Source organism: Sus scrofa, chromosome 8 (genome assembly GCF_054392235.1).
Source record: "Sus scrofa isolate SSC_HxYL_T2T_F1_AM1 chromosome 8, Sscrofa_HxYL_maternal_Yorkshire_Landrace_v2.0, whole genome shotgun sequence".
NCBI classification, from domain to species: Eukaryota; Metazoa; Chordata; class Mammalia; order Artiodactyla; family Suidae; genus Sus; species Sus scrofa.
The window spans coordinates 39444244-40597676 of NC_139390.1; the positions used below are offsets into that span (position 1 = coordinate 39444244).

Sequence of the window (1153433 nt, forward strand, 5' to 3'; positions counted from 1 at the left end):
TGTGTGTGTGTGTGTGTGTGTGTGTGTGTGTCTTTTTAGGGCTGCACCCGTGGCATATGGAGGTTCCCAGGCTAGGGGTCAATTCGGAGCTATAGCCGCCGGCTTATATCTCAGCCACAGCAACACCAGATCCAAGCTGCCTCTGCAATCTACACCACAACTCTCGGCAATGCCAGATCCTTAACTCACTGAGCGAGGCCAGGGATGGAACCTGTGCCCTCATGGATGCTAATCAGAATGGCTTCCACTGAGCCACAATGGGAACTCCCAGGAAGTGGTCTTGTTGATCATCTCACTTCATCACGGTCACACCAGGAACTTTTCTGAGGTTGGGGTCCCGTGAGACTGTTTCTGTCCTACAGGAGCCACTCTGGCACAACAGGAGCTGGCTCCAGACAATATTCCAGGTGTAGCTGTCACAAGCTACTTCATGGCTGTCAGGGGCTGTTTTTTTGTTTGTTTTGTTTTTTTCCTCTCCGCCTCAGCTCTCTCTCTTTTTTTTTTTTTTTTTGTCCTTTTGCCTTTTCTAGGGCCATTCCCACGGCATATGGAGGTTCCCAGGCTAGGGGTCCAATCGGAGCTGTAGCCACCAGCCTACACCACAGCCACAGCAACACGGGATCCGAGCCACATCTGCAATTTACACCACAGCTCATGGCAACGCCAGATCCTTATCCCCCTGAGCAAGGCCAGGGATCGAACCTGCAACCTCATGGTTCCTAGTCAGATTTGTTAACCACTGTGCCATGATGGGAACTCCCTGCCTCAGCCCTCTTTCATTGTGTTTTTTTACGCCTGGAAGATGTTGTGGAGATTAGATGAAATGAAACAACCTAGCACAATCCCCCACACCTTCTTTATCATTTAAGTAACTGTTCTCATCTGCTTTCAGCTGTTTTGGCAACTGCATCTGTATCTCCCTTGAGGACCTGCAAAGGGCCCCTCTGCTAAATAACACCCATCACAACCCCAACACCAACCCCAACAGTATGTCCAGCCTCTGTCTGAGGTGACAAACCTCGACCACCATCCAACCCAGGAAGCCACAGTCAGAATTTGAACTCAGATCATCTGCCTCCTGACCCTTGGCCTTCCCCACAAGCTATGACAATGGCACCAGCTAGTGGCAGCCCACACTAGAATCTGGGGGCCTTTGCAATTCCAAGTCCAGGGCTTTCTCACACTACCACTGAATTGAGTCTGAACTTCTCCGACTAGAGATCAAGGTCAAGGCAACAAGAGAAAGGGCATAGAGTCCATAGGTTGTCTATCAGCGAAGGGCACTTGTGGGGCTCACTGGGGTCCCACCTGACTCTTCAGGACAAAGGCACCAATTGGGACAGACATTGCAGTGAGGCCTGAGGTCACAAGCAATCCAGTAACAGCAGAAGGGTCTTTCGTTTTTCTTTCATTCGTTCGTTCTTTCTTTCCTTTTTCCTTCCTTCCTTCCTTCCTTCCTTCCTTCCTTCCTTCCTTCCTTCCTTCCTTCCTTCCTTTCCTTCCTTCTTTCTCTCTCCCCCTCTCTCCCCGCCTTCCTTCTGTTCCTTCTTTCGTTTTTAAATGAAAGTTGCCACATTTATATCAGGTTCTCCCTCTCTCTCTCTGTTTGCTACACGGGCAGCTTGTGGAAGCTCCCGGGCCAGGGATCGAACCTGTGCCACCCAGCAGGGCCCAGAGCCGTAGTGGTGAGAATGCAAGAACCTTAACCTGCTAAGCTATTGAAGAACTTCCTAGAAAGGTCTTTGGACAAATAATAAGGTCCTACTGTATAACCAAGGGAACTGTATAGTCTGTGATAAACCATAATGGGGAGCTCCCATCCTGGCTCAGTGGTAACGAACCCAACTAGTATCCATGAGGATGTGGGTTCGATCCCTGGCCTCACTCAGTGGGTTAAGGACCTGGCATTGCTGTGAGCCGTGCTGTCGGTCACAGGTGTGGCTTGGATCCAGCATTGCTGTGGCTGTGGTGTAGGCCGGCAGCTGCAGCTCTGATTCGACCCCCCTAGCCTGGGAACTTCCATATGCCATGGGTGCAGCCTGCTCCCCCCACCCCCCGCCAAAAAAAATAATGGGAAAGAATATAAAAAAGAATTATATATAACTGAGCTACTTTGTAAACCCACTTTGATTTAAAAAAAAATTTTTTTTAAAGATCTAAACCATATTCCCCTCCTCTTACTGCCCTGAGATTCACATTTCACGTTCTTGTTCTACGTTCTGAAGCAGCTCCCAGCTGAGGGCACATCCTGCGGTGAGTTTGCTCTGCATAACCTTCCCAGATTCCATTTAAAGAGGAGATCAGTCAGCGAACGTCGGGAGGAGGTTCCCCCTCCTTCGCCAGCCTTCACTTCTACTTCATTTTGTTTACTTATTTTTAAATTTTTTTGCTTTTTAGGGCTGCACTCGTGGCATATGGAGGTTCCCAGGGTAGGGATCAGAGCTACAGCTGCTGGCCTATGCCACTGCCCACAGCAATGCCAGATCCTTAACCCACTGAGCGAGACCAGGAATCGAACCTGCAACGCCATGATTACTAGTGGGATTCGTTTCCACTGCACCATAATGGAAACTCTCTTCACCTCTACTTCTGCTGGAGCCTCATAAGTTGGCACAGACAATATACCAAGGCAGGTAAGTTATACTTATTTTTTGTTTTCTGGATTTGGAATAACAGATGAAAAATATGCAGAAATAACTTTTTTTTTTTTTTGCCACAGTGTATAGCAGCTGAACCCAGACCTAAGTGGTGAAAGTGCCAAGGCCTAACCACTAGACCACCAGGGAACACTCCAGAAACAACTTCTTTTCAAAATTGTTTTCAAGCAATTTATTCTATGGGGTTTGGCGGGGGCGGGGCAAGAATGAGTCTCTTCTTTATGCAGGTTTTACAACCCATAGAAAAATATTTTTCTACCCCTCGGCGTGGGAAACAGGCATTTGTGAATCTGCTGGGCTCTGTGGTGAAGGGATTTAGCTTCCTGCAGAAGATATGCAGGCTCGCTCTCAAATTGTTCTCATGTTTATTTTCACTTATCACAGCACAGAATGTTCTCTTAGGCGAGGTCAATTCAGAGACACTCTGAAGTATGAATACAGTTGAGTTGGAGCATAGAAGGAGGACTTGGTTAAATACATAGAAAGAGTGGTTTCAGGAGTTCCCACCATGGCTCACTGGTTAACGAACCCGACTAGGAACCATGAGGTTGGGGGTTCGATCCCTGGCCTTGCTCAGTGGTTAAGGATCCAGCATTGCGGTGAGCTGTGGTGTAGGTTGCAGATGCGGCTCGGATCCCGCGTTGCTGTGGCTCTGGCGTAGGCCGGTGGCTACAGCTCCGATTCGACCCCTAGCCTGGGAACCTCCATATGCCTCAGGAGCGGCCCTAGAAAAGGCAAAAAGACAAAAAAAAAAAAAAAAAAAAAAAAAGAAAAGAAAAAGAAATAGTGGTTTCAGCTATGACATTCTTTTGCTTCCTGCCAAGTCAAATCTATATCTCAGTTTTCTTCCTAAGCTCCCTAACTAGGAGGAAGTACAAATTTCCACCCACAGCACAAGGGTCCAACCTTCCCGTGTAGTTTCTGTGGAATTCCACACCACCTTGACACAACCTGCATGCTCACTGGAGGGAGGGGGGGAAAGCAGAAGACACATCCGTGTAACTTACGATACCCTCAGGCCCGTTAACAAAGACTTTATTATGAATCATCACGTGGGAAATGAGCCCAAAATTAGAAATCTTTTATACAAAATCAAATGTCACTTCTGATTCTGGCATCTCAGGGCCAAAATAAAGCCATTTTTCACTTGTTTGTAAGCTCCTAACATGCTTTGTTCTAAGCACTGTTGAGCTGAAAGAGAACCCCGAAAGGAAATATAGATTGATAAGCCAATAATATCATTAGTCACAGAGCTTACAAACTCATGCCCTGATTGATTCTGGTAAGGTTGGACAGGTTCTAATTACCTGGTAATCATGGAAGAGATTGTTTAGATAATTTATTCAAAAAATCCTCTGTTGGAGTTCCCTGGCGGTCTAGCGGGTTAAAGATCCAGCATTGTGGAGTTCCACTGTGGTTCAGCGGGTTAAGAACCTGACATAGTGTCCATGAGGATTCAGGTTCAATCCCCGGCCTCACTCAGTGGGTTATGGATCCAGCATTGCTGCAAGCTGTGGTGTAGGTTGCAGATGTGGCTTGGATCTGGAATGGCTATGGCTGTGGTATAAGCCTACAGCTGCAGCTCCAATCCGGCTTCTAGTTTGGGAACTTCCATATGCCACAGGTGCAGCTTTAAAAAAAAAAAAAGATCCAGCATTGTCATTGCTGTGGCTCAGGCTCAGGCTCAGGAACTTCCACATGCTGCAGACCCAGCAAACAAAAAAAAAAAAAAAAAAAAAAAAAAAAAATTTTCACTACTAAGACTTTCAATATCCTGGCTCTTTTAACATGAGTATCAAGAGGCAAAATGCTCAAGTCCATCACTGTAACATATTGGATTCACACATGGTTTTCATTTTATTTATTTGTTTTTTGTTTTTTTGCTTTTTAGGGCCCCACCCTCGACATATGGAGGTTCCCAGGCTAGGGTTTGAATCAGAGCTACAGCTGCCAGCCTACTCCACAGCTACAGCAACTCAGGATCTGAACCATGTCTGCGACCTACACCACAGCTCACGGCAACCCTGGATCCCCGACCCACCGAGCAAAGCCAGGGATTGAACCCGCATCCTCTTGGATATTAACAGGATTCTTCCTGCTGCACCATGACTGGAACTCCTGCATCCTCTTGGATATTAGCAGGATTCTTCCTGCTGCACCATGACTGGAACTCCCGCATCCTCTTGGATATTAGCAGGATTCTTCCTGCTGCACCATGACTGGAACTCCCGCATCCTCTTGGATATTAGCAGGATTCTTCCTGCTGCACAACTGGAACTCCCATAACCTGTAGTTTTTAAGAGTGTGTCGTCCCTCCTGGAAGGAGCTAAAAGGCAGGCACGGGAGAAAGCGGGATCCAAGAAGGTGATTCAGGAGAAAAGGAGGGCCTGCTTTACCCACCGCCCTGAGGGAAGTAGCGCCCGTCTGTTCAGGAAGACCCAGGCGGAAGGGCCAAGTGTGCCACGTGGTGATGCATTCCACCTCCCCAATCCCAACATCACTTCCACGATTTAAATTTCTTTCCCCCAGACCTTTTAAATGAAATTATTATTATTATTATTTTGCTTTTTAGGGCCAAACCTGCAGCATCTGCAAATTCCCAGGCCAGGGGTCCAATTGAAGCTGCAGTTGTAGGCTTACACCCCAGTCATAGCAATGTCAGATCTGAGCTGCATCTGCAACCAGCTTGGGGCAACTCTGGATCCGTAACCCACTGAGAAAGACCAGGGATCAGACCCGCATTCACGTGGATCCTAGTTGGGTTCCTAACCCACTGAGCCACAACGGGTACTCCTTTGCTCCTCCTCTTTATGCCCCCACCTCCTGTTGGGAGGCCTAGCACACAACAGGTGCTAAATAATTGCTTAACTAAAACCCTCTCCACCTGGGGCATCTCTTGGACAAGTCAGGACCAAAATCCTCCCTTGCGGGGAAATGACTCAGCAAGCCTCTTTATCTTCATGTGAATATGAGGCGTGGAAGTGGAAGGCCTCAGTTCTCTGCTTGAGGTGTTTTCAGTATCAATGAACAGAGGGGAGGAAATAGTGTCACGCTGGTGGCGACAGCCCTATGTGATAGATGAACGATGGACGGGAGGCTGAGAAAAGAGGACACCCCCCTGAGGTCTTCCAACCTGATGGCCTTCAAGGCAGAGGATACAGGTGATTCTGCACCAAGCCTGTTCCAGCCCAGGCAGGTTCACCTGAACTGTCCTGAGATGATGGATGGAAACTGGGTGACTTCAAGGCACACTGCCCGGCCTTGGTCGGTGGGGTTTTAGCCCCATCATGGGCCCAGGCAAATGTATTCCGATGACAGTTCCCTGCCCACACAGGGACTCTTGAAGTGACTGGCTCGGGGGGCAGGGGAGCCTTAATGCATTTTTAACAGCAAGCTTGAGTCTTGGTCCTGGGGGCTACACATTCTGAAACCATAGGACAGGGGCTGCATTCCTACTTTCTCTTATCTTTTTGTCTTTTTAGGGCTGCACCCTTGGCATATAGGAAATTCCCAGGCTAGGGGTCCAATTGGAGCTGTAGCTGCCAGTCTACACCACAGCCACATAGGATCTGAGTCACATCTTCGACCTACACCACAGCTCACGGCAACACCGGATCCTTAACCCACTGAGCAAGGCCAGGGATCGAACCCGAAACCTCATGGTTCCTAGTCCGATTCATTAACCACTGAGCCACAACGGCAACTCCCTCTTACTTTCTCTTAGAGACCAGATGCCGATGGGATCAAAGAGCTGGAAGCCGCTTCTTTATTTTGGAAATGGATCTTTTATTTTATAAGGGCATTTGCCATGCAAAATCTCAGCTAAGCAATTACTTGTGATGTGAATATACCTATCCTTAATTCTGGTTTTCACTGATCATCTCAACTTGCTCTTCCCCCAGACACAGGTTTCTCAATTAAGTCCATTGATCTTTCTCAAAAAGTGGTGAGTTATGAAAAACACTAACTTTTATGAAAGGGACAATAGCAGAAACTACCTATTACAACGACCAGAATATCCCTTACAATGGGAGGTTCCACTGTGGCTCATTACAAACCCAACTAGTATCCATGAGGATGTGGTTTCATCCCTGGCCTCGCTCATTGGGTTAAGGACCCTGTGTTGCTGTGAGCCGTGGTGTAGGCTGCAGATGTGGCTTGGATCCCATGTTCCTGTGACTGCGGGGCAGGCTGGCAGCTGCAGCTCTGATTCGACCTCTAGCCTGGGAATTTCCATATGCCAAAGTCTTGACCCTAAAAAGCAAAAAAAAAAAAAAAAAGAATATTCCTTACAATCTTTCAAAATTAAGTTTGAAACGATTACCTGGACACGAGACGACGTGCCAACAACTCATATTTCCTAAAAAGTATTTTAAGTCCATGTGTGTAATGCTACCCAGATATAATTCTCTAGGAAGAGAATTCCTATTTTATTTATTTATTTTTTTGCAAACAATTTTAGAGGCAGGGTGTTAAACCGATTGAAGTTTCACAAGATTGACATTATTGCTTAAAGTGCTTGAGTTGGTTACATTAAAAAAAAAAAAAGGTACAGATTATTTTAAATAAAAACTAACTTTTTTTCTTTTTTTCTTAGCAACAAAGTCAAATAAAGGAATGCCACACAAATACAGTAACTATTTTGGTTACACAGAAATGGAAGCCAAAAATAAATTAATGTAATACTGGAAAACAGAAATTTAATTAGGCAGAAATGTAGGAAATCGTTTTCCCTGACCCATGCCACTTACATGAGTTAATCACACGAGTGCTGATAAATGCCTTGACCATATAATAGCAAACGAGGGCAAAACATTTAGTGCACAATATTTTAATACACATGAATATACAAAGTTGATCAAAATGCAATGTTTAAAGATAAAATCCATCTGTAATAAAGCTACACTCCAATATCTAAAATAAGCCCTAAGCTCCAGTTAGACCATAGTTCATTGTTAGGCATGCCCATGAAAATTTAAGGGTATCCATGAAAATAAATGCATAGGGACCATTTCTGTCACTCCCCGCCCCCCATTTCATCTGAAATCCAAAATATACCAGGCTATAAAACCAATATGACTGGTTTCCTAGTCAAAGCACCACCCTCTTGTGTGATTCCTTGGCGTTCTTCAAACCAGCCCCCTTCACGTTGCCCCGGAATGAAAAAAAATGCATCAGAAGAACAGGACTGGAGACCAGCATTCTACCAACATTGAGACAAATGACGTTGTAGCCAACGGACCCTCATCTCGACGTCCGACAAGGAAGTAACCAAATAAAGTAGATATTCCTTCTTTCTCTTTGTAACCTGTAAATCACTGTAACTTATTTCAAAACACCCCGTAGGTAAAAGAACTACTGCCGGCTTGCTCGCTCCTGCCAGAAATGACACACAAAACCCCTGGGCATCGCAGGGAATACTGCTGAGCCATTGTGCTGTCCTTGACCTCAGAAGGGTCTCACACATCCCACACCACTCCCTGCTTCCCACGACGAGGGAGGGATGAAAAAGAAGAGAAGTGATCACGTGTCCTCGCCGTCACATAACCTGAAATGACTGGAGGGAAACGTAGCTGCCTAGGGTTCTTTTCGTTTATGAAGGAGGAAGAGGGAAGAAATTTCCCTGATAGCCCTAAAGTTTAAAAAAAAAACAAAAACAAAAAAGGATGGAGTGTTGGCGGAGAAGTGTTTTGGTCTTTTCTCAATCTTCTTTCCTGCATCACACAACCATTTTAATGTCTTGGTCTTCTCTTCAGTACTTACTTTTTGATTCCAAAAATGTACCCAGGAATACTGAATTTTAGCTGACCCTTTCTATTAAAGGGAACTAGTTCAGTGAAATCACTGGGAAAAACTTTTTACACAACAACAACAACAACAAAAGCATTGCATCTATGACTGAGCATTTACATATTACTTCTAGAGGCTTCCGATTCAAACTTTTCTTTCTGAATAAATTAGATTCATTTCCAAGATAATCTTATTTTAGCTCTTCTCATGAATCAGTTCCAGATATATTAGAGAGCAATCATCTTTTGTTCAACTTTGCAACCTACAGTCAAAAACATGGATTATGTGTAGTACAATCAGAACCCTACCTATATCAGTCACCTGCAACCGGAAAGCGTCTCTTCTTAAAAACAGAATAAAAATTCACCTTCCAGGTAAGCAATGTTATATGTTTTGTGGAGGAAAAAAAGACAACATCTTTATAAATAGGAATTCGCCTCGAAACAAGGCAAGGTATATTTTCATCACTTGTATAAAACAATAATGTGAAGATCACCCTGTTTTTGTCTTCTCCAGTGAAAAATAAAACATTTCACTTCAAGCATGAACAGGTGAAGTGTTGGCATGCTTATTGAAGTTGTGAGCGAGAAACAGTTCAAGATATTTCAAAGATAAGGAATCCAGTTTTCATCGAGATAAAGTGCTATGCTCTTAATTGCTGCAAAATGGCCAGTAACATATTCGGTGTCAATTTGAGTTCACATTCTGCCAAAGAGTTTGCATGTTCGTTCGCTGATTTATTAGGTAACAAAAGAATAGGTTCACAGTATATCATAGTGTATGGAAGTCAATGGACTTCCCAAAGGAAGCCAAGATCTACAACTCATCTTATTTATAGGAAACGAAAAACCAGCTCAACAGCAAAACACCACATCGACCCTTTTAATAAAAGGTACCAATACTTAGATGATCTAATAAATACATATATAACAAAAGTGAAAAAAGTAACTATGGTGAGATGAGGTTCTTCCAAAAAACACTTGTCTTGTCAAGCATTCTTAGGAGTCTGAGCCAGAGAAACGCCGCTGCTTTGTTCATCTCTCCACCCGCCCACTCACACTTTCTGTGACCTGCCTGCATTCCACCCCCTAACTCCAGCATCTCCTCCAGGGAAAGTTCCATGTGAGCCCTGGGACTTGCCAGGGCCTCAGTAAACAGACCGAAGTGCTAAAAAGTGAAGAGCTGTACAAAGTGGCTGATAGGAGGAAAGGGGCTGTGCCTTCGTCCCTCCTGGAAAAGGATGGTGCAGGCGATGCCTGGAGAAGGAGAGCAGGGACCCCCCTGGCAGTCCCCGAGGTGTCTCAACCCTGCCACGATGGACCACCAAACACCAGCTGGACGGGAAGGATACCTTGGAAAGCTTAGCAGTGCCAGATAAAGGGGAGCTACAACTCACAGGACACAAGCAAAGTGTCACTAAAAACAAAGAGCACAGAGCCATTTTCCTGAAACTCGATTTTGGTAGAAAGGGCAGCAAAGCCACTTCCTGCTGTGCACAAAAGCTTCCTCCTCTCAGCTCCTCCTGCCCTGAGCTGCACTCGTCCTCAGCCCCTGGAATGCTGGCGGCCGGGGGAGCACAGCTCCGTGGGGAACGCAGCCACCAGCGACAGCTTCTTTCACCCCCGCGCTCCCTGGAGGAGGATTTTGGTTTCGAGGTCACTTGCTTTTAAACATTTTCACTTGCACACACTTAAAGCTATGGGTGCAGCTCGAAAAGAGGCACGTCTACCTCATCCTTCTCTCAGAAAAGAGGCAGAGAAGCTACAAATGGTGAGCCATGTTTCCAGGGATGAGTTAAAAGGAATGCATTGAATGGAGACCCTGGAAGCCCCTTAGGGAGATTAGCCAAGACCCCAAAGAGACTGTCGATGATGTTTGTATGAAATGTCGATGTAATTCAGCCAGGCACAGCCGGGGGGCGTTGGCAGGTACCTGATCCTAAAATTAGCAAACGTGATTCATCTAAACCTTACTACAATCGGATTGCAGTTAACTCGACCTCAGACTAAAATAAAACCACGAGTAGCGCTGCAAGTAGGGAAAAAAAAAAAAAAAAAAAAAAAAAAAACGCAGGGAGAGAAAGTTGAACACAGCCAGGCCACTGAAACGCGGAGTAACGCCGTTGGTGGGCCGCTGGGGAGGAGGAACGGCTGCAGAGAAACCAGGCTAAGAGTGCTTTGAACATTTTCCCCACTCGGATTAGTCCCACAGTTCCTTACATTATTCTCTTGACTGATAGAATAAAATATATCCAGATTCTGAATTTTTTGATATATCTGATGTCAGGCCATAGAATTCTTCAATAGCTTGGGCATCTATTTTCTGCAAGACAAAGAGAAAGGAAACAACACGATGGTTTAACATGACTGCTGGGAAAAGGAAAGAACAGCTGATGGCATGCATGAGAAAACCGAAGACACAGTAGCACAGAAATCACAACTGGGGAGTTCCGGTCGTGGCTCAGCGGAAACTAATTTGATTGGCATCCATGAGGAAGCACGTTCGATCCCTGGACTCGCTCAGTGGGTTAAGGATCTGGTGTTGCCCTGAGCTGTGGTGTAGGTCCAGACGCAGCTTGGATCTGGTGTTGCTGTGGCTGTGGTGGAGGCCGGCAGCTGTAGCTCTGATTGGAACCTCGGCTGGGAACCTCCATATGCCGTGGATGCGGCCCTAAAAGGACCAAAGCCAAAAAAAAAGAAAAAAATCACAATTGGGAGACTTCAACAGCAAATGGATAACTCCACAGACCTGACAGAGGAACACTGATTATACACATGGCAAATTGTTGGGGGAAAAAACACCTCCCCTTAATCTATGGGCCACCACAGGTGGGCACTCTTTGAGCCAGGACTTCTGCCTTTCAAATGGTAAACTGGGGAAGCTCTCGGGAATAATCCTAATTCTTTCAGGTCGTCAGAGTTTATTCCCTTTAGTGCTACCCACGGGGGCTAAAAAAAAAGACCACATCATTGAGTGTGGAGTTCTCTACAACTAGGATTCCTTTATATTGAAACCAATACATGCAATACTTTGGTATAACAGGAAGATTTCCAGGTTTACCACTAAAAAAAGTTTTTAAAAATAATAATCAGTACAAGAAAAAAAAGTAACAATGCTGAAACTTATTATTTGGGAGCAGAGAGGGCTTTAGTCAATGTAGGAAGCGGGGCGTACACATAAATAGGATGGCAGGCAGCAAAGAGACCATGTCCGGGCCGACTGGTTAACAAGAGCTCAGAGCAACGAGTCCACAGTCACCCCCCTTCTCCCCGTCCAGAAGGAATGGGGGGGGCAGCAGAAGTTAGTTTTGAGAGAAAGCTCCACTCTTTTCAAGTCCAATTATGGGAAAACAGGCCTGCTTGAGAAAGTGCCCACACGTACACATCCCCAAATACTGCCTCAGCCCCACCCCTAGGCTAGAACATTCTGCATACCAACCTCTACAATGTCATCATCAAACAAAAGCCAGAAGCCGTGACTTTTCACGATAGTAATATAATGCCCACGGTTAGGACCACTGAAAAACAAAAACCAAAGAAAATGACCAAGTTAACACTGACTTTTTTTTTTTTTTTTTTTTTGCCTTTTTGCCATTTCTGAGCTGCTCCCACAGCATATGGAGGTTCCCAGGCTAGGGGTCAAATTGGAGCTGTAGCCACCGGCCTACGCCAGAGCCACAGCAACGCGGGATCCGAGCCGTGTCTGTGACCTACACCACAGTTCACGGCAACGGCGGATCCTTAACCCACTGAGTGAGACCAGGGATCGAACCCACAACCTCATAGTTCCTCATTGGATTCTCGAACCACTGAGCCACGATGGGAACTCCAACACTGACTTCTTTATACCACTCTTTATACGCAGGTGTTTTACTAGGAAAAACCCTAGATCAGAAGGACTGAGAACCTGGTATAGTGGTGTCCATGTCCACATTCCTTTGGTCACAAGTCACAAAGGGACCCCCCAGGTGCCAGTGCTGTGCTGGGCAAAGGGAAAGATGAGTGAAACCTCTGTCTTCTAAGGACTCCTACTGCACAGAAAACAGACATTCGAAGTCAATGGACGTAAACGCGTAACTATCGTACAACGACTCCATGGCACACGCATTCTGGCTGTCAGGCCAAAGAGCAGGGAGTGAAACCGATGCCCCACTTTCCTGGGGTGTGGGTTGGAGAGGCACTAAGCTAAATACACATATATTTCAGTGGTGATCAGTGCCACGGGGAATAAAGCAATGGGCTGCTGAATGACAGAAGACAGGCACTTACTCGTACGAGGCTTCCCTGATAACATGGGTTTGAGCAGAAGGAATCTCCTTGAAGGGAAGATAGGGTGTGTGCGTATCTTTGTGTATCTGTGTGTATATATCTGTGTGCGCGCACGCACGTGTGTGTGTGTGTGTGTGTGTGTGTGTGTGAGAGAGAGAGAGAGAGAGAGAGAGAGAGAGTCATGTGACTGACTGATGGAAATTTCAGGAATGGGGAAGAGCAAGTTCAAGGTCTGGGGGAGGAGTGGGGGTGGGAAGAGTTCTTGGTGTTTTCACTGAACAACAAGGAAGCTGGAGCCAAGTGAGCCAGGGTGGGGGATGGGGTGGGGGATGGGGTTATCATGCAAGATTTTGGACTTCGCTGTGAGTGAGCCAGGAAGACACTCGGGAATTTCGAGGAGTGACATGATCTGATTCAAGTTTTAGAAAGATGTTAAACCATGATGTGTAATAAAAAGTAGGAAAACAGGAGTTCCCATTGTGGCTCAGCAGGTTAAGAACCTGACATAGCGTCTGTAAGGGTGAGGGTTTGATCCCTAGTCTCGCTCAGTGGGGTAAGGATCTGGTGTCGCTGTGGCTTTGGGTAGGCTGGCAGCTGCAGCTCCAAGTAGACCCCTAGCCTGGAACTTCCACATGCCACAGGTGGGGCTGTATAAAAACAAATAAAAAAAACAAATAGGAGGAGTTCCTGTTGCAGCTCAGTGGTTAATGAACCCGACTAGGATCCATGAGGACACGGGTGGGATCCCTGGCCTCACTCAGTGGGTTAGGATCTGGCATTGCCATGAGCTGTGGTGTGGCTCAGATCTGGCATCACTGTGGCTGTGGCACAGGCTGGCAGCTGTAGCTCCGATTCGACCCCTAGCCTGGGAACCTCCATATGCCTCGGGTGCGGCCCTAAGAGGACAACAAAACCCCACAAAAAAAAAACAAAAAACAAAAAAAAAAAATAGGAAAACAAAAAAAGACACACTATTGTACACTATAGAAAAAAGCAGAAAGAAAAACGAACAGCTGCTACTAGGTGGTTATATTTGCACAACTGAGGGAATTTTTAACTAAATCTAGACTTTTGTTTTTTTCAAGGCACCAGCAAAGCTGAAAAGCTGAATCTGCCTTAATTTGCCTTCCTTAAAGACAAGACACCCCACAGGGTCTGTTCCTGCCCCTCTCCTGCTCCCCGCGGACTCGAACTCACTGCCTCCTGTCCTCACTCACATTACCCGCTCCGTCCCTGGGCCCCCCCACTTGCTGCAGCTCTGCCTGGAAGAGTCCTCAGCCACGTTTGCCCTCTTGGGCCCTCTTCCTCCTTAGGACTCAGCTCATGTGTCGCCTCGGTAGATAAATCTTGGCCGACCACCTTCCCCGAAGAGGTGCCTCCTTGCTCTCTGTCACGGCCCTGTTCCTTCCCCAGAGCACTAACCAAAGCCATGAATGCGTCTGCAGTGGTTTGTTTCTGGTGGTACCCGGCTGGTGCCATTTCGTGCTAATTATCTACCTTTCCCGCTAGATTCTCAGCTTCACGAGGGCTGGGCCCCCGGGGGTCCTGAGTACTGCTGTACCTTCAGATCCCGCCCTGGAGCCCAGGAAACAAAGGTTTAAAAATACCTGCAGGAGCAATGAATGAGGCTGTGCGCCAGTGCCAACAGTGGGCCAGGAGGTCCCGGCACGAGGAGCAGGGGCTCAGCTCCCTAACCGCGGGGCTTTCTGGAGCCCACAGCCAGACGCCACCTGATCCCTGTGCACGGGCAGCCTGCACGTGTGTGAGCACAATCCCACCTCTGGGGGCAGGAATTTAAAGAATCCTCGTTAGGAGCATAAGGGACCTGGCACCCGCTGAGTCTTGCGGCCAGGGCTGCTCTGATCCTTGCGGCGGCCCCAGTTATAGACACCAACTCCTCCAGAACCCACCTCCCACTCGTCCTCCAGTTCTCCTAAATGGGTCTCTGCCCTGTCCTCACCAGCATGCCCAGGGACTAGAGCCCAGACAGTCACCCCCGGGAATCCTTCCCTGGCTCCCCTAGCACCTGTCCATACCACCCTACACCCACCTCAGACACCAGGGACCCTCCAGGTACAAGACCTCCCCCCAACCCAGTGTTGATGGCTAGTTTCCAGATTTCAAAGAATAACTGGAGTTCCCTGGTGGCTCAGCAGGTGAAGGATCCAGCGTTGTCACTGCTATGGCTCGGGTTTGATCCCTGGCTGGGGATCTTCCACAAAAAAATTAAATAAATAAATAAATAAATGAATAAAAGAATAATTGTTAGAAGTTATTCTTCAGGAGAAACACAAAGGTGGCTTATAAATGACCAACAAGTACTTCGGGCTGAGAATGTAAGCAAACATTCAGGGACTTAAAGTTACTCTGCGTGGGGACAAAGCACGAGGTGCTCTGGATGTGAAGTGACAATTTCTGCACAGGGCAAACACTCCATCAACCCATTCCTCCACCAGGAGTGACACATTGCTGATCCTGGAGAGGAAAAGACACCTGCTCTGTGACAGGCCCCACCTGAACCCTACAAGGGCCATCCCAGGGAGGGGACACGCACCCATCCCGGCCAAGCAAAGGGTAGCACACAGGTGAGTTTTCAGTAGGCATTTCCATGCTTACACCAAATTATGGCATAAAATATACTTCCTCAAAAGGCTTTCAGCGGGATGTTCCCTGGTGGTCTAGTGTTTAGGATTTGGCACGTTCACCACTGCGGTCTGGGTTCAATCCTTGTTCTGGGAACTGAGATCCCACATCAAACCACTGCATGCCATGGCCAAAAAAAAAAAATTTTCAGCAAAACACTTTACTTCTCCATACCTAGAGGCCTTTTTTCTCTCGTTCTGTCTTTTTTCTGATTATGGACTTATTATAGAATGTTGGGGGAAGACTGAAAACTGCATAAAGAATATTCGTTGAGTACTTTTTAATCATTCAAAATGCCAAAAAAGTGGAGTTTCTGCCATGGCACAGTGGGTTGGGAATCCGACTGCAGCAGCTTGAGTTGCCACAGAGGTGCGGGTTTGATCCCCAGCCCAGCACAGTGGGTTAAAAGGGTTCAGTGCTGCAGAAGCTACAACAGAGGTCACAAGTGCAGCTCAGATTCAATCTCACTGGCTTGGGAACTTCCATATGCACGATGCAGCCATAAAATTTTTTTTAATGCCAAACAATTATTAGATGCCATCTAATGAAATTTACTCAGACATCTTAAAACACTTCTGAGATCATACTCTATGTGTAACCCGGACTTTTAAAAATTATAATCATCGCATAAACCTTTATTTCTCCATATGATTTCGAACTCCTCCTAAGCATCATTTATATCCAGTGGAGATTTATCATTTCCCTTATGAGAGAACATTTTGATTATCGCTATTATCAAGCATTTTATTTTTTTAATGTTTTAAATTGTTTTACTGTATGGAGGTATGTTTAGACTCACTTTGAGGCGAAAAATAAACCAGAGCTTGGAGGAGGAGATTCCCCAAAGCACCGTTAGCGCTGAGTCTCACAGCCCAGGAAGGGTGCGGTGGTGTCCCCCCGGCCGGGGACAGCCTGCCCCTCCTGCGCCGCACTCCCCACCCGCCCTCACCTGCCACAGTGAACCACCACCGCCACCAGGTCGTACATGCGGTCCAGGTTCACCGCATCACTGGAGGTGTTGAAGAGCCGGAGTTCCAGCGGGAAGACCACACGGTAGGACAGCTTGGTGTACCTGTGGAGCTGCTCCATGTACTTGAATCGCTTGAGGTGCAGGGCCAAAATCATGGGCAGCTTTTTGACTCTCATCCTAAGAAAGCATGAAGCAGAAAATCAGTGGGACCCGACCCTGTGAGAGGAACAGGCCACCCCGTCGCCTGCACAAATGCAGAGCGGGCGGGGGGGGGCAGTCCTGACAAACTGCACACCAGCAAACAGCCAAACCATTTGCAAAAGGATGCTTGCTTACGCAGAGCTGACTTCTACAGACTCTGCCGAGTGCAGCCTCACCAGCAATAAAAGTGTGGGGGCAAGGGTGGGGGTGTCTCTGGCCAAAGGAGACATCCCAGAACTTACGTACCAATAAAAGTATAATGTGGGGAGTGCCTGTTTTGGCTCAGTGGTAATGAATCTGACTAGTATTCACGAGGATGCGCATTCGATACCTGGCCCCATTCACTGGGCTAAGGATCTGGTGTTGCCGAAAGCTGTGGTGTAGGTCCAAGATGCGGCTCCATATCCTGTGATGCTGTGGCTGTGGCATCCTAGGCCAGCAGCTGCAGCTCCAATTCGCCCCCTAGCCTAGGAACTTCCATATGCCACAGGCGCAGCCCTAAAAAGCAAACTAAATAAATAAATAAGCAAGCAAAATAACATCAGCAGAAACATACAATTTATGGGGAAGCCCACATTTTTCAGGAACACATGACATTTTAATGTGTAAAACCTCCAAGGCTTAACAGAAAACACCTTCCTGCCCCTGTAGAATGACCTGGGCTGGCCTCAGGCAGGCTTTGATTCTATGGATGGGAAGAGAGGTGAGCTCCCCTGGGCACTGATGAATGATAAGTCCCGTATGCCACCTCCATGACTAACCTTTTGTAAGTTTCGATGCAGTGAGAAAAGATGTGCGTGTCTGGAGATGAAGGGCCGGGAGGCTGGGCAGAGAAACTCTCTTAGCCTCGGCAGCAGGAATGAGCATCTGTCAATTACCTCGAATACGCCACAGCCACGGGCAGAGTAAACTTAACTGACGGTAAATACGACTTCCCAGGGTAAAACGTCAAGTTGTTTGGCTTCCAGGGGGCAGAACACAGGGAATGACAGGTTCTAGATCACACCATCCAAAAGCTATAACTGGCTGGTGCTGGTAAAAAGATGGGCAACCTTTTTACATCCACTCAGACTGCGATAACTTTCTCAGCACCTATGCACAGAACTGATGCGCTTGCTTTTCTCGTGATTCCTTATTAAATGATTAAAGTTTTTACCTCGTCTTTCTTCCAAAGAAGTTCCAATGTTTAGGCAACACTAACAACATTGTCGGGTGACCACTATGTGTTATGAAATGTGCTAAGTGCTTTTTATAATTTGCTTTTATTTTATTGTCTTTTTAGGGTCACACCCACGGCATATGGAGGTTCCCAGGCTAGGGGTCGATTCAGAGCTGTGGCTGCCGACCTACACCACAAACACAGCAACGCGGGATCCGAGCCACGTCTGTGACCTACACCACAGCTCACGGCCACACTGGATCCTTAACCCACTGAGCGAGGCCAGGGATCGAACCTGAGTCCTCATGGATGCCAGTCAGATTCGTTTCTGCTGAGCCACGACGGGAAGTCCTATAATCTGCTGTTAATTCCAAGAGGAGAGTGAATATACTTGCTCGCTGCCTGTTTACCCAGCAGGAGTACCTGGCACGCTGAATGAAGGAATGAACAAACGAACAGAGGAATGAAGAGTCAGACGAATGGGCAGCTCCCCCAGGTAGGCATTCTTATCCTATCTTATGGGGGAGGAAGGTAACTACCTGGCAATGAGCATGGGCCTGAGAGTCCATGTCAGATTGGGGGGCTCCACAGTGCTCTTCCTTCTGACAACACAACACCCTACCCCAAGGGCAATGCCTCACGTACCTTTTCTGGGCCTCCTGTTTGCTGCAGCATGTTTCACAATAATACTTCTGTTCACTACACAGCGTTTCTGTGTTGCTGAAGTCTCTGCAGAGAAAAATAGTCTCAACTTAAAAGAAGTCCACGACGTACTTGGTTTGCCATGTCTTCAAGCCTCTATTACCCGTAGGGTAACACTGCAGTGAATGCAGACAAAGAGGTAATGAGAAAAAGAGCCTTCTTAGGAGCAGGTGCTCTGATGCATTAGACTGTGGCCACCAGGCTGGGTTGGAACTTCACTGCGAGAGATTTCCAAGGACAGCTTCATTAATGGGACAGATAGATCCAAATTAGTTTTTCCAACCGATTCAGAAAAAAGTCAGTGTTTAACGGAGAATACTTATAATTTGGAGATAGGATTACAACAGAAAAATACTAACTACAGTAAAAGCCCACCATTACAGTGAAAGCGAGTCTAAAAACGTCCATCACACAAAGTGCAAGGTGATATTATTATGCAGCTAATTAAAAATGGCCAGTCTCAAGAGGTCTATATTTTCAAAGAGCACAAAAGTAAAGATAATAAGATTTAAATCACATCCATCAGCCTTGATGCTGAAAGGAAAAGTCCCAAATTATCAGGAGAGGATACCTACGCCCACTCCCCACCTCCTCACACACAGATCGCAGGGACTTCAGCTGCCTCCTCCCAAGGAAAAAACTCCACCATCATCTTATATGTTCTTTGCCTTATCATGGGGTTTTACTGTACTCCTAAGTTTTCATATTCTAGATGTCATGGCTTTTCATTCTTTTCTGGTCATCAAGCGTCTACTTAACATTCCTGTGGTACTGCTTCCAAGGCTGAAAACAACATCCAGAATGCAATAATACCCTAGAGTCTTGAAAAAGCCTGTGACTTTTCCTTATTCATAGGGAGAGTCCGAGGACCAGAATGATCAGCCTTTATTAAATAGAAAAATGTTATGTACGTGGTGTTAACGACTCGACCACTTAAACAGAGCTTAGCCAAAGAAAGCACTTGATTGGTCATTCATGAAATTCCCCGACGGTTAGCAGTGGTACCCTGGGCTGGGGGTGCGCAGAGGATGCCGGTTCTCGGGGAGCACGCAGTCTACCGAAGACACATGCGATGAGCTGTTTACAATGTTTAGCGTTCACCGAGGGTCAATCTTGAGTTCTTTCACATGATGGATGCCCCTGCTTAAAACCCTCCAATAGTTTCTCGGGAATGAAACCCAAATGTCTTGCCATGGCCAACAGGCCGTCTGTCTGCAGAGCCCTGACTGCTCTTCTGCCCCACCTCCCACCCCTCCTCCTTCATGCGGCTCCAGCCCCAGGAGTAGCTCGACAGTGCACGCTCTCAGGGCGTTTGCTGCTGCTGCTTTCGAAGCCCTGCCAGCTCCTTTCACGATGAGCCTGGTTGGCCTTGCTCATGGTCCAGAGCTCAGCCGAAATGTCCCCTCTTGGGAGAGGACTTCCCCAGCCCCTCTCATACTCATCATCCAGCCCTTGCTCTTCCGTTTTTCTTTTGAGCGCAGAGCACTATCTGCAACCATCCTCCAAGTCATGGGGTTACCTGCTCCCCATACATGTGCGGGACCCTGTCTCACTCACTGCTCTAGCCTCGGCCCTGAGAACAGGCCCGATGCAGAACCGCCCTCAATACACGTGCTGGCTGAACAAAGGGATAAAGAGAGAAGCGTGTGTATAAAGCCCGGGGAAAAGCATGGAGGATGGAGTTCCTGTTGTGGCACAGTGGTTAACAAATCCAACTAGGAACCATGAGGTTGTGGGTTCGATCCCTGGCCTTGCTCAGTGGGTTAAGGATCCGGTGTCGCCATGAGCTGTGGTGTTGGTCGCAGACACAGCTTGGATCTAGCATTGCTGTGGCTCTGGCATAGGCCGGCAGCTACAGCTCCGATTAGACCCCTAGCCTAGGAACTTCCATACGCTGCGGGAGCAGCCCTAGAAAAGACAAAAAAAAAAAAAAAAGAAAGAAAGGAAAGCATGGAGGATGGAGAGATGAACTTGAACTGGGGTAATTCAGAATGTTTCCCCACGGGGTGATATCTGAGTCAGGTTCTCAAAAAGGAAAAGTGAGGAAGGTGGATGAGTCAAGGATTCCAGACAGAGTGGAAGCCACAGCCCAGAGCCTGGAACACCAGGTACAGAGCACACTTCTTCAAAGCTGGAGTGGGTCCCTTGGCGCTTACTGGCCTCAGAAGGAAAGATATCATCAGACAGCTTTGTGGACCATTTCTGGCAGCACTGAGGAAGAAGGATTGGGGGGGCGGGGGGCACACGGGGGTGTCGAAAGGCAAGGAGACAACTTAGAAGGCAATCATACTCAACCCTCTGATTTCAAGTGCTTGGTGCCTGACCCAGACTCAAACCCAGATCAAGACTGGCTGGCTCTTCAGTGGAGAAAGTGATGTGAAACCTCTTTTTGGTCTACTTGGGACATACTGGGCTAGCATGGAGCAACCTTGGCCAAGGGAAGCTGAGTCTGGGTGATGGTGGAAATGGACATTCTTGGAATGTGACACACAAACCTGTTTACCCAACAAGAGAATTTGAGTAACTAAGGCCTGGACAGCAACAAATAAGGAATTAAGCACTTTCTACTCACTCTTATTTCTCCAAAAAAAAAAAAAAAAAAAAAAAAAGTTTTTGTAGACCTACATAGATAGAAATAGAGCAGCAGCTGCTACCTAATTTAAAGACCTGATTCACAAATAACCACCATCCCGCTCAGCCCCAGCTGCTAGAAGCTTGTTGCCACAAGAGAGGGTAAGGCTTAAGGGCATCTGTGAGTTGAGAATTGGGAAATGCAGCTAAGTTAGGTTAACAGGATGGCCCTAGCGGGAAACTGAGGCAGAGCAGGTCTTTCAGATGATGCTGAACAGCTGTGGGAACTAAAGCAGGCAACTGGAGTTCCCACTGTGGCTCAGCAGGTTAAGGACCCTGCTTAGTCTCCACAAGGATGCAGTTTGATCCCTGGTCCCACTCCATGGGTTAAGGATCTGATTCGACCCCTAGTTGGGAATTTTCATAGGCTGCGGGTGCAGCTGTAAAAAGAAATTTTTTTGAAAAAAGCAGGCGATGAAGAGTGAGGAATCTTCTCAGTGAAAAAGTCAGAGAGGAGAGGAGAGAGGTCTTTTCAACCCTCAGGATAAATCACGCCGAAGCGCAGGAGAGGTCAGCATGAAAGTACAAAACTCTTCGTATTTCTTTAAAAAGAATAAAAGTGGCAATGAAGCACTTCTTAAAAATACACTCTGGGAACAAATCTAATATGAAACACACATCCCTGTAAGAAAACTATAAAACCCAAGGGAAATGTAAACAAGAACACTTGAGAAAAATGGAGAACCACTATGTTTCTGGATGGGATGGTTGTATGTTGTAAGACGGCTACTGTGAGCAAGTTAATGTCTATGGTTTGTTTTTTTCTTTTTAATTTTTATGGCTGCACCCTTGGCATAGAGAAGTTCCCGGGCCAGAAAATGAACCTGAGCCATAGCTGTGAACTACACCACAGCTGCATCAATGGCGGATCCCACACCGGGCCGGGGATCGAACCTGCACCTCCTCAGCCACCGGAGCTGCTGCAATAGGATTCTTAATCCATTGTGCCATGGCAGGCACCCCTGTTAATGTCTATATTTGATGCATTTTTTTTTTTTTAAGGACCGCACCCGCAGCATATGGAGGTTCCCAGGCTGGGGTCAAATTGGAGCTATAGCTGCTGGCCTACACCACAGCCACAGCAACGTGAGATTTGAGCCAAGTCGTGACCTATACCACAGCTCACGGCAATGCTGGATCCTTAACCCACTGAGCAAGGCCAGGGACTGAACCTGTGTCCTCATGGATGCTGGTCAGATTCGTTTCTGATGAGCCACAACGGGAACTCCTATATTTGATACTTTTTAAATGAACACTTTAACTGTCCACTGAACACGATAGCTCAAAAATGGATTTTTTTAAAAAAAAACATTTTCAAACTAGGCTTCCCAGTAGTTTTCATGTCATGACCCACATTAAAAAAAAAAAAAAAAAAAGGCTACAGAGAAAGGAGCTGGGGTACACAGACATGGCTGCTTCTATGGCAGCTCCAGGCCCTGCCCAGCCTCGCAGAGGCTGAGGGGATGTAGGCACCTGTAACCCATTTTCCATGGCAACCAGCTGGGAAGCTTTGTTCTAGAATCACCTGGCTGCTCAGCAGAATCTTCTGGGGATCTTTGAAAGCAAACCTCCATCCCTCTCCCCCAGCCAAATTACATCAGACTCTCTCTAGGTAGAACCCAGGCACCATTGTTCTTAATGCTCCCCAGGTGGTTCCAATGTGCAGTCAAGGGCCCACCATCCCCAGATCTTTGCAAATATTAACATGCACTGGAGTCGCCAGGAGACCTTGTCAAACTGCAGGCTCTGATGCAGGCACTCAATTCTTGGGGGAGACCCGAGATGCTGTGGGTCTGATGAAATCCCAGGTGATGTCAAGGGCGCTGGTCCCCGGACCCGTGTGAGTAGCAAAGATTTACAGCCAGCGGTTCTCAAACTTTGGTGCTATCAAAATCACCCAGAAAATTAACTAAAAATAGATGCCCAGGCTCACAGACGTCAAGTATGGCCTGGACCTCAATGTTCACCAACTTCCCCAGGTGATTCTGATGCACCAGAGTGTGAGAACTACCTCCGAGTACTAAAGAAGATCAAAAAGAGAAATCCGAAAGAAGGACATGTCAGATATTAGCAAATACTCTATGTAAATAATAACCCAAACCAAGACACAAGTCAGAGAAACTAGTAGATAAGCCTATGGCAACGCAAGTGAGACGGGGGTGTAGATAAACTTAGCACACGGGAAGAAGTTTCTCAAAATGAAAAGACTTCTTTAAAAAAAGAAGAGTAATTTTTAAAATAGTCCTTTGGGAGAATTGCAAGGCTATTTTCCTCCCAGCACCTAGCTGACCTCCTCGGCCCTGGGAGAATGGGAATTTTCTTTGTCTTTTTTTTTTTTTTAAGGGCTGCACCCACGGCATATGAAGGTTCCCAGGCTAGGCATCCAACAGAGCTGTAGCCACCGGCCTACACCAGAGGCAGAGCAGTGAGGGATCCGGGCCGCGTCTGCAACAGCTCATGGCAACGCCAGATCCTTAACCCACTGAGCAAGGCCAGGGACCGAACCCGCAACTTCATGGTTCCTAGTCGGATTCATTAACCACTGAGACGTGACAGGAACTCCTCTCATGTTCTTTAAAAGGTGTTCCAAGGCTATTCTGTACCCACCCAGCCCAGCTCAAACATCTCCAAAGGCCTTGAGCCTGCCTTCATCAGGGAATGCACTGCCAATGGAGACGTTTCTCCAGAAAACAAACAGGAAACATAATTCTGGGTTTCATGTGTTCATAACAGGGTTCCCCAAAGGTTGAAATTATAACTCACTAAAGTTGGCCCTTTACCATGTGGCTCTCAAGGCTTCAGCCACTGCCACCTGCCCTTCTGAAGAGCCCCGAAATTTCTTAGAAGAAAGGGGGGGCAGGGGAGAACAGGCAAGGATAACTCCCCCCAACCCGACCCACGACCTGTGCTGACACAACCTTAACCTGTCCTAATCCTTGTGACCACAGAACCCCAGGGAAATCCCAACTGGCTTCTTTTCACAGGAAGATTAGGAGCCCGGACCATAAACAGAACCCCTCAGAAGAAGAAGAACAAAAAAAAAGACCATCCTGGCCGAGCAAATGCTTTGCAAACAAGGAGACGGCAAATGTGTGCTGGACACCTGGCCCCAGCACGGCAGATGGGGAGGAAATGCCAGGCCAGCGAGAGGTGTCCAGGTACCTCTGGCGGTGGGGGGTCGGGCAGGGCTGGGGGGGTGGGCTCAGGATCCCGGGAGCCAGAGAGCCCCCAGCACCCACTCACACATGACCTGACACCTAGAAGAAGCAGGAAGCTCTTCCAGGTTGGAGCTGGTGCCTTCGCCCTGAAAGATGACTTTCTAACAGTCAACAGCCAGATCAAGTCCCTATTCGGGCTGCTCCAGCTTCCTTCCAGAGCTGTTCTAAGGCACCTGGACTCCGACAGGACAATTCTGTCACCCAGCTCCCACTGATCAGAATCTACAGGGCCCTGCAACGACACTCTAATAAGCTGGGGTATCCCAGGCCATGGGGAGGCCCTCGGTCTACACTGGCACCCCCACTACCAGACACTCTCTAGACATGCCTTATGTCCATCAAAGCACGGATCCTGTCCGTGGATTCCCACTAGACCTCAAGTACTCCGAGGTGCGACCCTGACGCTCCCCCTTGACCTCCAGTGTCTGGAACAGGGCCCCACGACCCCGTGTTGAAAGGAGAAGGCAGTGAGGACAGGATAAGGGGATCGTGTCTCAACATCGACTTCGAGCACGTTTTCAACACACAAGCCAGCACAGAACAGCTGCAGCCCTCCTGGGCAGGGGCAGCCCTCTCACTGCGGGCTGCTGGCCTCCCTCAACTCTAATGGGGAGAGAGTTTTGTTCCAGAAGCGCTGCATGAGGGACGATGCAGTTTTGTTTCAGAAGCGCAGCATTCCACACAATGCCGCAAGAGGGACGAACACGCCTTGCTCTCATCCGTCCCGGTTCAAAAGGGCATCATTTTTTAACAGGACAGAACAGACGGGCCTGGGAAAACAAAGTAACGGTGGACATGGGCAGCTTGTTTCAAGTTAATTGTGTGACTGCGAGTGCGCGTGTGTCGTGAGAGGGAGAGGCAGAGAGGCTGGTTGGAGCCTAAAACACACGCCCGTCCTACAGATTCCAGCCTTATTTTTAAACTTAATGACGAATGACTCCCACTTGACCCTCTCTCTCCTCAGCAGGACGCTTCTCCAGACCACATACACTTATTTTTCATCTCTCTTGGGACAGAAGAAATACAGAATAATAGGATTATAGTGGTTTAACAGAAAGAAAGATTATCTCCCGAGGAAACACAGGCCGTCTTTCCCCCCTCCAACCCCCACCGCCCCCTCCGCGTACTTACTAGCCTGATCAAAAGCTCAGCCCACGGTCAGGAGTCATGAGTTACCTGAGACAGTGGGTGATGGATGTATTCTGCTCCACGTCGACAGAAAGATCAAGAAAATCTTCATCTTTGCTACTAACCTGAAACCCCCCCAGAAAAAAAAAAAAAAAAAAAAAAAAAGGAAAAAGTAAGATATTAGGAGATATTAGGTACAAAACACATAACAGACAAGTCGATAAACCTCTAAACACTTACACGCTACCAAAACTATAACTGCAGCAAAAGTCAGGTGTGGCAATCAGGTACCTTGAAAACAATTCCAAACAAGAGACTGGTCTAAATTCTCAATTTAACCTCATCTGCATCCCAGCTTTGAGTCAGACTCCTCATGATGAAAACACAACCAGATTTCTCTTTCTGTCCATTCCCCTGTTTCAAAGCAGGAGCTATGAGACAGGTATCCGTACAGCTCAGCCTGGCCAAATGATGACAATGGAAATGGACAAAGGACAAGAGGCTTAAAAAACCTACTGCTCAGACAATCGCCCTCCATTAACTTGTCTGCCGTTCCTGCCACAGTCCCTGGAAATCGCTCCCTTCCTCCTGCGCCTGGTCATTCAAACTGTGTGTGGGGCCAGGGGGTGGGGAAGGAAGGTGCCATGGGTTGGAGGGTCACGCTAACTACATCTGCAGCGGTCCTTTGGCCCAGGAGGCACTATCATTGGCAGAGCCCCCCAAGCTGTCCGTGCTAACAACCGGACCCGGGGTTGGCCTAGAGCCTGGGCTCACACTGCCCCGGAGGACTGAGGATGCTCTGAGCCAAGTCCCTCACCAGCCCCTGAGGCTTCTCGGCCTCCACAGCCTACACCATACCAAGGCAGGGTCGGTACTTATCCAAGCTCACCGGAGGAGGGCCTGCCTTCCAGCAGCTCCCCAGCTAGCCTGGCTTTTTACTGTCTTGGAGTGGGAGGGACAAATTAGCCGGGCAGCAACTTTGAGGTGCTCTGTCAACAGGGAGCAACATGAAAATACCCCTCGTGTAAGTGGGGCAACTATCCTATGGCCCAAAACTGCACTGTGGCGAAATCACCGAAAGAAATACTCAGAGATACAGACACAATCCTTTATACTTTCCTTGGTACACACACGAATGGGTATTGGCAGGCTGCCCAGCTCCAGAGCCAGTCTCTACCACTTATAAAGTGGATGGCTTGGAGTTCCCATCATGGCGCAGCGGAAACGAATCCGACTAGGATCCATGAGGTTGCGGGTTCTATCCCTGGCCTCGCTCAGGGGGTTAAAGATCTGGCGTTGCCATGAGCTGTGGTGCAGGTCACAGACACGGCTTGGATCTGGCATTGCTGTGGCTGTGGTGTAGGCCGGCAGCAACAGCTCCGATTAGACCCCTAGCCTGGGAACCTCCATATGCCGTGGGTGTGGCCCTAAAAAGGACAAAAGACAAAAAATAAAAAAAATAAGAAAATAAAGTGGATGGCTTTAGGCCAGGTACTTGGCCTCTTGGTACCTCAGTTTCCTCATCTATAAAGTGGGGGCAGCAAGAGGATCTATTTCAGAAGGTTGTCACAGGATGAAACAAGATGGTACCTGTAAAGCGCTTTAAGACATAAGCGCTCCAAAATCATGGAGGGACAAACATCTTAAAGAGCCTAAAACGGTCAAAAGTTGGGAATGGGTTACTTACTATACTATGGGTATCATATTAAAGGAAAAGTGAGACTGCCCTTCTGCTCTTTTGTCACCAAGAGATGGGTAACCCAGGCTAGGCCACTGCTCCCACGGAGGAGAGCTGTTCTCACGAAGGTGCCCGAGCCAAGCCCAGACGAGAGCACACCCCTGCTCCAGCGGCCTGCAGACAGCTCAAGTGCAAATCCACCGGCTCAGCCAAGGTGACGCCCAGCCAACCCGAGGTTGCATGAATGATAACTTAAAAAGTCAGAGTTGATTTAAGCCTCAGAGCTTGGGGGGAGTTTGTAACAAAGCAACAACCAACCAAGCCAACTACTTAGCATGACAGGCATTCCTCCTTTCACTGCACTTCGCACGGAGATTACAAATTGAAGATGTGTGGCAACTCTGGTGCCAAGGGAGGCTCTGGGCAACAGCATTTGCTCACTCCGTGTCTCTGTGTCACAGGTTCCTAACTCTTAGGATAGTTAAGACTTCTTCATTATTAATACATTTTAAGGTGATCTGTTACCACTTGGCCGTTACCACTACAATGCGATGAAGGTTTGAAGGACGGTTATCATTTTTTAGCAAAAAGGTTATTTTTTAATTAAGGTGTGTACACTGCTTTTTTAGACATAATGGTATTTCATACTTAATAGGCTATGAATAGTGTAAAAGTAACTTTTATATGCAATGGGAAACCAAAAAATTTGTGTGACTCATTTCACAGAGATAGTCACTTTATTGTAGTGGTCCAAACCTGCAATATCTCCAAAGTACGTCTCTCTCTCTCTCTCTTTTATTTTTATGCATTTATTGTCTCTTTCCGCCTTACTAAAATGGAAGTTCAAAAGACTGGCTTCAGTAATGACTAAGATCTTGTCCTTTCAACACTCCTCCAGAAAACCATAAACTCAGACAACTATAAACTGACAGCAGCCACTTGAAGGCATTAAGAACAAACACAAACAGGAGTTCCTGTCGTGGCTCAGTGGTTAACGAATCTGACTAGGAACCATGAGGTTGCAGGTTCGATCCCTGGCCTTGCTCAGTGGGTTAGGGATCCAGTGTTGCCTTGAGCTGTGGTGTAGGTCGCAGATGCGGCTTGGATCCTGCGTTGCTGTGGCTCTGGTGAAGGCTGGCAGCTACAGCTCGGATTCGACCCCTAGCCTGGGAACCTCCACATGCTGCAGGAGTGGCCCAAGAAATGGCAAAAAGACAAAAAAAAAAGAACAAATACAAACAGGCAGACAGGGAGTCTACACTTGGAGGAGGAGAGGGTCAAAGAGTGAATTCATGGTTTCACAGCCTTTAGCTGGGGATCGGGGTGGGTGGGGGAGGGATGCAGTCTTTCTGGTCCAGGAGCCAGAAAAAGGAATCTGGGAAACTATGTCCCCTGGGAAGAAGGGAAAGACTCTGAGAAGGTATCACCAACGGTCTGCCCACATCTCTGGCTAACCCCCGAGCCACACACCTACACAGAGTAATATGCAGGTCAACTCAGCTAGAGACAAAAGTGCTGACCCATCATGAATCAGGCTGCTGCCTAAGAAGTAGAGTTTGCAGTTTGAGTCCACCCAGATAACTGCCTGCTAAAGAAACTCAAAAGTCATGAAGAAAAACAACAAGATCAGAGCCAACTGGACATTTTCAATGTCCCAGATATGACCCAAATTTACAATATGTGAAGAACCAGGAAAATGGAAGATATTCTTAAAACAATTGAAACCAATCCTGAGATAAGCCAGCTGTTGCAAGTAACGTACATGAATTTTAAAGAAACAATTATAAATATCTCCAGTAAAGTGAAATACAGTCACAATGAACCAAAAAGAAGGGGAAGGAGGGAAGGGGGAGGTCACAAATTCAGCTCGGATCCTGCGTTGCTGTGGCTGTGGGGTAGGCCAACAGCTACAGCTCCAATTCCACCCCTAGTCTGGGAACCTCCATATGCCATGGGTGTGGCCCTAAAAAGCAAAAAAAAAAAAAAAAAAAAAAAAAAACCAAACAAAACAAACAAACAAAAAACCCCAAAAAACCAAAAACAAAATACATAAATGCAATATAACAACTATAGCATAAAGGACAAGGTAGAGCGGGGTGGAAGGAATACAGTTCCTAAATAACTGCGTCTATAGTTGTAAGTTATCTATGTTTTATGTGAAATAGTAACATTATTAGCAGTAAGTGGACTGTGAAAAGTGAAGAATATGCATTGTAATCTCTAGTGCAACCACTGAAAGACAACATATAAAGATACATTAAGAGGATAATTAAAATGTAATGGTTAAGTATATACACACACAAATAATCAGAAAAAAAAAAGCAGATAAAGAGGAAAAGAGAAAAAAGCTAAGGGGAATAAACAGAAAACAAATAATGAGTTCTCTTGTGGCTTAGCAGGTTAATGATCCTGCATTGTCACTGCTGTGGTACAGGTTCAACCCCTGGCCCAGGAACTTCCACATGCTACAGGTGCAGCCAAAACCAAAACCAAACAAACAAAAAATAATAAAATAGAAGCCTCAAACCCAACAATATCAATAATTACACTAAACATTAATGGAATAAACTTTTCAGGTAAAAGTCAGAAATTGAAGTGGATTTTTTTTTTAAGCCGCAAGAGCTATACTTTAATTATAAAGAAACAGTTAAGCTAAAAATGGATGGAAAAAGATACATTATGTAAAGAGTTAATATACATATGTAGTGGGCTATATTAATATGAAGTGAAATTGATTTTCAACAAAAGAGAAATAAAAGATATTTCCTAATAATATCAATTACTAAAAAACATAATAAAAAATATGGAAGTCCTTCATAACAGAGCCTGAAAAAAAAAAATACATGAAGCTGGAACAATACTCTCCAATAAAAAAGAATGAACCCACATGCTACGACATCTCAAATATGTAATGTAAGTGAAAGAAATCAGACATAAAAGACCACATGTTGTATGATTCCATTTATATGAAATGTCCAGAAAAAGCAAATACCTAAAGACAGAAAGTAGCTTAGTAGTGGCCTGGGGTTTGCAACAGACATTAACTGCCAGATACAAGGGATCTTACTGGTGTGACAGACATGTTTTCAAATTGTTTTCTCAAGTTGGATTATGGTGATAGTTGCACAACTCAGTAAATCATACAAACACACACACACACACACGCACACACAAAATCACTGAATGAATGAAGTTTATGGTATATAAATTGCACCTCAATAAAGCTGTTTTTTAGAAATAATCAAAAACACAAAGCAAAAACTGACAAAATTAGAGGGAGAAATAAGACAATCTTAAAATTAGGTTTTGTTGGGGTTTTTTTTTTGGTTCCAGAGTTGTTAATTTTCTTTTTAACACCCTACAAATTCTCACATATGTTCTGTCTGCTTAGATTGCCTTTTCCCAGTGTCATTCTATCTTGTAAACTCCTATTCAAACCTCACATTTTTTTATTTGGCCACATCTGTAGCATGCGGAAGTTCCCTGGTCAGTGGTCCATCCTGTGCCACAGCAGTGAAACCACCAGATCTTTAACCCACTGAGCCACGAGGGAACTTCAACCTTCATATTTTGGATCAAATATCCCCTTATCTAAGAGAGTTCATATGCCATCTCTAGACAGTTTCAGTAGCACTTATCATTCCTTATATTTTACTCTTTATAATGATGATGAGGAGTTCCCGGCGTGGCTCAGTGGTTAACGAATCCAACTAGGAACCATGAGGCTGTGGGTTCAACCCTGGCCTCACTCAGTGGGTTAAGGATCCAGCGTTGTCATGAGTTGTGGTGTAGGTTGCAGATGCGGCTCGGATCCTGAGTTGCTGTGGCCCTGGCATAAGCAGGCAGCTACAGTTCTGATTAGACTCCTAGCCTGGGAACCTCCATATGCTGAAGGGGTGGCCCTAGGAAAGATAAAAAAGATAATAAAAAAAAAAAAAAATGGTGATGAGCTCTTGTGTTCTCTGTATCACCACTGAATCTTCATATGCTACCAGTCTCTGGCACAGAAAAGATCCCAATCAATGTTGGCTAAATTAAAGTTGACTTAAGAAGTATTTATTTAGGATTTACACTGTGACAGATGCTACTTTAGATGTCATAAATAGAGTATTTATCCAAAGAGCAGTTTGTTTGTATGTGTTTGTTAGTTCTCACCTCTATGGGGATCCTAATTCATCTGCTTATCCCATGGGCCCTGGCATTTCAGTTTTTTCAGGGTCAGATTCTGGCAGTCCTTCTGTGAGTGAAATTGGAATGAGTCCCTTGAGATCTCTAACTTGACCAAGTGGAACATAGGATAAAATCGGGTCCTGAGACTATAGAAATTAAGTAGGAATATAGCACCGTTCTACTCCAAGGTGCTCCAAAAGAGTAGAAAAATGCCCTGGGAGAGGAGGTAAAAGCAAACACAGTCATGCTCAGTCCAGAGACTCTGGAAGACTGGTAAATACGGCCAGGCAAAGAAATCCTTCAGCATTGAGCAAATTTCTCCTAAAACAATTTAGATAGTTTAACACCCTTTCTCAGCAAATAACATAAAACTGGATGGGGAAAAAAATGAAGAGAAACAGACCATCTAAATAACTATTAACCATCGTGACCTACTGACAGTTATGGAATATATTACACCTAACAGCTACAAAATACACTTTATTTTCAACTCAGGGGTTCTCTACAAGGGAAGTTTTGCCTTTCAGGGAACAGCTGGCAATGTCAAGGGACATTTCTGTTGTCCCATCTTCGGGGATGCTACAGGCATCTAGTAGGAGAGGCCAGAGATGCTGCTAAACATTCTCAGGGCAGCCCCCCCACAGCAAAGAGTCATTGATCCAAAAGATTAACAGTCCTAAGATGGACAGACTCTGTTTTCAAGGACATTTACCAAGACAGACCATGTGTTAGGATACAAAACATGTCACAAAAAATTTGAAAAGACAAATCAAACAGAACGTATTTCCTAACCAGAACAGAAGCAAATTGGAAAACACTAAAACATCTAGGATAATACCGAATACTTCAAAGTACTACAGAAGACAAAGAAAAAAACACACAAGAGAAATTAGAAAATGTCTTGAACGAAGGACAAAAAAAAAAAAAAAAAAAAAAAAACAAAATTTGAGGGATGCAGCTAAAGCAGTGGTAAAAAGAAAATGTACGGCTTTAAGTGCATGAGTCAATAAAAGAGCAGGGACTGTCTTTTCTGTTTGCTTTAACTGCCATATCCCTAGAACATAAAACACCTTCCAGCATTTAATGGGTGTCCAATAAATATTTACTAAATAAATGAATATATAACTGAACAAAAGATCTCTAAGTGGTATCTGGGTGGCAGAATTATGAATGGTTTTCTTTTTCTACATTCTTATGTCTGATTTTTAAAAAAATAATTCCCAGGTACTATAACTCTGTAATTAATAAAGCTTTGTTTAAACCAAAATGGCCCTTCTCTGGGAGATAACAAAAGGATTACAGCTAATTGAAGTCATATATAATTTAGATAGTTAGGATTAGGCTCGACTAAGGCTCTTGTACTTCAACGGGGGACAAAAACAAAGAAACACTGTCTCCCTTTGGATGCAAATCTTTTCCTGTACTTAATTGTTTCGGGGAGAAGGGCAAAAGGTACAGATCTAATTAGAGGACTAGAGGACGTTACAGTAACTTCATCAATTCCCAGGGCAAACTGCTTCCAGAACTGAGAGCAAGAAAGTCCTGTTCAGGTGGATCAGCCCCACAGCAGATAACAAAGCATGGTGCTAAACCCATCCAGTTGGATTTTTTTCTCTCTCCCCGTCTCCGACTGACATAGTCAAAAGCAATGAGTGATCAAGCAATTTTTTTTTTTTTTTCCCTTTTCTCTCTTCCCAGAAAGCTGCCAGAAAATAAAACCACTTTCTTCCCACACACAAGGATCTCATTCTGGTCTAAGTGAAAACACAGCTTGTCTCCAAGGAAACATATATATCACCAAGCCTCCAAGACACTCGCAGCAGGTACCGGCTACATCTTAGTCTCCTTACTTCTCCTTCAGTTCTGGGCATGGACGTCCCTGAAAACTAGTTTTCAAAGGGTGGCTTGAAAATTTGCTTTTCCTTTTAATGACTTGCAAATCAATGAAGAGGACATATGCATATACAGGGCATACCTAGAAATCACGAGCTTTGCTAAGTTCCTGAGTTCTTAAAATCCCATTCAAAGGTGCTTCAAAATCCCCAGAGGCCTTCACTGGACTCAGCACCAAAGGTGGCCAGGTGGCAGCTCCATGCTGTTCAGCCAGGCACGGAAAACGTGCTGGCTTAGCGGCGGTGCCAAGCTTGTGGGCTCAGGAAAAGGGAACAACCGGAGCCCACCTGAATCCTGGACACTCGGAACCACCGTTCAGTGAGTGATCCCACCTGACCACATCACCCATCCCCACTCCTTTTTCGTGAAGGGCCCAGAAGCCCTATGGACTCCGTTTTCACTTCTGCAAACAAGGCAAGAAGGAACCTACAAATGGTACTTAAATCAAGCAGCTCTTTAGACAACCTCCTGGCTCCAGTAACAGACATAAGTGTGTCTTACAGCCACCGAGAAGCACTGAAAACCACAAATCTGCAAAGCAAAAACTCAGTTGAAATGGAAAGTGGGGGACTGACAACAACAGAATTAAGCTCTAACTGGCCCAGCCCATCTTGTGATCCAAGCAGAGGACAGCCGAGGGAACGGGGGGGCTTGAGTGGAAAAGCCCCACAAGTCAGTTCTGAAGCACCTCGGTCAAGGTTACCCGGGAAAAGCCAGCCCTGATGAACACCCCCCACCCCCCTGCCCTTAAAATCGTCTCTCCCAGAGGGAAACCATGTGTCTCCATAAACCCGTCAGCTGACATCTGCACTGCAATCAAAGGCAGCATTTACGAAGGGTGAGCCCCAGATAAAGAAAAGGAAAAATTGTTTTCTGAAAGCATGAAAACTGGCTCAGAGGGTTTTTGCACAATTGGAGGAACTACCAGCTGAGGCCACCACAGCAGCGAGGCTCCCCCCCCCTGGGGGGGCTAATTTGCTGCTCCAAATCTAGTACAGTTTGGTCCACTGTGAGAGCTCCCTAAGGGTCTTGGCACTTCTGCTGGAAGCGCTCTGCCCAGGGAGCTTGCCCCGGGCAGAGGATGCTACGCAGACGGCCCTGCGCTCCCCACTCTGTGAAGGAAAACAAACACGGGGCTTCTTTTCCTCCAAGTTCTCAGCATTTTACAGGAACAGCAACAACAACAACAAAGCCTGCAGACCATGCATCTTCTTCGAAAGTAGAGGGCTTTCTAACAATTTGAGCTTTCTAAAAATGGAAGGCGTCGCCTTGGGAGATTGGGTTTCTGCATCTCTGGACGGGATCCAGCAGATGCTGGTGACCAACTGGCAAGGAGATCACAGCAGGGACTCAGGCACTGGTAGAGAAGGATTTGGTGACGCCTAGGATCCCATCCAGTTATAGGAGTGAAGAAAATGGAGGTGATGACCCAAGGAACTCTGGAGGAGAGAGAACACTCTTGCCTCCAACCTAATCATTTCAGGAGATTACCACACAAAAAAAGATTTTTCAGACTGCACCATCCTCCACAAAGACACACACACACACTCTCATTCTCTTCCACAAACAAAGTATACATGGTTGGAATCCCCCTGAAACAAACTCCATGGCATGATCGAAAGTTTGGAGGACCCTCGGGGCACAGACTTCCGAGCCATGGTAACCTTCCACGTAACATCGGGCTTGGGAACAGCTTCTGCAATACAATGACCTGGGGGTGCAACATTTGCCTTTGTTGCGATCAACGAACCTATTCATAGACCCAAAAAACCCTGCAAATGTGACTAAGTCCATTATCTGAGGGGAAAAAAACAGCAGGACACAAAAGGATACCTATTGTATGATTCCATCCATATAAAGATCAAATGAAATCAAGTCAAATTGAACTACTTATTTTAGGGATGCAAAAATAAATTTCAACTTCCACCAAACGTTCAAAGAAGAGATAAGTCAAAATTTATATGGAGCTCCTACCATGGCTCAGTGGAAACAAATTTGACTAGCATCCATGAGGACAGAGATTCAATTCCTGGCCCCGCTCGGTGGGTTAAGGATCCAGCGTTGCCATCAGCTGTGGTGTAGGTCGCAGACGTGGCTCAGATCTGGAGCTGCCGTGGCTCTGGCATAGGCCAGCAGCTACAGCTCTGATTAGACCGCTAGCCTGGGAACCTCCATATGCTGCAGGTGCGGCTCTGAAAAGACAAAAAGACCAAAAAAAAAAAAAAAAAAAAAAATTACAAATGAAATGATGTTATATGGGATTTGCTTAAAAATAGTTTGGTGAGAGGTGGGAGGAACTGTGAAAGGAAAGATGATGACGATGAGCCAGTGTGTTAACAATCATTGATCCCAAGTAATGCACATGTGGGATTTATTACACTATTTTCTCTACTTCTGTATTCATCTTTTTTTTTTTTTTTTCCCCCGCTTTTTGCATTTTAGGGCCGAACCTACATGTGGAAGTTCCCAGGCTAGGGACTAAATCAGAGCTGCAGCTACCAGCCTACACCACAGCCACAGCAACGTGGGACCCAAGCCATGTCTGCAACCTGCCAGATCCTTAACCCACAAGGCCAGGGACAGAACCCGCATCCTTATGGATATTAGTCAGGTTCGTTTCCACTGTGCCACAGTGGGGACTCCCTGTATTCATTTGAATGTGACCAGAACATAAAACATAGGAAACGAAGGAGAAAGGGCAGGAGGAGAGATCTCTAGATAGGTAAGTATTATGTTAAATGCTTTGGCAGTATGTATTTCAAAATGTTTATATGGTTAGCTCTGGGCTAATGCGATACACAATTTTTAGAAAATGCTACAAATTTATCATCTCTGGGTGGGGAGGGTACTAGTAACTTCTGCTTTCTTTTTGCTTAGCTATACTTTCTAATTGTTTCCACAATGCTTCAAAAATTGCTTAAAAGTACAGAAGACTGCCAAAACACAAAGAACCTCCCACTTAAATTCACATTTCTTAATCATTTCTGGGTCCAAGTACATTTGCAGAGTATGATAAAAGCTTCTATCTGCCACCCCAGAAAAATGCACAATGCTACCGAATTTTTCATACCATGTTATTAAGAAACTCTGAGACCCCAGATGAACCTGTACTTTCCATGTTGTTAGTGGTTATAATCAATAATATCAGCTTTTATCCCATACTTGGTATGGGCCAAGCATGGTCCTAAGTGCTTTCCAAGAGTTAAATCACTTAATCCTCCCAGCAACCCCACGAGATAGGCATTCTCATCATCCCCAATTTACAGACGAGGAGACTGAGGACAGAGAGGCTGAATCAGTGGCACAATGTCCCAAAGCTGCTGACTGGCAGAACCAGCATGCAACAGCAGCCTGGCTCTAGAGCTGGGCTTTTCACTACATTATGAGGCCACTCAAAGAGTTAAATATACATGATCTTGAATCACCGTCTGGAAAATGTTTTCAAATTCGACTAACACTAGGCGCCTGCCATGTGCCAGACTCGCCCAGACACAAAGTCACCCAGTCTTTACCGCAGCGCTATAAGGGACTGGTCCTGAACACCCAGCAAACTGCTGGAGAATCCGAGGTCAAGCCTGTCTTTCCATTTCAAGTTCATCCTACCATGGCTGATTCCCCTTATGTGGGGGAGAGGGACCGCCTCATGGCCAAAATCTTTTCAAGCTAAGTGGTGGAGGTCCAGTTCAATGGTCGAATTTTTAGACCCTCAAAACAGCCCGTGATGCAAAGCAATCTAGTTTTTGCGATTTTTCCCTCCTCACTCTACTTGAGGTTGCTGAAACATCTTGGCTGGAGGCATGCTTCCAAAAGTCTGCATCTGAGGTGCACACACATAAATAGACGATGTGCAGGTATTTGAGACAACTGCGGGGGCTGCAACACCGCCCTGCACTCACGACACCACCCTGCATTCACGCACAACGCAGCTGCTACAAACACGCATAAGCAGGTCACACGAAAGCCCTCCTGATGCTTACAGTTTCACAGTTCAAGCATCGAGTCTCATTGGTGAGCGTTCCCTGAAAGATCTCATGGACCCAGGTGAGTTCTGGTTTATTATTCTCCGCAGGTTCGTTCATGTTGCCATTTTTTAATTTCCCATTTTGTTTCTCCTGCTTCTTCTCTTCCTGCAGGATGTCCGCAATAGTGTTTAGCAAATAATTTAGAAACTCGTGAGCATCCTGCTGCATGTAGTTATCAAAGAGATCTGGAAGGGAGAAGGCCATTATTTCAACCTCTGGTTCTTAAAAGGCGAAGACAGTGCTTAATTGTAAAAAAACCACACTTCAGCTTTTATATTGAAAGAGGAGAGAGGTATGGCATATATTCATCTCTATTGTGCAACTTCAATGGATTAGTTTTTAGAAAATTTTTGTTCTTTTTCCATTTTTCACCTACCATCCACCAAGAACTAAATTTCCCATATCTTCTTAAAGCCATTGTATACATATATATGTGTGTGTGTGTATACCGTGTATACATATATGAAGCTACCAAAGCTTTTTTGTTTTACAGAAAGAAAAATAACAGGAATTACTTGATAAGCTTCCTGATAAAATATCAATATTGAATATGAGGTGACCACCAATGATTAATTATTCACTTTGTACTTTATCCAGAGCAACAGGGTCTCTTCCCAAAGACTGTATTAAACCCTGAACCAGCCTGGAAGCGGCTTCAATGCAACACATAAGGGAGATGAGGGCTGTACACATGAGACTGTACCTATCCAATAGCGCTCTGAAACCAAATACAAAAGATTCCAGGAGCCGGTGGCTGTTGCTCGCCCTAAGGACAAGCAAGAGATGGATGCAGCTATGAAACTTCATTATTAATCATGTTGACAAGGAGACTTGGGAGGGGCTCTGCTTCCCTCTCAGATTAGTTTTATTCTGGTCTGTATAAACTACAACAACTTCAAAAGACAGCAATCAAGTTCCATGAGACTTTATAACACAAACATCTGATCGTGCAAGTTTGTTGCAAGTGAGGCTGAAATCTTGGGGGAAGCACAAGTTGCCATAGCACATACTTCTATAGTCACAAAATTACCCAGGCAGAATTTTTGGAATAACCTGGTCTCCACCACTACCTCTTCCAAAAAGAAGATTTAAAACAAAAAACAAAAAAAGGAGATTTCCTTGTGGCTCAGCAGAAACAAACCCCACTGGTATCCATGGGGATGTGGGTTCAATCCCTGGCCTCACTCAGTGGGTTAGGGATCTGGCATTGCCTCAAGCTGTGGTGTGGATTGCAGACGAGGCTTGGATCCCGTGTTGCTGTGGCTGTGGCGTGGGCCAGAAGCTGCAGCTCCCACTGGACCCCTCGCCTGGGAACTCCCATATGCTGAGGGTGAGGCCCTAAAAAGACAAAAAAAGGAAGAAGAAAATCAGCCAGACATTTTTATCATGGAAAAATATCAATGTGATATCTTTCAAATGTCTTGGCGAATAAAAATCAGGAGGATTATTTTTAAAACAGCGCAGAGGCTCTGATTAGATAATATGCATTTACTTTAATCATTTATGACAAGTTTATAAGACAGTACGATTTGATTCAATTATTGTTATCAATCTATTTATTTCAATCAGTGTCCTGCCTTGGGCGATCTCTCCTCTTACAAGATCCTATCCAGAAAAAACTCCTCCCAACAATGAGCAATTAAAAAGATCACTCCAAAATGGAATGACAAATTCAAGTTTTTAAGTACTTTTATTCAGTTTTGTATGGTTTTGGTTGTTGGTGTTGGTTTTTTTTTTTTTTGGCTGCACCTGCAGCATGTGGAAATTCCTGGGCCAGGGATCAACCCAAGCCACAGCTGTGACCCTGCCGCAGTGACAACACCGGATCCTTAACCAGCTGTGACACAAGCAAACTCCCATTACAAAAAAAAAAAAAAAAAAAAGATTCATTTTGAGGCGACACAGAACTATCGATTCCCCTTTTCAGAGCCTGAAACACATCTGTCCCCAGGCTAACTCACCATTTTCTTTTCTCAGCCGCGAAATGAACTTCTTTGGTGGGATCACGCCGACTTTCTTCTTCTGCGTGGCGATGCTGTGGAAAAGGTCTGCCAGGCACGTCAACAAGTTTTCCTTCTTTTTTTGCTGGGCCTTGTATGCCAGCACATTCTCCCGGAAAGGCCGGCAGAAGTACAAGGCCTGAAGCACGGAGTTACAGTAGCAGGTGTTTCCGAACTGCCAAAGGACAGCAAAGAGAGTTCCCATCAGGGTCCAGGGCCGTGCCACCTCTGGATGGGGTGATGGGTGGGAAGAGGGCCACCCTCTGAACCGGCCCAGATTCAGCACACACATTGCAGAGTTGCTCACCACGTTCTAAGACCAGTAAGCCACTCTGAACACCAGCAATTATCCAATCACCACAAGCCTGTTCAAGCCTGTTCGCACTCCAGCCCATAAAAGCCTTTAAGACGATCAGAAGCCCTTGGCCTTGATTTTTAAATAACCTAATGAGAACTTCCGGTGCTTAAAAAGAGAGGCTCTGAGGAAGAAAAAACTGACTTCCTGTGGAGCCTCAGAAAAGTAGCTGGCTCCACAAAAGACGTCACACTGCCACACACCAAAACTCCTACGACAGGGAAAATTAAAAGCCCAATCAGAAAGAAATCCAGGTTCTAGAAACCACTTGCTCAGCTAAAACTGCCTGAAGTGCAAGGGGATTGTTTTGGTTTCTCTCTTTCAAGATTCTAGCACACCTGCCCTTGGTCTCAGACTTTCTTCACTTTCTCCAGAGCAATCTTGTTTCTGCCAAGGAGGCAGCTGTCCCACCATAATACCACTCAGGTCCCGGTCTTGTGCAATCCGACTGGGGCTCACCCCGTAAGACTCTGCCCCTCTCAAAAGCCATGGATACTCAAGATCATAAGTAACAAGGGAAGACACCATCTCACTGGTTTTCAACCAACCACAGAGCCAACGCTTTGGGAAAACCTGGAGCTGAGACATTCACTGTAGAATTTTTCACACATGCTAAAATGAAAACAATCTAAGGAAATCACAAGAGTAATAACGTGGCTGACAAAATGCTGTGTGAGATGAAAATAGAACATGAGCCTCTTCTCAAGACTGGCTGCTGGCTTGGGTGTCGTTTGCCCAAGAGTGCGAGATGGCAGATGCACCGCCATACTTCACACGACATTTCCACGTATGCGGAGACAGAGCACTTCCTATTTTTATATACATTTTTAGTCTACTTTGTGACAATGATGTAATGAGACAAAACCCTTCTGAAGGAGAAGCTGGGACTTTTATGAATTACCACCCGAGGTGGACATACATGAAACTATCCTTCAGTTTAGATCTCTCGATGCTTCCAGCAGACTAGGAGATGGCTTTCATCATTTCTTCTTCCATAGTCTGCATTTGTACTTCCCTAAAGGCAGAATCCCCCCAACCCGACTCTCCTCACAGGGCTTAAGCAAGAGGCCTTTGCACAATGGCAAAAAAAAAAAAAAAAAAAAAAAACTATTAAAATTAGAAGTCAGTGTTTCATCAACACAATGCCCTACGTTTCCAGTACTTCGGCCTTCCTCCTTCTACTCTTTAACTCAGTATCTCACTTCTACCCAGACACCCGTTAGTAACGCTTGGCCCTGGTCCAGAGGACAACTCCTGGGAAAGAAAAGGAACTAACATTTACTGGGTGTCCACAAGGTGCCTCGGCCTCGTGGCAGAAGCTCTCCTGAATCCTTCGCTATAAGTCAAGAGGTAGAAACCATTATGATCGCCATGTTACAGGGAGAGAAATGGTGGCTCAGAGAGGTCAAGTGACTTGCCCAAGACCACACAGCTAGTGACCAGCACAGGCACAATTAGGTCAGCATTGCTTCAAAGCCAGTGTCCATGCCATTATACCATGGGTGGCACTCTTTCGCAAAGAATAATCCCAGTGGAAATTAGCACCTATCGCATCTGGGCTCTGAGATCATGCTCAGAGCAGTTGTTCCAGAAAACCAGGTGCTTAGGAGTCAACAGCTGGTGTCACTGAAATTCTCTACCCCAGAGAGAAAGGATCAGGCAAGGAAGGAAGTTCACAAGGGTGGTGGGTAATAATACTGCCTTACCACTTGGTCATAATCAACTTGTCAAGGACACAGAGCCTGGCTACTCTGGCCATAGACAAAGGGGCCACTGCTGAGCATGAGCAAAATAAGGCCAAGGGATTTTGGGAGAAACTGGTCCCAGCGCTACCCCCACTCCCCACCCACAGTTCAAATACCAAGCTATGCTATTAAAGAGCTACTGCTGATGAGCTGATAACACTTTGAACACTCTGGCAACACTCTGAACACTCTGGCTGAATCAATACACACTGAAACAAGACCACCAATGGAATCAGAGTTCCCATTGTGGCTCAGTGGGTTAACAGCCTGACTGGTATCCCCAAGGATGCAGGTTTGATCCCTGGTCCTGCCCAGTGAGTTAAGGATCGATCCGGCACTGCTGTGAGCTGCGGTATAGGTTGCAGACATGGCTCGGATCCCAAGTTGCTGTGGCTAAGGCGCAGGTGGGCAGCTACAGCTCCAATTCGACCCCTAGCCTGGGAACTTCCAAAAAGACTACCAAGGGAGGAGCCCACCCAGATGGTAAAAGGACAGCATGTGAAAACAATGTCTAATCACATCACCCTAAAAGTTATGTGTGCAAGGGAAATCCTTTAAAGTAGAGGGGGAAAATGAGAATCTGACCCAATGGATCAATAATTGAAAGCGTTTTTTCTAGGATAACACGTATTTTGAAAAACTGGACTAAATTTCCCCCACCTCAACAGCTGCCACTTACAGTAACCAAGGAGTATGAACAATTATTTAAAACTTGATGATGATGAAATGGCAGTGGAGTTGCTTCAAGAACTCTAAAATATTTAATAAAAATGAGGCATTTTAGGAGTTTCTCTGTTGGCTCAGCAGGTTAAGGATCCAGCATCGTCACTGCTGTGCCTCCCAAGTTCAGCCCCTGACCTGGGAACTTCCTCAGGCCACGGGCGTGGACAAAAAAGTAAAATCAAATAAAATAGCACACTTTACAATACTTACATTGACCAATCCGAAGTAGTGTTCATTGATTGGAAACTGCTCTGGACCAATGTCTTTTTCCAGAGCAGAGGCATTGGTGCCCTAAAAGAGAAAAATAACACAAGTTTTCTGTTGTGCGTCAAATAGATGAGAAAGCAAAATTTGATATTTGAGAGAGTCCATTACTGAGAGCGACATCTCCCCGGTGGCCACAGAGTTTGGTGATGATCACACTGAAAGAACAGGTGGCATGAGTCAACTGCAGATGAGATAATGACATCAGCCTATTCCTCTCCTCCCCCAATTTTGTCATCCCCTCAAACCCGTTCTACCCAGCTTCATCCCTCTTCTACTAGGAAAGGGGTTTGGGGGTAGGCAAATGAGCAAACTCTAGCTCAGACCTTCCAAATGAAGCATTCTAAGGCTCAGCTGCAGTAGCTTTTTCACCACTGGCAAAGTCAATGGCACCACTGGGATAAAGCTTTATCCATCACGTACCCACTATGTGCCAGGCACTATTCCAGGCTCTGACAACAGAACAGTGGACAAGGACAGCCTGGAAGAAAAAGCAAGTACACTGGACAGGACATTAGAAGGTGATTAAGTGCAGTGAAGAAAAACAGAGCAGGACATGAAAGGGGGAACTCCAGGGAGTCAGAGGCGGAACAGAGGCAAGGACGGTAGCAAAGCTGCAGCTTCAATGGGCTGGTCGGGGAAGGCCTGACGGAGAACGTGAAAAGTCCAAGGAATATCATAAATAATGAAATGCAAGTTAAAATCTAAAATTCCCAAATGCATCAAACTGGCAAGTCACGTTCAACACTCCAACATGGTGATAATAAGTTACTGGGGACTCCCGCTGTATGCCAGGAATGGCACTACATAGGCTCACAATGTTCCCATTAGGTATTCCCACTATTATAATTCCCATTTATCAGGCAGGAATTTAAGGCTTAAAATGGTCAAGGATCTGCCCAAGGGCCACAGTCAATAAGTGGCAGAGCTAGGACTTGAACCTGGGAGTCAAGAGCCCTCGGTCTTAACCAAATTCTACACAGAGCAATGCTATCAAACAAAACCATCAACTGAGCCCCACTCAGGGCCAAGGGGTCATTGGGAACACCACACAGAGTATCCTCCTCCCCCATCCCCCACCCCAAGGCTCAGATGAGTCTGGGGGTAGTGGGTAGGACCAGCCACCACGTGTACCTGAGGCCCTGTCATCATCCCACAACCTTCTCATACCCCAAGGCCATCACAGGAGACTCACGGCTCACAGATTCTCAAAGCTTTGAGAGACAGGGATTTTAAAAAGAAAAGAGACTGCTATGTTTTATAAAAAATAAATCTGCTGCTATTGCTTATTTTGGAGTCATATAATTAGAATCTCCCATCGCAGAAAGAAATGGCCAAAAAGTGGGCCAAAAGAAATGGTCACATGTCGATAGCAAACATTAAATGCAGAACAATTCACTTCTAAGCAAACAGAAGCAGAGCAGAAACAGCACCTTCCATCCCCTTATCATAATATCCTTTGTTTCCACTTGTTTTCTGGGTTCACTATACTGCTCCACCTATCTGAATTCCTTTACTCGTCATCAGAGATCAAATTCACTGGTCATCTGTGTGCATAAGTCTCACTGTCTTTTCGTGTGTGTGTGTGTGTGTGTGTGTGTGTGTGTGTGTGTGTGTGTGTGTGTGTGGTTTTCATTGCCTTCACAATAACACGACTCTACAGTAGTCTGATTTTTCTTTTTTAAATAATACTTATAGGTGCTCCCGTCGTGGCACAGTGGTTAACAAATCCGACTAGGAACCATGAGGTTGTGGGTTCGATCCCTGGCCTCACTCAGTGGGTTAAGGATCTGGCGTTGCCGTGAGCTGTGGTGTAGGTTGCAGACACGGCTCGGATCCCGCATTGCTGTGGCTCTGGCGTAGGCCAGTGGCTACAGCTCCGGTTCGGCCCCTAGCCTGGGAACTTCCATATGACACAGGTGCAGCCCTAGAAAAGACAAAAAGACAAAAAAAATAAAAAATAAATAAATAAATAAAATAATACTTACATTAAAGCAGAATTTTATAACAGACAAAAAGCACTTTTTTCAATAAAGTTACATATCAATCATAAACTGATGTAAATAATGTGTATTAAATATACCCATAGCCACTTTTGAAGCAACATTACAATATACAGCTTGGAACCCAGGAGGAATGTCAGATATCAAAGTATATTAGCACATGGAGACAGAGCTCATTAAATCTGTCTTTATGAGGCAGCCATCTATTCAATGATTTTTTGCTAGTTGGGAATTACTGGATTGAGTCTGCTTCTTTCTACCTATGTTAGTATTTTCCCACCAAAGAGAGGGTTGGTGGGGCTGGCTGGTCAAGACTCACGTTAAGTACAGTGACCCAGGGGGCAGTGCTTAAGAGAAAGACCCTGGACAAGAGGCAGAGACCACGTAGGCGCGCGGGGGGGTAGGGAGAAGCACCCACAGCACAGCTCTGGAAAAAAGAAAGTGAGCCAACAGGGTCTGCGGTGGAACGGCTCTTCCCTGAGGTCCCCATTTCCTCCTCGCCACCTTCAGGTCAGGCTTGCCCATGTTCTTTCACAGAACCTACACACACAAGGTCTGGGAGGGTCAAGAGATCAGTTGGGCTCTGCTCCTCGGCGCTGCTCCCAGACCACTGCACCCCAGCCTCTGTCACACATCCGCCCTCTGCAGCTCATGCCTCTCAGCCCCATACAAACCCCTTCCTTTCTCCTCTCCTTGCATGACCCCCCATTTCCCGATGCCCTACCTTCACACCCCATCTCCTGCCGTCATGTTGGGGGGTTTCAGCATCCCTGTGGCAGCACCCTCTCACACCCTGATCTCTCGGCTGCTCCACATCCTCTTCTCCAGCTGCCTTTTATTCCACTCCACCCCAGCCACCCCCTCCCAAAGACACACCCTGGATCTGATCGCCGCCCCAAACCCAGCCAGGATGGGCTCTGCCTGGTGGCTTCATCCTATCCCAGCCACACATACGCCCTCTGGAAGCCCGCACCCCTCTCCTTTCTATTCAGCTTAGAGTCCGTGAATCTAGATTTCTATGGCTCTTATAAACTCCCCTTACCTTGTCCTTGGCTCACACCATGTGGCAAAAAAAAACAAAACAAAACGAAACAAAACAAACAAACAAACAAAAAAAACCCAATGGGAGTCAAACAATCCACCTTCTCTGAACATACACCCAGACAGACGTACAAAGCTGTCAAAATCAGGCGGCCCTCAACAGGCCCCGCATTCCAACAGCGTCTCTCCAGGCGCCTCCACAGCCACTATTTCCAACCTTCCCAAGCTCCCGAAAACTCTACACCCCTTGTCCCTCTCGCTGGCCTCCCACTCTACAAAAAATGCCACAGGATTTTACAGTTAAAAATTGTTAACTGTATGTGACATGAATCTTGCATTTACTTATTTATCTTTTTAGGGTCACACCTGCAGCATATGGAGGTTCCCAGGCCAGGGGTCAAATGCGAGCTGCAGCTGCCAGCCTATGCCACAGCCACAGCAACTCAGAATCCAAGCTGCATCCTCAACCTATGCTGCAGCTCGTGGCAATGCCAGATCCTTAACCCACTGAACTGGAGGCCAGAGATCGATCCCGCATCCTCGTGGATACTAGTAGGGTTCTTAACTCACTGAGCCATCATGGGAACTCCCTTGCCTTTATTTTTTTTTTTTTCATAGATAAGAATTTTTTTTAAATCATAGCACATCTTTACCTACTTTAAATCCTTGAGAAAGGCACGAATACTGCAATAAATAGGGTACTTTTTCTGAAAAAAAAATTTAAATAAATAAATAGGCTGGGATACCATGTAGCTAGTTTTAAAAGTTGCTCTATAGGTACAGCTATGAAAATCTGCCCAAGACACACTGATGAGTATAAATACATTAGAGAGTAAGGGTGCATGTAGGAAGGTTCCCGAAACATCCTCCCTTCAGGCAGCAGACCCTGAGCCTTCTTCATGCCCAGCCCGACATACTTCTGAGGGGCACAGAGGTTTGGAACACAGCAGCCTGGGCCCACCTTCAACACCTACATTTTAATGGAAATTCCAGAAAGTGCACTTGGGACATTATTAACACTTGTCACCTGTGTCTAGGAGCGGGGCTGGCAGATGACAATGCCACAGGGGGCTTTTTGTTTTTGCAACTGTTCAAATGTTTTACCATGAGCATATATTATTTTCGCTGCAAAAAAATTAATAGTAAGTTAGCAAACCAATATCCTGAAGACCTGTTATCTAAGGCCCACAGCACACACTTCAGAGCTGTATTGGACCATTTTTTTTTCCTCCTGAGTGTAAATTTGCCTCTGATTTCGGTCACGTCCCCTCTCTTGGCCTTTAGTTTCCTGGTTGAGAGGTGGGATTGCTGATATTCAGCCTACTCACGGCTCAGGGTGGCAGAGGGAATCCGGCAAACCTGGGAACCTTATTGGCACCATGTAAATAGCAGAGTGTGTTACAAGCCCAAGCGCCTGCTCCTCGCTAACAGCTAGCACAGTGGTGTGAAAGGCCAAGGGGAGGCACTGAGAATAACTGACCACATGCTGAACAAAAAGCTGATCTCTAGCGCTAAGTCACAGGGGCTGGAGGTATGAGAAGCAGTGGTCTCATTGCCATCAGTACAAAATCTGGTAACCTTTGAAAAACAAGGCAGCACACTTTATTAAAAATAGAATCTGGGCTGGGACAAGTTCCAACAAGGAGATTGTAATGCTAGTTCTTCAAAGCACTTCTGAAAGCAATTGTGTGACTGCCGGGGGGTGGTGGTGGTGGGGGGACCTACAAAAACACCAAACCAACAATAACAGCTTGGAAAGGATGAATCACAGACGTACAGGATGGGTATAAAAAGGCATTGCTTTGAAAGCAATATTAAAAGCAATTTATCAGGAAACCATGTCAGGGTGTCTTCCTTCGGGGTGTGTGTGTGGGGGGCGGGGGTGAGGAAGAGAAAGGAGACACACACTTGCCCAGGAGGAGAGGATCTGAGTGATGGCACTGAGAGCGCTGTCATGACATGAAGGAGCCTAAGCCAAACACAGAGAGCAGGAAGGGTCCTTGGAAATCAGCTAGACCCCTTCGCAGACAAAAAAACCAAGGCCCAGAGACGCAAGTCTACTAGGCCAAGATCACCCCACGGCAGCCCACTCTTCTGCATCCTGAGGCAGGCAGGATCTCTTTCAAGTGTGTACAAAGTACAGAAAGGCTCAAAATAACATGAAAGGATTTCTAAGTACAGAGAATAAGTCACTGATTACAAACCAGGAATTTAAAAAATATGACAGGGGAGTTCCTGTCGTGGCTCAGTGGTTAACGAATCCAACTAGGAACCATGAGGTTTCGGGTTCGGTTCCTGCCCTTGCTCAGTGGGTTAAGGATCCAGCGTTGCCGTGAGCTGTGGTGTAGACTGCAGACATGGCTCGCATCCTGCGTTGCTGTGGCCCTAGCGTAGGCTGGTGGCTACAGCTCCGATTCACCCCGTAGCCTGGGAACCTCCATATGCCACAGGAGCAGCCCTAGAAAAGGCAAAAATACAAAATAAATAAATAAATAAAATTTAAAAAATAAGAAAATATGACAGGAGGGTGAATGTTGTTGCTAAAAATCACATTTTTAGGTATATGCTCAAAAGAGCTTATTTTACTTACTAAGTATGTTGTCAAAGTATAAAAGTATGTAGTGGGAGTTTCCACTGTGGTGCAGTAGGTTAAGAATCTGACTGCAGCAGCTCAGGTTGTTGTGGAGGTACAGGTTCAAAACCCAGCCCAAGGCAGTGTGGTTAAGGATCCAGCATTGCTATGGCTGCAGCTCAGATCCAACCCCTGGCCCAGGAACTTCCATATGCCACGGGGCAGGGGGGGGGTGTTATAAAAATGGGGAAAAAAAAAGTATATAGTGGAGGTTCCCAGGCTAGGGGTCGAATCGGAGCTGTAGCCACCCACCTATGCCACAGCCATAGCAACGTGAGATCTGAGCTGTGTCTTCGACCTACACCACAGTTTCACAGCAACGCCAGATCCTTAACCCACTGAGCAAGGCCAGGGATCAAACCTGTATCCTCATGGATACTAGTCAGGTTCGTTTCGGCTGCACCACAACAGGAACTCCATAGTGGACCAGTTCCCAGAAGGACTTGTACTCCCAGACTTTTGATGACAAAAGGTCATTCCTAGAACTTTATGGAGAAAGTAAAGCAAAAATGAAGTAATGCAGCCCAAGATCTCAGGATGCGTCAAGAGCCACTTACCAGAATTCAAGGTAGTTAAGGAGGAATTACAATCACTGGCTTCTAGACATACTTAGTAATAATAATAGATGACACAAAAATAACCCTGTGTCCAGTCACGTGCTCTGAGGACTTGATGTATATTTTACTCATTTGAATCCTCACAAGAATTCCATGCGGTAGATGTCATTTTGTCCTCGTTTTAAAGATAAGAAAACTGAGGCACAGAGAGGATTAGCAACTTTATCGAGTTTGCACAGCTAATAAGTACTGAACAGGTTCTGAACTCACGCTGTCTGACCCCAGAGGGACAACTCCAAGCACTGCACAGCACGGACCCTCAGGGTGGCAGGGGCTCCTTAGAACCCCAGAAGTACAAGAATTGAGGACATAGATGGGGCCACAGCGTTACAGAGGCAAGCCCCTACCTCTGAGGCAACTCCCAAAGTGTTCTAGAATGAGGAACACAGGCGTCCTCTACAAAATCGCCGCAGAATACGGCAACCTATTCAGATAAAAGGTAACATGGAGGTTGGAAGTCTGGAGAAACTGAAGGTGTCAAGAGGAAATGGATCTTTTTTTTTTTTTTCCCCAAATGGTTTCAGGCTGTGAGTCTTTATCTAGCCAAATAAGGAAAAGATAATATTGTTTAAAATAGCGGAAAGAGAAAACAACATCAAATAAGCATTAGTTCTAAGAAATAAACCGTTTTACACCTAGTAATGGAATCATGTGCACGCTGACTTCCCTAACTTCTACATTTTTAGATACTGACAATTATATTTAAAACACACAAACAAACAGGGAGTTTCCATCGTGGCACAGTGGTTAACGAATCCGACAAGGAACCATGAGGTTGCGGGTTCGGTCCCTGCCCTTGCTCAGTGGGTTAAGGATCCAGTGCTGCCATGAGTCGTGGTGTAGGTTGCAGACGTGGCTCGGATCCCGCGTTGCTGTGGCTCTGGCATAGGCAGGCAGCTACAGCTCCGATTCGACCCCTAGCCTGGGAACCTCCATATGCCGCAGGAGCGGCCCAAAGAAATAGCAAAAAGATGAAAACAAAAAACAAAAAACAAACAAACAAACGAACCTACTCGAAATATGCAGAACAAAATATGTTATTAATACAGCTCATCTCTAAGTGCTGGGATCATTTGGGAGAAGGGATGTGAATTACACACCAGGGGAAAAAGCTACCGTCAGTTTCTTATTCAAAGAAAGTCGTAAAACATCTGTTGTGACTCTATACAGAGGCAGAGATACAGGTTGCAATTCTGATCCTCAACAATGCAGCCCATTCTCCAGCCCCTCACAGCTGGCCGCTGCCCCCTGTCCCCGCTACCTCCTCCTCGGCATCTGGCTTCAGTGTCACTTCTTCAGAGCTACCTTCTCCGACCCTTCCCTCTCACGGAGTCCCACACATGTCACTTCATAAAAACCAATCACGATTTGTAATAACATACTGAGTTGTGATTATTTAACATCTGTCTTGCCACTCACTGGACCACAGGTTGGCAAATGACAGTCCATGGGCCCAATGTGGTCCACCAATTGTTTTTGTAAATAAAGTTTTATTGGAACACAGCCATGATCACTCATTCATTTATTGTAGCTACTTCCACAGGACGACAGCAGAGCTGAATAGCTGTGACAGACACAGTTTGGCCCACCAAGCCTAAAATATTTACCAATGGGCCCTTTACCGACAAGCTTGCCAACCCCTACACAAGACCATCAACTCTGTGAGGTCAGGGTTACGTCTGACAGGTTTCCCAGGGCCCTGCAGAACATGCTGCATACAGTAGGCACTTACTAAATGCGCTGATTGAATAAACTTGGTAAACAGGGTAAGAAGTATGTGGCGCTTGATCACGTCTCTGTATTCATTACTCCTGGCCATGAACCAAGGCAGTTCCACTTACTGTCCCCATCCCATTCATGCAGGGACAAGGGGAGGGGCCTGGGCTCTACTCAGCCAGCAAAGGTGGTACCAGGATTCAACCCCAGGCCACTCGGTTCCAGAGTCTGAGCTCCTGACCACAAGTCCAGGAAGATCTTCCCATTCAGACTTTTAATACTCCCTTAGCTACAGATGTAGAGACTGGGCAGAGGGCTACAACTGTTTCTGAGTGTCCTCTTTGGCTGCTGGCCATCGCACATCACCCAGCCCCAGGTGCACAGGACCTAGAGGGGCTGTGGGTGCTACCCATCCTGCCCAGGGAGCAGACAGGTCATCTAGTCCCACCAAGCGACACTCTCCCTCCAGACAAGTCACTAACGCAGACTCACTCACCCTGTTTCATAGGTGAGGGAAATGAAGTTAACGGAGCTTAAGCAACTCGCCAAGGTCAAGTGTTAGTATGAGGCGGAGGTCAGCTGTGAACCCACGACCTTAATACCAACACACTCCAACCACAACTCCAGGCATCCAAGAGGAGCCAGGTATCCACAAGAAAGCAGTTAAAGGACATTTGCATCCTGCATGGGGACAGCATGTCACTTCCATGCCTTCTACACTCCTGGGGTGGGAGAAAGACCTCTGGGAAAAACCTCAACATGACTTCACTTCATGACCACAACACAGAGCAAAACTGTCTACTACTGAAAAAAGGTGACCCTGGGATACACGGTGATCCAAGTCCTCATAGAAAGGGACAGCAAAGAGCAGCTAAAGACTCCAGCTTGGAAATCAATGCTCCACGTGTCCAGAAACAACAAGGTCTGCAAGCAAAGATAAAATCTCGACTCAAAAGCAGAACAGAGAAAATTGGGCCTGGGTCTGTCTTTTAGCTGCAGGTGGAGGAGGAAATATTTACCCAGTCATCGAGTTCAGTGAGCTAGAAGCAAGAACCTCATTCCCAACCCAGTGTTGTACAAAGGCACCAAGATGCCTCCTTGAACTTGAGGTCTCTTAAGCACCTGCTTTACCCTGAGGTACCCTTCCCATCACTTTCCTGAAAGGCAGCATTGGCGGCATGAGATTCCGGGCAAAGCACCCAGTCAAGGAGGCCAACTGCAAATTTAAATAATGGAGTGATTTCAAGTACTTCCCTCAGCCCACCTCTAGTTCAAGCTCAAGGTCTTCATCAATGAAAAACCAGGACACCAATATCCCATCACACAGCATGGAGTCCTGGCCTTTGCATCAATATTGCACCATCAGAGATATCTTCCTCTAATGTAATGAAGACATCCGGTAATGTACTGATTATGAAACATAAAATATCAAATTCAAGAGGCTGCAGTGGCCGCAGCAGGGCAGTAGCAGCAGCGGCGACAGCGTCAGCACTCCAACTCGCTATTCACTCCGGGCTCCCCAGTCAAAACTCAAGCTGGAGAGAGAGCCTCCACTAGCAGCCAGGCACGCGGCTGGACGACGCCAGCAACCCAGGCCCCTTGGCGGCACCGCGTTCACCCAGGGACACCACAGGCACCCAGATCCGAACTGCAAGATGGGAGGCAAGCTGAGCAAGAAGAAAAAGGGGTACAATGTGAATGATGAGAAGGCCAAGGACAAAGACAAGAAGGCAGAAGGAGCCGGGACAGAAGAGGAAGGAACCCGGAAGGAGAATGAGACCCAGGCAGCTGCGGAGACCCCAGAGGTGAAAAACGACCAGGAGGAGAAGCCAGAAAAGGATGCTCAGGATGCTGTCAGCAAGCCGGACGACAAAGGAAGGCGAGAGAGCCGCAGAGGCAGCCAAGGAAGACACGTCGAAGGCAGAGCTTGGGGAAGACGGAGGCAGCTAAGAGCAAGCAGGCACCCCGGAAGGATTCTGAGCAGGAGGCGGCAGAGCCCAGGGATCCCACCGAGAACGACAAGAGCAACGAGGCAGGGGAACCCACAAAGACTGAGGCTCTGAAAAGTAATGAGGCCCCAGCTTCAGACACAAAACCCGGCAGCTTCAAGGCTGCCCTATCCTCCAAGGAGACGCCAGCAGTCACGGAAGCACCCAGTTTCACGGCCAAAGCCCAGACCCCAGCAGCCCCTGCAGACGAGGTCAAACTTGCCGAGACCCCAGCAGCTAATTTCGATCAAACCTGAGCAGTCAAAAGATAACAAGAGCAGCCTCTGGAGAAGAGAATACCGCTTAACAACTCTTGAAGCGCATGCGTGCTCTCTCCCCTACACTAACTTGTTTCAAACTGGAAGTAATGATACCTATTGCCCAAGAAAAAGGATGTGGTCCCGTCGAGGGAGGGCGGGAGGGGGTGGGGAGAATCCAAATAGTATTTTTGTGGGGAAGTATCTAATATACTTTCAGTCAACGCTACCAATCAGTCCTGGAGTTTAAAGTGCACGGTTTGAAAGCATATCACTTCATACCTGAGCTGCTGTTACACGCACTCCAGCCACTAACATCCGAGACATTGTGTCTTCGGCAAAGGGGAGTCAGGGGTGATGCGTTTTGATTCTGCCTGCAGGGCCCATGCCAAGGCTATCAGATTCCTTACGAAAGCGGTATTTTCTGTGTTTTCTGTTCAATTTACAGCCTTTCTTATTTTGATTTTTTTTTTTTTTTTTTTTTTTTTGTCTTTTGTCTTTTTGTTGTTGTTGTTGTTGTTGCTATTTCTTGGGCCGCTCCCGCGGCATATGGAGGTTCCCAGGCTAGGGGTCGAATCGGAGCTGTAGCCACCGGCCTACGCCAGAGCCACAGCAACGCGGGATCCGAGCCGCGTCTGCAACCTACACCACAGCTCATGGCAACGCCGGATCCTTAACCCACTGAGTAAGGGCAGGGACCGAACCCGCAACCTCATGGTTCCTTGTTGGATTCGTTAACCACTGCGCCACGACGGGAACTCCTGATTTTTTTTTAATGTGGTTGGATGCCAACTTTCAGACAGCGCACTTAGCCTGTCCACGTGCATCTCGGCACCAAGACTCCATTTTTCCGCCACAGGTATTTTGGGGAGTAACAAACATTCTCTCATCCTACTTAGCCTCTCTAAACTTCTCATGACGAGTTAATGCATGTCTGTGGTTGGGTGCACCTGTGGTTCTATTTATTGGTCGGTGGAAATGAAAAAAAAAAAAAAAAAAAGTCTGTGTTCATCGCAGTTCCAGTTTCTCTTCCAACCTGTGTCACAGATACCAGCACACCATTCACTGGAAAATGGAAAATAATAATAATAATAATAAAACAAAAAAACGTGCAATGGATGCATTGAAATTATAAGCAATTGTATAAATGGTGCAACAGTAATAAAGTTAAACAATAACAATGAAAAAAAAAAATAAAATAAAATTGCCTGTTCTCTTTGCCCATCCCCAAGAGGGTGGCAATGGGGAAACAGAGGGAGCGAGGGGGTCTTCACAGCAGTATTACTCAAAAAGTGTTAACCCTCTGCCAAGAGTGAAGTTCAGAAACTGAAAACATGTGTAATGAATGGACAGAGTAATTTTGTATCTGTTGAGTACAGATAAAAATTTGGAGTTTGTGTTTTATATATCTTTGGGGTTTTTATTCCATTTTGCAATTAATTTTTTATTGTATTTTATGAAAGTATTAGTCTGTGACAGATTGAAAATAAAAATAAAACTGGTCCCTCCCTACAGACTTGGAAAATAATTGCCAACAGCAAAACAGTTAAATGAAACTGAGCTTGTTTTCTGAAATGTGTGAATAGCTGCTCAAGCTCACTCCTAATATGAGAAATGCAAACCAAAAATATACTAAGACACCATTGTCTCCCCTGCTGGCAAAGATCAAGAGGTTTTTGGACAGCACCCTGCTTTGGCAAGGCTGTGGGCAACAAGAGTTGCACATATTGATATCGGAGGGCAATCTGGCAAAACCTATCAAAGTTACAAATGCAAATAATGCATTTCTAGGATACACCCCCACATATGCAAAATAATGTATGGACAAAGCTGTTCCCTGCAGCCCTGTTTGTAAAAACCAGAGACTGGAAAACTACCTTCATGTCCATCGGGGTGGGGAAGCTGGTTAAATGAACTTAATATATCAGGCAATTGAAAACTCTGCCGCCATAAAAAAAAGGGTGAGGATGCTCCTTACAGACCAGCACAGACTCAACTCCAAGATACCAAAAAGCAAAGGACAGGTCAGGTCTGATCTGTATATGCTCATAGAAGAGACTGCAGCAACATGGATGGACCTAGAGATTATCAGCTAAGTGAGGCAACGCAGACAGAGAAAGACAAACATCATATGCTATCACTTATCTGTGGAATCTAAAGTATGATACGAATGAACTTTTTTACCAAATGGAAACAAACAGGCTTACTAGACATAGAAAACAAACCTGTGGTTACCAAAGGAGAAAGGGGGTGGAGAAGGGATCAATTAGGAGTTTGGGATTAGCAGATACAAAACCACTACATATAAAACAGATAAACAACAAGGTCCTACTGTATCACACAGGGAACTATATTCGATATTTTGTAATAAACTAAAGTGGAAAATAACATGAAAAATATATATGTATGTGTGTGTGTATAATGAATCAATTTCTATATATCAGAAACACATCATAAATTAATAACTCAATTTAAAATTGATGAACTAGAAGAGAAATATAAACATATTTGCTTATATATGCATAAGACACCTCTGAATGGAAGTGGGAGAAACAGCAAATACTGACAGATGCCAGAGACAAGAACTGGACTGTGAGTGTATTTGCAACATATATCCTTTTGTACAATCTAAAATTTCTACGGCGTGAACTCAGATTACCTTTTCAAAAACTCTATTTAAAAAGTGTTTTAAAAAGACACTGAGCTTTAGCCCCTTGGTGTTTTTTTGTTAGGAACACCTAACTGTACACCAGGTAACACAAAAGGGTAGGTGGCATGCTTGTCGGATGACTGAAAATCGTTTGCTACATGATGTGCCCTCATTACCAGGAAAGGAAAAACACAGTCTCCTGACTGATGATTACAAAAGCGTTGACACACACCATCAGCCCTGCATCTTCCAACAACATCTCAGTCGGAAATCACAGCTCCTTCCTCCTTTTGTCCGCTGCAAGCACTTCCCCTGCCGGGGCTTGCCTCTGATTGGAAACTGCAGTGAGTTCCTAGCTCAGCTCCTCCTCAGCGCTGCCCACCAGAAGGAATGGTTCTTAACATCTTACAGACCAAAGAGACCTAACTTACCTGCCCAAAGCCACAGAAGTTACAAAGTGGCACAGGGTCAGGATTGGAGCCTGGGACCTCGAGTCTCGAATTCAGGGATCTTTCCACTGCATCGTTTGTACTCCTTTGCAAGGGGAAAGGGGTGGGGCACGAGAAGAAAACACCAATAAAATGATCAGGCATTGGGCTAAGCGCAAGCCAGAAATGATTCCACTTCTGCCCTGCAATGCCCCAGGGAGGGAAGTTCTCTCATCACCCATATGCCTGGAGTGGGCAGCAGAGTCTCCAAGAGGGTGGAGGGCAGCAAGCTCCTACATCCAGCCAAAAGCCACGTGAATACTTCAACTGGCTCCCATCCACATGCTCACCTGCCTCCAAAGGAAGCTCACCTGCCTCCAAAGGAAGCGCACCAGCCCACAATCTGCAAACCAGTTTCACAGTGTTCCTCTAAGAGCCAGTGAATTGAACCAGCATAAAGCATCTCTCATCTGGAGTTCCCGTCATGGCACAGTAGAAACAAATTCGACTAGGAACCATGAGGTTGCGGGTTCTATCCCTGGCCTCGTTCAGTGGGTTAAGGATCTGGCGTTGCCGTGAGCTGTGGTGTAGGTCACAGATGCAGTTAAGGTCTGGCATTGCTGTGGCTGTGGTGCAGGCCAGCGGCTACAGCTCCGATTAGACCACTAGCCTGGGAATCTCCACATGCCGAGGGTGCATCCCTAGAAAAGACCAAAAAAAAAAAAAAAGAATATTTTAGCTGAGACAATGTTGCCCAAATTATGGACCATGAATCCTAGAGGGAGGAGAGACAATCCTAGATGGCACCACTATGAAGATTTTTTTTTGTTTGTTTATTTAGGGCTGCACCTGTGGCATATGGAGGTTCCCAGGCTAGGGGTTGAAACAGAGTTGCAGCTGGCCGGCTGACACCACAGCCACAGCAACACCATATCAGAGCCATGTCTGCAATTTACACCACAGCTCACAGCAATGCCACTGAACGAGGCCAGGGATCATACCCGCATCCTCACGGATACTAGTCAGGTTCTTAAGCCTTGGGGCCACAATGGGAACTCCAAGTACCAACATTTTTAACTTTAGCAATTATGCTTTTGCTACGTATTAGAAAAGCATACGACTAGTTTGTGGGGAGCCGAGAAAATGCAGGGACTTGAAAAAAGGACCTTGCCTGATGGCAGAAAAACCTGAAGGCAGGTTCCTAACCAAGGAAGGGAGCTCACCTGAACAGTGCATGCCGAAGGTGGGCTTCTGGTCAGGATAAAAGCCTGCCTGTATGGTACAAGCCCAGGGCAGGCCTCAGGTTACACAGCTCTCATTTTGATGTTGATGGGGAAGAATTGGGGCTTTCCTAGGAAAGCAATTTCCATGTTTGCACCGGAGAACATGGACTGTTTCCCGGGTGACCTAGTCTTTCCTGTTGTTTTATTTGTTATTTAGTTTTCCTCAGTCTTTGCTGATTACTTGCTTATTATTCTTCTTTTCCATTCTTATTTTCCTGTGGTGATTTGTGATTTAACAAAGTTACAACAATAATATAATAAGAATTTCATCCTGAAGGACTTTCCCCTATTTAAATCCAACTTAATTAAAACATAGTGTTTATCTACTAACTAGTTACATTGTAAACTTTAGAGTTAGGATTTTAATGAGGTTCACAGAAGTTAGACATATATTATTCTTGACCAAAAGACACCTAGCTATGAGTTATGGAAGCTTTTAAGGGATAGCTAGTTAAGTTGGTTTATATTTTCTTACACTGTCTCCTTGCCATAACACTTTAAAGATAAGCACCAGTCTAAAAACAAGATTTGTGAATGCCAAATTGTGTCCGTGACCTCTTCAACTTGTGGAGACTGGCTGGCCATGGGATGATTTGTACTGAGTCTCCTCCTTTCCACATGATGTATTGTACCTAACTGCCCTTAAATTGTACTCACTAAATTTAGTTAAAACAAAGATCTTAGAACGTGATGTATAGCTGCTGTACCACGTAAAAGTTAACCGATATACTTTTAACACTATGATGTAATCTGTAGTGAGAAACTGTCTATATAATCAACCACTTACGCCAATAAAATTTGAGGAGTCCAGCGCCCTAAAAGAAGGGACAAAGAGGCTGTCTCCGTTGCAAAAGACGACGAGCGTCCCTCTCCTTTGGGGAAAGTGTACACTCCCAGGCCCCCGGAGCTGGCCTCCAGCACTAGTTCGTGAAACCCCTTACTGCACAGATGTCTTAGCACAGAATGAGGCCAACTTAAAAGAAGCTGAACAGATTTAAGGACTACTACTAAATAAATAAGTGTAAGTGGTCCAGAGATATAATGAAAACCATGAAGGACAGCCAACCGAGTCTGGTCTAAGGAAAACCACTGGTCTCAGGAGCTGGATCTGGTCCACGGTTTTCCTCTAGAGGAAGAGAGGCTTGGGAATAGCCCAGCACACTAAACCCACGAGTTCCGAATGTCATGTCATTTGTATTTATTTTTATCTCTCCACCTCTGTCCACACCACACAGCCTCTGTCATGGATGAGGCATAGGACCCCAGCTACCAAAGCCGAGATGGCAGTGTCTCATGGTAGCTTAACCTTGAGTTGACCGCAGGCCCATACTGCCCTGAATACCTCTGATGACACCTACATTAGATCAATTAATACTACATAATTATTGGAGTTCCTGTCGTGGTGCAGGGGTGAACGAATCCGACTAGGAACCATGAGGTTGTGGGTTCGATCCCTGGCCTCGCTTAGTGGGTTAAGGATCTGGCATTGTCGTGAGCTGCGGTGTAGGTCGCAGACACGGCTTGGATCCCGCGTTGCTGTGGCTCTGGCGTAGGCTGGTGGCTGCAGCTCCGATTTGACCCCTAGGCTGGGAACCTCTATATGCCGCAGGAGTGGCCCTAAAAAAGGCAAAAAGACATAAAAAAAAAAAAAATACTACATAATTATTGCGAGCGTCCCCCCCAACCCCCCATGTTAAGTGTCTGACCTGGGAACAAACTGGAGAGCTGACTGGGAGAGAACTGGGACCTCTCTCCAGTCTATCGCACCCCAGACACATGAGAAGGGAGCCCCCACCTCCCCAGCACCCGCAGTCAGGACCACACCATGCCATGAATTTTGCCTCTGCTCTTCCCAATCCTGTTTTTTCTCCAAAATACCCACTAAACGTAGATGGTGGGTCAAAAGGAAACAATTCCATGGGTCCTACAAGACCAACAGCTCTGTGCTTTGAGCAAACTGAAGGAAAATGTTCATTCACTAAGAAAATTATGAGAAGTAATATGTGTGAGGGCATCCCAGCTTACAAAGGGCTTCTGCAGGCAGGACATCCTTTGATTGTCACTCCCCCAAAAAAAAAATCTGTGAGGAGGGTATTTCATCAAGACTTTGTGTGTTGGAAAAAGATCAAGAGGCCTTGAGATTTACCAAGCAGGATGTCAAGCCTCCAACTCCTCCACTTTCAAGCTGTAGGGAAAAAAGAAATTGTGTTGCTTTTTCTCCCTAGAGGTCTTGCTACTGGAAGTGTGCTCCCTAAACCAGGAGCAGCTGGTCCACAGAGAGGTTGCTAGAAATGCAAAATCTCACAACACTGTAAATCAATTATACTTAATAAAAAAAAAAAGAAAAAAAAAGAAAAAGAAATGCAAAATCTCAGCCTTGCTCTTGACCTACTGAATCAGAATCTGCATTTTAACAAGATCCCTGGTAAGTCCTGTGGCCAAGAAAATCTGAGGAGTACTGCTTGATTGCAAGGCAATCCATGACTGCAGATGCTCCCATGCTGCATCTCTTCATTCATTTCCCCAGGAATTATTTACTGTGCATCCACCACAGAGAGCTGAAGCCTGGGAAATCTACAGTGAATGAGATAAACAGAGCCTTCCTGGAAATGTCAGTCTAATACAATGGTGGTTTTCCAACCTTGGGTGCTCATGAGCGTTGAGTGTGGCACTGAAAAGTAAAAAAAGAAAAAAAAAGCAGGTGCTCCCACTGTGGCTCAGCAGAAACAAATCTGACTGGTATCCATGAGGACGCGGGTTCGATCCCTGGCCTTGCTCAGTTGGTTAAGGATCTGGCGTTCCCTTGAGCTGTGGTGTAGGTCACAGACGTTGTTTGGATCTGGCATTGCTGTGGCTGTGGTGTAGGTCGGCAGGTGCAGCTCCGATTTGAGCTGGGGAACCTGGGAACCTCCATATGCTGTGGGTGTGGCCCTAAAAAATAAATAAATAAAAGACAAAAAAAAAAAAAAAGCAGGTGCCTAAAACCCACCCCAGACCTACCTACACCTCCATAGAGTCAGAAACCGAGACTGAAGTCCTAGATGCTGCTTATCAGCAAAGCTCCAAGTCACCCAACACTTTGGAGAGAGCAGTTAGACAAAACCAAGGAGAGGTGCAGAGGACCGTCTCCTAAGAGCAGCATTTCCACTTCTAGGACTGCATCCTAGAGAAACGGAGGCAGGTGTGCAAAGACAGGAACAAGGATACTCCCTGCCACACTGTTTCCAGAGAGAATATTTTGGAAACTATCCAATGGTCCCTAAATATAGGGACCATTGGATAAGCGGATGAATAGGTAAACCATGGTTAAGTCAAAGAATACTATTAAAGAGCTGTTAGGGAGTTCCGGGCATGGCTCAGCGGTTAGCGAACCCGACTGGCATCCATGAAGACACAGGTTCGATCCCTGGCCTCGTTCAGGGGGGTAAGGATCCAGCGTTGCCATGCGCTGTGGTGTAGGTTGCAGACACGGCTTGGATCCCACGTTGCTGTGGCTGTGGCGTAGGCTGGCAGCTCCAGCTTCAATTAGACCCCTAGCCTGGGAACCTCCATACGCCGCGGGTGCAGCCCTAAAAAGACAAAAAATAAAAATTAAAAAAATAAAGAGTTATTAGAAGGAATAAATAAAGAGAAAATAAGCAGACGTGTGCGTCAGCATATTCTTGAATACGACTGCTGAGTGAAAAAAGATAGTTGCAAAAGGCTGCATATTTTTATACACACCGATACTGCTTATGGATTCATAAATATGAAGCATAAAGACATGCCCAGTAAACACATACCATCTTCAGGAAAATGGTTAGTTCTAGGAGGTGGAGAGAGGAAAGAGGGGTAGTTGGCGGTTTATGTAAGGTAGTTTATGTAAGATATCCTAAAAAAGATCTTAACCAACTATGAATAAATTATAAGTCTGTTAAAATCTGAAGGATTGGCATTTGGGTCTCTAACATATATTAAATGATGTTCTTTTATCCCTTTTTTTGGGGGTTGCTCATGTTTTGTGATTTCATTTTTCAAAAGCTTCACAGGGGATGTGACATAGAGCCAGGGTTGGGGATCTCTGTTCGAGGAGCATAAAGCAATAAAACTCTAGCTATTTAATACCAAGAACTACATCTACCAGGATAGCAATGATCTATGGCTCTTAAAGTTAAATTACTACCTTAAATAATTTTATATAGTTTTTTTAAAACTTTCAGGTGGCAGGTAATTTCTATAAGCTGCATTTTTCTTTAGGAGGCCAAGGTTATTACTCAAGGAAAGCAATATTTCTCAAAGGGTGATCCTCAGCTCGCTTGCAACAGAAGGAAGGAGTGAGAAGCAGAGAAAATATTTATTAAAATGCAGATTCCACTGCCCTAGGCCCACTTAATCAAAATCTCTAGGGACAGAAACTCAGAGTTTGATTATTATCATTTTATATTTTTTTTTTTTTTTTTGCCCAAGGCATGCAGCTGCTTGACGTGAGATTTCGGTTCCCGGACCAGGGATTGAACCCAGGCTGCAGTGGTAAAAGCATTGAGTTCTAACTACCAGACCACCTAGGAACCCCCCCCATGCCACCAGAAGTGAATTTTTAATAAAAGAATGCACCTGCAGGCATGGGTCTTTGGTACATTGAAGAAACTCAGGTACATTTTTTAAGTTATCGTCAATCAAATTGCTTTTTGGCTGAGCCCGAGCATGTAGAAATTCCTGGGCCAGGAATGGAACCCGAACCACAGCAATGACCCAAGCCTCTGCAGTGACCATGCCAGATCCTTAATCCACTGCACCACTGGAGAACTTCATATTTTTAAAACCATTCATGTCTGCCTTCAATAAGGTGGCAGTCATCATACTCTGAAAATTAAAATAGAGTGCAGGGAATGTTTTCTAAATACTTGAGACTGTAATTTCCCAAGTACATTCAAGTGGATCCTGATGAAAACTGGTTTCCTGCACCGTGTGTCTACCCTGAAGGACAAAGAAGTGCACATTAGGAAGGAGAACGCAGCTTCTCACTGCCTTTCCAAAAGAACTTCAAAAAGCAACCGGGTAAACAGCAAAACCCCACAGGTCCAGCCTTGCTGCCCTTTCTCACCGGAAGAGGCCCCAAGACAAGCGTTTTCACCAAAGCCAAATGCGATTAAACAAAGCATGAGCAGGAGTTCCCGTCGTGGCGCAGTGGTTAACGAATCCGACCAGGAACCACGAGGTTGCGGGTCTGATCCCTGGCCTTGCTCAGTGGGTTAACGATCCGGCGTTGCCGTGAGCTGTGGTGTAGGTCGCAGACTCGGCTCGGATCCCGCATTGTTGTGGCTGTGGCATAGGCTGGCAGCTACAGCTCTGATTCGACCCCTAGCCTGGGAACCTCCATATGCCGCGGGAGCAGCCCTAGAAAAAGGCAAAAAAAATTTAAAAAAAGCATGAACAATGTCATTTGAACAGAGGCCTGGCTAGCACAGTAACAGATCCCAAATCGCCTCTCAACACAAGATATCTTCTCTATTCTAGCCTATAATCCTTTTGCTACAAGTTTGCCTCACCCTGCTATGTCCTCAGCCTCTGTCTTCCCTTGCATCTTTATCTTTGTTGACTTTTTCTTTGCCCTCCCTGATGCTCCCCTCCTCATCCATTTCCCTATGGGCAGACAAAACCAGCTGCCTGTCTTTCAAGCTCCAGAAAAGGGCCCTGGAGCCCCTGGATTAAAAACAACCCGGCACAATAAACACCTGAAAAGATGTTTGGCCTCACTAATAAACAGGAGATTGCACATTTTAAGCCACACAGATACCATCTGACACCCATCGGAATGGCAAAACCTCAAGTCTAACAGTATCAGGTGTTATAAGCATATGGAGCAACTAGAACTCCCAAACACAGCTGGCTGGAATGCAAATTAGCACAACTGCTTGAACGGCAAGTGGGCAAAATATATTAGAGTCGAAGATGCCCATTTCCTTTGACCCGACAATTTCCCTTCTAGGTGTGGACAACAGAGAAACTCCAAACACATGCACAGGAACACAAGTTCAAAACTGCCACGGCAGGAGTTCCCATTGTGGCTCAGTGAGTTAAGGACCTGACGCTGTCTCTGAGGGTGCGGGTTCAATCCCTGGCCTTGCTCAGCGGGTTAAGGATCAGATATGGCTGCAAGCTGTGGCATAGGTCAAAGATGTGGCTCGGATCTGGTGTTGCCATGGCTGTGGTGCAGCCCTCAGCTGCAGCTCTGATTCAACCCAGGCCTGGGAACATCCATGAGGCAGTAAAAAGAAACAAAAAAAAAAAAAAAGAAAAAGAAAAAACTTGTCATGGCACACACACAAGACTGTAAACTCAACAATAAAATGATTACATTGTAGCATATTCATGTGAAGGAATATCTTACAGCAGTTAAAATAACCCAGAATTACATGTGTTTGAATGGCTTAATCTCAAAGTCATTAATTTTTTCTTTTTCTTGGTCTTCTTAGGGCCACACCCACAGCACATGGAAGTTCCCAGGCTAGGGGTTGAATCAGAGTTGCAGCTGCCCACCTATACCACACCACAGCCACACAGGATCTGAGCCGCATCTTCAACCTACACCACAGTTCATGGCAACGCCAAATCCTTAACCCACTGTGCAAGACCACAGATCCAACCCACATCCTCATGGATACTGGTCGGGTTCATTACCACCGAGCCATGATAGGAACTCATCAAAATCATAATTTAAACAAAAGCAAACTGAGGAGATGGATGTTCAGTATTACAAGAGCACATTTGAAATATGAGGAAGCTGGAGTTCCCTTGTGGCTCAGGGGGTTAAGGATCCAGAGTTGTCACTGCAGCAGCTCAGGTTGCTGCTGCTGCACGAGTTCAATTCCTCGCCCTGGAATTTCTGCATGCCACAGGTACGGACAAGAAGAAAAGGAAAACAAAAACAAAAACAAAAACCATGAGGAAGCAATCCTCTATGTGGTTTATGAATACCTAAGTGTCTCGTAAAAGTATAAAAACACATGATAAACATCAAATTCAGAATAGTGGTCATGGTCTGGAGGGAAGGGAATGAGATGGAGAAGGGTTCACTTGTATTTGTAGCACTTTGTTTCTTCATGGGCTGGGAGATAATGGGTGTTCATTCTATTAGTCTCCTTATTTTTCTGTATGCTTAAAATTTACCACAACTTAGAACGAGTCCCAGGTCTGAGCTACTGCAAAGCATCTGAGGGAACTGAAAGTAGAATCAGAACTTGATGGGCAGGAGGAAGCCTAGAGCAACAGGGCTCCCCCTCTCCCTCATGCTCTTAAAACTATCCATGGCAGGGAGTCCCCTGGTGGTCTAGTGGTCAAGATCTGGTGCATTCACCGCTGAGGCCCAGGTTCAATCCCTGGTCTGGGAACTGAGGTGCCACATCAAGCCGTTGCACGCCATGGCCAACAACCACCACCATAACAAATTATCTTGACAAATAATCACTCTCAGGGGTGTAAAATGTCATGTGGAAGACTTATGATGTCTCCCAAATTCGAGCCATGATCCTAGAACAGCAACATTCCAAAACGCTTTTAGAGTTGGTTTGTTGTTGATACAGAATTCATTTCCCTCAAGAAAAGTTTTTGCTGGCATATTTTGGGGTGGCCTTTTCTCTTACAAGATCAGCAAGGCCATCCAAATCTTTAGCATTTGGTTGCACCACAACTGAAGGTTTATTAGAAGAAGTTGCATTAACATATTTAGGCCAGAGAAGTCAACTAGACTAAAAGACACCCTTTTTTCAACTCTCCCAATCAGACTGCTTTGGGCTGGCTCTGGGGGCAACGAGAGAGAAAACCACCAAAAGATACCTTTCTGATGATACCACAGAATCAAACATCAACCCCTTCAGACTGACTAGACAAACCAGGCCAGTGGGGGAAAACATATGAACTAGAGAAGTATGAACTAGAGAATTTTCTCTGAAGTGCACATGAGAATCAAAACAGAAAACTGCTTTCAGAGTTCCCGTCGTGGATCAGTGATTAATGATCCCGACTAGAAACCATGAGGTTGTGCGTTCGATCCCTGGCCTCGCTCAGTGGGTTAAGGATCTGGTGTTGCTGTGAGCTGTGCTGTAGGTTACAGACACGGCTCGGTGGCTCGGATCCCACGTTGCTGTGGCTGTGGTGTAGGCTGGTGGCTACAGCTCCAATTAGTCCCCTAGCCTGGGAACCTCCACATGCTGCGGGTGCAGCCCTAGAAAAGACAAAAAAAAAAAAGAAAATTACTTTCAAGTATAACCTGAACATACCAAAATTTCATATTAGTGAAAAATAAATAAATAGGTTGTATTGTTTAGGTGAATTAGAGTTGACATTCAAAAAATGGTATCAATCTTTAATTCTAACTAACTATTAGAATATAGTTACTAACTAAATATTGGTATTCAGCTTTGTTTTCCCCTACAATTTCACAAAAAACAGCAAAGAATCTGTAGCCCTCATTGCTAGGTCCTGACCCCACACAAACTCCTCCGTTGTAGACCTGAGAGGCCAGAAGAGCAGAATTTTTCTTTAAACATTAACTCATCTAAAGAACAAAACAATGCCATTTGCAGCAACATGGATGGAACTAGAGATTCTCATATTAAGTGAAGTAAATCAGAAGGAGAAAGACAAATACCATATGATATCACTTACATCTGGAATCTAACATATGGCACAAATGAACCTATCTACCAAAACAAACAAACAAAAACAAACAAAAACCACCTCATGGACACAGAGAGCAGACTTGTGGTTGCCAAAAGGGGAGGGGAAGGGAGTGGATGGACTGGGAGTTTGGGGTTTGTAGATGCAAACTCTTGCATGTGGAGGGGATAAGCAATGAGATCCCGCTGAATAGCACAGGGAACTATACATAATCATTCGCGATGGAACATGATGGAGGATAATGTGTGAAAAAGAATATATATATAATATACACATATATATATATATGTATGACTGGGTCACTTTGCTGTACAGAAGAAATTGACAGAATACTGTAAACCAACTATAATACAAAAAATTTTTTTTTAAAAAACAGTAGCTCATCCCACCGCAGACTGCATTTCTAAATCTGATTATCAGAGGAGATGCTTACACATGACTTTAACCTCTCCTAGCTGATACATTATACTCAACTCACCATCTCCAATAATTAACTTCCCTGCATCTCCTTTAGAAAGGAATAACCATAACTGAGGAAGAGGCAAGTTACCTCTTCACTCAAATTTGGGTTTTTACATATTTTTAAAAAATATTTAACATTTTTTTCAGCTTTTTTCAAAAGACTTGCCTCAAATAAATAATTGGCTTACCAATAGAAAATGATCTCAGGGAGTTCCCGTTGTGGGAACAGGAAAACAAATCTGACTAGCATCCATGAGGACACAGGTTCAATCTCTGGCCTCGCTCAGCGGGTTAAGGATCCACCATTGCTGTGAGCTGTCGTGTAGGTCACAGACAGGGCTCAGGTCCTGTGTTGCTGTGGCTATGGCCGGCAACCACAGCTCCAATTCGATCCCTAGCCTGGGAACCTCCATATGCTATGAGTGCGGCCCTAAAAAGGCAAAGGGAAAAAAATGATCTCTATCAAAAAACCTCTAGCTTTATTACAAATTTTTTACTAATTTTACTTTCCCTTCATATCATGGTGATTTCATCTATTTACAAGAATTCATTTTTTCTTTTTTTTAATTTCTTATTATAGTTGATTTACAATGCTCTGTCAATTCCTGCTGTACAGCAAAGGGACCCAGTCACACTCTTTACAGGAATTAAAATCCCGCACCATTAGACTCATGGAGAGACAGCCAAGGACACAGATTCCAGTTCTAAGTTACACTGACTAACATCACGTTTTCCTATAAAATTTAAAAAGTAGTCAAATTCAGAGTTCCCGGTGGGATAGTGGTTAACAAATCTGACTAGGAACCAAGAGGTTGCAGGTTCGATCCCTGGCCTTGCTCAGCGGGTTAAGGATCCGGCATTGCTGTGAGCTGTGGTGTAGGTTGCAGACACAGCTCGGATCCCGTGTTGCTGTGGCTCTGGTGTGGGCCAGCGGCTACAGCTCCGATTGGACCCCTAGCCTGGGAACCCCTCCATATGCTGAGGGAGAACGGCCCTAGAAAAGGCAAAAAGACCAAAAAAAAGGAGTCAAAAGCAAACTGTATTACAGAAACATCCTTCTGTGTTCCTCTGGCCACTGTATCACTTCTGAGATTCCGTTCAACCCTCACCCCTGTGGATGACACTATACTGAAACTGTTTCATCTTTACCAATGTTATACCCGCAAGATAAGAAACCGCTGAGCATCTTGGAGACCGGGACTCACCTCATTTAATTAAGCACCTGCACATAATAGGTACCAACACTAGCACAGAGGTCCTCAACAGATGGCCATTTTCAGGAACAAGATATAATCTATTTGACACACAGCGTTTCTTCCACGGTACATCTTACGGCACTAGTAACAAATGAAATTAAGATTTGAAGATTTAGACCACTTTGCATCAGTACAAGTCCCACTTCTAGAGGGCGCATGTGGTGTCTCCTAACAAATCCTTCCTCTCTAGAAAATCAATCCCTTAGGCTCTTCAAAGAGAAAATGCGCTCCCCTCCCCCTCCAAACCTTCCATTTGTAGGACCATAAAAATAGTAAGACGTTAAATCCATTGGCCTGGACAAAAGTCAGAGGATTATCAACAAGGAACATTTCCTCATGCTTGGTAGCAGCATTTTGAAAATTACCACACACTAGCCAAACAAGCTTTATTATCTCTGTGCTAAGCTGACAAGCCCTAAGCAAGTTGATCAAGAATCACTATGGCAGGAATTCACATGAAGCGAAATGATGAAAACAAATGGGAACTCACATTAATGTGCCAGTGGACAACAGAACTTCAGTGGGGCAGGAGACACGTGGGAGGAGGTGAACATTTCCCAAGACCCCTGTATCTAAAACTGGCACAACAAGCGTGGGGGCAAGAGAAGGTGTTTCTCAATCACAGGAAGGATTTGCGACAAGGTGTTTTCCTACTCTGCTGGGTCCTTTTTTGTCTGTTGGACAGAAACAAATCCACTTCTCAGGGCTAGGTCTGGGTTTGTACAAGTCCTCCCTAAAGGGATGATACTTTTTTAACATTCTTTCTGGATACACAGCAGGCTGTTTGATATATGCCGACTGACCTGCTTTAAAAAAAAAAAAAGCAACTGCCATTTGCTTATTACAACTACTCTAAGCACCTGGGACTAAAGGGAGGGAGACGTGGAAAGGATCAGTAAGAACCCCAGAGAGAAACCAAACGGCGAGGAGAGCCCCAAAAGACCTACCTGGAAACAATTCATCCTCATCCAGGAAAAGATCGAAGGAGGGGACCAATGAAAACGGATGTCTGATCAAGTGAGCAGACAGCAGTCTGCTCATCCCAAAGCCTCCCCCGTGGGAAGTAAGACTGGGAGGGGCCAGGAAGACTTGAGCAGCCTTTTGTAAGGGGCGGGGCTAAGGATTCCCACTGGGCCATCTACACCACAGTCAGGCTGGTTTGCATCCATGAACAAGTGGGTTGTTTCGATGAGTGGCTGCTTCCAGCAGGTCCACAAACACATCATCTCCATTGTCCTTTGGACAACTGACGGTGACATAATAATGAGAAAGGTGATGTAGATATCAGCTGACACTCAATGGGCACTGGCTCATTACTAGGCTCAGTAACTCATTTAGTACAACAGTCCCATGAGCCAGGAACCCTTAGCCTCCCCCTTTTATAGGTAAGGAGAGTAAAGAGACAGAGCAACTGGTTCAAGGACAAAAAGCTAGTGTCAGAACCAGGACACTGAACCCAGGAAGTCTGATTTAGAGACCAAACTCTTCATCGCTTACTCCAGACGGTGTCTATATAGGAACGTAAAACTTTCTAGTTCTGAGTTATGGGTTCCTCACCTCGCCTGGGTGATGATCCTAAATTGGGGGCCTTTTTAGGGACTCCGCGTGAGGTGTCAACTCTCCAGACCCAGTGCTGGCCCTTTCCTCTCACCTTCTCCCTGCAGCTTGCCTCCCCGGCCAAGTTCTACTGGAAATGGGTTGTAACATTCGGCTCAGGTGTGCCAAGAAGCCCCAGCTGCACTGAGGGCACAAAAAAAATAAAATAAAATAAAAAAGCTTGGAGGCTGGCTTTGTCTTGGGACACTCCAGTTCCCAGCTGGCTTCAATCCAGAGAGGTGTCACCACACACAAAGCAGGATAGGAACAACACCAATGGCTTCACTGCCCTGTAAGCCCAAGGCCACCCCAGCAGGCACCAAGCAGAGGATTAGAGCTGCTCTGGTTTCACGGTTCCCCTCAGGAGCAGGTCTTAGCAGACAGAGAAACCGAGAAGAAAGGCATCACCTTTTCACTGCACCAAGCAACATCCATGCCACTCGACAGGGAGGAGCGGGAGACCTGTCTATGAGTGGAGAAGGAGGGGAGAGAGGAAATGCAAGGGGTCCTGCACCAATACCTTTGCAGCTGTCCCCCTGGGAAGGCCCCACATGTGCTCTGCCAACGAGGGCGGCAGCCACCATCAACACTGCTGAAAACTGAAGCCAGCACCAGTGGGTCTGGATGCCACCCCTGTGCTAACACATGGCTCCTTAATGCTCCTTTCCCATGTGTTAATCTTGCAATAGAATGTGGGACAGAAGATTTAAAAAGCTGGGTGATGGGGGGAAGGGCAGCCAGATCACCTTACTCCCAGGCTTCTCAATCAAGCCTCCTCAGATTCCCTTTAGTGGCGTGTTTCAAGGGAGGTTTCCCCCCGAACCCTGCACTAAAAGAACATGTGTTCCATCCAGCTGGGGGGAGGGGAGTGGTACCCCTAGAGGGTGGAGGCAAAGTACACCCTCTCTAAACCCCGCACAGGAGGGCAATGCCTGACGCCAGGGTGCAGGTTGTGCTCTCTGAGGCTCTGACAAGTGGAGGTACCAGCAGGATGCACCCTGGTGACCCAAGGGCTCTGGCTGTTCCTGCAGAAACTGCAAAGGAAGGGAAAGCAATGGGAGAAACCCAAGTTAAAGTGATCTCCACATCATGACGGTGGACTCAATCCTCAGATGGAGCCCAGCGAAGTCCCCTTGCTGTGTCCAGGCCCATCAGCCTGCGCTGGGTCTGCAGAGCATCTGGCAGGATAACCCTGGAGACCTCCACGCCCCCAGTCAGCCCCATCCTTAGGGCCTCTAAGGGTTACTGCCATATAACCTTGTGCCCCTTTCACAGGTGGGGAAACTGAGGCCTCCAAAACAAATAGCCATGCTTTCCCAAGCCAGGTAGAAGTTCACTTCCCTAACCACATTTTGCACTTTTTACAGCTTTATCGCATTTCAGATGTCTCCAGATACAGCGATGGCCTCTGCCAAGTGAATTTTTAAATACAGTTTAAGGAGTGAACTCAAAAAAAAAAACGAGATGAGGGCGGTCACGGAGTCGGGCTGGGCTTTATCTACCGCAAGGGCAGGATGGGTGCCCCCCACCCCCACCCCCGCTCGCCCCAGCTTTTCTTCCAACCCGGTCCCCCGGGACGTCCGGGTTCGGCCTGCCCCCTCCCCCCAAGACACTTCCACCGCAACCCGAGGACCGAGGTGCAGCGGCGCGGTCCGAGGACCGGCGGGCAAGCTCCCGGGTCCCGGGTCCGAGAGGGGGGCGGGTGGCCCGACGGCCCCTCCCCCGCCCGCTCCCGGGGCCGCCACCGGCCCGCCCCGCCCGGGGGCCCGGAACTTCGGGGGCAGCGCCGCGCGGCCCCCGCCTCCCCCACGCCCCCACCCCCGCGGGCCGCTCGGCAGGCGTGCGGCTCGGGTTTCCCTTTCTTCGCTTTGCGGCGCCTAGGGCGCGACCCCCGAGGCGGCGGCGGCCACTCACCATATTACAGATGGAGGCGATGTTTCGGACAGTCATTAGTCTAAAGGTTGCAGCGATCCCGCACCGCCATCTTTATAAGGTGAAAGCAGGGCCGGCCATGGTGGAGCGCTCGCGGGGAGGCCGGGCGCGGCGGCGGCGGCGGCGGCGGGGAGGCGGCCCGGGCTCCGGCTTTCAGTTTGGCTGGGAGAGGGAGGCCGGGAGGGAGGAGAGGAGGCGGGGAGGGCGGGGAAGGCGGGAGGCGGGAGGGAGAGCGGAGGGGCGGGGAGTGGCGGAGCGAAGCAGCCTGGGCCGCGGCCGGCGGCGCCGGGAGGAGGGGCGGCCCGAGCGCCGCGTGCAGCCCGCGCCCCGAGCGCTCCCGCCGCGCGCCCGTCCCCGGCTCCGGTCCCCGCGGCTCCTCCTCCCTCTTCCGCCCCCCCCAACCCCCCCCAACCCCGGCCACCCCCGGCTTGGCCTTTTTCTTCTTTTTTTAAAAGGTCCTGCTTCGCTCTGTATGGGCTGGAATACGCAGCCAGGCCCTTGATCGCGCTGCTGCGGGTACCCCGGGCGGACCCCGAAACGCCGGCGGCCTCCTCCCTCTCCTCTGGGCCGCGGCGTGGCCGGGGAGGCAGGGACCGCGCCCGCGTCGGGCGTCGGCCGGCGGAAGGGGCCGCCCGCGGGCTGGGGAAGCCGGGCACGTCGCCGCAGAGAGGCCGCCGGGGACGCGGGGCCGCTTTCTTGCCTTCACTTGTCGCCTGCGGCGCGGCCCTCCGCAGCCCAGGGGATTTTAAGGTTTGGGAGATTGGAAGGGGCAAGGTGCTGGGGTGACCACGTCCAACTTTTCGTTTCTCCCCGGGACTCCGGCCAGATGGCACCGGCGGGGACCCAAGAAGTAAACGGGGTCAGGACACGGTGGGGTCGAGAGCCCTGGCCAGCCGCGGGCTAGCTGCCTGGTCGAGGGCGCCGGGAGGGGACAGGAATCTGGGTCTGGGCGGAGGCCAGACAAGGCTCGCTGGGCAATTTGTGACATTAGCAGGTACAAAGGAGAGGTCTCCGCAAGGACTGGGAAAGGGCCGAGGAGAGATCTGAATCTGGAAAGCATGAAAACCAAACTTTTCCGCACCTTTGAGGAAAGCATACCTCTCTCAGGGGCAGCCAACCCCTGAGAGAAGGGTCATCGTATGGGCGTGTACGCATTTCCTGCAGAAAAGGTCATGGTTTCTGACTCAAAGCAGCGAATCTACACCACTTAGCAGATAGGTTCCTGTGAAGTGGAGGAGCCAATTTCCGAAGGTGTGAAACAGTTCTCATACAAGGTTACAATTTACTGCTTTCATCGGAGAAGTTGTACAAGTGAAACCGGTGATAATTCTTAAACCAATATACTTTGTGACAAATCGAATTAGAGGAAAATTAATATAATTGAAAATAGCTTTTATCCAACCAAGAGTCACATACTGGGAAAAGAGCACGCTGTCTTCCATTATCTATTTAGTGTTCTACACGTAAGATTTCAGAACCGTTGGTTGCTAATATGCTTAGGACCTGGGATGGGACTAAAAAGACAACAGCCGACTAAAGCTTTCTTGGGGTCTTCTTGGCTCTGTATATTTCCATGGATTTAAAGAATCAGTCCCTGGAGTTCCTGTCATGGCTCAGTGATTAACGAATCCAACTGGAAACCATGAGGTTGCCAGTTCGATCCCTGGCCTCGCTCAGTAGGTTAAGGATTCGGCGTTGCTGTGAGCTGTGGTGTAGATTGCAGACGTGGTTTGGATCCCAAGTTGCAGTGGCTCTGGCAAAGGCCGGCAGCTGCGGCTCCGATTCCACCTGTGGCCTGGGGACCTCCATATGCCAAGGGAGCGGCCCTAGAAAAGGCAAAAAGACAAAAATAAAATAAAGAATCAATTCCTGCTTAAACTAGGTCATTCTACCTACATCTTACTTCCAAACATGGTGATCACTCACTTTGATTTCTTACCATTTTCAATCATGACGTTCTTTATATTCCTGATCTTCAGTCATCACCATAACTATCAGGTAATAGATACTATTACAGTTGTCTTTTGTAGATCAGGAAAATAAAGCTTAGGTATCAGAGTTCCCTGGCAGCCTAGCGGTTAAGGATTCAGCAGTTGTCACTACTGTGGCTCAGGTTTGATCCCAGGCCCCAGGAACTTGCACGTGCCGAAGGTGTCGCATAAATAAATAAAATAATAAATAAGGCTTAGGTATCAAGTATCCTACCTCAATCCTTTTACCCAAATGTTGCAAAGGAAGCTGATGTGCTGGCCTGGCTAAGCACCTTGAAGAGAGAAGACAGCAAAAAACACCCAGCCTATGGCCAGTTGGGTAACTGATGCCTGGGAAGCTGTAAATACTTGAGGAAAGTCACAGAACAAGTTCAAGAGCAACCTCAAAGCCAAACCTCAGGCCTTGGGGTGCAGTTTCACAGATATTCCACTAGAAAGACATTAATTCAGAGCCTTAAATCTATGAAAATTTTATGCCATCATAGAGTTCAGTATTTTTGCCAACATTAGCATAATGGATCGCAAAGTCCACAGGGTTGAAAAATGCCATTGACATAATGAAAACTGAACATCATCTGATTATCGAGTGCTATGTCAGCAAGTTAAAAGGATCCTTCGCATGCCTTTTAACAGCCTATAGCCTAAAACCAAAGTGGTCAATATGGACAAACATCCAGATTGAAACTTGGGCAGTGAATTACAAACACAACAAATCAATTGAACACAGCAGATCTTGTCAGACTCATGAATAATTAAATGCATTTTTACACTACTGTGTGGTTGGTATTCACAGGTCTGAACTGGAAAAGCCATCAATCGAAGAATAATTGTAACCTCAGCCTTGTTCAGGGAGGAATCATTATTTTGAGGTGATAAGAGGTAAAATGATGAAAATGTTGACAAGCTAATGAGCGAAGTTGGAGGGAAAGTGTTTCACATAGAGAGGCCCGCTGGTATGAATGTAGAGAGTCAAAACTGGGGAAAGTAGGAAAGTGGAAACATGAGACATAGGCTGGCACTAAAATGAAGGCCCAAGAACCAGGCCTGGCTAATGAGAGCATCTCATGGGCCAGCTACAGTGATTGGTTCAGCTAGGAGGATGTAATATAAGCTGAGCCAATGAGAATTAGCCCTGCGTCTTTGGGGAAAGATGTCCTCCCCTTCTGGAGCTTGCTGAGCTGATATGATAAAATCTCTAGGTACCATCTTTCCACTGCCTGAGAATGAAGAAAAATGAAGCTGAGAAATGTAAAAGAGATCCTAACAACATCATTTATCCTGTTGCTGCCAGATCTGTATCCGAGAATCTTCAGCAACTTAAGATGGAAGATGGTAAAGTCCTTTTTTTTTTTTTTTTTTTTTTTTTTTTAATCTCCCCTGCAGAAGTTTTCCTGGGCCAGAGGTTGAAGCCAGAGCCATAGCAGTGACAACACCTGATTCTTAACCTGCACCACAAGGGAACTCAGTCCTTGTTTTCTTTGGTAGTTCAAATTGAGTGTCTGCTGCTCACAGCTGAAACAATTCTGATACACCATTGTCTCCCTGTGCCCAAAATGCATTGGGTTCACTCTAAATTCATGATATTTCCCTTTCCTCTCTTCTCTACTGGATGGATTTTTCCAGGTCTTCCTCCCTCAGACCTGCCTCCTCCATGTCGCCTTTCGAGACTGTTTCCTACCACCAGCCATTGAGCTATACCCAGGTGGCTCCATGCTCACCCTTCATTTGCTACCAGTTTTGTGTCAGTGCCCCTCCTGCTTCCCCTCCTTGCTTAGGTAACACCACTCAGCCGTCAGATGACCTAAGACAGGGTGGGATGCCTTTGTCATGTGTTCTTACAGCACCATTGATCTTCCTTTCATAGACCTTTTATTTATGAATATGCTTATAACATCCAGCACACAGCATGGAGGCAGTAGAGTGGGTGGTTAAAAAAAATGAATACTGCATCCAGATTCTCTGGACCAACTGTATGATCTTGGGCAAATGTCTTAACTTCCTCCTCTAATCCTCCTCTCCCTCTCCCTTCCCCTTCTCCTGCCCCTCCTCCTCCCCCTCCTCTTTCTTCTTTTTTTTCCGCTTCACCCACAGCATGTGGAAGGTCCTGGGCTAGGGATCGAACCCACACCACAGTCGAGCCAGTCTCAGATCCTTCACACACTGGGCCAAAAGGAAACTTCCTGTCTTAATTTCTTTACGCCAAAATTTCTATATCTGTAACAGGAAAAAGCCTCTTCAGAGAGTGTGATTGTGTATCTAGAGTCCAAAACACCTGCCTGGCATAACCACTGCATAAGTGATAGCTGCTATTATTATTGTGCACACGATTGCTTACTGTCTGTTTCCCGACCCTAGTTGGATGTAAAGGGGGAGAGAGGTCTGCTTTGCTTGCCATTTTACACCTAAGAAATCAGATGTTAAACATTTGGGCAGTGGCTTCTCACCAAGTGGCCTGGAAGCTCCTTCAGAGAAGGAACTTTGTGCATTTGAGAAACCTCATCGGGGAGTTCTCTTGTGGCACAGCGAGTCAAGGATCTGGTGTCACTACAGTGGCTTGGGTCACTGTTACCGCGCATGGGCACAACCAAAAAAAAGAAAGTCTCATCCGGTCTCAGGCACTGTGCCTGGCACATTCATTCCTTTCCTTTTTTCCTCATTGTCAAATAGGTTATGGCAGCTCATTTGAGATGCAAATGCTAGTAAACTTGGGCTGTCTTGGGGGAGAACATTTTCCTGGCTGTAGACTTGAGTTTAAAACCAAACAAGTTTCTGAGGATTGTATTGCAATTCTGTGAAGAACTTTATGACAGCCTTTTTCCTTTTTCATCATGTACGGAACAAATACTTAATAAAGTCATGCTTTGTGCCTGACGCTGTGGAAGGATCCTAGAGATCCCAGAATAAGAGAAGGCAGCCATGGCACTTGCTCTGGTTGGTTTCTAATGGGGGGATGCATGGGCATTGTTTATGAAGGTCTGCACTACTTTCTGCATGCAGTTAGCATAAAATAAGGGTAAACTAACCTTGGAATGAGTTCCTACAATGGGGGAACTGCATCTAAAGTCATGAGGATATTTATGGGTGGTTAAGATTCCCTAAGTCTCAGGAACAATTGGCTTATTTTGAAGTGTTGGTTGAAATGCCATTGGAGGACTTTTAGGCTAGTTGGAACATGATTAGATTTTTATTTGCTAACACACTGTGGTTAACTGCAAGATGAGATGGTTCTAGCTGGGTACTGGATGGGGGACGAGGGTGGAGGAAGAGCGAAAGTGCTCTAGGGGAGGCCACTTAGAGATCTGCAGAGAGAGTCACAGAGCTGCTGGGAGCCTGCATATTCCTAGGTGAGGAAGAGCAATGGAAAGGGGACAAGCAGGAGTACCCATCGTGGCTCAGCAGAAACAAATCTGTAGCATCCATGAAGATGCAGGTTCAATCCCTGGCCTCACTCAGTGGGTTAAGGATCCCGAGTTGCCGTGAGCTCTGGTGTAGGTTGCAGACACAGCTCGGATCTGGCTTTGCTGTGGCTGTGGTGTAAGCTGGCAGCTGTAGCTCCAATTCAACCCCTAGCCTGGGAACCTCCATATGTCACGGATGCCCCCTAAAAAGACAAAAAGGGGGGCAGGGACGAGCAGACAGAGTGAAGACTTTTTGGGGAGGTAGTACTCTGAGCTTGGTGATTGATTGAGATGAGGGACAAGGATGAGTCAAAGATGAGACCCAAGTTTCTGACTAGAATGAAAAGGAATGGCACGCTGTATGACGGGATGCTGGAGGAGAGGTTGCAGGTGTAGGTGGTTGAGGAGAAATAAGCTTAGTTTCAGAGGCACTGAGTTGGAGATAGATAACCATGAAACACCTGAAGTGTTTATCAGGTATTAGTCAGGCTCTGAAGATATGTCTGGACTGGAGATAAATCTAAAAGTAATTATATAGACAAGATAACAGAGACCACGTGGTTATGGATGAAATTGCCTAGGGAGGGTTTTACCAAGGAGTTTTGACTGAGAATAGACAAGGGATAGTCAGAAAGAGCTATACCATGTGAGGATCAGGCAGAGGAAGAGGAGCCAAAGAAAACTAATACAGTGCTTCCAAAATTATAGAAGAGAGAGAGAGAGGCATTCCCATTGTGATGCAGTGGAAATGAATCCGACTGGGAACCACGAGGTTACGGGTTCCATCCCTGGCCTCGCTCAATGGGTTAAGGATCTGGCATTGCCATGAGCTACGGTGTAGGTCACAGATGCAGCTCAGATCTGGCTTGGCTGTGGCTGTGGCTGTGGTGTAGGCCAGCAGCTGTAGCCCCGATTCAGCTCCTAGCCTGGGAACCTCCATATGCCGCAGGTATGGCCCTAAAAAGCATAATAATAATAATAATAATAATAATAATAAATTAAATAAAATGGTAGAAGAAAAGCAAACAGGCATGCAGTATCAGTAATGCCAGAGTGTTTCAGGACGGAAGGGGGCAGTCAAAAGGATCAAATACAGCTAAGAGATGAAAGAAGACAATAGTAGCAGCAATGTTCAGTTCTTGAGCAAGACTCCCCGATGCCTTTAATCCTTCTGATAACCCAATGAGGAAGGCTCTATTATACTCCCCACTTCAGAGAAAACAGAGGCTCAGAATTTAAGTAACTTGCCCAGATTCATTTAGGCATTATTTCCATGGATCCTATTACTCTAGAGTTCTTTGAATTCTACCAAAGGCAGTTGGTGTGGACTAGTTAGAGTATTGGCTCTTGGATGATCCATATTGAGATGGGTTAACGAGTGAGAGGGAGGTGAAGAAACAGACTAAACGTGTCTGGCTTTCAAGGGAAGGGGAAATAAGGTGGCAGATGATTGAAGAGCTCAAAACTACCTTGGGGAGTGAGTCTCTGCCTTATTCCCAAGAACCTCCCTAACCTGGCTCTGCCCCAACCTATTCTAACCTTTTTGTTTGTTTGTTTTCATTTTTGAAAGTTTTATTGAAGTAGAGTTGATTTACAATGTTGCGGTAATTTCTGCTGCGCAACAAAGTGCTTCTGTTTTGTATGCACACACAGCTATACTTTTTCACATTCTTTTCTCTTCTAACCTTTAAATCAAATACATCACTCCCCCTTCCTGCTGCCCGGTCTGCAGCCTCTCCACTCCCCCCACCCTCAATGGATTATTCTTTCTTCTAATTTGAGTGCACTCACTCCTCAAAACTCCATTCAGGAGTTCCCGTCGTGGCTCAGTGGTCAACAAATCCGACTAGGAACCATGAGGTAGCGGGTTTGATCCCTGGCTTCGCTCAGTGGGTTAAGGATCTGGCGTTGCCGTGAGCTGTGGTGTAGGTCACAGACATGGCTCGGATCTGGTATTGCTGTGGCTGTGGCATAGGCCAGTGGCTACAGCTCCAATTAGACCCCTAGCCTGGGAACCTCCATATGCCATGGGTGCGGCCCTAGAAAAGACAAAAAAAAAAAACAAAAACAAAAACAAAAAAAAAAACTCCATTCAAATTCATCTCCAGAGAAAGACTTCTCAGTCTCATCTTCCTTGACAGGTTTTTATCAAAGGTTACTTTTGACATTTCTTTAGAAACTAAAATGCTTGGCACAATGCAGGTGCACACAAGAGGCTCTCATATAATCCACAGGTAATTAATTCTTTTTTTCTTTTTTCAGCTGCATCTGCAGCATAGGGAAGTTCCCAGGCTAGGGGTTGAATCAAAGCTTTAGCTGCCGGCCAATGCCACAGCCACGGCCATGAGGGATCCGAGCTGCATCTTTGACCTATGCCACAGCTCAAGGCAACGCCAGATGCTTAACCCAGTGGGTGAGACGAGGGATCAAATCTGCGTCCTCATGGATCCTAGTCGGGTTCTTAACCCACTGAGCCATAATAGGAACTCCGGTAAATACTTCTTTACCTACAATACTTGAGCAGAACCGTTTTACTCACCGTCCTGCTTTCCTGGTGGTTTTCTCTTTCCTCTAAGTTCTGATCTGAATTGTACGAAAGCACAGCCCTCGTGAGTATGGAGAGGGCTGGGTTTAGAAGCTAAGTACGTGGTGAGGAAGTTGAAGCAAATGAGCTTCCCTCATTTAGAAATGAGACTTTCTAGAGAGATTTGGTCATAAAATATGGAGCGATCTCAGCAGCTTAAAGGAGGCCAGGGAATCGATGGAAGGGTTTGGTCATTTTATTTGTCCCTTTGCCATGATTATTAGCACATTTGTCATCAAAATGTGAGGGGCTAGTGAACCTATAAGTGAGGCTTGATGGAGTGCTCTTCTTAGAAGGGTTGGAGGGCAGACTGAGGGCCCAAGAGTTTTGGAAATGAGCAAATCCATCTATTAGGTTGAGGAAATTAACATGAGATGGCCCCTGGCTCCTTCGGGGGAATCGAAGCTCCATCACTCCCAAGGGAGGGATTTGCAGCTGCTTTCTTTCTGCCACAGCCTCAGAATGGTAGGCACCTAGAAGGTACTTAGTCCGTATTTGTTGAATAGGCCATTGAAAATGGATCAAATAGGGAAAACTCTTAAGTATAGACTCTCTGGGGTAAGTAAATAGTTGTTCGAATAGCCTAATCAGATTTAGAACAGGCTCAGATTTAGAACAAGCTTTCTTTAGGGGGCAGTTACATTCCTCCCATGTCCACAAACACTACTTACAATAAAGGAAAGATGTGTTCTTTCTTGCCAGATGAAACCCTGGTGTGCTCCCAGCCCATGTGTGATCACCTGCATAGCTTTCACCACCTCTCGACCACCACTGCCACCTGGTGGGAGGGCAGCGATTCACAAGTGGCACCTGGAATGAGACTTCTTGCAGGCAGCAGCACCTGTAATTCTCCTTTGTGGTCATGCCCTTCTAGAAAGCTGGCAACCCTGTGGTTCATGGAAAACAAGACTTTGCTGAATTCTCTCACTGTACAACTTTGTCCCCAATCAGGGTTTAGGGTTCTACTCTTGCATTTCTTTTCGGAAAATAGGGAGAGACAGCCAAATTAGGCATGACATTGATAAGGCCACATGAGCAGATCCGCCTTTCGGTGGCTGTGGTGCTATGTACCTTGTAAAGCTCTGTGCACCTGCCAGTCATCACCTACTGTGATGACTACTAGTGGCCATATAGAGGTAGGCTGTGGGGACCTGACGACTCCAAGTGCTATAAATACTCACTCGACAAGCCTTTCCAGATCTGCATGAACTAGGTAAATGGATTCAAAAGTTTCAGGAGTACTAACTGATTCAGGTGATTACAAATGAATTATGTGGTTTTGATAGAATTCTGATTCAGTTGGAACCTTTGAATCAGTGATACTGTAGATGTTTTCATTTTAAGCACACTATACTCCTTGCTGTTTAGGCTTTATTTTTCAATAGAAAGGACAATTCAAGGTAGCTTATTTGCCTTCTTGGGGTGGGGGGAGTGACAATTATGCACCATTTAGTTGAAGTCACTGTTTTAATGCGTTTCAGCAACAGCTGTTATTGATTCCTACTGGTTTTTACTTTTTCAGAAAGCTGTTAATATTATGTCTCAGCACAAGGCGTGAAACTGTGTGTATCATACCTGTGTCTCCACCACCAGGTAAAGAAGAGACCTTAACCAGCATCCCTGAAGCCCCCTCCACCCCACCCATGATCCTTCCAATCACTGTCCTCTCTCCCCCAAAGGTAGCCTCTATCCTGTCGTCTAAAGCCATAGCTTCGTTTGCGCCTGGGTTTTTTGTTCGTGTGTGTTTATATAAATGAAATCATGCAGTGCGTAGCTCTTTTTTGCCAGGCTTTTTTTGTTTTGTTTTGTTTTGTTTTTGCTCCATATTATGCTTATGAGAGTCAGCCATGTTGCTCAGAAAAGCTGTAGTCTGTTAGTTTGTGTTGCTGTATCCTATTACCTTGTATAAGATGTCATAATTGATACACAAGGTCAACACTGAAGGATACTTGGGATACTTCGTTTCCTTCTAGCTGGAGGCTCTTACCAGAAATGCTTCTGTGAACATTCTTGTCCTTGGGTAAACATAGACACTTGTTTCTGTTGGGTCTACACTTCCGGGTAAGTTGCTGAGTCATGGAGTCAGCGCGTGTTCAACTGGGATGATAATGCCAAACCGGTTTTTAAAGTGGTCATACTAACACACACTCATACTAGCAGAATGTCAGCAGTCCCGTTGTTTTGTATCTCCCTATTCTTAGTATTATGTAGCATTTTCATGTTAGCCACTTTGCTAGGTATGTATATATTTGTATTTCCTTGTGTTATTAAAGTACTGTCTTTTTTTGGCTCACGGTATGCCGAAGTGTCAGGGCCAGGGATCAAACGCCCCCTACAGCAGTGACCTGAGCCACAGCGGTGTCAAGGCTAGATCCTTAACCCGCTGAGCCACCATGGAATTCCTCAAGTACTATATTTTAATTAACAACTAATTGTGTTTCTTTTTATAGCAGAACAGAAAGAACCATTTATAACCTCATAATGTGCTTTAAAATATCTTTGGCACCAAGTCCACATCATCCTATTTCCTTTTAGGCCCATCTTGGTGAGAAGTCTATGTCCCAACTAATATAAAAACAATAACATAGACATATGACAGGCCCAGCTGACCCATTTAGCAAACAGAAAGATTCATCTAATATCTCCTCGAAATAAAGTAGGATAGAGAAATAAAAGCAAGGCAGAAAAACAACCAGCTTTTGAAAATAAAGTGTGGCGTTCTCTCATGGTGCAGCAGGTTATAGGTCCTTCATTGTCACTGCAGTGGCTTGGGTCACCGCTGTGGTGCGGGTTCCATCCCCGGCCCAGGAACTTCCACATGCCACAGGCAGAGCTAAAAATTTAAAAAAATAAATAAAGAGTAAGCTGTAAAATAATCGAATATTACAGTTAGATTCATCTAATTCAGCCAACTCGGGGCCAGGAGAGGTTAAATGGTCAAGACCTACCCCAGCTGCAAACAGCCAGAACTAGAATTCTACTCCATTTACCCCTAATCTTTTCTAGGATACTCAACATTTTATTCAATGTATGTTCTTAAGTCTAAAATTTCTCTTTAAACTCAGTTAAGTTTCCCAGAGTTCAGGTTCATTTTGTAAGTGCACGTAGTTAACCATGAAAGAACGCTCTGTCCACGTGTTGTAGTTATACAGCCATGCTTTCTCTCTCTGACTAATTAGAAGACAACTCGACACTGAAATCCAATCCCAACAGAACACTATAGCCAGAGAGCTGTCTGGCTATCACTCTGCAGAAAGACACAGCAGTCTGTCTAAATTCTCACTGCTTCCCTTGTCAGCAAGTCAGGGCTTGGAGTTTTATAAAGGAATCCATGTCAATCCCCAGCTCTGTCTTCCTCTGAGGATTCCTGGGGGCTGGGGGTGGGGGGCTAGCTCCGTAATGCAATGGCTTTCTTGTCGGAAGATATCACCGTTGACCCAGTCAGCAGACCGTGGACTTTGACTTATGGCTCCTCACGGATCCATATACATTCATACTCAGAGCTTCTACATGACAAATGGCATACAACTGCAAATGCCTAGCCTCTGGCTACTGACCAGAATATAGCTAATTTATCCCTATAAGGTTCATGGTTTGCGTCTTCGCTAACAGCATCAGCAGACCAGCTATAGACTCTTAACTTTCACCATCTTGATCTGGGAAATATAATTTCTCCTCTATTTCATTGCGCTTATTAATGTAAAGTATTGTATTCCCTAAATCAAAACAGCAGCCCACAGGCATACTTAGCTTAACCATCGCAGCCTTTAAAATCTATTTGAATTCATGCCCACATTTGAAATCTAGAGCGTTCATATAAAAATTCAGATGATCGGCCTTTCTTGAAATATCAGAGGCTCTAGCCATTCAGGGACCTCGTTCCTGGTGACAGCCCGGACGAGCTGACGGGGGTGGCCTCCTTCAGTGAGAACACAGCTCCCTAACTCACCAGTCACCTACACAGGCCAGTTCACTCCTCTATGTTGCCTTCCTGACCCACAGAGGTATTTGAATTTGTGATTCTTGCCCTAATCAAATAGTATCAAGGCCAGGTTTCTGCCTGGAGCTCAATGCCAGGGCTTTGGCAGCAACTCGAAGGCCCTCCAAGCAGGCTCTGTATAATTCTGGTCCCCTGCAGGCCCCTGCTGGATTGCCCAGCACTGTCTTTGCCATGCCCTTTCTGCAGGCTGGATATTGGCATAACACAGAGCTCCTCTGGCATACAATGGGGCTGCATTCATTTGGGGAGATCTGGGACTTCCGCTCTGCACCAGGAACCTGATTCCCATTCTCTCAGAAAAAATGCTGAGGGATGTAGTTGAGTTTTCTCTAATCTGCAGAAAATTCAATTGGCAAGATCTGCAAGTTTGGCTCTGCTTTGAAGCATCTGCATCCCTCCCCCCACCGTGAGTCAGTGCATTCAACAATGCTATTTAAAATTCAATAAATACAAGGCAAATGAAATGACCAAAATGGATCCTCACTTTTCTGAAAAAAAAAAAAAAAAAAAAAAAAAAAAAAAAAAAACTAAACAAATGCTCAAAATGTCAAGCATTAGGGACTTTAATAAAACATTGGACGTGTGTTCCCTAGAGGAGATGAGCAATTCAAAAATAGGATGTATGAGAACCATGCTAAGTGATCCTTCAAATACAACTAGCACTCCATGTCCTCATGGATGCAGAACCATGTTCTTAATGCGATGACACAAATCAGACAGTGGGAGTCTCTCGGGGCCAAGAGGACAGCAGCTGTGCCGGATCTGAGGCTATGGATGTGAACAACACTGGTCCGTGGGAATCCACAGTGCCATGTAGAGCCATGGTGTCCAGGATTTACTGTTGTGAACATTTCTCAGAGATCTCATAACAGCGGGTAGTCAGAGCCTGGATTGTCTCAACCACAGCAGAGCAGTGTAGGGAGTCCAGGACTACACAGCTCTGCTCTTGTCTGCGGGGCCCTTCTTGAAGGAACTAATTTATCTGCCCTCTCTTTTCTTTCTTTCTTTCCTTCTTTCTTTCTTTCTTTCTTTCTTTCTTTCCTTCTTTCTTTCTTTCTTTCTTTCTTTCTCTTTTCTTTTCTTTTCTTTTCTTTCTTTTTTTTTTTGACACAGCCGCACCTGCTGCATCGGAAATTTCCCAGGCTAGGAGTCAAGTTGCAAGCTGAAGCTGAGACCTATGCCACTGTCATGGCAACACTGGCTATGAGCCGATTCTGCAAACTATGCTGCAGCTCATGGCAGTGCCAGATCCTTAACCCACTGAGTAAGGTCAGGGATTGAACCCACATCCTTAGAGAGGCTGTGTCAGGTTTGCAACCAGCTGAGCCACAGCAGGAACTCCATCCCTCTCTTTTCTGGTATTATCAGTGTATATTGATCTTATCACCTTATTTGGAAGTAACTGCTCAGATATGTACCCACTTGGTGCGTTGTCCCCAAGCTCTGATGAGGTTGTCCCAGAAGGCTATCCATTCCATAGCGATTTTAGAAATCCCTAGAAAAACTTATTAGAAATGCAGATACCAGGGCTCTACTCCCAAAGATTCTCACCCACAGGTCCTGGTGGGGACCTGGAATTTACATATTAGCCAATGAACACCCCCAGGGGGTGCTGATGTATATGGTCTGTGGCCACACTTCAAAAAACATTATCTCAGGAGGCTGATACCAACATATCATGATTCCATCTCCAGCACCAAATTTATTATTTTTATTTTATTTTATTTTTGTCTTTTTAGGGCTGCACCTACAGCATATGGAAGTTCCCAGGCTAGGGTTGAATCAGAGCTGTACCTGCCCGCCTGCACCACAGCCACAATAACGAAGATTCTGAGCCCCATCTGCAACCTACACCACAGCTCATAGCAACATCAGAACCTTAACCCAGTGAGCAGGGCCAGGGATCAAACCCGTATCCTTGTGGATACCAGCCAGGTTCATTACCACTGAGCCACAACAGGAACTCCAGCACCAGTTTTTAAAATGTACTTATTTTTTTGGCTGTGCTTAGGGCATGTGGAAGTTCCTGGGCCAGGGATTGAACCTGTGCTACAGAAACAACCCAAGCTGCTGTGGTGACAAATGCCAGATCCTTAATCTGCTGTGCCACAAGAGAACTCCCTTAAAAATGTACTTTTGAGAAAATGGAAAATATATAAAAATTCTGAATTCATGATAATATGAAATCTTCCTGTCGTTGTTGAGGTTGTATTATTCTGAAACTGGAGGGAGAAAGGGCAAAGAAAGAGTTCATCCTGCCTTTGCTGTATGGCCTGTTTTTTTGTGTCATCAAATGGTATTTGAGGGAAAGCTATTCTTTATAGAAGTCCAGCTAATGAATGCAGGAGTGTTTTTTAAAAAATATCTAATTGTTGTTTTATACATACGAATAGGATAAAGAGTTTAAAGAATGAGCATTCGTGGAGGCTAAAGGCATTCAGTGAGGGGATGATGGCTAACTTGGACAAGGAGGACACCCCCTCGACACACTAACGAAGCCTGGAAAAATGGGACAGGAGTTCCCGTCATGGCTCAGTGGAAACAAACCCTACTAGGGACCATGCAGTTGCGGGTTTGATCCCTGGCCTCACTCAGTGGGTTAAGGATCCGCCGTTGCCGTGAGCTGTGGTGTAGATTGCAGACTCGGCTTGGATCTGGCATTGCTGTGGCTCTGGCATAGGCTGGTACCTTTAGTTCCAATTAGACCCCTAGCCTGGGAACCTCCATATGCCGCAGGTGCGGCCCTAAAAAAAAGACAAAAAGACCAAAAAAAAAAAAAAAATGGGACAAGTGTGCCATTATGGGACGTGTGATGTGATGCACTGGAAAGACTGACGTTCTCTCACCCTCAAATCCAACCGAATCCCATCAAGCCAGTTTATAGAAAATAAACAAGTTAACGAAAAAGAAGCAAGTGAAGATAAACGCATTAGGAGTTATTGTTATGGCTTAGTGGTAACAAACCCAACTAGTATCCATGAGGACCTGGGTTGATCCTTGGTGCCACTCAGTGGGTTAAGAATCTGGTGTCACCATGAGCTTCGGCGTAGGTCACAGTCACAGCTCAGGTCTGACATCGCCGTATCTCTAATTCAACCCGTAGCCTGGAAGTGTCCATATGCCATGGGTGTGGCCTTCAAAAGGAAAAAAAAAATATATTAAATGACAGTAAGGGGAAACAGACAAATTCAGAATGTGAGCCATTTTGCAGGACAAATCACCCAATTTCTACAATAAATCAGTGATCAGGTAAAGGAGAAGGATGGTTAACAAATAAAAGCTGCTTAAAAACATAGCCAAAAGCTATGTGTGGACCTTTTTTTGGATTCTGACTGGAAAAAACCAACTGTAATAAGAAAGGTTTGAGATAGGGAAATCTGAATATGGACTTGGTAGTAGATGATAATAAAAAAATGATTAGGTTTGATAATGGCATATAGTTATGTTTTTTGTTTTTGTTTTTTGTTTGTTTGTTTGTTTTGGTCTTTTTGCCTTTTCTAGGGCTGCTTCCCATGGCATTTGGAGGTTCCCAGGCTAGGGGTCGAATCGGAGCTGTAGCCAACGGCCTACACCACAGCCACAGCAACACGGGTTCCGAGCCACATCTGCAACCTACACCACAGCTCATGGCAACGCCGGATGGTTAACCCACTGAGCAAGGGCAGGGATCGAACTCGCAACCTCATGGTTTCTAGTCGGATTCGTTAACCACAGAGCCACGACGGGAACTGCAATGGCATATAGTTATGTTTTAAAACGTTTTTATCTGGAAATGCCTACTAAAATTTTTACAGGTGAAATGACACAATATCTGGAATTTCTTTGTAAATGACTGAGTAAAAATAAAGGTGGGTGGGCAGTTGAAATGAGATTGCCAAAATATTGCTAATTGCTGAAGATTGATACTGAGTAAGTGGAGCTTCTCCCTATTTAGGGGTATGCTTGAAATTTTCCACAATAAAAAGGTTTTTAAGGTGTTCCCGTCGTGGTGCAGCAGAAACAAATCCAACTAGGAACCATGAGGTTGTGGGTTTGATCCCTGGCCTCACTCAGTGGGTTAAGGATCTGGCGTTGCCATGAGCTGTGGTGTAGGTCACAGACACGGCTCAGAGCTGGCATTGCTGTAGCTATGGCCGTAGGCTGGCAGCTGCAGCTCAGATTCGACCCCTCACCTGGGAACTTACATATGCCTTGGGTGCAGCCCTAAAAAACAAAAACAAAAAAAAAAGTTTTTTAAGATGTGCTTTTGGAGGTCCTGTTGTGGCTCAGCAGAAACAAACCTGACTAATATCCATGAGGATGGGGGTTCAATTTCTGGCCTCACTCAGTGGGTTAAGGATCCAGCATTGCTGTGAGCTGTGGTGTAGGTCGCAGACATGGCTCAGATCTGGCATTGAGGTGGCGGTGATGTAGGCTGGCAGCTGCAGCTGATTGGACCCTAGCCTGGGAACTTCCTTATGCCACAGGTTCGGCCCTAAAAAGCAAAAAAAAAAAAAAAAAAAAATGTACTTTTGCTGTAGGCAGTCAGCCCTTCAAGTCAGGCTAATGGCTTGTTGTTTTCATATGGTGAAATCCATTTTTCTCCTCTCAGAGCCCAAAAATAGCACTGGTGTTTTTTCCCCCAGATTAACCTCTTCTGTAACAGCCTAATGAGATGCACAGAGTAAATGGAAACCCATTTGCTACTTTGGCAGCTCAAGAACCATTAAAAAACCCTTAAAGCATCGTTCATCTATTAGGTGAAAGAAAACCCTTGTCATTAAATGTAGGGGAAACGTTTTACTCTTCATAGTCAGGAATTTTTTGGTGTTTAAAATATATTATTTAGGTAGTGAAAAAGATAATAAAAAAAGTGTTGAAGCAAAAATCATTGTACTTTGTTATAGCCTATTTCTAGAGGAAAACGGGAAGCTCTCTCAGAATATTTACAACTTACTTTGTTCTTGGTCACCTTACAGAAAATGGCTTCACTTCAGATTAAGAATTAAAATTTCCTGGAGTTCCCATCATGGCGCAGCAGAAACGAATCCAACTAGGAACCACAAGGTTGCGGATTCGATCCCTGGCCTCCATTGATGGGTTAAGGATCTGGTGTTGCCACAAGCTGTGGTGTTGGTTGCAGACACCTTGGATCCTGCATTGCTGTGACTGTGGTGTAGGCTGGTGGCTACAGCTCTGATTGGACCCCTAGGCTGGGAACCTCCATATGCTGTGGCCCCAAAAAGACAAAAGACAAAAGAAAAAAAAAATTTCCTGAATCAATAAGCGCTCTAATTAATCAACCTGAGCACATGTGTAAACGGTGAGGTTAATACTGTGGAGATCGGTGCAGTAATTTAATTCTTAGAGGCTCTTTGGCTTTCATTGCCTTTAAAGCTAAATTTGGCTACTTCACTCACACCAGTGTGTCTAATTAACATCTGCAATACAATTCTCCTGGCCCTCATTCCTTCAAATGTCTTATCTCCAACCCAGAAGACATCAGCCAGCGTATTTACTTGGGCCCTTTAAAGTAACTCTATAAAAATATTTCCAACTTTTTTTTTCTTTTTTTTTTTTTTTTTTTTTTTGTGGCTTTTTAGGGCTGCACCCATGGCATATGGAAGTTCCCAGGCCAGGGGTCTAATCAGAGCTACAGCTGCCAGCCTACACCACAGCTACAGCAATGCCAGATCCAAGCCATGTCCTCAACCTACACCACAGCTCACAGCAACACCAGATCCTTCACCCACTGAACAAGGCCAGAGATCACACCCCCAACCTCATGGTTGCTAGTTGGATTCCTTTCCATTGCACCATGACGGCAACTCCTCCAAGTTCATTTTTAAAAAGTCTTAGTTGGAGTTCCCATCATGGCCCAGCAGAAACAAATGTGACAGATATCCATGAGGATGCAGGTTCGATCCCTGGACGCATTTAGTGGGTTAAGGATCCAGCATTGCTGTGAGCTGTGGTGTAGGTCACAGACACAGACTGGATCTGGCGTTGCTGTGGCTGTGGCCTAGGCCCATGGCTACAGCTCTGATTCTACACCTAGGCTGGGAAACTCCATATGCCATGAGTGTGGCCCTAAAAAGACAAAATAAATAAATAAATAAATAAATCTTAGTCAATAAACTACCAGTTGTTTTTATGTCTTTCCTTTGAAATATCAAATGCTATTAAAATCAAGATTAGAGACACTTAGAGTGTCTCAGTGTTTTCTGGGAACACCCGCATCAGAATCAGCTGGTGTGTTAAAAATACAGATCCCTGGGCCACCTCTCCAGTCCGACTAAATCAGACTCTCTGCACCTTTAGCAAATGTGTCATACAGTTTTGTCAGACATCAATGTCTGAAAACCAAGTTTTCAAGATGTGGGGTTTCTCTCAGGTCTTTGAGAAAAATAAAGGATAAAGATGTCAGTTACCCAGCAGCAGGAGGAAGCAAGCAGCGAGCACGTGGAACGAGCCACAGGACAATTGACCTGGTTCCTTCCGAAAGTCAAAGGCATGTCCACCAGCTGATAAACAGGTAAACAAAATTTAGTATATCCAATCAATGGGATACTATTCAGCCATTAAAGGAATAAAGTCTGGCATTACATAGCACCAGTCTTGTTTATTGGGCCTTGAAAACATTATGTTTAAAAAGCCAGAAACAAAAGATCTCACCTCGTATGACTCCACTTGCATGAAAGGTCCAGAATAGGCAAATCCATGGAGACAGAAAGTAAATCAGTGCTTGCCAGTGAATGTGGGGAGGAGGGGTGGGGAGTGACTGTTAGTGGGTCAGAGGTTTTTTTGGAGTAATGAAAATATTCTGGAATTAGATAATGGTGATGACTGTACAACTCTATGAATACACTAAAAACTTACCAAATTGCCCATTTTAAAATTTATTATTTTTTTGTTTTTATGGCTACACCTATGGCATATGGAAGTTCCCAGGCTAGGGCTCAAACTGGAGCTGCAGGCCACAGCCACAGCCAGAGCCACACCAGATCCAAGCTGCATCTTCCACCTACACTGCAGCTTGCAGCAATGCTGGATCCTTAACCCACCGAGCCAGGTCAGGGATCAAACCCTCATCCTTACAGACACTATGTTGGGTTCTTAACCCACTGGGCCACAACGGGAACTCCTGAATTGCACATTTTAAAAGGGAGAATTTTGGGAGTTCCCCTTGTGGCTCAGCTGTAATGAACCCGACTAGTATCCATGAGGCTGCAGGTTTGATCCTTGGCCTCGCTCAGTGGGTTGAGGATCTGATGTTGCCCTGAGCTGTGATGTAGGTTGAAGGCTAGGCTCAGATCCTGAGTTACTGTGGCTGTGGTGTAGGCCAGCAGCTGCAGCTCTGATTCAACGCCCAGCCTGGGAACTTCCATATGCCCCTGGGGGCAGGTACAGCCCTAAAAAGAAAAAGGGGGGGGGAATGCAGTTGGAGCAAAAAAAGGGGGGGAGGGCATTTTTTTTTCTCGACTGAAATAGGCTTAAGACAAATTTTGAAGACACAGCTAAATACAGTTTGTAAACCTCGTTTGAATCTTGATTCAAACAAATTGTAAAATAGACATTTTTAGACAATGGGGAAGTTGAATATGAATTTGGAATTATTGTTTATTTTTTAGCAATCATTCTGGCATTGTTAGGTAAGCTTATGTCTTTTCTTTTGAGATTAATACTGAATACTGAGGGGTGAGATAACATCCTTTCTGGGTTTTTTAAAAAAATACTTTGACAAAAAAGGGAGATAGAGGCAACAAGTATGCAAAAAACCTGCTGTCTTTGGTTAATACTTGTTGCCTGGAAGATAAATACACAAGGAGTCATTGAATTCATCTTTGTTCATATTTGGAAAATTTCATGATAAAAATTTAAGGATGAAGGAACTCAGGGGTTCTTGATTATTTTAATTTGTTTTGATTTTACCTGCACTATTAGGGTGAGATTGAAAGGCAAGGGCAGGTTCCTCTTAGCTTTTCAGCAGGAAAAGGTAAGAGAGGGAATTGAGAATAATTCCATAAATTCAGAGAAATTAATAGAAAGGCATTGGGCTCAAAGTTCTTTGGTCATTTTTTAAAAAGAGAAAAAGCTATTCTAATTCTTTCCTCAGAGCCACTGTAAGTTCTAAGAGGACAAAATTCTTGCTAACTAAATATTCAGTTGATACTTACTCTAGGCAATGAATTAATTTCACATCAAAATAAATGTGTACTTTGATGTGCTGTGCTGGACTTAACGTTTTATTGTTAAGAACTTACTGTGGTGATACACTGCTTCAGAACCTTATTTTATAATCTTGTTAGATTTAGTTGTCTTAAAAATCTACTACTCTGTGGAGTTCCTGTGGTGTCGAAGTAGTTAGCGAATCCGACTAGGAACCATGAGGTTGCGGGTTCAGTCCCTGCCCTTGCTCAGTGGGTTAAAGGATCCTGCATTGCCCTGAGCTGTGGTGTGGGCCGCAGACGCGGCTCGGATCCCGCGTTGCTGTGGCTCTGAGGTAGGCCAGTGGCTACAGCTCCAATTAGACCCCTGGCCTGGGAATCTCCATATGCCGCGGGAGCCGCCCAAGAAATGTAAAAAGACCAAAAAAAAACTACTACTGTGTACACACACAAAAAAATTTAATGCTGAATCTAATCTTGATCAGGTGATCAAACAAAGGCCTTTTGTTTCCCTTCCCATCCCATTCCACCCACCTAGGGAGAGCAAAGCAGTGTAGCGTTTTGAGAGGCTCTGCCTTCAAACTCTTTAAGGTTCAAATCCCACATCCATCACTGTTAACTGCTCTGTCACACTGGAAAGTTATTCAACATGTCTCAGTTTCCCTACCTATAATGTGGGGACGATAAAAAATATTTTGAGGATTAAATCTGTTATCAGACGGCAAACTCTTAGAACAGTAACAGAAGTTCTCCTTTTAGCATATACTACAATTTTAATCCACTTGTTTGCCAAGCTTGCGTCTGTCACCTAGGGAAGGTTTACAGTGCTTCCCTTCCCGCTAACCACCTCCCCACCCCTCCCTCCCTCCCTCCCTCCCTCCCCTCTACTTAGTGAACAATTGTCTACTTAGTGAACAAGGTGAATGAATGAGAAAAGGAGGCTGGTCCTCCCAGGTGTAGCCGGGCCCTTGGGAGAAGCTTGTCCGAGAAGACGCCGTCCTGGCCTCTCTTTTAAGCTTACAGTTTAGCAGGACAGGTTCTAAACACCCTAGCGTAGGGTAGTAGGAAAGGGAATCTCTGGGTCCTGGTCCCGCCCTGGGATAAAGGCTAGAGTCCCCCAAGGAGAATCCTGAGGAAGGCACGTTGGCCTGAGAGAACCAGACCCGCCGGCGCAAAGGCCTGGGGAAGCGCCAAAGACTCCTAGAGCTGCCTAGGCAGCTCCTCTAGATTTGGCTCTTCCTCCCGCAAACCAAAAGACCCACAAGAGCCGGGACCAAGGGCACCAATGAACTGGTCCGCACCGCCCCTCTCTGGATTCTTCCTGGGGATTGGCTACTGGCACCGCCGCTCCCTCCCACTCCACCCCGCCCCGCCCCCAGGCCCTCCTCCCGCCCCGCCCCGTCCCGCCTGCAGGATCTCCCCACCGCGCGCTAGTCCTCGGCCTCAGTCTTGCTGAATTGAGTGGTGAGTGTGGGTCTCTGAGGCCGGGAGGGCGCCGGGCCTGTCCGCGGGCCTGGGTGGGGGTGGGCTCGCGCTTCGTCCCCTCGAGCTTTGCCCGTCCGGAGCTTCCCTGCTCCCGGCGGCCAGAACGCAGGGGTAGAGCAGCCCTCGGCGTCCCGGGAGGGGCGGGCGGTGGTGCCCGTCCCGGGGCCGCGCGAGGCACACACGCCGCGTGGAGCTGCCCGGAGGCCGCCTGGCTGGCAGGCCTAAACGCGGTAACAAGTTTGCTCTTTGCTTCCCCAGGGCGCAGCCGCGGCTACTTTGTAGCGGTTCGGGCCCGGCCCAGCCCGCGGCAGTGAAATCCGGTCTCGGACCGACCATGAGCCTAAAGAGCCTGTGTCCGTTGTCCCCGGGTACAGAGGCCTGAGTTCTAAGCGCAGGTATGTTCCCGTCCATTGAGAGAAGTGAAATGACCCGGGTCCGAGCACGTGGCCAATGGCGACCGGAGGGTTCCCAGGCACGTGTTTGGTGCAAAGGCCAGAATCCGGCTCTCCCTTAATATAAACAGGCTGGCCCCACCCGGAAGAACAGCTGCTTCTAGTAGGTTTTGGAAAGCAGTTAAACTGCTGAGGTCCACGAATATTGAGAGACAAGTGCAGGAAATCTTAGCCCCCCAAAATGCGCAAATCACCCTTTCCTGTGCCCTTTTAAGGTTGACGTAGTGCCTTAAGAGGCTAACACAGAAGGGTAAAGTAAGTCTCCATAAAACCCAAAGAAGAGATGGTAAAACTCGTCTTTGGAGCCTGTCTGGAGTCACAGCTAAGCCAGATTTGAGTTTGAGCACTTTTGTAATATAGATAATAGCAGAGTGATAAATTTAAATTTTACCTTAGGTTTGATGAAACTTTCAGGCCTGCGTTTTAGATAGACCCTGCTGGGGATACCATCTGATGTTTTCAGATAGTTAAGGGAATTTGGATACTTTGGTCATCTTTGAATTCCGGCGCGGGAGCGGGGGAAAGAAATTGTAGGTGATGAAACGTATACAAAAAGCTTTTTCTGGATATCCTTTGCCCAAACTGAAAAGAATATGTATCTCAACATCCTTTTTTTTTTTTTTTGCTATTTGTTCAAAAGGTAATTTTCAAACTTTTCTTTTTTTCAGGTTGAAAAGTACAGGTAGAAGCCACTGAAGCTGTAAAGCTCTGATGCTGGTATTTTAACTGACTTACACCAACTATCACTCTGCAGTTTACAATACACAAGAACCTTTAATGAGGTCACAGTTCTCACGTAACTTGTAGCAACCTGGTGTCTGTGCAGTGGCTTAGAAGTTAGAGCAGTGGGATCCTGCTGGTGGTTTAATTCTCACAAGTCTGTGAAGAGGGTACTGTTTCTCTTTTTGCATTTGAGGCAGTCACTTAAGGTTCCATTACATATGCCCAGGAAGCCTTGCAGCTACTTTTTTCCCTGTGTAACTGTTAGAAAGTCACTTATCCTTCTTGAGACTTAGTGTCCTGGTATAACAGGAGAAGTATTTAAACATGGGTTAGGTCACTTTGGTGGGGAAAGACCACAGAGCTACTGAGAATATAAACTCTTCATAGTATATACTTGAACCTCTAAGAAATTAAAATTTAGCACAAAGGGAACATAACCTCAGCATGCTAAACGTTTTTGATGAATGTAGCATGATGAGCTGTAAAAAAGGAATTTAAAGGACCCAATGATGCTAGATTATTAAAATATGAGTATTGGGGTGATGGGGGAGGTTTTCCTATGGGAAGAAATGTGTCGCAAGATGAACAGAACCCAGTTCCTGTCGATCAGCTCTGGATGTCTACAATACCTCATTTTCCAGAATCTTAAATAAAGGTATTTATTTCATTATGCTTGTTTCAAAATTGCTCGAGAGCCTCTGTCCAAACTTCATTTTTAAAAATATTCCATATTATCCTGTAAAGTCTTAATTTAGGTCATTCAACAAATACATTGGAAAGGCATAATTGCTCAAGGGAAAAAAGGGGGAGGGAAATAGGAAGGGCATGTATATGCAAGATACGTGAAAGGATATGACTTGAGATAGAACTGGTTGGTGAATGACTGCCGGAGACCTGGAGAGAGATGTGGTTGAGCCTTGAGCAACATGAACATTGAACATGGATGGTTTTCCATGGTAAATACTATGTACTACATGGTCCGTGGTTGATGGATTTGTGGATAAGGAGAGTTGAGTATAAATTATTCGGATTAACCCCTGCATTATATATATATATGGGTGCAGAGCATTTCTGGCAGAGGAATGATCTTAAAGGTTTGGGGGAAAAGCAAAGTGAAGCTGCAGAGAAGGGGCCTTAAGGAAACATTACATGACAGTTCTTCTGCGGGACTAGGCAGATATTTTAGACCATTTTAAAAGAGTGACTTGTTTTCTGGCCTCTCAGTTCTCTGAATGTTATAACTTAACCTAGAATGCAGCCTACCAGCCATGTGCTTTCCTGCTTTCCTGTGGGCGCTGTTTCCCCTCCCAGGTGCTCTTGGTCTGGATTTCTATAGCATCCTGTAATAGCCTTACACTTGGAAGCACATTTTGTAGTTGCTTGTGTGCTTGTCCCAACATCCTGCAGGCTCTGGACTAGGACAGATAGCCCATCCCCCTTGGTTCCCACCATATTCCTGGGATCTGACCAAGTGCCTGGTATATTATAGATTCTCATATCTAACTTGAGCCCCAAACCCATGATGACTGTAGTACAAGGAGCAGTATCATTTATAATTCATTTTAATAGCATTATTGTGTTGACTCATAAATTGCATTCAAGTGAGTGGCCACCTACCTAGTCTCAGGGCCAGCATAGTAAGCCTGGTTTCAGATCCCTATCCTTGCAGTTTCTTAGCTTCCATTTCTTTAGCTGGTAATCCTAGTCACCAAAGCTGAGTTTATACATAGTGTATCTAACTTCCTCGTGAGCAGTAAGCACTTAGGATCATTTTTATATATCATTGTAACTGGATCAAAATGAAAACTGGACCAAGGAAATTTCAATGTCTTCTAGCTACTGTCACAACAAAAGATGTTGTGAAACTACACTGTTTGTCTGAAGGCGCCAGCAAAGTTCCCAAGGATAACCACTGGTTTCACAATCTGGCTCCATTTCATTGAGTCCCGAAGGAGGGCTGGGCGAACAGGTGAAGACCCTGAGTCGGCCACGGATGCCTCCCTCTCCCAGTAACCAACCTCAACCCGTGCAGTCCTGTTCATAGTTTGGTTTTGGGTGAAAACCAAAAGGACCAAAAGTCTTCTGGACTGAACAATGGCAGGTGAAAGATGTGAGTGGTTTTTATTGCCAAGGGGTGAAACTGGAAGGACGGGGTGGGGGGGCACTTCCTGTGCCAGTTATCTGCTGTAGTGACCACACTGGGTCCTTAACTGGCTGCTATTTAAGTCAAAACTAAAAATTGAGCAACCCCCTGTCCAGGTCGCACTGCTCCCATTTCAAGAGCTCAGTAGCCGCCTGTGGCCAGTGGCTACTGTACAGGACAGATGTACAGAACACTTCTGTTACTGCAGAAAGTTTTTGCACATGTGGTTAAGGGTCTTGGGGTGAGGAGACGATCTTGGGTCGTAAAAGGGAAGCAGAAAGATTTTCGTGCACAAAGGAGACCATGTGAAGATGAAGCAGAGACCTGATGTTGGCCTTGAAACTGGAGTGATACAGCTTCAAGCTGAAGGAGCCTCTGAGCCATCAGAAGCTGGAAGGTGTGAGGAATATTTTTCTTCCTGACCTCCCAGAGCCTCCTGAGGAGCATACATTTTATTTGATCCAGGGGAATTGGTTTCTGACTTCTGGTCTCCACAATTGTGAGAGAACACACACCTGCTGTTTAAGCCACCAAGTGTTACAGCAGCCTCAGGTGACTAATGCTGATGGAAAACTTGAGGTCACAAGTACAGCCTGAGCTGGAACTTGCCACACCACACTGCTTCCTACACTGTTTCACTAGTGCCTGATGGGTGAGTAGGAGAGGGTAGACCTTATCTATTCATGAGTCAATTTAAAAATTTTTCAGAGGTATGGCAATAAAGGTTTACATCATGAGACATCAGCATGTGGCTAAAATATGGAGGGAGTAGCAAAGGTTCATAAAAAAACAGATTATCAAAACAGAATGTATGGTTTATTAGGATGTCAAGTACGTATATACTTTATTACATAGTACAAAACACCATCTTAAATGCAAGTTGTAAAAATTCAGTAACAGGAACTAAGAAAACATGAAAAATTATTCTAAGTTTTTGCCTTGTAAACCAAGGGAGTGAATCCACCCTCCAGGCCAGTGATCAAATCTGCACCTCTGCAGCAATGCTAGTTCTCTGAGGTCACTGCCACAAGGCCCTGGATTAAGTCATCTATAGTCTGTAATGCTGGTTTATCTGGGCAGCAACAATAAAGATATTGACTGATTAGAGCATCTTACTAGAGACTGGTAAGGAAACTGGGGCAGCAAAGATCCAAGTTCCTAAATAAACTCTTGTTGACTCAATATTCTTATGAGGAGGAACATGATTTAACTAGCTCCTTAACTAAAATGCTAATGTTAACACAAAAACATCTGAAATACTTTTCCTTGCATTATTTTCTTTAAACGTTTAAAGTGAAACCATTTTCATCTATTCTGTATAACAATACATAACACTGATCTCTTATGATGCAGCAGGTTAAGGATCCGGAGTTGTCCTTGTAGTGGCTTGGTTTTGATCCTGGCCCAGGAACTTCCACCTGCCATGGCAGTAAGAAAAAAAACAAAGAGTAACATTGAGCTCTAGCTCCCTGTTGACAGTGTAACTCCCAGCCTGCAGGTAACCTACTTGTTACTCAAATGAGCTCAGCTTGAAATAAGAGAAATGCTCCCATGTTTAGCTGCTCATTCGGAGCTAACGATTTGCTAGGATCCTCCCAATAAACTAGCCCCATGCTCTCTACTTTGTCACACTCGACTCTAAAGGTTTCACTCTGCTTAAATCATTGTACCTATAGAGCTGATGAAAAATGAGGAAGCTCAGCTCATTTTTGTTCCTCCAAGACCAATGAAAAAAATTGTAGGACTGCCCTGAATATCCACCCAAGTGGTGGTTCCAGTGAAACTCTGTTTTGGTTTGGCCTCTCTCTACAGGATCATCAACCACAACAGCTAGGATTTTTTTCCCTCCGGAGCAAGCTTTCTTTCAGAATGAGTCTTGACTGTCTAAATTTAGCTTTTCAGCTATTTTTTTACAGTTAAATTGGCTATCTGAGCAAACCAAATTCCTGACCCCCTCCACATTGTCATATGTCCTGTGGGTGACTAGAAAGCCACTTCTTGCATCATTGTGGGGGTCAGCTCTGCCTTCTTTAAACTTTTTTTTTTTTTTTTTTTTTTTTTTTTTTTTTTTTTGCTTCTTAGGGCCACACTCCAGGCACATGGAAGTCCCCAGGATCCCTAGGCTAGAGGTCAAATCAGAGCTGGAGCTGCAGCTGCCAGCCTATGCTTCAGCATCTAGGGATCTGAGCCCTGTCTTGAGACTTACACACCACAGCTTACAGCAAACGCCGGATCCTTAACCCACTAAGCGAGGCCAGGGATTGAACCTGCTTCTTCATGGATCCCAGTTGGGTTTGTAACCAGCTGAGCCACAACAGGAACTCCCTTCTTTAAACCTTTTATTGCCAGCCCCAAACTCTTGCTCTTGATATTACTTCTTCACCATAAACCTTTAACATTTCAAGTATCTTGCAGATTTATTTAACATCACACAAGATTTAGTATAAACTTTTTACTCTAAATAACCATCACTCATTTTTATGGTAAAAAAAAAAATTCTACTTACAAAGTTAGCTGGTGACCTTGAAAGCACTGTTAGGCCAGCTGAAACGTTATAACATCCCTGGCAACAATCACTCCTCTGATTTCACAAGCCACACATGAAAACTTAGTCAAAATTAAAACAGAGGCATTCCCTTTGTGGCTAAATGGGCTAAGATCCTGATGCTGTCTCTCTGAGGATAAGGGTTCAATCCCTGGCCTCACTCAGTGGGTTAAGGATCTGGCGTTGCATGAGCTGTGGTGTAGGGGGCAGACTTGGCTCGGATCCCGAGGTGCTATGGCTGTGGTGTAGGCTGGCAGCAGCAGCTCCAATTCGACCCCTAGCCTGGACACTTTTCATATGCTACACGTGCGGCCCTAAAAAGAAAAAAAAATAAAGTGGAAGAGTGCAAATAATATTTGGAGAAGCTGATAAAGGTTTTGGCGTCGTAATATCTCAGCTCAAATGCCTTCTATTTCCCACCTACAAAGGGGGAGGAAATAAATAAATCAGCATTTTCTCACTTGTCATATGAAGAGTAAAATGATACTTGAAATATGTTAAGTATATTATGTGCAGGGAGCATTTACCCTGCTCTTCCACCCCGCAAAGAACCTAAGACATCATGGAAGCTACCACTTAGTTGTCTATTTAGAATGAGCTAGTTTGAAATAACTTTTCTATTGATGGTGATTGATAGTGAGGCCAAATGCAAGACACTAAAATAATTTCCAAATACCTAATGAGAATGGATGCTGTTGTCGCCAGCCTGTATAATACAATGTGTGGTTGGATAGCGAGGAATTCTAACCCTCAAGTATTGTTATCCATGTTCATCCTGCAAATGCTACTTAGTGCATTCAGTTTAAAACAAATGCACATACACTGAAAAGTAGCATCTGGTAAGCTTTCAACATGAGTGTCTTTTCATTTAGTTCTCAAAGCATGAAAAGGTTTTTACAAATGCTAATTGTCCAATGTAGATGCTGGAATTAAAATTAAAACGAGGTTTTCCAGTGATTGGTTGTGATCTTAGATTGTATCTGTTGAGCTCTTTGCTTTTCGTTTTTATGGTAGAGAAACATGCATTACATAAATCTTTTAGCCATTATGAGTGTACAATTCAGTGGTGTTAATTACACGCACAAAGTTGTGCAACTATTATTTCCAGAATATTTCCATCATCTCAAACAAATTCTGTACCTATTATATAGTACCTCCCCATTCTCTCCTCTCCCTAGCCCCTGGTAATCCCTAAGAGTCTCTGAATTTAACTACACTACCTCCTAAGAGTGGAATCATGTCGTTGTACCTGGCTTATTTCACTTACGTTTTCAAGGCTCACCCATGTTGTAGCAGTCATTATTCATTCCTTTTTAAGGCTGAATAATCCAGTGTGTGTGTGTGTGTGTGTGTGTGTGTATAAATGCAATGTTATGCATATATATATATAAAAAACATACATATACAAAATGTGGCATATATATATATGTCATCTCTAGATGGACATTTGGGTTGTCACCTTTTGGCTGTTGGGAATATTGTTGCTATGAACATGGGTGTACAAGTATCTGTTTGAGTCCCTGCTTTCAATTCTTTTGGGTATCTATACCCAAGAAGCAAAATTGCTGGATCATCTGGTAACTCTGTAATTTTTGGAGGAGCAGTCAGACTGTTCTCCACAGCAATGATACCATTTTACATTCCCACCAGGGATGCACCAGGTTCCAATTTCTCCACACCCTGCCAACACTTTTTATTTTCTAACATCTTTCACAATGGCCTGTGATGATTCAGTCCCCTACAAGGTATTTTCTTCCCAAATCTCCTCTGCCTCCCCTCTCCTCCCCCTCTTCTTGATGTGCTTTTGCTTCAGTGAAAATAGACTCAGGCTCAAGACTTTTCCTTTGTATTAAGTACTTAAGGTAACTTTGTGGTTTGCCAAGTGCAAGAATTCAGTGCATACTTACATGTTCCTTTACTGGAGGAATCTGCATTACCTTTTTAGGCGGCGAATAGGGCTGCTTTCTGCATTAAGAAACGAACTTCACAATGTAGATGTGACCCTGATCTCAGAGAGACATCAGTGAACCAAGGCTTGAAGCGAGCTCTTAAGTCTCTGCTCAGGAATTGAACCTGGGCAGCCTGGGTGAAAACCAGGAATCTTAGCCACTAGATCAGCTAGCTAGAGGCTAGAAGCAGAATTGCCTGGATTCTTGCCCCCCTGTTGAAAGCAAGAATGTAAAAGCAGATACAAAGTTTATTTTTAGAAACTCAATACAACACGTGGGAGAGCGCACAGAGAAGTAGTCTATTTATCTAAGGCCAAAGTAAAGCAGTCATACACACCGAAAGGTGTGTGGTGCGGGCATCCCCCTGAATAAGGAGCGTGCCAGAGGGGTGATTTAAATCACATATATGGGACAGTTCTTCCAAGTCTTTGTTTTCCTTTGGCCAATTATCTTGTTTTATTTTTCACACCTGACAAGACCCAGGGCCCCACCTGATCTGCGGGTGGATCTTTTGGCCAAGATGGGTATCAGAACAAGGGCTTATGGGAAGGTTAGCTAGACTTACTACGGCCTGGTGCTGCACATCCCCCCCGCCCCCTTCTAACCCAGAGGGGTCTTTCTGCTTATGTACAGTTTGGGTCTTCCTGAACCCAGAATGGTAAGTATGTGTCATCACCACTGTTTAACAAGTTCACATAAGATAAGTGAACTAATTATTTGCTTTTTGCTTGTTGCTATTTCTATCATGGAAGTATAAGTAGGTGGCTGGATGTAAATGTTTATCTGAGAGCTCACCTATGTCCCGCCTCAGGAAGTATAAATAGGAGGCTGGTTGTTAAGGTCTGTCCCAGAGCCCATCTATCTCCTGCCTCAATCCTGCCCTCCCTTAAACTATCTGTACATCAGCTTAATAAGGGCGAGCTCGAAACAGGCTGGGATAAGAACCCACCATTTAAGCAAGGCTTGCCCACAATTTCTAATTCAAATGTCCCAAGGTTTCAAACCGTTCAACACAGATGGAGGAGCGTCAGGGCCTACCAGGTGGCGCTTTACTACCTTGGGTTCCTTCTGCCAAGCGGCAGCAGAGCCACACTCCCGGTGAACCTCCGCTCCACGAGGAGAAAACTGGGAACGCCAGGTAAAGCCCGAATTCTGTCAGCTGAGACCCCACTGCCCCAGCCGCGCCTCACCTGGGCCTCCGCGTTCAGACAGGCAGCTCCCAGCCTGCGGCGTCAAACGCCCTGGCCACGCTCGCTGCCCCTCGACGATCCTCCACTCACCGTTCCGCAGGGGATGGAAACCACAAGCTGCTAGAGAGGCGCAAACAGCCTGGGGCAGCAAAAGCCAGCCGGAAGAAGACCTGCACACTCGCGAGAGTTCTGTCACTCCCCTATAGGCCCGAGAATCCTGGGAGACGAGGCCTGCCAATCACCGGATGGAGGCGGTCCTAGGCGCCTCCAATTGGTTAAGCACGGGAAAGCTCAGTTCCCATTGGCGTTTTCTCTGGCCCCAATTCCACCCCCTCGGCCTGAATCCCCGCCCCACTCAGTGGCTCCACCTCTGAGCTGGGAAGGTGGGGAGCCAGAGAGAAAACGCCTATGCTTGCCTCCAGTTTCTAGCGCAGGTGGTCCAGCAGCCTGAGTAGAATCCCAACACTTCATCCGTGGCCTTTTAGGACTGTTTCAGGGCGTGATTCTGACATCTTCTGTCTCATCCTTAACCAGGGCCTTCTAACCTGTGACCCCAAACTTACCCAGTCCTACGCAGGGAGCTGATTTTGCCTCTGCTTGGGAGGATGCATGCTTCCGTGGACCTTGACAAATTAAGGTACTTCTCTAAAAGCTTTCTAATCTCAATTTCTAATAGTATGCAAGGAGAATTGAATGGAAATTTCTTTTATTTTTTTATTTTTTACTTTTTAAATTTTTATTTTATTTTATTTTTAGGGCCGCTCCTATGGCATATGTTGGTTCCCAAGCTAGTGGTCAAATCCCAGCGGCAGCTGCCAGCCAGACACGGTCACAGCCACACCAGAAACAAGCCACACTTGCGACCCACGTTGCAGCTTGGGGAAACACAGGATCCTTAACCCACTGAGCTAGGCCAGGGATTGAACCAGCTTTCTCACAGATACTAGTCTGGTTTTTAACCCTTTGAGCCAGAATGGGAACTCTGAAAATGGCGCTTTAAAAAAAAAAAAAAATCGCTAAGCCCCCTGTGCTTAACTCTTAAATCATCAAAATAATCATCAATGAAATAGGTACTGTTAATATTTTTTTCATGTGAAGAAATCAGAAGCTCAGGGGAATTTACGGAGTTCCCGTCGTGGAGCAGCGGAAAGGAATCCAGTTAGTATCTATGAGGATGTGGGTTCCATCCCTGGCCTCCCTCAGTGGTGGGGGATCTAGCATTGCTGAAAGCTGTGGCGTAAGTCACAGACTTAGCTCAGATCTGGCACTGCTGTGGCTGTGGTGTAGGCCAGGAGCTGCAGCTCACATTCCACCCCTAGCCTGGGAACCTCCCTAAGCTGTGGGTGTGGCCCTAAAAAGTTTAAAAAAAAAAAAAAAAAAAGCAGCAGCAGCACAGGGGAATTTTGTGACCTACCCACGTTCTGAGTTTGCTCCCCAAATATGAACTCTAGTCTGTCCCTTTCATCCGTCTTACTTTTTTTTTTTTTTTTTTTGCTTTTTAGGGCCGCACTCATAGTATATGAGGTTCCCAGGCTAGGGGTCCAATTGGAGCTGTAGCTGCCTGCCTACACAACAGCCACAGCAATGTGGTATCCAAGCCGTGTCTGTGACCTACACCACAGCTCAGGCAACACTGCATCCTTAAACCACTGAAGGAGGTCAGGGATGGAATCTGCAACCTCATGGTTCCTAGTCGGATTCGTTTCCGCTGCACCACAACAGGAACTTCTCTCCCTTACTTTAATTTGGGACTTTGTAATTGCTGGATTACTTCTACAAAAAGCCCCTTAACTCCTCTCCTTGCCATCCTCTAAAAGCCAAGGATTAATCTCCCTAATGTAAATCTGATCATGTCTCTCAAATCCTTCTCAAGTCTCTGAAATGTCAAATCCTTCCGTGGCTCCTTATTGCCACTTTCTGGCAGAGTGTGCTGTTTGTTGAAATATTCATACCTACAGAGAAGTACACACATCATATTGGGTATATACACAGAAGTGGAATTGTTGGATTGTAATTGTGCCATGTTCAAATGTAGTAGATATTTTAAAGCAATTTTCCAAAGTGTTTGTGCCAATTTACACCCTGATCAGCAACATATGAGAGTTGGTCATTCCACATTCTCAACATTGGTTATTTCCCATCTTTTTTTGGCCATTTTGATAGGTGATAATTGTATCTCCTGTGATTTTAATTTGCACCTCCCTGATTAATGAAGTTGAATACCTTTTCATATATCTATAGGTTATTTAGAAATAACTTTATAAAAAAATGTGGGAGTTCCTGTCGTGGCTCAGTGGTTAAGGAATCCGACTAGGAACCATGAGGTTGCAGGTTCGATCCCTGGCCTTGCTCAGTGAGTTAAGGATCTGATGTTGCCGTGAGCTGTGGTTTAGGTCACAGAAGCGGCTCGGATCCGGCCTTGCTGTGTCTGTGGCATAGGCTGGCGGCTACAGCTCTGATTAGACCCCTCGCCTGTGAACCTCCATATGCCACAGATGAGGCCCTAAAAAGACAAAAGACCAAAATAATAATAGTAATAATAATAATAATTTTATGAAGTTTCTGTTAAATTTTGCCCATTTTTCTGAGTTTTTTTTTTAATTTTCCTAACATTTGATTGTAACTAATTAATCACTTCCAAGCCTAAGGTCTTGGGAACCTCTGATTTAAGCCAGTTGGTCAAAAGCACAGGTAACAAACTAGACTCGTGATTGGCATTGGAAGTAGTGGGCCGTCTTGTGGGACTGAGCCCTTAGGCAGTGGGATCTGATGCTACCTCCAGGTAGATAGTGTCAGAATAGAGTGGAATTGTAGGGCAGCCCGCTGGTATGTCTGAGAATTGCTTGGACATGTGTGGGAAACCCATTCTGATCATCTTAATTGGTGATTGGAATCTTAGGCATTATTACTGGGCCTTTATTATTTGTGTTCCAACCAATCCTGACACTACACACGAACAAGCTGTTATGATGACATATTAGGCCCAGTAGGACTTGGCTTGGCCACTGCCTTCTTTTCTGCCTTCTCCCATAGGCTCCCACAAATTCCATCACATGGCATCACTTTACTCAAAAGCTCTTAACCTTTCTTCTGGGCATACTTCTCCCTCTGCCGGTAACATCTTTCTTTCTCTGCCTGTGTTCTATCTCACCCTTCTTGGTCTGGCCACCTCTTAGCTTTTTCATTCTCCAGAATTCCTTCGCTGACCTCACCAGGACTGGTTTCTGATCCCCTGCTTCCAGTGCTTCCTGTCGTCACGATGTTTATTAGTTATATCATAGATTATGAGCTACTTTTAGAGTTCAGTATCTGGCCCATCATTTATGTTACATCTTGGCTCAATGATGATGGATTGCTAGCGCTTTTCTTTTTTCTTTTCTTTTTACAGCTGCACCTGCAGCATATGGAATTCCCAGGCTAGGGGTTGAATCAGAGCTGCAGCTGCCAGCCTATACCACAGCCATGGCAACACCAGATGTGAACCGCATCTGTGACCTACACCACAGCTTGTGGCCTTGCAGGATCCTTAGCCCCTGAGTGAGGCCATGGATCAAACCCACATCTTCAAAGATACTATGTCAAGTTCTTAACCCACTAAGCCACAACAGGAACTCCCGCTAAGGCTTTTCCTTGGCTCATCTATGGAAAGATGTGCTCTGAATTTCTAAAAAAGAAAAAAGCAAAAGAGGAGTTCCCGTTGTGGCTCAGTGGTTAACGAATCCGACTAGGAACCATGAGGTTGCACGTTTGATCCCTGGCCTTGCCTAGTGGGTTGGGGATCCAGCATTGCCGTGAGCTGTGGTGTAGGTCGAAGATGCGGCTTGGAAGCGGTGTTGCTGTGGCTGTGGCATAGGCTGGCGGCTACAGCTCCGATTAGACCCCTAGCCTGGGAACCTCCATATGCTGAGGGAGCAGCCCTGGAAAAGACAAAAAGAAAAAAGAAAAGAAAAAACGTTTATATGGATTTTCGTTTTGAAGGGCAGCCCAACAATAAATTTAAGATGGCCTATAGCTATGAGATGAGGCTTCTGGAATTGGCTAGATGTCTTCTATAGCAATGCTGTCTACAGAACCTCCTGCGGAAGTGATGGAAATGTTTTGTATCTGTTCTGTCCAATATGGTGGCCACTAGCCACATGGATATTCAAATTTAAACTTAATTAAAATTCAGTTCCTGGAGTTCCTGTTGTGGTGCAGTGGTTAACGAATCCGACTAGGAACCATGAGGTTGCCGGTTCGGTCCCTGCCCTTGCTCAGTGGGTTAATGATCTGGCCTTGCCGTGAGCTGTGGTGCAGGTTGCAGACGCGGCTCGGATCATGCGTTGCTGTGGCTCTGGTGTAGGCTGGTGGCTACGGCTCCGATTAGACCCCTAGCCTGGGAATCTCCATATGCCATGGGAGCGGCCCAAAAAATGGCAAAAAGACAAAAAAAAAAAAAAAAAAAAAAAAATTCAGTTCCTCAGTATGGCATTGAATAATGGCCTCCAAATAGATCTACATCCTAATCTCCAGAATATTAATTTTACCTTTTTCGAAAAATTGAAGTATAGTTGATTTACAAAGTTATGTTAGTGTCAGCAAAGTGATTATATATATATTATAAATATATAATACATATATTCAGAGTCTTCTCCCTTGTAGGTTATTATGAGATACTGAGTAGAGAATCTATGATTTGTACTTTACATAAGAAAAGGGACTTTACACATGTAATTAAAGATCTTGAGATGCAGAAATCATCTGGATTATTCGAGTGGGTCCTAAGTGTAATTACAGGTGTCCTTATAAGAAAAGGACAGAGAGAGATTTGACTGTAGAACAGAGGAAGAAAATGTGACAGCAGAGGCAAGATGCTATGTGCTGGCTTTGAAGATGGAGGAAGGGGGAGTTCTTGCCATGGCACAGTGGGTTAAGAATCTGATTCCAGCAGCTCAGGTCTCTGCAAAAGCAAGGATTCAGTCTTGGCTGGGAGCAGTGGGTTAAAGGATCCAGCATTGCTGCCGCTGCGGCATAGTTCACAGTTGCAGCTTGGATTCAGTTCCTAGCCTGGGAACTTCCATATGCCACAAGCTATGGCCATAAAATTTAAAAAAAGAAAAAAAAAAAGATGTGGCTTTGAGCCATTGAATGCATGGAAGGAAGCTCTAGAAGTTGGAAGAGGCAAAGAAACAGATTGTTCCCTACAGCCCTGCTGATATCTTGGTGTTGGCTCAGTGACACCAATTTCCAACTCTCATCTCCAGAACTGTAAGATAGTAAATATATGCTTTTTTTTTTTTTTTTTTTTTTTTTTTTTAGGGCCACATCCACAGCATATGCAAGTTCCCAGCCTAGGGGTCAAATCAGAGCTACAGCTGCCAGCCTACACTAACCACAGCCACAGCAACGTGGGATCTGAGCCTCAACTGTGACCTACACCACAGCTCACAGCAATGCCAGATCCCCGACCCCACTGATCGAGGCCAGGGATAGAACCTGCATCCTCATGGATACTAGTCAGATTCATTTGTGCTGAGCCATGACGAGGAGAACTCCAGTAAATGTATGCTTTAAGCCAACAAGTTTCTGAAATTTGTTACAGCAGCCAGAGGAAATGAACATACTTGCAGCACTAGCCTCATTTCAAGAGCATGTTTTGAGACAGTGCAGTTCCAGAATCCTCTGCTTGGTGAGAAAGCCTATCTCCTGGATAATACAACTTTCAGAATTTAGAAACTCTGAATTTACGACACAGATATTTTGTGTAGGAAAACCAAGCTGAGAAAGCTCACCTGTCTTCTGCTCAAGCAGATCATCAGGACCAGTAAGTCACAGACTTTCCTTGACACTGTTATCCATTTCTTTCAATCGGTCAAGACAGTTTCTCAATGGCCTCATGTTTCTCATGAAAATTGATACCAAAGGGACTTGTTTCATGTCATCTTTCTCTTTGGGACACGGGAAATATCATCAAGTCAGATGCAGATTGTACTTGTGCTAAATGTCTCACGTTGAACAAAGAGAGTGATTTCTGCTCAGTTCTGTTTACTGTGTACATTGTGTGGTCCGGGCAGGATGACATCAAAGGTGTGAGGGTAAAAGGGACTTGCCTCTGGTCTTTGCTTCAGAAGGTTCCACGTACAGTAGCTTTTGGAGCATCGCACCACAGATGGCAGCTCTACGCCATTACCCATCTGCACACACGCAAAGGTTTTTTCGTTTTTGTTTTTGTCTGCTTAGTGCTGTACCTTAGGCATACGGAGGTTCCCAGGCTAGGGGTTGAACTGGAGTTGTAGCTGCCAACCTCCACCACAGCTACAGCAACGTGGGATCTGAGCCGCGTCTGAGACCTACACCACAGCTCATGGCAACACCAGATCCCTAACCCACTGAGCAAGGCCAGGGGTGGAACTCACATCCTCATGGATGCCAGTCGGGTTTGTTGCTGAGCCACGACAGGAACTCCCACAAAGGTTTTATAACAGCTAACAACTGTTAGGAACATAAAAGCACTGCCTTCTTCGAAAATGATGTGGAGAGAAGGCCACCACCAAACAAACCCTATTACGGCCATTGCTAAATCACTCTTTATTATATTCCTTAACCATAAGACTGAAAACCAGCTGGAAAAGATGGCTCATAGCCTACCCCTGGCAACTTGTTTGTTTAAATTTTGTTATTGTTCCAAAATACACATTACATGAAATTTATCATTTTCACCATTAAGCGTACAATTCAGTGGCATCAAGAACATCCACCCTGTTGTGCCACCATCACCACTATCCATTTCCAGAAAATTCCATCATCCCCAAACTAAAACTTTGTACCCATTAAACAATAACCCTCCCGCCTGCTCTTCTCCCAGCCCCTGGTAACCTCTGTTTCACTCTCTGTCTCTCTGAATTTGGCTCTTTTCAGAACTTCATTTAAGTAGAGTCCAGTAAGTGAAATAAGTAGTATCTGGCCTTTTATACTTGGTATGAGGTTTTCAGGGTCCACAAGTGTCGTAGCAGCTCTCAGAATTTCATTCCCTGTAAAGGCTGAATGTATTGGATGTATATATATCACATAGTGTTTATCCATTCACATCCGTCAATGAGTATTGGCTTGTTTCCGTCTTTTGGCTGTTGTGACTGATGCTGCTATGAGCATTGGTGTACACACTAGCATAGTTTACTAGTAGGCTATACAAACCTATTTAACTAGTTGGTTTTTTTTTTTTTTCTTTTTAGAGCCCTACCCACAGCATATGGAAGTTCTCAGGGAAGGGGTTGTATTGGAGCTGCAGCTGCCCGCCTACACCATAGCCACAGCAACTCCAAATCTAAGTAGTGTCTGCAACCTACACTGCAGCTCACCACAATGCAGGATCCTTAACCCACTGAGCAGGGCCAGGGATCAAATCTGCATTTTCTTGCATACTAGTTGGGTTCATTATCGCTGAGCCATGACGGAAACGCCCTTTAACCAGAATTTGTGCAGGGTGAGAAACAGGTTTAAAGTCCTTCCTAAATTAGTGGTTATAAAACTTGGCCATACATTAGAATCACCTGGAGTGTTTTAAATGCTCCCAATGCCCATGCTTCACCCCATCAGATTACCCAGGAGTGGGACACAGGCATTTGTATTTTTTTGTGACTCTTATGAGTTGATTCCAGTGTACAGCCCAATTTGAGAACTAGTCCCCTAAACAGTGACCAGTGGACACTGTTTCATCTAATACTCTTCCCTTCCCTACACAGATTGCCCATACTTTCAAATCCAGTTTAGCTGAATTAACCACATCTTTATATTTTTAAGACCTTCTAGCCAGAGCACTTAATTTATAAGTATGGCAGGGGGTTGGGGGGAAATCTCAGATTACCATTATTACAGAAATGTTTGCTCCTAATGGAGACAAAATAAATACATTCAGGAATAAAAAAAAACAAACTTTTGTGTAAGTAGGTCTAACAATAAAATAACACCTTTTTTTTTTTAAAGTTCAGATCTAAAAATTAGCTCCCACTAAGACAATTATTTAATATTGCTTTGGAAATTCCATGCTAAGGTAATTACACATGAAAAGAGAAAAGCACCATTATTTGCCAGTAATGCAATCAATAAACTGATAATCCTAGAAAATTCAAAGGAATTGGGTTTATTCTTTTTTTTTTTTTTTTTTTGGCCTAGACTACACATGAATAATTTCCTGGGCCTGGGATCAAACCCATGCCACAGCAGTGACAATGTCCAACCCTTAACCACTAGGCCACTAGGGAACTCCCAGGAATCAGGTTTAAAAAAAATTCCTGGAAGAATAAAAATAGGTAAATGGCAACAAAATCATAAAAGTCAATATGATTCTTGTATTAGCAGTCAAAACCAGCTGAATAATAAGAGATCTAACTTAAAACAGCCACAAAAATATATTATAACTAAAGCAACAAAAGATAAGAGTGTATATTTATTTGTTTAGTTATAAACCATACTGGATAGTACTTGAGAGAATGGCCTGTTAGAACAGCCTGCTTAGGGATCATCCTGGCTTCCACCTTTAGTAGCTGTGGGAAATTGGGATGTTGTTTATTTTTTATCTATTTTTTGTCTTTTTAGGGCTGCACCCACGGCATATGGAAGTTCCCGGGCTAGGGGTCGAATTGGAGCTACAGCTGCTGACCTACACCACAGCCACACCAACGTGGGATCCAAGACAGGGATTGAACCCATGTCCTCATGGATACTAGTGGGGTTCATTACCTCTGAGCCACGACAGGAACTCCAAATGGGAAGTTATTTAACTCTTTGTCCTCATTTATCCATCTGTTAAATAGAGATAATAAAAGTAGCTACCTCATAGAGTTGGAAAGATGAGCTGAAAATGCAAAGTGCTTGAATAGTCCTTGCTACTTAGTAAGTACCATTTCTGTGCTAGTTTTTAACTTTATCCCTGGAAATCATTTGAAAAAGTAACTGGACACAGGGAAAAACAAGAGGGTGTTTTTGAGTAGGGTGGGTTTACAGGATGGAGGGAGACAAAATAAATAATGAATTACTGGGTTCTTAAGAAGTAAATTTTGAAACGAGACTAAATATTTTTATGTTTTCCCTATTTTATAGTTGGATACTTACGTACATTATAACATTCTTATTTTAATGCAATTCAAATTAAATATAGAGAGAATACTAAATATAAAGAGAGAATACTTTCTAAAATGGAAAATTAAATGGATTCAAATATAAATATCTGAAAAAGAAGAGCTGTTATCAGCCTTTATAGCCTATTATGCAGCAAATAGACTAGCAAAATTCTATTTCCGAGAATACGAATCCAGAAACAGACACAACCCCAAGTTTGAAGAAGAAATGAAAAACCTGGATGTGTTTTCAAAATCAAAGAGATAAAGGAAATCAATGAATATATTTTGATAACTGGATAGAAATTTGAAAAAATAATTCACATCTAAGAATTTACATGTAAAAGCTTAAATTCATGGAGAATTATGAGGGAATGATTTTTTGAAACACATCTGTGGAGGAAAAGTCAATTTTTCTCTGCTTCAAAGAACTCAATGGAAAAAGACATTTGAATTTATATTATAATTTGAAATACAGAAAACAAAAGCACAACAACAGAATAAGAAGTTTAAACATCAAGTATGACACCAAAGGAGTTCCCGTCCCTCATGGCACAGGGGAAACGAATCCGACTAGTATCCATGAGAACTCGGGTTCAATCCCTGGTCTCCATCAGTGGGTTAAGGATTCGGCGTTGCTATGAGCTGTGGTGTAGGTTGCAGACACGGCTCAAATCCCGAGTTGCTATGGCTGTGGTGTAGGCTGGCAGCTGTAACTCTGAATCAACCCCTAGCCTGGGAAATCCCATATGCTGAGGGTTCGGCCCTAAAAAGCAAAAAAATAAAAAGTATCACCCAAAGTTAATCCATCATGTCTCCCTGTTTCCACATCTATGATCCTGACCAGAGTCTCTCTTACCTTGACCTCTGAAATAGCCCCTCCTCTAACTGGTCTCTGCTTCCATCCTTGCTTTCCTAAAAATTAATTCTCTGCATGATGAGCTGAGGGATTCTCTTTAAAGATCTTAATAAGGGCCAGTCAACTCTTATACTAAAAACTCTGCCTTGCTTTTCTGTGCCTCTTACCATTTAAATCCCTAGTGAAGCTCACGACGCTCCCCCAAGTCTCTGTCCTTGACCAGCCCCACCGGAGTCTTATACCAGCTGTTCCCTCTTTCTTGAATGCTCTCTCTGGCCCATCTTTATGAAGCTAGTTCCTTCTTTCCTTTTTTTTGGTCTTTTTGCCTTTTCTAAGGCCACACCCTCGGCACATGGAGGTTCCCAGGCTAGGGATGGAATCAGAGCTGTAGCTGCTGGCCTACACCACAGCCACAGCAATGCGGGATCTGAGCCGTGTCTGCGACCTAAACCACAGCTCATGGCAACTCTGGATCCTTAACCCACTGAGCGAGGCCAGGGATCAAACCCGCAACCTCATGGTTCCTAGTTGTATTCATTAACCACTGAGCCACAATGGGAACTCCAAAGCTAGTTCCTTCTTATTCTTTGGACCTCAGCTTAAATATTTCTTCCTCCAAGGTACTGTAACTGAGTCCCCAGTTTAATCAAAAACTAAGGGGTTCCCTGGTGGCCTAGTGGTTAAGGATCTGGAGTTGTCACTGCTGTGACTTGTGTCACTGCTATGGCATGGCTTCAGTCGATTCCTGGCCTGGGAACTTCCACATGCCTCAGGCGCAGACAAAACAAAAACAAAAACAAAAACCAATAGTTAAAAACTAACATGTGTGAAGTGTTTTTCTGTATGTCAGGCAATTTCTGATATTTTAATGCAAAATTCAAATGTTCTTACAAAAACCCAATGAGACAGATTCTATTATTATCATTTCTATTTTAGAGTAAAGAAACTGAATCCCAGCAAAGGTATGTAAAAATCCCATAAATATACCATGAGAAAGTAGCTTGTCAGAAACTTCACTTAATTGCTCCACTGCCTATAAAGTAGCCTGCCAGCTACTCACAATCATGCCACTACAGCACTTTTCAAAGTGCTTTTGGGGAGTTCCCATTGTGGCTCAGTGGTAACCAATCTGACTAGTATCCATGAGGATGCAGGTTCGTTCCCTAGCCTCGATCGGTGGGTTAAGGATCTGGCGTTGCTGTGGTGTAGGTTGAAGATGAGGCTCAGATCTTGCCTTGCTGTGCCTGGATCATAGGCCAGAAGCTGTAGCTCCGATCTGACCCCTAGCCTGGGAACTTCCATATGCCACAAGTTCAACCCCAAAAAGCAACAAACAAACACAGTGTGCTTTTGTTTGTTTGTGTATTGTCTTCTCCTTTTTTTTTTTTTTTTTTTTTTTTCTTTTTGCCTTTCCTAGGACTGCACCTGTGGCATATGGAGGTTCCCAGGCTAGGGGTCTAATGGGAGCTGTAGTCACCGGCCTGCGCCACAGCCACAGCCACGCCAGATCCAAGCCACGTATGCGACCTACACCACAGTTCATGGCAACCCAGATCCTTAACCACTGAGCAAGGCCAGGGATTGAACCCACAACCTCATCGTTCCTAGTCAGATTCGTTAACCACTGAGCCATGACGGGAACTCCTGTCTTCTCCTCTTGACAGAATGTCTACCTATGTCTGTTCCGTTCACTGGTCCAGCACCTAGAACAATGGCAGGCACATGGTAAATACTCAACTAATGTTTCTTGAATGTTGAATGAATGGATGAGTAAATAAGTGAATAATAAAGAAATCAGCTTGATAACAACAACAACAACAGGAGAAAAAAAAGGTCACTTTTACTCTCATTCAAAAGTTCCTACTCAGAGTTCCCTGGTGGCCTAGAGGTTAAGGATCTGCTGTGGCTTGGTTTCCAGCCCTGGCCCAGGAACCTCTGCATGCCACAGGCACAGCCAAAACAAAACAAAACAAAACCCCCCTAAACCAAAAAACCCCCAAAGGCCCCTACTCCCTGTCATGCCCTGTACACCCTTGATGGCTGTAGCACATGCCCTCCCTCTGAGAGTGAATGTGCTACAAAGTGAGGGATGCCAGGGCTTCTTTAGATGGGAGCTCAGATAAAGGAAGCCTCTCAAAGGTCACTCGTAAACAGAGACCTCACGGAGTTCCTATTGTGGTGCAGCAGAAACGAATCCAACTAGGAACCATGAGGTTGCAGGTTCGATCCCTGGCCTTGCTCAGTGGATTAAGGATCTGGCATTTCCATGAGCTGTGGTGTAGGTTGAAGATGAGGCTCGGATCCTGCATGACTGTGGCTGTGGCTGTGGCGTAGGCCAGCAGCTATAGCTCTTATCCTGGGGACCTCCATATGCCATGGATGCGGCCCCAAAAAGCAAAGAAAAACAAACAAACAAACCATAAACAGAGACCTCAGTGGCAAGAGCTTAGCTATTGAAGATGGGGTCAAGGTGAGCACTGCAGAAAAGAGGGAACAACTACAGCCAAGGTCTGAAGAGCAAAGCAAACTTGGGGAATTGAAGCATCTGATCATACAAGGCCAGGTAAGGAGTGTGGATCTTATTCTCACTTTCATGGAAAGCCCATAGACTTTTGGGGAATTCCGTGATATTGTTTTTAAAGAGTCTTCTTTGCCTGAAGCACAAAGAATGGGTTTCAGGAGGACCAGCTTAGAGGCCGGTAGAGGAATTGGGAGGGGGTAGTCGTGTCCAGGCTGGAGGAAGCAGTGGTTTGAAGAGGGCGATGCTGATGGACAGCTGGATTGCCCTGCAGCAGATGAATTGAAGGAGTTTGCTGGTGGGTTTGTGGATTGCATGCATGGGCAGAGGGACAAAGGAAAGAGGAAGCGTGGGAGGCCATCTGATGTGGGGACTGAGCCACTGAGTAGATGGCGTCATTAGTCACTGAGACGAGGAAAACTAAGAAGGAGCAGGTTTGGGGAGGAAATTGAGAGTCCCGTTTTGGCCGTGTTAAAGTAGAGATGTCTATCAAAAGCCCATCAAACATCCAAGTGGAAATGACAAACAACTATAGATACATGAGTTTAGAGTTGGATGGAGAAATCAGGGTCGGAGATATAGATTCAGGAATCACCAGCACAGAGATGCTATTTAAAGCCACCAGGCCTGGATGAGGACACTGGTGGGGATTATTATGCAGACAGAGAAGAGCAGGGAGCCTAGAACCAGCCCCAGGTCACTCTGACATTTAGAGATGGACCAGAGGAACTGGCTTAAGAGAGTACCTAGCAGAGCAGGAGAAAACCCAGGAGAGTGTATTAGTTAGGGATTGCCCGAGAATGAAACCAAAAGGAACATTTACATATATATGGAATATATATTTTCACTCATGCATTCACTCATTCATTCACAGAGAGAGATCACAAGAAATTGGCTCACGTGATTCCGAGCCTGGCAAGCCTCAAGATCTGCAGAGTGAGTCAGCAACCTGGAGACCCAGGAGGCCTGATGGTCTCGTTCCAGTCTGAGTCCAAAGGCCTGAGAACCAGGATAGCTGATGTTCAGTTCTCATCTGAGCACCAGCAGCCTCAAGCCCCAGGAAGAGCGGGTGCTTGAGTTCAAGTCTAAAGGCAAGAAAAAAGCTGATGTCCCAGTCTGAAGGCAGTTAGGCAGGAAGCACTGCCCCTTCCCCAAGGAAGAGGCAGCCTTTTTGTTCTGTTTAGGCTTTCAACTGATCAGCTCCCTGTGCCCCATGTTAGAGAGAGCAAACCTGCTTCACTCGGTCTATTGTTTAAATGTTAACCTTATCCAAAACACTCACGCAGAGACACCTAGAATGTCTGACCAAATATTTGGACGCCCCACGGCCAAGTCAAGTGATGACTGAGGGAAGAAGGTGTTCGGAAAGAGGAAGTGGCCAATTATTAAGAACAGGACTGAGAGTCATACACAATGGAATACTACTCAGCCATGAAGACAATGAATTCATGCCATTGCAGAAATGTAGATGAACCTAGAAATTATTCTCTGAGTGAAGTAAGTCAGAAAGAAAAAGACGAATACCATATGACATCACTTATAAGTGGAATCTAAGATATAACACAAAGAAACTTATTTACAAAACAGAATCAGACTCATGGTGTACAGACTTGGCTACTAAGGGGGATGGGGGTGGGGGAGGGAAGGACTGGGAGTTTGGCATTAGCAGAAGCAAACTATTATACATAGAATGGATAAACAAGGAATTCCCGTCTTGGCTCAGTGGGTAACGAATCCAGCTAGGTACCATGAGGTTACAGGTTTGATCCCTGGCCTTGCTCAGCGGGTTAAGGATCCGGCATTGCCTTGAGCTGTGGTGTGGGTCGCAGATGTGGTTCAGATCCCAAGTTGTGGTGGCCGTGGTATAGGCTGGCAGCTATGGTTCCGATTGGACCCCTAGCCTGGGAACCTCCATATGCCACGAGTGTGGCCCTGGAAAAGACAAAAAAAAGGACAAAAAAAAGAATGGATAAACAATAAGGTCCTATTGTATAGCACAGGGAACTGTATTTAATAACCTGGGATAAACCTGTATTTAATAACCTGGGATAAACCATAATGGAGAAGAATATGAAAAAGAATGTATAGATATGTATAATGGAATCGCTTTGCTGTACAGGAGAAACTAACACAACATTGCAAATCAACTATATTTCAGTAAAATAAATTATAAAACAATGAAACCATGGTGTAGGTCGCAGATGCGGCTCAGATCCCACGTTGCTGTGGCTGTGGCTTAGGCAGGATGCTGCAGCTCTGATTCAACCCCTAGCTGGGGAATTTCCATAGGCTGCACCTACAGCCCTAAAAATAAATAAATAAATAAATAAATAAATAAATAAATAAATAACAAAACCAGTATTTTGTAATAGCTGTAAATGTAAAACAGCCTTTCAAAATTGTATACAAAGTAAAAAATAAATTTAAGAAATAAAAAATAAGGAGTTCCCATTTGTGGCTCAGCAGGTTAAGAACCAATGCTGTCTCTCTGTGGATATGGGTTCAATATCGGGCTTCATTCAGTGGGTTAAGGATCCAACGTAGCATCACAGACGGGGCTCGGATCTGCTGTTGCTGTGGCTGTGCTGTAGACCTCAGCTGCTGCTCAGATTGGACCCCTAGCCCGGGAAATTCCACATGCCGTGGGTGCAGCCATAAAAAGAAAAAAATAATACAAAAAACATGGTACCGAGAGATCTGTTAAGAACCCACGCGGACCACTGATTTGGCAAGATGGACAGCATCCGTGCCTTTGATGAGAACAGTCACGCTGGTGTAGAGAAGCTTCAAGGCAGAGGGTAGAGGCAAGAATGTGAGGTGCAGACTTTGATAGCGTCAAAAGCACTTTATCAAAACAGAGGTCCAGGCGGAGGGTAGGTATCTATGGAGATAAGTTGGTGAGAAGACAGATGACAGCCTGCATGTCTAACTGCTTCTACTTCTCAATGAAGTATGAGGCAAGGTCATCAGATGAACATGTGTGTGAGGGAGCCTATCCCACAGAAAAAGGAAGATAAAGTATGACAGAGTCATTTAGAAGAGTAGAGACTATAGAATTGCCAGGCCATGCTGAGTGCCAATTTTAGGCTTGTGATCATGAACTTAAAGTGACATCTGGAAGCACATTTAGGTATGATGACACATTGACATTCTAACAGAATCATTACAAATCAGACGTACAAAAATAGGTGGCCACTGAGGACCTCACCTTAGACACCACCCCTGCACCACTGAGAACTTGAATTTTCTATGAACTCTACGTATGCCAAGGACACCAGCTGTTTTTAAAACATCTGGTAGCTGCACCCTTGTCTCAAGGTTGTTCCCCCTTGTAACTATGCAACCATTTTCACACCCCAACCAATCCTTATTTAACAAGCATCCTTGACTTCCTGCCAGCTCCAATTATAATTCTTGATAAACAAGTGACATAACTAACTGTAACCTTGCAGTGTTTGTTTTTATAAGTCTCCCCCATTTTGTAGGCTGGCGGAACACAGTTCAAGGGCTTCTTGAATCTGCCCGCCAGGCTGCGTCCCAGCTCTGCTCACCCACCCCCTCCCCCAACACATTTTTAATTCAAACATTTTAAATTCTCCATTTCTCAAGTTTTCATGTACAGGTATTAAATCCAGCAATGTTCTCTCTGAAATATGCCTTTGCAGTAGTGCTGACTAAATACCCTATTTCCTGTAAAGCCACAATATAACCATCGGAAATAAAAAGTGTTAGAATTGAATGAGGAACCTATTCCATTTCCTTTAAGTGGTTTTCTTGCTCACTTCCATCTTGCACCTAGATTATCCAGATTCCAATGATGAATCATCTTTAAATAGTTTTATATCATTTATACATGATAATATATTTTATTGTTTCAGAAACACATACACATGTGTGTTGTGTGTCTCTATTTTTTTTTCCTGAAAGGGTCACAGAAATACGGATTAAAAAATTTTAAATGCCAATTCTTACAGGGTATTTTCCTGACAAAGAATAAATCTTGAGAGCAGACCTAACTCTTGAAAATAATGCTTTGAGGAGTTCCTGTTGTGGCTCAGTGGTAATGAACCTGACTAGTGTCCATGGACGTGGGTTCGATCCCTGGCCTTGCTTAGTGGGTTAAGGATCCAGCATTGCCTTGAGCTGTGGTGTAGGTCGCAGACGGGGCTCAGATCCCACATTGCTGTGGCTATGGTATAGGCAGGCAGCTGTAGCTCTGATTCCACCTCTATCCTGGGAACTTCCATATGCCGCAGGTGCAGTCTTAAAAAGATGAAAAAAAAAAAAAAAAAAAAGAATGTTTTGATTGAATACTTTAAAAGCTAAAGCCAAAAAGACAAATGCTCTATTCTAGCTGGTAAATTTGTTTCTCATATGGGTACAGGTCAGCAATTCTATAACAACTTCACGTAACTAGTTTACACATAGTAAACACTTAATAGACAACAGGAGACAGAGGAAGAAGTCACAAACACACAAGGAAGGAGGTGAGGTTAGGATGAACCCTGTGGTACTGAGAGTGGGATATCAGTATGAACTCATGTATTTAATACATCTAGATATGGAACTGTAGGTGTCTGTGTACATGATTAGTTTATGCAGGTCTATTTCCTAGCTTTGTCCTCTGATGGGGTCTATCCAGTGACATCCTAGTAGCAGTAACAATGAGCACATTTTGTGCCCAGAACTTGGTTTCTTAGTAACGTTACCAGTAAAAGGAACTATGGCTCCTTGGGGAAAATGACTAGTTCTAGGACTGGACAGGACAAATCTAAGATGTAGCTGGAGCATCCTGAAGCCCTAGAATGAAAGGAAGTGCTCATAGCAAAACAAAACACAGGATGTGGTATCAAAAGGATGCAGGAGCTACTTCAAAGAGCTCCTGGAGGGAGAGGTGCAGCAATTTGAATAATAGTATAAATGACAGTATTGGGTTACAACCAGTGAATATAAAAAAAGATCGAAAGACCACAGTAATAACTGTGGCAGGCAAGATTCACTGGTGAATGCTCCAATTTTGTGAGCTATACTTTAATAAGAAACAGGGTATTTGCATAACAATACTTCGGTTCTGATGGTTTTCATTCATTAAACCAGAACATTTAAAATGGTATCAATTTGTGAACAAAGCACTTAAAAACAATGCCTTTTAGAGAGCCATTTTAATTCTATTTGTAGGTTACGATGTTCAAATTGTTTATCTTTGTAACAAACATCATTCAAAGGGTTACTCTTAATGCTAATAATCGATTACAATGGCCCTTGTTTCCTGGCATCTTTCATTGAGTTTTAGTAAATGTTGATAAATAATTCAATGAATTGCTAAAACATCTGGGAAGCCTTTTGAGTTGGTTAATAAACTCTTTTGCCAACCCATGTATCTTGTGCTCCATCTGTTGCAAAATAATGAAAAGAGGATATTTGTCCTACAAAATAACTTCAGCATCAAATATCAAAAATGTGTCCATTGTTACATAATTTTGTGAACCCAAGATTCTGTGGCTAAACACACCTTGAAATCACTCATGACAGTTGATAAAATAAAACTTTATCCTCCCAAAAACCATTTTCTAATATTCCAATAACTGCACTTTCATTTCACAATTTTCTTCTTAACTTTCTTAAACTTGATGATGTGAAATAAGGGCTAAATAAGTATATTTGTGGAGTTCCCGTCATGGCACAATGGAAATGAATCTGATTAGGAACCATGAGGTTGTGGGTTCAATCCCTGGCCTCACGCAGTGGGTGAAGGCTCTGATGTTGATGTGGGCTATGGCGTAGGTTGCAGATGTGGCTTGGATCTGGCGTTGCTGTGACTGTGGCGTAGGCCGGCAGCTACAGCTCTGATTTGACCCCTAGCCTGGGAACCTCCATATGCCCCAGGTTCAGCCCTAGAAACCAAAAAAAAAAAAAAGTATACTTGCATGTGTGTATGTGGTTTCTAACATACTTGAATACTTGAAAAAAAAAGTAAGTCATGATCAGAACTCCAAAATTGTATAATCAACTTTATTCATAAGTTTTTGAAAATTTACACCTAACAACAGCCAATGCTGAAGTTCAAACTCACTGCCCATATTGGCAATAAGTGAATTCAATCTTATACTTAGTTAAGCAAGGCCCAAGGTCAGTTTTACATCCATTACTTAATCCTCATCACGACCCTCTTCATTGTGATTCAACAAGCTTGGGGAGTTCCTGCTGCGGCAGTGTGGAAACCCGACTAGTATCCATGCGGTGGCAGATTTGATCCCTGGCCTCGCTCAGTGGGTCAAGGATCTGGCATTGCTGTGAGCTGTGGTATAGGTTGCACCTGGGGTTCAGATCCCACATCGCTGTGGCTGTGGTGTAGGCTGGCAGCTGCAGTTTGATTCCACCCCAGCCTGGGAATGTCCATGTGCCATGGGTGTGGCCCTAAACAAACAGACAAACAAACAAGTACCCTCTCCTTGTGAAGCTTACATTCTACCAGGGAAGAGACAGTACGTATACAAATAGGTGAGTGATCTGGTTCCAAGGCCAGATTCAGCTCATAAAAGAATACCATACAAAGATAATCTAAGTTATTAGTTTGGTTACTGTCGTGGCATCAGTATATCTAGTTGGATAGCACAGACCATCCACTAACTATGCAGGCAATAACCAAACAGTGAAAAGAGCTTAAGGCTAGAGGTAAATGCATGAAGTCCACCTGGACTGCCGTAAAGGACACAGTGTGTCCTGGAGGCCTCGCTGGGGGACAATGGTTATTTCCAGAAACCTGCCAAGATTTACATGTAGTACCCTGGGAAATAATGTGCAGGAAGTACCTGCAGAGGTCAAGAATCTGTGGAACCGCCAAAGTGTGCTAACATCATGACAGACCCCAAAGGCTGACCTAGTCAGTATAAACGGTGTTAGTTTTCCCTTTTGCCGGTGTGTCAGCACTAGGAAGAGTTAGGAGTTTTGCAGCTTGGGCTGGTTTCCTGTGGGCTAGGTCAATTTCCCTGAGAATTTTTTTTTTTTTGCTTTTTAGGGCTGCACCATGGCATACGGAAGTTCCCAGGGTAGGTGTCAAATCCGAGTCACAGCTACAGCAACTCAGGATCCAAGCTGCATCTGTGACCTCCGCTACAGCTCACTGCAACACCAGATCCCCGACCCACTGAGTAAGACCAGGGATGGAACCCACATCCTCGTGGATGCTAGTCAGATTTGTTTCCACTGGACCACAACAGGAACACCCTCCCTGAAATTTTTGTTTACAAGAGCCGTCATAGAAAAGAGCAAATCTGGATTATTAACTTAGACACTGGAATTGTCTAAGAGGTCTTCTGGTGCTTTAGAAATCATCTGTAAAGATGGATGGAATGGCTCTCTATCACAAGGGAGGGGTAATCATGGGGCTCGGTTTAAGAGCAGTGGAGGGAGTTTCTTCTGTGGTGCAATGGGATAAGCAGCATCTCTGGAGTGCTGGGACGCAGGTTCGATCCTGGCCTGGCACAGTGGGTTTCTGGCATTGCTGCAGATGCAGTATAGCTTGCAACTGAGGCTCAGATCTGACCCCTGGCTGGGGGAATTCCATATGCTGCAGGGTAGCCAAAAAAAAAAAAAAAGAAAGAAAGAAAGAAAGTAGTAGAGGTGCAAGATGATGGAGGGGTTAATTAATGGGCCTGTTTGTTCATAGGTGGTCTGTCACTAAGTAGAGGCATTGTGTTTTATGTACTTCTGGGGAACAGAACGGTGAGAAGGGGAAACTTGGGTAAGGCTACTGGCTTTGCTCATCTGGGTGGCAGCCGAGTTAGTGTACATAGGCAGAGGGTCATGCCTGATGCCACAGGGGCGAACCAACATTAAAATTATTCTATAGGATACATCTGAAAGGAGAAAGATTGTTCTGGAATACCTACAGCTATCTTTCTATTTTCATGGCAATGGAGGTGGAAAGCTTTCTCAAAACTGAGTATTCTGGGGAGTTCCCATTGTGGTTCAGCGGTAACGAACCTGACTAGTATCCATGAGGTTGTGGGTTCAATACCTGGCCTCACTCAGCAGGTTAAGGATCTGGTGTTGCCACAAGCTGTGGCGTAGGTTACAGATGTGGCTCAGATCTGGCATTACTGTGGCTGGAGTGTGGGCTCGAAGCTGCAGCTCCAATTAACCTCTAGCCTGGGAACTCCCAAGTGCTGCATGTGTGGCCCTAAAAAAGCAAAAAAAAAAAAAAAAAAAAGTAATAATAATAATCTGAAGGCTAGGAGGTGGACAATGTGAATTTCAAATGCTTCAGTAAAGGATTCTGTTAGGTATACCTGGGAGATAGGCATATAGAGGTTTGGCAAGGGCAGCCAATTTGGTGATCCACTGGTGGCAAGAGCCAGCTGCCCATAAAGATTTAGGTAATTGTTCATCTTTGGGAGAGGGATAGACAAAATTGATTCAAAGCATTTGGGGTGAGTTTTTGCATATTCTGAGATATTTCATGGCTTGAGGTCATAACTGTTGTTTCTACCTGGGGAAAGGTGATGCTGGAAGTTTTATGACCTCTGCTAGCAGTGCATTCAGATGTTCTCATTGTACAATCTTTGTCATTCTAGTGGGCTGTCCCTGCCTCCAGTGACAAATACCAACACTTGTACTATCAATGTTAAGGTTAAATTTGAATTTATCACCTCCGCTCTGAGCTGTGTAAAAATATCACAAAGGTGCTTACAATGAAAGGAAATTTTCTTCTGGTTCAGCTTGACTCCAGACAGGCTCCAAAGACCAGTTTGACAATCTCTTCTCTGGGTTTTATGGAAACTTACTTTACCAGTCTGTGTTAGCCTCTTAATAAGGCACTGCCTCAAACTTTAAATGGCACAGGAAAGGGCGACTTAGGCTTTTCGCAGGGCTTTCTACGATTTCCTGTACTCCCTTTTCAATATCCGTGGATCTCAGCAGTTTCTTTAATTGAGTCTGAAAACCCACTAGAAATAGCTGTTCTGCTGGTTAGGTCCGTTCCCTTTGTTAAGGGAGAGCCAGATTGGGGCCTCTGCACCAAACACGTGCCTGAGAACCCACTGGTCGCCACCGGCCACGTGTTCGGACCTGGGCCATTTCACTTCAGTCAGGGACGGGGACATACCTGCGCTTAGAACTCAGACGTTGGAGACAAACCCCCCAGGCCCACGGTCGCTCTGAGACCGGGTCTTGCCGCCGCAGATCCGGCCTGGCCCCAAACCCGCTACAAAGTCGCCGCGGCCACAAGCTGGGGAAGCAAAGTGTAAACTGCCTACCCGCGGCTCCACGAGGGCGTGTGTCTTCCGCGGCCCCGGGGCTCTCAACTCCGCCCCGCCTCCCCGGCTGCCGAGGACCGCTCTACCCCTGAGTCGTGGCCGTCAGAAGCAAGGGTGCTCCGGGCGGGCAAAGCTCGAGGGGACGCGGGGCGAGCCCAGCCCCACCTGGGGCGGAACGGTCAGGTGCCCTCCCTGCCGCAAGAAGCCAAGAGCTTAGAAACGAAGGTAACACTCAGCGCCGGACGCTGGGACGAAGAGACCCAAGCCGGCGGAGACCCGGCAGGTGGGAGGGACCGAGAGGAAGGCTGAGGACAGGCAACCAATCCTCGAGAAGTTTGGGGAGGGGGCGGGGCCGAGAGAAGGGCCACGAGGCAGGCAACCAATCCCAGGGACGCTTGGGGCGGGGCGAAGAGGGGCGGAGAAGAGTTTTGGCGGGAGAACAGGCTGACTGCTCATAACTTCTTTTTGGGAGCCCAGGGGGCCCGCGCGGGGACCGGGCTTTCCCTGACATCTCCTGGGGACTTGGCCCTCCTGGATCTGACTCTCCCCACCGCCGACTTCCCTTTCAGAAGAACTCGCCTAGCGAGGCCTTCGCCTTTATCCTGTCTTTAGGTCAGCGCCTGATCCAGGGTTCCTGGCCATGTATCTCCCTAGAATGCTCATTCCTATGCCACATTTTTACTCATTTTAAGTGCCTACTATGTGCCATGCACCCCTCTAGTCCTTAGAAGGACGAAACAGAGCCCTTTGACATTCAGGTGGAGAACCAAAAAATCAAGATGTAAATATAAAATGTCCTAGGATGATAAGGGATGAGAAAAACAAGTATTTATTACAACCTGGAGAACTAAAGATAGAAAATAATCTTTTCTGTGATCGAAAGGCCCTTCTGACACTAAGAAAGAAGCCAAACTCATCATGACTGGTATTACCACGCTGCTTTGAAAAATAAACTTCCCTGCAGAAATGACTAAATATGATGAAAAGCTCTTTACCAGGAGTGATGGCTGAGTGGTGCCCTACGTGCCTGAGTAGGGTCCTATTTGGAGCCATGTTTGATAACGCAGAGGAGGACAAGGTTAATTGCTCTGGAGTGCAGGACACATGGTCCGAAGTCCTGATGGCAGTCACTAGTGAGAGGATGCTCAGGAAGAGGCTAATTGTCATGAAGATGGGGTAGTGGTCTTCAAACTCCCCAGATTCCCAGTCTCTCCTCTCTGTCCTGAATAGGCCTGCAGCCTCCTTTATCATTCCCAGTGTTGTGCAGCTGGTGGGGGTGGCTTCATTTCTGTGCACCACTCCTGCCCCTCTGGCCCATGGGCCCCTTCAGCCTTCCCTAAGCTATTTTTAAAAATTATTTTCTTTAAGTATAGTGGATTTATAACGTTATGTTAATTTCTGCTGCACAGCAAAGAGATTCTTTTCCATATTATTTTCCATTATGTTTTATTTCAGGATATTAAATATAGTTCCCTGTTCTAAATAGTAGGACTTTGTTGTTGTCCATTCTACATACAGTAGCTTGCATCTGCTAATCCCAAACCCCCAATCCATCCCACTCCCACCCCCTTTTCCCCTTTGGTAACCATAAGTTTGTTCTGTCTGTTAGTCTCTTTCCGTTTCCTAGGTAAGTTCATTTGTGTCATATTTTAGATTCTACATATAAGGGATATGATATTTGTCTTTTTTTTTTTTTTTTTTTTTTTTTTTTTTTTTTTTTTTTGGTCTTTTTAGGGCCGTACCCACGGCATATGGAGGTTCCCAGGTTAGGGGTCTAATCGGAGCTGTAGCTGCTGGTCTACGCCACAGCCACAGCAACCTACACCACAGCTCACGGCAATGCTGGATCCTTAACCCACCGATCGAGGCCAGAGATCAAACCCACAACCTCATGGTTCCTAGTCGGATTCGTTTCCGCTGCACCATGACGGGAACTCTGACATTTGTCTTTCTTTTTCTGATTTACATCACCTAGTATGATAATCTTTAGATCCAGCGAGGCTATTCTTTTTTTTTTTTTTTTTTTTTTTTTTGTCTTTTTGTTGTTGTTGTTGTTGTTGCTATTTCTTGGGCCGCTCCTGCGGCATATGGAGGTTCCCAGGCTAGGGGTTGAATCGGAGCTGTAGCCACTGGCCTACGCCAGAGCCACAGCAACGTAGGATCCGAGCCGCGTCTGCAACCTACACCACAGCTCATGGCAACGCCAGATCGTTAACCCACTGAGCAAGGGCAGGGACCGAACCCACAACCTCATGGTTCCTAGTCAGATTCGTTAACCACTGCGCCACGACGGGAACTCCCAGGCTATTCTTTATTTTTCATCTCCCACCTCTTCAATGCCATTTTCTCTTTTTTGCATGTCAGTCTGGCTCAAGAAATGGCTCAAGAAATACTCCCCTTTGCTAATGCTGATTCCCCATTTGTAAATATGTTTCACTGATGTCTCTTTTCCTCCCTCTCCTTCTCAAATTAAATTTACATTTTATTTTCCCCAAGCTATTTTTTTTTCTTTTTTTTTCCCCACTGTACAGCAAGGGGGTCAAGTTATCCTTACATGTATACATTACAATTACATTTTTTCCCCACCCTTTGTTCTGTTGCAACATGAGTATCTAGACAAAGTTCTCAATGCTATTCAGCAGAATGTCCTTGTAAATCTATTCTAAGTTGTGTCTGATAAGCCCAAGCTCCCCGATCCCTCCCACTCCCTCCCACTCCCATCAGGCAGCCACAAGTCTTTTCTCCAAGTCCATGATTTTCTTTTCTGAGATGTTCATTTGTGCTGGATATTAGATTCCAGTTATAAGTGATATCATATGGTATTTGTCTTTGTCTTTCTGGCTCATTTCACTCAGTATGAGAGTCTCTATTTCCATTCATGTTGCTGCAAATGGCATTATGTCATTCTTTTTGATGGCTGAGTAATATTCCATTGTGTATATATACCACATCTTCCGAATCCAATCATCTGTCGATGGACATTTGGGTTGTTTCCATGTCCTGGCTATTGTGAATAGTGCTGCAATTACCTTCTAAAATGTGTATGTTTTCACAGTATAGCTAAGTAAGGCTGGGGGAAGGGGACTAGTGATTGTGAAATAAAATGAAAAGAGAGAAATGCTCGGTCCTCAGAAGCAATGACATCATGTTGGGATGTGTTCATTCATTGATAGAATCCATGTGTATTGAGAACTACCATCTGCCAAGCCCTGTGGTAGACCTGGAGGTAAACAGTCAGAAAACAAACAAACAAACAAACAAACAAAAACCAGAACAAAACATGGACCTTGCCCTTTTGGAACTTTCAGTCTAATGCATAAAGCAGACACTGTTATTTTTTTCTTTTTCTTTTTATGGCTGCTCTTGCAGCACATGGAGGTTCCTGGGCTAGGGGTCAAATCTGAGCTCCAGCTGCAGGCCTACGCCACAGCCACAGCAACACCAAATCCGAGCCTCATCTGCAACCTACGCCACAGCTTGTGCCACAGTTTGCAGCAATGCTGCATCCTTAGCCCAACTGAGTGAGACCAGGGATAGAACCTGCATCGTCATGGACACCATGTCGGGTTCTTAACCCACTGAGCCACAATGGGAACTCCCAAAGCAGACATTAATACAGGAGTCACATTTTTAAAATCTGAAATTACCTCTTAAGGGCTAAAATGGAGGTCAAAGTCTCAGCTGTGAGGTTGAGGAAGGGATGATTAAGCAGGAAATTGAAGATGATTTTATGAGGCCAAGGAGAGGCGCTTAGGGACTTAGTTCCAGGTAGAGGGAAGAGCATGTGTAGAGTGTGTGCTTCAGGAAGGAGCTCTGTGCACTCATAGAAATGTAGGAAGGCCCCTGGGACTTCTGCACAAAATGCCAAGGAATGGGAATGGAGAGAGATGCTGGATAAAGCACGATATAAACAGGGCTGTAGGGAAGGGGGCTGCGGTGGGGTGGGGTGGGGTTGTGGGGAGATGCTGGTGGCTGCCAGACCATGCCTGACCTGACAGACCTTAAAATTGCCCATATAGGATGCTCCTTAATAATGTGTTATATGCATGCATGTCAGTAAAAAGTTGCTATTTGCAGAGCTGGCATGTGTTCTCATCAAAGATAATGAGGGCTGGAGTTCCCATCATGGCTCAATGGTTAACGAATCTGACTAGGAACCATGAGGTTGTGGGTTCGATCCCTGCCTGGCCTTGTTCAGTGGGTTAAGGATCCGGCGTCGCTGTGAGCTGTGGTGTAGGTTGCAGACGCAGCTCAGATCCTGAGTTGCTGTGGCTCTGGTGTAGGCTGGCAGCTATAGCTCTAATTAGACCCCTAGCCTGGGAACCTCCATATGCCGCAAGAGCGGCCCAAGAAATGGCAAAAAGACAAAAAAAAAAAAAAAAAAAAAAAAAAATGAGGGCTAACCTTTAGTCCACACCTACTATATGCTCTGAACTCCTTTAACTGCTTTACGCAAATTATCTGATGTGGTCAGTTCCAGCTACATACTGGGCCCAAGAGGCACAATAAAATTTCTCATTTGGGGAAATTCCTGTTGTGTCTCCGTGGGTTACAAACCCAGCTAGTACCCATGAGGATATGGGTTCCAACCCTTGCCTCGCTCAGTGTGTTAAGGATCCGGCGTTGCTGTGAGCTGCGGTGTAGGTTGCAGACACGGCTCGGAGCTGGGCTGCTGTGGCTGTGGCTGTGGCTGTGGCTGTGGCGTAGGCCAGCAACTGCAGCTCTGACTTGACCCCTAACCTGGGAACTTCTATATGCCACACGTGCAGCCCTAAAAAAAAAAAAAAAAAAAAAAAAAAAAATTTTTTCTCATTTTGCACCGGAGGATGCATATATTGCTAATTATTATTTCATGGGAGCTGTTCTGCTGCCAGTCTAATAGTTTAGATGGCCGGTAAACATAACAGTAGGAATTGTAAACACATCCCAACAGTGTAGCAGCTGATGGGTCAAGTTTCTCCCCAACACTTGTGTACAAACACGCACTTGGGAAAGAAAACTGAAATCATAGCTGCAATGGCCAGATGGTGGACACAGGATGGCAGCACGGAATTCTCAACTTCTGGAACTTTGAAGGTGCTCTTCTTTAAAAGTGATTGTGGGGTTTCACTTAGAGCTCTGAAAAAAATCCAGAATTCTGTTGACAGCTGTATTAAAAGTTGCATGTTGTCCAGCTGATCCTAAATAACAGTACTTGCTATTCGATTATATTGGCATTTGATTATAATGGATTTTAAATATTGCTTTTTCTTTCAAAAAAAAAAAGCTCTTTAAAATGATTATGTTACCCATTATGCTTAGCACCCAATGTACTCTACGAAAGTCCTATGTAAATTATATTTAGTTGGTTAGTTTAATTAGCATAAGGGATCCAAGTACAGCCAAAATGGACAATTTGATTCTATTTGAGAAAACGGAGTGCAGAGCTAGAGCTGCTTCTTCTGCAGCACGATTTTAATAAGACTGCTTCGGTTGAGTCTGTTCTACATCAGAAAAGGAATACAAATCCATCCAGCGTCTATTTCTGGCTCTACCACAGGCTTTGCTGTTATACCCAGAGCAAGATGGAACCTGTTACTTTTTTTTCCATCTGCAAAATGTAGGCAGTGCTTTTAGCCTTTTTCACAGGAGGGGCAGGATTGATGAGAGCCACAAATGACCTTGACCTGTTTTGTAATTGCAAATGCGTTTTTATTGCCATATTTTCATGAAAAATGAAAATCTGCTGGGGTTTTTTTTCCTGATGAGTTAATATTAGGCTAAAAATTTAAAGTCTGGAATAGGTCCTTTATCAGCTGCTCTTTAAAATCCCCATTTCCAAATGTAAATAGAAGGAGAATAAGATAAATCCTTCAAGTGCTAATCAAAACAGTAGGAAGGAAGTGAAAGGGTTGCCTTATAAATTGAGGTCTATTTGTTTTTTTTTTTTTTTTTCAAAACTGTTATTTTCAGCAATTTTAGTAAGAGTGTTTAAAATATGGGTTTTTTTTTTTTTTTTTTTTTTTTTCGTCTTTTTAGGGCCGCATCAGCAGCATATGGAGGTTTCCAGGCTAGGAGTCCGATCAGAAATTCAGATACTAGCCTACACCACAGCCACAGCAACACTAGATCCGAGCCCTGTCTTCAACCTACACCACAGCTCATGGCAATGCCGGATCAGATCCTTAACCCACTGAGTGAGGCCAGGGATCGAACCTGTGTCCTTATGGATACTCGTCAGATTTGTTTCCACTGAGCCACCATGGGAACTCCTGAAATACGTTATTAAAGCCACGTTGAATGAGGCTGGCTTGCTGGGAAAAAGCATATGAATGGTAAGCTAGCCTGTCAGGATGCAGTAGCATGTGAGTTTATATGTTAAGCCAGCTGAGATGTTTGTGACAATGCTTTGGAATGATTGTTGACCACTCTGAGATCTTTCCATGAATCCCTGTACCAATGCTGCGGGCCTGTGATTGATGATACATGAAGGAAGAAAACACTCCTTTTTTTTTTTTTTTTTTTTTTTTTTTTGTCTTTTTGCCTTTTCTAGGCGCGCTCCCATGGCATATGAAAGTTCCCAGGCTAGGGGTCTAATTGGAGCTGTATCCACCAAGCCTACGCCAGAGCCACAGCAATGCAGGATCCGAGCTGCGTCTGTGACCTACACCACAGACCACGGCAACGCCGGATCCTTAACCCACTGAGTGAGGCCAGGGATCGAACCCGCAACCTCATGGTTCCTAGTCGGATTCGTTAACCACTGAGCCACGATGGGAACTCCAAGAAGACACTCTTAAACGCAGTGCTTCTGCATAGCTCCATTGGGTCAGAAGATCCTCTTTTCCATCCTAGGCTACAAGTACTGGCCTATATCACAGTGGAAGGATGCAGTCCTTTTTTCAGCAATTAGGTCAGAAACCCATTATGATGTACTTGTTTTTGCAAAACAGAATCTAGGTCAGAATCACAAGGAGTGAAATCCACTACTTCAATATGTGGAGCTTCTTAGTGGGAAGTGCTTAATTCTCTACACCTATAGGTTCCAGGTAGAGGTATTTCTAGTAGAATAACACCCCTGGCTATCTCTGCTTCCTTCCCCCCCTCTTCCCTAGGGAAGGAGGGGCTGCTTCTCTCCTGGAGGAATTTTGAGAAGGACCTGAGCCAGGAGTGGCAGCCTCTCCCTACTCTGGGGCTTGGGGTGCTGGGACCAGCTGAGCTCCGGGAGCTGTTGTGAATTCTGTTTACTGCAACTGAGTCCATGTAACACATTTGCTTTGCTTCGTGCCTCTGGCTGTGCTGTTATTAACATTTGTTATCTGGACTCTGGGATGAATTTTACATAAAGAATGGAAACAATTCATACTCATGAAATTCCCCTATATTGTCTCACCCTATTTTAGTTACTCAAAGGAGAAATTGCTCTTTGCATAGATGCTGTAATCCAGATGAAATGGGAAATAACAGATACTCTGTCTTTTGCTCTTAGTCTTTTTCATATTTTTCATGGCAGTGGCTGTAGAAGTGCAGAGGGAAGGGGAAAAATGGACTGTTTTTACATTTACTTTTCCTACTTTATTTTGAACCAAGACTGTGGGCTGTACAAGGCCATCTCCTTCGATCTAACAGAGCAGCTAACACAGGTTTGATGCTCAACACATCTTTACTGACTGAGTGAATTATTCAGGGATTTAACTGCAAATCTTTAAAAACCATTTTAAGGTATTTAATTTTTTTTTCTTTTTAGGGCCACACCCATGGCATATAGAAGTTCCCAGGCTAGGGGTTAAATTGGAGCTGCCCCTGCTGATCTACATACGCCACAGCCACAGCCACAGCCACGCCAGATCCAAGCCGAATCTGTGACCTTCGCCACAGCTTGTGGCAATGCTGATCCTCAACCCACTAAGCAGAGCCAGGGATTATACTGCATCCTCATGGATACCGGTCAGGTTCTTTACCTTCTGAGCCACAAAACTCCTCTTTTTAAGGTATTTCATAGTGTACTTCATCAAATCCCATAGTAGGTTGCTTACAGGTGATCTGATCCAGCCTGGGGGGTCCTACCAAGCTCTTTTTGGCACAGACCCATCATGAAGTCATGTGTGTGCAGAACTGAGGAAGCTTTTTATTATTTCTGTCTTTTGTCTTTTTAGGGTCGCACCCGCGTCATGTGGAGTTTCCCAGGCTAGTCTAATCAGAGCTACAGCTGCCAGCCTACACCACAGCTGAAGCAATATCAGATCTGAGCCACGTCTGCGACATATACCACAGCTCATGGCAATGCCTGATCCTTAACCCACTGAGTAAGGCCAGGGATTGAACCTGCAACCTCATGGTTCCTTGTCGTATTCAGTTTCTGCTGCGTCATGATGGGAACTCCTGAGGAAGCTTTTAAGCATTGATCACACAAAAGAGGGAACTACCACATTAGCCTAGACCTCACATAAATATATAATATAGAAATACAGAATTCCGGCCAAATGCTTCTGGATGGGAAGAGCTAAGAAGGAGAGAACATATTGACACTGATTACAAGGAAAATGATCTCCACCTTTGGGGGTCTGAGGCTCGAGCCTGTGCCCAGTAATGGCTGTCATTCATCATCTACCTCACCCTCAGCCTCTGCCTGATAAGCCCCTTTCTACTTACTAAGTGTACTTCCTCCGACTCCCTGGACCTTTCCAAAGTGCATTTTCCAACTGCCCATCTTTGCTTCAGATGACACACCCCTAGGGGTTCTCCCTCTCCTTTCCCAGATGCCTCATTTTCAGCTTAATGGGTAAGGGTGTCACCTCCATTCATGCACTTAATTCAGCAGCAGGCACTAATTGAGCACCACCTGTGTGCTGGGCACTGGGCTACGAGCCTGGGATGCAAAGATGATCCGAACATAGCCCTGGTTCTCCAAGAGCTCACAGATGATGTCTATACAGTAAGTGACGTGGTCCAGGTAGCACCAGGCACTGTCGAGATAGAAATGAGACATCCAACCCAGCCCAGGAAGAGTTCCAGGAGCGAGACCTCCTTCCTTGGGTGGGCATGTCCCACAAGAGATGGAGATGGAAGGAGGCGAAGTGGAGGTGGAAGGGGAATGGAGAATTTTGGAAAAGCTCCAGATCCAGACCAAAAGGCTTTGTGAACCTGAGCTTGTGCTTGGACCAGAGAAACAGTTAAGACCTGGGCTCTGGGGAGGAAGGAAAGTTCTATAGACATTACAGAAAATGGCAGGTGTTTAGATTTAGGGGCTTGGAGACAGCACTCGTCCCTCTTTGGGCTGGGTCCTTGTTGGCACCTTTTTAGAATCAGGGCTAAGTGATGATTCCCAGCCAGCACAGTGGGTTAAGTTTCCTGCGTTGCCACAGCTGCAGCAGAGGTTGCAGCTGTGGCTCAGTTTCCATCCCTGGCCAGAGAACTTCCATATGCCTCTGGTGTGGCTGAAAAAAAAATATTCTCCTAACACATTAGGAAAAAATCGTATGTGTGCGGTAGGTATTTTTACTGCCATTTTAGAGGAGGTTTGTAGTTACCGAACAAACTTCGTTCCCTGTAACACATATACGTGTAGAGACAAGTAGAGGGAAAAGCCTAATTGACATGCATCCCAACTGTGTTGATGGGCAGGTTTTTTTTTGGTTTCGTTGTCTTTGAAGTGAAGATCAGAGGTGAATTCTCTGTCACCTACAAAACTTTGATGTTTTCTTGCACTCATGCTCCCAGCCAGGATAAACAGCAGCATACGCTAGTAACATCCTCAATCACGTTTATAACTAGATGAGAAATTTGTTACTGCTCAATATGGTTTTGCAATGTTCCTGGGCACCCTGGAGGGAAAGCCAGCTCTAGAACAGAAGCATTAACATCCTTTAACAGGAGTTCCTGTCGTAGCTCAGTGGTTAACGAATCCAACTAGGAACCATGAGGTTTCGGGTTCGATCCCTGGCCTTGCTCAGTGGGTTGAGGATCCGGCATTGCCGTGAGCTGTGGTGTAGGCTTGGTGGCTACAGCTCGGATTAGACCTCTAGCCTGGGAACCTCCATATGCCGAGGGAGCAGCCCAAGAAATGGCAAAAAGACAAAAGAAAAAAAAATCCTTTAACAAACAAAGTCTAGGAGTTCCCACCGTGGCTCAGCAGGAAATGAACCTGACTAGGATCCATGAGGATGAGGGTTCAATCCCTGGCCTCGCTCAGGGGGTTAAGGATCCTGGGTTGCTATGGCTGTGGTGTAGGCAGCTGCTGCAGCTCCAATTTGACCCCTAGCCCAGGAAGCTCCATATGCCTCAGGTGCAGCCCTTAAAAAAAAAAAAAACAACAAAAAACAAGCAGAAACAAAGTCTATGTAAAAAAAAGTTTGATTTAACTGAATGCAAATGAATGTATCAAAATTGCAAAAAAGTAAATACATAAATAAAAGAAAGGACTTGCTTTAGCCGAGTTGGAGTGGGAGGGTATCAGGATGTGAGCCTGACTGCTAGAAATAGGGGACAAAGACTGAGGTTTGGGAGCCGGACAGGCTCCGCTCTGAATCCTGGCTCTGTTATTTACTAGCTGTGTGCCCTTAAGCGAATTATATCTTTCCACCTTCCTCATAAATACAATGGCGAAAATAATGTTGTTATTAGGAGTAACTGAAACTACCTAGTCAAGGTGCCTATTTTATAAGAAAGACATGCTCAAAATGGTAGCTATATTGATCTTGAGCAAAACAGTCATTTCACAAAATTTTAACTGGTCTCAAAGGATACGATAAGAATTTTTAAATGTCCTAAATGTCCCAAATGCCCTAACTTGCCAGGTCTTCATGGTATGATATGGGCATATGTGTCTCCTTGTTGCCATGGCAGGCTGAAGATGCCGTAAAGCACGCATCATAGGATACAGATGAAATCTTAAGGGAACCTGAGGACCAGTTTATTTACACATAACTGCAATTCTTCTGTAGATTGTATGAACACGAGCATTGATGATTTCTGGTTATTTCTGATTCTCTCTTACAAATCTGCCCTCTCCTTAATTTATAACCTCATATACTTAAATGGAAGTAATACTTTCATCAACAGATGGGTCCTCCAATCTCTGATTGTCCTACTGTGCCTTGAAGTTTTAGGAGAAAAGAAGAGGGGATTGAAAAGGAAGGAACTCCCTGCCTAGCTCATCAGAACAACAAAAGTCATCCATCCAACCATCCGTCCATGGATCCACACATCTATCCATCTACTACCATGTTTTAAACAGTAGGGACACAAAGTAAGCAGACAACTACCCTCACAGAGTTTGTAATCAATGAATCACTGGGGTGGCTGATTTGCCAGCTAGTTTGCTCTCATAGAGCAAAAGAAGAACATTCCATCCCAAATAAATGCTTACTGTAGAAAATTTGGAAAATACACAAAGAAAACGATGATCATCTTTAGTCTATTTCCTAGAGCTAATTACTATTAATATTTTGGTGTATTTCTTTAAAGTCTTCTGTGTATGTGTGTGTGTGCACATGCGTGCGTGTGGGGTGGGGGTGTAACAACAGGGAAATAATCCAGTGTATAATTTTATGTCTTGTTTTATTACTCACTTAACATTATCATGAGAAATTTCCTATGCTATTAAAACTCCTAAAGAGTGGTCTAGTGGTTAGGACTCAACACTTTCACTGCTGTAGCCTGGTTCGAACCCTGGTCTGGGAACTGAGATCCCACATTAAGCCACTGCATACCGAGACAAAAAACAAACAAACAAACAAAAAAAAACCCACAAAATAAACACCCCCCCAAAAAAAAACAAAACAACGCTTTAAAAATATGACTTTTAGTAGTTGCTTGATGTTTCAATCTATGGATTTTTTAAACTGATTTTTTGCTAAACATTGTTCTTTTTTCCCACATATTTTGCCTTTTTTTTTTTTTTTTTTTTTTTTAAGGCCAAAGCTGCAGCATAGGGAAGTTCCTGGGTCAGGTGTCAAACTGGAGCCATGGCTGGGGCCTATACTCCAGCTGACAGCAATGCTGGATCCCCAAGCCACTGATCAAGGCCAGGGATCAAACCCATATCCTCACAGAGACAACATCATGTCCTTACCTGCTGAGCTACAACGGGAACTCCATTTTTTTTTCTTTTAATGAATACTAAAATAACATCTTTAAGCCAAAAATTGTGCCTGACAATCACTGTGTCAATTGCATTCTACTTTCTAATCACCAGCTTCCTGATCATGAGAGCTGAGGAAGCACTGGTGGTAGCAGCAACAGCTGTCTGACATCTGGATTGTAACTTTGCCAGTGTGTGCTTGACATTGGTCGTCCAGTGGCAGCCCTCTTACTCTCACTGGTTCTCTGGCCTCTAACACTTTTGTAAAACTTAATTCCCTATATGAAATGTCTCTCTTCTTGAAATACCTAAAAGTGGCGGTGTTTTCTGATATACACTGTAAGTTATCTTCTACCTTGAGAAGTTTAAATATTTTACATAGCGAATGTGTCTACTCTTTATTTGCAGTTCATGAGATTCCTGACTGGTTGAGAAACATCCAGGACCCTGGATTACATGGGGTCTCCTGGATTATCATTTAAGATTTTTATGATTTAAGTTGTTGGTGGTGGTTTTGTGATCACTTATATATACCTATACATCCATTGTTTTTCATATTCTTTTCCATTATGGTTTATTACAGGATAGTGAATATAGTTCCCTGTGCTATACAGTAGGACCTTATTGTTTATTTTATACATAAAAGGTTTTATCTGCTGACCCCAAACTCCTAGTTTATCCCTCCCCTCCTCCCCTTTGGTAGCAATGTTTGTTTTCTATTGTCTGTAGGTCTGTTTCTATTTCATAAAATAACTTTGTGTCATGTTATAGATTCCACATCTAAGTGATATCATATGATATTGTCTTTCTCTTTCTGATTTACTTCACTTAGTATCATGATCTCTAGGTCCATCCATAATGTTACAAATGGCATTATTCCATTCTTTTTTATGGCCGAGTAGTATTCCATTGTATATATGTGCCACATCTTCTTTATCCATTCATCTGTTGATGAACATTTACATTTCTTCCATATCTTGACTATTGTAACTAGTGCTACAATGAACACTGGGGTGCATTATGGTTTTCTCTGCGTAGATGCCCAGGAGTGGGATTGCTGGGTCATGTGGTAGTTCTACAGTTAGTTTTTAAAGGAACCTCCATACTATTTTCCATAGTGGCTGTACCAGTTTATATTCCCACCAAGAGTGTACGAGGATTCCCTTTACTCCACACCCTCTCCAGCATCTCTTACTTGCAGACTTTTTCTTATGGCACCTCACCTAATACAAGTAATAATGCTACCCTAATACAATTATGGAAACTGATCAATAATGATAATTTTTATTTTCTTTTTCTACCTGTGTGATTTTTAAAACAATAGCAAACAACATTTGTGGGCTCCAAAGCTCCAGTTATAGCAATGAGCATCCTCACAGGTTTTTAACTCTCAAAACTCACATCATCTTAAAAGATATTAGAGAGAGCCATAGAAGAAGGAGTAAAAAGTTGGCAGGTTGACTAGTTGACTCTTTCCTTTTACATAGAACCTGACGATATACAGACAGTCATCTAAACATCCTTGAGTTATTACTACACCAAAGGGACGGACAGGTGTCAATGATTCAGGAACTAATTAGCAAAAAGTTTGCTTTTCCTTGAGTTGGATGGCATTTTATACACAGTAAGTATATATAAACATGGGACAAGAGTTTGCAGAGTGCTCTTATGGGCATAAAGAAGAATGGATAAAAGATTTGCCTATCCTTTATCAAGATACCTTGTATACATAAAGAAAGCTGAATTTAATACCTAATTGACTACAAAGAATCACAGGTGTTTTGTTTTAAAAAAAAAAAAAAAAAAAAAAACCTGGATGGTGCCTTGGATTTAATTTCCAGCCAGTTATGCTGCAGCATCTTATCCAACAGCTCATAATGAATTGCAGCAACATGATCCAAAGACAATAAAAAGCAAGGCTGCCTTGACCATGAGGCTTGATAAGAACCCTGAGGAGTACATATTAGCCACACTGTGGAAGGGTTTTAATAGGTTTAAGATTTCAAACGTTAAAAAGAAGATGAAATAAAGGTTTGTAACTGCTTGAGGTAACAGAAGACATCAAAATAGTCTAACTGTTTAGACTGAGAATCAATGCACAAAATGAAAATTTTGTGAGAGGGTTTAGCTCTAAATATACTAGAATATTTATTTTCATGGTCAATATCAGGGTAAAATAGTGATGGCATTTGGTTTCTCTTGGTCTCATCATGACCGTGTTTTCTCCCTTAGTGTCTGTATGAGGGTGGAAGCCTTTGTGGACAGAGGCTTGATTTTAAGTGGATCCTTCACGCTGCCTGGCTATGTCGACATAAAACCAAAATATCTAGATAAGGAGTGTAAAGCTTTAAAAATGCCAAGGGATGCCAAGGTTTCTGCTGTTTCCAAATATTCAAGGGTTTGTACAGAAGTTTCCAAATATGTAGACGTTGGTTGGCAGGTTAGTTGACAAAATTCAGATAAGTGCTGGGACTTTTTATTTTTAGCACAACTATTTTTAGCCTGAGATTCTATCAATGTTTAGTAATGGATGGTAGGGTAACTGCTTCAAATTCTTGACCCTAGGAAGAGCCAGGGTATTCAAGGAGGCATTGGGAATGAGCTTGTCCTTTTGGGCTTCTTTGGGCACCACTATCCCTGTCATTTGAATCCTGGTAAGTCCTCTAAACATTCTTGAGTTATTCCAGAGAGGCGAGGGCATGCAAAGATGTGGCAAACCAGACAAAAATGACCTGATGGGCAGCTAGCGGCTGGACATGCAGCAGATGCTCAGTAAACACATGAGAAAATGTGACAATCGGAAGAGAAGCTTCACAGCCTTTTACCACATCTGCTCACTTTACGGTATCTGGAGCTACATCTTTTTGTTTGTTTTAACATTTATTGATTACAATGTTGTATATATAAAATATATACATAACTAAATTACTTTGCTTCCATATGCCATGGGAGTGACCCTAAAAAAAAAAAAGCAAATAAATAAATAAAGTCAATTCTTCCACTTTGCATGAGAGAGCCCATTCACTCTTGTCTACTCGAGGTGGTGTAGGCAATGTGGGATTCCAACAGTTTTCTCTCCTATGTCAGGAAGTTTTCTCTCTTCAGGACCCTTCCCATAGGCATATACACATGCATTATCTAAAATACACACACGCACACACACAGAGTGCACACATTGTACCTTCTCTTGATTATACTTCTTCAGCTAGCTCCTGCCAATTTTATTTGTTTTGTTTTTTGGGCTGTACCTGTGCATATGCAAGTTCCCAGGCTCGGGGTTGAATTGGAGCTACAGCTGCTGGTTTACACCACACCCACAGCAATGCGGGATTCAAGCCTTGTCTGCAACCTACACTGCAGCTCTTGGCAATGCCAGATCCTTAACCCAATGAGTGAAGCCAGGGATCAAACCCGCATCCTCATTGATACTAGGCAGGTTTGTTACCACTGAATCACAATGGGAACTCCTCCTTCCAAAGGTGGAATACCAAAAGGGTTCAGTCACTGACACTTTTTTCTATGCAAATATATTTTCTTGGAGATATTATTTAATCTTAGAGTTTATATCTATTGTCTTTTTAGGGCCGCACCTGTGGTATATGGAGGTTCCCAGGCTAGGGGTCTAATCAGAGCTATAGCTGCCGGCCTACATCCTAGCTGCATCTACGGCCTACACCACAGCTCATAGCAATGCCAGATCTGACCCACTGATCAAGGCCAGGGACCGTACCTGTGTCCTCATGGATACTAGCCAGATTCATTTCCATTGAGCCACAACGGGAACTCCCTAATCTTATAGTTTTAAAAATTACCATGCATATTTTGTCCTTTTTTATGACTGAGAATGCCATCTGCAGCAACATGAATGGAACTAGAGATTCTCATACTAAGCAAAGTAAGTCAGAAAAAGAAAGACAAATACCATATGATATCACATATCTGGAATCTAATCTATGGCACAAATGAAACTATCTACAGAACAGAAACAAACTCATGGACATGGAGAACAGATTCGTGGTTGCCACGGGGGAGGGAGAGGGAGAGGGCTGGGCTGGGAGTTTGGGGTTAATAGATGCAAACTATTGCATGTGGGGATAAGCAATGAGATCCTGCTGTACAGTTCAGGGAACTCCATCTATTCACTTGTGATGGAACTTGATGGAGGATAGTGTGAGAAAAAGAATGTATATACGTGTATGACCGGGTCACTTTGCTGTATAGCAGAAATTGACAGAACATTGTAAATCAACTATAATAAAATTCTTTTTAATGAAAAAAATAAAATTACCATGCATATACCCGTGACGCTTGAAGTTGTATCCTCATCCCAGCCTGTCTTCCACACTCCAGATGTCCATCTGACTGCCTTCTCCATATCTCCATTTGGATGGCTGATTGACTTGGCAAACTCAACACTCTCCCAATTCCATGCCCAATTGTCTCAATGAAAGGCAACCTTGCAAGTGCTCAGGTCAAAAGCCATGGTATAAATCCTTGACTCCTACTCCTCTCAGCCCCACACCCAACTCACATCCATGGAAAATCCTACCGGTGCCACCGTCACAACAGGTCCAGAATCTGACCACGTTGGGCCACCTTCACTGCTTCCACCCTGGTGGGAGTCAGCTCACTGTAAAGCCCCTTTAATGGACTCCCTTACAGTCTAGTCCGACATAGCAGCCAGAGTGATTTTTACAAAGTGGACGACACATCACGGTACCCCCGGCTCAGAAGCCGGCAGGAGCATCTCACTCCTCACAAAGGAAGAGGCGCTGCAAAGCTCCTTGGGGTCTGCCTCTCCCCCGCCCCATCAGTCACCTCCCCCTGCTCTCCCCACCCCCCTACTTTGGTTCCCACCACCTTGCCCCTCGCCTGCTTCCAAGGCTCCAGCACAGCCCTGCTTCCAGCCATTCTCCCTTTATCTGCTTGTCTGCTCTCTCACCCCCTTCAAGTCTTTGCTCAACTGTCATTTTCTCACTGGCGCCTATTCTGATTGCTCTTCTTAAAATTCCAACCCGAGCCCCTAAATTCCTGAAAATCCTTACTCTGCTTTGCCTTGTCTTTTTTTTCACAGCACGCTCATTGCCTTCTAATGTACTGTACAGTTTTCTTTTTCAGCCCTATTGTCTGTCTCCTCCCCACCGCCCCCATAGGATGTGAGCTCCCAGGGGGCCAGGGGCTTTGTCTGTTTTGCTCACTGAAGAACCCCACCTGCTGAGAACAGAGCCTGGCACACGGTGCGCGCTCAATAAGGATTTATTGAGCCAGCTGGATGGAAGAGTGGAAGGACTGGGTTATAAGAGTCTCCTGATGACGGGCCATGTGCTGGCCCAAGCACTTCACCCCATTTAGTCCTCAAAACGGCCATATTTATTTATCCCCCCCCCCTTTTTTTTTGCTGCATGTGCACATGTGGAAGTTGCCAGGCTAGGGGTCGAATCACAGCCCACACAACAGCCACAGCAACACCAGATCTGAGCCATGACTGCAACCTACACCACAGTTCACAGCAATGCCAGATCCATAACTCACTGATTGAGGCCAGGGATTGAACCTGCATCCTCATGGACACTATTTGGGTTCTTAACTGGCTAAGCTGTGATGGGAACTCCTCCCCCATTTTTCAAAGAAGACCTCTGAGCCACAGAGTATTTCTATTATTTGCCCAAGACTGCATGACTGGAGGGTGGCAAAGCCAAGGTTCCTGCCCAGTCTTCATATTCAACTACCCCACCATCTTTATCCATTCCTGGAGTGAGTATTAATCGGTGCGGCTCTTCTGGAGGGTAATGCAGCCTATGTACAAATAGTTTCATCAATGTTCACATTTGTCCTAGAGAACTAATCACGGATATGCACAAAGAAATTACTGTATTAAGGCACATTGTTTGTAATGACAAACAAGCAAACAAAAAAACCAGGAAAGAACTAAAGTGATACACAGCAGGGAACTGACTTTTAAAAAATCATGGTACCTTCACACAATGAAAAACTACATAGCCAGCACGAATGATCATATAGAAGAATATATAATGACATGGGAAAACCTTCCCAGCCTGTGTTAAATGGAAATAACAAAGACAACAAGCCAGGAAACAAAATGGTATACACATCATGATTCCCCAATTTTGAAAAATCACATTATTTATACATAAACAAAAGACTGGAAGGAATACACCCAAAGGTTAATAATGGTTCTCTGTAATGGTCTGATTATGGGTGACTTGTATGTTCTCTGCAAACTTGGGTGTAATTTTTATAATGAGAAAATATTATTTTAAAAGGAATTTCTGCCTCAACATTAAAATATGTGCTTCTATTTATATGATACATTAATAAATGTTATGAAAAAATTCAGCATACCTGAAGAGCTGAAATGAAAGACTAGATCCCTGTGAAACAGCCAAGGGTTCTAAGAAGTTGGATTGTTACAATTGCACTTCATATAGCCAAGACGAAAATAGTTTCACTGTATTGCAATAGTCTTATCTAGATAAACTGTACTCAATTGTTTTCTTTAAGCCCATTAGATTTTCAAAGGGTTTTTTCTGGTTTGTTTGTTTGTTTGTTTGTTTTTGCTTTTTAGGGCCACACCCTCGGCATATGGAGGTTCCCAGACTAGGGGTCAAATCGGAGCTACAACTGCTAGCCTACACCACAGCCACAGCAATGCAAGATCCGAGCCACGTCTTTGACTTACACCACAGCTCATGGCAATGCCGGATCCTTAACCCACTGGCCAGGGATCGAACCTCATTGTTCCTAGTCAGATTCGTTTCCCCTGAGTCACGATGGGAACTCTGATTTTCAAAGTTTCAATAAGGTTTAGTTTTTCTTTTTCTTTCTTTTGGAGAAATGCCCCCACGAGGCGTTACATTTGACTTCTTTTTGGCACACTTGGGTCTCTTAACTGGAGAGGAGTGTCTCACTCCACAGCACGAAGTACCTCAATAAGTTGTTCCAAGAACATTGCACATAAAACATTTAAATTGTGTCATCACATTAAGAAATTACTGTATTAAGGCACATTCCGAAGCAATTACTTTCATATAAGTTTACTCTTTTAACTCTATTCCTAGTGAATAATCTTCTTTAAAGTCCATCTTGGAAAAAAAGTCCCTTGTGTGGTTTTTGGTTGTTTTGGTTTTTTTCCTAATCACGAGCCATTTTAAGACAGTCAGAAACCTATATAGTGCAAGGAGTACTGTGGAGTTCTTAACATTAAAAATGAGGACAATGCCAGAACGATTAGTTAACTTACTAAATGAAGGACGAAAAGGACACATTGAGATTTGCCCACGGAACAACTTGCAAGATTCAAAAAGGTTAACGTTCCTAGATTAATGGTCATGCAATTGGAAGTGACTTTGAAACTATTTAATTCCTGAAACCCAGATAGAATCTTAACATTCCTGTGGGTTTAAAGATGAAATGTTTCAAAGGATAGGCATGAATGTATTAAAAGAGAGGCTGCAAAGACAGTGGAAGACCTGACAGGAGGGGCCACACTGACACACACACACACACACACACACACACACACACAGTTGTTCACACAGCCCCCACAGCAAACCGGCTGCACTTCTGAGACCTTGAACACGAGCCAAGTGCCTGCTCCAAAGAGTGTGTTCAGTACAGGCCAACGCAGCCCAAAAGAAGGGGACAGCTATGGATGAAAGAACAGACATGCTAAGGAGTTCCCATTGTGGCTCAGTGGTTACCGAACCCCACCAGTATCCATGAGGACGCAGGTTCAATCCCTGGCCTCACTCAATGGGTTAAGGATCCGGCATTGCCATAAGTTGTGGTGTAGGTCAGACATGGCTCGGATCCTGCATTGCTATGGCTGTGGTGTAGGCTGGCGGCTGTAGCTCTGATTTGACCCCTAGCCTGGGAACCTCCACATGCCACGGGTATGGCCCTAAAAAGACAAAAAAAAAAACCCCAAAAAACAAAAAAAAATAAAACCAGAAAACAACAACGAAAAAACCCAGCCTCTTCATCAACACCAAAATGGAAGACAATGGCTTCGGACCTGAACTCCAAACACTTCCACATCTGGAATATAGGCTAGAAATGAATGAATGAAGATGATTGTTTTGCCAGAGTATCACAGGGCTACAAACAAATAATAGAAGAGATTCATCAGTGAGAACCTAGTGGTCCAGTGGTTTTTAGCAAATGCTTGGTCAGGGCTGGAGCCCGAGGGCTGCCCCTTCTCCCAGCTCTGTTCTCAGCACACGCTCTCTTTGGCGCAGTCTTACCTCTTCAATGCTCCCAGGGCTGCTGCCCTCCTCACCATCAGCGCCCCCTCTGAAGCTCCAGCAGCGGCAGAAACACCTTCCTGGGGGGCCTCTCTCCTGGGGAGCAGTAGAGGGCACTGGGCCAGGCCCTGAGGCTTTCTAATCCCGTGTCCTCTCAGAACCCCTGCCTGCAGCCCACACAGTTGGGCCATGGCCTTGCCATGAGGATTTACCACACCAGTTTCTACTTGTGAAAAGATGAGTCCTCTCCTAGGGCACTCAGCCAGGGTCTGTTTTCCTCTAAAACTCAGATGCTTTTTCTTTTTTTTTTTTTTTTTTTTTTGTCTTTTTGTCTCTTTAGGGCTGCACCTGCGGCACATGGAGGTTCCCAGGCTAGTGGTAGAATCAGAACCACAGCTGAGGGCCTACACCACAGCCACAGTGACACCAGATCTGAGCTGCATCTGTGACCTACACTGCAGCCACAGCAACGCCAGATCCCAGCCATATTTGCAACCTACACCACAGCTCACAGCATCACCAGATCCTTAACCCACTGAGTGAGGCCAAGGACTGAACCCACATCCTCATGGATGCTAGTGGGGTTCATTAACCACTGAGCCATGATAGGAACTCCATAAAAGTCAGATGCTTTTAATCACCCCATTATGCCACATCTGAGTTCTAGTCTTAATGGTAAATCTTTAACAAATGGTGTCAATAACTTTTTTTAGGGCCACACCTGCAGCATATAGAAGTTCCCAGGCTAGGGGTCGAATGGGAGCTGCAGTCATTGGCTTACACCGCAGCCACAGCAAAGCATGATCCTTAACCCACTGAGTGAGGCCAGAGAGCGAACTTGCATCCTCTTGGAGACTAGTCGGGTTCTTAACCGGATGAGCCATGATGGGAATTCCAGAGGCAAGAATTTCTGACAGAAGCTAGTCTTAGAAATTCTGGTTCTGAAGTGTTTTTTATCTCCCCTCTGTCCATTCATCCTTTGCCTCCCTCTGACCTTCTGGCTCCCTTTATCTTCTCTTTTTTCTAATCTTAAGGGGCATCTTTAGCCCCCACCTCTCACTATCAGGGCTTCCATCTCTGACAAGGACAACTGAAGTTTTGAGTGTGGCATACAAAGTCCAGCCTCAGAGGCAGTCCTCTCACTGCACCCCCAACTCAGCCCCGTGGCCGACCCCATTTTTGTAGAAGTTCTGGGCACCTATCATATACTATCAGAGTATCTAGAACACCTGTTCCTCTCAGGAAGCAAGGCCCCTCACCCAGGCTGCCCCCACTATTCGTGCTGGGTCCTTTCTGGATCTTTCCTTGTTGTAATGGGCTGAAGTCCCAGGCTTTTCATTTTTCTTACCCCTGCTGGGAGGAAAAAGAGAAAGAACGTTCAGATGAGTGGATGCAGGACGTGGACCCTTCCATGTAAAAATTCCCAGAAAAGCGATTGAAAATTACACACATCTTTCTCTCTTTCTTTCTTTCTTTCTTTCTTTCTTTCTTTCTTTCTTTCTTTCTTTCTCTCTTTTTCAGTTTCAAGCTTTGTGTTTTCCAAAAGAAGAAAACGTTTTCCATGGAAACGCTTATTGGGATAAAAGATGGGAATGAAGCTGTAAAAAGCTTGCAGTGAAAAAGTTTGAATGGAACAAAGAAGGACGAGGTTCACGCAGGGTCCCAGGCTTTCTGAATGGGGCGGGGCCGAGGGCGGGGCGGGGGCGGGGCCGAGGGCGGGTACCGGGCGTGGGGACCGGCTGAGCTGAGCGAGGGTGGCTTGGGCCAGCATTTGTCCTCCTAGGGATCTCAGGATACTTTTTTGAGGCCGCCTTTTGCTCCGAAATGGCTGGAACCTAAGATGAAACATGACAAAATAAATGGGCTGACCCCAAAGATAGGGGGGCTGAGTTTCAGCATCCAGCTGTCCCTACCAATGATGCCTGGAGATCTGTTCATAAATAAATTAGGAAGATCAGACTGATGGATCAAAAGCGTAGGTTATAAAGCAGTAGTGTCTGTGTGTGTGTTGCCTGTATACTCTTTCCGACACATGCAAGTGTGTCTGAATCAGAGACATCCAATTGGGCTCCTGCATTGCCTCCTCCAGGAAGCCTTCCCTGACTATTCTAGTTCCTGTTCCAGTCTCCAGGGTGGGTTAAGCCTTTCTCCCATGTGCCCAGCAACCACTCCGCAAACTTAGCAGAACATCTAGCAGAACATTTATCTGGTGTACTTCACCAGCCGTGAACTTTTTGAGGACCAAGGCTGGTTTGGTTTGGTTTTGTTTTTGTCTTTACAATACCAACACCAACACAGTCCAGCACCTGGCACATAGTATGCCTTCAAGATCTGTGTGCTTGGAAGTGTGAGGCACCTTTTTTTTAGGGCCACCCCTGTGGCATATGACATTCCCAGGCAAGGGGTTGAATCAGAGCTACAGCTGATGGTCCACACCACAACCACAGCTACGCAGGATCCGAGCCGAGTCTGCGACCTACACCACAGCTCACGGCAACGCCGGATCCTTAACCCACTGAGCGAGGCCAGGGATAAAACCCACCACGTCCTCGTGGATGCTGGTTGGGTTTGTTACTGCTGAGCCATGACGGGAACTTGGGAAGTGTGAGGCATCTCAAAACTTTAGGTAGGTAGCAGCAAGGCAATCAGTGATTTACATTCAGTGGTTCTGGAGCCAGACTTCTTGGGACAAATAATGCCTTTAGCATAGTAACTATGGACCCTTAGATCTCAATATCCTGATCCTTAAAATGGGGGTATGATTGGCACCTGCCTCTTTGGACTGCTGAGTGTTGAAAAAGGTAATTATTTAAAGAGCTCAGCCCAGAGTCTACTGCTTAGCTCGGTAGGCACTTCATCAACAGTAGGTAATTCTACTATAGTGTGAGGCAGAGAGAACCTTTCAGAACAAGAACAAACTAACTCTAGTTCTGTCCCTACTTTGCTGGAATCCAGGTTTTAGAGACCAACTCATCCTAAATCCTGCTTTTCTCTTTGTAGTGTGTGAACTGGTCCAGCTTTTCCTGGAAACCTCCATCTAGTCACTTTTCTCAGCAATCTGAGCTCTATGAGCAAGGCTCATGACTGCTCCCTGCTCGGGGAGCAAGTCAGTTTTTACTTTGGCCTTTCCAAGGGAGCTGAAGATATCAACCTAATTCTGTCCACCTGAGGACAGCGGACATTATCCCTCTTCTGTGCCCTTGAGGACGTCTTGCTGGTTGCTAGGTTACAGGATGAACATCAGAGAGACAGAGAGTTGTTTGCTTCCAAATCTCTAGGTACTTCACAGGCCTGGGAATGTCTCAAAATTAACATCCTCCCAAAACAGAATTACTCAGGTCCATCCTCCGCTAAGCCCTTTAATTATTATTATCTCACCAGCTCACATAACATATGTATGTGATGGATATAAAATGCCTTAGCCTCCCTTTTATAGATGAGGAATCGAAGGCCCAGAGAAGTTAAGGGAATTCTCAAGGTCACCCTGAGAACAGCAGTGTGTGTGTCGGTGGAGGGGCCCCGAAGACTCCAGGACTTTTGACAAAGAAACCAATACAATACCCTGTTTTATAACATGTTTTAGCACTGTTAGAAATATTCCCTTAAAACTTTCAGTACTTTTAACTAGCCAACTATTCTAAAAAAACCCAAAAACCAAAAACCAAAACGTTCAGTACTTTAGAAGAGACTGCTGTTTATCCATTTTCTCTTTCTTCCTTAGTAATAAAGCAGCTTTTTTTTTTTTTCTTTTTTCACTGCACCCACAGCATAGAGAAGTTCCCAGGCCAGGTAGTGAATTGAAGCCACAGCTGCAACTTATGCCATAGCTGAAGCAACGCTGAATCTTTAACCCACTGTGCTGGGCTAGGGATTGAACCCACCACCACAGAGACAATACCAGATCCTTAATCCACTGTACCATAGTGGGAACTCCAAAGCATCCTTTTTTTTTTTTTTTTTTTTTGCTTTTTATGGCCTCACTGGGCACATGGAAGTTCCCAGGCTAGGGGTCTAATCAGAACTGTAGCCACCAGCCTACACCACAGCCACAGCAATACGGGATCCGAGCCGTGTCTGCGACCTGCACTGTAGCTCACGGCAACGCTGGATCCTTAACCCACTGAGCGAGGCCAGGGATTGAACCTGCACCCTCATGGATCCTAGTTGGATTTGTTAACCACTAAACCATTATGGGAACTCTCCAAAGCATCCAATTTTTAACTGGGCACATGGGCAACAGGAGAAACTCCACTCCCCAGCTTCCCTCACAGATAGATGTGGCTACACAATTAAGTTCTGGCAATAGGAGTAAGTGGAAATGATGTGTATCCCAAAAAGGAAAAAAAAAAACGTATCCTCCTTCTTCCTTTCTGCTGTCATGTGGATGTGATAGCTGGCACCAAGCAGCCATTCTGCATCATGAGGTTGGGGTAAAGTATGTTCTGGAAGATAGAAGGTGCTAGTCCCTGATTCTGTGGCTAGGCATCTTAGCCTCTGATGGATTGTGCAACACTTAGTTCATGTGGGGAAGAGATATATTTCTGCCTTGTTCAATGAATTGTCACTTGCAGTTGGACCTAACCTTAACAATACTTGTGGTTTTCTATTGCACTGAGAAAAAAAAAAAATCCTAGATACTGAGTGAGGGCTGCCATGCCTTGCATGACCCAGTCCTGGCTCGCTTACTTTTTCAGTACTGTCTGCATTATCCATCTCTCTCTTGCTCTCAACATTTTAACTCTACTCTCCTTCTTTCGCATATGCTGTTCCTTCTGTGTGGAATGCTATTCACCTGGATAACTCCTGCTGACACACTGGGGTCTCAGTCTATGTGCCCCATATTCAGAGAGGTATTCCCTGACCAAGCTTTTTTTTATGCTTTTCCTTTCTAACCCCTAGCTTGTCAATGTGGAAATATAGATTGTATTGCATGGTGATTTGTTTAATGTCTATCCTGACGACTAGACCTTAGCTCTGAGGGGCCCTCTATGCTGCACACCCTGCTCGTACACAGGGCCCACCTGGGGCAGATTATAGTTTTCAAAGATGTTGGTAACAGTATTTCCCATCCTATATACATTTCTACAGTGGCATTTTCCACTTTCCCATCAGGAAGTAAAATCTATTTTTCCACTTCCTTTGATCTGGGTAGGCTCTGGGACAGCTTTCACTCCTAGCATATGGCAGAAGTGACACTGTACCTGTTCTGGGTGTGGCCCTTAACTGGGCTGGTGGCTTCTACTTTCCCCCTTTGGAAGCCAGTCGCCGTGGAAGAAGTGTAGGTGCCCTTCGGCCACTATGCTCTGCAAAGGCTCAGGCCCAAGGGAGGAGGCCTGGAGGGTGAAACCTACATGAGGAAAGAGGGTGGGTCCACAGGGTACCAAGGCCCCTGCTATGGGAGGGAGCCACCTGGGGTTGTCCAGCCTGGAGGAGCCTTCGGATAACTCCAGTCGCAGCTGAGATCTGATCACAGCCGTATAAGACCCAAAGCAAGGACCCTCAAGCTGAGCCCAGCCAAAGGATTCATTTGTAAGAAGCAATGATAAATCGTTGTTTGAAGCCATTTTGTTTGGGTAGGGGCTTGTTATGCAGCAACAGAAAACATGAACAGAGGCCTAGAGTAGGCAGTCAGTACATAGGGGTCAAGTGGCCAAGATGGATAGATTTTATTTTTTTTGTTCTTTGATCGTTAGAAGCTAAAGGTCTATAGAAAGGCTGAGACAGATCTTGGCCCAGCCTGTCTTCCAGCATGGAGCTCTGGCCCCGGGCCTCACCATCCTTACCGGAGGCCTGTGATTTAATCCCTGCAAGATGAATGCAAGCAGATAACGTTCTCCTGCAGGAGTGGGTCCAGGAGTGGAGGACACACTTGGGAGGACAGACTGGGGATGACAGCTGGTTGTCACTGGCCTCCTTGCTTACTGCGGTGGGTGCCATCTTTCAACCACCGTAAACACAGCTTCCGTGTCTGAACAAAGAGGGAGATGGGTAAAAAGCAAGGAGGCTCCTGAAATGCAGAAAGGTGGTGAGACAATGAAAGCAGCAGCCAGGACAGTCTCTAGGCACTGGGGTTAGAGGCCATTTCAATACTTTCTTCCTTCTGCTCATCTGCATTTCCTAAATACCCTTCAGAACACATCTTATTGTTTTTCTAAAAATATGAAATACCTTCTTATTTAAAGACTTGAATTGTGCTCTGAATTTCGTGAAAGGTGCAAACAACCAAACTAAACTGAGATCAAACAAAACACTGAAACAAATCCCAGGCTCCGGAGTTCCTGTCGTGGCCCAGCAGGAACAAATCCAACTAGTATCCATGAGGATGCAGGTTCGATCCCTGGCCTTGCTCAGGTTGGGGATCCGGTGTTGCTGTGCATGGGGTGTAGGTCACAGAAACCCCTTGGATCCACACTGCTGTGTCTGTAGTGTAAGCCAGTAGCTACGGCTCCTATTTGACCCCTAGCCTGGGAACTTCCACATGCTGCAGGTGGATGTGGCCCTAAAAAGCAAAAAACAAAAAAACAAAACAAAACAAAATGAAAAAACACCCCAGGCTCCAAAGCTGCATTCTCAGCAGCCAATCTTTTTCTTTCCTTCTTTTTCTCTTCTTTCTTTCTTTTTTTTTTTTTTTTTTTTTTTTTAGTCTTAAAGGCCATTATTTCAGGAAGTAAAGAAATAAGCATTATCCCAACATAGCTTATAAAGGGCAAACAAGAGCAAGCATTGGGGCGGGGTGCAAAGGGGGAGGCAGAAACCTGGGAACCAGGTGCAGAGCATGAGCCCCGCTTCATTTTTCGGTGGAATATTTGGTTTGCTCAGCTTGGGCCATGAGTCCCCCATCTAGCAGCATCCTGGACTCTTTGACCCCCCACGCCTCCCCCCCCACCCCCGATTCATAATTATCCAGCTTTAAGTTACTCTTTGGAAACTATTTTGGTCATTATGCTCTTTGGTGTGATTAATTATACCTTAGTAAGAGACCAAGATATATTCTCCGGAGATGTAACCTTTTCTAATTTGGGAGGAGTAATTTTCAGCTCAGCCAGCTCAGGAGCCATGTAACACTGAATCACCGCTCCAAAAGTGGGCAGCTCAGGATTTGGAAATCTAGTGAGCCAAAAAATTAAAAAAAAAAAAATTAAAACTAGAAAAATTCGCTTGGGAAGGAAATAACCCTGCCTTTGCAATAGCGTCTCCCAGGAGTCTCCTAAGGGCAGGTTCAAGACTATTTCATCTTTTTTTGTTTGTTTGTTTTGCTTTTCAGGTCCACATCTGTGGCATATGGAAGTTTGCAGGCTAAGAGTCGAACTGGAGCTGCAGTTGCCAGCCTACACCCCAGCCATAGCCATGCCAGATCCAAACCTGGGATTGAACCCACACCCTCATGGACACTGTGTCAGGTTCTTAACCCACTGAGCCACAATGGGAACTCCCAAGACTATATAATCTTATTTTATTTGACAGGTGTTTACTGACTCCTGCATGTATACCCAGAGTTACTGGGCTACTGGCTCCGTGACACATGGCATTCATTGTTCATTCATTCACTCATTCAGTAGGAATTTAGTGGGTGCCTATTATGTGTCAAGCGTTGCTCTGGGTCTAGATTCTTACACTTCATCCATGAACAAAACAGACAAAAATCCCTGTCCTGGTGAGCTTACCTTCTAGTAGGAGGAGGGAATAACTGTAAATCTTACACAAAAGCAAATGATATAGTACATTGGAAGATGACAAGTACTGCAGAAAATAACAATACAGTAACTGGTAAGGGCCATCAGGAGGACCTGGGTATGTGTGTGTGTGTGTGTGTGTGTGTGTGTGTGTGTGTGTGTGTGTGTGTTTATAGCTTTGCAGTTATTAAGCAGTGTGATGTAGTGGGTTGAATAATGGCCCCTCAGAAGAAATATCTGAATCTTAACCCCTGGAATCTGTGAAAATGATATTTGGTTTCCATGGTGGCTCAGCAGTAACAAACCTGACTAGTATCCATGCGGATGCGGGTTTGATCCCTGGCCTTGCTCAGTGGGTTAGGGATCTGGTGTTGCTGTGAGCTGTGGGTTAGGTCACAGATATGGCTCAGATCCCGCATTGCTGTGGCTGTGGCGTAGGCTGGCGGCTGTAGCTCTGATTCGACCCCTAGACTGGGAACCTCCATATGCCACCGGTGCTGCCCTAAAAAGACAAGAAACAAACAAACAAAAAAATAAGATGCTCCTGATTTTACTTGGAGAAAGCATCACCATGGAGAGAACTCAAGGCTATTCTGCTAGAGGGAGAGGGACCTGGAGAGAGAAGACCACACAGAATGAATTGGTGGTGGGGGGAAACAGAGGCACAGCAGAGGTAGGCAGCACCGAGGCCCTGGACAGGTGGGTGAAGCTGCTGTGGGCCTCCCAGCCCAGCTGAATTGTCCATGAGCCAATTGCAGCTGCTGGAGTGAACCAGCCAAGGCCACGTGAAGTAGAGTCCACACACTGAGCCCTGCCCAAATTCCTGACCCACAGAAACATGAACAATCATAAAAGGTTGTTGGTTATATGGCAGCAGACAACGGATAAACTCTCTCTGAATCCTCTCTTTCTATTCCTGAGGACTGTGAGAAGTCATGATAGAGACTTTTGCTTTGATGCACAAATCTGCAAAAGACCCGCTCTGTCTCCACTTGTCTTCATGTACCCAAGAAAGGCAATCTGGCTTCATTAAAATGACTCCTGCGATACCAAAATGTTATCAGTGGATTTCTTTGGATGATGTACTTATAGGTAATGTCCTGCATTTTTCATTTTTTCTAGAATTAGCAAAAATTGCTTCAACAATGAGGAAAGATACACCATAGCTCTCTTCCATAATGATGGCAGCCACTCCCACTCCTTTTCTTCCTCTCTGTGGGACCTTAAAGAGCCAGATACTCATTTTCCTAGTCACCCTTGCAGATGGAGGTGACCAGGCTACCAGACATCAGCCAATAAGATACAAAGGCAAAACTGCTGAAAGGCTTTTAGGTAAGAGTTTTCCTTTCCGGAAAAAATAAGAGAAAAAAAAAAAGCTGCATAGGAGAACTTTCTCTTGCCCTCCTCCCTCTGCTTCCTACCTTTGAATTTGGTTACTTAAGATTGAGATGGCTGGAGCTCCTGCACCCATCTTGTAACCATGAGGCAACAAATCTATAGTTTAAAAAAAAAAAAAAAAACACAGAAGGATGGAAAGCACCTGGCTTCTTGATATCTTGATATCACCATTAATTGCTAAATAACCCTGAGATTTTTCTACTCGTTGACTCCTTGTTAACTAACTGACAAATATTCTTAGGGCTTAAATCAGGCTAAGATTTTTTTGATTACTTGCAGTTGAAAGCATTCCTAGCTAATATAACAATCCTGTGGATGGTTAACATTCCCTTGCTAGTACTAATTTTTTCCATGCAGCTAAATCCAATTACACTTGTAAATTATTCCTTTTCTCATACTCTGTCTCGGTGGAGACAAGGACTGGCTGGTTACCCATCTTTGCATTGTTAAACCAGCTAGATATGTAATGGCTCTTGTCAAGGGTGAAACTTTGGTTACTCACACCCCAGTGTATGGGACCTATTTGCCTACCTGCAGCTGCAGTGGTGGTAATGTCATTACTTTGCAAAACCCCTGGTGGTTTTGGCCGAAGGGGGTAAGTGGCATGTGTTCTGCAGTTTCTCTTCTTGGCCTCACTTAGCAGGATAGAGTCATGCCCCCACCAGACTCACCAACTGCTCCACCTGCGTGCAAGAAGGCACACTCAGGAAGGCAGTCAGGTCCGCAGAGTTCCACCAGAAGCAAAGATAAGGGAAAACTCAGGTCACTCTCAGTCACAATGATCTAAACCAGCATTCTATTTTTGTTTTAATTTTGTATTATGGCAACCTGAAACATATGCAAAAATAGGAGTATAACAAACCATCATGAACCTAGCACTCAGCTTCAAGAATTATAAATTCATGACCTTTTTTTTTTTTTTTTTTTTTTGTCTTTTCAGGGCCGCACCCATGGCATATGGAGGTTCCCAGGCTAGGGGTTGGGAACAGCCTACACCACAGCCACAGCAATGCAGGATCCGAGTTGCATCTGCGATCTACCCCATAGTTCACGGCAACGCGGGATCCTTAACCCACTGAGTGAGACCAGGGATGGAACCCTCATCTTCGTGGATACTAGTCAGGTTTTGTTAACTACTGAGCCACAGTGGGAACTCCCTGACTTTTCTTTTTTATACTATATACCTACCCACTTAACTACTTCACGTATTATTTGGAAGCAAATCCCAGACATATTGTTTCATTTCTATATATGTCAGTACTCATCTCTAAAGGCTTAGGAGTTTTTTTAAAAGTATCACCACAATAGGGAGTTCCCGTCGTGGCTCAGTAGTTAATGAATCCGACTAGGAGCCATGATATTGAGGGTTTGATCCCTGGCCTTGCTCAGTGGGTTAAGGATCTGGCGTTGCCGTGAGCTGTGGGGTAGGTCGCAGATGTGGCTCAGATCCCGCGTTGCTGTGGCTGTGGCCTAGGCCGGCGGCTACAGCTCCGATTAGACCCCTAGCCTGGGAATCTCTGTATGTTGTGGGAGCAGCCCTAGAAAAGGCAAAAAGACCAAAAAAAAAAAAAAGTATATATATATATATATATATAAACCACAATATCAATAGTACACTTAAAGATAATTCTTTAATACCATCAAATATTCAGTGTTCAAATTTCCACCGATCTTTTTATTTTTTTTATTACTCACATGAATTTATCACATCTGTATCCACCGATCTTTTTAAGATGGGTTATACTATGTAGCATTGTTTTTAGTTAATATAAAAGTAGCACATACTCCTGGAAGAACTTTGGCGAAGCATGAAAAAGCACATAAAAGACCATGTGGACTCACCCACAATCCCGAGAGACCTCAGTCTCTACGGTGCGATGTATGATTAGAAAAAGATGGCCTAGGCGTTCCCTTGTGGCTTATCGGGTTAAGGATCTGATGTTGTCACTGTAGTGGCTCAGTGGTGCTGTGGCGTGGGGTCAATCCCTGGCCTAGGAACTACCACGTGCTGAGTGTGCAGCTAAAAAGAAAAGAAAAAAAAAAAAAAAAAAAGGAAAGAAAGAAAAAGATGGCCCTTCCCAGCAAGATCTCAGCCACTGCTGTTCTCCCAAGTAGACACCCTTGCCTGATGGACACATGGGCCACTTGCGTATTTGTGGCCCCTAGAAGTTCATCAATATTTATGGGCTATATGCCTTCCAGATTTTCTATGGATACATACCTAATTTTTGCATAATTGTTTTCCTACTATACATTCTGTTTTGTAAGCAGCCTTTTCCACTCAATAGAAGACTGTAAACATTTCCCCACGTCATTGAATTTGCTTCCAAAGAATGACTCTCTGTGGCTACATCGGGTGCGTCTTACGACTGCATCATAAGTGATTGAAGCAGCAGGCCTGTTGTTTAGACCTACTGCCTTTGGAGTGCAGCGCCTGTCTTTAGTAGATAAAACACAGGCAAGGACATTATGTCCTTTTCAGGAGGAACATTAAAACACACAGGGGAGTTTCTGTACACACATTGCCTGACTCTGAGGTTTTAAATTGGTTCCACCCATTGGTTTGGGAAGAAAGCAAAGGTATGGTTCTACTTAGTTCAACTCAGTGCCTGGGGGCAGGGAGCATTGTCCCCTGACGTGTTTAGATTCCTAGCCATTCCTCAGTAAATAAGAAGCTTCGGTGAAGGGCAATGAGGCAAGAAAACAGTTTTCCCAAAGTTACACAACCAGGAGATTGAGGGTTTGGGCAGCCAGCCTCAGCTATTGTATGAAGCAGAAAAAAAGCAGTGGGCTCTGGGGTTTTCTTGGACCACTATTGCTGGGTGTTAGGGCACGAACCACCTTGGATGCGAACCACCAACTGACTGACTTGTAAGAACCATCACAGGAGTTCCCCGTTGTGGCTCAGTGGGTGAAGAACATGACTAGTACCCATGAGGATGAGGGTTCCATCCTTGGCCTCGCTCAGTGGGTTAAGGATCTGGCATTGCCATAAGCTGTGCTGTGGGTCACAGGTGTGGCTTGGATCCAGCATGGCTGTGGCTGTGGCTGTGGCGTAGGCTGGCAGCTGCAGCTCCAATTCGAAACCCTAGCCTGGAAACCTCCCTAGGTTGAGGGTGCAGCCCTCAAAAGAAAAGAAAGAAAGAAAAAAGAAATGTCACAGATTCAGGAGTTGGCCAGTGGATTCTTGGCAAATTGGCAGCTCCTAATCTCCATCTTTTGAGAATTATGATAAACATTAAGGTTCACTGCAAAACACCCATCTGTCCAAACCTATAGCCCACAGTTACCCCCAAGCCTGAGCCACCATATTTTCTATGCCAGCTCTTCTTTACTGAGTCTGCTAAATGAGAAAAGACTCAATTTAATAAAGTCCCTGGGACAGGGTGAGGTCAGAGGGCAGATGTGAACCAGGAATTCCTAACCCCAGAGGCCACTCCCATGGGTCATGGAATTTGTTCAGTGTCTTGAAATCCCGGAGATGGGCAGAAAACTTAAATGCAAATGATCAGAATTGCGTCTGGCAGCCTAAAGAAGGACTAAGAAAAAAAGAGTTTATATCAACTTGTACGTTCAAGTTTAAACCTTGATCAAGAGCCCTTGTGGGCATTTCTCAGGAATAGGAGGGGCACAGAATGTCAGGTCCTACTCAAAGGCGATGTGCACACCAAACTTGACCTGCAGGTGCTCAGGAGTCACAGACCCATAATGAGCCATCTCTCAGTGCTTCCAAGGAGCTGCATTTTCATCCAAAGTTTTCCCACCTCTTTGTATCAGAAACACCATCGGGCGGGAGATCTGTTCCCCAGGGTCATTGGGACAAAGCATTGCAAACTGGGTGACTTAGAACAAGAGAAGTGTGCTCTCTGCGGTTCTGGAGGGTAGACAATTGAGATCATGTTAGCAGGGCCATGCTCCCTCCAAGCCCTGAGGAAAGGGCACTTCCTTGCCTTTCCCAGCTTTGGTGGCTTCATCCTGGAGCTCCTTGGGTTGTGGCTGTGTCACTAACCCCTGCCTCATCTTCACGGGGCTGACTTTCCTCTGTGTGTCACTGTCACATTTCTCTCCTCTTATAGGAAACCATCCTACTAGATGAGGTCTTAGGACCTTATCTCGACTTGACTCCAGCTGCCAAGATCCTATTTCTACATCAGGCATTGGAGGTTCACAGGCATTGGAGGTTAAGCCTACAATGTAGCTTCGTGAGGACACAATTCAACCCATAACAGATAGAAGGCCTTGGATTATAGATCCAGCTTCATCACCAATTACTGTGTGATTTTTTTTTTTTTTTTTCAGGGTCATACCTGCAGCATATGGAAGTTCTCAGGCTAGGGGTTGAATCGGAGCTACAGCTGCTGGCCTACACCACAGCCACAGCAACACCAGATCCAAGCCATGTCTGTGCCTACACCACCGCTCACAGCAACTGTGGATCCCTGACCCACTGAGTGAGGCAAGGAATTGAACCCGCGTTCTCATGGATACCAGTCCGATTCATTTCTGCTGAGCCACGACGGGAACTCCCACTGCGTGATTCTGAACAAGTCACTTACCACCCCTGGGCCCCAGATGCCCTCATGCATCCCTACAGGTATCCTTGTGGCCTGCAGATTCAATGCAGTTGGAACAAGAGCCTAATTTATTGCAAATGAGTCAAAGAGAATGGACTTGCGGTGGAAAGGGCCTGCCAGGGTGCGAGCAGCATCACAACCCTGAGCGGCAATGTCAAGACCAGGACCAGGGGGAGGGCGCTGTGGGATGTGCTTCCTAGCAGGGCACCTAGTAGGGAGTCAAGGGCACAGGATCCCTCCAACAACCGGCCCTCAACTGAAGAGTCATCAGCAAAACTGCCGGGCTCCTCCCCTGGGTACCAGAGGCCACTGACCCCCAGGGCAGCATCCGTGATCATCCATCCTAGAGCCCAATGAGCACCATCCATGACTCTCAGCTCCCAAAGCTCATCGAGAAACCAGCACTGACAGGTGAGACCCATTCAGCTCAGACAACTCAGTGTAATCAATCCGACTACATATGCCTCCCCTTAGCGCAGCTTAAATATTTACACAGCCACAGCGACTATGCGTTCCAAATGCAGCGGCTGGGAGTGGGTGAGAGGGTTTTAGCCCTGGGTGAGACTGAAGGAACTTGACATGTTATGGAATCGAGGGCCCCAGAAGGTGAAGCCGGGCAGTTACACATGCTAGGAATGCGGATGTAGCCCTCAGTGTGTGTCTGAGGCTGACAGGGTTTGACAGTCTCCATCTGGGAACAATAACCCGCCAGCAGCAGGCTGGCCTTGGGGAGGGGCGGCTCTGCCTCCTGGCTCTGTCCCTCTTTCCTCCCTCCCCGAGCCACCCAGGGATGGGGAGGTAGTGGTGCTGAGCAGGTCCCTGTTACTCTGCAGGACAGGCGGTGTGGCTGCACGCAGGAGTCCTGGAGAGGGCAGGGCTGAGGGCTGCCTCATCAAATGCTTGCCATTCCAGGAGCAGCGGGCTGAGGACAGAATCCATTTTGGCCCCTCTGGGAGACCTGGGTGGAATGCCAGGGGGAAGGCCATTTGGGATGCCAACGGATCGCCCAGCCGGCGGCAGTGGGGACAATGAGATCTGCGAGGGGGGGGTGGGGTGGGGGCTGGGGGCAGTGTGCTCACGTGTTTCAGACCTCGGGCTTGCTTTGTGCGAATGGGGGAGGGGGCTTTCCTCTGTGAAGTTCAAAGCACCGTTCACACACTTCCTCTGCTAATCCTCACTCTGATCTGAATTTTGTTGCGTAACTAAACTGATTACAAGAATTTGGTGACTCGGGCTAGGCTGGGCCCCTGGGACAGACTTCCTCAGGCATTGCCCCCACACGGCCCACCAGCCCTGGGGCAGGGCAGTGAGGTGGGGAAGCTGGCTCAGGGTACAGAGAAATCTGGAGGAGGAAGAGGCGTGAGGACCAGGTCACAGAGCCCAGCATAGCCCTGCTTTATGCATGGGATGCTGAGGGCAGCCAAGAGTAGGGGGGGAGTTTAAATATTACTCTTAAGCTAAGGCATCCTTGGAAATGTTCTGACATGGAATAAACTCTATTTACAAGAATTCCTCTGTAGGAGAGTAGAGTATAACATGGTTGGAAGAAATCTTAACATTCTCCAGGGAATATTTGAGTAACAAGTAAATACGATGCTTTACAAAGTACTTTTTTGCTAGGTGGGTGTGCCAGATAGAGGCCAGAGCAGAATTGCTCAGGACAGCAAACTGGAGGCTGTCCTACTACTAACAGCCCTCCTCTCTTTTCCCTCAAACCATTTTCAGTGTCTCCATATGTAACACAGCCTCCTCTGCAGTCAGGAGTGGCTGTGTGGCCAAGCTCTGGCCATTGAGATATAAGCAGAGTGGTTGTATGAGGCTTCTGGGAAGACTCTGTAAAAGGCAGGGGGTGTGAATACTCCTTTTGCCTTTCCTTGGTTCCTCCTTCCTGTTGCCTGGAATGTGGATGTGATGGCTGGAGCCCTTGGCAGCCATATTGGGTTATGAGGCAACCTTGAAGGATGAAAGCACTGAACTAGGATAGTGGAGCAGAAAGCAAGCTACATGGGTCCCTAATGAGTGGGCAGGACCACTATAGAAGCCCTTTAAACCTCCTTTATGTGAGATAAGGATAAACCTCTTGTTGAGGGTACCACAGTTAGGCTGCTGATATGAACAGCCAAATATGATTTCTAATTGAGTCGGGGGCCAAATGATTAGCTTCCTTGGGGTGCCGTCTGCCTCAGTTGGGTCTGCTCCTGGCCCTTAGCTCAGGACTCTCCTTATTTTTTCTTTCTCTCCTTCCCTTTCCCCATGTAGGCACTGTCCCGGGTACCCAGGGATCCTGCGGGCTGCCTGTAAGCAATTCCCTCCCAACCTTACACAGCAGGAGACGGAGTGCCAAAATGGTTATCAGTAAGGGAAACGTAAACATAAGCAAGACTCTACAAATGTTATAAACAGACTCTTTCTCAGAAGCTTGGGGCTTCTCGTTAACTACAGAACCTATTTCTTGGAATAAACTGAGGAACTGTGATTGTTTTCGGGAAATTGCAAAGAACACCCCCAGGATAGGGTGTTTAGAGCACTTTGTACAGCTCTTCCAGGGACCTGGGGGGCATGGGAGAAATGAGGTGGGGGTTACTGGGGAAGAGACCCGTGTTCCAGTGGGAAATGGACAGAGAAAGAAGGGCACAGGCAGACTTGCCAGTTTCTGGTCCCCTTGCCTTCTGTGTGGATATCCCGTTCTGATGGAGCCATCAGGCTTCCTCATCAGCAAGGGCCTCATCAGTCACTGGGCCTCTTGAATGTGTAATTGTAGAATTTCTCCCAATCCGAGCCTTGAAGGTAGGGCTGTTCACGGACACCGTGAGAGCACCCCCGAGGGCTTTGAGAAGTGAGCCAACTTGCCCAAGATGACAAAGCTAATTGGCAGAGTGGATTCAACAACAGCAATAAGGAGTTCCCGTTGTGGCTCAGCAGGTTAAGAATCTGACTAGTATCCACGAGGATGTGGGGTCACTCCTGGCCGTGTTCTAGTGGGTTAAGGATCTGGCATTGCCGTGAGCTGTGGTGTAGGTCATGGATGTGGTTTGGATCTGGTGTTGCTGTGGCTGCGGCATAGGCTGTAGCTCCCATTCCATCCCTAGCCTGGGAATCTCCATATGCCGCAGGTGCCGCCCTAAAAAGCAAAAAAAAAAAAAAAAAAAAGAAAAAAAAGAAAAGGAAAATGTCTCACCCACAGCTTTCTCATAACACAATGTAAGCCATCTTTTAAGATTTGAGGGTCAGGAGTTCCTGTCATGGCGCAGTGGTTAATGAATCCGACTAGGAACCATGAGGTCGTGGGTTCGGTCCCTGGCCTTGCTCAGTGGGTTAAGGATCCGGCGTTGCCATGAGCTGTGCTGTAGGTTGCAGACTCGGCTCGGTCCCGAGTTGCTGTGGCTCTGGCGTAGGCTGGTATCTACAGCTCCGATTAGACACCTAGCCTGGGAACTTCCATATGCCGTGGGAGCGGCCCAAGAAATAGCAAAAAGACCAAAAATAATAATAATAATAATAAAAGAACTTAAAAAAAAAAAAAGATTTGAGGGTCAAAGCCTCAGAGCCATCCTTGAATTTCTCTCTGTCTCTCATACCTACATTCAGACACTCAGAAAATTCTACTGATTCGACTTTCAGAATACTTCCAGAATCTGACCACTCTCAGCACTGTCACTGCCACCCCTGGTCCAAGCCACCCTCTTTTCTCACCTGGATTATCGCTGTGGCCTCCTGATCAGCCATCCAGCTTCCACCCTTGGCCTCTTCCACCTGCTCTCGACATGGCAGCCAGAATGAACTTGTCAAAACAAAAGTGAGATCATATCAATTCTCTGCTCAGAAACCTGCAGAGGCTTCTTAACTCCCAGTAGGAAGCCATAGACCTTCGTGCCACCCAGATTCTTTTCTGGGCCAGCGCACCCACCCCTGGACCACCAGTAGCTCTGAGATGTTCTGCTTCCCTGGGGAATTGCCCCCCGACTCATAGGCTCTGCCTTGGCTGGCAATTTGCAGTCCCTCCCTCACCCACTCCAGGGCAGCCCAGAGCCAGGAAATGCCCTTGTGGAAAGCAGTGCTATGTGTTTGCTGGGATTGAAACCAAAGAACAAGTACTGCCCAGAAACCAAGCCCAGAGAAGTAACCGGATTGCTGATTCATCAATAGTGTAGAACATTCAAGATCTGAGCCCTGCCTGCCTGATGTGGCATCTCCTGGCTGTAGCAGTGAGCCTGGCTGGAACACAGCCCTAGATACTCTGTGAAATGTGTCAGAATCAGCCTCCAGAATGAGTTAGGCAATGGCTCTCAGCTTGCCTTGCCAGGACTCCAACCCAGGCAAACAGGAGCTATTCCCCCTTGTCCTTGGCCGTTCCTGTCTCTGTCACACATTCTGATGGCTCATCCCAACAAGGAAGCACAGCCTCACATGGGTGCCTTCTACCACCTACCTTTCCTCATCCACCTAGTTTTGAAATCCTATCTGGGAGCAGATGAATTGATTTCTCATGTTTACTGTATCGTTTGACTGAGACCAGAATGGGCCAACTGTGGGAGGCAGGTGGTCTCAAGAGGGGCAGACAGATGCCTTTGGACCTACAAGAAAGTGAGCCGGGTGGCTGGGTTACTGGCAAATCACCCAAGGTGGAGAGGACTAGACCACTGGGGTCAGAAGCCATCTTTCATAGGCAGGAGAGTGTAGACGAGAAAGTGGGCTGAGTCTATGGGCCACAGACCTAGCAGGTCAAGACTCCTAGCTTGATCGCCCAGGTCAGGATTTGTGCAAGTCCTGGGACACATAGAGGACGAGGACTCACTCATTTATTCCTTCAAGACACATTTGCTGAGCACCTGCTATATACCAGGTACTGTTCTGGCCACTGAGGAGGCAGCAGGGCATGAAGCAGATAGAGTAACTGCCCTTCTGGATGGACATTTTAAGGAAAGAGATAGACAAAGTTAAATATCTGTTACACTGGGTGAGTACTAAGAATAATTACAACATCAACAACAAAAACCCAGAAAAGTCCTAGATTGGGTTCCCTAGGAGCAGAGCCTGAGACAAGGATTTGGTGCAGGTGGTGCAGGTGCTTTTTATTTTAGTCGAATTGAAGCTACAGCTGCTGGCCTAAGCCACAGCCACAGCAATGCCAGATCTGAGCCTTGTCTGTAACCTTTGCCGAAGCTCACAGCAATGCCAAATCCTTGACCCATGGAGCAAGGCCAGGGATCGAACCTGCCTCTTTTATTTATATATATATATTTATATTTTTATTTATATATATAAATATAATCATTATATATATATAATGATTTTTATTTTTTCCATTATAGATGGTTTACAGTGTTCTGTCAATTTCCTACAGTACAGCATGGTGACCCAGTTACACATACATTCCTTTTTCTCCCATTATCACACTCCAACATAAGTGACTAGACATAGGGCCCAGTGCCACATAGCAGGATCTCATTGCTAATCCATTCCAAAGGCAATAGTTTGCATCTATTAACCCCAAGCTCCCAATCCATCCCACTCCCTTCCCCTTGGCAACCACAAGTCTACTCTCCAAGTGCGTGATTTTCTTTTCTGTGGAGAGGTTCATTTGTGCTGTAGATTAGATTCCAGATAAAAGTGGTATATATGATATTTGTCCTTCTCTTTCTGATTTATTTCACTCAGTATGAGAATCTCTAGTTCCATCCATGTTGCTGCAAATGGCATTATGTTGTTCTTTTTATGGCTGAGTAGTATTCCACTGTGTATATATACACCACATCTTCCTAATCCAATCATCTGTTGATGGACATTTGTGAACCTGCTTCTTAATGCATACTAGTTGGGTTTGTTACCACTGAGCCACAACAGAACTCCTTTTTTTTTTTTTCTTTCTTTTTTTTAAAGGAAGGAGCATCCTTAGATGAATAGGAAGGAAGGAAGCAGGTAGTGAATGAGGAAAAGTTAAGTCAGAATGTGGTCCTGGGGCTGATGCATGAGAGACTCCAGAGTAGTCAGCTAACACTGCAGAACTGTCTGTCCCCACCGAGCCAGCATCTCGTGTCTCCTCATCTTTCAGTCATTGGCTCTGGGCTGCTCTGGGGTGAGAGAGGGAGGGGCTGCAAATTGCCAGTCAAGGCAGAGCCTGTTAGTTGGGGGCAATTCCCCAGAGAAGCAGAGCATCTCAGAGCCAATGGTGGTCAAGGTCACAGGGCTTGGGGTGGGTGCACTGGCCCAGAAAAGACTCAAGATGGGGCAACAAGGAGAAGAAAGGATAAAGCACCAGTGGAAGGTAAAATTTCAATGGGCTGTGGAGGAGGCCTCACTGAGAGAGCACCCAAAGGAGGTGAGGAGGCTGGGTATGGTCCAAGTGGGAAGGGCGTGTGGGGGGAGTTCCAGGGACAGGGCTCTGATGAGGTGCTGGTCCTAGCCCAGCATGGGGGGGTGCGGGCAGGAGAGGAAGGCCAAGATGTCACAGGGAGGGAGGGGGCAAGCCATAGGGCACATGGGGATCCTAGCAAGGTCTAGGGCCTCCTTCTGGGAGTTAAGAAGCCACTGGAGGAGTTCCCATCATGGCGCAGCGGAAACAAATCCGACTAGGAACGATGAGGTTGGGGGTTCGATCCCTGGCCTCGCTCAGTGGGTTAAGGATCTGGCGTTGCCATGAGCTGTGGTGTAGGTCACAGACGTGGCTTGGATCTGGCATTGCTGTGGCTGCAGCGTAGGCCCGGTAGCTGTATCTCCAATTCCACTCCTAGCCTGGGAACGTCCATTTACCGTGAGTGTAGCTCTAAAAAGCAAAAACCAAAACCAAAAAAAAAAAAGATAGAAAAGAAAAGGAAAGTGGCACATACTAGCCACTGGGGTTGTCCTGAGAGTTACCGCTGAGCTGGACTCATCATCATAAGCAACAAACAGATGTGAGTGGCTGTAGTGGTTTGTTATAGTTATCAGCTTGCTAGTCCCTTTCTGCCCTCATCAAATCCACCTGGCCAAGTTTTCGCTGTGCTTTTGCCCTAATTGGCATCTGCTTCCTTCACTTCTCATGGACCTCTGACCCCGTGGCCCTCAGCATCCACTGCAGCCACGGCGTCTGGTTCGCTTCCCGCTGCCCTCCTGCACCTGGTCCACTTCGCCTCCTCTTTCCTGAGGATGTGTGTGACTCCAGGCTGCCTTTTCTCTGTGAATCGCTCTACCCAATTTCTCCTCTCCCCCTTTAGTATTTCTTTCTAGGGTAACAGTTTTAAACTGTTCCCTGGAACATCTGTGCAAATGTTCACAGGTCTCAGAAAGGAGGAACCTTAAAATCCTTGCTGCCACTCACAGTGGATTCAGAAGGATTCATCCACACATGCAAAATATAATGAACATTACCGTCCTCTCGAACATAAAGACATCATTTTGTGGCTTATGGAATAATTTCATATTTCTCAAGGGGCAAAATCCTGTTCTGGTAACAGAGGAAAATCTGTTTAAACTCTAACATCCCACTGAAGTTTCACAAAGTTGAGCTCTTAGAAGGCCAACCCTAAGGGGTCCTAGATTTTGCAGAGCATGTGGTGAGCACAAGCACTGCTGATTCTATAGCTAAGATCCTGCATGCTCTACTCCGTCGAGAAGCCATTGCTTGCATGGTAGGCAGGACACATCAATTCCTTCCATTCTTCTTTTTTTTTTTTTTTTTTTTTTGGACTTTTTGTCTTTTTAGGGCCTCTCTCATGGCTCCCCTCCCCCACGGCATATGGAGGTTCCCAGGCTAGGGGTCTAATCAGAGATGTAGCCACTGGCCTACGCCGGAGTCACAGCAACGCGGGATCCGAGCCACGTCTGCAACCTACACCCACAGCTCAGGCAATGCCGGATCCTTAACCCACTGAACGAGGCCAGGGATCAAACCCGCAACCTCATGGTTCCTAGTCAGATTTGTTTCCACTGCACCATGACAGGAACTCCCCAATTCCATCAATTATTCTTAACAAATAGAAACTCAGCTATGGAGTTCCCATTGTGGAAAGGGCAGTGGGGAGTTGAGATGGAGCCTTAGTCATTTTTGTGACTCAGCGCCCAGCAAGTGGGGCTGATTGTGATTCATAGCTGATTTTTAAAAAATTTGTATTATTATTACTTTTTTCTTTTTACAGCTGCACCTGCGGCATGTGGAGGTTCCCAGGCTTGCAGGTCTGTATCACAGCCACAGCAACTCCAGATCCCAGCCACCTTTGAGACCTACACCAGAGCTTGTGGCAACGCTGGATCCTTAACCCACTGGGCAAGGCCAGGAATCGAAACTGCATGCTGATGGGTCCTAAAGATTCAGATTCTTAGCCCACTGAGCCACAGTGGGAAACCCTACTCTTTGTATTTTCAACCCCAACTATCGCATGTGCTATAGTGCCTGCTGCTGACACGGGGCTGGGCTGTGACTTTTTCCTGAACCGTGCCTGGTGGTGCCCTGTTTGAGGTCATGGCACAAGCAGGCAAGCAGCCCCGGGCTGTGGGCAGGGATGGCCAACAGCACTATGCAGAAAGCATTCAGGTGGGACCAGGAGAGTGACATGAATTTCCTCACTTGGGAGGTAAGGGACCTGTTCCAGAACCTCAGGTTTCCTGATTCCCAGCCCATTTCCTTTAGAAACCCACCTGTTGCCTCCAGGGTCCTACCCATTACCCAATGTACCCCCAGGGTCCCCCCAACTTCATTACTATGCAGGTGAAATTTATTTGTCAGAGCCCATAACCCACAATTCCCCCCGGAAGTTCTGTGGTTTCCCTGGTGACCTGAGGCGAGGAGGCAAAATTGGACCATTACTTAAGCAGAACAGAGGTCCTGAGTCCAGGGCATCAGCCTGCAGCATGATGAGAAAGCAAGCTGGCACAGCCGAGGAAAGGGCAGGAAGAGGCGAGTTTCCCAGCAGTGATTCTCTGTCTCCAAAAAGCCCCAGACCCTCCCAGTCACTCACTCACATCCCCCAACAGCCTTGGGTTAAAATCCACTAATAATCTCTTGGTCCCAAACTGGCTGCTGGAGCCCAAAGGAGAAGGAGGACCAGCCAGTGTTTTCTCCGGGAGACAAAAGGTTCTCTCACCCAGCCCTGTGCGCAGAAAGCCTGACCCCCCTGAGAAACGGCAGCCAGAAAAATCCACACTCCTCATAATCCTCCAGTTTCCCACTAATCAGACGTCTAGACAAGAAGGGTCCCTGCCCCCTTTCCTGTTTGCAAATCTGCCTTGACAAGTCCTATTCTTCCGACAGTGCTATTCAAACGCCCTTTATTTGCTCTGCGACTTGGTTGCTGGAAATGCTATTACTTTCTGGATTAGCTCGTTTCTGATATTCCTCTGCTTAAGTTTCATTCTCTTGAGGGGGGCTCTATTAACGAGGAAATCTGAATTCCCCCCCAAAAAAAACTATTTCAGGAGTTCCCTACATGGCTCAGAGGTTAACGAACCCAACTAGGATCCATGAAGATGTGGGTTCGATCCCTGGCCTTGCTCAGTGGGTTACGGATCTGGCGTTGCCAAGAGCTGTGGTGTAGGTTGAAGATGCGGCTCGGATCTGGCATTGCTGTGGCTGTGGCAGCTGTAGCTCTGATTTGATCCTTAGCCTGGGAACTTCCATATGCTGTGAGAGCAGCCCTAAAAAAGCAAAAGAAAAAGAAAAACAAAAACAAAAACCCAGATATTATATACTGGTCTGTACTTTTTTTAAAAAAAGTGCAAGAAAAATTTTTGTCATAAATCAGGAAACAATCAAAAGATCGCCCCTTACTAATCTGTATAGATCCAGCTCATTCTCAACAGCTGCAGAGACCCCTCTGGCTGGAGGCGTAGAGACCCTTTAACCAGACTTAGGGCCTTGACCCTCTTTGCCTGGATTGCTGTGGCTCCTATCCTGCTGCTCATTCCCTCCCCTCATCTCAGTCCAGTGGGAGGACGCTTCACGAGTCTTTTCTTGAGGAAGGTGGAGCAGATCCTGGCTTTCCCTGAAATGATCAGGCCTCACGTTGATTCCAGATGTGAACCCGGGAGCTTCTGGAAGCTCTTTCTCCAGGTTGCCGGCCCTAAGTCCACATTAGCAGACATTGAAAACAAACTTAACCGTTACCAACGGGGGAAGGGGGATAAATTAGGAGTTGGGGATTAACAGGTATACACTACTATATATAAAATGGATAAACAGGAGTTCCCATTGTGGTGCAGTGGAAACGAATCCCACTGGGAACCATGAGGTTGCTGGTTTGATTCCTGCCCTTGGTCAGTGGGTTAAGGATCCAGCGTTGCCGTGAGCTGTGATGTAGGTCGCAGACATGGCTTGGATCCCATGTTGCTGTGGTTGTGGTGTAGGCCAGTGGCTACAGCTCCGATGGGACCCCTAGTCTGGGAACCTCCATATGGCGAGGGTGTGGCCCCTAAAAAGACAAAAGACAAAAAAAAAAAAAAGGATAAACAGCAGGACAACAAGGATCTACTGTATAGCACTGGGAATTATATTCAATACCTTGTAATAACCTATATGGCAAAAATCTACCTAGATTCTTTTCCATTATAGGTTATTACAAGGCACTATATATGTCTGAATCACTATATAAACTGAATCACTATGCCGTACACTAACATGAAACTAACATGGCATTGTAAGCGAACTACATTTATTTTTTTCTTTTGTCTTTTGTCTTTTTAGAGCTGCTCTGGCAGCATATGGAGGTTCCCAGGCTAAGGGTCGAATTGGAGCTGTAGCTGTGCAGGCCTACACCACAGCCCCAGCAACGCAGGATCTGAGCTGCGTTTGCCACCTACACCACAGCTCACGGCAATGCCGGATCCTTAACCCACTGAGCGAGGCCAGGGATTGAATCCGGGTACTAGTCGGGTTTGTTTCCTCTGAGCCACAGTGGGAACTCCTGTTATCATCATTACTGATGTGGTCACAGGCTGTATCCAGAACCCAGGCCATTACCCAGCCCCCAGAAGCTCTGGTTTCCTGGACCTGTTTTTATTTCTAGATGGCCCATTGCCAGAACTGGAACTGACTGGAGGAGCAATTGTCAAGGGGCAGCTGATGGAGGATCCAGCCCAGCAGATCCCAAGGAAAGCCTGGTCCAGACAAGACGCTGCTCATGGCTTTTGTTCGCCTGCCAAGCTCCCCTGCCCAGCCTCCTCTGGGAACAAAGAGCAGACATGACCGAGTCCTTGGGAGGCCAACGCAGGCTGGAGGCTGGGAGCCTGGGAGCCTGGGAGGGAGGGTGAGGGGACAGTCCCCCCCGGGGTATGGTTCTGGGGGGTTCTGTGCAGGCCAGGGAGGTGTTTTCCTTCTTTTTCCCCTTGGCTGTGTCTGTGTGTACAGCCCTCACTCAGATCGCCTCACTTCCTCTCCCCGGAGTCACGGAGGGATTGTGGAGAGAAGGCTCCCCAAAGTCAAAACAAGCCTGGTGATGTGAAAACCGTGTGAGAACTCGGTGGGGCCCTGGGTCAGCCTAACGGGCTTTCCAGCTGTCACTGAGCCCTTTGTGAGGTGGGGGGCCCTGGGCCCCTTGCTCGAATTCAACAGAGACAAAATTAAGAAGGAAGAAGAAGGGGAAGCTGCCAGTCTCTTTTCTACCATCTCTGTGCCTCTGAAGCTTTAGCAGTAGAATGACGTTGGGCCCCTTAAGTGATGGACGGTCCCTGAGCGCTTGCACCTGCCAGGCTCACCCGCCACGCGTCTCATTGCTCCCCTCATTCCTCTCACTCCCCTCATGGTTTACCTGATTCCCGAGTCAAAGCTCAGGTCTCCGAGGTTGATGGAGGTCAAGTCACCAGGCGGATGCGGCTAGGAAGTGGTGGCATAGCCTGTGAGGGTTCAAAGGCAGGCCCATCTGGCTGAAACCCTTGACCTTTGGCTAAGTTACTGCACTAGGAAGCCTGTCGGGGTGGGAGACAGACTACTTTCCAGGGCTCTCATTATTTTTCTTATTTTTATGTTTTTCTTTTTAGGGCCGTACCCACAACATATGGAAGTTCCCAAGTTAGGGGTCAAATCAGAGCGGCAGTGGCCCGCCTACACCACAGACACAGAGCAACAAGGGATCTGAGCTACATCTGTGACCTACATCACAACCCATGGCAACACCAGATCCTTAACCCACTGAGCAAGGCCAGGGATCGAACCTGCATCCTCATGGATCCTAGTCAGGTTCATAACTGTTGAGCCAGGACTGGAACTCCCAGAGAGCTCTCATTATCGTGATGCTAAAATTAAATGTTTTCTTAGAGCAACTGAAAAACAAAACAAAACAAATTCAGAAAGTGAGATAAAGGCTGTGTAAGTATAATGCCTAGTTCTCTGGGTTCCCAAGGACCAGAAAAACAAGCTTGATGTGCAGATACGTGTGCAGACTCTCATCTGTCTGTCATCTGCAGTTATTCATGCATCCAGCCTTGATCTTCTTTTTTTTTTTTTTTTTTTTTTTTTGTCTTTTTGCTATTTCTTGGGCCGCTCCCTCGGCGTATGGAGGTTCCCAGGCTAGGGGGTCTAATCAGAGCTGTAGCCACTGGCCTACGCCACAGCCACAGCAACGGGGGATCAGAGCCGCGTCTGCAACCTACACCACAGCTCACGGCAATGCCGGCTCCTTAACCCACTGAGCAAGGGCGGGGACTGAACCCGCAACCTCATGGTTCCTAGTCGGATTCGTTAACCACTGCGCCACGATGGGAACTCCAGCCTTGATCTTCTTAGGACGGCTTCTTAAAAATCATTCAAATCCATTTTAAATCTCAACAAAACTTTTGTAAGTCTGACCAGACCCGGGTGTTCTGAATTGTTTTTGATTGAAATGTAGTTCATTTACGGAATTCCCATTGTGGCTCAGTAGTTAACAAACCCATGAGGATGTGGGTTCCATCCCTGGCCTCGCTCAGTGGGTTAAGGATCCTGCGTTACCATGAGCTGTGATGTAGGTGGCAGATACAGCTCGGATCTGGCGTGGCTGTGGCTATAGCTGCTGTAGCTCCGATTCAACCCCTAGCCCGGGAACTTCCATATGCCACAGGTGTGGCCCTAAAAAATAAAAAATGATGATGATAATCAATTCAATCAATATGTTCTGAGCACTGTATTTATTGAGCTCCAACTGTATACCTGGCAGTGGGAGTTCTGCTGAACCAAACAAAACACAGTGACAGTTTCCGCTGTCGGCATGGGTACAAAGCACTTTTCATCCATTAGCCTAGTCTGTTCACTGTAATTGGTCCCCTTCTTCAGCTGAAGACACCGAGGCTCAGAAAAATAAAGCAATTTGCCCAAAAGAACATCATTAGAATGGGAGCCATTGGTAGGGTGTGGGCCAAAAAATGAACCCGGGACCCTGACAGTGGTGGAGCGACCATGACAATCTACCATGGACCACTGACATGTCACTGTCAAGTGCAGCTGCATCTAACCTTAATGTTCTCTTAGTCCCTTCCTCTTCTGGAATTCTGACTGTGAACACTGTGTCTGGCTTGGTCCCCAGCCTTTCACCTAGGCTTTAGGGCCATGCAAAGCTCGACTTATTCCTCTGCTTTCTGCTCCACTACAGACTGGTGGGTAAGAAAGGTGTGAGCATCCCAGCCCCAGAGCTCAGCCCCCCCACCCAGCCCGGCACGGTGGGTTAAGGATATGGCAGTGCTGCAGCTGAAGCTTAGGTCGCAGCTATGGCTTAGATCTGATCCCTGGTCTAGGAACTCCATATGCCACGGACAACTGAAAAAGGAAAACAAACGAAAAACCAAAGCTAGAGGAAAATACTCGCCCATGCGGACTGGTCTCACTTTACAGCCCTGACCACTAACCTCAGGTCAGTCCTGAGTCTGCCTGCTGATCCTAGTACGTGTCCCCTAGTTTATTTTCCTGCCTCCATGCTGCCCTGTGACTGTCTCCCACCTTCTCCTCCATCCAACCTCTCCCTCTGTGTCCTCACTCCCAGTTAGTGGCCTTGCTTTCTGCTTTGCTGAGAGAACAGAGTGATGGGACGAGGAATCCCATGTGCTCTCCCCCTCCCCCTTCCGACGTCACCCCTAGACGTTGGTTGACCTCTGCCTGCAAGGAGAGAGGTCAGTGCCAGCAGCATCGAAGCCAAAGGTTTCCCTGGAACTCTCAACAAACCACTTCCTCCGTTTCTTTGGCCAGAACTGTTGCATCTTCCTCACTGCAAAGGAGACTAAGGGAGGAGAGGCTGGCCTTTTCTGCTTCTGTTGCAAAAGCAGCAAGGGCTGAGGGGAGGGATTGGCTGTTGGAGCATCTGCTGCAAATGCAGCTCATTTCCTGAGACTCACAGCGGCAAAGCAGTTTCCTGAACCATATAAGTTTCTCCTGGAGGGTCCCTCCTTCCTCAAAGTGGGGACCCTTGGGGATGCTGTCTTTCTAGGTGGAGGAGGATTCTCAGCCAGGCTAAAAGAAAGGGCTTTAGACTTCCTAACTCCACCTCAACCGTAGTTAACCCTCTCAACTACTACATTATTCAATCTACGGGACCCAATTCCTACAACCTCAACATGACTGCGGGGGTTCTGTTTTATGTTTCTTTCTTGAGGATTGCCAGCAGTTTCTTCATATTCCTTCAACTACTTCTTTATGTTGGGAATTGAGGTTGGTTTAGAAAAAAAGACAAAGATGCAGTGAAATTCTGAACCCAATACACCAGTGAAGGCATAGCCATCAGGGTGTGGAATAGTTTATACCAGGGTGTTCAGGATAAGGAACATGGATCTAGTTAAATGCAAAACTCAGGTCTGAGCTTCCTGGGAGATGTAATAATAATGAGTCGGGTGGGGTTGCCATGAAAGAATGAAAGGTTGTCATGGGTGGGGGAGGGGGGAATTGGATAAAGATGGTTTAAAGGTATAAACTTCCAGTTATAAGATAAATAAGCACAAAGGATACATTATACAATATGATAAATACAATGAACACTGCTGCATGTTATATATGATGTGATGGAGGTGGCTGAAGATACCATGTAGCAATCGCAGTTCATCTGCAAACTGTGTTTCAGGAAAGGACCAGAGTGTTGGAGGCAGGTGTGGCTCTTGTGGTGGCAGAGGCCGCTCTTCTGGAAAACCACAAGACCAAGGTAGCTTTGGTGGCCCCAGGCAGTGGTGGGGAGCTCCAGTTGCGGGAAAGGGGAGGGGGGGGCAGATATGAATCAAAGCCAGGAGACAAGCCCTGGTAGGGACAGAGAGCAGGAAAGTGACAGGGCAGCTGCACTTAAGTCAGGGCTGATGGCCATCCTGCGCACACAGTGTGACAGCCAGTGTCCCTTCTGATGGATCATTCTGATTGCTCAGGTTTTGTGCCACCAGATTGATAAATATTTCCAGTGTCACTCCTGGCTAAACAGATTTGTGAATTCATCCAAGCAGTACTTGGCTCTCTAAACCAAATTTTACAGTATGTCCCTTGAGGCCAAGGCCACAGAAATAATCCCAAGTGCTCCTTCTTTGGGGCCTTTTCATTGGTTGGATGGTGTGTCTTTTAGGACCCTAAACAGCCCTGTTCAGAGGTAGCCACAGAATCAGGGAAACTTAGAGTCACAAGGACACCTTAGAAATGTTCTAGTCCAACAACCTTATTTTATAGAAGGGAAAACTGAAGTAGAGAGCGGTCGAGGAATTTATCCCAGGTCACCACGCTTGTCACTGGAACCAGATCCCATGTCTCTTTATGCTCAGATCTCTTTCACCCCCAGTTGATCTCTGTGTTGTTATATGGGGGATTACCTCACTCTTCAGATTCAAATTAAAACTAGAGGCTGAAACCAGGTTAGATTGCACTTGACAGCAATCGCTTAAAATGAAAAAACATTTATTACTACTTACTGATAGAAAGTCTGGAGGGAGATGATTTCTTTCTTTTTTTCACTGACTCAAAGCTATCTGCAAAGAGCCAGGCTTCTGCACTGTCACCTAGTTGGCTTTTTATACTTGTGTTTGCTGCCTTATGATCACAGGATGGCTGCCACCGCTCCAGGCATGTGTCCTAACACCAGTGGTGCAAGTAGAAAAGAATGGGGAGGGACAAAATTATATTTCTTTTTATCTAGGTGGAGGATGATTCCCAAAACTCCCTTAGAAGACATCCCTTTATATCTCATTGGCTACTATGGGGGGCAAGGGAGCCTGGGGAAGGAAATACCTCGTAGAGGGAAAGGGGTTAGTTAGGGGTGGCTTAGACCTATCCTGATGCATTCTTTGGGGCTGGGCACATTTCCATCCAGAGCAAAATAGGATCTTGTTGGTTAAGAAGAAGGGATGACGAGGGAGGGGATGAGGGAGTGCCCAGCATGGTGGAGGGAATGTAGACTTTGGGGTGGAAAAGACTGGGGTTCAAATCCTGGCATTAATGTTTGGGTGATGGTGACTGAGTCCTTTAGCTTCCCTAGACCTCACTTCTCTTTACTTTAAAATGCAAGAAATATGAATAATGTATGTACAGTCTGACACATAACTATTATCATTACTAATAATCATCCATCAGGTACTTTCTTGCAATTTCAAGTATTCACATTCTGGAGTTCCCGTTGTAGTGCAGTGGTAATAAACCAGAGTAGTATCCATGTGGATTCGGGTTCAATCCATGGCCTCGCTCAGTGGGTTAATGTTCCGGCGTTGCTGTGAGCTTCGGTGTAGGTTGCAGACGTGGCTTGGATCTGGCATTGTTGTGAGCTGTGGTGTAGGCCAGCAGCTGTAGCTCCAATTCTGAGCCCTAGCCTGGGAACTTCCATATGCTGCAGGTGTGGCCCCAAAAGACACACACACACACACAAAAAAAGGTATTCACACCCTCACCAATCTTTGGGGAAGGGAGTAATCTATCCAAGATCACATGGGAAGCAGGTGGTAGAGGTGGAACTTAGACCTGGAGGTACAAGCATCTCTACCCTTCCCCACCCCTCCTCCAACCCCTTTCCATGATGTTTGACTGCCCAGTGCATGGAGATGAAAGTCCTTTCAGAAATGCCATCTAATTTCTATCCTTCTGTCTTCCAAGAGACACACTAAATGCAAGCAAGAGAAGCAGGAATCTCCCAAGCACTCTAAGGTAGCATACCCTGGCCCCGGGCTGGCCCTATGCCGTCTCAATGTTGTGAGCCAGGTCCCATATGACTCAGATAAGACCCCAGAAGAGACTGTTCATTTACATGTGGAAGGAAGCATGAGTTGGAGATCTGCTCTTTGACCTGCCTGGCCTTCATTTCCTGATTATAAACAACCTGTTTTCACTCTTGGTCCTGGTGATCCAGTGGGGATGATCCAGAGGTGACCTCACCTCTCTGTGCCAGGGCTGGGCACGTGATCTACACCTGGCCAATTGCATTCCTCCCCCCTCCTCCCCTCCTTCCTTCCTTTCTTCCTTCCTCCTTCCCTCCCTCCCTTCCTTTTTTTCTTGCTGTCTGCACCAGCAGCATGTGGAAGTTCCCAGGCTAGGGGTCAAATCTGAGCTGCAGCCACCAGCCTACACCACAGCAATGCCAGATCCACGTCTGCTGCCTGTACCACAGTTCATGGCAATGCCGGATTCTTAACCCACTGAGCAAGGCCAGGGATTGAACCTGTGCTCTCATGGATGCCAGTCAGGTTCCTAACCCGCTGAGCCACAATGGGAACGCCATCATTTTCTATCCTCTTGGCCAAGATGATTGCCTTTGGATTGGGGAATGTAAGCCAAGCCAGTGAGACTCAGTTCTGGAGCTTGTGCTAGAAATAGTGAGAAAGAGCTTTCCTTTTGAGCTGAGACTTGTGAGCTCCATGGCTGAGGTAAGCCTGGAGTCTCCAAGGACAGTCACCTGGCCAGAGGCTGCCTGGGAAAGAAGTCAGACAGGAGAGGAAAAGCTGGCCGGAGACCTGTGGACCAATGGTGGCTGTTAGAGGCTGTGAACCCAACCCTACCTGGACCCACCAAGTCTACCCTTGGATGTGCCAATTATTCAAGCCCAGAAATTCCATTTTGATGCTTAAGCCAGTTTGAATTGAGGGTCTGTTATTTTCTTCTGCAGGAAGCATCCTGACGACTTTGAAAACAGATTCTTTTCCTATCTTCCCCAGATAAGATGAAAACCACTCCACCAGCCTTGTGGTTCCTCTGCTCCTTGGCTGAGTCCAGTCCTGCTTTCTCAGCTAAAGGCATCACGGATTCTTCTTCAGCATCAAAGGCTGACACTGTGATGACCTCATCTCCAACAATGACCTCAGGACTGCGGGATTGCAGTTTGAGGGGGAGACAGCTGTGAGCAGGGGCTTTCTATGGAAAAGACTCAGCTTTTCTATTGCTTTGCTGACACAGGCTTTCTATGGAAATTTCTCTCCATCGCGTTAAGCAATCAGACATTCGCTGTGACATTATGGCCAGCTTCCTACTCTGTGAGCCATCAATGTGACATTAGTTTGGGATTTCCCCAAAGCCTCCCTGTGCTCCCCAGGTACCAGGCTTGCGACTGTTAGCTCATGTTCAGTAAATCATGCAGCCAATGAGAAGGAAAAGCTGAGGTGGTAAAGAAATTAGGGCAGGACTGTTGATACATTTTTTACTGACTTCACTTTTCTCACTCCAGTAAGTGTTAAATGAGGTAGAGCGAAAGGTATCATCACAGGTCTGGAGTTATTCTCTGCCACCAGCCTTCCAGGGGGAGGAAAGCCATTTATTACACTGCACAGGCTGGAAAAGCAAGCCATTTGGGGTGTCTGGGGTGTCGCGGGAGGGGCTGAAGCTGTCTGTACTCATTCTGACCTTCATGGAAGGAAAGTGACACCCTCCCCGCAGGGTAGGTACGGGAGGGCTTGGTTGAGACTACTTTTTAACTTCGCATCTGTCTATAAATGTGCTTTAATTTTCACCTCTCTACCTGCAGCTTTCTTCACATCTATCTAATGGGAGGACAGGGAGTTCCCGTCATGGCTCAGCGGTTAGCAAACCTGACTGGTATCTATGAGGACGGGGGTTCGATACCTGGGCTCACTCAGTGGGTTAAGGATCCAGTGTTGTTGTGAGCTATGGTGTAGGTTGCAGATGTGGCTCAGATCCCGTGTTGCTGTGGCTGTGATGCAGGCCGGCAGCTGTAGCTCTGATTCGACCCCTAGCCTGGGAACCTCCATATGCTGCAGGTGTGGCCCCCAAAAAAGAAAAAAAAATGGGAGGACAAGAATGAGAAGGCATAAACAAGAGCTGGTCCAGTCCCTGGGTTCTGGCAGGATTTTCTTTGGGGCTATGGAGGTGCATATCTTGCTCTTTTGTCTTTGTATGTTCTTCCAACATCCAACCTTGGGTCATGGGCTGCTTCCTATTCTTAGACTTTGACCCTGAACCTATATTCTTCTGCATCTACATAGTGCCTGACACATAGCAGCCATGCGGTCCAGGCTCCCCTGACACTCAGCTCCAAAGGCTCCATTCATATTTATTCTACATGGTGCTTCAGGGGCGCAGTTTATATAGAAAAGAGTGTGAGTGGGGCTTCTGGAATTGGGCACTCAGTGACTGTATTTTATATATTTGGTTGATGAACAGGCAACTGAATGAATGAATGAATGAATGAATGAAATCCCGGCTGGTCGTGCTTGGGCTTCCCTCCTTGAATACCCAAGGTTCCCCTTGCCTTTAAATTCTGTTCATAAATATTGGCTGGATGGTATCGGCCGCTAGATTAATCTTGGTCCCCTGTCTACCTGCTTTCCATTTAAGCAACTGAATTGCTTATTTTTAGCTTTGGGGCAAGTTCGGCTCCAGGAGCCAGTTCTTTAGGGTTCTTGGCCCTCCCCGGCCTCCTTCTCCTGATCTGTGGTCCCTTTTACTCCTGCTTGATCCCGCACGTGGATTTTTGCTCCTGGAACATCAAGGCACTAGGATCAGTGGTTTTAGCTTCTTTGTTTCTTACGGAAAAACGAATGTCAGAAATGGACCGTACATTGCTTCTATCAGGCAAAGCTCCTTCTGTCTCTCTTTCTCTCTCTTTTTGTTGTCTTTTGGCTTTTTTAGGGCTGCACCCACAGCATATGGACGTTCCTAGCCTAGGGGTCGAATCGGAGCTGTTGCTCCCGGCTTATGCCACAGCCACAGCAACACCAGTTCCTTAACCCACTGAGCGAGGTCAGGGATTGAACCCAGAACCTCATGGTTCCTAGTCGGATTCAATAACCACTGAGCCATGATGGGAACTCCCCTTTCTGTCTCTTAGGTAGGGCCACTTCTATTGTTGCAGAGTCTGCAGCTGCTGCTGTATCACCACCACCTACGTGGGCCTATGTTTCAGTCCCTTGGATTCCTATGGTGCCCTGAACTCTAATTTGTGTGCGTGTGTGCGTATGCACACATAAAAAATCCAGGCCAATTTCTTTGTTGATATACACAATTCCTGCCTCTGGACCAAAACAGCATGCTTATGCTGCTACTCTGTACAGATCCTTTGCTTACATGCATGCTCAGAAATCAAATTATTAAGGAGTGTCCTTCATGACTCAGCAGTTAATGAACCCAACTAGCATCTGTGAGGACGTGGGTTTGATTCCTGGCCTCACTCAGTGGCTTAAGGATCCAGTGTTGTTGTGAGCTGTGGTGCAGGTGGCAGACGTGGTTCGGATCTGTTGTTGCTATGGCTGTGGTGTAGCCAGTGGCTACAGTTCCAGTTGGACCCCGAGCCTGAGAACCTCCATATGCTGCGGGTGCAGCCCTAAAAAGACAAAAGACAAAAAAAAGAAAGAAATTTATTAAGAATTTCAAAATGGCAAACACAGAGCATTAGACCAAGCAAGATTACTGAGTGTGAGATACCATATAAACACACATGGTACCTGCCTTGAGAAAAGAAGCATGAGTGACTATAAAGAGAATAGCAACATGCAATTAAAAAAAGAAAAAAAAAAAAAGGAACCATAATTCAAGTCAATCATTACTTCATGGTCCACTTCTGACATCAGCTATGGCTGCACTGTTTCTTCTATCTCCTTTGATTCCTTACATCCTACGCCAAGACCACCTATCGTACGGATTAGAACTGGGAGCTTCCCCACTGAGCTGGGCACCAGCGAGCACCGAGACAAAACTCATCACCGTGCTTTCCAGCTTCCACATCCTCCCATCACCTGGTAACATCTGAACTCATCCAATCCGAGTACCCACTCCATCCTGGCACAATTCCTTCCGTCACGCAGCCACTTCCACTCTTCTCCATGATGCCATGTTCACCCCTTTCAAAGGCACCCTCTCTTCCAAGTCTCACTCAAAGTCCAGCTCTTCTAAGAAGCCTATGGCCACTCCAGCCCCGTGGCAATGTGTCTTCTCCCTTAAGTTCAGCTTGACATGCTTCTTCTGCCCCACGATACATCATCCATTCTGTCCCTCTGTAAATCTTGCCTTCCTAACTAGACTATACATTCGTGGGAGCAGGAATCAGGCCAAAGGATTTCAGTGACCTTCTCATGGCCTCCCAGACATGACGATTAAGACAAATAAACCCGACAGATCCTCCTTCCTAGTTAAATACCCAGTCTTCCCAGTCTTTCCGGTGTATCAACTTTGTGTGTGTGTGTGTGTGTGTGTGTGTGTGTGTGTGTGTGTGTGTGTGTGTGTGTGTCTTTTTGCCTTTTCTAGGGCCGCTCCCGCAGCATATGGAGGTTCTCAGGCTAGGGGTTGAATCGGAGCTGTAGCCACCAGCCTACACCAGAGCCACAGCAATTCGGGACCCAATTCGGGACCCAAGCCGTGTCTGCAACCTACACCACAGCTCATGGCAACACCGGATCCTTAATGCACTGAGCAAGGGCAGGGATCAAACCCGCAACCTCATGGTTCCTAGTTGGATTCATTAACCACTGCACCACGATGGGAACTCCTCTACTTTTTTTTTTTTTTTTAACATTTGAAAAAGTACCAGCTTTTTTCAACTTTTCAGCATCTCATAGACCAGGACAACTGCATGGAAGTATGTCTGCATGGGGGGTGCAGAACAAACTAGAATACACTCCTCTCAACCCCTGCTAGAGGCTGTTGCCTATACGGAATGGTCACGTGGGCAGAACACAGGAAGCCGTCGTGGGTTCTGTGAAGGATTAAGTGCTCAAGTGGGGTGGTGGCATTAGTCAACAGCCACCAGTGTTCAGCCAATGTGCTTCTGGTCACCGAGCACTGGGCCTATTGTGAAGCATTATCTCCACTCTGAATGGGGCTGGTGTTATGTAACAGAAGGACAGAAGGTGGAAAAAGCAAAATAACAAGAAAGAGATGACAGTCACTTTTCCTTTTTTAAAGCCCCTTGCCGAGTACCTGGCTGATGCTTGCAGTTAAAGTGAATGTCACTCCATGGACCTAATTCTAAGGATACAGTCCCTCAGGACCTGCTGGGTATGAGTTCCAGGAGGCCCCTCAGTTACCGCAATCCACAAATGCTCAAGTCCCTTATATAAAATAGCAAATACAATCTGCTCTCTGTATCTGCAGGTTTTGCATCCGTAGGTATAAAGGGCCAACTCTAGTTTCTTTTGCAGGTCTGAGACTTCTGGGCAAAATGAAGAGGTGGTTGAACTGAATGCTTAGGTTAAATTCAAGAAGAGGTACACTCTCGTCCTCCCACCCTGGGAATAAGCTGAAAGTCTTCTACTTGGGTATTGTTTTAGTTTTTGTTTGTTTGTTTGTTTTGTTTTGTTTTTGTTTTTGTTTTGTTTGGGCTTTTTAGGGCCGCACTAGCGGCATTTGGAGGTTGCCAGGCTAGAGGTTGAATCTGAGCTACAGCTGCTAGCCTACACCACAGCCACAGAAATGCAGGATCTGACCTGAGTCTGCAACCTACACCACAGCTTATGGCAACGCTGGATCCTTAACCCACTGAGTGAGGCCAGGGATCAAACCCGAAACCTCATGGTTCCTAGTCAGATTTGTTTCTGCTGCACACAATGGGAACTCCTGGGTGTTGCTTTTCCAATTAGCCAGTCCTCAACTTTCTATGCTCCGACCCTAAACTGACATAGTAACATCCTGGTCAAATCTCAGCCCTGGAGATGCAGCCGGGAAAATGGCCTTACCCTGGTGGGTTTTCTGAAAAGTCATTTTTAAAAAATATATGAGAAGTCAGAGTTCCCATCATGGCTCAGTGGAAATGAATCTGACTAGCATCCATGAGGACACAGGCTCAATCCCTGGCTTCGCTCAGTGGGCTAAGGATCCAGTGTTGCCATGAGCTGTGGTGTAGGTCGCAGACACAGTTCAGATCTGGCGTTGCTGTGGCTGGGGCATAGGCCAGCAGCTACAGCTCTGATTCTACCCCTAGCCTGGGAACCTCCATGTGCTGAAGGTGCGGCCCTAAAAGACAAAAAAGAAAAAGAAGTAAAAATATAGAAGTCATTTTTAACACTGGAAGCCCTTGGAGTTCCCGTCGTGGCGCAGTGGTTAACGAATCCGACTAGGAACCATGAGGTTGATGGTTCGATCCCTGGCCTCGCTCAGTGGGTTAAGGATCTGGCGTTGCCGTGAGCTGTGGTGTAGGTCACAGACACAGCTCAGATCCCATACTGCTGTGGCTGTGGTGTGGGCCGGCAGCTACAGCTTTGATTAGACCCCTAGCCTGGGAACCTCCATATGCTGAGGGTGCGGCCCTAAAAGACAAAAAAGAAAAAGAAGTAAAAATATAGAAGTCATTTTTAACACTGGAAGCCCTTGGAGTTCCTGTCGTGGCACAGTGGTTAACGAATCTGACTAGGAACCATGAGGTTGAGGGTTCGATCCCTGGCCTCGCTCAGTGGGTTAAGGATCTGGCATTGCCGTGAGCTGTGGTGTAGATCGCAGACACGGCTTGGATCCCGCATTGCTGTGGCTGTGGCGTAGGCCGGAGGCTACAGCTCTGATTGGACCCCTAGCCTGGGAACCTCCATATGCCACGAGATCAGCCCAAGAAAATGGCAAAAAGACAAAAAACAAACAAACAAACAAAACACTGGAAGCCCTTACTACACACACACACACACACACACACACACAGCCTGCGACTCCAGTCTCTCCCCAAACTGCTGCCCTCTTCATCCTTGCATTTCACACATTCCTTTCCAAGTACAAACCCCTCCACCTGCAAGCTGCACAGAAGATGAAAAAGCGTGATGAAGGCTGAGGACAGAGGGGACTTGGCCCTGGGGAGGCACGACCGCAGAGTGTACAGAGAGGTGGACAGCAGGCTGCGGATGGCGGGACTCTGGAGCCAGACTGTCTGGGTTCCAGCATTGCCTTTCCCATTTCCTACCTACATCATCTTGAAAAAAACCACCTCATTTTTCTGGGCCTGGATCCTCTGTCTGTAAACTGGATAACAATAGTCTTAGCCTTGTTTTGTGGGTTTGTGGTGACAATTAACTGAGTTAATACATATGGAGCACTTGGAACAGTGCCTGGGACACAGTATATGATTAATTGGTATTAATATCATTGCTGGAGGCACGTGAGGTCCCTTAGGACCAGGATAAAACCCACAGGAGGCAGTGAACAAGGGAAAACCGTATTTGTCCGTTCCTGCACAAAATCTGCTCTAGTCATTAATTTTACTCATCAACTATTTACTGAAATCTAATATGTGTTGGGCACTTGCCAGACAGAGAGAAAACAAATGTGGTAAGATCCTACGGTCCCTACCCTTGTGAGCCTGTCTGTCCCTGAACAGATTGGAAGCTGGGTGTGCAGCATGGTGGCCTGTCCCCAGGAAGATCCAGGAGTCACTCACCATGACTCTCCCTCCTCATGGAGGTCCAGCCCAGGTAGGTTCCAGAATCAGCTACCCATCCAAATCCCAGGGAAACTCACCCACTTGGCTTCCTGAGATGCCACACCCATTTCTCTGTTTCTGCTTCCCCATTGGACTGTTGCTGCCTGAGCCCCGCCCTGCCCCCCCCCCCCGCCTCCCCGTCTCACATCAGTGGGTCCTTTGGTTCCAGAAACATTTTCAGTGGATGTGACCTGCCTGTTCTCTTCTCCTTGATCTGTCCCCACCACCGCCCTGTCGTTTCCTAGTCCAACCCCTCCAGTCTCGACTATTGGCCTCACTTCTCATTCCTGAGACGTCCTCAGGCCAGCGGCAGCATTCTCTCCATCTTCTCCACCTGACCATGAGCTCCACCTGCAAACCCATCTCGATGCAGCTTCTGGCGTCCGTGAAAAGAGTGAGCCAAGACAGAGCCAGCGTGTGGAGTGGAGCAGCCCCGAGAGCCTGCCTCGCCTCCAAAGCCCAGCTCCATCTTTGTTCTCATCCCCACCCTCCCTGTGCCCCCTCGGTCCTGACTCCCCCGCCATCCGCATCCACAGTTCTAGCTTCCTCAGCCTCTCTCCGCCCCCTCCTTTCCCAGTGCCTAGAAAAGTGCACAGATTCTTTCATCTGTTCACTTTTCCACAACATCTGTTACGTGCTACGTGCCAGCTTCTAGGTTCTGGAGATGAAGTAGGGAAGGCTACAATATCCCTACTCCCTCGGAGCTTACACTCCCGGGTGGAAAGTTAATAAATAAACAAATAGGGAGTTCCCATCGTGGCGCAGTGGTTAATGAATCCAACTAGGAACCATGAGGTTGCGGGTTTGATCCCTAGCCTTGCTCAGTGGGTTAAGGATCCGGCGTTGCCTGAGCTATGGGTGTAGGTTGCAGACTCGGCTCGGATCCCTTGTTGCTGTGACTCTGGCGTAGGCCGGTGGCTACAGCCCGCATTAGACTCCTAGCCTGGGAACCTCCATATACCATAGGAGTGGCCCTAGGAAAGGCAAAAAAAAAAAAAAAAAAAAAAAAAACCAATAAACAAACAAACAAACAAATAAATAGTGCTGCGTATGGGAGGTTGAAGAATACAGCAAGCTGAAGTACATCCCAGTGGCTCTCTGTGTGAGGGTGAACTGGGGAGGAAGGATGGAGGGACAGAGGGGGGCAGGCCCTGTGTAGAAGGGCCTCCTGTGGGTCAGGCTGTTTCAATGATGAGAGGGAAGCTGCTAAGGGCTCCATCAAGATGCTGATCAGCCAATTTGTTGACAGATTGCTGGAGTTGGCAGTCAGTGGCACAGAACAATTGTCTGGGAAATTGTTCTCCACCACGTTCATGGGTTCTGTGGGTGCTGTAACCTTGGGGAGCCTGCCACATTCTGCCCTAGAAGCACAGTGGGTCTTGTGGCTAAGCAGTGCACTGGCACCTCCAAAAGAAATGATTCTGTTTCTTGCCTGCACATAGGGAGAGAGGAATGCCTTGGCTCTTGGCTCTACTGTGGGTTTGGGCAAATAGGCCCAAGAAGGGCTTCAGCCTAGGTCTTTTCAGCCTATCTCTTTATCTAGGCCCAGGGAAGGAGGGATTTGGGAGAGGCTTTCATTCGGTTGTAAATATACCACTTCCCAACAATTCATTAAGGGACGATATGAGCTGGAAAAATAACTCTTTGTTTCATTCTCACCATGAAAATATAAAAGTACTAAACTTTTATAATTTACAGGGTACTTTATTTATTTATAAGTTTTTTTTTTTTTTTAGGGCCACACCTGCGGCATATGGAAGTTCCCAGTCTAGGGGTCGAATCAGAGCTGCAACTGCCCCGCCTACACCACAGCCACAGCAACTCCGGATCCCAGCCACATCTGCGACCTACACCACAGCTCACAGCAATGCTGGATCCTTAACCCACTGAGTAGGGCCAGGGATCAAACCCTCATTCTCATGGATACTAGTCAGGTTCCTTACCACTAAGCCACAACGGGAACTCCTACAGGGCACTTTAATATGCCTAATCTCAATGGATATTCAACATACGTTGGGTACAAAATCTGTTATAATTCATTTATCATTGAACTAAATACATATTTTGGTTTGGGGGTACACATTCTTTGCAAAAAAAAAAAAATGAAATATTTTTTGGTCATTGTTGTTGTTTGCTTTTAGAGCCAGTTAAGAATTGTCTCAAGCAACACTGGAGTTTTCCTGTCTTGAAAAACATTCAGGACCTGGAGCGGCTAACTTGACATTCCAAATGAATTAATAATGGACTTCACACAACATTCCCAGCAGAGATGCCCCAACATACCAATCTTCCTGTTCCTCAGGCCTGGAATGTGTAACTCTTCTAGGAGCTGCTGCATTCTTCTGTGTGCAGCTCTATTTTGGGACTACGTTGTTTCTTTATATAGAAACCAGTCCCCTTGTCAGATCAAGTGAGTACATGAGTCATTTGTGCATTTCCTAAAAAAAAAAAAAGATCGCATCACAGTTTTCTCATCTGCTATCCATTTTCATTTTTAATCAGCAGGGAAATGCATTAACAATGCAAATATCTTGGTGAAAATCCTAAACTCTCATGGAGTATGTTAGAATGAAAAGGGTTTTTTGGCAGGGACTGAACTTCATGCTCGTTTAAGAAATGATCACATCACCATTTCCATGTCCACAAACCAAGTAACTTACAGACCTCTGCTACCTTGGGGCCCCGTTTTTATAATTTACACTAAGACCTGTGATATTTTAGGCACTGCTGAATGGCTTGAGCCAGGGGTGCTCATGAGGGCTTATAAAAGTATTTGATGGCTTCTGTGATTTTGAGAACCAGGTAAAGCAATGAGGATTTTGAGAACCAGGTAAAGCTTTGGCCCCAAACAGAACTTCATGCCTCTCAATTTCACCATTCAGGCGATTTGGAGAGTGGAGGCAAAGGAAACTTCTTTTCTCTTAACATAGGTGGATATTTACAAAGAGCTTTGACTTCCCTTTAGCTTCGTACATTTATGCTAAGGAGCTCAGGCTATGCAGAGAGGCTTCGACTTCTATGCAAAGATAAATAAGGATGCCTAAAGTGTCCTTAGGTGACCTGCTAAGCGCCCCTAGGAGAAGTTAGAGGGCAAATATTAGGTGTGCCCAATCTACTTAGGAATTTGGAACCAAAGATTCTACTTAAATAATTGGTTCAATGGTCTGAAAAGTTCTGAACTCTTTCTGCTTGTAGGAATCACCGGATCTCAGTGTCTTGTCCAGGATTCCAAGAGTATTCCCTCCTGGGGGCTAGTACTTATTCCTCTCGACTCCTTAGTCTTCTGTATAAATGGTGGGTTAGGGAGGGATGTGGCAAGATCCTTGATTGCTTGTAGGATTCCTACCCACTCAGAAGAAAACGATCTCAGAGAACATCAGAAGTGCCTAGTTCAATATTGTAAGTTTCATTTAACAAAGGGAACACCTCACCATGGCTTTATTAATAATGCAGTCATGTCAGTTCCTAAGGTTTAAAGGGCCTGTGAGTTTCCCTGCTCTCCATGAAAATGCAGTGGAAATTCACTAGCTATTCTAAGTTATGTCACAAACCTGAATATATTCTGAGTTCTTGTCATCAGATGACTTTTCAAATAGGTCTTCTATGTTCCCAGAGAAAATGACTGAGGCTATTAAGACTGAAATCATGGGGAAGAGAAGAAAATCTCTGATTTTGCTCTGAATGAAAAGGAGAGTTATTTTCACCTTTTCTTCTACCTTCAGTTGATGTATTACATTGAAAATAGAGAAAGAGGGTGGAGGAAACCTTCCAGAATAAGAAAGATAACATCTGAGAGAGTAGCAGGGAATAGAATTGTAGACACTAATCCTTCTTTCGCCCTGAGTCGGGGGGGGGGGGGGCAGGTGGGCCATTTGCTGCCATAGAAACCAACCAAGGTATGTGGCAGGGAGCAGAGGCCCATTCCAGGAACTTAAGCTCTTACTTTTTTTCAGAGTTAAAGTGTTCTGGTCAATAGGTGATCTTTCTAATGGCAAGAGTGTGTGTGTGTTTGTAAGCTCACGCGTCCTTTTTTTTTTTTTTTTTTTTCTTTGGTCTTTTTTAGGGCCTCATTCGTGGCATGTGGAGGTTCCCAGGCTAGGGGTCTAATTGGAGCTGTAGCCGCCGGCCTACACCACAGTTCAAGGCAACCCCAGATCCTTAACCCACTAAGCAAGGCCAGGGATCGCACCCATAGTCTCTTGGTTCCTAGTCAGATTCGTTAACCACTGAGCCACAACAGGAACTCCTCATGTGTCCTTTTTATTTGAGTTCCAATCTGCCTTCCCCTCTACTTTGCCTAGTGAGTCTTTCAGTCCAGGCTCTACTAAAAAGAAGGTTGACAATAAAAAAAAAATCACATCCCCACTGTGTGCCAGGCATAGCTCTCTGCAGCAGAATACAGAACTATAAGTCCTCCAACCCAGTGCACAGAGCCATTGGGTGAAAACCCTCTATTATGCTTTGGGTTCAATCCCTGGCCTCGCTCAGTGGGTTAAGGATCTGACATTGCTGTGGTGTGGTATAGGCTGCCCGCTGTAGCTCCAATTAGACCCCTAGCCTGGGAACCTCCATATGCCGAGGGTGTGGCCCTAAAAGCAAAAACAAACAAACAAAAAAAGAATTCTCTCCCCTCTCTCATCCAGATACGGCATCTGAGCCATGGTCCTTTGAAATTTTTAAAATGGAATGATTGGGAGTTTCCATTGTGGCTCTGCTGGTTACGAACTCAACTAGTATTCATAAGGATGTGGGTTTGATTCCTGGCCTTACTCAGTGGGTTAATGATCCAGTGTTGCTGTGAGCCGTGGTGTAGGTCGCAGATGCGCCCAGATCCCTCACTGCTGTGGCTGTGGCATAGGCCAGCAGCTACAGCTTTGATTCGATCCCTAGCTTGGGAACTTCCATATGCCTTGGGTGTGGCCCCCAAAAAGCAAATAATAATAATAATAATATAAAAAATAAAATGGAATGATAAAAAATGCCATAGCAAGTCATCCTCAGCAAAGATGCAGGAGACTCGCCTCCTGTGTTTCCTGTTTCCTTATGCTTCCCTGTCACAGTCCTTATCAGTCCTTTAGCCCTCTCCAAACTACCACGGAAGGCACAGGGGCAATGGAGCAGGTGTTTGGAAAGCTGGTGAGGGTGCCAGTCTCTGTCCTTCAGGAAGGAGGCTATGGGAGAAAAGACAATAGCTAATATTAAGGTGCTGCTGTGCATGGTGGGAAGTTCCCATCACTCGAAGCGGTCTAGATTGGGTTGGACCATCTCTTAGCAAGGATATTGTAGGAGAAATTTGGACGAGATGTTCTATCATATATATGGATATATAAAATCAACTACATTTTTAAAGAGCAGTTTTAGATTCACAGCAACATTGAGCAGAAGGTACGGACGTCCCATATGTAGCCTGTATCCTGGTCCCCCCAGACACACAGCCTCCTGCAATTATCAACATCCCTCCCCAGAGTGGTATGTGTGTTTCAGCTGATGAACTTACACTGACACATCACTAGCACCCAAAGCCCATGGTATACACTGGGGTTCACTCTTGGTGTTATCCATTCTATGGGTTTGGACAAATGTGTAAAGACATGTAACCACCACTACAGTATCATACCGAGTGGTTTCACTGCCCTAGAAATCCTCTGTGTTTTTCCTGTTCATCCCTCCATCCCTCCTCCCCAATGGCAATAAATGACATATTTTTTTTTTTTTTTTACTGTCTTCTTAGATTTGCCTTTTCCAGAGTGTCATATAGTTGGGACTATTCAGTATGTACCCTTTCCAGATTGGCTTGCTTTACCTACTAAATATGCATTTAAGCTTCCTCCATGGCTTTTCATGGCTTCATAGCTCATTTCTATCTAGTGTGGACTACTCCATTGTCTGGATGTACTAGTATTCATTCAATTGTGTGTTTCTTTCTATAGATTGCAGGATAGCACTCATAGGGTAACCACAATGGTGAAATTAAAAGAAAGGGGCAGCCTGATAGCTGTAATTTCCAGTGAAGGAGGAATGGCTGAGCTCAGATTTCTTTCTTTCTTTCTTTCCTTCGGGATGCATCCATAGCATATGGAAGTTCCCAGGCAAGGGGCCGAATTGGAGCCACATCTGTGACCTACACCTTAGCTCACAGCAATGCTGGATCCTTAACCCCCTGAGAGAGTCCAGGGGTCAAACCCATGTTCTGATGAATACAAGTTGGGTTTGCTACCACTGCGCCAGAACGGGAGCTCCCTGAACTCAGATTTCTGAATGAGGGAAATGCTGCTGCTGGGGGTCAGTCTCAGTGTGGCTTGTACAGCGACCATGACTGCACACGAATCAGGAAGTCATATCTCCCCACTGCCACCACCAGAGCTACATGAAAGTGTGGCAGGGAGGCTTCCAAAGGAAAATGGGGGGGGTGTTCTTACTGATGAATGGAAAAGTATCTGAGCAAGTGACATCAATAAAGACTCCCTCTGCAGGACCAAAGGAAAACAGTTCAAAGTAGCAGAGAGAGGTGCCAATACACATGATATAAAAGCAATGAAGGAGTTCCTGTTGTGGCTCAGTGGTTAACGAATCCAACTAGGAACCATGAGTTTGCAGGTTCGATCCCTGGCCTCGCTCAGTGGGTTGAGGATCTGGTGTTGCGGTGAGCTGTGGCGTAGGTTGCAGACGCAGCTTGGGTCCTGCATTGCTGTGGCTCTGGCATAGGCTGGTGGCTACAGCTCTGATTGGACCCCCCCTAGCCTGGGAACCTCCACATGCCGAGGGAGCGGCCCAAGAAATGGCAAAAAGACAAAAAGACAAAAAAAAAAAAAAAGGCAATGAAAATAGTGGTCTTGAACAGTGGTCTGAAAGCAATCAATTAAAAAAAAAAACCTCCTTATATTATTTATTATTTATTTATTTTTTGTCTTTTTGCCATTTCTTGAGCCACTCTGTGGCATATGGAGCTTCCCAGGCTAGGAGTCCAATCAGAGCTGTAGCCACTGGCCTACGCCAGAGCCACAGCAACTCAGGATCCGAACCGCGTCTGCCATCTACACCACAGCTCACGGCAACACCAGATCCTCAACTCACTGAGAAAGGCCAGGGATCGAACCCACAACCCCATGTTTCCCAGTAGGATTCGCCAACCACTGAGCCACGACGGGAACTCCCAAAACCTCCTTATACTCTTTTATCATTGAAAATTAAATCTCAGATAGGGCCTCATCTCTCCTTTTCTGGGCCTTTAGGTTCTTTGGGATGCGGGAGAAGTGGGGAGGACACGGTGGGTTCCTACTCAGTTTCCTTTCCATTTCTAGTGTTAGGTTAACGGGAGAGAGAGAGAGAGCGTGCACCCGTGAGCAAGAGCAGTTTAACCATTGTAGCATTGCATCACATTGTCCATCTCATGGTGACCATCCTGGATATTTTCTATGTTATTCATCCTTTTCAGATTTTGGCTCTGTCCTTTATAGGATATATGACCTTGGAGGAATTTTTAATGTGAAATTTTGTTTTCTCATTTAGAAAATGGAACAGTGGTGAATTACACACGACCTCAGATTCTTTGACACTACTCCTAGCGAAAGGTAGGATCTACGCCCCTTACCCTTTAATCTGGGTGGGTTCTGGGACCGACCAACAGAATAGAGCAGAAGTGATGCTGTGCCAGTTTCCAAGCACAGGCTGTAAGAGATGGACGGCTTCTGCTTCCTGTCTTAGACTAGCCCTTCTAAGGGAAGCCACCCACCGTGCTGTGAGGGAGCCTGAGCTAATGGCACTGAGAGGCAGGGGAGAGAGAGGGAGAGAGAGAGAGAGACGCTGGCCATTCCAGCTGAAATGCAGACAGGTCAGTGAAAAGATACCAATCTCGGATGTCCAGCCCAGATGAGGCTTTAGATGACTCCAGCTCCCGCTGCCATCTGGCTGCAAGAACATGGGGGCAAACCGCCCAGCTGAGCACAGTCAACCCACAGAACTGTGAGCCACTAAGGCTTGAGATGGTTTACTAAGCAGCACTAAAAACTGCAATGGGAAGTAATGAGGACATGTACCACTTGGGACTGTCATGAAGGTAAAAGGAGATAATCCCTAGCCCACAGCCTGGAATAAAACAAGCCATCAAAATGTACCAATTCTCCTGCCCCTTCCCTTTGCTTTTGACTAATTCTATGAATTTCTGAGAAGGGATAACTCTCAGTGTCATTCTCTGAGGCAGGTGGGGTGGAGGAGGGCTCTTTGCTAGATGTTTGGAATTCGAGGAGCTTTTCTCCATCCATCTCTTTCTTTTCTGTGTTCTTTAAAGCACAGCCAGATCCTTCAAGCTAAAATTAGAATACCAAATTCAGCCTTTGTGTTTCAGACAGAAAAATCATAGGCTTGGTGCAGACTCATGGTACTGAAAATCAAGCCCCAGAAGCTAAAAGGATTCAAAGCAAAATTCCTCTTGACGACTTTTGTCAAGGGTGTGTATGTGTGTGTGTGTAAATGCAGTTAAGCAAAACTTTGAGACTACATCCTTATTTTACCATGTAAGCATGATAGAATTACAGGCATTTTTTTGGAGGGGAGGGGTTTGAAAAGTACATGGTTACTGTCCCTATCGTCTTGTTTAATATAGTTTGATTTTATAGCAACAAAGAAACAGAGCATTTTCGCAATTTTTATGAAATTCAAGTTGGAATTAAACCAATGCAGGAAAATGTAGGGTATTTTGGATACACCCTTTTCCCTTCTGACTCAAATGGCTGAATTCCCTAGAAGTCAACCTTTTCTTATGCTTATTATTAAGGTTGTATATCTTGCTAATTAAGTCACCTATCCTAGGCAATTTGAGATTACTCCCTTTTTTTTTTTTTTTTTTTTGGTCTTTTGTCAGGCTCCACCTGCTGGCATATGGAGGTTCCCAGACTAGGGGGTCTAATTGGAGCTGTAGCCACCAGCCTAGGCCACAGCCACTGCAATGCCAGATCCGAGCCAAATCTGTGACCTACCCCACAGCTCATGGCACCACCAGATCCTTAACCCACTGAGCGAGGCCAGGGATCAAACCCGCAACCTCATGGTTCCTAGTTGGATTCGTTAACCACTGAGCCAAAACGGGAACTCCGAGGTTACTCTTCTATTTCCTCCTTGGTTTTCTGCAAACACCTAAACTGTGATAGGCCAGAGAGTTCATCGCAGCGCCTAAACTGGGTCAGCATCGTAAATTTTATTAAATACCTGGTCAGTTAAGTCAAGGCTAGAAAAGAGAGTCCAAACTAAATGCCTGACCTGGGAAGAAGGGAACTGGTTTACTTTTACCCTTCAACCTTTAATGTGGGCGTGGGCACAATGCCACAGCATTTGTTGTCATGTGCCTCTGGGATAAAAGCCGCTGGAGGAGTTCCCGTCATGGCGTAGTGGTTAACGAATCCGACTAGGAACCAGAAGGTTGCGGGTTCGGTCCCTGCCCTTGCTCAGCGGGTTAACGATCCGGCATTGTCGTGAGCTGTGGTGTAGATTGCAGACGCGGCTCGGATCCCGAGTTGCTGTGGCTCTGGCGTAGGCCGGTGGCTGCAGCTCCGATTCAACCCCTAGCCTGGGAACCTCCATATGCCGCGGGAGCGGCCCAAGAAGTAGCAAAAAGCCAAAAAAAAAAAAAAAAAAAAAAGCCCCTGGAACTTTAGGGGCCCACCCAGTTAGGTGGGTGGGCAGGAGGGAGGGTAAGAGGGGGAATGGAGGGGGGGTCAGCCTGAGTGTCTGGTGACATTCTGCAGTCAGTTTCGGCTACAGAATGTTGCTTGGATGGAGAATTCAGCCCACTATTGAAGATGTCTTTGGTAAGAATGTAAGGGGCTGGAGCTCGGGATTTTATGAGCGCAAGTTGGCATCAAGTCACTTAACCAACCTTGCCATTCCTGATGGCCAGAGACTAAGTGCATACCCTTCGGAATGTCTGCTTCCCAATCCAGTCAGTACACAGAGACAGCTGGGCTGTTTCTTTCCTTTTCACAGATCTTGGAGGAGGTGTGACTGTGTGTGAGGCTGCTAGAAAGCTTGTTCCATAATTACTTCTAGATTTGCCTCTGAGTGCGCCGTACACGCACTCGACCGCACGCGTGTTCACGTGAGCTTGTCAAAGGGTGAGTGATCCGCCACCTTGCCAACAAGAGCTAGAGCAAAATGGGTGACGTTATTTTCCCCCAAAGCCACATTTCAGGGGAATGGGTAAGGGGTTTTTGTTACTGATGGCCACTGCAGTCAAATCTATAATTGGGCATGCCATCCTGGCCGCACGTACCCAAGTCAGTGCCCCCAATTAAGGAAACAGGCGCGAAGCCGGGGAGCAGGACGGGCGACCTCAAGCGCTCATACCCTAGAGGCCCCCCAGCCCCCTGGGCGCAGCTCCCCTGAGGGTGGAGGGCGCGGGGCAGAGAGGTCTGCTGGCTGCAGGGAGTAGGCGGGAGGGCTGGGCATCCAGGCGGGTGCAGATGGCTGGTAATGCTCATGGGGGGCCCCGGGCCGCGCTCTCCCGGGCGGTCAGGCAGGTAGACTGGCGGACAGGCAGCTCCCCCACGGCCGCCCCCAGTTTCCTGGAACCGAGGCGCCCCCAACTCCGAAGCCACAGCATCTGCCCTGTGCCGGCGCAGCAGGACCCCAGCCTGCGCCCAGCGCTTCTCTCCCGTCTCCGCCTTTGGCTGCGCCGCCGGCTCCAGCCCACATGCTGCCCCCCTCCCGGGCCGGCTGCCCCATTTTCCCCTCGCCTCACGAGGCCGGGCACCGGCTCCTGGCGACCCTAAGGGCGCCGCGCGCGCGGAGAGGCGCCGGGGGCGGGGCCTTGCGCAAGGCGCCCGGGGATTGGCCACGGGAGGAAAGGGGCGGAGCCGGCCCCGGACAAAACGGCGCGCGCGCAGCCGGAGTGCAGTCCCAGCCTGGAACCTGAGCCCTCCGGAGACGTATTACGCGCGGGTTCTGGTACCTTTTTATCGCGGACTCCCCTGCTCTGTCTTCCCGCCTGCTCCCTCGTAGCGCGAGCCTCTTCCCGACCCGCAGGTCCGGTCCCGCGCGGTGCAGTCCCCGCCGAAGCGGCGATGCGCCTTATTCAGAACATGTGTACCATCTCCGAGTACCCCGCCCCGGGCAGCGCAGCCGCCGCCGATTGCTGCTTAGGGGCGGCGGGCCGCCGCCTGGTCAAGATCGCCGTGGTTGGGGCCAGTGGCGTGGGCAAGACCGGTGAGTCCTCGCGCTCCGGCGAGAACCCGTTTAACTCCCCCGCTGGAGGTGGGCGGCCCCCGCTGGGAGTCGCGGTTAATCGAGGCGTGGTGGAGAGAAGGGAGCTGCCACCGGACCGCTCGCTCTCTCCTATTGACCCGCTGCCCCTCGGGAGGGACCTTAGCTATCGTCCTTTCCAACCCCTTCCTTAATCATATGAGGGAAACAAATTGATCCTGAATGGCCAGACAACCCTCTATACCACCCGCACGATCGGCATTCGAATTTTTGGGTTCTTGAGCCTCTGGCAGAGCCTGGCACAGAAAGGGGAGTTAGTGAATGTTAATCCCCTCCTGGAGATCTTTAAGGTTGGGAAAGACGTTTGTCTGCGGGAAGGCTTAGGTGGGGCTCGGCCGGGCTCAGGGGATGGGGGTTGGGACCAAATGACCCTTCCAGCTGGACAGGGCCATAACTCACGATGCCTTTAGCCCCCTCTCCGTTGTGTCTGGAAGAAGGGTCAAGGAGCTGCAGGGTAGGAATTTCATTTGGTGGCCGGCTGGCTTTCTCTGAGAATTGTTTTTTAGGCTGGGGGGTGGGGTGGAGACTAGCCTAACTTCTTGGGCCAAGGTTAACCCTCTTTGCTTTCTCTTTTCTGACCTGCAGCTCTGGTCGTCCGGTTCCTCACCAAACGATTCATTGGTGACTATGAAAGAAATGCAGGTGAGGAAATAAATTTGTTTGAGGAAAATGCTGTCAGCTTGCACCAATACTGCTGTTCCCATTTATGTGTGTGTGTGTGTGTGTGTGTCACTATGGGCAGGGTCCTTCAGAGTGACAGTCTGAGCCCCGGGATCCTGCCACCTCCAACTTCACTTGCCCCCTCCCATACTCCACCCCCCACCCCCATAACTGCCATCTGGCCTCATTCCATTCCAAGCCCATTCATCATTTTATCAAGTGCCTGAAAGTATTCCCCTTGGTATGTTTTAACTATAGGGACCCCAGCTGGAAGCACCCTTTGTACTCAAGAGCCTCTCCCTTCAAAACACTCCTGCAAAAGTCATAAAAAAAAAAAAAAAAAAAAAAAAAAAGATGGCCAGCTCCTACCCCCACCCCACCCCTCGCCCTCACTGCTGGCTGCCTTTCAGAGGTGACCTTTGAAAGCAAAGGCCAAAAGAGAGCAGTTGTAAACCCAAAGTTCTCTTCTCGTCACAAAGAAAAGTAACTTGATGGTAAAATTTTAGAAGGAGAGTTCCTGAATTAATGAGAGGACAGGATTTCAATCCCTGCGATTAAGAATATCTACTGGGGAGGCTTAAGAGCTTTCTACCTATGCTCTGTTAGCAAATTGCTTAATTCCTTAGACCATATGAAGTACCTTTGGGGGATTATTTGAAATGCACTATATAAAGCATCTCAAGATAAGGCATGACAGCCCTCTGCTTTGATGTAGAGTCAGCTATGTTATGTCACACTTTTATTGCAATTGATAATGTTGGCTGTACATTGACTAACAATATTTGCCCACCAAGCCATTATATCTAATAACTAAAATATAAAATTTATGCCAAAGAGTGATCAGTACTAAAATGAAACAGAATCTCACACATGCTGAACAAGGGAATTTTTTTCAAGGAAATTCTCTAATTGTGGATACTTCATTTAAAATTAAACAACTAAGTTTCCAAAAACTTACATGCTTTGTCCTAGTTTTAATAAATCTGCTAATACGGGGTTAAAATGGCAGTTGTTTTTAAAAGACCTGAAATAAGCCCATGAAATAGAAGAACCTATAGCTTATTTTTGTGCATTGGTTTAAGTCATATTTTCTAAGTTAAAAAAAATATCCCACAGGGATTTAAAACATTGTGGTGCAGTGGGTTAAGGATCTGGTGGTGGCACTGCAGTGGGTTCCTGCTGTGGCATGGGTTTGATCCCTGGCCCAGGAACTTATCCGTGCTGCAGGAGTGGCCAAAACAGAAAAAAAGAAAGAAAAAAAAAACAGCCACAATATTTTAAAAGTTGTACAGGAAGGAAGAACATAATTTTTTTTTTTCCTTCCTAGGTAATCTCTATACCAGACAAGTCCAAATAGAAGGCAAAACCCTGGCTATTCAGGTTCAAGACACTCCAGGTATTCAGGTGAGAAGCTCTGAGATATGTGACTTGGTCAGAGGTGGTCTGCTTGGCTGTGGACTTGTTCATTTGTCTTCAGGGTACCTCACGCCAAAGGAGGAGAGAAACTTGGGGAGTCAGGTCTCTGCTTTTATATGCTTGTCATTTCAGTTGTATCTGGCTCATGGTCAGTCTGAGCCTGGCTCAGTTTGGGAGACTTGGCTAAGGGGCAGAAATCTTCTCTTGGGAGGATTCTCCCCAGCAAGAGAGACCAAACCAAACACACTTGGACTTGGCACCACGCCCTTACTCTGGTTAGAAAGGTCGGTTTTTACGTTTGTGTTTTTGGCAATAAAAATCAAACATCTAGGTATAGTGTCCAAACACTTGCAGTCACTTTTATATTCTGGAAAGTTACTCAATAGACAAAGAACCATGCAAGAGTGTGTGTGTGTGTGTGTGTGTGTGTGTGTGTGTGTGTGTGCGCTTTCTTTTTCCCCCTCTTGAACTGGGCAGTTATCCAGGTTTAAATGCTTCCAGCTCCTATCTTTGCTTCCCCAGACTTACTGTCTAGCCAGTTAATTTCCCATTTTGTGCAACTACAAAGTCTCCCTGCATGGAGTTCTCTGCAGGTCAATTTTCCACTTGAGTGTGGCGAGCTGCTCTGTTATTTATTCCAGCTCCATGCAGCTGGATCAACATATTGTTGAGAAAGCCTGAGTGAGGGTGGAGATGAAAGAATTGGTTTATGGCCCCGCAACCTGGCGTTCCTGCTCAGGGCTCATTTGAACCCGCTCTCCCGCCCTCGCCCTTCACCTTGCCGTCACCCCTCTCTTCCAGGTCCACGAGAACGGCCTGAGCTGCACGGAGCAGCTGAATCGGTGTATCCGCTGGGCCGACGCCGTGGTGATCGTCTTCTCCGTCACCGACTACAAGAGCTACGAACTCACCGGCCAGCTCCACCAGCACGTGCAGCAGCTGCACCTGGGCGCCCGGCTGCCCGTGGTGGTCGTGGCCAACAAGGCCGACCTGCTGCACATCAAGCAGGTGGACCCCCAGCTCGGACTGCAGCTGGCCAGCATGCTGGGCTGCTCCTTCTACGAAGTGTCCGTCAGCGAGAATGACAACGACGTCTACAACGCCTTCCACGTGCTGTGCAAAGAAGTGAGTCACAAGCAGCAGCCCAGCAGCACTCCAGAGAAGCGGCGCACCTCCCTCATCCCCAGGCCCAAGTCCCCCAACATGCAGGACCTCAAGAGGAGGTTCAAGCAAGCCCTCTCTGCCAAAGTCAGGACTGTCACCTCCGTCTGACGCTGGGGTGGGGCGCTCCAGGGGGTTTGGTCTTCCCGGGAAGAGAGACCCGAGGTTCGGCAGGAACGTTGGATGCTGGCAGTTAGTCACGGGTCCAGAAAGGGCTGGAGCCAAGGGGCCAAGAGAGCCTATGGAACTGCGGCCGAAGAGGAAGCGTTGTCCTAAGCAGGGGGACAGAACTGAGGTGGCTGGAACGAGCCCACTGAGCCACCCTGTGAATATGTGAAACGTCCCCCGCCCCGTGTTGTGGCTCTTCCTCTGGAGTGGGGGAGGGACACGAGGGGTTCAGATTTTGTCAACAACCTTGTAAATGACGGTCAGTTGTAGTCTCCCCCATGTATTGATGTGCTTTACAGCGGGAATGAAGGAACAGATGAAGCCTTCATGAGCTGTCCTCTTTTTTTTTTATTCTTTCTTCCTTTCCTTTTTTTTTTTTTTTTTTTTTCCTCCCCCGAGAGGAAGAATTGCTTTTCTCATACAAGTATATGTGTTTCTGGGATCCTCTTTGTTATGAGCTGCCCTTCTAACCTGAAGGATACCCAGATTTCTCTTTTGAAAGAACGAGGAGGAAAATACTACCCTCGCCTTCCCCAAAGGGTGGAGTTTATGGGCCGAATGTTATATATACAGACACGTGTGAGTTTCTGGGCCTGCAGGAGGCTCCTACCTCCTGATGCTGATGCGTATGCTGAGCTGGGCTGGGTATGTGTTGAGTGGTTGAGGACTCAAGCACTTCGGCCCCAGACTTGAAGTCATTGTGAGACAGTATGATTTTTTAAAAAAATTGTTTCATCAGGTCCAGAAAAAAACAGTGTCCATTGATTTTGGTGTGTGGTGTGTCAGCAGCTCACAGCAATGACGCTGGGTGGTTTCCGGACCTGGCCGAGTTGTGGCTTCACGACAGAACACTTATCTTACAGCGAGTGAACAGAGGCAGGGGCAACCGCCAAACCCCCTTACCCAGATGCACTTTAAAAAGCCACTCATGCTTTGGCTGAAACTGTAATTAATTTATTTTATGTACAATAAAGCTCATTTAAAGAGAGCAGACATCTGACTTGTTCATTTGTTTGTTTTAGGGCCGCACCCTCGACATATGGAAGTTCCCAGGCTAGGGGGCGAATCAGATCTGTAGCCACCGGCCTACACCACAGTCACGGAAACGCCAGATCTGAGCCACATCTGTGACCTACACCACAGCTCATGGCAACACTGGATCCTTAACCCAATGAGCGAGGCCAGGGATCGAACCCTCAACCTCATGGTTCCTAGTTGCGTTCATTAACTGCTGAGCCACATCGGGAACTCCCCCTGACTTGTTCTTGATTGAAATACTCCCCTTCTGTCCTTTAAACCAAGTATCACTCAGCTTGGGCACATCAAGTCAGGCACGATGCCTTCCTGGGGTGAGCGCTTAAGCCTCCCAACAAACTGATAAGGCACGTTATTATTATTATGCCCACTTTGTAGATGTAGAAACAGGCTTGAAAACGAGCTACATAACTTGTCAAAGGCCCAGGCCTGCGAGCCTTATCGCTTGTAAGTGGCTGCTTTAGAGTGACAGGGAGCATCTCTCTTATTCATTTCCTTCCTGATCCTCCGGGTCCACCGAAGACAAATATGGGACAGATGTTTTAGGCTGGTAAGAGATCGCTTAGCTAAGCCACCATCGTGCTTCTTCTACACAGGACTGCTGCCTTTCCGTACGTGCTCCATTTGGGTATGCCACTTTCCAAAAGTGCATTTTGTGCTCATTGGGAAGCTCCCAGCCTTTGATCTGGGAACCCCTCCCAAATAGCTCCTGCCCCAGGTAATGTGCTAAAACTGCCAGGGCTCTCATCTGCTTCCATCCCGCCTGGGAGCCCTTTCATACAAGCTAAGTGAGTCACCGTCTTTATGGGCAAATAACCACACTCGATATTTGTCTGAGGACTGCTTTCCCCTACGTGGTGTCATTTAATCCTTAGGATAACCCTAAGGGTGATAGGGATGGAGTAGGCACGGGTAGTTTTAGAAATCCTGATAAAGGACCACGGGGGATAATGAGGGAAACTTAGAGGATATTGGGAGATCACTGTAAGTAAATAAATTGCTCAAAACCATCAGAACAAGGCAGGCTTGCTTGACGAGTGTAAGTGCGAGAATAGCCTTAGGTCCTTGGCTGGGGGATGGGATGAGGTCTTCATTCAGATTCAGACCAAGGGCAGGAGTTTGAGGACCACCCTTCTGCTGATTTTTTTTTTTTTTTTTTTTTTTTTGTCTTTTTGAGGGCCGCATCCCTGGCCTTCTGCTGATTTGAATACACCTTACCGGAATACTGAGGAGGAGCTGCTACTCCCAGAAAGGAAGAGGTGGGCTTTTCCAACCCCCACTCCCCCTGGAGGATAAAACTGTAGCCCACCGGATCCTTGGGGCTGAGCCTCCTTGCCTTCCCGCTTGCATCTCTTGCAAGGGTCCTATCCTGATAAATCTATTTCTTGCCTATCACTTTGTCTCTCGCTGAATTCCTTCTGCACGGAGGCATGAAGAACCTGAACCTCAGCGAGTCCAGGCACAGGGTGAGGGATTCTAATTTAAAACCTTGGGTTCAAGTTCCAATCTGGGTTTAGGCTGGGTTCGAGTCCCAGCACGTGGATTCAAGTCCCAATCTGGGTTCTGGCTGGGTTCAGGCTGTTAATGCTGTCAGTTTCAGGGGTGTGTGTGTGGGGTCATACCAGCATTTGACAGCTGAGAAAAACAGGCCTGAGGTCTTGAGGGATGTCCTCGAGTTCACACAAAGGGGGGGCATCAATGTCCTTGGACCATGGTCAGTGTTCTTTATAAGATTTCATATATAGGCCACTGCTGTACACGTGGGCCTGTGGGACAAGGGAAGCAGCCATAATGAATGGTTCTTGAGGGCCTAAAATGGGACAGTGCCAGGCATTCATCTGTTTCCCCACAGGGTTATGCCCTTCCTGCTCTTGAGAAGGCTTCTCGTGATGTCGCCAACCTTCATTGAATCGAGGGCAATTTTTTTACGCTTCTAGCCTAACCTAACCTCTGAGAAGAGGCTATGTGTTGGCGGCAGGAAGAGACATGTGCTAACACGAGATTCAAAAACATCTCATTTCCAGAGGTCCCTCCTGGTGCAGCACGTTCAGGATTTGGCCTTGTCATTGTAGCGGCTAGGGTCACTGCTATGGCCTGGGTTCGATCCCTGGCTCCTGAACTTCCACATAATGCTGGTGCGCCAATAAATAATAGCTTCGAGGCTTTCTGCAGAACTAAAACCCCCAACAAATGGAAGAACTACTTGATGCAGCATTCTTCATTCTGGGAAGAAGGAGAACCACCAGAACCAGTCCTGAGGCCACTAAACACCAGCTTTGAAAGACAATGCAAGCTTGCCTCTGACATGAGCCTTATCTAGGGCCCTGTTTGCCACTCCCCAAACTATAAAACCACCTCCTAATCTCTCCCAAGGGGGGCACAGTCTTTAAGGCATTAACCTGCTGTGACTCCTTTGCCTGGCAAAGCAATAAAGCTATCTTTTTCTCTTTTGCTCCCTCCAATACAATAAATAAATACATAAAAATATCATTTCAAAGTCAGTGACAAGGCTCCCTGATTAGATTCTGTCACGTTTGTTTTATTCATTCTAAGTGGTTGAATTAGTAACGTCCAGTGTGTGAGACATTCAGACAAGCATTTACAATCACTGCTTCTATTGACTGAAAACCTATATGCCGGGGCCTGTAGCAGGTATTTTAAATAACTGCCATCCCCACAATCCTTCTTTAGTTCCTTCTATACATGTGGAGAAGGAGGCTCAGAAGAAGGAAGTGCTGCTCCAGCTCCCAAGCAGCAGATCCCGGACTCCACCCGGGTTGGTCTGATGCCACAGCCTAGATGCCACGCAGCTGGCTTGCCCCTTCCTGGCTCTGGCTCCTTTCAGCAAAGTCCCCCACTCCCCACCCACCCCCGTCCCACAAAGCTCTCTGCTCCTCTGTCTCAAAGACACTGGCCCTCCCCATCCTGGCCCATGTTTTGCGGTGGCCTTTTGCCAGTCTCCCTGCTGCTACCCCAGGCTTGTGGCCCCTCCCTGGCCCCTGGCCCTCCCTGCTGCCATGGCCACTTCTGCTCTTGCCATCAGCTGGCTGCACACTGGCCACCAGTCCCAGCTCGGTAATAAAGACGTCCAGGCTGGGGCGGGGGCCCCCCGCACAGCCCACAGCCTGTCTGCCTCGAGACCGGATCCTTGTCTGTCGAGATGTCTGGCTTTCAAGTTTCCTCCCTGCCACAAATCAAAACCATTCGAATGCTCTGCAGCCGGCCTGGCGCTGTGCCCCAGGCTGAGATGGCTAAACGCTCCTGGCCTCTGGCTCCCAGGCTCCGCCCTGCCACCGGCCCACCCCGGCCCCAAGTTGAAGAGCTCTGGGGCCTGTCTACAGTGAGCCCCTTGTCCTGGCGAAAAATGGGATTGTGACATGTATTTTACACCCTGCGAGGGAGAAAGCAGATGTGTTTTCTGGACAAATGCATAAGCTTGTAGGAAGGAGCAGTAGGGGAACTCCTGGGGACGCGGTGGGGGATGGGGCTGCCCTGAAAGTCTCTGCGCTGAAAGTCAAGACCCAGCGCTCAGAGAGGGCCATGGAAGAATGACAGACCTTTATTTATTACAATGACTAATCCAGGAGAACTAGTGTTTTCTGCCCCCCCTTTAGAGTCTAAAAAGAGAAGTTTCCACAAAGTTCTTCTTGTCCTCATTACTCTCCTAAATTGGTAAGAAGGGGCGAGGCTCAGGGTTATTCCTAACGGTGACAAGATCTGAGCAAACACCCCCCCACTCTCCCTTCTCAAATGCCCTCCATCATCTGGTTTTGGGTTCTAAAATTCCGTTTAAAATAGGGATGGCGTTTCTCTTAATGTTTCTTGGGCGGCAATGAGAGATGCCATTTGTAATCCTGGATTATTTGTTGTTGGGATTCTGTTTCTAGTAACCAGGATTAAATAAATAGTAGTAGTCTCGGGATGAGCTTGATGGAATCCTTTGTTACTGGGATAACACTGTAAAGCAGGGGGTCCTGGGGGAGACAAAGCCATATCCACAGCCCCGTCCTCTGGGGACAACCCGGGGCTGCCACACCTCCTAGGCACCTCCTAACACTTTGCCAAGCCTGCTCTGTTTGCCAGGAAGCGGACTGCAGAAGGAGGGTTTACAAAAGTGGAAGTCAATTGCTAAGGAATATTTACACTTCCATCAATTGTGTTTATAAAGAATGTCCCATTGGAGTTTCCCCTGCCGCTCAGTGGTAAATAAACCTGACTAGGAACCATGAGGTTGTGGGTTCAATCCCTGACCTGGCTCAGGGGGTTAAGGATCCAGCGTTGCCGAGAGCTGTGGTGTAGGTCACAGATGTGGCTCGGATCCGAGTTGCTGTGGCTGTGGTGAAGGCCGGCAGCTACAGCTCTGATTCGACCCCTAGCCTGGGAACCTCCGTATGCCACAGGTGTGGCCCTAAAAAGAGCAAAAAAAAAAAAAAAAAAAAAGAAAGAAAAAATGTCCCATGAGGAGATCCTTGGCAGAAGGCTTGCATTGTACATGCACCTTTGAGCTCTGGCCAGCCAGGGTTTAGGCGGTGTACACTCAGACCTCGGCTAAGAGAGGGGAAACCAGCATGACCATTCAGCTTAGCCTTTTAAGCCACCTTCAGGTGTCTGAATATATCTGGAAGGGGAGAGCCCTTTAGGGCTGCTCCATCTGGATGAGGTTGAAATGTTTAAGTCAGGATGTCAGTCTCAGAATGCACAGAACTCCTAGTGATGGAGAAAGTTCTGTTAGGGGCAGGGTTCTCCCCGGGCGGTCATCAGACGTTAACTGCCAGTCATGATAATTCTTCTACGCTCTCAGCCAGCGTGCCACATGCCATGTTCTAAGTGCTTTACAACTATTAAGTCTTAATTTTCACAACCTGACCCAGAACGTCCCATCACTGTCCTGTTTCACAGTCAACTAAGACCAGGAGAAGTGAACCACTGTGTGGAGGGGGTGGGGATTGGAATCCAAGCTGTAGGATGGGGCTCCAGGCACTGCTCCTGGCCTCTGGGCTGTATGGTCCTGGGAGTGTGTAGGACCAGGGTGTTATTCCCTCTTTGTTTTCTCATCTCCTCAGCAATGCCTCCAGCTTTTCTCTTGACATTATTCTCCTGTTGAGATGTTATCATTTTGTGAGGTGACTTCCTTGGTGTCCTCAGCAGTGAAAATCTACATTCCTTGGGGTCACATGCTAGCTGCTGTGTTGGGGATGGCATCCCTGTCCAGCAGACCTCTCTTGAGCTGGGTACCACTCATTATGATTGGGCTTTTACAGATGGAGCCACTGATGACTGGAGAGTGGCAGAGCTGCCTTAAACCCAGACTAGACCATGGAGCTCTGCTCTAACCACTGCTCCTCCACAGGGCGCCAAGAGCATGATGGGAGTTTCCCTCACTCCATCCTCCCCCAGGCAGTGAGCACAAGGAGAAGGCAATACCAGAGGGGTTTCTGGAAGCTCTGCCTAGGGCTCGATATGCTGCTTCCAGAATCTCCTCATTTTCCTTATCTGGAAAATCCTTTGCAGGATTTATGTCAAACCTTTTTCCTTCCTTCCTTCCTTTCTTTTTCTTCTTCCTGTCATGCCTGCAGCATTCGAAACTTCCCAGGCCAGGACAGAACCCTCAGCACAGCAGTGACAATACTGGATCCCCAACCACTAGGCCACCAAGGAACTCCTGCCACCTTTTCATTTTGCTCTGGCTTTTCATTCAAGGAGCAGTGTCCTATCCTGTGCCTCCTACCTTCTTGTTCAAACCAAACTCTGATTACCACGATCTTCTCTCAGCTCACCTTTTCTCCAAAGCCTTCTTCAACCTGATTGTCTGCCTAGATCAGTTTCTCCAACCAGTGACCCCAGAGATGGAAAAAGATGATTATGAACCAACCTTTTGATGTTTCCCTCACTACTCGGAGACTGCCTTTGGCCACATTTAATCTAACATGAGGGCATCTGCAGGACATAGTAACTGCTTGATGATAACATTTAAAGTCAGAAACTTCCTCCATGTATCAGTTCAGATTAGAAGCTTTTGAATATTTTTTTTTATGAAAGAGAAAATGAACTTGTAAAAATACATTAAAGCCAAAAAAGTCATACACACATATGAGGTTACTGTGAAAAAAACTTGGAGAGGGGTTCCCACGGTGACTAAGCAGGTGAAGGAGGACCCAACGTTGTGTCTGTGAAGATGTGAGTTCGATCCCTGGCCCCACTCAGTGGGTTAAGGAGAGGTCACAGATGTGGCTCGGATCTGCTGTTGCTGTGGCTGTGCTGTAAGCCTCAGCTGCAGCTCCGATTTGACCCCCAGCCTGGAAACGTCCATATGCCACAGGTGTGGCTATTAAAAAAAATTTTTGGAGGACACAGATATACTAAGAGGGAGTATATTAAGGAGTCTTTCTATAATATACTCCTTCCCAGAAGGAACTACCTGTTAGCACTCTGGCTTTCACATTTCCAGAAAGTTTCCTTTGCATAGAGACATATGGTTTAAAACTTAACCTTGAGCAGACACTCACACGGGGCCCATGCATCAGGAGAAATGCTAGCTGCTCATTCTATGAGGACCACAGAGTCCAGGATGCACCTGGATCCTGCCCCCGGGTGGCCCCAAACCTGGCTGAAGGCCTGGCACATGCTGCTGGATATTTGGGAGTGAATAAATGAATGGTTGAATGAATGAACGATCGGAGACACATAACAAGTTGCTTTTTTGCTTCATAGGCAAACATACAACAGGTTGCTTTTTTGCTTTTTTAGGGCTGCACCCACGGCATATGGAAGTTCCCAGCCTAGGGAATCTGAGCTGTAGCTACCAGACTACGCCACAGCCATAGCCACAGTCACATCAGATCCAAGCTGAGTGTGCAACTTACACCATGGCTCATGGCAATGCCACATTCTTAACCCACTGAGCGAGGCCAGGGATCAAACCTGCATCCTTGTGGATCCTAGTCAGGTTCATTACTGCTGAGGCACTAGGGGGACTTCCCAGGTTACTTTTTTATCTTAGAAAACAGGAGTCTTTGCTTTAATGATCATTTCTTTGGAGCTATTTGCCCTTTCTTTTCTTCCTTCCTTCCTTCCTTCCTTCCTTCCTTCCTTCCTTCCTTCCTTCCTTCCCTCCTTCCCTCCTTCCCTCCTTTCCTTCCTCCCTTCCTTCCTTCCTTCTATTTTTATTACAATTCCAACTCATAAATCAGTGGAAGGGACAAAAAGCACCGAGGTCTCCAGCATTTCAGCGCCATGGAAGAACTGAGGGTCAGGTGGAGAACATCCTTGGACAAGATCAAGAACGTCAAGGTCTTGAAAACCTGCTTTGATGACATCTCAAAACGGTGTCCGAGGTCACCGTTTCCTCATAAAACGGCAGCGCTTCATAGAGAACCGAAAGCAGACCCATGCGAGTGTTTTGCTTGACATTTTATTTCCCCACCTGTTTAACCCGCACTCACCACTGGTTTGCAGCTTTGTCTCTTTATTACAAACATCTTTTAGAGAGGCGAGAAATGTCCATCAACATACACCTACAGATGTGGGGGTGCCAGGCAGTTCATTTTTGCTGGAGTTCTTATATAATTTCACCCTGCGGGTCTAGGTTTTCTGCTCTGGCCAGAAGGGAGAGTTTAGACGCACAGAAAAGAAAGCTTTCTATGTCAGTAGAAACGGGAAATCACAAAGTCACAGGGGTGGGGTTCCCGTGTAGGGTCCTTGGACCATCTATCTTTACTGGGGCTCTCCTCTGGGAGGAGAGGAAGCCTTTTATAGGTAGAGATTACTTTCCGCTCAACTTTTCTCCATTACTCTTTCAAGCAGGCTGGCAGCCCTGCCCAGTAAGCAAACTGGAACAATGCAGCCCTTTGTATGGGCAGGCAATTTACAACACAGGCAGACAATCAGCACCACCCTGGCCACTCCTCCTCCCTTCCTCGCCTTTTCAGAAATGTCTCAGATCAAGAGAGAAAGAGAGCCTCAGATCCTATTGACAGTGTTCCCTCCTCAGCTTTATAATCTAAAAAAGACAAACTTTCCTCACACTCACGATTCTACAGCATGTCTAACCTCTCCTTGAGCAACTGCAGATCAAATGGCTTGTAATCTACCAACACTCAACATCCACTTATTGAGAAATGAATGAACTTGCAGGTGGAATCAAAACCATCACAGATAGAGGGTTAAGGATAAAGGGGAATTAGCACGAATTAGTCCTGCTGAAAGGCAGTCTGATGCTTTTAGAAAAATGAAAAAACAAAACAAAATAAAACATTTTTTTAAGAATGGCAGCGATCCTGGCAAAGCACTTCGCTGCTTGGCTATCAAGACCCCTCGGCCAGCACTGCGTCATACCCACGATTAGTAACAGGGACAGGTTTGGGAGGCCTATCTTGGATGGTGACATTGGGAGTTCCAGCGCAGGTAGGTCTCATCTCAGCAACTCTCAGAAGCCAAGGTCTGGATGCAGCCGGTCAGTAGCAAATAACAGCTCAGGGATGAGAAGTGGCTTGAGGAGTCGCGTGGACAGCACGATTACCTAACAATGGGAGGGCAAACACACCGCAGACAATTAGGAAAGCCAATCCCAGCTTATCAGACGATGAGAAATAAAATGCAACACATTCCTTTGGGAGAAGGCATGGAGTGGGTACTGGAGAAAAATCCAGAAGGCGGCAGCTTGAAGGTCACCAGATGCTGGTGTTGGGGTGGAAGGAGGGGCGCACAGGCTGGGAAGGACGGCTGGTGGGGTGGCGGGGCTGTGTCTGCTGAACCTTGAACAGGTGTGCAGTGAGAATGACTGAGCCCAGCCACCTCCTTGCTGCTGAACTGAACTTGATCAGACCGTCGCTTTGTGATCCAGTAATGTGACCTCCACATAGAGGTTTCTCCCTCTTCTAGGACACTTTTTTCCTTCAGGGAAAGGCAGAAGGCACACTCAAGGAGCTGGATGTTGCGGTGGGTGATAATGATGGTGACTGCGTTAATTTCCTAGTACCCAAAGCTTAAATAACAGAACTGTCTTGTCTCACAGTTCTGGAGGTCAGAAGTCCAAGATCAAAGTGTTGGCAGGGTTGGTTCCTTCTCAAGGTTGTGAGGAAGAATCTTCCCTCTTAAGCTTCCTTATGTTTCACACTGTCTTCCCTTTATGTTTGTCTGTCTCTGTGTCCACACCTTCCCTTTGATAAGGACACAGTCACATTGGGTTCAAGTTCACCCTAAGGACCTCCTCTTAGTAAGGCCATCTGCAAAGACGTGTTTCCTGAAAAGGTCACAATCGCAGGTACGAGGGGTTCGGCCTTGAGCATCTTTTGGGAGGGGACACGATTTGACACATAACAATGATAATTTTGTTGATATCTGACACTATTGATTAGTTCTTATGATGTGCCAGGCACTGAGGATGATCTCACTTAATAGCCATTTATTTCATCTTCCTAACAACCCTCCAAAGTAGCTACATATATTATTCCCATTTTGCAGATAAGGCAAACAAAGTACAGAAAGGTTAAGTGACCTGCTCAAGGACGCACAGGAAGTAGCTGGGTCAGGACTCCAATTCTGGCGGGCTGGCTCCAGCATCCAGGGGCCTGTCTGGTCCCTTCTCTCTCATCCAGGGCTCTGGGAGGGCTTAGTCTCCTAGTCCACGTGAACCTTCTGGCCTCTCTGGCCTGTGGGGTCCCTTCCTGTTTTCCTGAGTCTAGACTGCTCTTTCGGGGGCGATATCCCTCGGCAGCACTGGGGGAGCTCGTCTCCCAGGGCCGGGCTGAGGCAGTGATGTGCTTTGTCAGGCTGGTGAGGTTTTGCAAGGCAGGGGCTGTAAGCCAGCAGATGAAGAAGTGACTATGGGAAGTGGGGAAGGAGGTATTGGCATCAGATTCCTGTGCCCAGCTCCTGAACACAGGGGGTCACTGGCCGGCAGCAGGTGAGGGCTCCACCGGCACACTGCCTGGCTGCGCCTTTTGCGGGTGAACAGGCTGGCATTCACACCTTATTCTCTTCCCCTCCCAGCCCCAGAGTTGTCCCAGGTGGAACAAAACCAATGAATTAACCAACTCACTGGCCAAGCACAGAGCCCACCTGCCAATGTGGAGGAGACGCAGAGGGAGGGGAGGAGAGAAGGGAATATTTTATAATTTTCTTGTTCTTGCTGTGTGTGTGTGTGTGTGTGTGTGTGTGTATGTGTCTTTTTAAAGGGCCATGCCTGCAGCATATGGATGTTCCCAGGTTGGAGTCAAATCAGAGCTGCAATTGCCAGCCTACGCCAGAGCCACAGCAACATGGGATCTGAGCTGCGTCTGTGACCCACACCATACCTCATGGCAACACTGGATCCTTAACCTACTGAACAAGGCCAGGGATCGAACCCGAATCCTCTCGGATACTAGTCGGGTTCATTTGCTGAGCCATGATGGGAACTCCTTGTTTTTGTTGTTAAACAAATGGGCACCATTTTTCTTTTTCTTTTTATAGTCGAACCTGTGGCATATGGAAGTTCATGCCAGCAATTGACTCAGAGCTGCAGTTGCAACCTAGGCTGCAGGCTGTGGCAATGTCAGACACTTAGCCCACTGATTGAGGCCAGGGATCTAATCCACATCCTCACAGAGACAATGTTGGGTCTTTAACCCCTGAGCCACAATGGGAACTCCATAGACATGAGGGCTGTTAAAAAAAGTTTTCTAAGACAAAAATTAATCTTTTACTTTTTTCTTTTCTTCTTTTTTTTTGCTTTTTAGGGCCACATGTGTGGCATATGCATGTTCCCAGGCTAGGGGTCGAATTGGAGCTACAGCTGCCAGCCTACACCACAGCCACAGCAATGCAGTATTCTTAACCCACTGAGAGAGGCCAGGGATCGAACTCACAGCCTCACGGATACTAGTCAGATTCATTTCCGCTGAGCCACGACAGGAGCTGCCTTACTTTTTTCTTGAAAGAGAATTATCCCTGAAAATAGATAGTTACTGTCAGCCAAGTCATATTTCTGGCAGAAAAAAATACACTGCAATCTGTGCTCACATTTTTCCTTGAAAGCCATGTGATAAGTGTTTGAGGGCAGAGTGAATATTAGCATCCCCTTATCACGCAGTGTAGACACCATTTGAACATGTGGCTCTGGAAAGGGTTTCCACTCACTCTTTAGGGTCTTCTAGGTTGGGCCTAATAGATGGTTAAGAATGACGGCGCCCAGACCAGCAAGCTCGTCAGAGCCCAGGAGAGCTCAGCTCCACCACTGATGGGCCACAAGCCCTGGGGAAGGTCACTTCACTTGGGGGCTCACTCTACCCATTCCAGAAGGAAAACTACAGCCCTGAGCTTATAGCAGCGTGGCCTGGATATACACAAGGCCAAGTGCCAAATCCGACTAGGAACCATGAGGTTGCGGGTTCGATTCCTGGCCTCGCTCAGTGGGTTAAGGATCCAGCGTTGCTGTGAGCTGTGGGGTAGGTCACAGACACGGCTCGGATCCCATATTGCTGTGGCTGTGGTGTAGGCCGGCAGCTGTAGCTCCGATTAGACCCCTAGCCTGGGAACCTCCATATGCCACAGGTGTGGCTCTATAAAAACAAAAAACAAAGCAAAACAAAAAAACACATAAGGCTAAGTCCACACAGATCTTGAGATGCTCGGCAATATTGAGCTGCCTTTTTTATTTTTTTAAGGGTTGTACCTGTGGCAAACGCAAGTTCAGGCCAGGGGCTGAAATTGGAACTGAATCAGAGCTGCAGCTGCCAGCCTACTCCACACCCACAGCAATGTTGGATCTGAGCTACACCTGCAACACACCACAGATCATGCCAGATCCTTAACCCACTGAGCGAGGCCAGGGATCGAATCTGCATCCTCATGGATACTGGCTGGGCTTGTAACCCACTGAGCCACAACGGGAACTCCCCGAGCTGCTACTTTACTGTGGCTTTGTGACTGGCTGTGGTTTCCTTTTGAATCTTATGAAAACTAAGAACGCTCTGAAAAAAAATACTCAAATGTTCATGAACACAAGATTTTGAATGCAGTTTTAGGTGAGGCTTGTGGACAACTAGGATTCATATACCACAAGATAAGATACCCTTATTCAGATATTTTTTTAAAATGCAAACATAAAGACAAAAATCCTTTGCAGACTCTGGGGTAGACTCTTGCCAGAATAGCTGATGGCCATGGGCCCCTCCCCTGCCCTTGAGCTGACCAGCACCCGGACCCCACCCCCACGCCTGCCACCAGCCCTGGGTCCTTAGTTCCAGGGCCAAGATGCCTGATTCCTGATGGCTCGGGGGAGGGCAAGTGTAACAGCTGGAGGGAGTCCCCAGGATGCTCTGTCTTTGGGTCGGGTTGCGGAACTCGGAGGGGAACGGCTATAGACTCAGATGATGTGGCCACTTCTAGAGCAGGGATAACTCAGCCAAAAGAATCCATCCCTCTCAGGTCATATGCTGGCTTCCAGTCACTGCTGACAGTGACTATGGTTGGGTCCCCTCCACTGAGCCCGAGCAAAGGCCAGGCCCCTCCCATCAAAACACGCGGATATTTAGACAGCATGAGGACTGAACCAGAGGGTGTCTGGGACCCACTCGTGGAAGGAAAAGAAAGAGATAGCAAAGGTAGCCTGTGAAGTGACCGAGGGGGTCTTTGAGCAGAGGAGAAAGCTGAGACCAAGGACCCTCACTGGACAGTAGAGGGGCTAAGAGCACAGACTTAGGAGAATCCAACCTGAGCTGGGCCCCAGCTGGTCACTTGTCAGACATTGGACCCTGGAGGATTTACTTAATCACTCCGAGCCTCAATTTCCTCATCTGTAAAGTGGGAACAGTGATGGCCAACTCACATGATCATCACGAGGATTAGCTGTGACCATATATGCAAAATACTTCACACAATGACAGGCTCTGGAGGGGCTTAAAATGGTACCTGCTTTGTCATCACCATTGTCACCATTCTCACCTTCAGCTGCCTTCCTCTATTCAGCTCACAGCAGTCACTGAGGCTGATGCAGAGGAGGTAGTGTTGGGAGCCAACATCCCCCAGTGTACCTCTGATCGTATGTATTCACAGGCTTAAAATCCTGCCACTTCTTCCCCACCCTCTCAGAAAGCATTCCAGGACTTAGAATCTGCTAGCTGTTTAGCACTCTCCATCCCACCCCCCGGGCCACCACATCCCCCTCACCACTGGTGCCACATTCCAGCCACCCTTAATGATTTGCAGGTCACAAAGGGACTTTGAGGGTGCTTCTTCCTCTGGCATGAGGGTTCCCCACTCTTTGCCTGAAGACCTCTTAGTCGTCTTTAACAATCTGCTCAGACATCACCACTTCCAGGAAGCCTTCCCAGACCACCCCTCCCTGAATTTTAAAGGTGTTCCCATGGGCAGTTGGTATCACAGTTTTTCTCGTTTCCTTAACTGAATCTTTTTTTTTCTTTTTAGGCCAGGGCTAGGGGCTGAATCAGAGCTACAGCTGCCGGCCTACACCACATCTCACAGCAATGCCGGATCCTTAACCCACTGAGTGACACCAGCGATAAAACCCACATCTTCCTGGATACTTGTCTGTCTCATTACCGCAGAGCCACAATGGGAACTCCTTAACTGAGTCTTTTTTTTTTTTTTTTTTTTTTGTCTTTTTGCCCTTTCTTGGACTGCTCCCACAGCATATGGAGGTTCCCAGACTAGGGGTCAAATCGGAGCCATAGCCGCTGGCCTACTCCAGAGCCACAGCAATGTGGCTTCCGAGCCGTGTCTGCAACCTACACCACAGCTCAAGGCAACGCCGGATCGTTAACCCACTGAGCAAGGGCAGGGATTGAACCCACAACCTCATGGTTCCTAGTCGGATTCGTTAACCACTGCGCCATGACGGGAACTCCAACTGAGTCTTCTTGTTGTTTGTTAGCACTGTCTGATACCTAAGCAGGTCCTTGATAAAGTGAGTTAGCAAGTGACTGATTAAACGAATGCATGAAAGCAAGACTAGGAAGGCGGCAGTGAGTTTAGCCACCGTCAACAGGAAGTTTTTCACACTGGGAGGCTCTCGTAAGAGGTAGTTCAATAGCTTTGGGTAAACTGAAAATCCATTTATCTAAAATTCCTTTTCCGAAGAACAGGCAGGATCACGCATCTAACACTTCCTTTACAGTATAATAGCTGATGGGCCTTAAGCATTTTCATTTTTTAGGCAGCTTTTGTTCTTCAGAATGCTTTTGAGTATTTTTCAGGTTTTTAGCCTACTCAACTAAGGGCATTTCTGCATTTCTTGACGAAAATAGTCCTTAAAATTCTAAAAAAACAAAACAATGACAACAAAAAACCCTAGCTAAATTGGGGAAAAAGGCACTCGAAAATGAAAAAGCAAGTACTTAAAGGAATCTGAAATTGGCCCACTGGATCTGGAATTTACATTTTATAAACACAGTCATCCAAAGTGTCACATGAAGCAAATTAAGTATCTAAGAATTCCTTTCAGAAGATTGGCTTTTTCTCAGGTAACCAAAGGCAATGATGAAAATTTCTATCCTAAAGAAAAATGAGCGGAAGGCACCAGGGCACCTCTGGACCAGATCCCTAAAAAGCAGCTTGGGGCTCTGCACAGGCGCAGGTGCACGCACTCTGCTCCAGCCGGAAGAGGGACGGCTGGCCTCGGTGCCCAGCCAGCCTACGCTTCTGCAAGAGGAACCCAGCCCACTTGCTCGCCTTCTTCCCACTTTCCGCTTCTTCCAGCCATCGCTATAATTTGTAGGTGCCAGCATCTTCCTGTTCTATTTCTGCTGAACAAGGAGGAAGCCTGGCCGTCCAGGATTTAGATTCCATATCCCTCTGATCTCTAACATTGTGAATCGAAAAGAACAGAGGATAAAAATGGTTTTTATCTCGTTTTTTTTTTTTAAACTTGGGGAGACGCTTCCCAGTAAAAGCAACTCATATGCATAAGCACCAACATGCATATTCAACCAGCTGATGAACTGGCTTCTGAGCACAACTCATATTTGAGGCACCACTTGCTCCCCATTTGCACAGGGGCTGCATGTGTACATGCACATACACATGTGTGTTAACAGAAATGGTGTGTATTGTTAAACCAGTGGGATGATGGATGAATTACATGGACACCGTCGAGCTTTCTGGAAAACTGATTGCCTCAGGGGTAAGTGTGCTGTGCTTAGGCTAGAGAACCAAGTGAGGTTTCAGATGTCTCCTCTCTGTTGTTTAAAAACAAGTCACTTGAGGGAAAACAAGTGCAAGAACCTTACAGGGCAAATGCCTTCAGTCTTGTTAAGAGGATTGGTTCAAATATTAAAGACACATGAAGTGGGTAGGCATGAAGGGCAATGTTAATAGGAATAATGTGAACATGTGTAATACTGTGACCTGTACTTTGTCTAAAGTTTCTATTTCAAATTACAAGGTCCGAAGCTAACTCAGGTAAAAGGAAAAAATTTTAATTCCATGGATAGTTTCCTTAGAGTAAGAAATTTCATAATAAAGTATATGGGAAAAAAAGTTGCTTGACTCTGCTCCTTGGGGTCTGCATCGATTTTAGAATAACCTGGAAGCCAAAGCAACCTGAGAAAGAAAAACAGAGCTGGAGGAATCTGGCTCCCTGACTTCAGACTACACTACAAAGCTATAGTCATCAAAATATTATGGTACTGGCCCCAAATCAGAAATACAGATCAATGGAACAGGCTAGAAAGTCCAGAAATAAACCCATGTACCTATGGTCAATGAGTCTATGACAAAGGGGCAAGAATATACAATGGAGAAAAGACAGTCTCTTCAATACGTGGTGCTGTATAAACTGGACAGCTACATGTAAAAGAATGAAATTAGAACTTTCTCTAACATCTTACACAAAAATAAACCCCAAATGGATTGTAGACTTAAATGTAAGACCAAATACTATAAAACTCTCAGAGGAAAACATGGGCAGGACACTCTCGGCCACAAATCACAGCAATGTCTTTTTGGATCCACCTCCTAGAATAATGAAAATAAAACCAAAAATAAACAAATGGGACCTAACTAAACTTCAAAGCTTTTGCACAGCAAAAGAAACCATAAACAAAACAAAAAGACAACCCACAGAATTGGAGAAAATATTTGCAAACAATGCAACTGGGAAGGGGTTAATCTCTAAAATATACATTCATCTCCTGCAGCTCTCTATCAAAAAAACAAACAACCCCATCAAAAAAATGGGCAGATAATCTAAAGAGACATTTCTTCAAAGAAGACATACAGATGCCCAAAAAGTACATGAAAAGATGCTCAACATCTCTAAGTATTAGAGAGATACAAATCAAAACGACAATAAATAAGGGTTCACCTCATACTGGTAAGAATGGCCATCGTCAAGAAGTTTACAAGCAATAAATGCTGGAGAGGGTGTGGAGAAAAGGGAACCTTCCTGAGTGTTGCTGGGCATGTAAACTGGTACAACCACTATGGAAAAAAGTATAGGGGTTCCTTAAAAAACTAAAAGTAGAACTCCCATATGTTCTAGCATTCCCACACCTGGGCATATATCCAGAGAACCATAATTTGAAAAGATACATGCACCCCAATATTCGCTATGGAACTATTTACAATAGCCAAGACATGGAAGCCACGTACATGTCCACAGACAGATGAATGAATAAGGAAGATGTGATACACACACACACACACACACACACACACACACACACACACACACACAAATGAAATAATGCCATCTGTAGCAAAACTGGATAGACCTAGAGATTATCATACTAAGTCAGACGGAGAAAAACAAATATATGATATCACTTATATGTGGAATCTTAAAAAAAATGGTACAAATGAACTTATTTAAAAACAAAAACAGTCACAGACATAGAAAACAAACTTAGGGTTACCAAAGGGGAAAGATGGGGGTGGGCGGATAAAGTAGGAATACGGGATTAACATATATACATTACTATATATAAAATAGATAATCAACAGGGACCTACTGTGTAGCACAGGGACCTCTACTCAGCAATTTATAATAACCTATATGGGAAAAGAGTCTGGAAACAAATTGGACATATGTATAGGTATAAATATATCATGTGAATCACGTTGCTGTACACCTGAAACTAATAAACCCACACTGTAAACCAGCTATAATATAAAATAAAAATTAAACTAAACCAAAAAACATCAACAAAAAAGAATAACTGGGAACCAGGGTTTAGAGGCAGGATTTAGGTATCCTCAAACCTCTACAGGTGCGTAACATTGTATGTATGTGAGCATATTTCTGGGCCTCCTTTTTTTTTTTTTTCCCTATTTCCTTCTCACTGAAGGTACAGCCTCAGGAATGGAGATGCACATGCTGATGCAATGTGCACCAGCCCGCAAAGTGCCATGATGGCAGGGTCAGCTTGCCCATTTGGTCTTCCTGTTTTCTGAGCTGGCCTGTCCCTGTTTTTTCTGGGACGGTCCCTCCCTGTTATTTTCCTCGCGTAATCCCAGGCTTGCTTCTGCTGGCCTCTTGGCCACTACCCAGCAACAGGGTTCAGCCTGCAGTGCTGTCTGGGCACAGAGCCCCACATTAGGCGGCGAGTGAGAGAGGCTGATGCTGGGCACAGGTGCTCCAGAGCCAGGGCGAGCCTCTTGGGCTTCTGGCTGAGGCTGTTTGGGGTGGGGTGGACAGGTTCCTTCTTTGATCCCTTCTTTGTTGTTACAAAAGAGGGCCTCGTCCAGCTGCCCGTTTTCTCCCATCAGCCCGGTTATCAGCAACCACAGGCAGAGAGTAGAGACAAGGCCCATTGCAGAGTATGACAATAGCCTTCTAGGACCAGTGGCGTTAACATGGTTTCCAGATTCCACTGTTTCATGCTCTCCTGATCACTTCTTGTGAAAGAGAATTCATTTCCGAATGTGCCTTTTTTTTTTTTTAATTTATTTTCGGCCACACCCACAGCATATGAATGTTCCCCGGGGGCCAAGGATGAAACCTGAATCCTCACCTACATGATGTCGGGTTCTTAACCCTCTGAGCCATAATGGGAACTCCCCGGATTAAGTGGCTTCTTTCAGCAGTTCCACTGAGGAGAGGATCCCCGAATGCCCGGCAAATCTCAGCTCGCCAGCCTTCACCTCCCCAGAGGGGGCTCGTGCCATCTGAAGGCCCCTCCCCCTCCAGGTATTTCCACCATAGCACCTGCCTGTGTTCCTGGGACACTCACATCTGGCTGGAGCTGCCGTGTTTAATGTCAGTCACTCACTATTAGGATCTAAGTTCCATGGAAAGAGGAACAAGTCTAGCTTGGCCACGGCTCTATCCTCAGGACAAAGAACAGTGCTCGGCAAAGGTTAGATGTTCAATAGATATTCACTGAATAATCGACTAGTTCGACTTAAGAGACATGATTCTAGGTTCCTGTACCTGAGTCCAAAAAGCATCCATGTGGATATAGAATAGATACAGGTCACAGAAATGGATACAAAGGACAGAGCAGTTTCAGTTGTCCCTCATCTCAGAATCAATAACAGGTTGGTAGAATCTTCAGAAAAGCTTTTGTCTTATGCTGCCATGATGCAAGTACAGTTTCTAGTTTTCAATATTCAACATGCAATGAATAATCATGACACCTGGTACCAGACCCTGTTTGAGATGCTAGAATTAAAATAACTGAAGGAGATCCCATTGTGGCTCAACGGAAATGAATCTGACTAGCATCCATGAGGACGCAGGTTTGATTCCTGGCCTTGATCAGTGGGTTATGGATCTGGTGTTGCTGTGGCTGTGGTATAGGCCGGTGGCTACAGCTCTGATTGGATCCCTAGCCTGGAAACCTCCATATGCCATGGGTGCGGCTTTAAAAGATCAAAAAAAAAAAAAAAAAAAAAAAAAAGCAACCCTGCAGAGTCCTGAGGCTGGAGGGGAGCAGAGAAGGGTGCTCTGAAAAGAAGGCCCAGAGGCAGGCAGAGGCCATGGTGGGAGGAGGCTGCAGCCGTAGTGCCTCTGTATGGATTAGCCCACGGCAAGGGAGGCTCTCAGTTGTAAGTAAGTGTGAGAGGGAAGGGCCCTGGCACAGGCTGGGGTGAGGTGGCTCTAAGAACTGAGGATACTCGGTTTGGAGAAGAGTGGCCCTAGGGGAGGGCCCGTGGAGGAGGCCTGAGCCTGATTTGCTCGTAGATTCTATGTGGCACAGGAGCTAGAGGCACCACTGGTGGGAGAGCACTTCAAGGGGGTGGGTTTTGGATTCCCTGGGAGCCAAAGCTTCAGGGACTCAGGTAGGCTGCGGGGGAGGGGCAAATCCTCATCACTGGGGACCTTTCCGTGCAGGCTGAATTTTATGTGTGTGTGTGTTTTTGCCATTTCTTAGGCCGCTCCCGTGGCATATGGAGGTTCCCAGGCTGGGGGTCCAATCGGAGCTGTAGCCACTGGCCTACGCCAGAGCCACAGCAACTCGGGATCCGAGCCACGTCTGCGACCTACACCACAGCTCTCGGCAACACCAGATCCTCAATCCACTGAGCAAGGCCTGGGATCAAACCCTCGACCTCATGGTTACTGGTCGGATTTAGTTCTGCTGTGCCACGACAGGACCTCCAAATAAGTCCTCTTTGGAATCTTCCTAGGGCCTGTTAACTCTTCAGGGGGTACTTTTTGCACAAAGGACGAGCGGCAGGCCAGACTGCTCCTTAAGCCCCCAATTCTTTGAGCCACTCTCTCTGCAGATGATTGAGCATGAGGTCAGTCAGAATGCAGCCAAGCCACTGAGCCACAGCAGATTCCGGGTCTCTGTTGCCAAACTCAGGTCACACGGCTTTGAAAACAGGTCCATTTGATCCTTTTAGGGGGTGGGGATTAACACGTCTGTCAGGCTGTTACAATGCATCACTGTGCAGAAGAGCTGAGAGTTCCCTCACCATATTAGGGGCAGTGAGGAGTAGGCTTGCTGATTAAAAAAGAACATCTTGCTCAGAAAGCTGATTGCTCACTAAACAGATCCTGAACGCTGCTGACAGAAAGGGTGGAAACGAGGCAGAAATGACCATTTCATCAGAAATTCCACCCGCTCTGACCGTGGCAGGTGTTACAACAGCAGAAACAGTCACAGCCAGGCGTTCCCATTGTAGTGCAGTGGCAATGAACCTGACTAGTATCCAGAAGGATGTGGGTTCGATTCCTGGCCTTGCTCAGTGGGTCGGGGATCCCACGTTGCCGTGAGCTGTGGTGTAGGTTGCAGACGTGGCTCAGGTCCTGTGTTGCTGTGGCTGTGGTGTAGGCTGGCACAGCTACAGCTCCAGTTTGACCCCATGGGAACTTCCATATGCTGTGGATGCGGCTCTTAAAAAAAATAAAAAAGAAAATAAAAGAAACAGTCACAGCCAATGACCAGTAACTCCCCTGTTCAAGAACCTACCTACTGTGGCCCCCTAGACACTTGGGTCCCTTTTCTTTGTTGGGTGTCTGGAGACCCACAGGGACTGGGCCCTCTCTACATTGCCTGGCCACCCCAACACCAAGCCAGTTCTCCTGCCTGGAATCAAGCCATCAGACCACAAGGCTTATAAAGCTCCTGCCCTATGCTGCTCAGATCTGGGAAGGCTCAGACTTTGTCCTCAAGAAATTCCCATTGGCTTGAGGAAGCAAGTGGAAAGCAGTCAGCAGTTTTCCTAGTGTGGCACCTCAGAATACAGATTGTGGATGAGGGAAGGGCCTAGAACAGCAGGTAGGGCCTGGAACAGCAGGTAGGGCTTCATGGCAGGCAAGAAGGAAGGGGGCTCGTGGGCTGGCCAAGTGGATACGTATGTACGCGTGAGCACGTGGAGGTGGGAGACAGGACCCTGGTACCTCCCTTCTCCCCCTCCCCCCACTGCCAGGCATGGCTGGTGCACTGCCTGGGCTCTGTGCCCTCATGGTGAACAGTCCCCCACAAGAGCTGGCATCCTACATGAACCCCGCACTCATATCTCTATTCTGCTTTCCCCAAACCACAGAAAGATGCTAGCTGTATGCAGACGTGGCACAGAGCTGAAGACAGACACCCAAGAGGCCAGTCTCCATCGTGCGGGGTGGGGGGTGGGGGGAAGATGCTGCAGGGTCCCTGTCCCCCAGCAAGACTGTTCAGAGGCCCCTTGGCCCTGAGGGCAGAGCTTCCATTGCCTGCAGCAGTAACCAGGCCAGCAGTGCACCCTTTTCTGGCTTTTCTCCCTCCACGGTTGCTCTATCTCAGGCTCTGTTTGGGGCAATCCACGAAGGTAAGGGTTTTGTCTTATAGGTTCTTAGAGTTAACAGGCTCTGCTTCATCAGCAGGATTAGAGCTCCCAGCAGCAGGAAAGTCCCTGCCTTTCCCTGAAGTCCCTCTCCTTGGAAGCCTCAGCCTTGCCTGTGAGGCAGGAGCTCAGAAAGGGTTAATAATAACATCCACAGCCCCCGTTACTGAGGGCTAGTGCCAGGCACCCTGCTAAGAAGCACCTTCTCTCCCTTGTCTGATTTAAGACTCACAGCCACACCGCCCCATCACCTAAAGGAAAAAGCAAGGGCTTTTCTCACTCTGATCCCTGGCTAGTAAATAATAAATGGCCAAGGTAGGGTTTGAACTTGGGCCTGTGAAACCAAGAGGGCTCAACCACTGGGCATTTGTGTGGGGAGTGAGATGGGACCTGGCGGGAGGTTGTGGAGGAGAAAGATACTACAGGTGTCGTTGTCTTGACAACATGCCTTCCCAGACTGCCCCAGCCCTGGGAGCCACGCTCCCTGCTAGCCACGCTCCCTGGTGGTCCCCCAGAGCCACCCTCAATTACCTGGAGCCTGGAAAGCAGTGCAGACTCTTGCGTGATTAAGTGTTGTTTGGACACCAGAGAACACATGCCCTTTAGGCATCGGGAGCAGCACCCTGGCCGCCCAGGAGTAGGAGAGGTCTCCCTGCTGCCCGCACCCACATCCGAGCATGGCAGTCCAGGACAGGCAGAAGGAGTGGGTGCAGAGAAGCAGGCAGGTGGGGATGGAAAGCACTGGGAAGCCTAGTCAGGGTCCTGGCCCATCCTTCCCCCTCCTGCCTCAGGTCTCCCGTTCAGATCATATCACCGAGGACACAGTACCTGAGTTCCTGGCTTCAGAGATGGCACAAGGTCTTTGATCATTTTGGCTTCCGAGACAGTGACCCCGCCCACCACGAAGAGGATCAGGAGAGGGTGGTCGCTGGGATGAGGCCGGCTCACCTGCAAAACAAACCACCACCAGGGTCAGAGGTATCTTCAGGTGAGAGGAACAACACTCAGAGAGACTATGATGTGTTAGGGGGTCAGGTGTGGTAGGGTCTGTGAACCCACCGGCCAGGAACATGGATAGCACGTCACCTGCCTACGTCCCTTTAAATAAGCATGTTTTGGAGTTCCCGTTGTGGCTCAGCAGGCTAAGAACCTGACTAGTATGCCTGAGGTTGTGGGTTCAATCTCTGGCCTTGCTCGGTGGGTTAAGGATCCGGTGTTGCCATGAGCTGCGGTGTAGGTCACAGATGCAGCTCAGATCTGGTGTTGCTGTGGCTGTGGTGTAGTCCAGCAGCTATAGCTCTGATTGGACCCCTAGCCTGGGAACCTCCATATGCCAAGGGTGCAACCCTAAAAGACAGGAGAAAAAAAGCCCATTTTATTGAAGGAAGAGTTAAAGAAGTGGGGGCTACCAAGCAAAGAGAGAAGACTGAAGGGCCACTTTCCCTTCCCATTCAATCTGCAGGTCTCAGCACAAACACGCTCCTGCCTTACAGAGCTCTGTGCATCTGTGCGTTTCCTCCCAAGCACCTGCCATGCCTGAGCTCATTGTCCTTGTTTGTTCATCTATTTGTTTCTTTGATGGCGTCTCCTCTATTGGAACATAAATTCCATGAGGCCTGATTTTGTCTGCCTGGGTCACTGCAGAATTCCCAGAGTACCCAGTGCAGTTTCTGGTACAGAGTAGGTGCTTAATAAGTGCCTGTGGAGTGGGCAGACGGTCAAAGCCCTAGGGAGGGAGTGCCAAGGGCGTACAAAGATGCAGGAGCCCAGCGCCCACCCTCAAGTGCAGACCTCACACCTTTATCTTCTGCAAACCAGCCTCAGCTGAGGACTTGCTCTGCGTGGCACATGGCAGAATGTTGCAGAAAATTCCTCCTGGCGCCTTATGATTTCACCCGTGAGGCCAAGTATATAAAGAAGTAAAATGAGGAGTTCCCATCATGGCTCAGTGGTTAACGAATCCGACTAGGAATCATGAAGTTTCGGGTTTGACCCTGGCCTTACTCAGTGGGTCGAGGATCCGGTGTTGCCGTGAGCTGCGGTGTAGGCCAGTGGCTACAGCTCCGATTGGACCCCTAGCCTGGGAACCTCCATATGCCGTGGGAGTGGCCCTAGAAATGGCAAAAAGCCCCCCCCCCCCAAAAAAAAAGAATTAAAATGAGAATGTCTTCCAGTAACATCTCAGGAAATGCACAATGCTAATATATAGACTGAGCGGCTAACTGAAGGGGACAAGAGGGGGTCCTGAAGACAGTGTGTTTTGAGTGCTCTCTGGAAGTGGGGGTTGGTTTGGTAAGGAGTGGGCAGAGGTGGTGTGAGCCAAGTTCTGCAAGCGAGTCTTCACCAGGCTGGGGAGCAGGGTGGAGGTCCAGACAGGGCACTATAGGAAGGATGCTGCCCGCTGCCCACAGAGCCACTGATGCCAGAGGTGGGAGAAACAGGCCTGACTCCAGCCGGGACAGGTGGACAAAGGCGGCCAGTGCAGGCACTCATTCACACCCACTAACACACAAGCCATCTTTGAGGCAAGGGACAGCCCTGGGGGGAGCAGCGGGGGGCAGCAGGCTGGGCGGAAGAGAGGAAGCCCTCAGTTCTTTCTTTTTTGCTTTTTTAGGGCTGCACCCATGGCATATGGAAGTTCCAGGCTAGGGGTTGAATCAGAGCTTCAGCTGCCAACCTACACCACAGCCACAGTAAGGCAGGATCCAGCCACGTCTGTGATCTATACCACAGCTCACGGCTATGCCAGATCCCACGGAGCAAGGCCAGGGATCGAACCCGAATCCTCATGGATGCTAGTTGGGTTCATTACCACAGGGCCACAGTGGGAACTCAACTCAGTTCTTTGGAATCCTTTGCCTAAATATACCCACTTTTCAATGTCTTATTTTAAAAACTCTTAAGAACCTAATACATTGTTTCCAGTTATGTAAGGTACTCCTCCGCTCTTGGAGAGGAAGCTCAGAATGGAGAGGGAGGGAAGGAGAGGAAAGACAGGCACACAGCTATATAAATGCTGAACACGGAGTTCCCGTTGTGGCACAGCTTAGACAAATTCGACTAGGAATCATGAGGTTGTGGGTCTGATCCCTGGCCTTGCTCAGTGGGTTAAGGATCGGAGAGCTGTGATGTAGGTTGCAGACGCAGCTCGGATCTGGCATTGCTGTGGCTGTGGAGTAGGCTGGCAGCAACAGCTCTGAATGGACCCCTAGCCTGGGAACCTCCATATGCCTTGGGTGCGGCCTAAAAAGACAAACAAAACAAAACAAAACAAAACAAAACAAAACAAAAAAACAAAAAAAAAACCCCCAAAAAACCAAAAACCAAAAAACACACAAAAAGGAAAGGTAGGTCTAAATTTTTTTCACAATGAGCATTGATGGTGAATCCTGGGAAAAGCTACAGAACTCTTTGATCTTTAGAAAAAGACTCTCAGCTCCCCATGCCACCCCTAGTGTTCTGCCTGGAGCTCCTTTCCCTTGACTGCATTTGCTGATGGCCTCCTTCCAGTCCAAGTGCCACACACCCACGGCTGTCCTGCTTGGGTCCCATGTTCCCCTGGTATTGCTCTCACTGCTATCACCAATGGCCATCATACGTAGGAGTCAATGGACACTCTTCTGTCTTCATTTAACGGGACATTGCTGTGGCATCAGTCACAGTTAAGGACACCCTTCTTGGCCACCACAAGAGCACACTCTCTCAGTTCTCCTTCTATCTTTCCAAGGGTTTCTTCTCAAATTTCCTCAGGGGTCCCTTTTCTTTGTCTGTGCTCTAAGTGTCAATGCTCCTTAGGGCTCCATCTCTGGCCCCTCGCTCTTCTCACTCGAGGACTCATCTACCCACAGGCCTTCAGTTATCTTTTATATACATTCCAAGTCTATGTCTTTAGCATCTCTATTGAGTTCCTGTGGCCATCCCCACCTGGATGCTTCCCGAGATCCCTAAACAGATTTCAATTTTTTTTTTTTTCTTTAGGGCTGCACCTGCGGCATATGGAGGTTCCCAGGCTAGGGGTCAAATCGGAGCTGTAGCTGCCGGCCTACACCACAGCCACAGCAATGCAGGATCCAGGCCACATCTGCAACTTACACCACAGCTCATGGATCTTTAACCCACTGAGCAAGGCCAGGGATCGAACCTGCGTCCTTATGGATACTAGTCCGATTCGTTTCCACTGAGCCACGATGGGAATACCCAGACTTCAAATTTGATGCTTGACCTTCTCCTAATCTATTCCTTCTCTTGACTTTCTAACAGCATCACCACCTTCACCATCACCCGAGCCAGACTCCTGAGAGTCACCCTGGACTTGGCTGTCTTGTTCATCTTCCAGATCAAGTCCTGTTAATTCTCCCCCCTCCAATTTACTGACTTGATTTGATTTCCATCATGCCTGTTCTGGGTGGGCTCTCATTCCTTCTTCACTAGATTATTGTTAACAGCCTCCTAATTTCTCTGCCTGTCTATGGTCTGGTAACACCCCTGCCCCCGCCCCCATTCATTCTCTTTATTCCTGCCTGAGAAAGCTTTCTAAAATGCATATATTCATTATTGAATATAGCAGGCATTATACTATTTTTTCTCTTGCATTACCTTATTTTATGCTCAAAAATCCTTAGCAGGCAAACACAACCATTGATGTATTTTGCAGATGAGGACACTTTACACATGGGGATGAAATCATGGAGCCAGGAGCTAAACTCCAGAGGCCTCACTCTTAAACACCCCTCAGCTCCGTCACATGCTCACATTCTCTCCAGGGAGCCTCCTAACTCTGAAAATAAAGTTCAGATTCCCCAACTCAGCATCGAAGGCTCTTCTCACATGGCTTTGCTTTATGTTTCTATTTTCATCTTCTCCATACACACTATTTGCTGGAGGCACTCACAAGGTCTTGTGCCATCCATGAATGCATGGTATTTTTTTTTTTTTTAACATTTTGCTAAATGTACACCACTTGACTGAGCATTTGCACTGAAAAGTGCCTTTATCCACTAGTGTCCAGATCAGTTTATTTGCACAAACTAAACAAACCCATGTGACTGGTACCCTGGAAGCCAGCACCCTGGAGCCCCTCTCAGGCCCCATTCGGGTCACTCCCTCACCAGGGGGTAACTGTCATCTTGACTTCTGCATTCAAGATCATCCTCTGCTTTTCTGCTCAATGATATATTCTGGAGATTTTTCCTGCAGCTCACAGGCATTGGCTGGGACCACACCAGTGGGTGTTGACCTTTGTCTGGGCCCATAATATTCCAACTATTAAACGGTGTCAGCATCATCTACATTATATTGTTTTATGTGACATGGACAGTTTCCTCTGGATAAAGTACCCTCGCCTCCCTTTCTTTACCTCCTTCCCTCTTACTCTCTTTCTCTTTGTTTCTTTTTCTTTTTTTCTTTTTGGCCATCCTGTGGCATATGGAGTTACCAGGCCAGGGATCAGATCCGAGCCACAGTTGTGACCTATGCTGCAGGTTTAGCAACACTGGATCCTTTAACCACTGTGCTGAGCCGGGGATCGAACCTGCGTCCTGGTGGTGCAGAGACACTGCTGATCCTATGGCGCCACAACGGGAACTGTGCTCTTACTCTTTTTATTTATTTATTTATTTATTTATTTATTTATTGTCTTACTCTTTTTTTTTTCACATTTCTTTTTTTAAAATTATTTCCCCAATACAATTTTTTTTCCCTACTGTACAGCATGGTGACCCAGTTACATATACATGTACACATTCTATTTTCTCACATTATCATGCTCCATCATAAGTGACTAGACATAGTTCCCAGTGCTACACAGCAGGATCTCATGGCTAATCCATTCCAAAGGCAGGAGTTTGCATCTATTAACCCCAAGCTTCCCATCCACCCCACTCCCTCCCTCTCCCCCTTGGCAACCACAAGTCTATTCTCCAAGTCCATGATTTTCTTTTCTGTGGAAAGGTTCATTTGTGCCATATATTAGATTCCAGATATGTGATATCATATGGTACTTGCTTTTTTCTGACTTACTTCACTCAGTATGAGAGTCTCTAGTTCCATCCATGTTGCTGCAAATGGCATTATTTCATTCTTTTATATGGCTGAGTAGTATTCCATCGTGTATATATACCACATCTTCCTAATCCAATCATCTGCTGATGGACATTTGGGTTGTTTCCATGTCTTGGTTATTGTGAATAGTGCTGCAATGAACGTGGGGTGCATGTGTCTTTTTTAAGGAAATTTTTGTCTGGATACATGTCCAAGAGTGGGATTGTTGGGTCATTCTCTTTTTAAAAGGCATCCTTGCTTCTAAAAAGTTCTCCATAACCACCTCCCAACTCCTGCCCTGTGGCCCAAATCTAACAGATACCTCTGCCTTGGCCTTGGCAAACCTGACTTCTCCCTCAATAGAACTGCCTATCTCCTCTCCTGGACTGTATGCTGCTGGAGGGTAGGGACTGACCAGATTTATCTCGGGATGTGGGGCTCTGAGCTTAGAGCTAGCTCATGGCAAACTTCCAACAAATGCTGCATAAATAAAATGCATGCATGAATGAGGTCCACCGTTTCCTGGAGATGTCCTTTTAAGAGATCTCTTACACACTCTCTCTTTGTTTTATGCTTGGTTCTTCCCGGCAGAGTAATGGACCTCAGGTTCTTCCAGCCCTACAAACAACTGTTTCTCACTTAATCCTGGGGTAGAAATACACTGGCTCCAGAACTTCAAGTGATACAGGATGTTTCCAAAAACATGTGCTTCCCATAAGAGAGTCTGGACACAGAAGAACATTGGGGGGATCTTGGAAGGATGTATTGAAAGATGAAAAGGAAAAAAGAAACGAACATCAGTGACAAAGAATCATACCCTTGGGCCCCGGGAGTGGAGGGAATGTTGACTTTGGTACAAATCAACAGGCCCCATTAATGCATGTTGCTGTTTGCTATTCTGGTTTCTGTTTAGATTTATGTTTTGATACCAGATTTCCTTTTAGAATGTGTCAAGGCGGCAGGCTCTTGGGAGATGGAGTCTCTTCAGGCTTTTCCATCAGAATAGCACATTCCTTATAATCAGCCACACTCGGCTGAGTCCCATTTGTATGAGGGTTCACGGGGGGGAAGGCACGCACGGGGGAAGATGAAAGATTTAAGTGTCATTACTGCCAGCACAAACGCACAGATTAATAAAAGCGTGTCTGACTCACTGTTCGTTCTTTCTTTTTCTAAACCTTCGCCAGCTGTGATTTGAAGACATCGGCTCTGGTCGGAGAAGACAGTGTCTCCCCATCGTCCACCCTGCCTTTGAAGCAGAGGTTGCTGACACCTTCTTTGCAGCTGTGGCCCGAGACGGCTCTTTGATGTCCTGACTGGTTTCTATAAGAACAGTTTCCTCGGCGCCCCCCCCCGCCCCCCATTTCTGTGCAGTTCTCCAGGCGGTCCGGGAATCCGGCTGCTGGTTCCCTGCCAGTCTGCTTCTCTTTGCATATGACTCACTCGTCCCAGGACAGGCAAGGGTCAGGTCCCCCTGTCACCCAGCAATGGGCAGGCCTTGGAGTTGGGAGGTGGCACCACAAGAATGCTGGTGCCAAGGGCCCTGGGCCCTGGGAATAGCCTGCTGACTTTGAATGTGGCTTGGCAATGGCTTTTCTCCCAACAGGATGTAGTAACAGCCCTGCCACAGCCACGGACCTGGCACTGCTTTTTATTTTTATTTTATTTATTTATTTTTTTTGCCTTTTTAGGGCCACACCCTCCACATATGGAAGTTCCTGGGCTAAGGGTTGAATTAGAGCTGCAGCCCTGGCTTGCAACCCAGCCATAGCCACACTAGATCCAAGCCACATCTGCAACCTACGCTGTAGCTTGTGGCAATGCCAGATCCTTAACCCACGGAGTAAGACCAGGGATCGAACCTGAATCCTCTTGGAGACTAAGTTCAGTTCTTAACTCACTGAACCGCAATGGGAACTCCTGCTTTTTACACTTCCATCCATCCATTTCACAAATATTTACTGAACAATTACTACGGGCCAGACACTGCTCTGGGCACCAGGAACTCAGCAGTGAGAAAAGCAGAGAAAAGCCCCTACTGTCGCAGAGTTTACATTTTAGTTGTGGAGGAAGGAAAAATCTGTGAGTAAATTGGTAAGTGAAGGAAGGTGATAATGAAGCAGGGGGTGGGAGCGTGGATTACGTTGTGTGATCTTAGAATCTGGAGTTCCTGTTGTGGCTCAGTGGTAACGACTAGCATCCATGAGGGGACACGTGTTCAATCCCTGGCCTCGCTCAGTGGGTTGAGGATCCGGTGTTGCCATGAGCAGTGGTGTGGGTCGCAGACATGGCTCGGATCCTGCGTTCCTGTGGGATTGGACCCCTAGCCTGGGAACCTCCATATGCCATGGGTGCGGCCCTAAAAAAAGACCAAAACAAAACAAAAAAAAACCCCAAAAAACTTAGCATCTATGAAACCTGTAGACCCTCTACTTTACAGACAGAGACAGTGAGGATTCCAGAGCTGAAGTGACTTGTCTGAAGTCTTCCAATTAGCAAGCTGTAGAGCTCAGACAGAAATTTAGGCCTGTCTCCTAGCAGAGTGGGGTGCATTCCACACTCCCTCATTTATAAACAGATTCTTCCAACTGAAAGCAGTTTTACTAGCTCTCATCTCTTAAAATGCTGCACTTTTAGATCTTCAGCCATATCAGCCAATTACCAGGTTCCTTGTGGGACCTGCAAAGGTTTCCATGCTGCCAGAGGCACTCTGTCATTAGCCTGACCTGCCTGCCACGTCTACTGCAGCGGATGGCTTCCCCTTTCCAGAAACTCCCTCCACCCCCATCCCTTCTGCTTTCTAAGCCCTTTTAGTTTCTCTCCTTCCTCCTGGTCCCTCCTCTTGCTCGACCTGCCCCATCAGGTACTGCGTTCTCGATTTTTGGGCCTTTCCTCCCAAACACCCTCCCTGCATGGCTCTTTTGCCTCCACGTCCTGTGCCACACATGGGCCAGTGCCCCCAGGTTGCTATGGTTGGGCCAGGCTCTGCTGAGCTGCAAAGCCACCTCTGAAGCCCCTAAACTCTAAAATGCAAGATGTCTTCTCCATTTCCAATTCCAAGTCAGCGAGGATGTTAACGCCTCCACCCAGGCACCCCTGACAGAGTGAATGACCTGGGACGCCATCCTCTCATTTACTTCCATGTCCCATCAATGCCTGGTCCTGTGGGACCCACCAGTGCTGCACCCCAGCCCTCAACCCTCAGCCCCACCTGACCCCAACTCTCATCTTTGCTTCTTCGCTCCCCGACCTGATGCCTGTCTGGCCCCGTCCACCCCCACCACTGCTGCCAGGTGTTCTTGATAAAATATACACTGGGTATAGGAGTTCCCACTGTGGAACAGAGGAAGCAAACCTGCCTAGGAACCATGAGGTTGCAGGTTTGCTCCCTGGCCTTGCTCAGTGGGTTAAGGATCCGGCGTTGCCGTGAGCTGTGGTGTAGGTCACAGGCACTGCTCTGCCATTGCTGTGGCTGTGGCTGTGGCCAGCAGCTGTAGCTCTGATTCGACCCCTGGCCTGGGAACCTCCATGTGCCATGGGTGTGGCCCTAAAAAGCAAAAATAAAATAAAATAAAATAAAATAAAATAAAATAAAATAAAATAATAATAAAATAAAAAATACACACTGGTTATATATTTCTAAAAAAGTTCAGTGGAATCTCATTGTTTTTGGTCAAATGTCAAGCCTCCAACCCTTCGTGATCTGCTGTTTATTTCCTGTCTTATCTTCCACTCCTCCTATAAGGCTCTTAGCTCCAGCTGTTTGGAGCTACCTGGAATTCCTTTGGTGGAGCCTTGAATTTCATCACTTTTCCTACTGGTTGGACACATTCAGCTCTTCTGACTCCCCTGATTGAGCTCCCTCGTCTCTGCACCCTTGTACCCCATCCAGACAACCCTCAATGTTTTGTTTTGTTTTCCTTTTCGGCCGCCCGGTGGTATGTGGAGTTCCCGGGTCAGCGATCAGATCCGAGGTGTGGCTGCAACCTATACTGCAGCTGTGGCAACCCAGGATCCTTAACCCATTATGCCGGGCCGAGGATCGAACCTGTGAACCAGCACTACAGAGATGCCACTGATCCTGCTATGCCACGGCGGGAACTCTACCCCTCAGTGTTTTTGTCTGTCTCCCTAACAAACTGTTAGCTCTCCGATGAAAGCTATGCCGTGGCAGGTAGGATGTCTAGTTTGTCTCTCTATCTTCCTTACCCACAGCAGTAACTAGTACACAAGAGGCTCTTGATAATTGCTCACAGGCAGACAAAACCAAGGCTGTCAAATCCAAGTTTTTGTTTAATGATTCCTACCCAAATCCATCCCAGTAGAACTTATGGATCATATTTAGCAAATGTTAGACAAAAATCAAGCTATAATATGGAGCGTAATTAAGAGAGGAAAATATAAACGATGGTTATAAATAGTACTGCAAACAAATTCCAAGACTTGTGCTGATTTCATCAACAAACACCAAATGCAGAGATGTTTTCCTCTTGTCAGAAATGCCATTAAGCATAATGGACCTAAGCCAACAGTTCATCTCTGAGTGTCTCTTTTTCTTTATTTTCCTTTCTGTCCCTCTCCTCTCCTCTTCTTTTTAGGGCCACACCTGGAAGTGTGGAAGTTGCCAGGCTAGGGGTCGAATTGGAGCTACAGCTTCCAGCCTACACCACAGCCACAGCAACACAGGATCTGAGCTGCATCTGCAACCAACACCACAGCTCATGGCAACGTCAGATCCTTAACCCACTGGGCAAGGCCAGGGATCGAACTGGCGTCCTCATGGATACTAATCAGGTTCTTAACCTGCTGAGCAACACAATGGGAACTCTCTGAGCTTCATTTTTCTTACATAAAAAATGAGAAGCTGGACTAGACAGCCTCTGGGTGTGTCCAGCTCTCACGGTCCAAGAATCTGACATTAAAAAAAAAAAAAAAGAATCTGACACCAAACTGCACCTGAGGCTCAGCATTTCTGCCCTTCATTCTCCCGGCACGCCTCACCCCTGCTGTAGACGCATCTGCCGGTGTCTGCCCAGCCCACACGTGAAGTCTCCTTCACCTGCAGGCCACGATGGGCTCCTGGCAGCTATGCAGTGACAGTGTGCTCTTGCCCCACACCCTTGATTGCATGATCCAGGAAGGGGCCCCTGACCCAGGCTGGTCCAACCTGCAACCCTTTCCTGGGGATCAAGACTTGACCTAAGACAGATGAGGTGCAATCAAAGCTGAGCTCTTAAGAAGCACCAAAAGGGGTGGCTCCCCAGCCATCTGCTCAACTTGCATTTACTGAGCACTTCCACGATGCTGGGACTATTACTCAGCATCTTCTTCTGGGCACAGCAATTCCCTGAGAACTGTCTGGTTTCCCGATGGCTTTCTAGTTCTCCGCCCCAAGGCTCCTGGCATTGCTGCTCTTGGGCTCCCAGAGACACCCCTCGGTCCTCACGAAGAAGACTTTCTTTGATGAAGTTAGTGCAACTTGTTGGCAGCTTACTGCCACCGGAAGTGTTTCAACCATTATCCCCTCACCACTTCCGGCTTTTCAGGGCCTGCCTCAGCAGTAGCTCCATCTCTCCTTGTGGGCCTTTGCCTCCTGCTGCCTTCAGCAATGGAGCTCTCACAGGAACCCAAAGTGCCCAGAGGCAAGCACTGGGTCCTGTCTGATGTTTTTTTTTTTTTTTTTTCATAAGTCTTTCATTTTCTTCCGATTCAGCATGGCCATATAAGAAATGGAACAGCAACAACACAGAGTTTAAAAACGCTCATAAAAGAAGGTAAAAGGGCCTTGTGCAATTTCATTAGATAAAGCCCACCCTCCTCACGCCAGTTCCAGCAGAGAAAACATCTTGACAAATCATGTCCTTTTAGTCAAAACAAGTCAGAGTCCAAACACATGGAGCAGATATAAAATATATTATTTTCAGGAGACTGTAATCCAAACCACAAATTCCAGAAACGCATTTTCAAAGTGCTGCCTATTAGACATGCTAGTTTTAAATTAAATTAACGTTGCTGCGAGAGCGGTAAGGTATGGTTCGATTTCTTTATTAGATCACTATCGAGCTTTTCTCCACAGATATCAAGGTGCTCTGTGCGCAAGCATTTGGAGAGATTTGGCTATTTAAAAAATGTCAGGTTCTGCCAAAACTGTTTCTCTCCAGGTTGCTAGCCCCCCCCCCCCCCCCCCAGGGCTCTGCCCTTTGATGCCAACAGCTCTCTGCAGCTTTCTGCAGTCTAGCCTCTGCTGGAGGAGTGCATTGAGCTGACTCGAAACCTCCTCTCAGAACCGCAGGAAGAATGTTCTCGTGGGTGCCCTGCTCTTCTTCCCAGCTTGTCTGCTTTACCCGTGGGGCCCAATGGAGTGAGGGTGGGAGAGCAGATCCTACAACTCAAAATATTCCAGCCACTCCAAGGAAAACATGAACAAGGCAAACTGAAACAATTTGACAGACAAGACCAAAGACCATGGAAAGAAACCATGGAATGGAAAAGTTAGAGGCACAAGAGGGTTGTCAAAGCTCAAAGAATGGTGACGGTATGACAATACCTAAAAAACAAGAAAAATAGAATCTTTGTTCATTTAAAAAAAAAATAAAAATTTCTATGGTGTCTCATCACTCCGAAAGTTTTTTTTCTTAAAAAGATTATATTATTTAAAAAGATTATGGGCAAATAACAGGCATGCCTTTCATTACCAAAGCCTTTCTGGGATCACTTAGTTTGAAATCGGGTCAGAAGCATGTGTGAATTTTCTGTCCTCTGGATTGAAGGGAAAATTCCCAGCATCGGCCAAACACTGTCGCTGCCAGGCTGGACAGCCAAGCCTACAGTTAGGCAGAGTGCAGGTTGTGTTTTCCAAAAGAGGCTGCGGTGGTATTTTCTCCTCTTTGTGCTCTGGTTCCCTTTTGAATAGAAAGAGAGTATGTCCCTCCCCTTGGATCCAGGGGGCATTTGTGACTGCCTCGAGCCACAGGGCTCTGTGGGAGTGAGGCTATGTGGCTTCTGGGGCTTCCACCTGGCTCTCTCTTAGGAGACCTGTCCCTGGAATTCAGCTGCCGTGTTGTGAAGAAGTTCAGGCCATATGGAGAGGCCGGTATGGAGAGGAACGGAGCCCTCGAGCTCACAGGCCAGGATGCGCTACCAGCGGACAGTCGGCATCAACCTGCTGACCACGCAAATGCACGAGCTTAGAGGCAGATGCTTCTCTGCTGAGCTCTGCCCAGAGTGCAGATTCATGAACAAAATAAGTGAGAGATAATATTTTAAGCCAGTGGTTTGACACAGCTTCTTATGTACCAACTGATAATCAGAACAGGTGGGGATGAAAGACTTCTCTGGCGAGTGATTTATATAGGAAAGCAGGCTAAGGCCAGAAAGAAAGTGATTTTAACAAGTTGCAGTCTGACGCCAATGAGGTTCTGACTTCAGTAGGGGCAAACTCCAGCTGCTCGGACTTCCCTCTCACAGAGGATTTGTTTGATGCAGAGACTCTTGGACACACAGGCTGTTTGTTTAACTTGCACTGTCTACAGTCATTTCCATCAGTAAGATGGATTTCTCTGAGCCACTTCTGGGTGTCTGGGCCAGAGGCCTCCATGTCCCCACAGCCCTGGGGCTATTGGAGGAGCAGCAGAAAACACTTAGGAGGCCCCTTACCCTTTCCCAGGACACGGAGAAGGAGTTTCCAAATTGCTCCTGGTGGAGTCAGAAGGCAGGCTTGTTTTGGGCTTCTGCTTCTGGGCTCCAGGTAGCCAGGATCTAAGCCCAGATGGCCTCTATTCTCTTGATCCACCTTGTCATGGCACATAGATATATAATTGTACTGAGTCTCCGGAGGGGCAGTCTGTGTCCCCTGAGACAGGGAGATCTAGGTTGGACTCACCATGGAGAAGAAAAACGGGGTCTAGAGAAACACAGCGCAGCCTTATAAACATGGCTTCCCACAGGCACAGAAAAAGAACCACTCCAGGAGTTCCTGTTGTGGCTCAGGGGAAATGAACCAGACAAGAAACCACGAAGTTGCAGGTTCGATCCCTGGCCTCGCTCAGTGGGTTAAGGATCTCGTGTTGCTGTGGCTGTGGGGTAGGCCTCAGCTTGGATTCGACCCCTAGCCTGGGAACCTCCATATACCGCAGGTGCAGCCCTAAAAAGCAAAAAAAAAAAAAAAAAAAAAAAAGAACACTCCGAACTCCAGGTCTCTCAGCAAGAGCAAGTCGGTAGCAAAGTAGGAAATGCTCGTGACCCTGGAGGGGAGGGGAATGTTCTATGTAATTCGCCTGTTCACTCAGAAGTTCCTCTGTATGCACCAGATGCCCCAGCACAGGCTTTGTGCAGGGATAAAAAATTCTCAAGGTGGCTCTTTTCTCAAGAGCCACAGTCCAGGAGTTCCCGTTGTGGCTCAGGGGAAACGAATCCAACTAGTATCAATGAGGATGTGGGTTCGATCCCTGGCCCCGTTCAGTGGGTTAAGGATCTGGTGTGACCATGAGCTGTGGTGCAGGTTGCAGACGTGGCTCGGATCCTGCGTTGCTCTGGCTGTGGTGTAGGCTGGCAGCTGTAGCTCTGACTCGACCCCTAGCCTGGGAACCTCCATATGCCATGAGTACGGCCCTAAAAACCAAAAAAAAAAAAAAACAAAAAACAAAAAACAAAAAACAGAGTCACAGTCTGGCCAGGATTACAAACCCATAAAAATAAAAATAGGAAATACATTTTTAGCACTTACTGTAGGCCAGGCACTGTTGTGAATACTCTGTAAGTATTAATTCCCACATCTGGCCTAGGCAGTAAGTACTATCGTCATCCCTATTGTACAGATGAGGCAACTGAGGCACAGAGACGTTAAGCGAAGTACCCAAGGTCACACAGTTGGTTACGTGGCGCAGCTCACTTCTAACCCAGACCACCTGACTCTGGATGTGTTCCCACTACCTTCTACTGCCTTGTGTGAACAAATACAGACAAGAGGATAAAGCAAGTGGTGTTACTACGGCGCATATAACCAGCCTTCTATAATTTAAAACCAAAGGAAGAAATGAGAGACCTAAAATGGAAGAGTGACCCCCAAACCTCTCCTGGCTACACTGCCCTCCTTCCTAACTCTCTGTTAGGACATTTCTCCTTCTGACCCCTTTGAGTTCTCACAGTGCAGAATCAGCCCCTTTTCTTCTGTTCTCCAGAGAGACCAAGAAGTGGGAAGAAACAGACTGCCACTCTGTCTGTGGACAGAGGAAGAGACCCCCAGGTTCCTTTGAGGGAGGTGGAGGCAGCCTTCCAGCTCCCCGACAGGGCAGGGCTGGGTGGGGAGTGGGAGCTGGAGGGCCACTGCTTTTCTAGCAACATAATGACAGGACAGTGACTGGCTCTGCCTCCCTTAGTGGGGTTGGAAAGGAGGGTCAGGGACTCCTTTGAGGGTCCCTGGAGTTGACTGGGGTGGCTTCCACCTTCTACCCCTTGTGAAGTGGCTGAAACATAGCTCTGGCTAAAGGGCAGTAACATGGGAAGAGGAAGCACTGACTGAAGCCTGACGGGGCCCCTGCGACCCCCTCCCAGCCTTTAGTTGGTGCCTGCTGTGTGTAAGGCTCATGCAGGCGCCAAGCGCTGAGAATGCAGGAAAGAAGGAGACCCAGATCAGTCCTCCTTCCTCATAGCTGTGGCTCTTGGGTCCTTGTGATTGTGACCTACATCAAGGAAGTCATTTAAGTCACATGTGTTTATGCATGTGTGACTCGGTTATTTTGTCTCACGTGGCAGGATGTGGGGCTCAACTTGCTAGCCTGTTCTATCCTTCTCCATTAAAAAGTGCTGGTTACAGTCCGTTGAACTGAGGTTTTTTCCCTTTTTTTTTTTATCTTATCTTTTTAGGGCCACACCAACGGCATAGGGAGGTTCCCTGGCTAGGGGTTGAATTGGAACTGTAGCTGCTGGTCTACCGCACAGTCACAGCAACAGATCCGAGCCACATCTGCTAGCAACACCACAGCTCACGGCAACGCCAGATCCTTAACCCACTGAGCAAGGCCAGGGATCAAAACCGTGTCGTTACGGATACTAGTTGGGTTCATTACCGCTGAGCCACGACGGGAACTCCCTGAGATCTTGATGCATGGATGTGCAGTGGATCAAGCTGAGCAGTTAGAACATGCCGGTCTGGAGAAAGATACCTAACACATGGCAGGACAAAACCAGGAATAAGCACGGCCATGGATGTGCACACAGAATGTGTGGAGCCCCTACAGGACATGGTGGCCAGGGAAGTCCCTTCCTATGCCTTTCGCATTTCCACTGGGGGGCACGCACAGCACGCCCTTCGGGAAGTCTGCTGGTCTGTTCCTAGCACATCTCTGTCTGGCTGCTCACCCCTAGCAGAGGCTATAGATACCACCTCTGGTGACTCTGTGAAACCATCTGTGAATCCAGAGACAGGATGGTGGCAGACCAGCCGCTCAGATTCCTTTCCAGCCCTAGAACTGTCCCATTCAGACGGCAGTATCCCAAGCACAGAAGCCCACACTGATGCCTTCATTTCAATCAGGAGCCTTTTTGGAGTTCTCATCGTGGCTCAGTGGAAACGAATCTGACCAGCATCCATGAGGATGCAGGTTTGATCCCTGGCCTCGCTCAGTGGGTTAAGGATCTGGCATTGTCGTGAGCCTCAGTGTAGGTCACAGATGCGGCTCTGATCCCGAGTTGCTGTGGCTGTGGCGTTGGCTGGCATCTGCAGCTCCCATTTGACTCCTAGCCTGGGAACTTCCATGTGCCAAAGATGCGGCCCTAAAAAATAAAAAGAGCCTTTTGTTCTTTTCAGACCCAGCACCAGTGGGTCTTGGGTGCGAAGAGGGGGAAGCAGGTCCTGGAGGCAAAGAGCAGGGCAGTGAGGGCCAGGAAAGCAGTGGCTGTGGGCTGCTGATATGGAATGAAGATTCGATGCATGGAGGTGACCCAACACCACTGCACAAACTTCTTCTTCTGGGCTGTACTGCCAATGAGTCCTGGGGCCAAGTTCCAAGAAGCAAACAGGGTACCAGCAGACGACCCCAGGAGAGTCCATGCATGGAGTTTACTGAGGAGCTGCATAGATAGCGGAGAGGGAAAGCCTCTGTGCGACGGAGTCATCACGAAGGAAAGAACGAATGACACATGAATATTTAACGTCTAAGAAAACACCCGGCGGCACCCTGGAGCCAAGAAATGCTGTGGGTTAAGAGCATGGGCTTTGGACTAAGACTGACCTGGGGACAAATCCTGGTGTCGCACTCCCTGTGTACAATTTGGAAAACACCTGAGAACAGAGGGGAGTCTGATCCAGTCCCAACCTTCCGGAAATCCACATCTACTGCTGAACCTCCCTGGATGCCTCATGAGTAAAGCAGGGATAATGAAAGCATAGCTGTGAGGTTTAAACATGAGAACGGCTGAGCCCCTGGCACAGCGGGCAATGGCTTAGCTGTCTGACTCTGGGTGGTGAGAAGCATTGGAGAATAGGACCAGGGAGATGGGTCCATGGCTGTGGCCATGGGAAGCCTCACCTCTTCTTTTCACGTCCTCTTCCTCCTACTGCCTTAGAGCAAATAGAAGATACCCTCTCCTGATGGCATCGCTCGCATCTTAAAGATGCAGCCCTTTGGGAAATCAGTTAGTTCCTCGAAGCCTGACTCTTTACATTTATCCCAATTTTGTTCAAACCCAGAACACATGGGCCAGAGGTAACTGTCCTTGCCAAGTTCTATGGAATGGTGGGAGGAGCCAACCATGGAGACCCATGCAGAAACAGAGCAAAACGACTCTCCCCTGGGTGCTGGGGGTCGGCCCAGCCAGACTCTCCCACCCCCTACAGACAGATGAGACCCCAGGCAACCAAGAGCAGAGGCCCGGCAGCTGGGGGCGGAGGGTGGATCCTGACAGCTGCTGGGAGAACACACATTCCTTCTTCCTAAATCCGTCATGTGGAAACCTCCCTTAAGATCCATCTCCAGGGGCAGGAACATCTCTTCAGAAGCCCTAACTCCAGGGATTTGAATGGGGACAAACACCAGCACACCAGGTGCTGGCCCAGGACGGATCTAAACATCCTCAAAGGCAAAGCCTGCCCTAGGACGGTGATGCTTCTGATGGCAGGAAGAGCTGCAGAAAACACTCTGCAGGGTTTAAAAGGGTAATTTAAAACTGTGAGGGAGTTTCCGTTGTGGCTCAGCAGTAATGAACCTAACTAGCATCCATGAGGATGCGGGTTCGATCCCTGTCCTTGCTCAGCGGGTTGAGGATCTGGCGTTGCCATGAGCTGTGGTGTAGGTCGAAGACATGGCTCAGATCCTGCGTTGCTGTGGCTGTGGTGCAGGCTGGCGGCTACATCTCTGATTTGACCCCTAGCCTGGGAACTGCCATATGCTGTGGGTTTGACCCTAAAAAGACAAAACAAGAGAAAAAGGTAAAAATGTGAGATCTCATGGTTTGTGAAACAGTGATAGAAAATGCAAGTGGACAGTCCTCCTACATCAGACAGTGTCTGTTGGCCCCTAGAGAGTTGCAAAGTCCATTAGCATGTTAGAGGCATTACGAACTCCAATAGCAAAGAACTTGGCGTTAAATCTCTGTTTAATCCAGTGTTTCCCAAACATCTTGGGTCACAGAAGCCTTTTGCCAGTAAACAGATCTTTCTGTGGAACATCACTGGCTAAAGGGCAAATCAGGGCCTCCTCTCATCGATGCTGAGCCATGGATGCAGCAGCCTGCCTGGGCAAGGACACAGTGGGCTGTCCTCAGACGTGACTGGCCAGGGTCAGAAAGTCCACACTTGTTATTTTAGCCCCTCTTCAAGGTTACGTCTGAGCTTATAAATGAAGCAATAGGGCACTTGGGTGGAGACAGTCCGAGCTCATGGGTGGCCTGGAAGCATCTGTACAAACTAGCTACCATGAAGGGCTTCTGGAGAAGCCCAGGTTTACATGTAGCATGGGAACCCTTGAAGAGTTTTGAGAAGCTGGTCTGTACTGCATTATTTTATATATATATAATATTATTTTTATATATTTATGTATATTAATAATATATTTTATATATTATTATATATATAAAATAATGAGAGCAACCTATATATATTATTAATACATAATTGTTTATATATATTTTATATATATAAAATAATGAGAGCAGCCTATATATATTATTAATACATAATTGTTTATATATATTTATATAAATTTTATATATATAAAATAATGAGAGCAGTCTATATATTATTAGTACATAATTATTTACATATATTTATATATATCTTATATATAAAATAATGAGAGCAGTCTATTTATCATAATATATAATTATTAATACATAATTATTTTTATATATTTATATACATTTATATATATAAAATACTAAGAGCAGTCTATATATCATAATATATAATTATTGAGATCAGTATATATACATATATATAGAGAGAGACAACACACCAGCCACACATTACATCAGAAATGATGACAACAGGGAGCAGTGGGAAGGAGACCCATCTCCTGTCCCTTGGATCTAGTGTCCATTCCAGCTGTTTACTGCTTGGTTTAAAGTCTGATTGGCTTCTGTCCTCCGGCTTTTGAAGGGGACTAGTTTTCCTGGCATAAACATTTATTGAACTCTGAAAGGCCAGATCTTCTGTGTAGATTAATTCATGATTTCAAAGACGCTTTGAAGCTGGCAAAACATTCTGTTATTTCCAAGAGTTATTACGACTGAAATCCTGGCACAGATGAGGAGGTCAGCCTGTAATCTTGTTTAGATCTTTTTAAATTTAGAAACTTTACAGTGGGTTAAAAATAGATCACATTTGTGTACTTTCCCTCCTTTCATCTCCACTGCAATGGCTGCTCAGTAAGTCTGACCTACCCTCAGCATCAGCCAGAGAAATTCCTGCACTTGTCACCCAGGAGTCGGCGAAGCCAAAATAAAATCATTTTCAAAGGGATTTGGGGTGATGCTAGTTATATGACTGAGCAGAGTTACTCATAATACCTTCTAGAATTAAGAGCACGGGACTATCCCTAAGATCTGTGAATGGTCTGTGGATTCCTGTTAAATGGATACGTGGGCTACAAGGGAAGTTTTCAACAGTGCTGTCCTGGAGGGCTTGTGCCCTTACCTATGGATCACAAAAGATCATGATGCTTAAGTAAAAGAAACTGTATGAGGCTGGAAAATCAGGTTATCTATAACTGAAAGTTACATAAAGATTGCACCTAATAGGGTATCACCTCCCACCAGTCAGAATGGCCATCATCAAAAAGCCTATAAACAATAACCACTATAGAGGGTGTGGAGAAAAGGGAACCCTTCTACACTGTCAGTGGGAATGTAAATTGGTGCAGTCACTATGGAAAACAGTATGACGGTTCCTTAGAAAACTAAATATAGAACTACCATAAGATCCAACAATCCCATTCCTATGCATCTATCTGGAGAAAACTATAATTCAAAAAGATCCATGCACTCCAATGTTCACAGAAGCCCTATTTATAATAGCCAAGAGATGGAAACAACCCAAATGTCCAAAACAGAGGATTGGATAAAGAAGATGGGGTGCATATGTACAATGGAATATTAGTTGGTCATAAAAAAGAACAGACTAATAATGCCATTTGCAGCAACATGGATGGACCTATATATTATCATACAAAATGAAGTCAGTCAGAGAAAGACAAAACATATGAGGTCACTAATACGTGGAATCTAATAAAAATGATAGAAAGGAATTTATTCTACCAAAACCAGAAACAGACTCAAAGATTTCAAAACCAAACATAATTACCAAAGGGGAAATGTTGGGGAGAGGGATACACTGGGAGGTTGGGAGGATTGTATAGCACAGGGAAATCTACTCAAGACTCTGTGATAGCCTATATGGGAAAAGAACCTGAAAATAGTATATATATATTATTTATATATATTTTATATATATATATCCATTAAATGTATAACTGATCACTTATAACTGATTCTCTTTGCTATATATCTGAAATTAACACATCAATGTAAGTCAACTATAGTCCAATTAAAAATAAAAAGTAAAAAAAAAGATTGCACCTGATCTCAGAAGAGCCAAATAGCATATGTTATCTCCTGTGGTATTTGCCAGGTCTAATGGGGTGCCAGCCAGCATTTTCAAGCCCAAAGATAGCATTACACTCCAAATTACCTCGTCATGATTACTTTACCTTCATGAACATGCTAAATCCAGTTTTAAGGAGATCAGTGAGGCCTGAAGACATGTGTTCAATGTCAACTGGATCTGGCCTCTCTGGATTAAATATTTCCTCCACGACCTGCTTCAACAATGGCTTATAGGATGCCTGGAAAGACAAAATATTGTGCGGTAAGTAAAAGGGTTGGTTTGGTTTGTCTGGAGAGAAGATAGCTTTATCTGTACCAAATGAAACAAAACAAGTTTATTTTTGACACTGAGCCATGGCTCTGGTTGTGTGTGTGTGTGTGTGTGAAAAGGCAATAACATTGGTTTCCTTGGGGAAATTTTTACTCCATTACACTAGCACAGTTTTTTGTTTCTCATACTCCTTTCCACAAGTAAATACCTTTTCCCAGAGCTATCATCACAGGATGGCTAATTTCTCAATCTAGATTTCAAGTGACAATTTTGTGCATAAAGTATATGAAAAGCAAAGTATTGTTAGCAGACACAGACAGGAAAATGGTGTCCAGGAGTTCCCATCGTGGCTCAGTGGAAAGGAATCTGACTAGCATCCATGAGGACGCAGGTTCGATCCCCGGCCTCACTCAGTGGGTTAAGGATCTGGTGGTTGCTGTGAGCTGTGGTGTAGGTCACAGACATGGCTTGGATCTGGTGTTGCTGTGACTGTAGTGTAGGCTGGCAGCTACAGCTCTGATCTGACCCCTAGCCTGGGAACCTCCATATGCCTCGGGTGCGGCCCTAAAAAGACAAAAAAAGATGGTCTCCAGTCTTTCCTAAACATTTTTTTTAGAATGATGCTCCCTTCTGCTGGGCTTCCGAATGTCTTCTTACAATGTATTGTCAGTAACCAAGCCCAAGGCAATCTCTCCTTCTTTTAAAGTGATCAACTCCAAGTACAAGTTGACCAGGAAAAGAAGCCAAGATGCCAAAAAGAAATCTGACCAAGTTCAGGGCTTAGAGAAAGCAGGCCACATGGCACCACAAGAATTTCAGTAGAATTCAGTTGAAGTGAATTTATAACAACTTCGGTTTGGTAAGTGGCACTAAACCTATCCACGTTTAGGTAATATTTGGAGAGGCAGCTGGCTTTGACCGATGTATATTCTTTTTTTCTTTCTTTCTTTTTTTTTTTTTTTTTAGGGCCACAGGTGCAGCATATGGAAGTTCCCAGGCTTGAGGTCAAATCAGAGCTGCAGCTGCCGGTCTACATCACAGCTGCAGCCGCAGCAATGCCAGATCTGAGCTGCATCTGCTCATGTCAATGCCAGATCCTTCACCCACTGAGCAGGGCCAGGGATTGAAACCACATCCTCGTGGACACTAGTTGGGTTTATTTCTGCTCAGCTGCAATGGTAACTCCCTCATACAGTCATTTTTAACTCTAATTTTCCTCTTATTCCAACTTTCTTCCGTAAAATATCTTAGAAATAAAGCAGGGTATACATCATCAAAGTCAGAAATAATCATTTAACTGGAAGGTGCATTTGTCAGGAGTAAGAGTAACTTGAATTGAGAGTACAGATCTCCTGTTTATTAATCAAATAGACCATTGCTGTGCCCAGAGATCTCACAGGTAAATACACCATGAAAGGGGAAGCCCTGGGCAGAGACACCAATAACAGAGAAATTTAAAAAACCAAAACTATGAGTCAACCTTTCCCCCATAGTAAAGCTATAATACCGAGGCAGATTTTTAAAATTTCTCATACAGGCAGAAATCCAAAGGTTTGAAAATATACTCTCTGGATGAGGCCTTGGGGAAATGGGCACATTCATATATGGCTGGCGGGACTGTAAATTGTTACCATCAGAGTGGATTTTAACCTGGCAATACTTATCAAAATCACAACTGCATCCGACCAAGCAATTCCATGTCTAGGAATGTATCCTAAAACATGCTAATGTATGAGGAGGAGATCCATAAAGGACTGTTTCTTATTTATAATAAACACCAAAAGATTGGAAATGACTCAAGGGCCCATCAGTAGGGAGCTGTTTAATACATGGGATACATCCAGAGGAAGGAATGCTATGGAAGTGAAGAGGGAAGCTCTGTGCTGATGGTAAAAAGCAAGGTGCAGAATAAAGTGTGAGAAGAGAAAGCAAGGTGAGGAACAAACAGGGTGTAGGATGCGCTGATATTTGTGTAAAATATGCCTGAGGGAATATGAAAGTTTGCATTTGCTGAAACATGCAAAAAGGAAACTCTTAGAGGAGTTTCCATTGTGGATCAGCTGGTTAAGGACCCAACGCTGTCTCTGTGGGGATGTGGGTTTGATCCCTAGTCTCACTCGGTGAGTTAAGGATCTGGTGTTGCCATGGCTGTGGCACAGCCTTCAGCAGCAGCTGAGATCCGACCCCTGGCCCAGGAACTTCCAAGTGCCATGGGTGCAGCCAAAAAGCAAACAAACAAACAAACCCAACTCCAGTGTGATATACAGAGGCCAGTGATCACTGGGTGGGGGACCAGACAAGGGACAAAAGTGGGAGGAAGCCTTTTCACTGTGTTCCTTTAAAAAAAAAAAAAAAAAACAGTTAGGAGTTCCCGTTGTGGCTCAGTGGTTAATGAATCCGACTAGGAACCATGAGGTTGCAAGTTTGATCCCTGGCCTCGCTCAGTGGGTTAAGGATCCAGCGTTGCTGTGAGCTGTGGTGTAGGTCACAGATATGGCTTGGATCTAGCATTGCTGTGGCCCTGGCATAGGCTGGCAGTTATAGTTCTGATTAGACCCCTAGCCTGGGAACCTTCATATGCCGGGGGTGCAGCCCTAAAGATATATTAAAAAAAAAAAAAAAGCGCAGTTAAAACACCATTATATATACACACACACACAGAGCGAGCAAGAATGGCCTTAAAAAAAAAAAAAACAACAACCCTGTTAAAAATTAATTATTTATGCATAGAAGAGATTGGAATAAAGCAGACCAAGATGTACATTAGGTTAACTTGAGGTTCTGGGAATAGTGACATTATTTTCTTCTTCTGATTCAGAGCCTACTTCACATGACAAGACAAAACCTTGCATGCTTAAGCCATTATGGTTCAGATCTCTGTTACCTGCAAGGAATGAAATTCTGATACAAAGTATAAAGGGAAGACTTACTTCATTTAGTATAAGGGTCTCTAGTAAGCCTTTTATTTCTTTATTTTCCCTTTATACTTCTTTATACTTTGTATCAGAATAAGTCAAAGTAAGTCAAAAAGAGAAAGACAAATACCATATGATATCACTTATATCTGGAATCTAATATACGGCACAAATGAACCTATCTACAGAAAAGAAACGGACTCATGGACATGGAGAACAGACTTGTGGTTGCCAAGGGGGAGTGGGAGGGAGTGGGATGGACTGGGAGTGTGAGGTTAGTAGATGCAAACTATAGCATTTGGAATGGATAAGTGATGAGATCCTGCTGTATAACACATATCTATATCTAGTATATCTAGTCACTTGTGATGGGACATGAGCGAGGATAATGTGAGAAATAGAATGTATATATATATGTATATGTATGACTGGGTCACTTTGCTGTACAGGAGAAACAGAACACTGTAAATCAACCATGATAGAAAAAATAAAATCTTAAAAAATAGGAGTTCCTGTCGTGGTGCAGCAGAAATGAATCCGACTAGGAATCATGCGGTTTTGGGTTCGATCCCTGGTCTCACTCAGTGGGTTGGGGATCTGGTGTTGCCATGAGCTGTGGTGTAGGTCGAAGACATGGCTTGGATCCCGTGTTGCTGTGGCTGTGGTGTAGGCCAGCAGCTGTAGCTCCAATTAGACCCCCTAGCCTGGGAATCTCCATATGCCATGGGTGTGGCCCTAAACGAACAAACAAAAAAACCACACACAGGCACACACAGAGACACACAAATAAACTATTGTTTATCTGTTAAAAAAATAAGTAAAAGGCCATTTCTGCCTTTCAGGAGCTTATGGTTATTTGTCTATTTGCAGTTTTAGAGACTAACTTTAAGAGGAACCACAGAGAAATACCCATAGGCTGTCATGTTTTACAGAGGAAAGCGTATACCCCCAAACTCCAACCACCAGAAAAGGCTGTTGCTCTCCACAGGATGCACCTTCTGTAAGAAGGAAGAGTAGTGATTCTGAGAAGAGCACTCAGAAGGGCACAGGACAAAGGTGGTCTTGTTCCCAGCTAACACGCTCTGCCCAGGGCCACCTCTGTGCAAAGCTCAGTGTATGGGGTGACAGGAGGGCTCTCTGGAAGCCCCCACGTGGACTGGGAGATGGAGAGAAGGCAGCGTGGAGGGTTAGGGAGCCTGCTCTCTCCCTTGCTCGACGTTCAGCTAAGTTCTGGGGAACGAAGCTCTGGGTTCCCCCTTGAGAGGTGAGCAAAGACTTGGAAGCGCTATTTTCTGAACATCTTCATTCTTTTTTAAATTTTATTTTATCTATTTAATTTTTTTTTTTTTTGTATTTTTTAGGGCCGTACCAGCAGCATATGTAAGTTCCCAGGCTAGGGGTCCAACTGGAGCTACAGTGGCTGGCCCACACCACAGCCACAGCAACACAAGATCCTTAACCCACTGAGAGAGGCCAGGGATCGAACCCACATCCTCATGAATATTAGTCGAGTTTATTACTGCTGAGCCACCACCGGAACTCCAACACCTTTGTTCTTAGGAATTCATGATCATTATATGTTACTGGGCAAGGTTGTAAATCTTTTTGATTCCTTTTTAAGGTATGCAGGTAAGATTTATTTAGAGCGCGAAAAGAAACCACAATTGACGTACAAAAAAGCAACAGATAACAAACACATCATATAATCCAGAAAAACAACAAAAATGTGTTTATTACCGAGCTGCCTGACATATCTCTATCATGATCATTTCCTGCATTTCCTGGCTGTTCTCTCTCCTATGATATTCACATGACATTCTCATGATTATCTTCTCCTATGAAAGCAATTTAAAAAAAAAATATATATATATATATATATATATATATATATACACACTTTTTTTTGTCTTTTTGCCTTTTCTGGAGGTTCCTAGGCTAGTGGTCTAATTGGAGCTGTAGCCACCAGCCTACACCAGAGCCACAGCAATGCGGGATCCGAGCTGCGTCTGCGAACTACGCTACAGCTCATGGCAATGCCAGATACTTAATCCACTGAGCAAGGCCAGGGATCAAACCTGCAACCTCGTGGTTCCTTGTCAGATTCAGTAACCACTGAGCCACCAAGGGAACTTCCTAAAAATATTATTTTCAATAGCGAGATGTGATGGTTATTAAACTGCTGTCTCTCAATCCCAAACTCTTCCTTTCAGTACTGGTTCTGGGATGCTGGCCTGCAAACCGTACTTGTGCTTTGCCCTCTAGATCTGTTAGGCTGCCAACAGGGGGCCGGGAAAGAAGACTGGAAAACAGGAAAAACAGGCAGGAACCTGACCCCCATCTACCTGCCATTCCTGCCAGCATCACCCTGGCAGTGGCCACTTACCACTTAAAGCTGTCCCTTCTCTGGACTTGTAAATCATAGAATCCAATATTTTACTTTTTTTGTTTAAGCCAGTTGCAGTTTTTTTTTTTCTGTTTTTACTTGTAACCAAAAGGGTCCCCAGGCTAGGAGTCAAATCGGAGCTACAGTGCCAGCCTACACCATAGCCACAGCAACCCAGGAGCCGAGCCATGTCTGCGATCTACACAGAAACACTGGATCCTTAACCCACTGGATGATGCCAGGGATCGAACCCGTGTCCTCATGGATACTAGTGAGGTTTGTTAACTGCTGAGCCATGATGGGAACTCCAAGTATTGTTAAGTTAAAGAGATGGAGATAGGTTTTGCCGCTTAAATATCATAGAGAAAAAGACCTCTAAATTCTTTAAAACAACTAACCATAACATAAATTACATTGTCCATTTAAATAGCACAGTTTGGGAAATACTTTCCCAGGTACAAAGCAGTACTTGTCTCCTGACTTAGCAAACCAATTTCTTAGTTTTCCCAATTAGAGTTTTAATCATGAGAACTTTTGGCTCCTTCCTCACTTAGTTTGGATTTTTTTTTTTCCTGCCCCAAATCATGTCACTGAAATCTCATTGGAATGAACAGCTTTTGGCAGTAGCTTCTTGGATGAAGAGCCTCTGTCAGAGAATTTTCTTTCCTTTCTTGCTCTTTCTTTCTTTCTTTCTCTTTCTTTTCCTTCCTTCCTTCCTTTTTTAGGGCTGCACCTGTATGTTCCTGGGCTAGGGGTCAAATCAGAGCTGTAGCCACCAGCCTACACCACAGCATAGCACCGCCAGATCCGAGTCGCATCTGTGACCGACACCACAGCTCATAGCAACGATGGATCCTTAACCCACTGAGAGAGGCCAGGGATCAAACCATCATCCCCAGAGATACTAGTCAGGTTCTTAACTCGCTGAGCTGCAACAAGAACTCCCTCACAGAATTTTCTCTTTGGCCAGAAGCTACCCACTTGTCAGCAAAGGACTGCAGAGGTGGCGATGGGGAGACAGATGTCTTGTCCTAGCACCCGGCTCAAAGTTCTCCTCATACGTTAGGATGGGTCAGAGGGGAGATTAGTCACGTAGCTTGCCTCGACACAGAAGGGTTAACCAGAGTCATTTAATTTTCCTAATCAAACACTCACTGTCAGTGCATCTTTTAGCGGGAAGGAGAGGAATTAAAAGCACAGACACATTCATCCTTATTTCTCACTTATACCACATCCAGTATATGCTGGCACTAGGGAATCTGTGTCCTACACACTTGTTCTCAGAACCAGGTTCCTGCTATCGAGTGGTCCCACCGTGCCCTGTGGCCCTGGAATCCTCCCCTGAAGCCCTTGAATCTCATCAGCAGCGGATGAAAGAGGGACAGTATAGAGGATTTTCAGAGGTTTTATGGGCTCGGCCTGAAAGCGATCTGTATCACTTCTGCCCATTGTTCACTGGCCAGCGCAGGTCACAAACCTACATTTACCTGTGAGAGAATCTGGAACACATGGTCTAACCGTGCCAGGAAGAAACAGAAATGGAGTTTGGGAAACACAACCCGCATCACCTCTGCCACAGATACACCGTGAAGTCTGGATTGAAACATCAATATCATTGGTTCCTTAACAACTGGCAGGTTGCTTGTTGTCAGCAAAGGATTATTAAACCTCGTTCCCCTTCTTCGTAAGAATGTGACCTTTGGTTAACTTTGTAGCTCTGTTTCCCTGGAAACCTGATAAGCGAAGAATGTCAAACTCTAGCCAGGCAAGATTGCTTAGGATAAAAATGACCCCAGCTTCGTAAATTGCATTAGACTGGGAGAAGGATAAATACTGGACAGAAAGCCAGGGCTTTGGGCTTGAGTACCGTGACTCTCGTATAACTGGCCTTGTCCCTTGGAGGAATGCTGGAAGCCATATCTGTAGTGTTGTTTCTGAGAAACTGGCTTCTAGAGAGTAGAAGGGACTGAAGCCAGCGGACTCCTGATCCCCACCCTCTGCCCCCCACCCCCCATGACCACGTGAGACTAGATCCCTCACTCCTCAGCTGTCACTTTCACGGATGGTCACAAGGACTATTCCAGAGAAGGAAAATCACTGCTGCTCCCTATGGTGAGCTGTGTTCCTGTTCCGGGCACACTGGTAGACCACAGAGCCGACTTATCTGCTCGGCACAGAATGTATGATGCCTCGGGCCCACAGGACTGTTAGGGACCCATGAACATATATTAATTTCTTTTGAAATCAGAAGGAAAAAATGGGAGTTCCTGTAGTGGCTCAGTGGGTTCAGAACCCGACTGGTATCCTGGAGAATGTGGGTTTGATCCATGGCCTTGTTCAGTGGGTTAAGGATCTGGCGTTGCTGTGAGCTGTGGGGTAGGTCACAGAGGCAACTCAGATTGTGCATTGCTGTGGCTGTGGTGTAGGCCAGCAGCTGCAGCTCCGATTCGACCCCTATCCTAGGAGCTTCCACATACCGTGCGTATAGCCCTAAAAAGACAAAAAAAAAAAAAAAAAAAAAAAAAAAGAAGAAGAAGAAGAGAAAAAGAAACTTTTAGGTCAAAGATAAAGTTCCAATATATAATATTAACATATTGGTCTCTATACCAATACAACTGTATGATGTAATTATACATAATTGAATATATAAGAATATGATTATAAATGTATATGAATAGATTCAATACATTTATCAAAATACATACATATTAATATAATTTTACTATACATAATATTTAATACAGATTTATTCAAATAAATACATATACTTTTTTTTTTTTGTCTCTGAGCCACAACAGGAACTCCAAGTATAGTTAATTTAAAGAGATGGTGATAGGTTCCCAAAATATACACATGGAAGAGGGCCATGAAGGCAGAAGCGCTTAGGGCCATGGAAATCCTAACATGGGCCTGTATGACAGTCTTGTGAGGCCAGCCTGAAAGTTTGGCAGAGTCTAACAAGGCCCCTGTGGAAGTTACACATGAAACAGTTGATGTTTCCAAAAAAATAATCTTTTAATTAGAAACCCTCTTTTCTTCTTTAAATGGGCAATATCTCTTCCAGAACAAACTGGGCTTTTAAAAATACCACAGTTAGTTAAAATATGAAAAGTAAAATATTTGTGTCTATGTCTCTGGTTACTCTTTCATGTGGAGATAATGTGTGATTAGTTCTAGAAGACCCTCATTGACCTGAATCTAACTCTTGAAGAAAGGTATTGAGTATATTTTGCCATTATACCTAAGTCAGAGGCATTTTGGGAAACTAGTCAAATTCCAACATCTTCGTGAATTTGGCACACCTTAAAGATGGCTTAGGATATCAGTTTGCAAGGGAACTTGAGTTGTTGTCACAATCACATAGCCATCAGCCAGTGCTGCTGTGCCTGGGTTTGCTGGTTGGTGTTGGCACAGCCAGGGGCACTCTCAGTCCTGTTACTAAGAATGCTTCTCTCTTCTCTACCAAACTGACTGTAAACAACCAATTGCTTAGGACAAATGGACCGGTACAGGGGTTATGTGTTTTGTTATAAACCAAGACTATACAGAGAAGCGTTTGTTCAAAATTGGTCTTGGCTTAATTTGAGCACTCCATGGCTTATTTATTTTTATTTTTTGCTATAGTATGACTGATTTTTTCCCCTCTCCTTTCATCTTCTTCAAGAAAATGGTTTGTTCTGCAGATAAATTTGTCTACCTATTCATCCATCCATCCATCCATCCATCCATCCTGCGAACTAGAAGCAGATTTCTTTCAAAATTTTTGAGTATAGGGGAGTTCCTGTTGTGGCTCAGTGGTTAACTAATCCAACTAGGAACCACGGGGTTGCGAGTTCAATCCCTGGCCTCACTCAGTGGGTTAAGGATCCAGCATTGCTGTGAGCTGTGGTGTAGGTCAGACGTGGCTCGGATCCTGAGTTGCTATGGCTGTGGTGTAGGCCAGTGGCTACAGCTCCAATTAGAGCCCTAGCCTGGGAACTTCCATATGCCACGGGTGCAGCCCTAGAAAAGACAAAAAGACCAAAAAAATTTTTTTTTTGAGTATAGTCCCTTCAACTACAATATGAGGAAACCAAAACCCAAAACTATTAACTAAGTTGCCTTTATTCACACAGGCAGTTAGAAGTTAGACTCCAGGACAGAGTCAAGTTACCTGGTCCCCAGTCTACTCCTGTCTAATGTGGATTCTTTCAAAAAGGATGCTAGCAGGAGTTTCTGTTGTGGCTCAGTGGGTTATGAACCCAACTAGTGGGAGTTCCCATTGTGGCTCAGTGGTTAACGAACCCAACTAGCATCCATGAGGACTTGGGTTCAATCCCTGGCCTTGCTCAGTGGGTTAAGGATCTGGCGTTGCTGTGAGCTGTGGTGTAGATTGCAGACGTGGCTCAGATCCCGAGTTGCTGTGGCTCTGGCATAGGCCGGCAGCTACAGCTCCTATTCGACCCCTAGCCTGGGAACCTCCATATGCTGCCGGTGTGGCCCTAAAAAGACAAAAAGACAAAAATTAAAAGTAAAGTGACCCCAACTAGTATCCACGAGGATGTGGGTTCGATCCCTGGCCTCCCTCAGTGGGTTAAAGATCTGGTATTGCCATGAGCTGTCGTGTAGGTCGCGGACGTGGCTTGGATCCCACGTTGCTGTGGCTGTGGTGTAGACCAGCAGCTGCAGCTCCAATTCAATCCTTACCCTGGGAATTTCCATCTGCCACATGTGTAGCCCTAAAAGGCAAAAAAACCTAAAAACCAAAAAACAAACAAACAACAACCCCCCCAAAACAAACAAACAAAAGCCCTCAAAAACAAACAAACAAAGAAAAAAACAAACAAAAAATGATGCTAGCAGGTCTAGCAAGGAGGTACATAGAGTCAGGAGGAAGACGAGAGCTTAGCACTTGGAAAAGAACAGCTGGTGGCCAGGGCTGGGGATTGATGATGAAGAAACTGGGCTGAGGGACTGCTCAGAGGGCCATATTTCACCAGGCACAAGATGAATCAAGCCTCCTCAGGCTCTCCTGGTTCTAAGGGCTCTTGATCAACATGGCCAGAGGCAAACAAGGCAGTCCGCATCTGTGGAAGGTTTCTTCCAGTGCGGCACAGCACTTTGAGGCTTCTGCCAAAGCAAGTCATGCAAGAGCCACGTGGTATTTTGTCTGAAGGCGCTCAGAAGCGCCTCGCCCTGAGACATCTGCCTAACAGCCTCCTGATGCTGCAGCCGAGGAACACAGAACATCAAACACTGGCATTTAGGAAGGAAGTTAGGTCTCCCATGAAACTGGAACATTTGGAGTGAGAAACCAAAGCATAAGACTTGCTGCCCAGGCAGAACCGGGGCTTAGGTTTCTGGTCAATAGAATCTATAGACAAACACGACCTTTCCCAACAAATGGGCATCAGCAGTGAACTGTGACCAGAGGCTGCAGCTAAAGGGACTGTCAGCTTGAGAATGACTCCCTTTCTGTGCAGCCCATCTCCTAACAAAGGAAACAATGAAATGCTACAAAAGAGGACAAAGAGAAGGTCTATTTTGTCCTTCGCCGCGATTGCTCTAGCAAATGCTTACCTAGCACTGTGTGTCAGCTCCCATCCTTAGAGCTTTATATGCATAAACTCACCTAGTGATCAGAACGCTTTTTACACAAGAGGAACTAGGCACAGAGAGGTGAAGTAATTTGCCTAAGCTCACACGGTTAGTAGGAGGCAGAGTTGGGCTATGAACACAAATACAGCTATTAACTTAGGTGCTAACCTCCCTCTCACTAAGAATTAAGAACAAAAGGAAATGCCTTCTGGATAAGATCTTCAGTCCAGGATCCACTCACCCATCCATCCATCCATCCATCTATGCACCCAACCATCCATCCACCCACCCACCCACTAGGTGGCAAGCTTTGGTTGGATTGTGTATTTACCCTGGTAAGCAAACACAGCAGCTGTCTCCAGCTCCAAGCCAAGAGCTTCAGTGGCAGCTTCATGGTCCCCATCATGCCCCCGATCCTAGTTGTGGCAGAGCTACTGGTTTCCTTGGTGTGTGGTGAGGTTCTGGGCTTGCTTCTGGAGACCTAGTCTAGATCCTACTCTTCCGGCTTCTCCAGAGATTTGATATGTACCTAATTCTTTGTATGAAATCATGTTCTCCTTGAAATGATGAGAGTGGTGTCTGCTTTCTGCACCTGAGCTGTGACTGACACTTTTTCTAAAGGGCTAAAGGTTGAAGGTTAAATAAGAGGTGCTTCTAGTGCTAGCACGGGAAACAGACGTGGCTTTGAGTGCCAACTCATTGGCATCAGAGCAGGAGAGAGGTACCCTGAAAAGAAGGATCCAGGGAAGAGAGCACAGATATGCAGGAGCAGTCAGAGGTGGAAAAGGAACCCCCGAAGAGCAGGTCTAGTGCTTTCCTGGGCATCTCAGGGAGTCCAGGACATCCTAAGGAGATTCTGTAAGGAAATGACATGGGGCTAGACAAACAGTACAAATGTTTCCTGGAGCTACTGGGCTGAGGACCAAATTGTGAGAATGGGTGGACAGAGAGTTGCCCAGCCAAGGTCCATCTTCAAAGCTAGACACAGCTGGACTCTTTCTAGCCTGCACATTTGTCCTTTTGTTGACACACATTTTTGTCCCCCCAAATCCTCTAATATATGATAAAGCTATATGTCCTGCATTCAGGATGCACCCAACAGGAGGGGTTGGGGGAAGGATGGAGTGGGAGGTTGGGATTAGCAGGTGCAAACTCTTATGTAAAGAATGGGTAAACAACAAAGTCCTACTGTATAGCACAGGGAATTATATTCAATATCCTATGATAAATCATAATGGAGAAGAATATTTTTAAAATACATGTACCTATATGTCCATATAACTGAATCGCTTTGCTGTACAGCAGAAATTAACATAACACTGTAAATCAACTCTACATCAATAAAAAGATAATTTCCATTAGAATGTACTTGAAAGTCAAAAAAATGTGCATCCAACAAATACTTATCAAGCATCCACTACAGGTACAAGATACCATTCTAGGCACAGAGTATATGGCAGTGGACAAACCAGATCAAAATCCTTGTCCTCATAGGGCTTACACCTGTGAGTGAAAACTTCTTTAAATTAAAAAGAAGTGCTAAAAAACCCTAACAGGTAAACCTTATCCAAAATTCCATCAAAAGCTCTTTCTCTTCCATGTAAATATAGAGCAAAAAGCCAGAGTTCCTCCTTGTCTAGCCAACCCTTCCTGTTCTCCAGAAGGTAACCATGACAAATTTTTTCCTAAAGTGTTTAAGACTTATTAAATATGCATACCATACACTTTGTATTTTATTATTTTTTAAACAAAAATAGAATGACGTTTTACAGAACGATCTCCAACTTTTTTTCACGCAATCGATCATGGATGAACTTCTGGTTTTGTTTGACTTCTCCAAGCAGATCCTGAGACAAGGATTCAAATATAATCCTTGCCAAGTCCCCCACCTATCTGTATGGTTGCACAGCATGTCACTATGCGTCTATATCATTATTTGTCTAATCCCCTCAAAATATACATATACTTCTCTCCCTGCCCCCTACTTCCCGCTCGCTGGAATTTTGGATGCTCGGTGAATGTTCTGAAGCTATGGATTCCCTACAAGGGAAGGATATGCAAAGGTCCTCTTTCACCCTTTCAAAGGTGACGGCTGCAGGAGAGAGTTCTGAGGTCTGGAGAAATGACCGTGCTGCCTGCAGGGAGATAAAGTCTAGGAAACTTACCATTGTCCTTACCATGCCTGAGATTTCCAGCTATGACATGTTTATGTGAAGTTGCCCAAATTAGTTACCGTGATGATCATAAAACTGAAAAGACCTCATTAATTAATTTGATTTTTTTAAATTTTTTGGCCACACCCATGGCACCCTGGACACCACAGCAGTGACCTGAGCCGTAGCAGTAACAACCTGGATCCTTAACCATTGGACCATCAGGCAACTCCAAGACCTCGTTATTCAGTGGTTTATTTTCCTCTTGCCAATGATAGTAGCCACTTGCGTCTTGACATCCTTTGGTCTAAATTGCATATATCACCAGTTCAATCGTATCTTCTAGAACTCGTCCATACTACTGCAGTTAAGATTGGGAACTTTTTATTTTAGGGCTGCACCTGCAGCATATGGAAGTTCCCAGGCTAGGGGTCAAATTGGAGCTACGGCTGCTGGCCTACACCACAGTCACAGCAATGCAGGATCTGAGCTGCATCTGCGACCTACACCACTGCTCAGGGCAACGCTGGATCCTTAACCCACTGACCGAGGTCAGGGATCAAACCTGTGTCCGCATGGATACTAGTTGGATTTGATTCTGCTGTGCCACAATGGGGATTCCAAAATTGGGAACTTTTTAATGACAAAACTGCTACTGATTAATTATCTGGGTGATTTTTACTTGTATTTTTTGACAGTGATGCTCTCAGATCATTTAACAAAGGATGAGGATTTATGTTCCTGAGTTGAGTGCCAATTTCTAAGGTCATTTGTATCTCAGGGGGTGATTTCAGATACCCATCAGCACCATCAATCAGTACTTCTAGAGCCTTCGTGACAACCTTGGTATAGCGAGGGAGGGGGTTTTATGTTGGCAGCAAAGACCTGGCATCTGGTCCTGGCCACCTGTGAGCCTGTGGCAAGTCCCTGTGGCCTTTCTGGGTCTTGAGATAATAATACCTCTCTGGCCTGCTTGTCATGAGGATCAAAGGAAAAATAAAATGCAGGTTGACTCTTCAAATGTCAGCTACTCTACGAAGATATGGGAAGAAGAATCTGGATTTTGCTGGGCTGTAGTGGGTAAACTTAGTCCTTATCTAAATACCCACCTTAAAGAGTCAGCACCCCTCATCATGCCATTCAACTCTCCAAAAAGTTATAGAAAACAAGAGTGCATTTTATTGCATATTCATGGGGAAATGGAAGAGAAGATGCCTTCACACCTTCCACAGCAAAACCTAATGATTTTTTTCTGTTCTAATGACCTTTTCTGAGAACAACTGTTCTTCCTTGAAAGGTCGTCTTTGGCCCCCAGGAACCTGAGCTCTGTCTCCTCTGTGTCCAACAGAGACTGCCCAGCCTCAATGGCATCAGCCCTCCTTCACACCCTCAGCTTCCCTGCGGGTCTTGCTGTGCCTCCTCTCCCACTGAGTTTTGATAGAGAAATTACCCCTTTAACCTGGAGTTCTCATACCATCTTCCTACTGTCTGGTCAAAACATCCAATTAGAAAGTGGTGGGGGCATTTTATTTATTTATTTATGTATTCATCTGTTTGTTAATTTCTTCCCGTTACAGTTTATTGCACTATATTGACTATAGTTCCCTGTGCTATACAATAGGACTTTGCTATTTATATATAGAATGGTCTATATATAATAGTTTGCATCTGCTAATCCCCAGCTCCCACGCCAACCCATCCCCACTCCCCCTCCACCTTGGCAGTCACAAGTCTGTTCTCTGACTATGAGTCTGTTTCTGTTTTTTGAGTTGCCTTTTTGTTTTTGTCTTTCTAGGGCTGCGCCTGTGCCATATGGAAGTTCCCAGGCTAGGAGTCAAATCGGAGCTACAGCTGCCAGCCTACACCACAGCCACAGCAACATGGGATCCAAGCTGTGTCTGCGACCTACACCACAGCTCATGGCAACACTGGATCCTTAACCCAGTGAGTGAGGGCAGGGATCAAACCTGTGTCCTCATGGATGCTAGTCAGACTCGTTTCCACTAAGCCACCATGGGAACTCTGGTGGGGGCATTTTAAATACCATTTTTTTTGCTGTTGTGAGCTTTTTTCCTTGCCATAACATTATTAGGTACTTTTACTGTTCTTAGATCCAGAAACATGGGCATTGTCTCAGGCCACGCCTTCATCTCAGGGACTTGCCTAAAGTTACAGAGCAGGCGTGTGCCAGTTATAAGCCAGTACTGGTCCCTAGTCCAGTGCTCATCTCACTGCATCAAGCCTGTGGTACAAATGAACTGGGAAGGTTTCAGACTCAGGGAAACCCAGAATTTGGACTGGAAATGGACTTGGATTTCATCTTGAACAAATCCTTCACTTTACAGAGGTTAAAATGGAACCTTTTCCTTTAGTCTCAGAATCCTAAAAACACATCACAGATTAGATGGTTACTTTGAAACATGTGTACTTGCCTGGTGGGTATGATTTCCAGGAACATATACAGACTTAAACTGTTTCATGAGACTCCGAGCTCCAGCAATATCTCGAAGAGAAGTGAAGAGTTCATCCACAGCGCTTTTGGATTTGGGCAATGTCAGGTTAATTGCAGAGTCACAGCCTGAAACAATCCAGAGATATTTTCGTGGGTGAACGAATCTTTAAATTGAGTTTTAATCATGACAGGTTGTGCCCTATGTAACACAGTTGATTTTTTTTTTTAAACCTTATTTCCCCTGGCTCTTCACCAACCGGGCTGTTTCAATCATCCTTGAGCAATGAAACATATTGAGTATAAATCCCTTTGACAGAAGTAAAACTTAGAATTGCCTGGATCATAGCCACTGGCACCAACCCCTTCAATGCTGAAGTTCCACAAAAGGAAAGCTCCCTGGGGTCTCCTACCTTCAGAATAGAGCTTTGGGAAAACACAAGGAGACACAAAGGGAAGTACAAGCGAGTACTGTGATGAACTGATCTCACTTGAATCCCACCAACAGATTGCACAAAGTATAACAGCAAGAATGAGAAAGATCACAGAGGTGCACCAACAGCCGAACTTGCTGGGATGAGCTTCTGTCTAATGTGCGAACAAAGCACGTGGCTTATTTCAAAAGGCAGCCGTTCAAAGCTGATCAGACACAAAGGGGCCCTAATAAGGAGATGGCTCTCGGCAGTGATGCTATCTCTTTCTGAAACTTACATTAGATGGGTTTATTCTCTGCCTTGTTAGATGCTCATTCAGAAGAGGAATGATCGTGGATAAGTCAGAAGTTCAAAAAATCGAGAAAGATTCAAGATGAGTCTGTTGTTTTTTTCTTTCTTTCTCCTTTTTTTTTTTTTTTTCACTTTTTAGGACCACACTTGTGGCACATGCAAGTTCCCAGGCTAGGGGTCGAATTGGAGCTGCAGCTGCCCGCCTACACCACAGCCACAGCAACGCCAGACTCAAGTCTCGTCTGTGACCTACACCACAGTTCATGGCAACGCCGGATCTTTAACCCACTGAGTGAGGTCAGGGATCGAACCTGGATCCTCATGGATGCTAGTCGGGTTTGTTTCCACTGCACCATGACAGGAATTCCAGGATGAGTCTGTTTTTGACTGTTGAAATACTACAGATACATGAATCTGCCAATCCTCATGTCACCCTTAAAAGAGAGGAGCTATTATTTCCCCCATTTTAAGGATGAGGGAGCAGAGCTATAGGAAGACTAAGGGACATTCCCATCAGCACATACTCAATGTCCAGCTATATTCCCTTGGTCACCCTGGACTGAGTCGCCAATAGGTTTGGAGGATATTTCTTGTGTCCTGTAACTGCTTCCTGCCTCAAGTACCTGCATGTCTGTCTCCGTCTCTATGTCTCTGTGCTCCTGTCTGAGGACTTTCTCTGGTTAGAAGTGTGGGAGTCAGCACTTAGAAATGGCACAGGAGTTCCCGTGTGGCTCAGTGGAAATGAATCTGACTAGCATCCATGAGGATTCAGGTTCAATCCCTGGCCTCGCTCAGTGGGTTAAGGATCTGGCATTGCTGTGAGCTGTGGTGTAGGCTGCAGACAGATCAGAGATCCCACATTGCCGTGGCTGTGGTGCAGGTCAGCGGCTGTAGCTACAATTTGAACCCCTAGCCTGGGAACTTCCATATGCAACATGTGTGGCCCTAAAAAGAAAAAAAAAAAAAAAAAAAGGAAAAGAAAGAAAGAACACAGCTTTTTCATCACTGGCAGTGAGGGGGGAAGACAGGATTTTGGGGGCACCAGGACTGGAGCCCCAGCTGCCTTCAATAGTAACTCACTCGTGAATGTCCCTTCTCTGTGCTTTGCCTTCTGCCCCACCTCACTTCTCTACTTCCTGACCACGCAGCCAGGGATACCTTCTCAGTACACCCATGTCCTTGTCACAGGAAATCAGAGCTGCCAGGTGATTCAACCACAGGCAGCCTGTATGCTTTTTCTCAGAACAGCTTTATTAAGATACAATTCATACACCATACACTTATCCCATTTCAAGTGTACAATTCAACAGCTTTTAATATTTATACACAGTGGTACAATCATTACCACCACAATCAATTTTAGAACATTTTTATTGCATCAAGAAGAAACTCCAGGAGTTCCCGTTACGGCTCAGCAGGTTAGGACCCTGATTATTATCCAAGAAGATGTGGGTTAGATCCCTGACCTCGCTCAGTGGGTTAAGGATCCAGTGCTGTTGTGAGCTGTGGTGTGGGTTGAAGATGCACCTGGGATCCAGCATTGCTGTGGCTATGGTGTAGGCCAGCAGCTGTGGCTGCAGCTCTGAATCAACCCCTAGCCTGGGAACTTCCATATGCTGCAGGTGCAACCCTAAGAGGAAAAGGAAAAGGAAAAAACAGCTCCATACCTGGTAACGGTCACTCCCCTTTCCCCCTACCCCCAGGCTCTGGCAGCACTAACCTGCTTTCTGTCTCTATAGATTTCCCTATGCTGGATATTTCATATAAATGGAATCGGAGAATATACAATCTTTTGTGATTGGCTGATTTCACTTAGCATAATGTTTTCAGAGCCAATCCAAGTTGTAGCCTGTATCAGGACTTCATTTCTTTCTAAACACATATATATATATTTAATTTTTTATTTGAATTCTATTTATTTTTTTTTAATTTTTAAATTACTCAATGAATTTTATTACATTTATAAGTGTACATCAATTATCACAACTAAATTTTATAGGATTCCCATCCCAAACCCTCAGTGTATTTCCCACTCCCAACCCGTCTCATTAGGAAACCATAAGTTTTTCAAAGTCTGTGAGTCAGCATCTGTCCTGCAAAGAAGTTCATTATGTCCTTTTTCAGATTCCACATGTAAGTGAAAGCATTTGATGTTGGTGTCTCATTGTCTGACTGACTTCACTTAGCAGGATAATTTCTAGGTCCATCCATGTTGCTGCAAATGCCATTATTTCTTTCCTTTTAATGGCTGAGTAATATTCCATTGTGTATATGTACATCGTCTTTATCCACTCCTCTGTCAAATGGGCATTTAGGTTGTTTCCATGTCTTGGCTATTGTATATAGTGCTGCAATGAACATTGGCGTACATGTGTCTTTTTGAGTCATGGTTTTGTCTGGATGGATGCCCAGGAGCAAGATGGCTGGATCAAATGGTAATTTTATTTTTAGTTTTCTGAAGAGCTTCATTTCTTTTTATTTTGACTAATACTCAGTGTATGGCTATACCACATTTTATATATCCATGTATCAGTTGACGGATATTTGGGTGTTTCAACATTTTGACTATTATGACTGATGCTTCTAGTTGTGGGTGTAGAAGTTTTTGCAGCTTCTCCCTCCTTCATGTGGCCTCTTTCCTTAAATTCTTAGGCTGAGCCACTTACTATATGGGAAATTATATCAATTATATCTAGGTTTTGTATATTACATACGCTTTCTCAAATTTAAAAAAAGGTATGAAAACAAGAAGAAAGCATTACTAGTTCTAGTGCACAGTGTTTAAATTTTTCTTTTTTTCCTTTGTCTTATTTCAGTCATGCCCACAGCATATGGAAGTTTCTGGGCCAAGGATGGAATCTGAGCTGCAGCTGCAACCTACCCCACAGCTGCGGCAATGCTGTATCCTTAACCGGATGTACCACAGCAGAAACGGCTATGTTTCAATTTTTCTAAAACACATGCATGGTGTTTCAGTGTTTCTAAAACACAATTTGGAGTTCCCATCGTGGCTCAGTGATTAACGAATCTGACTAGAAACCATGAGGTTGCGGGTTCGATCCCTGGCCTTGCTCAGTGGGTTGGGGATCCTGCGTTACCTTGAGCTGTGGTATAGGTTGCAGACGCGGCTCAGATCCTGCGTTGCTGTGGCTCTGGCGAAGGCCAGTGGCTACAGCTCCGATTAGACCCCTAACCTGGGAACCTCCATATGCCACGGGTGTGGCCCTAGAAAAGGCAAAAAGCCAAAAAAATAAATAAATAAAATAAAAAAAATAAACCCACAATTCAGCTAACAATCTAAATTTTAAAGTTATTCATCATCTATAGAACAGAAAGATTCATCCATTTTTTCACATGGTCCCTTTCAATTGTTTGAAAATGAGGCCTATCATGTTCACCTATTAGGCAGAGTGGAATAGAAGCATCTACTGGGGTACAGAGTACTGCAAATTATAAATTATACATGGAAATTGTGTATTATCCATTGGACTTAGTTTAAGCAAAGGCTGTGTAATTCCAAAGAGTTTGGTCAGCTATGGAGGAGATTGTTTGACAGAAACATTTACAGATTATAAGTAAATTGAACTCAACAGAAAACTAAGACTGTCAAAGCAATTGTTGGACAAAAAAAGCACTAAATTGGAGTTCCTGTCATGGCGCAGTGGTTAACGAATCCGACTAGGAACCATGAGGTTGCGGATTCGGTCCCTGCCCTTGCTCAGTGGGTTAACGATCCGGCGTTGCCGTGAGCTGTGGTATAGGTTGCAGACACAACTCGAATCCCGTGTTGCTGTGGCTCTGGCGTAGGCCAGTGGCTACAGCTCCGATTAGACCCCTAGCCTGGGAACCTCCATATGCCGTGGGAGCGGCCCAAAGAAATAGCAAAAAGACAAAAAAACAAAAAAACAAAACAAAACAAAAAGGCACTAAATTAACAAATACATTAAAACTTTCCCAGAGTTCCCATTGTGGTGCAGTGGAAATGAATCCAACTAGTATTCAGTGGGTTAAGGATCTGGCATTGCCGTGAGCTGTGGTATAGGTCACAGACAGGGTTTGGATCCCATGTTGCTGTGGCTGTGGTGCAGGCCAGCGGCTACAGCTCCAATTCGACCCCTGGCCTGTGAACTTCCATATGCCACAATGTGGCCCTAAAAAAAGCAAAAAAGCAAAAAAAAAAAAAAAAAAAAGATTAAAACTTTCCTGAAAACCAGTCAAGTCTCTCCTTTGTTCAAACCAACTGTACAAGGGCAACTTCTGTCCAAACCACCAACCCTTCCTGCCAGGTCTCTTATTCTCAAAGCAAGACACGTACATTGCTGACAATGTACATGTCTCTGCGATGCCAGGCCAAAGGGGTCTCATTTTCATCATCTCTGGGCATTTTCCTAATTATAACAGCCTTCACCAAAAGCAGGGTTTACATTCATTTACCCAATGCCTGTAATAACCCCTCCCCCGCCCGCCGCCACCCCAGACACATACATAGACACGCAGAAATGAGAATCAGAGAAGATAAATGATGAGCCAGATGACACCACCACCTCCAGCAAAGTCAAGGTACCACATGTCCTTCTCATCACAGCCCTGACCTCCTCCACGCACACTGCCTCCCACCAGGTGGAGCCTCCTCTGTGAACACAACCCATTCCAAACTCATGCTGCAAGAAATAGCTAGAGGAGCCGTGGGTGCCAAAGCTCTGAAACAGGATGAATTCTCTTCTGTGTAATAGCTAGAACCCTTGAAAGTTCACTAATATAACCATATATGCCAGGGACTATTCTAAGACGTTTGTACCCCTTAGCTCATTTAATCTCCACAGGACCCCAATGAGGTCGGTACCATTATCACCCTCATTTTACAGATGGGGTGACGGAGCCATAGAGTAGTGAAGCCACACATGGCCACTCAAGTAGTCAGCAGTGAAGCTAAGATGTAAACCCTGCAGCCTAACTCCAAAGGTGGTCCCGTTAACCACTCCCTCCCCCCCCCCTTCTGCCCTCCCCCACTCTCCTTCCCCCTCCCCACTCTCCCTCCCCCTTTCCCCCTTCCCCCCTCCCTCCTTTCTCCCTCCCCCCATCCCTCCCTACCTCCCTCCCTTCCCCTTTCCTCCCCTCCCTTCCCTCCACTTCCGAAAGTACTAGACAGGTAGAGCACCTGGAGAGGCCACTGATGTCCTGTGCTCCCAGCATGTAGAAGTTCCCAAGCCAGCGATCAACCCATGCCACAACAGTAACCAGAGCCATAGCAGTGACAATACTAGATCCTTAACCCACTGAGCCACAAGGGAACTCCCTGCCCTGCTCTTTCATATGTGCTGAGACCACCTACAGGAGAGATCAGTAAAGCACTTGGTTCACCTTTAATAACAATGAAATGCTTTTAAAACAGAGTGAATGCAAAGGCCTTTCTTCTGGGGAAGACCCGGGCCTGTCCCTGGGGGCAGGTGCTAACAGTGTGGCTTTCAGTTGTACCCCAGGCCCGTCCTCTGTGGCCACACAAGGTGTGGGCTCTCCCAGGCCTGCTGCACACCCTCCACTGAATGTCTGCCCTGTAAGGCGCTGTATTCAGTTACTTCTAATAAGCCCCCGACTGCCTGTTCCATTAAGCCAGCTTACGAGATAACGGTGTTTTGTAAGGGAACGCTAAGTGTGCAATTCCAGTCAATTCTCATTTAATCCATTTAGTTAAATAGATAATAAGCCAGAAGCTGATCCTAGCCTTTGGCCAAGCGCAATCTGTGTACTTCGGTTGCCTACTTCTTGATAAGAGAGACCCCCCCCCCCAGCCCCCCAGGGCACCTCTGTGTTGGTCTAAAATGGGGGATGACGCATGCACCTGCAAATTTCTTTCTCCGAGGGCCTGGGGATCTCTTGGGCAGGGCTCCAGTTACTCCTTGGAGCAACAGAATAGGGCTCCTGTGTCTGAGTCTGCCCTCCCTCACTCCCCTCTCTCTGTCTCCTCTTACTGAAGTCATTTCACTTCAGCAGAGGGAGAAGAGTGGTGTCCTTGGCTCTGGGCACTGGAGGGACCCGCGTTCCCAGTGACAACAGGTGAATGGAGAGAAGGATGAAAGGTTTCCTGATCCTCCTGGGGGGCTGGAATGAGGCTGCATGACTCACTCCCGCCGGCCCAGCCCTTCTCTTCTGTTTGCTTCTCTTACGGGCCAGGCTTGAACCTCTCCGGTACATGAAGAACCTTTTCAAAAGCCCCTGGCTTCCAGAAGTTTGGTTTTATTTCTTAAGTTTTCAGGAGATTGGAGCATCTTCTATCAGGAAGCTGCTGTGTCTACAGCCTCCGTCTGGATTAGCACTTAAGTAGCACTCGTCTAAGGCCCTCTGAGACACACACACACACACACACACACACACACACACACACACACACACACACACACACACACGGCTGGAGAAGCTGAGAGGCATGGCTGGAACACGATTTGAATATCCCCTTATTTAGCGATCGCATTCTCCTCTCAGTTGTAAAGGCCCTTCACATCTGAATGGGAAGAGCTAGGGTCAAGGAATCCCACTGGAGCCTGGGCAAGAGGCTCTTTTGAAATTTTTTTAAATTTTATTTTTTTAATTAATTAATTAATTTTATTTATTTATTAATTTTTGTTTTTTTAGGGCTGCACCCGAGGCAGATGGAAGTTCCCAGGCTAGGGGTCAAATCGGAGTTACGGCTGCCGGCCTACGCCACAGCCACAGCAATGCAGGATTCAAGCCATGTCTGCAACCTACACCACAGTCCACTGGCAACGAAGGATCCCCGACCCACTGAGTAAGGCCAGGGATCGAACCCACATCCCCATGGATACTAGTTGGATTCATTTGTGCTGAGCCTTGACGGGAACTCCCTAAATGTTTTTAAATTTAAATTAAAAAAATTTTTTTTATTACTCATTTATCACATCTGTAGTTGTATAATGATCATAACAATCTGATTTCATAGGATAAATTTAAAATTTTTATTTTTTAAATTTAACTTTGGTTGCACATGTAGCATATGGGAGTTCCCAAGGCTAGGGGTTGAATCGGAGCTGCAGCTGCCAGCCTACACCACAGCCACAGCAATGCGGGATCCTAGCCACGTCTGTGACATACACCACAGCTCACAGTAACGCTGGATCCTTAACCCACTCAGGGAGGCCAGGGATTGAACCTGTGTCCTCATGGATACTAGTTGGGTTCCTTACCATTGAGCCACAATGGGAACTCCTTTTTAAAATTTTTTTTTTAATAGTTTATTTGCAATGTTCTGTCCATCTCTGCTGTATAGCAAAGTGACCCAGTCATATGTAGATATACATTCCCTTTCTCGTAATATCTTCCATCATGTTCCATCACAAGGGATTGGCTATGGTTCCCTGTGTCGTAGAGTAGGAGCTCATTGCTTATCTATCCTCAGTATAACACTACTAACCCCAAACTCCCAGTCCATCCCACTCCCTCCTCCTCCCTCTTGGCCACAAGTCTGTTCTCCGTATCCATGAGTTTGTTTCCGTTCTGTGAGTAGGTTCTTTGGTGAAGAGGCTCCTTTCTTATCGGGACCCAAGTCACCCACAGAAGGCCTCCTCATCCTTCTTCTGGCCCAGATGTTGACAACATCAGGCCCATCTTCCAGTCTACATCCCTGCCCTCCTGCCACTCAGCAAACCCCTGGCAGCAGGGGACCCACCTTCGTGGGCTCCTGGGGCAGCCAGAGAAAAGGTTGGCTGGGGAGGGGGCGACATGGCCAGAAAGGGCAGAGGGCTGGGAGGTCACGACCTCTCTCATCCATCCGGCATTCTGACACTGCCTTTTCTCTCTTTCCAAACTATTGTTTTACAGATGGAGTCTTTTTTTCTTGACTCTCAATAAAAGGTTGGCAAATGAAAACAAAACCAAACACAACACAATACCAAATAAACCTTAGCAAGTGGTGTCCCATCTGAAATCTTTTAGGGAGACGGACTGTATAAAACCACTCTGGAGTAGGGCAGTCCTGGTCATATTTATAATAGGAACCCTCTTTTCCAAATGTGCTTGGGACCAATTGGTGGTTAGAAGGCATTTGCGGCGGGGGGGCGGTGTCATGAAAAATTGATTTCTCTCCCATGCATATACATATATGTGCATTTGTGTCCTTGTGTATATAACTTTGTATACAGTGAAAACATATATATCTGTTAACTCATGAATCTTGAGAAAAGGCCGAGGTCTTTTCCTTGAGTGTTGTTTATAGAGTTCTTTTTTTTTTTTTTAAACCATTACGAATCACATACAATTTCCAATTTTCATCCATTTAAAGTGGAATAAGAAATTAAAAACACCTGTAGCACAATCACAGCGCAGAATTCTTTTCGAGCTTAATGTTTTTGTCTTCCCATCTTTCGCAGTCAGCTCGTTCAGATCTAATTCAAAAGCGTGTTTAAAATGACTCATCTTTACGGAGTCTTTCAAAAGCCTTCAGTCTGGTTTTCAATGAAATAATTTCTTTTTGAATTCAGATTTCCTCAGAGAACATTTAATTACAGTGTGCAACTTAATAACAAGGACCACTGGCATAAGCAGCTTTGGGAACACGCATAACTGGTTCTTGGGAGTCGCATGGCTCAGCCAGCAAGAACAGATGTGCCTGGGCACGTGGAGGTCGCCTTAGAGCTCTGAGGGGTCACAACTGTGGTGTGCGTCACTCTATTCCACAGAAGGATTGCAGAACATCAGTTATTTTGGTGAATGGGCCATGTGGAGGTTGGTGGAGAACACACGAATTGTATATATATGTATTATTTATATTCATTATATTAATATTTTATATATATACACATATATATTGTTTATTAGGGCATATGGAGGTTTCCAGGCTAGGGGTCCAATTGGAGTTATGGGTGCTGGCCTACGCCACAGCCACATCAGATCCAAGCCAAGTCTGCCACCTACACCACAGATCACGGGAATGCCAGATCCTTAACCCATGAGCAAGGCCAGGAATCGAACCTGCAACCTCATGGTTCCTAGTCAGATTCGTTTCTGCTGCGCCACAATGGGAACTCCTACATACAATGTTGTATATAAAGGAAAAATATATAGACACATATTTCTAAGGTCCCATGTCACACTACTTAAGCCATTGTATCTGTGTCATCAATCTAATATTTAATAACCTAGTATGACTTTCAAGTTCCTCTAACATGAAAAAAAGAGCCATGGTCTGGGTTGTCAGCCTTGAGGTCTGACTTACTCTCTCCCCGTGGAATCCTTGACCCACATCCCATGGCAGGGGCTCCTCGGCAGGTGTGCAGATGGTGACATAAATATGCCTGGATGAGTGTTAAGGAGACTGGCCTAACAGAGAAAATCACGGTCACAAGTGTCCAGGTGAGGCCACAAAGGGCCCAAGACAGGGCTCATGGAGACTGACCACCTCTGAAAGTCCCTCTAGAGGGCTCCCCTTGGCGTTGGAAGCCCCCACTCATCCCACACCCCCTTGGTTCACCAGATCGTTATCAGTGTCTTGGAATCTCCTAGCCTGTGGCCTCTCGTCACCGCTGAAATGACAGAGGAGAAAAGAACGTGCAGGGTGGCGACAAGTTCCAGGGAAGCCAGGGTTCCCCTGGGTTCACCTCTGGTCTCAAGCCCAGTGCCTGGTTCCTGGAAGCAACCTCGAAATATTTTTTAAATAAATGAGTGGAGGAAAAAGAGCCTAATGTGGACCAAACACGCCATAAAGCAACAGCGCTGACTCTTGAGGAGCTGATAAACTGTCTCTGCAGGATATTTCAAACAAAGGCTCCCAGATGGGTTTGAGCAACTGCAGCCTCCATGCATAAGTGGATCAACTCCCAAAAAGGCTACTTGAGAAGAGACCTCAATTGGCTGCATAAATTCTGTTTGTTTAATAAGCAAAACTAAATTTGCTTGGTTTGGGTATATACACATATGAGATAAAACTGTTTTAAAAAGAAAGGGAATGATAAATACAAGCTTCAGAAAGTGGCTACCTCTGGGGGTGGAGGTGGATGGGTTAGTAACCCCTTGGGATAGGGTGGTGGGTTCATGGGTGTTTATTATATAATTATGATTTACAACATACATCACATAAATTTTTTTTTTTTTTTTTTTTTTTTTTTGCCTTTTCTAGGGCCACTCCCACGGCATATGGAGGTTCCCAGGCTAGCGGTCGAATTGGAGCTGTAGCTGCCGGCCTACACCACAGCCACAGCAACCTGGGATCCGAGCCAGGTCTGCGACCTGCACCACAGCTCACGGCAACGCTGGATCCTTAACCCACTGAGCAAGGCCAGGGATCGAACCCGCAACCTCGTGGTTCCTAGTTGGATTCATTAACCACTGAGCCACGATGGGAACTCCAACATTTTATTTTTTTATTCCTGCTTTTTTTTGATGATTTTTATTTTTTTCCACTGTAGTTGGTTTATAGTATTCTGTCAATTTCTACTGCACAGCAAAGTGACCCAGTCTCTCTCTCTCTCTCTCTCTCACACACACACACACACACACACATTCTTCTTTTCACATTATCCTCCATCAGATTCCATCAAAAGTGACTGGATATAGTTCCCTGTGCTCTACAGCAGGATCTCATTGCTTATCCACTTCAAATGCAATAGTTTGCATCTATTAACCCCGGACTTCCCATCCACCCCCCTCCTTATATAAGATTTTAAGTGTTTCAGCTATCATCTTAAAAATATAACAAAACAGAAACCTAGTCACACTCTTTTTTAAGCCTCCAGCAATTTCAGCTTTTTATAACAGCTGAAAAAAAAGGGGGGGAAGAAATGACAGCTGAAATCTGTTATTATTAGGCAGGTTTGGGATGTGTAGTGGACGTGGAAAGGCTTGTATAGTCACGAGAGAACGTGACTGCCCAGAATTCTAGCCCAAGCTCTGAGGCTTTTTGTGAGAAAACATGTGTGGAGAAGCCTGAAGGAAGGACCATTTGTCAGGAATAGGCTTTGGAATCTGCATCTTTAATTAAGGCAGGGAACAAGGTCAAGTTGGCAGGGAGGCTCAGAAAGCGGGATGCAGGCAATGGGACAAGCAGCCTGAGTGCTGCTTGTGGAAGTTCCAAGAAGGCAGCAAGATAAATAATCATTTCAGCAATAGGGAAACAGCCCCAACTATTTCTTTGATTTTTTTTTTTTTTTTTTTGGTCTTTTGTCCTTTTACGGCTGCACCCATGGCCTATGGAGGTTCCCAGGCTAGGGGTCCAATTGGAGCTGTAGCCACCAGCCTATGCCAGAGCCACAGCAACACGAGATCTGAGCCATGTCTGCAAACTACACCACAGCTCAAAGTAATGCCGGATCCTTAACCTACCCAGCAAGGCCAGGGATAGAACCTGCAACCTCATGGTTCCTAGTCAGATTCGTTTCCACTGAGCCACAATGGGAACTCCAGCCCCAACTATGTCAAAACATTTCCTCCAAGATGCTTTTGAAAAATCTCTCCAATTTAGTTTTCCTGACTCCCCTAATTATACCAGCAGTGTTTCTTTGAGACTTTATATGGTTAATTAAAGACGGGGTAATTATGTAAAAAATGCTGATAGAGCATGATATCAAATAGAACAATTTTTTTTCTTTTTTCTTTTTTTTTGGTTTTTTTAGGGCCACACCTGCAGCATATGAAAGGTCCCAGGCTGGGGTCAAATAGGAGCTGCAGCTGCCGGCCTACACCACAGCTCACAGCAACACGGGATCCGTAACGCACTGAGCGAGGCCAGGGACTGAACCCGAATTCTCATGGATACTAATCAGGTTGACAACCCACTAAGCCACAAGGGGAACTCCCAAATAGTACAATTTCTTTCCTTGATGATCATGTTATTCTTAAGTCAATCCAAGTCACCTTAGACAAAGGTGAAGTGGGTTTAGCATTCAGAATAAGTGAAATACTATGTTGGAGGCTATTTCTTTAAAAAGATAGGCATTGATTTTGGATCAGTTACACCATCCTCTATTATCAGGGCTATCACCACAGGAGAAGTCTGATTCCTTTCATGTCATGTCGACACTGGGCCCCATTTTGGGAATGAAACCTGCCACGTGTGCGGGAAATGCCCACAGAGGGGCTTAGGCCAGAGCGTATATTCACAAACCTTGCCAACGCCAAGGAGGGAGGCACACAGGCTCCCAAGAGGCATCACAGACGCACAGACGCGCTCTCACACCTGTATCTCACTAGGAGGGCTTCCTAACAGGGTGATTGTTTTTATTCTGCTGAATTAATTCCTCTGAATGCCATTTATACCGTAAGTCCCCTTTCAAAGTGTGTTGACATTTCTGGTGGTTTTGAATAGCTCGGCTTAGCCCGCTGGCCTCTCAGGGTTGACCTGAGAGATTACGTGCATCTGGTTGTTTTTACAAGCTGTCAGGTGGCAGAGCACCTGGGTGCCTCAGAGGCCACTGTGACAATGACGACCATCGATCTCATTTTCCCAACTAGGCGAAAACAAGGCAGCACCGGAGCACGGCCACGGGTGGAGAACAGCTGGCAGCTTTTCTGTTAATATTTGCTTGCTTCTTGTCTGTTCTTTTCAGGGTGCTACAGAAGCGGAAGCAGCACCAAAGGGAAGAAAGCACAGAAGAGATAGAAACCTCTGGTGGGGAAAATCCGACCTGCCTACTCACTTTTTCTTTCTTTTTTTTTTTTTTTTTGTCTTTTTGCCATTTCTGGGCTGCTCCCGTGGCATATGGAGGTTCCCAGGCTAGGGGTCCAATCGGAGCTGTAGCCGCCGGCCTGTGCCAGAGCCACAGCAACGCGGGATCTGAGCCGTGTCTGCAACCTACACCACAGCTCACGGCAACACCGGATCCTTAACCCACTGAGCAAGGCCAGGGATCGAACCCGCAACCTCATGGTTCCTAGTTGGATTCATTAACCACTGCACCATGACGGGAACTCCCTCACTTTTTCTTTGAGTTGAGAGATGACTTCCATCCTTCAGTTCTAGCAGGGAACAGCATCCCCCCCAGAGCCCAGTTTCAGAACCAATGAGCCTGTTCGGCATTGCAGACAGAGGGGAAAACGAAGCCCAGATGTTCCTTCCAAGATCTACTAGAGGCCGATCCCACCTGGCCTCCAGGAAGGGAGCCTGAGGTGCTACCACCTGTCACCAGCCCTGCACCTCGCTACCCTCCGCACTCTGTCCCTCCCTCTTCTCCAGGACAGAGATGAGTGTGTTGGGAGGAAGGGCGGGTCTACATAGCGGAGCTGTGGCAGCGGCCCAGGGCTCCCCCAAGATCACCTGGAAGGATTCCTGGAGGAGCGGGCCAAGAAGGAAGCTGTGAAGGACCACATCAAGGTCCCCTCTTTCCACTCCTTTCTGAATCTTAGCCCAAGTCCAATCTTATTGCTGGTTTTACAAACAGTACCAATGGTCCACTGCCTGTAAAGGCTTCTTAAAAGACAAGGTTGTATTTTATTCTACAAATGCCAATAAAATCGAAAATGTGGGAATAACACGGTGTCTTTCTGGCTGTGATGGGCCACTGGGCAGTGAATAAATCACTCAGGGCTCGGTTTGTCTGCTCATTACACAAACCTGTGCTGCAGCTAATTGTTCGTTTGTAGAAAAGGATGACATCAGAAGTTCAAATCACGGCTCATTGAAAAGCCTTTCAAATGACTGCCTCTTATTCTCACTGTCATTTAGAGGAGCCTTTTAAAAAAACAACAAAAAAAAAACAACTAAGAGTCTTTTCCATTATCTTTCTTAAGCTCCAACCTCCCTGAGCTTGCTATCATGAGATTTGTGTGTATGGAGGGACTTTATTTTATTTATAGTGTCTCTTTATTGATATTTTGGGGGATGGCTAGGTGCTTAATAATAGGGGATCATTTTCTGATCTGAGAAAAAGGAATGAATGAAAGAGAAGCTTATTGGCCTAAAGTTTCTTTCAGCCCTTTTGTTTCTTAAAAGAATGGATGCACACATGGAGTTTATTTTTCTTCTAGTGGCAGACAGATCAAATGAGCCCCGCACCTCGCCCCTCCCCCAACACACACAAAACTCACTCTCAGCCTCCATCTAAGGTTCCCCTGCACCTGTTGTTGTAAATCTCCATTGAACCGAGCCAGCATCCCTAGGCCTGAAATTTAAGCTCCCGCTAAATGAGGCCTTTTATCTATCGCTTTTTGAATTTTCCTTTGGAGGCAGCATGGAGTAGCGTGTGGGTGAGCCATGCCTGATTTGGAGATGGGACACAGGCCAGGGAGGCTAGCCAGTGGCCCCCAGCATGGAGGGGAAGCCACCCTCATCTGTTGGGGGCAGAAGGAGCCTTGAAGGTGGACCCCGGGAGCAAATGCAGAGAGGAGAGCTTCCAGGGCAGAGGCCTGCCTCCTGTAGCTCAGAGCTCAGGTCACGGTGAAATGGGAGCAGAGTCTGCAAGGGGCAGGAGTGAGGGCCACGGTTCTCCCTGCCTCCCTGACCCTCAGGACAGAGCCAGGCTTCCTGCCTGGGTAAAGGGGGCTGCTGTCTGCAGGCTTCTAGGTGCTTTGACCTGTCCTAACTCAGTCTAGTCACTGGTAGGGCCAACCCATCTCCTCCCACCCCTGAGGGAGGTGGCTCAGATGAATCCCATGTCTACAGGGTGACTTAAACTCTGCTGATGAAAATGAACTACCACAGGAGTTCCCTGGTGGAGCACTGGGTTAAGGGCCCAGTGTTGTCACTGCTGTGGTGAGGGTTGCTGCTATGGCATGGGTTCAATCCCTGGCCCTGGGAACTTCTGCAGGTCGTGGGTGTGCCCCCCCCCCCCACAAAAAAAAGAGTTAACACAAAGGCTTAGGGTTTCCAGGCTTTCCCAGGCTTCTGAGTAGGGACATTCTTAAGCCTACAGCTATTTTCACAGTTCCTCTATGTCCACCAACAGGTCACAGAGGGTAGGCGAGGGGCTCCGAGCTCTTTCCCCTGAGGATGGGTAACAGTGAAGGGAGGAAGAACCGCTGAGCTCCTGCCAGCTCTGTGACCTGAAGGCAGAGTATACATTTTGCACCGTGGAGCAAGGTCGCAGCTTCTCATTCCCCTGAAAGGGCAAGGGAATTGAGAGTGAGTTTAGAAATAAAAACTCCAAAATGGTTAGAATTTCTTGGGGGCTCCACAGGGGGAAGGAAAAAGCCCTCAATCCGGATGTCCAGGTAGGTGACATGTGAATTCTCCCTTCCCACACCAGCCCACGACACAGCCTTCATTTCTGCCCCACATGCCTCCTTCCAGGTGGGCACTGGGTGACAGCTCGGGACCAGGTTTAAGGAGCCGTCATGTTGTACAAAGGTTTCACTGTCAGCTCATAAAATGAGACAGTTCTCAGACTGCAGTGGGTTTGGCATCTCACGCAGAGCCAGGTACCCAGGGGCTGCTCAGTCAGTGTAACACGTGGCTGATCCAAGATGCGTGATGCGGGGAAAAAACAAAAACTAAACAAACCAAAAAGAAAACAAAACAAAACAAATCCTCTGTGGAAAACTGGCAGTCTGGCTGCTGATTGTGAAAAGCCTCCTGGCCAGATCGAGGCAAGAAACCTCACCTTGACATGGCCACTCCAGGGACTTCTGCAAAGCCTGGCACAGTCACACCAGTGGGTAGTGAACTCTGAGCGCTTAGCACGTTACATGTATGGACTTGGGATTCATGCCAAGAAGGGGCTGGAGTAATGTATAAGGGTAGGAGTTTCAAGAGTGCACATAATTATATTGTTTATAGTAGGGAAAAAGTGGGATTAAACATCCATCGGTAAAAATCGATAATAAAAACTTGCTGTTTGGGAGTTCCCACCGTGGCTCGGCAGTTAATGAACCTGACCAGTATACATGAAGACACAGGTTTGATCCCTGGCCTTGCTCAGTGGGTTAAGGATCTGGTGTTGCTGTGAGCTGTGATATAGCTCAAAGATGTGGCTCGGATCTGGCATTGCTATGGCTGTGGTGTAGGCTGGCAGCTGGAGCTCTGATTCAACCCCTGGCCTGGGAACCTCCATATGCCACAGGTATGGCCCTAAAAAGATAAAAAAAAAAAAGTGCTGTTTGATCTACCATTTAATTCTGCCAGATGTGAAATGACAACTGCCCCTTCTGCCTCATTTTTTTTTTAAGGCCATACCTGCAGAATATGGAAGTTGTGCCAGTAATATTCTAAGTATTTTACATGGATTAATTTATTAAATCCTTGGAACTATCCTATGAGGTAGATGCTATTATCATCCCTGTTTCAGCTGAGAAAAATGAGGCACAGAAAGGTTGATTAGCCTGTCCAAGGCCACACAGCCAGTTAATGGCAGAACCATAATCTGAACCCAGGCAGTTAGGACCCAGAGTCCAGACTCTTTTACCACAGTAGACAATCAATAAATAACTGAGTGATTATGATAAAAAGTGCAGCATAAACACAGGAGGACAGCCCAGAGTTAAGCAAAGAGCTAGGAGCAGGGTCAGTTTACATTATAAGTTTATGAAGAGTGTAAATTCTAAGTCATTTGGAAAGAAACATATTTTTACTACCTGCAAGTACATACTGAGTCTAGAGCTAATCTAGTGAGTGATAACCTACTAACAAGCAGAGGGCCCTGCTGCCTGTTCTGATGCATATTTAAGACTGGACTGCAGCTTGAGTGCTCCAGGGCTAACAACTTAAAGTGATCTGTTTCCTCTCGAAGACTATATGCTTGCCATTAAAACCTTACTGCTTTTGCTCATTGGCTCATTTTTAGTGGCTGCATAATATTTCATTGCATGGTTGTATCACGGTCTGATCAGCTAGTTTATTTTCTATTGTTGGGTATTTGTTGCCAGTTTTTCAAAGCTGCTTTTGAGAAGGTAGTTTGACTGTTTATAACATTTAGTGATCTTACAGTCACAGAAGTTAGGCAGATATTACACCCTTGTATTCTCACTACTCCTTTACCCCCCTTTTATCCCCTAAACTCAGGCCTACTTTTTCCAGTGACTCTGCTTCCTGCTGAATGTCCCGGAATTGTGTGAGTCAAAAGTGGACCCAGAGTAATTTCAGATCTAAGTAATTTCAGATCTCGCTGTACTTGAAAGTCCATTCATCTTCAAGACGTCTGGGTAGTCACTGGGGTTCAATCAACGATGCTGCCCCGGGCTCCTCTTTCTGGTGTGTGGTAGGATTACATGTGCCCTGGAATGAGGTGGGACCCTGGGGTTTACTTTGGGCTGTAAAGTGAGTGGCAGTGACATGTGTTGCTTTTGAGTGGAAGCCTTTAAAAACTTCTGTGCTGTTTATCTCATCCCCTCCACCTCAGGGATCACGGAGGCCGTGTGGAGAGCGGGTCTCTGGCCATGCACGGAGCCCCTGCAAACCTGAAGCAGACACGCAGCACAGAGCAGAAACTACCACTGTTGTCTTAAACCACAGGGATTCTAGAGTTGTCTGTTTTTAGCCCATCCTAACTGATACAAACACCCTCTCTCCACATTCTGGGTGAAAAGTGGAAAATGAATGAAGAATCTAAACAGCCAATTAGAAAGGAAAGGAAAACAAATATTGACCACAACTACATTTTAGGCATTTAAATATTATTTACATTGACATGTTATCACACCTAATCTTGGTAACACAGAGAGGTAGGTAGGACCTCCACTTTACAGTCATAGAAACTCAAGTTCCGAGAGGGAATGGACTTAGCCGAGGTTATATAGCTAGTAAGCGACAAGAGGTGAGCTTCAAAGTCAAGCCTGTCTGAATCTTGTGATTATGCGATGCTGTCTACAAAAGCATATTCGACTAGTATTCCTCTAAGGGCCAAATAGAGGACTACCCAGGGCGGAAAGTCATTCAATTGTGCAGTCATTCACCAAACACATGCAACATGCTTGCTATCTGTCAGGCACTGGAGCAGGATCCTCAGTGTGAACAAGATGGCCATGGCCCCTGCTCCGAGGCACGGACAGTCCAGTGCAGGCTACAGTCAAGTTAAGCAATAGTTTCAATATGGTATATGAGCTATTTGGCTATGGCAAGGATGAGGTAGGTGGGGATTGGGCGTATGCACAATGTCATTGAAGGGAAAAAAATACCACACACACAGCAGAGAAAAGAAAGCTAGGAAAGCAAATGAAAGATGATGGCCAAATAAAGACATGCTATTACCGTAATTCTTCTCTGGCTCAGATCTGCACACATTTGGTAAGAATACACCCTATGCCTCAGCGTGCTACCACTGGCTGATGACATCAAGCCACCCATGACAGCCAAAGAGGCAGCTCTGCCTGCCATGCTGGGAACAGCAGCACCCCTCCCCCAGCTGGCTTAGTTCAAGCCCCAGCAAAGAGCACACGTTCCCTGGGCAGCTGGTACCCCAGCTCTGGAGGGCTGAGGGCAATTTGCTCGCTGGTCTTCCCTGCTCATCTATGACTCTTAGTTGCATTCATCAGACCTCGTGCAGGACCTGACACAGAACGGTCACTCAATTAGTGTTGCCTGGTCGCCTACATGGAATAAACAGAAGCCACGGAGGTAGCAAAGCATCTAAGGAAGCCTGGGGGTTCTTTTTCTTTTGTCTTTTTTTTTTTTTTTTTTGTCTTTTTGCCTTTTCTAGGGCCGCTCCTGTGGCATATGGAGATTCCCAGGCTAGGGGTCTAATCGGAGCCGTAGCCACCGGCCTATGCCAGAGCCACAGCAACGCAGGGTCCGAGCCACATCTGCAACCTATACCACAGCTCACGGCAATACCGGATCCTTAACTCACCGAGCAAGGCCAGGGATCGAACCCTCAACCTCACAGTTCCCAGTTGGATTCGTTAACCACTGCGCCACGATGGGAACTCCATGCCTGGGGGTTCTTAAGTACCAACAAGTCTGTTCTGGTGATGACCAGTAACAGACCACAGAACAGCTCAGGCTTCTGATTACACTCAGCAAGGGAGGTCTGAAGGCAGGGTTTCAGAAGGAGATCCCTCCCATTTGGAAATGAAGAAATACATGGCTCTCCTGGATGGGATGTTTTAGGGTACGGCCACCAGCCCACATCAAGGCTCACGGGGTCTGGGGAGGGAGATAAATCCTACTTTGGAAGTGAATGGTATATCTTGTCTATCTTTGGGCAATTTAACAATATAACACTAGAAGGGTTAACACATCATGAAGGAGATGGAAAGATGATCTGAGAGGACCTTTGAAACCTGGAGATTCTAATTGCTGCCAGAAAGAGGCACAGAGGTGGAATAACATGAAAAGGGACACAGCTCCTATGAGTTTCACTTTCAGAAAGGTACCTTAGCATCACTAAGTCTTATGATCCCAGAGGACTCAGATCGGCCGTCAGTCTGTTCCATCTGAGATAATGGGAAAGGGACTCTTGTTATAGGATGAAAGACCAAAATTGGTAGAATGTTGGGGAAGGAAGAGTGTTCTAGGGGTAGAAAGAGTACCAGCTGCTCTCTGGGGGTTGGAATAGGCAGGTTCAGTGGAGAGCGGTGGTCAAGATGCTCAGGCATGCTCTTCCCTCTATTAGAAACATCCATCTGGAGTTCCCGTCATGGCTCAGTGGACATGAATCTGACTAGTGTCCGTGAGGATGAAGGTTCAATCCCTGGCTTCACTCAATGGGTTAAGGATCCAGCAATGCCGTGAGCTGTGGTTCAGGTTGAAGACGGGGCTCAGATCTGGCACTGTTGTGGCATAGGCTGGAGGCTACAACTCTGATTTGACCCCTAGCCTGGCTACCTCCATATGCTGCAGGTGCAACCCTAAAAAAAAAAAAGAAAAAAAAAAAGAAAAGAAACATCCATCTGGATTCGGTGCCTGGGACTCTCCTTTTCCTTCACAGATCAGCTTGGGGGCCACATTCACTCTTAGCACCTTCCCTCCCTGCAGGCTCTGGGTAGCAGTTTTGTAGCCTAGGACCTGAGACCCTCTCTCTAGGCCCATGGAAGACACTGCTAAGTGCAGGCACTTTTCCCTGCAGAAGTGGGAATCAGCCTCACATGCCTTCTTAGCACAGTTCCAGAAAGCCACTTCCAGCTGACCAAAGTAATCAAACAGGTATGTATTGAGTACTTACTAAGCACTAGGTATAGTTTCTAGAAGATGTATCTGTCAACAAGCACAATATTCCTGCTTCATGGCTCTTACACTCTGGGTTGAGAAGAGAGACAGTAAACACATCAATATAGAAGTAAATGTTAGAATATAACAAGTGATATGAATAAGACAAAGCCCTCCATGGCAGATAGGGTGGCCTGGCTTCCTGACATCTCTTTCAGCTTCCTTTGGTAGGTCTTTCTGCACAGCAAAGGCTGGAAAACTCAACGTCCCACTTCTTGAATCCTTGGCCCAGAGCTCAGATGTTTCCCTGTGGTGGATTCCAAGATCCCAGAAATCCACCGTACTGGAGAATCTACTGTACTGGAGCACCCACTGGGTGGAGCATCCACTGTGTGGAGCACCCACTGTTCTGGAGCACCCACTGTGTGGAGCACCCACTGTACTGGAGCACCTACTGTGCAGAGCCTGGTTCCATCAGTGGACAAGGAACTTCTGAAAGTCAGGCACTTACACTGCTTCACTTGTTTGGCACGTAGAAGGCATATACCAAATGCTTGTTGACTGAATGGCTTCACCCGAAACAGATCGCCTCTCCTAAACACATGGCCTTCCCTGATAGAGGTGCAGGAAATTCAGAAAGTGAGGTCATGGGGACAAGTTACACACTGAAAGATGAGCATCAGGAGGCCATGTGAATACTGTATGCTAGTTCATGAGAAGCTACTGCTGCTTCTCCAGCAGTGGCAAGAGTTTGATGAAAATGGTACATGCTCAGAAATATTCCTCTAGCATCTAAGTGTGGAAGGACTAGAGCGGACAGAAAGGGAGAGGAAAGGTGGAAATACTGATTCTAGATGGTAAAAAGGTGAGAGCTAAAGAAAAATAGTGTAGGAAGAAGCTGCAGAAGACTTGGCAAGAAGACTGGCTTCTGAGCTAACCCATCGAGGGACAAGGAGGAAATGGGCCATGTTGGAAAAAATTGGAAAGTGTTAGTTTGAAAGAAGTTGAGCGTTCTGATTCCAGTGCCAATATTATCCAAGAGGAGCTGGGAGCTGATCAGGAGAGAAATAACCATCCTGGCGAGAGATGCTGATTTAGGAAACGGAGAGCCATGTGGCTGTTAGGAGAATGGGCTCCCTGGCCAGGGAGACTGGCTGGTTCGGCCAAGCGCTGGCTGTGTGAGCCTGGAAAATCACCTAAGTAATCTGAGCTTCATCAATTAAATACAGGTTTTGGTGGGAGGGGAAATAAATGTCGGAATAGATGGGAAGGTCTTGAAACAGTGCCTGATGCTCAGTGAAAGGCAGCTATTGCTAATGTTATCTTTAGGTAGCAGTGAGCAATGTGTCAGGGTCACAGGTACAACAGGGACAAGGGCTGAGGTCCAAGGAAAAAGCATTTTATTCTAATGAATATAACTCAAAACAAGTGGGCTAGTGGCTTGGCCTCTGAAATATTTTAGCTATCCTGAACTTTTTTTTTTTGGGGGGGGTCTTTTTTATGGCCGCATTTGTGGCATATAGAAATTCCCAGGCTAGGAGTAGAATCAAAGTTGCAACAGCCGGCCTACACCACAGCCATAGCAACACGGGATCTGAGCTGCATCTGCGACCTACCCCACAGCTCACGGCAACGCCAGATCCTTAACCCACTGAGCAAGACCAGGGATTGAACCTGCATCCTCATGAATACCAATCGGGTTTGTAAACTGCTGAGCCACAAGGGGAACTCCCTAAAATCTTATTTTAATATGTGAAGAAGCACTTAAAAAAATAAAACCCTGTAGAAGATGGGCATTGGGCTTTTTCCATTATATAAACCCAAGCCTGGCATAACAGGGCCAAGCTGAAGAGACCCTGATTCACACTGCAGTGGCTCTGTATGATCCATCTCCCACACCCCTGTTCTTTTCCAACCCTTTAGGACTCCTAAAATAGAACCACAAGGGAGGGGTGAATTCAGACACACATGGTATATCTTTATTTTTAGCCCACTGAGAACATTTTATTTAACAAACAATGTAATGAAATGAGAGCCTAAACAAAAAAGCTCCAGGATGTCCAAATGTCAGTGATGTAGACAACTGTTCAGCAGATGAGTCTTTAGAAATTGACAAGGATAATATGCACTAAAAACATTCTCAATGGACCCCTGAGGATAGATAACACTTGTAATTTGAAACACATTCTGTCTCTTTTACTTGTGTCTAGATTAATGTAATTAAGCATAAGACCTCTCAAAACTTTTTTTTTTTTTTTGTCTTGTCTTTTTAGGGCTGCACCCCTGGCATTCGGAGGTTCCCAGGCTATGGGTTGAACTGGAGCTACAGGGGCCAGCCTACGCCATAGCCACAGCCACGCCAGATCCCAGCCGTGTCTGTGACCTACACCACAGCTCATGGCAATGCCGGATCCTTTAACCCACTGAGCGAAGCCAGGGATTGAACCTGCATCCTCATGGATACTAGTCGGGTTTGTGAACCACTGAGCCACGATAGGAACTCCTCCATACTTATTTATGTCAGTTGAGACTAAGACTGAGAATTCTTTTACTTCTTTATTCATCCAAATGACATGCTTATTATCTCATTTAAAAAAAAAAAAAGATTTCCGTGCTCAGCCATGCTCTAGTATTCATCACCCAGAAAGTCAATGCTTAGGGAGGACCCTGAAAATGATATGGCTTTATAATAACCATGTCTTAGAAATATCAAATTCTCTCACATGCTACAAATATCTGGGATTTAAGAGTAGAACCTTTACAAATAGGATTGGGCATTAAAGGAAGAGGATGTCAGGCCAAAAAGAATATCAACCTATATTATTCCAATGCTTCAGAGTCCATGCCAGAGAACCATGCAACCCTAGCAAGAAATAGATGTGGTGACTCTTCTATAAAAGAAAATTGTTTGTATCTGTTGTCCTAATGAAACATTTATCCTCCAAATTTTGCTCTCCATGACATAATTGGCTGGATTCCCTTCTCACGTGTGTTCACTGATGTCATAGATGAGCAATTTCAACTTTCTAATCTGGTTTTAAATACATTTCAGTTGATTATCTGAGTGCTGTCACCTAATGGCTGAATACATATATCTCTCCGAGCAGAGCTATGGGTAGGTGAGGTGACGGCCAGGTCAACTGGTGGACAGAGACAGTATCCTCCTGACAATGACCCTCCCATCATAGTCGCCTAAGGTCTTTGAAAAACACCCAAAGGTCATCAAATCTTGCTAGCAGAGATTTCCTGACTACCCCTCCCTCTGGAATTCCATTCCCTCAAGGTCTTGTTTATTCCTGTCAACTGGCTAATTCCATGGAGGAATCATAGAACACTTGAGCTGAAAGTGCCTATGGAGGCCATGTGGTGCTCTCACGTTACACAGCAACCCCCTTCTGTTACTGAAGGTCTCTTTGCAAAGGGTCGGTGCTTAATCTAAAGGGACTTGTTTTCCTAAAGACATTTCCAGGCATTGATTTACACCAGTAGGAAGGCTATCTTCCAGAAGCTGCTGTCTGCCTCACCTCTCATCATCTAATAGTCACCCCGTTCCCCCCAGAATCTAGCATAAAGCTGGTTGCCATGGTAGCCACCTAGTCCATCTTTGCATTGGGCTCTGGAGGAAGCACCAACTTGAGGATATAACAAGGCATATTTACAGGGCAGCTAAACACGAGCATCTGAGGCAGACAAAGGGCTCCTCAGTGTATGTGTAGAAATTTATCAATATGATAATTCTTTTTTTTTTTTTTTTGACTTTTTGTCTTTTTAGGGCTGCACCTGTGGCATATGGAGGTTCCTAGGCTAGGGGTCCAATTGGAGTGGTAGCTGCTGGCCTACACCAGAGCCACAGCAACAGGGGACCTGAGCCGTGTCTGCGAGCTACACCACAGCTCACGGTAACACCAGATCCTTAACCCACTGAGCGAGGCCAGGGATGGAACCCATGTCCTCATGGATGCTAGTCAGGTTCACTAACTGCTGAGCCATGATGGGAATTCTGTCTCAATATGATAATTCTTAAAAGGCATTAAATATAAAGTGTAATTAAATCAAAGTATAATTTTTTTCCCTTTGCCATTAACTGCAAGCATTTTAAAGCCTGATACTATCAAGAATGGCAGAAATGTAGATTTGTAAAGTCATCTTGGAGGGCAATTGAGTAGCATCTACTAAAATTACGGATATGCAGGCCCTTTGACCCAGCAACTCTGCTTTTAGGAATCTCCCCTAGAAATAATCTTATTTGAGTACAAAAGAAGAAAGGTGGTCACTATGCATGGCTTGCAATTGAGAATAATTAGAAGTGATATTTAAAATGTGCATCCATAGATAATGACGAAAATAATTACACACAATATTATAGAGCCGTTCAGACAGAATGGGGTGGACCTATATGTGGTCACCTGACAAGAGCTCTAAGACATATTAAGAGGAAAAAGCAAGTTGCAGAATAATATGAGACTATGATATCATATCTGCTTTAAAATGCCCTGTCTACTTCTAGGTATATCTTTGCCCATACAGTTGGATGTGAGTACTTAGAAGAGAATGTGCAGATTATATTCAAACGAATGACTGGGGTTACTCGGGAAAAGGGGAGTGGAATTCGAAAAGAGGGCCATCAAGAGGAATGTGTATTTTTACGTGTATTGGTTAAATTAGATTCAATGAGACTACATTCATATGCTACACGTTACAAATTGAATTGAAATTTCCATTCAACCAATTTTCTTTAGGGAACTCAAGGCCTAGCCCCCCTCCCCCAAATCTGGTTGCCTCCCTATTTCTATGGTTGGAGCCTCCACTGGAGATTTTCTTCCCTCAAACCCTCTTCTCCCAACACACACATTTGGAACTGGGGCAAAACCATACCCTCTCCTTGCATGGAAATGAATACAAGGATGCAACACTGACTTTTTCATGTTTCTTTTTTCCATCACTTCTTAGTGTTAATCCATGGGAAAATAAGTTGTGTTTCTGCTAAAGTCAAGGGCAAAAAAGCTCCAATCCAAAAAACAGCACCACCAATAAGCAAAACCAAGGGGACAGAATTCCGTATCGACAGAAAGTTACAGCTCCCACTAGAATATGGTTTTCTCACAGGCTACGGTTAGCAGATATTTCTGGCCATACTTTCCAAGAAATGTAAAACAACATGAGTTTCAAATGGAATGATTCTTTCACTGACTTTAAATTTAACTCCTGTTCTTTCTCCAAGCTTCCACTTATAGAAAGACCCATGAGAATTGTAATACTCTTTTCTCTTTCTTCAAGAAGGAATAATGGGTTTGGGATTTATGCATCATTTTTTGTCCTAGTCTTCTCTTATTCCTATATTACCCAGATTTTAAAAGCAAATGCTGCATCCTTTAAAAAAAATTCTGCAGGGGGATACCCAAGGATGGCCCCTGTGCCCCGAATGCTACATCCTTTTAAGTCATCCTCTGGATCTTACAGTTTAAGGAGAAAATAAAAGTCTATGAGTTTAGAAGTTCCTATTGTAGTGCAGTGGAAACAAATCCGACTAGGAACCATGAGGTTTCGGGTTCAATCCCTGGCCTCGCTCAGTGGGTTAAGGATCTGGCGTTGCTGTGGCTGTGGCGTAGGCTGGCAGCTGTAGTTCTGATTGGACCCCTAGCGTGGGAATCTCCACATGCCACAGGTATGTCCCTAAAAAAGCATTAAAAAAAAAAATCAGCCTATGAGTTTAGAATGATTAGTTAGAGTGGAAAAATGAAATAGGTTACTTCTAAGAAGCTGGGAATAAGATGCTTGCTTCAAAAGCATGGAAAATTGTCATGGATGGCTAAGATACAATCTCTTAAAGGAGGATCTGGGGCTCTGAAGTGGTAGTGCCATAGCTGGTTCTGATGGTCAGAGCCAGGTATGGTTTCCTTCTTGGTGTAAAATTCATCTTCAAATAAGTGATTATCACTCATGGATATCTTGGAAGAATTCCAAAAATTGCCTCAAAATCTCATAGAAAGGTATTTAAAATTTTCTCATTTAAAAAATAAATTCTGGGAGTTCCCATTGTGGTTCAGAGGAAACGAACCTGACTAGTTACCATGAGGGTGGGGGTTTGATCCCTAACCTCGCTCAGTGGGTTAAGGATCTGGCATTGCTGTGAGCTGTGGTGTAGGTTGCAAACGTGGCTCGGATCCAGCATTGCTATGGCTGTGGTGTAGGCTGGCAGCTGTAGCTCCGATTTGACCCCTAGCCTGGGAATTTCCGTATGGCATACCATCGGCCCTAAAAAGCAAAAATAAATAAATAAATAAATAAATCCCACCGAGTACTTTCAGAAGATTGGGAATGCCATGTTTTAAAATTACCGAAGGCTAGGGAGTTCCTGTCGTAGCTTGATGGTTAGTGAACCAGACTAGCATCCATGAGGATGCGGGTTCAATCCCTGGCCTCCCTCAGTGGGTTAAGGATCCCAAGTTGCTGTGAGCTGTGGTGTAGGTCGCAGATGCGGCTCGGATCCCACGTTGCTGTGGCTTTGGGGTAGGCCAGTGGCTTCCGATTGGACCCATAGCCTGGGAACCTCCATATGCCTTGGGTGCGGCCCTAAAAAGACAAAAAAAAAAAAAAAAAAAAAAAAAGACCAAAAAATAAAAAATAAAAAAAAACTTTCAACTCTAAAAAGGCTGGGACTGTTTCCTAAAAAAACATTTGAGGTATACACATCAATTTCATTATGTCTTCTTGAACTTAGAGAAAGGAGTATTACAATTCTCCTGAAAATTGGAAATACAAATGATTTACCATGTCAGTGACTATGACTAGAGTCATAAGCAACCACTACGGTTTTCTTCCCCCCACTTAAAAATATCACCTCTGTTTCTGTAGTTGCATATAATGCAGATACTTATTTTCTGGAAAACCTTAAGGGTTAAAAGAAATAAGCTCTTCTCCTTTGAAAAGCACCATTTGACAGTACCGGAGCCTCCCAGAACACAGGATTAGAGTCCTGCAGAATGCACGGACTCTTGGACTCCTTAAGTTTTTCTGGTAGGAAAGTGCTGGTCAGAGGGAGGGTGATGATCTTCTGAATGAAACGGGACACGCCAAACTCAGCGGGCCTGAAGACACTGTTCTTATTTTCCCATTATCCTATTTTAAGTCCTTGTCTTGCCGGCAGAGCTTCCAGCCTGTGAAGATGGCTCACTGCACCCCAGTGTGTACGGGGGTTCTTGGGCAGGCCATCACGGGGATCCAGCTGTCAGAGCTGGGCTGGCCTGTGCACTGGTCTTACATGCACTTTTCTCCCTAATGACATATATTGGATCACTCAGCTAGAAAAGAATCTTGGCAAATGGCAGACAATAATCATTTTCTACCTTGGCTCACTCCGGAGAAAACTATCTGTTGTAATGCACCCAAAGTTCAGTCAAGGATGGCCCCTGGAGAGAGCTTTCTATTCACGGAGAAACTGCCAGACAGAAGCCCGGCGTCCTTTCACTGGTCAGAGCAAGTTCTGGCCTTCCTGTACCTATGGCCAAGCAAACTCAGGTTCCATGAGAGATTAAGACTGTAAACGTATCAGTTCTCTCCAAATTAAGGTCAATTAACTCACTACACTTTCAATGCAAATCAAGAAAATGAGGGGAGGGAGGGAGGGAGGGAGAGAGAGAGAGTGTAATTTAACCATTTGAGTCTAAACTTCTATAGGAGAGGAAAGGGTTAAGCATAACCAAGAAAAAGAGTTAGACATAACTTAAAAAAGGCTCCTTATACAGAGGTAGTAATTAAGGTAGCATGGTATTGGCACAAGGGAAGGCTGAAGAATGAAACAAAAAGAGAGAGCCCAGTAATAGTTCTACACATACATGGAAACTTGATATAAGACCAAGATGATGCCGAAATTCAATGGGGAGAGGACAAACTACTCAACAGGAGGTGTTTGGATATAATCTATATAAAACTTGGTTCCTATATCATTTACTATATGGAAAAAAAAATCCAGAGATATGAAAGACCTATATGTGAAAAAGAACAAGATTTTAAGAAAAAAAAAAAGTGAAAGACACCATAAACAAAAGGAAAAGACAAACCTGAAGCTAGCATAAGATACTTGTAACATATAAAATCACCAAAGGGTTAGACAGACAAAGGAAGAAATGAATAAGAAAATCAACAGAAAAAAAAGATAACCAAGTAGAAAAATAGTCAAAGAATATGAAGAGGAAAATCACAGAATAAATCACGTGAACTGCGAAAAACAGGCCATACATGCAACTTGACACACAGTTGGGGAAACGAGAATGACACAAATGTGAAGGTCTGACACCAGCCAGGTCCTTGGGGGATGCAGGCCGGGAGCCTCAGGTGAGAAGGGCTGTCAGTGAGCCCGAGAGGGAGGCCCTGGTGGCAGGGACACAGCAGCACCCCGCAGGTGGCAGACACTCTTCTATCTGCGGGAGCGCGGTTCTGGAAGGCAGAGTCACATTTTCCTAGCACTTTCACAGGGCCTGGTGTCCCTAAAAGACCAGGAAGTCATGGCTGAGGCAGCCACAATGTTGCAACGGAAATGAGGAATTTTGAGTCAGAGAATCTGGACTTCCTCTGGATCTTTGGACAGATGCTTCAACTCTGTATCTCAGTGTCCTCTTTGGCAAAGAGAGAGGACTACAGTGAACTTAATGTGAGCTCAAAGATGCCAGAGAGCTAGTGAAAGTACAACTTGAACTGTATCAAGAGTTAGTATATGCAAACTATTACATTTAGAATGGATAAGCAGCGAGGTCCTGCTACACACCACAGGGAACTGTGTCCCATCACCTGTGGTGGAAAAGGATAGAAGATAATATGAGGAAAAGAATATATAAGTATGATTGGGTCACTGCGCTGTACAGCAGACACTGACACAGCATTGTAAATCAACTATAATAAAACATTTAAAAAACTGTATCAACTACACAGACGTACATTAGAGCTGATACGCCACTGGTCATGGTCACATCCTAGTCTCTTCACCGTCACCAATGGATCACACCATTCTTTCCAACTCCTATTTATAAGTATAAAGTGATGACCTCAGGCTTAAGCAACCAATAGTAGCAAATGCTGGCTTTGTTCTTTCTCCTGTCACTGTGTAACCCTCACGGGGGTGGACAGGCTAGATTTAAAACAATGGGTGGGTTGGTTCTTTCTATGTGTCTATTTCCAGGGTTGTAATGTGTATTCTCTTTCTCCCACATCCTGCCTTCTCTTCTCTCTACACAGGCACTTTTAATACCACTTAATTAAAAGCAGGCATCTTCAGATATAGCTTTAAAAGACTCCCTTGCATCATCACCCTGAGATAAAATTCTGAGTATAAAGTCTTCTGGAGAGAAACACAGGACGAGCAGTCAGAAGAGCCAAAGAGACTTTGATTGATTGTCCTGAGCCATCCACCCCCTGTGGGACCCAGGCAGAGCCACGTGACCTCTTGGGGGCTCCATGTTCTCATCATAAGTTCTTACAGGATATTAATAAACCCTCAGAACACTAGTTTACTACATACACATATGGGTTCATTTTTATATTTAACACGTATTTATATGTTTGTATTTTAAGAGTAGGATCTTTTCCAATATGCACATTATGAAAATCTAGTTCAGGGTTCAGAGCCAAAGAACCTGGGGATGGCACAGGACTGTCCTTTATAGATGGGTGTCATTCATCCCCAAGAACCACTTGTGGCTTCAGCTGTTTCCAAAAGCTGTCACCTTCCTTTTTTGTTTTGTCTTTTTTTTTTTTTTAAGAGTTGCCCCTGTGGGATATGGAGGTTCCCAGTCTAGGGGTTGAATGGGAGCAATAGCTGCCAGCCTACACCAGCCACAGCAACTCGGGACCCAAGCTGCCTCTGCAATCTACACCCCGGCTCACGGCAACACTGGATCCTTGACCCACTGAGTGAGGCCAGGGATCGAACTCGCGTCCTTATGGATACTAATCCAGTTCTTAACTTGCTGAGCCACAATAGGAACTCCTGTCACCTTCTTTTTTGATGTCTGAGGCCCATTACTTTCATTTTTAACGTGTCCAACAGGTGTTCCAGACCTTTCTCTATGGGCTGTCTTCCGTGGTGGTTCTGGGTACACAGAGCTTTCATACATAATTACTAAGAGGCATGGAGAGAGAAGTTTCCCTTGGTCCACAGGCTCCCCTGTTGGAACTTCAGTCTATTGGGACCACCCTGAGGTTGCGATTTTTCCCACTTCTTAGAAGACACAGGGATGCACGGGGTGAACCCCAAAGGCCAGAACTAAATGTTCCAAGGAAACAATGAAAGTATGAATTTTTCATCCTTTGATTTAGGGCCTAAATACACCAGGCCTGTAGGTACCACAGACATGTCAGGCTGGGCACAATGTCTTTGAACCTTGGTGCAGGACACAGGAGAGCGGAGGAAATCCAGCTTCTGGGGAGGGCGTCTCCTGCTGGGCAGGTGGGGCCTGGCATTGCAGGAAGCATCTCACAAATGCTGTGCCTCTGCTCTGGGCCAAGGTAGGGGAGCCATGGCCTCAATAAACACACCTGTACACCTAACAGCACAGCAGCCACTAGTGGACAGAGTGTGAGACAAGATGAAGATGCCTCTAGATCAAGTCTGGGGACCAGAGAAGACGTAGGTTACACTGGGAGTAGCCCTGGTGTGGCAAGATAATAATTTAAAATGTTCCATTGTCTGCTGTATAGCACTGGGAACTCTTATCTAGTCACTTAGGATGGAGCATGATAATTAGAGGAAAAGAATGTTATAAAAGTATATGTGACTGGGTCACCTTGCCTTACAGTTGAAAATGGACAGAACACCGTAAACCAGCTATGACGGAAAAAATAAAAATCGTTTTTAAAAATGTTACATTGTAAATCAACTATACCACAATAAATTTTTTTATTAAAGGAGAGTTGATTTACAACGTTCCTTCAATTTCTGCTGTACAGCAAAGGGACCCAGTCAGCCATACATGCACATTTTTTTTTTTTTCATTTTCCATCATGTTCTAACTCAAGAGACTGGACACAGTGCCCCGTGCTGTACAGCAGGACCCCAGCACCCATTCATTCTAAATGTCTGCATCTACCCAACCCAAACTTTCTGAAAAATTTATTTCCGGAACAAATAAATTTTTTTAAGTTAATGTTTTTCACATACAGGCATTAGAATTACTTTTTTTTTTTTTTTTTTTTGCTTTTTAGGGCTACACCCTTGGCATACGGAGGGTTCTCGGGTTAGGGGTCTAATCAGAGCTCCAGCTGCCGGCCTACACCACAGCCACAGCCACAGCGGATCTGAGCCACGTCTGTGACCTACACCACAGCTCATGGCAACGCCAGATCCTTAACCCACTGAGTGAGGCCAGGGATTGAACCCGAAACTTCACGGTTCCTAGTCGATTCATTTCCGCTGCGCCACAACAGAAGCTCCTAGAATCATGTTCCTTTTGACCCTATACCCTGCTCGGCTGGGTGCTGAGTTTTGAAAATTCGGCCCTGAGGATACCCAGGGAACTGAAAGAGGCAGAGGTAGGCTTCTAGTCCCAAGATTAGCAAAAGGTCCTTGGGTTGGCGGTGTCAGGGTGGGGAGAATGAGAGGAACCCTTGGACAGTCTGCAGGTTTACAGAGCAAAAGACATTTATGTTTCACCTCCTGAATGGAGCCCAGAAAAGCAGATGTGCAAGAGCTTCAATGGCTGCATCTTAACGTCAGATGAAGTCACTGTTTTCCATGACCCTGAACTGCATGTGGCCCAGAATGGCCTGGCCATAGATGAAGCTCTGAACAGGCACACCGAGCTCCCTGGGCTCTTGTTCAAGGGCACAGAAAGCTTCTCCTGGCCTCCCAGAGTTTCAAGAGACTCAGAGAGAACTGGGCCCAAAGAGGCTTTCCAAACAGCCACCCACTAGGGCCCTGTGGAATGACAGCGGAGATCCTGTGGAACCAGGATGCTCCTGGGGCGCCTTCGGGGACAGAGCACGTGTAGAGCAGTAAGTGGCTTCTCAGAGCCTTAGCGACAGCCCTGGGGAAAAGGTGGGAAGACTTGGAATGGCCAGACGGTGAATCTCCACCACCCAGAGGGATGGGAACTCGTGTACAAATTCAGAGAGCAAAGAGAAAGAGATGCAAGTGACAGGCAGCAGGGTGATATTTGTACTTAGAGCTCATACCTAGACATGAGTTCAGATGCCAGGTTAGTAAAGAGAAGCCTGAACAGAAGACAAGACGGGGCAGAAGATAAGAGGAAAGCGGGAAAGCCACACTTGTGTTATCTCCGTCTGTCTGTCTGTCTATGTCAGGGTCAAAAGTCACTCTCTATCCCCACCCTCTTCCACTCCTCTACCCTAGATGGCCCCCCATGGGGCCCAGACAGGAACACACCACAGTCAGGGGTATTTCTAGGGGGCAATCTAAAGGCAGTTGCTCTTCTCTCTGCAGCGCCTGAAATCTCCTGCAAGGGACTGAAGAGCAGGCCCCTTTGAAAGGGTGACAACTCCTGTGAGAGAAACAAAGCGAATAACCTAAAGAAGGCCAGTTAAGGAGTTCCCATCATGGCTCAGAGGAAACGAATCTGACTAGCATCCATGAGGACAAAGGTTTGATCCCTGGTCTCGCTCAGTGGGTTAAGGATCTGGTGGTTGCTGTGAGCTGTAGTGTAGGTCGCAGACGTGGCTCGGATCTGGCGTTGCTGTGGCTATGGTGTAGGCTGGCAGCTGGAGCTCTGATTCGAACCCCTAGCCTGGGAGCCTCCATATGCCTTGGGTGTGGCCCTAAAAAGCAAAAAAAAAAAAAAAAAAAAAAAGGCCAGTTACATTTCACTCTGGAATAAAGTTTCTCTGCCTCCTCTCCATACTAAACATAGACTTTACAATATTTCCACTACTCCTGAGCAGTCGATTTTAAAATATCATTTGAAACAAGTAGTAACGACATATGGGCAATGTCTAGGTGAGACACGCCACGCGTCTGGGAGCTGCCAGACAGATTGCTGAAGGTATTTTTCTTGCCTGGTATGTGACTCAAGATTGAGCAGGGAACAGGAGGGTTTATGGCTTTACAATCTGCTAGTGATAAGGGGACATGGCGTTGCAAATAGGTCCATTAGAAAAATGATCATCCTTGGAGTTCCTGTTGTGGCTCAGTGGTTAATGAATCCAACTAGGAACTATGAGGTTGCGGGTTCGACCCCTGGCCTTGCTCAGTGGGTTAAGGATCTGATGTTGCCGTGAGCTGTGGTGTAGGTTGCAGATGGGGCTCGGATCCTGAGTTGCTGTGGCTGTGGTGTAGGTTGCAGATGGGGCTCGGATCCTGAGTTGCTGTGGCTGTGGTGTAGGCCGGTGGCTACAGCTCCGATTGGACCCCTAGCCTGGGAACCTCCATATGCCATGGGAGTGGCCCTAGGAAAGGCAAAAAGACAAAAAAAGAAAAAAAAGAAAAAAGAAAAATGATCGTCCTTTCATTCCCCCAAATGTTATTCAAAGTCTCCCCTGCTTTTTCCCAGATAAAAATAGAAAACTTTATGTGACCCTAACTATTGCCTGGGAAAGGCACCAAATAGCAGGGAATGGATGATACAATGACAATTGGCATCTTGAAATCTAGTAAAAGGATTTTTTTTTTTTTTTTTTTTTTTAGTAGTCATAGAATAGCAGGAAAGTGTTTACAGCTTAACAATGTCCCATAGGACTAGCAACTTCTGCTGGTCAGATTGAACATAAAGGCCTGTGGGAAAAGTAACAACAGCAACAGCTACATCATCTGAGCGCTTGTAAAGTGCCAGGCCTTGAGCTCCACCCTTCAGTCCTCGCAGGGAGCCCCTGGGGGGGTTATTACTATTATTACCATCCCCACCTGGCAAATGAAACCTCTAAAAGTAGCCATGTTGCCACATTCATTCCCAATGAGAGTGATGAAGAATGCAGCTTAGTGTGTGTCTTACACCCTAGAGACCTGGTGGCAGTTTGTGCCAATGGCTGTGACTGGAACATCCCAGCACAGCCAGCCTCGAACAGACAAGAAAGGAAGGAAGGGGACCTCTCGTGGGTCTGCTACGTAAAGAGGTTCACAGATCGTGAACACCTGTCCTGCCAGGTATGAATACCTCCCACCTGAAAATAATGAAACAGGAGTTCCCGTTGTGGCTCAGCAGGTTAAGAACCCAACTAGTATCCATGAAGAGGTGGGTTTGATCTCTGGCCTCACTCAGTGGGTTAAGGATCCAGCATTGCCGAAAGCTGCACCCATAGGTCACAGATATGGCACAGATCCTTGCGTTACTGGCTGTGGCGTAGGCTGGCAGCTGCAGCTCTGATTCGACCCATAGCCTGGAAACTTCCATATGCCGCATCAGTGGCAAGCAAGCAAGCAAGCAAGAAAGCAAGAAAGCAAGCAAGCAAGCAAGAAAGAAAGGAGGGAGGAAGGAAGAAAAGAAGGAAAGAAGAAAGGAAGGAAAGAAAGAAAGAAGGAAAGAAAGAAAGAAAGAAAGAAAGGGAGGGAGGGAGGAAGGAAGAAAAGAAGGAAAGAAGAAAGGAAGGAAAGAAAGAAAGAAGGAAAGAAAGAAAGAAAGAAAGAAAGAAAGAAAGAAAGAAAGGGAGGGAGGGAGGAAGGAAGAAAAGAAGGAAAGAAGAAAGGAAGGAAAGAAAGAAAGAAGGAAAGGAGGAAAGAAAGAAAGACAGAGAAAGAGAAAGAAAGAAGGAGAAAGAAAGAAGCTGGGGGATCTCCTCCCCAAGCCACACAGCCCTAAGTGTGGAGTGGGTCACACACATCTCCCACATATGAGGTGAGTCCTAGGGAAAGCCTCCTATGGAGTCATGGCCAGTGTCTGCCTGAGACAGCAGTCACAGGTGTGACCTGTGAAAGTCCTTTCCACTGTCAGCGAGCCCAGCTTCCCTCATCCAGGAAACAGGAATGAATAAGCAGGTGAAGGCAAAAGGCTTTGTAAGGCTCAGGTGCTGCACACGTGTGAGATGAAAGGAGTGGGAGGCGATAGTAAAACGCCAAGTGAAAATAAAATCCTCAAGTAGGTAATTACTAATGGATTTATATTAGAGTTTATCCAGAAAAACGACTCCATCCAAGCCAACAATAGCTGACAAGACTGGGCAGGGTTTTTTTTTTTTTGTTTTTTTTTGTTTTTTTTTTTTTTTTTGGCTTTTTGCCATTTCTTGGGTCGCTTCCCAGGCTAGGGGTCGAATCACAGCTATAGCCGCTGGCCTACTCCAGAGCCACAGCAGCGAAGGATCCGAGCTGCATCTGCAACCTACACCACAGCTCACGGCAATGCCAGATGATTAACCCACTGAGCAAGGGCAGGGATCAAACCCGAAACCTCATGGTTCCTAGTAGGATTCGTTAACCACTGTGCCACCATGGGAACTCCTGGGCAGGGGTATTTGATGAATGACAACAGTGCAGTCTATGGCAATGGACCCATGAGCACTGTAGACTACTTGATCGTTTGGTCAAACTATTTTTCTGTGTCTTATTTGTATTATTATTATTTTTGGTTTTTAGGGCTGCACCCGATGAATATGGAGGTTTCCAGGTCGAATTGGAGTTACAGCTGCCAGCCTACACCACAGCCACAGCAATGCAGGATCTGAGCCATATCTGCCACCTACACCACAGCTCAGGGCAATGCCGGATCCTTAACCCACTGATGGAGGCCAGGATCAAACCCGCAACCTCATGGATCCTAGTCGGGTTCATTAACTGCTGAGTCAAAAAGGGAACTCCTTATTTGCAATGCAATGTTTTTTTAAAAATTTATATTCTTTTCAAACTGAAGTATAGTTTTAAAAAATTTATATTCTTTTCAAACTGAAGTATAGTTGATTTACAATGTTGTGTTAGTTTGGGGTCTATGGCAAAGTGACGAAGTTACGTATATATTTATAATATATATTATTTATATATATATACACACAATTTCAGATTCTTTCCATTATAGGTTATTATAAGGTATTGAATATAGTTCCTTGTGCTATACAGTAGGCCCTTGTTGGTTATTCGTTTTACTTAAGGCAGTGTGTATCTGTTAATTCCAAATTCCTAATTTATCCCTCTCTCCCCTCCTTTCCCCTTTGGTAACCATAAGTTTGTTCCCTTTTTTTAAAATTTAATTTTTATTTTATATTGGAGTGTAGTTGATTTACAATGTTCTGTTAGTTTCAGGTGTATAGCAAAGTGATTCATACACACACACACACACACACATATTCATGTATATCCAGCTCAGCATGACCTGTTCTCATGTCCCTTCTTCATTCTGGGCCATTAACCAGCTTTTGTCCCCATCAGGCTATCTACTTCAGTGGCAAGTGCTCAGGGCCCCTGGTTATGGCCTCTGGAAACTTACAGTTACAACCGAAACTTGAAAAAATTCACTTGAACTCTATGAAATGGCTGTTTGAGTAGGTAAAATATGGGGGGAAATGGGCAATTTCACATTCTTCAACGTAACACACATGGGCAAACAGACTCAAGGCTCAGAAAAGCAGGGAAAAAAAAAAAGGAACAAGCCGCCTAGCAAAAATCAGAAAGGGAGCATCTGATGAAATGTAAATAAAATAACCATGGCTTACACAGCTGCATCAGTATCAAAGAAATGCATAAATTAAGTCCAGGATCTAATCATGTCTTTTAAGCACAAACATTAGCTCAAGGGGCCGGTGGGTTTGCAGATGTACGCGTCTGACTAAGAAGTGGGAAGAGGAGGCATTTTTTTTAGGGCCATAAAAGACACGGGGGAGCCTCGGAGCCTGCGCCTATCGGCTCGGCTGCACACTCTTTCATCTGCCGCTCTTCTTCCCTGTTCCTTTTGATCCACAAGGGAATCTCAACCAGCCCTCTTCACCCACCCCTCCTGCTCCTGACGTCAAGCCTTCTCCCACGCTGCACCTTCTTCCGGAGACGTCCTCACTCCATCTGTCAGCGACTTTCCTCCCACCCTTCAACCCTCCATCCTTCCATCCCCCCTCTCCCACCAAGGCAGCCTGTTTGGGAGGAAGCAGAGAGCATTCACAGGGCCAGGCTTCCCCACACCAGCTGGCAGCTCGTGTTCAAGGATTCTCCCTTTGCACTTGCATTAGCCGGGAGGGCTTAGGGCAGTGAGTTTCGCACAGGCAAAAGGACACGCCAGCATCTGTCTTTCTTTCTTCTTTTTTTTTTTTTTTTTGGTCTTTTAGGGTCGCGCCCACAGCGTATGGAAGTTCCCAGGCTAGAGGTCGAATCAGAGCTGTAGCCCCTGGCCTACACCACAGCCACAGAGACGCCAGATCCAAGCCATGTCTGCAACCTACACCACAGCTCACGGCAACACTGAATCCTTAACCCACTGAGCGAGGTCAGGGATCAAACCCATGTCCTCATGGATGTTAGTCAGGTTCGTTACCGCTGAGTACCCTAATCCACCTTGGATTCTTGATGACAAGTGACAGAAATCCAACTGAAATGATCTAGAGACAAAGAGGGGAATTTTTTGGCTCAAGTAACCAAGCAGAAGGAAGGGCAGGTGGCCACTGGGGTCCTGGGACAGTGAAGGCAGGACCTGGCGCCCACCACGCCCTTTCTGTCTCTTGTCCCTTCTTCTTTCTGATGACCAGCTTACTTGCCTTCAGGCTGGCATCTTCCATGAAACATAGAACGTGGCTGCCAGCAGCTGTCATGAGCCCATCTTCTCGGCTTCAACAGGAAGGGAGGCTTTTCCTTTGACTTCAATGAGTAAAGTCCCAAACAAGAAATCCAACTGGCCCAGTTCTGTGGCCAACAAGGTGAGGTGCTGGGATAGACAGTAAAATCAAATGTAGGGGAGTTCCCTCATGGCACAGTGGAAATGAATCTGACTAGGAACCATGAGGTGTGGGTTTAATCCCTGGCCTCGCTCAGTGGGTTAAGGATCTGGCATTGCCATGAACTGTGGTGTAGGTTGCACATGAGGCTCTGATCTGGCGTTGTTGTGGCTGTGGTGTAGGCCGGCAGCTACAGCTCTGATTAGACCCCATGTGCCATGGGTGTGGCCCCAAAAAGAGAAAAGACAAAAAAAAAAATCAAATGTAGGGTTCTCAAAAGGAGGACTGGTGCAGGGCCAACAAAACCACAGATGGCCCCCAAAAGACTGTGTAGACTTAGGCCCTCAGGCCTCTCCGGCACTTTGGGGGAGCTGCCCCAGGGTGACCAAGGGGGAAGTGGCCAAGGGGACAGAGTTGCTGAAATCCTAGCAAAACTGGATTGGAGGTCAGGACAAAACACACCTTCATAAGCCAGATCTTTTTTTTCTCTCATAGCTGCATATGTGGCATATGGAAGTGCCCAGACTAGGGGCTGAATTGGGGCTGGAGCTGCCAGCCTATGCCACAGCCACAGCCACAACCACATGGGATCCAAGCTGTGTCTGTGACCTATACCACAGCTCAAGGCAATGCCAGATCCTTAACCCACTGAGTGAGGCCAAGAATCAAACCCGCATCCTCATGCATACTAGTTGGGGTCTTAACCTGCTGAGCCACAACGGGAACTCCTATAACACAGGTCTTTGATGTTTTGGGGGACTCACACAGCCTGGGAGACTAAAGTCACCTAAGAGAGGCGGGCAAGTGGATTAGAGATGCCCCACAATTCCAGAAACTACTGGAAGCTTCCATTGCCACTGTTGACCTTCTGGAGGAGAGGGAGGCAATCTCCATATGCCAGTAGAGATTGGAAAATGTGAGGGACCCAGTCTGGGCTTAGCACCTCTCCCTGGGCGGTGCAGTGGCCACTGTGACGGCCAGCTGGGGGAGCAGGCTGCCTGGTCCGCGTGCTCTGCCTGTGTGTCTCTTGACGTAAATAACCCCAGTGCACCGTGTACACAGCAGATGAACATGAAAGCTGCAACATCTGGACAATTGTCACCATCTGCCACTCTGAGCAGAGCACTGAAAGGATCAGCAGGAGAGGAGCAGGAAGGGGTCTGAGTGTGGCTGCTGTTTTTTTTGTTTTGTTTTGTTTTGTTTTTTTTCAAAAGGGTTGGCAGCTGCTGCCAGCTCTCGGTTGCAGAGAGTAGCCAAGGTCTTCCTGACGTGGCAGTTTACAGGCTCTCCCAGATCCCGGCTGGGCCCTCACAAAAGCTGGGGTCCACTACCAAGTGCTCCAGTGGCCAGCGCCCCCCCCCAACCCTGCCCCGGCCCCCCTGCCAAGCATGTTTGCAAGCCTTTGCTCCCAGCTCTTCTGCGGCCCCACAATAGCAGGCGTGCACCAGGTCCAGCAAGCGGAGAGAACGGGAGGAGGCGGCTCCAGGGGACCTCAGCCAGAGCAGGCTCCTCGTGCCTGACTCCTCTGACCCGCTCCTCATCGGACCTTGTCTGCAGAGGCGAGGCTTGCACGTGCAGCTCTGCGTGCAGGCTTCGACAAAATCCGCAGCCCGGGAGACCACGGGGATGCTCCTATGTTCACGTGTTCATCTAAATCCAAGTTAATCAGCCCAGGCAGGACTCGGCCAGGGCTGTTTTTTATTAACTGACTGGCCACGGCCGTGTTTAAGAGAGAGGACCATGAAACCCACCAGACGGCCTCCCTGTGCAGCCGAACAGTAAACGTGATTGTTCTGGTCCCCGCTGCCATCTCCAGGCCCTCCTCGGAACACAAGTCCTTTGTACGCGAGAAATAAAGTCAGACACAAAGGAAAAAAGGCTCATTTTCCTCTCCTGCATCAAGAAGCCCCTTTAGTCTGAAAGGAGCTATTTTGCTGCCCAAGGTGGGAAGGGAAAACGATGCCACTCCATGTGCAGTGAGAAAATATACCCCTGCATAAACATTTGCTCCCGGTCTGCATTACAAGGTTATGAACTTGTGCTCACACAGTAAAATCTGCCTGGGCTGTGAGGCCCTCTTGTTGATACAATAAGGAAGGTACTACGAGTCCTGTTTATTTCAGTTCAGGAAAGGAATTAACTGGGCTCTTCTCCCAGCTCTGTCTTGGAGCAGGTACTTTGCTTAATGATCAAGGAAGGGAAGGCTTTGGATTAGGGGTGACTTTTTTTATGTGCTCGAGGGGTTCTCATTATGGAGCTTTCTTTTTGTTTTGTTTTGTTTTTTTTTTTTTGGCTTAGGGCCACACCCGGGGCATATGGAGGTTCCCAGGCTAGGGGTCCAATCGGAGCTAGAGCTGCCAGCCACAGCCACTGCCACAGCAATGCCAGGTCCGAGCCGCGTCTGCGACCTATACCACAGCTCATAGCAGCGCCGGATCCTGAACCCACTGAGCAAGGCCAGGGATCAAACCTTCAACCTCATGGTTCCTAGTGAGATTTGTTTCCACTGCGCCATGATGGGAACTCTTCGTTATGGACCTTTCTTGGCGTTTCACCTCCCACTCTCCCCAAACTGACCTTTGTCTGCTTCCCATCTGATCCAACCTCTCCATTTCTATGACAACTGCCTTGCTCACGGCTCCCCCCAGACAAAGGAAAAGCTTCCATAGGGATGGCCTGAACCTGGGGACAGTGGGGTCCTATGCCAGTCACCCGTGGCCAGCACTGCAGGAGGAAGCCTGAGGCTGGGGCCGAGGAAGGGGGTCTCTGTACAGCTCTGGAGACCCTTTCTTCCTCCCCAGAGACACCCTGCCAGTGCAGCCCAAATAGCCCTGGTGGCTTTTGGCAAACCCCGTCAGGTAAATACGATTCCAGGAGGGAGTCATTTACCAAAAGGAACAGCAGTAAGCGGGTAACAATATGTAAGTGGTAACCTGAACCTATTATGTATCAGGCATGATGCAAAGGATTTTACATGCACTATCACATGTAATCCTGCCAATAACCCTTGGAAATAGAGAACACTTACTGCTGCTTTACTGAGCAAGGAACGGAAGCTTCCAGCGGTAAAGCCTACAATGGCAGTGTGATGCCCAGTGGGTCACTTCACAACCACTGGCTGACGGTTTTTCATGCCTAAAAGCAGGAGGTCAGCCGGGGTCAACATGTCCCAAAGTGTGTCCCCAGTCATTTTCCCGACATTTCCCACTGTCCCCAGTCACCAGGGGTGCTTGTTGAAATGCAGCCGCCTGGCCATCCCAGATTGATGGGCTCTGAATCCCTGAGGGTAAGGCCTAGGAATCCATCTGTTTAACAAGAACCCCAGGTGACTCTTAAGCATATTAACGTCTGAGCACCCCAGGTCTATGCTCCCCAAATCTCACTCCACTCTATGACGATGGCCCGTGGTGTTCTTTTGTTACAGGCTGTATGAGAATGCAAGCTTTCCTCGTTCACTGGACCCAAAGCTAACTCCCAATATCCTGCACATCTTCTTTAGATCAGCTTTCCATAACACAAGATCTTGTTTCATAGAAGACATAGGCAAATTCTTTATTCTCTAAAATGTTTAAAGCATAGGAAACAAATCCCTCCCATTTAGAAGGAATGCAAAAACAAGATGACATGACCTTAGTCCAAAGAATTTTCTTAAAGTTCTTTTACAAGCAGAAGGCCACAAACATATGGAACTAGTTACTGAGAAAAGGGTCACTGGATCAGAGAACACTGGTGATGAGAGAGGGGGAGGGAGAGAGGAGGTGTTTCTAAATCAAAATACACACACACACACACACACCCTCAGATCATACACAAAGAAAAAAAAAAAACAGGTAAAATTAGGTTGTAAGGCAGAGCATGAGAGCAAACAGAGAACAAGTTTTTTTTTTCACTGAGAACAAGTCTCTCGTCACCGCTGTTCATGGTCTTGACTTTTGCTCCTAATTTACATCCTTATTTCCCCTAAAAATGCCCCTCTGACCTTTTGCCTTCATTCTTTCCTCTATTTTACCTTTTGGTTTACTTATTTTTTGTCTTTTCCTGCTGAAACCAAGATCAGAGGGATAAAACAGCAGCCTGTACTTGGTGCATCTTGTAATGTCATCATCTTACCGCCCAGCACGGAAGGATGAAAAATATCCCCTTAGCCCAGGACTCAACCCTGGCTACCTGGTGGCCAAATGCCTGTGTCAATCATGAGGCCACCAGGCTCCGGGGCCACCTGCTGCTCTGTTTCCACAGAGATGCACATCTGCTTTCTCCATGTACCTCATTCCTCTTTCTCACACACACACACACAGACACACACACACGTCACACTAATATTAGGTGATGTCGCCACCACAACAAAAATTTATTAAGCATCAGTGGTGCAAAGCACGGTTCCAGGTGCAAGGAGGAAAACCAAGAAATAAAGATGTGTTTAATCTCCCCCCTCGGAGGGGGAGATGGGGACTCGCCCTCCAAGGACCTTAGCATGTAGTTCTAGAGACTTGGGGTGCTCTGGAAAGCAAGGATGGTAGGAGTTCAGGGGTCACCATGACTAGGCTGGTTACAAAATGGCCTCCTGGGGGAAGTGGGGCCTGGGTTGGGCTTTGGAGAAGCTGGTAGAGCACGTAGGGTAGAGAGGATGACTGTGGTCTCCATTCCCACTTTTTTTTTTTTTTTTTTTTTTGTCTTTTTGCCTTTTCTAGGGCCGCTCCTATGACATATGTGGGTTCCCAGGCTAGGGGTCAAATTGGAGCTGTAGTTGCCAGCCTACACCACAGCCACAGAAACACGGGATCCGAGATGCGTCTGTGACCTACACCACAGCTCAAGGCAACGCCGGATCCTTAACCCACTGAGCGAGGCCAGGGATCGAACCTGCAACCTCATGGTTCCTAGTCGGATTCATTAACCACTGCGCCACAACGGGAACTCCCATTCCCACTTCTTTTGAGAACAGCGACCTTACACTTAGTCTTTCCTTACACTTACCTTTAGCTCTGCGATTCAGGTGGGCCCGAACCTGAGCTTGCTCAACAAAGCACGCTATCCACCTGGCCACGGTGAGGGTTCAGCATGGATACGTGATCCGGACCACTCTGCTGAGCCTTGATCCTGACAGCTCTGCAGGACCCCTGGGCAAAGAGAAGCTCTCCTTTCTCTACACTGCTGGCTCAGAGAACATACTCCCAGGGCTACTGGTGACCATTTTACCGTGACCTGGAGGGGGTGACCTGAGTGTGAAACCAACACAGAGGGAAGCAGAACCAGGACAGAGATGGGCTCCTGAGGACAAAGAGTGAGGAAACCAGCTCCATCCCTGGACCAGTTCATGTGAGCTGGCTTTGTTTTTGTTTTTGAAAGCTAGTTTGGCTGTTTCGCTTTGGCAACTAGTAGGCCTAAATAGTCAGGGTGTTCATGGAAGAGTGGGAAGACTGACTGATGTGTTGGTGAAAGGACAGCTGGACAGAGAAATTGGGGCCGGACTTGGCAGGACACAGGAGGCAGGCATGAATGCAAAGCTCAGCAATAAGAACTTGACTCCCGAAGGCAGGAGAAGCCATGGTGGCCTCTGAGAAAGGTACTGATGAAAGAGAAAATGTTTCAGTGAGGAGGCAGGCATGGGCTAGGAGGGAGGTAGAACAAGACGAATGCTCTGGATTCTTCCAACCTTGAGACTGTGCAGACGGCAGGAGCTAGTGGTCTGCATCTTGGCTTAGAGGAGGAAGACAGGAATTAGGGACATTGATGGGTAGTTACTGACAGGCTGGAGGGGACACTGCAATGGTGGCAGTGGGATGAGGACAGGAGGCTTCCAATGACATTGTGAAAGCACTCGTCACTTTGGTGACTCGCTGTGGGAGGCAAAGGAAAGAGAAGGCGAGCGATATTGAATGTCAGCTCCTTTGGGTTGGGAGGATGATGGTTCCACAAAAGGAAAGTAGGAAGGAAAGATGGAGCTGCTTTGAAGCTGGGGGTCAGGGGGGAGAGGCAGAGAGAGCGTTCTCTTCCATTAAACTTAAGGGGCAGCATTGCAAGGAGTGGGACTGGCGTGCAAAGGGACCATCAGAGTCCCTTAACTTCTCTGTATGGGGTTGGGTAAGATGGCCTCTGAGATCACGACCAATTCTACAGCTCCCTGATTCCAGGAGGGAGCTCAGGGTTGCAGATGCAGATTTGGTCATGAGGAAAACGCACAGTTCCCAGTGACTTCAGAGGGTCTGCAGCATAAGCTCCAACCGAAAGCAGGAATCTTCTTTCCAGAGATGATGACAGATGGCCGTTCGAATTTACCACTTTTTACTCCTGGCACCTTATAAATTCTTAAGGCCATCAAGCGTTTGTCACCAGGGAGCTTTAACATAAAATGACTCCTTTCACTGAGCTGAAATGGACTTCCCTGTAAATGCAATCCACAGGTTGTCGTATTTCCCGCTAAAGGTAACATAGTTGAGAAGAGCATCACTCGCTGGGCTGGGGAGCGGGGTGGCAGAGGCAATTTCCCGTGGCCACACTCTTAAAAAGCGGCTGTCCTCGCACCTATTTTTTATTTTATTTTTAAAAATTATTTTATTTTATTTATTTATTTTTTTGTCTTTTTGCCATTTCTTGGGCCACTCCCGCGGCACATGGATGTTCCCAGGCTAGGGGTCTAATCGGAGTTGTAGCTGCCAGCCTACACCAGAGCCACAGCAATGTGGGATCCAGGCTGAGTCTGCAACCTACACCACAGCTCACGGCAATGCCGGATCCTTAACCCACTGAGCAAGGGCAGGGATTGAACCTGCAACCTCATGGTTCTAGTCAGATTCGTTAACCACTGCGCCACGACGGGAACTCCTATTTTTTAAGTAATATGTTAAAATGACAGTTTTGTAAAGACCATGAGCATAAACAGTTTCGGGGAAGGAGCATGACCATGAACTAGAGTGAGAAAGTAGACAAAAGTGGTCTATTCTTGCCTCCCCCTCCCCTTCCCTTAACCAGTGGTAGGAAACTTGCCTCATCCTTAGGCTGCCTTTCCAGATGATGGAATTTGGCTGCCTCTGAAATGAAGTCTCATCCCTTTTACTCAGAACAGCCTAGCCACTATTTCACTATCATGGTTATTGTGGATCTTTCTTTTCCAAATTAATTATCTCCACAGTTGACATCGCTAGAAGTCTGAGCTTGGCTGAGATGCCAAAAGGAGACTAGGAGAACGGCCAAGGCCACGGATTCACATAAAAGTGACTTGTTTATATACAAGCTCATTGATTTCCTTCTTTTTCTACCCCCAGCACAACACACACACACATTGGCTTTGTTTAAATTAAGAAGTCACTAAACAAACATGGGTTTGACCAGGTTTAAATCTTCACGAGTCCTGCATTGGTTATTAAAGCATTTTAATTACCCTCTATTAGAAAGAATAAACAGCTTTTTAAAAAAATGTCCTACTTGGAGTTCCCATCATGGTACAGCAGAAATGAATCTGACTAGGAACCATGAGGTTGCAGGTTTGATCCCTGGCCTCGCTCGGTGGGTTAAGGATCCAGCGTTGCTATGATCTATGGGGTAGGTCGCAGACATGGCTCAGATCCTGCGTTGCTGTGGCTGTGGTGTAGGCTGGCAGCTGTAGCTCCAATTTGACCCCTGGCTTGGGAACCTCCATATGCCGCCGGTGCGGCCCTTAAAAGCAAATAAATAAATAAATAAATAAAATGCCCTACTCACTCACTAATCAAGACAAAAAGATGATGGCTGAGATTACTACTGGGATCATACAGGTTCATCTGCTATCTGATTGAAAAAGAAAATATTTTTCTCTCTTGTCATTATTTTTGCTATCATTTGTTTTAGCTGCTTAGTTTTATTCTGATGCAACATGAGGTCAGAGGAGCAGCAGGAATATTTGGGGTCACTCACTGTACTGCTTTAAAAATGTTTACTTGTACTTAATTCCTCTGTGTTATGAATTTGCTGGAAGGTCCTTCAATCCCTTCTCTTCCCCATTTCCTGGAGCCAGTTTCTAAAAGTTTCTGTCTTTCTGAGAGCACCCCTGACCTTGACTTGACATTCTGTTTTTGTGATTCCCTCTCCCAACATTCTTGACCTTAAATCAAACTACTTCAGATACAAGAAGTGAAGGCAGAATTATCAGCTCAACTGTGATCAAGAGTGTCTTCATCAAATGAACTCAAATTCTCTTTCTTCTAACCAGGATTATCGATTTGGTTTTCATGGGAAGAGAGGAAACGAACTTCTCTGAGACAGGAGTCTCTTTGGAACAACCTGAGGGGCAAAGTCTCTGTTTCTCAGTCAGCCTCAGTTCTGCCCTCCGTGAGATATGCTCTCGATAAGAAGAGAGGTTGTGGGCAAAAATACTGCTCTCTGATTTCATAAGTTGGACAAGACAAGAAACAATAACTATGGGACTTGCAAGTTCCCGGCTGTGTAGAGATGGCCAGTAGGCACAGGAAAAGATGCTCATTATCACTAATTATTAGAGAAATACAAATCAAAACAAAAACTACAATGGCCAATCTGACCTCATACCAGTCAGACTGGCTGTCATTAAAAAGTCTACAAATACAAATGCTACAGAGAGTGTGCAGAAAAGGGAACCCTTTTGGTGGGAATGGAAGTTAATGCAACTGCTATGCAAAACAGTATGGAGGTTCCTCAGAAAAAGAAAAACGGAATTACCATATGATCCAGCAATCCCACTCCTGGGCATATGCGCAGACAAAACAATGATTCCATGAGTTCCCACTGTGGTGCAGCAGGACTGGCAGCATCTTGGGGGTGCTGGGATGCAGGTTTGATTCCCGGCCTGGCACAGTGGGTTAAGGATCCAGTGTTGCCACAGCTGTGGCTTAGGTCACAACTACAGCTCAGATCTCACCCTGGCCTAGGAACTTCATGTGCTGTGGGGCAGTCAAAAAAAGAAAAAACAAACAAAAAAGAAACCCCCCAAAACAATGATTCAAAGGGATACATGCGCCCCAGTGTTCACTGAAGCACTCTTCGCAACAGCCAAGACATGGAAACAACCTAAATGTGCATTGACAGATAAACGGATAAAGAAGATGTGGTACATATATGAAATAGAATACTACTCAGCCACAAAAAAGAACAGAATAATGCCATTTGCAACAACATGGATGCAACTAGAGACTATCATACTAAGTGAAGTTAGAAAGACAAATACCATACGATATCACTCAGATGTGGAATCTAAAATATGACACAAATGAAACAGATTCACAGACATAGAACAAAAACAGATTCACAGACATAGAGAACAGATTTGTGGCTCCCAAAGAGGAGGGGGGAGGGAGAGGGATGGACTGAGAGTTTGGGGGTAGTAGGTTGAAACTATTACATTTAGAATGGATAGACAATGAGGTCTTACTGTGTGGCACAGAGAATAATATCTAATCTTCTGGGATAAGCCATAACGGAAAGGAATATTTTTTAAAAAAGAATGTATATACATGTATAACTTAGTCACTTTGCTGCATAGCAGAAATCAGCACAACATTGTAAATCAACTATACTTTAATTAAAAAAAAGTTCCATTGTTGTTCCAATGGTTAATCAAATACATAGAAATCAAAAGATGCGTAAGAAAAATGAGACTTGAATGAAAGGTTAGTCAGACCTTTGTCCTTCCCAAATTACATTATGTTTTTGTTATTAATTGGGAGAAAAAGTAACACAAAGGTTTTATTGAATTATTTCTATTGAAAAGCTCAACGATGGATTAATTAAAACCAGCACATCTTTTCCTAAAGCAAATCACTTAGCAATGTTCTGGGCACCAGTTTTAGAAATGAAAAGCTTCCAGGCTGTTAGGTTCCAAGATCTTTAAGTTAATTAGTACAGAGAAATTATTTTTATCTCTGCATCATGGAAAAATTCAAACTAGGTCAGGAGCTCCCGCTGTGGCAGCATCTTAGGAGCGCTTGGATGCAGGTTCAATCCTCAGCCCTGAATAGTGGGTTAAGGATCCAGCGTTGCTGCAGCTGCAGCTTAGGTCACAACTGGGGCTCAGATTTGATCCCTGGGTGGAACTCCATATGCCTCTGGGTGGCCAAGAATGAAAACAAAACAAATTTAGGTCAGGAATTCTTCTGCCTATTATTAGTTAAGTTCTGGACTGGTTGAAGACAGGAGGTTAGCAGAAGGGTGAAGATAAACGTATCACCAGATCAGATTTGGTCCAATGTTAAGTCATGAGTAGTGACTCCTTGCTTTAACCAACGGGCCCGAATTTTTCAAAATAGTAAAGAGAGACATTTTACTAAGAGGAGCCTCACCGTTTCCTAAAACCAATGTCTTTGCCAGGGGCCTCTGGAGCTTCCTGGTTATCTCTATCCACATTCCCAGGCACACTCTATAAAAGTTGCAATCAAATGGCTTGGGTTTTCATTTCATGGAATGGATGGCTAAATGATATTGATGGAGTTCCCATCGTGGCGCAGTGATTAACGAATCTGACTAGGAACCATGAGGTTTTGGGTTCGATCCCTGGCCTTGATCAGTGGGTTGAGGATCTGGCGTTGCCGTGAGCTGTGGTGTAGGTTGCAGACTCGGCCTGGATCCCGCGTTGCTGTGGCTCTGGTGTAGGCTGGCAGCTAGAGCTCCGATTAGACCCCTAGCCTGGGAACCTCCATGTGCCACAGGAGCGGCCCTAGAAAAAGGCAAAAAGACCAAAAAAAAAAAAACAAAAAAAAAAACCAAAAAAAAAACAAAAAAAAAAACCAAACTGATATTGGTTTACAGTGTGAAGACAATATACCCAAGTACTACAATCTACCTATCAAGGGATACGAAATACCACTGCAAAGAGAATATTGATCTTGAGGGATTTGGGTAGGGGGAGGTCACAGAGAAATGGACTCAGAGTCAAAAGGGATCCTTGAATTTTTCAATCCCAATTCCTATCCAATGCCATTGTTTGTCCTGCCTTTATCTGAGTGCTTCTAATAAAAGGCCAGCATGAAATAGGACAGGCTAAGGTAAACATTTTAAATAAAATAACACCACGTTAGCTTATTCTGGAATTTAGATAACTCTTATCAGTTTAGATCTTATGCCACAATACAAAAAGCCTCACAGAAGTTGTAAATAGTTACAAATATGGCATTAATTACATGAGTCCTGACCTCAAAGGCAAAATACATGGTGGAACATAGATACATTAAAAAAAAAAAAAACAAAAAAACCCCACTCATGTAGTAACCCAATCTGCACAAAGACACACACACACACACACACACACACACACACACACACACACACACACACACACACACACACCATTTATTCCACGTTGCAACCATTCATTCAAAGAGCATTTCTTGAACACCTCCATGTCCATAACCACCGTGGCTAGTGAAGGCTGAGCTGGAGAATAACTAGGTTTCATGTGAATCATTCCACACTATTTCTGCATCCTGAAGCATGTCTTTCCTTTTCTGGGAACTGCATTGAAAGTATCTCAATAAGTGAAGTGGACTATAAAGCTCAACAATACGAGCAGTCTACTATGGATATTTCTCATAGCGTATTACTGATTTTTATAGATTTCTTTACTTATGGCATAGACTTCATTTGCTGATTTCCTGCCTCAGCCCAGGGCCTGTGGTCCCTCTGGCAACCCCGCCCCAATGCCCACTCTCCTCCAGCTGCTGAGGGCATGTTCCCCTTATTCTGCCCCGGTCACAAGAGGCCCACATCATTCCCCCATCATTCTGCCCACACTCTGACAGATTCCTTACGCTCGTCCCATGTTCACTGCTCAGAATCTCTGCCTGCTTGATTTTCACAGCCCTGTACAGATATTTAAAATGACACTCTGGCGCCCAACGGGGGTGGAGCAGGGCCCGGGTTCAGTAAAAAGGGCTGTGCTGCACCCGCGTCTGCTCTCTAAAGCCTCCTCCAGCACCTCCTCTGTAGCCAGGATGTCTGGCTTGATCAGACCTTTAGGCAAACTCCTCACCACCGTGTATGATTAGATTTTATTTGGTTTAACAGTTGTTACAGAAGGGGCTTAGAAACTCACAATTCGTTCATGTGGTCAGAAGATCAGTTTGAGTCCTCCATCACTTTTACTCAAAATTTACTCTACAAAAGTAATGGACTCTAATAAAAATATGTAATATGTATCCTACCAAGATACACATACTGTCTTGTTGAAACATCACAGTACCTCTGGTACTCAAAGTTACTCTAGTTTCTTCATATAATACTCTTTGGTCGGAGTTCCTATAGTGGCGCAGCGGAAACAAGTCTGACTAGGAACCATGAATGAGGTTGCGGGTTCGATCCCTGGCCTCACACAGTGGGTTAAGGATTTGGCGTTGCCATGAGCTGTGGTGCAGTTCACAGATGTGGCTCGGATCTGGCGTTGCTGTGGCTGTGGTGTACGCTGGCAGCAATAGCTCTGATTAGACCCCTAGCCTGGGAACCTCCATATGCCGGGTGTGGCCCTAAAACGACGAAAAAACGAAAACAAAAACAAAACTCTTTGGTAAGAATACTCCTATTTATCATGAAGATTAAAACAACATGTATAAACACACCAAACACAGAACCTCATGGGTCCTAAAAATGTGTTGGACTTGGATCTGATTCATGAAGACTTTCTAGGGACTTTGGGGGACAAGCGTTTAAAATAGGAAGCGTTATTGTAAAATGACATCTGGTTTCCAGCAGCCACATTTTATGGCTCGGTCCTGACATGCTTTAAGCACTCAGATCTACTTAGACCCACCAGACTAGGACCCTGATCATCTGCCTTTTTGTTATGCTTTAAGGATATGTCCAAGGATTTGGGATTAAGTAATCTTCCCCATTTGGAATCTGAAACACCCTTGGCTGATCATATGTGTGTTTTTATGGTTTTCTCCTACACATGTGCACAGTGGGACTGGGGTGAGCTTGAGCCCACCTGACCTGAATCCTTTCCCAGTGAGTGTCATAGTCACCTGTTCACCTGCTGCTGAGACCAGGCTTCTGATGCCTTAAGTCTCCTCCCCCCCCCCTTACCACGTTACCTTCTAAACCACACGCACAATCTGTCTTTCACACTCACAATGATCTCTCCAGCTGCCTCAACTATCTCTTACTCCAGTCAAAGCAGCTCTTCATCTGGTGCTTCCCATTTTCTAGAGCTATTTTTAAAAAAGAAACTTGATTTTGTAGAACAGGTTTAGATTTACAAAAAAAAATTGTAAAGATAGTGCAAATACTTCTCTTATGTCCCTGAACCTAGTTTTCCCTATTACTGACATCTTATATTAGTAAAATACTTTGTTACGATCAATAAACCAAAATTGATACCTTATTATAACTGAAGTCCATATTTTATACAGAATTCCTTATTTTTTTCAAAATTTTGGTAAAATATACCTAATATTTACAATACATATATACTTGTTTTATTTTATTTTTGCTTTTTAGGGCTGCACCCATGGCATATGGAGGTTCCCAGGCTAGGGGTCGAATCAGAGCTGCAGCTGATGGCCTATGCCACAGCCACAGCAACACCAGATCCGAGCCACATCTGCAACCTACACCACAGCTCATAGCAATGCTGGATCCCCAACCCACTGATCAGGCCAGGGATCAAACCCACATCCTCATGGATACTCGTTGGATTTGTTTCTGCTGCGCCACAATGGGAACTCCCCGTTTTCACATTTTTAAGGGTATAGTTTAATGGCATTGAGGGCATTCACATTACTGTCCATGCATCACCACCATCCATCTCAGGAACTCTTTGATTTTGCAAAATTGAAACTCTGGCCCATTACACAATGAATCACCATCTCCCCTCCTCCCAGCCCCTGGCAACCACCATTCTCCTTTCTGTCTCTTATGAATTTCACTGGGCTAGGTGTGTCAAATAAGTGGAATCATCCAATATTTGCCCTTTTGTGACTGCTTTAGTTCATTTAGCACAATGTTTCCAAACTTCATCTATGTTGTCCATCTTCTGAATCTTCAACCCACTTCGAAAAGGTGGGTTCCTGCACATTCTGGGTCTTTCTACCATGGCTTCACTCTACTTTCAGATTCTCAACTGATTCTCTCAACTGTGGAGTTGGCCCTATTCTACAGTGAATCCTAGCTTGCCTCTTTTTCTGGGACCTGTCCTAAACCCCATTTAGCATCTGGGATCCAAGAACCTATCACAGGAATGAGCACTTTTTTAAAAAAGTTATTGAAGTTGATTTATAGTGTTGTATTAATTTCTGCTGTCCGGCAAAGTGACTAAGTTATTCATATTTACATATATATATTCTTTTTCATGTTCCTTTCCATTATGCTTTATCATAGGATACTGAATAGAGTTCCCTGGGAACTAACTTTTTTTTTTTTTTTTTTGTCTTTTTGCCTTTTCTAGGGTGGCTCCCGTGGCACATGGAGGTTCCCAGGCTAGGGGTCTAATCGGAGCTGTAGCTGCCAGCCTACGCCAGAGCCACAGCAACGCAGGATCCGAGCCACGTCTGTGACCTACACCACAGCTCACGACAACGCCGGATCCTTAACCCACTGAGCAAGGCCAGGGATCGAACCCGCAACCTCATGATTCCTAGTTGGATTCGTTAACCACTGCGCCATGATGGGAACTCCGGGACTAACATTTTTAAAGCACTGTGGGACAGTCCTTGTCCTAAATGATATACACATATTATACAATGTATATAATATTATATACATATAACACGCATATATAATATGTATAATAACAAGATACACATTGTATTTTGTTGACTCTTCACAACATCCCTGTAAAGTAGGCACTATTATCAATCCCACTTTCCAGATTAGGAAACTCAAACTCATGCCAAAGGAATTCAGTTAACGAGTGGTGGTCCCAGAACTAGAGGATAGGCAGCCCCACGCATCCCCTAAAGTTTCTTAGTTCCTGCAAATCCTAGCTTTCTGTCCACGGGGAAGGCAGCTCTATTTTCTGTGCTTCTAATATGCTCGCAAAGGGACACATCTCCCCCTTCAGCTATAGCTGTTGCTGATTCCTCTTGGAATCCCTCTCCATCGCCCTAATTTGCCAGTCCGGAGCCGGTGGTACATCTTTTCCTGTGCCTGGTCTGAGCTCCCCAGACCCTCTGTCCCTTGCTCTGGACCCCCTGGCTCTGGAGCCCACACCTAATGCCCTGCTCTGTGCGATTCTAGCTGTATGGGTGGATTCTGTCCTGGCCCCTTCACTCTCTTATTTCCACTGGTGCTGAGTTGCTTCCTGGTTCCAATATAACTTCAGGCAGATCCTCACGGTCATTAGTTTCTTAGTTAAACGTAATTATTCCACTACGGGCCAGGTGGCTCTGGTGTCTCACTAACATTTCACTTTATAATCTGGAAGATGGGCTCTGCAAAATCATTCAATTCAAAAGCCACCATGGTTCTCTGACCTGGATTAACAGAGGCTCTTTTATTTATTTTATTTTATTTTATTTTTTTTAGGGGCCGCACCCACGGCATATGGAGGTTCCCAGGTTAGGGGTTGAATTAGAGCTGTAGCCGTCGGCCTACACCACAGCCATAGCAACGCCAGATCCAAGCCATGACTGCGACCTACACCACAGCTCATGGCAATGCTGGATCCTTAAACCACTGAGCAAGGCCAGGTATTGAACCCATGTCCTCATGGATGCTAGTCAGATAGGTTTCCGCTGAGCCACAGTGGGAACTCCTAACAGAGGTAATTTTATAATTGGGCAATGTCACTGCCCTCACAGAGATGGCACAACTTTCGGTGTATCCTCTCTTCGTTTCTAAGGTCATTTCTCTGTCATTTGGACATGATCACTGTGCTGGGACACTGGGCTCAGGCTCAGGGGACAGGCTGCTGTCGTAGGGCTATTGCTGGACATTTTCGATGCTGGGCACAAAAAGCAATCTTAGAAAAAGGCACAAAGGAGTTCCCTGGTGGCCTAGTGGTTAAGGATCTGGCACAGTCACTGCTGGGGCTTGGGTCACTGTTGTGGTATGGGTTTGATCCCTGGCCCCAGGAACTTACCCATGCCAAGGGCACAGTCAAAAAAAAAAAGAAAGAAGAAAAAGAAAAAGTCAGAGGCTACAGAAGGAGGAGTGAGGTACTGATGACAGCTACAACCTGAGGTGAAGTGGGAGCGAATCAGAACACATGAGCATTTTGGGTTATACTGCTGAGCTGAGTTTGGTTAGCATCTGGTTCCAACCTGTGGCCACAGGGCAAACAGGTAATCAGACGTGTGTGTATGGTGTACATGAATGAGAGAGAGAGAGACAGAGAGTGTGTGTGTGTGTGTGTGTGTGTGTGTGTTTGTGTGTGTAGGGGGGTGAGCTCATACAGGGGCAGCCAAACGAAGCTTGATGATGGTACCAGAAAACACATTCAAATGCATACTCTAAAATCATATAAACTCATTGCTTCTGGCATGAATAGTCACCAGTAGGAAAACAGTAAATTATGTTTGATGATTACAATGCAGTTATGGAACAGGTAAGGGCTGTCTTTAAATATTCCATCTCTTATCCTTCCAGGTACATGGTGAATGTACAACCCCATTCTGCCTGGAGTTGGTTTGGCTGGGTGACTCACTTCGGCCAGTGGAAAGGAGCTGAGGTAATGGGTTTGAAGAGCCTGTCTGTAAGCTCCTACTTCTCCTTCCCCTGCCTCAGCGATCTTGGAAAGGTATGTCTCCGCACAGCCAGACCCCTTGGGTCTGCGCCTGAGTGCCTGTGACCAGCGGAGCCCACTTTCTGACCTGAGTTAGAGATGCAGAGCAGGTGAGATGTGAATTTGAGTGGTGTTAAACCCTTGAGATCAGGGGCTTGTGTTCCTGGAGTTACTCTACTATTATGAGCTGCAAGTACATCATGGAAACCATTGATAGTGTGAGCCTGGCGGAGGCTGGCGGTGTAGCTGCGGTGAGACCCCCTCGCCTGGGAACCTCCACATGCCACCGGTGCAGCCCTAGAAAAGACAGAAAGACAAAACAAAAAAAACAAAAACAAACAAACACAGAAACAAACTCACAGACGTAGAGCACAGACATGTGGCTGCCAAGGGGGAGGTGGTTTGGGGGGAGATAAAGTGGGAGACTGGGATGGGCAGATGTGAGTTATTACATAACGAATGGATCAACAAGGTCCTACTGTGTAGCACAGGGAAAATATTCAGTATCTTGTGATAAACAATAATGGAAAAGAATATGAAAAAGAACGTATGTGTGTGACTCTCTCTCTATATATATATGGAAGAAACAAATCACTTTGCTGTACAGTAGAAATTAACACCACATTGTAAGTCAACTATACTTCAATAAATAAATTTAAAAAAAATAGTGTGAGCCTGGGCTGGAAGATACCAGGCAGAAATGAAGATCATTGCTAGTTTGTCCAAAACGGGCAGCTTTCTTTAATGTGAAACATTTATTTCAAACATTTCACTTATAAAAATGTCCTTAAAAGATAAAAAGCTCAAGGAATGTGAGAAAACAATTGGTTGATTCTAATCTCATAAGTTGGATTTATAGCAGAAGGCTTTATAAAAGAAAGCTCTGGGAATAACTTTCAGCTATTCTGCCAAAGGGTGCTATTGTATTTAAATGAAGTAATGCAGACCTAGCAGCTTTAATAAACAGAATTTGCCAGGGAGGCATTTGGCTTGTCGTCTAGAGTCAAGTAGAAAATTATTTCCTCCTTCAAAGTCACAGGAAATTGTTGCTGTTTAATCAGAAGTATCATCTCCATATAAAGATCTCTCTCTCCCAGGGCTTCCCTTCCTCTTGAAATATTGAAAAGTCAGGCGGAGGAGAAGGGGGGCTGCAGCACAAATTAAAGTACGAAGCTTGATGAAGGAGAGAGAAAATGTGTTTGAAGTCGGAATGTTAAGAGATCGCAGGATTAGAGGAGCTCACATACCCAGGGATCCGAACACGTGTGAGGTGTGACAACCTGTCACTCTCCCGAGGTGTGCACTGGCATGACTTGGGCCACTCTCAGGTTTGGGTGCTCCCCAGTGAGTGAGCCTGGCCAACTGCCAGCACCCACAGCACATCATGGCTGTATCATCTGTGCCCATTGTTTGCGACAGCATTGACATTATAGCAGAAATTTTGGCATTGACTCTGGGGACAGGCAGCCTGGGTCAGAATCCTTATTCCACTTCTTACGAGCTGGGTGACCTTGGGTGAGTTACTTAACCTCTCTGTGCTTCAGTTTCCTCTTCTTAAAAATGGGAAAAATAATAATGCCTACCTGGAAGTTCCCATCATGGCTCAGTGGAAATGAATCTGATTAGGAACCATGAGGACTCAGGTTCAATCCCTGGCTTCACTCAGTGGGTTGGGGATCTGGTGTTGCCATGAGCTGTGGTGTAAGTCACAGATACGGGTCAGATCTGGCATTACTGGCTGTGGTGTAGGCTGGCAGCTACAGCTCTGATTCAATCCCTAGCCTGGGAACTTCCATATGCCGCAGGTGCGAGCCTAAAAAGACAAAAAAAAAAAAAAAAAAAAAAAAAGAAAAATGAAAATAAAAATAACAGTGCCTACCTAGAAGGTTGCTGGAAGACTGAGTCATATGCCTAAAGCTCTCAACTTGGAGCCTCACATACAATGATTTCCATGTCTATTCCTGCTGTCCTTACTTTTACCTAAGTCGCTGTAACTCCCTTGAGTTTTGACAGCTCTTACTTCGAAAGATTGCCCTGCAGGACAGGGAATTCCTTGTACTGCTGCTGAGAGTGGAGAGAAGCATTAGTGGTTGTGCATAACTGACAATTCTTAGAAGAAATTCAAATGTTTGTGTAAAATATTTACAGCACCATGAAGTTTCTGAAGGGACCACTCACCTCAGCTATGCTTTATGGGAGAAATGATGTCCCTTTCCAGGGTCCTTTATGAACCTGGACATCGGCTAAGGGCTTTGGACTGGTTCCCAAGAATATTAAGGGTCGATCTCCCACATCCCACCCCAGGTAGATGGCGGGCAGTCACGCTGCTTCCCCTCCACAAAGCTGAGGAGGTGGGACCCTGTGGGAAGAGTGACAAGGCAGTATCGTCAGAGTATGACTGTTGAAGTGGTGGTGGTGCGGGGGGTGCCTTTGAATCTCCTGAAATCTAGGAGTCAGACCACAGGCCAGAAGAAAGAAACAGGCAGCTGGCAAGGAAGGACTAATTAAGAGGGCATCAAATTGCCTTCTAGAAGTTTCTGTTAAAGATGGAAGGATCTGCGGCAGACACTTTGTTCATGGATAAAGACTATGGGACTGGCTGGTTTCTCTTGTATTACAGCTGCTGGGAGAATGAACATAGAATCAAGAAGGAAATTGAAAAAGAAGAGTTAGCAGACCTGCACAGCCTCGCTCAGTATTCAGGCTTGTGAGCAAGAAACACAGAGGTCAGGGCAATCCCCTCAGTGAATTCTCAGCCTAAGGAGAAAAAGACGATCCACGGTAGGTGAGAAAAGGCCCCTGAAAAGGTTTTTGATGCGGAGACTGGATTCAGGTGTGAGATGGACAGGGGGTTCAATTTCGAAGCAAGATTCAAGGTGATTTCTTTCCTTGATTATTTTCTGTTGTGCTCAAGAGGCCTGAGGGCCACAGTACAGAGATCTACACAAAATTGTTGGTTTTGTGCACGGCTGGATCTCCAGTTCCTAGAGCGCGTGGGCCCATAGGTGGTGCTCAGGGACAGCTTGTAGGAGTTCCCATTGTAGCTCAGCAGAAACCAACCTAACTAGCATCCATGAGGACGCGGGTTCAATCCCTGGCCTCCCTCAGCGGGTCAAGGATCCGGCATTGCCATGAGCTGTAGTGTAGGTTGCAGACATGGCTCAGATCTGGCATTGCTGCAGCTGTGGTGTAAGCTGGCAGCTGTAGCTCCAATTCAATCCCTAGCCTGGGACTCTCCATATGCTGCAGGTGCGGCCCTAAAGAGACAAAAAAAGCAAAAAAAAGCAAATAAAATAAAATAAAATAAAAAGGACAACTTGTAGAAAGAAGAGAAGGATGACAGGAGCAGTGAGGAGAGGGTGGCAGGGGAAAGCAAGGAGCCATTGCACCAGAGGAAGAACTGGATCACGAGCCCCAGGGCCAAAGCAGCAGCACGGAAGTTTGTTCTACAAGTTGCAAAGGGTAGAGACTGAGGCGATAGTGACAGTTCATGAACGGAACAAGGGGATGGACTCACGGTGCAGACAGAACACTGCTGGACGCCTGCCTGCCACTCAGCCTGTCGGCATTTCTCACATTTCTTAATCAGTGTCTGTTTCCCTGATCCCAGCCTCCTCAGGCATAAAATGCAAGTGATGGATCTTCTGTGGGGGCCGGGAGGATTAAATACAGTAACGTGGTAAAGTATGTAGCACAGCGCTTGCATATGATTACCACTCAATGAATGGCCATCATCATCATTATTAAAGTATCACATTGTACAGACGGTTTATTTCTTTAGAGAGTGTAGATTTATTCCCTAATTACTGGATGTCTACGATGATTAGTTGTTTTGAAAAATAAAAGGGCATGTGTTGCTTTAAAACAAACAAAGGAAGGAGCGGTGGATACAGGAGAAAGGGGGTGCGGAGGGGGTGTCAATCTCAGGTAAAGTGTCTGCTTCACAGAGTGGACCCTGGCATATGATCAAGGCATCGACAGCTCTAGTTCTGGCCCTTTAGGAGTGAAGTTACCATAAAATTGGACCTATTTGATAAGCATCGCTCTTAGGATAAAGCAGGGGCACAAATAAAATCCTCCCTCCCCTTAAAAGTGTTTCAGCAATGTGAGCTATTAAACTCACTTCGCTTTTCTTTGAGAGTAGTCGGTAGGAAGGTAACACCTAAAGAAAAATTGGGAGTTCCCGAATTGGCGCAGCAAGAAACAAATCCAACTAGGAACCATGAAGTTTCGGGTTCGATCCCTGGCCTCGCTCAGTGGGTGAAGGATCCAGCGTTGCTGTGACTGTGGTGTAGGCCGACAGCTGGAGCTTCAAATAGAAACCTAGCCAGGGAACCTCCACATGCTGTGCGTGCGGCCCTAAAAAAGAGAAAGGAAGGAAGGAAGGAAGGAAGAAAAGAAAGAAAGAAAAAGAAAGAAAAGAGAGAGAGAGAGAGAGAGAGAGAGAGGGAGGGAGGGAGGGAGGGAGGGAGGGAGGAAGGAAGGAAGGAAGGCAGACAGACAGACAGACATACGGGGATGCAGGCTTGCCAGGGGCTGAGGCAAGGACGCAACCCATAGTCTTTTCTCTCTCTTTTATTTTCAGGATAGTCTGAGGTTGTCTTTACAAAAGGGTACACATACAGATTGTTTTCTTCATTGTCATCAAAGCTTTACTCTCTCTTGCCCTGTGTTGAGGCACTTCAAGCCTATTCTAACAAGATCGACTCTCCCACGCCCACTCGGAGACTGCATGTGTGTCCCCCACGGCATGGACCAGACATCCTGGGTGGCTAGAATCATTAATTCAGCAATAACAGAGTCAATCTGGCCAGACAGAAGATGGCTATAAGGAAAATCAAAACAGGATTCTGACATTCGTCCTGGCCCTGATCCTCACCAGGGTTTGTTACTGAGAACACATTCCATCTCCATTATATCTACTCCTAAGAGGGAGAGATGCACTTAGCGGGGGAAAAAAAAAAAAAATCACTTATCTAAAAGCTGATTATTTTCTGTTTGGAAAGGAGTTAGAGACACATACTCAGAAACATACAAGTATCGGAGGAAACTCGAATACCCCATGTTTCCCCTCAGCTCACCTACTAGGGCCAGAAACCTGGCCATTGATCAGGACTCTTTCCACTGGAGTTTCTGTCATGGTGCAGCAGAAACGAGTCTGACGAGGAACCACGAGGTTGCGGGTTCGATCCCTGGCCTCGCTCAGTGGGTTAAGGATCTGGCGTTGCCCTGAGCTGTGGTGTAGGTTGCAGATGTGGCTCGGATCTGGCATTGCTGTGGCTGTGGTGTAGGCTGGAAGCTACAGCTCAGATGCAATCCCTAACCTGGGAATCTTCATATGCTGTGGGTGCGGCCCTAAAAAGACAAAAAAAAAAAAAAAAGACTGTTCCCACTGCTTTACCAACCTGACCAACCTGACCCACCCAGCCACTAGTTCCTCAGTCTCTCTCACAGCCCTTTCGTCTCTGCTCCCCCATTTCCGTTTGCCCCATCTCTGGATTACTTCCCATCTGGTTCCTCTTGGTGCTGTTGGGCAGTGTGGGTTCAAGGGCCCTTACAGACTGGCTACAAAGTGAACAGTGTCCCCGGCAGGTGGCAATGCCCTGGCCCTGCCCCCAGCCTCCCTTCTCCCTGCCCTCTGAGACCCCTTCTAACATGCAAATATGGTCATGCTGTTCCATTTTGTAAAATTATAATGATGATGTTGAAGATGATAATGACAGCAGGTGATTACCAGGTACGTAGGACTGTGCTAAACACTTTACATGTTTTAACCTTAGTTCTCACAACAACCCCATTATTCCCATTGTACAGATTATTCCCATTCTACAGATGATGAAGTGAGGTTCCGAGGTGTCAGGGAACTTGCCCAGGGTCATAGAATTTTAATGTCTCCTTTTACCTTGGAGGCACAGGAACAGGGAGCTCAGGGCAGGGCTGAAGACGGGACAGCCATGGGCTAGACTCTCAGCTCTGTAGGTTTATGAGTTATTTCATGGGAAGCAGCATTTAGTGATTGGCATCTCAGGTTATAAAGTCATGGAGAGCCTGCAGGTCACTTCACAACATGGTGCCTGCCTCTCTTTCCAGCTTTATCTCTGGCCACAGACCCCCCTGAACCCTGGCTGTTCCCCCAAAGGACACAGTTGATGCATTCCTATCTGCACACCAGTTCCCCTTTCCTAAAATGTCATTTTCTTCTTTGGCAGGTAAAGACTATTCATCCATCCCCCTTTGCCTGATCCCTCCTCGCTCAGCATCTTGTTGCTGGGGAGCTCACAGAAGCTTCTTGGGTTATTTCATAATCTCTACCTTGATTTGCTTGCCTCTGGGTCTGCCTGCTGGACTGTGAGCCCTTTAAGAGCTGGCCCAGGCCCTACTTATTGTAGCCTGGTTCTTGATAAGGTGCCTGGCTTCTAGGAGGTACTTAACAAATGCAGGACTGGATTGAATGTGTGTGGGGTTGGCTCAGTTAATAAATAAACACATTTCAAAAATTCACCTTCGGAGTTCCTGCTGTGGTGCAGCGGAAACGAATCCGACTGGTATCCATGAGAACGTGGGTTTGATCCCTGGCCTTGCTCAGTGGGTTAAGGATCTGGCGTTGCCATGAGCTATGGTGTAGGTCACAGACATGGCTCGGATCCTGCGTTGCTGTGGCTGTGGTGTAGGCCGGCAGCTGTAGCTCTGATTCATCTGCTAGCCTGGGAACTTCCATATGCCGTGGGTGTGCCCCCCCCCCCCAAAAAAAAGAATTTTCCTTCGTTTTCTCTGGTAGGTCAATTCAGGAACATCTGCTATAGGCAACAGAGGAAAAGAAATTTGGCTCAGAATTCTGGTTTGCGTGTCTGACAATCTAAAATCGGAAACCTGGCAGCCCTGGCCTGCTGATGAAGAGAGGATAAACTTTAAAAATGCACTTTTAATACGGGATGGTTAGAATGCCAATTTAGATAGGCACCCATGAGTAGTGGGTACATTCAGACAGAGCCTGGGGAAAGAGTGGTACATTTACTTTCTAAGGATTAAGTCTCCTGCCCAGCTGTAATTTTAGGCTTTCAGGCTTCTCATATGGTATAAACATCCCTCTATTAATTGAAAACAGTGCTGGTTAGCATATACATCTCAGTTTCAAAGCACTTCGTATTCCTGTACTATCCTTGGAAAGTATGTTCTGATGGGCACATGGCGGACCTCCCCTATCATCTCAGGATCTCTGCTGGGTAGAGGGTTATTCAAAGTCAGATTCAAGAGAACGTCTGTCTTATCAAAGGAAAGAGGAAGATCACTGCTGGAAAAGAACCAAGCGCCCTCTTTTTGGAGGAGAAAACCAAGGCCCGTCTCACAGCCTTAGGGCAGATGCCGCATCATGTCAAAAGGTCCTGAGTCAGAAAGGACTGGAGCGGGAGCAGGGTAGGGTGGGGCAGAGCCAGCCAGGGCTTGGTGGGCCGCTGTCAGGAGTTTGCCTTGCATCCCCAGGTCGGTGGGCAGCAGCTGAGTGGTTTCACTCAGGAGCATGCTAGGATCTGACACGTTTTCAAATATAAAGACCATACTGCTGTTGGGAGGAGAAAGGCCAGCTGGAGGCTCTGGCAGTGGTGCAGGTGTGGGACGCTGGTGGTCTAGGTATGGGTGTGACAAGTTCGGCCCAACAGAAAGAAATGGATTTGAAATGTGCTTTCTTCTTTTTTTTTTTAATTATTATTATTTTGTGGGGTTTTTTTTGCTTTTTAGAGCAGCACCCATGGCATATGGAAGCTCCCAGGCTAGGGGTCAAATCGGAGTTGCAGCTGGCAGCCACAGCCACAGACACATGGGATCCAAGCTGTGTCTGCAACCCATAGCACAGCTCACTGCAACACCAGATCCTTAATCCACCAAGCAAGGCAACACAATGAACCTGCATCCTCATGGATACTAGGTGGATTCATTTCTGCTGTGCCAGAATAGGAACTTCAAGACGTAGTTTAGAATTAGGATCCAGGACCTGTTGCTGTTGGCTGGGGGCGGGGGCTCAAGGGTGACTCCTATGCTTCTGGCTCGGGTGGATGAGGGGACTCTCTATGAGATGGGAAGAAATAAGGGCAAGAATTCAGTGTTGGACGTGTGTTAAAGTGAGGCTGGAAATGGAAACAGCACAATAGATGCGGAGCCCTGTGTCTGGCAAGAGTGAGCAGGATGGCATCGCTGTTATTGTTTTTTAAACACGGCTGTCCTCATGACTAGCCCAGAGGGGATACTAAGGCCAAAGGGAAGCATCAGAATTATGGTGTAGTTTGGAGTTCCCGTCGGCTGGTCTGACTCCCTAGGGACTGGCAAATGCATGTATTGCTAAATTGATGCCAATGTCTTGAATGTTCCATATAAACTGGCACTCACAGAAAGGCTCTTGATTCTGCCGACTCCCCTGCATGATCAGTCTGAGGCCTGCTTTAGATTATAAGTATTAAAGATGAGGGCGCTTGTACAGAATGTGTTACTGAACATTTCCATTCCTCCAAAGTAAACAGCTTCAGTTTTAATAAATAAACCGCTGATCGGTATGAATATTGCCATTCCTGTTTGATAGCTTATTATTTGACATTATTTATTCATTCTCTAAAAACGGATACTTTTACAGTAGAGTTCAAAAGGTCCCTTTCACTGCTGGGAGAAAGTGAACATCATTTTAGGGGAACATGCCTTTATTTTGTTTTCCAGCATCTTGAGTTTTGGCCAGCTACGTGTTCTGATTTTCTTCTACTGCTCTCTACTGTTCAAAATTATTCAGCAGCCAGCTAAGCTTGCACACATAGCAATCCACTGGGGAAGTAGCGACTTTAGTCTTTCTGTTTCAGCCTAACTTATTTTAGGGAGATTTGCATGACAGAAATATTCAAAATAATGATTCATGAAGAGCAATAAGTATTTTTTTTGTCTTTTTTGCATTTTTTCCCCTTAGGGCCGCATCTGTAGGATATGGAGGTTCCCAGGCTAGGGGGTCTAATTGGAGCTGTAGCCACCAGCCTAGGCCACAGCCACAGCAATGCGAGATCCAAGCAACGTCTGCGACTTGATACATTGCTTTATCATTAGAAAGACTTTGACATTGTAATGGCTCAAACTACGGGAGGTATTGTTCAATGCCTTTACTGTTTAAGATCTGGATGCTTGCTACAAAAGTCACAGGTAAAGGAACAAAAAGGGCACAAGAACACTGTCTAGCCACTTAAGGACACCAGATACTGTAAAACGAAGTTCAAATGTTCAATACATACATTTGTCACGTCCCATGCCTATGGAATTGGTTTTAATAGTACATACAACTAAAGCCACGGTGCAGCAGAGATTTGTAATAAGTAAAATTTACGACTCTTCTTTTGGTTTAAATGTTCTAAATGGGGGGAAAGTCATATTTTAAAGCAGGTAAAATAATTTAAAAACCATAGTTCTATGTGTGTGTAAATCTGTGCATACAATGGAGATGTATTTACTTTTGTTTGGTGGAAACATCTCAAATACCAAGATCCAATTTAGACTGCTTGAAAAACCTATGCTTTCTGGGCAATCGTTATTTTTCTTTATCCACAGAATAACATGGCCTGGAGAGGGTCTGTTCTCAGCTCCAGGAACCGAGGATTCAGTCACCGCGGTCCTTTCAAAGTGCGGGTGCTAATGCACAAAACCCATCCAGATCATGAAAATGGTGACCTCTGCTGGGAAAATCAAGAGGAACCTCTCCTTGTCTCTGGTTTGGTTCCATTAACTGGAAGGAACATGGAAAAAGAAACATTCATAATTGCTTCCTGCGTAAACCTCACACCCTAGCCTGCCAACAAGATGCTCATTAAGACTGATGCTCTATCCAGTCTCCGTCTACCCTGGAGAATTTAAATTTAGGCTATTTTGTTGGACATCTATTTTCCCAAGAGAAAGCTCACTCCAAATACTGACTCCACCTAGCTTTTTGTCTGAGTACTCAGGGTCATCAGTTTACTTCTTGGCAGAGCAGCAGGAGTGACTTGTGTCAGGAGATCATGGACCTTTCAGACAGCGCGTCTCAGGCCCTCTTACTGTTGCCTCTGCCGGGTTCCCAAACAGGAAGCCAGGGAAATAGGGTGTGAGCAGGATGCTGGTTGGTGAGTTATGGCAAAGGTACTTTTTTTTGCCATTTGTTATTTTAGGGCCACACCCATGGCATATGGAGGTTCCCAGGCTAGGGGTCAAATCGTAGCTGTAGCTACTGGGCCTACACCACAGCTACAGCAACACAGGATCCGAGCCGAGTCTGTGACCTACACTACAGCTCATGGCAATGCTGGATCATTAACCCACTGAGTGAGGCCAGGGATTGAACCCGTATCCTCATGGATACGAGTTGGGTTCATTAACCACTGAGCCAGGACGGGAACTCCAGCAAAGGTACTTTTTATTAAACTCTAACTTTGGGAGAGTCAGAGGCTGTGCTGGATATATTCATACAGAGAGGAAAGGGAGGAACTTGTGTAATATAAAAATCACTGACATAAATTAGACAGTTGTGAGTGTTGGCTGGTCCCTAAGAGCAACTTTTTGTGTTACTCTATAAAAGGATGACCTCAATGCTGTATCACAAAGCCACCATTGTCAAGAGTGCCCTGCAAACACCACTGTGAGGATCCACCCGCTTTTAATTCTTATCAGGGAAACAAAAGAGCCAAAAGGTGATTGACACTGGAACCAAATGCTTTCCAATGGGACTAGACTCATGCAAGAGTCTGCAACTTACAAAAGATTAGGCTGCTCTGAAATCAGTGTCCTTTGGGAGCATCTATGACCTAAGAAGGACCATTTCAGGAAGAATGGGAAACTGCCTGTGAGCTGTGAATCCTAAACAGGTCTCAGTAGTTCTTCTGCAGACTTGTGGTTGCCAAGGGGGAGGGGAAGGGAGTGGGATGGACTGGGAATCTAGGGTTCACAGATGCAAACTACTGCATTTGGGGTGGATGAGCAATGGGATCCTGCTGGATAGCACGGAGAACTATACCTAGTCACTTGTGATGGAACGTGATGGAGAATAATGTGAGAAAAAAGTCATACATACATATATATATGTATGGATCACTACGCTGGGCCGCTTTGCTGTGCAGTAGAAATTGACAGAACACTGTAAACCAACTATAATGGAAAAAATAAAAATCATTTTAAAAAACTATATATTAAACATATTTTGGAGTATCAAAAAAAATAATAAGTAGTTCTTCTGGCTGAATCATCAGTGACAAACCCTTAGGTCAGCAGAGGTCTGAGATTATCTATGATCCTGACACAGCAGGAGTGGGGCAGGCAGAGCCGTGTGCAATGTGGAACGTAGGTGCCAGGACTTCTCTGGAGTCCTCTTTTGCTCATGAGCCATCCTGGACTGCCCCAAATCGCTTTAATGAAATACAGCTGGATTTTGCACCCTCCCCAATATGTGGAAGATGGGAAAAATGATTCCGCTTACTCGCCTCCACGTTTTATGAGCTAAAGTGTGAAGGAACTATCAAAACCTTCTGAAACTTATTAAGCTGAATTCTGTCGCCAGTAACACATTTATAGCTTAAAAAAAAAAAGCTATGGAGGATTTTCAGTGGGGCACAGGTATTTAAAGACACAAATTACTCATTTAATTGGGAACCTCATTGCTAAGCCCCAGACAACTTAGGTTTTAAAATTCCTCTTGGGGTTTTAAGTGTATTGATCATAAAATACTTATTTAATAGTGTCTGACTGTGTGCTCCCTGGCAGTAGAGGTAACCATCACTTGTTCCTACCCAGCTCTGAAAGCTGGGCACAATAGTCAGCATGTGTTCGTGAAAGCACAGGTACATATTCAGCATAAGTCAGAGTACAGTAGTTCCCAGCGTGGCGCAGTAGAAATGAATCCAACTAGGAACCATGAGGTTGTGGGTTCGATCCCTGGCCTTGTTCAGTGGGTTAAGGATCTGGCATTGCCGTGAGCTGCGGTGTAGGTCACAGATGTGGCTCGGATCCCGTGTTGCTGTGGTGTAGGCTGGTAGCTGTAGCTCTGATTCAACCCCTAGCCTGGGAACCTCCATATGCCACAGGAGCAGCCCTAAAAAGAAAAAAAAATCAGAGTACAGTTTTAAGGATCCTTCTACTGTAGTAAAGTCATTTTGGTTATTTCCAATAAATATTTATTTCATTTGGCAGGGTGTTTAGCACCATATGTTATTAATTAGCCTTATGTTTCATCCTAAATACTAAAATAGAAGCCTTTCAAGTTACTGAGGATCCCAAATGCATTCATAATAAAATGCTAATATCATCTTTGTGACTGCGTTTGGGTGTTGATAAATTTGAGGGTGTTTTAGAGCAGTGCCTGGGGAAAAAGTTCCAGCAGAATTTTACAAAACCGTGGCAGTTTTGTTTGATTAAGAAATCACACCCCAAAGATGTCTGGAAAATTTCCTTTAAAAGATTTCGAAATGCCAGATGCACATATTTTTGCATTAAAAAAAGGCAGTTTAGGAACACAAACATCAAAAGTTTATGATTTTAGAAGACTTGAGTCTCTGTCTGGAATTCTGGGTCAGAGTTAGCAGGTTAGTGTGGAGTCAGGTTTTAACAAGTTTCTCCAAATATGTAACAGATGACACTGCAATTTCAGCTATGCTCACCCATTCTCAAACAAAGCCCTAAACACACTTGGGAATTTCCAGTCAGATCAGACAAACACCAGAGAGAGTAGGTTGGAGCTGGGCTTTTTTAAAAAATGCTGAAGCAATATCAAGGAATAATTTCTCATTCGACACTGAGTGGGCAGAAGCGACGCACAATTCCTCTCCATACCCTGCTTTTGTCCCGGCCTGACATCAGGCATCAGGGGAGGAGCACAGGCAAGCCAGCCCATTCTCGCTGCCTCCTCGGACCCAGTGGGTGTCTGAGGCTGGAGGCTGGCCCGAGCCTCCTCCCTCCTTCCACAGCTGCTCCTCTTTGCATCCTGGACGAGGTACCTCTTTTCCCTCTTCCGCTCCCTTCCTTGGGCAATTTAAAGGGGAAAAAATACAAAGTTTTCTTTCATTGCTTTTAAGGGCTACATCCTGAGCATATGGAAGTTCCCAGGCTAGGGATCGAATTGGAGCTGTAGCCACAGCAACGCAGGATCCAAGTCATGTCTGTGACCTACACACAGCTCATGGCAATGCCGGATCTGCTTTGACATCTGTGACTGACACCACAGCTCATGGCAACGCTGGATCCTTAATCCTCTGAGTGAGGCCAGGGATCTCAAACCCGCATCCTCATGGATACTGGTCAAGTTCATTACTGCTGAGCCACAACGGGAATCCCCAAAGTTTCTTAAAGCTGATGATCACATGTAAGGTTTTTCAGCTCCTTGTACCTTCCACTTTATGTACCAAGGGAAAGTTTGATGATTAGAATCCATTCTGCAATTCTGTGCCTCATAACGACTGACTCTTTGAGTTCATGATAGAAGTTAATAAGCATTTTCTCAGCAACCACCGTGTGCTGGGTACTGCAGGGGATGCAAAGAAAAGCGACACCATTCGTCATCTCAGGAATCTTAGGATACAGTTGTGGGATTATAAAAGTACCTAATTTAATTTTTAAAATTTCAAACTACAAGGTAGAATTTAGTATTAGTGATGGCAGGGGTGGGGGGGCATCTGAATCAAATGAAACTCCCAACATTTGAACATTTTTCTAGTCTAAAGAAATCAGACTTTCACACGGCTCAACACATTACTTTGTGAGAATTTAGAGCTTGATACATAATGCACTATAACTTAGCTGCAAACTTAACAACAGCTTGAAAGGATTTTAAAAAGAATGATTATGTATTATTTCCTTTCTCCCTTCATTGCTTTATTTTTTTTAAAAAACAAAGATGAGCAAACTCTATTTTCAAATGGCTATCCTTTTCTTTTTTCTTTTCTTTTTAGGGCTGCACCTGCAGCATATGGAAGTTTCCAGGCTAGGGGTCAAATCAGAGCTCCAGCTGCCAGCCTACACCACAGCCACAGCAATTCGGCATCTATGCCTCATTTCTGACCTATGCTATAGCTCACGGCAACATCGGATCCTTAACCCCCAACTGAGGCCAGGGATTGAACCCACATCCTCACAGAAACTGTGTTGGGTTCTTAACCTGCTGAGCTGCAATGGGAACTCCTGGCCATCCCTGTCGTCACAAACTTTCCTCTTCAAGAAAACACTGGCCTTTGCTCGCCTTTCCCTCTGCCCCCTCCTGGCTCCACTTAAAAAAATTTCTTTGGGAAATCTCTGGGGCACAGGTTTCTACAGAATTTCTCTTTCAACAGAGCTCATGGAAAGGTGAGCCATCTCATCCAAGGAGGGGAACCTTTCAAAATTGAGGATTGGCAACCTGCCAATATCAACAAAGCCTCTTCTTGTAAATCAGAATAATTGGTAAGTTCTTTGCTGAACCAACCCGGAGCAAGAGTATTTCTGCTCAAACTTACTGATCGCCATCTTTTTACATATTTGAACTATTCTCTGTGATTTTGGCAATTGGTAACTGAGAAGGTAGAGGCACACACCTGTTCCCATAAAAAGAGCAAACAAACAAAATGCCATGATGGAGTTCCCTCTCATCCCACCGACCAGTCAGAACAGCCAGACAGCATTTCCCCACATCCAAGGAACGGAGGCGACCACCGGGCACGTGGGGGTCTCAAAAGCCCCCACCAAAGTGCATGTATGAGAAACTGTAGGTTGAAATGGCTGCCAGGACCAGACAGTCCTACCCCTCCCTCCTCTCCTATGTCTCAGACCTCGTAGGGGTGGGAAACAAGCTTATCAGCTACAGGAGAGCAGTGGGCAAAAGCTGGGAGAGAGAATGCCTTAACTCTAAATCAAGCCTGAAGTTTTGACTATTACATGGGGTCAGACATACAAGTGACTACAATGAGACTGTATTTTTTAAGGGCAACTAGAAAAGTTATGGACCTGCCCAAATATTCATCCAAAGATAAAGAACTAGAACCCACTGAATAAATGAAAATAACACTGAAAAACAAAATAAGATTGCCTTATGATTCCATGAGCCAAGCTTATACAACGTACTAGTTGCATGATTTAGAAAGCCTGAATGACCTGGGCCTCTAGTGAAGACTTAAGTTCAGACAATTAAGTCCAGGAGGAAACAGCTGTTGCTAATATTGAGGTTTTTCAATATCCAAAAATAAATAAATAAATAAGCTTCAACCTATGTAATACTTTTTTTTTTTTTTTTTTTTTTTGGTCTTTTTAGGGCTGCACCTGTGGCATATGGAAGTTCCCAGGCTAGGGGTCAAATTGGAGCTACAGCTTGTGGCTTATGCCACAGCTACAGCAACAGGAGATCCGAGGCATATCTGTGACTTATACCAGAGCTCATGGCAACGCTGGATCCTTAACCCATGGAGCAAGCCCAGGGATTGAACCTGCATCCTTATGGATACTAGTCAGGTTCATTACTGCTGAGCCACAGTGGGAACTCCAATGTAACACTTGTTTTTATGGATTCATTTCCACTTTTCTGTACTTTAACCTTCAGATACAGATTAGCCCATCTGAGGGATGGCAAATCTTCATTTCAGTAGCATTTCATGATGTCTGTGGCTGAATTACTCCATTTCTGTACTAATTCCCTTTAGGAACACTGACCCAGAGAAGGTAAAGGAATACATTTCCTGTTACAATATAATATATTGACTCCACTATTATTTTTCATGTGATTATTTTCCGTCTCTTCCTTGACTTAGTCTTGCCACTCTATCCTCCCCCCTTTTTTTGCTAATGCAATGATGCTTTTCTTGACTATGAAGATGTATATCACTAGTTCCTGTTGCATAAAAATAATAGCTAAAAATTTTGGACCATCTACTTGTTCTAAATGCCATATATATATATAAAACTTCTAATAGTTATAATAATTCTGGGGAAAAAGTAGCAGTAGCCTCACTTTACAGAAGGTGGATGGAATTGCAGAAAGGCCAAGTTAGTTGTTCCAGTTTATAAAGCCAACACATCAGGGAGCCCAGACTCTCAACCTGAGCATTCCCAATCCCTAAGTTCATTTGTTCTGGAAGATGAAGAGAGAGGGCATCACTGTAAGAATAAGGAACAGGAAACCTGATGATGCTCCTAGTTCTGCAAATGACTTATGGATTATTGGGTTAGTCCCGTCATCTCTTCTGCTGAGATAAAACCATGCTACACCCATCTATTTCTCTTAAAGGGGTGTTATGAGACGGCTGATAAAGCATACTAAGGAGAGGTGTTGATGTAAATAGTCTTTTTTTTTTTTTTGTCTTTTTGCCATCTCTTGAGCCGCTCCCACGCCATATGGAGGTTCCCAGGCTAGGGGTCGAATCGGAGCTGTAGCTGCCAGCCTACACCCGAGCCACAGCAACGAGGGATTCGAGCCCTGTCTGCAACCTACACCACAGCTCACGCCAATGCCGGATCCTTAACCTACTGAGCAAGGCCAGGGATCGAACCCGCAACCTCGTGGTTCCTAGTCAGATTCGTTAACCACTGAGCCACGACAGAAACTCCTGTAAACAGTCTTATTAACAGTACAACTTCAGTTTTTCTTTACCCCTATTATAATTTCTTTATGGTATTATATTACATTGTATTACATTATACCATATATTATTTCAGCATTTGAAATGCTATAACTTAAGAGTTCAACTTATGGTAAAGATACTCTATAGGTGTCCCTAGTGTGTCTATTTCAAATGTAATGCACACACACACAAAAAGGATAAACGTGTCGTGGAATGCTTAGGACAGTGACTTCAGAGGAGCTCAATAATTTCTATCATGCAAAACATTCGCTCCTTTGTTTATATAAAACTTATATAAAATTATAAATGGAATCTAGGGAGTTCCCATTGTGGCTCAGTGGATTAAGAATGCAACTAGTATCCATGAGGATGGGGGTTTGATCTCTGGCCTTGATCAGTGGGTTAAGGATCTGGCATTGCCGTGAGCTGTGGTGTAGGTCACAGATGTGGCTTGGATCTGGCTTTGCTGTGCCTGTGGTGTAGGCTGGCAGTTGCATCTCTGACTCGACCTCTAGCTTGGCTGCACCTGCGGCATTTAAAAAAAAAAAAAAAAAAAAAAAGACTTCATCTAATATGTTTTTCATCTCTGCATCGAATTATCTTCATCTTGACTTTCTTTTTCCATTTCTTTTATTCCACTCTCTTCCCAATCTGCCTGATGCATTTCGTTTATCCAAAATCCAGTCTTTTCATTGGTGGACAGTGACCTCTCTCTCTCTGCACCCTCCTCTCCCCTCACCCGCTAATGCCCCCGTTATGCCCTCTCTGTTCACGTGTTTCCAGCCCAGCAGTAAGCTCCCTTTATGTTTTCCTTCCCTGACTCTCCTCCTCTGTCTTCACAGCTTACATTCTGGCATCGACTCCCTCCCTCCCTCTCATCCTTCATGCCTCCTTCAACTTTTCCTCATTACCACTGCACTAACAAATGGCCTCCAGGTAATCTATCATTTATCCAAACACGCTCAGATAATCTCTTGACGTATCTCACAGACAGTAGTTAACTGCAGCAGGAAAACTTACCAAGCACATTTATTATCCTCTTACAAGGAGGGCTGAGGCAGAGGTCAGAACAGAAAGAGACACCTACCTGATTCAGCAGCTCCTGAAGAAGGAGCGGGCCGTCGTTAATAAGAAAGCTGTCTTCTTATATCTAAGGATGACTGCAAATGTTTCTAAAGAGAGAAAGCGGCTGCTCAAATACAGGAGGCCCTGAGTGATAATGATCACTCTATGCCCAACATATTTTATTAGTTTTATCACTAAAATTAACAACTTAGCACGGCGCACTTAAAATGCCCCTATTTTAACTATTGCAAGTGAATTATCAACTTCGGGGCTCCTCATACAGGGGTGCAGGCCAGCAGAGGGGAGAACTGAGGCTGCCTGTCCAGGTGTAGGTAGAGGCTTATCATTATTCCATTTTTCAGATGAAGAAATTCAGGCACCGATAAGTTGAGTAATTTGCCCAAGTGGAAGAACTACATCAATTAGAAAGTTCAAACTGGGCCTTTAATACATCTTGTATGTAGATCATCTATCATCCTACTTCCTTACTAAACAATAAGCAAACTGAAGGCAGGCATTGGGTCCATCTTGTTCATCCTTATAGCTACTATTTTTGGAATGAATGAAAAAATAAAGGGGAAAAGTCATGAAACACCGAATGGGTTGGTTTTTCCAATACAAGAGAGATACCGTGATCTTGAAAAAGATGCTCACAGTTTTAAGTCTTAAGCATTAGTGCTATCTTTCCACCAGAACAAGGCTGAGAGGGCGGGGGACAGGGTGGGAGGGCCTGTACACACACACTTGAACATGGAGCAGAGGTGGCGGCCACGGGGGACAATGCAAGGCTGGCCCCAGTGTGCACAGACTCAGGACAGCATGTTGATGGGGGCGGGGGAGAGTGTGCTGGAGGAGGGAGGGAGGCAAGGTAAGGGGTCCCGGAGGACATCCTGGGGGCTGAGGGGACCTGGCCCGCAGGAAAGCTTGTTTATAGGCAATAAGGGGGGATTCGGGAGAGAGAGGGCTGCTGTCCAGTGTGTTTAGGGTGAGGTGAGTTTAATAACAATGACAACCATGCATCAGATACTCATGTGTCAGGCCCCACGTGTTGCAGGCCTTATCTCATTTCATCCTCACCAGAACCTCTGGCATTGGTGCCACACTTATTTCCATTTCAAGGTGAGGAAACTGAAGCTAAGTAAGTTGTCAGGATTTTAAGGGCAGTCAAAGGCCGATTCTGGATTCCTTCCCAGATGGATCAATCGATCGATTGATCGATCGATCGATCTTCCTTCCTTTTCTTTCTCTCTCTCTCTTTCTTTTCTCCCTCCCTCCCTTCCCTCTCTTTTCCTTTCTTTCTTTGCTTTTTAGGGCCACATCCACAGCATATGGAAGTTCCCAGGCTAGGGGTCAAATCAGAGCTGCAGCTACCGGCCTACACCACAGCCACAGCAATGCCAGATCCTTAACCCACTGAGCACAGCCAGGGATTGAACCCACATCCTCATGGACCCTAGTTGGGATCGTTACTGCTGAGCCACAATGAGAACTCCAGATCTGCTACAGAGTCTATATTCTTTCCCTTCACCTCAGAAGGAGAGGCTGGGGTTCCAGAGGAACCCCACGGGTCGAGGGCAGGGCTCCTACCACAAAGAAGACTAGGGACAGGATGGATGGTTTCTGAGCTTGGAGGACCAGGAAACTCATACAGGACTTTGAGGATGATGTCAACTTTGGAGAAGAAGACCGGCACATAGAGATAAAACCATGGTTAAGGTCAGAGCAGAGGAACTGATCACCAGACATGGACTAATAGCCAGGCTATTACTTCCGCACATCTGAGCGGAACCACCTTTAAGGTCACTCGGCTTGGATCCACCCAACTGCCAAGTGGGTGTGCGCCTGTAATTCTCTCTGGTTTTGGACTATAGGGTGGAGTTATAGCTGTGGGAATGAGGGTCTTGGGCTGGCAGGAAGTCATTCTGGCATGAAAATGCTGAGTTCAGATGGTTCTATCTGCCAGTACTTGTCCTGAAGCTATACCTCAAATCTTTTTGGAAGGAGGTAGGGTATAAACTTAAAAAATGTACATGTCTGTATAGTAGATGCATTTCTCAAGCAGCCTTAAAAAGCGTGTAGTTTTCTTAAGTATGTTTCTTTCTTTAATTGGATCTTTTACTTAAGGGCTGCAACTAAAACATCGGCATAGTTTTGGTGGCTCACTAAGATGCATGGTTAAAAGCAGCTCTGTGTTTTGGCCTCAATTGCGTTTATAGGCTCCATGTAATTTTTTACATATGCTGTTTCTCTCCTCAAAATGACTGCTTCAAGAAAACTGAAGAAACAAAGATAGTGGCGAGGGGCTGGCACATATGGGTTGTTTGGTCAAAAAAAATGCCATGCTGCACAGCCTGGGGGGAAAATGGGCAATATTGCTGGATTTCCACCCCAAGTTTCCAAACCACATGGATAAAAATGGCCATAAGACTGAAATGGTTGAAGTTCTCTAGGACAGGTACTTTTCTTCTGACACTGAAATTACTCATGCAATGCTTTGCACTTAACAAACACCCTCAGAAAAAGAGCTGGGGGGAGTTCCCATTGTGGCTCAGCAGGTTAAGAACCTGACTAGTATCTGTGAGGCTGCAGGGTCCATTGCTCTGAGGGTTCAAGATCCAGCATTGCCATGAGCTACGGCATAGGTTGTAGGATCCGGTGTTGCTGTGGTTGTGGTGTAGGCTGACAGCTACTGCTCCAATTTAACCCCTAGTCTGGGAACCTCCATATGCTGCAGGTGTGATTCTATAAAGCAAGAAAGAAAAATAGGTGGGGACAGAAGGAAGTGTAGGAGACCCTCGGGCTGTCAAAAGGATGACGAGTGGCGTAGAGTACAGGTCTGCTAGCAGCGCTGTGGTGAGGGGGTCAAGGGCAGAGATGTGGCTTCCGGCCCATCTGTCCTTGTCCTGATGCTGGCCTGGCTCTGGACAACTGGGTTTATTTTAGAGCAGGCAACACTGGAGGCCACTCCAGGTCAGAGATGCACCCTCAGGTCAGCAGCTCCCCTGAATGGCTGGTAGAGGGGTGACAAATACTCGGAAGGCTGTGGAGCCCAGTCAAGTGTACATGAGGAAGCCCAGGTATTGTGGACACATTATTTTGTTTCCTTTTTATGACTGCTCCAGTGGCATATGGAGGTTCCCAGGCTAGGAGTCAAATTGGAGCTGCAGCTGCTGCCTACAGCACAGCCACAGCAATGTAGGATACCAGCCATGTCTATAACCCACAGCACAGCTCACGGCAATGCCAGGTCCTTAACCCACTGAGCAAGGCTAAGGATCGAACCCATATCCCCATGGATACTAGTCGGGTTCGTTACTGCTGGGCCACGACAGGAACTCCTGGACACACTTTGGATGGACCAGGACCAACTCAGAGGATCCTGATGTTTTTCTTCACGTTGCTTTCTTATTTTTCTGCAAAGCTCCGACCCCTCGCTCACATCTAACACTGCCTCTGACTGCCCTGAAATTGTGGCGGGGAAGTGGAACTTGGAGAACTGGATTCTACTTCAGGCCCTGCGACTATTGACCTTGAGTGAGTTAATTCAACTCTCTGACCTCAGTGTCCTTATTGAAGACAGACTGAAAAACCCAGCGTTCAGGGAGGAGCCTGGGGTCATCTGACCCACTAGACACAGGGAGCCCTCTGAGAAGTAAGTAAGCGGAAGCATCAGACAGCCTCACGCTCTTCTGGAAGCTCAGCTGGTGGGGGCTGTGCTGTCCCCAGAGCTCCCAGCTTCTTCCTCCCAACTCTGCACATACACTATGCTGCCACCTGTGAGAGCCCACAAAGCCACGCAGGCTGATGGGTTTCTGCCCCCAAGGCTGACAATGCAAAGGAACTCACTTATTAACACTAAGAAAGGAGGGAGAGTTGCTGCATAATATTATAAAGCATTTTTATCATCCTCATCATCAATATTAACATAAACAAACTTTCCTAATATCTACTGTACTTAGGATACCACCACCACCTGCTGCTGGAGAAGTCACTTGGCCCCTAATAATAGCCATTGTAAGAAAGGAAGCAAAATGACACCATGGGTAATTAACGACTGTATTTACTTGTGTCTCCTCTTCTAGATTCAGCTTTTTTTTTTTTTTTTTTTTTTGCTTTTTTGGGTCGCACCTGCCACATTTGGAAGTTCCCAGACTAGGGGTCAAATTGGAGCTACCGCTGCTGGCCTATGCCACAGCCACAGCCACAGCCACAGCCACTCAGGATCCGAGCCTCATCTGCGACCTACACCACAGCTCACGGCAATGCTGGATCCTTAACCCACTGAGTGAGGGCAGGGATCAAACCCACATCCTCATGGATCTTCGTCTGGTTCATTAGCTACTGAGCCACGAAGGGAATTCCCTGGATACAGCTTCTTAAAGGCAAGGACGGAGTCACTGCTGTTTGAGCAGCACCTAATTAATCAGCATCATGCCTGGTCTCCATAATGCAGAAAGAGAAATACAGTTCCTAGATACTCCAAAACCTTTCATCTCCTTCATACCTTTTCCAACAACCCTTTGAGGAAAGCTGCTAAGTACCGCCGGCTTTGAGGAACTAACACTTTTCTTGACTCAAGGAGAGGGCAAAGGATGCCAGAGGGAGAGGGGGAAGGGGTCTGAGAAGCTCTAAGTCCGCAGTAGGGAGGGCGGATGTAGGTGGATGGCCGTGGTGGTCCCCGAAAATTCTCCCACACACACCATCAGAGGTTCCCTGCGGCCCTGGATCTAGAACCCAGCAAGGCAGAAGCTTGAAATGCACTAAGTTGGTGTGTGGAGATGCTGTGATGCAGAAACTAGGACATCTTGAAAGCTGAAGAAATGACTTGATTTCCCAGAAGCTGCCCAGGAGACCCTGGTGGTGGCAGAGCAGAGGACTGGTCCTACTGATGGCAGTAAAGATGTTGAACTGGGGTCTCTCTACCCAGATCTAGCCACAGTGGCACTCTGGTGACATTTAGCCACCAATCAGCGGCTATGCAACATTAAACAGATGCCTAAGGTCTCAGTACTGCCTTCTGAGTTGCTCTCTTTCCCCATCTTTGGTGAAAAGAGGAAGCCCCAAACCAAAGGTGACTCTGCACTGCGAAGCGCTTGCTCATACACTCACCACTCAGGATCAGACAGGCACCAGGCTTATTACTTGAACTTTCAGATGCTACAAGAGACAGAGGGGCCCGCAAGGTCATGCTGACATTCCAAGGTCTCTAGCCTTTAGTACCCACTGTCTCCTGGAGCTGGAGCAAACAGCTCGTGGCGATCTGATGTTCGATGATAAGAGAGCAATGATAAAAGCCCTCCAGCTGGAGTGGACTCCCGTGAGCATCACTGGAGCCTCTGTCCTACTTCCTGTGTGGAGCATATTGGAAACACATTGGAGTTATTTTCCCTTTTACAAACGCTGTTTTATGTTTCAGCTTTCAAGATGTCCTAGTTTCTGCATCACAGCATCTCCACACACCAACTTGGTGCATTTCATGCTCATTTATGGGGAGCCTGCCCTCCCCTCTCCTTCTAAGGAATCAAAGGAAGATGCTGGCTTGGGGGACAGGCAGCTATAGGGGTGGACAGGGCTTGGGGTGAGAAGAGGGCAACAAAATGAAATTATGACTAATTTGGCCCATCTCATCCCAGAAAACCAGAACCCTGTGAATTATTTATGATTCTCCTGACCCCTACAGCAATGCTGCTGGTGGCTCTTGCCAAGAACAAATTAGGCTGTCTGCATCTGTTACTCTTTCCGATCAAGCAAACCTCCTTGTGCGGGGAAGGAGAAAAGTCAGCAGCCAGGACAAAGGATCAGCCCGAGAGGAGGAGGAGATAAGGCCGCATTCCAGGGCTTCTACTGGGAAAATGATTCATTGCAAGTGTAATCAAATCATTCCTCAAAACCCAGCCTGAGCACTTGGTTGCATCTGTGCATCTAGGAAACTCAGAATAGCAGTGTCACTGGGCACATTTCAGATGTTTACCCTTCATCTTGCTTCAGGGGCATGTGTGACTTCAGGTCAGCTATGGACTAGGTTTGGCTCAGGGGACCACAACCTTCTTCCCCTAAACCAAGAACCACTCCACGCTGCAGTGCAGGACATGTGATATTTAGGGCTGTGTCCCTCCTGGCCCACTCCAGAGCTGTCCCAACAGGTCCTCGCCTGTGCACAGCAAGTTGTTTCTTTTTTTGCTTTTTAGGGCCCCGCCCACGGCATGTGGGAGTTCCCAGGCTAGGGGTCGAATCAGAGCTGTAGCCACTGGCCTACACCACAGCCACAGCAACATGGGATCTGAGCCACATCTGCGGCCTATGCCACAGCTCACCGCAATGCTGGATCCTTAACCCACTGAGCGAGGCCAGGGATTGAACCTGTTTCCTCATAGATACTAGTCGGATTCATTACTGCTGAGCCATCATGGGAACTCCCAGCACAGCACATTGTTATTGATGGCATCATACATAGCTTTGGAGGTGGCTCCAGGCCCCCTTCCTCCCATTCAACCCCCTAAAGAGGGGTAGACTAGTTCAAGGGATAAAAGAACTTTGGGAAAACACAGTGGTAGGGGCAACAGGAACTTTCTGTGGCAGGAAAGAAAGGCAAAATGCTGCTGTGGTGTGTGCCTGTCCTTCCCTAGATCAAGTGTGGAGAGACAGGCCTTCTGCTTACGTGGGGTGGGACCAGGGGAAGGAGGCCTGGGGTTGACAACACAGGCGACGCCCATCTAGCTGCAGAGAGCGGCTCCCTGAGATGCTTTTTCATTTCTGCCTGGCCGTAGGAATGATAAAGGGTCAAAGAGGCCAATCCTAGAGTTTGAGCCTGGGGAAAAGAGGTCCCTTCACCTCCCTGGGAAATGGGTCTTAAGCAAAAAGAGACCAGATGTTCCTGTACTGTGCAACCAGTGTAGAGGATCAGATAAGAAACTGGGGCCAGAGCCCAACTATTTTAGGGGAAAGTCTTGGCCCAAAGGATTTTCTGTGTCTGGATCCCTGGCAACTCTCAGATTCGGGGATGTGGGATGCTGGTAAATTCTCTTTTCTAAAGACACACGATGACAAGTTAAGCTTGTGCCTTGATCGGACTGTTGAGAGTAGTAATAACATTATCATCCTTATATTAGATGATCTAACTCTTTTATTTTATTATTATTTATTTATTTATTTGCTTTTTTTAGGGCCACACCCATGGCATATGGAGGTTCCCAGGCTAGGGGTCGAATCAGAGCTGCAGCTGCGAGCCTACACCACAGCCACAGCAAGGCCAGATTTGAGCCGCATCTGCGACCTACACCACAGCTCACAGCAATGCTGGAACTTAAACCCACTGAGGGAGGCCAGGGATTGAACCTGCAACCTCATAGTTCCTAGTAGGATTTGTTTCCTCTGCTCCACGATGGGAACTCTTTTTTTTTTTTTTTTTTTTTCTTTTTTAATCTCTTTTAAACACCTGGAAGAAGCTTGGTATAAATCCATGGGACTTTGAGTTGCTGAAACCCAAGCTCTTCATTTTATGGATGAATAAATTAGGATCCAGAGAGATTGCTTATCTAGCCAGGTCACATTGCCAGTTAATAGTGAACAACAAAAACTACGGTTACAGGCAAGTGCTGGGGTCATCAAAAAGCACTTGCCACTGGAGAGGTAAAAAATCTTAGCAAACTTTCATCAGCTGTTTGCGAAGGCCTACTATGTGCCATGTACGGTGGGGCTGCAGTGTGCAGTAAGATGGACATAGTCTCTGGTCTCACAGGAGATAGAAAGTATGGCAGTGTTACCAAACGACAGGAAAATGGAAGCAAAGTTAGTTTTATTTCAAGGAAAAAAATCAACTTTACCTGTGGGGTGTCCCTTTGAGCACTTAATATCATGAGAAAGTTGTGATTCCCCTGGCCAAAAATCACACTCAGCTATCAGTCTCTCAAATGCACATTCCCATATTCATGAAAATGAAAGGGATCTCTTGTTGTTTTTGATTTTTAGGGCCACATCTGCAGCATATGGAAGTTCCCAGGCCAGGGGTCAAATCGGACCTTTAGCTACTGGCCTACACCACAGCCACAGCAATGCCAGATCCAAACCGTGTCTGCTACCTACACTGCGGCTCACAACAATGCTGAATCCTTAACCCACTGAGCAAAGCCAGGGATCGAACCAGCATCCTCATGGCTCTTAGTCGGGTTCGTTACCACTGAGCCACAATGGAAACTCCCAGGAAGGGAATGTTAATTTCAAAGGAGCTTCCTCAGCTTTCCTAGTGCCTAACCCTTCATCTTCAGTCTAAGAAATAACCAAATATGGAGCCGCCCATCTCCAGTCCATGTTACAGATATTCCGAGACCCAATTTCCAACGTAGGGGAGAGGCTTCCCACACCAACAAAAAGTTCTTGGATATCAGCTGGCTGTCCTACAACTCAACTCCATTCTGAAACTAGCTACCTGAAATTAGCATCATATTTCACAGGCAAAGGGATCAGTCCTACAAGACTGCTTCTGCCCCCTTCAGACCCCGAATTTCAGGCTGCTGTTACCTGTGCTTCCAACAAGCTGGCTAGAGATAGCAGCTTCCAGTGACCCCCTCCTTGGGCTTCAGATGCCAGTTCAAGTCCAAGGTGTCACCTGTATTTCTAACAGGCTGGCTATAAATCTGAGGTTTCCATGACCCTCTCCTTGGTTCCATTCATTTGCTGGAAAGGGTCACGAAACTCAGATAAATATTTTACTTACCAGTTTATTATAAAAGGATATAGCTCAGCAACAGCCAGATGGAAGAGATGCAGAGGGCAAGGTCTGGGGAAAGGGTGTGGAGCATCCTTGTCCCCTCCAGGAGCACCACCCTCCCAGGACCTCCATGTTCACCAGCCTGGAAGTTCTCTAAACCCCATCCTTCCAGGTTTCATGGAGGTTTCATTATATAGGCTTCATGACTGATTAAATCACACACCATGGGCAACTGATTCAACTTCCTGCCCCTCTCCCCCTCCGCCAGGCTGCAGGGTGGGGCTGAAAGTTCCAACTTGCTAATCACTTGGTTGGTTCCCTGGCTAACAAGTCCCCATCCTTAGGTGGGATCCAAGATTCACCTTGTTGCATAACAAAAGACACCTTTATGGCTCTTACCACTTAGGAGATTCCAAGGGTTTGAGGAGCTCTGTGCTAGAAACAGGGATGAAGAACAAATCTATATACTTCTTATTATAAATCACGATATCAGCAGTCAGGAATTCCTTTTTGGCTGGATTCCACCAAAAAGGAGACAGATACTCAATCACTGCTGACACAAAGAGAGAGTCACAGATGTACTGTGCATTTATCTTTGATTCTCAACAAATGAAAATCTAGAGTGATGTTTCAAAGTAAGATCTGTAACGTCGTTGAGTAGAAATAATTAATAATAATGACATAGGATGCTATCAAATACTGTTTAACCTATACACACTCCAGGCATTGTAACCCACTGCAGCAGTCCCTGAATCAGAGGGCTGGAGCACACCCTCATTTCAGGTAAAAATCACCTTATCCTCTTCTGAAAATTCAACATATATACCTTCTACAACTTCCTTCTGAAATTTAAGCGTAGCCTGAATTAGCAATAAAGGGATAATAATCATGGAATCAATTTTTAAAGAACTAAATGATGATTACTTTCAAGAAGGTAAGATGACCCTTTGAAGCTGACAAGAGTGTGGGCAAGTTAAATCCTTGAGGACCTGCTTTAGTGAATTCATAAGGATGACATTAATTGAGCATCTCGGAGTTCCTGTTGTGGCTCAGTGGAAACGAATCCGACTAGCATCTATGAGGACACAGGTTCCATCCCTGGTCTCGCTCAGTAGGTTAAGGATCCAGTGTTGCCTTGAGCTGTGGTGTAGGTCACAGATGCGGCTCGGATCCTGCGTTGCTGTGGCTGTGGCATAGGCTGGCAGCTGCAGCTCTATTTCAACCCCTAGCCTGGGAACTTCTATATGCCGAGGGTATGGCCTTATAAAAAAAAAAAAATTGAACACAGTTGAACCCATCAAAAAGATCTTAATCAGAGTTGATACCAATTGCTCCCACATACACTGAGCCAAACAGCTACATTGTTATTGGTGTGCCACCCAGACCACTAGTCATGGGTTTTGACTCACTCTGGAGAAGCCCCAAGAGGTGCCAGGGCTCCATGGGAAACCAGGCACGCTTATTTGGCTCCAGAGGAGGACATTTTAGACTGCCTGCTGTACGGAAAACTGACCCAGTTATACACATGTATACATTCTTTTTTTCCACATTATCCTCTATCATGTTCCACCACAAGTGATCAGATATAGATCCTTGGACTATACAACAGAATCTCATTGCTTATCTACTCCAAATGCGATAGTTTACATCTATTAACCCCAAACTCCCAACCCCTCCCACCCCCTTTGAAAGGGTCAACAAAATTGACAAACCTCTAGCCAAACTCACCAAGAAAAAGGGAGAAAGAACTCAAAGGAAGAGATGAAAATGGAGAAATCTCAACTGATAGTGCAGAAATACAAAAAACCATAAGAGAATACTATGAATGATTATATGCCAACAAATCTGACAACCTAGAAGAAACAGACAATTTTTTCGAGACATACAGCCTGCAAAACTGAATCAAGAAGAACCAGATCAATTGAACAGACCCATCACTAGAAATGAAATTGAATATGTAATAAAAAATACTCCCTACAAACAAAAACTCCGGGACCAGGTGGCTTCACAGGCAAATTCTACCAAACATACAAAGAAGAACTTATACCCATCCTTCGTAAACTTTTCCAAAAGGTTGAAGAAGAAACACTCCCAAAGACATTCTATGAAGCCACCATCACCCTAATACCAAACCAGAGAAATATTACCAAAAAAGAAAATTATAGTCCAATATCTTTGATGAATATAGATGCAAAAATTCTCAACAAAATTTTAGCCAACCGAATCCAGCAACATATAAAAAAGATCATACACCACGACCAAGGATTCATCCCAGGTTCACAAGGAAGGTTTTTATTTTTTATTTTTTGAGGGGCTGCATGTGCGGCATATGGAAGTTCCCAGACTAGGGGTCAAATCAAAGCTGTAGCTGCCGGCCTACACCAGAGCCTCAGCAACACGGGATCCGAGCCGCATCTGCGACCTACACCGGGCAGCTTACAGCAACGCTGGATCCTTAACCCACTGAGTGAGGCCAGGGATTGAACCCGTGTCCTCATGGATATTAGTTGGATTCATTTCTGCTAAGCCACAATGGGAACGCCAGGGTTTTTATATTTTAAAGTTTGGCATATTCAGATGTCGGGGAGAAAAAAAAAAAAAAAAAGCCTCTTTCTCTCTCTGCAAGGTAAGTCATACTCTGCATAAGGCTCTGGCTGAGAACAACCAGCTTATTTGCTTTCACTTGTCCCCTCCCCCCCCAGCGGTCAGGCTGGAGCCCCTCATCTGTTACATCTGGCTCTCACCTGTGCAAATCAAAGTGCACTTCTGCCAAAGATTTGACAGAAATTTTATGATGAGCCTGGCATTTGGATGATAAAGGGGAACACTGAGGTGATACCACAGTTTTTGCTCCTAAGCCCTGCATGCATGTAACAAAAGAGAAATGTATTTCACAGAAGTCATCAGAAATAGAGTCCTCTGAATTGATTACACCGCCTTTCAAATTGCAAGAATCTCTGTTTCATATTCTCGCCCACCTGACTTTCTGCCTTAGGCTTTCTGTCCGCTCCGACATCATTCCTGGCTTGCCTCTGACGTTTCTGCTGTCACCTAGGAGCAGGCTGTCTGCTGCATCATGATCAGTACAACTCAAAGTCAGGTCACTGCGGAGGGTCTAAAAGGGTCAGAGAGGAGGCTGGAAGAGGCTCCCACCCAGAAGGCAGGCAGGCAGGCAGGTGATAAACACTTGGGTTCTGTCAGAGGTCACAGGCACAGTTTGCCGCTCACATCTAAAAAATCCAAAGACCTCATATACAGACGGGGACTTCCAACCTTTTCTTAAAAAATGAGATCTTGCAACATGGGGTCCATCTTCCAGCTGAGCAGTGGCTCCTGTGGGTGGGACACAGCCCCTTGGCCACCCACTGTTCACATTCATACCACCCACATGGCTACAGAAGCATCTGTGTGTGTCCTGTCCCACTGGAGCGTGGGTGAGAGCCCAGCTGGATCATGCAGGAGGGTAGGAGGAACCAAAGCCAAATCTGGAGTCTGGAAGTCCCTAGGAGCAGTGTAACAGGTATCCCAATGCCCAGAATCCTGGCAGGCTGCTGCCCTGGCTCTGGCCATTAGCAGCCTGAGAGCAGCAATGGTAGAACCAGGCCAGGGAGAAAAGGCGGGTCCCCTCACGGAAGGGCAACTGGTTGTCCTGGGACTGTTACACTAACGCAGTAATCACTCAGCATGATCTGCTGAGTGATCTACCTTGTCTCACATACTAAAATGGGCAAAAGGAGGCACATGTTGGAGTTCCCTGATGGCCTGGCGGTTAAGGATATGGTGGTGTCACTGGTGGGGCTCAGGTCACTGCTGTGGCACAGGTTTGATCCCCAGCCCAGGGAAGTTTTGCACACCACAGGCATGGCCAAAAAAAAAGTATGCATATGGAATCATATTCTCATTGACTTTCCTCACACTGGCGAGATCAGGGCAATATCTCTAAGATTTAATAAATTTACACACCGAGGGAAAGAGAATTCTAGATCCTATCCCTGAAGAGAGAATGTTTTTCCTTGAGTTGTAAGGCTGAAGGTGTTAAAAATCAAAGTGTAAAAATGCTATAAAGAAAAGGTTCATGGTCAACTCCCCAAGCATCTATTGGGCCACTCCTCTAATTCAAAACCTTCGGCATCTCCACATGACTTCTAGAATAAAGCCCTTGCTTTGACATACAAGGCCTTCTGTGACAGTCACCACCCCCTCTCTCCTACACACACACACACATACTCTCGCTCTGAGCACATCTACTCAACAACTCGTAGTAGTGCCCTGATCATGAACACGCCAAGTCCTCTAAAGGCTGACTCCCTGTCTACCTGGATCACTGCACTCACTCATCAGGCCCTCACTCCTCTAGGCGATTGTCCCTGACCTCAAGGGCAGTGGTAGATGGTCACTAGCCCCGAGGACACTTTGTTGATCTCCTATTCTGACCTTTAAGCCCCTTAAGGAGAGGCTGCGGTCTCACCTTCTTAAGCCTCCAGTGCCTGACATCCTACTTCTAGCCCCTAGCAGGGATTTAATACTTATTGCTGTGTGAATAACCTTTGCAATGTGCTAAGGTTCTAAGAGCAGTGGAAATGGGAAAGATGAAAATAAGTCCCCATCCTTTGATTTCGCATGTTGGTGAACCTGGAACTCCTAAACTGCATTTCAATCCAGAGGCTGAAGTTGTCCAAAAAGCTACATTGGGTCAGCTAAAAATCCTGTGAAAAAGAATCTTCAGGTGTTTTATACTAATTTTTCCATGTATTGAGCAAAATACCACAACTGCAAATGTCTATGTGTCCAGTAACCACAGGAAAGCATCACAGACATGTACCACGTGAGAGACTGCCACTAGCGTAACCACACTCTCTGCCTCCTCAGTTGACAGATGAAGGACCTGAAGCCTCCAGAACTTGTCCAAAGTCATGCAGATGGTTGATGGCAGAACTGAGACGAAGATTGAGCCCACCTACTCTTGACCGAGAAGGAGCTAGAATTCTCCCAGCATTACAGTGATGAATTAAGAACAAGGCATTGAGTGTTACAGTAAATGCTATGACATGGGCTGCTTTCTTTGTGAAGAACATCAGCATTTTTGATACTCCTCAAATACAATCTTGCGGTATAGTAATTACAGCTAACTGCAATTGTGCAGGATGGAGCATCTTCCTTCTCAAGGACTAAGTTTGCCGCAGGGCTGTGCAGTGTTCATGCTCTCTGGGGAGCGGGCACACGGGGTGGCTGTGGAGGACCGGGAGGACCTATCTCCCTCAAAGGGCTGTTCCACAGCCATCAACATGTATGGGAACTGTTGTCTTTTCTACTAGGACAGTCAAGAGAGGGCACAGAGCAGGGGGGAATTCACTCCAATTACCCTGGCGATTTTACACTCAGGACAGCCCACTTTCCTGCCTTCACCCATTGTTTTTCCAATATTTTATTCTTCTTCCTCTGTTTATTGGGCTTAAATTGAGTGGTCTGCTTGCTTTGCAATAGAGGAAAAAGATGAAAATTTGACTATTTACTTGCAAAAGAAGCTTCTACTATGCTGCACTAGGACCTTGTTATCTTTCCTACAATAATTAAAACAAACTAGTTTTCCCGATGGCAGGTTAACTAGCTAGATTATTATTTTAGTAACTTAATATTTTATTATTTATTTATGTATGTTTGTTTGTTTGTTGTCTTTTCAAGGGCCACACCCACAGCATATGAAGGTTCCCAGGCTAGGGGTCAAATTGGAGCTGTATCCGCCAGCCTATGCCACAGCCACAGCAATGCAGGATCCGAGTCGCGTCTGCGACATACACCGCAGCTCCAGGGCAATGCTGGATCCTTAACCCACTGAGCAAGGCCAGGGATCGAACCCGCAACCTCATGGTTCCTAGTTGGATTCGTTAACCACTGAGCCACCACAGGAACTCCAGTAACTTAATATTGTAATAGCGGAATATGTATATAGGACAATACAAAAAGGTGAAGCATAATGAAAACTTGGATACCCCCAAGTGACTTTAAATTCCCATGCATTTATGTATGGAGGAATTTGCGCGTATAGGTATATTCACAGAGGGAAGAGAGCTAACATTTATTGAGCACCAAGCATTGAGCTAGATACTTTACACACAATGTTGCATTTCATCTCCACAGTAACTTTATGAGAAATTGCTGGTTATGCCTTTTTTACAGATGAGGAAACTGAGGGTCTGAGAAGATAGTAATTGGCTCAAGGTCATGTAAGCAGTGAGCTGTAAAGCTAAGATGTGACTCTCAGGCTTTGAACTCTGAGGTCAACATTCTTTCCACTAGACACCAGAAAGCGGTCTTGCAGTTAATGAGAATGTGGAGGAAGCTGTCAATCATGGCCCAATCACAGCTGTCACGAAGGGAAGGAGGGGAAGAGGAAGGCAGGAATGACTTGGGATAACACAGGAGGCATCAGGGCAGGCACAGGCACCGAGAGAGGCCGAGTGTGAGGCGAAGGTGGAGGCGGAGCTGGGGGGCAATGTTACCAAGACTTCTTCCTCTGCCCGTTTCTCTCCATAAAGGCTGTAAGTGGTACATGGCTGGATTTCCACATCAAACAGGGAGCCAGAGGTAAGGACATGATGGACAAGGCTGATTTACCTGCTGGGCTTAGATGAACTGGAGTGGACGTGATGACCAGATAGCACCAGCACTGCTTATCTGATGACAGTGCCAGGGAGTATAACTTTCCCTCCTATTCACACCAATGACCGCTACTGGTTACTATCACCACAAATGCCCATCATGCATTTATTCCGCATCTGATTCAATCCAATGTAACATTTCTTGAGCATCTCCTACGGCCTTGATATGGTCCTAGGCAATGGGTCTAAACAGACAGAGAAAAGACAATTCCTGCCTCTGGACTTAAACATCTATAAGCAATACATGAAAAATAGGTCCCTCCTATGCCTTAAGCTACACAAGGACAGAGATCCTGGCCCTCCCTCTCCCTCCCTCTCCCCTCCTTTCTCTCCTTCATATCACCTGCCCAGCATCATGCTTGGTGCTGGGAGTACCAGTGGTTAAAAAAAAGAAAGATCTCTGTCTTTCCGAGGCATATGTTCTAGAGCTGCACTGTTTAATACAGTAAGCATCAGCCACATATAACTCTTTAAAGGTAAATGTAAATAAATGAAATTGCACATTTAGCCCATCAGTTGTACCAGCCATATATCAAGTGCTCCATGGCACCATGGGGCCAGTGTCTACTGTAGTGGATGATGCCAGTGTAGCACACTCCCGTCCTCACCGACAGCTCTATTTGACTATTCTGGAGTCGATTTCTGATTAGATCTCTAGAGTCTAGCACTGTACCAGGTGCACAGTAGGGACTGTTAAACGGTCACTAAATTTTGGAGTTCTCCTTGAGGCTCAGCGGGTTAAGAACCCGACTAATATCCATGAGGATGCAGGTTCGAGCCCTGGCCATGCTCAGTGGGTTAAGGACCTGGCGTTGCCATGAGCTGTGGTGTAGGTCACAGATGTGGCTCAGATCCCGCGTTGCTGTTGACTGTGGCGTAGGCCAGTGGCTACAGCTCCAATTCAACCCTTAGCCATATCTCCACATGCCACAGGTATGGCCCTAAAAAGGAAAAAGAACAAAACAAAACAAAAAAAACAGTAGCTGAATGTTAACGTAGTGTGATAAGTACAACAAAGGCATGTACCAGGCGTTCCCGTCATGGCACAGTGGAAACAAATCCTACTAGGAGCTATGAGGTTGCGGGTTAGATCTCCAGCCACGCTCAGTCGATTAAGGATTTGGCATTGCCATGAGCTGTGGTGTAGGTTGCAGACACGGCTCGGATCCTGCGTGGCTGTGGCATAGGCTGGCAGCTATAGCTCCGATTGGACCCCTAGCCTAGGAACCTCCATATGCCACAAGTACAGCCCCAAAAAAGCAAAAAAAAAAAAAAAAAAAAAAGTTATGCACTAGCACAGAAACAGCAGAGAATGAACTATTTTACACAATAGGATGGGAGTCAGGGAATACCCTCCAAGGGAGACAGGAAGCTAGGCAGGAAGCGGTGATGGGATCTGAAACACATTAAAAGTTTTTAGGGAGCTCCCGTTGTGGTGCAGCAGAAACGAATCCAACTAGGAACCATGAGGTTGCGGGTTCGATCCCTGGCCTCGCTCAGGGTTAAGGATCTGTAGCCAAGAGCTGTGGTGTAGGTTGCAGACGCGGTTCAGATCTCACATTGCTGTGGCTGTGGCATGGGCCAGTGGCTACAGCTCAGATTCTACCCCTAGCCTGGGAACCTCCACGTGCTGCTGATGAGCCCTAAAAGGACAAAAGACAAAAAAAAAAAAAATTATATACATTTGGTCAACAAAAGCATCCTGCTACAATTCTAAGGGGAGAGTGGAAGAAGATGCCTTTCCAAGTTAAATTACAACTTTCATGACAGCACTGGTCAGCTGCTCTGTGGACAGGTTAGGCTGCAAGGTGGGGGAAGAGGAAAATGACACAATAACAGCTTTCAAACTCCCGAGGAATTCTCATTAGAAGGACGTAAACGAAAAGCATGCCCTCCTTATTTTAGGAAATAAACAGTTTCCAGTAAATGCCTAGAATAGTGCTGGTTCTTAAGTATTACTATGCTCTTCAAAATGACTGCTCCACAAAGCCTTCCTTTTAATCAGCAAATATGCTAGTCAGAGGCTTCTATAAAAAGAAGCAGTACTTAGGTGTCCATTCCGTAGCCACAAACGAAGCTGAATAACAATGTACACACGACATGTGGGCAGGGATGGAGTCCGCTGGGTCTGATTCAGAACCGCTCTCATCGAAAGCTGTCCGATCCAGTGGGTGTCTCAGCTACGTAAGAACCAGAAGGTTGGAGAGCGTGGAAAGAAGACACAAACAAGCGTCGTGCAGAGGCCAGATCAGATCGACTTAAGCTACCAGCATCTGCTCACCAGAGAAGCATGAACGCAACCTGGCTGTCTCATGTCTGAAGGTCACTTGGTGGCTGGCCAGGCACCCACTGTCACTGCCATCAAAATAAGTCCTATAACTAACACTTCTTTAGCCCTCACTACACACCAGACATCGCTTAACTTCATCTGGTTCCTACGACAGCCGTACAAGATGGGTACCATTGTGATTCCTTCTGACAGATGAAGGAGATAAGCATAGAAAGGTGAAGTGACTTGCCCAAGGTCACACATCTAACTGATGATCCGTAGAGCTGGAATTTGGAAGCACTGATCATAGGTCAAGTGTGGTTAGGGACAGACAGGCCAAAGGTGGGGGGTGGGGCAGAATGGCAGGAGGGTTCAACCCTTGCTTGTATTGTTGGGAGTATCCTCAAAACTTTCCAGGGTGATTCACCTCCTAAATCCCCAAGTACAGCTAATGCACCACCGAGATCGGGGAGCATAGGGAGTGAGGGAAATTGCTCACTGCTGTCGGGGTGGGGGCAGGCAGTGGTTTAAGTCCTATGCATCCTCGACGCCCCCCACCCCCACCCCCACTGCTCCTGGGAGAGACAGGGATTTCTACTTAACTTTGGTCATGACAGCACTCCCTGAATCCCTGGAAGTCAAGGCAGTAGATATTGATGAGATTTGCAAATTCTGTACTTTTCCATGAAGTTTCAAGGGACATGAACAAGAGTGACCCATCACAGCTGATCTCAGCTGGCGGGAAAGTCCCTGGCTTGCCTGACAGAGCTCAGGCATCTGACCTTGCTCAGCCAGGACCAAGAGCCCCTGGTCTTGGCCAGTGCTGCACCCCAACCGCTGAGTGTTTTTCCAACTCAAGAGGAGAAGTGAGTGAGGCCCCCCTCTCCTTGCACACTAAACTGAAGCTGCAGCCCCCACAGGCACTTCATATTCCTTGATCGGTAGGGGTGCCAATTACACAACTACACACCCACCAGCCACCCCCTTTCTAAGGAAGGATGATTGAGTTCCTTAAACTGGCCTCTATTTCTTGAAGTCCTTTCAGCCTATAAAGAAGAGTCAAACCATAATAAGACAGAATGATAAAAACTGCAATCAAAGAGATGCAAAGAGTATTACATTGGAAAAAAAAAAAACTTATGTGCTCTTAACATGACTGAAGCAAGCTTCTTGGCTGTTCTATAGTAACATCCAGATTCTACTGAGATCATCTACATTTTATGTGCATTCACATATGTGTTCCTGCTAGGGTGCAGTGGGTTAAGAATCTGACTGCAGCGGCTCAGGTTGCTGAGGAGGCGCGGCTCAGTCCCTGGCCTGGTGCAGTGGGTTCAAGGATCCAGTGTTGCTGCAGCCGTGGTAGATCAGATTCAATCCCTGGCCCAGGAACTTCCATGTGCCGTGGGTGCAGCTGCAGAACAAAACAAAATACAACTGTAAAAGGCATCATCTCCAACAGGGCATTCACCGTGGACACCGCAGTGGCAATGCAGCACCTGCCTTTGAGTAAGTGTTCCTGGATGGCCTTCCCTCTGCCCCGAGCTCTGGGAGAAAAGAGGAAGAAGAGGGGGTCCGTAGCTTTGTGTGCCCCTGCCAAAACCTTGCCCTGCCCCCAGCCCCACCGCTCCTTCAACATTCATGGTCCCACCACCATCACTGCCTTAGAGACCCAAAGGACTAACCCCAACACATCCTGCACCCCCTTTTTATATGTGTCACCCAAGCTCCCGGGTACCCCTCATCACTCCTGTTCCCAATATGGCTCTGCCTCCATCTTCCCCTGGCCAACTTCCAACTTCCTATGCCTTCTGGAACTCACGTCCATCAGCAGCAAGGTCCTCCTGATTCTCAGCTCCTGCTTGAAACATCCCCTTTTCTTCATGCTCCATCCAAATGTAGGCTCTCCCCTCTCCTACAAACCTCTTAAGGCAGCTGCTGTTTTTTCTCTTACACACTTCCCAGCTCTGGGCCTGGATTCTCCTTTAGTTGGGAGCAGCAGCAGTGCTGCCCACAGCAGCTGTGTTTTAGGAATATACACAGATTTTACCTGTTAGGCTCTCCAGGCAAACTGTTCTAAGAGATGAAACCCAACCCAGGCCTCCCAGGTCCTTGCTGAGTTATCTACGATATTTTACTTAGCTACCTTAGTGAAGTCGAGTAAGTTCTCTTCTTCCAATCCACAATTTTCTTTTTCTTTTTCTTTTTTTTATCAAGTACAACCTACTCTGTGCTAGGTGTTGAGAGAAGTTTAAAATATAGACTCTACCCTCCTCAAACCTTATCTAGCTGGGGAAATAGGAGTTCATGTGGGAAATGACCAAAGACATGTGAAGGCTTTCCAAAAGGCCACACATAAAGATCACTCTCATTCAGGGGGCGCAGACTCAATGCTTTAAGGATGAGAAAGAGCACGGATGCAGGACCAAGCTGAGCAGAACTCTCACAGCCCCACTTGAACAAGGCAGCTTTTATTGACCTCCGGCCAATCATGGCCATGGCCTATGGGTCCCCATAACCATATGGTCCATTTCTTTCAAGAGGCACTAGAAATGCAGACTGTAAAGTAAAATCTGAGTTATTTTATTTTATTTTGGTCTTTTTGCCATTTCTTGGGCCTCTCCCACAGCATATGGAGGTTCCCAGGCTAGGGGTCCAAACAGAGCCGTAGCCGCCGGCCTACACCAGAGCCACAGCAACGTGGGATCCGAGCTGCATCTGCAACCTACACCACAGCTCACGGCAATGCTGGATCCTTAATCCACTGAGCAAAGCCAGGGATTGAACCCACAACCCCATGGTTCCTAGTCAGATTCATTAACCACTGAGCCACGACAGGAACTCCCAGTAAAATCTGAGTTTTAAATGATAAATAGTAATCCAGAGACAAAAAACAAAAACAAAAACAAAACCACTGAGAGGTAGCTTAGTGTTAAGAGTATGGATTCTGAAGCTAGACTGTGTGGGTGTATTTTACTATTGGTGTGTTCCAGGCATGCTACCTAACTTCTCTGTGTCAACCTGTGTGTCTGTGAAATGGAGATGATAATCATATCACTTGTGAAGTCTATCCTTAACAGGGCACAGAAGCACTCAATGAAAGTTTGATCACTTGCCAACAGTGGCCAGTCAACTGGTATCCTCCACTCACTAGCCATCCTTCTGCACCCTCATGAGAGAGCGGCTCTAAGCAAGAAGAGCCTTAGCCTTAGTGCAGTTAAGCAGGTTTATAAAAGAACATTTTTAGGTGCCTATGAGCAGGGCAGAGTGTAAGGGCTAAGAGATCCCAAGAAGAGATTCATGTGGAATGGAGAGGCTGCCTGAAGATGGCAAACCAGTGCTGGGCTCTACTGAATGGTGCTATTGGCTGGACAGCAAAAGAGAGAAGGGTTTTTTACTTTTTTATTTTATTTTTTCTTTTTATGGCTGCACCTGCAGCATATGGAAATTCCCAGGCTAGGGGCTGAATCAGAGCTCCAGCTGCCTACACCACAGCCATAGCAACAGCAGATCTAAGCCATGTCTGCGACCTACACTACAGCGCATGGCAATGCTGGATCCTTAACCCACTGAGTGAGGCCAGGGATGGAACATGCATCCTCATGGATACTAGTTGGGTTCATTACCACTGAGCCCCAAGAAGATCTCCATAAAATACTTTCTCAAAATAGCAAAAGGTTTCAAGGAGGAAAAAAAAAAAAAAACAGGTTCACACAAGTCTATAAAACTATAGAACAGTTGTGGCAAAATCCTTAGCCAGGTTTTAGGAGACAAGCTATAGAAAATGACTGATATGGTCATAATGGACATGAACTCAAACTTCAAATAATGGAAGGTGATGAGCCAAATGATCCAAGAGAAGCATTGTCCAATTCTCTATAATTTCATTATGATGCAGAACTGTCTGCCCGATTCAGCCAAAATTTAAATGAGCTGCTGCTCTGTATTTTCTCTTCCAATGGTGCCTATGTTATGTCCTGATACATTCTAAGTCCTGATGCAGAGGCCTGGGTCTCAGTACCAGCTCCCCAAAGCCCTGTGTAGCCCAGAATGGTTTTCCTTTATATTGTGAACTTTCTCCCTTTGATAAACCTGCCATCATCCGTAAATGCCTCTAAACTGCTACTCCTTGCACACTCTGGTTTTCTTCCTGTATCAGCGCTAGAAGTGACAAGTTTCACACTGTTAGGAAGTACTTTCTGTGTCTGGGATGGGCTTCCTCAGATCTTGGACTGCAGTCTTTCCAAAATCATTTTCCAAAATCCTCACAGGCACTCCGTGCGAACAAAGGATTCCATGGGAAATACTGCCTGAGATCCACAAAAGTTAAACGGATTCTCCTGAAGGATGAGCTTCGGAGAGCTTTTAATGTCAAATGCAAATAGGGACCACTCTCCTGGAAGAACTTATGGTATGGGGAGATTTTCAGATTTGCTTGGCTAAAAAACACATTTTTTTTTTTCCTCCCCGCAAGCATCTTGCATGTAAATTACAAAAGAAGAAACTTGGGTCCTGAGAAAGGAGATGCCTTGCTGAAGGCTTTGCAACCAATAAGGCTTCTAGTCATACTGAGATTTAGCATTGACCTTAGCTGTAACCTTGTTTTATAGACCCAACTCATTTCAACCTCCATTTCTACAAAGTGAAGCATCTCAGCCTTTTTGTTTTCTCCTAATATGGCCCGTGTCCTTTCTCACCATCACCCTTTGCTTCCCTTTATCATTGTAACTGTGTTTCTCTGAACGTTGCTGATGCTAAACTGTTTTTCTTGAGGAACAAGGCCAGGAACAGCATACACATTCCAGGTGGGAACAGGGGATGGCTCTGGCATGTTTTCAGTCTGGCTTCTTGGCGCATTCCCAAGGCCCCAACATTTCACTGGTCCTCCAGCCACAGGGGCCGGCACTCACTGTACTTTCTGGCGTTGCTCTGTCTGATAGCTTGGGGCACATTGTCTTCTAAGTCAAGGGCTTAAGTTTCACTTCCTGCCCCAGATTAAGCTGAAGACCCTACATCATATCTCCCACTGTGTCCAATCCCCCATGATGACTGGGTCCCCCACAGTCCTGCATTTGCTTTGCTGAATTAGTATTTTAGAAGCTTCGTCCCTAAATTATCCTGCTCTTGCCTCAAAGAAAATACATTCGCCACATTTCTGTAACTTTGCAGGATCTGCCTGATGTTTACCCTTGACAGTTAACTTGGAAACGATGCCAAATTTACAGTTACTTTCTTTAAATGACTCAAAAATATTTTCTATAAACTGTTTCTTAGGGCTTTTACGGCTGCTTCTAGATATGACAGAGATTAATATCCAATTAGAAGAGTGCCTTTCAAATGAATAATGTCTTTTACACAACAGCAAAGATGCCGACAATCAGAAGAACAGTCAAGCAAACAGGTTCGTGCTTTTAGATGCAGACACACCGAGTTCTGCTGAATGTCAAGGCTGAACCGGGGCTCCAGCTGCTCCACACACTGAGCAGTGAGGACAGTACATTCTTGGCAGGAAGCCCTGTCCTTGGGGGCAAGCTGCCTTTAACTGAGACCTCCCAGTACCTGGCACAGTTCTGGGCTCAGAGTAGCTGCTCAGTAAACATTTCTTAAAGGGACAAACGATTGAAAAAGGAATAAACAAGTGAACCAAAAAACACTCTGGAAAAGATGTATCTTAGGCATGGTGTTGGTCTCAGTTCCTAACCTTGGGGTTCAGGCCCTCCTACAAACCCTTTGTAACCGGACGACATTCCTCAGGTCCCCAAATAGCAGGAGGCAGGCCAAGGAGTTGCGTCTTTAGATAACGAAAATACAAAATTTCTCCACTTCTGCTTTTTCAAGGAGAATAAGGCTATAAAAACGTCATGACAAATCCTTCAAAACTGCCTTTAGGAAATAAAAGTGACACTTGTTTCTACAAAGTACCTTGAAAAAACATTCCCTTCAAACACTGTTCTAAAGCACTAAATATGTTGACTTTAATATTCACCTTTGGACTCTTATTTTTCCCTCTAAAAAGCAAAAAGACCGCAGAATATTTTGTTTGTCAATTCATGAAGCAAGTGTTATTAAACCATATCTGTTTCTATGAGGATACTGTTACAGGGCTGTGCTCATAAAAGAACCTTCATTATCTTTTTCTGTTTAGGGCCATACCTGTGGCATGTGGAAGTTCCCAGGCTAGGCACTGAATTGGAGCTGTAGCCACCAGCCTATGCCACAGCCATAGCAACGAGGATCCGAGGCATGTTTCCAACTTACACCACAACTCATGGCAACTCTGGATCCTTAACCCCACTGAGCCAGGCCAGGGATCAAACCTGCATCCTCAGGGATACTAGTCGGATTCGTTTCCGCTGCACCACAACGGGAACTCCAAAACCTTCATTTTCAATCCCTGTGTACCTTGTAAATTTCACTCCATCTTAGCTCACCCCCCACCCCCAAGAAGTCATGCAGGCTCCTTTAATAGCCCCGGTAAATAGCTCCAGCTTCCACAGCTGCAGAGGTTTACCGTCTTGAGATTTTCAGTGTCACAATTCATGCATCCAATCCAAACAGTGACAGAGACAGCCTTGATTAGGGGCTCGCAGCCCACCATGCAGTAAATATTAAACAACTACAGAGAATTTTTAATATGCAATGCTCTCTGTGTTCACAACAAAAACAAGCCAGACATAATTTCCTGTGCTAAGGCTAAGCAAAATGGAAGCTTATTTCTCAGGTTCCTTGCTGTGCGTTGCACACATTTTAGCAAAGCAGCCTTCACCTAGCAGAGGCACTGGATCCTTGAGCAGCTCCATCCTTCTGCTTTCAAATGGAAACCAGCTGTACCTTTAAACGTCAGGAGAATACCTATCCAGGAGGTCAACACTGGGGCTGAAGGCACCTCCCTGGGAAATGCGTCGAGCTCCTTTATCTGGGTTGAAGTTGGTCTGCAGTGAATTGTCAATGACAACCTGTGACCCAGAATTTAATTCCCTCTCAGAGCATTAGCATCCCTCCCTCTCTGGAGGTGGCGATAAACACACAATACACTACGAATTGGGGGCTGCAGCAGACATTGACTTGGGGGGAGAGAAAGATTCTGGAAAGAAAAAGCTAGGGATTTTCCATTGAGAATTAAGTAATTCTGAAAACTACTTTTAGGCTTTTAAAAAATGGCTTAACTCTTTCACTGGGATGACCTGAGAACACCCCATGCTTCCACTCTCTATCTCCAAATTTCCAGCAACAGCAAAAAAGATCCTGGCAGAAGTCAAAGGGTCAATGGATCCTAAATAGCTTCCAAAAGCTCAAGTATGCGGCATCGATAAGAAAAGTCCAGGAACTCCCATCCCATTGTGGCTTAGCGGTTAGCGAACCCAACTGGCATCCATGAGGATGCAGGTTCGAGCCCTCTCTCAGTGGACTTAGGATCTGGTGTTGCCGTGAGCTGTGGTGTAGGTGGCAGATGCAGCTCGGATCCCACATTGCTATGGTGTAGGCCGGTGGCTATAGTTCCAATTAGACCCCTAGCCTGGGAACCTCCATATGCCACAGGTACGGCCCTAAAAAGACAAAAGGAAAAAAAAAAAAAAAAAAGTCCAGCCATGTTATAATGAGTTGCCACCTCGACCCATAAAATTGAACAACTGTATAGTTAGTAGTACGAATCGCATGACTTACAAATCTCAATGGGGTATGTTTGAAATTGAGAAAGGCTGGGATACCTTATTGGCAAAAAATATCTCACACACACACACACACACACACACACACACACACACACACACACACACACACGGCAAGGGCAGGGGAGGTGGATGCAGAGACTGCATGCACTATGACCCCAGGCGTGTAGGTGGATCTCTGTGATGGGCTCCGTGATTCCAGCGGAACCCTGGGCTATTTGTCTGGCCTGGGGACCATTCGTGATGAACTTCTGGATACAGTTTTTACAACAAGGGTGAAAAGAGATGTCTCTGTCTCTCTCTCTGTTTCTTTGTTCATGAAGGATGAAACTGGTACCCCCTTCTGCCCCACTGAATTTTGGTAGGACGAACCAACGCCTTTCTGGAACTGCTCAGAAGGGTGTTCCAGCCAGCTGGCAAAAAAAAATCCATCTGCATTTATGGAGTTAATTGACATCTATTCATTTTGCTCAGATTCTCTCTTGTCCTTCCACCTCCCGAGCCCCTGCTTTTTTTTTTTTTTTTTTTTTGAGAGAAAGCTAATGAAAACCATGTTTATGTGCTCAAAGGCACAGAGGAAATTCATTACTCTGAGGAATAGCACACTCCACAAGTGAAATGAAAGTAATCTTATTTATGACAGGAAGGGGCCCCAGCTAGACGGAAGGCCACCACACTCAGGCTGCAGAACTCCTGCACCAACTCTAAATGGCCGCCTCGAAGACACCAAACACATCTGCAGCTTGTCCTTGAAACTCTTAGAACCCCACCCCCTGACAGCCATCTAATAAGAGACAAGGAAGAGACCCCGTTTAGGATGGACTATTTTTCCTTACACCTTCCTGTACTTTCCTGGGACTCCTCGTCACTAAAGTTCAAAAAGACACTTGGTCAAATCATCAGTTCATGGCATGTATGAAGCACTGGCCTGTAAGTACAGCCACACGAGCTTCGTGGCCTCATTCTCTTATGATAAAGGTTTTTCACTGTAGATTCACAAGCCATTACCCATGTAAATAAATAATGGGACTGTTCGGGTTACACGTTTTCACAATAAATGTCCGCTTCTGCCCCTGCAGGCAATCCTCCCTTCCTTTTTTGAAAATCCCATCAACGGTAAATATATTTCTCATTTAACTACTAGGCTTTTCCCCACATGTTTTTTTCTTGCATTTAGGCAACAAAAATCACGTAGGTTTTGTGTGCCAGAGGCTGTCTCTTCACTTTTTCTTCTAAACTACTCACGAGCATTTTACAACATCTTAACAAACATTATGTAGAATTTTGGCAGTAATACGATGGTTTTATGGTATTTATGGTGGGCCTCCTAGAACAACTTTTGCTGGAAGGTCCTCTGAGATTATCAGGCCCAACCCCTTGTTTATAGATGAGTAAACAGGCTCCAGAGAAGAACCTATGCTATCTATACTTTTTTTTTTTTTTTTTTTTTTTTTTTTTTTTTTTTTTTTTGGTTTTTTGAGAGCCGCACCCATGGCATATGGAGGTTCTCAAGCTAGGGGTCTAATTGGAGCTGTAGCCGCCAGCCTACACCACAGCCACAGCAACGCCAGATCCGAGCCATGTCTGTGACCTACACCACAGCTCACGGCAACGCCGGATCCTTAACCCACTGAGTGAGGCCAGGGATCAAACCTGCATCCTCATGGATGCTATTCAGATTTGTTTCCGCTGAGCCACGATGGGAACTCCAGTATATCTTTCTTTTTATTTAAAAAAACAAACCAAAAAACCAAACATTTCCTATACTCCAAGAAACAGTCCACGTTTACCACTGAAGGAAAGGACACTGCTTGGATGCCAGGCAGTGAGGGGTATATATTCCCTTCCCCTATATGAGAAAAAAAAAAATGCCTATTTTTTTCTGAAATCACATACAGAGACACAACACCACGGAGCTATTGGAAATCAGCTAATTTGATCTGACACCTTTATTAAGCCTCAACGGGCCAAAAAAAGGCTGGGCCCTGAAGGAAAAAGACACACCCTTTCCCATGCAGCTGCTCCCAGTCATGGGGCGGGGGGTGCGGGGTGTGGGGGGGTGGCTCAGGCAGGTAAGCAGGTGAATGCGTTTACATTAGTGTGGCAGGTGCTATGAGGGTGGCAGTGCCTCCAGGATGAAAGGAGGAGTGATTGGGAGTTGGGAGACGGAATTGCTGCAGCTGTTCCAGGCAGAAGGAACAACGTCTATAAAAGTCTGGAGAAGAAAGTTTCAGAGTTTTCCTTGGGTCAGTGTTACTGGTCCACACTTGTGGGGGTGGGGCGGTAAGAAAGGGATTACTGTCAGAGTCTCTGATTTTAACTGGCCACACCTAAAATCCAAGTGTTCCTTCCTTGCCTTGCCTAAGATAAATGGGTTTTTTTTGTTTGTTTTTGTTTTTTTGTTTTTGTTTTTTCGCTTTTCAGGGCTACACCCGAGGAATGCTGCAGCTGCCGGCCAACGCCACAGCCACAGCAACACCAGATCGGAGCTGTGTCTGCGACCTACACCACAGCTCACGGCAATGCCAGATCCTTAACCCATTGATCGGGGCTAGGGATTGAACCTGCATCCTCATGGATACTTTCAGGTTCCTTATGACTAAGTCACGATGGGAACTCCCCAAGATAAATGTTTTTAAATGAGGTAATGCAACATTATTTGCCTGACTCTTCTCCCTTGTAATCTAAGACACTGTTCTCAGTTTGGCTCTGCAATACACAGAGACACTTCCACTCGCCTTAAAAGGCCTTCAGGAGTTCCCACTGTGGTGCAGTGGGCTAAGAATCTGACTGCAACAGTTCAGGTCACTGCAGAGACTCAGGTTCCATCCCTGGCTCAGTATGGGGGGGTTAAAGGATCTGGCTTTGCCACAGTTATGGCTCTGATTCAGTCCCTGGCCTGGGAAGTTCCATATGCCGAGGGTGCAGCCATTAAGAAAGGTCTTGAGGAGTTCCCGTCGTGGCGCAGTGGTTAACGAATCCGACTAGGAACCATGAGGTTGCGGGTTCGGTCCCTGCCCTTGCTCAGTGGGTTAACGATGCAGCATCGCCGTGAGCTGTGGTGTAGGTTGCAGACGCGGCTCGGATCCTGCGTTGCTGTGGCTCTGGCGTAGGCCAGTGGCTACAGCTCCGATCAGACCCCTAGCCTGGGAACCTCCATATGCCGTGGGAGAGGCCCAAGAAATAGCAAAAAGAAAAAAAAAGGTCTTGAATTCTGATCCTGCCACATTTATCAAGTATGCAGAGGCATCACTCTCTCCACTGGTCTCAGCCGTATGTGTACAGGTCACCCGCATTACAATTCCCTCAGCCTCCACCCGGGGCCCAGGCAGGACTGTGCCACCCACTTCTGTAAGCCTAGCACAATGCCAAACACATAGAGGGGATCTATAAATGTACACTGAATGATCCACGTGTTTGGTGGGATAAAGTTCAATTCTCAAAACATAGTTAAATGCACCTCTAAAAAAAAAGTGTTACCTACATAGCATGTTTCAATGCAGATGACAATTGAACAAGAAAATAGTGGTTGTGAAGCGGGGGCGGGGGGGAGGTCCCCTGTTCCCTGAAAAGCAGCAGAACTCAGCATTCCCTGCTACTAGGGTAATGGGACTATTTTTTTCCTCTGAGCTTTTAGTGTCCATTGGAAGATTTTACTGGTGTTGTACTGGGTGGCAGATGTTTTGAATAAAAAGTAGACATTACAAGCTAATGATTTAGCAAAACAAACCAAAAGCCAGCAGGTCGGGAGGGAGAAGAGACACTAAGTCAAACTGTCCAGCTTTATTATAGGGTCTACTATTTGCTACCTCGGTTTCTCATTAAGCAAAGCTCAGTATATTTAAGGCAATTTTCAAAGAGTAAGTACAGCAAAACACAGCAATAAAGGCTAACCATACACTCGGATGGTCAGGACACGGACCAAGATTAAGGATTTTATGTCTCTGATCCACCACTGTTGGTCCTTAAACACCTATGATTCATCCAGCATTTCCTGAAGACCTACTTTGTGCCAGGCACTGTGCTGTGCTTTGGAAATACAGAGGTGAGGGACACAACAGCCCTGCCCTGAGGGGATTTATAACCTAGGAAGGGCTGCAGAAAAGTAAGGTAGAGACAGTTATAACTAGTCTAACCTGTGGAAGAAGCAGCATGAATGAGGACTGACTACCCACGAGAAAGAAAATCTCTCAAAGCCGTGTTGTCCATCTTTGGATGGTTCAGATAAGTCTCTTTCAGCTCCTCCTCTCATCCCTATGAGAAAAATAGCTCCAGTAGAATGTCCGCTAAGAGTGGCTCATCTTCCAAGATGTGCTCTCAGGAGCTTCGTATTCACAGCAAGTCGTCAAATAATACGGTTATGAAACTGCATTTTGCCTTTCAAAAGTACGAAGGAGATTGCGGGGTGGGGAATGCAACGCCAACTGGTAAACAGTTGGGATGCTTTCATCCTCCTTCTGTAGTAAGTTGTTGAGGCCACAGAGAGGCGCTCTGGGTTAAAGAATGAGTGGGCTTCTATTTCCCACTGCAGTCTTTGCTTCTACCAGGGGCTTTCACAGAGCAACATGGGTTTATCTAACATCAGGAAGGTCAGCAGCTCTTGGAAGAAAGCACATGTTTGTCCTGCACAAAGTACAGATGTTTTTGACTGAAGTTTCAAAATAAATCTCATTTATGCAGGAAGAATTAAATCGAAAGTGGAGACTGCTTCTTCAGGGAGGGGGGCTTCTGTTGCTAAAAATAAGCATTTTTCCATCCCATCACCTCTGGGGGAAGAGGGGATAAAGAAGTAAAGCAAACAAAATGAGAACATTAAACAATAACGACAACAACAAAACCCCTCACAAAATAAAAACACAGCTCTCAGAATAATGAGAACATTTCTGAAAAGGACACACTGCTGGAAGCAGCTCTGACAGTATTCCCCTTGGTGTTGGGTTTGGATGATCCTATTTGAATAGGAACCTTCCTTAAGCTTCATCATGAACCAGTCAATAATCCACTGTTTGTAACATTACAAGTCAGTTGCCATGGAAATAAAACTGTTGTCACAAAATTAGCTTTTTGGTTATTATCCTGGATCGTACAGGAGCAGAAAGCTAGAAAATCGTATCTGTCCTGTGCTAATATTTTCATTTGTTAGGGGGGCAAACAAATCAAGAAATTCTATACAAACTGTATACTGTTATACTATGAATCTTTGAAAAGCCTCCAAAATCTTTACGCAGATTTTTTTTTTTTTTTTGTCTTTTTTTAGGGCTGCACCCACGGCATATAGAGGTTCCCAGGCTAGGGGTCTAATCGGAGCTGTAGCCGCTGGCCTACACCACAGCCACAGCAATGGCAGATCTGAGCCGTGTCTGCGACCTACGCCACAGCTCATGGCAATGCCAGATCCTCAACCCACTGAGCGAGGCCAGGGATCGAATTTGCAACCTCTTGGTTCCTAGTTGGATTCGTTTCTGCTGCGCCATGATGGGAACTCCTAATTTTTCAACCTCCAGTGCTTCATTGTGCAAAAAAAATTATTTTAAGTATCTGTTGTTTATAGGGTTTATGAAATAAGCTACTGCTGAGGTTTCTAATTTTATTTTTTATTATTTTCTTTATTGTTGTACAAAATTTTTATCTAGCTGAAATTCCTGAGCTCTTTAGCTCTCAGTGAGTATTTTACATCTTTGTACTAGACAAAATAAATGAGTCATGTTAGAAATGAGTAAGAGGTTCTGGTTAGAAGACAGGTGGAAAAAAAAATGTATACCTGTCACTCTTGTCACTAATTTTAAGGTAGGTGTGTATGGCTTTTTTTTTTTTTTTTTTTTTTTTTCTTTTTTTAAGTCTCTAAGGAAACCTGAGAAAATATGACTCTTTTCCAAGACGGCATTTCAGGACATGCAAAGATGATCAAAATCAGTGCGTTCAGAGGCCGACTGCTGAGGCTCGGGTTGCTGCAGAGGTGTATGTTCGATCCCAGCTTAGCACAGTGGGTTAAAGGACCCAACGTTGCTGCAGCTGCAGCTCGAATTCAATCCCTGGCTGGGGAACTTCCATATGCTGTGGGCGTGGCCATTAAAAAAAAAAAAAGATCAAAATTTTATCCTCCCTCCTGCTTCCATCCCCATTCCCTTCCCTGAACGAGAGAAGCAGCAAAAGTTCTTGCATAATCCTCATGTTTGGGTGGGCACCACTGAGTAATTATAAAACAATAGGCTATTTTCTGCTTCCTAAAAATAAGGAGGGCAATTATCCAGGGGTAGGGGTGGTTATGCAACGGACCACACTTCACCCACTGGAAATAAACGTGGAAAACATTTCAATCACATATGAAAAAAAAAAAAAAAAGGAGAGAAAAGCTGAGTAAAAACTAGCTAAATAAGAAACACACTGAAATAAAAACATGTGAAATAGTGAAGTAACTCACCCCAATTTATGCTGATGGCAATAATGTTGTTTTGTATCTATATTTAACATGAAAGATGAAAAAGTATGGGTTTTACAAACCTCAATGATTTTTTTTTTTTTGCTTTTTAGGGCCGAAGGTATGGCATATGGAGGTTCCCAGGCTAGGAGTCCAATCACAGCTACAGCTGCCAGACTACACCAGAGCCAGAGCAATGCCAGATCCCAGCCACCCGTGCGACCTACAGCATAGCTCATGGCAACGCCAGATCCTTAACCCACTGAGCAAGGGCAGGGATCGAACCCGCAACCTTATGGTTTCTAGCTGGATTTGTTTCTGCTGCACCATGATGGGAACCCCAATAAAACGTTTTAAAAGTATGTTCCCCAATTTTCTTTTATCTTCTAAAATTAAACCAGTTAGAGTACATCAGGGTAGTGATTTTAAAACATCCAAAATTAGTAAGATTAATTTTTTTTCAAATTAATTTTTTTGAAAACGAAAGAGTAATTTATTGTAGTATAAAGAGTCCTGGATTGGGAATAGAGACAAGATTTGAGGTCAGCTTTATAACCCATGAGTTCTGCGCCCCAAGCAGGTCACTCTAACTCACTAGTGTTTTTGTTTGCTTTTTGTCTTTTTTAGGGCTGCACCCACGGCCATATGGAAGTTCCCAGGCTAGGGGTCGAATCGGAGTTACAGCTGCCAGCCTGTGCCACAGCCATAGCAATGCCAGATCCCAGCCGTGTTTGCGACCTACACCACAGCTCACAGCAACTCCAGATCCTTAAGCCACTGAGCAAGGCCAGGGATCGAACCCAAGTCCTTATGGATACTAGTCGGGTTTGTTACCACAGAGCTACAGTGGGAACTCCTGACTAGTATCCACAAGGATACGGGTTCGATCCCTGGCCTCACTCAGTGGGTTAAGGATCTGGCATTGCCATGAGCTGTGGTGCAGATGGCAGACACAGCCTTGATCCCGCATTGCTGTGGCTGTTGTGTAGATTGGCAGCTGCGGCTCTGATCTGACCCCTAGCCTGGGAGCTTCTATATGTCGCACCTGCAACCCTTAAAAAAAAAAAAAAAAAAAAAAAAAAGAGAGAGAGAGAGAGGAGGAGAGAGAAAAAGTTGGTGGAATTTTGATATTGTTACTGAATGAACCAAGCACCATAAACTATAATAGAGGATGCTAATCCATTACTAAAATGGAAAAGGAAAGACTTAGAACATTACCCACAGAGAAAGGTAGATGCAAATCTTCCAGCACTGCAATATTGCTCCAAATAACACGAGATCCGAAATAAGGCAAGAATGCAATGCTCCTGACAAGCATTGCTCCTGACGGCAATAATCCAATGCCCTCACACTTCAGAGGCCAATTTCCTTCTGGTGTTTTCTCCCCAATTCATCCTGAGTGGACAGAATCTCTCAAGTCAGAGTGATTTATATTCAGTCAATCAATTCTCTGTCAGCAGAAAAACTCCACTGGGCTCATGAGGTGCAGTTTTCATGCTTGGAGTTTCCTTTATTTCTAGACAGACATTTCTGGGGAAGAGCCCCAGCATGTCAGCTCTGGAGACCAACTGCAACCATCCCAAAGGATGCTTAGGATATAAATGTAGCAAAACTCATACTGCCCTGATTTTGCTCACTAAGAAGTATGCAAAGCAGGTACTCACGCTGGACACACTTTATATTTCCTAGGTCTGTCCTCTTAGTGTTTACTGAGTGCAGCCATAACGATGTTTGTGGTAACAGCCTTTCATACCACGTGTACTCAAGACAGTCAGTGATGAAGCAGAGCAGCCCATAAAGCTCTGAAGTGATAACCTGGTCGAATGTCCAAATTCTCGCCCTACGAGTAAAGAATGATAATGCTGAAAGGATCTTTGGTCAGTCCGACTCTCTCCTACCCAGATGATAGGAGTAAATGGCAGCACATTTCCTAGGGTATAGTGTGACTTCTAGTCATTAGGAGTCTTAAAAAGGATTGCAGCCTTTGACCTAGTAATTCCATTTCTATGACTATATCCTAAGGAAGTAGTCAGAGATAAGGACAAAGATTTATGCACGAGGATGTTCAAAATCTAGAAACAACTGAAATTGTCCAAAAATAGGAAATGCTTAAATAAATAATAGTAGATCTTAGAACATCCTGCAACCATTAAAGGTAAATTTTAAAGAATAACTTGGGAAGCTCTCTAATATCAGAGTTAATTTGTATTTAAGCCTTATTTATATAGGTATATGTATATCTATCTATCTATCTATATATGTACATGCCTATAAATTGAAAGAAACTTACTAAAATATTTCTAGTAGTTATCTCTAGATGATGGGACTAAAGTTGACTTAAAATCTTTAGCTTCATAGTTTGCTATCATAAACACATATTACTTAATTTTGAAAAAGATCATTGGCCTCCAGAAATCCCACTCCTGGGCATCTATCCAGAGAAAACCACGACTCGCAAAGACACATGTACTCTGATGTTCATTGCAGCACTATTTACAATAGCCCAAACAAGGAAACAACCTAAATGTCCATCAACAGAGGAGTGGATCAAGAAGATGTGGTACATATACACAATGGAATATTACTCAGCCATTAAAAAGAATGAAATACCGGCATTCTTAGCAGCATGGATGGACCTAGAAACTATCATGCTAAGTGAGGTCAGCCATACAATGAGACACCAACATTGAATGCTTTCACTGACATGTGTGGAATCTGAAAAAAGGACAGACTGAACTTCTTCGCAGATCAGATGCTGACTCATAGACTTTGAAAAACTTATGGTCTCCGGAGGAGACAGTTTGGGGGATGGGGGTGTGTGCCTGGGTTGTGGGATGGAATTCCTGTGAAATTGGACTGTGATGATCATTATACAACTACAGATGTGATAAATTCATTTGAGTAATAAAAAAAATTTTTTTAAAAAGATCATTGGCCTGATTATAAGATGTCACTTATCAGGTCATCACCAGGAGAAGAATTAAGCAATAAAAAAATTGCTCTTAGATTTGAAGGGATCAGAGGACCTTGGCACTTGATGAGCATGTGATCCTATCGATGTTGCTGCAATTCTCGCATCCCATCAGGCCTATGGCTCTCGTAAAAAGGCATCTCCAGACAGATGTCCAAACAAACAGTGTACAGGCTATTCAGTAGAGCTACTAGCTGCCTGCCCCCAGCTTCCCAGCGGGCTCTCCTGTGGTCACTCATTGATTTCATTTAGATTAATACGGTCGGTCTTAGGCGGCTAGTCTGCTTTGGATCCCAGGCAGTGCTAATTGTTATCGTACAGGACAAGCGTCTCAGGAGTTTAAAGTTCAGCACGGGGACTGCCTCCTACTTCTCTGCTCTCTGGCTCACCAAATTACAAGAGTCTGGTGAGTCAATGCGAAAAGACTCTGAACACAAAGGTCAACACTGAGCGACTGACCTTCCTGACCCCACCTCGGAGTCAGGAACTGCAATGCAGTTTTTCCTCCCACGCCAAAACTATTAGCAACCAGCTCGTCTTGGTTCATTCTTTTCTTTGACAGCTATTTTTGAAGAGAGGATAGGTCTTCTGTTGCCCACACACTAAATGAGCCTGTCATTTCCCGACTGTTCTTCACTGTCAAGGCCTTTCATGTCCCTATACCAGAAATGCACTTGCTAATGTTAAGTCACATTAATCAGATGATGTCCTCTTTTGAATCTGACTGCGGTCCCTCTGAAAAGTCATCTGGACTAGAGTGGATGTGTAAAGCCAGTGGATGCACAGCTTGCAAGGTAACCACTGTTTCAGAACAACCTTGTGACAGACAACTTTTCAGAGCCTTGTCCAGTTGCTTTTTAGAAATCACTTTGAGAGAGCCTTAAAGACAGACAGAGGGAGAGGTTAGGAAACTGCCAGTATTATTCTTGTGTTTCTACTTCCCCATCCAGTCAGTCACTAAATCCTGATGACTCCCATAGAAATGGCTCTGGTATTTGTGTGTTTTTGGTTTTGGTTTTGCCTTTTCTAGGGCCGCTCCTTCGGCATGTGGAGGTTCCCAGGCTAGGGGTCGAATTGTGCCAGAGCCACAGCAACGCGGGATCCAAGCCCCATCTGCAACCTACACCACAGCTCACGGCAACGCCGGATCTTTAACCCACTGAGCAAGGCCAGGGATTGAACCCACAATCTCATGGTTCCTAGTCGGATTCATTTCCGCTGCGCCACGATGGGAACTCCAGCTCTGGTGTTTGAATCTTCCAGGCCACTCACACTACTCTATGCTGGAACCAAATTTCCTAAGAGAAGAGTTCAAAGCTCAGTGACTACACTGCTATTCCCCACAGGCTCTCTCATCCTCCTGGGCACAGCCTTCCCTGCAGGTAAGACAGACCATGTGACTGACTGTGGGTACAAGTGATACTGTGACCACCACCTTGCCTGGAGAAGACAGAGCCTGGGTGTTCAGGTTACTGCTCAGATGAGAGCCAGTTGTGAATACCTGTCTCAGCCCTTTGATGAAAAGTTGTGTGAAGGGTCTTAATGCCAGGGTAGACGGTTTGGCTTTTTTTTTTTTTTTTTTTTTTTGTTTTGTTTTGGAGGTTTTTTTTTCAGATGCTCTTCCTTCCAGAAGTACTCCTGTACTCCTGTAGCCACCTCATTCGCTCTCCCTGAACTGTCTAAACCAGCATCAATGTGATACATTAAAAAAAAAAAAAAAGACATTTCTCCAAAGAAGACATACAGATGACCAATAGGCACATGAAAAAATGCTCAACATAACTGTTAGATAAGTGCAAATCAAAACTACAATAAGGTACCACCTCACACCAGTCAGAATGGTCATCATTAATAAATAAGTCTACAAATAGCAAATGCTAGGGAGGGTGTGGAGAAACGGGAACCCTTCTACACTGTTGGCAGGAGTGTGAATTGGTACAACCACTATGGAAAACAGTATGGAGGTTCCTCAGAAAATCAAATATAGAACTACCACATAATCCAGCAATCCCACTCCTGGGCATATATCCAGACAAAACTTTCATTGAAAAAGATACATGTACCCCTACGTTCATTGCAACACTATTCACAGATAGTCAAGACATGGAAACAACCTAAATGTCCATCGACAGATGAATGGATTAAAAAGATGTGGTACATATACGCAATGGAATACTACTCAGCCAAAAAAAGAACAAAACAATGCCATTTGCAGCAACATGGATGGAAGTAGAGATTCTCATATTAAGTGATGTAAATCTGAAGGAGAAAGACAAATACCATATGATATCACTTATATGTGGAATCTAAACATGGCATAAATGAACCTATCTACAGAGATAGAAACAGACTCACAGATATGGAGAACAGACTTGTGGTTGCCAAGGGAGAGGGAAAGGGAGTGAGATGGATTGGGAGTTTTGGGTTAGTAGATACAAACTATAACATTTAGAATGGATAAGCAAAGAGGTCCTGCTGTATAGCACAGGGAACTATATCCCATCACTTGTGATAGAACATGAAGGAGTATAATATGAGAAAAAGAATGTGTATATATGCATAACTGGTTACTCTGCTATATATCAGAAATAGACAGAACACTGCAAATCAACTATAATAAAAATTTTTTAAAAGTCTTACATTCTTTTAGAAATAATTTCTCCTATGACTAGCATATACATCACTTCTGAAATACTAATAATGTGAACATTTCCATTAAATAAGGTCAATTTTAAATGATATTGAGTAGTTTTGAACATCCTGTTGGTTTTCCACAATAAAAACTTCAGTCGTTTTTAACATTGTTTTTAAAATTGTTTTAAAAGTGTTTTCATACTGAACTTCCTATTGCTAACTTTTTATAAAAGGGAAAAAAAAGGCTTTAATTCATTTTCAGAATGCCAAATTCAACATATTTTATTCCTGTAGATTTAGTTTAAAACTAACAGGAATTACCATTTTTTTCTATACTTGCAAATCATTCCCTCAACAGAAACTTACTGAGTGGTATGAACTTTAAAAGATACAGTTCATATTCTCCTTTGAAGAGTTTACAGTCTAGTGGGAGGGAGAGAAATACAAATAAATAATGGCGACACAAAGCAATATGAAATAAGTTCTCCAGGGGCACATGGAGGTTGAGGGTGTGGGGAAAAGCTCCTTAGAGAAGGTGACATTTGAGATGTATCAGAATTTGAAGATGTGAGGGCAGGGGTGGGGGCGGGGGAAGAGAGAGGATGCCTAGACTTTTCTTTTCCAGTAAATTTCTTTTATATACTTCAGCAAAATCTTGTTTTGTTCACATAAAGTAAACAGTGCTGACAGATGAATAAGGTAATTGTTCTTCTGTAGTGCCTCTAGCCTTGGCCCTAGAGACTCTAAGACAGAACCCAGGTGACACCCCGTAATGACTCGTGCCAAGCCAGCAGATGGAAAACATTACTGGGCCAATTCCACTCCAGTGACTGGATGCCAGCATCCCGGTTTGAAAAATGAGGAGGGGCCACAGGTCCATGTATCATACAGCATGATGGTTTATGCCACTGGGGACGTCGGCAAGTGATTTGTGGTGTTGTCGGAAACCCTTCTCCCACTGTACTTTCTTGTTCTTTAAGCTTTGGGGGTAGGAAAGATATTGTCTCTGGTGGGTTAGGAAAGGAGGCTGGACTGCAAACGGATGTTGGCTGCAAGTTAACCATTAAGAGGTGCCTACGAAAGGGGAGTTCTCACTGTGGCGCAATGGGATCAGAGTGTCTCTGGAGCTCTGGGATGCAGGTTTGGTTCCCAGGCTAGCACAGTGAGTTAAAGGATCTGGCGTGACTGTAGCTGTGGCAGAGGCTGCAACTGTGGCTCAGGTGTGATCCCTGGCCTGGGAACTCCATATGCCATGGGGCTGCCAAAAAAAGGTGCATACGAAAGGAAACAAACATTGAAGGATGTAATTTTCCTTACAAAAGGCCTGGATTTTTTTTAATTGATGGTGATAAGCACTAAGAACACAGTATCTTTCTGTCTTCTCGGTAGCCCTGGAAATATGCCGGGGCCAGCATAGCCGGGGCTTCTGAGGCCATTAAATCAGGCAGCAGGACTGAAAAAACCTGTGTTCTGATTCCTCAATATTTGTTCGGTTTTCTGAGAAATTTGTCTGTATCTGGAGTGTCACAAAGAACTGCTTATCTTTGACCATCTAGCAAACTAGAGGTCAGAAAATAAAAGTACCTAATTGGGAAAATGGTATCATGGAGAAAGGGCAGACCTTAGGGTTAAGAGACCTGGTTTTTGAATCCCAGCTCTGTGTGACCTTGGCAAGTTTACATTTTTCCTGGTCTCTGAAGAGGGGATTAATTCCTGCCAAACTACCTCACAGGGTAATTTAGAGATCAAAATAGACATGAGATAGTACTTCAGAGACTGATTGGTCAGCTAGAAAAAATGCAAGAAGGGCTGAGTTTTTCTGAACGTTAAGTAACAACAGTAAAATAATAATTAGAAGCTGTCTGCCTACAGAGATGTTGATATTTTTACTCACTGCTGTAGTTCCATAGTGCCTGGCACCAAGTCAGAGTGTGGGGATTATCTCTATTATATAAATGAATGCAGGGGTTCAGATAATTCTATAGATTAAGAGGTGCTTCTTTCGACTTTCTGAAAACTATCCAAAAGGTTAAAAGAAAGGAACATTAAACTTCTCGAGCGCATCACAGGCAACTGACTTAATTTACGGTGCCCATGGGTAGTTGTGTCTTCTTAAGACCACTGTGCACAGAGGGCCCAATAAATATTTAGACCCCCATGGGCACATGGGTCTGAATACAGAACTAGACCAGGGAGGAAAATCCTTTCCAGGGACACTGCATCTAATTTTAGACACTTAGTTCATTTCTCATGCCTTCGGATTTGACTTTGCTCCCCCAAGATGAGCGTTGCTGGGATAAGGAATTGAAATTCGCACCTAGGAGCTCAGCATACCGTCATGGCTCAGTGGTAACGAATCTGACTAGTATCCATGAGGATGCAGGTTCGAGCCCAGGCCTTGCTTAGTGGCTTGAGTAACTGGTGTTGCCGTGAGCTGTGGTGTAGGTCGCAGATGTGGCTCAGATCCTCTGTGGTTGTGGCTACAGCTCTGATTCAACCCCTAGCCAGGGAACTTCCATGTGCCGCACATATGGCCCTAAAAAGCAAAAAAAAAAAAAAAAAGAGAGAGAGAGAGAGAGAAGGAGAAAGTAAGAAATCTGCAACCATGTCTCCAATTCAATGAATTACTGGCTCCAACAGCACACCTGGGAAAACTGGGACAGCAGCCTCCCAAGGCATGCTTTGAAAAAAGGAGCCACAGATTCATGTCAACCTGGCCCTAAAAATACTGGTGTGGCTGCAGGAGCTTCCAGGAGACATAGCCGTACCAGGAAGGTGGAGTCTGCGTGGGCAGAACGCTGTGACATCACTGCCTTCTCCCAAATTCTAACTAATCAGAGTTCTCTCTTTTCGTTGGCTGCTAAGAATCTCTGTGCCATATCTAGACCAGCCTCAGCTATAGAGGACCCCATGGCTTTTAGGTGTTATAATTATGTCAGTGATTGTCTTTATCCTACCTTTAACTTCATCCTACTTTCTACTCTCATTCTCTTTATGCTCTGGCATTATCACTGATTTTATAATATGCTTCTCTGGAAACCACTCTGGATATGTTTTGACATCACATTCATAAATGTGACTCCAAGTGGCCAGCCTGCGAGGTTTCCTGGGAGGAAATCTGAAGATGAGTGTGAAGCCTATGGTGTGTGAGCTCTGATTACTGGCCAGGGCAGCCTCTCACCAGGTGAGGCTGGTCGCTCAAGAGAAGACTTTATCCTCAGCAGTGGGAACACCTCTCTGTCTGGGTAGGAGATGGGAGGTGGTGGGGGAAGCCCTGCGGGTGACAGGCCAGACTTCCAGGGACGTTGCCATTCAAACAAATCTGCTCTGACTTGGAAGGCAAACTCCAGAGTCAGCAGCAGCTCTGTTCTTGGACATCTGGAAATACCCAGCCAATGGAAACCTGCTGTTTTCAAGATGTTTGCGTTTATTAAATATTTGTGGCTGTGTTTCTGAAAGCCAAATGGCAAGTCCTAGTTATCAGAAACCTGAAGATGAAAATTGGCTTACCTCACCAACGTGAAGGATTCTGGGTTAAATTGTGGCTCCAGAAAAGTCCTTTAAAGAGGTGATGGCTGGCTCAATTCTTATTCAACTCAAAGAGGCTAACAAACACTGAAAACCAAAGAGTTTTTATCCAGAAAGTTCCAGGTAACTGAGTTAAGAGAATTTAAAGCCCTGTTTAAAAATGGCATGGTTGGAGTTCCTGCTGTGGCTCAGTGGAAACGAATCTGACTAGAATCCATGAGGACACAGGTTCAATCCCTGGCCTTGCTCAGTGGGTTAAGGATCCAGCATTGCCATGAGCTATGGTGTAGGCCAGCAGCTGTAGCTCTGATTCGAATCCTAGACTGGGAACCTCCATATGCTGTGGGTGTGGCCCCCAAAAGCAAAAAATAAACAAACAAACAAACAAAAATAGAACAGTGGACTTGGAGGAAAAGAAAAAGATGGAAAAGATGGAGGAGAGGAGGAAGGTTGAGGAAAAAATGACATAAAGTAGCCAATTAATATACATTTGATGAGTAAATGGTGAATGAATCCATGATAGGCTAAGACGCTATCAATTCTTTATAAACTCTTGATTTGGTCTATGTTGAAGATTACCTAGATAATTTAAAAAAATTTTTTAATTCCGTTTTTCCCCTGCAAGTACTGATAGTATTTTAATGTGAAGCTTATTTTTTAAAATAATTATTTATTTAGTGTTTTTGTCTTTTTAGGGCTATACCCATGGCATATGGAAATTCCCAGGCCAGGGGTCAAATTGGAGCTACGGCTCCCAGCCTACATCACAGCCACACTACTGCTGGATGTGAGCAGCATCTGTGACCTACACCCAATACCAGGTTTTTCACCCAGTGAGTGAGGCCAGGGATCGAACCCATGTCCTCATGGATACTAGTCGGGTTTGCTACAGCTGAGCCACAATGAGAACTACTGTGAAGGTTTGTTTTTTGTGGTTGTTTTTTTTTTTTTTTTGGTTGTTGTTGTTTTTTGTCTTTTCTAGGGCCGCTCCCACAGCATATGGAGGTTCCCAGGCTAGGGTCCAACTGGAACTGCAGCCACCAGCCTACGCCAGAGCCACAGCAACGAGGGATCTGAGCCGCATCTATGACCTACACCACAGCTCACGGCAATGCCAGATCCTTAACCCACTGAGCAAGGCCAGGGATCGAACCCGCAACCTCATGGTTCCTAGTCGGATTCGTTAACCACTGAGCCACGACGGGAACTCCCTGTGAAGGTTATTTTTAATGCTTTTAACTTTTCCTTCGCCTTTAGCTACTCCAAGTAAGGTTCATAGCTGACCCATGGAATGATGTTATTGTAAAAGAGTTCTGGTGTCCCTTTGCTTCTATGGAATGATGTTATTGCAAAAGGGTTCTGGTGTCCCTTTGCTTCTGTCTTATCACCACCTCAGTAGTCACACATTGGTCCAGATTATCCCAAATGTGAATAGGTTGAGGAAGGTGGTCTTTGGTAACCTGGAGGCATTAAAACAGCTTCTCAAGTTATGAGTCCTCCCTCATTCCTCTCCAGCATGTGAGCTTAGACTGTGACTGCCTGGTCCATTTGACCCATGAGTTACACTGTACCTTATCTATTCATGGCCGAACAGGGTTATTATTGATCCAGCCTGTGGGCAACCATACCCTGCTGTGCTGCTCTGCTGTAAGCCTCTATTTTTAGAGTTAGGAACACAAGGAATGGAGTGAAAAGGAGAAGGGAATGGGAGAGAGAGGACAGTGGCTCAGCCTTTCTGGGTGGCCCCATCTTAAATAGAAATGTATACTTGCTCATATAAATACCACACTCAGTTTTTCGAATTCTCAAGTCACATTTACGCACTTAAAAATATCTTTATTTCCAAGTTCTCCCGGATGAAGCACAGATGGGGATATCCATTTTACAACACAATTAGAAAATCAACACTAAGGCAAACATTTCTGTTAATCCACAAAAACATTTTTTAGTTTAATTGATGCCCAACAGCACTGATACTTCCAAACCAAGAAATACATCAAAGAAAACCGAATATTCTCTGTGCTAACAGAGAATGCCTAGTAAGTACAATTTAGAGATCGCCCCTGCAGAAGGAAAACAGCTCTTTTCCAAACACAAGCTTTCACTTCTAAAGCCTCCTCAGCATGTTCTAGTGTGGTGTCACACTTCCCACCGCCCTCCCCAGTTATCCTAGGGCATCATATTTCCATCAGAAATGCTAAAGACTAGGATATCTTAAAAAGAATGTTAAACAGCTACTCAGTTCATGCAGGAGGAGCTACCACACTGTGAGCTCCTTGAAGGCAAGACCAAGTCATTTTCTTCACCTCTGATGGCCCACATGGCCTGCTGCTATGCTAACGGGAACTACAAAATGTATTAACTGGAATCCTATTATTGAGTTCATAGATTTATTTTTAAATAAAAGGTGGTCAAAATCTAACTTTTGTTAAACACGTGTGTAAAACTAACTTGATTTAGTAACTTGTAAAACTAACTTGATTTCATATATTAAAAGTTTCAGGAAATGCTTATTTATTTATTTATTTATTTAGTTTGGCTTTTTAGGACCACACTCGTGGCATATGGAGGTTCCTAGGCTAGGGGTTGAATGGGAGCTGCAGCTGTCGGCCACAGCCACAGCCACGCCAGATCCAAGCCACCTCTTTGACCTACACCATAGCTCATGGCAACCTGGATCCTTAACCCACTGAGCAAGGCCAGGAATCGAACCTACAACCTCATGGTTCCTACTCGGATTCACTTCCAGTGCACCATGATGGGAACTCCAGGAAATCTTTTTACTTAAACTGAACTGTATTCTTGAAACTACTTGAGTTAACATGGATGATATAAATGACTTAAGTTTTTCATGTTCTTCTTTCCCCTTCTAAGGAATATTCCACAAAATTTTCCAAAAAAGCAAGTTATTAGCCCCCAAACAAAACAACCCCTCCAATTTTTGTGTTAAATCGTTGTTAAATCGTTTTAATATACTGCTTAAGTTAACCCTTCACTCCTCTCAGAGATACCAGGAACCTTCTACTTTTAGGAGTAGAATATTCTAGTTGGAAAGGACCTTTCAAGAACATTCAGTCCAGGTCCCTCATTTACAGAAAGGGAAACTTGCCCAGAGTCCACTGCTAATTAGAGGCATAAATGAAACTCTGCAAGGGTAGGAATTAACAATGTTTCCAATGTCTATCTAGCACAATGCCTAGCACATAGAAGATATTCAATAGATAATTGTTGGATAAATAGATGACCTAGCAGGAGCTAAGAATGCTCTTCTGAGTTTCCTGCCCAGTCTTTCCAGGGCACTATAGCCAAGCCATAAGACTAGTTTGTAGCAACACACTAAATGGGAAATAAGGATGTGGGAGCCCATGCTTGGAGATGGGCATCTCCAGGGCTGAGTTGATCTCTTGACAGTTGTGGATATTAGGATGAAATTACAATGAGAATCTTCCAGATGCATCCTGGCTTATCACTGTACTGCTATTTTCTAACCTCTAATTTCTAGTCAATCACTCCAGGAGCCAGATTCTCCTGGATGTCTGAACCACTCCATCTCTTCCATTTGACCATAGTAGTAGCAACTGCTTCTTAAGGTCACTGGAATAAGGCATGGCCCAGGGCACTAGAAGGAACTTAATGAAATGTAAACTTTCAAACTTAAACCACTTATAACAACTTTTTTTTTTTAATTTTTGAAGAGGAAAAAGCAAGGAATAGAGAATGACAAATTCCAAAGTTGAAAATGGTTACTGAACTTTCCAGATTTTCCCTACTAGTAGATATGTGAAGTTAAAACTTCTCTGATTCGAAATGCAAATCAAAATTACAATGAGGTACCACCTCACACCAGGCGGAATGGCCATCATGAAAAAGTCTACAAATAATGGGGTTCCCATCGTGGCTCAGCAGGTTAAGAACCTGACTTGTATCCATGAGGATGCAGGTTCAATCCTTGGCCTCACTCAGTGGGTTAAGGATCTGGGGTTGCTGCAAGGTGAGGCATAGGCTGCAGATGTGGTTTGGATCTGGTGTGGCTGTGGCACAGGCCAGAGGCTGCAGCTTCAATTCGACCACTAGCCTGGGAACTTCCATATGCCACAGGTGCAGCCCTAAAATAAAATTTAAAAAAAAATGTCTGCAAATAATAAATGCTGGAGAGGGTGTGGAGAAAAGGGAAGCCTCATATTGTTGGAGGGAATGTAAATTGCTGCAGTGAATATGGAAAATATTATGGAGTTTCTTCAAAAAAACTAAAAATAGAGTTGCCATATGACTCAGCAATCCCATTCCTGACCATATACCCAGATAAAACTCTAATTTGAAAACATTCATGCACCTCTGTGTTCAAAGCAGCACTGTTTACAATAGCCAAGACATGGAAACAACCTAAATGTCCACTGACAGATGAATGGATAAAGAACACATGGTATATATACACAATGGAATATCACTCAGCCATAAAACAGAATTACATAATGCCATTTGCTGCAACATGGATGGATCTAGAGATTATGATACTAAGTGAAGTAAGTGAGAAAGAGAAAGACAACTATATATCACTTATATGCGGAATCTAAAATACAGCGCAAATGAACATATCTACAAAACAGAAACAGAGTTAGAGACATAAGAAACAGACTTGTGGTTGCCAAGACTGCAAAGAGCCTGAGAAGGGAAGGATTGGGAATTTTGGATTTGCAGATATAAACTATTATACGGAATTGGATAAACAACAAGATCCTACTGTATAGCACAGGGGACTATATTCAATATTCTGTGATACACCATAATATGAAAAGGAATATATATATATGTGTGTGTGTGTGTGTGTGTGTGTGTGTGTGTGTGTGTGGTGTGTGTAAAAAAGTGAACCACTTTGCTGAACAGCAGAAATTAACACAATACTGTAAGTTATACTTGAATTAAATAAATAAAAACTTAAGAGTACCCGTCATGGCTCAGAGGTAAAGAACCTGACTAGTATCCTTTAGGATGAGGGTTTGATCCCTGGCCTCACTCAGTGGGTTAAGGATCCAGGCGTTGCCAACAAGCTGTGGTGTTGGTTGCAGACACTGAGTGGATCCCGCGTTGCCGTGGCTGTGGTGTAGGCTGGCAGCTGCAGCTCTCATTAGACCCCCAGCCTGGGAACTTCCATTGCTGCCAGTATGGCCCTAAAAAGACAAAAACAAAAACAAACCAACAAAAAAAAACTTCTCAAAGTGAGATATGTATGCTTTACTCTTATGAAATAACAATGTCGTAACTGTCACCCTAATGAGCTGACAGAATTAATATGCACCAACATGATAGATTCTCTTAAGTTCCTACTGACAATAGCAGCAGTGAGAAGACTCATCTCTAACTGAGCCAATCTCTTCTAGAACCATGGACTTGTTTGCCCGGAGTGTTCTAAACTCAAGAAGTCTGAAAACACCTCTGCTCAGCCGACCCAATTCTCCCCATTCTTCCAGGCCTAGGGGCAGTGACAGTAAAGTGGATGAGCCTGCCCGTGCTGGTTTTTGAGGTGCTTAGATAAGGTGAACAGAGAGGCCCCCTCAATAATTTCATGTACTCTTTGCATTTGTCACTTTGGCAGTTCTTTAAATTCTTCACCTGGAGATCTGTGGGTGGTTTGTAGAATAGTATGAACAATTAATATACATGTATTTAATGGAAAAATATGTAAAATTTTGTACTAATCAGATTCCATTATTTTTTTCTTCCTAAGATGGGACTAGTGATAGCAAGTATTAAAGTTTTAAGAAAATTATATGAGAGAAAATACTTAAAGTGTTATACATTAGCTTCTTTGGGGGAGGGACAAATTAGACAAAAGACTGCCAGTATTTTATTTTCTTGGAAAAAAATACCATTGCATTTTTTTTTTTTTTGGTAAAACTTGGTTTTGTAGAATTCTTTGTGAACTGTACTGCAGTATTACTTATATGTTCTCCAGATGCATTTTCTCTGTCCAACTAAATTATCAGCAAGGCACTGTGTCATACTGCTTCATAACACAACTCAATGTTACCTATTTAAAATGGATGGAAAAGAAGAAGGAAGAAAAGATAAGAGGAAGGAAAAAGGTAGAAGGAAGAAAGATCTGCCCTAGGCTTCTAGGTTTCTCCTGGGCAAGCATCTCATGGGTTAAGTATAAAAGGGGAGCACCTGTCTGGCTCTTTTCAAGTTTCCTGAAGTAACTTTTTTTTTTTCTTTTTCTTTTTCCAAATTCCTCTACCACAAAGTCAATCAATACTGATAAAATGGCCTCAGAGTTTCTGAGGGTTAGGCAGGCCAGTGTACAGTAAGCTAGCAGAGTGAAGAGGAAAGACAAGTAGGAGGGGGATTATTTTCTGAACTGTTTCCTTGATGAATGCATACTACACATATTTTATACCTTGCTCTGGGATCCTGTTGGTTGAAGACCACTCCCCTCTCCCCCAAAAAATGGCAGTTTCTGTTCCAACACAAAAAGAAAGTGAAGCTTTTAGTAATAAAAAAAATTATATTATTTGGGGCTTAAACAATATCAAATGTTTTTCAGCTATAAAAATTTCCTTCTGATGTGTGTGAATGCACACATGTGAGTTTGAGTGTAAGGGGAATCATTCTGTAATTTCACACTTTCTCTGTTAGGAAGAATCTGGAAAAAGTTAACACCAATATTCATCTTTGAAGAAATTCTACCAAAAATATTTAAACCAAGGGGTGCACCTATTGTTTTTCATTAACTTTGTTCTTTTCCCTGCCCAATTCTGCCTTAAACAAATGCAAGTTTTTATGACCTGAGTTTAATTACAAAATGTATTCACTTTGACTTCATGAAGCTATAAACAACCGCATGGTCTAAATAGGTTTTGGTAGTTTCATTTCTTGGGATAAATTCAATGTTAATATGGTAGGTATTTAATATTCCTAACTCTGGAAGAAAACAGTCTAGAAATATTCACACAATATGATCAATTTATTTTGATAAATGTGTTAAGGCAATTCAATGGTTAAAGGATAATCTTTTCAGTAAGCGGTGCTGAAACTACTGGACATTCATAAACAAAAACATGAACCTTAATAAATACCTTCTATCTTGCATGAAAACTAACTCCATAGGGATCATAGTTCTGAATGTAAGAGCTAAAACTATAAAACTTCTACAGGAAAACACAGAAGAAAATCACTGACGTCTTAGGCTAGGCAAAGATTTAAATATGACACACAAATCATAATCCATTTAAAAATGATAAATTGGATATCATCATAATATAAAGCTTCTGATCTGTAAAAAGACAAATCTAAAAAGACAAACAATCTGGGAGAAATATTTGCAGAACATCATCTGATAAAGAATGCGTATCCAGAAAATACAAAGAACTCTTAAAACTCGATAACTAGAAAACTATCCATGAAAAACGGGAAAAGATCTTCAGCCATCTTACCCAAGAAGATATATGAATGGCAAATAAGCACATGAAGAGATAAAAAAAATCTTTAGTCACTTACAGAAATACAAATTAAAACCACAATGAGATATCACCACACAGCTATTACAATGGTTCAAAAAACAAAACACTGACAATACAAGTGCTGGTGAAAATACATAAAGCTGAAATCCTCAAACATTCTGGTGGGAATGCAAAATTACAAAGATACTTTGGAAACAATCTGGCATTTCTTTTTTATTCTTTTTTTTTTTTTTTTTTTTTTTTTTTTGGTCTTTTCTAGGGCTGCTTCCCTGGCACATGGAGGTTCCCAGGCTAGGTGTCAAATCAAAGCTGTAGCCACCATCCTACGCCAGAGCCACAGCAACGCGGGATCCGAGCCACATCTGCAACCTACACCACAGCTCAAGGCAACATCAGATCCTTAATCCACTGAGCAAGGCCAGGGATCGAACCCGCAACCTCATGGTTCCTAGTTGGATTTGTTAACCACTGCGCCATGACGTGAACTCCCAATCTGGCATTTCTTATAGAGTGAAACATATATTTATTTTTAAAAATTTAATTAGAACAAAAAGACAACTTACAGAATGGGAGAAAATAGTTTCAAATGATGCAACTGACAAGGGCTTAATCTCTAGAATATATAAGCAATTTATACAACTCAACAGCAAAAAAGCCAATCAACCAATGGAAAAATGGGCAAAAGACCTGAATAGACTGTTCTCCAAGGAAGATATACAGATGACCAGCAAACACATGAAAAAATGCTCAACATCGCTGATTATAAGAGAAATGCAAATCAAAACCACCATGAGATACCACCTCACACCAGTCAGAATGGCCATCATTAATAAGTCCACAAATAACAAGTGCTGGAGGGGGTGTGGAGAAAAGGGAACCCTCCTGCATTGCTGGTGGGAATGTAAACTGGTACAGCCACTATGGAGAACAGTTTGGAGATACCTTAGAAATCTATACATAGAACTTCCATATGACCCTGCAATCCCACTCTTGGGCATATATCTAGACAAAACTCTACTTAAAAGAGACACATGCACCCACATGTTCATTGCAGCACTATTCATAATAGCCAGGACATGGAAACAACCCAAATGTCCATCGACAGATGATTGGATTTGGAAGATGTGGTATATATACACAATGGAATACTACTCAGCCATAAAAAAGGATGACATAATGCCATTTGCAGCAACATGGATGGAACTAGAGAATCTCATCCTGAGTGAAATGAGCCAGAAAGACAAAGACAAATACCATATAATATCACTTATAACTGGAACCTAATATCCAGCACAAATGAATATCTCCACAGAAAAGAAAATCATGGACTTGGAGAAAAGACTTGTGGCTGCCTGATGGGAGAGGGAGGGAGTGGGAGGGATCGGGAGCTTGGGTTTATCAGACACAACTTAGAATAGATTTACAAGGAGATCCTGCTGAGTAGCACTGAGAACTTTGTCTAGATACCCATATTGCAACAGAACAAAGGGTGGCGGAAAAAAAATGTATACATGTAAGGATAATTTGATCCCCTTGCTTTACAGTGGGAAAAAATAAATTAAAAAAATAATAATAATAAGTGGGAAAAAAATAAATTAAAAATAATAATAATACGATCCATAAAAAAATTAATTGAAGTATAGTTGATTTACAATGTGTGTTAACTTCTGCTGTACAGCAAAGTGATTCAATATATATACACATTCTTTTTCACATTCTTTTCCATTCTTTTTCACATTCTTTTCACACCTTAAGCATATACTTATCATGTGACCCAGTAATCTCACTTCTGGGCATTTACCCAAAGGGAAATTAAAGCTTACATTAATAATTTTTAAAAAACCTATACATGAATATTTATAGTGGTTTTATTCATAATGTCAAAAAACGGAACCAACCCAAATGTCCCTCACCTAACAAATGGATAAACATACTGACACCTCCACACTGTGGAAAATTACTCAACGATAAAATGAACTACTGATGTACACAATAACATCTGTGGATCTCAGACACATCATACTCAGTGAAAGAAGATACATCCTGGAGTTCCCTTCATGGCTCAGTGGTTAACGAACCTGACTAGAATCCATGAGGATGCGGGTTCAATCCCTGGCCTCTCTCAGCAGGTTAAGGATCTGGCGTTGCCAAGAGCTGTGGTGAAGGTCACAGATGCTGCTCATATCCTGAGTTGATGTGGTGTAGCCAGGCGGCTACAGCTCCAATTGGACCCCCTAGCCTGGGAACCTCCGTATGCTGCAGGTGTGGCCCTGGGTGGCGGGGCGGGGGGGGAAGCTACATCCTGTATATTTCCATTTTCATGATATTCTAGAAACAGCAAAATCATAAGAAGAGAAAATAGATCAGTGACTACCAGGGGCTGGTGGTAGAGAAAAGGGTTGACCACAAAGGGACAGCATAGGGAAGCTTTTAGAGTGAGAGAACAGTTCTGTATCTTAACTGTGGTGATGGTTACATGACTACATTTGTTTGTCAAAACTCCTATAACTTTACACCAAAAATAGTAGATTTTTCTGTAGGTAAACAAAAAAGTGAATAAACAATATCTCATGTAAATGTCCAACAACAGAAGGCTGTACAGATAAATTTGGGGCCACTTCACAAAGACAGAAAATATTCCTGTCAAAAAGAATAAGTTAGGTTTAAATGCAATAGTAAGAAAGTATGTCTAAGAGAGAAAAGCAAGTTGTAGAAGTTTAGGCATATGGTGATTCCATTTTAAGGTACATAGGCATGCGTATGCTAACAACCCTGCGGAGGCGAAAAAACAGAAAAAAAACAACAGCTATGAAGAAACATTCTCCCAAAGAGTAAGATATTATGTGAGAAAGTGAATGACAAAGGACTTGCATTTTCTATGATATACATATTATAGCAGTATATTTTGTATTTTCATAATACAAAATCACAGAGATATAAAGTCTTGGATCTTGAGCTAAAGATTTTCCCATAAGAGCACATAATTTAAGTGATTTCCTAACAGATAGTTAAGAGTAGGTTTTAGCAATAATTTGAAATGGAACTGGATTCTGAGCCTAGAATCTGATTTGAAGGTAAGATTGGCAGTTTCCCCTCCAGCCAGCATTTGTGCTGCCAATTAGCAAGCACTTGCCAGGTTTCAAAGAACATTTTATGTAACCAGTAAAAAAAGGCAAACCAACATGGGACATAGCACAGGTACATGAAAAGCAAAGTTTGTTTTTTTTTTTGTTTAACAGCTTCCAAACCTTAAAAGTGCTTTTTAAACATTTATGTTCTCTTGGATCTGAAGTGGTTTTTTTCACAGTACTATGTCTAATTTCTTTAAAACCACAAATATCCATTATAGGCTAAAAAAACTCTTCTTGGCCAAGCAAGGCAAGACAATCTGTGATAAACATGACAACAACCAAACAGTGAACATAACATTACAGTTCAATCAAACCCTGGGAAATGCAGATCTTAAATATTTTCTTGGAACTTTCCACTTCCATGTAAGCCAGATGTGGAAGTTTTTGTGAAGACTGCATTCAGTGAAAATAAAATGGCAGTGCCATAGATTTTATATAAGTGTTGGCTAAGGTTAGGCTTGGAGTGTAACATTCAAAAAATTTAATTGGAAACATAAATTGACTCCTCAAAAGTCACATCGTTCCCAAAATTCTCCTTAATGAGAACAGCATGTTGAAGAGATACTTCTGAAAAGAAAAATGAATGTGAGTCTAGAAAAATTCCCTCGTTCTGATTTACTGAGCTATCTACTGGCCTTCGCTGGAGTCCATTAACAGAACTCTGTAGATGTAGTTGTGGTTGCTCCACCCTCACCCCCTGGGGTTGGCCAATCTTCTCATGAAGAGGTCCCAGAGACCATGCAATCTGCCAAAATGATGTCACCTTTTCTTGGCCCATTCTCGAATGTAAGGGAAGATGCATTTTTTTTTTTTTTTGGATACAATTTTTCAGATTGATAACTGGGCTCCTCTATATATCCTTACAGATGTTCAAATGTTCACAGAAGAGCTTGTTTTCAATAGCTTTCATTTTTAAGAGAGTCTGGTTTTAATGAAAACAGGTTTGAGTGGAGAATTTTATGTAGTATTCATGGCTATGTCCAAAGCCTCTAAGTCTCCTCCATTATGAGTTTTACTCTAAGTACAAAAGGATATGAGAAAGAATATAGGAAAGAAAACTCTAACAGAAAGAGAATATATACTTCTAGTATTTTAATATTGACAAAAATATTCCTTGAAATAGAATTTGCATTCTGAGATTTCCTGCTACAAAAACCATAGATTCTTTATTCTGCCACCAATGGTGGTTTGCGAGCTCTTGTCTGCTCTTTTGAGAATTCTGAAAAGCTCTTCTGTATTTTTCACTTGCCATTCCATTAAAGAGGAAGATTGGTTGTTCCTTAGAGGAAACCCCATTTGGAATCAGAGTCTGGCTCTCAGGCCATGACCTAAAACATATACCATAGGTGTTCAATAAATGTTCACTTTCCCTTTCTCACGCTTTGCTCTTGACTCTCATTTCTAATCCACCTTATATATCTGATTATCAGATCTATCAAAACAAGAGCCTTAAAATACCAGTCTCATCAGATAATTTCCTTACTCAAAATTTTCTAATGGGAATTCCTGTTGTAGCTTAGCGGGTTAAGAACGTAACCAGTATCCATAAGGATTTGGGTTTGATCCCTGGCCTCCCTCAATAGGTTAAGGGTCCAGCATTGCCACAAGCTGTGGTGTAGGTCTCAGATGCTGCTCGGATCTAGTGTTGCTGTGGCTGTGACGTAGGCTGGTAGCTGCAGATCCAGTTCGATCCCTAGCCCAGGAACTTTCATATGCCAAAGGTGTAGCCATAAAAAGAAAAAAATTTTTTTTTCTAATGGCTCCCAACTGCACACAGAATGTAGTCTGAACTTCTCTTCCTGGCATTCAAGGCCTCTGTAATCTGACTCAATTACTTTAAGATTCTCTAGCATATTTTAAAGACAAATTTCTAGCAGACTATTTTTTCTTACTGATTCCTGTCTTTATTTTATTTTTGTTTTTTAGGGCCACACCTGTGGCATATGGAGCTTCCCAGGCTAGGGGTCTAATCAGAGCTGTAGATGCCAGCCTACACCACAGCCACAGCAATGCGGTATCTGAGCTGCGTCTGTGACCTACACCATAGCTTATGGCAATGCTGGATCTTTAACCCACGGATGGAGGCCAGGGATCAAACCCGCATCCTCATGGATACGAGTTGGGTTCATTAACCACTGAGCCACAACGGGAACTCTCTGATTCCCGTCTTTAAATGGTGAGCTCCTTCACTGTCCTCAATGCAGGAGAATTGGCTGCCCCACCCCTGCTCTGCTGGACCAGAGTAGCCATAGTGATGGCTGCCACATTATTAGTGCCTCCTGAATGTCACGGAGTTCCTGCATGGGGCCTCATTTCATCATGGTAACAACATGGCCTTGTAAAGACGGCACTTTGATCCCTGTTCTTACAGATAAGGAAATTGGGACTCAGTGATACTGATGTAGGACCATGTTGCTGTTACAAAAGGGTGAAATGAGATTTTCTCCTAAGACTATCTGACTTCAGAGAGGCTGCTTTTTTCCTGGCTCTGTCCCGCCTTCACCCATCTCTTCTGCTCTGAACCTTATTCATATTTATCTTTGGCACTGCCTGTTTCACACTTAATATCCCTCTGTTTTGAACAGTTAATTCCATGGTTCCTTTGGGCTTACCTTCCCAACGTGGCGGTGAGAGGGCCGTGACATCACACTACTAAGAAAGCACCTCCATCAGCCTCTAACACCCTGCTATGGACAGAGCAAGGATGCAGGAGTGAATGTGCCCTGAAATCCTATGTATACATTCTTTTCGAACTAGATTCCACCCTTGCCCTGGCTTCCTACTTCTGTTAATAGCACTGTCACCCTTTGTGGAGTAATTGGCATCGAATGAAGAGTGTACCTTTATATCTTCAGTCCATGTAACTACCAGGTGGTGTGACTCATAAGAGTGTGAAGAGGGAGGTGAGCTTGACTGTAATATCAATTGTCTAGCATTAATGACACATTGAATAAATGGAGTTTAGTAAATCATACAAAGAAGGATCTTGATTTATAAACAATCCACGTTGGAATTTGATATTTTTTCTCTACGCATACCTCAATTTCATTCATTTCATATCAAAATTTAATTTCCGATAATGTAATAACAATGAAACAACTTGGATTCTATAATGTTTCAGTATGGAAGCTTACTAGTTTGAAAAATGGAAAGCATATAGCTGGTTTAACATACATAATTTACTCTGTGTTGGCTGAACATTTTTTTTTTTTTTTGATCTTTTTTTAGGGCCACGCCTGTGGCATATGGAAGCTCCTAGGCTAGGGGTCAAATCAGAGCTGCAGCCTGCCAGCCTAGGCCACAGACACAGCAATGCCAGATCCAAGCTGAGTCTGGGACTGACACCACAGCTCATGGTAATGCCAGATCCTTAACCCACTGAGCAAGAGTGGCGATCTAACCTGTGTCCTCGTGGATATCAGCCAGATTCGTTTCCACTGAGCCATAACGGGAACTCCTGAACATTTCCTTTAAATGCTCTAAACTGCACAATGGTAAGTATCTCTGTTCTTAGGATTCTCTATCTTTTCTATAAACCACTGCCACATTAAGCTCTTCCAGTGGATGCTTCTTCCTCATTGCCTCTTAAGAGTATGTTCACTGTGGACCCTCCAGCACTGCCAACAAGCATTTTGTGCTTTTCAAATGATTCATACCTTACTATTGAATCTGTAAAGGATCTTTACCAAGAGTGAAAATGATAATTAATTTTGAAAATAGAGGTTAAAAGATGTTACGTTTGTTGATATAAAGTCTTTTGTGAATAACACAAAAGCCTTGCAGAACCTAAATAATTATTCAGGTTTTGGATGTGTATTCATTTCCCTTATTTGGTGAAAAAAAAAAAAGAGAGAGAGAGAGAGAGAGCAAACTACAGGGATTTTTCAGCCTATAAAGCTGCTACCAGATATATTCTGTTACTATTTTCATAGACTTTTATTATGTGGTCTTTAGGCAGCATATTCATGCCAGCTGGGTGGACTGGAATAGAAAACACATCTCTGAGAAGAAGCTATTATTGGGTCAATAATACGCTAATTAAAAGGGCTTATGCAACCATCCACAGGATCCTCCAAAAGCAGAGGCTTATTTCTAGAACCCTTAGTGCCACTGCATCTTATGTTGTCCCTTATAGTTTTACGGATGCCTGAAACATTCTCACTGATGACGACAGGTACAAAGGTGTGGGTGAACCTGGTGGATTCATGAGGCATGTTTTACACTTAATAAGGACTTACAATAGATTTGATGGGTTTCAATGGGGTCAAGCTGCTCCAATGACATCTCTATGCAGAGTCTATCAACATGCCATTACACTGACCCACTTACAACACCACTTGTACACAGTCAAACCGCATTTCAATCAGGAGATGAGATGTTCTCTGTGAGTAGCTACGTGAAAAACTTGTGTACCCTGGTCTGGGACTTTGGGGGAAGTGTAAGAATTTGGTTTTGCAAGAGTAAGTGTTGGGTGAAGATGAGAGACACAAAGCGAATCTGCCTCTTTGTCTTCTGGCTTTGAACATGGAAGCCGCTCCTTTTGTACATGTGGTTTAGGGTTGGTTGGATGTAGCTCTTAAGAAATACACAAAGTATTGCCTTAAAAGCTGTGCTTCACTACTTTAAGTGTAATAAAATTACTTGGAACTGGTGCTGTCAGAATGAATTTTACTTTTGTTAAGTGCTCCTCAGCACAGCTCCGTTTCCCAGGCTTAACCCAGCTCTTCGTTTCCGTCCTCTGCTGTCCCTAGGAGTTCCCTTATGATTAGATTTGTCCTCTTCTCAACATAAATGCATGGAGCAAAAGACACTCTGCTTTGTTAATATAAACCGAGGGACAAATAGGCTGTGTCAAAAGAAAAAATGTGTCTCAGATATACTTAGAGCCAAGACCTGGTCTCACAGAGTTGGAGAGCACTTCCAATGACGTCTGGGCCCTTTGGTAATTGATAACTCTGATGTGGTTTACAAAGCTGGCCTTGGTTGGACTGTTACATGATTGTCTCTCATTCTCTTATATGCCATGGCAATGAAATTGCCATCGATCCCTTAACCCAAATGCGGAAGAGCATAAAATCGCTGCTCTGGTTCTAATAACCTGATATTACCGACATTTATTTCTACGTAGGTAGTATATGGCTTCTCCTAAACAAGTAAACCCAAATGATCTGAAAACACTGGACTCTGATCCCCACGTGGCCACAATCAGCTAGAACTGAGCAAGTGTCCCTTGTCCCTGTGATATGACTCGGTCCTTAGCATATTCCTGTTACCTGTCATCTGGTCCCCACAGGCATTTGAATTTGCTACCTCTGTAGAATTTAGAGTAAGAAACATTGCACAGGGCCTTTACTATCCTACATTTTCCATGTTTGTATAAATCAAACCAAATCCGGCTTTTGTATAGGACTAATTGAAGGACACCACTGAAGGCATACATATGTTTGAGAGTTGATGGGGACAGAGCAGATGGAAAAGCATTAGGATTGGTAAAATTACCAAGGTATCTTGGTTCCTTTCATCTCATTTCTAGGCCTCAGTTTTCAAGGAGTCTGTAAGTGTCTGATTCACATCATTAAAAAAATAATAAAAGTCCAGAAAAAGCACAATGCCTTTTTATGTATGTTACTTATCAACTGGAGCTCACCAAAGCACTCCTACATGCCACGTGGATAAGGGAGTTAGTCCTAATATTTAGTTAAAGAGTATTCTGATGCTCATGGCAAGCCATGAAAAACAATAACCACCACCACTACTGTCATCTGCTTACCTGTGTGTGTTAGTGTTTTGGCAATATTTTGCAATTGTTGCTGCTCAACAATATCCACATGCTCCTTTCTATTTCCTAGTGTCCTTTGCATTAGGTTGCCCACATGACTAATTCTGGGCAACCTGAGTGAACACTGCTTGTGTGATGTGCAGGCTGGTATGGTCAGGTGTACGTGCTTCTTGTCTGCGTTTCTTCTTCACTCCCTCTCTCCCTTCCTCTCTACTCCCTCGCTCTCATTCGTCTGCCTCAAGTTTAAGTCAGCAGTGCCTCAGGACAGAAGCATTTGGGTCCCTAAATCACTACTGAGAAGAGAGGTGCCTGACCCATGTCAGATTTTATGTGAGTGAGAAATAAACTTCTGTTATATTAAGATACTTCAATTTCATGGTTTATTTGTTATCACAGTGTAACCAACACAAGAGAGACAAATGGGGTGCCAAAGCTGACATAAGACTAAAACTGTCATCTATAATGCATAACTTCAAATTTTTGTATTTATCAAAAGGCCTTAATTTATGACAAGCATCAGATTACGCTCATATTAAATGTATGAATTTTAAGTGCTTTGTTGCCATTACTGATTGTTTTTGATAACTGACAAGTAACACACATAAATACGCAGCAGGGTTTCTCTGGACTTGATTTTTTTAATGATATTGATATATTTTAACTTATAAAATATATTTATACTAATAAAACACTAATACATTCTGTTTCAGACATCAAAGATCCACACAAAATTCTTGTGGAATTAAAAGGATTAACACACTCAAGGCAAGCCATTTAAAATAATAAATGCAATGACTACCACCACTTTTTAACCACCTTGTAATGAAAAGGATTCCACTTCTAAAGTGTCAGAAAATCACAAGACTAGAGGTTCCATAAAATAGACTAGACTATCAAGGTTCTATAAAACAATAAGATTCAATAACAATAAGCTCAATACTTTCCTCTTTAGAACGAAAGCAAAACCTTGAAGCAACAAAGACATTGAAACCATATCTACGAAATTCATGCTACCCACTGATTTCACATTTTGCTAGGTGTAACAGATAGGAAGAATCAGCAAAAGCTGTAGGAAATCCTTAAAGAATAAATCCTATTATTTTTAATTTAGCTCTTAGAAAAGAGGCATGAGGCTATTAACAATAGAACCCCCTTCTAAAATAACACTGTAATAAATCACTTGTACTGAAAAAGAAATAACAGAACTCCCAATAGACATGTGAAACTAAAACATGTGATCACACTCCCATGGCTCAATTCCGCGTGTCAGGATTGCGAAACTATCTAGAATAGTTACCTATTTCTGAGTAATAAACTACCTCAAAAATTAGAGGCTTAAACAATAATAAGTATTTATTATCTCACAGTTTCTGTGGATCAGGAATTCAAGATGGCTTAGCTGGGAGGTCCTGGCTCTGTGGGGTCTGCTTCCAAAATAGCTCATTCAACTAGGAGCCAGTTGGTACAGAGTGCGGTAGAGGCTTCGGTCCCTCACCACATGGACCCTCCATGAAGACAGCTCTCAAGACTGAGTGACCTCATGAGGCGATGGCTGGCTTCCTCAAGTGGGGGTGATCCAGGAGAGAGCAAGGTGGATGCTGAATATCTTTTATGACCTTGCCTTAGAAGACACACTGTATCACTCTGTTATGTCTGCAATATCCTACTGGTAAAAAGGTTTACCTTTTCAAGTGGGAAAGGACTACACGAGCGTGTGAATATCAGGAGGTGAGAATCATTGGGCGCCATCTTGAAGGCTGGCTACCACACACTTCTCTTCAAAGAGGAATGTCTCATCCATAAATAAACATGTAGGCACCTGTTCAAACTGTGTTTTATCAGCTGAGAGTAAAATGTCTCTCCAAATATATCCCCCTTGATCATGCTTTTCAAAAACTGTCATGTTTGGGGAAAAACACTGGAGAATTTTCACGAAGACCTGCCTATTCACAAAAGGACAGGTTGGCCTCCAAACTTTGGACTTTCCCCTGGAAAGTAGGTAGTCAAAAAGAATCAGAAACATCTTGTTGACAGAGCAAGTCTGGTGTTCTTCTTCTTATGTATTGATATTCAGTTAAAACAAAGAAACTTTTCAGCTTGGTTCAACACATCAGGTACTTTTCCTTTCTCAATCCAAAAAGAAGAAAAGTATGTATGGACTTCCTAGAAATTGGAACTTTAAAGCAGGATCGAAATATCATCACAACAAGTAAATAAAATAATGTGCCCAGGAAAACATATGGAAAAAGTTTCAGTACAAGACAAAATATTCTCGGGGCGGGGGGGGGGGAATACTCCACTTATTAAATTACTTTCCTCTTTATTTTTTTCCCAACTAATTTTTTTTTTCAGCTGAACAGTTTATCCTAATTTCCTCCTTTTACGAAACTGTCATAATGGAGTCCCAGCATCACTCTGAGCTGAACGCCTTCTTGGAGGAGCCTCTTACAGTCCCTTCTTAGGATGACAAAACCGCCATCCAAATGCAAGGTTGAGCCCAATCTTCTCAACTTGAGGTATTTAGGGCTTATTCTGTCTTTTGGAATATGGAAACCAAAAAAGCACCTGGACTTTATGTGAGTACAATAATGGGTCAATAGGCACTATTTCTAAAAAGAAATACCACCTCACCATTCCTGACTGTGGCAGTGGGGTTTAGCTATCAACAAAAAAAACCTCAACTTTATTATAAATTAACTGACTTCCCATTGAAGGAAATTACTGAAGACAGGTGCGAGAGGAAAGGAAGCTAGGACAACACCTCTGTCAAGCTCTGCTTCAAAATGCTGAAGACAACAGCAGATCGGCTGGAACTAGGGAAGGCACTGTGGGGAATCAGAGGAAGCCTGTGTCAGTGAAGAGAGAAGTAAAAGTGATGGCTTTGAGCCAAAAAGAGGCTGAAAACAGATGGTAGCAAAATTAAAGCATCTGATTAGGCTGGAGATCTTAGGTGGCTGTCAACTAACAAATATAAATGAACGGGGGATGGGGGGGTGGAGGGGCTTGACACACAGGAAACAGTATTGAGAAAAGAAGCCAGTCATGCTTAACTCTTGAGTATTGTTGACCATGCCACTGTGAAATTCCTGATATTTCCAAATATAGATTAATTAAACTGAAGCAATATAAAGTGAAAAAATAATAATTATCTAGAAGAAAGTTTCGAGATAATTATGATAAAACATGGGGGGGCTTGAGGGGGAAAGATGTTAAGGTATACTAGAGCTTATCTATCCTGTTGAAGACAAAAAGCAATTTGCTAAACAGTATTACTTTTAACACAGAATTATTTTAATACGGTTCTATTTTTCTATATACAAAATAGGTAAATATGGCATAGAAAAAGCTTGGTTAGGACACACACCAGATTTTTGAAGTGGTAACTGAGGGAATATTTGTGCTCTTCTGTAATTATTTAAATTTTTTCATTTAAAAAAAAATCCTGGAGTTCCCGTCATGGTGCAGTGGAAACGAATCTGACTAGGAACCATGATGTTGCAGGTTAGATCCCTAGCCTCGCTCGTGGGTTCAGGATCCAGCGTTGCTGTGAGCTGTGGTGTAGGCCAGCAGCTACAGCTCCGATTCGACCCCTAGCCTGTGAACCTCCATATGCCGAGGGTGCAGCCCTAAAAAAAGACAAAAGACAAAAAAAAAGAAAATCCTTTTGGAGTTCCCTTTGTGGCTCAGCAGTTAACGAACCCAATTAGCAGGCAGGAGGACATGGGTTTCATCCCTGGCCTTGCTCAGTGGGTTAAGGATCCTGCATTGTTGTGGCTGTGGTGTAGGCCAGCAGCTGCAGCTCTGATTCAACCCCTAGCCTGGGAACCTCCATATACCAAGGATGCAGCCCTAAAAAGCAAAAATAAATAAATAAATAAGTTTAAAAACCCTTTTTAAATAACAACTTTATTAAAAAATAGAAACTTTTAAAAATAGTAAATTTCCCAAAATATATTTACAAAATATGGAATCCCTTCTTTTGTGGATCGATATGCTGATGATATGCTTCCTGCATTTTGTCAATAAAACATTCAGAGTTCCTGTTAGGCAGCCTGGGAGGTTGCTGTCATCTCCCTTCAAGAAAGAACTTGCCTTTGAGCTGGAAGGAATGCAACTAGTAGACAACCTTCAGCTGTCACCTGCTGGCATCCTCCTCCGCTTCTGAGCCCAGGCCAAGGTCACACTCCTCCTGGTTCTACCAGCCAACGACTGAGGATGGGGAGGCATGATCGCCTAGAGCCTGGTCATTTCCTCTAGAATCTCCTCTGACAACCTCTGCTCCCAGGTCCCCCTGGGTTGGTCACGTCTTTGTCAGATATGCACCCAGATCTGAGGCTCTCCCTCCCTAGTCCTGGGTCCGTCTTCTTTCCTTTCACAGCTGTCAGATCTACACATGAGCCAAAGACTTTCCCTGCTCAGTTCTGCTCTCCTCCCCTCCCGCCTTTATCTTTCAAAGCCATTACCAGGTACCCTATACAGCCCTTGCATTTCTACCCCTGTCTCAGCACCTGCTTCTCAGAGGGCCCAACCAACACAGATATCTTTGGGAGGCTTTATACACTTTACAAAGGACTTGCTTTTTTTCTGAGAACGCCTCTCTCCATTGTCACTCCATAATCCCCTGCCAAGCTTTGTGTTTTTCATTTGGCTTTGTCCTGACACTACTGGCTGTGTAGGGAGCAGACACATGATCCAAGCTATCCCAATGACTACTGTAACCAGTAACAAATTCTTCCCAGCTTTCCCTTTATGATGTGTGTGCTAGCTCAAGTAGATTTCTCTTGCATCTAACCATAATACATAACTAATGTATTCAATGTCTGTGTCTCTCATTTCCAGTATACTCATGCACTGGACTTTTATTTTATGGAGGCTCCTGAAAGGCAAGCTGAAAAGAAAGTATCCATAAAGAGAATATCATTTTCGGAGTTCCCATCGTGGCGCAGTGGTTAACAAATCCAACTAGGAACCATGAGGTTGCGGGTTCGATCCCTGCCCTTGCTCAGTGGGTTAAGGATCCAGCGTTGCCGTGAGCTGTGGTGTAGGTCACAGAGGCGGCTTGGATCCCGTGTTGCTGTGGCTCTGGAGTAGGCTGGCAGCTGCAGCTCCGATTAGATCCCTACCCTAGGAACCTCCATATGCCACGGGAGCGGCCCAAGAAATAGCAAAAAGACAAAAAGAAAAGAAAGAAAGAAAAAAAAAAAAAAAAGAAAAGAAAATGTCATTTTCCCAGGGATTTCCATCAAAAAAATGACAGGTTTAGGCTTTTAAAGGTTTGATACCAAGAAATGCAGCTTGGCTTGAGCACTGATTTTGAGTTTGGAGACCCAGTTACAAATTCTCACTTTGTCACTAACTGGGTATGCGTCACTGGGCAGGCCACTTCATTTTCCTGGGGTTAGCTTTGTGATTTATAAAATGTGGGGATTTTAAAGTAATGTATTTCTAAGGTCCCTTCCAACTCAATAATTCAATGATGTGCTATTTTTCCAGAGACTATAACAATGTCTGACACTAATAAATATTTTTCTGAATTGGATAAATTAATAAGAAGTTATGAATTTAAGGATGCTTTTGAGACTTTAGACACAAGTGAATGAAAATATTTAATTTTGTGAGCAAAAGGAATATGACTTATTTTCCTTTCTTCTTTAAACTCTTCTGTAGTTTACAGAATTTTTCCTTTCTTCCTGCTCCAGCCCATGCCTCGTCATCCGAGCAGCCCTGTCCCTGTCACTCCTCTCTCCTGCTAACCCTGAAATCAAGCCCCTTCCATCCTTCTGTCTTACATCAGCTTTTCTGAGCAAGTAGCAAAGAAATAAATACAAATATTGTATTTATTGGTTTACTGTCTCCCCCAGCTAGAAAGCAGCTCTAGGAGGGCATGGGTATTTGTCTGCTTTGTTCACTGCTGTGTCTACATTACTTAGGAGAGTGCTCTGCACTTGGAAGGCACTTAACAAATGTTTGTTGATTGAATGAAGAATGAATGAATGAAGAGTAATTCTAAATATGCAAATGTGGAGTTCCTGTTATGGCTCAGTAGTAACGAACCCAAGGAATAAGGATGTGGGTTCGATCCCTGGCCTCACTCAGTGGGTTAAGGATCTGGTGTAGCTGTGAGCTGTGGTGTAGGTAGGTCACAGACACAGGTCGCTCATATCCTGTGTTGTGATGGCTGTGGCTGTGGCATGAAGGCCAGCAGTTGCAGTTCCGCTTTGACCTCTAGCCTGGGAACTTCCATATGCCGAGGTGCAACCCTAAGAAGACATAAACAAACAAACAAGGAACTGTCCTTCAGAAAAGCTATTTGGGGAGTTCCCATGGTGGTACAGTGGAAATGAACCTGACTAGGAACCATGAGGTTGTGGGTTCAATCCCTCACCCTGTTCAGTGGGTTAAGGATCTGGAGTTGCCATAAGCTGTGGTGTAGGTTGCATACACAGCTTGGATCTGGCTTGGCTGTGGCTGTGGCTGTGGCTAGCAGCAACAGCTCCAATTAGACCCTAGCCTGGGAACCTCTATATGCCGCAGGTGCGGCCCTAAAAAGACAAAAGCCAAAAACAAACAAACAAAAAAAAGGTATTTGGGCTGGAGATTTAAATGTGAGGATGTGAAAAGGGCATCTGTCATTTTAATAGGTCAGGAGACATTCCAGCAAGGACATGAAACAGGTGAGGGAAGGAGCCACTCTATCACTTTCTAGGGTCGTGCTCTCGGTTTGAACACAGTCCCAAACAACAACAGCCACAACAATAACCCCTCCCCATGGAAGAGACAATAGCGAGTACGAAGGCCCCAGTGAAGCAGGAGCAGTTCAGCCTGTTTAGGGGACAGGTGGAGGCCCAAGGTAAGAGATGAAGGAGGCGAGCCCAGAGGGAACATGGCAAGTGGGGCTTGTAGGTCGCTGAGGAGACTTCAGCTTTCACTCAGTGAGTGAGGCGAAAAGCTACTGGAGGAGTTTTTTGTTTTTTTTCTTTCTCTTTTTCTTTTTTTTAGGGCCACACCTGCAGCACATGGAGGTTCCCAAGCCAGGGGTCCAATCAGAGCTGTAGCCGCCGGCTATGCCAGAGCCACAGCAATGCCAGATTCAAGCCGCATCTGCGACCACAGCTCATGGCAATGCCGGATCCTTAGCCCACTGATCGAGGCCAGGGATCGAACCTGCAACCTCATGGTTCCTTGTCAGATTCGTTTCCGCTATGCCGCAAGGGGAACTGCCTAGAGGAGATTCTGAGCAGAGGTGTTACGCGGTCTGAATTAAATTTTAAAAGGCTCATTTTGGCTGCTGTGATAAGATTACAGAGGAGCAAAGGCAGGAGCAGGAACACTGGTTTGGAAATATCATGCCTGTTAGACAAATGTCCCACAGTCTTTCCAAAGCTATTTAGCCAAATTTGGATCCACTGTGACCTCCCCAGAGTCCTTTTTTTTTTTTGTCTTTTTAGGGCTGCACCAGCAGCATATGGAAGTTTCCATTCCAGGCTAGGGGTCGAATGGGCCTACACCACAGCCACAGCAATGCCAGATCCAAGCCACGTCTGAGACCTACACCATAGTTCACAGCAGGGCTGTATCCTTAACTCACAGAATGAGGCCAAGGATCAAACCTGCATCCTTATGGATGCTAGTCAGATTAGTTTCTGCTGAGCCACAATGGGAACTCCTCCAGACTCATTTCTTTCACCTCTTCTTCCCATCTTCAAGACTAGCACCACTTGACCCAATCTAGACACCTTCTCTTATGACCTAAACCAGGCCCTGTTGACACTCCCCGCTAGGGACCTTTGGAAGCTCTCCCCTCCTCTCCATCCCATTGCAATGGCTCAGTCATCCTCGGACTGCACTGTGACAGTAACCGCCTCGGAACAGTCATTTTTTCAAGACCCAAATGAGAATGCAATGGCCCTCAGCTGCTCTGACGCCTCACTCCTTAGGAAACAAAACTACTCTGTGTGGCAGGTCACACAAGCCCCTTCAGGAAGTAGCCTTATGGCTATTCGCACAGGGCACTCACTCTTCCTTCTCATGTATCCTATCATCCCGCCTTAGTAGAAAAGTTGTTCAAAATTCTCCAACCACAGAGATTAGAGTTTATTTCCTTTTCTCGTTCTTCCTCCTCCTTCTTTTTCACTTTACAAAGCTCCCTCAGTGATTCAGGGCAGCCAGGATTAGAATAACAAGCTACCACATTATATGCTTACAGTTTGTCCCCACCTTAGACAGGGAGTCCAACAGGAGGCAAGGGTATTTCCTACTGTCATATTTTTTTTTTATTTTTGTGAGCACCTAGTGCATCCACCTGTCTCCCCACCTTGATTCCTACCTCTACTCCCTCAAAAAAAAAAAAAAAAAAAAAGGCCCGCCTTGGGTCTGGGATGAGCTATATGAACTTACAGCGCACTTAGTACAGAGCTATACTACTAAAAATAAACAAAGCTGCTGTAAAAAAAAAAAAAAAATTCAGCTAAAGAGTCTGCCATTTGTACTCCATGGACAGGAGCAGGATGACAGCCAGGCTGTTCCCAGTGGCAAAGTTTGTCCCACTACATCACAAAAGAGGGCTCAATTTCACAAACGCTCAGGTTACCTGGAGAAGAATTCAAGCAAATTTATAGCATTTTACTTTTTTCCTTGTACTAGATTTTACTAACACTCTTGCTTTCATTGCATGCCTCCTACTAGAATTCTTATTTGTTTTATAATGTGGCTACTTATTTCTTAGTGTTCAGTGACATGTAGTACTGTTATCTGCTCTTCTCACTCCATAAATACAAAACAGTCACTTCATTCATCAAGGCTATTTGTGTTGTGTTGCCTGCTATGCCCTAGTATTTCATGGCCAATATATTTACTAGATATGCAATTTAGCTCTGAAAATGTACTTTTGAATGTTAGTAAATATTACCATATATCCAGAGCTTATGATTTCATACACTCTACACATATATATGTGTGGGTGTGTGTAAAATATCTTTTCTCACTCTCCGTATAATGAAACATATTTAAAATTTTATTTTTCTGAAAAATTTCTTGTAAAATCAGATTGACTCATGTATCTGCACGTCTTATATTCTGCCAAATAAAGAATTTTTCTTTGTGGGATTAGTATACAATACCTGGCACATGTATAGTAGGTACACTTATTAAATGAAAAGCACTTATTTAATAATTGAATGAACTTATCTAATTATTTACATATTTTTGCCTTTTTTTTAATAAAAAAGTCCATGACTATCTCAGTGTATGTTCCCATTAACTAAGAAAAACTTTAACATGCCCTTAAATGTTCTTCATAAACAAATTCTCTCATGGTTATAATCTAACTTCTTAAAATATAAGTTTACTAACTGTCCATGGGATAAGAAGATCACAGCTTTAAAGAGCTAGAAGATCTCCCAGAGATCATTTAACTGACTATCCCATTTTAAAGATGAGGAAACTAAAGATCAGAGAAGTCACTCAACTATCCAAGGTCACACAGCTATTAGGGGACAGAAGTGGGACTGGAATCCAGCTCTATAGATTTTCAATACAATTTTTATTTCTACTCTACTATGTGGTTAAAAATCAACACTGAAAAATCTTTTCAGAACAAATATTCAGTACCTATACTAGTAGAGTCAGCAATGTAGTAAATAACTCTAAATTATAATACCATTTCTTTTATGCTACACCCACAGCATATGGCGGTTACCAGGCCAGGGATTGAATCCAAGCAATAATTGGGACACCATGGGATCCTCTTCGTGACCCGAGCCCCTTCAGTCCAATTTTGAACACACTGCACCACAGGGAGAACTCCAATAATATTATTTTTAAGAGAGCATAGTTTTGTTTTGTTTTTTTAATTAGGGCTGCACCTGTGGCATATGGAAGTTCCCAAGCTAGGGGTCAAATCGGAGCTGCAGCTGCTGGCCTACACCACAGCCACAGCAACGCCAGATCCAAGCTCCATCTGAGACCTATGCCACAGCTCATGACAATGTCAGATCCTTAACCCACTGAGTAAGGCCAGGGATTGAACCTGTGTCCTCATGGATACTAGCTGGATTTGTTACCGCTGAGCCACAATGGGAACTCTTAAAACAGCATACATATTTTAAAAGAGCATACACATTTTCTGTGATATCTAGACAGTCATAAAATAAGAACTAGTCCTGGAAAATAATGTTTCAAAAGGAACTAGAAAGTTCTAGTTTCAACAGTACCTATATTCCCACTTGAACAATGTTATATATTCTTGCAGTGATGTGTATGGTAATTATTCCCCCAAGTTTTGATCTCATTTTTTTTATATTCAACATTTACTGAATGCCTAGTATATTTCAAGAATTGTTCTAGGACTTTCTGTCGTGGCGCAGTGGAAATGAATCTGACTAGGAACCATGAGGTTGCGGGTTCGATCCCTGGCCTTGCTCAATGGGTTAAGGATCCGGCATTGCCGTGAGCTGTGGTGTAGATCACAGACATGTCTCGGATCTGGCATTGCTGTGGCTCTGGCCTAGGCCGGCAGCAACAGCTCCAATTAGACCCCTAGCCTGGGAACCTCCATATGCCATGGGTGCGGCTCTAAAAAGACAAAAGACCAAAAACAAAAAAAACAAAAACAAAAGCAAAACAAAACAAAAAAACAAAAAAAAACCCACAAAAAAATAATTGTTCTAGGACTTGAGATCAGACAGAAAACAAAAAAAAAATAAAAAAACAAAAAACAAAGAGAGACAAATTTCCTCCTCCCATGGTAGCGTTTTTTACAACATAAGATTCATCCAACATGAATGTATCATGACATCATTCCTCTGTTCTTCTCAAGAGAGTAAACACACAATTTTCTTCTAGGTATTTTCTTTACAGGTTATGCTTCTTCTTGGCCCCTTTACTATTTGCTTCCCATCATATCCCCTCACCCATACACATTCACACACACACACACACACACACACACACACACACACACGCACACGCACACCAATGCATACACACATGCGGTATGTCTACAGAGTTGAAGAAACTTTCACAAATTCACACAGAGGAACTGGGACTCAAATCCTGGCTTCCTGGCTTCCTGGGGCTCTAAACCACTATATGTCACTGCCATTAGCTGCTCCTCCCTCTTCATCTTGTCCCAAAATGACGGGATGACAAATACGAGTGAGCAGAGGGGCAGCAGGGTATGGTAAATGAAAAAAATCCATCAGCTGGAAACATGGGATTTTGCCTGGCCCTGCTCCTTGCACCCAGCCATCTAATCTGAGTCTGAGTTTATTTCTGTGAAAAATTTCTGATAATGGTATCTTCTCTGACTGCCTTACGCCAGAAAATTATATATGGTATTTTAGAAAAAAAAGCCATTAAAATGTTTTTTAGAAAAGCATGATACAAAATGGTCTATTAAAACTACATAAAAAGACACTGTGTAAAAACAGGTAAATTTTGTCTTTCAGTAGAGCAATTATAGGTCCCTCTTTGTTAAAATTATTTTAGGTCATTTAAATTTTCTTCTTTTGGCTTTTAAAAATTTTTTGATTAACATACATTCATTGATATGTTCACGGACTCAGCTAAAAGATATGTACTTCTGCTATAGACCAGACATCATATTGAGATTTGAAAAAAAAAAAAAAAAAAAGTTGGTATAGCAAGCCCCATACCAACTTCAGCCACAAGGGAGGCAGACATCAGAAGTAAGAGAGGCTACAACTCTACTGTCTGCAAAAAGGACACAACACCAAAACCCTATAAAAATGAAAAGGCAGAGAACTATAACTCAGATAAGGGAACAAGAAAAAAAACCCAGAAAATCAGCTAAGTGATCTGGAGATTATCAGCCCCAAGGAAAAAGACTTTAAACTGATGATGCTGAAGATGATGCAAGACATTGGAAATAAACTGGAGGCAAAGATTGATAATTTCTAGCAAACACTGAGCAAAGAAATACAAGATTTAAAACTTAAGCAAGCAGAGATGCAAAATATAATAACTGAAATAAAAAATTCATTAGAAGCAACCAACAGCGGAATACAGGAGGTAGAAGAATGAATAAGCGAGGTAGAGGACAGACTAGTGGAAATCACTTATGTAGAACAGAAAAAAGAAAAAATGACTGAAAAGAAGAATTCCCATAGTTGCTCAGGGATTAATGAACCCGACTAGCATCCATGAGGACGCGGGTTCGATCCCTGGCCTTAATCAGAGGGTTAATGATCTGGCATTGCCGTGAGCTGTGGTTTAGGTCACAGACACAGCTCAGATCCTGTGGCATAGGCTGGCGGCTACAGCTCTGATTTGACCCCTTGCCTGGGAAACTCCATATGCCATGGGTGCGGCCCTTAAAAGACAAAAAGACAAAAAAAGAAAAGAAAAGAAATGAAGAGCGTCTCAGAGAATTCTGAGACAATGTTAAACGCATCAACATCCATATTATAGGGATGCCAGAAGGAGAAGAGAGAAAGGGACAGAAAAAACATTCGAAGAGAAAATAGCAAAAACTTCCCTAACATGGGAAAGGAACCACTCACTCAAATCCAGGAAGCACAATGAGTACTATATAAAATAAACCCAAGGAGGAACACCCTGAGACACATATTAATCAAACTGACCAAAATTAAAGACAAAGAGAAAATACTGAAAGCAGCTAGGGAAAAGAAACAAATAACATACAAGGGAACCCCAATAAGGTTATTGGCAGATTTTTCAGTAGAAACTCTGCAGGCTAGAAGGGAGTGGCACAATATAATTAGTGTAATGAGAGGAAAAAATCTCCAACCAAGATTACTTTACCCACCAAGGATCTCATTCAGTTTGAAGGAGAAATCAAAAGCTTTATAGACAAGCAAAAGCTAAGATAATTCAGCAGCACTAAACCAGCTTTATAACAAATACTAAAGGAACTTCTCTAGGCAGAAAAGAAAAGGCTACAACTAGAAACAAAAATACTACAAATGAAAAAAAAAGAGGAAAATACATGGTACATCTTTTGATATATGAACACAAGTCCACATTCTAACGTGACAGGCAAAAGTAAACACAATCATCTATTGGAGTTAAGGATTTTTTACCTTTCCTTTTATTTTATTTATTCATGTATTTATTTAGTCCTTTTAGGGCCACACCTGCAGCATACATAAGTTCCCAGGCAAGGGGTTGAATCAGAGCTACAGCTGCCAGCCTACGCCACAGCCACAGTAATGCAGGATTCAAGCCGTGTCTGTTACCTACACCACAGCCCAAGGCAACGCCGGATCCTTAACTGGAGTGAGGCCAGTGATCCAACCTGAATTCTCATGGACACCAGTTGGGTTTGTTAACGCTTAGCCACAATGGGAACACCAAGATTTTTTTCCCTTTAAAACTCCATCTCTAAATAGATAATCAACAAGGACCTACTGTATAGCACAGAGAATGCTACTCAATATTCCATAATAACTCACATGGGCAAAGAATCTGAAAAAGAATGGATATGTGTGTATGTATAACTGAATCGCTCTGTTGTTCACCTGAAACTTATACAACATTATATACCAAATATACTCCAATATAAAATAAAAATCAATAAGCTAAAAAATAAAAGACAAAAAAATCCTCCGCATTTAATGTTGTTTCTATATGCACTTTTGAAATCAGAAAATAAAGTTTTAAAAACACCCGTGAGTACTTGAGAGAAACAAGGTCTTAGAGGGGACAGCTTATCCCTCAATGATGCTGGACAAACGAGGGGCTGATTTGACATTTTCAAAAGGGCAGGCGGGCCAGCCACGGGCACTGCTGTCTACCAGCTCCAGATTACACGGCGACAAACCTCGCCAGCAATGGTCTGGCTAAACAGCTGATCTGATTAACTGAGTCAAGACATGCAGTAGAGGCCATGAGGAATATTTCAAGGTGATAAAGAGCTCAGATTGGATTCGACTATTCTATTTCAATAACATAGATAAGATCTCCGTGTCTGCAACTGAAAACAACAGCTCTTCCATTGGAGCCTAATGGTTTCACACACAGTGGTGGGAGGCCCTGGAGGAAGAACAGAAACCAGGAGAAAGCCACACAGATAATGCACCCGATGGCCGACACCAGCTCTGGCCTCATTCCAGTCCACTCTCCACGTTGAGGCCAGTGTTTTATAAAACACATCAATGACCATTCCGTCCTAAGCTGGACATCTTTCAGTGGCTTCCCACTGCTTCATTTCCCCAAGCGTTTTCTTCTCCTGGCCCACCAAGCCCTGGATCATCCGGCTCCTGTCTCCCCATCCTCCTTGGGCTTCAGCCCTGCTTCCTTCAGCTCCTTAAACTCCCAGGGCCCCTTCCTGCTCCCTCTGAAAGCGGCCCACCTTTTCAGTCTCTCCACTTCCGGTCATCTGTCACGTGGCAGCTTCATCGCCTCTTCCTGAAAACATCTTGAGCAGTCAGGCCTCTCCCGGTACATGCCCTTTCATAACATCAGGCTAGTTTCCTTCGTAGCCCTTATTATAAAATCGTAATCAAATATCCGTTTGTGTCATGGTTTTATTTCTGTGTCTCTCTTGGCTAAACTGCAGGGACCATGTCTGTCTTGCTTCCAGTTATATTCCTAATGCCTGGCACAGTGCAGGCACTTAGGATACTTACAGAACGAAAGGATGGCTAAGGGCCATTTGCAAAATGCAACAAAAGCTCTCGCCCATTTTAGATCACTATGGCAGATGGGCTGGACGCTGCCTCCTTAAATCTTCTTCCTGGCATTCAGGGGGTCACTTAGCAGCCTTCCTTCTTTCCTTCCTTCCAGCTGAGTTTGGGAGGCATGAGACTGTGCTCTGGCCAAAGGAAGGTGTGTAGAAGGGTGGGTTGCCCCTTCAAGGACTAGCAGCGGGGGGCCTCCACCCAATCTTCTGGGCCACTCTGTCCCCAGCAGTGTAGTGGAAACTACTCAGAAGGGGCGGAGCACCTGGGGGAAGGAGGGCAGGTCCCTGAGTTACCTCATGGAGGCGGGCCAACTTCATCGTACTGGGCTTGAGTAAGAAAATGAAACTTCAGGTTAAGCCACTTTGATTTGTTCTTTTTTTTTTTAGTTACAGTGGCTAGGATTAATTAATTCCATTGCTTACATCACTAAATTGATTCTCAGTCTGGATACAGAGTAAAGCTAATGACACTGAAGTAGACTAGGGATGTATCAAAGTGTTAACCCCGCTGAAGTTAAAATCCTGAGGTTTACCACCAGTACAAGAAAACTTCGATTACAGGATAAAGTCAGGACTTTAAATTAGTTCTGCAGAGTCTTTCCCCTCTTATTTTGGTCAAAGGGAAGGAAGTTCTGCAAGTCTAGGATGCAAGGAAGAGGAAACACACAGAAAAGACCTAAATATGTTAAAAATGAGATTAGGCAGAGTTCCCATTGTGGCTCAGTGGGTTAAGAACCTGACTAGTATCCATCAGGATGCAGGTTCGCTCTCTGGTCTCACTCCGTGGGTTAAGGATCAGCATTGCCATGTGCTGTGGTGTGGGCAGGCAGCTGCAGCTCCAATTCGACCCCTAGCCTGGGAACTTCTGTATGCCACAGGTACTGCTGTTAAAAGCAAAAAGCAATGAAATCCTGCTGTACAGCACTGGGAACTCTATCTAGTCACTAATGATGGAGCATGATAATGTGAGAAAAAAGAATGTATGCATGTATGTGTAGCTGGGTCACCATGCTGTACAGTAGAAAATAGACAGAACACTGTAAACCAGCCATAATGGAAAAAATATTAATCATTGTAAAATACAAAAAAAAAAAAAAGGTAAGACCATCAAAAAATAATGACTGGTCCCTCAATCAGAACTAATTTTCCTGCAGGGCCCAAACCTATAGGTCAGATATTCAGCAGTAGGCCCCATTCTTTTAATAAAAGTGCAGCAGGGAATCTAATTATTTTTAAAAATGCAAAAGAGATCACATTTCTCCCCTTCTGCTCAAAGGCTCTACGTTGTCTTTATAATAAAAGCCAAGACCCTCGAGGGGCCACGAGCCCTCACATGACTGGGTCACTGTCTATGTCTCCAGCTCCAACTCTGCCACTGTTCCTTCTTCCCTCTTCATTCCAGACACACCAATCTTCTTTTAGCTTCCGGAGCTTTGGGGATTTCCTCCCACCGAGGGCCTTTGTGTTGCTGCCCCTCCCCTCTCCCAGCTAACTCTTGCTCATCCTTCTGGTCACAGATCAGCTGTTACTTAAGAAAGTGGTCCCCAACTCTCCAGATTAGGGTGGAATCTTTACTGACTGCTTATTACAAACTTCCTGTCACATGTCCCAATTGTCTGGCACCTTGTAAGTTCTCAATAATCATTTGTTAATTGATGAGGTGGAAGGGCATGGGAGGCAGTAAAGAAATTAAAGGCAAGAAATTAAAAGACCTTGTGTCATGGACTAGACACCTTTGGCCCAATCGTCCCTTGAGATGTTCAGGCTCTGAAATGTTCCAGCTACCGACAGATCCTGGGTCTCTCAGATGGAACACTGGGACAGTCCCCAAATTAAAGCCCAAATGGTCATCAAGACCTATACAATGAGCATTTTGTAAAGAGGGCAAAAATGAAAGTGGAGAAAGAGTCTGTTCTTGGTCCACTTTCAGGTAATTTTAGGTCAACAACTAAAAAAACAAAACAAAACAAAACAAAACAAAAAACAAACAGTAGTAGTCACAAGTGACTGCAAAGATATTTTCTTTTCTTTTGTCATTTTTGGCCTCCCACGGCATATGGAGCTCCTGAGCCAGGGATCAGATTGGAGCCCCAGTCGTGACCTAAGCCACAGCTGTGGCAATGCCAGATTCCTGACCCCTTGTGCAGGTCCAGGGATTGAACCCACGTCCTGGCGACTTCCAAGACACTGCCCATCCCGTTGCGCCACAGTGGGAGCTCCTGCAAAGGTATTTTCATACACCGCAAGGCTACACAGCCTTCAAAAAGGACTGACGACTGTTACATACAACAACATGGATGGTTCTCACAGACAAAATGTTGAATGAAAGAAGCCAGACACACAAGAGCACATACTGTACGAATCCAGTTACACAAGCTGAAAACTGTCAAAACTAATGTGCGGTGTGAGAAGTGAGAATGGCGGTCACCCCGGGGGGACTGCTGGGAGGAGGTACAAGTGAGCCGCTGGAAAGACTATCCACACACGTAGGTGCATACATACGAAAAAGGCATTAGGCTGCAGACTTACGATCTGTGCACTTGACTCTGTATGAGCGGTACTTTAATGAAAAGGAAAAGCGGGGCTTCAACGCTGAAAACCCTTGCAATGGCTCTAACACAATCTACAGGACAAAGTCTAAATTCCTCAGGAAGGCACATAAAGCTCTTTGCAATCAGCCCCTCCAGAATGCTCTCGATTCCCACCGCGCACAGTATGCTTCAGACACATGGTTACCCCTGAATTCTCTAGATGGGCCATCCCAGTGCCCATGCTCCTGCATCTGCTATTCCCTCTGCCTACAAAGAGGTTGTCCACCTGCCAACCTCTTATTCCTCAGGGAATAGCCCCACTCTGCCCCCTTGGGGAAGACCCCCCAGGTTCCCAGGGGCCGAGTCAGGACCTTCTTCTCCTTGGCGCCCCTGTGTCTTTTTCATCCCTCCCATGATTTATGACAGTTATCATTCTGTATTTTAGGTGACATTTCACATGTCGGTTTCCCCACCAAACAGAAGGCTCCTTGAGGGCAAGAATCATGGACTAATCAGCTCTATATCCTTACTGCCTGGCATGGTGTGTGTCACACAGAAGGTATCTGATAAACATTTGTTGAACTTGAACTGAAAAATGCACAGTAAGGCATATAACTGGTAGCAAAGAACAAGTGGACATTTTAATCAAGATTAGTTTGAAGAAATTAAAACCTTTTACAGCACAAGAAGGTAGGGATATAGGTAAAGACTCAAAATGAATAGCTTAGTCTTCAAAAATGAGATCTTTTTTTTTTTTTTTCAAGTCCAAGTTCAAAATGTTAAATTTAACAGATTAAGGGGAGAGACATGGCCATGACAATAATTGAGGGGTTTGTGTTTGTGAGTGTAGAGCATAAATTAGGTCAGGATATTCGCAGTAATAGCTGTAATAATACCTAATTGCAGTATCTAACATTTATTGAATGCTTACTATCAACCAGGCAATTTGCGTTCATTATCTGATTTAATTTTCACAACAACCCTTTGAAGGTCTGCTATTAATCTCCATTTTACATATTAGGAAACTGATGCCCCAGGAGGGTAAGGAGCCTGCTGGAGGTCCCCAGGAGGATGTGACAGGATTCAGATTCCAACCCAGGCCTGTGAGGCTCCAGAGACATTTATCAATGCCATTCTCACGTGACCATCTCAGAGGCTTCCATCATGGGAGGGGGGTGATAGGCAGAAAGTGACACAGGCTCTCTGCCATGTTTACTTGAAGCATTTAAACGTCCACAGCTGGAGACCTATCCTTGGGAAAGGACGCCTGGGAGTCCCAGAGGTATGGAAAGTAATCTAAAAATAGGCCCATTATAAAACCACATATGAAGCTGTGTGGCAATTTCCTGTAAGGTATTCAACCCAGTACCTTCTAGAATAAAACAGAACCACCCTAGAGGAACCCACAAGATGTATCTGAAGAAATGACTGCCAATGGCCACATGCCAAAAAGAAAAAGAGAGAAAAGAAAACATTCAGATTCAACAGAATCTTATGGCAGACACATGGGTCCTGAAACAACCCATACCACACAACATATGAAATGCCCCAGCCAGCTGAATGCCAAGTGGTTTATTTTGGGCACATTGTGGACACAGTATACTTAGTGTAGCCTCCTAGGGTTTTGGGTATTAGAGTGTGTGCCATTTGCTTGGCCTCTCTCCCAATTGGCGGCAGTGCAAATGACCTCTGTGGCCACAGGAGACGATCCTCAGAAGAAGCACCAGCCTCTCAGAGACTCAGTGTGGTTCACTCCCAGGCCTGGTCCCTAAATGAAAAGGAAGAGGAATAAAGCACCCCTGGGTGAACGTGTGTATCCCTGGCACCTTTACCAAACTAGGTAGCCAGCTCTTTCCATGTTATTCCTCAAGTACTTTCCAAAACCAACATTTCCAGGGTGTCCTGCTATGCTGTAAGATAGCTAAAAAAAATGTTTTTTTCAGGTCATAGGGGAAGGCAAACAGACACATTTTTTACATTGACAGGCCTAGAAGAATAACAATGCATGGCCTGTATTACACAATGGGGCCTTGTATTTTTACAGCTAAGCTGCATTAAAATACAGCCAGTGGGCCCAGACTAAATCAATTTAATGACCTCAGGTGAGGACCCTAGAGATGTCCATTCTGAGAGCAACTCTTGACTGTGCAGCTTCAGCTGTGGTGACTGGGCCCCATCAATGTCTCTAAAATGTTAATGTGAAATGTATGTTTTAGGCCCAAAGAAATGACAGTTCCTGGACTTAAGGAAAGGAGAAATAGTTGATTTTATAGGGAAGCGTTGATTCTGTTTTAGTTACAGCAAGGAGACTTACATCGGAGTTCCTGTTGTGGCTCAGCAGAAACAAATCTGACTAGCATCCATAAGGATGCAGGTTCAATCAGTGGGTTAAGGATTTGGCATTGCCATAAGCTGTGGTGTAGGTCACAGATGTGGCTTGGATCCCACATTGCTGTGGCTGTGACGTAGGCTGGCAGCTGCAGCTCTGATTTGACCCCTAGCCTGGGAACCTCCAAATGCCATGGGCACAGCCCTAAAAAGACATGAAAAGAAAAAAAGAGAGAGAGAGAGAGAGACTTACATCTAATATGTTTTCTAAATGTTATTCAATTAAATTGTATAACTGTATACAAACAATAATTTGAACAGTAACAAATAGTGTGACCTATCCTGACTCCCTCCTAGAGACAGATTTTCCATAATATATTGCTTCTTCCTAATTGTTAGCTTCTTTTATAATGAACCACTTTTACCACTAATAATTTATTGCTATACTTTCATGTCTTTCAGTTTTAGATTCTTGTATATATTGGAACACAGTGATGAGAGAGAATGAGAACAAGAGGGCTGAGTGGGGAGACTAAAGGATGGAGGAGAAAGAGAAATAATGAGGACACAGAAGGAGCTATTGGGAAGAGGAGGAAAGTTGAGTTCAGATGAGAAAGACAAAAAAAATATCAAGGTCAGGGGGCTTGTTCCCTAATACAGGGAGAAAGGACATGCATTCAAGGCTGGGAGGGAAGGAACCTAGAGCCCTCTCATTAGTTTCCCAATGCAGTTGAGCATCAAAATGAAGTCAAATATACCTCATGCTGTGTTAGCGGCCAAAAAGTAAAGTTACCAACAGTAAGGTTGGGGCAATACAGAGACTGGCAGGAACTCGACCCCACCTTACTGAAGTGGGGGGCAGCTTAGAGGGTAGGAAGGCACTGAGCATGCTGGGCACAAGCCATCTCTGGAATTCAAGCAAGGGTATCTCTCCTGCATCCTCAGCACCTAACTTCCCTGTGTAACTAAGGCAGTTAGATAAAATCTGACCATTCAGCAGGTAGTTAAACTTATTACTAATTCAGCTCATCACAAATCTAGTTACAAATCTGATGATTTTAACGGTCTACTTTAAAAAACAATGTTAAGGGAGTTCTCATCGTGGCGCAGTGGTTAACGAAGCCAACTAGGAACCATGAGGTGGCGGGTTCGATCCCTGCCCTTGCTCAGTGGGTTAACGATCCCGCCGTGAGCTGTGGTGTAGGTCGCAGACATGGCTCGGATCCTGTGTTGCTGTGGCTCTGGAGTAGGCTGGCAGCTGCAGCTCTGATTCGACCCCTAGCCTGGAAACCTCCATATGCCGCGGGAGTGGCCTAAGAAATGGCAAAAAGACAAAAAAAAAAAAAAAAAAAAAAAAAAAAAAAGTTAAGATAAAGACAGCGATTTTAGTATTCCATACTATTAAATAGATTAAATAAGAGTCCTATTTCGTTTCTCAATAATACTTTACTGGTATGTTTCCAGGTAATTGTGTGGAACAGAGCAAGAGATTCAGCTATTTTAAGAAAAGTTCTGCATTAATGTGATATTTAGTATGACAAAAATAATGGCTGTTTTAAATATACAAGTCAGACAACCAACCACACAGAGAGTTGGCAGTGTCTTCAGTTCAAATCTGCATAATATTCCAGAGAACAAGACGGTTTTAAAAACATGCAGAATTTTGATGGACTGACTGCACATTGGGGTCACCTGGAGAGCTCTAAAACTTGATATTCCCAGGTCACATCCAGGGCAATGGCTTTAGAATCTCTGGAGTTGAAATCGGGTACAAAGAGTTTTAAAACTCAGGAGTTCCCATCATGGCTCAGGGGAAACGAATCCGACTAGGAACCATGAGGTTGTGGGTTCGATCCCTGGCCTCACTCAGTGGGTTAAGGATCCAGCATTGCTGTGAGCTGTGGTGTAGATCGCAGATGCAGCTCGGATCCAATGTTGCTGTGGTGTAGGCTGGCAGCTATAGCTCCAACTGGACCCTAGCCTGGGAACCTCCAAATGCTGCGGGTGTGGCCCTAAAAAAGAAAAAAAAAAAAAAAAAGAGAGAGCGAGAGAGAGAGAGAGTTTTAAAACTCAAGTAATTCCAATTTGCAGGTCCAAAACTAGTGCCACAAAGGAAAGCAAGACTGTCCCTACCACTCTGCCCTTAACAGACTCTTGCGGCTGCAAGCTGCCACTCTACCTTCTTTTAGCCCACATCTGGAATCTTACCTAATACCAGTTTGGATGTTTGCCTCCCCAAAGAAACAAACAAACAAACAAATCTGTGAATAAAATGTCTTTTGTATGGTCCACAACAGTATAACAGATATTTCAGAATACTTGTACATAAGAGTAACAATAATATTAGCAGTTTTTAATCGTCAATTGAACTACTTGCATACGCGAGGTCTTGGGCTGGCTATATCCTCCCACAGCTGTTAAAGGAAGGGATCATTAGCCCCGTTTTATAGATGAAGAAACCTAGCAAAGGACTGAGCCAGCAGCTGGAACTACCATGGCCCTGGCCTGACAACCTCTTGCCTCATCCTATCTTCAAAGCAACCCTATGGAGTAGATATTTTAGAGGTGAGGAAGCTGAAGTTCAGAGACGGGACCTCTCCCGGGGTGCTGTAAGTGCCAAGTGACAGAGTGGGTGTGGACTCTGGTTATGCCTGACTTCAGAGCCTGACTGATCACTTAAACACTAACTTAAGAGAGTTCCCATTGTGGCTCAGTGGGTTAAGAACCTGACTAGTATCCATGAAGATGTCCCTGGCCTTGCTCAGTGGGTTGCCATGAGCTATAGTGTAGGTCGCAGATGTGGCTCAGATCCCGCATTGCTGTGGCTGTGGTATAGGCCAGCAGCTGCAGCTCTGATTTGACTCCTAGCCTGGGAACTTCCATATGCTTCGGGTGCAGCCCTAAAAAAGGACAAAACAAACAAACCCTAACTTACAAGCTAAGCAGAGCCCAGTTTACTCATTGCCATTTTGCAAATGCCTTGAGGTAAAATCTCCTTTTCTTTTTCCTGACTGGCTGGGAAGGAGTAATCTACAGGCCCCCGCTTTGCACACAGCCCTGTTTCAAAAATTGACTCAACTCTAGGCTCCTCGACATGATAAGAGGTTGGCTGACATGATTTTAGTTATTCTCAGTACCAACTTACTGCCCTTGCAATTGTGCAATCTGAAAATTTATGCATTAAGAAATTTCTAGAGCTACAGTAACTGGATAAAGTAAATTCTTCTTTTTTTTTTTTTAGGGTACAGTTGATTTACAGTGTTGAGTCAATTTTTTGCTGGCATAGTGACCCAGTCTATTGATATATATGTATATATGTATATACACACACACACACATTCTTATTCTTATCCCATCTTCCATTATGGTTTATCCCAAGAGATTGGATATAGTCCCTGTGGCTGCACAGTAGGGCCTCATTGCTTATCCATTCTAAATGTGATAGTTTGCATCTTACTAACCCCAAATACCCCATCCATCCATCCCACTCCACCCACCCTTGCCCCGGCAACCACAGGTTTGTTCTCTATGTCTGTGAGTCTGTTTCTGTTTTCTTTCTTTACATGAAAAGAGTAACACCTCGTACCAAAAGGGTTCTTGGATGCATCTGGTCTAATTTTCTCATTTGTTTACAAATGGGGACACTGAGGTCCAAAAAAATGATTCCTTCAAATGAGCCACCAATTTTTTTTCCATAATACATAGACCAAGACAATATGCCCTGCTCATTGGATGTGGAATTAATGAGGAACACAGAAGTTTAAAAAAAGAAATTAAACATTGTAGAGTTAGATCACAGCGCTAAGGAACTAGAGGCCCAGTTAATTCCACTTCCTTCCAAGGACTTCTCCTATGAAAAAGATATTGTGCTCTGTATTATTGGAAAGCTATCACGGGGAAGAGCCATTTGGCTTAGGGACCTCATAATGCGCACATGTGGCATGATCTGTCATTTGTCTTTTTCGTTCTCATTCTCTCCCATGAGTACACAGGGGGTGACCTGTCATGTGCTGTCACAATAGACTGAACACAAAAGGAGAGAGAAGAATCTACCTGTCTCTTATTGACCAAGACATTAAAGAAACTTTCATAAACTTAAAACAATACTACTCATGACATATATATTTTTTGGTTTGTTTTTGAAAATATAGTTATGTTTTGTAAAGATATGTTTGCTTCCACAGTTTTATATGATACTATGTTAACACATAATGAATTTATTATTGTACGGTTTAGTTTCTAATAGATAAACAGTAGTAAATAAAACATATACAAAAAAAAGCTTTTGGGGCTTCTGAATTCTTTATAAGAATATAAAGAGGTCCCAAGGAGCATAAAGCTAAGAACTACTGCTTTACCGGGCCATAACACCTAGACTGAGCTATGAATTCAGAAGTTATCCCATAATTATTCTAAGTAGCAAAAATAAACTGTATTTATTTTTTGGTTAAACACATTAACCAAGTGCTTTTACACAAATAGCAAATACTAGAAAAATCAATAATGAAAATATAAATATTTGAAACATGCAATAGTTTTTGTAAGCCAGTTTACATTTCTCTATTTTTATTTTATTTTATTATTTTATTTTATTTTTTGTCTTTATAGGGCCGCGCTCACAGCACATGAAGGTTCCCAGTCTAGGGGTCAAATTGGAGCTGTAGCCAGCAATACCAGATCTGAGCCGTGTCTGTGACCTACACCACAGCTCACGGCAACACTGGATCCTTAACCCACTGAGCAAGGTCAGGGATCAAACCTGCATCCTCATGGATACTAGTCAGATCTGTTTCCACTGAGCCATGATGGGAACTCCCTCTCTATTTTAAATGTGCTAAGAGCTTAAAAGTATTAGGCCTTTCTTGAGTTTGGAACATCCCTTAGTAAAACAAACAAACAAACAAAACTACAAGAGATTGAATTCTTAGGTTTGGCATTGCCAACACTAATGGCTCATATTCACTGAACATGTATTCTGTGCCAGGCCCGTTTCTGTTTTCCACTTGTTCTCTCATTGAGTCCTCACATCAATACCAGAGGATGGCTTGTCTGAGGTCATCTTCTGGTCATCTGCCAAAGCCATCATGGGGCTACCCAGGTAGCCTATCTCCAGAGCCCCAACTCTAAACCTCTGCATGGACCACTGTGACATATCCAGTCCACTCCTGGGTTAGGAACCTTCCTCTCCTACTTGCTAGATTAGAAGGCATTGTGAGTGCAAAGGACAGCAGAAATACAATTCAGAAAGGCTCGTATGTGTATGACAGGAAGTGGATGAGAGTCTAAGGTTCTGCCTTCTGTTGCCTTTATATTGTGGGTTTCTTTAGGGCAGAGTTGTGCTCATTGGAGTTGTGTTATTTATTCATTTGGAAAATAATACCCTATGTGTGAAGTGCTTCAGGGCTGGGAGATCAGATGGTAGTTTTTAAGGATTTTTTCTCCCCGGGGAGGCGTGTGTCACAAGAAATTCTCATAAAGGCAATATGTCCCCCTATTTCCTTGTTGTAAAGCCAACTGCCTTACTCAGTTCTTCAGCACTTTAAAAGGAAATGTGAGACGAGTAGACAATGATACAAGAATGACAATAGGTCACTTTTCCCAAATGCACATTTGGACAGATGGGTGACAGAGCCAGCTGGCCTGATGTTATTATACCCAGATGTGGCACAGCTTTTAATCCAGGGAAATCTGCTATTGGGTGAGTTAGAATGTATATTATTATTATTGTAATTATAAAATACAACATATAACACTATCGGCATCATCATTAGTAGCGGTAATCTCTCACGGAAGAGTTCTCTTTGTTTCCACCAGGCTCCCTGCTCTATACAGACAACAGCCAATTTGGAAATTTCCCCCTACATTTCTGCTCAAATGCAAATCCTAGTTTTCAGAGAACTAAGAATGACAGGTACTCATTGCTTAAGCATCTTAACAGACTCCTTAATAGCAAAAATATTATTTCTAGGCAGATGGGGAACTCAGGGGTGGGGAGAATGGTATTCTGATTAATAAAATTAGGAGCTCTCCCTACTTGTGTTTTTAAAAATTTACCCAAATATTACAATTTTTATGCTACCACAATATAATGTAATCGCGTCAGAAATTACGATTCAACTGTGGCACACATGGAAAAAAAAAGTATTTTCACTTCAACTGAGAGGAGATGCAATATCACATGTGCGATTAGACACAAGAAAACCTGCTCTGTGAGGGCGCTCCAGGGATTTTGTCTCTTGAGTAACAAGACTGCTATCATTACACGGAACCCATATAATTTAATAGGTGTTCAGTGATAGGAAAACACTATTACCAATGTGAAAAAACCCTGGCCTACCAAGAAAAGAATCATTCATCTAGTAATTTCCTGAGTTTTTTGTTTTTGTTTTTGTTTTTTCCCCACATTGAAATGACAAAATGAAAGTTTCATTTACAAAAATATATGTTCAGGAGTTCCTGTTGTAGCTCAATGGAAATGAACCCCATTAGTACCCATGAGGAAGCAGGCTCAATCCCTGGTTTCAATCGGTGGATTAAGGATCTGGTGGTGTTGCCGTGAGCTGTGGTGTAGGTCACAGATGCAGCTGAGATCCCGCCTTGCTGTGGCTGTAGCGTAGGCTGATAGCTGCAGCTCTGATTCCACCCCTAGCCTGGGAACTTCCATAGGCCACAAATGAGGCCCTAAAAAGCAAAAAAATATGAAATAAAATAAAAAAAAATGTTCATACTTAAAATATGGAAGCCCAGAGTCCTAATATAATAGGAGCTTAACGTAGTGAAGATTAATTTAGCAATTTCATCTTCTTCACAATTAGAAATAATATTCGGAACAATGTTTTTATTTGCCTTTATTCATAATTTATTTGTGAATACTGATTTTATGACTTTCAAGTTAAATCTATAAAACTATATAATTAATTTTTTTATATTAGAAATTTGATGAAAAAAAAATCAGCGGTTTTTCTGCATTTATCCCCCAGGACAACAATCCTCCAAAGCTAATGAGAGAGGTACAGTTCCACATAATACATTTAAAATAATAATTCCAATTTTATGAAAAGGGAAGGAAAGAGAGAGATCTGATTTCACTTTCACAAATTTATCCAATGATCCTTAGGACCAAATACTATAACCCTCTTTAACAGATAAGCAAAGTGAAGCTCAGAGAGGTGAAGTCCTCGCCCAAAGTCTCCAATCTAATAAACAGGGAAACTAGGATTCAAACTCCTCCTGTCTGGCTCCACGACAATACTGCTTCTCTTGTTAACTGAGAAACTACGATAACCACAAAACTACATAACATGAGTAAGAGTCACTTTTGTTTGATGAAGGCGCCCGGAATGTATTCAAGGGCTCTTCATCCCAAATGACTTTCTTAATCACTAAAAGTAGATTTACTTGATTAAATTAACGCTCCAGGACCACCCCAGATGAATAAAAGCAGCTTTGGAAAAAGGGCTCCCATGGCAAATTGTTTATCAGAATTTTATTCTAGCATCAGCTGTCTATCCTGTATCTTCTATCGTTTGTGGCTAATTTCAAAAAGAACTGCAGTTTCACACTCTCTTTTCCTTCCTTCCTTAACAAGTTTGTTCTTTATGTAAAATATCAGTGTTATCTCAATTTTACCTTCGCCCTTTAGCAACAGCTTCCAGCACATCCATTTTTTTTGGTCTTTTTTTTTTTTTAATTATAATTGATTTGGAGTTCCCGTTGTGGCTCAGTGGTTAACGAATCCAACTAAGAACCATGAGGTTACGGGTTCGATCCCTGGCCTTGCTCAGTGGGTTAAGGATCCAGCGTTGCCATGAGCTATGGTGTAGGTTGCAGACGTGGCTCGGATCTGGTGTTGCTGTGGCTCTGGCGTAGGCCAGCAGCTATAGCTCCGATTGGACCCCTAGCCTGGGAATCTCCATATGCCGTGGGTGCAGCCCTAGAAAAGGCAAAAAGACAAAAAAAAAAAAAAATTATAATTGATTTACAATGTTGTGTTAGTTTCAGGTGTAAAGTGATTCAGTTAAAATTGAATATATGTGTGTGTGTATATATGTATATATATGGAGATACTTTTTCAGATTCTTTTCCATCATGGATTACAAGATATTGAGTATAGTTCCCTGTGCTATATAGTAAATTCATTGGTTTTCTGTTTTATACATACCAGTAAGAATCTGTTACTCTCAAACTCCTTATTATCCCTACCCACCCCCTCTCTTTGGTAACCATAAGTTTATTTTTCAAGTCTGTAAGTGTATTTCTATTTTGTAAATAAGTTTATCTGTATCATTTTTTTTTTTTTTTAGATTCCACATATAAGTAGTATCATGTGGTATCTGTCGTTCTCTGTCTGACTTACTTCACTCAGTACGATAATCTCTAGGTCCATCCATGTTGCAATGAATGGAATTATTCACTCTTTTATGGCTGAGTAATATTCCATTGCTTATATGTACCACATCTTCTTTACCCCTTCATCTTCTGGTGGAAATTTAGGTTACTTCTCAATACATCCATTTTTGATCAAACACTTGAAGCAGTGGGAAAAAATGCTATTAAAAAAACTTCTAACAATGTCATGGTGATACAAATGAAATTATGGAAACTGCAAATGAAGGAAGGATTTTATTACTTGGGCAGATGTCCCAAAGACAGAGGTGAGCTCGCATATGCCTCCTTTTTAAAACCAGAAGCAGCATTATTTACTTTCTATGTCAGTCTAGATCACTGAAGGTCTTTGAGAGCAGATGTGAGACAGTAAGGCATAATGGCTGAGGGTGAAGACTCCTTTAGTGAACAAGCTCCTCTGCAGAAGATGCCCTAAAGCCATGAAGTGTGACATTATTTATGTGGAAAAAGAAACATCCATAGTCTTAAAATATACCCCTACGAAGTTTGATTTCTAGCCCCATCATTTACTATATCTGAGACCGCAGGCAAGTTTCTTAACTCACTTGAGCTTTAATTTCCTCATCTGAAAGACAGGCATTAAAAAGGCACAGATTTCATAGGGTTAAATGACATAAGCCATGTAAAGTAGTTAGTTTAGTGCTTTGCATATAGAAAATGCTCAAGAAATTATTATTTTTAATTAAAATATTATTAATTTGGGGGCCATCTGTAATTTTCCACTGGGACGAATGCTTCTAGAAGCTTACTATGTAAGCACATTTCTTTTGAGAAAATAGCCAATTAGTTTTTCCAACAATTACAGAAAGCAAAAAAAAAAAAGTAGGGGGGGAGAAACGGAGAAACAATCAGAAAAATATACAGAAAGGGAGGGGAGAGAACTCTAGTCATGGCAGCAGATACCTTGAGAGTATAAGGGAAACTTTCAGCAAAGGATGATCTCAGTCAAATAATTATTACACAGAGTTCCCATTGTGATGCAGCAGAAATGAATCTGACTAGTATCCATGAGGATGCAGGTTCACCCCTTGCCTCACTTGCTCACTTGGTGGGTTGGGAATCTAGCATTGCCGTGAGCTGTGGTGTAGGTCGCAGATGTGGCTTGAATCTGGTGTTGCTGTAGCTGTGGTATAGGCCATCAGCTGGAGCTCTGATTCGACCCCTACCCCGGGAACTTCTATATGCCGTGTGTGACCCTAAAAAGCAAAACAAAAAAACAAAAAACAAAACAAAAAAACCATATATATATATACACACACACACACATACATTTGTGTATGTATTACACAAACGACCAGCATATAATTAGCAGTGGTCATAAATCACTTATACTAGTTAGCATAGTAAATTCAATGAGGCTTCAATGAAGTTAGGAATATCTATACCATATATAATTTTTTTTTTTCTCTTTTAGGGCCACATGGGCAGCATATGGAAGTTCCCAGGCTAGGGATCAAATCAGAGCTGCAACTGCCAGCCTACACCACAGCCACCGCAATACCAGATCTGAGCCATGTCTGTGACCTAAACCACAGCTCATGGCAACACCAGATCCTTAACCTACTGAGCGAGGCCAGGGATCAAACCTTCATCCTCATGGATACTAGCCGGGTTTGTTACTGATGAGCCACAAAGGGAACTTCTAACCATATATAAATTAATTCATGGATACAGACTAGTGAAACAACCTGGGGAAAAGGATAGCACAGATAAACTTTGGTCTAAATATAAAAGGGGAATCTGGAAAGAAATGATTGCTTCCACTACAAGAACACTTATGATACAAATAATAAGTCAGATGGCAGATTAAGAGAAAGCATGGAAAGCCTCTGCAATCCTGCTGAGAAATTACCTTAGCAAATAATACTAATACTCTGGTAATACTCTGGGTCATCTACTAGATTTTATTGTTTTTCTTAAACTATAGTCATATTTAAAGACCTTAATTGTTATTCTGCTTTCATACTAGTAATATCACATTTCAAAGTATGTCATAGTATCTTTTAGGTTGACATTATTCAAAAACATTACCACTCTACGGCAAAATTTTTTGTCTAGCAAAGTAATTTCATGGTGATTTTTTTTCTCTTTCCATTTGGTTTCTGTTACTCTATCTTATCAAAATAGAGTTTGGTTTCTTTCTAACTTAAAAAAAATCAAATACACATAATGCTTCCTGTTACCATTCTACTACTTTACTGTATGTTTTGTCATTTTTCAACAGTTTTAACACATGCACAGTACAACTCTATACACTGGAGAAATGAATAAGGTTGATGATTGAAGGTTTAAAAACAAAAATGATCAACTGAGCCCTTGAATAAGAACACCATATGTTTTCCATCCATTTTCTTGCTACTGTATTCATTGAAGAGCTCCTATAAGAATAAACCTGTAAGGAACATGAACTTGTGACAAGACCAGACAGAATATTCTGGAACTGTGCTTTGAAGTAAATTCATTCCCTTAACATCAAGAGATTTAATACTACCCTTTCACCATGAAAATAATCACAGATGAATGGTCTGACCAGGACTCATTGTCTTTGAAGTTCTCTAAATTTGAGCATTAAAAATAGTGCTTGACATAACTCTTTACCTTATCAAAAAATTACAAAGAAAATAACTTGCGGGCAAAGCGCAATCCAATTTGGCTTGTACCTAAAATCAAAGCTGTAACATTAAGCAAAATTAAGAAGTGTATGAGAATCATGTTATTAAGACAACCTAAATTTGAGAGCCTGACCTTTGGTGCTTATTTTACATGATCAAGGTGACGAAGTAACTTCTGGGTGACATCGGCCATTTAGCAATCAAAATCAGAACAATCAGTATGTGTACTCTTCCTTGTGACCATTTTATGATTCATGTTCAAATTCTATACCAGAAAGTACAGCTGTGAAAACAAATTTTATAGTGAAGCAAAACACAAGAAAATGAATATCCCAGGTTCAGAGGAATATTTGCTTGCACCTGGATGAGTCCTTTGGTGGGGCGGGTGGCGGGGGGTGGGGTGGGGTTGAGAGTCACAGCATTACAAACTGAAGGCTTTTCTCAATACTCTAGTAGCCCCCTTCCAGACAGTATTAGAAAAGCTTTAGCACATGCTGTTCCTTATGTCTGGAAAACCCTTCATGCTCCCTGCATCATTCACTCAACCTATCTATCCTTCAGGTCTCAGGTGAAGTGTTACTTCCTTGTGGATGTCTAACCTGACTTCCCAGATTCAATGCTCCTATAAGAGGGTACCTCTCCTCCATTGCACTTGCCACAGCTTCAACTTTACCTTTTTGTGTGTGGTTATTTGATCAGCTCCCTCTCATTAAACTATATGCTCATGAGGGAAAGGGGGGCCAATGCTTGTTCTCACCTTGTAGCCCTAGAACCTAGCACAGAGGTGGGCACAGAATAGATGTCTCATGCATGTTTATGGAATGATGAAAGGGAAGAAGTAATACTAGCTTGTTGGTAAGGCAGTTACTCATGGCGGGTTAGGTTAAAATGATGACTAGAGTTCTATCCCAGGGCAAGCATAGGAGAGTGGAACCCTCCCCCATCTTATTTGACTCCCTTCTACCTTTTTCCCTCTTTCTTCTCCCTATAGCCTCATGCCACTGAGAACACACAACAGGATTTTCAGGGTTAGGATGGAGATCTCAATACTACATATCACAGCCTTCGAGCCATCTTTACACACTTAACTCACTCTGGACCTCACACCTTCTTTTTGGTCAAGATGGTTGGTAGTCATTGATACTTACACTTCACTAAGGGCTTTCTGGAGGTGGATCTTAACCAAAAGAGTGGCTGTAATGGCACTGTGGCAAACCTTCCCAGCAGGCATGTGCATTGAATTGATTTCAGAGTAGGGCCACTGATGACAGACCCCTGAGGACAGGGGTCATCACCAACTCCTACAGGAATCCAGGGGGTAAAGAGTCTGCTTTGTTCTAGAGTTTTGCTTGTGGCTCAGCAGAAATGAACCCAATGAGTATCCATTAGAATGCGAGTTCGATTCCTGGCCCAGCTCAGTGGGTTAAGGACCTGGCATTGCCGTGAGCTGTGGTGTAGGTCACAGATGTGGTTCGGATCCTGCGTTGCTATGGCTGTGGGGTAGGCCAGCAGCTGTAGCTCCGATTGGACCCCTAGCCTGGGAACCTCCAAACTTCCATATGCCTCGGGTGCAGCCCTAAAAAAAGTAAAAAAAAAAAAAAAGTCTTCTTTGTTCTATAGCAAGGAGGGGAAGGTAGCTGATAGAGTCTGAGGTTAATGAAACCAAGAAGAGTCAGTCAGAGGGAGATGGCCAGATTCTTGGATCCTAACAGTCCACAGAGGACTCAGTGAGCCCTCTCGGTTTTCCAGACCACAAGCCAGAACCCTCTTGCTCATAAACACCGCCCTATAGCTTGTTAAACTCAAGTTTTAATGTAATATGTGCTTAGTGACATAACCTGAGATGGTGAGGCTAAGTAGAACAAGTGTAAAGGGGCTTTAAAAGTTTTTGTCTATATATTTTAGTTTTAGAGAGTTTTTGGATTTAGAAGAAAACTGAACATGAAGTACAGAGAGTTCCCCTATCACCCTCTGCCCTCTCTCCAAAGTTTCTAAAGTGTCATTTAAAAAAATATAGAATTTAACTGCCAGAAATAAAATGTTCTAAAAATATGTCCTTTGTTTCATGTTAATTGCCACATTTTGTATTTTAATAAGGATCAACAGTAATCAACCTATTTTCTAATAAATCTATTTTAAATGAGTTTCTAGTGTATTTCAGAAGTAGAAATGTTAATGAATATTGAAGAAAGGAAGGAAGTTAGGGAGGGAGGATGAGGAAGGAAGGAAGGAAGAAAGGAAAATTCAAACACAATCCTTTCACTCAAAGGTAACTACAAAACGTTTATTAATATATATCTTTCCATGCTTTTTCCTGTGTATACATTTTTAATTTTTAAAAACAAAAAACTAGGATATTAGGCATATTATTTTGGTTAAACAGATGATAGTTATCCATACATTGGAGCATCCTGGTCATCTTTGCACTTTATTAAATATGCTTCAACATTATTGTTAATGGTAGCCTAATATTCCATTTTAAATGCATAACCACCATTTATTTAACCAATGTCTCCTAGCTTTGGATATTCAATATTGATTTGTAAGACCACAAGCATCTATTTTCCCAAATTCACTCTTTTATACATCTTTAAAGAATGGCACTTTGTAGTGTGAAAAACCAGTGCAAGGAAACACTAGACAATTTGTTTTAATCTTTAAACAAGATACTAGTGTTGGCAAGGCGGGAAAGAAGAAAAGCTCTTCCTACGACCCTTGTTTAACTTTAGACAGATGTGCACGGTTCAAGGCCAGCAAAGTGATAAATAGGTTTTGGCAGCTCACTCTCCCTACCTTGAGTAGTATTACAGTGTGTCATTGGAGTGGATCATTTGGAGCCGGAAGCCAAGGACACTGTGTGGTGTTCTCCCAGGATAAATTCACAGATACCTCATAGAAGGCTTTGGCAGGATGCTCAGTATGCACAGAGAAGCATAGAAAGTGGCTTTATTTTAAGACTCAGATTCAGCTGAAGGATCCGCTAGGGAATCCAGAGAAGGGAATGCCTGGGCTTGGGTTAAAAGAGCTGGTTTATTCTTGCTTCCACAGAGCACAAAAGCTTTACTGATTTGCCCCGCAGTCGTCTGCTAACCTCACACCTTGAGATAAGTAACACAAACACATCCTCATTAACACTGAGTCAGTGACTCGGAAGGGAAGGATATCCAGGAGACTGAATTTCTAATTCGCATTGAGTTGCTATACTTTCATATCTCATTGCAATTCAGCGTAGCTCTCAGCCCACCACAGACAAGGCAAAGAAGTTGCTTCACCAAAAGCAGCAATATATCAGGCTTCCTGTGAAATTTCCCAAATGCTACACTTTAAAATTGTAGTAGTCAGTTATGGGCATATGATTTCACCTTCTAAGAGACTTTTTTGAGATAGAGTTCTGCAGTGGGGGGGAGGGGGACCAAAATGCTACCTTTGTTTATCCATTTTATTATAATTCATTTTTCTTCAAAATGGGCAAAGCTTGCTAGTTAGTTTTTTTTTCCCCTGGTAATAAAAATAATGCAACATAATACTACAAAAATACATATAATATAGAAAGGAATACTCTAGGAAGTAAAAATTACCTATAATCCTATCATCTACAGATAGATGCTATTAAATGGACAGATAGCTGGCATATAGTGTTAGAAACTGTTTTCCCTCTGACACTTAAATATATAAGAAAACATACTAGACATACTTGCTTTGTATCCTTCCTTTCCACTTAAACATTATGAATACATATATCTCCTGTCAATCAAGATTTTTTAATGGCTGCACAACTATTTTTAATACTGAAAAAATTCTGACATATTTTTACTTTGACAAATTAGTAAGATCCCTTTTTTCTTCTTTTTTTGGTCACATGTTTAATGTTGACATCTGACTTGTTTCTAAAGAGAGAAACTTCTTCGTAGACAGTAATTAAAATAAATAACCCAACCATTTATAGCTACAAACTTCTACATAAGGAAAGACTATGTGCAATAAAAACAAAAATAAAACCATTAAAATGTCTGAAAACTGTTTACTTTTTTTGAGTTGCTTTTTATCAGTTGCTTACTTTTGAAATGAATTAAATTAGAATTTTTGACATTTTATGTGTTGCTCAACATGTGTTACTTAAAATGAAATATAAACAAGAAGATCAGATGATTTGTACAAAGCAAAAGCATTAAAAGAAGAATTAAACCAAGAGAGATGCTTACAGGCCTTATTAATTTGAAATTAAATTAATTATGAAAAGTGAAAGTCAATTAATTCTCAAAAAGAATCTTGATTAGTACCCAAAATGATGAAAGAGGAAAAGCATATAGATAAAATTTCAAATTGCTTAAGAACTTTTAAAGTAATACATCATATATAGAATACATGAAAAAGAAGTCATTGACTTAGGAGCTATAAAGTGATTGATTTAAAAGGGTAAATTCAAATAATAAACCATCAGTATCAAGAGGAATAACTGCTGTGTATATGACAGCACCAAATCTATTTGTATTGATTGACTAATGATTTCCTACTCTCCTGCTGACAGTACAGATTGAAGGTGACCTAGAAAGACAACTTCTGATCTACAGGTTTATATAATAATTACACTTTGGAATAGTGGTTTTTTAAATGTTTATTATAGAGCTCTTTAAGAGTCTGATGAAGCTCTATTTGAAATATATATATTTCTATCCTCTCATTATTCTACTTGAAATATATATCCATATTATTGCAGACACAGAAAATTCTCCCTTTACTCTCTCTTCTTGCTTAGTAATGAAAGCTCCAGAAAAAAAGACTACATTTCTTAGTTGCTCTTCAAATGAGGTGTGGCCATGCATCTAAATTCAAGGGGATGTAAGCATAAATGATATGTTCAACTTCCAGGAAGTATTCTTAAGGGGAGGGATCATGGCTTTCTTCTACTCCTTCTCTACTTTCATCTTTACGCTGGCTGAAGTGTCTAAGCTGTCAGTTTGGACTTTGAGGGGAAAACAAGAGGCTTAGTAAAGCAGAACAACAAGAGGAAAGGAGACTGGGCTGCTGATGATTGTGGCTCTGCCATACTTGTCCTAGATGGCTTATCTCTGGAGTTTGCACACTTTGAGAGGAAGTGAACTTAGGTTTTGATAGGTGTTTGCACTTTTTTTTTTATTGTTATTTCCCCAATACAATTTTTTTTTCTACTGTCCAATGTCTAGTCACTTATGATGGAGCATGATAATGTGAGAAAACAGAATGTTGATAGGTGTTTGAACTTGGTGTTCTGACACTCTACAGCTGAACCAAATATTAACTGATAGAGGTATAAACACATTCAAATTTGCATATAATTTTGGGGGGTCCTGCATCCCATGTTAAGAATATCATTTTAGAAATAGTTTACAATAATAACTACTTAATGTTTGTACTTTGTAATTAACCTTTTTTTCCACATCCATCACCTCTCTTGATCTTCAGTATGTGAAGTAAATATTGTTTTTCATCCCATCATTTTATAGATTAAAAAACAAACATACAAACAAAAACAAAAAACCCCATAAAATTGATTTAAAAGCAAATACAAACACAGAACTGAGGCCTAGGGTATATCTTGTGCCACAGTTAATAACACAGTGAAAACTGCAGCCAAAGGGAAGGATTCCCAATCCCATGTCCTGATGACTGCTCCAGTAACTGTAGTACATGCACAGGCGTTCCTCACTTTTGTGAAAAATCATTCCAAAAAATCTAAGAAATTTAGAGATATATAATTTAAGACTAACAGTTATGTTCTAACAGGGGGATTCCATCCCCATATAACAAAACACAATTTTAGATATTATAAAGTGCTTCATGTATGAAAACACAAATGACTCTGAATAGCCAGAGTAACCTTGAAAAACAAAAAAGGAACTGGAAGAGTCTGGCTCCCTGACCTCAGACTATACTGCGAACTACAGTCATCAAAACAGTTTTACATAGAAACAGAAATACAGATTAGTGGAACAAGATAGAAAGCCTAGAGATAAACCCATGCACCTATGGTCAACTAATTTAAACAAAGAAGGCAATAATATACAATGGAGAAAACACAGACTCTTCAGTAATTGGTGCTGGGAAAACCAGAAAGCTACATGTAAAAGAATGAAATTAGAATATTCTTTAACACTAAAGACAAAAATAAATTCAAAATGAATTAAAGACTTAAATGTAAGGCCAGATACTGCAAAACTCTTAGAAGAAAACAGAGGCACAGCACTCTTTGACATAAATAAATGCAATATCCTTTTAGAGGCTACCTCCCAGAGCAATGAAAATAAAAGCAAAACAAACAAATGGGACCTAACGAAACTTAAAAGCTTTTGCACAGCAAAGGAAACTATAAAACAAACAAAAAACCAAAAAGACAATACACAGAATGGGAGAAAATCTTTGCAAAGTGACTAACAAGGGACTAATCTCTAAAATATACAAACATCTCATGCAGCTCTGTATCATAAAAACAACCCAATTAAAAAATGGGCAGATCTAAATAGACATTTTTCCAAAGAGGAAAGACAGATGGCCAAAAAGTACACAAAAAGATGCTTAACATCACTGAATATTAGAGAAATGCAAACAAAACTACAGTGAGGTATCTATCACCTTATACCAGTCAGAATGGCCCATTATCAAAAAGTCTACAATAAATGCTGGAATGAGTGTGGAGAAAAGGGAACCCTCCTACACTGTTGGTGGGAATGTAAACTGGTACAACCACTATGGAGAACAGCATGGAGATCCCTTAAAAAACTAAATATAGAACTACCGTATGACCCAGCAATCCCTAGCTGGGCATATATCCAGAGAAAACCATAATTTGAAAAGATACACGCACTCTAATGTTCATAGCAGCACTGTTTTACAATTGCCAAGACATAAAAGCAACCTAAACGTCTATCAACAGAGGAATGGCTAAAGAAGATGTGGTAGGTATATATGCAATGGAATAACACTCAACCATAAAAAAGAAAAGATAATGCCATTTGCAGCAACATGGATAGACCTAGAGATTATCATACCAAGTGAAATGTCATACAGAGAAAGACAAATATATGATATCACTTATATGTGGAATCAAAAGAACGGATTTACAAGACAGAAACAGACTCACAGCTTTTGAAATCAAACTTATGGTTACCAAAGGGAAAGGTGAAGACAAGGGATAAATTAATAGTTTGGGATTAACGTACAATACTACATATAAAATATAAAGCAGAACCTACTGTACAGCACAGGGAACTCTACTCAATATTCTGTAATAACTTATACAGGAAAAGAATTTGAAAAAGAATGGATATATTGATAACTGACTCCCTTTGCTATACACTTGAAACCAGCATAACATTATAAGTCAACTATACTCTATTAAAAATGTATTAAAAAGTTCATTATATTAAAATTGTTTCCAGTTTTTTTAAGCACTTGATAGTAATACAACTTGCATATGATTATTTAAAATATAAAAAGCAAAAAAAAAAAAAATCTTTGTTCCATGTGCAATGCTTCACTAACAACACTGCCTCTCCCCCACCTTTCCTCTGGTGACAGATTTTTTTTCCAATGGTGTATAACCAAAGACCTCAATTCAAGTGCTCCTGTAACAAGTTTTATGAATAGAACTGCTGAGACAAAACTTCTTCTCTCATGGATGACTGTTGGGATATGAGCCTTGGGACTCAGAAACTCAATGAAAATGTGCAATAAAAGGTCATCATACACACACAAGAAGAGGGTGAGAAAAGAGAGAGAGAGAGTTGGAGAAAGAGTCCTGCTAGTTTTAGTCCCTGAGATGTCCAGGCTGCCCTGGCTTCTGTGTCTTTGATTGGACTGAGTCTGCTCCTAATAAAACCATCTTCTTTGCGAAGGTGGTTTGACTTGGATTTGTGTTCCTTGCCACCTACAGAATCCTGGCAAATATAAAGATTAAACATAACTATGTAAATTAAATTCCTAAGTGTTCATCCCCGCACTCATGCAACATTCATCAGGAACACACTAAGCATGGGTCCCTGGGCCAGGCTCTAGATACTGTGGTAAGCCAGTCGGACATGGTGTCTGACCTTTTGGAAATGAAGGTTTCAAGAGTTAGAGAACTTTACTAACTAGAATCTGAATCCAACTGCAAAATTGTCTTCAAGTATTTTAGTTCATAATTAGTTGTTTAGTTTATAATTAATTTAGTTCATAATTGCTATAAATGCAGAGCTATAGCAATTCCATTTGGGGGAAAACATCCTAGAGAAATTAACAGTGAAAGTACACACAGGATCTATGTACAAGAATGTTAATACAGCAGTGTTTGTGATGGCGAACGTGAGTATCTGTCAATAAGGAAAGGCTGTGACCCCACGACAAAATTCTGGGACATGAGCGGATAAAGGCAACGTTTGTAACTTCTGGCTGTGACCATTGAAGGGAAGGGTCATAACTTCCCCTTCCTCCTTCTAACTGGCTGGAATGTGAAGGGGTGATGAGCCATCCTGGACCACAAGGACGAATGTAACAGCCCAGGAATGGCAGAGCAATAAATCAGAGCCTGGGTCTCTAACACGGGATCAGCTATCTAAAGCTGATTGCTCTGGCCTGTTAACTGAAGGAGAACTTTCTATGATAGTTTAAGCCACTCTTAGACAAATCAAACCTATATTTCTATTAATATACAGATGATGGAATATTTTGCAACTATTTTTTAAAAATTCATTTTATTGAAGTATACTTGATTTATAAAGTATTAAAGTCTGCTGTACAGCAAAGGGATTCCATTGTACATATATACACATTCTCTTTTGCATTCTTTTCCATTATGGTTTTAAAAAAAATTTTTTAATGATTTTTACTTTTTACAGTGTTCTGTCAATTTCTACTATACAGCAAAGTGACCCAGTCACACATATATATGTACATTCTTTTTCTCACATTATCCTCCATCATTTTCCAACACAAGTGACTAGATACAGTTCCCTGTGCTATACACCAGGATCACTGCTTATCCATTCCAAATGCCATAATTTGCAACTATTAACCCCAGACCCCTAGTCCATCCCACTCCCTCCCCCTTGGCAACCACAAGTCTGTTCTCCAAGTCCATGTATTTCTTTTCTGCGGAAAAGTTCATTTGTGCCATATATTAGATTCCAGATATAAGTGATATCATATGGTATCTGTCCTTCTCTTTCTGACTTCACTTGGTATGAGATTCTCTAGTTCTGTCCACGTTGCTGCCCAATTGAAAAATGGGCAAAAAACCTGAATAGACATTTCTCCAAAGAAGATATACAGATGGCTAACAGGCACATGAAAAAAATGCTCAACATCACTAATTGATAGAGAAATGCAAATAAAACCTCCCATGAGGTACCACCTCACACTGGTCAGAATGGCCATCACTAACAAGTCAACAAATAACAAATGCTGGAGAGGATATAGAGAAAAGGATACTCTCCTACACTGTCAGTGGGAACATAAATTGGTACAACCACTGTGGAGAACAGTATGGAGGAACCTCAGAAAACTAAATACAGAACTATGATATGACCCAGCAATCCCACTCTTGGGCATATATCCAGATAAAACTTTCCTTGAAAAAGACACATGCACCTGGGAGTTCCCATCATGGTTCAGTGGTTAACGAATCTAAGAACCATGAGGTTGCGGGTTTGATCCCTGACCTTGCTCAGTGGGTTAAGGATCCGGCGTGGCCATGAGCTATGTGTAGGTGGCAGACGAGGCTTGGATCCTGCATTGCTGTGGCTCTGGCATAGGCCGGTGGCTATAGCTCCGATTAGACCCCTAGTCTGGGAACTTCCATATGCCGTGGGAGCAGCCCCAGAAAAGGCAAAAAGACAAAAAAAATAGTTGCAAAAAGGCAAAAAGACAATGGCCAAGACATGGAAACAACCTAAATGTCCATCAACAGATAAATGGATCAAGAAGATGTGTTATATATACACAATGGAATACTACTCAGCCATATAAAAGAACAAAATGGCCAAGACATGGAAACAACCTAAATGTCCATCAACAGATAAATGGATCAAGAAGATGTGTTATATATACACAATGGAATACTACTCAGCCATATAAAAGAACAAAATAATTCCATCATGGTTTATCACGGGATATTTAATACAGTTCTCTGTGCTATACAGTAGAACCCTATAGTTTATCCATCCTATATATAATAGTTTGCATCTTATTTTGCTGCTATTTTGAGGATGAATTACATCTCTGTCTATTTACTAGAGGATGTCCTTGATGGTTATGGTGATCAAATGATAAATATGTAGCACAAATTTGGTAAATAAAATAAAACAAAAAACACCATGTAAGGATAACCTGACCCCCTTGCTGTACAGTGGGGAAAAAAAAAAAAAAGCCATGTTAAAAAAAAAAAAAAACACCAAAGCCTGTATAGGTATATATGTATGTATATATTCAAATGGCCACAGGAAAAAAGTGTGGAAAGATACCCTGATTACTGCAGGAGCAATGGAAATTTGGGAAAGGGGATGGTGGAGGCCAATATTCTAATTATTTCACATTACTTTTGTAATTAAAAAAATACCAGTTGTATAAAACTCAAAGGCCAGTTATGTAACCTAAATAGTCAGAGTAAACACTGGCTGAGACTTAACAGTATTCCAAAGAGCAGAATAAAAAAAAAAAAAAGAATTGGAAAGACATCTGTGATCTTATCCTAATCTTTTTCTAAAACGTTTTTATTATGGGAAATTTCATCTTTAAAAAACCTATACAGAAATAGAAAGAATAGTATTACAATAAAATCCCTGAAACAACATCAACAATTATAACTCATGGCCAATCTTTTTCATCTCCATCCATTCCCTCTCAAATTATTTTGAAGTCAATCCCAGATATCATATAATTTTATCCACACATATTTAAGTACTTATCTTTAGAAGATAAGAACTTTTAAAAACATAGCCATAATAGTGTCATTTTACTTTTAAAAAATAACACGGAGTTCGCGTTGTGGCACAGCAGAAATGAATCCGACTAGTAACCATGGGGTTGAGGGTTCGATCCCTGGCCTCGCTGAGTGGGTTAAGGATCCAGTGTTGCCATGAGCTGTGGTATATGTAGGTCGCAGCCATGGCTTGGATCTGGTGTTGCTGTGGCTGTGGCGTAGGCTGGTGGCTATAGCTCTGATTCGAGCCCTAGCCTAGCAACTTCCATATGCCTTCGGTGAAGCCCTAAAAAGCAAAAAAAAATTTTTAATAAAAATAAAAAATAACAATAATTTCTTGTAATCTGATAAAGTAAAAAAAAAAAAAAACAATGAGGCTTCGAGACTTGTTGCTGGCAAAAACCAGAATAAGAACCCAGGTTTTTGGAGCTTTAATCTAGCAGGTCCTCATTCATTCAAACCGCTCTCATTATGAGTTAATGTTAATGAAGCCCTTACTTATGAAGGCTAGATTCTGTGAAATATATTGTCTGGTCATACATTACCTTGTTTGATTCCCTCAAGAACCACATGAAGGACATAATGTTTTTGAAGAACTAAATGATATGCTACGGATCAAATGCTAGAGAATTACAAGAGATAGTACATAAGGTGTTTAACCCAGGACCTGGCATAGAGAAACCACTTAGCACACAGTGATTTTTTCTGTACTAGGGGGATTCAAGGATAGCTAACCAATAGGCTTGGCTCAAGTAGTCAGGTTCTCTTTCTTGGGGATCTGAAATTGAGTGAGCTGTGAGGAAGTAAAGTGTAAGATCATATAGACTATAGCCAGGGAGTTCTATGTGGCACCTCAAAGTTCTCTGTTAACTAAGCATATAGAGAAGTAGAAACCAAGGGGTGGGGGGAGCAGAAGACGCTGGTCGGCTAGGAAGAGGGCAGGCAGATGTGCACAGAGAAGCAAGACAAGAGACAGAATTGAGAGCGAGCCTGCCTGAAAGAGATTGAGATTCAAGAGATGTTTTAGCCGCTCATAAACTTGGCTCTACTACCTGCAACTGGATTCCATAACACTTCTCGTTTTTTCTTATAATCAGTCCCTTTTTCACTTTGTCTAGTTCAGATGGGTTTCCACTTCTTGCTACCTCCTATTAGTAGTGTTTCTACTCTACAAATACTTGCTACTACTGTTTTGTAGCCTAGTACATCTATCACTATGTCGCCAACATAGGACATGCTTGATGAATGTCTACTTAGGACTTAGATGTCTCACCCCTTCTGCTAAACATTCAGACACAAGAGCAACTACAATTCACCTCTGAGGCACCAACTCCTGCCTTCCTTAATGGTTTTACCATGCGCTGTACCTTGGGGTCCCTTTCAGGCAAACTAGTGAAGCATAGCAGATCGGGCTGAATTTTCTGCGGCTCATCCGTGCACCACTGGAGAGATGGATACTTTTTTGCTTCAAAAACCATGAGCAAGGAGTTCCAGTTGTGGCTCAGCGGAAACAAACCCAACTAGTATCCATGAGGATGTGGGTGTGATCCCTGGCCTCGCTCAGTGGGTTAAGGACCTGGCATTGCCATGAGCTGTGGTGTAGATCCCAGACATGGTTTGGACCCTGCATTGCTGTGGCTGTTGTGTAGGCCGGCAGCTACAGCTCTGATGCGACCCCTAGCCTGGGAACTTCCACATGCCTCAGGTGTGGCCTTAAAAAAAAAAAAAAAGAAAGAAAAAAAATTACACTGATTCATATTTTAATTAATGGGGTTATATTTTCCCTCTATTTATTTGGTCTTAGAGTCTCAGAGACTTTTTCTAGCAAAAAACACAATAACATCAGACATTTCTTTCTGGTTGTTACACATTCTTACTGTATTGTACAGTCATTTCTTAGACATTTGTAAATGGAATTATCTCTATTGACTCTTTACTGTACTGCCACGTACTCTCACTGTCAAGTAATCACAATCTGAATGTAAATGTAGGAGGGCATCTAATCACCACCTACTTTCGGTGCTTTTCGTGTTTGTATTTTTACATATTAGAGTTCCTTGAAGTAGGACACACTTGTGTTTCCACTACTCAGATATGACAGCCACATTTGGGTTATTCTTCCCTCTGGAAATGTACAAAGCTTTGAAATGTATTCACTTTCCACTGCCTGGATAAAGCTAATTTTATGGATCTGATAGGGTTGATGGGGTCCCTATAATTTACCTGAGCCATGCTGAGCTATTTACCCCAGTAGTAAATACCATCTGAATGAGGCCAGCATACCAAGCATTCCAAACCCTGCTCACCCCAAGAACAACTGCATTTGGACTGTCCCTCTGAAAATGAGGTCAAGATGCTGAGAGGAAAGGTAGAAAACATTAGTTTTCCTGCCAAAAGATCTGGAGCCATAAGACGGCGAAATGGCATAGACGCACAGGGATTGTTTACCCCAAAAATAAGTGAAAGCAGTTTTATAGCAAAAGGTATAATTTCTTAATGGCATTTAATGAAATCCGAGCCTGGAAAAGGGTTGCTCCTCAGTCTTCATTTTCATGCATTACTAGAAAAAGCTTCTATCACAGTTATAATTCTTCACTTGGACATCTGGGCTAGCCATTCCATCTCCTTTTTAATCTTTCCAAAGAAACCTTTTATACACAAAAACATTGTTATTTTCTCTTGGCTAAAAAAAAAAAAAAAAAAAAAAAAATTCATTCTTATAAAGTAGGTGTTCTCTACAGCATCAAGGTTGATGAAAAACATACCCTTGCACAGGAAGTTTGAAAGACAGAATGGCAGGCAAGAGCTGACCCATCTGCTATGGAAACATGTTACTGTCCTTCGAGGGCCAAAACCACTGACAGGAACACACCATTATTTATGAAAAGCCTCTGCTCCCCGGCTCTGGTCAGACTCCTTCCTAAGCTGCTGCTGTGGGCTGAGCGAGCCCGCTGATATCTCTCTGGCTGGCGTTGAGTCCTCATAACTGTCAGAAGCAGAGGTGTTAGTGAAATATTTGGAGTAAAATGAGGCGGGCGGACCAATCGGTGGCAAAAGAAGCCATTTAAGAAGCTGTGAGGAAAAAAGGACCTGCCAACTCTGAGCATTTAAATCTAATTCTCGGAGCTCCCATTGTGGCTCAGGGGTTAACACATATGACTAGCATCCATAAGGACAAATGTTCGATCCCTGGCCTTGCTCAGTGGGTTAAGGATCTGGCATTGCTGTGAGCTGGGGTGTAGGACGCAGACATGGCTCAGATCCCACGCTGCTGTGGCTGTTCATGTACGTGGGCACCTGCAGCTCTGATTCGACCCCCTAGCCTGGGACCTTCCATATGCCATGGGTGTAGCCCTAAAAAGACAGAAGTAAAGAACTAAATGCACTGGAAGATATTTCATATATTGTTCAAAGACCTTTGCCAAGAAAAGGTCTTATGAAAGCAGTTCAGCAATCCTGAATCTTGTTCTAGTGTCCAAGAGCATCATCAAGGAGCTTACAGTATATTTTCTTCCCATTAGGAAGAACTTTCCTAGCATTGGGGTATACATAGGCAGGTAATCAGAGTAAGTGTGATCATGTTGCAATTTAAAATCTCACAGTGTGACAATAAAAATAACACAAAAATAGAAGTTTTCCCCATATAGTTAATTCAATGGTAGATGAATGTTTTCAAAATTTTATTAGTATGATTTCTTTAAGTGATGACTGCTTAACAGGTTATCTTTCAGTTTTAAGATCTAATTTCACTCTTCCCTTTCTCAAATCTATAAGTTTGCCAAACAACTCCTGGCAAACTCCAGTAATATTTATATCCTCATTTGACAAATGCTCAGTCACCTCTATGGTATTAAAAGCTTATTCTGTCTTTCCTGAACTCATGAACATTTATTTCCAAAAGTGGTCTAGTCCAATCAGCCCCTATCAAGAATGAGGCATAGAATCATTAATGTGCATGAGATCATATAATTAGCTATTGTTATTAGTTTACTGGATTTTATATCTAAAGTATATACCAGTTTTCTTTGCTGTAAATCTCCCTTTTCAGGTCAAAAGTCTACGTGAGAGCTTATGTACATCAAGTTCAGTCAGGTGGACTAGGATCACTGTTAAGCTCCAGCGTGTTTGAGAGCATCAAAAGATCAAGATTGTCACCCTGGAACCACCATATAAGACTGCTGATTTGTCTGAACCCTTTGCATGGTTAATAAGAACAAGCTATTGGTTAAATTATAGGAACCATTTTTTGAGCATCATCATTTGCCTTGAGCTATGAAAGACTGAAGGCCTTATTAGTTTCATTTTACAAACAAGGAATTGAGACTTAGGCTGAGTTCTTGCCTGGGATCACAAAGCAGTTTACAACCAGCTCATTTTACCTCCAGTCTTATATTCTATTACACTCAATTGCCTTCAATCTCAATTTACCCTTTTTTTTATAACAAATAATTCAAATTATCAAAGTATTGTTAGGTCAGAAATCTACTTTAGCTCTAGAAATGGAAAAACAGTAGTCATAATTACGTAATTAATGAATAATGTGTGGCAAAGCCTGATTTTAAAGGTGCCATTTTGACAAAAAGACAATCCATAATTTTAAAAGTTATTCAAGTTTTTTTTTATTTGGGTGAGAAAATATTCCTAAGGTTCCAATTTGCATTCTATGGATTGTGTGCTTCTCTAAAAAATAGGGTCCAAATGAGAAGTCCTGCTTTCTTTCTTTTTTTTTTTTTTTTTTAAAGGGGCTACTCCTTTGCTGAGCAGCTAATGCAGGGAAAGTTAGGATTCCAGGTCAAAGTTCACATGATGGCTTTCACTATCTAAGGCTACTTTTCCAACTCGGGCCCTTCCCCAGCTCCAAAGATGGCTTTTCCTAATGTTTACTTTCCACAGCATATCAAGAAACATTTCCCTGGGCAATGCTCTATGTGCTGGTAACATTCTAGAGGTTCACTTCATTACGATGATGCTGCTAACACAGCACATGCTATTCCTAGCCCTAGATTACATATAAGAATTCTAGGGTACAGAGAGGTTAAATAACCTGCCCTAAATCACACAGCTAGTAAACAGTGGAGTCAGAATAGGAACCCCATGGTGTTATCCACAATACTGCATTGCCTGATATAATAAAACAGCCTGTCAAATGGCTGCAATTAATTCTTTTACTCATGCTCATCCAGTTAAGATGGAATACAGAATGAGATGTAAGCCAAGTAAGAACAGATTGCATTATCTTGGGTCTGAAAGGAGTTTTTCATGGGCTATCTGTGCCATCACTGGCTATAATACCTATCTAGGCAGACACAGCACTGAGAGTTTATTGACCTCTTGTGATCACCCTTGCCTTCTAAGGGCTACTGTTCTTCCACCAGGAGGGGTCTGAACAGTGCTGGAAAGACAGCGGGAGACGAGAGATGGTCCAGTGCACGTGCTAATCCAGGCACCCGAAGTATTTTTTAACAAGAATCCAAACTGGAATGAGTATTCAAAGCACCCTATAATTACCATTAGATGTACCCTGGCACTGCAATTAGTAGGCTCTTACTAAATGCTTCCTCGTCTCCCCTCATAATGTGCTTTTTAACTGGGACTTACTATCTACTTTTAAATCTTCGACCAAAAACTTGAGAAAGCCATTCCCTATTGCAAATGATCATTGAGCTAAGACCTTAGGGCATGTTTGATGGCCATATGGCATCTACACATACATATCTGTACTATGTAGAAAACATATAGAAGAAGTTATATATGCATAAGCACACATTTTAATATATACATGAAGAAATTCCTTTCTTCACTATGGGAATAGTTAGGTATTCCTGTTGTATAACCCATATGGACAGATGGCTGGGGTTAGATATTTGTTTAAAGGCAATGCCAGCAAAGCTTCGCCTTTGTAAAAAGATACTGTCATATATAAAACCAAGTGTTCTACTAATAGTGAATACTCCCACCCTCTCTCCTCTCCTTGACAACTGCTTCTCAGCCTATGTAGGCTCTGAGTTTTCATTTCAGGTTTATATTTTTAAGAAGCATTGCCATTGTAATTGCCAGGTTCTTTCTGTGTTTAAGGATAAAACAAACATTTTGCAAACCATGCATTAACAATACCCTCCCCACTCTCCACTCAAGATTCCAAAACCCTCTGCTTCCAAAAGCCTTACAGAAGATACCTGGGCCAAACTTTAACTCTGTTGTATTACAGGATTTTAAATTAAATTTAAAACTATTAAATTATGGTTTATCTTAGAAACTTTTAAGACTTTATTCTCAAAGGTTCAAATCAAAGTATCATATATAGAGATGAGATTTTTTTCAAATGCCTGTTTATTTTAAGTTCCCACTTAGTTTAGTCTGTCAAATGGCCCAACATGACAGCAGAGAATAAGGAGGTAGGACAATTTGAGAGGCCCTTCTCCCTTAAGCCCATAAAGAAATGGACAGAAAATGCTGGAAGCCTTCCTTTAACCTCCAAGAACTACTTTTTATGCAATTAGGAGATATGTCAACAACTGGTTTCAAAGCCTCAAAATAAACATACTGCTGGGGGTGCACTGGCTATTTCACATAAATAGCCTTATAGGGAATAGCAGGGTTAATTTCGTATGGCTAACTACTTGAGAAAGGCATTGAAAGCAAAGAAAACTGCCATATTTCATCCAGTCCAAAACACCATCAATTGTAAGATATATCCCAAAGATGTTAAAATGCATCTTAGAGTGGATGAAATAAAGTATGTTGTCATTCCAGCTTCAGGGGTTATCCACTACATTTTTTCAATTAGAACTGCAAACTACAATCTACCTCCTAAAGCCCCATGAAAGCAACATATGGTTAAATCTATACGTGACCACACTTGAAGCAGAATTTCGGGCAATTATCTTAGTGTGGGGGTTAACAGAGTCTAGGTGATTTCTGTATAATCTATCCTTTATACACTGGGAGGGACATTTGCTGTCATAAACAACTTTTTAGTAAGACCTCAAGAAGAAAATCACAATGATTAATAATCACTGAATAATTATTATATTTCCTACCAAGATGATTTTTAATTTGTTCATTTATTTTTTATAGATTTTTTACGTTGATTTTTTTAAAGTTAAGACAGAGTTCATATATCATAAAATTTACCATTTAAAATACTAAATTCAGTGGCTTTTAGTGTATACACAGGTCATGCAAACATCACCATTATCTAATTGCAGAACATTTTCACGACCCCAAAGAAGCCTAGACCCATTAGCAGTCATTCCCCATCCTCTTCCTGCCTCTATCTTCCTCACCTTGCCAACCCCAGGCAACCACTAATTTATTTTCAATCACTATAGATTTGCCTATTCCAAATATTTCCCATAAATGGAATCACATAATATGTGGCCTTTCGCATCTGCCTTTTTTCATTTAGTATAAAGTTCTCAAATTATAATATGTGTCAGTGCTTCCTCTTATCTATCTATCTATCCATCCATCCATCCATCTTTTTAGGGCCATACCCATGGCATGCAGAGTTTCCCAGGCTAAGGGTCAAATAAGAGCCATAGGTGCTGGCCTACACCACAGCCACAGCAATGCCAAATCTGAGCCACATCTAGGACCTACACTTCAGCTTATAGCAATGCCACATACTTAACCCACTGAGTGGGGCCGGGGATTGAACCCACATCCTCATGGATACTGTTTGGGTTTGTTACCAATAAACCACGATGGGAACTCCAGTGCTTCCTCTATTTTTATGACTGAATAATATTTCACTTTATAGATATACCACATTGTGTGAAACCATTAGTCAGCCAATGAGCATTTGGGTTGTTTCTACTTTGGGTCCTTTATGAGCAATAGTGCTATGAACATTAATGTACAAGTTTCTGGGTAAACAAATGCCCTCAATTCTCTTGGGTATAGGAGCAGAATTTCTGGGTCCTATGGTACCTTTATGTTTAACTTGCTGAGGAACTGCTAAGCATTTTCCAGCGTGACTGCACTGTTTTACACTCCCACCAGTATTGTATGAGGGCTCGAATTTCTCCACATTCTCACCAACATTTATCATACTTTAAAAAAAAAATTACTGTCATTCTCATGGGTGTGATGTGTTATCTCACTGTGGGTTTTTTGTTTTGTTTTGTCTTTTGTCTTTTGTCTTTTTAGGGCCACTCCTGCGGCATGTGGAGGTTCCCAGGCCAGGGGTCTAATTGGAGCTGTAGCCACAAGCCTAGGCCAGAGCCACAGCGACGCCAGATCCAAGCTGTGTCTGTGACCTACACCACAGCTCACGGCAATGCCAGATCCTTAACCCACTGAGCGAGGCCAGGAATCAAACCCACAATCTCATGGTTCCTAGTCGGACTTGTTTCTGCTGCGCCATGACGGGAACTCCTCACTGTGGTTTTGATTTGCATTTCGCTAATGGCTAATGAAACTGAATATCTTTTCCTATGCTTATTGGTCATCTTCTTTGCATAAACATCTATTAAATCCTTTGCCCATTGCTCAGCTGGGTTGTTACAACTGCTAAGTTGTGAGATTTCTTGATTCATTCTGAGTACTAGACTGTTATCAAATACAGACTTGCATATATTGTCTCCAAGTGAACTGTCTTTTCACTTTCTTGATAGTATCCTTTGAAGCAAAAAAGTTTTAAATTTTGGTCAAGTCCAATGATGCTGATTTATGCAATTAGGAGACATGTCAATAACCAGTTTCTGGCTTAAATTACTTCTCTGTTTAATCCTGTAGTTACAAAAGGAAGAACATTTATGAAGAAGAAGAAGTGCAGAACGTAGAGTCAGAAGACAGCAGATGAATTTTGTCATGAGACATTTCTAACAAAAGAATTGTTTTTCTATACAAGTTAGGGCGAAATTGCTTAACAAGGCATCAAAATAAATCTGAGTAATTTCTTTGACAATGGATAAAAGTTAGGACCATCTTTAGATGGTCTATCTGCTTGCAGAATTTCCATATTTTAAAATATTTTAGAATCTATATCTGGACAAAATGCTAATATTATTAATTCATAGAACATCTTTGTTTGGCTTCATTTCTAAAGATGTGGAGTTACACAAACATATTTCCCCTGTGACATTTCAAAACATGCTCAACCATTAAAAGAAAATTAATTTAAAAGACATCTGTGCCAATATGTGTGTTTGCTTTTTCTACAGAGAGCTACAACAGCCAGAACTTCGCTTTGGTAATAATTAAATATGCTATGGTGACTTCCAAGCACTATATAGTTTTCAAATGGAAAACAAGCTGGAGAAGCTTTGAAGGTCTGTCTGAAACTGCAATGTCTGGGTAGAAAGCGGGATTTCACTGAGCCCAAGGGACATTGCAAAACCCTCTATCCAGCCATCTGTTGCTTTGTATCTGCGATTTTACTGGAAGGCAGTCAAAATGAGGATAACAAGTGAAAACTATTTTGGCACCAAAATAAAAAATAAGAAACCCAAAACAAACATCTCCCAACAAACAGATTTTCTGTTGGATTCAAATCATACGTGACAATGATTTTTAGAAATTGTGTGAGCTAAACTCACGGGCAATGCCAGGAGAAATACAATGAAGAATGAAAGGAAACCAGAAGAGGTCCCCTCTTCAGCAAGAAACTTCCCTGTTTAGCTGTGTTTCCTCATAAGATAGAAGCTCCTTGAGGGCAGAGACCCAGTCTTCTTTCACTCTGTTGTCCTAGAACTTCAGGTCTGGCTAAATATGATGGAAGAGGATCATATGATCTGGACAGGAAAGCCTGAATGAAAATACCTACAGTTGGAGTTCCCGTTGTGGCGCAGCAGAAATGAATCCAACTAGGAACCATGAGGTTGTCGGTTCCATCCCTGGCCTCGCTCAGTGGGTTAAGGATCTGGTGTTGCCATGAGCTGTGGTATAGGTCACAGACATGGCTCGGATCTGGTGTTGCTGTGGCTGTGGCTGGCAGCTACAGCTCTGATTGGACCCCTAGCCTGGGAACCTCCATATGCCGCAGGTGTGGCTCTTAAAAAAAAAAAAAAGAAAAGAAAAAAAAGATTTAGAAAGTTTACATCCATAGACTCCAAAAATGTCTGATGGTTATTGAATGGAAAGAGGAGAGAGTTGGAAGGTACAAAATTAAAAGAGATGTTCATAAGGGAAGAAATAACGCTATGAGTTTTTCTAAAATGGAAACAGAGGACTCTTGGCACCTAGGAAACAGAGAAAAATAAGTAAAAGAAGAAATCTGGCAAACCCTGTGCTAGGGAGGTGTGTAAATCCCTAGAGTGATGATTAACAGGAGATTGAGAATGCAAAAACAAAACAAAAAGGATTAGAGTATATATTATCTCTGATGGTCTTTCAGTAACTCAGACTCTGGAAAACACCTTACATTAGCATAATCCTCCAGGAATATTGACATAAATCTGACTGTTATATAAAAGTTAATTATGGGTTATTCCATAAAAATGTTAGTTTAGCTCAGCCTCCAGTTCAAATTTAGAACACCCAAAGTCCCTCTTGAGTCCTGTGGCTACAACTTTCATAAAAACTGCTTAGGTGACCTGTGACATAACACAGGCAGACTGAGGATTTCTGGAAGAAAAGACACATTCTGAAGTATATGGCTATAGAGTCTCGTACTTGCTAATCCATGTTAGCAATATCAGCAGGTTGTGCTTTTTTTCCCCAATTATAATAACTTCAAGCGTTTCTCTTAAAGGTAGTTCTTCCAGTTTGTATTCTGCTAAGATATCAAAACATCTCAAAAGATGCAGTGATTTGATAATTAGAGAAATACAAGTCTTCCAGGATCAAAATCAACATCACTGCAGGTTTTTAGGTAAGTGTGGCAGAAAAAGGAGACGTCAAAATTACAATAGAACGTTATACATGCAAAATAATCCCAATGAATCAGAGCTAAATTAGAAATTGCCACATGATGTATTGTGCAAACTGCCACCCAGATTTGTGCTTCACTTCATTCAATAAATATGCCAGGCCTTGTGCTACAAGCATGTAGACAGAGACAGAATGGCACATTCTCAACCTATGAGGAATTTGCATTGTAATTTGTCTGAAAAAACACATAATAATATGCTACATAATATTAATATTGATATATGAAATGAAAAAAGAAAGCAGAGTCCAATGCTATAATTTGTATTTTAAAAGGGAGGAATGGAGAAGAAAATTATATGAATTTGTAAATATACAAATATATATTATTTACACATATTATATTATTATATATATATATATATTTTTTTTTTTTTTTGCTTTTTAGGGCCACACCCACAGCATATATGGAAGATCCCAGGCTAGGGGTCCAATCAGAGCTGTAGCTGCCAGCCTACACCACAGCCATAGCAATGCGGGACCCAAGCCTTGTCTGTGACCTACACCACAGCCTACAGCAACACTGGATCCTTAACCCACTGAGCGAGGCCAGGGATCGAACCCTCAACCTCATGAATCCGAGCTGGGTTTGTTGACAGCTGAGCCATGAAGGGAACTCCCTATTATATATTTTTAATATATTATTTGCATATACATATACATATGTATATAAAACATTTCTGCAAGAAAACTTAAACTGTTGTATTCACTTTAGTTGTCTGAAAGATAAACAGGTAGCTGACAGGAGGACCAGGATATTGCTTCTACCATTTCTACCTCAATCATTAATGTTAAAGTATAAAATGAGTAAACTATTACAAGTCTTCCCCAGTTTACCAAATCGCTAATGTCACTCACAGGACTGCTTCAACAATCTCTTTCTTCCAGATGGGAATCACAAAATTTCACAAGCTAAGAGGTGAAATAGAGAAGAGTGAGTTATCATTACATTCCTCCTGCTTTGTGTCTACTGAACACATAATTATTAGCCATTTCCTTCATTAAATGTCCCCTAGTGGATGTTAATGTATTGAAGGGTTTTACTCCTTAATTTAAAAAAAAAAGTATTTATGGATAAGAGATATGTGAATGTTTCTAAAACACTGGATATAACACTGAATTGAATGTCATCCCAGTTTAGTGAAAATGTAAAGTATAAAGGAAAAACTAGTTTAGAAGCACAAAGACACCAATAAATGATGGTACTTGTAAATTAAAAGGAAGCCAAAGTGGTTATCAGGGAGCTGGTACAGAAAGTGATAATAACAGGACACTTCTATCTACCATGTTGTAAACCAGACTTCTCGGCCTCATTTCTGTTAAGTGGCTACTTCTGTGATGGTTAAGAGCCCTGGAATCAAGTTACCAATACGTACTAACTGAGTAATACTAACTGAGCTTGGGCAGTTGTTTAGCCTCAGTTTCCTCATTTTGTGCAATGCCGGCTAATAACAGCAACCACTTAATACGGCTCCTTTGAAGAATAAATGCATCATTGGGAATAGGGCCTGGCACAGATGTATACAATAAATATTATCCATTATTATCATTTACATTCTAAAAACATCAGCATTCTCAGCGATGGCTCTGAGGTTATTAAGAATCAGAAATACCACCACAGCTGTGAAAGACTAAATAAATTATATAAATAAATTTGCATGCACATATATGTGCAAAAAGAGATAAATGGCTTCTCTCTCTCTCTTTTTTTTTTTTTACTTTTTAGGGCCATACCCACAGCATATGGAGGTTCCCAGGCTAGGGATCTAATTGTAGCTGTAGCCGCCAGCCTATGCCACAGCCACAGCAATGCCAGATCCGATCCACGTCTGCAACCTTCACCATAGCTCACGGCAATGCCGGATCCTTAACCCACTGAGCAAGGCCGGGGATTGAACCCACAACCTCACGGTTCCCAGTTGGATTCATTTCCACTGCACCACGACAGGAACTCTGAGAAATGGTTTCCTAATCTGACTATTTAATAAGTCGTAGTAACAATTTTCTATCCGGGCTAGCTAGCAAAATTTAATTGCTTCATTAAATTAGCTGTTGAAAGATCATGAAGACTATATTACAAATTTCTATTATTAAAAAGATGCTTTAATAGGTATTCTGACAAAATATCCCATGAGAATAAGACTCAGATGACAGAAGAATGCTTGGAGATGAACGAACACACAAGATTCCCTATGGACTCACATATGACCTCAGCCAAATTCAGCAAGTATCAAGAGACTGTAGAAATGGAACCTCTGGTTTTATGTCAGCCTTATTCTGGGTCCTGAAAATTCCCTTATCTGTTTTAGTATCTTCTAGTATCTATCTTCTCTAGCATAACATATACCAATGTTGAAAGTAATTTGGGAAACAAAAACAAGAACAAAAACCAGTTTGTAAGTTGCCATTAAAATCTCATGACTATGCAAATGCTCAGATTTTAGCATAAATACTCATCACTACCCCCAAACTCTTGCAGAATGAATCACACAAACCCACAGCTGGGAGATTAAGTACAGAAAAGACAGATCTCCACTTCTGGCACAACTTCAAATACCTCATCAAGAGACAGTGAAATGTCAAACACAAATTTTACACTGAAGCACCACAGCTCTCAGGGACAGGGAAGAAATTACCACTGCGTTCTCAATGGTGAAAGACTTAACACACTTCACCCCTCACGCATTATAAAAAGGATTTGTATGCAGAAACTCAGGATGACTGACTTTATGGGGCTGCCCTGGTCACTCCCATGTTGTGAGAAACCCAGCCTGAAAGGCCGTACATCCAAATGCTAATGTTCCATTGAGACCTGGTGTGATCTCTGGGCTCGTTTCTCTGTGGTTGCCCCATTTTGTTGCACTAATCCAAAGAGCAACTCACAGAGCTTCCAAAATGATACCTCCCTTTTAATAACAGCTGATATTCTGAATTCTGGACAGTGAAGGTTCCAGTGGATTCTAGTCCACAGTACATGTGTAAAGTTTTAACCATCTCTGCTGACATAGAGGAAGTTACTCATGGAAGAATTATCTTTGATGCATTGCATAAAGTCTGACTGTGCTGAGATAGTTGTTTGAAATGAGAAAAAAAAATGTGTTAAGCATTGCCTTTTTTCATTTTTTAAAAAATTTTTTGAAGTATAGTTGATTTATAATGTTAATTTCTATTGCACAACAAAGTGACTCAGTTATACACATACACATATCTATTCTTTTTCAGATTCTTTTTACATGTAGGTTATCAAGCATTGCTCAGGGAGAAAGATGAGACCTTGGCCTGGCCAACCAGAACTCTGAATTCCTAGGCCACAGGCTTGACTCAGCAATGGGTACATCATCTAATGACAGCTATTTAGAGTAAATAAGAGGATTCTTATTTAAGAAACCAAGATAGAAATACCTCTTGTTTTTCCCTGTATATTAATCTGAAGGATGTATCTTAGTCAGGTTAGACTAGATTATATTATAGTAAAATGCCAAAAGCTCAGTTACATAATGTAACAAAAGCTCTCCCTCATACCACATGTCTGTCAAAGATCTGAAATCACTCAGGGACATGAGCAGGTGGATACCACATCTTGACACATGTGTCAACAATCACCATGGCGGGGAGAAGGAGACATATTGAATAATGCGCTGGCTCATAAAAGCCTCTGGCCAGAAGTGACACGTGCCATCTAGATTCACGTTTTATTGGCCAGAATAAATCACATCACCATACCTAACTTCAAGGGGCAGACGAACACAATCCTACCATGTACCCAGAAGGAGGAAAGCTGGAAACACTTGATGAACAACTAACAAAATTATACAGGCTCTAAGCCTGGAATCACCAGACTTGTGGAGAAGAACACTGGCAGAGGTGAAGGAGTCCTGATAACATAGTTCGAGTTTCTGGATCCACCTGTGCCTGAAGCTGGATGGCCCTGGACTGTTAGTTTATGTGAAACAACAAACTCTGTTTTTTGCTTGATTCAGTTGGGTTTTCTTCCTTGGCTGACACCTGAGACAAACCTGAGCTACATACTTCTCAACAAATAACAGAACCAGAACCACATTCCTGGATTTTGAAGAAGATGGTAGGAGAAGGATAAATGTTAACATATCCTTGAAACACCAACAGGTTTTTAGCGACCACAGAGCCTGCAGCTGCTACCACTTTGTCATGGAGTTCTTGGATTCTGTGTGACACACAAGTTGAAAACACTATTGGAGAAAGAAGGCCAAAGGTGTATTAATTCTAACTGCACCTAGATGAAATTTCTGCATCTTATCTTAACAGACTCTAAAAAAATAGACCAAGGAGAGGAAGGTTGTTCAATTTCTATACTCAGTCAGTATACCTCAAAACCCACCTGGAACCGTGTGGAACCTTGAGAGAATCCCAGGCACATTGGCTCCTCTTGAGTCCATGTGTCCCAGTGCAAGAAGAGCTGAACAGAAGAACACACTTCAACTTACCACTACCGGGAACATGCTTCAACTCACCACTTCTGGGATCTGTGTCACCACCCCAGAGCACCTTTGAGGAAGAGTCTTAACTCCTGCAAGCCCTCCTTAAGACCATCAATCATGTAGACAAAGGATGCAGCCTTGTCCCAGAGACATGCCTTTGGGGAGGCCAGCCTGGGCTCAAATCCTGCCTCTGCTGCCTCCCGACTGGGTGGCCTTGGGAGTTTCTTAACCTCTGAGCCTCAGATTCCTCATCTGTGCTGGGGATTGGGTGGGGTAGGGGTGTGAAGAGCATCTACCTCAGAGGTCAAAGGTGAGTTAAAAAGGTGAAGCATTCTACACAAGGCTGTGCACTAAATAGCCTTCCCCTGCTAGTACCTTCCTACCCCACCACCCATTCTCTTTCTTCTTGATTTGCAGGTGGGGAAGGGGAGGCTGCCTGGGTGCAAGTAGGCTAGGAGTTTTGTGTACATTAGCGAAAGAGCTCTTGACAAGCTTTGCAAAGTCTGGTAACGTTCAAGAGCCAGTCCGACAACCTTGGTTTGCATTTCTGTTAATGTCTCTTTTTAAACATTTCTCTACCAATTAGTACAGATAATTTTATAGATATACAAAATTCCCTTCACTGTGACTCTATATATATACAGTCAGAGTGACTACACACACGCACATACACACACACACACATAGTCACAGTGAAGGGCTTCTTCAAACACAGTAATCAGTAAGACCTATTTTTCCATCCAACCGGGAAGATGGACATTGTTAATAAAACATAAAGACAGGGTGGCCCTTTAACAGAAAATCTTAGATTTTTTTTTCTTAAAACCTAATATCCAGAAAGAGCACACTGGAATTCTATTTCACTAAGTTGCACTCAGTTCACCAAACAACCCCACATTTACTGAGTACTGACTGTGTGCCGGGTACTCTGCAGAATGAACGGGATAAACGTATGAGGAGGAAGTACTCTCGTCACTAAAATGAGACTTTCAGGGCCAGGGCTCGCTCTTGTTCACCACTGTATCCCCAGAACCCACTCCCACCACTGTATCCCCAACCCATAATAGGCACTCAGTAAACACATGGTGACTGGTAAAATGAGACACTCGAGCCCATCAGAGGCTCCCAGGAGTTAGAAGTAGATAATATCAGTCATGTCACTGATGGAATTTCTCTATCTATAAGCAGATGCTGATTAGATCAAGAGGTTTGGTGATCACTAAAATCTAAAATGAGATACGACCACAAAGAGAGAGCTCATGCAAATATCTCTATCAGGAAAACAGTGTTTAGAAAATGTTTTGATGACATGAGATCTTATAATTAAATAAGCAGAATTCAGTCTAGAGCAAGGCACGGTAATGTTGCAGGAAGGGGGACCCCTCCCAGGGGCTCCTGACTAACACTCGGAAATGAATTGTCTGAGGAGATAACATGTGCTGACAAAGCAAGAGACTTTATTGGGAAGAGGTTCCCCGGGCGGAGACCAGCAGGGTGAGGAAGCCCAGGGAGAACTGCTCTGCCACGGGGCTTGCAGTCTTAGGTCTTATGGGATAGGAGTTAGTTTCTGGGTTGTCTCTGGCCAGTTGTCTTGCTTGGCCCCTACTTGGTCTGGCCCAGGATTCATTTGGGTGGCGCATGCATCTCTCAGCCAAGATGGATTCCAGTGCCAAGGATCCTGGGAGGTTGGTTGCCTCCTTCCAAATCCTCCCAGTAGCCTTCAGGGCAGGACTGTGTTCCTTATCAGGGCCTCCTGCTGTGAGACAACTCATGACTGTCTTAGCCCTGAAGTGTGTTTTCATTTCAGACCTTTCTAAACCCCTGAAGAGTGCTGTGATCCGCTGTGGCAAACAGATAAATTGAGGTACTGCAATAACACAGACAAAAACCCAGACTTCTAGGGCCAAAGAGCAGTGACATCACACCACATTCCAGAGCTGGCCTTTACTATAAGCAGGTTATACAGAAATCAGAGTCTTGTTTCCCCTCGGGAATCAAGTGGGAGGGAGTGCTGGGTTTCACAGAACAGTAATTACCAGGGGAAGATAAGCACCTTCCCTCACACAGGCTAATCAGGAAGGCAATGGGCTCCTTGGCTGTGTCACCAATGGGGTCTTGTTCTATCAAATCAAATTTGACCATCATTTAAGGGCAGAAAAAAGCATCCAATCCTTTTATAGTCTGGTGGCAACAGGACTTTGCCATTCTCCAAGTACGCAATGCATGTGAGGCAAAACTAAATCGCAAAAAGGTTCTTGGTGGCTACAGTCTCATAATTTAAGGCAGATGTGATGCTGCTGTCACTACCACCACCAAGAGAGCAGCTGTCATTTACTGAGAACTCAGAATGCTTGGCCTGCTTCTAACCATACTGTGAGGTAGGTGCTACTGGGAAACTCTTTCTGCAGATGAGAAAATTAAGACAAAGAAATGACACATAGCAGGACCACATGGTGAATAAAGATTTCAACCCAGGCAATCCGTTGGGAGCCTAGTCCTAACCCTGCGATAGGGCCATTAATAACTTGCCTGGGTCTGGTAGGACAGAGCCTGGGTGCTAGTGACAAAACAAGGGTTCATGATTAACATCGAAGGTCTCTGGGGCACAGAGACCCAGAGAGGGCACAGATGTGAGATGAAGTCCCTGTTTCACTGTTCACACTGGGAGAAACAGACAGTATCAGGTGAGAGGGACAGTCTGACTCACTGAACCCAAGAGGACTTTTTGTTTGGATGCAAAGTAAATTTATTGAAATTTTATAATAAGGTCACGAAAGTTTCATGTTTCCAAAAGAGCTTCGGTAAAAAAGGAGCCAGGGTATCTCATCACAAAATAAAAATAAAGTCCTGGATTTCATGGAAACAAAAGCTGTTGTCTTCCAAGCTCTGTGAGTATTTATTTACAGAGTGCCATTAAGATTTCCAAACTGTCCCATGATGTCTCTTCTTCCTGCCAGACATATGACCCTGGGTCCCCAAACACCTGGTCCTCTAGTCGAGGCCTGAATCATTGAGCAGATGTTTGCCAAGTGGCTACTATGGGCCATAGCCTGTGCTCGATACATCTCTCTAAACACTCATAAATGTGTGGATCTCAAGTTCCTGTTTACAAAAAAGTGACACAATGATGAGTGAACTGTTTCCAAATTGGTGAGGACTGCTGCTTGTCCTGTTCTTCCATCCCACTAATGAATGGGCAGGTGGACAGAGAAGACAGCAAAGATGGGAAGCAGAGCCAGAGCCACAAATGCCCTGGGATGTGGGGTGGTTTTCACAGGTACACAGAGGAGGAAGCAGAAGCACAGGACCAATGCTTGGGCTGGAGAGCAAGTCCCGTCTAAGAAGTAGCCACGGCTCAGCCCCAAGCAATTCTTGCCATTCCTTACATTTTTCAAAGAGAAGCAACAACAACAAAAATTCAGCTATTTATGTGAAGCTGCTTTATCCTAGTCTGGCATCCAACTGAAGGTTCTCACAAACACTAAGGAGGCCAAACACAACAGGGCCACTGAACGGGCTGAGGCCGGCTGGCTAGGACTCTGCAATCCAGTCTGCTTTAGAAATGCAGAAGGGGGTGGGGGAAAAAACTGTAATTGCAATGTATACATGTAAGGATAACCTGACCCCCTTGCTGTACAGTGGGAAAATAAAAAAAAAAAAAAAAAGAAAGAAATGCAGAAGGAAAGGCTGTCCTGGGCAAGTCCTTGGGGGCCCTTCCAAGTCCACGGAAGAACCGACTCTGAATTACTGGCAGAGCTGACTCAGTGCTGTGCTGTGACCTGGAGACAGTCAGAAGGAGGGTGCTCTGTGGAAACAAGGCGTGGAGGGACGAGTAAGGCATGTGATCCGGGTTCCCTCTGCGGAAGAAAGTGACACTGCAGCCTGCCCTGCCTGCCTGCCTTCTGTTTAATAGCACATGAACACAGCTCATTGGTTATGACCAGTGTCATGATTTGACATGCACGAGCAATCTGATTTTTTAAAAAGCAGATGTTAATCAAGAATACTGGAGTTCCCATTATGGCGCAGCAGAAATGAATCCGACTAGGAACCATGAGGTTGAGGGTTCAATCCTTGTCCTCACTCATTGGGTTGGGGTTCTGTGAGCTATGGTGTAGGTGGTAGATGTGGTTCGGATCCTGCATTGCTATGGCTGTGACGTAGGTTGGCAGCTGTAGCACTGATTAGACCCCTAGCCTGGGAACCTCCATATGCTGTGGGTATAGCCCTCAAAAGCAAAAAAAAAAAAAAAAAGAAGAAGAATACTAACATAAGCAGCTACCCAGAGTGCTCTCATTTTTGTCTTCTTTTCCAAAATGTGTCATTGAGTTAAATGTTTCAGCTGCCACCATCACCTCCTATTATCCATTGAAACTAAGTTCTGACTTAATAGGATCACCTAAGGAATAACTTCCCAAGACTCACTTTGGTGCCAAATAAAAAAAAAAAAAAAAAATTGAATAGGAGAAAAACCCTGGACCCTGACTTCTGAACCCTGACATGCTAACAAGTTCACTCACCATGAAACAGAAGGAAGGGTCCCAGCACACACACTGTCCTGGCAAGAACTTTGCCCACCAAATGGAACAGCTGTGTGCCAATACATAAGGGGAAATAAACTGAGTAAATAGGTTGGGGTGATGGTGAAGCCGCTCTGTCTGGAATTAGTAGACAACACAGCACAGAGACAAAGAAATCCGGCCTTGACCTCAGAAGGGCTGGGTTTGACTTCTAGCTCCTTCACTTGATAGCTCTGTGCCGGGCGCTGACAGACATGGCCAGCGTCGCCAATTGAGTGCCTCTAAGGAATAATGCTCATTGATACCCTAGTCTCTGCCAACCAGTCCACCCCTAGTGGACCACTCCCACCTGGTTAAGTCACCTGGGACCTTGTTTAAGTGCCCAGAGGAGAGGAGAGGTCCTGGATACAGGCTGATGTCTCCAGGGAAAGCCCCTCACCATGCCTGACCCAGGGGCTCCAGACAGAGCACACTGTCCAGTTCCAGACAGATCCCCAGACCTGGCCACTCAACTCTGTGACAGAGCCAGTCTCTGGTGGGACCTGCAGGTTGGACAACTCCCTCAGATGATTCTAAAAGGGCTGGTTTGCAGAACAGTGCTTGGAACCACTCCAGAGAAGAACTCAAATGCATTGTCACAGGCATGTCTGCAGTAACAGCGGTCTCAGGATTCCCATCCTGGAAAGCCAGAGCACAAAGGCTCTGTGTGCCCCAGTGCTAAGCCTGCTGGGGTAGGGCTCTGTCCTATTAGAGGGCTTAAGATCTTACCATGATGTTTAGATTATGAGCTCAGGGAGCTAAATCATCCCACGGTTTGGGTGCCATGTCTAGACATTTTTGGTGTACAAGAAATATTAGTTCCTATTAGTGCTGATGTGTATGCTAGGAACATGGTATCAAGCATTTGAGAAAGAGAAAGACAAACTCCATCAGTGCTCTTCTTCTCACACAAGCAAATGCACTACTGTTTGATAACCCAACTTCACATAGTTGGGCAATGAAGGCTGAGGGTGGGGTGATTAGACATCAACCTATGAGATTTTCTTCAGAGAAAGCAAGTATAAGAAGAAAACAAGGGAGTTTCCTTGAAAACAAGGGAATTGTGGGTTAGGATCTAGCATTGTCACTGCAGCAGCTTGGGTCTCTGCTGTAGCACTGTGGCACTTGTTCGATCTCTGGCCCAGGAGCTTCCGCATACCATGGACATGACCAAAGAAAAAGGGGGCGGGGGGAGAAAATTTCACCTCAACTATACATGAATTAACTGCCTTTGTCTTATAAAGTTAAAATATTTCAGTTCCAAATATGTATGTGTGAAAGAAAAATGTGAGACTCAACTCTTTGATAAGCAAAGTCTCTTTGGAGGAGAAGAATATATGTACTCCCAAGAGGATGATACATTTTTTTAATCATATTTGGTTCATCAGGAATAGAAGAAAAAGTTTTCTGCACCACAGTAAACAGAGTTTTATAAAGCAATATTTTATAGAAAATAGCAATCGTTATCAAATACTGCTCTCACCATGGAACATCTCATAACCAGTTCTAGACCCAAAGGCTGAGTGTCAATTTACCCTCCATTCCATTTGAACTAAGTCTAGGAAGACAGAAAACTGAAGAGCATCGTGAAAATGTCACAGTTCAGTCTTTCTCCCTTCCTTCAATCAGCATCATGATTTTAAAATGAAAGCTGGGAATGCAAAGGTGAAAAATACACAATCACTGCCCTCAAGGGGCTGAAGATAACAGAAGAGAAAAAAAAACAGCTGTATGCTGTTAAGTGCCACATACAGCAATCCAATGAGATAGGTACTATCATACGCCCATTCTAAAGCTGGACTAGTGGAGGTAAAGAGAGAATAAGTAACTTGTCCAAGATCACCAGGTAGGAAGAACACAGATGTACAAATAGCAATCATATGAGGCAACACAAACACAAATGCCCTAGGGCTGTCACAAATCAATACCGAGGCAGGGGGTCACTTCGGTCTGGGATGATTAGAGAAGGAATAAGAAAAGTAATGACATATGAGCTGCATCTTAAAAAACAGGGGAGCATTTTACAGGTAAGAGTGGGGCACAGGAGGTGTATTTTAGGCATAGGAAATGGCATTAAAATATAGCACGGCTGGAAAATACTATGCAGAGATGAAAAGAAAATGATTTAAATCCTGAAAGAAAACTTAAAGGTTATATTTTTAAACTTAATTTTCATTTTACATTGGAGTATAGTTGGTTTACAATGTTGTGTTTGTTTCAGGTGTACAGCAAAGTGATTCAGATATACACATGCGTATAACATTTATTTTTCAGTTTCTTTTCCCACATAGGTCATTTACAGAATATTAAATAGAGTTCCCTGTGCTATATAATAGGTCTTTGTTGATTATCTATTTTATATATAGTAGTGTGTATATATTAACCCCAGACTCCTAATTTATCACTCCCTCTCATCTTTCCCCTTGATAACCAGAAGTTTCTTTTCAAAATCTGAGTCTGTTTCTGTTTTGTAAATAAGTTTATTTGTATCATTTTTTAAATCCCACATTAATCTCACAAATTAATTCCACAATAATGGAATTCCATTAAATTCCACAATAATGTCTGACTTAGTATAATCTCTGAGGCCATCCACGTTGCTACAAATGGCACTATTTTATTCTTTTTTATGGCTGAGTAGTATTTCATTTGTTTATTAGGTACAACATCTTCTTTACCCATTCCTCTATCATGGACATTCAAAGGGTTCTTAAACATATTATATACCTGGATCTAAAGCTTTTCTCATTTTCATTCTCCTTCACTAGAGTTTTTTTTTTTTTTTAATTTTCCCATTCACCATAGCAACAAAAAGTTATCACATAATCTTCTATATGTATGCAAAGCAGAAGGTGCTCAGGTTGGTCAACTCCTGCTTTGAGAAGCTAAACTCCAAAGCCAGGACACTCCCTCGTGTTTCTACCAACGGCCCACGTGCCTGATGACAGGGCCTGGGCTACACATAAGCAGACACACGGGAATGGGAGCAAACACTCTCCTCCACTTTATACTAAATGTTATACACTCTAAGCCTTCTCCTTATCAACGAATACCTAATACATGTTGTAATTTAAGAATGCTAATTTCATGTCTGCACCCCCTTGGTTTAGGGCCTGATTATTAGGGGTGGAGGTTGGGGGGGAAGAGTGGGAGCAGCAGATGTGATGCAAAAAAAAAAAAAGAAGATCTTTTAGAAAATATTGCTGGAGAAAAGATTCTGTCCAGGTTGGGAGGGGAAAAGTTTGGGAAAGCAGCCAGGAAGGACTCTAAAAGCTGGCTGAGGAGAGATTTACTAAGGAGCATAAGTTAGGAGGCTGTAGCTGGGTACCATTGACAGGCAGACCTCTCCTTAAGGATAAAGAGAAGGGGATGGTGCTGAGGGGGGCTGAGAGGAAAACAAGAGATTTAGCTAGAACTAGCGGATATCTGTAGCATCGAAGAAAGACCGTCCCCTTTAAAGGTAACCCCGGGAAAACACACACCTTGCCCACTGCATCTATGACTGTACCTCTTATACTTAGAACCACCTTAGAGGTATGCTCTCCCTTCCTAACAACTGGCTGAAAGAAATGAGGAGAGAAGGAAGGAGAAAGAACAACAAATTTAAAAAATAAAAAGTCTGGAGTTCCCATTGTGGCGCAGAGCAAACAAATCTGACGAGTATCCATGAGGACATGGGTTTTACTCCCTGGTCTCGCTCAGTGGGTTAAGGATCTGGCATTGCCGTGAGGTGTGGTGTAGGTTACAGAGGCGGCTCAGATCCCCCGTTGCTGGTGTAGGCTGGCAGCTGCAGCTCCAATTCGACCCCTAGCCTGGGAACTTCCATATGCCTCAGGTGTGGCCCTAAAAAGCAAAAAATAAAAAAATAAAAAGCCTGACTGTACTAGATTATATCACACTGATTTTCAAATGATGGAATATACATGACATTTACTTTCCTGATGGAATTGGTCCTTTGGAGACCCTTGCACTGAGAGACATGTGATGAGCCCCCTAACTATAGGCAGGAGCCATGAGCATGAGACAGCCCAGTTCCCAAGAATCACCATTTTAAGGGGAAGCTCTCCTGCTCTTATGGTTCCTTCCTCAACCCAAAGCACTTCCACAGACATTTGGGGGCTTATTTCATCCTTGTTATATTCAGGGTGGAGAAGAATTGTCAGAGGGCTTGAGGTTTAAAAGTTAAAAAATGTTTTGCATTCCAGAGTTCCCGTCGTGGCTCAGCAGGAATGAACCTGACTAGCATCCACGAGGGAGGACAACGAATGGATCCCTGGCCTTGCACAGTGGGTTAAGGATCCGGCATTGCCGTGAGCTGTGGTGTAGGTTGCAGACTCAGCTCAGATCTGGCGTTGTTGTGGCTGTGGCGTAGGCCTGCATTTGTAGCTCCAATTCGACCCCTAGCCTGGGAACTTCCATATGCCGCAGGTATGGCCCTGAAAAGCAAAAACATTTAAAAAAAATGTTTTGCATTCCAGATGTGGCTGAATGGCAGGCTAGCTAGCTGGCCAGGAAAACAAGATGAGGGGATGAACAAGAGAAAGGGCAAAGCAATAAAGGTGAAGGAAAAAAAAAAAAAAAAAAAAAGGAGAAATGGAGAAAGAAAAAGCGAATTTAACCAAAAACCTCTAGGATCCAAAATCTGGTGGCATAAAAATATTAAAGCACAAAATAACAGTCCTATTCATGGCTGATACCAATTGTTTTCACTGCATGAACGATTTCTTCACTCAATTGCAAACAATGGGATGTCAAAACTCTCATTGATAGGGCGTGGCTTCCTTTGATGTTCCACTTTCTTCTTCAGGCAACCTTTCTGTTCTCCAAAGCAGAGTTCCTCTGGTAACACTGCAGCATATCTGCAGCACTGCAGTGTTGGATGAAACACTGGAGCTGAGCCAGAGCTGCTTCATCATTCCCTCCTTCATTCAATAAATACTGTACTTATTAAGACCCTTCCATGTGTCCGTAAGCATAGCTGGTGCTTGATAAGCATAGTTGGTGCTTGAGATACACTGGCGAACAAAGTTGATGGAATTTATGGTCTGAGGGAGGTGGCAGGCACTAATCAAATTATCACACAAATACATAATAAACTGTTCACCAGACACACGATGAGAGTGGAGGTGGAGGCCGCTGAGCTAGGTGGAGGGGCCGAGGAGGCTGACCCCTGGACATGTGGTCTGAGCTGAGCTCTGAAGGGGTTAACTGGACTGGGCTGGGGAGTTGGTTGGAGGGAGTGTAACATATTTAAGGAGCTGGAAAGCTGTAACAAAGGGTATGAAAGAACGAAAAGCCTCCCGAGTGAGAAGGTGATCAAGGAAAAATGACATTCTGCTGCTCTGAAAAGTCCAGTGCCGAGGGTGTGTCCCTTTGGTCCAGACACAGGGGACATTGTGGGTGTAGCACACTGCTTGGTAAGCATTTCTAGCTCCTCCCGACCCTGGAGAGTAATGACCCAGATTTTTTTCAGCCTGATCATCTTCATTTTTTGCTCTTCTATTATCTTAAGCAAAATACTGATTATTTTTCACTGCCGATTTGCAAGATGAGAGCCATGTCCTTAAAAAAAACAACCCCAAGGCCAACTTATCTATATTCCCAGAAACTTTTCCTCAATTTTTCACATGTTGAATCTGTATTTTACATAAGCGATAAGGCAGAAATTGGCTGAAGAGAGAGCTGCTAAGATAAAAACAATAAGGAAGTGATTAGAGATTTGATATTTTGATTGTTATTTGCACGTACCCTACCAAGAAGTTGCAACAAATACACTCTGGTGGTTTTGTTCTATCCTAAACTCTGTTATAGCAGCCCTGACGTATAACAGCTTCAACACTTCCAGCCTAGTATCTGGAAAAGCTGTTGCTCTGAAATGCTATTGTCACTCTAAAGTCAAAAGCCATTAAATACCCATTTTTAAAATAAAAAACTGTACTCATCTCGGATGATGACATCATTTTGTCTGGGCTTCTGCATTCTCAAGAAGAACAACTTGAAATAATTAAGACTATAGTGTGCAAACTCCCAAGGCGACCAGTTTTCTGATGTCTCTCATGGAAGTGTGAGCTTAGGAGGGAGGCAGGGAGAAGGTGGTGGGAAGCAAGAGATTAAAATTTAAAAACAATAACAAAGACACAATCACGGGGGGGGGGGATGGTGCCTCGGTATCTGTTTCTGGAAACAAATTTTTTTTTTTTTTTTTTTTGCTTTTTAGGGCTACACCCACAGCATATGGAGGTTCCCAGGCTAAGGGTCCAATCGGAGCTACAGCTGCCAGCCTACACCACAGCTCATGGAAATGCCAGATCCTTAACCCAATGAGCGAGGTCAGGGATCGAACCTGCATCCTCATGGATACTAGTTGGGTTCATTAACCGCTGAGCCACGAAGGGAACTCCTGGGAACAAAATTTAAAGCATTCTGCTCTTTTCTAATAGATGAAAACATGTGCTTCACTTCTTGTACATCAAAGAGATGCCCCCAATACTGTAAACTATAACTAAAGTGTTATTGTTTACATAGTGCATTGTTTCTATACTTTGATGGAAAGAGTGTGTATTCTCGGCAAGAAAGTATCCAACCTCACTTTAACTATGAAAAAAGCTTTTGGGGCCAAATATTGAATTCTGTGCATGGCGGTAATTTGCACAAAAAAGAAACCCCAACTCGTATATCAGTGCATGGAAAGAACAGATCAGATTTAACAGTTTTTCTTAACCACCACAACAAAAATAAGGAAATAAGGAGTCCAATTATTTCAGACTATAGTTTGGACAAAACCACAGCATCTAAAATTAAAACCTAAAGCATTTTACATGTTGGAAAATGTAAATCGTTAATGAACGCTGCACCCTATCAGCTTCCTGTTCCAGATGGCTCTCTGTCAGGTTGGCAACAACTCAAGAGTCTGACGAAGAGGTAAAGGCATATGTCTTCTGTTTAAAATGAAAAAAAAAAAAAAAAAAGGCAGAAGGGGGCTTCATTTTATAAACACTTCAGTGAAAATTACCACTCCGTTTGGGACCAATTCAGTCCAGGTGCTAAGTACAGAATAAACAGGCAACACATAAAGGCAGAAAAAGTCAGGCTTCTATGGGAATTACCTCCTTGGTTACATTTAAAACTCAACTTCAAAATACAAATGACCATCACCATGGTTGTACACACATGTTCTCCTTCTGGTTTTTAAAATATTAATCTTATATCCTCATATCATAAAATAAGTCAGAGTCTAGAGCTGATTGTGTTTCTTTTTAATTTTCTTCTACATCGGAGTTCCTGCTGGGGCACAGTGGAAATGAATCCAAGTAACCATGAGGTTGCAGGTTTGATCCCTGGTCTCGCTCAGTGTGTTAAGGATCTGGCGTTGCCTGCCGTGAGCTGTGGCGTAAGTCACAGATGCAGCTCAGATCCTGCGTTGCTGTGGCTGTGGTGTAGGCTGGCAGCTGTAGCTCCGATTTGACCCCTACCGTGTGAACCTCCAGATACTGCAGATGCAGCCCTAAAAAGAAAAAAAAAAAAATTCTTCTACAACAATTCTAGGTTGAACTGCTTGTACCTAAGTGTTCTCTCTCCTCCCCCAGGTCCTAATGATCCTCCTTTTTGGCTTAGAGTATTTTCCTTTATATTCTGATTAAGGGTAATTTGACTTTTAAGGGACTTCTCCTTGAACTTGGGATGTGGACTCAGCACCAACATGCTCAACAACTATCTTTTCAACGTTAGTTTCAAAAATCGTTATGTTGACATTATCACCTGTGCTCTCTTCATTCCAGGTGCTGTGACCTTAAAAGATAAACTGCAAAACACATTTGAAACAAAATCTTACCTGATACCTTCACTTGGGGAGCATACCTGGGATCTGAATTTCTACTTACCAGTAGATCACCAAAGACCCATCAAAATACTAAGAGCAGTTTTCTCTGGGTAGGGGATTCATAGGTAATTTTAGATTTTATTCTGGGTTTATTAAAGAGTAAAAGATCTTCCAAGTATGCTACAATGAACACTTGTATACTTTTGTAATCAGGAAAAAAATCCAATTACAAACATTTTAAGGAACATATAAACTTGAATGGAGTTTTAAAATTCATCTAAATGACATCCCTTCTAATGCTTATATGCAAGGAATTACATATAATGACACAGCCATGCCTGACAGGCCCAATTACTGCTACTCAAGTCTTGAAGGGTAATCATATGGTGAAAGCAGTTTTAGTTCTAAGAATTACCATAAGCCACAGTAGTTCTGATGCTGTTTTCTACCATTAGTGAAAATTCCAGACTATTATTTTTAGGCATACCAATACCTACTCTTGAAACAATTATTCTGGTGCCAATGACATCTTCATCCACTGACAGGCAAAATACCACACTTCAGAGGGAGAAGATAAGATGCATTTTTTCAATACAAAGAAAGAAAGAAATCTGATTAGTGAGTGCTCTCATGGTGGCCATATCTGGTTTTTGTATGCCAGTATCCCTTCCTTTGTGGAACCACTGCAGTCTCTATTCTAAACACCAGGGATGGATTGTCAATCACAGCCCACTGACCATCTCCCCAAAGCGCTGCCTTGTCTCCTTCCCGCCCACTACCCAACCCAGTTACAGCCATGGGACTCAGCTTGGCCAAAGGGAACCCCAAGCCCCTGGCACCAGTGACTGGAGGTCAGTCAGCTTTGTTTCCTAGGCTTGATCTACAACCCTTGAAAGAAAAAAAAAAAACCTCTTTTTCTCCTAAGTTAGTTGCTTTTCTGGAATGACATAAGCCAGGAATGGCTAGGAGGGGGATGAGGTCACACAGAGGCAGATGCGATAGAAAAGAATAAGGTTAATACTTAGAAGGAAGAAAAGCTAAGAAGACACAGAGTCCCCATCACACTGTGGGATCCCATGACCCTAAATTCCAAAATACAGCTCTGTCTCCAGACTCGCCTTATGAGCAAATATGAAAGGCAAATACCAACTAGGAAGACATGTTAGCAAAATATATGACTAAGTATGAATAACCCTAATAATACGAGTGCTCTGGATTTAAAATCATAAAGAATTATTAATAACTCAAGAGGCAAAAAGGAAAAGACCATAAGCACACAATTCACAAAAGATTAAAGACAAATGGCCAATACCGGGTTTTTTAAGCAATACACAATACAATGAAATTTATATGTGCCTTTTACATTGTGCTTTACATTTCCAAATTTCCTACGTAAAGTATGACTATAACAGTAAAGGTATTAAAATATAAAATTAACTTTAGGACTGTTAGCCTGGTATCAGCAGGCAGGATGAACAGATGGGCAGGTATGGAGTCAGTGACTTTAGAGAGGAGGCCATGGGCCACCATGTACCTGAAGAACAGGGAGCAGTTTTGGAGCGATGAAAACAGCATCTCAAAGGAAACAGATGGGCTGCAGGAAGCAGCCAACTGTTCTGGGGTCAATGGCTCTGTTGCGTCCCTTCTGATAAGCTGACAAAGACGGAATGGTATTGAGAGGGAGGTGACTTAGAGGTAGGGAGAGGAGCACGCTGATGCTGATACAAGTGAAAAGCCCAAGAAGCTGGAATCAGAGAATGGTAGCAAAAGAAGAGACCTTTAGATTCACCTAACACTCAGGTTACACACCCATGGGCATATTTAGGAGCAAACGCTAAGCCCCTGTGCTCTTGCCAACCACACTACCCAATCACTCCCATTTAATCCAGAGCTATGTGTTTAAGAAAACGACTCTGTATTCCATGCATTCCATTTCGTCTCTTTCATGACTGAGAAATTTATGATCGAATGTGCAGTTAATAAGAATCAGTAATTATTAATCTTTCTGTCACACACTCAACTATTACTATTGGCATCATGTGCAGACATAAAAATTAATGATACGGACAGTCCGTCTTGTGCATTTGTGCACACATAAATACCATTGCAAGAAGATCCATTCCAGTGGCTTAGTTAAGAATGATCGTTTTTATGATCTGGCATGGAAAAATTAAGTACTTGAGAAATTAATTGGTAGTGACCCCTTAATATCTTTGCAAAACTACTTCACTAGTTAGCTACCTTAATAGGCAGCTCTAAATATTTTTCTACACAGCTTGTGATATATTTTAAGTATGAACTAAACATTGTAAACTTCATTTGATATAGTTGTTTTGTAATATGTGCTGTGGTTAACCATTCTAATACCTTGGACAGTAAAACTAAATGTAACAGTTCCAACATTTCTCATGGGAGTGATTTAGGGCAGACATATGTTCTTCATCAGAGTTTCAAGCAGAAATCACAGAAATCAAGAGGAAAAATAGACCCTATTCTACCAAACAGTGTTACAAACTATAATGGAAAACAACAGTCTTTAAAGCTGTTGTTTCATTTTGTTTTGGCAGCCCTGAAACAAGAAATCTGAAATACTAGGAGGGGAGGTATATTCCTTAATGAAAAGTCTAATACTGGAAGGCCACAATAACTGAGAATCCATAAATTAGAACCAAGAGGTGAGCCAGAGTGTTTTCTGAAATGAATTTTCTGCTAAATCCTGAAGTCCTCTTTCAGCTGAGGGAGCAGATTCTGCAATCATGGCTTTGTACACTGTCACCTACCGTAATAAGCTAAAGTTTTCATTCAAGTGTGGGTAATGCAAAGGCTAGAAATGAACGCATAGAATCCTTCTTCTAGTTATCATAGCAACATTTTTGTCTTTTCGAGAGAAAGATTTTTGAAGTCTTAAAAACTGTTTTTCAACTGAAATAGTACCCTTAGGAGCAGAAATCTGCAGAAAGGCATATTCTGAAATTTGATGAATTGCTGAGGGAAAGCTGTGAGAGGAGGAAAGAATGCAGAGGTGATAGAGTAAAGGAAGCATAAGAGGAGAAACTGCACCTCGTCTTTCACCATTCTCTGTTGAGAAGTAGAACATATTTTACCAAGACGACTGACTTTCCATAAGGCTGGGAAAAGTACTTGACCAATGATGAAAAATGCTTTGTTTGAAAGACATACCCTCACCAACATAATAAACAAAATGTCTCGGCCTTGTGCTGATGGAAATGAAAGTGTTCATAATAAAGTGGCAGCCACGAATAGCAATAATAACTTTAGATGGTCTACGTTTAACTGAACTTTTTCAAAAGAGGAAAGCTGTCATAAGTAAATCATTTCAAATATATTTTTACTCTTGGGTATAGAATGTGGCTTTTTTTTTTTTTCACTAAGGTAAGGGCATATATATGCTTTCCAAAGGAAAGTACACTTGAAAGTACCATAACTAGCCTTCCACAACCCACTGAAGACCAACTCTCAGCTCCTTCCTCATTTGAAGTCCTCCGTTAGCTTTTTCTTAGATGATGCAGGTGGATGCCACCTGAGAGCTCACTAGACTATCCCCACCTTCAGTGTCCCTAAGAACAGTGTTTCCAAACGGGACCTGCCTTTCCCCATTTATACGTGGATGATCTCACACATGCTTAGAGGTGGTTGATCTTAAACAGGGCAATAAACAAGTGAGGAGGAACAAAGGAGAAAAAACGTAGGAAATAAGATCTCTTAGGATCAAAACTTTAACAGGAATCCTTCCATTATTTTACGCCAAGGTTTTGGGAATTGCATAGCAAGGAAGCATGACTGTAGATCTAGTTAGAAAAATACCACCTTCCCAGGATTCGAGGAGGACTTGGGCACCATGCCTTCCACAAAGCTGACTTTTCACATTGCAATATTTTTAATAGAGTTGTAAAATGTCTTAGTAAAATTCCTACCAATGTTTACGTCCCAGTGTCAGTTCTCTGTTCTAGGAAGATCTTCTCTTGGGGCTGAGTCAGACTTTCTGGCTGGCTTTATTTTCCTGAGATGCCTTCCTAATATTAAACCCCAAATTGCTTCCCAGCATTTTCATCCAACAGAGTTCTCTGAAAATCTACTTCCACTTAGATGGTATCATAATTTACAGAACCTATTTGGAAGGAAAACCTATGCTACTTTACTGGTAAGCTTATGCCAGATTAAAATGTAAATAGATGTGGTTTTTTTTTTTCCTTTTAGTTAAAAAAAGCCAAAAAAGGAGATCACTATGTCCTTTGCTTTCTCTCTTTTTTCTCCTTTTTCTTTTCTTTCTTTCCTCTTTATTTTTTGGCTTTTTTTTTTTTTTTAGCTTTTTAGGGCTCCACCTGCAGATTAGGTAAGTTCCTAGGCTAGGGTCAAATCAGAGGTGTAGCTGCCAGCCTACGCCACAGCCACAGCAATGCCAGATCTAAGCTGCATCTTCGACCTATACCACAGCTCATGGCAATGCCAAGTCCTTAACTCACTGAGCAAGGCCTGGGATCAAACCCATGTCCTCATGGATACTAGTTAGGATTATTACCACCAAGCCAGAAAGGGAACTCCCTTTCCTTTGCTTTCTGACAGAACTGTAGTGTATCATTTCATCTGCCTAGAGATCGTTCAGATTTTTTGTATGTTCAAGAGTTAGAGACTCAAAAGCTTTTCTCTGTAATCAAAAACCTGAGGCTGTTTTACTATTAAAGACTGCAACCTTTGGAGTCCTGTCATAGCTCAGTGGTCAATGAACGCGACTAGCATCCATGAGGACGTGGGTTTGATCCCTGGCTTCGCTCAGTGGGTTAAGGATCTGGCATTGTCGGGAGCTGTGGTGTAGATCACAGACGAGGCTTGGATCTTGTGTTGCTGTGGCTGTGGTGTAGGCCGGCAACTACAGCTCTGATTGGACCTCTAGCCTGGGAACTTCCATATGCTATGGGTGTGGCCCTAAAAAGACAAAAAAAAAAGATTGCAACCTTTAAGGTTACAGGCTGATTTCTGCCCTTCAGAAGATCTTTTCAACTCATGTAATGTTTTAGAATATGAGCCAACTTCTTAAACTTGGTTAATTTAGAATATAAAACCCCCTCAGAGATTCCTGGTTTCTTGAAAGATTGACAATACTAGACTCATGCTCTCCTGGAAACAATGAGAGGATCTCCAGTTTGATACAGCCTCCACCACTCCCTATTGCCCCCTTTATTAAGACTGAATATCCTTTGCTAATTATCATTGCGCTTTCACAGTTGTTTTTCCAAAACCTAACCTACATTACTTATTTATACCACTTGCTGATCCTTGTAAGCATTTGAGTTTGAGACTCCTATTGTAACTCATGATTGCTAACATTTTTAAAGTGTGGGGATACCATATAATTATGCTTTTGGTAGCTGTTAACTGAAAGATAAAGGAAAAAAATTCTATAACCTCAGCCATATCTTTAAATGAACTTCTATTTCATGAGTCACAATGACATCTACAAACACCTGTATATTTACATGTGGATACTAATGCTTTGTTTATAGATGATGCATAAAGCACACGTGGAGGAAGTGAACCTTTCGTGCTAACTCCTATATTTTCCCAAGGATCCATGAGCTAAAGGTTGGGAATCACTGGTCTAGTTAAAAAAATTCTAGACTGGGAATTAGGAAACACTGTGTCCAGTCCCATCTTTGCATTGAATGGGCTCTTGGCTGATGATCTGAGGCAAGTTAGTCAATCTTCAGGGGCCTTGACTTTCTTACGTGCAAAGAGAATAGACTGGATAATTGTTCAGAAACTTTCATCCATAAAACATACTAACATATACCTTATGAGTCCTAACACCTATTATAAAAACCCAGGAAACTCTAGGACTTTCCTAAAGTACCTGGGTTTTACCTAAAAACAAAAGATTTACTAGGGAGGGAACTGCCATGGAAAAAATGGAAACACAGCGAAAACTGCAATTTCACTACTTCCAAATTTAACTATACTTTTACGGTCTTTGTCTCAAACCATGTCTGAAAAACCAGTATTATATTTATGAATAAACTGTCTCAAAGAGAACTCAGAATTATATTTCACCTGAGCTCAGATATTTGTGGTGTATTTTTAGATATATAAGTTTAGGACTCAAACTTACATATTCTTTTCAGATCAAAGGAGATATTGTACATGAAAGCGCTTTGAACACTATAGTATTATTTAGCACTATCTGATAGTATAATGCTGTTATTACCTGATATTTCCCCAATCCTTGTCTATATAGGATGGTATTTGGCCAGACACGATAGGTACAGTAATTTGAAATTCTTTGTTCATAGATGTCTTCCAATACCAAGTCATCAAAGCATTAAAATTCACACATTTTGGATGTGTCATTATATTTAGTGTAACATTATGCTGATTTGCAGTATTTTCTGTGTCAGTATTGTCTTTAAAATGCTGTAAGCTCTTTGAAGAGAGATATGGCCTAATGATGATAATGGTCATGACTACAACAATAAAATAATAATGATGATAAAATAATGATGATGACATAGATAACATGCTGACAACATATAAGGTACAAGGATTTTTGCCAAGCCCTTCAATCAACTCTTTTATCTCATGAATTTGGTACTACTACTATGTCTATTTCATTTGTGAGGAAACTGAGAATCAGTGAGGTTAAATGACTCATTCAAGGACACACAACTACTAAGGTCCAGAGTCTGAACTAGAACCCAGATCCACCTGACTCCAAATCCTGTGCTCAGAGCCCTTATACTGCACTACCACTGCCCGCAGGTTAATAAGCTTAGAGGGCTTAGAATGATGCTAGGGATATGGATAGGTCCAACAAATACTGGTTAAGTTTAAAATTTTTATAAGTCCAGTGATACTAGTGTACAGTAGCATGTTATATTAGTTTATATTGTAAAAAAACAGACAGACACTATAACTGTAAAATTAAAGCACCCTGGGCATCACTCCGCCTCACAGTAAATTATATTGCCTTAGAATTTCCTCTGCTAGGGAAGCCTATAATTATAACTGCATCCAATTCAAGTTTCAGGGAGTTCCTATTGTGGCTCAGCAGTAACAAACCCGACTAGTAGTATCCATGAGGATGCAGATTCAATCCCTGGCCTTGCTCAGTGGGTTAAGGATCTGGTGTTGCCATGAGCTGTGGTATAGGTCACAGACCTGGGTTGGATCCAGGGTTGCTGTGGCCATGGTGTAGGCCAGCAGCAATAGCTCCGATTCAGCCCGTAGCCCAGGAACTTCCATATGCCATGGGTGCAGCCCTAAAAAGAAAAAAAAAAAAAATTCAGGTTTCTTTCATAGTGCCCATTCTCACCTTCTTTCTTCTAACAGAACCCTGACCTTGTCTATGACAAATATATACCCAGTCAAAAATGCTCATCAGATTCTCTGGTAGCCAGAGGTAGTCATGAAATCCAGGCTAGGCAGTGATGCAAGTCTTCTGGATGGGACTTCCAGGAAGCTTTGGTTTTCTCGATATAAAAATGGAAGATTCCACTAGTAAATAAATGCCTTTTACTTTCATCCTTCTTTCCTCCTTGCCTGAGGCATGGACACCACACATGGAAGAGGAGTGTGTGCCTCAGGACCATGATGACGAAACTACACCTACAGGAAAAAGGAAGGAAGGAAGAGGCCAGGAAAAGTGTGAGCTCTGCTGCCTGTCTCTGGACGTCATGCTGAGAGAAAGAATAAAGCCCTGTTTATTTTTATTATTTAAGCTAATCTGATACATTTTCCATTACATATATCCAAGTACAATTTTTTGTACAATAAGACAGTAATTAATAACCCTAAATTATCAATAGGAAGTAAAATAAAATCGAATAAATGTAAACTACAGTCACCATGGTATCATTATGTCTCTCTCTTGAACCACATTATTTTTATTTTTATTTTTGCTTTTTTTTCTCAGGGCCGTGCCTACGGCATATGGAGGTTCCTGGCTAGGGGTCGAATCAGAGCTACAGGTGCCGGCCTACACCACAGCCACAGCAACTTGGGATCCGAGCCACATCTGCAACCTACACCACTGCTCACGGCAATGCCGGATCCTTAACCTACTGAGCAAGGCCAGGGATCGAACCCTCAACCTCATGCATGGTTCCTGCTCAGATTCATTTCTGCTGCACCACGACGGGAACTCCTGAACCAGAGTATTTTTAGATATTTTGAATTTTTCATTCCCCAACATTACATTAAACCTAATTAAATCAAGCCCCCAACTGACCTGCTGTTTTTTAAAGATACTATAAATATTCAGAGAAATAAATTAATGAGTAATATAGAGTTGTTTACCAAAGAGACATTTTTCCAAAATGGTTTTTGGTGTCAAAAAAACCATCTGCAAGTTTTGTTTGTCCTTGTTTCCTAATTCCAAACTTCTAACCAACATATCTTGGAGCTCGGATTTGCCCTTAATGGTTTACAGGTGTTCCAAGCTGCTGCTTCACTTCGGTTCACAGGTCAACTAGGTAGGGGCTGAAGTGACCAGAGTCCCTGCCACTGGTGGCCTCTGACCCCACATCAGTCCTGTCCATGTACCTCAGTAGACTATGCAAACATTCTTATTGTCTATGTGCACCCCAATGTGAAAAAGGTTGGAAAGCACTGCCCTATAGGATAGATGCCATCAAAATAATAATAGCAATGGAAAACAATTGCCTGTTACAATATCACATGGATCAAAAATTAGCTCACACACATAACATCATTTTATTATCAGCAAAATCGTGAGTGGTCCACAGGGTACTTAGGTACATTATCAAGATTCAAAGATGGTGACTGGCCCACTAACACAGTGCTATGAAATGACAGAGCCAGGACTTTGGACTCAAGGACGTGTGCTCTAAGCCTTTGATTTTTCTCATAGACCTCCCTGTACGATGACCGTCCAAGTTTGCACAGATCTTTAAAATTAGTGTTTTGATTACATTCTCTGAAGAAAGTTCAAATGGTTTTCCTATGTTTTCTCTTGTGACTGCCATGCAAACGCTAACATATACAGAAACTGATACTCTCTTTGAACTTAGCAAGACCCAGAAAGCACGACACTAAATGACACATTTAGGCCATACCAATGTTCTTTAACGGCTCCCATCCCTGACACCCCAAGAGCCAACCCTTGTTATTTTGTGTGAGTAGAAAAGAGAGTTTTTGCCCACCACTCTCCCCCAAAGTATCTATTAAAAAGAAAATAATATGCTGCCATTGATCATGCTTAAGTTTTGTTTTGTGTGCCACTCGCAATTTCTCAGGGCTCTTTCCAAAAAAAGGAGGAATACAGAGAAAGCAAAGAAATTGTCAAAAGTAAATTACATATTTAACATATAAAAGGAAATATGAACTTTAAACACAGGGCAACTATTGTCAAGAGATATTATTGAAATAAAAAGAAATTCAGTTGGCTACTTCTGTTTTAGAAAGCTAGACAATCAATAGATTTCAATGACTAGAAATATTTTAATTTTTTTATAGCAATGCAGAAACAAAGAGGATACATGCACCAGAACAGACGGTAGAAGAAAACGTCTGTAAGTAATTATAATAGATTCAAAAGCACAAGTAAATCAACATTATTAACCAAATATTAATTCACTGTTCAGAAAATGAGCATGTATAGCATAAAACAATAAGTATAAGCAAGCACAAGTTATAGAATATAATAAATGCAATAGTTATGGAAGTGAATTTATGGCCAGTTTAGAATCTGATTCAAATCCTGGTTCTATCTCTTAGCAGTTGGGTGATACTTAAATTTTTAGTACCAAAAAGGACTGCTTGCTTGATCCTATCAACAGTTGAGATTAGATAAATTAGAGCATTATATAAAAAGTATAATCTTACATTAATTGCTTGTTTTTAATAATACTTTGTAACTAAATCTCATCAACCACAAAGTGTGCACCAGACATAAAATAATTTCTGCCACCGAGTAACAAGTAAGCCAAGACTATATAAACTGGAATAACAGAAATGTAACACTGTGGGCGAAGTCATGGTAAAAGCTAAATTAACCTAGTTCCACAATAGCCTAAGCACATTTGGAAGAGAATTCAATTCTTCCAGTACATACTCGGGGGCGAGGGGGGTCCCCAACTTTCTCTACAAGGTTGAGTCACCTCTGCCTCAACACTTCCCTATTACTTATCCTGACACATAGATTAAACATTCTCATCAGGAGCTGACTATAAACATAAAGCCTACTTCTCAGGACACGTGACTTTTCAACATATTTAATGAGAGGCACACCTCTTCTGGCCAAGGAAGTCTATTCTCGGAAATCAGGTCCTTTTTGGTATCCACAGAGGATGATCACTGCATGTACATTCCACTGGCAAATTCACCTGCATCAAGTTTAAGCAGCACACGTCTTACTGACCATGACAGTTTAAACTGTACGTCCAAAGTTAATCTTGGGAATGTACGCTTAGTATTATAAAATGTCTCCAACATTTATAAATATACCAAGGAGTCCCTGCTGTGCTGCATAGGGTTAAGAATTCGACTGCAAGAGTTCCCATCGTAGCGCAGTGGTTAATGAATCCGACTAGGAACCATGAGGTTGTGGGTTCGGTCCCTGCCCTTGCTCAGTGGGTTGACGATCCGGCGTTGCCACAAGCTGTGGTGTAGGTCGCAGACATTGCTCAGATCTTGCATTGCTGTGGCTCTGGCGTAAGCCGGCGGCTACAGTTCCAATTCAACCCTTAGCCTGGGAACCTCCATATGCCGTGGGAGAGGCCCAAGAAATAGCAAAAAGACAAAAAAAAAAAAAAAAAAAAAAAAAGGGAATTCGACTGCAGAAGCTTGGGTCACTGCAGAGGCATGGGTTCAATCCCCAGCCTGGCACAGTAGGTTAAATGATTTGGCATTGTTGTAGCTGTGGTACAGGTTGTAGCTGCAGCTCAGATGCAGTCCCTGGCCTGGGAACTTCCAAATGCTGTGGGTGCAGCCATAAACAATTCAAAAATTTTAAAAAGTAGTTATATACTGAAATTTCCACAAAGTCTTATTTTTTTAACCTTCAACTGCTAACCTTACAAACTTTCCTAATGTAAACATGCATGTACAGAAGTGTTTTTAAACATGAAATCATACTTGAAGGCAAGAAAATGCAATATCCTGAGCAATCAAAAACAGGGAAACTTATAAAGAAAGAAATGCTGGGTCAATAAATACCTTGAGCAAATATCAAACAAATACTCTGCATGATGTCAATTCCCAAAATAATACAGCAACACACTAATGCTGCAGAAAAACTACCCAAACCGCCTCGCTAAAACACATCATCTTTGTTGTCAGTTTCTGGACGTATGCATGTTAAGAATAACTTCCAATTCTACTCTCCTAGCATTCAAATCCACTTTGAATCAGCTCACTGTTCTAAGCATTGTATAAACCATATTAAGCCTTTCTAAGTCAATATTCATTTATAGTCAAACGAACACATGGCATCACAAGCAGCGCTGGACCTAAATGAAATGGGAACAATTCCCACAGGTTTTCCTTATGTAGACTTTAAGTTGGCAAACAGGTTCTATATGGAGCAGGGAAGGCCTTCATTTCTGTGGAAACTTCATTTGGTTTCCATGTTGTCAGGGTTTTATTTGCCATAACTAGACACAGGGAGGGTCAGCCGTGGGCACGAAGGGAAGTACACACGCACAAATGCACGGGACGCTCAGGTTGACAGCGACACATCCTGCTTCTGAGAGAGCTGGAAGCTCCGCCAGGGAGGCACAGCAGGGGACAGGAGGAAAAGTTGGCTGATGTATAATCTGCCTCAGTTGAGCCTTCCTGAATGGAGAGGTCTACACACACCCCCACACACATTCGGTGTCACATGAATGAAAGGAAACTTGGTATGTTTTTAAAGCATTTAAGTTTTATATGTGAGTTTTAATAACTTCTCACTCTCAAACAGACCCAGGCTTAATCCATACTCCTGGCAATAAGCTTTACACAAAATGTAGGTGCTATTGAATTAGACATGAAATAACACAAATGAATATCTCCACGAGTTATATCACAGTTCTTAAAAGAAGCAAAATTTATTAGATTTTAGTTTCTTTTTCTTTTTTCTTTCTTTTTTTTTTTTTTTTTTTTTAGGGTCACACCTGCGGCATATGGAAGTTGCCAGGCTAGGGGTCGAATCAGAGTTGCAGCTGCTGGCCTACACCACAGCCACAGCAATGCCAGATCCGAACTGCATCTGCGACCTACACCACAGCTCACGGCAGCGCCGAATCCTTAACCCACTGAGCGAGGCCGGGGATCAAACCCTCATCCTCATGGATCCTAGTCAGGTTTGTTACCACTGAGCCACAAATGGAACTCCCAGATTTTATGATATTTAATTATATATTTCCCCAAAATCAGCATAGCCAACTCCTGGGATGTTTGGGTATTTTGGATACTACCAATTAACTCAGTTTCAAAATGACATATGAGAAATCAAAATATAAAACTATTCTTGAAAACGGCGATTTTCATCCTATAAGGTTGTAAAACATCTTAGGGAAACAGTTGGGCTTTTTCAAGTCTGAAATGACAATCTTAAAGAGACGATGTCAAGAGAAATCCTTTGAAGAAGATGCATGGCATTTTATTTTTCCTTAAAGATATTATACCTTGTGATTATTTTGCTATTCGAACCAGGCTTTGGCTCTAAGAATATGAATTCTGACGAGCAACTAGAAGGCCATTTCACCACCACAAGTGGACAAAAAATAAACTGGAATAAAAACCTCTAATCTTAAAGAGTGGCTGGCATTCATCGGGCCTCATGAAGTTCGAAACAACGCCCATAAGAAAGACGGCTACACCCTCTTCTCGAAACGCCTTTATTTTTAAACCTGTTTCTGCATCAGTGGCGTTTATGCCCTCAATTTTTGTTAAACACTCACCTGTGATTTTTTGCAGCAAAGGTGACAACTCAGACTCCTCACAAAAGACCTGAGCCAACGCTTTCTTCACTTTCTCTTCAGCTTCACCCAGGTCTTTGTCCACTGAAAGCTCTCCACTGACAGAATAAATATATACCAGGAGGACCAGCAACTCTCCGGGGCTGTAGTCATCGCTGGTCCTCTGGTTTGAAGGCTTAATCATGGGCAGCAGCTGATTTAACACAACGGACATTGTCGACTCCCCAATGCTCTGAAATAAAATCGAGAAAAAGGCAATATGTCAATCTTGTACAGAGATGTAATTTATGTACCACATCAGCCCACAGACAGCTTGCAAACAAGTCTATGATGTTCACTGACTGGACTGCTTTTTGTTTGCTTGTCTTGTGCTAGAGAGAATACTGCAGGAAATTTGGCATTAGATTTGGTTTTTTGATAGATCTAGTTCATTAAAAAGTCTGGTCAGGTTGTAGATCCTTTTATCTTACATATTGCATAAAGAAATAAGAGCCCGTGTGTTTTAAAAATAAAAGTGTACATTCTTTAGGTACTAGATAGTTTACATAAAAATAATATATTTGTAAGATAATACGATTAAAAATAAAAACCTGGCAGCAACTATATACACAAGTGAGTGCTGATGTTCCTTCAGAGGTGTTCATTGAGCACCTACTATGTTCCAGGTACTACTCTGAGTCTGGGGAAAACAGCAGTGAGCAGAGCAAATCTCCTGCTCTCACAGAGCTAACATTCTAGTTAGTGAAAACAGACAATTAGAAAGCTAAGGAAGTAAAATACATAGTATATTAAATGTTGGTAAGAACTATGGAGCAAAATCAAGCAGGAATGGAAGATGGGACTTTAGGGTCTGTGTATGTTTACGTAGGTAAGTCTGCATATTTTAAGAGGAAAGGCCATGTTAAAAAGGGAGTATTGGAATAAATATAGACCTAGAGAAACTACCCCTCAGCCCTGCCAAATTAGGTGGATGGCAAGCAGCTGACTGTGATTCTGTATTGGGATGGCTCCCCAAAACGGGTTTTTCCAGTCAAGTCATTTCCACACCTGGGAAAATCTGGACCCATCATCTCAAGGTTAAGGTTCACAATTATATTTTCTGGTACACGAGGAACAGCTGTTACCACTTATTTCCACTAAAAATCTTGGATGCTCACAATGTACCAAACAAAAATAACATGGTAAGTCTTTGGAATGAATAAAGTGCAAATGAGAAAGCGCAGAATGGAGATTTTCTGTTCCTCGGTAACAAGACATGATTTATCAAGAATAAACACACCCACTTCTCAAAGGAGGTGGCTGAAAGGTTTGAAGTCATCCTAGGACTATCCTATAGCCTCAGGAGTCTCATCGAGGAACTCTCAAGGGTTTGCTCTTTACTTTACAAGCCACCAGACGCAATTTAAAAGAAAGGAGCTGTGCGGCTGGAAAACTGGAGCTTTTGGTTTTTACTTTTTACCCTATCAGCACCTCCTTAGATGACATTAAGCAGGTTCATTCATTGCTTCATATCCCATTGCTACAAAGCAGGTGGATACATCAAGTATCTGCCTATAGGAGCCCTGGGATTCTCTCCCCACAGCAAAGAGGTTTTTTTTTTTTTTTTTTTTTTTTAAGATAGATCAGTGAAACAGGGCAGGGTAATCATCACAATCATTTGAAAAGATTCACTCACTAACATCTGGCCAGCAGAGCATCATTTTCAAGTTGTTGATCTAAGATAAGTCACTGGGGAACAAAATCCCTCCTCAGTGACACCGCAGCAGACTTCCGCTGGCTAGGTGATACGTGGGCACAGTAATTTCTAAAATTACACTTTAATCTGCTTAATGCATCCCAAGAAGTTAATAACCAATCTGACTACAAAGCCAAGAACACTGAGCGGTCTTAAAGAGGCATTAGATGTGGTGGAAATAAAGAGATTCCGTTTCAGAAAGCTGGATTCCAATTCTGACCATTCCACTAACTAGATCTCTCTGGATCTGAGTAAACTTCTTAGGATGTTTTCATCTCTAAAATGACATGATCTGACTAAAGGATGACTGAGTTCTTAAGTCATATTTATGCTAAGATCTTCATTTTCACTTTCTTCTCCCCCTTCACCTTTTAAAAAACATTACCATTGGTGGCATTGGAAGTAGTAAGTAGTGAATCATGTTCTCCCTGTTGGCTACAGAACAAAATATAAATACTCACAAAAAAAAAGCTTGACTATAGAAACAAATGTAAATGCAGAAATGTAGATATGTGTGTAACGTGTCCTGATATATGTTCACCTATTTCCTAACTCTGCCCACTAAGAAGATCTAGTAATGACACCCCAGTAGCAGTGAGCACTCCAGTGGCCAGATCTTAGTTTCTAATATCATTCTCTAATAATAGGAACCAGAAATCCTTAGACAAATGCCAGATTCTAGGGACAGAGCAGGGAAAATACAAGAAGAATCTTGAATGTGTTATAGTGCCAGAAAGGAAGTTCTTAAAAACCAAATGAATGGGGGTGCATCAAAAGCACACAAGAGGGAGTTCCCATTGTGGCGCAGTGGAAACGAATCCTACCAGTACTCATGAGGATGCGAGTTCGATCCCTGGCCTTGCTCAGTGGGCTAAGGATCCAGTGTTGCTGTGAGCTGTGGTATAGAATTGCAAACTCGGCTCAGATCTGGTCTTGCTGTGGTGTAGGCCAGCAGTTGTAGCTCCGATTCAACCCCTAGCCTGCGAACTTCCATATGCTGTGGATGCAGTGCTAAAAAAAGCAAAAAAAAAAAAAAAAGTACAAAAGAGACAACTGGAAGACCTTCCAGGAGCCCCATCTGGAACAATTTGAGCATGAGAATAATTAAAGTAGCAATGGATTATAACGCAGAGGATAAAATAAATATGTTCCACTCCATACTGATACAAATAAGTAATTGCATTAATAAATGTAGAAGGCGAGCCAAATCTTCCATAATAGAAGAATTCCTAGTAACTCATGTACGTACCTCCCCTCCCTGAGATAAAATTTAATCGCCCCGTCTCTAAAGTGTGGGCTGGAATTCCCGTCATGGCTCAGCAGAAACGAATCTGACTAGGAACCATGAGGTTGCGGGTTTGATCCCTGGCCTCGCTCAGTGGCTGAAGGATTCGGCACTGCCGTGAGCTGTGGTGTAGGTCACAGATGCGGCCTGGATCCAGTGTTGCTGTGGCTCTGGCGTAGGCTGGCAGCTGTAGCTCTGATTCAACGCCTGGCCTGGGAACCTCCATGCGCCAAGGGTGCAGCCCTGAAAAAAAGCAAAAAAATAAATAAGTGTGGGCTACACAGAATTACTCACTTCTAAAAAATTATGTATAGAAAGGAGGAGGAGGAATGGTTTTATCTTAGAAGATAGCGGTTAACATCACGGGGATAAGTCAGATGGAAATCATGTCCCTAAGATGATATAATTAGAATGGCACTTCACTGCTGCAGTATTCTCCCAAACCCGTAACCCCCTGTCAAAAATATCAGCCAGATCCTAACTGAAGAACATTCTACAAAATGCCTGACCAGTACACCCTCAAAATTGTTAAGGTCATGAAAAATAATGAAAGAATGAAAAACTATCACACACCAGAAGAGACTAAGGACACATAAGGAAGGAACATAATCTGATATCCTGGAAGGGATCCAGGAAGAGACAAAGGACCTGAGAGGAAAAACTAGTGAAATCTGACTCAAGTCTAGAGTTTATTAACTGATAGTAATGTACCAATGTTGGCTTCTTAGTTCTGACAAATGATTGAGGAGAGACAATAGCATTTTTTTTTTTTTTTTTTTTTTTTTTTTTGCCCATGCCTGCAGCATGTAGAAGTTTCCAGGCCAGGGATCAAACCCAGGTCACTGGAGTGACAATACCAGATCTTTAACCCACTGCACCACAAGGGAACTCCAATAGTGTAGGATTTTAATGATAAAGTGAAGGGGATAGAAAAATTCTCTGTATAATCTTGTCAATTTTTCTATAAATTTAAAATGATTCTAAAGTAAAATATTTAATGGAAAGGGAAGAGAAAGGGTAGGGGAGTGGATGAAAGAGGACGAAGGAAAGATAGTGAGACAAAGACAGGTGCATTTTGATCTCCTTTCTGTCCAGACTGAAAATTCCAGGAAAAATGATTTCAGCTAGGTATGAGGAAGAATTCCTACCCCCAGAGCCAAGAGAAGAGAATGACTCAGAAAGCAACGAACTTCCCGTCAAAGCAAAGGGAGGCAGGTGATCTGGAAAGGATGAAGCAGAGGGAATCCCATGCCACCTTGGCTTGGAAAGGGAACTAGACCTTCCTAGTGCTGTCCATTAAAGCACAGCTCCAGGCTTGAGGCAGCTCTGTTTTCTGATCTTCTCTGCTCTTAGAATAAAACCTCAACAAGAAGGAATGAAAACATCAGTGACTTCCTAGGTTGAAACCTTTTCAAAGGTTAAAAAAAAAAATCTGAGGATTAATAACAAGGAGATAGAAATAAGATTACGTAAGATTTCTGGGTTTGAATTCTGGCTGTACCACTTCTAGCTGTGTGACCTTAGGTAAGTAATTTAACTTCTCCCAGTCTCAACTCCCTCATCTATAAAATGGAAATAATGCCGCAAATGCCTGACTATCCAGCAATCTCAAGCCATAGGCATTTTCATTGCATTATGACAATTGCTTAAACGTCTTTGTGGTATAAAATAAGGTAACCCACAAGGGGACAGGCTTTGTAAGGACTCCATCAGAAAGGGAGGCTCTCTTTCCTGAGGGCTAATTTTAAGGAAAGCGCTTTCCCTTACATTTGAGGATATGCAATAATAGCTTTTGCTTCATAAGGTTATTCTAAAGATTTAGTAATAGAAGCAAATCACACAGCACAGAGCCTGGCACATAGTCGCTGGTAACTATGAACTACTACTGCCACTATTACTACTGCCTACTACCCTGCAGACGCCATTCTCATCCAGCAGAAGTGATTAAGATGCTTGGTAAGGGAATGAAATACCTTCTAGGAATAAGAAGCTAGGAGTCTCAAAGGAGAGGGGGGAACAGCCTACAAATGCTGGATGTGAAACCACATCTTGGAACTTAACTGAAAAGCCAGTCAAAGGTTAAAGGCAATATAAACATTATTAAACACTGCCATTAAAAAAGCACACAGAGTAAACCACAGCCAATGGGGGAAAAAATGGTTTCTTTACAAAGTACCAGGGATTAAATTTCTCATTCATTTTGATATAAATGGGCTTACTCGTAGGAGGTGGAAGACTGGAGCTGTGTCTGGAATGACAAAAACTTTTATTTATTTATTTTCTTAATTCTGCAGACTGGGGCTTCTGTTATTTTTGAATGAGTCCCCAGTAACTTCATACAAAAGGCCCTCTGTAAAATGTGTGTTGTCTTTAGAAAAGCCAATTCTGGGGCTGAATTAAAACACCTCTGCAAAATCAGGGTCAGTCTCTGTGCCGGCAACCTCTGCAGGCATGAGGTGCAAAGGGGCCACACTCTGCAGGGCTGCAGAGGCGGCTGGGCTGGCTCTGCACCTGCTCGTCTGGGGTGTGAGCCTACGGACGCTCCGGGAGCTAAGCCACTCTAAAGTGCTGCTCTGCAGGGGATCCATGTCTGCAATTCCTCCAAGCTCTGCTCATTCGGGGGCTACAGGACCAACGGGTGCTGCCAGAGGAGGACCTAAGGGAGTGCCTAAGACCCCTCTGCCCCCAACTATCACCTGTATTAAAGGCCTTGGCCATTCTTACAATAACATTTGCTACGTAAGAGGCTTTAAATTCCCATCATTAAAGCCACTCTGTTTCTTTGGGAAATTGGCTTCTTTATATGCCCAAGGGAAAATGCAACAATGTAACCTGGGGTGATAAGGGTAATTGACTATGGCCCTCATGCATGCATCAACAAATATTTATTGTGTACCTACTATGTGCCAGGCACAGTGCCATACTCTGAGTATACAAAGAACAAAACAAGACATAAGATTCAAGGAGCTTACTGGAGAGCGGATGAAACAACAAGATGCAGAAAATAAATCCTTTAGTAGAGGTATTCATTCACTTTGGAGACATGGCAGAGGAACAATGAAATTCTCAAAGAGCTGGTACCTCAACTGAGTCTTAAACTATCAACATCTAATATCAGAGAAGAGTAAAGCTCTGAAAAATGAGCAGTGGGGTGGGATCCTTTGTTCATTCCTTCAACAAATATTTAATGTGCCCTTACTAAGTGTGTGGGTAGGCAGAAAAATGCCTTCCCCTCCCCTCCCCCAAAGGGACCCACTTAATGTCCCCAGAACCATAAATATGTTACATTATACAACAAAGGCGAGTCTGCAGATGTGGTTATGGTTACAGAATTTGAGATGGGGAGATTATCCTGCATTATCTGGATGGACCCAATCTAATAACATGGGTTCTTAAAGTAGAGGGCCTTTCCTGTCTGTGGCCACAGAAAGATGCAATGGATGCAGGGGGCCTCTAGAAGCTGGAAAAGGCAAGGAAACAGATGCTCCCTCCAACCTTCTGAAAGGAAGAAAATGCTGCATCACTTTGATTTCAGTCCAGTGAGACCAGTGTTGGACTTCTGACCTATGCAATTATAACACAGTACATTTCTGTTGTTTTAAGTCAATAAGTTCGTGATAATTTGCTGTAACAGCAACAGGGAATTAATACAAGTGGCTTGTGCGAAATGGGGCATGAAAAGCTCTGCATCAGGCCCTTGGCCTAGTCAGAGAAGCTGGTACAAAGTTGGGCTCCATAAATACTCGCCCGACTAACCAAACAAGCAAGAGCAAGCATGAATAGGTCCCTGCGTGGTACCTATTCCATCTGCGCCACTAGGGATCCAGTCAGTGCCTTCAGGGACATCATGAAAAAGGATGGCATAGAGACACACCAAATCTAAAGTTTCCTATTTAACAATTTGCTCCCTAATCTGCTACTTATATTTGCCTAGAATTGATCCCAAACTGTGCAATTACATAAGCTACCATTCATCAGGCCCAGGAGAATCATATAGGACAGTGGTTTTCAAAGTGTAAGACACAGACCTAAGATCCCAGAGACTCTTTCAAGAGGTCCACAAGGTCAAATTTATTTTTACAAAAAGACTAAAGTGTTCTTTGTCTTGGTGACATTTGCACTAATAGTGTAAAAATCATGTTGGGTCAAACTGCAGGTACCTTAACACAGATCAAGGACAGGGGCTCCAAAGTGTGCTAACAGCCATTATATTCTTGAGAACGATGCTATGTACTCAGAGTTGGAATTTTTTAAGAAGCCAGTTTCATGGAAGAAAGCTCTTGATGGGAGTTTCCGTCATGGCTCTGCGGTTAACAAACTCGACTAGTATGCAAGAGGGCAAAGGTTCGATCCCTGGCCTCACTCAGTGGGTTAAGGATCCGACGTTGCTGTGACCTGTGGTGTGGGTCGCAGATGCAGCTTGGATCCTGAGTTGCTGTGGCTGTGGCGTAGTCCAGCACTTGTAGCTCTGATTCGACCCCTAGCCTGAAAACCTCCATATGTGCTAGTGTGGCCCTAAAAAAGAGAGAGAGAGAGAGAGAGAAAGAGAGAGAGAGAAAGAAAAGAGAAAGAAAGAAAGAAAGAAAGAAAGAAAGAAAGAAAGAAAGAAAGAAAGGAAGGAAGGAAGGAAGGAAGGAAGGAAGGAAAGAGAGAAAGAGAGAGAAAGGAAGGAAGGAAAGAACGAATGAACGAAAGAAATTAAGAAAGAAAGAAAAAGAAAGAAAGAAAGAAAGAAAGATGGAAGGAAGGAAGGAGAAAGAAAGAAAGGAAGGAAGGAAGGAAGGAGAAAGAAAGAAAGAAAGAAAAGAAACAAAGGAAAGCAAGCAAGCTCTTGATGAAGCAGTAAAAATTATTCATCTTACAAAATCTCAACCCTTAAATAAACGTCTTTAACACTCCATGTAACAAAGTAGGAACTATGCATACGGCACTTCTGCTATATACTAAAGTACAACAGTTATCTTGAAGAAAAGCACTCGTGCAAGTATCTGAGTCGAACTATGTCTCTCAGGCTATACTATTGTTTCTTCCAAAAGTTCAGATAGAGACATTATAATTAAGACCTCAGTATTTGGCAAACATTTTCTCAAAAATGAACAAAGTGAGCCTGTTCCTTCCAGGAAAACAATGGACATATTTACTGCCAATGATAAAATTCTAGCTTTTAAGTAAAACTTGTATCTGCCACTGCCAGATTCTCTACACTTAAAGACGTTTCCGATGAGCTCTATGACAACGTTAAAAATGCGATTTTTTTTTTTTGAATTGCACAGTGAAATGTGTCAACATTTGGAAGATCTACATATGTTAGTGAGCCAACATTTTCCAAATGACCCATGTGTGGTGTAATAAAATCAGGGATAGTCAAAAGATCCACCCAAAATACAGGATAGATGAGTACATTTTATTTGTTTATTTATTTGCTTACTTATTTACTTATGGCCATGCCCAATGGCATGAGGGAGTTTCCTAGCCAGGGATCAAACCTGAACCACAGCAGTGACAATGCCAAATTCCTCACTGCAAGGCCACTAACGAACTTCCTGGACAAGAGGACTTGAATGTAAGAGTATGGAAAGCTCATTGATATGGTTTCCAATTGCACATGACAACTTACCTTTAAGAAATTACTACTTGTGGAGTCAAAGTTTGGTAGGAAAAACACAATATCTGCAAACATATGAAAAGGCAATCAAAATATTCCTCCCTTTCCAGCTATGTATCTGGGTGAGGCTGGATTTTCTTCAAATATTTCAATCAAAACAACATATGGCAGCATATTGAACCAGGAGGCAAACATGCAAATCCAGCTGTTTCCTCTTCGAAGAAACATTCAAGAGATTTGCAAAAATATAAACAAATGCCATTCTCATGCATTTTTTTTGTTTTGGAAATATAGTTATTTTTCATAAAATATGCTATTTACATTAGCTTGTAACAGGTTTGTTACTATTTTAAAAGAATTAAGAAATAATTTAAACTTTTATCAGTTTTAATATCTACTACAGTAAATAATAATATTTACTGATTTAAGGATGTCACACCCCCAAAAGAAAGCTCATGATTTTCTACCCTCTCTTCCCCTTCTCATGGTTAAAATGCAGATAAAGTGTTGGTAAGATAGCTTCAACTACATTCTTCGCGAAGGCAAAGCAACACAGGTCCCTGAAAACTAGAGCTTCTCAAAATGTAATGTGTGTGGAGACTACCTGAGGCTCCTGTTAAAGCAGACGCTAATTCACTAGGTTTGGGGTGGGGTTTGAAGATTCTGCTCTTCTAATAAGTTGTCAGGTGACACCAATGCTGCTGGTGAGTGGACCACTTTTTTTTTTTTTTTTTTTTCCCACTGTACAGCAAGGGGATCAAGTTATCCTTACATGAATACATTACAATTACATTTTTCCCCCACCCTTTGTTCTGTTGCAACATGAGTATCTAGACAAAGTTCTCAATGCTACTCAGCAGGATCTCCTTGTAAATCTATTCTAAGTTGTGTCTGATAAGCCCAAGCTCCCGATCCCTCCCACTCCCTCCCCCTTCCATCAGGCAGCCACAAGTCTTTCCTCCAAGTCCATGATTTTCTTTTCTGAGGAGATGTTCATTTGTGCTGGATATTAGATTCCAGTTATAAGTGATATCATATGGTATTTGTCTTTCTGACTTACTTCACTTAGTATGAGAGTCTCTAGTTCTATCCAATGCTTGCTGAATAGACTTTCTTTTTCCCATTTTATGTTCTTGCCTCCCTTGTCAAAGATTAATTGACCACAGGTGTCAGGGTTTATTTCTGGGTTCTCTATTCTGTAACATTCAGAAATCAGTTGCATTTCTGTATACCAGCAATGAAATATTAGAAAAAGAATACAAAAATATGATACCTTTTAAAATTGCACCTCACAAAATCAAATACCTCAGAATACACCTGACCAAGGAGGTAAAGGACCTATATGCCGAGAACTATAAAACTTTAATCAAAGAAAAAATCAAAGAAGATGTAAAGAAATGGAAAGATATTCCATGTTCCTGGATTGGAAAAATCAATATTGTAAAAATGTCCATACTACCCAAAGCAATCTACAGATTAATGCAATCCCTATCAAATTACCCATGACATTTTTCACAGAACTAGAACAAACAATCCAAACATTTATATGGAACAACAAAAGACCCAGAATCACCAAAGCAATCCTGAGAAACAAAAACCAAGCAGGAGGCATCACTCTCCCAGACTGCAAGAAATACTACAAAGCCACAGTCATTAAAACAGTGTGGTACTGGTATCAAAACGGACCACGTTTTGCGTGGCATCTGGACTGGACCACGCAACAACTTCTAGACTGCAGTGCATATAGGAAATAAACTATCCTGTTTCGGTCACTGTATCTGAAGATTCCTTTGGTACCTCACCTTAACGAATACTAACTAATACAACATATGAATCTACATCTCAGCCAAATTTCTCTCCTTTGCTCCCTGCCCATACAGTCAACTGCCCATTGGACTTCTCCATTTTTATATCTTATCTGCAAAGATATAAAATTTTTAATTCAACATATCTAAAACTGAAATCAAGATTTTTTTTTTACCCCTAAATCTGTTCTGCAGTCTGTATACTCATACTGTTGTCTGGTACCATCATTCTTCCAGTTGAATAAGACAGAACATTTGGACTCGACCACAGCTTTCCCTTGTCTCTGACACATCAAGTCAGCCACCAAGTCCTCATGATTTTATACATTCAGCTCCTCTTCTCTCTTCCTTCCTTTACTGCCTAGGCTGCAACTACTATTATCTCTAGTCGTGATTTATCTGATTCTGAACCAACAATTTGATCTCCTTGAAGTTATTTCAATGGTTTCCACTATCTCCAAGCTGAAGCTTTTGTATGACACATATATTTCTCTTACCTTTGAGGCCCGAGTTAACCGTTCAGCCTTATCCATCACGAATTCTTTCCTAACAGGCTACCTTTCAGCTTTACTAATTACCTACATTTGCCTCTGTGCTTAGTACATGCTTATATCCCTACCTAGAATGTTTTTTTTTCCCTTTTGCAACTGGTCTCATGATTCAATTAGAGCATTATCTTGCCCAGCTTTCCTGTGTGTTAAATGCACCTATTTTGTGATCCCTGAGAAGCCTCTATTTCCCTCTACCATGGTTCTTATCACTGTGAATTTAATTATTTATTCATGTCTAGCTCCCTTCTAAGACTGAAAAACCCTTGATGGCAAGAACCATATCTTATTCCTAATGGTATCTCCAGCACCTTTCTCAGAACTTTCAACCTGGTATCAAAAGTATACTCATTTCCATCATGAAGTAGCTGACATCGGAAAAAGAGAAATGAACATTTACAAAGATATAATTATAGACTGTCTCATTTAATCCTCGGGATTACCCTGTAGCATGGGCATTATTATTTCAGAGGGAGAAACTGAGGTTGACAAAGGTTACTGGTCAAGGACTCAGCTGGTGAATACTTAAGCTGAGATCCATCTGAAGACTGTCCTTCTACAAAATCTACATCCGATCCACTACACATTTCCTCTCTGGTACTTTCCAGTCAGAAGGAAATCAGTGTGTGTGGGAAAGGGATTCCAGAGTCTTGAGACAGGCTATGACAGCAGCATGCTAACTAGGACACATCATCAAGGGAACACAGCAAATGAAATAAATCAGACAAAGCAAGAGCAACAGTAGACCAACTTAGCATGTCAGAGGAAATCTACTGACTTGTAGTTCTTTAGAGACCCCAGTAAGGCAGATGACTGGCCCTGGAACCTCATTCAAAGTTAAAAGCCTCTAGTGGAAAGATATATAAGTTCTAGTCACAAATGTTAAGACAGATTTTCTCATTCAGGGGCTCTCCATACCATATTTATTCCCCCACTCCTAAGTCCAAGGGACAGATGGTTGGGGCTTAGGGCAGCCAGTGCCACTGTGCAAGTGACCTCTAGGTGTGTATAGCTGTCAACATAGTATATCCTTCACCAAGAGCACAATTTTCTGTGTGTATCTACAACTATGTTAAAAAAAAAAAAAGTGGGGTGAGCTGAAGAGATATGCACACAAAAAAAGAATCAGATCCTCAAGTCATCAATAGAAATGGTCTCCACCACCTTACACCAGCCAGAAAGGCCATCATCCAAAAGTCTACAAACAATAAGTGCTGGAGAGGGTGTGGAGAAAAAGGAACCCTATCACACTGTTGGTGGGATTGTAAATTGGTGCGACCACTGTGGAAAACAGGATGGAGATGCCACAGAAAACTAAAAATAGAACTCCCATTTGATCCAGCAATCCCACTCCTGGGCATCTATCCAGACAAAACCATGACTCGCAAAGACACGTGTACTCCAATGTTCCCTGTAGCACTCTTTGCAATAGCCAAGACATGGTAACAACCTAAGTGTCCATCGACAGAGGAGTGGATCAAGAAGATGTGGTACATACACATAATGGAATATTACTCAGGCTTTAAAAGGAATGAAATACCGGCATTTTTAGCAACATGGATGGACCTAGAAATTATCATGCTAAGTGAAGTCAGCCATACAATGAGACACCACCATCAAATGCTTTCACTGACATGTGGAATCTGAAAAAAGGACAGACTGAACTTCTTTGCAGAACAGATGCTGACTCACAGACTTTGAAAAACTTATGGCCTCCGGAGGAGACAGTTTGTGGGGTGGGGGATGGTGTGCTTGGGTTGTGGGATGGAAATCCTGTGAAATTGGATTGGGATGATCATCGTACAACTACAGATGTGATAAATTCATTGAGTAATTAAAAAAAAAGAAAGAAAGAAATGGTCTCCAGGAGCAGCTGTTTTAAAGATAGTAGATGGGACCACGGCATGGGCTTCAGATGAGAAGCAGCAGGAAGAGGGTGGCAGACGAATGGTGTGGAAGTTGTGTAAACAGGCTCAGTTCCTTTAGAAGGAGAAGTGGAAAGAGGGTAAGACACAAGGCAGAGAAGGGCAAAGATCATTCAGGACCACACAGCCCATTGTTAGAACCTTTGCTTTTCTTCTGAGATAAAAAGGGTTTTGAACAGAGGAATGGCATAATCTGATTTATATTTTATTTTTTCACATTTAAAAAAATTTTAATGATTTTTATTTTTTTCCATTATAGTTGGTTTACAGTGTTCTGTCAATTTTCCACTGTACAGCAAAGTGACCCAGTCACACATACATATGTATACATTCTTTTTCTCACATTATCCTCCACTGTGATCCATCATAAGTGACTAGATATAGTTCCCTGTGCTATACAGCAGGATCTCATTGCTTATCCATTCCAAATGCAGTAGTTTGCATCTATTAACTCCAGACTCCCAGTCCATCCCACTTCCTCCTCCTCCCCCTTGGCAACCACAAGTCTGTTCTCCAAGTCCATGAGTTTCTTTTCTGTGGTAAGGTTCATTTGTGTCAATATATTAGATTCCAGTTATAAGTGATATCATATGATATTTGTCTTTCTCTTTCTGACTTACTTCACTTAATATGAGAGTCTCTAGTTCCATCCATGTTGCTGCAAATGGCATTATTTTGTTTTTTTATTGCTGAGTAGTATTCCATTGTGTATATATACCACCTTTTCTTAAGCCATTCATCTGTGAATGGACATTTGGGTTGTTTCCATGTCTTGGCTATTGTGAATAGTGCTGCAATGAACATAACGTATGCATGTGTCTTTCTCAAGGAAACTTTTGTCTGGATATATGCCCAAAAGTGGGATGGCTGGGTCATAAGGTAGTTCTATATTTAGTTTTCTGAGGTACCTCTATATTGTTTTCCGATTTATGTTTTAAAAGGCTATCACTCAGACTGTGGTGTAGAGACCAGAGTTTAGAGGCGCAAGGGAGGGAAGCAGAGAAACAGGTAGGAAACAATCTCAATAATCTGAACAAGAAAAAAATGGTGCCTGGACTGAGGAAGGCACACTAGAGGTGGTGTGTTTTGGTTGAATTTGGAAATATTTTGAAGCTAAAGCCAGTACAGCTTACTGATGGATTGAATATGAAGTATGAGAGAAACAGGAAGAGTGTAGAATTATTTCAAGCTTTTTGAATGGAAGTTCAGAGTAGCAGATGGTTCAAAGGAAGTAAAAGAGAACAAGAAATTGGAATGAAATGTAAGAGTAGGTACAAACATTTTAGAACAGGGGATGTCTGAGCTCAGGACAGGGAGAAAAGCACCAAAATAAATGGAAGGATTCTGGAGAAAAATAATGTCATAGACGACAAAATTCACCCCACCCCACTCTCCCAAAAAGGAGTTCCCTGGTGACCTAGCACCATCACTGCTGTGGCTCAGGTTCGATCCCTGGCCCGGGAACTTCTGCATGCTGCAGACACAGCCAAAAAGAAAAAAAAAAAAATTAGGAGAATGTATCAAGAAGACTCAACAGAATAAGCAGATGTACAGTAGCACAGAGAGGCTGATTTCAAAGGAGAAAAGTGTGTCCTAAAATTTATCCTGCCAAGAGGCACTTGGAACTGGCTGGCATCCTGTGTCTGTGGAGCAAATGACTTCCTGGTGCTGAGAGATGGTGACGTCTTCAGGGAAAGTGGAAACAGATTCTACACACTTTCTCTCCCACTGAAAATGTCCATGAGAGAAAAACTAGAGTCACAGAACAGAATAGCACACATCAATGAGAATGACCTACAATTTCATGAAACAACAGTGTGGATGAATCTCAAATGTAATACTGAATGAAAGAATTCATGATGCCATTTATGTAACATACAAAAGCCATGGAAAACTATGTCTTTAGAAGCCCCTACCCCCTGAAACGAGAAAGTTATGGGGGGAAGAAAAAGCAGGACTTCCAGGGTTGCTGGAAATACTGTATTTCTAGGTGCTGATTTGACAGATGTTTTCAGTTAGTAAAAATTCATTGAGCTGTACTTTTCTATAGCATTATACGTTACTTCAATAAAAACTTTTTAAAATGCCATTAAACTGGGCCACATTTCCTGTGTCCTGGGAAGAACAGAGTTATCTACTTAGAGTTCTTATTGCAAATTAGCATTTACCCAAAGCAACAGCAGGAACATATAAGACGCTTATAGGAGTTATCAAATTAGCTAATTTGACCTCACTTACCTTGGGCTATGAATAAAGGCATGGGCCTTGATATCAGAGAAAAATAGAAAGAACAACTTTTTAAGACTGTGCCTTTTAAAACACACATATACTGTAGGAGGGATAGAAACTTTTTTTGTAATGTTTTTTTCCCCATCTCTTGGGAGATGATATTACGCTGTGCTTCAAACAGAACTGCCAAGTTTAAAAGGCTGTTTTCTGTAAACAGGCCAGCTGGGCCGTAAGTTGCATGAAATGAGGGACAAGCTCCTTCTTCAGAGAGCAGAACAGACCACCACCGGGAGTTGGGGACTGTACAACCAACGAGATCTCTGGCCATTTTTCTCTAACTGGCCACCTTTAATGATTTAAGAGCTCTGGCTGCCATGTTCTCATCAATCAATTACAATGATTGAGCAGCATTTTAAAAACTGGAGTTTTTAAAATGCAACTATCCGTGACCTAAATTTCCTGCTGGTTCTGTTGGCCCCAGGTTAGGCCAGTTTGTCTGTCATCAGGGGAGCCAATAAAAATAAGAAAAACAGGTCAACGCTGGGCTTCCTGAAGCCTGTATAAAAATATTCACATCGCTCCAATCAGCACCAACTCAATGTGTCTACTCTTTGCTTGAGCTCTCAGTAAATTCTGCCCTTAAGAACAAAATACCCCATAGAATGTATACATACATTATTTAAAAACCCATCTCTTTTATTCTCCCTTGCTTGTTTGCTTGCTTTTTAATCTGGCTGAGCAACATTGTCACAACTCTTAGCAGGCAACTGAAAGGATGTCATTTTGCTAACTCCAGCAAAGGAGTTACATTTTGGCAAATTAGGGGATATATGAGAAGATGAAAATATAAATTTTAGCTCTCTTAATGTAGAATGTGATACTGCACTTCCAAGCCTGTGATAGAATTTGAATTCCAGGATCCACAGAGCAAAGCAGAGATGACTGAATGGGGAGGAAGAAGAAAAACGCAGTGGAGGCACCAGTAAAAGAGACCGGCCTAAAAGTTGTGAAAACCAGTACATTTACCTTAAGTATTATTTCACAGCATTCTGTATCTCTTGACAGGAAGTAAGAAGGGAAGGGCACTGCACTGACCAAGGCCTCAAGCCCCCTTATGGAAGTGACCAGCAGTAAGAAATTCTATTCAGTAACAAAGCACTGTTCCTCACGTCCATGACTTGCCTGCAGAAACCCATGAGCTAGGTGGAGCTGTGACACGGCTTCGGAGCTTCTTCTCCCAGAAGCACCCCCATCAGAATGTCAGCAGGCTGGGCCATCTTATTCAGAGAGAACTCTGGAACACTCTCTGCTCTAGAAGGGAAGTTTGGACAAACTCCAGAAGACACCTAGGTACTAGACTAGGGACCCAGAGGCACAATTATGAAGGCAGTCAGCCTCACTTGAATGGTCTCTGCTTTTCTTCTGATTTTGCCCCACCCCCACCCCCGCCCAAGTACAAGAACTCAGTGGCTTCTTCTCAGCACCATAAATGAACCATTCTTCCCCTAAGAAATGAATGACCAGATGCCTGAACTCTTCCAAGAGAATTCAGCATTTTAAAAGAGGAGAAGAGGAATTCCTGTTGTGGCGCAATGGAAACAAACCCGACTAGTATCCATGAGGATAAGGGTTTGATCCCTGGCCTTGCTCAGCAGGTTAAGGATCTGGCGTTGCCTTGAGCTATGGTGTAGGTCAGAGAAATGGTTCAGATCTGGCATTGCTGTCGCTGTGGTGTAGGCCAGCAGCTGCAGCTCCAATTCGACCCCTGGTCTGGGAACTTCCATATGCCACAGGTGTGGCCCTAAAAAGAAAAAATAAGTAAGTAAATAATATGAAAAAAATAAGAGAAGAGAGAATCTAAGAGGAAGTGAAACGACTCTTGAATGATTACATTTCTGGTTCAGTGGTAGCTGGGCAGCTACTATTTCTAGAGTCTTTCTGGGAGTCTTCAAATCACATTTTATAGACATTAACTAAAGCATACTTACTCTTTTTCTCCCCTCCTTTTTCAGGAAAGCACTAGTATAGATGGAGAAGGTAAACACCTCGTTTCCTTAAAGAGACAGTATGAAAGGATGTGAAGTCAGCCCCCTCAACCCCTTAAAGGGATTTCCCACCTCTAGAATTCAAGGTCTCCGTAAAATGGAGGATTAATATCACCTTCCTCTCCCCGGACATCCAGCTCAGACTCAGATTTTCATGGAGTGGAAAGCCCTTAAGGAAAAGGGAAATCTCTGCCTGTGCTTATGTAATCAATGAAAAACAAACACCAATCAGTGTGATGAAAAAAGGATCTAATTGTTACTTTAAGGCTGATGGGACGGGGACCTCCTGTAGAGCACAGAGCCCTCTACCTGATAATCTGTGATCATCTATGTGGGAAAAGAATCTGAAAAAGAATGGATGTGTGTACATGTACAACGGAATCACTTTGCTGTAAAGCAGAAGTTATCACAACCTTGTAAGGCAACTACACTTCAATAAAACTGTAAAAAATGGAAAAAGAAAAAGGCTGATGGTGTTTTAGTCCTGGGGAGCTGTGGAGTTAAGCATAGAATGAAATCTACACTCCTTGCACCAACAGGCAAGGCCCTCCAGGATCAGCCACTTTTATCTAGCACCACTCCTCTCCTCAACCCCTTCCCTCCCCACCCCTGGTCCTGCAGTCGGCCTGGGTCACCCTAGTCACCATGCACTTCCTCCATTACTCCAGGCTGACCCTGAAATGGGAACTCTGTAGTTGTTTCCTCTGCTTGGAATGTTCTTTTCTAGGTCTTTTCATGGTGGAAATTCATTGACTGGTGTGGAGGCTCGCTCATTCAGGTTTCAGCTCAGCTGCCCACTTCTCAGAGCTCTTCTCTGCTGTCTAAAGTAGCATGCCTTTAGCCCCATTGCTAGTCCTAATCACTCATTAAGCCATTATATAATCTCACAGCCTTTATTACTATCTGAAATTGTCTTAATTATTTAGGTGCAAAGGTGGTCGATAAGGTTGTTGGGTAAGTGAATAAATTCCCTTGCTCTGACCTTTCAGGAGTCAGATCCACCTATGAACATTCTGAATAGAAAACTCAGTGCTGGAAAGTGCTATGAAATACATGTTATCCAAAGAAATGGCAATGATTATTCTGGACCTGCACTGTCCAATATGGTAACTATTAACCACATATAGTTGGTGAATATTGAAATGTGGCTAGTCCAGGAGTTCCCTTTGTGGCCCAGTGGTTAACAAAACCCGACTAGAATCCATAAGGAGGTTCGATCCCTGGCCTCACTCAGTGGGTTAAGGATCTGGCATTGACATAGGCTGTGGTGTAGGTTAAAGACTCAGCTTGGATCCCATGTTACTGTGGCTGTGGCATAGGCTGGGGGCTACAGCTCTGATTGGACCCCCCCAGCCTAGGAACTTCCATATGCCAAAGGTGCAGCCTTAACAAACCAAAAAAAAAAAAAAAAAAAAAAAAGAAAGAAAGAAATGTGGCTAGTCCAGATTGAATTGTGTTGTAAATGTAAAATATATATCATTTTTTGAAGACAGTGCAAAAAAAGATGTATATATCTCATTAATAATTTTCATCTTATTGAGATGATAATATTTTGGATATATTTGATTAAATAAAATATATTGTTAACAATATTTACTTGTTTCCTTTTCTCCTTTAATGTAGCTATTAAAAGTTTGAAATTATCTACATAGCTTACACAGTAGCTCACATTGTATTTCTAGTCGACAGTGCAGCTCTAGGTCTGCTATTATCAGCAGACCCTTGTCCAAGCTCAAAATGAATACCAAGTATCCAATATTTTATTGAGTTAGAGATAATATATTTCTTCACATTGAATTTCAATCCCTAAAAGTGAGATCTTTTACCTTTATTTTACTGGCTAGGAAGCTCAGGTTTAGAGATGGAATAAATTGCCCAGAATTTCAGAAAATCAGGCATGCAGACTATCCAGACCACAGAATGATGGACTCCTAAAGATGCCCAGGTCCTAATCCCTGGAACCTATGACTCTGTTACCTTACTTGGCAAAGGGATCTTGAGATTGGGAGATTATCCTGGATTATTCATACAGGCCCAACCTTAGGGTTCTTCTAAGAAGGCAAAAGGGTCAAAGTTAGAGATAAAATAGACATGACGATAGAAGCAAAGGTTGGAGCGATGTACTTTAAAGATGAAGAAAGGGGCCAGGAGCCAAGGAAGGCAGGCAGCCTCTAGAAGCTGGAAAACACAAGGAAATGTCTTCTTTCCTGGAGACTTCAGCTCTGTCGAAATTTTGTTTTTAGCTCTGCAAGACCCATTTCAACTTCTGATCTCTAAAACTGTAAGATAATAAAGTTGTGTTGTTTTAAGCCACTGTATGCTAATTTTTTATAGCAGCATTAGGAAACTAATAGAGAAGACAATTTTGTGTGTGTGTGTGTGTGTGTGTGTGCTTTTTGCAGGGCCACACTCGCGGCATATGGAGGTTCCCAGCCTAGTGGATGAATTGGAGCTGTAGCCTATACCACAGCCACAGCAGCACCAGATCTGAGCCGTGTCTGCAACCTACACCACAGCTCATGGCAAGCTGGATCCTTAGCCCACTGACTGAGACCAAGGTTAGAATCTGTGTCCTCATGGATGCTAGCTAATCAGATTCGTTTCTGCTGAGCCATGATGGGAACTCCGGAGAAGACAATTATTAATGTAGAGTCAGGGATTTAGGATCCAGTAAGCACTGTGGATTGCAGCTATGGATCCATGGCCAGTAGTCAGGAAATAGCAATAATGATCATAATTATGACTTTAGGATATAAATGCACCCCCAAATGAAATGAGACTATATAATGAGCCTATTTTAACAATAAAAGATAAAGCATGTTTATGTGATTTTTCTTTAAATGACATTTTTTTCTAGCTATTTTAGAGATAACAAAACTGAGAGGAAGGTACAGAGATTTTCTGTATACCCTAGGCCCTGATACACGTCTAGCCTCCATCATTGTCAACACAACTTACCAGAGTGTTTTTTTGTTGTTGTTGTTGTTGTTTGTCTTTTTAGGGCCATACCCACAGCATATGGAGGTTCCCAGACTAAGGGTAGAATCGGAGCTATAGCCACTGGCCTACAACACAGCCACAGTAACGCCAGATTCGAGCCACATCTGTGGCCTACACCACAGCTCACGGCAACACCGGATCCCCAACCCACTGAAGGAGACCAGGGACTGAACCTGCGTCCTGATGGATGCTGGTCAGATTTGTTTAGGTTGAGCCACAACAGGAATTCCATATATTTTTTTAACCAAGAATGAACTTATATTGATACATCATAATCACCCGACATTCATAGTTTACCTTAGGGTTCACTCTAGGTGTCTTACATTCTGTGAATTTAGATAAAAATGTAATGCCACATACTCATCACTGTAATATCTTCCAGAGTATTTTTAGTGTCCTAAAAATCCTCTGTCCTCTGCCTATTCCTCTCTCCCTTCACTCCTTACCCCTGGCAACCACAGATCATTTTATCATCTTCATAATTTTGTCTTCCCCACAGTGTCATATAACTGGAATCATGCAGCATACAACCTTCTCAGAATAGCTGCTTTCGCTTAGTGATATGCATTTAAGTTTTCTCCATGTCTTTTCATAGTTTGATAGCTCATTATTTTTAGCACCGAATAAGATTCCATTCTCTGGATGTACCAGAGCTTATTTTATCCATTCACCTACTGAAGGACATCTTGGGTGCTTCCAAGTTTCGGCAATTTTGAATTAACATCGATATGTAGGTTTTTGTATGGATGTAAATTTTCAATGCTTTGGGGTAAATACCTAGGCGTGTGTAGGAGTATGACTGCTGGATGGTTAAGAGCAGTTTTTTTTTTTAATTATAGATAATGAATTTACAATGTGTTGATTTCAAGTGTACAGCAAAGTTATTCAGATATACATATATTCAGATTATTTTATATATATATTGAGATTATTTTCCACCGTAGGTTATTATAAGATATTGAATATAGTTCCCTGTGCTGTACAGTAGATCCCTGTTGTTCACCAATTTTATATATGGTAGTATGCATCTGTTAATCCCAAATTCCTAATTTACACCCCCCCAATGGCTATCCCCTTTGGTAAGCATAAATTTGTTTTTTCTATGTCTTTGAGTCTATTTCTGTTTTCTAAATAAGTTCATTTGCATCATTTTTTTTAAGATTCCATTATAAGTGATATCATATGATATTTCTCTGACTTACTTTACTTAATAGAATAGTCTCTAGGTTCATCCATGTTACTACCAATGGCATTATTTCATTCTTGGTTAGGTGTATTAGTTTTATGAGAAACTGCTTAAACAGTTGAGATGTCTTCTTTGACCCACGTGTTATTTAGACACCTGTCATCCCTGACACCTTGCCTTACTCTACAGCCTGTTCTATCTTCTCTCTTAGGATTTCCATCCCTCTGTTTACACTGCCCATCCGCTCTTGCATTCTGTCTACTTTGCCCATTACAGACCTTACCATGTTAATCACAGTTGTGTTAAATTCCCAATCTGATAAAACTCACATCCCTGACACTGGCTCTGTCTCTTCAAATTGTGCTTTTTTGGCTTTTGGTATGCCTTATAAATTTTTTTTCTGTGATAGCCAGATATGATGTACCAAGTGAAAGGAACTGGTATAAATAGACCTTTAGTAATGTGGTAATGAGGTAAGGGGGTTGGAGAAGAATTCTACTGTCCCATGATCAGAGATCAGAGTTTTAATAACCTCATGCCTCGGGACTGTGAACTTCAAAAATGTCTCGGAGTTCCCAACATGGCTCATTGGAAACAAATTTGACTAGAATCCATGAGGATGCAGGTTTGATCCTGGCTTCACTCAGTAGGGTTAAGGATCCAGCATTGCCAAGAGCTGTGGTTTAGGTTGAAGAGCCAGTTCAGATCCTGTATTGCTGTGGCTGTGGTGTGGGCCGACAGCTGTAGCTCTGATTTGACGCCTAGCCTGGGAACCTCGATATGCCACAGGTGCAGTCTTCAAAAAAGACCAACAAAAAAATGTTTCTCGGTTTTTGGAGTTTCCTTTGTGGCTCAACAGATTAAGAACCCAACTAGTATCCACGAGGATGGAAGTTCAATCCTTGATCTCTCTCAGTGGGTTAAGGATCTGGCATTTGTCACAAGTTGCAGCACAGGTCGAGGATGCAGCTCAGATCTGGCATTGCTGTGGCTGTGGTGTAGGCCCCAGCTGTAGCTCAGATTAGACCCTTAGCCTGGGAACCTCTATATGCCATGGCTGTGGCCCTAAAGAAACAAACAACAAAAATGTTTCTCCATTTTTTTCTCCCCCTTTGGTAGAACAGACTGGCTAGAGGGGGCTAGACTGGGGTGTTTCTGTTTCCCTGGTCAGTTAGATCTGAAAATATCCCAGCAGGAGAGGCTCTGTTTAACTAGTTTTCTCAGAGAGAGGCCTTCTTAAGAAGAACAGAGGGCTCTGGCATATTTTTAAATGATCCCTTTCCCCTTTCGCAAGCCCAAAAGGGCTTTTCTCTTATATTTATTGTGTAAATATGGTCAAGTTCCTGGAGGTAAATAACCTAACACTGTGGATATGATGTACCAACTGAAAGGAACTGGTATAAATAGACCTTTAGTAATGTGGTAATGAGGTAAGGGGGTTGGAGAAGAATTCTACTGTCCCATGATCAGAGATCAGAGTTTTAATAACCTCATGCCTCGGGACTGTGAACTTCAAAAATGTCTCGGAGTTCCCAACATGGCTCATTGGAAACAAATTTGACTAGAATCCATCAGGATTGTTATAATCCTGATCACAAACTGTATCATTTAAAAGGGCCCACAATACATTCTCAGGGAATGCCTTTAAATGCCGAGCAACTCATTTTTTGAGGATACCCAATTAATACTGCTACCTTGCGCCACAGAAGGTCATACGGAAAAGCAGAAAAACAGAGACATATATATAGTCAGACAGACATGGTTACCAATCCTTTCTTTGCTACAGGCTGAGTAACCTTGGACAAGCTACGCTGACTTCTAAGAGTTTCAACAGCCACATCTAGAAAAAAAGACCTACCTGCAGAATCATTTTCAAGATTAACAAGGAAGCATATTTTTCTTTCTTTTTATTTTATTTTATTTATTTATTTATTTATTTATTTGCTTTTTAGGGCCACATCCTCAGCATATGGAGGTTCCCAGGCCAGGGGTCTAATCGGAGCTGTCGCTGCTGACCTATGCCACAGCCACAGAAATGCCAGATCTGAGCCTCGTCTGCAACATACACTACAGCTCACGGCAACGCCAGACCCTTAACCCACTGAGCGAGGCTAGGGATCGAACTGAAACCTCATGGTTCCTAGTCGGATTCGTTTCCGCTGCGCCACAACGGGAAGTCCCAATGATGCATGTGTTTCTATATGTGAGATGGTGGATGTTAACTAAATTTAGTGTGGTAATCATTTCACAATATATGCAGGTCATTATGCCATACACTTAAACTTACTTATACAATTATATTTCAATAAAACTGGGGGGGGAGATAAAAAATAATATAGCACATAAATGAGATTAGCAAGTGAAACCTATTATTATTACTGTTAGTCTATCCCAAGGCCTCTGCCTTTGCTAGTCTCTCTTCCTGGAACCCTTCCCCCCAGATATCTCTGCATCTGCTCCCTCACCGCCTCAGGTCTTACTGAACTGCCACTTCTCAGTGAGTAACCTGACAAAGTGCAACAGTCCTCACCTAAATCCAATTTATTCCCCCTTCTCTACTTTATATTCTGCCAGAGTTTTCACCATCTATTTATAAAATGTTTTATTCATTGGCTTTGTTTGTCTATCTCATGTTACTAAATGCTCGGTGAGCTAAGATTATTGTTTGTTTTGTTCATGTCTAAGTCCCTAGTGTCTAAAAGGTATATGACACAGAGGAAGAACTCAATATTTGTTGAATGAATGGATAACTGAATAAAGTCTCTGCAGTAATGACCCTAGGCACAATAAGATTTTCTTTAGACCATCTTTGCTCAGGTACACTTCTTTTTTTATTGTGGTAAAAAAAAAAAAATACATAGCACAAAATCTGCTCCCCCCTTCTCTTTTTTTGCTGCACCCACAGCATGTGGAAGTTCCCAGGCCAGGGATGGAACCCACAGCAGCAACCTAAGCCACTGCAACAGCAACATCAGGTCATTAACCCTCTGCTCCATAAGAGAACTCCCCAAATCTGACATTTTAAAGTGTACAGTTGACATTAAGTACATTCACATTATAGTGTAACCATCATCATTATCCATCTCCAGAACTTTTCTTCTTCCCAAACTAAAACTTTACGCCCACTAAATATTAACTCCCCAGTGCCCTCTCCTCCAGGTCCCAGACACAATTCTACCTTCTATGAATTTGTGTATTCTAGATATCACATTTAAGTAAAACCGTAAAATATGTATCATTTTATGTCTGATTTATTTCACTTAATAATGTCTTCAAAATAAAATAAATAAATAAAAAATAAAGGGAGTTACTGTTGTGGCTCAGTGGAAATGAGTCTGACTAGCATCCATGAGGATGCAGGATTGATCCCTGGTCTTGCTCAGTGGGTTAAGGATCCAGTGTTGCCATGAGCTATGGTGCAGGTCTCAGACACTGCCCAGATCTGGCATTGCTGTGGCTGTGGTGTAGGCCAGCAGCTGCAGCTCCAATTCGACCCCTAGTCTGGGAACCTCCATATGCCACAGGTGCAGCCCTAAAAAGACAAAAAATAAAATAAATTAAAAAAATAGGAGTTCCTGTCGTGGCTCACTGGTTAATGAATCCAACTAGGAACCATGAGGTTTCAGGTTCGATCCCTGGCCTTGCTCAGTGGGTTAAGGATCTGGTGTTGCCCTGAGCTGTGGTGTAGGTCTCAAATGCAGCTCGGATCCCACGTTGCTATGGCACTAGACCCCTAGCCTGGGAATCTCTATGTGCCACAGGTGTGGCCATAGAAAAGACAAAAAGTCAAAATAAATAAATAAATAAAATAAAAATTAAAAAAATTATGTCTTTGAAATGTTCATCTATATTGTAGCAAGTATCAGAATTTCCCTCCTTTTTGAGGCTGAATAATATTCCATTGTGGGCATATACATTTTTTAATCTATTTATCTGTCAGCAGACATCTGGATTGTTTCCACCTCTTGGTTATTGTGAATAATGCTGTTATGAACATCGGTGTATCAAATATATTTTTCACAGGAAGTAAAAACAGAATGAGGCTTTAGAGGTCATGATGTCCAATCTCTGCCAATATGCCAATGTTTTGCCTTTGCCTTAGTGGCAAAAAGAAAAAAAAATCTATGAAACAAACTAGCTGCTTGAAGAATAGAAATAATTAATGCTGCATTGGTAAAGTTTAATATATTCTTCTTTCATGTTTATGAAATAGGCCCATTCTCTGAGGCAAAAATAAAGAAATTCTCTAGCTTGAAAAAGTCAAAGTTTCTAAAAATGAAAAAAAAAAAAAAAAGGATCATGGCAACCTGAAGTAAAATATTTTCCCTACTCCTGCCACAAATGGTGATATAGGAACACAGGAAGCAAGGTAGAGCCCATTCACAACCAAGGCAGCCAGCCATCAAGACTTTGCCCGAAGATATTAGAAGGACTAGAGATCACATTCTAAGGATCAGAAGTTGTTGTAATATCAAAGATGCTGGCAAAGAAAGAATATCCTCATACTGGATTCTTTGTAATCTAGGTCCACATAATAAGATGAAATATTGAGTGGGAAAAGGGGGCTATGGGAGTAAATAGAGGAAATGGAAGAGTTGTGATTTTGTAAAACACAAAGTTAATGGCTTTTACCCCTCATGAGAAAAGGAATGTGTTCAACTATTACTCAGCTCTCCCTCTGAAAAACCGTTCTAACCTGCTCCATCTAATAATAACCCCTTTGATTAGAATTCCTCATCTTCCTTCTCTACCTGGTAATTCCCATTTATTTTATAATACCCAATTTATATGTCCCCTCCTCTGAGACATCTTCTCAGACTGGTGAGACCCTACATATCACAGACACAGATGTTCCCTCCTATGCATCCCCATCATACTTTGTATCCACTTCTAGAACTTAGCCCCCTGCCCTGTAATGATCTGTGTACATGATTTTCCCATTTGGCTACATGTCCAAGGTATATATTTCATTTATTTGTAGGTTACCATCCTCTTATAACTAATCCAACTGGACCTGAACAATGATGGGAGAGGCAAAACCAATTTACAAAGAATTAACCAAATATTTTGCAGGAACACTGATATGATCAAATTATAAATAATAGGTAAAAAAAAATTCCAATCCTAAAACAGAGCCGCGTTTTAAGATATCTCCCAACTGACCAGATGCTCCTAGGCATTTCCTATTTCTACTTGTAATCTGGTAAATGAACCAAGACACTTGATTTGGGTTTTAATCATGTTTAAAAATCATGTAAAAATACCTGGTACCCTTGAATAAAGACAGTGCCAAATGCTAGGGTTTTGGATTAATTATATTGTCCACAAAAACCAAGAGGAAAAAGGAACAGTTCACTCCTCATATGGGGCTAATCTCTGTAACTGGCAATGTTTACCCCACAAAAGTACTTCATTATTCACAATTCTCAAGATTGGCATGTTTTATTTTCTTAACAATACAGATTATTAATGGGCTATAATTAAAGGTGGATCACAGTGTCCTAGAATAATACTAGACTAGATACTATAAGCCCTCTTGTTATAATAATGATGTACACGATATAATCCTACATAAATAATAATAAACTTTATTTATTTATTTATTTATTTATTTATTTATTTATTTATTTGCTTTTTAGGGCAAAAAAACCAGGGCAGGGGTTGAATTGGAGCTATAGCAGCTGGCCTACACCACAGCCACAGCAACACCAGATCTGAGCCATGTCTGCAACCTATACCACAGCTCACCACAGTGCCGGATCCTTAACCCACTGAGCAAGGCCAGGGATTGAACCTGTGTCCTCATGGATCCTAGTCAGATTCATTTCCGATGAGCCAGGATGGGAACTCATGAATAATAATAAGCTTTTTAATTTATGGCTGGCTTGTAAGAAAGTAAAGAAAATCTGTTTTAAAAAAAAAGAAAACTTAAAATACAATGAGTTGTCAACCAGTGATCTGAAAGCACACTTGGGAAAAGCAGAGAAAGCTGGTGTTATTTGGGGACTTTGCTACGCCTTCTGCACAGGAATCTAGAAATTTGGCCTTGGGCCCCCTTCAAAGTGAGAAAGCTGAATCTGCATATCCCATGTTAATTCAGGACACTGAAGTGGGCCAAGGCAGTCATAGATTTGCTAGGGTCCCTAGTGACTCCTAGCTCCACGAGAAGAGCCTAAGTCGTCTCTGAAGTTACTCCAGATTTAGGCCTGCAGAATTGCCAAAGATATTCTACCAGAAATGAGCTCACAATCAAAAACTATAAAACACACAAGGAAGCAAGCCATAGATGACCCGGCAAACACACCACTCAGTGCATTCAGATCCCAGCAACTTCAAGACTGGAACTGTCAGTTAAAGAATATAAACAGATTATATAAGAAATGTTCAAAGAAATAAAAGATAAAAAAATTTTAAAGTGGGAATAATAGACTATCAAAAATAACCTGAAGTTTTTTTAAAAGAATAAAAGTTATTAAAAAGGAAAAATATAGTTTTTGAAATTTGAAACTCAAATGTTGACTCCAAATATGGAAGAGAAAAATAGTGAAATAGAGAATAAATATGAAGATATTATCAAAACAATGGCAAAGAAATTAACGGCAAAAATATGAAAAGATAGTTGAATAAGAGGGTCTAAAACAGCTTTAATTGGCATCCCAGGATGAAAACAATAAAGAGACATAATACTAGAAGAAGTAATATATAAGAATTTTTCACAGCTGAAGAAAAGCATAAATCCACAGACACAGGAAACACAATGTATATCAAGCAGAGCAAATGGAAACAAATCCACAATTAGACATTGTCAGAGTATAATGAAATTGTAAAAAAAAAAAAAAAATACATACACACAAACATAAATCTGAAAAGAAGTCAAAGAATTGACATTACAGTGACTCAAGATGTCTCAATAGCAACAACAGAGGCTGGATATAGAAGAATAAAAAATATTGTCAAAGTCCTAAGTTCTAGCCATTTTTGTGCAGCTTTCAGCTTCTATTACCTTGCCAAGCACATCCTAAGTGTCCAGAAAATTCTGGCTGAGTAAATCAACACGACTCTCCATCTCCACACCAATTAAATGATTAAATTAGCCAGTAGGAAGAGTAAAACGAGACTCTCGGTAATGAAATCTGAAATTGGCTTATTTCCTCAGTTTGTTAAGAGTCTTGGGGCTGGAGAATGCAACAACAAATCCATCACAAAGTGAAAAACATCTGCTAATATGAAACAGTCCCTACCCCCTAAATCTCACTCTTGCGCTCAGTCAAGAGAAATGCCTTTTATTCAGTACAGTTGGCACAGAATGTTTTTGTTTATAATAAAGATTCCTATCATCCACGCAGAGGTTGCTGCTTGTGCTGTGCAGCACAGACAGCCGTTGTGCACGTTTGTGACAGACCGCTGCTCCACACTGACTAAGAAAGACTGACTCAGCTCCAATTTCAGTTTACTCTGGGCTTTCAGATTCTGCTGACTGCAGACCAAACTTTCTTCCCCAACAATGGCTGCATATATTTAGCCATCCCCACAGAATTCCACAGGAATTTGAATTAAAATTCAGGAACTCGTAAGGTATCTAATGAGAAGCAAAAACTTCAAATCACTTTTAGAGTTAATTGCTTTTTCACTTAAGTAAAAAGCAAATATTATTAGGACAGAAATAAATTTTATTTCTTAAAACAAGCCATGTAAGCTGATCTATTGTAGCTTGGTTTGAATTTTTGAATTTCCTGTTTTTGGAGACTAGGAAATTGGATATACAAATTCACTTGAGACAAAACTGTAATACTTTCCAAATTATCCAAATATAGGCCCCCCCAATCCAACTAAGTTTAAATTTTCATTTGCACATGGAGTGAAACTAAATAATCGGTTTAATCTGTAAATAATTCAGTGAGTTCATATGACAGCTACATGTTCTTCTAAAGTCTTTCCATTTTCTTTAGCATTTACTGTATATCAAAACTAACTCAAGTTAATTAAGATACTACCATGAATCAGATTCATATTAGCAGTTTCTTTATGCCTTGTCTCTTTTTCCCTCCCATAAATAAAACAAAAAAAGTTTAAAGTGAAAAAAAGAGTCATGGCTAATTTAGAAACACTACGGTATCTCTAAATGTGCCTCCGTGGAACATTTTATCAGACCACAGACCATGACAGTTTTAGAAACTGAAGAGTAATTAACCAGCAAGTAAGACAACTGCCACTTCTAGGGACTTTGGACACGCCACTTAGGCATTGTCCTCATCTATAAAATGGAAGCACTGCACATGTGGATTTCAAAGTGTCCAGCCTCTCATGATGCTTATGGATTCTTTACCCCTTCCAAGCCCATGGCTTCCTTAGTTATTTATTAAGAATCTATTACCTAGGCCATGACTTTATAACCACAGTGACGGTCTTTCGCCAATTACCTCCTTTCTATCTCTCTACCCTCCACACCGTAGCCTATTTCAATTTTTTTTCTACCTACTCAAACAATATTTTTTCACTTTATTTTACAGAGCAGGCACATTAAATTGGAAAAGACTTCTCACTGTTGAAGATAATAATGGAATACACCACAATAAAAATGCATCAGTAAATACTTTGATTTAAATTAAATAACATAGTCAAACAAAAAACATGTCTCTCTCCAAAGACTACTTTCAAAAGTCTGTAATGTAAAGCATAAGTAAAATATGCTTTGTCCAGTCTAAAAACACTAGATAGAATTGTAAATTAGCAAGGCCTGAAAATACAGATACCAACCAAAGGAAATTTATTTTTGTGAACTGATGGAACATAATACATAGGTGTAATGCATTGCTCACACACTGGAGTTCCTTGGAGCTCTCTGGGAGTGAATCGATGAGATACCCTAGGGAGGAAATAGGACTATGACCTTGGCCAGCAGACCACTGAGCCAACACAGAAATGCTCACTTCCAACATCATGAATGAGCACCCCTGCTCCCCAACATGAATGAGCGCCCCTGCTCCCCAACATGAATGAGCGCCCCTGCTCCCCAACATAGCTTCAAGGAGGATCCGAATAGAGAAAAAGGAATGACTACCATGCTAAGCAAGCAGGCATCTGAGAACAAGCCTTCTGGACCACTCTTGTGACTGCTGCATGAGCAGGCTGCCAGCCAGGTGGGTCAGAAACAGTGACCAAACACATCAGCATAAATGAAATCAAATGTACTTCCCCCTCTTTTCTTTCTTCTTCCTTTTTTGTTAGCTTTACTCCCCTCTTCTCCCTTCTCTTCATCCACTCATTCTTACTTTTTTTTTGGGGGGGGGGGTGTATCCACAGCATATGGAGGGTCCCAGGCTAGGGGTTGAATTGGAGCTGTAGCCACTGGCCTACACCACAGGCACAGCAACTCGGGATCTGAGCCGCATCTGTGACCTACCCCACAGCTCATGGCAACATCGGATCCTTAACCCACTGAGTGAGGCCAGGGATCGAACACGCATCCTCATGGATACTGGTTGGGTTCGTTAATTGCTGAGCCATGACGGGAACATCCTCATTCTTATGTTTAAATAAATGTGTATCCAGCCACTACCTGGGACACGCTCCCTTCCATAGCTCAGAGTCCAGTGAGGGGTAGTAACATCAGAACAATTATAGTACCGAGGGTTGGCCTGAAAATAGTAAATAGAATTCCTGACGTTAAGGTAGAATACATTTGAGTTACTCAATCCAAAACTGGGAGGTCAGGTAAAGTTTCTTGGAGGGAGTAAAGACCATGCAAAATCTGGAGGAAAGATAACCAGAGAGTGGACTAGGAAAGGGAAAGGGGATTACGAACATTTTTTTGGAAGTCACCGTAAGTAGAGGGGGAAAAAAGTCCTAAGAAATGAAAATTAACACTTAACAGGATTATAGTAAGAACATGCTCAAACTTTTGGGACTTTCATGAAATCTTCCATCTCCCTTACATTTTGATATAGGTACTAAGGTGATAGCTTTAAGAACAAAGTGGGATCAGCTTCCATGTCTACATCCACGGGTGGCCTGAGGGTACAACAGGCTGCTGCTCTTGGCTTCATATCTGCATGACCCTGACACACAGATGAGTTAATCCTAGCAAGTGCAACAGTTAATCCAAGTAAGGATTCCGTCAGCATTATCTGATAGAAATGAATGCCTTTCAAAGATCATTAAATGAATTAGGAAAAGAAATCTACTCCAAAGAAATGTCCCACAGAAATAAGTAATTCATTTCACTAACTTCAGTGCTGTAACTAATAATAATAGCCATTTGAGCAGAACTGGTTGCTTAAGCCCCTATATTCAATATCCTTAATCCACTTAGTAATAAAACCACCCCTTTAGTTTGGCCCATGGCCACCTAGAAAAAGACTACATTTTCCAGCCTCTCCTGCAACTAGGTACTGCCATGATACCAAGGGGTGACCAGTGGGATGGTTGGCTGTGGCAATAGGTACAACTTCTGGATCATGATCTTAAAGGGAATGTGTTGTACACACCACTACATTTCTGTCTCTGTCTTTTATCTGGGGGATAAGGAAATGCGTCTTAGAAAAGCTATTTAGGAGTTCCCATCATGGCACAGCAGAAATAAATCCGACTAGGAACCATGAGGTTTTGGGTTCGATCCCTGGCCTCGCTCAGTGGGTTAGGATCTGGCATTGCCATGAGGATCTGTGTAGGTCACAGCCGCAGCACGGGATCTTATGTTGCTGTGGCTGTGGTGTAGGCCAGCAACCGTAGCTCCGATTCAACCCCCAGCCTGGGAACCTCCATATGCTGCAGGTGTGGCCTTAAACATAAAATAAAGAAAAAAGAAAAAAGAAAAGCTATTTAGAATTACAGAAATGTGTAGAGCAAAACAACTAAATTGAGGATGTCTGGGCCTCCAGCACCAAGAAGCTGCCTTATTAGCCCTAAGCACTGATGGAGATTTTTCCATGAGAATGACATTCCTATCTTGTTTATGCCTACTGTATTTTAGAATCTGTTTATTATAGCAGCTCATGATGTATCCCAATGAACCAAACCTCATCTGCCTTGTGTGTCCAAAGGCCTTTCTGGATGGCTGGTGCCCTGTCCCTAAGCAAGTATTTGGCATCAGGGAACTCAACTCATCAAGCCTCATTTGTGTCCTCATCATTTGCTTCATGTCAGTGGCAGTAAGGCTAAGCAGAAAAAAAAACTTTCGTTTGTTTATCATGAGTCCTTGCAGAAGTTTGGAAATTTTTTACTTGCTCTAATAATACCCAGCTGCCCATGAAACAGTCTTTCTAGCAGCTACAAGAGATTAACTTTCCCAATGAACAAGCATTTTCTTTGTAGGTTGTTTTATTGTGATGATGTCAACTCATCTCTTGCTGGGGGTGGGTGGGGGAACTTTGAAAACAAATTAAGTATAATATAAAAATGCCCACCTCAAACAGGAGCCAGTGAACATTACTAATAGCTAATCGACTCTTACACATTACAGAGTATATAACTTCAGGCCACAGGGCTGACTTAATAGAAATACACAGCCCAAAGGGAAGTATGGACAGTAAGGAAATTCTCTGGAAATGACAATCCCTTGCAATATTAATTTTAAGACAAGAACCTATATAAGAACCACACCACAAAATATCTTATCTTACTCCCTCAGGTTACAGTGAATGATGGTAATTTTGACCTAGAATTAGATTTTGCACCAGCAAACCAAAAGCCAGGAGTCCCTGAAAATACTGGTCTGAATAGGAAATATTTCAGATATATGAGCAAAGCAATTCCCAGCTACTTTGAATTATTAGACATGATATCCTTATTTGATTTCAAGCAGCACTTCATTAGGCAAAGTGCTTTCACAAATTAAAATAAGCTTTTGAAATTTTAAAATGTTAGTTGATCTGGTAGAGGAGGGAGAGGAAAACTTCCCAGGAAGAATATGGGGCCTGAGCTAAACTCTGTGGCTACCAGGAAGACAACATCATCCCTGACCTCAAATAGTTCAAAGTCTAATGGGGGTGGGAAGGGGAACAGAGAGAGCAGCCTTTCAATTGAACCATAGGCACTGTTTGCCTAACAAGTACTAATATCAGGAGCTCTGTGGGAGCACTGAAGAGAGTGAACCAATACTGGAACTATTCACAGAGGAGGTAACATGAACGATGAGCTTTTATGCAGGGCATCTTGGAGAATGAAGGATTAGTACTGTAAGGCAGGGTAGAGGTTCTCAACTGGAGTGATACTGTTGGTCTAGGGGGCATCTGGAAATGGGCATGGGGGGCTTGGGCTGGTGTAATGACTGGGGAGCACTAGAGGCATTTAGTGTGGAAGGGGGATCAGAGGCACTAATATCCTTCAATGCCCAGGGCAGTCCTGCACAACAAAGCTCTGTGCGGTCCAAAATGCCAACAGCATCTCTTCTGGTAGACAGGGTAGGTGAAATTAGGCAGTGGAATAAAAGACTACGAGGGTGAAAGTTTCTCCTATAAAATAGACTTTATAGGAGTTCCCATTGTGGTGCAGCAGAAACGAATCTGACTAGGAACCATGAGGTTGCGGGTTCGATCCCTGGCCTTGCTCAGTGGGTTAAGGATCCGGCATTGCCGTGAGCTATGGTGTAGGTCGCAGACACGACTCGGATCTGGCATTGCTGTGGCTGTGGCGTAGGCCGGCAGCAACAGCTCCAATTAGACCCCTAACCTGGGAACCTCCATATGTCGCAGTGCGGCCCTAAAAAGACAAAAAAATAAAATAAAATAGACTTTATAATTTTTCCTCCCTTCTCTCCCAATAAGCAGCCTCTATTTCCAGGGCACGACCATATGTGTGTACATTTAAGGGACAAAAATAACATCATAGATATCATAGAGTCGTATATTGATTGTGGCAATTTTTTGGCAGAAGCAGGGAAGTGTCTTGAGGAAGGAGAGCCTTTTCTTATTCGTATTAAGGTACCATCTGGGCTAGTAGTAGCTCTGCGTGTTTCTCTCCAACTCTGCACATGTACAAGGACAACTTGTCCTACTGGGGAAGCAAGTGACAGTTCTGATGAGTATGGACAAGAAGAAGAGAAGAATAAGGCAGATGGTCTGGTTGCTCCCTGTGTCCCATCCGAGTGTTCCATAAATGTTAAAGAGCATTAACAGCTGCACCTAGACTTCAGTCTACCTACACTCATCTGCCTGGAGCCTGCCCTCAAGGCTTGGGACCGTCTTCTGTTCTGAAGGCATGACAGAAGAAGGTCTAACGGCCATCATCAGTTACACCTAGTCCTGGTCCCAGGTTTCAGACTGCTGTGAAGTACTATTCCCAAGTTCCCATCCTGGGCTTCAAGTGTCCTTTCCTACTCTCGGATACTGATTACTGTTCCCTGGGAGGGGCCTTGCTCCAAGTGGAAGTTATACAAGCACTCAATTCACCCAAAAGCAAAGGCATCAAACATATTTGGGTTTTTTTTGGGGGGGGGGCGGAAATTCTGGTTGGTGGTTTTTTGGTGTGTGTTTTTTGGGTTTTTTTTTTTTTTTTGCTTTTTAGGGCTGCGCCCATGGCATATGTAAGTTCTCAGGCTAGGGGTCGAATCGAAGCTATAGCTGCCTGCCTATGCCACAGCCACAGCAACAAAGGATCTGAGCCATGTCTGCAACTACAGCACAGCTCACAGCAACCTGGGATCCTTAACCCACTGAGCGAGGCCAGGGATGAAACCCGAATCCTCATGGATCCTAGTCGGGTTCATTAACCGCTGAGCCATGAAGAGAACTCCCCAAACATGATTTTTTAACTCTATTCATTGTTTGAATTAAATTTGAATTATTCCAATATATTAATTTAAGCTACTGTTTCAGTGAGAGTAATCTAAAGTGTGCATGCATGCATATAGGCACCTAACCAAAAATACTTAAATTCAACTGCAATTACAATCCATGAGTGAGACTATGAGACTCTCTTAATTAAACAGAAGTCTAAGGTTAATCTGTAAAAATGAACATTTTTCAAAATAAAAGCATGATAAATAAAAAGTAAATAAAACTGGCTCCACGTTAATTAAATTTGTTTTCCTTCAGAAAAATCCTACCCCCCCCCCCGGAAGTACAAAATGAGTAGCCCCGTGAAAGCAAGATAGGAAATCATGAAACATTAAACGTCAACTACTAATACAAACAAATCAAGAGGGATACTCTAATTCACAAATAATAATCTACAAGGTAGGACATTCTAGAATCATCATGTTTGAAGACTTTTCTCAAGTTGTCATCTGGAAGACAATGCTTAACACTGACCCCGTTCTTAACAGCATGCTGAGCACTGTTCTAACACTTTGCATGTTAAATCATTTGATCTGTATGACAAGTCTATGAGATGGCTCTATTATCATCCTCATTTTACAGTCTGAGTCTTTCCCATCCTTCAAGATCTGATATAAATTTCACTTCCTAGAGTTCCCATAACGACTCAGCAGAAACAAATTCAGCTAGTAACCATGAGGTTGCAGGTTCAATCCTTGGCCTCACTCAGTGGGTTGGGGATCCGGTGTTGCTGTGAGCTGTAGTGTAGGTCGCAGACGCAGCTTGGATCTGGCATTGCTGTGGCTATGGGGTAGACCGGTGGCTACAGCTCTGATTAGACCCCCCTAGCCTGGGAACTTCCATATGCCGTGGGTGCGGCCCTAAAAAGCAAATAAATAAATAAATTTCACTTCCTTACAAGTCCTTCCTTAATTATGCCTACCTCTCTCACCAATGCAAATGATCATCTACCTCCCTTTTTCCAGTATTTTATGTGCCTCTCCTTTCTAGGACTTACCAGAGTTCACCTCAAAGTTCTTTCTGTATGTTTCTCTTTCATGCCATTGAATCACAAATTGCTGGAGAGGAAGACTCTGTCTTAGTCACTGCTGAATGTCTAAAGTGACCAACAGAAATTCCTGTACAAAGTCCATGCCCAGCAAATGTTGGTGGAACTATCACTAGCATTAATAGGAGAAGAAAGAAGGAAAAAGAATTAGCAGCAGTTTTAGAAACAAAGCATCCTGAATAAAAAGCAACTAGCAATTATGCGCTGCGTCTGCAGATGAGAGAATAGAAGAGAACCAGAGGTTATAGGATAAAACATTGAATTAAATAATAAACACAGAACCATAATTATACGGAAAGAAAATACAGGGGAATGTTTACATAATCTTGAGAGGTGGAAGGCAATTCCAAACGTGACACAAAAAGCAAAATCAAGCAAGAAAGGAATAAAATAAATGGTCAAGATCTCCAGCTCTAAGTCTGGCTACAAGGACTCATGGCCCAAGGTGCCATTTGTGAAGCCAATTTCTTCACTGTAAAATGAAGTGATGATAATAATACCCATCTGATACTGTTCACAGGGTGGAACGAATGAGATAATGACTGTGAAGTTCCTACCACAATGCCTAACACAACATCTTCCATAAATGTTTGAAAGCAAACCATCAGAGGAAAAGACAGATGTGACTGCATAAAAATAGTCTTTGTATGCTAAAAACAAGCAACCACAAATAAACAAATATCAAAGAACAAACAGGATGGAAAAAGATGGATATCCTAAATATATGAAGAACTTTTATAAATTAACAAGATTAAAACCATAATAGAAGAAAAGAAGGTAGCAGAATTGAGCATTTTACCAAATATGAATATATACAATGAAATGACCAAACATGAAAAAAAATCTAACTTAATTAAAGGGTATCAATTGAAATGAAATAAAAATTTTGCTTATTAAATCAACACTATTAATGGTACAAAGAAATGGGCATGCTTATAGAGCTTTGTGAAGAGTTTCAATTTGCACATTTCTATAGGACACTGGGCCAGTGAGCATCAAGAGCCTTAAAATGTACACACTTTTTGACCAAGGATATAGATATTTATACCTAGAGTATTTATACCAAAGGAATAATCGTTGACATGCACAAATATGTAAACCGAAGCCTTGTTTATAAGGGTGAAAAACTGGATGAGAATAGTTAGCAAGTTACAATGCCTTTACAACACTGAATAGTATGAACTCATGGAAGACATTTAATGCCATTAATGAAAAAAGTGCTAGAACAGCATTACCGTGTGATTCTATTCGTTAAAAAACAACAAAATATGTGTATACAGACACACAAAAACGATCTGAAAGAAAACATACCAGAAAGTTAACATTGATTATCTCTAGATAATGAAATTATAAGTGCCTATAGAAACTATAATATATTCTAAACATTTATATTTTTGTAATTAAGAAAAAAAATTATCTTTTCCCCAAAAATTAACCATTAGGAGACAGTCCCACCCCATCATTCAGAGACCCTGATGTTAAACAATGTTCACCACCACCCATCAGTAGTGGGTACTGTGCCCCTAGGAAGGGGTCATGAGAAATGACCACCAACTACCTGGGTATATCAGAGTTCAAGGAGTTCAATGGAAAAGTTCAATTTAAGCAAACCAACTCAAGGGAACATTATATGCTTAATGGTTAAATGGTATTAGGGAGGAAAAAAATTAAGCAATACTGGATAAAGTTAAAACCTTAATCTCATGCTTACTCAGCAGCAAAGAGAAAAAACAAAAACAAACATTAATTATGAAAGATTTAGTGATCTGTATGGTTATAGTTCCAGAAACACTTCAGTGTGTGTTTATCTATGCTATAACTCATTGCTTTTTGCAAATTTAAAGGGACCTCTTGGCTGACAGTTCAAATGCTTGGTCACAGCTCCGGAAAAAAAATCAGTTCAATCACTTTCGAAGTAGGTGAAAGGAAACAATCCTCTTGCTTCAAAAATGGTGTGTGTGTGTGCGTGTGCGTGTGTGTGTGTGCCTGTGTGTGTTGTGTGGCTTCCCAACTTCAAAATAAATTTAAGAAACACTGAGCTTCAGAATGAAGCCAGTCTGAAACCAAATACATTGAGCCGCTCCTCCCCCCATGGATAGGAGGGAGCAGGCAGAACACAGCATCATCAGATTGAACACCGATTCATTCTTACAACTATTACTGAACAAAGGTCTCAAGAGTTCAGAGTAGACCTACGGTATTATCTTGTGCATTTTTAAAACTCATGAAAAAATAGATCCAATTGAAGATTCTTAACTTCATCTAGTAAAAGAAATCAAACACAAAACTCAAACAAGAGAGAGAAAGGAGAGACTAAGTAATGAATTGCTTAAATCGCTACCTACTGTCTATCCCAGGTAGAGTGGTCACTTGCTTTTTTCTGCCCAGCATTCTCTATCCCTTCTCTGGTGAAAAGCACCCAGGTTTCCTCTGGGGGACTACCTCTCACATTTTGGCTCAGATGATGGGGCTGAGCTCATTTCCTAACTTTGGGAACTAATGAGTAACCCAGGAATGGTCATGCCATATGTTCATTCCCCAGACAGAGTGAATATTCAGCAGCCACATTCTTTCTTCCCTAGCTCCATGCTTAGAGAATAATGTAAACCTACTACTTCTGGGGGCATCACTTTACCATCACTTGGACAGGGTCTACCTGAAAATGAAATTAATAAAGAAGGGAATAAAACCAAGAAACTGAAGAGTTCCCATTATGGCACAGCAGAAATGAATACAACTAGGAACCATGAGGTTTTGGGTTCGATCCCTGGCCTGACTCAGTGGGTTAAGGATCCAGCATTGCCGTGAGCTGTGGTGTAGGTCACAGACTCAGCTTGGATCCAGTGTTGCTGTGGCTGTGGTATAGACGGGCAGCTGCAGCTCCAATTCGACCCCTAGTCTGGGAGCCTCCATATGCCATGAGTGCAGCCCTAAAAAAGCAAACAAACAAAAAAAGAACAAAAACAAAAACAAAAAAACCCAAGAAACTGAGAGAAACAGATTCCTAATAAACTATTTTTAAAAGTTGGGTTAGGGAGTTCCTATCGTGGCTGAGCAGTAATGAACCTGAATAATATTCATGAGGACACAGGTTTCATCCCTGGCCTTGCTCAGTAGGTTAAGGATCCAGCATTGCCATGATCTGTGATGTAGGTCACAAACTCAGCTTTACCACCAAAAAAAAAAAAAAAAAGGCAAGCTCTCCAGTCTCTCCCATTAAAGGCCCTGATCCCATGACAACAATCTCAAACTCATGACCTCATCTAAATCTAATCAGTTCAAAGGCCCCATTTCCAAATTCTACCTTAGTGAGGGTGAGGGCTTCGACATATGAATTGTGAGGAAACACATTTAATATACAATACTTCTAAAATTGCCTTTAGACACTCACAAAAATAAACTGGAAGGTGTTGTACTATGCTACTTCCAAGACATCTGTGTAACCTTCTTTGTACTAAAATCTATCACTAGAATGTCAAGTCCATAACCTACTCCAAAGCCTAGACCGGTGACTGACATATGGCATCACTTAATAAATATTTACCGAAAAATGAGTAAAAGGATATAAAAATACACTAAAGGGGGTCTAATTCTATATAGGAGACTAGAAATTCTGAAGTTACCTTTTAACATTTAATCAATAGAAATACCTCATTATATAGTCAACCTATTTCTTCATTCTCTCTTTAAACCAGCCTTCAACAGACTCATTTTTTTTTTCTCTTTTTAGGGCTGCTCCTGTGGCATATGGACTTTCCCAGGCTAGGGGTTAAATTGTAGCTGCAGCTGTCGGCTACACCACAGGCACAGCAACGCCAGGTCCAAGCTGCATCTGTGACCTACACCATAGCTTGCGGCAATGCTGAATCCTTAGCTCACTGAGCATGGCCAGGGATCAAACCCGTGTCCTCACAAAGACAACGTTGGGTCTTTAACCCTCTGAGCTATAACAGGAACTCCCAAAATATTTTAATAATGGGAAATAATCCCTAGTCAATGGCATCTTCCATATAACTAACTGGGGAAATAGCCTTGAAATTTTAGTGGAGACAATACCTTTGTGTGTGTGAGAGTGTGTGTGTGTGTGTGTGTGTGTGTGTGTGTATGTGTGTGTGTTGTATATGTGTCCTTATCATAGCCTACAAGTCCTACAGGTTCCATCTGATCTCATCTCCTTCCTGTGCATGCTTTGCTCCAGCCCTACAGGCCTCATAAGTCTTTGAAAATGTCTAGTGCCTTTCACCTTGGGACCTTTGCTTTTGCTACAACCTCTGCCTACAGATAACCTACTTGACTTCCTGCTATATCTCACTTCAGGTCTTTGCCTAAATGTCTCTTCTCAGTGAGGCTCTCTTGACCATTCTACTTGCAACTATAAACTTCTCCACCATTAATACTTCCTTTTCATAGCATTTATCACATTTTAATATGCCATATACTTTAATTATCTGTAGTCTTTATCATCTGTTTCTCCACACTAGAAGATAAACTCCATAAAAGCAGATATTTCCAAAAGTTTTTTGTTCTCTTTTGAAGCCCTCAATGCCAAGGAAATAATCAATGCTGGATAAATGAATAAAGGAATATGAAACAACAAAACCACAAGTGAATTATTAAATTCTGATTCAAGGTAAATTAAACATGAATATTTTCCAATCCAATAAACTATAGCAGGTTATCTGTGAAGTCTTAGAAGTTGAAACAGAGAATTGCTGTAAATACTTTTAAAACCAGAGTTGCTATAAAAGAGTCCCTTGGAGTTCCCATTGTGGCTTAGCGGTTAACAAACCTGGAGTTCCTGTTGTGGCGCACTGGTTAACAAATCCAACTAGGGACCATGAGGTTGCGGGTTCAGTCCCTGGCCTTGCTCAGTGGGTTAAGGACCTGCGTTGCTGTGAGCTGTGGTGTAGGTCACAGCTGTGGCTCAGATCCCGCGTTGCTGTGGCTGTGGCGTATGTCAGCGGCTACGGCTCCGACTGGACCCCTGGCCTGGGAACCTCCATGTGCTGAGGTAGTGGCCCTAGAAAAGGCAAAAAAAAAAAAAAAAAAGAACAAACCTGACTAGCATTCGTGAAGACACAGGTTCGATCCCTGGACTCACTCAGTGGGTTAAGGATCCGGCGTTGCCATGAGCTATGGTGTAGGTCACAGACTTGACTCAGATCTTGCATTTCTATGGCTGTGGTGTAGGCCAGTGGCTACAGCTCTGATTGGACCCCTAGCCTGGGAACATCCATATGCTGTGGCTGTGGCCCTAAAAAGACATAAAGATCAAAAAGTAAAAAAAATAAATAAAAAACATTATAAAGCAACAGCATCTTATATGCATTCTTGACACCAGTACATTGAGAAAGCTTGATTTTCTCAGTTAGTGGTACAAAAAAAAAAAAAAAAAAAAAAAAAAAAAAAAAAAAAAAAAAACCAGTAAGCCTAAGACTACATACTCAGGAAATGCAAATATATAGAAATATGAATGTAAATACATATATATATATATATATACTGAAAACCATCTCCTTCTAAGAAAAACTTATAAGCATAAATAACATCTAACTTGTCAGACTGCTTAAACTTGGAAACAACTACGTTTCCTGAGAACTAAAGATAAGTTTAAGGTCAAATCAGTTCAGCCAAAAAAAGTTTTTAGGAACACTATATATGACCAAAAAAGTCTATCTAGGAATGACAGAGTAAGAAATGAGCAAAAATAGTCTGCAAAGAACACTAAGACAAATGCTGGTATTAAAAAAGTACATAATGGAAATTCCTGTCATGGCTCAGCAGTTAACGAACCTAATGCCCGTGAGGATGCAAATTGGATCCCTGACCTCACTCACTGGGTTAAGGATCCAGCATTGCTGTGGTGTAGGTCGCAGATGTGGCTCAGATTTTGCATTGCTGTGGCTGTGGTGTAGGCCGGCAGCTACAGCTCCGATTCACTCCCAGCCTGGGAACTTCCTTATGCTGAGGGTGCGGCCCTAAAAAGAAAAAAGAAAAAAAGAAAAAAAAAGTACATGATAAGTTGGGATTATCACACACTCCCAAGGAGCACGTAACAGGATTTCATAAGTAGTTACCCAGCTTTAAGATTCCAGACAGTCAAGGCTGCTGCAATTATCTGTTACAGAGAAACAGACCTACAGAGTACAAGCATATTCCTTAATGGTAACGAAAAGGCAAAGACAATCTAAGAAAGTCCTTGAGGCATCATGCCACTACATCCATCACTTAAATCTATGGGTCTCAGTAATTTGGGATTGAAAATTAATCCAAATGGTCCACAGGTCATTGGTCAGGTTTATTTAGTCATCAAAAATGTCGGCCTAATTAACCAGACTATGAAAAATGTCTTTTGTGGAAACCTTCACCTTACCGACAAAGGGAACTTCTGAGACTAAGCAAAACTAAGAGCAGTGACTTAATTTTTCAGATCCCTGCTTAAGGAGGGAAAGGAAAATACAATGGAGTACATGAAGGTATATTTTTCCCTCTCTTCTCATTAAAATAAAACCTCAAATATGCTTTTTTTTTCTAATTGAGATTCTTTTTTAAAAATTATTCTTATCAAAGTCAAACATGAACATGGTTCATAAGATTTGATGCAAATAATGTAGAAGGGGTTGAGATGAATGGCAACAGCCTCCTGCTCACTCCTGCCCAAGCGCACTCCTCCTTCTCAAAGGAAACCACTTTGGGTTCATCTTTGGTTTGGCTGGAGATCACCACCAAGTCATTAAATAACATGTTCTATTTATACTACTTCTTTTAAAAATCACTTTTTCCTTTCGTTACTATCCACTTCCTACCATGAGAGACTAGAATTGGGCTAATTTGCCTCCCTACCTTACTCCCTCAATATAAAACCACACACATATAGATATCACCCATTTCTATCACTACTCTGGTTTCCCTACTGATTATCTCATTTTAAATACTGTAAATACAATAGTTACACACTTGTTTCTTCTTCCACCCACCCTAGACCACACATTTTATCTTGCAGGTCAACACACTAAGGAGAGTAAGGTTTTTCTCCTTTTCTTCCTTTTCCTCCTCTCACCACTACTACTACTCTGTTAGCTTCCACCTTTGGGATTTCCTTTTTTTTTTTTTTTTTTTCTTCTTTTAAAGAGGGGAGGGGTCCAATTAAGTAAAGAAAGAAGAAATTCACTGTTATCTGTCACAACCTCTTTGGAGCCTAAAATTACATGTTATTGCTGGTGATGTATTTGTGCCTTACTTTTTAAGACAGATTGCTATTCATGATGAAAATCCATTTTAATAACATATACATTCTGCTCTTCATGTTACAGGTGAATATAAATCAAACTTCTCAAAGAACAAAGTTTTACCCAACTAAGGAAGTTATAGTTGTAAGTGATTAATAATTCTGCTGCCTTCAAGTTTAGGTCAACTTATCTTTGAAACTAGACGCCTTCTGCAGTAAAATTCTAACTCTCTTTGGAAGACATAACAGACATAGGATAACTTAATTGTTTAGAAGGATAAATAGACCAGCTACAGATTAACAAGAATCATCATTAATTGCAGCCCTTCTCTACAGAGTACCAAAGAGTTCCTTTCATTTCTACCTCACAACCTCTGGTACAAGTCATCCTATATATCTTCTGCCATCCCAGTTCACAACACAAGGGTTCAGGAAGTTCCCGTTGTGGCTCAACGGTAAGGAACCTGAATAGTATCCATGGTTCAAGCCCTGGCCTCACTGAGTGGGTTAAGGATCTGGCATTGCTGTGAGCTGTGGTACAGGTCGCAGATGCAGCTTGGATCCTGAATTGCTGTGGCTGGGGTGCAGGCTGGCAGCTGCAGGTCTGATTCAACTTCTGGCCTGGTAACTTCCATATGCCATAAGTGCGACCCTAAAAAAGCAAAAGGGCAAAAAACAAAAAAACATAAAAGAGTTCATTACCATGCTCAGGGCCACTCATCTGAGTATCATGGCTATAGGACAGATATTGCTGCCAATAAAAAGTCCATGGATCTAAACTGAAAAGTATTAGGCATTAATAGGATTACAAGTTAGCGATGGGATATGGAACAAGATGTCTGAGAAACAGGAAAAATCAACATGTATCATGTAGCGGTTAAGCAAGCCAAGCATAGCTACTGAGTCAGAATTCCTGGTTTCAGTGACCAGCTCTGCCACCATCAGTGGTGTGACCCAAGCCTCTCTGTACCCTGGGTTTCTCACTTAAGAAACGGAGTTGTTGCAAAGATGAAAAATACGATATATGGAAAGCATTTATCATGGCCAATGGCATATAATAAGAGCTTAGCAAATGAGACTCACTAAAATGATGATTATTATGTTATTGCCCAGAGAGCCTTGACTGTACCATTTTGTGTGTGTGTGTGTGTGTGTGTGTGTTTTACATTAAATCTAATTAAATCTTCTACTTCTGCACACCGGTCAAATGACTGGCCTTCCTTTTCAGCAATCTGCCTTTACCTCTAATGGCAGCGTCAGCCAACAGGCCGAGTGGGCGGAGAGCCCAAGCTGGCCCTGTGGGCTGACTTTCTGAGATGTTAACCCCCACATTCCTGTAGGTCCTGGTTTCAGGTCATGAAGGCACATGCTTTAGCCATATCACTTCTTACAGTCAGCGCTGATTTTTCAGGCTTTTAGCTTTGGTTTAAAGTTTAAGAATGACCTGACATTGGAACCAGCGAACAATGCTAAAAACAGATGTGCTAGCTTTCAAACAGGATAAGGAAACCCTGAGAAAAACGAATTCAGTACTACCTAGATTGTGACTACAGCTCATCAAATAGTAGCTCCTGTTAACAAGCCTAAAGAAAAAAAGGATAATTTGGCCTTAGGGCCCTGTTAGATATGTCTGGGGCAAAGAAGAGTATATTTCTATGGAAATTTTCAAGATATTAAAAATGAGATAAAAACAAACGAGAGGAAAAAAGAAATTTAGCTCACGGACATAAAAATCACCATATGTGAAATATCAAATAAATAGCAACTCTAATCTCAGCTGGTAATCTTTCCTTGCAGCCTTTCTCATTTTATTGGACCAAATATTTCAAGACTCATCTGTGTTCTATTACAACCCTAAAGACAACATGAAATCTAGGCTAGTGTTTATATATAAAAATCATTTTAAATTAGGAGGTGATATAAACTGACATCCAGATTCCCCTTTCCCCAAGTCTTCAAATAATTACATTGTCTTTTTTTTTTTTTTTTTTTAAATCCTGAAATGACAACTTTCTCCTTTGGCACGGAGTCTTCTGGGCTTTACTTTTGATGCCAACATAGTCTCATCAGGAAAACAAATTAAAAGTAGGTGGTCTGGTTAGTCTTCACAATGCTACATTTTAATCAGGCAAGGCAGTGCAAAAGATGATTGTTGAACTGCTGGCCTATCTTCAAACAACAGTGCAAGCTGTCCGTTTTACTCACAATGAAAAGGCTCTTCAAGAGATTTCGATAAAGGTTTCCCTCCTACTTGCAGTCCACATTTGTAATGTTTATATAAGTGGGGGATATAAATCTTTCTCCAATGAACCCCATGGTTTTTAAAGCCGACTTCGTGTTATAAACTGCCTGTTTCCGTTTTGCCTGCCTAAGCAAGCCAGGCGAAGCCCATTCGCGAGAGACTGGAACTAATTTAATGTGCTCCAGGTTTAAGCCCCCAGCCTCTGCGCCTTTACAGGGAGATTTTACGCAGTGGATTACTGCTGACTTTAACAATGATTCATACGATAAGTGGCTTTTGATTCGTTTTTTAATGTCGGAAAATACGCACTGGCAAAAGAAATGTCATCAGAATCATTTTGGTAAAGCAGTATCCATTAAAAAAAAGGAAAAGCTGTTCAACTTTTTGAAAAACAAAACCAAAAGGCAGCCTAAATCGTATTCATGCCAAAGGCTTGTTCACATGAATTTGTAGTTTTACTCAACGTAAAAAAATACAAAGTTGTTTACAGATGGTTAGATTTAAGATTGGATAAACTCCAAGATATGATTGGTTGAATTGATATACTTTACCCCAAGACTTGATCCTGTTATTAAAAATACCAAAGCCACACTAAAGATAGACAAAAGCATCATTCTTCATCCAGCCTCAAAGATGCCCTGTGTGCCTTTTTCAAAGATGCAAAATTCCTTGAAACCAACACTAATTAAAACAAAAACACATTCACAAAACCCCTAGAAAGATCCCTCATCTTAAAATATGTCACGGGAGGAAAGTTTCCTCTGTTTAATTCAAAGGAACAGAGGGAGCAGCAAAGGCATTAATTCAAAAGAAAACAAACTGAGAAACAAAAGTATATATTATACTATTACTCTAGATTTCTGCATTTAAGGGGCCTGAAGCATTCATCAGAATATGCTTTTAAAATGCCAAATGTAGTAAGATATACTTGCCCCAGTTATCAGTTTCTCCTATTTTTTTCTTAATGTTTTTTGAAAGGGCCCAGTAAAATCTCACAGTAGGGGGCAGTATTGTAACATCATGCTCACACTTTAAACACTGGGCTTGATGGAAAGAGGAAAAAGAACCATTATTCTTCATTAAGATTTAACCATGTTGGCATAATTATCCTAATTTATCACAAATTTTTAGATTTTCTTCTTCCTGATGACCAACTTGCTTTTTCACCACTTACCTATAATGTTAAGATGTCTTAAATAATACAAAAAAGCAAATGCTTTTTATGAAAAAAATCTACCCAAAATATCTGAGACGTGCTGATTGCTACTTAGCAATGGAAGGAGAACTATTTATTAAATGTCATATTTCAAAAGCATGAAGACTTCTCCAATTGCAAATATCCAGATGTTCTTATTGTAAATATAATATCACAGTGGGAAATGATAAAAAAAAAAAGAAAAAGAAAAAGAAAAAAAAAGACTGAATATTTCATCTTGGTTTAAAATGAAATGCAAGGTTGGTTTATAAACCCAAGTCAATGTGACCCATGCTAACTGATGTTAATTTCAAAAATATGGGGTAAGAAAATATTTATAAGTACAAGAATGTATTCATATTTTCGAGAAATAAACTTTTTCTTTGCATTTGCCGAGGATGGCTCTTGGCTGCCCTGCTAGCAAATGTGGAAACTGAAGTTATTTGTACTGACTGAATGCTTGGCTGCCAATGACTTACTATTCTCTGGGAGTTTGTAGAGGAAAAAGCAATTTTTTTGCCAGCTCCCAAGAATAAAACCCATAGATACATAATGGAAATTTTTTTATCATACATAACTGTAATCCACAGGGCTTCTCTAAATTCTGAAATTTGTGTGATTGGAACTTTTACTTAATACTCAAAAGCCTTAAGGGCACTAAACAAAACAATAATTATTTGACCTTAAAAAACAAGCCTTATACAATCTTAACAAGTGTTTATGCTTATCTTTTTTCCTTTTTTTTTTTTTTTTTTTTTTTTTTTTTGTCTTTTTGCCTTTTTCTAGGGCTGCACTCATGGTATATGGAGGTTCCTAGGCTAGGGGTCTAATTGGAGCTGTAGCCGCCAGCCTATGCCAGAGCCACAGCAACATGGGATCCGAGCCTCGTCTGCAACCTACACCACAGGTCACGGCAACACCAGATCCTTAACCCACTGAGCAAGGCCAGGGATCAAATCCGCAACCTCATGGTTCCTAGTTGGATTCGTTAACCACTGAGCCACGACGGGAACTCCTCTTATCTTGGTTCTGAATTTCAACTTAAAGGTTGTTTCCTTGCTTGTTTTAAGAAAGCAAGGTATTAGAGATTCAAACAAGGATTTTTCCCCCAATCTAATAATTCTACTGAAAGATTCAACATTAAACGTATTCCTGTGTGATGTGTTCATATTATTAAATAAACAAAAAGATATCCTTTAAAAAATGTTGAAATATCATGAGAAGCCAGCAAGAATTCATGCAATTATGTCTAAATGCTATAAATCTTAAATTTCAATGCTTCACGTTATGTTATAATTTCTTCCTTACTCTTTCTCTACTTTTCCACTTCTAAGTTGTTTTGGAGTCAGAGCTTTTTCGATTTTATGGTGTGCGTTTGTGTGTGTGTGTCTGTGTGTGTGTGATCCTACAAGACCCTACTGTATATGCTTCTTGGAGAATGTAGTCTGCCCCCACGCCTTTCATCAAGGTCTTCTCAATTGTGATAGTTTCCTTTTTCAAGGCTTAACAGAAAAACTGGGTCTCTAATTACCACCAAACTTCCCTCAAATTGAGCTAAACAAAGTACATTTCTGTTGCCAGTTGGGACATAATTCTTCATAATTATTGCACAGAAGAGCCTGTGACAGTTGCACCAAAGTAATTGGCTAATGGAAGAGCACCAGGTATGCATTTCCTCCAAACATCTGTTTGAAACACTAAGTCATTTGAAGAGCATGTAAAATTGTCTCATCTTCTAATTAGTTTCTCACCAGCCAAAATAACATTGCCAAAGTTGTTTTAAGTAGTACCCAGGGGCCAAGGTTCTTCTGTAGCAAAAGTGATATAACCACTCAGTTCTCCAAAGGCAAGCATTATTTCATCCGGAAATGCTGGCATTTGTAACAGAGATAGGGGCAGCATTTTTCTTTTAACAATAACAATATTTTCCTTATTATATAAGACATTTATCTTTTATCTATAGTCAAAAAGCATGCTGACAAACCACATTAATGACTACTTTCTTCCTTCTTTACAAATCTGACGAATGAGTGAAGAGCTGACCCACAAACAGCAGGGTATGAGCTGGGTTGTGTGGTGTAACAAGATATATACTTGTTTTAAACATTGTGAATCACTATGGAGTTCCCGTCATGGCTCAGCAGAAACGAATCTGATTAGTATCTATGAGGACTCGGGTTCAATCCCTGACCTTGCTCAGTGGGTTGGGGATCTGGCATCGCCGTGAGCTGTGGTGTAGGTCACAGACATGGCTCAAATCACTGTGTTGCTGTGGCTGTGGTGTAAGCCAGCAGCTACAGCCCAAATTCAATCCCTGGCCTGAGAACTTCATGTGCCGAGGGTGTGGCCCTAAAAAGACAAAAAAAAAAAAGCAAAACCGAAAACATATATATCTGGTCTTTGTCTCAGGTTCCTGGCACAGATGTCTAATACCCTTGCAATTTCCTGAGTGACAAGAGTGTCTTTTTTATTCATAACAAGACCCCCCCCCCCGTTTTTTTTTATGGCCCAACTATGGCAATGCCAGATCCTTTAACCCATTGAGCCTGGCTGGCAATCGAACCCATGCCTCTGCAGCTACCTGAGCCTCTGCAGTGGGATTCTTAACCCACTGCACCACAGCAGGAACTCCCATGACAAGTCCCTTTTGATGATCACATCTGAGTTTATATTAATGAGGTGACTTAGGAGAGGGCCCCTAGATAGCCTCTCTCCTAGAAAGACCAAATAATTACTGGTTAGCACTTTCTATCCCACCCACAGATCTACAGGGAGGAGACTAGAGATTGCGCTCCCTAAAAACTCTTGATTAAAGATATCTATGGACTTCTGGACTGATGAGCACATTAACTTGCCAGGAGGATGGTGCCCTGAAGAAGGCATGGAAGTTCCATAGCTCCTCCACCCATTATACTTTGCCCTGTTCCTCTCTTCTATTTGGCTGTTCCTGAGTTGGATCCTTTATAAAAAACTTAATCAACCTGACTCAAAACCACACAAAGAGGAGTCCTGTTGTGGCTCAGTGGTAACAAACCCAACTAGTATCCATGAGGATGCAGGTTCAATCCTTGGCTTCGTTCAGTAGGTTAAGGATCTGGCATTGCTGTGAGCTGTGGTGTAGGTCACAGGTGCAGCTTGGTTCCCCTGTTGCTCTGGGTGTGACATAGGCTGGCAGCCGCAGCTGCAATTCAACCCCTAGCCTGGGAACTTCCATATGTCATGGGGTACCTCCCTAAAAAGCAAAAACAAACAAAACAAAAGTTTTAAATTTTAGTAAAGTTTGAGATTTGTTGGAAAATACAGCTGATATTATCATTTATAAGCAACAGGATCACAGATCTTAAAAAGAGAACGTATAATCAAATATTGCCTTTAGTTTCTATCGTACTCTAATGAAGATTTGTAAAATTTTCAGTTTTAAAAAGATAAAAGAAATTCAGAGTTAAGACAGAAGATTAAATATATATATCTAAATATATTACTTCCCCAAACCCTACTAAAATTACCCAAGAAAAATAACAGGGGAAAAAAGGTTTTATTTTTTCATAAATAAACCCACCTAAACAAAGAAAACGAGAGAGGAAATAACAGTAACAAAATTTTGGAAGCTCAAAAGTCAATGCATAAGTATTAAAAGATTTAGGAGAAGCAAGAAAGCCAACCCCTAACTGGTGGAAAAGCTGATAAGCAAATCTACTTAAACTACAGAAGCCACAAAAGGCTTCTATACCACAGTGTGCATATGCCAACCCAAACCCCCAGTCCATCCCTACTCCCAACCTGTCCCCTTTGGTAACCATAAGTTTTATTTTCAAAGTCTGTGTGTCTGTTTCTGTTCTGCAAATAAGTTCATTTGTATTCTTTTTTTGGATTCCACATATAAGTGGTATCATATGATGTTTGTGTCTCTCTGACTTCACTTAGCATAATAATCTCTAGGTTTTTCCATGTTTCTGCAAATGGCATTATTTCATCCTTTTTTTATGGCTGAGTAGGGAGGGAAGATGGGAGGGAGCTGGGGCACATTAATAATAGGGTGGGATGAAACTGTTTGAGAAGCGGTTGGATCCTTAAGTACCCTCCAACACTCCATGTCATGTGGCAACTGCCTCTCCCTTACCCCAGCAGCTGATGGAAGGTTTATTCTCTGAAGAGAGTGAAACAGAGGAATTGGCCAGCAAAGACTTGGGAATCAATTAACTGTACACCAAAAGGTGGATGCTGACACTACCCACTGGCATGGTCTGAAGGTTTGCATCCCCCTACAATTCATATGTTGATACCCTAACCTCCAAAGATGATGGTATTAAGAGGTGGGACCGGGAGTTCCCGTGGTGGCGCAGTGGTTAACGAATCCGACTAGGAACCATGAGGTTGCGGGTTCGATCCCTGCCCTTGCTAAGTGGGTTAACAATCTGGCGTTGCCGTGAGCTGTGGTGTAGGTCGCAGACGCGGCTCGGATCCCACGTTGCTGTGGCTCTGGCATAGGCTGGTGGTGGCTATGGCTCCGATTCGACCCCTAGCCTGGGAACCTCCATATGGCAAAAAGACAGAAAAAAAAAAAAAAAAAAAAGGAGGTGGGACCTTTGGAAAGTGCTTATGTCATGAAGATGTAGCCTTCATGAATGGGATCAGTGCCCCAGAGAGATCCCTAGTCCCTTCCACCACGCGAGGTCACAGCAAGAAGATGCTGGTTACACACCCAGAAGACAGCCATCACCAAAAGGTAAGCATGCTGGCAGCCTGATCTTACACTTGGCAGCCTCCCAAACTGTACAAAAATAAATATCTGTGGTTTGTGAGCTACCCAGTCTGTCGAATTTTGTTATAGCTGCCTGAGTAGACAAAGATCCCACCCTTTCTTTCTTCTTTGTGGCTCTCAGAAGATATACCCAGACCTTTTCCATTCCATGCAGGAAACTAGAAGGGGACCCTTTGGGGGAATACTTCTGGCTCAAGGGAAAAGACCTACCACTGATTCTGATGGTTTGCCAACAAACAACTTGCCTGATCACCTACAGTAAACCTCGAATCTGCAAGCCCGCCATAGGTGCAGCAGGTCCAATCAGCTTGTTTGACATATATACTCCTAATCCCTACTACCAAGAATTATCCAACATCTGGAGAAAGCTTCTAACATAGAAGATGGAGGAAAAAACAACTTAGAAATATTTGAATTCCTAACAAAATCTAATTTGAATTCACTGCTTCTGTGCACAGATTAGAGTGGAGGTTAGAGTGACCAGCCCCTCAGATTGCCTGGGTCTGAGGGAAATCTCAAGACCTAGTGCTATTAACACCCAGTGCCACAATAGGGAAAGTCCCAGGTACACTGGGCTGAGGTGATCATCCAATGGAGGTTGCATGACAACAGGGGAGACACGCTCCCAAATATATTGTCTTCTCACTCTCACCTTCCAAGGTCAAAATCTGTAAAGTTATTAACATAATATCGACAATCCAAAAGCTTAGGGCTTAATGCATCCTCCCAGGTCCTTGGTCAAGGCCAACAAGAAGATACTCCAGTTGAGGGGGTGGCAGCCAGCAAGTCTGCCCCTTCGCCTACCAGTCAGACTTTGATTAACACCCGTGCCCATGTGCCCTTTGAAAACTGGAAGCTGAGGTGGAAAAATGTGGTGGCTCTCTTTAAAGATCCAGCAGAAGCACAAAACTAAGGGTCAGTTCCTCTCCGAATAGAAGAATGCCCACTTAACTGTTCCTCTCTCCATCTCAAATAGTGGGGTCAGAAATAATTGATAACAAACATGATTTTATTGTGTAGCTATGCTTCATTCATTCACAGATGTATGCCCTCACTGTGTACTCAACTAACAAGCTTCCAGGGAATATCTATGATTGTCAGACACTGTGGTAAGACTAGAAAAAAGATGATGAAACACAGCCGCTGTCCTCAAGAAACTACACTACAGAGAAATGACAGACCATTGTTTGTAGAGACCTTAGATTGTTTTGTAAGTAACTTGAAGATCTTACTCCATTTTTCAAAAATACAAAACTGGAGATAGCAGATGATGCATTTTGAGTGTAGTTTATGCAAAAAAAAGAAGACAGAGAACTCTAATCAACAAATCCTTACTCAAAGAAAAGATCTGGCCCTACATCAAAAGACTGATGAAGTTTTTAAATGCTGATATGTATAGGCATATTTTTTTATGTGTCTCTCTTTTGAACTGCTTTTAAAATTAACCAGTCATCTTCTGGCACTGATCACCACGGATAAGACTTTAACAATAGTTAAGTTCAGAATGTGGTTTCACTCATTCTCAACTCCTTCGTTATTTTCCTAATACCTTGAGCTGAATCCTTCAATGACAGACATCTGCTTGACTCTAATGCTTAAGATTACAGTCTCCAAATTGTGGGCAGCTAGGAGAGAAGCTGGGTGGGAGTGGGGAGAATGGGCTAAAGTTTTGATACTAAGAGGCTTCATGGGGAGTTGACACCGAGTGTGGCTAGAAAGATTTGTTTAGGCCAATAGTTTTCCAACTGTGGTTAGGGGACCCTGGGGAACCTTTTCAGGGGGTCCACAAGGTCAAAAATATTTTCATAATAATACTAAGATGTGATGTGCCTTTTTTTCACTCTCATCCTCTCAGGAGCATATGGAGAAGTTTTCCAGAAGCTATGTAACATGTGATATGACAACAGACTGAATGCAGAAGCAGATAGGAGAACCCAGCTGTGTTCTATTAAGCCAGACATTTTAAAGAGATTTGCAAAACATAAAACACCGCCACTCTTCTCACTACACGTTTGTTTTGAAAAACAGTTACTTTTCATGAAAAGTGTATCATTTATACTAGAATGCAATGTATTTACTATGGCTATTTTTAATGAATCACTGCTTTTTAAAAATTTCTCAAGTCTTAATTTCTAAGATGGTTGATATCGATAGATGTAACCCATACAAACAAAAGCTCTTTGGGGGTCCACAACAATGTTCAAAAAGGTAAAGGAGTCCTATGACCAAAAAGTTTGAGATCCACTGGTTTAAACTATAAATTGTAAGGTCAAAAATATCAACTAAGGAGTTTGAACTTTCGGCTTAACAAGGTTATTTTCTGCTTTCTGTTTCATTACTTTACCTTCACTTTTCCTTCCCTTCTTTAGTTGTCTTACACTACTGGAGAAGTGGTATATGCCCAAGCTAAACTGCCTCCAGATGAATTTTAAATTACTCAGGCAAGACACCTTCTGCTGGGAAAAAAAAAAAAATTCCAGCACTTAACAGAATTCACTTTTGGGAAAACATTCTCCTCCCCTCAAAACGAAAAGTTTTTTTCCTTCCCTCAAGGTTGGCAAAGTTAACCACATATTACAGCTTTAAAAGGACCAGGATTTTTGTAGCATTTTTTATTAGATTCCACATATTAATGATCTCATATACTTGTCTTTGTCTTAGTTCACTTAGTATGATAATTTCTGGGTCTATCCATGTTGCTGCAAATGGCATTATTTCACTCTTTTTTATGGCTGAGTAATATTCCATTGTATATATGTACCACAACTTCTTTAACCATCCCTCTATTGGTGGACATTTAGGTTGCTTCCATATCTTGGCTGCTGAAAATAGTGCTGAGATGAACACTGGGGTGCATGTATCTTTTAGAATTACAGGTTCATCTGGATATATGACCAAGAGTGTGCTTGCTAGATCACATGGTAGTTCTATATTTAACTTTTTAAGGAACCTCCATACTTCCTCCATAGTGGTTGTACCAGGTTACATTCCCACCAGCAGTGTAGGAGGGTTCCTTTTTCTCCACACCCTCTCCAGCATTTGTTTGTAGACTTTTTGATGATGGCCATTCTGACTAGTGTGAGGCGATAACTCATTGCAGTTTTGATTTTCATTTCTCTAGTAATTAGGAATGTTGACCTCATCTTTTTGTGTGCTTTTTGGCCATCTGTGTGTCTTCTTTGGAGAAAAGTCTGTTTAGATCTTCTGACCATTTTTTAATTGGGTTGTTTGTTTTTAAATGATACAAAAGAAATTATAAAACAGAAACAAACCTCAAAGATTTTGGAACTAAATTTACAGTTGCCAAAGGGGAAACATGGGAGTAGTGGAAGGATAAATGAGGGGGTTGGGATTGACATATACATAATACTAATTATAAAATAGATAGGTAACAAGGTAAAATAGACATGCAACTGTGTAGCATAAGGTTATCTACTCAATACTCTGTAATAACATATATGGGAAAAGATTCTGAAAAGAAATGTATATATGTGTGTATATGTGTGTGTATACTTCTATATATGTGTGTGTATACAGGTACATATATAACTGATTTACTTTGATGTATACCTGAAAGTAACACAACTTTGTAAATCCAATACAATTAATTTTTTTTTAAAAAAAAAAGGACCAGAAAGAGTCAAAAGTAAGTTCAGCTTGGTGTTTTCAGTGCACCCAAGTTGATACAACCATGATGAAAGCCGTTAGCTTGTCAGCAAAAATTTGCCCATCTCACTTCCCAAACCAACAACTACAGACCCGGAGTGTGTATCTGTCAGTCCTAACCCCCAATTTATCCCTCCATTACTCTCATGTTTCACCTTTGGCAGCTATGGAGCGAGCATCTAAATCAAAAGAAAGCAAAAGCCACTTGCACATAAACAGAGAACAGCATAATAAAGTATTGAGTATATGTGAGAGAGAGTATGTGTGTGTGTGTGTTGGAATGGAGGGGAAAGAGAGAAGAATTATGGGCAAATGATTAATATTCATTAAGATACAAGGAAAACTGTTCATATTTGATATGGAATTTTAGAGCAGTTATTTTTATACAATGGCCATGTGGGATCATTTGTTCTTTTGACACGACAGCAATTTTTAAAAGGAAATCAACTGAACCATTCAAATTCTGCTTTACAAGTGAACCTTAACTCATTTGCAATGATTGCATCAATTATTTTTTTAACCAGCGCATTCTACTTTTTCTATCTTGTTAGCAAATACAGTTGAGTTAAAAAAAAAAAATCTATACATAACTAGGTGAAGGCAGACAGTGAGACAAGAAAAATATCAGCCTCTATGTATTCAGAATGGCTCTTCTGGAGTTCCCGTCGTGGCTCAGCAGAAACAAATCTGACTAGTATCCATGAGGACACAGGTTCCATCCCTGGCCCTCGCTCAGTGGGCTAAGGACCCAGCATCACCGTGAGCTGTGGTGTAGGTCGCAGATGCAGCTGGGATCTTGTGTTGCTGTGGCTGTGATGTAGGCCAGCAGTTACAGCTCTGATTTAACCTCTAGCCTGGGAACCTCCATATGCCTCGGGTGCGGCCCTAAAAAAGACAAAAAAAAAAAAAAAAAGAACGGCTGTTCCAATTGTTACACTATCAAAACACTCCTGTAATAATAATAGATGAAGTATATGTAAACACATACAGTACACATAAACAGTTTCTAACAATGGTGATTACACTAGAATTATTTAGTAGATTTAGAATAAAAAGCACTACCTTTTTACAAAGTTCACTGCCTAAAAACAACCCAGTTGCATATAAGATTTTAGATATAATTGTCTCTAGCACAAATATAAAGAGATGATGAGTAAAGATAGAACTCAAGATCACTTTTTATGTTTTATTGCTGCAGGTGTATAGGAAAAAAAATTCCTCTTGGAGATGCACAGTGCCAAAACAAAAACCCCCAAAACGTTCTTTGGACTAGAATAAGGAAAAAACACTTCTGAGCTAATTCACTTCTCTTCAGGGACCTGACTTTTGTCAGGTCTGAAAGAAGGGGCTGAAATTCAAACCAGACTGAGTGGAACCTGCCTTCAGTGGGGCCCTGTAAAAAAGCTTTTCGTCACAACTCTTAAGAGTTCATACCCAAAATTTTCATGCCAGTTCAAGCTAAAAGAAAATCTAAGAATTAAGATGTACAAGCAAATAATGCAGCATATGAGCACCAGTGGAATTCTGCTTCAAAGGGTTCTTAAAATTTTTTCATTGATCCAATTAAGAATGACATGTAATTTTTTTTTCAGTGTTTAACATTATTTTAAGGCATACTAAGGTTAAAATACCAAATGATAGTAATAATTGCTACTACTATCACCACTGCCCCCAGAGCCTACAAGGCCTCAAAATCTGCCCCCCACCCTCCTCACCACTCCTCTCTGAGCTCATCCCCCCACTACTCACATCCCAGCAGTAGCCTCCAATCTGCCTTAGGGATTTGGCCTTTCCTGCTGCCTCTGCCTAGAACACTCTTTCCCTAGTTGGCCGCATGGCTCACTCCCTCGCTTTACTCAGCAACCGGCTCAGATGTCACTTCTTCACCACATGGTATACGATAACTTCCCAACTCCCACTACCTTTCATCCCTACGACCCAGATTCTCTTCCTCATAGCACTTAGCACCAAGCGATCCTCAAATCATTTAAGACCCAGTACTGCAAGGGCACCAGTCAATGGGACAGATGCTATAGACAACCTAATCAGTGTATAAACATATTATCATACAAGCTTTCTATATTTGTTTATTATCTGTTTCCTTAACTAGAAGTACATTCTACCAGGGAAGGGACTCTGTAACATTCACGGCTCTAGTCCTATCATATGGAACATGATTATTAGTTACATGGTATACACTCAAAAAGTATTTGTTGAAATGAGTAATTGAGTATTCTCTGTGCATCTGTGTATTAACATATTATTAAAAAAAAGGAATGTGAAGAATATTCTTATATGAAATGTGGTCGGGTGTTGAGTTATTCGAAGATTATACATACACACATGCAAAATTTTTATAGCATTAGATACACTAATGCAATGAACAATGACACCCTACAAAACACAACTCATTATCTTTGATGACTCAGAGGTCAACTGCAAGATTTCACATACAGAACAAGAGTCTGAGGCCCCTGCACAGCATATGGAAATTGAAATTCCCAGACTAGGGGTCAAATGGGAGCTGCAGCTGCTGGCCTATGCCACAGCCACAGCAATGCCAGACCTGAGCTGCATCTGTGACCTACACCACAGCCACTATAATGCCAGATCGAGCCACATCTGCAAACTACAGCACAGCTCACAGCAACAACAGATCCTTAAGCCACTGAGTGAGGCCGGGAATCAAACCCACATCCTCATAGTTATTAGTCAGGTTCGTTACCATTGAGCCACAATGTGAACTCCCCAAGCCAGTTCTGACTAATTCTACTGTTAAGAGTCTAGGGGAGGCGGGATGGCTCTAAGGAAAGAAATATGCCTTACTGAAATTAAAAAAAAAAAAAAGAAACAAACCTTAATTTGAATTATATGAAGGGGTATGTGAAATGCTACCTTTTCTTTCTTTTCAATAAAGCAAAATAAAATTTCTCATGCAGGAAGTGGTATAAATGAACCTCAGTTATGTCATGGAGCATATTTTAATCATGAAAAGACCAGTATTGATAAAGTGCTGGCAAATCGGAAGGTGATGGTAGTACTAGTAACAGCAGCAGAGCAGGAGCAGGAGCAGCACCAACAACTTCAATGGTCAAATCTCTCTTTTGAGGACCCATGACCTGGTAGGCACTGTGCCTAATGCATTGAGTACATTATTCCTAATGCCCAGAACCACCCAAAAGCCTACCCAATTACACAACTGAGGAAAGGGGGTTGAGATGGAGCAAACAACTCTCCTTGGAGACTTGAAAGTAAGGTAATATTGATCATTAGCCTCTCCTCAAGGCAAGAAGGAAAGAAAATAATGTCCCTATTTAATTGATAAAGAAACTAAGCAGCAAAAGATTTAAAGACTGAAAATCAGGTCTCCTGACCCCCAGTCACAAAAGTCTTTGTCTACTGAGACTAAAAAAATAAGCCATGCATTCTTTTTTTTTTTTTTTTTTGCCTTTTCTAGGGCCTCTCCCACGGCACATGGAGATTCCCAGGCTAGGGGTCAAATCGGAGCCGTAGCCACCGGCCTACGCCAGAGCCACAGCAACACGGGATCCGAGCGGTGTCTGTGACCTACACCACAGCTCATGGCAATGCTGGATCCTTAACCCACTGAGCAAGGCCAGGGGTTGAACCCGCAACCTCGTGGTTCCTAGTCGGATTTGCTAACCACTGCGCCACGAGGGGAACTCCAAGCCATGCATTCTTAATTTTGCTAAGACCTTGTCTCGTAACAAAAATTTTAAAATTACATTAAAACCCTTACTCAGTCCAATCTTATGAATCAAAAGGTCTTGCTGGTAACTATCTATTCTTGGCAATACTACAAGAGTTTGGAATGTCTGTGCCTCTCCACCTCTAATTCCTCGTTCAATAGTGTTTTTTTTTTGTTTGTTTGCTTTTTTTTTTTTTTGTCTTTTGTCTTTTTAAGGCTGCACCTGCGGCATATGGAGGTTCCCAGGCGGGGGGTCTAATCAGAGGTACAGCTGCCAGCCTGCGCCAGAGCCACATCAATGCCAGGTCCAAGCTGCGTCTGCAACCTACACTGCAGCTCACGGCAATGCCGCATCCTGAACCCACTGAGCAAGGCCAGGGATCGAACCTGCAACCTCATGGTTCCTAGTCGGATTCACTTCCACTGCACCACAACGGAAACTCCCTCAATAGTGATTTATGATATGAATTCCCATCTAATAGATATTTTCCAGATTTTGAATACAATTTTTACAACACAATTGCATTGACTGCTTGCTTATTTTTTCATGTACTGCTTATATGAACTTCAAGACCATTGTACCAGGGAAAAAGATAAGTTAGGATTAAAATGACATCACCGGGAGACATATTAGAGGAAGGGAGAACAAAATGAACATTGCTGGAAGATGGCGATTAGGAGCTAAGGAACAGCAGTCCTCTGAGAGCTGGTTATAATTCCAGTCCTTGACCTCCGTCAACACCATGGAAGGCTATGAGAAGAGGCAGCAGAAGAACAAAACAAAACAAAACAAAAAAATGTTTAGCAACACATGGGATTGATTCTGTTCACGGGGTCCCTTTGTTCCTGGTACCTGACATTACTCTGAAAGAATCAGATGTCAGTATCACCGAGTTTCCTGACCACATTGTTTTCCCATTAGGCTTATTACTAAAACAGCTTTTCACAACATCAGTTAACACCTTGGAAAAATCTGCTTCTAAATAGCCATCTTCTCTGGATTATGTCTTTACCCTTTCCCCAGATCTCTTCCTTTAACACAGGAAAAACGGTGCAAATTTTAATCATGTTCTAATACAGTGAGAGAAGCAACAATGACTCAATGAGGTAAGAAGAGAATAAAAACCTTGGTGTTGAAACACAGAACCCTGATTGTGTTACCAACACAGTGTTGCACATGTGTGTGCCCCAACATTCTTCTCAAAGCTTTGATCGGGGAAATTGTTTTTAAAAGACGGTAAAGCATACCAATGTAAGTGGTTGCCAAAAAGCTTAATTGTCATTTTTATCCATGGGACAGTGGATCTCTATGATAAATTTAAAACATACTAAGTGATTAAAATCTTCTAATAGTACCTTGAACTTACTTTTTTATTTAAAGTTTTTATTTGGTTTAATAACTTACTGAGATAACGGCTTTTAATGATAGTGCTGGGGGAAAAAAGATTTGGAACTTCAACACAAATTAAATTCATTAAATTTAGAAGAACTTTTTCAAATAGCATTTTCCCCCTACAATATTGATTCCAAATGATTTGTACAATAAGTCAGTACTAGCTTTTGGTTACCATATTTAATCATGATTTCAGAGATATGTCAAAACATCAAAGGACTATCATCGCAAGTAATAAGCTGGAAGAAAAGAAATGGTGCCAAAAAATTTAAAGCCCTAATTTGTATTGTGTCTTATTTAATTACCATTATCTTTGAAAAGTAATATAATTTCAGCTTTATGCATTTAATTTGGGACCCATATATTTGTAGACATGGGCAGTAGCAGATTCTACAGTAATGTATTTATGTAGCACCTCAAAGGAAATTTGGGGGTTCCCACACACACACACAACAGCATGGACTGGTCACCAGATGTGGAAGCCATATGGCACATGAGCCTGAGAGCCCTGGGACAAAGAATGGAGTTTTTAAACCCAACAGGCAGGAGAAACCACTCTGAGATGATGGACAAATGTTCGGTTCTGTTGACTCTCTGAAAAAATATATGCATAAATCACTTTATTTTTAAACTGAGAAATAAAGCTTAGCCTGTCATTTTCCTCTAACTCTTTATTTTTTGGTTTGAAAGGAAATTTATCCATGTGTCATTGATTACTTGGTCTGAGTTCTGTCCTTTTCACATACAATTCATGTTGAAGTTGAAAGAAAACTGAATTAGGAACAGATAGTAAGGTGCTTGAACTAGTGCAAAGATCACTTGTATTGGCTATATCTCTCGAGAAACTGTTATAGGTAATTAGTCACTAAGAACTGCATGTTCTGTTTCGGGATGATCTCTTGAATTTAATTCTTTTTCCCCAAGCCTCAACCTCTTCTCCTCAAATGAGCTTCTTCTATTCAAACCCTGCCACACTAAAAGATTCCACATCACCCATGCACTTTCAGAACTCTGTGTCTTTGAATACGTAGCTTCTACTACTTAGAGTACCTGTCCCACCCTTCCCTAACTGCTAAACTCCCTTTTATCCTTAAAAACGTAGTTTAAGGAGTTCCCATCATGGCGCAGTGGACACAAATCCGACTGGAAACCATGAGGTTTCGGGTTCGATCTCTCGCCTCGATCAGTGGGTTAAGGATCCAGCACTGCCATGAGCTGTGGTGTAGGTTGTAGACATGACTCAGATCTGCTGTTGCTGTGGCTGTGGTGTAGGCCAGCAGCTGTAACTTCAATTCAACCGCTAATCTGGGAACTTCTATATGCCACAGGTGCAGCCCTAGGGGAAAAAAAAATTTTTTTTAAATGACTACACACTGTATTCTGTTATTCTATTGTGTAATATTTAGGCTGTTCCTAATTTTTCATTATTATAAATAAAACTGTAATGAATACCTTTCAAAGTAAATCATAATAGTATCTCTGATTTTGTGGAATCACCAGAAGCAGTATAAACCCTAAGGATCCTGTCATTTGTGAAAGGGCTTTGACAAAATTCACTTGCCCACAAGTATCGTTCTGGATGACTATGCCATTGAGCTCTACCCAACACCAAATTATAGATTGTTAATCTTTACTTATTTGAAATGGTAAATTGCTTTTCAGTGTAGCTTGAGTTTACATTTTTCATTACTAAGTGAACATTTTTTTCATATGCTTATTAGCCATAGTTATTTCCTCATCTCTATAATAGTTAGCATTTTTTTTTTTAAATGAGAGTTGCAATGTTTATTTCAGGTTCTCTCATTTTTTGTTGGGTTTGTTTTTCGATGGGTTTTTTTCTGTTTGTTTTTTTGTTTTGTTTTGTTTTTTTCTTTTTTGCCACACAGGAGGCAGTGTGTGGGAACTCCTCGGCCGGGGATCAAACCTCCACCACACAGTAGCAACCAGAATCATAGCAGTGAGAACACAGGAGCCTCAACCTGCTAAGCCATCAGAGAACTCCCTAGTTAGCATTTTTAACCATTTTTTTTCTATTGAACAATTATGTTTTTCTTATCCATGAATATATAGCAATCTTTGTCTTTATAGCAATGCTTTTCCTATTTTGCTTGCTTTTTATAGAGGTTCTGATTCACTAACAGCCTGTACTAAAATTTTTTTTCATTTTTGGCCACCCCGCAGCATATGGAGTTCCTGGGCCAGGGATCAGATCTTAGCCGCAGTCTCAACCTAAGCTGAAAGTGCAGCATCACCCATCACCCAATCTTTAAGCCATTGTTCCAGGCCAGGTATCAAACCCGTGTTCCAGCACTCCCAAGACACCATCAATCCCATTGCACCACAGCAGGAACTCCTCAGATTTTAAAGGTAATAAAAATGGCTAAAATTTCTTACGTTTTCTATGTGACAGGCAAATGGCAGGTATTACATAAATTTCTATATTCTAAAGACAAAAGTGTTATTATTATTAACCCCTCCAATTTATAGAGGAAACTGAGGCTAATTAGGGGAATAATTTCCCCTAAGATCCCCGGCAGGTGTCAAAGGCAAAACTCAGATCCTAGACCATCTGATTTTAAAGTCTTTTCTCTTAACCTCTAAGCTGTAGTTACTATATCTGGTGACTCTCCACCTTTGTGATCAATTCAATGGCTTTTATGTTTGGAATGTTCTTCCCTATTCCCAGATAAAATGTATGCTTACTGATATTTTATTATAGCTCTCTTTTGGGTTTTTTTGTTTTTATTTTTGTTTTTGCTTTTTAGGGCCACACTTGCAACCTAAAATTTAGGGCCGGAAGTTCCCGGGCTAGGGATCCAATCAGAGCTACAGCTGCCAGCCTACACCACAGCAATAGCAACCCTGGATCCAAGCCGTGTCTGTGACCTACACCACAGCTCACAACAACACTGGATCCTTAACCCAATGAGTGAGGCCAGGGATCAAAACTGCATCCTCATGGTTATAAGTCGGGTTTGCTACTGCTGAGCTACAACGGGAACTCCCCATTTGGTTTTTAATATATGCTTTTTATACAGCAATAACCCCTATCAATTGTTCTTGTCCATTTATTAAATATTCTTTCTTTTCCCACAGGTTTGTGGTACTGCCTTTACTAAGTACACTGATATATTAAAATACTATTCAGCATTTATTTCTGAATGATTTTGTAGCAGTACAAATTATTAGTAATTATTGTTGATGGGAAAGGTACTGATTATTACTGAACTAAAAGGATAAACAGAAAAACAAAAAAATACTAGAAAATATTAACGAGCATTATTGATACATAATTCATATTCTATATTGATAAGTATCAGAATGTGGGCTAACTGGACAAATTAACATCATTGTCTTTCGGGTTTTAGTTTGGCTATTTATTATAACTTAATCAAATCCTTTTAAAAAAAGCCATTCACTGGAAACTTGATTGACAATGCATTAAATTCATACGTAGAGAGGAAATTTTTATTAAACACCTATTATGTGCCAGGTGGAAAAACAGCAATAAATAAAACATACAGATCTCTACCTTTGGAGAGTAATGACATAAAAATAAATTGGGCAGTAAGAAGACAAGGTGATCAGTATAAGATAATGGGAATCACTCTTGCAAAGGCAGCTAATTTGGGCTTGAAAGATGAGGGGAGGTATTCTAGATAAGTAGAGAGCATGGTCTAGTAAAAGAAAACCCCACACACAAAGACACAGGGGTCCTTGTGGCTGAGTATCTCATTAAAATGCTCACCTCTAGGAGTTCCCGTTGTGGCTCAGTGGTTAACGAACCCAACTAGTATCCATGAGTATGCAGGTTCCATCCCTGGCCTCGCTCAGTGGGTTAAGTATCCATTAGCTGTGGTGCAGTCGCAGACATGGTTCAGATCTGGTGTCGCTGTGGCTGTGTAGGCCGGCAGCTATAGCTCTGATTCAACCCCTAGCGTGGAAACCTCCATGTGCAGTGGATGGAGCCCTAAAAAGACAACAAACAAGCAAAAAAAACCCACTCACCTCTACCACCAGAAACCAACCAACCTACAAGAACCACCCCCCCATCACCAATGAAGTTATTTTTAACACTCCTTGTACATTTGTCAGGTGATTACATTTGCTGTGGGTTATTTACCCACAAGAGGTACATTTGGCAGATCTCCTGCTAAAGATGTCCTGGACTTTTGACATCTTTTTACCATTTTGTATTCCTAAGGGAGAAGATGGTGCATGTGGCTGTCAGGATGGAGCAGCCAGGATGGAAAGGTGGCTAGTATGGGTGGCCTCTGCCAGCATTTCTTCTGGCCTCTCTGTTGAGTTTAAGAACCCCTATCCTTCAATGATAAAGATCCTTTCGAACCCCATTCAATATTTTGGATAAAAGAGAACTACATGTAATTTCAGCCATGGAAAGATAATAAAATTAAGTACAGTTTGAGAAAACAGCACTGTATATGAGAGATACCAACATAATTTTTTTTATGGTTGCATAAACAAATTAACCTCATTGTCTTTCAGGTTTTAGGGGTTAAATTGGAGCTACAGCTGTGGTCTACACCACAGCCACATCAACACCAGATCCAAGCCACATCTGTGACCTACAATGAAGCTTACAGCAATGCCGGATCCTTAACCCACTGAGCCAGGCCAGGGATTGAACCCACATCCTCACAGAGACAACATCAGGTCTTTAACCTGCTGAGCCACAATGGGAATTTCCTAACAAAAAAATTTTAATAAAAAGGTTTAAAAAACCAAGTAGTTCATTGCCTTAATTATGTTACCTCCTCAAAGCTATCTGTACAATTTATCTATGTGTGCAGTATTTAGAAAGAAATATAGGTCTTAAATAGACCACACAAGCTGTTGATGGAAAGGATATGCCACAAAGGGATTCTTACATAGATGACTGCTCAAGTATTTCTGAGCAGTAAGACTCTACGGATGGCACATAAAAATATGGCTAAGATTTTGGTTTTTGGTTTTGTTTTGGTTTTTTTTGTTTTTGTTTTTGTTTTTGTTTTTTTTGGTCTGTTGTCTTTTTAGGGCTGCACCTGTAGCATGTGGAGGTTCCCAGGCTAGGGGTCAAATTAGAGCTGTAGCTGCTGGCCTACACCACAGCCACAGCAATGTGGGATCCGAGCCACGTCTGGAACTTATACCACAGCTCACGGCAATGCCAGATCCTTAACCCACTGAGCGAGGCCAGGGATCGAACACACATCCTCATGGATACTAGTCGGGTTTGTTAACCGCTGAGCCACGACGGGAACTCCTGACTGAGATTTCTAAAGTCACTGAAGACAATACAAAGTCTTTTCCAGAACTCAAAAACTGTGTTGTTTGGATTAAACCTCAGTACACTACAACATCCACACTTGGGAGCTCATACTAGGGAGCCTAAACCTTTTAGTCTTATATGCATTATTGACTATTCATGATATGTGGCTGAAATGTGACAAATTAAATGAATTGTGGGCTTAGTCCTTGAAAGAAAAATAAGGTGCATTGTTTATTCATAAAGCAAAAACAAAGACTGGTTTCTGCAAAAAAAAAAAAAAAAAAAAAAAAAAAAAAAAAAAAAACATGAGCCTGACGTTATTTTTACTTTCTGGTAAATTTACATATAGATGATTTTCTCATGGATAGGCAGAACTTCACACCCCACATATGTACACAGAGTATGTATACAGAGTATGTACATAAGAGTATGTACATATGTAGCTTGACAACATTTATTTAGCTTATATTTTCAAATAAGCCTTTGAACTAGTGTAATGTAACTGCTAAGAGCACAGCCAAGTCAGAATAGAATCTAGGCTCCACCATTTACATGTAACCTTAGGCTGATACTTCTCTAAGCTTCAGGTTCTTCATCTACGAACAGCTGCTAGAATTATAAGGTCTGAATAAGACAAAGCATGTAAAGCATTTAAGTCTGCTTCGTGGCACTTAGCAAGACCCCAGCGGTGGTAGGAGTGAGGATCAATTATCTTATAACTTCAGTACAAGCATCTTGCACCAACTTCAGAATGATTTCACAAAATGACAGGGAAAAATGCGAGTGGTTGGGCGAAAGATGATGAGTTTTTGTTAAGACTGTAGATTTGATAAGATTACATACACTAAGTTATATTAGAAATGATCAGCTGCACCCTCTTCCATGACTTTTCACAACAAAAATTGGAAATTTAGGTCCAACTAGTATTCTTAAACTGGCTTGCTTATGACCCATGACATTTTCACATGTGCATAAAAACATTTATTTTCCATGTGACCATAGTAGTCACTTAAACTCTTTCGTCTTCTGTTGCTTCAACCATAAATTTACCTCTCTTACCCGTGGGTTTGGTGAAAATCAAATTTGAGATGACAACGTCTAACTATGAAGAACTGCATTCACTGAACCCACATGCACTGTGAGCTTCTTACACAGCATGTAGGTAAACTCCGAGTGAAGGGGAAGCATGGGGAAATAAGTCATACGATGCTGGTCTGTCAATTGGTGTTGCTGTGGCAGAGAAAGATGGATGCAAGCAACTATCATTCACGCTGTGAGCAATACACGTTCTTATGGATGCATGCAACAGGGGCTATGGCATACTTAAACAAACCACTAACGTGTTAAGACTAATTTTTAATCAATTGGAAGCTAATTTTTAGGAAACACTTCTTAACATCTAGTAGGATGCTTCACACCCAACAGATGCTCAAAATGTGTGCTGAGTGCAGTCCTTATTATTTAACAGTTTATTGCTTGACTCTACTCATTACATAATATAAGCTCCACACAGAAGGGACCTTGTTTTACCTGTTTACTGATGCAGCCTCAGGGCCAAAGAATGGTGTCTGCTGTCTAGTAGATGCTCAGTAAATTTTTTGTTGGTGAGTAGGGGGATTTTACATTCTGGCCACATAAGATAGCATCTCCATTGGGGGGTAAGTTCACCCTACAAAAGCAAAATACCTTTGCTTCTAAACTTTGATATTTTCCTCTTTTTCCTCTAGTCTTTTGTCATGTTAAGCAGGAACACACTGAACTAGCCCTTTCCCAATCAGTATATGAATTATTCTTAAGGAGAATTTAAATCAGGTGGCCTGGAGAGTTCCCGTCGTGGCGCAGTGGTTAACGAATCCGACTAGGAACCATGAGGTTGCGGGTTCGGTCCCTGCCCTTGCTCAGTGGGTCAACGATCCGGCGTTGCTGTGAGCTGTGGTGTAGGTTGCAGACGCGGCTCGGATCCCGCGTTGCTGTGGCTCTGGCATAGGCCCGTGGCTACAGCTCCAATTCGACCCCTAGCCTGGGAACCTTCATATGCCGTGGGAGCGGCCCAGGAAATAGCAAAAAGACAAAAGAAATAAAAAATAAAAAAAATAAATAAATCAGGTGCCCACCATCAGAAACTATTCTGGTCAGTTGACAGAAGAATGCTGATGACTTATGCTTTGGTTACTGTATTTATTGTTTTTATATAGGTAGCTTTCCTCTAAAGAGTTATATTTATGGGATTACTGGTAATGTATCTTTTTGTATTCTTTACTCATTCAGACTACAGTCTTAAAAAAAAACACTCTAGAAATTCTCTTATGGCTCAATGGGTTAAGGATCCGGCACTGTCATTGCAGTGGCTTGAGTTGCTGCTGTGGTGTGGGTTGGAGCACTGAATTGAGAACTTCCGCATGCTGTGGGCAAGGCCAAAAATAGGGGGAGAAAAAGTCTCTATAGGAGCAAAAGAAAAAAGTCCATCAAACAAAAGTTATCTTAAAAAATAAAAATATTAAATATATTAGTCCCATATAATCATTTTCCTTCTACTCCCAAAACACCATGATGTACTTTACATGTATAAGTGTTATGTTTTACTATTTTATAATGTTTTTCTACCAAGACTAAATTTAAAGTTTAAGAGTATGGGTATCAAGTATTCAACAAGATAGAAGAAAAATTGTATATTTTTCAGTGAGAGTTAATAACTAGGAATGCCAAACACAAATTTTTCCAATTTCATTTCCTTATTTTTTTCTGTTTTTAAAAAGTACAGATCCAAAATGTTGTAAGGAAAACAAACGTCAAACACTTAATAATATATCAAACAAAATTGCAACACTAAACAACTCTCAGAAAACAACAAAGAATATACCAACTCTACAAGGACTAAGTACAAAAGGGCATCTTTTGTACCCTTTTGTCAAACCACAATAGTTTTTTTTTTTTTTTTAGATCACATGAGTGGATAATAACAGAAATAGTTCCATGTGGCAGGGTGGTACTCTATCAATTTTAAACACATTTTTGCTGTCTGGAATAGGCTTTTTGGCACTTGCTTTGCTTATTTGTTACTTTTTTAAGAGCTCAAAATCAGGAGGTTAGAATAAAATAAAATAAAAAAGACTAGGTTTCCTGCATACCGTGTTGGGGAAGATTCCTATTAAAAACATATGGTACTGGAGTTCTGGCCATGGCGCAGCGGGGTAAGAATCCAACTGCAGCGGCTGGGGTCACTGCAGAGGCACAGATTCGATCTCTAGCCTGGTGCAGTGGATTAAAGGATCTGGTGTTGCCACAGCTGTGGTGTAGCTTGCAGCTGAGGCTTGGATTCAGTCCCTGGCCCAGGAACTTCCATATGCCTCGGGTCCATCCATTTAAAAAAAAAAAAAAAAAAAAAAAAATATATATATATATATATATATATATATATATATATATATATATATATATATATAGTACAACCAGCACGTAATCACCCAGGTGTGGATTTTTTTCCTGTGCAGATATGAGTGACGTTTCTCCATAGGAAGTATTTTCATAACGTTTGTAAAGTGACACTTCAACATCATCCTGCAAGATATAAGGTGGCGCTGTCCGTACTGGAGACCACCGAGGAAAGCCAGTGCAGAGAAGGGCCACACACAACATCCCTCCTAGGGGATGGCTGCTTTAGGAGATTCGGGTCAGTCCGAATGCACCACTTCGAGGGTCAACACATTCTGGAGAAAAAGGGGCAGATGGTCAGCGTCCATTCAGCACTCCTCCACTTCTGCTCTGAGTCCCCACCTCAGGAGGAGAGGTGGGAGGAGAAGAGGGGGACCGAGGCACAGCCCCTCTGTCAAGGTGTTCGGGTAAACCAGGTGAGGCCAAGGCCTCATGGTGTCCGTCACCAGGAAGGAACTTGAGATCCTGAACAAACATTTCTCCTGCTTTTAAGGATTAGCAGTCCTCTCGAAAAAAAAGAAATGAACAAAAAAACACCCTCAATTCATCCTATATAGTAGCTCTTTGAGAGTGGTAATTAAAAAAAAAAAAAATTAGAAAACAGAGGAGAAATCCATACTCGAGCACCTCGGAATCCTAAGTCAGAAGTGAAATGCTGGGGTGCTGGGGTCCTCTAGGTGTCTGGCCAGCCTGGGCATAGGCTTCCCTCAAAGAGACCTGCCAGTCAGTTACACCTAAGACATCCTATGAATGGGCATGAGCAGGACTAGGTTTTTCTAAGGCTGACTAACATTATAAAAAGAAAACATCAATTAGACCATGTTATTGCCGTTCATCCTTAAAAAGCCAGATGTTTAAAAATGAAAAAAGAATCCCAATAATCTTTGGGGTGGCCAGCATAGTACAAACAGCCCGAGGGACTCGCCAGGACAGATTCAGGCAGTGCAGGGCACGAACCATTACTATTTCCCTTCTGGTCAAGCCAACCAGAATGGTTGTACCCTTCTTGTTTTTCACAAAACAAAACCCCACCCAGATGTGCCTTTAGCCACTGGCATAAAGTCTGTACTTGAAACTTTTTTGGTAGACCCACAAAACTCTGAGAACCAAAATTGTTAGCCTTGAACTTACTTTGCCTGATTACTAGCTCTTGCTTCCAGCTGGAATAACATATGATATCATTGCTTCTAAGGCAAACCCAGTGTAAAAGCCATAGTTTACTTAGCCTATATATTCAACTCTCACTTTCTAATCAGACGCTTGGCACAAATTTACCTAACTCTAAAACCTGGCAAAGTGCCCTTCCTGGACAAAGGAACAAGAAGTTCATGGGCAATTTTTTTTTCTATTTTCCATTTGTCTCTCTCTTATTATTCAAAAACACAATACCGTAATGTGACAGAGGAGACGGACTACATTAAAATAAAATATTCTGTAGGAGAAAAGTGATACCAAGATGCTGTATCCTTATGGAGAAATATGTAAGTCTCATAAGGTTTCAATAAAAGGCTTGCTGAGGAACAAAACTGAAGATGAAAATCTAACCTGGGTGCCAAATTTACAGACATGTCACTGAAAAACAAATTAGTGGGAAACACATTTAAATCATCTCAGTACTCAGAGAGAAAGTTATCAATGGAAAGGCCTACAAACTGAAATCTGCATATTAATGGGTTATGCAGATCCTATTGTGTTTTGAAAACTTGCATGAGTGGAGTATGAGAAGAAACTGACCAACAGTCCTCTGATGCCTTGGCCCAGGACAAATATCCGGCAATACACTGCAATGAAGGGCATGGCTTCAGTATCAGATACGTCTGGGTCTTAACCTGGCTCTGACACTTACTGGTGGTAGGATCATGGTCAAGTTCATAACGTGTCCAACCTCTGCTCTACTACAGTCCTCAAGGCTGAATTAGCAGGGGAAGAAAGTTATTTATAAATTAGATTTTTATGAATGTATACATTGAATGAAAATCTAGGGCTTAATTTTCTGATAGAGGTAATGTTATAAGTTCAGTACTCGGGTACTCAGACCAGCTTGGGAAATCTACTTGGTCCTGTACCACCGAAAACAGCACAAAGGGTACTGACGTCTAATCCATGTTATAAAATAAACTGTATGCACATCCAAGAAATCAAGAAATCAAATACGCCTCACTCTCGGGAAGGCAGCATGTGTTCAATGGATCGTTTATTCTATCGTCAGCTGAGAGTGTCTCCCCAAGTGTTCTGACTTGTGGCGGAGCAGAGGGGAAGAGGCCTTTTGAATTAACAAAGAAGCTCATCACACAAACCCCTGAAGAACCAACATGTTAGGCTACTCAGGTCTCTTTAATTCTGAATGTCCTTCATCTGGGACTTTTTTCCATAAATTCCAATGGGAAATTTTTTAAAACTCTAATAATTCAGTGCTACATTAAAATAAGTTAAATCTCAGAGTTCTCGGAGTTCCCCTCGTGGCTCAGTGGTTAACGAATGTGACTAGGAACCACGAGGTTGCGGGTTCGATCCCTGGCCTTGCTCAGTGGGTTAAGGATCCAGCATTGCCTTGAGCAGTGGTGTACGTTGCAGACATGGCTCGGATACCTCGTTGCTGTGGCTCTGGTGTAGGCTGGCGGCTACAGTGCCAATTAGACCCCTAGCCTGGGAACCTCCATATGTCATGGGAAGCGGCCCTAGAAAAGGCAAAAAGACAAAATAAAATAAGTTAAATCTCACACATTATTTCCAAATATCCCAGAATCCAGGGATGTTTAAGAGCATAAGCATCATGACAATCCGACATTTTGATCACTTTCCCATGAGCTCTGGGATGTATTTGTGAATAAGGTCAACAAGTTTCAACTGTCTTATAATCAAGCAGAGAGAGACAATGAGTATGCAAACAAAACAATGTCAGCAAATGAGAGGCAGATATAAAGCAAAGCAATGCAGAAAGCCACACAGGAAAGGCTGCCCCTATGAGATGGCATTCATTTTGATCTCACCAGCCAAGAGAAGATCTAGAAAAGAACACTCTAATAAGAGGGACCAGCACAGAGTTCTCGTCATGGCACAGTGGAAATGAATCGGACTAGGAACCGTGAGGTTTCGGGTTTGATCCCTGGCCGTGCTCAGTTGGTTAAGGATCTGGCGTTGCTGTGGCTGTGGTGTAGGCAGGCAACTGTAGCTCCAACTGGACCCCTAGTCTGGGAACCTCCACATGCCACGGGTGCAGCCCTAAAAAGCAAAAAATAAATGAGGGGGGGGACTAGCAATTTTTAAATCTGCAAGGTTTCCTATTTCTCAGAATCAAAGCAGCTTTAGCTCTAGTTGTCTTTATTAAGTCCTGCTATACAGGGCGGAGGAAGAGAGAGAAAAAGAGAGAGTGTGCATGTACGTTCACACTCGGGAAGGGGGTGCCTATAACACTGCTAGTGGAATTAATACCTAACAGCTAAGGATAACATGGAACACTCCAAAACCAGGAAGAAAGAGGGCCTGGGGCCATGCAAAGAGAAAAGAGAATAAATAACATAAATGGTTAAAGAAGCTGAAAGACAGGAAAGTCTTAGTATTCAAAAATTATTTTCCTTCACTTGTTCTAAACAGTGCTTCTGGGTGTGTATATCTCTTACATAAAAAACTAATTTCAGGTATACTTTTCTAACTAAATTTTAGTTCCAGGTGAGAAATGAGCAGTTGTACATAAAAAATCCGACATGTCTTTAATCAAAATGAGTTATATACCAAACAGGTTTAAAAAATCCTTTTGGACCCCTAGCCTGGGAATCCCCATATGCCAGCCCTAAAAAGCAAAAATAAATAAATAGTTTAAAAATAATCAAATTATCTGTACATTAGTATTGTAAATTAGCATGATATTTTAAATATTACACAATTTATATTTCACTCTAGGGACCCAAGCTCAGTCAACACATTCTTGAGCTATCAGCGACCCACTCATAAAAAATCTTAACCTAAGACCTCATAATGCCAGCCTAAGCAATCATTCCCAAAGCATCTTTTCTTTGGTCCTAGAGCAGTTTAAGGGAAAGTTCAGTATTACTTAAATAATCACGATGTATCCACAGCATAGTCGAGTAGTCACAAATTCACCTAAAAGAAAGATCACCTTCTTAACTTATGATAGGTGCTATAGTGAGATGACTATACCAAATGACAAACCTTTCGTCACAGCCATGGCCAGTGAAGGCAAGCTGCCACTCAAATGCCACTATTTTAACACAATGGCTTTGCCAACACAGCAGTGAGGAAGATACCAAGTGAGGCCCAAGACCTAGGGAAATTTTCATCCACTTCTTACCTTCAAAATCCCATTTCATTGACTCTAAGACACTACTGATTATAACAAACGCCACTGATTTATGGACCCCAGCAAGGGAAAAAAACTCTGCAATTAAATTAAGAAGTGCCATTGATTCCAAAAGCATGCCAATTCAGAAATATGAAAATATGAAAAAATGGACATCTTAGAATTAATAATAGTATTCTTCAAGCCAAATACATCCCTTTTGTTTTCAGAATGGAAAATGACTTCCACTATTTTCAGCCCAATCATTAAAAAAAGACAGTTTTCCTCCTTTTTATGTTCATCCCTATCTCTCTTTGTATACAACTGCTTAATACAAATGTCCAAAGAGGTAACTGATAAATTCCCATTTTTTCCTTTTTCCAAAAATATTTAAGACATTTCATTCAAAACTAGCTGTTGCCAACTTGCTTTAAAGAATAAGATGGGTGGAGAAAGACGACGCTGCCAGCCAGTAAGGGTAGATTCTGATCCTGGAAGAGCTGGGTACCACAGTGATCTCCTCGGGCGGGATCCCTCCCAGGAGGAGAAAAGACAGAGTTGACCCCATTCATTGGTCCCAAACTTGTCAAGCATATAAAAGACCCCTCTCCCTAAGAGAGGAGGGAATAAGGGTGAGGGACAGACCAAGACTGTGCCTAGGGAAACCCCTCCTTGTGGAAATAGGCATGCAGGTCAAGGGGCGGGAGTGGCAGCGTTTCCCACTAATACTTGCCTTTGTAGTTAATTTGATGGAATGCTGTGAAAAACACTGTAACATAGTAAGAAACATGCATTTGGTCTTTGCCCCAGTTCCTGGCACATAGCTCCTAAAACCCTTGTAAATTCCTGAGCAATAGGGGTGTTAGGAACATCTTTTGTTCTAATATTTGGTCATGGACCCTAATTATTGGTATATAGAACTCCTAAATCCCTTGGAATTTCCTGGGTGATAGGAACTATCTTTTGTTCTACTGTGATTTGGGGCGGATTCCTGGGTAGCTCCTGGCTGGGGACTGGTTAGAAGCCAAGAGTATAAGCTTGGAACTTTCAGTCTCATCACCGATCCTCATCCTCCAGAGAAGGAAAGAGGGCTAGAGAGTGAGTCAATATGTAATGCCTCCGTGATGAAGCCTCCATAGAAATCCTTCCAGTAGAGAGGTCAGAGAGCTCTGGGGCTGGGAAACACATCCACCTACTGGGAGGGGGACACATCCCAACTCCATGGGGACAGAAGCTCTGGCTCTTGGGTCCTTTTGGACCTCACCCTGTGTATCTGTTAATCTGGCTGTCATTTTTTTTTTCTTTTCTTTTTTTTTTTTTTTTTTTTTTTTGTTAAAGACAGTCCTTTACTACACTTTTCTCTGTCATCTTTTTTTTAAGTTTTATTTCTTTATTTATTTTTGTCTTTTTAGGGCCACACCCGCAGCATACAGAGGTTCCCAGACTAGGGGTCAAATTGGAGCTGTAGCCATCAGCCTACACCACAGCCCCAGCAATGCAGGATCCAAGCCACATCTGTGACCCACACCACAGCTCATGGTAACGCCAGATCCTTAACCCACTGAGCGAGGCCAGGGATTGAACCTGCATCCTCATGGATACTAGTTAGATTCATTTCCACTGAGCCACAATGGGAACTCCTGGTGTCATTTTGTAACCTTTGTAATATCATCAATAATAAACTGGTGAAACTGAAATAAAGATTCCCCTGAGCTTTGTGAGCCACCATAGCAAACTACAGAATTCACAAAGGGGGTCATGGGAACTCTGAGGTACAGCCTGTTGTCAGAATTATGAGAGGCCCAGACTTGCAACTGATGTCTCAAGTAGGGACAGTCTTGCAGGACTGAGCCCATAACCGGTAGGGTCTATGCTAATTCCATTTAGTTAGTGTCATAATTGAACTGTAGTACACCAGTGGGTGTGACACTCAGTGAAGACTTAGAGGATTGATTGGTGTGGGGAAAAACTCTACATATTTGGTGTGAGGAGTGTTAAGAATGGAGTGTAAAAGAAACAAAAGATTTTCTTTTAAATATGTTCCACAATTTTCCTTCTCAGGAAAAATCCTATGAAAAATCTCCCTTATCTGTAAACAACACTCAGATCTGACTTTAGGGATCACCTTTTTCTGCCTCTTCCTTCCCTCTTCATCCAAATGCTATCACCAGCACTTTCACAGGTGACAAATCAGGACCTCCCAGGGTGCCAGTGAAGTCAGGAACAGACCTAACATGAGCGGTTTCATTTCCAAGCCTAGCCATCTGGACTGGGACCTAATAAAAGCACTAAAGGAAAAACCCAGCAATTTGTTATAGGACGAACATACTGTCATTTAGTTTAGCTAAACCTGACCTGTTACAGAAGGAATATTCTGAAATTTAGTATCTCATAAAGAAAACTAATTCTACCTATTAAAAACTACTTCGGGAACTAATAAAATGCTGTGCCTACTTTTCACTGCAAAGACAGATAACATTTAAAACTAAAGCAGCATTTACCTGGGAAATCTTGAGTGGCTCTATAATTCACTTATATTTTATTTAAAAGTCATTTTTCAAGTTGGATTTTTTTATTTAGAAATGTAAATTCTACCTAAAGAAAGGAATGGAGATAGATATTACATAAATGTATTTATAAGGTATGTTTTTTATAAAGTATAAACACAGCTGTTTCCTCTACTACATAGTTTGCTATCATTTTATAACCATAATAAATTATGGTCAATAAAAGTTTTTCTTTGCAGCAATTAGCATAAAAAATCAGATATACACTGTAGAAACAATGAGATTTAAATCTGGGTTTAAAGAAAAATACTGTCAAACACTATTAAATAGTAAGTTAAAAAGACAGTAACATTTTTCTTACAGTCTCATTCTTCCTTAATAAATTTTAATTTAGAAAAAAGACTAAGTGAGAATATATTATAAGCATTACTTGCATAAAATAATTGGCATTTACAATATTTTGGCTCAGCTAAAAGAATAAATAAAAACTATTATTTATTGAGCATTTAGTGTATGTCAAGAACTGTATTGAGTGATACACACATGTAATCTCATTCTATCCTAACAACAACACTAGGAGGTGGTCACTTTATTCCCATTCAGATAGAGAAGCTAGATCAAACTTCCTGGCTTTACTACCAAAAAAAGAATTGTTGGGAGTTCCCATTCTGGCTCAGTGGAAACGAATCCAACTAGCATCCATGAGGATGCAAGTTCCATCCTCGGCCTCACTCAATGGGTCTGGGATCTGGCTAAGCCATGTGCTGTGGTGTAGGTTGCAGATGTGGCTCAGATCCTGTGTTGCTGTGGCTGTGGTGTAGACAGCATCTGCAGCTCTAATTCAATCCCTAGCCTGGGAACTTCCATACACCATGGGTGTGTCCCTAAAAAGAAAAATAATAATAATAATTCCTCATAGGCTACCATCAAATTAAGTAGACCATACTATGATTAAAAGGAAAGCCAAGCTACATTTACAAGTGAATATATTCATCGATAGAATGTAAATACATCAATGTTGAGGTTAAACTTCTTTGTTTCTACATTTTAAACTTGAAACAGAAACAGAATTACTTTTTAATTAGTACACATGTAACTGAATGCCTAAAACACAGACTGTGATATTGGACATTGGTGAAAAGGGGGGAAAAAGGAGTTGAGAAGATGCTTTATCCCTTTTGGTTATTAAAAACACTCACTAGTAATAAATATTAGATTTTTCCCAATAATAATCAAAATGTTTCTTTTTGGAACACAAATTTTTTTTTTATTTTTTGGTCTTTTGTCCTCTTTAGGGCTGCACCAGCGGCATATGGAGGTTCCCAGGCAAGGGGTCTAGTTGGAGCTATAGCCACCGGGCCTACACCAGAGCCACAGCAATGAGGGATCTGAGCCACGTCTGCGACCTACACCACAGTTCACGGCAACGCCAGATCCTTAACCCACTGAGCAAGGCCAGGGATCAAACCCTCAAACTCATGGTCCTAGTTAGATTCTTTTCCGCTGCGCCATGACAGGAACTCTGTGGAGCACACAATATTAAATCTTTCTGTCATTTTCCAGAGCCTGAGTCAAACAAAAATCTTATGAATAGTACTCAGATCTCTTGCTGACCAGTTGTGAAATCCCCAGAACCACCAGAGGAGGCAAGAAAGGCACCCATGGGGAGGCTGGGGGACAGCAATCTATCAAAACAGAGTGACAAAGCCTGAACGGGGAGGTGAAAGCATCCAAATAGGGGCCAGAGGCTGACATGGGCAGTCAAAGCCCTCAGAGTGGGGAGGGCAGCTGTGCCCTGGGAGCAGCAGTGGGGCTTGCTCTGGGGTTCTGGAGCCTGAGTGGGGTGAGGAGGACACCCACATAGGAGGTGGAGGCCAGGCGGCACAGCACTAGGGGTCAGAGGTGAAGAGGGCATCTGTGTGGAGAGATACCAGCAGGGGTGCCTTTGTGTGACATAAAGAACATCTATGTGGGTGTGGCCAGGGCCTAGAGCAGGAAAACAAGCCCAGGTGAGATGAGGAAGGCATCCTCAAGAGGGGAAGCAGTTCTAATGGAAAAATGGCTATATACAGGGGGGATTCACAGATGAGGAAAAGGAGAAAACCAGAATGAGCCCTGTGGTATCACATTAGAATTGTGACCTGGTTTTCAATAAAAGATACAGATACAGGTGATATAGACAGATATGGATATAGACATAGATATAGATATACATAAAATACAAGGAACAACTCACAAATGTACAATCATGGTGAGAAATCTGAAAACACTACTGTCAGAAGCTAATAAGTAAGGAGATAAAGAATTTTTAAAAGTATCTTTGAATCACTTATATTTATTTTAATTATATAATAATATGTATTTTAATATATAACATATATTATGTATGATTATTATAAGCTAAGGGACATTTATGGAACCCTACAGACAACAGAGAATAAACATTGTTTTTGAGAATTATGTGGAAATTTCATAGAAATGAATCACATACTAAGAAAGTCATAAGAATAAGGAAATTATATCATTCCAAACATATTCTCTAACCACAATCTAATAATCAATTAAAAATAAGTTTTTTAAAGACCCCATACATTTATAAACCTAAAAACATCATGCAATCTAAATATAAATAAATAAGTGGAAAAATCATAACAGAAACTGTGAAATATTTAGTATTAAATAACAACAAAGGTAATCAAGACTTCTAGACTAAGCTATAGCAGTATTTAGAGGGAAATTCAGAATCTTAAATACATTATTTGAAAGTAAGAAGTTAAAAAAAGAACAACAGAGTAAAACCAAACAGTATGAAAGAGAAATTCTCTTGTGGTGCAGTGGATTAAGGATCCAGCATTGTCACTGCAGCTACTTGGGTCACTACTACGGCACAGGTTCGATCCCCGGTCCAGGAACTTCCACATGCCATAATAAAGTTAAATTTTTAAAAAAGTAATAGATACAGAAGAAAGAAAATTCAAAAAGTGACAGAAATTAATGAAATATAAAATAAAGAGCACCAATGAGTATATCAAATTAAAAATCTAAAGTGGATTCTCTGGAATGACTAATAAAATTCTGCTAGTATGAACCAAAATTAAAAAGAGATTAAATGCAATAAAAATACTAGGCATTGAAAAAGGAATTACAACTATAAAGTCAAAGGAGATTTTTACAACTTTAAGAGGATTCTCTGACTAAATTTATGCCAATTTGAAAACATAGATCAATGGATTTGAACTAATATAAACTACCAAAATAATCTCAAAAGAAACACTGAAGAATTTAAGGAAGTAAATGGGAAGTAAAAGTCTAAATCTAACAATAACGCAACACATCCAGGTGATTCTTCAGGCATATATTGCATTTTTTTTTTTTTTTTTTTTTTGGGCTGGGCTCACAGCATGTAGAACTTCCAGAGCCAGTTCTGGAACCTGCGAAACAGCAGCAACCTAAGCCGCTGCAGTGACAATGCCAGATCCTTAACCCACTGCACCACAAGAGAATTTCTGTGCATATTTTACTTTTAAGCAACTAATAATTCCCTTCTTATACAAACAGCTCCAAAGAATACAAAAATTGAAACTCATTCTAATTGATTTTACCAAATTACTATAACCTTTGTTTTAAAACCAGACAATGTCAGCACAATATAGAAAAATTGTAAGCTAATCTCAGCTACAAACATAAATGCAAAATGACTAAATAAAACATCAGTAACCTAAATGCATCAGTAAGTGTGTGTGTGTGTGTGTGTGTGTGTGTGTGTGTGTGTGTGTGTATTTATGTCTGTGTATAGGAAGAAGTTAAACTTATCCCAGGAATACAATAATGATTATTTAACATTAAAAAAATATATAAATACAATTCACCACATTAACAGATTAAGGAAGAAAAACCACATATATACATTTATCTAAAAAATTCATAATCAGTATTAAGTAAAATTTAATACTCCTGCATGATAAAAACAGCAATAACAACTAAGCAAAATACAATTAGGACAGAACTTTCCTAGCATGATTAAAAACAAAACAATATATAAAAGACTATACTTTCAGGGATTATAATATTTAATTGCAAAATTTTAGAACATTTTCTTTAAAGTCAGGAATAAGATGAAAATTTCTATCGTCATTGGTCTCTGTTGAGTGGGGTTCTAGTATGCCTGGTCAGGATACTACTACTACTTTAAAAAATAAAGTGAGGAGTTCCTGTCATGGCGCAGTGGTTAACGAATCTGAGTAGGAACCATGAAGTTGCGGGTTCGATCCCTGGACCTGCTCAGTGGGTCAGGGATCCGGCATTGCTGTGAGCTGCGGTGTAGGTCGCAGATGCGGCTCAGATTCTGCGTTGCTGTGGCTGTGGTGTAGGCCAGCGGCTACAGCTCCCATTGGACCCCTGGCCTGGGAACCTCCATATGCCACAGGAGCAGCACTGGGAAAGGCAAAAAGACAAAAAAAGTAATAATAATAATGAAATAAATAAATAAATAATAAAGTGGTATCAAGTGCAGAAAGGAAGAAACAAAACTGCCATTATTCATAGGTAATATTACTGCCTGCAGAGGAAATACAGGAAAATCAATGAACCACAGCAAGAAATAGGAAAACAAACCAAAACACAAAATGCAAGGTTGTTGGACATATGATCACCAGTCAGAAATCAAAAGAATTCTGATACATCAGCAATAAACAATTAGAAAATTCAAGTTATAAATGGTATTATAATCACTAAAATACCCATAAAAAAACAGTAAATTTATTTTATAGAGAAAAGCATAAAACTGGATATATTAATTTTAACACTGTGGTACTAATTCTGTGATGGATAAACTGGCCATTGAGACTAGAAACTGAGATACAAATCTATTTTTTTTTTTTTTTTTTTTTTTTGTCTTTTTGTCTTTTTGTTGATGTTGTTGCTATTTCTTGGGCCGCTCCTGCAGCATATGGAGGTTCCCAGGCTAGGGGTTGAATCGGAGCTGGAGCCATGGGCCTACGCCAGAGCCACAGCAACGCGGGATCCGGGCTGCGTCTGCAACCTACACCACAGCTCACGGCAAGGCCGGATCATTAACCCACTGAGCAAGGGCAGGGACAGAACCCGCAACCTCATGGTTCCTAGTCGGATTCGTTAACCACTGCGCCACGACGGGAACTCCACAAATCTATTTTTATATGAGATCTTAGTGTATCATATATCATTGAGAAGAGGATGATTATCTTTTGGTTCCAAATAACAGAAAACCAACTAAAATGTCTTAAGCAAGGAGTGGAAGAATCATCTCACAAAACAAGATATTTTGAAGTAAGACTCAAAAGTCATCATTAAGGATTTAGGTTTCATCCATCTTTCTCAGGATCTCAGTGAGTCTCCTTCATTATCACAAAATGCTCAAAGTGTCACAAACATACATCAAGAACAAGGAGGTTGTTTCTTCATTATATATTTTTCTACATGGGCAAAAGAAAATCTTTCCTAGAAGCACTTCCAGCAAACTTTCATTTGCCTCTCTTGGGCTAGAACTGCCAAAACAAGCATTAGATGGGAAAATAATAATATAGTCTGAGACCAGTAAGGATTTGCCTTAATTATATGGAAGATTAGTCACTGAAACAAAATTGGTGTTCCACCAACATGAAAAAGAGGGAAATGAGAGTTAGATAATTACAATGGAATTTGTCATAAATGCTATGGAGAGAAGAGGCTATCTATATAGAAGAAAAGAAAATGAGGTCCTAATAATATCATAAATAAAGATACATTCCAGGTGGATTAAAATTCAAATGTCAAAAACAAAAGTTAATTTTAGTAGAAAAATACCGAACAATGTACTTAGAAATTAGGGGTAGAAAAATATTCCCGATATAAAACATAAATAAGGATAAACCATAAAGGATAATACTCATTTAACTAGAGTATATCGAACATAAAATTTCTGTACAAAAAATTTACAGGAATTGAATTTAAAAGCCAAACACAGGAGTTCCCATCGTGGCGCAGTGGTTAACGAATCCAACTAGGAACCATGAGGTTGAGGGTTCGATCCCTGCCCTTGCTCAGTGGGTTAACGATCCGGCGTTACTGTGAGCTGTGGTGTAGGTCGCAGATGTGGCTTGGATCCCGCGTTGCTGTGGCTCTGGCATAGGCTGGCGGCTACAGCTCCGATTCGACCCCTAGCCTGGGAACCTCCATATGCCGTGGGAGCAGCCCAAGAAAAGGCAAAAAGACAAAAAAAAAAAAAAAAAAAAATGCCAACCACAGTCTGGGAGAAATATCTGCATTTGTAAAATAGTTTTTTTCTGTTATCCAATAGATAAGTAAGTATAAGAATGAGTAATTGATAGAAGAGGAAAACTGAATAGCCAATAAATACTATAAAAGGTACTCGGCCCCATCAGTCGGAGAAATGTACATTTATACAATGAGATAGCACTGACTCATTATTAAAAATGTTTAAGCTTGACAATACTGAGTGCTGGGCACCATGCTGGGAATCAAACCATTCCTAGCAGAAAGGTCCACTAGTTCACCTTCTTTGGTAATCAACTTGGTGATATTTAGAAAGCTCAACAAAACGCATGGTCAACAAAGTAACAATCCTTCCCAAGGTATATGCCCTAGAGACACTCTTTCACATGTGGCCCAGAAGACATGTTCCAGGATATCCATCTCATTCTTTCTAATCACACACACGCACACACACACCACCCTAATTATACATCAATAAGGACTGGATAAATAAATTGTTGAATATTCATAGAATTCAATAGTATAGTTTAAAGGAATGAACTAGATCTATACATATCAACTTGGATTATCTTAAAAAGAAAATGTTGAGAGGGGAAAGCAGATTGTTTAGGGATATTTATAATGTGATATCACTTCTATAAAAAGTAAAACCCATAACACGATACTCTGTATTATTTATGGAAAATAAATACTTAATAAAAATATGGAAACAAGAAATCAAGCTTGTGATTACCCCGGGGAAAAGAAAAAGGAGAATCAGAGCAGGAAAAGTCTATAGTACCAGAGGTGCTCAACTTTATCTCTAGTCTTATTTCTTTAACAAATAAGGATATAAAATAAATAAACATTAAGAAACTAGATTATATTGAATCTAGGTGTAAGGTCCATAAATATCTGTCATATCACTTTATATTTTGAAATAATTTATAATTTCTTGGGAGGCACGACCTCAACAGGTAGAAGTTCCTGGGCCAGGGACTGAATCTGTGCCACAGCAGCAACCTGAACCACAGCAGTGACAATGCCAGGTCCTTAACCACTGTGCCACTGTGCCACAAGGGGATTCCTGTAATTTTTTAAAATACACCTTTTTTTTAAGTTTCCTATGAAAAGCATCAATAGTTGAAAGGTCCTACCCCACAAACATTCTTCATAAAGACTACAGAGTTTGCCTCCCTTCATGTACTACTAAGCATTATTTTAAGCCACTTGCTGTATATGTTGTTTAAGGATTAGAGACTAGTGAGTGTCAGAAGAAACATAAATAGCAGTTATATTCTAAAGGAAAAGTAGCAAGGATTGAATAAAGAGGCCATGAAGATCAAGAAAGTCAGAAAGAGAAGACAGATACCATATGATATCACTTATAACTGGAGTCTAATATACAGCAAAAATGAACATTTCCACAGAAAAGAAAATCATAGACTTGGAGAATAGACTTGTGGCCACCCCGGGGAGAGAGGGAGGGAGTGGGAGGGATCCGGAGCTTGGGGTTAACGGATGCAAACTATTGCTCTTGGAATGGATTGACAATGAGATCCTGCTGTGTAGCATTGAGAACTATGTCTAGATACTTACACTGCAACACAACAATGGGAGGAAAAAGCATGTATACATGTATGTGTAACTTGGTCCCCATGCTGTACAGCGGAAAAATAAATAAATAAATAAATAAATGAAAGATCCAAAGAGCATAAAACTGAAAAGAGGTTTTCAAAGTTTAGTTCAATGCTCAAAAAAAGTATTGAATGAGAAGCCAAAGATATCACTGTCTAAATAAATAAATAAGAGCAAGGATGGAAAAAGCTACTACTCAAATTTTAAATTGGGGGAACTTAGAGAATATGATCTAGCAGATATAGGGCATATGTCAGCAATATGATTTATGACTAAGATTATAATAAATATCAAGTTTTCCCATGGAAGTAAAAACTTTAATTATTAATATCCCAAGAAGCTCCCAAAGCAGCATACCTGGAGAAGGAGCCTTTCAAAAGCCAGAAAGTTGTCCCACTTGGCAGTCTGCGGGTGTTTCAGAGTTTGAATGGTGGCCAGCCCAAGCTGGAGGAGCCCACAGTGATTCCCTAGGGCTTTGAGGTTGTTCTTGAAGAGCTGGATATAGGACGTGAGCTGCCCCGGAGTGACTCTCCCTGGAAAAACATACAATTTATCAGCATACCCTCTTCTGGGAGTGGTGAAAATAATGAGAAGAATGTCGTTAACAATACTGCTGCCTTACATCAGCATTGAACTTCAGGGTGAAATCCAATCTTCCTAAGCTATTGTGACTCTTAAAACAACATGATGACAATAGCAAAGTTGAAACTATTAATTGCATTTTGCAAGGAAGAACACAGATGTTATGTGATCCTGCCAAGGCCATATTGCTAGAAGAATTCATTTCACAATTCTGCAATAGCCCATAAATAAGTTCTCAAGTAAAGTCATACAAATAAATATTTGTTGAGCTCAATAAATATTTACCTCTCCAAGTAACCAATCTAAGAGGCAAACAGGCAAGATTTCCAAATGTGTGTGTACATATGTATATAAGGGAAGAGGAAAAATACATTATGACTACAGCTAAAACTTTATCACCCAGTATTAGTGGGTTCATGACAATATTCATGAGCATAAAAATGCTGGCTGTTACACAGAGCAAAAATATATGAAGAACAGGGGTGGCAAAAACACTGGAAGATGAGATATTAGAAGAAAGGGTTTGGTGTGGGTGACATAGCACATTTACTACAATAGTCACCAAGAACAAGAGTGAGATCCCACTTCATGAAAGACTAGAGATTGTACAAAAACAAAACAAAACAAAACAAAACAAAAAAACGAAAACAAAACCTGGAGTTTCCTTTGTGGCTCAGCAGTTAATGAATCGACTAGGATCCATGAGGACAAGGGTTCAATCCCTGGCCTTGCTCAGTGGGTTAAGGATCTGGCAGCGGCCATAAGCTGTGGTGTAGGTCGCAGATGTGGCTTGGATCTGGTGTTGCTGTGGCTGTGGTTTAGGCCGGCAGCTGTAGCTCCCATTCAACCCCTAGCCTGGGAACATCCATATGTCACAAGTGTGGCCCTAAAAAAAAAAAAAAAAAAAAAAAAAAACCACCTGAAGACTCACTCCTTCAGAGCCCTTAAGTCCAACTTTTGCCTATAGCAGTCCTTTCATTTAGTCACTTCCCTCTCCAATGTGTAAAATTTCATTCCTAACACTCCTCAATGCTACGTGCAAAACACCTGAACACCACAGACTCTCCCCAATGGCAAGAGGGCCAAATATGGATACGAGTCAAGTAAATCTTTCCTATACATCTATCTAACCCACAATGTGTTCGTGGTTCGCTCTCCAAGGCCCCAAAAATCCAAGTTAGTTTCATTAATATCTGGCAATGAACCCCCCTCTATTTGTTCAGCAGTTTACCACTACCAGGATAAACTTTTTCCCTTCTGAATTTCATAACCACTCCATGGGGTAGCAAACAAGTCAGAGTTCAGTGTCTGGCACAGTGCTAAACAGCATTCAATTAATGGTTTTGTTAGAGATTACAATACACAAAAGACAAAAGACCTTGTCGCAAGAAAGTTACAAGCCTGCAACACATTCTATCTTTTCATTACATATTTTGAAGGGACTAAGAATTGTGAAGTGCCTTATTACCTATTTATCAGGGTGAGTGTTTAAAGAATAAGAATTGTGGGAATAATAAATAAGCGGGAATTATGAGCAGGAGCCTGAGTCTCACTAGTTTCTTCCGTCCCTCGGTAAAGCATAGTTCATTACTGATTCTCAGGTGGCAAATGGAGTTCCCCTCGTGGCTCAGTGGTTAATGAATCTGACTAGCATTCATGAGGATGCAGGTTTGATCCCTGGCCTTGCTCAGTGGGTTAAGGATCCGGTGTTGCTGTAAGCTGTGGTATAGGTCGCAGATGCGGCTTGGATCCCACATTGCTGTGGCTGTGGTGTAAGCCAGCAGCTGCAGCTCAGCTCCAATTCAACCCCTAGCCTGGGAACCGCCATATACAACCCTAACAAAACAACAACAAAAAAAAGCAAAAACAATCAAGTGGTAAGCTGACCATGTGCTTCTTAAATACTGATAGAGAAGAGGCTCATCAACACTTTCTTTGTTTTGTTTTTTTTTTTTTTTTTGTCTTTATAGAGCCGAACCTGTGGCATATGGAGGTTCCCAGACTAGGGGTTGAATAGGAGCTGTAGCCGCTGGCCTACACGACAGCCACAGCAACTCGGGATCTGAGCCAATTCTGCAACCGACACCACAGCTCACGGCAACGCCAAATCCTTAACCCACTGAGCAAGGGCAGGGATTGAACCCGCAACCTCGTGATTCCTAGTTGGATTTGTTAACCACTGAGCCACGAGGGGAACTCCTACACTTTCTTTGCTTTGTTTATTTGTTTGTCCTAGGGCTGTACCCTAGGCATATGGAAGTTCCCAGGCCAAGGATTGAATCGGAGCTGCAGCTACCAGCCTACACCACAGCCACCGCAACGTGGGATCTGAGGCATATCTGCAAACTACACCACATCTCACAGAATCCCCAGATCCTTAACCCACTGAGCGAGGCCAGGGATTGAACATGCATCCTCTTGGATACTAGTAGGGTTCTTCACCACTGAGCTACAACAGGAACTGCTCTTTGCTTGGTTTTGAGTCAGGTTGATTAAGGCATAATTTACATACAGCAAAATTCACTGTTTTCAGGTTCAGGGTGTTCTCAAAATAGTTCTATGAATTTTGACAAATGCATGTTGTTGGATAAGCACTGTCAACCAAGATATAGAATATTTCCATCACTACAAAAATTTCTCTCTTTATATTAAATTTTCTCTCCTCATCCCCAGCCATTGGCGAATACTTATCTATGCTTATCTGATTTCTGTCCCATAGTTTTGCCTTTCTAGAATATCCTATAAATGGAATCATATGGTACATATCTTTCAGAGTCTGGTTTCTTTCACTTTAGCATAAGGTACTGGAAGTTATTTCATGTTGTTGCTTGTATTAGTAGTTTGCTCCCTTTCCTCACTGAGTAAAAATCTACTGTATGAATGTGCCATGGTTCAGCCATTTATTTATCCACTCACCAGTTAGTGATCATCTAAGTTGTTTCCAATTTTTAGAAATTATGAATAAAGCCTTCACAAACAACTTTGTATGGGTTTTTAATGTGTGTGTCTGTGGATATATGGTTTCATTTTTCTTAAGTAAATTTCTATGGTTGCCAGGTCACATGCTAAGTGTTTGTTTAAATTTATAAGAAACTGGCAAACTAATTTTCAAAGTACGCTGTTCCACCAGCAACAAAAGAGAATTCTATTGTCTCGCATCCTCACTAGCACTTGGTATCATCAGTTATTTTGGTTTTAGCCATTACAATAGCTATCGCACAACATCTCATTACGGGTTTAATATATATTTTTCTAACAACTAGTAATATTGGTCATCATTTCATGTGCTCACTTGCCACCCCATATATTTTTTTGGTGAAGTGTTGGTTCAAATCTTTTGCTCATTTTTATTAGGTTGTTTATTTTCTTATTATCGAAAATTATTGTTGTGAGTGCCATTAACTTTTACCAATCCATTGGTTCAACATATATTTCTGAGCCAGGAGCTGTTCTTACTGCTAAGAATAAACCCATGAACAAATGAGACAAAAATGTGCCCTCATGGCCAACAAATAAAGACGACAAATGATTCCTTGGTGCTCTCCTAATTAATTCAGCCCATCACTTGTCATTCTCTTCTTAAGAGCTGAAGATCTTTTGTGCAAATGATTAACATTTTTATAGAATAACATCTTCTGACACATTACATATTAACATTAAATATATAAAAACAAATTTTCACATGAAATGGATTCAAATCCAACACTGCCATGAGCTCCATTTGTTTATACACTGTAATGCCTGTGATAGCAGTGTGGTCCCTGCACATAGATTTTTGTCCATCAAGAGAGACAATGTGAGTTCCCATTGGGGTGCAGTGGGTTAAGAATCCAGCTAGAGTGACTTGGGTCACTGTGGAGGCACAGTTTTGATCTCTAGCCCAGGATAGTGGGTTAAAGGATCTGGCATTGCAATAGCACAGGTCGCAGTTGTGGCTTGGATTCAATCCCTGGCCCAGGGAAATTCCATGTGCCGTGGGTATGGCCATAAAATTAAAAAAGAGAGAGAGAGAGAGAGAAAAAAGAGAGAGAGAGAGAGAGAGAGAAAGAGAGAGAAAGAGAGAAAGAGAGAAAGAGAGAAAGAGAGAAAGAAAGAAAGAAAGAAAGAAAGAAAGAAAGAAAGAAGAAAAGAAAGAAAGAAAGAAGTTCCCTTTGTAGCTCAGTGGTTAATGAACCCTACTAGTATCCACAAGGATATGGGTTTGATCCCTGGCCTCACCCGGTGGGTTAAGGATCCAGCATTGCTGTGAGCTGTCGTGTAGGACACGGACACAGCTCAGATCCAGCGTTGCTGTGGCTGTGGCATAGGCCAGTAGCTACAGTTCCAATTCAACCCCTACCCTGGGAACCTCCATATGCTGAGGGTGCAGCACTAAAAAGACAAAAGGAAAAAGATAAAAAGAAAAAGAAAAGAGTGAGACAGTCATAAAACAATTATGCAAACAATTACTTAATCATTATTGTGGTAAGTACTGCTAAAACGTCTTGAAAGTGTGAAAGGCTCTCTGTGCTATGTAATTGCCTACCTTTCCAACCCTATCTCCTGGACTGAAGGGGGAGGAATAGAAAGGCTCCAAATACATACAATCCATTCATAACATAACTGTCTTTTAGAGAGATGTCAAGAAATGGAAATCATCAGAGAGAGTCACCAGGTCTATTTAGACTTCAATAGCAATAACCATATGTTCAATTTAAAGATAAGAATGTCTTCAATTCAAAAACATAGTTAAGCTTTTTATCTAGTTAGCATTTTCCTAGCTCAGAGTTGGACTCAATGACTATATTTTCCTAACACCATCTTCCCACAGAAAGCATGTGGTCCAAAGGAACAAATGGATATATTTCATAACAGGAAATGCCAAAAGAATACTACATTGTGATTAGGAATTATTCACCCTTACTCCTCTATTTTGTTCCCTTCTGCATGCCTTTTCCTTATACACACAAGCTACTAACACTTTCTTAAATACGTCATGAGAGCAGGTAGTTTTTTAAACTTCATAATGTGCTAATTGGAATTTATTAAAAGAGTACTTCACATAAATGCTTTAAAATATAGGTTAGGGACATTTTTTAAATATACATTTAATCATAATCTGACATCAAACAAATCAAAAACAACTAACTGGCTACCAAAAATGCTAGAGTGAGACTAACAACTTGAGAAAACGTCTCAGTTCATATCATCTGAAACTGCAAACAACTAGAACCAGGTGTTAAAAAAGTAATAGACAAAACATTTATTCATATCTCACATTAAACCAACAAACAAGCTTGTCAGGCAGATTTACGTGGTGACTTTAAAATGTCAACCCAGAAAGCTTTGCAACACATTTTTAAAATCCATTAAAACAAGGGTTATTTTATATCAAGACTGCATAATATACAGCAACTCTATGAAAGGTGTTGACTTTGAAATTTGAAAAAATGGTTTTAAAGTAAAAAAAAATCTATTAGGCTTTCTTTTTCTTTTTTATAGTTTTTAAGAAAGAGAAATGTACTTCTGATTTCAATTCAGTTAAGGAAAAAAACCCAAAAAGTTATCAACCATTAAATTTATGTATATTTTTAAACTCTTGTTAAAATAGAATTATCTCTTGGGAGAAAGGAGACATATTTGGAAAATAAAATGATTTAATATTTTATTATTATCTGTGATCCTTACAATATTGAATTCAATTGTATTCAAGTGCATTATGAAGACTATTTTCCCATTTAATACATACATTTGATAAACTATAACATTCTGAACCTGTTTTGTGGCTTAGAAAGATATATTTAAAATATCTACAAATATATGATTTTTTGTTGATATTCTTAAGGAGCATTCTGTCAGTGCTAGGTTTGATTTAATCCCCCAAATTGTGTCTTAATGATAGAAAGCAAGCACCATCAGAAATTTTGTCTAAAATAGCATATTTAGCTATTAAATGCTCTATTTTTTTTTTTTTTGTCTTTTTGTCTTTTTGTTGTTGTTGTTGTTGTTGTTGCTATTTCTTGGGCCGCTCCCGCGGCATATGGAGGTTCCCAGGCTAGGGGTTGAATCGGAGCTGTAGCCACCGGCCTACGCCAGAGCCACAGCAACGCGGGATCCGAGCCGCGTCTGCAACCTACACCACAGCTCACGGCAACGCCGGATCCTTAACCCACTGAGCAAGGGCAGGGACTGAACCCGCAACCTCATGGTTCCTAGTTGGATTCGTTAACCACTGAGCCACGACGGGAACTCCTTATTTTTTAAAAACTCTATAAGAAATAATAAATGTCATTGTTTTTCATTTATCATTTATTGTCATGAATACCCAATGTGAGAAATTTGAATAAATAAAGTTATGTTTTAAGACTTGCATTCCCAGAAATCAAATATCAACATTTCACACTAAAGCCAGTCATCAAATCACAAAAGAAGAGAACAAAAGAAGGGGGGTGGGAGAGAAGACCTATGAAAATAAATCCCAAACAATTAACAAAGTGGCAATAAGAACATACATATCAATAATTACCTTAAATGTAAATGAACTAAATGCTCCAACCAAAAGATCCAGACTGGCTGAATGGATACAAAAACAGGACCCACATATATGCTGCCTACAAGAAACTTCAGATCAAGGGACACATGAAAGTGAGGGGATGGAAAGAAATATTCCATGCAAATGGAAATCAAAAGAAAGCCCAGGCAGCAATACTTACATCAGACAAAACAGAATTTAAAATAAACACTGTCACAAAAAACAAAGGACACCACATAATGATCCAAAGATCAATCAAACAGGGTGATATAACAATTGTAAATATCTATGCACCCAGCAAGATGCTCAATATATAAAGTAAATGTTAATATAAATAAAAAGAGATATTTATAGTGACACAATAATAGTGGGGAACTCTAACACCCTACTTACATCAATGGACAGATCATCCAGACAAAAACCAGTAAGGAAACACATTTCCTTGTTGACATTTGACCAGATGTACTTAATTGATATTTATAGTGTATTCCATCCGAAAGCAGCAGAATACACATTCTTTTCAAGAGTCTATGGAATATTCTCCAGGATAGACCACATGATGGGCCACAAAACAAGCCTTGGTAAATTTAAGAAACTGAAATCAAATCAAGCATCTTTTCTGAACACAACTCTATGAGGCTAGAAATCAACTACAAAAATCAAAATTTTGTGGAGGCTAAACAATATGCTACTAAACAACCAATGGATCACTGAAGAAGTCAAAGGGAAATCAAAAAATAACTAGAGACAAATGAAAATTAAAACACAATAATACAAAACCTATGGGACGCAGCAAAAGCAGTTCTAAGGGGAAAGAAACTAGAACCTAAAGCAACTAGAGAAAGATGAAGAAATAAAACCCAAAGTTAGTAGAAGGAAAAAAAATCATAAAGAGCAGAGCAAGAGTTCCTGCCATGGCACAGTGGGATAAGAATATGACTGCAGTGGCGTGGGTTGCTGCAGAGGTGTCGTTTCAATCCCCAGCCTAGTGCAATGGGTTAAAGGATCTGGAATTGCCACAGCTATGGCTTTGATTCAGTCCCTGGAAACTGGAAACCTCCATATGCCAGGGGTGAGGCCATTAAAAAAAAAAAAAAAAAGAGCAGAAATAAATCAAATAAACTAAAAAAAAAATAGAAAAGATTAATGGAACCAAGAGCTGGTTCTTTAAAAATAAATAAATAAATAAATAAGCAAAATGAATGAACCTTTAGCCAGACACAAGAAGAAAAAAAGGGGAGAGGCTCCAAACTAATAAAATTTGAAATGAATAAGGAGGAAATATAAAGGATCATAAGAGACTGCTATGAACAACTATATGCCAATAAAATGAAAAACCTAGAAGAAATGCAAATTCTTGAAAGATATAATCTCCTAAGACTGAATGTGGAAGAAATAGAAAATATGAACAGACCAAGCATCAGTACTGAAATTGAATCTATGACTTAAAAATTGCCAACAAACAAAAGTCCAGGATCAAATGGTAAATTCTACCAAACATTTGGAGAAGAGTTAACACCTATCCTTCTGAAACTATTCTAAAAAAAAACACAGAGAAAGGAACACTTCTGAACTCATTCTATGAGGCCACCATCACCCTGATACAAGAAAAGAAAATTACAGGCCAACATCACTGACGAACACAGATGCCAAAATCCTCAACAAAATACTAGCAAACTAAACTCAACAATACATTGAAAAAAATCATATACCATGATCAAGTAGAATTTATCCCAAGGATACAAGGATTTTTCAACATCTACAAATCAATCAGTGTGATACAACACATTAACAAATTGAAGAATAAAAATCATACAGTTACCTCAATTCGTGGAGAAAAATCTTTTGATAAAATTCAACACCTATTTATGATAAAACTCCCCAGAAAGTGGCACAGAGGGAACCTACTACATAATGAAGTCCATATATGACAAATCCACAGCTAACACCATACTCAATGGTGAAAAGCTGACAGCATTTCCTCTAAGATCAGGAATAAGACGAGACATTCTTGTCACTTTTATTCAACATAGTTTTGGAGGTCCTAGCCACAGCAATCAGAGAAGAAAAGTAATAAGAGAAGAAAAAGAAATAAAAGGAATCTGAATTGGAAAAGAAATGAAACTGTCACTGTATGCAGATGACATGACATCATACATAGAAAATTTGAAAGACCCTACCAGAAAACTACTAGCATTCATCATGAATTTGGTCAAGTTGCAGAATACAAAATTAATATACAGAAATCCACTGCATTTCTATACACTAATAACGAAATATCAGAAAGAGAAATTAAAGAAACAATCCCATTTACCACTGCATCAAAAAGAATACCTAGGAATAAACCTACCTAAGGCAAAAGTCCATATTCTGATAACTATAAGACGCTGATGAAAGAAATTGAAGATGACACAAACAGACGGAAAGTTATACCACATTCTTGGATTGGAAGAATCAATATTGTTAAAATGATCATACCACCCAAGGCAATCCACAGATTCAATGCAATCCCTATCAAATTACCTATGACATTTTTCACAGAACTAAAACAAAAAAAAAAACTTAAATGTGTACAGAAACACAAAAGATCCTGAATAGCTAAAACAAACTTGGAAAAGAAGAACAGACCTGAAGGAATTAGACTTCCTGATTTCAGACTATACCAAAAAGCCATAGTAATCAAAACAGGACGGGACTGCCACAAAACAATCCAAGGAATAGGCTTAAAAGCCCAGAAATCAAACTACACACTTATGATCAATTAATCTATGACAAAGGTGGCAAGAATATGCAATTGAGAAAAGACAGTCTCTTCAATAAGTGGTACTGGGGAAACTAGACAGCTACATGTAGGAGAATGAAATTAAAACATTCTTTTTTAACATCACACACAAAATAAATTCAAAATGGATTAAAGACCTAAATGTAAGCCCAGGTACTATAAAACTCTTAAAGTAAAACATAAGTAGAATAATCTTTGGCATAAATCACAGCAATATTTCATGGGATCCATCTCCTAGCATAATGGAAATAAAAACAAAAATAAACAAATGGGACCTAATTAAACTTAAGTGCTTTTGCACAGCAAAGGAAACCATAAACAAAATGAAAAGACAACTTAGAGCCTGGGAGAAAAGGGGGCAGATGACCTAAATAGCCACTTCTCTAAAGAAGACATGTAGATGGCCAAAAGGCATATGAAAGATGCTTGACACTGCTAATTATTAGAGAAATGAAAATCAGAACCACAATGAGATATCACTTCACACTATTCAGAATGGCCACCATTTAAAAGTCTACAAATAATAAATACTGGAGAGGGTGTGGAGAAAAAGGAACCCTCCTACACTGTTGGTGGGAATGTAAATTAGTGCAGACACTATGGAGAACAGTCTGGGAGGTTCCTTAAAAAAAACTAAAGGTAGAGTTTTTAATCACACGATCTAGCAATCCCACTCCTGGGCATACATCCTGACAAACCTCTAACTCTAAAAGATACACACACTCCAGTGTTCATAGCAGCACTACTTACAACAGCCAGGACACGGAAGCAACCTAAATGTCTATCGGCAGAAGATTGGATAAAGGAGACATGGTATATATACACAATGGAATACTACCCAGCTATTTTTTAAAAAAAATGAAATAATACCATTTGTAGCAACACAGAGGGACCTAGAGATTATCATACTAAGCGAAGTAAGTCAGACAGAGAAAGGGAAGTATATGTCATCACTTACACAAGGAATCTAAAAAAATGATATAAATGAACATATTTGCAAAACAAAAATAGACTTCACAGACATAGAAAGCAACCTTATGGCTGCCAAAGGGGATAGCAGGGTGGTAGGAGGGAAAGATAAATTAGAAGTTTGGGATTAACACATACACACTACTATATATATAACATAAACAACAAGGACCTACTGTACAGCACAGAGAATTATATTTAATATTGTGTAATAACCCATAGTGGAAAAGAATCTGAAAAAGAATATATATATTTGAATCACTTTGCTATACACTTGAAACTAACACAACATTGTAAATTAACTATACTTCAATTTTTTAAAAGTCAGCATTTCATTGGTCTGCTTTTTAATCATTTTTCCAATATAATAAAGGCAAAGCACATTAAAATATTTAAATATAATATGTTCTGTTAAAACTGGTTTATTAGCTCACACACAATTGGCAAACAGAAATAATTTCAATATTACACAAAAAAATCGCATCAGTTCATTTGTCATTTTTTTCTAATTATTTTAACATTTCATGTCACTAAATAAGAGCAGCTGAACACAAAATAAACAAGCATAGCTAAACACTGCAAACCACGAGAGGAACGAGCATCACGTCCAGCACCCACGTAGCCCTAGTTGTCCAAGCTCTTGGCTCTGCGTGGCCACGTGCCATCTTAGAAGTGCTTCCTGTTCGGTTCTCCCTGATCTTTAGTGCATTTTGCCTTTGCCTCCATAAGCAAACAGCCTCAGCTCCTCTTTACATCCCCTTCCAGTGAGCTACCTTCAACTCTTTTGTTCACTTCAAGTCCCATATATGCTGTAACATTTCTTTATGTATAGGAATTTTGGCATGTCTTTTAGACCGTGCTAGCATTTTTATCAAGATATTAATTGTTTCTGTTAGTGTTCTAATTATAAACTTCTATGGAGTTTTGAATAGGCTTCTGCTAATGATATTGTTTTAACATGAGCCCTGGTAACTAGTACATGATTTTGCAAAATAAGTTTTCCAGGAATGCATATAAATTTAGGCAACAACCTTCATACTATTATAAAGACAAAGATGGCAACTCTACTCAAATTAAACTCTTGGTTGGCAGGCAGCACTATTAGAGAAAATTTCCAATGGTAACTCAACAGTTGACATAAGAGAGCCAGAACCTTATGTGCAAAAGATGGTTTTGGAGTTTTGTAAATAATGTATAAAAGGTTCAAAGGGTAGACTGAGCACATAGGTTTACATCCTTTTCTCATTTCATCAGAAAGACAAAAAGGAATAAAAAAAGAAAGGAACACACGACAACAAAGAGATCGTGACATGGTCCATAAGCAGACAGAAGATTTCAAACACTTTCCTCCCCATCTGCTGGTTATCTTTACAACTTACATTACATACTAAAACTGTCTTTTTTGTTCTGTTAACTACAGATGGTATCCTATGACTTTTTGTCTTCCAAGCAGAGAATATTAGCTCCCCTTCCCCTCCTTCTACCTCTTATTTCCCCCTTTCATCTTTCAAATCATCTGCACTTTTATTTGCACCTGGTCAAGATTGATAGCATTTACATTTTGTGTTGTAACCATAATTTAGTGTTATGTGCTTTTTCCATAGTTTGACTCAAAAAATTCAAAATCAGTCAAGAGTGTATGCATGATTATGAACTATATAACTATTAATGGAGAGCCAAAGTACATGCTTTGATTACATCTTCTTATGTATACAATACACTTCGGTCCTAGAATGCTTGATGGGCTTTTTCAGGGGGATGTGGCAGGGAGCATTCTCTGCCTTAAAGCTTTAACATTTCCTACCTAATTTCAAATACACTGTCTTATCTATGAAGTCCATGTTTTTGCTTTTTTATTGAAGTCTAGTTGACCCATGGGGTGTTTTTTTTTTCCTTTTTTTTTCTCCCTAAATACTTTACTACCAAACTCCATTCTCCAACTCCATCAAGGGCAATTTGTTCTCTAGGCCTTTCAGCATAGCCAGCAGCCTGGAACACCTTTTATTGTGCTCTTCTGTTGGAACACTGTTTCTTTAAATCCCTGATTCTTCTTTCTGCTATACTGCCTTATTTTGCTGGACCCCTTTCAGTAACTTTCTCAGAAAAGGTGTGTGGAAAGCAAAGTTCTTTTATTTCTGAAAAGGCTTCTTCTTGCCCTTAAAATTTAATATTTTATTTGGGACTACAATTCGAGGTTGCTGATAAGTAATGTGAGCTATAATAGCCAAGACATGGAGGAATTCCTATTGTGGCTCAGTGGGTCAAAAAGCAGACTAATATCTAGGAGGATGTGGGTTCGATCCCTGGCCTCGTTCAGTGGGTTGGGAATATGGCATTGCCATGAGCTGCAGTATAGATCACAGATGCAGCTCTGACCCTGCGTTGCTATGGCTGTGGTATAGGCTGGCAGCTGTAGCTCCAATATGACCCCTACCCTAGGAACTTCCATATGCCACAGGTGCGGCCCTTAAAAAAAAAAAAAAGACGGAAAAAAAAGACATGGAAACAACCTAAATGTCCATTAACAGATGAATGGACTAAGATGTGGTACATATACACAATGGAATACTACTTGGCCATAAAAAGGACGAAACAATGCCATTTGCAGCAACACAGATAGAACTAGAGATTCTCATACTAAATGAAGCAAGTCAGAAAGAGAAAGACAAGTGCCATGTGATATCACTTACATGTGGAATCTAAAATATGCCACAGGTGATCCTATCTACAAAACAGAAGCAGATCATGGACATAGAGAAAAGGCTTGTGGTTGCCTGGTGGCGGTGGTGGTAGCGGGGGTTGGGGGGGTGGGGGGTGGGTAGGGAATGGGATGGATGGGGAGTTTGGGGTTGGTGGATGCAAATTGTTACATTTGGAAAGGATGGGCAACAGGGTTTTACTGTACAGCACAGGGAACTGTGTGTGATTGGGTCACTTTGCTGTACAACAGAAAGTGAAGAAACATTGTAAATCAACTATAATTTTTTAAAAAGACAAAAAAAAATGTGAGCTCATCTCCCTTTTGTTCCTTTGTACATGAGCTGATTTTTCCATCTTGAGGTCCTTAGGACCTTCTCATTCTCTTCAACTCTGAGGACTCACAGTGATTGTGCCTAGTTTAGACAGTTTTTATTCTTTCCTTATTTCTCAGATTTGCCTATACTATTTGAAATGTCTTTCTTCACATCTGGCAAAGTCTCACATTCTTTCTTTGCTAATTTCCTGACCTCTCCTCACTCTCTCTTTCTAACACTTCTAATAATTTTGGGGTCTCCTGAATTGGTTCTCTATATCTTTTATTTTTTGCATCATATTTTCGTTTCATGTCTTATTCTTTATACATTTTAGGAGATTTTCTTGATTTACCTTTAAACTTTGGCTGAATTTTATTTTTACAATAATATCCCTATTTCCAAGTGTTCCTTTCTTAAGACAAACTTTATTGAGTTATAACTCACATACCATCAAACTCACCCTTAAAATATACCATTCACTGGGTTTTAGTATATTCAGAGAGTCAAGCAGTCATCAGCACTATATAATTTCATAACATTTTCATCATCCCAAGAAGAAAGCCTCTACTCAAATTTCCTCAGTTATGAAAACGATAAATCCATACATATTAGAATATAGCCGGAATAACATTTTCAATTAGGAGATATAACCGTACTTAGTTATACCAGAAAACTGAGAAACAACAGAAACATTCAGGTAATTATAGCTACAATGGTATAATGGCTTTTTTATATACACTATGGGCATGCACTAAAACATTTTTTAATTGAAGCAAAAATTCCTGGAAGGTAATAGTGGAGTAGAAGAGTACTAAATCATGGGGCAAAACAAACAATAAAAATAAACCTCTTTCCTTCACTTCTACCAAAGGTTTTGCCTAGAATATGTGACAAGGCACTGCAGCAAAGACAGGGCCCCCACCCAGAAGATACAAGCAATTCCAGACTCAGAAGCTCAGGAATGAGGAAAGTGGAAAGTGAGGGGTGTAATATAAAATAAAGCCTATATGTCATAAGTGTGCAGTGCAATTAACTTTCACACATACATCTACCCATGTAACCACCACCCAGATCAAGGTATGTCCAGCACTCTAGGAGATTCTCTCAATGTTCACCTAGTCAATAACCCCAAAATAGCAAGCTGCTACTTTGAACTTTCTCAACACCACTCATTTTTGGTCCAAAATGTATAATCACCTTCTGCAGCTCCATACCAAAAAAAAACAAACAACCCCATCCAAAAATGGGCAGAAGATCTACACAAACATACAGATGGCCAAACAAGACATACAGATGGCCAAAAAACACATGAAAAGATGTTCAACATCACTCATTATTAGAGAAATGCAAATCAAAACCACTCTGAGGTACCACCTTACACCAGCTAGAATGGCCATCATCCAAAAGTCTACAAACAGTAAGTGCTGGAGAGGGTGTGGAGAAAAAAGGAACCCTAGTACACTGTTGGTGGGATTGTAAATTGGTGCAACCACTGTGGAAAACAATCTGGAGACTCCTCAGAAAACTACAAGTAGAACTACCATTTGATCCAGCAATCCCACTCCCGGGCCTCTATCCAAAGAAAACCATGACTCAAAAATACACATGTACTCTAATGCAGCACTCTTTTTCAATAGCCAAGACATGGAAACAACTTAAATGTCCAAGAGGAGTGGATCAAGAAGATGTGGTACAAATACAAGATGGAATATTACTCAGCTATTAAAAGGAATGAAGTAACGGCATTTTTAGCAACATGGATGGACCTAGAAGTTATCATGCTAAGTGAAGTCAGTCAGACAATGAGACACCAACATCAAATGCTATCACTTACATGTGGAGTCTGAAAAAAGGACACAATGAACTTCTTTGCAGAACAGACATTGACTCACAGACTTTGAAAAACTTACAGTTTCCAAAGGAGAGAGGTTGGGGGATGTGCTGGGGTTTCTGATGGAAATGCTATAAAATTGGGTTTTGGTGATCATTATACAACTATAAATGTAATAAACTCATTGAGTAATATAAAAAAATAAAAAATAAATAAAATGAGGCACAACTGGAGAATTAAGTTTCCATGGTATTTTATGCTGGGTAGCCAACACTCTAATGAGAGAGAAAAAAAAAGTCACAATGGAAACCACATTGCCATACTCTTAGTATGCACACCTTTATTTTGTTTTTCTCACCATTTGTTTATGTGCTTATTGACTTAACTTTCTTACCTAATTATATAGAAAAAGGCCTGGAAGGCAAAATGCTAATTTAGGAACAATAGTCACTTTGAAGAATAAGATGACAGGGAGGGGGGATAGACAATTACTTTTTATTTTACTAATGTTATGAATCTTCTAGAACAAGTGCTAGTATTACTTTTTAAATAGTCATTTGGTTCTAAAATAAAATAATGTCTGTCTCTAAATGAACACTTTTTTTTTTCCCTCTGGGAAATCTGAGTCTATTCTTATCACTGATTTGTACAATGGAGGAAGCATTGTCTTTCAACAGGAAAAGAAATCTAAGAGTAATAATACTGCCCACCTCCTACCTCTACTGAGGTCAAAAAAACAAAGACTTATGGTTAACATGCAGGTGGAGAGATTTAAGTCAGATATGAGAAAAAAATTCCACCATCGTGATGACTATTAGACATTGAAACAAGTTATTAAAGGGGGAAGAGGGAAGACATTATAAATCTTCTCCCGCAGGGATCTGAAGGGCAGTATATACAGCCATCTGTATAGTGAAACTTGGATAAAACCCAGCTGGGAATCAATGTCCATTTTTATAACACTATAAATACTGAAGAAGGTTTTCTGGGATATCCTTAAAATAGAATATGTTTCTTGTTACACAAATTTTTTGAGCTCTACAATATTACAGCATAAGAAACTAACGTGAGGAGTTCCCGTCGTGGCGCAGTGGTTAACGAATCCGACTAGGAACCATGAGGTTGCGGGTTTGGTCCCTGCCCTTGCTCAGTGGGTTAACGATCCGGCGTTGCCGTGAGCTGTGGTGTAGGTTGCAGACACGGCTCAGATCCCGAGTTGCTGTGGCTCTGGCATAGGCCGGTGGCTACAGCTCCAATTCAACCCCTAGCCTGGGAACCTCCATATGCCGAGGGAGCGGCCCAAGAAATAGCAACAACAACAACAACAACAACAACAACAACAAAAGACAAAAGACAAAAAAAAAAGAAACTAATGTGAAAAGAGCATTTTAATTCTATGAATCAATTCAATCGAACGGGTCCAAAATTGAAAAAAATCTACTGCAAGATATGTCTTCAGGATAGTATGGAATAAAGCACAACTGCTGCAGGATTAGAGGTCACGAACAGAAAATAAACAGCTCTCCTTGAAATTTATACAAAAACAGTGAAATATAAAACCACCAGAAACATTAACAGTTTGGCCTTCTTTGGAAATGCAGCCTTCCTGAGGCTAACTTAAACACTGCATCATTGCTTATAAACTCAGCAGAGGGCATGAGAAGGAACAGGTTGATCATTCTGTTAGCCAAGGGCCAGATCAGCAGCCTGCCAGGTAAGGAGCCTTTCCTTGGTGGGCCCCTATGACTTGGAAAGGGAGCCTCCAAGTACAAATTCTCACCCCACAGCCATGGATCTTCTCTTGGGGCTTTTAAATTCCTAGCCTGTATTCTCATAAGTTGAGGATCCCTTCTGTTGAAAAAATATGAAAATTAATAAAAGAGGAGATAAAAAAAAAAACAATGTACCAATTAAAGTTAAAAATATAGAGTCAGAGGGCAGATGCCTGAAGAAGGAATATTAGCAGTTCAGATTCCCAACATGCAGATGAAGAAACAGAGAAGCAGGCAACTCAGATTCTGTTTTAGGTGATGAAGTGTAAAAAGGAAAGATTTCTTTAGCAATCCTAAAGTTTTCAGGCATTATTGATTACTAATTCAATAAAAACCCTTCCAGAGCTCCCACTGTGGCACAGTGGAAATGAATCCAACTAGGATTCATGAGGACGCAGGTTCGATCCCTGGCCTCGCTCAGTGGGTCAAGGATTCAGCATTACTGTGAGCTTTGGCGTAAGTCACAGATGCAGCTCAGATCCCGTGTTGCTGTGGCTGTGGTATAGGCAACTGTAGCTCTGATTCAAATCCTAGCCTGGGAACTTCCATATGCCATGGGAACGGCCCTAAAAAGCAAAAATAAAAATAAAAATAAAAATCCTTTCTGTCTCTTTCTCTACAATCTCTTCTTCTTCACACTCTTAAATGGATGGATTCCTTATAGCTTTGCCTTCACCTCTCTTCTCTCTCATTCTACCTTCTTTTCCTGCATCATTACCCTTACATTTTATTTCCTTTAGAAATTCACTACTTAGGCTCCAACATAATCAGTAGGTAACTAAATCCCTAATCTCTACTTTCAGTTCTGGAAATCATTACTTTAGTCACAAGTTTCCCAACTGAGATAATCAGGGAACAATCCTACAGGCAGTGTAACTCCACCCCTAGATCTGATAGAGTACTCTTCAAAAGCAACTGTGTAACCACTGGTCATTATTTTCATTATCTGCCCAGGACATAATAAATAATTTTATCATGCTATACCCTCCTTTTACAGAAGACCTTGGATTTCAAAAACGCTATGTTTTGTATAAATCATCTCATCTAATTGGCAAGCTAGCAGATAAAAGAATCCCCATTTTGAAGATAGATTCAGATAAGATAATCAAATTGTTCATTTGAAAACAAGATAACATTTTTTTATGTTTCCTATCCCCTACAAGGACCTAATTACATAGTATGCAAACATAATAAACATATTTTAAATAAATAAAAACAATTATCTATTACTTCTAAATATGGATAATGTGTAGAAAAAATTTCAATGAGCTTTCCCCCTTCTATGGATTCCAGTGATCTCTAGGAAACCATGTGAATCTTGTACCCTGCAGAATACTGTACTCTTTTAAATAATGGTTCTCAAAGGTGTTCCACAAAATTCTGATTCCTTGAGGCACTTTTAGGTAGTCAAAAAGTCAGAATTATTTTCATAATAATACAAAGATGCCACTTGATTTTGTTATTATCCTATATTTTGCACTGATGGTACAAAAACATTGGTGGGTAAAAGTGCCCTTGCCTTAGCACCAATCAAAGCAGTGGCAACAAATTATATAATCAGTCAGTTCCACTTCAGAATGGTCATGATGAAAATGCGAATGTTACTGATTTTATCAAATCTCAACCCTTAGGAAAACATCAATAGTCTGTGTAGAGAAATGGGAAATAGAGTTCCCGTTGTGGTGCAGCAGAAACAAATCCAACAAGGAACAATGAGGTTGCGGGTTTGATCCCTGGCCTCATCAGTGGGTTAAGGATCTGGCATTGCTGTGAGCTGTGGTGTAGGCCAGCAGCTGTAGTTCCAATTCGACCCCTAGCATGGGAATCTCCTTATGCCAAGGGTGTGGCCCTAAAAAGCAGGAAAAAAAGGAAAAAGAAAAAGAAAAAAGAAAAAAAAAAAAAAAAAAAAAGAAAAGAAAAGAAATGGGAAATGTACAAAAGGCACTGCTGGTACATACCAAAGGACCACTACTATCTTCAGGAAAAAGCACTGATGTGATTGCTTGAGTGGAAAAGTGCTGTTCCCACTGTTTCAGTGGCAAAAAATTTTTTACTGAAAAAGACAACTAAAAAACTGTGGTTCTTCACATATTTTTTTTTCCAAAAAATGAATGAAGTAAGCCAAAACAACTAACACTTATTGTCAAAATTCAAATTTTCATGTGAAAAATTATAATTTTGGAAAACTTGTATCTACCCCTATATCTTTGCATCCCCGATATTTAAAGCTTTTCTAATGATATCAGTGGGGATGTCAACAATTGTGGTTTCGTTGCATTTGTATAAGATGCGTCAACATTTGGAAAATCTGCATAATTTAGAGAACCAATGCTGTCGAAGTGACTAATGTACAACGCTATAAAATAATGTGTGTGTAAAAGATCCACTCAATGTGCAAGAAATACCAATGGGTTTCAATGTAACAGAATATGAAAAATTCAATGATATAGTTTCATATTCTACACTGCAATCAACATATAAGAAACTACTTTGTGAATTTGGTGTAGTATCAAAGAATCTGCAGTTTTCTGAAAAGTTATTAAAATAGTCTTTCCTTTTCAAGCTATGTATCTTTGTAAAGCCAGCTTCCCTTTATATACCTTATCCAAAATAATATGTCCCAGAAGACTGAATGAAGAAGCAAGTAAGAGAATACAGCTTTCTTCTATTAAACCAGACATTAGATATGTAAAAATGTAAAATAGCATATTACATTATTTTGAGAAAAGTCATTTTTCACACACAAAAAAGTTATTTTTCACACACAAAAAAGTTACTCATGTTAACATGTAATAGGTTTGTTATAATACTTTTATGTTAATTAATAAATATTTTTTAATTTTCCCTACTTAAATTCCTAATGTGATTCTTTCATTCTTTCTCTCTTTCGTTTGGTCTTTCCACCCACCCACCCATCCATCCATCCATCCATCTCAATATATCAGCAGTTATATGCTGCTAAAATAAAAGGTCTTGATGTCCTCAATAGTTTTTAAGAATGCAGAGGGGTTCTGAGACCACAAAGTTTGAGAACTGATATTTAAAATCAATTCACTCTCAGATTCCACAGAAGATAGGAAAAAAGCAACTCATTAAATAAATACATATAAAATACCGAGTGACAGTATTCATTCAAGAATGTATTTATTCATTCCAAAAACACTTACTAGGCATACAGTAACTTCAAGGTCTTATGTTAGGTGTAGAGAATACCAAGAAGCACAGATAAGAATTTCCAGCCCCAACTACTCAGGGTCCACTGGTAACTGCTAGAGTAAGAGTCTGAACAAAAACAGCACTGATAGGGATATAGGATGTAATCTTTAGAAAGGATGATAGAAGATAAGAGACAAGATGGGAAAAAAAGTTAGGGGAGAATTTTAAAACTCAGGAGACTGAAATGAGCATTCTTTTTTTGAATGGGGGAGTAGAAGCAGAGTAAGGCTTTAAGATTGGTAGCAATTACTGAGTATCTACATGCAAGGCGCAAAAGGGGCACAAATATCTCTAAATCAGGCTTTCAGGAAACTGGAAGTAAGAAAGAAAGCATGAAGCAATTATCAGAAAGGAGATAACCATCAGAAGTCAGTTGCATTTCTGTATACCAGCAATGAAACATTAGAAAAGGAATACAAAAATACGATACCTTTTAAAATTGTACCTCACAAAATCAAATACCTCGGAATACACCTGACCAAAGAGGTAAAGGACCTATATGCCGAGAACTATAAAACCTTAATCAAAGAAATCAAAGAAGATGTAAAGAAATGGAAAGATATTCCATGTTCCTGGATTGGGAAAATCAATATTGTGAAAATGGCCATCCTACCCAAAGCAATCTACAGATTAATGCAATCCCTATCAAATTACCCATGACATTTTTCACAGAACTAGAACAAACAATCCAAACATTTATATGGAACAACAAAAGACCCAGAATCGCCAAAGCAATCCTGAGAAACAAAAACCAAGCAGGAGGCATAACTCTCCCAGACTTCAAGAAATACTACAAAGCCACAGTCATCAAAACAGTGTGGTACTGGTATCAAAACAGACAGACAGACCAATGGAACAGAATAGAGAACCCGGAAATAAACCCTGACACCTATGGTCAATTAATCTTTGACAAGGGAGGCAAGAACATCAAATGAGAAAAGGAAAGTCTATTCAGCAAGCATTGCTGGGAAACCTGGACAGCTGCATGCAAAGCAATGAAACTAGAACACACCCTCACACCATGCACAAAAATAAACTCCAAATGGCTGAAAGACTTAAATATACAACAGGATACCATCAAACTCCTAGAAGAAAACATAGGCAAAACACTCTCTGACATCAACATCATGAATATTTTCTCAGGTCAGTCTCCCAAAGCAATAGAAATTAGAGCAAAAATAAACCCATGGGACCTCATCAAACTGAAAAGCTTTTGCACAGCAAAGGAAACCCAAAAGAAAACAAAAAGACAACTTACAGAATGGGAGAAAACAGTTTCAAATGATGCAACTGACAAGGGCTTAATCTCTAGAATATATAAGCAACTTATACAATTCAACAGCAAAAAAACCAATCAATCAATGGAAAAATGGGCAAAAGACCTGAATAGACATTTCTCCAAAGAAGATATACAGATGGCCAACAAACACATGAAAAAATGCTCCACATCGCTGATTATAAGAGAAATGCAAATCAAAACTACCATGAGATACCACCTCACACCAGTCAGAATGGCCATCATTAATAAATCCACAAATAACAAGTGCTGGAGGGGCTGTGGAGAAAAGGGAACCCTCCTGCACTGCTGGTGGGAATGTAAACTGGTACAGCCACTATGGAGAACAGTTTGGAGATACCTTAGAAATCTATACATAGAACTTCCATACGACCCTGCAATCCCACTCTTGGGCATCTATCCAGACAAAGCTATACTTAAAAGAGACACATGCACCCACATGTTCATTGCAGCACTATTCACAATAGCCAGGACATGGAAACAACCCAAATGTCCATCGACAGATGATTGGATTCGGAAGATGTGGTATATATACACAATGGAATACTACTCGGCCATAAAAAAGGATGGCATCATGCCATTTGCAGCAACATGGATGGAACTAGAGACTCTCATCCTGAGTGAAATGAGCCAGAAAGACAAAGACAAATACCATAGGATATCACTTATAACTGGAATCTAATATCCAGCACAAATGAACATCTCCTCAGAAAAGAAAATCATGGACTTGGAGAAGAGACTTGTGGTTGCCTGATGGGAGGGGGAGGGAGTGGGAGGGATCGGGAGCTTGGGCTTATCAGACACAACCTAGAATAGATTTACAAGGAGATCCCGCTGAATAGCATTGAGAACTATGTCTAGATACTCATGTTGCAACAGAAGAAAGGGTGGGGGAAAAAACTGTAATTGCAATGTATACATCTAAGGATAACCTGACCCCCTTGCTATACAGTGGGAAAATAAAAAAAAAAAAAAAAGAAAGGAGATAACCAGAAGGGCAAAGTGATGTGAAGACCAAGGGAATAGAATCAAGAAAGAAGACACAATTAGATGCTCCGAGACTTCAAGAGGAACAAGAAATACCAGAAAGTTGTAAATAGAAATATTAATGCATACAACCATGCATCATAGAAACGCTCACCATCCCTCTACTACTCATCCACACTCATCACGCAATCCATTCATTCAAGCGGCAAGTGCCAAGCCATCCTCCACGTACCAAGCCAAACAGTCGAGTGACACTGACATGGGCACTATCTAGCAAAGTTTTAGACCCACACATGTCTAACTCTTTTGTACTGTGGTACAAGTGATAAGTGATAAGACCACAACAAGAGAAAGAGCTGGGGGTCCTCAGAAGGCAGAGTCATGTTGCCTGTTGAGGAGGGGGTAGGAAGGAAGGTAAGAGGGAATTAGATATGGTCCCACAGAGAAAGTAACATTTGTATTGGATCGCGCAGAATAAGATGGGTTCGACAGGAGAGTGTGTGTGCACGCGCAAGTGCATGCACTGGAAAATGAGTGGGTATATTAGTCAAAGATCCCAGGAGGAAAAAGATGACAGGCTCAAACACGGGAAATAAGGTGAGTTTAATGACAGGAATTTGTAAGTTAGGCTAAGGGGAAATAAGGAAGGTTAAGGAAAATCAAGCAGGGAAGGACAGAGGGAAGCAACCAACTGCATCCTGACAGGGATGAAGCCAGGCAGACAAGACCTAACCATGCTCCCTCTCACCCTCTAAATCTCCTGCCCATGCCTCCCACTGGCCAAACCCAACCGCGAGGCCGGAAAAGCCTGCTGAGGCACCCCATAACTGCTAGCCTCCAGAGGCACAGGTAGAGAAGGGTGGAGAGTATGTGGAGGGACAATCAGGTGAAAATATTTCAGGCAAAAACAACCAAGACCTGGATCTACAGAAGTTCCTTCTGGTGAATGGGGAGTAGGGAGGAAAAGCAATTCGAGTCGATGGGTGAATTGCGTGTGAGGCCAGAAGTCGGAAAGACATACAAATAGCATGCTAAGGAGTTTGGACACTATCTTGAGGCTGGGGAACCACCAGAGGTTAGACAGAGTAATGGCACAATCATATCTGTGTTTGTGGCTCTGTAGCCGCTCCTCCTGCCCCACCTCCACCCCCATAGTTTGATTTCTCAAAATGAAAGAGGCCTGCTAGAGAAGTCAGGGAGACCAGGACTATATTCTGGCTCACCCCCTCTAAGACTGTATTAGTCGGGACCCAGGCAAAAGGTAGGAAACACACCAGTTATTGGAGCACAGAGAATTGTTAACTGGGTTACAGAAAGGTAAAAAAGGAACTCCAAGGTATCACACAGGTAGCAACTGTTGGAAGCAGCTGTCACCAGCAGGGAGGAGGATGGAATTATACCTCTGAGAACAGAGCACTGCCTAGCTGGGCTGGTATCTCCAAGGAGGGGGTGCTGTGAAGCTGGTTCTGCAAGTATTGGAAGAACTGCAAACTGAATTCTGTTGCTGCCACAGAAAAGACCTGCCACTGCAGGGGTGAAGAAGTGTGGTTGGCATGGCAGTCACAGGCAGAAGCAAGTCCAGAGGAGGCAGGCAGGATGTGACAAGTTGCCTTTTCCCCTTTCAGGCTTGCAGTTTCCCTCGGGCATCCCTTACTAGCACAGCCCGCCAGGCCACCAGCTGGAAAAGCAGAATGTGGTGTGCAGGGTCTCATCCCCAGCATCAGGAGCACAAGGGTGGGCTGAGATTGAAGAGACAGTTAACAACTGGCACAGTAATCCCGGAAAAGAAACTTAACCTTCTTGAGTCTTAGTGTTCCTTGTCTGTGAAATGAAGCGGGCTGTGGGGAAAGGGTACCAAATTCACAAGACTGCTGGGAGGATTAAATTACACAAACTATGTAAAACTTGTTACAGTACCTGAAACAAAGCAGCTGGTCAGGAATTCCCATTGTGGCCCAGCCAAAACAAATCCAACTAGGAACCATGAGGTTGTGGGTTCCATCCCTGGCCTCACTCAGTAGGTTAAGGATCTGGTGTTGCCGTGAGCTGTGGTCGCAGACGTGGGTCGGATCTGATGCTGCTGTGTCTGTGGAGTAGGCGGGCGGCTCTGATTCGACCCCTAGCCTGGGAACCTCCATATGCCACGGGTGCAGCCCTAAAAAAGCAAAAAAAAAAAAAAAAAAAAAAAAAAAAACGCAAAAAAAACAAAGTAGCTGTTCAATAATAGTCAATTCCCTTCCTCATTCCTCAAACTGTGGCAACAGCTAATACATGAAGACAAAGATGTGTGAGACTTAACAGTCAGTGTATGTGCCCTATCCAGATGCTCTTACCTCTTATAAATTATCATATATCAGATGGTATGTTGGTCTTATTAGGCTTTACGATATCTATTTTGCAAAGCTTGACAATGTCCACACCTACTCCACATAACACATAGACACACACACACACACACACACACACACACACACACAGATGTGTGTGGACACATGCTCCCCTTAATCCAAAACGAAAGCAAAAGATAAAAATGTGATCAAAACACAGCTGTTATCCAGCCACAACTAGATAAACTCAAGTACCAGTAAGAAGCAGAGTTATACTGAAAACACTATATATCGAATAAAATTTTAGGGTGTTTTGAGTTATTGCTGTTTCTCAAAGCCAGTATTGCGAAATTGTAAAAGCCGGAAATGACAGTGGGCGTGGCATCGGAGGGAAGCAAAACTCAATAATTTCATCTGTGACTTCATTAAGAGAAGTATGATGGCCAAAAAGAGGCAAAGAACAAGACAGTGTCTTTATTCAGCTCCCGACATCACATTTTAGGATGGACACTAACAAACTAGAGCTATGCCAGCGGCTCAGAACTTGAAAAAATGTGATTGTTAAAGGCTTGTCAGAGTTTCCTTTGTAGCGCAGTAGAAACGAATCTGACTAGGAACCATGAGCTTGCGGGTTCAATCCCTGGCTTCGCTCAGTGGGTTAAGGATCTGGCATTGCCGTGAGCTATGGTGTAGGTCGCAGACGTGGCTCAGATCCTGCGTTGCTGTGGCGTATGCTCGCAGCTACAGCTCCGATTAGACCCCAAACCTTGGAACCTCCATATGCCACAGGTGTGGCATTAAAATTAAAAGAGAAAAAAAAGAAAAAAGGCTTGTCTTTTCAGAAATGCTTGGAAGAATTCATCACACTTAATTTGAAAAAGAAGAACTGATGATGAGTCTACGGAGCTAAAACTCCACTGCCCCACAACAAGGAGAGTAAATTAAGAAGCTGCGCGATGCAATGGATGAGATCATCATCTGGAAATGTAGCCCAAGAGGTTTTCCTGTAAAAATGTGACCACAGAGGTTTGGGAATCTCAGAGATAGCCAAGGTGATTTAGGGGGTGAAGAGAGTCAGGAAGGGGTAACAGAGTGTAATGATATGTAAGCTGAAAATGGAAAAAATATTTAGAATTCGGCTAAAAGAATGTGTTATCAAAAGGGAGAGTTTAAGCACAAAGAGGAGAAAAAGAGAAACCAAGCGAAAAGAATGAATAAGTACATTTCCCAGAAAGAAAGGGTAAAATCATCTAACTTGAGTTGATTGTCTGGATTTTACTCCCATCAAACAACCTTCCTATAATACGGCTTCCCATGCAGATTTCCTCAAAGGTAGACTATAACTGCAGCATACTAACTCCGGTTTGCATAACGATCATAACCTTTGCTCTGCTCAGAGGTTTCTTTCTCCTCCGAAATTACAAAATAGCTATCTCCCCCATTCTTATGGGAAAATAAATTGATGTTTGGCCAATGAGCAGCAGAACTGTGATGCACCTCCACATGTAACTGACTTTACACTACTCCATCACAATCAGGAGAGCCTAAAGTTGCAGAAAACAAAGAGATGTCCAAGACAGAGGTGAGAATCTAATACCGAATGTTGCAAAGAATGGGGACTGAGAAAATGCCCTTACATCTAGAGGCCTAGGAAATGTCTCAGCAAAAGAGTGTCAGGAGCCAGACTACACTAGATTAATAAGCAAAAAAATAATAAAGAAACAGAGGCGTCAGGCATATAATACTCTTCCAAGAAATCTGGCTGCAAAACAAAGGAGAGTGTCACAAAAAGATCTGTTTCCCTTCAGCCCTAATAGAGTCTTTCTGCCAGCCAGTAAAGCTGGGGAATACGCCCTTCTGCAGAGAGCTAAGCGTGGGACAAAGGGGTGAAGATCCCCAACCACTGTGTTAATCCAGAGAAACAGATTCTCCGTAAATGGAGAGACTGAGATGGGCATCTTTGACTCATTTCTTCTGTGAATGAAAATTCTGGGTCCCAACAAAAGCGTTTCTTAGAGTCCATTTGTTTTTACTTTCAGAACACATTTTTCATGATGAAAAGCCAGTGGGGGAAAAAAATACAACTCAATTTACGATGTTTTCAAAAAATCACTTTTCTGGAACATATCTATTTCGTGAACTGACAATTTAATAACAGGCTCTTGGAAAGAAGGCATATGTTTATACGTGAAATGATAAAATGAACATTTTTTCTTTCTTTTGGCAATTAAACTTTTTTTCCCCTAAGGGAATGATGCTCATTTCTTTGGGTCTTCATGAAGTTCTAACAGAAACTTACCTTTTACTGAGAAATTTTATATTTAAGAGCAGAGGTTTCAATCATGGAAGCTCTCCCAGTAAATTTAAGAAAATCTTTAGTCTAGCATTAAAATATCTGTTTAATGTCTCAAAAATACCAGAAGCCTCTGTCACAGTCAGAAAAATGTGTACTTCAGTAGAATTTATAACAAGGGTTGGGAGATCAGTGCATAGTTTAAAGTACATTTCATAGTTTTAAATGTGGCTAGAAAAAGCATTCCAACCATCTGGGATATCAGAGCATGATTTTTTTAAAATGATAAGCAGTTTTCAAATATCAATGTTTTATTATGTTTAAACTCCAGCCCCTTTGCCTTACTGTTCATGGTTATGTATCTGTTGGTATATGGAAATGAGACACACCAGAAATTCTGACCAGTGATATGAAGCAGAAATGGATAGCTACAGTGTGTTATCTTTTACTAAATTACAGCTGGCACACAGATAGAATGTGATTTGGGCCAATCTTTTCGGTCCTTCTTACAACAAAAGCTAGCCAACTATTGTCTGATTCTTTCCCTTTTTTTTTTTTTTTTTTTCCCTCTCCTCACCCTCCCCGACGTCTGGAGTTCGGGGATAAATCAAACCATCTTATCTAAATTTTTTTTTTTTTTTGGTCTAAGGAAAACTCAAATATTTAAATTGAATTCCTTATGGGGTTGTTTGCCTTTTTTTTTGCTGGCTCTGATTATTTTTAAAAGACACAGAGCTTTAGAAATGTAAAGTGTTTTATTCTTTCAAGAGCCCTGCACTGACTGAGCAATAAAAATTGATTTATGCTCTGTGATAGCATCATAAGGTTTTATCACCAAAATGCAATATAAATTAACCTTATCACCCAGACCCTTTGTGTATTCTTACTTTTCTCTACTCATAGTATGAATTAGTTCTTATTTCAACATACTCACAGAGAAGGAACAATTTTAGGGAAACATACATTATTAATGCATATCTAGAACCGTGGGGAAAAAAAAGAAGAAAGGAAGAAAGAAAGGGGGAAGGGAAGGAGGAGAGGGAGAGAGAGTCTCCCGAATTATAGTCAAATGCCAGGATGCTCTCAAAGAAACAACTTTACTTCTACTCCAAAACAACATGTAGGAATCTAGCATTGGTTGTATTGAATTAGGATAATTTTATAAATAAAAAGTATATTCTCTCACATTAGAGAGTCTAGGTTTGAATTCCAGTCCCAGTTCTTACCAGATATACAGCTTTGAGCAATTAATTTTTCTCTATTCCAGATTCTTTATTTGAAAAATGAGACAATACCCATCTCATAGAATTACTATGAAGATTAAATAACACATGTAAAAGAATTAGAAGAAGAGGCGTTCCCGTTATGGTGCAGCAGAAACGAATCTGACTAGGACCCATGAGGTTGCGGGTTCGATCCCTGGCCTCGCTCAGTGGGTTAAGGATCCGGCGTTGCCATGGTGTAGGCCAGCAGCTGTAGCTCCAATTTGACCCCTAGCCTGGGAACCTCCATATGCCTCAGGTGAGGCCCTAAAAAGCAAAAAAAAAAAAAAAAAAAAAAAAAAAAAAAAAAAAGAATTAGAAGAAGACCTGGCACATCCTAAATGCTCAATAAAAGTTACTTATTTTCATTTTCCTTATCATCCTTCGTGTTTCTTAAAGCCCTCATATACAATCACCTAACAAAATGAAAGTTATGATTTTTTTTCATACTATAACCCTTTTTTTCCTTCTAGGTTTATCCATATTCTTTTACATCCAAAATTTTTTCTTCTATTTCAACTTGATAGTTTGATTATTTTTTGTACTTATTAGTAATCAACAACTGGGTTGAGGGAGTTCCCTGGTGGTCTAGTGATTAGGACTTGGTGCTTTCACCACCATGGCCTGGGTTCAATCCCTGGTCTGGGCTCTGACATCCCATATTAAGCCGCTGCACACTGCAGCCAAAAAACCAAACAAACAACTTGGGTGACAAATCTCAGCAGAGAAAAATTTTCCCGTCTAGTTAAATGTAATCATATTTATTGGATACCTAAGAGCAAATTATAAGAGAAACCTTATTTTCAAAATAAAGAAATTTCAAAATAGAGAAATAAACTTTTTCAAGTTTCTAGAAATAAACTCTACCTATTAGCCAGATTCAATACTTGTATTTAAATATTTCCATATTAGTAAAAGTATTTAATTGAAAAAAGTAAAACTTCAGACTCCTGTTCACAAATCAAAACATTAGTTCTGACTTTTTAATCAAAAGAAAAAAGCCATTTAAAACTTAAATTCCTGGGGAAAAAAAATAAAAATCATTATATAAAAAATAAAATAAAATAAATAAAAATAAATAAAAACTTAAATTTCATTGTAGCCCTATTCTTCTAATACTAAAGACAAAGCTGCATGTGAAAAATGAGAAATGAGAAAAGTGAGATATGTGATGCCTTGGCAAGGGTGGGGGGGCTAACACTGATATGACCAGTAGTTGACTACTCTAAGGGTGAGGGGCCAGGACAGAACGTATCCATCTGCTCACCTATTTGTCAGCAGAGTACTTCATTCGTCAGTTCAAAACCAATGAAAGATCTTCTATCCACAGTAAGTGGGGAGGAGGGGGAAAAGAATGAGGAGGAGTTGTTCAGACCAATTCTGATAGTTCTGGGTCAAATAACTAACAGAATATAGTCTTTGCATTGTAAGCCAAGACTCTCCTGGACTTTCCAACGCTGAGTTTAAGAAAAGGGCTCATGGCTGAGCCCCGAGGGCATGTGTACAAATTCCTTCTCTACTCTTTCAACAGCTTACAAACGTCTTCAATACTTTCACCTAGATGCCACACTGGCTGGGTCCACCCAGCATAAATGAAGCTCCTCAGAGCTGGTGGGGGCGGGAGGGTCCCTGTCTGTGGGGGAAGCTGATAGCTTACCCATACTCATCTTGATTGGCAGATTTTCTCTGCTGGCTGCTTCCACTAGATGTCTCCGGACTTCCATCACTGCCTCTTTGTGCTTGGTGTTCAGTAAGGCTTCCCACAGGGCTTTGGCTGCGGGGTCACTGAAATAAAACCACAGTAACAGCTTTATAGCAAATTTCTACCAAATAACAGATGGATGGCGAGCAAAAAAATTTCTTAAATACTTTTTTGAGCACGAATGTAGTCTCTCTCACTGATAGACTTTAAGTATTAGGATTAAATAAAGAATAAATAAAGAATATCGAATATCCATTCTAATCAGCACAAAACATTGAGAAATTAAGGAGACAATAAAATCAAGCCCCCCAAAGTAGTGAGGGAGCTATAAAATGCTATGAGAAATGTGGGGCAACTATATGATAAATTTTGGGGGGAATCTGCATTTAAAAGTATTCTGGAATATGACTGAACATTGCTAGAGTAACACAGAAATGTCATGCAAGCCAAAATTTAATACCTATTCAAAAATGATGTGTCATGATTATATAAACACATCAATTTCAGATAATATATTTGTCCGAGAAACAGAAAGCTATGAGGAATGAGAATTCCCTTTCCAAAATTACACCATAGAATTCCTAATGAGCAGGTTTCCAAGTGAATGAAAATCGGGAATTAGGCTAAGTAACCATGGCCTTCAGTCACCCAGTTTGGGCCTTGGGTTGAAAAGAGGGCACCACTAAGGGAGCCTTGACAATGGACCGTTGATAAGAGCACGAAGCACTGCACTATGCAGGGTCTCATCTGGGCTCACTTTGACGACAGCCCTCTGTCTCACTCAACACGCCACATCCCAGTTATAAATGAGTACAGTGTTCTTTCCGGAAGATCTCTGCATGTAGCCAAGAATACACATTTGTAGTAACGTTTTAAAAACGGAGTACAAAGAAACAAAGATGACTCCTGTCCCTTTCTAAGGGCATTTTCCTCCGCTTAAAGCCCCAGTAACACTTCTATCCAGTTAGCAACAGTTTGATAATTAATGCATTTTTAAAGTTTCGTCTTAAAATTTATATATAATAAGAAATGAGTTTGCTTTAAAATTATACCTAATAATCTTTCATATCTGAGTTTGACTTGGAATAATGGGATGATTTATTTCAAACTGAGTTTAATGTCTGGCACATAATTACCTTTCATTAAATAGTAGTTATTTTTATTATCATTTTTTTTTTCTTTGTGTTTTGGGCCACATCCACAACGTATGGAAGTTCCCAGGCTAGGGGCTGAATCAGAGCTGCAGCTGCTGGCCTACACTGCAGCCACGCCCACACCAAGTCCGAGCAGCATCTGCAACCTATGCCACAGCTCACAGCAAGGTCAGGGATCGAACTTTCATCCTCATGGATACTAGTCAGGTTTGTTACCACTGATCCACAATAGGAACTCCTCACCTATATTTTCTGAGTGAACTAACATCATTGTTCAACATATTCCACTTGTTTTGATCTGATCAAAACTGGCATCATTATAATTCCTAACCTAATATTCTAAGTTTAGTTGAAATGAGCAGGTAAACTACATGCCAAGTCCTATTCTCGGTGGTTGGAATATCAAAAAAACAAGGCATAAGCATTCAGTGATTTACTGTCTCATAGAAGAGGCAGACATGTAAGCAAAGAAATTAACAACAAAAAAAGTATGGTAAGAGGCATGGTCAAAGTTGGCATAGATTCTCTGGTAGCATAAAGGAGGGGCTCCAATCTTGGCTGGGAGGGCAGGGACTCAGATAATGATCTCTGCTGAAAATGATGACCACATGCACAGATACAAAAGCATCCAAGGGAAGAAATTATAATTCAAAATGGGAAGGAGGACGGTAAAGAAAATCTTCAAGAAAGATGTAAAATCTTGACTGCCAAAATTGAATCAAAAAGAAATAAGCCAACTGAACAGACCCATCACTAGAAATGAAATTGAACATGTAATGAAAACAAAAGTCCAAGACCAGATGACTTCACAGGCGAATTCTACCAAACATACAAAGAACTTATACCCATCCTTCTTAAACTTTTCCAAAAGGCTGAAGAAGGAATACTCTCAAAGACAGTCTATGAAGCTACCATCACCCTAATACCAAAACCAAAGATACTACCAAAAAGGAAAATTATAGGCCAATATCTTTGATGAATATAGACGCAAAAATTCTCAATAAAATTTTGGCCAAAAGAATCCAACAATATATAAAAAAGATCATACATCATGAGTAAGTGGGATTCATCCCAAGTTCACAAGGATGATGCAACATATGCAAATCAATGTCATACACCACATTAACAAAAAAAAGTCAAAAACCACATGATCACCTCAGTAGATGCAGAAAAAGCATGTGACAAAATCCAGCATCCATTCATGATAAAAACTCTTATCAAAGTGGGTATAGAAGGAAATAACTTAACATAATAAAAGCCATTTATGACACAGCAAATACAATACTCAATGGAGAAAAGCTGAAAGCCTTCCCACTAAAATCTGGAACAAGACAAGGATGTCCACTCTCATCATTTCCATTCAACATAGTATTGGAAGTCCTAGCCACAGCAATTAGACAAACAAAAGAAATAAAAGGTATCCAAATTGCAAAAGAAGAGGTAAAACTGTCACTGTATGCAGATGACATGATACCATATGCACAAAACCATAAGAACGCCACACAAAAACTACTCAACCTGATTGACAAATTCAGCAAAGTAGCAGGATACAAGATTAATGTTCAGAAATCAGTTGCATTTTTGTATATTAAAAACAAAATATTAGAAAAGGAATATAAAAATATAATACCTTTTAAAATTGCACCAAAAAAATTAAATACCTAGGAATAAACCTGACCAAGAAGGTGAGAGACTTATATGCTAAGAACTATAAAACATTAATTAAGAAAATTAAAGAGGATTGAAATGGAAGAGTTCCCATCATGGCACAGTGGAAACAAATCCGACTAGGAACCATGAGGTTGAGGGGTTCAATCCCTGGTCAGCTCAGTGGATTAAAGACCCAGCGTTGCTCTGAGCTGTAGCATAGGTCGCAGACACAGCTCGGATCTGGCATTGCTGTGGCTGTGGTGAGGGCCAGTGGCTGTAGCTCCAATTAGACCCCTAGCCTGGGAACTTCCATGTGCCATGGGTGCGGCCCTTAAAAAAAAAAAAAAAAAAAGATTCAAAGAAATGTAAAGATATTCCATACTCCTAGGTTGGAAGAATATCATAAAAATGGCCATAGTGCCCAAAGAAATCTACAGATTCAATGCAATCCCTACCAAATTACCCATGACATTTTTCACATAACTACAACAAACTATCCAAAATTTTATAGGGAACCATAAAAGACCCAGAATTGCCAAAGCAATCCTGAGGAACAAAAACCAAGCAGGAGGCATAATTCTCCAAGACTTCAGGCAATAGTACAAAGCTACAGTGATTAAGACAGTGTGGTACACGTATGAAAACAGACATACAGACCAATGGAACAGAATATAGAACCCAGAAATAAACCCAGACACCTACAGTCAATTAATCTTCAACAAAGGAGGCAAGAACATAAAATTGGAAAAAGACAGTCTTTTAAGCATGTATTGCTGGGAAACCTGGACAGCTGCATGCAAATCAAAGAAACCAGAACACACCCTCACACCATGCATAAGAATAAACTTAAAATGGCTTAAAGACGTAAATGTAAGACAAGACATCATCAAACTCCTAGAAGAGAACACAGGCAAAACATTTCTCTGACATCAACTGTACAAATGTTTTCTTAGGTCAGTCTCCTAGGGCAACAGAAATAAAATCAAAAATAAACCAATGGGACTTAATCAAACTGACAAGCTTTTGCACAGCAAAGGAAACCATAAAAAAAATAAAAGAAAAAGGACAACCTACGGAATGGGAGAAAATAATTTCAAATGATGCAACTGACAAGAGCTTAATCTCTAAAATATACAAACAACTTACACAACTCAACAGAAAAAAAACAACAACAATTCAATTAAAAAATGGCCAAAAGACCTGAATAGACACTTCTCCAAATAAGATATGCAGAAGGCTAACAGGCGCATTAAAAAAATATTCACCATCACTGATTATTAGAGAAACACAAATCAAAATTACTATGAGGTACCACCTCACACCTGTCAGAATGGTCATCATTAACAAGTCAACAAATAACAAATGCTGGAGAGGTTGTGGAGAAAAGGGCACCTTCCTACACTGTTCGTGAGAATGTAAATTGGTAAAACCACTATGAAAAACAGTATGGAGGTACCTCAGAAAACTAAATATGGAACTACCCATATGACCCAGCAAGCCCACTCTCAGGCATATATCCAGATAAAACTTTCATTCAAAAAGATACATGCACCTGTATGTTCATTGCAGCCCTGTTCACAATAGCCCAGACATGGAAACAACCTATATGTCCACTGCTAGGAAGATGAATGGGGGAGTAGTGTAGCAGAAACGAATCTGACTAAGAACCATGAGGTAGCGGGTTTGATCCCTGACCTCACTCAGTGGGTTAAGGATCTGGCATTGGGGTGAGTTGTGGTGTAGGTCACAGACATAGCTCAGATTCTGCACTGCTGTGGTTCTGGTGCAGGCCAGGAGCTGTAGCTCCAATTCGACCCCTAGCCTGGAAACCTCGACATGCCATAGATGCGGCCCTAAAAAGACCAAAAAAAAAAAAAAAAAAGAAGCAGATGAATGGGTTAAGAAGATGTGATATATTCACAACAGAATACTACTCAGCCATAAAAAAAGAACAAAATAATGCCATTTGCACCAACATGGATGGAACTAAAGACTCTCACACTAAGTGAAGTCAGAAAGAGAAAGACAAATACCATATGATATCACTTACATCTGGAATCTAATACACAGCACAAATGAACCTTTTCACAGAAAAGAAACTCATGGACTTGGAAAACAGACTTGTGGTTGCAAAGGGGGAGGGGGAGGGAGTGGAATGGACTGGGAGTCTGGAGTTAATAGATGCAAACTATGGCATTTGGAGTGGATAAGCAATGAGATTCTGCTGTATAGCACAGGGAACTATAACCAGTCACTTGTGATGGAACATGATGGGAGGATAACGTGAGAAAAAGAATGTGTATGTGTGTGTGTGTGAGAGAGAGAGAGAGACTGGGTCACTTTGCTGTACATTAAAAATTGACAGTACACTGTAAATCAAGTTTAATGGAAAAATAAAAATCATGAAAAAAGATATAAAACTTAGTCACAAAACAAAATGAAGAAGAACATTTCAGATGATCATGATCTAGGAACATGACCCTAAGGAGCATTGTTTTGCTCCACGTTCAGGGGCAAAGGGAGGGCAGGAGAAGTGAGTGCAAAGGAAAAGGCAGGAGCTACTCCAGGAAAGCTGTGCATTCCTTGCCGAGGGTAACTGACTTCTACAGGTGACGGGAAGCCAAGGAGTGTATGATTGAATTCCCTTTCTGAGAAGGGCACAACAGCTTAGCAATCATGAGCAAAGTCTTTATCATCATTCAAAACTAGGTCTATACTTATATGTGGAAACTAAAAAAGTAATACAAATGAATCTATGTACGAAACAGACACAATCTCACAGACAGAAAAAACAAACTCGTGCAGTTCCCAATGTGGCACAGTGGAAACAAATCCAACTAGGAACCATGAGGTTGCGGGTTCGATCCCTGCCCTCACTCAGTGGGTTAAGGATGCAGTGTCACCATGCATGAGCTGTAGTGTAGGTCACAGACATGGCTTGGATCTGGCATTGCTGTTGCTCTGGCATAGGCCAGTGGCAACAGCTCCAATTGGACCCCTAGTCTGGGATCCTCCATATGCCTCAGGTGCAACCCTAAAAAAAAAAAAAAAAAAAAAAAACCTCACAGTTACGAAAGGGGAAAGCAGGGGACATATAAATTAGGACCTTGGGATTAACAAACACACTACTACATATCAAATAGATAAACAACAAGGATTTACTGCATGACACAAGGAACCATATTCAATATCTTATAATAACCTATAATGGCAAATAATCTGGAATATATATATATTTATTTATAATTGAATCACTTTGCTGTATATGTGAAACTAACACAATGTTATAAAGGAACTATATGATAATTTAAAACAATTTGTTAAACTGGGTCTATTAGCTACAGGGCTTTGGAAGAGTTTCTTAATTTCTCTAAAGTTCTGAAGGCCATGGTGATCCACGGAAAAAATCTGAGCAGGGCAACTACACTCCTCCCAGTTTCCCAAATTTATGGTCCACAATAATTCCTTACTTCTGTTCTCCAAAGCACCTCTTCCCAAACCACAGGGATTTCTCCTACACTCTCAACTCTACACACAGGGCCTCTAGAGTAGAACATTATTGCCTTCCTCTTTTCCATGACAATGTTTCCAAGATCAAGGTAGGTCAGGTAATGCTGTTGTTACCCCAGAAGACTAGTATAATGGTTAAAATGTGAGCTGTGGGGTCAGACAAACCTGAGTTCAAACTCCGACCAATCTCCCTTCACGCATAGCAGGTGCATGGCCTCTCTGAGCCTCCTCGGACACTCCAAGCACAGGGATGGCTTTCCCTCCTTGCCAGGAATGCTCCTCCTACAAATATCCCTCTCTCTTCAGGTGTCTGCTGAGATGTCACCTTAGCAGAGAGGGCTCCCCTTACTACCCATGCTAAAGAGTGACAACAGCTCATCCCAGCACCTTATCCAAGCATCCCCTTTCCCTACTATGGCTTACTGTCCTGCATAATCCTTACTACCATATGATTTACTGTTTCCATGTTTCTCTGCTTGTTGTCTAGCTCCCTCATAGAAGGTAAGGTCCCTCCACAAAAGCAGAGATTTTTTTTTTTTTTTTTGGTCTTTTTGCCTTTTCTGGGGCTGCTCCCATGGCATATGGAGGTTCCCAGGCTAGGGGTCGAATCGGAGCTGCAGCCACCAGTCTACACCAGAGCCACAGCAACGCAGGATCCAAGCCACGTCTTCGACCTACACCACAGCTCACAGCAATGCCGGATCCTTAACCCACTGAGTAAGGTCAGGGATCGAACCCACAACCTCATGGTTCTTAGTTGGATTTGTTAACCACTGAGCCACGATGGAAACTCCAGCAGAGATTTTTTTTTTAATTGTTATTTCCCAAAACAATTTTTTTTCCACTGTACAACATGAGATCCCAGTTACACATATATGTATACATTCTTTTTTCCTCCTATTAATATGCTCTGTCGTAAGAATCTAGACATAGTTCTCAGTGCTACACAGCAGGATCTCATTGTTAATCCATTCCAAAAACAATAGTTTGCATCCGTTAACCCCAAGCTCCCAATCCATCCCATTCCCTCCTCCTTCCCCTGGTCAACCACAAGTCTATTCTCCAAGTCCATGATTTTCTTTTCTGTGGAAAGGTTCATTTGTACTATATATTAGATATGAGATATGAGTGATATCATACGGTATTTGTCTTTCTAACTTCACTCAGGATGAGAGTCCCTAGTTCCATCCATTTTGCTGCAAATGTCATTATTTCATTTTTTATGGCTGAGTAGTATTCCATTGTGTACATATACCACATCTTCCTAATCCAACCATTTGTCGATGGTCATTTGGGGTGTTTCCATGTCTCGGCTATTGTGAACAGAGCTGCAATGAACATGCGGGTGCATGTATCTTTTTTAAGGAAGGTTTTGTCTGGATATATGCCCAAGAGTGGGATTGCTGGATCATATGATAGTTCCATACTCCATACTGGCTGTACCAGCTTACATTCCCATCAACAGTTCAGGAGCGCTCCCTTTTCTCTACAATCCCTCCAGCACTTGTTATTTGTGGACTTATTAATGATGGCCATTCTGACTGGTGTGAGGTGGTATCTCATGGTAGTTTTGATTTGCATTTCTCTAATAATCAGGGATATTGAGCATTTTTTTGTGTATGTGCTTATTGGCCATCTGTACATCTTCCTTGCAAAAATGTCTATTCAGTTCTTTTGCCCATTTTTCCATTGGTTTGTTGGTTTTTTTGCTGTTGAGTTGTGTAAGTTGTTTGTATACTTTAGCGATTAAGCCTTTGTCAGTTGCATCGTTTGAAATTATTTTCTCCCATTCTGTAAAGTGTCTTTTTGTTTTCTTTTTGGTTTCCTTTGCTGTGCAAAAGCTTTGAGTAGGTCCCATTGGTTTATTTTTGCTTTTATTTCTGTTGCTTTGGGAGACTGACCTGAGAAAATATTTGTAAGATCAATGTCAAAGAATGTTTTGGTATATTCTCTTCCAGGAGTTTGATGGTGTCTCATCTTATATTTAGGTCTTTCAGCCATTTTGAGTTTATTTTTGTGCATGGTGTGAGGGTATGTTCTAGTTTCATTGATTTGCATGCACCTGTCCAGGTTTCCCAGCAATTCTTGCTGAATAGACTGTCTTTTTCCCATTGTATGTTCTTGCCTCCTTCGTCAAAGATTAATTGACCATAGGAGTCAGGGTTTATTTCTGCGTTCTCTGTTCTGTTCCATTGGTCTGTATGTCTATTTCCCCACTACCTAGAACTGTGCCGGGCCATGGTAGGTACACTGAACAAAATACTGAGTGAGCAAACGATGCCTTGTAGTTGTGTAACCTCATGCATGTAACCAATCATCTTTTCCTCTGTTTTCTCGTTTGGGAGATAGAATTAACGTAGTGACTACCTCACAAGGTAGCTGTAAGGATTAAATAAGATAATGCACATAAAGCACTTTCCTGAGTCAGAGTAAATGTGAATAGTTGTGTGGTTGTTGTGGTTGTTAGGACTGTTAATATTGCTATGGGAGATGTCTGAAAATTCAACATTACAAGGGTTTGTAATAGGTAAACACTATGTTTACTAATACAGTAAATTATACTTAATTATATTGAGTATTGATTGTTTTTTTATATAATCTTTTTCGCCTATACCTAAGTCATGTGGGGCTTTTAATCTCTGGCTCTTTTCTATGAAAATATTTAGAAGAAATATATAGTTTCCATGGTCTCTAAAACACTGATGTGGAGCCAGGTCATGAAAATTGCTTTGTTGATATAAACAATTCTGATTGTTTAGATATGCAGTTGCTAATGTCTACCATTCGTCCAAAACAGTTTCCTAAGCACATCATACCCCAACATTACACAGCGTCATTTCAAGTTTACCAAGCTAATATTCATGAACTAATTCTGGTTCTCTGAATAATCAGCACTGAAGAAGATCAAAGTCATCCTTACTGGCACCTCTGCTGTGTCTTGTGCTCACTTCTTCACCCAGCCACTCTTACTGCTGCTTGGTGATTTACACATGTACTCCCACATGAGCATCTGAGTGGAGCACAGGAATTAATCACTGCCTTTCTCTAATATACTCATAAAAGTTGATCCAATAGACGCTTCACACTATTGAAGTTTCACATGAAATCAATGCCTAATGTCTTAAAAGTCAAGAAAAGTTCACGGAAGTTCACACTAGAGTCATGACAGTGTATTTTATACAATTCTCTATCCTCTCCAACCATACAGACTCTTGAGATCTAATGACAAAATAAGCAATACACAGAGGGCATCACAATAGGGCCAGTGTAGTGGACTAATGGGAGCTGTGCTAGGAGAAGCATGGGTTCTGGAACCCAACCACGAAGTGTTCTGGTTCTGCCACTTGCCGGCTTTATGGCCCTGGTAGAGTTACTTAATCTCTCTAACTATGTGTCCTCTCTTATCTGAGGATAGCAGTGGTACATATTCACCGGGTTGTTATGAGAAATGAATGCACTAGTACATCTAAAGCTCCTAGGTCAATGCCTGGCACATGGTAAGTGTCCAATAAACACAGCAGCAGTAGTTGTAGTAATAAAAAAAAATCAGTGGTTGGAATCTTCTCATAAGAAATAGAAGGAAGTCTGTTTTAGAAGTACATTAAAGGAGTTCCTGTCATGGCTCAGCAGAAATTAATCTGACTAGCATCCATGGGGACACAGGTTCGATCCCTGGCCTTGCTCAGTGGGTTGGGGATCCGGCATTGCTGTGAGTTGTGGTGTGGGTCACAAATGCCGCTTGGATCTGGCATTGCTGTGGCTGTGGTGTAGGCCAGCAGCTACAGTTCTAATTGGACCTCTAGCCTGGGAACCTCCACATGCCTCATGTGTCGCCCTAAAAAGACCAAAAAAAAAAAAAAAAAAGTAAATTAGTCTCTTCATGTACTTACATACACATATGGATAACCACTGTCAGTAGTTTCATTTTCTAACATGAAAAAGTCAATAATATATAATGCAGAATTCATAATGAAACACACTGCAACACATAGAAAACTCAAACCAAGCAATCCCCTACATATGACAGTTTGATATGAAAAATTTTGATTTTCAGGAATAAAATAAGAAACTCAGCTACAAATTACTTAGCAGCTCAAAGCTTACAAGGAGTTAGAGATTTTCAACAAAGATTTTTAAGCAATGACTTTGGAGCAAATTTCTTATCTCAATTTAATGATACTGAAATTCTATAGACTACACACTACAAGACATTTCAAAACTACAATTGACACTTTTATGAATAGTTCAGGCTCTATAAATATTCCCAGACCAACTTATAAAGTGGATGCAGAACTTTGGGGGTAGAAGTGGACATGAGAAGCAATATTAATCATCTTTACGAGAGTTCCTGTCATGGTGCAGCAGAAACGAATCCACCTAGGAACCATGAGGTTTCGGGTTTGATCCTGGGCCTTGCTCAGTGGGTTAAGGATCCAGTGTTGCCATGAGTTGTGGGATAGAACAGAGGCAGCTCGGATGCTGCATTGCTGTGGCTGTGGGGTAGACCGTAGCTGTAGTTCCAGTTCAACACCTAGCCTGGGAACCTTCATAAGCCGCAGGTACGGTCCTGAAAAAAATTAAAAAATAATCTTTACATCTTCAGCAGGAAGCTATCTAACGCAACACAAAACAGATGAAAATCCATTTCTAGCTTTTGAAGGCATCTAAAGAAAAATTTATAATATGTCTGAGAAAAACACTACAGCTTCAACAAATCAAGGTGTTATTAAACACTATTTACATCTAATCTAAACCCTTTGTGCTCTACTTAAACTTATTTTGTCTTGCTTAGTCTTTTCTCTTAAATTCAAGAATGGCTAGACATCTTTTTCATAATTCAGCCCACCCAGAATCAGTTTATTTCTTTTTTTTTTTTTTAATGGCTAACTTAAGGAGGAATTTTTAGTGGGTTTTTTTGTTTTTTTTGTTTTGTTTTGTTTTTGTCTTTTAGGGCCGCACCTGCAGCATATGGAGGTTCCCAGGCTAGGGGTCCAATCAGAACTGTAGCTGCAGGCCCATACCAGAGCCACAGCAACTTGGGATCCAAGCCGCATCTGCAACCTATACCACAGCTCACGGCAATGCCAGATCCTTAACCCAATAAGCAAGATCAGGGATCAAACCCACATCCTCATGGATCCTAGTTGGGTGCACTAACCACTGAGACACGACGGGAACTCCAAGGGAAAGTTTTTAAAGCTAAGTAAACAATAATACTAAAAACCACTACTAAACACCATATTCCACTTAGAAGCATTTCAGAATTTATAAAACAAGTTCTTATATCTCACAAGATCCTCACCTCATGAGCTAGGTCATTACCACCGCCCCAATTTAAAGAGCCTCAGAGAAGCCAACTGACTTAACCACACTCAACTGTAAATGCTGTAAATGGCAAAATTAGGACTCACACCTAAGTAACTAGCTTCTGAGCCAATAATCCTTCTACTATATGGTGCCACACTTGCATTATGCGAATCATCAAGGAGAATCCATTGTGTAGAATACCAATTATTTTAAACTTTTCACGTTGAGTTTTCTTTTCTAATTCTCAATACATCCTCCATTCTCCCTTTAAATTCACACGTGGGCCCATGAAAGATCGGACTGAACCAAGTGAAGAGTGAGGTAGATCCACATCCGCTCATGAAATAGGTGAAGCTTGATCTCAGGATTTTACACCTTTTGCTCTAAACAACATCATATTCCCCTTGTAGGTCACCACTAGCCACTGACCATCACCTGTGACACAATGTCAATCAAGTTCCACTCTTATTCAACCTTCTTAAATATTTCTAAGAAGAAATATATAATGCAGAATTCATAACAAAACACACTGATGAATTTTAAATCATTCTACAAATATACCATTTACAGCAGTGAAAAGACAAAAAAACTAAAGCCTAAATTTCCCTAAGGTATTATTAGCTCTTATTTGATGTTTATTATATCCTTGGGGAAATAAAGAAGGAGAAATAGCCTCTAACTATTTTACCACTGATAAAATTGAGACAAAATGAAGCCACCTGCCCAACATCCCACTGTTAACAACAAAAGGAGGTAAGATTTAGGGCTCAGAACTAACACTCAGAGTGCCAAGGGCTGTTTCTGTGATCTGGTGTAATTGAGTTTAACTTTCTGCGGCTTTACATCTCCTTATAAGTATTTTATTTTATTTTATTTCATTTCATTTTATTTTGTCTTTTTGCCATTTATTGGGCTGCTCCCGCAGCATATGGAGGTTTCCAGGCTAGGGGTCGAATTGGAGCTGCAACCACCAGCCTACGCCAGAGCCACAGCAACGCGGGATCCAAGCCGCATCTGCCACCTACACTACAGCTCAGGGCAACACCGGCTCCCCAACCTACTGAGCAAGGCCAGGGATCGAACCTGCAACCTCATGGTTCCTAGTCGGATTAGTTAACCACTGAGCCATGACAGGAACTCCTCCTTATAAATATTACCGTTATTACTTTCATTTATTAAGAACTATGTCATAGGCAATATGACTATTATCTCACTGAACAACAACCCCCAGGAGGAGTATCATTGCCCAGTTTTAACAGTGAGAAAGCTGATTCTTTAAAAGATAATTTACCAAATCATATAACCAAAAAATACGGATTTGAGGCCAGGTCCCTGTGAACTCCAAAATTTATTAACCATGATTCTGTTCTGTAAAATAAAAGGCTCTAACTTCTGAGATTCCCTAGGTCCCTAACAAGCTATATTTCTAGGGTTTCCCCCATGCCCTAGTACTCCAAGTTCACATGTATGAAGCTGATTTTTGCCACACTCAGTAAAAGATAGCTGACTATCCCATGTTGTTACTTCTTTTATTAAAACTCTATTTTTTTACTTTTATTCCTTTTTTTTTTTTTTTTTTTTTGCTTTTTTTTTTAGGGCTGCACTGTGGCATATGGAGGTTCCCAGGCTAGGGGGTCTAATCAGAGCTACAGCTGCCAGCCTATGCCACAGCCACAGCAACACCAGATCTGAGCTGCGTCTGCAACCTACACCACACCTCATGGCACTGCCAGATCCTTAACCCACTGAGCGAGGCCAGGGACTGAACCCGCAAGCTCCTGGTTCCTAGGCAGATTTGTTTCCGCTGCACCACGAGGGGAACTCCCTACTTTTATTCTTATTTATTTATTTATTTATTTATCCTTTTTGGGCAACCCACAGCATATGGAGTTCCCCACAGCATAGGAAGCTCCCCAGCCAGGGATCAGATCCCAGCCACAGTTGTGACCAATGCTGGATCCTTAAACCCACTGTGCCAGACCAGGGATGGAACCTGTGAGATTGCTGATCCCATTACGCTATAGCAGGAACTCCTTTGTTTTTATTTCTTTTTAAATTTTATGTCAGTATAGTTGATTTAAAATGTGTTTTATTCTGTACAGCAAGGTGATTCAGTTATACATACATATACTTTTTATTCATATTTTTTGACCTTATGGTTTATCGCAGGATATGGAACCTAGTTCCCTGTGCTATACAGTAGGACCTTGCTGTTTATCCTTCCTATATATAATAGTTTGCCTCTGCAAATCCCAAACTCCCAATCCTCCCTCCCCTCTTCCTTCCCCTCCTCCCTTGGCAGGCATAAGTCTGTTCTCTGTATCTGTGAGCCCAAAATCCTTTTTCTTTTTCACAAGCCCGGGGATAGTAATAAAGATAGTTAATGAAGAACACGCTCAACAGCTCACAGAATAAATTAATTTTCTACCCTTTTCACTGTCTTTAAAGTGACGTTTTCTAATGAAATAAACTTTATTTCACTGTAGCTATTAGAATACAATTTGATTTGTTTCAATAGATTCCTTGAAAGATAAAAAAGCAGAATATTTGTCCTTTGAAAAGATCCATTTTATGACTATGAAATGTAATTCATTTCTATACTGTCAGTAACTACAAAAAATGTCACATACATACTAAATTTACATCCTTTTTTGATAAACTGATTATCCTGTATCCTTAAAAATCAAACTATTATGATAAAATGGCATGTTTGAGGAAGACAATAGGCCAGAAATATACACACAATAATAGCCTACTAGAATTTGCTTTTTTAAGTCTCAGGAGATTTCTCTGCAGGAAGATACGGTCCTTTTAGGTAATTCCTGGCTCTTTATTCACCAGAATTACTCAGCTCTGAATGACATCTTAGAAGCTGCCTTGGTTTGGCATATATAAATATCAAGTGCAGGCGGCTTGAAACTAACAGGAAATACTCATCACAAAACGAAACATTTAAAGACAGCATTAATTTTTAAAAGGTGGCTAAATGTTGAATCATGGCGCTACTTCAATCACGTGGCAGGCATGCAATTTAGAGACTGAGGGTAAAATGAGACTGCACACCATTATCTTGTGACTCAACTCAGAGAAATGGTTTCTCCATGGAATGCCCGGGAAGCTAAGATGACTCACAATTTGCAATAACAGTCACACTATTCCAACCGAAAAATGAAGACAACAATAAATAAATAAATAAACACTGTCAGCTCATTTTCAACAGAGCACACTCTGAGTCATGGTTTTCCGCAGCGGGGAATAATGGCTTCCATCAGTGATGAGCTTAATGAGCTATGAAGGTAGGTTTGTTAATTAAACTATTTACAGAGGTTTCAAGAGTCATCTTTCCTCCTGACTACTTTTGAAAACAATTACCTCATCTTCAACAAAATTATCCGTTAACCTTCATCTCAGGAGAAGAGGAATAGCTAAACACAAAAGGATGGTGAAGGAGGCCTGCGGTGCTGGAAAGCAGTGCTTTGTTGATTCTTCTATTGAATCTGTGGGCTGGGCATTCACTGAGACCCTGCAGCCACAGACAAGAGCAGCCTCCCATGATCCGTCCTCATGGAGCTGGTGACCAAGCAGGGAAGCGAGGAATGGGCATGTGCCTGGAGATGAGGTGACAAAAGCAGAGAAAGGAAGCTAGGGGACAGTAGAATTACCAAACTGGGTCTGGGTGTGAGGGCAGAGGTCAGGAGGTAGCTGAGGATGCCACAGTAAGGCTTGAAAAATGAGCAGGAATTAGCCAGTTCAAGAACAGAGTAAGAGCAGTCTAGGCGAGACAGAATCATGGGCAGGGGTTCTAAGAAGAGATCTTGAGACCTTTTCCCAGAAATGGAAAAAAAGTATGAATGGACATAAAGATCTAGTTTGACACTGCCCTCGGCTCACATCAAATTATGCAAGGCCAGGAACCCACTTTAGCGATAGCAGACATTTTTTCAAAGGGCAACTACAGAATCTTCAGCTATGGACAGACCTAATCAGATTCATATTATTTAAAGATCACTCTGGCCTCGTTGCAGAGAATGGATGGTTGAGGGGCTACTGCATAGTGTAAGCAAGAACTGATGGCTTGGACTAGAGTGACCTCCCAAAGCTATCAGATCCTATCATTGCCCTACTCAAAACCCTTCCATGCTTCCACTACTATTACATTGAAACCTTCTTTTGGCCAACAAGCTTATACACGTTTGTGCATTCCTATATCTACATCTTTACCTCTCACCTTCACAGCTTCATTCATTAGGCCTGAGCAACAGTGCCCTGATTTGAGCCCCTTGAATGGATAAAAGTATGTTCCCAATTCAGGGCCTTTATACTGGCGATTCCCTTTGCCTGGAGCCCTGTTCCTTCAGATGCTCACTGACTAGGTCTCATTCATTTGATACATATTTACTGAGCTCCTACCAAAGGCCAGTTCTGTTGTAGGGACAGCTCAAGGCCTCCCTCCCTCCTTGACCACTCCAGCTAATGTGACACTTCCCATTGCAAATCCTGTGTGTCCTATTTTATTTACAACAGGTGTCACTCACTCAAATTAGGTACTGTTAAATAGAATTTGTTTTAATGAACTGGACGGAAGTGGTCAGAGGGCATCAAGGACAGAAATTTTCTGACTTTCTCAGAATGTCAACATCTGGGGCCCATTGGTGGCAGTGTACCCAGGCCATCAACATCCCATGGGCCCTGGACTGTGCCAGGCACAGGAGGTGTAACAGTGCACAGGGATGAACAAGTCAGGCACAAACATTCCCTCAGCAGCCTCCAAAGTCTAGTTGGAAAGAACAGACACTAAACTAGTAGTTATGAGCTAATATACTGTGAGCTGTTATAGGAAATAAAGGTACGATCTATGGAAGCAAAGATATGAGTGGAGGTGAGGAAGGGACAAGAGCAACATGTGGGTGGATGGGCAAAAGGTGGGAAAGCAGAACACTGAAGGCCTGAAAGAAGTTCAGTGTAGCTGCAACCATGAGTGTGAGCCAACCGGAGGGAGGGCAAGGAGGTGGCAGGAAAAAGATGGAGAAGACGAAGACTGAGAAAAGAAGCAAGGGAAAGATCTAGGAGGGTTTCTAACAAGTAGCCTTTATTCAAAGGGGAACGGAAAGCCACCAGAGGATTTTACCACAAAGAAGTTAGATTTATTGATCCTTGCACAGTTAAACTATATAAATAAGCAGTTTTACACAAGTGGATATTAAAACTATAATGCTTTCAAAGTGCGCAGATAAAATTTAACTTTTATATATTGCCAAACTATGTGAATATATAATCAACTTATTTCTTTCTATTGAAGGGTCTTCTGTTGGTTTTATTCCTTTTTTCAACAGACATGAGGGCCTACTTTGCACCAGCCCCTATTCTTGGGATTGGGGATACATTAAGAACAGATATACAACCACTCCCTTCAAGTAATTTATGCTCTGAAGTCTATTTTCCAAACACAGTACATGGAAATCAAAAAGTAAAAGGAGGATTTTCCGTTGCAGCATAGCAGAAATGAATCCAACTAGTATCTGTGAGGATGGGGGTTTGATCCCTGGCCTTGCTCAGTGGGTTGGGTATCCGGTGGTATAGGTCTCAGTCACAGCTGGCATCCTGTGTTGCTGCGGCTGAGGTGTAAGACAGCAGCAGCTCTGATTCACCCCCTAGCCTGGGAACTTCCATATGCCACAGGTGCAGTCCTAAAAAGCAAAAAAAAAAAAAAAAAAAAGAGAGATAGAGAAAGTAAAAGGCACTCAAATAAAAAGTTCCTTAGAAATCACTCAGCGTACTTCTCTTTTATAGAAAACTGTGACTATGAGAAATCAAGTATCTTTTTCAAGGTCACAAAGCTTTAGTGGAAAAGCCACAACACTACAATAATGACTAGAAAACAAAAACAGCACAGAAGATGTTCAAGGACACCACAAAAACCCCAAAAACAACAACAGAAACAGCCTCTCTGGTTCAACAACTGAAAGGAAGAGACTATTTGAAAGAGGTTTTCTATCCACTGTCATATTTTTTAAAGAATGTTCCCATAACTATCAAATAAACTGCTGAAAAAGATATAATCACTTAAAAAATGTTAAACTCCATATCACATTGAAGTGCATTTCAGGGAAGAAGCAGAGTAGAATGGAAAAAGCAGGAGCTATGACTCAGCTCCTGTGATCCAGTCTCATGGATACTATATATCTATTACACTATAGAAAGGTGATTTTCATTACTTGCTCAAGACATTCGCTCAAGAATAAAGCACCATACAAATTTACTTCCTATTGCTCTAACTAGGCGAGAAGCTGCCCTTTTTTCCTTTTTTTTGTCTTTTGAAGGCCACACCCATGGCATATGGAGGTTCGAATCAGAGCTGCAGCTGCCAGCCTACACCACAGCCACAGCAATCCCAGATCTGAGATGCGTCTGTGACCTACACCACAGCTCATGGCAATGCTGGATGCTTAATCCACTGAGCGAAGCCAGGGATCAAATCTGTGTCCTCATGGATGCTAGTCAGATTTGTTTCTGCTGATATGACAGGGACTTCCAAAGCTGTCATTTTAAATGCATGAATAAATGAATAAATCTGTTATCAACTTTCAATTAGTGTAATAGTTTTGTGACCTATATGCTTTTAGTCTGGTATTCAAAAATTTTAAATGCCCTAAAAAATGCATGGGCCCATTCTATTGATCTATAGCTAATAGAAATCTATCTGTGTGACAGGTTCCAGATCATAAATGCACTAGAATGACTTTAACAGTGCAGATATCACAACCTTGGGTTAAGAAAACTAAAGTGAAGGATAAAACATTGTTTAAATCCAGAATAAACAACCGCATACAAGCTTTACAATGTTCAGAATAATAAAAGAACAATCTTCAACTGATATATAATCAAAGTTTCCTCTCTTTCCAAAAATACTCCAGCTCATCATTTATTCCTTCATTCGGCATGGCAATAAGCCAATGAAAACACTTAAAAAAGGACCAGAAACATAATATATAAACTGACAGTCATAGAAAATAACTGGAAGAAACTGAACTTCATCTCAGTACAGAAAAAAATACTTTTTATTCCTACTCTCTATCAGCTCATTAATGATAATAACCGTAATCAATACAAACTTATCATTTGCTCATAACAAACAATACAGTATAGAGAAGACTGTTTTTCATATGCATTCCCAACGCATAAACAGATTAACTCAATATGAAGACTTTAAATTGCTAACACAATTAGAGTTCTTAAAAAGTCAAATACACATCCCCTCTATGCACATTTTTCTGACTATATTCAAAGATATACTTTGAATTCCATGACCCATTCTGAAGGCCAGCACTTGCTCCAATGGTAACTCTACTCTAGGCTGGATTACATCTGTGTGTTTTGGCTTGAATTTCAAGACTTGGAAAGTTGAGGGCTAGTTCATGTGTAAAGAAACTCTAAGATAATAAGCTATAGGTTCTTAGAAGCAAACTAAGAAGCAAACTAAATGTCCATCAACAGAGAGATGAATAAAGATGTAGGAGTTCCCGTCGTGGCGCAGTGGTTAACGAATCCGACTAGGAACCATGAGGTTGCAGGTTCGGTCCCTGGCCATCCGGCATTGCTGTGAGCTGTGGTGTAGGTTGCAAACGCGACTTGGATCCCGCGTTGCTATGGCTCTGGTGTAGGCCAGTGGCTCCAGCTCCGATTCAACCCCTAGCCTGGGAACCTCCATATGCCGCCAGGAGCGGCCCAAGAAATAGCAAAAAGACAAAAAAAAAAAAAAAAAAAAAAAAAAAAAAGAAGATGTAGTATATATATATACAATGTAATATTATTCAGACATAAACAGGACTGAAACAATGTCACCTGCAGCAACAAGGATGGACCTACAGATTACCATACTAAGTGAAATAAGGCAGACAGAGAAAGACAAATATCATATCACTTATGTGTGGAATCTGAAAACAATTATGCAAATGAACTTATTATAAAACATAGACCCACAGACTTCAAAAACAAAATTATGATTAGCAAAGGGGAAAGGTCAGTGGGAGTGATAAATTAGGAGTTTGGGATTAATACATATACACTACTATATATAAAATAGATAATCAACAGGGACTTACTGTATATCACAGGGAACTCTAGTCAATATTTTGTAATAACCTATATGAGAAAAGAATATGAAAAAATATACATTTGTGTGTCTACACATATAACTGAATCACTTTGCTATACAGCTAAAACACAACATTGAAAATCAACTACACTCCAATATAAAATAAAAATTAAATTTAAAAAAAAAAGTGTAGTAACGGAGACGGAATTAAGATGGCGGAATAGAAGGACTGGAGCTCAACTTCTCTCCTAAAAACAACAAAATTCACAACTAAAGACTGAGCAATCTCCACCCAAATGGACCGGAAACCCATACCCTACTCCAGAAGAAAAAGAGGAGGCCACATCCACAGGTAGGAGGGGTGATTTCGTGATATAAACAACCCCATACCTCCCGGGTGGGAAGCTCCACAGACTAAAAACTAACTGGCTCACAGAGACTCACCTACAGGAGTGAGAGTTCTGAGCCCCACATCAAACCCTCACATGCTGGGATCTGTCACTGGGAGAAAGATCCCCTGGAGCATCTGGCATTGAAGGCCAGCAGGGATTGTGTGCAGGAGCTCCACAGGACTGGGGGAAATGGAGACCCCATTCTTAAAAGGCACACACAGACTTCCACGTGTACTAGGTCCCAGGGCAGAGTGAGGTCTCCACAGGAACCTAAGTCAAACCTGACTGCAGTTCTTGGAGGACATCATGGGAAAACAGGGGTGAATGTGGCTTGTTGTGAGGGAAGGACATTGAAGGCAAAGCTCTCGGGAATATTCAGCAGCTGCCTTTCTCTGGAGGTGGCCATTTTGGGAAAATCTGGCCCCACCCGTCAGTCAGTGCTGAGAAGCCCCAGGGCAAACAACAATCCAGGTGGGATCACAGCCCCACCCCTCAGTAAACAGGCTACCTAAAGACCCCTCAGGCACACAGCCGCCTCTAATCCCATCCAGAGACTAAGCCCCACCCACCAGAGGGATTAGAATTGGCTCCACCTACCAGTGGGCAGGCATCAGCCCCTCCCATCAGGAAGCCTATAGCAAGCCCCCCATACAGACTTCAGCCACAAGGGGGGCAGACACCAGAAGTAAGAGAGGCTACAGCTCTATTATCTATAAAAAGGTCACCACACCAAAAACCTATAAAAATGAAAAGACAGAGAACTATAACTCAGATGAGGGAGAAAGGAAAAACCCCAGAAAATCAGCTAAGCAATGAGGAGATTCTCAGCCTCCAGGAAAAAGACCTTAGACTGTCAATGCTGAAGATGATGCAAGACATTGGAAATAAACTGGAGGCAAAGATGGATAACTTACAGGAAACACTGACCAAAGAGATACAAGATATAAAACTTAAACAAGAAGAGATGCAAAATACAATAACTGAAATAAAAAATTCACTAGAAGCAGCTAACAGCAGAATACAGGAGGCAGAAGAACAAATAAGCGAGGTGGAGGACAGATTAGAAGAAATTACGGATGCAGAACAGAAAAGAGAAAAAAGATTGAAAAAAAAAATGAAGAGAGTCTCAGGGAACTCTGGGACAATGTTAAACGCACCAACATCCGTATTATAGGGGTGCCAGAAGGAGAAGAGAGAGAGAAGGGGACAGAAAAAATATTCCAAGAGATAATAGCCGAAGATTTCCCTAACATGGGAAAGGAACCACTCACTCAAATCCAGGAGGCACAAGTACCATATAAAATAAACCCAAGGAGGAACATACCGAGACACATAATAATCAAACAGACCAAAATTAAAGACAAAGAGAAAATCTTGAAAGCAGCTACGGAAAAGAAACAAGTAACATACAAGGGAACCCCGATAAGGTTATCGGCAGATTTTTCAGCAGAAACTCCGCAGTCCAGAAGGGAGTAGCATGATATACTTCACGTGATGAAAGGAAAAAACCTCCAACCAAGATTACTCTACCCAGCAAGGTTCTCACTCAGATTTGAAGGAGAAATAAAAACCTTCTCAGATAAGCAAGAGCTGAGAGAATTCAGCAACACTAAACCAGCCTTACAACAAATACTAAAGGAACTTCTCTAGGCAGGAAAGAAAAGTTCAGCAACAGGAAACAAAAATTCCACAAATGACAAGGCTCACCAGTAAAGGCATATATACAGTAAAGATACGAAATCATCCATGCACAATTATACCATCAAAATCAGAAATCATGAGAAGAGGTGGGTACAAATGCGGGACACTGGAGATGAACTTGCAATTAAGAGAACAACAACTTAAAACAATCTCATATACATATAGACTCTTATATCAAAACTTCAGAATAACTGCAAACCAAAAATCTACAATTGGTACACAAACAAGGAATCTCTGGAGAAGAAATATATCTCATAGTAAATAAGTGCATAATCCACCATGAAGGGGGTCATTTGACATCATTTTTGGAATGCTAAAGTCTTCTTAGATCTGATTCTGATTTCCTCTCCATCAAAGAACTTATGATAATTATAATTAAATAATGCCACTGTACAATTAAATAATACAGTTCTACAATTGTATTATTAATAACCATTTCTCTCCATGGTACAATGTAAAGTCTATAATGTCTTGTTTATCACATCACCTAGAATGGTGTAATGCCTTTATTGAAGAATCAATGAGATGGAACAAATTGTGAGGACATATTTATATAGTTACAGTTTTTTAACCAATTTATGCATTTTATATTTTACTTATTTTCAGAGGCTGTATTATTTTTGTTATGCTTACCAGTTGTTATTCTTTTTACTATGCTATATAAAATATTTAATATTCTTTACTGGTTTTTGTTTGGGTTTTGGTTCAGGTAGAATAAGAATTTGGTTTAGTTTGGTCCTATTATTTACCATATTAACTGCTATATATTTTATAAAGGTATTTTGTACCATACCCTTTGGCACTTTAAAAATACAGAACCTTGTTGAAATGTTAATAGGGATGCAAATCTGAGGAGCAAGGAAAATATAATAGTTCTATCTATAAGGTGTCTTAGGGGTCACAATCTATTTAGAGGTTAGAAAACTTATTTTGAAGTTGAACTTGCACAGAAAGCATTCTGTATTTACTTATAATGAGGATGAGGTAGAGTTTCTCAAAAAGTTAAATTATTAGAATTAATAATAATTAATTGTAAGATAAATAGTCTTCTATGTGTTTGTTGTGTGGAAAAACTAGAGGATTTCATTTAATAAAAGTAGGGAGCTTTATGCAATTGCTGAATTTCTTTGCTCCTTGAAATCCAAAAATCTGAGAACAACTTCACAAAGCTCCATTCCTAAGGAACAGAGTAAAGAGGAATCTTTATGTTTTCTTCAGATTTTTGCTGCCTACTCTGTTAGTAAAAGAGATATGAACTCAGAGTAAAAATCCAAGAATGAAAGGACTTTCAAATACACATGTTTGGGACATCCTCCATTAGAAACAGCCATCATGGAAATAATTCTGCCAAGAAATACTAATAGACGCTAAAGCACTGGGTTAAAGTTTGATGAGGAAAAGAATATTTACATAATCTCAAAATGTCTCCTTTAATCAAGTGTTCAAAGTTATTACTATGAGTGGACAAAGTTAAATTGCATGCCACCTAATAGAAGGCAAAAGAACACAGCACCACTTGTGTGATATCCTTGCCAAAAATGCATAATCTGAATCTAATCATGAGGAAACATGCAACAACTCTAAACTGAGGAACATTCTACAAAATAACCAGTCTGTACTCTTCAAAAATGTCAAAGTCCTGAGTGTCAAGGAAAGACATGTGAACTATTACAAAGGACACTACGGAGACATGACAACTACATGCAATGTGTAATTCTGACCAATATCCCTTTTGCTTTGATAAAAGGTATTGCTAAGTTAAGTGGCACAATTTGTGGTTAGATGGATATAGTTTAACAGTGTTAATTTCATGACTGAGATTACAGTGGAAAATATCCCTTTGAGAGAAATACACACTAAAGTAGTTTGGAGAGATGGGCACAGGCAAATCATTCTCAGATGGTTCAAGGAGGAAAAAAAAAGTTTCTTGTACAATTCTTGTAACTTTTTTGTATGCTAAAAATTATTTGAAAAAATTTTAAAGGCATCAATCAATTCAAAGAAAAATATAAAGTAACTTTGAAAGGTCAGTATAGGAATAAGGTGCTCTTCAGTTAACAAAGTTTGGAAGCCCTGTTCTAAGCAAAAGCAAGGAAAACACTCAGTAATCCCAAGCACCTAAAGGCTCACAACCTTTAAGTTAAAAACCATGAAGGAGCTTGGCCAAGATGATGAAGTAGGAAGATCTTCAGCTCACCTCTTCTCATGGACACATCAAAATTACAACTGTTTACAGAGCAACTACTCATCAGAATAGACCAGTATCTAGTAGACAAGATCTTCTACAACTAAAGATACAAAGAAGGAAACACTGGAGTTTCCATCGTGGCTCAGTGGTTAACAAATCCGACTAGGAACCATGAGGTTGCGGGTTCAATCCCTGGCCTTGCTCAGTGTAAGGATCTGGCGTTGCATGAGCTGTGGTGGAGGTCACAGATGCGGCTCGGATCCCACGTTGCTGTGGCTCTGGCATAGTCCAGCAACTACAGCTCTGATTCAATCCCTAGCCTGGGAACCTCCATATACCGTGGGAGTGGCCCAAAAAATAGCAAAAAGACCAAAAAAAAGGAAACACGATGAGAAAAGAGAGGTGGAGACATGGTACAGTCAAGACCCTTACCCCTGGATGGACGACCCACAAGGTGGAGGATAATTACAAGTACAGAGGTTCTCCCCAAGGAGCACACATCTGCACAGCCTAGGGGTCTGGCATCAGCAATATGAGCCTCAGAACATTTAGCTTTGAAGGTTAGTAAGGCTCACCTTCGGGAGGGCTGTGGGAAATAGAGACTCCATATTTAAGGGGTGCACACAAAATGTCATACTCTCAGGATGGCAGAAGCAGTAATTTTAAAGGAGCCTGGGTCAGACCATTATGCTGATCCTGGAGAGTCTTCCAAGGGGAACAAGGCAACTGGAGCTCACCCTAGAGATACAGACAATGAAGGAAGCCATTTGGGGGAGATCGTTCTACCATGTGGAGATTGGTGGTGACAAAAGACATTTTGGAGTCCTCCCCCTAGTTTATTAGCATTAGGACTTTCCCCACCCACCAGAGAACATGCACTAGTCTCCGGACCTGCCTCCTCCACCAGTGAGGATGTACACCAACCCCAGGATCTCCTGGGCCACAGCCTTGCCAACTAAAGGGCCAATACACCACCTCCAGGACCCCCAGGGCTATGCAACCAGACACCCTGGGACCAGTAAGGTGGCACTAGCCCCAGGACCCTTTGAGCTACCACTCCACTCACCAGAGGGCAGGAAATAGCCCCAAGATGAACTTCACATACCGATGGGTAGACACCAGTCCCAGGATCCAATGGACCTAGACCACAGCTAACAGGGGGTGGACACCAGCCGCAGGACCACCACATCCTGCCATGGCAGGATCTGGCCCATCTACCAACAGGCCAGCACCACTCCAGAGACCCCCAGGATTTCTACAGCCAGCTGCCCTGTGACCCAGCCCAATAATCAGTGGTCAGTAGTCTCTGCACAAGGCAAATCCTGGCAACCAACAGGACCAGGGGCTGTGGTGTAGGTCACAGAGGCAGCTCAGATCCTGTGTTGCTGTGGTGTAGGCCAACATCTGCAGCTCCAATTAGACCCCTACACTGGGAACTTTCATATGCCATGGGTACAGCTCTTTAAAAAAAAAAAAAAAAAAGGAATGATGGGAGGAGAGGAATAAAAATTCTGGGTTGTTGACATATGAAATTAAGAGACCAGCAACTAAAATTAATCATACATATATAGAAACTAATATATTTAAACCTCATGTTAACCTCACAAATCACAAACCACAGGGAACCAGAAGCCGAAAGATATGCACACAAAAAAAAAAAAAAGAGAAAGGGGAGTTCCCGTCGTGGTGCAGTGGTTAGCGAAATTGACTGGCATCCATGAGGGCACGGGTTCAATCCCTGGCCTCGCTCAGTGGGTTAAGGATCTGGCGTTGCTGTGATCTGTGGTGTAGGTCGCAGACGAGGCTCAGATCCCTGTTGCTGTGGCTGTGGTGTAGGCTGGCAGCTGTAGCTCCAACTTGACCCCTGGCCTGGGAACCTCCATATGCCATGGGTGCAGCCCTAAAAAGACAAAAGACAAAAAACGAAAAATAAAAAAAGAGAGAAAGGAATCCAAACATAATACTAAAGATAATCATCAAATCACATAAGATAAAACAAAAAAAGAACTACAAAACAACTCTAAAATAATTAACAAAGTGCCCATAAATACATACCTATCAAATACAGAACAGATTTGTGGTTGCCAAGGGGGAGCTGGGGTGGGGAAGGGATGTACTGGGAGTTTGTGATTAGCAGATGCAAACTATTATATATATAGAATAGATAAACAACCATATAGCACAGGAACAATATTCAATATACTGTAATAAAATATAACGGAAAAGAATGTGAAAAAGAATATCTATATCTGAATCACTTTGCTGTACAGTAGGCATTAATACAACATTGTAAATCAACATTGTAAATATTTTATACTTCAATAAAATATTTTAAAATGTTAAAAAAAGTCCATACTTATCAAAGAATGGCTGAATGGATACATAAACAAGATCCATATGCATGCTGCCTACAGGAGACTCCCTTCAAATCTAAAGATACACACAGGCTGAAAGTGAAGGGATCTAAAAGGTATTCCATGCAAATGGAAAACAAAAGAAGAGTTCTTGCTATGGTGCAAAGGGATAAGCAGTGTCTCTGAAGTACAGGGACACAGGTTTGATCTCTGGCCCAGCTCCCTGGGTTGAGGATCCAGCACTGCTGCAGCACAGGTCACAACTGTGGCTTTGATCTGATCCCTGGCCCAGGAACTCTATATGTTGCAGGGAAGCCAAAAAGAAAAGAAAAGGAAAAAAAAAAAAAAGGAAGAAAGAAACAATAGAAAGCCATGGTAGCAATACTTATTTCATTTATATGAGACAAAATAGACTAAAACAAAGACTGTAACAAGAGACAAATAACGCCATTATATTATGGTCAAGGGATCTATGCAAGAAGATATAACAATTGTAAACATATATGTGCATAACCCAGAAGCATCAAAACATGTAAAGCAACAATTAACAGACACAAATGGAGAAAGTGACAGTAACACAATAACAGTAAAGGAATTTGACACCCCAATTACATCAATGGACAAGTGTTCCACAAAGAAAATCAATAAGGGAACACACTGGCCTTAAATGACATATTAGATGAGAAGAATGTAATAGAAATATATATAGATCCTCCCATCCAAAAGCAACACAATATGGAACATTCTCTAGGACAGATCACATACCAGGTCACAGAACAAGACTTGTTAAATTTAAGGAAACTGAAATCATATCAAGCATCTTTTCTGACCAAAATATTATGACACAGAAATCAACTATAAGAAAAAAAAATACCTAGGAAGAATTTTAAGTAAAGAGGCAAACAAAAATTATAAGATGCTGCTGAAATAAATTGAAAATTATACAATCAGATGGAAAGATGGATTAAAAGAATATTGTTAAAAACCACCATATTACCCAAGGGAAACTAAAGATTCAATGCAACCTCTATCAAAATACCAAAGGCATTTCTCAAAGAAGTAAAACAAACAATTTTAAAATTTGTATAGAAATATAAAAGACCTTGAAAAGCCAAAGCAATCTCTTTGTACAAAATATAGGCTCTAAGGACCTGTGGCTTCTTCCTTTTGAAGCCTAACTTTTTTTAAAAGGGGAAATCCTTGAAACAAAGAAAAACCTAAATTCCAATAAAGCCAAATTCTAAGTTAAATAAAGCCCTCAGAAACTCTTACATTGTGCTCCTCACAGAAAAGGAGAAATTGAGTCACAGACTAGTGTTGGGCAATAAGAGTTTTTGTCTGTATTCCAAAAAAAACCCTCCTTTTCTCATTCCACCACTAATACCATCCATAAAGCAATTATCAAAATTGAATTATAATATTGAGAAGCCATTATTGGAATAGTTATACAGTATATCATTCAGTAATAAATTGCCAGAAAAAGAGGGAAGGAAAAAGGTAAGGATAATCCTGGCAGGAAAACAAAGTCATATTATTCCACATATAAAGTGATAGCCTTCTACAAAGTAAAAATATATAGGCTGCTTTAGAAAAAGAAGAATTCTGTAATCAGAACTTAGACTCAAAATCCAGGGCACAGCTTTACTAGCTCTCTAACCTTTAAGAAGTTAACTAACTTCTGTGAAGTTTTTTTTTTCCTTCAAAAATAAAAATGATATTCACTTTAAGGATTGTTTGAGGGACTGATTTAAGCACTTAAGTAGCTAATCCCTGATGCATACTAAACCTTTATGAAATACTATTTTCTCTCCCACAGAAGACCAAAATCTCTTAAGCTGTAAAAAAAAAAAAAAAAAAAAAAAAAGAGAGAGAGAGAGAGAGAGAGAAAGAAATCCAAACTCTTGGGTCAATGCTTTTGCTAAAGAGTATAACTTATGTAATGTATACATGTAAGGATAACTTGATCCCCTTGCCATACAGTGGGAAAATAAAAAAAAAATAAAAATAAAGAAATAAAAATCTTTCCCTCACTATTCTAACATTAAAAAAAAAAAGTTTAACTTAATAGTCAGTTATAAAAAAATGGGTAAATGTTAGGTAAGAGGGAGGTCCTGCTCAGGGTATATGCTTACTTGATAATTACTTGTCATTAAGTAGACATTGCATATTCTAAACTGATAGTTATCATGGGAAAAAACTTGGAGTTATAAATGCAAATAATCACGATTTATTAAAAATTCTGAAGTGCTAAAGGTATAGCATTCAATCCATAAAATAAAATTCCTAATTTCTGAGGAATTAGAGTTTATAGCTTACCAGTAAGAACAATTATTAATAGCATATAGAAGATTCCTAGCAAAACTGTTGCTCTAAATTATTTTTCAATTTTTCCACAATATATAGAATTTCATTTTTTTTTTCTGTAAATTGACATGTTTAAAAGAATTCAAACATTTTGTCAAATGTCAAAATTGTCAAAAGACAATTACATTCTGCAAATGACATGTTTAAAAGAATTCAAACAATACATAAATATAAAAGGAGACAAAAGACACCTGATAATTCTACCATGCTGGCATTTTATTGCCTAATGTTTCAATCAAGATAGGCTAGGATACATTATGATAATAAATGACTCCAAAAAACTCAGTGGCTTACAACAATAAAGATGTATTTTCCACTCATGTTTAGGTTTACTAAGAGTTGGCTGAGCTCTGCTCTGTCTCATCTTCACTCCAGGATTCAGGATGAACATGGCTGGTTGCAGAGGCAAAGAAAATGAGATATCAACAACATGATGTCTCTTAAAACATGGCTTCGGCCTAAAGACCAAGAGCCCAAACAAGCAACACTGCCAGGCCTTGGTTAGGGTGAGAGGAGAGTAACCAGAAGGAAAGGAGGGAAACTAAAATATTTAGAAAACAAGCATATAATCTACCAAACCTAAATGTGTATTAAAGAAATGACTCAGGAGTTCCCATCATGGCTCAGTGGTAACAAAGCTGACTAGGATCCATGAGGACACAGGTCTGATCCCTGGCTTCACTCAGTGGGTTAAGAATCTGGTGTTGCCATGAGCTGTGGTGTAGGTCACAGACGTGGCTCAGATCTGGTGTTGCTGTGGCTTTGGTGTAGGGCAGCAGGTAAGGCTCTGATTTGACCCCTAGCCTGGGAATTTCCACAGGCCGCAAGTGCAGCCCTAAAAAGCCAAAAAAAAAAAAAAAGGAACTGGCTCTCATTGTGGCTTACATTACTCAATTATTTTTATTAATGATGTAAAATATATATAACATAAAATTAACCATTATTTGAAGTACATATATACATAGACATAATCACATATAAGCACACAAGTCAGTGGCATTTATTACATTCATCATGTTACATAACTATTACTTTCAGCTAGTTCCAAAACATTTTCAGTATCCCAAAAAGAAACCTCATACTAATTTAGCAGTTTTTCCCTCTGTCACCTTCCATTCACTCCTGACACCACAATCTACTTCCTGTCCCTATGGATTAGTCAGTCAACCCTGAGTATTTCATATAAATGCAATCACACAATATATGACCATTTATGTTCGTCATCTTTCACACTGTATCATCTATCAGTACTTCATTCCTTTTCATGGCAAAATAATAATCCACTTTATAGATACCACAGGTATTTATCGAACATTTGTTTTTTTATAACTTTTGGCTATTGGAAATAGTGCTGCTGTGAATATCCATGTATCCATGTATCCATGCATAAGTTTTTCTTTAAACACTTGTTTTCAACTCTTTTTTGTGTATACCTAGGAATGGAATTCGTGAGTCATCCATTCATTCTAGGTTTAACTTTTTGAGGAACTCCCAAACTGTTTTCACAGCTGCTGTACCATTTTATATTCCTAACAGCAATGTGTGAGGGTTCCAATTTCTCTACACAGTAAGCATATGAAAAAGTGCTCAGGATCATTAGTCCTGGGGGAAATGTAAATTCGAACCACAATGTGATAGCATTACACCCCCAAGAATGACTAAAATTACAATGATAAATATATTAGTCTGCTTGGGCTGTAATAACAAATTACCACAGACTGATGGGTTAAACAACAGCAATGTATTTTCTCACAGTTCTGGAAGCTAAAAACCCAAGATCAATGTGTTGCTAGGTCTGTTTTCCCCTGAGGCCTTTTCTGCTTGCCTTGCAGATGGCCACCTTTTTCACTATGTCTTCATAATGCCTTTTCTCTGTGTCCTAATTTTATAAGAATACTAGTCATATGTGATTAAGGGCCTCCTTAAAGGACTCATTTTTCATGTATTAGCTCTTTAAAGGTCTTATACCCAAATAGAGTCACACTCTGAGGTACTAGGGTTTAGAAGTTTACAACATATAAATTTTGGAGTTCCTGTCATGGCTCAGAGGTTAACAAATCTGACTAGGAACCATGAGGTTGCAGGTTCGATCCCTGGCCTCGCTCAGTGGGTTACAGATCTGGCATTACCATGAGCTGTGGTGTTGGTCACAGACACGGCTCAGATCTGGCGTTGCTGTGGCTGTGGTGTAGGCTGGCAGCTACAGTTCCAATTAGACCCCTGGCCTGGGAAGCTCCACATGCCACGTGTGCGGCCCTAGAAAGGACAGAAAGACAGAAAAATAAAAATAAATAAATAAAATAAAACATATAAATTTTAGGAAGACATAATTCATTTCATAACAATGAACAATACCAAATCACAGAATGTGGATCAACCAGTTGGTAATTTGCTACAGCAACAATAGGAAATTAATACACCTACCATTTATAACAGGAGAAAAGAAGAACGTAGGTGGAGGTGAAAAAGTACCAGATGAGAATATGGCCAAAAAATTCCCAAATTTGCAAAAGACATAAACCTACAGATAAAACAAGCTAAATGAAATCCAAACAGGATAAACTCAAGAAGTCAACACCAAGACACATCATAATTAACTTCTGAAAACTAAACACAAAAGAAAAATCATGAAAGTAGAAAGAGAGAGAATTCCTGTCATGGCTCAGCAGAAATGAATCCAACTAGTATCCATGAAGATGTATGTTCGATCCCTGGCCTCACACAGCGGATTAAGAATCCAGCATTGCTGTAAGCTGTGGTGTAGATCACAGATGCAGCTCAGATGTGGCATTGCTGTGGTTCTGGTGTAGGCTGGCAGCTGTAGCTTCTATTTTAACCCTATCCTGGGAACTTCCATATGCCAAGGGTGCGGCCCTAAAAAGAAAAAAAAAAAATAGAAAGAAATCAATGACACAAATAGATGGAAAGACATACCATGCTCGTGGACTGGATAATAGTATCAAAATGACTATACTACCCAAGGCAATCTACAGATTCAATGCAATCCCTATCAAATGACCAAGGACATTTTTCACAGAACTCGAACAAAATATTTTAAAGTTGCTTTGGAAGCACAAAAGACTCAGAAGAGGAATTCCCCTCGTGGCACAGTGGTTAACGAATCCGACTAGGAACCATGAGGTTGCGGGTTCGGTCCCTGGCCTTGCTCAGTGGGTTAAGGATCCAGCATTGCTGTGAGCTGTGGTGTAGGTTGCAGACGCGGCTCGGATCCTGCGTTGCTGTGGCTCTGGCGTAGGCCGGTGGCTACAGCTCCGATTCAACCCCTAGCCTGGGAACCTCCATATGCCGCGGGAGCGGCCCAAGAAATAGCAACAACAACAAAAAAGACAAAAAAAAAAGACTCAGAAGAGCCAAAGACATCCTGAAAAAGAAAAATGGAGCTGAAGGAATCAGGCTCCCGGACTTCATACTATACTACAAAGCAACAATCATCAAAACCATGTGGTACTGGCACAAAGACAGAAATAGAGATCAGTGGAACAGGATAGAAAGGCCAGAGTTAAACCCATGCACCTATAGCCAACTAATCTACGACAAAGGAGGCAAGAATATACAATGGAGAAAAGACAGCCTGTTCAATACATGGTGCTGGGAAAACTGGACAGCCACATGGAAAAGAATGAAATTAGAACACTCCCTAACACCACACACAAAAATAAACTCCAAATGGATTAAAGACCTAGATATAAGACCAGACACTATCAAACTCTTAGAGGAAAACATAGGCCAACATAAACAACATAAACACTCACCAACATAAACAACAGCAACATCTTCTCAGATCCCCCTCTTAGAGTAATGACAATAAAAACAAAAATAAACAAATGGGACCTAATCAAACTTCAAAGTTTCTGCACAGCAAAGGAAACCCTAAACGAAACAAAAAGACAACCCACAGAATGGGAGAAAATCTTTGCAAGTAAATCAACTGACAAGGGATTAATGTCCAAAATTTATAATCACCTTCTGCAGCTCCATACCAAAAAAAACAAACAACGCATCCAAAAATGGGCAGAAGATCTAAACAGACAGTCCTCCAAAGAAGACATACAGATGGCCAAAAAACGCATGAAAAGATGTTCAACCTCACTCATTAGATAAATGCAAATCAAAACCACTCTGAGGTACCACCTTACACCAGCCAGAATGGCCATCATCCAAAAGTCTACAAACAATAAGTGCTGGAGAGGGTGTGGAGAAAAAGGAACCCTATCACACTGTTGGTGGGATTGTAAATTGGTGCGACCACTGTGGAAAACAGGATGGAGATGCCACAGAAAACTAAAAATAGAACTCCCATTTGATCCAGCAATCCCACTCCTGGGCATCTATCCAGACAAAACCATGACTCGCAAAGACACATGTACTCATTGCGGCACTCTTTTCAATAGCCAAGAGGTGGAAACAACGTAAATGTTCACTGACAGAGGAATGGATCAAGAAGATGTGGTACATATACACAATGGAATATTACTCAGCCATTAAAAGGAATGAAATACCGGCATTTTTAGCAATACAGATGGACCTAGAAATTATCATGCTAAGTGAAGTCAGCCATACAATGAGACACCACCATCAAATGCTTTCACTGACATATGGAATCTGAAAAAAGGACAGACTGAACTTCTTTGCAGAACAGATGCTGACTCACAGACTTTGAAAAACTTATGGCCTCCAGAGGAGACAGTTTGTGGGGTGGGGGATGGTGTGCTTGGGTTGTGGGATGGAAATACTGTGAAACTGGATTGTGATGATCATTATACAACTACAAAAAATAAAAGGAAAAGAAAAAAAGAAAATTAAAATTAAAATTAAAAAGTTAAAAAAAGAAAGTAGAAAGAGAAATAACACCTTATCTATGGAGGAAAAACCATTCAAAGGACAGTGGCTTCTCATGAGAAACCATGGAGGCCCAAAGAAAGGGTACATATTTCAAGTGTTGAAAGAAAAATATTGTTAACCTAGAACACTATATGCATTGAAAATATCATTCAAATATGAGGATAAATATATTCTCAGATTAATGAAAACTAAGAAATTTGGCCATCAGCAAACCTATTCTAAAAGAATGGCTAAAGGAAATTCTCTAAAAAGGAAAGGAAAAAGAAGAAATTTTGAAACATAATGAAGAAAGAAAACAGTAAGCAAAACTACAGGTAAATACAATAAGAATCTTTCTTCTCTTGAGTTTTCTAGCTGGTAGAAGCCAAAATTCTAATCCTGTCTGAGGTAGTTCTAAATGTGTTTAGAGGAAATCTTAAGATGATTCTAAGCGTGAAACAGTAAAGGCAAGTAATGCATGGTACGCTTTGTACGTGTCACTTGAACAGGTAAAATAACGACACCAATATATTGTGATAAATATATATTGTAATAGCTGGTACAACCACTGGAAAAACTATACAAAGAGATACACTACAATAAATCAAATAAAATTCTTAAAAAATGTTCAAGTAAGTGACAGGAAGGCTGGATAAAAGAGACAGAAAGACAGACAAACAGAAAACAAAAACTAAAATGGCATACTCAAGTCCTAACATTTCAATAATTCCACCAAATGTAAATGATCTAAATATACCAATTAAAGACAGAGAGAGCATGACAAATTCAAATTTTGCTTTCTGAAACGTTCTGGAATTTTTTTCCCAATATTTTCAATTCATGTGAATCTACAGATGCAGAAATCACAGAGGACTGACCGTATATAAATTTGATAACTTAGATAAAATAGACCATTCCTCAAAAACCACTATCACAATTCATCCAATATGAAATAGACAATTTGAATAGTCTTACAACTATTGAGCAAGTTAAATTTATGATTTAAAACCCCCAAAATAGGAGTTCCTGCCATGGCTCAGCAGTAACAAACTCTACTAGGATCCATGAAGATGAGGGTTTGATCCCCAGCCCTGCTCAGTGGGTTAAGGATCCAGTGTTTCTGTGAGCTGTGGTGTAGGTCGCAGGCACAGATCAGGTGTTGCTATGACTATGGTGCAGGCCGGCAGCTGTAGCTCCAATTCAATCCCTAGCCTGCAAACTTCCATATGTCATACCTGCAGGCCTAAAAAGCAAAAAATAAAAATAAAAAATAACCCCCCTCCCCCAAAATAGAGGTCTCCAGTCCCACATGGTTTCACTAGGGAATTCTACCAAAGACTTAAGAATTAATACTATTTCTACACAATCATTTCCAGAAAATGAAGGAGGAACACTTCTCAATCCCTTTCATGTCGTATTACTTCATTAAAAAAAAAAAATTCAAAAAATTACAGAAAAATCTCTCATGAATATGGACGCAAAAAGCTTTTTTAAAATGTTAGCAAATAGAACAAAACAACACATAAAACAGTAGCAAATGGAATTACAACACATAAAAAGATTTATATACCATGACTAAGTAGATTTATTCTAGGAATGTAAGGTCAGATTAAAATTTGAAAATCCATCAGCATAATCCACCATACTAATGAGTTGAAGAAAAATGACGTGATCACACTAACTGATGCAGAAAAGATTTTAACAAAAATTTCCAGTGAAATAGAACTAGATGCACACCTCCTGAACACGTAAAGAGCATCTTCAAAAAAACCAACAGCTAGCATTATATTTGTAGACAATAGACTGAATGTCTTTCCCCTAAGATTGGGAACAAGATTAGGATATCTGTTTTGTTTTGGGGTTTTTTTGTTGTTTTTTTGTTTTTGTTTTTGTTTTTTGCCACAACTGCAGCATGTGCAAGTCCCCAGGTTAAGGATCAAATGCAGCACACCACAGCAGCAACCTGAGCCACTACAGTGACAGTACTGGATCCTTAACCCTCTGTGCCACAAGGGAACTCCTGTTCTCATCATTCTTTACCCAAATAATGCTGGAAGTTCTACCCAGGGCAATAAGGTTAAAAGGAAAAGGCATTCAAGCCATAAAGAAATAGATAAAACTGACACTATTTGCAGATGATATGATTATCCAAACAGAAAATTCCAGGGAATCTAAAAGATAAACTCCTAGAATAAGTGAATTCATCAAGGTTGTAAGATATAAGATAAACATTAAAAAATCAATTGTATTTTATATATTATCAACACGTGAACATAAATAAAATTATATCATTTATAATCACCCCCAAAAATGAAATAATGCATAAATATAACAAAGCATGTATAAGACTTGTATACTGAAAAGTACCACTGATGAAAAATGTCAAAGATAATCTAAATAAAGAAGAGAAATACCAGGTTAATGAGTGCAAACCTCAACAGAGTCAAGATGTCAGTTCTCTCCAAAATGCTATATAAATTTAAAATAATTTCTGTCAAAATCCCAGTAATACGTTCATAGTTATAGATAGATTATTCTAAATTTTACATAGAATGGCAAAGGAACTAAGAGAGCAAAATCATTTTTGAAAAAGAAATTAAAATGGGTAAGTTAATCTACCTGACTTTGAGACATTGTATAGTTAGAGTAATCAAGACTATGTAGTATTGCTAGAGAGAGAGAACTCAGAAATAGGTCTAAGCAAATACGCTCACTTGATTTTTGTCAAAGGTGCTAAAGTGATTCAATGAAGGGAAAATAAGGGTTAGGCAAGGTTCTTCAACTTGACGCCAAAAGCACAATCCATAAATGGAAAAATTGATACAATGAACTCTGTCAAAATTAAGAACTTTTGCTTTGTGAAAAGACCTTGTTAAGAGGATGAAAAACAAGTTATAGACCAAGAGAAAATATCATTTATTTGACAAAGGCTTATATCACCTCAATATTTTTAAAACTATCCAATTAGAAAATGGACAAAAGATATGAACGTGTTGGATCTAAGAGGATATGCAGATGGAAAATAAGTATAGGAAAAGGAGATGTGGTATATATACATCATGGAATACTACTCAGCCATAAAAAAGAAAAATAATGCCATTGGCAGCAACACGGATAGGACTACAGACTCTCAAACTAAGTGAAATAAGTCAGAAAGAGAAAGCCAAATATCTTATATCTGGAATCTAATATCTATAGAAAAGATATAAACTCATGGACATGGAGAACAGACTTGTGGTTGCCAAAGGGGAGTGGGAGGGAGTGGGAAGGACTAGGAGTTTGGGGTTAGCAGGTACAACTGCTGCATTTGGAATGCGTAAGCAATGAGATCCTGCTGTATAGCACAAGGAACTCTATCTAGTCCCTTGTGATGGAGCATGATGGAGGCTATTATGAGAAAAACAATGTACATATATGTATGACTGGGTCACTTTGTTGTACAGTAGAAAGTGACAGAACACTATAAACCGACTATAATGGAAAAAAATAAAAATCGTTAATTAAAAAAAAGAAAAAAAAATGAGTGTAGGAAAAGTATGTTCAACATCATTAGCCATTAGGGGAAGAAAAACACCACAAGTTATCTTTGAACATCTAGTCCTTCCCCTAGGCTAAAGTGTTCTAGCCACAGATACGCATTTGGCTTACAATTTGCTTCATTAGGTCTTTGCTTAAAAGACATCTCCTCAGAAACACCTTTTCTACCTCCTCCAAACACCTTGTCATCTCCGCAAGTCTCTAGTCACTCTTGATTCCCTTCATTTGCTTCATAGCACTTAGCCCCAGCTGACATTATATATTCACTTGTTTATCTGTTTGTGGGCAGAGAGCTTGTCTTCATCAAGTGCTTGCCACAGAGTAGTCAATTAAACGAATATTTTGGCTAAATAAACCATAACACACATATATATGCTCAGAAGACTTGTTTTCACATTTCCACTCACGATGTTTTACTCAAGTAAACTTCCTGGATTTCAGACCTCATCTGCCTGCAGCCCTCCCAGATGCCTTCTTTCAATGCTAAAACCACTGCCTTGTTCTTAGCGTCTTATTTTATCCTCCCTCCCGCTTTGCCAGGAGGACGCCTCCCTCCATCTGTTGATCCCAGCCACCCCATCACCAGTTAATAGAAGGCAGGATGAAAAAAGAAAAGAAAGGCACTCTTGGAGGAGAATACCCGCAGTTGTTAGAGGAGAGGAGCTATAGCAAGAGCTATGGAACAATCCTTGCACATTGCTGAATACATTCTCTAATCTACATAACATAAGATTTAAAGCACCCCAGTAAAGGCTGTGGGTGGCTAACTTACCAGGGGTTAGATTTTTGAACTTGTTGACTTTTGTTTGGCGGTGAACATGAATCTAATTAAGAACTTGTCATTCAAATGTAATGAGTCTTTCCATCCCTCCTTTGCCATTTTAGCTAACTTCCAAGTGTTCTTGGCTTTATTTAAAGAAGTCATAGTTTCCATTTAAATTAGGGATCCCAAAGCCACAGTGACCCAGAGTTCAGTCTTCTCACAACACAGAGAGCACAAATCATTTTAAATTTTTCAATAAGAACAAGATTCTGGGGATTGCCTATATATTCCGTAAATAACAAACACCATGATTGAGTTGCAATATGTGAGCAATTACAGAACAAGAATTTCTACCTTCAAGCCTTCTTTTTCTAATATGCATTTTAAAAAGAATTCTGAAAAAATACAGCTATTAAACATAATTATTTATCAAGAAATATAACTTGAGTTCCCATCGTGGCTCAGTGGTTAACGAATTCAACTAGGGACCATGAGATTTCGGGTTTGATCCCTGGCCTTGCTCAGTGGGTTAAGGATCCGGTGTTGTGTGAACTGTGGTATAGGCTGCGGAGACGGCTCAGAATCCCACTTTGCTGTGGCTCTGGCGTAGGCCGGCAGCTACAGCTCCGATTAGACCCCTAGCCTGGGAACCTCCATATGCCGAAGGAGCGGCCCTAGAAGAGGCAAAAAGACCAAAAAAAAAAAAAAAAAAAAAAAAAAAAAAAAAAAAAAGAAAGAAATATAACTTAAGCATCTCTGGCATACTAAATTATTTAACTCTTCTCTTAGTGGACACTCTTATCCCCTCATTTTCAGAAAAGAACCCTGCTTTATTTCACCCCACCATCCACAAATTACTCATCAATTCTGTTTTCTAAACCTGTAACTGAGACTAGATTTTTAGAATTCTTCAAAAAAAAAAAAAAGTTAAGTATAGCAAGCTGTATGCTAAGAAGAGGTAAGCCTTTCTCCTACTCAATCTGCGATGTTTTCTTGAAAAAAAAAAAATTGTTTTTGCAGGTAGGTCAAAGTAGGGAAGAGAAGATGCCCACAGCCTGTACCAACAGCAAGGCTGCTGATAACACTACTCTGCAGTGACACACCCTCTGGCACTCCACCTCAAAGTCAACACTAAATACACAGTTACTTCGCATTTCCACCCAGGTTTAGTAATTCTATCTGCAGATAAATTTAAAATCAAAGCAGTTGCATCCATGAGGATGCAGGTTCAATCCTTGGCCTCGTTCAGTGGGTTAAGGATCCGGTATTGCTTGTGGTTGTGGTGCAGGCCAGAGTTGTAGCTCCAGTTCGACTCCTAACCTGGGAACTTCCATATGCCACAGGTACAGCCCTAAAAAGACAAAAATACAAAATACAAAAACACATAAATACACCATTATCAAGTTACTTAACAGTGTGAAAGTTAACAAAAAATTGGCTCATCAGTGTTTAGGTTGAAACCACTGCTGCATTTGCCTCTTACTGTAAGATCTATTCTATTTATTCCATTGCACTATAGTCTAAGAAAAAAACATTCCCACCTCCAACATAAAAACAAGAAAGTTGAATTTAGGAGTTCCCGTTGTGGTGCAGTGGAAACGAATCTGACTAGGAACCATGAGTTTGCAGGCTCAATTGCTGGCCTTGCTCAGGGGGTCAAGGATCCGGCATTGCTGCGAGGTATGATGTAGGTCGCAGATGCAGCTCAGATCTGGCATTGCTGTGGCTGTGGTGTAGGCCAGCAGCTATAGCTCCGATTAGACCCCTGGCCTGGGTACTTCCATGTGCCGCAGGTGTGGCCCTAAAAGAAAGACAAAAAAAAAAAAAAAAAAAAAACCTGGACTTAAAATATTGCTTTTTAGAAACCAGAGTAACCACATTTTCTGAATTCACTGGTTTATTTATACATTCAGTCAACTAAGTATGTGTCAGACAGTTAGTATGGTATCGCAGAAAATCAATGTGCCTTGGAATTAAAAAATACTTTTTTAAAAAACGAAATACAAAGTACAGACTGATGGCTGCCAGAGGTGGGGTGGGGGAGGAGGTGGTGTGTTAGATGATGAACAGAGTCAAAAGGTATAAACTTACAGCTACAAAATTAAATAAGTCATGGGGATATAATATGCAGCCTAGTGACTACAATTAATAATACTGTATTGCATATTTGATAGCTGCTAAGAAACTAGACCTTAAAAATTTTTATCCCAAGGAAAAAAATTTGCAACTACGTATGGTGACTGGATGTTTATTAGACTTACTATGGTGATGATTTTGTATATATACAAATATAAAATAATTATGTTGTACACCTAAAACTAATATAATATTGTATGTCAGTTATTCCTCCATTTCAAAAAAAAAAACAGCAAAAAAAATTTTTTAATGACTTGATTCAATCTATCAGGGAAAGTTTGGCATAGGGCAAGTTACCTATGCCATATCTTCATTTGGTTATCATTTTCTCACCACCAAGTCATATCTTCATTTGGTTATCATTTTCTCACCACCAAGTTACCTAAGTCTCTTCCTCTCAACCTCTATAAAAAAGATAAGAAGAATATGCACCTTGGAGAGATGCTTTTAGAATTAAATGAAATAATACCTTTTAAAAATCTAGCCCAATGCCTGACAAAATTCAGGCAGTCCATGTCACCTTCCTTCCTTCTCACAGACATAGACAATAGGCACATTTGGGGAAAAGCACACAGAAAATTCCTATTCTGTAGGAATTTAATGGAAGAAATTAAAATAAATAAATATATATATATACACACATAGTCAACAATGCTAAACTGAAGTGCTAAAATGAAATAGTTAAGGCTCTTTGAGGATTTATGTCATCATTTTTATCCTTGGCCTCAAATCTAACAATATTTATTCAATCATCTATTTATTCTTTTATTCAGTTTACTAACACTTCTTTTTTTTTTTTTTTTTTGTCTTTTTGCCATTTCTTGGGCCACTCCCACGGCATATGGAGGTTCCCAGGCTAGGGGTCTAATCGGAGCTGTAGCCACCGGCTTACACCAGAGCCACAGCAACGCGGGATCCGAGCTGCGTCTGCAACCTACACCACAGCTCACAGCAACGACGGATCCTTAACCCACTGAGTGAGGCCAGAGATTGAACCTGCGTCCTCATGTATGCTAGTCAGATTCATTTCTGCTGAGCCATGACAGACACTCCAAAGATATGTTATAATGCATTTAAGTTATCAATTTCTCACTTGCACTGGTGATTAGTTTAATTGCTATAAAACAACCTTTTAGAAAAATTATTTTAGCAATAAATTTCGATTATCAAGGCTTAAATCACAGAAACTTGCTTTTTAAAGGTTTATTCCCCTGCAGGCACATTATTTATTGCCAAGCACTCATCTGTTTTGCATTTTAGTATTAACTTTGTTATCCTCACACTCATTTCACTAAGGACTTTCTGGGGGTGGTGCTGGAGGTAGTAGTGATTGCTATTATATTGATGGAAGCATAGTATACACTAGGATATATCTTATTTCACTTTCTCTTTGCAGAGAAATTAATCAGCACAACTCCTTCGGTCTCCTGAGCAACTGTAAAGAAAGCACCTTTTTTATCCTCCCAATTATTGCTTCATATCTTCATTTGGTTATCATTTTCTCACCACCTATCTCTTTGTCATCTGCAACCTGACTTGTGGTCTCACTGTTTCACCAAATTTGCTCTCCTTAAAGCAGTCTTCTTTACTCAGATCCTTCCAGATCTCACCACTGCCTTTGCTATTTATGACCACACTCTCATACTTGAGTGACACTGAAAGCTCATATTCCATGGCAACACTCACTCAAAGTCTAATGAGAAGAAAGGGCACACACTAAAAACAAAGACCAGGAAGGGAAAATATATATGAATAAGACTAGTTGTAAGTGCTCAGCAGAGCTAAGTCACAGCAGGGGCTCAGTGAAGAAGAATTTTTATTTTTGCCTGAAAGCCTTAGAAGTCGTTTAAGCCAACACCCACATTTAATAGATAAAATACAGAAAATGTGTCAGGATGACTTTGGTTGCAAGTAACAGACAAGAGCACATCAATTTGACTTAATAAGGAAATACTCTCCTACAGAACATGGGGTCCGGATCCCTTACTGTAACCCACTGCTGCTCTTGCCTGCAGCTCCCTTGGCCACGTCCCCCTCCTGTGGGTTATCTTCAACTTCAAGATGCTTCCTACAGTTTCAGGACTGACATCAGAGTCCTGTGAGTTGGGGGAGGAGTGCGTAAGAAGAAAGGGAAAGTGAGTCTCTTTCCCACATCTCTTCTCAGGAGCAAAGAAACCTGACCAAGAAGCCTTAAGAAGACTTTTCCTCCACCTACTCATTTCTAAAGCAATCACTGGCAAAGGAAATGAGATTCCAAGACTGGTTTGCTTTAAGTCTTGCACTAAGCCTCGGGTAGAAAGTGCTGAGGAGTCAAGGTTAAATAAATTGCCCTTGGAGTTCCCATCATGGCTCAGTGGTAACAAACCAGACTAGTATCCATGACAACATGGGTCCAATCCCTGGCCTCACTCAGTGGGTTAGGGACCAGTGTTGCTGTGAGCTGTGGTGTAGGTCACAGGTGCGGCTCAGATCTGTCATTGCCATAGCTGTGGCGCAGACCAGCAGCTGTAGCTCCAATTCGATCCCCAACCTGGGATCTTCCATATGCCGTGGGTGTGGCCCTAAAAAGAAAAAAAATATACAAAAAATAAATAAATAAATTGCGCTTAATCAAAATATTACTTGTAGATCTAAGAGATGTCTTGATATTTACATCTGTCCTATTCTCAGAATGCACGTGCTTTTCCTGCTCATTAATGATGGATTCAACTACCGTCTTTTTGCAGACCTCTCTGGGGAGCTCACTGGTTCCTTCTGTAATTAGCTTGGGCTGCTATGGAGGCTGCATAGGGTTATGGTAAAAGCACTGACGTTAAGTTCAAATACAGGCCCCACCACTGCTAACTATGTGTCACCTTAGGCATGTTATTTAACCTCATTCCTCACCTATAAAAGGGATGACAATAGGACTCATCTCGCAGAAGATGTTGTGAGAATTAAATAAATTACTATATGTAAAGTAATCAGAACAATACCTGTGACACAGTAAGTCCTCCATAAGTGTGTGCTATTACATTACAGGCATCTATCGTTTTTGCCTGCCCAGCATCCCGTCCCCTTCTTTTGATAAATGTTTCAGTTTTCCTTTGAAGAATTACCCCATTCAATCTTGGCACAATTCACAGTCAGTGTGAACTGCTCTCAACCCCCACCGGGCAAAGGATGGGCACAAGGCCCAAGTTAGGCCAATCTTACCTTTTCGCCTGGAATCTGAATCTTAAGCAGAATGACTCAACTAAACTTCAGTCTTTCTGCTGTCAAGGCCTTGAAGACGCTTTTCCTGAGTTCCTGCCCCTAGATCCCCGGGACTGGGATGCTTCCCAAAATCTGATGAACACTTTTTCCTTTGATGCTGTTAGCTTTCTAATCCCGTTTAACAAATTCCTTTTTTGCTAAAATTAGCCAAAATTGATTTCTGTTGTTGGGGTAAGCATTTTGTTGAACAGATAGGCCTCCCCAAATTAAACTGTGAAGCAATTATATTTTTGTCTCTTTATATTTATTCATGAGCCTAACTCTTCTCTGGCCACTGCATACATAGCATATAAGATGATGGCTCAGAAGTCATTCTGGCTCAAATTCTCTCTCCACCTCCTGCTAGCTACGTTACCTAATGTCTTTTTGTCTTAGTTCCCTTATCTGTAAAATGGAATAAAAACACCTATCTCAATGGGTTCTTGTAAAACTTAAATGACTTCCCAAATGTAAAATGCCTGGTAGTGTGCTTAGCACATAGTCCAGAAAAATGTTATAGAGCTGATCACAGTGGTGCTTCAGTGGGATTGTCTTTCTCCCCCACAACCCATCACATTAGGCCCTGACCATTCTTGTTTCCACACCTATGCTCATGCGAGCTTTCTCTTCTTTTATAAATCCTTCAAGACAATTGAATCAAGGACCACCACTTCCACAAAGCCCACATTGATCTACAAAGACCACATTAGGAGTTCCCGTCATGGCTTAGTGGTCACGAACCCAACTGTTATCCATGAGGACTCAGGTTCGATTCCTAGCTTCACTCAGTAGGTTAAGGATCCAGCGTTGCTGTGAGCTGTGGTGTAGGTCACAGACTCGCTTGGATCCAGCATTACTGTGGCTGTGGCGTAGGCCGGCAGCTGCAGCTCTGATCTGATCCCTAGCCTGGGAACCTCTATATGCTGTGGGTGCGTCCTTCAAAAGACAAAAAAAAAAAAAAAAAGATTGGAAGCTATAATGCTAAAAGGTCCTCTTTTGTTTAAAACTTTTAAACATAAAGATAAGGGAAACTGATACTTAGATGCTTTTTTCTCTTCTAATACAATTTTTTTTTTCTCATAAGAATTGTTGATGAAGGACAAAGTAGAAAAGGTAACTATTGTATATTTTTATTGTCATGTTTCTGGGGAAATGCTCTTTTATTTTTAGAACTCTGTGGTAACATAAAGTGCCCTGTCTTCTTTCTCTAACCATGTGAAAAAGTATTCGTGAAAATAAAAACGTTCCCCACTAATGCCCAAGAGTGTATCATTTACGTATAAAAAGATGGCACTGTTTCAGAGCCATGTGGGCAGTACTTTAGTAATGTGGAAAAGTCAGCCGGGAAAGAGAAATTGGGTAAGGCTAGCCTGGAGTCCGTGAGAAGCTGTCTGCGGAATGCAAACGCATAAACTGACTCACTGAGCTGACCCTGGGAACAAGCTTCTATTACATCTAAATGACACCGCCATAAAATTCCATACTTTTTGGCTTATGTTATTTAATGACTATAGTAACCTTGAAGTTAAGGAAAAAAAGTCTTTTTTCTCAATGCTATCCACTATGAATTTTTCAACCAGACTAACTCTTCGCTATTGCCTTTCTACAAGAACAGTCAAGGTGAGAAAGAAAAGGAAAGAGAGAGGATGAGAGAAAAACCCACACATCTTACTTGGATTGTGCAAGACAGCCAGGTGCAACCATATTCTGATTCTCCTCCTCAGCCTGGAGTGCGGTGAGTTCTACCATGTTCACCATCACGTCATTGGTGTGGCCTGGAAGCTGGGGAAGCACCGAAATAATTTTCTCTACCAAGTTGTCTCCATGGTGTCCGACGGCTCCTATTTAAGTAGACAAGAAAATATCAGTTCACAAAGTGGGAGTTAGAGGCAGCTAGGTTAATGTTTTGGAAGGCTCCTTCTATCAAAAACAACACCCATCTTTAGTTTCTGTTACACGGATCAACAACACAAAGCTAACATTTCCCCTTTAGAACAACTAGTCAAGTTGACAGTTACCAAGACAACGTTATGTCTTGTGTGTTGGACTTAAGGGTCCCTGAGGGGAGGCACTGTGCCTGCTCTGGTTACTACTACATTCCCAGGACCTAGCATAGTGCCTACCCATGGAAGGCGTCAATAAGTATTTCATGGATAAACAAATATTCAACATTTGGTCAGTCAGATAAATCGTGCCATAGGTTAACACTCTCCTGAAATTTTAGAGGCAAAAAGATTTTACTCATTTTACTGATGAAGACCTTAAGACCCAGAAGTGCTGAGAGAACTGACCAAAAATAGATCACCCTTTTGCCAGAAACTTACGTAACTGGGTGATGGCAACTATTTATCTAGTTCACCTTCTACCTACCATGTCTAGCAGGCAACTTGGTGGCTAATAGGATCACTTATTATTTATTAGATGAAGGAAAGAACACATGAATAAATGGTAGGGCGTTCCCATCATGGCTCAGCAGTAACAAACCCGACTGGTATGAGGACACAGGTTGGATCCCTGGCCCCGCTCAGTGGGTTAAGGATCCGGTGTTGCAGAACTTCTATATGCCACAGGTGCAGCCCTAAAAAGCAAAAAAAAAAAAAAAAAAAAAGCACAGTAGCAGTTCGCAATGACAGAAGCATTTACAGAGTACTTTCTGTGTTCCAGGCACTGTTCTAGGTGCTTCACATGTATTAATTATTTTAATAACCAATGAATTAATAAGCTTGAAATAAAATTCAACACCAATAACAGAGTTTAATACCTTTTCCATGAGAAGGAGTTATTTTTCCAAAAGCAATCACTGATGAAAGGACATCGTTCCAGTAATGGATGAGATTGGCCAAGTCAATTTGCTTTGATCCCTCCCACTTCAAATTAATGAACATTTTACTTCTTAATGTCTATCTCGGTCTTTCTTTTGCTTTGCCACATCATGTTGTTTGGACAGAAGAATTAGGTAGAAAAGACTAAACCAAAACTCCAAAGAATCACTGCCATCACCATCATCATCTTCCTCACAATAGCTAATATTTATTGAGAACTTGTGATAAACAGGTGTGAGCTTCCATACTATGCATTTTCCACTTAATTCTTATAATGACTCTGATAGGTGGGTATTATTATGCTCATTGGCTAAGTAGAAGACTCAGTTTAAGTAACTTGGTCAAGATAATATATGCTATAAATTACAGAGCAAGAATTCAAACTCAGAAGGCAGATAACTCCAAAAACCACACTCTTTATTAAAAAATAAAAATCAGTCCCATAAAAGTGACTTAAGACAGAGCCAGTATGAGTGCTTCTAAGGTGGCTTCTGATGTTAAAGAGTTCTTATTCTATCAGTAAAACAGTCACTTATTAGGCCTGAAAGGAATCATGTCTTATTTATGTTGCCTGTGGTTTATGGTTGTCTCCCCAACACTCAGACTACAAGCTACTCATGAAATATTTGCGGAATGGATCCCTAGCCACAATTTTTTTTTTTTTTTTTTTTTTTTTTTTTTTTTTTTTTTTTTTTGCTTTTTAGGACCACATATGTGGCATCTGGAAGTTCCCAGGCTAGGGGTTGAATTGGAGCTGCAGCTGCCAGCCTAAACCACAGCCACAGCAACACAGGATCCAAGCCGCATCTGTGACCTACACCATAGCTCACGGCAACAACATATCCTTAACCCACTAAGCAAGGCCAGGGATCTAACCCGTGTCCTCATGCATACTAGCTGGGTTCATTACCACTTAGCCATGACGGGAACTCCCCTAGCCACAATTTGATATAAGAAACCACACAAATGCTTGAAACAACAAATTCTTATAACAAGTCATGAGCTCCCCAAATTCTTATACTTGCTGCATCCAGGACAGATATAAATCTTCTTAACAACATAGCTGTGTACCAACTGAAAATCAGCCCTGAGGATTACCATTATGGAATCATAGCATCATGTTGAAACATTTCTGACACAAACGAACCATTAAGCTGATTATTCAGAAGATAGTTTGGATGGTTATCCAAAAGGTTATCCATTAAAAAAACTTCAGGAGTTCCCATTGTTGCTCAGTGGGTTACGAATCTGACTAGTATCCATGAGGATGTGGGTTTGATCCCTGGCCTCGCTCAGTGGGTTAAGGATCCAGTGTTGCCACGAGCTGTGGTGTAAGTCGCAGACTCATCTCAGATAAGGCATTGCTGTGGCTGTGGTGTAGGGCGGCAGCTGCAGCTCCAATTTGACCCCTAGCCTGGGAACTTCTATATGCCAGGAGTGCGGCAATAAAAAGACAAAAAAAAATTTTTTTCTTTAATTTTAAAAAAACAAAAAGACTTCAATTTATAAGTTATTAGGACCACAGTAACACATGCGTTCCAATTAGAATTTACCTTCCGAAGTCTACCCACCATCAACCAGTAATAATTTTGATCCCTTCTGAAGGAATGTCATAATCTAAAAATGGGATGTAGATCATGGACCTTTTCTGAGCTACACTATGCCAAAGGTGACTGGTTACAGAGCTGACCACAAATAAAATTTTGTTCCATGCTACCAGTAGACAGGTAAAAATTTTGGCCCCTGGGGACACCCCCTTAACCCACCCACTCTGGCCTCCCCTTCTCTGCTATCCCACCAGGCCACCGCTGCTGTCACCTGCCACCCTGCCCAGGTGACCTCTCCCCACTCAGGGGATCTCACCCAGCTTGAGCTCTGATGGCATGATCCGGTCAGTGCTTTCCTCCCTGTATGGATGTGTGGACACTACCTTGCTTAGTCCCACCCTCGATGCTTTTAAATTGAATTATTCAGGAAGGTAGGAAGGAAGTAGAGTTCTTATCATTTTAAACATACTTGAGAAATATAAGGAACTTTTGGGAGGGTCACTCTCATTGCTTTATCATCACCTTGTACAATTCTCTCAGCATTCCATTGAAAATAACATTTTCATGGCTCCTCCTAAGCCCTTGACAAAATAGAGGAATTTTTCTTTCTCTTTTTACCTGTTGCCTTGAGGCTACCCAGAGAAATCTCCCATCTGCTCTCTTTGAACAATGCCCCTTTCAATACAAAACGTTCTTTCACCCCCTGTACCTCAAATGTCTCCTCTCATGCCAATCTGCTTCTGAAGGACCTTCACTAATTTAAAGAACACCCTGGAAGCCCATCTACTAGTAGAAAGGCCTTAAACAAATACAAAGAAAGTGTGGACTTGACACCAACAATACAAGACTAGACAACTAACTACTCTGACAATCCAGTTTAAAAAAAAAAAAAAAAAGGATGCTGACCTTGGAAACTGATAGAAATACTGGAGAAATACTGTCACCTCTGACCTTCTACTTAATGTGTAAGGGTTTTTTTTTAGTAAAGAAAAACTTCAGAGCCTCAATTATTCTTTATTCTTAAAATAATAAATAATACTTAGTTCACTTAATTTGTTCAGAAGATCAAATAAGCTAATGTGGAAGTGATTGTTATCCAATAAGTATTCACATAAATATGATTAGTTAATAATTATTATTTCTTTTCTCAAGTATTACTGTAGGCCCAAAGTGCCAAATTATAGAGTATTCAGAAAGAGTGTGCCTTGGTGCACACCCACTGCATTTGTGAATGGCTGATGCAACTTAGAAATCTCAGAAGTCTTTTCAATCAGAAAAAAATGAGTATGTTAACCTCTGTGAATGTCTAGGGGGCAGCAACCTTTCATTTACCCATTCATTCATCTATTCATGAATTAGTATTTTATTGAATTTCTTTTATTGAATACTTACTAAGACATTCTTCTGAGTGCTAGTTAATACAGAGTGAACAAAACAGCCCCTTCCCAAGGGCTTCCATTCAAATGGGAAGAGAGAGGCAATAGATCATCAATTAGCATGTTAGGTAATTTGACAAGGAAAGCAGAGTAAGGGGTTAGAAAGTGTCCAAAGAAAATGGTCAGGGAAGGAGACATGTGAGGGGAGTTTTGAAGTAAGTGAGCAAGAAAGCCATGTAGACACCTGGAGGAGAAATAATCCAAGGGGATCTGCAGAACAACTTCAAAGGCCCTGAGGCCAGGACATGCTTGCTTGGCATGTCGAGGAATGCCAGGTGGCCAGTGCACCAGGAAAGCAGTGTGTGAGAGGAGATCAGTAAGAGACAAGGTGGGAGAGGTACACACGGGCAGGTCATGTATGGCCATGAAAACAAAGCTAAGGAACTTGGACTTGATAGTGGGTGTGAGGGGAGGATTGTGAGCAAGCAAATAACATGTCAGCTGTATCTTGATAGGTTCACACAAGACACTGCATTATCTGTCTTGTGTACTTCTTTAATATTTAACTATTTGCACCCTCTGCTCTGCTGTGACAAATGCTGCTTTGAGATTGAATGAGTCCTGAAAACTGAACATTGGATTTGGTGATATGGAGGCCACTGTAATCTTGATGAAGGAAGTTTCTGAAGAATATTGAGGAAGAAAAAAACTAAAGTGAAATCAAGGGAAGATTGAACTAGATGATTGTAAAGATGGCAAGTACAGACAAATGTCTAAGTCTGCCATAAAATGCAGCAGAAATGAAACAAAAGTTGGAAGAGTCTGTGGGGTCCATTTGGTGTGCATGATGATGGAGAAAGCGCCAGTAGAAAAGATATTTTTCTTTTTAATGATGATCTAGGAAAGGGAGAGGGTATTTGTTTTGGGTTTTTTTGTTTGTTTGTTTGTTTTTGTCGCATCTGAGGCATATGGAGGTTCCCAGGCTAGGGATCTAATCAGAGTTGCTGGCCTACACCACAGCCACAGCAATGCCGGACCCTTAACCCACTGAGCAAGGCCAGGGATCAAACACAAAACCCCATGATTCCTAGTGGGATTTGTTAACCACTGAGCCAGGACGGGAACTCCATGGGAAAGGGTATTTGAAAGAGGTAAATCTAGTCTGCAAAGGAGGAAAAGCTGGTACTAGATACTACCAGGAACCGTATATCTCCTTTTAATATGAAGGAAGGAAAGATAAAATATGTGGGTACAAATGTCAAAAGGTTGGTAGACATGGAGATGGGAAGATACAAAACTTTTCTGATGGCTTAGACTTGCTGTGTGAGTGGATGGGCAACATGAATTACATATAAAAGCAAGAAATCTGAAGGGTAAATATGGCGAGGGAGATCTGAAGGCTTGAGGAGAAAGAAAGTACAAAATAATTGTGCTGATTGCAACCTTGTCTTTCTACGTGCCCTTATTTTCTAAACCACTCCTGACTGATTTGTATTATAAGCTTTTAAAGGGCAGAAGCTAGGCTTACCTTGTTTATAAGGAAAAGAGGCATGAGATATAAAGGAGTAGTTGCTATGATGCTGGATGGCCAGGACATTAAAATTTGCCTAACTGCAGTCCTGGGGGCAGACGCAAAAATGTGACCTTGACTAACGATAAAATAGGTCACATGTGGGGCAAAAAGAAATAGAAGCATAAGCATTATGTACCACACCCTTAAAAAGGCAACAATCATATATTCATCAGGTGTTTTTAATCCTCAGAGTTCACAGGTGTTACAATGATTACTTTCGTTTAAATCACATTTACAGACCGAAGACCTGGTTTTTCCAGTCACCTCATTAAGCTTACATCTCAGTATTACCATATAGCTTACTATCTACTTTATAATCTGAATATTAATCTTCAAGGTTAAAAAGCACATATTGTGGGGTTTTTTTAAACTTCACTCAACATTTTCTTCACCCTACTGAAGGTAATGCTTACCCATGTAGTTTTCTGATTATTCTCCCTGAACTTGGGTATGGCCAGCCTACATTACCAGCAGCACTGTATCTACCTAATTAGCGAACAATAAAGTTGCCCTCTGCAAATAAAGGAGCATGTCAAGTATCAGAAAATGTTTTTCCTTCACCTACTTTAAGGGTAGCATTTGTTACTCATGTGTATAAATAATACATCATTACCATTTGGGATTATCTATCCAATCCTCAATAGAATAAGAGCTAAGAATTAATCAACAAACATTGAAAACGTTTTCTACAATTCTGTTTCATCTTTTTCTGATAAAACTTAAGGTCAACCTCGTTTATTAACACTCATATTAAAAAAACCTGAAACTCAAGTAACTAATTTTTTTTTTTTTGGTCTTTTTAAGGCCACAGCCAAGGCATATAGAAGTTCCCAGGCTAGGGGTCTAATGGGAGCTTGCAGCCACTGGCCAACGCCAGACCTCAGCTGCGGTCTGCCACCTACACCACAGATCAAGGCAACTCCGGATCACCGACCGGAAGAGCAAGGCCAGGGATCCAACTCACATCATGGATACTAGTCAGATTCGCTTCCGCTGAGCCACACAAGAATCCCAACTGTAGTATTTTTGTGTTTTGTTGCATAGGTTCCCTACACTTGGTCACCTGTTAATGCTTCTCCCAACAATGTGAAGCATTCACAGCAATGACAGATTGTTGTGAATACTGCTATCTGCACATTTCTAAAAGAGTCCCAGGTGGGTCAGTTCTCCTCCATGTTACCATAAGTCTACTCTTCCAACCTCTCCACTAGATACAATTCAGTCAGTGCACGTTAAGGATGTATTTGCCAATGACAGCATTAAGCAAACTGATTTTAATTTCTAATTTGCTTGTTTGTATCCCCCTCTAGAAAATAGACTGTGACATCAGGGACTAAGTCCGTCTAGTGCTTCTTTGTCTTCTCAACGGACACATAGTAGAAGGTCATATATAAAACATATGCTGAATCAATGAAAGTCCCAGCACTTTGGAAAGTGGTTAGGAAGCCCTCCACTGCAATGCCACTCACCTGTGAGATCCAGAGTTCTGTCCACAAAGACCACTGATGCCCTGCCTGTGGCAGTCTTCCTCCTGTTCTTGGCGGGAGCAAAATTGGCCAGATCTGCAGCGATAATTCGACTGAGGGAACCTACAGCAAAACACTCCTCCCGTACCCCTAAATGCTCACACAGGGAACTGAGGCCTGACACTAGGCACCTGATCTGCAGCAGCAGCTCAGGGGTGAGGGCAGTGGCATCCACCTCACTCAGGCTTCCTAGTCTCCTCTTATCCGGTCGGGCACCGTTGAGGATATGCACATCTTGGGGTAATAGTGGGAAAAGGGAAGCAAAAGCTGGAGTCAAGGCAAGGTGGGGAGCAACAGGAGCGAGTAACAACGGGATGTGCAGCACTTCAGCGGTGTAGTTCATGTTGCCCATCCACTCGCACAGCTTCTCCTCCAGTTGCTCGAACACCGGCTGCTGCCCTTCCAGCTCTGCCGCTGCGGCCGCCGGCACGTGATTAGCTGTGAGGTGGACTGCATGGTTCACAGCCGTGACCACCACACAATACTGGAAGTGACTGCGACAGATGATATCCCGTAGGGTCTCCACGGTCCGGCCTTTCAGCAGGCAGCTCAGTACAAACACCGCCTTGGGCTGATCGGCTCCGCCACCAACTGCAGCGGGCTCGAACTCCCTGAGGTAACACGCAGGGCTCCCCACCGCCTCCAACAGTCGCGAGGACCCGCAGCCCCAGTGCAGGCTTTCCGCGCTGGCGGCGTCCAGGTAGACTACGGCCCGTTTCACTTTGGCCAGCACCTGCTCCCAGGCTTGCTGGGTAAAGGACAGCACTCCGGGGATGCTCATGGTTGGGAATTCGCAGAATCGGGGCACCAAGTGCGGGAACTTCTCTTAGAACTCACAGCTTCCGGGAATTGGAGTCCCGGAGACATTGACAGTCAACACAGTACACGTGTGGATGCTTCTGACTCGTCCAGTGTCGGCGCAGAGTAATGACGTCACGGACCATGATTGGCTAGTGAAAAACCCGTCGCGGAAGAATGGGGAGTGCTGGGAGAAATAGGCGGGGCTCCGGGGTGCCTCTAGAGTTCCCTGTTTGTGAAGGAGTTTTCTGTGAAATAGCTGTGGGGTTTTCCTTTCGTCTTCCTCTCTGCTCAGACGGCCTTTCCCTGCCCCTTGAGAAATTTCAAGAATGATAGAACCTAGTTCAAAATTTGATATTTTCCTTGGATCTGAACACATCTCTTTAAAAGGACAGCCACTTTGGAAGTTCTCTTGTGGCTCAACAGGTTAAGGATTTTTCGTTGCTGAAGTGCGGCGCCAATTTCGGCGCCAGGTTGATCCCTGGCCCCCAGGGAACTTTCTTATGCTGCGGGTGCAGCCAAAATAAAATTTAAGAAATGTTTAACCTCTTCGCCCAACTAAATTGAGAGCAGCCAGAAAAAAAATGAAAGCAACCAACTGCTGCGGGATGTTTTATAGTTTATAGATTACTACCACACCCATTATTGAACACAACTTCTAACGTATCAGTTTCGCTTTCACTTTCTCCATCTTCCTTCCCTCTATCTCATTGGCACTAAATCTTGATAGACTTAAAAAATCTAGACTCCATCCCTCCTTAGTCATCCTTGCTGTCGCTGCCTTAATTCACTAACATTTCTCGGCTGTACAACAGAAATGCTCTCCCCAACATTTCCCAGTTTTCCGTCTCTTCTCCCTCCAACTCAGTTTTTTCCCTAATAAACTAAACTGGCCCAACAGTTTTTCTGCTTCAAAGCCTCTCCTGACCCTGTTGCCTAGAGGATACCTCCAGGCAGTCACTTTTTTTTTTTTTCTTTTCAGTTATTTCATAATAGCACCAAAAATCTTCATGATTTCTCAATTACTCTCCAGGTAGTCCCAGTTTAGAACATTAACTGCACAATGAAGTCAACATGAACCAGAATATTTCATATGTTCAGTTCACTCAACCACTGTTTACAAAGCACATACTAAGTGTAATCACTGAGCTAAGCTCCAAAATACAGTGGGTAATAAAATATAGTACCTGATCCATGAAAAGTTACACCTCTGCTAAGTACTTGCCATATAAGTGTGTAAGTATTCACATATCCAGTTCTCTGAATATACCTTTTCTACCAGGTGGTGCACTAGAAGCTTGGTAATCCCAACACTAGAAAATAACAGGCATTCAATATATATTTGTTGAAGAAATGTTCAAATCGTATCAATATAATAAATACATTCAGCCAAGTTTTAATGGACATGTACAATATTCCAGACACTCTGTTGGCACTGAGGGTATAGACAGAAGTAAGCCACAGGCTTACCTTCAAAAGATTCTGAAATAAAAGGGCCCACACATGGAATTCCTGTCATGGCTCAGCAAAAATGAATCTGACTAGTAACCATGAGGATGCAGGTTCAAACCTATTCTCACTCAGTGGGTTAAGAATCCAGTGTTGCCATGAGCTGTGGTGTAAGTCGCCCACGCAGCTCTGATCTGGCGTTGCTGTGGCAGCTCCAATTCGACCCCTAGCCTGGGAATCTCCATATGCCATGGGTTCGGCCCTAAAAAGACAGAAAAAAAAAAAGGAGCCACACATGTAAAGCATGCAAGTGTAATAAAATGTTACAGAAGCAATGTTTTTTAAAAAAAAAATGTTTAAGCGTTACTCAGCAGGAAAAATAAATTCTGACTAAATGAAAGAAAACGGGAAGTGGTCAAAAGAAGTTTCACCTAGGACATGAGTTTTGAGTTGCCTTCAAAGAAAACCAGGTGTTCACCAGGTGTACAGGATGGGGAGGAGCATTCCTGGCAGCCCAAGCAAAGAGAGCAGCATGAGCAAAGATATAGAAGTATGAAACCTTACAACATGTTCTCTGAAACTACAAACGGTTTAGTACAGCTTGAATGTATTATTTAAAGAGAGGCCCATGAAGAAATGGGAGCCAGGAACTAGAAAAGAAGGGACTAGATCAGAGTGAGTCTCATTTTATTGTGTATATATAGTAGCAGCCAATGGGGAGCTTTTTTATTTTTTATTTTATTTTATTACTGATTATTATTTTTTCCATGATGGGTGGTTTACAGTGTTCTGTCAGTTTTCTACTGTACAAGGTGGCCCAGTCACACATACACATGCATTCCTTTTTCTCACATTATCATGCTCCATCATTAGTGACTAGATATTGTTCAATGGGGAACTATTAAAGTATAATTGTCCCTTTGTATCTGGTGTCCTGGTTCCCCCACCTCCTCCTTCCCACCTACCCCTCCTGCCAACCTCACTCAGCTCCTGCAGGTACCAAAATTCCAGATGCTAAAATCCTTTATATAAAATTCTGAATCATTTGCATATAATTTATGCACTGTATACTTTAAATCACCTTTAAATTAGTTATAATGCTTAGTACAATGTAAGTGTTATGTAAAAGGCTATAAGTACAATGTGGATGCTATAAAAATAGTTACTGGTGTACAGCAAATTCAAGTTTTGATTTTTGGAAGTTTCTGGATTATTTTCTTCAAATATTTTCTATCCAAGTTTGGTTGAATCCATGGATTTGGAATCCATGGTGGGCCTGAGTGTATTCTTAGGAGAGGAAATAATTTGTTCACATTTGGAGTTTAGGGGAAAAAAGATTATAAGTGGAAAATAATTTGAATGGAGTAAGATTTAGGGCAGTGAGGGCAGTTAGAAAACAGTAACAGCAACAGGATGTCCCATTGTGGTGCAGTGGAAACGAATCCGACTAGGAACCATGAGGTTGCAGATTCGATCCCTGGCCTAGCTCATAGGGTTAAGGATAAGGTGTTGCCCTGAGCTGAGGTGTAGGTCACAGGTGCAAATTGGATCCCGGTGTAGCTGTGGCTCCAATTTGACCCCTAGCCTAGGAACCTCCATTAGCCACAAGTGCAGCCCGAAAGAAAGAAAACAGCAACAGCAACAACTCTGGCGAGAGTACACCTTTATTGATCAATAAAGGTGGTAGAAGTGGGGATTTATGAGGAGATATTAAGAAGATGGAGACAAAAAGCCTGATGATCAGACTGACAAAGAGAGAGGCAGAGGGGAAATCTCAGCTTAATGCGTAGTTTTCTGCCAGGGTGATTAGTTAGTGACACTCACTGAGATTTGAAAAATTAGAAGACAAGCAGATTGAGGAATAAATGTACCAAGTTTGCTTGAGACATGATTTTGTTTGTCTCTTTGTATGTTTTTTTAAATTGTGGCAAAATACATGAAATTTACCATCTTAACCATTTGTTCAGTGCCCAGTTCAGTAGTTAAGTATTTTCACATTGTTTGCAATAATCTTCAGAATTTTTTCGTCTTTCTAAACTGAAACTCTACAACAGTTAACCACTCTCATTTCCCTCTCCCCTGGCATCCACCATTCTAGTTTCAATTTCCATGAGTTGACGACTCTAGGTGCCTCAAATGGAATTGTACAATATTTCTCTTTTAATGACTAACTTCTTTCACTAGCATAATATTGGTAAGATTTACCCATGTTATAAAATGTGCCAGAATTTCCTTCTTTTTAAGGCTTTTTATTTTAAATAATATTCCACTCTATATACCATTGTATATACCATGTTTTTTTTATCCATTCATCTGTCAATGGGCATTGGGTTACTTTCACATTTTGGCAATTGCGAATAATGCTACTAGGAACATGGGAATACAAATATCTCTTTGAGAGAGTTGCCGTTGTCTCTCAGCGGGTTGAGAACCCAACTAGCATCCATGAGGATACAGGTTTGATCCCTGGTCTCACTCAGTGGGTTAAGGATCCGGCATTGCCATGAGCTGTGGTGTAGTTAGCCACTGCAACTCAGACCTGGTGTTGCTGTGGCTGAGGTGTAGGCCCACAGCTGCAGCTCCAGTTTGAACCATAGCCTGGGAACTTCTATATGCTATGGGTGTGGCCCTAAAAAGACGCACACACAAAAGAGACCCTGCTTTGAATTCTTGTGGCTACATACCCAGAAGTAGAATTGCTAGATCATACAATAATTCTATTTTTAATATTTTGAGGACCTCTATGTCCATAACTGCTATACTATTTTCCATCCTCACAAACGGTGTACAAGAATTCTAATTTTCCCACATTCTAACACTTGTTATTTTCTGTTATTATTGTTGTTTTGCTAGTAGCTATTATAATGAGTGTGGAAACTTGTTGTTTTGAAGGTATTATGGGACATCCAGGTGGAAACATCTTGTAAACAGTTGGACGTATGTTGTAGACTGCAGGAGAGAAGTCTGGTAATTTCCAAATGGGTGTGCTTGAGATTGCTTAAAGACAGAATAGGGAAGAAAGAAGACAATGACCATAATGGACAAACCTCTGAGCAATATTTCTGGGTCTGCAGAAGGGAAGCCAGTGAGTGGAGTCACGGAGGAAACAAGTTTCAAAAAGAAGAGCGTGGTCAACAGTGGCCAGTGCTGGAAAAAGGAAAAGGGAGATGGAATCTGAAAAATAAAAGTTGGGGGAGTTCCTGCAGTGGCGCAGCAGAAACAACCCCAACTAGGAACCATGAGGTTGTGGGTTCGGTCCCTGGCCTTGCTCAGTGGGTTAAGGATCCTCCATTGCCGTGAGCTGTGGTGTAGTTCACAGACACGCCTGGGATCTGGCATTGCCGTGGCTCTGGCATAGGCCGGCAGCACCAGCTCCAATTAGACCCCTAGCCTGGGACTTCCATATGCCTCAGGTGTGGCCCTAAAAAGACAAATGACAAAATAAAAAATAAAAAAATAAAAAGTTAGACGAATTTGAAATTGGGGTCAAAGAAAGCAGTTTGGACTCTAAAATTCAATGAAGGACCAATTCTAGGATATAATAACACCATATAATAACAATAAATAACACAACACCAAAGATTCATGGTGTGGCCTTGAAAGCAGACTGCTGAAGTGGAGTGAATGAAGGTGGTTGAATAGCTAGATTCTAGGAATTCAAAAAAGTAGACAAGCAGGGTGTGGAAGTCACTCATTATGATGGTAAAGGAAAGAAAGACTGAGCACCAGACCCCAACATCATCTGTGAATGAGGGGAAATGAAGACAGGGGCAGAGGTGATAAATGAGGAGGTGTGCACGGCAAGGAGGAGGATTTTCACAAGAAAGTAGTACCGTAACAGTCTGGCGATGCCCACCAGAGGCAGGGAAGTGGCAATACTATCTCCAGGCTCCATAGGACAACAGGGTGAAGGAACATGGTGGGCATCCAATATAGAAAGATGAGAATTGTCCTTGGGGGGAGGTTAGATATCAGTTTCAGTGAGTGGAGATGTCTCTGCTAAAACCCTGAGAATATGAGACATGTATATATAATGAAACAAAGTTGGGGACTGAGAGATGTAGAGCTGGAATACGCCTGAAGAAATAAGGAGGGAATAAGCACAGATGGTGTAAGAGAATGACCCTAAAAGAGTTAACCAATGTGATTCAGAAGGAAGACATGTGATGGCTCCCACAAAGTTGGACAATGCGCAACCCGTATGGCCACATGCCAAAGGGCCACGAGATCATGAAGGGGCTTATGGGTCACAGAGTAGGAAGTTTGGATTTTATTTTATTTGTAACAGGAAAGCATTGAAAGATTTGCATTATTTGATTGCAGTGTGACAATGAAAATGGAGAGGAGTAGACATATGGGATATGTTTTATTGGAAGAATGAAAGGGTCTTGCTATTGAATATTTTATTTTATTTTATTTTATTTTATTTTATTTGTCTTTTTGCCATTTCTTGGGCTGCTCCCGTGCGTGGCATATGGAGGTTCCCAGGCTAGGGGTCCAATCAGAGAGGTAGCTGCTGGCCTACGCCAGAACCACAGCAACGCCAGATATGAGCTGTGTCTGTAACCTACACCACAGCTCACGGCAACGCTGGATCCTTAACCCACTGAGCAAGGCCAGGGATCGAACCTACAACCTCATGGTTCCTAGTCAGATTCGCTAACCACTGTGCCACAACGGGAACTCTGCTATTGAATTTTTATAGGTATGAAAGGGACACAAAAGGGAAAGAGAGGAGTCAAGGATGATTCTTTAGGTTTTGGCTGAACGCTTGGTTGGATGGTTATTACTGATAGTAAGATAGAAAAGCTTGGGAGAGTATGGAAGTGGGATAGGACAGGTTTGGGAGGGGAATTCACAAGTTAAGTTTGACATGCTCTTAAGTATCCAAGAGAGGCATTGGGTGGATCATCAGAGACGGAGAGAGAGCAGCTTGCCCTGAGCTCAAGAAAAATGCAGGCAGAAGATTGAGAATCATTGATATCTATCACATAAATACTATTAAAAGTCATGAGATTCGATGAAATGACCTTTGGACACAGGGTAGATAGAAAAGAGAAGAAAATCCAGGGGGGAAAAATCCATTTATTGCTCTCAGACATCATGGCAGAATCAGATGAATTATTGCTAAAATTGCATGCTTAAGGTCCTCAGATTTACTTTCTTTAAATGTGATTTTTACTTTTCTGCTCAAAGTAACTAGCGATTATTTTCTATTCTCATAAAATTGAGCATATTTCCCTTCATCTCTTTTCTAAGTTGTCTATATGCATGATTGACACTTAAGGATTTATTAAATACTTTCCATTGCTTGATATTGTAAGAGAGAACATGGTGAATTAAAAAAAAATTGGGGAGTTCCCATGTGGCTCAGCAGGTTAAGGATCCAGCATTGTCACTGCAGTGGCTCCAGTTGCTGCAGTAGCACAGGAACTTCCGCATACTGTCGGGATGCAGCTATTTAAAAAAAAAGAAAGAAATGTTTGTTTTCACCCTTAAAAAGTGTGCAGTTTACATTGCGGTGTAGATGTGCATAGATGATACAATTTTCCATAAATAACTAGCAATATAGAATTTAGTGTTAAAATATACCATAATGCAGGAGTGCCCTGTGGCTCAGTGGGTTAAGAATCCAATGTTGTCACTGCTGTGGCTCTGGTTATTGCTGTGGAGCAAGTTCCATCCCTGGCCTGGGTACTTCCACATGCCATGGGAACGGCCAAAAAAAAAAAAAAAAAAAAAAAAGTAATAGAATGCAGAAGAAGATGGATAATTGGGGCTTAATTCCTTGCTGTGGTATCTAAAGCAGAAGGAAAACTCTACACATGTGCAGTTACTCAGGTGTTTCAAGGGATAAGAGGCCTAACCCATGACATATGTCAACAACAACAAAAAAATTAATAAACAATCTATGATAGGATAGATAACAGTTTTACTTGAGCCAAACTAGGGACTATAGCCTGGAAGACAGCCTCTCAAATAATTCTGAGGAGCTGCTCCAGCACAGTTTTATGTCTTGTCAGAATAAAGAACATCAGGAATTCCCATTGAGGTGCAGTGGAAACAAATCTGACTAGCATCCATGAAGATGGGGTTTTGATCCCTGGCCTCTATCAGTGGGTTAAGGATCCATCATTGCCATGAGATGTGGTGTAGGTCACAGATGAGGCTCGGATCTCGTGTTGCTGTGGCTGTGTCGTAGGCTGGCAGCTGCAGTTCTGATTCAGTCCCTAACCTGGGAATTTTCCATAGGCTACAGGTGTGGCCCTAAAAAGACCAAAAAAAAAAAAAAAAGAAAAAAAAAAGAAGAAGAAGAAGAAGAACAAAGAACATCAAACAAATCAGAGATACATTGCTTCAGGGTTAAAAAAGACCAGCACTTATACAGCTGGTCAGTATGGCTTGGCACCTGGGAAGGGAGTCTTATCATTTAAGGAGTACCAGCATTGGTGTCCCAGGAAGGGAGGCATTTGATCTTTATTTTTAACATGGACATTCTTTACTTCTGGTCACTGTGCCTTTTTCTTTAATAAAATCAAAGATGTACAAAGTTTGTTTGATAGGCCACAAATAGGCTGTTCTAGTTATAGCATAAATTCAAGTTAACTCCTGTGTAAGCCAGAATGAACTTCCCTGTAGCTCCATATGTAAAAATGTCTTTTATCACATAGCACCAACTCACCTGTAACTTGTCCAATGCTTTCACATCTGAGACTTCATTTTAGCTTTGTTCTCCTTCCAGGAAGTGGGCATAACAAGCTATTTTAATGTATCAATTTACTGATGAGGAAACTGAGAAACACTGAAGTGACATAACTAAAGTTGACAGCGAATAACACAGTAAGGCTTAAATGCTCCTACATATATATTCAAAACACATTTCTGAGAACTATCTACTAGATACTGAGCAAGGCACTTTTATTTGATCTTTACTTCTTGACATTGTTTTAATCATCCCATACTAATAAGCCCTCCCTTTCAGTACTTCTCAGAGATAGATGCATTAAAACTGATGCTTTAGGAAATCCCTTGTAGTGCAGCAGGCTAAGGATCCAATGTTGCCACTGCTGGGGCTTGGGTCAGTGCTGTGGTGCAGGTTTGCTCCCTGGCCTGGGAACTTCCACATGCCTCAGGTGAGGCAAAAAAAAAAAAAAAAAAAAAAAACCTCCCCCCCAAATACAAACTCCCTCCACCAAAACCTGATTTTTTTTTTTTTTTGGTAAAGAACCAACAGACCATACACCCAAATATACAAACAAATGGAAAACAATATAATCAGAATATACAGAGTATTGTAGTTTGATAAGGTCATAATTTTACATAATATTTGCTATTTGCAAACTGCCTATCTTTGAAGTCTCCCAGGGTGAGAGACAAAGACATCTTTTTTTTTTTTTTTTGTCTTTTGTCTTTTTAGGGCCACATCCATGGCACATGGAGGTTCCCAGGCTAGGGATCCAGTTGTGCCAGCCTATATCACAACCACAGCAACACCAGATATGAGCGGTGTCTGCGAACTATACCACAGCTCACCACAACACCGGACCTTAACCCACTGAGCAAGACCAGGGATCAAACCCACAACCTCATGGTTCCTAGCTGGATTCATTTCTGCTGCACCATGATGGGAACTCCAAAGACATCTTTAACTAAGGAAGATTATCCAGGCAAGAAACTCAGTTTGGAAGCAATGAAAGAACAAGCCTTTTAAGGTTGATTATTAGTGATTTATGGGCTTTTCTGCTTGTGCAAACCTTCATTTTCAAAGCTTAGTTCAAAAGCTACCTCCACCATGAAGATGATTCTGATGCATTAATTATTATCCATCAAGTCTTTCGTTTAAGTAAGACAAGCTCATTCAGGCCCTGAAAGGAGAAAGAGGCTCCTCAGCAAAAGGCAATCAGTTCTCCCATGAAACCACCAAAGGTTGTTCTAGACTCATGAAATGATAAATAGAAAGGTAAATAGGGACTATGAGTGATTGCCTTATGACACCCTTAAGCAGAATCTAAAATCTTCATTTCATTACTGTCAGTAGAAGTAAAGATCTCTTAAGTGCTAGGCACCAAATCAGGAATTGGAATGACATATAAGAAGATGCCCTGGGAGTTCCCTGGTGGTCTAGTGGTCAGGATTTCAAGTTTTCACCTCTACAACTTGGGTTCAATCCCTGGTCTGGGAACTAAGATTCCATATCAACTGTTGCACACTGAAGCCAACCTCCCCCCCCAAAACAAACAAACCAACAAACAAAAAGATGCCCTTTCGAGGGAGGACTTAGTGAAGACTCTTAGGAAAATAGATGTTGTCAAATAATTACTATATGATGACATAGACACAGGCCATGGAATCAACACAGTGTGCAGCAAGAAGTGATGAGCTCTGCAGTACCCACCCCCCAAATAACTCCAACCTCATCTATATACCCTCTCCCTCCCTCACTCCACTCCAGCCACATTTTGGGTTCCTTGAAAACACCAAGTATGCTTCTGTTTCAGGGCTTTTGCATTTCCTATTCTCTCCATCTGATAAGAGTTCCTTCCAGAAGTCCAAAGGGTTTATTTCTCTCACTCAGGTCTCTACTCTTGTACCACCTCATTAGAGTGGCTTTCCATGACCACTTGACATATGGAAGTTCCCAGGCAAGGGGTCGAATCAGAGCTGCAGCTGCTGGCCTACACCACAGCTCACAGCAACGCCAGATCCTTAACCCACTGAGTGAGGCCAGGGATCAAATCTGCATCCTCATGGATACTAGTTGGATTCATTTCTGATGTGCCACAACAGGAAGTCCCTCAAGAATTGTTAAATAAATAAACAGTATTTATTGACCAGAGAGCAAGTAAACCAATTGGTTGATTCGTAAAACTCGAATGGATTTCTTTCTAAAAAGTGAGTGTTCTGTCTGAAAACTTTACAACAGAAAGACTTCAGAGATCATCTAAATTCAGCTTTCCTATCTTATAGATGAGAAATCTGAAGCACAGAGGGGTGGATTACCTGAGGTCTTGCTACTAGATAGTTTTAGGTAAGAGCTAGACCAACAGTTCTCACACAGCATATTTTCTTCTCCTTGAGAGATGTGTTTTCAAAAGTAGCCCCAAAACTTGGCAATATCTAGTAAAATAAAAACTTCACATACTTTATGATAAAAAAAAAACCCTGTTGTACAAAACAGCAAGTCATTTACAAGGCTTGTTGTTGTAGTTTTTTTTTTCTTTTTTTTTTTTCATGAAAGTGGGAAGTTGAAATCATTCTAAATGCACATCAGTAGGGAACTAGCTGTATTCATTTTGTGATAGCTATGTTATGGGATATTATGAAGGGCTTAAAAATGGACATAATTTCATACATATATACATGAACACGGAAAGGCTCTCCAAGACACTGCTAAATAAAAATCAACTCACATATGGGAAGGATTCCCCAAGAAACTGAGTAAAAAAACCAAACAAAAAACAATCCACACAAAGATACACGCATATTGTATTCGTTAAGACGGGTTAACTTCAAGTTTTTCCAGCAAAACAATGCATGTGAAGAAAATATATATATAAAATTTCATAACACTGCCCATGAAACAGGAAAACAAAGGCTACCTCTGTAAAGGAGAATAACAGATAAGAAGTCTTTGATTTTTTTACCACGGACAATGCGTTATTCATTTACTTGGCTTTTATTTGCTGTTAATTTTTCAAGAAAGTGGGCTTGAATTACTGTTTGTTCTCTAATGAGAAACAGGGACTGAGAGGTAATGATTCTGTGTCAGGTTTGATACATGTAAAGAAAGAAACAAGGCCTTTCGTAAGATTAAAAAACAACAACAAACAAAAAAAAACCGACTGAGAAGAAAAAGTAAACACCAAAGGCAGAAAGTAACAATGGAGTACTCTCCAGGAAAAGCAATACGGTTTACCAGAGATAGGACTGGGGGAGGGGAATTCTAGACGACGCACGACGTTACAAGAGGAAGTCACGCTAAAAAACCAAAGCGAGATTCCACGGGAGGCGGGGCCAACTACGATGCGCGTGCGCAACCAGGCTCAGGTGGCCGCCGCCGCTGCGGAAGCAAAGCTACCTAGAGACGCCGCGCCGCTTGGGTGCTGGTGCGCGTGCGCGGGCGCGGGCGGAGCGGCGCCGGAGTCGTCTTCTTTACCGCCGCTGCCGCCGCCGCCACGGCCGTCTCTCCTGGATTTGAGTCTCGCGCTTTCTTCGTTCGCTCGCCGGCGGGTTCGCTCCCCTCTCGAGCCCCCGGGCAGCGAGGCTTGGGAAGGGGTTGGAGGGGGCTGCTGATAGCCGCCTTTAAGTTGTGCTCGGGGCGGCCATGTCGGCCGGCGAGGTTGAGCGCCTAGTGTCGGAGCTGAGCGGCGGGACCGGAGGGGATGAGGAGGAAGAGTGGCTCTATGGCGGTACGGAACTTCCTGTCCCTTCTCTCTCTCCCGGGTTCTCTCAGGCCTCTCCTCCGGGTCTGCCGACGGCTGGCGTCCCGGGCCCCTGACGCCGCCGCCCGGGGCCTCTCGCACAGAGCCTCGTCCGGCCTGACTCAGGCCGAGTGCGGCGTGCGCGTCCCCCGCCCCCCTCGGCCTCTGGACGCCCAGCCCACACCCCCTACGCGCTCCCACCCCGCGGCGGCCGCTCGGGGCTGGTCCGGGGGCGCGGGTCCTGGCCCGCGGTCTCTCCCTCCTACTCACTCGGGCTTCTCGGACGCCTCGCCTCCGCGCTCTATCGTCTGTTTTTTAATATCGCCTCTAAGCTGTGTTGGTGCGGCTCCTCTTGCCCCTTGACTGTAGGATGCCCTTCCTGTTGCCAGAAACAGTCATTCTGTAATAATAGCTAAATAAAGTTGATGCTGTAAAACTAACGTCTTGTTTCTTGATGGTCAGTTTGTATGGAATGCACCTGCAAGGGTACCTCCTTGTCTGAAAGTCGTGCTTTAAAAATAATTAAGAGAGAGAGAAAGAGATGGAATACATTATGGCCCATAAAGAAAACTCTGAATGTCTCCTGTATTAAGGTGAAATTTTTCTTTTTTAAGGGACTGCTCTTAACCCACATCATTGAAGTATCTCATGTCCCTAGGCTTATAGTTTTCAGTGTCATCTCATGCATATTTTTTTCACAAAGTAAGTTCACTACATCTTTTATGGCCCCTTTGAAAGGGACTTGTGTGACACTGATTTTTAACTTCCATCAAGTTATGGTCCCTTCTTGTTTGTTACTGATACTAATTTTGAAAGTTAATGTTTTTTCCTTGCCTAAAATGCATATTGATTCTCTTGAGAATAGTGTAGTAAAAGACCACGTTTAGGCACCGTGCAGCTCCTGGTGATGTGATTAACAAACTTTGATTTTGATAAACTTGTAAAAGACATCTTTTTTTTGGTGGCAAAATTTAGCATTAGTGATACTCTGAATTGTAAATGTTGAGGGTTTCTTTTACACAGATCTAGAAATCTTTAGTACCTTTTAAATTAAGCTTACTTTTATAGAAGTAAAGTCTGATTTTTTTTATTTTTTTATTTTTCGTAAAAGACATATCTTGTTAAGTTATTATAAGGTGATCTAACTTTGGATGTGCTTATAGGCCCATGGGACGTGCATGTGCACAGTGATTTGGCAAAGGACCTAGGTTAGTGCTTGTGATGATCACTTCAGATTTTCATAATATTGGTTTCTTAAAGAGTTTTGTTTGTTAATTTTATTTATTTATTTATGTATTTTTTTTGGTAGATGAAAATGAAGTTGAAAGGCCAGAAGAAGAAAATGCCAGGTTAGTGAAATTTCTTGTTGATGCTTATATAGATTGTGTGGTACAGTGATTTTGTAGCAGATTGTCAGAAGTATTTCATTATGATCATTGGCTCAATTACATTTTGACTCAAGGTGGGAAGACATTGAGTTCTTTTTTTTACTATTTCAGGACCTAATCTTATACCAATTTCATTTATTTGTTAATAGCCTAGGAGACAAAGTTTTTTAAGGGTTTGAAAATTTTTCACTATTAAGGAACATTGTTTTCATAAGTGATCTCGATAGTGGAATACACGGTATAACCATTTGACTACTAAGAAAATTTTTAAAGAATTTTTTATATCTAGTCACTTATGATGGAGCATGATAATGTGAGAAAAACAATGTATACATGTATGTGTGACTGGGTCACCTTGCTGTACAGTAGAAAAGTTACAGAACACTGGAAACCAGCTATAAGGAAAAATAAAAATCTTTATAAAAAATTCTTTGGGTAGCTACTTTGACAATTTCTTTCTTTCTTTTTTTTTTTTTTTGGTCTTTTTTTTTTGTCTTTTCTAGGGCTGAACCCATGGCATATGGAGGTCCACAGGCTAGGGGTCAAATTGGAGCTACAGCTGCTGGCCTACACCACAGCCACAGCAACACCAGATCCAAGCTGCATTTGCAGCCTACACCACAGCTCATGGCAATGCGAGATCCTTAACCCACTGAGCAAGGCCAGGGATTGAACCCACAACTTCATGGTTCCTATTCGGATTCATTAACCACTGAGCCACGACAGGAACTCCTGCTTTTACAACTTCTTAATATTTTGGATAGAGTAATGCACTTTGGTTATTATTTCAAGGTTTGGATTTATTCAGAAGTCAGTGTGGAATTAATGAATTAAGATTGATTGCCTTTTTTAGAGTACTAGAAAAGTATGAGTATCACTTACAGAACATATATGGGGAGCCAACAACTTACTCAAAATTTCACAACAACTCATGCATACAAGTATGTCGATATGCTGACATTATTCTGACCAGATGCCTTAGTGTCTTAGAGTAGGGGAGAGGTGATTACAGAAAGAGCTTTTAAAGAATATTTGCGTTTAAAAATAGGAGGAAACACCACCTCACACTGACTAGGAATGTCTGTAATCAAAAAGACAGTAATAGGTGTTGGTGAAGATAATGGGGAAATCAGAACCCTTATATAGCACTAATGGTGGGATTGGAAAACGGTGCAGCTGTGGATAATGGTCTGAGAGTTCTTCAAAAGGTTAAATGTAGAGCTACCAGATGATCCAAGAATTTTCCTAGATATATTCTTTAGAGAAATGAGACTTGTATGTGAATGTTCATAGCAGCATCATAATAGCCAAGAAATGGAAAGATCCCAAGTGTCTATCAAATGATGAATGCACAGGTTTAAAAAAGTGGTTTATCTATGCAGTGAAATACTGTTTGGCAGTAAAAAGACACGAATGAAGTACTGATATGTGTTAGTTAGAATATGAATGAACCACGAAAACTGCTAAAACCAGTCAAAAAAGACTACATGTTGTATTTCTAATTGTACTAGATGTACAGACTAAGTAAACCCATAGAAACAGAAGCTAGTGAGTGCTGAGACTGGGCATGGCAAAATGGAGAGTGACTATATATATATAGCAGATTTCTTTTGGAGGTGATGAACATGTTCTAGAGTTATATGGTGTGATGTTTGCACTATTCTGTAAACATATTAAAAACCATTCAATTGTACACTTCAAATGAATGGATTGTGAGATATATAAATTATATCTGAACACTGTTGTCAAAGAGTGAATGGAGGAATTTCCGTTGTGGCTCAGATGGTTAAGATCCATGAGGATGTGGATTCGATCCCTGGCCTCCATCAGTGAGTTAAGGATTTGGCGTTGCTGCAAGGTGTGGTGTAGGTTGCAGACGTGCCTGGACATTGATCTGGACATTGCTGTAGCTGTGGTGTAGGTCAGCAGCTGCAGCTCCAATGCAACCCCTAGCCTGGGAAATTCCATATGCCTTGGGTGCAGCCCTTAAAAAAAAAAAAAAAAAGTGAATGGTGGGAAGAAGTAAGAAGTAGAAATTTGAAATTATTTCTTCCTTGCTTAAAAATATCTCCTATATTGGAAGATTTTTTTTTTTAACCCTTTGATATATCATCTGAAATCTTGTCACTTAGTTTTGAAGTGTATATATCCAACCCAGTTCCTAACCCTAATCTCAATTAACCACAAAGTTGGGATTTATGTAGTTTATCATTAATGAATGTAGTTAAATATTTCTTCATACCCTGTTTTTCATTTGGTCAGGAAATTAATGAAAATAATCAGACACATTTTTGTGAACTAGTTTTTATTCTCTTTTCTTAGTACTAGTTCTTGGCTACTGTTGTCAAATCTTATTTTCTGGTTAAACATTCTTTAATTTTAATTCCTCAGTACACAGCTTGGTTAAATTGATTGGAGAGGAAGGCTGCACTGTTAAAATGTCTTTATATTCCTTAGTAACACTTTATTTTGAAAGCTATTAAGTTTATTTCATCCAAAGGAAAAGATCTGCCCTTAAAGTTTTGTTTTTCTTCAAAAAGCTTATAATTTTATCTTGTTTTTAGCATTTTAATGGTGATAGAGAATGAGAACTTTTAAAAGTCTCTGGGGGAAGAGAGCTCTGCTAAAGCTGTGTTCTAGTATCCAGTATGGTACATACACACTGCATTACCCTGAGTCAAGTCCTTGTCCTCAGAGGTTTCCCCACTTTCTTTGTGACTGGGCCCTCATTGAAACTGTTCTTAACCATTGCATTGTACTGTCACCAATTATCTTGTTTTATGTATCCACGTTTTGGGTAAACATACTGTTTTGTGACATAAAAAGCAAACTCAGCTTGTTTCTGAGAAATGTACTAAAGAATTATGGCTGCATATTTTTTTCCTTGGGTCAAGTAGTAGAATAGTGAAAATGGAAGAGATAAGTTTTTGGTTTTATTTGAAGATAGAAGATTATAAAATACCACTATGAGATTAAATTGATTTATATGGAAACTGCTTAATTAGCAGAAATTCAATGAAAAGAGCTTTGACCTGTATCAACATCTGGACATTTTCCCTAGAAATGCTACAAAATAATTGTGAGTTGCCTTATACTTCAGTTTATCTATAAAATGAGGTTAATGGTTAATTCCTACTATCAAAACTATAATTATTAGAAATATAAGAAAGCAATTACAGTATAGTACTATTAAGTTTTATCTCATGGTGAATGGACATATGCTTGAGTCTTAAGAGAATTAGTGTTATATATCAATTTTCTTGTAACAAGACCAATTCAAATTTTAACTGGCCTTAAAATAATTCAAAAAAATTTTAATGATTTTTATTTTTTCCATTATAGTTGGTTTACAGTGTTCTGTCATTTTTCTACTGTACAGCAAAGTGACCCAGTCACACACATCTACATTCTTTTTCTCACATTATCCTCCATCATGCTCCATCACAAGTGACTAGATACAGTTCCCAGTGCTGTACAGCAGGATCTTAGTGCTTATCCGTTCCAAAGGCAGTAGTTTGCATCTATGAACCCCAGAGTCCCAGTCCATCCCTCTCCCCTTTGGCAGCCACAAGTGTGTTCTCCAAGTCCCTGAGTTTCTTTTCTGTGGAAAGTTTCATTTATGCTGTATATTAGATTCCATATAATGTGATATCATATCATATTTGTCTTTTCTTTTGGACTTATCTCACTTAGTATGAGAGTCTCTAGTTCCATCCATGTTGCTTCGAATGGCATTATTTTGTTCTTTTTTATGGCTGAATAGTAATCTATTGTGTATATATACCAGATCTTCTTAATCGATTCATCTCTAACAGACACTTAGGTTGTTTCCATGTCTTGTCTGTTGTGAATAGTGCTGCAGTGAACATATGTGTGCGTGTGTCTTTTTCTCTTCTTTTTTTTTTTTTAGTGCCGAAAGAACTTTCTTTACTTTTGTTTTGTTTTTGAAAACAAGCTTCTTTTGTTGAGGGAAAAGAATGACATAATGGAGAAAAGTTGAGTCCAGAGAGGATTTACGTTGTACATGTGTCTTTTTCAAGGAAAGTTTTGTCTGGATATATGCCCAAGAGTGGGATTGCTGGGTCATATATGTAGTTCTGTAGTTTTCTGAGGTACCTCCATACTGTTTTCCATAGTGGTTGTACCAATTTACATTCCCACCAATAGTGTAGGAGGGTTCCCTTTGTTCCACACCCCCTCCAGTATTTGTTATTTGTGGACTTTTTAATAACGGCCATTCTGACGGTTGTGAGGTGGTACCTCATAGTAGTTTTGATTTGCTTTTCTCTAATAATCAGTGATGTTGAGCATTTTTTCATGTGCTTATTGGCCATCTGTATATCTTCTTTGGAGAAATGTCTGTTCAGGCCTTTTGCCTATTTTTTAATTGCGTTGTTAGTTTTTTTGCTGTTGAGTTGTGTAAGTTGTTTGTGTATTTTAGAGATTAAGCTGTTGCCAGTTGCATCCTTTGAAATTATTTTCTCCCATTCTATAGGTTGTCTTTTTTTTTTATGGTTTCCTTTGCTGTGCGAAAGCCTTGTCAGTTTAAGTCCCATTGGTTTATTTTTGCTTTTATCCCTTTTGCCTTGGGAAACAAAAAAATTTTTTTTTTTTTGGAGTTCTCATCATGGCACAGTGGGTTAAGAATCTGACTGCAGTGGCTCAGGTTACTGTGGAGGCATAGATTCATTTCACAGCCAGTGCAGTGGATTAAAAGGATCTGATGCTGCCACAACTGTGGTGTTGGTTGCAGCTGTGGCTCAGATTCAGTGCCAGGCCTGGAAACTTCCATGTGCCGTGGTGCAAAAAATAAGAAAAAAAAAAGTAATTTTTATTAATGCTTCAAAATTAGTTCTGGCACTCCTTTGGGTCAAATTGGAAGCCAGTCATACATGAAGGTAAAACTTTTTATCTTACTTATTTTTTATTCAACAAAGAACATATATCCAGTAAGACTGATGAAACAGAGAACCAAGAGCATGTGTGTTTACTAGATACTGAAAGAGTTAATGTGATCAAACCACAGATCTGAGTTCCTTGGGCACCAGGTAAAAGAGGAAACTGTGTTACATAGTCCTTGGCAATTACTTTTTTTTTTCCTGTCTTTTGTCTTTTTAGTGCTGCAGCTGCGGAATATGGAGGTTCCCAGGCTAGGGGTCTAATCCAAGATGTAACTGCTGGCCTACACCACAGCCACAGCAATGCAAGATCTGAGCCGTGTCTGCATCCTACACCACAGCTCATAGCAACACTGGATCCTCAACCCACTGAGCAAGGCCAGGGATTGAACCCGCAACCTCTTGGTTCCTAGTCGGATTTGTTTCTGCTGCGCCACGACAGGAACTCCTTTTTAAAATTTTTATTTATTTACTTATTTTTTTTGTCCTTGGCATTTACTAGAGTACTTTGATATTGAATATAATTTTAGGATAAATTAGAAACAGATTATAAATTATAAACTGATTAAGGGAGTTCCCTGGTGGCTCAGTGGGTTAAGGATCTAACATTGTCACTGCTGTGGCTTGGGTCACTGCAGTGGTGTGGGTTTGTTCCCTGGCCAGGGAACTTCTACATGCTGTGGACATGGCCAAAAAAAATGTAAAAAACTCAGAGTTCCCATCGTGGCTCAGTGGTTAATGAATCTGACTAGGAACCATGAGGTTGTGGGTTCGATCCCTAGCCTTGCTCAGTGGGTTAAGGATCTGGCGTTGCTGTGAGCTGTGGTGTAGGTCACAGACTTGGCTCGGATCCCAAGTTGCTGTGACTGTGGCATAGGCTGGCGGCTGCAGCTACAATTAGATCCCTAGTCTGGGAACCTCCATATGCTGCAGGAGCAGCCCTAGAAAAGGCAAAAAGACAAAAAAGAAAAAACAAAACCCTCAAATTATATCTTATCATCAGATTGTAAATTTGCCATCATTAACATTGTGGAGGCAGTTCCATACTACTTCCAGTGTTGAATGTTCATGTTCTTTGTGAGGTGTTAGGCCCAGACAGGCAGTTTTTACCATGTCTTTGCATATCCAGTGCACAGTAACTTCAGGAAACTTCAGACATAGCTTAAAAACACTAGTATGCTCTGTACTTCAGAAAAGTAATACCAGACATGTACTTGTTTTTGTTGTTTGTAGTGCTAATCCTCCATCTGGAATTGAAGATGAAACTGCTGAAAATGGTGTACCTAAACCGGTAACAAGGCTTTGGGATCTGGTTACTTCTCTGTTTAAAATCTTTATCAGTAGTTTCCCATTCACTTGGGAAGAAAACCAAAATTTAACATGACTGGGGTATTTTGCATGATCGGGCCCCCCTCTTCCCCCTCTTATAATTTCCTTTGTCATCTGGTAATATCAAAAAGGGTAACCGTGAGAAGAAGTAGTGGAAGGGGATTGCAGAGGAAATGGAGCATGTGCAAGAGCTTGATGTTAATTGCTTTCAAGGAATTGAGTGATCCTAGATCAACTAACTAGATCACAGAGAGCCTGGTTTTCAAAGCATACATTGAATCTCTCAACCCAAGTTTGTCAAGTTCTTTAGCGAATTGTTATTTTATGTAAGTGACAGTCTGACCACATGCCCGTTAAAAGTGATTTTTTTTGGGGGGGGGGTTAAACAAATCTTGGTCCCATGAATATTTTAATCCTGTAAAACAGAGGAGGTTGTTATTCTGCAAGCCTAACAACTTGAACTTGTATACAAAAAAGCATTTAGCCTAGTTGATCTACTTTTTGAATTTACTATTATGTGACTAGGCACAAAGCAGCCTCAAAAAAAATAAAACTTTCATAAATGGCCCCACTGGGAGTTCCCATCGTGGCGCAGTGGTTAACGAATCTGACTAGGAACCATGAGGTTTTGGGTTCGTTCCCTGCCCTTGCTCAGTGGGTTAAGGATCCGGTGTTGCCGTGAGCTGTGGTGTAGGTCACAGATGCGGCTCGGGTCCCGAGTTGCTGTGGCTCTGTTGCTGTGGCTCTGGCATAGGCTGGTGGCTACAGCTCCGATTAGACCCCTACACCTAGCCTGGGAACCTCCATATGCCATGGAAGCGGTTCAAGAAAAGGCAAAAAAAAAAAAAAAAAAAAAAAAAAAATGGCCCTACTTTTATTCATAGGAAAAAAGTGTACCCTCATTCATTTGCATGTAGGGCCTCTTTTACGTGTAAATGATGCTGGGAATAGGTGAGCTGCTTCTTAACTATTTGGTGCTTTTAATCATGACTCGTGATTGTTTTCCTCTTTCATATTCTTTTTGTTAAAAATTCCTCAAATACTTTTAAAAAATAATTTTATTTTCTTGATATTTTAGTATACTGTCTTAGATTTTTTTGCAAGAGGGGCAGTTATAAAAGTAGCAAAAAATACATGAGGTGTTATTTACCAAAAGAATGTTGAGAAAAGGTGTTACTTCATCTTCTTAACTCTTTATCATGTAAATCATCAAAGTTGTAATTGAGTTGAAGTAGGTATTATTTTTCCCCTGTAATTAACTCAAAAAAATGCAAAACCATTAACCTTTTCAGAGATTCATATTTGTCATTGAAGTGGATTGTTGACTGTATTTTATGATTGTTTATGTTGATATAGAAAGTGACTGAGACTGAAGACGACAGTGACAGCGACAGTGATGATGATGAGGATGATGTTCATGTCACTATAGGAGACATTAAAACGGGTGCACCACAGTATGGGTAAGTTCTTTTTTTGGTCTTTTTAGGGCCTCATCTGTGGCATATGGAAGTTCTCAGGCTAGGAGTCAAATTGGAGCTGTAGCTGCTGGCCTATACCACAGCTACAGCAACATGGGATCTGAGCCACATCTGTGACCTACACCACAGCTTATAGCAACACCAATTCCTTAACCTACTGAGTGAAGCCAGGGATTGAACCTGCATCCTCATGGATACTAGTCGGGCTTGTTATTGCCAATCCAGGACGGGAACTCTGGGGTAAGTTCTTAAGTAACAACTGTGTGCTTAAATTAAAGGTAGAGTGCCTGTATCAGACAATTAGTGATTGATTTAATTGTTCTTACACTTTTCCATCTTACCATGATATGAAAGAACTTTTGTTAAAATTTCACCAAATGAATTGCTAAGAGAGGAGGTAAAAATTCTTGTCACCAAAAAAAAATTTGTAACTGTGTGGTAGTGGCTATTAATTGAAGTTATTGTAATCACTTTGCAGTTTATACATATGTCAAATCATTATGTTGTACACTTAAAATTAACTTAGTGTTATATGTGAATTATGTTTCATGATGAAAAGGGATTTCACTATGAAAATACTTTTTTCCTGAAAATAATTAATTAGGTAAAGTTATGTAAAAGCAGCAGTTTTTGATTTCTAAAATTGAAATATCTTTATAAATGAATTGAGATTCTTTAAATAGAATTAGAAAACCTTGAATTGCTGTTTACATCTACATTGTTCTTACGTTTTACTTATCCAGATCTGAGTTTAGATTTTTAATTTTTTGTCCAATAAAAACAATATCAAAAGTATTTCTGTAGTTCCTGTCGTGGCGCAGTGGAAAAGAATACGACTAGGAACCATGACCCCTGGCCTCATTCAGTCGGTTAAGGATCCGGTGTTGCCATGAACTGTGGTGTAGGTTGCACACACGGCTGGAATCTGCTGTTGCTGTGGCTGTGGTGTAGGCCCGCAGCTGTAGCTCGGATTAGACCCCTGGCCTGGGAACCTCCATACGCTGTGGGTGCAGCCCTAAAAAGCATTAAAAAAAAAAAAGAAAGAAAAAAGTGTATATTTTTGCTTTTCATAGTGTATTTTTCAAGTGGTTAATTTGCCTGTAGGCTCTTTAGGCCGATAAGTTGTCTCAAGGATTATAGTCTGTAAAGCTGGATCAAGTGAATGGACTATCATGGATGCACAGAGCACATAGAAAGAATTTTACAGGAAGATCCGAAGGGAATAAAGTATAGGTTTAGATTTTGTTATGGTGGTAGATCTTTTCTATTGACGTCTTTTCTGTTTTTCAGAATGGATATATATTGTGGTGCTTGTGCATTGGAAACATAAAATTTTGTTAATTGCACTATAGTTCATTAAGTAGCTTTATTGGGAATGAAGCTGTATAAAGGAATAAGTTGCTAAAAGTCTGTAGGTGTTGAAGAGAAGATCCTAGATGTGGTAATATTTGAACTTGTGTGAATAATTCTTGAGACAAAAGGACAGATAAATTAGATGGGTGATACTATGTATATGTAGTGGAAGCATGGCTTAGAGGACTCTTAAGACTAGAGGATAAGGTAGATGAGAAAGGATGCTTGAAACCACTGAAGAGATGGGAGTTAGCATGTTGTCATCATCATGGAACCTTTAAAAGGTTTATAGGCAAGTCACCACTATTCGAAAATATAAACTCTAGCAGTGGTAATTGAAATGGACTAGATAGAAATGAAGTTAACAGCTATGAAGTAATTGTCCACATGGGATGATAATCCAAACTAAGCCAGCAACAGTAATATAGGGATAGATGGAAAAATTAGATATATTTGAGTGAATAATAAGTGGATATAACATGGGTAACAGATTGGTTATAGATGGAGGGGTAGATAAAAGGTGCAGTGGTTTAGAGGTTTTTGGACAGTTCATTGTGTATATAACATTGTATTACCATGTGTAGGTAATGTGGGAGGAGTAGATTAAATTTTTTTCCCTCTCTCCTACCAGCCTATTTTTTATATATTTTTATTTAAAACATTTTTTAATTTAAAAATTTTTTTGGCTGTGCTTGCAGCATACAGAAGTTCCTGGGCCAGGGATTGACCTCGGACCATAGCAGTGAGAACACCAGATCCTTAACCACTAGGCCACTAGGGAACTCCAAAAATAAATATTTTGATGCTTTTTTTTTTTTTTGACTACAGTGTGCAGTGGTTTGATGTGGGGTCTCAGTTACCAGCCCAGGGTTTGAACCCTGGCCGTAGCAGGAAAAGCGCTGAATCCTAACAACTAGAGCACCAGGGAACTCCCCTTGATAAATTTATTTTGACGTTCTCTTTAGACATTAAAGTATATAGGATATAGCCCCTAGAGAAGCCTGAGACTTCATGGGGGGTTATTGGATGGTATCAGATTTACTTAAGAATGGTTTTTGATATAGCTAAGCTTCTTTATACACAGCGAGTATGAATGTTTGGTGTCATTTAAAAAATGTTTTAAAAGGCAGAATGGGAAAGGGAAAGTAGAGACATTCATGTAATGAAGTATGATAAACCTTTTATAATATGGTTTTGATTTATCTTTTAGCAGTTCTGTAAGAGGACCATTTAAAAATAATCCTTAGTTTTTTACTTTGACTTTCAAACATCTAGGACTTTTATACATCATGTATAGATATCCCAAAGAGCTTTTGCTGTGCTAAATTTAGATTTTTTTTTTTAATTTAGATTGTTGAAATGTAAGCATTGTGGGGGAGGAACCATGTTTGTCTAGCTGCTCATTCTCTCTTTAGCTTAGCATTATATATGATGTAATGTGGATGCTCGAGCAGTTACTAAATGAATTAATTAGCCAATGAGATGAGTAAACATTTTAAGTAGAAGTAGTGCTTGACAGTAACAGTTTATTTGGGGCTACTTCATACTTCCTGTGTTTATAGCAGTGGAGCTTTATACAAGTATTTGAATATTTTGTTGAATTTATCCTTATATCTTTAAGCAGAATTACCTAGGTTTCAAATTTAATACACTGGAGACAAAAGATGAAAATTATTAGGCAGGTGAAAAGCAGTGCATTTTCACAAATCCATTTGAATGAGTAGGAGATGAGATGAAAACAAAGCATTTAAACTGTTCTTTCACAGTCAAATTTCTGGGAAGTTTATTACAGTGGGAAATTGAGTTAGTAGCAAGTAGGTTTTTGAGTTGGAAAATTAGACTTTTAAAAAAATACTTGTTTTTATCTTTTTTTAAGCAAGGAACAGACCCTTAAAATTAGTTTAAAACATTTTCTAAAATGTTTGAACTAGTTTCAGTTTATTCAGTTAATGTTTGGGTGTATAATTTATGTTACATACAGAATACATTGCTGTTTTTACTTTAAGTTTCTCAGGATAATTTTTATTATTTTACTTTTAGGAGTTACGGCACAGCACCTGTAAATCTTAACATCAAGACAGGAGGAAGAGTTTATGGGACTACAGGTAAAATTTGTATTTGCAGTTGCATCCATAGGAATATATATCTGAATAGGTCATGAATAGGTTGTAAGCTGTTACAGCTCATTTTTAAAAAGCAGTTTTTGACCATTTTTCATGTAGTGGAGATACTTTCTGTAAAGGGCTAGGTAATCAATATTTTAGGTTGTGTGGGTCACATAGGGTTCCTGTCACGTATGTGTGGTTTTTTTGTTTGTCCTATAACCTTTAAAGAAGTAAAAAATCTTTCTTAGTTCACAGACTACAGTGATTTAGAACATGGAAGTTAGCAACTTCCTTTTGGTATAGGAATCCCTTATTGTGAGCAACAAGTCCCTAATTTCTCTATCCGTTTTAACTTACAGCTATACCATACATTTTGACCTTACTGTTTATTTATGGTAAACCTTGCCGTTTTGTTTAGGATCTTTGCCGTATTTTATGCTAACAGTAGTAAAAAGGTGTCAGTGTTTTCTGTTTGTCTGTAGTATCAGCTTCTTTCCAATGTGGTTCCTTCACCATTTTGTACTTTTCTAAAGTAGGAACGAAAGTCAAAGGAGTGGATCTTGACGCACCTGGAAGCATTAATGGAGTTCCACTCTTGGAGGTTGATTTGGATTCTTTTGAAGATAAACCATGGCGAAAACCTGGTAAGATTATTATGGATTATGTCAGTTTAAAAAGATTTTTATTATAAACAGTTATTAGAAAAGTTTTTTTCAGCATCAGTTTAGAATATTATTTTTTAAATGTAATTTTTGTTGTCTTATGAATATCATAATAATGACCTGTATTAATAAATCTTACAGCCTAGCATTATATAAGAGTAGACTTTGCACATTGTTTTATTAATGCCATTTCTAAAGGAAATAATTCTTTTTTTTTTTTTTTTTTTTTTTTGTCTTTTTGCCTTTTCTAGGGCCGCTCCTGCGGCATATGGAAGTTCCCAGACTAGGAGGTGAATCAGAGCTGTAGTCTCTGGCCTATGCCAGAGCCACAGCAATGCAGGATCCAAGCCGCATCTGTGACCTACACCACAGCTCATGGCAATGCCGGATCCTTAACCCACTGAGCAAGGCCAAGGATCGAAGCCGAATCCTTATGGATCCTAGTCGGTTTCATTAACCGCTGAGCCACGAAGGGAACGCCCTCCATTTTTATTCTTACAGTTTAATATATATTATATGCTGCATAAAAATAGAATTGAAATATTTGCACACTAAAAGTGTGTCTTATCTTTAGGTGCTGATCTTTCTGATTATTTTAATTATGGGTTTAATGAAGATACCTGGAAAGCTTACTGTGAAAAACAAAAGAGGATACGAATGGGACTTGAAGTTATACCAGTTACCTCTACTACTAATAAAATTACGGTAATTAGTAAATATTCCAAAATACCCCAGCCTTTTCTACTGTCCCAGTTTTATTCCCTAAGTAAATCAGTTGTTCCCTATAAAGGTGGTTAAATGCTATGTGATAGTTTAAAAATTCCATTTTACCATGTTTGTTTTTTTCCCTTCCTTCCCTTTCAGAGTTTCATATTAATGATTATCTGATGTTTTTAGTTTCAAGTCACAAACTAGCCACAGCTAGTTTGTCTTTATATGGCCTACAATTAAAATTTATGTGGTATCTTAATGGGGAATATGTTATTTAACTTAGGCCGAAGACTGTACTATGGAAGTTACACCAGGTGCAGAGATCCAAGATGGCAGATTCAATCTTTTTAAGGTGAATTTTAGTAAATTATCCTTGGTTGCTCTCATTTTTTTGTTCTTGAGTCTGCTCCCATACCACTACTCAAGGGATGAGATTAAAGTGGAAATAGCTACCTTTTTTCCAATCCTTTAGCTTCCTGGTGACTTACAAATTTGCTGATTGTTGTTTTATCTCCACTTTGCAAGCATGTGAATTGTAGCCTATTATACTAACAATGCCAAGTAAAACTGTTCTTGCTATATGTTGTGATTTTTATTTTGAGTCATAATGTATGTTTGTTTGTAGGATATAAAAGTTTATGCCAACAGACTAAGCACTCATTGTAGGTCCTGCTATAATCTTTATCAGAATTCGAGACTTATTTTTCCTGATTTTCTGTTAAAAAATAGTAAGGCAGATGGCATACTGCATATTATTTGTATGACACTGAAGTCATTGGTGTAGTGTTTCTTGTAGTTTAAGATGTTTAAGAATCTTAGACATTCTTTGCGAGTCACTGTGAAAGACTCAACAGAATAGGATAAAGCTGTTGATTTTTTAAATTAATACTTAAAAGGAGTAGGTTTAGTAAGAGACTTGCAGGTTGATAAAATTACTTGGGTATCAAGTCTGACTTCTGGCTTCTCCATTCCATGTGATTACAGACTCAGTCTAAAGAATAGTAATATATTTTCATACCTGTGCAGTATACAGCAACCTACAGACTTTTCTCAAAATGTGATTGTATATTCTTCTTCCTTTACCTTAATTCTTAATTCTTATATTGAGAGACACTGGGATGAAGACTGGGAGTGGCTTTTAGATTGGGTTATATACTCAGGGAACTTTTGTGGGCAGGAACTTTTCTGTGTCCCATTTGGGGCTACAGCCCTGTCCACCAAAATACTGCCTTATGCAATGCATGTGCTATATCCGCAGATGTAGCCGCTCTGCTGGACACAGTTCTGTATAGAGAATTTAATTTTAATTTACATCCTACTTTGGGTAAGTATTTGGTTCTTGTTCTGCTGTAAATATTTTGAAAGTGTGTGATGTCTTATTTTAAATGGTCATCAGGTTCTTCTTGGTGATAGCTACCTATTTAGACATTGAATATGTTGTTTTTTATGATTGCAGTGAATAGATAGGAAGTTACCTTGATTATGAAATAGTTCGTTTGCAGTGGTGCTTTTTATTTTCTTCTAACAGGAAGGAGAACTGCCTTTTTAAACGGCCAGTTTCTCTGTATTTTATCTTTTTGCAGTAAACTTCTGAAAGTAAAGAATAAAAAGAAACTCCTAGGGCCTGGTCTCGTATTGAAGGTAGCCATCATGAATGAGTTTTTTATGTACATATGGTCTATCAAAAATTATTTGGAAGTGTCTTTGATTATGTGAGAGGAGGTGGTTGTTCCATTTTGATTTATTTGATTCCGAATGAATAGGGACTTGAATTTGATGAGTATTCTCTTTTTTCTTTTTCTTTTTTTTTTTGCCTTAATGTGCTTAAATATTGTCTGTTGGAAATACTGATTTGGGATAGGGTGTGTATGGCTCATGCTTTTTCTTTATGCGTATCGTGGTCTGTAAGCTATATTTTGTTGCTAGTGCTCAAAATCTGCCACTAATAGTATGTGGTGGTAGTGTTTGGTATTTTCAAGTTGCAGTTTGATTTACATTGAATTTCAGTTTACGACTATCCTACCCTGAACTTGCCCGATCTCATCTGATTTACACTGAGTTTCAGAAATATTTCTGTCACCTTAAATAAATTTCTGAAATATCCTTGTTCAGATTTCTGTGAGATTATTGTTTTCAAAGAACTCTGCAACTCTGGAGAATACCAAAAACATTACAAAGATGTAATTAGTTCCCAAATAAGTAAATTTAGTAGGTATTATTAAGTGCTAAAATGTATACTTTAAACAAAATGCTGTGGAAATTGGAGATATGAGAGAGTTAATTAGAAACTACTTTGGGATTAGAAATTACGTTGGATGCTATATATAGGTCCTTTCTACTTCCTTTTTTTTAAGTTAAAAGTGGGATGCAATAGTAGAGAAAAGCATATTACCATTTTAATGGAAACCTTGAGAGCATAGAGAAGCGAAATTGAAAAATATTACAGATTTAGGAAAGATTTGCCCTTTGGCTTGGACAAAGAAATTTAAGTCTTAATTGAGTAGAAGTAAATAAAAGGATTATTTCAGAAATCAGCCTTAGTGGATCAGAGAATTCTTTCTGGAGAAGAATATGTAGGGTGTGATTTAGCTTTAGACAGCCTAGGAACCAGGAGGAAGAATTGCAGGGATTACCGCCTATTAGTGATCAGGAGAGTGACACTGGCAGTAGTGTGTGGTGTGGTTGGATAAAATCCAAGGTCTTGTCCACTTAACTGCCATTTGAACCATCATTATTAGGCTTGGTGAGAAAGAAGGAAAAAAAAATATATCTGAACAGCACTATGCTGGATGCTATGTAAAACAGAGTCTTTGTATTCAGGAAGCTCATGATCTGAGTGATGTGTACATGTGAACTAATAATCCTGGTATACTGTGACAGGTGTTATGTGGTGTATTGACAGAATGCAGTAGGGAGTTCAGAGGTGAGCATGGGTTATCCTACGTCACAGAGCCTAGAAGGATTCAAATGGGATGTAATAAATGAAAAATGGTTGAGAAGTTCTTATGTTGTGCAGCGGGTTAAGAATCCAGCGTTGTCACTGCAGCAGCTTGGGCTGCTGCTGTGGCATGTGTTTGATCCCTGGCTGGGGAATTTCCTCATGCCATAGGCGGGGCTAGAAGAAAAAAGCACACACACACAAAAGAAAGACAGTTGAGTTTTCATTAGTAGGAGAGAGATGGATGTATAGAACATTGTAGGCAGAGAGAGCAATGTGAACAAAACCAGATAGTGTGAAAGGTGGGGTGAGAGACAGAGGAGAGAAGCCTGGAAATGGTAGAAATGGGACCATTATGAGAAAGACCTTAATCTTAAATTAGCCTGCAGACAGTAGGAGGCCATTTGAAAGTTCTTGGGTAGGAGAATAGCATGAGCAAATCTGGTTTTTAGAAAAAGAACTGGAACTGGGGTGAGCTGAAGAATGAATGTAAGACAGAAAGGGAGTCAGGGTATAAAATGAATAAGGATCCAAACTAGTACTGGTGAGTGGACAGAGGAATAGATTCAAGTTTAAGTTATTTTCGTATCTATTGCGAAGATGATTTTTTCATCCTTAGTCTGTTGAGAGACAAGCAACCCAACTGCATCTTTAAAATAATTTATTTTACTTTTTATTCAGTAAATTTCCAAACATATTAACAAGTAGATAGAATAATACAAATGAACCCCTGTGTGTTTATTATAGTGCCTCAGTGATTTATCAACATTTTGACATTCTTGAAATCTTTTCTTTTTGTTTTTTGTTTTTTTAGGGCCGCAGCCAGGGCATATGGAAGTTCCCAGGATAGGAGTTGAATCAGAGCCGTAGCTCCAGCCTATGCCACCAGCCACAGCAATGCAGGATCTGAACCATTCTGCCTGTGACCTACACCACAGTTCATGGTAATGCCAGATCCTTAACCCACTAAGCGAGGCCAGGACCTGAACCCGCATCCTCATGGATACCAGTTGGGTTTGTTACTGCTGAGCCACAATGGGAACTCTCTAAATAAAGGTTTTTAATTTTTTTTTTTAACAAAATGAAAGATGAGATACAATAGGTATAAAAATAAGGTCACTTGGGTGCAACAACAACCAGGTGTATGATTATATCATTTGGGGTGAGGGCAAGAGAGGAGTGACTGGTGAGACTAGGTGATATGTATGTAAGAAAAATTAACCACAACCTTCTCTCAAAATACTATGTGTGTGCACACATATATATTTTTTTTTTGTTTCCCGTATCTGTAGATGTATGTATGAGCTTAGTCACCAGTATTGTGGATTTCATAAGCATGTGTCTTGGTCTATTATCATCCATTGTACCAAGCATTCATTTGTACCTTCTTAATCTGGAACTATGTATCCTTCATCTCTGGGATATTTTCCTCTATTATTTTTTTGCTTTTTTTCTCTGCTTTCTTCTGTCTTTTGGACCTCTTATTCAAAAATTGGACCTCATGCTGGTCCTTTAATTTTCTTAGTTTTTCTTATTTCCTTTCTCTTTGTTTTCCATTATCTGTGAGATTTCTTTAACCTTAGAGTGCTCCTGTTCTCTTTTTCATTTCTGCTGTTATATTTTTGCATATCCAAGAAGATTTTTCTTCAGTATTTCTCTTACAGCATCCTGCTTCTGTTCATGCATGCAGCGATGGCAGTATTTTTTTCTCCCTCTGTCTCTAAAAAGGTCTTGATATTAATGATAGGTTGCTTCTGTGAGGTTTTCTTTTGGTGCATAGGCTGTTTTCTCCAAGTTGATTTTTTAAGTTTGTTGTTTTGGGCTTTTTGACTTTCCTCAAATATTTGTTGATCCTTAGCCATTATTAACTCACAAGAAAGTGGACCACTGAAAAGGTGAAGATGATCTGTGCATGTGGGTAGGGCTTGGCTGATTGTAGGCTTTACTGTAGGGCTAAGCTTTTTTCACAGTCTCTGATGTCAGTATCTAGGTTGTTTTGCTTTTTGTTTTTTATTTTTGTTTTTGTAATAATCTAAGTTTTCAGAGAAGATACTCTAGTATCCTGCCTAGAGGGTTTATATTTTTTACTTGGCTGATTGAAATGCTCTGGGAGCTAGAGTTGTCAATTCCTGAATCTTGCTGTGGAAATTAATATGTCTTTGATTTCTCCTTTCTGATTTAGGATTCAGATTCTTTGGTCAGCTCAGTTACTATTTTTTCATCTGCTTGCTCAGTCCTAAATTTTGTTGCCTTCACAGTCTTTATTCTTGTGGGTTGAAACAAATAATTTATGCAGTTATCTACTTTTTCTTTTTCCATCTTAACATGTGATGAATGTTTTCCTAGGTTATTAAGGTTTTTTTTGATAATTAACACTTTAAAATAGCTACATAATCCATTATTTGGGTGTTTGACAATAATTTTTTGGATATTATTTTGTAATATTAAGCTTTTTTTTTTTTTTTGTCTTTTTGCTATTTCTTGGGCCGCTCCCGCAGCATATGGAGGTTCCTAGGCTAGGGGTCGAATTGGAGCTGTAGCCGCTGACCTATGCCACTGCCACAGCAATGCAGGATCCGAGCTGTGTCTGCAACCTACACCACAGCTCACGGCACCACCGGATTGTTAACCCACTGAGCAAGGGCAGGGACCGAACCCGCAACCTCATGGTTCCTAGTCAGATTCGTTAACCACTGCGCCACGACGGGAACTCCTGTAATATTAAGCTTTTATAAGCAATGCTGTGAAGGGCAGTCGTAGGAAATTTTACAGAATGAAGGTTGGCATAATTTGTGTAAATACTTAATTTCTTAAGATTATAGACTTCAGTCAGCTTTTCTTTGCATATGTAAGATCTGAGATGAATTTGTTTTTTACATAATCAGTCACGATGGTGTTCCCTGGTGGCCTATCAATTAAGGATCTGGCATTGTTGCTGCCATGGCACGGATTTGATCTCTGGCCCAGAAACTTCGGCATGCCACATGACCCCCCCCCCAAAAAATAGCTGTGATGTCTTACAGTCATTTCTTAAAATATTAGATCATGTGAAAAAATAATCTCATTATGTTTTGATTAAACAAATTTTGAATCTGTAATGCTGAATGCAACATCGGAAGACAAGGTGATAATGTATTAATAGGAGGGTTGCTCAAATGATGAAGTTCAGAATTGTTTAATATAATGCCTATGTTAAGAAGAAATTCAGAAAATGAACTTAGGAAACATAAGGAATTTTTACATGTTTAAAAGTGTACTGTGTCTTCCTGATACCTTTTTTTACTTTTTCCCCTTTTGTAAATACTTTTTAATTTATGCTGTCTTCTCACCCCTCCCCTTCCACTTTTCCCCACCCTTCTTTGTCCCTTCTCCCCAGTTTTTAACTGAGCGTTGGCTGTGTCAGGAAGTGTTTTAGGTTTGGGTGGAGAGTAGAGGTAACCATTATAGACCTAGACTTTGTGGTCTTAGAATTTATATGACTTAATGGAAAAGATAGGTATAACTGGATATCATGCCAAGAATTATAGTTATTAATTACCTGTCCTATGAAAGACTTCAAGAAGTGACATTTAAGCTGAGTCCCAAAGCCAATCAAATAGCAAATAGCAAATATATTTGAGCATTCATTGCATGCCTGGTGATGTTTTTGGGCACCTAGGATACAGATTTGGACTGGATGTCATCCTTGTCTTCAGGGATCCTATGTTATAGTGGCAGCAGACAGATAATAAACGTAAAATAAATAAGAGGACTTAAGATAATGACAGTAGTGAGAAATTCCATGAAGAAAACACAAAATGATAATATGATAGAGATTGTAATGACTGTTTCGAGGAGACTTGTAAAGTGAAAGGAACAGCTAGTGCAAAAGCCCTCATAAAGGGGGAACTAAGAAGAAAAGAAAGGTCATAGTGACTGGGCATAGTTAAGTTGGGCAGGAATAGAGGAAAACCAAAGTTGGAGAGGTAGTCAGGGCCCATACTCTGTAAATGCTTGTAGGCCATGGTAAGTGTAGGTTTTATTCTGTTGGTATTAGAAAGCTATTGGGGAATGTTGAGCAGGGGAGAGACATGAGTTGATTTACACTTGAAACACTGCTTTGGCTGTGTACAGAAGATGGATTTTAGTGATGTAAAGTCAAAGCAGAAAGACAAGTTAATTTAGTGGAACAGTTGAGGTGTGGTTGTGGGTTTGACCTGGATTTTAGGAATGGGCATGATGATAAGTGGTTGAACTTAGTATTTATTGTCTAGATGAAGTTGACATAGAATGTTCCTATGCATTGAATAATTACTAGGTGTTTTTGTTTTCTCGAGAAACTTGGTAGATGATAGGGCCATTTACTTATATGAGGAAGACTTGGAGAGGATCAGATTGTCGGGTAGAGGGAAATCAGTAGCTTTGTTTTGGACATGCTAAGTTTGAGATGCTTATTAAACATGTGAAAAATTGGATGTAAATTATTGGTGCTCAGGGGAACAGTTGAGACCATAGTGTCAGCTCTTGAGTATTCCTGACATTCCTGGGAAGAGGAGTGCGTTTTTTTCTTCTGTGTTTTCTAATAGCATCTTTTATCCCAGCGATATTTTTTTTTCATCACACTTACTGTATTGCTCTGGTGGTTTGTGTGCCTGTCTTTTCCACAGTCTGGGATTTTGTTGTATTTCTCTCTATGGTCTCAGTTTCTGGTACATAATAGATATTTAATAAATGATGATTAAATCATATTAATTTTCCCTGCCACCATATTTTTTCAGTTTTAACTGTCAAATGTCTATCACATCTAGTTCTTGCTTTCTGTTCTCATTGTCTTAGTGCTGATCCTCATCATCCCTTATATATTTAGCACTTAAACATTAATATTTTATTTAAAAATAAGTTGCACATGATTATTTGAGAGGTAGATGGTTTTTGAAATTGAATCAGTAGTTTATATACATAAGAGTCATGGTGTCTGAATTATCTTGGCTTTTGCCTCACGGGAAAGGCAAGTGATGCTGAATTTAGATTGAAAAGGGACAGTAGAATTTATATAGGGCGTAAGATAATAGTGATGTTATTCAAGTATAGAGCAACTTGAACTATATAAATTTATTAAATTAATGTTGATTTTAAGATAGGAGGGTGAGTATAAAAGCAAGAGTGTAAAGAATATTTTCACCAGTCTTATGGCTAGACCATATTCAAAGGATCTAATAGGAGCAGAAAAGATGAGCAAATTTGGGAGAAATTATGAAGCAGATAACTGGTTTGAAAGTGATTATAAAGAATGAGAAGAGGTACTAAAGCTTCGAGGTGTACTGAACTGGCAGGATGGTGGATCTGTTGATGGTGATGGGGAAATGGGGAAAGGTTATGGAAGTGCAGGAGCAGATTATTAATACAGCAAATCAGTCAGAATAGAAAATGGTCAAAATGTCTGAAATGGCCATTTTTCTTAGATAAGGGTAGTAAACATAGAAGAGAATGAGAAAATTCCTCAGGGCCTCTCTTTAACTATGAAACACAGAGTCTTAACTAAGTATCTTGGACTGTTTATGTTGATCTGAGGAAATTTATGGAAGTCTTTAAGAGTTATAGTTTATCAGACTTTTAAGTGACATTAATGTGAACTTGTTAATAGTTGGGAACATTTTGATCCCATAATCCATCTTTGATGCCTTTCACTTAATGCTATTCTAGAATAGGTTTAATTTTATTATATGCTCAGCAATGAAACATTCTTCATATTTAATTTTGAATCAGATGTTATGGTTTTAACATTTTTACTGTATTATGTGGAGTGTTCCATTAAATTAAACAAGCTAATAACCCCTTTTTTTAAGGTACAGCAGGGAAGAACTGGAAATTCAGAGAAGGAAGCAGCACTTCCATCTACAAAAGCTGAGTTTACTTCTCCTCCTTCCTTGTTCAAGACTGGCCTCCCACCAAGCAGGTTAGTGAGACATTGATGATTCAGTTGATTGAAGGAATTGGTGTCTTTACCTCGTATTAGTGCCATATGAGGTAGAAAGGCTCTGAATGACATAACAAAAAACTGGAACATTCTACTTGGTTTTAGTACAAAATGAATTCTTTGTGAAAAACTCTTCTGGGTGTTATTTCATCTGAAAAAATTTAGGTAAGCAAGAAATGAAGGCTGATATATAATTACATGTGTGTATAAAGAGACAGCAATCTCACATTAAAGAGAGGTGTTGACAATAATGGTTTTGCTGTTTTCTATGCTTATTATTCTTCTATAAAGAATTATTGAATTCCCTAAGTCTAGATATGCTGGCCTCAAGATGTTTTACTGATTTTAGTGAAAGAGTCATAGAAATTTCAGCCTGAGAAATGTTTGCAATTAAAACCACTTTCTTTCCTTTCTCTGGTTTGTTGTGATAATACCTAACTTTGAGTTCTACAAGATATTAATTGTAAGAGGCAAATGTGTTGGTAAATGTCTTTAACTTAAACATGACAAGTAGTTAGCCTATTACTAGGAAAATGGTAAAGGATAAGCCAGGACTAGGGAAGTTTTGATGTTAGCAGTTGCATCTTGAATTAGATAAAGATGCCTTAAATCAGTTATTTTTCTGGGCCTGAAATAAGTTAATAATCTGACTATTACTAGTTCTTAGCCAGATCACTAGTTCTCAGCCAGATCATTTATCTTTTATTTTAGTTAAATTTATTTTGCGTAGTTTCCTGGTTTTGTTCTGGTATTTCATACTGTATGATTGCGGGAAAACCAAACATGTAGCCTTAAGATAATGACTTTTGAAACTTTGATCTAGAATTAAATGTCATAAAGTCATCTCAGATTTTGACTGTCTCTTCTCATCTTAACAATTACTTATGGACATTTTCAAAACCAGACTTTTGCGGTTCAAATCCTGGCTTAATGTATTTACTTACTAGCTATGTGTCCTCGGGCACATTCCCTAATCTTTTTGTTCTTTCACCTCTTAATCTATAAAATACAGTAATAATGCTACATAATACCACAGGGTAGTTCTGTATATTAAATGAATTAATTTGTAGAAGGAGTTACATAATAAATATTTGATAGGTTTTTGTTATCATAATTAAACTAAATGAACTTTTAAAAATCAATAGCAGTTTTTCTGTACTTTGCCTGCTCACTTCCAACACCCCCAGCCGTCCCAGTAGGGCATTGTGCCATTTATAGCAATTTTGGCTTTTCCTATAAGTAAAACATATGGGGAGTCACCATCAGATTTTGGGCAGAAGAATGAAATAATCTGATTTAGGTTTTTAAAGTCTCAATTTAACTACTTTATTAAGCTCAGGTTGCAGAGGGGTTGAGGGCAGTAATTGAGAGACTAGTAAGTAGGAGGCTGTAACAATTATCTTGACGAGAGATAATGGTAACTTGGACCAAAGTGGTAGTGGTGCCCATGGTGAGACACCATCAGATACTGGGTACATTTCTAAAGATACATTTCTGCTCTTTTTATATGCGAGGTGGAAAAGACTATAGGAAGAATGATTTTTGAAGGGAGGAAACCAAGAGTTCCGTTTAGGGCATAATAAAATGGAGATGCTTGTTAAACATAAAAATAGAAAATGTGTATGGGGAAGTGGGTGTATGGATCTGGAGTAGAGGGGAAAGGTCCTAGCTGCAGGTGCGAATTTGGGAGTGATCAGTGTTTAGTATTTAAGTAAATCTATGAAACTAAATTAGGTTGTAAATGAAGTAAGTATTAATAGAGAAGTGGTAAGAGGACAGTCTTGGGCCACTTACTTGGAGGTCAGAAAAATAAGGGTGGACCAGTAAGACAAGACTGGTAGAGAAGAATGATGAGTGAGGTAGGAAGAAAATCCAATGTATATCCTCAAAAGAATGTGTCTCAAAGTAGGCAGAAGTTTAACTATCAAATAATACTGATTGTCCAAGAAGGACAGGATTGAGAATGACTTTGAATCTTAAAATGGAAAGATCTTTTGGTGATTCTAAGCAGGATCATTTTCGGTGGTATAAAGTGAAGATTGAAAAAAAGACTTTCTGGAGTGGATTCAAGAGAGAATAGGGAGAGAAGAATTAGAATGAGACAATTAGAATGACCAGTTTTTTGAGTTTTTTCTTTTGAGGTGGCAGAGAAATGGGAGGGAAATGTGGGGTCAGAAGGCGGTCCCCCCTCCAATGAAAGAAATTACCGCATGTTTGTATACTTATGAGAATGAGTTACTAGAGGGAAAAATTGATGATAAGAGATGAGAAGGGTCCGTTGTTACAGCAGTGTCCTTGAGAAGCTCAGAGGGGGTGGGATTTAATAGGCAAGTGGAGGACTTAGCCTTAAGGGGGAACATGGGCAATTTACTCGTTGTAACAGGAGGGAGGCAGGATCTCATAAAGGTAGGTGAGTAGGTAAATGGTGATGGGAACAACTGAAAGTTCTCTTTCTGATTGCTTCAGTTTTTCCCAGCAACCTAGGATGTAGACTTACATGGTGAAAGCAAAGATATTGAAAGGGGTGTTGAGTGTGTGAGAGGCGAGGTGAAATTCTGAAATAATTATCTAGAGGTTCATGAATGAACTAGGGAAAAGGAGCAGGATTGCTAGGCAGTTACCTGGAGGGAAGTGGGTCAAGAGAGGGTTATTTTTCAAAGTGGGAGAAATCACAGCATTTTATATGCTAATAGGAAAGAATTAGCAGAGTGAAAAATGGATAACACAGGGAGAGAGACTGTATTTCCAACTTTTTTCGAGATTAATGAGACAAGTCAGCTTGTTTGGGTTTGTTTCTCTTCCCCTTGTTGGGTGTTCATGTGTTCATGAAGAGTAGCTGGAGTTGGATTTAACTGGGATTGAAGTTACACCAGGCAAATATAACAAAGGGCTAGAGGAGCAAGAAAGGTGAGAGTGTACTGGAGAGAGCGATTATAGTGATGGGTCATAGATCTAAGGAGAGATGAAAGAGAGATGGATAAGGAGTGATGAGGGGGCACTGGTAGATAAGGCTCAGTAACCAGAAGGTAAAGAAATGATTGAAAAATTAGCAGATTTATCACTACTACTAAAAAGATTGGGTAATTACCACCACAGCTTATAGATGCAGACCTAACATGTCAGTACTGTCACTTTTGCATATGGAGAATAGTACTCATTGCTCATTGGAAAAGTTTGATTTCTGGATTCATCTTCCCTTGATCAAAAAGATAATTTTTGATCACTGTGAAGTATTTCCATAAATAAATATTTGTGTTTTATTCTTTTGTGTGTGTGTGTTTTATTCTTTATAAAGCATTTCTGTTTTAGCCTCTATATTTATGGAAAGTTGATATTTTTGAAAGTGGAATTTTATTGACTTTAGGGAGAAGATGCTAATGTCATTTAAGTCGTAATAGAGACTGCCCAGCAAATATTTAGCAGTATTGAGGTGTGCTATTGACCTAATCACTATTTCTATTGTTTAAAATCTTAGATTGCCTTATTAATATATAGATGGTTGTTAGTATGTTTGCACAAAACTTTTTTTTTTTGTAATTCTTTGTACCTGTAAGAATGCTGGATTTCTAAGTTTCTGTACTACCCAGCAAATTGGTGTACTTAAGTAAAATGTTAATATTTAATATATCAGGATATTTTGTTTAATCTTTACAAGTTTTCATATAGATCAGTAAGCAGGATATTATCATTAGTACCAGAAGCTTCTGTTGTGCCACCTCTATTTATTTTTATTCTTTAATGTTTTTGACAGAAATTTGAACTTAAGAGTTGCAAGGAAAATATTAAATAAGTCTATACACTGTTTACCCAGATTCACCAATTAATAATATTTTGCCACATTTGCTTTATAGTTTCTCAAAAATGTTTTTTTTCCTGAACCATTTCAATGCTAATTGTAGACATTGTGCCCTTTTACTCTAAATACTTGAGCATATATTTCTTAAGAGCAAAGACAATTTTGCCAATTATTTGAATAATATCTTTTATGACAATTCTTTCCTCCTTGAGTTAGGATTCATTCTGGTATTATTCATTAAAATTAACTCTTATTTCTTTATTCTTCTTTTATCTGGGACAACTTCTCAAACATTTGTTGACATTGAATTTTTCAAGAGTACAGACATTGAATTTTTCAAGAGTACAATCTGGTTATTTTAAATATCATTCTTCAATCTGGGTTTTTCTGATGTTTCTGTGTTATTAGATTCAGGCTTTGCTTTGGGGGCAGGAATACTATGTAAGTAATGTTGTGTTTTTCATAGTGAATCAGCCTGTAGGTACATGATATTAGTTTGTCCCATTATTAGTAATGACAACTTTAATCACTTAGTTGTGGTGGTGTCCTTTGGGTTTCTGAAAAATTACTGTGTAAATAAGTAATCTGTGAAGAGACTGTGTAAACATCCTGTTTGAACTTACCAAGAATGTTACATCCATTGATGATTTTTGATTTAATCAGTTATTACTGTAATGACTGCAGAACAGTCGTTGTCTAACTGTTATTTCTCTTACATTTATTAGTTGGCATTCTACTTTAAAAATTAGTTTTTCCACCTCCCTCACTTATTTATGATTAGGCTCATTAATTTTGTTTGTGAGAGTGTGTGTTTGTGTGTTGCTTATAAATATGGCTTATTTGTGTATGTCATATGTAAACTATATATGTATATACATATGTATGTATATATGTGTGTGTGGATGTATGTGTGTGTACATATATATTGTAATTCATATTGATGCTCAAATTTTCCCACATTTGGTCCGTAGGAGCCTCTTTAACTGGTTCCTGTAACCTTTTGATATGTCCATATCTTTTTTTTTTTTTTTTTGAGGATTTCTTTATTTTCTGGCATTACCAGATGTTTCAGTCTTGTCTTAGATTTTTCCTGCCCCTTCTCTAGAAGCAACCATTTCTTGAAGGGACCCTGATGCTTTTAGCGGGAAATGATAACTAGAAACCATGATCTTTTCAGTAGTTATGTTCATTGCTGTCGAGGTGTCACTATTTCTAGGCCTCCTCAGCTCCCAATGCTAGGAAGAAGCAAGCAATTTCAATATTTTTATAAAATTTTAATCATGCAGTCATGTTGCTTTTACTTGCAGTTTGACACCACAGGTTTTATTTACTACTTTTCCTGTTCCATATTGCATCTTCCTTTTCCTGAAGTGAGAAACTAGTTCACTTTTCATTTGCTTAATCCTGAAATATACATAAATTGATTAGAATTTTGCACTTATCATTACCAAAACCAAACCTTTTAAATAGAGTTCAAGATTTCTTTGTAATTATTCTTTTTTTTAGATTGATGATAAATAGGAAAAATATATTCAAAATTTCCTTCAGAGGAGTTCTATTGATCCTTTAAAGTGCAATTCGATCTATTGTTTTTCTTTGTATTTAGTGTTAGCATTTCTTTTCCTCTGTGCTTATTGATTTGTTTTCTGCTTATATAGAACATTTAACATAGTTCCAAAGTCAGGGCTATCCAAAAATATACTCAGATTATTAGTCATTCTTTCCCCAGTTTTTTTCACTCATGTAAGTAAAAAATTTTATTTCATCTAGTTTCTGGTTTATTCTTCCAATTTTTTTTTTTTTTACATGAATAAGGAGATACATAAAATATATATTATTCCTATTTCTTTGAAAGAGTGTCTCATAAGTTCTTTAAAGGATTGGCAAGAGTGTAAATAGCTGAATACCAGGGATAAAATTAACATTCTTTAGAATTTTACTTTGAACGACTTTAATTATTTTGAAATTGAATTTTTTTATGCAATATGTATTTGGTATAGGCTTTTATAAAACACATCAGAGAGTTGCTGTTAACTGGTTACACTAACAATACTTATTCCTGTTATTGAAGAATTAAGGAAACAAATAGCAAAGTTTCAAATAAGATTTTGTGAAACTGCAGAAATTAATCTTATTAATTCATAAAAGCACAGAAATTTATTTTTTAATAATATGTGTAACCTTTGGTTCTTTTTTCACTTCTGCATTTTGACGTCATACTGTCATGTTGAAAAATATTTATGAAAATATTCTAGACTTAATAAAATGTTGATAACAAACACATCTGTATTTGAATAGCAGTAGCAGTCTTAGTACCATAGCAAGTATTTCATGTGACTTGAAGATACTATAGGAACATCCTAAAGGACTTTAGAAAAAGCATGTCCAGGAAAAAAGAAACAGAACAAGGGGGGTCAGAGACAACAGTATGTAAGAAAAAACATAGAAAATTTATCTCACCAGAAACAGCACATCTTCTCAGTCTCAGACAAGTACTGCCTCCAGAAAAGCCAATTCAAGCGTTGGGAAGTGGCAGGATCGATATGGGAGGGCCGAATCACCTGATCTAAGGTAAGGCTGTTTTTAAACATTGGATACTCCTGATGTTTAGATCATCAGTGCTTTGTTTTTTTAGACAGATAATAAATTTTGAGTAGGCTATACCATATTTTTCCCCCAAGTGATACTTTTTCAGTATGGAATTGAGGATTTTTATGAATACCTTATGACTTAGGCCTTATCAACCTAATCTCTTGCCCTCATCTCTCTGGCCTTTTATAATATATTATAAATTGCATGGAAGCATGCTAATGGTTCCTTAATAAATGTTTTCCTTTCCCCTATTGCAGGTTTAATTTTCCTTTCTTACATACCCTATTCAAAAACCCCTGGGTGCTTTTTACTCTCTGTGAAATAAAATTTTAATCCTCTGAGCTAGTCTTAGGGCCTGTAAGATTGGACACCACTGAATCGTTCCAATCTTTATATCCCAACTACAGTGCGTAAACCTGCCATTCTGTTAAGTGGGTCTACCTGCAGTCCTAGGAAGTACTGTCTCCCTTATCATTGCTATGCTTTTTACTCATAATCTACTCTCCATAGAATTTTGTTTTGTGTTTTAAATCTTAACTTTGCAAACCGTATGACCTTGGATGGGTATTGTAAACTCTCTGAGCCTGTAAAATGGGAATAGTAATTTCTGACCTAAAGGATGTAATGAGAAGCAAATATGTTAGAATATGAAAATGCGTTGCCAACAGTGATCAATCTAAGAAGTTACACTTTTACTTGATTTAGAAATACAGACCAAGATACCTTGTTAATTTATCATTTGAAGTTTTAAACAAGGTGATGGAATATGGTAGTGTATTTTGTTTTTGTCATTAAAGGATTTTAAGCTTCCTTCCTGGGTAGCTCAATGCTGTATTGATGTGCTTTTAATTATTTTCACGTACAAACTTTTAAATATTTAAATTATTATCAGTTGTCTTTGATCATAGCACCTAAAAGAAAAACAAAAGGAGGAAACACGTCAACTTAGATTTTCTTTTCTTTGAGGTCTCCATTATATATTCCCTAGGAGTAGTAAGAGTTTGTAGTCAGCTTGCTTTGATAGGATTTCTTGTTAGGAGAGAATAAGCTTATTCTCAAAAGTGGGTATTTATCTCAAAGTGAAAAATATTACTAATGTTTATGAATATCCAGATGATAAGTATAGTAATTGATGCAGATAAAATATTTGTTCTTAGGATAGTGTCAGTCGCATGTATTGTTTTAACAGGTTATAGAATGAAAATATGCATATATTACTATTATCTTAAAAGTATTCATTAACATTTTTCCATATGTATCATACAATATTGATAGATCTTATTTTTTAAAACTAAAATTCTCCTTGAAGAACTAATAGAAAATAGAGTTACTTAAATAAGGAAAGTTAGGAGTTCCCACCGTGGCGCAGCAGAAACAAATCCAGCTAGGAACCATGAGGTTGAGGGTTCGATCCCTGGCCTTGCTCAGTGGTTTAAGGATCCAGCGTTACTGTGAGCTGTGGTGCAGGTTGCAGACATGGCTCGGATCTGGTGTTGCTGTGGCTCTGGCATAGGCCGGCAGCAACAGCTCTGATTCAACCCCTAGCCTGGGAACCTCCATATGCTACGGGTTTGGCCCTTAAAAAGGACAAAAGATAAGAAAATAAGATAAATAAGGAAAGTTAGATCTAACAAGTGTAGTGTGGAGTCTATGAGTCTATCAATGTTTAATATTTCTGTGGAACCCCAAAGTTTAATAGCTGTGCTAATGCTACTTCTGTGTAATAATTGACTTGGTAGTTATGGCACATGGTGCATAGTGTGAAGCACTTGGACTGATATTTAACTGGCCAGCAACATGGACAGACTGTTTACGGATCCCAAAAGGACCAGACAGTAGAGCTTTTATTTTCATCATGCTACTATTGATGATGAATCAGTAGCCATTTTTTGTATGAAAAGAATAACCGCTTTCTTAAACTTAACAGCGGTTTCATGGCATGAGTATTGTATTTGGACATTAGGTTTGATTTTGCACTTATGTGAATTTAGTGCAAATTTCCCTAAAATTTCTAGGCCTCTGTTTCCACATTTGTAAACTGATGGGTTTGGACTGTGTTATTTGGAAGGCACTTTTAATCCTGAAATTATTTTCTGGTTAGTCCCTGGTTTACACGGAAAAGGAGATTTGAGAAATTATAGAGAACTGGCTCAAATTCATGGCTAAGTAAGAGGCAAAGCCAGGGCAAGAATCCTTGGTTTTTCTCCTTTAAATACTGCAGTTCAGGCAAGTTGACTTTCATGTGCAAAGTCATAGAAATATTTAAAATCTGTTACTTTAATGTAATTTTAAATTTTATATTTGTTTCTTTTGCTACTGTTATTTTAACATTTGAAATTCCTGCAGTTTATTTTTTATTTTTTTGAAATGATATCTCATTTTTTATGGTTTTTTAAAATTATTTTTAAAGTATAGTTGGTTTATAATGTGCCTGAAATTCATTTTACTTATAATTTTTTAACTTAAAACAGTTATGCTTTTTATATGTAATAACTAAAATAGTTGATGCTAAATATAAGGAAAATACTAGTTCTTAAATCGGAAAGTGATGCATCTCAATATGCCAACTTGTGTAACTCTCCCTACACTAGCACTTCTCCACTACCACCACCAAAAAAATATGTTTTGGTAACTCAGAAAACTCCCTATTCTGATTTTGTGATTAGTCTCAAGGAATGTAGGTAGTAGGAAATTTGACACTGTACTGTCAGTGTGTATCTTGTACTTTTGAAAATAAAAAAAAAAAATCTATGAAAGTTACATTATCTTAACAGCATAAGCTAGAAAATGAAATTCCAACTCTTGTAATTAATATAACTGAGAAATGGAGAGTTTTTTTTTGTTTTTTTTTTTTTTTTTTTTTTTTTTTTGAAGCATTCCGTAAGTCTCTTTGTAAAGAACAATTAAAAAACACTGGTTGAGATCTTTTTCATAAGTTACTATATTTGGAGACCCAGACTTGTTTTCTCACCTTGTTAATTTTATATGATACGGTGTTTTTTAACTCTTCAAGGTAACTATATGTATATAACAATAATATTTTATTGGTTCAGGTTTGTTTTGTACATTCGTGTTTGTAACTCCTGTAAAACCAGTTAGAAAAATGAAGTAGTTTTAATGAATACATAAAATCGAAATTGGCAATATGGTTGATTGCTATAATCCTATCCTAATGTCCAGTATATTTCTATATTTTGTTTTGATTTTATAATCTCAAATTATGCGCCTTTTAGGTGATTAGTTGCAAATACTAGGCAGTTTCATTAAGCTTGTTTTCCACTATCCGAATACTTTTTAAGTCAGACTCCTGAAAGAGGAATAGTATAAATTTTACAGTGTCAAATCACTTTAAAATATTTACACTTGCTTGGATTTCTTATAATAAACACGAAACTTATAATATAACTGAATGTTAAGTGAACATTAAGTCTAAGATTAACTTCCTCATTTGTTCTTGCGCTACTTACTCTTAGGTCTTGATGAAATCATAAAATGAACAAATGTACCTGTACCTTTATAACATTTGAGCACTCCGAATGTGTGTTGCTGAACTGTGTAGCTTGTAAGATTTTATGTGATTGGATGTATGAAGACCTTTTCTTTTTAAAAATTATCTTTAGACACATCTTTTCCAAAAATCAATGATATATTTTTAAAATGTAGGAATTCCTGTCGTGACTCACTGATTAACGAACCTCACTAGTATCCATGAGGATGCAGGTTCGATCCCTGGCCTTGCTCAGTGGGTTAAGGGTCTGGCATCCTGGTGAGCTGCGGTATAGGTCACAGACAGGGCTCAGATTCCTCATTGCTGTGGCTGTGGTGTAGGCCGGCAACTACAGCGCTGATTCGATACCTAGCCTGGAAATTTCCATATACCATGGGTGTGGCCCTAAAGAGAAAAAAAAAAAAAAATGAAAAAAGTAAAAAATGCAGCTTAGCGTAAATATAGCGGGTAAAGCTTTATTCAATCCCTACACAAAAGTGAGTAAACTTGGCTGCCCTAATGAACACATTTGTGTCCTCCAGTGAGTCAAAATTTAGCATATTTCACCCTAAAGCTTTCAGGGTTTTTTCATTTGTTTCTAACATAGCTGAAAAAGTAATGTAACATTTAAAAAATTTACAACCCAGAAAATTAGCATGGAAAACATTGTTGAAGTGGAGAGGTTTTGGATCTGTTCATCCCTGAGCCTGAATATTGGTGTTGGCACTCTACTTCACAAAAGAGCCTCTTTGTGAAGCACATTTGTGAAAATGAAAATAATTGGACTTACTTTTGTTATGCTTATGTACTTATGGATAAAATAATGTGTAAGCTGGGGAAGGCGCTACTACCAGGTCCCCTCTAAAGTGTGTTCTCTTTGGGTTTTTTTTTTCTTTTTTTGGTAAATATATAGTCTACCTGCATGAGCCTAGGTCTGCAAATCCTTATATAAGCCATTGGAAAGCCTTGATACAGAGGTGGAAGTTGCCTTTTGTGTGTGTGTGTGTGTGTGTGTGTCCGCACCCATGGCATATGGAGGTTCCCAGGCTAGGGGTGAGTCGGAGCTCTAGCTGCTGGCCTGTGCCACAACACAACCACAGCAACGTGGGATCCGAGCCTCATCTGCGACCTACACCACAACTCACAGCAACACCGGATCCTTAACCCACTGAGCAAGACTAGGGCTCGAACCTGGGTCCTCATGGATGCTAGTCAGATTCATTTCTGCTGAGCCACGATGGGAACTCCTGTTATTCTCTTTGGAGCTCTGCTCCCATTTTAGGTCTCTTTAAATGTAGTATTTTAGGAGACATATTACATGTCCTGAAGACAGTTTTAAATTGTATGATTTTTATTTTGGACATAAAACATTCTACTTTTCAGGCGACAACTTCTTAATAAAAAATTCTATCCAGAAAAGTGATATATTTTCTTTTAAAACTATGTATATACTATAGGGAATATTATTCTTGTGCCTTGTGAAAGTAAAAATAAAAAGCAGGTATAGAAGCAATACTGTCAGTCCACAGAACTCATAAGATAAATGTGAAAATATGTATGTAATGAAATCCTTATCATATTTGTGAGATTTTGATAGATAAGACTTGATTGAGTAATGAGGAATTAAATATTAATTTTCATTACTTTAAATTCCTTCTAGAAGAGTATGAATATATGCAATATAAATTTCTTTGGGCTCCCGATTAGTTATAGTTCACGACTTTGGCTTTGTGTTGGAATACATGAGGAGTTACAAAAATTAATGATGTTTAGGCCTGAGAGGCTCTGATTTAAATATTTGGTCTGCACTCTGGGTATTAGAAGTCTTAAAAGCCCTCTAGGTGATTCTGATGTGTAGGTAGAATTGAGAACAACTGATTTAGAGACTGGATTCTGGCTTGGCATAAATATTAAAATCAGATGTTGACTGAGCACCTTGGAATTTGAAGTAACATGATAGATTTAGCTTTAATGAGAACTGATATTTGCATAACATTTTATAGCCTCACGGAGCTCTTTCCTATGTGTAATTCTCCCTTAATTTATATTCTCTGCCTCTTTGAAAGTCTCTTTGTTGATAACCATTTTCAAAGGTGCAAACAGATTGGTAGGTAGTATATTTGCTAAATTGGAATCTTGCACGTAATTTCCCCACTCATGTTCTTCTCTCCATCTAAAATGTTCTCCCTTGGGAGTTCCTATTGTGGCTCAGAGGGTTAAGGACCTGATGTAGTCTCTGTGAGGATGTGGATTTGATTCCTGGCCTTGCTCAGTGGGTTAAGGATATGGTGTTGCTGCAAGCTGTAGTGCAGGTCACAGATGTGACTTGGAACTGGTGTTGCTGTGGCTATGGCTTAGACCTGCAGCTGCAACTCCGATTCAGTCCCTAGCCTGGGAATTTCCATAGGCCTCAAGTGCAGCCATAAAAAGAAAAAATAAAATATCCTCCCTTTCTATCCTGCATGTCTAAATCCATTCTATATGTATTTCAAGGCTCATCTCTCTCCTAAAGTAACTTAAGAGGTGTTATACCAGTTTCTGTGTACAGTTGTTATAGCCATCTATTCATCTATATGGCCTGAGTAGGATAATCATACCAAGTGTATCTGTCTTTAAGTTGAATGCGAAATAGTCACATTTTAGGTTTTTTCCTAGAGATTGACCCTTGAACTATCTGCTTCTCCGTTCTTATTAGAAGCTCTGTTGTAAGAAAACTACACTCATAGATTTCAGCAAGCATGTTTTATTTTTTTAAGGATAGTGGTTTTGAACTTTCTTCGAAGCATTAAGCCCTTTGAAAATTTGCTGCAAACTATGTACTCTTGCCTGAAAAATACATGTATACACATGCATATACAGTTTAGGTTCAGGGACTTCGTGATCTCTCTGTATTGCATATATGCTAGTTAAGAACTCTTGCTCACAATCAAAAAAACAAAAAACAAACTTTCCAAAAGAATTAAATTCTTAGATTAAGCCTGACCATCAAAAGGGCAGTGTTCTCAAACCATATTATTTTGCTCCCCCGATTAAATTATTTTTATTGAATTATACACTGTTATCCAATATTAAGGAACATTTGAGGAACAAATGCACTTTTGAGGAACAAATGCACTTTTGTTTTCATTGTAGTAATATTGGAGACTTTGTTTCTATTTCAGTGTTTTTCAGTGCATGAGATTGCAGTCCATGAGTGTAATGTGAAATCAACTTGGTGATCTTAACCACTAAATATTTCTTGGTTTTATTTCTTTATTTTTCCTGTTACATTTAAATATTAATAAAATTATATTTGATTTTAATGTTTCCCTTTTTCCTTTATAGTCAGTGTAGGTTTATGTTTTGTGAAACTTTTTGTTTTTTATATTATGTATGTACTGAATTGTGGTACAAAATGTATTTCTTTAAATAACTTTTATGGTTTAAAAATTTAAAAACTACTTTATCAATCTTAAGATGGACTCAAAGGATAAGTTTTTCTTTTTATTTTCATCTGTAAAATAGGAATAATAATAGTTCCTACCTCTTAGGGTTATTATGAGAGGTAAGTGTATAAAGTGCTTAGAATGGTGATTTCCTAGCACTGTAATAAGTACTTGATTAATACTGTTGTAATTGCCAGAGCTAGTGCTTTGTTTTTATCTTATTACACATTAAAGACTTTTTAATTAGTTAGGGATAGTCTTTATTTTGGCTGTTAAAAAATAAGCTCAGAGATAAATTTGTGACGAAAGATTAATAACTGTCTGTCTTCCCTTGGTCCTGATTTTGTCACCATTAAGGTTTCTGTTGTATCTGTATAAGCAGCTGTCATACCCTTTCTGGAACATCAGAATCATCAAAATAAGTCATTTTAATATAATTCTATTAAAATTTCAGAGATGTTTTCATATTCATCTGTGCTAGGAGGGAAGGTAGAGGTTCTTATGAATATTCACTGCCTGTCTTAAACTGTAGATTAATGAAACTGTGGTTAGTTGCTGTCTCTTTCAGCTTTTTACTATATGATTGAGTCCAACATAGAGAAGAGAATATTGATAGCTGCATTAGCTGTCTGCCTTACCGAATAAATTTTTAAGCCCAGTTAAACCTGTGCTGTGTAGAAATTCAGGTTATAGTAGATCCTCATGGTGAAGTTGTGCTAAGTTTTTATATGTATTGAAGTAAAAAGTGGTACATCAAAAACTTTAATAATATGGTTCAGTATTGTTTTCCATAATGTGGCATCAGAATTGATGTTTTAATTATTCACCTCCATTAGCTATTAAGTGCTTTTTGTTACTTTGGTATATATGTATCTATTATAAAATATTTCTAAAAAATGATAACTTCACACTTCTGATTAAATCGATTTACATGGTAAAAATGCTTGGGCAAAAAGGTGTTACTGTTGTGGAAATAAAAGGAATTACAATTTTCTAGACTATAGCAATATACATTTGTTAAGGCTAATTTCTCATTTGTATGTTTGGCTTTAGAAACAGTATTTTGCCATTTTAAATCTTTAGTGATAGAGTAATCCATTTAAAACTGAAAAGGGTAGTCAGCCTTCTTTGACCATATTGAAGATGAACTTTAATAAATGAGTGCTCCCATGTGTCCCAGAATTTTTGAAAGCAGAAATCCTTAGAAATCCATAGTCAAAGGTTATAGAATCTTTCCCCTTTTGCTACTTTAGCAATTCAAGGAGTTTGCGATTACAAATCCAGACAAATTTGTGAGAATTTGTTGTTGACGGAAATGTTTAAGAAGATGAACAGGCGAGAATCCAGCTATTGAGGATATAAAAGAATGGAAAAGAAAATAGTGGAGTAAAAATAAGGATTTTTACAATGAAGTCTAGGTAGCAAAAAATGATGAGGGAAATTCTGGACTTCGAATATACAACTTAATCTGTTGGGATATTGGAATTTGAGTTGTATGTATTTATGGGAGAGCTGATGCCATGTGCTTTGATAGGAAATTGTAGTGGTTATAGCTTTGTAATTATTTTAAGGTTTAGGAAAAAATTGGCACAGCATTTGTTTCTTGTCAAAAGTATTTGAGTTTGTCTGGGAGTTCCCGTCGTGGCGCAGTGGTTAACGAATCCGACTAGGCACCATGAGGTTGTGGGTTTGATCCCTGGCCTTGCTCGGTGGGTTAAGGATCCAGCGTTGCCGTGAACTGTGGTGTAGGTTGCAGATGCAGCTCGGATCCCGCGTTGCTGTGGCTCTGGCATAGACAGGCGGCTACAGCTCTGATTTGACCCCTAGCCTGGGAACCTCCATATGCTGCAGGAGCGGCCCAAGAAATGGCAAAAAGACAAAAAAAAAAGGCATTTGAGTTTTTCTAATGTATGAATGTTGGGATAGTTTGCCAGCTGTACTGAAGAGTACAAAATAAGTAAAATTGCTTTTGACCTTTGAAATCATGAGGTAACGTGGATCGGTGACCTAGGTATAAAATCACAAAGGCTTGAACATTTAAAAAATGTTTTAAAATTGAAGAGAACAAAAATCTTAAGTGGGAAAGATGGTAAGTAGTAATTAACTATGTAGTTGAAGACATTTCAGATGCTATTAGACTTTGTAGGGCTCTCTTTTTCATTTTTGCAAGCATAAAATTGTTTATGGGGCTTTTCAAGGTTTCCTTGAGAGAAACTGACTAATTCTTAATTCCCAAAAGTCTCAAATTTTTCAAAGGCCACTTACTTACTGGAAGGCAGCATGGCTCAAGGGAAGGAGTCTGAGGCTTTGGAATCAGAAGGACTCAGGTGGGACAGTGTTGCCATTTAATCATTACTGAGTCAGTTGGCATCACTCTGGGCTCTAGCTTATCTGTAACGAGTATATGTTAATTTTATTAAGTTAAGGGTTATTGTGGGCTTTAGGTATAAAATGTTGTCATTCAACAAATGGTAGCTACTGTTAGTAGTCATTTTAAGGAACCTAGTGGTGGTGACTGTGGAGGGATCTGTGGTACTTTAATTATTTTACTTTTTAAAGTTTTTTCTCGTTTTTTTTTGGCCGTGCTTGTGGGGCATGTAGAAGTTCCCAGACCAGGGATCAAACCTGTGTCACAGCAGCAATCCAAGCTCTTGTAGTGACAACACTAGATCCTTAACCTGTTGCACCACAGGAGAACTCTTACTTCTGTAAAGTTTTAAAGGCAAAATTGTTCAGAACTAAAATATAAATAAAGAGAAATTCATCTAATTTGCATTCGTTTTTGATTGCCTATTCCTACAAGTGATTCTGTGTCTTATTATGCATATAATATTTTTATAAAGTCCTCAACTACACTAAATGGCTTTTTTTTTTTGGTCTTTTCTAGGGCTGCACCTGAGGCATATGGAGGTTCCCAGGCTAGGGGTCTAATCAGAACTGTAGCTGTCGGCCTACACCAGAGCCATAGCAGCACCAGCTCCGGGACACATCTGCGACCTACACCACAGCTCATAGCAGCATCAGATCCTTAACCCACTGAGCGAGGCCAGGTATCGATCCTGCAACCTCATGGTTCCTACTCGGATTCATTAACCACTGAGCCATGATGGGAACTCTCTAAATGGCTTTTAATGTTTTATTTTTAGAAATGTGACTTGATAAGAGACTTCTATTAAAGTTGCAACAGTATTTTGTGATGGACTATTTTTCCATCTACTCACAAACTTTAATTGGAAGTAGGGCTGGAAGTTCCCATTGTGGCGCAGAGGAAACGAATTCGACTAGGAACCATGAGTTTGCGGGGATCGATCCCTTGCCTCACCCAGTGGGTTGAGGATCTGGCATTGCTGTGAGCTGTAATGTAGGTCACAGACGCGGCTTGAATCCTGAGTTGCTGTGGTGTAGGTCAGCATTTGTAGCTCCGATTTGACCCCTAGCCTGGGAAGGTCCATATGCTTCAGGTGCTGCCCTAAAAAGCAAAAAAAAAAAAAAAAAAAAAAAAAGACAAGCAGGGCTGGCATTTAAATATTTGAATTTTTCTATCTAAAAGCAAGTTATCAGAGCTAGAAAACTGGTCCCCTTTTTATTCTGTCTAATGCTCAGAATAAATCACTAAGGAGAATACATGTTACAATTATAGTGAACAAAATTTTTTATTTCCATTTGTTTTCCATTTGCTGCCTGATTCTGTTCCACAAAGATAAATTCAATTAGAGACTATTAAAAAAAAAATAGTACATTTTGGGAGTTTCCTTGTGGCTCAATGTAATAAAGATCCATTGTGGTCACTCCTGTGGCGCATATTGCATTTCTGGCCCAGCAACTTCCACATACTGCCAGAGCAACCAAAAAAGAAAAATTGGATTTAAAACAATAGTACATTTTGGGAGTTCCCGTTGTGGCGCAGTGGTTAACGAATCCGACTAGGAACCATGAGGTTGCGGGTTCGGTCCCTGCCCTTGCTCAGTGGGTTAACGATCCGGCGTTGCCGTGAGCTGTGGTGTAGGTTGCAGATGCGGCTTGGATCCCGAGTTGCTGTGGCTCTGGTGTAGGCCAGTCGCTACAGCTCCAAATAGACCCCTAGCCTGGGAACCTCCATATGCCGCGGGAGCGGCCCAAAGAAACAGCAAAAAGACAAACAAACAAACAAAAAAACAAAACAAAACAAAAAAAAACAATAGTACATTTTGAAGAAAACCTACATTAAAGGCTTAAATTTTTGCATTGTGACCATTGTTTGGTGTTTTGAGCCTAGCATTTTTGATTTTTTTTGGCCATGCCCATGGTGTGCGTAAGTTCTGGGTCCAGGGATCCAACCCACGCTACAGCATTGACAACACCAGATCCTTAACCTGCTTAGCCACCAGGGAACTCTGGTCCTAGCTTATTAATAAACTTCATTTTAATGATGGTGCAAAGTAAGGAAGTCTGAAGGTTTTCAATGTGTGTTGAGATCTGATTCTATTTTAAATTATTTTGTAAAGTGTTCTAGGCTTTATTTCTCACCTAATATTTGTATTCTTTTCCAAACATCTAATTAGGTAAAACTGAAGTGATTCAATTTTTATGTTACAGGAGATTACCTGGGGCAATTGATGTTATTGGTCAGACTATAACTATCAGCCGAGTAGAAGGAAGGCGACGGGCAAATGAAAACAGCAACATACAGGTTTAGTATTTTAAGTTATTACTATTTTTTAACTGAAGGATTATCTCTGTGCTCTAATTTATTCAATATACATTCATAGCACTATGCTATGTGTTAGGTGCTTTAGATACTACAAAGGGATTTAAAATATAAAATCAGTCACCATGTTGTTACAAAAGCTGTTCCATTTGGAATATGTAATAACCTTTAGATCTTTTTCAGTAATATTTCTTTTCCTTGCTATACATGTGATATATGGCCTCCTTGGACAAAAAAATATGGGAAAAGTTTAAAGAAGAAAATAAAACTTTTGATAATTCTGCCATCTAAGGAAAACTATTCTTAACATTTGGTACATCTCTTCCTTGTCACTGAGCAAGATTGGGATTATATTTTTGTATATCTTTTTTTCCTCCCCACTTAGAATTATCATTTGCATTTTCCCATATTCTTAAAATATCAGGATAGATTTATTGTATGGCTGTGCTGTAATTTATTTTTTATTTATTTTTTGGTCTTTTTGCCTTTGCTAGGGCCGCACCTGTGGCATATGGAGGTTCCCAGGCTAGGGGTCAAATTGGAGCTGTAGCCGCCTGTCTACACCAGAGCCACAGCAACGCCAGATCCGAGCGGCGTCTGCGACCTACACCACAGCTCACGGCAATGCTGGATCCTTAACCCACTGAGCAAGGTCAGGGACCGAACCCACAACCTCATGGTTCCTTGTCGGATTCGTTAACCACTGAGGCACAATGGGAACTCCCCATAATTTATTTAATGTGACATTTCTGGGGGAAGTATATCTCCTGTTTTTCAAGTAAAATAATGAAAGAATATGAAATATTAGTAGCTGAGATAATTCAAGTTGAACTTGAATAACTGAGACTTTGAACTATTAGCTTGACCACAGTTTTTTTCATTTTTATTTTCTTTCTTTGAAGGCTTTAAAAAATGTCCAGAGTGTTTTGATTCTTACTACCTTTAATAAATTAATCATGTAAAATGTTCTTTTTAGCATCTTTAAAGGTACATTATTTTTCAAGTGGAAGATAATCCTTTTTCTTTCCCCCACCATTATAATATCATGACTTTTAAAATCCATTTTCTATTTCAAAATATAGTTTATCAGCATAAGTCTTACAAAAATTACTGTACTAAATTTGTAGGAAAAGTTAATGAAAGGAGGGATCATATATTTAAATGATATGCTGTAGCCAGCACGGACTTGAATCTATAACATTATGCTACCTGTTTCTGTTATTTTTCCTAAACATGTTTGCACATGTTTGCTCCCTTAGGGAGCTTGTCAATTTGGGTTTCTAGGTGCCACTCTCCTGTAGGTTTGGTGCTATCCCTTTACCTGTTCTCACAGATCAGTGTTTTGTAAACACTGGTACTTTTTCAGTATAAACCCTTGATCTTAAAGTTACAAGTCTCACATGAAGAAGTTATTTATCTATTTGGCTGCCAGTTCCTGGCACCCTATTGATAACATGCCTTACAGTCGCTTACTTTGCAACCTGGTCATGACAGGCGTGGTATAATCAATATCTGTTTATGTCACCATGTTAATTTCTTAATGCTAATATCTGTGCCTGATTATTATATTGTCTTAATTTGAATGCTTTAATTTTGGGTAACAGATAATACATTTAATTTATGAAGTACTTAATTGTCTCTTTAACTTTGGGTAACAGATAATTACATTTAATTTATGAAGTACTTAATTGTCTCTTGTTTAGAATGTTTTAAAACTAATGTTAAGAATTTTATTGGTAATGATTCAGTTTTTCCTAGGCTTTTTCTTTTTTGGCCACTCTGCAACATATGGAGTTCCAGGGTCAGGGATCAGACCTGAGCTGCAGTTGCAACCTTAGCTGCAGCCGTGGCAATGCAGAATCCTTCATCCACTGTGCCAGGCCTGGGATCAAACCTGCATCCCAGCGCTCCCAAGACACTGTCAATCCCGCTGGGCCGCAGTGGGAATTCCAGTTTTTCCTAGGCTTTGAATATGAACATTTATAACAATGTGTGTGAGAGTGTATACTCGCATCAATACATATACACACATATCACACGTTACTGCTGCCCCCTCAAAGTGTGTGTATGTGAATAAAACTTACTTCTTAGATTAAATGAGATTAATTTACTGAGTTTAATCTTAGAACATTTATTCATCTTTTTAATTAACTGTGTTTTAATTTTAGGTCCTTTCTGAAAGATCTGCTACTGAAGTAGACAACAATTTTAGCAAACCACCTCCATTTTTCCCTCCAGGAGCTCCTCCCACCCACCTTCCACCTCCTCCATTTCTTCCACCTCCTCCCACTGTCAGCACTGCTCCACCTCTGATTCCACCTCCAGGTAAATAGTAAATAAGACATTTGAGTTTAAAGGAAAAATAACCCATGAATATTTTTTAAATTTTATACTTAACTATTAAAGTATATATTTGCAAATAGCATCTTCATTGACTGCACTGCATTAAAAGTAATAGAATATGAAATTTATTATTAAATCTTCAGTAGATTTACACTGAAACAGATGTGTACCGTGTCTTACTATTTCAGCGAAGAGACAATGTACTGAAATAGGGAAGAGTGGACAGATACTCAAAACTGTGATCCAAAAATAGGATAGTGATCCCCATATTAAAGTTGCTAATTGTATATACGTACATTCATATTGAATTGTAAACCATATTACTTTGTTTTGAAAAAAAACTAAATATTCTTTACAATTGTGTAGGTCAAAAAAAATTACATCCCATGAAGAGATTGAAATGAAAATCTCAGTCTGGTCCTCTTCTTTCTTTTTATTCTGGTTTCCTTTTAGGAGACTGTTGCTGGGTGCCAGGTACCTGGTGTTTACTTTTATTATACAAGACAGAAAATTTTCAATTTTTATCATATTCTTAACCACTTTGGATTATTTATTCAAAACTAGGTCAGTGGCAGCAGAAAAAAATTCACAAATAGTCCCCAAATTTTATACCTTCAACCTTTTATCCCATGGCCTTTGTTATTTTATTCCCAATAAACTTTCAGTATTTATATCCCTTAACCAGTTTTTAGTGACTAATGGGATTGATTGAGATAATAATTTCTTCTTCCTGGGGAGGATGCTGGTAGTAAATGTTAAAAATTAGCTACTGGTGGTAGCCAGAACTACATGCGCTACATATATTAAAATTTGCTTTCTGTTAATAAATCAGTTTATACTTAAGAGCCATGTCCACTCACTCACTTTGCAAGAGAGCTTTGTTTTGAGAGGTGGTGGTTGTGGCTACAGTACAGAGGCAAAGAAAAAAGATCTGCATAATCCTGCCCTATAATAGTCATCCTTGGCTTCCAAAATCCAGCTGTTGCATCACCCCACAAACACAGCGCCTTTGATTTCCTTCCAAAATCTCTGCTTTCAAAAAGGTTAAGAATATTGTGAAAAGTGATTAAGACTTTAGGGAACTTGTTGTCTCAAAATTAAAGAGAAGATTGGATAAGTTCAAGTTGCTTAATCTTGAGGACATTATTTTTAAAGTTCGGTGACTTTCTTGTTTCAGTAATAAACTGCTTGTTCAAAGCACAAACCATTCAGAAGTTGTGATTGGATCTGTGATTCTTAGATTTTTAATGTGAGAATTAAATGAAAAGGGAAAGTAATGAGGACTTAGTGATTCATAAATGAGTCCCTTGTCTTATTAAAAAGATAAAATGTAGGAATAGTTAATTTTGAGCATATTTGATTTATTGAGACTAAATGATTGTGATAATAATCTTTACAATGGATTGCTTTGTAATCTTATTTAAACTTTACTGGCTTTAAAGGTGATTTAAAAGAATTTTTAAAATTTTCCAGATAGTATCATATAGCCCCAGATGGTTAATTAATACTGTATAGGAGTTCCCATTGTGGCGTAGTGGTTAACGGATCTGACTAGGAACCATGAAGTTGCAGGTTCGATCCCTGACCTTGCTCAGTGGGTTAAAGGAACCGCGTTGCTGTGGCTCTGGTGTAGGCCAGTGGCTACAGCTCCGATTAGATCCCTAGTCTGGGAACCTCCATATGCCATGGGAGCAGCTCTAGAAAAGGCAGAAGTATGACGTAATGATAAAAGAATAAATACCTCACTAGTGTAAAAATATTTAGAAGCTCTGTAGGATATTGATAGGCAATGGCATTATCTGGATGTGTGCTTTTTTTTCAAAAGGGTAAAATTAGTCCACTTCTTTGCCATGTAACTTCTGTTTGTAAGCATGATTTTTTAATGTTTAGATTACCTGTGGCATTATACTGTAGAATACCACTGGTTATTTTTCTGTTGCATGAGCTATTTGTTTAATGTTAATTTTCAACTTTTTATATTTTATTTTATTTTTTTTTAATTTTTTTTTTTTTGGTCTTTTTGCTATTTCTTGGGCCGCTCCTGGCAGCATATGGAGGTTCCTAGGCTAGGGATTGAATCCAAGCAGCAGCTCTGACAACACCAGATGGTTTAACTACTGAGGCAGACCAGGGATGGAACCTGCACCTCCTCGGCAACTCAAGCGGCTGCAGTCAGATTCTTAACGCACTGCGCCACAGTGGGAACTCCCCAAATTCAGATGAATTCTAATGCTGGTTTACTCAGTACCTAACTGTGTTATGTTTGCTGGGAATGGTGGTAGGGAAGCTACCAATTCATATTAAAACCAAATATTTGTATATTGAGCCTATCTGGTTTATTCCTTATTTTTACCAGGTTGTGAGCTGTTGAAGGTAGCATAGGCTGTGTATTTCCATCTGTTTCCCCACAATGCTAATCACAGATGTCATGTGTATACTTGACATTCCCTAAATATGTTAGCTAGTTGTGTTAACAACATATTTAAGTATCCATAACACTAAAGGGATTTTCACATTGGCAGTTGGTATAGTCACATGGGCACTTACTAGTCAGAATGGGCACTGGCTTCAGACAAAAGTGTGGCTGCTGTATATTAGATAAATATAAGCCTTGATTAAAGCCATGTTTTCAGTTACCATTTGCCACAGAATCACAGGATTACAGTATGTTCTGTAGAGATGGCTGTAATTTAGATCACCTCAAGAATCATAAATAACTAATGAAAGAAAGCTGCGGCTCAGTAGTCTTTTTATAAGTATTAACTTAAAAAGTCTTTGCCTTATAGAAACCTTGGGTTTCTGTTTTGTTTTCTTGAGAAATACTAAAAGGAAAATGAACACAGTATTTGGAAGATGAGTTTAAACATTTTAATGTTGCCTTTGTTAATGTTAGCTTTCACTTAGCTTTCAGATGCTAAAGTTTTTAAGTCTTTATGTGATAGAACAAATATAGTAATGATGTATTATACCCTTACTTTGGAGTGCTATCCAGATTTGCCTGAAACAGTCTTTTTATACCTTTTGTCTTATCTTAATCATTATAATTCACTCTCAAAAATGCCCTTGCATGGAAGATAAAATTTATGGTCAGCTCTTAGAGGCTTAAAGATGTGGCACACTTCTTAAGTAGGCGGTTACTCCTTATCAATGATGTATTGATAGAGACAGCTTCATTCAAGGGATTTTTCCTGACGAAGAGTTAATAGAAAAGAAGAGAGGAGTTGCTCCCTCTCTCTCAAATACACATCTACAACATACATGAAACTTTGTCAGTAACAAAGAGGACAAAGTCCCATTTCTGGCCACAATAGGTTTGTCTGAAGGGCGGGACAGGTTTTGTATTGGAGAGAACAGCAAACATATAAGGGACCTTTGGTCCTAAATTAATGTTGTGACTTTTGGGTTAGCTTTTTTAAATGGAAAAGTATTTACTGTAGCCTTTTGCCACCATGCTAACAGTAGCTTGAAAACAGACACCACTTATTCAAGATTTCCCACATTTTCAGAAGATCTGTTATCATTTTCTAGTGAACCAGAGAATAGTTTCTATTGTATTATTATTATTATTTTTTTTTTCAGAAATGTGTTGGTGTGGTTTCATGCTTTCCCTAGAGGTAATAGAAATAATAGCTAATACTTACTGAATGCTAACTATTGAAGGCACTGTTCGGAACCCATTTCATGTATTAACTCAATTTGATTCTTGACAACATCTGAAGTAGATGTTATTCTCATTTTTCAGTTGAGGAAACAGAGGCTTAAGGAGTTTAAGTAATAGCTAGTAATAGAACCAGAATTCTAACCTAAGCAGTTTTACTCAAATGCCTATTTTATTAGCTATATTGAATTGAAGAAGTGAATTGTTATTTATGTCAAGAAAGCTGTATTATTGGGTTTATGTATGTTCACTCTAGTTGGCTTAAAAGCTTTTTTTTTCTTTTTTTAAATTTGCATACATGTTTGTGGTTAAGGAAGTTAGGGAGATTGTTAAAATAGGAATCAGATTTTTAAAAAAAAAATCAGGTTAGCTGAGGTTTTGCTCTTTGCCTAATTTGTGTTAAGAAGTTATGTTTACTGATTAAACCAATTGTGAAATACTTGTATATTGGAGGAAAAAATTGTAGAATTAGAAGGATTGCTATTATAGAGTAGTTGAGTGTGTGTGTGTTTTGTGGTAAGATATACATAATATTGAGCATTTTTACCACCATAAGTATACAGGGCAGTGGCATTAAATACATTCATGATGTTGTGTAAACATTACCACTATCTATATACCTAAAACTTTTTCATATTCATAATAAAAACTGCACTCATTAAACACGATACCTTTCTTCCTACCCCAGCATCTTTTGGCCTCTTTTTTTCCTCTGTCTCTGTAAATTTGCTTATTCCAGGAGCTTCATATAGTAGAGTCATGTGATATTTGTCCTTTCGTATCTGGTTTATATTTTTTTAATCAAATAATTTAATAATTGTAAATAAGCTATTTTTTAAACTATAGTCAAACTGTATTACATTTTATGGTAGATTTTAATTTAGATTTTTAAATGTTAATTTACTTTAATGTCAGGATTTCCCTTATGGTGCTGTGGGTTAATTAATTAAGGATCCGGCGTTGTCACTGCGGTGGTGTGGGTTTGATTCCTGGTCTGGAAGCTTCCATATGCCTCGAGCATGCCAAAAAATAATTTAGTGTCATATTTTATTGTCTTTTTTTAAAATAATGCAGTTTATTGAACAAGAGAAGTGAGATTCAACTTAATTCATGTTACTTTAAATCAATATTAAGGCTCATGTGATTATGTTAATCCTTGGAAACAACTGAAATCTAGCTCATGGGTAGAATTCTACTAAGTTGAATAAGACTCTTTGCTTTACTGAAATGTAGCCTAATTAGATCACAGATGAGTTATCTCCCTACTTTTAAAGTTGGAAATAGGGTTTAGCTGTTTATCTAGATTTCAAAATATGATAAAAATTCTGCATCATTTTAGCAGAAAGTTTATCTTTCCCTAAAAGACTCTTGATAGGTACATTAGTGTCTTACTAGTTAGCCATCTAATACTGTAAATTATATGAACTTAAAATTCTTGTTCATTCCTTAAATATCTTAATTTTGACTTAGTGATGCTACGTGGGGTTAGGGAGAAACACAGCTCACATCTGGAGTCTTTCTGCATTGTGCACCTCCGAGGTCAGCATTGTGTTTAGATTATTTCCCTGTTAGCTCTCTGGTTTCTAGCATAGCGACTATCAGACGTTTTAGTCACAGGATCCCTTTACTCTTAAAAATTATTGCAGACCCCCAAAAGCTTTTATTTATATGTGTTACATCTGTTTTTATTAGAAATTAAAATTGTTAAAGTAGAATAATCATTATATTTAAATTATTTTGGGGGTACATATAATAAGCCCATTACATATTAATATTAAAACAACATTTTTGTGAAAAATAACTTTATTTTTCCAGAATGACAAAAAGCATTTAGTGCCAAGAGTGACCTTGTTTTACACTTTTGTAGATCTCTTTACTGTATGGCTAAGTAGAAAAAAACTGGATTCCCCTATTTGCTTCTTCATAAAATCTATTGTGATTTCATGTCATGTAGCTTCTGGAAAACTTCATTGTATGCTTGTAGAAGAATGAGCATGAAAATGGCAAATAACATCCTAGTACTTTTTATGGAAGGAGTTTTGATGTTGCAAATTCCTAGACAGGCCTTAGGGACCCTCAGGAAGCTCCAGAAACACTTTGAGAACTGCTGCTTTGGCAAAAGCTTGTCCTGTATTGGATGGATATTATCTGCACCGTTTAGGAAGTACAGTTTTATCCCTTTATTTGAGATGCAATTTTGTGACTATAGCATTTAGTAAGCTGATTTTATAGTTCCATGAAGGTTTTTGGTTTTACACAGCACATCTGCATATTAACTGATGATGCTATTTGCCGGAAAGTATGCATTTTAAAAATGTGTATTTTCCAAAAGTAATAACTTATTGAAAACTATTTCTTGAAAAATAGAACCGTCTCCATCTTTTTTCTTTTTTTTTGGGTCTTTTCTAGGGCCGCACCCGCAGCATGTGGAGGTTCCCAGGCTAGGAGACTAATCGGAACTGTAGCCACTGGCCTACACCACAGCCATAGCAACACCAGCTCTGTGATCTACACCACAGCCCACAGCAATGCTGGACCCTTAACCCACTGATCGAGGCCAGGGATCAAATCCGCAACTTCATGTTCCTAGCTGGGTTCGTTAACCACTGAGCCACAACAGGAACTCCTAACCGTCCCCATCTTCTATTTTATTGTCTTCCTATGTAAAAAACCCTAGTAGTCTATCAAATTTCCAGTAACTCAAAGTAGAGTGATGCTGATCATCTGTAATAAGCAGTATTTTTTGTATTTTTTGGCACGATTAAACAATTTAAATAAAAATTTAATAGAAATTAGGTCTTCTTTAGGATCTTTAATTTTGAATGTCTTTTTTACCCATGAATGCTTCCTTTATAACAGTTATATTTTTAATATACCATAGATACTATATTTTGTAGAATTTAGTAATGGCTTAATATTTAAATTAGTGTTTAATTAATTAAATTAAACATATTTAAATAAACATTTGTTAAATATTTAAATGTTTACTTAAATTAATATTTAATGATGAAATTAAATTAATATTTGATGATTAATGATGGTTTAATATTTGTGCTAGTCTTCCATTTTGCCATTGGATGTGAGCTTATAGAGATTAATTCCTTAAGTTATTTGTAAAAATAATTGGTATTTCTATCAGAAATTTTTTATTTGTCTAACATAGAATTTTTGTTTTCTGTATGTTTTTAGATTATAAGAGGATTAAGAGACCGTAGTAAAAGAATAGTTTACCTATTTTATAGTTAGCATAAAATTATCTTTTTTGTCTTTTAGATATGGAGTATGCTGACAACCATTTTTTGTTGCTTTATGTTTTGTGACTGTAGCACTTTTTAACACATTTTTCTTTGAAATTATTTCCATCCCTTTTTGCACCTTTGTAATTAGTTATTTTATTAAGAAATGAATTAATAGTAATTTATGTCATATGCTTTTTTCTTTAAAAGATAGATGGTAAATAATGTGTGTTTGTATCATATTAAAAATTTTGATACTTGGAAAAGCTATGCGATGGAAGGTCATATTTAAAGTCATTTATAAGCCTTGACATTCTGTATTCATTTTTGTGTGTGTGCAGAATTGCACAAAATTATGAGCTTGATGGCTTTAAAGTAGAAATTGTTGAGATTTAAGGGAAGTTATCAGGCTTATCTATTCCTAACATAATAGTGTTGATGAACTTTGGAATTTCCAAGTGAGAAGTAGGAAGCTTAGTTCACGTAGTTCTCCTGTGCTTTTTTCTTTCATTTGAACTTAGTAAAGATACGTAGTTATCATATGTATTAATTGGCTCTTGCTCCATAGCAAATTACTGTGGAATGCATTGGCATAAAACAACATATGTTTATCATTGAACAGTTTTTGTGGGTTAGCAATTTTGGGACAGCTTAGGTGGTCTCCTCCTTCAAGGTCTCACAGACTTTGTGATTGTTACCTCAAAAACTTGACTAAGAAAAGATTCCTGTTCATGCTCACTGATCTCTGTTGAAAAGATTCACTTCCTGTCCAAATGGCAGCTGGCTTCATCAGAGCATGAATGCTGAGTAGAGGAAACTGGCAAAATAGGAGTCACTCTTTTTTTATAACCTAGTTATGAAAGTGCCATCCCATTATTTTCGCTGTATTTCGTTTGTTAGAACTGTCCTTGTATCTAGCCCATCCTCAAGGGGAGGATATAAATACCAGAGGTATAAAAAGTTATGAATACTAGGCGGTGGGGGTCATTGGAAGCCACATCAGACTGCCTACCACATAATGCATTTTATGCAATAGGAATACACTGAAATGAATTCATAGGCACTTTTTATTGTTTTTTTGTTTTTTTTTTTTTAATTGAGTGCAGAGCCTCTATTTTGTTTTTGCTTTTTTGCTTTTTAGGGCTGCACCTGCACCATATGGAAGTTCCCAGGCTAGGGGTTGAATTGGAGCTGCAGCTGCCGACTTACACGACAGCTACAGGAATAACTCCAGATCCGAGCTGTATCTGCGACCTATACCACAGCTCACAGCAACACCAGGTCCTTAACCCACTGAGCGAGGCCAGGGATTGAACCTGCAACCTCATGGACACTAGTTGGGTTTGTTACCATTGGGCCACAATGGGATTTCTGAGCCTCTGTTAATTTTGTGAGAATTTAAAAAATACAGTTGAATTCATTTTGCTGGTCTGTTCCTTTCTATTTTTTTGCCTCAGTTCCTTCAGTCCCTTAATAGGACTTCAGATTGCTCTCCACCCCCATGCTGTTTGTTTTACTTCAAAGTGTCACATGCTTTGTTTGTTTCAAAAAATTTGAGATGAAATTTATCTGTTTTGAATATTGAGGTACTCACCAGTGAGTGCAATTAGTGTAGAAGTTTGAATCTAATCCAGTGATTGTTAAATACGTTCTCTGGTCAGCAACATCATCATCTCCTTGTTAGGAATGCAAATTCTCTGCCTCACTCCAGACTTACTGAATCAGAAATTCTAGGGGAGGGGCCCGTCATTCTGTTGTAACAGATTGTCCAGTTCTGATGGTGGCTGAAGTTTCAAAACCTCTAATCTGTTCAGTCCCTTTAGAATTCAAATATTACTTTGCTTAAAGCTTCTGGCCAGTAGTAGAAATCTTACTTTTACTCCTATATGCAAAGCTTTCCTGTATGCAAAACAAACTTTTTTTTTCCTACTCATTTTACAGATAAAAGATACAGAAAAGAAGCACAGTACATGTCTTGTGTATTTCAGGTCTGTTGGCTGGGCAGCACTTGTGTTGGCCAGGGAAGTTGGGAGTGTTGAGAAGACAGGGAATTTTAAGATGAATTTTCTCTTCTACTATACTGTTTCTCTTTTGTTAGCAAAAGTCAAATATTAAATATTGATTTCTTTTTTAGATGAGAATTGTGATGTCTAACATTATATCACATATTAAACTTTCTTAGTTGCATTTTAAAAATACATTTACTAATCAGAGTCAAAGAGTGGATTGTAGAGTATCATCAACTTTAAAGTTCTGTTTCAGTGAACATTTACCAATAAAGATTTACATTGAATTATTTTAGATGAAATGAGGTCTCTCACAAGAAGGGCCCTTTCTAGTTCTCATGCTAACTTTCTGGTATGTAGATATTTTAAGTGACATCTGTATCTGTCTATTTATGTATCATAATTTTTCTTTGCGTTCTTAATTCCTTGCAGTTGATTTTTAAAAAATCTGTCCTATGATACTACTGTGGCAAGATTAAAATTAAAAGCAGAATGTAATTTTACCTATCTCCAAAGCATACTTGATAGTTCAGTTGTATTTTTTTATTTTTTTGAGAAAGTTTGATAACCTAAAGTTTTTGAGGACTACATTTTGAGAGGGCCAACTAGTATTTTCTTAGTTATTTTACATGAATTCACATTGTAATTAACTGAAATGCTGTATGTTGCTCATATATTTATTTAGGTAAAGTTGCTAGGATTATAGAGTGGGTTGCGAAATTTGGTATAGTTCTTTATCACACACCCAAGAAAATAGTCATTTATTTAAATGTGAATACTAGATCATAGGTAAAGTTTAGTGGTGCTCTAAAAAAAATCTATACTCTTCTAAATCAGGTAGTAACAGATATTAAGAACATTTGATAATGCTCTGCCCTCCTTAATTTCCTGTACAGCTTGGTGTCTGAGACTGCTTGTTTGTATTGTTTGCTGGATTCTTCTAGTTTAGTAATGTAGGAAGCAGCAAGGGACTTGAGGATGGATGGGGATTACCATGAAGGGTAGCTTATTTTTGTGGATTTGTAGAGGCCTAATGATTTTTGAAACAGGATGGTGGCCTTAATATCTTTTTCAGTCTTACTGATTTTGTAAATTTAGCATATCCTTTTATTGCACGGGTGGTTAAATAAGGTGCTTGCTTCATTCTCCATTTTAAGGCTCCTTACTGAAGACCTTTTTGTGTAAATCTCTTATTCTCATAAAACATCACAAAAAATTTTAAATAAATTATAGCATATGTTTCCATTTATAGACAAACATTTGAAAGCAATTTTTATCATTACTTTTTCCTGTGCATTTAGTTAATGAATTAGATTACTTTTCTTTTTGGGGAATAATTTTGATGTACTTTTTAAGGTCAGATTTAGTAAACCATTCTGACTTTATTGAAGTTATTTAAGATATACATTGTTTCATGAAATTTTTTTTTAGCTTTTAAAATTTTCCTACTGAGAAATATCATTTTTCTTCAAATAAATAGTTATAACTTGCATGACATATAAAGTTTAAATTAGGATTTAAGGGCACATTTAGCTAATGTAAATTGAGGATTCTATACATAGTTTGTTTCTTACAGTTTACATGTGTGCACATGAGTGAAAATCACTCAAATTAGTATTTACTGACTTCTGTAGAAATAAACCACCCACATTATCTTAGTGTGCCTTGGGGGGGGGGTGTGTGTGTGTGTGTGTGAGAATTGGCTATCTCCCCTCTCTTCTCCAAGTTGAGGGAAATAATAACTCTTCCACACGCCTGTCAACAATAGTAAAACAACTCAAATCAACACTGGAATGTCCCTCGTAGCTTTAGTAAAGTGAGTATCCATCATCTTCCATCATCTTCAGAGTTACCTTGCATTACCTGCAGTATTTAAGAGCCCATCGATCACTTTCCTATTAAACTGTTAAAATAACACGATGATATTTTGATTATCAAACTTAGTGTTAATTTTATTGAGTTTGATATTTGTGTATGCACAAATGTGCTTTTTTTTAACTGATGTCTCACTTCGTTTGTGATTACACTAGTGTGGGAGACCTTGTTATCAAGTTGTTAGACTGGGTTATCATCAGGAAGTCTGATGTTACACTTGAATTGTTGATCCTCTGCAAGAAAAAAGAATACTTCTTTGGAGTGAATAAGCTAGGACAATGAGGCGAAGGGTTTTATTTCAAAGTTTTCTTTGGTGATGGCATAAATACATAACAGGTTATGAAATCCAATTACTATATTAAATTTCATCACTTGTTTTTTAGGTATTCCAATAACTGTACCACCTCCAGGTAAAACTTTTTTCATGTTTTCTCCATCATTGTTAATAAACATGAAATTTCAAGCTTATAGTTAAAGGAGGGACAGTGTTGATGTGGTTAGAATATGGAGTAGGCTATTGGGATTTCAAGGTCCTATTTTCAGCTCTGCCTTTGCTTCATTCCAGTTTCGATTGAGATATTTAGTTTTTTCATACCTGTCTTACCCATTTCTGTAGAAATAGAGATTCTGAGAAAATTCTTACCATATCAAGTTATTGGAGAAAATAGAGTATAGGATATAAAATACAATTTTTATTAAAATTGTTATTTCAGACCACTGAATTTTTTTATATGATAAAGTGACTGCAAGAGAAGAAAAAGATCATGTATCTTGACTTTACCGTGGTTTCTGATTTTTTAACCCTGTTGGCATAACTCAATATCATGAGAAAATATGTTCTGTACCACACAGGTTCACAACTGGTCAGATGGTTGTTCTTAGGGCGCTGATTAAATTGTTCATTGTTGCGATAATATGATCAATAGGAGTTTTTATGTGGCCCAGTGTTGTTTTTTACATTTTTTCCAGTTTTTTTTTTTTTTTTTTTGTAGTGTGATACAGATATGATAGTGAGTGTGTTTACTGAGTTCATTATTAAAAGTCAAGAAGTATAAAGAGCATGAGAGGCGATGATGCTTGGAAGGGTGGGTCTAAATTAAAAATGACCTTGATAAACAGAAGTAGTAGAGTTCAGATAGCATGGCATAGTACACATAGATGTGGGCTAGAGTGTCACTGATTATGTATGAATGTGGCTGAAAAAGACTTATCAGGAAAGGTCATAAAGGAATCGTTGGTGTGTCTTCATAGGTTAAAAAGAAATGTGGTTGTAAGGCTGTGTAAAATAGGATTATGGACTCTAGAACTAATGTGATAAATTGCTAAGTTTTACAATGCTAAGATGTTTAATAGAGGAGTTATGGAACCTAAAACTGGACGCAATGAAGATGAGCACGGTGAATTTAAAACAGCTTGAAGCAGGGCCAAAAATTGATTTAAATGGACTTTTGAGAAGGTTTAGGAAAACTGGGATTTATTTTGACATAGAATACTAAAAAGGAGGCTTAGTGAAAGTGTTTTGAAATACGTATTTCGATGAATTGCTTCTTGTCCTCATGCAGATCAGCGTGTGTGAATGTAGTGCGAGAGATTTACATTATATAATTTAATGCACTTCCTAATAGAGAGGGTCGTTAAAGCCTGGCAGAAAGTGGTGTCATAAGGAATTGGTATGATAAGTTGTAGAATCTTCAAGTCTTGTTGGGATGCTTTATTGCCTATCTGAATTTGAAAGTGCAGAGTAGATTAACTTTTAAGGTCCCTTGTAGCCATACTCTGTGGTATTTCATTTAGGTATTGTGAATTACTGAGAATGCAGACCTCATGATATAAAGGTGCAAATTATTTTCTCTCCAAACTAATTCAAAAACTACCCGATGTACTTTTCTTTGTAAAATAGTTCTTTAGGGCTGTGCAATTTAAAACATATTTTATGATGGATGTTCTCAGCCTTAAGCATTTATATATTTACTGTGAGATTTTATTTATAAATTACACATTTTAAGGAAATTTCTATACATCTAAAACTCAAAATACTTTTAAAAGAGGTAAATGCTATTTTATTTTCTTTTCTTCTAAAATACTTAAAGTATAACATCTCTGGTGGCAACACTACTACTGTTTTATATATGGAAAAGGTAAGGCATTGAGATTAACTTTCTCATTACTCATAAAAATGGGCTGTGTGTGGTGCTGAAAATAAGACCGGGTGTCCTGACTCCCAGTTTGTTCTCTGTGTATTAGACCAGACTGTTCATTTAAAGTTACATTGCTCCAGAAATCTGTTCATAAACTTAAGCTTCATTTTTTTTCTGTCCATTATAACATAGAGAAGCACGTCATGTCCCCAGAGAAATTTAGTGACACACAGCAACTTTGTTAAACTCTTGACATATAAATGTACATTCTGTTAACTTTTTTTTATCTTACGATTGAATGTTTCAGGTTTTCCTCCTCCACCAGGTGCTCCACCTCCATCTCTTATACCAACAATAGAAAGGTAAATCAGTATGAATACTGTAAAAATTTTTTTATCATTTATAGGCTTTTGACTGAAGAATCATGTATCTTGGTAATATTTTTAAGGATTTAATTTTATGAACAATAGTACCTGCCTTTTAATTCATAAGTCTTGATCTATATTAGTTACTTTTATGTAAGATGTTAGACCTATAGCCAGATAACAAAAACAGGACAAAGAAAACTGAATGATAGTATTTTGAGGAGTTCCCATTGTGGCTCAACAGTAACGAACCCAACTAGTATCCATTAGGATGTGGGTTTGGTCTCTGGCCTCCTTCAGTAGTTTAAGGATCCGCTGAGTGGCTTAAGGATTAAAGATGCGATGTTGCCGTCAACTGTGGTGTAGGTCACAGATACAGGCTCAAATCCCACATTGCTGCTGCTGTGGTACAGGCCAGCAGCTGCAGTTCTGATCTGACCCCTAGCCCAGGAATTTCCATGTGCTGCAGGTGCGACCCTTAAAAAGACAAAAAATAAAAAAATAATAGTATTTTGAAATATCTTGCTTTGATTTATGACACTCTTATTAAAGAAACCCCTAGCTCGAGGTTTTTTAAAAATTTGGCTATAGTCAATTTTGTGGGCCATATGAACAGATGATTAGTAATCATGAATAATGCATGTCTGTTTTAGGAATAAGTAAGGACAACTTTTATCAGGAACCACAGTAAAGAAAAGCTACCTTATTTTTTGCTACCCAGTGCAACACAGCTTCCACAAAGGAAGGTTGAATCCTTTCTGCATGGCAATAGCCTTATTTTTTGTACCTTGCATTTATGGTTTATCTTATTTGGAATGCTCTGGTAAAGAATATTTACCTCATGGATGGCAATACCATGTTTAACAACATAGGCTTTGGAATCACATGAACCTGTTTCACATTTTGACTTCAAAATTTCTCAGCTTTGTGTTTCTAGGCAAGGTTCATAACCACTCATTGAGACTTAGATTCCTTTTACTAAATGGGGTTGATAGAGTTGTGAAGATTAAAACAGCTAGTGAAAATAATATATTTTTGGCAGATAGAAGTAACTAATAAATGGTAGCTATTATTTCCTTTTAAGTGGCAAATAAACTATAAAAATATTTTTGAAAAAGTGGTTGAAAATATTTAAAAAAATTAGTGAGAATTTTATATCATTAACATCCAACCATGCCTATGATTTTCAAAAGAAATGATAAATCACAGCGAAGTGTGAATTGTGAGACCATAGGGATTTAATTTTAAGACCGTGTTTTCTTAATCAAAATGTTAAAAAGTAGTTATTTGTTGACTGTCAGTAGAGCTGAGTTTCTGGTTTTTAATCATTTAGTTCAGTTTTTTTTTTTTTTTTTTTTTTTTTTTGCTTGTTAGGGCTGTACTTGCAGCATATGGAGGTTCCAGGCTAGGGGTCGGATTGGAGCTACAGCTGCTGGTCTACACTACAGCCTCAGCAACCCTGGATCCGAGCCTTGTCTGATCTACACCACAGCTCATGGCAACACTGGATCCCCAAGCCACTGAGCGAGGCCAGGGATCAAACCTGCATCCTCAAGGATACTGGGCAAATTGGTTTCCACTGCGCCAGAATGGGAACTCCAAACTCAGGTTTTTAAGTATAAATTTTAACTAAGTCTGAAATACTGTTCTTCTCAGAGTTGCTGTTATCTTGTGAGTCAGGCTGAATTGATTGGATTATTATATGCCAACAAGCTGTCTTTTCTTTACAGGTAGATGTTTTAGTAGCTTGAGGTTAAAAAGCCTATTTCTTGAAATTAAAAAATAAAATTACTTAATTATAGCTACGGAATTATATGGTGGTTAAATAAAAGTCGTAATTCTGCCTTATAGTTTTCATTGGCACCAAACTTAAAAATTAGACTTTACTTGCAACACGTAAAAATACATTTTTCTTCTACAGTGGACATTCCTCTGGTTATGATAGTCGTTCTGCACGTGCTTTTCCATATGGCAATGGTAAGTGTCATTTTTTAATTGCCAGATTCAGTTTTAATCAGTAAAGTACTTAAATATAAAACCTCTTAAAACAAAAGAAATGTACTTCCACGGTTTAAAATACTATCTTATAGAACAATTAAAAAATATTAACTAACTACAGGAATAACTAGGTGTTACTTATATTCCAAGTTACTTAACAGAATACTTGTTATTCCTTTTATCAACTGTACTTTTAAAAACTAGGGATATTTGTACCTTGACTTTTCCTTATAAGGATTTGGGATTTGTTACTTTATTGTCCATTATCTTTCTGTTTATGACTTACAACATTCAGTTAACCTCCTCATCTTTTCCCCCTTACTGGCTTTTTTTTTCTTCTAGATCATTTGGCCAAGTCATCTTTCATGTTCACTCGTGACAACTTTATCCATTCTAAGGGCTTCTGACACCACTTTCTGCTTAGACCTTTTGATATATTCATTTATTTTAAAAAAGTGCAATGCATTGAACTGGTTTCAGAGATATAGTAAATTAGGCATAGGTTTGCTTACCTTCAACAAATGTATAAGCTTCTGTCAACCAGGTGACAGAAGAGGTGTGTGTCATGGGAGCATGGTGGAGATTCTCCCACTCCAGAGGAGTGGGGTCTAGACCTGGGATTCAAATCATGTTCAAACACACGGAATGAGAGAGAGTGTGGTAGACTTTATGACCTGAAAGAAGTGTGGTGTGGCTGGATGATAGAGAATGCATGATGAACATCTAGAGATGAGACAAGAAATGGTGCAGGGTATTAGAGCCTTGCTATAGTGTTTAGACCTTATTGATAGGGCTGTGAGGAGCCCTTTAATTTTATGATGATTTGTATAATTGCTTGATTTACATTTGAAAAGGGTCTGATCTTGCTAGTTACTGTGAGGAAATTGTAGATTTGTAGGGTGGGTAGAAAGGTGGGAATGACTGAGATGCTTACCTGATTGGGAGAACCAGAGCTGTTGGGGTAATCCAGATGAAGAAATTTGTGGTCCTGTATTCAGCTGTTACTATGGAAGGTGGAGAAAATGAGTGGTTTCAAAGGCATTTGTGCAATAGAACTTACAAGTCTTGGTGAGAGATGAGATCATAAACTTTAGTTACCTTCTTCTAGGTATTTGTATCAGGGTGTTGTACTGTCTTTCAGAACCACCTTGTTCAAAGCCACACCATTCATTCGCATAAAGAGGTAGTTTTTGTTATTTGTTTCAGTGGTTATGCTACTTTTTTTTCCCCTCCCCCCCCCACCCCCCACCCCATGGGCTCCTAGGAAGTCATAGTCTTTGGGTTGGAATCTTGCTTCCTCCTCTCTTTTATTTGTGTGATTTTATAGGTCTTCAACCATTAAATGGAGAGCATAGTTCTTCCTCTTGGGGTGAAGTTCAGTGAGAATTCATTGAAGTATCTTCGTTCTGCCATTTAATAAATACTCAAATATTCACTCTTTAGTTTTGTGATTATCCCTACCATCTCCAACAAACTCTTTTAAGTTCCTTCCCTTTTCTGCACTGTGAGGCAATGTAGATAATTTTTAATGCATAGGCCTTGTGATTAGACAGCCTGAGTTTGGGTCCTGGGTCCATCTTCTCTTAGTAATAACTTGGGGTAAGTTAAACAACCTGAATTATTTTTCTCATCCATTAAATAAATTTTTAATATAAAATGCTCAGCACAGTGCTATGTTCTCAGTAAGCATTGTTTATTAAATTGATTAAATTTTATTTTTGCCTCTTTTGTGGCACTTGTCACTTTCTGCTTTGTCATGAAATTCCTTGTGATTCGTTTCAGTACAGATGAACATGAGGAATACCCCAGAAAGAATAAGACTTAATTCTTGAGATTACATGTACAACTTCCTTGTGGAAGATTTCATTTTAAAAAACTAGCTCTGAGAGTTCCCATCATGACTCAGTGGAAACAAATCCAACTAGGAACCATGAGGTTGCGGGTTCAATCCTTGGCCCTTGCTCATGGCTCAGTGGAAATGAATCCAACTAGGAACCGTGAGGATGTGGGTTCAATCCCTGGCCCTTGCTCAGTGGGTTAAGGATCCAGCGTTCCCGTGAGCTGTGGTGTAGGTCGAAGATGCCACTTGGATCTGGCGTTGCTGTGACTCTGGCATAAGCTGGCAGCAACAGCTCCGATTGGACCCCAGCCTCGGAACCTCCGTATGTCGCAGGTGCGGCCCTAAAAAAGGACAAAAGACAAAAAATAAGAAACTAGCTCATCAGTCATTTAACATTTTCGAAAAGTAATTTATGCACATTTTTAATTAAAAAGCAATAGTTTTTTGCTCACTCCTTACCATGCCCTTGGAGATCAACCTCCCCCTCTTTAATGAAAGACATTTTTAGTACTAACAATGATAAGGCATAGTGCAAGAATTAGGTAGGTAGAGGAGAGTTCTTTATCCTGGTCAAACAGAACCTTGGAAAGAAGATAAGTATAGCCTCCTCTTTGTTAGTAATTCTGTTTTACCTTTGTTTATTTTAGAATTTCGTGATTCATTCTCGAACACTGCTAAGGAACTATAGATGGAAATACTGATTTTTCCTGATGTGCATGTTAAGACTGTGCTTTATAAAGTAATACCTAGGTAATCATTGCAGGAATACTAAAGAACTTACAGGATATACTAACTAAAGAACTTTGCAGAAGTACTAAAGAACTTTTCAGTGGTTTTAGTTCTTCTCATGGTCTGCATGGCATTTCTACATAGGCTTATCAACCCACTTCTTGATTATGTAACTTTTAGATACTGTCTGTTATCTTCCTAGTATGATAGATGTATATGTTGCTCACTTGCCACCACTGCTCCTCTCCTTACCCCCGTGATGATATTATATAGGGATAATTATACTCAAGCCCCTCAAAGAAAAATGTTTCTGGCAAAAACATTGTCATTTTTTTCTTATACCTCATCAGCTGTGCAAAGTCATATCACATTTTAATTGGTTTGAAGCATGACTTTCTCTACCTCAAGAATATAAAGATACTCTTCAATTCATTTTTTTCCCCAAAAAGTTTTCAAATTTTGTTTTTCAAGTATGAGTTCTTAAACCATGTGGAATTTTTGCCTATGTTGTGAAGATGCAGTTGTCCCAGTGTTATTTGTTAAGAAGTTTACCCGTCCTTAAGGATCTCCGTTCCTCTGTATCAAGTTTCCCTGTATGTCTGGATCCATTTCTTAGCTTTCTAGAGACTATTCATTCAGCTAATTTAACTACCCCTGTGCTAATAATGCCACACTGTCTTAATTTTGAGTTTTATAGTAAATCTGATATCTGGTTTAGCAAGATCTACCTCATTCTGCTTCAAAAGTATTCTTGGTCCATTGCTCTTATGTATCTATTTTATTCTATTTAATTTTATTTTTTTCTTTTTCAGCCGCATCTGCCGCATATGGAAGTTCTGGGCTAGGGACTGAATCAGAACTGCAGCTGTGACCTACACCACAGCTGTGGCAATGCCAGATCCTTAACCTGCTGCTCAGCAGTGGGAATTCCATTGTATAACTATTTTAGAATCAACTCTTTTTTATTATGAAAAACTGTATAGAGGTTTTTAATTATCAACCAAGTTTTATTATGCTTACAATATGACAAAAACTGTTAATTCATGTAATCCTGATATCCTAATAAAGCAGACATGCTGTTATGATCCTCATTTTATGGACTAGAGAATTGAAGAACAGCCAGATTTAAATAATTTTCCTAATGTCAGACATAGTAAGTGGCAGAGTCAGGATTTGAAACCATTGCAATCTAGCTTCAGAGTCTTTTCTCTTACTGTACCATATTGTTATTACATTGATACTGTAGGTCATTTCATAAGAGTTACCCTCTCCATTTATGGAGATATTCTTTAATGTATTTCAGTTGAGTGCCATAATTTTCTCCATAAACCCCTTGTACATTTTTAGGTTTAATTAAAGGTACCTAATGTTTTTGTTGTTCTTATGAATGGTATATTCCTTTAACCTCCATGTTCTGTTTGCATTTGCTTGTATTTAAGAATAGAATTGGTTCGTGTGTTATTTATAGTAGATAAATATATTGATCAATATATGTTGACCTTGTAGCCACTTACCTCTTGAACTCTCACTGTCATTTGTCCATTAATTCTCTTCAGACAGTATCATCTGCAATTCCTTCCTTTTCAGATTCTTATTCTTCACCCACCCCCTTCGGTTTTGTTCTGGCTGGGATTTCTGTGTAATGTTGAACTACTGAAAGTGAAGTTCTTGTCTGAGGTCCCCTCTCTACCCCCCCCCCCTTTAAAGGAAGTGCTTTTATATTTATACGACTAGGTTTTTACTCCTAGGATTTTTATAAAACCCTATGTCTGAAAAAGGAAAGTCTTTTCTAGTTGTCCAGGGGCTTTTAAATTGTGAATGGATATTATGTTGAGTTTTATTAAATGCTTTCTGAGTTGATCATACTGTTTTTCTTCTCTCTTAATGTGGCAGATTTCTAAATTTTTCTAATATTAAGCCACTGTTTATTTGCTGAAATAAACCTAACTTGGTCATGATTGATTAACCTTTTTTATTTTTTAAAATAAACACTGACTTCTTTAGGATTTTGACATCTAAGTTCATAGGTAGGATTGGTCTGAAATTTTCCTTTATTTGTACAGTCCTTAACTGGTTTTGGAATTAAGACTACATAAACCACATGGGATAAGTTAGGAAACAGTCTTTTTTTCCCCATCCTCTTGAAGTTTATGTTAATATTAGAGTGGTCTGTATCATAAAAGTTAGTAAAACTCACCTGTAAAAGCCGTCTGGTCTTGTGGAAAAGTTTTAAATTACTGATTTAATGTCTTTAATAATTATGGGACCATTCAAGATTTCTTTTTTTTTTTTTTTTTTTTTTTTTTTTTTGGTCTTTTTTTGTCTTTTTAGAGCCGCACCCATGGCATATGGAGTTCCAAGGCTAGGGGTCCATTTGGAGCTGTAGCCTCTGATCTACCCCACAGCCACAACAACTTGGGATCTGAGCTGAGTCTGCAGCCTATACCACAGCTCACAGAAACAGCCAGCAACCCACTGAACAATGCCAGGAGTTGAACCCGCATCCTCATAGATGCTAGTCGGGTTCATTAATTGCTGAGCCACAATGGGAACTCCTTTTTATTTTTGATTTACTTTTGTTTGGTAAATTATTTATTTTTTAAGGAATTACTCTATTTCAGCTAACTTTTTTAATGTATTGGTTTCAAGTATATAATATTCTCTACATTGTTTAATCTCTGCAACATCTGTAGTTGTATGTAGTCCCTTATTGGTTCTGCTATTTTTTATGAAGTCTCTTTTCGTCTTAATCTTGTGAGAAGATTATCATGTTTTACTAGGTCTAGCCTTTGAAAACCATCTTTTGGCTTTGTGTATTGGATGGTAGTTTTCTATTTACTTGGTTTCTAGTTTTACCTTTATTGTTCCTTTCTCTTGGATTATCTGTTTTTTTTCCATAAGTTCTTAAGTTAGAAGCTTAATTCATTCACTTTCTGTATTTTTTAATGTAGTGTTGTGGGATTCTTTGTTTTTTTTGCCCACACCTGCGGCATATAGAAGTCTCTGGGCCAGAAATCGAATCTGAGCCACAACCTTGATCTACACCACAGCTGTGGCAACACTGGATTCTTAACCCACTGTGCTGGCTGGGGATCAAACTCAACGCCTCAGTAGTGACTCAAGCCACTGCAGAGACAATGCCAGGTCCTTAACGGCGTAGCACTTTGCCATGCAGAAACTCCGAATGTAGTGTTTTTTAACATTAATTTCCTTTCAGAGCAGTTTTTATCTCTAGATTTTCAGTAATATTACATTTTTGTTTATTTATGTTCCTTTTTTTTATGTTCCGCTTTTAAATGATTTTAAATTTGTGATTTTTTTTGACTCCTGAGTTATCAGAAATGTGTTTTTTAATTTGAAATATATGGAGATTATTTTCTCATAACTTTAAATTTTTACTTGTAATTTAAGTTGTATGCTGGTCAGAGAACATGATGTCTCTCATTATCCTTTGAAAGTGTGTAGTATTATTTATTTATTTATTGCTTTCTAGGGCCACACCCACAGCATATGGAGGTTCCCAGGCTAGGGGTCCAATCTGAGCTACAACTGCTGGCCTACACCACAGCCACAGCAACACAGATCCAAGCTGTGTCTGCAACCTATAGCACACCTCACGGCAACACCAGATCCTTAATCCACTGAGCAAGGCCAGGGATTGAACTTGCATCCTCATGGTTACTAGTCAGATTCCTTTCCACCAAGTCACAAGAGGAACTCCTGAAAATGTGTAGTATATTTTTATAAATGTTTTATATGGGTGAGAAGAATGAGTGTTCTCTACCTGCTCTGGGCAGTGTTCTGTTATGCCCATTAAATCAACTTTGTTAGAAGCTCAGTTCTTATATATCTGTAGTTATTTTTATTTTTGTCTGCTCAAAGTGTCAGTAATTGAGAAAGTATATTAATCTCTCATGATCATGGTGGATTTTTCTGTTTCTCCCTGTTTTAATGTACTAATTTTTACTCTCTAAAAAGGAAGGCTGTGTTGCTGAATATTTGGCATTTTAATTTGTTCTGTCTTCCTGGTCAGTTGCATCCTCTGTCTTCATTCAGATATTCATCCTTTCTTCCCTAGGGAATCCTTCCCTGGCTAATCCTTTTTGTATGACTGCTTTGTCATGAATATGTCTATTCCTAGGGAAATTGGGGGATAGTAGTAGTTTTTTTCCCTCCCAGCCTTTTACTTCAGCCGTTTTGTATCTGTTCATTTCCCTTATGTTCAGAATACAGGTAGACTTTATGAATTCACTCCATTTTATAGTCTTACGACTTTTTTGAGCTATTCAGACTTGTCTCCCTTACCCCCTTTCTTTCCAAGTCTGTTTTGAATTGACTGAGTATTTCAGGTAATATTTAAAACCTTTTCCCTGTATTGTTTGGATATAATACATTTGTGTCTAATTTTTTAGTGGTTTCTATTGAAATGTATTATTCTTATATCTGATAGAAGTTTTTTGATGAACTCTTGTTTACTACTTTTGCTTATTTTTTTGGTTATGAATGCTCTTGTTTTATTCTTATGCTTGAAATAAAATCTTAAGTACACATTTCTAGATTGGTCATTACTTTCAGCCCTTCGAAGATGTCCTAATATATGCTGGTTTACATTTTTTGAGATATTGGGAAGTTGGTGCTGTATCTAATTCTGGTTTCTGTTCACCTTGCAAAATGAAGAGTCTTTATGTGTTAGGTTTGTTTCTGGGCATTTCCTCAAACTGTGGGGAAATGTTGTTTCTCTTTTCTATTTGTTACTATATGTTATTTCTCTTTTCTATTTATGAAATAATTTTTAATCTAATGGAGTATTTTTTTGTGGAATATTTACTTTTTTTGGTCTTTTTTGTTTTTTCAGTATCCAAACTTTTGTTTTTAATTATTTTTTCTTCAGTTGCCTTTCCCCATCTTCCTGGATCTGCTCCTTCATGGCCAAGTCTTGTGGACACCAGCAAGCAGTGGGACTATTATGCAAGAAGAGAGAAAGACCGAGATAGAGACAGAGACCGAGACCGAGAACGAGATCGTGATCGGGACAGAGAGAGAGAACGCACTAGAGAGAGAGAGAGGGAGCGTGATCACAGTCCCACGCCGAGTGTTTTCAACAGGTTTGTTCATTGTGCAGGAATTTGTACACGTGTATTGATTTTAATTATTTGATACTAATACCAATTTAATATTGAAGTATAGTTAATTTACAATATTGTGTTAGTTTCAGGCTACAGCATTATGATCTGGAAGGAATATTCACTCCTTTTCAGATGCTTTCCCCATATAGGTCGCTACAGAGTACTGAGTAGATTTCCTTACACCATACAGTAGGTTCTTGTTACTCTCCATTCCCTGTGTAGTGGTGTGTACACATGTATGTTATATGTACTTTGGAATTTATATTCAATGCCAGGCTGGAAAATCCAGTTCAAGTTAGGAAAATCCAGTTCAGTTAGGAGGAGTTGTTAGGTTAGCCATTTAAAAAGCATCAAGACTGTTTAATTCATAAGGACTTCCCAGTCTTCAAATTTGTTTGTTCATTTCTTCCTTTAAAGAATTTTGAAAATGTCATAACCCTTCATATATTTTTATCTTGCCATCTGAAAGTTTTCATCTTTAAACAGTTAGTAATATAGATAGAATTTCCAGTCTATTATAAATATCACAATTTAAAAATAAAATTATCATTACTTTTTTAAATATATCCAATGGATTAATAAGACTGGTTTACTAAAACCTCATTGTCTATTTTTTTTAAAAAATGAACAAACTCTCTAACATTTGGAAATTTTACATTTCTTTTTGTACTTGAATTCTTATTTCTGAGCCACTTCCCTTAAAGAATTTTATTCTAAAGTAAAATATTTTTATTCTTTTTTTTTTTTTTTGGTCTTTTTTTGTCTTTTGCCATTTCTCGGGCTGCTCCTGTGGCATGAGGAGGTTCCCAGGCTAGGGGTCCAATCGGAGCTGTAGCCACCGGCCTAAGCCAGAGCCACAGCAACATAGGGATCCGAGCCGCATGTGTGACCTATACTACAGCTCACTGCAACGCCAGATCCTCAACCCACTGAGCAAGGCCAGGGATTGAACCCTCAACCTCATGGTTCCTAGTTGGATTCGTTAACCACTGAGCCACGACGGGAACTCCAAAATATTTTTATTCTTGAAATATTTTATTTTATTTAAATGGCTGCACCTGCAGCATATGGAAGTTCCCAGGCTAGGGGCTGTATCAGAGCTGCAGCTGCTGGCCTACTCCACAGCCACAGTGACATTGGATCAGAGCTGCATCTGCCACCTCAGCAGCAGCTTATGGCAATGTCATTAACCCACCGAGTGAGGCCAGGGATCAAACCCACATCCTTGGGGAGAAAATATTGGGTTCCTAACCTGCTGAGCTGCAATGGGAATTCCTGAAAAAGTCTTTATAATTGATCATCCTATCAGTCTTTCCTGCATCATATCTATGTAAGTTAAAAAGTATAAAAAAACATATATATATATATATATATATATATATATATATAAAATTCCCAGTTCTTAGAAGAGTACCAGTCACTGGATTAGGGTGCAACCAAATCCAGTTGACCTCATCTTGATGATTATAGCAGCAAAGACTCTGTTTCCAAAGTCTTTAGTTTCCTCAGTTTCTTGAACGAACACCCAGAGGGGGCTTTGCCACCATTTATCAAAGGACTGCCAGTTATATTTAACACTCTTTATTTTAATAGAGATAACTTGTCAACCTAATATGCACAGAAAGGGTTAGGGAAATTGAAATGCTATTAATTTTAATACATCTTATCCAGAATGTCTTTAAAAAATGAAACTCCTTTATGTGTGTTTGGTATTTATTCTCATGCAAACCCTGGAGCTGCAATTTTTCCCCATTCTATTTATGGAAAATAGCTACCAAATAACTTAGCTGGTAAAAGATAGCTCCTATTATTGTCAAGCCAGCCAGCCACACCCAGTATATGTGGGGGAAAAAGTCTCACTTCAGGAGTTCTGCTGTGGCACAATGGGTTAAGAAACCAACTTCAGCAGCTCTGGTTGCTGTGGAGAGGCCTGGGTTCAGTCTCTGGCCTGTGCAGTGGGTTAGAGGGTCTAGCTTTGGCACAGCTGCAGTATAGGTCATAGCCATGGCTCAGATTCCATTCAGTCCCTGGCCCAGGAACTTCCATATACCAAGGGTGCAGTAGTTTAAAAAAAAAAGTCTGACTTCATTTTTCTGTTTAGTTAAATGAGTTAATCTGTATTCCCTATCTAAGATAATATAGTCACAGAATTCACAGTAATGTGCTACCTTCCCAGTGCTGTTTTGCTTTCCCCAGAAAGACATTTTGTTTTCGTTTTTTCATTAGTTTGGGGCTAATTGTAATGACTCCCACCACACCACTCTACAGTATATCTGAAGTTAGAACATTCCAGGACACAGGCCAGAATACTCCATTTCTTACTTCATACTTTGTAACAGAAAGAGGTTTAAGAGAGAAAAACCTAATAAGCTGTATAGAAGCTTTATGGTTCCTTGAATAAAATAGGTCTTAGCACCAGTATTTTAAATTAGATCTTTTTGATGCCATGATGGTTTTCAAACCCTAAGCCAATAATGAACTATAGTAAAATTAGTGAAAAGAATGTAATTCTTTTGTAAAAGTCAGGTATGTGATGGAGAAGAGGTTAGCTGGAGAAGTGGCATGATGTTTTACTTGCAGGTCTATCATTAGGCAGTTTAGATTTGGGAAAGAATAAATATGGAAGTTAGGGGTCTGGAAAATTGATTCCCTAAAACCTTCTGTATCATTGAAAAGAATTCATATACTGCTGGCCTATAGAATAAATTCAAAATTCTTTTTATGATCCACAAGTCCAAAAAACCTTTTCTATTTTGACCCCAGCTCTCTCCCAAGCCGATAATACTGCATGCTGCTGCTACACTGAACTAGTTGCTCCTCTGGAAATCCCTCATAGTTTAACACGAGTTTTCTTCATGTTATTCCTCTCTTCTCTGCCTCACAAACTTTTACTCAAAGGTCCAGCTCACATTTGTCTTTGTGAGCCCTTCTGAACCTAAAGGAAAGAATTAATTATTCCTTCACATGCTCCCTAAATACTTTATGTAATTCCTTCAAAGCATGTCCTCCTTAGTAAGAGTCTTTCAGGGCATTGACTAACATCTTTGATTTCTGTAGCCTCAGCACTTCTTATAGTAATTCCTGACACATAATGAATGTGTCCGTGAATGAAATAACTTATATATAATGGAAGAAGGTGAAGACAATAGAAAACAGCCTTGAAAACTCTTGGTGAAACTACGTTAGATAGGTTTTGAAATGGATAAAAATCAACTGTTATTACTATCAAAGTATTAATTTGGGCTTTCTAATTAACATCAGTCTAGGTATTTTCACAGTGTGTAATGAAATAAGTTAGAAATAACTTTCTTAATATCATCTGTTTTTATGGATGAGGTACACAGTTTGAAGATTTTGCTGGATGAGGTGAGCAGTTCAAGATGTGAGCATATGCTTGGTTCAGATAGCGTTTGTTTTGTTAGATGTGGTTATGTGATCATAGGCATTAATAATCCAAAAAGGTCCTTAGGGATTATCCAGTCTAAATTTGGATTTGTCAGATGAGGAAATGGCAGCATAGAGAAATTAAGGCAATAGTAGAGCCATACTATCTACTGGAAATATGGTTGAGATAGTACTCAAAATCCTTCCTAGTCTTGAAAAATTCTGTTTCCTTCCATTTTCCATATTACTCTCTCTGAACTTGAGCTTTTTTTTTCTTTCTTCTTTTGAGGGTAGTGAGGAATCACATTCATCCTTTCATTCATGCATCCGATGTTTTTTGAATCCCTATTATGTACAAAGCAGAGCTGTGTTCTGAGGATACAGAATTATTCATACACTCTCATTTCAGATTTAACCATATAATAATTTTCAAGGTAATTAGAATTGGTTAGATGTTTAAAACATTTCATAAAAAGAAGTGCAAGAAGAAACTCAGTAGGATTTATTAATCTTCTCCTTCCTGTAGCTCCTAATAATATGACTTATACATTGTAGGCACCTGGTAAAAAAATTTTTTTACCAAATAAGGTATGGTACACACATACAAGTGCGTGTGTGTGTGCATATAAGTGTTTGTTTCGTGTTTGTGTGGGTAGGATATGTGCTGTTAATAACTTCAGTCATATAAGTGTGTGAATTCTGTTATGTTCAAGGAAATTACTTTCCAAAAAGTTGAATTGTTTCTTTATGTGGTTAAAACTAATATATTTGAGATAGTACTGGTGTCTCTGGAATGTACATGTTCACAAGGTAAGGAGCTTAATGGAAAACTTGATAGGAAAAAGACTAAAATGAATTGCTTTGCTACAGCTCACAAGTTATATTGCATAATACATTTATGAAATTCTTTGAATTCCTCCATTTCAAACACACAAATACTGCTTAATTTTTACTGAAGCTAAAAATGTTAATGTTTAAACTGCATTTGATTTTCGGGTTGCTAGCTATAGGGCATCAGGAGTAATGTTTACCTAAATCTGAGTAAAAGTTCAAGGCCAGAGAGGAGAAAAAAAGGTGAAAGAATTTTGTGTTGTTCTGAATTATCCTAGGAATAAAGTGTTCTCTGAAAAATCCAAATGAAGTGTAGGTAAAGGCCATTTTATTCTCCATACTGACATTCTAGCAATATGATATGTGTTATATGTGTTGTATTACAAATTACAGGGTCTTTGTTTTGGAAATTACAGGCCAGTTTCAACATCTGTTTTTCAGGCTGCTTAATTGTGGGCCAGAAAGAAGGCTGGTCATTCTAGGGTGTTTGAAATGAGCTGTAATGATTTCCAGGCCCAAAGAAACCTTGGTGCAGCTGCTTAACAGAGAAAGGGTCTTTATATTTCATGTATGAGACCAAATCTTCCACTATCTGTAGTAAGGATTCTATCCGATGGCTGCCCTCAGAATTTTGAAGGCCTCTAAGATAACAAGAATTGGTGTTGTGGTGAGAGGAAAAAGAGAGGGTTATAAATGAAAAATGAGGTCATTGCCGTTAGTTATTTTTATGTACCTCCAGTGAGAATCATTAAAAACAGAAGCTCATTTTCAAAGAGGGTAGTATTAATATTCATTTGTCGTGGTAGGCACTAGTTTATTCTGCTTTAGAAACATTATCACCGAGCCAGTCACCTTTTACCAAAAGAGTTATGCCTCTGAAAAATTTAGCATTAATTTAATGCAGACAGCAAGCATGCATGTTAGCAGCTATTTATTGAGAGCCTACTCTTGTTCCAAACACTTTATAAATGTTATCACCACTTCTACAACAACCCTGAAAAAGATTGTTCCCAGGTTTACAGGTGAGAAACCGAGTGCTTAGAGAGGCTAAGTAACTTAGCCTGGGTCATACACTTGTAAGTAGTGGAATCGGGATGTGCTCCTGTGCCTGCTCTGCCCGTAGTCTTCCTGCTGCTCCACACTGCCTGTCTTGGTGCATTACCTTCCACTTTTCCAATACCAAGTATATATTTATTTTTTTTAATTTTTAAATTTTTTTCTTTGCTCTTTGTAGGGCCACATCTGCAGCATATGAAGGTTCCAGGCTAGGGGTCGAAATCGGAGCGTAGCTGCCGGCCTACCCCACAGTCACATCAACTTGGGATCCAAGCTGCCTCTGTGGACTACACCACAGCTCACAGCAGTGCTGGATCCTTAACCCACTGAGCAAGATCAGGAATCGAACCTGCATCCTCATGGATGCTAGTCAGATTCATTTCCCCAAGTATATATTTATGATTCAAAAAAAATTGTGTATGTGTACACATTGCCATACATGTATTTGTGTGTGTCCATATCATATACGTATAGGAATATATTTTTAGTAATGCATTTTTGAAAATGTGTCACAAGCAGTAATAAATTGGTCGGCAGTTGACTTGGCCTTAGGTAGCCCTAGTGAATCATTGCTTTTGCTTAGAGACCACAGCCTGATTTATTTTTATTTGGTTTATACTATCATCTGATTCTGTCTCCTGCTAGTTACTCTCAGATTCCTTAACAGCTTTGTACAAATTACTGATAATTTGTATTATAGCATACATTTCTCAAAAGCAAAGCTCTTTAGCATACAGTGCTCTAAAAGATACTTGTATTCATTCTAAGAGAGTTTATTGACATTAGAATGTAGAAAATACTTCTATGCTGAGCAACAACAAAAAAGACTCAAAGGATTAAGAGAAAAATAGAATGTTTATTTTCCTGAAAGGACATGAAAGATCTAAGGAGGTGACAACTACCCTCTACGTCTAGCTATCGGTCCTAGTTTCACCGGTTCATTCTCTCTAGAATCAGAAAATGGAAGTGCAGCTTAATATGCATTTCAAATTGTTTTCACCCTACCCCTCCTCCCCACAGAAAGTATTGGGTTTTTGGGACCTCAGAATTCAGGTTTGTCCATAGGCATTTTCTGCCCCCATTTTGTGGGGGTATTGTTGAAGTTGCTTTGGTGTCGCTCTGTTCTTAATGTTCACACCTCTTCATTGGATAAAAATATATGATTGAAAAACTTAAGAATGTTCATCTAGTTTCCACTGTGTAGCCATTGTGAGCCAAATATTTTTACTCTGTTTTTAGAATCTTAACTGTGTGCCTAAAGGTTTTACAAATAATAAGAATTTTGGCTGAGGAGTTCTTGCTGTGATGTGGTGAGTTGAGAATCCAACTGCAGTGGCTTGGGTCACTGTGGAGGTGCAGGTTCTGTCCCTGGCCTGGCCCAGTGGATTAAAGGATCTGGTGTTGCCGCAGCTGCAGCTTGGATTTAGTCCCTGGAACTTCCATATGCCATGAGTGCGACCATTAAAAACAAAATTTGGTTGGAAATCTGAGATATACAAACATACTTTTAATTTTATAAAGTAAAAGAAAATGAAGCTTCTGATTAAAATTTAAATTAGTTACTGTTCCCAATTTTTGAAGAGAGATAGCATCGTTATATAAAATTTCTAATCTGTAACAACTGTGAAAGCAAAGAACAAACTTGGTCCTTTAACGTAAGTGTAATTATATATTTTGTATTACATTAGATCTAGTATTAATTTGGGACAGCATTGTTTTCCTCTCAGTTCCACAAATATTTACTTTGCTCCTATTCTGTATAAGGTGATAACAGTAGGGCTTCTGGTTTGGACTCAAATCACATGTTTTGTAGTTTGAAGTCATTCAGAATCAACAGTCCAGTCAGTAGTCAAGAAAAGTTGTTTCTATTCCAATTTCAGTGATGAAGAACGATACAGATACAGGGAGTATGCAGAAAGAGGCTATGAGCGCCACAGAGCAAGCCGGGAGAAAGAAGAACGACACAGAGAAAGACGACACAGAGAGAAAGAGGAGACCAGACACAAGTCCTCTCGAAGGTTTGCTCTTTGATAAAATAGTAGATCACTCTGAAGCCAAGAGAGAAATTGATTTGACTTCAGGAAGTAAAAGCAAACATTTCTAAATAACCATTAGAGCATATGTGTTCCTTAGTTGGAAGATATCTGTTGAAACAGTTGGTTCCTTATAGGTTTCAACAAAGATTTTGAAATCTAACAGGACTACGTTTAAAACACATAAGCCAAAATTAGCATGAAATGAAAAATAAAAGAGAATTAGATTCACTACCTTCCCTCTCTCGACACTGGGCTGGGGGATTGTATGAATCAATTTTCAATAGTCATTATTAAACAAATCAATGTTCAGTTTAATCAAAAAAAATTCAGGGCCTTGTAGTCTCAAAAAAAAATCAGTATTTTAATGCCTATTGTTTGTCTAAAATAGTTCCTGTTCTTACTTCATGCTTCAGTTTCTACTTTGTAATTAGTCTCTTAGAATAATGTATGTGGGCCTAGCAGCCCTCTTAGAGGTGCGGTGAGTAGTGTGTCAGTCTCATAATCTAAAGTACATGGGCCTTGGGGTTCTAGAATAAAGTCAGTGAAGGTGAACCTAAAAAATGTGAATATATAATCTCAGCTTAAAAAGTCACATAAAAAAGTTACTTCCCAAAATGTGTTTGAGAAAAAGAAGGTATTTAAAGCTCATTGTTACGCTGAGAATTTACCTAAAGAGGGTTGATTTCTGACACTACTTGTGTACTTAAACATTTTTAAGAATACACCTTCCTTTTCTCTTTAGTAATAGTAGACGTCGCCATGAAAGTGAAGAAGGAGACAGTCATAGAAGACACAAGCACAAAAAATCTAAAAGAAGCAAAGAAGGAAAAGAAGCTGGTAGTGAGCCTGCCCCTGAACAGGAAAGCACCGAAGCTACACCTGCAGAGTAAGGCAGGTCATGGCCTCTTGTGTATAGTAGTGCCAGAAATAGATACTCTAAATCTTGTTATTTTTCTGGATAATGTTTAAGAAATTTGCCTTTACTCTTGTTCTGTTAGTATGAAAAGTTAACTTTTTTCTTCCAAAATAAAAGAGTGAATTTTTCATGTTAAGTTAAAAATCTTTGTCTTGTAATATTTAAAAAATGAAAAGTAACAACTTTTGTATTGAAGAAAGTAATGTGAATGGGGCGCTCAGCAGGAAATTGAAAGCCCTGGGTTTAGCTGTGTACATACACACACACAGTCTCTGAGAAGGGTCAAGGTTCCCTCCTGGCCAGTTTTCTTGAGTTTATCCAACACCAGTCTCTTAAGAGGTTGCACTGCAAAAATGCATCAAAAGGCACCTCTCAGTCTTAAGATTAAAACTAGTCCCTCATCATCGCTGCTATGGCGCTGCTGCCGAGCATATTTGAAGAACTCATATACAGTTTTGATATCACAGCTTTTTGATAGGTTCTTAAACTGTTCTAAATTTGGGTTCATGGTGAAACTAAAAGGAGAACTTTTATATCCAAAGTAAGAGAATCTAATAGTATTTGGGTGGCCTCTGAACTAACTTGCCCCAAGTGTAGTTTCTGGCAGGCACCCGGACACAAATTTGAATTGCCTCAAGGCCATCTTTTGTGAGCAAGGGTCAAGCTGGTTTGGCCTTTCTTGACGCTTTTTCCAGGGCTCATTAGTTCAGTGTCACGTAGAGTTTTATATAGTTACTAGCTATATTGTGAATTAAAACAAATGACAAGAGCTTTAGATTAGTCATTTCCTAGTAAATCTAAGAAAATATAGTTTATATAATTCTGTGAACATTTTTAGGGATAACCCATTGGAGGTATTTGTCAGTGATGGTAACAACATGGTTTTGAAAGAATGAATACTAGGAACTTTAAGTAGTGATAACAGAAATGACCTTAGTATCACATACTAAAGACAGCTATATAATTTTTGAAAAATATTTATTTCTCATTTCATGAACATTTTCCAGCAATGCACTTTAAAAATCCTCTGTCCAGAAATTGTTTTTAAAATGTCCAGATTGTACCTTTTGCAGAGACCTTAGCATATACCAGATTGTTAATTTAACTGGGGGGATTTGAATTCAGTGGGGTCATACAGACCACATCAGCTGTTTGAGAGCTTTTTATTGAATAGAAAAATATAAACTTAAAAGTTGTAGAGTAATGAGAAATTCTCTACAGTGAATAGAAATTATTAGTAATGTTTTGTCTTGAGAATTAATATTTTCTCAAGATGTAACTGGCTTTCATTAGATCATACTTTTCCTGACATTAAAATTCACATTTTTACAATATAGCCTTCAAATACAAAAATTGACAAGATAAATACAGTGTTTCAACTTAGCTTATTTGTGATTTCCTGTTTTTCTGTGATCCATCATTGATTCTATAAAAAAGTGCCAGGCCAAGAAACAATAGTGAGAGTAATTTTTCCTTTAAGTTCTTTCAGCATCCTTGCCAAGCAAGCATGTATCATTCCTGATGTACTTCTACCATTTACAGCAAGAAGAATATCCCCACATCTAAAAAAAATAAAACAAGGTGTATGATTAACATTTTGAGCCATAGCAAAAATAATGCAGGGGTTTTTTTGGTGGTCCTAAAAGTTTTTGCTACCTGTATTTTAATTTTGTTACTTCTAATTAAGCTCCCTCCCCAACACACACACAGATTTGTCAAATTCTATCTGTTCAGCTTGTTTTAGAAAAAATGCTAAAAGAATAGAAAGTTGCTCTATGGGACCAAGAGTAACTAGTCATTTTAGAGTTCTTAGAAATTGAATGACACCATAAATGTTTTTAACTTCTTACCAAAAAAAGAAGATATAATAAATACCTGCCTTATTTCAAGTGGTACCAAGGTTTTGCACATATAAAACACAATCTTAGAATATAAGTTTTTTTTAAGTAGTCATTATTATTACCTAATTCTTCCATCATTGTATGCTGGTGTTCCTTCCACAATGGATTTGATGAAGAAAGGTTTGTTCCCATTGTATTCTTCGTAACCTCCTACAATGCAGAAGCCCAGACTTCCAGCTGTGTTTCTTCGTAATACAACATCTTTACAGTTATACAGGTACCTGAAATAGAACGTCGTAATCAATGTAAATGCAGTTAATTTAAACTTAGTAACTACTGTGATTCATCTCCCATTCCCTTTATTGGCATAGTTTTTTAAGGCTTAATAGCACTGGATAGGTCTCACTCAAAATTGTGTCATACCCTAGTCACCTTTGTGCCATTAGCTGGCTTTTTCTAATTGAACTTCTTTTTTCCTTAGCTAAACACCCTTTGAAAAGGGCAGTGGGTTCCTACTGTACAGCACAGGGAACTGTGTGCGATTGGGTTACTTTGCTGTACAATAGAAATTGAAGTAACATTGTAAATCAACTGTAATAAAAAAAAATTTTTTTAAACTATCTGAAAAAAAAATGATAGCACCTGTTCTATTTATATGTCTTTGGGAAAGAATCATTTTTGGCTTAAAGAAGATTTAATCTCAATTTATGTTAAAAAGTTGGATATGCCTAAATCTTTACTGATAAACACATTCAAGCATACTACAGATGTCATTTTTATTTACTTATGGATGTAAATAATTTTCAATGAAGACAAAAATGATCTGAATTTAATCTCAAAATTTAAACATAACCCTAATTAGTGCATTGGCTGAAGTTTTAGACTTATGAAAAATATCAGTTTATAGGTAGTTCTGTGTGTTTGATAGCATGTGGGCAGGCATAGTGAATGGAGATTGAGGTATATTTAAATATTACAAGGGTGATTCATATTGAAGGTGAAAAAACTGGCAGTAAACTGAATAGCAAGTTACAACAGGAATGGGAGAAAGACCACAGGTCTTCTATAAATAGGTAGAACCTGCTAAAATAGAAAATTAGATTGAAAAAGCTGTTCCTTTTACTATTCAGTGACAGTTGGGTCAGTGTTAACATAGGTGCAGGCTAAGTATAAAACTGTCTTTCAGTTATGACAGAGGTGTTTCAGGAGCTGAATTGGACTCGAAAATCCCCCAGTCCAGGAACTAATGTGGAAGAAAATCAGCATTTTCATGTTGGTAAAAATTAAGATAACGATTGTTTTGTTTATAAACTGTACCTTAAAATATTAACTGCTTTTTGAGAAACCAATAAAAAGTTTCTTGTGAAATGTTTTGTTAAGTGATGAGGTTGGTCATTACGTCTGTTACCCACCGTGCCAATCACTGTAACAGGACTTTTTTTTCCATGGCATTCCAACTCCCATTTGAAGTAAAACAAGTTGTGTGTTTGTTTGGTGGGTAACTAAAATGTAGTGCTAAAATTCAACTCAATTTTGTTTTGAATCTCTTGTCATAGGTCATTTATAATAATTTCTTTCACTGAAATGACAGCTGAAAAATGGTTTTCATCTAGCTGGAAGAAAATCAAAATAGGAGAGGAGGAATAACATTGATTTTCACAATCATGCTGCATAACAAACCGGCTTGATTGTGGCAATCGTTGATACTCCTCCTCCTCTCCTATTTTGGTTATATCCTCCAGCCAGATGAAACATATTGCCACTCATGCCAATGTCTTTTCTAGGTTCCCAAAGCACCCTGTGCCTACAAAAACAATATTTTTTAATTATTAATATTAATTATAACCTATACTTAATAACTTTTAATCATTTACTATGACATGCTGTTGCTTAGAAGTGTGAGGGCTATTCCTATTGCATAGCATGTTATTTCATTCAACAGCTGCCTGCCAAGCAGGGCCATTTAAAGACCTACAGAGACACTAGATATTCTTTTGTTGCGGTGCCACTCATTTATTATAACAAACACATTCAAGTGCACTCATATCCCACATTAGCTATAGGTGAGCTTGGGGCAGCTATAAAAAAGACTGTAATTTTGCTATTTAAATGACTTCACCATGAGTTACTCCTTGGATTCCCAATTTAACTCTGCCTTGTTAGCAGTCATACAGGGAGAATAATAGGGAAGGAATGGCAAACAATCCGGGGCCAGAGGTTAAGCAATGAAGAAAAATACATACTATGCTGTTGGCTACAAGGCATACCCACTGAATGACAAAAGTCAAGTCATTCACATTGCTGCAGAACTTGCTTTAGGGGAGAGAGAAAGCCCATGGTAAAACTCAAATCATAAAAGCTAAATACAGGCTTCACATCTTCTTAAGGATGGTCACCACAACTTAACTGCAGAATGATTTAAGATCCCTAAACAGACAGCCTGGTTCAAATCCCAGTCCTGCATATTAACTACCATATAACCTTGGGCAAATCAACCACTGTGCTTCAGTTTCCTGTCTTTAAAGTAGGGGTAATATTAGTACCTAGACCATAGGGTAACTTTGAGTTTTAAATGAGTGAAAAATTCTAAGCATAAAGCATAAATTCTAAGTATAAAGTTCTTAGCAGAATACCTGGCACAGAGAAAAGGTTATGTAAGTGTGAGCTACTGCTATTTTATTTCCAGATTTGAATGTGCTTGGTAGTGTCCCTTATAGTTACAATGTAAAAGTTTCTGCCTTAAAAATCCATGCTCATCTGCCTCCATTCTCTTCCTCTCCTAAATCAGAATGCTTTTAAGAATTTCAGGAAGGTAAATGGTTAAATTCTTAGGCAAGAGGAGGAATGAGTTAATGTGTGTTGCTATCATACTAGTCTGGATGAGAGCATGTTTGGAAAGACTTCCAGATGTGGAGTGTGGGCCCTGAGAGCCAAGAGTGACTAAAGCAGGTCTTCAGTGTTTTCTGAATCCCCTCCAATTAAATGGCTTCTGATTATTTGTATAGCTTAGAGACCATGTCTGGATCTACTGCCCAGAGGTCACATGGGGCACCCCTGAAAGGGCTGAGGCATAGCTGCATTATCCTTAATAACCTACTTTTACTCTCTGCTACTGTTTCTTATATCTGACACCCGCTGGTCAGCACACTACTGGTACCCCCTTCATATACATTCATTCTACGTGTTGGACTGTACTTGACATCACAGTGTCCTAGAAAAGAGATTGTTTCTAGACCTGCTGCTGTTATTTTTCTTCATTAGTAGAGAATCTTAGGTAACTGGCTGGATTGTACTTCAGAGCAAATAGTTTTCCTCAAAATCTCTTAACCAAAAGGGAAAAAGGTTTGACAGAGCAAATATATGACTTGGAGGGAAATGTCGTCTTTGAATTAAATCTATTTGTAGCCTAAATTTCTAGCGGTTCCAGCAGGCAAGTAACTTTTGCTGAGGTATGCCAAATGGCTAGAAGCATTTAAGCCAGTGGTATTGCGTCAGTCAGGGAGAACCTGGGGTCTTTGAGGTTCTATGAAGTTTGGATCAGAAATGTGAGTGGACCTCCGACCCATGAAAATGGAAGCAGGGTTATGACTGGGGAATCACATCCTGAGACTATTTGGTGGCCTGTGTCAATTGCATGATGATTAAGGACTTTGAAAAATGGCAAGGTGGCCATACTTCTAGTTTGCAAACGTCAGAGTGAACATTGTGTTTCTCCTGCTTTTAATATGACTATAAAGGCAAGTAGGAGACTTGTAAACAGGAATGCAAACTCCATATAAAAACTGAAAGCTGCCAAAGTCAAAGAGGGAAGGTGGAAGAGAGGCTGCCCGCCTGTGGACCAAGCCTGCAGGTCTTAGAGCTGCGAGGAGGACTGCTACTGTAGGTTGACGTAGGCAGGCTGGCTGTTGGCAGAACTTCCCTGGACCCAGCTAGGCAGAGAAGACAGCCATGAGTGAAGTGACAAAAGCCCAAACAGGGAGTTCCCGTTGTGGCTCAGCAGAAAAGAACCTGACTAGCATCCATGAGGACGCAGGTTCGATCCCTGGCCTTGCTCAGTGGATTAAGGATCTGGTGTTGCCATGAGCTGTGGCATAGGTTGCAGATGCGGCTGGGATCTGACATTGCTGTGGCTCTGGCTGCCAGCTGCAGCTCTGATTTGACCCTTAGCCTGGGGACCTACATATGCCGCAGGTGTGGCCCTAAAAACAACAACAACAAAACACTCAAACGGGTAATCCATAGAGGAAGCATGCCTGGCAGTGCAGGAAGTAGCAGCCTCTCAGGATGGTAGGTTGGAGAAAACGTGTGCTGTGAGTGGCCTTGCAAAGCTGATCTTTGTTGCTTTGGGAGAAGCAGAGAAACATACAACCCTGTGCCATAAGGAGAAGTTTTTACCCTCTGGAAGATGGGCCCAGTTCCTTTTTTTTTTTTTAATTATAAACCTCCAGCAGATAGCCACTCCAGGAAAAATTTACCTACCGCAAAGATTAAAAGATGAACCAGCAGAGATGCATTATAAAAGGAGGAAAGTAACAGAAAAAATTAACAGAAAAATCACTTGCCAGAAAAATGCTGCCATAGAAATGAAATGCTGCTGTAGAAAAGGAAATGTATAACCAACCATATTACAGTGAATTTAAAATAGTTCTGAAACAACTGCTCTATAAAAGAGATCAAGGCAGAAATGTAAGGTTTTATTTTTTAAGAAAGATAGACGGAAAGAGGAGACGAAGTGGAAGAGAAAAACAAATGAAACTACTAAGGAAAAGGCATACTACCAAAACCAGGAATGTGAAGGGTAGATGGAAACCAGCAAAGAACACAAAACGTTAGAAATAAACAGCTGAAAAGGATTCAAGAAAAAATAAGAGATGGGAAACAAAAAGATATCAAATAAATCCATATCTGAACTCCATGAAAAGAACCCAAATAACAGAGCATTTATCTTGACTATTAGATGGAAAGACCAGGCCACACAGAAGGAAAGAAATGAGACAGGACCCACTTCCCCACACCACCACTCAGTGCTGGCCAGCAGGGATTCGATGCCCGCAGGGTCCCCAAAGAGGCACTTTGGTAGTTTTATAACCAGGTAACCTGCCACAGGATTGTACAGAAGGACCATGATTTCTTTAACCAGTTTCTACTAGTACTATCACTGTACCTTCCTATGAATTCTTCCTGCAGCATCGTTTGTGACAGCTGAGATGAAAGCAACCTCAGTGTCCCCTACCAACAGGACTGCTTGAATCAATTGTGGTGCCTCTCCACAGAAGAATGCTATCAGCCATAAAAAAGGACGAGGCAGCTGGATGCATACTGATAGGAAATGATACCCAAAGTATGTTGTTAGATTTAAAAAAATTATGGTACATCATCGTGTGTATGTTACCATTGTATGTGTGTGTACATATATATACATAGACTGGGGGTCAGCAAACACAGCCCGGCCCAACACCCAATTTTGTAAATATACAGCCATGCCCTTTTCTTGCTGTCCTTGGCCAAATGTGCTCCTGCATCCCTTTGTGTTTAGCCAGGGCCACCTGAAAGCAGGAGAGGTGAAACCACAGAAGGGCTTCTTTTTACCTCCCTGCAAGTTCTAAGGGCTGCCACTAGCCAACTAGGAAAAGGAACCTTTCCTCTGCTCCAGGGTATGTGGACACAGGTTGGAATACAGCCCCCTCTCCCTGTCAGGTGAGCCTCCTGCTGCATGTACAACCCACACAACTGTGCATGGCAGCCCTACGAGCTCCTCAACACGAATGCTTAACAGTGTTTCCACATCCAGGCTTTTGACCCTGCTGAGGATTACTGTGTACATTTTCAGTTACAAAAGGGAAGAGAGAATTATTTCCAATGGGCCCACAACCAAGCCTGGGTCTCATTAAGATGCTAGTGCTGTGAATCAGCCCAAGAGAGTGAAACAGTGGTCTAAGAACTGTAATTGTTTCCGCCCACACCTCCCCAAGGATGTCACATTGGGACTCACTGTGGTAATTCCAGCCACATGACCCAGGAGGGGGACCAGTCGCCGGGTGGGGCTGTGTTGTTGTGGTTGGAGTCCAGGGCTGCTGGGTTGCTGCAGTCTTCCTGGGGCTCATATTCTTTGACTTCCAAAGCCTTAAGTACCACCGAGGAGGATGTGCTTTTCAATAAAGCAACTGCCTCGCTCCGGCTGACCTCTGTTAGTTCAATCCCGTTCACATTCAACAGAATGTCACCTAGTGGCCAGAGAAACAGAAGCCGTCCTTACTTAATGAGAGTGCAAATGGGAACATTAGCTGGATAAGCAAAGGGGCAGGGACTGGCTGGGATGCTGGGATGTGGTGGGGAGAGGGGCATCTCCTTAGCCTTGTGTCCACCGGGTTCTCATATAGCAAACAGCAGTGTTCAGGTTCCAAGTCATTGGTAAATGATGTATGGGGGTTTCTAAAGCATTTCTATTGGTATTTGGCTCTTGCCTTTACATAAAAAAAGGGGGAGGGGGAGAAGGAAGGAAGATAAAATAGCCACATTCACTATTTAATCAAAGAAAACCTATTCCCCCCCCCCCCCGCCGCATTTTTAGCACCAAGGCATAGATAGCATGTGGCAAAAGCTCCCAGCACCAACACAGAGCCTGGCATTAGCAGACACCCAATAAATACGCACTGAATGAATAAACAAGAAATTCCCCATGGTGTCTGGCAGATGAGTCTGCAGCAGTTAAGAAAAATGGATCCTGGAGTTCCTGTAGTGGCTCAGCGGTCAATGAACCTGTCTAGTATCCATGAGGACATGGGTTCAACTCCTGGCATCATTCAGTGGGTTGGGGATCTGGCATTGGCATGAGCTGTGGTGTAGGTTGCAGATGCAGCTCCGATCCCACGTTGCTGTGGGTATGGTGTGGGCTGGCAGCTGCAGCTCTGATTGGAACCCTAGCCTGGGAACTTCCATATGCTGTGGGTGTGGCCCTAAGAAGACAAAAAAAAAAAAAAAAAAAAAAAAAAAAGAAAAGAAAAATGGGCCTGGAACTGTGTTTCTAAAGAGGTGGAAAGGTGAGGTCACATCTTTATTCATTGCAAAGGTGATGACTGCTACCATTGGTTACATCCCTACCACATGGGGACAATCATACTGTATAACCCTCTGCTGACCTTGGTTGACCTCCTTGTCATCCACCCAGGTGCTCAGGTAAAAAAGAAAAGAGAAAGTAAAATACATACCTCCCCTACATTTAATTTTTCTTTCTCTTTTCTTTTTTTTCTTTTCAGTCTCTTTGTCTTTTTAGGGCTGCACCCACGGCATATGGAGGTTCCCAGGCTAGGGGTCCAATCGGAGCTGTAGCCACCAGCCTACACCAGAGCCACAGCAACAGCAACGTGGGATCCGAGCCATATCTGTGACCTATACCACAGCTCACGGCAACACCGGAACCTTAATCCACTGAGGGAGGCCAGGGATCAAAGACGCAACCTCCCGGTTACCAGTCGGATTCGTAACCACTGAGCAATGACAGGAACTTTTAATTTCTATTCTTTTAGCTCCCTCCTATTTTTCTGCCTCCTTTAAATATCTTTTTCACACAGAATAACCATTAGCAAGAGTGAAAGGACAGGGGGAGAAAGATGGGAAAGGCCTCATGTTTACCCAGACCCTAAAGAAGCACACAAACCCCTTAACATGCCATCCCCCCTGCTCCCTAGGCAGAGCATCTGGACTTCAGAAACTCCACACTTGAATATAGATGCTGGAAGGGCAGAACTGTCCAGCTAGCCACCCCTTCATGAGAACTGACAATAACATTAAAGATCCAAACTGAACATCTCTCCTCCCCTCGAAGTAGCTCAAGTCGCATAAGATTAAAGTGGTGAAACACTTTTCGCCAACAGGAAAGTTCCTAGCTTGATATTTTCACTTAAGGAATATACATTGACTCAAACTCTATCAAAATTATGTCTCCTATACAACCCATAAAATAAACAAGTCACGAACAGTTCATGAACAGTTTCATCACTGAATCAACTGACTGAAGAATCACTTAGAATGAATGGAATCAACTCATGCTCACCACTGTAGCAGTTTCCTACTAATTCTTGGCATAGTTTGAAGGTACACATTTTACCAGCAAGCAAGGTGGCTCATGTCAACCCAGATGAACTAAGAGGAGAGAAACCCAGTCCAGCAACTATACTCAAACCAATCAAGGTCAGTGGGTAACAAGAGTCCTGGCCAGGTCACCCTCACCTTCTCTTGTTCATTCTGAAAAGAGTTCCCTAACCCAGCAAGCTGCTAATTCCTTTTAAAACTCTGCCAGCCCAGTGCTTTGTGTCTCTTTACTCATTACCTGTTTTTATTCTTCCATCTCTGCTTATGACTCCTCCGGGCTCAACACTGATGACATAGATTGGCAAATCCCACTCCCTGTGCGATGCTCCCCCTGCGACGGTCATGCCGAGGGATTCGCTGGGTTCTTTTCGGACACTTACCACCTTCTCGTGACAAGTGACCCCAGGATGGAGGGGCTGAGGGCACAGACAGAAAAACAAACATAGCGCATTTGCTCACAAGCAGGTTTGCATTTCCTACGTACAAAAATTACCAAGATTGCATAAATATATGATGGTGGTTCTCAGTCTCATGGGGGGAAGAGATGCACAGAGAATCCTTATGTGGTCCCCACCCTCAAGAGTTACACTGTCCCAAATTCCATGGGCTGACTGAGAGAAAATTCACATTTCAAATGGGACCAGTCAGAAGCAGAAAGAGGAAGGGGTTGGAGACCACTGGAGAAATATCTAAGTGACTCATTTATTCCCGATAGAGTGAGTCAACATTTCATAAAATTCTTGTCATTCATGAATACCAGGATTTTTTCCTAAGTTTAAAAAAAATTTCAATGAAGTAGTTTAACATAGGGAGGTAATCAATTATAGAAGTCCTTAAAGAAAAATAATGTATTTCGTAGATACTATACACTAAAAACTCAACCAAGATCTTGGTTTTTCCCTAATTGGAACTTGACTCTTACTTCAGCAGTTCTAAATCATGTGCAAGTTATAGCCTTTCATTTTACTACATAAAAACATCATATATACGATGTAGAGTACACATTGTGGACCAACTTTTGAAGAGCAAATTAAGAGGATTGTGAGTATGATTCAACCACACCAGACTAAAAACATCAAAACCACCTGCAACATTATCTTGAAGCAATTAAAGTAGATCAAGGGTATTGCTTATCAATGAATACATAGCAATACATATTTTTCTAAAAAGTTATTCTCCTTCCCGCTTGGGCAATGACTTATGAGGCTAAGAGGGCATGTGCACTGCAAATAAATATGTGTAACACTTGATCAAACCTCAAAGAAGTCTAGGGCTCAATATATAACTTCAGGGTTTTTGTTTTTGTTTTGCTTTTTTAGGGCCGCACCCATGGCATATGGAGGTTCCCAGGCTAGGGGTCGAATCAGAGCTGCAGCTGCAGGCCTACATCACAGCTGCAGCAATGCAGGATCTGAGCCACATCTTCGACCTACACCACAGCTCATGGCAACGCTGGATCCTTAACCCACTGAGCAAGGCCAGGGATCAAAGCTGCATCCTCATGGATGCTAGTTGGATTCATTACTGCTGAGCTACAATGGGAACTCCAAATATAGCTTCAGTTCTATCTAGAGAAAGAACATTAAAAAAAAATCTGACACAAAAATAATCAAGCTACAGAACAAAGTATAAGTATACTTCCTTTTGTATGAAAAAGGGAGGGAAATAAGAATTTGTATTAGTATTTACATTTTCATAAAGACACTATGAAAAAAAGGTGGTTTCATGGGGGTGAAGGTAGAAGTTGAATAGCTGAGGGATGGGTAAGAGACTCAGGCTATACTTTCCACTTTTTGAACCCTGTGAATATATTATCTATTCAGCAAATTGAATTAATTATAATTAAACTTCTGTAAATTTGATGGCTGACATCATATAGAACTAATACTTGCATGCACAGATTCACTTTCTTTTCTTTTCTTTTTTCGCCTCTTATGTCCACATCCACACATATGGAGGTTCCCAGGCTAGGGGTTCGAGTTGGAGCTACAGCTGCTGGCCTATACCACAGCCACAGCAACGTAGGATCCAAGCTGTGTCTGCAACCTACACCACAGCTCATGGCAACCCTGGATCCTTAACCCACTGAGCGAGGCCAGGGGTGGAACCCTCGTCCTCGTGGCTCCTAGTTAGTCTGTTAACCACTGAGCCATGAAGGGAACCCCCAGATTCGATTTTTTTTTGTGGCCACACCCATGGCATGCAGAAGTTCCTGGGCCAGGGATCAAACCTAAAGCCACAGCAACGACAATACCAAATCCTTAACCACTAGGCCACCAGGGAACTCCCAAAATCAAAATTTTTTTTTGTCTTTTTTGTGGCATATGGAGGTTTCCAGGCTAAGGGTTGAATCAGAGCTACAGCTGCCAGCCTATGCCACAGCCACAGCAACATGGGATCTGAGCTGCGTCTGCGACCTACACCACAGCTCACGGCAATGCCAGGTTCTTAACCCACTGAGTGAGGCCAGGGATCGAACCCGTGTCCTCATGGATACTAGTCGGGATTGTTAACCATTGAGCCATGATGGGAACTCCCAGAATCAATTTTTAATGCTTATATTATGAACTAAGATAAGCCTAGGATTTTTATGCATTTGTTATTTTGTGGTTTCCTATGGACTTAAATAACCTGTATCTGTTTTAAAGGCATTGTTATAGACAGTAACGTCCTATGACTGTACCCTTAGCCCTGAACATAGCATTTAACACACTGAGGATGGTAAGTACTTGTTTGTCAAATAAAACGGATGGAGAAATTGTAAATTGCCACATACTGTTTTGATAGTAACAGAATAATAACTCGGAAATTAAGAATAATTATAGCAAGGTATATGTTACAATCAGTACTTTTGAGATCTGAGTTGTGTTTACATAAGCCTTAGAAATTTGTACTGAGTTTTTGGGAGATTTTGCTATTTTGTTTTATTTTGTTGGCCATACTTATGGCATATGGATGTTCCTGGGCCAGGGATGGAATCTGAACCACAGCTATGACCCACGCCATGCTGTGGCAATGCCAGATCCTTTTAACCCACTGTGCCAGGCTGGGTTTGAACCCTTGCTGCCACAGAGACAATGTCAGATCTTGACCTGCTCCACCACAGTGGGAATTCCTAAAACTTAGAACTGTGAAGTGCTCTGTAGAGACTGGTTATCAGAGGAAGGTTGGGGCTTTCTTCAGGGGAAAGTTTCAAGGCAAGACAAAGAAGTAACAGAATGGACAGAGTTGTGTTGGTGTTCTAGCTGAGGCCAAGGAGCAGATTTGGAGCAGATCTCAAGACCCCCCCTTAGTATGTGACTTGTCCTTTCTAAAAAGCAGGATGGATCTAGATTCAGGATGTCTCTCCCTTTAACCACAAATAACTCTCACAAGATCCCACCTTAGAAATACAAGCAATTCTGTAATTGCTTGGCAAAACTCTTAACCCAGAAACTCCTACGGGCTGCTGGGCTGCCCTGCTGCTTCAGCTCACTCCTGGGGATATTCATAAAGCATTTACTCCTGGTCCTCACAAAGAATGGCTTAACTCCATTATTTCCAGGTATTGTAGGGGTAGGTGGTCAATCTCTCATGGTGATGTCTTAAACACAGTATGGAATGTTCTGGAAAACAAGGTCATCTTTTTCATATAAACACACCCACACCCACATGCTTTATCTCTTGTTGAATAGTTGTCTAGTACGTCATCATATGAATATGTCATATCCACCATTAATGACCATTTGAGTTTTTTAGTCTTTTGCAAAATTAAACAGTGTCACTGTGAACATCCTTAGACACACATAGCTTATGCACTTGTGCAAATATTTCTTTAGCTCAATGTCCCAGAAGTATAGCTGCTAAACCAAGAGCTTTTGATAGACATTGATAAATTACCTTTAAAACAGCTCCATCGTTGATAATTTCACCAACTCATTGTGGAAATGCTCATTTCCCACAATTCTGCCAATCCTGGGTTTAACTATAATGTTTATCCAGGTGAAAAAATTCCAATAATTTAATTGCCTTTCTAGTAGAAAGTTTGGACATCGTTTATCATTATTTGGGTTTCTAATAGTAATGAGTACATGAAATTTTTAAACACTGCAATCACTCAAGCTCCTTCTGACTTCATCTATGAAATGGGTAAGAATGCCCACATTCTACAAACCTCTGGCTTAAAAAAAGTGCATTTAAATGGAAGATATGACTTTTATCTGTGAATAATTTGGTTAAAAATATGTTACCAAATTCAGAGTTCCCGTCATGGTGCAGTGGTTAACGAACCCGACTAGCATCCATGAGGATGTGGGTTTGATCCCTGGCCTTGGTCAGTGGGTTAAGGATCCAAGTTGCTGTGAGCTGTGGTGTAGGTTGCAGACGTGGCTTGGATGCTCTGGTGTAGGCTGGTGACTACAGCTCCGAAAGGACCCCAAGCTGGGAACCTTCATATGCCACAGGTGCAGCCCTAAAAAGACAAAAAGACAAAAATAATATGTTACCAAATTCATTTGAAAATAGCAAAATTACATAGCTTGTGAAATATTCCAGAAGTTACACTGGCTTCTCTCCTGCCACTCCCGTTAATAGGAATTACTGGTGAGGCTTTAATATTTTGTTATGAATAAATATTGCTTGAATAATTAATCAACCATATACTCCTTTAGGAAAAGGACAGAAATTATTTGTTTTCTACCTCAGTGTAACAAGCCAGGCAAACCAAGGCTCATCATTAAAAAAAAAAAATCTGATTGGAGTTCCCATTGTGGCTCAGCAGGTTAAGAACCCAATTAGTATCCATGAAGATATGTGTGGGTTCTATCCCTGGCCTCACTCAGTGGCTTGGGAATCTGTCATTGCCATGAGCTGTGGTGTAGGTCACAGATGTGGCTCAGATCCTATGTTGCTGTGACCGCAGTGTAGGCTGGCAGCTACAGCTCCCATTTGGCCCCTAGACTGGAAACTTCCATAAGCCACAGGTGCAGCCCTAAAAATAAAAAAAAATATGTATTATGGAATATCTGCTTCGGATTTTATTTTTTTTCTTTTTACAGCCACACCTATGGCATACAGAAGTTCCCAGCTAGGGGTTGAATCGGAGCTGCCGCTGCTGGCCTACACCACAGCCACAGCAACGCCAGATCTGAGCTGCAGCCATGACCTATGCCACAGTTTGTAGCAATGCTGGATCTCTAACCCAGTGAGCAAAGCCAGGGAAGGCACCTGTGTCCTTAGGGACACTACGTCGGGTTCTTAACCTGCTGAGCCACAACAGGAATTCCTGCTTTGGATTTTTAAAATAAAACATTTTAGACAGATGATAAAAGCATAAAGATGAGGACAATGGCCTACTGTGAACCTTGGAACCCAGCATCAGAAATATATGTTCTTGGAGTTCCCGTAGTGGCGCAGTGGTTAACAAATCCGACTAGGAACCATGAGGTTGCCAGTTCAATCCCTGGCCTTGCTCAGTGGGTCAGGGATCCAGCATTGCCGTGAGCTGTGGTGTAGGTCGCAGATGCGGCTCAGATCCTACATTGCTGTGGCTGTGGTGTTGGCCAGCGGCTACAGCTCCAATTGGACCCCTAGCCTGGGAACCTCCATATGCCACAGGAGCGGCCCTAGAAAAGGCAAAAAGACAAAAAAAAGAAAAAGAAAAAGAAACATATGTTCTTTGTGGAGCTGCGGTCCCTCTACAACCTTCATCTGGTCATGTTCCCTTTCCTCTCCACAGAGGTAACCACACTCCTATATTTGATGTATCATTCTTGACCTCTCCAACTGGCTTAAAAATGTCTCTGTCTCACAAATCTTGGTTTGCCCTCTTTAGTATTTCTTTGACTCATTTAAGCTCCTAGTTTCAAAAAGTCATGTTTCCTAAATAAAACAAAACTTTCATAGAAAACAAGAAAACAAAATAAGCAAATGTCTACATGTCTTAGTTGAATTTTAAATATGCCACTGCATGTATGTTTGTGAGGGCATTTCAGAAGGAAGCTAGAATTATAAATTAAAATGAAAATAATTACAATTTCCCAATAGGCCACTCTGTTATATATGTTTTCCCAGGAACTGGACGCAGGCCAGAAGGTTGCAGCAAAAATTCGATCAGCTCACCCTGGCTGTTTCCATGATTCATGATGGTTAGGTCATGATTATAAAACCACGGTGCTGATGGAAGCTGCATTCTTTGTGGTTTAATGAACCAGAATATAATATGGTGTAGTTAATTCAACTCTAATTAGATTAAAACTTTAATTAATGAAATAAGCTAATTTTCCATCAATAAATATCATTAGTTTAATTTAAACACTCTAATGGTATTTATTAGCAAAAAGACACCAGGGAGTCCTTATCCATAAAAGGTTTTACCAGGAGGTACTTGGTTTATCTAGATTGCTGATTGTAAATAAACCAGGAATTTATGGATTTATGGGGCATGGCTGGCTGGAGAAAGGAGAGGGGGTGTAGCCTTGCAGCTGTGTAGTTAACAGCATATAAAACAGAGATAGTTCAAAATAAAAATACTTAGTACTATTTCTGCTTACTTTGCTGGAAAACTCAAACTCGTGAGTTATTCCAAATAAACATAGCCTGATGGGGAATGTAGGCATTCCTTAATCTGTGTTACAGGAAGAATGGGCTGTCTCTAAGAGTTTGGTTACAAGGAATTTAATGACACCAGGTCCTAGTAGAAATGACAGCTAGAAACTCACTGCCATTATAATAGGATGCCAAGCCCAGGATGTAGGACTCTGAATTTAGACTAAGCAAAGCTTGTGTTGCTTAGATACCATCTAAATGGAAAAATCATAGTATTGCCTCTAATAAAAGCCATAGACAGAAGTACATATTGAGCTGAGTCACCTCATTTAAAGACAGGCTACAGACACGGAAACAACCTAAATGTCCATCGACAGAGGCATGGATAAAGAAGATGTGGTACATATACACAATGGAATATTACTCAGCCATTAAAAGGAAAGAAATAACGACATTTGCAGCAACATGAATGGACCTAGAAATTATCATGCTAAGTGAAGTTAGTCAGACAGTGAGACACCAACATCATATGCTATCACTTACAAGTGGAATCATAAAAAAGGACACAATGAACTTTGCAGGACAGATATTGACTCACAGACTGAAAAACTTATGGTTTCCAAAGGAGACAGGTCGGGGGGGCGGGGGGAATGGGCTGGGGGTTTGGGATGGAAATGCTATAAAATTGGGTTGTGATGATTGTTGTACACCTATAAATGGGATAAAATTCATTGAGTAATTTTAAAAAAAGATGGGCTACATGTTGCTGGTCTGAAGGAGGCATTTCACCTAGAGATGCATTCAGCTTCATCATCTTTGGTGTTTTAAGATTTTTCTGGAATTTAATGCCATAAGGACATGTGCTCCCCGGTTTGTCCCAATCGCCACCACTCCCTAATGTTACATGAACTTCATGTGTTTTTATTATCTTCCTGGGTCCCTCTTGTAAAAATAACACACTGAAATAGCTGGAGAAGCATTACTATAATTTTCAAGCAGACTGGGAACTTCAAAAGCCAGAAAGCAAGCAAGCCCCTTGTTTCATTTCCAAATGAATGGAAACAGTCCTTAAACAAAATGACTGTTTGGAAAAACACGACATCCATTTGGCTTAGACTAGAAACGAGGTCCCCGTATGAGGTCTGGTTTCAAGATCAGGTTTCAAAACTCTCCCGCACCTTCCTCTCTCCTGTTAGGATAGGAGACACCTGTTATCTCACCAGGTCTCAAAGATGGGATTTGGGGCTTTTCGTTTCACAAGACAAGTCAAAGGGTGTTTAGGTGATGAAGTCCAGAGATGACACTTAGAAAGGTTCAAGTGTACAGCCTTCCCACAAAACGGCTCCCTACAGGAGCGATGGAAACATGCTGGCTGGGCCTCACCTTGGGAGTGTTGCTCCTGTCCCCCGGCCCTGGGGACTGGCTGCCGTTGCTGCTCCAGCTCGCCTCCTGAAAGATGTCAGGACCCTGCTGCTGAGCCTGGCGGGACACGACGAGATGAACGCGCCTTTCACTGGCCTGAGTGACAAGACACAGGCGTTAGCCTCTCTGCGCTTCCACCCCAATCATCCAAAACCAGGGACTTACCATGATGTGAGTTTGGTTCTACCCTTTTTATGGGGAAAGAAAAAATGATTTCTAGAATTTTTTTCATGGGTGAGCCCACTGTAAAAACATGTTTTTAGCCAGGCTGGTGGCACGTGGAAGCTCCTAGGCCAAGGATCAAATCCATACCATAGCAGCGACCACAGCGCTGCACTGACAATGCTGGATCCTTAACCCACTGCACCACAAGAGACTCCGCCACTCAGTAATCTGGCAAGAACTTGAGTTATTTCCTTTATCCTTGAATCAGGTAATGAACATCGCTTCAAGGGGAACACTAGGGGAGGTTTGAGTTGGTCAACACTCAAGGCGCTGCTGGACATTGTTAACTGGGATTAAATGAATGGCTCTATTGCACGCGAGCCATGTCTAAAGACTTTCCAGCTAGAACAGAGTGTACCGTGTCGAGTAGCAGCCCAGTCCAAATCCCAGACCAAAGGTCAACAATGGGAACAAGAAATGGACTTGGTGGCAGCAGCACCACCACTGCAGGAACAGGAATCCTGTTCCTGTTCAAACGTTCAGGCATTGGAAAGGACGAGCACTTTGGAAATCTGAGGATGACGGCAGGTTACAATGCAGCCTGATTAAAGGTCTTTGCCTTGATCCTTTTTTCCTTTTTTCATGTGACAATCACTAACTCTTTTTTCTTCTCTCTTTTTAGGACCACATATGGAAGTTCCCAGGCCAGGGGTTGAATTGGAACTGCAGCTGCCAGTCTATACCACAGCCACAGCAACGCGGGATCTGAGCCGTGTCTGCGACCTACACCACAGCTCATGGCAACACTGGATTCTTAACCCACTGAGTGAGGTCAGGGATTGAACCTGCATCCTCGTGGATACTAGTTGGGTTCTTAACCACTAAGCCACGACAGGTACTCCAACAATCACTAATTCTGATGACGAGTGCTCTTTGTGATGCACCCTAACACGTGGACAGAGCACTTCAAATAGCAAATGCATTTTTATTAGGAAGGGTCATTTTCACACTGTAACTTTACCAATTGCTTTTCTGCCGCACATGAGTTGTGCTTGTGTCTGAGAGTGTGGGTCATTATTTCAGAACGGCTGACTCCTGAGATTCCAGATCTGCGGTCCAGATCATCTAGACCTTGGACTTTTGAAACATATACAACAAGACCCTGCAATGGCCCAGGCTGAAGTGGCCCGCTGACTTCCCTGTCACCTTAATACAAGCTGACTGTGGCTGAGACATGGCTAGATTTGATTAGATGTCAGGAAAAACTAGACATGGGGCAAGGAATAAGGTCTAAGTGGTCTCTTCCACTGCCTGTCCTCTGACCACTCAGCACCACAGCACAAAGGGACAGCAGCCTCCCTGCCCTCCTCCCGCAGGGGCCTGGTGATCAGACGGTGGACAAGTCAGGTCATCAGAGGGGGCCACGGATGGTTCCGCTGAGCTCAGACAATGGAGTGGTGATATTCACTTCCTGCCTCTTTGCAGCTTCCTTCCCACCTAACTTACTCCCAACACCTAGGAACTGGGACCTTGTTTTAAAACCTTAAGCAGTGAGAACCCCATCAATGATATCAGATCCGCTCAGCTATTCAACTCCAACCTTCATGACTTTCCATGCTCAGGCTAATAAACAGCTCTCCTCAGGGCTCTCCTACTTAGCGGTCTTTGGCTGAGTGGTTGTGAATTAGATGAACGCTAAAAAACAGCCGCTAAGGTGAAGGATCTAGTGTAACTACCGCGGTGGATGGTGCGCCAGGAGAGTCGATCCATTTCGCGTACGTGTAGAAAACCCTACAAAGAAAGCTCAAGTCCTTCACTCGCTCTCCTTCCCTAAAGCCTGGTCATCACGTCTGCTACCTAGTCATCACTGATCATCCTCTGTCCATCTGCCTCTCCTAGATTCTCCAGTGGTTCCCATCCTACATAAAGCCTGTGTCAGAACAAGATAAGACTAACAAGCCCAGGAAACAATGAAGTCAGCTGACATGAAGAGCAAAGCGAGTAGCCAACAAAACTCAATTCTTGGAAGAGGATTTTGTAATAATGCTTTCTTTCTACTGTAAGCCTCATGTATCCAAATGAGGTTATCTCTGGGAACTTTCTGAAGCAAAAAATGACTAAAAGATAAGAAGTGGCAAGCATTCAAGCCAAAACGTCAATTGCTGAGCCCAACTGGGCTCCTTATCTTCAGGGAAACTCCGACGTTTCAAAGGATCTCACTGGCAGGTGTGTGTCCAGATCTGTGTGCCATACCACGTTCATCTTGGACCAGCTGCAGCCACAGGCCTAAGCACCTCATAAGAACTACGAACATCTGAGACTTACATATTGAATCAACTTGCTAGGCAAAACCCCAAATGCCAAAGAGGAGCCTGTCAAAGTTATTGAATTCACATTTTCTAGCACGAATTTCTCACTGGATTTTCAAATGCCGACTTTGGCAGGAATAACACTCCCAATAAATAATCCTGGTATCAATTTACTTGGAAAGAAATTCCCTGCAAGGCTGGATCCCTGGCTCTTACCAGTCACCTTATAAACTGCTCTCAGGGAGACTCTTTATTTGATGCTTTTCCTCTCCTAGTGTTTGAAGTGGAAGGTGGAAAATAAGCTAATGTGCTTATTCTGGCTCGAACTCTCAGGACCAGCTGGGTTCAGTGTTGAGAAACAGCCCTTAGCACCGGATAGCCTTTCTTTCCACCGGTGTGAATCTGGTGTGAATGTGGAGTGAGGGTGAGCAGGGGGCTGGGGGTGGGGCTGTCACAGAAAGACTGAATGAAGGAGAAAACGGCAGACTTTTTTAGTCCATACCCACATGATCTGTACCAGGAAGTTGGGGCAGCAGATCTGTTATTTAAATAACACTCAAAGAAGAAGGTAACACAGCCTCTCTCTTGCATCTCTTGGGATGTTATGAATTGGGCCAAGGGATGGTTGAACAATTGTGACTCAAGCAGCAAACCGGGCTAGAGGTTGATCATTTTTACTTGCCGTTTCCTTTCCTCTCTTCTCTTTTCTCCCTTAAACATCATAATTTTTTTTCCTTTTTCTTTTTTGCTTTTTAGGCCATACTTGTGGCATATGGACGTTCTCAGGCTAGAAGTCAATCAGAGCCGCAGCTGCCAGCCTAAGGAACAGTCAGAGCACCTCAGGATCCAAGGAGCATCCGTGACCTACACCATAGCTCGCAGTAATGCCAGATCCTTAACCTGCTGAGTGAGGCCAGGGATCAAACCCACATCCCTCCTGGATGCTAGCTGAGTTCGTAACCTGCTGAACCACAATGGGAACTCCCCTACATCCTAAATTTTGATCTGAGCAAATTCTGGACATGGTGGTCACAAGTTGCATAGCCTGATTGCTGTATCGTATGCTTTCTCGTCCAAGAACCCAAGCGTTACCTCTTCCCCCTCCTTTCTTGGGTTAAGGGGAAGGGATTCTGATGGCCTCTATGTTCTCCCCTGTGGATCTTCGCTTACTGGAAGGCTTCTCCACAAACATTCTATCCCCGTGGCTGACAGGTGCCTGCTCCGGACCAGCCACTTCACTAAGAGCCTTAGGGACATGGTTCTGCCCGCATGAAGCTTGTCCATCAGGGACAGTCAGAAGCAGGTGCCAGAAAATAGATATGGGTAACACACAGAAGACTCTCCTGAGGTGGGACCAATTACTTCTAGCTGAAAAAATAGGAAAAACCTAATATTCAGAGAAAATCAGAAGGTTAAAACTGAGTAGCATGGAAAAGCTTGTTTTTGTTTTGTTTTGTTTTTGTCTTTTGAGCGCTGCAGTCAGATTTGTTTCCGCTGAGCCACAATGGGAACTCCTGATTTTCTTTTGTTTAATGACTTTTTCTCTACTCTTTTGAGATGTGACTCAAAACTGCAAATAATGTTTATATGATGGGAGTAAGCAGAGGCCTCAGAAGGGAACTATAGTCTGGCAGCCTCATTTTGAGTTAGCCCGTTTTAAAATACACAAAATCTGTAAATTGCTTTGGGTAGTACTGCCATTTTAACAACACAGTGGACTACTACTCAGCCATAAAAAGAACAAAACAATGCCAGTTGCAGCAACATGGATGTAACTAGAGATTATCATACTAAATGAAGTAAGTCAGAAAGAGAAAGATAAATACCATATGATGTCACTTATATGTGGAATATAAACTATGGCACAAATGAACCTATTTACAAAACAGAAACAGACTCACAAAGAGAGCAGACTTGTGGTTGCCAAGGGTTGGGGAGAGGGAATGGGATGGACGAGGAAATCAGGGTTAGCAGATGCAAACTTTTACATTCAGAAGGGAGAAACAACAATCTCCTGGGATAGATCATGATGGAAAATAATATAAAAAAGAATGCATATGTGTGTGTGTGAATCACTTTGCTGTACAGCGGAAATTGGCACATTGTAAGTCAATTATAATAAATTGGACTGCAATAAAAAACTAATACAATCCCATCTCTTATGCCTGGAAGGAGGAGTCCGCAAGTACCCTGCTGTGATGTCTCATGGAGCCAGCATCTTCCAGCGTGTTCAGCTTGGAGACGGCTCTTTTCTCTATAAAAATCCATTGTAGTTGATAAGAACTGCTTGTATTGTCAGGATACAACATGGACTAGAAACTTCCCAGAGCAGAGAGATGGAAATCAAAGATGCCAAGGGGCCAGAAGAGGCATTTTACACAGCTGTGCCTTGGAGCAGAGGGGGTTTTTGTATTAACTAAGCATTGCAGGGGTCCACACAGTGGCTGGTTGGCCAGTGATAACTAGGGTAGAGAAAGCGTGGCTAAGTACCTATACTTCGAGGTATGACCTTGTCAAAGGCTGCACCTATTCATTTGCAAAGGAAAACTGGAGTTGAACCAAATACATTCTAGCATTTACTGCTTTTAGCGTGTATACTTAAATAAAACATTTGGTAAAACTGTAATTCATGTGACTTCAGTGAGTCATTGCATTGCTCATATGAGCTTCATAAAGTTTCAAGTTAAGAGTTACCACACTGTGCCCCCTGAATGCTGCTTCTACACAAACACCTAAAACAAATGACTCCAACCTGACGGCTGGAGCTGCCCAGAGCAGGCAGACTATGCACACACCCCATTTATGACACAGTATAGCCCCATTTGACTGAGGGGCCCCTCTCATTACAGAGATAAGAACTGTAGTTGGATTTATAATAATATAAGCTGTTTATAGAATTTGTCTCTACTAAGCAAAAAAAAAAAAAAAAAAAAAAAAAGGAGTTCCTGTTGTGATGCAGTGAAAACGAATCTGACTAGGAACCATGAGGTTGCAGGTTCAATCCCTGGCCTCGCTCAGTGGGTTAAGGATCTGGCATTGCTGTGAGCTATGGTGTAGGCCGGCAGCTGTAGCTCTGATTCGACTCCTAGCCTGGGACCCTCCATATGTTGAGGGTGAGGGCCTTAAAAAAAAAGAATTTGTCTCTAATTAGCACTCTACCCATTTATCATTTATATAAGAGGTCTTTATGTCTTTTCTTTTTTTTATAATGATTTTTATTTTTTCTACCATAGCTGGTTTACAGTGCTCTGTCATTCTGTCATTTTACTACTGTACAGCAAAGTGACCCAATCACACATATATTCACATTCTTTTTCTCACATTATCCTCCATCATACTCGATCATAAGTGACTATACAGTAGGATCTCATCGCTTATCCATTCCAAGTGCAATAGTTTGCATCTATTAACCCCAGATTCCCAGTCCATCCCACTCCCTCCCCCTTGGCAACCACCTTTTTTTCCTCCCGCCCCCCTCTGTTTAGGGCCACACCCTTGACATATGGAAGCTCTCAGGCTAGGGATTCAAATCAGAGCTGCAGGCTGCCGGCGTACACCACAGCCACAGCAACACGGGATTCAAGTCATATCTGCAAACTACGTTTGCCAGATCCTTAACCCACTGAGTGAGGCAAGGGGTTGAACCTGAGTCCTCAGGGATAATAAGTGAGGTTCTTAACCTGCTGAGCCACATGGGACTCCTTGACAATTTCTTTTAAAAACTCATCCTGCATCTAAATTCCCTGCTGTTTTCTTTCCCAAGGATCCCAGAGTGAGGCAGTCTAGTTCTTACTATGGGGATGGTTCTTCCCGCACTTTGGGGGTTGCCCAAAGTGCTTCCCTTCCAGCTGTGGCTCAAGGGTCATTTTCAGTTTGCCCACCTCGTGCTCACCAAGTCTGGGAACTGGAGTATAGCTAGGAAGTCACAGATAAGGAAGAGAGGCTGGCTACCATCTACTCCCTCATTGCCTCTTAGCCCATGTTTCAATCCCCTCCCCCCAAATCCTTGCCATATTGTCACCCAGCTCATGCTTCAGTGCCCCCAGTGACAGTGAACTCGCTGTGTCCCAAGGCAGGGCAGGCCATTTCTCAACAGCACTAATTAGCCAGTCTGTCCTTAAGCTGAGTTTCAATTTGCCTTTCTCTCACTGTGCCCCTTGGTTCTAACCATGCCCTCTCAGGCAACCCCAAATCAATTTCCACGTGACAACCCTACTTAAAAATAACTCTCATTGTCCTCCTTAGCTTGTCTCCTTTCCAGGTCAAATATTCCTAGTTTCTTCAATATTTAATGGGTTCACGTCACCTCAAAAACTTGAATTCTGGATTTGCTCTAATAAAGTTGAGTAAGCCATGCATATGAGAATTGAACCTGGAAGACAAATCCTGGTCTAACCAACAGAGAAGTTTGGATGTTCCAACTGTACCCATGACCTCACAATGGAGTTCCCGTTTTGCCATTTCACATGGGCAGAGGATCTGTCTCTGCTACAGAGCCAAGAACTCCATGGATGTCTGTCTTCACGACGGATGATTAATTGAAGATGACAGGGAGGGTCCCAAGACACCACTGTGGAAACACATCACAGCAGTGCCACCCAGCTCCGAGATCACGTGTGCCACAGACCCCCATGTGACAATACAGACAATGGGAGGCATCAGAGCCAGGTTACAGGCTGATATGAGAGAAAAAGAACAGAGTCAGCAGGCATTCCTGTCGTCATGGCAACACACTTGTACAGAGAGGCACAGAATCAAAGCCCCTGCCTAAAACTCCTCCCAGTGAGCAAGAGAAATTCCGAGAACCAGAAATAGCTCTCACTGAGCAATAAACTGGGAGCTGCTCTTCCCTAGAAAAGGAGCTTGGTGAAAGAAACCTGGTGTGTGTCGATTTGATCACCACTGAAACTTCAGTACTTGCATACATATGCCTGGCACAATAGAAAAGAATCATGAATATCTTCTGCTGGAGAGGCAGCAGCTACTTTAGTGAGCTAAGGGCAACCAGAGTCTGGCCAAGGAAAAAGCAAATTAAGGCGGCTTTGAGGAGAAACGGTGAATAGGGCGCTAGAATCGAAACATGTAGGTAAGATTAGAGACTGCAATTTGATCCTTTTTTCCTCTAGACAATAGCTCCATGTACATCTTTAGGTTCCCAGAAGCAGATCTTTTAAGTGCTAAGAAATGAACAATGATAGTCTGACTTATGCAGGGTTATACAGACAACAGGGACCAAGGTCAAAATAAGAACTCTAAATTCTTAGCGTTCCCGTTGTGGCTCAGTGGTAATGAACCCAGCTAGCATCCATGAAAACGTGGGTTCCATCCCTAGCCTCACTCATTGGGTTAAGGATCTGGTGTTGCGGTGAGTTGGGATGTAGGTTGCAGACACGGCTTGGATCCCGAGTGGCTGTGGCTCTGATGTAGGCTGGCAGCTACAGTTCCAATTGGACCCCTAGCCTGGGAACCTCCATATGCTGCGGGTGCGGCCCGAAAAAGAAAAAACAAACAAACAAAAGAATTTAGTTCTTAAGTCAGCAGAATAACCTAAGTCCTCAAATACCATTTTTTCATGGTACCTGAAAGTTACTTGGATTGATTCTGTTCCATGATAAAAAAACAAAACAAAACAAGACAAAATCATATGGGGGGGGGGAATGCACGTGGGATATACAAGTTGAAAAAGGGTAGTGAAGTTTCAAGATCCCTGATATTTGCAGTGTAGCTGCTAATGAGACTGACTCATAAAACTCCCAAGTTGACAAAACTGAAGTTTTGCAAGTCATACTTTAATCCTGAAAGCATGGAATTTGGAGCCCTATAGGAAAGTCATTTGGACTCTAAGGATTCAGCTCAAGAAGAATGGCTTAAAGTCTATGTATTGTTTGGTCTTAACATGCCTTAAATTTACTACAATACCACATTAGGAAAATTTGCTTAAATAAGGATTTGACTTTATATTCGTGGTGCTGATGTAAGAAAACCGCATCGAACTGTCAGGTCTTATTTCATTGGCAATTCTTACTGGCTCCAGGGGATGAGAGTCCTACCCCAGATCTCCTGAGCTGGAATTAGGTATTTAGAACAAATGTAGGTAACGTAACTAGTCCATCATTTAATTTTTGGCTCTGTCTAAAGGTCTATCGCATTCTTTTTAGAAGTCCGAAGAACCTAGCTGTCAGTTGTTCTTTGGTGAAATAACTTCTCATTTAAAGATTAACTCGTGTGAGAGGAAAAAAAAATTACCCTGGCCGATATTAAAGAAAACCCATTTTATCACGACCTCTGCAAAAGGCTTTGAATTATTTCAACTTCTGCATCAAGTCTGGGAAGCTGGCTACCAAAAAAAAAAAAAAAAAAAAAAAAAAGCACGAGAGATGCTCAATTTTGAAATCCATCACTACGTTCATTTATTAACTGTATATAGTTGAACTCCTAAATATGAATTCAAAGATCCCAGAATTGCAGGTAGAAAAGATTATCTCAAAATAGGCATGAGTCTCAGCAGAAATCATTCTCATACTGAACACTGGGTAGCTACATGCTGAACCTAAGGGTTTGGGATATTGAGATGTCTTTTTCCCTCCAAGCTCTCAAATTTTTCGCCCAGTATTTCTTTTCTCTTTTTTGCTGTGTGTGGGTGGGTGGGTGGGTGGGTACAGCATGGCACATGGAGTTCCAAGGCCAAGGATCAGATCTGAGCCACAGCTGCAACCCATGCTACAGCTGCAGCAATGCCGAACCAAGCCAGGGATTGAACCTGCGTCCTAGCACCCCAGAGACGCCTTCGATCCCCTTGTGCCACAGCGGAAACTCCTGGCCCATATTTCTATGTCCTATTATTTTAGGTATGACACCAGCAAAGTCCAACACAGCTGTCTCTTTCACACAGAGATTCTAGTTATGGTGATCAAAAAACTTAAATCGATGATTGAGAAAAATAAAGTTGTACTAAGTTGCTAAATAAGGCAACTGCCCCATATTTGAGATGTCTGTCTCTTCTTAGGGTTCCTCTCTGAGGACAACTCTCCAATTGTCTAACTCAGAGGTCTGGCCACTTAGGGCTGCTGCTGAGTAAGCCAAGGTTAGGGCTCCACTTATGTAAAGTTGGTCAAATTTAAAACGGTTGTGGCTTCTCTATAATAACTTTTCCCTGAAGTAATGTAGCAAAAGGCAGAATGCGTGGTACTGTGGGAGAAAACAGGACCGAAAGGGCACGTTGTCTGGGAATTTCTTCGTAAGGCAAATATGATTCATGGAGTGGACACCAAGGCCAGAGCCGGCAAGGACTGGTTGGAAATTTGAGTCTCAACCTTTGAGAGGTATTTCGTTTAATCCCCCCAGCCTGGTGTGTGTTACAAGTATCTCATAAATAAAATCCACGCTTGAAATTGCCTCACTGAGGTTCCGCAGCCTTCCACTTTTTCCATTTCTTTCCCAATCAGCTTTGCCCAAGCTCCCCCCACCACCCCGCCACCTCCAGGCCTCCTCCTCCTCCCCTGCCTATAAAGCCTATTGGCTTTGTTGGGTAAGCAGAAGAATCTTCCAGGAAATCCCGCTGTTAGGCAAGATTTTATTTCCTAAATTAACTTTCTCAGGGAAAACATTTTTTCCTCTTCTGTTCCTAATCTATAAACTTAGAATGCTGTGTGTAATCAAAACCCACATGTAATCAAAATTTTTCCAAATGACATTGAGTAAGGGAGTTTTTCTTTTGCCTGTGTTGAAGGATGGTTGGCGGATTGTCTCTAGAAAGTGAGCTGCTCTGACTGACCTGCAGAGGGAGCTGACGAGTGTACTGTGGGAGAAAAAAAGCAATGGTCTCCTAAAAGTCTGGTTTTTAGAGAGAAAAGTCATGCTTAGAGTACTGTTCCTTCCTGAAGAAAAAAAGATTCTTCATTTTCCATGGGTTAATGTTTTCATAAACATCATCTCTTTCTTAGTCCATTGGCACACACAGACGAGCCCACTTGCTCAATGCTCATGTGACTGTACCTGGGAGAGATGGGGCTGGATACCAAGCTCTACAAGGCCAGGGCTGTGTCACTCTTGTTCACTAGTGTACTTCATACCTCCTGGCACATAGAAGGACCAATACCTGGACAACTCAAGGGGACAACAAAGTAGAGGTTCTATCTTGGGGACTAATAACGGAAAAGTAGATTTGGTGCTAATTTTTGGTAAATGGCTTGACACTGAGGGGAATGGATGAAGAAGAGGTGGTACATATATACAATGGAATATTACTCAGCCGTAAAAAGAAGGAAATAATGCCATTTGCAGCAACATAAATGGACTTAGAAATTATCATACTAAGTGAAGTTAGACAGACAAAGATAAACATCAGAAGATATCACTTATATGTGGAATAAAAAAAAAGATACAAATGAACCTACTTTCAGAACAGAAACATTCTCACAAACTTTGAAAATCTTATGGTCACCAAAGGGGCCAGGTGGGGGAGGGGAGGGATGGACTGGGATTGGTATATGCTCACTGAGGTGTGTGGGATGATTGGCCAAAGGGGACCTGGTGTATAACACAGAACACTCTACCCAATATTCTGTGATCATCTATGTGGCAAAAGAATCTGAAAGAGAATGGATGTGTGTACATGTATAACTGAATGATCTCATTGCACAGCAGAAATGATCACATTATAAATCTACATGTATAACTGAATCACTTTTTTATGCCTTAAGAATTCATTTTTTATTTTTTTATAATGATTTTTATTTTTTCCATTATAGCTGGTTTACAGTGTTCTGTCAATTTTCTACTGCACAGCAAGGTGATCCAGTTACACATACATATACACATTATCATGCTCCATCATAAATCACCATAGTTCCCAAATTACTTTTTTTGGACAGCAGAAATTATTACTGCATTGTAAATCAACTGTACTTCAATAAAACTTTAAAAATGAAAAAAAAAGAGATTAAAAAATTCCTGAGATGGAATTAATGTGTGAATTATATGTTACACATAATTATATATTACAATCTATAAATATATATTTTGTAGTCTATAAACCAGTATATATTATATATAACCACATTTTAAATAATTTGACTCCATTCAAATATTTATTATTTGTGTATTATTGCTAGGTATTTCACTCACTGCTTGAGATGCAATATTCTACTATACTATCTTATGTTAGTTAGACTGGCAGATAATAATAACTTGTTGGTAGAAGAAAAATAAAGATTAGAAGATATGGAGTTGCTGGTGGAAGATACTACTTTAAGTGGGATTGTCAGTGAAGGTGTCTCTGAGAAGGTGGCATTTGAGAGGAGACCTGAGTAAAGTGTGGCAGTGATGCAGACATTCGGAAGAGTCTTCCCATCAGAGGGACAGCGAGAACATCAGCCTTGAGTTGAGAAAATTCTTAAAATGTTTGAGCAGTAGCAAGAAGGTAGTGGGACTGAGCCTGGTTAAGCGAGGGAGAGAATATCAGAAATTCTCCCCTTTGCTTAAGACATGAGGTTGGAAGGAGAACCAAAGACCAGATTAGCATTGCTTGGCAGGCCCTGTAAGGACTTGGGATTTTTTTTTTTTTTGGTTTTTTGAGGGCCACACCCACGGCATATGGAAATTCCTAGGCTAGGAGTCCAATCCGAGCTGTAGCCACTGGCCTATGTCACAGCCACAGCCACTGTGGATCCGAGCCGCATCTGCAACCTACACTGCAGCTCACGGCAATGCTGGATCCTTACCCTCCTTACCCACGGAGCAAGGCCAGGGATGGAACCTGTGTCCTCGTGGATCCTAGTCAAGTTCATTACCACTGAGACAAGTCGGGAACTCCCAGGACTTGGAATTGTAACCTGAGTGTCTTGGGAAGACTTGGAGGGCTGAGAGCAAGAAGGTGAGATGGTGGGACTGACATTGCTGTGTGGCGAGCAGAGTGGGGATCGAGTGTGGAAGCAGGGAGTCCAGTTAAGAGGCTCTTGCTGTGGCCCAGACCAAAGCTGATGGAAGTCAGGGAGGGGATGTGGAAGCGAGTTGAAGACTCTTTTTGGTCCAAGTAATGGTGCCATTTCCAGAGATGGGGAAAGACTGAGGGAAGAGCAGATCTGCCAAGGGATGGAGTGGGGAGAAGCCAAGGGTTCACTTTTGGACATTAAATCTGAGATGCCTTTTAGACATCTGCATGGGGATACCAAGTGAGCAGTTGGATATATAAGTGTGGCAATCAGAGAAGCTGGGCCCGCGCATGTGAACTTGGAAATAGATGGCATAAACTCCAGAAAGGAAATGCCTCTTCTAACTCTGGTTCTGTTCTTCACCTGCTCCACAAGGCATGACCTCAGGCCTCATAAGGCAGATGGATGTTCATCAGGTTGAGAATCACCTTGGAACTGAGATACCATCAAAAGCCTCAGCTCAGGGGCCAAAGCACCATGTGTGCTTCCCATCCTGGCAGGTGGAAGCAGCAAGGTAAGTCCTTTTGCACCCTCTGTCTCAGGCTTCCCACATCTAAAATAACAGTACTTTCATTCGCTACTTGGTTCCCCTCAAAAAAAGACAGATAAGACACTACACACAGGAGTTTCCATTGCGGCGCAGCGGAAACGAATCCGACTAGGAACCATGAGGTTGCAGGTTCAATCCCTGGCCTTGCTCAGTGGGCTAAGGATCCAGCACTGCCGTGAGCTGTGGTGTAGGTCAAAGATGTGGCTCGGATCTGGCCTTGCTGTGCCTGTGGTGTTGGTCGGCAGCTATAACTCTGATTAGACCCCTAGCCTGAGAACCTCCATATGCCATGGGTGAGGCCCTAAAAAAACAAATAAAAAGCAAAAAATAAAAATAAAAAAAGATACTACACACGATGGTGAAAAGAGTTGCCAATACCTGGAAGAACATCATGACTGGGACCCAAGTGTAGAGAGATATTTTTGTACTTAGCTCATCAAGTCCTTGATGGCAGCCTCTGTCTTCTAACATCCTTCACTGAACTTGGTACAAAGTCCAGTCAACCACTGCTACTGACGCTTGGTCTATACTTGAAATATTAATACTTTCATCACTAAGTAGAAGCTGACATGATGTGCCGGATAAGTGCGAACGCATCTTAAGACAAGGCCTCTAACCTTACCCCTCTCCTATCAGCTCTCCACTGCCTCTAGAGAGATCTTTCTAGAAAATCATGTCACTTTCTTTCAAACACTTCCAATAATACCTCATGGCCTTGGGGATAAAGTCTGAGCTCCTTAGCCTGGCTTATAAAACTCCACATGATGTGGGCGTCTCCTACCACTCCTGCCTTATCTATTGCCACTTCTAAAGACAATGGTGCCATTTGCAGGAACATGGATGGACCTAGAGATTCTCTTACTAAGTGAAGTAAATTAGACAGAGAAAGACAAATACCATATAATATCACTTACAGGTGGCATCTAACATATGACACAAATGAACTTATCTATGAAACAGAAACAGACTCATAGTGAACAGACTCGTGCTGCTGTATGGCACTGGGAACTATGTCTGGTCACTTATGATGGAGCATGATGATCTGAGAAAAAAATATACAATGTATGTGTGACGGGATCACCTCGCTGTTCAGTAGAAAATTGACAGGAGTTCCTGTGGTGGAGCAGCGGAAACGAATCTGACTAGGAACCATGCAGTTGCGGGTTTGATTCCTGGCCTTGCTCAGTGGGTTAAGCATCCAGTGTTGCTGTGAGCTGTGGTATAGGTCGAAGACACGGCTCAGATCCTGTGGCTGTGGCTGTGGTGGCTCTGGTTAGACTCTTAGCTTGGGAACCTCCATATGCTGCAGGTGCAGTCCTAAAAAGACCAAAAAAAAAAAAAAGACCAAAAAAGAAAAATTGACATAAACTGTAAATCAGCTATAATGGAAAAAATAAAAAATCATTATGAAAAATAAAATAAAGTTAAAAAAAAAAAGAGAACACACTTATGGTTGCCAAGGGGGGTGGGGTGGGGAAAGATGGATTGGGAATTTGGGATCAGCAGATGCAAAATATTATATATATAGACTGGAAAACAACAAGGTCCTAGTATATAGCACAGGGAACTATATTCAACATCCTGAGATAAACCATAACAGAAAAGAGTATATGAATCACACATATATATAAATGAATGAATCACATTGCTATACTGCACAAATTAACACATTGTAAATCAACTATATTTCAATAATAAAATAAAATGTAGCCCAACTGGAATTTTGGGGAAATATTTTTCTGTGTTGTATCTCCTTAGAATGACCCTCTCCACATTATCCACCTAGAGAACTTCTGACCTCTCAACATCCCTGTTGAAGATTTTTCTCCTCTGTGAATGATTTTTAGACCCCCACCCAAGGAAAAAAAAAAATCTCTCCTTTGTCTGCACCAGCGCTATACTTAATTTCTCCATCACGCATCATCACGCCACACAGCAGTTATTTAGAAAAAGTCACCTCTTCTACTAGATGGTGGGCTCCTTTGGGAGAGCAGCCTAAGAGGTTATCACCCCTCTGTTCTCTGCACTTAACCCAGGGCTAGGCAAGCAGCAAAAACAGAATACATTTTGGCTAAATGAAGTGGATAAATGGAACAGAATATAAGAGTCCAGGACAAAGCCTGTCCCTCTAGGGATAAAACTGGCAGCTCAGTGAATGTTAGACAACCTCATGGTGACCCAGTCAGAGTCAACAAGATGCATGCTGGCACTTGGTAGCAATCACATCCATCAGGAGAGTGAATTAATTTGAACCAAGTTCAGGTTATTGTGAACTTGCCTGAGTAATAATCATTTGTAATGCCTCTTTTATGGCGGGCTTCTCTAGCTTCATATTTGAGTTCCCTTGGGCTTTCCAAGGGGTCTGGGCTTAGCCATGAAGATGAGGCTCAGGCTTGGCCAACCTTAGTCCACAAGATGCCTGGAGGGTGCCACCACACAGCTTCTTATGGGAGTTAGTACAACTAGATGCCTTGGATGTGTCCAGAATGTGTCTGAGTGACCCCTGGGTCTGCGACTACCATACTGGGTACAAGGATGACACAACCCGGCCAGCCTTGAGTGATCTTAACCTGGTGAGCTTGCAACACAGAGCCCAGTGTATTTACCTGCAGTCAGACTGGATGTCTGGCAACACCAATGTAATAATGGCCATGACCCTGAGAGACCCATTTGCTGGAGTAATGTTCTTACCTGACCCTTCACCCTTGACTCCTTGAAAGGGAGTCACCCTATGTCACATGGGGCAGTAACCAGGTAGATGGGGCAGGGTGATGAGCATTCCTGCTCATGCTGGCAGTTTCCCACCGGGACTTTGGAACCCCGAGGAACCCACCTGAATCAGATGCGCGGCGCTTTCCGGGCTGCCGTACCGAAGATCATGTCCATTGATGGCCAATACCCGATCGTTCTCCTCCAGCTGACCGTGGCGGTCCGCTACACCACCATCCAGCACGTTGAAAATGAACACCCCAGGCTCATCCACCCTGCGCACCAGTTTTATGCCAAGCTGCTCGTCGGGGCTGCTTTTGTTGAGGATCACATGGAAACTGTCATCCCGGGGCCCGTAGGTGTCCAGGGGCGGCGTGTCATTCCTGCTCCGGAACTTCTGCTCCCGCAGCACTGTCAGGCGCAGCACATGGCACGGCTGCCGCAGGAGGCGCAGGGCGTAGCTGTGACGCACGTTGCTGATGTCCATCCCATTGACCTGCCGGAAGGGGCCCTCAGAATCTGGAGTGACCGAGCCATCAGCACCACCCCCTGCAACCCTGCCTAAAAGGCCAGCCCACAGATCACCAGGGCCCTTCCTGAAGGACCGCTCTGCTGTCACCTTAACCTCTGTCCAAACGTCCAGATAACCCTCATCATCCCACAAGGTTCCTAACTCCGTTTTCCTTGGGTGTTACCTGCACACCTTTTCAAATCTCTCAGTAGACACCATCTTTCTTCAGCCCTGTCCCTACACAGGCCCTCACATTTATTTATACAGTCCTAACTCTCATTTCTGGTGCTGGCTAAACTGACGTTTTCATCTAGAGGGGGCAAGAAAAAGGAAAAAGTGGGAAAAGGCAAAAGAAGGAAAGAAAAAGTCCCATTGACCTCCAATAATTATATTAAACTTGCTGTTCAATTCCAACTGAGTTGACATTTTTTTTTTCCAAATATCTCCAAAGGACTTTTTCCTCCCTGGGTCACGCGTACTGGAACTTCGCCACCCCGCTACTCTGTGTGTGTGTGTGTGTGTGTGTGTGTGTGTGTGTGTGTGTGTGTGTATTGGAGGGTGGATGTGTGTGTACATGAATACATTTGTATTGGCAAGTGTGTGAATGTGTATGAAAGGTCGTAATCTGTGTGTGTGTGTATGTGTGTGTGTGCGTGCGTGCACGCCCATGGGGGGGATGTGTGTGTACATGTATTGGCAAACGTGCAATGAGTGTGAAAAGGTGTGACTGTGTGCATGTGCCTGTGTGAAGTCTCAAAGTACTCGCCTCCAAGGTCTTTTGCTCATGTTCTCGACAGAAGAAAACAGCTCTGCGCTATTTCAAACACTGATGTGAATGGAAACTTCTAGACTCTTTTACTGAAAGTCTGGATCACACTCTCTTAAGCTACTTAAATGTCCGTCAGCTTGGCCCTCTCAGTTGTCCTTCACTAAGGACCTGCAGGGCTGATGCTGCGAGAGGCTTTCGGGTTTGAATTACTCCAAGCAGGCTCAGCCTGAGGGCTTCAGCTCCCAGTGGTGGTTGAGGCTTGGGGAGAAAATTTCCCAGCAGCACTGCACTCTGTGCTTACGGGAGGAGGCCCTACAGAAGAGAAACAACCTTCTTGGATTTCTGTGGTTTGGTAAGATTTCTTGTCCTTGCGGCCAACTGAGCCTTGGAGGGGGATTTTCATGGGCCATCCTGCTGCTGCATCTCCAGGGCTGGAGGGAGGCTCCCGTGCGCACAGACAAAGCTCCCCCCCTTTGTCCAAGCACAGGTGAGCTCTCCTCCCCTTCCTCCTGTGTCTGGCTGGTTTCCCCCCTCACACCCAGACCACGAGAAAATCAGGGTCGCCTGCAAAACCGTCCTGGCTGCTCTTTTGCCGGCAAGCGCCAGTGGAAGGCCATAGGGATCACGATGTTTTCATTATGCGAGCCTCCCCCACAGCAGAGTTTCCATAGAACTGGGAGGAAGCCATGCAGAGTGTCGCTGCTTGAACGCTGACGGTCCCTTGTGGTGAATGGGCCCTGCCTCGAACTCCACCTCGGAGGCCGGCGGGACTATCAGTGTTTCTCCAACGACCGTTTGAAATTCTTTCTCCTCTTAGTCCAAAGAATAAGAATTGCTTTGCCAGAGGAACAGCTCATGCTGTGTCAGGATCAGACAGGAAATATATGACCAAGTGAGGGGGATTTCTTATCACTCTTGGCACACATTGGACTTCTGTCTGATAAACAGCTCTTCCTCTATCCTTTCTCTTCTTCTGAAAATTCCTCCTTCACATCCTCCCCTCCACCAAGTCTCAGGGAATAGTAAGGCGTTCTGTTCCCCCCTCCACCTGTCTCCTCTGGAAGGTCTGTGGGTTGGCAGGGATCGCTTGGGGTCTTGGGTTTTTTTGGTGTGTTTTTTTTTGTTTTGTTTTGTTTTCATAAAGAGACATCAAGTTATAGGAAATTTATTTTAGAAGGGTGTGTGAATGTGAGGGATTAGATAAAATGCAAAATGTTCCATTAATATGCCCTAAAAAAAATATTTTTTTTGTCTTTTTCGGGCTGTACCCATGGCACATGGAGTTGTAGCCGCCAGCTTATGCCACAGCCACAGCAACATCAGAGCCGAGCCATATCTGCAACCGACATCACAGCTCATGGCCACACCAGATCCTTGACCCACTGAGTGAGGCCAGGATTTGAACCCCCGTCCTCGTGGATCCTGGTCGGGTTTGTTTCCTCTGAGCCATGATGCGAACTCCCCTAAAAACAACTGAAGAAGATCTATGCTCCAGTTTTATATTGTTTTATGTTGTTGCTACTTAAAGTAGGAGGAAGTGGTGGGGGGAAGAGGAGGAGGAGGAGACGAAGGAAGAGATAAGGAGGGGGAGGAGAGATAAGGGAGGGGAGACAGGAGAAGGGAGATGGAGGAAGACAGACAAAATGATACAGAGACAGTACTTATACAGAGAGAGAAGGAGAGAGCAAAAGAACAAGAAGGACAGAAGGGCAAAGACTGATCTCAAATCACAAATCTTGTAAGAAGAGTCATATAACATAATAACTATGGAAAGTGACGGTTCCACATTTAATGAGTGTGTTACCCATCCATCCATTCAACCATCCATTCAACCATCCGTCCGTCCATCCGTCCGTCCATCCATCCATCCATCTTCTCTAAAGTGACTTTTATTAAGAAGGCTCCAAAGCCATGGTCTCTACCTTTAGGATGATGTCTCCTGGCAGTAGCCGGCCGTCTCTGGCAATCACCCCATCACGATAAATGTGCTGGATAATGATATGGACCAGGGGGGTTTCGCTGCCTCCCACCAGCCTAATGGAGAGGTTTTCATTGGGATCCACGCGATTGATCTTGATGCTGGTAATTTCACCATCTGGAATCAGGTGATACAACCTTGGAAAGACTAAAATGGACAGAGACAGTGTTTATTTAAGACACCCACCCAACGGACATTTCCAGCCACTCTTCTCCTTGCCAAGCTTTGGTTGCAGCCAAACTAAACTATTCTTCGTTCCTCGTACATGTTTTCCATCTTCCTGCCTCTGTGCCAGCATAAGTTTCTCTGCCTGGAATGTTTTCCATTCTAGGCCTCAACCCAATTTTTCCTTCAAGGCCTGCATGAAATGATCCCTTCCAGTTAAACTCTACCCAGATCCCTCTTTTCCCTATTCTCTCTAAATGCCCCAGTTCCCATAAAGCTTTCTCTCTATTTCCCATGGCACCGAGCCTCTGTTATTATTCACACTCATTTCCCATACCCCCTCCTCACTGGACTCCAAGATCCTTAAGGACATAATTCCTTAAGGACATAGTTCCCGGGCCAGGAGTTGAATCAGAGCTGCAGCTGCTGGCCTACACCACAGCAACACCAGATCCAAGCCATGTCTGTGACCTCCATCATGACTCACGGCAATGCTGGGTCCTTAACCCATTGAGTGAGGCCAGGGATTGAACCCTCATCCTCATGGGTACCAGTTGGGTTCCCAACCCCATGAGCTGTGACGGGGACCCCATTAAGGACATAATTTTGGTTCTGTGGTTCTATGCACAGACCTCTGTGTACAGGAGACTTCAGTGGATATTCATTGAGTGAAGAGGAATGACTGAATGGTCATACATTCATTATGGAATGGACCACAGTTTGATCACTTTCTTATCAAGGGGGAAACAGAACAAGCCTGTACTTCTGCTCTCTTGGGGTCATTTTGAAGATTTCCTTCTAGGAGGCCCTACTTTTCAGGTCTAGGGCATCTCCAGTCCTCCCTCCTTGCCGGACCCTGTTGTTGGCACAGGGAAGTCATGATCAAGGTAAGAGGGACATGCCTAGTTGGTGTCATCAAGAGGTTTGTCCCTGACTCACCTGCATCACTGAATTCAGAGGCAAAGGGAGATTCAGATCTGGGCTGGTGCTTTCAAACTTCACCTGTTCCCTAAGGACTCATCTTTCTCCATAAAATCTTTCAAGGCCTGCCTGCCTGCATCCCATTAGGCTTTTCTAGCTGTGCCATTTGACAGTGACAGTAAACCCTTTATTTCACAAGTGAGGATGTGTGAAATCAGAGAGGGGAAGTGACACGACCGGCTGGCTGCAGATAGGTGGTCCTCAGAGCCAGGTCAGAACCCAGGGCTCTGAGGACCCCCTACCCGGGTACTCTCCCTCAGATTCCCTGGGAGGCAGGAATTCAGAGCTAGCAACAGTCCCACAGGGGGTCTGCCCTGTAGACCCAGAAGCCAGCAGCACCCACTGGCACCATTGTCCACCTTGGCTGGAATAGAATGTACTGAGGGGACACCAGGAAATGCAGGCCAGCTCCTCCCCAGTTGCTTGAGGCTCGTGTTTGGATGCTGAGGGCAGAGACGGGTCTGTCACCAGGAGCTGCTGACAGCTGCCTTTGCCCTAAGATTCTCCCGTAATTATGTCATCTGGAAAGATCACATAACTGCAGGCCTGGTTCTACAGAAAACACTCTTTGTGACTATTTTCAAAACCCATGACCTTGGTTCCATTTTCCCTAATGAACCATGAGTTCATTAACAAGCACTCAACTCTCTAGGAACAACACAGAATTAAAATAATTTCAATTATGCTGTACAGTGGAAAATTGACAGAACCCTGTAAACCAGCTATCATGGAAAAAAAATCATTATATGTGTAAAAAAAAATCAGTCAATCAATCAATCAAATTATTTCGAAGTATGGTAGAACATGATAAACAAAGGAATTTAGCAGCCAAAGGAGGCCTGAGACCTTGTAAATGTGGGTCCTTCACCCCCACTGGGATTCAATTTCATGTAAGCAATTGGGTTTTGCTGTAAGGCTGTGGGCAGCCACCTTCATCTGTGAGCTCCTGGTGCTAATAGCAGCTTGGCTGATCGAGTTCAATTAACATTTAAACTGCTTTGATTACATTAAGTAAACTCTATCCACAAGTATTTGTTGGAACAGGAATGGTAACAAGGGAATGGAAATTCTTTAAAAAAATCATTCTGAGCAAGGAACGATTTGGAAATAATCATCAAAGCTGCTGATTGTCTGGCTCTCCTCCCCCTACCTCCGCCACTACTCTTTCTTCCTATAGATTTACCAAAACCATGCTGCCAAATCTAAACCCATCAAGGATGTTTGATTTGATTTCGCTAAGGACATACCAGTCACATGTGGAAATGTTAATTAGCCACACCAATGAGACCACAGTGACCTTGGAGAGTTAAAGTAATTTTTAATCTGCCAACCTGGGGCTGGTCTGGAAAGAAAGAGTTGTTCAATACTGAGTTCTTACCTAAGGACTAAGGGATATAATATTATTAGCCACTGAGTGTTTATTATAGGCTGACCACTGAACTAAGAAATTTTTTTGGCCACGCCCACAGCACAGGGACATTCCTGAGCCAGAGACCAAACCCGAGCCACAGCAGCAACCCAAGCCGCTGCAGTGACAACACCAGATCCTTAACCCACTGTGCCATAAGAGAACTCCTAGCTAAGCAATCCGAATGTGTAGTTTTGTTGAGTCTTCACAACAACTCTTTGAACTAGAGTTGTTTATTATCCCTGTATGTTTAGACAATGAAATACTAAAGCTTAGAGAAGTAGTAGAGTAACCCGGCCAGGTCACACAGCTGATAAGGAGTGAAGGCAGTCTCTTTACCAATATGAAAAGAATGGTAAACCATGCCACGGGAGTTCACCAGACTAACTGCAAGGTTACTAAAGCGATAAGACCCTAAGTCTATTTCTGAAATATTTGTTGTCTCACAAATCCTATAAAAACATTATTACCAGCATCACTAAGTCTTAACACCTCACCCTGTTGTGGAATAATAGCTTCTTGGAGCACCCACGGAGACCCAGTCTCTTCCACTCGAAGCCCCCTGCACACATAATATGGCTTCCATCTTCATCTTGATGCAGCATAGCTTCAATCCTGCTATAACTCTAAGCAAAGGCTCTCAGGTGTATTTACTGCCCCCAGTCAAGACTCCTAACTGGCATCCAGGACCCTGTTAATCTGGCTTGCACCTCATCTCCCACTACTTTCCAACACACAGTTGGACATCGCAATGCCCATCTAGATCATAAACCGATCCTTAAACACAGATAACACTGTCTTGCTGGGAAGTGATGCTCCTCTCTCTATGGCTGCCACTGTCATTTATTTATATCTTATTCTTGGTATTTTATTTACTTTTAGTCTTGAACAAACCCCTTGAAGTCAGTAACTAGTTTTTATAATCATTGTATAAAAGTACAGAGCCTAAATATATAAACAGCGCAAACAACTCAATATCAAAAAAACCCCAAACCACCTGATCAGAAAATGGGTAGAAGACATGAATAGGTGTTTTTCCAAAGAAGATATACAGATGGCCAACAGGTACATGAAAAGATGCTCAACATTGCTAATCACCTCATACCTGTCAGAATGGTTATTGTTAAAAAGTCTTCAAATAACAAATGTTGGTGAGGATGTGGGAAAAAGGGAAGACTGGTACACATTTTATGGGCATAGAAATTGATGCAGCCACTACAGAAAACAGATTCTTCAAATAACTAAAAATAGAACTACCATGTGATCCAGCAATTCTGCTCTTGGGTATATATCCTTAGAAAATGAAAACGTTCATATGAAAAGATACACACACCCCAATGTTCATTGCAGCACTATTTACCAAGATAGCTAAATTATGGAAGCAACCTAAGTATCTATCAGCAGACGGAAGGATAAAGATGTGGTATGTACATATAAAATGGAATACTACTCAGCCATAAAAAGAATGAAATTCTGCCATTTGCCACAATGTAGATGGACCTGAAATAAGTCACACAGAAAAAGACAAATACTGTTATGTTATCACTTACATGTGGAATCTAAAAAACACAACAAACAAAACAGAAGCAGTTTCACAGATACAGAGATCAAAGTAGTGGTTATCAGTGGGGAGAGGGAAAGGGGAGGGACACACAGAGGAAGAGAATTAAGAGGTATAAATATTATGCAGGAAATAAATAAGCTATAAGAATATATTACATGGCACAAGGACCATAGGCCTTATTTTATAATAACTTTAAATGGAGTATAATCTATAAAAAAATTGAATCACTTTGTTGTACATCTGAAACTAATATAATATTGTAAATCAATTATACTTCAATTAAAAAAGGTGTAACATCTAGGTCAATGCCCAATACATAGTAATCAATATTATTTTATTTTTTTGGACAGCCCACAGCATATGGCGTTCCTGGGCCAGGGATCAGATACAAGCCACAGTTGTGACCTGAGCTGCAGCTGTGGCAACACCAGATCCTTAACCCACTATCCTGGGCTGGAGACTGAACCTGCATCCCAGCACTCCCAACACAACTGCCAGTCCTGCTGCACCACAGTGGGAACTCCAGTAATCTTTTATTTTAAAAGTTTCTGCAGTAAACATGCAAATCCATCTTATTCAGACTGGAGAAAACTTTATATAGACTGGAACTAAGGAGGCTTTAGTAAGAGGGGAAGACTGGCAGAGAGGAAATTATAATCCTTTTCTTCACTGCAGAAACATTCAGGGAAAACTATAGTGTGCCAGATATTGTGCTTGACCTTGAGAATACAAAGACACGGATTAAGAATCCCTGCCCTGATTGATGACAGTTGCAGTGAAGGTGACACTGCTATGACAGACATATAGGCACTTTGAGAACATAATGGAAAGGGGACTAAGTCAGGGAGGGCTTCCAGGAGGAGGCAAATATGCTAAGCTAGGAGGGAGGAATTAGGATGCCAGCTGAAGGAGAGTGGAGTACAAGATGGATAACAACATGGAAGTAAGAGAAAGACACTGTACTTATAAGATCAGAATAAATTCAGAGTAGTTAGAGCATATGGGGTGTGTGTACCGGGTGAGAAAGGATAAGCAGGGGTCTTACAAGACTGCCCACGATTCTCTGAGGGTACGACCAAGACAGTGGTTTGGGATGTACTTCCCAAGCTTGAAGGAGAGGAGGGCACTTAATCCAGTGGATAAATGTGTGGGCTCTGGAGCCAGAGAACCCAAGTGAAATCCTATTTTACCAGCCATTTTCTAGCTGGGTTACTTTGGGCTAGTTACCCAATCTCTCTCAGTCTCAGTTTCTTCTTCTGTAAAATGAGAATCATGAAACCTATCCCTCAGCATTGTGACTTCTACATGACTTAGAATTGAGCTTTCCTGCATGCCAGGTAGTGCTTTTTTGGTTTTGTTTTGTTTTTTAGGGCAGTATCTGAAAGTTCCCAGGCTAGGGGTTGAATTGGAGCTACAGCTGCCAGCCACAGCCACAGCAACATAGGATCCCAGCTGCACCTGCGACCTACACCACAGCTCATGGCAAAGCCACATCCTTAACCCACTGAGCAAGACCAAGGGACTGAACCTGCATCCTCATGGATCTTAGGTTTGCCACCACTGAGCCACGATGGGAACTCATTTTTTTTTTTTTTTTTTTTTTAGCTTTTATTCTTACTGCAGTTAAATTCTAATACAAGATGAAAAGAAAGGACAAGACTGGTATTTTTTCAGCTCCATTTATATTAGGGAAAACACATAAGATCGAAGATCCAATGACTTCCTTTCATGGTGTCTAGAGCCACATCACCTGGATTCCAAGTTTAGAAAGGCAATTTGGACAAGCTAAGTAACCTCCTGGTGCCTCAGTTTCCTCATCTATGAAACAGGGATAATAATAGTAGCTACCTCACAGGGTTGTTGTGAGGATTAAACGAGCTAATGCATGGAAAACACTCAGAACCACACACACACATGATTGTAATAAGAATAAATACTTATAGGAGTTCCCGTCGTGGCACAGCGGAAATGAATCCGACTAGGAACCATGAGGTGGCAGGTTTGATCCCTGCCCTTGCTCAGTGGGTTAAGGATCTGGCATTGCCATGAGCCATGATGTAGGTCACAGACGTGGCTCAGATCCCGCGTTGCTGTGGCTCCGGCGTAGGCTGGCAGCTACAGCTCCAATTATACCCTTAGCCTGGGAAACTCCATATGCCGCGGGTGCCACCCTAAAAAAAAGGCAAAAGACAAAATAAATAAGTAAATACTTATATAGCATTTACTATGCGCCAGGTACTGTTCTAATGCTTTTTGCTCAACTATATTACTCTTTTACGTGCACTAAACTAGCATGAGGATTCCAGAAACTTTTCCCTTGATCTATGTAAAAAGAGATCAATAATTTCTGTCTTATGCAAAAAGTAGGATCAATCAAAGCAAACAATATTTATGCCCTCGGGAAGAGAGGTGTCATAGGGAGCACATGGTGGTCTGATTGCCACAATCCAGCCTGAGGTCACTCTGGCAGCCCAGCCCAGCCCACCCCCGCCCCGCCTCTCTGGGAGGCCACTTACTGTCAGGGGCGGTGGTGTTTTCAGAATCCTCTCTGCCCTGGTCGGATTGGTTGGCAACTGTACTTCCACTCTTTGTCCTTCGAAGAACACTCAAAGCTCGGTTTATTTTTTTAAAAGATCTGCTTCTGATGGTGGATCGCTCAAAGGGCCGTGCTGAGGATGGGACAGAGAAGGGAGGGAGAGAAGCTATGCGTTCCTAGAAGCCCTCTTTTAGTGGCTGGTGAGACACATACAATAGAATGTGAACAGCAACTACTTCTAGGTGGTGGATGATAGACTTGGCTTATCTGTATCTTCTCTGTTTTCTACAGTGAAATACAGATGCCTGGTGTAAAAACCTTGTCTTTTTTCCCCAGGCTGCTTGGACCTGTAAGGGCACTTTTCTCTGCATGGACGGGAAGGTACGACACCGACACTGCGGGAGTGATGAATCATGAGGTCTAGCTTCAGCCCCTTTCACCACGTCAGATTACACACATTTTTAATGATCTGAGATCCTCGCGGTTTCATTTCACTTTGGAGAATTGGACGTGGGGTTGCTGCCAAAACTACCAGAATGCTTTCCCCTTAAAAAAACATTTCTAGAACTTTCCACAGTGACTATTCCCCAGGGGGCAATCCTGAGGTAAAGGAGTCCATTCCCGGACAATCACCCCTTTGACTCACCCCGCGTTCGGTTGCTCCGGCCAGAGTCCAGGGGCCCCGTGGCTGGCTGACCGTCCTCCGCTGTGGACACGTAGGCAGGGTTGTCTAGGCCAGGCTCGTCTGTCATTAAGGAGATGGTGGCAGCTGCAGAAGCCTCTGGGGAGAGCGCTGTGGCCGTGAGGCTGGCACAGCCGTCGGGACAGCCATCCTGGGAGCGCCTCTTCCTGTCTTTGGTGAGGCCGTAGTGGGAGGCACCTTTACAGCTGTCACAAAACCAGCAGGAGGTCAGAGGCGGCTTTGCGCATGGTTCAACCAGGGCTCCTCAAGAACATATGCTTGAATGACCCTTGGAAATGGATTTGCTCACCCCCGACCCCCTCCCTTTTCACATGGGGGTAAGTCAATGTACACTTGCCAACCAAATGAATGAAAAACTTGAGAACAGTTTTAAAACTGTTGCATGCTCTTCAAGTCCCCTCTACACTGGCCCCCCGGAATGCAAATTATGAGAGTTGTCCTGGGGTCTACAAGACTAGGGCTAGAAGCTGGAAGTCTTCAACTATTTGGCCATGGTACTCCTTCTTGCTGGTGTTTATTTTGACCATGAAAGCCCTTAGTCACCCTTTTCAGTCCTTTCTTTTGGACTTACTTCCCTAACCACTGAACATAAATACAAAAACTCCACCAGATTCCATATTTAACTGTCCACAGAAAAGGAAGTGCCCTCACTGCAAAGCCACAGGAGTCTGCTCAGCATTGCATTCTCTAGAGGCAGCCTTCCTGGGCTCCATTCTCTCTCTCTGGGCTGGTCTCAGAGTGGCCAGGACCAAAGACCACATGTGGTCCCCATGCATGAAAAAATGGTCATGTCTTCTAACATTGGAAGTAAAACACTACTTATGGTCTTTAAAAAAAAAGATTGTCTATATCCATTCATCATCCACCATAAAGAGTAAGCCTATTGACCATCCACTGTAAAGAGTAAGCCTAAGTGTCTGAGCTGATCTAGGTCCATATTTTGCTAGGAATTCACTTCCGTTGCCGCTGGGCAAATGGTCTCAGCTCTTAGGTAGTGTTTTGATCAGAAAATGGCGAGGACTTAACCCTCTCATTGCATTGTGGGGAGGAAGTAGCCACAGACGGCCACTCCAGCTTCCCAGTGGTTAGCATCCGCCCAGCCGGCTGACATCAAGTGGGTGAGTCCCTCTACGAAGTGGCCACTTGCACATAATGGACGCTAAGTTATAAATTATTTTTATCATCTCATTACAGAAAACTTTATACGGTTGCGATATTTTATATAACCCCTTGAGAGACTATTTGGAGTGATAAAATAAATGGAACCCATTATAAATGGAACCAAAGATTCAGATTTCAATGCAATCTGAAATTGGTACACACGTGATTTATATGTGGCCCACAGAACCATAGAGCTGCTGGATAGAAGGACCTCTTATCTGGATGGTAACACTTGCTCTGCAATTTGCCTAGTTGTGTATTCTGGGACAATTTTTTTGGCTTTTTTTTGGGGGGGGTGAACACCTATGGCATATGGAAGTTCTCAGGCTAGGGGTCGAATCAGAGCTGCAGATTTTGGTGCACACCACAGTCACGGCAACACAGGATCCAAGCTGCATCTGCAACCTATGCTACAGTTCACGGCAACACCAGATCCTTAACCCACTGAGGGAGGCCAGGGGTTGAACCTGTGTCTTCATGAATACTAGTCAGGTTCTTAACCTGCTGAGCTACAATAGGAACTCACATCTGAGACAACTTTTTAACCTGGTTCAGCTTTCTTGCTACCTTTTTTTTTTTTTTTAATTTATTTATTTCCCCAATACAGTTTTTTTTCTACTGTACAGCATGGTGACCCAGTTACACATACATGTACACATTCTATTTTCTCACAGTATCGTGCTCCATCATAAGTGATTAGACATAGTTCCCAGCGCTACATAGCAGGATCTCATTGCTAATCCATTCCAAAGGCAATAGTTTGCATCTAGTTACCCAAGCTCCCCATCCACCCTACTCCCTCCCTCTCGGCAACCACAGTCTATTCTCCAAGTCCATGATTTTCTTTTCTGTGGAAAGGTTCATTTGTGCTGTGTATTAGATTCCAGATATGTGATATCATATGGTATTTGTCTTTCTCTTTCTGACTTACTTCACTCAGTATGAGAGTCTCTAGTCCCATCCATGTTGCTGCAAATGGCATTATTTTGTTCTTTTTATGGCTGAGTAGTATTTCATTGTGTATATATACCACATCTTCATAATCCAATCATCTGTATATGGACATTTGGGTTGTTTCCATGTCTTGGCTGTTGTGAATAGGGCTGTCTTGCCTTCTTTTATTATTATTAATTTTTTCTTTTTTGGTTACCCCATGACATATGGAGTTCCCAGGCCAGGGATGGATCTGAGCCTCTGTTTCGACTCATGTTTTGGCTGTAGCAATGCCAGATCCTTTAACTCACTGTGCCAGGCCGGGGATCAAACCTGTGTGCTGGCGATGCAGAGACACTGCCAACCCCATTGTGCCAAAGCAGAAACTCCCTAGTTCACCTTTCTAATCTGCCCATACCTCTTGGGTTGCTGTGAAGTCTGGTGGTTGTTAAGTCATATCAGGGGCTAGTACTGTGCCAAGTAAGTTCCTAACAGGCTGTAGCTACTTCCGTAATTCAGATGTTCTAAGATGCCTGTTTTTTCACATTTTAACATCTGAAATTAAGATGCATGGGTGATTGATGGAGTCTTCAGGCTTCAGTTGCCAAGCTGCTGTCATGACACAGATGCCACTGTCTGAGAGTGGCAAACATGGTCACAGATGTCCATCTTGTCCCTTCCACTGAGTCGTGTCCACTCTTGATACTATGCCATTGAGTTTAATTGCTGTTAAATGTCTTAGAAAAGACTACATCACGATTTGGCCTTGGAATGAAAAGTTACTGTATATATAGCAAGTCTCGGAAACAGAGCAACAGCATGTAAATTTGATTTCGGTGATGTAAATATTTGTCATTAGAAGGAGAACAGCCATTTCCTATTTTCTTGCAGAGAGACAAGCAAATGTTTTATTTGTGTAGAAAGAAAGATACCCCCGAGGAGATGAAAAGTGGTGTCACATCTTGTTATAGAGATCATTAGAAAGAGTTGGCCTCTTTCATGCCAAACAACACAACTAGAGGGCAGGAGAGGTCACCAAATTTATCTGAACCGATTTCAAAGTCTGATCTGACACCCATCCAGACATCACAGGAACAGCTTTAAAGGTGTTTGGGGATGGTTTAACCAATAGCAGTTTTTAAAAATTATCTTTTGCTGGCACATAAAATATGATGCTTCTGGTAATGAACGGTGCCTTGGATTTGATGAAATGTGGTTTTAATATTAGTAGTAAAGGACTCTGATTATACAGCCTTAATATCCTTCTCTTATAGAAGATGAAACAGGCCTCCAGCTTCTAACGCTAGTCTTTCCTTCCCCGAAAAAGTACAAGCTCCCTGCTTGACTTGGTGAGCTATTACTGTTCTGATTAGCTACTTTGGCTTTGAATTGTTCTGCTTAAAAAGAGTAAAGTGGTTGATATGAGAAACACAAAAATTGGAAGAAACACTGTGTAATGGAAAGAAATAAAAGCCAGTGTGTATTTGAGTGGCTCCAAAGTCATAAATACATGAGTGGAACACTTCTATGTAAGCCAGGGGTATCAGGTTCGCCATTCATGGGAAGGGAAGTTCCTAGACTATTCACTGGACTGGGACCAGTCTTTCATTTCTTGTGGCAGCAAGGCCCTTGACCCTGTACCCTGCCAGAGCAGGAAATGAATTTTCCAATTGGACGAATGGTTGGCCAAGGCACAAGCCATGGCTTTCTATGGGGACATAGCATATCCCAGTGGAAAAAAGTAGCATCTTATTCAGCTGCCACATCTGTGAGAAGTTATAAGATAGCTGAACATCTCCAAATCCCAAAACTTTACCATTGCTGTTTCACGTCCTCGGGCTTCCAAAGTCATATTTCAGTTCAGGAAAGGAAAAACCTCATAAAATGGATAAGTAGCCTGCTCTTTGGCCTCATGTCACAGATTTCCATAAAATAGCTGGATATGAGAGTAGAGAGTCTAGATTTAAATATTCAGACTCATAAGCCTTTGGTAAAGAAGGCTCTACTAACTCATGCTTGTGCAATGCTTCTTGTTTCAGCTTTTTGGCTTAGCTTGAACTGAGGTATAGGGTGATCTATGAAGGTAGCAGCTTGTACTCACTAATTATCTCTTTTGTGTTGACTAATACTGGGGCCTCTTGATTTACAGACACAACATGGGGGAGAAATGGAAAAGAGCTGATTAGCCTTGGCCAGGACAGCAACATACACTGAACCCTGGGTTGTGTTCAAAGCAAGCAGGATTTATTCTCCCTTTAGTTATCCTGAGCACTAAGTACTCTCAGGTGGTGATGGGTGACGGCCATGAACTTGAAGGATGAACACAAGGAACGTGGAAAACCATTTTTCAACCACTTTGGATATGCCATCTGTTCCAAGCATCTCTGAAAAACGGTTTTTTTAATAACAGAGTCGAGATCCCGAGCTTCTATATCAAAGTGAGCAGAGGCAAATCTGTCTTAATATAAGAATGCTGACACTGGGTACGCCATGGAATTTTTGTCTTTTTGAAAGAAAGAGGGAGAAAGTAAATGAACCTCCTTCTTGCAGAATTCCTGAGTTCATGAGTTCACGACTAAGGGGGTTGACCTGAAGCAGGAAGGACCACAAGCATACTTTACAGAGGCTCTGACAGGATATTTCTCTGCTGAGCTCAGCCAACTGGGTGGCACAACCTGGTTTGCAGGGGAGAGCTCCCTTCTGATGATAGAAAGATAAAAGTTGTCCATGAGAAGTCAAGCATCAATACCCTCATAATAACAGTCTGGGTAACTACACAAGCTGCCTTTGATCCTTCTAACTTCCCTCACATTCTTTCTTTCGTGGTTCACTTCTGAATTAGGTAAACATTGAGTCTGCTCTCATATTGAGTTCATTAATTGCCCAGTCTGCTCTTACTTGAAACCAGGGCTTGCAAACTCATATGCTAATCAGGCTGAGTGGGGGTGGTAATGAGCAGTGCTGGTCCATTTTAAGGCTGCAGCAACTCTTACAGAACTTTGCAGACTGTTGCCTCAAGAAGACCAGCCCAAGAGCAATTAGTCAAGAAATAAAAGTTGTCCATATTGGAGAGGAGAACTAGAACTGCTACTCTTTGCAATGACATGATAACACATAGAGAAAACTTCAAAGGTTCCACACACACACACAAATCTGTTAGAACTAATAAATTCAGAAAAGTTGCAAGATACAAAAATCAATACATAAATATTTGTTGCATTTCTATACACTAATAAAGAATTACCAGAAAGAGAAATTAATAATCCCATTCACAATTGCATGAAAAAGAATAAAATACCCAGGGATAAATTTAATCAAGGAAATGAAAGATCTGTAAGCTAAAAACTATAAGACATTGATGAAAGAAATTGATCATGATGTAAATAAATGGAAAAATACTGTGTGCTCATGGATTGAAAAAATACTGGTAAAATGTCCATACTACCCAAAGCTATCTACAGGGTCAGTGTAATCTCTATCAAAGTTCCATTAGCATTTTTCACAGAAATAGAACAAAACAATCCTAAAATCTGTATGGAGCCACAAAAGACTCCAAATAGACAAAGCAATATTAAGAAAAGAAGAACAAAGCTGCATCATGCTCCTTAGCTTCAATCTATATTACAAAGTTACACTCATCAAAACAGTACGGTACTGGTGAATGAACAAGATATAGATAGGTGGAAACAATAGGGAGTTGAGAAATAGACCTACGCATATGTGGTCAATTAACTTATGATAAAGGAGCCAATAATACACAATTGGAAAAGGACAGTCTCTTCAATACATGGTGCTGAGAAAACTGGACAAACAGATGCAAAAGAATGAAACTGGACCACTATCTTACATTACACACAAAACAATGAAACTGGACTGCTAATCTTACGTTAAACACAAAAATCCTTAATCAAATAGATTAAAGACTTGAAATGTATAACCTGAAACCACATATCTCCTAAAAGAAAACAGCTCCTTGACATTTGCTTTTGGTGTCAAATTCAAACAATCATCACCAAAACCAAAAAAGACAAAGTAAACAAATGGCACTATATCAAACTAAAAATCTTCTGCACAGTAAAGAAAACCATCAACAAAATGAAAAGGCAACCTACTGAATGGGAGAAAATATTTGCAAATCATATACCTGATGGGGGTTAATATCCAAGATATATGAAGAATCGTAAGTCTTTTCACACAAATTTTATAATTACGTATGATAACAGATGTTAACTAGATTTATTTTAGTGATCATTTTGCAATACATAAAAATTACAACTCAAACTATAAACTTGAAACTAGTGTGATGCCAATTATATCTCAATGAAAAAAAATAACTGATTTGTGGTTACCAGAGGTAGGGAATAGGAGGAAAGGGAAAGAAGGCAATCAGAAAGTATACTTTTTTTTTGGCTTTTTTAGGGTCACACCCATGAAATATGGAAGTTCCCAGGCTAGCAGTTGAATTGGAACTACAGCCACAGCAAAGCCAGATCTGAGCTGGGTCTGCAACCTACACCACAGCTCACCACAATGCTGATTCCTAACTCACTGAGCGAGGCCTAGGATTGAACCCACATCCTCATGGATCCTAGTCGAGTTTGCTATCCCTGAGCCAGGATGGGAACTCCCCATGCTTCTCGTTATAAGATAACTAAGTACAAGAGATGTAATGTACATCATGGTAAATACAATCAACACTGCTGTGTACATACTGCTGTATGGTATACAGGAGAAGTTTTTAAGAGCAAATCCTAAGAATTCTCAACATAAGAAAAAAACCTACTTTTCTAGTTCTTTAATTTTGTATCTATATGAGCTGATGGGTACTTGCTAAATTTTCTGTGGTCATCATTTCATGATGTATGTTCAATTGGTATACCGTACACCTTAAACTAATAAAGAACCTTATGTCAACTGAATTTCAATGAAGCTTAGGGGGAAAAAAAAATAAGAGGGGTCCAGTGTTTTAGAATGAGCAATCTGGAAGCTGAAATACAGTTTTTACTGTGAAATTACTTGATTTTAAAAGTTGGCAACAAATTCAAAACGTTTAAGACCATTGCGTGGGCCAAACAAAACACATCTGTGGGCCAGATCCATCTCAAGGGATGACAAATTTCGGCCTTTGGGAATGAAAAAAACCTTGTCAGTGTGGGTAGTTCAGACCCATTTCTCTTTTCAGTCCTCCGGAAGCAATACTACGCTCCTCCCACTCTCCCACCAAGCTCCCTCCCTCCCCACGGGGTGCATAGCTGGGGAGGGGGAAGATAGCACGTGCCTACGCAGGGGAGACGGCCCCAAACCAGGCTCCCCTTCCAAAATTTGCCGAAGCTTCATTTCTGATGAAGAAATGCGTCCGAGAAGGAGAGAGCATCCCAACTGTACGTCACACACTGGAGAGCCCATCACTTGCAGGAAAAGATTATATAACAGGAAAGGGGAGCCAGTCAACCCAAACGGGTGCATTCACTCTTTCAGGCATCACAGAATTGATTTACATGATTCAGAGAATCAAGACCGGGGCTCTGAAGGAAAGTGCATTTCCCTGCTAGCTGGGTCTTAGGCTTCATTTGCTCCCCTAAATAGGATAAGGGACTCTGAAACTTTGCTCAAAGGAAGTTCCCTGGGGCCAAGCTGGGAGCCCAGTCTCTGCTGGAGATCGGCAGGCTCTCCATCCTTGACCTCAGACAGGGCAACTGGGAGACAGGTCATTGGGAGCTCAGGAGCCCACAGTTTTCTCCAACTCAGAGAAAGTCTATGCCAGGGTGCTGGCGACCCTGGAGCCTGTTGGGTGAGTCTCGGTCACTTGTGCCTGGCTCCCGACTCCATCTCCGGGGGCCCCCACCCTGGCCCTCCTGACATCACACCTGCCAGGGCTTTGCAAACACACACTAGCCCATCTCCCGGCTCCCTGTCTTTCAACTGCTCCTTCCCATTCAATTCGCCCTAACCACAACCACACCAACACAATTTCTTTTTGCTCAAAAAATTCCCATGGAAATATTTCCCACTGCTTACAAGGTCAAGTCCCAACTCCCCAGGCTAGCATCCCAGGTCATCCCTGAGCCATATCCATCATGGCCCCAGCACAGGGTCTGACAATTAGAAGGGGGCTGAGAAGAGGCCAGCTTACATCTGTTGACATATTATGTACTGTGCCTTATGCTTTACACAAGTGGGTTTCTTGTGGTTCCAGCTGCCATGTCATTTAAACCACCTTTTGTAGGCAAGTGCATGGAAACAAAGCTTTCTTCCCTTTCTAGCTGTCAGAGTGAAACTGGGATCTGAATCCAGGCTGTGGGGTTCCATGGTCTCTCATTTCCCATTGCCTGGACTCCAGTCCGGAGCCCCCTCGGCACTCCAGACTCCTGGATCAAGCTGCTCACCCCACATCTTCATTCCCAAGTCCAACAGGCATCTCAGACCTGACACATCCAAACACCCCAACCCTCCTGCCAAATCAGCTCTTCCCACCTCTTCCTTGATTTATTAAATAGCACCTTACAACCTTCCTGTTGTTCATCCCCGATTCCTTTCTGTCTCTCAACACTTCCAATCCAAGCAAGCAAGACATATCCAGAATCCAGCTACCTGTCTCATTTCCATGGCCACCGCCCTGGTCCAAGCCACCACCATCAAAACCTGGCTTATTACAACAGCCTCCTGAGAGGTTTTCCTGCCTCTCACTCATGCCCCCTTCCCTATTCTTAACACAGCAGCATCATGATCCTTTTTTTTAGGGCTGTACCTGCTGCATATACAGGTTCCCAGGCTAGGGGTTGAATTGGAGCTGCAGCTGCTGGCCTACACCACAGCCACAGCAATGCCAGATCCAAGCCGCATCTGTGACCTACACCAAAACTCATGGCAACGCCAGATCCTTAACCCATTGATCGAGGCCAAGGACCGAACCTGCATCCTCATGGATCCTAGTGGGGTTCATTAACTGCTAAGCCATGAAGGGAACTCCAGCATGATCGTATAAAAATGGCTCTCCATATTACTAAGACCCAAGTTTCTCCCAATGGCCTGCCAGGTCCTGTATCCTGTCCCCATGACTCTGCCTTCATCTTCATCCTTTGCTTATCTGGCCTCCGGCTGTCCTCACATGTGTCCAGTACACTCCTGTTTTGGGGGCCTTGCGTTCTTCTTTTGCTCCCGTCTGAACACTGGCTCCAGATCCCCACACCTGGTCTGTGCCCTCATCTCCATCAAGTCTGCGATTAAAGCCCACCTTCCCTGAGCACTCTCTTTAAACCACAGCTTTTTTCTTGGCCGTGCATCCCCCCCACCTTCTGCTTATGTTTTCTCTATAGAGTGTAAGCTCCAAAGTGTGTATATGTGGGTGGGTGGGTGGGGGAGTCTAGTTCCATAGTTAAGCCAATAGAACCAAACATTGAAAGGTTTATCCCTTTTGGATCAAAAGGGCTTCATCATATCGGTGCTTGAGAAAGAGTGAGCTCATGGGTTCCTCCTGGCCAACTGTCAAGACACATGTCAAGCTCTGCCTCATCTGCCTGCTTGGCTCTGGGCACGCTTGCTCTGTGGGGCTAGAAGGGAGTGGGGCAAAGGGACAAAGTCTAGTCCACCCAGTGCCATTCAGAGGGTCCATATTCCATCTAGATTTCCTAGGGCAGGCACTCCGCAAACATTCTAAATGAATTGAACTGAGCAGAAATCCCCCTCTGGGGGTTCTGTCTATTGAAATTATTTAACAGGGAATTGACAATTCACCCACACAGTCCCGTGAACTTGTAACTGTGGTTGGTTGTGATACTGATGTCAGGCTCCCTTTCCCCCTCAGCAAGCTCATGGCTTCCCCGCACTTGGACTTGAGTTGAGAAAAATGAGAAGAAAGAGGGGAAAGCGACCTTTTTTTTTTGTCTTTTTGTCTTTTTGCTATTTTTTGGGCTGCTCCCACGGCATATGGAGGTTCCCAGGCTAGGTGTCAAATCGGAGCTGTAGCTGCCAGCCTGCGCCATAGCCACAGCAACGCCAGATCCGAGCCGCATCTGCGACCTACACCACAGCTCACAGCAACGCCAGATCCTTAACCCACTGAGCAAGGGCGGGGAGCGAACCCGCAACCTCATGGTTCCTAGTTGGATTCGTTAACCACTGTGCCACGACGGGAACTCCTTTTTTCCCCAAAGACTTCTTTCCCTTTCACGTACTTCTCTGAGAACTTTACTTGGATTTTATTGAATCTAGATTTTAAAACTCTTAGGTATATAGAAGGAATCAAGAGTTAACACATACTGGAGCTCCTGTCATGGCTCAGTGGTTAACGAATCCGACTAGGAACCATGAGGTTGCGGGTTCGGTCCCTGGCCTTGCTCAGTGGGTTAAGGATCCGGCGTTGCTGTGAGCTGTGGTATGGGTCACAGACACGGCTTGGATCCTGTGTTGTTGTGGCTCTGGCGTAGAATGGCGGCTACAGCTCCGATTTGACCCCTAGCCTGGGAACCTCCATATGCAGCAGGTGCAGCCCTAGAGAAAGGCAAAAAGACCAAACAAACAAACAAACAAAAAAAGGAGTTACCACATACCTTCTTTTGATGGCTACAACAGGGTGGGTGATTTTTTTTTTTTTTTTTTTTTTTAGTCTTTTTTAGGGTTGTACCTGAGGCATATGGAAGTTCCCAGGGTAGGGGTCAAATCCGAGCTGTGGCTGCCAGGCTACACCACAGCCAGAGCAATGCCAGATCCTTAACCCACTGAATGAGGCCAGGGATCGAACCTGCATCCTCCTGGATACTATGTCAAATTCTTAACCTGCTGAGCCACAGCGGGAACTCCTACTTGCTTCCCTTTTAAATCCTATCAAAAGGATTTAGTTTTGATAAATCCTTTTCAAAAGGATGTAGTTTCCATGAGAGTAAAACTCCAGTGTGTCTTGCTCACCACTAAATCCTCAATGCTGCAAACAGCACTCACAGACACGGCATCAGCCATGTATCAGAGCAGCCGGAGAGATGCTGGGAGCAGTTATGTTTCTTCCCCACTCCTTTGATTAGATGCTTTCTGTTTATACTCTTAATTGTTCTGGGCGAGATATATTTTCATTGTTACAGGCTGCCTTCATTCAGACTGTGCTTTTTAAATCTGTGATAATATTTCATGACCATTTAAAAAATTATCCTTTTTGTTATTATTATTTTTAAATAGTTATTTCCCCAATACAGTTTTTTTTCCTCCTGTACAGCATGGTGACCCAGTTACACATACATGTATGTACACATTCTATTTTTGCACATTATCATGCTCCATCATAAGTGACTAGACATAGTTCCCTGTGCTACACAGCAGGATCTCATTGCTAATCCATTCCAAAGGCAATAGTTTGTATCTATTAACTCCAAGCTCCCAATCTATCCCACTCCCTCCCCTTCCCTCTTGGCAACCACAAGTCTATTCTCCAAGTCCATGATTTTCTTTTCTGTGGAAAGGTTCATTGGTGCCTTATATTAGATTCCAGATATAAGTGATATCTGTTCGTTGCAGCTCTATTCACAGTAGCCAAGACATGGAAACAACCCAAATGTCCATCGACAAACGATTGGATTAGGAAGATGCGGTATATATACACAATGGAATACTCCTCAGCCATAAAAACAATGAAATAATGCCATTGGCAGCAACATGGAGACTCTCATACTGAGTGAAGTAAGTCAGAAAGACAAATTCATGACTATTTTAATGTAAAACACAGAACTCTTCATTATGCTTAAGATAAAAATAAATGCATCAGTCACCATCTTCCAAAACAGTCCCATCTGAGCTCCCTGAGCCCACTGTCAAGAGGCACACACCCTTGCTACTTAAGTCTGATCATTTTTCTTGGGAAAGACTCAAATAACAGTAATACAACTTCTACTAATACTCCTCCTTTCAAGCAGCCCGGTCCTAAGCAAGGAAACTCTTTTGGGAATGTTCTGAGTTCAGATTGGTTAATTATAGTCTCTATTTCACTCACTATGTCTGCAGTTTCTTACCTAATCTCCCTTTGGCTTAAGAATATTAGCTATAGAGTTCCCATTGTGGATCAGTGGTAATGAACCTAACTAGTATCCATGAGGATGTGGGTTTGATCCCTGGCCCCACTCAGTGGGTTAAGGATCTGGTGTTGCTATGAGCTGTGGTGTAGGCCAGTAGTGGCAGTTCTGATTCGACCCCTAGACTGGAAACTTCCATATGCCTCAGGTGCCCCCCCCCCAAAAAAAAAAGACAAAAAAGAAGAATATTAGGTAAAGTCATTCTTCCTGTTTGGATTACTTTTTCTCCTTTAAGTTAAAATCCATGTTCCCTGGGATCGGTTCACATGGCTACTCACAAACCTTCCAGAAGCCATACATGGAAAAAAGTCATTAGCACTTCTGTGTCCTCTCATGGGTGAAGCAAATGTTAATAAGTAAAAGAGGTCACCAGCTGGGCAGGCGCCCTCGACTTGGAGTTGGCTGAGACCCTGACTCTGAACGTGAACCTGAAAGGCCCTCACTCATCAGAACCAAGGGACTTCTTGCACCATCACCAACCTCGCGCTCCTTCCTCTCATTAGCCCTTTTTTCTGCCTCCAAGCTCCAGCAACTCCAACTGCCCCTGCCTCCCTTGTTAATGAATCCCAGAAAAGAAAATTAAAAACAAACTGGAAAGCGACATGCAAATGTAGGCCAAACTTTGGGCATCCGGCATGCCAGTCTCTTGGGAGGGGGCAAGGTGCTCTTATGGTGGAAACTTCTCTGCACATAAATGGTGCAGTGACAACGAAGCCAGCACATGTGACACGATTTATCAAAGATGCTGATGTGCTCCTTTGAGATTGATGACCCTGTGCCGTCCAAGCATGAGAAATAGCTAGCCAGCACCTGCACAGCAGGAAAAGGAGATACTCTTTTCCCTAATGTTAATAGCTCCCCTTTTCTATTTTTTTCTGTTAGTTTGCAGAGTTACGTCTGTCAGACAACCTGTGGCTTCATCTTTTTATCCTTCAAATCTTGGCTCACATGTTAATAATAACTAATAATTACAGCCAACACTTAAAGTACATTAACTGTGGACCAGACACTATTCTGTGTGCTTTATGAGTATTAATTCATTTCAGTTCTCACATCACCCCAGTGAGGAAGATCTGTGTCACTACTGCTGATAAGCAATTGAGGCACAGAAAGGTTGAGTAACTTTCCCAAGGTCACACAGCTGGTAGGGGCGGAGATTTGAACCCAAAGCTGACATTTAGTTGAGGCATGTCCCTCAGGACTGTAACATACCAGGCACTCTGGTGGCTGATGATTTGTTATTTTTTTTTCTGGCTGTGCACATGGTATGCGGAAGTTCCTAGGCGAGGGATCGCACCCATGCACAGCAGCGATCTGAGCCACTGAAGTGACAGCACTAGATCCTTAAACCACTGGACCACAGGAGAACTCCCCGATGGCTGATGGTTTGGAGGTGATCACAAGATAGGAGGTAGGGAAAAGGCAAGGAAAATTAGAAGATTATTTATAACGATATGCTTTTAACTACAGCTATTGTTCGCACCTGAGTGGCTGCTATGAGAAATACAGGCAGCATGAGCTAGCAAGTGTGGCCTGTTCTAATCAAGTTGGCATCTTCAGGTCTGCAGTTGACAGGCATAAGCTTCAAGCTGCCTGTGCCTTGGCTTCTGCCCTGTCAACAGGGCCATTTGTCAGCAGAGCATGCTTCGTGGGTCAGTGGTGGAAGGAGGCAGCTGCAGCGTTCCCCATGTGCCCTCAGGCTTGCTCTCTCCCTTCCAGTTTTCCTCTCCAAACATAACCTAATGATCTCTGAGAATGGCTGTGGCCCCAAGCATCCTAAGAAGTGGATGTTTAAAATAATTGCCGTCTGTGGGTGGGTGGGTAACTTCTTGTGATTTACTTATTCCTCCTCTAGAGGGAGCTCTTTAGTCCAGGCATTCTGATACACAGCATTTGTGATGGAAACAATTTATCAGAAGAGGCAGGTGTCTCCATCCCATGCCAGCTAGGAATACATCATCTTCTGTCCAGTTTGATGACAAGTCATAACAGTAACCACCTGAGCTGCTATTTGTTCCATGTTTGGTCTTTATCACCAGGCAGAGTAGCAGGGCTTTGCCAATCAAACTGCTCCAACTGGGTTGTATTATCCCCATTTTATAGATGGGGAAGATGAGGCCCAGAGAGATTAAGTCGTTTACCCAAGATGACACAGCACTCAGACAAAGGAGCTAAAAGGGAAACAGAACTCTGAAACTTTGTTGCTGATTTAAATTGCTGTGTTTAAGGGTTATTTTAGTCCTTAACATGGGTCAGGCAATTCTAAGCATGTAATTATCATGCCCACTTTGCAGATGTGAAAACAGAACACAAAGGTTCACTTGCCCAGGGTCATACAGCACCTAGGGTGACTGGCCATCCCAGCTTATCATGCATGGACTGGGCTCTTGACATGTGCGACTTTTCGGTTTTAAACCCAGGTCAGTCCCAGGCAGACTAGGACAAGCTAGTCACCTTGGAAGGGGCAGAAACAGGGTTTAAAGTCAAAGATTTGGGGCGTTCCTGTCGTGGCGCAGTGGTTAACGAATCCGACTAGGAACCACGAGGTTGAGGGTTCAATCCCTGGCCCTGCTCAGTGGGTTAAGGATCCAGCATTGCCATGAGCTGTGGTGTAGGTCACAGACGTAGCTTGGATCCCGAGTTGCTGTGGCTGTGGCGTAGGCTGGCGGCTACAGCTCCAATTAGACCCCTAGCCTGGGAACCTCCATAGGCCATGGGAAGCGGCCCTAGAAAAAGGCAAAAAGACAAAATAAAGTCAAAGTCTTTACTTCAGATATATGCTCTTCACGTGGTCTTCTGTGACATCTTTTTCCTTTTCATACATTTTGTCCAAAGAGTTAACAGAAACAAAAGTGAGTGAGGTGGGAGCTTTTGGGGTTTCAGGTGCCTCCCGTGCACGCCCACGTGACCCCCTCTCAGCAGGGCCTCCACAGGCCACCCTCCAAACTGCTGCTTCAGCTCAGCCTCGCAGCAGCCCTGGCGGACCCAGAACACAGGCAACCGCGGGGCTCCTCGGCCACTAGAAGACTCCGTTGTTCAGTTAGGAAGACCCATGCTGATAGCCAGGACTGCCTGACAAATACCAGGGCTGCTCCCTGGGGGGACACTGAGAATTCCAAAGCCCAAACCAGATGTGAAGTTGACAGTGGTTAATGATGGTCGAGGGCTCGGCCATAGTCCACATGCCAGGTCAGTTCCTCACGGAGATGTCACAGTAGTTTATCCATCCTGAGGGTCTCTGGCATCTTTGGGGTCACGGGGTTGTTTTCCTGGACACTTTGGGGGAGGGAGAGCAGAGAATTCCCATGCCACAGATGACTGGAGGTTTCTGTTGACTGTCCATGGATTGGGGTGTGTGTGTGTGTGTGTGTGTGTGTGTGTGTGTGGTAGGGAGGAGATCATCTTTCTTTTTGGCTTACATTTGTGGTCCTGGCAATTCTTGGTTCCATTCAGAATTACCATCTTCATTTTTATTTTTTCTATTATAGTTGATTTACAATGTTCTATCGCTTTCTGTTGTACAGCAAAGTGACCCAGTCATACACATACACATATATACACACATTCTTACTCTCCTATATACACATTCTTTTTTTTTTTTTTTTTTGGTCTTTTTGTCATTTCTAGGGCTGCTCCCGTGGCATATGGAGGTTCCCATGCTAGAAGTCTAATTGGAGCCTACGCCAGAGCCACAGCAATGCGGGATCCAAGCCGCGTCTGCAACCTACACCACAGCTCACGGCAATGCTGGATCCTTAACCCACTGAGCAAGGCCAGGGATTGAACCCTCAACCTCATGGTTCCTAGTCGGATTCATCAACCACTGTGCCACGACGGGAACTCCCCTACACACAAATTCTTACTCTCACATTATGCCATCACAAGTGACTAGATATAATTCCCTGTGCTCTACAGCTGGCATCTTAACTTTTAAAACATTTAGAAATGACCATTGTCCAGCTTCTCATTCTCGGGAACCTGGGCTGTGGACAGGATTGACTAGGAAAGGTTTTGAGGGGAGTGGGAAAGGGTGGGTGTCAGGGCGGGGAGGGTTCCTGAATATCTAAACTGGGTGCCCGGTGAGGTCTTCCAACCGCAATGAAGGCAGCCTAGGTTCCCAGCCACCTAGGTCTCTGTGGGTCTCGGATTTCTGTGATGTCTGCCCGACCCCGGGGGGCTGTTCAGAGGTGACAGCTTGGCATGGAGATGGGGGCAGGGTGGGAAAAGGTAGCAGGCAATTTGAGTGGAAATCATTCCCAGATGACATTTTAGGGCATTTTCTTCTTTCCTCTGAGCGCCCTCCATTCCAGTCCTTGGGATAACTATGAAATATTCCAGTTTTTCCAAGTGCTTTCTGGGCTGGGGGTCCAGAGCCGACTCGATTACTGAGAACGTGTGTTCTTCCTCCCTCTGTGTTTGTGAATGTGTCAGGAGAAGATACTTAGCTCTTTTGTGCCAAATCTTTTGGCACGAAACAAACCAAAATCCTATTTTCCCAGCCAGCTTCTATCTGCTGCTGCTGCTATACTGAAACAACCTTATTCCTGTGAGTCGTATTTCACTGCCCCCAAATGCTGCTATGCACACACGGGAGGAAGCAGAGGCAAGAAATGCTGGCTCTCTTATTTACCTGTCCAATAAATGAACTCCTCTCTCTCCCTCTCTCTGGCCAGGCCCACCTTTGATTGCTTTGGCAGGGGGCAGTCTCTGTAGGTGACCAGGTTTTCACAGTCGAGCACGTTTTGCAAACTGTCCCTTGTCACACACACTGACCCACCTCCACCACAGGCCTGTTCCCTGGATTTGTCTGAACAGGGGCCACTCCAACTCGTTTTATCCAAGGTCTGCCTCTCATCTCACTTGCTCCACTGAAGCATCACAGGAATCTCTCTCCTCTCCCAACTCATCCCTTCCTTCCACAAATATCTGAGTGGCCACCGAATGGAGGCCCAAGGCTAGATGCTCCTAAGATTCTGTCTTCTGGTCATTAACCATCTGGCACAGAAACAAGACAGGCAGACGAACCAACACAGTCTGAACCGCACCTGCTTACCCCCAGGACTCATTATGTGCTGATAGACCTTAGTTACGTCTCTTTGATTAGACTGAAAACCCTCTGAGACCAAGTCTTTTGTAGCCTCCACCAAACATACATGGTTGAGGGCATGATGGGTATTCATGATATACTTCTTTTTTTGTTCCTTTCATGGCCTCACCTGAGGCATATGGAAGCTCCTGGGCCAGGGGTCAAATCGGAACTGCAGCCCCAGGCCTACACCACAGTCACAGCAACACCAGATCCACCTAAGACCTATGCTGCACCTTGTGGCAACACCAGATCCTTAACCCACTAAGCAAGGCCAGGGATCAAACTCACTGCCTGGGTTCTTAACCCTCTGAGCCACAATGGGAAGTCCCTTCATGAATACTTCTTAGTCTTATTAGACACATAAAATTTTTTTGTGTGTCTTTTTTTTATCTTTTTCCAGGGCTGCAGCTGTGGCATGTAGAGGTTCCCAGGCTAGGGGTCTAACTGGAGGTGTAGCCATTGGCCTACACCACAGCCACAGCAACTGGGGATCCGAGCCGTGTCTGTGACCTACACCACAGCTCACGGCAACGCTGGATCCTTAACCCACTGAGCAGGGCCAGGGATCGAACCTAAAAACTCATGGTTACTAGTCAGATTTGTTAACCACTGAGCCATGATGGGAACTCCAAATTTTTATTTTATCTTTAAAATTTCAAAAGCAATAGAGATTCAGGGAAGAAATTTATGAAAATATAGAAAAAGAAAATAAAAATCCATAACTCTACCCCCCCCAAATTCCTGCTGATCTCTTAGTGTTGATACTTCTAATCTCTTTTAATGCATGGACCCACATAGACATATAGGTTTGTGTTTTTTCATAAGTGAACTTAGTGAAACGCACATTTTTAAGGCATTTGAGATATACTAGTAAATAACTCTGTTATCGGTGTATCAACATGTTTGTTCCTCAATCCAGTGGTTCTTAACCTTGGCTAAACAATAGAATCACCGGGAAAGATTTTAAAAATCCAGCCTGTAAGGTACTTGAGACCAATTAAATGAGAATCTCTTGGGGTGGATCTCCCAAACATCAGTGTTTTTGTAAAGCTCCCCAGGTGATCTCAATGGGTAGTCACGGTTGAGAACCACTAGCCCAGTCCTTTCCGTCTCACCGATTATGCTAATTGATTGAGTTACAGAATCTGTTTAGAACTGACTGCCCACCAGACATCTCTTGCTGTGTGAATTCTTGAACTCATTCATTATCATGGTTGGTGTCTGAGTGACCAGCTGTCCTGGCTTCCAAGGGTACTGCCGAATTACTCCCTCACTCCTCGCTGAAGGCTGTGCTGGGAACCATCTCTGGAGGTAAAGTCTGGGGTAGTAGGGACTGGGGGAGAAGCTCCTGCAGGGAAAGAGCTGGCATAGGGTTTCTTTCCCTGCTACAGAATCATTTGGATTTGGAAAATGAGAGGATTAGGTCTCACTGCCATCTCCTTCCTGGAGACTGTCCACTTAGCATTGACCTTCCATAGTATGTGTGTGTGTGGGGGGGGGTGGTTGAGGGCAGATGACAACGTGCTGCACAAATTAGTGTTTCAGCTGAAATGCAATTATTTGGATATATATATATATATGTGTATATATATATATATATATAATTTTTTTAAAGGGTTGCATGTGTGACATATGGAGATTTCTAGGCTAGGGGTCAAATCAGAGTTGCATTGCTGGCCTATGCCACAGCAATGCCATCCGAGCCACGTCTGCAACCTGCACCACAGCTCATGGCAACGCTGGATCCTTAACCCACTGAGTGAGGCCAGGGATCAAACCTGCATTCTCATGGATATTAATTGGGTTCTTAACCTTCTGGATTCTTATAGTTCTTTTTCTGCACAATTAGATGATATAATCAAGCAAATAACCCATCAAGGGATGGCCAATATCATCACAAAATAGTCCCCAGATTCACATATAGCTCAAAGGGTAAATTGAAGGGCCACCTCAATAAACATGGTGATGGAGTTTTATGGCTTAAAATAAGCCACACTCATTTTTTCCCCATTATCCTAATTGCTTAAAACCTTTTAATTGAACTATTGCATTCTCTTTCGGCTCTTTTTTTTTTGGCTATGCCCATAGCATGTCTAAGTTCCTGGGCCAGGGATTGAACCTGAGCCACAACAGCAACCCAAGCAACAGCAGTGACAATGCCAGGTCCTTAACCCACTAAGCCACCAGGAAACTCCCAGCTCTAACTTGTGTAAGGCTAAAGTAATAAATCCCTGCTAGGTACGATCCTGAATGCTTGCTATACAGCAGGCTCTCAATAAATGACTGTTAAGTGATAAGGCAGGAATATTTTAATAATTCGAGTCTTGATTCCAAAGACCTATGCAAGAATATCACCCGATTCCTGGTTTGATACTCTCATTTAAGAACTGAAATAACTAATGATCCCCCAACCTGTTCATTATTCATTTATTTCCACACCTTCTCTTTAAAAAATCTTCTCAGGTGATTCTATGGTTCATCCAAGGTTAAGAAATACACACACAGCTTACAAAACTGAGGTGGGTGGGTCAATGTCTTAAGGTCCTACTTACCCTCCATGTGTTCTCTCTCTCTTTTTTTTTTTTTTTTTTTCTGTCTTTTGTCCTTTTAGGGCCACACCCGCTCACATGGAGATTCCCAGGCTAGGGGTGGAATTGGAGCTGTTGCTGCCAGCCTACGCCAGTGTCACAGCAATGCCAGATCTGAGCCGCATCTGCAAGCTACACCACAGCTCATGGCAATACTGGGTTCTTAACCCACTGAGCGAGGCCAGGGAATCAAACCCACAACCTCACGGTTCCTAGTCGGATTTGTTTCCACTGAGCCATGACAGGAACTCTGCCCACTATGTGTTCTTAATGATTTTCGATAAGCTGAGTTTAGGGTTTGCATTGTGTTAAAAGCTCTGCCTGTACCACCACCCTTCAACACATCAGTATCTAGTTTTGACCCCGATGGCCCTGACCGAATCCTAGACACAGCTTTAGCCGTGACTTTCTATCACTTGTGGGCTCTGAGGTTGCCTTTTTGGTTCAAATCCATTTGATTCACTTTCTTTTTACTTCTCTAGGAATTCAACATTCCCTAGGGAAGGGAGAACAATGAGAGGGAACAGAAAAAAAAAAACCAAAGCAAAACCTAAATTTTGGCCGCTTGCCAACCATCTAATTTATCACTCGACCTGTTCATGACGAAAATCTATCATCGGAGAACTTTGCTAAAATCAATGGGGGTCAAACATTTTAATCTGTCCACTTACTCCAGAGGGAGCAAACAGAGTCCCCAGATTTATTAAGGCAACGTGGATTGCCAATTGAGCTTTCACCCATCAGTCAACACTGGGAACCGGAGACGGAAAAGGAAGGCTGAAAAGGATTATCACAGACCACAGGGACTCAGGTCTCTCTGTGATGGAATTTGGTGCCCACAGCCTTGGGCTCTGAACTCTGAGATACTTTAAACCTTTATTACGAGGTAAGGCATTTCGTCTGTTATGAGTTGTTTATCACAACGGAAATGAGCAGATCTCCAGCTAGATTAAGCAATAGTACCATACAGAAATCTTTCAAGACCAACCTTATGGTTCCAAGGCCATTAAGACCATTCTTATGTTCCTAAGAATAAGGAAGAAGAATAAGGAAGACTCAGTAAAGGATTGCTATAGTGAAAGAATATGATATTTTGATCTTTGAAAATCATTCTCTTAAGCTGTATAATGAGATTTCAAATATGAATATGCACAGCTCATGTAAAATCAGAAGGTGGAAGGAAACCATGGATTTTCTGATTCCTGGGTGAATTGGAAGTACAGTTTTGGTCTCTTCAAATGAGGACAGTCCTAGATACACTGCAGAAATCACTCTGGATTCAGATAGTTTCAAACCCGAAGTAATTAGCAGCTCTCAGTACTTGGCCAATTGTCCTGAAATACCCTCCGAGGACTCCATGTCTTCTGTTCCCCCATCCACCTGCCAGCCTGTCAGTGACTCAGGATTTGCGTAATTACAGTAGAAGATTTAATTACAATATTGAAAACTGATTTTCAGAAGATAATTTTTTCTATTAACTTAATTGTCATCTGGCTGGTCAGCCTATTCTTAAATTGACCATCAATTGGATTACATAAAACTGACACTTTTGGAAAGGGTTTTTGTTCTCCCAGAAAACCAGATTTGGCTCACTAATGCCTGCTCTCTTAATGTGAGTAGTCTTGAGGTGTTTGGGGACGATAGAGTTTGATAAGAAACATTTCAATGGTTTAAATTAAAGTGAATTCTTCCCCACAGCCATGTTTGAAAATTATAAAAGTAAGAGGAGTTCCTGTTGTGGCTCAGTGGTTAACGAATCTGACTAGGAATGATGAGGTTGCGGGTTCGATCCCTGGCTTCGCTCAGTGGGTTAAGGATCTGGCGTTGCCGTAAGCTGTGGTGTAGGTTGCAGGCACGGCTCAGATATGGCGTTGCTGTGGCTCTGGCATAGGCAGGCAGCTCTGGTGTAGGCAGGCAGCTATGGTTCCGATTGGACCCCCTAGCCTGGGAACCTCCATATGCTGTGGGGGTGCGGCCCTAGAAAAAGACAAAAAGACAAAAACAAAAAGAAAAGTATAGTCAAGAAGCATTTCATTGGACCTCGATAGGACTCTGGTCATTATCCTGTTGAAACTGTGGTGATTTGAAGAGGTAGTGATAGAGAGTGAGGATGCGTGTCCCAGGGGTAACCAAAGAACAGATTGGAGGTAGCAGCGGAGGTAGCATTTGGGGCGGGCATTTATTGAGTCTTGTGCTACTCTTTTCATACGTGTGGTATCTTTCACATATACTGCTCACCGCCCAATCTGGGGATGGACCTACATATTCTTGCTTTTCCATTTTACAGATGGGGAAACAGATTCAGAAACCCTATGTCATTCACCCAAGATCACATAAGATTATCCAGATGATTTTCCTGGAAGCCATTCAGTTCCAACACCACTGGTCAATGGCAGACCGAGAAATGAAGAACAAGTCCCTATGTGACTTCAAGCCCGTATCTTTCTACCAGTAAACGTTACCTCCCAAGACTAATCCAATTCCTATAAAGTTCATTGTACTTCTGAGGCGACTACAAGGTTTAGGGGAAACTAACATAGCTGGCAGTTCGGACCCTGTGCTTAAGTGCCAAATGAGGGCTCAAGGGGCCAGTACCCAGTGAGTTGCTCACTTGCCAAGCCAAGTGCCAACAGAGGTTCATCTGCCAAGAGGAAGGGACCCTTTCCTTGCAATAAAACAAAACAAAATGCTCTGTCCATTCATTTGCCTGGGGGTGGTATGGTGGGGGAGTGGGTTCTTTATCTAATTCACACTGATTTGAAAGAGTCTCATGTGGAGGGAATCTTACAGTGTACAGGTGGGAATTTGCGCTTGACTTGGGAGCTTCCAGAAAGCTCTCACGTGTAGTGCAGACAGCAGGCATCTACATTTTCTAGGCCTCTGCAGCCATAGTGATTTCACATACTTCATATGCTCTCAAGATTCCCAGAGATGCTCAGTGTGAGCTCTGAGCTGCCTTTGCTACAGATTAAAAAAAAAAAATAAAATAAAAGTGCTGCCATTTGCCCAAAATCATAGAGCTGGTAAATCAGGAGGATTCAAAACATTGTTCTTAACTCCTTACTTCTATTTTTTTTTTTTCTTTCAGTTCTATGCTTTCAGCCTAGCTTACCTAGCGAACCACTCACAAAGATGCTTGGTTTCCTGCCTGCAACTCCAGCTCTATTTTTTTTTTTTTTTTTGGTCTTTTTCTAGGGCTGCACCCTCAGCATATGGAAGTTCCTAGGCTAGGGGTCTAATTGGAGCTGTAGCTGCTGGCCTACACCACAGCCACAGCAATGCCAGATCCAAGCCGCATCTGTGACCTATACCATAGCTCACGGCAACGTCAGATCCTTAACCTGCTGAGCGAGGCCAGGGATGGAACCTGCAACCACATGGTTCCTAGTCGGATTCGTTAACCACTGAGCCAGACAGGAACTCTCTCCAGCTCTATTTTGATCTCAGCAAATCTCAGAAATATGTTTTCCCCTCAGTCCACAAAGTCGACCAGTTATCACCAGCCAAAAAAAGACAGAACTGTCAGTCAGTCTGGGGACTGGAAATAGCCTGTGCTTAAGATTTCCTTTCTTTTTCCCCTTTTTATAGCCACACTCATGGCATAGAGAAGTTCTCCAGCCATGGATGGAATTTGAGCCACATCTATGACCTATGCCACAGCTGCGTCAATGCTGGATCCTTAACCCACTGTGCCACAGCGGGAACTCCACCAAATGTTTAAGGTGGAGACTCCATCGATCACAGAAGGTTCTTGGATCAAGTAGGTGGTAGTCAATGCTATTAATCTGTGGCTGAAACAGCGCCTCCCTTTCAGGGAGAGTATTCTGAAGTCCAGGAACGGGGTGTGCCTGGGGGAATAAGCTGGCAAGCTGGACTGATTGTTAAAATAATGAGGCTCTTTGTTAGCTCAGTCACATTTTTAGGAAATACCACCTGATCAGTGCTAGCTGGTACCCTGTTATTTAATAAAATGGGCTAAGGAGCAATTTGCAAATTGGACTTTGCAAATTGCCAATATCTATCTAACTACTGTTTAATCAAAATAATCTCTTGGTTATAGGTATTCAATTTTTAAGAACACAGGGCCATTTGTGTGGAAGCTGCCTAATAGAAAAACATTAGAGCATGTTTTGATACTTTTTAGAAAAGAAAAACAATGTAATAAAGGTTCCAGGATAATTTAAGTCACATCCAACAAGACATCCCTTCCATGAGGATGATATGAACAAACAAAAAAACTTAATTACTGGACACGTTCCTAAGTGTCCATCCCCATTTATATTGGAAACTCATTTGGGGAATTTATAACTTGATGTAAAATGATGTAAAATGATGAAGACTGGTTACTATGTAAGCGAGACCGAATAGCTACTTCCAAACTTTCCCCATATTGCTGAATTCTCATGTCTGAATTACCAACCAAACAGCCCACCAATGCCTGGCATCAAGTGGGGAAATCAACAAGGGTAACTTCATATCACAATGACGATTTTTGGAAGAAGAAATCGAAAAGGCTAATGAAGACTGTTGGCCAAGCTGCTGGTAAAGATACAGGACAAATTAATGCACAACCTTTCATGGTCTCAGTGATGGGAGGCTCTCCCTCCAGCAGCCGAACAGCCACAATCTTGATGCCTTTCCATCTTCTCTAGTGTCTGCTTACTTAGCCTCTCCTAGGCTTTCTCAGGGTAAAATGTTTCTCTTTTCTTTTGAAACTCTGTAGCATCTGGCACTTGACAGCTGTGAATTCATCAGTTTCTTCAGTTAAATCGAATCTTAATGGCAGAGTGTCTTTAAAATCTTTATATCCTCAGCAGCTGGTTCCATGGCAGGCTCAATGTTTGTAGAATGAATTAAAATACAGAGCAAATCCCTTTTTGTAAAGTAATAGAAAATGAAGCCTAAATGAGGGGTAGTAGATGCATGGATTAGAATCCAAATACATGCTGGGTCAAATAAAGTTTCGGACCCCCCCCACAAAAAAACCCCCCAAGAAAAACAAAAATAAAAAAACCAACCCAAACTTGTGTTTATAGACATTAGTTGCAACTAAAATATATTGCTAGGAATTTAGAAATTCAGCTCAATAGTCTCAGCACCAAGGTCAGCTTCACCACTGCATCTTTATAAACTGAAATAAAACCATATCCATTCACCCAAATTATATTTCTACATATTCAATGAACTAGCTGATTTCCAGGTTCACCAAACAAATAAGCTATTTTTCTAAGTCATGGGCTGTTTAATTATCCATTGTAACTAACTCATCTGTTTTAGGGATTTACTCAACGTAAGTGTTTTTCTAATTTGATGGGGTACTCACAAGGGCTTTAAAATCCTTGAAAGGGGTTCTCCACGACTCCCTGCACCCAGAATCAGGGACCAGTATCACACCCAGTCTGGGTCCTCAGCCCTAGGGCATCCTCTGGCTGCATGTTGCAGGCACACACCCCTCCAGGCCCCCTTGGACCCTATCCTTGTGCCTAGAATATGCTTTGCCACCTCTGTACATTCCCAGTGCCTTTCTCTTCTTCCTCCCTGTCGCCATCACTCACTCAGGCTTGAATTCTGACTCCTCATTGGATCAATGGTAATACCAACACCCACAGATCCACAGGAGAGGGTATCTGGGGTAGCAGCGAAAGGGGTTGCAACAGGGAAGGGGGACCCTGGAGCTGTGGATTCTGAAGACAAAGACTCTGTGAAAGCTTCCCCTCAATGACAGATTCAGATCTTAAGCGAGGGAGTTTAATCCCATTACGCGGACAAGTTGCCGCCAGTGGTTAGAGGATGATGGTCTAACAGAGCCTATTTTCTCTTTCATTCATTTATTCATCCCTTAAAACTATTAGGTTTGCTCCTACTATGTGCTAGTTCCTTTGAATAAAGTTTTATGCCTTCCAGGCTTACCTAAACTTAGTACCCATGGTCAACTGTCTTTTTAATGTCTTCTAAAATGCCTTGTAACAATGCAAAAGTTGTTGTCTCTCCCTTTGTGTTTTCCCCTTGTGTCCTTGTTTCCCCTTAGAGAATGGCTCCTCCATTTGAAGGGACGTCAATCAATCAGGTAGGTTTACTTAGGGATGATATCCAAAATATTTAAAAAGCTAGTGTGAGGCTCACTTCCTCCCATAGACACACTGAAACCACAGCTACAATGTGGAACAATTTCCTATGGAAAAAAGACTGAGAACTAGCTGAGTGACTCAGGCACATGCAGCAAGGGAGCAGGAAACCACACTACAGCAGGAAAGAGAGGCTGACACACAAACTCTCCATAAACCCTATCCTTGGCACAGGAGGGAACTCAAAACCTGCAGCTTCTCCCTGAAAACCCTACATTAGGCATCCCATCTTTTTTTTTTTCTTTTTAGGGCCACACCTATGGCATATGGAAGTTCCCAGGCTAGGGGTAGAATCGGAGTGACAGCTGCCAGCCTATGCTATAGCCACAACAATGCCAGATCCAAGCTGTGTCTGCAATCTATGCTGCAGCTTGTGGCAACACCAGATCCTCAGCCCGCAGAGCGAGGCCAGGGATCAATCCTGCATCTTCATGGATACTAGTTGGGTTCTTAACCTGCTGAGCCACCACGGGAACTCCAGGCACCCCATCTTTTAAGACCTGCATCTGAAAGATGAGCTCTCCAAACACTAAGCTTTGAAAACCAGCAGGAAGCATGTGCCTGAGACCCACGAGGCTGTGGCAAACTGAGAATGACTCTAAGAGGGCTCTCAGGCTTGGAATCACTCACCCCAGGGCACCACACAGAAGCAGCCTTTTGAAAAGTACCCAGACTTTCTAGGAAAGATGTTCATTTTCTAACCTTTAAGTTCAGCCTGAAGGGCAGAGGCTCGCTGGGATACCCTCCAGGGATGGATACTGAAGGGTGTCATCCTCACGCAGTTCCACCACCTTGCTAAAGGCTGTAGGTTCCATCATTTTCTGCTGGGTACCATCATTAGGCTCCTCTTTGCCACACTCAAGAGTACTGGTATCACCTGGAGGGGAACTTCTATATATGCAGCTGGTGCCTGGGTTTCCATGGCTTCTGCTCAGGGGACATCCCTTGACTGGCTGGCTCTGAAGGTCAGGAGAACTTGCCTTCCTGAGTCTCACGGGATTGTAGCAATTGGAGGGACAGTTCTTGGCAGGCCACCACCCCAAGGCACTGTACAGACCACAGGCTGAAACACACCTTCAGTCTTTCTGAGAAAGAAGCCTATTCGCTTGCTCAGGAACATTGGTTGAGGTACAACACACGTCTAGGAGTTACATAGGTGCACTCAGGAGATGGAAGCCAGAGGATGTGGTGTTTGCACTTTCCATCTTCCTTGCCAGTTCGCCAATATCTCCTGGAGAGGAGCTTATTCTCTGGTCTAGTACCCTGATTTGGGGGGCAGCTACCAGGGCACACTTCTACATGGTCTGGCTCTGGTGGCCCACAAGGCTTATGCTTGCAGGTCTCATAGAATGGTAGCCAATGGAGAAAAAGTTCTTAAACAGATACCACCCTCAGGGCACAGCAAGAGCCACAGACCCAGGGGTTCATTCTTTCCTGAGAGAGGACTATAATCATCCTAGCTGCAGCCTGAGGGGCAGACATCTAATTAAACACATATCTTAGGCTGAAACCTGGGAGGACAAGCACTGTCTCCATGCTCTCCCTCCCCCAGGGCACTGCACAGACAGCAGACTAAAACACAGCCCCAGCCTTTCTGTGAAAGACGCATATTTGCCAGTCCTGGGGCTTTAGTCTGAGGGGCAGGCATATACCTAGGAGCCTCTGGAGGTGCTCTTAGGGAAATTAGGCTGAGGGAATGCATTTTTGCATTCTGCTTCTGTCTTGCCATAGCTCGCTGGCATCTCCCAGGAGCTTATACACTCATTTGGAGTCTAGCTTTTTGCAACTGCACCTAGGGGACCCCTCCAGGTCATTTGGCTTTGGTGGTCAGGAAGTGTATACACTTGCATATGTGTATATTTGTATATGTGTATATATATATTTTAAAATATATTTTTATGTATAATTTTTTTTTCTTTTTGGCCACATCTGCAGCATATGGAAGTTCCCAGGACAGGGATCAAATCCAAGTCACAGCTATGGCAATGCCAGATCCTTAACCCACTCCACCAGGCTGGGGATCAAACATTCACTGCTGCAGACACAGCACCAGATCCTTGACCTCCTGTGCCATAGTGGGAACTCCCAGGACTGTATACATTTGCCTACTTTGACAGCATACTTTAATAGCTGCTGCCTGAGATCTGGCATCCAATCAGGCTGAATCAAAGTGCTGACTAAGATCCTTCTCTTTGAAACACTGACATTTCTTGGCACACCCTCAACAACTGGGAGCTATCAAAAATAAAATAAGCTGCTTGGACAATCACAAAGGTTTGAGAGATAACTAAGAGCTAGGGCAAGGTTGAATGAGAAGGTTCATCTCCTACAGGAGGCCACTCCTTCAAGACTGGGAGAGGTGGCTGTTTCAGCTAATCTTAGAAACCAGCATAGAGTCAAACAAAAAGAAGAAACAAAGGACTATGTTCCAAAAGAAAGAACAAGATAAAATCTCAGAAAAAACTTTAATGGAGATTAATAAATTTACCTAATAGAGAATTCAAATTCATGGTCATATAGATGCTCACTGAATTTGGGAGAAGAATGGATGAAAACAGTGAGAATTTCAACAAAGAGAGAGATAATATAAGAAAGTACTAAACAGACATCACAGAGCAGAAGAGTATAACTAAACTAAAAAACTAAAACCAAAATAAAAAACCCAGTACTAGAGGGTTTCCACAGTAGACTAGACAGAACAAAAGAAAGAATCAGTGAACCTAAAGACAAGCAGTGGAACAAACCCAATAAGAGCAGCAAAAAGGAAAAAGAGTGACGAAAAGTGAAGATAGATTAGGGACTTATGCGACAACATCAAGAAGACTAACGGAAGGAGAAGAGAGCGAGAAAGAGGAAGAAACATATTTGAAGAGATAATGAGATAATGGCTGAAAACTTCCCTAATCTTGGGAAGGAAAGAGACATCCATATCCAGGAAGCCCAGGGAGTTCCAAATAAGAATACCAAAAAGACCTATACCAAGGCTCCTTATAATTAAAATGCCAAAAGTTAAAGATAAGGAGAGAGTCTTAACAGTAGCAAGAGAAAAACCTACTGTTATATACAAGGAAATCCTCATTAAGACCATCAGGAGATGTTTTAGCAGAAACGTTTAATGAAGGGAGTAGCACAATATATTCAAATTGCTAAAAGAAAAAAAAAATCAAAGAATAGTCTATCCAGTAAGGTTATCATTCAGAATTAAAAAAGTGATGAGGAGTTTTCCAGACAAGCAAAAGCTAAAGGAGTTATTAAAGTTCATTGCTATAAAAGCCTTACAGGAAATATTAAGAGGATTTATCTAAATTAAAAAGGAAGTGTGTTAATTAATAACAGAAATATATGAAATTATAAATCTCACTAATAAAGGTAAATATGTAGTATGGATAGATTAATCACTTGAAAACTAGTATAACGGTTAACACAAAAAAGTAGTAAAATAATTATAGGTACCAGTATTAGTTAAGGAATATACAAGATAAAAAGATGTTAACCCATCAAAAACTTAAAGAGTGAGGGGAAGGGGAAGAGTAAAATGTAGAACTCTAGAATGTGTTCAAACTTCAGTTGTTATCAATTTAAAATAGATTGTTATAAATATAGGCTGTTATATGTAAGTCTCATGGTAACCATAAAGCAAAAACATGTAGTAGATACTCAAAAGATAATGAGAAAGAAATCTAAGCTTTCCACTAAAGAAAGTCCTCAAATCACAAATGAAGAGAGTAAGAGAAAAAAAGGGGAGTTAACTATAAAACAGCTAGAAAACAATTAACAAAAGGGCAATAAGTACGTACCTATCAATAATTACTCTAAATGTAAAGGGATCCAATACTCCAATCAAAAGACAGAGTGGTTGAACGGATAAAAAACTAAGACTCATCTACATTTTCTTATAAGAGACCCATGTCAAATGTAAGGACACACAGAGACTGAAAGTGAAAGGATGGAAACAAATTTTCCAAGCAAATGGAAACCAATAGAAAGCTGGGGTAGCTATACTTAAATCAGACAAAATAGACTTTAAAACAAATACTGCATAAATGACAAGAAGGGTATTACATAATGATAAGGGCGTCAATCCAACAAAGGGATATAATGTTTGTAAATATCTAAGCACTCAAATCAAGCACCTAAATATATAAAGCAAACAGTAATAAACCTAAAGGAAGCAATGCAATATACAGTAGGAAACTTTGGTACCACACTAACATCAATGGAGGACTCATCTAGACAGAAAATAAATAAGGAAAAATTGCCCTTATACAACATGTTAGACCAGATGAGTTTAGATATATACAGAACTTTCCATCCAAAAGCAATAGAATACACATTCTTCTCAAGCTCACATGGAACATTCTTCATGAGAAATCATTTACTAGGGCCACAAAACAAGTCTTAGTAAATTTAAGATTGGATTCATATTAAGCACTTTTTCTGACCACAATGGTATGAAATTACAAATCAATTATGGGAAGGAAACTGAATGTGTGGATATTCGAATTCACGAAAATGTGGCAATTAAACAACATGCCACTGAACAACCACTGGGTCAAAGAAAGCAAAAGAGAACTAAAAAATTACTTTGAAACAAATGAAAATGGAAGTACAGCATACCACAACTTATGTAATGCAGCAAAAGTAGTTTTGTGAGGGAAGTTCATAGCAATCAATACCTATCCTCAAAAAACAAAAAAATCTCATGGAGTTCCCACTGTGGCTCAGTGGTAAGGAATTCAACTAGTATCCATGAGGATGTGGGTTCAATCCCTGGCCTCACTCAGTGGGTTAAGGATCCAATATTTCTTGCTGTGAGCTGTGGTGTAGAGTCTTGCATCCTGGATTGCTAGGGCTGTGGCGTAGGTTGGCAGCTGCAGCTCTGATTCAACCCCTGGCCTGGGAACTTCCATATGCTGGACGTGCTGCTCCCCCACAAAAAGCAAAACAAGTCTCAAACAAACAACTTCTGTCAAGGAACCAAAAAAAAAAAAAAAAAAAAAAATGAAGCCAAAATTAGTAGAAGGAAGGAAATAGTAAAGATCATAGTGGAAATAAGTCAAAAGAGACTAAAAAGATAATAGAAAAGATCAAACTAAGAGCTGGTTCTTTGCAAAGATAAAAAAATTGACAAATTTTTAGCCAGACTCAACAACAACAACAAAAAAAGAGGTGACATTAAACTGACACTGCAGAAATACAAAGGGTCATAAGACTACTATAGATAATTATATGGCAATGAACTGGACAATCTAGAAGAAATGGATAAATTTCCAGAAACATAAACCTAATAAGACTGAATCGATAATAAATTAAAAGTCTGAATAGACCAATTAATAGTAAGGAGATAAAATCAGTAATCAAAAATCTTCCCCCAAAATAAAGTCCAGGACCAGATAGCCTCACTAGTGAATTCTACCAAACATTCAAGAATGAACAGTATTTCTTCTCAAACTCTTCCCAAAAGTAGAAGAGGAGGGAATACTTCAAACCTCACTTTACAAACCCAACATTACTCTGAAACCAAAATCAGACAAGGATACCACAAAGTAAGAAAGTTACAGGCCAATATCCCCGATGAACATAAATGCAAAAATCCTTAAAGTATTAGCAAACTGAATTCAATAATACATTAAAATAATTATTTACTATGATCAATTGGGATAGATCAACCAAAGATGAAAGGGTGGTTCAGCACCTGCAAGTCAATGTGACACACCACATTAACAAAGTGATGGATAAAAATCACATGATCATCTCAAAAGATGCGGAGAAAGCATTTGACAAAATTCAACATCCATTTATGATTAAAAAAAAATCTCTCAACAAAAGTGGGTATAGAGGGAATATACCTCAACATAGTAAAAGGGCACATATGACAAACTCACAGCTGACTTTATACTCAATGATTAAAAGCTGAAAATTTTTCCTTTAAGATCAGGAACATACATGCAAGGATGCACACTCTCACCACTTTCATTCAGCACAGTATTGCAAGTCCTAACCAGATCAAGTAGACAGGAAAAATAAAGGAAATCCAAATGAGAAGAAGTAAGACTATGGCTATTTGAAGATGATGTGATATATATATCGCACCCTAAAGACTCTACCAAATAAACTTATTAGAACAAATTAGGATACAGAATAAAAATAAAAAACCAATATACAAAAATTGTTGCTTTGTGGCACAGTGGAAACGAATCTGACTAGGAACCATGAGGTTGCAGGTTCCATCCCTGGCCTCCCTCAGAGGGTTAAGGATCCAGCATTGCCATGAGCTGTGGCATAGGCTGGCAGCTGTAGCTCTGATTAGACCTCTAGCCTGGGAACATCCATATGCTGTGGGTGCAGCCCTAAAAAAACAAAAAACAAAACAACAACAACAACAAAAACCCCATCATGCTAAGTAAAAGAAGCCAGTCAAAAAGACTACATATTGTATTTCTAATTGTATTAGATGTACAGACTAAGTAAACCCAGAGAAACAGAAGCTAGTGAGTGGCTGCTGAGACTGGGGATGGCAAAATGGAGAGTGACTATATATATATACCAGATTTCTTTTGGAGGTGATGAAAATGTTCTGGAATTAGATAGTCATGATAGTTGCACTATCCTGTGAACAGTAAAAACCATTCAGTTGTACACTTCGAATGAGTGGATTGTGAGATATATGAATTATATCTGAACACTGTTGTCAGAGTGAATGGAAGAATTTCTGTCGTGGCTCAGAGGGTAAGACATGACTAGTATCCATAAGGATGTGAGTTTGATCCCTGCTCTTGCTCAGTGGGTTGAGGATCTGGTGTTGCCGTGGACTGTGCTGTAGGTTGCAGATACGGCTCAGATCGTGCATTGCTATGGCTATGGCGTAGGCTGGCATCTGTAGCTCAGATAGGACCCCTAGCCTGGGAACCTCCATGTGCCACTGGTGTGGCCCTAAACAAACAAACAAACAAACAAACCCAAAAAAACAAACAAAGCAAAACAAAAAACCAGCAAAACTTAGGCAATGAACTGACACTATCTAGGAAATAGGGGTGGATTGTGTCAACTCCTGAAACAGAATAGAATCTGCCCAGGGTTGGGGAGGAAGAAACACTTATTTCTTCCAAGCTTCTATCTTCTCCCTGGTCCAGAGATACAGAGAGGTTATCCCAACTGAAAAATGGATAATTTGGGCTCTGATTTTTGAGGCAAGCAAGTTACTGGAATCACATTCACACATTTCCACATTCCTAGAGGGATTGGGATTCCCAGGAAACAAGAGAACAGAGAGCAAAGGGAGAAGGGCGACTTGTGCGGAACCAATGAAACAGAACAAAACATTGTTCACTTGCATTTGTAATTAGAGAAACAACACCGAGATAGTATTTTCATGCATCAGATTGGCCTTGATAATATCCAATGCACATCAAAGTGTTTAAAGTGAAGCTCTATGATACAAGATTAGAATAGGAGTGTAAGTTTTTAGAAAGCAACCTAGCATATCTATTGTATCTTAAAAAAAAAATCTACTCTAAATAAGTAATTCTGCATCCAAGACTTCCATCTAAAAAATTAGGGATTTATATTAAAGAATGTGCATCACAGATTACATAGGATAGTTAAAATTTGAAGATTTAAGCATATGTCCCTAAAGAATAGTTCAATTACGACATGCCAAAAGAGTCCCAGGCAGCCAGTGAAAAACGTTTAGTTGAGGTATTTCTGGGTAAAAGTACATAGTGTGTGGAATTTATTTTAAAGTATTACAGCAAAAAAGAGGGGACAAGGGATGAAATAAAATGACAAAATGTCAATAATTGTTAAAACGGAGAGATGTATACATAGAGGTTCACTATACTATTCTCTCTACTTTTGCATATGTTTGAGAAACTCTACCCTACAAAGTTGAAATCATAGCTGTAAAGAATATAAAATGAAACAGAAACATGATTCAATTATGAATATGAAATATTATGAATTATGTAACATTAAAAAATGTAAGATAGAAAATTGCATAAACACCTATATACACATATTCATAGATTCTAACCCTTTAAAATGTATATAAATATAATACAGTATATATATTTTAAAAGGTTAGAAACTATGTGAATATATATATTTAAAAATACACAGTATAAGCTTAATTTCAGTCAAGTCTTTTTTTTTTTTTTTTTTTTTTCCTCTATGCATAGTTTAGAGCATAGGGCTGACCAGTAGAAAATTATAATGGAAGCCACATAGGGGAGTTCCTGTCGTGGTGCAGTGGAAACGAATCTGACTAGGAACCATGAGGTTGCAGGTTCCATCCCTGGCCTCACTCAGGGGGTTAAGGATCCGGCATTGCTGTGAGCTGTGGTGTAGGTCACAGACGCAGCTTGGATCCGCTGTGGCTGTGGCATAGGCTGGCAGCTGTAGCTCCTATTCAACCCTTAGCCTGGGAACTCCCATATGCCTTGGGTGCAGCCCTAAAAAAAAAAAAAAAGAAAAAAAGAAAAATGGGTAATTTAAAATTTTCTAGTCACCATATTATATAAAGCAAAATTTAAAAAATCAAGAAAATTTTAATACTTTAAGCCAGTATACAATGATTAATTTCAACATCTAATTAATAGAAAAATTATGAGATATTCACAAATTTTTTATATGAAATCCTTGAAATCAACTGTCTTGTGTTCACCACTTATCTGGACTCGGAAGGGCCACATTTTGAGTGCCTGGTTGCCGTGGGAGGCTCGTGGCTCCTGTAAGAGCAGTACAGAGCCAGACCTCTTATTACCCTCTCCCTTCATACTGGACTCCTGGGCAGTGTACCTGCACATCACCAAAATCAGCTAGAACGATGATGCTCTGACCCCTAGCCGATACTCTTCAAGTACACCTGGCCCTATCAGACAAGGACGTGGAGTCCTGCGGGCCCATGTATTTGGCCAGGCAGAAGCCCAGCTTCCCTTCCTCTCTCATTTCTTAGTCTTTCTCCCTCAATCTCCTGCCAGAATCCTGGCATGAAATGATTATCCAAGGCCTCTAAGGAATCTCTTGTTCATGTTCTTACTTTCTGTCTCTGTTACTCTTTCTCTCTTTTGCACAAAAACATGCATATGCATGTGTGCCATATGGACTGAGTTGCATCCCCCAGATTCATGTTTAAGTCCTAACCCCCAGTACCTCAATATGACTATTGGGAGACAGTCCTTTATGTTTCTTTTTAGGGCTGCACCTGTGGCAGATGGAAGTTCCTGGGCGAAGGGTTGAATCGGAGCTGCAGCTGCTGGCCTATACCACAGCCACAGCAACATGGGATCTGGGCTGCATCTGCAACTTACACCACAGCTCATGGCAATACCAGATCTTTAACCCACTGGGTGAGGCCGGGGATCAAACATGCATCCTTGGAGATAGGTCTTTAGTGAGGAAATTGAGGTGAAATGAGGTCATTAGAGTGGGCTCTAATTTGGCTGGTGTCCTCAGGGACAGTCAGGACCCAGAAAGCTGGAAAGGAGGACCATGGGAAGCCAATGGAGGAGGTGGCCATCTACGAGCCAAGGAGAGAAGCCTAGAGCAGATCCTTTTCTCCTGGACTTCAGAGGAAACCCACCCTGCCGACCCCCTCATCACAGACTCCTGCCCTCCGATTTGTGAGCAACTCAAACTGCTGTAGTTTCAGCCCCACAGCCTGTGACACGCTGTTACAGTAGCACAAGCAACCTAATACACGCTACATACAACTTCAGCCTTCTCTTTCTTCTCATCGGTTAAGTTTAACTGGCATTGGCTAAGAACTTTTCTCTACTTTTGTCTAGTGAGGAAGTGCTGTGGACATGAGGTAGGGAATGAATGCTTTATGGGCAACAGAATTCTGAGATTTGCAGGAGATGGGGTCAGCAGTTAAGAGATGCCACCTGTTCTTCTTCTGCACCCGCTTGCTGTGTTCTCCTAAGCAAACCGCTTGATTTTCCAGGGTCTCTGTCTTCTCATCTGTGAAGACCTGAATTGGATCATCTCAATTGCCCCAAATAATCTTAACATTCTGCAGCTCAGCCTGGCTCAGAGACAAGTCCGTCTCCTACTCTACACCCACAGCTTCCTGGATGAGGCACACAGAAACAGACAGTGGTTAGGACAATATTTGGTTTTCAAAAATGTGTTTAGTATAAATTATTTTAGCTTGAAGCCGGTTGTTTGCTTTTGCCTGCTCTGACGCTTCCCTGCCTTGTAAACATATAAGCTTGGGGAGAGGGTAAAGGGAGGTGAATGAACTTGCCATCCCTGTGTAAACTGCGAATGAGGATTAAACACGAGAGGGAGATGCCCCGGATTTGTGATCCGTTTAAACACGATTTGTGCACTTCATGTTTCTTGACGTGAGACCACAATGAAGGCTTGGCGTTCTGAGAGGGATCTTAGGGTAAGACCTTCCAGATGAGGGTGGTGTTGCTTTTTGTCTTGTCACATCGTCATCCCGGTGATGCATTTATTTCTGTGCCTAGAGGGATGCTGAGGGATGCGGTGGTCTCTTTGAGGACTGGGAACCACCCTCTGCCTCCGTTACTCTTTTTGCTGGAAAGGAGTTAAAGGCCTCTGGTGTTGTTATCAGAAATATCCAAGCCATGAGCCTGACCCCCAAGCACCTATTCTGGTCTTCCAGGGAGAAGCACATAAGGCAACGTTAGTTCTAAATATAACTGCAGTGGCTTACGTTCTTCAAAAAGGCTGGCCCAAGGACACACACACCATCGGTATATTCAGTCTCCTATGTGAGAAAGCACCTGTTGACCCAAGCCTACCACAGCCACAAGCTTCAAGGAAACCCACAGACTAGAAACCCTTGTGCTGTCAAATTGCAACCAGGCTTATTTTAAACAAAACGTTCACTTTGGGTAAGGATCTTTGCACAAAGCCTTTCCCTGGGTTTTTTGGGGTTTTTGTTTTGTTTTTTGGTTGTTTGTTTTTTTTGGCTGCCCCGTGGCATATGGAGTTCCCTGGCCAGGGATCAGATCCGAGCTGCGGTTGCGACCTAAGTCGCAGGTGCAGCAATGCAGGATCCTTAACCCACTGTGCTGGGCTGGGGATCAAACCTGCATTGCAGCTCTCTAGAGACACCACCGATCCCATTGTGCTACGGTGGGAACTCTAAGCTTTCCCCTGTTGAATGGATTAGCTCTCCCAAGAGCACGGCACTTAGATAGTCCCCAGAGGAAATGCTTCTCGTGCCAGTTGGAAAACAACATCCCCAATATGACTGTTTGGAGAGGAAGTTCCAACCACGGGAGACAGACTAAACAATGGAATTCCTGAAAGCATCCAAGCCATTCACCCTAGACCAAGGCGTCACATTCAACTTTGCTGATGCCCAGCTCATGCTGGACCGCAGGCTGATGGGGCTCCGCACAGGCTGCCTCACCTGTCCAGGAATTCTGGTCCAGCCTCCCCTCAGGGAAGGCTCCAGGCTGCTTCCAGGGGTTGCTATTAAGCATCATCTGCTCTAAATATTCCCCCTGCCTGGAAGCCAGCCACCCTGATTCCCCTTTCTCCCTTTTGGGCTTAAAGATTCCATCAGGGGAGCTTGTTAGTGTTTTCCTGGGTTATACCTCAATGGCAGGGACTTTCCTTCCAAAAGGGCACTGTTATGAAGCACATAGGCGCCCTGGATACAGAGGGGTCCCCTCACTAGCACAGGGGGCCACTCGCTAGCACAGGGCAGAATACTGTTTATTCAGTTAATTGCCTTCCGGGCAGCACAGTTGGCCTGGCCTGCAAAGGGAGGAACTGGGCTTTACTTTTAAGACATGGTAATTCTCTAGGTGACCAAGGAAGCAAGGGCTGGAGGACATGGGCTGCTCAAAGGGATGAAGAGGTCTAATAAGGTGCACACAGCAATGGGATAAGCTTGTTAAACAGAGAATTCCCTTAGGAATTAGACTCCCTAAGACAATAGCTTTTTTTGTTTGTTTTTTTCCCTTTTTTAGGGCCGCTTCCTGCAGCATATGGAGGTTCCCAGGCTAGGAGTCGAATTGGAGCTGTAGCCACTGGCCTACAGCTGAGCAAGGCCAGGGCTTGAACCCTCAACCTCAGGGTTCCTAGTCGGATTCATTAACTACTGCGCCATGATGGGAACTCACCAATAGTTTTTTTTTTTTTTTTTTAAGGGCTGCACCCGAGGCATGTGAAAGTTCCCAGGCTAGGGATCGAATTGGAGCTGTAGCTGCCGGCACACACCATAGCCACAGTGACGTGGGATCCGAGCCACATCTGTGACCCACACCACAGCTCATGGCAACACTGGATCCTTAACCCACTGACCAGGGGTCAAACCTGCATTCTCAGATCCATGGAGGGCTTTTAATAGGACTTATGGGACCATGGGCATAAGTGAGCTTAAGGTCCACCAACCCCACACAAAAAAGCAAGGGCCTTTCAGCCCCACTGCCAATTTATTTTCCCATTGTTACAGTTTTCTTGGCTTAATTGATTCTTCTGGGGAGTTTGCAGGACCTCTTCTCTGGTGCACTATGCTTCTGGGGAAGGCCTTATTTTCAACTGCAGGTCGTAAGTGGATCATTGGGAGTTCCCATTGTGGTGCAGAGGAAATGAATCTTGACTAGTATCCATGAGGACACAGGTTTGATCCCTGGCCTTGCTCAGCGGGTTAAGGATCTGGCGTTGCCATGAGCTGTGGTGTAGATTGCAGACATGGCTTGGATCCCATGTTGCTGTGGCTGTGGTATAGGCCGGCAGCTGCAGCTCCAATTGTCCAGTGTCCTAGCTGGGAACTTCCATGTGCCCTAAAAACAAGAACAAAAACAAACAAACAAAAAAGTGGATCATGGAAGAACATGCGTTATTTCCGGCCCTTGCATTTTGGTTACTTGATGTGCCACAGAAGGCTAAGGATGAGAAGACTTCTGTGAGAAGCCTAAGATGAGAAGAAACATCTCAACTGTTTTCCAGTGCTCAAGAGTACCATATCGCAGGGAGTTCCTGTCGTGGCGCAGTGGTTAACGAATCTGACTAGGAACCATGAGGTTGCGGGTTCGGTCCCTGCCCTTGCTCAGTGGGTTAACGATCCGGCGTTGCTGTGAGCTGTGGTGTAGGTTGCAGACGTGGCTCGGATCCAGCGTTGCTGTGGCTCTGGCATAGGCTGGTGGCTAGAGCTCCAATTCGACCCCTAGCCTGGGAACCTCCATATGCCGCGGGAGCGGCCCAAGATATAGCAAAAAGACAAAAAAAAAAAAAAAAAAAAAAGTACCATATCAGGAGTCAAATGATCTGTGTTCTACTTTTTCCTCTCTCATCTCAGCAGCCAAGCTGCTATCTCTGTGGGCCCTGGTGTTCTTGACCATGGCAATGCTGGACCTGACTTGCTGCACTGCTGTAAGGATCATTGAGGGAATGTCTGAGACAGGAGTTTTTAAAAAATTAAAGTGGAAAGACGTCATCGTGCTTGCAGGTGGAAGAAAAGAAACCAGTAGCGTTAACCTGTTGAGCACAGAAATGTTTTTTTATAAAGTCAGGGAGCTGATGGAAGATGTTGATCGTTTTCGTGGATAATTATGACTCCTCATAGCTATAAAGAATCAGAAGAGAAACAGAAGCAGGATTTTCTTTCTACATCATAATTTAAATGTTCAGACACTTAAAAAAAGGAACACAAAAGATATATTCAAAGTCATAGGAGATCCATTAATATTGCCACTTCCATCACACACTATTAGGCTCTGTAGACCCCATAAACAATGGAAACCAGGCTTTGCTGTTTTGATTGCTTAAGGCATGATGCTTTCTCTCCTTTCTGCAAATTCAACTGCAATTGTTGTCTTTCTCCTAAAAGTGTTATTATTTCCATGACATAAGACCTGCGTCTCCATGTGGCCACAAGTGGAATCTCTCCCCTCCCTATAGAAGAGCAAACCATTTTCCTCTGTGTACCCCTAGGGGCACATGGAAGATCAATCCAATAAAACAAACTGGCTCATGACATGGTAATGACTGAATGTTGTTATTCGTTTTACCCATTCTATTCTATGAGCGAACACTTTCAAATAGCATCTTGTGTGGGGGAGGGATAACCTAGGAGTTTGGGATTAAAATATACACTCTGCTATCTATAAAACAGATAACCAACAAAAACCTGCTGTATAGCACAGGGAACTATGCTCAACATCTTGCAATAACCTGTAATGGAAAGGAATCTAAAAGAAAAAATATATATATTCATATACATACATATTTATAAAGAGAACGAATATTATTATATATAAAACTGAATCACTTTGCTGTACACCCGAAACACAATATTGTAAATCAACTGTATTTCAATAAAAATTTAAAAAATACAGCACGTTAATGTTCTCAAAGGTAAACATTATCGACTGTAAAAAAACATGTTCTCTTGATATCGATTGGAATGCAATGAGGGAAGCCAGGGGCATAGATAGGAGTTGGCTCAATGGTCAGCCCACATCCCTGAGTCGGCTCCCCTATCCGAGGACTGTATGGACACCAAGTACGTCTCAGTCAATCCCCCCTTCAGCCACATCTCTCCTCTTTCATTTCCTGTTTCTCATTCATCTATTGGCTCTGCTCAGGAGCACGTGGGACTGGGAGTCTCTTTATTCTACATTTGGTGTAGCACCTGGTAACTGTTGATAAAATCACCATCATTCCCATTTTGCAGAAAGGGGAACCTCAAATATTGGAGTAGTAGACTTAGTCAAGGCCAATGCTTCTGAGAGGTTTTCAGGGATGGCAGTAGTGTAAGTTGGGTGGGTCAATCACTTAACCCTGAACTGAAGTCTTTCCATTTGCTTTTAGTAAGCATTTAATACCCTAGAACTATCTTACTATAGTTTTATTAGTTACTCCACATAACAGGGTAGCATGGCTTTCCTAATTTTTTTTTTTTTTGGGCTATCCCAATTGAACCAAGAGGAAATATGTAGAGAATAACCAAGGCCATTTCTACACAAACACAATGCCATCTGTTTGTGAATATACCTCCTATTGTCTCACATTCACGTCAAACTCTCATGAGAATCTCATGGGAACTGCAGTTAAACTGAAGCCACCCATCACCCAGTGAAGATGAAGAGATTCTCACTGCACTTCTCAGGAAATTTTGTAAGATGATTCTAACAAAAGAGATCCAGCCCCTGAGGGTGTCCCCCGGGAGGCTCTTGCGTTGGTAGACAAGGACCAAATGGCCGCTGTAAAGCATCTAGAAATGTTCCTGAATAGAGTATTTCCTAGACCACAAGCAAGTCTTGACCTAAAACCATTTCCACCTTTTCTTCCACCTTTGTCCTAGAACACAGACTGTTCTGTAATCGTGCCTTATAAAAACTCGTTTAGCAGTCCTGATTTACCAGCTCCGGATTAGATCTCAGGCCACAACAAACATGCCTGGTCCAGTGCTTCTGTTCCCACGTCACTTCTTTACAGAAAATTTTAGATACTGATGCGACACAGCTTCCTTGAATGAATGTTCTAAATGCCTCTCAAGAGCCCTTGATTGCACTGAGGAAGAACAAAATGTTCATGAGAAATCACTCCCTTGTTTTTCTATAATTAGCTGGTTCTCTTCCTCTTCCTTGATTCCCCGCCTAATGATGCATTGGCTTGGCTGAACACCACCACCGAAGATGGGGGAGATTACATGTATTACACTATGATGCAAATATTAGTATCAGGGTGGAATTTCTGCTCCAACACCAGCATCGTGATTTTCACTGCTGGTAGTAAATTTTAAGTATTGCTGACATGATTTGAGCAGCATTCACTTCCTAATTATTTAGGAAAATCTACTTTTTTATTTATCGCTTTATTTCTAGGCTGAGTCAGGCATTGACACACTGCTAGTGAAAAGACTCACCTCTAGGTCTGTTCTCTTTGCATTTTAGGGTAGTAGTTGGAAAGGTACACCAGCTTTCCTATTAAAATGGATTTGCCTTAAACCATGTGAAAAAGATACACATTTAAAGGCAGCCAACTTGCGTGAACCCTTGGCACTTTTTATGCAAACACCCAGCAAATTAAAAAGGAATTATGAGCATGCCTATAAATGTTTCAAAATGGTAAACAACACCCTTGAAGTCCTGTGTGTACAATAGCCTTAGCTCCACCCTTCCTTAATTGAATGCATTTTTTTAATCTGAGGGCCAATTTCTAACCCTACGTGCAGTCTGGGTTCCTGGGTGGAGAAGGGAGGGAGGCCGTAGTGTCGCTATCAGTGGGTAGCCAGATGCTGCTGGCTCTTTGGACAGCATTGATTAGTTTTATTCCTTTTATAGCTGTGCACGTGCACACACAGTGAGAAGTTACAAAGAACTGGGATAGAGCCACATCTCAGGCTCCATCAGTATCCTCTCACACTCTGTCTCCCCATTAACTCAATTTTTTTTTTGGTCTTTTGTCTTTTTAGGGCTGCACCCATGGCATATGGAGGTTCCCAAGCCAGCGGTCGAATTGGAGGTATAGCTGCTGGCCTATGTCACAGCCACAGCAACGTGAGATCCGAGCTGTGTCTGTGACCTACACCACAGCTCACGGCAATGCCGGATCTTTAACCCATTGATCGAGGCCAGGGATTGAATCCACATCCTCACAGTGGATAATAGTCGGGTTTGTTAACCACTGATCCATGGTAAAACTCCTCAAAGTCAATTCTGTACCCAACACCAAGCTCTGCCATCAGACTCACGAGACTCAGTGATGCCTGAGCCCCTCAGAGGTGGGAAGTCCCTGGAACTTTCCTTTGCACTGCTTGCCTATCTGCTAAGAGTCCTACCAAATCACACTCTGTCACACAGCCAAGGAAGAGAAGGTCCTTGTAACTGAAAATGGAAAGAGCTTTCAATGAGTAGCATTCCTTCCTTATAAAAATACCCAATCTGGTCCATCTAGTTCCTTCTTTTCAGGTGATGATATGGGGAAGTCAGTGACACAGGTGATCTGAGACACCTGAAAAGAAGTAGTATCCATGAGGACGTGGGTTCAATCTGTGGCCTTGCTCAGCAGGTTAAGGATCTGGTATTGCTGTGACTGTGGTGTAGGTGGCAGACATGGCTGGGATCTGACATTGTGGCTGTGGTGTAGGCTGGCAGCTGCAGATCTGATTCAACCCCTAGCCTGGGAACCTCCATATGCTACAGGTGTGGCCCTAAAAAAGACAAAAAAAAATCTAAAAATAGAGCTATCACATGTCCAGCAATTCCATCCTGGGCATATATCCAGAGAAAACTATAATTCAAAAAGATACATGCACCCCTATGTTCATAGCTATTGTGAACAGTGCTGCTAAAACATGAAAAAAACCTAAATGTCCATCAACAGATGAATGGATAAAGAAAATGTGGTAGGTATATACAATGGAATACTATGCAGCCATAAAAAGAATTAAACAAGGCCATTATTACATCATTTATAGCAACATGGATGGACTTTGAGACAATCATACTAAGTGAAACAAGTCAGACAGAGACAAATATCACATATCTCTTATACGTAGAATCTAAAATATGACACAAGTGAACTTATTTGTAAAACAAAGAGACTTACAGACATAAAGAGCAGAATTGCGGTTGCTAAGGGGGAAGGATGGATTGGGAGTTTGGGGATTAGCAGATGCAAACTATTACATACAGAATGGATAAACAACGAGGTACTATTGTATAGCACAGGGAATTACATTCAATATCCTGTGATAGACGGGAATGGAAAAGATTACAAAAAAAGAGTGTATATATATGTGTGTGTGTGTGTGTGTAACTGAATCACTTTGCTGTACAGCAGAAACTAACGTAATATTGCAAATCAACTATACGTCAATAAAAAAACCAAACCCACAATCACAAAAACACACTCGCAAGCCCAGCGCCCAGAACAGAGAGGAAGGGAGAGTGAGGAATACACAGGGGCCTCAGGATGGGTGTCTAATGGCTCCTGGGACTGGGACACTATGCTATCAGCTGTATCTGCACCATTTTCTCTTCGACTGGCCACAAATCCCCTATGTTGGGTGGGACCTCATCTTCAAGCCAAAGAGCCAGGATTGGCAGTGACAGAAAAATACCTTGGGCAGCACTGTCTTTTGCTACAAGGAACAGCGCCTCCTTAAGTTCTGCTGCACTGGGGCTCCTACCAACCCCAGGTAAAATGCCAGGGAGAGACACATAATTGGAGATACGGTATGAGATCACAACCCCTGTGCTTCCTTTCCGAATAGATCAGGGTTCATCTCTGGAGACCCACCAAATGGCAGTTCAGGTCCAGTTAATCTGAGTAGGTCTTACATTTTATTTATTTTTTTTGCTTTTTTAGGGCCACATCTGTAGCATATGGAAGTTCCCAGGCTAGGGGTCGAATCAGAGCTGCAGCTGCCGGCCTACATCACAGCCCCAGCAACGTGGGATGTGAGTCATGTCTGTGACGCACACCGCAAGCTCATGGCAGCACCAGACCTCCAACCCGCTGAACAAGGCCAGGGATTGAACCCGTACCTTCATGGATACTAGTCAGATTCATTTCCTCTGCGCCACCACAGAAACTCTAAGTCTGACATTTTAGAAAAGTCAGTCCACTGGCTTGCTCTGCCGGATAGCTTACGCCTAGTATCATGGCATGTGTTTGGTTAAAGGCTCGTCCCCATGCAGCCTGCGTCTTTCTTGATTCATCTGTGATTCAAAAACTGTGATTGAAAGAGCTTTCAAACTCGCAGGTGTGCAGCTCCCTGGGGACACGACCCACAAGTTCACAAAGCAGGCATCATTAGCATCTAGCCCATGATTTTCACATGTCCAGGAACGGCAGAACATGAACACATTGGAAGAAGGGCCCTTTTGGGGTAGAAAGAGAGAGAGAGGGAAAAAAAAGGCAACTGCAGACCCTTAGCAGGGACAACGTGTTCTGCAACTTCTGGAACTAATCAGAGGGAGTAAAGCCAAACAGCCCATTGACACTCGTGCAGTGTCATCTGGCCAAGTCCCACAGAGCTGCCTGGTTGAAGGAGATCCAGAAAGACGACGAAATCAACTTGGTCCCACTGAACGTGGAGTCAGTTCCAAGGGCTTAATCTGTTTCAATTTTTTTCTACTCTAAATATGGTAGATTTCCTGACTATAATCAGATCAGCCGTGTAGCCATCCTGCTCCATCAAAGGAGCTCTGGTGCTTTACAGAAACCACACAGTTAAGGGCTCCCTCTGGTATGGATGGGGCCACAAGGGCTCTGTGCCAAGTGAAGCTGCCTGAGGCTAGATCTGGATGAGGGAGTTGTCCACTGTCTCCTTCCCAGAAGGTCCCCAGCTATATTTCCTACCCTTCTGGTCATCAAGCAGAGTCTGAAGAAGTGGGGACATTATCTTACCTCCTGTCCATAAAAAGATGGATATAGATATTTTACCCATTGAGTTATGTCTGGGCTGATAAAATGCTTTTGTTCCCTAGTTCGTCCCTTTTTTTAAAAAAATTTTTTATCTTTTTGTATTTTCCAGGGCTGCACCTGTGGCAAATGGAGGTTCCCAGGCTAGGGGTCTAATCAGAACTGTAGCCACTGGCCTATGCCAGAGCCATAGCTATGCAGGATCTGAGCCATGTCTGCGACCTGTACCACAGGTCATGGCAATGCTGGATCCTTAACCCACTGATCGTGGCCAGGGATCGAACCTGCAACCTCATGGTTCCTAGTCCAATTTATTAACCACTGAGCCACGACAGGAACTCCTAGTTCCTCCTTTTAAAATCGCCTGTTGGAGTTCTCCTTGTGGCTCAGTGGTGATGAACCTGACTAGTATCCATAAAGATGTGGGTTCAATCCCTGGCCTCTGTCAGTGGGTTGAGGATCTGGAGTTGCTGCGAGCTAAGGTATAGGTCACAGACTCAGCTCAGATCCCCATTGCTGTGGCTGTGGTGCAGGCTGGCAGCTGCAGCTCTAATTCCACCCCCAGCCTGGGAACTTCCATATGCCATGAGTGAGGGCCTAAAAAGACAAAAAAATAAAGAAAAATGACTTGTTTACTACTATATATAGGAATGGATAATAAACAAGTTCCTACTGTATAGCACAGGGAACTGTATTCAATATCTTGAGATAAGTCATAACGGAAAAGAATATATATGTCTAACTGAGACACTTGGCTACACAGCAGAAATTAACACAACATTGTTAATCAACTACAAAAAAATTTTTGAAAAATGCCTTTAAGCATGAGATTTTAGAACTTGAGTAGTATTTTAGAACTTTTGACCTTTTTCGTCGAGCAGCAGGAGCATAATCGGTGTAAGCATTCTCATATTTGCAGAGAATGAGTCAGCTCAGACTTGTTTGGTTTAACCCCTGCTCTGATCCCTTTGGAGTGTATGTGTACATAAGCCTTTAAATACCAGGACTTCAGATACCTGAAACCAATGTTATCAAAGACTGTGTTTGCTGCCTGGCTTAAGATTAAATGTGCATTCAGAGAATGATGACAACAGCTTCTCGTAAGCTGCAGGGGAGTCCACCACAGCGAGGCTGCGCGCTCTTTTTCTATCAGCTCTAGTGAGTGTTAATTTCTTCTGTCCTCCCATGGGTCATCCATGACACAGGTTGAGTTGGCCGTGTGGTTAAGATGAGAAATCTAGTATCTTGAGTTACTCTAGTTCTTTTTGCTGTCTACCAATCAGTACCAAATCCAATGCCATTGAAGAAAATAAAACGACCCTGCAACTCTACTGTTCTCACAGCTCTAAGTGCCCACGGGGCTTCACTTAAAGGTACTCTGATACCAACCACCAAGTCAAGGGCCTCACCAGCTTGTAAATCTTGTGAGGAAGAAGGGTTATTGCATCAGAAACAGAGCTTTTCTGTTGGAGTCGTCACTGGCAAAGAGAAGTTACAGATTTAAGTGTCCTCGTTTATTGGGGTCAAACATTTGTCTTGAGTGATATAAGGGCGTTGGAGTAGATTCTAAAAATAACTGGCAGGAATGCGTTCTATGACTTCAGGATTCTCCAGTGGGTGGGTGGAGGTAACAACTGAGTCAGGACACAGAATAAACTTTGAGCAAAATATTCTCTAAAATCCTGTTGACTTGGCAAAGTCACATTCAAAAATAGAGGTTGGGTTGACTAAAATGATTTCTCTGAGGAAAAGAGTGAAAAATGTGTGCCAAACTATTCGCCTAGTGGAAACTTCTCTACACTTTGGGAAATGAAACTGAAGTGGTTTCTAAGAAGCTGATCAGCATATTCCATTTTTTAAAAATGTATACTTCATAATTCTTTAATTCCAGTCTCTAACCATTTATATCAAATGGAACAAGCATACATCTATTCAGAAATATCAGAAAGATGTTAGAAACTCTTAAGATCACCAAACAGTCCTGAATACTTAAGAACAACACGATGCCCAGACAGTGGACGTTGTTAAGCCCAACAGAGAAAAATACACATGAGTTGAAACAGAAGGACTTAGCAATAGTTTTAAAAATCTGTAAGCTCACCCCGAGTCATAAACACATAGGCCAAGAGGCCTGAAGGAACGCAGAGTTAAGTTTTTAAAAGAAGCAAACACTGAAATAAAAATGTTAACACATGAAATGCTAAACTCCCTTTAAAAAAAACTTTCTAAGTATACATGAAAATTGGAAGAATTAAGCTCATGCAGATAGGTTTGGACAAGAAAAAAAAATACGTACAGGAATATTTGGCAAACACACACACACATAAATCAGCTGCTCCAGGTGACAGACACCCCTGGGGAATAAAAGAATTTGACTAATATGCTTACTGAACAATGGTGCCGTAAAGATGGATAATTATTTGTGAAAAATTACCTTGCACACAGGGGGAATGTCAGAAGATTGGAAAAAGACCAACAGCATGTGATGGTGATAGAGAAAGAAAACAGAAGGAAGGTGTAGTGAAAAGTTAGTGGATGATATATGCCATTGTTGGTTTTAAAACATCATAGTATTAATATTAGGGAAGCAAAAGTTAAAAGGTTCAGAACACCAGGATTGAATGAACAAAGGACAATCCGTATTTATATGACAGTAGAGGAGTTTATCTCGAGAACTTAAACGCACTTCTTGTTAGAGTTAAGAATGGGAAGGGATGGGAGGCAGGACAGTGAGCAGAACATGCCATGTCTTGGGAAAGATGTTATTTTCACTACTCATCTGAAGATTCGAAAGCGGGGCTGAAAAGAGCCAGAAATCTCAAACAAACATGGTACTAAGCTCAGGCATGGGGAGGTGTTTCAGAAGGTATTTTAGCCATCTCCCATCACATCACTCTCAATTAATACCCTGATGGATGACCCACGGACAGGGTGTCACAAGATTGATGGATGACACTCGGGGGGCAGAGCCATGGAAGATGTGAGAGACAGGAGGAAGAAAAAATAAATAAAATTAGGATAGACGCAGACATATCTGCAATCAGAGAGAGAATCCACTGCAAACCTAGGTATGAAAAGACTGGAGAAATTTAGGAAATGACACAATCGAGGGATGAGGAGATTAAACATGAATTCACACCAAGCAAGAAGTGGGGGTGATATGGCGAGGGAGGTCATGGGTGTTTTGAGATTCCACTGAAAACTATGTTCAGAACACGTGACCCAGAGTGAGGTTCAGCAAAGCAGAAATCCTTTCCTACTGTCCCCACCAAGCCCCGCCTCCTGGTCCTGTTAAGGAATAATCCAGCAAAGGGGAAAGCGGAAGTTGCAGGAAGCTGCATTCACCCAGCCTGCCCAGTTGCTGGCTCCTTTTCCGAGGGTCTTTCTGACTCCTGCCAGGAACCCTGTGCTGTAGGACTCATCATTCCCATTTCACAGATGAGACAACAGAGGCCAAAAAAGGCCACATAAGAGACTGAGTGCTAGAAGGTACCAGGTCTAGGGTTTGCAAACAGCACAGTTTGCAAAGTCCATGCTCATCTCAGCACCAGACACCCTCACAGCTCCCTCTCACTACCTTCTGGTTGTTGATCAAATGCCACTTTCTTTATATAAGAGAGGTCTTCTTACATCAATAAGGCAGGGTAAGAAGATGCTGTTTTATTTCCATTTGATATACTAGGTCTTTGCTTGCTTACTGCATTCTCCCTGGAATATGTTTATTGTAGAATCTTCAGAGACTAGAACATCTGGACTAGACATTTCATAGGTCCTCAAATATTTGTTACCAATTATGCTCTTATAAGAATGAACACTGTATTTTTGTAACCTAAATTCACACTAATTCATTTCCCAATGGCTGCCTAGTTTGAATTTTTTTTTTTTTTAAATCACACTTAACAAAGCAAAACGCTGAACAGAGAATACAAACATCTGAGAAGTTGGGAAAGATCTTGATGGATTTTTCCAGAATATGAATTTATATCTACAGGACAAAGCAGTCCTTTTCTGTAAAGTGCTGTTTTTATGAATAGAAACTCTCTGCCTTTGTTAAATGCTAAAGAATTTGAAGGAGAATTGAATCACTAGACTCCTTTGAGGTCCCCATGTTTGATCCAGCTTCGTCAACCATGCCAGGAAAGTAAGAGGAGATGGATGCATGTGTAAAGAAACCAAGTGAAAAGTGGAAAAGAAAAAAAAAATCAGTTCATTGCCTTGATATATATATTTTTTTAATTTAAAATTTTGCTTTTTATGGCTGTACCCACGGCATATGAAGTTTCCAGGCTAGGGGTCGAATTAGAGCTAGAGCTGGCAGCCTACACCACAGCCACAGCAACAAGGGATCCAAGGCATGTCTGTGACCCTCACCACAGCTTGCAGCAATGCCAGATCCTTGACCCACTGAGTGAGGCCAGGGATCGAACCTTCATCCTCATGGATACTAGTCAGGTTCATTTCCGCTTCTCGGCATAACAGGAAGTTCCCTTCAATGCTTTCTTTACTGATACCAAGTAACCCAGTGGGGGATTTAAAAGACCATAAAGAATAGCAACAACAACAACAAAAAAAAACCCAAACTGACCACTCTTCCCACAGAATAACCTAAGTTGTCTAGTTCTTTTGTAGTTAAAGAAACAATGCCTCAGTTACAGAGAACACTTTTCTTTAGCCTCCTCTAGCCTTCCCGGTCCTGTATTTGTGCCCTGGACACCATTCCTGTCTAGTTGCCATTTGGACTTAGAAATTCTCTGAAACTGACTATAAGTGTTCAGGGGCTTTTCATGGAGAATTGGCACCTCTCGGGGCTCTAGTTATTCTTTTGTGATATTAAAAGGAATTATAATTTCTGAATCTGAGGCGATCAAAAGAGGGGTACCTCCTCAGAAGCGCCTTCCGTTATCAGACATCGACACCATCACATGGGTATCTTTTTAAGGAGAAAAATAAGCAGGGAGTGAAGAAAAGATGATGGCTGGCAGAGTAGCAAAGATGGAAGCATAAAAAGACCTAACATTGGTCATGAATGCCCAGGGGCCAGGCAGGGTACCCGGGTGGCATTTGCTCTCAGTCCTGGCTCGCTCCACGAGGCTGATCTTGGAAGTTGGAGCAGCTGCCCCCAAGACCTCGTAAGGGGTAGGTCCAGGGTCTGTCTGGCTCTCTGGAGCTCACACTTATGACCATAAAGGGACACAGTCTGCATGTCCCTGATGTCACTTCAGACCTTCCCAGGGTTTGTCTCATGGGGCAATGAGGGAGGAGGGGGCTGCTACTTTTGATGGTGTCCAGATGTTTTCCTACAAAAACTGCAGCGGCATCTTAGAGGGAAGGGCTGCTCCAGATGTATTGGGAACTGAATGCCTTTGATCCTCTTTAATCTATCATCAATTAGCTCTTGAGGCCAAAAAACATTTTTGGCTGACCACTTGAAAGAATATCTTTGGGACCACTTGTGGTCCGCCCTCTTATGCCTAATTCAATGGAAAAAATAGATGTAGAGGCTAGAAAGCTCTGTCTTTGGCATAATTTTAACTGGCCAGGAAAATCTACCCAAATATCTCACCGAGAAAAAGTTTCACCTATAAAAGTCTACTTTTCGGGTTTGGAATTCATCTCAGTCCCTCAACCTGGCTCTAGTGAATCGTAAAGGTCTGGAACACCCTGAGACACAGCCCAGCAATACCATCTCCATGGCAACAAAGGGAAGTGCACTGGAAAAAAAAAAAGTCCTCATCCTAGAATCAGGATGCCTGCACGGCAGGCTGGCTGGATCATCCAGGGGAGTGTCTTTAACCTCAATGAAGCTGAGTGTTCTCATCAGATGGGGATTCACTGCAGTTCTATGAGGTTCAAATGAGATCGTTTTTCTCTCACCACCATGGCTAATGTTTATACCGTGCTTATAGTGTTCTAAGTGCTTCATGGGTGTATTTAATTCTTACCCCATGAGGTAGGTACTATCATTAAGAACTGATTCAAGGATGAGGAACTTGAGGTCCAGCTGAGATGAATTAATCATCCAAGGTTACACAACTGGGTAAGTGATACACCAGAACTTGAACTCAGATCTGCGTGACTTCAGAGGCCATGGTTTTAATCACTACAAGCTGAAGCTTATAGCTGCTTCATGATTAGGCTCTGCCCTGCCTCTTGGCTGCCATCCTTTGCATATGAAATCCCTGGAATTATATGAAAATCCTTGGAATGCCATTTTCCAATATAAAGCTTTATTATTGTCAAATGGCCCCACGTTGCACTGGTAGAAAATTGATCAAGGAAGCCCCCTGATAGCCTTCTCTGAGCATGCCCAGATGTGTCGTGTACCCTCAGAGGGCACTCACTTCCTTAAAGATGATGTGTGTGTGGTCACCTGCATCATCGTTATCACATCTATGCCACTGCTTTGCCCACAGCTATTAGTATATAACTTCAACAACTCCAGTTATATTGTTTCCTGAGGACGCACTGAAATAATGACTGCATTGGCATCATTGCTCCCCAAACATCATGACTTGTTCTGGGTCATGTAGCTTGTTACCAGCAGGACAGGGTCATTGGGGTGAATTACTCTGCCTCAGTTTTTTCTCCAATCACATGGGCCGATTGGGCTGCATCATCTCCACTGACCCCTTTGGCTCTAAGAAGCAATGGTCTTGGGCCACAGATTCCACCAGCCAAGAAACATGATGGATCTGCAAATTAGGGAAGGGGGAGGTGGGTAGGAAAGAGGAAAAAGAGAAAGGACATAGGAGCTGCACTGTCGAGGTAACAAGACAAGGAGCTGAGTGGTAAGGAATGGCTCCAGGGAGGAAACATGGGAAGTAGCCTGAAGAGAAGAACTTACACGTGGAAGTGGAATTGTGTGGGAGGTGGGGCCTCGACCACGACAGGTGGCATAGCTCCAGGTTTCACTTGGGAATGCCAGTCAGCCCTTTCTCAGCTCAGGTAAGTCACTTACCTACCTCCTCAGTGAGGGAGGAAGAAACGAGGAAAGGTATGATTTCAACAACTCCATTTTCTTGATCTCAGCCCATCCCCGTTCACCATGGATAGACTTCAGTTATTATCAAGTTTCTTTAAATCAAAGGCTCCACTCATTGTAAATGCACCACTATTTTATAGGAGTTAGAAAAAAAGGCACTGCCCATTATCTTTGTACAGTGCCATTAATAAGAGGCAACCTACTCTCATATTAAGAGATATCTTAAAAGTGATGCAATGTTCTTACAACTACTTCTATTACAAGTAAAAAAATTCATAATTTAAGAGTTTGCTACATATAGGAGAACTGTATTAAAGGCTTTGTATAGTTGCATTAAGTACTCACAACAATCTGTGAGATAGGTGTTACTATATCCACATTTATAGGTTAGAAAAGCTCAGAGGCGCTAAGTAACTTGCCCAAGGTTGCCCAGCTGGCAGAGACTGAACAAGAACCTGAGTCAACCTGACTCTAGAGTGTGTGCCTTCAATCACCAGGTTGTCTTACTTCCAACCTTCCGGGGGTGGGCCACTTGATTACCGGCCTCAGGTGGACAAAGGGACTTATTCATGGTCCCTGGTCTCTCCCTCTCTTCCTCTTCCAGGTAGAACTGCTGTGAAGAAGTGGGGGTGGGAGGGGCTACAGATACTCCCTGGGTTTAAGGGCTTCAGGAATACTGAAGCCCGTGGCTCTGGATGTGCAGGAGTTAAACACAGAGGCAGGCTTTGGAAGGGCCCTAAGAGTTCTCAGAGCCGCTCCTATAGTGAAATAAAAGAGAATGAGAAATGGCAAGGCGGGGGGCACACAGACACACAGCTGGTACTTCAGTGCTCATGCAGGAAGGGAGGTAACTGCAAGACTGATGCTTTTACTTCAAGGTATGCGTGAGCCTTTCCAAGATCCTCAGCAGGGACCTAGCAAGTATGAATTCATGATTGTGTCTTTTAAAAAAAAAAAAAAAAAAAAAAAAAAAAAAAAAAAAAAAAAAAAAGGGCTCTTCAAATTCTGAATGCTTCAGGTTTCACCACTCTTGACCCCCACTGGACCCACTCTTGATGGGGGTAGAAGAACTGAACAAAGTGGAACCCACATGGGGCATGAAAAGGAAGGGATGATGGTCAAAAAAGGGGAAAATAACTAAGAGAAGAGATGCCTTGTTCTTTGGCCCGCAAGTTTTTTTTGGCTTGTACGAGTGGGCCATTTCCTGCCTGATTCCTTCCAAGGCCAATCCCATGGACTGGCATTGGGAAATTTCTTCTGTTTAATGATGGGGTTGTGCTCTGATGCCAAGCAGCCCCAAGAGCCTGTTCCCCCATGGTGGTCTCCAAAGTGATGACACCCTGAGGAACGTGGGAGACTGTACTTGAACTCTCATGTAGAATGTCCTGATCCTTTAACAACATTTGCGTATGTCTGACAATGGATATAATGTAGTGATAGACATGTATAATGTATAATAGATAATTATGAATATGACAGGCATATGAACAAGTCTATGGATGTAGGTCTGTGATGGAAAAAGTCAAGAGAAAAAAATTAAGATTATCACCTTTCGGAGAAGATATTTATCCATTCTATTTAAGTTTCCCCCCTTAAAGCTTCTGGGTGACAAGGTCCTCAAAAAACACCCACTTTGGTTAAACTTGGTTATATGCACCTGATGGTTTAGTGTTTGGGATCTTGCCTTCTTTACATTTCCCTTGACTGGATTATTATATAATTATTATATAATTGCTGTGTTTTTCCTTTTCAGCTACTAACCCAGAGTTTGGAATTTGCTAAAGCTGTATTCCCCAGAATTTGCCTCAAGAACCCCTTTGTTTCAATGGAGTATGGAGAGGGGTTGGGGTGGGTCTGGTAGTGAACTTGAGGTAGGGCAGCCAGTGGCAATGCGTAAACTTTATTTTGCTCTTGATTCAAACAAACTATAAAAGTTAGGAGGACACGGAAAATCTGAACTGACTGGATACTTGACACTAAAGGATTATGGTTGTTTTGGATGTGATCTTTAGTGTTAATGGTTACATTTCTTAAGAGTCTTTATCCTTTAGAGATAAATACTAAAGCATTTGCAGAGGAAGTATAAGGTTTGAGATTTGCCTCAAAACAATTCAAGAAGGATATAGATGAAAAAAGAGATGCTGAATCATTAATTATTGGAGACGGGTACTAGGGTACATGGAGGTTCCTTATACTCTTGCATTAAGATTTTCATTACAAAAAGAAAAGAAAAATCAACAAAATATGAAACAATTAATGAGGCCTGATGTAAAACAAAAAAAAATAACCACTTTGCTTTTCATCTTGACATAGTCAGGTGACCCAAAGACAGACAGACACAATTTGCCAAGCATTGAAGTGGTACCTTGAAGCCCCCAGGCTTTGCATTTTAGACCAGAAAGCAAATGGTTTGGGACAAGAGTTGCTTTTATGCTGGCAAAAGAGAACTTGCTAATTCCAAGGAGAAAAAAAGAAAGAAAAGACAAGACCATTAAATAGGATCACTGTGCTCTTTGCACAAAGAGCCATTACAAAGCCCCATTTTGATGAGTTAAGTATAATGAATCAGGAACATGCGGCTTCAATTTCCTTCCAGATACACAAAGTTTGTAGATTTAAGGGAAAATGCCCTATTAGATATGTGCTGAGCTGCAGTGCTTCAAAAGACATTGAGAGTCACTGAACCCAGATGGACCCTGGCTTTTCTCCCCCAAACTGGACCTTATTCCTCTCCACGGGAATAGGATTTCTCCAGCTCTCACCCCTTCCTCTGTAAACTCTACCTCTTTCAGTCTACATCCTAATCTGAACTCAACTTCAGATTCTCAAAACATAGGGCAAGAGAAATCCAAAGATCAGAAGATTTTTTTTTTTCCCCTTTTCAATTCTGATGAAAAGGAAACAATTTCTTTGAGACTCAACTTGGAAAGCGTTTCCTGGCAAACCCATAGAGGTCACCCTGTTGGTTTAAACTTGAAGAGTGTTGGAGTAGTTAACACAGTGCAAATGGAGTGAGGAAGAAAAGGAGGCTGAGGTAAGCCCACTGTACTCCTGTCCCTCAATCGTCTTCCTCCTCATTCATCCCAGGAAGGGCCCAACAGCAACAATCTAGACACGTCTTGTGTGGATCTCCGTTTAGTCCAAAGCCTTTGAAAAAGATGCTCCCCTAGGCTGTGTAGTTCATGGCCAAGTCTGGCTAAAGCCAGCAGGGAAAGGGCTGGTCTGCTTCGTGACCTTCCTCTAGCTGGAGAAGTTGGACCAGAGCCTCACGCAAAACCAAGGCAACCCATCTTCTCACTTGAAAGCCCAAGGTGCCCAGCTAGGTGTGATTGAAAGCCCTTTGGCCTGTGAACCCCAGTGAAAACAGTGGGGTTTGTCAGAGGTTTGCAGCTTGATTTAAGGAAGTTCTGCTAGGGAAGTGGTGGGTGGTTGGGTTCCTTGGACTTGAGACACGTGGTGGGTGTTCTTGTGTGTCTGACTCCTGAGCCTGACCCCGCTTCCCAGAAGGATGCACACAGGGCTGCCTTATAACTCCTGCTGCTCTTGGCACTTTCTAGAGACATCCCTCCACAGCCTTAAATGATTCAAGTTGCGAAACTGCAGTTGCTCATTTTAATTTCCCAAGCATAAAACTCCAGGGGGAATAAACTCTGGGTTGGAGCTACTATCTCTACAGGGGTCAGAGAAGAGAGGGTAATTTTCCTCTCCAGATACTGGCATGGATATGGTTCCTAGTGATGCCAGTTCCAAACCAAGAGTATTGGAGTGTAAGCTAGAAAGAGAGCCAGCATCTCCTGACTTCCTGAGAATCCACACAGCTATAGCAGTAGCACTATTTTAGGGACTGTCATCCTCCAGTGACCCTTAAGACATCAAATGATATCTTATTGATAACTGCATCTCTACAACGAAGGACTATTATCTACTTTGAAGAGTAGGGCTCAAACTTACTGTACACCTACTCAAAACGCATTCAGACTTTACGCCATGGGAGTGAAAACAGCATCCACTGGAATATAACACAAAATGAGAAGTATTTTTAGGAACTAGAAATTTGAAAGTTTGGGGGAAATATGACAAAACCTTCAATTATCTGTAAATGGCTTTTGAGAGTTGGGGGTGTAATATAAAAATGCATCTCACCACCCCACCAAACCCTCAGGATTTTCCCTGGGATTCTTGCTAAACGAACCGTTTAAAGAAATGTACAAAAGCTGCAGGAGATCACTGCCCAGAGCAGCGACCAGCTCAGTTATTCATGCCCGGTGCTGCTTTCTGCAAAAGCTTGCATCCTCATGAGCAGAGTCACATTTGCTTCCACAGGAACCAAACCAGGCGCTTCTTGATCACACTTCACGAGGTTTAGAATTACCCAAGACAGGAGGTGCATGCATTACATTTAGTTCAACGTAACCCCATGCTGTGCAGAAGCCCGGTATACAGAAATAAACCTCTCTCAAAAAGCTCTGCCTAAGGACTTACCAGGCAGAAGAGATGAACAAGAAAGCTGCTGCCAACAACACACAGCAGAGGAGACCAGGAGTGGAGGGATGCTTTCCCACAGTGGAAGTCAGGTGTCGACAAGTGAGCTGGAGCTAAGGGCTCTTAAATAGTAGTGCCCATGAACTCCCAGCATCACTTGGGGAGCTTGTTAAGCATTAAAAGAGGATGGGCCCCATAAGAATCACCTGAGAAACTTGTTAAGAATGAAACTAGTTTGAGCCCTGGCCCAGGAACTTCTGCACGCCATGGGCATGGCCAAAAAAAAAAAAAAAAAAAAAAAAAAAAAAAAAAAAAGAATGAAAACAGGATGGGCTCCATAGGAATCACCTGGGGAACTTAAGACTGAAAATGAGGCCCCCCGCCTAAGATTTGTGTTTTAGTGAATGAATTTAGAGTCCATGCATCCGAATTTTCAAAAATCCAGTCCTTGGGTCTTACGTGGGTGGTCCTCGGAACCCATGATACTCCAAGGACTTTATCTATTTAGTCTTGTCACGCCTGGTGCTATAAAGAAGTCCAGAAAGATGAGAAAGCTGGATACGTGCTCATGCCTGTGGGACTCAGAGTCTATTTTCTAAATTTGCTTTGGGGTCTAGGAAATTCAGAAAGTGAGTTTGTGGGAGTCCGGGGGTGAGGGCTTCTAAAGAAAGCATTGCCCTTGATCCTTTTGGCATGCTCTGTGTAGACCCCAAGACTTACCCATCCCCTAACCTACGGGTTGGGATACTGTTATACCAAATATTCCAGATTTTAGGCTTCTTCTGTGGAATTCACTCTCTTCTGGGTCATGGCAACTGGTGCCAATGGAAATGTTTAAAGAAGAAACTGCCCAGGGTCATAAACTGTTGGCCTTCAAGGCAACACCAGGCAGGCAGAAGTGCTCTGCTGAACTGGACAAGGTGTTTTTGTTTTATTTTAGGTTAAACTGAATTTAGACATTATACACACATATGTACGCATATTTTCTCAGTAGTTGGCCAGAGGCTCCATCTCTTCCTGTGGTCTTATACCAGAATGATTTACCTATTTATTTATTTACTTTATTTTTTATTTTTTTTTAATTTTTTTGTCTTTTTAGGGCTGCACCTGAGACATGTGGAGGTTCCCAGGCTAGGGGTCTAATCAGAGCTGTTGCTGCCGGCTTACGCCATAGCCACAACAACGCCAGATCCGAGCCATGTCTGCAACCTACACCACAGGGCACAGCAACTAGTTTTCCAGTCCAATATCCAGTTTTCCAGCTTGGCCCTGAAGGAACAGGATCCAGACTGAGAGAAACCTTGGATTGGAAAGGGAAATCCAGGAGGACTTCCATGGCTGGAAGCTCAGGGACACAGGGCAAGCATCACCCAATGTGGGGACTCCAAAGCTCAAAGGTATTAGGAGGAATCCTGGCTTCCCAGGGCTTTACAGTGAGTCCACGGGTCCTTCGAGATCCCAGCAGCCCATGGAAGCAAGAGAAGGGACTTCATCTCACACCCCATGGCCCTGCTCCCAAGAATGCTGAGCAGACCCATCAGTGCCATTCACTGCTCTCAACTGTCTTCCAAAGCTCTGCTGACAACCACAGCCACTTCCCAACCTTCATGCCAGTACCACCACCCCTGCCTTGAAAGGCTTCTTCTGTTCATGTCTGATTCTGCCTAAATTCCTCCCTATTCAAGATCCAGCTCAAATCCCCAACTTCTCCAGAAGCTTTCCTGATCAGTTTCACCAGAAGGCACAATCTCTGCCTCCTTGCAACTGATCACTTGCTTTACTGTTTAAAGACCTGCCCCTTATACCTTGCATGACTGTTTATATTTCTTATCTGTATTAATTTTATCTTCTCAATTAGATCCTCGCCTTAAGAGTGGGTGCTGTGATTAATTTGTAACTGCCCGTATTTCTTCCAGCACCTGCTATAGTACCTGAAATGTGTCATTAATTCTCTGATTAGTCCATTATCACCAGCAGCATCAGGTAAGAGGTAATCAGGTAATTATAAGGTCCCGCTCTTATAAAGCATCCCCAGCAATTGGAATATTTCCAGAAAGTTCTGTCAAGTCAGTATGGGAACAGTGTCCCAGCAATTCCCTGGCATCATGCTTCCTGGATTGCTTCACATTTGGGATAGAATGGCCTGCTTGTGTTCACTCAGTTCTTCAACAGACAAGTTGCCTGGAAGAGTAACTTCCAGCTGGAAGTCAGCATGAAGAGCATTCCTTCAATTAGGGAATAAAATGGAAAGTCACTCAATGGAAAGGCCCCTCATTAGCCTCTGTCATGAATGGTGGACCCCAAAAGGCATGTCACTCAGAGCCTGTGAATGTGACCCTATTAGGATAAAGAGTCTTACAGATGCAATTAAGCTAAGGACCTCAAGATGAGATCATCCAGATTATCCAGGTGGGCCCTTAATCCCATGACAAGTGTCCTTGTAAGAAGAAGAAAAGGCATAGAATTGGAGAGCATATGTAGGGGGACGCCATGTGAAGACAGGCAGGGATGGCGTGATGTGGCCCCAAGCCAAGGAATGCCCGGAGCCACCAGAAGCTGGAAGAGACAAGGAAGGATTCTCCTCGAGAGACTTCACGGAGCATGGCCCTGTTAACCCTTTGATTTCAAGCTTCTAGCCTCCAGAACCCTGAGAGAATACATTTGTGTTGTTTTAAGCCACCAAATATATGTAATTTGTTACAGCAGTCCTGGGAAACTAATAGCAACAAAAAAGCTAGTGGGGGTAGAGGGGGGCGGCCAGGGACAGAAGCTTTGGCACTAGATTTCAGAGATACCAACTTCAGCATCCATCAAGAGAGGAAGGGGTCTTTTCACAAGTCCAATTAATTCTGTTGTTGTATATGTTTCTAGAAAAGCTTCCCCAATGTCATTATCACCACAGAGATGCTCCCTATGCAGACTTAAGCCAGATACTTTCTCTATGGACCTTCTCATTCAATGTGGACTGGGGTTACACTCCAATGAGGTAGGACCAGGAAGTCCTGAAATGAACAACCTGCCTCCAAGGACCCAGTGATTTGTTCTTTTCTCTACTTCTTGAGCATTTATTGAGCATCTACTGTGCTGGACAAATTGGTTAGCCTGGCTAACTCTAATAGATGGTTATCACCACTGATCTGAACACATGGGGATCTCTATCTAAATCTGAGCAACCAAGCTTTTCTTGCCTGTGCTCTTTGGACTCTATTTGTTTGAGTCCCTCTTTTCATTTGCCCCCTGACTCTAATTTACACAGAAACCAACTCTTGCTATTTTTACCTGTCTGGTAAGTAAGGAGAACTAGATTTTTGTAAACACTCCAAAAACAACGGAGGCCCCACACAGCAGCACTTTTCTTCTGATTGCTAGAAGCTGTTCACATCAGTCTGCAATCTTCTTTCAGAGCTTACTAACCAAAAGAGCCGGAAAAACCTCCCTGGAAAGGTTGGTAACATGAGCCGTTTGCTCTTATAAAATGGACGTAGGTCATGGAGGAAAATGTCTTTTTTTTCTAGAGATGCATAGTGAGATATTGAGAGGTGAAACATTATGAGGACTCTGATTTACTCCAAACCTCTTCTGTAAAAATTAAAATAAATCAGGCAAAGTGGCAGAATGTTAGTCATTAAATCTAGTTGATAGGAATCTGGGTATTCATGGCGTGGTTCTTTCTGCATTCGTGTATAAAAATTATCAAAAATAAAAACACAATGATGGATGTATATTTTTTACACATAGGGTCATCTTGCCCCTGTACTAAGATGCTCTGTGTTTTCAGGTATGAACACTGATTGTCTCAAAAAGGGAGGCTATCTGCTCATAATTAGAAACACCAGCTAGAGATGGCACATCTATGCATGCAGCCTCTGTTCTGAACTATTCTTGGGTTCTATTTATGGAAGGAAGAGAAGACACATCTATTGAAAAAAAGCAGAGTACCAAAAAAAGAGAAAGCAGTGTTGGCACAGAAGCAGGGGGAAAAAAAAAATGCCTTGTTGGGAAAGCACTGCCTCAGTAAGACGGTGTTTTTTTGTTAAGTCACAGGCAGCTGAGCACACTGCTCGAAATTGCTGGCAGGGTGTTTTGTCCAAGTGCATCTAGTGTGTGTGGAATTTATTCCTCTAAACAGACAAACCAGCCAAGGAGGGCACTCAGGTCCCACCCCCCAACATACCGGACACACAGACACAGGCAGGCATGAGGACAGGGGGACTCACAGTTCTGAGTACAGGAAGTGCAAGTTGCCCACATTTTCAATGTAGCTGGCAGGGCTGAGCCAAGGCAGGACCAGCAACAGAAGCGCCTTCATTTTCCGATCAGGGTGCAGTTTTTTTCCCCCGGCCACCTTCTCTCTGTCAGCTGCAGGGACCCAGCCCAGCCCACCCCTTTAAACAACCCTTGCCATGTCCCTGCAATTCCGTAGATCATAGAGAATCAGACTGAGAGCCCGTAGCTGGACCCAGGCTGATAAATCATGGGCTGGTGAGAGGTTTGTGCGCTCTGATTCTCAGAGGAGGAGATGGGAGCATGGAAGGAGCCACCATGGTTGGCGAGAGGGCTTAGGCTGAGAGCGAGCAGGAGGCTGATGCCTGGGGAAGGGACCTGCCCCTCCTGCAGGATGCCGACTGGTTCGCGGGAAGCAGCTGGTACGTTTACATCACTGGCCGGGAGCAGATGGGCTGGAAGCTAATCTGCGTTGGAAGAGGGCAGGAACATGGCACGTTCGGAGCCCACCTTGTAAATAAGCAACGACTCAGAAGCTGTCCCCCAGCCTGCTGGAGGAAGACAGGTGAAATTAGCATCTTTGGAACACAGCCTGAGGAGCTGAGCTCACAGTGAGTCTGCAGGTATTGCAACACAGGAATGTTAATAAAAATCAACTCCACCTCTTACGTGTATATTTTAAATATGCACTTAAGATATTTCACCTGTCACCGTCCCGACTGCACTGACAGAGGGAAGGGAAGTGATGGCTTCCTCGCTCATTCTGAAAACTGTCCGTTTATGAGAATAGGCTGTGTCATTCTGAGACCAACAAAGAGTCTTGAGAGACAGACATAACGTTCTGTCCAAACAGTGTCTAGAGGCTCCTGATCAGTAAGGACAAAAGTCACTCCCTCCTTTCAGCTCCCCTGGGTAACTGGATGTGGCTCTGACACTAGCGGTACGGTTCTGGGCATTTCATTGAAGTCTCAGTCATCTCATCTTTGAAATGGATCTAATAATGCCTTATTTGCCTAGTTCCGCAGAGGTTGGACCATCACCTCTTCTGGCTTTGAGATCTATGATTCTAGACTGTGCTACCTAAGGTAACACTAGGATGTCTTTCCATGCCTAAACTCTGGGATGCCATGGAAGTCCCAGGAATCCTCTCCTTCTAGCTCAGATTTAAGACGATTAAAATCCATTTTGCTAACCAAAGGCCTAAGTCTTAATAGAAAGGGCGGAAATTACGTTAATGACCACCAAGCAATTACAGCAAACTCTACGTCACAGGAAGAAGACCAGAGATAAATCTGCAGGATGACACCAACTGCCATAAACCCTGCAGTGAGTAGGAAATTGTCAGCAGAGTTTTGCATGCACCTGAGGCAGGGTGCAAAAGACTTTAACTCACAGTAGACCCCAAGGATACATAGATTTAACTTGCACATTTAAGATCTGAGATAAGCAACCTAAGCAACCAAGATAAAACATGGCCTCTATTAATTTATAATTTTTGAGCCCTAATTTGAATTCCATTCCCTTTAAGTCTAGTATGCAAGCGTGAGTCAGAGCTGGTGAAGAAGCTCTTCCTTTTCAATAAAGGAAGTTGGATTTGGAATTCAGGTGGGCATTTCATTGAACCCTAGCTCTGCCATGAATGAGCTGTGTGCCACTGGGCAGGTTGCTTAACCTCTCTGAACTTCCACATCCTCTTCTGTCAAGGAAAGACAATAATGGTATACTTAACTCAATGTTGTTATGAAGGTGGAATGAGATAATTTCTGTAAGAACAAAGGACTCAATGAGTGTTAACTATTGCTATAAACGTTGTTACTGATAGCCACTAATAATAGCGGATGAGCCTAGCTGGCAACTCAGCATCTATCTCTAAGAGGCTTTGCTATTCTTATCCTGGCCTTTCTTTCCTCCTTCACTATTACGGTTACAGTCTTTTCCTGAATAATGAAGTTTCACAGAGTCCTGGGACATACTCTTCCTGAAAGTCCAGGATCTACTGTACAGAGCATAACTCACAAGCAACACTGTATAACATAGAGGCTGTGGGCTTCAGGGGGTGCTGGGTTGTATTTCTCATAATCTTGGGCATGTCAGATTGCTTCTCCAAGTCTCTAGGAAAAAGAAAGGATGTCTGCCTTTCACCTCCTTGCATTTCAAAAGGATAAGATGCATCAGTGGATATGAATGCAATATAAAAATGAAGGTATTTTTGTTGTTGTTGCTTATGTGGCTCTTACAAAGACTGCTGGTCTCCTACCTGATATCTAATCTCCTCTCCTTCCTTTTAACAGCACCCAGGTTTTGTTCATGGTGGTGATGCACTTTGCCTCTCCCACCCCACAGGTGGGCAGCCAAGTAACACAATCCTGGCCAATGAGGTATAAGAAGAAACTACTGGGGGAGGCAGCCCAGAAAGCTCTTTAAAGGGAAGAGTCTTTGTTTGCATGTTGTATTTTACCCTTCCTGCTTGGTTCTTTCTGCCTGGAATTTGGATATGATGCTGGAGTTTGAACAGCCATCTTGAAGCCATGAGGTTATCAACTTGAGGATAAATGCTAATCTGAAGAGCAGAAGAAGCCTGGATTCCTGATGGCATCATGGTGACATCATAGGGTTGTGAATTTTCTTCCCCCAGACTTTGTGTTGAATGAGAAAGAGAAAACTTCTACATAGTTAAACCAATATAACTTGAATTTTCTATTACCTGCCACCAGATGTAATCCTAACTAACGCAATCCTTTGGGGATAAAAATCCTGCCTTCAAATGGTCCCAGATTGCTGTGTAGCTTCCTTGCCAGTAAACAGCCCTAACTCTGATCCTTGCCCCCGGGTTCTGCCTGTCTGAGTCTTATTTATCCTTAAATATCATCTCAGATATAACCAATCATCTCCTGTTTTCTTGTCTCTTTTCTCTTCACTCAATAGGGAACTCCTTGAGAGCAGGAGTTCTACTCATCTTGTTCTTCACTATATCCTTACCACAGTGCCTGGAACACAGCAGATGCTCAATAAATATTAGGGTTTGTTTTTTTGTGTGTGTACATTTTTTTTTGGTCTTTTTGGGACTGTACCTGTGGTTTATGGAGGTTCCCAGGCTAAGGATTGAATTGGAGCTGAAGCTGCGAGCTTACGCCACAGCCACAGCAATGTGGGATCTGAGCCGAGCCTGCAACCTACACCACAGCCCATGGCAATGCCTGATCCTTAACGCACTGAGTAAGGCCAGTGATGGAACCCAAGTCCTCATGGATACTAGTCAGGTTCATTAACCACTGAACCATGATGGGAATTCCCAATATTTGTTGAATGAAGGAGAATTCAACTCAGGCAAAGAGTCCATTTCGGGGACCAAACTTTCTTGATCTGAGGCAGATTAGCCAAAAAGGACTTCATACTTTATGAGAGTGATGTCAGGGGTCGAGGAGGTATACAGATGGATAACAAATGTTCAGGAAGAAAGAGAAAAGGATGATTTCTGGGAATGGGTGCCCAGGAGAATGTGCTTTCTTTAAAGGATCGCTTGGAGCATAAACTGATGGACACGCAATGGTTCTCTCAAAAAGTAATGCAGAAATATTGCCTCATCTCTTCCATGCCTGGGAGTGCTAAAAGGATAGTTCTCAGCAAGGTAGGGCCAGGAGAAAGCTGGGTTCAGGGCTGGAAAGTCACACAGAGGACTGTGTCAAGAAGTTAGAGTGCAGATGCGGAATGAGGCTGAAATGACCAAAAAAGACTTGTCACCTACCCACCTTTCCATAGGATAATGCTCCCATAGACCTTCATTCTGGCAATAAAATCTTCCCTGCTCTGTAGACAGCTAGCTGAGCCTGTGTTGCATGGAATACATTACAGAAAAGGGCCCCAGAGAGAGGAAAACTTCCAGGACATTGGGTTTAAAGTTCATCAAGACAATAACCCTAGAGAGAGCCTTCAGTCAGGTGTGCCAATGGCATCACATTTTCTTTCAGGGTCGTTTTCAAAACCCTGAACAATGATCTCTTTATTCCTGCTAGTAAACACAGAAGGAGGGTCAGCTGTATTTTCTCCCGTTTTTATTCTCTTCCATGAGAGAATAAAACTCAACAGCAAAGCGGCTTGTCCCATGAAACACCTCCGTGTGTCTGTGTGTGTGTTGTCAACGTCTCTCTTTCACCTTTAAAAGGTCACTTCCTCAGAGGCAGAAATCATGACCTGTACAGATTTTTTTCTTTCATTCTGAGCCTGACCTGTGGTGGATCCTTGATACATATTTTACATACAGATGATGATATTGCAAAATGAAGATGTAGTTGCCCTTATTTTATTTATTTATTTTTTAAGGGTGGCACCCGTAGCATATGGAAATTTCCAGGCTAGGGATTGAGTTGGAGTCGCAGCTGCTGGCCTTCGCCACAGCCACAGCAATGCCAGATCCAAGCCTCACCTGTGACCTATGCTACAGCTCATGGCAATGTCAGATCCTTAACCCACTGAGCAAGGCCAGGGATTGAACCTACATCCTCATGGATACTTGTCAGGTTCTTAACCAGCTGAACCACAATGGGAACTCCCAAGGTGCAATCTTGAGACTAAGCTAATTCCCACTCAGGATCAAGGAAGGAAAAACTTGAACTCCACACTGCTCCAGCTTCAACTCTCTCACTGCTGGCCTGGGTCAAGAGGGATGCATCGAATTGGCCTTCTGCTACACCTGCCCCCCATGCCCACTGGCAACATTCCTTGCTCAGGAAGGCTGTCATTCCCATTCAACGAGCCCATCACACTTGGGGGGGGGGGCATTTTGACAGTAGATGCTTGTGACAGAAGTCCACAGCATCTAAGACGGCAGAAGTCAACCGAATTATCCAAAAGATTCCAAACAGTAGCTCACATGCTCAGACTTATTCCCACAGAAGAACTCTCTAGTCTGAAGTTGGAAATAGTCATCCAAGTTGCTGCTGGTCCAGCCAGTCACACACACCCATGGTTGGGCCTAAATGTTTTATTTAAGGATTTACATTCAACCCAGGGTCTGAAGTAGTCAGATAACAATGTTTACAAATGACACAGATTCTGCAGAAAACAAGCAACATCCCTGACTCAAGTCTACTGTTATTATCAGCCTAATCCTATGGACACCATGAAGTGCGACCTAGAAAGTATTTCTGGAACACATGTTCTTTGCTAAAGGAACAATGGGAGCACCCTAAATATGATTCATTTCTGCACAAGCTTAGGATTCAAGGAACCAACTGCAATAAATTCCCAATGTGTTGGTGGAGATACCTACAATCCAAGTTTCCTATCAAGCCCAGGACTGTTGGCTCTCTGGGACCTTCTGGAAAGGAGTTGGGGGTGTTCAGTCCACATGAATCTCATGGTGGTTCTGAATCAGCATTACAGCTAAGTTCTCTATCTAGATAGGTTCTAGCCCGACTAGTTTCATTAAAGTGCCATCAGCCGAAGAATACTTTTTAACATATTCCATTAAAAATACTGAAACCAAGGAGCTCCCCTCATGGCTCAGTGGTAATGAACCCGGCTAGTATCCATGAGGATGTGGGTTCCATCCCTGGCCTCACTCAGTGGGTTAAGGATCTGGTGTTGCCGTGAGCTGTGGTGTAGGTCACAAACAAGGCTCGGATCTGGTGGTGCTGTGGCTGTGGTACAGACTGGTAGCTGCAGCTCCGATTCTACCCTTAGCCTGGGAACTTCCATATGCCATAGGTATGACCCTAAATAAATAAATAAATAAATAAAATACTGAAACCAAGCATTTCAAAATTTATAAATAAATCTATCTTCTAGTACAAATGTATGACAATACTCCCACACAAAGCAGCCACCAACCTGGAGGCCTCATACAGGAATGTAAGGAAAACACTTGCCTCCTGGAAATCTCTGAGTTTTCCTAGTTTAAGAGACTCCAAAAGTAGTAACTTCTTCCTCTTAACATTTGTTCTTTTTTTTTTTTTTTTTCTTAGGGACTTAAAGGCATATGGATGTTCCCAGGCTAGGGGTCAAATGGGAGTTGCAGCTGCTGGCCTACACCACAGTCACAGCAATGGGGGGGATCCGAGCCTCGTCTGCGACCAATGCCAGATTCTAGATCCACTGAGCGAGGCCAGGGATCAAACGACCCACATCCTCATGCATACTAGTTGGGTCCATAACCTGCTGAGCCACAACGGAAACTCCTAACATCTCTTCTAAGGGGAGGAAGAGGCAGTTCGTCTATGGGCCCAGTCACAGGCCCATGGCCCAAGAGGGCTCTGGAGTCAGGTTCTTAATCCTGGCCAGTAAAATGCCCAGGGGGTGGGAGGAAGGGAAGTGTATATTAAGCATTTGATGACTAACAAATACAACCTATTTTTGGAAATGTTGGTTTCAACCTACTTAGGAAGCTGAGGTGTGGAGAGAGTCAGAGCAGGTGAGGAGGCCCAGCACCTCTGCACAGGGGGCTGCGCTGGCGCCTGTGAAGGACTGAGGCCGCAGCTCACAGAGGTGATTTCAATTAGCTTTGGGCTCCTTCCTCACCACTGTCTTCAAAGGTGCATCTTGTTATCAGCTGATTGTTCATCAGGCTTTTTCCCCGGGCTTCCAGGAGGTGTGTGGGTCACCCAGCCTGCGTGGGCAGGGAAATGAAATTCCCACTTTGGTCAGCTGAGGTGCCCTTGTGTCATCTCTCTTCTAGAGACCCCAAAGCCCCCTACTACCTCTTCCTGGACCTTCCCCGGTACCACTTCTCTTCCCACCTTACTCTCAGACCTACATGCTTGTGTGTGTGTGTGTGTGTGTGAGAGAGAGAGAGAGAGAGAGTGTGTGTGTCTACACCTACAGCATGGAGGAGTTCCCAGGCCAGGGATCAAATGCATGTCACAGCAGTGACAACCGCTGGGTCCTTAACCCACTGAGCCACCAGTAAACTCCCCATGTGCTATCTTATCCCAATGTTTAGGGTTATGCTTGGCTCCCAATGGGTTCCTGATGAGGGGATGAGGAGGCACTTCTGTGTTTTCACTTTCTCTCCAGAGAGTGCTTCTATGGCTTTCCTGGGCTCTGTCCTCTCTAGCCTTCCCTGCAAGTCCCAGGGGTGGGCAGAACAATGACCTTCCCCCTTCAAAGATAGCCACCTCCTAATCCTCAGAATCTGTGACTACACTGCCTCACACGGAAAAAGGGATTTTGCAGATGTGACTCAGTTAAATCTCAAGATGAGGAAAGGAGGCTGAATTATCCAGGTGGATGCACGGAGTGGATCCCGATGTAATCTCAAATGTCCTTCTATGAGAAAGGCCAGAGGGCTAGAGCCATAGAAAGAGGTGTGATGATGAAAGGAGAGGAGAGAGAAGAAGGAAGGAAGGGAAAGGAGAGAGTCTGGGCTGTTGGCTTTGAAGATGGAGAAAGAGGCCATAAGCCAAGGAAGGTGGGGGACCCCTGGAAGCTGGAAACAGTAAGGAAAGGGATTCTCCCCTGGAACCAAAAGGAACTAGCCTCCCAACACCTTGATGTTAGCAAGACCTGTGCTGGACTTTGTACCCTCAGAACTGTAAGGTTACACACTTGCGTTGTCTTGAGCCTCTAAGTTTGTGATCATATGTGACAGCAGCAAGAGGAAATGAACACAGCTCCCAAGCACAGATGTACTGATGCCAAACTCTGGGCACATGGGAATGTGGCGGGTGGGGTGGCCAGGGCCTCTCCTCCTCCATGTGCTCCTCCGCTACCTACCCAGGGTGGCCCCAGACTTGGCCCTGGCTCCCTCAAGCACCTGTCAGCATCTACCTCACCTCTGACCCTAGACCAACTCCCCTCCAGACGACGCCTCTCCTGCCTGGTTAAACTTGCAGCAAAGGTCACAGAGGGACTCCCTTATCCCTTCTCCTCTGGCCACACTTCCTCCTGGGCAATCGGAGAGAAGGCGCGTCCAAGAAGGCGCGTCCCAGTTTACAATGCCAACAATAACAGAAGGTCAGAGGCAGCCCACAAACCTGATTAGATGCATTTAGCCCAACATCTTGGGGAGAAAAATGAGTTCACTGATGAAATTATCATGGAAAACATGTGCAAAGCATTACCCCAGGCCACTGCTTCGGATGCAAACTTCCATGTTAGAGAATCTACATGTCCCAAAAGACAAAGACTCAAATTCATGGCTTAAGGAATGTGACCTTTAGAAAAAGCACCTGTACCCGCCTCTGGCCCTCACCATGACAGAAAGCAAGATAAACACCAACTTCCAAATTTCCTCTTACAAAATAACGGTATTACCATTCATGCTTTATTAAACACATTAAATGCTCTAAGACAGTACCTCCCGTGCCCAAGACCCAGGCTGCCCCAGAGGCCATCCACGCAAGGAATGCTTGGGAACTTGACAATGTGAGTGGACACAACAGGAGGTGGACAGGTGGGATGGGTGATGTTAGGCACCAACAGGAGTGGTCAGACTTGTTCTGCTATCAGTGTGTAGATGCTGGCTGAAAAATCTGCAGAACGAATTGCTTGAAGGAAAATGTTTTCTAAATAGTTTCTCCCTTTTATTTTATTATTATTATTGCTTTTTTTAGGGCCACAGGTGCAGCATATGGAAGTTCCCAGGCTAGGGGTCGAATCAGAGCTGTAGCCAAAGGTCTACAGCACAGCCACAGCAATGCTGGATCCAAGCCCTGTCTTTGACCTACACCACAGCTCAGGGCAACGCTGGATCCTTAACCCACTGAGCGAGGCCAGGAATCGAGTCCGCATCCTCCTGGATACTAGGATCGTCACCACTGAGCCACAAAAGGGACTTCCTAAATTTCTCCCTTTTAAAACTTAGTTGAAAATACCATACCTCAAAGGATGGTTGGGCTTTTCCCAAAGGTTTCCTGTGCAGAGGCAATTCTAACAATCATGGGCCAAATTAGGAGACATGCTTTTCTTACATAAAAAGACAGGCAATGCCTACTAGGAAATCTTTTAGGGGACTGTAAGCCCCAGAGAAAGCTTCTTGTCATTTTTTTCAGTATCTTTCACAATTTGAATGCACACAAAGGAAATAAGCTAGTCACAAAGGACAGACACCAGCAATGTTTCTTATATGAGGTTTGTAGAGCAATCAAATTCATAGAGACAGAAAGTAGAATGGTGGTTATCAGTGCTGGAGAGGAGGGAATGGAAAGTTATGCATTTTGCTGTTGTTTTTCTACTTAGGGCTACACCTGCAAGCAAATGGAGGTTCCCCGGCCAGGGGTTGAGTCAGAGCTGTAGCTGCTGGCTTACACCACAGCCACAGCAACCCCACATCCTATCTGCATCTGACTTACACCACAGCTCATGGCAATGCTGGATCCTTAACCCACTGAGGGAGGCCAGGGTTGGAACCCGCATCCTCATGGATACTATTTGGGTTCATAACCTGCTGTGCCACAGTGGGAACTCATTTTTTTTTTTAATGGATGTGAAGTTTTAGTTCTGAAAAATGAAAAAAGTTCTGGAGATGGATGCTAGTGATGGATGCACAACAAAATGAATGTACTCAATGTCATTGAACTGTACACTTAAAATTCTAACATGGTAAATTTTATGTTATGTCTATTTTATAGAAAAAACCAGCCTATAAGCACAAGCGTACACTCACATCCCACAATTTTACCACGTGCTCTTTCCTCATATGGAACCACAGCCGTGAACACCTAAAACGTTTCTTATTTTGAATGAATACTGTCTCTGGTTGCAAAGCAGAAGGCAGAGAAAGGACCATCTCTGAGCGCACCTGGGCCTCGGAAGGCCCCGCCCTTTCAGCCACCATGAGGGCGGGGCTTCTCAGGATTGGCCGAGGAGGAGCCCCTCCCTACCTTGTTTGAAAGTGATGCTCCAGGTCACAGCGCTGCAGCACCTCCTCACAGTGCTCGGTAAATGGGCAGGTCACCAGCAGCTTGTTGAGGAGCTTGTTGACCAGGATGCTGGATTTCTTGCAGTGCTGCAAGACCACAGGCTTGCGGTCCACGGGGCAGAAGTCCTTCTCCACCAGGAAGTTGGTGAGGCAGACTGTGCAGTACGTGTGTCCACAGGGAGTGTCCAGAGGGTCCAGCAGTGCCTGCAGGCAGATGTGGCAAATGAGGTCATCGTCCACCTCTTCTGGGTAAGTGTAGAAGTGGTTTTCCTCGGGGGAGTGGGCTTGGCCACACACCACACATAGGGGTGCAGGGCTGAGGTCCGGTTCATCAGCGGGGTCTGACAGGTTCATGGTCAGCTGGGCAGCAGGGCAGGGCAGGAGCACAGGAAACCAACCCCGGGGATACAGTATTTCCTCTGGAGCAAATCAAGATCTTCTTGGTGCCATCCACAAACCTGAAAGAGAGCAAGACTGCTCACTGAAGATGCTATCATGGACGTGAGGCAATGCGGCTAGTGGACAGAACTGAGCTGAGCTGTGCCCCAGGGAGGCCAGGGTGAGTGCCCATGAGCTGTGCCCCAGGGAGGCCAGGGTGAGTGCCCACGAGGGTGACTGAGGTGACCTGGGGCCAGCGGCTTTGCCTCCTTAGGCCTCAGTTTAACCACCTATTCCAGTGGGAATAATATTTACCATTAACATCCTCCTGTTGGTGCGATGAAAATCATTTGGGTAAAATCTGCGATGTGCCCAGAAATCTGCCTTCTGAAATGTAAATTGTTAATCCAATAGACCAATGATCTATAAAATTCTCTGTCAGGAGTTCCCATCATGGAGCAGCAGAAATGCATCTGACTGGGAACCACGAGGTTGAGGTTTTGATCCCTGGTCTTGCTCAGTGGGTTAAGGATCCAGTGTTGCCGTGAACTATGGTGTAGGTTGCAGATGTGGCTCGAATCTGGTGTTGCTGTGGCTGTGGTGCAGGCCAACATCTGTAGCTGCGATTGGACCCCTGGCCTGGAAACCTCCATATGCCATGGGTGCGGCCCTAAAAAGCAAAAAAAAAAAAAAAAATATATATATATATATATATACACACACACATATATATATACACATACACACACACATATATGCACACACATACATATATACATAAATGTACATACATATATATATATATAAAATACACACACACACATATATATAATATGTTCTTTGTCAGATCAGGACAAGAAGAAGAAACAGTAAATGCTCTGATGGCTTTCTCTGATTCTTGCCCCAACTTTTCTCCAAAACTCAGAAAATATGGGACCTCAGAATCTTCAACTAAATCATCTGAGGAACTAGGAGCAGTTGAGGCTGTTGTAATTTATGGTGATGAAAGCACTGTTTTCTGCTGTGTGCCTTGCATTTATTCTAGTCATTAGTGATGAAGTAGGTTCTGGAGCCACATGGCCTGGGCCATTCCTACCACCACTGTGGGCCAATGATTGAGGCCTTTGTTTCCATAGCTAAAATGAGGGTAATAATAGTGACCTCATGGGGTTGTTGTGAGTATTAAATGAGATATGAGACATAAAGCTTTTATAATTATGCCTGGAATATAGTAAGGGCTTTCTAACTATTAACTATTCTTACATGCATTGGCCACTGAAGTCATTCTATCTCCAGTCAAGCTTAATTGGCCTGTAAACTGAAAGTTATAATTCTTATAAGGAGTCTTTTTGCTTCGTTCTAATAGTATTCTTTTTTTTTTTTTTTTTTTTTTTTTCCTAGGGCCACACCATGGCATATGGAAGTTTCCAAGCTAGGGGTCAAATCAGAGCTACAGCTGCTGACCTACGCCACAGCCACAGCAACATGGGATCCAAGCTGCACCTGGGACCTACACCACAGCTTGTGGCAATGCTGGATCCCCGACCCACTAAGTAAGGCTAGGGATCAAACCCGAATCCTCATGGATCCCAGTCGGATTCATTTCCACTGAGCCACAGTGGGAACTCTTAGTAGGCTTCTTTCATTCAATTATACGTATGTTTATTCAAACTGGTAAAATTCTATCACACTGTGTACCTCCCTTTGGTATAGGAGTTTAAGATGGAGTTTTTAACATGCCCAGTTAACATGTAGGAAGTCTTCTGGATGATCAATCAATAAACATTTTTTTTGGCCTTCAGTTGTTTTTCTTAATGAGCTGCAGGAGAGTGAAGTTAGAAAAAATGATAATCATAAACTTTGTTTTCAATAAACATTTTCTGAGCACCAACAATGAGTGAGGAAGTGAGCTGACTGTGGAGGAGACCTTGAAGAGAGCTTAAAAGGACATGTCTGCCCTCTTGGAGTTCCCAGTCTAGGGGAAGTAGACATGAACTCAATAATGAGAAGCCCAGGTAAGCTGTGCAAACAGAGGTCAGCCCTAGGAGACTCTGGGTCAACACTTATGACAATTAAGAATTCTGAAGTAGGAGTTCCCATTGTGACTCAGCGGTAATGAACTCGACCAGTATCCATGAGGATGTGGGTTCAATCCCTAGCTTTGCTCAGTGGGTTAAGCATCTGACGTTGCTGTGGCTGTGGTGTAAGCTGGCAGCTGCAGCTCTGATTCATCCCCTAGCCTTGGAACTCCATATGCTGCAGGTGCGACCCTAAAAATAAAAATAAAATAAAATAAAATAAAATAAAATAATTCCCCAGTACCCCAGCTCCCAACTCAACTGTCTTCTTTTCTGAAAGTAAATAAATGAAAAACCTAACAGGAAACTAGCCACGTTTGGAAAGAACACAGCAGTCATAAACTGCGTTACAGTTTTTTCTTTTCCAAATAATGTCCGAGGTTGTTTGTACAAACATAGCTTTATCTCAAAAAGAAAATACATTGGCTTCAAACTTTCACTGAGTCAGCTTCGTGTTTACATTTCTGTACTGCACTAATATGCCTGGAAGAACGCTCTAGTCAAGAGGTTGAAGTAAAAAGCCCCGAATGTGAAAACATTTAGAAATCACAGCATTTTATTTAGCTTCAAAAGAGACCACAGGAGGCTAAGGTAGAGCGTGCAGAAGTGGGTGAAGTTGTTTCTAGTCACATTTCAGGGAAACCTACACGGCCAGTGGGTATTTATCTTCGAAGCTGATAGAAGGTACTGGAACTACACAGGAAATGCTTTTAAGTGGCATGAAGACCAGTTCAAAAATAAAGATACAAATGGAATTGGGCCACCCAAAAAATTATCATCTACCATAGGAAAATAAGTTCACAAGTGCACCTAGTTTGAACTAAAGCTCTAGAGCTGTAGAATTCTAAAAGTTGCGTCAAAGTCTCCCCTATATTTTGGTCCTGTCTATTCTCGTTGTGCTGCTTGGAGATGAATAAGAATGCAGGTGATAACTCTGGTTGGACGACTGAAAAAATGATGTCACATTTCTGGGCCATTCCCTTATTGGTGAAAAGGTGATGTTGGACCAAATTTTTGGTTTTCACACTGTGCTCTGGAAGGTGTATCAGATGCCTCAGGCTCATCCAGGGAAAGGGGTGAGGGCTAGTGGGGTGTGTCCACTTTTCCACCCCATGTGGACCCAGCTCCACCTTTATCTCATACATCAGCCTCCGCATCATATTCTGTTCAAAGAGCTGTGGCTTAAGGGGAAAAAAAAAAAAAAAAAAAAAAGCAAACCACCAAACTAGATGCTGTAAGGTGCCTTTCAGAAATAAAGTCCTATGGTTCTATGCTGATAAAGTGGAGGTGTTTTATTTTGGGGTGATTGGCTTTGGGAAAAGTTGTTTTTTTTTTTTTTTTTTTCCCTAACAACTCTTTGCGCATTTACCATGTGCCAGGCACTATGCTGGGGTCTTAACAGATGTTACTGAATCCTTACAAATCCCCAGGGATTTCGCTTTGGCTTTTTAATTAACAGATGAGGAAACTGAAGTACAGCAGGTAACTCACCAGCTGCATTAGAAAAAGAAACAAATCAAAGAATTAAAACAAAAAAAAATGAAAAAAAAAAAAGAAAAGAAAAAGAAACAAATCAGCAGAGGCCCATGTCTTACTGCTTTTTACCATTTTGCTACTTTTCTCCCGGTATCTTTCTTGATGATGACCAGTCCGAATCCCAATATAAAATAACCAAATATAAGAGCCCCAGGAAATTAGAATTAGAATTAAAAATCTCTTTAGGCACCACTGCAAGTGGGTTTTCCCAAAATCTCTGAATAAAAAGATTCTTTAGGAGTTCCCGTCATGACTCAGTGGTTAACAAATCCAACTAGGAACCATGAGGTTGTGGGTTCGATCCCTGGCCTTGCTCAGTGGGTTGAGGATCTGGCATTGCCATGAGCTGTGGTGTAGGTCTCAGACGTGGCTTGGATCCCAAGTTGTTGTGGCTCTGGCGTAGGCTGGCGGCTACAGCTCCAATTAGACCCCTAGCCTGGGAACCTCCATATGCCTCAGGTGCGGCCCTGGAAAAGGCAAAAAAAAAAAAAAAAAAAAAAAAAAAAAGATTCTTTAAATTTACTGAGTGTAAAATGCCCAAGACAAGATGAGCGGGTTGGGGCAAGCAGAAATGGCAAGTTTTTAAGAAGCTTCAATGCCAATTTGTTTTCCTTTTCATTCTTTTTATCTGAGAGCAACTTGAATTCCCTGGCACTTACCCATGTGAGTAAACCAGATTCTTCATATACTATTCATGTTAAACACTGCTGTATGTATTTCCCAACCTGGCTTTAGGCTGAATAAATCCTATATAAATAGACATAGATTATGAGAGAATTAGCTGAAAAGGCAGTTGGGGATGTAAAAAGAGAACTAGGTAGACTGTAAAAAATATGATTAATGTTATTTACCTGACATTTCTTTTCTTTTCTTTTCTTTCTTTCTTTCTTTCTTTCTTTCTTTCTTTCTTTCTTTCTTTCTTTCTTTCTTTCTTTCTTTCTTTCTTCCTTCCTTCCTTCCTTCCTTCCTTCCTTCCTTCCTTCCTTCCTTCCTTCCTTTCTTTCTTTCTTATTTATTTTTTTTAGGGTGGCATATGGAAGTTCCCAGCCTAGGGGTTGAATTGGCGCTGCAGCTGCTGGCCCACATCACAGCCATAGCAACACCAGATCTGAGCTGCATCTGCAACAGGCAACATTGGATCCTTAACCCACTGAGTGAGGCCAGGGATCGAACCCTCATCCTCATGGATACTAGTCAGGTTCTTAATCCACTGAGCCACAACAGCAACTCCTACCTGACGTTTCTTATTTCCAGTTTACATCTTATAAACATGTATGATGTATTGTGTGTTCAGACATGTGTGTGCGTTGCTGATGAACTGAGAAGAAACGATCAAAAAAATCATTAAGGCTTAAAAGGTAAACTCGTTTCTCCCCTAAAGGTGAGTGAGAGGGCCTGGCAGCTTTGAGTCCATCCGCATTCCTCAGCATGTGAGCCATCGTCAGCACTGTGGCCTGACTCGGGGAAGGAGAAGCAGCAGGATGGCTTTTTGGCAGTTTGGAGGGAGAAGGAGCAGGAAGTAGATTCCCTCCCTGGGTGTGCAGGGAGGGTGTGGGTGGAAGCCTCGCTCTTCCTTGATACAAGGCTACTGCTGCTTGGGAAACCATCCTTCTTCCTTCTTCTCTGAGTTGGGAGGTGGGGGGGGGGGGGAGCAGAGAAGCCAAAAGGGATTTTGAGAGAGATGCATAGTCCACCAGTGTCATGCCAGGAGGTGCCAGGAAAAATAAGTCTCCATCTCTTTTTGTCCTCTATCCCTGCTACCTTTCCCACTAGTTTCTCTTGCTTAAAATCTGTCCTGAGACAGATCCTTTTTTTTTTTGTCTTTTCAGGGCCACTCCTGGGGCATATGGAGGTTCCCAGGCTAGGGGTCCAATCTGAGATGTAGCCGCTAGCCTACGGCAGAGCCACAGCAATGCTGGATCCAAGCCCCATCTTCGACCTACACCACAACTCACGGCAACATGGGATCCTTAATCCACTGAGCAAGGCCAGGGATCGAACCTGCCACCTCATGGTTCCTAGTGGGATTCGTTTCTGCTGAGCCACAACGGGAACTCCTGAGACAGATTCTTTTTGTCTTTTTTTGGGGGGGGCTGCATCTGCAGCATATGGAGCTTCCCACGCTAGGGGTCGAATCAGAGCCGCTGCTGCCGGCCTACACCACAGCCACAGCAACACCAGATCCGAGCTGTGTTGTGACCTACACTATAGCTCATGGCAATGCCAGATCCTTAACCCACTGAGTGAAGCCAGGGATCGAACTCACATCTTCATGGACACTGGTTGGGTTTGTTACCACTGAGCTATGACAAGTTCTTCCAGAATCTAACTTTAGAGCTCTAAATATTCACGGCTGACCACAAAGATACATTTCTGAGCAAAACTGAGTCGCGCTATCTGCAACCTAGAGGGTCATTAGAGGTTCTATGTACAGTGTTACCTGCACTGGAAAATTCAATAGACTGAAGACTTAATACCCTTAAGAACTGCCCTCGGGAGGGAGATTAAGAGATACAAACTTCCAGCTACAAAACGAATGAGTCGGGAAGAAATGGACAGTGTGGGAAATATAGTCAATAATGTAATATCTTCATGTGGTAATGTAACTAGATTTGTCATAGTGATCATTTTGTATAGAAATATCAGGTTACTCTGTAGTGCAACAGGAACTAACATGGTATTGAAGGTCAATTATACATCAACAAACAAACTCATAGAAAAATAGGTCTGATGTGTGGTTACTAGAGTGGGGGAGGGGAACTGGTAAAAGTGGTCAAAAGACATAAACTTACAGTTATAAAGATAAATAAGTACTAGGGATTTAATGTATACAATGGATAATATAATCAACACTGCTGTATGTTATATGAAAATTTAGGGATAATTCCTAAGGGTTCTCATCACAAGGAAAAAATCCTTTTTTCTTTTATTTTGTATCTCTATGAGATGATGGATGGTCACTAAACTTACTGCGGTAATCATTTCATGATGTGTGTCAAATTATTATGCTGTATACCTGAAACTTATACAGTGCTGTATGTCAATTGTATCTCAATAAAAAATGAAAAAAGCACACCCTAAAAAAGAGCAGCCTTAGGGATATAGGCTATTTGGAAGGAGAAAAAAGTTTCCATGAGATAGCCTGCCAGAACAATGGGGTCTCTGATGGCTATTTTCCCACTAATTTTCTTTTAAATGCACATTGGTGTTACAAAAAATGGTTATCTAATATAGTGAAAATAACCCACATACTACACTGGACAGGTGATGGATCAACATATCCCCTGGCATGTTACACTGATAATTTCATATTTTCCTCCTACTGAAAAGACAAGACGTGGCTCTAAAGCATCTCTTGAATGAGTTGCATGAGTCATAGTTTTCCAACAATAGGAATGGGACCTCATAATATTAAAAAGAATCTATTCTTGAAGTCAAATGGTGCCGTAATCTTGACAAACATGAAACATGGTAGCCATAGACCCTTTGGGTTGAAAGGAAGACTTGAGATATGGTCCTTAAGTGAAAAAGGACTTTACTACTTTATAAAATCATTCTGCTTTTGGATAGCTCTAACCTATTAGTGAGGGAATGTCAATATATTGACCAAAAATTTGTCTCCCTAGAACTCACCCACCCTCTCCATGGGTGCCATTTTGAATGTGTCAAATTCCTTAAATCCTTCAATTATTTAAAAACAGTTCCCAAGTCCTCTCCTAGGTTCAGCAGCTTTTGGTGCATCCAACATTCCTTCAGGTTTCCAAACTCCAAGAGCCTGACCAGGCTCTTCTGCAAACTTCCCAATTTATCAGTGTCCTTCCTAAAATATATGGATAGCATAAAGTTCAGGTCTCCGGGACAGAGCCAAGTGGGAGTAACCAATTTCTTCCAGATTCAAATATTGCATCTTTTCTTTTCTTCTCTTCTTTTCTTTTCTTTTTTCTTTCTTTCATTCGTTCTTCCCTCCCTCCCTCCTTCGTGGTCTCAGTAGCAACTACTCTGCAGCTGCAGCAACACTGGATCCTTTAATCCATTGTGCTGGGCTAGGAGTCGAACCTCCACAGAGAACTGAGCCACTGCAGTCAGACTCCTAACCCACTGTGCCACAGTGGGAACTCCTGCATCTGCTTCCTTGGTAGCAATACACACCTCAGCTATTACTGCAGTCCTGCCAAGGCTGAGCAGGGTTCACTGCCCTGAGGCCTGGAGGAAGCTATTAGCAATTCTTGGCCACAGAGTGGAAAAAAAAATACCAAGGGTAATAAAGTAAAGTAGGGGCTTTTAAAAGTAAGGGCTGGGAACACAGTTTAGAAAATGCAAAGATTTTTAGTGGCAATAGGTATACTTATATAAATAGAAAGAAGTCTTCAATGACTAAACAGTTCCAGCACTGGAATTTTTAGTGCTGAATATGGTCCTGAGAACGAATGGTATTTGAGGAATTTGGGGGCTCTCCCCATTGTTGTTTGTAAGCATTCCTTTTTTTAGGGCCACACCCGAGGCATATGGAGGTTGCCAGGCTAGGGGTCAAATTAGAGCTGCAGCTGCCGGCCTATGCCTCAGCCACAACAACTTGGGATCCAAGCCTCGTCTGTGACCTACACCACAGCTCACGAAAACACTGGATCCTTAACCCACTGAGCGAGGCCAGGGATCGAACCCACATCCTCATGGATACTAGTTGGGTTCATTTCTGCTGCGCACAATGGGAACTCCTGTAAGCATTCCTTTATTGTGATGACTCTTGTTCTAAAATGTCCGGACATACATAACTCAAGAGAAAGAGACACCATTCAAACAAATGGTAAATCTGAGATCATTTTTCCCATCCAGAGCGTAAACATCGGTGAGCTGTCATTGGAAGCCACTGATAAATGGAAAAATTAAAAGTGTGACAGGCCAAGGTCAGCTGATGGAGGGGAGGGCAATGGGATAAACAAGGAGTCCTGCAGCTCCAGGTCCTCTTCACCCACTTCCTGCCCACCTGTTTAAAAAATAAATAAATAAAAGCTGCACAAGCCCTTGAGAAGGAAAATGCATGAGGAGGTTTTTACCAGTCAGTCACCTTGAACCACTAGGATTCCCCTCTCATCTGCCTGAAAGCATGGCTTATGGAAAATTCCTACGTAGCCTACGACAATCACAGTCAGAAAAAATTCACTGAAAACATTCCTAAATAACAGAAACAGTATCCCACAAGTGCTGTGTTGCAGCCTAAGGCAAAAGGAAATGTGAGACCTGACATACATGTATTTTTTAATGGTCAGTTTTCCCTCCAGGTTATTAAGGTAGTTGAAAAAAAAATGTGGGAAATGTGAAAAATATGTACATGAAATGTGCAACATTACTTTAAGTGTAAATATTTGATAATATTCAAGTTTAAATATTTTACTTATAGTAAAAACAGGTTTTTTTTTTCTTCCTAGTTTCCCTTTCCTGACTTGAAAGGAAGCAAACCCATCAATACTATTTTAAAAGCTACCTCTTTGATTGCCTGATTCTCAACTGAGGAAATTACCATGTTTGACAATTTCATTTGACTAAGTGATAATCTTAAACAATTTTTTTTTGGCGTTTTGGGGACTGCACCTGCAACATATGGAAGTTCCCAGGCTAGGGGTCAAATTAGAGCTGTAGCTGCCAGTCTACACCACAGCCATAGCAACGCCAGGTCTGAGCCACATCTGTGACCTACACCGCATCTTGTGGCAACGCTGGGGCCTTAACCCACTGAGTGAGGCCAGGAATCGAACCTGAATCCTCATGGATAGTAGCTGGGTTGGTTACCACTGAGCCACAACAGGAACTCCCATTAAATGATTTTTAAATTTTAAATAACTTTAGTTACTGATTCTATCTTTATTTAAATTCTGGTCTTTTGTTCATCATGGATTTTTTTACCTTAATTTTAAAAAAATAATACATTAAAATATTACTATCATGATTACTAAGGTTTTTTGGTGCCCCCTTAAAGTGTGTACCCAAAGGCAAGGACCTTGTTTGCCTCACCTGCTCATGGCTTTGTCACTGTTATTTTTAGAAGCCCAGGAAGAGAGGGCGGAGTATCAGGCTTATGGTTAGGAGCCTGCTCTGTTCCCAACCACCTCTGTGGATCTCAGCCTTTTCCTTGCACCTGCCCTGGTCCCCAGCCAAGTGCAACAGCAAAAGCGAAGAATTACACAGGTGCACCACTAAATTTTAACCAAGGTCTAAATTGACTGTTGCTCTAGCTGATCATTATACATGATAGAGGCACCAGATCTGCAGAAGGGTTCATGAGGTAAGAGGAAGAACTTGCTTCCAATGAGAGGGAAAGAGTGTAAAGCCGTGTCCCTCACATGATCACAACATGATTGGATCCTGAAAGGGCTTTGTTTTGTACAAACAAAGGAGAGCCCCGACAAGTGATTTAAACAGTTCTTTTTAGTAAGGACACTGAGTGGAGTGTGGCTATACAAACAGCACGAGGCTCTGCTTGAGTGTAGTCAGCTTGCTTCGTAATTTTTGCTGACATTTAATATTTGAGATCTTTTCATCCCTTCATCGAAGCTTCGTGGTTTACAGTGTATCTCAAACATATATAAAGACTAAGAGTTGCTTCATCTTTTACCTTCAAGAAACCGACCTTAAGGTTTTTCGGTTGCTAATGATGCTTTGAAATTTGGATATAGCTACATACAGCAGAATTTGGATATAGCTACATAGGGCTGCAGAGACGGTTTCAAACTGGCCACTGAGGCCATGCTTCAGTGCAGAGATCAGTCAGACTCAGGACCATCCTCCAGAACCATGAAGGCCAGAAATACACCCACAGAGGAATAGGTTGGAGCAGTGTCAATAAATTTTTCACACCAGCGGCCTCATCTCTTTAAAATGATTATCCCATGGGTATGTTTGTCTAATCATCCTGGCTCTGGCTTCACCTCCTAAATTAGATCACTGGAGGAAAAGTAACTGCCAAAGTTGGGACAAACTCTATCTTCCTTTATTAAACAAAGTACATTTATGATTACATTTTAAATTACAGATAAATTGGAGGTATCAAAGTGCCATCAGGATTTCCCGTAGTGACCTAGTGGTAATGAACCCTACTAGTATCCATGAGCACGTGGGTTAGATCCCTGGCCTCGCTCTGTGCATTAAGGATCTGGTATTTCTGTGAGCTGTGGTGTAGGTTGCAGATGCAGCTCAGATCTTGTATTGCTGTGGTGGTGGTGTAGCTCTGATCAACCCCTAAGCTGGGAACTTCCATATGCCATGGGTGCAGCCCTAAAAAGATGCCCCCCCACCAAATGTGCCATCAATTTTTGACAAATACTAACTGTGAACAAGGTACACGAGAGGACAGACAAATGTTCTATGGGCTATTCCTTAGCTTATAGACACATATATAATAGGGAGAAATTAATTTCCTTAGTGACCTGAGTGCAAATAGTCACACATGGGATAAAACTTGTCTTCAAACCAAGAGCCTTGGCTAGAAGTGGAGGCAGAGGTGCCATATGCCTTGCAGAGGAAAGGGAGAGGGCACAGAGGGAGGGCAGGTGTTCATGGGCTGCTGCAAAGGTCAGGGTTAGCTCTGCTCCTACTCAATTTCTAAATCAATGGTCTCCAAAAGGGCATAAGCAATTCATTCATGAAGTCTGTGAATGACAATAGCCTGCATGATGTTGCCAGCACTAGAAAAGACAAAAAAAGGTATAAATGGTCTTTAAAGAGGTCAAAGTATGGTCAGGAAGTTAAAGGAGAATTGAACTAAAAGGAGACAATGTAATACATGGAGAATTAATAACTGAGAACATAGATATTTAGAGAGTGGGAAAAACAAGGGAAGTGTTAAGTGAAGAAATTTCTAAGTGCCTAGCCAATTGAATGCAAGTTTTAGACGTCAGCGATGGTCTTTCACAAGCCTGTTCAAGAGGTGAAAGATTTTATTGCCCTTCCCCTGGGATGTCACGCCACCATTTTCAAACTTGGGTTTGTTTGTAAGAACTCTGGCCCAGAAAAGATGTCCTTCTGTTTCCTGGTCTACCAACACAGTGAAATGGAGCTGAACCCCTGCCAACAACAAAAATGAAGCACATGCACCAGTATGTTCATTGCAGCACTATTCACAATAGCCAAAACATGGAAACAACCTAAATGTCCATTGACAGATGAACGGATCAAGAAGAGGTGGTATATATACCCAATGGAATACTACTCAGCCATAATAGAGAACAAAATAATGCCATTTGCAGCAACATGGATGGAATAAGAGACTCTCATACTAAGTGAAGTAAGTCAGAAAGAGAAAGACAAATACCATATGATATCACTTATATCTGGAATCTAATATACAGCACAAATGAACCTTTCCCCAGAAAAGAAAATCATGAACATGGAGAAGAGACTTGTGGTTGCCAAGGCGTTGGGGAGGGAATGGACAGGGAGTTTGGGGTTGGTAGATGCAAACTATTGGAGGAAAAGGAGCAAGAGAGTAGTGTAATGAGGCCCACAACAGCCAAGGGAAGTTCATGGAACAGATGGTCCTTGGAGAGAATCATGAAAGATAAATGGGATCTGGACAAGTGGGAAGAAACCAGGTGGGAGGAAGAACCTGAGCAAACACATCCATCAAGGAAGAAGAAAACATCCACTGGTGTCAGGTGGTCCCATATGATGACCTGCATTTGAGGTTTAAAAATTACTTAAAAGTCATAGGATTTTGAGTTAGGTAAGAATCTTAGATTTTCACCAACTGAAGGAATCCTCTTTGCAGCAACCTGGAGAGATGACCCACCAGCTCTGGCTGGAAACACCTTCAGTGACGGGGAGCGCATCAAGTTGCCGAGAGCTGAATGCTTCCCTCTTGTTAGTATGGCCTTTAGCCCTTGCTCTGCCCTTCAGTGTAACAGAAATCACATTCATGCCCTCAAAACATGACAGCTCTCCTCCACCCCCTGGCATAAAGACTGGCTTGTGGTTTTTAGATTATCTTTTCATCTCTGGTTCTTCCAGTTGCCTTCCTGGCAGTCCAGGTGGTGCCAAAGGGTCCACCCAGGATGGCCTCCAGCTGTTTAGGTTCCTTTGAAAACATGGCACCTATGGAGCTCCCATCATGGTGCAGCAGAAATCAATCCGACTAGGAACCATGATGTGGCAGGTTCGATCCCTGGCCTTGCTTAGTGGGTGAGCTGTGATGTAGGTCTCAGATTCGGCTCGGATCTGGCATTGCTGTGGTTGTGGTGTAGGCCAGAAGCTGTAGCTCTGATTTGACCCCTAGCCTGGGGACTTTCATATGCTGGGGTGAGGCCTAAAAAGTAGGAAAGAAAAGAAAATATGGCACCTGGAAAGAAAACTTATCCAGTTGTGGTCTGGGCTCAGGGTTCAGTGGACGAATCACTTCCTTAAACAGGATACAACTTGCCTATTGAAGTGACTCCAAATGACCTTTCCTGATTTGCTTTTGTAGGTAAATCACGCTATTGACTGAAAAAACTCAGTAGGTCTTTAGAATAGAAAACATGTAACTGGAGTTCCCGTTGGGGCTCAGTGGGTTGAGAACCTAACTAGTACACATGAGGATGCGTGTTTGATCCCTGGCCTCGCTCAGTGGGTTAAGGATCTGGTGTTGCCATGAGCTGTGGTATAGGTCACAGACTGGCTTGGATCCTTTGTTGCTGTGGCTGTGGTGTAGGCCAGAAGCTATAATTCCTATTCGACCTCTAGCCTGAGACCTTCCCTATGCCACAGGTGTGGCCTTAAAACAATAAAACCAAAAAAGCAAAAAATCCTGTAACTATTGTACTTTGAACATGGGAATAAATCATGGTAGTGGTGAAGGCTGCCAATTCTAATTCTCCTTGCCTGTATTTTGCCCAATATTTCAGCTTCCAAGAGGACTAGGAATTTCCCTATAAGCAGTGGGAGGGGCCTATGTGTAGGAATATCCCCTCAAAAGATAGGGCCACTCCCAGAACCTGTGAACATGACCTTTTCAGAAAAATGGTCTTTGATGATGTGAGTTAAAGATCTTGAGATGTAATCATCTTGGATTATCTGACTTACCCTAAATCCAATGACAAGGGTCCTATTAAGAGACAGAAGAAGGAGTTCCTGTCATGGCGCAGTGGTTAATGAATCTGACTAGGAACCATGAGGTTTCGAGTTCGATCCCTGGCCTTGCTCAGTGGGTTAACGATCTGGTGTTGCTGTGAGCTGTGGTGTAGGTTGCAGATGCGGCTGGGATCCTGCATTGCCGTGGCTCTGGTGTAGGCCGGCAGCAACAGTTCCGATTGGACCCCTAGCCTGGGAACCTCCATATGCCGCAGGAGCAGCTCTAGAAAAGGCAAAAAGACAAAAAAAAAAAAAAAAAGACAGAAGAAGACATAGATACAGAGTTGGTGATGTGAAGACAGAAACAGATTGGAGTGATTGATGCAGCCATGAGCCTGGAGCGCCTGGAGGCTCTAGAAGCTGGAAGAGGCAAAAGAGGATTCTTTCCTGGAGCCTCCAAAGGAAGCCAGGCTCTGCCAACACCCTGGTTTCAAACTTTTGGCCCACAGAACTGTGAGGGAAGAAGTGTGTGTTGTTTTAAGCTGCCAGGTTGTTGGTAATTTGTTAGAGCAGCACCAGGAAATGAATAGAGAGGCTCTGTATTGCCAGGCACATCCCCCCAGGAATGGGCTACACATTGGCCATGACTCACTTCAACGCGTCTCAACATGGTGTAGGGACAATAGGTTGAGTGGCAACCACTTAGATGGCTACATACTTAGGGACAGCAGTTCTGCCCTAGTATAAAAGCATCATAATTTTCTTTTAATCCATTGCTAAGTTAGAACACAGATGTCTTCAGAGATGATGCTTAAACCAAATTTCCTAGGGCCCCCGGGGCGGGGAAAGACTACAGGTAGAATCACTGAGTTCATGTGTGTTGGAGAAGACATAAAACAAACATAATGATCATACTTAATGAGGAGTTTGAAAATATAGGTGACTCATGAATTAAGGTGAGGAGGCCAGAGCCTAAACATGCAGCAAACTAGTCAAAGAAGGCCATGTGACTGACAGAAGCAGTCATAAGCAAGTTATGTAAATCCTCTCGGCAGATAGCAATGACATATTTAGACCTCCCCATCACGTGTGTGCTGCCGCCACGCACTGTACCAAGAGGCTATTAAAGAAAATTCTTGGAGGGTTTCCACTCTGCTATTGGGGAAGTCTTTTATGTCCTTGTGACGAATGCATCAAACACAAGAAGCAACGAAGAGTCACTGGAGAATAATGGTGGAAGTTAAGTCCACACGTTTCAAGTCACCTATTAGTGACGCAAAGAAATGTTCCTGCTTAATTGGGACAGGGCCTGACCACTGTCAGAAGTATATTGTCAATCCACCAGGTCAAGGAGCGAGGCTGCCTACAATAGGAGGAAAAATTCTGTTAGAAGGGCAGATACCGAAGGGCAGGGGCGAAGCGAACAGGAATAAAACGATGATCACAGAAACCACAAATCTCAAAGTTGGAGATTTGGTCTCCCCTCTGCCTGAATTTCAGGAATCCCTTCTATTTCTTCCTTTTTAGAATATAATATAAAACAGGATAAATTATTACTATTTAATGAGTGGTTCACTAAGTACAAGATAGTATGCTGGGTACGTTATGTTTATTTTCTCATTTCATCTTTAGAATGATCCTTAGAGATAGGTGATATAATCTTTATTTTGCAGATGAGCAGTACATGTTGAGAAGTACACAAGTCTTCTCATTCATTCATTCGTTCATCATTCAGTCAGTCAGTCAGTCAATCAGCAAACATGTACCAGGGATTAAATTTACCAGAAAATATCACCTTCAATGACAGGGAACTCAGTGCCCCAAATGACAACCTATTGGATTTTTGGAAAACTCTAGTTCTTAGAAAGTTCTTCCTAATACTGATCTGAAATCTGTCTCCGGGTAACCAAGCCATAGGTCACTGTGGTGTCCCCATGTCCCCTTAGAACAAAATGAGATAAGAGTCAATGGTGAATGTAAGAAGTTTACAGGGAGAAACCAACATTTTCTGCTTCTGATTTCAGCTTAGGGCAGTTTTAGCGCTTTGCAATTTATATGGCCTTCCTGTAAACCTCCAATCTTTGGAGATAATAGATGGTTAAATCCTCTGAACCCAGAAAGAGGGAGGTAGCCTTCCTTCCAAAGGGTTTTGAAAAGCTCTCAATACTTTGGAGGCCCTATCAGAGGACCATAAATTTGCCACCCACATAAAAGCGAGTCTGTGTGATGCCAGCGCACACACATCAGGAGTTGCTATGTACCATCAGGAAGTCCTTGGATGCTGAGGCAGTGAGGAGGCCACATTTCAGAGCCTCCCTCATAGGTGGCCTCTTGTAGCATCTTACAGAATGGTTTTTTAAGTAGTCAGAATCCTTGCAGGCCCAAGTTTCTTCACTTGAAGGGAAGAATTCAAATCTAAAAAGGAGACCCTGGGAGCCAGGAAGCCAGGAATCACTCCTCAGGGAAAACCCACTGTTTATTTACATCACAGAATCCTACCGCCCACAGTTCTGCAAAGGACCAGGCCTTTCCACTGGCAGCTCCTCTACCCTGGAACTCCAAGATAAACAAGATATTGGGGTGAGGGAGGGCTGGGCTGGGAGTTTGGGGTCAGTTGATGCAAAGTATTACACATAGGATGCATAAACAACAAGGTCCCACTGTACAGCCCAGGGAACTATATTCAATATTCTGAGATAAACCATAACAGAAAAGAATATCAAAAAGAAAGTATATTTATATATGTATAACTGAATTACTTAGCTGTACAGCAGAAATTAACACATTATAAATCAACTGTTTCAATTTAAAAAAATACACCAAGTCAAAATAAAATGCCACGAGATGATTTTTGTTACCAAGTTTTCCTTCTAAGCTTTTGGGAGCCTTTTAGGAAATCTGATTTTTTTTTTTCCTTTCTTTTTTTAGGGCTGCACCCACAGCATATGGAAGTTCCCAGGGTCTGGGTTGAATTGGAGCTGCATCTGTTGGCCTATACCTCAGCCACAGCAATGTGGGATCTGAACCACATCTGCGACCTACACTGCAGCTCACGGCAATGCTGGATCCTTAACCCACTGAGCAAGACCAGGGATTGAACCTGTGTCCTCATGGATACTAGTCTGATTTGTTTCTGCTGCACCACAATGGGAACTCCAGGAAATCTGTTTTGCTCGGAGAGTTTTTGGTCAACTCATACTATTTCTGCCATTATTATATCCAAACTGTAGCCTAATCTAAGAAGTCTAGCTGCATCCGATAATCATTGTTTCCTATAATAATACTTGATTTAACATTTATTGAGCGCTTACTATATACCAGGCACTATACATGAAACCATTTCAGTTCTTCCTCACAGCGGCACTGGGTTTGGTAAGTTTTCTGTTTTCCAGATGATGAAACTGAGGCAAAAGAGATGTTATGTTACTTATGTAGCTAAATAATTACGTGGCAGAACTGGGTCTCAAACCCAGGTCTGACAGATTCTACCCCCTATGCCTTCTTCTCAAGAAAATTATACTAGTAAAAGCTGATGTTGTACCAGGGACTCTCCTAAGCACTGTACACATTTCAACTCCTTTCAGCTTCATCATAAGCCTATTTTACAGCCGAGGTAGAGTCAGGTTAAATAATCCATCCCAGGTCATGTGGCTGGTATAAGGTGGAGCTGGGATTTTTATTTGTTTGTTTGTTTGTTTTTCTTTTTAGGGCCACACCTGCAGCATATGGAAGTTCCCAGGCTAGGGGTTCAATCAGAGCTGCAGCTGCTGGCCTACACCACAGCCACAGCAATGCCAGATCCAAGCCAAATGTGTGCCCTACGCCACAGCTTGTGGCAATGCCAGCTCCTTAACCCACTGAGCAAGGCCAGGGATCCAAACTGCATTCTCATAGACACTGTGTTGGGTTCTTCACCTGCTGAGCCATAATAGGAAGTCCCTGAAGCTGGGTTTTGAACCCGGGGAGTCTTGTGCAGAGATCAGACCACTGTTCTCACACTGTCACGTTGTACTACCTTTAGTGCAATAACTAAGGCTAATATTTCCTAGTGAAGCATTGCCTACTCCCCTGCAGTCAACCTGCACTACTCACCTAGGGGTGCAGCCCACCCCGCCTCTGTTAAGGGGCCCTGGGGGTAAGAAATACACCATGTTAGCATCCCCTTTGGGGGGAAAGCTAAACATAGAAATAGGTGGGGAAGTTGAGGTGCTTCCCCAGTCTCCCCTAAGTAACACATCAGTTGCTTTAAGATTATGAGCCCCTGGCCTCCATCTACTAGGCTGTTACCTTGCTCTTGAATGATGAAAAGGTGCTTTAATCTTTTCGGGATGGGGTGAGATCTGAAGAAGATGCCAGGGTCCTGGGAACATGCCTGCTCTCAGAACGTGCCTGGTTCAAGGTCATTGTAGGGCATAGGAGAGTCCATTAGGGACAATCACAGCCAAAAGACCCACGAACGTGCCTGCTCTCAGACAATGGCTCAAGGTCATCATAGGGCATAGGACAGCCCATCAGGGGACAATCACAGCCAAAGGACCCATGAGTCCCCCTTCCTTAGGCCAGGACCAGCTCTAAGCCACCTGCTTCCTCCTCCTTCTGGGGCCATGGCCCTGCAGCGTAGCAGTGAAGGCTGGAGGAGACCAAGGAGACAGCACAGCTGAAAGCAGAGTGGGCCGCCCACCAAGTTAGATTACAGCAAATGACAAGAGGACTTCCCCCAAAGGCCTGCAGAGGACCGCCTTTTGTGGGTCTGTTGTGAGATGAGAGCCTTGAGAAGGGGGAGGGCAGGAGTAACAGCAGTGGCCAGATGCTCCTAAATCCAGACCCATCTGTCCGGCCCATTCAGAGACATAGGTTAAGCCTTCTCCTGCCTCCTGCTGGTTTCCTTTCTCTGAACTGTGGACATTGGTGTTAATTACTTACCATTAATAACCGGAACTAGAACTCATAGGGTTCCTAATAATTGCAACCACATAAGACCTTTTTTTTTCTTTTTCTTCTTCTTTTTTTTTTTTTTGTCTTTTTGTCTTTTTACCATTTTTTTGGGCCGCTCCCACGGCATATGGAGGTTCCCAGGCTAGGGGTGGAATCGGAGCTGGAGCGGCCAGCCTATGCCAGAGCCACAACAATGCGGGATCCGAACCACATCTGCAACCTACATACACCCCAGCTCACGGCAATGCTGGATTCTTAACCCACTGAGCAAGGCCAGGGATCGAACCTGCAACCTTGTGGTTCCTAGTCGGATTCGTTAACCACTGCACCACGACGGGAACTCCAAGAACTTTTGTCTTGATAGGGTCAGACCACTACCTCCTCCAAGCAATCCAGGAAAATGCATTCAAGAAGGATGAATCTAGCTCTGATTTGTACTCACTGAGCACCAGGCACTGGTCACTCAACTCTTTCTACATGCTGCCTCATGTACTTTTCAGGACCAATTTACATTGTTGGGATTATTATCACCTATTTTACGGATGAAGAAAACAGAGGGTCAGAGAAGTAACGCAAGGAAGGATGTAAAAAATGGAAGAGACTATAATCTTCCATTTTTGTAAAATTTGTAATCAGACTTTTTTGCCACCCAACCAAGGCATGGAGTTATTACAACAGGAAGGAAACCGCTATGGGTAATTTAACCCCTTTGGACAAAACTTGTGTACCCATTATCCAAGAGATCAACTGCATTCCGGGTTCCCTGACTCTGAATTCCAGTCTGTAATTTTTCCCCTTTCTTACATTCTTCATTACATAATGTCCACAGCTTTGTTCCTTTAATAACCAGGGACCCTGATATATAGTGATGAAATAATTTTTTAAAAAAAATTGAAGTGTAGTTGATTTACAATGTTGTATTAGGTTCAAGTATACAGCAAAGTGATTCATATATATATATATATAAATAATTCAGATATATATAAATAATTTTTAAGATTCATTTCCCTTATAGTATATTACAAAGTACTGAGTATAGTTCCCTGTGCTCTAAGTAGGTCCTAGTTGATTACCTATTTTATGTATAGTAGCGTGCATGTGTTAATCCCGAACTCCTCATTAATCCCTCCACCTTTCCCTTTTGGTAACAATGTTTTTTTTCTTTTTTTTTTTTAGGGCTGCACCTGCAGCATATAGAACAGGTTGGGGTCGAACTGGAGCTACAGCTGCCAGCCTATGCCACAGCCACAGCAATGCCAGATCTGAGCCACATCTGCGACCTACACCACAGCCCACGGCAACGTTGGATCCTTAACCCCCTGAGCAGGGCGAGGGATTAAACCCGCGTCCTCATGGATACTAGTTGTGTTTGTTACTGCTGAGCCATGACAGGAACTCCCCGTAGGTTTGATTTCTATGTCTATGAGTCTATTTCTGTTTTGTAAAGAAGTTCATTTGTACCATGAAATGATTGGTTTCCCTATCCATTAACTACTCTGCAAAGAACTAATGAACCATGGTCGGACCCGAGGGAAAGCAGTCTTGTGGAGAAGCTGGTGACTTTAAAGACATAATTTTATCCAAAAGACTCAGGAGTTGAGAGATGTTTTTCTCTTCCCCTGCTGACAAGGCTCTGAATCCAGTGAGCACAGCAGTGAGGGACAAGCAGCAGCCACCACTTAAACAGAGGGCTCAAGGGACAAGGACAGACTCAAAGGTCATTTCAAGAGCAACGTCAGCCTCTGAGGAGGAGGAGAAACCAGCAACAAGTGCAGGGCAGAGGCTGAGGGAGAAGCAACAGTCTGAGAGCTCGTTTCAATGTATGCTTTTGGAGAACGGATGAGTACTTTGAATTTCTGGGTGGATAAAGATGAATATTCATGGGAATAGGAATAGTCCTAACAGATGACCCCCTGGCTCACTGAAATCTCAGAAAAATAGTCCACGAAGGAATCCAGAATGAAATGCCGCCCCCTATTTTGACTTTTTTTTAAAAATTTTTCTCCCCCCATTTTCCAGCTCATCCCAGTAGGGAAAAAGGTTTGGAGATGGTTTCATTTCTTCTAACGACCCTATTGAGTGCAGAGTGGGGCACTGCGCTGTCAAGAACAGAAGCAGGAACAGGCTGTATGGTCAGGATTATGAAAACGAAAATGTTTCCTAGAGCTAAAATTACTTGAAAAAGAAACGTCTTGGCAAAGCAATGGCCTTGGCATATTTGCTGTGAAAAGAAATAGAAAGAGGAAAAAAATGGAAGCCTTCAGAAAAACTACACATCAGCCCTGAACTTATATTCTTGTCAACATTGAGGAAAGAATCTTTAACCGAAGGGCAGCAGGCAGTCAAGCCTGGTCTGAATGTAAACAATTCTAATCCAGACTGCAAAGTGGTTTGACAAAGAGTGTTTGACCAAGAGTCTTCAACAAAGAACAAAGGAAACGGTAGACTTTTTTATGGAAGAAAGAGGGAGGAATGCTGGAGTGGAAGGCTTCTCAGGAAGGGCCACAGAATTTACCGGTTGGAGCAACTGATTTTTCAGGAAAAAAAAAGAAGAATTTAAGGTTGTCTCACAGATTTAGATCAAAATTGCCTGTGGCGAGACAAAGGCAGAAAGTAAGGCAAAATAAAGCAAATAAGCACCTCTGAATTCAGGTGGCCTCCCAACCCCTGTTACACCCGGGCTGAACAGGTTTTAAGTTGCTTCCAAAAAAAGTCTCCCCTCCACTTCATTTCAGGGGTTAAAACAGTAATAATCAGTTCAACTTCCCAGACAAGCAGAGGCTGGATTAATGATTAAAAGAAACAAAAAAGGACTCAATATCTGGCTTAGGAGAAATTTCCTGGGCAACCAAATGTCAAAGGCATCTCCTTCTTCTCAAAAGGGCTTTTTCCTCTGGGACAAACACCCCAGGCTTGTATTTTTTCACTCAAATCCCTAGTTCAGATCTGTCAGGGGCCAGTGGTCTAAAGGCCCACAGAGAAAAATGGAGGGTTTCAGCTCACCTTTTTAAGTGTTGCCTATGGCTCTCAAAGCAGCACCAGCCCTGCAGTTCTCACACCTTGTGGGTGAATCCAGCAGCTCCCTGGGCCAACCGAGCAGTGATCAGCGTCCACCTCAGAGTACAGGTGCCTAGAGGAAGGAGGAGGGCATTGGTCGGTGGAGAGCAGGAAATGTGTGACATCACGGGAGCCTCCGCAGGTAAAACATTGCTGGGACCTTAGCTATTGAGACAGTCAGTTGGTCCCGCCCACCTGTCATTTACCTGAATACCTGCGAGCAGGTAGGTGGCGTCTCCGCAGGGACAAATGAATCAGTTAGAGCAATTTGCCCAGTGGAATTTACTTTCTTTGCTGAGCACAGCACGTGTCCAGCCCTGTGGACCGATCTGAATTTACATCCCTGCTTGCTTCCCCAGCCCCCTCCTCCCACCCCCTCCTATTAGCTGCCTACAAGTGAGTTAAAAAGAAAGTTTATTTTTTTTCATTTTAAAACTTTATTTTAAAATTGAAGGGTTTTATTAATTTCAGGTGTACAACAGGTGGTTCAATATTTTTATAGATTATGTTCCGTTTAAAGTTATTACAAAATAATGGCTGTATTTCCCTGTGCTTCCCCCCTCCCCCCCTTTTTTTACTGCACCTGTGACAGGTAGAGGTTCCCGGGCCAGGGATCCAATCCAAGCCACAGCTGTGGCAATGCCAGATTCTTAGTTCACTGCATCACGGCAGGGACTCCTGTACAATGTATCTTTGTTGCTTATTTATTTAAAAAAATTTTTTTTTGTCTTTTTGCCTTTTCTAGGGCCACTCCCGCAGCATATGGAGGTTCCCAGGCTAGGGATCTAATCGGAGCTGTAGCCACCGGCCTACGCCACAGTCACAGCAACAGGATCCAAGCTGTGTCTGTGACCTAGACCACAGCTCATGGCAATGCCGGATTCTTAACCCACTGAACAAGGCCAGGGATTGAACCCTCAACCTCATGGTCTCTAGTCGGATTCATTAACCACTGAGCCACAATGGGAACTCCTGTTGCTTATTTATTATATCCATAGTTGTTTGTATCTCTTAGGCCCTTATCCCTATCTTGCCCCTCCCGCCTTCCCTCTCCCCACTGGTAACCACTAGTTTGTTTTCTATGAGTCTGTTTCTGTTTTGTTACATTCATTTATTTTTTAGATTCCATAGACGTGATAACATAGGAAGTTTAAATACAAAGGCACAGTCATTTAACGAGCATAAAGAGGAAGTATGTGAAGATTGACTGGAAAATATTTGGGATTAATCCCCAAGTGCCTCTCTGATGGCATCCGTTTGAATTCCAGGGTTTGTTTCAATACAATAAATGAGAGGTGACATTTCAAATTCATTTAAAAAAAATCTAAATCGGATGCTTGTCAGTAGTTTCAGAGACAAATTTTCAAATATGTTTCCCCACCCCCTCCCAGCGTTTCATCTCATATTCAGGAGTCTGAAACTTCAGTCACTTCTGGCTCGCTGGCCAGGCAGTTAGAGTCACATGGCAGTTACAGCTCACTGTTGGCCTGCAATTAGGAGCAATTTAAATGATTCAGATTTGGATGATAGTACAGTAATAAGGTGGCATTGTTGGCTGGTTAGAGCCAGGAAGGAGGAGTCAGCCTTATTTCTGTCCCAAGCGTGGTGTGTGACCCTGGATAGGTCATTGTGTTGCTTCAGCTCTTCCAGCAGGAAAAGACTGCAACGCTACAACTCAGCCAGCAACGCAGCGGCAGCTGGGAGCGATTACAACTGACTGTTAAACCCTTTGGCATCTTTCAGAGGATTGTAAACAGCTCCCATCATGGTATGTAAATGCCATGTATATTTCTGTGGCCCTGGTCCAGCATCTCTGTACAATTTATTCAGTCTTTGGAATGGGCTACCTGGGGAAGTTGTGGGTTCTGCCTCCCAGGAGGATGGCCTGCTTGCCCAGAGAGATAGACTCTAGTTTTCTCCCTTGAAGAAAGAAAAAATGTTGACATTCTGATTTTTCCCCCAGTCTGTCTCCCTCTTCTCTTGATACTGGAAATACTATGGAGCCACACATTCTAACACTATTCTTCTTCAGAGGCATTTGGATTGGCTGGTTGGTTGGCGTTTTTTTTTTGGCTGGGGGTGAGGGGTGGTGGAAGAAGGATAACAGGAAGGGGGAGGGGAGGAGGAGGAGGAGAGGAAGGTGTTGATTCCTTTTTCTTGGCCTTGACATTGACTGGGTGCCCGGCGTCATTGGATACCTTGTAAAACAACCAGGGAAGGAAGGACGAGAAATTCTAGTCAAGGGCTTGGGTGCAGAGCAAGCTCTGGAAACTTCACTTACAAAAGAGCTGGCTCTTCTTCTCAGTGCTTCCAGACTAGATGGCCTTCCCCACTTGGGAACAGGGTGCACTTTATTGAGAACTGGAAACTTAAAAAAATTCCTCAGGCATTCCCATTGTGGCCGAGCAGGCTAAAAATCTGACTAGTATCCATGAACATGCTAGTTCGATCCCTGGCCTTGCTCAGTGGGTTAAGGATCCAGCATTGCCATGAGCTGTGGTATAGGTCGTAGATGTGGCTCAGATCTGGCGTTGCTGTGGCTCTGGCGTAGGCCTCAGCTGCAGCTCCAATCTGACCCCTAGCCTGGAAACTTCCAGATGCCACAGGTGCAGCCCTAAAAGGAAAAAAAATTCTCCATTCACATTTTTATTATTATTTTTGTCTGATAGAAACTATGGTAGGCATTACCCCTGTGGCACAGTGGGTTAAGAATCCGACTCGGAGGCTCAGGCTCAGGTCGCTGCGGAGGGGCAGGTTCCATCCCAGGACTGGTCCGGTGGGTTGGGTGGTAGGGGTGGCTTCTCCTTTACTCTCAGACCAAAAAAGACAAAGGCAGCAAAACCTTTTCCTCGCCTGTGTTTCAGGAATAAGTACCACCCACCAGTTTGATATGCAATTGAGAAACATCTGCTAAACAAAGGCTTCTCTGGGGCTGGACTGGGTGTCTCCTGGGACAGGAGGAGGGGCCAGACTGGGTGTCTCCTGGGACAGGAGGAGGGGCCAGACTGGGTGTCCCCTGGGACAGGAGGAGGGGCCAAGTGAGCCGCCAGCCCGCTGAATCATCTAGAAGACCTGCCTACATTTGTCCTGGCAGCCTGCCTTCTGTGTGTGCCAGTCAACTTTGAAGGGCACCTGGTCCCACCTGGCAGGAGGATCACAGACTTAGGGAGGGTGGAGGGGGAACACGATTTCTGGGAAAAGAACTCACAAGAAATGACAGTGCAGAAAGTGTTATCGAAAGCCCTTGAGGCTATGGGGCTTCACTTGATATGTTCACTGCCACACAGCCTTCTGCTCCTGTGGTTGGATGAATAAAAACTGAGAACAAAAATTGAACCAGGAATGGAGCTCACTCCCAGGAATACAGTGTAACAGAACAGAAAAAACTAGATGTGTTCCACACAATAGGCCATTTGACTTGATACTCCTGGATTTAGAATAATCTTTACAAGTTTAAAAGATCAATATGGGCTTCATTATTCCACTAAGGTTGTTGCATTATTATGGAAACAGTATTTCTAAAGGACTGGTGAAAAGATATATGTAATACCCATAAAAACTACCATTGAATAAGTGCTTAGCTGGTATTACCTAGGGTTATAAGGCCCTTTTTTTTTCTTTAGGGCCACACCCTTGGCATAGGTAAGTTCCCAGCCTAGGGGGCAAATCAGAGCTGTAGCTTCTAGCCTACACCACAGCCATAGCCACAGCAACTCAGGATCCTTAACTCACCGAGTGAGGCCAGGGATCGAACCTGAGTCCTCATGGATAATAGTCAGGTTCATTACTGCTGAGCCACAAGGGGAGCTCCTATAAGCACTTTTGACCCCAACCCTGTAAGCTGTTACTCTTTTTGCATATATGGCTGGAAAACCAAGCTCAGAAAGACTGAGTACTTACACGAAGATAGCACAGCCAGCAGGTGGTGGGGTCAGAGCAGTTTCAACAACTGGGAAAAAAAGGGGAAAAGCTTCTGATTTCATGCTCTTTGGGCAACGTCCTGGATTCTAATCAAACGTCTTACCTATCCTCTTTTCAGAAGGAAGTGCCTCGGAGAAGAAGCCCTGGGAAGTGTAGCTTCTGGGAAGGACTGTCTCCAATTGCAAATGAATTTGTAATCTGGTTTATGTACTGAGTATGTAGTTAAGTTACGAATACATATGGATGCATTTATACATACATTTGAGAAAATACACCAGGAAATCCATCATCCCTGGATGCATCCTTGAAATCATCTTTTGGGGATCTGTCAAACCAACCACAAGAAGGGAAGGCCAAAGTGATCAGTTGTAGCTCGGTATGACATCTTTAATGGCTATTTCTCTCTTTAACTTTAACAGTCTATCCCTATAAAATCTGCAGAGTTTATCCAATGGGCCATAAGAACAGATCCACATGCAACTGGATAATGAGATAATGTAAAATTAAATTCCAGTACAACCATTGCCGAGTTAGATGGTTTAGACCACGGTTGGCAAATATTAGACCCACACTACTCTGTTCCCTCCTCCTATATCGCTCTCACTGTCATTGCTAGAAGGCCGTGGCACCCTTGAGCTCAGAGATAACCTTGGAATCTTCAAGATACAAGTCCAAGCACAATAGCAATTTCTATCTCTGGTTTGCGGGTAAGAGGGAGGGATAATCAGGAAAGGAAATGATGGGTGTTAGGTGGTGTCATAAGGCAAGATTTCATGGAGAATGGAACATGAATTGGACCTTGAAGCATTTGGAGAGGGAGTTGAGAAGGGCTGACAAATCCAGGCAGGACAGCAGGTGGAGGCAGGGATGATCACAGCGCATGTGTGTGTTGGAGAGAAACTGTGTAGTGGAGGAGGAGGGGAAAGACAAGGTAATGAAATGTTCATCCTGCTGGGGTGAAGAGGACCCACCCTCTGCTCCATTTAGATGGGTAAGGAGGCAATAGACTGTAGAAAGCCTCAAGGGCTGACTTCTCAGGTCCTCACTTACTGCGGGCTACTTCTGCCATGATGATCGAACAGTGGGAGGAAGGAAGGAAGAAAAGGAGGGAAAGAAAGAGGGAGGGAAGGAAGGAAGAAAGGAAAGGAGGGAAAGAAAAATGGAGGGAGGAAGGAAGAAAAAGAAGAAAGAGGGAAAAAAGGAAGGAAGAAGATAAGAAAGAAGAGAAAAGAAAGAACTGAAGAAAAAAGAGAGGAAGAAAGAAAAGAAAGAAAAAAGGAAAGAAAAATGAGAGAGGGAAAGAGGGAGGGTGGGAGTGAGAGAGGAAGAAAGAGAAAGAAATTCGGCATCTTTGGCATGAGCAATTTATTAAGAATGACAAAATTTTCAGTGTTGGGCTAAACTTCCAGGATATGTCATTTCAGCTACCATGTGATCATCTTACTCTTTGGAAGCAAGCCTCCTTTGCAGTCAGCATATCCTGTAAACTTTGTTCTTTGTGACAGGTGGAACACATTAGAAAGCTCTCTGAACTCAAGGTTGGTCCTATCCTAGTTAGCCAGCCAGTTCACTTGGGCTTTTTGATTCGTCTGGATTCTTTTATGTTTCTTGACAGGGAAATCTATGGGAGGAAAGGAGGCCTGTTGTCAAAGCTCTTTCCTTCTAGATCGCCACAGTGAAGGCTGGCATTCTCAAGGATTCTTCTTGGCAATGAACTGCGGCTAAGACTGTATACCTCAAGATTCATCAGAATTGCTTTGACCCTGTGTGCTTCCTCTTTTTTTTTTAATTGCATATTTGTAGCGTTGTCTAAGATGACTGAATGCCACAACAAAAGGGAACATAGTCTATCTGATTTTAATAAAAGGCCTCTCTCTGGATGACATGGTTTTGCCTTGTGAGAGGGAATTGCCATACACGTGCCATTGTGTTGGCCTCAGTTGCTTTTTTTTTAAAGTAGCTTAGCTCCAAATCTTTTATTTGGTAATTATAAGTACTTAGCATGATGCAAGTAAGCAGCACCCAGAGGGCAATTATGGAAAAGAACAGTAATATTCAGCTGATGGGATAGATACCACGTGGTTCTGTGTATGTGGAAGATATTGCTCTCTCTCACAAGGTTACAACTATTGTGTTGTCTGCTTTGCAGATGAGCTTCTGGGATGGACCTGTGGTTTGGGAACAGACACTTCTCTGCTCCCAAACACTTCTCTGTCCTGATAGACAGTACATCTATCATTGACAATGACATACGTTTTGGGAAGGTTTCCTATGCAGATCTGTGGCCAGCACACTTCTCTTTGACAGAAAAAAAACACAGACTTCACAGATGCCATCTCTGTAACTGTCACAAGACCTATATTCCACAGCTGTGAATATCTTCATGTTTCTATGACTCCATCTTTGGATGAACCAGGTGGGTTATTCAATTTTTTTGGTCATGGTTGTTGCCATTTTGAAGGTTGTCATCTCTTTGTTTCTTTCTTGGTTCCATCATCTATAGTTACTCGAATTGAGCCAATACCATAAGTCAAAGGTGTAAAAATGTCTCTTCTCCTGTTAACTTGTGGGGATCCCTCCACGTCCTTGACCTTCTCAAGTCTAAGGACATTTACCTCCACTCCTCTTAAGCTGCCCATTCTCAGGGCCACCCCTTGGACCTTCTTATCATCCAAAAACTTTCCACGCCATAAAAAGCTGAGGGAGTTCCCTCGTGGCTCAGTGGTTAACGAACCCACCTAGGATCCATGAGGATGCGGGTGGGTTCGATCCCTGGCCTTGCTCAGTGAGTTAAGAATCCGGCGTTGCTGTGACTGTGGTGTAGGTCACAGACATGGCTCAGGTCCCTCATTGCTGTGGCTGTGGTGTAGGCCAGCAACTACAGCTCTGATTTGACCCCTAACCTGGGAACCTCCATATGCCATGGGTGTGGCCCTAATAAGAAAAAAGAAAAGAAGAAAAAAAAAAATCTGAGAAGGCTACTCTGTTCTATGTCTTTTAACCATTCAGATTTTTCACTCTCCTACTCAAAGTATGCCTTCTTCTCTGAATGGACTGTGAACCCTGGTTCTTGACCCCTAGAGGCTGCCCGAGAATATTGCTCCCTAGAGTTTTCATTTCAAGCCTATCAGGCCCAGATCCCACTTCCTTACCCACATCTTCAACTTCCTAATGGTCTGGAGGATCCAGAGCACCAGCCTCCTCCCTTCCTATAAGCACGAGGGTTGGTGCTGCCATCTCTGTTAAGCTCTGCAGTGCCAGCTGCCTCTGTCACTCTCCTCGGCAATGGCAACCCTGGTCCATGCCTCTCCTTTCCACGACCATCCCACCTTCAGTTCCTTTGCTTTGCTGTGCACGCCAGGCCTTTCATGATTGGCCTCTGCCTGCCTAGCAAACCTCATCAACATCTCCGCATCCTTTTCCTCCACAGAATATCAGCACCCCCCCCAAGTCCCTATGCCCTAGTAACACCGTGTTAGAGGGGACAGTTTCCCCACACCCCAATTTCCATGGGAAAGTGGTTTCCAAAGAAAACTCTGATTGTCTTCAGCCCTCACACACTCTGCCCCTGCAAGTCCCTCCCTGGAAAAATGATAAAGAACAACGGGCAAGCTCGGCTTTGTTCTTCCCCTGTCTTGGAAGTGAGCCCCAGTTTTCCTCTGCTGCTCCATGTGCTGAGCGACCCCAGGTGGACTTCTTCTTCTTCTTCTTCTTTTTTTTTTTTTTTGTCTTTTTGCCTTTTCTTGAGCTGCTCCCGCGGCATGTGGAGGTTCCCAGGCTAGGGGTCTAATCAGAGATGTAGCCGCTGGCCTACACCACAGTCACAGTAACGCGGAATCCAAGCCGTGTCTGCAACCTATACCACGGCTCATGGCAACGCTGGATCCTGAACCCACTGAGCAAGGCCAGGGATTGAACCCGAAACCTCATGGTTCCTAGTCGGATTCGTTAACCACTGAGCCACGACAGGAACTCCCCCAGGAGGACTTCTGTTTGAAAAGTTGCCATGTCTAGATCTGCCTGAGCTGGGTGCCTTCAAGCTTTGTTTTCCCTTGTTCTAGGTCTGGTCCTCCAAATTAGCTATTACCATCTTTTTTTCTTTTTGTTTTTTAGGGCCGCGCCCGTGGCACAGGGAAGTTCCCAGGCTAGGGGTTAAATCGGAGCTACAGCTGCTGGCCTACACCACAGCCACAGCAACGCCAGATCCAAGTTGCATCTTCGACCTACACCACAGCTCATGGCAACCCTGGATCCTCAACCCACTGATCGAGGCCAGGGATCGAATTCATATCCTCATGGATGCTAGTTGGGTTTGTTACCACTGAACCACGATGGAAACTCCTAGCTACTACCATTTAAAGAGTGATATTCTGGCTTCCATAATTACCCTTTTGAATTTTTCTCCAATCATCCCCAACTCAGGTGGGAAAGACAGGCACTGTTTATTCCTCTTGGATACTCAATAGAAAACCTGGCTGTGGTCCCCATAATGACCTGTCTCTCCCTGCTAGGCTCCTACCCATCTGGCACCATTCTATTGACCATCGCCAAGACTGACGTCATGCCCCTTTATATATTCTCTTACAGAGTCCTGGTAGGAACCCCATGAGCTCACAGATAAGGAAACCGAGTCTCTGAGTGAGAAACTTGTGCAACATGCCCAGTGGGTTACAGGCATCCCTGAGACTAAGATATTTCCCTCCCTCAGCCTAGGAAACTCTTACTCCACCTTCGAGGCTCAGCTCAAATGCCACTTCCTTTACAGAACCTCCCCCGACTTCCCCAAGCAGACATCCGTGCCTGTGCTGCTTACACTCCCTATCCCAGCAGTTAGGTATTGACTGTGATTTTTTTTTTTTTTTTTTTAGGGTCACACCCACGGCATATGGAAGTTCCCAGGCTAGGGGCTGACTTAGAGCTACAGCTGCTGGCCTACGCCAGAGCCACAGCAACACTGGATCCCAGCCACGTCTTCGACTCACAGCTCACCGCAATGTCAGATCCTTAATCCACTGAGCAAGGCCAGGGATTGAACCGGCATCCTTGTGGATCCTAGTCAGGTTCGTTAACCGCTGAGCCACGAAGGGAACTCCTTGACTGTGAGTTTTTAAAAGACAGTCCGCTCTCTAGACAGCCAGCTAGGGAAATCGACTTTTCATAGACCTTCAGGAGTCAGCCCAGTGACTTCAGTAAACATTAGTTCAGGGAATTAAGATGACAATAAGATAAAGGGAGAAGGAAGGAAGGGGGAATTCCACTGTTAGGTTCAATTTGGAAATATCTCTTCCTATTCCCAGGAGTCTAGGCATATAGATGTGGAGAAGGGAACTAACTTTATTACATTTAATTTTCACAGCAGTGCTACAATCCAGACATTCATTATTCTTTTGCTCAATTATTCCAAAAATGTATGAAATACTGTTAATGTGCTAGTCATTGTCAAGGCTAAGAATCTATTTTCAGGAACTCATCATCCATGGACAAGCAGAGTTAAAGACCAGGGATTAAAGCACAAGGTAGAAATTGCCAGGTACTCACGGAGATGCAGGAAAAAGGAAGGTTTGCTCATTTGATCTCATTTAAAGCCTTCAAGTTGTTAAAACGTCCTGCTTTTGTTGGCCCAGCTAGTAGATGACAGAGCTAATACTGTGGGGCAGGTCCACTTACTTTAGAGCCCTTTAATCGTCCCAGGCTCCACATGACCTGGCCTTGGTCCTTGGCTAAGAAGGGGGCCTTCAGGAATAGGGACCCACGGGATTCTAGATGCTGTGTGTGTCACCCCAGACAACCTGAGGCCCCTTACACCTTTACAACTTTCTACTCACTGCAGACGTGGTCTCAGAGTTTCATGCCCCCAATCAGGATTGGCTGGTACCTGGGAGGAACTGGAAAGAGAACTGTGCTCTCAAGGGACAGTAACATCTATCTACATCTATATCTATCTATATATAAATTCATTGAAGTACAGTTGGTTTACAATGCTCTGTTAATTTCTGCCGTGACATATGTATATATACACACACACATATATTTATATTCTTTCCCACTATGGTTTTTTACAGGATATTGAACAGAGTTCCTTGTGCTATACAATAGAGCCATCCTATACATACTGGCTTGAATCTGCTAATCCCAAATTCCCAGCCCCTCCCTTCCTCGAGCCCCTCCCCTTCAGCAACCACAAGTCTGTTCTTGATGTCTATGAGTTGTTTGTTTTGTAGATGTTGATTTGTGTCATATTTTAGATTCCACATATAAGTGATATCATGTCATATATGTCTTCCTCTGGTTTACTTCACTTAGTATGAGAATCTCCAAGTTCCTCCATGTTGCTGCAAATGGCGTTATTTCATTCTATTTTATGGCTGAGCAATAGTCCGTTGTATAGATGTACCACATCTTCCTTCTTCCTCTGTTGATGGACATTCCTCCCCCCAAACACCTTATGCTTTTTTAGTGTTGTATAATTTAAATCCCATTTAATTCTATTTTTTGTATATTCAGTTCTTGGTGCAAATGACCAAGTGACTGCTTCCTTCACAAACCCTCCATATGCCCGCTGTCTTGAAAGAGGTCTAATAGGGTACTCTGTCTTGGCCTAAGAGTCCAACTTCAGATTTTTCCCCAAGAAAGCTGAAAATTCATAATAACTAGTAACACAGTAACTTATGGACACACACAGACAAGTGTCCCACTAAGGCATGGAGTGGAAAAGGCAAAAGCAGGAGGGGAATTGGGTTTCTGGTCCCCTCGGGGGTAATAAGCACAGAAGAAGCCAACTTTCTAGGTGGGGAAGTGTTTTCCTTCCCAATGAACTTTTGCTTCCATCCAAGTAAAGGCAGGTCCTCAAAAACAGGGATCATTGCCAAGAAGCCCGTAACTTCCATTCTCCTAAGTCAAAGAATATAAGAAAGTGGATACAGATACCAGGTAAACCACTCACCATTAATGTGGAGATAGCTCTTGGTCTGATTCTAACAGTCTCAGCAAAAGGAATTCCGTTTGGTTTCTCTGGAATCATTAGCAGACGAAGATGCTTCTTCTCACCCTGGTCAGTGAACCTGGATGGCTGCCTCTCTTTTTAGCCTCCCTCAGAGCTGAATTCCTCTAGGTACCTGCCACTGATCCACCATGAGGTGCCTGGAGTAAACAAGAGTGCTTCCCAGTGGCTGTGGAGCCACAACCTGGTGGGAGCAGTGGATATGGGCTCTGGGGATGGGGAAGAAGGCATTGCCATGACCAGTCCTGGTAACTCTGGTCCCAGGAGCAGCCTGCTCCTCCCAGTGTCAGCCTGAAAGCTGCACTTCTAGTCGAAGTTAGATTGGCACAGAGTAATGACTACTTTCCCCTCCCACTCTCCTTCACCAGTTATGAGAACGTGGGGCTATCACCATCATGAATCTTTCCCAGAGCCCTCCATTACTGATGGCTCAGCTAATCCTGTACCAGAAATGTTGACTTCAGCTGAAGCCACGGGGCCAAAGTACAGGTGGGACAGCAGGAACTCATTCTTGTTGCGGTCTGAGAAGATGCCTGCATTTTATTACCAAATCCATTCAGCTCAGTTCAATGAACATTGATGGAGAGTCAAGAGCCAGGAGCAGTGTAATTAACCAGCCGGGTAATTGAGGCCCCAGACTTCCAAGTTTCCAGTTTGCTCTGTCTTAATTTGAGGCACTGTCACTATCCGTGCTGGCCATCAGCCTCAGGTGGCTGGGCTGGTCCTTCCAGTTCAGCCTGTCCCCCTGAAGTGGCGTGGTCCAGGTGGCAAGGGAGAGGCTGCCCTACCAGTCCTCTCTCCTACTTTCTCTAAGTTGCCCCAGGACATGGATGGGAAGTGCAGCTTTGACAGGTCGTGCTGCACGTGTACACCCACTGCCACGTTGGGTGACTCTCACTAAAGTGTCTCCCCAGGGTGGCCAGTCCTTCTAGATGATTTGGCTGCACCTGGATCAACACTGATCATGTTCCATCCACCCACCCATACACTCGCAGCTGTGACTGTGGAGTGTGTGTGTGGCAACAAGCCAGGGCTACCGCAGGATACCTATCCTTCAATGTCACGTAGCTATTGGGTTTTGGCATCAGGGACAGCAGTTGCGCTGGGCACGTCCCCCTCATCTCTGCCCCTAGGGGATGCTGCACACACCAACTCCTTTGAACGTGAAGTTGGGAGAAGATCTGTGAGGTTCATGGTCTACCCTCCCCACCCACCCCCGTCTTAAGGTGGCATCTTTTCTGGAATAAAGGAACCAGGACCCACAGGCCAGGGGTCACCAACAGGACAGTTCCAGGTGACAGTCACCTCAAAGCCAAATGCTCAAATCTGATTGCCATTATTTGTAAGAGATTTCCCTCTTACAAATCTCCCCATGTGGTAGAATCTGTGTACCACCCACTCTCCTCACCCCTGCTTAAGTGGCTGATGTCCTTAGCACCGTCCTCCCCTGGAAGTGAGCACATGACACTTCATAAGAAAGCAAACATGGATCCCCCCTGGAAAGCCTTAGAATTCTGCTGGTGTGATGGAAAGAAGCACGGAATGAGAAAGAGTAACCAGGGTCCGACAGTGCGTGTGCCCAAAGAAACAGAAATGAAGTTACCCTCTGTGGGGACACAAGGATGATCTGAATATAACATGTGGGCTCTGCTGTCTGTGATGGGGGGTGCGTCATGGGGGGGGGTCTGGATCTTGTGAAAAACAGATGCCAGGATGAGATCAAACACATAAGTACTGGGAGTTCCTGTTGTATCTCAGTGGGTTACGAACCCAACTAGTATCTACGGGGATGAAGGTTTGATCCTTGGCCTCGCTCAGTGGTTAAGGTCCTGGCATTGCCATGAGCTGTAGTGTAGGTCGAAGACATGGCTCGGATCTGGCCTTGCCGTGACTGTGGTATAGGGCAGCAGCTGCAGTTCTGATTCGACCCCTAGCCTGGGAACCTCCATATGCCATGGGTGCAGCCCTAAAAAAGCAATTGAAACAACAACAACAGCAAAAATCTAAACCATGTAAGGACTTAATTAGGAAGAGAGCTGTGTGAGCAGCAGTGGGACAGGAACTGAGAAAGGTTGGGAAAGCACATGGAAAAGCTTCATCTTGTCTTTGTTGAATGAATGAATGAATGAACAAAGTATAGTTTAGAAAAGGAAGGAGAAAAGGAACATTTGGGTACAAAATGATGTTAATCAGTAGACTTGCTCTTATGTTATAGGCAGATGAGATGTTCTCCTGGAATCCACCATGGGGCTGTACTGGGTGTTTACGCCTGACATCTGAGTGCTCAGGTCTATTCTGATTGATTGATGCCTGTGCAGTACTGATTGTTAAATATTCTGAAAATCATCCCTAGATACACGGATTAACAAATTGCCTGGAATATTTGGTGATGGTTTCACAAATGCAAAATAATTTATTTCCGATGGCCATTCCATGGTAATACATACATTAACATCATATATATTAACAATTCTTATTGTGGTGGAGACGAAACAAGGGGAGCCGCCCAAACCCATCTGTTGTTCTGTGAATCTGATGGAAGATGATGCATTAAATTGAAGCGATGTCCCTGCCAAGTTTCTAATGAGCTGTTGATTTTTTCTCCACTCTCCCTAAGAAAGAATGTATGCTACTCACCCCCACCCCCACTACCCCACTGAAAATGTACCAGTAACTAATGCGGGTGGACTTCTTCCTGTTCTCTGTCACAAGCACAGGACGTCATCCTTAAATCAGAAACTGCTTGAAGAAAAAATAAACTGAGACCGAATGAAATGTGACTTTTCATTAAAGTTTTTATCCTCACAACATGCTGAAGGAATGGAGATATCTGGGGCAAATGGATGAAATGTCTAGACTTAAAAGTCAGGTGGACTGGAAGCAGAACTGGCAGAGCCCATTGGGAGGTGGGAGCATGGCGACAGGGAGAAGCAAAAGAAAGGAACTCAAGAAGCCCCAGAGATGGTACTAAGGACTTGGAACTCATGGTGGTGGTGGTGGTATTGAGGTTCAAATCTAATTATATCTCCAAAGGGGGTGTAAGGGGTGATATCTGGTATCTGGGGTGTACTTAGACTAGCTGGATTTTTTTTTTTTTGCTGGTTTTTTTTTTGTTGTTTTTTTTTCGTCTTTTTAGGGCTGCACCCATGGTATATGGGAGTTTCCAGGCTAGTGGTCAAATCGGAGCTGCAGCTGCCAGCCTACACCACAGCCACAGCAACTCGGGGTCCGAGCCCCATCTACAACCTACACACAGCTCATGGCAATGCTGGATCCTTAACCCACTGAGCAAGGCCAGGACTCAAACCCATGTCCTCATGGATACTAGTCAGGTTCATTACCACTGAACCATGATGGGAACTCCTGGATTCGTTGTTTCTTATAACCAGAAATGAATTTTGAATATCAGTCCAAAGTCAGAGATCAATGCCTCTGTCTTTCCATATACTCCCAAGACTGAAAATCTGTGCTCATGTCTGGGATGGGACTGAACCTCTTGGATGGGGATGAGAGGTCACAGGTCACCTCTTCCAAGAAAAGAGAGATTCAGGAGCAGGAAACTGGGAAAGATGATGCTCTGGATGTATGGAGTTCTGAGCGAAGTGACATGCTTTCTAATGTGCATTAAACTCCCCTTCTTGATTAATGGAGCAGCTCCTCTTCTGGCATAGGGCACAACCTCTCTTTCTCTCAGGGTTCTAGTCGTTGCTTCTCTCCTGCATGGCAATGGCTTCAGCCACCCACTGGAACACACACTGTCACCAACCCTGAGTCTGCACTGTCTCTCTGCTCACCTTTGGGAATGGCCTCTTTTTGCAAACTGTTTTCAATGACCGGATTTGACAATGGCAGCTGTTTCCTGCCCAGACTGATACAGTTGCCCGAAGTCACATATAGCTCTCTTCTTTCCTTTGTATAATGTCTGCAGAAAAAAAAAATAGCTAAAAATCCCTGCCTTCTTTTGTGGTAGGCAAAGACAGAAATGAGCTTAGGGCTGGGCAGCTGAAAACTCAAGGAATTTAGACTGGGGCTACCCCTCCTCAGAGACTGATTGAAATTGTGAAAATTAGGAAAAAGAAAAAGTGTAAAAAATAAATCAAACTAATCATAAAAAAATTGGAGTGAAGAAATAGAATTAAATATATCCACAATCATACTAAATGAAGCACAATGGCAGTTCTTCTACACTCCATCAAAATGGTGCACCCTCACCCAAGTCACCAATGACGCCCTGTTGCCAGATCTATGATGATTGTCAGTCCTAATCTACTACTTTCCCTTTTACTCCATTCCAGCCACTCTGGCTTCTTTGTTTTTCCACACACACAGAAAGCATACCTCCACCCTACAACTTGGTGTTGGCTGTTCTTCCTGCTTGAATATGCTTCCTTCGTATATCCACATGGCTGGCTCCCTCCCTCCTTTGACTCAAAGTCACCTTCTCAACAGAGCCTATCCTGACCACTCTGTTTATAACTGCAACCTCCCTGCTCTTGTACTCCCAACCCTATATACTCCGCTCAACTTTCACTGTTTTCCACATCATTTATCATTTCTAATATTTTATGTTAATTGCTTATTTATTATGTGTACTATTTATTGTCTGTCTCCTCCCATAAAATTTCTCGAGATCAGGGATCTTCATTTTATACACCAATTGCTCAAAATACGATCCAAGACATAGTAGGTTCTCAATAAATATTTGCTGAATAGATAAATAGCAGAGACTTTCACACAAAATTTAACTAAATGCTGTCAATGCAATGAAACAAGGGCAGGAAAAGAGACAAGTGCAAAAATATAAAGTAGAATTCTGAAGTAGAATTTGAATATCAGCAAAGGTAACATTTAAGTTTAAAATCATTAAACAGGATTTTTTTTTAAAAAAGAATATTCTATTATAAGAGACCTTTATTTAATAAGGAAAAGATAACAGTCATAATCCACTTTGCTTCAAACACACCAAAGTATGCATCAAACATTAAACATCTAACTATAAACCAAACACTTTTAGAAATATAACAACAACTTGATTTTTACAAAATACAATCCTGGTGGATAACTTTGGGATGTCATTAGAATGACCTTGGAAATGTGCACACAAAATCAGACAAGACAGAAGAGACAAGCAAAATTAATGGGAGGTAATTTAATGATCTCTAAGAGTTGTCAAAAGGATCTAAAAATAATTGAGAATAGAATCAAATAATAAAAAAATGAATAGACTGTAAACAAGTGCTAAAACAACTTCTCTCTCTTAACAACTCCTGGTTGGTTGGCATACTCATCAGAGAATTAAGGGAAAATCCAGGCTCACTGTAAGACTTGGAGTTCCCAGTAGCTTTGCATAGCGAAATTTTCCAGGCTAGCTAATGGGCTGTGACTAGAACTTGTAAAGCATAACTTCTCCCATATTCTAGTAGGAAAGAGTCAGAGACCACCCAGATACAAAGGGATGGAAGAGTAGCTTCTACCTCATCATGGGATGTGTCAAATTCATACGGAAGAGCAGATAGGATGAGAATTGTGGTGTGGTTGCCATTTTGGAAAGTACAATCTACTACATCAGATACTTGGAACACTTCAAAAGAAATTTTAATATGTTATCTTTATAATTTACAGTGCAGTTAAACATGTTTAATTAAATACATTAAATTATAAAACTATCCTAAGAAGGGACTTTTTTTTTTTTTTTTTTTTTTTTGTCTTTTTAGCTGTTTCTTGGGCCGCTCCCGCAGCATATGGAGGTTCCCAGGCTAGGGGTCCAATCGGAGGTGTAGCCACTGGCCTACGCCAGAGCAGAGCCACAGCAACGCGGGATCCGAGCCGCATCTGCAACCTACACCACGGCTCACGGCAAAGCCGGATCGTTAACCCACTGAGCAAGGGCAGGGACCAAACCTGCAACCTTATGGTTCCTAGTCGGATTTGTTAACCACTGCGCCACGACAGGAACTCCAAGAAGGGACTATTTTTTGCTAGGTTTATAAGTGAAATAATAATGTTTGTAAGTTAAACTTAAAATTTAGGTAAGTGGCTTCCTCTTAGAATATTAAAAAATCAGAGAGAACATCACTCACACCCTAAGAAAAAGTAGAATGATCTATACAATCATAACTCTTCTGGCATCCATTAGAGAGTAGAGGTTGTAGGGCAACCAACTAGCCTGAAATCGAAGAGAAAATAGGAACCTCCAAGGGAAAAATAGGAGTTCTAGCTAATTTGAAGTAGAGCAGGGGAAGAAGACAGATCCACCATAAAAGCAGCTAAGAAAAATTCCTCTAAATTTCTAAAGTCAAGTTTGAATATCATGAGAGTATAGAAATGCTAGAAGTCACAGAAAAAAGTGCTCTTACCCACTCACAGGCTCTTTTCCACAGACCTCATGAAAAATACTGGGCAGAGTAGAAGGTGGGAGAAAGCCTTCCTCATGGTTCAGGCCTATGGAAGGAAGATAGGAAAGATCAGACTGACTTCTCATCAGAAACTAACAAAGCCTGTCTATGGAGGGACATCTTTAAGGTGCTGGAAGGGAAAAACTGTCAACCCCAAATTCAATACCCAGTGGCAGAGTCTTTCAAATATGAAGGGAAATTGAGACTTTTCAGATAAACAAAGAACGAGATCATTTATTACTAATAGATATGAACTACAGGAAATCTTTTTCTTTTTCTTTTTCTTTTTGGTCTTTTTAGGGCTTCACCCTCAGCATATGGAAGTTCCCAGGCTAGTGGTTGAATCAGAGCTGCAGTCACTGGCTTACACCACAGCCACAGCAATGCCAGATTTGAGGCATGTCTGTAAACTACACTGCTGCTCATGGCAATGCCAGATCCTTAATCCACTGAGCAAGGCCAGGGATCGAACATGCATCCTCATGGATACTAGTTGGGTTCTTCACTGCTGAGCCACAGTGAAAACTCCTGAACTACAGGAAATCTTAAACGGATTTCTTTAGGCAGAAGGAATATGATATGAAAGAGAAACTAAGATTTACACAAAAATTGTAAAAATGAATAGACTGTGGAACTCAGAACACTAAACATTATTTTGGGAGCACATCTATAATCCAGTCTGATTACACAGGCTACTTAATTTACCTGAACTTCCCTGAAGGAAATCTAGCCTTCTAAAGTATAATAAGAATGGTGATTTATATACTATTTTGGGGGAAAAGTTAACTTAGGAAGAAAGAGATTGAGACGTTTATTAAAGGGCAAGTAAATTTTAATTTGTGTGGTCAAAAGTAAAAAATAAGTAATGAAGATAAGACAAATTCAAGGAAGTAAAATAAACACTGAAAAATCTAAAGAGTAAAAGGATTACATTTTAAAATCTATCATGTTAAAAATTTAAAACTTAAAAGAAAATAGTTCCAAATATTCATGAGATGAGGGTTTGATCCCTGGCCTCGCTCAGTGGGTTAAGGATCTAGCGATGCTGTGAGCTGTGGTGTAGGTCACAGATGTGGTCAGATCCCACATTGCTGTGGCTGTGGTGTACGCTGGCGGCTACAGCTTCAATTTGACCCCTAGCCTGTACTTCCACATGACACAGGTGTGGCCCTAAAAAAAGAAAGAAAGAAAGAAAGAAAGAAAATGGTTCCAGGAGCTCTCTGTGGCACAGTGGGTTAGGATCTGGTGTTGTCACTGCAGTGGCTCAGGTTGCTGCTGTGGCATGGGTTTGATCCCCGGGCCAGGAAATTCCACATGCTCTGGGGATGGCCAAAAGAAGAAAAAAGGAAAGGAAAATGGTTCCAGGATAATATTTTGACACAAAAGCCATCCTCAAAAACACCAAAAAACATATATTAACCCAAGATATCTCTTTGGACTGTATTTGACCATTCTGTAGAAAGAAAGACAAGGACATAGATGAACTGACTAATTCTTTTTTTTATGTAACTATTAATTATATTTGGTATGTGCTGATTTTTCTTCTAAGTACTTTATGAATATTTAAAAATTTAATCCTCACAAGGACCCTATGAGGTAGATACTATTATTACTTACTTACAAATGTGGTCAAGGTCACGTGGTAAATTCAAGTTTTGAAAAGAGACAAATTTTCCCTGAAGTCTTTGCTTTTAACCTCTGTGCCACTCTACTTCCCAACACAATAACTGAAAAAAACCTACATTTCAGATATAGAGAATTTTCATTACTTTTATATATCTGAAGAACATTTATAAAGACTGATTATGTAGCTGTCTACAAAGAAAATGTTAGCAAATTCAAAAAATAAATATTTTGTAGGTTATATAATCTGATCCTAATGCAATGAATAAGAAAAAAAATTAAAAGATGACCAAAAATTGTCTGCTTGAAAATTAAGAAAAACTTAGAAAATATTTGGCTCAAAGGAGAAATCAAAAGGGAAGTTACTGTGTGAGAGATGCAAATGGGCAGGCAAGGAGGTTCTGTCACTTGATTTTTGTTTGTTTGTTTTGGATACATCAGCAGTACGTGAAAGTTCCTGGGCCGGGGATCAAACCCACACCAACACCACAACACCAGATCCTTACCTGTTGTGTCACAAGGGAACTCATTATTATTATTTTTCTTGAAAGCTATAAAAAGGAAAACTTTATAACATTCCGTAAGACACTGTGAAATCGCACCAGAAAAATATTATAGCCAAAAGACCTTTCTTGTGAAAGAATGAAGATGAGAAGAAACCAAATCTACATTAAGAAGTTAGAAAAAGAACAATAAAGAGGAGTTCCCATTGTGGCTCAGCAGAAATGAATCTGACTAGGAATCATGAGGTTGAGGGCTAGATCCCTGGCCTCACTCAGTGGGTTAAGGATCCTGCATTGCTGGGAGCTGTGGTGTAGGTCACAGATGTGGCTTGGATCTGGCATTGCTGTGGCTGTGGTGTAGGCCAGCAGCTGTAGCTTTGATTAGACGCCTAGCCTGGGAACCTCCATATGCAGCGGATGCTGCCCTGAAAAGACAAAAGACAAAAAAAAAAAAAAGAAAGAAAGAAAGAAAGAAAGAACAATAAAGTGATAAAATAAAAGCTTAACAATGAAATAGAAAGGAAAAAAGTAGAATAGATAAATAAATTTTAAATATTGTTATATTAAAATCTATACATTTGATAGACAATTTTTGAAAAGGATAAAAAGAAAAATTATGAAAGATCCAGAAGTAGGAAGAACAGATATTAAAATGACTAAAAGTAGTAAAAAAGAATATAATATTAAACTTTATGGCAACAAATTTAAAAACTGGAAAAAACATTGGAAAACAAGAGGAAAAATGATCAATTTTTGCAGATGATATGAGTGTAAACCTAGAAAGCCCAAAGGAATCTGGTAAAAATCTCCTAGAATTAAGAAGAGAATTTTAAAGTAGATGAATCCAAAAATATGCACACACAAAAAATCATTATCTTTTCTTTACTCTAGCAATAAGAATAGGAATGGAAAAAAATCATTTAAAATAATGAAGAGGAAACCTCTATGGAATATTTTGAAATAGATATAACAAAAAGGAAATAAGAAAATCATCCTAAAATATGTAAAAGTAGAAATGAAGAAGTGGAAAGACATGCCATATACTTGGATGAGAAGACTCAATGCCATAAAAATATTAAGCTCCCTCAAATCGTGTATATATTTCACTAAAACTCACAACAAGGTGGGTATTTTGGTGTGTTTGCTTTTGGCAATTGGATAAAGTGATCTTAAAATTTCTAGAAATAAACCAAACAATGAAGAAAAGGTAAGTAATTTTAGAAAAATAAAGATGAGGCAGACTTCCTCATCCATTATTAGAATGCTCTATAAAGCCATTATATGCAAATAAGTACCTTATTTTATCCCTATTTTATTGCACAAGGATATAGTACAAATATATGAGTAAAAAATAAGGATAAAGCAAAACTCTTGCCAGAAAATCTCATAGATTAAATGTACTATATTGTGCAGGAAAACTTTCCCGATCAAAACTGAGAAGTCAAAAGCTATTAGAGAAAAGATAGGCATATTTAACTATAACAATTATCTCCTTAAAGACAAACATAACACAAAAATATCATTGTCATAGTAGGTTTTCAGAAATATATCTATAACATATGTAACATTTAATTTTTATAATATGTGAATATTTATTATAAATTTACAAAAGAAACAAGAACAAACCAGTAGGAAAATGGGCAAAGTATATCAATGGGTAGTTTATAGAAAAACAATCCAAGTGACCAAGAAATATGGAGAGATCCTCAAATTCACCAAAAGTGGGGGGAAGGCAAATTAACAATGAGATGTAATTTTACACATGCTAGATTATCTAAAATTTAAAAGATCTGTAACACCTCTTGTTGGCAGCGTTATAGGAAAGGGATCACTTTCATGGATGGAATTAGAAATGCTACAGCCTCTTGGGGAAGCAGTACAATGATAGTCACTAAAATTTAAAATACACTCTTCAGGCCAGCAATCTTTTTCCTGGGAAACTGTCCAATAGAAATAAAGTCACCAGAACATAAGGATTCATATAAAGTGTTTTTTTGGAAGGAGGGAGTTGTTCTGAGGTTCTCTTGCAAATTGTCTGTGAAAGCTACGATGTGTTTCCAGTAATAGGGGAGCGGCTGAATAAACTACGGCGTAGACATAGGATGTAGTGACACAGCCGTTAAGGGGAATGGCATAGAGCTGGCGAATTGACAGGAAGAATTTCAAGAGGCGTTATTGATGGAGTAAAGCACAAGCAGAAAAAAAGAAAGGGGGGTGGGTATGTGGTTCTATTTTTGGAGAACAAACGATGATCAGAAAGCACCTGTGTGTGTGTTGTGTGCATCTTTATATGATTATATAGCCATGAGTAAAAATAGGAAAGATACCTATTAGATTATTAATATGGGTTATCTGGGTAGGTTGGGTAGGTTGGGAATTGATATGTTTGTAAGAGAAGAGGAGGCACCATGTCTATAAAAGGAACACCATTCAAAATGGCTATCATTAACAAGTCAACAAATAATAAATGTTGGAAAGGCTGTGGAGAAAAGAGTACTCTCCTCCAGTGTTGGTGGGAATGTAAACTGGTACAACCACTATGGAAAAAAGTATGGAGGTACCTCAGAAACTTAAATATAGAACCACCATACGACCCGGCAATCCCATTCCTGGGCATGTATCCAGACAAAACTTTCCCTGAAAGATACATACACCCTTATGTTCATTACAGCACTATTCACAATAGCCAAGACATGGAAACAACCTAAATGTCCATCAACAGATGAATGGATTAATGGATTAACAAGATGGGGTACATATACACAATGGAATATTACTCAGCCATTAAAATAATGCCATTTGAAGCATCATGGATGGAACTAGAGACTCTCATACTACGTGAAGTAAGTCAGAAAGAGAAAGACAAATACCATATGATATTACTTATATCTGGAATTTAATATATGGCACAAATGAACCTATCTACAGACAAGAAACAAAGTCATGGACATAGAGAACAGACTTGTGGTTGCTGAGGGGGATGGGGAGGGAGTAGGATGAACTGGAAGTTTGGGGTTAGTAGATGCAAACTATTGCATTTGGAGTGGATAAGCAATGAGATTCTGCTGTATAGCACAGGGAACTCTGTCTTGTCACTTGTGATGCAACATGATGGAGGATAATATGAGAAAAAGAATGTATGTATATACAAAATATATAAAGACTGCACTGAAAAAAAAAGAATGTGTGTATATGTGTATGACTGGGACAATTTGCTGTACAGCAGAAATTAATAGAATATTGTAAATCAATCATAATTTTTAAAAGGAAAAAAAAGGAAGCAAACAAAAAGACAGCCCACAAAGGACCACACAGGTACCTATATTTAAATCAATTACATACAGGAATTTTTGAAAATGGATGAATGTGTATTGCTCAGGCACATTGGTCAATTTAAGGGAAACCGTCTCCCAGATAACATCTTCCTTTCTAGGGAAATGTGCTATTTTCAGGCGTACCCCCGCACTAACACATTCTCTAGGAAAGAATTTGTGATTGTGGGAGTCCCATTCTTAATTCTAAGACTTCCTCTTCCATGGCATAGTGTTTCAAGTGTTTTATTGCAGAAATAGCACTCAGAAAGGCTTTGGCATCCTTTGGGGTTTCGACCTCTGTTCCTTCTTGTCCATCCTTCCTTCCGTGAAATGACTCCCTGGTTAACCTTTCTAAGTAAAGCAAATCACCCCATTTTGGGCAGATCTCTAGGTGTGTGGGGCCAACGTTTTTCCCTCCCCACACCCCACAACAGGGAAGCCAGAAGGTGAAGGTACCTGGAGAATGCCCAATTGCTCTTTAGATCATAGGTCTTAGAACTTTAAAGTTGTCTAAATTGTGAACTTCAGGATCAAACAGGAGGTAAAAGACACAGAAGCCAAGAAAACTAACTCAAGATACCATTAGTCAGCCCATGCTGTTGACTGCCCCCTCAGTGTTTACAGAATGTTTACTGGTTTTACATTCCATGTTCACATCTGTCTGCCTCCCTCCGCCTCCTCATGGTGGAGCAATTTCCTTCACTTCAAAGGATGCTCCAGGTGCAGGGAGGACCCTAGGGGTGTGGTCCCACCTCAGAATCTGGCTCCTCTTCTTAAGGAACCATGTCTTCTCTTCCTCTCATCCCAAGTTGACTTTGGGAGCTATTCCTAAATTTGTTCATCTGCTTTGGAACCCAGAGAGTGAGAAGGAAATGTAGATTTTTTTTTCCTCAAGCCATTGACCCTAACTTTGTCATGACACTTTGAACTGATTAATGGCAAAAATGAGGTGGGGGGGGAGGTTAAGCATACATGTCACTGAGGAGAAAATGACACAATTTAAAGGGAGGGAGGTGAATAGGCTGTGGGAGATTAGTTCTAAGCCATTAACTTTTGGTTTGGTGTGTTATAGAGAAGTAGTTAATGATGCCATGTCCAATGCATCTTGCCACGTTATATGCTTCTCCCAACAAGAATTAGGGACTATTTCTCCTCCTCTGTGGATCTGCCTGCACTGGCTTTGGGTTAGGGTGGGAGTTCCAGAGCCAAGGCATCGAGAGGCCTTGCGGTTTCTACTCTTACCCTCCTGGAGTCCCGAGCTGGCCATGCTGTAAAGAAGCTCAGGCTGGCCTGCTGGTGAATGAGAGGCTTTCGGGAGAGAACCGAGGCTCTTAGCAGACATGGGAGTGGGGCCATCTTGGATTTCCAGCTGAAGGCAGCCTTACAAGTGATCTCAGGCAAAACCCACAGATAAATAGCTCAGCCAACCCCCAGAATTATGAGAAATACCAATAAATGGTTTTTGGTATAGTCACTGAGTTTTGAGGTGGGTTCCTCCTACAGCCATAGCTAATTAATACAGAGGCTTGGGCATTTGAGAATCTATCTTTTTTCTTTTCTAGTGTTTCAAGCATAATGAGGTTCCACTTAAATTTTTTTTCCCTCGAAATCTGGGAAAACACAATCTCTACATGGACACAAATAATTCCTAAGTACCATGTGCTTAAAAGTTCCTAGCAAAAGATAGAAGATTGCAAAGGTAGACACTACATTTTCTGTCTTCTCTTCAGTATCCTATACCCAGGACAGCACCGTATGGCTGGTGGGAGGTCAGCATATGTTGACCAAATTGTCTCTGGGGACACCTGTTGCTGCTTTCATCTCATTTTCTCAGTCCTCGCATGTGTCACAAAACAAATGGGAACTTGTAGTTGTTTGGGCTCTTACCTCGTGTTCCCTTCTTGCCTCACTTGAGCACATAGAAAGCTCTCAAAGATCCCAGCCTGGAAGAAGAGAATCTCTCTCCAGTTGGTGAAGGAACTGCTCATCATTGGTCAGGTGCACCGATTCGAGTAATATTAATGGCAGGAGCAGCAGCTAATGTATACTGATCCCTTATCAATATGCCAGTTAGCACACTATTCACTTTACCTGATTTAACTCATTCAGTTAATTGGTTATTTATCATTTCCATAAGGCAATTAAGGCACAGATGGGCTAATTTGCCTGCCCAAGCTAGCACGGTTCCAAGGCAGAGTCTTAGCTCTGAGCAAATGCTCTGGCTCTTTGTGGCTAATTGTATAGTTACAACTGAAAGTTTTAAACAAAGGGACATGAAGCGCAGTCATTATAAAAGTTAACTCACAAGAGATCACCTATAAATTATAATCTCGCAAGCTTTTAATTATCACTGTACTTCTTATTAGTCAAGAAACAAGTATTACTGAGAGGGTAACATGTTTTTGCCTATATACAGAATGCCACAAAGCATGTAGACGAATACAAAAAAATAACAACACAATATAAGAGTTCTGGCTCTAAAGCTATTTACACTATTTCGAAGAGATCAGACTTATATGATGCAATGGCCAAAGAAGAAGACAAGATACAATTAAAAAAACAGCAAAAGATTTGAGAGACCTCACCTCTTACAGAGAAGAATCTGAGTCATATTTCAAATCTCTCTTTCTCCTCGAAGCCAAACCACAGCTTTCCTTTTGGGATGTCACAGCACTAAAAGATGGTTCGATAGGCCAGACTAACCTGTGTAGCAACTAGAATAATCTCCAGAAAAAAAATTTACTTTGGGATTTAAGATGATCAAAACTGATTACTTTTCAAGAGGCTTAGAAACCCAAAGCTGTAAACACAGCTGGAGAAACACTTGAATGTGGGTCCATAAAAACTCCAGTGAATAATCCATCCTTCTGCCTCATGACGTGGACACTACACTGCATACATGAGCCTATGGGGAAGCAGTAAATATTTTTATTCAACCTTGTTGGTGGAGAGAAAGGAAAAATGTATAGAGACATGCCCACCCACATCTTTGATGTAATGTAAATATCTTTCTTGTTTTATTGAAGTACAGGCTAAAGGATTACATTCCGCCCAGCCACTAAATTGTAACCCAGGGACATTATAACCAAGCTTGCAAACATTGGGTTTATCATCATACCAATAGAACTATTTTTATTGCATGAAAAATAGCTGTTCTGCTATTTTTTTTTTTTTTGAACCATGGTTAATAGAACTGGGGCCAATTTTTACTGTATAGAGTAATTTTGATTTATCAAGACCTTCTGCCCCTGGAAAGATAGACATCTATGTATTAACAATGATTTTCTCTGACAGTACAATTAGGGGTGTTGGTTATTTACCTCTTTCTGCTTTTTGTTGTTTTTGAAATTTTTCAAAACAGCGTGTGTCATTTATATGAAAGACATTATGATTCTTAAAATGCAATCAACTTACTTAACTTCCTTATGGAAAGACATTCCTATACCATTTAAATAATTTGCCCTTAACTACTTGCCTGCCAAATACATCCTTGTCTTCAGCTCATTTGAAAATGATTTTCTCTTCCAAGCAAAGTTTTATAATCAATTTTCACTGATACCTAGAAATTTACTTTTATCAAGGCTAAGAAAACTTTGACCCAGGATTAAGCCTTGGAAAGAAATCACTGTGAGGAGGAAAGAAATTATGCCTTAAAAATTTCTTTTTCAGATGACTGGCTGTGTAGTTCATTAGCAAGAGACACAAAAAGTACTTTCTAAAATAATAATGCTCCAGAACCTTGTTCTTTGAGATAACAAGGCTCTGTTTTTGCAGGTGGCCTTCTACTCAAAGAACAAAAACTGGAAGCATCCATTGAATTGCCCTGTTTACATGTGTTGAGTCATGCTAATGGGACAGAGCTAATCAAGCTTTGGGTACAAAGCCCTTTATGTGAGGGAAAAGGACCTGTTTCAGATTCACTAACCCCAGATGCAAACACTTTCATGAGTCTCTACAAAGACTTGAACCTTCTGAGGAAGATCTCAGAGGGACAGAATAGAAGGATCATGTGAGCCACCTACAGAATTATAGATTTTCTAGTGGCCACATTTTTTTAAAGTAAAAGTAAACAGATAAGTTAATTTTAACATTATGTTCCACTTAACTAAATATATCCAAAAGAATATCATTTCAATATTAAAAATGTATTCAGATAATGTATATTCTTTTTTTTTCTTTTTGGGGTTGCACTTGTGGCATGTGGAAGTTCCCAGGCTATGGGTTGAATTGGAGCTACAGCTGTCAACCTACACCACAGCCACAGCAGTGTTGGATCTTTAACCCACTGTGCGACGCCAGGAATCGAACCCACATTCTCATGGATACCATCCAGGTTCGTTTCCACTGAACCACAACAGGAACTCTCAGATAATGCACATTCTTTTTTTATCGGTCTTTGATTCCAGTGTGTATTTTACGCTTACAGCACAGCTCACTGGCCACATTTAGATGGCTCAAGAGTCACATGTGGCTAGTGGCTAAGCTATGGGACAGGGCAACACTAAGATAAACATGTTATTCTCACCAAGTAGAATTATAAGGTCTACATTTTTTTTTTACATTGAGATATAATTCACACACTGAAATCCATCCTTTGAAGCATACAATTCAGTGGTTTTGAGTATCTTCACAAGACTATGCATTACCATTAATTCCAGAACATTTTCATCATCCCCTAAAGAAATCCCATACCATTATCCATCACTCCCACTCCCTTCCTCCCCAAGCCCTGACAACCACTAATCTGTGTTCTGTCTCTATGGACATTTATATATAAATGGACTCCTACAATATGGGGCTTTTTGTATCAGACTTCTTATACTTAGCATAATGGTTTCAAGTTTTATCCATGTGGCAGCATGTAATCTGTATGTCACCCCTTTTCAGAGTTGAATGCTATTCCACTATTAAACTATTCATCACCCGATGGGACTTGGGGTTCTTTTCACATTTTGGCTACTATGAGCAATGTGGTTATGAACATATATGTGAGGATACATACTTTTAATTCTCTTGGGTAGATACCTAGCAATAGAATTGCTGGGTCAAATGGTATCCCTCTGTTTAACTTTTTTTTTTCCCAGCTGCATCCGTAGCATGTGGAAGTTACTGGTCCAGGCATCAAACCTGAGCCGTAGCAGAAACAATGCCACATTCTTAACCATCAGGCCACCAGGGAACTCCTCTATGTTTAACTTCTTAAGCAACTGCCAAACTGTTTTCCAAAATGATTGCACCGTCTTATCTACCCACCAGCAATGTCTGAAGGTTCCCATTTCTCCAACACTGGTTACTGTCTGTCTTTTTTATTATAGCCATTCCAGGGGGTGTGACGTGTAAATCTCTTTAACAAATGTGGGGTCAGCTGGAGTTTCACAGGTTAAAAAATATAAACTGTGCTTACAAAAGTGCAGCAAGGGCTATGATATTCCTAATGATTTCAAAGAGTATAGATTAAGGTCCCATTTGCAGCTTTGTCAAAAAGCTGCTTTATTTTCTCTATGCCATCCGCGAGGTGAGTTCCTTTAGCAATAGTAACTAATGCTTTTCTGCATTTCCCCAGTGTTTTTCTCTTATTGTGTTTGTTTGTTTGTTTTGGCTGTGCCTGCGGCATGCAGAAGTTCTGGGGCCGGGGACTGAACCCACACCATAGCAGCAACCCCATTGACAGCAGCGACAATACAGGATCCTCAACCCACCGAGCCACTGGGGAACACTCCAAGTGTTTTATGTGTATTAGCTCTTTGAACCCTCAGATTGGCCCTAGGTGCTATAATTACCATCTTCATTTTATGGATGAGCACTCTGAGGTCTGGCAAGGTTAAGTAATTTGCCCAAGATCCTGCAGCTTAGGGTTCATGCTTTTAAGCCCTCAACATACTTTATCTTATTTGTTAACACTGCTTAGCAGGTAGTACTCAGTGGTCTCCCCTAGACCAGTGGTTCTCAAAGTGTGCTCCCAAGACCAGCCACATCTGTGAGCACATTAGAAGTGCAAGCTCTCAGGCTCTACCCAGACTGACTGCATCGCAAATTCTGAGGGTGGGATCCAGCAACTTCTGTCCTAACAAGCCCTCCATCACTCTGATGCATGCCAGTATTTGTATTTGTTTTATTTTATTTTACTTGATTTTATTTTTTGTCTTTTGTAGGGCCACACTTATGGCATATGGAAGTTCCCAGGCCAGGGGTCAAATTGGAGCTGCAGCTGCCAGCCGACACCACACCCAGAGCAATGCCAGATCCAAGCCTTGTCTGCGACCTACACCACAGCTCATGGCAATGCCAGATCCTCAACTTACTGAGCGAGGCCAGGGATTGAACCCACGTCCTCATGGATATTAGTCTGATTCGTTACCACAGAGCCACAGTGGGAACTCCCAGCATGCCAGTATTTGAAAACCACACATCTAGAGCAAGAACATCCTAGGATCACAGTTTATGGACAAACCCCTATGGGAAAGATACAGTGGGAGGTGCATCCAGTCTGAGGATTCAGTGCTGAAAAGGACATGATGTCCTCCCAGTGCTTAAAGTCAAGTGAATTTGATGAATGGGTGACTCGCCATTACCTTATAGTACAACTGGCTCTAAAGTAACGCATGCACATGATGCTCCCCCTAGGGAAGGATGGGAAAGCATCCTGGAGGAAAAGCCTTCTGGCTTCCAATAAACTTAAAAAGCCAACATCATTTTCAGGTTATTCCAGTGTATTTGTTACTCCTGTTACTTTCTAAGGAGAATCCAAATTCTATAGCATGGACTTCAAAACACTTTATGAACTGGCTCCTATCTCTATCCTCACCTCTTCTCCCCTGCAGCTCCTTCTACTCAAAGTGGGGCCCACAGGGCATGCCCTCATCACCGAGGACCTCTGAAAGGCAGAATATCACACCTCATTCCTGACCTACCGAATCGGAATCTGCACTTGAGCAGGAACCTCAGGGGGTTTGCCTGCATATTGAAGTTTCCCCAGGGAAGGAGCTAGCCATTCTCCCAAACTGCTAGATTATATCCCCTATGTGGTACCCTTTGCCCGGATCGCCCTCCCCCACCACTGGCTCCTCTGACCCCCAGAGAAGTTGGACATCCTTTCATAACAGCACCCAGACAGCAGACTGTTCATTTACCCAATTTGTCCTCAGTACTGGATTGTGAGCTTCTCAAGGGCAGGGAAATCGGCTTATTTTTCTCTGTAATTTGCAGGGATTTGGGACCGACTTGCCTCCTTGCTCAGTCACCGCTCATTTGGTGAACAACGTGGGAATAAAGACAATGTGCAAAATACCCAATGCAGACGCCACATCCTGGGTGCACTTTACCTCAGGACTTAGCCTCCCCTCTGTCACAGTCACCCAGTTCTGGTCATTTGTCTGGTTCATTGGCGCCAGAGAGAACCAGACAGAAAGTTAGGACAGCGGGAGATCGGGAAGTGGCTCGGGGTTAGTAAAAAGAAAGTCTTGGGAGTTCCTGTTATGGCTCAGTGGTTAATGAACCCATCTATGAGGATGCAGGTTCGATTCCTGGCCTCACTCAGTGGGTTAAGGGTCCACTATTGCTGTGGCTGTAGCATAGGCCAGCAGCAATAGCTCTGATTTGACCCCTAACCTGGGAACTTCCACATGCTGCAGGTGCAGCCCTAAAAAGACAAAAAACAAAAAATAGCAACAACAACAACAACAACAAAAAAGTCTAGTTTCTACTTTAGAAAAGATTGCACTATGACTTTTTATTGTATTTTGATTTTCCAAATCCCAACATCAAAAGATGGAGGAGGGGACCTGACAGAAGGCAAGCATGGGGTTGAGAGTGGGGTTCTGCATACAGAGCCCATTTGGGGTAATTTCATCCTTTCATTTCACATCCTTGGGTTTGTCCCCCACCCCACCCTGGATCAAACACTAAAATTCTAATATTGGACAGATGTTAATGTAATCTAAGGTAGGCAACTTTGGGAAATTAAGGTTTTATTTGAACAGACCTCTGAATCAGTTTCCGAAAGCTCTTTTGGAAACAAGTGACACGAAGTTCTATGCTTCCTCTGTTTCCCTGGACATTTTTACAAACATGGTTTATTGTATTTTTATTTTTTTATGAGAAGGAAACCCTTGAATGGAACCGGCTTCAGAAAGATGTGGACACGTCGTACAGCAGGAAGAGCAGGTTCTGAGCAGGAAGGCTGGTATTTGCAATTAATCCAACTTTGTTCTGAGTGATTCAGTTCTTTAGAAAACCCACTGAGGTCTCAATGAGTGCGTCGATTGGAAAATCCTGACAATTTCCAAGATGCTAGCTTTGCATGTTAATGCCCCGGTGTCGCGAGAGGGAACAGTGAAGCACTGTTGGCCCACAGTGGGCAGCTCTCACACATGGGGACCGTCAACCTGGCCAGCTTGGAGAGACGAGAGCTCCCCTTGTGTCTCCATCACTCCCCCACTCGAGGGCTGGCAAGGGACCATTATCTCTATCCTGACATCTGAAGAGGGAATCTGAATGCCAGGAAGGAAGTTTTCCAAATCGGTATAAAAACAAAATCCTCTTATTACCACAGGATACAGTAAAGAAAACAAAGACGGAAGCTCATGAGAGGGAAAAGGTTTTTAAGCATAAATGAGCAATTTCTGAGAAAACCAGATACCCCTCATGCAGCGCAGTGACTTGTATTTGCTGGGAAAAACCAGCATGGGGGAGAGAGGAGAGGATGAGGGGAGGATACATATGTGGCCAGAAGGATAGCTCACTGTTGTCTGTGTCACAGGACTTTAAAATCTTAGGTAACTGGAAGTCAGTGGCAGTTCCTTCACCACCATGTTATTTCTGTTAGAACTAAGGTGATTCTTCTTCTTTTTTTTTTTTAACTTTTTAGTGCCATATCCGTGGCATATGGAAGTTTCCAGGCTAGAGGTCCCATCGGAGCCACAGCTGCCGGCATACACTACAGCCACAGCAATGCCAGATCTGAACTTCATCTGCAACCTACACCACAGTTCATGGCAACATCAGGGCCTCAACCCACTGAGTGAGGCCAGGGATCAAACCTGCACCCTCATGGATCCTAGTCAGATTTGTTTCCACTGCGCCACAGTGGGAACCCCCAGTAATTGTTCTCTGGGAGGGGAATTTTCATGAGTTTTGCCCAGAAGTGAATATGGTTGTAGAAGAAAGGGGGAAGCAGCTTGTCCTGTCAGTGCTCAGAGATGAAGGAAACACTGTGTGGTGGCATTTCATCATTTTAATAACATATCCTAGCTCGGGGCTTTCCAAGAGATTTCCACATGGTGTCCTGATGTCAATTCAGGATCCTTCATCCCAGACCGAGCCTGTGATGCTGCACACCTTGGGTGGCTAGAACACATCTGAGTTGGCCACTGTGATTTCTCGGTGGAAGTGAGGGTTATCTTCACCTCAGGTACACCAGAGGATGGGAGGGGAAGGAAGATCTGACTCCTTATAACATGAATGGAGATGACTCCAGGGCCACTCTTCTCCAAACTGTATGTGTTTCTCAGGTATGTGTCAAGAGTACTGTGACTAGGAGTTCCCGTCATGGCTCAGTGGTTAATGAACCCAACTAGCATCCATGAAGACAAGGGTTTGATCCCTGGCCCTGCTCAGTGGGTTAAGGATCCGGCGTTGCCATGAACTGTGGTGTAGGTTGCAGACGTGGCTCGGATCCCGCATTGCTGTGGCTGTGGTGTAGTCTGGCATCCGTAGCTCTGATTTGACCCCTAGCCTGGGGGGAACCTCCATATGCCGCAGGTGCAGCCCTAAAAAGACAAAAAGACCAAAAAAAAAAAAGTGACTAAATCGTAGGAAGAGGGTTATGCTGGAATCAAATATCATGTCAACCCACTGAATTCTCAACTGAAGGAACCCAGATGTGTTTTATTTCTGCTAGAGCTACAGAGAATGTGTAACTATCCAGAGATTTATGTGTAGACCTCCTGCAGTCCTTACACAAACAGCCCCATGAGTAGGTCTGCTACTGTTCCCATTTTACAAGAGAGGGAACTGAAGCTTAGAAGAGTTTAACAACTTGCCCAAGGTGGCTTGGCTAATGAGGGGCAGAACCAGCATCTAGAGCCAGGTCTGTTTGCACCGGAACTTCAAGTTCTAGGTTTTTAACTTTTAGGTTAAATGGAAATCTGGCATTGAAAGATCTAGCTATAGGTAGTTACTCCACAAAGGAATATAGGTTTTCTTGATTTCCAGGTTACTTGTGTTCTTAAAGCTGGCCTTTCTACCTGCCTTTGAGAATTGTGCTCTCAATTTCTCCCTTTCTTGAGCATATCAGGCCCTTCTTCTTCTTTTTTTTTTTTTTTTTTTTTGCTTTTTAGGGCTGAATCTGTGGCATATGGAGGTTCCTAGGCTAGGGGTCTAATCAGAGCTGCAGCTGTCAGCCTACACCATAGCCACAGCAACACCAGATACAAGCCTCGTCTTCGACCTACACCACAGCTCACAGAAACACCAGATCCTTAACCCACTGAGCAAGGCAAGGGATTAAACATGCATCCTCATGGATGCTAGTTGAGTTCATTACTACTGAGCCATGACGGGAACTCCCAGGCCCTCCTTCTTACTGACTGTTTCTTTTCAACACAGTCATGCTCTGGTTTCTTTTATGTTCATTGTTCTTTACTTGACTCTTTTGTATCTTTCAATAAACACCCTATCCCTCTCCTCTCCTAAACAAGAAGGCTCCTCTGATTCGACTCTATGGCCCTCACCGGTCTCCCTTTCACTCTGCTGAAGTTGCATCTTCATGGTCCTTTGTGATCTCTAACTGCTGATCCCAAAGGTCTTTCCTGGTTGCCCTTCACCTTGACCTTTCTGCAGCGTTTGGCCCTGCCAACGCCCACTGCTTGGAATGCTGCATGGGCACATTAGACACACAAAAATTTATTATTTATTTATTTTTAATTTTTTTTATTTCCCCAATACATTATTTTCTTTCTACTGTTCAGCATGGTGACCCAGTTACACACACATGTTTACATTCTTTTTTCTCACATTATCATGCTTCATCATAAGTGACTAGACATAGTTCCCAGTGCTATACAGCAGGATCTCATTGCTAACCCATTCCAAAGGCAATAGTGTGCATCTATTAACCCCAAGCTTCCCATCCATCCCACCCCCTTCCCCTCCCCCTCCCCCTTGGCAACCACAAGTCTGTCCATATGACCCAGCAATCCCTTTCTTGGGCATATATCCAGACAAATCTTTCCTTAAAAAAGACACATGCACTTGCATGTTCATTGCAGCACTATTCATAATATCCAAGACATGGAAACAACCCAAATGTCCATTGACAGATGCCTGGATTAGGAAGATGTGGTAAATATACACAATGGAACACTACTCAGCCATAAAAAAGAACAAAATAATGCCATTTGCAGCAACATGGATAGAACTAGAGACTAACATACTGAGCAAAGTAAGTCAAAAAGAGAAAGACAAATACTATACAGTGTCACATATCTGGAATCTAATATATGGCACACATGAACCTTTCCACGAAAAGAAAATCATGGACTTGGAGAATAGGCAAAAATTTATTAAGTGATTCATTAAATAAAATATTCAAATGTTTTCTATAAATATAATGGACATATGGCTAAAGATCAGAAAACAAATTTTACATATAAACAGCCTTCTGCATTTTAAAAGAATTCATAAGGAAATGATTCTCATTAAGGTAACTGCCTAAGATTGAAGTGACAGACATCTTTTGCAAAGTAAGGAATACATTCAGTTGTTTTTAAAAAGATTTATAGGAGTTCCTGTCATGGCTCAGTGGTTAATGAATCCGACTAGGAACCATGAAGTTGCAGGTTCAATCCCTGGCCTTTCTGAGTGGGTTGGGGATCCAGCATTGCCTTGAGCTGTGGTGTAGGTTGCAGACGTGGCTTGGATCCCGCATTGCTGTGGCTCTGGCTTAGGCCGGAGGCTATAGCTCTGATTAGACCCCAAGCCTGGGAACCTCCATATGCCGAGGGTATCACTTATATCTGGTATCTACTATACAGCACAAATGAACCTTTCCACAGAAGAAAATCATGGACTTGGAGAATAGACTTGTGGTTGCCTGGGGGGAGGGGGAGGGAGTGGGATGGATTGGGAGTTTGGGGTTAATGGATGCCAACTATTGGATTAATAATGAGATCCTTCTGTGTAGCACTGAGAACTATGTCTAGATTCTTACAACAAAGCATGATAATGGGAGAAAAAAGTGTATATACATATATGTGTAACTGGGTCCCCATGCTGTACAGAGGGAAAAAAAAAAATGTGTTGGGGAAATAATGATTAAAAAAAAAAAAGAATGTAGAGTCCCTAGAAATGGAAATGTTTACGTGGAGGCAAAATCTTCAAGATATTAATCATGTATGGCTTTACATAAAGAAATAATATCATGGTCTGAGTAAATAATGTCGAAATAAAAAAAATAAATGATATTATATGCTAAAAATAAAATGTAGTAATAATGTAAAAAAAGATTTATATATTTCTGGTTAATATATTTTTAAGTTGTAGGCATATGTTACATAAAACTCAAAATGGACCATTTGCATGGTGACTGGAGTTAACAATACTGTGTTGTATATTTGAAAGTTGCTAAGAGAGTAGATCTTAAAAGTTCTCATCATGAGAAAAATAATTCTGTAAATATGTGGTAATCATTTTGCAGTATATACACATTTCAAATCATGTTGTACACCTAAAACTAATACAGTGTTATATGTCAATTACATCTTATTTTTTAGAAAGAATAATTGACTTAAATGCAAGAGCAAAAGCTAAAACTCTTAGAAGAAAACATGAGTCAGTCTTCACAAATCAAAGATTGAATTAGGCAATTGTTTGTTAGATATAACACATAAGAAAAAACAACAAAAGAATACATAAATTGGTCTTCATAAAAATTAAAACTTTTTGTACTTCAAAGGGTACCATCAAGAAAGTAAAAAGAGGAGTTCCTGTCGTGGCTCAGCGGAAACAAATCTGACTAGCATCCATGAGGACGCAGGTTCAATCCCTGGCCTCAATCACTGGGTTAAGGATCTGGCATTGCTGTGAGCTGTGGTGTAGGTTGCAGACTCGACTTGGATCTCTGTTGCTGTGGCTCTGGTGTAGGCTGGCAGTTACAGCTCCAATTCGACCCCTACCTGGGAACCTCCATATGCTGCAGGTATGACCCTAAAAAGACAAAAGACAAAAAGAGAAAAGTGAAAAGAGAACGCACAGAATGTGGGAAACTATTTGAAAATCATATATCATATAAAAAACCTGTCTTTGGAATATATAAAGAACTCTCCAGGCTCACCTCAAGTTCTGTGTTTGAGCAATAAAGTAGAAACAACAAAAAAGTATATAAAGAACTCTTACAACTCAACAACAAAAAGACAAAGGAGCCAGTTAAGAAATGGGCAAATGATCTGAATAGATATTTCTCCAAAGAAGATATACAAATAGTCAGTAAATCCATGAAAAGAAACTCAACATCCTGAGTTATTAGGAAACTACAAATCAGAAACATGAGATACCACTTCACACACATTGGCATGACTAAAATAAAAAAAGACAACAGAGACCTGCTATAGAGCACAGGGAACTCTGCCCAATATTCTGTGATAATCTATATGGGAAAAGAATTTGAAAAAAAATGGATGTGCATACACGTATAACTGAATGACTTTGCTGTACAGCAGAAATTATTACAACATTGTAAATCAACTACACTTTAATAAAACTTTTTAAAAAAGGAAAAAAAAGACAATACAAATGTTGACCTACAATGAGGTATCATTTACACCCATGAGGATGGTTATTATGTTAAAAAAAAGAAAAAGAAAATAATGACAGGCCAGGATGTGTAAAAATTAGAACTCTTGTGCATTGCTGATGAGACTGTCAAACTGTGAAGCTATTGTGGAAAATAGTAGTTCCTCAGAACAAACAAACAAATATAGATTAAACATTGGGGAGTTCCTGTTGTGGCTCAGCAGGAACAAGCCTGGCCAGTAACCATGAGGATGTGGGTTCAATCCCTGGACTCGCTCAGTGGGCTAAGGATCCGGCATTGCCCTGAGGTGAGGTGTAGGTCACAGACGTGGCTAGGATCCCATGTTGCTGTGGCTGTGGTGTTAGGCCAGCAACTGTAGCTCCCATTCGACCCCTAGCTTGGGAACGTCTATGTGTCCAACCTGCTGCCCTAAAAAGCCAAAAAAAAAAAAAAAAAAAACCCAAAAAACCTCAACTATCATATGATCCAGCAATTTCATTTCTGGCTATGTATCCAAAAGAATTGAAAGAAAGGACTCAAACAGATATTTGCAAACCCACATTTAGAGCAGCAACAGCCAAAAGGTTGAAGCAACCTGAGTATCCATCAACAGATGAATGGATAAACAAAACAGGGTATATACATGAGATGGACTATTATACAGCCTTAAAAAGGAAGGACTTTTTTTTGTCTTTTGTCTTTTTAGGGCCGTACCTTCGGCATATGGAGATTCCCAGGCTAGGGGTCTAATCAGAGCTGTTGCTACCAACTTACACCAGAGCCACAGCAACACCAGATCTGAGCCTGTCTGTGACCTACACCACAGCTCACGGCAACGCTGGATCCTTAATCCACTGAGGGAGGCCAGGGATCTAACCTGCAACCTCATGGTTCTTAGTTGGATTCATTTCTGCTGTGCCACAAAGGAAATTCCACGAAGGATATTTTGACATAGGCTATGACGTAGATAAACCTTGAAGACATATTGCTAAGTGAAATAAGCCAGGCATCTAAAAACTACAACAAACTACTGAATATAAAAAGAAGCCAATTCACAGATAACAGAGAACAAACTAGTGGTTACCAGGGTGGTAGGGGGGCGCATGGGGGTTGGGGGAGTGGGAGGTACAAACTATTGTGTGTAAGATACGCTCTGAGGATGTATTTACAACATGGGGGTTATAGCCAATATCTTATCATAACTGCAAGTGGAAAAGTGACCTTTAAAAATTGTATGAAATATAAATTTGTTAAAAAATTTAAGAATAAAAAATTAAAATATTAAAAAAAAATTCAGTGCTCTTAGCTGACCCAGAACCTCCTTTTTTTTTTTTTTTTTGGTCTTTTTAGGGCCGCACCTGCAGTGTATGGAGGTTCCCAAGCTAGGGGTCTAATTGGCGCTGCAGCCACTGGCCTATGCCAGAGCCATAGCAACACCAGATCCGAGCCACATCTGCGACCCACACCACAGCTTATGGCAGCACTGGATCCTTAACCCACTGAGCGAGGTCAGGGATTGAACCCTCAACCTCATGGTTCCTAGTCGGATTCATTTTCGATGCACCACAACAGGAACTCCTTACCCAGAACCTCTTAAAGCCTCCACTGCCATTGCTGCCTCTCTGAAGGGTCTGGAAGTGTCTTTAAGGAGTCTGCACCCATCCACTCCTGCCCCAGTAGCCAGTCCTCCTGCTCTTGCCTTGGAAGGATTCCAGCACGGCGGCTCAATGGGAGAGCTCAGCTCTGGGTCAAGAGGACCTGGTATTTACCTAATTCTGACTTCACGGGGCTCTCAGGGAAACTGCATTTAGGAAGCAACCAAAATAAGACCATCGGTGTCAGTTCACGACCCTCCAACTTGAAGATGTTTTTCTTTAGTGCCCCGTCACCGTTTCAAGATGGAGTGATAATTAACTTACTAGGAACAGAAGCATCTCCAGGATTTCCATTAGGCAAAACTTGGAGGCAGCCTAGTGGTTGGACGATGAGGCAGGTACAGACTTCTTGAAGCTAAGTCCACATGGCAAGCATGCAGGTTTAGACTGTTGGTTTGGGTGGATGAGGGGCCTCCATGAGATGGGAGGGGAGGGGTGGTCCCCTCCTCCTTGCCTCCAGACACCCACACACAAAACAGGACTGGAAGCTACAAGACTTCCAGAATAATGGCTATAAGGTTCTCGCCACCAAGGAACAGACCGAGCTCATGCTGCCTCGAGTAAAGGAGCAGAGTTTTGGTGCTAAGACCTCTGGCTCCTTCTGGCCTGTGTTGGCCCATCATTTCAGGTACCAAAGTGTGGCTTCACTCCCAACCTGGAAAGGCAGAGTTGTAATAGATGCAGTGTGCCTTCCAGACGGCTTATCTGCACACAGACCAAAGCCCAGCCCAAGCGTGCAAACCAGAAGCAAAGCCCTTTGCAACAGAACTCCATCGGAGGTCACGGACAGGTTCAGACCTGGGAGATGGGAAAAAAGACACCTGCTCTCCAAGTCTGACCAATCTTCAGGGTGATCAGGGTGGTTGTGGTTCGTCTGTACCTCCTCCCAGCAGATCTCAGCTGGTCAACACTCAGGCCAACACCTCTGGCTGGCTGGACTCTTGTTTTGTTTTCCATTACACACACACACTTTGGTCTAGTTTGTTTGTTTGTTTTGCTTTTTAGAGGCATGAATGGCATACGGAAATTCCTAGGCTAGGGGTCTAATCAGAGCTGTAGTGGCTGGCTTGCACCACAGCCACAGCAATGCAAGATCTGAGCTGCAACCTATACCACAGGTCACGGCAACGCCAGATACTACACACACTGAGCCAGGATGCTCGAATCTGCCTCCTTATGGATATTAATCCAATTCGTTTCTGCTGTGCCACAACGGGAACTCTCTGGTCTGGTTTTTTAAATGAATGATACCATTTTGAAAAAAGATTAAAAAAAAAGAATCCTCTCTGTGTATTCACAAGAAAGCCTACAAAGCTATTTTTCTCATTATTACAAAACACTGTTCCAGTGAAAAGCCAAAATCTGCACAATGTACCAATACTGATATTTTTCCTACTATGTTTCATTGGTTGAGGGGGAACACACCTTCAATAATCTTTGGAAATATGAATCTTTTCCCATAAAAAATAATTCCTTGGTTAGAAAAAGAAGGATAATAACACTGTGTGGGTTTTCTCTTTACCTGAGCTCGATCATTTTGCAAGCGCTCTTGCTTAAAACACAGGCTTTTAAATTAATAGCAAGGTATCAAAACATCTTGTCACTCAGGACAGGATGCTCACACAATTGATCCTCATTATTTGTGGATTCTTCTTGTTTTTTATAATCCCAACACAGCCATTCATCCATGGACACACTCAGACACCGCTGCTTCTTTCATCTGCTCTCATACTGTAAACAAGTGTTCTTTTCATGTTCTATTTCATGACACTTTTTTTTGTTTTTTGGCATTTTTGTGCTTTTCACTGGTGATTGCAAACTACTCAATATGGTCCCAAGCAGAGTGCCGAAGCACACTCTTAAGTACAACGGGCTGTGATGTGCCTTGCAGAGGACATAGGTGTGTTAGATAAGCTTTGTTCAGGCTTGAGTTATGGTGCCGTTGGTTATGAGTTCCATGTTAATGAATCAATAATACACACAGAATAAGGTATCTGTAGGAGTTCCTGTCATGGTGCAGCAGAAACGAATCTGACTAGGAACCATGAGATTGCGGGTTCGACCCCTGGCCTCACTCAGTGGGTGAAGGATCTGGTGTTGCCGTGAGCTGTGGTGTAGGTCGAAGATGTGGCTTGGATCCAACAGCTCCAGTTAGACCCCTAGCCTGGGAACCTCCATATGCCTCGGGTGCAGCCCTAAAAAGACAAAAAAAAAAAAGGTGTCTGTAAACAGAAATACACATAAAACAAATTGATATATTGATTGATTGCTGAGAATGTGTTCAGAAGCTTGCAGGAAGCTAAATCTATTTCTCCTAGGAGCAGGGTTCAGTATTTGCTAATTCAGTGTTCGAAGTGACTTCATTTTTTTTCCTTTTGAGACTGCACCTGCAATATATGGAAATTCCTGGGCCAGGGATTGAATCAGAGCTGAGACTGAGGCCTACACCACAGCCATGGCAACACCAGATCTGTACCGCATCTGTAACGTATGCCGCAACCTGAGGCAATGCTGGATCCATAATCCACTGAGCAAGGTCAGGTCTTGAACATACATCCTCACAGAGACAACATCGGGTCTTTAACCCTCTGAGCCACAATGGGAACTCCTGCAGTGACGTTAAAGATTAGAGCTACTGGGAATACAGAGAATCAACTGTGTCAGCTTTTAGAAGTGTGAAATGTGAATCAGGACAGGGCATGAGCCCACAGGGGCGGGTCAGGGCCCACCTGGCTGCAGAGGGCAGTTCGAGCAAGCCCGTCCAGGTGAGCCAATGAGGGAAACTAAATGAGAACTTTTCAGGAGGGCCGTTTGAACTAGATGCATAGAGCGTACCCTAGGGATTGGGTCAAAGTGGAGGGTGTGTGTGTGTGTGTGTGTGTGTGTGTGTGTGTGTGTGTGTGTGAGATGGGGAAAGAGTGTGGGCAGAGAGCCCTGAATACGAGGGATGCAGCCACTTCAGAAGAATTTCTGTACCCAATGGCTGTTTTTTTATAGGATCTGTATACCCAGTGGGGATGAAGGCTCAGGAGTCAGATGAGATAATACAGGAGTCTGAACTGTCTTAATTGGGTAAATTAACTCTGGGTTTAATCTCAGGTATAATAATTCCCTTCTCCTCCTGCATTTTTGGGAAGCTCCTCCTTTCAGACCTCCAAGAGAAAACACTAATAGAAATTCCTGCTGTGGCTCAGTGGAAACGAATCTGACTAGTAGCCATGAGGATGCAGGTTCAATCCCTGGCCTTGCTGAATGGGTTAAGGATCCAGTGTTGCCGTGAGCTGTGGTGTAGGTAGCAGACACGGCTTGGATTCCATGTTGCTGTGACTGTGGTGTAGGCCGGCAGCTGTAGCTCCAGTTTGACCCCTAGACTGGGAACCTCCATATGCCAAGGGTGTGGCCCTAACAAACAAACAAACAAACAACAAAAAACACCAACAGAGGAGTTACCGCTGGTGTCTGGGGAGTGCTGGGATTCAGGTTTGATCCTGGGCCTGGCACCGTGGGTTAAGAATATGGCATTGCCACAGCTGCAGCTTAGGTCACAACTGCAGCTCAGATCTGATCCCTGGCCTGGGAACTCCATGTGCTGCAGGGTGGCCAAAAAAGAAAAAGAAGAAAAACATTAGCAGAAAGCTTTCCAACAGGAAGACCTGAAGAAACACAAAGATCTGTGAAAATCTAGTTTTACTTTAGACTTGATAGGAAATGTTATCAAAACGGGCTGTTAGCTGCCAAAATGAAAGTGAAGGCTTTTCTTTCACCTCTGCTGCTACTGTCCACAAAGACCTCTTTTCTTTTCATTAGACCTCTGATGCCAACACGGTGCCAAACCTCCCCGTTCTGGCATGCTTCCTCATGCCACAATTCAAACCCCGCCCTGATGCATCTGGTGAGCTTTAAAAACCCCTGATGTTGGACCCCCCACTTCAAACCAATCAAATCAGAACTTCTGGGAGAAGGGACCAGAGTGTGGGTATATTTTCGATGCCCCAGTGATTTTCTATATGGGCCCCAAGTGACCGAGGTAGGCCTGGGACAGTGATTTGCAATCCTGGCTGCAATGAAATCGCTCTGGGACTTAAATCTTAGGTGAATTGATTCAGAACTCCTTGGAGGTAGAGAAAGCCTGGGCATTGGTATATATATTTTTTAAAATCCTTGAGATGCCTTGGCTATGTGAGATGCTACAGTTATCCTGTATTTGACATTTTAAAATAAAATCTGCTGGAGAAAAGCAAGGAAGGAAGAGTGGAGAAAGAGTTGATGCTAAATAGGAAAGTGGAAAAATAATTGAGACTGGCCATTGGGTATCTTCAAAGATCCTAGTTCTTTTTTTTGGGGGGGGGGTGTTTTTAGTACTGCACCTGTGGCATGTGGAAGTTCCCAGGCTAGGGACTGAATTGCTGAATTGGAACTACAGCTGCTGGCCTATGCCACAGGCACAGCCATGCAGGATCTGAGCCACAAATGGGACCTGCACCACAGCTCTTGGCAACGACAGATCCTTAACCCACTAAGCAAGGCCAGGGATGGAACCCACATCCTCATGGATACTAGTTGGTTTCGTAACCCGCTGAGCCGTAATAGGAACTCCAAATCCATTGAGTCTTGACCTGGGAAGGGAGGCGGGTGGACCACTGAGGGAAGCAGGGTAGTTTGGGGGGCAGATCTGGGGTTACATTATCACAGATGAGGTGCCCTGGTGAGGTCTGCTACTGGCAGTTTGGCTGCTGCAGTGGCCAGATCTTTGGGACTGATATCAGGACTCAGAGCAGGTCTTCAGTGACCACTGACACAGTGGTTCCTCTTCTTCAGGGCCCCCGTCTCTCAAACAGTAAGAGGTGGGTAGCAGAGTGCAGAGTGGATGCTTGCTCGTGTCTTGCACAGATCGCCTTTACTGGGCTGGTGCATTGATCCTCTAGTTGCTAAGAGCTGGCTGCTAGTGGCTTACAGATGCCTCCTTTTCCCAGAGAGCTGCCTTCTGCTAAATAGTCACTCCCCTGAGATGTCACACCCCCATTTCTCTCCATCCTGGCCAGGAGAGACAGCCCACAGACAATGACTGAGTAGCAGGGGAGCTGAAGTCTGACTCCCTTGCCTCAGGATGGGACCAATTGCAGGGCAATCTGTGTGCTCTGTCACATCAAGGTAAAGCTAGAGTAATTGCAGCCAAATCCTTGCTTACAATTCTCCTGCCCTCACTCATCTGACTTCCCTCACTCCCCTTCTTCTTCTTCCTTAAGAAATCCTTTGCACAAGAATCCTTGTCTCGGGCTCTGCTTCTAGATAACCCATCTTAAGCAGTGATCAGAAAGTATGAGTGATGGTGAGGGTGGGGCAGGAAGAATAGGAACTTGGGAGTCAGAGAGGTCCAGGTTCAGCCCCAATGCCATCACTTTTTTTTTTCCTTTATCTTTTTAGGGCCACACCAGAGGCATATGGAGGTTCCCAGGCTAGGGGTTGAATGGGAGCTGTAGTGGCTGGCCCACACCACAGCCACAGCAATGCAGGATCCAAGCCACATCTGTGATCTACACCACAGTTCACGGCAACGTCGGATCCTCAACCCACTGAGAGAGGCCAGGGATGGAACCCATGTCCTCATGGATGCTAGTCAGGCTCGTTAACCACTGAGCCATGATGGAAATGCCCCCAATGTCATCACTTCTTAGTTGCATGAGTCCATCAAGTTCCTTGGATGCTGTGATCCTCTGTTTCCTTCTCTGTGCAATGCAGGAGGGCCCCACATCGCTTGAAAGGGTGTTGTGATGATGACATTAAAAGCAACAAGAGGATGAATGTGAATGTGCGCGCGCATAGCAGGGATCTGGTTATGTCAGCTTCCCTTGCCTCCTGAGACTTCCCTGCCACCTCCCTCCAAACCTAGTTCTCTGCTATTCTCTTTGGTCCCCCTACCCTCTGGGGACCAAAGATTGTCTTAGTCTTTCCATTCTCTTTCTTCTCTTTTACATATTCCTTTTACTATTTCCATTTCCCAGGGTTTCTCATCTCTCTCTCTCTCTCTCTTTTTTTTTTTTAGGGCTGCACTCGAAGCATCTGGAAGTTCTCAGGCTAGGGGTTGAATTGGAGCTGTAGCTGCCAGCCTACACCATGGCCACACCAACGCCGGATCCAAGCCACATCTGTGACTTACACCACAGCTCACGGTAACACTGGATCCTTAACCCACTGAGCGAGGCCAGGGCTCGAACCTGCATCCTCATGGATACTAATCAGGTTCGTTACCACTGAGCCATGACAGGAATGCCCTCATCTCATTTTTGTAGTGCTTTTTATTTCCTCCAGCCATGGTAAACTAAGAAAGACACATAGTAATACCCAGAAATACAAATCCTCATTCTTTGGGCCATGACCAGAGAAGCCGCAATGAGCTTATCAGTTTTTGCCAGTCGAGCAGAATTAGGTTGGATTTGGTTTTATAAACAGGACTCAGAGGGCTGGTTTGTGGCTTTTTTCTGAGGCAGTGTTTTTCGGGGTTTTTTTTGTTTGTTTGTTTGTTTGTTTGTTTTGTCTTTTGTCTTTTTAGGGCTACATCCACGGCATATGGAGGTTCCCAGGCTAAGAGTCGAATTGGAGCTATAGCTGCTGGCCTACACCACAGCCACAGCAACACCAGATCTGAGCCGTGTCTGTGACCTGCACACACAGCACGGCAATACCGGATCCTTAACCCACTGAGCAAGGCCAGGGATTGAACCCGCAACCTCATGGTTCCTAGTCGGATTCGTTAACCACTGTGCCATGACGGGAACTCCTGATCATGGTGTCTTATTGTCCAAGCAACTCACCCCACCCCCGCAGGAAGGGTGGGCATGTGCCCCAGCCTCGGCTAACCATAGTCCACTTCCCTCTGGTCAGAGGCATTGATCCGAGGGGTGGCTGGTTCATCAAGTCAATCAGAATCCTTCTCCAGCATTTTAGAATGAGAGGGAGAAGGGTGGTACCCTCCACTTTTTGGAAGACAAGTAATGAGATGAGGTCTGCCATCCATCTTTCCTGCCACAGGGTGTGGGGGTGGATAGGATGCTACCAGTACTCTCAGAGGCAGAAGAGATGTGGGGAGGCCAGATATGGAGAGAGAAGCGAATGCTGACATCATTGGAGCCAGATCCCCTGCTCTGGACCTCTTAGTTTTGGAGCCAGTGAAATGTCTCTTTCTTTCCATTGACTTGAGGTTATGTCACATAACTCATGACACAGCTGACAAGAATCGAAGTTACAAAATATAACTTCCATTTAGATAGATGTTCTCCTTTCTCAAGTGTCTTATATTTGAAAATACATGTGATTAGAACAGAATGAGTCCATTCCATGTTAACACACTGCAATTGCAACTGACCCTGGAAGAACACGAGTTTGAACAGTGTGGCTCCACTTTCATGCCATTTTCGTCAATAGTAAATACAGTGCTACCCAACCAGACATTGGTTGACTCTGTGAAGGTGCATTGAATATAAGGAGGAACTGTGGATACTGAGGCTGACTATAAGTTATATGTGGATCTTCAACTTCAGTTAGGATCAGTGCCCCAACCCCTACATTTTGAAGGGTCAACTGTATTTCAATACTGTTATAAAGAATTAGAACCAATATCTTAGTGTAAGTGATATATGATTTAATGTAAAAAAAGTCTATTGGGAAGTAGGGACACAATTTGATCAATATTCTAAAACCCAGCCATCTTTTTTTTTTTTTTTTGTCGTTTTGCCTTTTTCTGGGGCTGCTCCCATGGCATATGGAGATTCCCAGGCTAGGGGTCTAATTGGAGCCGTAGCCACCAGCCTACGCCAGAGCCACAGCAACGAGGGATCTGAGCCGCGTCTGCAACCAACACCACAGCTCACAGCAACGCCAGATCCTTAACCCACTGAGCAAGGCCAGGGATTGAACCCGCAACTTCATGGTTCCCAGTTGGATTCGTTAACCACTGCGCCATGATGGGAACACCCCCGGCCATCTTATAATGGGAATTTTGTACGTATTCCAACATAGAATGTTTTAGGGCATCATGAGCTTGGGAAGATTGTAACACAGTGAACCCTTGCCTTATCCTTTTTCACTGCTGCATGTCTAGGTGGGTGCAGATTTTAGGGCTCCTAGCCAGAGGTGTACTCTGTTCTGAACAAAGAACAATCGAGAGATGGAAAAAGACGCAGTCATCGTTTTGAATCTTGGGTCTCCTGTGTTCCAGCCTCGTATTTTTACCATTGGGAGTGTTGTGTCTATTGAATTCAAGTTTACATTTCTCACATCTGTTTTGCAAGCACATGCACGTATATAAAAGCACATCTAGTCCTAACTGCGAGGGGGAAGATATTTAAGGCTGTAAATATTTACGGTGTGTACATAAAACAGCAGTGTGGGCTGATGTGGCCAATGAAAGGGAATTAGAACACTGGGCCCCACTTCTGGCTCCACTGCTAATTCCTGTGTGACCCTGGGAAGGTCAATTAAAATCTGTGTTCTTGCACTGCATTTAAGAAAAGGGGATGCTAATCTTTGAGCCAGTTCTCCAAAAGTATTAAGCTTGGAGGATAATACCTGCTATTCAGAATGGAAATCTTGCCCTTTTGTTTTAAGGGCAAGAATGGGGGACAAAAGGGATGTATCCTTGCCAGGCTTGAGGGAAAACAAAATTGTCTCAAAACAATTAGCAAGCACCTGCTTCTATGCATCACTGTGGTAAGAAGACGTGAATGAAATAGCCAGGTCTGCAATTCCCCTCAAAGAAGGTGGTAGGAAAGTGGATGGCAGAGCAAAGGTAACCACATCTTGGGGACACTGGTCGGCTGTTTTGCCCTTTAGAATAGAATAAGCAGGGCTTTGAGACAGGACTTGGGTGTTAAGATGAATTTTTTTTTCTGCTTTTTAGGGCCATACCTGCAGCATATGGATGTTCCCAGGCTAGGGGTTGAGTGGGAGCTGCAGCTGCTGGGCTACACTGCAGCCATAGCAACATGGGATCCAAGTTGCATCTTCGACCTGCACCCCAGCTCACACCAACACTGGATCCTTAACCCACTGAGCAAGGCCAGGGATCGAACCTGCATCCTCACAGATACTAGTTGAGTTTGTAATCTGTTGAACCAGAATGGGAACTCCTGATTCTGTTCTTTACTCTTTTGACCTCCACAAATCATTTCCCCTTCGAGTGCCAGATTTTGATAATGGAAACATGGAAAGGCTGATGCTCACATTCAAGTGTGTTGAACAGTTATACACAAACTCCTAACAAAACAGCCTTTAAAAATGGCTCAATGTGGAATTCCCGTCATGGCGCAGCGGAAATGAATCCGACTAGGAACCATGAGGTTGCAGGTTTGATCCCTGGCCTCACTCAGTGGGCTAAGGAACCGGCGTTGCCGTGAGCTGTGGTGTAGGTCGGCAGCAACAGCTCCAATTTGACCCCTAGCCTGGGAACCTCCATATGCCGCCGGTGTGGCCCTAAAAAGACAAAAGACAAAAAAAATAAAAATAAAAATAAATAAAAATGGCTCAGTGAATCCTGGTTTTCTACTCTCTTCCATTTATATTCACTTTGGTAGTAATTGGCAATAGGACAGAAGACACAGCAACCTCCATATTTTGCTCACAGGGAGCAAACCCTCAGCAGGCATTCAGCCCTATACACGCAATTAGCCGATCCTACCATATGTCCCTATTTAGACAATCCAGAGAAATGTCTTGGATTTATATTGTTTCTTTATATCAAGGAACAAACAAACATGTATAAGGAAACATGGCCAAGCTCTGTAGTTTAAAACATCTGTTTGATGTGAAGGTGTTCTTTCTTCCTTTTTGCTTTTTTTTTTTTTAAGGTGTGGCACATGGAAGGTCCCAGGCTAGGGACTGAATCGGAGCTGTATCCTCTGGCTTACACCACAGCAACACCATATCCGAGCTCCGTCTGCTACCTACACCACAGCTCACTGCAATGCTGGATCCTTAACTCACTGAGCGAGGCCAGGGATAGAACCTGCATCCTTGTGGATACTAGTCAGGTTCATTACCACTGAGCCACAATGGGAACTCCCACATGAAGGTGTTCTAAACTTTTTCTTATACCCAGGCGATAGGTAACCTTCCCCCTGCCTCCAATAGAGCAATTAAAATAATACTCTGGATGACCTATGTGGAAGTACCTTGGGTTGTATTAACAATTTAGGATGAAATTATTTCCTCAACTGTTTCACATTCTTTTTACTACAGAGACAACAGAACATATGCAAAAGCAGTTTTATGAGAAGAAATCCAATTTCCCTAGCAAAGAATCTCACAGTTCGAGTCAGAGAATCCCAGTCATCATCAGGTCACATGCGGCCTCACAGTTCATTGTCATAGGAACAGAAGAAGGACCACTTTGGCCCCCAAGGAACTTGTGTTTTGCTTTTTCCAAAGCCGTAGTCCTAACTCTTTTGGGACTCTATTTCCAATGATGAAAACACTTCCTGACCCTCTAAACTAATCTGTTTTACTAACCATTGCATGAAAAATATAGAGTCATAGGGAACCGTGGTGCAACTTTCATGAACTCTCCCAGGAAACTGCAAAAGTAAAAGACTGATCGTTTCAGGGGCAAGAAAATACTCCCAGTTATGATAATAATTCCTTAATTTGCAAGTGCTTTGCACCGTACTGGTCCTTTCACACACTATTTATCTTTTCACAACAACCATGAAACTGTAGCCTTGCCCAGTCTCAAGATTCCACGAGGTAGGTACCATTATTCCTGTATTTCATTATTTCCAAGATGCCAAAGTGTGGAATATGCACCTTTATTTTATATACCACCCAGAGAGAAAGCAGCACGCTGCCAGTGAAAACACAACACACTATCAACTGTAAAACAAAAAGACCACACAGTTTCAAATATGTTAAAATGGGAGAGAATGAGTGTCTTCGAATGGAAGAATTCTGGACCTCCCCTTTCACAGATGAGGAAATGTGTGCCTTCAAGGTCAGGCTGCTGCTGGAGACAGAAGCCTGGAGCATCACTCAGATCCAGACCTTCTGACCTCCAACCAAGCAGACTCCACTCAAACAGACCTACACTTTTGAAGATGATCTTAAAGGCAAGATAGAGGGTTCCCACCAACTTTTCCTGAAACCACTACTTCAGAAGCAAATGATTTGTCATGATGGGAGGCAGCCATCATGGTAGCATTTTAGCGAAAAGCAACAAATGATTTTCAAAGGGAAATACGAATGGCCACCCAGGAGTTCCCATCGTGGCTTAGTGGACATGAATCTGACTGGCATCCACAAGGATGCAGGTTCGATCCCTGGCCTCGATCAGTGGGTTCAGGATCCGGCATTGCTCTGAGCTGTGGTGCAGCTTGCAGACTCAAGTCAGGTCTCTCGTTGCTGTGGCTGTGCTGTAGGCCAGCAGCTATAGCTCCAGTTTGACCCCTAGCCTGGGAACGTCCATATGCCACGGTGCGGCCTTAAAAGACAAAAAAAAAAAAAAAAAAAAAAAAAAAAAAGCCACACAACTCCTGTCTTCACAATATACTGTCTTAACACAACAGTCAATCCTTATTACTCATGGATCCCATATTTGTAAATTTTCTTACTCAGTAAAATTTGTCACCCCAAATCTATACTCATGGCACTTTCACAGTCATTTGCAGAGCAGGGAAATATTGGGGCTGCCTGATACACATGTTCCCAGCTGAGGTCACACAAGGCAAATACCTTCTTGCTTCAGCTCTCATACTCTGAACAAGTATCCCTTTCACGGTGTATTTAGTGCCATATTCTTTTTTTGGCATTATTTTTGTGCATTTTTTTCTTTTCTTTGTATTTTTAGGGCTGCACCCGAGGTATATGAAGGTTCCCAGGCTAGGGGTTGAATCAGAGCTGTAGCTGCTGACCTACACCACAGCTCACAGCAATGCCAGATGGTTAACCCACTGAGCGAGGCCAGGGAATGAACCTGTGTCCTCATGGATGCTAGTTAGATTTGTTTCCGCTGAGCCACGATGGGAACTCCTATTTGTGCATTCTTTACATTTTGTGCTTGTTGGTGGTGACTTTACTGTTTAAAATAGCTCTCAAATGTGGTGCTGCCTAGTGGTTCTCTGTGAAAGAAGCCTGTGACATGCTTTAGAGAGAAAATGGATGTTAGACAAAATTCATCCAGACACAGGTGACTGTGCTGCTGACTCTGAGTTCAATGTTAATAAATAAACAATACATATTAAATAAAGGGTCTCTATACAGAAACACATAAAACAAGGTTATGCTTCATCAGTTGATAAAACTGCTGTAACTAGAGGCACACTGGAACCTAACTCTATTTCTCTTGGGAGTATTCATTATTCAGTAATGAGAATGGATGGGTTTGGAATTTTACTTAATTAATTAATTTGTCTTTTTAGGGCCGCACCTGTAGCACATGTAAGTTTCCAGGCTAGTGGCTGAATTGGAGCTACAGCTGCTGGCCAACGCCACAGCAAAACCAGATCCAAGCCACATCTACGACTATACTGCAGCTCACAGCAACGCTGGATCCTTAACCCACTGAGCAAGGCTAGGGATAGAACCCACATCCTCAAGGATACCAGTTGGTGTGCGAACCTGCTGGGCCCCAGCAGAACTCCTGGTTTTGGATTTTAAAATGTCAAAAGGACTATGCTAACTTACCAGTTATTTCATATCTTGCAGAGAAGTCTAGTCAAAGGAATAATAATAATGACAATAATAATATATGAATGTGTACACATACATAGATTAAATAGACCAAAAAAAAAAATGTTTGCCCAGTGACAAGATCTAGAAGGAAACACAGAGCCACAGTATGACAGTGGTGATGGGAATATAGTTTCTAACATTCTTTTGTTAATGTATCTAGTTTTTGGTACTCCATTGGAGGTTTAGGAATTAGAAAACAAGCCAGGCTATTGGGAAACGGAGGAAGGAGCCCCTGATAGAGGGCAGCAGCCGTGGCAAAACAGCCCAGAGAGTCCACCAACCCACCGGGAAATGGCTCTTCTGCAGAGGTGTCTCCTCTGGGATGCCTCTTTGGCTGTAGAACAAGCCGACTTGATTACAAAGTAAGCACAGAGCTTTGCATAAGCTTCTGCACCCACCTTTTTAGCCATCTCTTGAAAAAGTCAGTACAAGAAACATGAGGAGCTCCCACTGTGGTGCAGTGGGTTAAGCACCCGAGTGGTGCACCCTGGGTTGCTGTGGAGGCTCAGGTTTGATTCCTGGCCCAGCCCAGTGAGTGGCCATAAAATTAAAAAAAAAAAAAAAAAAAAGAAATATGAAAAGGGTGTCTGTGGTCTGAGTGTGTTTCTGCTGAGGATAGACCATTAGGAAGCACATTAAACACACGCTTATTTGCTAACAATAAGGGGCATGAATGATTTGTTTTAAGCCTTGATGTGACATTGATGACAAAGAGCCACCAGTTACAGAGGGAGCAGCCTGCATCCCTAACCCTGAAAAACAAGTCAGCTCAGGAGGAACTGCTCTCAGCGGGGGAACAACTGAGGAGGTGGTGGCATTATAGAAACACTGCGCTTCGCTGGTTTGCAAAAGAAAGCTCCCCGCACAACAGAGGAAATGGAGGGACTCAGAGGCGGTTTGTTTCCTTGTGGCCAGTGACTGCTTTTCCACAAAATGTGCATTGGTTAATTCTCACAGGAGTATTTCCAATGAAGGGAGGGTTTCAGGTTGGACTCACATGAGCTGCTTTTATTTGGACAGGCTTTGTTTCCTCTAGTCTGGTCGGCATTTCTTCCGGGACTTTCCTCAATCCCTGGCGGGGGCTGAGGCCCAGCCCTTGTTCGAGGATGAAAAGGTATTGGAAGGCTGGCTGCTTTAATTGGAGCTTGCACCTGCAGACCCCAGCCCCGGAGGCGGCTCGGCTCTGCGGCTGCTGCTCTGTGTGTGTGTGTGTGTGTGTGTGTGTGTGTGTGCATCTGATTTCCTCAATGAACACTGGGACATTGCACAGTGTTTTTGGCCTGAACTTGCTGGAGGGGATCCAAGCCACACAGCCACTTTCTCTGCTCTGGTGGGGAGAGACCCTCTTTTCTAAGAAAGAGGGATTTTTAGCCCTGCAAGTCTATCCAGTGTATTGTGATCTAATCTCTTCTGGCCCCAAGAGGACTTACCCGGATAAAAGATGCCCTTCGGGGAGCACGAGAAGGTGTCACAGCAGGGGCTTTCATGCACCCAGAAGCTGCTGCATCTTTTATGAGTTTCTCACACTTGACTCCAGTAACACGATCCAGGCAGCACTCAAGAGCGATAGCTACGGCCTCTGTGGGGGAAATGGAGAGACAGCCTGAGTGGATTTAGTCAATGACTAGGCCTCCAAACCTCTCCCAGTGCCATCCTACTGCACATATTTAAAGTGTACCATCTGGGAGGTCTCGTCGTGGCTCAGGAGTTAAAGAACTTGACTAGTATCCATGAGGACGCAGGTTCGATCCCTGGCCTTGCTCAGTGGATTAAGGATCTGGTGTTGCCATGAGCTGTGGTGTAGGTTGCAGATGCAACTCAGATCCTGAATGGCTATGGCTGTGGTATAGGCCAGCAGCTATAGCTCCGATTTGACCCCTAGCCTAGGAACCTCCATATGCCCTGGGTACGACCTTAAAAAGACAAAAAGAAAAAAAATAAATAAAGTCTGCCATCTGATTGATTTTGGCTTCCAGATATGCCCGCGAAATCATTACCACTGTCAACAGAAAAAAAAGGCACAACCTAAAAACTGAGAATTGTTTTATACAGTAGACAAAACAGAGGATTTAAGGTAGGAAGATGGCCTCTCCAATAGCTCTGAAGAGGTAAGGGAGAAGCTGGAATATATAGGAGTTTTGCAACAAAAACCAGGTAGTTGGAACATCAAAAGATTACTGTTAATGTGGTGCTTGGGGTTAATATATGCAGACTATTGCCTTTGGAATGGAGTAGCAATGAGCTCCTGCTGTGTAGCACTGAGAACTCTGTCTAGATACTTACTCAGAGCATGATAATGTGAGAAAAAAGTATGTATACATGTATGTGTAACTGGGTCACCATGCTGTACAGTGGAAAATTGACAGAACACTGCAAACCAGCTGTAATGGAAAAAAATAAAAATCGTTATTAAAAAAAAGAAAGAAAGAAAGAAAACCTGACCCCTCAAGTTAAGGAATTGAGCGCTTTTCTTTGGGAAGATGCTGGGGTCTGGATTCATTGAAATCATTCCTTTGATATGCACCTTAGCTGCCTGGGGCCAGTATCCTGCTCTTCTCCATCCTGAGTTCCCTCCGGGTGCAGGGTTGAGGGCTGCTGCAGTGGCTGCTGGCTCCAGGGCCACGACATCCTTTGCTTACTGATATGGCAGGTGACACTCTTCTCCACACCATGATCGAGATAATTAACACATCCATCACCAAAATTTCCTTCTGTCCCTTGGCAATCCCTCTGCTTACTCCTCCCTCCACCCCCGTATGCCCAGGCAGCCACCACTCTGCTTTCTATAACCACTGATCTTGCATTTTCTTCTTCTTTTTTTTTTTTTGTCTTTTGTCCTTTTAGGGCCGTACCCACCGCATATGGAGGTTCCCAGGCTAGGGGTCTAATCAGAGCTATAGCTGCCGGCCAATGCCACAGCCACAGCAATGCCAGATCCCGGCCGTGTCTGTGACCTACACCTCAGCTCTTGGCAATGCCGGATCCTTAAGCCACTGAGCAAGGCCAGGGATCAAACCCGCAACCTCATGGTTCCTAGTCCTACTCGTTTCCGCTGCGCCATGATGGGAACTCCTGCTCTTGCATTTTCTAGACTCCTACATTAATGGAATCAGACATCATGTTCTTTTTCATTTGGCTTTGTTCACTCAGCGTCATACTTTTGAGACTCATTCATATTGTATGTACTGAGAGTTTGTTCCTTTTTACTGAGCAGTATTCCCTTGTATGGAGGTACCATGGGTTGTCTATTCATCCACCTGTTGGTGACCATTTGGGTTGTTTCTAGTTGTGGTGATGACACATAAAGCTGTTATGAATGTACGTGTTCAAGTCTTTGTATGGATATAAGCTTTCATTTCTTGGTAAATACTGAAGAGGGCAGTGGCTGGGTCCTATGGCAGGTATATGTTCAACTTTTTATGAAGCTGCCACACTGTTGTCCAAAGCGGTTGTACCATCTTTTTTTTTTTTTTTTCTACCATCAATTCCATTTCCAACATTTGGTGTGGTCCTTCTTTTTAGGTTTAGCCATTCTAATACGTATGTAATGATGTCTCTCCTGCTGGCTTTAATTTGCTTTTCCTTAATGACTAATGACGTTGAACAGCTTTTCCATGTGTTTATTTGTTGTCTGTATGTTTTCTTTTGGAAAAGTGACTGTCCAAATCTTTTGGTCACTTCTTAAGTTGGATTGCCTTTTTTCTCATGATGGAGTTTTGAGAGGTCATTATATATTCTCCCAGGGATATTTTTAATTTTAAGAATTATACGGGAATGAAGACATTGCATATGTCGTTTCCATGGAATTTTCAGCACTGATCTGAGCAGGTGGGGGACAATTTGGGGGACCAGGGCCTTCTAGCTCCTAGAGATCATTTTCCCTACATGCCTTGCTCTGCCTTATAAGGATGAAAGCAGGCCATGCTGGAAGTCAAGAGAGGTCTGGGCCATGCCCACTTTTTGAGTTTTTTTTTGAGATATTAAAAACAAAAGGGATTCTAAAAATAGACATATGCAAAGTGTGATATATTTTAAATGATATATGTATTGAACAAAGCAGTGCTTTTGACCATATGCAAAAATACAGCATGTAAGAAACATTGTCATGAGAGCAATTTTTTTTTTTTTTTGGCCACCCCGCAGCACATGGAGTTCCCAGGGCCACAGATCAGATCTGAGCCACAGTTGCCACCTATGCACAGCTATATCAACGCCCACCGTGTCGGGTTAGGGATCGAATCTACATCTTGGCGTTGCAGAGACACTGCTGATCCCATTCTGCCACAGCAGGAACTCCAATGATAGCAAATGTTTAAATTTGAGGTCCAGTGTGAGGCCTGAGACAGGGCCCAGGTCCACTGGCCACCTTGGGAAAAGCCATGAGAGACCAGTGCCATCTTGGACACTTCTCATACCCTGTACAGCCCAAATCACATCTGGTATGATTACTCTTTAGCCAATTATGTCTGGGGTCAAATGAATGCCACAGAGATAGCTATGGAAGAAACAACCATTTCCTATAGAGACACAGATTTCCTCTCAGGGGGACAGTGGGAAGGTTAATCAGGGCCTTTTGGAGGAACCCTTTGCTCCACCCCCTGCAAGCCTATGGGACCCTAGACTTCCTTTGGGTGGTCAGAGTCTTGGCCTTTTCCATTTAGTTTGAGATCAGAATGTACAGTGACCATAAGAGGGGTTGCTTCGCCTGAAGTATTCCTGGAGGTCTCCCAGCCACACCCACGGAAGCTCCCGCCCTCTGGGCAACTTCACCATCACCTCTGTGTATCTTTGCTCTCCTTTCACCTCCCATTGCAGCCAGTGCAGTGGTTCTGTATGGGGCCAGGGCTTTTGGCAAAGACACTATTGATTGTCAAAACTTGGGAGATGTTACTGGTACTTGGTGGGCAGACACCATGGGTACCGATAAATATCCTACAAGACAGCACCCACGACCAAGAATCATCCAGCCCTATATGCCAGTGTTGGCGAAGTTGGGAAACCTTGATCTTGCTGATTCAATCAGCAGTCAATCAGAAGCAACACAGAATATGACTGATACAGATTTTGACATAGCAGTTCTTTGTCCATCAAGCAGGCAAGTGCTACAGTGAGGACGAAAAGAGTTGCTCAGGGAGCTTGAGGGGTTGTGAAGGATGGGCTGCCCAAGACCTCTTGACCTCTCACCACCTTCCTCTTACCCTTCCTATTAAGAGCTTGGCCATGTAACAGACATAATTTCTTTCTTTTTAAATGATTTTTATTTTTTTCCGTTATATCTGGTTTATAGCATTCTGTCAATTTTCCACTGTACGGCAAAGTGATGCAGTCACACACACATATATACATTCTTTTTCTCACACTATCCTCCATCATGCTCCATCATAAATGACTAGATATAAACACAAAATCAATATAAGAGATCTATGGGATAATACAAAGTGGGCCAATCCACCCATAATAGGAATTCCAGTAGGAGAAGAAAAAGAAAAGGGGATTCAAAATATATTTGAAGAAATGATGTCTAAAAGTGTTCCAAATCTAAAGAAAACAGATGTCAAGATACAGGAAGCACAGAGGGCCCCAAACAAGTTGAACTCAAACAGGCCCACACCAAGACATATCATAATAAAAATGGCAAAAGTTAAAGACCCACTTTCAAACCCAGTCCTGCTGCTTGGTGACTTTGGGCAAGTGACCTAACCTCTTTAAAATTCAGTTTTTCCACCTTAGAAATGGGAAATGACCATTATACTTTTCAGAATCATGAGAACTAAACAAGGTAAGCCAAGTCACAGAGTTTGAGGGTATCTGGCACAGGAGAAGAACTTAGTGACTGACTATTACTCCATGAATTGAGCACCTACTGAATACAAAGCACCTTTCCAGGAGTTTCCTAGCCACTCAGTGCCAGTTGATAACAAATTTTTATTATCTACAAAGTGTTTACTTTAAAAGTCTTAATAATGATAACCCTTGCTCTTCAAAGCCTAATGGGTGTGTTGAATGCACTGTTTTGAACCTGACTTTAGTGAGAGGAGAAATGAATGAAAAGTGACTTAAGACAATGCAGTCTACACTGAGGCATTTAGGCATGTGTAGATATAAATGTATATATTTGTTTACAGTCCGTGGAAAGCAATTTCCACAATGAAGTCTCTCAGAAAACACAGCACTAGCTGCGACTCTGGTAGCAAATCCTTGGGAAGTCTTGGGCTGTCCCATTCCAGGATGGAGCGGGATCCCATGTCAAGTGACTCAGATAACATCTCAGTTGGGGTCAGTTACTTGGGCACCAGAAGGGCCTCACTGCCAGATGGCCAAGCGGAGACTGTGAGGCTCATGCCAGACTGAGCTCAAGGTGTTTCTGTAAGGTCATTGTTGCAAACCCAGAGAACCAGTTCTGTGAGGTTGGTGCAAAGGGGATATTTAGTCAGAGGAACAGAGAGGTGTGGTAATGGAGTGGAAGAGGTCTGGGGGAGGATTACAACCAGCACAGTCCAAATGCTCTTCTCAGTTTTCAAAAGAGCGAGGAAGAAGTAAGGTTTGGCCCTGGCCCTCAGACAATGCCTCAGTTCTTGCCAAGTACAGGAGAGTGAGCCCACAAAATCACCAGTGAGCCGAGAGATAATCTAGGTGACAAGGACCCAGCCAGGCAGCACCCCCGCCAAAAAATTAGGGCAGAACATTTTGTTTAACTATATTTCTCCCTGTTTTCTCATGGGGCAGGAGATACATTTAAAAACATAGAGGAGTTCTCATTGTGGCTCAGTGGTAATGAACCCAACTAGTACCCATGAGGATCCAGGTTTGATTCCTGGCTTTGCTCAGTAGGTTAAAGATCCTGCATTCCTGTGAGCTGTAGTGTAGGTTGCAGACGTGACTTGGATCTAGCATTGCTATGGCTGTGGTGTTGGCAGGCAGCTGCAGCTCCCATTCAACCTCTAGCCTGGAAACTTCTATATGCTGCAGGTGCAGCCCTAAAAAGACACACAAAAAACATAGATATGCTCTGTACTTGGTTACACCATGGAGCTCACACAAAGTTAGAATCCTGTGGGCTCCTTCAGCAAGGGCACTCGTAGAAAGCTTTGGGCACTGGAGCCAGGAGACCACTCCCTAGGAACATTCTAGAAGACAGGCTAGATTTCCCAGCATTTGGTCACCAGCCTAAGAGCATGGCAGAGTCTTTTTGGGCAAGGGGTGAAGGAATAGATTTCCTTCCTTCAGATAGTCTGTTCTCAGCATTAAGGAGTCAATGTGTGTAACCACTGGTGTTTCCCCACTGGGCTAGTCCAGAAAAGGAAAGATATTTACTCACTTAAAGTAAAAGGGCCACAAGAATTGCCTTTTTGTTGTGAGCCACATAGGAGAATAGTATGGAGCTACCTTAGAAAACTATACATAGAACTACCATATGACCCAGCAATCCCACTCTTGGGCATATATCTGGACAAAACTTTCCTTAAAAAAAGACACATGCACCCACATGTTCATTGTAGCACTATTCACAATAGCCAAGACATGGAAACAACTCAAATGTCCATCAACAGATGATTGGATTAGGAAGATGTGGTATATATACACAATGGAATACTACTCAGCCATAAAAAGGAACGACATAATGCCATTTGCAGCAACATGGATGGAACTAGACTCTCATACTGAATGAAGTAAATCAGAAAGAAAAAGACAAATACTGTACAGTATCACTTATATCTGGAATCTAATATATAGCACAAACGAAACTTTCCACAGAAAAGAAAATCATGGACTTGGAGAAAATAAACTTGTGGTTGCCCTGGAGGGAGAGGGAGTGGGATGGATTGGCAGCTTGGGGTTAATAGATGCAAACTATTTGGAATGGATTAGCCATGAGATCCTGCTGTGTAGCACTAGGAACTATGTCTAGTCACTTATGATGGAGCATGATAATGTGTGAAAATAGAATGTGTACATGTATGTGTAACTGGGTCACCTTGCTGTACAGTAGAAAACAAATTATATTGGGGAAATAACAATTTAAAAAAAAAGAATTGCCTTTTTGTAACAGAAGTGTCACAAAGAACTCTAAATGCTAATCTTCACTTTCCCTCTGTCTCAGGAGTCAAGGAAAGATAGATTTGTACAAGGCAGAGAGTGTGATTAAGAGGTATTCTGTCCAATCTCACCCTCTATGAATTGAGATCAGCAGGAGTGTGGCATGATCTTGACTATCATAAAACAGCTTTCACCGAGTTCAGATTAGAAGAGGCATACCCTCACCCCTTGTCTATGGACACTAGAAAAAAGAAAAGAAAAGATATGCACACTGTAGTAGGTGGAATGACTGGCCAATGGGGACGGGCTGTATAGCACAGGGAACTCTACCTGATATTCTGTGATCACCTATGTGGGAAAAGACTCTGAAAGAGAATGGATGTGTGTACATGTATAACTGAATCACCACATTGTACAGCAGAAATGATCACATTATAAATCAACTATACTTCAATTAAAACTTAAAAAAAAAGGTGGGGTTCCCATTGTGGCTCAGTGGGATGAGAACCTGACCAGTATCCATGAGTACGTGGGTTTGATCCCTGGCCTCACTCAGTGGGTTAAGGATCCAGCATTGCCATGAGCTGTGGTGTAGGTCTCATGTATGGCTCGGATCTGGTGGTGCTGTGGCTGTGGCTCAGGCCAGTAACTGCAGCTCTGATTCAACACCTAGCCTGGGAACCTCCATATGCTGCAGATGTGGCCGTAAAACAAAACAAAACAAAAAACAGGCAATTTTGCATTGCCTGTGCTTATGTTAGTTCTCAATAAAGGGGTTTTGAGTAACATGACTGAATCAGTGGGAAACACCATACTTCTCTCATGTGTTGATGTGGATGTTGATCACTGCATCAGAGTTCCCTTATAAAGCCTGATATGGTCAATGTGTACTCCAAGTTTAGGCAAGGAAAGCTTTATACCTATGAAGGAATGGCTTTCTTTAGTCCTTTCTGAAAATGAGAATAATGTCATTGGCTATATCTCCCTTTTGCTCTGGTTGCCAGGAAGCTCAGGGTTAAATCTTATGCCCAACTGTATCAATGAGGAAGGCTCTTGTGACATCTATATTTGATTTTTACTTCCTCTGGTCTTGTCATATTATCATTATTATTATTATTTTAGGACCACATTTGTCGCATATGGAAGTTCCCAGGCTAGGGGCTGAATCTGAGCTCTAGCTGCCGGCCTACACCACAGCCACAGCAATGCCAGATCATTAACCCACTGAGAGAGGTCAGGGATTGAACCTGCAACTTCATGGTTCCTAGTTGGATTAATTTCCGCTGCTCCACAACAGGAACTCCCCTAATCTTATTTACATTCCCCTGTGCCTTTTTTCCCTCTATTTCTTCTCCACTTTATTCCATCATTTTAGTTTGTGAGGAGGACCCTGTTCCTATGTAAAGTCTTGATTATATTTCCCATCATTGTATTGCAAAGTTTACAACCTGAGATGCCTTTAATTTTTTTTTGTCTTTTTAGGGCCTCACCTGCAGCATATGGAGGTTCCCAGGCTAGGGGTTGAATTGGAGATGGCGGTGCATGCCTACACCACAGCCACAGCAACGCCAGATCTGAGCCACACTGCGACCTACACCACAGCTTATAGCAACGCTGGGTCCTTAACCCACTGAGCGAGGCCAGGGTTAGAACCTGCATCCTCATGGATGCTAGTCAGATTCGTTTCCACTGAGCCACGAGATGGGAACTCCTGAGATGCCTTTAAATGCCAGGCAGATAGCTGTAAATGACTGACGTGAGTGGGGTAATAGGGCACGGTGTAGACTGTGGCAAAGGGAAAGAGGTCTTTCCTGGCCATTCATTTCAAATAGCATCATTGCCGTCCCCCCTGTGAATCTCTATCCTCTAACCCTCTTATTCATAGCATTTATCATTTTCTGTAAGTATCTTTTTATCTGTTTACTCTCTTTCACCTCTACTCTATCCCCAGCACCCAGAACAGTGCCTCGCACAGAACTGTCACCCAATCCACATCTGCTGAGTGGGTGAATTAATGAATGAATGTAGGACCAGTGTGGCCAGATTTTCTTATATTTTAACCAAATTTGAAATTTTGATTTTATATGAAATCTTCTGATTTATTTATTTATTTATTTTCTCTTTAGGGCTGCACCTGGGGCATAAGGAACTTCCTAGGCTAGGAGTCAAATTGGAGCTGCAGCTGCCAGCCACAGCTACCCCAGATCCAAGCTGCATCTGTGACCTATGCTGCAGTTTGTGGCAATGCCAGATTATCAACCCACTGAGAGAGGCCGGGGATGGAACCCGTATCCTAATGGACATTGTTTCGGGTTCTTAACCCTCTGAGCCACAATGGGAACTCCTGAAATACCCTGATTTCTAGATGTTGATAGTAAATACAAAAAAAAAAAAAAAAAATTAAAAACTACGCGTTGGCCAGAAATAGGCCCTGTTAGTGTGTGACCACTGTTCAATTTTGTATTTTCAGGTGTAGCCACCACGGTTTCTTGTGGAACGAAGGAGAAGATAAAGAATTTTATTTTATTTTATTTTTGGTCTTTTTGCCATTTCTAGGGCTGCTCCCGCTGCATATATAGGTTCCCAGGCTAGGGGTCTAATTGGAGCTATAGCTGCTGGCCTACACCAGAGCCATAGCAACGCGGGATCCAAGCCGCATCTGCAACCTACACTACAGCTCGTAGCAATGCCGGATCCTTAACCCACTGAGCAAGGCCAGGGGTCAAACCCGCAACCTCATGGTTCCTAGTCGGATTCGTTAACCACTGCACCACGACGGGAGCTCCCAAAATAAATAATTTTAAACCTTCATCTGTTTTATGGTTTATAAAGTACCATCACTGTTCTAGTATTTTGTTATTGTTCTAAATTCGCACATGAGGAAATTCAAGCTCCGATGAGATGAAGTGAACCTGTGAGCTTAGACGTGGAGGAAGCTGTGACAGGCGGGGCCACCCTGGGGTCAGGTCGGAGCCAGCCTCCTGGTCAGGTATTCAGGAAGAAAGGAGGAAGAGCCCTTCTTGCTCCAGTTCCTCTCCTCTTCCTGTCCCAGAACCAGGGGTTCAGTGGATGTGGCCTGAAGTTCAGAGTCAGGCTCATGATGGGTCTGTTTCTCCACCTACTAGGGCAGGAGACCATTAGTGTGGACATCTCTCAACATCCTCTTATGCATATACGTATAGCTTGGCTCTCCTGCCACTTAAAAACCACAAGCTTGGAGTTCCCGTCGTGGCGCAGTGGTTAACGAATCCGACTAGGAACCATGAGGTTGCGGGTTCGATCCCTGCCTTTGCTCAGTGGGTTAAGGATCCGGCGTTGCCGTGAGCTGTGGTGTAAGTCGCAGATGCGGCTAGGATCCCGAGTTGCTGTGGCTCTGGCGTAGGCTGGCAGCTACAGCTCCGATTAGACCCCTAGCCTGGGAACCTCCATATGCCACGGGAGCGGCCCAAGAAATGGCAAAAAGACCAAAAAAAAAAAAAAAAAAAAATGCAAGTTTAGGAGTTCCTGTTGTGGCTCAGCTGAAACGAATCCAACTAGGAACCATGAGGTTGTGGGTTTGATCCCTGGCCTCGTTCAGCGGGTTAAAGATCCAGCATTGCCAGGAGCTGTGGTGTAGATTGCAGATGTGCCTCGGATCTGGCATTGCTGTGGCTCTGGTGTAGGCCGGCAGCTGTAGCTCCAATTAGACCCCTAGCCTGGGAACCTCCATATGTTGCGGGTGTGGCCCTAAAAAAGCAAAAAGAAAAGCAAGGAAAAGAAAGAAAGAAAAGTATCTTTTAAGACACTTCCATGCCTGACTGTCCTGTCTAAAATCTCATGTTCTGAGCAGAAACAAAAGGGCTCCATGCCTGTAAACCAGTTATAATGGAAAAAATTAAAAAAAAAAAAAAAAGAACTGCAAACTGAAAATAAAACACAACTGAATAACCACACATCTGGCACAGTGCCTCTTTCACATCTATATCTTTGATATCATACTGATCTTATTGGTTTTAGGAGGCAATCGCCTATGTCACTGGTAGGGTTGTAGGGTCTCAATGATTTAGCAGAGAATACCTTATCTAGTTCTCAAGAGCTTGCCCAAGTTCTGACCAAGACTTGTTTTCTTATGTATTTACTTTTTCAGAGAAGACTTCTATAATGAAATTTTGGTATTGAAATTTAGGTCTCCAATTTTTTTTTTTTTTTTTGTCTTTTTAGAGTTGCACATGCAGCATATGGAAGTTCTGGGGCTAGGGGTTGAATCGGAGCTGTAGCTGCTGCCCTACACCACAGCCACAGCAACTCGGGATCCAAGCCATGACCATGACCTGCAACACAGCTCATGGCCATGCTGGATCCTTAAGCCACTGAGCAAGGCTGGGGATTGAACCTGCATCCTCATGGATACCAGTTGGGTTCTGAACCTGCTGAGCCACAAAAGGAACTCCTATATCACCCATTTTAAAATTAGGTTGTTTTCACTGTTGAGTTGTAGAAGTGCTTTATATATTCTGCGCATTAACCCTTTATAGGAGATACGGTTTGCAAATATTTTTTTCATTCCATGCCTTGTCACTCTGTTGATTGTGTCTTTTGATTCACAGACTTTTTTTTTTTTTTTTTTTTTTTAGGGCTGCACCTGTGGCATAAGGAGGTTCCCAGACTAGGGGTCAAATCAGAGCTACAGTTGCCAGCCTACGCCACAGCCACAGCAACGCCAGATCCCAGCTGTGTCTGTGACCTACACCACAGCTCATGGCAACACCAGATCCTTAACCCACTGAACAAGGCCAGGGATTGAACCCACAACCTCATGGTTCCTAGTCAGATTCGTTTCCACCGCGCCATTGACGGGAACTCCTGATTCACAGAAGTTTTTGGTTATGATGCACCACTGGCATTTCTGACCTTCCAGTTTTGGTCCCCTGGCTCTCAGAGGGTGTGGACCATAGAGCAGGGAGGACTGCCTCATGACTCCATCGACAATGGGCTGACAGGCCACTGCTGACCGGCTGCCAGCTCCTGTTCAAGCACTTTTAGGACAGTTTCAAAAACCTCCTCACTCTCCACCCTTCCACCTCCCCAACACACTCAGGGTGTAGAATTACTTCAGCAATAATTGAATTTCAAGATGGTCGTCCTTCAGCTCTGGGGTGACCTTGGTTGGCACTGGATTTGTCAGAGCAATCGTGACATGGCTATTGGCCTGGACCTGCGTGAGTGTGGACAGTGGCCGGTCCGAACACGTCTCAGTGAAAGAGAAACAGAGAGAAGAGAGGCGGTCTCCATAGCATGTCTCCTCTGTGACATTGGGACCGTGAGAGGTCGGAACAATGAAAACATCATGTAGCCTCCCAACCCCCCGATATGTTAAAAGAAAAGCAACAATAAGCCATAAAGTGAGCCTACAGAAGGGCAACAAAGTTCTGATTTTTCTCCAAATAACAGCTTCAGAATTGCTTTGGAAATTCCAGATCTATTCTTTAAAATGTATTTTTTACAATTTTACAGTGATTTTTATTTTTTCCATTATATTATTCGCTGGTTTACAGTGTTCGGTCAATTTTTTTTTTTTAATTTTTGAATTGTTAGGTAAAACAACTAATTTAATCACTGTTATTAACTCCACAACGTAAGTACACTTATAACCTCCAGTTTCATCATTAAGGAAATGAAGGCCCAGAGCTGTCACTTGCCTGCGATCACATAACTAGTGAGTGGCAGAGACAGGATTTGAACTCAGAAAGCTGGGTTTCAGAGTCTCTTGTCCTAAAGTCTAAAATCCAGCCATTTGAGCCTGGCACCTGTGACCCACCTCTGCCAGCCTGCACCTGCCTTTCAGCCCCTCCCCTTGCCTTGGGCCCTTCCACTCACCTCTCCCTTTGCCCACCTTCCGTCCTGGCTCATTCATCTGCCCCCCGAACAGTGTTCCCCTCGGGCATCTCCCCTCCACCCACCCAGTCTGGATGAGGCGCCCTTCCATGGCAGGCTGTTCGGACAGCTCATGCTGCACTTTGTGGCACAGAATCCTAAGTATCTGACTCTTGCCTGCCTCTCACCATAAACTGAGACTTCCCTGAGGATAGAGACCAAGGTTTTAAATCTCTCTGTCCCAGAGTTCCCATTGTGGCTCAGTGGTTAATGAATCCAAGTAGGAACCATGAGGTTGCCGGTTCGATCCCTGGCCTTGCTCAGTGGGTTACGGATCCGGCGTTGCTGTGAGCTGTGGCGTAGGTCAGAGACATGGCTTGGATCCCAAGTGGCTGTGGTACAGGCCAGTGGCTAGAGCTCTGATTCGACCCCTAGCCTGGGTACCTCCATATTCTTCAGGTGCAGCCCTAGAAAAAGACTAAATAAATAAATAATAAATAAATCTCTCTGTCCCAACCTAGCCAAGTCCCTGGTTCGTAGTCAGTGCTCAGTACCTGGTTTTGAGTAAACAAATGAGGCGGAGCCCAGACTAGACCTTAGACTAGAAAGAGCAGCAGTGATTGCCCAAATGGTAGTTTCCACCCTGGAAAGGCTGGTGGTACCCGGGGCGGACAGGGAGCAGCCCCCGTCCATAGAGACTGAACCAGTGGTGAATGGAATGCATTCAGGGTGTGAACCTGACACCTTCAGGCATGGTCCTGGGTACATGTGCCTGATTCATAAGGAAGAGTCTGCTCCCACAAATCAAAGGCAGTGACAACACTTGTACACCCCCAAATGGTTGTCATCGGTCACAGAGTGACTGTTGGGTTTTTCAAAAATGTCAAAATCAAAATCCTATGAAATTAGATTGTTATGATCATTATACAACTACAGATGTGATAAATTTATATGAGCAAGGAAAAAAAGTCAAAATTGAATGAATGGGTTTTTTTTTTTTTAACCTTCTCTTCTTTTCCTAAATAATTTAGTCCTTTGATCCATTATATGGGGCCAGGTAAGGTAGCCATGTGGGGGATGGAAGCAGTATGGTGGCCCAGATCAAATCAGGAGATGAATGGCCTAGAAAGGACGGCTGCCTGGCACAGGACCAGAGCCTGGATGGGCAAAGGAAGGGATTCCTCTGAGGGGCAGCCTGGGTTTAGCTGAATCCATGTGGGCTGAGGAGGTGCCTGTGTAGGGAAGGGGGCAGTGGTCATGATAGCAGCTGGTCACATTCAGGGGATTGATCAGATAAGCAGGTGTGTTAAGGCTGATGGGAACCAGGCTCCACAAGTGTTAGAGAAGGAGCTTACAATATGGAGAGGGAGAAAGTGAGGATGCACCCTGTGGGGTTGGACTGGAACTGGCAGCACCAGAGTGAACTGATGGTTTTAAATAAAACTGATCATCTACAGAAATAAATATAAATGAATACACACACACACACACACACACACACCCTAGCTCTGCCCACTGAGAGAGTCAGGGAACAGCAATACCTGAAGTAGCAGTCTGAATTTGGATTCTAAATAATTCCCCACTAAATAGAATCAGAGCTCCTTGATTTTTTGGGGGAGGGGGGGTACACCTGCAGTATATGGAAGTTCCCAGGCTAGGGGTGGAATTGGAGCTGCAGCTGCCAACCTACATCACAGCCACAGCAATACCAGGTCCGAGCCGCGGCTGTGACCTACACCATAGCTCATGGCAACACCTGATCCTTAATCCACTGAGAGAGCCAGGCATCAAACCCGCATCTTCATGGATCCTACTTGGTTTATTACTGCTGAGCCACAGCGGGAACTCCAGAGATCCTTGATTTCTAAGGCTGGAACCTCACATTGTACCAGGAAGTAAGGAAGTGCTTCAACAATGATGACATCATGCCCAAAGGGCACATTGACAGTTTCATTGAGAATGAGATATTTCTATAATTTCAAGGTCCTTCTCTCTAGGACACTTGTTAATGAAAAAGAAAAGGAAGAAGAGTAACTTCCCAATGGAGAACCCTGGAGGGGTTTTATTTAATCATTTATTTAATGATCAGTTTTATTTAATCAAGTGATCTCAGCGGAATTTAAAATCGTCTGTCGCCTGATAGGATGTACTAAGTAGAACACAGCATCACTTCTGTGATATTCTTGCCTAAGTTGTAGAAATGGAATCTAAGTGTAAGGAAATGCAGACAAACCAAAGTGAGGAACCTTCTGCAGAACAGCTAAGCCTCTAATTTTAACAAGTGTCCGGGTCATGAGGGTGGAGGAAGTATGGAGGGAGGGCACCATACTGGAGCAAAGACATGTGACCACGAAAAGCAATGCCTGATGCTACAACGCTCTTTTGCTAAAAGGCAACTTGCAAAAACCTGAACTGGTCTGAGGCGCCAGTGACAACAGATGCAAACTTTCTGGGGTCGGAGGATTAGATAATAGCAACATAGCAACATTAACTTCCTGATTTTGTGGTTGTGTTAGAGGATGTCCTTGTTTATGGGAGATGCACACTGAAGTACTTGGGGAAAAGGAGGAACTTTTTTGACAGCTCATTCTCAAAGGGATCAGGAAAAAGACAATACAGAATTCTTTGCCCAGGACTGTACATGCAACTTTTCTATAAGTTTGAGATAAATATATCTTCGTCTATTCTATATCCATATCTGTATCTACATCTACATTTGGGTGGATAAAGCGGGAGTGGTTGCCTGAGGGGCAAAGTCAGGGTATATCTGCCATATGTCAGTTCTCGGCTAAAGTGCTAGAAATGTGCATTCTCACTCCACTCATTTAGTAAAGAATGGACAGTTTCCCAAAAAACTAGAAAGAGAGAACACAGTATCTCTAGGGCTGGTCATGCCAGCCACTTGGCTTATCTGATAATGGGCTCATCTGCCAGAACTAAGAAAGTGGGGACATGGAGGCCCCTTTGTCCTCCCAGGAAGTCTGTGGGATAACTAAGGGCCAGTTCGTCTATTCATCTGGCACATGATTTGTGTTGAGGATCCTATGTTCCTTGGAAGCTTGGTCTAAAGTTCTAGTAACAACCACCATTGCCTATGGGGTACCTTCTAAAGGTCCAAAACTGGCTGGGAGAGGTGTTTCATGTGTTCTTTTTTTTTCTTCTTTTTTTGCTTTTTTTAGGGCTGCACCTGTGGCATATGGAGGTTCCCAGGCTAGGGGTTGAATTGGAGCTACAGCTGCCAGCCTACACCACAGCCAAAGCAATGCGGGATCCGAGCCACATCTGCGACCTACATCACAGCTCATGGCAAAGCCAGGACCTTAACCCACCGAGCAAGGCCAGGGATCAAACCCACAGCCTCATGGTTCCTAGTCAGATTCATTACCACTGAGCCACAATGGGAAGGAACTCCATGTCTTTTTTTTTTGTGATGATCACAGTGGGTCTCCATGTTAAGTACTGTCCATGTCAAGTACTGTCCCCAGTACTTCTAGTTGAGTGAAAAGGCTTGGAAAGGCTTAGAAACAAACTCATTGTTATGGGCTGGATGATGTCCCTTCAAGTTTATATTCTAAAGCCCCACTGTATCTCAAAAAGTGGCTGGATTTGGAGATGAGGCATTGAAAGTGGTGAGTAAATCAAAAAGGGGTCCCTAGGGTGAACCCTAATCCAACCTGATTGATGCCCTTCCCAGAAGAAATTTGGACATGCAGAGAGACACCAGGGTGCAGGTGCAAAGAGGGATGACCACGTGAAGACACAGTAAGAAGGGGGCCCTCTGCAAGCCCGGCAGAGTGGCCTAACCCTGATGTTGGACTTAGAGCCTCCAGAACTTTAGAAAGTACATTTCTGTTGGTGAAGCCACCCAGGCTGTGGTCCTTTGTTATGCAGCCTGGCAGACTAACACAGTCATACCACGCATCTGGTGGGGGCTGAAGTTGCTATTCAAAATCAAGTCAGTATATTATAGGAAATTAAACATTTATATAAATACTCAGAAATATATTTTAAAAAAATCAAATCAGTATAGCTTTGATGCAAGCCACCTTACTACAACAGGGCTTCTGCCATGAAACCTCTCCTCCGACCCTCTCCCTTCAACAGACCGCCCAGGACACTCAACCAAGTATCCTTAACCGATCCCTCCTCTGTGACCTCACAGCACTTAGCACACTGCCTATAGTGGGTTACACACAACTAACCCATAATATTGTGGTCCAGTTGAGGGTAGGGCTCCTCTTCTCTGTGTCCCAGCCTCTCCAATGGAGCCAGGTACATGGCAGTTAAATAGTTAGTATGAACTGAGCACTTGGGTGCCAGCAAAGATTTCACATGCATCATCGCATTGACATCTTAAGACAACCCCATGAAATAGGCATCACCACTGTTCCCACTTTACGTGTCAGAAGACTGAGGTCACAGGGGTTATCTGAGTCACCCCAGGACACAGCTACTAGGCGGTAGAACCAAGAGTCATATCCAGATGGTCTACCTTCCCAGTCTGCTCAGTACCCCCTCTGCTCCTCCGCTGCCAGTCTTGCTGTAAATGCTCACTCCCTCCCTACCTGGGGCGGCCAGGGGACAGGGGGAGGGGTGCGCTGATCTGCATTGCTCTCCCTCAATATAAGTCTGCACGTCACGCTAAGCCTGGTGTAAGGCTCCCCTCCCATGGAAAGCCTTCTCATAAACAAACTCCTCTCCCAGCTCCCACTCCTTCAGCACCACCTGGGCATCCAGTCTGCCCTGCGCCCTGACACGTGACCCAGAGTTGGGCACATGGGCCAGCGCTGATCAACATCTGTTGAACTGGAGTCAATGTCTATGGAGAGAAGCAGACAGGGATACACAATGCGGTGGCGTATTGGACTAGACCCCGTGACTCTCTGTTTCTGGATTGTCCAGGGGAGTTCCTTGCTCCGGTTCCATCCTCTCATCAGATCGTGTGCTGGGAATGTGGCAGAGAATGGAGCCTGGTATTTGGTTTAGAGAGGAGAGTCACTAGTCTGCTGAAAAGAGGCGGGAGCGGCAATGAGATGGACTGTCTCACCTCCTACCTGCTGCTGGGCAAGTCCATTGCTCTGGGCCTCAGTTGCTCTGTAGGTGAAAGTGCAGTGATGATGCCTATTTCTACTGCCGAAATGGGATAAAATGCGTGAATGTATTTTGAGTATTGATGACGAATAATGTCACAGAAACCCAATCATTATTAGTGGGATTACTTATGATTTACTGACTTGCTTGGCCAGTAAAAAAAAAAATTTACATATGTATATATGTAGTTTTTATTTTTGAAAATAAAAGAAGAGGTGTTCGTGAAGAATGCAGAAAAAAAATAAATCAAGCCTAAAGAGAGCAAATATCCTGAGGCCTTTCTAGAGTGTTTTGGAAAAGACAGACCTAGATATCTCTAGGTTCTCAACATCTTGGGTGTGTGTGTGTCTGTGTGTGTGTATGCATGTGTTTGCGTGCAGTGCAGTGGGGGTGAGGGTGGAGGCTGGGCTGGGATAGTCTGGGGCAAAGTTTTCTCCAATTGTCTGATGCCAACCTCTGGAGGAAGAAGGCCTCTTACCTTTGCTGTGCTGTGAATCAGTTTCCAGCCAGGTAAGACCTCTTGGTACAGTCCATTTGGGAGCTAAGTTTTTCTGACTCAGCAGTAGCCCAGAAAAATACTCTTCCTCTTTCCTGTGGCCTGTCTTCCAGACACGCATGAGAACCACCCCGCTTTGCAGTTCATCAGCTCATCCCAGGCCCCGTCTGCAGGCTTTGCACAGAGCTGATCCATCAACCAGGGGAGAGCGGCCCCCGCAGAACAGCCACCCAGGAGCATCGGTAACAAGTCTGCTCTGGTTTGCATGGGGCCGAGGCCCCCTCCAACTTCCTCCTGCTCTCGCCAAAGCCAGGATCCTTTTGTTCACCTTTAGAGCTGCCAAATCAGACCTACCGCACCCCTGGATGTTGTTTTCCTGCAGGCAATGGGAAAATGAGCTTGGAACCAGGGAAGGGAAATCAACAAGGAAATAAACACAGGGTCACTGCCCCTCCAGGTCAGCACCAGGCTGGGACATCATCATGCTAGGACCACTTCCTGAACAGGCGGGAGCTGGCCACTGCCTGGACGGGTCTCAGAATCCTGGGCATCTTTTCATTTTTAAGTCTGCGAAGAAGCGTGCCTCTAGCTCAGAAGCATGAAATCTATCTCAGACAAATCAAGCAGTCCTGACTCGCTCCGATGCCTTGCCAAATCTTTCAAAGATTTTCCATAGGCAGCATCTCTCGTAACGGAACACTGGCAAATGTTTTTAGACAAAGAAAAAGAGGGAGCGAGTTCATGGCTGACACTAGCTAAGACTTTTAACGATATAGATAAGACATTTAAAGATACCCTCTAAAGATACAGGATTATCGTTTCAATAAGGATTTCTTCTACCTACTCTTCCAGGTCACGGTCATCAGCAGCGGCACTGTCTTTGCTTGCTTACTTCACTTATGGAGACTTTACTGTCAGCTGGGTCCTGGGCTAACGACCTCCCCTGCATTATTTCATTTAATCCTTGACATAAGCTTATAGTTCTCATCCCCATTTTGTGGATGAAGAAACTGAGGATTAGCAAGATTAAGTCACTCCTGCCAAGTCACCCAGCTGGTTAAAAATGTAGAAATTGCCTTTCTGGAAGGGTGTTCTTCTAAGCCCTGTTTTTCCCGCCTGTTGGCTTAGGTACTTCTGTGGTCTGACAGCTCCGGTGGTGGCCAAAGAAACTCTTCGATCTGGGAATGGAATTCTAAACAGAACCACAGATCATCAGCTAGCTAAGCGGTCTTGCCCTGGAGTTATGAATCGGTGCTACCTTTCGGTAACTTGCACACAGAACACACCTAGCCCAGGGACCCCTGCCTCTTGCTAATCCACGGGGGCACTGCTGGCTGCTGTCACCTGGCTGTCCACCGTGATTCTTTTTTTTTTTTGTCTTTTTGCCATTTCTAGGACTGCTCCTACGGCATATGGAGGTTCCCAGGCTAGGGGTCTAATCGGAGCTATAGCCTCTGGCCTACACCATAGCCACAGCAACATAGGATCTGAGCCGTGTCTGCAACCTACACCACAGCTCATGGCAACGCCGGATCCTTAACCCACTGAGTGAGGCCAGGGATCGAACCCGCAACCTTGAGGTTCCTAGTTGGATTCATTAACCACTGAGCCACGATGGGAACTCCTCCACTGTGATTCTGATCTACCTGTAAGGAAGTGCCCTATAAATTTCGTGGCTTCCGTGTGTGCTTCAGCCTGATCACAAGTTCATCTTTTTAACTTTAGAAGCCTAACAGTTAGGAGCTTCTTTTCATAAGTCATCCATAAGCTGAGTGATTCTATCTCAGCCTGGAAACGTCTGCTGGATGCAAAGAAATCGGCAAGTGTATTTTCAGTCCTCAGGTCCTACTACAGCTTTTTTTTTTTTTTTTTTTTTTTTTTTTTTTTTTTTTTAAGTATGAGCACTGGCCTCCTCTTTACTTCCAATTGTTAGCATGGAGCTCCTGTGCAGTTACCCAGGCAGCTGGCCTCTGGGGTCAAAAGAAAGTAAAACCTGTATTTATTTATTTATATTTATTTATTTATTATTAGGGCTGCACGTGTGGCATATGGAAATTCCCAGCGTAGAGGTTGAATTGGAGTGACGGCTGCCAGCCTACAACACAGCCACAGCAACACAGGATCCGAGCCATGTCTGCGACCTACACCACAGCTCACGGCAATGCCGGATCCTTAACCCACTGCATGAGGCCAGGGATCAAACACGCATCCTCATGGATACTAGTCAGGTTCCTTACCACTGAGCCACAAAGGGCACTGTGTAAAACCTTTAATTAGGAGACAAGGAGATGCCTCCCCGCGAGGTCCAAGTTGTCCTTCTCTGCAAATACAAGACTTCTGACATCAGGGCAGCTGCTCGGCCTTGGGACGCTTGCATTTAGTTGGTTGGAGTTGTGGGTCCTTTGCTCCGGGGCCACATAAGCCTTTAACCTTGAGGTTGGTCAGCGCTTCTTTCTCAACAGAGATGAAAGATTTATTTACCAGATTTATGGCAATTTAAAAAAAAAAAAAAAGGTTGGCGCGAGGTCGGGGATTTCGTTTGGATGTCATTTCATTTTTCTTTCTCAGGGGTTTACAATGAAACACAGTGTCCAGAGATGTTTATAGACACTGGTATAGGAGTTCTTTGATGAGGAATGGCAATTTATAACCACCAAATGGGCCTTTCAACCTTATCGTATGAAACAAAAACCAAAATGTTGGAAAGGAGAGGATGTCATGAAGGCTTTCGGGTTCCTCATCTGCTTCACAGCTTGGCACCGCCAGGGCCTAAAGACCGCTGCTTTGGGGACTGTCAAAAGCCTTTGGAGGTTTCCATTCGGTAAGGTAAGAAAGGTGAGGAATGGATTTTGTCTCCTTCCTCTCCTTTGAGCATCTGGATCCGTACCGATTGCATCGGTTCCAAGAGCTGAGTCCACATGCTGGGACTGACAAGAAACACACAAACCTCCCCAATTTTTTTTTTTTTTTTCTGCATGGTCATGTAACCAAGGCAGCTGACTGTTTAAAAGTGGAAACAGAGAGAAGTCATGGATGACAAACAGGACGTATTCATTTAGTTTTACAAATGTGCCCTTTCCAAAGCCAGAATTACTCACTCCCTGGCAGCTCATGGTGGCGGGGGGAGGACCTGGGTCAGCTCAAACGCCATGGCTTTAGGATGTCCTTTCCACGTGGGGGTGGGATGTTCCAGATAAGGCAGAAATGTCAGATGCAATGAAAATCCTTATGGATTTTAATCATCACGGGAAAGCAAACAACTTCGACAGGCGAGGAAAAGTGGCCCGTTTTTAGAGTGTCCCAGAAAAGTCCTCCCAGGCCTAGCTATATATGCAGCGACAAATGTCCTCATTTTGGGTGTATTGTGAAGGAGGGATATGAAATCTGAGCTATGTCACATGCCAGAGGAGCTATTTCAGCCTTCTGTAATAAAGCAATCAGAACCTGAGCTAGCATTCGTTCCAGCTCGTTTTGACTCTTATAGGATGCAAAGGGTGAACATGGGTTTATCAAAATAGGAGGTAGAAAATGATGGCCTTTGACCATGATGGATGGGTGGCTTTCCTTTTTTCTCCTCTAAGCACACAGTTGATAGTGTGCCCACAAACGGGAGAGTCAGTGGGAAGTCCAGAGTTCCACGCTGAGGCTTTTTTTTTTTTTCTTTTTTCTTTTCTTTTTTTTGGCTTTTTTGTCTTTTTTGCTTTTTCTAGGGCTGCTCCCTCAGCATATGGAGGTTCCCAGGCTAGGGGTCGAATCGGAGCTGTAGCCACCAGCCTATGCCAGAGCCACAGCAACGCGGGATCCGAGCCGCATCTGCAACCTACACCACAGCTCACAGCAACGCTGAATCCTTAACCCACTGAACAAGGCCAGGGATTGAACCCACAACCTTGAGGTTCCTGGTCGGATTCATTAACCACTGCACCATGACAGGAACTCCTATTTTTTTTCTTTTTAAGGCCACACCTGCAGCATAGGGAAGTTCCCAGGCTAGGGATCCAATTGGAGCTACAACTGCCTGGCAACCTGAGATCCCAGCCGCATCTGCAACCTACTTCGCAGATTATGGCAACCCCGGATTCTTAACCCACTGAGCGAGGCCAGGGATCAAACCTGCATCCTCATGGATACTGGCTGGGTTCTTAACTTACTGAGCCACAACAGGAACCCCATGAGGCTTTAAATACCATCTCTGTGCCAGCAGTTTCCATATTCGTCTCTGGTTCCAACTTCTCTTCTGAGACTCTGACCACATTCTCAGAGTCTCACCACCATCTCCAACTCTGCCCACCACAGCCAACTGGTCCCCTCTTCCTACCCCTCTTCCTGTTTCCCTCTCAGCCAATGGTCCTTTCGGCTACCCAAGTGCTCCAGCTTGACCCTCTTGTCCCACGTCCAATCCATGACAACTCCTGTCAACTCCACCTCCAACATATATATCAACTGCAACCACTGCTTCTGTTTCCACTACCACCACAGCCCACCCCTCCAACAGCTCCACCTGGATGACCAAGTCATCGCCTAAATTGTTTCCAGCTGCCCTTCTTGCCCCGAGTCCTGCTACCAAATCTGTCCTTTGCATCCCATCCAGACTAGACTTTTTATTTTATTTTATCTTGACCAAGCCTGTGGCACCTGGAGGTTCCTGGGCCAGGGGTTGAACCTGTGCCACAGCAGCCACCTAAGCCACTGCAGTCACAATGCCAGATCCTTAACAGGCTGTGTCACAAGGGAACTCCCAGACTAGATTTTTTATTTTATTTTTTAAAGTTTTATTGCAGTATAATGGATTTACCAAGTTTCTGCTGTACCACACAAAGCATGCTATTCAGTTACACATGTACATACATCCATTCTTTTTTCAGAGTCTTTTCCCACATAGATTATCACAGCATATTGGGTAGAGGTCCCTGTGCTATGCAGCAGGTCCCCATTGGCCAGTCATCCCACATACCCCAATGTGCATATACCAATCCTAGACCCCCAGTCCATCCCTGCCCCCCTTGTCCCCTTTGGTGACCATAAGTATGCTCTCAAACCAGACTAGACTTTTAAAAAAATTAATTCAGGAGTTCCCGTCATGGCTCAGTGGTTAGCAAACCCAACTACCACCCATGAAGACGAGAGTTCAATCCCTGGCCTTGCTCAGTGGGTTAAGGATGCATTGTTGCCGTGAGCTGTGGTGTAGGTCGCAGATTTGGCTCGGATCCTACATTGCTGTGGCTGTGGCATAGACCGGTGGCTACAGCTCCAATTGGACCCCTAGCCTGGGAACCTCCATACACCGCGAGTGCGGCCCTAAAAAGACAAAAAGACCAAAAAAACAAAATAAATTAATTTAAAAAATTAAAAAAAAAATAAATTTAAAAAAATTTTAAAAATAAAAAAAGTAATTCCGATTATGCCATGAGCCTCCCTAAAAGCCTCAAGCTTTCCAGGGCAATAAGGAGGAAATATAAAATCCCTGACTTGGCCTGTAAGGCTTTGGCATAATTTGATTCCTGTTCACCTCTCCAACGTTACCTCGGCGACCCTCGCTTTCTGTCAGTTTCTCAAACACTCAAAGCTTTTCTCCATCTCATGGTTTTGCTATTCCTGGACTGGCTTGTCCTGACCTCCATCCACCCGCCCCCACCCCCCATCCTCATTCACCTTCCCTGCCAAAAGCAGCACACAATCTCCCTCTTCCCTGCCTAACTCTCATCTTCCAGGTCTCAGTTCAAATGGTATTTCCTAGAGACATATCCCCTCCACACCCATTTCCTCTGTTCGTTCGTTCTTTCTTTCTTTTTCTTTCTCTTTCTCTCTTTCTCTCTTTCTTTCTTTCTTTCTTTCTTTCTTTCTTTCTTTCTTTCTTTCTTTCTTTCTTTCTTTCTTTCTTTCTCTTTCTCTCTTTCTCTCTTTCTCTCTCTCTTTCTTTCTTTCTTTCTTTCTTCCTTCTTTCTTTTTTTCTTTCTGTCTTTTTAGGGCCCACGGCATATGGACGTTCCCAGGCTAGGGGTCTGCTGGTCTACACCACAGTCATGGCAGCTGCTGGTCTACACCACAGTCACGGCAACGTGGGATCCTTAACCCACTGAGCGAGGCCAGGGGTTTGAACCCACATCCTCACGGACACTAGTCAGGGCTACAACAGAAACTCCTTCTTTGTAGTACCTGATGAGACTGTAAGTATATTATTTATTTGCCTATGTGCTTCACATATAATGTACATAGTTTACCCTCCTATACCTGCCCCTCCGTCTAGAATTAGGTTTCGTTCCATGAAAGCAGGACCCGTGTCTATTGTCTTCACAACTACACGTCTAGAGCCTGGTACCTAACAGGTTCCATTTTTTTTTTTTTTTTCCAGCCAAATAAAGGCACGAGTAATTGAAGGAGAATTTTTTTTTCCCTCTCAATTCAGCTCACTTAAGGAAGAGTTTCTTCAATAGCTGTTGAAAGGGGCTTACTTGTTCTTGTTCAGACGCAGATATAGTTTTCCCTGTGGAGATGTAGAGAATTAGCAAATAACTGTGGTCTTCCAGAATCTGGCTAAATTCTCCCTCCGAAGGAATTGCTTGCTATTGCTTCAGGGACTGATGTCCCACAGTCCAGGGAAAGGTGGGGTAGGGGTGTGGTAAGAAGCAGGGGCAGATGGGTGCAGACCCAGGACGAATGTATTCGTGACTTTCCCTGTTAGGTGCATTTTGTTTTGTTTTAAGATTTGCTTATTCTGGACATTTCTTTTATTTATTTATTTATTTATTTTTGTCTTTTTAGGGCCACACCGTGGCATATGCAAGTTCCCAGGCTAGGGGTTGAATTGGAGCCACAGCTGCCAGCCTACACCACAGCCACAGCAACGCCAGATCCAAGCTGTATCTGCAACCTATACCACAGCTCATGGCAACGGTGGATCCTTAACCCACTGAGCAAGGCCAGGAATTGAACCCGCATCCTCATGAATACTAGCTGGATTCGTTTACTGCTGCGCCACAACAGGAACTCCTGCCTGTTAGGTTTTGTAATTTGTTCCCCATGAAAACAACAGGGCAGAGCAGAAACTGTACTGTTACAAAAAAAAAAAAAAAAAAAAAAAAAAAAACTGGGGGGCCAGCTTTGGAAAACCAAACACCACTTAGATTTGCAATATCAGTTTATGGAGAAAAATGTGTTCCAAATTCCAACAACCAACATCCCCCCCAGTCCCCCAAAATGAAGAAACAAACCTCTCAGAACAAAAATTCTTCCTAAGTGGGAATGGCCCACATTGTGTTTCATATGAATTTTCAAATATAGACACACCCTCTCCGGCCTCTCATCTTACATCCCATCCCAGTGAGGATGGTGTTGGGAAGGGCCAGGAGATGGTTGATTTACACAGGGCTTGTACTGAGTTGTGATGAGGCGATGAGGAAAAGATTTATTTTCCTGTTTGTATTTCAGAAGGAACGTCCATCTCATTCCCCAGGAAGGAGCAATCTGGAACCGCACACTGCCGACTACCACCCCTGCTCCCCTCTTGCTGCTCCCAAGAAGACGGGTAATGACCAATCTGATTGGTAAGACAGGAGATCAGGTCCTTCCCTGGGCCCTGAGTTCTGGGCTGCTGCATTAAAAAGCAATGGACCTGGGAGTTCCCGTCGTGGCTCAGCAGCAGCAAATTCTAATAGTATCCATGAGGACGCGGGTTCAATCCCTGGCCTTGCTCAGTGGGTTGAGGATCTAATGTTGTGTGGGTCCCAGATGCATCTCGGATCTGGCATTGCTATGGCTGTGGTGTAGGCCAGAGGCTGCAGCTCTGATTCGAACCCTAGCCTGGAAACATCCATATGCCAAGGGTGCGGCGCTAAGAAGACAAAAAAAAAAAAAAAAAAAAAAAAAAAAAAAAAAAAAGCATTGGCCTTTTTCCCTTTGCCTCTTTTTTTTCCTTTAAAAGCATTTTTTAAAACTGAAGTATAGTTGATGTACAACATTTCAGGTTATACAACAAAATGATTCAGTTATATATATACACACACACGTATATGTATATGCATATATACATACATATACTTATATGGGGTGTGTGTGTGTGTGTATTCTTTTTCAGATCCTTTTCCATTATAGGTTATTACATGATATCGACTCTAGTTCCCTGTCCCTTTGTCTCTTGGATTTTGTCTGGCGAGCTCAGATAAAGGGAGGGCAGGCCTATGAAGCCTGTCTCCCTGTTACAGGCAGGCCGTGTGGGGACGGTGGGCCAGCTGACACAGGCCTCTGCTTTCTTGCTTCCACTTTCGTCCCTCTCACTGGCTGGAGGAATCAGACTTTTGTGGGTCTCATAGTTCAGGGAAGACGACGGCAGGAAGCTCTGCATCGCTGTCAATCTAGCTCCTCCGAAGGCAGATGCTATATTAAGATCCCCCTTGCTCAGCCAGAAGGTTGAGCAACCCTTCCCGCTAACCTCAGTAACTCATGTTTTAACTTGTTTCTTTTATAAACAACTTTTCTCTACTTATGTATAAAAGGCACGTGAAAATAAATCTCACACTGGAATTAGAAAGTGTGTAAATCAGGTGTTTGCCTTGTCTCTAAAACCAGCGTCAAAATGAAATCTTTCTACATCCTAGATTTTTCAACAAAACCCAGGAAAGCTCCTTTTTGAATTTTATATTAAGCAGCTTTGCTCTTGAGTCAGCCCAAACAAAGGCACACAGCCATGCATTCTATCTCTGTACCTAGGATTTCTTTTCTTTCTTTCTTTTTCTTTTTTTTTCTTTTTTTCTTTTTTTTATTTTTTTTTTGTCTTTTTAGGGCCACACCTGCGGCATATGGAGGTTCCCAGGCTAGGGGTCCAATTGGAGCTACAGTTGCCAGCCTATACCACAGCCACAGCAACATGGGATTCTAGCCACGTCTGCGACCTACACCACAGCTCACAGCAATGCTGGATCCTTAACCCCCTGATCCCACTGAGGCCAGGGGTTGAACCTGCATCCTCATGGATACCAGTTGGGTTTGTTATCACTGAGCCACGACAGGAACTCCGTAGGATTTCTGCTCTACACTTTTGTCATCCGTGTAATAATAGTTTTGCAATGCTTTGCTCACAACGAAGTATCATATTGTTGAAGGGAACAGGCCTAGAAGGATATAGGGGCTTGCTCAAAACCACAGTGAGCCCTGGAGCTGGGCCTGTGAGTCGGATATCCAGCTCTCAAACCTGCATACTGGAAATTCCAAATTACTTGGCAGTGGCTTCTAATTGGTTCTTGGCAAAATGATTTGAAATCCCTGGGAAAAGGCTGTCTTTTTCATATTTATACCCATTAGGTGCCCTGGATCACTATCTTGAAGGGGATTTGGGGAAAGAGTGTGGCCAAGAGGGTACATAAGAGGAGCTTTTAACATCAAGAAAAAACCTAATTTTCTTTGCAATGTCTCTTATGTTTTCAATCGGAGTAGAAAGAATACATAGACTTAAACTCTTCCACTAAGTCACAAATATTAGAAATTCTGAGCAATCTGGTTATGACCCCCAGGGGTCAGGAAGATGTCATCTTTACACATATATTTCTTCAGTCCATGCTTTTATGAAAGTTAGGGATATTTCTCTTTGAGGTGAAACTGTGTCTTTCAGGGCTCTGTGAAATCCTCTAAGACTAAATACTGAACATTCTGGAACCATCATAGAGAAGGGGACTGAACTTGAATCTCTTAGGCAAAGACATATAGTCTCCTCTAGAACTGTGAGTCTAGCCCTGAGCATACTTGTCAATACTTGATAAATAATTAATAAACAGCAATAATAAATGCTACGAATGAAAATAACAATGTGAGGGCCACTCAGATTTCTTGCAACCCAGAAAGGAACTGGTGGAGTGATTTCAGACTGCAGAAAAAAAATCCCAAGATCCCATGACACTTGTCTCTATTTTCAGGGGACAAAAGGCTTTAGATTCCTCATTCTGATTAATTGACCGGGTCGGTTGATTTTTGAAACCACACTGCAATGAAAAAGCCATTGGAAAACACAGAGGAGCATTCTGTCTTACATGTGGAGTTCTCTAAACTGGTTCAGACAGCTGGACCCCATTTTGTGTTTGGTTTTTTTTTTTCAAACAGACTCTCAGTGTCCTAAACTCGATCCAGCTGTAGGTACTAACTGCCTCTCAGTGACGAGGTTGGGAAAGTCTCATTCAAAAGGGAACCGGATGCTGAAATTTCATTGCAGTTGCCTTATTTCTGTAGCTTCAACGCTGTCCTCGATCGCAAAGTTCATCTCGGCACACTGAGCCTGTGCTCACATTCTAGGGGCATGTGTTACAGTTACTAGAGCTGAAATTCCAAGGCATTTGTACCAGATGGCCTCTACAGACACGTCAACGGATTTGGACTTTCTTCTCCAGCCAGGTTGCTCATATCCATGTGTACATACAAATGCTTTGAAATATCAAATTATTTTTTAATTCTTTTTTTTAAATGTCCACACTGGTGGCATATGGAAGTTCCCCGGCTGGGGGTCCAATTAGAGCTGCAGCTGCAGGCCTATGCCATGGCCATGGCAACACCAGTTCCAAGCTGCATCTGCGACCTATGCTGCAGGTTGCAGCAACGCTGGATCCTTAATCCACTGAGGGAGGCCACGAATCGAACCTGCATCCTCACAGAGACAATGTCAGGTCCTTAACCCATGGAGCCACAAAGGGAACTCCTTGAATTATTTTTTCAGTAAAGAATTATAGAAGTAAAACATTCTTAGTAAAAAACCATAAGCAAATATGAAGAAAAAAGAGGCTTCAACTAAAAAGTATGTTTGCCTGCCCCTTAGTGCCCAATAACAAGAACGATAACCAGAACAATAACACACACATACATACACACCCTTATTTCCAGTCTCTAGGGAAATCATTAGGTGGATAGACAGACAATATTTATTTGTGTGTATACACACACTTATACAGGTCACAAATTATTTGCATCTTTTACTCATTGTCTAATATTGTATAACAAATCACTAAATTTTAGTGGCTTAAAATAACACTAACCTGTGTGTGCATAAGTGAATCACTTTGCTGTAGAGCAAAAATGATCACAACATGGTAAATAAACTATACTTCAGTAAGACTTTAAAAAAATAGGAAAAAAAAAACTACTTTCTATCTCTCAGTTTCTATGGACCAGGAATTAGGGAATGGCTTGGCTGAGTGGTTCTGGGGGCCTGGGGGACCCTCACGAGGCTGTAGGCCCATGCTGGCTGGGGCTGAAGTCATTTGAAGATGTGACTGGGATGGAGGATCTGCCAGCATGGTGGCTCACTCCCACTGCTGACATATTAGTGCCAGCTGCTCACAGGAGGCCTCATTTCCTCTTCACGTGGGCCTCTTTGGGCTGCTTAAATTTCCACATGAAATGACATCTGACTTCCCCCGTTGGGAGAGGTCCAAGAAAACAAGGTGGAAGGTGCAAGACTTGGCATGCTCTAGCCTCAGAAGTGCAATGGCTGTGGATCACGCAGTTGGTCCAGGTTCAGTAAGGGAGGGACTCTACAAGGGCATGGATCCCAGGAAGTGAGGACGATTGGGGACATTTTGGATGATGGCTCTGAGACAGAAACTCCCATGAAGAGGCAGCATCTATTTCTCTACTCTTTGGTTCTGGTCTAGCCTAGCAACTTGCTTTGACCGATAGAAATTGGGAGAAAGAAAATTGTTTCCTGAGACAAGCTACCAGGTTTCTTTTTTGCAGTCTCACCCTCTTGGAAGGCTGCTGCTATGTGAGCAGCCTGGACAGCCTCCTTGAGGATGAGAGAAAGGCCAGGTAGAGGGACCAATCTCAGTCTTTTCTGCCAAGGCCTCAGATATCTGCGTGAGCCCAGTCAGCACCACATACGGCAAAGACAAGCTGTCTGAGCTGAGCCCAACTCAAATCACCAGATCACAGAATCATCAATAAATAGTGCTGTTTGAAGGCACTAAAGCCTTTAGGATGGTTTGTTTCACAACAGTAGAAAATGAACACAATATGACAAACGATGGGCTATATTTTGAGATTTTTAAACTCAACAATATATTGAGGCATCCTTTCATGTCAATCCAAAAAGATCTTGGTCATGTCTTAAGAAAAGTTCCAGGGAGTTCCCGTTGTGGCTCAGTGGTAAAGAGCCCAACTAGTATCCATGAGGATGCGAGTTCAATCCCTGGCCTCCCTCAGTGGGTTAAGGATCTGGCATTGCTGTGAGCTGCAGTGTAGGTCACAGACATAGCTTGGATCTGGTGTTGCTGTGGCTGTGGCGTAGGCTGGCAGCTACAGCTCTGACTCAACCCCTAGCCGGGGAACTGCCATATGCCACAGCTACATCCCTAATAAATAAATAAATAAATAAATGAATAAATAAATAAATAAAGTTCCAATATGGAAATCTCACACTATGCAAATGCCGTAGTTATTTAACATATTTACAATTAACAGACATTTAGGTTGCTAAAATTTTTTTTTGCTAATGAAAGCAATGCTTTATGAGCTTTATTTCTTGCTTATATTCATAGAAGTGGAATTGCTAGGTCAAGGGAATTGTGCACTTAAATATTTGATGCGTCAGCTTGCATTGCAGAAACGTTGTGCCAATTTCCATCCCACTTAACAGTGGATCAAATTTTAAAGGAAAATCCTAATAGCTACTTTATGTCCTCTTCCTGAATTTGTCCTTGTTTGAAGCCAGGGGATTGGGAAACAGAGCTAAAATGAGGTTTAGGACTGTGTGAAACTAGAACTAGCTTTCAGCTGTAGCAAGAACAGACCAAGGAGTCAGACATAAAAGCAATGGGAAAGAGGAAGAGATGGAATCTTGGAGAAGGTTGGCACCTCCCATAAAACCCAAAGACACTTTTCCTACCTCTGAGAGCTTTTTTGGAAATAAGTATAATAGACAAGGCTGCCAACTAAAACCTTTTAAAAATACATGACAATATTAAGCATTAAATCTGAGGAATTATAGATAGCCATTGTGGTTAGAGTCCTATAAAAATTTAACATTACAGCAACTTCAATCCAGCTTGTCAGTCAAATTTGCAGCCAGAGCATTTAGATAAAGCCCAGGCCCCAGGAGACCCACTGTCATTCTAGATATGATAATAAGCATGATGCCTAAGAGATAGCATGTGGCAAGTACTATAAAGGGCTTTAAATGTATCATTGAATTTACTTTACATAGCAGAGGAAGAAACTATGGCACAGAGTAAAGGAGGAACTTGCTCACATTAACAGTAGAGCAGTTGGCATTCTCATTAATTTGAGCCCAGAGGCTCTGATCAATTTCTGGGTGGTTGACTTGTTGGCTGCCATTCTTCTTTCCTGCAAGAGGCTAGAAGTGCATTTGCTTTCTAGCCTCCCTTGTGGTTAGAACACACGACCCAGTCTTGCTCGGCCAATGGGACCTTAGAGGAAGTGGCTAGGGGACGGACTTCTGGGGAAGGACTTCCTCCTAATAAAAGAATGTCTGGAAAGAAATCTCTGTCTCAATGGCCAAAAAGCACACAGAAAAATGCTCAACATCACTAATTATTAGAGAAATGCAAGTCAAAACTACTATGAGATATCACCTCACACCAGTCAAAATGGACATCATCAAAAATTCTACAAACAATAAATGCTAGAGGGGATATGGAGAAAAAAAAACCCCTCCTACAAATTGGTGCAACTGCTATGGAGAATATTATGGAGGTTCCTTAAAACACTAAATATAGAAACTACCATACGTCCTAGCAATCCTACTCCTGGGCATATATGCAGAGAGACCATAATTTGAAAAAATACAGGTACTCCATATATGCAGCACTGTTTACAATAGCCAAGACATGGAAGCAACCTAAATGTCCACTGATAGAGGAATGGATAAAGAAGATATTATGGCTGGAATATTACTCAGCCATAAAAAAGAAGGATATAAGGCCATTTGCAGCAATGGACCTAGAGATTATCACACTGAATGAAGTCAGAGAAAGACAAACATCATATTAGATTATTTTGAGTGCAATCTAATAAGAAATGATACCAAAAAAACTTATTTACAAAACAGAAACTGACTCACAGATTTCAAAATCAAACTTATGATTACCAACCAAAGGGGAAACTGGTGCATAGTGGGGTGGGGGAATAAACTGGGAGGATGGAATTAACACATACACACTATTATATATACAATAGATAACTAACAAGGCCCTACTGTATAGCACAGGGAGGTCTATTCAATGTTCTGTAATAACCTACATGGGGAAAAAAAGAATGAATATATACATATATGTATAACTGATTCACTAAGCTGTACACCTGAAACTAATACAACATTGTAAATCAACTACACTCCAATAAAATAAAAAAAAAAAGAAATCTCTGTCTCTGTCTTTCTCATCTCTCTCTCTCCCTTCTAGATGTTGTGGGGTATAAATGTGTTACCTAGAATGTGGCAGCCTTTTTGCATCTATCCTGCCAATCTTGAAAATGGCAGACTGGAGATAGGAAAAGAGTTTCTATATTTAATGATGCTGCTGATCTGCTGTCCTTGCCTGCCTACCTCTCAAATTCATTTTTGTGAGGTTAATAAATTCCTTTCTGTTGAAAACTACTTTTAATAGAAGTATTCTGTTGCTTGTTGCTGAAAGCCACCTAACTAAAACATGACTACATTTTGCTGCCTCCCAGAAAATTTAATAATTGTACCCTAGGTATTTTGAAATTGCATTTTATTTTATATTTTCGGAATTTTTTTAAGAGTTGGTTTACAATGTTATGTCAATTTCTGCTGTACAGCATAGTGACCCAGTCATACGTGTACATACATTCTTTTGCCCATACTATCGTCCATCATGTTCTAAGATTGGATATAGTTCCCTGTACTGTAGAGTAGAACCCCAATGCTTATCCATTCTAAATGTAATAGTTTGCATCTACCAACCTCAAACTCCCCATCTATTCCACTCTTCTCCCCTGCCCTCCCCTTGAAATTGTATTTTAAACTGAACTAAGACATCTTGAAAGGAGAATCCAGAGAACAAATTCCATAAGCAATCATGAAACTCCTACTTGATTCTACTCTTTGCTATAAACATAGGGAAGGTTATCAATGACAAGTTTCAACATATTAAAAGGACTCTTATTAGAGACAAGTACAAAGGGAAAAAGCAAATTCATTTTTCAAAAATTAAAAAATATTTTTTCCTTCTTATGGCCGCACCTGTGGCATATGGAAGTTCCCGGGGTGAGGAGTCAAATCAGAGCTGCAGCTGCTGTCCTATGCCACAGCCACAGCAACGCCAGATCCGAGCCATGTCTGTGACCTATGCTGCAGCTCACAGCAATGCCGGATCCTTAACCCACTGAGTGAGGCCCGGGATCAAACCAACATTCTCACGGACACGATGTCAGGTTCTTAACTCACTGAGCCACAATGGGAACTCCTCAGATTCATTTTAAAGTGATGGAAACCCTGGTTTTAAAAAGCACCTTCCAACATAACTGGCTGTGCAAAGGCCTGGTACTAATTGTTAAAGTAAGAGGGAATCAGAAATATTAATTGGAACGGTCCCCACTATGGACCAGGAAAATTGTATTCTGCCCTGTCTTTACCACGACTGGTTTTCAAAATTGTATAAAATTATTCAGCAAAAAAATGGGCATCTACAGTTTGAAAGTTTCAAAATTCAAAATGGCTCCAGTTTCTACTAGTCTCCCCTGGAGAATGGAATCCTCATCCTCTGATATTCCAAGCCAGGATATCCTTTAAGGAAATGAAATCGTAAAAGCATTTTTGAAGAACAAAAAAGGTTTTGCTTCAGATAATACTGCCTTCCATGGTCACCTTACTGCAGGTCCATCAGTGTAAGAGTAGTACTGGCACATTGCATACCATTTGGCAAGTCGCCAATACCTGACCCAGGGATTGTTGAGGTGGAGTGGGGTTTAGAATGGATAGTGATGTGTAACTTGGTGCCCTGAGTCTTATTGCAGCCACAGGGCTGTGGTTTTGTCCTGCTAACCTCTGAGCTCTCAGTATCTCCTTAGGAAGAGAGGCCAATGGGAAATACAGAGCAGATGTTTCTTGAACCAGTGTGGTGAGGTGGAGCTCGGAGGTATATGGGGTGGACTGTGGTGGCCATGGAGGTGCAGATGCCTGGTGTCCACTGGCTCTCTCCAGTTCAAGTGTTGAAGTCCTACACCCTAGTAAGTCAGGATGTGACCATCTTTAGAGATAGGGTCTTTGCAGTGGTAACTGAGTTAAAATGAGGTCATTATCCAATATGGGCCCTCCTTCAATGACTAGAGTCCTTATTAAAAGGGAAACGTGGACACAGAAACACACAGAGGGAGACCATGTGAAGGCACAGGGTGACAATGGCCACTATAAGCCAAGGAGAGGGGCCAACCACAGACCCTCCCCTCGTGGCTCTCAGAGGAAATCAACAATGATGACACCTTGATCTGGGATGTCCAGCCTTTAGAACCAGGAGGATATAAATCTCTGTTGTGTCAATTTTTTAAAAAAGCTTCTTGGGGAGACGGGATTAAGATGGTGGAATAGAAGGACTGGAGCTCAACTTCTCTCCTAAAAACAACAAAATTCACAACTAAAGACTGAGCAATGTCCACCCAAATGGACTGGAAACCATAAAAAAGATACCCTACTCCTGAAGAAAAAGAGGAGGCCACATCAAGAGGTAAGAGGGGCGATTTCATGATATAAACAACCCCATACCTCCTGGGTGGGAAGCTCCACAGACTGGAAACTAACTGGTTCACAGAGACTCACCTACAGGAGTGAGAGTTCTGAGCCACACATAAAACCCTCACGTGTGGGGATCTGGCACAGGGAGAAAGAGCCCCGGAGCATCTGGCATTGAAGGCCAGTGGGGCTTGTGCGCAAGAGCTCTAAGGGACTGGGGGAAACGGAGACCCCATTCTTAAAAGGCGCACACAGACTTTCACGTGCACTGAGTCCCAGGGCAAAGCAAAGTCTCCAAGGGAATCTGGGTCAAACCTGACCGTAGTTCTAGGAGGACATCCTGGGAAAACAGGGGTGAATGTGGCTTGTTGTGAGGGAAGGACATTGAAAGCAAAGCTCTCGGGAATATTCAGCAGCATGCCTTTCTCTGGAGGTGGCCATTTTGGGAAAATGGCCACCCGCTGAGAATCCCCAGGGCAAACAACAACCCAGGTGGGATCACAGCCCCACCCCTCAGTAAACAGGCTACCTAAAGACCACTCAGGCACACAGCTGCCTCTAATCCCATCCAGAGACTAAGCCCCACCCACCAGAGGGATTAGAATTGGCTCCTCCTACCAGGGGGCAGGCATCAGCCCCTCCCATCAGGAAGCCTACAGCAAGCCCCCATACTGACTTCACCCACAGGGGGGCAGACATCAGAAGTAAGAGAGGCTACAACTCCATTATCTGTAAGAAGGTCACCACACCAAAAACCTATAAAAATGAAAAGACAGAGAACTATAACTCAGATGAGGGAGAAAGAAAAAAACCCCAGAAAAACAGCTAAGCCATGAGGAGATTCTCAGCCTCCAGGAAAAAGACTTTAGACTGTTGATGCTGAAGATGCAAGACATTGGAAATAAACTGGAGGCAAAGATGGACAACTTACAGGAAACACTGACCAAAGAGATATAAAACTTAAGCAAGAAGAGATGCAAAATACAATAACTGAAATAAAAAAATTCACTAGAAGCAGCTAACAGCAGAATACAGGAGGCAGAAGAACAAATAAGTGAGGTGGAGGACAGATTAGTGGAAATGACGGATGCAGAACAAAAAAGAGAAAAAAGATTGGAAACAAATGAAGAGAGTCTCAAAGAACTCTGAGACAATGTGAAACCACCAACATCCGTGTTATAGGGGTGCCAGAAGGAGAAGAGTGAGCGAAGGAGACTGAAAAAATATTCCAAGAGATAACAGCCGAAAACTTCCCTAACATGGGGAAGGAATCACTCACTCAAATCCAGGAAGCACAACGAGTACCATACAAAATAAACCCAAGGAGGAACGCCCCGAGACACATACTAATCAAAATGACCAAAATTAAAGACAAAGAGAAAATCTTGAAAGCAGCTAGGGAAAAGAAACAAATAACATACAAGGGAATCCTGATAAGGCTATCGGCAGATTTCTCAACAGAAACTCTGCAGGCCAGAAGGGAGTGGCATGATATACTCAACGTGATGAAAGGAAAAAAACCTCCAACCAAGATTACTCTACCCAGCAAGGCTCTCGTTCAGATTTGAAGGAGAAATCAAAACCTTCTCAGATAAGCAAAAGCTGAGAGAATTCAGCAACACTAAACCAGCCTTACAACAAATACTAAAGGAACTTCTATAGGCAGAAAAGAACAAGAGAAGAAGGAAAGGAAAAAGAGCAGCAAAAACAAATCCAAAGTAATTAATAAAATGGCAATAAGAACATACATATCAATAATTGCCTTAAACGTGAATGGACTAAACACCCCAACCAAAAGACACAGACTGGCTGAATGGATACAAAAACAAGACCCATATATATGCTGTCTTCAAGAGACCCACTTCACTTCTAGGGACACATACAAATTGAAAGTGAGAGGATGGAAGAAAATATTTCATGCAAACAGGGAATCAAAAGAAAGCTGGAGTAGCAATACTCATATCAGACAAAATAGACTTTAAAATGAAGAATATCTTCAGGGACAAAGAAGGATATTACATAATGATCAAAGGATCAATCCAAGAAGATGTTATAACAATTTTAAATATCTATGCACCCAACACAGGTTCACCACAATATATAAGGCAACTGCTAACAACCTTAAAAGGAGAAATCGACAATAACACAATCATAGTGGGGGACTTTAACACCCCACTTACAGCAATGGACAGATCAACCAGACAGAAAATCAACAAGGAAACACAGGCTCTGAATGAAGCATTAAACCAGATGGACTTAATAGATATTTATAGGACATTTCATCCAAAAGCAACAGAATAAACATTCTTCTTAAGTGCACATGGAACGTTCTCTAAGATTGACCATATCCTGGGCTACAAATCGAACCTCAGTAACTTTAAGAAAACTGAAATCATATCAAGCATCTTTTCCGACCACAATGCTATACAACTGGAAATCAACAAGAAAAAAACTGCAAAAAACACAAACACGTGGAGACTCAACAACATGCTACTAAATAACCAATGGATCACTGAAGAAATCAAAGAGGAAATTAAAAAATACCTAGCAGCAAATGACAACGAAGATATGACACTCCAAAACCTATGGGATGCAGCAAAAGCCGTTCTAAGAGGAAAGTTTATAGCAATACAAGCCCACCTCAGGAAACAAGAAAAAGACCAAATAAACAAGCTGACTTTACATCTAAAGCAGCTTGAGAGAGAACAGACAAGACCTAAAGGTAGTACAAGGAAAGAAATCATAAAGATCAGAGCAGAAATCAATGAAATAGAAACAAAGAAAACCATAGAAAAGATCAATGAAACGAAAAGCTCATTCTTTGAAAAGATCAACAAAATTGATAAACCCCTAGCCAGACTTATCAAGCAAAAAAGAGAGAGGACTCAAATCAATAAAAGTAGAAATGAAAAAGGATAAGTAACAACAGACACCACAGAAATACAAAGGATCATAAGAGACTACTATATGCAACTATATGCCAATAAAATGGAAAACCTAGAAGAAATGGACAAATTCTTAGAAAAGTACAATCTTCCACGACTAAACCAAGATGAAATAGAAAAGATTAATGGACCCATCACAAGAACTGAAATTGAAACTGTGATTAAAAAACTTCCAACAAACAAAAGTCCAGGACCAGGTAGCTGCACAGGCGAATTCCATCAAACATTTAGAGAAGAACTAACACATATCCTTCTGAAACTATTTCAAAAAATTGCAGAGGAAGGGATACTCCCAAACTCATTCTATGAGGCTACCGTCACCCTGGTACCAAAACCAGACAAAGACTCCACAAAAAAAAGAAAACTACAGGCCAATAACACTGATGAACATCGATGCAAAAATCCTCAACAAAATACTAGCAAACCGCATCCAACAATACATTAAAAGGATTGTACATCATGATCAAGTGGGATTTATCCCAGGGATGCAAGTGTTCTGCAATATCCGCAAATCCATCAGTGTGATACACCACATTAACAAACTGAAGAATAAAAACCATATGATCCTCTCAATAGATGAAGAAAAAGCCTTTGACAAAATCCAACACCCATTTCTGATAAAAACCCTTCAGAAAGTGGGCATAACGGGAGCCTACCTCAACATGATAAAGGCCATATATGACAAAACCACAGCAAACATCATTCTCAATGGTGAAAAGCTGAAAGAATTCCCGCTGAGATCAGGAATAAGACAAGGAGGTCCGCTCTCACCACTACTCTTCAACATAGTTCTGGAAGTCCTAGCTACAGCAATCAGAGAAGTAAAAGAAATAAAAGGAATCCAATTGGAAAGGAAGAAGTAAAACTATCGCTATTTGCAGATGACATGATACTATACCTAGAGAATCCTAAAGACTCTACCAGAAAACTGTTAGAGCTTATCCATGAATTTGGCAAAGTTGCAGGATACAAAATCAATACCCAGAAATCGATAGCGTTTCTATATACTAACAATGAAAAAGCAGAAAAGGAAATTAGGGAAGCAATCCCGCTTACCATCGCATCCAAAAGAATAAAATACCTAGGAGTAAACCTACCTAAAGAAACAAAAAGATCTGTACTCTGAAAACTACAAGCCACTGATGAAAGAAATCAAAGATGACACAAATAGATGGAAAGATATACCTTGCTTGTGGATTGGAAGAGTTAATATTATCAAAATGACTATACTACCTAAGGCAATCTACAGATTCAATGCAATCCCTATCAAATGACCAAGGACATTTTTCACAGAACTTGAACAAAATATTTTAAAGTTGGTTTGAAAGCACAAAAGACCCAGAAGAGCCAAAGACATCCTGAAAAAGAAAAATGGAGCTGGAGGAATCAGGCTCCCAGACTTCAGACTATACTACAAAGCAACAGTCGTCAAAACTGCATGGTACTGGCACAAAGACAGACATATAGATCAGTGGAACAGGATAGAAAGCCCAGAATTAAACCCATGCACTTACAGACAACTAATCTATGACAAAGGAAGCAAGACTATACAATGGAGAAAGGACAGCTTGTTCAATAAGTGGTGCTGGGAAAACTGGACAGCCACAACCACACGGAAAAGAATGAAATTAGAACACTCCCTAACACCTTACACAAAAATAAACTCCAAATGGATTAAAGACCTAGATATAAGACCAGACACTATCAAACTCCTAGAGGAAAACATAGGCCAAACACTCTCTGACATAAACGACAGCAACATCTTCTCAGATCCACCTATCACATATTGACAATAAAAAGAAAAATAAACAAATGGGACCTACTCAAACTTCAAAGTTTCTGCACAGCAAAGGAAACCCTAAACAACACAAAAAGACAACCCACAGAATGGGAGAAAATCTTTGCAAGTGAATCAACTGACAAGGGATTAATCTCCAAAATTTATAAACAACTTCTGCAGCTCCATACCAAAAAAACAAACAACCCCATCCAAAAATGGGCAGAAGATCTAAACAGACAATTCCAAAGAAGACATACAGATGGCCAAGAAACACATGAAAAGATGTTCAACATCACTCATTATTAGAGAAATGCAAATCAAAACCACTCTGAGGTACCACCTTACACCAGCCAGAATGGCCATCATCCAAAAGTCTACAAACAATAAGTGCTGGAGAGGGTGTGGAGAAAAAGGAACCCTCATACACTGTTGGTGGGATTTTAAATTGGTGCAACCACTGTGGAAAGCAGTATGGAGATTCCTCGGAAAACAAAACATAGAACTCCCATTTGATCCAGCAATCCCACTCCTGGGCATCTATCCAGAGAAAAACCACGACTCGCAAAGACACATGTACTCCAATGTTCATTGCGGCACTCTTTTCAATAGCCAAGAGGTGGAAACAACGTAAATGTTCACTGACAGAGGAATGGATCAAGAAGATGTGGTACATATACACAATGGAATATTACTCAGCCATTAAAAGGAATGAAATACCAGCATTTTTAGCAATACAGATGGACCTAGAAATTATCATGCTAAGTGAAGTCAGCCATACAATGAGACACCACCATCAAATGCTTTCACTGACATGTGGAATCTGAAAAAAGGACAGACTGAACTTCTTTGCAGAACAGATGCTGACTCACAGACATTGAAAAACTTATGGTCTCTGGAGGAGGCAGTTTGGGGGTGGGGGGATGTGCTTGGGCTGTGGGATCGAAATCCTGTGAAATCAGATTGTTATGATAATTATACAACTACAGATGTGATAAATTCATTTGAGTAATAAAAAAATGAAAAAAAAATAAAAAAGCTTCTTGTTGAGGAATTGTACAATAAACAATATTATTTTAGCAAAAAAAAAAAAAAAAATCTCTGTTGTGTCAGCCCCTGGGCCATGCTATTTGTTACAGTAGCCATAGTAGACTGATACAAGGTGCCAGCCAGATGTCCATCAAGAGAACCTGCCATGGGGAAGCAAGGCTCCCCACTGTCAGATCCATGACTGCATTCACTCCTCAGCCATGCTGCCCCCTGCTACTTCCTGCTGATGACCAAGAAGGAGGGCATTGGAGCTGGGCTTTCCTGCCCAATATGGGCTCCTCAAATGGGCTGCCTTTGCTCAAGGACCCTCATCAGACTGGCAGAGACTTTCTCAGAGCTGTGCTGTAGGCTAAATCTCTTTCTTTCCAACCCTCCTTCCATGTAGCTCTTCTTTCACAGGTTTCACACTTTACTTGTGCTGTCTAAGGCTCTTTTTACCTTCTCCAGAAACCTCCCCATTTACTCTTCATTGATTATATACACATAGTACATATAGAGAGACATATTTTACATACATAAAGATATATCATAGAACTATATCCTGTCTGGCTATCTATCATCTGTCTATCTATTTTCAATCATCTCAAGTCTATTTACAGTTAAATAAGTTTAAAGTTTTTCTTTCCTGCTGTATAACACAGAGAACTATATCCAATCACTTGTGATGGACCATGATGGAGGATAATGTGAGAAAAAGAATGTATGTATATGTGTCACAGGGTCATTTTGCTGTACAGCAGAAATTGACAAAACATTGTAAATCAACTACCATATACGTTTTTACGGAAAGAAAAAAAGTTTCCCGACTAAGTATACATGGAACATGGTAATTCATTAAAAGCCAAATGCAAACAGAAGTGGACACATACTCGAGAAAACATGTCAGAATATCATTTTCTGAGCTTTGTAACTCCATGGATTTCCTTTAAATAAGAAAAGGAAGTGGATAGCTTGACCATGAGAATGGTAAAACCTATGAGCCTGTTGGTAGAAGTCGGTATTAGGAACTCAGAGGCAAGAGAATGGGCCGGCGAAACCTTTCAGGGTGGAATATTTCCATTTCTATTTAACCAGATTGACAAGGAGCAAATTCAGCATCTCTGTGAATATAAACCTTAAATAAGACACCCCTAAACAATTACCCTAAATAAGCCTTGAATGCAAGTTAGGATTTATCAAGAACTCAAATCTCTGCTCATAGAGCATTCAGGGTGATGGAGCCTTATGCTAATTTTAGAACTGCAGAGCCCAGGACACCAAGCCAACCACAGTCACGCAGGAATCCTGGGTAAACAATGCCAAGCCAGCTACTTTGGGCCAAGCCAAATGTACCACAGGCGAAAACAAACAAGATTTCCTCCCAAACATTTGTTTATTATCATTTACAATCTCTGTCCTTAGAGAAGAAAAATGAGATCGGCTAGAATTTTGGATCCATGTGTTGGCATATTCATTTTTATGTCTCTTTATTAGTTTTCTCACATTAAAAGCTGAAGCATCCTTATGGAAGAAAAAGATCTCAATGACCCAGAGGTAGATGAAGGAACAAGTAAAAGTCCCTCAGCATCTCCTCTCCCCACCTCCCTTCATTCTCTTTTTATTCCGTGGTCCTCTTGTCCCATTTGTAGAGGAGCAGCCCCAACTCTGAGTCCCCCTGTTTGTTACTGGTGTGCCCTCTCCTAAACATTTTCCTGTGCACGTGAAAAGAAAATATTTGAGAAGAAAAATTCATTGCTTGTTTTTTTGAGGTAAGCGCTACTTTTTGTTACCACCCTGGTCCATTTCAGAAAGATGAAAGGCCGGAGAAGGTCAAGTTCAGGAACTTCCTGTTTTGTGTTGCATTCTCTGAAGGAGACTCCCATACCTAACCTAATTAACATAAATTTACATAGCCACCTGGGGCGGGTGGCTACTAGTGGCATGCACAGGTCTGAGAAAGTAATCTTCTTTCTCAGATTCTTCAAAAATGGAAAGAATGTGACCCCAGCCTCCTGCTCCCTCTACCTGGGTCTCCGTTTCAGGGAGCCAGCCCTGGTCCATTATAAAACTTGGACTCGGATGACAACAACCTTAGATACAGATGATGAATTAAAAGCACCACACTCATTGGAGGTCAGGATAGAGAGAATGGGGTTGGTCCATAGTTGCTGTTTCCTTTTGAGATATAAAGTAAAATAGGACCTGTCTATAACCATGGATTAGGAAATCGATGGAGTCTGTTTCAGTGTCTTTATGAGGACAAGCACATAAGCAAATCCTGTTAGATGTTCACATGTTTTTTGCTAAGAGGCCTGTGAAGAAGAAAATCCCCAGCGAGACCTAGTTCCCCAGGCCAAGATTTAATTGGCCTCACTCTCAAATATTCAGGGGGATTTTGATTCTTGTCTACTTTGATTCTGGTCTATTTCCTGGTACTCACTGTGGAGGAGGCATCACCTCTCTTTTTGAATTCCGATTTAGGAAAAGCTCGCTCATTTTCCCTCTTTGTTTTGTGCCTAATCATGCCGCTTAATCATAATTGGCTGTAAAGTGCTTCCTTTGCCCTAAGGCTCAGTGAGAAAAGAGCTGGAAAGTTTGAAAGTGAAGCTACATGAGGTCAAGAAATATCAGACAGCCTATTCTCTGCACCAGAAAGGGTATGATGTGAGATTGGAATAACACAGACCGAAACTCAAACTCAAAACTGGGTATGTACCTTATTTTCTTCTATCTCTTCTCAAAGTGTTTGTGTGACCAGAGGATATTATTTATTTTATTTTATTTTACTTTGCTTTTTTAGGGCCACACACACAGCATATGGAGGTTCCCAGGCCAGGGGCTGAATCAGAGCTACAGCTGTCGGCCTACGCCAGAGCCACAGCAACGCCAGATCTGAGCTGGATCCTCAATCCACTGAGCGAGGCCAGGAATAGGACCCGCAACCTCATGGTTCCTAGTGGGATTTGTTTCTGCTGCTCCACGACAGGAACTGCAATTTTATTTATTTTTTCTTTTTTGCTCTCCCCTGAGGCATATGGAAATTCCCAGGCCAGGGATCGAACCTGCACCACCACAGAGAAAACTCAAGATCCTTAACCCACTGCACCACAGCAGGAATGCCTGGATGATGTTATTTTACACACAGGGTCATTCTGAACCGTCCAAGCATTCTTGAGGCAGCAACCACATTGGACGCTATTGGCTGCATGTAGTGGTTTCATTGTTTCCCAAATGATGGTGAAATATGAAAGGGAAAAAAAATCTTTTTTCTGATTAAAAAATAATTCTGGCTCATTATTTTTTTATTGTTATTTCCTCAACACAATTTTTTTCCCACTGTACAGCATGGGGACCCAGTTACACATACATGTATACATACTTTTTTCTCCCATTATCATGCTCCATTGTAAGAATCTAGACATAGTTCCCAGTGCTACAGAGCAGGATCTCATTGTAAATCCATTCCAAAAGCAATAGTTGGCATCCGTTAACCCCAAGCTCCCAATCCATCCCACTCCCTCCCCCTTCCCCTGGGCAACCACAAGTCTATTCTCCAAGTCCATGATTTTCTTTTCTGTGGAAAGGTTCATTTGTGCTGTATATTAGATTCCAGATATAAGTGCTATCCTATGGTATTTGTCTTTCTCTTTCTGACTTACTTTATTTTTAAAAGTACAGAAAGTAGAAAGAAGAAATTAAAAAGCACCAAGTCTTTCCACTCTTATTACAATAAAAAATATATATTTTTTACTTTTTTTTTTTTTTTTTTTTTTTTTTTTTTTTTTTTTTTAGGGCTGCACTTGCAGCATATTGGAAGGGTCCAGGCCAGTGGTCGAATTGGAGCTGTAGCTGCCGGGCTACACCACAGCCACAGCAACACATGATCCGAGCTACATCTATGACTTAACACTACAGCTCACGGCAACTCAGGATCCTTAATCCACTGAGCAAGGTCAGGGATTGAACCATATCCTCATGGGTTTGTTAACCACTGAGCCCTGAAGGGAACTCCCATATTTTTTTATGAATATGATTTTGGACATTTTTTTCTGCATGTACGCATAAAGTTATAACTCCATTCTCAGGCCTGTAATATCAGGAAAGTTATGAAGGCAGCAATCAGATGGGTCGAGAAGATGGTTTGAAATGTTTCCTTTCCCCTGGAACCCATTTCAAGCCAGAGCCATCCCAGGTGGGAACCTGGCCCGAGCATCTCATCTGGTCAACCTTTCCCTTCTCCCCATTCCCACATAATTCCCACAGTCTTTTCTCACCCTGGCTTATTCCCCAGAGGCCAGGGGCTTACCCTGCCTCATCCTGAGAGAGCTCCTCTTCCTGTGCAGGAAGGGACATGAGCCTTTGATCTGCCTGGAGAGATCTGCTGTGCAGGCCAGCACTCAACATCAAGTTCATCTTGATGGCCAAAGCCCCTGTCCACCTGAGTGCCTCCACCCCATGCTCTTGCACCATTCTTTGCTGGAAAGCTGTACCAAGAAGAGGGGAGTGTGACTTATTCTAGCACTTAAGGATAAGAAGGGACATCAATCAATTTGCATTCCATCGCAATCTTTTGGCAACTAGGCCAGATTCCCGCCCAGGAATTCCCCTCATTAAGCCTGGACGTTTTTATCTGTAAAATGGGGACAGGAATATTCCCTTCACAGGGCTGTTGGCAAGATAGAATGAGACACATGGAGCAATTTAAATAAGGCCAACAGTCAGACAGACCCCTAGCTATCTGGCTCATTGCTCTCCAAGAATCCCTACAAAGTATCAGTGCCCTGATAGTTCAGGATTTGGACCTTAGCTCTGCATGTTCAGAATTTGGATTTTTAGTTCATCTAGATAGGGGCCTTGGGTGGGAGAGGCTATTTGCATAACTTTTTTTTTTTTTTTTCCTTTTTGGCCTCCCCATGGCATGTGGCGTTCCTGGGCCAGGGATTAGATCTGAGCTGCAGTTGTGACCTATGCTGCAGCAATGTGGGATGCTTTAATCCACTGTGCTTGGCTGGGGATCAAACCTGTATCCTGGTGTTGCAGAGATGTTGCCAATCCTAAACACTGGGTTTGGTGTTTTTTTGTTTGTTTCGTTTCTTTTCTTTTCTTTCTTTTTTGTTTTTTCAGTCAAATTCTCACAGAGTAATCTAAGTTCTTTGGGAGATGATGCAATTTACATGACATACTGAAAAGTGAAGCTTGGCTTTAAAAAGGTGCCATAATGTTCCATATGCTTTCTTTCATCTTCCCAATCAAAGCATTAATCCCAATGAGATTAGGAAATGGGAAAACTCAGCAGGTTATTTTTCTAAACAGCTTCATGACCCTGGAGGCAAGTTGTTTATTCTTTGGCCCTCTGTTTCCTCTTTTGGAAAGTGAGCAGGCATCTCCAAGGTGCTTTCCAGACCTCAGAAAGCAGGTCTATATGTCTCGATACTACAGGCTCTGGAACGGCATTGGTGCAAAGACTGCACTCAATAAATACTTGTTGATTGAAATGGGGCCAAAGTGACAGAATGCCCTTTGAGAAAGCTCTTCCATGAGTGCCAGGACAAAGTGTTCCCACAAAAGCCTGGAAGAGTAAAAGACCCATGGAGGCTTTCGGGAAAACTTATAGCAACACAGGAGAGTCCCCTAAAGCAGCACTTGGCCTGATGACCGTAGGAGAAATAGCAGGAAATTGCACAATTTTGGAGGAACCAGATTAAAAATGCTAACGGAAGGAGACATTCCACTTTGAAGAGACCTGAGGCAGGAGGCCAGAGGGTTTTCTTGCTCAGAGTGAAACAATGTAGAAAGTCAATTGGCTCTAAATGTCTTTTCCCCCCACAAAAGTTCTGTTCTTATTGGAGACATTTAAAAATAGGACAAAGGGTTATCACTCCCACCAACAGATAAAGTGCACTAATGTTTCCATCTCAGTTCCTTGACCCTCCGTTGTCCCCTAATGACCCTCACATTGCTAATTGCGTCATCTCCCGTAATTTATCTCCTCCTCCTCAAAGGGAAAGAGGGCTTTGGGTGTGATAATGCTTCCAAGCCTCCAGTGGATATTTGTAAAAAGTCCTCCGTTCTAAGGACGCACCAGGCTCCTCCCGGGTTGTACTGAGTGGAACCAACACTCTGGAGGGGAAACAGAGGGCTACAGAAGGAAATAGAGAGAGAAGGGATAAAAATGGAGATAGCTGTATAGTTATACCAGACCACAAAGCCTTTCCAACTATGGCTAAGACTGCTGGTCGCCCCCATTCTGAATAGAAATTTAAGCCAGGCTTACATTTAGGTCTTTAATTGATTTTGAGTTTATTTGTGTATGGTGTTAGAGAATTTTTTTTTTTTTTTATCCTCTGTCTTTTTAGGGCCACACTTGAGGCACATGGAGGTTCTAATCGGAGCTGTTGCTGCCAGCCTACACCAGAGCCACAGCAACGCCAGACCCAGGGCGTGTCTGCAACCTACACCACAGCTCACAGCAATGAGGGATCCTTAACCCACTGGGCAAGGCCAGGGATCGAACCCGCAACCTATGGTTCCTAGTCAGATTCATTTCTGTTGTGCCATGACAGGAACTCCAGAATGTTCTAATTTCATTCTTTTACATGTAGCTGTCCAGTTTTCCCAGCAGCACTTGCTGAGGAGAGTATCTTTCCTTCACTGCATGTTTTTGCCTTCTTTGTTACAGATTAGTTGACAATAGGTGCTTGGGTTTATGTCTGAGCTTTTATCCTGTTCCACTGATGTATGTGTCTGTTTCTGTGCCAGTACCGTACTGCTAATAGCTTTGTAGTATAGTCTGAAATCAGGAAGACTGATTCCTTGAGTTCCATTATTCTTTTTCAATATTGCTTTGGCTATTCAGGGTCCTTTGTGTTTCCATACAAATTTTAAAATATGATCCAGCAATCCTACTCCTGAGCAGATATCCAGACAAAACATTCATTCAAAAAGACATGCACCCCTATGTTCATTGCAGCACTATTCACAATAGCCAAGACATGGAAAGAACCTAAATATCCATTGATAGATGAATGGATTAATATGAGGTACATATTTGCAATGGAATACCACTCAGCCATAAAAAGGAATAAAATAATACATTTGCAGCAACATGGATGCAACTGGAGATTCTCATACTAACTGAAGTAAGTCAGAAAGAGAAAAACAAATACTACATGATATCACTTACATGTGGAATCTAAAATATGGCCCAAATGATCCTATCTATAAAACAGAAACAGATCATGGACATGGAGAACAGACTTGTGGTTACCAGTGGGGAAGAGGGAGGGAATGGACAGGGAATTTGGGGTTGGTAGATGCAAACTATTGCTTTAGAATGGATAAACAATGAAGTCCTACTGTAGAGCACAGGGAACTATATCCAATCTCTTGGGTTAAAACATGATGTAAGATTGTATGAAAAAAGAATGTGTGTATATATATATGTGTGTGTGTGTGTGTATGTATGTATGTATGTATGTATGTATGTATGTATGGGTCACTTTGCTATAGAGCAGAAATTGAAGGATCATTGTAAATCAACCATAATAAAAATTTTTTTTAAAAAAGAAATCTAAGCCAGGCACATGGACATGCCACTAAAGAATCTATTTCCCGCCCTGCATTGCAGTTAAGTGTGATCATGTGATTAGGATCTGGCCAGTGGAATTGGAGTGGAAGTGATGTGTTTAAATTTCTCTCTATGCCCTTAAAGGGAGGACTTGTGCCCTTTCTTTTTTTTCTTCTCTGCTTTCTGGTTGGGATGAGGCTTTTGCGGTAGGAGCTAGAGCAACTATTTTGGGCCATGTTATGGATGAATTGTATCCCCCCCAAATTCATATGTTGAAGCCCTAATGTGACTGTATTTGAAGAAAAGGCTTTCAAGGAGGTAACTGAGGTTAAATTACCTCAATTTAACCATAGGATCATAGGGATGGAACCCTAATCCAATAGGGCTAGTGCCCTTATAAGAAAAGGAGTATGCATACACAGACACAGAGAAAAAAATATTCATGTGAGGACACAGAGAAAAGGTGGTAATTGTCCATTTCTTGTTCTTAGGGAATAAGCTTCAGCTTCCATGACCTTCTCTGAGTTTCCTTGGGACAGAGTCCTGGTTCTTTCTCAAGGAATACACATAACAGTATCTTAGAGCTTTTCTATAGAACTAAAACCCCCAACAACTGGAAGAACTACTTGATGAAGCAATCTTCATTCAGAGAAGAAGGAGGACCACCAGAACAAGTCCTGGGGCCACTAAACACCAGCTTTGAAAGACGATACAAGTTATCCTCTACCCTGATCCTTATCTAGGGCCCAATTTTTCACTCCTCAAAGTATAAAACAACCTTTTTTTTTTTTTTTTTGGTCCTTTTAGGGCTGAATCCACAGCATATGGCGTTTCCCAGGCTAGGGGTCAAATCAGAGCTATAGCCTCCAGCTTATGCCACAGCCACAGCAAAGCCAGATGTGAGCTTCATCTGTGACCTATACCACAACTCACGGCAGTGCCGGATACTTAACTTACTGAGTGAGGCCAGGGATTGAACCTGCGTCCTCATGGATAGTAGCTTTGTTTCTGCTGAGCCATGACAGGAACTACGAAAACCACCTCCTAATCTCTTCCATAGGGGGCACAGTCTTTAAGGCATTAGCCTTCTGTGGCCTCCTTTGCCTGGCAAAGCAATAAAGCTATATTTTTCTCTTTCATGCTCTCCACCCCCCAAAAAAGGTGGTAAATGGCAAGTAAGAAAGAGAGGCCTCAGCAGAAACCAACCCAACCAGCACCTTGATCTTGGACTTCCAGCCCCCAGAACTGTGAGAAAATAAATTCAGTTGTTTGAGCCCCCAGACTATGGTATTTTGTTATGGCAGCCCAAACAGACTAATATAGGCCATGAAACAAAAGTCATGTGCTGAGGATGACAAGACAGAAAGATTAGGAAAAGCCTAGGTTCATGGTAGTTGTGAAGCTGCCATACCAGCCCTGGATCACCTTTCTGATTTTCTATGTAGGAAAATACAAACCTCTGTGAAAGCACTGTTATTTGGGGGCCTTTACTAAAACATCAAAGCCTGTATCCAAACCACTATAGCAACCCTCCCAGGTAAAGAAGGATTAGTGGTCAAAGTGAAACATTCCTATGCTCTATGTTTGTAGTTAGTTATACTGTTTACATTAACTGTATGGTAATGTCAGTTAATAATTCATCCACAGTAAAGAAATCATTTCAAACATATCTTTTTGGTTCTCTTGTTGTTGTTTTTTTGTGTCTTGCAACCTGATTAAGATCCCTAATTGAATACAGGCAGAAAACAAGTACTGAACCAAGATGATCTCAACTAAATATATGTTCTCCAAACTGCTATACTATAGATGTTCTGATGCATTTTTTTTTTGAGAGTTAGGTTTTATTTGGGGCTAAATTAGGACTTATGCCCGGGAGACACATCTCAGGTAGCCCTGAGAAAATTGCTCTCTTCTGGTGCATTTTTGTAGCTACCCTATTCTGCCATTTTCCATTAGATAGAAAAGAAGATGGCACCAAGGATTAAGAATGGCCCCAGGAAAAGAGACATGTACCCACAGTGTCTGTGATACCTAAACATATGTGATAACTCTGACTTGTAGGCTTGTAGGCACCCTCAAGAAATGAAGCAGAAGTGAAAATAATGATCTAAAACTGTTATCACCAGAAATATCACAAAAAGAATTTATTATTATGGAAGGGATTTATATGGAGACCCTAAATTCATTATACTGGTTGGTTATCATTGTTTAAAAAAAAAAATCTCAGAGTTTAAATCAATTCCTCTCTTTGCTTAGACTACATAGACATGGGCTCTAAAAGTATCCCCTAAACTCTCTTAAAAGCAACAAAGTTAGTAGTTAGTAATAACTTTGCAGAGTTGATAGAAGGGATATGTTGAGATAATTTGTTTTGGTGTATGGAAACCTCTCCTATATCATGATTCTGAAGAACAGCTTGGCGGCCTGTGACATATTTATAGAGTGCACATGTGTGTATATACAATACACTTACAGACTCTGTACGCTATTTGTCTTCCACCTCTCAAAAGTCCTCTTCGGAACTGAGGCTACCTCTGCGTTTGCTTATTTCCTGTGACATTTGCTATTTCTCTGCATCTGGCCTAGTCTTTTTCCTCTTAGTTTACAATAACCATCCCACCCGTTAAGGATATATGGACAGCCACCCCCCAACCCCCCACCAAATGTTAATACTGCTCTTCAAGGGTATGACATGGTTTTTATGCTGAGTATTTTAAAGATTCACAAAACCAAGTATAAACTTTTAACTTGTCAATCTTACAGTGTGAGAACTTGACCTCTGATATATGGGCTGTCTCTGATCCTTCCATCTACAATAAGTTCCATCTCTTTAGCTTTTAAAAAAACATACGGTTATTAAGCATCCATTAAGTGCCAGATGTCACATTACCTTCTTTTGCGTACAGCCTCAGTGATGCTCATAGAGAAGACTCTGTTGATATTGTCTGTCTTGATGTCACGTGCTCCCTTCTTGCTTGCTTACAGAACCTAGATGCTGTTTGCAGAGGAAATGGACCTCCCAGATAAATACTTGCTTTCCCACTTTCCTTGCTGCTAATGGTGACCATGTGACTAGTTGGCCAATGCATGTAAATAGAAGTATACTGATGGAGAGGGGTGGTAATGGCATCTGCCTTCCTGATTAAGGGAACAAAGACAGCTGGGGACAAAGACAGCTGGCACTACCCCAACTTCTTCTGTCTTCTTCCTTCCTGAAATTTATATGCAATGGCTGGAGCTGTAGCAACCGTCTTGCAATGGTGAAGATGTCAACACTAACATCACTGAGCTACTGAACCTATGTTAGCAACTGTCCTCTTCTAGAGTTCATATTATGTGAGAAAAAAAACTGAAAAACTCCTTGTTTAAGCCACTGTATCCAAATTTTCAGTTATTTGTAGTAATGTAATTCTGATCAATACAACTCACAATGATACTGAGGTTGGTTTTAATTCTGTTCAGTCTGGGGTTTTCTCCTTCTTTTCTTCACTTTTATTGCAGTGTCAGTCCATTTGTTTCTCCTCTCACCTCTGTTTATCCAGATCTCTTTCCCGTCCAAGGCTTCTGCTTGATTTCATTTCTTTTTTGAGTTTTTACCTCCATGTCTGTGTATTCCTGGAGTCTCCTGAGGCTTGTTCTTCTATTGTATGATGAGCCCTGACTCGGTCCAGGGAAAACAGTGAGGTGACTTTGGTGTCATTGTGGTCATCCCTTCTTACATTACCCTAAGGTTATGGAAGATAACAACATAGTTTGCCTTAGATATTTGAAAACTATCTTGTAAAGAATAGTGATTTCCTTGCCCTATAATTGTTCTGGCAAAGTTGCTGCTGGTTGCCTACATCATAATCATATCTTCATTCTTCTTTGCCAGCAGAGCCTTGATATTTTTCAGTTTACTGAAGAACTGTTCATGCCTACAGAATGAAGCCCCACGCCCACTCACAGGAATGACCTCTAAATAGTCAAAGAATCATCCTACTCTCACTATTCCTTGCTTGTGAATACTCAATTCCTTATCTGTTCATGCATGCAGTTCAACTTTTTTTTTTTTACTAATTCCTTTATCATAGTTATCATAGTTATTTTATAGACACTGTGTAATAATTCCAGCATCTATGAGTTGGTTCTGTTGGTTTTTTTCTCTCTTAACACTGTGTCTCATAGCAATGGAGAACAGACTGGTGGTTGCCAGAAGCAGGGGGTATAATTCGGGAAGGGGGAAGGCGGCCAAAAGGTACAAAGTTTCAAATGGAAGATTAATAATTCCTGGGTATGTAATATACAGCCTGGTGACTACAGTTAATAATACTCTACTGTATATTGGAAAGTTGTTGAGAGAGATCTTAGAGGTTCTCATCACACACACCCAAAATTGTGAGGTAATAGATGATAACTAAATTTATGGTGGTAAACATTTTATAATATATATACATATCAAATCATTATGTCCTATACCTTAAATTTATACAGTGTTATGTGTCAATCATATCTCAATAAAGCTAAGGAAAATAAAACTAAAAAAATCCACAATAAGTCTTTTTCTCCTTTGTTTTTCTTCCTGCCTGCCTGCCTTCCTTCATTTTTTAGGGCTGCACTCGCAGCATAGGGAAGTTGCCAGGCTAAGGGTTGAATCAGAGCGCAGCTGCAGGCCTACACCACAGCCATGGCAACACTGGGTCTGAGCTGCATCTGTGACCTACACCGCAGCTTGAGGCAACGCCAGATCCTTAACCCACTGAGTGAGGCTAGGAATTGAACCTGCATCCTCATGGACACTATGTTGGGTTCTTAACACACTGAGCCACAACAGGAATTCCTCCCCCTTTAATATAGATAGATATAGATAGAGATAGAGATAGAGATAGAGATAGAGATAGAGATAGAGATAGATATCAATCGATATCAATCGATATTGATTGATATCTATCTACCTCATTTTTCATTAACTGCCAGGCAGTGTGTTTGAAGAACAGTGGTAATAAACGATATTCACTCTCAGAAATGGGCATGCCTCTTCTTCTGTGAGGCCATTAGTGTGGGGGAGCTGAGCTACATTGGGGTGTTCCTGGTGTCGTCAGTACCTGCAGGGCAGCAGACATTTCAAATTCCTCTTGTGACACTGTCTACCCTTCTGCTCATGAGAGGCCTCAGACACCAGGGTCACTTTTTCTGCGTGTCTGCTCCACCCTCAGGTTTCAGCAGTCCCTGTACACAGTGACCATAGAGGGTTCTCCTTCCCTCTTCCTACCTCTCTTCCTACAATGGATCACTGGTGCTTCCTGCTAGGCTCCTGATCAGAGGGCAGGAGGGGTTTCTCAATTCTCTTGGTCCAGCCTCAATTTTGGGCAGGGAATATGCATTTGGCCTTGCAGGTAGGGCCTCCCTGAACTTCTGCTCCTCCCCTACCCACCCTCATGGTAGCAAAACTGTCCCATATTTGTGTGCACTCCTGGACAGGAGGGTCAGTCCTGTCCCTGCCCCAGCAGGAGCAGGCCTCTGCTTTGTATTGGTGCAAGATCTGGGAACCAGGTTTTCTTGTCCCTTCTGTAGGGAAGATGGTTTTTGCTTTCATCCTTTCCCTGGAAACAGTGCATCTTTGCCTGCCTGCTTCCTGGTGGGCAGGTAGGAGGCTTTTATGTCCCTCACCCAAAGCTTTTCCCTCTACCCCTCTCCAAGGAGCTCTGGAGGTGAGATGTTTGTCTTTCCCTTAGCGGCATAAGGCTTTTGCTTCGAATGATGGAAAAGTTGGGGAAGCATGCCATGGTTTCTACCTACTTCCAATGGTGTTTAATCATCTCCTACACGCCTGGGATACCAAGAGGTGCTAACTCTGGTCCTCTGCCCTGTCCCCCCATCCTTGTGAACAACTGTTGGAGGCTCACAGAGAAGAGCTTTGAAGTGAAAACTCCTCTTGTATGTACAGCTCTCAGTTTTCCTACTATTGGTACACTACCCATGTGAGGGCTTTAGGAATTTGCTAAAATTCTAGCTTGTTTCTTCTGATTCACTTCCATGGCAGCCACCACTTCTCTCTGTGTTCTGCCAAAAGTGGATCAGGCCATGTGTCTCATTTCTCCTAGGAGAATCTTGGCACTTTTAAAAATTCCATTTCTTTGGGTGCCTTGAGACCTCAGCTCTCTGATGGACTTGAAAAGTTATGATTTTATACATGATTCAGATTTTTCTCATTGTTATTATGGAAGCAGTGTACTCTTGAGGTTTTCTACATTCTAAGTAGAAACGGAACTTTGAGAAATTTTATCAGTTTTAAATTTCAAATCTATCCCAAATCTGACCATGTTTCCCCATCTTTTTCCCCCCTATTTATTTATTTATTTTACCTTTTTGGGGCCACAGCTATGGCATATGGATGTTCCCAGGCTAGGGGTCAAATTGGAGCTGCAGCCACAGGCACAGCAATGTGGGATCTGAGCCATATCTGTGACTACACCACAGCTCACAGCAACGCTGGATCCTTAACCCACCAAGCAAGGCCAGAGATCAAACTTAAGTCCTCATGTGTGCTAGTCACATTCATTTCCACTGAGCCACGACAGGAACTCCTCCCCATCTTTTTATTTTATTTTACATTTTTAGGGCCACATTTGAGGCATATGGGAGTTCCCATGCTAGGGGTTGAATCAGAGCTGTGGCTGCCAGCCTACACCACAAACACAACAATGCTGATCGGAGCAGCCTCTGTGACCTACACCACAGCTCACAGCAATGTCAGACCCCCAACTCACTGAGTGAGGCCAGGGATCGAACCTGCATTCTCGTGAATACTAGTCAGATTCACTTCTACTGCACCATGATGGGCGCTCCCCTTTCCCATCTTTGCTGCTTCCATTCTGGCCTTGATTTTTACCATCTCTTGCTCATATTATTACAAAAGCCTTCTAACAGGAATCCCTGCTTTTACTCTTGTTTTTCATGCAGTCTTTTCTCAACATGTCAGCCGGAGTGATCCTTTAAAAACACAAATCAGATCATGACACTTTCCTGCTCAATACTCTCCAAAGGTTCCCCACCTAAATCAAAATCAAAGTCCTTTAAATGCCCTCCAAGGCTTCACATGGTCTATCCTCATTTCCTAATGCTCACTCTGCTCCAGTCACTCTGCTCCAGTCACTTTGCCTGCTTGCTGTATCCTGAACATGTCAGGCATGTTCTAACATTAAGACTTTGCAATGGTTGTTCCTGCTTCCTAGATCTCCCTTCCCCTAGATCTCTTCGTGATCATGCCTTCATCTCCTACAAGTCTATGTTTGAATGACTACCCTGAAAAACTATTTCAATTGCTGCCCACCCCCTCCCCAATACATCACTTATTTTACTCTAATTTACAGGTTTTTTCCATATCATATTTACCACTTTCTATCATACTCTGTAATTTACTTGTTTATTGTCTTTTTATTTATTTTCTCTCTCAGCTGGATTGTAAACTCCAAAAGTAAAGAATTTTTTTATCTTTTTTGGTTTTTGATGCATCCTAGAACCATGCTTGAAACATAGTAGATGCTCACTGAAATATCTGTTGAATAAACGGATTTGTAGCAGGCTTTTTTGTGGATTGAATTATTGGAGGCAATCACCACATGGACACGTAGACTGCTTCCAATAGATGGATATCTAAGCAGATGACTAACTGTTGATGTTGCATATCACAAGATCTAGAACACAATACAGTGTGCAAAAACAAAATGCATATGCACAAGAGTACATTATTGATTTTGCAAATGCAATGTAAACACAAAGACACACACATATTAAACATGTTAGAGTGGGTGGCAATGTGGAAGGGAGATAAAAGGTAAGAAGTAAAGAAGAGAGAAAAATGAAAAGGAAAATAATGAAAGGGACGTCCCAAGGACCGATTATAATAATGCAATGACGAATGTCAATTAATTTAACCCTAGAAATATGAGGCTAAAAAAAAAAAAAAAAAAGGCACGAGAGCACTTTTGCTAACTCAAATTGCTCTTCCTCTCCATGAATTAGAGGGAAGAGACAGGGTTTACTGTGATCTCACTCTTCAAGTGGAGAACATGCAGTTTAGGTTGGGTAAATGATACAGGAGTTTAGCCTGAGAAGACCTTAGTCTCCAGTGCTCTGTGCTGAATTCAGGGGTGTGATGCCTCTTGCCTGTAAGGGACTGACAGTACAGCAAACGTGCAGCTGATTCAGTCAGCTCTGGAACTGGGTTCCTCACATTCTTTAGCTTTACCCAAGACTGATAGGTTTTCTGTCCCTAGCATTCACTATTTCTCTCCTTCTTATACCTCCTACCAATAAAATGTTTCCAGTTCAAAGACATATTCTCATCTAAATTTCTTTTTGCTGCTTACAAACAATAATAGGGTTTGAGGAGTTCCCGTCGTGGCGCAGTGGTTAATGAATCTGACTAGGAACGATGAGGTTGCGGGTTCAATCCCTGCCCTTGCTCAGTGGGTTAAGGATTCGGCATTGCTGAGAGCTGTGGTGTAGGTTGCAGACGTGGCCCTGATCCCGCGTTGCTGTGGCTCTGGCATAGGCTGGTGGCTACAGCTACGATTCGGCCCCTAGCCTGGGAATCTCCATATGCCACAGGAGTGGCCCAAGAAATAGCAAAAAAAAAAAGACAAAAAAAAAAAAATAGGGTTTGAGAGTTTTGAAGGTCCCTACCTACATAAAACAATGAACAACTGAGTAAAACGAATCCCAAAGAGGCCAGTCATAAAAGGCATGCAACGGAAAGGGCTCAGTCCCGTGTGGTTCATATAATCTGGAGTTTTCCTGGAACAGAGTTTCACATTTCTCTGAACAGGAGACACATAAGCATTTATTATGAAACTCTCCCCTTCTGACCTTTGTTTCAAATAACACCAAGCAAGTTCTTATCTTGTCCAACTCTTCGGGATGTTGGTATTTTGCATTATTATTTTTTTTAAATATCTGCAAGTCTAGAGGAAATCATCTACCCCCTTCCATGAAGAGATACACTGAGGAGAGGTGGTTAGAGAAATAAAGCAAACCTCTGCTGTTTAGGAAATGACAGCATGGCTGGGGCTGTATCATCTTTGTGTCAGGGTCATTCAAGGCAGGCTCAGTGGGAGATGGGTCTGTGCTCTGACAAAGAAACAACCAGAAAGATCGCAAGTGAGCTCTGAGAAGAGATTGGAAAACAGGTTAGGATTGAATCAAAGGCCTTTGCCCGTGAAGCTGGCCAAGGGAAATGCAACCCATTTGCAGAGAACGAATTGAAAGGTCTCCAACATTTCTTCTCCCTCGTGTGGTGCTTACAAAGCAAGTCTTCCTGAGGTTTTCAGAATAAATGAGCCAGGAACATATGGATTGTATTTTCATAGAAACTCAGATGTCTTCCACAACGAAGTGGAAAACTGCTCTGAAAATACACACCAGAGGTTACCCTCGGTCTGTCAACCGTCCAAACGTATTTTAAGCTATTTCGCTGATCTTAAAAATCAAGGAAATTTATAGAGAGGACTATGTTCTGAACTCTAACAATAAATAATAATAAATGGTAGGTTGTCAACCCTCCTAGGTGATTTTCCGGGACTGAGCACGGCTGGCCAAGGCTGGAGCCCGGCACTGGGAAGGATTTCTAGGAAATGTAGGTTATTGCTGCTTCTTCCTGCTCTCGTGACCCTACTCCCTTCTCTTGTTCTCCAGAAAGGGTGAAGGGGTGCAATTTACAACAGAGGAAGGGTTCCTGAAGAAAGGACAGGTCACTGGTTCACTTAAAACTCTTTCTTCGTGAATTGATTTATCCATACAAGTATTTATTGAACACTTGGTATGTACCAAGCACTTCTCCCAGTGCTGGTCGAGCCCCCGTTCTCTGTGCTATGAGCTGTGTTGGTTTTCTAGGTCTGGCATAACACAGTACCACAGACTGGGTGATTGATTGATTGATTGACTGATTGATTGATTGATTGTCTTTTTGCCTTTTTCTAGGGCTGCTCCCCGCAGCATGTGGAGATTCCCAGGCTAGAGGTCTAATCAGAGCTGTAGCCACCGGCCTAGGCCAGAGCCACAGCAACACAGGATCCGAGCCGCGTCTGTAACCTACACCACAGCTCACGGCAACGCCAGATCCTTAACCCACTGAGCAAGGCCAGGGATGGAACTCGCACCCTCATTGTTCCTAGTCGGATTCGTTAACCACTGAGTCACAAGGGGAACTCAAGACTGGGTGATTTAAATGACAAAATGAATTGTCTCAGGGTTCTGGAAGCTACAAGTCCGAGATCAAGGTGTTGGCAAGGTCGGCTCCTTCTGCGGGCTGAGAGAACCTGTTCCTTGTGTCTCACCTGGCTCCTCATGGTTTTCTGGTGATCTTTGATGTTCTTTGATTTATGAACATTACCCTGATGGCTTCATCTTTTTAAAAATTGTTATGTTTGTATCTTATTTTTTATTGAAGTATAGTTGATTTATAATATTTCACATGTACCACAAAGTGACTCAGCTTATATGTGTGTGTGTGTGTGTAAATATATATATTCTTTTTCAGATCCTTTTCCATTATAGGTTATTACAAGATACTGAGTAGTTCCCTGTGCTATACAGTAGGTCCTTGATGTTTATCTATCTCACACATAGTATTAATACATGTATTAATCCCAAATTCCTAATTTATCCCTCCCCCTTCTTTCCTCTTTGGTAACCATAAGTTTGTTTTCTATGTCTGTGAGTCTATTTCTGTTTTGTAAATAAGTTCATTTGTATAATTTTCTGAGATTCTACAAATAAGTGATATCATAAAATATTTGTCTTTGACTTATTTCACTTAGTATGATCATCTCTGGGTACATTCATGCTGCTGCAAATGGCTGAATAATATTCCATTACACACACATCTCTTTTATCCATTCATCTTTTGATGGACATTTTAGCCAGTCTGACATTATTTAGTCCATGTCTTGGCTATTGTGAAGAGTGCTGCTATGAACACTGGGGTACATGTATCTTTTCTTGATCCTTCCTTCATCTCTAAATGCCATTCTCCCTGCATGTATGTCTGTCTCCAAATCTCCCCTTTTTATAAGGACATCAGTGGGTTAGAGTCCATTTTTATGGCTTCATTTTAAACTTGATTACCTCAAATTGACAAGCTTTTGCACAGCAAAGGAAACCAAAAAGAAAACAAAAAGACAATTTACAGAATGGGAGAAAATACTTCCAAATGATGCAACTGACAAGGGCTTCATCTCTAAACTATACAAACAGCTTATACAACTCAACAGCAAAAAAGCCAACAACCCAAAGGAAAAATGGGCAAAAGACTTGAATAGACATTTCTCTAAAGAAGATAAACAGATGGCCAACAAGAGCAGGAAAAAATGCTCAACATCCCTGATTATTAAAGAAATGCAAATCAAAACTATTATGAGATACCACCTCACACAAGTCAGAATGGCCATCATTAATAAGTCCACAAATAACAAATGCCAGAGGGGTGTGGAATAAAAGGAACCTTCCTACACTGTTGGTGGGAATGTAAGTTGGTACAACCACTATGGAGGTACCTTAGAAAACTATGCATAGAACTACCATATGACCCAGCAATCCCACTCTTGGGTATATATCCAGACAAAACTTTCCTTAAAAAAGACACATGCATCCGCATGTTCATTACAGCTCTATTCATAATAGCCAAGACATGGAAACACCCCAAATGTCCATTAACAGATGACTGGATTAGGAAGATGAGGTATAACTACACAATGGAATACTCCTCAGCCATAAAAAGAACAAAATAATGCCATTTGCAGCAACAGAGATGGAACTAGAGACTCTCATACTGAGTGAAGTTAGTCAGAAAGAGAAAGACAAATACCATATGATATTACTTATATCTGGAATCTAATATATGGCACAAATGAACCTTTTCACAGAAAAGAAAATCATGGACTTGGAGAATAGACTTGTGGTTGCCAAGGGGGAAGGGGAGGTAGCAGGATGGATTGGGAACTTGGGGTTAAAAGATGCAGACTATTGCCTTTGGAATGGATTCAAAATGAGATCTGCATTGGGAACCATACCTAGTCACTTTTGAAAAAAGAATGTATACATGTATGTGTAACTGGGTTACCTTGCTGTACAGTAGAAAATTGACAGAACCCTGTAAACCAGCTATAATGGAAAAAATAAAAGTCACTATAAATGAAAAAAATAAATTTAAATTAAATTAAACTTAATTTAAAAAATAAACTTGACTACTTCTCTAAAGACCCTTTCTGCAACTCAGGTCACATTCTGACGTACTGGAGGTTAGAACCGCAATCTATGAATGCAGTTTGGATGGGGGACAATTTAATCTTTAACATGGACTAATATCAGACTGACTGCCTGTATCTCTTTTATCCATACATCCCTTCTGGCTACAGAGGTATAACTCCTTTGCGCACCCTGCTCTCCCAAAACTTGGATCAAGACAGGAAGTAAAAAATCTCTCTAGGAGGTGCATTTGGACCTAGCAATCAATTTAATAGTTTCCTCAAAAGATGATGATGAAGAATTTTCCTCCCAATTTGATTCAGGAAACTAATGGGTTATATGGAATGCCCATTTCTGTTCTAAGACAGGAGGCAGAAGCACACAGCTGGGCGGCAGTATTGCCTCAAAGTCTTGGGCTAACATCATTATTTTGCATTAAGTAAAATATGATTTGAATGTCATTCTCTTTGTCTCTAATCATAAATCATTATAAATCAGTTTGGGCAGTGACTTTAAAAATACTATTATGTTACCTAAGGGAAAGAAAACTATTCTAAACTATTATTTTTAGATTTCTTCAGCCAGGATTAAGCATTTATACTATACTCATAGATTCAGGAATTTTGAGTTGATGTCTTTAGAAATCAACTCATTCAACCTTTACATTGAACTAAGGAATCTAACGTTTTAGTAAGGAGAGAAGTTTATTCAAGGTCACGGCCATGCTAACATTTGCCATGTGCCCGTTGTGTGCTAAGCATCTTCCACGGACATCTGGTTTCTTCTCCTGGCATGGATGCGGTGGAGCTGAGCTGAGGAGTAGACTTCAGAGCCAGACTTGTAACCGCTGCACGATTATTGCTTAGTGGCAGAGCTGGGGTTTGCAGCCAGGCCTCCTGAAAGCAGTCTAGTGTTTTTCCACCATCGGCCCCACTTCCTCTGCTGCCTTGCTCTATCACACTCTGCATGCAACTGCTAGAACAATCTCTGAAAAGTGCAACCCTAATCATAACATTTTTTCTTCTACTTACATCTCTGCATCCTCTTGCCTACCAAGAGGTGGCATAAATTCCTCACCTGTATATTGAAAGCCTGTGACAAACATTTTCAGTCTTGTTTCTTAGTTCCCTTGTGGGCACTACTAAAGTCTTCAAACCAAACTTGGCTATAGAGACGCTTCTCGAAAAGACGCCTGACTCTCCTGTCCCTGACTGGGCTGTTTGTTTGCCTGGACTGCCCCTCCCGTCTTGTCTTGCATTAGAGTAGTCTAACATCTACGTACTTTTTCTTGTTCTTCTAACAAACATCACTTCCTGGATCTGAGATTGCTGGCTGCCTGTCAGTATCCATTCCCCCTTCTTCTTTTAGAAAGAGAGGTTCTGGGATTTAACTATGTGCCTATTCTAGGCATGTAGATCTGTGGTAGGAAGGCCAGCCCTAGCTTCGCTCATGACTGTGTGGCCACATGATTAGTTTTGGCCAAGGGTCTGTGAGCAGAAGCCAGTGTGCCATGATGGTCACACTTGAGAGGACATGGGGACTTCCTTCTCCTTCTCTCTTACTGCGTGAAACACAGATCCAGTAGATGTGGGTGGGGCATGATGCCATCTTCAATGGTGCAGGAAAGGCAACGTCACAGTGATGCCATAGCCAAGAATCTAAAGGGTAGGGGGTATAAATTAGGAGTCTGGGGTTAACATATACACACTCCTGAATATAAAATAGATAACCAACAAAGAACCCACTGTATAGCACAGGGAACTATACCCAGTATCTTGTAATAACCTATAAAGGAAAAGAATCTGAAAAAGAATACACACACACATACCCACACATGTATATATAATTGGATCACCTTGCTACACACCTGAAACAAACGCAACATTGAAAATTAACTATTCTTCAATTTAAAAATATTAAATAAATAAAAGGAGCCACAATGTAGCTAGCATATCAGTCTATGGTTGCCTATGCTCAAACCACTATGTGAGAGAGAAAAATATTGCCATCTTGTTTAAACCACTGTTTGTTTTTTGGTTTTTTAAAGATTTTTAAATTTTTTCCATTATACTTGTTTTGCAGTGTTTTATCAATTTTCTACTGTAGGGCAAAGTGACCCAATCACACACATATATATGTTCTTTTTTTTTTTTTTTCACTTTATCCTCCATCACGTTCCATCACAAGTGACTAGATGTAGTTCTCTGTGCTTTACAGCAGGATCCCACTGCTTATCTACTCCAAATAAAACAGTTTGCATCTATTTTTTGTAATTCTTGGTTCTTTGTTATAGCAGACCCACCTATATCTTGATGAAGGCCATTCTTTTTTTTTTTTTTCTTCTTCTTTTTAGGGCTGTACCCGGGGCCTATGGAAGTTCAGGGTCGAATTAGAGCAGCTTCTGCTAGCCTACACCATAGCCACAGCAATGCTGGATCCTTAACCCACTGAGTGAAATCATGGATCAAACCCACATCCTCATGGATACTAATCATGTTCTTATTCTGCTGAGCCACAATAGGAACTCCCTGATGAAAGCATTCTTGCTTCTTCCTCCAGCAGCCCTTGGTGTTCTTCCTAGGACATTTCCTCCATTTACCACTAGCAGAGAAAACATGGGGTTTTAAGGTAGATAACTCCAGCTTTGAATTCTATCTAGCTCCATCACTTAGCTGGGTGACTCAGGGTTAGTGACTTAGCCTCTCTGAGCATCAGTCTCTTTACGTGTAAATCTGGAGGCAGTGATACATGGAGTAACTTTCCACTATTCTGAGCTGCCTCTCCAGGGAGATTTTCATCAGGCTGTGAGGACCCTGTGAGTCACTCTTCTCCACTATAAGAAAACACCAACCACAGAAACCAAAACGTTCACATCTGCTCCCCAGGCACCCTCTCCCACAAAGTACACTGGAAACGCTGACATGTTCTCCAGCTCTCCCTTGGTTACCAGCTGGGCAGAGTATCACCCTTCTGTTGTAGACATAAGGCTATGATTCAACCCTTCCTCTGTCCAGCTCTTTGCATAAAGAGATTGTTATAATTCCAAGTTCACAGTTCATTGTTCACACACCCACTGATGCTTAGAGTTATAAGGCACTTGAAGGTCACATGGTCGAGTCTTCTCCATGAAATCAACAGGGTCCCGTGAGGACCACACTCCTCCACGGACAGTCGCACCAATGGTCATCTTGCCTCTGCCGAATGATCTCCCCTTGCCCTGTGGCAGCTTGCTCTGTTTCTCAACAGCACACTCCTAATAAAGCTTTTTTCAGTATGTGTATCCTCTCCCATTTCTGAAAGGCTCATCATTTAGGAATTTTTACTCCTCACACAGGATGGTATCATTCAGCAGACATGCCCCCTAGAAAGCTAATCTAATTCCTTATATGCATCCTCAACCGTGTCCATTTGGAAGACACTTAACTACAATTCTTCTTCCTCTACTATCTCGCATATGGCTAGAGTTTTCCAAATGTTTTTGATCAAGCACTTCTGTCAGTAAGTAATGTTTGAGCATGCATCTCCCACAATATATTTATTTCTTACACAATAAGATATATACTACTGTGTTATCATACTATAAGTAAGACACAAACACAGATATTAAAGAAGATAAGACACATATAACTGGAAGTTAAAAATTTTCAACCTGCATACCAAAGGACCACCTTATACATCCCTAGGCTCTACCTCTCTCCCTTTGGAAACTTTAAACTATACATGATGATTTTCCTCTCAGCATACGAGTTCTGTATGAGGGCAGGGATTCTGTCTCTTGTTGGCTGCTCTATCCCAGGGTTTTGAACAGCATCTGGCGCATAGGACACACTCAGTAAATGGCTGCTGAATCAGCAAGTGATTCCAAAACCTTTATTTAGTGCATCAACACCTCATTCCCAACTGTCTACCTGGCAGTTTTACCTGCATTTCCATAGGTATTGTGTGTGTGTGTGTGTGTGTGTGTGTTTAGGGCTGCACCCAAGGCATATGGAGGTTCCAAGGCTAGGGGTCAAATCAGAGCTACAGCTGCTGGCCTACACCACAGCACCTGTGACCTCCACCACAGCTCATGGCAATGCCAGATCCTTAACCCACTGAGCAAGGCCAGGGATTGAACCTGCGTCCTCATGGAGGCTAGTCAGATTCATTTCCTCTGAGCTATGACAGGAACTCCCATCCATAGGCATTTTAAACCCAACACATGCCAAGCTGAGCTCTTCATCTTCCTAACACATAACATCTCCCTCCACCAAAGCATCATCTTTTTTATTTCCTTCCTACTTCATACCTGCTGGAGTTGAACACAACCAGCCCGACTGACCTCACTTTATCATGAGACCGTATTATCTGGCCCCAAGAAAATAGGAAATTCTGACATTTGTGAGGACATGGATGGATCTTGCAGGCATGAGGCTAACTGAAATAAATTAGAGAAGGAAAATACTATATGATCTCACATATATGTGGAATCCAAAGAAAGCCAAACTCAGAGAGTAGAGCTATAGAGAAACAGGGGTGGCAAGACTATTAAAACTTGTGATTATCTCCTGGCTCCTAATTTTGTACTCTCAGCAACGTGTGGAAGCTGATCAGAAATGGAAAAAGAATGGGAAGATACACAGAGCTATGTGACCATGGAATAACACTCTCATCTTTCTTTTTGAAAAAGGGAAACCAAAATATATCCATTTTAAGCTGCTCTTCCTCATAGTTGTCTTATTGCATTATCCACTTAATTTATCATCCATGCTGACGATAAAAGCTTTTGGAAGTAATTTGGAGCTGCCCGATTTGCATGTCACATCATAAAAAGTTTCATTTAAAAAAAAAAATAAGAGACGGGGGGTGGGGGAGGGAGAGAAAGGGAGAGGTGGCTGGGAATGGGGAGGATGGGGAGATGTTGGTCAAAGGATACAAACTCATAAGGTGCACACTTTCTGGGGATCTTCCTGTAGCACAGTGGTTACAGTCAACAACTCTGTATTATATGCTTGAAAGTTGCTAAGAGAGTAGCTCTTAAATGCTCTTGCCACAAACAACAAATGGTAATGATGTATCATGATGGAGGTGTTAACTAAGTCTACTACTGTGGTAATCATTTCACAAGTGTATCAAATCAACACGTTGTACACCTTAAGCTTATACGATGTTATGTCAGTTAAATTTTAGTAAGGCTAGAAAAAAACTGAGGGACCCTATATCTCTTAGGTGAGTATGGACCACTGCCTGGGAATCCTGATTATTTGCTACCTAGCTTGTTTTCCTGATACTGTGGCTACTCTTCATACTTCCCCACCCCATCACCTGCTTCTCCAAATTCTACCAGCCCTTCTACTGCCTCACTCTCAGTTGAATATTTTCCTGAGAAAGTAAGACCAACTGGAGCAGACTCCTCCTAGTAGGACCAAGTACCTGTCCCTCCATGTCCCACAGCTCCTCCTTTCACAACAGGCGGGGTCATACCTTTTCCAAAGACCAACCCTTCCACCGCGCACTGCATCCCATTCTCCTGCTTAGTCAAGGGTTTGACTCCTATGATTCACTCCTTTCTTCTGTATCACCAGATTTCTCTTCTCTATTGGCTAATCCCCATCTGTATGTAAACACACTGTGAAAACAAGACAGGATAAAGTCCCCTTGACCTCTTGTCCCATCCAGCTCTCACGTCATCTCTCTATCCTCTTTTAAAGCAAAAGATTTTGAACAGGTCATTGATGTGCCTGCTTTCTTTCTTCCTTCCTTCCTCCCTTCCTCCCTTCCTCTCTCCCTCTCCCCCTTCCTCTCCCTTCCCTCCCTTTCTCCCCTCCCTTCCCCTCCTCCTCCCTCCCTTTCTCTCTCTCTCTTTCTTTCTTCCTTTGATTTTTAGGGCTGCAGATGTGGCATATGGAAATTCCCAGGCTAGGGGTCTAATCAGAGCTGCAGCCACCAGCCTGCACCACAGCCACAACAACGTGGGATCCAAACCGTGTCTTCGACCTACCCCACAGCTCACAGCAACTCCATATCCTTAACCCACTGAGCAAGACCAAGGATGGAACCCACATCCTCATGGATACTGAGGATTCACTTCCACTGCGCCACAACGGGAACTCCCTCTTCACTTTCTCACCTCCCAGTCTTCTTGTGTTTTATGACCACCACCTTGCCAAAACAGCTCTTGTCAAGGTTAACAATCATCTCCATATTGTCACATCCAGTGGTCAATTCTCAGGTCTCATGTTACTAGACTTCTAAGCAGCATCTGGCATAAAAGTTCACTCCTTCCTTCTGGAAACAATTTCTTTGCTTGACATTTGGGACACGACCCGCTCAAATTTCTTTCACCAGCATCTCCTTCTCTGTCTCTTTGACTGCTCCTCCTTCTGCACTCAACTACTATTATCTTGAGTGAAAAAGACTCAGTCCTGGACCACCTTCTCTTTCCTATCTGTGTTCCGCTCCCTGGTGATCTCATTCAATCTCATGACAGCAAACTCCTTCATGTTTTTATCTCTACCCAAACCTTCCCTAAGAGCTCTGGACTTGTCTAGCTGTCTTCCCCTATTTCCTCTTAGATGCTTAATAGGATTTACAAGTGGAATACATCTGAAGCAAAACCTTTGATTCCCTCCTCCATTGCTTTAAAACCCATTCCTCCTCAACACTCCTCAAACTTGGTAAAGAACACCAACCGTCACCTGTTTTCTTGGTGAAGAACCTAGGAGTGATTCTTAATGCCTGTTTTCCCCACACTCAATCCATCAGCAAGTCCTGATTTTTCTATCCTCAAAAAGATAAAAAATCAGTCTACTTCTCAACACTCTCACTGCTACCACCCAAGTCTCAGCTGCCATTTTCATTTGCATGGACTACTGCTTTCATTCTTGCATCTTTGAAATTAATTCTCCACTCCACAACCAGAATGTTTTAAAAACAACAACAAAAACATAAATCAAATGATGTCTCTCCCTTGCTCAAACCCAACCAGTGCCTCCTCATACATGTTCAATATAATCTGCACTCACTGACACAGTGGACAAAGCTACAAGAATTCAGCCCCTGCTTAACCTCCATTACCCTGTGACTTAACTTACTGAGCTCTGGCCATACTGACCTTCTCATTTTTGATCCACTAAGTCCCTCCTTTGCTTTAGTCACATGTTTTTTATGCCCACTATTCCCCCTGCCTGTCTGTCTTTCCCTCCAGATCTTCACATGGCTTTCCTGTGCTCTAGTATCACCTCCTCAGAGAATCATTCCTTGACTTCTACAAAAAATAAACACTATGCTCCATCTTTTTTTGTGTGTGGGGGAAGGGAATGTATATTCTTTTAAAAAATTTTTATTATAGTTGATTTACAATGTTCTGTCAATTTCTGCTGAACAGCAAAGTGACCCAGTCATACATATACATACATTCTTTTTTCATATTATCCTCCAACATGTTCCATCACAAGTGATTAGACACAGTTCCCTGTGCTATATATATAGCAGGATCTCATTACTTATCTGCTTCAAATGCATCCACTAACCCCAAACTCCCAGTGCATCCTACTCCCTCCCTCTCCCCCTGGGCAACCACAGGTCTATTCCCATGTCCATGAATTTGTTTCTTTTCTGTAGATAGGCTCATTTGTGCCATGTATTAGATTCCAGATATAAGTGATATCATATGGTATTTGTCTTTCTCTTTCTGACTTACTTCACTTAGTGTGAAAGAATAAACACTGTGCTCCATCTTTTTACCATGCTTTGTTTTTTGTCATAAGGTTTATCACAATCTGAAATTCTATCATCTTTGTATATTTATTTATAGCATCTTCTACATGAGCTTTTTTCTGTTTTGTTTAGAGTCCTATTCCTACTGCCTAGATTATTTCCTGATACATAGTAGGTTCTTAGTTAATATTTGTTGGGTAAATTTACATATTTACCTCAATTATCCAAAATACACTTGAGAGTAGTCATTCTGGCCTTTTTATGCTCAAACCAGTCCCCTCTCCATCCCTCATCATGGGATCATCAAGTCCTTTAGAGTCTGCTACCCAATATTTCTTAAATTCCTCCTCTTTGGACACCCAGTCACTCTGCAGAGCTTTGCCATTTTTGCCATCTTCCTGCTGAAGCAAACCCTGAAGCTGGTCTTTCTAGCTTCCCCCTTCCCCAATTCTTTCCCTACAGAACTTTGTAGAGAGGTCTTCTTAAAACAGAAATCCCATCATGTCCCTCTTCTATTTCACAGCCTTCAATAGCTCCCCATCACCTGAAGAAGGAAGTCAAAACTCCTTGGCTGGGCACGGGATGGAGTTGGTGCACATTTCCAACTCCATTTCATGCATCCCATGCTCCTATTGTACTCAAATTCTTTGCAGTTCCCAAACAGGCACATTCTTCCTCTTACTCCATTCTCTCTCCTTGAGTACTTTTTCCTTTTTCTTTACCTAGCTGCTTGCTACTTATCCTTTCATATTAAGCCCAAAGTCACCTCTTTGTGTCAGCCTTCCTAGTGTCTTTTTTTTTTTTTTGACTTTTTAGGGCCTCACCTGTGGCATATGGAAGCTCCCAGGTTACAGGTAAAATCAGAGCTGCAGCTGCCGGCCTATGCTACGGCCACAGCCAAGCCAGATCTGAGACGCATCTGCAACCTACACTGTAGCTCACAGCAATGCCAGATCTTTAACCCACTGAGCAAGGGCAGGGACTGAACCTGAATTCTCATGGATACTACCCAGGCTCATTACTGCTGAGCCACAACGGGAACTCCCATCCTTTTTTGTTTCTATAAGCAGATAGGTTTTTCCCTCTGTGCTCTAAAAGAACCATACCTGTGTATAATTTTATGCTTCTTTTACATCATTGTCTCATTTAGCCACTTATTTATTCAAATAATCAATTCTGATTGAGCAATCAAATTGAGAATTTATTTTTTTGAATAAATAAGTGGCTAAATGAGCATATGCTAAGCATATGCTAAGCACTATGCTAGCCACTAGAGATACAGTCAGGTATAAAATAGACAAAAATATTTACTCTCAAGAAGTAGAGGGAGACAATGAAAGGAAATAAGTAAAAACCACTAAAATATATACACTAAAATAGAGAAGATGGTAAACACAACAGAATAAAGTCATCCCAGGAGGAGGCACGTGGAGGCTCAGAGGGGGAGCCGCAGTATTGAGTAGAGCACTCAGGGAAGCATCATGGAAGTGACATTTGAGTAAAGACCTGAAGAAGGTGAGGGTGAGCCAGGTGGACCTGGGTGGACGAGCATCCTTGACCTCCGGGGTAGCAAGCGGACAGCCATGAATGTAGGCATGAGCTTGGCCTGCTTTAGAAAGTTCAGAATTCAGGGAGTTCCTATCATGGCACAGTGGAAATGAATCCGACTGGGAACCATGAGGTTGCAGGTTCAATCCCTGGCCTTGCTCAGTGGGTTAAGGATCTTGCATTGCCGTGAGATGTGATGTAGGTCGCAGACGTGATTGGACCCCTGGCCTAGGAACCTCCAAATGCCATGGGTGTGGCCCCCCCCCAAAAAGGACAAAAGACAAAAAAAAAAGGAAAGAAAGAAAGAAGGAAAGAAAGAAAGTTAGTTCAGAATTCTTTGGAGCACAGCCAGTAATGGGAACAGAAGCAGGAGAATAGGAGCGCCCAGCAGTAGAGGAATCAAGTGACATGTGTTTGGACAGGATCTCTCTGTCTCATGCATGGAGAGCAGAGGACAAGGGCGGATGCAAAAAGACCACTTAGGAGGCTTCTGCAACCCTCCAAGCAAAATGCTATAGTGTCTGAGGCCAGGATGGTTGTTCCCATTAGCCTGCGAGTGACTTGAGAGCCGGGATGAAATCCCACCTAGGTTTGAATCCCCAGCTGCCAGCGCAGAGCCCAACACTGACCACAGCAGTCACCCAAGGGCATTGAATAAACAAATGAACCAAATTGTCCAATCAGGAAAGCAGAGCAGCCCTGTTTGTTTTTCTAGGGCCAGATTTTGCAGGATTTTGTTTCCAGTGGGTAGGCTTTGTTTTCTCTTTTTCCTGATTGAATGGCCTGTGGGCCACATTCTGAGGACAGCGTGGGTGTTTGCATGGGGGCCGACATGACCGAAATCTGATTGTGAAATTGTTTTTTAAATTACCTTTGGACATAAATATGCTTTTAAAAAAAGTTAAAACTGCACGTTCTTCCAAGGCAGGCAGCCTAAGGTAATCCAGCACCCCGCCCCCAAGACCCCAGGTGCATCTTAGAATACAGTTCAGACTTGTCAGGCCTCTGACTGTCAAAACTAAATCTTCCTGGTTCTTACTTAAAGATCTAAAAGACATGCTGTTGTTGTTGTTTGTCTTTTTTAGGGCCTCAACCGTGGCATATGGAGCTTCCCAGGCTAGGGGTCCAATTGGAGCTATAGCCATGAGCCTACACCACAGTCACAGCAACTTGGGATCGGAGCTGCATCTGTGACCTATACCACAGCTCATAGCAATGTCAGATCCTTAACCCACTGAGAGAGGCCAGGGATTGAACCTGCGTCCTCATAGATACAAGGTGGATTTATTAACCACTGAGGCATGATGAGAACTGCTAAAATGCATTTAAAAAAAAGACTCCAAAACAGCATTTGGATAAAATAAGTTAGAAGAATTAGTAAATATGTGAATTAATTTTTTGAAGGAAAGGAAATACCCAGGGGAGATATGTGAGGGACTAGTAGTAGGTAGCTCACTAAACTCACCGTCAAATTGGGGAGTTAGATGGCTTCCCGGGATGCTAAGGCTTTAAGGAGATAATGTACCAAAGATGCCCTGCACCAGGCTGATCACAGAACCTGTCCCCATACAGACCAAAGGTACAGAATAGAGAACGCAGAAATAAACCCTGACACCTATGGTCAATTAATCTTTGACAGGGAGGCCAGAACATAAAATGGGAAAAAGACAGTCTATTCAACAAGAATTTCTGGGAAACCTGGACAGCTGCATGCAAATCAATGAAACTAGAACACACCCTCACACCATGCACAATGGCTTAAAGACTTAAATATAAGACAAGACACCATCAAACTCCTGGAAGAGAACACAGACAAAACATTCTCTGACATCAATCTCATGAATATTTTCTCAGGTCAGTCTCCCAAAGCAACAGAAATAAAAGCGAAAAGAAACCAAATGGGCCCTAATCAAACTGACAAGCTTTTGCACAGAAACCAAAAAGAAAACAAAAAGACAACTTTCAGAATGGGAGAAAATACTTCCAAATGATGCAACTAACAAGGGCTTCATCTCTAGAATATACAAGCAACTTATACAACTCAATAGCAAAAAAGCCAACAACCTAAAGGAAAAATGGGCAAAAGACCTGAATAGACATTTCTCCAAGGAAGATATACAGATGGCCAACAAGAACAGGAAAAAATGCTCAACATCCCTGATTATTAAAGAAATGCAAATCAAAACTACCATGAGATACCACCTCACACCAGTCAGAATGGCCGTCATTAATAAGTCCACAAATAACAAATGCCAGAGGGGGTGTGGAGTAAAGGGAACCCTCCTGCACTGTTGGTGGGAATGTAAGTTGGTACAACCACTATGGAGAACAGTATGGAGGTACCTTAGAAAACTATGCATAGAACTACCATATGACCCAGCAATCCCACTCTTGGGTATATACCCAGACAAAACTTTCCTTAAAAAATACACATGCACCTGCTTGTTTATTGCAGCAATATTCACAATAGCCAAGACATGGAAACAACCCAAATGTCCATCAACAGATGATTGGATTAAGAAGATGTGGTATATATACGCAATGGAATACTCCTCAGCCATAAAAAGAACAAAATAATGCCATTTGCAGCAACATGGATAGAACTAGAGACTCTCATACTAAGTGAAGTAAGTCAGAAAGAGAAAGACAAATACCGTACGATATCACTCATATCTGGTATCTCATATACAGCACAGATGAACATTTTCACATAAAGGAAAATCATGGACTTGGAGAATCGACTTGTGGGGGGAGGGGGAGGGAGTGGGAGGGATCCAGAGCTTGAGGTTAACTTAATGGATGCAAACTGTTGCTCTTGGAATGGATTAACAATGAGATCCTGCTGTGCAGCACTGAGAACTACGTCTAGTACAACGTAGCACGACAATGGGAGAAAAAAGTATGTATACATGAATGTGTAACTGGGTCCCCATGCTGTACAGCCGGGGGTGGGGGGGGAAGTGTGTTGGGGAAATAACAATAAAAAAAAAAAAAAGAACATCTGTCCCACCCTGCCTGTTCCTTTAACATTGCCCCTGCTGTTGGGGGCAGAAAGTTCCATCCACCAGACCTCCCATAAACCACAAGATCCCTTTTCTGATCTGACAACAAGCAGGCCTCCCATATTCTGTGGGCTCCTTCTTCAATATGATATCAAAATTAAAAATGATTTTTCCTTGCTCAGTGGGTTAAGGATCTGGTATTGCTGTGGCTGTGGTGTAGGCCAGTGGCTATTACTCCTATTTGACCCCTAGCCAGGGAACCTCCATATGCTGAGAGTGCGGCCCTAAAAAGACAAAAAAAAAAAAAAATATTTTTGATAGAGCTTTAAATGGTGTAACATTTTATTTTTCATTTCAAGCAAGATGGGATCGATATTTATTTAGGTTTGTTTTTGTTTTTTGTCTTTTTGCCTTTTCCAGGGCCGCTTCCTGACGCTCTCTCCCTAAGGATGCGGATTTGATTCCTGGCCTTATTCATTGTGGGTTAAGTTTGGCATAGGTTGTAGGTGGGGCTTGGATCCCATGTTGCAGTGACTGTGGTGTAGGCTGGCAGCTGCAGTTCCGATTGGACCCCTGGCCTGGGAACTACCATATGCCATAGGTACAGCCATAAAAAGAGAAAAAAACAAAACCCTTTTTCACCCCAAATGTTAATTTCTTTCCTTCCATTTTAAAAGAAATGAAAACCTTTTTGTGAGCCTTAAAAGCATCGTGGGCCCCTCAGGTGTGCCTCTGGGTGAGTGGCTGAGAGAGAGGGAGCGGGGGCAGGGGGTGGCCTGCAGCTGCTAATCAAGGGGTCCCCAGCGCCTGACCCACCCATCCCCTCTAGAAGGCTGGCAGGGGGAGGGACAACAGGAGATTTGTCCCCTGAAACCAAAGGAAAATAAAGAGGCAGCCTGAGCCTGTGTCAGTAGGCGTTAGTTAGTTAATGTGAACCAGAGCCGAGGCTTGTCTAATGAGGAAGTGAACTTGGGGCTCACATACCCAGGCCTGGTGTAAGCCCTGCCTCAGGGGGTCAGGAATGAATGCCTGCAGCCCTTCCAGACCGCCTAGGAAGCCACCCACCCCCTTCCCAACCTTGGGGGCCTCAGGTCACAGCTCCTGAGGGCCAACTGCAATGATGGGCAAAGCAAACCCAAAAGCTGAGACTGCCTTTGGGGACAGGTGATTCCTGGACCACTGGGGAATAGTGAAAAGAGGTGAACTGACCACTAGACCGTCTAAAGCTGCTTTCCTGCAGGATCGGGCTTCTCCCAGCATCTCTAGGGACCTTCATGAATTAGCACTCCAGTGGGGGACAATATGGACAGAAGCTTCTGGAACTGGCTAACTAACCTTCCTTTCAACATCCCTCCCCAAAGGTCTCTAGGTGTCTCTTCTTTCCCTGGAGGATAAGTCCTGGTGACTCGTTAACATTCTTCTTAACCAGATTCTTTTCCCAGTAGCCAGGGGATAGAATAGTGAGGAAATACTGAAAGTAGGTTGTTCTACTAACACCTCATCTTGCCTTATAATTTCCATTCCTTCATTTATTATCCATTTATTTTGTCTTTTTTTTTTTTCTTAGGGCTGCACCCGTAACATATGGAGGTTCCCAGGCTAGGGGTCCAATCAGAGCTGTAGCTGCTGGCCTACACCACAGCCACAGCAATGCCATATATGAGTTGCGTCTGCAACCTACACCATAGCTCACAGCAATGCTGGATCCTTGGATCCTTAACACACTGAGTGAGGTCAGGGATCAAACCTACCTCCTCATGGATACTAGTCAGATTCATTTCTGCTGAGCCACGATGGAAACTCCTCTTATCAGTTTACAAACAGCAGGCATGACCCCCATCCATTCAGTCATGCAACAAATATTTATTGAGGCTCTACTACGTACCAGGCACTGTCTAGGCACTTGAAATGTATCAGGGAACAAAATAAAGACCCCTACCCTTGTGGAGCTGATATTCTAGAAGGGGAAAACAGAAACAATTGCATAACACTGAACTTTATCATCTCTAAGACGGCAATGATACGAGCTGTACCATTATTCTACGTGCCATGAAAAAAAGAAAGAACACTAATAACTGCTGTCAATTATAAAAAGAAAATCCTGATTTCATGTATGTTAAAGTGCAGAAGAAAAACTGCAACTTAGAATTGAGCATATGGTAGATAAATTATATAGTGTATTCACTGATTATGAGGAACGAAAGAGGAGCAGGCAAAGGGAGTTTGGGAGGAAGAGTGGTGACATTGAACAGACTTGAAGGAGATAGGGCTGTTAAATTTTTTATATGACTTTATTTTTTATAGCCCTTTTAGGCTTACAATAAAATTGAGAGAAAGGTACAGAAATGTCCCATATGCCCCTGCTGCCCCCACATACACATAGGCTCCCCCACTGTCAACATCATTCATCAGAGTGGTCCCTGTGTCCCCGGATGAACCTGCAGCAAGACATCGTAATCACCCAGAGTCCACTGTTGTCCTCAGGGATCACTCTTAGTGCTGTATTGTCTATAGGTTTGGACAATTATGTAATGATGAGTATTATTTATCATTATAATATCATACAGAGTGATTTCATGGCTCTAAAAGTCCCCTGTGCTCTGCCTATTCTTTCCTTCTTTCCATCCCACCCCCCACAACCACTGGTCTACTGTCTCCAAGGTGCCTTCTCCAGAGTGTTATATAGTTGGAATCAGAGAAGATGTAGCCTTTTCAGGTGGTATTCTTTCACTTAGTAGCATGCATTTAAGCTTGCATCCTGTCTTTTCCTGGTTTGTCAGCTCATTTCCTTTCTTCCTTCCTTTCTTCCTTCCTTCCTTCCTTCTTTCTTTCCTTCTTTCTTTGCTTTTTAGGGCTGCACGCATGGCATATGGAGGTTCCCAGGCTAGGTATTGAATCAGAGCAGCAGCTGCCTGCCTACACCACAGCCACAGCAACACTGGCAACACCGGATCCGAGCCATGTCTGCGACCTACACCACAGCTCACGGCAACACCAGATTCTTAACCCACTGAGCGAAGCCAGGGATCGAACCGCATCCACATGGATTCTAGTTGGATTCATTTCTAATGCACCACGAAGGGAACTCCCAGCTCATTTCTTTTTAATGCTGAATAATAACCCATAGACTTTCCTTTTAAACAGCTTTGTTGAGGTATAATTTACATACCATAAAATTAAATGATTTTAGTAAATTAACCGTTAGGCAAATATTACCATAATCCAGATTTAGAATGTTTCTTTTTCTTTCCTTTTTTGTTGGGATAGGAGCACTTCACAGAAGAGCTACCCCCTTAATAGTTTTCATATGTGCACAGCAGATCTCTAGAATTGAAACTTTATACCGGTTGAACAGCAATTTCCAATTTCCACCTCTCCTCAGCCCCTGGAAACCACCATTGTAATTTCTGTTTCTGTGAATGGAATCATGCAGGATTTGTCCTTCTGTGACTGGTTTATTTCACTTAGCCTAGTATCCTCCAGGTTTATCCATTCTGTTGCACATTGTAGGACTGACTTATTTTTTGAGGCTGAATAGTATTCCATTGTAGGTATATACCACATTTTCTTTACCCATTCATCCATCAATGGACATTAAGGTTGTTTTCACATTTTGGCTATTGTCAACATGCTGAAATGAACATGGGAATGCAAATACCTCTTCTAGAGCTTGACTGAAATTCTTTTGGATAAATAAATACCTAGAAATGGGATTGCTAGATCATACGGTAGTTTTACTTTTATTTTTTTCGGGACCCTCCATACTTCCTCCGTAGCAGCTGCACTATTTTCCATTCCCACCAACAGGAATTCCAATTTCTCCACATTCTTACAAACACTTTACTTTTTAAAAATAGATCATCATGGAACTAGACGTGAGAAGATATCTCATTATGATTTTGATGTGCGCTTCCCTGATGATGAGTGATGTTGAGCATCTTTTTAGGTGCCAGTTGGCATAGCGACTATTTACTGAACAACCATGAGCTCCATGAAGGTAGAGGTCTTTGTGTTTACCTCTCTGTCCTCACTGTTAAAGAGTCTGACACATGGTAGGTACTCAACATATATTTTTTGAATGAATAAAGTACCATGTGCCAAGGACATTGCAGATATTGTTTCCAAATTCTTATCAAATCAGAATCAGCCACCCCTATTTGATGAATAAGAAAGCTAAGATTTGGAAGAAGTTACTAATTGTTCAAGATCACATACATAGCTGGGCAGAGGGAAGATGTAGGACCCCAAACCCGGGTATCTCTGATGTCAATGCACAGGCCCTTCCTCTATACGTCACTGGCTTCTTGGCTTCGAGCCATTTTAATATCCTTCTAGTACAAAAAACCAACGGCAAACTGGAACTCAGGCAAGCAAGACCTCTGGATAAAAACCAGACTCACAGAAACCAGAATGAATCTCCGAGAATAGGATACCCTGAGAAATACTGTGATTTGAGGAGTTCTAAGCTGATGGGCTTGCCATCTTAGATCTTGAGTCCTAGCTGCCTTCGCTTTAAAATAATTGTTTGATTGAGTGAATTAAAAGCCTCCATCTCAAAAAAGATGATTATTATAAAAACTCTTTCTCCTCTTAAACGGTTTAGCCCAAACTGATGGGACAAGTGTTAAAAATAAACTTACTTTGATACTTTACAAAGCGAGAGACCAAATGATGATGGGTGTAAGAATCTACCACTATTTTTCTCAGACTTAGTAAGATATCCAAGGTACAGGAAAACATCTTGGGTGAAACCTGTTAAGCTAATGTTGGCTTAATTCAAAATTACACCTAATTTGCTTTTTCCTTGGGCCACTGGGTACCCTATTGTTCTTTGTAAAAACAACAGAAAGTTCAAATTCAAAGTCAGTTTCTCCCCTAAGAAAACCATCACATTAACAAGGCTCTTCTTTTTTGTTGTTGTTTTTTTCTTTTTTTTTTTTTTTTGTTTTTTTCTTTTTTTCTTTTTGAGGGCCGCACCCAAGGCATATGGAGATTCCCAGGCTAGGGGTCTAATCAGAGCTGTTGCCACTGGCCTACACCACAGCCATTGCAATGACAGATCCTAGCTGTGTCTGCGACCTACACCACAGCTCATGGCAACGCCAGATCCTTAACCCACTGAGTGAGGCCAGGGATTGAACCTGCAACCTCATGGTTCCTAGTCAGATTTTTTTCTGCTGTGCCATGACGGGAACTCCAACGAGGCTCTTCTAAAAACCCCTTGTGCTATGAGCAGGGGTCTCCATCAATTCAGAGTGGGAAGATTGTCAGTGGTTAGGCAAGGTCCCCAAAGACTTGAAATTTTGCTTTCAATGGGAGGGGCTAGTTAAACTTGATCTGAATGAACCAGCCTTTGGAGCAGTGGAGGCAGGGGTGAGAATGCCAAGCTTTAAAGGTCTTTGTCATTTTGTTCATGGGAATACCCAGAATGGATCCTGTGTACAAGTAACCATTCTTGTTTCTTGCAGCAGCGTATACCATTGCATGACTTTACTTGTGCAATGTTTATCTATCCATTTTTGTGCCGATGGATGAGTCGCTTTCAGATTTGAAGCATTATAAGTGATGTAGTAGCTATTGCCAGGGACCAGAGGAAGAGCAAGTGGAGTTAATGTTAAAGACTGACCTGTGTTCACCCAAGTTCATATGTTAAAGCCCTCGCCTCCAAAATGACTATATTTGGAGACAGAGCCTTTATAGAATTAAGGTTACATGAGTTCATAAGTGTGGGGCCCCAATCTGATAGGATTAGTGTACTTATTAAGAGAGACACCAGAGAGCTCTCCCTTTTTCTCTCTCCCTCTTCCCCTCTCTCCTGGTGCACAAAAAGGTTGTATGAACGCATGATGAGGAGGTGGCCATCTGCCAGCCAGGAAAAGAGCCCCCTCCATAACCCAACCATGCTGGCACCCTATCTCAGACTTCTAGGCTCCAGAACTGTGAGAGATTGGTTCTCTGTTGTTTACACTGTGCAGTCTGTACTATTTTGTTATGGCAGCTACAGCGGACTAAGATGGGGAGATTGGGCATGAGCAAGGTACTGACCAGACAAAGGAAATTTTCAGTGAGTGAAGGAAATATTCTGTATCTTGATCTGACTAGCAGTTACGTGGGTAGATACAGAGCTAAACAGATTTTGCAAACTGTCCATTTAAGATGTGCATATTTTTATGGATGTACATTTTACTTAAACTTAAAAAAGTCTTTCTGGAGTTCCCATTGTGGCACAGTGGAAACAAAGCCAACTAGTGACCATGAGGTTGTGGGTTTGATCCCCGGCCTCACTCAGTGGGAGAGTTAAGGATCTGGTGCTGCCATGAGCTACGGTGTAGTTTGAAGATGAGGCTCGGATCCCTAGTTGCTGTGGCTCTGGCAGAGGCCGGCGGCTATAGCTCCAATTTGACCCCTAGCCTGGGAACCTCTATATGCTGCAGGTGCGGTCCCTAAAAAAGCAAATAAATAAATATATGTCTTTCTTACTCCTACCCTTCCCAATTGCTGTATTCAGGCTGCTGTAACAAAACACCTTAGACCTGGTGGCTAATAAACAACAGGCAGTTATTTCTCACAGTTCTGGAGGCTGGAAGTCTGAGATCATAGAATTAGTATAAATGTTCTGGGTTGCAGATCTCTTGAGTGGAATCCTCATGTGGTGAAGGGAGGGATCTCTCTGGAGTCCCTCTATCAGGGCACTAATCCCATTCACGAGCGCTTCACCCCCATGATGTCATCACCTTCCAAAGGCCCCACCTCCTAAATACCATCTCTTTGGGAGTCAGGATTTCCACATATGAATTTTAGAGGGACACAAACCTTTAGATCTCAGCACCAAGGGGATCTGTGTTTCAAAAAGATACGAAAATAGTCCTAGTGCTTTGGAGCAAGGCTGGTGGGAGGGAAATTGACATGTATTATTTATGTCTGATGGATTTATATGCATTTTTGCATGTAATAAATAACTGAGGGGATTATGCAACTTGCCCTAGATGGCGGCAGTACCAAATGGCAGAGCTGGATTTGGGCCCAGGCTGGGTTGCCCTGGGCCCTACCCCTTTCCCTCAGCACCAGCTCTGAGAGTGAACATGTTCAGCCAAGTTCATGTGCAGGAAGGATACCCTGAAGCATCTGAGGCTACAGAGTGGGCAGAAGCCTGGGGTCAGGAGGCCGACTATGGGGCATGGAGCCTGAGTCCCCCCACTTCCCCACCACCCCTCGGCCGAGGGACACCCAGCCTGCGCTACCCTGAAGAAAGGGAGCTGAGCAAGGGTGACAGGAAAGAGCAAGCAGTGCAGACCAGCAGCTCCAGGAGGGGAGCTGCACCACCCTCTGGGCAGCCGGGCCAAGAACAACAGGAAGCTCCTGCCACACCCCTGCTCGCTGCAGCCCTGGCCTGGAAACTGGGGTCATTTTTCTCCAAAGGGCCTTCTGCAGATGTTACATAAACAAAACCTCCATTGACTCCAGCCTGGGCCTGGCCTAAAATAGCTCACGGGCTGTCCCCCGACCCTGCAGTTTCTCTACCATCCCTCAAGATCCCCCGTGAGGGTGAGCTGCCTTCCCCATGACCTCATGTGCGGACTTCACCCTAAAGCATCCCCTAGAGGGTTCCCGGGGCAGCAAAAGGAGGGGTCCTTCTGTTTCCCCTGGCCAGCCTCCCCCAGTGCTCTAAGGTCATGGATGACGACTGGGCCAAGAACACATCTCCTCTCCCCAGCGAGGCAGGAAGCAAGTTCCAAGAGACAGCTGGGTTGGGTGGCTGCACATTGGCCCGGTCTCTCTCTGTCTCTCTCTCCCGCCTTTGTAGGATGGAGTTTGAGTGAGATCCCAAGAGCCAGTACTCCAGATAAGAGCGTGAGGTTTCTGACAGAGAAACGCAAATATAAGTAAGATAACTTATATGTGGAATGTAATTTAAAAATGATACAAAAGAACTTATTTACAAAATAGAAAGAGACTCACAGGCTTTGAAATCAAATTTATGGTTACCAAAGGGAAAACATGAGGGGATTATAAATTATGAAGTTGGACTTAACATAGATACACTATTGTATATAAAATAGATAACTAACAAGGACCTGCTGTATAGCACAGGGAACTGCACTCAATCCTCTGTAATAACCTATATGGGAAAAGAATCTGAAGAGAGTGGATATATGTATATGTATGGCTGATTCACTTTGCTGTACACCCAAAACTAACATAATATTGTAAGTTAACTATCCTCCAGTACAATTAAAACAAACAAACAACAACAAAAAAAAGAGCATGAGGTTTCCTTGCCAGGGTTTCCTTTTTTTTTTTTTTTTTCAACAACATATGGGAGTTCCCAGGCTAGGGGTAGGATTGGAGCTACAGCTACCAGTCTACACCACAGCCACAGCAACACCAGATTGAGAGTGTCTGGTGATCTACACCACAGCCCACGGCAACACCTGATCCTTAACCCAATAAGCGGAGCCAGGCATTGAACTGAGTCCTCATGGATACTCGTCGGGTTCATTACCACTGAGCCACTACGGGAACTCCTTCTTGTCAGGGATTCATCTTGAGCTTGCTTTAGTGACTGACCCCTCTGCTCCTAACTCTTTCTCTGAGCTCCTGTAAGCTCCCTGACCCTGTTTACTCTTCTTCCTTTTGCAGCAAACCCTTCCATCGGTGCACATCTGGGGATTCCCGGGGCTGTGACACAGCGTGGGGTCACCCTCAGCTTCACCACCCCAGCACAGGCCCCTGAGTACATATTACGATCTTGTCCCCCAGCCACCTGCGCTGGCCTAGAATCCTAACTCATAAAGAAAACAAAACGACATATGCGATTTTTAAAAGTATCAGTTAAATACTTAAGGTGTGCCTGATACTAGGCTAAGCATTTTATGCTCTTTTATTTTATTTCTGATTGAACAGTCCTACGAAACAGGCTCAGTGATCATCTCTAGATTACACCCAGCATAAACAGCAGTTTAGAAATATTATAGGACCTGTCAAAGATGTGGCAGAAGTGGAATATGGACACAAGCCTGTTGGGTTAGTCTTCATGTCTTACCCGCTGCCCCACACATCCCAGAAAACAGTAGGAGTTTATAGCATCTCTTTTCTACAGTCTTCCTCATTCAACATTCAAGCTACTGTACCTATTATCGTTATAATTAAACATATTACATGGATCAGTTAAGTACCCAACCAGTATTTATTGAGTATGTTACCTTCTCTGGGCAAGACACTATCTGAGTCTATACAGGCCAAAAAAAAGTGTGATGTATAGTATTTGAATATTTAGCTTACAGTTTACTAACAGTTGTACTCAGGTTGGGAGCGGGTCTTGCGTTTCCCAGATTGGAGATACCCCAAACAGGTCTCTGCCAGCCAGGAACCCCAGATCTCTGGCCAGGAACCCCAGGTCTGCCAGCCTGGAGGAAGGAGATCCAGGAAGGACCCCACAGGATCTACAGGAAAAGTCCACACTCAGGCCAAAGGGCCAGGGCCACACCAGGAAGATCAAGCCAGGGGCTGATGCAACCTGGGAAACCCTGGCATTCCAAAGAATTTCAGATTCAGATGCTCCTTACTCTGGCATCCTCTGGGAATCTGGCTGGTCCCAGGGTTTCTCTAGGATAACCCCCTGGCCAGAAGCCACTGTGCCCTTATACTGAGTCAAAGCCTTAGTTTATATCTAGAAAAAAGCCCTACCTCTCTGGGTTCCCAGTTTTGTTCTTTATTCATGTTATTCATCCTTCCTGCCATCCATCCCAGAAACGTTTCTTGAGCATCTACTATGTTCTAGTCCCAGGGAGACAGAGATGCACTTAAAAAGTGATGCATATGACATAACCAATAGAATTAACATCACTGTACGATATACACAACATTTGTTAAGAGAGTAAATCCTAAGAGTACTCATCACAAGAAAATAGTTCTTTCTTTTTCTTCTTTTTTGTATCTATATGAGATGATAGATGTTCACTAAACCTGTGGTAATCATTTCATGACATATGGAAGTCAAATCATTATGCTGTATACCTTAAACTTACACAGTGCTCTATGTCAACTAAATGTCAACAAAACTATAAGAAAAAAAAGGAAGAAGAAACAAAATATCCATCAGCTGCTGAACCCAATAACAAATTCTGGTATGTCCATACAAAGGAATATTACTCAGTAAGCAAAAGGAATTCAATATTCATATATACAATAATATGGATGAACCTTAAAAACCAGCTAAATCTCACCCCAAGGAGAAAATATCTTTCTCCTTCCTTTGTATTGCATCTATATGAGATGGCTAATGTTATCTAAACCTAGCATAGCGATCATTTCACCATCCATGTCATTTACATCCATGATGTAAGGTACGTCATGCTCTGTACCTTAAATGTATGCAATGATAGCCACCAATTATTTCTCAATAAAACTGGAAGCAGGAGTTCCCATCGTGGCACAGTGGAAATTAATCTGACTAGGAACCATGAGGTTGTAGGTTCGATCCCTGGCCTTGCTCAGTGGGTTCAGGATCCAGTGCTGCCGTGAGCTGTGTAGGTTGCAGACACACCTCGGATCTGGATCTGGTGTTGCTGTGGCTGTTGGCGTAGACCAGTGGCTACAGCTCTGATTGGACCCCTAGCCTGGGAACCTCCATAGGCCATGGGTGCATCCCAAAAAGACAAAAAAACAAACACACAAAAAAATAATGCAGGGCAACCTTGCCTTCCAGGAGCTCAAGCTCTGATGCAGGAGGTAGAAAAGAGAAAAAGGGGTGTGTAGAATACAAAGAGCAGCAGAGGATGTCATCACAGGCCACGAAATCTCAGGGTGGACCTCTGACCTGGTCTTCATGGGGGGGTGGGGTGCTGGCGGTGTGTATGAGTGCCCCCACCTGTACCCTCAAGGGGGAGGGGAGGACATACAGGGGCTTCCAAAGGAGACTGTTGGGCACACTTACTTCCTTCTCTGGATGCTTCCCTCCCTGTGGACACCTCCACTAGAGCACCACTCCTGGCCTCCTGCCACCCTTTGTGCATCTCCCCAGGGAGGGGTGGGGGAGGGATGATTTGTCTAATCAGTGAGTCCTGGGAGAGGGAACTGAGAGTAATGCAGGCATCTCCCTGGTGGGAACCATTCCTTCTGCTCCCTAGTGCTGTAAACTTTTTAGAGGCAGGCTTTTGCCAGGAAGGTACCACTCTTAACCATCCCAGCAAAGGTCTGAGAAGTATATTCAGCACAGGAGGAAAGACTGGGGAGTCGTGTGGAGAATACAAATATATTGTATATTATATATATTATATGTTATATAATATATGTTATATATATATAGTGTATATGTGTATATATATATACATTGTGTATATATTGTATATAGGTAAATATTGTATATATGTTTATATATGTATATATTATATATACATATATATAGTGTGTGTGTGTGTGTGTGTGTGTGTGTGTATATATATATATATATATATTATATTGCTTTTATATTGCTTTTTAGGGCTTCACCTATAGCATATGGAAATTCCCAGGCTAGGGGCTGAATCCGAGCTAAAGCTGCTGGCCTACACCAGAGCCACAGCAACATCAAGTCCTTAACCTGCTCAAGCCCAGGGGTCCAACCCACATCCTCATGGAACCTGCTGAGCCACAACGGGAACTCCCGGATACTATATTTGAAGCCACACTCACCAACCCAGCTTTTATCAGCACTGTCATTTTGATCTCCGTGTGCCTCACTGGGCTCCCCCAAGCCCCCATGTACGAGATGCTGACCTGGAGTCTGGGCAGCCGTGCAGACTGGCAGCTGGGGTGGCGCACCCCTCTGGCTGGACAGAGGGTGATCCTCCCTTTGCACGCACTGAGCCCTGCAGAGACAGGAGACACATGGTCAGGGACTTTGCCGCATGCCCTGCTTAAGAGCTTCCTGTTACAGGATGAAAGAAGCAAATCTGGACTGTCTTTTTTTAAGAGCTTGTAGCAGTTGGACAAAGGTCACGAACAGCCTTTGGTCCAAGCCTGGAACTCCCACTGAGGTCCCACATCAGACTCTTGGGGGAGCAGCCTACCTTCCTCTCGGTCTGCCTTTATTTTGAAAGGGCCCCTGGTGCTCATGTGCTCTGGCTCGCTTTTCTGGAACACCTTTGCCCTGTTGTTTCTTGTGCTTGTTGACTTCCTGTGGAGCTAAATGTGGGATCATATTTGTTCCTAGAAGAAAATGCCGTAACCATATTAACCCGTACTTCTTGCAAGGCCCATTGGGATGACTGCCCCCTTTTGTCAGATGACATTTTACTGAGATGCAAAGGGGGACCCAAGGTGGCAGATTGCCCAAAAAAGCACTGGCAAAACTCCAGCGGGTCCCGCTTATACAGCTTTTCGTGTTCTCACATCAGACAATGCCCTTTCCTCCTTGATTCCATCAGCTGGTTCCTCATCTGGTACCAGTTGGTTCCTTCCTCTCAGGTTTTGACACCAAAAGCTTCCGAGTGACTAACAGGCCAGTAGAGGGAGCTGTGTTAAACAGTTTCCCTAAGTTGAATGTAAAATACTTGAAATTAGCCAAACAGGTGGGCCCGTGTATTCTTTGCAAGCTCCATTTATCAGCGGGTGGTTACCTAGTCAAAAGCTCCAAATCAGGGAAACACTTTGGCAAGCTGTTATCTTGGGGTTTGTGGGCTGCCCTAGATTGTGCATCTTGCTTCCATCAGCAAAGCTTGGTTTTGGCTCAAAACGAGAGTTGCCACAATTCCACAGGCTTGTAGATCCCAGAGGTAGAGCCTGGCTCCAGGGAAGTGAGAGAGATGGGCGATTCTGCTGACCTTGCATACCGGACAGGGCTGCTCATGTCTCCAGAGATAGATTCTGTGCCGGGGAACCTATGACTTAGGGGGTTGGTTAGCGACTGGCTTTGAGGGCAGTGGCTGGGAAGGAGATGCAGTAATAGGAGAATCTTGGAGAAACATTTGGAACCAGTGCTCACCTAACCCATGAGCTCTTGTGGGGCCTCAGACTGGGCTAAATTCAAGTCCTGGGCAGGCCTTGGTAAAGAATTTTATTGAAGAGGAGTTCCTGTCATGGCACAGTGGAAACAAACCCGACTAGGAACCATGAGCTTGCAGGTTCAATCCCTGGCCTCACTCAACGGGTTAAAGATCCAGTGTTGCCGTGAGTTGTGGTATAGGTTGCAGACACGGCTCGGATCTGGCATTGCTGTGGCTGTGGTGTAGGCCAGCAGCTACAGCTCCGATTAGACCCCTAGCCTGGGAACCTCCATATGCCACAGGTGCAGCCCTAAAAAAGACAGAAAAATGCAACAAAAAAAATTATTGAAGAAACCTCTGTGACCAAGACCATGATGAAATTGGAAAATATCAAGCAAAAGCAACGGGTGTGTATATGATATAAGAACAGGAATTACCAAAATTGATTGCAGGGCATGAAAGATGACAACGGCAGAGACAGAAAAGCTGGCAAAACTAACACCTTTCAAGACCCATCATTGCTCTTTTTTTTTTTTTCTTTTTTTCTTTTTTAGGGCTGCACTTGCGGCATATGGAGGTTCCTAGGCTAGGGGTCTAATTGGAGCTATAGCTGCCGGCCTATGTCACAGCCACAGGAACGCAGGATCTGAGGCACATCTGCAACCTATACCACAGCTCATGGCATTGCTGGATCCTTAACCCACTGAGCATGGACAGGCATCAAACACACAACCTCAGGGTTCCTAGTCAGATTTGTTTCCACTGTGCCGCGATGAGAACTCTGCTCCCAGTATTTTTAACAAGCAAACCTTTTGGGAAATAGGAGGAAATAAGATGATACATGGGGAGACGCGACCTTGTGGATCAGTTTGCTAGGGCTGTTGTAACAAAATCCCACAGAGTGAGCGGTTTAAAAAAAACCAGGATGTATTTATTGCCTCCAGATCTGGAGCCTGGAAGTCTAAGATTAAGGAGCTGGCAGGCTGGGTCTCCTCTGAGGCCTCTCAACTCGGCTTACAGGTGGTCACCCTCCAGCTGCCTCTCCCTACAGTTATGCACTGGCACCCTGGTCTACTTCTCTTCTCATAAGGACACCAGTCATGTTGGATTAGGACATACTAACACACTAATTTTTTTTTTTTTTTTGGCTTTTTAGGGCCACATGCATGGCATATGGAAGTTCCCAGGCTAGGGGTCAAATCAGAGCTGCAGCTGCCAGCCTACACCACAGCCACAGCAACTTGGGATCCAAGCTGCATCTGCAACCTACACCACAGCGCAAGGTAACACCAGATCTTTAACCCACTGAGAGAGGCCAGGAATCAAACTCATGTCCTCATGGATACTAGTCAGGTGTGTTACCACTGAGCCATGATGGGAACTCCAACACCCTCATTTAAACTAATTGCCTCTTTAAAGAACTTACAATGACATTCTGAGATACTGTGGGGTTGGGACTTCAAGGCATGAATTTTAGGGTGGAACACAGTTTAGTCCCTATAAACATGAGTGTCTATGACAAAGAAATTGTACTGATTAATATAAGCAATGCTAGGTTTATTTTATTGGAGTGTAGTTGATTTACAATGTTGTAATTTCTGCTGAACAGCAAATGATTCAGTTATACATATGTATATATACACACACATTCTTTTTATATTTTTTCCATTATGGTTTATCATGGGATATTGAATAGAGTTCCCTGAGCTATGCAGAGGGAACTTGTTGCTTATCCTGTCTAAATATAATAGTTTGCATCTGCTAACCCCAACTCCCAATCCATCCTTCCTCAATCCTCCCCTCCCGCCCCCCACCCCCACCCCCACCCCAGCAACCACAAATCTGTCCTCTTCTCTTTATCTGTGACACTATTTCTGTTTTGTCAATATGTTCATTTGTGTCATATTTTAGATTCCACATATAAGTGACATCATACAATATTTGAATCTCTCTTTCTGACTTACTACACTTAGTGTGAAAATCTCTAGGTCCATCCACGTTGTTGCCAATGGTATTTTTTATGGCTGAATTTGGATTTATGTGATTTATTCCATTGTGCATATGTACCACATCTTTTTTATCTATTCATGTATCAATGAACATTTAGGTTGCTTCTATGCCTCAGTTACTATAAATAGTGATGCTATGAGCATTGAGGGACATGTATCTTTTTAAATTATAGTTTTGTCTGGATATATGCCCAGGAGTAGAATTGCTAGATCATATGGCAACTCTATTTTTAGTTTTCTGTGGAACCTCTGTATTATTTTCCATAGTGGCTACACCAACTACTAAATAATGCTAGTTGTTAAAACATATAAATCCTAAAATTTTAGAGTGTAACACATTAAAAAATTGTTTTCAGTCACATAAAAGTCTGTTTTAGTCAGTCAGATGCTGTGGGGTGGCTGGACAAAAGCCAGCCATTTAGGGAGCTAGCAACCTCCTTCAACCTATGCAAAGGACACTTTGGATGAAGATAGATGGAAAGTATGGAGAAGATACACAGTTCTCAGTGGCCTGGACCCAGAAGTGACATGTCACTTCCATTCCACCGGTAGGAGCTAGCCTTACATGCCCACCTGGGGTTGAAAGGGCCTGGGAAATGTGGTTTGTGTTTAAGCCCAGGACAGGAAGCGGGTTGCGTGACCATCCAGTCAGCCTTTGCCACAGGAATGAAGCAAGCCAGACTCAAGTGTAAAGATGGGCCAATTGTTTTAAGGACTGGTGACCAGGTACTAGCAAGAGAGTTCCAGCAAACATACTGAGGATAAAGGCAGGAAGGGATCCCTGAGGGTCCCAAAGCCAAGATGAACCTTGGCCTTGAGGGGTGCTTCCCAACCTTACTCATATCCTGGCACACAGAGAAAATGATCATTTTTATACTGCATGTGAGATGATGAGCAAGGCTATTCAAGGCCAGAGGTGAGAGTTCAAGAGGCTCTACCAGCTCCAGGGGGCCACCTGGCCACTGCGAAGGCTGAGGACCAAATACTGGTAATCTGTCTACAACGTAGTCACATGCTACAGCTCAGGGGGAAAGTTGTGGTCTAGAGAACAAAGCAAGAGACAGACCAGATGTGTACTCTGTGAAGACCAAAATCTACTGCAGCCATCAGGGGCTAAAACCCACAAGAGGGGAATCAGGGCTGTAAAAACCTGGGGAGGCAGAATTACCCTGAAGGTTCTACAGGATGATGAAGTGCTAGGACCACTGACTCTCCCTGCATCTGGAAGCCACATTCAAGGTGGGAGAGTCCCTCCTGGTGAGCGGGACTATCAGTTATATTTGTAGCAACTTTTCCTCCTCTCTCCTGAAGTAATGAACTGGATGGAGGAGAATAACAAAAGAAACCCAGACATGAATAGTAATACCCACCAGAAAATACAATGAGGACTATGGAACAGAATAAAGCCTAGAAATAAGTCCAAACATATATGGTCAATTAATTTATAACAAAAGAGCCTAGAATATATAATAGAAAAAGGATAGTCTCCTCCTTAAATGTTGTTGGATAGACTGGACAGCCACATGCAAAATAATGAAACTGGACTTCTAATTTATACCATACACAAAACTCAACTCAAAAAAGATTAAAGAGTTGGAACATAAGACCTGAAACCATAAAACTCCTAGAAAAAAACATAGAGGGTAAGTCTTTGACATCTGTTTGGCAATGACTTTTTGGATTTGACACCAAAAACAAAGGAAACAAAAGTAAAAATAAACAAGTGGGATGACATCAAACAAAACACTTGTGCATAGCAAAGGAAACCATCAACAGAGTGAAAAGGCAACTATTGAATGGGAGAAAATGTTTGCAAATCATCTGTCTGATAAGGGGTTAATATCCAAAATATGTAAAGAACTCCAACAACCAATAGCATAAAAACAATCCAATTTTAAAATAGTCAGAGGGGAGTTCCTATATGGCTTAGTGGGTTAAGGATCCGGCATTGTCATTGCAGTGGCTCAGGTTTACTGCCTCAGTTTCAATCCCTGGCCCAGGAACTTCCACATGGTGTAGGTACAGCCAGAAAAAAAAAAGTCAGAGGGACTAAGTAGACATTTTTCTAAAGAAGACAGACAGACGGCCAATAGGTACATGAAGAGGTGCTCAACATCACTAATCTGGGAAATACAAGTCAAAACTATAAATTGCCACCTCACACCTGTTGGAGTGGCTATTGACAAAAAGACAGGAGACAGTAAGTGTTGGCAAAGATGTGGAGAAAAGGAAACCCATGGGAATGTAAACTGGTGCAGCCACTATGGAAAACAGTATGGAGCGTCTTCAAAAAAAAAATTCAAAATATAATTACCATATAAATCCAGCCATTCCAACCCTTGGTATATATTTTAAGGAAATTAAAATGGGATATTGAAGAGATACCTACACTTCCATGTTCATTGCAACACTATTTATAACAGCCAAGACCTGGAAACTACTTGTACAACTTGTGTCCATTGATGGATGAATGGATAAAGAAGACATGGTATCTATATATATAGCGGAATATTATGTGGCTGTGAAAAACAAAGCAAGCTTGCCATTTGTGGTTCAATCTTGAGGGCATTATGCTAAGTTAAATGAGCCAGACAGAGAAAGATAAATACTCCATGGTATCCTTTCTATGTGGAACCAAAAAATAAAAAAATAAAATAAAACAGGTCAAACACAGAGAGTACCACAGAGGTTGCCAGAGGCTGGGGGAGAGGTTGATAAAAGGGTATAAAGTTTCAGCTATAAGATGCACAGGATCTGAAGATCTAATGTAAAACATAGTGACTACAGTTCTATAGCTGGTAATACTGTATTGTATAATTGAATTTTGCTAACAGTAGAGCTCAAATGTTCTCCAAGAAAAAGAATAAATAGGTAAAGTGTTAGCTATGGGGAGAGTCCTTTCACAATGTATATCACATCATCATAATGTACAATTAAATATCTTACAATTTGTTGATTATACCTTAATAAAGCTGAAATTTGAAAAAAGGAAAGCACAAAGACAGAGAAGAAAACAGAATATTGGTTCCCGAACATTGAACATAGGTTCAATGTTAAAAAAATTTTGTACATGCTGTCTTTGGTTTGGCTTAAATCAATTCCACTTTCAATGAAAAAAATATTTAGCTTCATCTATTAAAATAAAAAGAAAAAACAACTCAGGAGTCCTCATAATGGCTCAGCAGAAATGAATCTGACTAGCATCCATGAGGACGCAAGTTTAATCGCTGGCCTCACTCAGTGGGTTAAGGATCTGACGTTGCTGTGGCTATGGTATAGGCTGGCAGCTGCAGCTCGGATTTAGCTCCTAGCCTGGGAACCTCCATATGCCATGGGTGCAGCCCCCAAAAGACAAAAAAAAAAAACCCTCATCTTACAAATTATGGAAAAAATGAAGGTAGATAACATCACGGCAGAAAGGCTGGAGGTCAATTAAAAAGCTCATATGTTTTTAATGGACTCTCCACTGAAGGTAATAAGTCTGCATCCTCACGGTTGTCAGAGAACCTTCGCAGTGTTATCAACCCTGGACCTCTTAGATTACAAATGCCAGGTAGCACCTACAAATAATTAACAACATACTTGGAGGTTAGATGGTGGTTTTGCCCAAAACCCAGCTCTTTCATAGAAATTGTTCTTGCTTCCCAACAAAGTCATGAAAAATAGAGAAATCTTGTATTACAATCTTTAAAGCAAACAAATAGCTTTCAGGATAATATTCAAATCCTTTGTCATTTCCTTTCTCCATTTTCACCAAATATGGGAAGATTTAACCACACAGGAAGAAGTTGGTGGATTTGGACAGTTGTTGAATTTTCTTATTTGAATCTATTCATATTAAACACAAGCTGTTGTTTTATTAGCAAGTAAAGGATAAACATAAGTTATGCTGGGTAGAATACAGAAGAGAAATAAATCCTTAGCCCAGAGATCTAGAACAAATGATGGATTCCAACAGAAACTCGAGGAGAAAAGGATTTCCTAAGCCTGGATCAGACCGAACCATCCACCTATGGAACCCATGATGCCCACAAAAATGCAGCCTCAAAGACTCACTGATTCTTGAGGTCTGTGTACCACTGGAAGTGCATGAGATGCTTTTAGGAGGTGTAAAGGGGGGGAGAGTGGGATGGACTGGGAGTTTGGGATTGGTAGATGCAAACTACTGCATTTGGAGTGGATAAGCAATGAGATCCTGATGTATAGCACAACTATATCTAGTTGATTGTGATGGAATGTGATGGAGGATAATGTGAGAAAAAAAATGTATATATGTATATGTATGACTGAGTCACTTTGCTGTGCAGAAGAAATTCACAGAACATTGTAAATCAACTATAATACAAAAAATAAAAATCTTTTTAAAAAGATGGACAATTTAATTTCACCCCTAATGTATTCATATTAATGTATGGTAGAGCAAATATATCCTGCACAATTAAACCAATAATATTACCCAGAATGAAAGGAGAGTAAAATTTTAAATTATAAGGGAGGCCATTAAGAAATATTAAGTATAATCAACTAAACTTCAATAAAAATTTTTTAAAAACCCCACAGGATATCTTGATTAAAAAAACAAACAAACAAAAAAAAAACAAATGTTTGGGGAAAAAAACCAACAACAAATGTGTAAAAGAATGGAAACAAACATATCAGATCCTGTATTGTCAGAGAGTTGTGGGCAATTCTTCCTTCTGTTCATTAAAAAGTCTTGCCTAAAAATTTTTTTTTAAATCACAGTTAAGCCTCATTATTCATGGATTCTGAATTTGTGAATGTGCCTACTTGCTAAAATTTATTTGTGACCCCAAAGCCCGTACTTACTGTGCTCCCATGGCCACTTGCAAACGTGCAGATGGACAAAAACTTGGGGTAGCGGATGTGAAAGTTCTCAGCTGAGACCAGACAAGGTGATGGACGTGCTGCCTTCCTTTCAGGGCTCTCATGCTATAACAAGTGTCCCTTTCAAGATCTACTTAGTGCCACATTTCGGCGCTCCCTGTGGGGGATTCTCCTCTTTAAAATGCCCCCTGGTCACGGTTCTGAAGCTGGTCTGGGGAGCACCAGAAGGCTCTGATGAGCCTTACAGAGAAAAGGAGAAAACATGTGTGTTACATAGCCTTTGCTGGGGCCTGAATCATAGTGCTGTTGATGATGAGGTCAACGTTCATGAATCAATAGCATATATTTTTAAAGATGTCTTTAAAAAGGAAAACACATCAAACAAGGTCACATAGTGATCTTCCCATGCCTGAATCATAGTGCTGTTGATGATGAGGTCAACGTTCATGAATCAATAGCATATATTTTTAAAGATGTCTTTAAAAAGGAAAACACATCAAACAAGGTCACATAGTGATCTTCCCATGACAAAGTGGTGCTCAGAGGCTCACAGGAACCTAACCCCTGTGTTTCCCCAGGAGCAATGTTTGCCCATTTGCTGATTCAGTGCTAACTGACTGTGAACTGTGGGAGACTCTGGAGAGACACCATCCTCTAAGGAAGCCCTGACTGCCCAGCTGCAGGGAGTATGCAGATCCTCTAGGCTCCGCCCCAACAGCAGAGAGCCCCTCCCCCTGCCTGAGGTCCTGCCCCTCCCCAGCTCCCCACTCAGCTGAGGCTTTGTCAGCTGGTGTTGCACTTGGCTTCTCTCTGATCTCAGTCCTGCTCCCTCCCTGGTGCCTTCACAGGTGCTGATCCCTAGTAAATGACTTAGAGCCCAACCTTCACTTCAGCTTCAGTTTCTGAAGAACCCAACCTGCTCAGGTGGTTCACAAATTCAGCAAAGTATATGTTATAGAACCAAACGGGTCCACTTGCCCAGGCACAGTAAAGCCAAAATACTGGTGCCCGGTTATGGTGAAGGAAAGTGCAGGGTTTACTGAAGTGCCCAGCAAAGAGTCCAGGTAGCTGGTGCTTAAAAGACCTGAACTCCTGGAAGTCTTTCAGGAAAAGGTTTTTAAAAACAAGGTGAGAGAGGGGGGTTGTGGGGCACGTGATCAGTTTGTGGACTTTCTTCTGATTGGTGGGTGGTGAGGTAACTGGGAATTAATATCATCAACCTTCTGGTTCCAATCGGTCTGGAGTCTGCAGGCTTGTGGGCAGCATGCAGTTAATGGCTTCCACCTGGTGGGGGTTTCAGTAGCTACAAAACATGGCTCAGAATATTATCCATAGCCCTTGAGGAGGAACTAAAGGTCCTTGGTGTTGTTTAAAGGCTAAACTATTATGGCCTTTTTGACTGTTGTCTGTTCCTGCATTTTCTCACTTCTCTGAGAAAATTTATTATTTGGAACTTGGAGAAGGCCTAGGAGGCTAAAATTTTTCTATGAACAAGAGGCTAGGGGTCAAATTTAAAAATAAATATTAAAAAAAAAATAAGTTGAATCTCATCCCCAGATTGTTAGGTTGAGCCTTGCTATGGGTCATAGCAATGTGATGGGCAAGACGACTCTTAGGTTTCTCCAGGATTCAAGAAGATGAACTTGTGCTGGGGAATAATCTGATTTATTAGCTCACCAACTGGAGACCCAAACAGGAGACCCAAACAGGAATGTTAGTGGCATTCCAAGCTTCAACCAGACACCCCAAGCTATTTGTCCGTGTGGGATGCTGGAAGCTCTGGGGTCATTTTCCTCAAAGTTTTTGGGATTCCTGGGGCCTTAGATTTCCAGCCATCATTCATTGATACTCAGCTGGCTGCCTGCCTATGTTGTGTTTCACAGACCCATTCTACCCAGGCCAGGCCTGAGGAAACTGCCTTAACTCTCAAGCATCTTTGCAATAGACATTTTCCTGTTTAAAAGAAGAGACTGGGAAAGGCCACAAAATCAGAATTCATCTCTAAGAATCCTGGAGCCTGGAGATTAAGACCACCATCTTCAGGGTCACGTGGATCTAGATTGAAATCCCACTTTATTGCTTATTGGCTGTCTGACCCTGGATAAGTTATCAACTTCTCTCTAAGCCCCAATTTCTTATCTGTAAAATGGATATAGTACTATATGCCTCATCCCACTGTTGTGAGAATGAAGTGAGATTATGCATGTCCAGCACTTCAATGTGGAGAGGCTCTTGATATCAGAAGACTTTGGAAGAGAAAGTGAACATATCATCAAAAACTCTTATCTAGAATCTTAACAACATTTAGTTAAAGAGGCCAGACACGAAAGATCACATGCTGCCACTGATAAAATATGTATGTCAAGAACAGGCAAATCTATAGAGAAAGTCATTTAGAAGGTTGAGAGAATGGGGGCTGACTGCTAGTGGGTATGGCTTTTCTTTTCAGGGTAATAAAAATGTTAAGAAATAGAGAATGGTGATGATTGTAGGAATTTGTGAATATACTAAAAACCACTGAATTGTATTCTTTAGAAGGATGAATTTTCTTTTCTTTTCCTCTTTTCTTTTCTTTTTAGAGCTGCACCTGTGGCATATGGAAGTTTCCAGGCTAGGGGTCAAATCAGAGCTGCAACTGCCACTCTACACCATAGCCACAGCAACACAGGATCCAAGCCATATCTGTGACCTAGGCCACAGTTTGCAGCAATGCTGGATCCTTAACTACAGAGGGAGGACAAGGATAGAACCCTCATCCTCATGGATACTAGGCAGATTCTTTACCTGCTGAGCCACAACAGGAACTCCAGGATAAATTTCTATATGAAAATTACATCTAAAAAAATAAATTAAAAAAAAGGAACATCTATTATGAACTAAAACCACAGATTTTGAAGCTAACTTGTTTCATGGACTTTCCAGGTCTTCAGCACTGGAATTTAAATGATCCTTCTCATTGGAAGACTGTGTCACTTTCAAGATGAATCATTTGTTCTACGATGATAAAAATATAATATAAATGTCAACTCACTGCAACTTTGGCATGTACGGGAATTAGGAGTACAAAGCTCTCTTGTCATTTCACAAGAAGCTTCTAGGCAGCCTGAATTCATGGGCAAGAAGAACCTACTGCCCCTTAGATGCAGGGGACGGTGCTCTGCACCTCGGCTCATCTGGGAGATGTTCCGGGTGGTAAATGAGATGTTTTCTTTCCATCAGGTATGGGAAAACGGAGGCCAGAAACGGAAATGAAAGTCTATTGGATTAACTGTGAATATTTTGGTGTATCATAGCCATGGGTTCTAACTGAAGGGGTCTGTGTGTGTGTGTGTGTGTGTGTGTGTGTGTGTGTGTGTGTGTGTGTTGAAGGGGGCGGGCAGAGTCGGGGGTAACTGCCAAAAGGAAAAAAGGGGAAGAGTTTTGGATGAGTCAGTGCCCATTGCAAAACTAGAGTGGATTAATTTTGGAATTTCATTGAGCACATTCAATGCTTCCAAAATATAATTTAAAAAATATGCAGTTCTCAAGTTCACGTGTCAGACAAGATTGTCAGCGCTGCTCAGACAATTTCTTCCAGCGTGAGTAAGGTTACAAGATTTTGATAAAAATTATTTCTTCACTGTTTGGAATGTCTGAATGGATTTGTGGTCTTTCATTTTGCTTTGAAACATGATTGAATATGCTTTAAAAATCAAAGACCTCTGTCTCATTTCTGAATTTCTTCCAGACTCATAGCTGGTTAACATTATATGTGCCATGCTGATTTTTTTTTAATTTTTTGGTCCAATAATGTCAACGGAAATTCTTTCAAGAAAAAAAAAGGCTTATAAAAGAGAAGGAATCATTTATACACTGCATTAAGACATCAAGAAATTTATGAAAATCTTGATCAGGAAGATTAAATTTAAAAAACTCTTTGCTGAACTATTACATTTAGAATGGACAAGCAATGGGGTCCTACTGTATAGCCCAGGGAACTATGTCCAGTCTCTGGGGTTAGAACATGGTAGAAGATAGTATGAAAAAAAGAATGTGTGTGTGTGTGTGTGTGTGTGTGTGTGTGTGTGTGTGTGTGTGTGTGTGTGTGTGTGTGTATGACTGGGTCACTTTGCTGTACAGCAGAAACTGAAGGAACGCTGTAAATCAGCTATACTTTAATAATTAAAAAAAAAAAACACCTCTTTGGAATTCCTGACATTGGAATTTCATTTATTCTTCACAAAGCCCAGTGAGGTCTTTGTGATCCTGTCCATCTTCTAGATGAGGGAACTGAAGATCTGAGTGGTAAAATAAATGAGACTAAAGTCTTATATCATGGACAAGGTTTGTCCAAAATTTGAACTAAATCACACTAGGTCCATACCAAGAAACATGACTTGTGGACGTGCAGTCCTGAAACTGGGTTAATAATACTGTTTCCAGAATCTGCCATCACTTTGTTTCCACATCCTTAGAGATGGCCTGCCTTTTGCAGCCTGGTAAACTTCTTCTAAGGCCTTCCACGCATAAGTGAGGTAATTACTCAAATCAGAAACCTGCAAGTTAATAAAGGAGCTCGCTTCTCAACCAGCACACCGAGAAATCAATTTCCTTGAGATCCGTCTTCTCCCACTCTAAGTCTGTTACTATTTCAGAAGTTCACCATTTCATCGCATTACTTATAAGAGCCTCCTGACTGCCTTCTCTCTGACTCCAGGCTTGCCCTTCCCATCCATGCTCCCCAAGGATGTTTTTACTCCCAAGAGTAATTTTTCAAAAGATCTGAATCCTTTCCTGTTCATCCCCTACTAGAAAACATTCATTCTCTTTCATTGCTTCAGGATGAAGTTCAAGGTTCGTGATATTCCTTATAATGACCTTATTGTTTTGGCTTTATGTCTCCAGCTTCATTTACTATACAAAACTCCCTGGCTCAGGATTAAGTTTGATTACAAGTGATAGAAAATTAAAAATAACAGTGGTATAACCTATCGGAAGCTCACCTTCCCTCTTCCTATATCACAGGTATGTTCTTCTGAGTCTCCAAAATTCAAGTCCCTCTTCTCTCAGTGTTTGTTTCCCTCATCGTATGCTTTCACGCCATGGGCCAAGGTGGCTGCTTGAGATTCAGCTGTCAGATCCACATCTTAGCCCACAGGAAGGAGGAGGGACCCAAGAAAGTCTTACTCTTCCCCTGATGGTCCCTTCTAGGAAGCTCCGCTGAGGAACCTTCATGTAGGTTCCATGCAGCTTTGTTACATGGCCACATTCGCTACAGAGAAATTGGGAAATCCCATCACTGTTTTTGTTGGTCATCTCACCAGCAAAAACTGGGGGACAAAGAGTAAACTCTGGTACCTTCTGGCTTTGACTCTCAACTATTTGCAGCAGCCTCTGCACAAACTGTTCTTTCTGCCCTTGGCGTGCATCTCACCTGTACCTCCCTCAGAGCACAGATAATGTGTGGATTTTCTCACGTGCCTCTCCATTAGTCAGGGAATTCCTTGAGGATATGGATGACCATCTGTCACTCAAGCCCTAGGTTTCTGGTTTTGCTCTTGTTTTTTCTTTATAGATCATTCTATTTAGCTTAAATGCAGAAATACCTATAGGTGTTCCCGTTGTGACGCAGCAGAAACGAATCTGACTAGGAACCATGAGGTTGAGGGTTTGATCCCTGGCCTCACTCAGTGGGTTAAGGATCCGGCATTGCTGTGAAGTGTGGTGTAGGTCACAGACGCGGCTGGGATCTGGCATGGGTCAGCAACTACAGCTCCGATTGGATCCCTAGCCTGGGAACCTCCATATACCATGGGTGTGGCCCTAAAATGACAAAAAAAAAAAAAGAAGAAAAAGAAACACCCATAGATGTCTGAGAATGTGGACATAGCTCATAATTCTGCACAAGAAGCATGCATTGCAAGAGTAGTCCAACTGCTGATACAGAGGCCTCTTGGAGGAGGTGATTTTTAGATGAGAACAGAATTAGGAGAAGGAACCAGTCATGCAACCATCAGAGGCAAGAGCCTTGCAGAAAGAGGGTTCCACTAGGACAAAGGTTTTGTTTTTTTTTTTGTTTTTTGTTTTTTGTTTTGTCTTTTTGCTATTTCTTGGGCCGCTCTGGCGGCATATGGAGGTTCCCAGGCTAGGGGTTGAATCGGAGCTGTAGTTGCCAGACTACACCAGGGCCACAGCAATGCAGGATCCAAGCTGAGTCTGTGACCTACACCACAGCTCACGGCAACGCCGGGTCCTTAACCCACTGAGCAAGGCCAGGGCTCGAACCCACAACCTCATGGTTCCTAGTCAGATGCGTTAACCACTGAGCCACGACGGGAACTCCCCTTGTGTCTTTTTTTTCTTTTCTTTTCTTTTTTTCTTTCTAGGGCTGTACCCGCAGCATATGAAAGTTCCCAGGCTAGGGATCCAACTGGAGCCACAGCTACCCGCCTGCACCACATCCACAGCTACATGGGATCTGAGCCACATCTGCCAACTACACCACAGCTTGCAGAAATGCCAGATCCTTAACCCACTGAGCAATGCCAGGGATTGAATCTGCATCCTCATGGATGCTAGTTGGGTTCTTAATCCACTGAGCCACAGTGGGAACTCCTGACAAAGTCTTCAAGTTGAGGCAGGAAGGGACTTGGCATTTTCAAGGACAAGAGGAAGCAGTGCAGCTGGAGAGCTGTACCTGAGACGGAGGAGACGTGGCTTTGGGAAGGATGGAAGGAACAGACCACAGGCCCTGTGAAGGAGGCTATGCATGGGGAATTATAAGCCTGGGCTCTGGAACAGGCAGCGTGGATACCCATGGTTCTACCACTTACTAACTGGAAGACCTTGCGTAAGTTAATTTGTCTCTCTGTGCCTTGGTTTTCCCATCTGTAATGTGATTAAATAGTACTTTTATAGAGTATTTACTTATTTATTTATTTATTTAGTCTTTTTAGGGCCGCACCTGCAGCATATGGAAGTTCCCAGGCTAGGGCTTTAATTGGAGCTGCAGCTGCCAACTTATTTGATTCCAGTGAGTTAACATGTATCAGCAATGCCTGAAGCTCGCATGCACTCCATGGTCCTTTCCGCCTACACCTTGCCCTTCCCAATGTGTGTCCAGCTTCATGCCACTCCTGAATTTCCAATACTTTCTACCTGCCCGCAAGCTCCTGTCACCTGGCCTGCTCTCTGCACGCATTCTTGATGAGGATGGACAGCATACAACAGAAGACTCAGTATGCGGCAGGTTAAGTGGAAGACACTTATTTTTCTTCCAAGTAGAAATCCTGAGATCAGCAGGTGCTCTGTGGATATTAGGGACCCTGGTCCTTCCATCTTTTCTATCATCTTTGACTCTGGCTTCAGATAGTTGCTGGAGTTACAACCATCCTCATGTCCACCTTCCAGAAAGGAGAGGTAGAAGAGGAAAAGGACAAAAAGGCATACTCCTTCTTATTTTTGAAATTTTTTTTTTTTGTCTTTTGCCTTTTTTAGGGCCATACCCATGGCCTATGGAGGTTCTTAGGCTAGGGGTTTAATTGGAGCTGCACCTCCTGGCCTACACCACAGCCACAGCAATGCTGGATCCGAGCTGCGTCTGCAACCTACACCACAGCTCATGGCAATGCCAGATCCTTAACCCACTGAGCGAGGCCAGGGGTTGAACTCACATCCTCATGGATACCAGTCGAGTTTGTTAACTGCTGAGCCATGATGGGAACTCTGGCATACTCCTTTTTAGAACTATCCCTGGAGCCCTAGCCAACAACCTGCTGTCAGTTCCTTGGCCAGAATTATTCACCTGGCCACACTCAACAGGAAGAAAGGCTGGCACACGCAAGGGGTTCAATTCTAAGACAGAATCCTGTTGGGAGGAGTTCCCGTTGTGGCCCAGCAGAAATAAATTCAACCTGTATCCATGAGGTTCGATCCCTGGCCTTGATTAGTGGGTTAAGTAAGGATCTGGCATTGCTGTGAGCTGTGATGTAGGTGGCAGACGTGGCTTGGATTTGGCGTTAGGCCGGCAGCTTGCAGCTCCGATTTGACCCCTAGCCTGGGAACTTCCATATGCTGCACATGTGGCCCTAAAAAGCAAAAAAATAAAATAAAAAATAAAGAATCCTGTTGGGATACACCTACCTTCTTTCTCATTGTCCAGCTTTTAATCCAGACTCATTCTTTCTCTCTTAGCTACTTCTTGTGGGCTCTCTGCCTAAAGGTTCCCACCTTCGCCCATTTTACACATGAGCAGACTTCACGGATGTTAAGGGGCTTCGGTCTCACAAGCTGAATCCAGCCGACAGTCATTGTTTGAGTGACTTTCACGGTATTTTGAAAAATCAATGAATTGAGTCACTTAAGATTCAACAAGCCAAACATCTGATTAAAATCTCGTGTTTCTCTCTTTTGATAACAGAGGCTCCCAGCCCACAGCCTGAACGGCAATGATTAGCTGCAGTTGAGTCATCACTCCATGCTCTGGATAGAGTTTGGGATTTCCAGTTTGCCCCAATCCCTACCTACTCATCCTCTTGCCTCACACCCATACCGATTCCCTAATTTATATTCCTGAGCATCCTTCAGAAGCATCTGAGATTACAGGTCTCTCTCTCTCTCTCTTTTTTCTTTCTTTTTTTTTTTTTTTTTTTTTTTTTTGGTTTTTAGGGCCATATGGAGGTTCCCAGGCTAGGGGTCAAATCAGAGCTACAGCTGCTGGTCTACACCACAGCCACAGCAATGCCGGATCCTTAACCCACTGAGCGAGGCCAGGGATCGAACCTGCGCCTGCATGGATACTAGTCGGGTTTGTTAACTGCTGCTTCTTGAAGGGCACTCCCAAGATCTTTGAGACTTCCAACTGGAAACGTCAAGTAAGAGGTTAGAGCTTCGAAAAACTTTCTGGGCTGAGGATATAAATTTGAAAAGCATCAGAATTATTAGTTGTTGAAACCCCAGAAATGATTATGGTTGTGGGATGCTGAGGGAGATAGTATGGCATAGAAGAAGAGGACAGGACTCATAGCCAAGTCTTGGGAAGCAGACACTTAATAGCCAGGAAGAAGGTGAGCCTGCAAAAGAGATGGGGAGCAAATGTTCACAGACCTAGGAGCACACTGGGTAAGGATTGTATTGGAAACCAAGGAAGCAAGCGTCTCAAGGTGGAAGGAGTGAGAAGCTGGTGAGAGGCTAAGAAAGATGGGAACTGAAAAGCACTCCTTCTTGTAGCATCGTGTGTGTCATGGTGAGCTCTGAAGGAGCCGTCTGGAAGACCGCAGGGCCTGGTAGGAGAAAGCCCCACTGGAGAGTGTTGGTGTGGAAATGCGGAAAAGGAGACAGCTGTGGTACCCTAGGCCAACACTGGCTAAGCGATGGGGATATTAAGGTTATCCCTGGTGAAAATACCTACTGGATTTAGTAGTATGGAGGTCATGGGTGTTCTTAGAGAGAGGCAGCCTTTCTTGGAGGGAGCGGTATTAGCTATTAGCGGTATTGGAAGAGAAGGTAGGGGAGTTGAGGATGGGAAGAGAAGGAACAGGAGACTGTGAAAATGATGTGGCCTCATAATGAAAACTGACTCCTCTCTCCTTTGTCTTCGTACCTTCACCTGCATAAATGCTTAACGGGAGCCTCGTTCATCCCTCTGCCTCCCCCAGTGAATGGATCGACAGATGGTAGCAAGGAAGAGGAGATACAACAGATGAAGAAATGCTTTAGCCTTTTTCTGTATCCCTCAGACAGCTGGAGAATCAGGGTTTTGTTCTGTTTTGTTTTGATATAAACCATACCTCCTGTATTGGGTTTCCTCATTTGTGTGTGTGTGTGTTTAAATGATTCTAATGTCAAACCCGAGACCTACTGCTGATGTAGTGTTCAAAAGAATCTCCCCCATAGGCCAGGGATGGCCCTGTGTGGTTTCGAAGAAGGAGGAGGAGTTCAAAAAGCAAAGGAGACACTGTCACCCATAAAGAGAAAACGAATTCACTGTGCAGCCCATGAGGGTGAGCCCCGCAGCTGGGCTTCAGGGTTCCATCCATCAGGAGTGAGACAGAGAGACAGCTCTCAAACCTTCCCACCTACATTAGGGGACAGGGATTCAGCTCACATAGACGGTGATGAAAATATAAAAAAGAAAACGTTTAACAACTGGATTTTTTTGGGGGGTGGATCAAAGTCATTTAACCTAATCTCTAATAATCAAGTACTCAACCCTTCTTTCAAAATTCCGTTCAACTTTAGGCCACTAGATATTTATGGCAAAAGGGGGGGAGGTGGAATATTTAACTGATTGTCTGGGTTTTAGCTAGGCCGAGAAAGTTAATTCCTTTGCTCCTCTTGACAAATAACTGTCCAACAACAATATAAGGTGAGCCGCAAATGTAATTAAAATTTTTCCATTAGCTATGTTAAAAAATTAAAAAGAAACAGGTGAGATTATTTTCAGAGGTTTTTTTTTTATCCTAACATATCCAAAATATTATTATTTAAATGCATAATCAGGAGATCCTGTCATGGCTCAGCGGAAATGAATCTGACTGGTATCCATGAGGACGCAGGTTCAATCCCTGGCCTTGATTAGTGGGCTAAGGATCCAGCGTTGCCATGAGCTGTGGTATTGGTTGCAGACGAGGCTTGGATACTGCATTGCTCTGGCTGTGGCATAGGCCGGCAGCTGCAGCTCTGATTCAACCCCTAGCCTGGGAACCTCCATATGCTGTGAGTGCAGCCCTAAAAAGACAAAGAAAGAAAGAATTGATATGTAAATGTATTAACGCGATAGTTTCCATACTTTAGTTCATCCTACGTCTTTGAAACCTGGAATGTATTTTATGCTTACAGCACATCCAATCCACATCTATTGAGACGCATTTCAAGTGCTTTATAACTCAGGTGGCTAGTGGCTACCCTATTGGAAAATGTAAATTCTCTCAACAACCATTCAAGAATCACATATAGAGAAAACCCATCTAATCGGAGAATAGGGAACTCATATTTACAGAGCACCTATTATGCGATAGCCACTGGGCGGACAATTTTACTTCTGTCACGTCATTTGCTCATTCATCACCAGAAATCTGCTGTGTAGACATCATTATCTTGTCTCTATGAGTGGGGCCTGAGGGATTAAATTATGCTTCACTAAGAAGCGTCAAAGTCAGGTTTTAAACTCAAGACTGTCCCTTTTATTAAACACACAAATCGTTGGCAACATAAATAATTGATAAAATCCCCCAGTCCTGGAGTTCCTGACGTGGCTCAGCAGTTAATGAATCTGACCAGTATCCATGAGAATGCAGGTTCGATCCCCGTCCTTGATCAGTGGGTTAAGGACCTGGCATTCCTGTGAGCTGTGGTGTAAGTCACAGACACAGCTTGGATTCCTGCATTGCTGTGACTGTGGTGTAGGCTGGCAGCTACAGCTCCGATTGGACTCCTAGCCTGGGAACCTCCCTATGTTGCGGGTGTGGCCCTAAAAAGACCAAAAAAAAAAAAAAAATCCCCCAGTCCTTGATGCAGATCAAGACGTTCACTCAAGACACATGTTCACAGAAGAACAGCTGTAAGGCTACCATATATTAAACACTCCAGAGACTAACAAGGAAGGAAAGGGACACCTCATCAAATCCCAGTTCTTATTAAATAGTAGATGTTAACCCCTCTGAGAGCAAATTTTATGGTGCAACTCCCTTGCATAATAGGCCTGACAGAGGAAAAAAAGTGCACAAAATTACTTGGTTCTGACCCACCTCAACATGCTCTGCCCGCCTCACTTTCTCTCACAGAAATTCCTGACTCCCTTTGGGCACCCCCTGTTCCCTCTGGATGGAAGCTTCTCCCTTCCGCTCTCTGAGCAATCACCTCTTTCTCATCCTTCAAGGCCTGGCTCAAGGATCACTTCCTACAGGAAGCCCTCCCTGATGCCCTAGGCAAAGTGGATCATTTTGCCCTTCAGGCATTCCCAGCATCTTTGTGTTGGAGCCCTTATTACACGTCTGATCCTAAAATCTGTTTCCCTCAGAGCGTGAGATTGCGGAGCAAGGAGAGTACCTTATCAAATACTCGCTAAGTAAGTAAATGTCTAACTCAGATATCAGCTAGGGCCACCCAGGCCCTTAAATACTAGATAAAATTGATCCAAGTCCCCATTCCATAGATTAAGGAAACCCAAAGCATCTCTCAAGGATTCTCCACATTCAGGGAGACGTTCTTATAGACGTATAGTTAATCCAGCTTTCACGGCCTGCCTTTATCAAAATTTGCTCTGCTCCATGCCTCAGAGCTAGTTCTATAATTCAGCACTGGCATCTCACTCTGTATAACATTACAGCTTCTTCTTTGACTCTCCCAACCCCAGAAGCAGCCAGGAAAACAAGGCATTTTTCCGGAGTTCCCATTGTGGCTCAGCAGGTTAAGAACCCGACATAGTGTCCATAAGGATGCAGATTCAATCCCTGGCCTCACTCAGTGGGTTAAGGATCAGGTGTTGATGCCAACTGCTCCATAGGTCACAGATGCAACTTGGATCCAGTGTTGTCATAGGCCAGCAGCTGCAGGTCCGACTCAACCTGAGCCCAGGAACTTCCATATGCCACAGGTGTGGCCCTACAAAGAAAAACAAAACCAAAAAACCGAGACATTTTCCTAAACACCAAGTGATAACAGGGAGGGTGAGTACAACTGAAACACTGGGTACAACTGAGCAAACAATTCAAAATCATTCATTCGATCTTTTTGCAAACCTGTTACCCTGCTCCCTCTGCTACATTCCTAGCTCTCGAAAACTTCCCAGCTCCTCTCTCTCCAATCCTTTTTCTGCCACCCACCCTGCTTTTCCCCTTCATTTTTTTTCAAACTCAACATTCCTTGGAGTTCCCGTTGTAGCGCAATGGTTAATGAATCTGAGTGGGAACCATGAGGTTGTGGGCTCAATCCCTGGCCTTGCTCAGTGGGTTAAGGATCCAGCGTTGCCGTGAGCTATGGTGTAGGCTGCAGACGCAGCTCGGATCCTGAGTTGTTGTGGCTCTGGCGTAGGCTACAGCTCCAATTAGACCCCTAGCCTGGGAACCTCCATATGCCATGGGAGCAGCCCTAGAAAAGGCAAAAAGACAAAAAAAAAAAAAAAAAAAAAAAATTCCTTTCATTTTCTCATCATTCTTTTTCATTTTCTGCATCTTTCTGCTTGGGCTCCTCCAAATACCTGTGGGCTGGGGATTCTTCAGCCCTAACACTTACCAAGGTATTTTTCCAGGCAAAGACAATTTACCAGTCTTAAGAAAAATCTCAGCCAGCAGTCACTGTAACAATAGCTTCACCTTCTGTCTAGAGCAGGGGCCAGCAAACTGTGTTTTGGAAAGGTCCAGATGGCAAATAGTTTAAGCTCTGCGGGCCCTAGGATTTCTGCCACAACGATTCAATTCTCCCATGATGGCACTAAAAACAGCTGATGTGAAAATGAATGACTATGGCTATGTTCCAATAAAACCTCATTTATGAAATTGGGTGGTGGAGGAGGCAGGCTTGGCCCCTGGATGGTGGTGACTGACCCCTGTCCTAGAGAAGGAACAAACAACCACTCCCTTAAAGACTTTCCAGTCAAGTCAGGGGAAATCGTGCAAAAACATGAAGATCACTCATTTTTAAGAAGTAGTAAGTGGTGAGGTCTAGAGGAGTAGATTCAGGTCCTCCACGCTGACATTTGCATGGAAATTTCTTAATGCAATCTTGGAGGAAGCATTAGTAATTTTGGGTGGTGGTAGGGGAAAGAGCTCTTTTCAGATCTTTAAGCTCATTTGCTAGGAGGGCGGTGGTCACCAAGCACAGGCGGCAACAATCTGTAGGCCAAATCCTGCCTGCCACCTACTTTTGCAAAGAAAGTTTTATTGGAACACTGTTCCATTTACATATGGTCTATGGCTGCTTTTGCTCTTCATGGCAGAGTTGAGTCATTTCAACAGACGGTATGTAGTCCACAAAGCCAAAAATATTTACTGTCTAGCTGCCCCCCCTTTTATTTTTTTGCTTTTTAGGGCTAAACCTGTGGCATATGGTGGTTCCCAGGCTAGGGGTCAAACTGGAGCCACAGCCACCAGCCTATATCACAGTCACAGCAACCATGCCAGATCAGAGCCATGTCTGCAAACTATACCACAGCTCACGGCAATGCCGGATCCTTAACCCACTGAGCGAGGCCAGGGATCAACTCGAATCCTCATGGATCCTAGTCGGGTTTGTTAACTGCTGAGCCACGAAGGGAACTCCATGTCTAGCCCTTTCTAGAAAAAGTTTGCTGACTCCCTGATCCAGGACATGGGCAATGTGGGGTGAAGAAGAGAAAAGATTTTGGAGCCTAACAATCTTGATCCAAGCAGTGGGCCCATCTCTTTCTCAGTGTAGCCTTGGACTAGTTAACGTCACCTCTGAGGCTACTTTTCTCATTTAAAAAAACAGGGTTAGTGTATATTTCTCTAAGCCTTGTAATGTTTCAATGAGACAACAGATAAAACACTCACGGTGGTGCTGGACACGCACAATAATTCTATTTTCTTCTCTCTTTCCCTCCACTTAACAACTGATTGTAAAAGTGATGCATTCCTCTGGTTTTCAGTAATTCTGGAACAAACGTGTCAGCTGTTTAGCTAATACTAAAGGCAGACTATTACACACAAACAATGTAGAAATTCTCTTAAATGAGTTTCAAGGACTCAGCTCTACTTACTTGCATGATGCTCTTTTGTTTATAAGTGGCAGAAAGCCAGGGAAAAGTGGCTTTTTTAAAAAAGGATATTTATCGGTTCACATAACTAAAAAAATGCCTGGGTTGGATCTTTGTATATGGTGGGTCTAGACACTCAAACCATGTCATGGGGATTCTGCGTTCTTTGTTCTCCTCCTGGCAAGGCCTTCCTTTGGCAGTTTCATTCTTGGGCAGGTTCTCCCCACCCGGTGGCAAATGCTCAAATAGCTCACACAGGAGTCCATGAATGATAGCCCTGGGGACAAAACCCACCTGAAGCCTGTGAGCGAAGGACTTTTTTTCCCCCCGCATTTTAAAAGATTGGGGGAAACAATGCGAAGAAGGCTATGTGACAGTCATAAACACGTGGCTGACAAAGCTGAAAATAATTATTATCTGGCCCTTTACAGAAAGGGTTGGCTGGAGTTCCCATTGTGGTGCATCAGAAATGAATCTGACTAGGAACCATGAGGTTGCGGGTTTGATCCCTGGCCTCGCTCAGTGGGTTAAGTTTCTGGTGTTGCCGTGAGTTGTGGTGTAGGTCACAGACGTAGCTCGGATCTGGTGTTGCTGTGGCTCTGGCGTAGGCCAGCAGCAATAGCTCCGATTAGACCCCTAGCCTGGGAACCTCCATATGCTGTGGGTGCAGCCCTAAAAAAAGACCAAAAAAAAAGGGGGGGGGGTGGCTGAAGACAGGGCAGCTCCGGGACAAATAAAAGGGATTATTCTTGTCCATTGTTTGCAGTGAAAAGCCCGACACTGCCTTCCTGGGACAGCTTGGTTCCCTGTACAGTATTCTGGAAATGTTTTTCATTTCCATGTGTCTCAGATGTCAGAGGGAGCTGGAACAAGGGCTCCCCTGATTCAGCAGCCCTTGAGTTTGCAACCTTGCTCCCTTCTCAAAGTTCTATTTAGCACCATCTGCTTAGTCTTTTCGATGGCTTCTTTTTTCCCATTTCTTTACCTTTTTAGTGCCTCACCTGCAGCATATGGAAGTGCCCAGGTGAGGGGTCGAATCAGATCTGCAGCTGCCAGCCTACACCACAGACACAGCAACACAGGATCCAAGGCTCATCTGCGACCTACACCACAGCTCATGGTAATGCCAGAATCCTTAACCCACTGAGCAAGGCCAGGGATTGAACTCGAATCCTCATGGATACTAGTCAGGTTCATTAACACTGAGCCAGGACGGACACTCCTCTCCTTCCTTCTTTCTTACCTTTAATCTCTTTACATGTTCTTATTCCATAGTCCCTATGTGATGTTTGGTTTGGGAGAGATTTATTCTTCTGTTGCTAGCCCTGCTGGCCTTGGCTCATGTGTTTGGAGTTTTTAAAAATTTTGGATTGTGAATTCATTTCACATAGGGTTTGATCCACGGGGATCCGGGAGCTCCATGTTTGGGGCTGTCTCTCTAGGAAGACTTCACCCCTGCTTTTGCCGGGAACTTGGTTGCATCTAAAAACCATCTCCATGCTAATGTAATAGCCAGAGGTCCCTAGCGCCACGTAGGGAGTTCACGGTTGAACCCCAAAGCTCGTGAGGGCAGACCTGAGGTTTCATATTCCCCCCCCCGCCCCCCACTCAGAGCTCACTCCAAGGCATGCAACCTTGCCTGTCATTTCTCTTGGTCTTTGGGGGGCCTTTTTTCTCTTTACCCTTTCACTAAGGGGAGCAGCTCTATAATATCGTGTTTTCCTTCTGTCCCAGACTAACCACTAAATCCTGAGCTCCTTGGTCTCTGAGATCGTCAAATACCCCCAGGTAGCCCCAGCTTTAGTTTGCAGATTGTACTCTGGTTTTCAGTTTCCATTTCATTTTTGGTCCCTGGGATTTCCTTTTTTTCTCTTTTGAGCCCTGTCTGACATTTAAAGGGATGCTAGTTCCATTTCATACCAGATGTCTCCTAGCAGGAGGCCTCCATGAAATGCAATCCACCATGCTGCCGGAAATAGAATACCTATTAGGCCCCCGAGACCCTGTGTAAGACTCTGCCAGCATCACGTGCCACCTGCAGGCATCGTCCTCTGCCACTTTTTTCTTTTCATTTTTTAAAAATCTGATTGAAGTATAGGTGATTAACAATGCTGTCTTAGGTTCAGGTGTACAGCAAAGTGACTCAGTTATACATTTACAGATATCCATCCTTTTTTTTTAGACTTTTTTTTCCCACCCCCGCACAGGTTGTCACAGAATATTGGTAGAGTTCCCTATGCTGTACAGGAGGTCCCCATTGACCATGTATTCCACACACAATAGTGTCCTTGGTCACTAGACCAGGGGATAACGATGTTCACAAATGTTCACTAGAGAGGATCCTTTTATTATTCTGATTAATTTTTTTTTTTTTTTTTTGCCTTTTGGGGCTGATCCTGCTGCATATGGAAGTTTCCAGGCTAGGGGTCAAATCAGAGCTGCAGTCGCCAACCTCCACCACAGCCACAGCAATGCCAGATCTGAGCCACATCTGTGACCTACACTGCAGTTCAGAAACACTGGATCCTTAACCCACAGAGTGAGACCAGGGATTGAACCCACATCCTCATGGATGCTAGTCAGGTTCTTAACCGGCTGAGCCACAGTAGGAACTCCCGGGAGGATGCTTTGAGGGAGTTGCCAGGAGAGCACGGCAGAGGCTGCTGATAAAGCATTTTCCACATAGGTCCTCTTGTCCACGTAGGGCTATTCTGGTCCATTGTGGGTCCTCCCTGCACTCACGTAGGGTGGCAGCACCATGGGGTGGGGGTTCTGAGTACAATTTGACTCAGTTCAAATTCAAGTTCTTCCACTTCCAAGACAAGTAATCTTGGGCGAATCACTTAACCTCACAGCACATTCATTTCCCAACATGTAAAATAGAAGAAGATAGAACCAAACCCCAGGAGCTGCTGAGAGCCTTCGAGGAGGCAATGCACGCAAAGGGCCAGGCACAGAGGGTCTCTCCATCGAGGCGAGCATTCTCTAGTTGAAGGGAAAGGCCCTGGGCTGGGGAGGAGAGCTGCCTTCTTTCTCTAAATTTTCACACACCAGCTCAGGGATGAAGGGACAGCTCATAAGAGTCGTCCTGCCCCTTCCCAGAAGTAAAAACTGGAAGGAGGGTGACAAAAAAGCCTGAGGTCATCACCTTTATAACTGAAGAAGATTTTTGACCCAGTCCTCAGGGAAAAATAATAATAATAATAAGGTTCTTTAAAAAAAAAAAAGTCCATTTGGAAATGTAGAATTGGGTGAGGATTACCTAAAGTTTGCATGCATTGACCTAAAAATGAAACTCCACTATAATAAACCGTAATGGAAAAGAATAGGAAAAAGAATATATATATATATATTTGCTATACAGAAGAAACAGACAACATTGTATGTCAACTATATTTCGATTTAAAAAAATAAAAATAAAAGTAATAATACAACTCCACAGAAGGGTCACAAGGGTTTCTCAAGCTCAGAGATGTCAGCCTTTTTGAGGGAGGCTGTGGGAAGAATCAGCAAATCTGGGACATCCAGCTGGTGGTGGTGGGGGGAGATGGGGGGATATGGGGGGAGGGGGAGGGTGGGGGTGATGTAGGGTGGGGAAGAGGAGGGGATGGATGAGTGGGTGGGGGAGGGGATGGGATGGATGAGTGGGTGGGGGGGAGGGGATGGATGAGTGGGTGGGGGAGGGGAGGGGGGAGTGGATGGGGGAGGGGAGGGGGGAGTGGATGGGGGAGAGTGGGGGAGGCAGGGGAGAGTGGGTGGGGAAAGTGGGTGGGGAGGGTGGGGGGTGGAGGTGGGGATGTGAGACCCCGCTGGTAGTCAGGGGTCTCTTAACCTTCACCAACTTGGATGTCTACTCCACTCTCCACCCACCCCTTATCTAATTCCTAAGTGCAGTGTGGAAGGGCCACAGAAATTCCTTAGGAATATTTACTTTCCGAAGGGGAACAAAAGACCATCAGAAGCGCCTAAATATTTTCAAGGGAAATTTGGGCTGATGCAAAATTTTAAAATAAATAAATAAATAAATAAAAATAAACATCGGTAAAATTTAAATGCATTTCTGTTACAGATGAAAATCAGCCTTGTTGCAAAGATGCTTTGGAAATGTCTCTAAAACATTTGGCTACAAGAACAGTTATCTGTCCAAAAAATATTTCCAAATGGCTCGTTGGGCACTGCCTGGCAGGAGTGTGTACATTAGGAAGTGGTCCTCAGGCTGTTTCCTCCGGAGAAGTGGTTTGAACCACTGGGAAATGTGTTTCTCACTCAGCAAGTGCTGATTCAGCAGCCTGGGAGGCAGAGAGAGGTGATAATGGCCAGATTATCAGGAGCACTCTTTCTATTTTGTTTTTTAAGGTTGCCACCATTCGTAGGAGCAACGATCTATGAGCCTTTAACAAAATTGTGGAGGATTCAGTTAAATTCAGATTTTTTTTTTACAGTTAAAATCTTTTTTTTTTTTTTTCCTGCTGTATGTTTTGGGGCCACAAGTAGAAGATAGTTCACATACATTATTTTGATCAATGTTATTCTTATATAAAACTTTTAATTGCTTTTCTTTATATGTGTGTGTGTGTATATATGTATATATTTCGTTGCTTTTCTGTTAATATATCTCATACATCGTGACAACTTCCGGTGATGCCTGTTTTGCCACCTGCTGAGCACAGCAGAACTAGGATCTCTAGGCTGAGGTTGAGAAAAGTATATTTTGCCTTAATACACAGAGATAGTTACTAATTCAGAGAGCTGTCCTTTCTCTGAATATACTTGGCATTGCTAAGTAGTGAGTTCCCAGCACAAAGAGCTAGAAAAGCCATTATCAGGAAATGTTGGAGGAGGATTTTTGAGTTGGGTATGGGATTAAAACACAAGATCCTAGATGTATTCCAACTTTAAGATCCTGTGATTTCCTCTTTTAAAAATAATATGTGCCTAGCACCGCAAAGCGTTAAATGGATCTCACATAAACTCGCTGGTTTTTTTAAATAATAGAGATCACTTCTTTCTGACTTTATAATCACCATAGTGAATATAGACTTTAGAAGAAAGATGTCAGAATGAAAAAAAAAATAGAGATTCTCCTCCCTCGACATTTAGTATATGAACAAAAATAATGAAAACCAACAAGAAAAGGAAATCGGCAGTAGAAGCAAATAAGGAAGTGGGTACTGTTTGTAATGTGCCAGTGATGTCATGCGCTTCAAAGAGACAAGAAAAGAAAGGGGAGCTTTTAGAGGAGGACAGGTTCTAATCCTTTGCTCACCCTGGAAGCCCTGAATTATCAAAAATCTTGAGTATTTTCATCAAAAGCTCCAAATCTGGTCAGAAGCAAACTAGCTGGGCATATTGGGTTATAGAACAGGTTAATAGGAATATGAATTCAACATTCTGGACCGCAAAGGGAAAAGATTAAAGCAAGAGAAGTATCTTTTAAAAAATGGAGATTTCGGAGTTCCCCTCATCGCTCGGCAGTTAAGGAACCCGACTAGGATCCATGAAGAAGTGGGTTTGATCCCCGGCCTCGTTCAGTGGGCTAAGGATCCTGTGTTGCAGTGAGATGTGGTGTAGGTCTCAGATGAGGCATCTGGCTTTGCTGTGGCTGTGGTGTAGGCTGGCAGCTGCAGCTCCAATTTGACCCCTAGCCTGGGAACCACCATATGCTGCGGGTACAGCCCCAAAAAGCAAAAATAAATAAATAAATAAAAATAATTTTTTAAAATGGAGATTACAGCTCTATAGAAACAAATTAAATACCTAAACAACATTATTATGGGACTAATAAAGAAATAAATGTAGCAAAAAACCTGAACAGACACAGCTCAAGATAAAATTATAGACAGAAAAGAATGCTTGAGATAAACAGAATGAATGCATGTGAAAAGCACAAAGCAACTGGAGTCTTTTTGTTGTTCTTAAAAGTAGAGAATCCATAAATAGGACAGACTAAATATGCAAAGATGTAAAAGAAGAAAATTGCTTGGACACCTGAAGAAATGAACTTGCAGATTGAAAGAGCACAGTAGGGAGTTCCCATCATGGCACAGTGGAAATGAATCTGACTAGAAACCATGAGGTTGTGGGTTGGATCCCTAGCCTTGCTCAGTGGGTTAAGGATCCAGCGTTGCCGTGAGCTGTGGTGTAGGCTGGCAGCTACAGCTCCAATTGGACCCCTAGCCTGGGAACCTCCATATGCAGCAGGATCAGCCCTAAAAAGACAAAAAAAAAAAAAAGAAAGAAAGAAAGAAAGAAAGAGCACAGTGGGACCCAGAAAAGCAGATACTGAATGATCAAACCTGAAGCATAGTCTCTTTAACTTATTGAATATCAAGGGCTTAGAGAAAGAAAAAAAAAGCCTTTGGCATACTGACAAAAAGTAAGGGAACTCCATTAGGATTGGTCTCTAATTTTGATAATCAATCTTTAAGATGATTTCTAGTATAAAAGCCACCGACAAATATCCTGACACATGAAGGAACTCAGAGAAGTCATACCCATGGGTCTTTGTTGAAAAAACTCTTTGGGAATGAAACTCAGAGTTTCATTAGAGATGAGGTAAACTAAAGCATGGGAAGAAGAGAAAGGCTGAGATAAAAAGGACTTATCATGAACATATAATTCACTTGAAGACCAAACTGATGATAGTCAACACTTATGGGAGTCATGTTTCCACAGCAGATTGGGAACATCACAAACTATGATTTTATAAAAACAGCACTGGGAGGTGAGGCACTGGGAGATGGGAGGAAGTACATGACTAAAGCTTGACTCATCTTTCACATCCATAAGTCATTCAATACTGTCTAAAATTGAAACCTGTCCTTAAAAAAAATAATGACTCCAACATCTTAACATTTTTCATCATTTCTTTTCTCAACTTTATTTTCCCAAGGGGGAATTTTAAGGAAATAATAACCCTTGTGGTAGAAGGACATTTAACTAAAGGCCAGCAATTCCTTCAGTTTCACTTTAGTTTTACTTTTCTAATGTTAAATTCAAGTGATATTAAATCTACGGTTTTATTTAAAAATGGCATGTGCAATATGCTCATATTTCTGTAAAAATATTTCTTCCTCTCTAGGTCCGTCTCTTCCGGTCTCTTTTTAGCACCTCTCGCCCTCTCCTCTCTTCTCCATTTCAAATAAATGGGACCTTAATTTTCTAGCTTTTAAAATGCATTCACCAGGCTCGCTATAGCAGGTTTCCCTCTCTCCCTCTGGATTTGGTGTGGGAAGGTGCAAAGCCTGGAGCAGCTGCAGCCACTTTTACCACAAGAGAAACCAGGCTGAGGGTCACGCCCCCACACACAAAGGATAGAGTCACAGAGAAATGAAGCTGGACCATTACGGCAGGCAACACATTTCCAAATGTGTTAAACAATCTGAATCACATTTTATATATTTTTTTGGAGCTTAAAACATTGTAATTGACACATCTGCTTAGAAAGATATGAAACATCATTCACCAATGATAGTCCTTTGGGGTTATTATAAAAAAATGTACATTTCTGCATTGCTTAAATACTTCATAATGAGCATGTTTCATTTTTACAAATATAGAATTGCTGTTGCTCTTGAGTATTAAATTGTTAAACATAAAAGCCATATGTATTAAATGTAAAAAAGTTCTAAACAATTTCTCTACCAAGAGCCCCAAATAGAATTAGGGAGAATGAATATTCTCTGGTCAGAAAATATAATTAAAAAATGATTTTAGAAGCTGTTAACATCTTTATCATGCTAAGCAATATTATTTAATTCTCACAGCACATCTATGAAGCTGACGACATTATTGTCTCTATTTTATAGAGAAAGAATTACCTTTTCCATCTTTCTGTGATTGCCTGAAATTCCTTTGAGAGAAGACAAAGTCTTCAATAACACGGTTAAACATCAAAGGTTTATGAAAGACATGTGATGGAGAATATTAACCGGTACATGTGAGTAATGTTACTCAAAACATAAAAGGAGGTAGCAGATCTTTTCCAGGTATGGTAGGCATGGGGAAGATTTGAAAGTCCCCAGGCTTTTAGAAATTGGAGGTGGTTGGGCTTTCTCAATTTTGTAAAAAGGAAGTCTCAGATCTCATGCTCACCTAAAATTGGACCTCGGGCATTTTTTTTAAAAAATTGTTACTATAATTGATTTACAGTGTCCAGTCAATTTCTGCTGTACAGCAAACTGACCCAGTTATACATATATGTACATTCTTTTTCTCACATTATCCTCCATCGTGTTCCATCACAAGTGATTAGATATCGTTCCCTGTGCTATACAGCAGGATCTCATTGCTTTTCCAAATGCAATAGTTTGCATCTATTAATCCCAAATTCCCAATCCATCCCTTTTCCTCATCCTCCTCCTCCCCCTTGGCAACCATAAGTCTGTTCTCCATGTCCCTGAGTTTGTTTCTTTTCTGTAGATAGGTTCATTTGTGCCATGTATTAGATTCCAGATATAAGTGATACCACATGGTATTTGTCTTTCTCTTTCTGACTGACTCCACTTAGTATGAGAGTCTCTAGTTCCATCCATGTTGCTCCAAATGGCATTTTTTGTTCTTCTTTATGGATGAGTAGTATTCCGTTGTGTATATGCACCACATCTTCTTAATCCATTCATATATCAATGGACGTTTAAGTTGTTTCCATGTCTTGGCTATTGTGAATAGTGCTGCAATAAACACAGGGGTGCATGTATTTTTTTCAATGAAAGTTTTGTCCTTGGACATTTTTTAACAATCTACCTTATTTAATGTTGTTTCTCCAGCACACACCACAGTCCTGTGTATGGTGGGTGGTCCATGAATCCTTGAAGAATGAAAGAAAACAGAGAGAGAAAGGAAGAAGCTGAGAAGGAAGGTGGGTGGGAGGAATTATTTTCAGCTTCACTTCTGATCCACCCACCTGTACTTTTATCCAAGTTGACAGTGCCTTTAAAGGTATGAGTAAGTCTTCCTCTCTCCCTTTTTTCTCTTCCTCATGGTAGAAAGACACATGATGCCATGAGCTCCAATAGCCATCTTGGATCATGAGGGCACAAAAGGGAAGTTACATTTTGAGGATGACAAAATAGCAAGGTATAATCCTAGCTGAGTCACTAGCATAGCCTGGACTGCCTCCCAGACTCCTACATGGGGAGGAACTTAATACCATCTTATTTATGTTGTTATATCTTGGGGCCTATTAGAAACAGCAACCCAATCCTTGACTAGTATTATTAGTCAAGAATGGACACGTTCTAAAAAAAACATAGTTACCGGGATGGTAAATCATTGACATTTCCTTAATTCAGTTCTTCATTTTATTTTAATATTAGATTTCTAAGAACTCAGTGAGTTTCAGGGAACTTATTAGGTCATGTGATTAAAAACTCCAGGGGATGTAGGGCCCCAGGTACAGTTAAATCCAAAGGTTAGATGATATCTGTAGAATTCAATCTTTCTTTCTTTCTCTTGGTTCAGCTTTTCTCTCTATTGAGTTGATTGCCAGGCAGAACTTCTCTATGAGGTGAAGGCTGAAGCACCTGGCTTACAGAATCCTTAGAGACAGAAGTTACAGTGGTGGGGGTCAGTGTTGGGGAGCCAGATATCTTATCTACAGAGTTGCCACAAAATCCTCAAGGTTCACTCTCATTGGACTTTCATTAGATCATGTGCCCATCTCTGAACCAATCACTCTGACCCATGGTTCAGGCCTGGGACATGTGTCCACCCCTGGAGCTGGGGATAATTCAGCTCTACCTGAGCCAGGTACACTGAGAGGGGGAACAGTGAGGTTCTCCAAAGAAAGCTCCAGGTGCTCTTATCAGCAAGAAAAGCATGAACGCAGGTAGGCAACAAGCGTGGATGTCTACTGTAATTTATTCCTTGATTTAACAAATATTTATTGAAGTGCCAAGAACGTGCCTGGGTTGGAGTTCCCTTCCTGGTGCAGCGGAAATGAATCCAACTAGAATCCATGAGGATTCGGGTTCAATCCCTGGCCTTGTTCAGAGGGGTGGGGATCCAGCGCTGCCCTGAGTTGTGGCATAGGCCAGCAGCTGATCCAACCCCTAGCCTGGAAACTTCCATTTCCATATGCCTCAGCTGCAGCCCTAAAAAGCAAAAAAAAAAAAAAAAAAAAAGAATCTGGCTTTGTCCTAGGCAATGGACATGCAGACTAAAGAAAGAGATAAAAACCCCTGCTCTCCCAGAAGAGTCCTCATATTCAAGAATGATGAAGCGATTTCTCACATCCTCTTAAAAAAGCTTATGTGTACCTTCTTCTGGGAATGTTGCCAAGCTCACCAGGGGCTCCAGAATAATCTTTAGGTCTACAAAGAAGCAACTGGGGCTTCTAAATCATAGACCAGGGGTGTGCAAAGGCTGGGTGGAGTTTTCCTTCTGAAGATGAGAGGAGCTGTGAAAATGGAAATATCCCAACACTTTTTAAGTGGAGTCGAGGCATTTTCAGGTGATGTCATCTTATCCCGGAGAGCCCAAGGATTATTAATATATATATATTTTTTTTTACCCTCTCATCCTAATCTTGCAGCAGAGTTTAAAGAGCTGGAAGAAATATGAGTCTGACATGTGGGCACCAATTAGGTTTTTATAGGTCGTGGAAATAAAATACTGACTTCTACAGTTGTTTCGAGTGAAAATTGCAAAGTAATTTGTCTCCTGGAGAAGAGTGGAAGCACTTGCTGTGCAGTTTTACACACTGTCCCCCTCCAAGCCAGACTGTTGTCTCAACAAATTCATTTTCAATAGCAGTAGGACATATGCTTATGATTTTAGACATGGAGGCACTTGAGATAAGGTGGAATTTGTCCCTGGCAAATGAGCTCCAGGGAAGTCGTTTCCTGGCCCCATATTTCAAGATAGGTTGGTTAGCCTCCAAAAAGGGCCCGAATCAACAGAATTGATTCAGGGCTTCATGCAAGCTTCTGACACAGGCACGGACCATATTTTAAATGACACATGAACATTCTCTTGCACCCTGTCTCTTCGGCGCTGGCCCTCTTCTGCCCCCACCCAGCTGCCACAATATGGCAAATACAGCCAGCCATAAGGCTTTTATTTATTTAAACAAATATCTGGTGAAGAAAGAAAATGAAAATAATCAAATTTTGGTGGTGTTACAGGGGGTGAGGGAGGAGGAGGATTGAGAAAAGATCAGCAGTGAATTTCTCTCTCTCCTCCAATAGTCACTGGGGTGTTTGGGGTGATCTGTTCCCTCCTCACCAAAAGCAAAACAAAGGGGCAGCCTTCATAGCCATGAAGAAAGTGCCTGCCTTTTTGGGCTTTTTGGTTTTTGTTTTTTTGGTTTCTTTTTACGGCCTCACCTGTGACATATAGAAGTTCCTCGGCTAGGGGTGGAATTGGAGCTGCAACTGCTGGCCTACACCACAGCCACAGCAATGCCAGATCAGAGCCGCGTCTGAGGCCTACACCACAGCTATGGCAATGCTGGATCCTTAGCCCACTGAGCGAGGCCAGAGATCGAACCTGCATGCTCATGGATACTAGTGGGGTTGTTAACCCGCTGAGTCACAATGGGACTGCCTTTTGACTCAACTTCTTAAAACCAAAGTATCTTTTATAAATTTGCTTACAAGTGAGTTTCTCTCTCTGAGTCTCAGTTTTCCTCATCTGTGAAATGAGATTACTAACACATAGCTCCTAGAGTACAGTCCTAGGTGAAGCACCAAGCAGGCTGGCAGGCGGAGAGGGAGTGCTTAGTGCAAGGTAATCTCACACACACACACACACACACACACACACACACGCACACGCGCGCGCGCACGCTCGCACACATGTATGCACACACGCATGCATGCATGCATGCAACGTCATATTTATGGAGTCGTCTATGGCACATTTAGAGGGTTGGCAGTAAAGCCTGCAACTCCAGCCTTTTCTCATACAGGTGCCCCCCCCCCACAACTGCAAAGTCTCAAGACTTGACTCAGGAGCGACCTGGGTGTTTGAGTGACAGGACTGTTTAGAGAGACCACTTCAGACCTAGACAGGGTCTCCTTGATGGCTGAAGCCTCTGTTTTCCAGCCCCCCCGAAGGCCATTTAGATAACAGAGGCAAGTCTGAGATGAGAAACGACTGATAGCAGCCCCGAAATAGCGCAAGTTAGAGGTGGAATAAAGGCCTCTGCTGCCCATCAGTGTCAGCGCCACCTCCGGGTGAAAGATGCTGGGAGCTTCCCGTATAAGGCAGGAGCCTGGGCTCTGGGAGACTAGGGCGGGGTCTGGAAAACTGCTGAACTGGGAAAAGTCATGGTTCAGCCCATCGGTATGACACAGACCCTGGAGGAGACTTCCCTACTGAACTCTTCCCTTCTTCCCCAAATAAACCAAGGCTCGGAGTTCCCGTCGTGGTTCAGTGGTTAACGAATCCAACTAGGAACCATGAGGTTGCGGGTTCCATCCCTGGCCTCGCTCAGTGGGTTAAGGATCCGGCGTTGCCAGGAGCTGTGGTGTAGGTCACAGATGTGTCTCTGATCCAGTATTGCTGTGGCTGTGGTATAGGCCAGCAGCTACAGCTCTGATTAGACCCCTAGCCTGGGAACCTCCATACACTGCAGGTGTGGCCCTAAAAAGACAGGAAAAGAAAAAAAAAAAGAAAGAAAGAAAAAACCAAGGCTCGCTGAGGTTGAGATCATCTCCTCAAATGGAGGCAAAACTTAAGAAGGAGAACTTGGGTCTCCTGCCTTGCAAACTCCCCAGTGCCTTGTTTCCTGGGATAGCACAGCCGGGTGGGAGCTTGAGAGTGCTTATTCTGGGCAACATCCAGGATGCAGAGCAAGAAAGGCTCTGAGAAGCAGGAAAGCACCAAAACCACCAAAGAAAAAAGAGAAAGGAAGGTTTTTTGGTTTTTTTTTGTTTGTTTGTTTTTTGTTTTTTTTTTAAGGTGGAGGAGTAAGAAGAAGAGAAAGTGATTTTTCAAATTGACACATGCTCCCCAAAATGAGAACCGTATAAAATAAAAAATAAAAATCTCAAGAACAGCCTCCCTCATTCCACTGCCCAGAGGTAAAAACTGTTCATTTTTAGTGTGCCTCATCAGTGGACAAATAAAAAAGTATATACATATAAATGTATAGAAAAAGTCAGAAAGACACGCTAATTTTCTATACATTTATATGTATATACTTTTTTGTTTGCCCACAGATGATAGAATAAACATCATTCAGCAATTACTCTTTTTACTTATTACTGTGCTCTGTATGTCTTTTCTTTGCATCAAGGCTTCTCAATCTACTTTGTTGTTTTACGTGGCCCTACAGTGACATCCTATCCATGAAAAGTGATTTATTTCATGAGTTCTCTAATGATGGGCATTCAGGTTGTTTCCAGCATATACACATATATACTTTTGTCTTTTGTCTTTTTAGGGCCGCACCCGCGGCATGTGGAGGTTCCCAGGCTAGGGGTCGAATCAGAGCTATAGCTGCCAGCCTGCACCACAGCCACAGCAACGCCAGATCCTTAACCCACTGAGCAAGGCCAGGGATCAAACCCACACCCTCATGGTTCCTAGGCGGATTTGTTTCCGCTGTGCCATGACAGGAACTCTGAAAAATATATATTTATTATTCCAAAATGTATATTAATAAGTTACAAAATTGAATTATTTTAAGTATGATGCAGGGCCTCAGCTTCTTCTTTCTCCTTTTCTCCTTTTTCCATTCTCTCTCCTTTTTCTCTCTCTCTTTCCTCCCGGATCACTAGCCTATTGTCTCAACCAATTTGATCCATCGATTTGTTCTTTGACCACTTATATAAAATAGCACTATTTCCATAAATCAAACTACTACTTTTCATACTTTGGTTTTTTGCTGGGTTCTAATTTACTTCCACTGATCGTTCTGTTCATTTATGTACCAGCATCATTCTTTTTCAAATGCTGTAGCTTTACTCTACTTAAAAGAGACACATGCACCCGCATGTTCATTGCAGCACTATTCACAATAGCCAGGACATGGAAACAATCCAAATGTCCATCGACAGAGGATTGGATTCGGAAGATGTGGTATATATACACGATGGAATACTACTCAGCCATAAAAAAGGATGACATCATGCCATTTGCAGCAACATGGATGGAACTAGAGAATCTCATACTGAGTGAAATGAGCCAGAAAGACAAAGACAAATACCATATGATATCACTTATAACTGGAATCTAATATCCAGCACAAATGAACATCTCCTCAGAAAAGAAAAGCATGGACTTGGAGAAGAGACTTGTGGTTGCCTGATGAGAGGGGGAGGGAGTGGGAGGGATCGGGAGCTTGGGCTTATCAGTCACAACCTAGAATAGATTTACAAGGAGATCCCGCTGAATAGCATTGAGAACTATGTCTAGATACTCATGTTGCAACAGAAGAAATGGTGGGGGAAAAACTGTAATTGTAATGTATACATGTAAGGATAACCTGACCCCCTTGCTGTACAGCGGGAAAATAAAAAAATAAAATTTAAAAAAAAAAAAAAAAAAAAAAAAAAAAGAAAAAGAATGTACATGTATAAGTATGACTGGGTCACGTTGCTGTAATGGCAGAAATTGGCACAACTTGTTAAATCAACTATATTCTAATAAAAATTAAAATTAAAAAAAAAAATGCTGTAGCTTTATAATACATCGTTAGTTTCTATGAAGGCTAATCTCCCCATAACTCTTTCATAAAATAAAGTTTTCTTTTCTTAAAAAAAAAAACCTTTGATTATGCCCCAAAGAAAAGACATAGTATTATATTTTACAAAATCCTCTACCATACAGAGTCTTCGGGTTTTAGGTATCAGCAAAAACCTACAATGTATACATGCTAGTTCCTCCTAGGTCTTGATAAGTTCCAGACCCCTGGGCATGCTGAGATTTGACCCTGTTATTGTTGTAAGGGCAACAAGGTGGGCGTTGAGGAGAATAAGCCCCCCCTTGCAAGGCTTCTATACTGGGTGATGTCACCACAGGGCTTTCAATCAAAGGGAGGCTTGTCCCCTCAGACACAGGCAGACCAACTATTTCTACAAGCAAGGGAGGCTCAAAAGGACTTGGGGGTGCTAGAGGGTCAGTTCCAACATAATGTTCCCCTTCCAGGTTTCAGCATCTCATTCTTTTCCAATCAATGCCCTGATTTTTAAATGAGAAACTTGGTTGGGCTGTGAATGTAACTGATATTCTACAACCCTCCCCATTATATTTTGTTTTCATTTTAACAATATGAACCCACAGCTATAATATATAAGAGATCCTTTGAGGGCTGCCATGGGAACTTTCTGGTTCTCAGATCATGATGTGAATTGAGGATGAAAGGACCTTAGCTTGTCATTCGCTTCCTGGAGATGCCCAAGCGCCCTCAAGAGAATCCATCCAACACCACCATCCTTGCTTTGGTTCACACATCATCATGACCACTTGAGCCTGATTAACTGTGAAGCCACCAGATGCCATGGATTATGAGAATCCATTTCCCATTGGCAAGGAGCTGATTACTGCATTCAAGCCCACAGAGAGGGAGGAAGGGAGAGAGACTGATGACGAGGAATTGGCTCATGGGATTATGGAGCCAAGTGCCATGATGGTCTCCAAACCAGAGACCCAGGAGAGCAGTGAGGCAGGAAAAAGAAGCTCAAATTCCTCCTTCCTCCATCTTCTGTTCTAGTCAAGTCTTCAACAAGTTAGGTGCTGCCCAGCCACATCCAGGAGAGCCATCTGCTAAACAGAGGCCAACCATTTAAATGCCAAGCGCATCCAGAAACACCCTCACCAACACACCCAGAAATAATGTTTAATCTGGGCACCCACCGCCCAGGCAAGCTGACATAGAAGGTCACACCCTGTCAGCCTGGTGCTTGATCTTCTGTCTCTCTCCACATATGGGCATCTGAAATCTACAATGTCAGCATCTCTGCTGCTCAGATTCATGATTCCATTGCCAGGGAAGCTTCTGAAATAAATGACCTCTGTGTGGGGGAAAAAAGCCAGAATAAAAGAATATACATCTAAACAGGGAGACCAGCCTAACCAGAGAAGGAGATTAGGTGACAGTCTGTTTTCTTGAGATTGTTAAAAGGACTTTGAGCTGAAGTCATAATGGCCCTGGAACAGCATGTGTGGGATGATGAGCATGAAATGTTCCCTCTGTTCCTATGATGAGCAGATGTATTAGCTAAGATTTTATAGCAAAATCTAAGACATCAACGAAAGGATTATGCCTATTCTACGGATAAATCCGCGCCTACCCCAAATACAGTGGATCTCAAAATGTGACCCCAGACCATCCGGGTCAACCTCACCAGAGAATTTATTAGAAATGAAAATTCTTTGTGGTTGCCAAAGGGGAGGGGGAGGGAGTGGGATGGACTGGGAATCTGGAGTTAATAGAGGCAGACCATTGCCTTTGGAATGGATAAGCAATGAGATCCTGCTGGATAGCCCTGGGAACTATACCTAGTCACTTGTGATCGAGCATGATGGAGGATAATGTGAGAAAAAGAATGTATATATGTATGTGTGACTGGGTTACTTTACAGTGGAAAATTGACAGAACACTGTAAACCAACTATAATGGAAAAAATTAAAATCATTAAAAAAAAAAAGAAATGCAAATTCTCAGACCCCACCTGAGACTTACTAAATCAGAGACTCTGGCTGTGGGCTGCAGCAATGATCAGAAGTCTAACGAGCCTCCAGGGGATCAGATGCATCTTAGTATTTGCGAATCACAGATTTATGCAGACCTGAATTCAAGTCCTGGCTTCTCCACTTGTAATCAGTGTGACTTTTGGCAAGACTTTTCATCTAAGCTTCAGCATTCTCATCTGTGTCAGCTAAACTTTGATGGCAGCTGAGAGGATTGTTAGGGGAATTAAATAATGAACTAAGTGTATGGAGCTTGGGAAAGAGCCTGTCACAGTGCATTCAAAAATCGGCTTTGGGAGTAACCATCATTTAGAGCTCTAATGAAGATTAAAAGGGACTATGGGAGTTCCCGTTGTGGCTCAGCAGGAACCCAACCAGGATCCATGAGGATGCGGGTTTGATCCCTGGCCTCACTCAGTGGGTTAAGAATCCCGCGTTGCTGTGAGCTGTGGTGTAGGGTGCAGATGTGGCTCAGATCTGGCGTGGCTCTGGCATAGGCCAGCAGTACAGCTCTGATTTGACCCCTCGCCTGGGAACCTCCATAGGCCACGGGTGCTGTCCTAAAAAGACAAAATACATACATACATACATAAAAGAGACCATGTTTTTACAATTTAGTAAACACCAGGCACATAAAAATAAATAGTAGGGGCCCAATTATGCCAGCTAATAGCAGTACTGGCCGTGGTAGAAGCAGTGATATAACACTTAACACCTTCATGGCATTAATCTTGAACTGGGCGTGTTGGTGAGCCCTGTACATACTATATTTTAATACTTGAAACAACTTTATTCAGCATCATTATCACCACTTTGGAAACGAGGACATCCCGGTATAGAAGGGTTGAGGTTCTCCATCAAGATTATGTAACTAGGAGTTCCTGTCATGGCGCAGTGGTTAACAAATCCTACTAGGAACCATGAGGTTGCGGGTTCGATCCCTGGCCTTGCTCAGTGGGTCAAGGATTCGGCGTTGCCGTGAGCTGTATGTTGCAGATGCGGCTCAGGTCCCACGTTGCTGTGGCTCTGGTGTAGGTCGGTGGCTATAGCTCCGATTAGACCCCTAGCCTGGGAACCTCCATATGCCAAGGGGGCAGCCCAAGAAGTGGCAAAAAGACAAAAAAAAGATTATGTAACTATTAAGTGATGAACAAAGATCCACAACCTTGTCTACTTCCAGAGTCTGGGTGCTCAAGTCCTGATCTGGGAAAATGGGGAAGAAATGCTGAGAGAGGGAGGGGGCAGGAGAAGGAGAGGAGGACAGATGTGAGAGGGAAGGGCTGGGGAGATGGAGGGGAGAGGGAAGATACCATTTTATATCCATTCCATTTTCTGAAAATGGAATCCATCTTCTTGCACAATTTGCAGCCAAAGAAATGATGAATAGTGTTGCCTCCAGCCTGAGGTTTCAAAGAAGGGAAGAAAAATGTTCAGCAGGGGCCCCCAGGGGCAGGGACTTGGCCAGCTCTGGGGTTACACCTTTTTCACTGGTAATGATCTGGGAAACGGGAAAAACATTACCTGTCAGGGTCACTGGAGCTGGTGCAATTGGGAAGAGCCCCACAGGACCCACAAAAGGATCTAATAGAGAGAATTCAGAAAGCCTGGCCCACTTGGGCCAAGATAGCTGTAGTAAAATAATCCCAATTGGACTCATGGGGGGAAGAGGCAGGGGAAAGGCAGGTGAGGCACAGGTCCTTTTAGCCCACTGTCCTGGGACAGAAAAGCCAATGGTCCCCCAAAGAACCAAGGCCACAGTAGGAGGAAACTGGAGAGGCAGTGCCCTAAAAGTGGAGAAGGAAGCCCCTCCCCTCCATCCCTTGTTGCCTGGAAGGGCACACCTGGAAGGTGGCCTTTTGTGGTTGCAGTGAGACTTCAAAGATAACTCCAGTTTCTAAAGATACACAGGGAAGAGCAACCTCAAAAGACTGAGAAAAGGAAGAAAGGCCTTCTTAGACGTGAGAAGTCCAATTAGGTTGGTCGTGATTGGAGGGCAGTGTGATTGCTTTGCTAGAATGTGAAAAGGAGAGTTTCAATTCAGTTAATCTGGTATTTATTACATGCCTACTATGAGCTAATTACCACTGCTTGTTAAGTAGGTTCTGGGGGCACAGAGACAAAGGAAACCCAGTCCTGCCTTGAGAAGTTTCCAGTTTAATGTCAGAGGAGACTTGTAAATGGGTAATTTCATACAGTGTTAAAAGGGGCCATGAAAAGGATATGCTGAGAATACCAAGTAGGGGTATATAACTCAGTCCAGGTCTAGAAGGGAGTAGGTATCAGGGAAGACTTTCTGGAGGAGATAGTTCTTGAGTTGAATCTTAAAAGATCAGGAATATATCTGGAAGGATGACTTTGGCTGATGTAACAAAAAAAAAAAAAAAAACTGCCTCATGTGATAAGGAAACTTTAATACCACATAATGTAGAGTCTAGAAACCATTCAGGTGAGTTAAATCAATAGCTGAATAATGTTATCAAAGACCCAGTTTCTCCCCAAGTCTCCCTTTCTCCCTCCTCAATGTGCTGGCTGTGTTCCCAAATCACCATCCTTCATGGTGACAAGAAGGCTGCAGAAATTCTGGACATCACATGTGGACATATCCACGTCAAAAAGAAGGAAGAGTCCTTCTCTTCCTTTGAAAGGAGTAAATCCTTCACAGAAGCCTCCCCTACAGATGCCCCCTCACATCTCATTGTCCAGAAAGGCTGTTTATCCTCACACCTAATCTATTTCCTATGGGGGGGGAAATGGATTAAAAAACCATCATGATTAACTTAGACCATAGGGGATCCACCACCCAGGAGAAGAGCAGTTACTTAAACAAAGGCAAAAAGGGCCCTGATTATGGAGGGTGTTGCATGAACTTCATTTAGCAGGGCAGATGTTTACAACAACGCCCTTTGCCCTCTAACAGCTTTATTCAGGTATAATTGACATATATAAATTTTCCGCATATTTAGAATATACAATTTGATACAGTTTGACACATGTATGCATTTGTGAAAGATCACTACAATCAACATAATGAATATAAGCAGCCCCTCCCTTGGAGTTCCCGTAGTGGTGCAGTGGAAACGAATCCCGACTAGGAACCATGAGGTTATGGGTTCGATCCCTGGTCTTGCTCAGTGGGTTAAGGATCTGCCGTTGCCGTGAGCTGTGGTGTAGGTTGCATATGTGGCTTGGATCTGGTGTTGCTGTGGCTGTGGTGTAGACCAGCGGCTACAGCTCCGATTAGACCCCTAGCCTGGGAACCTCCATATGCTGTGGGTGCGGCCCTAAAAAGCAAAAAATAAAATAAAATAAAATAAGCAGCCCCCCTAAAGGTTGTCTCCTGGCCTTTTGTAAACCCCCTTCAGGCCCCTTCCTACCCACCCTTTGCCCCGAGGCAACCACTGACCGACTTTCCATCCCTATAGATTAGAACAGGTTTGCTAGAATTTTAGACTTTTCATAATTTTCAATCATCATGCAAAGTGTAGTCTTTTTTTTTTTTCTGGTTGCTTTCAATCAGGAAAATTATTTAGAAATTTGCCCATGATTGTGAGTGTCTCAAATGTCCATTCCTTTTTATTTTCCACTGTGCTTGCCTGTAGACATCTGTGCCCTCAGGAATACTCGGTATGCTGGCCCCAACCACTAAGGCTTTTGTTGGAGACCCTCTGTACCATCTCCCCCAAAACCACCACCAAACAGCCCTCCTTCCCTGCCCCAAATCCGTGCAGGACCAAAGAAACAGTTTTCTTTCTAACCTAAACTGAGTGAGATTAATGAACTGGGGTCTGAGATTAATTTGCTGCATTTCTTAACAGTAAAAGTGAGGGCCTGGAGTTCCCATTGTGGCTCAGCGGTTACTGAACCTGACTAGCATCCATAAGGATGTGGGTTCGATCCCTGGCCTTGCCCAGTGAGTTAAGGCTCCAGCATTGCCGTGAGCTGTGGTGTAGGTCACAGACATGGCCAAGATCTGGTGTTGCTGTGGCTATGGTGTAGGCCAGCGGTTACAGCTCCAATTAGACCCTCCAGCCTGGAAACCTCCATATGTCATGGTTGCAGTCCTTAAAAAAAAAAAAAAAAAAAAAAAAGTGAGGGCTGTTTCCATCAATGTTATCCCCAACTGTTTTGCCTCCCAAGGGCTGTCTGAGACCTTCCGCCTGCACAGGCCTTTGCAAACAATCATCTGGCTCTTGGGCAAAGCAGGCTTTATTAACTCATGATCTGAGGCATTATTAATTTATGACCTCGCTTTGTGTAGTGACTTGTCTTAAAAAAGGCCACAATTAATTACATCTCTCTGCTCCAAGACTCCTGATTTAACTTCTTTTCTGTTTTTACACCGACGCACGCGTTTGCATCTAGGAAAACTCCCATCGGTTTTATACATGTTCCAAAAGTGGAGCAAAATCAATTTCAGAGGAACTACTCTCCTCTAAATAGGAAAGATTATGCCCAAGTTTTATGTATGCAGATACAGTCTTTCCTCAAGCAGGATTAGAAATATGCCCCCAGGGTAACACACGTTAACCAGCCACTCAAACTAAATCAGTAAATAGGCTGATCCAGTTTTCCAGTTCCAGCTGACTGATGAACACAAACTAAACAAAAGCTTGAAAGCTAGAGCACAAAGTGGGAACTGACTGTTCTTCTGCTTTTACATTTTCTCCTCTCGTTTACTAACTTGGGGCAGAAAAACCAGTGAGGTCTACTCGGATTTCTATCCTAAATGAGTTTTTAAGTTGTATATTCTTCAAACTGGCTCTGGCTAGATCAATGATGAATCTTGAGATGATGCAAATTAGCAAAAGCAAAAGTTGTGCTGATGGAATAGTTGCTACCGCCTGGTAATTGGATCCAAGAATCTCACTGTTAGGCTACAAGTGCATTTACTCTTTTTACGAGTCCTTTTTTTCAGGTTCACCCTCGGGAGGCTAGAAGCCCAGGAGTTTCAATGTTTGGGCTTCATTTCTCACTGAAATCCTGGTTGTACAGTGGGGTGGGCTGAATTATATCCCCCCCCCCATTTCATACACTGAAGCAAACCCCAATACTTCAGAATGTGACTGTCTTTGGAACTAGGGTCTTTTGGGTTTTTTGGTTTTTTTTTTTGGCTGCCCCAAGGCATAAGGAGTTCCCAGGCCAGGGATCAGATCTGAGCTGTGACCAAGCTGCAGCTGCAGCTGCAGCAACGCCAGATCCTTAACCCACTGTGTTGAGCCAGGGATCCAACCTGCATCTCGGTTCTCTCAAGAGGCTGCCAATCCCATTGCACCATGGCAGGAACCCCTGAGACTAGCGTCTTTACAGAGGTAATTGAGTTAAGCTGAGGTCTTTAGGATGGGCCCCAATCCAACATGACTGGTGTCCTTATAGAAAGAGGAAATTGGACACAGATGGGGGCAGAAGAAAGACCATGTGAAGACACAGGGAGAAGAGGGTCATCTACAAGCCAAAGAGAGAGGCCTCGGAAGAAAGTAACCCTGCTGACACCTTGACCATGGACTTCCAGCCTCAAGAACTGTGAGACAAGTGCATGTTATTTTATTTTACTTTTCGGCGGCCCTGCGGCCAATTGAATTCCTACGCCAGAGATCAGATCCAAGCTGCAGTTGTGACCTATGATGCTGCTGCAGCTACAGCAAAACTGGATCCTTTAACCCACTGTGGCAGGCTAGGGATCAAACCTGCGTCCTGGTGCTACAGAGACGCTGCCGATCACCTTGTGCCACAGCGAGAACTCTTTATTTTTAACATTAAAAAAATCACCAAGGCAGTATTTCCTCACAGAGTGCTTTGCTTTAGTTTAGGACATCTGAAGATGTTCAGATGTTTCACACACTTTGGACAGATTGTTCCCAAAGTGTCAAAGAAACGAATAATGAAGTAAGATGACGGCACACAGCTTACGGGGTTGCAATTTCGCATATACGCCCAGAAAGAGAGATGTTGCCCTCGAGATAACCCTCGACTCATAAACTGAGAACTGCGAAAAGCCGAATGGTCAAAAAAGGTCTGAAAAAATACCAGAGCAGGGAAAGGTCACTGGCCCCAAACAAACCAGATGCCCCCAAACATTGATCAGACCTATGCCTCCCTTATGGCCAGAGTGAACTCTCTTTGCCTTTCTGTGCTATGTTAAGATTATCATTTTAAAACCATTGGTCATTTAAAATATGACCATAGAGTCTGGCCCCAAATCCACTCACCTATTTGGCTCTAACGCTCAATGACTTCAGTATCACAGTGATTTTATGTTTACAAAAGTTTTAGAGACGCATTCATATGGCTCAAAACAGAATGCTCTGACCTGTGAGACTTGCCCTTAATTTGACCTTGTCTCCAAGAACCTTACTGGAGACAATAGGAAAACCTCAAATATTCGGACTAATTGCATGGTGGGGGAGGACAGAAACCAGATGAAGTTAGTGGAAAGTCTGAGTAAGAAAAGATTATAAGAACTACCATCCTGTTTTTTCCCCAAGTTATATTCAAAATCAAAGTGTTGTTAGTAAGAGAACAATGGACAGATACCCCCAATACTAGTTCTCACACTGGTGCCAGTCAGGGGTCTGGGCCCTGTTTTCACTGGTTTGAAGCAAAAAGAGAAAAGCAAGAATTGTGCAGTGATTTATTCATGGAGTTAAATTTATTCTTTTACATTCTGAGATTATTTAATTCTTGGTGTTTTGATTTTTAAGCTGTTCTTTCAAGAAATGATGACAAAATAGGTTTTCTTTTTTAAAAAACGGTTCATTTAGCAAAGCAAAAACTTGACACCTCTTTGTCTGAATCTCAAATATTTAAAAAATTTTATTCGTCTATAAAATCTAGAAATGTTGGCCTTAGCGTCTTAGTGTCTTTAGAGAACTACCTTTTTTTTTTTTTTTTGGCCATGCCTGTGGCATCCAGAAGTTCCTGGGCCAGGGATTAAACCCACACCACAGCAGTGACAATGCCAGATCCTTAACTGCGAGGCTACCAAGGGACTACTGAGACCTACCCTTCGTAATGAACAAGTAGCAGGTTGGTAAATATCTGGATATCAATATCTTTCTCCATAGTAGAGAGTAGTGTTTAAGAGCCTGGGCTTATTAAAAAGAATGAAATAATGACATTTGCAGCAACATGGATGGACCCAGATTGTCATACTAAGGGAAATAAGTCAGAAAGAGAAAGACAGATACCATATGATATCACTTATACATGGAATCTAAAATATGACACAAATCAACACATCTGCAAAACAAAAACAAACTCACAAATATAGAGAACAGACTTGTGGTTGCCAAATGGGGTGGGGGGATAGGAGAGGGAAGCTTGGGGAGTTTGGGATTAGTAGAGGCAAACTATTGTACATAGAATGGATAAGCAACAAAGTCCTAGTGTATAGTTCACGGAATTACATTCAATATCCTGTGATAAACCATCATGAAAAAGAAAATGTAAAAGACTCTATATGTATAACTCAGACACATTGCTGTATGGCAGAAATGAATACAACTCCATAAAACTTTTTTGAAGTAAATCAACTACTTCCACAAAACATTTTTTAAAAAAGAGCCTGGGGGAGTTCCCGTCGTGGCTCAGTGGTTAATGAATCCGATTAGGTACCATGAGGTTTTGGGTTCGATCCCTGGCCTCGCTCAGTAGGTTAAGGATCCAGAGTTGCTGTGAGCTGTGGTGCAGGTTGCAGACGTGGCTCGGATCCCAAATTGCTATGGCAGTGGCTATGGCCAGCGGCTACAGCTCTGATTAGACCGCTAGCCTGGGAACCTCCATATGCCACTGGTGCGGCCCTGGAAAAGACAAAAAGACAGAAAAAAAAAAAAAAAAAAAAGAGCCTGGGCTTTGCAATCAGTCAGACCTCAATTCCAACCTTGGTTTGTAACCACTTACGGCCGTAAGACACTGGGCAAGTCATGTGACATCCCTAGAACTCTGTGTCCTCATCTGTAAACTGAGGATGATAAGAGCACTGCATCTGTTTCTCACAGTTAATGGGAGAAATAAATGAGAAAGTGAATGGGAAGGAATTAGCACACCGTAAATGCTCAACGAATGCATCTGTTATTATTACTGACATTATTAATAAATAAGCGACAGCTTGAAACACATATTTTTAGCAAGTGTTTGGATTGCAGGCTCTATATGTTACACACTTGCCAGGCAAACCCCATCTTCTGGATGTTTCCAAAGTGAATTGTTTTGGCCCCTCTTACGTGAGCCCAGCTTCCAAATTATAGCATATAAAACATTGACACTTTTTTTTCCCTGATCCTCCTCCTTCCAAGAACAGAGGGAGAACATCCCCTCTGCTACCCCCCCATCCCCCAACTTGGATTCCCAGGTACCGAATGCCTTGGCTGCCATGCTGCCTTATGACAACCCTCGTCTCTCAGGTTCCACAGAGACACCAGGACAACAGAAGACAGACAGTGGTGGCTGCCTCTGGGCTCCCATTACAGCCACACACAGACTCTTAAGAGAACTTAAAGACAGCGTCTGTCTGACCTTATCATTTTATCCACAAGGCGACACTGGTTGAAGCTGTCGAAGTGACATAGCCGAAAAGTTAGGGAGGAAGAGTCAGGGACGATATATGTTCAGTCATTATTTCTTTCTCTCTGAATAACAGGACACCGTATGACCATAACTTGCTTCAAGGGGCTAAGGCACTCTGCACGTGTATGTACCTGGCCATCACCAAACATGGAGGCAGTTAACTTGAGGGTCTAGCTGAATTTTGTCAAGCAATCAGCATCACCTACCATGCTGAGCCCCTCCCTGTCCCTCTTCTGGCATCGCTCTCCTCCTACCAAACATCCAATGCCCTCCTATCGTTCTAGTCCAGCCACCTGTGATATTTTCTTATAGCACCTTGTACTTCTGCTTCCCAGATCTCATCACAATCCAGTTTTACTTCTCCCCTTCCAGACGTTAAACCCTCAGAGGAGCTTGGTCTGGTTTTGCTCAGCATTGCATCCTAGCTTTTGGCATAATGCCTAGAACATCACAGGCCTCCAATAAATATCTGTTAAATGGATAGAGGGATGGAGGGATGGAGGGATGAAGGACCCAGACTAATATCATCCCATGGAATTCTAGGGTTAGGATTCCTCACTACTTGCTGTCCCATCACCATGCATTGCTCTTGTGTTTACATCTCCTTGCTCTCTCTGTCTTTTTTAATTTATTAGACACATCTGAAAAAATGTGCATTTTGTTTGGTTTTTTTTTTTTTTTTTTTTGGCTATGCCCATGGCATGCAGAAATTCCTGGGCCAGGAACTGAACCCACACCAAGCTCTAACCAGAGCCACAGCAGTAACAATGTCAGATTCTTAACCTGCTGGCCCACAAGGGAACTCTAATACATGTGCATTTGTCAAAACAAAATGCCTGAGGGGTAACACTAATAGTGAAACTCCAGGCCTTGGGGACCTGGCCAAGAGTAAAAGATGGAGTCAGAAGTCACTTTGGTAAACTCTCAATTCAGCAAGTCTAGTAAAGAATTTACTCAAGTCAGAGCTCCCAATGTGGTGCAGCAGTTAATCAATCTGACTGGTATCCATGAGGACGGGTTCGATCTCTGGCCTTGCTCGGTGGGTTAAGGATCCGGTGTTGCTGTGAGCTGTGGTGTAGGTGGCAGATGCGGCTCAGATCCTGCACTGCCGTGGCTGTGGTGTAGGCCGCAAGCTGTTGCTCTGATTTGACCCCTAGCCTAGGAAATTTCACATGCCATGGGTGTGGCCCTAAAAAAGACAAACTACAGAAAGAATTTACTCAAGTCAATCAGGGAGTTGGTATAGGGTATAGTGAATTGTTACCAGCTTGGACCTGGACTGACTGTACCACTTGGTGGCTGTGTGACCTTGGGCACATGACTTAACTTCTCTGTACTTCAATTTTCTGCTCCGTAAAACTAAGAGGATCTTATACAACAATACTATTATGAGAATTAAATAGGATATTCTATCAGAATAGTATTTGTCCTGACTAATAAACATCAGCTATTATTTTCTGAGAACTCATGCCTTGTTTTTCCATTCTAATTAACATTACTGAGTGGATCATGTGTTCCTTGATCAGATTTCAGTATCTGTCTCAAAATCCAAGCCCCAAAGTTGACTTGCCACCATTGAGAAGGTTCACAGGACTTTGTCTCTGCTTGTAGACCTGTGCAAAGCAGCATTCTAGGTGGCCCTGGCGGATAAGGTAACGCATGCCTATGGCTTGGCGACTCTAAAGGTAAATCTCCATTTGGACGTGCAGATTCTGGAAAGCATGCTTTTTGGAAAAGTCAGCTGGACAAAGAAGATGGGCTTTGCATAGCTGAGAGCAGGTCTTGAGAGCCCAGAGGTAGCAGACGAGGACACACAGACCCTGTGTTCTTTCCAGGGTTGGGATGTGGAGGCCTGTTCCCAAGGCAACAGCAGCATCGCTCCTCTGTCTGATGGCCCCGGGTCACAGGCGACCCGTACTTTTGGCCTCTCCCCCTGCTGATAAGCCCCTCTCAGGGCCTCTTGGTAACATTCCCATTGCAGTGTGTTTACCTTTACGACAAAAGCACATCACATTATTAATGGAGGCTCAGGGTGAATGAGCAGCTGCTGTTTCTCACTTTGCTTCACAGGCTTCAGGAGCCTCCATTAAATTCCTTGAACAGCAGTGTCCAGGGGGCCTCGGCTCACACACCACCCGCCCCATCCCCCACATTCTTGTTTATGAGGAAAGTGGAGGAAAACGGAGAGCAGCCAAAAAAGGTGAAATGCGAGGAACCAGACACTGCTGCTTGGATTAGAAGCTATAAGAAACACCAGAATGACCTCGTCCCCCTTTCACTGAAGCCTGGCTCCGGGGAATCCTAGAGAGAGAGAGAGACCTTGTCATAAACCGGTGGGCTGGCAAATCAGGGAAAATGTGGCCACAGCCCAAATTTCCAGGAACAATTATCTCAGACCTTTTACAAAAAAGGCTCTGTGTGACATGAGCCAGTGACAAAAAGATACATACTGTGCGGCTCTACTTATGTGAGGTACAGAGCACGGTCAAAAATCACAGGGACAGGAGTTCCCATCATGGCGCAGTGGTTAACGAAACCGACTAGGAACCATGAGGTTGCGGGTTCGATTCCTGCCCTTGCTCAGTGGGTTAAGGATCCGGTGTTGCCGTGAGCTGTGGTGCAGGTCACAGACATGGCTCGGATCCCGAGTTGCTGTGGCTCTGGCGTAGGCTGGCAGCTCCAGCTCCGATTAGACCCCTAGCCTCGGAACCTCCATGTGCCACAGAAGCAGCTCAAGAAATGGCAAAAAGACAAAAAAAAAAAAAAAAAAAAAAAAAAAACAAGAAAGAAAGAAAAAAAAAATCACAGGGACAGAAAGAAGGAAAGGGGGATGGCTGGGGGCTGGAGGCTGGGGATAGAGAGGAGGTAAGGAGTTATTGTTTAACGGGTTCCAGTGTTACAGAATGCAAAGTGTTCTGGAGTTGGAGGGGAGTGATGGTTGCGCGATATTATGCATTTATGTGTATTTCCTACAATTAAATATAGACACACAGGAATTCCCACTGTGGCTCAGCAGTATCAAACCCAGCTAGTATCCATGAAGATGCGGGTTTGATCCCTGGCCTCGCTTAGTGGGTTAAGAATCCAGCATTGCTTCGAGCTGTGGTGTAGTTTGCAGATGCAGCTCCAATCTGGCATTGCCGTAGCTGTGGTGTAGGCTGGCAGCGACAGCTCTGATTTGACCCCTAGCTGCAGGTGAGGCCCTAAAAAGAATATATAAATATATATATATATATATATGTATGATTATATATTTGTATTTATTTAATATATAGAAAACATATATATATATATATATATCAGAATACATATATTCTCCTTGGAGAACAACTTGTATTAATTCAGAATCATGGGCATGCTTGTGTAGAAGTGGCTTCTCTTCTAAGCTGTTTGAAAACACATGCCCAGGAGTTCCCATCATGGCTCAGTGATAACAAACCTGACTAGTATCCATGAGGATATGGGTTTGATCCCTGGCCTCGCTCAGTGGGTTAAGAATCCGGCATTGCCGTGAGCTGTGGTGCAGGTTGCAGACATGGCTCAGATCTGGCATTGCTGTGGCTGTGGTGTAGGCCGACAGCCGTGGCTCTGATTCGACCCCTCACCTAGGAACTTCCATATTCCACGGGTGCAACCCCCAAAAAAAATGCATGCCCAACTTCACTTTGACTGGGACAGGCTTGAAGAAAGAGAACGTTATAGTAGCTCTGGGGAAGGAAGGTTCAGGCAAACCTTGTGGAGTTAGCCTGTTGCCAAAGTGCAGAGAAAGCAAAGTTGGTCTTTCCCTCATCTCCCATTTCATGTATTTTCCCAAATTTCATTTGGCTTTTGTGCTCTCCTCTGACTTTCTTTCATCACAGAGCAAGATTTGCCACCTGTACTTTGGTCCTTGCACCCAGTAGACACTTGGTAAATATTAGTTGAATGACTAAATGATTTCCCCCTGATAGTACTGATTATTTGTAAAATCCGCTTACTCTTTCCTAACCTCCTTCATGTCCCTTACCTCCATTTCTCCTCAAAACATCTGTCTCAGGTTTGCCACCATTGGGAAACCGGCATGAGGGGCATTAATGTTGCCCTTCATCAGGTGAGGAAGATCAGGATGTGCTTGGTCAAGTTCGGACGGACAGTATTTGGAGACGTAGGCTTAGCCTCAGAGCTCCTGGCTGGCTTCTCAATGCCCTTCAGCCAGGATGCTTCACTGTCAGGAGAAGAGCTGACATGTACCAAACATTTACTAGGTGCCTGGCACCACACAACGAGCCTGATGTGTGTTATCTTCTCTCATCCCACCATAACCCTCCAGGTAGACATTATTGCTAGCCTCATTTCACAGAGGAGGAAAATGGGGTCCTGGGTGGGGTGGGATGGTGAAGTAAAGAGAGGGAAAGTCACAGAGCAAATAAATGATGCAGCCAGGCTGTGACCTCAAGCTCTCCGGCTTAAATCCATGCACTTAACCACCATCAAATTACCATCTTAAGACAAAAGTGAGGTTATATTGCCCTGCAATGAAGCAAAACCAGAGAAAGAGGGAGTATTTAAGCAAAAGGATGGCTCCCCTAAAGAGGACTCTCAGATATTTGGGGACCAAAGGAAGCATATGAGAGTGAATAGGGTCCTGGAAACATCTCCATCCCAGAGCCCCAGTCTTTGAAATCTATTCCATTGGAATAGATTTTGTAGGAAAACTCTCAGATGCATTCTGGTTTAAAGGGGAATTCTAGAATGTTGCCCCCATTTTAACTGATCCTGGCTAATCTTTCTAGTTGCCCAAGGGAATTTTCTTGAGTACGGAGTCTATTTTTAGTCTCGGGTCCAGTAGATTTTACTAGTTATATCTGAGTCGTGTCTCTGATCTTTTGATTCTGTTTCAATTATGATAGAGAGGATAATATTGATCTTTTGATCCTATTGTCCTCTCTAATGAAACTACAGTGCATAGTAGGACTTACCTAAAACTAAATGGAATAACAATCTCACGATGAGTTTTAAAGAATCGCAATTACTTTCCTTCATAATATGGTAGGTATAATGCTTATTATTATTAAAAATAATATGAGTATTATTAAAATAATAACATTTTTAATATTATTAATATCCACTTTGGAGTGGATATCATTTAATGGAATAACAGTCTCATGATGAGTTTTTAAAGAATCACAATTACTTTCCTTCATAAAATGATAGGTATAATGCTTACTATTATTAAAAATATTATTATTATTAAATTATTTAAATTGTTTAAATTATTAAATTATATTATTTTTAATAATATTATTACAATAATAATATTTTAAATATTATTAATATCCACTTTGGAGTGGATACCATTTAATATTTAAGAAGAAGGAAGAAGAATATTTCCTGTATGTGTCATACTTTTAAGGTAACTTTTACTTTTAAGCAGGAGTTTTAACTGTCATACTTTTAAGGTAACAAATGAAAGAAACTCCCATAAATAATAAAGCGACTGGTTCACATAACCAGGAAATTCAGAAATCAAGGGGGCCTGAGAATCCTTTAAGACTCAAATGCTGTCAACTGCTCCCTCTCACCTTCTTTGTCCCCACTGTTGGTCTCTGCTTTTCTTAATATCTGGATTTCAGTTCCTCCCTTGATGATTGAACCTCTGCCAAGAAGAGGAATATGGCCTCATACAGCTTCAAGCACAATCATGCCTGATGAAAATGTCCAGAGGAAACAGAGAGAGGTTCTCTCTGAGCATATACACTCTAAGGAAGGACTCTGATTGGTTCTTGTTTGGTCACATGCTTAATGCTGGGCCAGTCACTGAGGCTGCAGAGAGGTTGAGTTTAACCAGGTATGGAACACATGTTCACTTCTGTGGTCAAGGGGTGAGTGCTGTGATTACCAGCACTTCTAGAATCTCCAGGAGAGGAAGCAGGCATAGTTCCCCAGAGAGCACTGAAAACCACAAGTAGACACCGGCCAGTGTCATCCAGGCCATGAAATGCACTCAAGGTCAACTCCCATCTAGCCTTAATCATTTGAGCTAAATAGGAGATTTGCATTAGAAACAGAACAAAGACTGTTATATTTGGAATGGATGGGCAATGGAATCCTACTGGACAGCAGAGGGAACTGTGTGTGATTGGGTCACTTTGTTGCACAACAGAACTTGATGCAACATTGTAACTATACTTTAATAATAATAAAATTAAAAAAAAAAAGAAATCAAACACCTGGGAATACACCTGACCAAGGAGGTAAAAGACTTCATGCCGAGAACTCGAAAACATTAATCAAGGAAATTAAAGGGGATTCAAAGAAATGGCAAGATAGCCCATGTTCCTGGGTTGGAAAAATTAACATTGTAAAAATGGCCATACTATACAAAGCAATCTACATATTCAATGCAATCCCTATCAAATTACCCAGGACATTTTTCAAATGTCAATCCAAAAATTTATATGGAACCACAAAAGACCCAGAATTGCCAAAGCAATTCTGAGGAACAAAAACCAAGCAGGAGGCATAACTCTCCAAGACTTCAGGAAATATTACAAAGCCACAGTCATCAAGACAGTATGGTACTGGTACCAAAACAGACATACAGACCAATGGAACAGAATAGAGAACCCAGAAATAAACCCAGACACCTATGGTCAATTAATCTTTGACAAAGAGGCAAGAACATAAAACGTAAAAAAAGACAGTCTTTTCAGCAAGTATTGCTGGGAAACCTGGACAGCTGCATGCAAATCAATGAAACTAGAACACATCCTCACATCATGCACCAAAATAAACTCAAAATGGCTGAAAGACTTAAATATAAGACAAGACACCATCAAACTCCAGGAAGAGAACATAGGCAAAACAGTCTCTGACATCAACCTTACAAATGTTTTCTCAGGTCAGTCTCCCAAAGCAACAGAAATAAAAGCAAAAAGAAACCAATGGGACCTAGTCAAATTAACAAGCTCTTGCACAGCAAAGAAAACCAAAAAGAAAACAAAAAGACAACTTACAGAATGGGAGAAAATACTTTCAAGTGATGCAATGGACAAGGGCTTAATCTCTAAAATATACAAGCAACTTATACAACTCAACAGTAAAAAAGCCAACAGCCCGTTTGAAAAATGGGTAAAGAGCTGATTAGACATTTCTCCAAGGAAGATATACAGATGGCCAACAAGCACATGAAAAAATGCTCAACATCCCTGATTATTAGAGAAATGCAAATCAAAACTACCATGAGGTACTACTTCACACCAGCCAGAATGGCTATCATTACTAAGTCCACAAATAACAAGTGCTGGAGGGGTTGTGGAGAAAAGGGAACCCTCCTGCACTGTTGGTGGGAATATAAACTGGTACAACTGCTATGGAGAACAGTATGGAGGTACCTTAGAAAACTATACAGTTTAGTATGACCATATGACCCAGCAACCCCACTCTTGGGCATATATCCAGACAAAACTTTCCTTAAAAAAGACGCATGTTGATGGCAGCACTATTCATAATAGTCAAGACATGGAAACAACCCAAATGTCCATCAACAGATGATTGGTTTAGGAAGATGTGGTATACATACACAATGGAATACTACTCAGCCATAAAAAAGAATGACATAATGCCATTTGCAGCAACATGGATGGAACTAAAGACTCTCATCCTGAGTGAAGTAAGTCAGAAAGAGAAAGACCATTACCATATGATATCACTTATATCTGTAATCTAATATATGGCACAAATGAACCTTTTCACATAAAAGAAAATCATAAACTTGGAAAATAGACTTGTGGTTGCCAAGGGGAAGGGGGGAGGGAATGGGATGGATTGGGAACTTGGGGTTAATAGATGCAGACTATTGCCTTTGGAATGGATTCGAAATGAGATCCTGCTGTGTAGCATTGGGAACTATGTCTAGTCACTTATGATGGAGTATGATAATGTGAGAAAAAAGAATGTATACATGTACGTATAACTGGGTCACCATACTGTACAGTAGAAAAAAAAAAGTATTGGGGAAATTACAATTTAAAAAAATAAATTAATAAAAAAATAACAATTAAAAAATAAAAAATAAATAAAATAAATTAGCATTCTATGGGATGACAGACATAAAAAAAAGAAAGAAATAGAACAAGAAGTTTATTATGTTCCAGAACCTACTCTCCCAATGATACACACAAACAAGTCACATACCTATACACACAAACACCCACTGAGTGCATACAATACACCAGAAAGACACACAGTGTTGTGTTTAGTAAAGCATAGACTCTATTGCTTATCAAATGTTTGACTTGGGAGGAGTTATTGTTTTTCTTTTTTCCTTGTCTTTAATGGGAATAATCGTATTCCTTACCTTCGAGGGTTATCAGGAGGATAAATTTGTTAATAGATATAAAGCAATAGGTAGAGTCCCTGCCTGGCTCATAGTAAAAGCTATCTAGGGGTTTGTTGGTTTCGCCATTAGTATTAATATTAGTATCAGTATTATGTGACCTGGGGCAGGTTGCCTTGCACCTCTGTGCTTCAGACTGACTCTCTGTAAACTGGGACTGGTACACCTATTTCACAGTGTGACGTTTAGGTAAAAGCAATACATACAGGAGTTCCCATTGTGGCTCATGGTTAACGAACCCAACTAGGATCCATGAGGACACGAGTTTGATTCCTGGCCTCACTCAGTGGGTTAGGGATCCAGCATTGCCATGAGCTGTGGTGTAGGTTGCAGACACAGCTTGGATGTGGAATTGCTGTGGCTGTGGTCGCAGCTGGCAGCTATAGCTCCAATTAGACCCCTAGCCTGGGAACCTCCATATGCCGCAGGTGTGGCCCTAAAAAAGACAAACAAAACAAACAAACAACAAAAAAAAAACAACCACACACAGAGCATCAGCATGTTGCAAACCAACAAGCTTGGCTATCATCAAAGGGGAAAGATCTTTGCTGTACAGCTCCTGCCCCATTCATGGGCCCTGACCATGGAGACGGAACCGAGACCCCATCGGGGAGACAGCCCTGCTGCTGATTCCTTTCCAGTGAGTGTAATCTCATGCTACTCTAGAATATTCAGTCACCACAAGAACCCCTTTGGTGGCTCCCCATCTACAGTTTTAGGGTTTGATCTAAGACAATGGGCAACACTACTGTGCTTTTGATAGTGAAAGAGAAAAGGCAATTTCTCACCGTTTAAATGATGGTCAACTCTTCTATTTTCCTGCTTCATGCTTCCTGTTCCAATCCATAGAGGCTTGTTGGAAATTTTAGCCTTAAAAATGACCAATAAATATTGCCTAAGTCACAGGCCTCGAGAACCGGGGAGAAGTTAACCATATGATAGCAATTAAGGTGGTGCCTGAGCTAAGGCTGAAAATGTGAAAGGCTGAGAGTGGATTCCCAGCAGTCTTGTCTTAAATAATTTCTGGTGGAACTTTATCACTTTGCCTTCCTTCTGATGGCAAGTTACCCCTAAATCTTGAAACAAGAAACAGGATCTTGTTTTAAGTTCTCTTAGGTTCTGAAAGCAGGTAAAATAGTAGTTGGATAAAATGTGACACTTTAGAAAGTTGTGCCCTGGCCAACATTATTTCCTTATGGAGTTTTTTTGCTTGTTTGTTTTTGTTTTGTTTTGGTTTGGTTTTTCTGTTTTTTAACTTAAACATGTATTTATTAGTTATAATACGAGGCAGTACATTGGACTCTCAGTATTGGAAATGGGGATGTTGGGTATAGAGTTTTGCTTTATTCTTGCCCAACAGGTTTATTGAGGTATAACTGACATTTAATAAACTATACACATTTAATGTGTCAACTTTGATAGGTTCTGAAACCATCACTACAATCAAGAAAAAGAACATGGAAACCATCCCCAGAAATTCCTAGAGTTCGGAGGTCTCTTTCCCCTTCCTCTAAAGTGAGTCTGATTTTTCTTTTTTTTTTTTTTTTTTTTACTTCGAGGGGTGTTTAAAGAACCTCCTATCCAGTGCCTTCACCCTGTGGGTTAATAAGAACAGCTTTTTTTTTTTGCTTTTTAGGGCTGCACCCCTGGCATTATGGAGGTTCCCAGGCCAGGGGTCCAAGGGGACAGCTGCCAGCCACAGCCACAGCCACACCAGATCCAAGCCACGTCTGCGACCCACACCACAACTCACAGCAATTCCAGATCCACAATCCACTGAACAAGTCCAGGGATCAAACCCTCAAACCCATGGTTCCCAGTCGGATTCATTTCTGCTGGGCCACGACAGGAACTCTGGGTCTGATTTTTCTAAGGTGAAGAAAAGCACAGAGCTCCCACTGTGGTGTTGTGGGTTAAGGACCCAGTGTTGCTATGCTGTGGTTTAAGTCACAGCTGGGGCTCGGATTCCATTCTCCCCCCAAGAATTTCCATCTGCCTCAGAAGCAACCAAAAAAGAAAAAAAAAAAAAAAAAAAAAGGAAAAGGAAAAGGAAAGCACCATCTATTTATTTATAATCCAAAGCCAAGATTTTTTTTTCCTTTTTTTGTCTTTCTAGGGCTGTACCTGCGGCATATAGAGGTTCCCAGTCTAGGGGTCTGATTGGAGCTGTGGTCGCCAGCCTACACCAGAGCTATAGCAACACAGGATCCGAACTGCATCTGCAACCTACACCACAGCTCACGGCAACGCCAGATCCTTAACCCACTGAGCAAATCCAGGGATCAAACCTGCATCCTCATGGTTCCTAGTCAGATTCGTTAACCACTGAGCCATGACGGGAACTCCAAAGCCAAGATTTTTAATATAGCCAGGGAACTTAGGCAGAGAAGCTGGGAGCGGAGTGACAACTCCGTTATAAAACTGACTTTCAGAACTGTAAGAGGTACTAATGACCCCGTTACACAGACATGCCGCTTTCCTAGCTGCAGGTCTGCTTACTCTGAAAAAGGCTTTGGGGGCACAAGTGTCCTTCAGGGATTTCTAAACACGCCATAAACTAGACTCATCCAACCCAATGGGGCTCTCTGAGGTCTTATTATAAACAAATGGGTAGAAAGTATTGACTCTCTGTGACCTTTTTGGGGTCACTTAGAAAGACACCAGTGACATGGATGGTCATGTGAAGACATAGCCCCTTGATTTCAGAAGCAGATTTCAACCCAATAGACCCAGGCTTTTCAGATAAAGGATAAAGCTTAAGACATATTCCGAGAAACCAAACTAAAAGAGTTTTTAAAAAAAAAAAAAGGAGTTCCCGTTGTGGCTCAGTCATTAATAAACCCAACTAGTTTCCAGAGGATGTGGGTTCGATCCCTAGCCTTCTCAGTGGGTTAAGGATCCAGGGCTGCCATGAGCTGTGGTGTAGGTCCCAGACACAGCTTGGATCTGGTGTTGCTGTGGCTGCGGTGTAGGCTGGCAGCTACAGCTCCAATTCTACCCCTAGCCTCGGAACCTCCATATGCCATGGGTGTTGGCCCTACAAAGACAAAAAAAAAAAAAAAAAAGATAAGACCAAAGGAAACATTCATCCTCCTCTGAGTCACCATAGCTTCTGAGCTGAGAGATTCCTTGTGAAAGGCTGAAGAATTATGAAATGTTTTGGCGGGACAGGAGGAAGGCATGTTTACCAGATTGTCTTGCAATGTGTCGTGCAGGAAATTATCCATCAGGTGGGAGAGGATAAGCCTGCAATTCTGTCCAGATGAGGCACGGGCCGAGCAAGGAAGGGTCTGTGCTGAAAAGTGAAACAAAACCAAATGAAATCCAACGAGACAAGAGGAGGTTAGAGCGAGGGGTTGGGAAGGAAATGAGCACTGGAAAACAGGTCAGCTCTGTACACTCCTGGACCTTAGAAAGATTGCTGTTATTCCATCTCAGAGCTCTGATTCACATCTCTTAAATTCCTTAGAAGTCCAGGCCTAGGGGGAGGGGCAAAGGGAACATCTATTGTTCCCGGGGGTGGGGGGGGTGCATATTGTAAGCAATTGTTGAAATGGATTCAATATGACCGAATCTAAATAAACACACTGCTTTATCAGTTAGAGATGAAAGGGTCTGGCCAGTTCTGAGCCTCTTTCCCTGAAAAGCACAGAGAGTCCAAAAGGGAATCTTATCAGGGGGTTTTAGAATCCAGAAGGTGATATGAAGTAGCAGTCTCATTGAAACAAAGATAGGATCTGGGGACAAATTGAGTGGATTTGAATTCCCCTTTGCCTTTCCTTCCCTTTTTCTTTTTCTCTTGTAAAAGTTGATAAATATCTGGGTGCAATGACAGTAGAGAATTCAAGAAATACTATATTTCAAAACTAAAAGGAGGGAGTTCCCATCGTGGCTCAGTGGTTAACGAATCCGACTAGGAACCACGAGTTTTCGGGTTCGATCCCTGGCCTCACTCAGTGGGTTAAGGGTCCGGCGTTGCTGTGAGCTGTGGTGTAGGTCACAGATGTGGCTCGGATCCTGCATTGCTGTGGCTCTGGTGCAGGCCAGAGGCTACAGCTCCGATTAGATCCCTAGCCTGGGAACCTCTATATGCCTCGGGACTGGCCCTAGAAAAGACAAAAAAATAAATAAATAAAAAATAAAAATAAAAATAAAGGGAAAACCTGTCTCGGAGTCCTCCATGAAAAGTCCCCTTTTTCCTCCTTCATGTTGGCATAGTGGGCAAGCCTTCACTAAGCCTCAGAATCACTTGCCTGGGCATGAAGAGCAAAGAAAGACAAATATCATATCAGATCACTTAGATGTGGACTCTAATAAAAATGATATAAAAGAACTTGCTTATGAAACAGAAACAAACTCACAGATTTTGAAATCAAACTTATGGTGACCATAGGGGAAACCTTTTGGGGAGGGGCATAAGTTAGGAGAGTGGGATTAATTAACCCATGCACACTACTATATACAAACTAGATGACTAACTAGGACCTACTGTATGGCACACGGAAGTCTACTCAATGTTCTGTAATAACCTATGTGGGAAAAAAGAATGGATCTGTATATGTATAACTGAGTCACTTTGCTGTACACCCGAAATGAATATAACATGTTAAGTCAACTATACTCCAATAAAACAAAAAAAGAAAGAAAGCCTCTTGTGTGGTCCAAGCTCACTTATCATTGCCTTGGGGTCTCTCCCAACCCCAGGGGAGCTGGGCACGGAAACGCATCATGAAATCAGGAGCCTCTCTGAGCAGGGCAGATGAGTATTTCAGTCCTGTCTTCCTAAGAGATTTGCAGGAACAGCCTAGAAAGAAGGCAGAAGTATCTGTCCCTCTCTGAGCAGGAAGGAGGATGCCTAAAGAAAAGACTCTGTTTGGGAGTTCCCGTCATGGCTCAGTGGTTAACGAATCTGACTAGGAACCATGAGGTTGTGGGTTTGATCCCTGGCCTTGCCCAGTGGTTTGAGGATCTGGTGTTGCCCTGAGCTTGGGCGTAGGCTGCAGATGCGGCTCAGATCCTGCATTGCTGTGGCTCTGGTATGGGCCAGCAGCTACAACTCCGATTGGACCCCTAGCCTGGGAACCTCCATATGCCGCGGGAGTGGCCCAAGAAATGGCAAAAAAAAAAAAAAAAAAAAGAAGGGACCCTGTTCAACTGAGCTGTTCACCATTCCTTAGTCTTTTCTTTCTTTTTTCAGGTTACAATTTTCATTTGTGTTCATTTAAGATAAATGAGGTACTGCCTCACAACTAGTCAGAATGGCCATCATTAACTAGGCAACAAATAACAAATGGAGAGGGTGTGGAGAAAAGGGAACCCTCATGCACTGTTGGTGGGCATGTAAATTGGTACAACTGCTATGGAAAACAGAATGGAGGTTCCTCAGAAAACTAAACATAGAACTACCATATGACCCAGCAATCCCACTCCTGGGCATATATCCAGACAAAACTTTCAGTGAAAAAGATACATGCACTCCATGTTCATCACAGCACTATTTACAGTAGCCAAGACATGGAAACAACCTAAATGTCCATCAACAGATGACTGGATTAAGAAGATGTGGTGTATATATATACAATGGAATACTACTCAGCCATAAAAAAGAACAAAATAATGCCATTTGCAGCAACATGGATGGAACTAGAGACTCATACTAAGTGAAGTAAGTCAGAAAGAGAAAGACAAATACCAAATAATAGCACTTAATATCCAGAATCTAATATATAGCACAAATAAAACTTTCCACCTTCCTCCAAAGGAAACTCATGGACTTGGAGGACAGACTTGTGGTTGCTAAGGGGGAGGAGGTGGGAGTGGGATGGACTGGGAATCTGGGGTTAATAAATTCAAACTATTGCCTTTGGAATGGATAAGCAATGAGATCCTGCTATATAGCACTGGGAATTATATCTAGTCACTTATGATGGAGGATAATGTGAGAAAAAAATATATATATGTATGTGTGACTGAGTCACTTTGCTGTATTGTAGAAAATTGACAGAACACTGTAAACCAACTATAATGGAAAAAAATTAAAATCATTTTAAAAAAAAGAAGATGTGGTACATAATCAACGGAATACTACTGAGCCATAAAAAATAAACTAATGCCATTTGGAGCAACATGGATGGAACTAGAGATGCTCATACTAAGTGAAGCAAGCCATAAACAAAAAGACCAATACCATATGATATCACTTATTTGTGGAATCTAAAGTATGGCACAGCTGATCCTATCTACAAAACAAAACAGATCACAGCCAAGGAGAGCAGACTTGTGGTTTCCAGGGTGGGAGGGGGGAGAGAGGGGAATGGATGAGCAGTTTGGGGATTTTAGAAGCAAACTCTTATATTTGGGCCCTTCTGTACAGCACAGGGAGCTGTGTGTGTCTGGATCACTTTGCCGAACAAAAGAAATATAAGAAATGTTGTAAATCAAGTATAGTTTAATAAAAAAAAAATTTTTAAGATAAATGAGAAAGTACAAATGGGCCAAAGAGACGAAAACCACTGTTTCACCTTTTCTTAAATAGACTTCTGAAGCTTTCTGTAGAAAACCAAATGCAAGATAACACTAACTTCTTTTTCCATAATTTACTTGTTTCTCCCACTTAACAACACATGCAACGAACATATCATCATCATCTGTGTAACTAATTCTCCTGCATTGGACAGCCTGATTGTTTTCAGTATTTTGTTATTATGAACAACCTGTTGCCCTAAATCTTTGCAAATTCGTTATTTCCTTGGGATAAGTCCCTAGAGGTTTGAAGTCAAAACTGTGCCTATTTTGAGGCTTCTTTGAAGGACTGTGTCCAAACTGCAACCTTCCCAGCATCTACCTTCCACATCACCCCCACCTACTCTGCCCATGGCTAACTCTGGGTAGCATCACTCTTTTCTTCTGTTAATCTTACTGTTAATCTTATTGTGTAAAAGTGTTTTTTTAATTTTCATTTTTTTAAATTACTAGTAAAATGAATTATTTTTCATATCTGTATTGTCCATTTGTTTTTCTTTCATTAACTCACTATTCATGCCCTTACCCCATTTTTGTGTGTGTGTGGTATCTTTGGTTTTGGTATCAGGGTGATGGTGGCCTCGTAGAATGAATTTTGTAGCATTCCTTCCTCTGCAATTTTTTGGAATAGTTTCTGAAGGATAGGTAATAGCTCTTCTCTAAATGTTTGGTAGAATTTGCCCTATGATGCCATCTGGTCCTGGACTTTTGTTTGTCGGAAGTTTTTTAATCATAGTTTCAATTTCAGTACTTAGATTTGTCCGTTTGTCTTGTCCATTTCATCCTGGTTTAGTCTTGGAAGATTGGTCCATTTCTTCTAGGTTGTCCATTTTATTGGCATATAGTTGCCTGTAGTTGTCTCTTATGAGCCTTTGTACTTCTTTTTTTTTTTTTTCCCACCGTACAGCAAGGGGATCAAGTTATTCTTACATGTATACATTGCAATTACATTATTTTCCCCACCCTTTGTTCTGTTGCAACATGAGTATCTAGACATAGTTCTCAATGCTACTCAGCAGGATCTCCTTGTAAATCTATTCTAAGTTGTGTCTGATAAGCCCAAGCTCCCAATCCCTCCCACTCAAGCAGTCACAAGTCTTTTCTCCAAGTCCATGATTTTCTTTTCTGAGGAGATGTTCATTTGTGCTGGATATTAGATTCCAGTTATAAGTGATATCATATGGTATTTGTCTTTGTCTTTCTGGCTCATTTCACTCAGGATGAGAGTCTCTAGTTCCATCCATGTTGCTGCAAATGGCATTATGTCGTTCTTTTTTATGGCTAAGTAGTATTCCATTGTGTATATATACCACCTCTTCCGAATCCAATCATCTGTCGATGGACATTTGGGTTGTTTCCATGTCCTGGCTATTGTGAATAGTGCTGCAGTGAACATGCGGGTGCATGTGTCTCTTTTAAGTAAAGTTTTGTCCAGATATACGCCCAAGAGTGGGATTGCGGGGTCATATGGAAGTTCTATGTATAGATTTCTAAGGTATCTCCAAACTGTTCTCCATAGTGGCTGTACCAGTTTACATTCCCACCAACAGTGTAGGAGGGCTCCCTTTTCTCCACAACCCCTCCAGCACTTGTTATTTGTGGACTTATTAATGATGGCCATTCTGACTGGTGTGAGGTGGTATCTCATGGTAGTTTTGATTTGCATTTCTCTTATAATCAGCGATGTTGAGCATTTTTTCATGTGTTTGTTGGCCATCTATATATCTTCCTTGGAGAAATGTCTATTCAGGTCTTTTGCCCATTTTTCCATTGATTGATTGGCTTTTTTGCTGTTGGGTTGTATAAGTTGTTTATATATTCTAGAGATTAAGCCCTTGTTGGTTGCATCATTTGAAACTATTTTCTCCCATTCTGAAAGTTGTCTTTTTGTTTTCTTTTTGGTTTCCTTTGCTGTGCAAAAGCTTTTCAGTTTGATTAGGTCCCATGGGTTTATTTTTGCTCTAATTTCTGTTGCCTTGGGAGACTGACCTGAGAGCCTTTGTATTTCTTTGATGTCTGTTGTAACTTCTCCTTTTCCATCTCTAATTTTATTGATTTGAGTCCCCTCTCTTTCCTTACCCCATTTTCCTATTGTGGTATGATATTCAGCCTTTTCTTCATGAAACCCTTAAGACGTAAAAGATAATCTTTATCATCTTGTAGTATGTTACATATTTCTTTAAAGTTTTTCATTGGCCCTTTAACTTTAGTAGTGTTTTGTCGTATAGTTAAGCTTTTTTTCAGATCTTTAAAAAAAAAAAAAAAAAAAAAGGTTTCTGCCTTGGAATCATACTTAAAAGTTCTCCATTTTTCTCTGCTCTTTGAGCAGAGATGGTGGCTTTTAGACAATGCCTCATTAAACCTCCATGGCTATTCTTTACGCATTTTTAAACAAACAAACAAAAAAAAACCCAGAAGCAATGAATAGAAGCAGTGAGACTTAAATTACAGTGGAATAAAATCTTATATGTTTTTGCTTACTAGATTTGCCTTGCTTTTGCTAATTTATCACAGAGCATAGAAAGTCCAGTAAAGCCCCTCAATAGACAATGATGCCCAAAGGCATGCTGCTTCTTCACTTGAATGATTCAGTGTTTCCTAGAGCCTTACTCAGGACCCAAAAGTAATCAACCCATGGGGGGAGGGGGCGGGGAAAGGTGGGGGAGTCCTCTACTCGGTATCACCATCTCAAAGCTGCAGAAACAATGGGCTTCTCTGAATTCCATGGGGGCACATGAGCTTTGCACATGGGAAATTCATTTTACCTAAAGGGGATTATTTTCTACAACAGGGTAAGAGCCAGCAGGAAAACCTCACAAATATTATCTAGAAATTCACTCTGTTATTTCACACAAGTCTCAACATCTAGAGTACATCTCAGTTTTGTGCCCATTCTCTTTTTTAGGTTTGATGGAACTTTGGTTTTCTTTAAGGATTCTTACTGCACCCGCTCTCCAGATATATAATCTGAGTATGGATTGCTCCCAGAGACTATAGATTTAGGAGATGTAGCCAGTCAGAGCACTTCATTCCCCTCGGCTACAGTGATTGGCTCAGGTATGGGCACATGACACAAGCTAGACCAATAAAATTCAATTCCAATATTTTCATTGATAGTTTTAGGAAAGGCTTCTCACTAGGGAGGCTGGGTGTTGGTCCCCTCTTGCTGGATCATGGGAGAAACCTGTCTGAATGAAACTTGCTCAGAGGAAAGTGGAAATAGAAAGTGGCTGAGTGCTGACTACCACAATAAGCCCCTAGATTGACCCATGACTGAAATTGGTATCCCTCTAACCTGTTTCCTGAGCCATTAAACTCTTTTTTTTGCTTAAGTCCATGTGAGATGAGATTTTTGTCATCTGAGCACTTCTGAAAATGCCAACTTCTTAATAGCTCTAGACACCTTGGCAATAAAGCCAAGTGTAAAAGAAAATTATCTGGGAGTCTGGGTTGTAGTCCTACTTCCACTAACTACTTTCAAATCCTTGGGCTAGTGGCTTTATCTGCATGGGCTCACTTTTCTCATTTAAAAGAGGTTGTTGGAAGAAACTCTAAATGTCTCTTCTAGGGCCATAAGTCTTGGCTCTGTGATAACATTGTGTCAACACTTCAAGTTAATCTGAAGTTCTGTCTCCAACTGCCACCTCCACATCCAGTGACAAATGACACTGATTTATTTTAAAAGTTGAAAACCATGCTATAAGTACCACATATGCTTTAAGGGACTAGCAGATAGACCAAGACTATCTCTAAAACATTGTTAGGATGTAGATTCCTCCAGAACTGCGTTAATGAAGGGAGTAATATACTAATACGCTATCGTAACGACTGTATAGATTGGTAATAAATATTTTGCTTTTAAAAGGTCTACTGCTCCAGTCTTGCTGAGCTAAAGTAAACTAAGATCCCAGTATGTTAACAGATGACACAAGTGCTCAGAAGTGATGCTCTCTGCTCCAAGTAGAAAAACCGAGAAAACTAGAAGAGAATCCTAAATCACCTTAGTCATATCTCCACGGTTTACTTTGGTGAATTAGCAACGCTCAGAACTTCAGGCACAGTCGTGGAGTGATCTTTCAGAAAAACAAATGGAATCTTCTGTATTCCAAGCTTCCAGTGGTTCCCCAGTGCCTTCAGGACTAAGTTCAAAACTTTGGTGTGGGAGTTCCTTTCATGGCTCAGCGGTTAACAAACCTGACTAGGATCCGTGAGGATGCAGGTTTGATCCCTGGCCTCGCTCAGTGGGTTAAGGATCTGGCATTGCCATGAGTTGTGGTGTAGGTCGCAGACACAGCTCAGATGCCCGAGTTGCTGTAGGTGTGGTGTAGGCCAGCGGCTACAGGTCTGATTTGACCTCTAGCCTGGGACCTTCCATATGCAGCAGGAGTGGCTGTAAAATAGCAAAAACAAACAAAACAAAACAAAAAACCTTGGTGTGCTATATAAGCCCTTTGTAGTGTGATCCTTGCTTTTCACTCCATGTTGCAGCAACATCACCTGCCATTCCTCTTTAGGTACCTAACCTAAATACATTAATGCATGTAAAACACTTGGCATGCTTCCTGGCATTTAGTAAATGCTTATAAATGTTGGCTATCAGAGTTCCTGTGGTGGGGCAGCAGAAATGAACCCAACTAGTATTCCTGAGGATGTGGGTTTGATCCCTGGCCTTGCTCAATGGGTCAAGGATCCGACATAGCCATGAACTGTGATGTAGGTGGCAAATGGGGCTTGGATCCCGCATTGCTGTGGCTGTGGAACTTCCATATGCCACAGGTGAGGCCCTAAAAAGCAAATAAAGCTAAACAAATAAATAAATAAATATTGTCTGTCATTATTGCACATTAGTGAAACTCACATTTTCCTGAAGATGCATCATGGTCCTGAGCCTGCTTGCCCTGAGTCCAACCTCACCCTCCCTTTGCTCTGTTTTTATCCACCATGGCTGACCCCTGCAGGCTGCAGTGCTTCTCATAGCCAGCTGGTTAGGTTAGGCCAGTGGGAGGCTCTAGTGAAATAGTGGAGGATAGGAAAAAGGGAGAAGCCATGGTACTTCTCTCATTGCTGCCTCAGTGGCTTCTGCAGCAGGGACTATGTCTTTTCTGTAGTTCCAGTTCCTATCAAAGAGGCCCACAGTGGTTTCAGCTTCCAGTCCCTTCATTTCCCCTCTAGCAGAGGTGATGGTGGCTTCCTGCTGATGCCATTTTCTGTACTGCACATGCAATCCCATGATGATGCACTCTCAGCATCTCTCTCTACTATGCAGCCAAGCCCCTGCCTTGCATTCCCTCTGCTGCAAATACGTGAAGAGGTGTCTGTTTTCCTGGAGGGACCCAGACTGATTCCCATCACCTACCCTCGCACCACAGGCCTTTGCTTATTTTTACCTTCGCCTCCTCATCCCCCAGCCAACTCTTCCTTTTAAGCCTTTGTTCTACTATCACCTCCTCTTTGATACTTTCCCAGTTTTCTATCCACGTCTTCCTGAAAATGAACTGGATTTCGCACTTCTATCACATCTCTCTCATAAGAAGTGGTTTATTCTTGGAAACCACTACAGACTTAATTTCTTTTTTGTTGCCTTTTTTTGCCTTTTTTTGTATTTTCTAGGGCCACACTTGTGGCATATGGAGATTCCCAGCCTAGGGGTCTAATCAGAGCTGTAGCCGCTGGCCACAGCCACTGCCACAGCAATGCAGGATCCAAGCCGTGTCTGCGACCTACACCACAACTCAAGGCAACACCAGATCCTTAACCCACTGAGCGAGGCCAGGGATTGAATCCATGTCCTCATGAATACTCATTGGGTTCTTTACCATTGAGACACTGTGGGAACTCCTGTCATTCCAAATTTTGTTGAACACGTTTAGAATTTGATTTTTTCTTTTTGCAATTTTGGATAAAGAAAAACTTGATCTATCACACTTTCTCTTTTGATCAGAGAGGAATCCACATACCTTCCAGGCTCAATTTAATTCATCTTCAGCCTGCTCCTTTTCTTCTCTGTGAAGTTTTATCCGTTAGAACCTGGCCCAGTGGCAAGCATCTTCATGAGCCAGTTTTCTACCAAGTGCAGATGGGAGTCTCCCGGCCCGGGGGACCACATCTATGATCTCTTTTGATCATCCAGGATGTTTCTTTGTTGTTGTCAGAATCCATACTATTAGCCCTGTCTTCTGCTGCTTGGAATGAAAAGTTATGGGACGAGGAGGACCTATCAACAGGAGTGAATGATTGATGAAATGGAGTTTTAGCATTTTAACTTCTGAGCATCGTGCAGGGTTGGATGGCTAAGAAATGATAGCATTTCTGAAGAGTGGGATGAAAGCCATATTGAAACACAGATGTTAGTCTGGTTCTCACTTGCTCTTCACTAGCGGCTGCAAACTCCGAAGCAGGCTGGCTTCAGGCAGAAGCAGGCAGTGCTGGGATCTGACTCTGTCTTCCAGGTCTGCTTTATGTCCTTCAGCCACTTCGTCCCTTCACTAAATCCTTTCTCTTGGTGGCCATCACCACCATCTCCTCCTCTCTTAACAGAGGGAGAGAGGACAGGAATCTCCTTTCTCTCTTAGCTGCATCCCAAAGCCTCCTTTAGGCAGATGGGTATTCTAAGCAGAAAACTGCTTCCTCTAGCAGGAGTTGGCAAATCATGGCCCTTGGGCCAAATCCAGTCTCCGTAGTCCTCTCAACTTCCAAATTAAAAAAGCCAAAAAGATGAATCTGTGAGAGACCACGTGTAGCCAACAAAGCCTAGCATATTTACTCTCTGGCCCTCAACAGTTTGCTGACCCCTCTAGATTCCAGAGGAGCAAAGCCTTTAGCTGTGGAATTGCAGGCATGAATAAGGGACGGAGGAATTTTGTGGTGTGAGTCTTGGGCCAGTTCTGTTTAAAACAAACAAACAAACAAAAGAGATGCAAAGAGAAGTCTCTGAAAGATTAGGATTGAACAACTTGTCTACCGGAAACGGATGCACTGTTGATAGACTTCTGTCCCTGGAAAAAGCTGAGTGCCTTAATTATCATGGATTCTACTGAAAAGGAAACACTAGGTGTTTCTGCTCATTGTACACACCTACTGGGCTCCAGATACTGCCCAGGCACTTTCCATGCATTTATCCCTCTTAATTCTCACAACAACTCTAAGAGGAAGGTGAAGTTACTAGCCCCAGGTTGTGGCTGAGTAAAACAAATCTTGCATCAAATTGGTCCAGGATACACCACAGGTTGGAGGAAGCACCTGGACTCAAATTTCACGACTGACACCTGCACGTAGCTACACACCTATGTTGCTTTCCATTTCTTTCTTTTCTTTTCTTTTTTTTTTTTTTTTTTTTTTTTTTTTTTTTTTTTTTTTTTTTTTTTTTTTTGGTCTTTTTAGGGCTGCACCTAAGACACATGAAAGTTCCCAGGCTAGGAGTCAAATCAGTCCTGCAGCTGCCAGTCTATACCACAGCCACAGCCAGAGCAATGAGGGATCCGAGCCGCCTCTGCAATCTACACCACAGCTCATGGCAATGCTGGATCCTTAACCCACTGAGTGAGGCCAGCGATTTAAACCACATCCTCATGGATGCTAGTCAGGTTCATTACCACTGAGCCATGATGGGAACTCCACTTTCCATTTCTGACAAATGTAGTGCGACAGGTCTTCCTTCCACAGCCCGTTGGAAGGTTCTTGATTCTTGAGCGTGCTTCCCCATGCTTCTCTGCCCTTCTGTTCCCCATCCTCCGGCCCTGTCCTCTCCAGCCTACTTCCTGTCCTAACCTTGGCCCTGGCGTGGGGGAGGAGGGAGGTACAGGCAGCACGGTCATTCAGCTGTATTACGCAACCGTGTAATACATCCCAGTCCTTCAGGAAGTTGGACCAACTGGAATATGTGTTTAGATTTCTAAACTCGGAGACATTTCAGAGCAGAGAGGATCAGGCTGTGTCCTCCAGATGGGTACAAATGGTTTTACTCCTCTGTGTACGTAGGGTTGCAGCTGCCTCTGGAATACAGCTGTTTACAGAGTCTGTGCAGAGGAGTATGTGGGGAATGTCAATGTCGCGGGCCTGCTTCTTTCTCCCCCAGAAGGCAGAGCCGACTGGACTGCAACTTTCTGATATGAAATCATGCCCATTTAGTTCAAGAAGAATTTATTTTCTTTCTTCCTTTCTTCTTCCCTCTCTTTTCTTTTCTTTCTGTCTTTGTCTTTTTAGGGCCACACCCGCAGTATATGGAGTTTCCCAGGCTAGGGGTCAAATGAGAGCTGCAGCTGCTGGCTCATGCCACAGCCATAGCAACGCCAGATCTGAGCTGCATCTGTGATCTGCACTGCACCTTGCAGCAACGCTGGATCGTTAACCCACTGAACAAGGCCAGAGATCGAATCTGCATCCTTATGGATACTAGAGTTTGTTAATGCTGAACCATGATGGGAACTCCTTTTTTTAATTTTTTTAAAAAAAAAATTATTACAGTTGATTTACAATATTCTGTCATTTTCTGCTGTATAGAAAGTAAGCCAGTTATACATAGAGCCAACTTGTGTATTCTGTCACAAGTGATTGGCTATAGTTCCCTGTGGATTCGAGAAGATTGTATTAAAGAGTTGCAGAGGGTTCAAGGCTCCCACACTGCACAATGCAAGCCTGGGTGCAGGGTGCCAGTGGGTCTGTATTAGTTTACTATGGTTACCATGATGAATTACCACGAACTGGATTGCTGCGAAAAACAGAAACGTATTCTCTTATGGTTCTGGAGAGAAACATAGAAGCCCCAAATCAAGGTGTCAACAGGGCCACACTCCCTCTGGAGGCTCTAGGGAACAGTCTGTTCTCAGCCTCTTCCAGCTTCTGGTGGCTGATGGCTTTTCTTGACTCATGCCTGCATCACCCAGATCTCTGCCTCTGTTCATATCAGCTCCTCCTCTTCTGTTTGTCTTTTGTGTGTCTCTTATAAGGACACTCGTCACTGAATTTAGAACCCATTCAGATAATCCAAGGTGAGTGCCTCATCTTAAGAGCCTTAACTTAATTACAGCTGCAAAGTGTTCTTTGTCCAAATAAGGTAACATTCACAGGCTCTGGAGATTAGGATATGGACATATCCTTTTGAGGTCATCCACCATTCAGCCCACTGCAGGTGTTTACCAACGTAAGAGAGAGAAAAAAAGAGAGGCAAAGGCATGGAAGAAACCAATTGCCTACCCAGGGATTCCAACATCAGTCCAGCCAGCTCTAGCCCTACCTCATTTTTTTTTTTTTTTTTTTGGTCTTCTTGTCTTTTGTCTGTTGTTGTTGTTGTTGTTGCTATTTCTTGGGCCGCTCCCGCAGCATATGGAGGTTCCCAGGCTAGGGGTTGAATCGGAGCTGTGGCCACCGGCCTACGCCAGAGCCACAGCAACGCGGGATCTGAGCCGCGTCTGCACCCTACACCACAGCTCACGGCAACACTGGATCGTTAACCCACTGAGCAAGGGCAGGGACCGAACCCGCAACCTCATGGTTCCTAGTCAGATTCGTTAACCACTGTGCCACGACGGGAACACCCTACCTCATTTTTTTTAGTGATAGAGAAAGGTATCCATTCCAGTTTGTAATTAGTGGTGAGTATTATTAGCACAAGATTTTGGAAGGTGTTTATGTTTACCATGTAATGAGAGTTAAAAGAGAGACAGCTTGAGACTATTATACTGCTCTCTCATTACCTGAGACACTTCTGCTCCTTATCTCTTCATCCAGCCTTAGTTCAAGGCTTCCATCCTTAGATGACCACATGGTTCAATCAGGCTGCTGAAGCTCCAGCCATCACATCTACAGGCAGGAAGAAGAAGAAAGGTTAAGAAGGGTAAAGCAGCGTGTGCTTTCTGTGTTAGCTTGCTTAAAGGGCTTCATGGAGGGTACACCTGAGTGCTTCTATTTCATTGGTCAGAGCAGGAGAACCCATAGCTGCAAGGAAAGCCAAGAAAATGGTGTGTGTGTGTGTGTTTAATCTAGGCACACTGCTATATTGAATAAAACGAAGGGTCATTTACTAAGGAAGAGGGGGAGAAGGGGCACGGGGTGGGAAACTAGGGCTCTCAACCATGGGGGCCTTGTAAGTCATGCTAGTCTTAGTGCTCCTGTGGCAGAGGCAGAGAACACTGTCACCTCCTTTAACTTGTAATAATAATAAAAGTACCTAATATTTCCTGAGCACTTCCCATGCGTCCGGCACTGGGCTTGGTAGAAACCAAGGTTCATTAAACCTTACAACAACCCTTTAAGACTGGACCTACGATAGTGTTCCCATTTACAGGTGAGGCAACTGAGGCTCAGAGTGGCCAAGTCATTGGACAAGGGTCACGTGGCTGGAAAGTGGTAAAGCCGGTATTTGAACCAGATATGCCTGTGCCATAGCCCAGGCTCACAATGGCTGCCCCAGATGGTCAGGCTGCTGGGAGACCTGGAGGAGGCTGGAGGGGAGGACGTAGGTCACCCAATAGCAGTAGGACTGTGGGCACACGGCCAAGGATTGCCTTGTCCTTCTTTTTGCACCATTAACTAGATGTGCGGTATTGACTTGGCAACAATCTGTATTATATGTTACTACTCCTTTAAAAATATTAATCTTCCTACCTTCTACTTAGCCCACAGCATCCTATATTTATATATAGAATTATATATGAATTATGTAGATAGATAGATAAGATAGGTAGATGGATGGATGGATGGATGGATGGATGGATGGATGGATAGATCGATTGATCACTCGATCGATCGATAGATAGATAGATGTGCTTGACCCATTATCCCGTGTTCATCTATGTGGGAAAAGAATCTGAGAGAGAAAGGATATGTGTATGTGTATGCCTGAGTGACGTTGTTGTACAGCAGAAATTATCACAACATTGTAAATCAACTATTCTTCAATAAAACTTAAGGGGAAAAAAAAACCACTTGGGTTACTCTTTGCTGCTTGCTGCTCATTGACACGTGGGGTGGCAGGCAGACTCTGCCAGACATAGAGAACCCAGCCCATGACACCTCTGCTCCTTCTCTGGGCCCGAACATTCTCTTTTCCCACCTCCAAGCCTTTGCACCTACCAGCTCTCTTTTCTGGAATGCCTTGGTCTCTGTCTCTGTCTCCATCTCTCTCTCTTCTAAATTTAAGCTGCTTCCTCTAAGACCCCAGATCAAGTGTCCTTCTCAGACTGCCCTCACTAACAGCTCTCTCCTCTCCTGTTCCCTCCCCTGTCCCTTTCTCTCTCCTGACACCTGTCAATTCTCAGCATCTGTTTTCCATACCACACGCTCAGCTGGGAGTTGTCTTTAGGCTCACATCAGGATGTGCATATTTTAAGCCATCCATCTTTTAAATTTTTGGAGACTATGTCAGGTTCTTAACCCACTGAACCACAGTGGGAACTCCCAGTGCTGCAAGTTCTTCAACCACTAAAGACCAGTGCTGTATCTCATGCTTTTTATGTCCCAACTCCCCCAACATCCACCCCTTCATGCCCCTTTGTTCCATAGCCCATAATGCAGTCACAATCCCTTACAGCACTGGCTCCACGAGTTCCACACCCACTGAAGGGCTCTCACGCACTCTTGCAGGTTGCATCCTGTGTTCATGTGATGATCCTGTTTATTTGGCCAAGATATGGAGCAAAAGGAAAGGGAAGTGGTCCCATCAGGCAGAAACAGGTGCACCGTGTCTTGAAGGAGTATCTCCTTTGCTCCCGGGGTCCCTCACAATGCACAGCTGCTGGCAGCTATTTGCAGATGGGGCTCTCTGCCAGAGCTGAGAGAAGAACCCAGGCCTGGCTCGGCCATTAGCCTTTTAGTCAGGAAGGGCTTACACCAACAACCAGGTACTTGCATCTCCTGGGCTATATAGAATCATCGAGCTCTCTTGGATCTGATCTGGACTCAGCATCCGTGAGACCACATCCTCATTGGTGGGGAGAAGGCTGGGCCAGAGACCCCAGCTGGACATCTCTGCTCCAACTCTCTGCATCCCTGATGGCCCGGTTTCCTGAACTTGCCCAGGTGGATGAGATATCTGAGTCTCATTGTCATCTAGAAAAAGGACTCCACTCAAGAGGAATACAAGGTGCCTTAGGGAGGACCAAGCACAGCTTCCCTGCTCTTGTGATGCTGCCTGGGAGAGGCCAGGCTCTCTGCCCGTGGCAGGCTCCCCACCTCTCCCTCCATTTGCTTTGTGCCCCAGGGCTTCCAAACCAACTTTACCAACTGGTATCAGGAGGGGCAGCTCTTTGTTGTGGGTACACTGTGAACCCAAACATTCATAGTGGCATCAGCTCCATTGCCAATGGGTGCCTGCATTTGACAAATTGGGCAAATCCCAAGTCCCATTCATCAATCTTTTTTTTTTTTCTTTTTTATGTGGCATATGGAAGTTCCTGGGTCAGGGGTTGAACAGAGCTGCAGCTGCCAGTCTACGCCACAGCCACAGCAACACCAGATCCGAGCCTCATCTGCGATCTATACCACAGCTCACAGCAATGCCGGATCCTTTGAGCCTCTTTCCTGGCATGGAGACTATGTCAGATTCTTAACCCACTGAGCCACAATGGGAACTCCCTGTGTTGCAAATTCTTTAACCACACCCTCGTTGATGGACATCTGAGTTTCCGATTTAAGGATATTCCGAGTACAGCTGCTGTGAATATTCTTGTCTGAGTCTTTGATCTCCCCTCGTGTCCTTCCCCGTCACTTCTCTCCTTGACTTTCCAATCCCTTCCCTTCCCATTTCTTCACCTCGGCCTGCACAGATGGCCAGAACTCTGAGCCCATCTAACTTACAGGGAAAAAAAAAAAAGATCCGGAGTTCCTGTTGTGGTACAGTGGAAACAAATCTGACTAATAACTATGAGGTTGCAGGTTCGACCCCTGGCCTCGCTCAGTGGGTTAAGGATCCTGCATTGCTGTGGCTGTCGTGTAGGCTGGCAACTGTAGCTCCAATTAGACCCCTAGCCTCCATATGCCACAGAGGGTGGCCCCCTCTCCCCCAAAAATAAAGTCCTTCTTCCTGGAGTTCCCACTGTGGTGCAGTGGGTTAAGAAACTGACTGCAGTGGCTTGGGTAGCTGCAGAGGCGAAGGTTTGGTTCCTGGCTCCACGCAGTTGTTAAAAGATCTGGCATTGCTGACATTGCATTATGGATCCAGCTGCAGCTCAGATCAATCCCTGGCCCAGGAATTTCCATATGCCACAGGTACAGCCATTACAAAGAAAAAGTCCTTCTCCCAACCAGAGTCCACGGATTTACCACTCTTCCTGTCTCCTTCCTATGTTCCCCAGATTTCCTCCTGGAAGTACAGCCGACCCCTGTGTCTCCATGTCTGCAGCGCCCACTCAGGGCACAACATCCCTGGTGAGGGTCCTGACTTTCCTCCTTCTCCTGGTCTCTCTTCCCCTCACGTTCACACACGCAGGCACATCTCCCCTGGAGCGTGTGGGAAAATGGTACCTAGGATGCTCTTTGGTGTCCCATCTCCCGGTCCGCAGACCCAATCCCACCCTCCCAGACAGACTTCTATCAGCAACATGACCTCCCACGTTCCCTTAGCCTGGAGGACTCCCCACTCCTCCGCACCCCTGCTGTTTGTCATTTGAGCCTCTTTCATGGCATTTACTGCTGTCTGCTTTGCAGGACTGTTATTTGGGAGTACGGCCCATTACCTGCCTGGGGCTGGAGTCTCTGGGTGTATGATCTGCATCTGAGTCATCTCTGATTTGTCCCAACCCCCAGTACTGTGGCTGGCCCTGATAAGGCTTATTATTAAATGAATAATATGAGTCATTGATTATTCATTATTACTAAATTATTAAGTGGTTTATTATTAAATGACTTGCTATGTGTACCCGTATGTTATGAAGATGTGACCCCTGAAACATATCTGAAAAGTTTAAACCTTTTAAAGAACAAGATGAGGAAATCCTGTGTGTGTGTCTCTGTGTGTGTGTGTGTGTGTCTGTGTCTGTGTGTCTGTGTGTCTGTGTGATTGTCAGAGCTGTCAGGTTAGGGTGGCCTTGAGTTGGTGAGCTCATCAGTGCCTATGTGTGTGGGGGCCGTGTGGGACCACTCGGTCCAGGCAAGGGCAGACTGTTCTGGAATATTCAGGTGGTTTCAAAAATCTTTTAGCCCTGAGTCAGCCCCATAGAGGACTGGAATACTCAGAAAAGAGCAGAAGACAGAAAGGTTCACAGGCATTTCACAGACCTCCGTGGTTGCCTGCAGCTAACTCAGCCTCGCAGAATTTCTTTGTGATGCCTCGTGCTCTATTTTTGATCCCAATATTTTCATCCCTTTGTGACAGCTGGTTTTTCTATTTGATGTCTGTCTGTGTGCAGCAGGGTGTGATCAAAGGAACAACTTTATCCTCCAGTTTTCCTCTGAGTCTTGAAATGCCACCAATCTAAGTAAACCCATGATTTACTAAAAGTTAGGTGGCTGTGACATCATTTTTGGATGCCACACACTTAAGCTGTTCACCATAGAATAAGCCTGTAGGACTCTGCCCACCAGCCCGGGACACGATGCCCTGACGGGGAACACAGCCTCCTTTGTCACACGCAGGCCTAGGCCTTTTCGTTCCCTCCATGGGCTTCTCCTTTCCAATGAAACCACCAAAAGGGCAGCATTCTCAGTGGTCCAGGACTAACATTCCAGAAGACATGCTCCTTCAATGACTTCTTAGTGTCCTATTTAAATTCAGCAATAGTATTTCTCTGGAGGTCAGAATATAAACTTTAGTTTTTAATCCTCTAGGGGGAAAAGAAAAGACGGCAAAACTTGCTTGAGAGGCAGACTCCAAGATGAGCCTTATCGTTAAGAATCACTGCCCTGGAGTTGCCGTCGTGGCACAGTGGTTAACGAATCTGACTAGGAACCATGAGGTTGCTGGTTTGATCCCTGCCCTTGCTCAGTGGGTTAAGGATCCAGCGTTGCCGTGAGCTGGGGTGTAGGTTGCAGATGCGGCTCAGATCCTGCGTTGCTGTGGCTCTGGTGTAGGCTGGCGGCTATAGCTCTGATTAGACCTGGGAACCTCCATATGCGGCCCTGGAAAAGGCAAAAAGACCAAAAAAAAAAAAAAAAAAAAAAAAAAGAATCACTGACCTTTCTGGGATTAAAAGAAAAGTTGATTGGCTTTTTGAAAATACGCAGACTTGTTTTTTAGAGCAGTTTTAAGCCCATAGCAAAGTTTAGTGGAAAATACAGAGTTACTGTGTACCCCTGCCCACCCCCCACAAATGGCCCCATTATCAACACCCCCCCCACCAGAGGGGTTCATTTGTTACAACTGATGAACCTTCATGATACATTATAATCACCCAAAGTTCATTGTTTAAATTAGGTTTCACTCTTGATGGTGCACATTGCGTAGGCTTTTGACAAATGTGTAATGGCACATATCCACTATTATAGGATCATACAGAGGCATTTTACTGCCCTAAAAATTCTCTGCTTTCTACCTAGTCATGCCTCCCTCCTCAGCCTCTGGCAACCACCGATCGTTTGGCTGTCTCTATAGTTTTGCATTTCCCAGAATGTCATACACTTCAAATCATACAGTATGTAGGCTTTCCAGGCTGGCTTCTTTCACTTAGCAACATGCAGTTAAGATTATTACATATCTTTTGTTGTTGGAGAGCTTATGTCTTTTTAATGCTGAGTAATATTTCACGGGTGTAGCACTGTTTATCCATTCACCTATCCAGCAACATCCTGGTTGCTTCAAAGTATTGGCAATTATGACTAAAGCTGCTACAAAAACCTGCATTCAGATGTCTGTGTAGACAAGTTTTCAACTCAATTGAGTAAATCAACATTTTTTTTTTTGTCTTTTTAGGGCCACACTGCAGCACAGGGAGGTCCCCAAGCCAGAGTCGAATGGGAGCTATAGCCACTGGCCTGCACCACAGCCACAGCAACGTGGGAGCTGAGCCTCATCTGGGACCCACACCACAGCTCATGGCAACACCAAATCCTTAACCCACTGAGCAAGGCCAGGGATCGAACCCACATCCTCATGGATCCTAGTCAGGCTCATTAACCACTGAGCCACGACGGGAAGGCCGATGATTATTTTTTTGAAACAAACTTGACAGCCATCATTTCTGACTCCCCATATGCACAAAGCTTCACCACCTTTTGAGGGATTGTATATTCTGTAGAGGATGGTTTTATGTGCCATAGGGGAAGATTCAGAGAAGAACAGGTATTTCTGTCCTTATTTCAAGGTATAAAAGGGAAGGTCAATATATTGATATATAAACTCACAAACATGGCAGCATGTAATATGTGCTAGAGAAAAATTCTACATCAGAGAAGTGGAAGTTAAAATCTAAATAATTAAATACAGCTATAACAACGGAGAGATAAAAAATATGGAAAGATGGAAGTTAGTACCTATTTCCTTAATATTTGTATTTACACTGTAAAGCAAATGCAGTTGATTTGCATCCGTGCACCTTTTTCAGTGTGTCTCCCTCCCTTCAGGCTCCTCATTGCAGTGGGGACACAGGGTTAGTCCCCAAGCAGCACGGACAGAGGGTAGAGATGGCCAGATGTACCACTTCACATGGTACAGGTCATCCATAACTGTTCACATTTATTCATTCAACAAACACTTGTTAGCACCACTCTGTGTCAGGCATGGTCTAGGTACTTTGAACATATCAGGGAACAAATCAGATAAAAACTATCTCTGACCTCACGTTTCACATTTCTCATTAGACAGTAATTGTAGGTTTGTTGGCATCACCCCCTTCCAAATACACCATGAGTGGCTAGAAGTTAGGGATGAGATTATAGCTTATTTATTTTGATTTTTCCATCACCTTTCATCACATGTGTGGCACACAGAAGATGTTCAGTGCTGGCTTGTACATAGAGAGAGAAGCCTACAGGACAAAATGTTCAAAATGATGTGTCCAGCTGCCTGACATCTGGGCATATTTTAGCTTAATGCTTCACATCCACTGTAATAAAACCTGGCTTCTCTACTGCCATCAACCTAAAAAGGATGCCAACTCCATGATTATCAACCATAGAATTACCTGGAAAGTTTAAAAAACAAAACAAACCACCTCATTCCCAGTGCCCATTCCCAGACCAACCAAGTCAAAACATCACATATTTTTTAAAGCTCCCTGGTGATGTTAACGTGCGGCCAGGATTGAAAACCACAGGAGAGGCTAAGATGTTTGAAGGAGAGTCAACTGTGAAGAACTAGTAGATATTACTTCTGGTGGTCAGCAGAGCTACTTGAGCTCTTGGCTTCTCTTTCCTTTTTTTCCTACATATAAATGGCATCCATTTACGCAGGTCCATCCCTTATAGAATGACACTGATGTAGGAAAAGTCCAGAGCCAGTATTTGATAGATAAGATTATTTAGGGAGTTCCCGTCGGGGCTCAGCGGAAATGACTCTGACTAGCATCCATGAGGATACAGGTTTGATCCCTGGCCTTGCTCAGTGGTTGAGGATCCGGCATTGCCCTGAGCTGTGGTGTAGGTCGCAGACGTGGCTCAGATCCTGAGTTGTGTGGCTGTGGCATAAGCCAGTGGCTACAGCTCCAATTCGACCTCTAGCCTGGGAACTTCCACATGTCACACATACGACCCTAAAAAGCAAAAAAAGAAAAGAAAAAAAAAACAAGAAAGAAAGAAAGAAAGAAAGAAAGAAAGAAAGAAAGAAAGAAAGAAAGAAAGAAAGAAAGAAAGAAAGAAAGAAAGAAAGGAAGGAAGAAAGAAAAAAGAAAGAAAGAAAATAAGAAAGAAAGAAAATAAGAAAGAAAGAAAGAAAATAAGAAAGAAGGAAAGAAAGAAAGGGTTATTCACTTTAGACACTCGGTATAACCCTGAAAGCTACATGGAAGTGGAAACTGTGCAAGCAAGGACTTTGTTCTGTTTGCTTTGTGCCCCCAGAGCCTAGTACCAGGTCTTGGGGCTGCTTGTTACAGCACGGAGCTCAGCCTGATTAATCCACTCCTTGAACCTTCTGTGAAGCCTTTCCCAATTCTCGCAGGAATAAATGAAACCCACCAAGAAAGTACCGTTAGGATCCACCATTCCCAGAGACGGGATAAAAGGCTGTGACCCAGATGGCAGTCACTGGCCAGGACAGCTCTTACTGGAGCTTCTTTTGACTGCCTGGCACTAGTGGCTGGCAGTGCAGGTGAGCTCCTGCAGGCTGGCAGCAGAAGCAAATCTAACAGCCTTGCCACTCCTGGGAGGCTGATCTCACACCAGCTACTGCCAGAGAGGAAATGGGGACTTTCTGGATGGCCCTACTTAATGCAAAGAGATTTAAAATCGGGTCTATTTTAAATGGACCATCTGGTATACATTCACATACTAAAAAGGGATAAATACCAAATCATCTCTCGTCCTCCTCAGAAACATCAAAGTCATAGTCGTAGTCTTTTCTTCCACCCCTAGATAATGTAAATACCAAAGCAAACATCTTTTGTTCTCCTTCCTCAGGAATGTACAGACCAGGAGGCCTCCTTGTAAATCTGGGGAAAAAAAGCACTTTTTACAGGATACCTGGAAAAACTATTTTCCTAAGTCCACCACTCTGTTTTCTTGTAACCGCTTGCTTAGTTAACACTCACTGGAAATTAAATCCGATAACATAACTCTAAGATGCAACTGGCAAGTACTTTGGAATTCACTGGTATTTGGGCTTGGGATGGGTTTTCCACAGCCTGTTTCTCCACCCCATAGTAAACAGGACATACCTCTTTTTGAAAACTCAACCATGGGGAAAAATAAGGGACAGGAATGTGTTGGGCAATCAGGAGGTTATTTTGTTGTTTGACCTCCATTAAGAAATGTTTGCCACTGTTGGTGTTTTTCCCCTGGGGCCTCATCTCTTGAAATCGAGAAGAAACTCAGCTCTTGAAGACAGTCAGAGAGAAATCAGATGGCATCTTATTCTATTTCGGAAAGACCAGAATCCTTTCCACTTTGTACATCAGCCTGGCTCCAAATACTGAGGTTACATCTTAAGTGTCTCCGGGGGACACAGTTGTCCTACCAGGTACCATCCTTTCTATTTTCATTTCAAGTACTTTCTATAATCCCTATAATGGGGAAGGTCAAATAAGGAATGCATCCTTCTGTTCCTAGTAGGACAGGATGAAATTATTCCCCAAATGTTCACAAGCTGATCCACAAGCTTCAGAGGCAAAGGAAATTCTGTTCTTCCCCTAGCCTGAAGGGATCACGCCGAACTGTAGGCCCTTAGGAGATACAAGAATGCCTCCATAACAGCCCAGAATCCATTGATATCTCCCAATATATCTCAAGTAAATGCGAAGCTCTTCCAAATGAACCCAAGAGACATTTCAAAGTGGCCTTTGGATAGACTATAATAGCCAGTAGTAAAAAGCTTTAGAAAAGAGGCAGGGTTATCTCGGATTTATAAGTCTTGCAAATATTTATGCAAGGTGCTAAAAAGTAGCATCTCTCCTTCTTAAAATTATTGGCCAAAGTGGGCTTATGCTTTTACTCTGTAAGTAAATATTGCTGCAACATCCTAAACAGATTTATTAGGCCTGTCACCAACAGCCAAATATTTATGTAAGCTCCAAGGGTTGAAAAGGTAATTCAAGGAGACCGTTTTAACCACGGCATTGTAAATGTTTAAGGTAACATCCTGTCTCTTTGAAACCGTCCCACCTAGCCATATCATCATATTTATAATGAAAAGACAACTTGTTCAAAGTGATGCATTATTTCCTGCTGTCCGGTGTGAGGCTTTTGTCCTTTTATCACAGCCAAGCAGAAAAAGAGGAATGATTTCAGAGAGATCATTCTACGCAATACCTGGAAGAGGCCACTGCTAATGATACTAGTGGGAGCTGGGAGAGAGAAAATGTCACTGTTGGAGCAGATGTAAACACAGGCAGGCCTCAGAGATAATAAGGATTTGGTTCCAGACCGTCACAATAAAGCGATTATCTCAATAAGGCGTGTCACACAAATTCTTTCATTTCCCAGTGCATATAAAAGTTATGTTTGCACTAGACTAAGCAAGCAAGAGCAATATGTCTAAAAAACAATGTACATACCTTAATTTAAAAATACTTGCTGTACAGTGGGAAAATAAAAAAAAAAATACTGTATTGATGAAAATGGTAACCATCACCTAACAACACAAGGTTGCCACAAACCTTCAACTTGTAAAAAACACAGTATGTGAGAAGTGCAATAAAGAAAAGCATTGATGAAATGAGTTATGCCATGAAGAGGAAATAGATTTTAAAAATGCAATTCAACACGCTAAGAATACACAGATATATTATCTGGTTGTATTCATTTTTTAATCAATCTATTTTGCTTTAAGAATGTGACAATAACAACTAAAACGATTTGGTCCCAAGTCTGGTCTGATTACCAGAATAATCTGTGTGTGTGTGTGTGTGTGTGTGTGTGTGTGTGTGTGTGTGTGTGTGTGTGTGTGTGTGTGTGTGTGTGTGTGTGACTAGCTAAATCTGGGCTTTGCTAAGCTCTGACCAGTCTCATTTGCTTGTGGTCCTGCTGGCCTCAATATCAGACTGCGATATATCCTTTAGGAGTCTTTCAGTTGCAAGTGAAAGAAACCAAACTCAATTAGCCTAAACAACATAGGGCACACATTGCCTGACACAATGGAAAAGTCCAGGAGAAACACCTTCAGGCACAGCTGGATTCAGGTGCTCAGAGTTGGTGCTAAAAATCCTTTGCTCTGCTTTCCTTTGTATTGGCTTCATTCTCAGGCAGGCTTTAGGTTTGTGGAAGCCAAAATGAGTACCAGTAGCTCCAGGCATTTTTTTTCCTATGAGCTTAGCATACTACAGACAGAGATTTAGTCCGGGCTGGGATACTCAGCTCTTCACAACAATCGTTATGATTTTATGTACCTTCTATTGGAACCAGGCGTAGCCTATGGGGGTAGAGTCAGCTGTGATGGGACCACTATAGATTGAAAGAGGGAAAAGTGCTATTACTGGAAAAAAACTGAGTGAAGTAGCAAAAGATGGATTTTGCTGAATGAGCAAAAAATGATGGATCTAGAGACCAGAAGCCCACTGCAAAACTGGTTGTTGGTGACACGGCCAAGAAATTAAGAGGATGGGGGAGATCAAAAAAATAATTAAATTGTAGAGAAATTTACTGAATATTCATCACTAAGAATTTCACCAGTTCTTTGCTCATATTTGCTAGCATTCCAGTGCTGATAAACCTAATGGGTAGTTAAGAATTAAAGAGAGCTTATGTCAAATACGTGCCCAGAGGTGCTTATAAAAATGTAGAACCCTGGATTCCAGACCTCCTTCTCATGCTATGTGGGAATAGGATATCTGCATTTTCACACACTCTCTAGGAAAATTTTAATAAACTGGCTGACATGATAAAATCTGGGGATTTTAGACCAAGGGGTATATGTTTTCATTTAATTCCTTTTGCTATCTGCTCTGCACCGGGTTAGTTGACATCTTGATACCACATGCACCAGAAACAAGGGCCCCAGGTTCTGACTAGAGTATAGATGGAGTATTCTAGATAATAGGATTAGTAGGGTAAATTGAATTATCAGCCCCAATTCTTTACCTCCAGAGTCACGCCCTTACCTTAACAGAGAAAACTTTCCCACTTCCTGCATTTGAGTTTGCTCGTGTATCTTGCTTTGGCCAGTAGAATGTGGATGAATGGCACAGCTCTATATCTGGGCCTTAAGAGACCTTAAGGTTTTCACTTGTCTTTTTTACTTTTGCCAAAGCCCTGAGAGGAGCTTCCCCTGAGTAGTTGCTGCCTTTCCTTCTGGGCCCTAAGTGAACAAGTTTGGAGCAGAGAAGTCCAAAGAAGTCCAGCTGGACCCACAGCTTGAAGTACAGCCTTCTAGACATGCCTAACCTACATCAGCCAAGCTCCCTGACTGAATCATGAGAACAAGCAATTGTAGTTTAAAATCACTGAGCATGGGGTGGTTTCTTACACAGCACTGTGCAGTAACAGAACTAACCAATACAATCAGGGACTGTAAATATCTTTGGGGGATTGATTTCATTTGTTTGGGGTGGACCTCCCCCGCCTGAATCAAGGAAAGCAATTTAGAGCATCAGCATTAGTCATTTCACCAGGAGGGATTTTTCTGGGTGAGAGGTGGCCCTAGCTTCCTAAGAATCCAGAAGAGATGAAGGTGAAACTTGCCCATGCCATTATGGTATACAGCAAATATCAAGGGCACTTCCCACACACCCAGTGCTGGGTGGAGACTGAGATGTGTAACGTAGATCCAGCGCTGCAGAAAAGCTATGATCCACTGCAGGACCAAACCTGGGATGCTGGTGCTGAGACCACCCCCATGACACTCTGTAGACACAGGACTCAGACCTAGCAAATCAGAGCATTTCATTCCCCTTGGCTACTGTGATTGGTCCAAGGATGGGCACATGACCCAAGCAAGACCAATAAAACTCAATTCCTCGCTGTTCATTGATACTATTAGGAAAGAGTTCTTTTCACTAAGGATGCTGAGCAGAGAGGTCATGAGCCTGAAATTTGGTCTCCTCCTTGTCCCATCAGGGGAAGAGGCTTCCTGAATGAAATTCCATCTGCACAGACTCAGACTGGCCAGATTTCACTCCAGGCACACTGCGGAGAGATAAGGCCTTTAAAGTGAAACAGTTCTCTCCAATTCTCCCCACCATTCTAATACTGACACCCAACAAGACTCCATCACCCAAGTTTGCCCGCCCCTGGAGCTGAGTAGATTGACTTGGAGTGTGTGACCGTGAGAAGTCCTTCCTTACTAGTGGTTCCCAGAGTTTCAGGAGGGCAAAGCCGAAAGCTCACTTGATTAGTAGCTATAATCAAAATCTCTTTCCTTCCTGATGCCTCTATTCTTACTTTCTGGTGGAAACCATCACTCAGGACCAACTATGCAATTTGCAGGGCTCAGTGCAAAATGACTATTCAGAGCCCATTCAACATTTACTAAGAATTTCAAGACAGTGACCACAGGACCTTAAACCAGGTGTGAACTCTTCCGAGAGGAGGGCCCATGGTGACGGTACAGGTCTCAGGTCTCGCACACAGGAAACCAGCGAGCCCTGCTGCCACCTGGAGGGAAGCTCAGACAGCTGATGCCCACATGTGTTAGAGGAAGTGAGAGCCAAGGCTCTGAACTGGGATAAAACCAGAAGGTGACATCCATTCAACATTCATGGTCCCAATCACCTCCATCCAAACTGCCCATCAGGCAAAGCGGGTGATTCCAGTGAGGACCAACCTCATGGGGAACTCAGTCGCTTCCTCCGGCCCAGCCCACTCCCAGGGCTGAAGGATAGGAGCAGACAGAGCAGTGACTGGGAACCCTTCTGCAATGCCAGCAACCCCCCCCCCCACCTCCAACTGGGTCTTTCCCCACAATTGTTCTGAAAATATTTGTCTGCAAGCCCCCCAGAGTGCTTCAAATGCAATTCTGACTTGCCCGTGGGTTTGAGTGACGGCAGCTTCATGGCAAAGTCTGCATACAAGGAGAACCCTGTTTTCATGGCCACACGTGGGGTCCTGTACAGGACTCAGGTCAGCATGGAAACACTGGAGCCAGACTCCACCAACAGGACCTGGCAACTCCAGGGGCTCCACGCACAGCAACTGCTCAGCACGTGCAGACATTTGGCAAACAGACCCTCCTTTGAAGTCCAGGCAACACTGGGCAAACTTTCCTGCCTGGGAACATGTGGCTGTCACTGGGAGGAAGGATAGTGTGAGGACCCCATCTCCCCTCCCCCCCAAAGTTTAGGAGTTGACCCTTCTTTTCCTACAGTGTGAGAGCTTCTGCTGTCCATGCAGTGCTCAAAGGCTGACCATCTTTTAAAAAAAATCTTCAGGAGTTCCCATTGTGGCTCAGCAGAAACGAACCCTACTAGTATCCATGAGGACATGGGTTCAATCCCTGGCCTTGCTCAGGAGATTAAGGATCTGGTGTTGCTGTGAGCTGTGGTGTAGGTTGCAGACATGGCTCAGATCTGGTGTTGCTGTGGCTCTGGCATAAGCTGGCAGCAACAGCTCCAATTTGACCCCTAGCCTGGGAACCTCCATATGCCATGGATGTGGCTCTAAAAAAAGACAAAAGCCAAAAAAAAAAAAAAACTTCAGGACAATGCTCAAGGCCAAGGTGAAAGTGTCCACTCTGTGTGCTCCTGATTTCCCTTGCAGGAAATAACACAGGGGATGATGTGGTTATGGGTGGAGAGAGTCTAAATCTGGTTCTCAAAGTGGGATCTCCAGACCAGTAGCATCAGTATCCTGGTAACCGGTTAGACATGCAAATCTCAGACCCCCATTCACTCCAGATCTGCTACATCAGAAGCCCTGAAGGCAGGAACCAGTCATCATTGGCAAGCCCTCCGGCTGATTCTGATGCACTGCTTGTGTCTCAATAACAGACCCTCACTGCCTGAAACCATCAAACCACACATTTGCAACAGTAAGCATTTTAAGGGCAATCACTGTGCTAATAACCAACATTAATTCAACATTTCTATTTGCCAGGTACTTCGCTACAGGCTTCTGCATGCATGACTACCTTTATAAGCCACATCGTTTTGGTGGCTGGTTATAGCAACCTGACCTGACCTAAGACAATCAGGGATCCCTAAAATAATGCTGCCAGGTCTTTACGGGGTACGGTTGGGAGGTAGTATATTATTCAAGGTCAGCAGCTGTATCTGATTGACCCACCACACATGGCAACTATGCTGGCTCTGGGCATCTTTGACCAAGCAAGCTGATACAGAACCACCGTCCAGTGTGACACAATGGAAAATTGGCCATAATTGAAGTGTGCAAGCATCCTTAGCTTATAAAGACAGCTGATATTATGATGGAGGATAATGTGAGAAGAATATGTGTGTGTGTGTGTGTGTGTGTACATATATATACATATATATATATGTATATATACATATAGGAATGGGTCACTTTGCTGTACGGAAGTTGACAGAAAACTATAAATCAACTATAATGGGAAAAATAGAAATTTTGAAAAAAAGGACAGCTGACATTTTGATAGAGGATAATGTGAGAAAAAGAATGTATATATATATTATATAAAACACATTATACATTATATATTATACATTATACATTATATATTATATGTTGTGAGCCACACAGGAAGTCCATTGTATTATATATATATGATTGGGTCACTTTGCTGTACAGTAGAAGTTGACAGAAAACTGTAAATCAACTATAATGGAAAAATTAAAAATCTCTTTTTTTTTTTTTGTCTTTTTGCCTTTTCTTGGGCTGCTCCAGTGGCATATGGAGGTTTCCAGGCTAGGGGTCTAATCAGAGTTGTAGATGCCAGCCTACGCCAGAGCCACAGCAACGTGGGATCCAAGCCGCATCTGCGACCTACACCACAGCTCACAGCAACGCCGGATCCTCAACCCACTGAGCAAGGCCTGGAATCGAACCCGCAACCTCATGGTTCTTAGTCGGATTCGTTAACCACTGAGCCACGACGGGAACTCCTAAAAATCTTAAAAAAAGAAAAAAAAAAAAGACAGCTGACATTTATGGTTCTCTGCTGTGTGCCAGACCCTGCTCTGAAGACGTCACAGATTATTAGCCTAACTGAACAGCAGAGGAGATGGGAACGTCTATCGGTTACTGCATATTGTGTTTGTGATAGACTATCCACCTGGTAGCCAATGGTACCAGAACCCAAACTCAGGCAGTCTGGCTCTAGAGCATGGGCCTTAACCACAGCTCTACCTCCCCTTGAATATGACCTGAAATGGAGTTTGGCTGCAGAGAGAAATGTGTCCTGAGTGCCCTCCACCACCATCTCCTTCAGCCATAAACAGAAACCACACCTAAAAAGAGTCACAAGTTCACCTGGCTTGGCCCTCAGCTGCAACTTCGAGACGATGTTATTATCATGAGACGAAATATATTACCAAGGCTCTTAGGTTGAAAAAAAACGAAAAAAAACTTAACCAATAGATGGTGGCTGAATTAACCAGCATTTGTTACATGTGTGTGGGTTTGGTGGGAGTTGGGTGGGCCCCGAATCAGAAGAAGCCGGGGTGGGGGTGGGGGTGTCTTAGTTGGACCTCCTCACTGGGCTCTGTTTGTACACCCCCCCGGGCTGGGGTGACAGCTCTGTGGGGGCCTTTCCCTGCCACTACCACGCAGAATTCCTGGGGCCTGGCACGCTGCTTGTTTGCTGGTGGTTGTGCTAACAGCTGGTCTGGTCCAGCGGGCAGCTGGGAGGACTCTCCTATACACCTCCAGTTCCCGCCCCTGGCCCCATGCCGATGGGTACAAGATTGCTGCCAACGGAAGTTCCCGCTCAGCGGTAAGGAGCCCGGCTGGTATCCATGAGGCTGCGGTTAGATCCCTGGCCTCACTCAGCGGGTTAAGGATCCAGTGTTGCCATGAGCTGTGGTGTAGGTCGCAGACACGGCTTGGATCCCGCGTTGCTGTGGCTGTGGTGTAGGCAGGTAGCTGTAGCTCAGATTCCACCCCTAGCCTGGGAACTTCCAAATGCCGCAAATGCAGCCATAAAGAGAGAGAGAGAGAGAAAGATTGCTGCCAACATCCCATCTGACACCCTCCCTGAGCAAGAAGGGCTTTAGGGAAATGGCCCTTGGGAATCTGTCAGAGTTATAGGGACCCTTGCAGAGAGGAAGGTCAGAAATGAAGCGAAGATCCAACTCAGCAGCATTTGTGGGGAGGGCATGTGAATGTGGTCTTCCTCTTGCTCAGCATGAATGAATGGTGGGTGGGGACTCCATAGAGGGTACTTCAGGCAACCCACAATCTATGTGTCCCGAGATGTGGGGAAACTGGTATTCTCACCTGATGTGGGGCGTAGAGTAGCGTCATGCCTGGGAAAGGTCAGAGCTTGCCGGGTCTGGGATGGGGAGGGAGAAGATGCACTTCTGCTTCCCAAGCCAAGTGAGGGCCCTGAGGATGCGAGCTGGTGGCGGGTCATCGCTGAAGGAACTGTGCGCAAGAGATCCTTCCGGAGGGATGAGGCAGAGAACCAATCAGAAGCCAGAGACTGGGGGGGGGGGGGTTAAAGGCAGCCAATCAGAGCAGAGGTAGCTTCAAAGGAACCGCAGATATGAAGTTCTCAGTGGCTGGGGACCCAAGGAAGAGCAAGCGAGGGGCACGCAGCCTGCAGAGGGCCCTGATGCTAAATAGCAGTGACAACTTTGCCTTTGTCCTCTAATTCACCCAACCTCCTGCCCCCACCTACCCTGACCCTTCAGAGCAAAATAACACCTCGAAGGGAGGAGAAAATGACTGTATCCTCCTCGTCCACTGCAGGCCCCTCTCTTGAGGCAGTTCGGAGCTAGAGGAGCAGGGAACCTTCTCATTGGGTGAGAGCTCAGTGTCTATAAATATTGGATGAGGGTGGGCTCCTAATATTTGAAATTGCCCAACTAAGCTATGAGATCTGCCTGAGATTTTACCCAATGGGGGGGTGAAGAAGAATTCAATCAGAGTATCGGATGGGAAATGGTGAGGAAGGAAAAAGTTGCTTTCTAGTTAGAATTTTGATGTTCAATTCATTCCTTTATACATATTCATATATTATACACAGATACACACATTTCTCTTTGCATATATATGCATAAGTATAAGGATGTCCCAAAAAGGCAGACTGGTGCTCTATGATTCAAAGTGAACACAGTTTGGTTTTTTTTTTTTTTTTTTCGTTTTAGGGCCACACCTGCAGCCTATGGAAGTTCCTTGGCCCGGGGTTATATAGGAGTTGCAGCTGCCAGCCTACACCACAGCCACAGCAATGCTGCATCAGAGACGCATCTGTGATCTACACTGCAGCCTGTGGCAATGCCGGATCCTTAACCCACTGAGCAAGGCAGGGATCAAACCTGAACCATCATGGACACGATGAGGGATTCTCAACCCACTGAGCCACAATGGGAGTTCCAAATGCAGTATTATGAAAGGAGTGATGGGAGTATCGTAGGAGAAAGTCAAGTCAACAAAGGGTGAGGCAAATGCCAAGGATATGTCTTGGATCCTTGGAAAGAAAGCATGGCCTTATGTCAAGAATTTGTCACTGACAATTCAACACATGACAAGTACACAGAGGATGATGGGAAGAGGCTGGTATTTGGGAACAGCTACCCAGACTGAAAATTCACTGTGGTCAATGCAGGGTCAAGTGTCAATTTTATAACAGAGGATCCATTATTTCATTTTTTTTAGTAGGCATTTTGTGGGTACCCACAATGTGCTTGGCACCATCAGGATATATGAGTAGTCTTTTTAAATTTTATTTATTTATTTACTTATTTATCCATCTGTTTATTTATGGCTGAGCCCATGCCATGTGGGATTTCCCAGGCCAGGGACTGAACCCATGCCACAATAGCAACCTGAGCCACAGCAGTGACAATGCCAGGTCCTTAACCACTGAGCTACCAGAAAACTCCTATGAATAATCTTTTACAGAAATAATTATTTCCATCACCTAAGGGGAATTTCTTTCACTCTTGACTCATAAAATACAATCAGGTTGCCCTCTCTTAAAAGACACTATCCTTCACAGAATAGTTATTTTGTATTGGCATAGAACCTGAATTTTCTAATAGAATCTCTCCTTTGATAAGGCAGAAAGGTGTGTTTAATGAGGTAAAACCAGTGTGATTTTGTACAGAGGAGAGCAGAGTAGCAGATCTGCTCTGGGTGGTGGGCTGTCTTTTGCTTTGGTACTTAGGGATTACCTTAGAGAAATTTTAGAATCTAGCTCTAAAATACTCTACACATTTCATTATTTTTTTAAGGGCCACACGTGCAGCATATGTAAGTTCCCAGGCTAGGGACTGAATTGGAGCTGCAGCTACCAGTCTATACCGCAGCCCCAGCAAAGGCAGATCCGAGCCATGTCTGCAACCTACATCACAGCTCACAGCAATGCTGGATCCTTAATCCGTGCAGCGAGGCCAGGGACTGAACCCACATCCTCATGGATACTAGTCAGGCTCGTTTATGCTGCACCACAACAGAAACTCCCAAGATGAAACTTTTTTTTTTTGTCTTTTTGCCATTTCTTGGGCCACTCCCACGGCATATGGAGGTTCCCAGGCTAGGGGGTCTAACTGGAGCTGTAGCCACCAGCCCACACCAGAGCGACAGCAATGCAGGATCCGAGCCGTGTCTGTGACCTACACCACAGCTCACGGCAATGCCAGGTCCTTAACCCACTGAGCAAGGCCAGAGATCAAACCCTCATGGTTCCTGGTTGGATTCGTTAACCACTGAGCCACGAAGGGAACTCCCCAAGATGAAATATTTTTGATTGAACATACTAAGAAAGGAAAACCTGTTGATTAAACAATGTCTCAGACTTAGCAATAATGCTAAACCATATGTATTATTTAAAGTAGAAACTAACAATCCAGAGTACAGAGCCTTAAATAAAATAAGTTTATTTGTCTCCATGCAAAAGTCCAGAGTGAAGCAAGTGGTCTTGGGAATAGATGGTTCCACTCCGTGAGCTCACCATGTACCAGGCTTGGTATCTCTACTCTCATTAACACATGGCTCCCATTTCTGTATCTAAGAATGCTGCTCCAACGCCACTGTCCCCATTTCTCATCAGTTAGGGATGCCCCTATGTTGCACACATCCCTTCCTTTCACAGTCCCTTGATCCAAATGGTGTCACAAGGCCACAAGCAAGGCTGGATGCTAAGGTCTGTTGCCAGTACCCACACACCCAGTGAAACACAGGAGGTTCTGTTACTAAATAAAACATGAGAGAATGGATACAGGAAGTGGGTGGGGGGGAGACAGATTTCTCTCATGGACAGAAATCTTCTCCATGACTCAGTAATTACTAGAAAGAAATTAAGCCTATAATCTCATGGAACAAATATTTATTGGGTGCTTTCTGTGTGACAGTATTCTATTTTGCCATAGAGATAAACTTCCAAGAAAAAAAAAAAAAAAGGCTTTGTTAGTGTGATAACTTTTTTTCTTTTTTCTTTTTTCTTTTTTTTTTGGCCATGCCCTAGGCATGCAGAAGTTCCCAGGCTAGGGATTAAACCTGAGCCACAGCAGTGTCCTGAGCCGCTGCAGTGACAACACCAGATCCTTAACCCACTGCACCCCAAGAGAATGCCTCTGTGATTCCTTTAAGAGGAAAATATTGGAGATGGGATTAAGATGGCGGAATAGAAGGACTGGAGCTCAACTGCTCTCCTAAAAACTACAAAATTCACAACTAAAGCCTAAACAATCTTCAACCAAATGGACCGGAAACCCTAAAAAAGATATCCTACTCTAGAAGACAAAGAGGAGACCACGTCAAGAGGTAGAAGGGGTGATTATGTGATATAAGCAACCCCATACCTCCCATGTGGGAAGCCCCACAGACTGGAAACTAACTCGTTCACAGAGACTCACCTACAGGAGTGAGAGTTCTGAGCTCCACATCAAACTCCCATGCATGGGGATCTGGCACTGGGAGAAAGAGCCCCTGGAGCATCTGGCATTGAAAGCCAATGGGGCTTGTGTGCAGGAGCTCCACGGGACTGGGAGAAATGGAGACCCCATTCTTAAAAGGTACACACAGACTTTCACGTGCACTGGGTCCCAGGGCAAAGCAAAATCTCCATAAGAATCTGGGTCAAATCAGAATGCAGTTCTTGGAAGACCTCCTCAGAAAACAGGGGTGAATGTGGCTTGTTGTGAGGGAAGGACATTGGAAGCAAAGCTCTCGAGAATATTCAGCAGCATTCCTTTCTCTGGAGGTGGCCATTTTGGGAAAATCTGGCCCCACTGTCAGTCAGCTGAGAAGCCCCAGGGCAAACAACAATCCAGGTGAGATCACAGCCCCACCCCTCAGTAAACAGGCTGCCTAAAGACCCCTAGGGCAGACAGCTGCTTCTAATCCCATCCAGAGACAAAGCCCCACCCACCAGAGGGATAGGAAGCAGCTCCACCTACCAGTGGGCAGGCACCAGACCCTCCCATCAGGAAGCCTACAGTAAGCGCCCATACTGACTTCAGCCACAAGAGGGGCAGACACCAGAAGTAAGAGAGGCTACAACTCTATTACGTGTAAAAAGGTCACCACACCAAAAACCTATAAAAATGAAAAGACAGAGAACTATTACTCAGATGAGGGAGAAAGAGAAAACCCTAGAAAATCAGCCAAGTGATAAGGAGATTCTCAGCCTCTAGGAAAAATACTTTAGACTATTGATGCTGAAAAATAATCCAAGACATTGGAAATAAACTGGAGACAAAGATGGATAATTTACAGGAACACTGAGCAAAGAGATACAAGATATAAAACTTAAGCAAGAAGAGATGCAAAATACAATAACTGAAATAAAAAATTTGCTAGAAGCATCTAACAGCAGAATACAGGAGGCAGAAGAATGAATAATTGAGGTGGAGGACAGATTAGTGGAAATTACGAAAGTGGAACAGAAAAGAGAAAAAAGATTGAAAAACAAATGAAGAGAGTCTCAGAGAGCTCTGGGACAAGGTTAAACACACCAACATCCATATTATAGGAGTGTCAGAAGGAGAAGAGAGAGAGAAAGGGACAGAAAAAATATTCCAAGAGATAATAGCCGAAAACTCCCCTAACATGGGAAAGGAACCACTTGCTCAAATCCAGGAAGCGCAATGAGTACCATATAAAATAAACCCAGGAGGAATACCCTGAGACACATACTAATCAAACTGACCAAAATTAAATACAAAGAGAAAATATTGAAAGCAGCTAGGGAAAAGAAACAAATAACATACAAGGGAACCCTGATAAGGTTATCAGCAGATTTTTCAGCAGAAACTCTGCAGGCCAGAAGGGAGTGGCATGATACACTTAATGTGATGAAAGGAAAAGACCTCCAACCAAGATGACTTTACCCAGCAAGGCTCTCATTTAGATTTGAAGGAGAAATCCAAAGCTTCACAGATAAGCAAAAGCTAAGAGAATTCAGCAACACTAAACCAGGCTTACAACAAATACTAAAGGAACTTCTCTAGGCAGGAAAGACAGCAACAGGAAACAAAAATACCACAAATGACAAGGCTCACCAGTAAAGGTATATATACAGTAAAGACACGAAATCATCCATGCACAATTATACCACCAAAATCAGAAATCATGAGAAGAAGTGGGTACAAATGCAGGACACTGGAGATGAACTTGCAATTAAGAGACCAACAACTTAAAACAATCTCTTAAACATATAGACTCATATCAAAACTTCAGAGTAACTGTAAACCAAAAATCTACAATTGATACACAAACAAATATGAAAAACTCCTATTCAAATCTTCTGCCCATTTTTTTCTTCATGTTGTTCTTTTGATTTTGAGTTGTATGAGCTGTTGATGAATTTTGAGCATTGAACCATTATAGTTTATATCATTTGCAAATTTTTTCTCCCAGTCAGTAGATTGTCTTCTCATTTCATTGCTGGTTTCCTTTGCTATGCAAAAGCTATTAAATTTAATTAGGTCTCTTTTGGTGTGTTCAGACAGATGCAAAAAGATGTTGCTGTGATTTATGTCATTCTATTATTTATGTCACGCTGTTCTGCCTATGTTCACTTCAAGGAGTTTTGAGGTTTCCAATCCCTAAGACTTTAATCCATTTTGAGTTTATTTTTGTATATGCTATGAGGGAATGTTCTAATTTCATTCTTCTATATGTGGCAATTCAGTCTTCCTAGCACCACTTATTGAAGAGACTCTTTTCTTCACTCTACATTCTCAACTCCTTTGTCATAGATTGACTACTAGTGTGTGGATTTATTTCTGGACTCTGTTGTTACCTTGATCTGTGTATCTTTGTGCAAATACCACAGTTTTGATTATAGTAGCTTTGTTATACAGCCTGAAGTCTGGAAGCATAACTCCAGTCTGTTCTACCTCAAAATTGTTTTGGGGTCTTTTATGTTTCCATAAAAATTTAAAAATTATTTGTTCTAGTTCTTGAAAAATGTTATTGGCATTTTGATAGGTATTGCACTGAATCTGTAGACTGCCTTGGGTAGTATGGTCATTTTAACACTATTTTTGCAAACCATGAACACAATATCTTTTCATCTGTTTAAAGATGACACAAATTTTTATCAGTGTCTTAGTTTTCTGACTACAGATTTTTTTGCCTCATTAGGTTTATTCCTAGGTATGTTCTTTTTGATGTAATGGTGAATGGCACTGTTTCCTTAACTTCTTTCTGATACTTTGTCATTCATGTATAGAGATATAACAGATCTTGTATCCCACAACTTTACCAAATTTATCAGGATCTAGTAAAGTGTTTTTTTTGGTAGCATCTTGGGGATTCTCTATAGCATTATGTCATCTGCAAACAGTGACAGTTTTACTTCTTTCCTTTTCAATTTGTGTTATTTCTCTTGAATGATAGCTGTGGCTAGAATTTTGTTGAATAAAATATCATGTTGAATGGAAAAAAAGAGGAAAATATTGACTTATGTTAACTAAATTCACAGATGGGGCCATTCCTGACATATTCATTTCTTTGTGGGAAATCACAGTGGAGACAAACCCATTGTCCCCTCACCTGGTGTCAATTTTTAATTCAACTGACACCACGTGAGAGGAGAATGGGTTTGTCTTCACTGTGATTTGAACACTCCACTGTGTTTTGAACACTCACAGATGATAGGATCCTGGATGAGCTCGTGGTGATGTGAAGAGTTGGCATAGTATTCACCAGGTGCTGGAAACCAAGGAAAAGGAACGTCAGGACTGCAGGTGGAGGCTTTTGCTCTGTGTCTTCCTCTCATTTTTGTACTCCTCATTTAGTCCTAACCCCAAAGCCGTTCTTTAAAATTGCCCTTTAGAAGAAGAGAGCGCCCTGGGTCAGGAGGCAGAAGCCCTGGGGTTTGTAATGGCTCTGCCTCTAAACAGTTGTGTGACCCTGAAGAAATAACAGATGGAGCCTAGGTTTGTGGTTCATGAATTCCTCCAGCAAACACACCTCTGTGGCTTGCCATGCAGGCTCTGTGCTAGGTCTATGGAGGTGACTTCCATCTCTCCCCTTGGAGTCTTCCTGCTGCTCTATGTATCCAGCCTCTGCGGGCCACAGATATGGCTATAATCTCATCACACGCAGAGAGAAAGCAAACGTGGGCTCTGTTGCTTGTGGCAGAGGCTGCTAACTGTCCTCCAGTGTGCATTCTCCTGTACTTTCATTGGAATAGAATCTTTGGTTTTCACTTGGGTTCAAGGCTGCCCTTTCTATCCTCCTCAGTGGCTAAGGGCAGCCACGCCACAAAGTTCTGACCAGTGGGATGTGAGTGACAGCGATGTGTGCAACTTCCGAATTGCACCCTGAAAAATAAGAAGCACGCCTTCCCATTCCTTTCTCCTCCTCCTGCTGGCCGGGATGTGAGCCTGGTGGTGCGCCATCCTGTGCCATGTGGATGGGAAGGATGGCAGAGAAACAAGATGAAGCAGCCAGTCCCCTGTGTGAATTGTATTATTTCTCTAACAATAATCCATCCTAGACTTTAATACCTTAGGCATCAAACACTGAGGATCTCATAGTTCCTCTGGGTCAGAGATCTGGGCGTGGTTTTGCCAGATCTCCTGATTCAGAGTCTCTCCCTAGAATGCAAACAAGGTGTTGTCCAGGGCTACTGGATCTCAGAGCTCAGCTGAGGTGGGATCCCCATCCAGCTCACTCATGTGGCTCTTGGCAGCCATTGGGTCCCAGCTGGCTGGTCCCTGTGACCTCGCTACGTGGCTACATGGGTCTTTCCAACGGGGCAGCTCAGAACATGGCAGGTGGCTTCCCCCAGAGCAAGAGAGAGGGAGACAGAGAGAGAGTGCCAGCAAGGTGGAAGGCAGTCCTTGCAATGGAGACCTCACAGAGGCAACATCCCATTACCTCTGCCATGCACTGTCAGAAGGGAGTCACTGGGTCCAGCCTGTACTCAAAGGGATGTGATTACACCAGAGCATAAAGACCAGGAGGAGAGGGTCTCTGGGATGTACTGTAGAGGCTGCCTCCCCTGATCCCGACACCACAGGGTTGCCTTCTCGTTGTTACTGGTCTGCTTATGCTATAAGCATTAGGGGAAGTAATATAAGCGCTCATCTTCTTTAAAGCAGGACTGGCATTTAGGTAGCCACACCTTTATTCTAATGGATACGACTGAATTTGCCTTATTCTGGGAAACGAAAACCCAGTTAGTGAAGACCCTGCAGTAGACATATTCTGGAATAACTACCTGACTAAATTCTTTGCTCAGAAAATGTCCCCCCTTCAGGAACTCCCACAATGGAATTGGCAGTGTCTCTGCAGCACCAGGACGCAGGTTCAAGCCCTGGCCCATCTCAGTGGGTTAAAGGAACACAGCTGCGGCGTAGGTTGGAACTGCGGTTCGGATCTGAACCATGGCCTGGGAACTCCATATGGGGCAAGGGGGCATAAAAGGAAAAAAAAAGAAAAAGAAAGAAAATTTCCCTCTTTGTCTACTTTCACCCCCTTTCTCCTTCCTGTGAACTTCTGTGGCCATTTTTGTAATAAATAATTCTGGAGTTCCCGTAGTGGCGCAGCAGAAACAAACCCGACTAGGAACCATGAGGTTTCGGGTTTGATCCCTGGCCTCACCCAGTGCGTTAAGGATCCGGCGTTGCCATGAGCTGTGGTGTAGGTTGCAGATGAGGCTCGGATCTGGCATTGCTGTGGCTATGGTGTAGGCCAGTGCCTGCAGCTCTGATTCGACCCCTAGCCTGGGAACCTCCATGTACTGCAGGTGCCGCCCTAAAAAGACAAGAAAATAACAAATAAAAATAAATAAATAACTAGTTCTGATCATCCTGGTCTTCATCTCATTAAAGAAAAGTTAAACAGCTGAACCAAGGTGGGCCAGCGCTAGCCCACAGGCCTTTTAGAATTGGGATCCAGAGACCCTGGTCAATGCCCTGGAGAACTGGGCATCCCATGGGCTAAAGCTGGGTCTGCACGCACCTGGGAGAGTGAGAGGGCGAAGGAGGAGGCAGAAGTACAGAGAAAGGCCTCAGGGTGAGCTCTGTTCATGGCTTCCCCATCCAGGTGCTGCTGAAGCCCGGCTCTCCCCCCAACCCAGGTGTGTGACAAACCTCTCTATCATTCCACAGACATGCCCTCGCTGTCCCCTCATCGTTTTTCTACTTTCATTTAAACCAGTCTGAGGCTCTTTGGGTCTTTGAAATTAAACAGTACCTAGCTAAGAAGGGCCCTTTTATTCTGAGAGTTTTCAACACCTAACCTCAGCATCATCTCAACCAGCCTAGGACATCCTTGCGCCCCCTACTACACCTCCTCCCTGACAAAAACAATGAGGTCTTGTTGGACAATGCTGGGGTGGGGTCAACAGGGAGGACTCTGTACTGACACGTATCTCTACTTCGTTGGAGGTCAGAAGATGTTTTAGTGTGGGGGGAAGAGTGATACACCAATGGGGACACACCCACTAGGTGACAAAGGACTAGACTCCAAAATCAAAGGACCAAAGAGATCATCTTAACTTTTTTTTTTTTTCTTTTTTGGCTGCCCCTCGGCATATGTAGTTCCCAGGCCAGGGATCAGATCCAAGTCACAGTTTCAATCTAAGCCATAGCTACGGCAATGCCAGATCCTTAACCCACTCTGCCAGGCCAGGGATCGAACCTGCATCCCAGAGGTCCCAAGATGCTGCGGATCCCATTTTGCTGTAGCGGGAATGCTTCACCTTAACCTTCTGTGCACTTGCATGCTGCTTGTCTAGACCCAAACCAAGTTACCCTGCATCCTCGTTACTGTTACTGAGACGTTAGAGAGAGGCCCCAGCTCTGTGTTTGCCCCCACACACTTTCCTAGTGAGGCTCTGCCCCAGTTCATGTTGGGGTCCCTAACTGCACCCTAAGAGGCAGCCTCTGCTCTGAGACAGCATCTCTCTCTCTCCCCGCAGCCCCTCTACGTGCTCCTCTCTGTCTGACTTGTTTACTGCGGAATCCAGCCAGGGTGCTGGAGATGGGCTGTATTTCTTTGGTGGAATTCTGCACGCCCCTTCCTGAGTCACACTCTGCATTCCTTTGATGCTTCCTCCGAGCTGAAGGGTCACTTTGCAGCACAGCTATTGGCAGCACAGCCCCTGGAGGGCTTGCACCCAACCTTGTCCTAGCAGCTGACCTCTCATGTGGATGGAGGCAAAGTGGGATGTGGTAAACAGGAAGGCAGCAAACCCTGCTTGGCCTGGAGAGCAGGAAACATCAGCCATCACACTCAGCCCCCGGCCCGGAGCACAACCTTCTGAGCTTGCAATGCCTCCCAGGCCTGTTCGAAGATTGTTCTAGCAGCTTGGGATTGTCAATGCAGCTGGAAGAATTTGTCCTAAGATGCCACCTCAAGAATTTCATGGTTTCTGAGTCTGGTGTGATAGATGGATAAACAGATGGATGAAAGGAGAAGGGGAGTCCATGCGAGCAGGGAGGGAGGAGCCGACCCCTCCCACCTTATGCCAAACTACTACTGACTCAACCCCAGCCTGTGCTCCCAACATCCCTCACCCGGCGCTATTTCTCTATTTCTATGATCTCTAACCTGCTATACTCTTATCATCTGCTTTTCCATTCTAAGACATAAGCTCCACAAGGGCAGGGATCTTTGTACCCTCGTAGCTCTAATGAACCTGCACAGGGGCTGGTACACAGCAGGTCCTCAACAAATCTTGAGTGAATGAAAGAATGAATGAATGGGAAAATGGAGAAATGAATTTCCCTAGGGATACTTTTAACAACATTCTTGCCTTGGGAATGGAAAAGCAATGAGATCCTGCGGTATAGCCCTGGGACCTATATCTAGTCACTTATGATGGAGCATGCTAATGGAGAAAAAAGAATGTATATATGTATGTATGACTGGGTCACCTTGCTGTACAGTAGAAAACTGACAGCACACTAAATCAGCTATGACGGAAAAAATAAAAGTCATTTTAAAAACACACAAAAAACAACACTTACTACATGCCTTTTACTATTCTCCTGTTTTCCAAACTATAAATGCCTTCTCCCATCCCTCCCAGTTATAATCTCCTTCATTTTCCGTGGGCCACCTCCAGGGCCATTTCTGCAATATGGCTATGTGGTTAAGAACCAGACTTTCAGAGTTCAAATCCCTATTCTACTTCTTGTTCAAGGTGTAAACTTGACTAGATTACTTCACATCTATAAGCCCTAGTTTCCTTATCTAACAGGATTACTGCAAAGATGAAATAATAAGGTGTCTGAAATATGCTTAATTAGCACACCTATGCTGCTGCTTCCTCTCTGGGTACCATCTCTTCCTCCTTTGAACATCCATTATATTAAACTGAGCCTCTTAAAAACTTGTCACATTTTCTCTGATATCCTCCTTATCTTTATACCTAAGGTACTTTCCTTAACAGAAGGATCCTTTTTCAACAGGCACATGAAAAGATACTCAATAACACTGATCATCAGGAAAAAAACACATCAAAACCACAGTGAGACAATACCTCACACCTATCAGAATGGCCACCATCAAAAAGACCACAAATAACAAATGTTGGCAAGGATGTGGAGAAAAGGGAACCCTCGTACACTGTTGGTGGGGATGCAAATTGGTGCAACCACTATGAAAAACACTATGGTAGTTTTCTACTAAAAATAGAACTACTATATGAAATAGCAATTCCACTCAGGTATATATCTGAAAAATACAAAAACACTAATTCACTGGGGATACATGCACCCCAATGTTCACAGCAGCATCATTTAGAATTGCCAAGATATGGAAGCAACCTAAGTGTCCATCAACAGATGTATGTATAAAGATGATGAATTCATATACAATGAAATACTACTTGGCCATAAAAAAGCATGTAATTTTGCCATTTACAGCAACATGGATGGACTTGCGGGGCATTATGCCAAGTGAAATAATTCAAACAAAGAAAGACCAATACTGTTTGATATCACCTATATGTGGAATCAAAAAAATACAACTAGTGAATATAACAAAAAAGAAGCTGACTGGGAGTTTCTATCGTGGCTCAGTGGTAATGAAACCTACAAGTATCCCTGAGGATGCAGGTTTGATTCCTGGCCCTACTCATTGGGTTAAGGATCCGGTGTTGCCATGAGCTGTGGTGTAGGTCAAAGACATGGCTCAGATCTAGCATTGCTATGGCTGTGCCGAGTTGCAGCTCCACTTTGACCGATAACCTGGGAACTTCCATACGCCATGGGCAGTGCCGCCCTAAAAAGACAAAACAAACAAACAAAAAACAAATACACAAACAAAAGCATTTACCCAACCCAGGCATTTTATATCATGAGCTGCAACTTCATACAAGTTTTTGAGTGAGAGCCCATGAGGAGGAATCAGCCATCTCTTGTGAATCAGAAGCCCCCAGTTCAAAGGGAGCTGGTGCAAGAGCAGAAGTCAGGCCCAGACCTGAGTCGGCCAAGCTTTGGCTTCTGAAGAAAAGGACCTGCCCCTTGCTGTTACCGAGATCTCTGGAAAGTCACTCGTGATAAACACTGGCGTTTCTCTGCAATCTGGCTTTCATCCCTTCAAAGGTTCCTGAACTGGGGGCAATTAACAGAACTGAGGAAGCCAAGAAAATGCAGTGTGAATATAAACAGCCTGACAGGACGTCTATACAGCAGCAATCGGACAGAGCCCCCCTCCCCCTCCCCCAGTGGCGGAGGCAGGGGTTGGGGGGGAAGAGATTGTGAAAGCAAGACGCCCATCTTTTTTCTTCCTTCTGAGATGAACTTCTTCTATCTGCTCTGTGAGCTCCTGCTTGAGTTTCTGGGAAGGATGAGTGATGGGCGGGGGACAGGGGAATTACAGGGGAGCAGCAGAGGGAGGAAGCCGCCCCGCTCCCACTCAGGACCACCAGAGCTCTTATATAGGAAACAGAAGGGAAGAAGTCACAGTCTAAGGGTTTTTTTTTTTTTTTCCAGCTTTATTGAGGTATAACTGACACTCTCCAGCCCCCAGTAACCACCTTCCTACTCTTTGCTTCTATGAGTTTGACAATTTTAGATTTCATATTTATGTGGAATCACGCAGTATTTGCCTTTCAGTGTCTGGCTTATTTCATTTACCATAATGTCCTCCAGGTTCATCTCTGCTGTTGCAAAGAGCAGGATTTCTCCCTTTATTTTTTTAAAGCTGCAAAATATTCATATGTATGTACATAATATATTTGAATGTATTTATATACATGAATATTTCTCAGCTTTAAAAAAAATAAAGGGGGAAATCCTGCTCTTTGCAACAGCATGGATGAAACTGGAGGACATTATTTATATTATAATATGTATATGTGAAGTGGCAATATTTATCCATTCGTCCAATGACATTTAGGTTGTTTCCATGTTTCCACATCTTGGCTACTGTCAATAATGTTGCCTTGAACATGCGAACATAGATTAACATGTCAGAGAAATGCCAGCAAAGCCACAAGCAGATACCATCTCACATCCAGAAGGATGGCTGTCATCAGAAAGACAAAAAATAACAAGTGTTGGCAACGCTATGGGGAAAGGGAACCCTCCTGCACACTTGGAGGAAATGGAAATTGATACTTTTAAAAGCTGCATGAGCCAACCTGAGTTCCCTGTTCTATCCATGGTCAAGATTCAATCATTAGAAGCTTGATCCTCAAGGAGTTTCCCATTGTGGCACACCAGGAACAAACCCAACTAGTATCCACGAGGATGCGGGTTCGATCCCTGGTCTTGCTCAGTGGGTTAAGGATCTGGCATTGCCATGAGCTGTGGTGTAGGTCACAGGCATGGCTCAGATCTGGCATTTCTGTAGCTGTGGTGTAGGCCAGCAGCTGTAGCTCTGACTCGATCCCTAGCATGGGAACTGCCATGTGCGGCAGGTGTGGCCCTAAAAAAAAGAAAAGAAAAGAAAAAAAACTCAATCCTCAATATCTTTCCCTGAATGCCGGGCCTCCTGAGGTTTGCTTTATTCCTTCTGAAATGGGAATAAATTTAATATCGACCTCACTGGGATTGTCCTTAGGAACAATAAAGAAATGCGCACAGGAGTTCCCATTGTGGCGCAGTGGTAACGAATCCAACTAGGAGCCATGAAGTTGTGGGTTCGGTCCCTGGCCTTGCTCAGTGGGTTAAGGATCCGGTGTTGCCGTGAGCTGTGGTGCCGGTTGCAGACGTGGCTCAGATCCCACGTTGCTGTGGCTCTGGCATAAGCCAGCAGCTACGGCTCCAATTAGACCCCTAGCCTGGGAACCTCCATATGATGCAGGAGCGGCCCTAGAAAAGGCAAAAAAAAAAAAAGATGAAAAAAAAAAAAAGAAAGAAATGTGCACAATTGCAGGCTGCCAAACGCCCTCAATGAAGGGCAGTTCCTCTAATTATTATTCAAAGATGAAACCTATGTTCCGTAGTGGGAGAGGAAGGGGCCCTCATGGCAGAGAAGGGAGAAGCACTGATTTGCAGGCTCTGAGTAAAATGAGTGACTTGAGGCCAGGTATCGGGCCTTCCGATTTGAAAAGACAATTACAGCTTCCTAAAGTTTGATTGAAATGTAGTTGCTTTACAAGGTTGTGATCATTTCAGCTGTACAGCACAGATTCAGTTCTACGTGTACACATGTTCATTCTTTTTAGATTCTTCTCCCATATAGATTATCACAGAATATTGGGTAGAGGTCTCCACGCTATAAGGCAGATCCCTGTTGGCCAGTCATTCCACGTACCTCGGTGGGCATATGCCAATCCCTGACCCCCAGTCCACCCCTCCCCTCCCTCCCCTCACCCGTCCCCTTTGGTAGCCATACGAGTTTGTTTTCAAAGTCTGTGCATCTGTTTCTGTTCTGCACATAAGGATGGAATCCTTTTCTTAGATTCCACATGTAAGTGATGTTCTGTGATGTTTATCTTTCTCGGACTTCACTTCGTACAATCATATCTAGGCCCATCCGTGTGGCTGCAAGTAGCATCATTCCATTCCTTTTAGCAGGGGTGATGGTTCCCTGTGTTGATTGTGGAGCCATATACACATGTCAAGATGCTATCAAATTCTGATAAAATTAGATACGTTCCATGAGTGCCATTTATTGCATTTCAAGTGTACCTCAATAAAGCGGTTAAAAATGAAAATAGTTCACATATAGAACAGCAACAAAAATAATGATTTTTAGGCAGATGGTTATAAGTGGATGGGCATTCTCATAGACGAAAACTCAGTACAAGCGACACTTCACACATGGAAATTCCTTGCAGTTTTCTTTTTTCTTTTTTTTTCTTTTCTTTCTTTCTTTTTTTTTTTTTTTTTTTTTTTTTGCATTTTGCCTTTTGCCTTTTCTAGAGCCGCTCCTGCAGCATATGGAGGTTCCCAGGCTAGGAGTCGAATAGGAGCTATAGCTGCCAGCCTATGCCAGAGCCACGGCAACACAGGATCTGAGCCGCATCTGCGACCTACACCACAGCTCACAGCAACACCGGATGCTTAACCCACTGAGCAAGGCCAGGGATCGAACCCGCAACCTCATGGTTCCTAGTTGGATTCATTAACCACTGAGCCACGAAGGGAACTCCTGCAGTTTTCTTAAGACCCCTCCAGATCCTGCATCTTTAAGGCCCAACTCAAGTTGCACCTTCTCTCAGAAGCCTTCACAGGCCACTCTACCCCATAATAATTGAACCCACCTATGAAAGTTGGAACCCATACACACTCTAATTTCTCAAATAGTGCCTGTGACTTTTCATATGCTATTTATTTATTTATTTATTTATTTATTTATTTATTTATTTTTAGGGCTGCACCTGTGGCATATGAAGATTCCCAGGCTAGGGGTTGAATCAGAGCTGTAGCTGCTGGCCTACACCACAGCCACAGCAACACAGAAATCTGAGCCACATCTGCGACCTACACCACAGCTCACGGCAACACCGGATCCTTATCCCATTAAGCAAGGGCAGGGATCAAACCTGCATCCTCATGGATGCTAGTCAGCTTTATTCACCACTGAGCCAGGACAGGAACTCCCAGCTCTGTTATTAAAATCAACACTTGGAGTTCCTGTCATGGCACAGTGGTTAACGAATCCGACTAGGAACCATGAGGTTGCGGGTACAATCCCTGACCTTGCTCAGTGGGTTAACGATCCAGCGTTGCAGTGACCTGTGGTGTGGGTTGCAGACATGGCTTGGATCCCGAATTGCTGTGGCTCTGGCATAGGCCGGCGGCTACAGCTCCAATTAGACCCCTATCCTGGGAACCTCCATATGCTGCGGGTAGCGGCCCTAGAAAAGACAAAAAAATAAATAAAAAATAAAATCAACACTTAACTTCATATGTGTCTCTGACAATGTTAAGCTTTTGAAGGATAGGAGATACACCTTTTGTGTCTTTGAGGGTACAGTGCTTGATAAACTTCTTTATTAAAAGCCTTCTTTATCCAAGGCTTGACTCTGATCACCATGAACTCTAAGGAATGATCCTCGGTCTTCTACCAGATAGGAACTTTATGGTTTCAAATATTACTTGCCTAAATAAACCATCAGCTACACTTTGACTATTTATCATTTGTTTTCATATGAGGAGTCTGTTTTAACTCTATTGGCTATATTCATCCAAAATGGCTTTGCAGGGAGTTCCCATTGAGGCACAGCAGAAAGGAACCTGATTAGTATCCATGAGGATGTGGGTTGGATCCCTGGCCTCAATCACGGGGTTAAGGATTGGGTGTTGCCCTGATCTTCGGGGTAGTCTGGCAGCTGCAGCTCCTATTCACCCCTAGCCTGGGAACTTCCATATGCCACAGGTGCAGCCCTAAAATTCAAAAAAAAAAAAAAAAAAAAAAAAAGAGGGGGCTTTTCATACAAAATTAATGATTCTCAGACTTGAAAACAATCTCCCCCCCCCCCCAAAAAAAAGCCTAGTTTAATTGCAGCCGAGTTTCAAAGACTTGTTCCAGCCCCATCCGCACATGCGCAGCACAGTTCTAAACTAAGGTCCAGGAATGCAGGGTGTGAGGGAGGAGCCCCCCAGTGACGTTCAAGTGGCAGCCCTGATCCTATTCCATTATCCTAAGCCCTTTCCTTTTCTGTTTGTTTGTTTTGAGCTCTCCTGCACGTCTAATGGAGTCAGATGTCACATCTCCCAGAAAAGGAATGACATTTATAACCCCCTCCTGCTCCCTCCAAGGAGGGGTTATCTTGCAATTTCCCCCATCAGCGCTCACTGGGATCTCAGGCCATCTCTAAGCCTGGTAGCCTCAGAGTCGGCTCCAAGGCTGGTGGTTGCAGCAGCCAGGGAGCCTCAGCGCTGAGCATCAGGTCCTCGGCTGAGAGTTAGCAGGACAGCTCTAAGTAGCCTCTTCCTGTCTCAGAGGGTTGCTGGCAAGTTTCTGAAAACCTGCAGCTTATTTATGTCTTTAATGCTGGGCTCCTCGCCACCACTGCTCATTTCAGGACTAGATGTAGCTGTGTTTACTATTAGGCCAATCCTCCAACCCCCGCCGCCGTATGAATGAGGAAGGATGGCCCCCTTCGTGTTCTGTGCCTGCCTGCCCAGGAGGCGAAGTCACTGGGGGTGCCACAGCGGCCAGGAGGGGTTTGTGTCTCTGGTGTCTGATGGAAGACAGAGAGCAGATTTTTGAGTAGGAGCTAAAAATACGGGACTATTTAGGAGGAAATGCTTTTTCCCTAAAACATATTTTATGGTTCTGTTTTTCCTATAAATAATAGTTGATGGCTGCATTAATTGTTGACTTAGCATTTCCTAAACTGGGACCCATTGTGTCAATAGATATTTCTTTAAAAAAAAAATGTAGATGGAAGTTTCTGTGATCAAAAAAGTTGGGGAAATGGGGCGGGGGGAGTGATGGACTGGGAGTTTGGGGTTAGTAGATGCAAACGATTACATTTAAAATGAATGAGCAATGAGGTCCTCCTGTGCAGCACAGGGAATTGTGTCCAGTCTCTTGGGACAGAATATGATGGGGATGATGTGAGATAAAGAATGCATATATATGTATGACGGGATCCCTTTGCTGTACAGCAAAAATTGGCACAACATTGTAACGATAATAAATTAAAAAAAAAAAAAGTTGGGAGTTCTCGTCATGGCGCAGTGGCTAACGAATCCGACTAGGAACCATGAGGTTGCGGGTTCGGTCCCTGCCCTTGCTCAGTGGGTTAACGATCCGGCGTTGCCGTGAGCTGTGGTGTAGGTCGCAGATGTGGCTCAGATTCTGCATTGCTGTGGCTCTGGCGTAGGCCGGTGGCTACAGCTCCGATTTGACCCCTAGCCTGGGAACCTCCATATGCCACGGGAGCGGCCCAAGAAATGGCAAAAAGACAAAAAAAAAAGTTGGGGAAATAAAGATCTGGAGAATAAAGGCTCTAGGACCAACCATAGGAAGTGGTGAGAAAGGTTACAGCAGCCATATGAAGAGTGGTGTCCCAGGCAGGCTTGATGAAAACCAGGCAGAGAGGAGGTGTGTTCCATGCAAAAGGGATCAACAAATAATAAAATGAAGATGCTCACAGACAAAAGAGAGAACTCTGGCTCGGAGAGTTGGGTGAGGATTCATTTTACTGGTGTAATTCCAGGAAAGGTTTCTCCCTTCTCCTTGCTTTCAGAAGAGCCATTACAAGCAGTCTGTTTCACCCTGCTGTTTGCTTCTCCGAGAGCTCACAGTTGCACACACATAGACATGTGTACACACACACATGTGTACACACACATATGCTCACACTTTTCCTTGCTCGCAGAGCCTTGATTTCTGTCTAGGTGCCTTGCCCTCATGTGGTCAAGAAAAGGACCCCCTCCTCCTGATCGCAGAAGATGATTATCAATTGGTTAGTTTAAGCCGATTATAGCAATTTCTTCCTCCTTGCCATGGACTGGTTTGGGCATGAGCACATAACCCAAGTCTGACAAATGGAAGCTACACAGGGGTCCTTTCAGAACTGCTGGAAAGACTTTTCTCCACGATAAGAAGAGACAGACACATAGAAAGAAACACTCCTCTTCTTTGCTGAGTGTGGACTCTCCACATGATGCATCAGGAATGACTGCAAGCATCACGCAGCTTGGCAGGGGTTGGGGAGAGGGTTGTAGACCTTTGGGGAAGGGGAGAAGAGGAGGATGTAAAGATCTGGATCCTTGAGGATCTAATCAAGTGGTGGAAATCGACCCTGGAGCCACTGTACCTCTGGACTTGGTATTAACTGCAAAGTCAAGTCCATTCTGCTTAGGCCACTTGTAGTTGAGTCTTTGGTTCCTTGCAGCTAGATGTTTCATGGTAAGAGCTTTTCCCCTGATGGTACACCTCTAACCATGTGACCCATTAGGCTACTAACTTAATTCCCTGGCCAGACTCTTCATGTAGCCCCATCACAGTGTAAAGTTTGATCTTCCAGGCTGCCCCTGGCCAAAGTCCTCTTCCACATACCCCACTGCCCCTCCTTTGGGGGTGTCCTGGCTCCCACCCTCACAAAATCCAGTCACTATGGTTAACCTCATATCTACTGATGGCTCAGAGCATAGGTTTCAGGGTCAAACAGAACTAAGTTTTAATCCTGGCTGTACCATATGTTCATTGCAGTCCTCATAAAAGGAATTCAACTTCTCCGATCCTTAGCCTCCTCGGCTGTAGAAGAGGAAAAATACCTCATTTGATAGGCCTATTTTAAGAATTATATGAGGTGATAATGAAAAGAGTCTGAGTACCTTACATGCAGTCAGTGGTCTGTAAGTCACACTCTTAACAATGTGAATAATTATTTTTAATTAAAATTGATAATTGTTGTGGATTGACTGAGGCTACCTGATTCAGATTGGATCATTCAAAGGGCAATAGGGCATTGTTGTCCCCGAATGCAGTATGGCAGCAAGGAGAGGTAATCACAGGTAATTAAAAGGTCATAACAGGGCACCTTACCTTATAATTCAGTATTTTACTAAATATATTTAGATGTTTGTTTACTTCCCCCAAGAATCTTTTGAACATTAGTATCATTCCCACTTTACTAAAGCAACTGAGGTTAAGAGAACCTAAGTGTGGGCCTTGGCTCACACAACTGATGGTTGAAATCTAAATCTTCACAAACTCCAAAATAATATGCTTTTCCCACCACAATGCCCTATGCATTCACATCCATCCAGCCGCTGTAGTTGATTGCTCTCAGTTCCTAAAGGGTTGTCATTGGCTTCTGATACATCCTAGATAGGTTGGCTGCTTTCTGTTTAGAAACTTGCATGTTCACATCCCTTAAAAGCATTCAGGGGTCTGAGTGTCTCTGTGTTGGGGGAGAAGAGAATCATGGCAAACAGCCCAAGATTCTAGCATCCTCTACAGAGGGCTGCGTTTGCTGCTGTGCTTTGTCTAAGCAGCTCCTGTGTTTGGCAATAATTTGTGTGTCCACACCACTTCTTAGCCTTTCTTTGTTTACCAGGGGGTGAGATTCTGATAAGATGTCTCTAATGAGGCTTATGTGACTAGCAGAGGACGTGTGCCGCTAAAACTGTTTACCAAGTACTGAGTGTCAACAGGGGCCACTGGGTGGCTGTCAAAAGATGCTCATCCAAACAGAGGACAGAAAAAGAAAGAGAGAGAGAGAGAGAGAGAGGAAAATGTCTATCTTTGGAAAATAGGGATGGGTTAGAAACTAGAGAAGGCAATCTTCTGGAAATTCAATGTCACAGAAACAGCTTAGTTTAAGGGCTTGGGAATGTGGATTAAAGCCCATTTTTACCTGTATTCTTGTAGAGGACCATCTAAATTGCTCTCTCCCATGAACCAACCATGCTTTTTGAGCCTCTTTTATTATCTTCCTACTTTTCTAGGGCCTCTGCCACAGTCAGCCCCATGTAGGCACTGAAACATGAAAAGCTAAGCTTCTTGGGGTAGTCCGTTGTGTTTTGCAGTATTTAAATAGAGACTTGAAGCAATTGCGGCCAGGGATCTTTAGAAGAGAGGCTCTAGTTTGGAGCGGGATTGTACTGAATTACCATTTGAACACTTTCCAGTGGCAAGATTTAGCTGTGTAAGCCTTGGTTGTTCTTCTCATGTTCTGTGTGTCTGGGTAGCAGACCCTTGGTATATCTTTGGGGTTCATCCTACTTTTGTAAAGTTCAGAGTAAGAGTATGACCTCTGAGATGTATTATTTTTTAGAGGTGTTCTTAGTCTGGGTTGGGATTTCACTAGAGGTGAGAATCTGAGTACCAGTCATTTATTCAGGGGGTAACTGTGGGAAGCATTGGTAGGAAAATAAAGAAGTGGGACAGGAAAGGGAAGGAAGCCAATGCAGGGTGCATTTTAGAGCCAGTTACCAGGGTGGGCAGCTGGAATTCACTCTTGCTGGGGTGCTCTGGGCGGTAGTGTAGGACATGCCTTTAGTTATCTCAACTGAAGGATTAGGAAGTTGGGAAATTTCCCTAATAATATCCCTGATCTGCCCCTGACTCAATGTTGACTCCCAAGGATCTTAACTCTGGTATTGCTTTTTAGCCTTCCCTATGAATGAGCAAGATTGATCCTGCAATCAAGCTTGCAGGTAGAAAGTCTTCAGGAATAGAGCTTAACTGTTAACCGCAAGCAGCCTTTGATGTGTAGAGGTGAATGTCAATGCAAGGGCAAAGTGCTGACAGTGTGTACTAGATTATTGTCTTTGTGGCTTTCAACATTGTGTGTGTGTGTGCGTCTTTTTAGGGCCCCACCTGTGGCATATGGAAGTTCCCAGGCTAGGGGTCCAATCAGACCTACAGCTGCTGGCCTACACCACAGCCATAGCAATGCCAGATCGAGCCACATCTGTGACCCACACTGCATCTCACGGCAACGCCAGATCCTTAACCCACTGAGTGAGGCCAGGAATAGAACCCATGACCTCATAGATACTAATCAGGTTCGTTACTGCTGAGCCACAAGGGGAACGCAGGTTCTCAACTTTTGAAATTTCTTTCTCCTGATTCCAGGCACTGGTCTTTTTCATGACCTTTGGGAGTTGGGAAGGGGAAGATGAAAGGGAGGAATAGCTCTGTCTTCCACCACCACATCTTTTTCTGATGCTGCTGCTCTATTCGGCTCCTTGACATTGGAGCACCACTTAGAAGCATATGACGGAACTGCATCTCTTATAAGTGTTGATGGATGAAGATAAATGATGCATTTGAATTAGTGAAATGTTAACATGGAGAGTTGAATGTGCTGTTTTAAAAATGCCATAGAATCTCTGAATGGATTATTGCTTCTTTAACACCTTGGAACAACCCTTTGTTGTCCTCTGTATGTGTTTTTCCTCAACAAAGTAAGCTCCTTGAGGATCTAGTACAATGCTGAGTGTACAATCTTGCATAAATATTTAGCAAAAGATTCATTGTTATTATGTACCCGATATGAAGTACGTACTAGGATGGAGGCTTGGACTATGAAGACAGTCCTTACACATGAAGGACTCAACACAGTTAAAATGAGTAATAAGGGGCTGACAGAAATTTCAGGGAAAATTTATTTCCCCTGACAGAAAGATTACAAGATCCTGTTGGGGATTTCAACTAAAGACGTTGGATAGAACATGTAGCCTAATGTCTAATCCCTCCTGAAGTTCCACTAAAATAATGGTAAAAGGATGAAAAGAAAAAGGCATAAATACGTAAAAACAAAGAATTCCAGAGCAACAAGATTTTGCAAGTTGGAAACCAGATGCATGAGTAATTACTGATTATCTCAAGAAAGATAAATCTTAAATGAGGGAAGTAGGGACACAATTTAGTGTGAAGAACCCCTAAGTCTTAAGAATTGGAGGCATTCATAGAAAGTGGGGGAAAGGTGAGGCTACAAGAGGTGGTATTGAATGAAATTCTGTTCAAGAAGCATGTAGACCCTTCATATTCCTTCCCTACTATGGAGCCACATGACAGACTCTCCCCAACCTCACACCCAGAAGAACAAAGAGGGCTGGTCTTTGGAAAAGATAAATCACAGTCTCTGGACTGGAGAACGCCAGCCACAGCTGAGGGTGGAGATGGCGTAATAAAAATAGTAGGATTAAATGAATGTTTACTGAACATTGGAACTCAAACATTCATCTCCCCCACTTCACTCCCCAAACCCTGTAAATCAGATTTATATCCTCCATGCAGATTAGCAGAGCCTTCTCTCTGGAATCTGATCAACTCACAAGACCCAAAGATCTTAGGGTTTCCTAGAAAATGGCTCCTCTAGATACAAACCCTACCTTGACGCTCACAGTCCATAACCACACTGACTTGGAGTTTCCAATAAGCTTTTGAGTGTCCCACTCATATTTAAAATATGAGCATTTAGCCAGGTCAGACATATTCGAGGAAATTTTCAATTATAAAAGATTAGGGACAAAACCCATAAACAGAAGAAGATAACTTGGAGGTAGAGAAAAACTGAAGACAACTTAATATCTTTGGGGAAAGAAGATATTGCAACCATGAAACAGACACAGGAGGCTATTTAAATAAAGAATACTCAGAGCAAAACAGTATGGAGGTTCCTTAAAAAAATAAAAATAGAGCTACCATATGATCCTTCAATCCCATTCCTGGGCATGTATCCAGAGAAAACCATAATTTGAAAAGATACATGCACCTCACTGTTCACTGAAGCACTATTTATAACTGTGAAGACAGGGAAGCAACCTAAATGTCCATTGACAGAGGATTGGACAAAGAACGTTGTACATTGTACATTGTGTATATGCACAATGGAATATTACTCAGCCACAAAAAAGAGAATGAAATGGAGTTCCTGCCATGGCACAGTGGGTTAAGAATCTAACTGCTACAGCTTGGGTTGCTGCAGAGGTGCGGGTTTGATCCCTGGCTATTTTCAGCATCATGGATGGACCTAGAGATTATCATACAAAGCAAAGTAAGCCAGCCAGAGAAAGACGAACGTCATATGATATTGCTTATATGTGGAATCTTTATATAAAAAATGATACAAATGAACTTATATGCAAAACAGAAATAGACACACAGACATAGAAAACAAATTTATCGTTACCAAAGGGGAAAGGGAAGGGGGATAAATGAAGTGATTGGGATTAACATATACATACCACTATATATAAAATAGATAGCCAACAAGGGCCTACAGTGTAGGACAGGGCTGGGAAAAGAGTCTGACCACAAAATATATATCTGAATCCCTTTGCCATACACCTGAAACTAATAAAACACTGTAATCAACTATACATCAATTTTTAAAAAGGGAAAAAAATAAATAACACTCAGAGCAAAGAAGAGGTCTCACAAAAGAAGATGGCACACAAAAATAAACTCAAGACGGCTTAAAGACTTAAACAGAAGACATGACACCATAAAACCTCTAGATGAAAGAGAGGCAAAATATTCTCTGACACAAACCATACAAATGTTCCTAGGTCAGTTTCCCCAGGCAATAGAAATGAAAACAAAAATAAACAAATGGGACCTAATCAAACTTGCAAGCTTTCGCACAGCAAAGGAAACCATGAAACAAACAAAAAAGAAAAAAACCTACGGAATGGGAGAAAATAGTTGCAAATGATGCAACAAACAAGGGCTTAATCTCCAAAATATACAAACAACTCAAACAACTCAACAACAACAACAGCAAAATAACCCAATTGAAAAATAGGCAGAAGACCTAAACAGACATTTCTCCAAAGAAGACGGATAGATGATCAGTATAGATATGAAAAAATGTTCACCATCGCTAATAATTAGAGAAATGCAAATCAAAACTACAATGAAGTACCACCTCACACTAGTCAGAATGGCTATCATTAATATGTCTACAAATAACAAATGCTGGAGAGAGTGTGGAGAAAAGGGAACCCTCCTACACTGTTGGTGGGAACGCAATTTGGTACAACCACTATGGAAAACAGTATGGAGGTTCCTCAGAAAACTAAATGTAGAACTACCTTATGCAAGTTCCCATTGTGGCTCAGAGGTAATGAACCCAACTAGTATCCATGAGAATGCAAGTTCGATCCCTGGCCTCACTCAGTGGGTTAAGGATCCAACATTGCCATGAGCTGTGGTGTATGTCTCAGACACAGCTCAGATCTGGCATTGCTGTGGCTTTGGCGCAGGCCAGCAGCTACAGCTCCAATTTGACACCTAACCTGGGAACCTCCATATGCCACAAGTGAGGCCCTAAAAAGCAAAAAAAATTAAAAATTAAAAAAAAGAACTACCATATGATCCAGCAATCCCACTCCTAGGCATATATCTGGACAAAACTATAGTTCAAAAAGATACATGCACTTGTATGTTTATTGCAGCAATATTCACAATAGCCAAGACATAGAAACTATCTAAATGTCCATCGACAGATAAAGGGATTAAGATGTGGTATATACACACAATGGAACACTACTCAGCCACACAAAAAAACAAAATAATGCCATTTGCAGCAATACAAATACAACTAGAGATTATCATAAGTGAAGTGAGTCAAAAAAGAAAAGCAAAGTATGATACCACTTATATGTGGAATCTAAGATATGGCACAAAAGAACATATTGACAAAACAGAAACAGACTCACGGATGCAGAGAACAGATTTGTGGTTGTCAAGGGGAAGGTGGAAAGGAGTGGGATGGACTTGAAGTCTGGGGTTAGTAGATGCAAACTATTACGTTTAGAATGGATAAGCAATGAAGTCCTAGTGCATAGCATGGAGAACTATATCCAATCTCTTGGGAAGGATCATGATGGAAGATAAAATAAGAAAAGGAATGTGTGTGTGTGTGTGTGTGTATATATATATGTATGGGTCACTTTGCTGTACAGCAGAAATTGGCACAACATTTTAAATCAACTATTTTAATTAAAAAAAAAAACTTCAGTGGAAATGAATCTGACTAGGAATCATGAGGTTGTGGGTTTGATCCCTGGCCTCACTCAGCGGGTTAAGGATCCGGTGTTGCTATGAGCTGTGGTGTAGGTTGCAGATGCAGCTCAGATCCCATGTTGCTGTGGCTCTGGCGGAGGCTGGCAGCAACAGCTCCTATTAGACCCCTAGCCTGGGAACCTCCATATGCTGCGGGTGTGTCCCTAAAAAAACAGACAAAAGACAAAAACAAATAAATAAATAAATAAATACATAAATACATAAATAAATAAATAAAACTAAAAATTTCAAAAATAAGTCAGCAGAAATTTAAAAGCAAAAGGAAGGTAAAAAGACAAAGAAAAAGCTAAATGAAAATGAGAAGGAAGAAGGGAGAGGATAGATAACATATCAGAGAACCATTCCAGAATCTCCAACATCTGAATAAAAGAGTTCCAGGGCAGATGATGTTATCAACAAAACAACTGAAGAAAATTTCCCAGAGCTCAACTGTATGAGTTTCCAGAGCAAAAGATCGCCATTGTGACCTTCAGAACACGTGTCTAGAAGACATGGCTGATGCCTCATCCAGATCCCCTATATGGGGTCAGCACATCCAACTATTGGCCACTCAGCCCCCTTCTCCAGAAAACTCAGACAGGGGGCGCTGTGTCTCCTAGGAGGTTCCACCTGCTATACCAACTCCTGCAGAGGACACCTCACACCCATGACTGATGAGAAGGTTTGAAAAGTCAAGAGCCTGGTCCCAAAAGGACGACTGACTCTGGTACAATCTGTGCTCCACAGCAGTGCTGGGTATCAGGCCAAAACTAGCTTCCAGCTGAAACCACATCCTTAGCTCTTCCCCAGACCTATCCTCCTTCCTTTATTAACCTTATCCTGAGATTGATTCCGCAATCATCACATGCCCTCAGAACCGTGTCTCCATCTCAGTTTCTAGGAAACCCAACATAAGGATAGGAGCCAAAGACAGGATTCTAAAAGCTTCCAGTAGAAAACAGCAAGCATTATACAATGTCTCAAGAATCAAAATGGCGTCAGCTTTCTCAACACTGGAAGACAATGAGCAATTCCATAAAAATTCTGAGGGAAGATGATTTCCAACATAGGGTTGGATGTTGAGTGTACAGGATAAATGAAGGGGAAGAGGAAGTCAAAAGACTTTGGATTTTCAGATGCCAAGGTCTCAAAAAATGTCTACGTCCTTTGCATTCTTTCTCAGAGCTGCTTCAACAAAACAAGGAAGTAAACCCAGGAAGAGGCAGGCATGGAATGCAGGAAATACCCAATGGACACAAGGGGTGGAGAGGATGTCCAGGAAAATGATGAAAGGAGGAATTCCTGTCATGGTGCCGCAGAAACGAATCCGACTAGGAACCATGAGGTTGCAGGTTCAATCCCTGGCCTTGCTTAGTGGGTTAAGGATCTGGCGTTGCCGTGAGCTATGGGGGTAGGTCGCAGACTCGGCTTGGATCTGATGTTGCTGTGGCTGTGGTATAGGTCAGCAGCTATAGCTTTGATTTGACCCACAGCCTGGGAACCTCCATATGCTGCAGGTGCAGCCCTGAAATGCAAAAAAATAAAAGAAAAAGAAAAAAGAAAAAAAGAAAAGAAAATGATGAAAGATCCCAGGATGACACCTGTGACCAGGCCCATAAGGCAGGCTCCTGAAGGGACTACTTCAGAGCACATTAATAGACTTTCTGGAGTTCCCATCGTGGCTCAGCAGTAATGAACCCAACTAGTAACCATGCAAATGTGGGTGCGATTCCTGTCCTCGCTCAGTGGGTTAAGTTACACCATAGCTGATGGCCATGAGCTATGACGTTGGTTGCAGACACAGCTTGGATCCTGCATGGCTGTGGCTGTGGCATAGGCCAGCAGCTGCAGCTCCAATTCAACCCCTAGCCTGGGAACTTCCATATGCTGCAGGTGCAGCCATAAAAAGGGGAAAAAAAATACATTTTCTAATGTATGTGAAGATACTGAAAGAGTTACAGAACTGAGGGAAGAGTTTAGGAACACAGTGGTAACAACTGCATAGAAAACTAAGCAGATGTAAAAACAAAACCATTACTAACTTTCAGACGACATAAGTCTGTGCTGGGAAAGCAATCATAGATGACTCAGGTATAAACAGAGTTTACAAAGTCAAGTGCTACATATCAATATAACCAAAATTAGGAAAGATGGGACAAAAAAGTCTGTGTGTGGCAGAGTTGGGGGTGGGGGAAAGAGATAAATCCTCATCTTCCACAGGTGGCAGTCAAAGAGATGCTTCACCTGAAACATCAAGATGTTGCAGTCAAATCATGTTTGGGACATAAAGACAAAAAGCATAAGAAAGGGCAAAAGGGTTGAAGGAGGGGGCTTTGGGGGGAGTGGTAAATGGAGGGGAGAGGCTGCTATGGTTTCTGAACGTTTTGTGGATGCATTTGATCCTTTAAATAATATACTCTATAACTTTAATCTTTGTTCTTTGTAGGGCCACACCCATGGCATATGGAAGTTCCCAGGCTAGGGGTCTAATTGGAGCTGCAGCTGAGGTCTACAACACAGTCACGGCAATCCCAGATCCAAGCCACATCTGTGACCTATGCTGCAGCACATGGCAACACCGGCTCCTTAACCCTGAGTGAGGCTAGGGATAGAACCCGCATTCTCAAGGACACGATGTCAGATTCTTAACCCAGTGAGCCACAACAGGAACTCCTGATTTTTAAAACTACATTAAAAATGAAAATGCCGGAGTTCCCAACGTGGCTCAGCAGAAAGGAATCTGACTAGCATCCCTGAGGATGTAGGTTCGATCCCTGGCCTTGCTCAGTGGGTTAAGGATCCAGCATTGCCATGAGCTGTGGTGTAGGCGGCAGATTTGGCTCAGATCCTGAGTTGCTGTGACTGTGGCGTAGGCCGGCAGCTACAGCTCTGATTTGACTCCTAGCATGGGAACCTGCATATGCTGTGGGTGTGGCCCTAAAAAGACAAAAAATAAAATAAAATATGAAAATTCTTTCAGAGACTGATGCCAGGGGACACAAACTAGATTGTTGGATGAAATGTTGTGAGGAGGGCAGTTTTGATCAGTTGCTGGTGTGGTACCCAGGTTGAGGACCTGGCATGGCGCCTTAGGTCAAGGGACCTAAGATGCTGAGAGAACAAGCTGACTCTGGCCCAAAGGGTGGAAGCAGAGTGAAGTAAAGGGCGTAAGAACATCCTGACCCCACGGTCGGAGCTAGAGCCTCCTGATTGGGAGGAAACTGTTAAGAGGCCATCATATTAGGGGCTTCAGCAACTTGTGAACTCCCTTTGGGGTCGCACTAAAAAGAAAGTCAAATCAGAGGTCCCGGGTTGCTTATTTTCAAAACAACAGCCCACACCCCCTTCAAAGTCCCCTCGGCTCATTGGGGAAGCCTTCATAATGGTTTTCGCGCAAGCTCACAAAGCTGCTTGCTCCAGTCAACACGCCTAGGCCACTGTGGTCTTCCTTTCTGGCCCGTCACACAGGAGCCCAGGTTTTCTGGAGGCTCATCCTGTCACCGAGTCTCACTCAGCACTAAATTCAGAGGCCGTGGTCCTGTGCGCTCTTGCATTGATTAGATGCCAGGATACACTTGACCAGATACCCAGGATGAGGCTGGTTGTCATGGTAATAGCTTGGAAGGGAGCTGAAAGTAAAGCCTGGATGCAAATCTCAAGCCTGACTTTTGGAGACACCTTTCCTGTTTTCCCAAGGATGGCCAAGGAAGTTATCCCAAAGGGAATAAATGTGAGAGACCCATGGGGGACCTTGTTCATGTCTAGTGGGGCATCCTTCAGAAATATTCAGGAGAGGAAGAACACTGCCTAGCTGACCAATATAGATTCTCATTTTATAGAAGACCCTTGGCTAAACATCTATAGCTCTCTGTCTGTATACATTAATTCATTAATAATCAAGGGAAAATCCATTGGATTAATGAGAGGAATTACCGGAAGATTCACTTAAGTGGTAAATTCCTCTATTTCTTTATAAAATGAATCACCTTACCTAAGAGCACTGGACACACCTAATTTGAGTCTGTAAAGGCAAGGAAACCAAGTCACAGACAGGCTCACAGCTACTGTTTCCCAAGGGCCTGGCCAGACCTTCTCTGCCCTGCTTCTTAGAGAACTGAGTTCCTCTTTTACCTGAGTAAAAGCCCAGACTCAGAGAGGTTAAGCCACACACCCAAGCCACACAGCAAGTAAATAGCAAGTCTACACATCCCAAGGCTGCATATCTTTTGGCTCAAATTATCTGCCCCTCAAAATGAGGCAACCACCTTTACAAAGATGTAAAGTAGAATTTATTCCCACATATTCCTAAACCTATTATCATACTTTTTTGGTTTTGTTTTTGTTTTTTGTTTTTTTTTTTGCTTTTTGCTTTTTAGGGCCGCACCTGCGGCATATAGAGGTTCCCCGGCTAGGGGTCCAATTAGAGCCGAAGCCACCAGCCTATATTAGAACCACAGCAACACAGGATCCAAGCCGCATCTGCAACCTACTCCACAGCTCACAGCAATGCCAGATCCTTGACCCACTGAGCGAGGCCAGGGATCAAACCACAAACTCATAGTTTCTGGTCAGATTTGTTTCTGCTGCGCCACAATGGGAACTCCCTATTATCATACTTCTTGTGGGAGTCTGACAGTCATGGCTTACTCTATTCAGACATCGGATGCTGATATAAACCAGCAGCCCCAGACCTCGGCCTGCCCTAGAATCTCCTACCAAAAGGAGAGAGTGCTTGGGCAGGCAGAAGCAGAAACAACAGAAAACAATGAACCCAACTGGCTGCCTGGCTTTCTGCACAAAGAGCAGATGAAGAGCATGGTTGGGGAGTTTCAACGTGACCTCTATGGCCAGGGCAGCTCATCAAGATTGAAGGCCCATGGATGCCACAGCCAATATTCAATTACCAAGTGATATCTGAGAAGTTCCATGTCTTTTCCCACCATCTCTCTGCAAACCTCCTAGTCTCCTCCGCTCACATTTAGATGTCTCCTCCCTGACAGCAGGCCTGTCTCACTTCTCATCACCCTAATCTGATGACAGCTCAAAGATGTCAAACACCTTCCCTTCCTTTCAGTCCAAGTTACTTTCATATCACGCCACTTAAATACCCCTCTCCTGGTCAGGCCAGCCCTGAGACTCCACAGAGAAGGGGATCTGCACTTTGTTCAACCACCAAACAGGTTCAGAAGAGTTTCTAGAAGAGACACTAACTGTAATGTGGGAGCCCTGGAACCACCCATGAGCCCTGTCTTAAAATCATATAAGAAATAGTCCTGAGCTCCCATTGTGGCTCGGCAGTAATGAACCCAATGAGTATCCATGAGGACATGGGTTCAATCCTGGCCCCGCTCAGTGGATTAATGATCCAGCCTTGCCATGAGCTGTGGCATAGGTAGGTCACCGATGAAGCTCAGATCTGGCGTTGCTTTGGCTGTGATGTAGGCCAGCAGCTGCAGCTCCAATTTAAGCCCTAGCCCAGGAGCTTCCATAGGCTGTGAGTGTGGCCCTAAAAGAACAAAAGAAAAAAAAAAAAAAAAGAATTAGTCCCGAGAAAGCCCTTTCCTCCCTACCTTCAGACTGAGTTCTGTTAGAAAGAGTAAGAGAAAATAGTAAGACATCACATGAATGAGGAAATGAGAGACAACTGTTTCTGGACCCACAGAGAGATGCATATTCATGAGGCTGGGGAGTTCTTAGGGCAATCACCCCCTCTTATCAAAACAAAACACTGGAGTTCCCGTCGTGGCGCAGTGGTTAATGAATCCGACTAGAAACCATGAGGTGGCGGGTTCGATCCCTGCCCTTGCTCAGTGGGTTAAGGATCCGGTGTTGCCGTGAGCCGTGGTGTAGGTTGCAGACGCGGCTCAGATCCCGTGTTGCTGTGGCTCTGGCATAGGCTGGCGGCTACAGCTCCAATTCGACCCCTAGCCTGGGAACCTCCATATGCCACGGGAGCGGCCCAAAGAAATAGCAAAAAGACAAAAACAGCAACAACACCAAAAAAACCACAGACCCTCTAAGGTTTAGCCCTGAAAGCAAAAGCCCCAGAAAGGGAAGGTGAAATGACCTACTAGTGCCGCTAAGTCCAGTGTCAAGGTTAGAATTCATGTTCTAGAATCTGATGTATTTAAATTCCAATCCCAACTCCTTTACTTCAGAACTAGGTAGGGTTATTAGGAAAATCTCAGTCCCTTGAGCCTCAAATTTATCATTAGGAAAATCAGTTAACCACATCCCCACGAGCTAGTGCATGTAGTGTTATGTGCAGTGTCAGCACACAGCAAGTAGTCCCCAGATACCAACTGGCCTTATTAGGAAGGGGTCATCCTCTCCTTAGGGTCTGGTCACTGTCACTGATGCCACCTCCACAGTAGTTCCCAGGAAGGTGGTAATTCTCCCTCCTTTAGTGATTTTAGTGGGCTTTTCCCATGAATGTGTGTGTGTGTGTGTGTGTGTTATGTGTGTGTGTGTGTGTGTATGAATATGTGTATATGTACATGTGTGTGTATAGATTTACAAAGTTGTAATCTACAAAATAGTAGAGCTAAGATTTGAATTTGTATATGATTCCAGAGCCATAATGAAGAAGACTCCAAGATAGTATGTCCAAAGTACCTAAATGCCAACCACACAAAAAGGAGAGAGGGAATTTCCCACTGTGGTTCAGTATCCTGACTAACCTGATTAACCTGGCTAGCATCCATGAGGTTGTGGGTTCAATCCCTGGCCTCGCTCAGTAGGTTAAGGATCCGGCATTGCTGTGAGCTGTGGTGTAGGTTGCGGATCCGGCTTGGATCAAGTGTTGCTGTGGCTGTGGCTGTGGTGTAGGCCGGCAGCTACAGCTCTGATTCAACCCTGAGCCTGGGAACTTCCATATGCCACACATGAGGCCCTAAAAAGCAAAAACAAATAAATAAATAATAAAATAAAATTCCATGTCAACATCCTAGCTCTCCTAGTTACGTTAGACATTCTGGGACTACAGAGACTACGACCACCAACACGAACAGAAATAGTTAACCTGAATTACATTACTGTCCTTCACCTTAACTACCCATCTGTGATGGTTAATTTTCTTTTCTTTTCTCTTCTTTTTGGTCATGCCTATGGCATGCCGAAATTCCCAGGCCAGGGATCAGACCCAAGCCACAGCACTTGGGTCTGTGACAATGCTGAATCCTTAACCAGTAAGCCTCCAGGAGAACTTGGGATGGTTAATTTCTATGTCAGCCTGAGTGGGTCACAGGGGAACCCAGATATTTGGTCAAATGTCATTTAGAGCTGTTTCTGTGAAGGTTTTCCAGATGAGATTAATATTTGAGTCAGCTGACCAGGTAGAACGGATGGCCCTCCCCAGGGCGCACGGGCATCGTCCAATCCTTTGAGGCTCCGAAGTGAACAAAACAGTGGAGGAAGGGAGGCTGTGCTCTCTGCCCACCTCCTTGAGCTGAGGCCTGGGTCTTCATCTGCTCTGGGACCGGAACATACACATGAGCCACAGGCTTGTGGACCCAAACTGGAACTATGGAAGGAAGGAAGGAAGGAAGGAAGGAAGGAAGGAAGGAAGGAAGGAAGGAAGGAAGGAAGGAAGGAAGGAAGGAGTGCATGTATCTTTTTGCATGACCATTTTGTCCAGTGCTCCTGGGTCTCCAACTTGCAGACCCCAGATTGTTAAGACATCACAGCCTCCATAATCACATGAACCAACTCCTTATAATAAATCTCACATATGTGTGTTTGTGCACACACACATACAAACCTTCCATTTGCTCTTTATTTTTTAATTGATTTACAATGTTGTGCCAATTTCTACTGTACAGCAAAGTGACCCAGTCATACATGTATATACATTCTCTTTCTTATATTATCTTCCATCATGGTCTATTCCAAGAGACTGGATATCGTTCCCTGGGCTGTACAGTAGGACCTCATCACTTGTCCATTCTAAATGTAATAGTTTGCATGTACTAACCCCAACTCTCTGTCCATCCCACTCCCTCCCCCTCTCCCCCTTGGCAGCCAAAAGCCTGTTCTCTATGTCTGTGAGTCTGTTTCTGTTTTGTAGATAGGTTCATTTGTGCCATATTTTAGATTCCACATCTAAGTGATATCATATGGTATTTGTTTTTTTCTTTCTGACTCACTTCACTTAGTATGTGAATCTCTAGTTGCATCCATATTGCTACAAATGGCATTATTTTGTTCTTTTATGCTTTTATGGCCAAGTAGTATTCCACTGTGTATATGGAACACTTTTTTTTTTTTTTTTTTTTTTTTTTTTTTTGCTTTTTAGGGCCATACCTGTGGCATATGGAAGTTCCCAGGCTAGGGATCAAATCAGAGCTACAGATGCTGGCCTATGACACAACCATAGCCACAGCAATGGGGGATCCGAGCTGTGTCTGCCACCTACACCACAGCTCACGGCAATGCTGGATTCCCCCACCCAATGAGTGAGGCCAGAGATCGAACCCTCATCCTCATGGATACTAGTTAGATTCATTTCCACAGAGCCATGACAGAAACTCCATGTACTACATCTTCTCAATCCATGGATATTTAGGTTGTTTCCATGTCTTAGCTATTGTGAATAGTGCTGCAACGAACATAGGGGTGCATGTATCTTTTTGCATGACCATTTTGTCCAGATAGATGCCCAGGAGTGGGATTGCTGAATCACATGGTAGTTCCATATTTAGTTTTCCGAGGAGCCTCCATACTGTTTTCCATAGTGGTTGTATCAGTTTACATTCCCACCAGCAGAGTTGGTTCTTTCTCTGGAGAACCCTGATGAATACACCACCTGATCTTTAACTCGCCTAAAAGCAGAAACTATGTCCTTTACTAAGCCCATCTCTTTGAAGCCTGAAGAACACACAGACTTATTTTATTTACTGCCTTTTATGGACTACTGTGATAAAATGATAGTTACAAATAGTATCATAGAGTGGTTAAACATTAAAGATGTTATCCGATGAATCAAAATCAAATCCAAGAGGGAGTTCTCTTGGGGCATAGCAGGTTAAGGATCAGTGTTGTCATTGCAGCAACTTGGGTTGCTGCTGTGGTATGGGTTTGATCCCTAGCCTGGGAACTTCCATATGCCACAGGTTCGGCCCTAAAACAACAACAAAAAAGAAAGAAGGAAAGAAGGAAGGAAGGAAGGAAGGAAGGAAGGATGGAAGGAAGGAAGGAAGGAAGGAAGGAAGGAAGGAAAGAGAGAGAGAGGGAAAGAAAGAAAGAAAGAAAGAAAGAAAGAAAGAAAGAAAGAAAGAAAGAAAGAAAGAAAGAAAGAAAGAAAGAAAGAAAGAAAGAAAGAAAGAAAGAAAACTATAGGAACAAAAGACAGATTAGAGAATGCCAGGGGCTAGGGACTTGGGGAGGGGATTGTCTACAAAAAGAACATTTAGGGGTGAAGAAAATATGTTATATGTTGACTGAGGTGAAACATTTGCCAAAACTATATCTAAAAATGATGAATTTTACAAATACAACTGTTAACTGACAATATCCAATTCTGGCCGGGTTTCAAAGAGTCTAGTATTCTCATAGAGTAAAATTGGTGATGTAAATTGGAATGACTCTTTTGGAAATCATTCCTGAAATATGTATGAAGAGTCATAAAATGTTTACTCCTTGACCTAGAAATACCATTTATGGGAATCCATGCCAAGAAAATTCTGCAAGATGTTTGAACAATCATGTTCATAGAATAATTTATCATCAATTATTAATAATTTTAAACCATTAGAGAAACTCAATCTCCAATAGTGGAGGAATGGCTCACTGAAATATTAGGGAAAATTTTATGGTGGTATTTTACAATAATTAGAATGGTTGTGATAAAATTACAGAGCCACACATACACATGAAAGTATGTATAGGATGTAACATTACTAAAGAGAGCCAAGTACAAACTTACGTGTGCATTCTAGAAAGACAGGAAGTATAGTGGTGGAGAACATAGATTCCAGAGCCAAACTGGCTAGGTTCACATCCCACCTCTGCAACCCACCAGCTGTGACCTTTGGTAGCTTGTTTGACCTCTCTGATGCTCAATTTCCTACTTTTTTTTTTTTTTTTTTGTCTTTTTAAAGCTGCACCCAGGGCATATGGGAGTTCCCAGGCTAGGGGTTGAATTGGAACTGCAACTTCCAGCCGATACCACGGCCACAGCAACACCAGATCCAAGTCATGTCTGTGACCTACACCACAGCTCAAGGTAACACCAGATCCTTAACCCACTGAGCAAGGCCAGGGATCACAACTGCATCCTCATGGATGCTAGTCAGATTTGTTTCCGCTGAGCCACAGTGGGAACACTAATTTCCTCCTTTGTAACATAGGAAAAATAATAATAGCTTCCTTGTAGGTTTTTTCCATGGGTTAAATGAGTTACTATCACATACAGCTCTTAACCTAAACTACCTGGCACAGAGTAAGCACTTTATGTAAATGTTTGCTATGCTGTTTTTAATCTCTGCAAATGTAAAAGGGCTGGACAAAAATACCCTACAGTATTATTCTGGTATATGTGGTTATGGAATGATTCCATTCGGATAATTAAGACTGTGGGAACTTTTGTCTATTTTTTCCATTTTTGCATTTTAAAAAACCATTTTGATTTTTAAAGGCTTGCGTAGGAGTTCCTGTTGTGGCTCAGCAGAAACAAATCTGACTAGCATCCATGAGGACACAGGTTTGATCCCTGGCCTCGCTCTGTGGATTAAGCTGTAGGTCGCAGACATGGCTTGGATCTGGCATTGCTGTGGCTGTGGTATGGGCCAGCAACTACAGCTCTGATCCCCACCCCCCAGCCCAGGAACCTCCATATGCTGTAGGTGCAGCCCTAAAAAGCAAAAAAAAAAAAAGAAGGCTTGCAGATTTACATTCACACTTCATTAGATGGATATTTTCTCTGGTCTCTCTTTTCAGGGGGAGGGGCTTGCTTGTTAATGGATTTGCAAGGGATGGTGTGACTAAAGAACTAAAGGGAAACATACACCAATGATCCATGGAAATCCCATTGAAAGAGACACTCTAAAAAATAGGAACGATCACAAAATGGTTTGAAGGCACTCAGTACTCATGTCTTCAATTAGAAGGTGCTTGATTTCCAATAGCAGGAAGATGACGAGTTAAGTTGCAAAGTAGCTACCCAAAGGAATACTGTCGACAATTTAAATTATGATTGCAAAGATTATATTATCATATGTGCACACATGGAATCATGTAGGAACAGAAGTGCCTAGGAAAGAAAGCTAGGGAGTTCCCATTGTGGTTCAACAGTAAAAAACCTGATTAATATTTGTGAGGACTCAGGTTTGATCCCTGGCCTTGCTCAGTGGGTTAAGGATCCAGGTTGCCATGAGCTGTGGTGTAGGTTTCAGACACAGCTCAGACCTGGCATTGCTATGGCTGTGGTGTTAGGCTGGCAGCTACAGCTCCGATTTGACCCCTAGTCTCGGAACGTCCATATGCCACAGGTGTGCCCTAAAAAGAAAAAAAAAAAAAAGGCTAAATATTTCTGTTTTCAGACAAACTTAAGACGCATGGACTTCTCTCTCTTGGGTTCGCACACTCCTCAGTTTCTTAGTGTTTCTTATTCTGGGGTTGGAAGTGGGTAGGGTCTTCCACAGCAGCCAACACGGTGGCTCTGCATTGTCTCCGTAGAGCTGGCTTCCACATAAGGTATATGCGGAGTGGGCACAGGGAAGGACAGTCTCCACCTCAGTGCCTTCCGCATGTGTGTTCCGGGCAGCGCTGTGAGCCAAACCTGGACTCGAGATGAATCTGGGGAAATTTATGCTGACACATGGTTCCACATCTGGAAACACTGAGGGTCAGTCATGATTCCTCGCATTGTGGTCATTCTCTTCTCCAGCAAAACTTCAACTTACCTACCTTGCAGGCAAGCACTCTTCCTTCCAGACGCCCAGGGCCTTCCAGCAACCGATTTTCCAAAAACTGAATGGGTTTTTGTTCAGGCCACAAAGTGAAATTTTCCAGTGTTTTCAACTGGAAAAATTCAGACCTCTGTAGATCTGCTACCTCTTAGGTTCTGGTCAGAGGAGGCACATTTTAGATAATACTCCCTAGATGAAATAGATCATTTGTCTTTTTTTTTTTTTTTTTTTTTTTTTTTTGCCATTTCTAGGGCTGCACCGCGGCATATGGAGGTTCCCAGGCTAGGGATCCAATTGGAGCTGCAGCCGCCGGCCTACACCATAACCACAGCAATGCAGGATCCGAGCCACGTCTGCGACCTTCACCACAGCTCACAGCAACACAGGATCCTTAACCCAATGAGCCAGGCCAGGGATCGAACCCAAAACCTCATGGTCCCTAGTCAGATTTGTCAACCACTGAGCCATGACAGGAACTCCTGAAATAGATAATTTGAAAAAATTTTTTCTTCCAAGACTTTGCATGCCTTTTCCAAACCAGTTAAACCTGACGATTTACATCTTGTATCTTAGACCTTGCTGAGAGGGAAATGTGAAAAGAAAAAAAAAATGCAAATGTTCGTAAAGTTAAAGACGAATGGAAAATAGAAGTAAGTTAAAGGAAGTTTTTACCACGATTTTACATAAAAGAAAAGGGTCTGCTGAAGGAAACAGAAGTGCCTACTTCACAATTTAAAGAGGACTGTCTGTATATTTTGTCCTGTCTTTGGCTTCCCAGCTTGTATAATTTGTCTTTCAGCAGAGGGGGGGAAAAATTCATTGTTTATTTATGGCTTGACCTAGATGGGAGAAAGCGAATTTGGTGGGAAGATTTTTAACATCATGAAGAACTTTGTCAATCAATAAACTGCTCTTCAAAAGCGCAGTCCAATCTGTCCAATACCTCTCTCCTCTTATTTTTCAATGTCATAATTATTTATACGGCCAGTTGCAGGCTCAGCTGTGCTAAAACCATTTCTCGGAGGGCCCTCAGCTATTATCCTAAGCACAGTAATGCTCTATTAATCCTCTGCAAGATGTTCATTCATGTGGATCTGACCCAACTCTGTGTGTGTGTGTGTGTGTGTGTGTGTGTGTTGGTGTGTGTGTGTGTGTGTGTGTGTGTGTGTGTGTGTGTGTGCGCGCGTAGTGGCCAGGGTTCCTCTTAATCTGGGTTTTCCTGGAACATCTTAGTGTATAATACGGCCAAGCCCTCTAAGAGACCCTAGGAGAGCACGCGGTGATCCTCTTCATTACTCTGTGCCAGTAAGCGGGTCCTGACACCACAGGGGACACAAGACTCCCCAGCCACCCCCTGCCCACCCAAATGGGAAGCCGGTGGGGTTTTGATGCACCATGGCCACGGAAATGAGACCACCCCTGAGAAAAGCTCAGGCAGGTTGTACGGGGTCAAGAGAGCCTCATCAGATACAGCCATCCAGACCTCATGTTCTTTGACACGGTAGGGGTCAGGAAAGCTTTGAAAATCTGCTTTGGCCCGTGGTGCATCTGACGTTAGGCAAACAGACACACTATAAAGCTGAATATCTGACCTGGTACCCTAATGAGCGTTTCCTTAGCCCTGGAGTGGTCCTTCAAAGATGCAACCTAACAGAGAGCTTAAAACCATGGACTCTGGAGCCTGCCTGCCTGCCTGGAATTGGACCCTGCACTGCCACTTATGAGCTGGGGAACCTTGGGCAAGTTACTTAGCCTCTCTGTTTATCTTTCTGTAAAAGGGAGTATCAGCAAGACCCTCCTTTGCACAGTGCTTAAACCTATACCTGGTCAGAGCCATATCCCTGCATGCTGAATAAAGTGAACAGATTTGCAGAAACAATTTCATTCCTAGTGCCCCCTATCTTTATCCAGGGATTCGGTTTGATTTAAAAGCAGTAGTAGGAGTTTTTCTTGCTTGTCCCAGATCTTTTATCTTTGACTTTCAAATTAAATGTATTTTGGTGGGGACAACCTGGACGTTGGAAGCAGAGCATCGAACAGAGATAATGCGTTCATTACGTAAAGAATCTGGGATAAAATATGAATTCAACACTCAACTGTAAGGACCCAAGAGACTTTCTTAACTTCTCTGAACTCAATTTATTTATTAGCAAATTGGGAATAAGATGAACCTCTTAGGGTTATGAAAGGAATACAAGTTATTGTGGAAAGTACTTGGCACATAATCTGATGGGGGGAAAAATAGTTCTCTTCTAGATAAGATCCAGCCTTTATCTTTTTGATTTAGCTTCTCCTGCCTTTAACCAGCTCTCTTACAATTTTTGAAAGCCTGGTCAAGGACTCATGATAGATCTGAGAGTGACCTTCTCATGTAAGCAGTTGAAACTTTTTATTCTTTGGGTATTATATTATTAATATTTTTCTTAAATCATGTGTTTATCTGTTCATTTAAGCTGAATCATGCTTCTAATGATACCGGTAAGATCCAAAGAGCTGGTGAAAATTAGATGGATTGATAAGAATTATTTTGAGAAAGTACATTTCAGGACACTCCTCCAGATCTGGTTTGTGGCTCTTTAAGATCTTTCAGCAAATGTGTCCTAGGAATTCTCTTACACTTTTCTTGTTTTCAAAGCTTCAAGTCCTTAGGCAGACGTTGCCCAGAGCTGCTTGCTTTTTCAACATGCATTTTTTTTTTTGAAAGGTGAGATTTTAAAGAGATAGTTTTCTGTACCTTATTTTCTTTTTCTTTTCTTTTTTTTTTTCCTTTGGTCTTTTAAGGACCTCTCCTGCGACATATGGAGGTTCCCAGGCGAGGGGTCCAACCAGAGCTACAGCTGCCAGCCTACACACCACAGCCACAACAACACCAGATCGGAGCCACATCTGCAACCTACACCACAGATCACGGCAGCGCCAGATCCTTAACCCACTAAGCAAGGTCGAACCCGCATCCTCATGGATACTAGTAGGGTTCGTTAACTGCTGAGCCACGACAGGAACACCTCTGTATCTTATTTTCAAGTAAGAATTAAGACGTGTCAAAATTACCCAAGATTTTCATCTGTCCAACATTTGTCTCACATATGTTCTTTCTTAACAAAGGTTTTTTTTTTTTTTCTTTCTCTCCAACGTCAAGTTTAAGACCCCCAACCCTCTAAAATATTGAGCAAGATACTCTCTGTGGGGTTTGCTGACGCAGGGGCGCCTGTGTTTGTTTTTGCAAAGTGAGCTGCAATCCCCCAGGTCCTGTTACTTCACTCTCTGAATGTTTCCCTGGAGAATTCAGCAAATGGACACACTGTTTCTCCAGGAGAGAAGAATCCAACAGCCCTTAGTCTGTTTGCCACTCTGTGCTGCCTTCAGAGACACTTATGCAAATCACAAGCTTGGGGGCGGGGCTAGGATCCCCTTCTCCCCCGCCCCGTTCCCAGGAGCTCTGAGCCTCAGAGACACCATGTCCTTTCTCCAAACAGCTTACCATCAGCCCTGTGCTTCCCTGTGCTCCTCGAAAAAGTAAAACAGTTTCTGTGGTCAGGCGGGCTAGGAGAATCTTAAGAAAACTGTTTAAAATATACTGCAAATCGTGCTCCTTTCTGAGTCACAGTGCACGTTAGCATATTCAATTTCTTAGGAAGGAATTTTAACTTCATCTCATGCAAACTAAAATTGTTTAACCTGGAACTCTCTTTTTCAAAATTATCTCATGAAAACCTAAGCACTTAGGGTTCCATGGAAGATACCCTGAGAAAGAGTTTTAGGAGTTCCCGTCGTGGCGCAGTGGTTAACGAATCCGACTAGGAACCATGAGGTTGCAGGTTCGGTCCCTGCCCTTGCTCAGTGGGTTAACGATCCGGCGTTGCCGTGAGCTGTGGTGTAGGTTGCAGACGCGGCTCGGATCCTGCGTTGCTGTGGCTCTGGTGTAGGCCGGTGGCTACAGCTCCTATTGGACCCCTAGACTGGGAACCTCCATATGCCACGGGAGCGGCCCAAAGAAATAGCAAAAAAGACAAAAAAAAAAAAAAAAAAAGAGTTTTACATTAAAAATGCACGTGTGAAATTAGGAGTTTACAGTTAACAGAGACACAGTACTGTATATAAAACAGATAAAAAATAAGGACCCACTGTATAGCACAGGGAACTATATTCAATATCTTGTAATAACCTATAATGGAAAAGAATCTGAAAAAGAATATTATATAACTGATTCACTTTAATATACACCTGAAACTAACATGACATTTTAAGTCAACTATACTCCAATTTAAAAAAAATTTAAAGGAGTTCCCGTCATGGCTCAGTGGTTAACGAATCCTACTAGGAATCATGAGGTTGTGGGTTCGATCCCTGGCCTTGCTCAGTGGGTTAAGGACCTGGTGTTGCCATGAGCTGTGGTGTAGGTTGCAGACTCAGCTCGGATCCAGAGTTACTGTGACTCTGGCGTAGGCCAGCTGTAGCTTCTATTAGACCCCTAGCCTGCGAACCTCCATATGTGGTGGGTGTGGCCCTGGAAAAGGCAAAAAGACAAAAAATAAATAAATAAAAATTAAAAAAATAAAAAATATTCGAAGGAGTTCCCATCATGGCTCAGCGGTTAGTAAACCCAACTAGCATCCATGAGGATGTGGGTTCAATCACTGGCCTCACTCACTGGGTTAAGGATCTGGCGTTGCCGTGACCTGTAGTGTAGGTCACAGACGTGGCTCAGATCCCACGTTGCTGTGGCTGAGGTCCAGGCTGGTGGCTACAGCTGCAATTCGACCCCTGGCCTGGGAACCTCTATATGCCGTGGATGTGGCTCTAAAAGACAAAAAGATCAAAAAAAAATTTTTAAACACTGAAAATTTGAAATAATTAACCCAGCACACACACACAAATATTTTCTCTACAATAGGTCATTCTAACTAAGAATAATTTTTAAAATAAAAAATGCACACACGACTCCAAAAGTCAGCTGGTGTCAGGCAAATGTGCTGGGATATGGCCCATGGTACCCATTTTCCCCTCTTCATTACAACCCCTTTCATCTCCCTGGTGCTGTCATGGAGAATCCTACTCCCTTTATGCCTTGTGCCATGACGGCTCAAGAATGAGTTGTGCAACAATAGAATATCATGTAGCTTTATGATAGTGACATTCATCCACTGTGACAACACAGATGAACCTGGAGGACATTAGGTAGTGAAATAAGCAAGTCATCTACTGGTGTGATTTCCCTTCTATAAAGTATCTAAAATAGTCAGGCTCAGAGTTCCCACTGTGGCTCAGCGGGTTAAGAACTGTACCAGTATCCATGAGGATGCAGGTTCAATTACCAGCCTTGCTGAGTGGGTTAAGGATCTGGAGTTGCCACAAGCTTGGGGTAGGTTGCAGATGCGACTCGGATCCGGTGTTGCTGTGGCTGTGGCATAGGCTGGCGGCTGCAGCTCTGATTTGACCCCTTGCCTGGGAACTTCCATACGCAACTTGTAGGGCCCTGGGAAAAAAAAAAAAAAGGCAATCAATAAATAAATTAGTTAATTAAAATAAAAGAGTCAGACTCATAGACCCACAGGGTAGAATGTTGTTGCTGGGGGCAACCTGAGGGGAAATGAAGAGCTGCTGTTCAATGGGTTCAAAGTTTCAGTTGCTCAGGTTGAGTAAGTTCTAGAGATCTGCTGGGCAACATTGTGCTTGTAGGTAACAATACCACATTGCGCACTTCAAATTTTGTTAAGAAGGTAGATCTCATGTTAAGCATTCTTATAACAATAACAGCAAGCAAGCAAAAAGCCAACGAAGAAGAGCATCGGATATGTCTATTATCCTGATTGTGGTGATGGTTTCATGGGTGTGTATATATGACCAAACTCCTCACATGATAAATATTAAATATGTGCTATTATTTGGATATCAATGATACCCCAACAAAGCTCTTTTGAAAAAAAGAGTGCTGGTTGTCTTTTTATTTTGTTTATGGTTTCCTTTGCTGTGCAAAAGCTTTTAAGTTTAATTAAGTCCCGTTTGTCTATTTTTGTTTTTATATCCATTACTGTAGGAGATGGATCCAAAAAGGTATTGCTGTGATTTATGTCAAAGGGTGTTCTGCCTATGTTTTCCCCTAGGAGTTTTATAGTATCTGGCCTTGTATTTAGGTTTTTAATCCATTTTGATTTTATTTTTGTATGTGGTGTTAGAGAATGTTCCAATGTCTTAGTTTTACATACAGCTGTTCAGTTTTCGCAGCACCACTTATTGAAGAGATTATTTTTTTTCCATTCTATATTCTTGCCTCCTTTGTTATAGATTGACTGTTGGTACATGGATTTATTTCTGGACTTTCAATCTTGTTCCATTGATCCCTATTTCTGTTTTTTTGTGCCAGTGTCATACTGTTTTAATGACTATAGCTTTGTAGTATAGTCTGGAGTCAGGGAGCCTGATTCCTCCAGCTCTGTTTTTCTTTCTCAAGATTGCTTAGGCTATTTGAGCTCTTTATGTTTCCATACAAATTTTAAATTTTTTTTCTTTTCTTTTTTTTTCATCTTTTGTCCTTTTAGGGCTGCACCTGTGGCATATGGAGGTTCCCAGGCTAGGGGTCCAATCAGAGCTGTAGCCACCAGCCTACACAACAGACACAGCAATGCCAGATCTGAGCCACGTCTAAAACCTACACCACAGCTCATGGCAACACCAGATCCTTAACCCACTAAGCGAGGCCAGGGATTGAACCTGCAACCTCATGGTTCCTAGTCAAATTCGTTTCTGCTGTGCCATGACAGGAACTCCAAATTTAAAAATTTTTTGTTCTAGTTCTGTGAAAAATGCCATGATAACTTCATAGGGATTGTGTTGACTCTGTAGATTTTCTTGGGTAGTATAGTCATTTTGACAATATTGATTCTTCCAATCCAAGAACAGAGTACATCCTTCCATGTGTTTGTGTCACCTTCAATTTCTTTCATCAGCATCTTAGAGTTTTTGGAGTTTTTGCCTCCTTAGGTAGATTTATTCCAAGGTATTTTATTCTTTTTGATGCAAAAGCAAATGGGATTGTTCCCTTAATTTCTCTTTCTGCTCTTTCATTGTTTGTGTATAGAAATATAATAGACTTCTGTGTACTAATTTTGTATACTGAAACTTTACCAAATTCATTGATTATCTCTAGTAGTTTTCAGGTACCATCTTTTCGGTTTTCTATGTATAGTATCATGTCATCTGCAAAGAGTAACAGATTTACATATTCTTCCCCAATTTGGGTTCCTTTTATTTCTTTTTCTTCTCTGATTGCTGTGGCTAGGACTTCCAGATCTATATTGATTAAAAGTGGTGAGGGCAGACATCTCTGTCTTGTTCATGATTCTTAGAGGAAAATGCTTTCAGCTTTTTACCATTGAGTATAATTTTAGCTGTGGATTTGTTATATATGGCCTTTATTGTGTTGAGGTAGAATCCCTCTATGCCCACTTTCTAGAGAGTTTTTTATCACAAATGGATGTTCAATTTTATCAAAAGCTTTTTCTGCATCTATTGCAATGGTCATATGGTTTTATTCTTCAATTTGCTAATGTGATGTATCACACTGATTGATTTGTGGATACTGAATCCTTACATCCCTGGGATAAATCCTACTTGATCAAGGTATACGATCTCCTTAATGTATTGCTGGAGTCAGTTTGCTAGCATTTTGTTGAAGTTTTTTGCATTTATGCTTATCAGTGATATTGGTCTGTAATATTTGTAAACAGTGTGACCAAGAAGGGATTAATCTCCAAAATATACAAATAGCTCATATAGCTCAATATCAAAAAAAAAAAACCCCACAAATAACCCAATCAAAAAAAGAAATGGGCAGATCAAAATAGAGCTTTCTCCAAAAAAGGCATACAGATGGCCAAAAGGCACATGAAAAGAAGCTCAATGTTACTAAGTATTAGAGAAAAGCAAACCAAAACTACAATGAGGCATTACTTCACCTTGGTCAAAATGGCTCTCATCAAAAAGTCTTCAAAATGCTGGAGAGGGTGTAGAGAAAAGGGAACCCTCTTACACTGTTGGTGGGAATGTAACCTGGTACAACAACTACAGAGAACAGTATGGAGGAGTCTTAAAAACTGAAATATAGAGTTACCGTATGATCCTACAATCCTACTCTTGGGCATATATCCAGAGAAAACCATAATTTAAAAAGATACATGTACCTCAATGTTAATAGCAGCACTATTTACAATAGCCAAGACATGGAAGCAATCTAAGTGTCCACTGACAGATGAATAAATAAAGATGTGGTACATATATACAATGGAATATTATTCGGCCATAAAAAAGAATGAAATAATGCCATTTGCTGCAATCTGAGTGGACCTAGAAATTATCATACTAAGTGAAGAAAGTCAGAAAAAGACAAAGATCATATGTTATCACTTATCACCAAAATCTTTAAAATGCTACAAATGGAATCTTAAAGAAATGATACAAATGAACTTATTTACAAAAGAGAAATAGACTCGCAGACACGGAAAACAAATTTGTGATTACCAAGGGAATAGAGGAAGGGATAAATTAGGAGTTTGGGATTAACATATACACTCTACTACATATAAAACAGATAAACAAGGAGTCACTATATAGCACAGGGAACTACACTGACTATCTTGTAATAACCTATAATGGAAGAGAATATAAATATAAATATATTTTATATATATAAAACAATCATTTGGCTATATACTTGAAACCAGCACAACATTGTAAATCAACTATATTTCAATAAAAAAATAAGAAAAGAGTACACACCCAGGTGAGTAGGAGAAGATATGTGCGCATGCTCACATATATGCTTATTCATGTGGTCACATTCCAAAATCTGTTGGATGGTTTAGGATTGCCTACCCCTGTGCAGTATTTACTCCTCATCTCCACCTTGTTAGCACAGATAAATTTTTTTTTGGCTTTTTAGGGCCACATCTGTAGCATATGGAGGTTCCCGGGCTAGGGGTCGAATCAGAGCTACAGCTGTCTGCCTATGCCACAGTCACTACCATGCAGGATCTGAGCCATGTCTGCAACCTACACCACAACTCACAGCAATGCCAGATTCTTAACCCACTAAGCAAGACCAGGAATTGAACCTACATCCTCATGGATGCTAGTAGGATTCATTTCTACTGATTCGCATAGGAACACCAGCACAGATCACTTAGAGTGGGTTAGATGCCTAGAAAGAATATCTGTGGGGAAATGGGACAAAATTGGCCCATGGCAGAGGCTGGAAGAAAGACATTCCAGCAGCCCCGTCCTGAGGACCTGTAAACCCAGAGCTCTCCTGCTGACACTGCCACCTCCAGCTCCCCATTCTGTCCATCTGACGAGGCTAACTTGGCTCTACCTCCCTCTTTCTTACTCCTCTGCAGAAACAGGAATTGTGCAGCAATTGAATTAAGAAGTCAAGCTATTTTTAGGCTTGTTCAATAACTCTCCTCTCTCATGAAATAAAGTCCAGCCTCTTTAAAAATATTCCACAAGGCTCAGCAAGCTCCAACTCCTGTGCTCACTCACATTTCAAAATTTCCTGCCTCACATATTCAAATTTAGTCATTTGCTACTTTCTCGCAATTCCTCCAATATACTCTACGATCCCCTCTATTTACAACTCTCTGGCACATTCCCTTCCCTCACCAAATTTCCCTGACCAGGGACCCTGACCCCAGCCCTAGGCTTAGCTCCTTCCCCCTCATCTCTTATGTCACAGTCTAGACATCACTTCTTCCAAGAAGCCTTCCCCGACCCTTCCACAAAGCTGGGTTGGCTGACCCTTCTCTGGCCTCCCTTAGCAAATAGACTACCCATCTCACAGCGTTCCCTACACTTCCCTGTGACTGAGTCTCTGTATTGATCCATTTCCCCCACCACCACCACCAACCCCCCCATGGGGCTATAAACTCCACGGGGGCTGAAGCTCTCTGCATTGCTCTGCACCATATCCCCAGGGTTGTCTTAGAGCCTTCCCAGGGCAGTTGCTCAGAAAATACCTGGTGAATGAAAGGATTCGCCACTGGATCAATCTCAGCCTTGTCGCAAAGTGCAGCGGTAAGATTCCATTGCCAGATTCCCAAATCACAAATTCTCCTTCCTGAATCTCTCAGATGAATGGCATAATACAATTCAGAGACCAGCTCTCTGAAGTTATCTTCCTCAAACATTTAGGAAGTATGGGTCAGGAGTTCCCGTTGTAGCTCAGCAGGTTAAGAACCCAACTAGTTAGTAGGTTCTATTCCTGGCATTGCTCAATGGGTTTAAAGATGTGGCATTGCTGCGAGCTACGGTATAGGCTGCAAACAAGGATCGGATCTGGCGTTGCTGTGGTTGTAGCATAGACAGGCAGATGCAGCTCTGATTTGACCCCTAGCCTGGGAACTTCCATGTGTCACAGGTGTGGCCCTAAAAAGAGGGGAAAAAATTTTTTAAATAGAAGGGGTGGAGGGCTCCCTCTCACCAACAAAAATCAAGTACAACCTCATATTGCCGGCCCTTCTATAGTTGAGTCAGCCAGTTGGGATTATGCTTTCTCCTATCAGACTTCCTAAATAGATCATGAGATTCAAAACTGTTTAATGGGGCCTATACTCAGCCTTCCGAGAAAACCTGCTTCCCGTTTTCATGACAAAGCTTATGTGCTCCACGGCCCTGAGCATCTGCTTATATTTTTTTTGTCTCGTGGCGTAATAAAAGACAGACACACAGAGTCACACACAGGCTCAACAACACCGTTATTCTTCACTGTTCTTATGCAAACTGAACTGCCAAATTCATATTCTAATAGGATGACAAGAAACTATTTCCCTAACGCAATCATGAATCAGGCTGTGTCAGACAGGACTGTTCCCCGCAACGCCCTTCCTGGTTGGAAAGCAAAACGTGTAAGCTGGATGGTTTCAGAGAAACAAATTGCTTCTGGCTGCAGAATGAGATGACTGTAGAGCTGACCAAGAAAAACATAAAAACACACAAAAACACTCCTATTACTTCAAATTAGGACGCCTACATTCCTGGGGCCAGATAGCAAAACTATTTTACCCCCTTAAGACATGATGCTAGAGTTAGTCAGACATTTCCAGGATTTGCGCTCCATGGAAAAATTGGTTGACCCCATTTGCTGAAAACTGTTCTAAGAGGGGTTTGAGGGGTTTGTTGTAAGCATATCCACTGAAGAATAAAGCTTCTGAATGCCATTAAGGGGAGGTTCTCTCCACAATCCTGGCCACCACTTCAATGACTGGAATTGTACAAAGAATTTTAAGGCTGTGGGGGGTGGCTCAGAAAGGGGATCGTAAAATGTCTCTCCACCCAATGGCTAGAGTGGGATCCATGACCATATGCTTTGCCTCCTTCAATTCTCTGGGGTGTCCAAACTGGCAAGGTAATCCACTTTTTCCATACTATTGACTGCCCAGAGTCAAAGCTCATTCTTTGCTCTCTGTACCACTGATGTGTAACACAAATTAAGGGGTGTCAAAAAATGTAGTGGGTAACTTGAAGGAAACGCTGGCAGCTGCTGAAAGAGATAAACCCGAAAAGGTCTTCAACTTAATACAACAGAAGTTTGTAAAGGCCAGCGGGTAGGGGTGGGTGATAGGGAGGCTCCATGCAGTCATTCAGGGACCCAGGTTGATGGAGGCTCTACCATCAATATGTCTTCCAAAGTCCCCCTAGGCATTGACCTCCAATCAGCTTACAGATGAAGAGAGAAGATGGAAGACCACGTGAGGTTTCTACGGGCCAGAACTAGAAGTGGCATAAAGCACTAATACCCACAGAACTTGGGCACTTAGCCTCGTGTAACTACACAGAAAGCTGGACAAGGGATCTTTCCAGCTGTGGGCTCAGGAAGTGGAGGAAACTCATGGTTTGGTGAACACAAACCATTCTCTGCCACTGTCCAACATTTAAGTCACCAAATATCCATCTCACTTTTCCTCTCACATCAACAACAAATAGTTTTCCTCCACATTGAGACAACCCAAAGCCCCATCAAATCACTGCAATGTCCAGGACCTCCAGAGGATGCAGACTCCTCTCTGTTGTCTAGCAATCACATCCAGGTGTGATCCAACCCCCTGGGATCAAAATATCTCACACATGCTCACATAAAACTACACAGTGGGGAGTAGAGACAGAGTAACCACAATGAAAACTTCTCCTCACAAAAAAAATCATGAGGAATACACAGCATAAATATGCCATAGTAATGATGAAATTTCACTGGACAGATATATAAAAATCTCTGTTCTGAAGACAGAATAGTTATCTTGATTAGACCCTGATTTTCCTCCCTATGAGCATATTAGACAGAGGTCTATTATTCTCCATAATTCATGGCTCCATCCTCTGGGACATTCTTCCATGTTCGTCATGACCTCATTGGCTGTATCTGAAGTGAGCATTAGAAAAAATGCCCTTTAAGGAATTTCCCAGCCATGAAAACTTGTCCCTGCATGTACAAATTGTAGGGCCCAAATACTGTTATTATTTATTTATTCATCTTTTTAGGGCTGGACCCATGCCATATGGAAGTTCCCAGGCTAGATGTCAAATCAGAGCTGTAGCTGCCAGCCTACACCACAACAACAGCAACGCCAGATCCAAGCCACGTCTGTGACCTATACCACAGCTCACAGCAATGCCAGATCCTTAACCCACCGAGCAAGGCCAGGGATTGAACCCATGTCCTCATGGATCCTGGTTGGGTTCATTACAGCTGAAACACAACAGGAATTCCCCAAATATTATTTTTAAAATGGGGAAAGGAAAGGCTTTTCTCAAGTAGGAAAAATGCTTTTTCAGTCCAGTTTCATGGTTCTTTATTGATATTTCTTTGGTAATAAAATTTCCTTAAAAATACAGTATGTTTCTTATCTGTCTGCTTCCTGTCAACTTCAAGTGTCAGTTCTGAGATATAATTCTAAAGCCTGATACATTTCTTTGTTCTCTTGCCCTCATGATTCTCTCTTGACTTAATGGCAACCAACTTCAGGCCATCTGGCTTATATAGAAAACCCATATAATGTGATCTTTGCTATAAACCTGCAACCATAACAAGCCATTGTTGTTTAAAAGACTTCTCCGTCTTATTTCCTACTATTTGGGGTTGTGAAACAGATGGCCTTTTAAACCTTTCAGTACCCAAATATCTAGACTCCTTATATCCCTTTTTATTTATTCTTTCAAATCATCAAATCTTTGTCCAAACTCATCTCTTTCTTCTAATAATACATCCAGCCACAAACAGCACACACTATTAACATTCTATCTTCCAAAATTTTCCCATGAAGTTATAGAATCTGTCTTCCTGCCACATGAGCTCAAGTACAGCTTTGATAAATGTGTTTGCCACTGCAAGATTTGAGTCACTATATTCCAACCTACAATATCACTGCCTGCCATCTGACTACTAAAACAATGTCACTTGATTTAATTAGAATATTTAGTCCTCTTATATTTAGTGCAGTTAATGATATACTAGAGTTTTTATTGACCATCCTACCATTTATTTTATATGTAACCCATATTTCTTTTTCTCTCTTTTCCTGACTTTTTTTTTGATGAATCATATCTTTCATTACTCCTTCTCTTATGCACATTTTACTACTCATTTAATGTTAAAATATATTTCCTATACTATGAACAATTATATGCCAACAAATTTGACAACCTAGAAGAAATAGACGGCTTTCTAGAGACTTAGAGCCCACAAAACTGAATCAAGAAGAAATAGATCAACTGAACAGACCCATCACTAGAAATGAAATTGAATATATAATAAAAACACTCCCTACAAACGAAAGTCCAGGCCCAGATGGCTTCACAAGTGAATTCTACCAAACATATGAAGAGGAACTTATACCCATCCTCCTTAAACTTTTCCAAAAGGTTGAAGAATAAGGAACACTCCCAGACATTCTATGATGCCACCATCACCCTAATGCCAAAACCAGACAAAGATACTACCAAAAAAGAAAATTATAGACCAACGTCTTTGATGAATATAGATGCAAAAATTCTCAAAAATTCTAGCCAACCAAATCCAACAACATATAAAAAAGATCATACACCATGACCTAGTGGGATTCATCCCAGGTTCACAATAATGGTTCAACATACACAAATCAATCAACATCAAATACCACATTAACAAAAGTCAAAAACCACATTATCATCTCAATAGATGCAGAAAAAGCATTTGACAAGGCCCAACATCCATTCATGATAAAAATTCTTACCAAAGTACATAGAGGGAATATACCTTAACATAATAAAAGCTATTTATGACAAACCCATAGCAAATATAATACTCAGTGGAGAAAAGCTGAAAGCCTGCCCACTAAATCTGGAACAAGACAAAGATGCCCACTCTCACCACTGTTATTCAACATAGTACTGGAAGTCCTAGCCACAGCAATCAGACAAACAAAAGAAATAAAAGGTATCCAAATTGGAAGAGAAGAGGTAAAATTGTCACTGTTTGCAGATGACATGATACTATCTACAGAAAACCCTAAGGACTCAACACAAAAATAAATTTTTTGAGCAATGAATTCAGCAAAGTAGCAGGATACAAGATTAACATTTAGAAATTGGTTGTATTTCTATATTCTAACAATGAAATATTAGAAAAGGAATACAAAAACACAATACCTTTTAAAATAGCACCCTGAAAATTAAATACCTGGGAATAAACCTGACCAAGGAGGTGATAGACTTACATGCTGAGAACCATAAAACATTAATCAAGGAAATTAAAGAGAATTCAAAGAAATGGAAAGATAGTCCAGCTCCAGGGTTGGGAAAATTAATATCATAAAAATGGCTATATTACCCAAAGCAATCTACAGATTCAATGCAATCTCCTATCAAATTACCCATGACATTTTTCACAGAACTAGAACAAACAATCCAAAAATTTATATGGAACCACAAAATTGCCAGAATTGCCAAAGCAATCCTGAGGGACAAGCAGGAGGCATAACTCTCCCAGACTTCAGGCAATATTACAAAGCCACAGTCACCAAGACATTGTGGGTACTGGTACCAAAACAGACTTGCAGACCAATGGAACAGAATAGAGACTCCAGAAATAAACCCAGACACCTATAGTCATTTAGTCTTTGACAAAAGAGGCAAGAATATAAAACAGGAAAAAGACAGTCTTTTCAGTAAATAGTGCTGGGAAAACTGGACAGCTGCATGTAAATCAATGAAACTAGAACACACCCTCACACTACACACAAAAAGAAACTCAAAGTGGCTTAAAGACAACACACCATCAGACTCCTAGAAGAGATCATAGGTAAAAAAAATTCTCGGACATTAACTTATAATGTTTTCTTAGGTCAGTCTCCCAAGGCAACAGAAATAAAAGCAAAAATAAACCAATTTGAGCTAATCAAACTGAAAATCTTTTGCACAGAAAAGGAAATCATTTAAAAAAAAAAAAAAAAGACAACCTACGAATGGGAGAAAATAATGTCCAAAGATGCAACTGACAAGGGCTTCATCTCTAAACTATACAAACAACTTATACAACTCAACAGCAAAAAAGCCAACAGCCCATTTGAAAAATGGGCAAAGAAACTGAATAGACATTTCTCCAAAGAAGATATAGAGATGGCCAACAAGCACATGAAAACATGCTCAACATCCCTGATTATTAGAGAAATACAAATCAAAACTACTATGAGGTACCACTTCACACCAGTCAGAATGGCCATCATTAATAAGTCTACAAATAACAAGTGCTGGAGAGGGTGTGGAGAAAAGGGAACCCTCTGCACAATTGGTGGGAATGTAAATTGGTACAACCACTATGGAAAACAGTATGAAGGTATCTTAGAAAACTATACATAGAACCACCATATGAACCAGCAATCCCACTCTTGGGCATATATCCGGACAAAACTTTCCTTAAAAAAGACACATGTCCCCACATGTTCACTGCAGTACTAATCACAGTAGCCAAGACATGGAAACAATCTAAATGTCCATCAACAGATGACTGGACTAAGAAGATGTGGTATATATACACAATGGAATATGACTCGGTCACAAAAAAGAACAAAATAATGCCATTTGCAGCAACATGGATGGAACTAGAGACTCTCATACTAAGGGAAGTAAGTCAGAAAGAGAAAGGCAAGTAACATATGATTTCACTTATATCTGGAATCTTATATATGGCACAAATGAACCTTTCTACAGAAAAGAAACTCATGGACATGGAGAACAGATTTATGGTTGCCAAGAGGGAGAGGGAGGGAGTGGGAGGAGCTGGGAATCTGGGGTTAATAGATGCAGACTATCGCCTTTGGAATGGATAAGCAATGGGATCCTGGTGTATAGCACTGGGAACTATGTCTGGTCACTTGTGATGGAGCACAATAATGTAAGAAAAAAGAATGTATACATGTATGTATACTAGGTCACCTTGTTCTGCAGTAGAAAATTGACAGAACACTGTAAATGAACTATAATGGAAAAAATAAAAATCATTATAAAAAATAGAACCATATCTATGATCTGCTTTATTTCTTTGTGTTTATTCTTGTCATCTTCTCTTTTGCCACGACTGATAATTTTTCTGAATGCATGAAGAACATTGCATACCAAAGGGGCTCCGGATGTAGTAACTTCTTTCAAAGATTTTGAACCCTACCTTCCACTAGATCAATAAATGTGTGTTATGTCAAAGCTCTGTTGTAGCTCTTGTAATTTCAATGTATTTCTTGTTTTCCCCTGACATTTAGGGTTTTAAACTGAGAGCCTGGTATATTCTCCACCATGGCAGAAACTAAATACTAACCTTTGCCTTGCAAGTTTGCCAAAGTTCTGCTCTGATTTTCAAAGTTCTCATCCTAGGCCTGTGGCCTCCCAGTCAGTACAGCCCCAAATTATGCAAAAGTCCTATGGGGAAAAGCTGGCCACATGCTCGAGGCCTTCAATTCTCTTCTAAAAGGTAGAATCCTCTTCAGGTATAAACCTGAGATTCTTAGCCTTCAACTCTAGGCCAGAATTGTCATATGTTCCTAGGGCAGAAGTCAGTTCCATTCTATGAAGCCACCTCTCTCTGGAGTCCTATAGTTCTCGTCACTTCATCAGCTCTCTATGCCTTCAAATTCCTCAAGAGATCTTGATTAAAATGGAGATTCTCAGGCCATGCTCCCAAAAGATTCTTAAAATGTAGGGTTGGTGGGCAAGGTCAAGAAATATGCCAGGTGATTGGATGCAGCTAGACTAGGGACTACATGTTCAAAAATACTGACACAGATCCTTGCCGGTTATTATCTAATGGTACCATCTCTGTTTGGGAATTGACTTTGTACTTCTGTAATTATTGCTGTGAATTCAGATGCTACTCTTGACACCAGAGCACCTTCTAACACCATCCCCAGGAGACATCCCAGGAAGGGGTCTAACACAATGAGCCAGCAGCTGCCCCAGACACCAGAGTCTTGAACCACCCAACACAGAGCATGCTACTGCTTTCCTTGCTTATCCAGTTGCTGTCCCCCTACCTCTGCAGCCAGAAATCTCACATGATGCCTGCCACTTTATGCAAGCCCATGGACACTCTCTTCCTTTGACAGATGGATGTCAACAAACTCTCAACATGGCCTTTCTTCTCCCACTAGTGGCAGGAAAAAAAAATCCTTAAATGAGGCCCCAGTGGAATTTATCCATGAACTCTCAACTGTTTCTCAATGTAGGAGTTTATCTATGACATAGAACAAAGCTTTAGTACTAGAATATTTTTTTCTACTCCTGGAGTTTTACTTTAAGTCTCTCCTATGGGTGTCACTGGGAAATGAAGCCCAACCATTCGCATAAACTTAAGCCCCATTGGTAGGAAAGAACTGAATGCACACTAGACTTCTGACTGAGTGAAATAACAAAATACTTTTACCTGCCTGTTACTTGCAGCCAAAAGCATTCTAACTCATGCAAATTTATGGGCATTCTAACTCATGCAAATTCTAACTCATGACAGCATAGCAGCCATGATGGAAAACAAGGTCCTGGAGGCACATACCCAAATGTACAGAGCTCTTTCTAGTTAGGAAATAATGTGGGAAAAATAATCAGGAGTTGGGTGATTTCGTTAGTGTGGACCTGTTTCCAAATGGACTAACCTGTCCTGGCATCTAAGTGAGGTCTCATGGCTATAGACAGGATGGCTTGTAACATACATCAAACTGTACTAAGCACCATTGCCTCCAGATTCCCATCCTGTAGGTGATGGCCTGGGAAGACCCACAGGAGGAACTGCACGCTACGGAAGGCAAACAGAATGTCTGCTAGAAGTCAAGTGTTTGAGGCCACATGTGTCTCGTTATATGGGTCATGACTCATTAGGCCAACTGCTGCTCCCCCATGCTTCATTTTTTCCACAGGAGAATAGAGAAATACCAGCCGGAGAGCTGCTGGAGAATATCCCAACAACCCCTTTTTTGAGCTTTTTCTTTCTTCTCTTGAATCGCTTCCTTCTTAGCCAGGATGCATTTCTGGTTTGCTCAAAATCAAATTTTCCCTGCAGTGAGATGGTTCTTGGTGCTTCCTGAATTTGCACCTCAGAAAGGGTTTGCCATCAGTATCCTCAAAGAATTCTTTAAAACTCCAAAACCCAGGCTGCTTTTGAACATTATTGACCTGTGGGGGGTGGGTCTTGAGGGATAAAGTACAACAGAACGTTTTTCTAAAGCGTTGATTTGAATGATTTAGCTTCCATACCAACTAGGGACTGCCAGAAGGATTTTACTGAGTGGAAGGCTTAGATTCATGTCCACCATAAGATCACCACTACCATCTGGTACATATTTTTTAATGTGCCAGGCAGTATGCTAAGCTGTTTACTTGCGCTCTCTCTGATAAACATCACAAGGACCCTCTCAGGGTGGTTGTGGTGTTTCCATTTCACAGATGAAAACATCGAGCTTCAAAGAATTCTGATGAAATAACTTGCCTCAAACATGCATCAAGCGGCCTGGGAATAAATGAAACAAGAGCTCAAGCGTAGTATAAACGGTAAGGGATACATAGCACCTTTTGGGCGGATCAGTGAAAAGAGACTGTGCCCCAATTCAACTTTAGGTTCTTTTGCTGTGAGGGAGCCCAGGCCAGTTTTTCCAGATCGCCCGTCTTTCAAGAGAAAGCAGAAATCCAAATTTTTATGTGAAATTGAAATCTCATTGTTCAATGTTGGCAGCTATTAAAAAGTTTTTCAGCTCTCTGCAGCCAAACAAAATACAGCTGTGGGCTGGATTCAGGCCGCCTGTTTGCAAACTCGGTCTTCTGTCCTGGGCAATTGGGGATCATTTGGGGTTCTTTTGTTCTCTTAAAGAAACACGGCTCCTTCAACCAGAGGCCAGAGTACTTTAAATTATCATTAATGGTTCAGTACTGAGGCAGAGCTATTACCCGCCTACCCACCCTCCCTTAGAAATACCAGTATTTGGAGTTCTTGTCGTGGCTTAGCGATTAACGAACCTGACTAGCATCCATGAGGACACGGGTTCGATCCCTGGCCTCACTCAGTGAGTTAAGGATCTGCTGTTGCCGTGACTGGTGGTGTAGGTCGCAGACGTGGCTCAGATACAGCGTTGCTGTGGCTGTGGCAGCTATAGCTCCGACTGGACCCCTAGCCTGGGAACCTCCATAGGCCATGAATGCAGCCCTAAAAAGACAAAAAGACAAAACTAAAAATAAATACCAGTATCCATGACATGACTCCTGGGAAACTCCCCATGTAATTTGTGCAATCATTTCCCTGTGTGGCTTGAGGGATCTGCGTTGACATAGGGGTACCCAAGAAGAAGGAAATACAAGAAAAAAAAAAAGGAAAAACAAACACCCAGACAAAGACCTTGGAGCGCCCTGCTGAGCGCTGCTCACCCCCATCTCTGGCCCCTGTCTGTTTGCCCCATTCAGACCCCCGAAGCCCGACGTCCAGAGCCTCAAACAGCATCCTTCATTTCTGATTCCTCTCCTCCAAGAAGATAAGGACGACCCAAGGCCTCTCGGTGTGTTTTACATCAAAGGCCACTGAAGGGTCCTGACAGGCTGGATGTCAGGGCTGCAAATAAACCATTAATCACGCTGCCATTTCATGGACATACTTTTCCCGGAGGGCACGAACTTTCTCCAGGTCACTAATATAAACCACATCTTCCCTGAGCCAATGGGGGAGGTGGTGGGGGTGTCAGAGCACAGAGAGCAGGCTCTGTCATTGACACACCATTACTCTCCTCTTAACCCCACAGGTCATGGCCCAGTGGATTGTAAATGGTCAATTAAAAAGGAGATGCTTGAAATGAATTAAACAAATGAAGTCACAGCTTCGGGGAACACATATACCCTGGGGAAACCACTTCCAACCTTCCAAAACTCCCCACCTTTAGATCAAGTACCAAGAGAAAGGTCACGGTGACATAACAGGACATGATTTTGCCACTGACCCAGAGCAACGTGCCTTTGGCAGACCCCCTGAGTCTGAGTTTCAAGAAGCAGAGCCAGGGGAAAAGCATGAAATGTCTCCTCAGAAATGAGTCTCCTTTGCATGATGAAGCTAGGACCACCCAACCCACGGTTCTAACTTGGCCGATGTGCCCACCCAAAGCCAAGTCTCCAGGGCAGATGGGTTCACTTGCTAAGCTTCTCTAACAGGCAGATGCTGCTCTCAGCACAGTGAAAACACAGGTGTAGGAGTTCCCACTGTGGCACAGCAGAAACAAATCCAACTAGTATCCATGAGGATGCTGGTTCGATCCCTGGCCTCGCTCAGTGGGTTAAGGATCTGGCATTGCCGTGAGCTGTGGTGTAGGTCACAAATGCGGCTTGGATCTACATTACTGTGGCTGTAGCATAGGCTGACAGCTGTAGCTCCGATTCAACCCCTAGCCTGGTAACTTCCATATGCCTCTGGTGTGGCCCTAAAAAGAAACAAACAAACAAACATACAAACACAGGCGGGGTCCCTATTCTCCTGGCATTGACCTTGTCCTTGGGGCAAGCAGCCGGTGAACAGACCAGATCCACTTAGACAAAGCTATAAAGAACATAAAACAGGAAGGTGGCATCAACAATGATGGCTATTTTTGTTTGAGTGGAAAGAGGTGAGCTTTCATTCACCCTGCAACTAAACAAGCTAGTAGGCACGAGGGTGGGGGTTTACCAAAGAAACAGTAGGAGTGATGATTCTGTTTAAAGGACCTTTCATGCAGTTGGAGAGATATGTAGGTAAGAGTCTAGAAAAAATCATGACCCTGTAGAACCTACATCCAAATCAGAGAGCCCGAAGCGTGAGGCACAAGCCACAAGGCAGTGATCAGGACACAGGATAGCAAAGAAGGACAGGTTTCTCATGAAGCTGAGTCTTAGCAGCTGGGAATAAGTCATGTATCTGTGTTATATGGGGAGAGGGTGTGGAAGGTCTTAGGTCCTTAACCCTGGGCCACTGGGCTCTGGTCAGGATTTGGTCCCAGGCAGAAATTCCCAAGTTGAGCTGTCAGGCAGAGGAGGTAACGAAGTACCAGGGGGAGACCAATCAAAGCATGTCTCATCCATACCATCTTCTATTTCCAATACAATGTACAAACTGTTTGGAGATATTTCTCCTCCTGCCTAAAAAAATGGGGATTTTCAAATATTCATTCCGTAAACCCATCTTAACTGGACGTGGTTGATGATTAGAAGTTGAAAAAAGAGGTATTTTATAGGTAAGGAATTATATCTTAAAGAGTTATACATAGATTTCATTTTACGTAAATCAAGTATTGACTAAACACTATTTTAAAAATGAAGTATTAAGGAGATATATGGCATTTGGGGGAAAAAGTGAAGACTATATTTATTAGCAAGCTGGCACCTATATAATATAATAGGGATGGACACTACTCAAGAATGTAATTGAAGAGCATTTTATCAACAGAATTTGAGTTTGCAAAGCATGGAGCATCACCACCATAATTTTTTGAGGTGAGAAATTTGGATCTGTGTATGTAAAATGTATCTTCTGAATATTTTTTCCTTTCTGTTAGTTGGGTGTTTATAATTTAGTCTTGAAAATGTTGATAATTTGGTTCTTGTAAATCAAAATTTAAAAACTCAACTTGATTTCCCGTTGCAGCTTACTGGTTAACGAATCCAACTAGGAACCATGAGGTTGCGGGCTCAATCCCTGGCCTCACTCAATGGGTTAAGGATCTGGCGTTGCCGTGAGCTGTGGTTTAGGTCACAGACCAGGCTGTGGTGTAGGTCACAGACCAGGCTCAGATCCCATGTTGCCGTGGCTCAGGTATAGGCCAGCGGCTACAGCTCCAATCAACCCCTAGCCTAGGAACCTCCGTGTGCCTCGGGTGCAGCCCTAAAAAAGACAAAAAGACCAAAAAAAAAAAAAAAAATCAACTTGAACTCTGTAATCCAAAACTATTGTTTTTGCAATAGTGTTCTTTGTATTCTCTTCATTTTATCTTAGCAAAAGCCTATTTTTCGCTCAAGATCTAGCCAAAATATTTTCTATTCTGTTTTTCCATAATATTGAGCTTTGTTACAACACTGTAATATTTCACATCTCACTGTTTAAAAAAAAAAAAAAAAAAAAAAAAGCAAAGTACCAGGCTGAGGTCAGATTTGGAAGGAAAGGCAGAAAGAGACACAACACTATCCTGGCCCCCAAAGCACTGCCGGACCCCCCTCGGGGGGCCTTCTTCTCCTCACCCTCACTGCAGACACACTGGGCCCTCGTCCACACTCACCTGGGCTCTGTTGGACCACAGGGACTTTGCGTTCACCACTTCCTCTGCTTACAAAGTGTCTCTTTCACACACACACACACACACACACACACACACACACACACCCATGTCTTGCTCCTTCTTGTCAACGATGTCTTGGCCCAATTATCTCCCCTGCAAGGCTGTTACTGATCTGCACCCCAGCCCCCACCAATCCCAACTCATCCCCTCGCCCGGAGACATTCTCTCCAGAGCACTTTCCTATCTGGCATCTTCTATTCCTTTTTCTGTTTCCTTGGCTGTGTCTGCTTCCCGCCTCTAGAAAATCAGTTTGGTCTGAGCAGGAAGCTGTGTGCGTTGCTCACGACCCCCTTCCCCACTGACCAGGGAGCTGAAATGCCCCCCTGGTACAGATCGAGAGCTGAATAGACGCCTATTCTGCCCTGAGCATCATGCTCAGCTCCTTCTGCGACAATGTAACATCATGGGACATCACACGTCATCCTCTCGGCAATGCTACGTGGCCAGGGTTGTCACGCTCATTTTACAGACAAGGAAACCCAGGCTCAGAGAAGCTACCTGACTTCCTCAGCATCACGTGGCCCGTAAGCAGTCACAGAAGCCAACCCTGGAGTCTCCAGCCTTTTCTACATCACTACTTTTCTTCCAAGGGGAAAACAGGAAGCGAAACCAGGAATATCAGGTTAAGATGAGGAACCCAGATGACAATTAAGAACCCAGGCAAGCCAGCCCAGTCGTCAAGTGAAAACCGGGAATCCTGGGGGTCAAGACCAGTGAAGGTAAGGATGGCCTCCCAGCCCACATGCATCAGCTGGAACCGCACACGAGCCACCCAGCTACCTACGCCTCTGAACACAGTACAGTGGGCTTGGTGCCACCCAGTGCCACTTGCTCCCCCAGAGCTCCAACAATCAGGATAAGCAAGGGGTGGGAGGCACGTTTAACAGTCTGGATCTTTGGGGCATGATGCCCTGCCTCAAAGTTCAAGAAACAGAATGGAAATTGTATGCGATAAGTACCCCTGTAAAGCAAGACTGACCTGGGCTGGCCTAACCCAAATATCCAGAAAAGGACAAGCAAATAAACCCCACCACTGGCAGAATCCCCCCACCCCTCGGTGGAAATGGCTCTTGAGAAAGACTCTGGATGTGGCTAAGTTCCACCAATGAGCAGTGATATGATCAGTTGGCTTGTCTGCCGAGGTGAAGGGGGGGCCGGGAGGCCCCAGGTGCTCCGTGTTTCCTTCCCCTGCTGCAGAGTTCCTGGCTTCCCTCTCAATTTGCTGCCAAGAATTGATACAGCCAGCCCAGACCATCGCATCCAGGCTTTGGTCCAACCACCTGCATTGCACAAAAAAGAGTGTACCTCAGCCCTCCGTATCTGCGGATTCAGCATCCGCAGATTCGGCATCCGCAGATTCCACCAACTCAATCTGCTAAACCAACTCCCTTGACTCGAACAGGAAGTGGCCAATAGCTACCATGCCCTGAGTGTGGATTATGTGCTTGGTTTGCGAGGCAGTGTATATTATCCTAACCCATACGCATCATTATTATTATTTCCATTTTACAGATGAGGAAACCGGGTCTCAAAGAGGTAAAAAAAGTAGTAAAGGATAAAGCCAGGAGTAAAACTCAGATCCATGATTCCACAGCCAGGGCTCTGTCTTCCACACCAATAGTTCCCAGACACCAGTCCACCCACAACACAGCTTTTATCGATTTGTGACAAAATGAGAAAAACAAGGACAATACCATAATTTCCTCAATTCTACATCATCTTTAATAAAAACAAGGATTGTTTAATAACTGATCAGGGGAAGAAAAAACGCTGTAGTAAATGCACATTTTGATTACAGAAATGAAGCTATGTGGTGTCCAATAAAGAATTAATGAGAATTAGAATTAATCCAGAACATGGCATAAGATTCTCTCGTAGCTTAAGAACGGTGCATTTATTCTGAGTTGGTGTCATTCCTAGTTTTGCACATTTAACTTTTTCTTTTATAAAATCAGAGGATAGCAGATAATGGTTGCTTTGAAAAAATCCTTAGTTGGAAAAATAAGAACTGATAGTCCTCTTTTACGATTTGGCTTGTACTATTAGCAAATTCAGTGTTTTCAGAACCAAGGCATCACACACCACGGTGTCCCACCCTCAGTGACAGAGGCCACAGACTGGGGGCTCCTGAGTCAAATTCAGCCCATAGAGTATTTTGGTTTGGATCACTGTGGACTTTAAAATTCTGCATTCACAGACGATATTTCCAACAGGAGAATTTATGTAAAAATCTGGATTTCTGGCCTCTTTTCATAGTGCCAGGTGATCTGACTGCCTTGGGCCTCTGTCCCCTCTGGAATGGGGAGCTGAGTGGTTGTGACCCCCATTGGACAGACGTGCTGTCCACTTGCTCCTGTGTCCCTGCCCCCTGTTGTACCGCATCTGGGTGGATCACAGCGGTCACGGCCTCGGGTATCCATGCCTCTTGGCACCGTGCCCTTTCATTGTCATCTTCAGGCTCCCATGACTCAGGTTGCCCACATGACTCACTGTGGTCAATGGGATCCTGGCAAATGCAAGCACAAGCAGAAGCTGAACAGTGCCTGCACGCGCGGCAGCTTATCGCCTCTGGCTGCTGAGAATCCCGAGGCCACCATGTGAACAAACCGAGCTAGCCTGCGGGAGGGGCCGTGAGGAGGCAAAGCCAGCCTTCTGGCAAGTAACCCAGGCTTACCCCAGACAGGGAGGCTATGCTAGACATCCAGCCCCAGCTGAGGTGTCAACTGACCCCAGCCACATGCGTGAGCCTGGGAGAGACCAGAGGGAGAAACACCAAGCCGAGCCCTACCCAGGTTCTACCATCAAGTCACAGTTGCCTTCAGCCACTAAATGTTGAGTGCTTTTGTTATGCTAACTGATGACTGGCCTCGGCCACACTCACCTTAACACCTAGATCATGAAAGCCCTTGAGTCTGTGACTCCTACCTCATGAGAGCAAAGACACTTTCCACATACGTATGTGTACACACACATGCACACCCACACACACATGCATTTATAGCCACCTGATGATTAAATGAGAGCAGGGAATTTTTTTTTTTTCTTTTTAGGGCCACACCTGCAGCATATGGAGATTCCCCGGCTAGGGGTCAAACTGGAGCTGCAGCTGCCATCCTGCACCGCAGCCCCAGCAATGCCAGATCCAAGCTGTGTCTGAGACCTACACCACAGCTCATGGCAACACCAGATCCTTAACCCACCGAGAGAGGCCAGGGATTGAACCTACATCCTCATGGGTACTAGTCAGGTGTCTTACCGCTGAGCCACAACGGGAACTCCAAAGGTAGGGAATTTAAATTGTTTACTGGCAGCCCCCAGAGCAGCAGCTGGCCTAGATCTGGCCCTTCATAAATATCTCTTGAAGGAATAAATGAATTCACAGATGTTTCCCCCTAAGTAACTTAATTTAAGGGGTGGCCTAGAGGTGGTCCCACCCCCAGGCCCTTGGCACCAGCGGAATCCCCAAGATAACCTCCAGGTAGAGTTAGGGATCACCCAGCACCCATCCAGACACACTGCTGTGTCTGCGAAACTAGTTTTGGAAAATCAGCACATGTGAACCGACTCAATGGGGATTGAGGTTTGACAGCGCTGATAATCACAACCTATCTGTCATGTGTGCTTCGCCTTCCGCAGGCGTTGACAGAGCTCTAAATGGCAAAAGGACTCTCCTGAGAAGGCTAAGGGAGATACGAAGTAGCTGCGGGTGTCAGCTGAAGAACAGCCACCATGAGGCCTGGGTCCCGCTCACTTACCGAGTGAATTGTGACTGTTATTTTTCAAGGGATTGAGAAAAAAAAAAAAAAGGAATGCCTTGTGAACAAAGCAGTACTCTGAACACACAGCCGTGAATGCACATCACCCTTACTGTTCAGCAGAGGAAGCTGCCTCCCATTTTCTACAGTTTTCTTACTCCTTTTGTGTCCTTTCTCAAAAATAAGAGGATGTTTAATAAATTAATCAACAATGCCATTCTGGGGAGAACCATAGCAAACCTGGAAACCATAACATGTGGAGAAACGGGCAGTAGCTCAGAATTGCAAACCACAAGTCCTAAATTTTAGAGCAATTGGAGTTCCCGCTGTGGCTCAGTGGGTGAAGAACCTGACTCATCTCCATGAGGATGCAGTCTCAATCCCTGGCCTCATTCGGTGGGTTAAGGATCTGTGGTATTACTGTGAGCTGTGGTGCAGGTTGCAGATGTGCAGACATGGCTCAGATCCCATGTTGCTGTGGCTGTGGTGTAGGCTGGCAGCTGCAGTTCCGATTCAACCCCTAGCCTGGGAACTTCCATATGTTGCAGGTGCAGCCCTTAAAAAAAAAAAAATCTAAATTTTAAGGCGATTGTCTGCTTTTTAATTACTTCATGACTGAACCAGCCAGTCTGTCTAAACCGGAGTTTGCACATCCACATGGTGGAATTTATATGTGCTCTGCCGATCTCCTAGGGGTTTTGAGAAGATTAAATGTGATGACATAAGTGAAAATGTCATTCAAACATTCCCTCCCATAAAGGCACTCTGAGCCCACTGGAAGTATTGCATAGCAGGTGCTGGAGCACCAGCCCAGCATCATCAAGGGAGGAAACAGCAGCATCAGGACCAGATCAACAGGTGGAATCTGAAGCAGACAGATGTGGGGCTGGCAGGGTGTCAAGACTTTCAACAAGACCAGGACACAGAGCTACCAGGGGTCAGCCGTCGAGGGCTCTGGGCATGGAGAGGACAGTGGCTAGGGTGGCCTGCCCAGCGCCTGGTCCTGCTTCCCGGCTTTCCTCTGAGAGCTCTCCCTTCCCCCACTGCATGCACCACGCCCCCTACCCCAAAGCTTTTCCTGTGGCCGGACCCATTCCAATTAGAGCCTTTGCCAGGAAGAGAAGTCTTCACCGGAACAACACAAGGATGGGGAAAACTTGGAGTGAATATATTCCTTAAAGAGCACCTTAAAAGACTGTGCATGGGTCCTGTCACCCAGATCTCCAAGTCTACCTTCTTTCCAGTCCTTTCTGAGGCCTAACTGGTCAAATAAGTCAACTCTTCCTTGAGTCTGTGAACCACCCAGAAGCCTTCCAATATTTTCTCTTTTTCTTTTTTTCTTCCTTAAGTTAACCTGAGTTTGGTTTTGCTGCTTATACACAAACCAGCAAATGCAAACGATGCAGGCACCTACCTAAGGGCTAGGTTCACGGACAGGGCCAGGCGTCTTGCACTCCTTCCTGCTCTTGGTGGTGTTGGCCTCCCCATGCTGGCTTGCCCTGCTTGCTTCTGTGAGTTTCCTGACACAGTCTGAGAAAATCGTTGGCCCTCTCTTTGAAATACAGAGTTACAGAGAGAGGGGCATAAGGCGGATCCCAGGCTTAAAGCCAAGCTGCTGCCAGAATCGAAGAACAGAGGGCTGAGCAGTGCCACTCCCTCAAAACCCGTGCAGGCCAAAATGTCATTAGCACGTCGTGGCTAACTTGACACTCCACAACCTCCAGAGACTCTGAGGAATGCTACAGTGAGAGAAATGAAGCCACATGGAGTGTGTGTCTCAGGAGCCCAAAGCTTTGTTCTTCCTCCAGGGACAGTGTGACCTTGGAAAAGTTACTTAACCTCTCTGTTCCATTTTCAGCCCCTCTTAAAATGGAAATGACTGCTGTATACCACTGGGTACAATATCTAGTCACTTGTGACGGAGCATGATGGAGGATAATGTGAAAAAAGAATGTATATGTGTGTGACTGGGTCACGTTTGCTGTACAGTAGAAAAATGACAGAACACTGTAAACCAACTATAACGAAAAAATAAAAATCATTTAAGAAAAAGAAAAAAGAAAAAATGGAAATGACAACAATACATATGCCTTTGTCCTGGAGCTGTTATGAAGACAGAATAGTTTGGTATTTGTGATATACCTAGAATCATGCTGGGCACATAGCAAGGACCATATAAGGGTCTGTTAAAATATATAATCCATGTTTCCCCTAAGAAAAAAGTTGGGAACCTTAGGAGGTTTAGCCTGGAGAGGCAGTCTTTTGAAAAAGACAAGAAGGGAGTTCCCATCGTGGTGCAGTGGAAACAAATCCGACTAGGAACCATGAGGTTGCGGGTTCGATCCCGGGCCTCACTCAGTGGGTTAAGGATCTGGCATTGCCGTGAGCTGTGGTGCAGGTCGCAGACTCGGCTCGAATCCAGCATTGCTGTGGCTCTGGCGTAGGCCGGCAACTGTAGCTCTGATTCGACCCCTAGCCTGGGAACCTCTATATGCCGCAGGTGTGGCCCTAAAAAGACAAAAAAAAAAAGGAAAAGAAAAGAAAGAGACAAGAAAAACCTCTCAATAACAAATGTGAACTCTGCCAAGCTAACCGGATTCCTCTGGACACAAAGAGGATCAAAAGAAATCAGCAAACAGGGCCCTGGTGTTGTAGTTGTATGGGGTCAGTTCTATCAATTGACCCTTATTTATTTTGTTTAAGAAGAGGAGGATAAGGCTCCCCCAAGGGTAATGAGGCTTTGGCCTTGTGGTCCTTGCAGTGACAAGCTATCTTAAAACACAAAGGACAGCCCCACCCCCTTAGGTCTGGGAGCCCCTTGTGCATCGCCTGGTAGAGTCAGGCGTAGCCCAGAGCACTATCCTTCCCTCTTTACCATCTCAGCTACTCTCTTCCCTTCTCCCCCATAGTGGGACACCCTTTTCTCTTGGCGATGGGCACACAGGTGGCGATGTGGGGAGCTGCCGCCCAGCTGCGGGGGAGCCTCCCTGGCCCATGGTTATTGCCTCCTTTTCCAAGGAGCCCAGGCTCCAGCCATCAGTCAAGGGGGAAAAGTCCCTGCCAGGTCAGCCTCTCTGGCCTCTTGTTGGCACACTCTAGCCCTCTGCTTAATGAAGATGGCTTGCGGCACAAGAGCCAGAGAAAGGGAATAAAAAGCGGGAATGTCAATGGGGAGCTGAGAAGCTAGAAGTGCTCTTGGCATCAGCTCCACCTTCACCGTTCCTATTTAGCTGGAGGAATTTGTGGTTCAGCCTGTCAGCAGGTACTTCTGGCCTCTCCATCTGATGCTTTTCCCTGCCCCACTTGCTGAAAGATGCTCAGGCAGAGAATTTTTCACTCTGCTGACTCAGATGCTGCAGCGGGGGCTCTGCTGCAGGACTATCAGAGGGTGTCCCATCACTCCCCCTCTGTCCACACTCTGCTGTCTCCACTGTGTGTCTCCACACTCCGCTGTCTCCACTCCCCACCGAGTCCACTGTCTCTAGGACCATCCAATTCCCTGGCACTCGTGAGCCTCCCTGGCCATGGCTTGCACACTCCTGTCAGCCTCCAATGACCCCCATATTCCTCTCCCCAAATGTCTTCCATTTGCTCTCCATTCCCGGCCAAGGCGCATTCCCCAGTCTTTGGGAGGGTTGTTTTAAGAGCTTCATAGACCCTAAGCATTCTTACTAGTGGAGGCCCCACCCCACATCAAAGCAGACATCCTAAACTGCCTCCCCATCCATCACTGAATTGAATTTCCATCTAATAACAGATGAATCGAGTTGCATATGACTGACATATGATGACTTTTTATAGATATTTAATTAAAGATTTTTTTTTTTTTTGTCTTTGCCATTTCTTGGGCTGCTCCGCGGCATATGGAGGTTCCCAGGCTAGGGGTCGAATTAGAACTGTAGCCCCTGACCTACGCCAGAGCCACAGCAACAGTCAGATTCGTTAACCACTGCACCACTACGGGAACTCCTAATTAAAGATTTTAATTACAGTTTTGCAGCCTTCTTTTTATTCTTTAGAAGCAGAATTTTTTTTTTCAAAGTCAAACATATTTTGGCGTTTCCGTCGTGGCGCAGTGGTTGGCAAATCCGACTAGGAACCATGAGGTGGTGGGTTCGATCCCTGCCCTTGCTCAGTGGGTTAATGATCCGGCATTGCCGTGAGCTGTGGTGTCGGTTGCAGACGTTGCTCAGATCGGCTCGGATCCCGCGTTGCTGTGGCTCTGGCGTAGGCTGGCGGCTACAGCTCCGATTGGACCCCTAGCCTAGCATCCTTCATGTGCCGCAGGGCGGCCCAAGAAATGGCAAAAAGACCACAAAAAAAAAAAAAAATCAAACACATTTTTCAGGCCGAAAAAAATCTCATAGGCCCTAGATATTATGACCATGGTGGATTAAATGGTCC

At 42.8% G+C, this 1153433-nt stretch overlaps 8 protein-coding genes, 4 long non-coding RNA genes and 2 other non-coding genes across 88 annotated transcripts; 5 read left to right on the forward strand and 9 right to left on the reverse strand.

The window, feature by feature from the left end:
* Positions 1–7074: 7074 nt before the first annotated feature.
* Positions 7075–70896, reverse strand: USP46 (ubiquitin specific peptidase 46). 4 transcript variants are annotated; one of them, XM_021101210.2, is made up of 9 exons: positions 70719–70896; positions 42164–42244; positions 39092–39305; positions 37086–37315; positions 25416–25492; positions 18334–18417; positions 16344–16505; positions 11886–11964; positions 7075–10769 (listed from the first exon to the last, which is right to left on the reverse strand). In XM_021101210.2, exons 1-9 carry the CDS (start codon positions 70752–70754, stop codon positions 10668–10670), a joined length of 1065 nt encoding a protein of 354 aa, XP_020956869.1. In that variant the 5' UTR covers positions 70755–70896; the 3' UTR covers positions 7075–10667. The 4 variants fall into 4 exon arrangements, 2 of the variants coding, with proteins under 2 accessions (XP_020956869.1, XP_020956868.1); XM_021101209.2 differs by having other exon boundaries at positions 16308–16505; XR_014812425.1 differs by lacking the exons at positions 7075–10769; positions 11886–11964; positions 16344–16505; positions 18334–18417; positions 25416–25492 and adding an exon at positions 32391–35252 and having other exon boundaries at positions 35627–37315.
* A 6769-nt stretch (positions 70897–77665) lies between these two features.
* On the forward strand, positions 77666–83245 carry LOC110262087 (uncharacterized). The gene is made up of 2 exons (XR_014812451.1): positions 77666–77957; positions 78579–83245. It is a non-coding gene; the product is annotated as an uncharacterized LOC110262087 (long non-coding RNA).
* Positions 83246–92267: 9022 nt separating this feature from the next.
* On the forward strand, positions 92268–99161 carry LOC100626258 (uncharacterized). 2 transcript variants are annotated; one of them, XR_014812440.1, is made up of 4 exons: positions 92268–92320; positions 92600–92736; positions 93462–94171; positions 95353–99161. It is a non-coding gene; the product is annotated as an uncharacterized LOC100626258 (long non-coding RNA). The 2 variants fall into 2 exon arrangements; XR_002346632.2 differs by lacking the exon at positions 95353–99161 and having other exon boundaries at positions 93462–94186.
* On the forward strand, positions 92996–93117 carry LOC146400432 (small nucleolar RNA SNORA26). Its single transcript, XR_014814195.1, has one exon. It is a non-coding gene; the product is annotated as a small nucleolar RNA SNORA26 (small nucleolar RNA).
* Positions 99162–122533: 23372 nt separating the features above from the next.
* Positions 122534–122657, reverse strand: LOC146400433 (small nucleolar RNA SNORA26). Its single transcript, XR_014814196.1, has one exon. It is a non-coding gene; the product is annotated as a small nucleolar RNA SNORA26 (small nucleolar RNA).
* A 22196-nt stretch (positions 122658–144853) lies between these two features.
* LOC146400434 (uncharacterized) lies at positions 144854–184205 on the reverse strand. Of its 3 annotated transcripts, XM_084972044.1 has the most exons (7): positions 184051–184205; positions 172853–173012; positions 160723–160823; positions 152492–152564; positions 150366–150504; positions 145121–145232; positions 144854–144967 (listed from the first exon to the last, which is right to left on the reverse strand). In XM_084972044.1, exons 3-7 carry the CDS (start codon positions 160766–160768, stop codon positions 144921–144923), a joined length of 417 nt encoding a protein of 138 aa, XP_084828170.1. In that variant the 5' UTR covers positions 160769–160823; positions 172853–173012; positions 184051–184205; the 3' UTR covers positions 144854–144920. The 3 variants fall into 3 exon arrangements, 1 of the variants encoding a protein (XP_084828170.1); XR_014812438.1 differs by lacking the exons at positions 150366–150504; positions 152492–152564 and having other exon boundaries at positions 144859–144967; positions 160736–160823; XR_014812439.1 differs by lacking the exons at positions 144854–144967; positions 150366–150504; positions 152492–152564; positions 172853–173012 and having other exon boundaries at positions 160736–160823.
* Positions 184206–192653: 8448 nt separating this feature from the next.
* Positions 192654–197413, forward strand: RASL11B (RAS like family 11 member B). 2 transcript variants are annotated; one of them, XM_003128970.5, is made up of 4 exons: positions 192654–192963; positions 193606–193662; positions 195008–195084; positions 195898–197413. In XM_003128970.5, exons 1-4 carry the CDS (start codon positions 192822–192824, stop codon positions 196366–196368), a joined length of 747 nt encoding a protein of 248 aa, XP_003129018.2. In that variant the 5' UTR covers positions 192654–192821; the 3' UTR covers positions 196369–197413. The 2 variants fall into 2 exon arrangements, with proteins under 2 accessions (XP_003129018.2, XP_084829992.1); XM_084973866.1 differs by lacking the exon at positions 195008–195084.
* Positions 197414–204855: 7442 nt separating this feature from the next.
* Positions 204856–634939, reverse strand: SCFD2 (sec1 family domain containing 2). Of its 7 annotated transcripts, none has more exons than XM_003482381.5 (9): positions 634015–634939; positions 626900–627068; positions 581956–582083; positions 551813–551988; positions 467683–467932; positions 255540–255685; positions 239913–240047; positions 219499–219618; positions 204856–205978 (listed from the first exon to the last, which is right to left on the reverse strand). In XM_003482381.5, exons 1-9 carry the CDS (start codon positions 634850–634852, stop codon positions 205886–205888), a joined length of 2055 nt encoding a protein of 684 aa, XP_003482429.3. In that variant the 5' UTR covers positions 634853–634939; the 3' UTR covers positions 204856–205885. The 7 variants fall into 7 exon arrangements, 4 of the variants coding, with proteins under 4 accessions (XP_003482429.3, XP_084828144.1, XP_084828146.1 ...); XR_014812421.1 differs by lacking the exon at positions 204856–205978 and adding an exon at positions 207576–208228 and having other exon boundaries at positions 217688–219618; XR_014812420.1 differs by lacking the exon at positions 204856–205978 and adding an exon at positions 207892–208242 and having other exon boundaries at positions 217688–219618.
* On the reverse strand, positions 418398–442368 carry LOC146400435 (uncharacterized). Its single transcript, XR_014812456.1, has 2 exons — positions 442291–442368; positions 418398–421840 (listed from the first exon to the last, which is right to left on the reverse strand). It is a non-coding gene; the product is annotated as an uncharacterized LOC146400435 (long non-coding RNA).
* LOC146400436 (uncharacterized) lies at positions 424939–429771 on the reverse strand. Its single transcript, XR_014812452.1, has 2 exons — positions 426116–429771; positions 424939–426032 (listed from the first exon to the last, which is right to left on the reverse strand). It is a non-coding gene; the product is annotated as an uncharacterized LOC146400436 (long non-coding RNA).
* An 11424-nt stretch (positions 634940–646363) lies between the features above and the next one.
* On the forward strand, positions 646364–724290 carry FIP1L1 (factor interacting with PAPOLA and CPSF1). Of its 50 annotated transcripts, none has more exons than XM_021101227.2 (19): positions 646364–646727; positions 647903–647947; positions 648049–648088; positions 654259–654316; positions 655711–655814; positions 659226–659290; positions 659824–659934; positions 660527–660657; positions 660947–661015; positions 669427–669536; positions 675817–675924; positions 687433–687526; positions 689713–689869; positions 701046–701072; positions 703108–703162; positions 705087–705142; positions 712624–712837; positions 720010–720147; positions 720908–724290. In XM_021101227.2, exons 1-19 carry the CDS (start codon positions 646643–646645, stop codon positions 721053–721055), a joined length of 1815 nt encoding a protein of 604 aa, XP_020956886.1. In that variant the 5' UTR covers positions 646364–646642; the 3' UTR covers positions 721056–724290. The 50 variants fall into 50 exon arrangements, with proteins under 50 accessions (XP_020956886.1, XP_020956889.1, XP_020956888.1 ...); XM_021101230.2 differs by having other exon boundaries at positions 669433–669536; XM_021101229.2 differs by having other exon boundaries at positions 659827–659934.
* LNX1 (ligand of numb-protein X 1) lies at positions 722043–858191 on the reverse strand. Of its 10 annotated transcripts, none has more exons than XM_084972047.1 (11): positions 858063–858191; positions 836057–836298; positions 765184–765425; positions 764518–764670; positions 757828–758030; positions 754750–755121; positions 738922–739056; positions 731252–731429; positions 728915–729146; positions 723045–723203; positions 722043–722643 (listed from the first exon to the last, which is right to left on the reverse strand). In XM_084972047.1, the coding sequence occupies exons 3-11, from the start codon at positions 765287–765289 to the stop codon at positions 722508–722510; spliced, it is 1674 nt and encodes a 557-aa protein (XP_084828173.1). In that variant the 5' UTR covers positions 765290–765425; positions 836057–836298; positions 858063–858191; the 3' UTR covers positions 722043–722507. The 10 variants fall into 10 exon arrangements, 9 of the variants coding, with proteins under 9 accessions (XP_084828173.1, XP_020956879.1, XP_020956875.1 ...); XM_021101220.2 differs by having other exon boundaries at positions 836057–836552; XM_021101216.2 differs by having other exon boundaries at positions 754750–755136; positions 836057–836552.
* Positions 858063–928906, reverse strand: LOC146400437 (uncharacterized). Of its 4 annotated transcripts, none has more exons than XM_084972070.1 (5): positions 928493–928906; positions 910464–910612; positions 872832–872959; positions 862017–862065; positions 858073–858189 (listed from the first exon to the last, which is right to left on the reverse strand). In XM_084972070.1, the coding sequence occupies exons 1-3, from the start codon at positions 928629–928631 to the stop codon at positions 872864–872866; spliced, it is 384 nt and encodes a 127-aa protein (XP_084828196.1). In that variant the 5' UTR covers positions 928632–928906; the 3' UTR covers positions 858073–858189; positions 862017–862065; positions 872832–872863. The 4 variants fall into 4 exon arrangements, with proteins under 4 accessions (XP_084828200.1, XP_084828196.1, XP_084828198.1 ...); XM_084972072.1 differs by lacking the exons at positions 858073–858189; positions 862017–862065 and adding exons at positions 868981–869177; positions 875394–875478; XM_084972074.1 differs by lacking the exons at positions 862017–862065; positions 872832–872959 and adding an exon at positions 875394–875478 and having other exon boundaries at positions 858063–858189.
* A 64877-nt stretch (positions 928907–993783) lies between these two features.
* Positions 993784–1067393, reverse strand: LOC146400438 (uncharacterized). Its single transcript, XM_084971118.1, has 5 exons — positions 1067288–1067393; positions 1054262–1054368; positions 1051862–1051943; positions 994656–994831; positions 993784–993852 (listed from the first exon to the last, which is right to left on the reverse strand). The coding sequence occupies exons 1-5, from the start codon at positions 1067355–1067357 to the stop codon at positions 993784–993786; spliced, it is 504 nt and encodes a 167-aa protein (XP_084827244.1). The 5' UTR covers positions 1067358–1067393.
* Between the last annotated feature and the right edge of the window lie 86040 nt (positions 1067394–1153433).

Excerpts from the sequence above, each read along its gene's own strand:
- USP46 (XM_021101209.2), bottom strand. The coding sequence starts at position 70,754 with ATGACTGTCCGAAACATCGCCTCCATCTGTAATATG. Across the intron at positions 25,493-37,085 it reads GATGCTTGAACTGTGAAACT|GTTAGTAGCAAAGATGAAGA; the intron begins GTAAGCATCAGG and ends GGGGGGTTTCAG. Across the intron at positions 16,506-18,333 it reads AAACAGGAGGCCCAGAAAAG|GATGAGAGTCAAAAAGCTGC; the intron begins GTACGTGAGGCA and ends ATGCTTTCTTAG.
- LOC146400434 (XM_084972044.1), bottom strand. The coding sequence starts at position 160,768 with ATGGCTGATCAGGAGGCCACAGCGATAATCCAGGTGAGAAAAGAGG. Across the intron at positions 145,233-150,365 it reads TATCTTGGTCTCTTACTAAG|GTTCCAGCCATTTCGGAGCA; the intron begins GTATAATTAATC and ends GTTTCATCTTAG. Across the intron at positions 144,968-145,120 it reads TCAGCCGGTCCCCACGCCCG|CGTTTCCATGGAAAACGTTT; the intron begins GTACCCGCCCTC and ends TATCCCAATAAG.
- RASL11B (XM_003128970.5), top strand. The coding sequence starts at position 192,822 with ATGCGCCTTATTCAGAACATGTGTACCATCTCCGAGTACCCCGCCCCG. Across the intron at positions 192,964-193,605 it reads CAGTGGCGTGGGCAAGACCG|CTCTGGTCGTCCGGTTCCTC; the intron begins GTGAGTCCTCGC and ends TCTGACCTGCAG. Across the intron at positions 195,085-195,897 it reads AAGACACTCCAGGTATTCAG|GTCCACGAGAACGGCCTGAG; the intron begins GTGAGAAGCTCT and ends CCTCTCTTCCAG.
- SCFD2 (XM_003482381.5), bottom strand. The coding sequence starts at position 634,852 with ATGAGCATCCCCGGAGTGCTGTCCTTTACCCAGCAAGCCTGGGAGCAG. Across the intron at positions 467,933-551,812 it reads TTGAAAGGCTCCTTCTCCAG|AGCATTGGGGAGTCGACAAT; the intron begins GTATGCTGCTTT and ends ATTTTATTTCAG. Across the intron at positions 205,979-219,498 it reads CTCTGAAGCCAGGAACTCAG|GTAATCGTGCTGTCCACGCG; the intron begins GTACTGTGTCCT and ends TCCCATTGTTAG.
- FIP1L1 (XM_021101227.2), top strand. The coding sequence starts at position 646,643 with ATGTCGGCCGGCGAGGTTGAGCGCCTAGTGTCGGAGCTGAGCGGCGGG. Across the intron at positions 646,728-647,902 it reads GGAAGAGTGGCTCTATGGCG|GCCCATGGGACGTGCATGTG; the intron begins GTACGGAACTTC and ends ATGTGCTTATAG. Across the intron at positions 654,317-655,710 it reads AAAATGGTGTACCTAAACCG|AAAGTGACTGAGACTGAAGA; the intron begins GTAACAAGGCTT and ends ATGTTGATATAG.
- LNX1 (XM_021101216.2), bottom strand. The coding sequence starts at position 836,448 with ATGAACCTGTCAGACCCCGCTGATGAACCGGACCTCAGCCCTGCACCC. Across the intron at positions 758,031-764,517 it reads AAACACCACCGCCCCTGACA|TCTTTCCAAGGTTGTATCAC; the intron begins GTAAGTGGCCTC and ends TGTCCATTTTAG. Across the intron at positions 723,204-728,914 it reads ATGTGGCTGGAATTACCACA|GTACCTGTATAACTGTAAAG; the intron begins GTGAGTCCCAAT and ends GTTCTATTTCAG.
- LOC146400437 (XM_084972070.1), bottom strand. The coding sequence starts at position 928,631 with ATGCGTGTCTGGAAGACAGGCCACAGGAAAGAGGAAGAGTATTTTTCT. Across the intron at positions 910,613-928,492 it reads TGATTCACAGCACAGCAAAG|AGGCCGTAGCTATCGCTCTT; the intron begins GTAAGAGGCCTT and ends TTTCCCCCACAG. Across the intron at positions 872,960-910,463 it reads GAAGGGCATCTTTTATCCGG|ACATTATACAAAGGAAAGAA; the intron begins GTAAGTCCTCTT and ends TTTTTTCTGCAG.
- LOC146400438 (XM_084971118.1), bottom strand. The coding sequence starts at position 1,067,357 with ATGTGGTCATCTAAGGATGGAAGCCTTGAACTAAGGCTGGATGAAGAG. Across the intron at positions 1,054,369-1,067,287 it reads AAGGAGCAGAAGTGTCTCAG|CACAGACCCTTCCTTGCTCG; the intron begins GTAATGAGAGAG and ends TTCACTTTTCAG. Across the intron at positions 994,832-1,051,861 it reads AGTTGACCATCATTTAAACG|GGCTCAGTGCGTGCAAAGGG; the intron begins GTGAGAAATTGC and ends CTGTCTCTGCAG.